Source organism: Mustela lutreola, chromosome 9, assembly GCF_030435805.1.
Source record: "Mustela lutreola isolate mMusLut2 chromosome 9, mMusLut2.pri, whole genome shotgun sequence".
NCBI lineage: Eukaryota > Metazoa > Chordata > Mammalia > Carnivora > Mustelidae > Mustela > Mustela lutreola.
Genome location: NC_081298.1, coordinates 123,399,072 through 124,503,598, shown reverse-complemented (window position 1 = coordinate 124,503,598; position 1,104,527 = coordinate 123,399,072). Strand labels below are relative to the sequence as shown.

The 1,104,527-nt window shown below is 44.8% G+C and overlaps 18 protein-coding genes, 5 long non-coding RNA genes and 4 pseudogenes across 54 annotated transcripts; 18 read left to right on the top strand and 9 right to left on the bottom strand.

Annotated features, from left to right (window-relative positions):
* Positions 1 to 16,723: 16,723 nt before the first annotated feature.
* On the top strand, positions 16,724 to 28,268 carry NRBP1 (nuclear receptor binding protein 1). 4 transcript variants are annotated; one of them, XM_059188772.1, is made up of 19 exons: positions 16,724 to 16,875; positions 20,083 to 20,312; positions 20,715 to 20,837; positions 21,277 to 21,378; positions 22,011 to 22,100; positions 22,253 to 22,293; positions 22,661 to 22,755; positions 23,243 to 23,266; positions 24,271 to 24,354; positions 24,539 to 24,597; positions 24,751 to 24,849; positions 26,057 to 26,189; positions 26,360 to 26,465; positions 26,617 to 26,667; positions 26,765 to 26,900; positions 27,112 to 27,165; positions 27,267 to 27,330; positions 27,587 to 27,642; positions 27,719 to 28,268. In XM_059188772.1, exons 2-19 carry the CDS (start codon positions 20,103 to 20,105, stop codon positions 27,821 to 27,823), a joined length of 1,632 nt encoding a protein of 543 aa, XP_059044755.1. In that variant the 5' UTR covers positions 16,724 to 16,875; positions 20,083 to 20,102; the 3' UTR covers positions 27,824 to 28,268. The 4 variants fall into 4 exon arrangements, 3 of the variants coding, with proteins under 3 accessions (XP_059044755.1, XP_059044758.1, XP_059044756.1); XM_059188773.1 differs by lacking the exon at positions 16,724 to 16,875 and adding an exon at positions 17,456 to 17,645; XM_059188775.1 differs by lacking the exon at positions 23,243 to 23,266.
* A 113-nt stretch (positions 28,269 to 28,381) lies between these two features.
* On the top strand, positions 28,382 to 30,003 carry KRTCAP3 (keratinocyte associated protein 3). 2 transcript variants are annotated; one of them, XM_059188786.1, is made up of 7 exons: positions 28,382 to 28,477; positions 28,570 to 28,754; positions 28,843 to 28,902; positions 29,103 to 29,309; positions 29,437 to 29,571; positions 29,682 to 29,794; positions 29,920 to 30,003. In XM_059188786.1, the coding sequence occupies exons 1-7, from the start codon at positions 28,450 to 28,452 to the stop codon at positions 29,924 to 29,926; spliced, it is 735 nt and encodes a 244-aa protein (XP_059044769.1). In that variant the 5' UTR covers positions 28,382 to 28,449; the 3' UTR covers positions 29,927 to 30,003. The 2 variants fall into 2 exon arrangements, with proteins under 2 accessions (XP_059044769.1, XP_059044768.1); XM_059188785.1 differs by having other exon boundaries at positions 29,899 to 30,003.
* A 74-nt stretch (positions 30,004 to 30,077) lies between these two features.
* Positions 30,078 to 64,110, bottom strand: IFT172 (intraflagellar transport 172). 6 transcript variants are annotated; one of them, XM_059188765.1, is made up of 49 exons: positions 63,839 to 64,110; positions 62,993 to 63,107; positions 60,896 to 61,039; positions 60,563 to 60,675; positions 60,078 to 60,117; positions 59,715 to 59,780; positions 59,424 to 59,503; positions 59,124 to 59,211; positions 57,868 to 58,082; positions 56,851 to 56,974; positions 56,358 to 56,453; positions 54,858 to 55,019; positions 54,439 to 54,492; positions 54,115 to 54,218; positions 53,854 to 53,939; positions 49,651 to 49,763; positions 48,647 to 48,814; positions 45,523 to 45,659; positions 45,249 to 45,356; positions 43,813 to 43,897; positions 43,414 to 43,506; positions 42,601 to 42,678; positions 42,130 to 42,378; positions 41,871 to 41,949; positions 41,557 to 41,677; positions 41,237 to 41,381; positions 40,634 to 40,723; positions 39,946 to 40,043; positions 39,683 to 39,818; positions 39,482 to 39,598; positions 39,022 to 39,164; positions 38,056 to 38,149; positions 37,879 to 37,943; positions 37,515 to 37,695; positions 37,162 to 37,271; positions 36,919 to 37,048; positions 34,254 to 34,352; positions 33,977 to 34,086; positions 33,789 to 33,852; positions 33,569 to 33,655; positions 33,158 to 33,274; positions 32,476 to 32,586; positions 32,175 to 32,294; positions 31,604 to 31,699; positions 31,327 to 31,386; positions 31,142 to 31,240; positions 30,659 to 30,812; positions 30,439 to 30,530; positions 30,078 to 30,230 (listed from the first exon to the last, which is right to left on the bottom strand). In XM_059188765.1, the coding sequence occupies exons 2-49, from the start codon at positions 63,044 to 63,046 to the stop codon at positions 30,141 to 30,143; spliced, it is 5,265 nt and encodes a 1,754-aa protein (XP_059044748.1). In that variant the 5' UTR covers positions 63,047 to 63,107; positions 63,839 to 64,110; the 3' UTR covers positions 30,078 to 30,140. The 6 variants fall into 6 exon arrangements, with proteins under 6 accessions (XP_059044748.1, XP_059044749.1, XP_059044751.1 ...); XM_059188766.1 differs by lacking the exon at positions 62,993 to 63,107 and having other exon boundaries at positions 63,918 to 64,110; XM_059188768.1 differs by lacking the exon at positions 62,993 to 63,107 and having other exon boundaries at positions 64,010 to 64,097.
* Positions 64,111 to 65,211: 1,101 nt separating this feature from the next.
* On the bottom strand, positions 65,212 to 69,021 carry FNDC4 (fibronectin type III domain containing 4). Its single transcript, XM_059188763.1, has 7 exons — positions 68,590 to 69,021; positions 68,253 to 68,397; positions 68,057 to 68,172; positions 67,627 to 67,831; positions 67,090 to 67,179; positions 66,664 to 66,788; positions 65,212 to 66,490 (listed from the first exon to the last, which is right to left on the bottom strand). The coding sequence occupies exons 2-7, from the start codon at positions 68,371 to 68,373 to the stop codon at positions 66,455 to 66,457; spliced, it is 693 nt and encodes a 230-aa protein (XP_059044746.1). The 5' UTR covers positions 68,374 to 68,397; positions 68,590 to 69,021; the 3' UTR covers positions 65,212 to 66,454.
* Positions 69,022 to 121,922: 52,901 nt separating this feature from the next.
* On the top strand, positions 121,923 to 124,382 carry LOC131808442 (uncharacterized; annotated as a pseudogene).
* A 131-nt stretch (positions 124,383 to 124,513) lies between these two features.
* Positions 124,514 to 126,517, top strand: LOC131808441 (uncharacterized protein C2orf16-like). Its single transcript, XM_059134377.1, is given in 3 exon segments — positions 124,514 to 124,760; positions 125,387 to 126,165; positions 126,500 to 126,517. Coding segments are annotated over 3 exon segments (1,044 nt in total).
* On the top strand, positions 126,442 to 127,570 carry LOC131808440 (uncharacterized protein C2orf16-like). Its single transcript, XM_059134375.1, has one exon. It carries the CDS (start codon positions 126,563 to 126,565, stop codon positions 127,568 to 127,570), a length of 1,008 nt encoding a protein of 335 aa, XP_058990358.1. The 5' UTR covers positions 126,442 to 126,562.
* Positions 127,571 to 127,625: 55 nt separating this feature from the next.
* On the top strand, positions 127,626 to 132,825 carry LOC131808439 (uncharacterized). Its single transcript, XM_059134374.1, has one exon. The coding sequence runs from the start codon at positions 127,626 to 127,628 to the stop codon at positions 132,678 to 132,680; it is 5,055 nt and encodes a 1,684-aa protein (XP_058990357.1). The 3' UTR covers positions 132,681 to 132,825.
* Positions 132,720 to 133,946, top strand: LOC131840611 (uncharacterized protein C2orf16-like). Its single transcript, XM_059188762.1, has one exon. The coding sequence runs from the start codon at positions 132,720 to 132,722 to the stop codon at positions 133,944 to 133,946; it is 1,227 nt and encodes a 408-aa protein (XP_059044745.1).
* Positions 133,947 to 135,584: 1,638 nt separating this feature from the next.
* LOC131840610 (uncharacterized protein C2orf16-like) lies at positions 135,585 to 137,349 on the top strand (annotated as a pseudogene).
* On the top strand, positions 137,343 to 138,266 carry LOC131808438 (uncharacterized protein C2orf16-like; annotated as a pseudogene).
* A 2,466-nt stretch (positions 138,267 to 140,732) lies between these two features.
* ZNF512 (zinc finger protein 512) lies at positions 140,733 to 169,346 on the top strand. Of its 4 annotated transcripts, none has more exons than XM_059188750.1 (14): positions 140,733 to 140,882; positions 141,405 to 141,463; positions 150,146 to 150,327; positions 150,948 to 151,043; positions 151,345 to 151,428; positions 152,090 to 152,214; positions 152,740 to 152,826; positions 153,238 to 153,336; positions 153,953 to 154,120; positions 156,678 to 156,872; positions 162,134 to 162,235; positions 163,186 to 163,248; positions 164,245 to 164,343; positions 167,333 to 169,346. In XM_059188750.1, the coding sequence occupies exons 1-14, from the start codon at positions 140,853 to 140,855 to the stop codon at positions 167,639 to 167,641; spliced, it is 1,698 nt and encodes a 565-aa protein (XP_059044733.1). In that variant the 5' UTR covers positions 140,733 to 140,852; the 3' UTR covers positions 167,642 to 169,346. The 4 variants fall into 4 exon arrangements, with proteins under 4 accessions (XP_059044733.1, XP_059044732.1, XP_059044734.1 ...); XM_059188749.1 differs by having other exon boundaries at positions 150,143 to 150,327; XM_059188751.1 differs by lacking the exon at positions 153,953 to 154,120 and having other exon boundaries at positions 150,143 to 150,327.
* A 2,946-nt stretch (positions 169,347 to 172,292) lies between these two features.
* CCDC121 (coiled-coil domain containing 121) lies at positions 172,293 to 175,411 on the bottom strand. Its single transcript, XM_059188758.1, has 2 exons — positions 175,068 to 175,411; positions 172,293 to 174,600 (listed from the first exon to the last, which is right to left on the bottom strand). Exons 1-2 carry the CDS (start codon positions 175,409 to 175,411, stop codon positions 173,682 to 173,684), a joined length of 1,263 nt encoding a protein of 420 aa, XP_059044741.1. The 3' UTR covers positions 172,293 to 173,681.
* GPN1 (GPN-loop GTPase 1) lies at positions 175,331 to 194,187 on the top strand. 4 transcript variants are annotated; one of them, XM_059188753.1, is made up of 14 exons: positions 175,541 to 175,796; positions 176,497 to 176,590; positions 177,739 to 177,778; positions 179,005 to 179,071; positions 179,999 to 180,036; positions 181,878 to 181,956; positions 182,167 to 182,261; positions 183,241 to 183,286; positions 183,918 to 184,064; positions 185,415 to 185,497; positions 187,187 to 187,226; positions 188,089 to 188,179; positions 192,148 to 192,255; positions 193,494 to 194,187. In XM_059188753.1, exons 1-14 carry the CDS (start codon positions 175,545 to 175,547, stop codon positions 193,577 to 193,579), a joined length of 1,266 nt encoding a protein of 421 aa, XP_059044736.1. In that variant the 5' UTR covers positions 175,541 to 175,544; the 3' UTR covers positions 193,580 to 194,187. The 4 variants fall into 4 exon arrangements, with proteins under 4 accessions (XP_059044737.1, XP_059044736.1, XP_059044738.1 ...); XM_059188754.1 differs by lacking the exons at positions 175,541 to 175,796; positions 177,739 to 177,778; positions 179,005 to 179,071 and adding an exon at positions 175,331 to 175,468; XM_059188755.1 differs by lacking the exons at positions 177,739 to 177,778; positions 179,005 to 179,071 and having other exon boundaries at positions 175,658 to 175,796.
* Positions 194,188 to 198,055: 3,868 nt separating this feature from the next.
* On the bottom strand, positions 198,056 to 205,759 carry SUPT7L (SPT7 like, STAGA complex subunit gamma). 3 transcript variants are annotated; one of them, XM_059188759.1, is made up of 5 exons: positions 205,458 to 205,759; positions 203,140 to 203,745; positions 201,252 to 201,576; positions 199,998 to 200,238; positions 198,056 to 198,720 (listed from the first exon to the last, which is right to left on the bottom strand). In XM_059188759.1, exons 2-5 carry the CDS (start codon positions 203,550 to 203,552, stop codon positions 198,458 to 198,460), a joined length of 1,242 nt encoding a protein of 413 aa, XP_059044742.1. In that variant the 5' UTR covers positions 203,553 to 203,745; positions 205,458 to 205,759; the 3' UTR covers positions 198,056 to 198,457. The 3 variants fall into 3 exon arrangements, with proteins under 3 accessions (XP_059044742.1, XP_059044743.1, XP_059044744.1); XM_059188760.1 differs by having other exon boundaries at positions 205,545 to 205,759; XM_059188761.1 differs by having other exon boundaries at positions 199,998 to 200,235; positions 205,458 to 205,757.
* A 39-nt stretch (positions 205,760 to 205,798) lies between these two features.
* Positions 205,799 to 295,507, top strand: SLC4A1AP (solute carrier family 4 member 1 adaptor protein). Of its 2 annotated transcripts, XR_009357422.1 has the most exons (15): positions 205,799 to 206,703; positions 206,916 to 207,108; positions 209,069 to 209,191; positions 210,511 to 210,571; positions 210,884 to 211,023; positions 225,035 to 225,195; positions 226,405 to 226,474; positions 227,062 to 227,248; positions 230,589 to 230,700; positions 232,719 to 232,953; positions 234,717 to 234,803; positions 236,088 to 236,155; positions 237,566 to 237,635; positions 239,832 to 239,975; positions 294,049 to 295,507. XR_009357422.1 is itself a non-coding variant. In XM_059188748.1 (14 exons), the coding sequence occupies exons 1-14, from the start codon at positions 206,041 to 206,043 to the stop codon at positions 239,879 to 239,881; spliced, it is 2,220 nt and encodes a 739-aa protein (XP_059044731.1). In that variant the 5' UTR covers positions 205,799 to 206,040; the 3' UTR covers positions 239,882 to 240,180. The 2 variants fall into 2 exon arrangements, 1 of the variants encoding a protein (XP_059044731.1); XM_059188748.1 differs by lacking the exon at positions 294,049 to 295,507 and having other exon boundaries at positions 239,832 to 240,180.
* A 9,397-nt stretch (positions 295,508 to 304,904) lies between these two features.
* MRPL33 (mitochondrial ribosomal protein L33) lies at positions 304,905 to 314,316 on the top strand. Its single transcript, XM_059188746.1, has 4 exons — positions 304,905 to 305,029; positions 305,908 to 305,926; positions 307,666 to 307,772; positions 314,016 to 314,316. The coding sequence occupies exons 1-4, from the start codon at positions 305,008 to 305,010 to the stop codon at positions 314,063 to 314,065; spliced, it is 198 nt and encodes a 65-aa protein (XP_059044729.1). The 5' UTR covers positions 304,905 to 305,007; the 3' UTR covers positions 314,066 to 314,316.
* Positions 308,686 to 309,899, bottom strand: LOC131840602 (small ribosomal subunit protein eS4-like; annotated as a pseudogene).
* On the bottom strand, positions 313,935 to 400,781 carry RBKS (ribokinase). 3 transcript variants are annotated; one of them, XM_059188743.1, is made up of 8 exons: positions 400,592 to 400,777; positions 383,629 to 383,761; positions 372,552 to 372,615; positions 371,571 to 371,633; positions 368,691 to 368,855; positions 360,616 to 360,707; positions 354,405 to 354,593; positions 313,935 to 316,158 (listed from the first exon to the last, which is right to left on the bottom strand). In XM_059188743.1, the coding sequence occupies exons 1-8, from the start codon at positions 400,678 to 400,680 to the stop codon at positions 315,985 to 315,987; spliced, it is 969 nt and encodes a 322-aa protein (XP_059044726.1). In that variant the 5' UTR covers positions 400,681 to 400,777; the 3' UTR covers positions 313,935 to 315,984. The 3 variants fall into 3 exon arrangements, with proteins under 3 accessions (XP_059044726.1, XP_059044728.1, XP_059044727.1); XM_059188744.1 differs by lacking the exon at positions 313,935 to 316,158 and adding an exon at positions 342,786 to 342,806 and having other exon boundaries at positions 400,592 to 400,779; XM_059188745.1 differs by lacking the exon at positions 354,405 to 354,593 and having other exon boundaries at positions 400,592 to 400,781.
* LOC131840604 (uncharacterized) lies at positions 367,703 to 389,796 on the top strand. Of its 2 annotated transcripts, XR_009357421.1 has the most exons (4): positions 367,704 to 367,973; positions 376,703 to 377,270; positions 377,926 to 377,986; positions 388,651 to 389,796. It is a non-coding gene; the product is annotated as an uncharacterized LOC131840604 (long non-coding RNA). The 2 variants fall into 2 exon arrangements; XR_009357420.1 differs by having other exon boundaries at positions 367,703 to 367,973; positions 376,703 to 377,986.
* A 264-nt stretch (positions 400,782 to 401,045) lies between the features above and the next one.
* BABAM2 (BRISC and BRCA1 A complex member 2) lies at positions 401,046 to 807,868 on the top strand. 3 transcript variants are annotated; one of them, XM_059188739.1, is made up of 13 exons: positions 401,159 to 401,174; positions 403,127 to 403,260; positions 404,718 to 404,868; positions 442,844 to 442,920; positions 490,900 to 490,994; positions 526,487 to 526,681; positions 546,611 to 546,685; positions 628,664 to 628,773; positions 721,241 to 721,340; positions 724,417 to 724,487; positions 727,838 to 727,920; positions 773,597 to 773,750; positions 807,540 to 807,868. In XM_059188739.1, exons 3-13 carry the CDS (start codon positions 404,741 to 404,743, stop codon positions 807,601 to 807,603), a joined length of 1,152 nt encoding a protein of 383 aa, XP_059044722.1. In that variant the 5' UTR covers positions 401,159 to 401,174; positions 403,127 to 403,260; positions 404,718 to 404,740; the 3' UTR covers positions 807,604 to 807,868. The 3 variants fall into 3 exon arrangements, with proteins under 3 accessions (XP_059044723.1, XP_059044725.1, XP_059044722.1); XM_059188740.1 differs by lacking the exon at positions 403,127 to 403,260 and having other exon boundaries at positions 401,046 to 401,174; XM_059188742.1 differs by lacking the exon at positions 727,838 to 727,920 and having other exon boundaries at positions 401,110 to 401,174.
* Positions 807,869 to 857,743: 49,875 nt separating this feature from the next.
* Positions 857,744 to 877,596, top strand: FOSL2 (FOS like 2, AP-1 transcription factor subunit). Of its 4 annotated transcripts, none has more exons than XM_059188735.1 (4): positions 857,744 to 858,706; positions 868,721 to 868,972; positions 874,075 to 874,182; positions 876,583 to 877,596. In XM_059188735.1, the coding sequence occupies exons 1-4, from the start codon at positions 858,608 to 858,610 to the stop codon at positions 877,099 to 877,101; spliced, it is 978 nt and encodes a 325-aa protein (XP_059044718.1). In that variant the 5' UTR covers positions 857,744 to 858,607; the 3' UTR covers positions 877,102 to 877,596. The 4 variants fall into 4 exon arrangements, with proteins under 4 accessions (XP_059044718.1, XP_059044719.1, XP_059044720.1 ...); XM_059188736.1 differs by lacking the exon at positions 857,744 to 858,706 and adding an exon at positions 859,512 to 859,752; XM_059188737.1 differs by lacking the exon at positions 857,744 to 858,706 and adding an exon at positions 860,143 to 860,646.
* An 11,388-nt stretch (positions 877,597 to 888,984) lies between these two features.
* On the top strand, positions 888,985 to 905,875 carry LOC131840598 (uncharacterized). Its single transcript, XR_009357419.1, has 4 exons — positions 888,985 to 889,839; positions 897,605 to 897,775; positions 899,263 to 899,365; positions 901,868 to 905,875. It is a non-coding gene; the product is annotated as an uncharacterized LOC131840598 (long non-coding RNA).
* A 34,948-nt stretch (positions 905,876 to 940,823) lies between these two features.
* Positions 940,824 to 1,076,770, top strand: PLB1 (phospholipase B1). Of its 3 annotated transcripts, none has more exons than XM_059188733.1 (60): positions 940,851 to 940,960; positions 944,847 to 944,949; positions 956,178 to 956,383; positions 978,143 to 978,204; positions 979,434 to 979,500; positions 980,600 to 980,658; positions 983,814 to 983,854; positions 984,424 to 984,467; positions 987,361 to 987,451; positions 987,791 to 987,842; positions 989,979 to 990,065; positions 992,800 to 992,859; positions 993,633 to 993,712; positions 994,024 to 994,099; positions 995,572 to 995,667; positions 996,479 to 996,535; positions 1,002,496 to 1,002,564; positions 1,003,353 to 1,003,427; positions 1,005,409 to 1,005,472; positions 1,011,914 to 1,011,972; positions 1,013,681 to 1,013,754; positions 1,015,278 to 1,015,321; positions 1,020,481 to 1,020,589; positions 1,023,268 to 1,023,319; positions 1,023,648 to 1,023,728; positions 1,026,550 to 1,026,615; positions 1,026,926 to 1,027,026; positions 1,029,051 to 1,029,132; positions 1,031,501 to 1,031,605; positions 1,031,723 to 1,031,818; positions 1,032,025 to 1,032,096; positions 1,033,112 to 1,033,150; positions 1,033,695 to 1,033,755; positions 1,034,620 to 1,034,678; positions 1,035,586 to 1,035,659; positions 1,039,667 to 1,039,710; positions 1,040,289 to 1,040,397; positions 1,041,876 to 1,041,927; positions 1,042,328 to 1,042,408; positions 1,042,935 to 1,043,000; positions 1,043,757 to 1,043,857; positions 1,045,107 to 1,045,188; positions 1,045,884 to 1,045,988; positions 1,047,071 to 1,047,166; positions 1,047,664 to 1,047,735; positions 1,053,793 to 1,053,858; positions 1,056,006 to 1,056,066; positions 1,056,597 to 1,056,655; positions 1,057,911 to 1,057,978; positions 1,058,220 to 1,058,263; positions 1,058,480 to 1,058,579; positions 1,061,913 to 1,061,964; positions 1,062,962 to 1,063,042; positions 1,064,591 to 1,064,656; positions 1,065,192 to 1,065,286; positions 1,066,509 to 1,066,590; positions 1,067,548 to 1,067,652; positions 1,068,337 to 1,068,432; positions 1,074,852 to 1,074,926; positions 1,076,362 to 1,076,770. In XM_059188733.1, exons 3-60 carry the CDS (start codon positions 956,329 to 956,331, stop codon positions 1,076,563 to 1,076,565), a joined length of 4,371 nt encoding a protein of 1,456 aa, XP_059044716.1. In that variant the 5' UTR covers positions 940,851 to 940,960; positions 944,847 to 944,949; positions 956,178 to 956,328; the 3' UTR covers positions 1,076,566 to 1,076,770. The 3 variants fall into 3 exon arrangements, with proteins under 3 accessions (XP_059044715.1, XP_059044716.1, XP_059044714.1); XM_059188731.1 differs by having other exon boundaries at positions 992,797 to 992,859; XM_059188732.1 differs by lacking the exon at positions 944,847 to 944,949 and having other exon boundaries at positions 940,824 to 940,960; positions 992,797 to 992,859.
* LOC131840597 (uncharacterized) lies at positions 1,035,824 to 1,042,985 on the bottom strand. Its single transcript, XR_009357418.1, has 3 exons — positions 1,042,582 to 1,042,985; positions 1,038,731 to 1,038,932; positions 1,035,824 to 1,036,580 (listed from the first exon to the last, which is right to left on the bottom strand). It is a non-coding gene; the product is annotated as an uncharacterized LOC131840597 (long non-coding RNA).
* LOC131840596 (uncharacterized) lies at positions 1,044,143 to 1,060,306 on the bottom strand. 2 transcript variants are annotated; one of them, XR_009357417.1, is made up of 4 exons: positions 1,059,025 to 1,060,306; positions 1,058,451 to 1,058,529; positions 1,045,246 to 1,046,018; positions 1,044,143 to 1,044,297 (listed from the first exon to the last, which is right to left on the bottom strand). It is a non-coding gene; the product is annotated as an uncharacterized LOC131840596 (long non-coding RNA). The 2 variants fall into 2 exon arrangements; XR_009357416.1 differs by lacking the exon at positions 1,044,143 to 1,044,297 and having other exon boundaries at positions 1,044,815 to 1,046,018.
* On the bottom strand, positions 1,060,842 to 1,102,574 carry LOC131840595 (uncharacterized). 3 transcript variants are annotated; one of them, XR_009357414.1, is made up of 6 exons: positions 1,102,310 to 1,102,574; positions 1,073,655 to 1,073,777; positions 1,071,055 to 1,071,217; positions 1,067,584 to 1,068,612; positions 1,061,654 to 1,061,789; positions 1,060,842 to 1,061,361 (listed from the first exon to the last, which is right to left on the bottom strand). It is a non-coding gene; the product is annotated as an uncharacterized LOC131840595 (long non-coding RNA). The 3 variants fall into 3 exon arrangements; XR_009357413.1 differs by having other exon boundaries at positions 1,060,842 to 1,061,255; XR_009357415.1 differs by lacking the exon at positions 1,102,310 to 1,102,574 and adding an exon at positions 1,085,540 to 1,085,740 and having other exon boundaries at positions 1,060,842 to 1,061,255.
* Between the last annotated feature and the right edge of the window lie 1,953 nt (positions 1,102,575 to 1,104,527).

Below are 1,104,527 nucleotides of genomic sequence, written 5' to 3'. Positions count from 1 at the left end.
TGGCTGGCCTCGATGGAAAGCGATTTTATTTTATGTTTTAAAGATTGATTTATTTATTTATTTATTTATTTGACATCACAAGTAGACTGAGCAGAGAGCCTGATGCGGACTCGATCGCAGGACCCCGAGATCATGACCTGACCTGAAGGCAGCGGCTTAACCCACTGAGCCACCCAGGCACCCCGGAAAGCGATTTTAAGTAGTAATATTCGGTAGATAGGGTAGAGAAGGTCATAATCGCCAAGATGCGTGACTGGACTTCACAGTTATTCTGGCGTAGCTTTTTGGGACTGTTGGTCTAGTCTTTGTGTGCAGTGTAGATTGGAGGAACAAAGTGGAGACTAACTGGTTAAAAGGCTCTTAATCGAAGCATGAGATGGGAAGGGGGCTGGAACTGAGGTTTGGTGGCAGTGGGAATAGAGATAAACAAATGGGACAATAAGAAAGGAACAGGATTTAGTAACAGATTGGATTCAGGGAATGAAAGAAAAAGGAGAAATCCTCCAAACTATGAGCAGATTGACTCTCTTAAAATTCAGAACTAATTATACTTCCTCCTGCTATACGGATAGTCCAAATTCCTTAACATAGTTTACCAGACCCTTCATGCTTGAACTAATTCTAACATATCTCTCCCACTTACCATTTTCACTACAAATCAGTGTATTCAGCAGTACATCCTTAGATTCCTCCAAAACTATGTTTCTTCTAGGCCTTTGCCTATCAAACACACCTCCATACCCACCCACCTTTGTCATCCTCCAAGAAGTCCTCTCTAATATCCATAATCTAGTTTGGGTAGGTTCCCCATTTGTTAGTCTTTCCTAAAGCCTATACAAAAGCAAAAACTCTATCAAACTTACTGTATACCCCAGCATCCCTAGCACAATCTTTGTATGTGCTCAATATCTCCCTTGAATTAATAATACCAAGGTTTTGACCCTGAATGACAAAAATTTGTGGAGCCATTAACAGAAAATTGTGTGGCGTGGGTTGGTGTATATTTGCTAGTTTGGGGAGAAAATGGTGGGTTCCATTCAAGGTGACAATTAGATATCTAAACACTGAAACCACTGAAGTTAGACTGAGGGTAGAAGATGTCAGGCCTATAGGTCCTAATGAACATAAATGAGATCTCTGGACAAGGCAGGGTAACAGGCATGAAACGACTCAGCCTCTTTTCCCCTCCCTAACTATGGAATGTGACATTGTGAAAAAACACACATGTTTTGGCATATATTAATCTATGTGGTCTTTCACAAGTTATTATTCTCTCTCAGGCTCAGTTCCTCATGGAAAATAGACATACAATATTTACTTTTTCCAATTGCTTTAAGGATAAGAGGAACTAATACAAAGTGCTGAGTTTGCATAAATGCTGAATTCAACAACATACTATCATTTAAGTATCCACATACACATGATAAATATGGGATACACGTGACATTAAATTATTTGGAATTATTTTTACAAAAAATAGAGGATCTGAAACAAAATGAATAACAGACAAGGAAAAAAATACAACTCAGGAAAAAGCAAGGTTGGAATGCCTCGGTAGCTCAGTTAGATTAAGCATCTGTCTGGCTTCTTGCTCAGCAGGGAGTCTGCTTCTCCCTCTGACGCTCCCGCTGTGTGAGCTCTCTCAAGTGTGCTCTCTCTCTCTGTTAAATAAATAAAACCTAAAAAAAAAACCAATGTTCTGAGAAGGTGGCAATGTCTCAGAGAGGGAAGGTGGAGATTTTAAGGGGGCTCAGAGAAAGACATGGGAAAAGAGACAAAGATTATTAAGATTATCCTTTCCTGGGGCGCCTGGGTGGCTCAGTGGGTTAAGCCGCTGCCTTCGGCTCAGGTCATGATCCCAGGGTCCTGGGATAGAGCCCCGCATCTGGCTCTCTGCTCGGCGGGGAGCCTGCTTCCCCCCCCCCTCTCTGCCTGCCTCTCTGCCTACTGTGATCTCTCTCTGTCAAATAAATAAAATAAAATAAGCATTAAAAAAAAAAAGATTATCCTTTCCTTATCCATCCCCATTCTCCCCAAAATCACTAAAATATGCTTCCAAGGACACACAGATTTCATGCTTTGATAGCGAGCAAAAAAAAAAAAATTTTTTAAATAAACCCAAAACATTATATTAGTAGATTGATTTTCCTGAGTCTTTAAGCTATGAGCTTCAAAAATGTGACTAATCAAACATAGTCACAGAAGAAGTTCCTAAACATGTACTTTAGGGACTGGCCCAATGATAGAAAGGTCTCTAAAATATATAGCAAGCTGGGGTACCTGGGTGGCTCAGTCGGGTTAAGTGGTTAAGTGTCTGACTGTTGACTTTGGCTCAGGACATGATCTCAGGGTCGTGAGATCTAGCCTAGAGTGGGGTCCCTTGTTCACCTGGGAGTTTGTTTGAGATTCTCTCTTTCCCTTAGCCCCTCTCCCCTGCTCATGCAGGCTTGCCCACCCCCAGAAATCTCTAAATAAATAAAATCTTTAAGATATATACCAAGTTTATTCAAAAAACAAGAGATAAATGATTGGTTAGTTGTACATAAAAAATAACTAAGCATTTGGCAATTCTTACACATACAAATCTAAAGCCCAGTATCACCTTTGCTTTAGTTAAAGAAATCAAGAGATTGCTTGTATTTTCTTAGCTCCCAAACTGGTCAAGCACTGAAGATAAACTAACAAATACTAGCCATTTAAAAAAAAAATTTTTATTTGGCAGAGAGAGAGAGAAGGAGAACACAAGCAAAGGGAGTGGCGGGCAGAGGGAGGAGAAGCAGGCTCCCTGCAGGAAGTCCAGCACCGGGCTCCATCCCAGGACCTTGGGATCATTACCTGAGCCAAAGGCAGACACTTAATCAACTGAGCCACCTAGGTGCTCCCAAATACTAGTCATTTTTAAAACAGTTTTGTTTCTCTAAACTTCTCATGAGCCTCTTTCAAGTTACCTCTCATGAGAGAAAGGAGAAAAGAGGAGAAGGTAGTTCAAGGCAGTGTTTTCCAAACATGAGAAATTGTGAACCACTGAGACATACTTCTGCAGATCCCAAAGGATTCAAGGGACACCCGTCCCCACCCCATTCCCCCTGCCAAGGCCAGGCAACATTGCCTTGAAATTAAAAGTTTAACTTCAGAGTCTAATGTGACACCAGTTCAATTCAAGATCACTCAAAATATAAAGTGTTGGGTGCCTGGGTCGCTCAGTGGGTTAAGCTGCGGCCTTTGGCTCAGGTCATGATCTCAGGGTCCTGGGATCGAGTCCTGTGTCAGGCTCTCTGCTCAGCGGGGAGCCTGCTTCCCCCTCTCTCTCTGCCTGCCTCTCTGTCTCCTTGTGATCTCTGTCTGTCAAATAAACAAAATCTTTAAAAAAAAAAAAAAAATATATATATATATATATATAAAGTGTTAATCCAGATGATCCAAAATCAGCTAACATATTATAAAACTTAAAGTGCAAAGTTTTAAAATGCTCATAGAAAATTCACAGTGGCAAAAAAAAAAAGAAAGAAAGAAAGAAAGAGAAAATTCACAGTGGCTTGGAAATACAAGACCCCCCCAGAGATTGGCCAACCACAGACTGAGAAATTCAACCTGCACATGGAAGACGTTAAGTGGGGAGAGAATGAGAGGAGAGTGAGAAGTTGGGAAGCAGTCCTCCCAGTCTTCCAGGCCCTCCCCCGGGGGTTTTCCTAAAGAGCTCCTAACTCTGTTTTTGACTCTTTATGTACTTCCTTCACATTCTGTTTCTGATGATATTATACTATTCATAAGATATTGAATTTGGAAGCTCAGCAGTTGTGTGTGCATGTGTGTGTGCGTGTGTGTGTGTGTGTGTGTGTGTTTGAGATTTTATTTTTAAGCAGTCTCTATACCCAACATGAGGCTCGAAAACCCGGGATCAGGAGTTGTGAGCTGTATCAACTAAGCCAGCTAGGCACCCCAGAAGCTCAGTAGTTTTTGACGCTATATTCTTTCCTGTGTGTGATTAAAGGTAAAAGACTAATCCAGGGAAGGGGAAAAAAGTGTGGGACAGGATTTAGAGCTAGGAAAGAAGAAATGCAGATATTTTGAAGTTATTAGGGAAAAAAGGGGGTAAGAGTCCATTTCTGAGGTTCTGGGCCAATCCATACTACTCTTTGTACTCCCTAAATTTTAAAAGGTGCCCAATAAATGCAATTTTGTTTAAATGTCAAAGAAGTGTTGTTTTTTTTTTTAAAGATTTTATTTATTTGACAGACAGAAATCGCAAATAGGCGGCGGGGGGGGGGGGGGGGGGGGAGGAGCAGGCTCCCCGCCAAGCAGAGAGCCTGATTTGGGGCTCCATCCCAGGATCCCGGGATCATGACCTAAGCCAAAGGCAGAGGCTTTAACCCACTGAGCCACCCAGGCGCCCCAGAAGTGTTCTATTTTAAAGTTGCAGTCTTCTGAGAAACCTGGCTGTCTGGGTTGAGTGACTGACTCTTGGTTTTGGCTCGGGTGATGATCTCAGGGTGTGGATCCAAACCCCTGGTTGGCTCCTTGCTCAGCGGGGAGTTGGCTTGAGGATTATTTCCCTATGCCCCTGCCCCTGCTCTCTGTCTAAAATAAATAAATCTTTGAAAAAAAATTGAAGTTGCAGTCTTCTATTTCTAGAAGGCCAGATCTAAATTCATCTTGCAGCCATCCACCTTTACTCCTGGAAATCACCAGAATGGGCCCTCTACACATATTAAAGGAAAACCCCCCTTTATCCTAAAGAAAATCTTGAAATAAAATGACATTAATCAAAATTCAGATTTCAAACTGAGATACCGGAGGTGTTTTGTTTTTGTTTTTAAGATTTTATGTATTTCAGAGAGAGAGGGAGACAGAGAGAGCAAGTGGGCATGAAGGGGAGAGCCAGAGGGAGAAACAGACTCCCCTGTTCAGCAGGGAGCCCGCCAAGGGCTTGATCCCAGAGCCCTGGGATCATGACCTGAACCAAAGGCAGCCGCTTAACTGACTGGGCCACCCAGATGCCCCTGGAGGGAGGTAATTAATTAATGTATTAGTAACATAAAATATTTTGCAGGACTGTGCCCTTGAAGAGAAAAAGAGACTGTTTCCCCGCCTAAATAAGAATAAAGACTGGAATGTCTCTTAAGAAAATCCTTACTTGTTCTTAGGAGACGTATGTATGTTTTTATTCAAGTGTTTGCTCACAGGTGATCACAAAACCGGAGCCCCCACCAAGGAGTGTGTGAATCTTAACCTGTGCACCTTGTATAAGAGAACAGACTGGCCTGGACAACTGGCAGATCACAAAATGGCGTTTCGTACAGCTAAATTACCCAAAGTCTGGAAGGTGTCCGTGACTCCTGGGACTGTGTTAATAAAACAGCAGGCCAACGTGGAGGTGAGTCCCCCCGCTAAAGAAAAGGATAGTTCCGCAATCAAATATTCTAGAGTGGGAATAGGCAGGCCTTGAGTTAGAAAAAAAAGATTCTCTCTTGACTTATGCCTAATGCGGGCATTAGGATTCCAAGAAGTGGCCCAGCCTAGAGCTCCTCCAGGGAGAAGGAGGCCTACTGAGCCGGCTCCGCCTCATCAGGGATCAGAAGAACAGCCACTTCAAGTGGAAGCTGTGGGGTCCTCTTTGTTTTTAATGTCCGTGCCTCTGCGTCTTGTTAAATAGTTAAAGCTTTGGGGAATAAAGTAGAGATCTAGGTCCAGTGGGTGGGACCAAAGGAAGTGATAGCAAAGTTCAAGACGGGCAGTGTCTGGCACCAAGGACAGCTAGCAAAAGCAACAGTAATTTCCAGGGAGGATCTGTGGCATACTTACCCATTCCTTAGGGATTCCTCAAAATCCTTTAGTAAGAGAACTCCTTTGCTATATTGACTGTTGAGGATTGAGGACACACAAGTTGAGTCTGACAGATTGGCCCCTGAAAACCAGGGGCCAATACTTTTCTAAGTAGAAAAATCCTGCGGCTTCTTTTCGTCATCATGAGGACAAATATTCTTAGCCGAGGCTCACATTCAAAGAAGTGAATGACTGGGGTGCCTGGGTGGCTCAGTCAGTCAAGCTGTGATCCCAGAGTCCTGGTATCAAAGCCTGCGTCTGGCTCCCTACAGGGAGCCTGCTTCTCCCTCCCCCTCTGCCTGCTACTCTCCCACCTTGTACTCTCTCTCTTTCTCTCTGTCAAATAAAATAAATTTAAAAAATAAATAAATAAAAGTCTTACAGGGGCACCTGGGTGGCTCAGTGGGTTAAGCCTGTGCCTTCGGCTCGGGTCATGACCTCAAGGTCCTGGGATGGAGCCCACATAGGGCTCTCCGCTTGGCAGGGAGCCTGCTTCCTCCTCTCTGCCTGCCTGCCTCTCTGCCTACTTGTGATCTCTGTCAAATAAATACATAAAACATATTTTTTTAAAAGTCTTACAGAAAGAAAAAATAATGAATAACCTGATATCTTCTAACCGCTTGGCTCTGCAGTTCGTTAGGGACAAACAGCTGTAACAGGAACCCTGTCAGCGGGAATCCTGCCATCCGCCAAAATGGCCTCCTTTCCACTGTTTTGTCTACTCCTTGCAGAGGGTTCTTTTGTCAAACTTGATAGTTTCCTCATGTGTATGTTTAGCTCAGTTCACACACAAAATCTGGAGAGGATCCTTCTACGAAGCACCACAGTTATTTCTCTGGGTAACTCCATCCTTTCTGGCTCTCTGGAAATGTTAGCCATTTTGGTCTCCTTGAACTCTCAACTCTGTCTTCTCGATGCAATGATATTGTCAGGCTCTGTTTGGGTTTCCTCTTCCCACAAAGTGGCCTGAAAACTCTAGGCAGTAAGTTGGGCTTCTCACAGGATTTACCTCATTTTTTCCCTTCTCTCAGGGACCACTCTCCCGTGTGTACTGCCTGCTACATCCAATATCTGAAAACTGTTGCTTATGTATTCTAACCCGTGTTCTATGTGGCAAAGGCAGGAGGGTCCTGTTACACCATCATGGCCAGAAGTGGACGTTTTTCCCAAGCAGTTTTATTAATTCTTGTTTATATATAGGTCTTTCAGTGAGATTGGGTGGGTGTGGTTTTTTTTAATCCCTTCGTTGTTTCTGGCATTACAAAATGTATTTTGCCTTCACTCTTTAATGACAATTTGGTTGGAAATAAAATTCTAGGATTACAGGGAAGTGTTTTATCAGTCTTACTGTCATTCCATAGGCAAAATTGGTTTCTTTCTCATGTCGCTGGAAGCTTTTACAATTTGCTCTTTATCCTTGATATTTTGTAAATATCCATATGATATGCCTCAGCACATGTTTATTTTACTAGTTCTAAGAGTTTGTTTTTAAAATCTGAAGTCTAATGTCTTTTATCAACACTTTAAAAATCTTAATGTTTTCAGACACTGTTACACCATCATTGTCTTTGTATTTTTCTAGAATTCTCATTATACATGTTAGGGCTTTCAATACAGGCTCACTGCTCAACTTTGTGTGTGTGTGTGTGTGTGTGTGTTTCTCTGCATGGCATTCTGAGTGAATTAACTTATTCTGTCTTTTTTTTTTTTTTTAAAGATTTTATTTATTTATTTGACAGGCAGAGATCACAAGTAGGCAGAGAGGCAGGCAGAGAGAGAGGAGGAAGCAGGCTCCCTGCTGAGCAGAGAGCCCGATGTGGGACTCAATCCCAGGACCCTGGGATCATGACCTGAGCCGAAGGCAGAGGCTTTAACCCACTGAGCCACCCAGGCGCCCCATTCTGTCTTCAATTATATCTGGGTTAGAGCTCTTACTTTTTATTTTCACTATTTTATAACTCTTAGTTCCAAAAAACAAAGAGTTTGCTTTTGGAGAAGGCTTTGTCACCCTTTGTTCTAAGCTTGAGCCAATAATAAACAAATGTCCTTATCAGATTCTCTCTCTTGTTTTCTCATTTACTTAAGAATGTTCTCCCTGGAGAGTTTTTTCTTCTTTCCAAGATGTAAGAAACACTGTAAAAACAAAGGTTAAATTTCAGTGTGAAAAGCCAGAGGTGAAGTAAGGGAGAAAAAAAATAACACCTACATTGGAAATCTTCAACTCCTACTGCTAAAAAGTGAGGCATATATCACAAAAGTTGGTTTGGACAGTCATAGGTTTTATGGTCTAATGCCTGTCTTCTGAGTCTGGAGAGTCAGAGAAAAGGAGAGTTCAGTCTTTTCTGGACTGTTCTTCCCTCCTTTAACTGTCAGTTTAACTCCTATTCATTCTTTAAAAGCCAGGCCAGAAAGAAAACTGTCTTGTTCTCTGGGAAACCTTATGTATTAGTTTCCTATGTCTGCTGTAACAGATTACCACAAACTTGGTGACTTAAAACACCACAAATTAATTTTCTTACAGCTCTGGAGACCAAACGTCTGAAATCAATTTCACTGATTTGAAGTTATCAGCGATACCTTCTGAGGATTCTAGGGAAGAATCCATTTCCTTGCCTTTTCTAGCTTCAGGAGGCTGCTTGCAGCCTTTAAAATATATATATATATGTGTGTGTGTGTGTGTGTGTGTGTGTGTGTGTACACACACACAGTACACATACACATATATATTTATCTATTAGAAAGAGAGAGTACACAAGCGGGGAGGGGGCAGAGGCAGAGAGAGAGAGAGACTCCTCAAGCCGACTCCCCTCTGAGTGTTGATCCTAGGACCCCAAGATCGTGACCCCAGCTGGAATAGAGTCAGATGCCTAACTGACTGAGCCACCCAGGCACCCCAAGTGTTGTAACTTTTTTGTTTATGCAGATATCTTCTCAAGTAAATAGGAGCTCTTTGAAGACAGGAACTTTGTCTTACTTATTTGTTACCCTAATGCTTAGTGTGGTGCCTGGCACATAGTCACCACTAAATAAATATTTGATTCTATTGAATTTTGCTCTCTGATTCAAGCCTGGAAGTACAACTGTAGCTGTAAAATAATGGAGTCTTAGACTGCCCATGCTAAAGGGATCTCCAATGGCCTTTCCTTATAGTCTGAGTCTGTGTTTCCTCTGGACACAATTTTATACTTAGGGAAGTTGTCTTTATTACTATAGCAAAGGTAAAAACAAACAGAAAAGGTTTATGTTAGGGTTTTGGCCCAGAAAAGGCTGTGGGATAACCTGGTAATTATTTTAAACTCCCAATATTCCTGGGACATAAGATAGATAGTACCTTTATGCCAGTAAAACAGAGCAAAATTAATTATAGATGAATTTGACTTAAGTATAATTGAATACAATTGTGGAAATCAAATAATTTCAGGTGAATTATTAATTTAAATGGTGTGTCTGGTTTTTTTTAATTCTCCAGTACCTCTATTTATTTATCCATTATGTTTAACTTAGAAGTTGATTCAATTTCTTATGACATGACATGGAGGTATAGAGTTAAATGTTCTTATTTAATTAAACAGTGAAGCTCAGAGGCCTAAGTTATGAGGCAATGACCCAAGGAATCATTCCTAGACAGGGATAAGATATGCTAGTTTGATAGTTTATAACCCTCAGCCTAATAACAGACCAGGCTACTTGCATCAGAATCGCCTGGGAAGATTATTACACATAAAGATACCCAAGTCTCTCCCTGCCCTCCCCCTACCAGATTTGGATCCAGTAATCCCAGGAAGGTCCTGGAAATGTGTATGTTTTAAAGTACCTCAGGTAATTCACATTTATCAAGAAGTCTAGGCTTCTCTTAATATGAGGTCCTAAAGGAATGCCAAGCTTGAGGCGAAGGAGCATTTTTATTCTTTTATATAAAAGAATAAAAGTATTTTATTGATTTTATTCAGTTTGAAAGAGGCTCTTTTGGAATAAGGGGTCCATATCATGTGCCTACAGGAATGATCAGATTGGAGGCAAGACTAGTAAGTCTCACACTGAAGAAGAAAAGCTTAGAACAGAAATCTAACAGATTCTCCAATTGCCTTGATCTATGGAAACCAAAATCTTGAAAGAGTCTGGACAGTTTTATTGAGGTATGACTTTCATACTATAAGATTCACTCACCGCAAATTCCAAGATTTTTAGTAAATCTGTAGAGTTGTGCAGCCAGCATTTCAAAAGGCAAGCTGTAGTCCACCCAGAAGATGAGGTCCGCAGGTCACTTGACAAGTTTAGAATCAGACAAATAGATATGGATAGTCTCAAAGCATTGCCTTTCTTTATTCTTTTTTTATATTTATATTTATTTTTTATTTTTAGAGAGCACACATGAGAGGTGGGGAAAGGCAGAGGGAGAGGAGAGAGAGAACCTCTGCCCAGTGCAGAGCCCCATGCAGGACTAGATCCCACGACCCTGAGATCATGACCTGAGTCAAAATCAAGAGTCAGATGCTCAGTTGACTGAGCCACCCAGGAACCAGGGCCTTTTTTTATTCTATTATTATTTAATAAATTGTCTCATTGTTAAATATTATGTGTTTTTTTTTTTTTTTAAGAAAAAGTGTGTGCTACCTATGTAGGTCACAAAATTCAAAAGGTATAAATGGGTTTCCCTCCCACCCTGTCACCCAGTCATCTGGTTTCTATTCCCAATAATTTGATTCTTGAGGTGGATTACTGACCTTCAGTGGGAATATTTAAGTATATTAAGTTGTAAGTGACAGTGAAGTACCCAGTCTGTCTTGGAGTTTGGCAAGAAAGAGTGCTAGAGATAAATATAAATATTATTCAGGTGATACACTCAATGGATATATTTTCTAAAGCATGGTATAGAGAGAACAAAAAATTTAACTCTGACCACAATAACAAGCACCTTAATAGTTAGAAGGGAAGGATAGAAAACAATAAGAGAAAAATTAGGGTAAGTTGAAAGAGAAATGAAATAAATCAGTGCTAGGAAAAGCAGGAGAGCTGTTCAGTGATCCCCAATGCTAAAGAGGTCAGGCATAATGAAGACTGAGAAAGGATTTTGGGAGTGGAAGATATAATAAACAGAAAAACAGCTTTAGCAGAGAAAGAGGGTGGGATTCACATTGGGAGAGATTAGGAAGACAATGGGATTTTTCTAATAATCAAAGAGCTCTTACAAGCCAATAAAAAGATAACCAACCCAGTTTCTTTTTTTTTTTTTTTAAAGATTTTATTTATTTATTTGACAGAGAAAAATCACAAGTAGATGGAGAGGCAGTCAGAGAGAGAGAGAGAGAAGAGAGGGAAGCAGGCTCCCTGCCGAGCAGAGAGCCCGATTCGGGACTCGATCCCAGGACCTGAGATCATGACCTGAGCCGAAGGCAGCGGCTTAACCGACTGAGCCACCCAGGCGCCCCACCAACCCAGTTTCAAAAAAAAAAAAAAAACAAAACATAAAGAGCATGAGCAGGCAAAAAATGGAGGAGGAAATACAATTGGGCAATAAACATATGAAAACAATGGTGCTGAGACAACTGGACATCTACATACCAAAAAAAAAAAAAAAAAAGAATTTAGACAGCACGTACACACCCCACAAAAATTAGCCCAATATGGAGCATAGACCTAAATAGGAAATGCAGACCTCTACTACTCCTAGAAGATAATATAACAGAAAACCTAGATGACCTTGAGTAGGCTGATGCCTTTTTAAATAAAACACCAGTGACACAGTCCGTGAAAGAAATAATTGATAAGCTGGACTTCAGTAAAATTAAAAACTCTGCTCTAAAAACAATGTCAAGAGAATTAGAAGACAAGACACAAACTGGGAGAAAATATTTGCAAAAGACACATGATAAAAGACTGTTATCCAAAATATACAAAAAACACTTAAAACTCAGCAAGAAGAAAACAATCCTATTAAAAAATGGGCCACAAACCATAACAAATACCTCACCAAAAAACATACACAGGTGGCAAATAAACACATAAAAAGGTGCTCCACACCATTTGTCATCATGGAAATGAAAACTTCAAAAAATGAGATACAGGGGCACCTGGGAGGTTCAGTCAGTTAAGTATCTGCCTTCAGCTCAGGTCATGATCCCAGGGTCATGGGATTGAGCCCCACTTTTTTAAAAAGTGAGATATTGGGGCACCTGGGTGGCTCAGTGGGTTAAGCTTCTGCCTTTGGCTGAGGTCATGATCCCAGGCAAGGAGCCTGCTTCCCCCTCTCTCTCTGCCTGCCTTTCTGCCTACTCATGATCTCTCTCTCTGTCAAATAAATAAATAAAATCTTTTTTAAAAAGTGAGATATCATAACACATCTATGAGAATGGCCAAAATCCAGAACACTAACACCAAATACTGGTGAGGATGTGGAGCAACATGAACTCTCATTCATTGCTGGTGGGAATGCAAAATGGTATAACCCACTTTGAAGACAGCCAGCTAGTTGGTTTTTTTTTTTAAGACTTTATTATACATAATAAATGTAGATATTTATAAGAATATATATATACACACACATATATATATATTTAAGATTTTATTTTCTTTTTTTTTTTTTTTTTTTTTTTTTTTTTTTTTTTTTTTTTTTTTTTCAAAGATTTTATTTATTTATTTGACAGAGAGAGATCACAAGTAGGCAGAGACACAGGCAGAGAGAGAGAGAGGAGGAAGCAGGCTCCCTGCTGAGCAGAGAGCCCGATGCGGGACTCGATCCCAGGACCCTGAGATCATGACCTGAGCCGAAGGCAGCGGCTTAACCCACTGAGCCACCCAGGCGCCCAAGATTTTATTTTCTATATGTGTATATATACAATGGAATATTACTCAGCAGTCAAAAAAAAAAAGAAATCTTGCCATGGTTGAAACGAGAAGGTATTATGCTAAGCAAAGAAAGACAATTACAGGATTTCACTCATATGTAGGATTTAAGAAAACAGAGGAGGGGCACCTGGGTGGCTCAGTGGGTTAAGCCCCCACATCAGGCTTTCTGCTCAGCGGGGAGCCTACTTCCTCCTCTCTCTCTGCCTGCCTTTCTGCCTGCTTTTCATCTCTCTCTGTCAAGTAAATAAGTAAAATCTTAAAAAAAAAAACCAGAGGAGCATAGGGGAAGAGAGGGAAAAATAAGATGAAATTAGAAAGGCAGAAAAACCGTAAGAAATTCTTAATCATAGGAAACAAACTGAGGGCTGCTGGGGGGGAAGGGGGATGGGTTAACTAAGGTGAGGTGATAGGCACTAAGGGGGGCATAGATGTGATGAGCACTGGGTGTTATATACAACTGATGAATCATCGAACTATACCTCTGAAACTAATAATACACTCTATATTAATTAATTGAGTTTAAAAATAAACTTCATAAATTACCTATTAAAAAAAGAAATCTCACTTCTTGGTATTTACCCAAAGGAGTTGAAAACTTACATGCACACAAAAACCTGCACACAGATAACTATGAGCTTTACTCATAATTGCCAAAAGTTAGAAGCAACCAAGATGTCCTTTAGTATGTGAATGGATAAAGTGTGGTACATCTAGATCATTGCATATTATTCAGTCCTAATAAGAAATGAACTATCAAGGGGTGCCTGGGTGGCTCAGTGGGTTAAAGCCTCTGCCTTCGGCTTGGGTCCTGATCCCAGGGTCCTAGGATCGAGCCCCACATCAGGCTCTCTGCTCAGCGGGGAGCCTGCTTCCTCCTCTCTCTGCCTGCCTCTCTGCCTGCTTGTGATCTCTGTCTGTCAAATAAATAAAATTTAAAAAAAAAAGAGCTATCAAGCCATGAAAACACACAAAGGATCTTTAAATGCATATCATTAAGCAAAAGAAGCCAATTTAAAAAGTTGGTAGGATTCCAACTACATGATGTTCTGGAAAAGGCAAAACTATAGAGATATTAGTATTAGTGGTTGCTGGGGATGGGAAGGGAGAGCACAGAGGATTTTTAGGGGAGTAAAAATGCTTTGTATGATAAATGATGGATATATGTCATCATATGTTTGTCCAAACCTATAGAATATACAATACCAAGAGTATTACCTCATAGTAAACTATGGATTTCGGGTGATTATGATAGGTTAATGTAGGTTCATCCCCAGTAAAATGTATACCATTCGGGTGAGTGATATTGGTAATGGGAGAGAAGCTATGTATATGGGCTACAGTAAATATATAGGAAATCTCTGAATCATCTCAATTTTGATGTAAACCTAAAACTACCCTTTTTAAAAAAATATATTTTATTTCTTTGAAAGAGCGCACAAGTGCAAGCAGTGGTGGGGGCAGGACAGAGGGAGAGGGAAAGAAACTCTCAAGCACATACTGTCCTCAGCAAGGAGCCTGACACTGGGCTCAAACCCAGGACCCTGAGATGGTGACCTGAGCCAAATTCAAGAGTTGGATGCTTAACTGACTGAGCCACCCAAGGGCCACTAAACCCTAGCATATTCTTTTTTTAATTTTTTTTAAAGATTTTATTTATTTGATAGACAGAAATCACAAGTAGGCAGAGAGGAAAGGGGAAGCAGGCTCCCTGCTGAGCAGAGAGCCTGATGCAGGGCTTGATCCCAGAACCGTGAGATCATGACCTGACCCAAAGGCAGAGGCTTAACCCACTGAGCCACCCAGGCACCCCTAAACCCTAGCATATTCTTGATATTATTTGATATCTTTTTGAAGAGTAACTTGGCAATATCTATTCAAGTTAAAATGTTCTTAGCTCTTGACTTAGCAATTCCATTTTTAAGGATGTATAAAAAAATTTTCACAAACAAGCAAAGATGTGTGCAACAAGACTTTATTATAGCTTTATTTATAATGAATAATATAAATAAATAATAATAAATGTTGGACATAACCCTGATGCCCCCTGTTACTAATTAAATGTTGGACAGTGGAATACTCTACAGTGGTTAAAAATTAAAGTAATGCTATATGAGCTGCCATGGAAAAAAGCAACAGAGTAAACTGAAAAAGATTATGTAGTATCAGTTTGCTTTCATTTTAAATTATACACACATATATTAATGTATGCAGGGGTAAAAAAAGGGGGACACATGCATCAAAGTCTTAATTATTTTGGTGAAGTAGGGTTACAAGAGATTTTCACATTCTATAGCAACTGTTAATTCACAATATTCCATTGGATTCTTGGGAGGATTAAATGAGTTAATATGTCATAAGGCAATTAAAACAGTGGACCACCGCACATAGAAGCTATTCAATATTGTTACACTATGTTAAATATTTTTGAAATACTTGATTTTTAAACATTTTTAAAGCAGAGAAAAAATAATGAGGTGACAAAAATGCAGTTTTTGAGATTTTTAAACGTGAAAAGTTAAAATAAAAGTTAAGAGTGAAAAGTTAAAAGTAAAAATGAGAGCTGCAGGATGCCAATGGGTACTCGACGCATATTTGAAAGGAGCTAGTTGAAAAGGTTGATTAATAAGGACCAGAGAGAAGAGAATGAGATATAATAATATGTACTGATATTTAATGAATGTTTATAGTGGACCAGGGGCTCCAATTGCTTTGGAGCCCACAAGGAAAAAAAGTTAACCTGGAGAGGAGGAGGAATAACCTTCCTCTGAAGATTAGAACAAAGTTATTTAACCTCAACTCTTCTGAAATTATATGCTAACTTTGGTGGACAGATGCATTTTTTTAAATATCCAAAACGAGATGTGCAACTTCCAGCAGCTTTCTATAAGAGTGTGTGATTGCTCTCTCTCTCTCTTTTTTTTTTTAAGATTTATTTATTTGACAGACAGAGATCAAAAGTAGGCAGAGAGGCAGGCAGAGAGAGGGGAATGGAAGCAGACTCCCTGCTGGGCAGAGTCCCATGTGGGGCTCGATCCCAGGACCCTGGGATCATGACCTGAGCAGAGGCTTTAACCCCACTGAGCCACCCAGGCGCCCCAAGTGCTCTCTTTTAAAGGTAAAAGAATCAAAGGGCGAAAGATTGCAAAAATAACTATTTTGAGGTGAAGAGTTGAGAAAATAGAGGGCTTCTGCCAGATACGGTATCCTTCTTTATATTAGTTAAGAAGGATTAGAGAGTCCCTTTAAGGGCAGTAAAATTTAGTGATTATGACATTCCCAGGTTGTGATAGTTGATTCATCTTCCTCCCTCCACAACGTATGTCTAATGGCACAGCGAATTTATACCGCTCAGGCTCAGGGATTAGTTTTCGCAGATCAATGGGCTCATCCAGAATCTTTTCTTTCCACTTACTCGAAGTCAATCCAAATTTCTTCCCAAACATCTTTTCAAGGAAGCCTTTGACAAATCTTACTGTTTGAATGCTAGATCTGGCTCCTATCAACTTTTGGTGAATAGCTTAATGTCTCTGATTCATTTTTTTGCATTTGTCAACTAGCACTGAATGATAATTTCGGTTTCTTATGAGGGTCAAACGAGTTATCTGTGAAAACCTCCTGCAAAGTTTTGGCAAATATCCGTGCTATGCAACTTAGCATATATTCAGGACAATTTTTAAGCTTTCTGAAAAATTGGTGTCCTGCGCAGTCTCGCCCCCCTAAATAATTAAAGTGGGTGGGTGCTCCTCCCGGATTGAGGTTGCGTCTTTCGCTCCTTTTGTCTTTTAGTCGGACCAGAACTGTCATGGCGCCTTCAAGAAGAGAGGGAAGGCCTTCCTTTCGCCCAGCAGAATCATCGGGGGCACCTAGACTGGACGGAGGGGTGGACAGAGCGATCAGCCCCAGTTGATAACGAACACACCGTAGCCTCGGAGAGGTCTCGGCCGGACAGGCTCAAGGGGAGGAGACCGGGTTGAAGACTAAGCAGGCAAGCTACCGTCTTCCCGGGGCACCGCCCATCTTGACCGCCTTATCCAATGGAAACCCAACGGCCCAGCGGCACCGCCCATCTGTTGGTCCGGACGCCGCGAGGGCGGGGCCCGCAGTTCGGTTGCGCTGCGGAGCGCAGCTGTGAGGGAGTCTCTCTGGTCCGCGGCCCCGAACCCGAGCTGGAGCTGAAGCGCAGACTGCGGGGAGCGGACTCGGGAGGTGAGCACCGACAGAACTGGAAGGGAGGAAGGGGCTCGGCGAAGGGAAGGAAGGGTCGGTCTCCGCGGCCCGGGGCGTTGGGACCCTGGCAGGCGGGTGTCTGGTGGCGGCTCTGCTCGCTCGGCGGCCCAGGCCCGGCCCGCCGGAGCCAAGGGGCGGCCGCGACCCCACGGTCACTGCCGGGCCCGCCCGGCCTGTGGCGGCGGGGAATTCTGCCGGCGCGGAGCGCGAGGCCCTGGCGTTCGTGTCGAACTGGGGCTGACGAGAGGCGGGGCCGGCGGCGGGGGCGGTGGTGGCGGGCCCCGCGGCCTGCGGAAGCGCAGCGTCGGGGCCGCGCCTGCTGGCGGAGGCCGGCGCGCTGACTGCGCGGGGGCGTGGCCTGCGCCCCTGACGGCGCCGCGGGGCCGGCCTTTGATGAGGTGGCGGCCGCTGGCTCCCGGGCCTGCGGGCGCTCCCTTGCAGACAGCGGGCAGGACGACCTGTTGGAGCGCGAAGCCGTCCCCTGCTCTTGCTTGACGTCTGAGCGGACGGTCCTGTGGGTCCCGGAGGCCCTTTGGTCTGCTCGGGGTGAGAGTGGCTCAGAGGCCCGTGGCCTGTGAGCTGTTCCTGAGGAGTCGACATGCAGAGGGGCTGCAGTCCAATAAATAAAAGTCTCCGAGAAAAACTTTGCGCGACGATCTACCTACACTGCTCAGAAGTGAACACAGTATTCTCGGGGTTGCTGGAGGCGGCGAGGAGAGTCCCTTGTAGGGGCGTAAATGACCTTTTCCGTATGTGATCTCTTACACCTCTGAACGACCCTGAGATGAAAACCCCAGCGTTACAAAGATTTTTTCAGCAGGAGGGAAGTGCTGGGGGATCTTGGGCAGTGCCTTCATTTTGCCTGCTGGGGAAAGATTGGGGAGGGAGAAGACCAGCACATTCCAAGGACATGTCTGTGGCTGGTAAAGGTTTGGCTTCTTTTGTGGTGTTCTGTGGATTAATTGTCTGTGCCCTGAGTTCAGAGGTTTCTTTAGAGCCCATTGGTAACTGGCTTCCTGTATTAGAGCGTCACTGGTATTTCCTATTGTAATCTAGTTGGAAACTTTACTTAGCTGTTCAGATTCAAGATACAGTCTATAAATCTAGCTGCTCTAGGAAATAATCCGTATGAACTTTCTTACCATTTTCTTATTTTTCAAGGGAAGGAAAAGGAAAATGATTTCTAAATCGTTTTCGGGTAGATTACTAAGACATACAGATAGTAGCTTTCTTGGCTGGTTGAATACACTCTGATGGGCAGGGCCTAGAAAATGACAGGGAAAAAATATCTTGCTGGATTTTCTCTGTAGTGCGTTGTGGTTCTCTGGTATTTACTAGAATGTCTTCTATTAAGAATCTCCTGATTTGGGTTATACATAGTGTAGGCTGGGGGTGGAGATTGGGTATCCAAGAGTTCTAAAATGAAGGCTTTTCAAGATTGGTTTAGATCAGAGGCTTCTGTATTCTGAGCGGATTTAGAGGAGGAAGTCTACTTTCCCAGAATGCCACTTTCATACTGGAGCACTCCTTTGAGCCCAGCACACACAGGTTTCAACTCCTTCACAGCCTTTGTTCTTAGAGATTTGGAATAACATTCAGCAGTTGTCCTGTGCCTGTCTGGACAAGCTAATGACATTTATCTTCAGAGAATTGTTTTTCTTCCAAGTAGCTGTGTGCCTTGAAAAAAATATACTATATAGTACTTTTTCTCGTAACTGCTATATCTGTAGTTACTCTTTTACTTTTATAATATTTTTAGGGTTTTTTTTTTTAAGATTTTATCCATTTATTTGTTAAAAGTACAGTGTGTGTGTGGGCACGCCTGGGCGGCAAAGGGGCAGAGGGAGAAGCAGACTCCTTGCTGAGCAGGGAGCCAGATGCAGGGTTTGATCCCAGGACCCCAGGATCATGGCCTGAGCCAAGACAGATGCTTAATCAACTGAGCTACCCAGGTGCCCCTTGAGTTACTTGTTCTTGAGGAAATATCTCTGTCATATCTGTTATCTCAGAGGGTGGAGCTTTGAGCCATGGGAATGAAATGGAAGCTGAAAGCCCTAGATCCATTTAAATTTGTGGCTCCATGAATGTGGGCACCTCATTTATTATATTCACTATTGTGTCTCAAGTACCTAGCCCAGTGCTTGGCCTACAGTAAGTACTTAATAAACATTTGTTGAATGAGTGAATGAAAAAGAAAATGTTGCTAACCAATACCCCTTTGCACACTCACATCACAGGGAAGGTGAGGTCATCAGGGGTGAAGTCACTAACCACTGCTAGTCACCTGGGCCAGGGGTAGCCTCAGCCTGGACTGGCAAACTTGACCTGCGTATAGGAGGGATGGATAGCAAATGCCAAAATTCTAGTGGAAAAATTAGCAGAGGGTTTCAGCTGGGTAAATTCGCTGAGAGTGTTACAGGTCCAGCCTTAGGGCTGAATCAGTGAAACCTTTTGGGGTCTGGAGTCATCTGTTCTGAACAAGGCCTACAGAGCTTAGTTCTTGAGCACAGTGGAAATAGAGACAGGTGAGGATTCAAAGGGAAGGCTGTTGGGTGAGTATTGCTGAGAAGGAGTGGTGTCTGTCCCTGATTTGGCTGTTCATTTGGACCTTACTAATGGGGGTTTTATTGTCATAAATCTTAGATTTGCCACTCCTGGTGGGTCGTCTTCAACCAAGATAAGTTTCCTTCTCTAGACTAAGAGAGTAGTTAATGTTTCAGTGTTCAGACAGGATTAATTTGATTTTGGATTTTTTTTTTTAAAGATTCTTTTTATTTATTTGACAGACAGAGATCACAAGTAGGCAGAGAGGCAGGCAGAGAGAGAGGAAGGGAAGCAGGCTCCCCGCTGAGCAGAGAGCCTGATGAGGGCTCGATCCCAGGACCCTGGGATCATGACCTGAGCTGAAGGCAGAGGCTTTAACCCACTGAGCCACCCAGGCGCCCCTGATTTTGGATTTAAAGGGAGGTGTATGTTTTGTTTTCTTTTGAAACCCAGAGGAGATTATTAAGATTAGGCGTGAAGCCCAATATGGAGCTTGAATTCACGACCCTGAGATCAAGACCTGAGCCAAGATCAAGAGTTGGATGTTTAACTGACTGAGCCACCTGGATGCCTCAGAGTTAAATCTTTGTAGATCTGTCCTGACCCTTTCTTCTTTCTCCATCCTTGCCCCAACCAATGCAGGCCTGAGTGTTCGTTCCAGCATGTCGGAGGGGGAGTCCCAGACAGTAGTAAGTAGCGGCTCAGACCCAAAGGTAGAATCCTCATCCTCAGCTCCTGGCCTCACATCGGTGTCACCTCCTGTGACTTCCACGACCTCAGCCGCTTCCCCAGAGGAAGAAGAAGAAAGCGAAGATGAGTCTGAGATCTTGGAAGAGTCACCATGTGGGCGGTGGCAGAAGAGGCGAGAAGAGGTAAGGTGATGGTAGTGTCACTCTTGGGGGAGTGGATTCTTTTTTTTTTTTTTTAAAGATTTTATTATTTATTTGACAGACAGAGATCACAAGTAGGCAGAGAGGCAGGCAGAGAGAGAGAGAGGAGGAAGCAGGCTCCCTGCTGAGCAGAGAGCCCGATGCGGGACTCGATCCCAGGACCCTGAGATCATGACCTGAGCCGAAGGCAGCGGCTTAACCCACTGAGCCACCCAGGCGCCCGGGGGAGTGGATTCTAAGCGCGAAGTGGAAGAGGAAAGAATGAAAGGGGCAGACCAGAGTTTAACAGATCAGTGCCTAGGAGAGGATGATCATGTGGAATATTAAAATGGAGGGCTTACAAGGTTACTTTAGTAATTCCTTTCCATTTGAATTTCTTCTCAGGTGAATCAGCGGAACGTACCAGGTATTGATAGTGCATACCTGGCCATGGATACAGAGGAGGGTGTAGAGGTTGTGTGGAATGAGGTCCAGTTCTCTGAACGCAAGAACTACAAGCTGCAGGAGGTAGGTGGTGGTGAAAGGATGTGGCTTGTGTGGAGTTAGAATGCAGGTGTTAGGAAACAAGACGAAACCAGAGAGGGAGGCAAGCCATTAGAGACTCCTAATCTTATGAAACAAACTGAGGGTTGCTGGAGGGAGGTGGGTGGGAGATGGGGTGGCTGGGTGATGGACACTGGGGAGGGTATGTGTTGTGGTGAGTGCTAGGTGTTCTGTCAGACTGATGAATCATAGACCTGTACCCTTTAAATAATACATTTATGTTAATTAACTGAATTTAAATTAAAAAAAGAATGCAGGTGTTAAAGAGGAATTGGCGTTGAGAAGCCGATTAGGAGGAGAGTATGTTGGGGTTAGATCATTTCTGAGGAGGGATAAGGAATGGCTTTTCAGAATTGTAGTGGTTTCTGAACCCTGTTAATCCCACTCTCTCCCCTGCTCTCAGGAAAAAGTCCGTGCTGTGTTTGATAATCTGATTCAGTTGGAACATCTCAACATTGTTAAGTTTCACAAGTATTGGGCTGACATTAAAGAGAACAAGGCCAGGGTAAGAACTTTTTCTTGAGCTTACCGCAAAAAGACCAGCTACATGTATTGTTCTTTTTACATTCAGAGGTGAAAATAAGGTAGTTTTGGAACAAAACTGGAATCAGCTGTTGTGGAGATGAGAGCAGGGCTTTGCCTATGTCCTGTGCCTTTTGTCTGGTGATGGGTGGGGCAGAAATGAGCAAACTTTTGTTTCCTTCCCACAGCTCTTCTCTTTTTCCCTTCCTTCTTTCTTTTCTTTTCTTTTTTTTTTTTTTTGAGATTTTATTTTTTTGTCAGAGAGAGAGAACACACAAGCAGGGGGAGTGGTAGCCAGAGGGAGAAGCGGGCTCCCCGCTGAGCAAGGAGCCAGATGTGGGACTTGATCCCAGGATCCTGGAATCATGACCTTAGCCAGAGGCAGACACTTCACAGACTAAGCCACCCAGGCTTCCTTACTTCCATAGCTCTTATAGTTGAGTAGTTTTTTTTCATCCTGTTAAATCTGAGGATGTGGTGCTAACAACAAAAGGAGGGAAACTTAAAACAACCACCACCACCGGCTTCCAGGTCTAATATGTATCTGGTGTACATGTCATCAGGTAGGGGATCATTTCTACTTTACGACCTTATTTGAGTGCTTTACCTCTCCAGGTCATTTTTATCACAGAATACATGTCATCTGGGAGTCTTAAGCAGTTTCTGAAGAAGACCAAAAAGAACCACAAGACTATGAATGAAAAGGTATGGAGGGAGAACAGACAAAGCTTTAGGCTGGTATGGGGGTTTTAAAAAGATTATAGTAATCATGAAGCTAATCAGGAAGGGATGGAGGGAAACTAGTTGGAGGGTTAAGAGAGGGGATTACTGCTGACCCTTTGATCAAACTGTTCCAGGCTTGGAAGCGCTGGTGCACGCAAATCCTCTCTGCCCTTAGGTAAGTAGGATCTGGTTAGTGTTTTTCCCCTATTTCCTGATTTAGTTCCTCCAAACAGATTTTAGGGCACTACTCTGCTGGTTTTTTCTGGCTCTGCCCACTTTTTTTGAGTCCTGTACTGTCAAGATTAGGCCCCTATGGTCTTGTAAAGGGTCCATTCTAATGCCCTAACCACGATACTGTCTCCCGCCTCTTTCTCCTAGTGCTTATCCAGCTCTTTAACTCACCAGACATAATGGAGATTCAGAGTGTGGGGATTATCTTTGTGGTGACCAGCAGGAGACCAGGCCCTTGCTCCTCTTAACCCTTGGGTTCCCCTTGCCCTTAATTTCCCAGTGGCCCCTCTAACAGCCCAGTGCCCCCACAGCTACCTGCACTCCTGTGACCCCCCCATCATCCATGGGAACCTGACCTGTGACACCATCTTCATCCAGCACAACGGACTCATCAAGATTGGCTCTGGTGAGGGGAGGGAGAGGTTCTGGGCAGGGGAGCCTCGGGAATTTGGGAACCACGGGGGTAAGATGCAAGGAGTGGGGAGAGTAGAGCAAAATTCTGAGGTGTTGGGCTGGTGGTAAGAGATAGGACTTTGCTAGGGTAATTCATAGGGAGAGGCCAGTCAATTAGGGGGTAGGGACTAATCTTACACCTTTTTTGGAGGGAAGCGGGTTAATCCAGACACCTTGATAGGAGGTTGGGAAAGGGCAAAGAGATGGGTCTAAGGTCTGATTTGAGCCCCTGGGGCCAGACCCTACCAAAGGAGGTTCCAGGCTGTGCCTGCTGTGAGTGCTTTCATTTGCTGTGTATCTGTGTGCTGTGTATAACATTTCTGTGTGCCGTGTCTGTGTGTGGTTTGTGTGTCCATTTGTCTGGGGCTTGGCTGCTCCATCGCTCACAACTTTTCTCTGTTTTCCTCCCTCCCGCTTACGGGCTGCTCTGTTCCCAACAGTCTTTCATAGGATTTTTGCTAATGGTGAGAGCTCCCTGTTGCCCCATGTGGGGCTCTGTTCGTGCCCCCTCTGCTCCCCTTTGCGGCTGCCCAGTGCATGCAGTCGTGGGAGCAAGCCCTGTGCCCCTGCCTCCCTGCCTAGTTATGCCTGCTTGGCTTCTCCCTACCAGCCCTCCACCTGCTTGCCCTTCCATAACTTGCTTGTTTCCTGTGGTTTCTGCCTGGCTGGCCATTTATGTCCTGGATTCTTATTTCCCTTCATCATCAGGATGATTCCCTAAATCATACTGTGTTCCCAGACTCTCTGTGACTTGTAGTCATTGTTTACGATCTGAGTGAGTCCAAATTGGGCCCGGCCCTGGTTCCTCGTTCAGGCCTATGGCTGCGATGTTGAACAACAGGGAGTAGAGCAGGAGTCTACAATTTTGGTGGATTAAATGTGAGACTGATTCCAGGGTATTGGTTCAACTTTGAGCTGTTTTTGAGTTTCAGTCAGTAAAGGTGGGTAAGAAGGAGGCTGTCTAGTTGGTTGTAGTATTGTTATTTCTTCTTACCTTTTTTTTTTTTAATCATCCAAGTTTCTGGGATCTTTAAGTGTCCCAGATTAGGAAGGGCTGCCTATGCTTTTATGCTATTTGAGGGTGGCTGAAAGAACTAGACCACACATTTTCATGTGACCGGGATTATATATTCCTGAACTTGGGGGAAGGTGAGCAGATCACAAGCAAAAGTTTTTCCTTAGCCTCCATTGCTTCTTGGCCAGCCCAAGGCCCCTATATGCCTATTAGTTTAGTGTGGAGTGTTTGTTGCTACTGACCTAGGGTCCTTAAATGAGAAGCGGTAGACCCCAGAAAGTGGAAGTAGGTGGTGTTCATGTTTAGTCTGTGGTTCAAGATGGGAAAAGGACAGGTTTGCGCCTCGAGGGTTAGAGTCTTCAGGAGAGAATTTGGCTTCTGGGGACCTCTCTCTGGAGTGAGACTGTGCTTTGTTGGTGGTGGTCAGATTGTGGGTATCTCCCCTACTCCCAGTGGCTCCTGACACTATCAACAATCATGTGAAGACTTGTCGGGAAGAGCAGAAGAATCTACACTTCTTTGCACCAGAGTATGGAGGTGAGGCACCACTTTCGCTCCCCTCTCCCTGTTCCCCAGGTTTCTACCTTATAACCTGAGGCCCAGAGGTAATAGAACTGAAACTTGTAGTTCTCTGCTGGCTTACAAAAAGTTTTTAAAAGGCATTTCTGCCACCCCTTGCTTCCATCCTCTGATTAAACAAAGGCTTCTCTGTTTTCCCTAGAAGTCACTAATGTGACAACAGCAGTGGACATCTACTCCTTTGGCATGTGTGCACTGGAGGTGAGGAAACCACAGGCAGTGGTGATGGAAAGGGGTCAAGTTAGAAGATGGAAGGGGAAATGGAGGGAGGACAAGTAAGGTCTTGAGAGGGTGATTCTGGAGCACTGAAGTTCTGAAGTTTCTACTGGGCTTTTCTATTCCCCCTCCCTGCAGATGGCAGTGCTGGAGATTCAGGGCAATGGAGAGTCCTCATATGTGCCACAGGAAGCTATCAGCAGTGCCATTCAGCTTCTAGAAGACCCATTACAGAGAGTAAGAACCTTCTGGATCCCTTCTCAACAGACTTTGAAATGTCTTTAGGTTTTTCTTCCTTTTTACTTACTGGGAATATACTCTCTTCTAAGAGCAAGAAAACAGAAAGTAGCAAGGATAAGCAAAAGTAGTGGCTATTTGAATATTTCCCTAGGTGGTACTTACCTTGTTTTTTGTATATACACACACTGGTTAAGGGCTTAAGATGGGTAGTATTGGGGATAAAGGTTGTGTATTGATTTAGTTGTGTCTGCCTGGAGGTAAACTAGTGGTTACTTCAGGCAATTGGTATATGCTCTCCGACAGCCATCTTGATATTTTTAAGCAAATTGATCAGTTTGAATTAAATTTGTCACGTGGGCTTCTATATTTATATAGTTTTAGGTAGGGAAAGTGCTCTGAAATAATGAGCTAAGATTTAAAGGGTATAAGGTTATGAATCAGTAGATCGACTATAGTAAGAGGCTGGAGAGGAAGGTCCAAACAAGGATAGTTTGTGACTCATTAGATGGTGTGACAGGGAGACTAGGGGGAAGTCCTGAGGCTAGTGTGGAGTAAATTTCTAATTCAGCTTTAGGTTGGGGTATTCAAGTGACAGATTAGGTATATGACCTTCTTGGCTTTTAAGTTTATAAGGAGGAAAAGAAAAGCAGGTTAATTATTTGGGATGATCTATGGGAGGTGGGAAATGAGGTTGTGTGTGTATGTAGAGGAAGCTTGGGGAAAATCAGTGAACTTAAATAAATGATTGTAAGAGAAAAAGGAAATTGTGGTAGTTGGCTTGGAAAAGAAAAAGATGGTGAATACTATTGACCACAACAGATAGATTTGGGAACAGAGAAGGTAATTTTGATGAGAGACGGAGAGGAAGGGAGGCAGTGAGTGGTCTGTTAAAGCATAGAAGTAGAAAATCAGAAAAAAAATCTGGAAGTTTGAATAGTAAAAAAAAAAAAGAGAGAGAGAAAGCTGGTGGTTGGAGAGTAGAAAAACAAGTAAAACCATAAAAACTCTGAACAATACCTTTCATGTTAATACCTTAGAATCTTCAAAGCCGTTTCAGGAGGAGTAACAGTTATTCCCTCAACCAGTGCTGACTGTCTAGTATGTACAAAGCCTGTGCTAAGTGTAATGAATGACGAAGTATCGTGATGAACACAGTGGCCTGGTTGCCAGCTGCCTACTCTACTTCCTCTTTTCCCTTTTCTAGGAGTTCATTCAAAAGTGCCTGCATTCTGAGCCTGCTCGCAGACCAACAGCCAGAGAACTTCTGTTCCACCCAGCACTGTTTGAAGTGCCCTCGCTCAAACTCCTTGCTGCCCACTGCATTGTGGGACACCAACGTGAGTCCCTTTGGCCCTGCTAAGAATTTTCTTCCTGTCGGAGCATTAACAAGTATCGCTAGCAATGCCCTCTTTCCTTTTCCACTTCCAAAGGAATTCTTTACTCCCCCCAGGACCCCTGGGTCTTCCCTGATATTAATCTATCCTTTCCATTTCATCATGTCCTCCAGACATGATCCCAGAGAATGCTCTGGAGGAGATCACCAAAAACATGGATACCAGTGCTGTACTGGCTGAAATCCCTGCGGGACCAGGAAGAGAACCAGTTCAGACTTTGTGAGTAACCAACTTTCCGAGAGGGTCTGAAAGGGACAGATTTGTCACTCTCACTGAGGGTTCTGTCAACTGTTAATTCTTTGGGAATTGTCGAACCTGCTGTTTTGCTTATTTCCTTCCTTTCACGTGTTTTCTCTCTTTTCTTCTGCAGGTACTCTCAGTCACCAGCTCTGGAATTGGATAAATTCCTTGAAGATGTCAGGTGAGAGAAGGGTGAGAGGAAAGGCTTGCTTTAGGAAGCAGGGTGGGTGTCTTGAGGCATTCACGGAACCCATGTGACCTGTTTGATCTCACTCTAGGAATGGGATCTACCCCTTGACAGCCTTTGGGCTACCTCGGCCCCAGCAGCCACAGCAGGAGGAGGTGACATCACCTGTCGTGCCCCCGTCTGTCAAGACTCCAACACCTGAACCAGCTGAGGTGGAGACCCGCAAGGTGGGCTCTGTGGATATGGAGGTCTCTATGGTCATGGTGGAAGGGAGAAGAGGACACATCAAGTGAGGCTTTGTCCTATAGGAAAAAGAGTGTGTTTCTGGTTTCTAGCAAGCTTGTCCTGTGGGCTGGAAAGTCTTCTAGCTGTTCGGGGCTTTTTTTTTTTTTGCCTGGTGATACTACTGTGCTGACCCTATGCGTGTCCTCTCCGTAGGTGGTGCTAATGCAGTGCAACATCGAGTCAGTGGAGGAGGGTGTCAAACACCATGTAAGGCTGGGGGCCAGGGCTGCAGAGGGCTGGGTGGCCAGGAGAAAGGGGGGGGAGAGTGGGAAAGAGGAGCCTCATCTTTTGACTGTCCTCTTCTCCAGCTGACGCTTCTTCTGAAGCTGGAGGACAAACTCAACCGGCACCTGAGCTGTGATCTAATGCCAAGTGAGTCTCTCCTTTCCCTCAGAGGATGAGAGTCTCTTAAGTCTTATCTGTGAGGGACATTCTTAGGGGCGGGGAGGAAGGTTACAAGGCAGCAATACATTCTGAGGCACACAGAACAGATATCTTAGCTCCTAAAACCGGGAGGGTGGACGCGACAGTTCTGCTTGTGTCGTTCTTTCCCAGCCAGGCTGACCCGACTAGGGCTGGGCGCCCACTGCTCCCACATTGTGCTCACCCTCTCCCTTTGCTCTGTCAGATGAGAACATCCCCGAGTTGGCAGCGGAGCTGGTGCAGCTGGGCTTCATTAGCGAGGTGAGCTTTCCGCCTCCGGCTGCCCTGGCAACTCCATTCTCCTCTTGCCCTGTCTCACCCAGCTCTTCTCCCCCAGGCTGACCAGAGCCGACTGACTTCTCTGCTAGAGGAGACCCTGAACAAGTTCAATTTTGCCAGGAACAGCACCCTCAACTCAGCCGCTGTCACCGTCTCCTCTTAGAGCTCCCTCGGGCCAGGCCCCTAATCAGAGCTGTGGCCGTCACTAGATGGCAGCAGCCTTCCTGCCCCCTCCCCCCAGTCAGTATTACCCTGTGAAGCCCCTTCTCTCCTTTATTATTCAGGAGGGCTTTGGGGCTCCCTGGTTCTGAGCATCACCCTCCCCCTTCCCCTTCTCTGCCTCCCCTCTGCACTTTGTTTACTTGTTTTGCACAGACGTGGGCCTGGGCCTTCTCAGCAGCCGCCTTCTAGTTGGGGGCTAGTAGCTGATCTGGCGGCTCCCGCCCAGCCTGTGTGGAAAGGAGGCCCACGGGCACTGGGGGAGCTGAATTCTACAATCCCGCTGGGGCGGACGGGGCGGGAGAGAAGGGTGGTGCTGCAGTGGTGGCCCTGGGGGGCCATTCGATTCGCCTCAGTTGCTGCTGTAATAAAAGTCTACTTTTTGCTAAGAGCGTGGTGTGTGTGTGCGTGCGCGCGCGCGCATTCCCAGGCAGGGGGCGGGGGGGTGGGTGCTCGGGGTGGGGCCTTCAGGTGGCGAGGGGGCGGGGCGGGCGAGGGCGGGGGCGGGGCGGGCGAGGGCGGGGCCGGAGCCAGGTAGAGCTGCCCTGCGGCGGGGCGCGGACGGCCGCGATGAGGTGCTGCCGCCTCTACGAATTCGGTAATTTCCGGCCCCGGGCTCGGGCCCCTGGCCCCTGCGTCCGCCGGTTCCTTTCCCAGCTCAGGCCTGCCCCTCCCCCCCGTGCTTTGCAGACGCGGCCCGCGGTCCCCGGAGGCTTATGCGCGTGGGCCTCGCGCTGATCCTGGTGGGCCACGTGAACCTGCTCCTGGGGGCCGTGCTGCACGGCACAGTCCTGCGACACGTGGCCAATCCCCGCGGCGCCGTCACCCCGGAGTACACCACGGCCAATGTCATCTCCGTGGGCTCCGGGCTGCTGGTGAGCGCGGGGCGGGGCGGGTCCACGGGCGTGGGGGAGGGGAGGCGGAGCGTAGAGCAGCGCGGGCTTCAGGCTTTGTGTCTTCCAGAGTGTTTCCGTGGGACTTGTGGCCCTCTTGGCATCCAGGAACCTTCTGCGCCCACCACTGGTGAGAGGGGATTTCTGGAGCTTTAATGGTGAGAGGGGATTTCTGGAGCTTTAATGGGGCCTGGAATCAGGGAAATGACGACCTGATGGCTTCGTCTTTAAGTGGGAGGAGGAACCTCAGAGACAGCAAGGTGTCTTATCAGTGGGAGTGTCAGGCAGGCTTGCGAGCATCTGCTCACTCTGATCTTCTGCCCTTGCCAGCACTGGGCCCTCCTGGCAGTAGCTCTAGGAAACCTGCTCTTGTCTGCGGCCTGCTCCCTGGGCCTCCTCCTTGCTGTGTCACTCACTGTGGCCAATGGTGGGCGTCGTCTCATTGCTGATTGCCATCCAGGACTGCTGGATCCTTTGCTACCGGTGGACCAGGGGCCTGGACAGTCTGACTGCCCGTTTGACCCCACAAGAATCTATGTGAGTGCATGCTCTTCTTGGCCTTTTTGCAGTCTACAGGGCCTTAGCCCTGCCCTTTAAACCACCCCTACCTGCCACTTCTGTCCTGCTCCCTCTCAGTCCCCCACCTTCCCTCGTCACCTTTTAGGATACAGCCTTGGCTCTCTGGATCCCTTCTTTGCTCATGTCTGCAGCAGAGGCGGCCCTATCTGGTTACTGCTGTGTGGCTGCCCTCACCCTACGTGGGGTTGGGCCCTGCAGGAAGGAAGGGCTTCAGGAGCAGGTAAGGAAGATAAACAGGAAGGGCTCATTCAACAGGGACTGGCTGTGTTTAAAGGTGCTGAACTGTAGTATAATTCAAGGCAGGAGTACTAACTCCATCCTCCCCTACAGCTAGAGGCACTGACAGAGCTTGAACTTCCCAAGTGTCAAAGACAGGAAAATGAGCAGCTACTGGATCAAAATCAAGAAATGCAGGCATCACAGAAAAGCTGGGCTGAGGACAGGTAATCCATGAGAATTGGGGCCTAGGAAAGGGGGGAGGCAGGGAACCACTCTTAGAACTGGGTCAAGTCCTTTGCTGTGCTGCCTGCCCTCTGCTCTGATTCAGGTTCTCCCTTCTATGGAGCAGGTGCTGATCCGGAGGCTCAGTTCATAATGGTGACATAAACCCCAAGATGATGTAAACAGTTGTAATAAAAGTACTAAAACTTGATGATGATTTCCTTTGAGGGGGGAAGGACACGAAGCTGACGTTGGGGATGACTCTGATCAAAGAACACAGTGATCTCCATTACCTACAAGACTTTAATGAGGGAGAGAATCCAATAACTCTTCCCTGAGGCCTACTGGTTACTGAAAGGAAAAACTGGTGCTGGGTAGCCCTCCACACCACTGACTAATGAATTTCAGCACATCCTGGCACACTGGACTGTGGGAAGTCTGTAGACGAACAGTAGAACAAGAGAGGAACTCATTAGTGCTAAGGAAAAGCGCTCCTTCTCTAAAGAAAATCAACCCCATCTCAGTAAGGAGAGCAGAGTCCAGGGCCTGCTCCTGCCTTCCTAACATTCCCACCCACCCTTCTAGCGGTTTCTCACTTTTCAGTGCTGCTCTCCCCACCCGCACCCTCCAAATCTCCCTCTCTAACCTTGATAGCCATAAGAAACTTATTCCAATTGTCCTTGTTAGCTGCCTTCCCTGGCCGCTTAAACTCAATTTTGTTCCTCAGAATGGGGTATCCTTTGGGAGAAGAAAAAAACAAATTGGCATTTGAGAGGGAAAACCAAGAGCAATTTCAGAGTAAATACTCTCTTGAGCCTGCTCCTTTCCGCCCACCATGGAACGTGGACAGGTGTAGGACTGTGTACCTGTAATGAGGCAGGGTAGTGCCCGAACGCCAGTGCTCGCTGCCACCAAGGAAGCTTCGTACACACCACGTTCATCCCGAGGCAGAACCTGCTCCAGCCTCTGGTCCATTGAGACTGTGAGTACCCAGTCTCGAACCTCTTCCCTCTGAGCCTCCTGGAAAGGACAAAGAAGCAGCATCTTCACGCAGGACAGGGCAAGTGGAAGGTGGGGAGTTGGGAGTCTTACTAAACTGTCATCCTGTGCACCATCTTTTCCCCATATGTGATCCTCCTTGGATGGGGTTCCTCGTCACCACCTTTTCTTTTTTCTCTGCTTCTACTTTCACCGAAGGAATAGTGAGGGTTGAGGCCCTTCCACAGACGTTGCCAGCTGATGCCCATTACAAAGGTTAGGAGGACCAACATAAAGGGATAAAGTGTCCTCCCTTCAAAACACCCTCATGCTGGTGAGGACTTCCCCAGTCTCCAGTCTCATGCTCTTACCGGTACGTGCTGCTTGGCTGGGAGTGGCACCTCAAAGGGAATGTCTGTATCCTGAAAGTCAGAGTGGTCAAGGGCATCCAGCGTTCCTTCTTCAATTGCCTGCGGCAGAGTGGGCAGCCATGAGATAGACACATTTCCATGACAGGTGAAACCTCCTGCCCTCTGGGCACAGCTTCTTTACTCACATCGGTCAGATCCAAAAAGCGGTTGAGGAAGATGAATGCCATGTTCTCCCAGCCAACTGCCTGCAACAGAGAAAAGTTGCAAGTGGGAGTGAGCAGCTGGGCTTGGATGCTGCTCTTCCAGGGAGGAGGAGGAATCCAGGAAGACACAAGAACACGGTATCCTCCATAACATCAGCCCCACACTCTGCTTTGCTCTGCCTGAATAGACCAGGCATTCTACCTTCCAACTTTTGATTTCCCTGTCTCCTCTGCCACACCCTTCCTCGACCCAGCTCACCTTGGCCGCAATGCCTGCTTCATAGAAGGCCTTATCTGCAGGTAGGAGCTGGGTGTGGCGTAAGAGTGAAACAGAAAGCCTGGCAGCCACAGTTTCCTACAGATTAAAATCAAAGCATTATGATCCTGGCACATAGCGACTGAGCTACCAGCCCAGTAACCTTATGGCTAAGGCAGCCACAGAACCAGAAAACCAGTAATACATACTAAATTACTCTCAAGCAGTTCTGGATCTTTTTCTTTTTCTATTTCTGTTATTCAAGTACGCATAGCAAATTTACAATACGTGATCACAAGCCAAAAGGATGTGTATATCTTAAGAGATCAATGCAGAAATTGTGGGATTTGGATGTTTAAGTATAATGAGGATGGAACTATGTGGTCAGAGTCCTAAGAAAGCCGTGGAGGAGTCCAGGAAGAAAGCCACCTCAGTGAGAGGTAGATTTGTCTAAATGGAAGAGAAGCTACGAGAGAAGTGGACCAAGCTTGAGAATCCAGAACTTGAATTTATTCAACTTCATGCATTGGAAGATGCTTCTCTTAAGACTGAGTGCCCCTCCCCGCCATCTCACCAGCTGTTTGACACTCTGGGCGGCCGAGCGAGTGGCATAGTAATGCGCAATCAGCAGCATCGTCTCGAACTCCTCATGGGCTAGAGAGTTTGCCTCACTAGACTTCACCAGGTTTTCACACTAGAGCAGGAGGAGAGCGCAGCCCGGGTCAGGGGTTGGAGGAGGGCCAGAGAGCTCATGGCCATGGACATGGACAAAAGTGCAGCCCATCTGAAGGTAAATATTTATGTGCCTCAAAGAAGAGACGAGGACAAAGAAGTAGGGTAGCCTTGTCACTCTGTCACAGAGCCGACTTCCTCACCAAGTTAAAGAGCACGTCCCGAAGATCAGCCCAGTTGTGATAGGCCTCAGCACTGTTGGTCCCAGGGGAGCTCACCATGTCCGCGAAGATCCTTTTGTAGATGTTGAAGTTCTAGGGGTGGTGGCGAAAGGAGAGCTGAGTGAGAAGGGGTAACTAGAAGAGAAAGTGCAAAGGGGGCCAAAGAGGAAACGGGCTGCCAGTGTGCATGTGGAGGAGCTAGGGGACACTGATGGAGAAAGTGTTGATCCTTTTTTGGAAGACAAAAGTAAGAAAATAACTTTCTTACAACTGGTGGTCTGCGTGTGGACAGTCCCAATGTTAATGGGCTGATATTCCAGGGAGATGGGGTGCTCAGAGAGGAGAGCAGCGATTGGTCTCTGAGGGAGGTTAGTAAGGCCCTAGAGGTGCACACACCTCTAGGGCCTAAGATTCATCTTACTAAGATTCATCTCTGAAAGGCCATTCCCTGTATTAGCTAAGAGCATGGGGAGGTTGCTGAATGTTTCCTCAAATGGTAAGCCTTGAGAGGCTGTACATTTCAGAAGAGGCTGGTGTGGGTCTCTGGGCAGGATGCTCTCTAAAAGAATCCTTTGAGAAGACAGTTCCTGAGGGGATGGGTGGGTTTTGAGGAGACGTAAGAATTTCCTTGGGGAGACCATCACTCCAAGGAGCAGGCTGGTACCTGTGGGTTTGCAGGGGCTCCATGCTGCACGTACAGGGCCAGTGCCTGGCTATAGCCACCCTCTCGGATCAGGTGAGTCGCATACAAAGCCACATATTTGTGCAGAATCTTATAGTTCTGTCCCAGAGATGGAGGAAAAGCATGAAGGAGGTTGGCCATCAATAAGACCAGGCAGTGAGCGTGGGGTGGTAACCTGAGGCCATGGATTTGTTTTGGAGGCAAAGGCCTATGCAAGTCAGGCCCAGCTAGGCCTCTGACTCCAGTTTCAAAAGGGTGGAAGACGGACTCTCTGATGCTGGTTAGGGATCTCTGGGGTTGGGCTTTGGAGGAAGTAAGAGATACAGCTCTGGGGCAAGGAGAGCCAAGGGGTAATGTCTGGAAGAGCTAGGGAGGGGAGGAGGAGAGCAGTACCTGCTTGGTAGCCGTTTCAATGCACTTGTCCCACTGGCCCTGCTCCACATACAGGTCCAGAGCAGCCACCACATCCACACCCACCAGCTGTGGAGCAGTGGAAAAAAGACAGAGTTAAGAGGACAGAGAGGGCATGAGCAGGGAGAGGAGGAAGAAAGTCCCTTGAGCCCTCATACGTTCCGCCTCTTGATGCCTCTTGATAACTCTCTGCAAGTCTCACCGAGTCCACTTTGCCCTTGTTCTTGAGGAACTCCTTGTAATGCTGGTCCACGTAGTCTTCATACCTGTGAAGATGTGCAGGGATCTAGCGCCACACGGTCCCAGCACGCACACCCTTCCCATGAGAACTTCCTCCTCCTCTTTACAAAACGAAGAGAATTTGCTGGAGAGAAGGGGTCAGCAGCTTACCGGGGATCTAACTCCTTGGCCACACGCTTAGCCTTGTTCCACTCCTCGCCCTCAATGAAGGCATCGATCGCTTCCTTGACTAGGTCCAGGTTCAGATAGAGCTCTGCAGCCTGCACGGTAGGAAATAAGAGCCTGGAGACCATCTCCCCTGTTTCCACAGAACTAACTGCAGGTCACACCTGCCAGGAGGCCGACCTCACATGCCTTTCATGTAGATGACACCATTCCACCCCTCTCCGGGGAATCTTTTTCTTTTCAGTCCCAGCACGCTACTTACCGCACTGTGCTTTCCAGTTCCAATCAGCTGGGGTCCCACAACCCGAACTACTTCCAGACTGCGTTGGGGAGGCAGAAATTTGATGGCGAGTTCAGCTGCCTGAGAGGTGGAAGAGAAGATGACAATGGGTAGGAGAGACAAAATACCACTGCGTGTCCTCAGCCTGGTCTTTTTCCCTTCACTTGCCAACCTTCTCTCCTGCACCTTCTACTCTCCTGGGCAAGACCTGCCTCATGGTTCCTCATAGCCTTGAAATGACCACCAGTGGACCCATCTGTCAGACACTCTCTGCTGTCTGAGGTCACTGCATTTGATCCTGCCCCTCCCAGACAAACTGGCTTCTCAAGTTCTTTGTCACAAACAGAATCTTGGCAGTGTGGTACAGAGAAAGAAGACTTTCTGCAACTATTTGTGTTGGGCTTTTCTGTGCCTCAATTTCTCTGTAAGTGACGGCTGGTCTGATTTGCACCATCCAGAACAGAAGCCACTAGTCACGCACAGCAAGTCCCAACTGACATGCGCTGTCCGGTTAAATATACACGCATATAAATATACACGGTTTTCACAGTTTTAGTAGGAAAGAAGGAATGCAAAGTATCTCAGTAAGTTGAGAAATTAGTAGTATCAGTAATACAATCAATCAATAAGGGGCACTTGGGTGGCTAGATCAGTTAACTGTCTTCCTCCGGCTCAGGTCATGTCAGCGGGGAGTCTGCTTCTCCCACCTCCTCTGTGCTTCCCCTCCCCATTGTGAGTGCATGCACACACGCTGTCTCTCTCACTCAAATAAAAATCTTTTAAAAAAATCGACAAAGTATTGATTACATGTTAAAATGAGTTTAGCTATATTTGATTTGGTAAATATTCTTATTTTCTTATGTTTCTTTTTACTTACTTGAATGCAGCTATACTAGGAAATTTTAAACTTACCTGTATGACTTCACTTTGTGACTTGCATTCTATTTCTATTGGACAGTGCTGCTCTAGATGACCTTGGAGACCCCTTCCAGCCCTAAAACTCAGTAATTCTACAAACCTGAGCAATCTATAAGTTTACTCTTTCCACTGTGATCCTGACATCCTCATTGGATTTTAATTTCCACATACATGGCCCATTTTAGCTATAGTCTGCCTAAATCTTCCTAGTCTCTCCCCCACCTATTTTTTTTTTTTTTTAAGAGTTTATTTATTTGTTTGACAGAGAGAGACAGCGAGATAGGGAACACAGGCAGGGGGGAATGGGAGAGGGATAAGCAGGCTTCTGCTGAGCAGGGAACCAGAGGTTTGGGGCTTGATCCCAAGACCCTGGGATCACGACCTGAGCTGAAGGCAGAGGCTTAATAACTAAGCCATCCAGGCACCTATTCTTGCCTTAGTTTCTTTACCTGCCAAATCCCAAAGCTTAAAGCACCCCATCTGGGAAGTTGACTAATCTATAGAAGGTATAGTCCTGTACAGATGCCAAAAAACAATGCTCCAGAGTAAAACACAGCAGGTGCTTCAAACACACTTGCTGATTAAATTTGCATAACCATCAGTCCTTTCTATACCGCCCCCACCCAACTACTAAGGGCTCTTGAGTTCCAAGGCCTCTGAAACCCGAGGGGAATTCTGCAGTGGCATCACTGCTCCAACATTTTATTTAGAGAGCTGATCAATCTCATCCCCCTCAAACTCCTAATACCATATTTCTCTGAATCAAAGATGCATCATTTACTTATTTTTTGTTTTAGACAGCATGAGTGGGGAGGGGCAGAGGGAGAAGAGTGAATCTAAGGCAGATTCCGCACCCAGTGCAGAGCCCAATGCAGAACTCGATCTCACAATCCTAGATCATGTGCTGAGCTGAAAATTAAGAGTCAGATGCTTTACCCACCAAGTCACCCAGGTACCCCAGATACATCATTTAAAACTTCAAATGCAGGGGCACCTGGGTGGCTCACTGGGTTAACCCTCTGCCTTTGGCTTGGGTCATGATCTCAGGGTCCCGAGATGGAGCCCCACATCAGGCTCTCTACTCAGCAGGGAGCCTGCTTCCCCTTCTCTCTCTGCCTGCTTCTCTGCCTACTTGTGATCTCTCTCTGTGTCAAATAAATAAACAAAATCTTTAAAAAAAACCATAAAACTTTACATGCAACCCAATTTCTAAGATAATAAAATGTGATTATATATATGTTTAGGAATTGATGAAACCTACTGACTTGGCTTAACCGGCTAGATTCTTCTCTTTAGGAGCTTCTATGTAGAGGAGGAGACTGCTTTCTTCCTGGCTTCCTTCTGGCCCCAGCTCCGGCCTCTGGATTTGCCCTTCCAGCTCTGGTCCCAGGTCTGCGCCCTCCCTCACAAAGCCTCCCTCCCAGTCGAGACCTCACCCGCCTCTGAACTCCACTTCAAATCACATCCTTTATCTTCACCGAGGTACTCAGTTAGCTGAGCCACAGTGGTGTCCAACTTCCCCCAATTTCAGGCTGTTAGGCATTCTGCCTCAGATCCCCTTTTATAGTTTTCATAGTTCTGGCTCTAGCATCTAGCAAGCACTCAGCAGGTACCTGCCGCCTGAGCGAAAATGAGAGGCCCAGGAGGAAAAAGCAATGTCTGAGGAGGAATGCTGGCTGTCAGGGCGGTCCGGGAAGTGGGCGGCCAGGAAGGGTGGAGCCCGCCTCACCTTCATCCAGCACTTTTCCACCAGGCTGCTGCTGCCTGAGTCCCGCACCTTGAGGTAGCAGTCGACGGCACGGCTATACTCTCCAGCCTGCTCCCACTGGCGAGCTTGGTCCACGAGCCCCTCCATGCCCCTGAGATGAGAGTACACGTGACCAGGACAGGCTGGGCAGCGTGGCCTATACCGTGCACACCTTGTGACCCAACCTCCAGCCCTGCCAACACTTGCTGCCTCCTGGCCTCATACCTGGCCCCTTTCTTGGTAGCCTCCCGCTCATACTCTTCCTGCAGAGCCTCCAGCTGGCCCGGAACATAGTCCTTGCAGATCCGCAGGGCGTCGCTCCATAATCCAGCCTCCTGCTCAGATTTCCAGGTATCAGGAAGGCAGAGGCCGGAGTGACACCTTCCCACTGCCACACAGGTGCTCTATACTATGGGCCACGGATCCCTAGGTCCTTGCACCTCTCTTCTCCTCCTTGTCTCCTTCCCCCTCTCCAGTGCTAACTCTCTGGATCCTTCTCAGTAGTATTGGTTAGTGTAGTGCTCTGTGGGTTCTTACACTCTCTCCCCCTCCTCAAGGCCCTGAATCCGGTGCCCTACCTTATAATAATTGAGGGCCAGGCCCGGTCTCTGGGCCCGAAGCAGCAGCCCTTCTGCTTTCTGAAAGTCCTTCTCTTCCAAGGCCCCCCGGGCCTGCCCCACAAGCACCTCGGCGACACTGTCAGGATCGTGGGCCTCGGCCACACGCTGAGCTGCCTCCCAGTCCTGGTTATGGACGAACCTGCTCCCAGAAGAGGACACAGGGGAGGCTCAACACAGCACTGAGGCCTCAGTAGTGGGAGACAAGCAGCCATATCAGAGGGGGTAGAAGATTTATTGGTACTAGGTTCAGGTGAAGGTGGCAATGCCAGGTCCTGGGGCTGCGGTTGGGAGGACGGGTGTAAGGAATTGACGGGTAACTCACATGAGGACTGCTTCCTTGGGCTTACCAGCCCTGATGAATTCAGCTTCGGCCTCTTCAAATTTACCCTGTAGGGACAGAAGGGCAGCCGCACACGATCAGAAGCAGATTGCCATCATGGCAGCCGGGAGACAGGAGAAGATCAAGGTCAAAAGTAAGGGAGAAGGAGCACATCCATACCTCATCCTCCAGGTACATAGCATATCGGAGATGAATTTCAGGGGTTTTGTGCTTGAGGGCCAGCCGGGAGAGTTCAAAAGCAAATTCAAATGAGCTGAAATGGAAGGTGTAGGTAAGGTCTGCCTACTCAGTACTTTCATTTTATAAGAGGCGGAGCAGGGCAAGAGAATACAAATAGGGTAGAGACGGGGCCAGGGGAGGGAAAGGACAGACTGAGAAGACAACCCATGTGAAGTGACACAGAAGCACACAGACACGTAAAGGAGGACGGGGTCAGGGGACACTTGGAAAAGCCTGTGCTTCCTGCGACCAGTGGGCATAAAGGAATGGGATGGGCGCGAGGCAGGGGACCGCAGTGAGCCTCCCAGCACTACTCTGCCTCGGGAGCGAGGGCTCCGGGTTCTCCACCACTTCCTCCTGAGCCACATTTATACTAGCAGAAAAACTGTCTCTCTAAAACATTGACTACCCTCAGCCATCTGACTCCATGCAGGATTATTACTGGTCTTTGTAACATCTGCTTAAGAAAAGCTCTTTTTGCATTTAACAGAAGCCCACTTCTGTTACTCAGAAGTCAATTACTGGCTTAGTGCACCTTTGCTTTAAAAGCTCTTCTCTCTGGGGCACCTGCCTGGCTCAGCCTGTAGAATGAGGGACCCTTGATCTCAGGTTGAGTTCAAGCCCCACACTGGCTATAGTAATTACTTAAAAAGGTCTTTTTGAAAAAGAAGGAGAAAAGCTGATCACTTTCCATCTTCTTAGAACAGCTAAACACTGTTCTGAGCCCCCGGGGAACAGGGGCAGAGCTACTGATTCACTCCTTGCCTCTCCATCACGTTCTTCCAAGGATTTCTTCACTCCTGCCTCCGTTTTCAGAAACACTTCTCGGCTATACAGCCGTTTTCCTTGTCTATGTAGAGGCTCTGTCTCGAAAGGGTCCAGGGGAGAGAAGCCGTGGGGCCTCACCAGTTGTCAGCGGCGTGGTCCACGGCAGCTTCCAGGAGTCCGAGCTTAGTGAGCAGTCTCACTGAGGATGCTCCTCCCAGGCTCTTTGCCCACAGATAGGCCACGTGCTTGTGGGCATCAGCTCCTCCGTGAGCCTTGGCCACCTGTGAAGCAAAGCCATTTGGCAATCCTCCCACGCAGGGCCACAGGGCTGCTCCCTTCCCCTCTCTGACCGGACTGCAGCTTTGACAAAGGTCAGGTCTTTCTACTAGAACAGGGAGAGGGCTCAGTTTTGGGGTCTGTTAGCCTGCTCAGGTCCAAGGATGGACTTCAGGTAGTCCACAGATCCCTCCTACCGCATGTGAAATTTTGCCTGTCGGTATGGGTGTTTTCCAAAGAGACCCACGACCAGTTCAGAATGTGTCACTTGAGAGTGGGGAAGAGGGACGGGCGTGTCCCCAGAGTGACCTGGACTCCTTACCCGGTAGGCCTCCTCCCAAAGCCCATTGGACCGGTACATGTTCACTGTTGCCTTCCACTCCTGAGCCTCGAGGTAGTGATACTCGGCCTCCTGCAGTCGGCCTTCAGCCTCCAGCTCCTGGCGAAAGGAGGGTCAGGATGGGGCGAGGGGGACGTGGGGCCTGTTCGGGGAAGAGATGGCCGAGACCGGAGAAGGGCTCACCTTGCCCAGGTGTAGGTGTGTGTCACTGAGGAGATCTGGGTGGTGCTTCCCTACCAGGCGGATCATATCATCATATAGCTTGTGCTTTTTGAACATGGTGATGGCAAGATCAGGCTCTTCCACTGTCACGTAGAGCCTGGGGAGGGGAGAGACACCTGGGGCCTCCTTGACCCAGATTCCCGCATCACTGCCCTCTAGGCAGATGGCGCGCATCCTCAGACGCACCCCTCTCCCTGCATGCCTCTTCTGGGGCTGCGGCTCACCTTTCCGCCTCCCGGTACTTGCCCTGCTTCTCCATCTCCTGAGCCTGGGTGATGTACAGCACTGACACGTCTTCCGGCCTCATGCACTTCATCGCCAGCTGTGCAGACACACAGAGCCCCAGTAGCCTCGGGCGCGCTTCCGAGGGAAGCGGGGGGCTGCAGAGTGGCCAGGGAAACGCGACTCGGGGGTGACCTGTATTCCCAGCAACTCTGAACCTTCCCAACAGCCACAGGGGTTTGTGTACGGATGGATGCTTTCCTGGTCAGTCCAGGGAATTCCAAGACCATAAGGAGCAGAGTCAGGACTATATTCTGCTCAGGCAGAAAGGCCAGAGATGCCCTGTGCTGGGGCACGTGTTCCCACTCCCGTGCTCATGCCGTACCCACCGGGTTCTGGGCGCAGGCAGGGAACGAAGTTGCCGCTGTGACTACAACTTGGGGAGGGGCATTTGGGGCTCCCCAGCTCCCAAACCCTTCTGCTTGCTTTGGAATTACAGGTTTGGAGCAAAGGCCTCTTCATCCTTGCCTTTCCCTGTGGCTAGGTATCCAAGTGCTCCAGACTTTTCTATTTTGGTGCTCTTTCTCAGCTTTCAAGGAGGCCGGTGAAGAGGGGACATCAGAGCCCAAGGAAAGTGGGGATGGCCCCAGAGAGGTGGAGCCCTTAGACGAACCGCACCCCGCTCTCTACCTTGTGGGCTTGCTCCCAGCGGCCGGCCCGAGTGTACATGTCTATTGCATCTTTTGTTCGGTCTCCCTTAACGTACAGCTCCTCCGCAATCTGTGCTCGAGACAGCAGATACAAAAGGCCGGGAGCAAGAGCATTAGAGCAAGAGCGTTAGAGCGGCCTGCAGGGGGCAGAGCAAACCTGGCGGGGAGGGGACGGGTCCTTAGTCCACAACACAGAAGAAAAGAGGGCTATGGTGTCTCACACCCTCCACTGTTTTGAAAACAAAAACAAAACAGCCAAAACCAGAATGGGGAAAATACAACAGGCAGTTTAAAAGGACCTAAAAGGACCTCATACTTCTGCAACACAGGGCAATTCCACATAGGAACTTCCATGGAGTTCCATAGGAAGAGAGCTGGAGACTCGCTTTTTAGGTCTGGGAGAGGGCTCTATGTTATGTTGGAATGAAATAAGGGAAGTAAACTGCTTTTCTTCTCGCTCATGGTGGCTGGTGCTGCTGGACCCAGAAAGAAGGATTTGGTGAGGGGCCCCCACTTCCGGTTCTGGGTTCTCTTCTCATTCGGTACTGCGTTGCCTCCAGCTCCAGCAAGGGACTTTCCTCACCTCATACTCCTGCAGAGATGCATAGTGTTGGGCCACGCGGGGATAGTATTTGGACGCAGTGTTCCGGTCCTGTAGATCTAATATATAAATGGCCTTCTTCCACTGGCGGGCGCCCAGGGCAGCTTCAATTGCCTTAATGGAGCACCTGGCAGAGTTGGGAAAGGCATCCGTGCGTATGAGGCAAGAGGAAGACAGGTAGAGGTAGGGAGACACCTCAAGCCTACTCCAACCTACATGGTGCCATCTCTCTCGGAGCCTCGGTGCCCTTACTTGCCCCATCACTTTGGACCTCACACCCAGTCGCCTTTGCACCCCTCTACCTGGCTTCAATGTAGTGATTAATGGCTGCATCGAGCTGCTTCTGCTGCACCAAATGATCCCCCCAGGCCTCTTCCAGTCTCATCACCTCCACTGGGAATGCCAACCGAGCCAGCTCCACCGCTGCCAGGGACAGAGAGGGCACTCAGCTAAGCCTTCCAGGGACGGGACTCCGGGAAATGGGGTGTGGAAAATAGGCGACAAGTGGAGGGATGGAGAACTGAGCCGATCCACCAGAACAGGTGCACAAAATTGGTGCAGGGGCATTATTCGGGCAAGACTCTAACAGGGAAGGCTGGGTTGTCCGGGGCAGTACCTTTCATGAATGCGCTGCCTTTACAGTAGCACTCCAGGGCCCGCTCTGGGTTTCGAATCTTCTCAAAGAGATCACCTGCCTGTTGACACATACCACGTGACTACAACAATTACCCTACTACACTAAGAATCAAGTATCAGCCCCCAAAGGTGGAGACTCAGCCACCAGTTCTGGGGGGTTATGCACTCCAGGACTCCCCTGGGTAGGAGGGAGCGCTGAGTCCTGGAGAGGAGGGACAGGAACGGGAAGCCAGCCATACCCTTTCATACAGCTCCCCCTTGATAAGGGCTGCAGTGATGTTTTCTACCAGCTCGGTGTTAGCTAGCAGTTCCTCCTGGGCCAGCACCAGCCGGGCAGCTTTGGCAGGGAGCCCGGCTTTGAGGTAGAGGCTGATGGCTGCTAGTCCATCCCCCTGGCTCTCCTGTAGCTCACCAGCTCGCTCCTCTTGCTGTGTGTCCATCAGCCACTGGTAGTAACTGCGGCGCAGCTTCTCCAGGGCTGGGTGCCCCTGGACATGCAAGAGAGGCAAGACAAGTCACATCCCTCCTTCCTGTACTGCTTCCCAAGCTTCTCCAATCCCACTGTAAGAACGGAAAGCCTCCTGGTCACCATTGTGCCAACTCCCAGCCCGACCCTGTTCCAGCTCCTATAGCCTCCTTGGTAAGAAGAGGCTTCGGATATTGGTGGAACTGAGCTGCGAGCACCATGGAGAGGACAGAACTGGTAGTACCTTGGCCTGAGCCACAGCGATACACTCATCCCAACGGTGCAGTTCCTGGTACATGTCCATAGCCTCCTCAACGGCATTCTAAGGGAACCCGGGGAGAGGAGAGGGGGACACCAAGAAGTGAGAGGAGCATTATGGATCGGCAGGCTGTCCTCAGCCTGGGTATGATGCCAGCCCACGGGGACTAAAAGCCTCACCCTTGACCTATGCACAAGCAGTGTCGGATTTATCAAGAAAGCAGAAGAAGGGGCGCCTGGGTGGCTCAGTGGGTTAAGCCGCTGCCTTCGGCTCAGGTCATGATCTCAGGGTCCTGGGATCGAGTCCCGCATCGGGCTCTCTGCTTGGCAGGGAGCCTGCTTCCTCCTCTCTCTCTCTGCCTGCCTCTCTGCCTACTTGTAATCTCTGTCAAATAAATAAATAAATCTTTAAAAAAAAAAAAAAGAAAGAAAGCAGAAGGAGGTTAAGCCCCAGGGCACCTCATTTGCATAGGCTCCTTCCAAGGCGTTATTTCTTAAGGAGGGCTCCTCAAATTCTATCCACTTCGGGCCCCACAAACCCTGGATTTGCCTGTGTGCACAAGCACGGCCAGGGCAGGCTCTGGGGTAGGGGGAGGCGGCAGATGGGGAGGCAGCAAACAGCTTATAAAGACATAACTGTAAGGACTAATGCAGAGCAGAGCCAGAAGGAAGGAGTGACATTTTAGCTGCATCGACCTTTCTAGAAGCTCTCCCCCGGAGCTCTCTCCTCCCCTCAGGCTGCCTCACTCCCCCTCCCGCCCAGCTCCCCTCTTGAATCTGGTCCCTCTGCTCCCATCACCTGCTCCAAGAAGATCATCTCAGCCAGCTTGTAGTTCTTCTCCAGCATGGCTAGGCGTGCTCGGACCTGGTAAAAGTCCGTTCCTTCTCCACCCTGTGGGGCAGGAAGAAGGCTCTGGTTATCCTGTCAGCACTGCAGGAGCCATTCAGACTATGTGAGCTTATTAGACAGGAAGGCGACAGAGACGAGGAAGCTAAAGGACCAGAAAGCTGAAAACCTTCATGGGGCTTAAAGGATGAGGTCTGGCAAGCCATTCCAGAGCGGTCTGACTTGAAGGTGGGGGTGGCCTGGACAGAACAGAGCGCGCGAGCCATGGCTGGAAAGCCAGGGGTGGTGGGGCTGGGCGTGAAGAGAAATCTCTGCTTGAGAGACTGAATAATTCAGGAGGATAATACTTGCATATTCCCGAGACACTTGGTCTGCAATCTCATTGGTCTCATGCAGGAATCGAGCTTTTGCTACATGGCCCAAAGCAGAAAAGCACCTACAGGGCGGAAGCAATCATAGTAACAGCAGCATCACTGAAGGATCAGCGTGGACGCGCCGGCCCAGCAGCTGAACACTGAGCCTCGGTGAAGTGCTGCGCGGTTTCTGCCCCTAGAGACACAAGGGGATACTCGGATGAGGGCCTCGCTCTCAGGGAACTTACTTTCTGGGGGACACAAGTAGTTAGTATGCAAATAAAGATATTCCAGAGAAAGAAGAGTGAAATGGAATAGCTTGACAGTACATATAAACTGTAACGGAGGGGGCTGGTTCAGCTGGAACTCAGAGAAGGCCTATCTGAGGAGATGACATTTGTGCCAAGACCTAAGTACAAGAAAAAGTCAGTCACGCAAGATGGGGAAAAATTATTCCAGGCAGAGGGAACAGCGCATGTAAGGTGCCATGGCAGGAATGAGTCTGAAATACTCAAAGGGCCCAAGGGGTGCCAGTGTGGCTGGAGACTAACGGGCACGTGGGTACCTAGAAGATGAAGGGGGCAGAGGCCAAATAGTGTAAGGAGTTAGGACATGCCATGGGCTGTGGATCTTATATTAAGTAGAACAGTAAGCTACTGGAAGGTTCTGAGCAAAAAAAGGACACAATCTGATTTATGGTGTAACACATGATTTCAGCTATTGTGGGATGAATGGATGGTAGGTGTGTAAGAACAGGATCCGTGAGACTAAGAGGCTTTTGTGACACTGCAGGTAGAGGTGTGGTCTGTTCTGGGATGGACAGTAAGAGCTTCAGGATGTGTTCTGAAGACACTGGGTCAGGGCCCTAAGACAAGCTGGTCGTCTAGCTGTAGGGCCATGGGAAAGGAAGCATCCAAGAGGACTCCTGGCAAAACAGCAGCAGCTGACATTTACTGAGCACTGAGAATTCTCCTACTTTCTTCACTGCCCCTATGATTCTTCTTTACCACCCCAAGAGGTAAATGCTATCATTCCTCCCATTTACAGAGAGGAAATTGAGAAACCAAGGTTTAGCAAGGCTCACTTAACCCATGGTTATACAAGCTGTTAAATGGAGCCAGATAACTCGAAAGAGTCTAAAATCCCAAGACTGTCCTACTAACTACACCCCATGCCGCATTCGGAAATACACGTCAACACCTGGACTGGAGGGCATGGGTGTGAAAACTCTGAAGGGGGACCTACATAGGGGAAGCAAAAGCAAAAAAAAATCTTATAAACTGGGATGGAAGAATGTTTGGAATAACTACCTGGAAGGTATTACTGGTTGTAAGGGCAGGGGACTGGTGCCTCAGCACTGGGAGGAGCGTCTCACACACACACACCCCCCACCCACCGAAAATGGCCTCTGGCCTCACTTCTGGTCTGCCTCACCTCTCCGCGATGTGGAGCTGCCTTGCCTCGAGTGCCAGTTTGCTCAAGGTTTTCCACATTGCCTCTGTTTCTGGGGTCATTTCCAGAGTCTCCAAGAAGGCTGTGGCCCTGAAGAGAGAAGGAAGGAAAGCAACAGTGCAGGTGCAGCAGGGCGCAGAGGAGTACTGGCGATGGGCAGGGGTGGCGGGGCCAGTTGTCTGGCCCATCCCAGCTCCTCCAGCCTCAGAACCAGCCTCTCCCACCACCTCCCGGGGCTGTCAGCCCAGCCCCTCACCGGGTGTAGTTGCCGTCATCAATGGCCGTTCCAAACTCGATCAGGCCCTCATCCAGCGTGTAGGCAACAGTCGTCACACCTTCGGTCACCATCACCTCGGTCTTCCCACCGCCCCGCTCCAGACCTACCACATCACCCTGTAAAATTTCAGTCCCCCCACCCCACCCGAATTCCAGGTTAGTGTCTCCACCGACTCCACTGCAGAATGGACAGGCCTTACCCCCCCCAGCGCGTACACGCTGAGGGAATCCCAGTGGCCCTTGTTTCCTTCAAGCAGGTAAGAAGCCCTTATCTACACGGACGCCCTCAGCTTCCGGGACACTCAGAGCTGTGCCCGCACTAATGCCTGCAGGTAAACTGACAAAGTGGGCAACCACTTCTGCTTTCGGCTTGAGTCCTGTTAAAATACAACTTTAACCTGGGCCGTACTTTTGCATACCTTCATTGCTTAGGTCACCTGAAGAAATCGCTAGGCTTGCTTCCTAGTCTCCCGCGGGGAGGAAAGGAAAGGAAAAGCAGGAGGGAGGGAAGAAAAGGAAGGAAGGGAAGAAGAGAAAGAAAAGGAGAAAAACAGAAAAGGGAAGGAAAACATAAAAAGGAAAAGGCCGGTAAGCTAAAACCCGAGCAGGAAAAAACAGGGGAGCAAGCGGAAAGGGTACAGTTGCCCTGATGCAAACACAGCAGCGGGTGAATAAAGCAGGGGTCCTCCAGCAGGATGAGGGGGCGATTCTGAGAATGTGTTAGTCATGAAATCTGGGATCCTCTCTTCAGGAAAGGGAACAAAAGCCATTAGTCTGCCCGATTCCTGCAAAAGCAAACACTGATCATCTCTAGAGGAAAACATGCCCATGTTAGGCCCTTGAGATTCTAAAAATTATATCCAATGTAACGTGAGCCCCCCAATAAAAAAAGGGTCCCAAAATAGAAGTTAACCACCATAAAGGAGTAAACAATAACAAGAACTACAGCACTTGTGGCCCTCCAAGGATTTCTAATATTAAAAATAACAATTATGGAAGAAACCAGTTATGGAATATGAAAGAACTGTAAAATGTTTAAAGACCTAAGAGATGGAATGAAACATTAAGCAAGGGACAAGAGACTCTAAAAAATGGCCACATTGTGTTCACTTCAGCAGCAAATATACTAGAAAAAATGACCAGGCAGACTAGAGAAAGAACCAAATAAAACTGTATGAAAAATTCAATATTTGAAGTAAGAAAACTCAGTGGGTGATTTCAATAGCAGATGAGACGATGGTGAAAGCGAACCCCTGACTTGCAAGATGTTTCTTTTTTTTTAAATAATTTTTTAAAAATTATATTTATTTATTTATTTGACAGAGAGAGAGGGAAACAGGCAAGGGGATGGGAGAGTGGAAGAGGCAGAAACAGGCTTCCTGCTGAGCAGGGAACCCCATGCAGGGGCTCGATCCCAGGACCCCGGGATCATGACCTGAGCCAAAGGCAGACACTTAAGGGCCAAGCCACCCAGGCACACCTTGCAAGATGTTTCTTAAGGAATTATCCAGAATGTAGCACGGAGCGAGAAGGAGGAAGGAAGAGTAAGAGGTTATAGAGGCACAAAGACAGGACAAGAAACGGAACACATACCAAATTAGAGTTCTGAGGGTGAGAAAGAGATTTCGAGAGAAGCAGCAACATTTAAAGAGCTCACGGCTGAGGAACAAGGTGTCCTCACAGATGGAACACACACACACACACTCACACACACACACACAAACGCGTGCGCGTGCGCATACACAATGAGCATAGTTAAGCAGAAGGACATTTATATGCAGACATAATGTACCGAAGCTTCAAAATGCTGAAAAAAGAAAAAGACTCTAAAACCAACACGACAGGGACGCCTGGGTGGCTCAGAAGGGTAAGACTCTGCCTTAGGTTCAGGTCACAATCCTGGAGGGAGTTATGGGATTAAGCCCCCCACCAATCCGTCCCTGCTCAGGGGGAGTCTGCTTCTCCTTCTGCCCCTCCCCTTGCTCTCTCAAATAAATAAATAAAATATTTTTTTAAAAAGCAACAGGACAACACAAGGAGCTGTGAATAAACTTCTCAGAACTAAGGGGGTCAGTCAATGGGAAGACAGTATTTGCAAAAGACTAAGAAAAACTGTCAATTGTTCTTTCAAGAACACGCCAAATAAAAACATTTTCAGATAATTCCATTTCAGTAATTTTGAGAAACTGAGGATTTATCTTTAAACACTTTCTCTCAAGGAGGTAACTCCAGAGCGAAGATCAGCAATGCAAAAAGAAAGAGTGAGCAGAGAAACTGGCACCATGACGGTAAATGTAACCAAATTCTGGCTGTGTAAAAGAATAACATTTCACTTTGGGGATAAAAAAATACTGGGCAATAATGGCAAGGGGGAGTTAATCAAAGTTCAGCTCCTTGTATCATTTGCCAGGGGTCAGATGCTAAATAAGAAACTATTCAATTTAAGGGTATGGTAAACTTCCAAGGGGAACCACTATAGGAATCAAATGTATGACCTCCAAAGCAAAACTGTGGAAAAATTTGTTTAAGAAAGGACAGAACAACCCCCAAGCGCCAAACTTAATTAGTCTAAAATGAGGAAAGAAAGGAGGGAAAGAAGAGATATAGAAAAAAGACAAAAAGAACTATCACATGCTCGCTCTGGACCCACACCAGTCAACCTAGCCTAGCACAGGGGCCTCTCGTTTTCCCTCCCAGATTCTGGAAGGTCACTGGAATGTACGTGATGCTGGTGGGACAGCAGAGTGACTGATCTTCGGTCTGATAAAAAAAAATGGCTCTGAACAGAACAGCTTACAACAGAGAATCCTCACCCAGAACTGACAGAACTGCCCCCACTATGGGGGCTCTTCTAGCCTAAGAGAACTCATTATGACCTGGTGAATTCCCAGGGCCACTATAATAGAGAGGACAGGATACAATGTCAGGAATCTGATCAAGGACGGTTCTGGGGCCTCGCGCACTGTGGGTAAGCTTTACTTGCTGACTCTATCACAGAGATGATGCATGGTGGGCCAGAGAAAACCAAATAAACTTTGGAGCTTCCTCAGGGCCCTAACTGAGTGGTGGGACACTATGTCTGAGGTCCCCTGGCACCGACGTACCCTAATAGAGGATGTGGTGACCCTCTCGGGTGCCTCAATGTTGTACCACACACACAGGCTGTTTCGGTTCTGAGCCACCAGCACGTCACTTCCTGGGACCCACTGCACGTAGGAGCAAAAGTTGAGGATCATCGTCTTAGAGCAGCTTTCAATATCGTATAGATGCAACTGTGGAAGGAAGAGGTGGACAGCGCAATCAGAGGGGGCTATGGGGTGGCTTCTGATATCAACCATTTCTCTAATGAAATGTGGCGAGCTGACCCACCAGTCAGGCAGATGCTGAATTTCAAAGCTTACTAGCCTGCAATGCTCAACGTTTATGTTGACTTGGTACATCCTGACTCTGGCCCTAAGAGATGACCAAGTGAGCCCAGAGCTACACCCAGAAATTTAAGTTAGGTGAAGGTCAGACTTTCGTTCTTAGAGTTTAACTCTGGGCCAGAGTTGCCAGACTGGATCACAAAAGTAAGGCCACCACGCATATTAAATGGTCTGGAAATCAGCGATGTGGCTTTCACATCACAATGAACATGAAATGAAAAATCACCAGTCTCTTTGCCCTCAAGGTGGAGCTCTCTGGTGATACTATATTGAGATCAGAGTCAATAAGGAGTTCGGGGGAGACTGTCGAGCCAGCCGTAACGCTGTGGGGTACGTGTAGCTGACGAATGCTGCAACAGGTGTGGGTAAAGTTCAGCCAGGCAAGCGGGGGTGAGGCAGTCTCACGAGGGCACAGATTTGTGAACAGTAACAGAGAAACCAGCTCCCAAATTTCCCTCTCAGCTTTGGTGCCATCACAATACCATCTTCTTAAGGTATGGGCTACAGTAACAGATGGGCTGTGATAACAGACACAACGTTGATTCTTCTGTGCCTTTTGCTATGTTAATGGCATAGTGCACCAAGAAATTATGCCCATCCTGCCCCCTGCAATCTCTGGCAGCAGGTAGTACCACATCCTCTAGGGACTACTCAATGGCTAAGGCCTTAGTAACCCTTCTTACACGAAGTTTCCGGTCCCTGAAGAGAAGCTTGTGCCCCGTTTCATTAAGTTCCAGCCAATCCACACGGCTTTCGTGGCTGATGGTGCCAATGTTGTAGCCACCAGTCAGATCCACTACAAAGTAAAAGAGACAGGGTTAAGAAGACAGATTCCACAGAATCATATACAGGACACAAGGCAGCCTGCAAAAGTCTTGCCTTTGATGATTATGTTAGGCTTTAAGAATGCACAAGTATAGGGTATGAGGAATTATGACATAATTTTGCTAAGATGCTTATAATACTAGATTTCTACTAAAATTGTAGAGATTTTTAACTCTGTAGCTAACTCAAAAGGTCCAGATCCATCAAGAAATGAGATTCCTCTCTGGGATCTTGGAGTTGTCTCATAGCAGATCAGAACACATCAAAGCAACGGGCATCTGTTACTCAAGAAATCCTCTGGAAGGCAGCACTGAGCACTTTAAGGAAGAGCCCCAGTTCCAGCACAACCATGAAGAGAAAGCTGATGGATGAAATGACCTCCATGAACATATTTGCTGCAAGGAGTTCCCTGCATTTTGAGTGTCACTGATGTTAAGAACCCCGAGGGGCAAAGAGTGGAGAAGGCACACAGACAAAACAGAAGGAACCTCTGATTAAAGTCAGGCTGAGAGTGCTGAGGATCAGTCTTTTAGTTTGGTGTGAATTTTGCAGACAATGTAAGACAGGATCACACTTAAGGACTGGCTAGGATGCTTTCAGGGAGTCCCCTGAACATGGCGCATCCACAGCTCTTGTTTGTATATGTTACCGATGCACAACGTCCCGCCGTGATCCGTGCTGAAGCTCAAGACCAAATGCCAGCTGATGTACACAGCTGGGAAGACCAAATTAAAAATGAAATTTCCTTTAATTAAAAGCCACCTTGATAAAGCCATGTTTCAATGTCTCAATTTATAAGTAGAATCACAGAATACTAGAGCTGTGGGACCCTATCTCTGTGAACATCCTGAAATTATATACAAAATTATATGTTTATGTATATTTTTCTGGGAAAGGATCTGTGATTTTTTTTTTTAATTTGAGAGAGAGACAGTGAGAGAGAGCATGAGCGAGGAGAAGGTCAGAGAGAGAAGCAGACTCCCCGTGGAGCTGGGAGCCCGATGCGGAACTCGATCCCGGGACTCCAGGATCATGACCTGAGCCGAAGGCAGTCGTCCAACCAACTGAGCCACCCAGGCGTCCCAGGATCTGTGATTTTTTAAAAAAGATTTATTTATTTGAGAGGAAGAGAGAGAGAGACAGAGCATGAGAGGGGGGAGGGTCAGAGGGAGAAGGAGACTCCCTGCCGGGCAGGAAGCCCAAAGCTGGACTCAAGGATCACAACCGGAGCTGAAGGCAGTCGCCTAACCAACGGAGCCACCCAGGCGCCCCAGGATCTATGATTTTAATTAGATCCTCAAAGGGGTCACTAATGAAAAAAGGTTAAGAGAAGAACTCTGTTATTCTCTGTTTTTTATACTTTTGAAGACGAGCCCTGTGTAGTGGGATGACTTGTCCAAAGTCTCACAGCTCATTACTGCCCCTGGAACATGGGCCACCACACTACACCATTTCCATTACAACTCAACAGTTGGATGTGAAACATAAAGCTCATGAACTGTAAAAGTATCTTAAGAACAGACCCATATGTATTTGGAAACTTGATTTATAAGAGGTGACATTACGAATCAGTGAGTACAGAACGGATTTCCAATAAACGGTTTAACATGGAAAAAGTAAAATATGAGCCACACCTACATTATGCACAAAAATTAATTCCAGGTGACAAGCAAAATCTAAAAATATTAAAACATAGGAGGGAGTAGGAAACTTTTTCTTTTTTTAAAGTTTTATTTATTTATTTATTCATTTAACTCTACACCCAGCTTGGGGCTCAAACTCACGATCCTGAGATCAAGAGTCACATGCTCCTCTGGCTCAGTCAGTCAGGTGCCCCAGGGAAACTTCTTAAACGAGACCTCAAAAATCACAAACTAGGGGCACCTGGGTTAAAGACTCTGCCTTCGGCTCAGGTCATGATCTCAGGGTCCTGGAATCGAGCCCAGCATCAGGCTCTCTGCTTGGCAGGGAGCCTGCTTTCCCCTCTTTCTCTGCTTGCCACTCTGCCTACTTGGATCTCTCTCTCTCTCTGTCAAATAAATAAATAAAATCTTAAAAAAAAAAATCACAAACTATTTCTTAAAAAGTGACTAAATGAACTACATTAAAATTAGAAATGTCCAGGGGCACCTGGGTGGCTCAGTAGGTTAAGCCTCTGCCTTCCGCTCAGGTCATGATCTCAGGGTCCTGGGATCGAGTCCCGCATCGGGCTCTCTGCTCATCAGGGAGCCTGCTTCCTCCTCTCTTTCTCTCTGCCTGCCTCTCTGCCTACTTGTGATCTCTCTCTGTCAAATAAATAAATAAAATCTTAAAAAAAAAAATTAGAAATGTCTGAACTCTAAAAGAGGCCGAGACAAAATATCCGCAACACAAATGACCATCCAAGGCTAGATGTGCATATACACAGAACTCCTTCAAGTCAAGAGGGAAAATACAGCCTGATTTTAAAAATAGGCGAGGGATAAGAACTGGCAAAATGCAGAAGAACAAATCCAACACCAATAAACAAATGAACAACAACAAAAATGAATACAATGAAGTATTATTTCACATAAGTCAGATTGAGCCAAAATTATGAAGTCGGGCAATTTCAAGTATTGGAGAGGATGCAGAACACTGGGACTTCTAACTGCTGGTGGGAATGTAAATTGGTACAATCTCTTTGGAGAGCAATTTGGAAGATTTAGCGAAATTACAGATGTACCTCTTCTATGATTCAGCAGTTCCAATCTAGGTGTAAACCTGAGAGAACCAAAACACTGGAAACGGTGAAAAACCAACAACTTCCATGTCCCTCAGTAAGAGGAGAATAAAAGATCTGAAGTAAATATAATGAAAGATCAGGACATGATAGAACTACGGATGGTGGGGGGGGGCTGGGTGGCTCAGTGGGTTAAAGCCTCTGCCTTCGGCTCAGGTCATGATCTCAAGGTCCTGGAATCGAGCCCCACATCAGGCTCTCTGCTCAGTGGGGAGTCTGCTTCCTCCTCTCTCTGCCTGCCTTTCTGCCTACTTGTGATCTTCGTCTGTCAAATAAATGAATAAAATCTTAAAAAAAAAAAAAAAGAACTAGGTATGGTACACAAGTAATAATAGTATTATTATTAATAGCTAACATTTATTAGGTGTTTATTATGGGCCAGACATTAGTCTAAGTGCTTTTCATATGAGGCAGGTACAATTTTTATCCCCATTTTGTGGATGAGGAAATTGAGATACAGAAAGGTTAAGAAACTGACCTAAGATCGCACAGGTATAATTGCAGAAGTGGGGACGTTTGACTCTAGACCCTTGTTCTTAACGACACTATATGGATATGCTATTCTCTATACATCATAGGGAATACTGTGCTGCTCTAAATACATTTTTCTATGCTTGAAACATTTCATGACAGAGTTAATTTTTTTCAAGAGATTTTATTTATTTGTCAGAGAGAGTGAGTACACAAGCAGGGAGAGCAGAAAGCAGAGGGACAAGCAGGCTCCCTGCTGAGCAAGAAGCCTAATGTGGGACTTGATCCCAGGACTCTGGAATCATGACCTGAGCCGAAGGCAGGCTCTTAATTGACTGAGCCACCCAGGTGTCCCCAGAGTTAATTATTAATACATAAAATAAGGTGTATTTATTTATGTGAGCACTTGTGAAATTCAAATAAATGTTGTCCTCACTGGCTACCAATGTCAAACTCTACAGAAAATAAGTTCCCTTTTGGTTCGAACAGTCCATTATCCTATGTCCTACGTCTAAACAGGAAAATTCATAAATTTACTAATGGTTCCGCTCTACATACAGTTCACAATTCCTAGCCCTAAGATACATGCCTAAAGAGCATGAATAATTACAGGGACAAGCTGATATGCGCAACAGTGTATCTGTATCTCTACAGCTAGACGCAGACTCACACACGTGGATTAGAACACTTCCCACATCCTCTGTGAGAGCAGGGCCATACATTTACCTGGTGCCTCTCAGATTCCTGCATTCTCCACTCTACATACCCCTGTGATATGGAAGCATCTATAAACCTCTGTTTTGTTATCAGAATTATGAGAGAGTCTTACCGATAGCAATAGTCTTAATATCAACAAGATAAGCCAATTTCTTATTGTCTTCCATCCCTCGTTGACGCCGCTCATTAATACGGACACTGAAACACGAAGGGTGAGGTAAGGCAGAATGGACTTGGGTCATCGGGATGTTGAGCAAGGGCCCCAAAGTACCATAGGGGACGAAGTTTTTAGATTAATCTTGAGGATACAGGAGTTAGAGGTTAGAAGGGACTTCTCTGGGTTTCAAAAATTTAGAGAACCTTGTGGGGTTACCTGATGAGGTGGGGGTTCATGAATTCAGTACGCACAGAACCCAAGGTATCATTACTCCCATATTCCACCAGGGTTAGCTCTCCAGCATTGAAGATCATGCACACCTGGGGATGAAGGGACTGTCACGTGGTGGGAAGTTTGCATGAGGAAGTCTGCACGGTCAACAGTAGTAGAGGGAGATGTCTCGTCAGTGCAAAGTGACTCCCTTTTATTCTGTTCTTTATTCTGTTCCTCTGCCTATCTCGCCCTCCTTTCTTTCTCTGCTCTCTCTTAGCTAGGAGGTTGAATGAGATGGTGATGGTCAGTCAATCAAGCTCTACTCACATTTTCATTTTCAAAGAAATACTTCTCATTGCCACCAGATCCCTGCCAAGCCACCTGTAAAAGAGGGAGAGGACATAAGAACAATGTGGGTAAGTATCCAAGACAATGCTGAGAGAAGGACAGGGTAGGGGGCAGAGAGAAGGAGTGTAGGAAGGCCCTGATGTTCCACAAGTGGGGTGCTGTGTCACATTCTGCCCTAGGCTTCTAGGCTTCTGAGAGATGCTGTAAAAACAGTCCAACAGTGGGAATTCCCATTCTAGGATTCTAAATCTCCAGGGTCTCACTCCCAGGTCCCCCAGGTCTCCAACGCCAGCATCTTAGAGCTTTTCCTTAGAGATCTTCCCCCTTAGGGACCCGGGTTCCCTGGAAGTAGCAGCTCACGATGCTCCATTCCCCGCCCCTTCACCTGGGGTTCCTACCTCACTAAGGCGATTAGTGTTCAGGTCCCCCAGCAGCAACGTGTCTGATGTGTGGGCCACCAGGTAACGTTCCTTTCCGAGGATTTTCACCTCTTCCACCTCGTAGCCATAGTGTGACTTGAGTACCACCCGGGTCCCCGATGACAGGTTCTTCACAATCACCTTGGTAAGGTACAATTCTGAGCACCCTGAGGCTTCCCTCAACCCCAAAGAGGGCTGAACCTGCCGTGCCCACCTCCACAGTGTTAAACAAAGCTAGTCTCTTGTTTCCTCACCTAACCTAGGCTATTGATGGTAAAAATGACACCTCCCATTCACACAGTGCTTTACGATATACAAAATGTTTTCAGAGATTATCTCCTTCAATGCTAATACATAATACATACAGGGTAAAACTAATCACTCTCCTTACCTTCCTGTACCTCTTGTGAAAATCTCTGTGATTACTTTAATCGTGGTATATACTGATCATACTGTCATTTCATATAGCTCTTTGCTAAAATGATCCTGATTAAGGAACAACAGAATACAGACAATTATCTTTGTATTCTCTGTCCTAACAGTGCTCATGTATAGAGAATGGACAGAAAATGAAAGAACAGGGGTGCCTGGCTGGCTCAGTCAGAGGAGCATGCGACTCTTGATCTCAGTTGTGGGTTTGAGCCCCATGTGGGGTGTACAGTTATTTAAAAATAAAATCTTAAAAAAAGGGGGGGGGCGCCTGGGTAGCTCAGCTGATTAAGCATCTGCCTTTGGTTCAGGTCATGATCTTGGGGTCTTGGGATCAGGCCCCATATTCAGCCCCACGGCCGAGTGCTCCCTCTCCCTCTAGCCTTCCCCTGCTCCTGTGCGGACACTCTGTTAAGTAAGTGAACAAAATTTTTAAAAAAGAGAAAAAGAATGAAGGAAGCAATGAATAATAAATGGAAGGAAAAGAGAACAGAGGGAGAGAAAACAGAAAAGTGGGCTCAGGAACTAAGAAATTACCTTGCAATGTCATACACGATGGATTCAGAGGCCCTAAAGCAATGTTATGCACCTGCGTAATCCTAAACTCCCCAGTTAACAACATATAGGTAATAAAGCCTTTTCTGTTGTGTTTCGTTTTAGAGAGGGATAGAATCATGGGTGGGGCAGAGGGAGCGGGAAAGAGAGAATCTTCAACAGACTCCATACCCAGCGTGGAGCCCCTCGTGGTGCTTGATCTCACAAGCCTGAGATCATGACGTGAGCTGAAATCAAGAGTCCGACACTGAAGACTGAGCTATCCAGGCGCCCCAGGTAGTAAAGTTTTAAATCAGGAAGGTGGAAGTGGCGATCTCTGTACCCCTTCAATTTGGTGTTTAAATCTTTTCTTAAGCTGGAAGGGCTACAGAGTAAAGTTGTCAAAGAGTCACCTGATACACTCTGTTCTCCAGAGCAGCTCTACCAGGGGTTAAATTTGGCACTGTGGCAGTGTCCGGAAGGAGATTTTGGTGCAGTAGGCTATCAGCTGCTTACCTGGCTAGGTCCCACATATGTCAACTCAAACTTATTCTTGTAAACACTTCTCCGGAGGCAGCAGTCAAACTGTTCCACTCCACCACAGAGTGTGCCCTAGAAGGGAAAGCGACAACATAAAAGGTAACAGGCATCAGAAGGATATCTGGAGACACCCTTGAAACCCAAGTTCTAGAATCTAGGAAAGAGTTGGCAGTAAAAGGGCTGGCAGTTTTGGGAAGTACCAGATGGAAAGAGGTGGCACTCACAGGACGCCAGGATAGTGATGGGAGGAAACGGAGAAATCAGCCCCGCCTACAGAATTCTTTGCCTCTTTTGGCTTCCCATAAAGTGTGAATTTCTCTTTCCTGCCGTTAATGTCCTATTTTTAGGTTGAAGTCCAAAGGGAAGAAGAGAGTCTCTAGTTTCAGGGAGAGTGCTTTAGGCGAAGGCCGGATTTTTCCTAGTTTGAAGAAAGTCACCCAGGCGGAAAAGGATTACTTGTAAAACGCACCGCACAGAGTCGAGAGCCATCCCGTTTCCAGGCCAAGGCAGTGACGGTATATAGGTTGGCAATCTCCTTGGGCTTTGCCTCTTCCCAGATGCTTCTTCGAGGGCTCCAGTTGAGTACCCGAAGTCTGAAATTAAGGAGGTGGATTTCAGAAGAGATGGAGACTGAGCAAAAGGGTGGAAATGGGTGCGTAACAGAAGGCAATGAGTCTCGCTGTACTAGAGAAGAGAGGAAGTGAGAGAGAACACACATGCTAGGGAATCTCATAGGAGAGGACACAAAGGTTCAAAGGAAGGAAGGTGGGAAAATCAAGCCAAAAGTAAAATGGGGTGAGAGCGATAGGAGTGGGGAAAACAAAAGGAGATCATGGCTGGTGAGAAAAATGAGCTGTTAGCAAGGGAGAAAGAAGGAAAAGAAACAGAAAACAGAAGGAAGAGACCCAGATGACATCGAAGGGGATAAAAGGACAGGACTAATAAAGCTGATGTGAGGGGACCGGGGCCCTTTATTTATTTTATTTATTTAATTCACCCTTCCATCATCCATCCCTTCCTTCCTTCCTTCCTTCACCAAACACTTAAGCATACATTATGTACTGGATGCTAATTTAGCCACTGGAGATTTCAAAAAAAAAAACCCCAAAAACGAATAGGCCCTCTTCTCATGGGCATTTCAGTTTAGCCAGTTAACTATAAACACCAAAGTGTAATATCATGCGACAAACACTGAGCCAGTGGTCTGAAAAGAGGCAACGGTAATACAAAGAGAGTGGAGATGAATTCCACTGTGGAGTCCCAGGCAGAGGCACAGAGACACAAAATCCTGGTGTATTGTGGAACTGCCAGAGTCCCAACAGATGGTGGGAGCAGGAAAAGGGAAGTGAGTGAATTAAAACCTGAGGATCTCTTTCAACCTACACTTGCTTTCCAACCATTCTCCCACTCTGGTTGAAAATAAGTGGGCTAGAGCAAGGTGTACACAGGGAAAGTAGGCAGAAGATGCACATGGAAAGGGACCCACCTGTCATAACTTCCCAACACAACAGACTGGCCCCCAGGGCTTGCAGCAGCGGTGGTGAACTCCCGCTCCTGAGGGTCACGGCTGTAATCAAAAGTTTGTAGCACGTGGCCTTCCTTTCCATAGGCTACAATTCTGCGATCACAGCCTGCAGCCACGATGCTGTTGGTTGCCCAAGCCAAGGCATAGGGCGGGCATGGGTGGTTAACCAACTTCCCCTAAGACAGAAGTAAAGGGTTCCAGTCGCTCTGACTCTGAGAGCCTCAGCCAGAGATTATTCCTTTCTAGGAAAAATTTATACCCTGTATAAATCTTCCTCCCAATATTTTCCCACCCCAACACATCCTAATCTGGAGATCTTCACAAACTGTCTTTAGGTTTTATACTCTTACACACATATGTATGGCATACAGACACACGTCTGACATTGTCCGCAAGAGGAAACCTCAAAAGGCTTGTATGTTGAGTTCTTTAGTAAACACCTATAAGGTCCCCAAAGGGACATATCCTACACATTAACTAACACTGGGTAGGTCCACATGGAGCGTACAACTCTTTCTTTACAGAAGAAATAAATTTAATTATTACATGAGTAATTCTTTTTTTAAATCTCTTTTGGCTTCCAATAAAGTACAAATTTCTCTTTCCTGCCTTTAATGTCATATTTTTAGGTTGGAGTCAAAAGGGAAGAAGAGTCTCTAGTTTCAGGGGAGAGTGCTATAGGCTAAGGCTGGATTTCTCCTAGTTTGGAGAAAGTCACCCAGGCAGAAAGGAGTCACTTTATTTTTTTAAGTTTTAGTTATGTAAGTCATTTCTAACCTAATGTGGTGCTCAAACTCACAACCCTGAGATCAAGAGTCACATGATCCACCAACTGAGCCTGCCAGGCCCCCTCTACAAGGAGTTCTTAAGTTATTCAAACAATAGAGAATTACATCAAGTAAAACATAAACATTCCTTTTATCCCCCGCCCTTTCCCTTTTCTCTCTTGAGAATGACTTTTTTTTCTATGAATTTATACATATAAATACACTTTTTACTCAGGTAAAAATAATTTTCATTCTCTCTTACTCTCAGAATCCTATCCCCTTGATTCCTCCTTGCCCACAAATATTAGGCTGTGGCCTCCTGAATGAAAATTCTCTCTGTGGCTGCATCTAAATATGCCCCCGCCAACCACCTCTATCTTAATGTTCAACCTCCCCTAGGAGGGATCTTGGGTTTCTTTACCCCCATCTCACAGCATCCTTTAGTCATACCTGTGACTCTCCAGAGCCTTCATCATCGAAGAAATACCTAACAATGGTGCCATCTGCATGACCAGAGAGAATTCCTTTCCCAGAGGAACTAAACAAGTGAGTGAATTAAAAGGAAGAGGAAGAGGAAGAAAGAGATTACTCTGTCTCACCAAGAAATCACACTTCTATGTCAAACATTACCCTACCTGGGCTCCCTGCTACCAGTCCTCCCCATCTTCCATATTATAGTCTCCCAGCCCCGACATCCCCATCGCTTCTTCCTACGTCTCCAAGCTTGGGATACTGCTCTTCCTTACTCACTTTGTTGTCAGTGATACCACGTAAGAATCTGTCCCATAGATGGTAGATGATTTATTAGTTTTAGTGTTTGCTAAGCGAACCTGAAAATGGGAAAATGGATACAAGTCTGGTTAGGTTCCTTTCAATCCCACCCAGATCCTAAGGAAAGAAAAAGAAATAACAAAAAACTGGTCCTTCCGTTCTCTCCCCCAATATATAACTTGACCCTAAGGGAGACATTTAACTGTATTTCTCTCTCCAGAACCATTATCCCCACCCACAGCCTCTCCTGTGTTTCTCTTCCCCCTTTACCTTCCCTTCAGCCAGTCCAAAAACAATGATGTGCTCTGCTGGCCACTGCAGACAGGTGACAGCACTCTGCAAGGAGGAAATCATGAAAAGGATAATCCTGTCCATGTCACCCAGCGCATTTATAACAAACTGAACCCCCGCCACATGCCACCGCCCCAGTCGCCTACAGCGGAGAAGAGGACACAGCCCGGCTCACGGGGGAAAGCAAGGAGGAGGGGCAGCCACGCAGCACCATCCTCCATCCTCTCAGCTGGAAAGGTCAGATGGACAAGTGAAAAATGCAACTTCCGGTTACATTTACAGGTAGCTATATTGATATATGTTTGCTCATCCAAATCTCCCCGAGACAGGTCTGAACTTTACCGTCTGGATGAATTTGTTACAGATGACTTTCTTGTCACCCCTGCCAAATAAAAGGAGGGAAAACACATTAAAAACACTTTCATAAAGAAAGTGCCACACATGATGCTGGGGGAAGGGAAGAAAGACCTGATACGTTCCCTGCTCCCCCTAATGTTGCCTTCTATTCCATAGGAGCTTAAAATGGAACATAATGGAGGCATAAAATGGAGCCCGAGCAGTTTTAGAACAGGAACAAAGATGCTGTGTCACCAAGGGCTCCCATCACAGGTCCTCATGCTGACCTTAGGCTGATTCCCCCAGGGATGGGATCTCACAACACGAGGCAGGCACAGATAGGGAATCAGCAACAGACTCGGGAAGGCCTTTGCTCTCCACGTCCCAGCCTGGACCATCACCTTCTCTTCTCCCCTTTCCCCAGTGAGACATTTCTTCCTGCCTTCCCCTTCTTTTCCAGGTCACCCCCACCTCCCAGTCTCTATCCTCACCAGTCTTCACCAATCTTGTACACATAGATGATGTTGTCGGTCTGTCCTATGGCAATTTTAGTGGAATCAGGAGAAAAAGCCATGCCCTTCACCATATAGCTCTTCCTGCCATACTAAGAGTTAAAAAAGGAAAAGAAAAAAAGTCATGAGTACACATGGTAGAGAAAAGAGAAGAAAAGGTGTTTGTGTGACTGCATTGAGCGTCAGGGATTTATCCTGAGAAAAGACGGGGCAGGCCATTTCCTAGGCAGATGGCTGGGGAAGTTAGTTAGGAAGTTTTCTAGATTCCTAAGACCCCATGAGCAGGTTAAGGACACACAGTACTCTCTTCACCTTCATGTCAGCTGGTTTGGTGGAGAATTTATCTCTCCGCTCCCCATGTTCATCGTAGAGCAACACCACTCGGTCCACTGTGCAGACGGCAAACTTGGCATTGTTCTGGGACCAAGCCATGCAGGTCACCTTTGCAGCTCCATCCTGCAGAGGCAGAGGGGGCAAAAATAAGCCCAGCTGTTCGTCTAGAGTGACAAAAGCATTTCTAGTTCCTTTAGCTCTACTGTGACTTTGGTCAATTCTCCACATCATAGTCCTTAAAACAAAAGATGCATCCTGATCTCCAAGGCTATAGAACCCTGGCCCAGGAGAACAAGGTGCTTTAGAAACCCATAATGCAAATACACTTCGAGGTGACACGCAGAATCAACTCTACCAATGCACCCCTGCGATGGCCTTGCTCCTTCATAGCTCAACTGAAATAAAATTTTTTTTTTAAAGATTTTATTTATTTACTTGAGAGAGAGACAGTGAGAGAGAGCATGAATGAGGAGAAGGTCAGAGAGAGAAGCAGACTCCCCATGGAGCTGGGAGTCCAATGCGGGACTCGATCCCGGGACTCCAGGATCATGACCTGAGTCGAAGGCAGTCGTCCAACCAACTGAGCCACCCAGGCGTCCCACAACTGAAATAAATTTAATTGGTCTGATAAGTTTTTTTTTTTTAATAGGTTCTGGTCTTCAGCCATTCATTCAATATATACATATTTTTTTCATTTAATATTATTATTTAAAGGTTTTATTTATTTATTTGACACAGAGACAGCAAGAGAGGGAACACAAGCAGGGGGAGCGAGAGAGGGAGAAGCAGGCTTCCCAGTAAGCAGGGAGCCCAATGTGGGGTTCAATCCCACGACCCTGGATCATGTCCCAGCTGAAGACACTTCATGAGTTAGCCACCCAGGCACTCCTCATTCAGTATTTTTTGAATACCTTACTGAGAAAGGCATGTAGCCCGGGGCTGAGAGGAAGAAAAAGAGCAAAATACGGTCCCTGCCCCCAGGCTAATAACATGGTGCAAAACAGGAAAAATCCCATTAAAGAGGCATGTACAAAGCACGATGATAGTTTGGGGAAGCCTGAAATCCTTGTATGTTTAAATGACCAACGTTAAGGTTTGAAGAATTGGATGCAGTTAAATGGGGGAAGTTATCTGAAGTAGAAGGAATGATACGAGCAAAGGCAAATCTCATTAAGAGACAGTAATTTAATTTAGCTGAAACGATCTTGCAAATAGAACAGAGGCGGCAAGGCAGGAAAAACAGTGAGGCCAGCGCAAAAAGACTTTGAAATCTGGCCAAGGAGTTTGGGCTCATTTGGTAGGAAAAAGACAGTGGAGATTCTGGAATGGGGAGTAAGACACTCAGAGTTGAGATTTAGGATGAAAATGCCACATGTAGTTTTGTTTTTTTTTTTTAAATCCCCCCCCCCCAAAACTATACACTGCTCAGAAGTCCAGTTTTGAAGTGATCATCTCAATTGTGGATTATTCCCTTCCACATCTGTCTACCACCTGGTCCTCAAAGGTTCTGCACTAAGGACCTCCTTCCTTGAAATAAAACATTTAGCTTCTGCTCCAATTGTGTGATTAATTTCTTGGGTTCCAGAGCTCTGGTTTGAAACTTTGTTACTTGTCACTCCTAAACCACCTACCTCCAAAGTCCCAGGTTTAAAAGGCCTTTTTTTCCCCCCTCCCCTCCATCAAAATCCTCAGAGTCAGAAAATAGCCTCACCACCACCTTTACCCCCCCATCCACCGCTTGATTAAATTAGGTTTGAAGGGCTGAGGGTTCCTCATTTTCCTTGCTCATCATCTTCCTTCATCATTTTGCCAATCCTGGGCCTTTGCCCTACCCTGCATCATGACATCTTATTTTGAAAGACTGAAGGGGATTTTCACTTCCAATTACTCCATTAGGGTAAAGGAATTTTTAAATTACAATTTTGGGGGCAGTTTCCTGAGCAATGAGCACTTCTCTCTTTTGTTCTAATTTCCCTCTATTCTCCTAATACCACATTCGCTGTGAAGCCTTCCTCATTCCTCACAGCACTGCCTGAGGATTCAATGGGGACCGGGAGTAGAATAATAAAAACTAACCCTTAACAAGATCTTTCCATAGACTAGGCAGTTTGATAAATGCTCAATATGCATTGTCCTTTTACTTCATAACGCTGAGACAGAGATGATTATGCATATTTTACAGATGGGGAACCTGATTTCAGAAAAGTTAAGTAATTTGCTCAAGTTTACATACACAGTTCGTAAGGGGGTGGAACCAAGATTTATATCCCCGTATGTCTGACTCCACAAACCACAATCCTAACTCCTTAAATTATGCTGTCTTGCTACATAGGAAACATTCGCTTATGGCAGATACTATCATTAGCTTTGTATGAGCCTATCCTTTGAATTTTGAATGTTCTCTCTCGTCTATCAGATTCTACAGGGATTTTTAGTTCGCGAAGGCTTTTGCAAACTCTTCCTCCAAACTCCCTCAGGTTGCTATTATTGTTACTCCCATTTTCCCAATGAAGCCGCTGGGTGGGCGCTCAGAGACTGTATGCCGAGGGCTTCAGGTCAGCGGGATTGGACCATTTATTGAAAGTGCAGCTGGCACTAGGACTTGAGTGCTGGTCTCCTAGCTCCAAAACCCAGCCTCTCTTCAGCATGGTTCCTCTCCCGGTGCCCAGCCTTTTCCGAATCTGAGATCTTCATCATCAGAACGAACGTGAGGTCTTCCGCACTCCGTCTTGGGGGCTTTTACCTAAAGCGCTCGTTTATCCGGGCGCAGACATAGGTTCGCTGTTTCCATGTGCGCCCAGCACGGGGCCTCGTACACAACTGATGTCAAAGGAAACGGACGAAAGCTACCGCGGTTAGCGGTCCGTCCTGCTACTGCACACTACCGACCGAGCAGAGATTCCGCATACAGTAGGCGCTCACCATCGTGAGATTTCAGTTCCCCCACTTCTCTGGGAACGTTAAGGCTGGCGGGGGAGGGAAGAGGCACGCAACTCCTCACCTGAGGGCTCAGCAGGGTCCTCAGGTGCTTCAACTGCATGACGAACACCTGTCTCTCCAATGCCACCAGTCAGCGACAACTCCCCTCGTTACCTGGACAACCCGCCACGCAGCCGCAGCGACTGGTGCTGACGCAGACGCGACTACAGCGCGACACACTTCGCAAGGTCACCACGTAGCTTCGCTGTGAAGCAAACAGAACGTGCGCAGGCGCAGTGAGGTCTAGGGCGGGACCCCTACAGGACTCGAGTCCTCTCTTCAACCAATCCTGTCGTCGCTTGCAAACTCAAGCTCAAGCCACGCCCACAAGCCCTCCGCAAACTCTAGGTCCTACGTAATCGCGGTCTTTCTCCCGCCGGGATTGTGAGTAAAGTGTGGCTGAACACTTCTTTTAATCCTTACAACCCTGGAGGAAGGCAAGGCGGTTGCTTTCATACGTTTTGCAGCAGCCCGGATTGAACCCAAATAGGCTCTATGATGTGCACAGTATATCACAAGGCTAATAATGATAGCTAACCGAATACTCAGGATGCGTCTGCAAGGTACTGTGCAAAAGGTTGTAGATGCATTATCTCACTTAATCTCAAAGACATTTTTTGAAGGGGATGGCATTATTAGTTCCATTTTACATGCCAGGAGACTCGGGATTAGAGGGGTCACTTAACAAACTAAAAGTAAAGGATGTAACTCGGATTCAACCCAGAGCTGATGCATTTAAACAGCCTTTATATTCTGAACTTCTAGCCCCCTATATCTATGCCATGCTTCTATACCCCGTGCCACTTCCATCCCAAGAGATGAGGTGTCCAGAGTCCGCGATGTGAATGTTTCCAGCCCCAGAACTGGGTAGCAGTGGACCGAAGATCTGCTGCCCAGATCTGGATGCTTTTGTGGTTCAAGGCAGAGGGCAAATGAGAACTTGGCTTATCTGATAGAGTAAAGTTAAGTCTTGTGATACCTGGGGTTGGAGCTTGATTAAGTAGAAAGGATAATGACTTCTTGATCTGTTTGGATTGGGGTCCCTTTCAGAATTACTGGTCTAAATTCTTGGAACATGCCAGAGAGACTGAGATGCAGAAAAGGAGCGTTCCTACTCCTCTGGAAAGATCCAAAGTTGAGAAGACCTGTAATTCTCCAGAGAGTATAGCATATGAAGTCCAGATACTGGGTTCTGCAGCTTTTCCCCCACAGTGGTATTTCTCTCACTGGCACCATCCCCCCCACCCTTGGAATTTAGGAAACAGTAGAGGAAACCCTCTATTTTCACAGGAAGGAAGTAGCCCCAGAGCCCAAAGTAGAAGTCTTTTGACAGGGGAGTTCCAACCCCTCAGTTTTATTTCCATAATCCTCCTCTGGATATAGTGGCAGAGAGTGAATATAAACTCATTTACACTTTACAGTTATTATTGACTTTGACCGAATCAGCGAAACAGAGGCAGAGAGAAACAAAAGGAAAAGTGAGTGTGGGGAAGACTAGGAGTACAGGAGTGCACAGGATAGGAGCACGTGGCACTGAAGGATCAATTAGCGGAGCTGCTCTTTCATTTGTCCAAAAAAACCGTTCAGTCCTTTTCTGGAAATTAACTCGAGGTTGATGGAGGAGTCAGAGGAATCAATGGCGAAAAGCTTGGGTGTCAATGTGGTCATTGAACTTAAAAACGTTACCGGCGCCTCTCATGTGGTATGACCTCGTTTCCACGGATGCAGGAGAATTTATATCCCCCACCCCGTTCTTTTCCTTCTCCCCCGTTCTCACTGAACAAAACAAAAGGAACTAGGGCTCTAGTTTTCTACACCCATTTCTGTCCTCTCCCCACCCATTCCAGGCTATAGAATCAAAACAAACACCTTAAAGCAATGAGAGTGCTCCTGTCAAGTTGGTAGTGGTGTGAGAGGCCCTTGTGGTCAGGGGAGAGACAGTGGGGAAGTGTCTTCAGCTCTCTGTACAGCATCCCAAACAGTCATCTCCAGTTTGTCCAAGAACATTTATTGGAAAAATGTCCAAGGGGTCACCAGCAGCTGGGGGGCTACCAGGTGAGAGGGGGAGCACCTGAGGCTCCGTGGAAGACATTGGAGTAGTGCAGTGCAGCTTCTGCCTCCAGACCCAGACAATTCCTTTGAGTTGCTGGGGGAGGGGGAGTACCCAAAGAACCCTCCCCCTTTGAGACCCAGAGGCAAGATGTGAGGGCAGCTGGGGATGCCGAGAGTCCTGATGCAGGTGCAATGGGGGCCCATCTGGGACCTAGTGGGATACAGTTGAACAAGTGTCTGTCCCCCGGACCCGGGGGATGGAAGGACATATCCCATCTGATAGCCATTCCCCAGGTCCAGGGGCACAGACCCCAAGAGACCTACCTTCTGGCCCTGCTGACAGTGGAAAGAGGATGGGCACCAGGCCTGAGATTGTGGGAGTGTCATTACCCTCTAGGAGATTACGGGATCCTTCAGTCTTGGGCAGATCACCAACTGAGGCTCTCCCTGACCCTGTCCCCATCCCCAGGGTGTTAGTGCATCTGTTTTCGAGTTCGGTTTCTTCACTCATACATCAATGGTGTTGATGGATGGTGACTTTTTCTGTAAAAAAAAAAAAAGGCTTGAGTCTCTCATGTCAGGAAGGTAAGAGCCTCCTCTATCCCAAATATCCATTTCCCCTCTCTTCCTGCCCCTCTTTGGCCTTCTCCCTTTCCCTGACTGCTTCTAGAAGCAAAATCACCCTTCCCTCCCTCGCCGGCCCCACATCACATCACCTGTCTCGTCCCCACCGGCCTTCCCTGAGGACTCTGTTCCGGCCCCTTCCCCTTCTCCTTGGGGTTGTTGTTGGAGTCGTTGTCCTTGATGATATCATACTGACGGCAGAAGAGCCCAATGACAGCTGAAACACAACAATACAATCTGCACCTTTATCTTGATCTCCCCACTCACAGCCTTGAAGGGCAGTGAGATACCCACATGATTTCTAGAAAAATCTGAGAAGAAAACCCTTGAATTTCTGGTGCTCATATGCGAGCACCACGCTCTTAGCCTTCATCTCCTCAAACTTCTGCTCACCCCCAACTAAGCATCTCCCCGCTGCATTTCCCTCCCTGCCTTTTCTCCTGAGCCTTCACCACCTCCCACCTTCACTGAGCCCCCACTCCCCCAATCCTTGGTCCCCCGTGCAGCTGCTCACTCACCGGCCCACATGAGCAACACCACCACAATGATAACCACTTCCCCTGTCTGTAATGGTCGCTCTCCCTCCAGACCCTCCACTGTGATGTCACCTGAGAAGAAAAAGATAGACTCCAGGTTATGGGGAGCGGCCACAGAGCTCTTCTATGCAGACCCGTAAGGATGGAGAGGTCTGGGACCAGGGTTGCCCCTGAGAGCCCCTCTCTAGGAAGCTGTTGGTGGACAGGTAGGTAGAGACCAAAAAAGCAGGACTGTTGTGGGCAAGTATTCACGCAGATTGCGGCGGCTGGGAACAGAGGGTGGGGAAAAGGAAGCTTGAAAGCCCTTCTCCCAAACGATTCATTATCAGCCTGTTTATACCCAGTCCCCTGCCAACCTTTTCCTTTCGTTTCTTGGCAGTATGATGAATTAAGTCATCCTTTTATTCATCTAAGCTACACTGTGGCTTGTTTGGGGGAAAGTAAACAAGAGGCTGAAGGGCAGGTAAAAAGCCAGAGAATCCAAAGCTTTCAGGAGTGGAGGATAGCTGAGCCTCTCACCTGGGCTTGAGCTATTGGAGGGTAGCCGGTCAGAACCCTTGAGAGTTCGGAAGTGCACCCGAGGCCCTGGGGGGCTCTCTCCCCGAAGGCCGATGCTCCGCACCTGCACGGTGTAGTCGCTATCTTCAGCTAGTCCCCAGAGGGCACAGGCCCTGGTGGTGGTGTTCACCTCCCGGATCACACGCTGCCCAGGGCCATTCTGTCGCTGCGGGAAGATGATGGGACAGGAGGGTGGTCTCACACCAGTCCCAGGACTCAAACATCCAAGCACTCCACGGAGTAGGATGACAAGGGCAGCTTGAGCCAGGGGACACCAGCTCCCAGATTCCCCCACCACGGGGAGGGGAGCTTTGGTCCCCAGTGGGGGTAACAGAAGGAGGGCTCAGAGTTCCAAGGACACAGGCTAAGGGAGCAGAAGGGTGATTCGTACTTGCTGGGAAATGGAGTAGCCAATGACGATGTTGCCTTCTGGGACGTCCCAGGACACAGTGGCCGAGTTGGCTCTGAGGTGAGTGACTGTCACATTCACAGGAGAGGGAGGCCGGTCTGTTGGGTGCCAGAGTGAATAGGTTAACAGGTCCTATGTACGGACTAGCTCTGTTCGACCCCACTACCCCTTTACTCACCTGCTCGCACAAAGCCCAGGTCACAACTGACCAGCAGGAGGACCGTAGGGCTTAAATATGGGGAGAGGGGCATCAGCGAAGCCATGGTCCCCACCGAGTCCGCTGTGAGGCACTGGGGCATCCGCTTGACATCCAGGCGGGGCTCCTGGAGGTGGCAGGAGTTGTTGGGGGCTGGGGGGTGGTGTCCAGAACTGCCCAGAATGCACGCGTGGCAGCAGCTTTCTCGGGCTCTCCACCGCCCACAGCAGCCCCGGATCCCCCGGTTCTCCCCACTCCTTCCCCGCCCCCGCATCGCCCCGGCGTCCCCAGTGCGCCGCTCTGCCGGGCCCACACCCACCTCCGCCGGTTCTCGCGGTCGGTCAGGCCTCGGGGGGCTGCTCGGTGCCCAGAGGGCGGCCCATCGCCCGGCTCCGCGGCGCTGCCCCTACCCCATCCCGACGCGGGCCCGGCGCGGCGGGCAGCGCGGAACCGAGCTGCGGGCAGAGGGCAGGTGGAGGCGCAGCGGGAGCGGGCCGCGGGGCTGCGGGGGACCCCAGAGCTCGGACGGGCCACGTAGTCTGTCCCTGAGCGGGGGGCGGTGCCGGCGCGGCCTGGCCGCTGGCCGGAGTCCAGGTGCGGGAGGCAGTGCGGCTGCTCCGCCGGCCCCTGCAGCGGGATGTGACCGTCCCGGCTAGCTAGCCGCCGCCTTCTGCAGAGCTGGCCCCGCTCGCTCCGCCGCAGCCGAACCGGGACGTGCCGGCCCGCCCCGCCCCGCCGGGGTTCTCGCCGCCGTCATCCCCCTCACCCCCCCTCCCCCGACCCCGTTCTCCCGGGGCTCCTCCCACGACCCTCCCATTGGCGGCCTCCCGGGTCCCCTTGCCTCAGATCCCGGCTCTGTCCGAGGCTCTGTCCGTAGGGAGAGGCGCAGGTGCGAGGGTCTCCGGCTCCCGGGAGGGCCCCTCCCTGCCCGGGTGGAATTAGCCAAGTTGGGAGGAGGAGGAATCCCACTTCCCCTGCTGGAGGGGACAGAGTGGCGAGATAATTGATCTAAAATCTCCACTTGTAGACTGCGTCAGCTTTTAAATCTCTTCCCCATTCATAATCTGATATTGGTTCTCGTTGCTCTCATTCATTCTTTATTAAACAAATATTGTTCCCGTGTCTGGGCACGGGAAGAGCTGGAGTCCAGCGGTTAAGACAGCAGGCTGGGTTTATAGCGGCGGAAGTCTAAAGAGTAGCAACCTATGGTTTTTAGCTCTTCTTCCTGCCTGGTGTGCAGAAATTGGTCGTCTAAGTGTCAGGTTTCCTAAAATCAGAGCGTCCAGAACCTCATAGGGCTGTTGGCAGAATCCAGTGAGATAATGTTGGGGAATGTCTTTATAAATATTATGACACTGTGTGAGCGAGGGATTATCATGAATTTGCACCAGCGTGTTAGTTACTTCATTCGTTTAACAAACATAAATCCTTAAATTATTTCATGAGATCTGGAGTAACAACCTGGTGTGAGTCCCCTTTCTGTCAACTGTGTGATCTTCAGCAACGACCTAACTTCTCTGAGCCTCTGCTTTACCATCTGCAAAACGAGGGTGTCAGTGTGGTCTCCTTAGTGGGAATGCACCCAGTGAGATACTGCATGTGAAAAGTGCATTGTTCAGTGTAAATAAATGTTGGCTCATGTTATATTTAGGGCAGATACTTTGGTTTCTAATTCTCATTACAACATTTCTATTTCCGTGGCACTTTTTTCCTGTAATATTCAGTTCAGCGTGTATCCCCCTGGGGCTCCAAAGCTTCTGTTACCTTCCTTCTGAGATGAAAGAGTGAAATGGAGCAAGAGGGGCCCGGAGTACTGTGTGTTCTGGACATGTGATCAAGCCACGGCTCAGGTCCTCTGCCTCTGCTGTCCCTGAGGACCCTGATCTCTGGCCTCCTGTTGCATCCTGGTCCCAGAAGAATCCTCTGCTCAGGGATTCTCATTGTCCTGGGACTGAGTATTACCCTGCACTTCTGAGCTCCAGGCCCTCCTGGAAGAGGTCATTGTGTCCAAAGGTTAAGAGTAATGAACCTCAGGTTTCCCCTTCATGGGGCAAAGCAGAGGCTGGGTAGTGTGCATGCATGCAAAGAGGGACCCCTGGAGCTTCCCTGGGGTGCCCAGAGGGCTGGGGGCCAACTGATCAGGAAAGGGTGTGGGGAGAGATACTCAGAGGGGGCAGTGCTCGGAGAGGCCAGGGTACCTGAGTTAATCATCACTGTGGCTCAGATAAGGCCCCGCCAGCTAGAAGCAGAGTTAGCGTGACAGAATGGTTTGTGTGGCTGAAGAGGCAGGCACGAGAGGGTGTCCACAGCGTTCGACCATGCTGGGCACAAAACAGTTCAACACGTGATTGAGACCCCAGAGCCTGGCAAGTGGGAGGTGAGACCTCCCCCGCCTTTCTCCATGTTGGTCTTTTCCACTGATTCCTAGAATCATTTCTCTTCTGGACTTCCCTCCACCCTGGGTTTCTGTTTTCCCTCTCTTCCTTCCCATCTTCCTTCCTGACCTTCCCCTATTAGGCCCGAGTACCAAGTTCAGGCTAAATCCTTGGATGGTGTGTGTGTGTGTGTGTGTCCCCAAACCTTGTGTCTGCTGCCGCTCCCACCTCCAGCTCCAGAGGCGTGAGTGAGGCCTGGGCTTCCTGTCTGCATCCTTGTACCCCCTTCCCTGTAGAGGTCTGGGTATGAGGCAGCCCTGCCAATCACAGAGGAGTCAAACCCACTGACCCAGGACTTTGACAAAGCAGATGCCGAGCAAACTGTTCCATTGCTGGGACAATGTGATGCTGAGATCTTCCAGGAGGAGGGGCAAGTCATGCCCACATACCAGGTAACCCAAACCCATCCCCTGGACACTAAAAATAAAGATGCCAGCTCCATGCCAATGGTCCTTCGTGTTTGAGACCTGAGAGCCCCTCCACCACCATTCATTCCTCCCCCTCCCCCAAATCCACTGTCCATTTCTTGGCTTCTGTTTCCCACCTGCTCCCTACAGAGACTCTGTAGTGAATCAGTTCTGACCACCATGGTCCAAGTGGCTGGCAAAGTGCAGGAAGTGCTGAAGGTACAGTCTCTCTGTCTCCTCCCCTCCTAACTTCTCTCCCTCCCCCCTTTCTCTTTTCTTGGCTTCCACTTCTCATTTTACTCCATCTCCATTCTCCTTTCTCCCAATCTTCCCTCTGGCCTCTTTATTGTCATCTTATCAATCAACAGTAATTATAATAACTATTATCTACATCACACTCTGTAATTGACATTGTGCTTTCACACTCATTACCTTTGCAAAAACCTGTGAAATGAGTGTGATTGTCTCCATTTTTTTTTTTCAGATAGGAAAACAAAGGACAATCACAGTAGCTTGCCCAAATATATCCAGCTAATAATTGCTGGGTAGGGCTGCTTTTTATTGAGTGATGGTGGATGACAAACTGCTCTTGGTCCTTTCTGGAATGAGTAAGGTTTGAGTACGTAGCTCAGCCAGAGATGGGAGTCAGACTGAAGTTTTGTTCTCAAATCCAGGCATCTTTCTGTTCCCTTTTTTTTTTTTTTTTTTTTTTTAAAGATTTTATTTATTTATTTGTCAGAGAGAGAGAGAGGAGCGAGAGTGAGCACAAGCAGACAGAGTGGTAGGCAGAGGGAGAAGCAGGCTCCCGGCCGAGCCCGATGCGGGACTCGATCCCAGGACGCTGGGATCATGACCTGAGCCGAAGGCAGCCGCTCAACCAGCTGAGCCACCCAGGCGTCCCTTTTCTGTTCCCTTTTGTGGTTAAGGAGGGTTAAGGAGTCTCCCCAGGAGTTCTGCTGCTGACAAAGAAGGAATGTGCTTCCCCCAACCTGGAATTTTTCTTTCTCAGGAACCTGAGGGGGAGCTGGTGGTGCTGAGTGGAGGGGGCAACTCTGGCAGGGTGGCGTTTCTCATGTCGGTGAGTACCCTGATCCCCAATTTTCCTTCCTCTGCCTTCTCGGGGTAACCCTCAGGACCACAAAGCTCATCATAGCTAAGCTCCTAGGTGGCCCTCTTGAGGCCTGGCTCCCTCTCTTCTCAAAGTTAGACCTCACCGCGGAACCCCGTATCTTCGGAACCCACCTGGGCCCCACTCCGTCTATTGAGCGTGTCTCTACATCCCATGCACCCCAAGCTGTCATCTGCAAGTAGCTTTCGAAGTGCCAGATTCCAAGCAGGACTGGCGTAAGTGCTGGCCTGAGGGAGTCCTCATACTAGTTGTCAAGATCCAAGGTTACCGCTCCCTTCACTTTCATCACGAACTCGTGTCCTTCCCCGCTGACAGGTCTCCTTCAACCAGCTGATGAAAGGTCTAGGACAGAAATCTCTACACCTACCTCATTGCAAGCAGTGACAGGTAAGCCACATTGGCCTGTGTATATTTTCTTTGGCCTGGATAGTGTTTTCTAGAAATAGAATTTTCAGGCTTTCAGGTGGAGCTTGTGCCCAGTTTGCTTTGTTTCCCATCATTTTTATTGCCTTATCCTCGGCCCACTTCACATACTCATGTCACCTGACTGGCCCTTGTTGGAATTGGAGTGTCCAGCCCTAGAAAGTGTCTACTGTGGTGTTCAGCAAATAGTAGGTGTTCAGTCAATGATATCTTTCCCATCATTCCCTTCTCTTAAAGCATTCCCTTTTCTTCCCTAGTATACCATGATCTTCTGCTTTCCAACCAGTGCCACTGACTTTGAGTCTGTCCTCTTAGGTCTGTGGTAGCATCTAGGGAGGGGACAGAAGATAGTGCCCTGCACGGGATTGAAGAACTGAAGAAGGTCTGTGTTTTCCCCTGATAGTCAACCAGGCATCTCTGTCTGTTCCTTCTCACGAAGACACTAGAGTCCCCATCCAGCCAAAGCCCGTTCTCTTCCCCAGTCCTGACCCTGACATCTCCATGCAATAGGTTTGTATCCTAGAATCCTCCTGGTGGCACGGTCTCACCCACCCTCCTCTCCTAGGTGGTCGCTGGGAAGAAGAGGGTGATTGTCATTGGCATTTCAGTGGGACTCTCTGTGAGTGTGAAGACAGCCTGGGGGGATCCATTCTACAGGGAGGAAGGGGGTGGGGGCAGAACAGCATGGAAAATAGATTGCGGAAGTGGGTACTAGAAAACAGAAAGGGTTCGCACAAGGAATTTTGATTTTACTCTCACTAATTGAGACCCAGCTGCATGAATGTGGAATGACAGGGAAAGGATCCGATTCCAGAATACCTGTGTATCAGTCCATTCAACAAGCAAGGTAGATGGACTAGTCCCAGGGTCAGCAAACCATAGTGGCCAATCATGCTGCTGCCTGTTTATGTAAATAAAGTTTTATTGAGACAAAGCCATTTGTGTTTACATAAGATCTATGGCCACTTCATGCTACAACGATAGGGTTGAGTATTGCACAGAGTTCATAGAGGCCCCAAAGCCTAAAATATTTACTCTCTTGCTCTTTACAGAAGAAGCTGACCCCTGGACCAGCCCTTTGCTACTTAAGCATGGTCCTTGCTTAGCAACATCATTATCTCCTAGGACTTGCTAGTAATGTAGAATCTCGCCCCCCACCAAGACCTACTGAGTCTGAATCTGCATTTTAGCAAGATTCCAAGCACTGGATTTGGTGACCCCAATTTTCTCTCATCACTGCAGTGTACTGATTCTAACAATTCACCAAGAGAAACAGGTCGAGCAATGCTAGATGCGGAAGGAGACACACAAGGAGGGCAGGACACCGACCTTAAGGAGCATACAATTTAGTCCAGTAGTTTTGAAACTTTACCATGCAGAGGATTTCCTTGGGGGAACGTGTTAAAAATACAGGCCTGGGAGGGCGCCTGGGTGGCTCAGTGGGTTAAGCCGCTGCCTTTGGCTCGGGTCATGATCTCAGGGTCCTGGGATCGAGTCCCGCATCGGACTCTCTGCTCAGCAGGGAGCCTGCTTCCTCCTCTCTCTCTCTCTCTGCCTGCCTCTCTGCCTGCTTGTGATCTCTCTCTGTCAAATAAATAAATAAAATCTTAAAAAAAAAAAATACAGGCCTGGGGCTGTCCCCTTCCAAGGCAGATCTAGTAGATTTTACCTGGGTCTGGGACTGTGCATTTCTAACAAGGACTCAGGGGAATCTGATGCTCCTGGGCCTCAGGAAACACTAGAGTAACCCCTGTGCTCTCATCATACCCTTTTTCTCCCCCTGCCATCAGGCCCCCCTTGTGGTAGGCCAGATGGACTCTGGCATGGACAGCCCAGCCACCTTCTTACCAGTCCTGGTTGGTTTCAGCCCCGTGAACATGGCCAGGTGAGCCCACTGTAATGAAAGGCAGTGACGGGCCAGGCCCCTTGGGGAGGCTGAGAGGAAACCTGTCAAAATCTTCAGTTCAGCCACAAAGAGGAGGGCATGGTGGCTATGGTCATATTCACCGCATCTCAGAACATTCAAGTAAATACGGACTGTCTCTGAGCTTATGAGATTTTTGCTCTCCGTGGGTTTTTGTTTTGGCTTTCTTTCTTTATTTTTTTGGTCTATTGGTTCATGTAGTCTCTTGTTTCGGGAAGGACTGAAGGCAGCTTACAGAGGCCACATCAAATACCAGAAAGCAGACATTCAAAACAGGAATGAAGAGACAAGGAAAACAAGGCCCAGGAGATAGAATAGGGTCGGGACGATGCGGACCCCAAAGAGAAGCATCTGTTCAAAGGAGCCGTGGGTGCTGAGTGGCCTCTGATTCCCCTTTGCCCAGCTCCCTTATTGTAGCAACCATTCTCCTTTGTCATCCTAGGCTCCCCTTGGGTCCGGCTCTGGCTACTCAAACCCCCACCCTGTCTCCCTTTCCTGAGGACTCTGTGCCACCCAATCGCCTCCGCCTTATTGTCTATGTAGATGGCCGCTTTGATCCCAGAGGTCATCGTGTGAAGCCGATAGTGCTCAGGTGTGGTTCCTTGGATGTTCAGCTTCAGGAGTGTTAAAGCAAGAAGAAAGTAGATTCGTAGGCCCTTGTGCGAGAGCTCGGATGTTGTCGCTTTGGGGTGAGGCCCTGAAATACCTTATTTTTTGAGACCACCCCTGGAGATGCTGGTGCCCGGCCAGGTGCGGGGAGCTCTGCTGACTTCACCATTGGCGTGGGCCTCTTGATGAAGCTGAAGGCTTCCTGTCACTGGAATGTTCCAGGGAAGGCTTGTTGATTCCTCAAGAGCGGTTCTGCACATGCAGTGGTGGTCCTGGGGGGCGGGGCGGCCGGGTGCTTTCTGAGGTCCTTTTCTCAACTCCCAGATTCCAGGCTTGTAGCGTAATTCATGTGAAGATATAAATGAGTCTGAGATACTTTTAACCCTGCTCCTTTTAATGGAGGACTCTCCTTCACCAAAAATGTATCTGCTGCAGTGGATGCTAATTTCAGGCCCTGTGACTAAGTGAAATGAGGGATTCAAACAATGTGGGTGTGGAGCTCTTCCAGTTGTTCCTTAAATCAGTGGCTCCCAAACTTGGCCGAACTTCAGAGTCGTCTGGGAAGCATGTTAAAAATACAGATTTTTGGGCTCCACTCCAGAACTCCTGAAACTGACTCTCAGGGTGGGCGTGGTATCCAGAAATGGGTAATTTAAAAAAATAAAAAACAAACAGACAAACACCAACCCAAACTCCCCAGGTGATGTTGGTGACTAGCAAGTTTGGGGATCTCCGCGTTAAACTGCACAATGAACCCTGGCTCGGGGCTCTGCCTAGGTCTCTAGGGACTTTCCGAAGTAGTTTGAGGACAAATGACAGGAAACACTTTTACAAAATGGGCGTGCAATATGTGAAATTTGCTTGCCCTCGAGGAAATACAAATGAAAAAATACAAAAGTAGTTAAAGTAGGGGTAGATATTTTGCAGGGATGGGATGATGAGGGGAGGCTCGGGAGGCCTTATACAGAGGTAACTGTCTGAGCTCCTGCCACAGTGGGTCATTGGCCTGGTATCCCCTAGCAGGGTTGACCAGTAGAGGTCAACTACAGAAGATCCCCATTCTTTGAGAGTCCATGGTTGCACCTAAGCAGGTAACAAGCCTGATGTTCTCTCGTCCCCTTAGCACATTGTTTTGTTCGTGGTTAATTTATTCGAGAAATGTTTGCCAACTGTTGGATGCTACGCGTCATGCCTTGTAGCTGTGCTCTTTCGGCAGGAGCGGTTGTCCCTCCCTCAGGTAGTGAGGGGTTCACTCTTTGGGGAGATGGCCAGAATATATTTCCAGGAATGGGAAGGGCTTCTGATGGACCTTAAGACTGAAAATAAAGTGGCAGTTTTGACATTCTGATGATAGGCACTCCTCCAGGGGCCTACAGAGAGTTGTGGGTATTGTGGTCATGGCCACAGGACATGAGAAAGTTCTGGTATCAGGCTGGAGCTTTAAATTTGAGTGTTGGCTTTGCTCTGGGATTAAATTGCTGAATATTTTACTAACACTTTTCCTTGTGGTTCAGAGACACGGTGCCTCTATGAGCTCCAAAGCACATGTCTAGGAGAATGTTGATGTTAGATCCCAATCCCAATGTGGTCTTTGATTCCGACTCTCATCTGAGGCCCTTCCTTTAGATTCTCACCATCTCCCCACGTCTTTCTCTCTGTGGGCCCCAGAAATGACCCATAGAAGACTGGAGTTCCGCATTCTGACAAATAGCGGAGCGCATGCAGAAGCTGCCGGGAAACAGGAAGCTTTCGGGCTCAGTCCTGCTGTTGAGGTAGGATCCTCCCCACCCTCACCTAGGGAATGCTTGCCGCCTCCTGGATTCCTCCGATCTTGTTATGTCTTGTCTGAATTCCTGGCATAGTGTGTCAACTAAAATGTCGTAAAGCAAATCCTATTTTCCCATTTCCTCCTTCACCTTAAGATGTTGTATTTCCGTCCTGACCCTGTCTGCTGAATCCGTCATCATTAAACAGCTAACCCATCTAGGGCAGGTTTCCCCTTTGAAGAACCTCTTTTGCATCTGTGAGTAGAGAGGATTGAATGGAAGGGTGAATTGCTTTCTGTTTCTCTTACATTTTCGTTTCAAAGGTGGGCTTTAAAACAATGGGATGCAGTTTCATTCTTCTGCCTTCCTAATCCTCTCCAAAAACTGGGTGGACCTTCCAAGCCTCTGTGCTCCTCTTTCTCTCGAGTGTGGTCTACCCTCACTTTGACTGGACAAGGCCCTGAGCCGAGTGCCTGCCCCTGGGCCTCTCTGCCAGGGATGGACCCATGTGTGACATTTTCCTTGCTCTTCCTTCTGTGAGAGCGGAAGGCAGCCTCCCCGTGTGAGGTCTGTATCTTTCAGCTCTCAGGCGCTCATCTCTCCTCCCATCTGCAGTTGTTTACTTTTAATCTCCTTTCTCAGTCACCAATTTGATCATTCTCTTTGCAATAATCTCTTTATGCTTGGTGTGTCATGTTACATCCCTGTCCATTACAATGGCTGCTTCATTCGTCCGTCCAAAGGACCTGAAATGTGATGTTTGCATTGACGAACTATTAAAAAAGTGGAGGGTTGGGTTGGAAGAAACTTCTTGAAGAAAACAAAACAAAACAAAATCCTCTCCAAAAAACACTCATTTCCTGCTAACGGGACACTCAGTCACTGTGGCCTCCTCCTTAGAGTCCTGAATGTGCCATGGAAATGACCAGAGGTGGCCCTTACCCTCTTTCTGCTTGTCTCAGTGAAGCCCACAACCCAGCCCTCCTCATAGCGCACTGGACACCCCCAGACCTGCTGAATGCAGGCCCAATGGCCTCTAACCAGAGCGCATGCAGAGGAATCACTAAGCCAACTCCGCCAGGGGCCTCCAGCCAGAGCGCATGCCCAGCAGCCACTAATTCGTGAACAACAGGATCCTCCTTTCTCTCCCAACCTCTCCCCGGGTGTCATCACCTCCTTAGCCTGAGGGCCTCAGTGGCTCCTCCTGGATGAAAGGGGGAAGCACCACCAAGATCCTGCTGAAAGCCTTGCTACTGGCCGCCCATAAGACTGTGAACCGAGGCATCGCAGCCTCTCAGAGGCAGGAGAGCACAGTCAGAGTCAGGCAGGGAGAGGGTGGGTATGGGCTGGGGAATGGCAAGTGCAGACGCAGAGACAGACGGGTTAATGGCAGCAAGATGGAGGCCCAGTACCACCACCCCCACCGCACCCTGGGCCGTGGGAAAAGAGCTGGCCTGGGTTTCTTAGCACACGAAGTCTCACTTGTTTCCTGGGGACCCTGGGCTCCTCAGGTCCCACTGATCTCTGTGCCCACCTGGGACACCTAATCCCTGGGCCCACCTGGGACACCGAAAGCTCACCTCATTTCAGAGAGTCTTTGGCTGGGGGAGGGCCCAGGTCGTGCAGGAAGAACTCCTTCTGCGGGGGCCTGTGTCTCTGGCCTGGCTCCCAGAATCCCCGCTGACCTCCCCGTCCGCTCCGAGCCCGTCCTCCTCGCCCCGCTCTCTTCATGTCCTTCGGCCTCGGTTGGGTCTTGTGTTCTGCTCACGGAAGTCCTTTCTGTCCTCTGCCCTGCGTTCTGACAGGACTCCCCGCACCTCCGCTAGGGACCAGCAGAACTTAGTTGTCAGGGAATTGTGCCTTCCCCTGGGCAGGGCTGGGTACCCATGCTGTCTGGAGGGGGCCCTGGGCCCGCCCCTGGAGCTGGTGGCCTTTCTCCCAAGTGCCTTCTGGAAATCCTGCGGACATTAGAGCGGGCTCATCAGGTGACCTAGAGTCAAAGCCCGAAGATCGCTGCCCTGACGATGCAAGCCAGCATCAGGTGTGTGGAAACGTATTAGGAGTGGGGAGGTTGCGTGGATGGCGCGGTAACCTTTCTGTTGGTTTGCACCTGTGCTTGGCCGTGTGCATCTTGCTCTGATCCCTGATCTTTTCTCACTGCTGTATCTCCTCTCGTGTCCTAACATCTGGCCTGTGCTCAGCCTGGAGAAAAAAGGCGGTGTGTACCTGGTTGGCTGGCAGACCCTGGGCATCATGGCCATCATGGATGGAGTGGAGTGTATCCACAGCTTTGGTGCCGGTTGGACCCCAGTTCCAGACTTTCTTCCTGGCTCCTCCTGAATGCAAACCGATTTCCTACCCCCATCCCCAGCCCATGGGGGTTCCTCATTTGATGTCCAGACTGTCCTGTTTGAATAGGCATTTCAGTCAAATGCTCCTTGCTGTGAACCCCTACTCAGGCCTTGGTTCCTCAACTCCCAGCCCCGCTTAGCTGTGGCCGCCCATGTGTGTGACACCTCACCCTACATCCCCCTTGCCACTTTCCGCCAAGACCCATGAATCTTCCCCCAAGCCTAGAATCAATCTTTCCTATAAAGCCCATCACTCCTTTCTCCCTGTCCTTAAACGTTCCAGACTACCGAGATGTCTGCGACTTTCTCACTGGTGATCACAGTGATATGTTTAACCAGAGGACTGAGTTCCTCCACCAGGTGGGGAGATGATGGGACATGGGGCAGGTTGTGAAGATGACAGGTGTACAGGGAGTGGGAGGTGAGGGGCGCTGGGGACAGGTGGGGGAGGAGAGCAGGCAGACAGTCCAGGGAAGGGAATATGGGTTAGAGGTCGGGAGGCTTTGGGGTAGCACAGGGAGGGCGGAAGGCTCGATTCTCCCTCTAAAGCTGGTTCTAGTCCAGGGCTCTTTCCTCAACTTGCTGCATCATCTTGGGCAAAACACTTGACCTCGTTGAAGCTCGGTTCTTCCATCTGTGTACAAACACGCTGTGTGAGAGGTCCTGTGAGGCTCTCTGTGGTCCCCAGGTCTGTGTGCGGGAGTTTTTCATGGGAGGGGCCCCCCATGGGTCCCCAGTTCTCCTTTTCCCAAGAGGACCTCCTGACGTGCATCTTGCCATCCCTCACAGAAATCGACACCGTGGTCTTCATTTTCACCCTGGATGGTGAGAGGGAAGGCAGGAGCGGTGGGGTGAGCAGAGGGAGGCAGGGGAGTGACTCAGGGGAGCTGCCATTTTTCTGGGTCTTAAAGCACCTGCTCCGAGGGAGGGAGAGGGTCGCATGTCCTGACAGGACCACAGGGAACAGGAAGAACAGCTTTCATCTCTGGTGCCCTCCCCTCTCCTAGACAACCTCACGGAGGTGCAGGCGCTGGTGGAGCAGGTGAAGGAGAAGATGGCCCACATCCAGGCCCTGGCGCATAGCACCGTGGGGTAGACCCTGCCGGTGAGGGTCCAGCCTTGGGGACGGAACCTGGGGTGGCAGTTACAGCAAGGCCTTCCTGGGGATGCTGCTCCGGCTCATTCTCTCTCTGTTTCTCCAGACCCCTCTGAGGAAGCTCTTCCCTCCATCATCAGCATCACGTGGCCACTGCTTTTCTTCGAATACGAAGGGAACTTCATCCAGGTATGGGGAATGAGAGGGTGTTCTCTGTGCTGAGGGACTCAGAGGGGGAAGGGTTCCAGAAATTAGAAAACTCAAAGCTGGGATGCCTGGGTGGCTGGGTGGGTTAAGCTTCTGCCTTTGGCTCAGGTCATGATCTCAGGGTCCTGGGATCGAGTCCTGCATTGGGCTCTCTGCTCAGCAGGGAGTCTGCTTCCCCCTCTTTCTCTCCACTTACTTGTAATCTTTGCCAAATAAATAAAATCTTTTTAAAAAATATTTTATTTATTTATTTGAGAGAGAGAGAGAATGAGAGCATGAGAAGGGAGAGATCAGAGGGAGAAGCAGACTTCCTGCTGAGCAGGGAGCCCCATCCTGGAGTCCAGGGACTCCAGGATCATGACCTGAGCTGAAGGCAGTTGCTTAACCAACTGAGCCACCCAGGTCTCCCAAATAAATAAAATCTTAAAACAAAACAAAACAAAAAAGCGGCTCAAGGCTGGAGGGTGGAAAGCTTTGCTGGTCTCCCAGAAAGCCAGCTGGGCAAGTTCTTGTGTTACTGGGTCACTGGTCAGTGTTTCCAAGGTAATGGCTCAGTTCTCTCCAGGAATATATGAAAAAGACAGGCCCGGCCACCAGTCACCAGACAGATACTCATTTGTCCCTTGTTTCAGGTTCATTGTTGATGTTATAGTCATCCTCACCATACAAAAGTCTTTAAGGTATATCCTTGCAAGGTCACTATGCTGAATTCACTGCAGACAAAATTACTGATATTGTATGTAATAATGAAATGATAATTTCACTAGTTTTCACTAATTATAATTTATTATAATATTTGTAATTATAATTTTACTAATTATAATTTCACTACTGAAGCACTGATAATGCTTTAGCAAGACATTATCAGTACAAGCACTGAAAATAACCATAGAAATAATTATCAATTTGGATATACTTTGCATTTTGGTCTGGAGAGGGCATTGGGACATCTGAGTGTTAGTTCGGCTGTGCTTTGTGGCCCAAGAAAGAAGGCAGTTTTGCATCTGTGGTTCCTCGGTTTTCTCACCTGACTCCTGTCCACCATCCACCGGGCACAAACAGGGCCCCGAAGGGTTGCGCTGGAGAGATATGGTTTCATCCATTATTCAGATCATCTCTTCCAGGAAGCTTCCTGACTTGGCCACACAGCTGCCATGTTTTCTTACCTGCACTCAGAACTCAAAGGAAGCCCTTCCCCCTGAGCCAGGGGGTCCATGCTCCTTCCAGTGCGTACCTTTGTCTTCCCTTCCAAATGGTGTTCATTGGTCACAGCTCTACTTTTCTGGCATACTTTCCACATTCATTGTCTTCTTCAACATCTCACATTTTCTAAGAAGTCCTCTCCGATGAAACCCACATTGTCTAGAACCCTCTTTGATGTGAAATACCTCTTCCAGCTTCCACTGTGCCGTCATCATACCTAATACACACGTAGGACTCTGTACTTTACAAACTATTTCATTTATAATATCATTTCTCATAATGGGTTTCTAAGGGATATAGGTCCCCCCCATCTCAAATAAGGAAGCTGAAACTAAGAGATTAAAGCATTGTAATCACAGCCACATGGCTAAAGCAGGAGACAGGACTTGAACCCTGGCCTTGTGACTCTAAGTCTGTGGTTTATTTCACTTTGCAGTACAAATTTCCACCATATCCATGAATTGAGCCAGATTCTTTTACTCATTCATTCATTATGCATCTATCACGTGCCAAGTCCTATTCCAGGGATAGGGGATATAGTAGGGAATGTTGACCTGTGATCTTTTGAAAAAGATCTGTGTTTTTAAAGAAAATTATAGTTATAGTAGCAATATTTTTATTATAAACACCTTAGAAAATACAGAAATCAAAAGGAGAAAAGCATCCATAATACCTTCTTCCAGGGGTGTCTGGGTGGCTCAGTGGGCTCACTGAGCCCCAGTGTTCTCAGGAGACTAGAGGATCTAAGGATTCCTTTATTCTCCTTAAATTCGACCTTGACTGTGCCAAGGAAAAGAATAAATCTCAGATACAAATGCTTTTTTTTAATGTTATGAAAACAAAACACCAGTTTCCAATTTTTAAAACATATCCTTAGAATGGGGTGCCTGGCTGGCTCAGTGGGTTAAAGCCTCTGCCTTTGGCTCGGGTCATGATCTCAGGGTCCTGGGATAGAGTCCCCCATCTGGCTCTCTGCTCCACAGGGAGCCTGCTTCCTCCTCTCTCTCTCTCTCTCTCTGCCTGCCTCTCTGCCTACTTGTGATCTCTCTGTCAAGTAAATAAATAAAATCTGTTTAAAAAAAAAAAACCACAAAAAAACCCAACCTTCTTCCAAAAAACCACTTACACAAATTTTGGAGAATGTCCTGCTAGGCTTTTTTATGCGTATGTAAGTATGTAAATATATTTATACAAAAATAGGATCATCTTTGCCATGCTGTTTTTAACTTGCTTCTCTTCACTGAAAATTATGAACACCTTTCTGTACAAATATATCCATATCATCATTTTTAAAAAGATTTTTATTTATGTATTTGAGAGAGAATGAATGGGGGAGGGGCAGAGGGGCAGAGGGAGAAGCAGACTCCCTGCTGAGGGCAGAGCCCAACGCAGGGGCTGGATCCCAGGACCTGATGTCATGACCTGAGCTGAAGTCAGACACTAAGGTAACTGAGCCACCCGGGTGCCCCTAATTCAAATTCCTTTGATGACTATGGAGATTGGCCGCTTAAAGATATATATTGGCTATTATTTTTTTTTCTTTATTGTGTTACTTCTTCATGCCTTCTGCGCATATTCACCCATTCTTTTGGGCATATTTAATTTTTTCTTACTAATTTATAAGAGGGAGTGTATATAGCAAGGACAGTCACCTTTTTTTTTTTTTATTCCTGTTCTATGTTTTCCTCTAGTTCATGACTATTTTTTATTTTTCCATTTTTGATGGAGAGATATTTTCTTTACATTTTTACATAGTCACATCAATCAGTCTTTTTTTGGTGTGTATAGCTTCTGTCTTTTGCTTGATTCTGGTTTGTATCTTTCCAAATATATTGTGATTCTTTGAAATAAAAAGGCTTCCATTAGTAAATCTTTAGTTGCAGAAATATCGTTGACGTAAACTCCTCCCACACTTTTTTTTTCCCACACTTTTATTTTGAAAAATTTTCCACCCTACAGAAAAATTGCCAGAACAGTGAATACCCATACAATTCTCCCGAGATTCACCAAATTTTTTTTTAAGATTTTATTTATGTATTTTACAGAGAAAAACAGCACATAAGCAGGGGTAGTGGCAGGCTACTACCTGCAGGAGGAAGGAGAAGCAGGCTTCCCACTGAGCAGTGTACCTGATATGGGGCTTGCTCGCAGGATCTGGGGATTGAGACCTGGGCTGAAGGCAGATGCCCAACCGACTTAGCCACCCAGGTGCCCCTAAATTCACCAATCTTTAACATTTTGCCACATCTGCTTCATCTGTCTTTTCCTCTGAATTATTTGAAAGATACTTGGACATAAGATGACATTTGACACAAATTACTGTGTCCCCTAAGAACAAGGACATTTGTCTACATAACCACAATATAATTTTCACACTCAGGAAAAAGGACCGTGAGTACGATTATTGAATATGCAGACTGTGTTCAAATTTCCCCAATTATCTCTGCATTATTTTTATTTCCAGGTCCAGGATCCAATCAGAGATAATGTGTAGCACTTAGTTATTAAGCCTCCTTAGTTTTTTTAAATCTAGATGAATTCTTTAAGTGTTTTTTGTGTCTTTTATGACATTGATAGTACAGGAGTCTGACCAATTATTTTCCTGAATGTGCTTCACCTTGGATTTGCCCGATTGTTTCTTCATTATATTCAGGTGAAGCGTTTTGGCAGGAGTGCCGCAGAGATGAGGCTCACAGATGAGGGTATCACATCGGGAGATGCCTGATGTCAGTTCCTTCCTTTACTGGTGATGTTATGTTTTATCACTTACTCAAAGTAGTGTCAGATTTCTTTTCTTTTTCTTTTTTAAGCTTTTATTTATTTGAGAGAGGCAGAGAGAGAATACGAGTGGCAGGGGAGGGGCAGCGGGAGAGGGACAAGCTCACACCCACTGAGCAGGGAGTCCATCGCAGGAGCCCAAGATCATGACCCGAGCAGAAGGCAGAAGATTAACCAACTGAGCCACCCAGGCGCCCTGGGTGTGTCAGAGTTCTTTAGTGAACTTTCACCCAATGGTTTTAGCATCCACAGATCATTCTTGGTCGAATCAATTTACAACTATGGTGGTTTTTAAATGGTGATTTTTCTATCTTTCTACATTTACTAGTTGGGATTCTTCTGTAAAGAAAATCTCTCCCTTCTCTCCCCACACCATCTACATTTACTTAGACTCAGTGTGGAGTCATGAAGTTTTGGTTGTTAAATGTGTTTTAACCCATTCCTGTCATTACTGATTTTAATACTCAAAATGAGAGCTTATTCAAGCTGGCCCCTTTGTCATTGTGACATAGTCACATTAGTGTTGGAACACTCTTACTGTGTTTCTTTTTGGAAAAAGAAAAAAAGCACCTTTTCTCTAATGCAGAAGAGTAGCGTATGATAGTCTTTTGTGCCTTGCATTTTTTCTTAACAAGATCTCTTAGAAACCACTCCACTTCAGTTTCTAACTCTGTTAATTATTACTTACCTGTGTGTGTGTATGTAGATATGGGTCTGTACAGTAGTGTCCCCAGCCATCTATGTAGGAGAACAAAAATGTTGTCCCAGGTTCACCTTGTACTTTCCTAGTTCCAGTCCTGGCTGAATCCGTAATTTTCAAGGAGCGCTGGTGGCTGTCCCTGGGGATCAGTACAGCAGTCCTGCCTTCTCACGGTTGTGCTTCCATAGCTTCATTTACCCTAATCTACTGGTAATCCAGAAGCAGATGACCCCCTTACCGGTTGCCAAAGGGTCGGTAGTAGTCTAACCCTATGTCACGATGCCTACATCATTCCCGTCCCTCCATGTCATGGAGCAGCCATTTTGTCATCTGATATCGTCACCAGAAAGCGAAGGATGAATACAGTACAGTAAGATATCTTGTGAGAGAGACCCCAGTCACATAACTTTTATCATAGTATGCTGTTATAATTGTTCTATTTTATTATTGGTGGTGTTCATCTCTTACTGTGTCTAATGCATGAACTAATCTTTATCGTTGGAATATACGATAGGAGAAAATGGTATGTGTGTGGCTCCGTACTGTTCGCAGTAGCAGACATCTACAGGGGTCTGGAACTTATCTGTGGGGTAAGTGGGGGCTGCCGTATTTAGAAACCTAGGTGCTAGGTACGCTCACTGCTACTGCTGACTTTGCCTCTAAGCAAAAGTCTTTGGTAGAAAAAACAAGGAAATACAGGGACACCTGGGTGGCACAGTCGGTTAAATGTTGGACTCTTGATGTTGGTTCAGGTTATGACCTCAGGGTCACGAGATTGAGCCCCACATCTGATTCCAAGCTCAGCGTGGAGTCTGCTTGAGATCCTCTCTCTCCCTCTGTCCCTCTCCCTACTTACATATGCAAACGTGCACTCTCTCTTTCTCCTGTGTCTCAAAAAAGAAGGAGACAAAGAAAGAAAGGAAGAAAGAAAGAAAGAATGAACGAACAAGGAAATACAGTTGATCTTGAACAACATGGGGGTTAGAAGCACTGGCAACCCACACGGTTGAAAATCCCTGTATAAGGGCGCCTGGGTGGCTCAGTGGGTTAAGCCGCTGCCTTCGGCTCAGGTCATGATCTCAGGGTCCTGGGATCGAGTCCCGCATCGGGCTCTCTGCTCAGCAGGGAGCCTGCTTCCCGCTCTCTCTCTCTCTCTGCCAGTCTCTCTACCTACCTGTGATCTCTCTCTGTCAAATAAAAAAATAAAATCTTTGAAAAAAAAAAAAAAAAAAAAGAAAATCCCTGTATAACGTTTGACTGCCCGAGACTGAACTAATAGTGTACTCTAGACCAGAAGCCTTCCCAGTAACATAAGCACTCAATTAACACATATTTTTAAAATTATATGTATCTTATGCTGTATCCTTACAATAAAATAAGCTAGAGAAAAGAAAACATTAAGAAAATAATACAGAGGGGCGCCTGGGTGGTTCATTGGTCAAATGTCTGTCTTCTGCTCAGGTCATGATCCCGGGGTCCTGGGATCAAGCCCCGCATTGGCTCCCTGCTCTGCGGGAAGCCTGCTTCTCCCTCTCCCACTCCCCCTGTGTTCCCTCTCTTGCTGTGTCTCTGTCTGTCAAATAAATAAATAAAATCTTAAAAAAAAGAAAAGAAAACCATACAGAAAATTCATTTATAGTACACCACCCTGTATTTTTTTTTTAAATCTGCATATAAGTGGACCTGTGTAGTTCAAACCTTTGTTGTCCAAGGGTCAACCGTATATGTTTTTTTCACATAAGTATATATATATATGTATATATACATACATACATATTTATGAATTTATATATGTTCTCCTACCTGTTTTCCCTTAATGAGAACGTTGATTCCCAACATCGTCAATTTATTTGTCCATTTCCTTAGTCCTACAATAAATAACCATTTTGAAATTGCTACCCTGATAACACTACCATCAACAAACTTACCAAGAAACAGTAAAAATTTCTTTGCAGTGTCTTCTGACCATATTCTACAAAAGACACATAAAGTGTCCAAAAGTTACTAGGATTAGAGTGCCTGAGTGGCTTAGTGGGTTAAAGCCTCTGCCTTTGGCTTGGGTCATGATCCCAGGGTCCTGGGATCGAGCCCCGAATCTGGGCTCTCTGCTCAGCAGGGATCCTGCTTCCCCCTCTCTCTCTGCCTACTTGTGATCTCTCTGTCAAATAAATAAAATCTTTTTTATTTTTTATTTTATTTTTTAAAATATTTTATTTATTTATTTGACAGAGAGAAATCACAAGTAGTCGGAGAGGCAGGCAGAGAGAGAGAGAGGGAAGCAGGCTCCCTGCTGAGCAGAGAGCCCGATGCGGGACTCAATCCTAGGACCCTGAGATCATGACCTGAGCCAAAGGCAGCGGCTTAACCCACTGAGCCACCCAGGCACCCAATAAAATCTTTTTTTAAAAAGTCACTAGGGGGGCACCTGGGTGGCTCAATGGGTTAAGCCTCTGCCTTCGGCTCAGGTCATGATCTCAGGGTTCTGGGATCAAGCCCCACATGGGGCTCTCTGCTCAGCAGGGAGCCTGCTTCCCCCCTCTCTCTCTGCCTGCCTCTATGCCTACTTGTGATCTCTCTCTCTCTTTCTCTCTCCCTCTGTCTGTCAAATAAATAAATAAAATTTAAAAAAAATTAAAAAGTCACTAGGATTAAATTTTTTCCTCTCTCTGTAGTTATGTTATCAATATGATATATAGTGAGTTTCATTTCCTTTTTTTTTTTTTTTCCATTTTAGAGGGTTTGGGTTTTTTTAGGATTTTATTTATTTATTTGTCAGAGAGAGAGACAGGGAGAGCACAACAGGGGGAGCGGCAGGCAGAGGGAGAAGCAGGCTCCCTGCTGACCGGGAGCCCAACTGCAGGACTCGATCCCAGGACCTTGGGATCATGACCTGAGTCAAAGGCAGACACTTAACCAACTGAGCCACCCAGGGGTCCCTGAGTTTTTTGTTTTCAATATCACTTTATCTTTTCAATATGTAAAACACAACGTGGTTTAAAGTCAAACTGAATAATAAGGAGATGTCCCCTCCCCTTCACTCTTTTTTTTTTTTTTTTTTAAAGATTTTATTTATTTATTTGACAGAGAGAGATCACAAGTAGGCAGAGAGGCAGGCAGAGAGAGAGAGGGAAGCAGGCTCCCCACTGAGCAGAGAGCCCGATGCGGGACTCGATCCCAGGACCCTGAGATCATGACCTGAGCCAAAGGCAGCGGCTTAATCCACTGAGCCACCCAGGCACCCTCCCCTTCACTCTTCCTTCCACCTGTTTCCACTCATCCCAGCAGGTAAACAATTTCATTAGTTACTAACTTGCCTTCCTATGTTTCTTTTTGCAAAAAAAGCATATTTGTTTGTACTTTGCAATTTTTTCTTTTACAAGAGGCACTGTGCCATGTATATTCTTTTGTGCTTCAATGAGATATCCTGAGAATAACCACTTGGGTTTATAAAACCCTTCCTCATTATTTTTTACATTTGTGTGTAGATTGTACATGTGCAAGAATGATTGGGGCAAGTCTCTGATGTAGGGCATTTGGTTGTCTCCGGCGTTTTGCTGTTACCAATAATGATGCAATGAACATGCGTGTGTTTCTATCATGTAGAAGTGTATCTTTGGGTAAATTCCTAGAAGAACGAGAGCTGGATGAAAGGACAAATACATACGTAATTCCATTAGATACAGCAGCATTTCCCCTCAGAAGGATTGTCCCATTTTGCTTCTTGTACCAGCAATACAGGAGATTGCCCGTTTCCGATAGTTCCTTTTTTTAAAAAAAGATTTATTTATTTATTTATTTATTGGAGGGCAGGGAGGGTGGAGGGAGAGAGTCTTATGTGGACTCTGCACTGAGTATGGAGCCCAGCATGGGGCTCAATCCCATGACCCTGAGATCAGGACCTGAGCCAAAACCAAGAGTTGGATTTAGCCACTGAGGCACTCCTTCCCCATAGCCTCTTTAAAAGCATTCAAAAGCTTTTGAATTTTTGCCAATCTGGTAGATGAGAAATTCTATTTCTGTGTGGTTTTCATTTCTACTTTACTTATTATGTGTTTGGTTGAACATGCTTAAAGGTCTTTAGTAAATTTTTTTCTTTGTGAACTGTGTGTTCATGTAAATACATGAAATATACTCATTTTCTAATGGTATTGGGATCTGGATGCTCCCTTGATTTTTAGTACTTTATTTCTATTTAAAGATATATTTATTTGAGAGAGAGAGTGAGAGAGCACAAGCAGGGGGAGCAACGTGCAAAGGGAGAGAGAGAGAAGCAGGCTCCCCGCTAAGCAATGACCTCGATGCTGGCCTTGATCATGACCTGAGCTGAAGGCAGAGGCTTAACTGACTGAGCCCCTGATTTTAGTACTTTATAAATCAGGGGCATTAGTTCTTTCTTTCTGATATGCATTATAAATACTTCATTTGGGTTTTAACCATGCAAATGTCTTTGTTTTAATTCTACTGGGGTAGAACTTATTATCCATTTTTTGTTGAATCTGGACCGTGAGGCACAAAAAGCTCTCTGCTATCCCCAGGTTATAAAGGGACTCCACCTGTGTTTTCTTCTAGTACATGTTTCTTCTAGTAAAAATGGTTTCTTTTTTCCTTTCCTTCTTTTTTTTTTTTTAAACACTTAGACCTGCAATTCATTCGTTTATTCTTGTCTATGGGTTAAGGTATGAACCCAATTTAATTTTTTTCTATGTGACTATCTGATTGTCTCTCTCTCTCTCTATATATATATATATAATTTATTTGAGAGAGAGAGAGCGAGTGAGAGAGAAGGTGCTTGGGGAGGGGCAGAAGCGGGCTCCCCATTGAGCAGGGAGCCCCATGGGGAGCTCCATCCTTGGACCCCAAGATCACGACCTGAGCTGAAGGCAGATGTTAACCAACTGAGCCCCCCAAATGCCCCCTCTCAATACATTTTTAAAATTCATCTTTTCCTGAGTGATTTGAGGTGCAGCCTCTATCAGATACTTAGTTCCCATGTGCACTGGTTTATTTCTGGACTTTCTGTTCTGTTCTGTTCTACCAGTCTGTCTATTGATGTGATGATGCCATTCAGTTTAAATACAGAGGCTTGTTGGGGGCTTAATATTTGAAAGGTTAATGCTTCTCTCACTCTTCTTTTTAAGGATTTTTCTAGGTACAGTTGCTGCCTTTTTTCTATGTGGACTTTAAAATGAATGTGTCTGGATTCAGATTATGTACACTTGAAAATATTTTTGTGTTAATGATAGTTCATGGTACAAATGGTTATTTGATGGTCAGTGACATAAATGATAAAACCCAGATTTGACTGATCTCTTTCCCACAGGGCAGTCTGTGTACTGCATACTAGCTAGCTTCATTCCGATTGGTCAGATTTCTGCGTGCACTCTTTTTTTTTTTTTTTGCCAAATGAGCCACAATATCTTTTTCTTGTGGTTTTTTTGTTTTTTTTTTCAGTTTTAATCTAAATTCCTGTTAGTTAACATACAGTGTAATGTTAGTTTCAGGTGTATAGTATCATGATTCAACACTTCCATACAACACCCGGTGCCCATCACAAGCGCACTCGCACTCCTTAATCCCCATCACCTGCTTCACCCACCCCCGCCCCCACCTGCCTCCCCTCTGGTAACCATTGCTCTGTAGCTAATAGTCTGTTTCCTGGTTTGCCTCTCTCTCTCTCTCATTTTCCCCTTTGTTTTGTTTCTTAAATTCCACACACGAGTGAAATCCTACGGTGTGCATCTTCCTCAGACTGACTTAGTTCACTTATCCTCATAGTCTCTAGCTCCAGCCACATCCTTGCAAATGTTCCTCTTCAGTACTCATGTCCTTGTCAATCGCTTGTTAAGTATTTTCAATATACTTTCTGCAAGGGATGTGTATGACCTGCTCCTTCTAGAATGCCAGCATAAGGAGGCAGAAGTAGTGGTAGCTTGTTCCCTAGCCTAGCAAGGACCCAGTAATGAATCCCCTCAGTTCGTTTTCTGGACTCTTGTTACAGTAATAGATGGAAAGTGTAGTAACAGAAGGTTATAGAAGGGCAAGAGATGAGGGCCAAGGACAGGTGGGCTTTCACTCACAGTACTGTGTGTTTGCACAGTGTTTTAGTCTTCAGTGTGCTTTCATATACGTTATCTTACTCCCCCCCCAAGGAGATGATTGTGGCCAAGTAGGGAATGCCTTCATCACAGATCAGAAGACCTGGATTTAGGTCCCGATTCTACATGTCACTATCATATAAACTTATTCAAGTGGCTTCCTTTTTCTTTTTTAAGATTTTATTTATTTGTTTGACAGAGAGAGACAGCAAGAGAGGGAACACAAGCAGGGGATTGGGAGAGGGAGAAGCAGACTCCCCACCGAGCAGGGAGCAGGGTGCAGGGCTTGATCCCAGGATCCTGGGATCATAACCTGAGCTGAAATGAAGGCAGACGCTTAACAAATGAGCCACCCAGGCACCCCTCAAGTTACTTCTTTTTATTTTTTAAGATTTATTTATTTATTTGAGAGAGAAAGAGAGAGTACAAGCAGTGGGAGGGGCAGAGAGAGGAAAGAAAGAATGTCCCGTGGGATCCCAACGCAGGGCTCCATCTCCTGACCCTGAGATCCTGACCTGAGTCAAACTCAAGAGTCAGCTTAACCGACTGAGCCACCCAGGTGCCCCTCAAGTTACTTTACTTTTGACCTCTAGTTTCCATTATTACAGGGATTAAATTGAACTAATTTTCAACAAATATGTATTGATCAATAACCATGTATCAGCCATTATCAAAAAGATTGGGGCTCTGGAGCAGAGTAAGACACCACCTCTGCTCCAGGAGCCTTTAGTTGAGTGGAATGAGTCCCAGGACCTTCACTCCTCCCCTGCCGGGCACCTGGGGGGCAAAAGGAACATTCTGATAAGTGCAAAACCCTTCTGTGCAAGAACTCAGAGATGAGATGTGTATCCTGGGGGGTCAAAACCACAAATGTGTGACAGCAGCAGTTTTGCCGGGGACAGTCCTGGTTTACAACTACCGTCCTAACATCTAAACTCGGGGCTGGTCAAACAAATTCCATCTGTATTGAGGTCCCTGGTTTTTGATCCCTGGGTTCCTGTCTGACAATAGGGCCCTCTGCACCCTGCTGCTCTCCCATCCTCTCATTTCCCAGACCCCTGTGTGTGTGCGCCCTGTTCAGAAGTTCCAGCATGAGCTAAGCACCAAGTGGGTGCTGATTACCGTGAGTACGGGGACCCATGTGCTTCTTGGGAAGATCCTCCAAAACCACATGTTAGACCTGCGCATTCGCAACTCCAAGCTCTTCTGGAGGGCGCTGGCCATGCTGCAGGTAGGCGGTGATGGGACATGACTGGCTGGGGCCTGGCCTCCTGCCTGGGCTGCCGCGGAGCTATGGACGTGGGTGGGGCTAAGGGCTGACTTTCCTCCTGCTGTTGTCTTATTGGGCTCATCCTCTCCTCTAGGGAACGCATGTGCATGCTTGGGGCATGCCTGTGAGATTATAACTATCGGACAATTCTTTCAGTTACAAGTATGGGACAGACACCCAATTCATTCTGGTTTAAGCTAAACAAGGCACATGACTGGTTCACGTAACTGGGGTCCCAGGATAGCCAGATCCCAGTACTCTAAACAATGTACTCCAGAGAATGTCAGCCTTGAACTTTCTCCTAGGTTGCTCTCCTTCTCAGGCAGCTTTTCTCCAACAGGTGGCAAACGGGGCCCCAGCAGTGCCGGCCCTGCATCCTACCAATGTAGCAACCCGGATGGACGGAGAGTTTATCTGTGCCCGTGATTCCCATGCATGCCTGGGAGGAAGGTGGCTTGTCTTGGGTCACATGCCATCCCTGAGCTGGTCACCGTTCTCCAGGGGAAAGCCGCCCTCTGCCCAGGCCTGGCTCATGTGCTCTCCCTGTGGGATGGCCCTGGAGCAAAGAGTGGGAAGTGAGTGTCAGTCAAACAGCCTGGCCTGAGAATGGAGGGACGATAGTTTTCTGCGGAAGGTCAAGGCGCTGGTACTAGGAGGAGGAGGAATTGCTGCTGAGCACATAGTGCAACCACTGGTCGTGAAAGGAGGGGTGCTAGGTTTAGGAAATAGAAATACAGGACACATTTGAATTTCAGATAAATAAAGGTTTTGGGGGGTATAAGTGTATATCATACAATATTTGAGGCATACTTATAGTATTCTTTTCATTATTCACTTGAAATTCCTATTCCTGGGTATCCTGTATTTTTATTTGCTAAATCTGACAACCCTGTGGAAAGGGAATCAATCAAAGAGCTTTAGTGAGGACCCACCAGGTCCCTAAAACCTTCTCAAATCAATAGAATCAACCAACCAGAAAAAGAAAAGTGCATTATGCTCTTTAAGATCCTGGGGTTGGGCTGGGTAGAGGGAATCAGAGATCTGTCTGATCCAGGCCTCGCCATAGCAGAGTGGCCCATCTGAGGATTATGTGGAAAACTGAAAGCCAGACCAGAATTTGAGCTTTCCAAATCTAGCTAGACCCAAGTCATCCAAAATGGCAGCAACCACCCATATGTGGCTGCTGAGCCCTTGAAATGTGGCTAGTGTGTCCGAGGAGCTGAACTTGAAGTTTTGCTTAAAAACTGAAGCAGGGTAGGGGCGCCTGGGTGGCTCAGTGGGTTAAGCCTCTGCCTTAGGCCCAGATCATGATCCCAGAGTCCTGGGATCAAGCCCTGCATCAGCTCTCTGCTCAGCAGGAAGCCTGCTTCCCCCTCTCTCTCTGCCTGCCTCTCCGCCTACTTGTGATCTCTCTCTCTGTTAAATAAACAAATAAAATCTTAAAAAAAAAAAAAAAACTGAAGCAGGGTAATTTTCTTCGTTAAATGCAACTTTATTGTTTTGGTAGAACTACATTTTACTTTTACATAGAAATTCAGTACCTGAACTGAGATGAGCTGGGATTATAAACTAGACACTGGATTTCAAAGACATGATACAAAAATATTGTAGAATATCCTACCGATAATTTTTAATATTATTTACATGTTGAAATAATACTTTAGATATATTGGATGAGATAAAACATGTTTAAAATTAATTTTCTGTTTCTTTTGCATTAATTTTTGCATTAATTTTTCAGTTTCTCTTTTAATGGAGTACTAGGAAATCCTAAATTACATTTGTGGCTCGCATTATATTACTCTTGGGCAGTGCTGAGCTAGCGGAGGGGAGGGGAGGGTGACAAAAAGGAACAGCTTTGCCAATGAGCCATCTTGGCAGGGTATAAAAGAAGGATACGGTTAAGGAGGAAACCAGAAGAGTGAGTTGAGTTTAAGATACCAGCCTATGGGGTTGGAGGCACACGGCTGAAAGTGTGACCAGTTTGCCATTTATCCTCCAGTTTAACCCAGCCAATCAAAGCCCACCACTAACCCTTTTTCTTCACACCTGGGGATTGTGAGTTTGGGACTACCTATGGGGATCACTTCTCTGCAGCCTCTGTGGCCAGCCTTCAGGATCTCAGGCGCCTGCCTGCAACTCTCCCACTTCTTTCTCCTCCTCCACCCCCGCCCCCGCCCCTGCCTTTGCCTTCTAGCGGACACTGACATTACTGCTTCTTCCACAGCTGTTCTCTGGACAGCTCAAGGCTCGATGCCCCAAGGCTCGATGCATCGAGACCCTCCTGCAGGTGATCCACTTCCCCCAGCCTGTCGGATGACATTCGGGCTGCTCCCATCTTCCACATTCAGCTCGCACACGAGAAGGAGCAGGTATCCTGCCAGCAGCGAGTCAATCAGCAAACATTTACTGAGTCCTCAGGACTCAGTGTATCAGGAATCTTGCTTGGTACTGGGTTTACAAAGTTAGAGATGTTCTGCCAGTGAGCTCCCTGTTCCTCGGGGCGTTGCGACCGTGACAAGGAGGCACAGAGGTGCGGAACGGCTGCTGCAGGGGTGCAGAAAAGGGGTCTGTTGAGGAGGGGAGCCAGAAAAGAGAGGGAAGAGCCTTTGAAATGGGTCTTAAAGGATGAATGAGAGTTTTCTGGGCCTGGGGGAAGGCGTCTTTCTGTTCTTAACTTATCTGACTACAATTTCTGGTCTTGATAACTCCCTTCTGTGCTTGGATCCAATCTAGTGGCTTCTGACTCCCACACCGAATGCTCTGGCTCTTCCGGGGCTCTTCGCAGATGGCCTCACTCTCTCTGGCTTCAGTTCTCCCTGCATCTTCCCCACAGGTGATCCCGGTAACCCTGCTGAGCCTCCTATGTCCGCGCTCCCTCCCCGAGGCGCAGGCGCGGCTGGCTGCCGCTCCGTCCGTCTGTCAGGCTGTCCCGAGCGCCCTCTCCGGGTCAGGTCCGAAGCGCAGAGCGGACCCCCTGGAAGCCCCAGAGCCTACCCCGCTGTGAACTGGTATTTCTAGGCGCGTGAAGCCCTTGGAGGCATGGTGGGCTCGCCAGCACGGGAGTAGGAGGAGAGGCCCAGTTCCCGGGGCCACCCGCAGCCCAGGGTGGGGGAAAAGAGGCTCTGTACTTTGGTGAGGGGGTGGTTCTTGCCCTTGACCCACTGGCGTATTCTGATTTCAGAAATAAAACGAAATGCCTTGTTTTGGAAAGTTAAGCTTGTGATCTCAGTAGATCAGAGTCAATAAATTAAAGGTGGGACAAGACGGGTGGCATGGGATGGTCCCAACAACCGGTTTATTTCTTTACATCCGCCCTGCCCCTCAAACCCATTTCGTTGTCCCCTGATCCAGACCTAATCCCAGCACCTCTGTATCCCTCATCGCCAACATGTGGATTTGTGTGTGCGCGCACCTGCGCATACCTTTGGCTCCTGCACGGACTCACACACGCAGGGAGAAGCGGGAACCTAGGTGATTCCAGAGGAAGGGGAAAAGTTGTATCCCCAACATAGGACGCCCAGAGAAAGGATCCCAATTAGGCAGGACAGCAGGCTCCTCATCCCTAGAATTGAAAGCTGCATCCACAGAGTAGACCCTGAAGTGAGAGCTGCTTCCCCTGCCCTAGTTTGTAAGGGGGACATCCAGAACTCTGGGGGTGTTGAACAGCCTCTGGTAGTGGGGTCCGTCCATTTTAGACCTCAGCTTCGGCTGTTTGGACATGGGGAAGGCAAACTTTGCCCATCGCAGACCCATTCCAGACCTCCAGTGCCTAGGGCGTAGGACTCTGATAAAGGAGCGCTGGCTCCCCCTTGTGCCCGAGAAGTACACAGGAAAAAGCTCTGGAGCTCCCTGAAACCTTGAGGCTGTAGGGTGACCGCTAAGGAGCCAAACAGATTTTGGCTTTATGAGAATAGAGTCACCAGCCTTGTAAAGGCAGCTGTAAGCGCCCCTAAAATGTCTGGGGGCCTCCAGCCTCTATCGGAGCGCTCTTTCCCTGTCATACATCAGCACTGACGTTGGACCTGAAATCCTTAACCAGGGCCACTTTCTTCAACCACCACTCCCCTGACTTTTTAGTTTCATCCCTTTGGTTTTCATCCTCCACAAATGCATCTTCCTAACTCCATAGCTCAAGATGGGTAAAGTGAGGAAAGGGTCCTGCAAAAGATTTCTGCTTCTCTTTACCTAGAACTCTCCTGCTTGTTTTCATTGGGTCAGTTCCTCTTTCTTCTAGGCATCGTGAGCAGGGTCGTCAGAAGAGGTACCCAGCTCTCTAGCAAGGGAGAGGGCAGAGTACCCCGTTGATGCTGTTGATGATGGCGGCCTGCAGTAGTTTCGCTCCCAGATGTGGGATGGATATGGTTCAGGGTCCGATTTCCCCAGTGCTGGATGCAGGAGGACGCTAGAAGTCCAGAGCGTGTTTTGTTGTGTTCTGTTGCCAAGTACCTGGATGGTGCAGTAGTATCAAGTCAGCTCAAGTCTGGTTCAGTTGTGTGTGATGTTCTGGTATAATGAACTTGGAGTAGCACCTGGAGGAGACAAAGATGGCTAAGGTCTCATCCCCACCGCCTAGGAATTCACAAGCACAAAAGGACAATTCCAATACAAGACAGAGAGAGAGGAAATGGATTTAAAAAGTAGGCTTATTTGGGGGAGATTATGGGGTAGGCCAAGATTCAAGGAAAAGTTTGGAAGAGAGGAGGTTGGGAGGTGCCTGGGTGGCTCAGTTGGTTAAGCGACTGCCTTCAGCTCAAGACTCGATCCTGGAGTCCCAGGATTGAGTCCCAGGATTGAGTCCCAGGATCGAGTCCCACATTGGGCTCTTTGCTCAGTGGGGAGTCTGCTTCTCCCCCTGAGTCTATTCCCTCTCATGCTCTCTCTCATTTTCTCTCTCAAATAAATAAATAAAATCTTTAAAAAAAAAAAAGAAGAAAGAAAGAAAGAAAGGAGGTTGGGGTGGGGTGAGGGAACACCCAAAGAAAACCTGGGAATGTTTGGACACTTGTACTGATGTGTGGTTCCAATATCAGAGAGTCAGGTCATTGTCAATGGAACCTGTCCTCTGGGCAGAGCTAAAGAGGTTCAAAGACTTTTTAGAATTATCCAGAGACAAATGGTAGGGTGACAAGATTTACCATTATTTTGAATAAAGCAAACTTCTGAGGTTGAGAAAGCTGTAATCTATTATCAACACAAGGCAGTAATTCTGCAGAAGCGATGAAAGGCTCTATCCCAAAAGATTGGGTTGGATTGTGGAAAATGAAGGAAACAATTTCCTGCTATATTTATTTGCTCAATCAAAAGTAAGAGGTGAAGGGTGGGAGATATTTAGATATTGCATATGCTTCAAACTTCATATATTAAAAACTGGAGCCCAGGATCTCTCTTCTCAATCAGTCATTCTTTTCATAACATGGGTGGTCTTGAATATTAGGCTAGGGCCAGGCACATGGGACAGTAAGGCTGAAAGAAGACATTGGGACCAGGTAGGAGATCATGGGGTCTCGATACGACTCCAGTGATGGGCCCTAAAGCACAGCAAAATGTCTAAAATCCAATCCAAATTCAGCTATGGTTTGGACAGGGAGGGGGTCAAATCCTAGGCACTGAATCTAAGAGGTGTGAAATGCTTCCATGCTGGAGGAGAGAAGATTTGGGCTCACCTATAAAGTAGAGGCTGGTGTGCTCTGTCATGGGAGGAAGAGACAGAAAGGGGAGCCAGGAGCATCTTGTAATGCCAGAAAGTAAAGAAGCGCCCATAAAAACAAAAGAATCAGGTCAGGGACGCCTGCTTCCCCCTCTCTCTCTGCCTGCCTCTCTGCCTACTTGTGATCTCTCTCTGTCAAATAAATAAATAAAATCTTTAAAAAGAAAAAGGAAAAAGAATCAGGTCATATCAAAGGGACATAGGAATCAACCTGAGAGAGCTCCCAGTGGCCAATGTTGGAACAATTTGAGCAACAAAAGAAATAATGTTGGACTGGACTATAACACAGAGTTCAAAATAAGTATGCATAAGTTCATACTGATATAACAAAATAATTGAATAAATAAATTAGAGGAGGAAACAAATCTACCCTACACAAGAATTCCAAATAATATAGGTAGATATACCCCACTGCAAGAGATGGAGCTTAACAACCCCTTTCTCTTTTCAATGTAGGCTATACATAGGGGCTCACTTCCAAAGAACAGAGTACGGAAAGAGAAAAATGATAGCTTCACTTGTGGAGAAACCTGGCAGGCACTCACTACCTTGGCCAAGTAATGAAGATTCAAAACACCAGCTGCTATCAGGTACTACCCGAGATGATGTAATGAGAAGGTCATGTCGCCTCTGTGGTATTTTTCCCAAAGTGCATAACCTCGGTCTAAGCCTCCAGAAAACAGAAACCCAAATGTAATAATCTGCCTGGCACTACTCTTATAAACTGTCAAGGTCAGAGAAACTGTCACAGACCAGAGGTGACTAAAGAAGCATGGCAACTACATCCAGTGTGGGCCCTAGGTTGGATGCTGGACAGAAAAAGGACTTTAGTGGAAAACCTGGTGAAATCTGAATGAAGTTTGGCACTCAGTTAAAAGTAAATGTGCCAGTGTTAGTCACATAGATTTGACACATGTACCAAAGTTCTATAAGATGTTAACATTGGGTGAAACTGGGTGTATGGGAACTCACTGGGCTCCCTTTGCAACTTTTCTGTAAATCTAAAATTATTCCAAAATAGAGTTTATTAAGAAAATAAAATTCCTGACCATAGTAACCTATATGTGGAAAGGGGTAAATATAATTAAAATATTCAGAGGGTCTTGACAGAGGTTTTAATTTAAGAATTTGATACGTTGGGCGCCTGGGTGGCTCAGTGGATTAAGCCTCTGCCTTCGGCTCAGGTCATGATCTCAGGGTCCTGGGATCGAGTCCCACATCAGGCTCTCTGCTTGGTGGGGAGCCTGCTTCCTCCTCTCTCTCTCTTTGCCTGCCACTCTGCCTGCTCGGTCTCCCTCTGTCAGATAAATAAATAAAATCTTTTTTTTTTTTTTAAAGATTTTATATATTTATTTGACAGAGAGAAATTACAAGTACACTGAGAGGCAGGCAGAGAGAGAGAGAGAAGGAAGCAGGCTCCCTGCTGAGCAGAGAGCCCGATGCGGGACTCGATCCCAGGACCCTGAGATCATGACCTGAGCCGAAGGCAGCGGCTTAACCCACTGAGCCACCCAGGCGCCCCAATAAATAAAATCTTAAAAAAAAAAAAAAAGAATTTGATACGTTAAGTGTGTATATTGCATTTTAAAAGGGTTGCATTAAAAAATGGGGATGGTGGGGCACCTGGGTGGCTCAGTGGGTTAAAGCCTCTGCCTTCAACTCAGGTCATGATCCCAGAGTCCTGGGATCGAGCCCCACATCGGACTCTCTGCTCAGAAGGGAGCCTGCTTCCCCCTCTCTCTCTGCCTGTCTCTCTCCCTACTTGTGATCTCTGTCAAATAAATAAATAAAATCTTTTTAAAAATGGGGTTAGCTAGGGGCGCCTGGGTGGCTCAGTGGGTTAAGCCGCAGGTCATGATCTCAGGGTCCTGGAATTGAGTCCCACATCGGGCTCTCTGCTCGGCAGTGAGCCTGCTTCCCTCTCTCTCTCTCTCTCTCTCTGCCAGCCTCTCTACCTACCTGTGATCTCTCTCTGTCAAGTAAATAAAATAAAATCTTTAAAAATAAAAATAAAAATAAAAATAAAAATGGGGTTGGCTAGATAGTAAATATCTTAGTCATTGCACACCCCCCTATGGTTGGCACTGTAACTGCTTGCTGTTGTAGCATGAGAGCAGAGACAGGAAGTAAAATGAGTGTGGCTGGGCTCCAGTAAATCTTTATTTACAAAACAGGCATCAGGCTAGCCTTGACCCACAGAACAGTTTGTCAACCCTTGTACCGAAAGGACAAAAACAGAATAGAACTTCCACATAGTAAAGGAAAAAATGGAGTAATTAATTAAAAATACTTTGTTATCCAACTAAAAGGCAAGAAATGAGAGAAAAAGAAATATAAAACAGGATGAAATAGAAAGTGCCTCGTAATAGGGTAATTTTGATCCTAATGTTTTAGTAACTGCGTTAAATAGAATGGGATGCGTAACGGAACTGGAAATGGAGGGCGTGCCGTTTGGGGTGGGACAGTCTGTGCTGTGTGAGTGGAGGTCTTGGCTCTTGGATTCCCCACGAAAGATTTCCGTGCGGATCCGCGCTCTCATAAAGACAGCTGGGGGGGGGGGGCGCACCTGGGTGGCTCAGTGGATTAAGCCGCTGCCTTCAGCTCAGGTCATGATCTCAGGGTACTGGGATCGAGTCCCTCATCGGGCTCTCTGCTCAGCAGGGAGCCTGCTTCCTTCTCTCTCTCTCTGCCTGCCTCTCAGTGTACTTGTAATTTCTCTCTGTCAAAAAAAAAAAAAAAAAAAATATTAAAAAAAAAAGACAGCTGGGGTTGGGGCGGGGGGATGGGCATTAAGGAGGACAGTGATGTAATGAGCGCTGGGAGTTATATGTGACTGATGAATCACTAAACTCCACGCTGAAACTAATAATACAGTGTATGTTAACTAACTTGAATTTATTTATTTTTTTAAAGATTTTATTTATTTGACAGACAGAGATCACAAGGAGGCAGAGAAGCAGGCAGAGAGGAGGAAGCAGGCTCCCTGCTAAGCAGAGAGCCGGATGGGGCTCAATCCCAGGACCCTGGGATCAAAACCTGAGCTGAAAGCAGAGGCTTTAACCCACTGAGCCACCCTGGCACCCCAACTAACTTGAGTTTAAATAAGGAGAGAAGAAAGCAGCAAGCACAAAGTAGTTTATTGAGGACGGTACACTCTCAAGGCGGGAGAAGGGGGAAGGCTCAGAGAAGGCAACTGCCCTGGGGCTACAGGAGTGTGTGTGTGTGTGTGTGTGTGTGTGTGTGTTGGGTGGGGGGTGGAGGGGGTCTTGCGTCATACATTGGTCAGCCTCTAATGGAGGCTGCGTCTAAACCTTTGAGAGAGTCCTCCCACAGGTTGAGAGAGGTTAGGTTGTGTGGGTTCTTTTTTTTTTTTTTTTTTTTTAAAGATTTTTATTTATTTATTTGACAGAGAGAGAGAGCACAAGAGAGGCAGGCAGAGAGAGAGGGGGGGAAGCAGGCTCCCTGCTGAGCAGAGAGATGTGGGGCTCTATCCCAGGACCCTGGGATCATGACCTGAGCTGAAGGCAGAGGCTTTAACCCACTGAGCCACCCAGGTGCCCCGGCAGGTTAGTTTTTGATCCTACAAAGTTTGTCCCTGAACCATCAGGGCAGGTTTCCCCCATGGGGAGTGAGGGGCTAAAACCCCATCACAAATATATTGTAATGAGTCTAGGGGTTACCCTGGGGCAGAGGTGGAAGAGGAGAGTGGCTTGTTCTGCACCTGTGGCTCTTGGTCTGTCATCCCAGGGGACTTGGAAGCCACAAAGTCAGGGTGTCGTGCCCCCAGGCTTCTAATGTGTAACCTACTTACCACCATCCCTGCCTCCAGCCCCTGTCCAGCTCATTGCCTACTCTTGTCAGTGCTCCAATAAAATCTGTTTGTTTTAGACGTGTCTCTTGCCAATAGCATATATTTAGATTTTTTTATTTAGCCAATATTAAAAAGGTATAGAAAGGTTGAAAGAATGGGAAAAGATACACTATACAAGTACCAATCAAAAGAAAATCGCTATAGCAATACTAGTATCAGACAAAAGAACTAAAGGCCAAAAGTATTGTTAGAGATAAAGAGGGTCTTCATAGTGATACAAGACTTAATTCACCAGGAATAAATGATGATTTTAAATAAAACTTACAAATACATAAAGCAAATATTCTCGCTATTCAAAGGAGAAATAAGCAAATCCACAATCATGATGAGAAATTTTACATACTTGTCTTAGAATTGGTGGACAAAAAGCAGACAAAAGTTTAGGAATAGTATAGATTTGAACATGGAGATGAACAGAATTGACCAAATGGTCATAGAGACATCCCCCCAACCCCAGGCAGAAGAGGAAACTCTGAAGAGACTTTTTTTTTTTTTAAAGGTTTATTTATTTGAGAGAGGAGAGAGAGAGAGAGCGTGCATGCACACACACGCATGTGCAGGGGGAGGGGCAGAAGCAAAGGGAGAGACTCCCAAGCGGACTCCCCACCCAGGACCCTGAGATCCTGACCTGAGCCAACATTGGAGTCCAGTGCTTAACTGACTGATCCACCAGCTGCCCCCGGAAGAGACTATTTTCTACACCTGCAGATTTTTTTTTTTTTAAGATTTTATTTATTTATTTGACAGAGAGAGATTACATGCAGGCAGAGAGGCAGGCAGAGAGAAAGAGGAGGAAGCAGGCTCCCCGCTGAGCAGAGAGCCCGATATGGGACTCAATCCCAGGACCCTGGGATCATGACCTGAGCTGAAAGCAGTGGCTTAACCCACTGAGCCACCCAGGCACCCATACACCTGCAGAATTTTTAAGCGCACAGAGAATTTTTTCTAACTGACCATAAATGGGGAAGAAAGTCTTAGAACAATTTAAAGGAGTGAAATTAAAGTATATATTCTGGCCACAGTCCAACTTTGTTAGATAATTGAAAAATCCCCATATGTCTAGAAACTTAAAATGAATTACTGAATAATGCATGGATCAAAGAAATCACCATAGAAATTAGAAAATAGTTGGAACAGAATATAAAAATTCTATGTGTCCTAACTTACAGAACGAAACTAAAGTAGTATTTAGGAGAAAATTTATACTCTCAAATGCTTACATTAGGGAAAAGGGATTAAAAGTGAATGATCTCAGCATTAATCTCAAGAAGTTAGGAAAAAATACCCAGCCAAATAAATCCAAAGAAAGTAGAATTGTCGATTATATCTCAATAAAACTGAGGCAAAAAAGAAAGTAGAAGTGAGGAAATAATAAAGACAAAGGGAGAAATGATTGAAATGGAAAGCAATCATACAGAAAGTTGGCTCTTTGAAATTATTAATTAAAATCGACAAAACATGGGGCGCCTGGGTGGTTCCATTGATTAAACACATGCCTCAGGCTCAGGTCCTGATCCTGGGGTCCAGGGGTGGAGCCCCACAGCGGGGCTCTCTGCTCAGCAGAGTCTGCTTCTTTCTTTCCCTAAGCCCCTCCCTCCCCCCTCGTACTCACTCATTCTCTCAAATAAATACAATCCTTAAAAAAATAAAATAAAATCAACAAATCTCTAGCAAGATCAAAGATAACAGAAAAAAGAAGACTCAAATAACCAATATCATAAGTACAAGAAGACAGTACTGCATTTGAATAATTTTATGTTAATATATTTGAAAATGTAGATTAAACAGAAAAAATTACTAGGAAATACAACTCACCAAAGAAGATTCAAAAAAATTTACAAACTCTTGGGATGCCTGGGTGGCTCAGCTGGTTAAGGGGCTGTCTTCCGCTCAGGTCACGATCTCAGGGGCCTGGAATCGAGTCCCACATGGGCCTCCTTGCTCAGTGGGGAGTCTGCTTCTCCTTCTGCCTGCAGCTCCCCTGCTTGTGATCACTTTCTCTGATTTAAAAATAAATAATAAAGTATTTAAAATATTTATAAACTCTTGATAGCACTATAACCTTCAAATAAATGAAATATTTGGTAAAAAATCTTCACTCAGGGGTGCCTGGGTGGTTCAGTGGGTTAAGGCCTCTGACTTCAGCTGGGGTCATGGTCCCGGGGTCCTGGGATCGAGCCCCACATCAGGCTCCCTGCTCGGCAGGGAACCTGCTTCTCCCTCTCTCTCTGTCTGCCTCTCTGCCTACTTGTGATCTCTATCAAGTAAATCATTAAAATCTTTTTTTAAAAAATCTTCACTCAAAACTCCAAGCTTGTATGGCTTTGTTGACAAATTGTACCAAACGTTGAAGAATCAAATAGTTTCAATCTTTTATTTTTTAAAGATTTTATTTATTTGACAGACAGAGATCTGAAGGGGGCAGAGAGGCAGGCAGAGAGAGAGAGGGAAGCAGGCTCCCTGCTGAGCAGAGAGCTTGATGCGGGGCTTGATCCCAGGACCTGAGATCATGACCTGAGCCGAAGGCAGAGGCTTTAACCCACTGAGTCACCTAGGTGCCCCTCAAATAGTTTCAATCTTATGCAAACTTTTTCAGGCATTAAAAAAAAGAGGAGGGTTGGGGGCGCCTGGGTGGCTCAGTGGGTTAAGCCACTGCCTTCAGCTCAGGTCATGATCTCAGGGTCCTGGGATCGAGTCCCACATCGGGCTCTCTGCTCAGCAGGAGGCCTGCTTTCTCCTCTCTCTCTCTCTGCCTACTTGTGATCTCTCTCTGTCAAATAAATAAAATCTTTAAAAAAAAAAAAAAAAAAAAAGAGGAGGGGCGCCTGGGTGGCTCTCTGCTCTGTGGGGAGCCTGCTTCCTCCTCTCTCTCTCTCTCTCTCTGCCTGCCTCTCTGCCTACTTGTGATCTCTGTCTGTCAAATAAATAAATAAAATCTTTAAAAAAAAAAAAAAAGAGGAAATATTCCCCAACTCAGGAGCCTAGACTGACCTTGATACCAAAAGCCTGACAAAGACAGAACAAGAGAGAAAAATCGCAGGATGGCCTCATTCATGAAAGTAGGGAACAGGGGCACCTGGGTGGCTCAGTGGTTTAAGCCTCTGCCTTCGGCTCAGGTCATGATCCCAGGGTCCTGGGATCAAGCCCTGCATCAGCTCTCTGCGCTGCAGGGAGCCTGCTTCCTCCTCTCTCTCTGCCTACTTGTGATCTGTCAGATAAATAAAGAAAAAATCTTAAAAAAAAAAAAAAAGAAAATAAGGAACAAAAATCCTAAACAAAATATTAGCAGCTGGAATGCAGTATTATGTTGAAAAACAAAATGCCCAATTAACTCATGAAAATGTGTTCACAAGTTAGTAATTATTAGTAACCGGAGAGATTTAAGTTAAGCAATGGAATACTGTTACCACATACACCAGATTGGCTAAACGGAAACAGCCTGCCTTTACCACACCTTGGCATGAAAATGGAGCAGGAAGAACTGCCATTCACCACTGGGGGAGCTATTGACATGGCCACTCTGGAGAAAACAGTTTGGCACTGTCTCCTAAAGCTTAAGTTACACATACTCTAGAACCCAGCCATTCCACTCCTTGGTTGATACTATAGAACAGGGGTCCTTAAAGTGTGGTCCTTGGTCCAACAGTACCAGCAACAACTGGAAACGTCTTAGAAATGCCAAATTCCTGAGCTTTACTGCAAACTCAATCCATCGGCAACTCTAGGGGTTGGGCCAAGCAGTCTTGTGTTTTTACAAACTGTCCAGGCAGTTCTGATGTATGTTAAAGCTTAAGAGCCATGGCCATAGAGAAACAAGAATATATATCCATGAAGATATAAGGACATGGATGTTTTTAACTGCATTGTTTATAACAGCCAAACATGGAAAACAAATGTCCTTCAATATAGTAATAGATAAATGAGTTATGCAATGACTGATGAACACCACATCTAAAACTAATGATTTACTCTATGTTGGCTAGTTGAAAAAGAAAAAAAGAAAAAAAGTGAGTTATGCAATGGTTATACCATGAAATGAAGTAATAAAAATGAATCCCCGAGGTACAGAGTAGCTGGATAACTCAACCATAATGGTGAGTGAATATTCAAGACATGAAGAATACATTTTTCATTTTATTTATTTATTTATTTTTAAAGATTTTATTTATTTATTTGACAGAGAGAGACCACAAGCAGACAGAGAGGCAGGCAGAGAGAGAGAGAGAGAGGAGGAAGCAGGCTCCCTGCTGAGCAGAGAGTCCGATGCGGGGCTCGATCCCAGGACCCTGAGATCATGACCTGAGCTGAAGGCAGCGGCTTAACTCACTGAGCCACCCAGGCGCCCCGAAGAATACATTTTTTAAAAGATTTTATTTATTTATTTGACAGAGATCACTAGTAGGCAGAGAGGCAGGGAAAGAGAGAGGGAGAGAGGAGGAAGCAGGCTTCCTGCTGAGCAGAGAGTCCGATGCGGGGCTCGATCTCAGGAGCCTGGGATCATGATCTGAGCTGAAGGCAGAGGCTTAATCCCCTGAGCCATCCAGATACCCCCAAAGAATACATTTTTAAACACATAGAGAAAACAGTGGGGCGCCTGGGTGGCTCAGTTGCTTGCTTAAGCGTCTGACTTTGGCTCACATCACCATCCTGGGGTCCTGGGATTAAGCCCTGTGTCTGGCTCTCTGCTCAGTGGGAAGCCTGCTTCTTCCTCTCTCTTTGCCCCTCCCCCTGCTTAGAGACTCCTCTCTCTCACTCTCAAATAAATAAATAAAATCCTTTTTAAAAAGTGTTTGTCAAATTGTACACACATATTCTAAGAACCAAAACTGTGCCTCCACCCCTAACCTTAGAACTCCAGGCTGGCATATACTAGTAACGTGCCATGGAAGTTGTGCTCAGCCTATCAAGTATCATTCTTTATAATCTTTATAGTGACTGCAAAGTCTTTCATAATATGAACATATCATGTGTTCCTTGATGATGGGCTTACTGATGATGATGGGCTATTCTAACGGCTATCCTAACAGCTATTCTAACGGCTACTCTTAACTGCTATTCTAACTCCTCCTACTACTCCAACTGCTATTCTGACTCCTCCTACGACTTCAACCTCACAGACTTAACATTTATAGAGGTGGTTGAGCCTGGCCCACACACAGGTGGCCAATGGGATTTCAACTCACCACAGTAAATATATGCATGCCCCATTGATTGGATGTCTCCATCCCGCCTGGCCAGTCCCTATATCCAGGGTTTGCAACTGAGTTTCTCTGACTAACCAGGCCCTTACACCAGCCTTCTACTACTATTTGGTCTCCTCGTTTGGGGGCTTTGGCTGCTCTTCTCTGGGAGACAGAGCAGGGAGCAGGTGGCAGCCAAGAGAGCCTCAGAGGTATGTGATGCAACCTTCCCTGGAAATCCACTGCTCCCCGTCCCTGCCTCTGAAGCACTGGAAACTCCTACCTCTTGGGCCAGGGGAGGAACTGGGTGGGGGAAGAGGAGTTGAGACAGTGCCTATGGATGTCTTCCTAGAAGTGTCAATCATGCTCAGTCGTGTTCCTTTCAGTTTATTTCAGCAAACCTTGAGCTCCTATTATGTATGGTGGCGCACTAGACATTGAGGAAAAATAAAACCCCAAACCCACCCTCTAGGAGCTCTAGGCGAACCTGGGGAGAGAGATGGATATATACATAATGAAAGAGAAAATGATAAGAGTTAATAGAAGTATAAATACTGCTGAAGAGGTTGGAGGCAGTCTTTTGAAGCAGGGGGATCTAGAAAATGCCTCTGGAGGAGCTCAGGATTGAATTGTGCTTTAGAAGAAGAGAAGGGCTTTGGACATGGGTAGGGTGGATGGAAGACATCCATCCAGTTGGAAGGAATGGATTGGGGAAAAGCGGGGGAAACTGAAGAGTGTTGGATATGTTTGAAGAGAGGACACCTATGTGGTTGGAATGTAGAAGTATAGGGAGGTCAGTGACAGAAAAATCTGGAAAATTGACAGAGGTGACATTATAGAGGGCTTTCAATGCCAGGCTGAAGAGTTCATACATACATAAATATATGTATGTATATATACATATATATATATTCATTCTATATGCAATGGAAAGATGTCAGGGGGCTCCTGGGTGCCTCAGTGTCTGTGACTCTTGATTTAGGTTCAGGTCATGATCTCAGGATTGTGAGATCAAGCCATGTGTCGTGCCTTGCGATCAGCAGGGACTCTGGATCTCTCCCTTCCTCCTTTTTCCCTCCCTTCCCTCTGCTCCACTTGCTCGCTCTCTCTCTCAAATAGTAAATTAGTAAATCTTAAAAAAAAAAAAAAAAAGTCCAAGGTCTTTTTTTTTTTTTTTTTAAGATTTTATTTATTTATTTGACAGACAGAGATCAAAGAGCAGGCAAAGAGACAGGCAGAGAGAGAGGGGGAAGCAGGCTCCCTGCTGAGTAGAGAGTCCGATGTGGGGCTCGATCCCAGGACCCTGGGATCATGATCTGAGCTGAAAGCAAAGGCTTTAACCTACTGAGCCACCCAGGTGCCCCGTTACATTTTTTTTTTAGGAAAGGAAAATTTTATTTTATTATTTTAAAATTTTAATTGCCGTATAATTAACATACAGTGTTATATTAGTTGCAGGTGTACAGTATAGTAAGTCAACAATTCTATACATCACTCAGTGCTTATCCAGATAAGTGTACTCTTAATCCCGTGCACCCATCCCCCACCCCCCACCTCTGGGAACCATGTTTATTCTCTGTACTTGAGTCTCTCTTTTGATTTATCTCTTTGTTTTTCCTTTGTTCATTTGTTTTGTTTCTTAAATTCCGCATGTGAGTGAAATCACGAGGAATTTGTCTTACTCTGACCAGCTTATTTCACCTCGCGTTATATTCTCTAGATCCATGCACGTTGTTGCAAGTGACAAGGTTTCGTTCATTTTTTTCAAGATTTCATTCATTTTTATGACTGAATAATATTCCATTCTGTGTGTGCGTGTGTATCACATATTCTTTATTTATTCATCTATCTGTGGACACTTGGAGTCCTTCCATAATTTAGCTATTGTAAATAATGCTACTCTGGGGACACCTGGGTGACTTAGTTGGTTAGGTGTCCGCCTTCGGCTCAGATTATGAATCTGGGGTCCTGGATCAAGCCCCGTGTCAGGCTCCCTGCTCAGGGGGAGCCTGCTTCTCTCTCTCCCTCTGTCCCTCCGCCTCACTCATCCATGCTCTCTCTCTCAAATGAATAAAATCTTAAAAAAAAATAATGCTGCTATATACATAGTGGTACTATATCCTTTTGAATTAGTGTTTTCAAAGTTTCTGGGTAAATACCCAATAATGCAATTACTGGATAATATAATTCTAATTAAAAAAAATTTTTTTAAAAGATTTTATTTATTTATTTGACAGAGAGAAATCACAAGTAGTTGGAGAGGCAGGCAGAGAGAGAGAGAGGAGGAAGCAGGCTCCCTGCTGAGCAGAGAGCCCGATGCGGGACTCGATCCCAGGACCCTGAGATCATGACCTGAGCCGAAGGCAGCGGTTTAACCCACTGAGCCACCCAGGGCCCTCTGATTTAAAATTTTAAAAAGATTTTACTTATTTATTTTAGAGAGAGAGAGAGAACACGAGTGTGGGGGATGGGCAGAAGGCGAGCGAGAGAATCTCAAGGAGACTCAGCCCTGAGTGTGGAGCCCAACGTGGGGTTTGATCTCATGATTCTGAGATCACGACCTGAGCTGAAATAAAGAGTTGGACTCTTCGCTGACTGAGCTACCCAGGCACCTCTTTCCTTCCCATTTCTAGTTGGATTATTTGGTTTTTGGGGTGTTGAATTGTGTAATTTCTCTCTCTATATTGGATACTAACCCTTTATCGGATATGTCATTAGCAAATATCTTCTCCCACTCAGTAAGTTGTTGTTTGGTTTTGTTGGTTGTTTCCTGTGCTGTGCAGAAGCTTTTTGTTTTGGTGTAGTCCTAACAGTTTATTTCTGCTTTGCTTTCCCTTGCCTCAGGAGACATATCTAGAAATATGTTGCTGTGGCCAATGTCAGAGAACTTACTCCCTGTGCTCTCTTCCAGGATTTTTATGGTTTCAGGTCACACATAGAGGTTCTTTACCCGTTTTGAGTATATTTTTGTGTATGTTGTAAGAAAATGGTCCAATCTCATCCTTTTGCATGTTGCTATTCAGTGTTCTCAACACCATTTGTTGAAGAGACTTTTTCCCATCACATATTTCCTCCTTTGTCAAAGATTAATTGACCATATCATCATGGGTTTATTTCTGACTTTCTATTCTGTTCCATTGATCTGTGTGTCTGTTTTTGTGCCAGTACCATGCTATTTTGATTGTTATAGCTTTGTAGTAGTATACCTTGAAATCTGGGATTGTGACACCTCCAGATGTGTTTTTTCCCTCCCCCAAGATTGTTTCGGCAGTTTGGGGTCTTTTGTGGTTCTGTACAAATTTTATGATTGTTCTACTTCTGTGGTAGGAGGCTGAATATTAACTATGCCATTTGAAGTGCTTGTAAAATCTATGTGGACATGTTCACCTTGCCGCTCAAATTAATTGTCTAGACCTGTGCTACCCAGTCCGGTATCCACTGGACACGTGGGGCCATTCAAATTGAAATTAACCAAAATTACATACAATTTAAAATTCAGTTCCTTACTAGCACTGTGGACATTTCAAGTATCACATGTGGCTAGAGGCTATCACATTGGACAGAGCAGATCTTGGATATTTCCATCATCATAGAAAATTCTATTGGACAGCATTAGCCTATACTCTAGAACTTGGAGGTAGATCTAGTTAGCAATATATTTGGCCACAAAGTTCCTTTCAATGTTTTTTCTTCTCAGAAACATCTCTCAAACACAGCAATCCCACTTGAGTATTACTGTCCTCACTAGGACTTCATCTATTTATGGTATGCTGGCTGGTCTCCTACAAACTTTTTCCAGCCTAGAGCATAGAACATAGCCCTGGCATGGGGTGCCTGGGTGGATCAGTGGGTTAAAGCCTCTGCCTTCAGCTCAGGTCGTGATCTCAGTGTCCTGGGATCGAGCCCCACATAGGGCTCTCTGCTCAGCAGGGAGCCTGCTTCCTCCTCTCTCTCTCTGTCTGCCTCTCTGCCTACCTGTGATCTCTCTCTGTCAAATAAATAAATAAAATCTTAAAAAAAAAAAAAAAAAAGAACATAGCCCTGGCTTTATGGAAGAGAAATCACACGCACAGAGCTTCCCACGGCTGACTGTGTCACTCTGCCAAAAGTGACTGAACCAACAAACAAAATCTCTCAGCACCCCACCACCTGTAGCAGCTTTTCCCAGTCTGTTTGGACCCTCAAAACTTTCGTTGTCAAAATTTGTCAACCCCTTGGGAATTTATACATCGCTTTATCTCTTTTTCATAATACATGATAAGTGACATTAGGTATATAATATTTTCATTTTAAAGCAGCATGTTTTTTAAAGTTGCAAAGTTCATTTTAACATCTTTAAGAGGAAAAGACGAATGCCCACTTTCCCCCATGTAACAGGTGAGGCATGAAAGTTCATTGACTTTAACAGGTGTACATTGTTCCAGAACACTTAGATATAAGAAAGGGCAAATATAGTTCCTTGTCTACATCGAGTATAATCTGCTTTAAGCCTCCTATCACCTAGGTTGGCTAAAAAGCCCGGGGTCAGTTTTTCCTCCCCCAACCTTTGTATTGTATGGGAATTCTGGAGCTTTTGAAGTTTATCCCAAATGGCGGAAGCTCAGGTCCTTTTTTAAAAAACAAAGATTTTATTTTTATTTATTTAGAGAGAGTGTGTGCACAAGCAGAGGGGAGGGGCAGTGAGGGGGAGAGAGAAAGAGAAACCTCAAGTTGGTTTCCCACTGAGCATGGAGCCCAATGTGGGGCTTGATCCCATGACTCTCAGATCAGGACATGAGCCCAAATCAAGAGACACTCAACCAACTGACCCACCCAGGTGCCCAGGGGGTTAGGGTTACTGTTGCTTTTCATCTTTGCCATCTGAAGGCAAAAACTGTGGCTCAGTTCTAATGTGCCAAGCTTGGTCACAGAGACCTTTGTCAAGACTCCCAGTCTACTATCTCTGAGGTCCTAGGACCAGGAGGACCTAAATCCCACCAGCCTCAGGGCCTCATTATTCCAGTGTAGCTGCAGCTGCAGCATTGTTTCCATACCAGGAAGCAGGCTGCCTGCTCTTCTCAATCCAACCGTTAAAAATGGGCCCAAAAATTGAATAGGAAGGTCACAAAAGAGGATTTTCAAATGACCAAGAAGTTTCTCAGTATCATTAGTAAACATGGAAATGCACATTAAAAACCACAACGCAATGCCAAACACACTACCTAGAGTAGCTAAAATTAAAAAGATGGTCAATGTCAAGTGTTAAGAAGAATGTGGAGAAACTAGAATTCTCATACTCTACTAATGGAAGTATGAATTGGTAAAATTCCTTTTACTTACTAATTTGAGGAACTCTTTAAATATTATAGACATGATTTGTGTGTCAGATATAGGTACTAAAAATAGATCTTCCCACTGTGGCTTATCTTTTCACTCACAGTGGTGTGCTAATGAACAGAAGTTCTTGGGGCGCCTGGGTGGCTCAGTGGGTTGAGCCGCTGCCTTTGGCTCAGGTCATGATCTCAGGGTCCTGGTGATCAAGTCCCACATTGGGCTCTCTGCTCCGCAGGGAGCCTGCTTTCCTCTCTCTCTCTGCCTGCCTCTCTGTCTACTTGTGATCTCTCTCTGTCAAATAAATAAAATCTTAAAAAAAAAAAAAAAAGAAGTTCTTAATTTTAATGAAATCCAATCTATGTATCAGTTTTTGCTTTTATGCTCAGGGCTTTTTTGTCGTTTCCAATGTAAGAAATTTTTGCCTGCCCCCAGGCTGTGATAATAGTCTTTAATGTTTCTTCTAAAAGCCTCCCCCACCTTTTTTTTCTTTTCATTTACATTAAGGCTGATGATCCATCTCAAATTACTTTTTTGTGTGTGGTATAAGGTAGGATTAAAGTTCTTTTTTCCTCCCGTAGAATTATCCTATCCCTCCAGGAAGCCAGGGACTGGGTGAAATTAGAGAGCCATTCACCTTGGGCACAAAATTTAAGGGGCATCAAAAAAAGCTTAGTAAACAAGGTAATGTTTAATACAATATTATTTAAAAATAAAAATTAATGTGGAAAATTTATGATGAACAAAATACCAAAATTTTAAATCTGACCCTACACTTACATGAGTACCTCACCATCACACTCTAAACTCCAGTCGTTTCTCCCAGCACCATGTATTGAAAAGACCATCACTTTTTCTCTTTCAATTGCATTGATGACCCTGTCATAAATCATATAAATGTACACATGTGTGGGTCAGTTTCAGGGCTCTTTATTTTGTTACGTTGGTCTGTCTGTCCTTGTACTTCACTGTCATTATTAATGTTGAGATGCCTAAATTATAACCATTACCGCTATTTCTGCTTCTGTACCTTTGCTTGCTAACCCATGAGGAGATGGAAAAATACCAGCAGACTTTCTATAGACACTCTGTAACCACACATCCCCCTCCCAGAATTGGGCCTGACAGAATGGCTGCTCCCGGGCCCCCCATCCGGCTCTGGGCCAAGAGATAACAGCCATCTGAGGCCAGAGAAACCCCCACCCGGAATTGGACGTAACAGAATGACTGCTCCTGGAACCCCCATCTAGCTCTGGGCCAAGAGATAACAACCATCTGGTGCCCCACAGCTTGACAGGAAGACCCCGGTCAATCCTGAGGTGACACATACCCTAGCGGCGCCAACTCAGCAGTTTGAAGAATGACCCTTTGTTTGAAGAGCCCTTTGCCCTAACCAATAATCCGTTCCCAGCCTTTTCCTGCTCTGTAGCGCACCAGTCATATTATAGAGTTCCTTTTTGATTTTCCCGTGGTATGTGGCGATTTGTTACAAGATACTATGATGTATGCTAAGTCCCTGCCTCCCCAAAAATAGTGTATAAAAAGTATTGTGATCCTGAGCTCGGGACCTCTTAGCGTCACTGGCAACGAGTGTGCGGAGGTCCGGGTTCGAACTTGTAATAAATGACCCTTGCTGTTTGGCTTTGACTCTGGACTCTGGTGGTCGTCTTTGGGGGGTCTCAAAATTTGGGCACAACAATGTGACTTTGTAGTAACTCTTGAAGTTTGGTTGTGTCTTACAACTTTGATCTTCTTCAAAATTGTCTAGATATTCTACATCATTGGCATTTCTTTCTTTTTTTTTTTTAAGATTTATTTTATTTAGAGAGAGAGCACGTGCCCACATGTGAGCTGGGGGAGGGGCAGAAGGAGAGGGAGAGAGAGAATCTCAAACAACTTCCTACTAAGTGCAATGCTCAATGCAGGATCACAACCCAAGCCAAAACCAAGAGTTGGACACTCAACAGAGTGTCCCAGGCACCCAGGCATCCCAGGTCATTGGCATTTCTGTATTTTTTAATTATCATGTTAATTGTCACTCAAAAATATGCAGGATTTTTATTGGAATTGGACTGAATTTATAGGTCAGTTTAAGGATAATTAATATAGTAAAAATAATGAGTCTTCTGATCCATGAATGTGTTTGTCTTTCCATTTATTCAGGCCTTTTTTTTTTTTTAAAGATTTTATTTATTTATTTGACAGACAGAGATCACAAGTAGGCAGAGAGGCAGGCAGAGAGAGAGGAGGAAGCAGGCTCCCTGTAGAGCAGAAAGCCCGATGTGGGGCTTGATCCCAGGACCCCGAGATCATGACCTGAGCCTGCGACAGAAGCTTTAACCCACTCAGCCACCCAGGCGCCCCTATTTAGGCCTTTTTAATTTCTTTTAATAATATTTAGCTTTCAATAAAGAGGGATTTTTGGAGCTATAGTAAATAATTTTTTGTCATTTTAAGGAAATGTTTAAACAAATCGAAAGCACATAGAAGTGCATAATAAGGGGCACCTGGGTGGCTTAGTGGGTTAAAGCCTCTGCCTTTGCTCAGGTCCTGGGATCCAGCGGAGCCCTGAGTTGGACTCTCTGCTCAGCGGGGAGCCTGCTTCCCTTCCTCCCTCTCTGCCTGCCTCTCTGCCTACTTGTGATCTCTGTCTGTCAAATAAAAAAAAATAATAAAATAAATCTTTTTAAAAAAAGTGCATAATGAATCTTCATGATTCCATAACCCAGCTTCAACTCAGACATTATTTTGAGGCAAATGTCGGGTAACCTAATTTCATTCATAATTAAATATGTGTTTCTAAAAGGTAAAGACTTTTTTAAGAGAAAATACTTAATCACAGGATCATTATATGCCTAAAAATGTAACAATAATCTTTGAGTTCCATCAAATATCCATCAGTATTCAAATACCAAATGTATCATAAATGATATAAATTATTTTGTACAGTCTGTTTGACTCAAGATCTAAATAAGGTTCACATATTGAGACTGGTTGGTGTGTTTAATTTCCTTATAATTTGGAGGTAGATTCCCTACCTCCAAATCTTTCTTTTATTCTTTCCATTTATATGTTAAAGAAATGGATCATTTGTCCTCTAGAGTTTTGCAAGCAAGATTTTACTGATTAAATACCCCTGTTGCTATTTAATATGTTCCATTTTTCTTCTCTATTTCTTTAAATGGGGAAGTTGGGTCTAAGACTTATCAGAATTACTTCTTTGGAGAGATGTGAGACAATTTCAAAGGTCATGATGATTATTAGGAGGGACACAATGTCTAGTATTTTATTTTATTTTATTTTTTATTATTATTTTTTTAAAGATTTTATTTATTTGGCAGACAGAGATCAAAAGTAGGCAGAGAAGCAGGCAGAGGGAGAGAAAGAGGAGAAGCAGGCTTCCCACCGAGCAGAGAGCCCTATGTGGGCCTCGATCCCAGGATCCTGAGATCATGACCTGAGCCCAAGGCAGAGGCTTAACCCACTGAGCCACCCAGGCACCCATAAATAAAATCTTTAAAAAATAATAATAAATACCTCAAAATAAAATAGACTTTTCTATATTGACCTTTTATCTAAAAATCTTGCTTAATTTGCTTATCAATCCTGAAAATGGATCGGTAGATGCTTTTCCAAAGGCATTTTGTGATTCCCTACACAGTCCCATTGTCTGCATATGATAACTTTATTTCTTCCTTTCTAATCCTATGACTTCTATTTCTTTTCCTTGCTTTATTGCATGGAGTAGGATTCTCAGTACTGTGTTCAGTAGATAGCGGGGATTTTTATCTTCTTTTTTTTATGTAGAGAAAGGTTTTCTTTAATTCACCATTTATGTGTAATGTTTGCTGTGTGGTTTTTGTAAATATTGTTTAGCAGATGAAGAAAGCTCCCTTTTACTTCTGGTTTGCTAAGAATTTTAGCATGAATGGGTGCTGAATTTTATCAAGCAATTTTGCCTCTATTTTGATGTTCATACGATTTTTCTTGTTTATTCTATTAAACTGCTGAATTACAATGAATTTTTAAAATATTAAACCAACTGTGAATTCCTGAAACAAATATAACATGTTTGTGATACTGTTCATGATCCTTTTTATATATTGTTGGGTCAAGTTTGCCGATATTAAGTTTAGGAATTTTGCGTCTGTTTCCATGAAGGAGACTGACCTGTGAGTTTTCCTTTCTAATAATCTTTTTTTTTTTTTTTTTTAAGATTTTATTTATTTATTTATTTGTCAGAGAGAGAGAGAGAGCAAGAGCGAGCACAGGCAGAGTCAGAGGGAGAAGAAGGCTCCCTGCGGAGCAAGGAGCGAGTCCCCGATGTGGGACTCGATCCCAGGACGCTGGGATCATGACCCGAGCCGAAGGCAGCTGCTTAACCAATTGAGCCACCCAGGCGTCCCTCCTTTCTAATAATCTTGATCAGATTCTAGAATCCAGGTTAATTCAGCCTCCTAAAGTAAAGGGAGAAGTGGTTTCTTTTCTACCTCATTAGCATAACCAAGGCATTCCTATCACTCAGGAAATTCCCAGTGTTTTTGAAGCTCTGTGTCAGGAGTCTGGGACAAACACCAGATGTGTTCTTTATTATAACACCACACAGACACACACATATATAGACTCACACACACACACACAATGGTGGGGGGAGAGATTGAAAAATTGGCTGATATAAATATATTTGTGGAGGCTGATCTATCCCAACTTCTTTTTTTTTTTTTTTTTAAAGATTTTATTTATTTATTTGACAGAGAGAAATCACAAGTAGATGGAGAGGCAGGCAGAGAGAGAGAGAGGGAAGCAGGCTCCCTGCTGAGCAGAGAGCCCGATGCGGGACTCGATCCCAGGACCCTGAGATCATGACCTGAGCCGAAGGCAGTGGCTCAACCCACTGAGCCACCCAGGCGCCCTGATCTATCCCAACTTCTTGAGGCAGGCTGGAAACATAGGCAGGGTTTCTATTTTCAATCATTTTTTAAAAAATTAAATTAAATTATTATTTATTTTTAAAAATATTTTATTTATTTATTTGACAGAGAGAGAGAGATACAGTGAGAGAGGGAACACAAGCAGAGGGAGTGGGAGAGGGAGAAGCAGGCTTCCAGCTGAGCAGGGAGCCAGATGTGGGGCTTGATCCCAGGACCCTGGGATCATGACCTGAGCAGAAGGCAGACGCTTGATGACTGAACCACCTAGGTACCCCTAAGCATCCAACTCTTGATCTCATCTTGGGTCTTGATATTGATCTTTATCTTGATCTTAGGGTCATGAGGTCAAGCTCTCCATGGGGCCCAGTATAAAGCCAACTTAAAAACAACAACAACAACAACAAAACAACTGATTTTTGTGTGTTGATACTGCATTCTGTAACTTTGCTAAATTCATTTATTAGTTCTAATTGGGTTTTGTGTGTGTGTGTGTGTGTATTCTTTACGATTTTCTGTAAGTAAGTTTATGTCATCTACGAATAGAGATAGAGATTGTTTAACTTTTCCTTTCCAAAGGAAATGATGGCTTATACTTTTCTTACCTAATTGCTCTGTTTGGAGTTTCTAGTACAATGTTAAAGAAAAGTAGTGAAATTGAGCATCCTTGTCTGTTCACTACCTTAAAAGAAAAGCTCTCAGGCTTTTGCTATTGAGAATGATATTAGCTATGGGTTTTTCATTAATACCCCTTACTATGGGCGCCTGGGTGGCTCAGTGGGTTAAGCCGCTGCCTTCAGCTCAGGTCATGATCTCAGGGTCCTGGGATCGAGTCCCGCATTGGGCTCTCTGCTCAGCAGGGAGCCTGCTTCCCTCTCTCTCTCTGCCTGCCTCTCCATCTACTTGTGATTTCTCTCTGTCAAATAAATAAATAAAATCTTAAAAAAAATACCTTTTACTATATTGAGGAAATTCCCTTCTATTCCTAGTTTGTTGAGTGTTTTTTTTTTTAATTAAATCATGAATAGGTGTTGGATTTTGGCAATCCATTTTCTCCACCAGTTGAGATAATTGTCCAGCTTTTTTCCCCTTTGTGTTATTAATGTGGTGTAGCACATTGATTCACTTTCTTATGTTGAATCACCTTTCCTGGGAGAATTTTTGCTTTTAACACTTTTATTCAACTTTGTTTAGCTAAAACATTTGGCAATACTATGAATAATATTATGGAGGCTCTTATAATACACTCTCCAAGACTGATGTCATGATTCAAAAGGGAGAAATAAAAATTGTTTTATTTGAAATGGTAACAAATGTAATTCTGCCTTTAAAGTGACTTGGAACATGCTTGCAAAAAACTCAGGAGTTTACGTTACTGATCGGGAAATTCTGCCCTAAAGGATAAAATAAAAATTCCATCATTTGGCAAAATCTGGCTTCCACTTCTATTTTCAGCTTTTGTCTTAGCAAATGTGCACCTGACACTCATGACTTTATAATCTTCTTGGGGATGTTGCTTTGGACTTGCCTGGAATGCTCTTTTTTCACCTAAAAACTTTCTGCTGATTCTTCAGACTCCAGTACAAATGGCCACGTCTGGAGTAACTTTTCCCATCTCTCCCAGGCAGTGAATCCCTGTCCTTTTATTCTCTGGCGCTTATATTTCTGTTATATATTTATTTATTAATATATCAATAAACTTTATAAATTTATTTATTAATATATTTAGATGCTTCTGTTCTATATTTATTTACATGTGGTTTATGTGCTCTATATTTACCACACTGTATTATAACTTAACTGTTTAGACATCTGATTTCCCTATTAATGTGAATTCCCAGAATACAGGAGTCATATTTATCTTTGTAGTCCTAGCACCCAAGCTAATGCCTAGAACTTAGTAAGCACTCATTAAATGATCTATGAATACATGAAAGGGGTGCCAGTTGTGCTGTGGTTATGGACACCAACTGGATCAATATTTGTGTCTGTAAGAGGAAATGTGCTCTTGATTCTCTAACCTAGAACATTTTCTGATTTTATTTTTTTCTCTTTGTGCCATTCTAGACTTCAAAGCAGCATACATTGAAAAAGATCCAGAAACTCACAGGTCAGAAAGATCCTATCCTTGATTCTTCAGCTCAAGGCTAATGACAAATCAACTGTGGGTCTCTTTTAAGACTCCAGACTTTAATAACAGGTTGAGGGAGGGAATTGGAAAAAGATTATGTAAATGAAAGAAAAGTGCTTATTCTTTCTAGCATCTCCAAAGATTTACTAGATTCTTTTGAGCAACTTCCAAAGAGATGTAAACAGATTGATAATTCTTCCTATGCTTCCTTTCCCCATTCTTTTTTGCCTAATTTTCCTTTTGTGTAGAACTCAAAGTATCAGGAAAGAAATTGGGTGAGATTAATGTTTGGTGCAGGAAGTTCCGATAGCTTTTTCCCCTGTCATAGGCACTGGATAGACTCCTTTGGGGGAAAAAATATGTGTTATGAACTTTGGTTCCCCTACTCCAACTCCCTACTCGCATGATTGTTCCTGCTCTTTCCAACAGCTTCATCTACTCCGCGGTGAAGGCAGCATAGTAGAGTTCAAAATATAAAAACTTGAGCCCTGGGTTAAGTCTGAGCTCTACCAGTAATTAACTTCACCTTTGTTTTCTTATCTGTAAAACAAGGGGGTGGAACATGGTAGAGGTGGTATCAATGATGAGGGAGCAGGAGGCTGGCTGAAGACAAAGCAAAAGCTGGCACCTTGCACCCCTCTCCACCCGCTCCCCTCAATAATGTGTGTGACATCACTCAGGCACCCCTGACTTCCATAAATGAGAAAACAGTTAACTTGCAGACATCAAAATCCTGCAAGACAGAGTCTTCCCTGGTTTACAAATGTCCTAGAGATCTACAAACAAAGAAGTTACCTTATCAATAGCACAATTTCCAGAGGCAAATAACTCAGTTCCTCAAGCCCTAAATAAAGTCAAATCTCTTCTAAACCTAAATCTCACTAACAAAGATGCTTGATAGCAGAAATGTGAATGGCTTGCCAAAAGACAACATTGATCAAGCCACAAGGCCTCTGGCACCTTGTAGGCCCTCTTTAGCATATGAAAACTCCATTGACACCTCCCTTCCCTCACAACCGGGGGCAGCAGCTCTTCCTGCCCAGGGGTCCTGTCCCCGTGCTTTAATAAACGACTATTTTGCACCAAAGATGTCTCAAGAAATCTTTCTTGGTCATGGGCTCCAGCCCTCAGCCCACGGAACCTCACCTAGGTTCTAGAACTTCATCATCAACAATTAGGGTGCTAAAAGCTTCCTTATCTCTGCTCCCAGCTTCCCAGTGGGAAGAAAATCTTAGGATGAGCTGCTCTGAAGCTAATGGGACACAGTGAGTAGAGACTGTGATAGAGACCTTCTCTATCCATTCCTCCTCTCTTCAGCTTACTCTACTGATAAACTCTGTAGGAGTTCGGAGAAAGGTACCTAGTACTGTTTTACTTCCCTCACAATTATTCCTTTTCTAAGTTAAGTCACTATTCTTATTGGTTTCCTTACTAGTACTTTAATACCACTTCAGTGACATTGACCTACTCTTGTGTCCAGCTTTTCAGGTCTCCCCATGGGATGGGCCCAGGAGTATGTACTCTGGTCAATGGACAGAAGTCTTCAACAGATCTTCCAACATCTGGAATGTGCAAGGTCAGGGAAGGTCGTTTCTGGGAGGAGGTTGGGTGGTGCAAGTTTTTGTTTTTGTCTTAAGTAAACTCTACTTGAATTGAATTGAATTCTCGAGATCAAGAATTGCATGCTCTACCAACCGAGCTAGCCAGATGCCCCAAAGGTGGTAGAACTTTTAAGAGGGAGGAAGAGACCGAAGAAGGGAGGTGGGAAAGAGGGAAAGAGGGAGGGAAAAAGAGAGGGAAAAGAGAGATTGTTAGTTGGTTGCTTATTTACTTAGTTTGGGCAGTGGGGACAAATTCTGGGTCCAAAGGTTTAGTCCATGGATCATTTCTGATTGGAATGGAGACCCATACCTTCCTCTCCTCCTTATAGAGGAATTCTTTATGTAAGTAATTGATATTGGGGAAAACAACCTCTTTTGTTGTTACTGTTCTCCCTCAGGCCAAAATATTTCACATGTGAAATAGCCATTACCTTTCCCTTTTCCTACTTTTTCCTGCCTCAAAGCAAATGGAAACTTTTATTTCCTATATCAGGTCTTATGGAATTGTGTTTGCTTGAATCACAGGATATGATTTCTTCCTCCACCTCCTCTGTGCTTGTGGCTCAGGAGCCTGTTCTACCCTGTTGTGGCTGTAAGAAGGCAAAACATTCTGCTAACTACAGCAAATCCTGCGGATCATTATGCAACAACTCCAGCCTGTCCCACCTTCCTGTCTTTTCTGAAGGAACAACCTGGAAACTCTAGAGCCATAATTTACCTAGTTTACCCAAAAACCAGTCTTCTATGTTAAGGAACCAAGGCACAGCCCTGCCTCCTTTTCAGCTCTCAGAGTTTGGGAAATCAAAACTGTTATAGAATTTGGAAGTTCTTTCACCCTTAAGATCCCAAAACTCTATTATCAACTCTGTGTTTGAAACCCCAGATCTCTGCCAACAAGAAAAAACAAAGAATGGGGGAGAGAGCAAGAGTCATTTGACATTGGATCATGGGCCAGATTTTATTTTCACCAAGGCAAGACCATGATTCTTGGGGTGGGCTCCAATCTGGTTCTCTCCTTTGGCTAGGTGGGAGTTAGAGGGACATATAGCTTGGAAGGTTAATACTTTGAGGGAAGAAACAGTGCCTCTGCCAGTGAGGGAATCATGGGCAATGCTGAATTATTTAACTGAGGCACAAGGAGGAGTTCCTGAACCACAGAAACCTCAAATCCAGGTATCTATGCCCATTCATCAAAGCACTGAACAAAGTCTCTACATTAAATTCCCAAACTGTACATTATTTCGGCTCCCTGTGAATATTGGAGTGGAATCTGGATTAAATCGAACAGAAACAAAAATTTCAGTCAATTATCCCAGGTAAGCAGTCACAACTTGGGGATGGCCCACAAATCCTTGAATCCAGGTCCTTAGTTACATCATTGGGCATGCCACTTCCCAAAAGTTTAGGAGCTGATGTAATTCCAGAGAAAACCCCTGGACTGCAGGAGCAGCCAAAACATGTTCTAGAACTTAATATAGAACAGAAGGTCATAGGTTTTCTGGAAAAAAGGATTCAGCAGCATAAGTCCCACATGACTAATGTGGAATTGACCCCAAGGCTACCATGTCAAGTTACAGAGAGCATAAAGGTAACTCCTTTAGCATTACTTCAAGTCATGGCTTCAATGGGGATGATCCCAGAATCACATTCAGAAGTGATAGAATCTGTGGGTTTGTTCCCACAGCCACCAGACAAAGTTGGGAAACCAATGGAAACCACAAAAAAGTGAGTGTAAGCACTAAACCATCATATCAAGTCACTAAACCACTGGAGGTAACACCAAGTGCTCAGCATCAAGTTATGGAATCCAAGGTGACCTCCAGACGACTGAATCAAGTCACAGATAATGTGAGGGTAACGCCTGCAGCATTGCTTCAAGTCATGGATTCTATGGGGATGATTAATGAATCACATCCACATATCATAAAACCAGTGGGAATAACCCCAAGAACACCATCTCAAGCCATGAAATCAGGGGAAATAACCACATCATTGGACCATGAAGTCATACCATCAGGAAAGATGCATCCAAAGGCACAATATACAGTTGTGGAAACTGTGGCAATGACTTTTAGGCCACATCCTGAAGTTACTGGATCAGTGAATATAACCTCAAAGCCACAAAGTCAAATCACAGGACCATTGAAGATTCCTCCAGGGCCAATATGTCAAAATACAGATCATTGGAAATGATCTCCAGTCCATTGCATCAAGTTACTGATTACATGAAAGTTACTCCAAGTTACTCCAGTGGCACTATTACAAGCTATGGATTTTGTGGGAATAATTCCACCAGCACAGCCACATGTTATAGAATCTGGAGATTCACAGTCTGAAATTGCAACTTTGGCTGCAGGAGAAGCTCAACCAGTTGGTTTGACATCTTCTACCTCTCCTCCTACTATTGGTCCACCTGGAGTTGTAGGATCTGTGGGTTTACCTCCAAAGCCACCATTTAAAGTCACAGAATCAGTAGAGACGATTCCAATGCCATCACATCAATCCATACATTCTTTAAAGGTAACTCCAGTAGCACTGGGGTCATCCATGGGAATGATCATAACACTACAATCACAAGTTGCAGAAGTCAGGATTTGACCTCAAGGCCAGTATCTTAAGTCAGGAAACCTCTGGAGTTGACTCCTGGGTCATGGATTCATGCGCAAGACTCTGTGGAGTTGATTCCACCACCATATGTTCAAGGCACAAAAACTACAGCATTAACCCCAGGGCTACCTCATCAAGTCATGGAATCTCTAAGGTTGACCCCATGGCATCAGATTTTAGAATCTTCAGAGATGAGTCCAAGGCAAAGCCATCAAATGATGGAAACTATGGGGTCGGCTTCTGACCCCATTATCAGAAATGTGACTGAGTCAAAACAGTCACATCATCAAATAATGGAACATTTAGGGACAGTCCCAAGATCACTGGGTCAAAGAGCAGCATCTAAGAAAATGAGCCAAAAGCCACTGCATCAAGTCACAGAATCTGTAGTAATGACCACCACATCTCTACTTCTAGGTGTAGAATATTTGGGGGTGAAGCCAATGTCACAACTTAAGATTGTGGATTCTATGATGTTACCCCTAGGATTGCACAATGTAACATGTGTAGAGATGACTCCAGGTTCAGTCCCACAGATGGTGAAATATGGACAGCTGATCCCAACTGTAAGCCCTAGAGAACTGGCCCCAGAACTTCAACTGCAGATTGTAACATCTAATGAGTTGGCTCCTATTTCACAGCTGGAAAGTGGGAATTCTGTGAAGTTAGCCCCAGGGTCTCAGCTTCAAGGTGTGAAATCTGTGCTGCTGACCCCAGAACCACAGCCCCAAAGTACAAAATCTGAGGAGTTAACTCTAGGTCTGTTAATGCATGGCAGTAAAGTTGTGGATTTAACTGTACCACTGGAAGTATCTAAGAGGTTGATTCCTTTTTTTAAAAAAAAGATTTTTTTTATTTATTTGACAGATCACAAGTAGGCAGAGAGGCAGGCAGAGAGAGAGAGGAGAAAGCAGGCTCCCCGCTGAGCAGAGAGCCTGATGTGGGGCTTGAACCCAGGACGCTGAGATCATGACCTGAGCCGAAGGCAGAGGCTTTAACCCACTGAGCCACCCAGGTTCCCCTAAGAGTTTGATTCCTAAAACACACTTATATGTCAAATCGAGGAAACTAAGCTCGGAACCACATTTACAAGGAACAACATTTTTGGGTCCAGCTTCTAGACCAAGGCATCAAGACACAGCATCCGTAAAGCTGGCTTCGGAGACCTGGCCACAAGAGGAGGAATCTGTGAAATTAATCCCAGAGCAAGTCACAGGAACTACTGGGATGATGCCCAGGGCCGTATTTTCAGAATTTTTCAGAGATGACTCCAGGGCCAGGCCATCAAGACACAGAAACTGCACGGCTCTTTTCTAGGGCTTTCTCCAAGTGGCATTAATACCAAAACCAACAGGTCAAGTTATAGAATCTACAGGAATGACTCTAAAGCCATACCTTCCAAGTTACTGAGCCTTCAGAGATACCCCTAAGGTCAGAATACGAAAACACAGAACCTTTTGGGTTGGCATTGTCTCAAGTTGAAAATATCCAGAAGATGATGCCAGTACCACCATATTCAGTAAAAGGATCCCTGGAATTGACTTTAGGACCACAAATGCAATATGAGAAATCAGAGCCACTAATGCAAAATTTGAAATCTGTGAAGTTAACCCCTGAGTCATCCCCAGTAGTGGTGGGACCTAAACAATTTATCACAGGACCAAAACGACATGTTCTGTAGTTGACCCCAGAGCCACAGTTCCACGGAGTAAAGTCTATGCAGCTGCATCCAGAGCCACAATTACAAGATGTGGAATATGTTAACTTAGTCCAACAGCCAGCTACTACTGGAATGGTAGAATCTGAGAAGCTGGTACAAGAACCAATACTACAATGTATAATATCAGAGGAATTGACTAAGGGGGCACAGCTTCAGGGTGTGAAATTGATCCCAGGGCCATATTTGCAAAGTGTCCGATTTTCAAATTTACCTCCAGGACCACTTCTTCAAGGAGAAAAACCTGTAGATTTCATCTCAGGGTCCCCACATCATAGTGTGAAATCTGATGCACTGACTCCACATTCTCCAGTGCAAGAAATCAAATTATCAGATTTTACCCCACAGCCAAAGAATCAAAGTGTTACGTTCAAACAACTCTCTCCAGAACCAGAAAATCAAGGTATGAAATCTGTGGAACAAAACTCAGGACCATGCTTGCAAGATGTCAGATTTTTTTTTCTTTTTTTAATGATTTTATTTATTTATTTGACAGCGATCACAAGTAGGCAGAGAGGCAGGCAGAGAGAGAGGAAGCAGGCTCCCTGCTGAGCAGAGAGCCTGATGTGGGGCTCGATCCCAGGACCCTGGGATCATGACCTGAGCTGAAGACAGAGGCTTTAACCCACTGAGCCACCCACGTGCCCCAAGATGTCAGATTTTCTGATTTGACCTCAAAACCAAAGCATCAAGTTTTGAAACATGTGCAATGTGTACCGGGAACACAGGTTCAAGATGTACAATCCTTAGGATTTGTAACAGAATCACCTTTACCATTAAGCCAAGAGCTCTTGAGTGAAAATATGAAAACTCTTCATATATTGAAGGACCCCAGTTTCATAGCATGCAGTCTATGAAATTGGCCTCAGAACTACAATTTCAAGCTGTGAAGTCTCAGGAACTGAGTCTAGGGCCAAGGCAGCAAGATGTCAAATTTTCTGAATTGACCTCAGGGCCAAAACTTCAAGGTGTCAAATTTGGGGAGCAAACCCCAGGATCAGTGTTTAATGGTGGAAATTCTGTAGAGATGACTCCAGAATTAGCACTTCAAGATTCTAAATTAGCAAAGACATCTCCAGGGCTTCAAGATATAAAACAGGTAGGGCTTACCCTAGGGCCATGGTTACAAGATGTCAAATTTTGTGATCTGACATCAGGAACTCAACCTCAATGTGTGAAATCTTCAGAGTTAATCTCAGGGCCACAACTACAATATGTGAAATTTTTTGAGTTGACCCCAAACCCAAAGATGCAGGGAGTAAGATCTGTGGGGTTGTCCCCAGGACCTCAAAAGCAAGTGGTCAAGCCTGATAGGCTAGTACCAGAGACACTGTTTCAAGGTGTAAAAAATTTAGGGGTGGACCAAATGTCCAACATGGAAGGTAACATTTCTTATAGAATTGTCTTCCAGCCAGAGAAACCAGATGAAAAATCTATGGGGTTGACTCCTGAGTCACAGTTGCCAAGTGTAAACTATTCTGAGTTGGCTAGAAGAACACAGTTACAAGGTATAAAATCTTCTGAACTGATCCAAGGGCAAGGTGTGGGGGGTATGAAACCAATGGAGCTGACCCCAGACTCAAAACTTCAAAGTGTCAAATCTGAGTTGTTGACCTCGGAGCTGAACGATGTGAAATCCGTGGTCTTAACTACAGGACAGGGTCTAAAACGTACGGAATCTACTTTGCTAACTCCTAGTCCACAGTACCCCGTGTTTAAAGCATCAAAGTTTACAATCTGTAGAGGAAACTCCAGATTCAGAGCCGCACTGTGCAAAATCTGTAAAGTTGACCCCGAGGCTAAACAAGCAGGAAGTAAAATCTGTGAAAGCGACCAGAAGATCAAAGTTTGAAGGAGTAACAACTGTGGATTTAGCCCCAAGGCAACAGTTTCCAGAGACGGCACTCATGAATTTAACGTCTGGGCCAGAACAGGATGGCACGCTATCTGTAATCTCTCCAGAGCATCAATGTGTGAATTCAGAGCAGTTGCAGAGAGGGGCTAAGTCAGACGATGGGCTGTCTTTGGAGTTAACTCCAGAGCTAAAATTTAAAGGTAAAAAATTCGTAGACCTCAATTTTGAGTCACAGTTGGAAAGTATGAGATCAGGCTTGACTCCAGAATCAAATATTCAAGGTTTAAAACCTAAAGAATTCAAGCCTGAACCACTTGAACCACAGCTGCAAAGCACAAAGTCTCCTAAGTTGACCCCAGGGGCACCACTGCACCAGACTGAAGGCTCTGAGTTAGCTTCAGAGCCACAGCTTTGTGTAAAAACCGTTGAGTTGAAACAAGAGCCACTGCTTGAAAGTACGAGATGCATTCAGTGGATCCCAGGACCTAAGTTCCAAGCTGTGAAATCTGTAGAGTTCAATCTCAGGTCACAGTCTCCAGGTGTTCAATTTGTAGGGTTGAAATCTTCGACACAGTTACGAGATGTGAAGTCATCTGAATTGACTCTCGGGTCCAAATCTCAAGGTGTGATATATACAGAGTTCAACCTTGTGCCACGGTTGCAGAACATGAAAACCTCTGGGGTGCGCGCAGGAACACAGCTGCAAAAAGGGAAGGTTTTGGCATCAACCTCAGAGCCACAGCTTCAAGATGTCAAAACTACTAAATTCAAAAAAGAGCCACAGCTGGAAAGAGTGAGGTGTATCCAGTGGATACCAGGACCTGATTTCCAAGGTGTGAAGTCTATAGGGTTACAGTCTCAAGGTGTTAAGTCTCTAGGGTTGAAACCTTTGATACAGTTCAGAGATAGAAAGTCATCTACATTAACTCCAAGGCCAAAGCTCCAAGATACACAATCTTCGGCATCACTCCAGGAACATGAGCTTCAAGACTGTGATTTGAAACCTTGTCGACAGGTTAGAAGTGTGAAATCATGTGAGCTGACTTCAAGGTCAAAGCTCTGGGATATAAAATTTATACCACTGGAATCTAGGCTTTGCATGCATGATAGGAAATCTACTAAACTGCCTGCAAAACCAAAGCTTCAAGCAGTGAAACCCTTACAGTCATCCCCAGGAGCACAGCTTCAGGGTGTGAAGTCTCTGGTGCTTATGGAAGGTCCACAGCTTCCTGGTGTGAAATCTGGGCTATTAAGCCAAGGGTCACAATTACAAAGCAATACAAGTAGAGAATTGAACTCCCCACTACACTTGACAAGCACAAAGTCTTCTGAATTGACTCTTCAGACAAAGCCTCAAGATATGAAATCTGAGAATTTCAACTCTGGGTCACAGTGGCATGATCTAAAACCTTCTAAGTTGTCACCTGAGATAAAGTCCCAAGATAAGACATTTACTGAGTTAAATCCAAGTTCACAGTTGAATGGTATAACATTTTCTACACTGATCACAGGAACAAAGATTCAAGGTACCAAATGTACAGATTTCAACCTTGGGCCATTGTCACAACATGTGAATTCTTCCAAAAGGACCTCAAAGACAAAGCTTCAACATGTAAAACATAAAGAAAGCTGTCCCAGTCCCCAGGTGCAAGTTGTGAAATCTTCTGACCTGCCTCTTGGATCAAAGCTTCAAAATGTGCAGGTGGTGTTCAACCCTGACCCACAGTTTCAAGGAGAGAAATGTTCTAAATTAATCTCAAAAACAAAGTTTCAAGATGTGGAATCTGTGAATGTCAAACCTGGGCCACAGCTGAGAGGTGTGAAATCTTCTGAATTGATACAGGGGACAAAGCTTCAAAAAGTGAAGTCCATGGACTTCAAGTCGGGTCCCCAGTTGGAAGATGTGACATCTTCTGTGTTGATCATGGCTATAAAGCTTCGAGATGTAAAATCTATGAATTTCAAGTGTGGACCACACTTGAAGGATGGGAAATCTTCACAAGTGATCCCAAGGGAAAAGCTTGGAGGTGTGAAATCTGCAGAACTGAAAGCTAATCCAAGGTTACAAGGGGAGAAATCTTCTGATCTAACCCTGGAGAGGAAGTTTTCAGGTATGAAAGCAGGCCCACAGTTACAAGACGTGCAATGTTCTGAATTGATCATGGGTATAAAACTTCAGGATAAAAAATCGGCAGGATTCGGTTCTAGATCGCACTTGCGAGGTGTGAGATCTTCTGAAGTGATCCCAGGGTCAAAACTTCAACAAGTGAAACCCTCTGAGTTCAACCACGGTCCAAAGCTACAAGGTGGGAAATCTGATTTAATTCAGGGGAGGAGGCTTCAAGGGGTGAAATCTGTGGAGTTCAATCCCGGACCACAGAGACCAGGTGAGAAATCCGATTTGATGCTAGAGGGCAGGCTCCAAGATTTGAAATCTGTTGACTTAAAACCGGTTCTGCAGTTACAAGGTGTGCCATCTTCGGAGTTAACACCAAAAACAAAGCTTCAAAGTGGAGAATCTGTGGAGTTCCTTATCAGACCCACGTGGCAAGACCTGAAACCTCTTGAATTGACTCTAGGTGCAAAGACCCAAGATGTGAAATCTTTGGGGTTTGAGTCAGTCCCACGGTTACAAAATAGGAAACTGCCTATGTTGACACCAGGATCACACATTCAAGGCATGAAATCTCTGAAATTCAGCCCTGGGGCAACGTTGCAAGGTGCAAAATCTCCTGAGTCTGTAAAGCTTCAAATGAAAACCACAGAGGTCAACCAGGACCTAGAGTTCCAGGTCGCAAAACCCTCTGAGTTAGCCTTGGAATCAAAGATTGGCAATGTGAGATCTTCCGAGTTCAATGCTGGGAAGCAGCGGCAAGAAGAGAAGTCTTGTACGTTGAAACCATGGCCAGAGCTTCAAAGTGTGAAAATTGTGCTGTACAACCCTGGACCACATTGGCAACATATAAAATCTTCAGAATTGTGCAAAGAGACAAAGCTCCAAGATGTGAAATCTGAGGAATCCAATCCTGAGCAACAGTGGCAAGATGTTAAATCCTCTGAGTTATGCCAGGGATCAAAGCTTCAAGGTATGCCATCCTTCAAGTTCAATCCAGGGCCACAGTTACAAGAGATAAAACCTGAGTTGTGCACAGACAGGAAGCTTCCATATGAGCCAGTTCTGGAAACGAAGCATCATCCTAAATTACAAGGTAGGAAATCCTCTGAATTTAATCTAGCCCCACAGCTTCAGTGTAGAAATGTTAGGGCATTCAGTACTGGACCACCATTGAATGGTGTAAAATCTGAGTTGAATTCTGGATCAGAGCCTCGAGGTATAAAACCCCAGGTGTTCTGCCCTGGGCCACCTTTGCAGGATGTGAATTCTTCTGCATTTATTTCAAAACCAAAACTTCAGTGTGTAAATTCTGTTAAATGCAAATCTGAGCCACCCTTGCAAGGTATAAACCCTTCTGAATTAACTTCAGTTTCCAAACTTCAAGGTACAAAGTATTCTGAGTTGAGGTCAGAGACCCCTAGGGAGACAACTATGGTGTTCAACCCTGATCCACATTTGCAAGATTTGAAATCTGAATTGATTCCAGGGTCAAAGTTTCTTGCTATAGCACTCGTGGAATGCAACCCTGAGCCACAGAGGAAGTGTGTAAATTCTTCTAAGTTGAATCCAGAGCCAAAATTACAATGTGCAAATTCTATGGGGTGCAAACCTGGGCCACCTTTGCAAGGTGTACAGTCCTTTGAATTGACTTCAGGGACAAAAGGTCAAGGTCCAGGATCTCAGGGGAATCCGGGGTCCAAGAATCAAAGTGAGACGTCTATGGTGTTCAGTGCTGAACCACAATTACAAGATTTGAAATCCGAATTGTTTCCAGGGTCAAAGTTTCTTGCTGTAGCACCTATGGAATGCAACCCCGGGCCACAGATGAAGTGTGTAAATTCTTTGAAGTTGGATCCAGAGCCGAAAGTGCAATGTGCTAATTCTATGGGGTATGAACTTGGGCCACCTTTGCAAGGTATACAGTCTTTTGAGTTGACTTCAGGGGTTAAATGTCAAGGTATGGGATCTTTGGATTTGAATCTGGGGTCAGAAGTTCTAGGTATAAAATCTCTTATGTTCGACCCTGTGCAACATTTACAAAATGTGAAACGCGAATTGAGTCCAGGGACAAAGTTTCAAGGTATAACATCACAAGAATTAAACTGTGGCCCAGAGCTGCAAGGTGTGAATTCTTCTGATTTGAATTTTGGGTCAGAACTTCAATGCATAAATGCTATAAAGTTTAATCCAGACCCAGAGATGCAAGGCATGAAACCCTCTGACTTGGATCCTACGTCACAATATCAAGGTACAAAATCTATTCTGTTCAGCCCTGGACCACATTTGCAAGGTGTAAAATCTTCTGAGTTAATTCCAGGGACAAAGTTTCCAGAAATCCAGTTTTTGGAGAATCACTGTGGGTCCCAGCAACAAGTTGTGTACTCAGTGTTCACTTTAGGCTCTTCGCTGAATGGTATGAAATCTGTGTTATTTTTACCAAAGCCACTGCTTGAAGATGTAAAGTCTGTGAAGACCAACAAAGAGCCAGTGTCTTGTGGTGGAAATTCTGTGAAACTGGCTTCAGGCTCTGAGCTGCAGGACTTGAAATGTGAGATGTTTGCACTAGAGCCATGTTTTACAAAAGTGAAATCTATGGCGTTAAATCCAGGGCCACATGCTCAAGGTATGAATTCTGGGGAGTTGCCTTCACACCTCATGCATCACAGTGAGAGATCTGTGGTGTTTGCACCAAAGGTGTGTTTTCAAGATGTGAAACCTCTGGTGTTGAAACCAGGGCCACAACCTCAAGATGTGAATTCTAAGGATTTGATTTCTTGCCTCAGACAGAAATCTGTGGTGTTTGAATCAGAGCCATGTTCTCAAGATGTGACATCTTTGAAGTCAAACTTACAGCTACAGCCTCCAAGTACTAATTCTTCAGAGTTTCCATGGTGCCCAAGGTCACCAAGTGTTAATTCTGAGGTCTTTGCACCGGAACTATGTTTTAAAGATACAAAATCTGTAGAGTTGACACCAGGGTCCCCACAGTAAGTTATGAATTGTCAAGAGTTGACTTCAGGATGGCAAGGTATGAAACCAACAGTGTTGGCACCAGAGCCAACTAAGAAGTTCATACCAGGACCCATGTTGTGTAGTGTTAACTTTTCAAATTTGTCTCCAGAATCACATCGACAAGGTGAGAAACCTTTGGAGTTTACTCCAGAAGCAAAGTTGCAAAGTATAAAACATGTGACATTGTCTTCAGCATCTCTGCAACAAGATATGAAATCTGTAGAGTTACTACTGGGGTCACTGCTTTCAAGAACAAAATCTGAGGAACTAATTCCAAAGAGGAGCTATCAAATCACAGACTCCCCAGAGATAATCCCTAGGCCAGGGCATCAATTTGTAGAAGGTGCAGAGATGATCCCAACACCAAAGCCTCAAGTCCCTAAATCTGTGAATTTGGTGATCCCAACACCAAAGCATCAAGTCTCCAAATCTGTAAATTTGATTTCAATACCAATTTATCATACCACAGAAAGGTCAGCACATCAAGGCAATGAAACAGTGGAAAAATCTGTGGGGTTGGCCCCAAAGTCAACAAGTAAAACCATGGAATCTTCAGGAGTGCCTTTAAGGCTAGATCTTCAAGTCCCAGAATCTGTTGATCTGACTCATGTGCTAAGGAATCAAGGCTCTGAATCCTTAGAATTAACCTTAAAGAAAATCCCAGAAACTCTCGAGTTGCTCTCTCAGTCATGGCCTCAAGTTAAGGACTTGGGGGAATCATATACAAGGCCAGTGCAGGAAGTTACAGGATCTGAAAAGATGACACCAGAGCCCAAGCGTCACACTACAGAAACTATGGGGTTGACCCCCAAAACAAGGCCAACAGAGAAGGAATTCCTTGGCATGACCCCAGAGCCAATAAGTAAAACCACTGGATATACAGAGAGCACTCCAAGGCCCTATCCTCAAGCACTAGAATTCGTGGAGGTGATCTCCAAGAAAAGACTGCAAAGGGAAGAATCAGAAGCACTGACTACAAAGTCACTACATCATGTCTCAGAATCTTCAGAGATGACACCAAAGCTAAGATATCCAGTTCCTGGATCTGTGGGTTCAAACTCTAAGCAATGGCTTCAAAGGGAGGAATCTTTAGATTTGTCCACAAGGCAAACACGTCAATCTACAGGACATGCAGAATCTGTAGAGCTCACATCTGAGACATGGCAGCAAGGGGATGGACCAATGGGGCTTACACAGTCACAGAATCAAAGTATGAAATATTCACAGATAGCTCCAGGACTATAGGGTCAAATTACAGAGTTTATGAGGATTAGTCCAAGGCCACTAGATCAAGTCACAGGATCTACAAAGACACAGCTTCAAGCTGCTCAACCAATAGGAATAACCTCAATAGGCCCCCGAAAAGTTGCTGAATATGTGAAAGTGACTTCTGGGCTACCACTTCAGGTTGTAAAGTCTGTAGCATTAACACCAGGGGAAACCTCTCAAATGGTAGACTATGTTGGACTGATTCCAAAAGTACAAGATGTGAGACCTTCTGAGTTTACCTCAGGGCTATGGTTGCAAAGTGTAAAATCAAAGGTATTAACCACAGAGCCAACACACCAGATTTTGGATATAATGAAGCTGATAGAATTTCAAATTTTAAAGACTGTGTTAATCCCAGGGCCACCACTTCAAATTGTAAAATCTGAGGAATTAGCACCACTACCCATTCCTCAGATTGTAGAACCAATAGGCGCTTCCTTAGGATCAGCTACTGAAGAAATGGATTGTTTGATTTCTTCCCAAGACCACATCTTCAAGAAATGGTAGAACCTGGAGAACTAACTCTGAGGCCAAATACCAAAGAGAAATCTTCAGAATCACTCTCAAAGCCAGCATTTTCTTTGGAGGAATCGACAGTGTTCACTCATGAACAAGGGCTTCAGGCTGTGAAAGGAATGGGGGTAAAAATAGGGCCTCCTCATATCATGGAATGTGAGGATTTGTATCTAGTACAGGTATATCAGAATAGGGAATCTGAGGATTTTATGTCAAGAGAAGAGTTACAAATGGGGAATTATTTCTCTAGATTTCTAGAGAACTCTTAAAACTCGCTCATCTCAAGCTCTGTCAAAGCATCTGAATTAGGAAGCCTTTGTGATTTGGAGATACCAGAAGTGTCAAGGGCCTTGGATATAAAAAATTTGGGACAGATATTTTGCAGTCTGAAGAATAATTTATAGACTCTACTATGATACAAACTTCAACCCTTCCCTTGTCCCTTCACAATCAACCCTCTGATTAAGATAGCTAACATTGTAGAAATGCCACATTTTGAGATCCCAGGAGTGGGTGTCATATGTAGGAGGACTGATAAGAAGCAGGTGGAGAGGCTAGAGAATTCACTCCAGCGCCTATCCCAACATCCACTGCAAAGCTGGAGATCACCATCTAGGGCCTTCCAGTCAGGATCAGGAACTCAAAGAGGCCTTAACGGATCTGTCTTGAGCAGACAACAGAATGTCTGGGAGAATCACTCCTGGAGACAGTGACTACCCAGAAAATATCTCTCCAAGATGCTAGTGTTAGGGAAGGTCTTGGGAACCGCTATGGAAAGGAACCTTTTTTCTCAAACATCTGTAACAGAAAGAGCCACTGCAGATATCTGTCAGATATCTATTCAGAATTTATTTGGGTTTCCTGCAGAACTGATGGAACTTTCCAAGAGTCTGCTAGAGAATAGTCAAAGTATTATTTCTCAGACTTGTGTCCAAAAACTACATTCAGAGACACTCGTATCATGGTCACGAACAAAGAGCCTTAAGGATGTGGACACGTAGCTCCATGTCCTCCATAATATAGCAATACTCTGGGGCTAGTGCGAACATAAAGAAAAGTTCAAAGCTTAGTGATATATCCCAGGAAATCATTCAGCACATGCCTGTTTCATGTACAGAGGGCCAGCCTCCTGTCCCAATAAATTTAGAGACTTCCTTCAACATAGTTTTCACTAGGAAAGATTCTGTTCCAATGGAAGAGAGTGAGAACTCACAGAGTTCACAGACAAGGATTTTTGAGTCCCAACACTGTCTCAAGCCAAGTTATCTTCCCCAGGCCAAGACTGACTTGTCAGTACAGTTCCAGTTGCTACAAGATCTGCAGCTAAAAATGGCAGCAAAACTGTTAAGGAGTCAAATACCCACCAATGTACCTCCACCTCTAACTTTAGGTCTGGTTTTAAAATACCCTATATGCCTACAGTGTGGCCTATGTGTAGGATTTAATTGCTGTCATAAATTACAGGGCACTTTGGTGCCTTACCTTCTTATCTACCCACAGCTCCACCTTGTAAGCACTCCTAAAGGCCACGGAGAGATTAGGTTGCGTCTTGGCTTTAGTTTGATAACTGGGAAAAGATCCCAAGTCCCAAAGTATCACAGAAGAGACAGATCCATCACACCAAGGAGTTCTATATCACCATCACTAAGGAAAGCTACAAATCTATACTCGAGCTTCCAAGAGTCCTACTTCTACAATGGATTTCCAGTCTGTATCTTCCCAATCTCCTGCTCCTGTACAAGTCCACATCAGGCAAAGACAGTATATGAGTCCTGCCCTAGCAGGAAAGATGACAATTGGAGGGCCAGGGCACTATGAGTTTACTCATGTTCACTCTCTACCAGAGAGTGACTCTGAAAGTACTCAGGATGAAAAGTGGGCTAAAGGAGAACCAAAAGACCCATAGTTCAAAATACCCAAAGAAAAGAATCACTACGGGACACAGAACACAAAACACAAAATTATACACAAATGGTAGAACCACAATACCAAGTTCTTCTCTGGATTTACCAGCCCAGTTAAGAAGGAAGAGGAATGGAGTATCTCAGACAACTACTGCCTCTTCAAAAAGACAATCTAAGAAATCCTCCCAACCCAAATTCATTCAACTGCTTTTTCAAGGTCTAAAGCAAGCATTCCAGCAGACAGAATTATGGCTTTTACTGGACAGAAGCCTGAATACAAGTCAAGGCCAGACCATTTGCATTCAAGCAAAAACCACCATCAAAAACAAAAAGCCAGAGATTATTCCTCATCAGAGATATCAAAAGAGAGAGGATGTCAGTTGTTAAGCTAAATCCAACAGACATAACCACTAAGCAGGAGAAGATGGTATGGGAAGAAATACAACAATACAGATCAGCTCAACAACCAAAAAGAGTTAGCTCTTTCCAACTTAGACATACCCAAGCCCATAGTTTCCTAAAGAAGTGCTATTGTCATAACCACTTCAGTAGGACAGCCTGTGGTTATTGTTCAAAACGACAATAGCAGGTAAGAAAAACTCCTACAGATAGAAAATCTCTAGCCAGGAGTCCAAGAGCTCCAAAATAGGAACCAGAGTTCAAGCCAAGGGGGAAATCTAAATGGTTGCTTAAAAGAACCTTACACAATCAGGTTAAAGAGAAATTTGCACCCAGAAGCAAAGCCACCATAGCTTCTTAAGGGAGAGAAACCCATGTAATTCCTCTGAAAGGAGCCACCACAGTTCCTCTGAGAGGAGCCTTCGAAGTTTTCTTCAGAAGAGACATCGCAGTCTCTGAGAGGAGACTTCGAAGTCCTTCTCTAAAGAGCCATCACAGTCCATCTGAGAGGACATCGAAGTCCTTCCCTAAAGAGCCATCACAATCCCTCTGAGAGGAGCCTTCAAAGTCCCTCTCTAACGAGCCATATGGTCCCTCTGAGAGGAGCCACCAAAGTCTTCTTCAGAAGAGACATCACAGTTCCTCTGAGAAGAGCCACCAATGTCTTTCTCAGAAGAGCCATCACAGTCCCTCTGAGAGGAGCCACTGAAGTCCTTCCCTGAAGAGCCATCACAGTCCCTCTGAGAGGACCCACCAAAGTCCTTCCCTAAAGAGCCATCACAGTCCCTCTGAGAGGAGCCACTGAAGTCCTTCCCTGAAGAGCCATCACAGTCCCTCTGAGAGGACCCACTGAAGTCCTTCCCTAAAGAGCCATCACAGTCCCTCTGAGAGGAGCCACTGAAGTCCTTCCTTGAAGAGCCATCACAGTCCCTCTGAAAGGAGCCATCAGAGTCCCTGTGAGAGGAGATGTCACAGTCCCTCTGAGAGGAGATGTTGCAGTCCCTCTAAGAGGAGATGTTGCAGTCCCCTTGAGAGGAGCAGTCACAGTCTCTTTCAGAAAACTCATCACAGTCCTTTCGAGGTGAGAGGACATAGCCCTTTTCAGAGAAGACAGCACAGGCCCTCTGAGAGTTGCCATCGAAGTCTTCCTCGGAAGAGACATCACAGTCCCTCTAAGAAGAGCCTCCAAAGCCTTCCTCAGAAGAGACATCACAGTCCCTCTAAGTGGAGCTACCGAAGCCTTCTTCAGAAGAGATATCACAGTCCCTCTGAGAGGAGCCATCGAAGTCCTTCTCTAAAGAGCATTCAGAGTCCCTGTGAGAGGAGCCACTGAAGTCTTTCTCAGAAGAGCCATCACAGTCCCTCTGAGAGGAGCAATCGAAATCTTCCTCGGAAGAGATATCACAGTCCCTATAAGAGGAGCCACCGAAGCCTTCTTCAGAGGAGACATCACAGTCCCTCTGAGAGGAGCCATTGAAGTCTTCCTCAGAAGAGACATCACAGTCTCTCTAAGGGGAGCCACTGAAGCCTTCCTCAGAGGAGATATCAGAGTCCAAAATCTTCCCAAATCACCAAAATCTTCCACAGAAGAGCCATCACAGTCTGAGAGTAGCCACTAAAGTCCTTCTCTAAAGAGTCATCAGAGTCCCTCTGAGAGGAGCAATCAAAATCTTCCTCAGATAGATATCACAGTCCCTATAAGAGGAGCCACTGAAGCCTTCTTCAGAGGAGACATCACCATCCCTCTAAGAGGAGCCAACGAAGCCTTCTGCAGAAGACACACCACAGTCCCTCTAAGGGGAACCACCGAAGCTGCCTTCAGAAGAGCCATCACAGTACTTCTGAGAGGAGCCATCGAAGACTTCCTCGTAAGAGACATCACAGTCACTCTAAGGGGAGCCACCGAAGCCTTCTTCAGAATAGACTTCACAGTCCCTCTGAGAAGAGCTACTGAAGTCTTTTCAGAAGAGCCATCACAATCCCTCTGAGAGGAGCCATCGAAGTCTTCCTCAGAAGAGACATCACAGTCCTTCTAAGAGGAGCCACCGAAGCCGCCTTCAGAAGAGACATCACAGTCCCTCTGAGAGGAGCCAACCAAGCCTTCCTCAGAAGAGCCATCACATTCCTTCTGAGAGAAGCCACTGAAGTTTTCCTGGATGAGACATCACAGTCTCTGAAGGGGAAACAACGAAGTCTTCCTCAGAAGAGCTATCACAGTCCCTCTGAGAGGACCCATCAAAGTCTTCCATGGAAGAGACATCACAGTCCCTCTAAGAGGAGCCACCGAAGCCTTCTTCAGAAGAGCCACCACAGTCCCTCTGAGAGGAGCCATCGAAGTCCTTCTCAGAGGAGCCATCACAGTCCCTCTGAAAGGAGCCATCAGAGTCCCTGTTAGAGGAGATGTTGTAGTCCCTCTGAAAGGAGATTTCGCAGTCCCTCTAAGAGGAGTTGTTGCAATCCCCTTGAGAGGAGCAGTTGCAGTCTCTTTCAGAAAACTCATCATAGTCCTTTAGAGGTGAGAGGACATAGTCCTTTTGAGAGAAGACAGCACAGGCCCTCTGAGAGTAGCCATCGATGTCTTCCTCGGATGAGACATCACAGTCCCTCTAAGGGGAACCACTGAAGCCTTCCTCAGAAGAGACATCATAGTCCCTCTGAGAGGATCCCCAGTGTCTTCCTCAGAAGTGCCATAACAGTCTCTCTGAGATTAGCGATCGAAGTCCTTCTCTAAAGCGCCATCACAGTCCCTCTGAGAGGAGCCATCGAAGTCCTTCTCAGAGGAGCCATCACAGTCCCTCTGAATGGAGTCATCAGAGTCCCTGTGAGAGGAGATGTCACAGTCCCTCTGAGAGGAGATGTCGCTGTCCCTCTAAGAGGAGATGTCGCAATTCCCTTGCGAGGAACAGTGGCGGTCTCTTTTAGAAAACTCATCACATTCCCTTAAAGGCGAGCGGTCGCAGTTCCTCAGAGAGAACTCACTGTACTCTCTCTGAAAGAAGTGGACGCAGTCGTTCTGAGAGAAACAGACACAGTCATTCTGAGCAGAGCCAATAGAGCCACCTTGAAAGGGAAAGTACAGTTGGTGTGACAAAACACATCTCAGTCCCTCTGCGAGAACCCATCAGAGTATCGTTAAGGAGAGACTAAAAAACACTCTCCCTAGGGGAGAGGGTCAGACATGGTCTGTCTGAAGATTGCAAGGGCTCCTCCAACACATCTCCTAGGGACCACACACAAAATACTCCAAAACAGGCCAAGTTTATTTTTTTTTTAATGATTTTTTTTTTAAAGATTTTATTTATTTATTTGTCAGAGAGAGAGAGGGAGAGAGAGCGAGTACAGGCGGACAGAATGGTAGGCAGAGGGAGAAGCAGGCTCCCTGCTGAGCAAGGAGCCCGATGCGGGACTCGATCCCAGGACGCTGGGATCATGACCTGAGCCGAAGGCAGCTGCTTAACCAACTGAGCCACCCAGGCGTCCCCAAAACAGGCCAAGTTTAGAGGCCTGAAGCTAACAGATGAGAAGAGATTCATCCCCATTATTCACTGACTGGCTCAAGCCTTCAACCACCTGCCTCTTTTCTGGCTTCTTTCCTGCTCAGCCACTGCCTCGGATACCTGCACCCTCAGCAATCCAAGAGCCTCTATGCCGCTCTACCTGGGGGGAGGGAGGGCGGGAATGGGTCTGTAATTTCTCTAAGATAAATAAAGGGGCGATATTTGATCTCCACCTAGAAAGACCACTGTCGTGCTGGAGGGGGGAACGGAGGGTGAAGGGATATTGGGTGTCGCGCAAAGGGATGGAACGCGAGGAAAGGGCCCTGAAGCCCTGTTTGGGGCTCCAAACCCCACCTACAGCTTCCCAGGGAGGGGTCTCAGCGGAGGGAGTCGTGTCACGTGACTCACTCCTGCCGCATCCCCCTTGGAAGCGGCCAGGCGGAAGTAGTCCTTCAGACCTGGGATCCGCGGCGCTGACTCCACATCCGGGAGTGGAGAGGAGAGCGGAAGTGGCGTTGGTCTGGCCGGAGCCCTTGGGTGGATTTGTTAGGCGTGGAGAGGGAGTGATGTCTTCCAGACTCGGTGCAGTGCCCGCCGTGAGTTTCTCGGTTTGGCCGTTATGCCTTAGGGGTAGCGCTGTGGAGCCCGCAACACGCGCGCGGCCCCTCGCTTTTGTCCCGTGCTCGGAGTTGGTTTTATCAGAGCCCATCGTAGGCCCCACCCTTCTAGGTCGGATCTGTCTCCCTTTTTTCCCCCCACTTAACGCTGACTGTTGCCCACCTCCTTGGACTCAGTTTCTCGCCCGTTAATTTCTGTTCCTTTTATATCTCCAGTACCTCCCATATCCGTATCCTGTCTTTTCGCATCCCTTTAGAACCTTTATCTGGGACAGGGCTTTGGGAATGGTGAAGGCTATGGTGAAGACTATGGTGGTGTCAGCTGCCTTAACTCTGTAGGAAGACAGGGCGACACACTTTTCTTAAAAAGTCTTGCCTTTTTTCCGTTGGAGGTAGTTTCGGGGGGAGAGCTACATTTCTTCTGGGCACAGGGGGATTCGTCTTTTTGTGGTCAGGATTCAGAGGTCCCTAGCATTCACTCATGTGCTTGCGATTTGCTAGACACCGGAACCCACATCCTTTAAGCAGCAGAGGAGCACGAAGATCGTGGGAGCTAAGAAGTAAGTGAGGTTTTCTGGGATCCATTTATAATTGTGTCGCCAGTGCTGGCCAGTAGAACTTGCTGTGATGATGAGAAAATGTTCTGTATCCACACTGTTCAGGACCGTAGCCACGTATGGCTTTTGAGCACTTGAAATGTGGCCAGTGTGATTGAGGAACTGAATTTTCAATTGTATTTAATCTTAAATTTAAATAGCCACCTGTAGCTAGTGCCTACCTGATTGGACAGTGCAGGTCTAAACCTAATGTAGGGGGGGAAGAACCTAGCTTGAAAAGTATGAATTATATTAAAAATGGAACGAATTGACAGTGAAGCCCTGCATGTCTTCAGACATCAAGTATATACTCATGAATACATTGATGAACATGGAAAGGACTGGTAAAAATGGCTCTAAGAAATCCTTTTATTTTCAGACTATTTGGCTTTAAGGCGGGTTTATTATTTCGTAGACTGAACGTGCTAACTTTTCCCATATTTTATTGGTTGGTACAAAAGAGATTCTTATTAACTAGGTATTCATTGGAAGGAATTAATTCCTTCAGATAGCATTTGCTGAATATCTCATGGACTATAACACATATATCTGTTAGATATACAAACAAGAAAAACAGAATAGTTTAAAAGGGGAGATAGGCAAGTACATCAACATGATAAGGTGTAAGTAAATATTTTAAAACAGGAATTTAATATAACACTTGGGGAAAGGGGAGTGATAGTTTAGAAGGGAAGAGTTACCTGAGCAAGTCACTCCTAAACAGACTTGAAAGTCCAGGAATAATCCAGTTAGCCAGAAGGAAAAGGTTTTTTTTGTTTTGTTTTGTTTTGTTTTCATAGAGAACAGAATGTGAACAGATAAAAGCTTTTAATGGAATAGAAAGTGTTAACTTTTAAAAAGTATAAAGATTAACAGGTCCTTGTCTATTATTCTGACTCAGAATCACTGGAGTTAGGGCATAGGAATCCTTTGTAAGAGATTGAGAACCATTGGTGAGAAGTGAGACTAAAAGAGGCTAGAGGATGAAACCCTGGAGAACATCAGCATTTAAAGATTGGGTATAATGAACGGAGGCTGTAAAGGAAACTGAGATGAACTGAAATAATTTTCTAATGAAGTCTAAGTAGTTGCACCTGGAGAATGAACTAGGGTCTCTGAAAATTCTTGGTAGATCAGAAAGGAGTTGACAGTTGGTTAAACTTTTCACTCTTGTGGTTAGAAGCTGAGACCCAAAGGTGTGCTGCACACAAGAAATTATGAAGTCACTACAATTATGATTATATTCTTTAAACCAAAGTCTTTCTCTTGCCATATTTATGGGAAGGGAAGTTTGAAATTAATCTGGGTTTTTAGAAGCAATCAAGTACTGTCATATGACAAGTGTTGTAAAATACTAGATAAATTGTTTTTATTGAGTCCTTTGGAAATAAGAGAGACCTATAGGGAGGGATTCCCTATCACATTGATTTAATTTCTAAGATGTTAATCATACTGATTATATGAACTATTGATATTTATTTATTTACTTATTACTGTGCTTGTACTTATTCATGAGAGGGGGTATGGGAGTATCTGAGTCCTGCACTGACAGTAAAGAAATTCCTATGAGGACAGTTTATCAGGGGGAGTCACATGGGACTTGACTCTTAATGGCTTCTTGATACTTGATATTTTTTTTTTTTTTTTTTTTTTTAAAGATTTTATTTATTTATTTGACAGAGAGAAATCACAAGTAGATGGAGAGGCAGGCAGAGAGAGAGAGAGGGAAGCAGGCTCTCCGCCGAGCAGAGAGCCCGATGCGGGACTCGATCCCAGGACTCTGAGATCATGACCTGAGCCGAAGGCAGCGGCTTAACCCACTGAGCCACCCAGGCGCCCTTGATACTTGATATTAAGTGTTCCTAGTAGAGATTGTTCCCATTGTTTTGGATGGTGGGTTTTGGCCCTAGAGACCTGCCAATTCCTATTAAAAATTTTTAAATATTTTTTGAGGTATTATTGAAGTACAGTAAACTTCACATTTATAGTATACATACTTAAAGTGTACAGTATGATCAGCTTTGGTATATGTAAATAACCAAAACAGTGTCCCCACAATCAAGATACCATTTCCATCCCTCTGAAAAAATTTTTTGGGTTCCTTTGCAATCCATTCCCTCCTCTACTCCTGTTCCCAGACACCACTGACCTTTTTCCTTTCACCATATAGTGGTCTGCATGTTCTAGGATTTTATATAAATGAAATCATATAATATGTTCTCTTTTTGCATGATTTTTTTTCACTCAATGATTTTTGCATGATTTTTTTTCACTCAAAATCATTATTTCTGAACAGAATTTGATTATAGATATATCATGATTAGTTTAGCCATCTATTTTGATGGATAGTTGGGTTATTTTCATTTTGAGGTTATTAAAATAAAGCTGCTATGAACTTCCACGTTCAAGTCTCTATGTGGAAAAATGTTTTGCTTCTTTTTTCTCTTGATAAATACCTAAGATGGTATTTATTTACTAAGATTTACCATCTTAGGTTGATTGGGTCTTATGTCAGGAGTATGTTTACCTTTTTAACAAATTGCCTATTTCCCAAATTGGTGGCATTATTTTCTATTCTACCACCAGTGTATGGGAATAAGTCTTCAATTTTAGCCGATTTTAGGGGTGTATAGGGGTGTTTCATTGTGATTTTAATTTGCATTTTCCTAATAAATAATGATGTAGAACATCTGTTCATGTGCTTATTGGCCATTCATACATCATCATCTGGAAAGTGCCTGTTCATATCTTTTGCCCATTTAAAAAAATTTGAGTTGTTTGTCTTACTATGGAATTGTAGTATTTTTAAAAATCATATTCTGAATACAATTCCTTTGTCTGATAGATATGTCTTAAATACTTTCTTCCAATCTCTGATTTGCATCAATATCTTGATGGCGTGTTTGAAGTCCAACAGTTTTATTTATTTTTATTTCTTTAAAGATTTATTTATTTAGTTTAGAGAGGGGGGAATGGCAGGGGGAGTGAGAGTATCTTGAGGCAGACTCCCTGCTGAGTGTGGAGCTGGACTTGGGGCTTTATCCCATGACTCTGACATCATGACCTGAGCTGAAGCCACTCAACTGACTGAGCCACTTGGGTGCCTTGAAGATCAACAATTTAAAATGTATCATTAAAAATGATTAAAGGGACGCCTGGGTGGCTCAGTGGGTTAAAGCCTCTGCCTTCGGCTCAGGTCATGATCCCAGGGTCCTGGGATCGAGCCCCCCCCCCCCCCCCCCCGCCTCTCTGCCTACTTGTGATCTGTCTGTCAAATAAATAAACAAAATCTTGAAAAAAAATTTTTTGGTTATCTTTTGTTAGATATATTCTTAGGTGTTTTTTAAAATATTATTGTAAATGACAGTTTTTTTAAGTTCATTGCTAATTGCTTGTTGCTATTATCTCAGTCTAGCCTCATGGTTGTCAATTTTGTTGGTCTTTTCAAAGAATCAGATTTTCTCTGTTTTCTGTTCTAATGCATGAGTTTCTCCTCTCCATTATATTTTTCCTTCTATTTACTTTGTGTTTACTTTGCCCTTTTTAAGATATCTTGAGATGAAATCTTATGGTTGATTATAGATCTAATTTTCTTTTTTCTTTTTTTTTTTTTTAAGATTTTATTTATTTATTTGACAAACAGAGATCACAAATAGGCAGAGGGGCAGGCAGAGAGAGAGAGAGAGGAGGAAACACGCTCCCTGCTAAGCAGAGAGCCCAATGCGGGGCTCGATCCCAGGACTCCGGTATCATGACCCGAGCCGAAGGCAGAGGCTTTAACCCACTGAGGCACCCAGGCGCCCCTAGATCTAATTTTCTAATAGCAGTATTTAGAGCTGTGAGTTTCCTTCTAGGTACCGCTTTGGTTGCAATCCACAAATTTTGATGTGTGTATTTCTGTTGTTATTCACTTCAGGATATTTTGTAATTTCTCTTGTGATTTCTTTTTGACCCATGAATTATTTTCAAGTAGATTGTTTAATTTCATGTAGATTGTTTAATTTTAATATTTATTTTTTTAATTTTAGTTCTCCTGTTGTTCTTGATTTCTAATTTAATTCTGATGTGGTCAATGAATACATGTATGATTTTTATCTTTTTAAGATTCAAGTTTATGGCCCAGAATATACTGTCTTGTTGAATGCACAGCGTTTACTTGAAAAAACTGTATCCTGTAGTTGTTGGATGTAGTTCTATAAAGTGAGTCTAGAGTAGTTTAGCTAATAGTGTTATTCACATCTTTTATGTCTTACTGAATTTTTGTCTCATTCTACCAGTTCCTGAAAGGAGGAGGTCTTAAAGTTTTTGCTAAGACTGTAGAATTGTCTGGTGTTTTTTTTTGTTTTTGTTTTTGTTTTTTTTGCTTTAATTATGTCAGTTTTGCTTTGTGACCTTTGAGTTTGTACTACTAGATGCATACAATGAATAATTATGTCTTTGTGATGATTTGTTACTTTTATCATTATGAAGTGTCCCTTTATATCTTTGTGTGATACTCTTGCCTTGAAGTCTGTTTTATCTAGTATAAGAATTGCCACTCCAGCCTTCTTGTGTTTGCTGATTGTGAAGTATAATTTCTTCATCCACTTATTTCCAGTCTGTATATATCTTTATATTGATAGTTCGCAGGCGCCTGGCTGGCTCAGTTGGAAGAGCATTTGACTCTTGATCTCAGGTTCCTGAGTTCAAGCCCCACATTGGGTATAGAGATTACTTAAATAAATAAAACTTAGAAAAGTAAAGAAAAGAAAAGGTGTCCCTCTTGTAGGTGCAGTATACAGTTAGTTGACCCTTGAACAACACAGGGGTTAGGGATGCTGACCCTAACACAGTTGAAAATCGGCATATAACTTTTGAATTCCCCAGAACTTAACTACTAATAGCCTATGGTAGGCTGGAAGCTTTACTGATAACACAAACAGTTCTTTTGCACATTTTGTATGTTGTATATTATATGCTATGGTGTTCTTTTTTTTTTTTTTAAAGATTTTATTTATTTATTTGACAGAGAGAGATCACAAGTAGGCAGAGAGGTAGGCAGAGAGAGAGAGAGAGGAGGAAGCAGGCTCCCCGCTGAGCAGAGAGCCTGATGCGGGACTCGATCCCAGGACCCTGAGATCATGACCTGAGCCGAAGGCAGTGGCTTAACCCATGAGCCACCCAGGCGCCCTGCTGTGGTGTTCTTAAAATAAACTAGAGGAAAGAAAATATTAAAATTACCAGGAAAAGACATTTACAATACTGTACTGTATTTTATTAAAAAAAATCATGTATAAGTGGACCCGTATAGTTCAGATTGTGTTGTTCAGGGGACAACTGTACTAGAGTATTGCTTTTTTATTCATTCTTTAACAGTCTTGGACTTCTTGACTGGAGTGTTGAGACCATAAACATTTAAATTAATTACTGATATGGTTGGATTTAGGTTTACCATTTTATTTTGGTTCTCGTACCCTGCGTATTGTACTTTATATCTTATTTTGGGTTATTTGCATATTTGGTGTCTGATTTTAGTTTATTGATTTTTTTAATCTCTCTTTTACTTTTCTTTTTTTTCTGTTTCTTTTGTGTAGTGGTTGCTCTAGGAAATACAATGTATATACCTACTGTTTCATAGGTTATTTAAAGTTATTATTATACTACCACTTTGCTTAAATCTAGAAGCCTCACAACCTTGTAGAATTCCTCAGCCCCCTGTCTGCTGACCATTAAGTTACACTCTCATATGTATTACATCTACATATTTTGAAAACTTCACCAGATAATGTCAAAATTTTGTTTTAAAGTGGTTATTTATTTGACAGACAGATCACAAGTAGGCAGAGAGGCAGGCAGAGAGAAAGGAAGGGAAGCAGGCTCCCCGCTAAGCAGAGATCCCGGGACCCTGGGATCATGACCTGAGCTGAAGGGAGATACTTAACTGACTGAACCACCCAGTAATACGCCCAGTGTTTCAGGCGTCCCTGTAAATCTTTCATAGTTCTAACATCTTGAGGTTGACATTTGTTCATTATCTGTTCCTTTTGGAATTATGCAGATTTTTCTGCTTCTTTGTGTATTGCATAATTTTGCAATTTATTCCCGAGATTGTGAATGTTATTTGTATAGACCTTGGGTCTTTTTAGAATCTTCTGGGGGATCATTGCTATTTTTGTTTTAGCAAGTAACCTGTTTACTGTTCAGACCATAAGTTCTGTCTTGCTTTCTGAGGGCATTGGGTCAATCTTAATTCCATTCTTTGAGTCTTTGCTATGATGGTTTAGGTCGGTCTTGAACAGCTCAGGGGTTTGACTAAGACTTTTTCCCGTGTTTCAAGTCTTGTTTCATTTCTCCAAGCTTTTGATACGTTGGGTCTATCTTTTACTAGCAGTTCAGGGGTTATTCTGAGACTTGTGCAGTTTGTTCAAATCTTGTTTCATTTCTCAAAGCCTTTGCTAAGCTGGTTTCGGTATGCTCCAAACATACGTAGTTCAGATTAAGCTGTGACTTGTGTGGATTCCTACACAGAATTATGGGATCATCGTCTTTGCCCGATTCTTCTTCACAGTTCCCTCACACATTTTAGTCTGTAGAGACCCTTTTCATGGTTTCTGTGGCCAGAGAGTTTCTGTTGCAATTTAGACTGCCCATGCTACTCTGCAAATGGGGCCCACCCTTATAGCATTGCCGCTTGTGAGGGAAAACAAACAAAATGGAGCAACACGCCCATGTGAGTCACTTCTCCCAGTTTTGACACCTCTCTATAGTCCACCTACTTTGTTTACTTTTCAGAGTCCAGGATTTTCAGTTGTAGTCAGCAGGAGGGATGAGCTGTGGTGGCCTTATGCACCACGGTGGAATCAGGACTTTGCTGTATTAAATTCGTAATTTGGGATCTCGTGCAGAGAATGGAAAAACATTCTTCTCTGTTCCTAGCTTGCTGACATCATCAGTCCCTGTTGTTTTTTGTTTTTCCTGTTTCCATTTCCATTCCCTTCCAGAGACAACTGTGTTAACAAGTTCGATATTTGTCCTTAAGTATTTATGAATCCTTATAAAATAGCCAGTATTGTTTATGTGTATACTTGTTTTTAATTTACCAAATTGATATTAAGTCTTGCTCTTTCTTTATTTTTCTTTTAAAGACTTAATTCTTTTTGGAGAGAGAGCAGGCACGCACACAGAGCATGCACGCGAGAGTGTGCGTGTACACTTGGAGGAGGGGGAGAGGGAGAGGGAGAGAGAGTGTCAAGCAGACTCAGCCCTGAGCACCCAGCCCACCGCAAGGCTTCATCTCACAGCCCTGAGATCATGACCTGAGCTGCTGAAACCAAGAATCAGATGCTTAGCTGTTTCTTTTTCATTCAGCAGTATGCTCTTTTGGTTATGCTCGTGTGTCTATGTGTGGAAATGGTTTATTGCTTCCAACAACTACCTAGTATTCCATAGTGGGCCTGTATCATATTTTACTAACATACATTCTTAAGAATGGTCACCTGTGTTACTTCCATCTCACCTCAAACCTCTACGTGATTCTTACCAGCTCTACCACTGAAGTGTTATCTTGAATTTGTCAACTTACCTCTGCTACAGAACCTTAGTTCAGGTCCTTATCATCTCTTATCCACACTGTTACATTGAGCTGCTAGCCCTTCTCCCTGTATTCACTCCTCCTCCAGGAGTCCTTTTCCATACAGCATCCAGAGTGGTCTTTCTAAACCGTAAACCTAAGGCAGGCCTCACACGGATCTTCAGCTGGAAAAGGGATGTCTCGAGGTCCTTGGACCACACTTTGAGAATTACTGCTCCCCTGTGCATTCTGAACGACCTAGTTACTGATGAGTGTTTCTTAACTACATACTGATTGGTCTTAGATTTGGGAATTTGGATCCAGCTGTATACCAGACTTCTCCTGCCAGCTTACCTTAGATAAGGTAGCCCCTTTAAGGCTGGGAGCTAAGAATCATGTTGCCTAAATAAGACAGGATAGTGCTGACACAGTGTTTAGGGAAGATGGATCAGACTAGGGCCCTACAAACTCTGCTTTTCCTTCTTTGTTCTCAGGGATAGTATTTAGTTACTGTCTCTCTGTCAGAGAAATTGGGAGGCCTGGACATACCTGGTTACTGAAGGATCCTCTGAAGTATCAAAGAATATCCTATTACTTTCACTACTTTCTTTTCTTTGATCAGTCTAGAAAAGAGTGCCTAGGGGTGCCTGAGTGGCTCAGTGGGTTAAGCCTCTGCCTTCAGCTCAGGTCATGACCTCAGGGTCCTGGGATCGAGCCCCACATCAGGCTCTCTGCTCAGTGGGGAGCCTGCTTCCCCCTCTCTCTCTGCCTGCCTCTCTGCCTACTTGTGATCTGTCAAATAAATAAATAAAATCTTTAAAAAAAAAAAAAAAGAAAGAAAAGAGTGCCTACTTGGGCTCCAGAGTGATCATTAATGTGGACCGCTTTTATTACAATGAAGTGTAATAATTTTATATGTTGCCTTTAATCACAACTGTTGTAATTGTTAGAGTACAATCTCAGGTCTGTTTTTATTATCAGGCTTTTTAGTTTTTGCGTGGGTAACCGACTTGTCTTCTTATGATATAAAGAATTAACAGGAACTTTACTCCAGATCCTCCTTTGTGGTATGTCTATTTGTTTCATATTACTAGCAGGACCCAATGCTCCATAAAGGATAATAGTTTCCAGTACACTATCCCTCACGATGACTCCTTAAGTGGTTCATCATCTGCCTCATCATGTGAGCCAGTGAGTGATTTTCCACCGTCCTTCCGAAAATCTACCTACTGGATGAAGATGAGAAGGGTCAAGCCAGCTGCTGCTTCCCGTGTTGAAGGTATCTCTGTCTTATGTCAAAGGTAGAGCAATCTCTAGGTAGCTGTTGTAAATGTCACACATGTGTATCTCACATTTATGTTAGGCTGCCACATACTATTCAACTTTATGAACTCTCCTTCTATTTTAGAGTGAAATTTTGCTGATCTCACTCCTGTAGGTTAGACTGGTATCAGCCTTCCCTCTTCATATGATTTGAACTTCTTTCCCGTTGTTCCAGTTTGATCCTCTGTTGAAGTTTAGGGGCTGGTGTAAGGGCAATTCTGGGTGTCATTGTCTTGGTGGGCATAGTCTCAAGGGTCCTTAGTAGCCCTTTATCTGGAGCAGTTCTACTTCTGTATTAGCTTTGAATCAAGATCAAGAAAGCACATTGCCTGAAGGCTCTTACAACTCATCGGGGAATAGTTGATCACTTGGGTGGAGAATAAGAAAAAGGGAAAAGGGGAGGTTGAATAAGTTAGTGAAGTGTTACCAACTTCCCTAAAAATGTCGACCACTTCTGTGAGGCTTGTAATCTTCCTCTATGATGGTTTCGTGACTGAAGTTCTGAAGGCAGGTCAGAGACGTTCACTTGTAAACCACACTGAGGGTTTTGTTTGTTTGTTTTGTATGGTGTTTCAGGGTCAGGTGGAGTATCAACCAAAGGAAAAAGGAAACCCAGGCAGGAAGAAGATGAAGACTATCGAGAATTTCCTCAGAAGAAGCATAAACTTTATGGTAAGGGAGTAACTTTGCTCATTCTCTTTCCGTGGGTGCCTGGGCTTTATTCTTTAGAAGTACAAGAGAGACCTTAGGTTTTGGCCCTTAAAGCACTGTTGTTGAGCCCTTTGATTTTTTGGCATGGAATGGCTTCCATCCTGCCTGACTCTATCAGGTTTTTTTTGTTACAACTTAAGGGAGTCCGTTGGTTGAGGGAGTGGGGCACAGGGTGTTGAGAACATGAGGGAGGAGATGTTGGCAGTAGAGATGGGGTAGCAAAGTTGATATTGTCGGGGCTCAAGTTTCTGTCTTGCGTCAGGGAGGAAGCAACGGCCTAAAACTCAACCTAATCCCAAATCCCAGGCTCGTCGTATTCGGAAGGAACCACCAGCTTATGCAGCAGGTATGTTTTCTGTTGGAAGCTTTGGAGTATCTAGTTCTCACACCCTGTCTTTGTTGTTGTTGGTGGTGGTTAAGGGATAATGTAGCAGAGAGTTTCTTTAAGGAAGCAGTTACTAAGGGCATGGGTTTGGAGGCCTGTCAGACCCTTGTGGAAGGTTTGGCTCTTAATTGGTTTTCTGGCCTGCCACCTTCTAGTTAACTTCTGCAAGCTTCGGTTTCCTTGTTTCTGAGTGGGATAATGAAGGCAGTCAAAATTTTCGTAGATATTAGATGGGATAAGAACATTGTACAAAGTTTCAGGCACACGGGAAACACTCAGCAAACTGGCTGTTGAATATCTCTGAATTCCATTGTTATATGCGGCTTTGAAAGTGTTGCCCATCGTGGCTTGTACCTCAGTAAAGCTAGGAAAAAAACGTTGCCCAGTTCTGTAAGCCACTGGGTTTTTGAGTGGTGCCCAGATGGTTTTTATCATGGGAAACTGAGTAGGTGTTTCCTCACTGACTTGAGAAAAAAATATTTCTAGAAATTATACGCAATGAGTCTTTTCCCCAGGAAGGGAACAAACCATTTTTATGTTACTTTTACTAAGTTTCAGGATTGTGCTTTTTGTTTCAGGAGGAGGCTGCAGATTATGAGGTGTTCCTTTTTCTCCTTTGTAGGCAGTTTGGAGGAACAGTGGTACTTAGAAATTGTGGATAAAGGCAGCGTCTCCTGTCCTACCTGCCAGGCAGTGGGGAGGAAGACCATAGAGGGCTTAAAGAAACACATGGAGACCTGCAAACAGGTTAGAGATTTTGTGGCATTTCGTGACAGTTATGCTCTTTCCCCATACCTTAGCTCTCTCTTCTGTGTTGGGTATGCTGATACCTGTGGAGCAGCCGCAGCATTGTGTTAGAAAGAAGACAGAGGCTTTTGAGTATGACAGACTTGGGTTTGAATCTTCACTCAGCCACTTATTTGTTGTGTCATTTAACTTTTTCATGTGTGGGCCTTGGTTTTCTCATTTATAAGAGAGAGAAAATAATTTTGTGCGGTCCCTGAGAGGAGAAGAAAGAAAGAATACATGCAAAGGGCCTGTTCCATTACTTGGCAAATATTGGCACTTAGTAAATGGTTGTTCTTCCAAATTGGGTTGCTTTTCCTTCTTTGTCCTTGAGGAAATGACACTGAGGTGGTGGGATTTTGAGATGCCTTGACTGTTGAGTTTGGGAGTGAAAGGAGATACGGTTGAGAGTATCTGAGTAGGACTTTTTAACATTCTATTTCTCTGTTGAACAGCCTGGCACTGAGCAGTATTTCTTCCTTGTAGGAAATGTTCACTTGTCATCATTGCGGGAAACAGCTTCGTTCCCTGGCAGGGATGAAGTATCACGTCATGGCAAATCACAATAGCTTGGTAAGGTGTCTCCTGTCCCGTATGAGCCTGCGGGGGTTCGCATGTCTTTACATAGATGAGTTTGGATAACCCCGTGGAGGTGGCTGAGGCTCTGGGGCTTTGCAGGCGTGTAAGAGCACCCTTTCTATAGAAGAATTATGTACAGTGAAGCTGTTGTGGTGGGTATTTTTGTGTTTACGTTAGCCCCAAAGTTTCATCTCCTGGAAGCCAGAGGCTCTGAACTCTTACTTGCATTGCATTTGCTTCCTTGTCTGTCTAGGAGAAGATGGAGAAAGCCAGGAGTCAGATAACTAAGCCTCATGGGCCTCGGCTTAGGTGCTAGTCCAGTCCTTGATTCTCCTAAGATACCATTTTTGTCTGTATCTATCTTTCCTGTGAATCATCTGCTCGTTTGCTTCTCTTGCTTTCTAGCCCATTTTGAAGGCTGGGGATGAAATAGATGAGCCAAGTGAGAGAGAACGGCTCCGGACAGTTCTAAAGAGACTGGGCAAGCTCAGGTGCATGCGTGAGGTAAGAGCCTGGGGACAGCATCTCTGTCAGCCTGGAGTCTCAAGTCACTGTCTTTCTGTTACTTTCTTCCATTTCTTCTCCTTCTCTCTTGTAGACCTGGTTCTGTGTCACCTTCCAGCATTAAGACTGGCTCCTGCTTTTCCAGGTGTTTTGAATTCATTAATAGTTCTTTATTTTTCTTTTGCATCTCCACAAACTTATTTTTCTCCCCTTTTCCTTTGTTCAAAGGGGTTCCTTTCCCACCCTTCTTTAGTGTGATGAAAAGGCTCCTGGTAATCTCCTCGTGAGGAGCTTTGGCATCGCTGGGTGTTTGGTTGCTGCTGGGGTGGGGTCGAGTCCCGAGGAACCTCTGCGGCAGAGGAGACGCACAGTGCTAGCGGACTGGATGCTGACTGAACTGACGGAATGTCGCTCTTGGTGGCAGACAGGACAGCTGTTAGGGCAGGGACGAGGGACAGGGAAGGGTCGTGCTAACGGGAAGTGTTGGAGAGGGTCTAGCCATGTCGTAGGATCTATTTATAGGGTGTGGTGGTTGAGTCTTCTGTGGCTGTTTAGAAATTGAGAGATCATGTCAAAAGATGGAAGATTATAGTTCAGGCCTCTCTCCTGTGTTCAGAGTTGCTCTAGTAGCTTCACCAGCATCATGGGATATCTGTACCATGTCAGAAAATGTGGCAAAGGGGCTGCAGAGCTGGAGGAGATGACCCTGAAATGTCACCATTGTGGAAAGCCATATAAATCGAAGGCTGGACTTGCGTATCACCTGAGGTCAGAGCATGGGCCTGTGAGTACTGATTACTTTCCAGACCCTGTTTGGGGGATCTGTTTTGTGGTGACTACTAACCCTGACATTTCCCATACCTCCTTACTTCCTCATTTGTATCCCTTTTAATCTTTGAATGCTTTTGTTTTCTCTTGTTTTTTCTTGGTTCTCTTTTTTCTGCCTTTTGAACATAATTAGCTTAGAGAAATCAAAGTTCAATGTATAATCTGTAGAAGTAGACTCATGATTATCTTTCTAAAGCTTAAGGTGTTCCCCTTTAGCTAGAAATTTTGTGGAAATCTCTGTCCAGCTGGTTCTTCTGTCCCAATTTTTTTGTCTTGACTTTTTTTTTCTTGATTTCTAGGCTTGCCCTACCTCATTTTTTTTTTTTAGAGTTCCATTTCAAGGTATAATTTACATATGGTAATTAATATTCACCCTTTTTAGTGTATAGTCATAAGAGTTTTGACAAATATGTACAGTTGTGTAGTCACCACCACATTCAAGATCTTGAACGATCTAGAATGATCTAGATCTTTGACCATCGATCTATTTTCTGTCCCTATAGTTTTGCTTTTTTTCAGAATATCATAAACAGAGTCATACAATGTATAGCTTTTTGAGTCTGGCTTCTTTCACTTAGCGTAATACAGTTGAGATTCATCCATGTGTTGCATGTATCATTAATTTTATTTCTTTTTATTTCTGTCTAGGATTCCATTGTATGGATGTTTCACAGTTTCTTTATCCATTCACCAGTTGAAGAACATTTGGGTTGTTTCCATTTTTTGGCAATTATGAATAAAGCTTCTATAAACATTAATATAAAAGGCTTTTCTGTGAAAACAAATTTTAATTTCTCTTGGGTAAATACTTAGCTATGGGAATGCTAGGTCAAATGATAAATACATGTTTATAAGAAACTGCCAAACTGTTTTTCAAAGTGGCTCTGCCATTTTGCAATCTCACTGGCAAAATGAGAGTTCCCATTTTTTTGTGTCCTTGTTAGGACTTGCTATTGTCAGTGTCATTTTTTTCTTAATCCATTCTATTAGGTATGCAGTGGTCTTTCCTTGCAGTTTAAATTTGCATTTCCCTAATGACTAATGACATTAACCATCCTTTCATATGCTTGTTGGCAATGTGGGTCCTTAGTGAAGTGTCTGTCCTCTTCAGTGAAGTGGCCTTTGAAAGCCTTTATTATTGGAATTTCATTGTCTTACTGTTGAGGCTTAAAAATACTCTGAGTTTTTTCATGTATTTTGGACAGAAGTCCTTTACCAACTACATGTTTTTTTTTTTTTTTTTAAGATTTTATTTCTTTATTTATTTGTCAGAGAGAGAGTGAGAGAGAGAGCGAGCGAGCGCACAGGCAGGCAGAGGGGCAGCAGAGGCAGAGGGAGAAGCAGGCTCCCAGCTGAGCAAGGAGCCTGATGCGGGACTCAATCCCAGGACGCTGGGATCATGACCTGAGCCGAAGGCAGCCGCTTAACCAACTGAGCCACCCAGGCGTCCCCCAACTACATGTTTTATAAATGTTTTCTCCCAGCTTAGCTTTTCATTTTGGATAGCATTTTTCAAAGAGTAGAGTTCTTAACTTTGATAAAGTTCATTCAATTTATGTTTTTTTTCCTTTATGGATAATGCTTTTATTGTATCTAAGATATGTTTGCCCAGCCCAAGGTACAGTTTTTCTATTGCTGCTCTAAAAAAAAAAAATCACAAAATCAATGGCCTAAACAACACAGCTGTATTAACTCAGCTTGTCAGGCCAGAAGTTCAGGTATAGCACAGCTCAGCTGACTCCCCTGTGTAGAACCTCACCAGGCTGGCATCAAAGTGTCAGTAGGGCTATTCCTTTCTGGAGGCTCAAGGGGAGAATCTGTTTTGAGGCTCCTTAAGATTAAGAGTTGAGTTCCATGCAGTTGTAGGGCCTCACTTCTTGCTTGCTGTAGGCCAGGAAGTGTTCTCAGCTTCTGAGGGCCATGTGCATTCCCTGGTTCCCTTCATCGTCAAGGCAGCAGCCGTAGTGAGTCTCTCATGCTCTGAATCTCTCCTTCCTTTTCTTCTCTCACACCTCTCCTACTTGATTTTGGACTTTAAAAATTAGATCTATACAAGGTACCTTCCCATCAGCATGCAGATTAGTATTTGGTTGAATAGCTGATGACTGTAGCCTAGCCACAGTGACACATCAAGAAACCGTCATACCCAGGCTTACAAAATTTTCGCCCTTGGTTTCTTTTAGAAGTTGTTACAGTTCTATGGTTTACGTTTTAATTCATTTTCAGTTGATTTTTTTAATGTAGTATGAGATATGGGTCGAGGGTCCTGTCTTAGCACACAGCCATGTCTTGACCTTTAACCACTTTGACTTACCAAAACAACAGATTTTATCCTGAGAAGTTTATTTTTTTTAACCAACAAAATACACATTAAGGTGGTGGAACTTTATGCTAACGGTTAGCAAGCTAGTAAATAGCTTTTGATACTTAGAGCAGGAAGGATGGCCTTTAATCATTGGCTCTGATGGAAGCCACTTCTCAGGCCTGTGTTCTGCTATGTCTCATTCTTGCAGATCTCATTCTTTCCAGAGTCAGGACAGCCAGAGTGCTTAAAGGAGATGAGCCTGGAGCCAAAGAGTGGTGGTCGAGTTCAGAGGCGTTCTGCCAAGATAGCTGTATACCACCTGCAGGAACTGGCTTCTGCTGAACTGGCCAAGGAATGGCCCAAGAGGAAGGTGCTTCAGGATTTGGTACCTGATGATCGGAAGGTAAAGTAGAGACTTGAAGTATTAATGTCGAACTGTGTCTGCTTCTGTGCTTACTGTGTACGGAAAACTAAATGCACTGGAGAGCACGATAAATGATATTTTGCTGCTTTATTCTTAGAGATAGAACATGAGTGTTTGGATTCCTGTGGGTCCTAGAGAGACAGTCCGTTTCAGAAGTTTCTTAATTTTGGACTACTTCCAGAGGGAATGGGCATTTCCAGATTAGTGGTTTGCCTAGTTGTTTCCCAGTGTGTTTCCACTTTGTTAGATTGTATGTAGTAGTTTATATTTAGTTTAGATAAATGCTTGCAACTTGCTTTTCTGGCCACAGAACTCCTCTCCCTTCCCTCTTTGTTTCCCAAATGGAAGCTTATATAAAACACCAGTATGTAAAATAACGGACAGCAGAGTCGCTCCGAATAACCACGGGGTAGTAAACCCAAAGCTTTGTCTACTTGGCCTTCTTGATACTTTTATCATTCCCTCCATGGTCGCAAGTATATTTCTGCAGGGTACAGAACCCAGCTTGGAAGCCTTTGGTTTAAAATAGATCATAGACCAGAAGAACATTATTTGGCCAAGAGGAGACAAGAGGTATATGACTTATGGGAGTAGTTATGGGAAGGACTTGGGAGGATCTACAGTGAAGATTGAGATTAGAGCTAAGGACCTATTACTCTCCATGGTATGGACAAGAATAGTTTAGATTCGGCTCAGGGCTTGGACTCATGTGAGAAGAACGTCATATGTTAAAAGAAAATGGGTCAAATCCTAGAAGTTAATACCTCTTACTTGGCCTAAAAATCAGTCCTACAGGTGTCCCAGAAGTAGGGTCCTGTTTTTGAATATCAGAGCATCCTTTCTTGTTTTAAACTTACTGCTGCTTTCTTCCTCTCACAGGCTAAAGTATATGGTTATCTAAATTCAGTTTAAATGTGGATTTTGTACAGTGGTATGTGTATTGTGATATTGTAGACCGTCTGGTTTCATTGTGCGTGGTCTGCAGAAGGAGAGGGAAAAGCTGGCTCCCCACTGAGCAGGGAGCCCGATGTGGGTCTCAGTCCCAGGGCTCTGGGATCACGACCTGCTACCTGTGCGTCTGACTGGTTTGGCTATAAATCAGGGTTCCCATAACCCCATCCTTGGTTTCGATAATTTGCTAGAATGGCCCATAAAACTGGGGGAACACATTTACGGGTTTGTTATAAAGTATATAATAAAAACCTACAGATGAATGATAAGTTGAAGAAATAAATAGAGTGAGGTTTGGAAGAGTCTCAGGAGGAGGAGAAGGAGCCCTGTGGAGTTGGGGTTACACCACGGCCTTGGCATATATATATATATATATATATATATATATGTATGTATACATATGTGTATATATATGTGTGTATATATATATTATGCTAATCAATCTAGAAGCTCTCTGAACCCCATAATTTTGGGATTTTTGGGATTTTTATGGAGGTTTTATCACGTAGGCATGATTGATTAACTCCATTTCTAGCTACTTTCCCTCTCCAGAGAATGGGGAATGGGTCTGAAAGTTCCAAGCTTTAAGTCATGGCTTGGTCCTTTCTGGTGACTAGCTCCCACCCAGGAGCCTACTGAGAATTGCCTCATTAGAACAAAAGATACTCCTGTCACCAGAATGTTCCAAGGATTTATGAGCTCTGTGAAATACTGGTATTACTCAGGAACTTTGGAGTTTTAGGACCTCTCTGTCAGGAACCGGGGTCGAAGACTAAGTGCTGACAGGAACTGAGTGCCAAGACCAAGATACATTTTTTTTATTTCACAAATTATATATTCCATTTTGAAAAACCTTTTTATTTGGGAATAATTTTAGACTTGCAGAGCTATTGCAGAATTAGTACAGAGTTCCCATATGCTCTTTACCTGGCTTCTTCTAATGCCAGTTCCTTACATAACGAATGACATAGTATCCAATTAGGATTCCATCATAGGACACCATAAGGATCCCCATTTAATTCTCTTTACTGTCTCCTTAGTGTCCTCTCATCTGTTACAATTCTGGCTTTTTTTTGGGGCGGGGGTGTCTTTTGTGCTCTTGACTCTTTTGAAGAGGACGGGCTGGTTATTTTGTAGAATATCCCCAGTATGGATTTGTGTAGTCTTTTCTCGAGATTAGATTGAAGGTCATATTTTTTTTGTGAAGAATACCACTGAAGCAATGTTGGCCTGTCTCAGTGCATTGTATCAGGAGGTATATGACATTGGAATGTCTTTTTACTGATTATAACTTTGATCACTTGATGAGGGTGGGTTGTCAAGTTTTTCTCCAAGGCAAAATTACAGTTTTCCCCCTTATAATTAGTGAATGTTTTGTGGGGGGGATTTACACTATGCAACTGCCCTTCTCTAACCATACTTCTGCCAACTTAACATAGTATCCATCACTGCAACAATTATGGTTGTTTGCCTAATGATGTTGAGTGCTCCCATTATTTCTTCTGCAGTTATTAACTGGAATTCTGTGAGAAAGATACATCCTTTTCTTCTGTTACTCTGTTTATATCAGTATGGACTCAAGGATATTTTATTATAGCATCGTAATATGGTGCTGTTATTGTTGGTCATTTTGTGGCTCAAATCATCTCAGAGTTGGCCATCAGGAGCACTTCCAAGTGGCCCCCTGTGTCTTTTGGACATGCCTCTATCTTTTTTTTTGAGTACTTCTTAAATTTTTGATACCATGAGATGCTGTAGGGTCATCTCATATATTCCCTGCCCTAGCCATGGAATCAACCGTTTCTCCAAGGAATGCTGATTTCTTTTATTGAAGAATATATTTAAAAACCAAGATTTGAATGCCAGGTGTATTTATGCCTGCTGGGGTGTCAATGCTTCTGGGCCTTCTTGGTGGGTAGAGCTAAAGTTATATGAGAGAGAGAGTGTGTACGTGTGTGTGTATCCATGGGTGCATATGTCTGTGCATATCGATATATATGTATATTCATGGGTGCATACACACACTGTATGTTTTTTTTTTCTTTTTTAGATTTCATTTATCCATTTATTTGAAAGAGGGAGTGAATGAGCTGGTGAAAGGGGGAAGGGCAGAGAGAGAGTGACAGGCAGACTCCACACTGAGTGCAGAGCTCAAGATTACGACCTGAGTGGAAATTAAGAGTCAGATGCTTAACTGACTGCACCACCCAGGCCCACTCTGTCTCGTGTTCATTTCTCTGTCTGTCTGTATGCATATCGAAGGCCATGATACCTTCAATTCCAGTCCGACACCACAAGTTTCATTCTTGCCTTCCTCTGTGCTTATTTGTAACTCCTTTCTTCAGCAGTGAGAGACCTGGCTCTCATTGTGTACAATATATTTACTTATTTGCTTAATTCTAGTTTAATACAGTTTTACAGTTGTTAACCCACACCCCTGTAAAAACAGATTTGTTAATTAGAGAACAGTAGTCGTTACAGTTCTTTTCATCTTTGGCCTCACACTATATAATCGGAGTCCTATTTTATAGTTACTTAGATTGTCCCCCTGCCCCGTTAGGTTTCTCATTTGTAATCATTAGGTTCATATGTTACTCTTATTACACTTTGGGTCCCCCCTACATCTTGTTTAATTGAAACTAGTCATCTATCTTGGGGGTATGGGAAACATTACCATAGTTCTAAAAGTCAGACTTGTATTAAAGGTCTTCTTAGAGAAGGGCCACTGCCCTCTTCCCAGTTCCCAGTTCCTAGAACCCTTTTATTTCCATCCTGTTCCCACCCTGCTCCCCACAAAGGAAAACACACTCAGTAGTTTCTGGTTTGTCCTTCTTATATTTTTATGGGATGGATGGCTAGATGTTGTGTATTTTCTTATATTCTTTTCTTTCTTGTGTAAGTCCTTTTCTGAACTTCGCTTTATTTCACTTAAAGGTGTATCCTGGAACTCACTCTGTATGTGTTCATTGAGATGATTCTCATTTTTTATAGCTGCATAAATATGATAGTTTATTATATGAATATAGTAGCTTATATAAATATTCTGCTATCACTATAAAAGGATTTTAGATGGACCCATATATATCAGCTGCATATATTTAAAGCCAGTTCTGTGCTCTGATCCTTTTATAGATTTGCCAGAGTTTCTTTAGGGTGACTTCCTTACTGCCTCTTACCTCTATGGGCTTTGGTTCTGTTTTTTGGTCTCAGTATCTGTTTCAGTTACTTACATTTTTCAAGCAGGAGGATCATTTACTTCCTGGAAATATACCTATTACCTGTGGTGAACTTTATAAGAACTGTCTCTCCAGGTGCTAGCTGTCTCCTTTCTGGAAACTACAGTTGTTCCTGTAAGAAGAGACTAAGTTGTGTCAAAGCACATGGAGCAAGTGTGAGGAATAGTTAATTCTACTTGGGTGGTAGAAGGAAAGATTGTGTGTTCCATTCCCAGAGTTCTCTCACATCTTTGTTTCAGGTCGAACCTCAGTGTTTTTGTTTCAATTTTTGAAATGCCAAAAATTGGGGTGCTTGGGTGGCTCAGTTGGTTAAGTGTCTGCCTTTGGCTCAGGTCATGATCCCAGGATCCGGGGATAGAGTCCTGCTTTGATCCCAAGGAGCCTGCTTCTTCCTCTTTTCTCTGTGCCTCCCCTGCTTTTGCTCTCTCTTGCTATCTCTCTCGCTATCTCTGTCTCTCTCTCAAATAAGTAAATAAAATCTTTAAAAAAAAAGCCCAAAAGCCCAAAATTAACATGACACTTTTGAAGAAGAAGGAGAAATGCAGAGGGGCAGGGAAAAAACATTAAAACTGCTCAAAATTCCACCACCCAGAGATGACTACTGGTAACATGTGCATTTATAGCCTTCTAGCCTTTTCCCCAGCTACATATATTTCTATTGAATGTATTATATATGTGTACCCTGTAAGTATACCTGTTGTAAGTACATTTTATATATAGTACATATTTGTATCCCTTTTTTGTAACAAGTGTTTTAACTGTATAAATGCTCTGTCACTAGCTTTTTCAAACTAGAGATGAAGTTCTGTATCTGAAAGGCTCCTGCCCTATGTTAAAAATCAGACTATCCTAACATTAAACAATAGACAGCTATACTTACCAGTTTCAGGTAAATTTGTATTTCAAGGTCTCACATACTATAATTTTTTTTTTGCATATGAACGTATGCTTGTTGAACTCCAGAATTATATAACCTGAAACATTGGGTGTGAAACTTTTGGGGTATTTTGGTTGGAAGTTGAATTCCTCCAATAAATGTTTCTTGTCTTGTAGTTAAAATATACTCGCCCTGGGCTACCTACCTTCAGCCAGGAAGTCCTACACAAATGGAAGTCAGATATCAAGAAATATCATCGCATTCAGTGCCCTAACCAGGTGGTTCTTTCTCATTCATTTCTTCAGTAAATGTTTATCAAACTGCTGTTTCAGTTATTTATTTATCAAGTACCTGAACCTCAGTGGCTTAGAACATCAATTATTGGATTTGTTCAGAATTCTGTGAATCAGTAATTCTGCTGGGGCTCAGAGAACATTCTCCTGTTGTACATGGCATCAGCTGGGATCACGTGTGGGTTGTACTTAGCTGCAAGCTGGCACAGGACCTGAGTGTCTAAGATGGCTCCTGTGCAGCTAATTCTGCTGGGAGCTCGGCTGTCCCCATGACCTCTCTCCATCAGGGTGTAGCGGGTTACCAGCAGGGTGCATGGCAACTGACTTCTCAGAGTATCCCAAGAACATGAAGGTAGAAGCTGAAGATCTCTTAACGCCTAGCTTCAGAATTTGTTCTGCATCATTTCCATGGTATTCTGTTGGTCAGAGGACTCACAGGGTTCACCCAGATTCAGAGGGAGGGTAAGTGGACTCCACTTCTCCCAGGGAAGAGTGGCAGAGAATTTCCAGACATCTTTAATCTACCACAGAGCCGTATATGATCATATATGCTCCTATCCTTCCCCAAGTAAGGAGCAGACAACAAGAAACAGGAGACTCATTTGTACTGAAGAAAGCAGATTAAAAAAAAAAACTAAATAAAACTGTGCGTTTTTGTTTCTCTGAGTGTTAAAGAAAAAGTACCAGAGAAGAGAGTATCTAAAGCTTTTCTGAACAGCTTGTTCACCTTTTTTTTTTAAACCTTTCCTTGTTTGTTTGTTTTTTTTCTCTTTGCTTTTGTGGCTTGCTTGTTTGTGGATTCTTTTCCTGTTTGGTTTGCAATGAATTTATTGGGCTTCTTCCACATGTAGGGTTGGTCAGTGTAAACGAGCAGGTTGCTAAGAGAAGGATGAGGTTTCGTATAGTCTTATATTATTTCTTCTTCTCTTTTGCAGGGTTGTGAGGCTGTCTACAGTAGTGTATCAGGCCTTAAAGCTCACCTGGGCTCTTGTACCTTGGTTTGTAACTTTCTGAACAATTTATCTTAACATGACCTCCAAAGTAGTCTGATAACAGAAGAGAATTCAGTTTAGGTGAACAGCCAGTTGTCCTGTTTGCTGTTATCTTCAGAGGCTGGTTTAGCTTTTTATGTCCTGAAGATTCTTGGTCTGTTACTGGATGGAATGCCAGCATATGTCCAAAATACAGAAAAAGCCAACATAACCGTAAATCTTATCAATTAAAGTATTTGGAGGAAAATATTATTAATTTTGAGTCTCTGCCAAGGATTTAACTTCTTCCACCTGAGCCTCTCCTGCCGTGGGCCTGGCCCATCTTATTGGGCCTTAAACTTTCTAGAATCAGTTTACCTGTGCTTACCTGGATTGGTGAAGAGCCTTTAATCCCATCTGAATTGGACTGGCCTCTGGGGATGAGACTCTCTATTCCGGGTGTCAAGCAGACAGCTGTTCACCTCACTGAATCTCTTCTGTGTTGACCCAGGTGCCCTACAACCCACAGCTGTGGGAACTGCTGCCACTTAGTGTCTGAGTCCTTAAACTAGGCATTATGGATGATAATTCTCTAATTTTGGACGTCCAAGGCACTCTTTGCAGCAGTGCATTATAGTGGGAAGAATTATATACATTGGTGCCTCTGGGGAACTTCAGAAGTTTGATCATTTGGGAAGAGGAACCAAGAGAACCTGGAAGTGAAATGACAGAAACAAGGGAAGATAGGAAAGTGTGATGTGTTCTATGATGTGAGTAGGAGAACTTCAGGTTGTGTTGAGGCGGTGGGAAGATCACATGTAGAGTTATATTAGGATAGATTTGTAATGGTGACAGTCTGCTCAATCTGGTTTCCCTAAATATATTGCTGTGTTGGATTTTCTTCCTTCCTACCTTGGCGGCAGTAAAATCCCCTCTTTTCATCTCTAACGATCCCTATACATGACCCAGGTATGTGTTCCTGAATTTACCAGTAATTTCCTTTTCTTTCTCTCTTGAAAACAGGGCAACTTTGTGGCTGGAAAATACAAGTGTCTTCTGTGTCAAAAAGAATTTGTGTCAGAGAGTGGTGTCAAGTATCATATCAACTCTGTCCATGCTGAGGTGAGGTCCCTGCTTTCCCACCATGTTTTTGTAGTCCTGTGGAACCCATACATATGCCCCAAGAAAGGTGGATTTTGTGCGTTTTCATGGGCTAGGACTGTCGTAAAGTAACTCAAAAGTGGTTACCAGAGATGAAGTTAAAATACTTTGTAAAATTACGTGCATAATTATATTTTTCTTTGAAAGCATTTGAGCTCACTGTAAGTGTGAACATCCCCGAACCCTTCTGATTCTTTTAAATTCAGTGAAATCAGGCACTTGGGCACCAGGCTGAATTTACACCTTTGGAATTCTTGTTTTATAGCCATCTCTGTACTTCTGTTTTCTTTTATTCTAATGTCTTTGAGCAACCTGTTTTTAATGTTGTTTCAGATGCTGCAAAGAAACAACTATAAAGGGCATTAGTGAGACAACTGGAGAAACTGGAATATGGACTTGATTAAATAATAGTAATGAGGCAATATTCATGTTCCCAAATGTGATCACTGTATTATAGTTGTACAGGAGAAAGCCCTTTTCTTAGGCAGATTTGTGCTGAAGTTGTTAGGGATGAAATAAATCTGCAAATAACTTGCAGATGGTTCAGCAAAAGGAAGAAAAGCAGGAAGAAAGGGAAGAGAAGTTAATCCTGGTACAAATCTAGGGTTCATTGAACTCTTGCCACTTTTCTTAAGGTTTGTAAATTTCCAAAATTAAAGAATCAATTCTGTACTAAAATGCTTTAAGGTTCAGAAAGTCGAGTTTTCTCTTAGGCCAACTTTTTAATAATACAGATGAATAGAGAAAGTGTTTCCTGCATAATTAAATACCTGTATTGCAGAAGTTAAAGGAGTTAAGTGTGCATTCTCTTGGAATATCAATTATCAACTGATCACACTTCTGAAGTTTACTACAGAAACTGTTGTTGCCTGATAAGAAAAAAGAGCGAGCACCTTTAGCTGTTTTCTGGCCTCACATTCTTAACAATGTGGGCTGTAGTTAGTGTCACCAAATGTGGTCACTGTTGTTTTATAGGTTTAAGCTTTGGGAGTCTCTTTGCATAACTGAGATTTCTTCCGGAAGGCAGTCGTATCTTTTTTTATAATAATAGCATACTTTTTCATATTTTAGGAATTATTTAAAAGATAATTGATCTTCTGACAAAATCTGGCCTTTACATAGTTAACCTGTTTCTTCAGTTTCTTCTTAAGAAGTTGGGGCCAACAAATTTCACTTGGTTTGGGGCTTGTTCCTTGAGCGTTACTTTGATGATTTGTGCCTGTATTTATGAATTATATAGGGTGGTAAAACATTTTTATTCTCTTCCTCCCTCTTGGCCTGACATTTTCTTATACTACTTTTTTTTTTAAAACAGAAATTTTCAAATACATGAAAATGGGCAGAATAGTATAATTAATAGCCTTAGCAGACATCACTGAATGGCCAGTCTTGTTTACCTTTATAATCACACCCACTTTTCTTGTCCCTTAAAGGCTTATTTTAAAGCAAATTCCACATCCCATGTCAATTGTTATTGCTTCTTTTGATGTTGTGTCTGAAATGTAAGGACTTTTAAAAAGATATAACCACAATCATCATTACACATAAAAAATTAGCAGTGGTTCTTGAGTATTATCATATACCCAGTCATTATTTAAATTATTTAAATTCGCTGATTGCCTCATAATTTTTTTCAGAGTTGGCTTGTTCAAATCAGGAGCAAGGAAAAAAAAAGGTCCATATACTGTGGGGTTTTTTTTTTTTTTCTTTTTTTGCATGTTTTAATCCAGAGTGCTACCCAGTAGAAATGTAATTTGAGTCTTGTATATAATTTAAGGTTTTCTGGTAACCACATCTTAAAAATATAAAGAAAACAGGTGAAATTATTTAATTTAACCCAGTATACCTAAAATACTATCTTTTGAACATGTAGTCAATACAAAAGTATTAATGAGATACTTTATATTTTTTCATACTAAGCCTTTGAAATTTAATGTGTATTTTTTATAACGAAGTATATCTCAATTTGGATTAACCATTTTTCAAGAGCTTAGTAGCCATGTGTGGCTAGTGGCTCTCTCATTGGATACCGTAGGTCTAGAAGTTTCCCTTTTCCTCTGAAGAAGCGGTCATTTGTCACATATGTTTACATACCTTTTGGGTTTTGCTGATTGCATTTCTGTGGTGGTGGTCCTCTCTCAGATATTTCCTATAAATTGGTAGTTAGATCTAGAAAACTGATCAGATCACTTGATTTCAGTTGAGATTCATTTCCTTCTGTCCCCTTCCTTCCTTCCTTCCTTCCACAAGAATGTTTCACAATTGGATTCCATGTTCCTCAATCTTAATTTTTTAAACTGAGTCTCAGAGAGGTTAAGTAATTTCCCCATGGTCACAGAGCTAGAAACAGTTGAGTCTTTGCACCTAGGCGGTCTGGATGCAAAGTTCATACCCTTAACCACCATACTACCATGAAATAAAAATCTCCTGTGGCCAAGTGCTTTCTAGCTCATGAGATTTTTCTAAAGGAGATAAATGAGTGGGATGATGCTAAATGAACAGACTTTGTAGATCACTTACTGAAGTCTCCCAAATCATGTCTTAGATAGTAAATGCTTGTGATGACTACTGTGTATTGAATTTCTCCAGTTCAAAGTACAGAGTTATAAGTTATAAGTTATCTGTTTCCTTCTTAATGCCTCTGCCCTAACTATGCCTTTTAGAAATTCTTCCCACACCCAGGGGGAGTTGAGTTGGTGGACTGTTGATTTCAGCTCAGGTCATAATCTTGGGGTTGTGGGATCAAGTCCTGTGTTGGGCTCCATGCTCGGCAGGGGGTTCACTTGGGATTCTCTCTTGCCCTCTGTCCCACCCCCTCCTCATGCTCTCTTTGTCTCTCAAATAAATCTTCAAAAAAAAAAAAAAAAAAGTAAAGAACGTCTTCCCACACTCATTCTTTGTGCTCGCTACTGTGTATTGACTGGATGGTTTTTCCATTTTGCCTCTGTAGGATTGGTTCGTTGTAAACCCGACGACAACCAAAAGCTTTGAAAAGCTAATGAAGATAAAGCAGCGGCAGCAGGAAGAAGAAAAGCGGAGGCAGCAGCACAGGAGCAGAAGGTCTCTGCGAAGGCTGCAGCAGCCTGGCATCGAGCTTCCCGAGGCAGAGCTGAGTCTTAGAGTAGGGAAGGATCAGAGGAGGAGTAATGAGGAATTGCTAGTGTCGGCCTCCTGTAAGGAACCAGAGCAGGAGCCTGTGCCGGCACAGTTCCAGAAAGCAAAGCCCCCAAAGACTAACCATAAACGAGGAAGGAAGTAGGCAGGCAGTGCGAAAGCTCCTAGGAGGGCGGAAGTGATGCTGTTGTCATGGGGACCTGTGCTGGGAGGACTGAGTCACGGGGGCTGAGTGAGGAGAAATGTCCTTTTCCAGCTGTTTGTGTAAGGCTGTGACTTTCTCAGCTCCTTCCTCCTGTGTAAATTTCACTGTTCTCCCTATTTATTCACTTTGGCCCCACCCCCTTCCCCACCCCTTTTGGGTAGGTTTTCCTGCTATTCCTCATTGGAGTCCTCTTGTTTTTCTCTTCTCTTGCCCAAAGAGCTCCCTCTTAAGGCTAATTGTGGGCCCCTCTTATCCCCTACAAAACTGAGAAACCCGTTTGGTTGTCCTTTTCCTTCCTGGGCTATAGAATGTTCTTGGACTCTCCACTGATTAAGTAGTCATTCCATCATCTCGCTTATGAAACAATTCCAAATTAATTTTTTAAAATCATACTGACTTATCATTTTGTATTTGTGATATAACAATCCTAGAAGCTAGAACTTGTCACTCATGTAATAAGCTTATCCTGTCTCCTTGGGAAACAGATTTTATGGAGGCTGTTTGTTCTCTCAATATGGTTTTAGGATTGAAAGTAAGAAAATGGATTTAGGATGAAAAAGCTAGAACCTCTCTACACTGGTTTTCCTGGGAAATGTTTCGTTTGTCCCATGTAGCAGTGACTGACTGACTAGACCCACAAGCATGAAAAGCAGCCCAAACATTAACATGTCCCAAACATGAAAATGATTGGAAAGAAGGAAGTAGAAGAAGCAATAAATACTGCCTTGACTTTCTTGGGGTTTGAGGCCTCCTCATTAGTTGTTATGATCAGTGCCCTCTGGAAACTTTGTTTTCTCCCCCCGTTTTAAGGATTGAGAAATAACCACATTGCACTTGATGTTTTGACACAGAACCCTAGTGTTCCCTGTAATGCCACTAAGATTGGCAGCCAAGGTACACATTCCTTCTCCCCTGGACTTGACCTCACTTGTTAGTCTACACTGTGCTAAGTCTTCATTCCTCCCTTTAGCCAACCTCTGTCTCTTGGGAGTTTTCTGAGAATATTGTCGTTTGTCCTCTTTTATATGTGGAGTTCTATCCTCTTTATATCTTGAGACTTTGACACCAGAGGTGGATATTTATCTGATGCTGGAAAGAAAAATACCTTTACTGTACCTCACGCCTACCTGATTAAAAAATGTCTGGTAGGCTACTTTTCTTCAAGACTGGCTTTCTCTGGAGCGTTGCTTAGAACAGCTCTGTTGCTGTGTTTCTAGATTCTCTTCCCCCTTTCCACAAATACTGGTCTTCTATATTCTTGCCAATTTTTGTGGCACATGCCACCTAAAGAGCAAAGACCCCAAACCCTGATATGGATAAATACTACCTTTTCAAATTCTGAAAGGCTGTTACTACTCTTGAGGTCTGTGTTCTGTGCCGCTCCACATAGCTTTTGTGAAGACCACTTTCAAACAAGGGAGCATTGAAACCAGATTTGGATACTGGCAGAATAGATAGTTTTGAAACAAGTCAAGGACGCGGTCTGTCCACTCTACATTTTCCTGGGCAGTTGCACCTTTAAAAACCCTTTTGGTAGATGAGGATTGTCAGGGAGGAGAAATGAAGAAGCTATATTAATTTCTGGTGAGTAAGACTTGGGGAATGTTGGGCAATGACAAAAGAAATAAATGACTGTCGGTTAGAATGATGTTTCCAGTTGTTCATTGACTTCGACCTGCTACTCGACTCCTTGCTGACACAGCATATGGGGGTAAGACAATGGCTAGACATGGGAGTGGGTTTGAAATAAGTACCAAATGCAGGGGTCGCGATAGTTTTTTAGCCCCTGAAATTGGCTGGTTAAAATGAGTAATTCGTTTGAGATGAAAGTGAATTAGTATAGAAAACTTGTCCAGTCTCATCCAAGGCCCTTGCAGGCACTTTAAAAAATTTTACCTTTCTGAGGCATCCAGGTGGCTTAGTTTGTTAAATGTCTGCCTTCAGCTCAGGTCATGATCTCAGAGTCCTGGGATCGAACCCCGCAGCCTCTCTGCTCAGCAGGAAGCCTGCTTCCCCTCTCTCTCTCTCCCTGCTGCTCTGCCTACTTGTGATCTCTCTCTCCCTGTCAAATAAATAAAATCTTAATTTTTTTTTTCCTTTCTGAGGCCAGTTCTCAGCAGGATATATTCATATATATATATTCATATATTCATACCACTGAGTCTTTACATTCTTAAACCAAATTTATTGGGATAATATAAATTTGACAATACTGAGTATAGCCAGGTTGTGGAGAATGTGAACTCTCATGGACGGTTTGGAACGTAAATTTGGTACAATCAGTTTGGAAATGATTTGGCAGTATCTAGTCAAGCTGAAAATACGCCCTGAGACTTAGCAGTTTTATTCCTGGGTACATAACGGAGAAAAATCCTCTTGGTCAGCTGTACCAGGAGACATAAAGAATGATACTGTGGTATGGCTTACAACACGTAGCAGAGACTACTAGCTGTCCACCAAAATCTGCTCTCACCTCGCAGAGTTATAGGACTATAGGACAAGTGGTTAGGCTATGTTTCCCAGCCGTCTAACCCCCTGTCCTGTAGTGAAGGGGTAGCCAACCAGCTTCCCAGCAGTAGATCGTGAGGAAAGTGACATGTGTCACATCCAGGCTAGACTTTTAAGATAGTGCATGTACCTCTATGTTTTCTTTCCTCTTCCTTGGCTGGATGCAGATAATAGAGTGTCTTTGGGGGGTGGCAGAGCACAAAATGGAAAATAGGTGATACCCTGGATCCCCCCCGAAGGACTAATTGCCAACCAGGTACATCTGTCTGACACTACTAAAGGGAAAAAAAGAACTGTTATTAGAGGCATTATATATTCTTGGGTATCTTTGTTAGCCTACTCTAATACTAATTTAAATGTCCATCAGGAGAAGGGATAAGTTGTGATAGAGTCATCCAGTGGATTACTATACAGCTTATAAAATTAACTAGAGCTGCTTGTATCATAAAGACATCTCAAAAATAATGTCTGGGAAAAGCAAGTTACAGTGGACATGAAGTGTGCCATTTTATATAAGGTTTAAACAAAAACCATGCTCTATATTGTTTATGGGTATATAAAAATATCTTTCTATGCTATATAGGTATTTGTATTTAGTGTACATTTATAGTTTAATATCACATTTACATATGCAGGAATGATAAACACCAAATTTAGGACAGTGCTTCTGGGATTCAGAGGGACTACAAGTGAATTAAGTTCTTATTTCTTAAGGTGGTAGGTAGTTTGTTCTGGTCTTCTATATTGTGTGTCTGAAATACTTCGTTTTAAAAATCAGTTCTCACAACTTACGCTGCTCACCATCTTCTTAAAAGGGAACGCTTTAGAAATTTCCCTTGTGTTTCATTCTTAACCATTCATTTTCCCTTCACCCTTTAGTCTGTTCTTTCGAGTCACTTCTATTTCAGCCACTCCAGTCTGAACAATCATCACCTCTTGGCTAGAGTGTAATAGTTTCCTGATTGCTTTTTTCTGGTTTTTACTGGCTTCCTGATTGCTTTTTTCTGGTTTTTACTGGCTTGGATACTTGCCACGTAACAGCTATATTGAGTTTTTAAAATTGTAAATCAGACCTAAATCAGACCTCATTGACCTGCTAAAAGCCTGGTTTCTGGTGCTGGTAAAGTCACTTCCTCTTTGTCAATAAGGCCTTCTGCTCCCACCGCTAACCCTTTTAGCCTCCTCTCCCTCTACTCCACCTCTGTTCTCTGACCATTCCCTAACTGCACTTTAGCCACATTAACCCTTTAGTTCCTGGAACCTACTAAGCCTCATTCCTGTCTTAGGACCTTTACCTTATTGTTCCCATTGCCCAGAGCGGCTTCTTCCCTGATTTTTGCAAGGTGGGCTTCATTGTATCATTTACATCTTAACCTAAATTTCACCTTGGAGGTCTTTTCCATCTAAATGCACTTTCTGTAACATCACCCTGTTTCATCATCTTCATAGCTAAGCAGGCTAAAAGTAGGTTGAGATTAGTTGGCCAACCTACTGCTCACTTGGCAGGTATGGATTTCAAGGTCCCCTTATCAGGTAAATCACCACCCTTTAAAATCATCAAGGGTTGAGACCTAACTCTGAAAGGGACAGACATAAAGCAATACACCATTCATTATTTGAGATGGTAGGAGTTAAAAATAAATGTATGGGATGGAAGTTATCCACTTCCCAATTAGATAATTGGTTAATTATCCCAATTAGATAATTAGTTAATTTCCCTCCTGCAAAGGCAGGAGGGAACTTAACAGCAGAATAGTCAGATTCCAAATCCCTCCTACTTTCCAACTTCTTACAGTCTTAGCATCTATTTTCCTATGCTTTTTTGCATCCACAGAGAATAGGGGTTCAAATTTGTCTTAGTTACCATGTTTTTCAAGTTCAGTCTTTCTGTATTTTCAGCTCAAGAACCGAAGTATTCAGGTTAAGGTACTCTGCATACCATCTAAAATTCTACTTTCTGTGTTGAAATTGCAGTTTTATTATGTGTGCACTAGTAAGAATAAGATACGCAGTAGCAGTAGAAGAGAGAAGAGTGATGAAGTAGAAAATACCCCGGGGGGAAAAATCAACAGAGACATTATAATCTAAGGTTTTTATTTTTAATAACAAACTACATATTTAACAAAAACATTGTTAAAGCTAGAAGTTGAAGGCATTGAGGGAGAAAAAGATTTTACTCCACGATTTTACAGGAATTCATTTTACCTAGGAATAAAACTGAAAATTCAGGAAAATTATTTTGAAGTTTTTCATCACTGACAATTTCTGGAAGACATAAAGTTACCTTTATTTTCCCATAGAGGAGTGATGTTAAAATATGGGATTATTTTATATTCCTGTACCTGGGATTCAGCATGCAAAGAAATAAAAAAAGTCCAACCATCAGTATGTCTTTAAGTGCAAAAAAATTTTTAAAAACTACCCTAAAAGTCTATACTAATTAAAAATATTCCCAGTTCTCCTAAACAGACATAAATATAAGGCACATATTGATTACAAAAGGCATTTCATGTACTATCAAGTGCACACATAGTAAGAAAATGTAGTCTGTGACCTAAAACTGAAGTACTTATTACATCTAACGTTAACTAATCTTACTTATCTTAGAATTTGGAATGTTGTTAGGGAAATAGATGGCACAAGACCCTTTAAAGTCCCAATATGTTAAAAACTTTTCATATATTTTCCTGAACTTAACAGTGACCTCATTAATGCTAGAGGTCTTTCTTCACAGACAAGATTTTCAAAAGTAAAAGCTGACCTAACAGACATACCCTTTATCTGCTGTTCCCTTCTCAGTTTACTCAAAGCTAGCACTGTAGGGGCTGCGCATCAGACAAAAGGTCATTCTGCGCAGTGCTCCAGCCCCCTCCTCCAGCTTCCCTGTTAATGAACATGCTGTTTAGATTACTTTTCCACTCTTGACAAAACCATAGAAGGAGCCGCCTGGCCCCTGGTGCAGACTTGCAAAAGAGCTTTTTTGCACTTGGCCTTCTTTGTGTGCAGCTGGCCAAGAGGCATAAGGATAACTGGTTGTTTACAGAGCAGGGGCACTACACAAAGCCAGTCTGAAATGCTATTCTTAGAAATCTAACTTACTTAGATGAAATAAATCACAGAACTATTTTCCTTTCACTACCTCAAGGTGGTTTTCTTGAGCTAGTTTAAGGTACTGGTGTTTGGGAAATGGTATTATGCTATCTGGAGATTTGAGGAACATCCCATTTATTACAAGATCTAATTAAGGAAAAACCTAATTAAGGGAAGCTGGTGGCACAAATATCTAGCAGTACTGCTGGAAAAACGCACCTAACCTTTCCCACTAAACACATCACAAGGATGTTTTACCATAGCATTCTGAGATGCCAAAGCCTTCCTAACCAGGTGTATACAGCACATAAGAATATTCACTCCAGTCCTTATTTAATCTGTTATTTTAGGAACTGCTTTGGATTAATCCTTGGTTTGTTACTCAGGGGGCACTGTGGTCCTTGGGAGCATCCTGTCTTGGGCACCAGTTATGCCTCCTTTGCAATCGTTGCCTCCCCCGGATCAAGCACTGCACATACCACTGTTCCTGCTGCAGCTGCTGCTTCTGATTTTTTAACTGGCTTTTAATAGCCTGCAAGTCCTGGCACCGCTGTGTTTGCTGCAGTAATTTCTTCTGTAACTCCCGGTTCTCTCTCCTGATGCTGCGGTAGAACTCCAAAGTATACTGCTTTGCTTCCAGCTCCAAGGTCTGAGCCTTCCTGTCCAGCACCTTTCTTTTTCTGTTTCCCAGCTGCCTCATGTCTGGCTCACTGAGTTGTTTCTCCAGGAATGCTTTTTCCTGGAGTAACTGGACCTGGAGTTCCTGTTTCTTTGCCTCTGTCTCAGCTTGGGTTTTCTTTTTCTCCTCCTGTAACATCTGCATTTCTCTCTCCTGTTTCTCTTTTAAGAGTGAAATATTCTTCAGTGCCTGCAACTGCTGCTTTAAATTGAACTGGAGCTTTTCCTTCTGCAAGAGCTCCCTTTTAAACGCTGAAGTTTGTTTCGCATACGCGGAGACTGATTCTTGCCTCCTTTGTTCAATCTCCTCACTTTTTTGTAAATAGTTGTTCCACAGCTTTTCAGGCTGCCTTCTATACTCCTCAGTTTTGTTGGTTAGGTATTCCAGAAAGAATTTGTTTTCAGTCTGGACGAGGAGCTTTTCAGCGTAGAGCTGCCTGGTCTCCTCCATTAGTAATTCTTGTTGGGGTTGAGCTTGTTTTATTTGGTTGTCCAGCCTCGCTATTTCCACCACTGCCTTTTCTTTAAATCTCATCTCTGAGTTTCTTGGCTTCCCTGGCTTGAAAAAATTATTAATTAAACTAAGATACGGTGGAGGGGAGCTCTTAGAATCCTTAGCAAACCTGAAGGAAGAACAAGTGAGACATTACCCCATCAAGTCTTAATGAACATTTAGTAAATACAAAATGCACAATTATACTTTAATTCATACGAAGAAATAACTTTGCCTATTATGGTTCTGCTGCTATGCAAGTCACCAAGAATACAGCTAGGGATAAAGATGAATGAGTGTAGTTTACAATTTACAATGCTAACTCACTACAACCCTGTGAGCTATTAACTCCAGTTTAAAGAGGAGAAAACAGGTTCGGATAATTTAAATGACTTGGCCACGATTTATGCCGTCAGCAAGTGGCAAAGTGTGGGTGTGAAATTCAGATTTTAGGATTTACTCAACACTACAGTAGCTACAGAGGACCACAGGAACAGCTGGGATGGTCCCGAAGAGCCATAAATTTCACGGCTTTTCCACCACCCTTCCGGTATCCGAGGACACTTCGTGGAGAGGAAGCGTCCCTTCAGTACCTACTTGCTCCAGGAATCCAAGCGTTCATCTCCAAGGTCACGGCCTGATTCACTGAGGGAGACGGCCAAGGAGGGAGCGCTGGTGTCAGGGGCTTGCGACACTTGGAAATGGCGTCCCCTTGCGGGAAGTTTTCGCAACGGCTCCATGCCACACGCCCTGGGTCTCCACGTTGCCCGGCAACCCGCCGGGTCGCACTCCGCCCCAGTCCCGGCCGGTCCATCCCTGAGCTGCTGAACCTCGTCGGCTGCCGAATAAGCCCCAGCAGCCGGTTGTCCCGTTCCTTGGGGGCCGAAAGAGAAACGCACTCTCATTTTCGACCCGTGGGTGCCCTGCCTTAGGGACCCCATCTCGTCTCGCCCTTCTGGGGATTAGAGTTTTGCCCCTCCAAGAACACCCCTACGACGGTGAGTGCCCCTTTTCCTGGCCCTCTCCAGGCCTCTAATTCCCGACCACTGTCGCTAGTTGGCCGTGGGGGCTAGGATGCTCCGGCGCCGGTCCCGCCCCTTCGCCTTCGCTTTTAGCGCTAGTCGGGTTCTAGCCTCGCTCGCTGCCCCGAGCGTCACCGCAGCCTCTCTAGGCACGCAGCGTCTCTATGGCAGAGTGGGCGGAGCCAGGAGGAAAATGGCGACGCCCGCGGAGACCGCTGACTCGCAGGCTTCGGGGGGTCCTCGGCCCCCAGTTTGTCTGTTGGTGTTGGGAATGGCAGGATCTGGGAAAACCACCTTTGTCCAGGTGACGTACACGGCGCGGGCGTAGTCGGTGCGCGCGCGAGGTTGTCCGTGGTGGGCGGAAGGCCGGGGAGAAGAGGAGGGGGAGGTCTCTCAGAGTTGGAGGGGACCCGCGTGTGGCTTTCAGGAACTTGTCAGCATCTCCGGTTCCTTCCTAGGCTGGCCTTTTCGGACTCAAGCCTGGTTTAATTAAGGCTCTCTTCTTCGCACCCTTTGGTCATATTTGGTACAATTTACCACGTTGTTCTGGAATTGTCTTACCGGTACAATTGTCGACTCCTCGAAGGCAAAGGCATACGTGTAACTGGCAATTAATACAGGGTTAACACACAGGCTTTTGGTGTAGATTACTAAGTAATTATTTCTTACGCAGCTCTTATGTTTCAAGTCCTCGAGATAACAGCGATTGAATTTGACGGGGTTCCCGCTTTTTGAAGCTAATATTTTAATGGGAGTAATAGGAAAAAAAACTCACAAAAATCAAGTAAATAAGTGATCGAGAGTAGGGGAGACTCTGTTAGATGGGTGATAAAGGAAAATATAGTATTTATGAGAGTTGAATGTTGGAGGTGGATACTGGGGACGAATATTTCATGTAGAGGGAAGTGTAAGTGCAGAAGTCTTCAGGTATGATGGATAATGGAATCTTGGCCCTTATCATTCCCTCTTTGTCTCACTCCATCCCTCTTCTTATATCTCTACAGAGGCTTACTGGACATCTGCATAGCCAAGGCTCTCCACCTTATGTGATTAATCTGGACCCAGCTGTACATGAAGTACCCTTTCCTGCCAATATTGGTGAGTAAAATGTAACAGAACTGTGTGAAGTCCCTCAGAATATGGAAAGCCCCCAGCCCACCAGTCCTTAATGTTTTCATTTTCATTTTTTCTTTACTTTTTTTAGATTTTTAAAATTTATTTAAGAGAGAGAGAAAGTGCCAGGGGGAGGGACAGAGAGAGGGAGAAGCAGATCCTGGGGCACCTGGGTAGCTTAGTTGGTTAAGCATCCAACTCTTGGTCTCAGCTCAGGTCATGATCTCAGGGTCATGAGATCAGTCCCGGAATTGGGCTCCAGCTCAGTGTGGAGTCTGCTTGAGCTTCTTTCCCTTTCCTTCTCCCTCCCTCTCTGCTCCTTCCCCTGCTTGTGCATGGGCTTTCTCTTTCTCTCCCTCTCTCTTTCTCAAGTAAGTTAAAAAAAACAAAAACAAAAACTCAAAAAAAAGAAAAACCCCAAATAACCCCAGCCTTACCACATTACTTAAAAAACAAAAACAAAAACCAGTAAAACTTCTCATTGTTTGAGATCATTTCTACCATAACTTCTGAGCTCCTAGCTAACATTTTTCATGGGTTACTTCCCAGTTATCTTTTTTTTAATGTTTATTTTTATTATTTATTTGACAGAGAGAGACACACAACGAGAGAGGGAACAGAAGCAGAGGGGATGGGAGAGGGAGAAGCAGACTTCCCACTGAGCAGGGAGCCCATTGCAGGGCTCGATCCCAGGATCCTGGGATCATGACCTGAGCCAAAGGCAGACGCTTAACTCACTGAGCCCCCCCCGCCCCGGGGTGCGTGTCCCCTCCATCTTTTGTAAAGAAGGAATCCAGGGTGAAGCTGGGGGATTTAGTAGAAGAGAATGCAGATAAGAGAAGCCTGAAAGGCTGGTTTCAGCTTCTTGCTGGGAGAGAAGGTACTTCTACCCTTTTGTTCTCTTCACCATCTTGCTTTTTTCCCCCTATCACAGTTCAGTGATCTTAGCTTAAAAATTTGGAACACAGATTTGAAAAGTAACTGAGATGCCAAGAGAGAAACTTATTTTTTTTCCTCGGAGGAAGCAGAGATGACTTGAGGGGTCCATTGTCTGAGGATATTATAGGTAGAGAGTCTCAAACTATATTGTTTCTATGTGTTAAATTCCACTGAATTCTTTTTCTCCTGAACAGATATTCGTGACACTGTGAAGTATAAAGAAGTCATGAAACAGTATCCTTTTCGGCATCTGCTTGGGTGCTGACTCATCCCTGACTGGTTGCTGTCTGGTTTTTTGTGGTTTTGAGAGTGTTTTTGCATTTCTTTGTGAAATACACTAGCAAAAGCATTTAATTGCTTTAAAGTAATTTTTGAGGATAGATGAATGTGAGGAGAGGTGTTTTAGGTGATTAGAAATACTGTTTCAGCTTGTGGTTTCAGTTTTTCTTACCATCTTCCTAGACTACAGGCTGTTGTAATTAGCATGGAAAGTGAGAGGCTAGCTGATGCTGGGCCTGGTTCCAGAGAGCAGTATCGCCTTGGAGGCTACTGCCTCCTCTGACTGGGAGACTCAGAAATGAGCAGGTTCATTTAGTAGGATCAGCTCTTAGTACGTTGCTGTATGTAATGTTTACTATCCGTGTAGGTAGGTCTAGGTGGATAGACTAATTCTACTCAGCAGTTAGCTTGATCAGTGAGGATCGGAGCAAGGACTGTGATTTTTTTTTTTTTTTTTTTTTTTTTATTTATTTATTTGACAGAGAGAGATCACAAGTAGACAGAGAGGCAGGCAGAGAGAGAGAGAGAGGAGGAAGCAGGCTCCCTGCTGAGCAAAGAGCCCGATGTGGGGCTCGATCCCAGGACCCTGAGATCACGACCTGAGCCGAAGGCAGCGGCTTAACCCACTGAGCCACCCAGGCGCCCCAGGACTGTGATTTTTTAAAAAAATATTTTATTTATTTATTTGACAGATAGAGAGATCACAAGTAGGCAGAAAGGCAAGCAGACAGAGAGAGGGGGAAGCGGGATCCTTGTCAAGCAGGGAGCCTGATTTGAGGCTCGATCCCAGGACCCTGAGATCATGACCCGAGCGGAAGGCAGAGGCTTAGCCCACTGAGCCACCCAGGCACCGGGGAGTGTGATGTCTTAATGATATTTTAAGATGATCTTAATTAAGGCTAATGCTATTAAGCTTCTACATACATCTCTCTGTTACATTTTAGTCACATTAACATCTTCATTTTGCCTCGACATCCCCAAAATGGTAAAGATATGAAGAAGATGTTGATAATGAAATTCTTTGTGTGGTTAAGGTTGTATGGCATGTCAAGGATAGGCTGCCAGCATCCATTCATGGAACACTAATGTTACAATGCTGTTTGTGTGAATGATAGCCTTAGTGTGACTTTCAGCATCTAATTTGATCTGTAAGTAGTTTAAATCCTCAACTCTGTGTCCAGGTATGGACTTGGGCCCAATGGCGGTATAGTGACATCACTCAATCTCTTTGCTACGAGGTTTGATCAGGTATATCTGTCTTTACTTTTATAGGCATGGCTGTGTAAAAATGTTTGGCTTTTAAATGCCTTAGCTTGCTCACTTTGAGAAAGAAGAGCAATAAACCTGGACATACATAGAAAATAAATAAGCATTTTGGTAGACAGAGAAGGAGGTTATGAAAGGATGATCAGTGTTTTGAGACACTTCACATTTAATATTTGTGATGGCCAATAAAACAAAAATCCAGGTTCTTTTTTTTGTATCTTGGCTTGGAGTATCACCTTGAGGGTGGAGTGGACAAATGGGGAGTGGGATGGGCTAGCAGGCATGGAATGGAAAGATAATGGGCTTTTTTACGTGTGACAAATAATTATCACTGTTTAAGTTTTTCTCTATCATCTACTTCCATAGGAGTGTTTTGTAATCACTCGTTTTTTACCCTAATGTCACTCCGTGAGACAGGTTGTTAACATTTTACTGAAGCACCAAGAGATGCATCCCGACAGTGATGGATAGTCTTTAGCTTCTCAGGGCCTTGCAGTATACTCCAGGGTGTTGCAGGACTGCTGGTGTGGCTGTGTTTCTTTAGCTCATGGAGTTTATTTAATTTAATTTAATTTTTATTTTTTTAAAGATTTTATTTATTTATTTGACAGAGAGAGATCACAAAGCAGGCAGAGAGGCAGGCAGAGAGGAGGAAGCAGGCTCCCTGCTGAGCAGAGAGCCCGATGCGGGCCTCGATCCCAGGACCCTGAGATCATGACCTGAGCCGAAGGCAGCGGCTTAACCCACTGAGCCACCCAGGCGCCCAGCTCATGGAGTTTATAAGTTGGTGTCCCAAGATTAAGGACAGAGATTGAATAGTTGATAGTGCCTGTAAGTTGGGCCACCCTGGAAAGGGTGATTTTTGTGTTGAGAATGGATCCTATTGTAATTGGCATCTTTTTCTCTTAGGTGATGAAATTTATTGAGAAGGCCCAGAACATGTCTAAGTAAGTGATTTCAGCTTAACACCAATTTATTACTCTGTAGTTGATGTGTCTCAAGGATTTCAGGATACCATCAAACTCCGAAAGAATGTTAGATTGAGATGAAACCATTAGAAGCGAAAAAAAAAAAAAGTAGGCCAGAAAAACCCCCAAACCCCACATTAAGGTCATATACAGTGAAGAGCTAAATTTACTAGTATTTTGCCCTCAATCACTGTCATGTATGCCCATGGCTTCCTAGCAGGTATTTTTGAAACTTTGTCCAAATTCAGTTGTCTACTTGCCTTCTCTTGGGAAAACCACATTTGTGGGTATTAAAATCTTTCTAACATCTTTCTAACCCTTGTTTAAAAATAAATCTTTTTTTTTTTTTTTTAAGATTTTATTTGTTTATTTGACAGACAGAGATCACAAGTAGACAGAGAGGCAGGCAGGCAGAGAGAAAGAAAGAGGGAAGCAAGCTCCCTGCTGAGCAGAGAGCCCGATGCGGGACTCGATCCCAGGACCCTGAGATCATGACCCGAGCCGAAGGCAGTGGCTTAACCCACTGAGCCACCCAGGCGCCCTTAAAAATAAATTTTAAAAAGATTTACAACTAGGTATAATATTTAAGAGATGAAATTATTTCACCCTGATTCTTAGTAGAATCAACTATCATTATTACTATTATGTTGTGTTCTGTTATTTTATAATGTATAACAAATAGTATTATTATATAACATTATAAGTATTATTGTCATTACTACTGTCGGTGACTATCATTCCACATGTTTCCATGCATATATACATAGGAAGGATGGATAAGGTATTTTACAAAAACATTTTTTTATAAAAAACTACTAGAGGTAGTTTAAAAAGAAGTAACAGCTTTATTGAGATATAAATTCACATAACAAAGGCCCATTCTAATTTTTAAGTATACAGTGTAGTGGTTTTTAGTATATTCGTAAAGTCATGTACTGATCACCACTATCTAATTCCAGAACTTCCTCTTCATCCTCAGAAGAAGCTCCAAGCTCATTAGCAGTTGCTGTTACTTTCCCTTCTCGCCCCAGCTCCAGGGGGCTGGACCATTTTACATTTTCACCCGCATTGTGTGAGGGTTCCTGGTCCACAGCCTTGCCAATATTTGTTATTATCCTTGTTTTTGGTTATAGCCATGTCATTGGGTGTGAAGTGGTGTCTCATTGTGGTATCGGATTTGATTTATATTTCCTCAGTGATTAGAGATGTTAAACATCATTTTATGTACTTTTTGGCCATTGGTATATATTTGGAGAAATGTCCATTCAAAATTTTTTGCTTATTTTTAAAAACAGCTTTATTTAGATATAATTCATATATCATTTAAAGTATACAGTCCAGTGGCTTTTAGTATATTCACAGAATTGTACAACCATAACTGTAGTCACTTTTAGAATATTTCTATCACCTCAAGAAGAAACCCTCTATTTAGCTATTACTCCCCTATCTCTGTTATTCTCTTTCCCCTCCACCTTCCTTCACCCCCACCCCAAGAAACCAGATAGTTTCCCAAGAAATTTGGTTTTGTTTATCTCTCATTTTCAATGTGGTGTGTTTCTGAAACTATCACTGTTTCCTCTGTGATCAGTTTGCAGCAGTTTGTGGACTACTGCTTCTGCCTAGTAGCATGAATATTGGACATTGAACAAAGCTTGGGGGAATGTGGTGTACGTTTTAAGGGCAGTGGGAGGAAGTTAGACTTGACAGTATGACGAGGTTATTCCAGTCCCGGATAACCAGATTCTCAGTGTTTTCTGTGCTGGGCTATCTTTCAGCGTTGCACAAGTGTAATACTTCTTTAATGGTCGTTCTTGACACAGATTCGTCTTGATTGACACACCTGGACAGATTGAGGTGTTCACATGGTCAGCTTCTGGGACAATCATCACTGAGGCTCTGGTGAGTATTGTAGGACTGGTTACTGGGAGTAACTAGAGAGCTAGACTAGTTAAGCATCTTTTTATTGCATGGGACCTTGTATGGGAGGGAGTGTGGCAGCTCTGTATACCCTGCCTAAGGCGGTTCTCCCTTGGTAAGGAAGGTGGGAAAAGAGTTTGGGAATAGCTAATGAGCCCTTTGACTAAGGCTGTGATTATTTTGTGGCTTTAGGCATCCTCATTTCCAACAGTTGTCATTTATGTAATGGACACATCAAGAAGTACCAACCCAGTGACCTTCATGTCCAATATGCTGTATGCCTGCAGGTAATTAATTGCTGGTAGGCATGCAGTTACGTCCAGGGAGGAGGCCTCTTCTTTTCTCTTTTGTATTTGAATCCCGAGTACTTACTAACCTGGATTTGTGCTCATTCAGATGTGGCCCTCAGTTTAGTAGTTGTGAGCTGGGGAGAGGTGAGAAGAGAAAAGGGGCATATGTGTTGGCATTCTCGGAGCAGCTTCTCGCCTTCCTCCCTTGCTTATTACAGAAACGGGTGGTGTACGAATATGAGCCTTTGGTATTTGCTCCCAGATGAATGAAACAAGTCTAAATAGAACAGAGCGCTCTGGTCTAAATGCTCCTTTTCTGTGTTATGACATGTAGAGTTAAATTATGAGAGATTATCAATACAGAGATTTATCTGTAATTCCACAAAGCACAAGTTTGCCCAACTTGGTGTCATTAGGGACAGAAGGACCATGCCTCACTAGGGTATGTGAGTGCAGAAGACATAGGAGCAAGGCAAACTATTATTCAGTCTGAGAGAACTCGTTGGGGGGAAGGTACACAAAAGCCATTACCATCATTTGTGCCTTCTGATATGACTAGGGCTATCCCTTCTTATTAGATGCAAGAAATCCTAGTCCACATAAAAATCTGAGGACTGATGGCATTTTTTGTTTCCATATTTATTGTTTAAAAGACAATTATTGGGTAAAAACAACCCTACCAAAAAAAAAAAAAAAAACCAACAAAACCCCCCAAAAAACATATGCAGAAAACAAGATCAGTATTAAAGCATTATTATTCCAAGAAAAAGCAAGCATGTGTGTGTGTGTGTTGTTTGCTGGATGGTAATGGTGGTTTTTCCTCTTGGGAGAGAAGAATGAAGGCATGTGAGAATGGATACCCATAAGCAGAGTCTGAACCCATTCCGCTTGTGTTTACTCGGTTCCAGTAGATTGACACCGGGCTAGAAAGAGCTTAAGTGTTTTTATTAAAAATGTCTTGATTTTTAATTTTCAGCATTTTGTACAAAACCAAGCTGCCTTTCATTGTGGTTATGAATAAAGTAAGTGGATCCTTCCTTTTGTGGTTCAGTATTTCTTTTTCATCAGAACCTTGGGTTACTGGAAGGTTTGGGTAGGTGAGGATTTTCACAAGTCGGAGAACAGATTCAAACTTATCTGAAACAAAGTCATGAGCACTTGTAGGAAAAAGATTCAATCAGATTAAATGAATATTTATCACTGGCTCTCATCAACGTAATTTTAAACTAGATAGAGTAGCCCCTCAACTGTAGTGTATAGATTATCCCTCAGAATTGCAACTGTGTATATGGAGGAGGGGCTGCTAGTTTATTAGCAGTCTCAGTTAAAACCGAAAACTTCACTGTTGGGTTGGCAGCTGGGATTTGAGACATGACTTCAGAGCCTAGAATGTGCTGGCATCTACTGTTGCCATGGTCACTTGGCAGTGGATAGTGAAGGGTCTGCTTCGACCAAGAGAACACATACCTTCTTTTCATTGTATACAGTAGTCTTGGCCCTTTATGGTTTGTTGTAGTGGAGGAGGGAAGGGGCGAAGTGGAGGCAAAAATATATGAATAATTGCTTTGTTGTTGCTGCTTGATTAAAATTTTTTCGATGTTTGCTAACTAAGCATATCTCTGGGGGCTGATAGTTGACTTCTCTCTGGTACAGACTGACATCATTGACCACAGCTTTGCAGTGGAATGGATGCAAGATTTTGAGGCTTTCCAAGATGCCTTGAATCAAGAGACTACATACGTCAGTAACCTGACTCGTTCAATGAGCCTGGTGTTGGATGAGTTTTACAGTTCACTTAGGGTAAACTTTCTCCTCTGCTTATACTGACAGTCCCTTCAGACGACCTCTTTTTTTTTTTTTTTAAAGATTTTATTTATTTATTTGTCAGAGAGAGAGCGAGAGCGAGCACAGGCAGACAGAGTGGAAGGCAGAGTCAGAGGGAGAGGGAGAAGCAGGCTCCCTGCAGAGCAAGGAGCCCGATGTGGGACTCGATCCCAGGACGCTGGGATCATGACCTGAGCCGAAGGCAGCTGCTTAACCAACTGAGCCACCCAGGCATCCCTTCAGACGACCTCTTAACCCATAGGGCCGACTTTGAACCTATGTTAGAAAGAAGTTCGTTACCTTATTAAAAAAAAAAGGCATTTAAGCATTATTTATTAAAAATTGGAGTTTTGTGGGTTTTTTTTCATTCTTTTGCATGTTGCTGGCCAGTTTTAAAACTGTAGGTTTAAGAGATAAATAGAGGTGCCTGGCTGGCTCAGTCAGTAGAGCATATGGCTGGCTCTTAATCTTGGGGTTGTGAGTTCAAGCCTCACGTTAGGCACTGAGATTACTTGAAAAAAAAAAAAGAGATAAGGTAAAAACCCTACCTTCAGAATTTATGGTTTAGTTTGAAGAGAGGGCTACATACAGAATTGAAACATGATATATTGTGATAAGAACCTTGTGAAGATTGGTGGTTGGGCCTGATGCTGGTAAGGGGCAGATCACTCTTAAAATGAGGGATTTTGGAGGATATAGCATTAGAGGTATGCTTTGAAGGAAGGCTACGATTTGTTTTTTTTATTTTTCTTTTAAGGATTTTATTTAATTCTGTGTATGTGCGTGTGCGCGGAGGAGAGAGAGAGTGTGCGCATGAGTCAGGGAGAGAGGTAGAGGGAGAAGCAGGTTCCCCGCTGTGCAGGGAGCCCAATGCAGGACCCTGTCCCAGGACCTTGGGATCACAACCTGAGCTGAAGGCAGATGCTTAACTGACTGAGCCACCCAGGCTCCCAGGAAGGGTACGATTTATATAAGTAAAAGTACATCGGGGTGTCAGGGAGGATGGTAATTGGCCAAGCAAAGGCATTGCAATACTGATTTTTGTAGAGAACAGACAATGGTTGTATTGGCAGGAAATAGATAGGAAGTCTTGCTATGTGTTTCTCCTCCTTCTGTTTTTTTCTAGTCCTCTCTTTTCCATATACATCTTTCCATGGCTCTTGAGTATATGTGCTGTTTTTTGTTTTGTTTTAGCTTCACTCTTTGCCAGAGACTTCTTGAAGTATCTAAACAGCTTTTAGGAAGATTTTATTATGATTATTTGAACAAAGTAACACACACTATGTGAAAATATAGTTTCCTCAGTGGCATTGATGCTTTTGACAGGTGGTGGGTGTGTCTGCTGTTCTGGGTACAGGCTTAGATGAACTCTTCGTGCAAGTCACCAGTGCTGCAGAAGAATATGAAAGGTGAGGATAAAGGAAAATCCTGTTGATGACATTTTTAGTAACCTGTAATCTGATATGATAGCAGTTTTGCCAGCAAAGCGTTTTGGTTCTCATAGTCTAGGTATTATTTTTGCTATATGTATGTGTGCTGGATCTGTACGTGTACACTTAGGGATAACCAGTCCCCATTAACTATTTTTTAAAAATAGGAGTATAAAACCTTCTCCGTATTGAATGATTTTTATTATTATTATTTTTTAAGATCTTATTTATTTGACAGACAGAGATCACAAGTAAGCAGAGAGGCAGGCAGAGGGTAGGGGCAGGCTCCTTGCTGACCAGAGAGCCCTACGCGGGGCCCGATCCCAGGACCCTGGGACCATGACCCGAGCCAAAGGCAGAGGCTCAACCCACTAAACCACCCAGGCCAAAGGCAGAGGCTCAACCCACTAAGCCACCCAGGCGCCCCTGTATTGAATGATTAAGAGCAGGAGTCTTCAGACTTTCTTTTGGTAAAAAGCCAGATAGTAAATATTTTAGGCTTTTGTGGGCCATAGAATCTTTGTTGCCACTGCTCACCTGTCATTGTGGGGCAAAAGCATCCATAAACAATTTGCAAACGAATGGGCACGGCTGTTCCAGTAAAACTATTTATAAAAATAAGCATGATTTGGCCTCTTTGCCACATTGGCTGACCTTGGATTAAGATCATAGACTTTGGAGTCAGACAGCCATGAGTTGGATTTCTGCTTTCTCCACTGAGTAAATGAGTGGCCTTAGCAAGTTTTTGTCATTTGTAGGTCAGGGATAATAGCGTTTATTGTTAAGGTTGTTGGGAGCATTATTTGAGAAAATATATCCAAGCATCTAGCACAGTTGCTGACACCGAGCAAGCACACTTCATGATAAATGGTGGTTACTACTATTTTCATGGTTAACACTGGAATTCTGTTTACTTACACGAAAGTGTAATCAGAGCACTTTTCTTGGACTGATGCCATGATAATTGGCTGCTTACTGGCCTGTTTCTTAGCAAGATTCTAACAACCACGTGGTGGTTTTTAGACACATTATTTTGATTTTGATCCATCAGACAAAGGGTCTTCTGTGTGTGACCAAAGTCTCAGGATAAACCCTTCTGTATCCTTTTGTTACTGCCCAGATAAACCACATAATTACATATTGGGCTTCCTGAGCCCATCAGTCCTCCTTTTCTTAATTTATTTGATAGAGAGAGAGGGAGAGAGTGTGCCTGTGCACAAGCAGGGGGAGGGGCAGAGGGAGAGGGAAAAGCAGGCTCCCTGCTAAACAGGGAGCCTGACAGGGGGCTTAATCCCAGGACCCTGGGATCATGACCTGAGCTGAAGGCAGATACTTAACAGACTGAGCCACCCAGGCACCCCAGGCCTCACTTCTTTTATTCATCTCAGTTTTATCCAAACAAATGCTGAGCTCATGAATTATGGGCTCCACAGAGTTAATCTTTCCTGGCCTGCAGTCTTTTGTCTCTGCTGGTTTCAGGGTGGGGACAAGCACCTTGACTTCTAATTGCACAGGGATAGAATCTCAGTGATTAAGTCTTATTACATATAATGTTCGGTGAAGTAAGGTCTTCTGTTATTGTCAGGGAACTAGGAAAATAGAAGTGGTATGGGGGCGGGCAGGACAGATTATAAACAAAGGAATTTAGAAAGTGTTTTCTCTTTCCAGGGAGTATCGTCCTGAATATGAACGTCTGAAGAAGTCACTGGTAAGATAGGCTATTTATATTATAAGATAGGCTGTTGTATTTGGGGCCACTGAAAAACAACTTCAAACCATGCACTAATCCTCCTGCCATAAATGCTTTTGTTTTGGCTATCAGTGTAGTAGATGTTTGTTACTTAAGTTAGTAAATCTGTGTGTTTCCTAGATGCAGCAGGGCCCCTTAATTATTTTTCTTCTCTTTATTTAAATCTTTTACAGTCTGATTTTTCTTGTTACATTTGCTAAGCACTTCTTGGGCCCCACCCCACTCCTACTCCCAAGGCTCATTTAAGGACTGGTTATGGAATTTCAAGAAAAAAGAAGTGGTTCACAGTGCTTATTCGAAATAATCCCTTGGCCTGCCCTCGTCAGCTGCATTGGGCCCCTTACCACTGCTATGTCTGCTTGAGGGTTTTTTTGATGTGTTCTTGTGTCCAGTTTCCAAAACCTATCATTCTGTCTCCAGAGCCCTCTAGGCTGAGCTTGTGCTCCTCTGGGCCCACACCGCTTGGCGTTTCTGTATCTGTCATCTTTTACCTGCCCCAGTGTCTAAATAGTCCTTAGTATTTGTTTATTTTGTCATCTCTGTTAGAAGTCTGGCATCTAACTTGGGGCTCCTTTTTTTTTTTTTTTTTTTTTTTTTTTTTGGTAAGATTTTATTTTATATGTTTTGGAGAGAGAGTGAGTTATTTGGAGAGAGAGAGAGGATGGAGGGAGAGAGGGAATCTTAGGCAGGCTCCACACTCAGCAACCCTGACGTCATGACCTGAGCCAAAATCAAGAGTTGGATGCTTAACTGACTGAGCCACCCAGGTGCCCCTAGAACTCCTTCTTTAACATGGAGATATTTTTTTCTGCATGTACAGGCCAGTGCACAGAGCCAGCAGCAGAAGGAACAGCTGGAGCGCCTTCGGAAGGATATGGGCTCTGTAGCCTTGGACACAGGGACTGCCGCAGGTATTGGAGGGTTTCTTGGAGTTAGGAACTAAAAGGAGGATATGCTCACTTCCACTGAGCAGGAAGATGCTTAAGTTTAAGAGAGAGAAAAGGATAAATATAATGTGGTGTTTTGAGATGGATCGATACACTTTTTTTTTATTTGTGATTTGGAAAGGTAAACTTCTAAAAGTTGTATATAATTACCATTCTGAGTTCTTCCTCTTCGGGTAGTTTTTGCTTTACTTCGGCAAGACACTTAATATTCTCTCTTTTCTTAAATACTTCAAAAAATTTTAAAGTTAGTTAACATACAGCATATTGTTAGGTTCAGGGTACAGTTTAGTGATCTATCAGTTGCGTATAATACCCAGCACTCACTACATCATGTCCCCTCCTTAACACCCATCACCCGATCACCCCATCCTCCCATCTACAGTTTTCTTAAATACTCTTTACCCTCTACTCCCTGCCCTTTTCTTTTCCTGTTTATTTTGACCTACTTCCCGATTTACAGAAAAATTGTTTGGCTAGTTTAAGAACTACTATATACCATTCAACCAGATTTGCAAAATGTTAACATTCTACCACATTTACTTGATTCTTTCTCTTCTTCTCATTATGTATGACTTTATGTATAAGCCTATAAATGTATTTATAAACAAAATATATATTATATATATATTCCTGTTTTCAATATCGTTTAAGAGTAAGATATAAGACTTAAATATTCTCTTTGAATACTTGAGTGTGTATTTCCTAAAAACAAGGATATTTTATATAAGCTCATTACTAAACAGTTAGGAAATTAACTCTGATCCTGTTGTCTGATGTGTTCCTTATTTAGATCTAGCTATTTGCCCTGTGTAGCGGGAGAAAATCCTGGATCTGCATTGCATTTAGTTGTCTCAGCTCCTTTAATCTGGAATGGTTCCTCCATTTTTCTTTGTATTCATGGCAGTGACAATTTTGAAGTGTAGGCAACAGATATTTTATAGGATGTTCCTCAGTTTGGGTCTGGCTGGTATTCCCTCGGGACTCTGTTCAGGTGGCTTCTTATTGGCAGGACTTCACAGAAGTGAAGCTGTGATTTTTCCCATGCACGACATCCAGAGGCCCACCATGTAGATTTGTCCCGTCATTGGAGATTTTACTTTTGATCACTTGCTTAAAGTGGTATCTGCCAGGTTTTTCATTGGAAAGTTATTTTTCGCTTTATAATAAGTATTTTGTTGGATGATGCTTTGAGACCATATGAATATCCTTTTAATTTTCACATTTACCCACTAGTTTTAGTATCTATTAATGTAATAGGGGTAGTATCCATTTTTCTGTGATGCCTGTTAGAAATATTTTCTCTCTGTTGCTTGTTTTTTGACTTTGTCCATGGTATTATTTTGCCAGGTGAAAGTTTTTTTTTTTTTTTTTTTTTTTTTAATTCGACAGAGAGAGAGAGATCACAAGTAGGCAGAGAGGCAGGCAGAGAGAGAGGGGGGAGGAAGCAGGCTCCCTGCTGAGCAGAGAGCCTGATGTGGGGCTCGATCCCAGAACCCTGGGATCATGACCTGAGCCAAAGGCAGAGGCTTTAACCCACTGAGCCACCCAGGCGCCCCGTGTTTTTGTTTTGTTTTGATCTAGGCAAATTTACTTCTCATTTTTACTACCTCTGGATTTTGAGTCATAATTGGGAATCCCTTACCTATACTGTGTTAAAGAGGAATTCACTCATGTTTTATTGTAGTACTTGTATGGTTTCATTGTACTTATTTATTTATTTTTAAAAAGATAATTTGAGAGAGTGCGAAGAGCGAGAGAACACGAGTGGGGGAAGGGGGAAAGGGAGAAGCAGACTTACCGAGCAGGGAGCCCAATGCGAGACTCGATCCCAGGACCATGGGATCCTGACCTGAGCTGAACGTAGACATTTAACACGCTGAGCCACCCAGGTGCCCCACTGTCTACATATAAAGAGTTTTATTTATATATTTGAGAGAGAGAGAGAGGGAATGTACCAGTGTGACCAGGGTGGGTGAGCAGAGGGGGAAGGAGAGGGAGGGGAAAGAATCTCCAGCAGGCTCTGCACTGAGTATGGAGCCTGAAGCGGGCCTTGATCTCATGACTCTGAGATCATGACCTTAGCCGAAACCCAGAGTCAGAGGCTTAACTGACTGAGCCACCAGGTAACCCTCATTTTCTGCATTTAGATCCCTGATCCATTTAGAGTTTATACCTGGGTATGATGTAAAGTATAGGTCTGTATTACCTTTTTCATTAACAGTTGTACTTGCACTGTTTCTCAGAAAGTCTACCTTGGGGCTCCTGGGTGGTCCAGTTGTTAAGCGTCTGCCTTTGGCTCATGATCCCTGGGTCTTGGGTTCAAGCCCCACATCGGGCTCCCTGCTTCTCCCTCTCACACTCCCCCTGCTTGTGTTCCCTCTCTCACTGTCTCTCTAATAAATGAGTAAAATCTTTAAAAAAAAAAAAAAAAAAAAGTCTGCCTAACCACTGAGCCACTAGTTTTTAACCACAGGCACCCCACTTTTTAAAAATATTTTTTGAAGATTTAATTATTTGAAAAAGAGAATACACCCCTGGGGTGGAAGTGGCAGAGGAGGAGGGGAGGACAAGAGAAAGAATTGGAAGCAGATTCTGTTGAGTGAGGAGCCCAATGTGGGGCTCTATCCCATGACCCATGAGATCATGACCTGAGCCGAAACCAAGAATTAGTCCGTCAACCAACTGAGCCACCTAGGTGCCCCTGGATTTTCTTATTGTTTGAATTAGTTATGTCATTGATTCTTAGGGGTTTTAGGTCGGTGTTCATGTTTAGTATGGATGCACCCCCTCCCACCCACACTTATGAATAGACTGGTCTTTGAAGGGATGAAGTTCTGTTCATGAAAGCTATTGCTGTATCTTCACTAGACAACAACAGCAAAGCCGCTTGGAGGGGGAGATTCTAGAAACTGGCTGGATTCACCTGTTACGTGAACTTGCCTGGCCATCCTTGTTGTGCACCTTGGTGACATAAATTTCTGTGCTCATCACTCAGGAATATGTGAAGCAGCAAATGTTAAATCTGCTGCAAAAGGCCTTCCATACTCAGATAACCTGTCGAAGGTTGAAAGCTTGCAGTAAATAATTTGGGGGCAGTCACAGGTATAGGGGGCCCAGACGGAAGCACTGATTGTTAGCACGCCATGTCACCATCCCTCTTCAAGGCCACGGGCCCCTTGAGATTTGTGCCTCTTGATATTGCTGCTGTTGGCCTCCTTCATCCCCTGCTGACTTCTCTCCAGCTAGGCTCCTGAAGAGCGTGGTCGTGTGCTCCGGAAGCTCTAGGGTACTGGGTGTCATTTTAGGTTCTCAGAGCCCAACCCTTGCAGGCCGAATCCCCTACACAGGAATGAAGTGATTTGACTTTGATTGGCACTCGACCCTTGTTCAGTTGCCCGGAGTAGGGAATTTGCCTCTATTAGTATATTCAATTTCCCATTTCCTCCCTCCCTCTTTTGAATAATATCCTCACTCCTTTCCTGTCACTCCACCGTCTATTTTCTTCAGACCCTCAGAACACACTTCCCCCAGGAATCTTCCTTAGTGCTCTACACTTTCGCGCTGACTCCCCAGCATGCTGCATCTACTCTGACGCCTTTAGTCTTCAGAGGAAAAACTACAGCCTCTTCTAAGCTGTGAGCCAATAAGAACGAACGATGTTACTACCAGGACAAGCTACTTGAGAATTATTTTCCTCAATTTAAAAATAGCACCTCTTGGGTTACCGGGATCCCGAGAGCATTTTACGGACTACACTACTCTAAAAACATTAAGTGGTATTAACAATAGTACATTTAGAACAGGTAAGATTGTACATTTATGTTTACGGCCACCTTCATCCTGCCAATTGATAATCATAGTTACTGGATCAGAACACCTGTTTGAGGAGGCTGAGGTTCGTAATGTGCTCCTGACACGTGTTTTCTCTGTAGACCGCTTGTCTCCTGTGCTGGATGCTTCTGACCTGATCCTGACTCGGGGAACACTGGACGAAGAGGATGAGGAAGCGGACAGCGATACCGATGACATTGACCACAGAGGTGAGAGGTGGCGGAGGTGCTCGGGAGAAGAGAGTAGCTGCTTCCTCCCACGTTGTTTGCTCAGGAGCTTCTTGCCGAGAGAAGCCTTACCCATGCAGCCAGTGATCGGGAGAGATGATGTGGCCCCGGAATCAGCCGCGGGAAAGAGTTCCATGTATTGGGTTCCTGGCCGTCTACTGAATGGTTAATACTGAGCGCATCACAGGCTTTTAATTAGTCTCTTGTCCTCTCATCATTAGGGCCTAACTCAGTTTGAGAAATCCAGGATGTTTGTTTGGTTTAATAATGGTTTTAAGAATACATGAGGTAGGGAAAAAGAATGCATAAGGAGGCCTCGGCAGACCGAAGCCAGTTAGAAGGGACTGTACCACTGAGGATAGAGTGGCTCTGGAAACTTCTAAAAGGGTTCCACCTGGCATAGTTTTATGGACTGAACAGACTCTGTTTCTTGAAACAACCTTTATGGTTCTAGCTACGACCAAGAGCAAACCCCTCTTTACCATCCAGTGTGCTGGATGCTAACATCTAAATTGCCTCATTAACTCAGATGTATTGAGGTCTAATTTACTGGCAATAAATCCCACCCTTTTTAAGTGTATAGTTTGATGAGATTTAACTAATATAATATATATGCACTCGAAACAGCCATCATAGTCAAGATACAGAATCCTTCCAGCACCGCCATGCTGTTCTCATTCAGTCCTGTTCTCTCACACTTAGTTTTTGGCAATCACTAATCTGATTTCTGTTCCTACAATTTTGCCTTTTCCAGAATGTTGTCTAATTGGAATCACAGTATTTAGCTTTTTGGATTTGACTTTTTTCAGTCAGTGTAATGCTTTTGCAATCCATCCATGTATCCAAAGTGTGCTCTTTTTATTGATGAATAATATTCCAAGGTACGGCTTTTACCACAAGTTGTTTATTCATTCATCAGCTGATTGCCATTAGGGTTGTTTCCAGATTTTAGCTATTATGAATAGAGTTGTTGGATATATTTCTCTAGGTTTAAAATATGTAGGAGTGGGACCTTGTTTTAGTTACTTTATGGGGGGGGTTTCCCCACTTAGAGATGAAAGAAACTCGACATTTTGGGCACCATGATAGAGCATGCTTCTGGGAGAAATGAACACTTAGTTTATTAGAAGCTGAGTACTGTTTGTGATGGATTGGTGACAGAACTCTTTTTCTACCTATCTAATGGGAAAGTTAAAAGAACTGACCTTTTTTCCTTGTAGTTACGGAAGAAAGCCGTGAAGAGCCAGCATTCCAGAATTTTATGCAAGAATCAATGGCACAGTATTGGAAGAGAAACAACAAGTAGTTTCTAGAAGTCCAGAATTTTGGAACTCTGTGAAGGAATTATCCCAACCTCTGATGGGGACTACTTATAAAGGACAATTTTGTTCAGAGTAGCAGAGTTTCTCTTATAGGGAAATTTGACTCAGATGCAGCCAAGGATAGAAAACCATTGGACCTGGCAGGTGGATGCCAATTCCCTTGGCCTTTCCCTTGGATTTATGCAAGGAAGGATATTCTCACTATTCTTGGAGGCTGATAGCCCCTCAAGCCTAAAGCTTCAAGTTTTATCATTTGAATTCAAGTACTTTTGCTGCTGGTGGATGGAACAGCAAGAAGTCACTATTCACTTCCAACTTCTATCAGGCTGGATCTGTACTCTACTTTCCCAGCATCCTGCCCTGGATTATACCATGAGTTTCCTTCCTTTTAGCAGAAAGGGAGAGGAAACGAGTTTGCCCAGGGTGGCAGTGGAGTCTCCTTGGCAACCAATCAATGTTGGGTACGAAACATGCCTCAGAAGGGGTAGCTCATTGTAGGACAACAGGTTCATTGAAAAGAGTGAGCAAAACATGATTAATGAATAAGATCCTGTTTTGGATGATAACTTGGATAAAGTGTTTTTAATTTTAACTTCGTTGTAAGCCTGCCTGTCATAATTTCAAATAAGAAAATTATGTAACTGCAGATAGGTTCTCTTCTATTCAACACAAAGGTTTAAAGCCACATGTCCAAACCCGTCTCAGTAAAGAGGGAATGTTTACTAAAGTCTCCCATGTACACATACCAAGTAACCAGGTACAGAGCTAGGTATTGTTTGTGTTATACTTTAAGGCAAAGTATCCTTTGTGATTTACTCAAAGACCATGGATTTGGGTCAGGTGCACATTCCATATATAATAGCCGTAGTAAGGTTTGCCCTGCCTCCACATTCTTCATAGTATCTTAGAACATAGTGCATTTCTCTTAAGGAATTTTATCCCTGTGTAATCTGTACCCCAATTCATTGGTTCTCAAGTGTGGTCACTGGACGAGAAGCATCAGCATGACCTGGAAGATTGTTAGAAATTAGAAAGAAATGAGTGCCTGGGTGGCTCAGTTGGTTGAGCAACTGCCTTCGGCTCAGGTCATGATCCCAGACTTACAGGATCAAGTCCCACATCAGGCTCCCAGCTCTTTGGGGAGTCTGCTTCTCCCTCCGATCTTCTCCTCTCTCATGCTCTTTCACTCATTCTCTCTCAAATAAATAAATAAAATGAATTAAAAAAATAAAAAAAAAAAAAGAAGTTAGAAAGAATTAAAAGCAGATTCTGCTGAGCGAGGAGCCCAGTGTGGGGCTCGATCCCATGACCCATGAGATCATGACCTGAGCCAAAACCAAGAATTAGTCCCTCAACCAACTGAGCCACCTAGGTGCCCCTGAATTTTCTTATTGTTTGGATTAGTTTTGTCATCGAATTAATTAGACCTGAATCAGAAACTGGGGGTGGTACCTAGACATCTCTTTTAATAAATCCTTCAAGGGGGGGCGCCTGGGTGGCTCAGTGGGTTAAAGCCTCTGCCTTCAGTCATGATCCCGGGGTCCTGAGATCGAGCCCCACATCGGGCTCTCTGCTTGGCAGGGAGCCTGCTTCCTCCCCTCTCTCTGCCTCTCTGCCTTCTTGTGATCTCTGCCTGTCAAACAAAATCTTAAGAAAAAAAAAAATCCTTCAGGGAGTTCCTATGTACGTTAAGTTTGAGAACTGCTCTAGCTAAAATATCCTGTGACAGTTCTAGGCCAGGAGAATCTCAGGTATCTTAAAATGACCTGCTTTATCAGAGTACCTAACCTTGACCATCTGGTACTTATACTCCAATGTAAATAGTCTAAAAGTATTTTATTTTGCCATTAAGTATTAATTTCAGTGTTCTGTACCTATACATTATATACCTGTAGATACTAATTTCAATATTTTTTTAAAGATTTATTTGATAGAGAGCACAAGTAGGCAGAGTGGCAGGCACACGAGAGGGAGAAGCAGGCTCCCGGCTGAGCAGGGAGCCCAATGTGGGGCTCGACCCCAGGACCCTGGGATCATGACCTGAGCTGAAGGCAGCTGCTTAACCAACTGAGCCACCCAGGTGCCCCTAATTTCAATATTCTATACCTAGAAACCACTCGTCTTAAAATATTGAACCTCTTCAAGAGGAAACTATTTGCAGAGCAAGACTCAGAACATACTTGGTTTTCCCCCTTAGTGCCTTTGAATACTTCTTTTAATAATAAAAACTTGTCTAGGGTCGCCTGGGTGACTCCATTGATTAAGCGTCCAACTCTTCACCTCAGGCCTTGGTCTCAAGGTCATGAGTTCAAGCCCCACATTGAGCTCCATGCCAGGCATAGAACTACTATTTAACAACAAAACAAAACAGAACAAAACAACAACTTGTCTGGCCTGTGCCTTAAGCTCCCACTCCGTAGGACAGGGACAAAGTCTTCTTCATCTTGGTGTCCCTTGCACAAGAACCAGTATATGATGGGTATTCAATAAATGTTCGCTAAAGAACGAATTAAATGCTAGATGACTACTTTATGGAACCTGCCTGATGTTTACTTTCATAAATAGGGGAAAAAGCAGCTAAGCATGGAATGGGAGTTTAGAGAAGTGTGCTAGCGATTGTGCAATTAGCCAATTTACAAATTGAGAGTTTACATTGTAATCTCATGGCTATTGGGTTCATTTTTTTCCCTAAGTATTATTAGAGCGTGAGAGTGGGGAGGGACAGGAGGAGAAACACACAGGGCTTCATCTCAGGACCCCAAGACAATGACCTGAGCTGAACTGAGGCACCCAGGTGCCCCTGCTTTCACCTTTGTTCTCAGTGCCTGGGACATTGAAGGCATTCAATAACGTATTAATTCAAGTTGTGCCTTGATTTTGGTCTCCTGAAAGAATGCTGTCAATTTCAAAAGACCGTATTCTGTCTCCCAAAACCAAATTTCAGCAGCATTTAACATGCTGGCAGCCACGACCAAGGCTCACATTTGCTCATTACTCCTAGTAATTCCCATGTGAATCATTCACTTCATAAACACTGACCACGACTATCTGATGCCAAGCGGGGCAGATACTGTGATGGGTAACAATGTAAAGCTGAGGACAGGATGTGGAGAGAGCTGGGTACTGTTTGCCTTTGAGAGGCTGCCCAGCCCGCAGGAGCACAGCGCAGCTGCCGCCATCCTGGCCCAGGCGCAGCCCGCTGCCCTCCGATGGCGGAGTAGATGCAGCAAATGCAGCTAGCCCAAGTCTGTCCTTGGACAGGTCCTGCTTGCTCATTTCCAAGGGAGGAGATGAAGGAAACAACTGAAAAAAGGTACATTTGTGAAACATTTTCACAACTCTGAACAGAGGGGCGCCTGGGTGGCTCAGTTGGGCATCTGCCTTCTGCTCAGGTCATGATCCCGGGGTCCTGGGATGGAGCCCCATAGTGGGGTCCTGGCTCAGGGGGAGTCTGCTTCTCCCTCTGCCTGCTGCTCTTTTTCTCTTTCTGATAAAGTCTGTAAAAAAAATATGAATGGGGGCCACCTGGGTGGCTCAGTGGGTAAGCGCCTGCCTTTGGCTCAGGTTATGATCTCAGGATCCTGGATTGAGCCCTGCATCAGGCTCTCTGCTCAGCAGGAAGCCTGCTTTCCCCCCTCTCACTGCCTACATGTGATTTCTCTATCAAATAAATAAATAAAATCTTTTTAAAAAATCTGAATGGAAATAAAATGACAGAAAGGATGAAAGTAGATGGAGTAAGTGCAACAAGGGAAGATGAGGGACAGGCCTGGCTGCTCTGTCGGAAGAGTATGTGACTCTCTTGGGGTCATGAGTTTGAGGGGCAGAGTTTACTTAATAAAAAAGAAGGAAGAAAGGGCGCCTGGGTGGCTCAGTGGGTTAAAACCTCTGCCCTTGGGGGCTCCTGGGTGGCTCAGTGGTTTAGGCCTCTGCCTTCAGCTCAGGTCGTGATCTCAGGGTCCTGGGATCGAGCCCCACATTGGGCTCTCTGCTCGGCGGGGAGCCTGCTTCCCCCTCACTGCCTGCTTCTATGCCTACTTGTGATCTCTATCAAATAAATAAATAAAAATCTTAAAAAAAAAAAAAAACAAACCTCTGCCTTCGGCTCAGGTCATGATCCCAGGGTTCTGGGATTGAGCCCCACATCGGGTTCTCTGCTCCGAGGGGAACCTGCTTCCTCCTCTCTCTCTGCCTGCCTCTCTGCCTACTTGTGATCTCTGTCAAATAAATAAATAAAATCTTAAAAAAAAAAAAAAGGCAGAAGAAATGATGTGCACAAGATCAGGAGGGCTGTCTAAAGGAGCATCACAGACCCTTGGTTTCCTAAGACATGAGCAGCAAAAACTGCTTAAAAAAAGACTACTGATGGGTAAGGGGATTAGCTATTTCCTCTTAGGTTTTAGTACTGGGTTCCCAATGATCTGACCCCAAAGTGAAGGAAATTCAATGAAAAAACTGGCTTCTGATATCAGTATATATTTGAGTCTTTTCAAGCACAGCTTTGAAGTCTGATGAGGATCTCAATCTGTACAACATCCCTGCGATATGGAGCCAAACAGTATGATTCTTTTCAGTTGTGCGAAGGCAAAGACACCAGTCAGGAACAGTGCTCTGGTCTCCTGATTACCATCCCAGTACTGTGAGCTGTCTGTGAAAGGTGGCCTGGTTGTGGAAAAGTACAAAAACTGGCTGTGTAAGTAAAATGCAAACTTGTTTGGTTAAATCCAGCTCCAATGAAATCAGGAAGATCCACTGTATTTAAGAGTTAAGAGTCAAATCACCCTGCATGGAAACAAATTTGAATGCATCAAGGTTTTCTGTTTGGTCTTGTAGGTCTGGAGACAAAGTCTCCTCTTTTCCTTTTATATTTTCCTCATCCTCTTCTTGCAGCGCTGGTTGAAAACAGGGGAGGACCCCATGAGGCTATCTGTGGAATGGGAACCGTAGCTGCTGTCTGAGTCATCAGGGCTCTGGGGGATCCCAGCTTCACTCATCCCGGACATGGGCTCCTCAAAGACATCGCTGCCTAGCACACCATGCCCAGAGACATTACCTTCTTCGCTCTCTTGAGGCTCCATTTTCACATGGGCCAGATTCCAAAGTGGGGAAGCATTGACCTCGGTGCCTAGCAATGGAAGAGAATACAACCAGTGGTAAGCCACGGCTGGAACGCGGCAGAACATTTCACCCAGGGCAGATTCCTAGCCTTTGAGCTCAGACTTCACTTTGACTCTGCCTGGCTGGAGAATATGGTTGTTATTCTCTGGTCCCAAAACTACCAACTCGGAATATTTTCTTTTCCACTTCCTCCACCCTCCTTTACCCCACCTCACCCACCTGACACTGGGCCTAAACCAGGGAAATAAAGCTACGCAGGTGGGATCATTCACTGTCTCGTGGCCCAAAGGCAGGCACATCCATAGGCTCTTGTTCAGGGCTTCAGTCCCTTCCGTCCTTTCTTTTCTTCCTTCCTCCGTCCCTCCCTTCCTCCTCTCTTGCCTTCATTTCTTCCTTCCCTCATGCTCTCCTGTTTTCCTGCCTTTTTGTTTGGGTCCCTGGTCCTCTCTCACATTACGAAGTTACCACTACAGAACGCTGGCAGCAGTTCCCAGACTGCTGAAAACAGACATGGCTTCTAAAACCGCAACACTCTCTCTCTGGCCCTCCTGTCTCTGTTCTGGCAATGCTGTTCTGTGATTATGACCTCTTCATGGGAAAAGGCTCTCTGCCCAGCATTTTAAAAAATGTGGCTTTTGTTGTGTGGATGTTACTTGTATCACTTGTGCATTGATGAAATGACAATTTATATTTGTGTAGAACTGAGTAGACAAATTTGCAATCTAACTGACTTAAGGATCGAGTCATCCTGGTTCCCAAGGTGATCACAGAGTCTGTCTGGAAGAAGAAGCCCGTTGCCTCTGGCTGGATAGCTGTATTTTAGTCCCTTTCAGCTCCAATCTTTGGGGCACTCTAGCAAGGAAGCCCAATGGTTCAAACAGCCTTGAGCAATTAGCCTTCCCCCGTCTATCTGGAAGCTGTCTTACTAGTACAAGCATCAGTAAAGACATATATGCCACATTAAGGGACGAAGAGGCATCTGCTCACCCAGCTAGGTCAGCTAAATTAGCTCCAGTCCTCAACAGGAGAGCACACACAGCATCTACAGCCTAACTAGGAACTGTTTTAAAGAATGCCTGTAAAGTTGTGCTAGTCCTCCCTTTACTAATTTCAAAGAGAAGAATGTTGCTTTATCTAGATCAGTGAGGCTGTTTTTGTTTTTAGACTTGCCATTCTCTGGCCCACCTCCATTTTTTTCTCTCATCTCCAGAGTTTGACTCCAAAATGCAAAAAGTGCTTAGACAGGCCCATCTCCCAGAATCAGAGTCAGCTACTTTCTCTTACTTGAAGCCTGTGGCGAAGCCTCGACCTCCAGATTAGATGGGAAGCGCTCACTCTGAGCCCCGAGGACCCCCATGGGCAGTGACTGGTCTCCAGGAGCAAGGTCAGCCTCCAGTTCCTCACTGACAGGGAAGGTGATGTCGCTTACAGGTTCTTCCTTGATCTTTACAGGTTTAGTGTCCTCTGTGGCCTTCTCAGGATTGACAATCCTTTCATACTCTTCAGATAGTTGCTTACTAATCTGCTGGCAAGCAAGAGTCAGTTTTTCAAAGGCATGTTAAAAGCAAGGTAGATGGTTAGCTTATGGCATCCCATGGAAAAGCCAACATAATAGGAATATGCATAAAGCTACCACTGCCAATGGGAAGAATTTTTTTTTAACTTTTTTTTTTTGAGCATAGTAGACACATGGAAGGAATTTAAGGTGTTGAGTCTGCATGTGTAAATGACAGACACACTAAAAAAAAAGGTGTTTAGCAGAGAGTGTGTGTGTCATTAATTAAAAGTTACATAAAGGTAAAAGAGACTTTGTTAAAGATAAATCAGAATGGGGACAAAAGATCACATTTCTGGCTGTAAAAACAAACAGCTGACATAGGACTCTACATGGATAATGAAGGGTGTAGGAAATCTGGATCACTTAGCAAAGACTTTTTTGTGGGGTGTTAAAAATTCCTTTTCATATTTTAGATTTGGGGAAACCAAAATAATGAAAAAAATGACTTGCTGAAGGCCACAAGGGTTGAAGAGATTAGATTATTTCTGGCTGTAACCATTTACCCTTGGGTAATATCACCTCATTCTGATTGGTTTTGCTTTTCATAGCGCTTAATGCCACCCAAAATTGTTTTGGTCATTATTTACTTACTTGTTTTTGTTTCCCGCTCAAGAATGCAAGCTCCGGGAATCTGTCTTATTCACTGCTGACCCCCACAGTGCCTGACCCACAGTAGGCACTCAGTAACTACTTGTTGAATAAAGCATGTTAACCACATGCTCTCAGACTCCATATTCCTGTCTATAATTTCTTCCAGCAAAAGCATTATCAATAAATGCGGCCACTCATTGATTAAAGGAGGCCCCAGGGGCTGGCGAGGCCAGCGATGAAGCCAGTGGAACACACCGAAGGCCCTGAGGAGAGCAGACCTGTCCAGTCTGTTCCAAGACCCCATGCTCTACTCTCTGGGGCAAGTGTGGGATCCCGCTGAACACCCCTGGATTACACAGGTTTACCCGATTCTCCCAGGGTGACCTCACCTGCAGCATGTAACTGTGATAGTCTTTGATGCGGTGCTGCCAGAACTTCTGGAGGGAGAGCACACTGCCAATGCCCACCTCGTGGAATACTTGCTCCATAATGTCAGGGAAAGGAGTCTGCCCCAGCCGGGCTTCTCGATCCACAGCAAAGCGCAGCAACTTGGTAAATTTGAGGCAATACTCATGTGCCACATCGGTGAGAGTCTCTAGGACACTTTCATTAGCACACTCAAAGCCCGCGTGGGCCAGGATTGTGGCCACTGCCTGGTAGAGGAGCTGCCGGCAGGAGTGCCAGCTGAGTTCAGTCACAGGTTCCCCCTTCCCCCTGAAAGGGGAGACATGGCACGGTTATTAGTGCTCTTGCAAAGGGGTGAGCTGTCCTGTCTCCCTAGGAGTTTTACAATTTCAGTCGAACCACTGGCTCAGCTTACTAGGGGGATTCTCTGCAGCTACAGAGCCCAGTTTCATCCTGCTGCTGCCAGGGCGTGTCTCAACAACCCACAGCCCTCTCTGAGCTCCTCCAATTACATAAAGTCTTCATAGGCAATACATGTCTATAATAAACAATATAAAAGTGTATCAGATGAATAGAAGTTTCCTTTTACCAACTGCTCAGTTTTGATCACTTTTAGAGTATAATAACCTGTAACAGGATAGCTCAGGTCCAGATCCAGAGTGCTCTAGTTATTCCATCACAACATAGTCTCCTCATCTGCTGGATGATACTTGGAGTTTCAGAAATTCACAGTCCCAGTTAGGAGAGTCTTACACAACTACAGCAGGCCATTTGTAAAACTGGGAGAGCAACTCACTTTTAAAAAAGCAATTTAAAATGTTTAGAGTTTACAAAGCACTTTTATCCTATCCTGTGCACAGAAATGGGCAGTAAGTCCATACTATGATTCCCATCTGGCAGGTTTGAGCAACTGAGGTTCAGAGGGGCTGACCTGCTAGAAATTGTTCTGGTATTATCAGAAGGTAGAGCTTCTGACTTCAGATCCCATGTTCTTCATAATACACCATTTTACCCCTACTCAAGATTTCTAGGAAAAAAAAAAAATTCAAAAAGCTGTCTGATTTCCTAAAAATAACTTTTAGTAAACTTCTAATTATTTACTTGTCCCCTGAAAATTCCTATCTTCTGCCTCCCTTTGATGGTCGTAAACAATTAGAAGTTTGATGCAAAACTACAAAATTCTAAATAACACCATCAGTTTAATATGATGGACAATATTATTTTATTAAAGCTAAATTGCCTTCAAAATGTAAACTTGGTACTAATCAGTGCAGAACAAGTTTTTTGAAGTTGGCCGTATCTGTACAAACATGTGCCATGCCTGTAATGGTACAATTAACCCTGCCATGTCCACTATTTCAAGACTTCAGAACCTTCAGTTAAACTGTGCACCAGGACATCATCTGGTTTTCATCTGGCCCAACTGCAACCCTTATATATTAAGTCCGTTTCTGTCTTTTTCTCATTAATTTGGGACAATCAAAGTAGTAGTAACTACTACCATCAATAGCAGATGCAATAAGTGTTATACAATTTTACTTATTTTGAATTTTTTTTTCATTTTTGCCAAACATATTTAACCTGAATCTAATCTTGAGGAAATAATCAGCATATCCAGTGAGTGGGACATTCTACATTCCAAATGACCTGAACTCTTAAAAAAGATTAATATCATGTTTTTTTTAAAAAAAGGAAGGAGGATTAGAAGTTCAGGATTCAAGTCTTAGACTTCCTAATTACCTGAGCAACTTCAACCATGTCAATTACCCTTACCCTCAGTTTCCTCATGGAAATATTATTATATGCTTAACAGTGCTGTTGTGAAGATTTTTTTTGAGAAAAGTAAGATACAGCAAAGCAGCCTTGTCTTACCGATAAAAGTCACTCTCTGGGTCACTGTGCCGGATCTGGAATGGCGCATTGGGATTCTTACAATCTAAAGGCAGGAGGTCATCAGGGAGAGGAGGTGACCCAGGGCAAGAGGGAAGAGGTTCAGTCTCTTCAGTCTTTACACCTTCTGTCTGTTGCTGACTCTGGGCCTGAGCTGTGGCAATGAGATTGCGCAGACGTCGGTTGTGCTGGATCAGCTGAATAGTATGGATGGTGAGGCTGCACGGCTCTGAGGGGATGTCCAGCATTGTGGGGGGCTTGGGCTTGTTGGCTGAGGGCTGGTGCAGTGGGGGGTCATGGACTTCGACCAGACGGAATTCCCGTGGGAGCAAGTCAAAGGAACTTCTGTTGGTCTGGCTTGATGAGATTGGTATCTCTCCCCAGTATCTCAACATTTTGGAATAAGAAAGGAAGAGCTTTCAGGTTAAATGTAGTTGTAACCTAAAAGCAATGTTTTAAAATCTCTAGGATGTAGGCTTCTGTAGTGAAAAATATGAAGTCTTGCCAATTATTTATATAAAAAGTAGGCTGTGCAAGACCACTCAGAAAATGTCAGGGTCAGCAACACTGTAGGAACAGATGTTCTCCCTGAAGAGATTAAGAGAAATAAAACCATTAGATGCCAGTCATCACAGTCACAAACAATGGTGATTCTTGCTGGACTGAACCACAGGTGGAATTTGGGTCATTAGTAGTCTAAAAGATGCAATAGTATTGGGAGCGTTAGTGTCCATGTTTACCATCTCATTACTATAACTATCATCATGCTCAATCCTGAACAATTTGCAAGGAAAGATACTTAAATGCGATCTGGAATATTTCTCTGAGTAGCTTGACACATCTGTCCTGAATCAGGAAGAGGTGGTTCTTAATTCTGTGTGTGTCAAACACAGGCAATCCTTTCCCTGGTCCTGATGGAAAATTTATTGACCAGTAATCTAAATGGTCTTACACATTCAACTTCTGACACATATAGGGGAGAATCTGAGTGATTTCTGCTGCCTCCTAATTAGTATCCCTTACTCTAGTCTCTGCTTGTATATAATCTATTCTCCAGTGCTGCCAGACTTAATCTTGTAAAAAATCAGATCTAATTTCAGATCTAATAGCTTCTTGTTGCCTACTGGAAAAAAAGTCAGCCAGAATTCTTGGGCCTCCCATTCATCAAAATCTGCAATCTGGCTCCAACCCACCTTTCCAGATTCATTGCCCATAGGTCAGGGGGTATAGCTCAGGGGTAGAGCATTTGACTGCATTGCCCATAGGTCTCTCCAAGTTCAACAAATGTTTTATCAAGGGCCAGGCATTATAGAAGGAGACAAAGACCACTGCAAGATCCCTGACCTGAGGTGAAGGAGAGAAATATAAACAACATATTTTCCATATGAAAGTGTGAAGTAGGGGCGCCTGGGTGGCTCAGTGGGTTAAGCCGTTGCCTTCGGCTCAGGTCATGATCTCGGGGTCCTGGGATCGAGTCCCGCTTCGGGCTCTTTGCTCAGCGGGGAGCCTGCTTCCTCCTCTCTCTCTGCCTGACACTCTGCCTACTTGTGATCTCTCTCTGTCAAATAAATAAATAAAATCTTTAAAAAAAAAAAAAAAGAAAGAAAGTGTGCAGTAAGGGATGTTCTAACCACACAGACACAGTGGAAGCACAAAGAGGGAGCTTCCTGGAGGAAATCACTACCCTAGTTCTAACAATAGCATACTATTCAATTTCTTGAAAATGTCATGCATTTCCAGTTGACCCTTTAAGTTGTGATCTCTGCTAGAAGTGTCCTGCTGCCCACCACATCCCTGGCAGACTTGTATTCACTCTTATAGATAGTTTAAGTCACCAGTCTCCATCACCTCCCCAGTAAATCTCCCTTCTTTATATTCTCACAGCACTTCCCATGTCTCCACCACAGCGTTTATACCTGGATTTAAACTAGGACTTACCTTAATCGAGTTTATTCTCCCATTAACTCCCCCCCCCCCCCATGATGATCTTTGTACCGTGTCTGGTACACCGTATATCTGGCATTTATTGAGTGTTTACTATGTGCCAGGCTTTGCCTTTATTCTTTAATTCAATTTCCTCAATTATCCCATTTTTTTAGATGTGGAAGCTGAAGTCTTGCCAATGTCACAAATGTGGGAGGGAGAAAACGAAGACAGGTTCCAGAGTCTGCGCTCTTAACCACTACACTATGCAATCTCAGTAATTGGTTTCGGGAAACAACAACAACAAAAGAGTTAACAAATAAACGGATCAACGGAGGACACCCCCCCCGGCCCCCCGCCCAGCCAAACCCAATCACCTTCTTCCTTAATTTCAACGAAAAGAGCAAGAATACGCAGCGCAAGTTCAAAGAATGCCCAGGTCCCTCGGGGGCTCCTGGAGTCACCTGCTGCCGGGGCCGGACGGGAGATGAGGAGGTCTGAACCTTGACCGAAGCAGGGAAGCGCTGTTTACCGCAGCGTCACAGGAGCTGGGGGGGACAACCGTGTGATTCCGAAAGGCCTGAGGGGAGGGTCGCCTTGGGCCCGGAAGGCGGGCTTGTTGATTAGTGGTCCCGGGTCGCCGGAAGCGCTTCTTCTCAATCAGGGTATGCCACAGGAAGTGATTACCAGCCGGTTGCAACCTCTAAAGATGTCCCCGTTCCCACGAAGCCTTGGCGGCCCTTTCCTCTTTATCCTTCCAGTGATTTTCACCTCTTCGTCACGTTGTGGGTGGAGGAGCAACTCCGCTATTGCTGCCCAGAGAAGCTACTGGGAGCTGTGAGAGAGAGAGAGAGGGAGAGAGAGAGAGAGAGAGAGAGAGAGAAGCGAGCGTGGAGAGGAACTTAGAGACCGAAGGGGAGGTTTCCCAGGAACGGATTTCGAGCCTGCATCTGACCGAGGATGGCTGGCAGTTCCTCTCAGTCCGAGCCTCTGGCTTTGCAAGACCTTAGTGACGACTTCAAGAAGCCGACGTTGCCGGTACCTCCGGTTGTGCGCGACAAGACCCCGGCCTCCAATCCTTCAAACCCTGAGGAGGCGAAGAAGGAAAGGCCCGCGGCGCTGCTAGAGCCCGATTCCGCGGAGCCTGACGTCCCGCCACCGCGGCCGGACAGCGGGGGCACCAGGAGTCCACCGAAGGAGCAGCCGCAGCCCCCCACAGCGGCTCCTTCTCTCGGCGGCCCGGCTCGGGCTCCCCCTTACCGAGAGCCTCCGTGGGGCGGCCCCGCGACAGCCCCCTACAGCCTAGAGACGCTCAAGGGTGGTACCATCCTTGGCACCCGTAGCTTGAAAGGGACGAGTTGCTGCCTTTTCGGGAGGCTGTCTAGCTGCGACGTGTGCCTGGAGCACCCTTCGGTGTCCCGGTACCACGCCGTGCTGCAGCACCGGGCGTCCGGCCTCGAAGGAGAGTGCGACGGCCACGGGCCGGGCTTCTACCTTTACGATCTGGGAAGCACTCACGGCACTTTCCTGAACAAAACTCGCATCCCACCCCGCACCTATTGTCGCGTCCACGTCGGGCACGTTCTTCGCTTTGGAGGTAGCACCCGGCTCTTTCTTCTTCAGGTAAGTAGAAAAACCTAGGATTGCGATCTGTGCGGCGCACGGGGCTGGGTTCCAGAGCTCCGTAAGCTTTCGCTGAGGAAGGCGAGTCTCCCCGTGAGCGATGACAAAAGGGGAGTCTGGCCCCTCTCAGACCTCTGTGTGCATTGCCAGACTTCTGAAAGTGACTCCAGCAATGCTGATCTCTGAAAGAATTCTTTCGCTTGGCTCGTCAGGGACCAGAGGAAGACAGGGAAGCAGAATCCGAGTTGACCGTAACGCAACTGAAAGAACTGCGAAAGCAGCAGCAAATGATGTTGGAGAAGAAGATGTTAGGAGAAGACTCGGACGAGGAGGAAATGGATGCCACCGAAGGGAAGAGAAGTACTAGTAGTCAAGATGATGAGATGGGCTGCACCTGGGGAATGGGTAAGAAATTAAAATTGCTGCCAGAGGTTAATATTTTAAATTCATGACTAGTTGTATTCTTAATTGTTTTCTGTCATACAGCTTTTCATGGCTTTTTGAGATAGGTGAGACAAATACAGTTTGGACATGAGATTATTAAAACCCACTGAGATTTTTAACTTTTCTCATGTCAAAAAATTGAATTATGGGCCCTATGGATTTCTTTTTTTTTTTTTTTTAAGATTTTATTTATTTATTTGACAGAGAGAGATCACAAGTAGACAGAGAGGCAGGCAGAGAGAGAGAGAGGAGGAAGCAGACTCCCTGCTGAGCAGAGAGCCCGATGCGGGACTCAATCCCAGGACCCTGAGATCATGACCTGAGCCGAAGGCAGCGGCTTAACCCACTGAGCCACCCAGGCACCCAAGGATTTCTTTTAATGGTTTTACAGCGCACTCCCTTGTTCAGAATTCTTCCTCAGCGCACAACTAATTTATTTTTACAGTTTGAATATATATATATGTATCTTTATATATATATGTATATTTATGTATATATTTTTTATGTATCATATATGTAGTACTGATCTTGATGATCATCACTGGAGGGTATGGGACTAGATTCAATCAAATAACATGGAATGTTTAGGATAGTCTCTCAAATTTTTTTGTACTTTATGTAAATTCCCTGAAATGTGAGATAACTAATCAGAGAATGCTTGTCCCTTAGCCAGAGGAATGAATTGAATTTTCCTTAATGCCAGACATTTTGGAGCATGGGTGTTCAGGATCTTGGAATATAAAAAGAAAATGACCTTAATATGTTGTTGGGAAGACTGGATAAATATTATGAAATTACTTTTGTATGGCAAAACAAAAGCTAGAAACCATAAGTATGCCAGAGTAAAGGTTCAGGGAATGGAGTAACCATTGAGGAGTTAGACCTGCGCTGTCCAGTATGGTAGCCATTACCCACATGTGGTTATTGGACACTTACAGTATGGCCAGTCCAAACTGACTTGTGTTATAAATGTAACATACACTCTAGATTTCAAAGACTCAGTGTAAAAAAAGAGTGTGAAATGGTCATAATATTTTTATACTGATTACATGATAATTTTACCTGTTTTTCCTTTTTTAACAAGTCTGCTAGAAAATGAAAGCCTTCTTTTTTTCAAGATTTTATTTACTTATTTAGAGAGAGAACAGGCATGAGGATGGGGAGGGGCAGAAAGAGAGGGAGAAACAGAATCTCAAGCAGACTCTGCACTGAGCGTGGAATCTGAGGAAGGACTGGATCCCACAACCCTGAGATGTGACCCGAACCAAGATCAGGAGTCAGACTAAGGCACCCAGATGCCCTGAAAATGAAAAACATCATGTATGGCTTTCATTATATTTCTGTTGGGCAACACTGACTTAAAATTTGGGAAGGTTTTTAACTTTACAAACAGACAGGTCTTGAGGTGGAACTTGAAGGAAAGGAATATTAGCCCCCAGGAAGCTGAGTGTTGAGAAGGGTTTTCTGGGCAGGATTGATTATTTTAAGGGAGTGATGAGTAGACCCGTCTATTTGATAGATACAGTAAATATTAAGAAACTGTATTAGAGACAGAATATTAGACCCAGGTAATCTAGAGCAGGAATGCCAGCCAAGAAGCTTAGATTTTTTTCCATGGACAATGTGGTAGGTGATTTTGTTTTTAAAATATAGTGATGGAGGGAAAACAAACAAACAAAAAAAAAAATAAGCAGGAAAAAAAAAAACCCAAGATGCCATGAAAACAAGTTTTAATTTGTTACACAATTTAGAAAAACTAAAGGTATTTATACTGGTGATTTTGTGTTTGCCCCTTTCGCCCCCACCCCCCACCTTTCTTTTCATTGGTAATTGTATCTGCATGCAGGCTGAATGGAAAGTGGGCATAATTAAGACAGTCTCTTCCCCTGTCTGTCTTTTCTTTTTTTTCCATATCCTGTAGGAGAAGATGCTGTAGAAGATGAGGCTGAAGAGAACCCCATTGTCTTAGAGTTTCAGCAGGAAAGGGAGGCGTTTTATATAAAGGATCCAAAAAAGGCTCTCCAAGGTTTTTTTGACCGAGAAGGTATGTAAACAGATTCTGATCCTGCCAGTAAAAGGTATCCATAGCAGTGTTGTTTTGTAGATCTTCAGGGTACTTAGAAATGCTGTATTTTATCTACTGTTCTCCTTAGTCAGTTCCTTCCCTTGTGGTCAGTTGCTTCAGGTTTATTTTGAAAATGTTAAAAGTTTTCCCATGTTGGAAAAAAGGGACTTTTTTTTTTTTTTTTTTGACTCATCTCATTCTTCTCAAAAGATTCTAGACTTGGGGGTGGTGGGGAGATTGACCTAACTTTGTAAAATTTTTGTTTCTAATTCATCTGATCTTTTGTAATTCTTTTTTTTTTTTTTTAAAGATTTTATTTATTTTTTAATAGAGATCACAAGTAGGCAGAGAGGCAGACAGAGAGAGGGGGAAGCAGGCTCCCTGCTGAGCAGAGAGCCGGATGCGGGGCTCAATCCCAGGACCCTGAGATCATGACCTGAGCTGTAGGCAGAGGCTTAACCTACTGAGCCACCCAGTCGCCCCTGATCTTTTGTAATTCTTTTTTTTTTTTAATTTTGATAGACAAGGATCGCAAGTAGGCAGAGAGGCAGGCAGAGAGAGAGAGAGGGAAGCAGGCTCCTCACTGAGCAGAGAGCCCAATGTGGGGCTTGATCTTTTGTAATTCTTAGCATGGATATTCACTTTATATGATTTAAAGAATGTTTCCACAGAGGATTGTTTCAGTAGAGGTGCTTTGAAAGAACATCTCTGTGTGTATATGAATATACATATGAACTGGTTGCATTCTGCATGTAATATTTATGCTTCTAAAAATGAGGCAATTGTGACAAATTAACAGCTTACACCTACAACTTAAATATCTAGCGTGAAATCTGCTGTAAAGTGGACAAAGCTATTTTTGGAGAGTTGATTGTTTTGATCTGAGTTTTGTTTTCTTCGCCCTAATTTTTTTTTTAAAGATTTATTTATTTATTTTAGAAAGAAAGTGAGAAAGCAAGCAGGGGAGAGGTCAGAGGGAGAGAGATTTCCTGAAGCAGACTCCCTGCTGAGCGTGGAGCCCAACATGGGGCTCTAGCCCAGGACCTTGAGATCACGACCTGAGCCGAAATCAAGAGTGGGCCATTTAACTGACTAAGCCAGCCACACAGGCTCCCCAGGCTCATCCTAATTTTATTATCAGATGATAATCCCTAGGAAAAAAAGAAGTGAAATGCTTTGAAATTCAGTGTAGTATGAGAACTTGATATTCTTACTTAACCTTTCCTCTCTTTTCCCTTTGTTTCAACTAGTAGTTTTCAGATGTTATTAAAATTGTTTTGTCTTTCTTCCTCCCACAGGAGAAGAATTAGAATACGAATTTGATGAACAGGGACATAGCACTTGGCTCTGTAGAGTGAGGTATGTTCCGTTCTCATTAATGTCCATTTTGAAAAGTGGTCAGTTTCAGGTTATATACAGCAAACCCAAAGAGTGACTTTAACCTTATTTTTAGGCTCTTCTTGAATTTGGGCCTTGATAAGTTGTCAAGTGGGGTGGGATGGGTCAGAGATCTAAGGAAAAGATTTGAAGTCTGACCTTGGCAAGATAGAACAAGATGAATGGAGAAATTAAAAAGGCATGTCAAAAAATGACTATTATCACAGCACATTAGTTTTTTTCATGAGAATTGGAGCTTAATACTGTGCTATGATTCCCAACAAACCAATACAGATTACCTGTGGATGATTCAACTGGAAAACAACTGGTAGCTGAGGCCATTCATTCAGGAAAGAAAAAAGAAGCAATGATCCAGTGTTCACTGGAAGCTTGTCGAATCCTTGATACTTTGGGATTGCTGCGGCAGGAGGCAGGTATGTGGGAACACTTCTTTTCCTTGAAAGAAAGAAAGAGAGAGAGGGAGGCAAGAAGGGAGAGAAAGGGGAGATAGATACAATGAGATGGACAGAGAGAAAGAAGAAAGGAAAATTTAACACAGAAGGCAATAAAATATCTCTTTAGGAGGAAAGTATAAATTGTCTACCAATTCTATGAAGTGAAAAGAAAAGATTCCATATCTTAATACCCAAAGGAAGCCATTGCTTATATTCTCCTAGACATTTTTTATGAATACAGATGTGTGTTCAGAACTAGATCCTTTAATAAAAAGCAAACACTCATATACAAATGCGTTTATATTACTTATACTCTTTAATACTTAAATTTTTAATGTAAGAATTTATCATGGATATTATCTGTATGATTGCATTAAATTTATCCCATTTAAAAAACCTGTCTGGTTATACCATTATTCATTAATAAAGGGTTATACTATATTTTTGTTTATTCTAAAATTAGTTTTTATTATTGCAAAGAAACTTATGTATAGTTTAAAACTACCAAAGGCTTATTACAAAATATACCTGTTCCTTGCCCTGCTCCTCCTCATTCTTCAACCTTAGAAGGAAGGCTTTTTAACTCTTTCAGTTACCTCTTGGCATTTAAAAATATCCATATTTCGGGGTGCCTGGGTGGCTCAGTGGGTTAAAGCCTCTGCCTTCGGCTCAGGTCATGATCCCAGGGTTCTGGGATCGAGCCCCACGTGGGGCTCTCTGCTCAGCGGGGAGCCTGCTTCCCCCTCTCTCTCTGCCTGCCTCTCTGCCTACTTGTGATCTCCGTCTGTGAAATAAATAAATAAAATCTTAAAAAATAAATCCATATTTCCGGGGTGCCTGGGTAGCTCAGTGGGTTAAGCCTCTGCCTTCGGCTCAGGTCATGATCTCATGGTCCTGGGATTGAGCCCCACGTTGGGCTCCCTGCTCAGCCTGCTCCCCCCCTCTTTGCCTGCCTCTCTGCCTGCTTGTGATCTCTGTCTGTCAAATAAATAAATAAAATCTTAAAAAAAAAAATCCGTATTTCCAAAAAGGAAGAGTATACTACTTTATTTTGAGTTATTTATTTTTGTTCATGTATTTATTTTTATTTAAATTCAATTAATTAACATATAATGTATTTTTAGTTTCAGAAGTAAAGGTCAGTGATCCATCAGTCTTACATAATACCCAGTGCTCATTACATTCTGTGCCCTCCTTAATGTCGACCCAGTTACCCCATCCCCCTAACCCTTCTCCTCCAGCAACCTTCAGTTTGTTTCCTATTGTTAGGATTCTCTAATGGTTTGTCTCCCTCTCTGATTTTGTCATTTTATTTTTTCCTCTCTTTCCCTGTGCTCCTCTGTTTTGTTTCTTGAATTCCATATATGAGTGAGATCATATGATAATTGTTTTTCTCTGATTGACTTATTTCACTTAGCATAATACCCTCTAGTTCCATCCATGTCATTGCAAATAGCAAGATTTCATTTTTTGATGACTCCACAATTTCCTATTTTATATATATATATATATATATATATATATATATATATATATAAAATATCACATCTTCTTTATCTATTCATCTGTTGATTGGCATCTAGGCTCTTTCCATAGTTTGGCCATTGTGAACATTGTTATAAGCACTGCGGTACAGGTGCCCCTTTGGATCACTACATTTGTATCTTTGGGGTAAATCCCTAGTAGTGCAATTGCTGGGTCATGGGGTAGCTCAAAAAGCTTTCAACTTTTTGTTGGAACCTCCACACTGTTTTCCAGAGTGGCTGCACTAGCTTGTATTCCCACCAGAAGTGTAAGAGGGTTCTTCTTTCTCCACATCCTCACCAACATTTAGCATTTTCTGACTTGTTAATTTTAGCCATTCTGATAGATGTGAGGTGGTATCTCATTGTGGTTTTGATTTGTATTTGTGATATTGAGCATTTTTTTCATGAGTCTCTTGGCCATTTGTATTTTTTAATAATATTTTATTTATTTAGCAGAGAGAGAGAGAGAGCGCGCACACAAGTGGGGGGTGGGGCAGAGGCAGAAGGAGAAGCGGGCTACCTGCTGAGAAGGAGCTGGTGCAACACTGGATCCCAGGACCCTGGGATCATGACCTGAGCCAAAGGCAGACACTTCACTGACAGAGCCACCCAGGCATCTCAGTTCTTTGGAGAAATGTCTGTTCACGTCTTCTGCCCATTTCTTGTTTGGATTATTTGGTCTTTGGGGGTTGAGGTTGATAAGTTCTTTTTTTTCTTTTTTTTTAGTTTGATAAGTTCTTTATAGATTTTGGATACTAGCCCTTTATGTGATATGACATTTTCAAATATCTTTTCCCATTCTTTTGGTTGTCTTTTGGTTTTGCACAGCTTTGCTGTGCAAAAGCTTTTTATCTTGTTGAAGTCTCAGTAGTTCATTTTTGCCTTTGTTGCCCTTGCCTTTGGAGACGTGTCTATCAAGAAGTTGCTGTAGCCAGGGTCACAGAAGTTGCTGCCTGTGTTCTCTTCTAGGATTTTGATGGATTCCTGTCTCACATTTAGGTGTTTCATCCATTTTGAGTTTATTTTTATGTATGGTGTAAGAAAATGGTCCAGTTTTATTTTCCTGCCTCTGGCTGTCCAATTTTCCGAACACCATTTGTTGATGAGACAGTCTTTCCCACTGGATATTCTTTTTTGCTTTGTCAAAGATTGCTTGACCACAGAGTCGAGGGTCCATTTTTGGGTTCTCTGTTCTGTTCCATTGATCTGTGTGTCTATTTTTGTGCCAGTACCATACTGTCTTGATGATTACAGCTTTGTAATAGAACTTGAAGTCTGGAATTTTGATGCCACCAGCTTTGATTTTCTTTTTCAACATTCCTTTGGCTATTTGGGATCTTTTCTGGTTTGATACAAACTTAAGCATTATTTATTCCAGCCCTGTAAAAAAAGTTGATGGTATTTTGACAGGGGTCGCATTGAATAGATTGCTCTAGGTAGCATAGACATTTTAACAATCCATTTGTTCTTTCAATCCATGAGCATGCAACATTTTTCATTTCTTTGTTTCTTCCTCACTTTCTTTCATGAGTGTTCTGTAGTTTTCTGAGTGTAGATCCTTTGCCTCCTTGGTTAGCTTTATTCCTAGGTATCTTGGGTTTTGGGTGCAATTGTAAATGGAATTGACTCCTTAATTTCTCTTTCTTCTATCTTGTTGGTGTATAGAAATCCAACTGATTTTTGTTCATTGATTTATATCCTCTGACATTGCTAAATTCCTATGAGTTCTAGCAATTTTGGGACCCTCTTTTGGGTTTTCCACATAGTGCCATGTCACCTGCAGAGAGTGAGAATTTGACTTCTTTGCTAATTTGGATGCCTTTTATTTCTTATTGTTTTCTGATTGCTGAAGCTAGGACTTCTACTACTGTGTTGAACAACAGTGGTGATAGTGTACTTCGCTGTCTTGTTTTTGACCTGAGGGGAAAAGCTCCCAGTTTTTCCCTATTGAGGATGATATTCTCTCTGGGCTTTTCATAGATGGCTTTTATGATATTGAGGTATGTTCCCTCTATCCCTACACTGTGAAGGGTTTTAATCAAGAAAGGATGCTATACTTTGTCAAATGCTTTTTCTGCATCTATTGAGAGGATCATACAGTTCTTATCCTTTCTTTTATTAATGTAGTGTATCACATTGATTTGTGGGTGTTGAACCACCCTTGCAGCCCAGAAATAAATCCCACTTCGTTGTGGTGAATAATCCTCTTAATGTACTGTTAGATGCTATTGGCTAGTATATTGGTGAGAATTTTTACATCCATGTTCATCAGGGATATTGGTCCATAATTCTCTTTTTGGTGGGATCTTTGTCTGGTTTTAGGAGCAAGGTAATGCTGGCCTCATAGAAAGAGTTTGGAAATTTTCCTTTTATTTCTATTTTTTGAAATCACTTCAGAAGGATAAGTATTAATTCTTCTTTAAATGTTTGGTAGAATTCCCCTGGGAAGCCGTCTGGTCCCGGACTCTTAATTGTTGGGAGGTTTTTGATTATGGCTTCAGTTTCCTTGCTGGTTATGGGTCTTTTCAGGTTTTTATTTCTTCCTATTTCAGTTTTGGGAGTTTATACGTCTCTAGGAATGCATCCATTTCTTCCAGATTGCCTAGTTTGTTGGCATATAGTTGTTCATAATATGTTCTTGCAGTTATTCATATTTCTTCAGTGTTGGTTGTGATCTCTCTTCTTTCATTCATGATTTTATTTATTTGGGTTCTTCCTCTTTTCTTTTTGATAAGTCTGGCCACAGGTTTGTTGATCTTATTAATTCTTTCTTAAATTTTTAAAAATTAACATATAATGTGTTATTTGTTTCAGGGATTTTAATTAATTCTTTCAGAGAACCAGCTCCTAGTTTTGTTGATCTGTTCTACTGTTCTTTTGGTTTCTATTTTATTGATTTCTCCTCTGATCTTTATTAATTATCCTGCTGGGTTTAGGCTTTATTTGTTTATCTGTCTCCAGCTCCTTTAGGTACAAGGTTAGGTTGTATTTCTTATTTCTGGAGAAAGGCTTGTGTTGTTATATACTTCCCTCTCAGGATCACCTTTGCTGAATCCCAAAGGTTTTGAACAGTTGTGTTTTCATTTTCATTTGTTTCCTTGAATTTTTAAAATTCTTCTTCAGGAACACCTGGGTGGCTCAGTGGGTTAAGCCTCTGCCTTCGGCTCGGGTCATTATCTCAGGGTCCTGGGATCAAGCCCCGCATCGGGCTCTCTGCTCAGCAGGGAGCCTGCTTGCCCCTCTCTCTGCCTGCCTCTCTGCCTACTTGTGATTTCTCTGTCAAATAAATAAATAAAATCTTTAAAAAAAAAAAATCTTGTTCAATTTCCTGGTTGATCCATTCTTTCTTGTATCTGAGTTCTTTCCAGATTTCCTCTGGTGATTGAGTTCCAGTTTCTTTTTATTTTTCTTTTTTTTTTAAGATTTTATTTATTGGACAGAGAGAGACACAGTGAGAGAGGGAACACAAGCAGGTGGAGTGTGAGGGAGAAGCAGGCTTCCTGCCAAGCAGGGAATCCAATGCGGGGGTTGATCCCAGGACCCTTGCATCATGACCATGACCCAGGCACCCCTGAATTCCAGTTTCAAAGCATTGTGGTCTGAAAATATGCAGGGTTGATCCCAGTCCTTTGGTATCAGTTGAGAACTGATTTGTGACCCAGTTTGGATCTGTTTTGGAGAAAGTTCCATGTGTAACTCGAGAAGAATGTGTATTCTGTTGCTTTAAGGTGGAATATTTGGAATATATCTGTAAAGTACATCTGGTCCATTGTGTCATTCAAAGCCCGAGCCGAAGGCAGAGGCTTAACCCACTGAGCCACCCAGGTGTTCCTGAAGAAGAATTTAAAAAATTCAAGGAAACAAATGAAAATGAAAACACAACTGTTCCTTGTTGATCTTCTGCTTAGATGATCTGTCCATTTCAGTGAGTGGGGTGTTAAAGTCCCCTAGTATTATTGTATTGTTATCAATGTATTTATTTTTGTTATTAATTGGTTTATATAACTGACTGCTCCCATGTTTGGGGCATAAACGTTTACAGTTCTTAGATCTTTTTGTTGAATGGATCCTTTAATTATGATATAGTGTCCTTCCTCATATCCTATCAGGTCTTTGGTTTAAAGACCCCAGATTTTTCTGGGGCACTTGGGTGGCTCAGTCATTGGGCATCTGCTTTCGGCTCAGGTCATGATCCTGGAGTCCTGGGATTGAACCTTGTGTCAGGCTCCCTGCTAAGCAGGAAGCCTGCTTCTCACTCTCCTGCTCCCCGTGCTTGTGTTCCCTCTCTCACTGTGTGTCTCTCTCTGTCAAATAAGTAAATAAATAAAAACTTTAAAATAATAATAAAAAATAAAGTCTAATTTGTCTGATAGAAGGATTGCTACCCCAGCATTATTTTGGTGTCCATTAGCATGATAAAATGGTTTTCCACCCCCTCACTTTATTTACTTATTTATTTTAAATATTTTATTTATTTGTCAGAGAGAGTGAGAGAGCACAAGCTGGGGGAGCGATAGGCAGAGGGAGAGGGAGAAGCAGCCTCTCTCCTGAGCAGGGAGCCCGATGTGGGGCTTGATCCCAGAACCCTGGAATCATGATTTGAGACAAAGGTAGATGCTAAATGATTAGCAACCACCCAGACACCCCTCTACCCCCTCACTTTAAATCTGGAGGTGTCTTTGGGTCTAAAATGAGTCTCTTGCAGACAGCATAATGATGGGTCTTGCTTTTTTATCCAATTTGATTCCCTGTGTCTTTTGATTGGGGCATTTAGCCCATTTACATTCAGAGTAACTATTGAAAGATATGAATTTAGTGCCATTTTATTACCTGTAAAGTTACTGTTCTGTATATTATCTCTGTTCCTTTCTTATCTATGTTAATTCTGGGCTCTCTCTTTGCTTGAAGGGATCCCCTTTAATATTTTTTGCAGGGCTGGTTTAGTGATCACAAATTCTTTTAGTTTGTTTGTCCTGGAAGCCTTTTATCTTTCTTTCTATATTTAATGGCATCCTAGCTAGATAAAGTATTCTTGGCCGCATATTTTTCTCATTTAACACCCTGAATATATCATGCTTATCCTTTTCTGGCCTGCCAGGTCTCTGTGGACAGGTCTGTTGCCAGTCTAATGTTTCTGCCCTTGTATTTTATGGACTTCTTGTACCAAGCTGCTTTCACAATTTTTTTTGGCTCTGAGATTTGCAAGTTTCACTATTATATATTGGGGTCTTGGCCTATAGTTTATTGATTTTGAAGGGGGCTCTCTTTGCCTTCTGGGCTTGAATGCCTATTTCCCCACTTAGGGAAGTTCTCTGCTATAATTTGCTCCAGTATGCCTTCTGCCCCCCTACTTCTCTTTCCTCTTCTGGGATCCCAATTATTCTAATACTGTTTCACTTTATAGTATCACTTATCTCTCAAATTCTCCCTTTGTGATCCTGTAGTGGTTTATCTCTCTTTTTCTTAGTTTCTTTATTCTCCATCATTTTGTTTTCTGTATCACTAATTCTCTCCTCTGCCTCATTTATCCTCACAGGTAGAGCCTCCATTTTCAATTCCATCTCATTAATAGCCTTTTTTAATTTCAACTTAATTAAATTTTGCTTCTTTTATTTCTCCAGAAAGGGTTTCTCTAGTGTCTTCTATGCTTTTTTTCAAGCCCAAGTGGCATCTTTATAATTGTTATTCTGAACTCTAGTTCAGATATCTTGCTTATGTCCATACTGATTAGGTCCCTGGCAGTCCATACTGCCTCTTGTTCTCTTTTTTGAGGTGAATTTTTCCATCTTGTTATTTTGTCCAGAGAAGAATAGATGCATGAGAGAACAAAATACTAAAATGGCAACAATGACCCCAGTTAATATACACTTAACAAATCAGAAGAGGCCCAAAATAAAAAAATAAAAAAAAAAGAGAGAGAGAGAATATAATCAGACAGGTGAACAGAATAGAGCAATGCACTGAGATCCTGTGTATATTTCGATCTGTTTGTTATAAAACTAGGTCCCAAAATTGTAAAGAAAGAAAAATTTTTATATGTACAAAATGAATACAGCGAAAGGATAGAATGTAACTGTAAAAATGACAGTTAAAAACAACAACAAAAAAAGAAGGAGTATAAACAGGTGAACAAACAGAGCAATACACTATATCCTGAGTATATTTTGGTCTGTTGGTTAGAATAAACTACATCTCAAAATTGTAAATAAAGAAAAACTTACATATATAAAAAAATACAATGAAAGGTAGACTGTAACTGTAAAAATGGAAATTTAAAAAGATTAAAAAAAAAGAGTTGATGAAATCAGAAATTGGGAAAAGAGAAAAAAATAAAATCGAAAGACTAAAGTAGCATGGGGGAAAAAAGCCATGTATTATATTCCCCTGGCACTGGAGTTTTGCAGGTTCCTATGATAAGTAAACTTGGTTTTAACCAGTGTTCTTGCTGCTCTTCTTGGGGAGGGGCCTATTGTGTTGATTCTTAATGGTCTGTGCCCTGTGGAACCTGAGTACTGCCCTTGCCAGGGGCCAGTAAGTAATCTGCTCCACATTGCTCCCTGTGGCTTTTGTTCCCTGAAGAATTTCCATGCCACTTTGGAGGATGAGAATGAAAATGGCAGCCTTCTAAAAAATAAAAAATTAAAAAAAAAAAAAAAAGAAAGAAAGAAAATGGCAGCCTTCTAGTCTCTAGCCCCAGAGCTGAGAGCTTGGGGCCCCACTCCTTAGTGTGCCCTTAAGGAAAAGCAGTTAGTCACTCCTGTCTCCCTGGTCTCTGTCTGCACTCTGTGCTCACCCAGCTGATAACCGACTGTTTTTGTATCAGGCATTTGACTTTGTTTCAAGCCTCCAAACCCTGAAGACTCCCGCAGTGCACAGCCACTCCTCCCAGGGGAAGGGGGTGTCTCGCTGTGATTCTGCCACTTGCTGGGCCCTTGTTCTGAGCACAGTGGTCCGATTGTACTGCAGTTCATGGTTTATTGCAACCCTGAGCTAGAGCCCACTCCTGCCACACTGATTGTGGCTGGCTTCCTTGCTCCAGTGCTTGGGAACTCTGTCACACTCAGGCACCCCCAGTCTTCCTGTGACCATGGGGATCCTTAGACCACACTGTCCCAGCTAGGGTTCCACCCACGCCTAGTCACCTGAGTGATGTTCCTCACCAGAACAGACTTCCAAAAGTTCTGATTTTGTGCTCTGCTGCTATATCATTTTCTTGTGCCAGTTTACGGAGGCTCCCTTCCCTTGTGGTAAACCTTCTGATATATCGCCTTGGATTCACTTCTCCACACCTCCTACCTTGCAGCAAGTAGTCACTTTTCTATTTGTAGAGTTGCAGCTATTCTTTCCTTAGATCGCTGGTTGAGTTCACAAGTCTTCAGAATGATTCGATAGCTGTCTAGCTGAATTCAGGAACCAGATGAAACTAAGGTCTGCTCCTCCTCTGCCATCTTGGGCTATTGACCTTGAGTCATGTATTCTAAACATTATCTACTTACTGTGTTAAATTAGTGTTTAGTATTTCCATGATTATGTTTATGCAAATATTAGTCACAACTGAGCAATTTTTGTTTCTGTTTTTCCTAAAGTTAATAATGGTGATTGTTTTTCATGTGTTTGAATTTTATAGCTCTTGGTCATTCATCTCTCACCTTTCAATAGCCTTTCAGTATATTTTTCTGCATAGTCAGTCACATTCAGTAATTGATCAGTTCTGACTTTTGGAAACATTTCTCCTGAAGAGCACTATTATTTTAGGGCTTACTGCTCTCTCGACCTGCTGCAGGACTGACATCTGGGTGGCTCAGTTGGTTAAACATCTGCCTTCGGCTTGAGTCATGATCCCAGGGTCCTAGGATTGAGTCTCACATTGGCCTCCTTGTTCTGCAGGGAGCCCACGTCTCTGCCTGCCGCTCCACCTCCTTTCTCTCTCTCCCTTTCTCTGACAAAGTTGAAAAAAAAAAAAAGCTGGTACAAAAGTGGAAAGTGTGCATGATGGTAGTCTTCAGTGGATTTCACATCTTTGATTTTTCTTAGCCTACTCTCTTGTTTTGGTGGATATCCTCTAGTAGATTCCTGAGAAAGGATGTATAACAAGTAAACTTTATTAAATTCTCCATTCTGAAAATATAATTATGCTAGCTTTACTCTTGGTTAATAGTTGGTCTAGGAGTAGAATTCTAAATTGGAAATAATTTCCTTCACGACTTTGAAGGTATTACTCTTATCACCTATATCCAGTGTTGTTCTCACAGTCCAAAACTGTTCAGAATCCTAATCAATTATATGTCATTCCCCTCACCCCCTCCACCCCGGAAGTTCGTCAGAGTTTCCCTTTGTTCTCAAGGTTCTGAAACTTAACTATGATGTACCTTTCTGTTGGTCTATTTTCATTCATTTTTCTAGGTTCTTACTGGGTCCTTTGGTCTGGAAATTTTTTTTTTTTTTAAGATTTTATTTATCCATTTTAGAGAAAGTGAGCAGGGCAGGGGAGGGGCAGAGGGAGAGAATCCAAAGCAGGCTCTGTGCTGAGCCTGGAGCCCAACTTTGGGCTCAGTCCCATGATTCAAGAGATCATGGCCTGAGCTGAAATTAAGAGCCAGAGGCTCAAGGGACTGAGCCACCCAGGTGCCCCTGGGTGGAAATCTTTTGACACTTCAGGAACATTTCTGGAATCACGCCATTAATCATTTTATCCCTCTCTTTTCTCTTTCTCTCTGGAATTTTGTTCTTTAGATAGTGAACATCTTAGACTGACTGTCTAAAGTTTCTTGTCTTTTTTTTTCCTTTGTGTTTTTATCTCTGTCTTTTTGTTCTTTCTGGGAGATTTATGCAGCTTTATCTTTCTGTCTCTATTTTGCTATCAAGATTTTAATTTCCAAGGCTCATTTTTGTCCTCAAATATACATTTTTAAAAGAATTTATTCATTAGAGAGACATGTGCACACATGGGAGTACAGCTCGGGGGAGGGGGAGGGGATGAGGAGGAGGAGAGAGAGAAAATCTCAAGCAGACTCCATGGGGAGGCAGAGCCTGACACAGGACTTGATTTCACCATCCTGAGATCATGACCTGAGCCAAAATCAAGAGTCAGATGCTTAACCAACTAAGCCACCCAGGTGTCCCTGAATATTCATTTTTAAAATGTAATATGCCATTGTTTCCTGGATTGTAAATATCTCATCTCACTGCGAATCTGTGCTCTCCAGGTTGTCGTTTCTTTTTGTTTGTGTGGTCTCTATCCTGCTTGTTAGATGTGTTTCTCAGCTATGTAGTCCTTGATTTTAAGTTCTTATCTGGGGACAAAAAGGTGATTGACAGCTTGAATTATATAAGTGGGACTTACTAACTTTCAGCAACAATATAGAATGATGTGGGCCTTTTTGGAGAGGGGGAATTCCTCATGTAAATTTCCTTGCGTATTTCCTCTTCTGCTGGCAGGATTCCTCAGAGAATATTCTTCTAGTCTCCTGCATGAGATTTCTAGGGCTAAGTGCTGGAAGATGGCTGAGCAGAATCTCAATACTGAGATAGTCACAGGACAGTACTATTTTTAGAATAGAATAATATATGCCCTCAACTCAACCAGTCAGTCCACAATGCACAGACTTACTGTCTTACCCTTTCTAGAGATTAACTTCTGGGTTCTTTCTGGGGATGGGAAGGAGGTAAGTAGGCAGGGAGGAGGATCTGTTTCTCAACCAGCTTTTACTCATTTCTGCTTATTTTAGCACAACTATCCATCCCCAGTTCCAGATCCTTTTGTAGATGCTGCAGTATCATCAGACTGATTCTCTGCTTTCCTCACTGTTGGATTAGAATTTATCTTTTTTTTTTTTTTTAGCTCTGCTAATTTAGTTTCGACTTGTCTGTCTGCTTTCTAATTTCCAAAAATTTGGTGTTGCTATCCCTTCTCCCATTCTCCTTTCTTTGCAGATTTAGAATTTTTATTTATTTTATTTTATTTATTTATTTTTTAAGTAAGCTCTATACCCAGCATTTTTTTTTTTTTTTTTTTTTTTAAAGATTTTATTTATTTATTTGTCAGAGAGAGAGAGAGAGAATGAGTGCGGGAGAACACAAGCAGGCAGAGCGGCAGGCAGAGGCAGAGAGAGAAGCAGGCTCCCCACTGAGCAAGGAGCCCGATGCGGGACTCGATCCCAGGACTCTGGGATCATGACCTGAGCCGAAGGCAGTGGCTTAACCAACTGAGCCACCCAGGTGTCCCTATACCCAGCATTTTTAAGTAAGCTCTATACCCCGAGATCAAGAGTTGCATGCTCTACCAGCTGAGCCAACCAGCTGCCCCAGTAGATTAGTGTTTGTATTTATTTATTTTCTTTATTATTTATTTATTGTCAGATTAATGTTTTTAAAAAAGATCTTTTCATTGTAGCATTAGTAGGATATGGGGAAAGTGAAATTAGATATGTTCAGTGTACCATCTAACTTGGAAATTATGAAGTTTATATTAATAAGGACTGTTTGGGTTGTAAATAATGGAAACCTAACTCAAACTAGCTTAGGGAGAAGAGTTATTGGCTCCAGAACCTGCGAAGAGTAGCTTACAGGGTTGAAAGAAGAAGTGCATGAACCATAACTTAAGTTCTGGTCCTATCAAGCCAGAACTCTCAGTATCCCCAGGATGCCCTAAAAGCTGTATGTGTGTATCTGTGTGATCCTTTTCATGAGCGCATGGTTTTATTTTGCAGATAGATTCGTACCTAGTCTGGAAAAGCTGGCTGCTTACAGAATTTGTATCTTCCCTCTTTCATAATCTCATTGGAAAGAGAACCCTTTTTTCCTTTTATTTAATATAAATATGAGACTCTTACTGATTGGCTTTGGTCACTTGATTACCTCTAATCCTGATGGAAGGAGGGAAGAGTTTTCTAGAAGAAAAGGGGTACTTTTACCAGAACAAGGGGAGTAAGATGGCATAGAGTAGACCAAAAATTAGTAGCTACCATAGTCCCCTCTTCATGAGCTTTCCATATTTTTCACTGTTACAAACAATGTTGCACTGATACATGTGGGGTAAATTCTTATAAGTGGAATTGCTAGGTCAGTTGGATTTTTATTATTGGACAGATGTTGTGAGATTGATCATCAAAAGGATTGTATCAATGTACATTCCCACCAGCTGTTTGAGAGTTCATTTCCCCATACCCTGGCCAAACTGGGCATTATTAATCTTTTCATGTTTTTTCTAGTCTGTAGGTAAGAAGTGGTATCTCATTATTTTAATTTGTATTTTTTTTAGATTTTTTATTTATTTACTTGACAGACAGAGATCAGAAGTAGGTAGAGAGGCAGGCAGAGAGAGAGGAAGAAGCAGGCTCACCGCTGAGCAGAGAGCCCTGTGTGGGGCTCAATCCCAGGACCCTGGGATCATGACCTGAGCCGAAGGCAGAGGCTTAACCCACTGAGCCACCCAGGTGCCCCTAATTTGTATTTTTTAATTATTAAAAAGTGTTTAACATCTTTAAAAATTTTTTTGGCCATTTATATTTCTTTTTCTGAACTGCTTTCATTATCCTTTTAAAAATTTTTGGAATGGGACGCCTGGGTGGCTCAGTTGGTTAAGCAGCTGCCTTCGGCTCAGGTCATGATCCCAGAGTCCTGGGATCGAGACCCACATCGGGCTCCTTGCTCCGCAGGGAGCCTGCTTCTCCCTCTGACTCTGCCTTCCACTCTGTCTGCCTGGGCTCGCTCTCACTCTCTCTCTCTCTTACAAATAAATAAATAAAAATCTTTATTAAAAAAATTTTTTTTTTGATTATTCGCCTTTTCCTTATCTTTTTCCTTTTTTACTGATTGGTTTTTGGGAACTTCTTGCTCATTAAATAAATTAGCCCTTTGTTTTAATTCTTTTATTGTGGTAAAATATACATAATATAAAATTTACCACTGTAAGCATTAAATACATTCACATTGTTGTACAACCATCACTAGTACCCCTCTCAAAAGTTTCTTATACCCACTGAAAGCTAACTTCTCATTCTTCCTTCCTCCATCCCCTGGTAATTACCATTCTACCTTCTGTTTCTGTGAATTGGGCTACTCCAGTTAACTCTAAGTGGAATCCTGTGTGCCTGGCTTATTTTACTTAGCCTAATGTCTTCCAGGTTTAACCCTTTGTTTGTATATGTAGTTTGACAGCTTGTTGGGTCTTGCAGTACTGATAGTGATTTTTAAAAATTTTAAAAAATATTTTATTTACTTATTTGACAGAGGGAGAGATCATAAGAGGGCAAAAAGGCAGGCAGAGAGAGAGAGGGGGAAGCAGGCTCCCCACTGAACAGAGAGCTGGACGTGGGGCTTGATCCTGGGACCCTGAGATCATGACCTGAGCCGAAGGCAGAAGCTAATCCACTGAGCCACCCAGGCACCTCTGATAGTGATATTTTAAGCTGCTTATCTACTTGTCTCTTTTTTCTTTTTTTACTATTTATTTTATCTCCTAGTATCTCGGAAAAGGAAAGCCAAGAACTGGGAAGATGAAGACTTTTATGATAGTGATGATGACACCTTTCTTGATAGAACCGGCCTGGTTGAAAAGAAGCGTCTGAACCGAATGAAAAAAGCTGGGAAGATAGATGAGAAGCCAGAGACCTTTGAATCATTGGCAAGTTTTATTTATAGAAGTAGCTGTGGTAGTTTAATTTTTAAATAAGATAATATATTATTCAAATTTGTTTTATAATTATAATTTTTAAAGCAGTAGCATTGAAATCTGGTCTGAAATATGACTTTCTTGATTTATTTTATTTTATTTTTAAAGATTACTTATTTATTTATTTGACAGAGAGAGAGAGAGAGATCACAAGTAGACAGAGCAGCACGTGGGTGGTGCGGGAAGCCAGCTCCCTGCGGAGCAGAGAGCCCGATGTGGGGCTCCATCCCAGGACTCTGAGATCATGACCTGAGCTGAAGGCAGAGGCTTAACCCACTGAGCCACCCAGGCACCCCAACTTTCTTGATTTTAAATTTGATAGTAACAAGAGTATTACCCAAGTTGGAAAATATTTGGCTTGCTGCTAGAGACTCTGTCCACCTGTAGGTGGATATTGATGCATGAATGAGCATTCTTTGGATATTATGTTAAAACTACGAAAAGAAAGGAAAAAGTTCCAAATTGGGCCATTCTGAGGTGAAATCAACTTTAGACTTTTGGCAGTCAAGAATTGTGAAAGGAATTTTGAGGAGTATAGTTTGGTAATAGTCTTAAACTATATATCCTTCATGAAACCATCACAAGTTAGCCTGTGTTTTCACTATATTAAGTAACATTCAGAGAGCTTTAAAACATTACCCAACATCTGTTTTTTTTTTTTTTTTTTTTTTAAAGATTTTATTTATTTATTTGTCAGAGAGAGAGCGAGCGAGAGCGAGCACAGGCAGAGTCAGAGGGAGAAGCAGGCTCCCCGCGGAGCAAGGAGCCCGATGTGGGACTCGATCCCATAATGCTGGGATCATGACCTGAGCTGAAGGCAGCTGCCCAACCAACTGAGCCACCCAGGCGTCCCACCAACATCTGTTTTTTTGATTCATCAATGAAAACAAATGCCTTGAGTTCTTTCTTTTGAGTAATGTCAAGTCTGTATTCTATACATATATTTTGTTTAATTCTGTGTTAATTCAGAAGCTAACTCAATTCAGATTAATAAATACATGAAAATTGTTAACTCCATAAGATGCAGATTCAACTGGAAATTCTAAATGAATCCTCTTAAACCTTGTAACAATAATGAAAATAAGAAGAGGAAGACAGAAAAGCTACCATTTTTTGAAAGAAGAAAAACATTTGCTGACCCTGTTAATTTGGGTGTTACAGGTTGCAAAGTTAAATGATGCTGAAAAGGAACTCTCTGAAATTTCTGAGAAACTGAAAGCCTCAAGCAAAGGTAAGTTAATGATCCATTAAATAAGTCTATAGTAGGCATCTGCCTTATGTAGTGCCCTCTGCCAGCACTGAGGCTAGTTAATAAGATACAGAACTTGGAACCTTTCTAAGGAGCAACACAGCATCTTAGTATTAGAAAGAACTTTATAAATTATTTCATTTAAACTCTATGTAATAGATAAGAAAATGAAGCCCAATGAGGCAAAATGATGTCCCAAGGTCTTCAAGCTATAACCTGTTTTCTTATTCCGAATATGAGTAATGTTCTCTGACCAGTTTTATGTGAGTGACTTTTTTTTAAAAGATTTATTTTTTTTTTTTTTGAGAGGGAAAGAGTATGCAGCAGGGGAGGAGGGCAGAGGGAGGAGAGTGAGAATCCCAAGCAGACTTCCTGCTGAGTGTGGAGCCTGAAACAGGGTTGATCTCACGGCCCTGAGATCATGACCTGAGCCAGAATCAAGAGCTGGACACTCGACTGACTGAGCCACCCAAGCGCCCCTGTTAGTGACTTTTCTCTGGAAACTTTGGCTGAATTTTAAAAGATTTGAGGCCATTTTTCTGAACATATATTATTCCTTTCTTGGACAGCCCTGTCAGAGTCACCATCTCAGGACTCTTTAGAGGCATTTATGTCAGAAATGAAATCTGGGAGTGCATTGGATGGTGTGTCCCGGAAGAAACTTCACCTGAGAACTTTTGAACTGAGGAAAGAACAACAGAGACTTAAGGGATTGATAAAAATTGTAAAGCCAGCAGAGATTCCAGAGCTGAAAAAGTAAGTCTTAGTTATACTTGAAATTTTAAATAAGCATGTTTGCATAGATAACATTTTGAATTATGTTATTTTCTTAATATTAGAGAATAGAAATAAAATATAAGAAACCTTTTAAAGCACAGGAGGCAGTGATTTCATAGAGTCTAAGCCATTTCCTTTGTGAAATACAGACTGCTGTAGGGTTTTATAGAAAGCTATAGTGATTCCTCTTTCATTAGAAGGCTTTTTTTTTTTTTTTTAATAAGATTTATTTATCTGACAGAGAGTGAGAGAACACAAGCAGGGGGAGTGCAGAGGGAGAGGTGGGGGAAGCAGGCTTCCTGCTGAGCAGGGAGCTTGATGCAGGGCTCGATCCTAGGACCCTGGGATCATGACCTGGGCCGAAAGCAGACCCTTAACTGAGTGAGTCAGCCAGGTGCCCCAAGGCTCTGAATTTTTTACTTAATCTTTTAATGCAGAGTAAATTTCTTTAAAAAGCAACATGACAAAAGGCTGATTTTGGTAATATATAAAGACCTTGAATAAGTGGACAACCATCTACCAAAGAGAAAAATGGGAAAAGGGTATCAACTGAAAGGCCACTGGAGAAGAAATACAAATAACTCTTAAATATATTTTAAAAAATGCTCTATCTTGTTCATAAGAGAAATACAAATATAATAATGTAATAGCCATTTTTTAAAAAAATATTTTTATTTATTTATTTGACAGAGATCACAAGTAGGCAGAGAGGCAGGCAGAGAGAGAGAGAGAGGAGGAAGCAGGCTCTCCGCCGAACAGAGAGCCTGATGCGGGGCTCGATCTCAGAACCCTGGGACCATGAGCCGAAGGCAGAGGCTTTAACCCACTGAGCCACTCAGGCGCCCCTGTAATGCCATTTTTTAATCTATGATTTTAAAGCCACAGATGAAAAAAATAAAAGTGCAGATTGTCATTTTTGCACCTGGTTTGTCATTCTTAAGAACCAGTTGATAACTTCAGTGTATTTAAATACCTTTGTAAAAAAATATCTTATTTATTTATCTATTTGAGAACGAGAAAGAGAAGGAACACAAGCAGGGGAGCAGCAGAGGAAGAGGGACAAGCAGGCGCCTAGCTTAGCACAGGGCCCGATCATGATCTGAACTGAAATCAAGAACTGGTTTCCCAATTGATTAAGCCACCCAAGAGCCCCTATACTTAAATTCTTTTTTTAAATATACTTAAATACTTTTAAAGTGGAATTTCTTCTTTTAAAATGGGGGAAGGCATAATCCCCTAAAGTTGATCTTATTAGTTAACTTTGATTTTGTGAAAATTATTGGAAGAAATTAACCTAAATCCATTTTTCTGAGTAATTTGTACACAACATTTTGGGAATAGTTTTTCCCAGATTTAGCTAATGTTTGTGAGTGTGCAGATGTTTGTATGGGGTGTGTGTGTGTGTGTGTGTGTGAGAGAGAGAGAGAGAGAGAGAGAATAAGATCCAGTCTTTCAATTTGACAGTATTTTCAAATTTTGTTCTATGTGATATCAACAAATTTTGAAATCATTGAATAGGTTGCTATGGAAATGAGCGACTCCTAGTGAGCACAGTTCAGGTAGGCATCTCAAAAAGTGGTATTGCCTAGGTGGGATCACTCATGTATGAAGGCAAGTAACTCACTTAGGAAGTTTCTTGTTTTCTTTTGGTCTGTGCAGTCCTGTACAGCACCCAGTAGTCTCCTGTGATATTAAAATTAAATGAAATTAAAAATTCAGTTCTTCATTCAAGTTAGTCAGATTTCAAGTCCTCAATAGCCACTTGTGGCTAGTGGCTACTATATTGGACAGCACAGATGTAGAACATTTCCATTATCGCAGAAAGTTCTGTTTGGATGAGCTGCTATAAGTAGGCTCAGCATGGAGCCCAACTTGGGGCTTGAACTCAACCACCAAGATCAAGATCTCAGTTGACATCAAGACCTGAGCTGAGATCAAAAGTTGACCACTTAAACGACTGAGCCAGCAGGTGCCCCATGGACAGTGCTGTTTTAGATGGTCAGTAAGCATTAATGTAGCCCTTTACAAATGTGTATAAAACCTGTAATTTGATGCTAGGGGTGTTGCATAGATGAATATCTAGATATTGGGAGACACTTTTTTTTTTAATGGGGATATAAAGGTAAAATGTCCCTGGAGCCCTTGATCATCTGTACAAAAAATTAATCCCCAAATTACTAGCAGTTTTATTAAAAAATTGATGTGTAGTTTGGATATTTCATGCAGTGATTCGTAGGTCAGTCCACAAAGGCTGTCATCCAAGTGGTATTTCATTTACTGATAGTGAGGAGGGGCGTTAACACTCAAGTTAGACTCCCTGGCTTTCGCTCTCAGCTGTATGAATTATTTTTGGGCATTTAGAGGCAGTTATATAGTTCCTTTGATCCTTGCTTCCTCATCTGTAAATTAGAAGTACTATTGATGTTGAAAAATGACATGAATAGGGGTGCCTGGGACTCAGTCACTTGGGCATCCGACTCTTGGTTTCTTGGTTTTGGCTTGGGTCATGATCTTCGGGTCATGGAATCAAGCCCCACATTGGGCTCTGTGCTTGGCAGGGAGGCTTGGGATTCGCTCTCTCCCTCTGCCCCCCCACCTCCCCCCACTCATGGGCTCTCTTTCTCGCTCATTAAATAATATCCTTAAAAAGGGAAAAATGACATGAATAGCACTTGACAAAGTGCTGGCCTATGTGTATTATTATTGTCATCATTGTCCTATTTCTGTTATACCTAGCAGCTATTTGTAACATTGTATTTGTGGAGAAAGGATGAAAACTCCTGAGGCATAGTTCAGGGTAAACAAATAACAGTGAGTTTTATTCTAACCAAAATCTTTTCCCTTGGTAAGTCATCCCTGTGAGAGGGCTATGTCAGTGTCCTCTAGAGCCTCCCCTCTTGCTGTGTGTGTGTCTGCTTAGTTTTTCCTCCCTTTCCTACTTTAGATCCTGGCCTTTAGATGTATATACCTTTTTCCTCCTCTTCTTGAGGATTGAACTTCCAAACTTTCTACCTAACACCTTTCTCCCTGACCCAAGCAGCTCTTGATTGTGATCCCGTCCTCTGCCTTTTCATCTCCGTGGGGTGTCTTTGCTTGTCCTCCAGACCAGCCAAGCTATTTATTGGAACTGAAAAATATCTGTGTTGCTCTTGACTTTGTCCGTGGATACCAGAATCTTCCTGAAGCCTTTGGGGATGGGCTGTGAAGGATAGTATTTGGCAAAGGGTCTTTAAAGCCAGGCACGCAGGATTCTTCTGGTGTTTTGGATAAAATCTTGGCCTCACCGGAATAGATGTGTATAATTGTTCTTTCTTCTTAGGACTGAAAGTCAGGCTACAGATGTGGAAAACAAAGCTAAAAAGCTTACATTGCCTCTCTTTGGTGCTATGAAAGGAGGAAGCAAATTCAAATTAAAAACGGGAACAGTAGGGGTAAGTTGTGGGTCATAGTGTTAAACTTTTCGCTCTTCAGTCAGTTTGCATGTAACTAATTTGTACATTGAACATCAGTTTATTAATTTGTGATGAATGTTGCATTTTTTTTTTCCAGGTGGGTAGATAGTGTAACATTTGTACTAGGCTAACATTTGTTAGTCATGTAGTCCCTGCACCTGGCCCTGCCATATGGCGTTCCTAACTTCATTTAATCCCTCTAACACTTTGTGATGTGTGGGAATTACCACCTCTCGCAGGTGAGGAAACAGTGTCAGAGAGGTTAAATATGAGGTCACATCATCATTAAGTGATTACTAGACTGGCAATCAAATCCAGGTCCTCTGTTCTTGAGTTTTGTGATCTTTCTACTGTCCTCTAGCACTTCACTGGTGAATGTTTCCTTTGAATACATCCCTCTTTACAGATTCAGCTTTTAAAAGGTCTTATCACCTAAAGAGCAGAACCTTGTGTGTTAGCGTGCGAGGGCTGCCCTAACCAAACACCACAGACTGGGTGGCTTAAAAGACAGAAATTTAATTTTCTAGCAGATCTGGAGCCTGGGTCCAAGATCAGCATGCCTTGGTTTGGAGATGGCTGCCCTCTTCCTGCATCTTCCTGGGGTCTTCCCTGTGTGTACTTGCACCCGTGGGGTCGCCCGCTCCTCTTACAAGAAACCAGCCATCTTGGGTTAGGGCCTCAGTCTAACTGCTTTCTTTTAACTTACCTCTTTAAAAATTTTATCTATAAATATGTTTACATTCTGAGGTACTAGGGGTTAGGACTTCAACATACGAATTTTGTGGGGACAGAATTCAGTCCTCAGGACCTTGAATTAGGGAAAACTGCCCTCTGGTGGCAGAAGCCTGAAGTCTCAGGTTCACCTGAGAGGCAGGCTTTTCTGTGAGGGTGAGGGGAGAGGAGGTGCTTATGTTTAGTTAGAGGAAAAAATCTTTACTATAAAAGCTCTCTAAAGAGGTTTACTGAATTCAATCTTATATTTAAGAAATGATATGCCCAACATATACTTTGGTATCTCTCCATTCCTTAAGCTTCAATCAACCTTTTCTTTTTCTAATAATTTTATTAAAAGGTTTTGATTAGAATATTTGGCTTTATTCAAGAAATGTCTTCAGGGGACGCCTGGGTGGCTCAGTTGGTTGGACGACTGCCTTCGGCTCAGGTCATGATCCTGGAGTCCCGGGATCGAGTCCCGCATCGGACTCCCAGCTCCACGGGGAGTCTGCTTCTCCCTCTGACCTTCTCCTCACTCATGCTCTCTCTCACTGTCTCTCTCTCTCAAGTAAATAAATAAAATCTTTAAAAAAAAAAAAAAAAAGAAATGTCTTCAGGTGGCGCCTGGGTGGTACAGTCGGTTGAGCATCCAACTCTTGGTTTCAGCTTAGGTCATGATCTCAGGGTTGTGAGATCGAGCCCCAGGTCAGGCTCCTAGCTCAGTGCAGAGTCTGCCTGAGATTCTCTCCCTCTCCCTTTGCCCCTCCCCCTGCTCTCTCTCTGTCTCTCTCTCTTTCTCTAAAATAAATAAATAAATCTTAAAAAAAGAAATGTCTTCAGGATCTATTTTACTGATTTACATGTCTCATTTCTTTGAAATTGTGTTAAATCTAAAATGAAAAAGCTGTACAAATGATCTGTTTCTTAGAAATGTGTGTCTGTTACCCCTGGAAGATTTTGTAATGAATTAAGATCCTTTAACACCATGAGGGGTGACAGGATAGAATTCCTGCAGCTGGCACCTGCAATAGATGTTAGTTCCCACAAGCTGTTTCAAGTGTCCCATACTTAATATTCTTTTGATCCTAGAAACTCATAGAGGTATGTGTTAAACGTCCATAGATGGGCAAAATCTCATGTGCAAGTCCTCCCTCCAGCATAATTCTGCAGGGTTCATCAGTCTAGAGAGGTTAGACATTTCATATATTTAGCTTAATCTCCTTGAAGAGATTTGTCTCTGTCATTATGTAGCAGTGTTTGTTCATGATTTGTTTCTTTCATAGAAGTTACCCCCTAAGCGTCCAGAACTCCCTCCAGCTCTATTGAGAATGAAGGATGAGCCCGAAGTAGAAGAGGAGGAGGAGGAAGAGGACGAGGAGGAGGAAAAAGAGGGAGATGAAAGGGGGAAAATGGAAGCTGGAAGCAGTAGGCTGCAGCACGAGACAGAGCCAGAAGATGCAGTGCAGGAAGTGAGGCCTCCCACTGACTTCACCTGTTCTAAAGAGACAAAAGCCCATGGTAATATTTTTCTCCTTCTTCCTGTGCTGTTCAGTGGGGCGTCTGCATTGATTGCGCTTAGGTTTGGAAAGCAAAACCAGTTCTTGGTTGTGTATTTTGACTTTGTGGCACTTTATGGTATGGGATACAGCTGACTCTGGAAACATACTTTTTTGGTCTTTCTTGGACTATTTGTCATTATTTATTCTCATTGCAGAGCAAGAGCAGGTATTTCCAGTCTATTCCAGAATTATGGAACATTGAAAGCTGTGGAATCTGAAACCGCAGCTGCTGTGGAACAGCCCAGAGCTGCTACCATTGTGTGATTGGTGGGCAGTAGAAGAGGGTGCATGATGGGGCCTGATCAAGTAGTCTCAGGGTAAACCTCCCCTTGGTCATTATTTTCCCCATCCCTAAAACAGAGACTAAGCATCACACTTCTTAGGAAGCATAGTGCCTTATTCATCTTTTTGTCCGTGGTACCTAGCGGAAAACCTGGCACACCGTACTCACCCACCTTAGCCAGGATTTGACGGCAAATGACAAAAGAGGGAAGTGATTGGTTTGCAAATATGTTTTCTTCTGATTATGAGGAAGGTGTATTCATTTTTAGAAACTTTGGCTCACACATAAAAGTCCAAAGAAGAAAAGGGAAATCTCCTGCAGTCTCACACCCAGATATCATTGTTCATCTTTTCAGTATCTTGTCCCTTGTCAACTGCAGGAGTTACTTTCCTGCAGGGTGGCCAACCCGTCTGGCATTGTTAAGACTTCACAGAAAATAGGGCGCATGAGGAAAAACAGAACAAAAACCGACATGAAATATGCATGGGAATGCATGCATGCATGCATGTTGCTTCCAAAACAAACCTGGCTTATCATCATAAAGGCCAGGCCTGGTATGGAGGCCTTTTCTTGAATCATTCTTAGTTGTTTGAGAAAGAAAAGTTTCTGATTTTTCATCTGTGAAGAGCTCTTTTGTTTTTGCATGCTCCTTTGTTTGGTTACTGGCAAAATGCTTAGCCTTTTCAAACAAGGTACTTACACATACTTTTTTTGTGAGTCCAATCTTTGATCCATACCTTGTGAGGGTGGCGTATAAACAGAATAGTAGGAGGCCGAGCAATAAGGATTATATTTATTTTGTTCAGGGACCACAAGAAATATGTGTATAAAAATAGCAGATTTTAAAATTTGGTAAAGAAACATTACTGAGTAAATCTGCAGTTGATTAGGGATTACTCTAGGCCTCTGTTAGGATTGTATTGTATATGCTGTTTTATAACCTATTTTTTTCGATGTCTTAAAATACTCTTTTAAAATGTGGAGTCAAATGAGGAGCACAGTGGTCCATCACATGCTGGTGCCGTGATTTATTTAATCACCCCCTATTGTTAGACCTGAACATAATTTATTATTTTTGCTATCCTAAACATATTGTATATATAATAAATCTTCGTACTCATCTCTGATTGTGTTCTTTGAATATGTTCCTGGAAATAGAATTTCTAGGCCAAGGAATATGTACATTTTTAAGGCTTTTGGTAAGTAGTGCTGAAAAGTTTTAACTCCGAGTTGGCCAGTTTTTAAACTGGAAAATTGATTTCTCTGTTAAACATATGGAGGCACATTTTTTGGAAAATCTAATTAAGGTTATTGAAGCTAATGATAGTAAAGCTGGATGATTATGTATTTATGTAGCTTTTCTTGCTTTTGTTTTTGTTTTCTTGGTTCCCCATTATGAATTAAATAATAACAATATGCTCTGGTTCTGCATTTTATAGAAAACATGTCTCAACTCAGCCAAGAGGAACAGAATAACGATTATCAAGAGATTAGAGAAACAGCTGCATCATGTGAGGAACCCTCAGGCAAGTAGTGCAGCCAGCTCCATTGCTGCTCTGCATACAAGCAAGCAGCTGGTGTCAGAGAGGAGGGGTTGGCGACTGAGCTGAGGCAGCACAGAGAACGGCCTTTCAGACACTGGGTAGGTGCTCTGCCAGGACCCTAAACAGAACTGGAATACATGAGAGGTTATGTTTGGTGCCATCCCATTTGCCTTTCTTAATTCCTTTTCTGCTTCCTCGGGTTTCGTCTCCTGATCTGCAAAATTCCTAGTGCTTTCGCGCTTCCCTCTGCCCGTGCAAAGCCCTCCGCAGCTTTTCATCTCCCAGAGATGAATCTGCCTATCATGGGAGCAATTCCAAAACTATTAAGGTAAATTGGTTGAAAGATTGGCCTTTCAAAGGCCTCGTTTGGGGGCACCTTGGTGGCTTAGTTGGTTGAATGTCTGACTCTTGGTTTCAGCTCAGGTCACGATCCCATGGGTTGTGGGTTTGAGCCCTCCATTGGGCTCTGCGCTCAGCACAGAGTCCATTGGAGATTATCTCTCTCTGTCCCTCCCTTCACTCGTGTGCTCTCTCAAATAAATAACCTTTATTTATTTATTTATTTAAAGATTGTATTTATTTCTTTGGCAGAGAGAGAGCACAAGTAGGCAGAGAGAGGGTGAGAAGCAGGCTCTGCTGAGCAGAGAATGGGACACAGGGCTTGATCCCAGGACTTTGGGCCAAAGGCAGACACTTAACTGACTAAACCACCCAGGTGCCCCAATAAATAACCTTCAGGAAAAAAAAAAGGATTGTTTTTCTACTGTTTAACTATAACAGTTGAACTGTAGAATGGTAAAATCAACCCCATTTTTCTTTCCCTTTTCAAATGGTGTGATTATATTCAAGCTTGTAGAACAGCCTTAGGATTGAAAACTAGAGTTATTAGCAGAGAGGAAATTCTCTTAAGATAGTCTTTATAGTAGAAGGAATTTTTTTTTTTTAAAGATTTTGTTATTTATTTATTTGACAGAGAGAAATCACAAGTAGAGAGGCAGGCAGAGAGAGAAGGAGAAGCAGGCTCCCTGCTGAGCAGAGAGCCCAAGGTGGGCCTCAATCCCAGGACCCTGAGATCCTGACCTGGGCAGAAGGCAGAAGCTTAACCCACTGAGCCACCCAGGCGTCCCTATAATAGAAGGAATTTTTGAGAATTTGATGGTTACGTGCTTTTTTCCATTTTTATAATGATCTCTTAGGGGGAATTTTTTTCTGTTTTACTTATTCTGAAATAGCTGTTGCCTCTTGCTTTTCTTTTTCTCAAATTAGCATCAAAGAATGAACATCAGAAAAACAGAGATGAATTGAAAAAAAAGAAAGCTCCCGGTCCAGGCAAAGTAAGTACTTTAGCCGTAATCTTCACCTCTCTAGAAGTAAAAATGAATCCCTTTGTCATGGGATTAGAAGAGTGAATTTTTAGGGATTGTCTTAGCAGAGTTCCCAATTGCCTAATACTCACTCTTTTAGAAGTCTGGGCTCTCTTTTATTTCTGAATTTTTATGTTTTCAATTCTCTATTCTTGTCTCCATCCATACTGTTCCCTATAACTCTGCATATACCTCTTTGATTAATTTGTGAATCTTTGTTCATATCCTTTTATGCCATACAAAGACATTTGAATAGTATATTTTTATTTGACTATTTTTATTACATAGAAGATAGAATGTAATATTCTACATTCTACATCAGGATTTATTATTTTTTAACCTATTGTGGAAATCACTGTGTATCAGTTTACCAAGAGCTTCCTACTGTATGGATGTACTCAACTTAGCCAGTTCCCTACAGGTGGACACGTGGGTTGTTTCTAATCTTTTACTATAACAGTGCCATAATGAATAATCTTGTGTATGCATAATTTTATGTGGCTATAGTAAGTTCCCCAAAGTGGGATTGCTAGATTGTGTCAGGAGGTCCCCAGGACACCCAGGCTAGGTCATTCACAGGAGTCCTCACAGGACTCAGCCTGTGGTAGTACTCATAGCTACAATGTACTAGAGTAAAGGATACCAAGTACAGTCAGCAAAGGGAAAAGGCACAAGGGGCAAAGTCTGAGGAAATCATGCATAAGCTTCCAAGAGTCCTTTTCCACTGGAGTCACATAAGACGTGTTTAATTGCCCTAGCAATGAGTTGTGACATCTTATGAAATGTTGCTAACCAGGGAGGCTCATTAGACACTCAGTGCCCAGGATTTTTATTGGGGACTGATCACCTAGGCACCTCCTGCATGTCATGCCCCCAAATTCTGTTCTCCCAGAAGAAAAATAGATGTTTAGCACAAACCATATTGTTTTTATAGACAATTTAGGCACAGTGACACTTTTATCAGGGTAGTAGGAACCTTCCTGAAATCCAGGTCCCCAGATACCAGGCGAGGGGCCAGCCTTAAAACAGGCCTTTCAAAGGATAGTCAGTCTTGCCCTGTTAACTCTTTTCTGCACCTAGATCAAAAGACAAATGCCAAATTTCCCTATATGTGGGTTATATCATTAGAACTCATACCTCTGTTAACAGTCCCTTTTAGAAAACATCACTTCACTCTCACTGACTAAAAATCAGTTTGTTGAGACTTTATGAGAAAAAGTCAAGGTTCAGAGAGAGTGTGTTCCACCATTTTTTGGGTTACTTATGTCAAGGTAATTAATGGAAGCTTTTCCCTTAGTTTTTATTTGCTGACAGGTAGAGGGACAATAATTCTTAGAGTTAAAATTCTTTTGAATAAAATAACCTATCTTTTCTTTGTAGCTTCCAGCAACACTTTCCTCCAAATATCCAGAAGATGACCCAGACTACTGTGTGTGGGTCCCACCTGAAGGTAGATTGTTTTTATTACTTTTCTTCTCTTCTGAGACTTATTTATTTATATTTCTGAATAGGTAATGTATGTTTAAGGTTCAGAATAAAGGTGTTGTAAGAGTATGTAGTGGGATAGGGCACCAGGTAGTGTAGTCAGTTAAGTGTTCAACCCTTGATTTCGGCTCGGGTTGTGATCTTAGGGTCATGAAATCGAGCCCCATGTTGGGCTCCTCACTCAGTGCAAAGTCTGTTTGGGATTCTCTCTCCTTCTGCCCCTCCCACCGATTGACTCAGCATGCTCTCTTTCTTTCTCTAAAATAGATAGGGGCGCCTAGGTGGCTTGAGCTAACTTTTGCTCAAGTCATGATCTCAAGGTCCTGGGATCAAGCCCCCTGTCTGGCTCCCTGCTCAGCAGGGAGTCTGCTTCTCCCTCTCCCCCTACTGCTTCCCCTGCTCATGCTCTCTTGCTCTCTGTCTCTCTCTCAAATAAATAAGTAATCTTTGAAAAAAAAAAATCTTAAAAAAAAAAGCATGTAGTGGGAATGTTCTCCCTTCTAGGGAAACAGAGTAAAAGATCTAAAGAGACATATCAATCAAATACAGTTTGTAGGTTCTGCTTGAATCCTTATTTGAACAAACAACTATTAAAAAAAATATACACCAGTCAGATAATTTTGAACACTAGCCAGATGTGTGATGATACTAGGAAATTATTAATTATTTTAAAATGTGGATGATGTTATGTGTTTTAGAAAAAGTCCTTATCTTCTAGGACTGTGTACAGAAGTGTTTACAGACGGAATATCTGGGATGTGCCTTAAGATAATCCTGTAGAAGTAGAGGATGAGGGAGCATGGAGGGGGTAATGTCACATATTGTTGTTGTAGCTGGGTGATGAGTATATGGAGATTCATTACTTTTTTTTTTTTTTTAACTTCCGCATGTCTTTTGCATTTTCTTTAAAGGTTTTAAAACAACTACTACTGGCTCTGCTTTAGCTACTTGGTGTTTTCCTCTAAAGCAAGCCAAATATCACCTTGTGACTTCTTATATATGTCACATAAAATGCTTGTATGAGCAATTAAATACATAATATTTCACCATTGTTTTTACACAAATAGAAGCATATTCTTTTTTTTTTTTTAAAGATTATATTTATTTATTTGGCAGAAATCACAAGTAGGCAGAGAAAGGGAGAAGCAGGCTCCCTGCTGAGCAGAGAGCCTGATGCGGGGCTCAATCGCAGGACCCTGAGATCATGACCTGAGCTGAAAGCAGAGGCTCAACCTTCTGAGCCACCCAGGTGCCCCTAGAAGCATATTCTATATCTTGCTGTTCCGCACTTAACATTATATGGAGATCCTCCCATAGCTATTTATAGAGTCCTTCCTTCCTTCCCTCCCTACCTCCTGTCCTTCCTTGTAGCATAGTTCTTTTTTTATGGTACAGATAATACCTTTACTTATTTATTCCTTCAATTTTCCTTCAACGAATATTTGCTGTATTTCCAGTTCCTTCAATGAATATTTGCTGTATTTCCAGTTTTGCCATCACAGACAACTCTGCATGGAGGAGAGGGGTTTGGGGGCTGGGGTAACTGGGTGATAGACATTAAAGAGGGCACATGATGTAACAAGCGCTGGGTATTAAATAAGACTGATGAATCACTGACCTCTACCTCTGAAACTAATAATACACTGTATGTTAATTAATTGAATTTTTAAAAAATTCTGCAATGAGCAACTTCTAACATAATACTTTTACAAGTATAGAGGTGCATATGTAGAAAAAAATCATGAAAGTTAACATGCTGGATCAAAGGCTGTAAACATTTTTAAGACATTGTAAATTGCATTCTGTCGAGAGGATACAGCTTATGTTCATACTTAACACTCTTAAGACAATATATGAGATGCTTGTTTCCCATGTGCTCATCACAAGTTGCTTTTTCTATGGATCAGGTTTCTAATATATTCGTAGTTAATAGAAATTTTAGAAATTTTGTTACTAGAAATGTTTGCTTTTTATTGGCTAATAAATAAGGGTAGAAATGAAAAGAGGACAGTATTTTGAAACCGTATGCAAAAAGGCGGAGTTGTAGAATAGAAAAAACCTCTTTTGTCTGTTTTACTTTTTAGCCCGCTGATATCTGGGTATCTTTTCCCTCCCGAATTTAGGAAATTGAATGTGTTTCTTTCTTTATACTCTGATCTAGGGCAAAGTGGAGATGGCAGGACCCATCTGAATGACAAGTATGGCTATTGACTGCTTCAGAATCCTAAAAGAAGACCTTGTGGACCATGTGACATGGGATATGTAGGGTCCTATATCAAGTTGAATGTCCAGAGAAGGAGTTCAGGTGACCTTTTGTAAAATCTGGTGACTGGCCTTTTCTTTCATGGCTCCCTAAATTTATCTACTCATCTGATTCTCTTGAATTTGGCATTTATTTTTTAAAGTGTTTGTGTTTGTATGTAAAAAGAAACGACACAGTTTGAGAATGGGTAAAGTGAGAGACATAACCCTATTAAAAGAGAAGGTGAAGATGTGTCATGTTTGCTTAAGACCACGATGTCTTTCATTAAGTTTTAGGAACTGTGCTTCTCCTGAGGAATGGGGTGCTTCTGGCAGTTAGACTCTAGACTTCACTGATATGGCCTTCTCAAATAAGTGGTGAAATATGAGGTCACGCCACAGTGTGGCTCTGGGTGTCCCCTGTCATTCCTGGAACTAAAAGTAGATACAGAATGGGGCTTCCTACTCCCTCTTAGTATAACCTTGTGCCAGGTTTGATAACAGACCCTGATTTATCAGGACACAGGTCAGGATCATAGTATACCTTGTGCACTCAGGCATCAGTCCTGATAAAAACTCAGTCCTTTCAATGTCCTGGACTCTGACCAGTCAGATTAGTCACTCCTTCTCCTGTGGAAAGGTGCAAATAGGGTCATAGAATGAAAAGTTGGAAGTGTTTTGCCCAGTGTGGGGCTTCTCACTTCTGTGGAGAGGAGACTAAAAGGTTTTCCTCCCTGGAAACACAAAGAAATGCGAGAAGTTGTCTTATATCCCACAGTGCACCCTCTTCCTCCGCAAACATTAATGAACGCCTCACTCCGCAGGGAATGAAGGCCTAAGAGTGGTGAGTTTGTGGATTAGGCTGGAGGCAGACCCAGTGAGCAGGCAGGAGAAACGCTGTGGCCTAGCAAGAGAGTGGATGAGGGTGATGTTTTCATTTTTTTATATACGGTATATATATATATATATATTTTTTTCCTTCATTATATAGCATGCATGAAGTAGGCAGGGAACAGTAATGAGTAACTCCAATTACCCAGACAGATGTGGGAAGTCTGGTCTGCTGAAAGCGATGCCTTTCATTTCTCAAAAAACAATGCCAATATTGGCATTATGAGAAACTACTATTTTGAGCTTCATTTAGACCAGCGGGGAAGAACTTGATGTAAGAAGTGACAGGAATCTGGGGGCAGAGTGACCATGCCATCTTGGTTTGAAACTGCAAAGGTCCAAGCCATGTCCGTGGCCTTCAAAGGTGAAACTCTTTATTCAAACAAAATCGTATGTGGGATCCTGAGGTTGAACAGGTAAAAATATATCTACTGTGGTTTAAATGTGGGCACAGAAGTGGGCTCGATAGATACATCCCTGCATGCATCCTCTCCATCTCCCCTCGTGGCATTCCTTAGGAATCCTAATTTAGGAAGGCAGATTTCTAAGTGTTCTGGAGACACTTCCCCCCCCCCCCCCGAAAGCAAATAGGACTCCACATGACAAAATAAAATAGATGTCACTTGTATAATTAACATCAGTGGTTGGTGGCCTTGATTGAAAAGACGTGTGCCGGAGTCTTAGCTCCCTTTACCAAATAGGAGACTTTGAGGACATGACTTAAATCCCCAGAGCCTCAGTTTTGTCTTGTGTGAAGAAGGGACAGTAATGCTTCCTGCTCTTTGAACCTCAGATTTGTTCTAAGGATCGAATGAGATAGTGTAGAGGGATGTGCTATAATAGGGCTTTGAGGGCATTAGTAGTTGTCCCTCACTACAAACAGGAGACAGATCCTGACCTGTGGGGCTGCCCCTCATTCGTGAGGCAGGAGATGGGATGAAATCAGTGGTTCTCAACTATGGCTCTGATGTGATCCCTTTTAAGAGGTATTCTGGGTGAGATTTTTTTTTTTTTTTTTTAAGATTTTATTTATTTGACACAGAGAGAGAGAGAGATCACAAGTAGGCAGAGAAGCAGGCAGAGAAAGAGAGAGGGAAGCAGGCTCCCTGCTGAGCAGAGAGCCCGACTCGGGGCTCAATCCCAGGACCCTGGGATCATGACCCGAACCGAAGGCAGAGGCTTTAACCCACTGAGCCACCCAGGTGCCCCCATTCAAGGTGATTTTAATGTGCAGCCCAACCTATACAGTGTGGTCAGCAAACCTTCTCCGTTACTGGCCAGGGACGCCAGGCTTTGCAAGCCCTGCAGTCCCTATCACAGCGACCCTACTGTGCCACTGGGGGGGCAAATGGCATAGGCAGTACACAAATGGATGAGTGGGGCTGTGTTCCAGTAAATATTCCTAAAAACAGGTGGCAGGCTTGATTTGGCCTGCAGGGTATCATTGGCCAACCCCTGCTCTAAGCTAATTCATCTTCAGGGTCCCATCTGGCTCAAGGTGTTTACAAGAACTTTAAGAAGTACTGTGTGCCTCAGTTAATGGATGTTTGAAAAGTTTCTATTCAAAAGGCTAATTATCCCCTCCTAGACAGGGAGGTTGCAGTTTTATGTTACCAGAAATCAAGGTAATCCAGTTTTCTTTTCACAGAAAAGTAAGGTTTTTAGTCATTATCAAAAATACTGTTATAGCAAGAACACAGTCGGTTAACTAAAAGCAGGGTATCCCTGGTCAGCGGTCTTGGTCTCCCCAGGAGTTCTGTATCACCTCTGCCTTTATATGTGTTAGTGATGGTGAAGGATCAGATTTGGGTTTTTAAAAATCCTGGAAGTTACAGGGTGGAGGAAGGAGGGACGAGGACAAGAGGATGCAGGAAGCCAGGTTAGAAGTCTGCTACAGAGTCCGGGTGAGAGATTGTGGCGGCTTGCACTAAGTAGAGATCGAGATGCAAGAGGTACATGGGTCCTAGCAGTATCTTGAAAAGTGGAACGGCTGAGACTGAGTGATGGGTCGGTGGGAGGAGGGGGTAGAGAAGAAAAGTTCTCAGAGGAGAATAAAAGTTCAGTTTGGGACAAGTAGAGCTTGATGTCCCACTGAGACATCTAAATAAAGGTGTAAGGAAAGCAGGTGGATACAGGAGTCTGGATCGAAGGAGAGAAGGCTGGTGAGCAGTTGCTGTCTTCCACCATGTGAGCCTAGGAGTCCGGGCACAGTGGGTGAGGGGTTAAAGACCAGGAGGCAAGCAGGAAGTTTGCAGGCCAAGTCTTAGATAGCTGATTGCCCTTTCTTTGGTTTGAGGGGCACTTTTTTTGGTATGGGTACTCATTTATTGGAGAAAAAAGGTAAAAAGTAGGTGTCACAGTGAGCAGCGTTCTAGAGAGAGAAAGTCAAGGATAAATATTTAACATTACAAGTCTCTTTGTCTGCTTTAGGAAATTTCTAAGGAGTTTGCATAGTGTCTGGTACATTTAAATGTTGAGTGCCTGCCTTAAGCATCTTCCCTGAAATTGCTGCAGTCTAGGATAGGAATTACGAAGCCTCATTGTCTCCTTGTAACCCAAGCCTTTACCAGTTACCACTTCATTGGAACTGGATGGAGTTAGCTCTTTTGGGAAATATGACACAATTCCCAACAAACTTTGAGGCTATTAGCCACCGCCTGGGCATCTGTTGCTTTACCACTGAAAAGCTGCCACCTTCCGGATAGGGTGTGACAAAGTAGCCAGCAGCTGTGGCTGGCTTCCTGAAAGTGGGGACCAGAGGAAAGCTTGCCAGCCCAGCCCTGAGGTAGTCAAAAGCAGGAATCCAAGCCCCTGGCGGGGAGACTGTGTTCCCATACAGGGTTGGTCCAGCCCTGTTTGGACCCAACCAGGTTGGACAGACTGCTGGGAAATGACATAAAACTCTCCCTGACCTTTGGGAAGTGGGTCACAGCATTAAACTCCCGTGGTCTCTTCTGTGACAGGCTGCTCTTTGATCCTGAGATTCCTCACTTGATGTGAACAATTTTCCAGATTTCTTCTCTCGCCTCAGAGTAGTCTTTGCCCTGCTTTGTTTGGCCTTAGAGGTTTGGCACATCCATAATCCAGGGTGGGATTGAGGCTTCCATCCTGTGCGAGACCGGAAGTTTCCCTTCCCCCAGTAAGAGGAGGTGGGTTGGAGGGTTCAGCATGGGAGGGAACAGTGGTTCCCACCAAAGGTAGCTCCATTCTCTTCATCCCCCAAGTCAGTCTTAACAATTTCCGTGTGTAAAGTTTTAGGATTCATCTCTTTGCTTGCCCACTGCCCTGACCCAAGCTCCCCTCACCGCATGACTCTTTACAGAGCTCCCTTCCTCTTGTCTCTGCCTCATCATGCTCTCCTCCACACATCTGAATTCTCCCTGAGCAGGATTCTGTGCTCTGAAATCTGGAAGGTTCTTCAGTATCCAAAGGGTGAGGTCTAAGTTCATTTGAGGCTTTAAAATCCAATCCTTGATTATAGGGTTCCTGTAATTTATGATCATCATATACCCCATATGCCCTTGTCTTTTCTTTCTGCCACCTCACCAGGTGTACCCGGTACTCTACTAATAATAGATTCTTTCCCCAAACACATTTTTTGCTTTTATTTCTTCCTCTAATTTCTATCAAGCTTTGCTGTACATGATCTTAAGCCTCGGTTTCCTGGTCTGTCAAATAGAGAAAATAATGCCTCATAGTATTATGGAGATTAAATAATAGATACCTACAAAACCCTTAGCTGTGCTTGATATATAATCAGCTCCCCCCAAATGTAGCTATTATTAGTATCACTGTGGTCTTCCTTGTTCACATCTGCTCATGTCTGTCATTTTTTTCAAAGTCCAGCTTGAGTCTCACTACCTTCAGAAAACCCTGATTCCCATGGTCATCATGAATCTCTCCTTCCCCACCAGTCTTGTAGCATTTTGTGTTTTACCTCTCTGGTGGCCCTTACTCCTCGGCCCTATGTCCGTTAATTATATGTATGCTTCAGTTAGTTACATTTGTAAACTTTGTGAGTTCTTTTTTTTTTTTTTTTTTTTTTTAAAGATTTTATTTATTTGTCAGAGAGAGCAAGCGAGAGCGAGCACAGGCAGACAGAGTGGAAGGCAGAGTCAGACGGAGAAGCAGGCTCCCTGCGGAGCAAGGAGCCCGATATGGGACTCGATCCCAGGACGCTGGGATCATGACCTGAGCCGAAGGCAGCCGCTCAACCAACTGAGCCACCCAGGCGCCCCAACTTTGTGAGTTCTTGAGGATAGGAATTATGTATCTTATTTTGTACGCCACCCTTAACCTGTATCACTTACCAGTTCACAAAATGAGGACTCTGTTTATTGTTGCTTTAAATGAGTGGGTGTTGGAAGTTCTGGTCCTGGCCCTTTCTACTCTTGGGACTTCCGGGCAGAGAAGGAATACCTCAGGGCTGCCTTCGTTTGCTTGATCTTGCTCCAGACAAACTGGACAATCCAGGAACTGACCATTTGTGTAGGGTTAATGCAGAGGGCCTGGATTCCTGTCCTGCTTGGGGCAAAACCAGGCAGAACTACCCCTTCCCGTCAGAAAGCTCTGGATTCCAGCAGCTGGCTTTAATTTGGGCTTTAATTCCTCTGCTGGCCCTGGAAAATCTTCATCTTGAGGGTTGGCTCTGGTTTCCTGAGGCTGTCACGCACACCCCTTCAAAAGTCAATGCAGCGGTGTGAGAGAATGGCCACAAGAGGACAGTAGAGACCCATTACTATGCAGTCAATTTGTGCGCTGGGCTGAAAGCAAGAAGAAAATGTTTGAAAGCAGAAGAAAGAGTACAAATCAGAGAAAAAAATAAAAATTCTGAAAGAGTTAGAGGCAGCAAGCTGGTTTGGCTCACCAGTGTCTTCCTGGGCCCAAGACCTGAGAGCAGCAAGTTAGTCAGGGATGCTGGTAACCCCCAAATGGTGCTCCTTAAATCTCTTCCCAACTTGTTGTTGCTGGTGCTTCATTTTACCTTGAGAAAGTAATTCTCTAGTAGTAATGCAAATATTCTGTGGAGGAGTTTGGGCACTGCCTATCTAGTACTTACACACTATATTACAGCTTTATGGTTTTTTTTTTTTTTTTTTTTTTTTTTTTAAAGATTTTTTTATTTATTAATTTGACAGAGAGAAATCACAAGTAGATGGAGAGGCAGCCAGAGAGAGAGAGGGAAGCAGGCTTTATGGTTTTTTACAGAGAATTTTTCACACTTGTTTCTCCCCATCTTTATTGAGGTGTAATTGACAAAAATTGCATATAATTAAGATACACAACTTGATATTTTGATATATCATGCCCATTAAAAAAATCTGAATCTCCTTTTCGTCTTAAAAGGTAATAAGAAGAGATGTCATCTTGCCACATTCGTGGTGGAACCGAGTCTAGAGTTTCTCTGATCCCAGATATTTTGCTTATTCTTTGTAGCTTTCCGTTACTGATGTTTGTCAGCTCTTGAGTTTTTTTTTTTTTTTTTAAGATTTTTTATTTATTTATTCGACAGAGAGAGATCACAAGTAGGCAGAGAGGCAGGCAGAGAGAGAGAGGAGGAAGCAGGCTCTCTGCTCAGCAGGGAGCCTGATGCGGGACTCGATCCCAGGACCCTGAGATCATGACCTGAGCCGAAGGCAGCAGCTTAACCCACTGAGCCACCCAGGCGCCCTGCTCTTGAGTTTTTAAGAGCAGGGACTACATCTGATTCATCTATGTCTCTGAATGGTGTCCCCTTTAATTTTTAGGACTGTGACTGCGTGTGTGGTATAAGGCCCCGCCCTGTGGGAGGTGACTTCCATGATCTCTCCCTTACCCTCCCTGATTCAGGAACTTTTGATTTTGAGGCCCTAAAAACAGCAGTGGTTTCCCCAAGCATTGCCACTGGCTGGCCATTTCTACAAAGGCAGCCACTGGCTGCCAGTCTGTGAAGAACCATCCTTAGTAATGTGGACTTGATATAGGACAGCTGGACAGTTTCTCAAAGAGTGCACTGGATCCCTGGTGTTATGAGAGTTACTTTAATGAAGGAAGATGAAAATGTTTAATTTTAGTAGTTGCACATATATTACTTAGACATATATATATAGATGCATAAGTATTATTGCTTAGAATGAAGTCAATTTTTAAAGTGAGTTTATTTAAAGAAAAGTATTAAGTAAACAGTAGTATGGTGGTGTGCAATAGCCAAAGACCATGAAGCAGGTGTACCAGTGATTCAGGTTCAAGGAATTGCTGTGAGATGGGAAGATGTAACTAGAGTCACAAAATTCATTTCAAGTCTGGCTCTGTGACCCTCAAGCCATGTAGCCTTGATTAAGTTGCTGGCCCTAAATGAGCTTCGGTTTTCTCATCTGCACAGTCAGAAAAGAATTCTTGCTCTACTTCCCTCAAATGAGAACAAATTAGAGCACACTGACACCTGGGAAACCCCTGTGCAATTTTCCAGTGCTGCTAATATCCCAATTCCCTGTCTTACTGAGGTTTATCTAGGAACTTTTGTCTTTCTCTCTCTCTTTCTTTAATATTTACTTATTTATTTGGGAGAGAGAGCCTGAGTGCACGAGGTGAGGAAGGAACAGAAGGCAAGAATCTTAAGCAGAGTCCCTGCTGAATGTTGAGTCCAGCCACTGGGGCTCCCTCAGTCCCACAACCCCTAGATCATGACCCCAACTGAAATCAAGAGTCAGACGCTTAACTGACTGAGGCACCCAGGCACCCCCAGGACTTTCTCTTCACTGCTGCAGAGGATTCCTCCTAATTAGCATTCATGGATTTCAAGGACCTTGTTCAGTTCAGTTAGTTGTCCACACCTAGGTCTGCCATTGGGAGGAAGGAGTTGCTGGAGAAACCTGGAATCAGGGCAGGAACAAGTCCCAACACATGTCACTGTTTGCTTTGTCATCCTGATTCAGTGACCTCATACAAGGAAGGGAGGGAGCAGAAGGAGCTGTTCTCTTCCAGATACCTAAGGAGGCTTCTGACATCTACTGTTTTCCTTGGCATGAAAGGAGCAGGCGTCGGGCTGTGATTTTTAAGGTCTGAGCTAATCTTGGAAGTGAAGGAGAACAGCACCTCCCATAGCTGGCCAGACTCCGCTTCTTGGGGAGCTGCCTGGAGTAAAAGGGCAGAAGAGGAGTCACCCCCAGGGCCAGGAAGGATCATCATCCTCACACATTCATACAGTCACTGAATACTTTCTGACTACCTACTATGTACCAGGCCTTTTGGGGAAATGAGGCAGCCAGGTGTGTCAAAGGGCTGCATGGGATCTTAGAGTCACGTTTTTAGCACAGAAATCCTTTTGTCATCCTTACCCCATCCCTTCTCCCACCCTAGACTTAATTAAGGTTTCAATAAATTATGTTGTCACCCAAAAAACTGCATTTATTAATTATTTACTTCTGAGTTTTTGGTCATGAATAATTTATGCAACCGCAAGTGAATGTTTTTGATCAACACAAGGTCATAACCAGCATTACCACACCGAGTAAACAAAAGCAAAGTAATCAGCATTTTAGCTATCCTGTTTATCCTAGTTGAGCTCTTTAAATTTTGGAAAGTGGCTGGCCGACTACCTGGGGAGTCTGTTTTAGAGATGGTGACCATAACCACTGGGTTTTGAAGGATAAGCAAGAGTTCATAAGCAGAGAGAAAGAGGGCGCTGCAGGCAGAGGGGCCAGAAGAGTCCCACATTGCTGCAGTATGTGCCCCCTCTACCCTTGGGCTGTGACGCGAACTTAGTGGGTTGAAGCTGGATTGTGGAATGGAGCTAATGAGGGTGGAGATGAGAATTGGAAATCTTATGGTCAAATGTTCTAGTCTGTCCACATCATGGTCCTGGAGAAACTGAGGCAGGAAATCCCACTAGAATCCCTTTGGTTCCCAAGGGCTGAACGGAAAAAGACAGCAAAGGACACGCCAAAACTCTGCCTCCGAACTGGCCTGAAACCTGTCTCCCACCCTGGCTGCCCCGCCCCTTAGCTCCAATAGCAGACCATTTTTCTGTGACTTTTTGGCTCATCTCATAAATGTTCCAGAGTCAGAACAGACTGTGCCATGGCTGAAACAAACTTGTTGAACAAATAAACAAGGCAGGCAGCAGGGCTGGGGAAGGCACCAGACATGGGTCCCCAACCCAGGCCATGAGTTCTGGTAAGTCTGTCCTGAGACTGGGCTTCTGCTTCTTCCTTCCAACATGAGAGGTGGGAGCATGAGATTTTTGGGGTCCCTTCCAGCTCTGTGATCTAGGCAGATTGCCCACACAGGGGTAAGTGGCCAAGCTTCAAGTTCAAAAGAAACCTTTCTGCTACGTGGTACAGCTAAGGGCTGGGAGAGGGGAGATATTCCCATGGCAGATACTAAAACCAAGGGATACCCATTTCCTTGTTCACTCAGCAAACACTTAACAGAGTGTCCAGTCTTTGCTAGGTGCTCTGCTGCCCCTTCCTTCAAGGAGCATTCAAGGAATTCTAAATGCTCTAGCAGAGGAGGGTATGTCACAGATCCTTGCACGCACTGAGTTGGTCCCCACCTCAGGGCCTTTGCTCTTGCTGATCCCACCATCTAGAATGCCAACCTCTCCCTCCTTGTTCCTTGTCTTGGCTTAAATGTTGTTTCCTCAGTAAGGCTTTCCCTGACCACCGTATACTTGGTAGGGTTCCCCAGCTCTCCTGCCACACTGCATTACTCTCAGAATTTTTGGTAGTTTGTAGTTCTACATCTGCCTGTTCATTTAGTTATTTACCACCATTTTGACTATAGTTTAGGTAGCATGAGGGCAAGAATTCTGTTTGTATTGATCACTTCTGGACCCTTAACAGCATATACTTGTAGAATATGAGAAAAATATGTTGGCTATTTTTCATGGACTACCTCATTTAATCCCTTGACAACCCTAAGAGAGAGATGTTATTATGTACATTTTGCAGTGAAGGGACGGAGCCTAGGGATGGTAAGTATCTTGTAGTTCACAGGGCTGGGTTTGAACCTCATCTCAAAGAGTCAGGGCTCTTTCACTTCACCACACAAGGCTCTGTGCCTGGCACCCCTGACTGACTTTTTCTTCTTTTTTACTTTTTATTTTGAAATAATTTCAACTGACCAAAAAGCTACAACACTAGTACAAAGAACTCCTGTATACTCTTTACTCAAGTTCACCAGATGCGAGCATTTTGCTGTATTTGTTTTAATATTCTGTCTTCTCCTAGCTTGTGTTTTTCCATGTTTATACCGATTTTCTTGTTTTGGATGATATTAGAGTAAATTGCAGACGTTATACATCTCTGCCCTTAAATACTTCTGTGTGAATTTCTCAAGAACAAGGATATTCTTTTATACAATGTCAAAATCGGAATTTACATCAGTATGATACCACTATTTAATATACAATCCATACTAAATTTATCCAGTTGTTCCAATAATGTTCTTTATAATGATACTTCTTTTTTTTTTAAAGATTTTATTTATTTATTTGACAGAGATCACAAGTAGGCAGAGAGGCAGGCAGAGAGAGAGAGAGGGAAGCAGGCTCCCTGCTGAGCAGAGAACCCAATGCGGGACTCGATCCCAGGACCCTGAGATCATGACCTGAGCCCAAGGCAGTGGCTTAACCCAGTGGCTTAATCATTATAGGGCGCTTAACTCAGGCGCCCTATAATGATACTTCTTTAGTCCAGGATCCAACCCAGGATCATACATTCCTTTTAACTATTATATCCCTTTCGTTTTTTATTCAGAACAGTTCTTCACCCTTTCTTTCTCCTCCATGACATTGATATTTTTCCAGAGTAGAAGCCAGTCGTTTTGTAAAATGTTTTCTCAGTTTGATCTAGTCTGATTCTGCTCATGATTAGATACCGGTTAGGTTTTTGTGGACAGGAGTCCCAGAAATGATGCTGTGTCCTTCTTAGTGCATCCTCTCAGAAACCCCAGGCTGTCTGCTTGTTCTAGTATTGGGGAGATTAGCTTCAAACACTTGGCTAAGGAAGTGTCTGCCAGGTTTCTCTACCATAAAGTTACTGTTTTTCTCCCTGTATAATTTTTTCCTATGTAAAGCCACATATGCTATATGTCAATTAATTGAGTTTAAATTAAAAAACAGGGGCACCTGGATGGCTCAGTGGGTTAAGCCTCCACCTAAGGCTCAGGTTGTGATCTCAGGGTCCTGGGTTCGAGCCCCGCATCGGGCTCTCTGCTCAGCAGGGAGCCTGCTTCTCCTTCTCTCTCTGCCTGCCTCTCTGCCTACTTGTGATCTCTCTGTCAAATAAATAAATAAAATCTTAAAAAAAATTTTTTTTACATAGAATGGCTGCATCAGCTTGCATTCTCACCAGCAGTGTAAGAGGGTTCCCTTTTCTCTACATCCTTGCCAACTTCTGGCATTTCTTGACTTCTTATTTTGGCCATTCTGACAGGTGTAAAGGGGTATCTCATTGTGGTTTTGATTTGTATTTCCCTGATGCCAAGTGATATTGAGCATTTTTTCATGCGTCTCTTGGCCATTTGTATTTTTTTATAATATTTTATTTATTTGACAGAGAGAGAACGAGAGGGAGAGAGAGCGAGTCCACACAAGCAGGGGGAGGGGCAGAGGCAGAAGGAGAAGCGGGCTGCCTGCTGAGCAAGGAGCCTGGTGCAGGACTGGATTCCAGGACCCTGGGATCATGACTTGGGCCAAAGGCAGACACTTCACCGACAGAGCCACCCAGGCATCTCAGTGCTTTGGAGAAATGTCTGTTCATGTCTTCTGCCCATTTCTTGTTTGGATTATTTGATCTTTGGGGGTTGAGTTTGATAAGTTCTTTATAGATTTTGGATACTAGCCCTTTATGTGATATGACATTTGCAAATATCTTCTCCCATTCTCTTGGTTGTCTTTTGGCTTTATTGACTGTTTCCTTTTCTGTGCAAAAGCTTTTTATCTTGATGAAGTCCCAATAGATCATTTTTGCCTTTGTTTTCCTTGGCTTTGGAGACGGTTCTAGCAAGAAGTTGCTGCAGCTGAGATCACAGAGGTTGCTGCCTATGTTCTCTTCTAGGATTTTAATGGAATCCTGTCTCACATTTAGGTGTTTCATCCATTTTGAGTTTATTTTTGTGTATGGTATGAGGAAATGGTTTCATTCTCCTGCATGTGGCTGTCCAATTTTCCAAACACCATTTGTTGAAAAGACTGTCTTTTTTCCATTGGATATTTCCTGCTTTGGCGAAGATTATTTGATCATAGAGTTGAGGGTCCATTTTTGGGTTCTCTGTTCTGTTCCATTGATCTGTGTGTCTGTTTTTGTGCCAGTACCATACTGTCTTGAGGACTGCGACTTTGTAATATAGCTTGAAGTCTGGACCTGTGATGCCACCAGCTTTGGTTTTCTTTTTCAACATTCCCCTGGCTATTCAGGGTCTTTTCTGGTTCGTACAAATTTTAGGATTATTTGTCCAACTCTTTGAATCTCCCTTTATAATTAATAAATGATTTAAGGGGATATATTTTAAGCCTGTGAATACTCTGCCCTCACCAACTTTTCCATCTGTTGATGATTCGTGACTGAGTCCATGATTAGTATGGCAGTTGCAAAATGGAGATGTTGGTTCAGATTGTAAGGCTGGTGTCTCTATTTCACGATAATAGGGCAGGATGAAAGGGATGGGGGAGCTGGAGACAACATCTAATTTTGTAAACAGTTGGTTTCTCAAGTGTCTTTGTGGAAAGTAGAAGATGACTGGTATTTACTTTCTAACACTAGGAAAAAAACCTAAAAAATCAGACTGGATTTTATTATTAATTATTTTTATTAACATATAATGTACTTTTTGCCTCAGGGGTACAAGTTTATGAATCATCAGGCTTACACACTTCACAGCACTCACCATATCACATACCCTCCCCAATGTCCATAACTCAGCCACCTTCTCCACACTCCCCCTACTCCCAGCAACCCTCAGTTTGTTTCCTGAGATTAAGAGTCTCTTACAATTTGAGATCAGACTGGATTTTAAATGATAAAAGATGCTACTTCCTAATAGAATAATGATTTCCATTTATGTAGCACTTCCTGAACTCCAAACACCCTGGGAGCCACTTAGCAGACACTGTTTCACCAGTCCTAGTAACAAGCCTGTGAGAGAGAGCATTGTTACCTCCAATTTACGAATGAGGAAGCTAAGGCTCAGAAAGGTTAGGGTATTAGCCTAAAGTCACACAGCTAAAAAGTGGAAGAGTCTAGGTTCTAACTAAGATGTGTCGGGCTGCAGAGCTCTTACTCTTTTTGGTGGGATGGAGCTCTGGGTAATGTCATGACATTCAGTCTCAACACACATTCACAGGGCCGGGTTTTCAGCTAATTCCCAGTTTATGGGTGAGGTTAGCCTCCCAACGTGGATGTTAAAGCCAGGGGTCTGAGTCTTGCAAAGAGGCTGGTGTAGCTGTCTTCTGGCCTCAGCCAGGGGTCCCAGACCGTGTGCAGCTCCTTGGCTGGGAGTGGCCTGAGAGGACCTCCTGGCCTGCTCGGCGGCCATCCCCATTAGGTCAGGTCGTAGAGCCATCCCAGACATGGACTCATCAGTTCCCCTCGCCCTGCATGGCCACATCTGCTGTGCTTAGAAAGGCAGGAAACTGGACTCTGGTACTTCAGAAAGTTTTTCAACAATAAGCTTGATAAGAAGGGGATTTTCCAGTTAACCTTGGAGAATTTCAGTTAACTAATGCCTTATTATATTCTAGTTCTTTGAAATGCAGTAATCTATGTGCAGTATGTTTTTATGGTAAATCTCTTTTTTATTATATGGGAAACTTCATTAACCAGACAATTCAATTAAACAGCATTTCTCCCACTATTTAGGATAAACTGAGGAACCACAGAATTACCAAGTTGAAAAAGCTTTGGGGATCATTTAATAGAATCCTTCAGGTACAGATGAAGAAACTGAGTTCCAAGGTTACCCACCTTGTTACTGACACAACTGTAACTAGAAACCTGTAGTCCAAAATGTTTCTGCCATGTCAAGAATAATTACAAAGCAGGAAACCTTTATGTCCAGGGTTACCTACAGGCTGAATTTAGCCTGCGGCCATGTTTTGTTTGGCTTGCACAATGTTTTAAAAGTTGGGAAATTTCCCATAAAAATCCAGCTTTGTTTCTTTTGAAAAGCTGGAAAATCTAGTTATACCTGGCCCAGTGGCAATGAAAGAGGACCGAGTAGCAGCAACCCCTGTAACTGGGGACATGGGATCTAGATGCCATCTCCCATCACCCTGTCATTGTATACTTGGCCTACCTCACCCATTGCATGACCTGCTGGCCTCTCCAGGCATTGGAATTTGGGTTCTGTGTCTTATGGTGAAGGGCTTTCCTTGTTCAATAAAGATGAGGGCTGCAGTGAGCAAGACCAAAGAGGGGAGACAATGAGGAATCAGAAGCACTTGTATTAAATACCAGGGTGCAACACCAGAGGTCCTGGCTGGTCCTTGGCAAGCTCAGATTGGGAGCTGAGAGTGAGCTCTAGGGTCTTCCCATTTAGGTGAAAAATGTGAAACACTAAATAACAATAGGAGAGGTATTACCTGGCAAGAGAAGATGTACTGGCAAAGTGACTAGAACAGACAAGGTGAGCTAAAGCAGCTCAAATGGTCGAGAAAGCTTTAGTGGAGATGGGTCTTGACTCCCGGGTGAACCTCTTCTAAAAAATGGAGAGACTATGAGTAGAAAAACCAGCCAGGAAGCTACTACAGCCATCAGAGCTGAAAGCTAGGTTTAGGTGAGTGGAGGTGGGAAAGGGAAGGAAGGGTGGATGCCAGGGAGATCCTAAGGGGGGATGGACAGGATTTGGTGCTGGCATGGGGGTGGGCAGAGAGGGCAGAAGAGGCAAAGTTGATGGCATCTTTGTGCCTGGGTGACCAGGGGAATGTCATGCCCCAAACAGAAAAGGGAAGCTGGGAGGGAAAGGTGACTTGTGGGGAAGATGAAGAATTCATTTCCAGGTGACAACAGAGCTTACATGCATGTACTGTCCTAACAGGCAGATGAAACTGGGACTGGAACTCAAGAGAGGTCAGAGCTGGTAGCCTAGAGGTGATAGCTGGCACCACCAGGATCGGTGCCACCAAAAGGCAGAGGGCACAGGATGGGGAATTGATGGCAACATGATGAACCCTGGGAATAGCCACCCTTTAAAATGTGCAGAAGAGGAAGAGAGCCAACAAAGAGAAGGAGCAATCAGAGAGGCGGGAAGAGAGAGCCAAGTTAGGGTATTGCTGTAGGAGCTCAGGAGAAGAAAGCTTGGGAAGAGCCCTCTCTAGTGTCAGAAAACGTGTCCAGAATTCGAGAGAGAGCAGGGACTGACCCAGGGTCCCTGAGCTGGACAATGAGGAGGGCGTCACACTGAGAATGCATATTTAGGAGGTAGAGGTGACTCTGGCAGTCTGGAGACCTCTCACAGGGCTGGGAGGAAGAACTGAGACCATAAGCAGAGTGCACCCTAGGAAACAGGGAAGGGGCTGGGAGGGAAGTGTGTCTGTAGGTGGTAGGGAAGGCTTCGATGGAGAGGAAGAGATTGAGGATGGATCTCTTTTAACACCCATGGGAAGAGGGGAGATCCTGAATCAGAAGCAGCCAGATTTCAAAGGCTGATTTCCATGGTAGCTGCTCTCTTTGCTTGGGGATGGGCTCTTGACTTCTCACTCATCATTCTGGAGATTCTCCTCTCACATCGCTTACTTATTTGGGGCTCATTTTTCCAATCAGCATTAAAAGAGAAAACAAAAACTTTATTAGGTGATGCCTGTTCTGAAGGAGCACAAGACAAGGTCTGAGTGATTGAGCGAGAAGTAAACTGGCCCCTCCCTTGACAAAGAAAGCCCTCTGAGAGCTGCCCCCTTTGCACTGCCTCATGCAGTCCTGCGAGGGAAGCTTTATTAACAGAATTCCCTTTGTGCCGGTGAGGTGGAGGCTCAGGGAAGTCAAGGCATCAAAGCTACTAAGTGTTGGATTCCAGTGCAAGCCTTCTCAAGTCCAAGTGCGATGTCCTTTCCACCACCGGTTAGGCCGGACCCAGGGAATGAACTAGACTGGAGCTCAGGGACTCCCACTATCCCAAGTAGGCACTTTACACACTGACCTCCCATGGCCCTTTGGGGTGAAATCCTTGTACAAAGCCACTTTTAAAAACATACACTGATTGAATATAAAGAGGCAGATCACAGGGGAGGGGAGGAAAGGAAGAAGGGAACAGTGAGTGTGTTTGGGAGGAAACTGGCAAGAGGAACTGATCTATGGGATACTCAGGGCCTCTGAGCTGCGGCTTATGACCTGGGGTCCTGGGACTCCTAGGGTTGCATGCACAACCCTGACGTTATAAGCACAATTGCAGGGTCTGTGCGTGTTTGGAGGGGGAGGGGGTTGCACATAGATACTTTCTGGGGAAAGCGTGCATAGCTTTCATCAGATTCTCAAAGGGGCCTTTGTCCAAAGAAGAGTTGAAAATCACTGATTCTGAAGCATTTACAGGGACACAGTGGTATAATTTATACCTGGTCCCTGTCATTTTTTTCTAAATCCTTGCCCAGAAATCTATTCTAGCTAGCCTTTCATCGGGCACAGGGTGGGGAGGAGGTGTGTAGAGCTCTCCTCCTAAAGCCTCCTTTGGGGCGCTTGTGGTGGAGTGAGTCCCTGAAGTCTCGGGGGTGCTACGCAGTGCACGGCACAGGGGTGGCCACCCTGGGAAGGGTCGAGTTGCTGCTTCTAGGGGGCGGGAAGGGGAGGCTGTGGGAGCTGGAGCGGATGTCACGGCTTACCTCAGAGCCCGAATTAGAAGGCTGAAAAAATCACAGCAGGAAATAATGTGGTGCCTAAAATAGAAGCATCAACTGAGAGAGAGGCCGGGGAGTAGGTGGCATTTGAGGCTCCTGCCGAGTCCTCCCCAGCGGCTGCCTGACTAGTGCGTCGGAGGCGTGTGTGGATGCAGTCAGGCCAGAAAAGGCCAGAAAAGGCCAGAAAGGCCGAGGCTGCATTTCTGCTGAGGAAGGTTGACTGCTCAGTGAACAGTCACACTCTAGGATGGGAAGGCGGGGCTGCCCTTTCTGGCCTGGGGCCCCTGCTCTCTCCCTGCTGGTTCCTTCTCATCTGCCTCTTCTTCCCTCTCCCCCACAGTCTCCCCTCCCTGACTTTGGTCTTCCACTTTCCCCCACTGCCTCCAGCCTCCTCCTCTACCCTCTACCTTTCCCTTAACCCTTCCTTTTTTCCTCCCTCCCTTCCCCTGTTTTTTCCCCACACCGGCCCCTCCATTTCTACCCTCTCCCCCAGGAGACTGCCTGCTTTGCTCCTGGCCTGTAAGCACCTTGCCCTCTTACCCAGGAAGCTGCCTGGAGTCCTGGTGTCTTCCTAGGCAATCCAATCAGAGGTCATTCTAGGAGCAAGAGCCTTCAAGGTCAGCCTCCCTCTGCCTCTGCATGACCCTTCCCCACCCCTGTCCCAGGCACCATCCCCGTCTCTGTGATGCTCTCAAAGCCGGGTGCCTGCAGTAGGGCCGGCAGGGCAGGCTTTGCTTCACCTGGACCACTTCTCCAGAGGGGGTGAGCAGTAGCAAAAACTCTGCCTGCAGACAGGGGCTGGTCCTCCCTCCGTGGGCACGTCCACAGTGACAGACCCTCACAAAGACTGGCTATGAAGTTTGCCACGCAAGGGGCCCACTGCTACAGTGCTGCCTGAGACCAACAGCCGCATACAAAAATAGTACCTGGCCAGCACTTACTAACTCTGTTCTCCCAACAACCTCCCACTAGAAAAGTAGGTACTTTTATTATCCCCATTTTCCAGATGAGGAAACTAAGACACAAAAAGATGAATTACCTTGGCCATGTTCTTGGAGATAGTCAGGGGGAAGAGCCAAGATTTGGGCCCCAGGGGTCTGACTGCGGGGTTCCTTCTACCAGATTTCACGTGCTGTTGCCTCCTAGCTTAGTGCCCTTCTACGCAGCTTTTCTTTCTAAAAATGATCTTTGTTGTGTTAATTTTTTTTTTTCCCCCTGAAAATAAGTGTAAGGTATTTGAGATTCTAAGCATTATGGGTGCTTGGAGATTTCAGTTCTTAAAAAAATCAGATATTCTTATTTTTACTTCACTGGGTGTTTTTCCCCCCAGCTGTTCCTCTCCTGAAAATAAGTGCTCTCATTTTTGCCATTTTCAAATGCTGTGCATCCTCATCACCATCTGGAATGGAGCGGGCATTCACTCATGCTCAAGTGCGCTGCCCACACGCATACGTGCGCCACTGCCTCCCTCCCGCGTTATGTCTCTGTGTGGCTCTGGGGTTAACGGCTTATGATTTGCCAAACAGAATTCTCAGGAACGTTATGTGGCTAGCATGGCTTTATGGACTTTATTCCCTGAAGACTGGGAATTATTTGAATAAGTGGTAAGAAATAGGCTAAGGTTGTAGGAAGGGGACTAAAAGAAATGTCAGGAAAAAATAATGATACAGTTAACATTTATTAATACTAAATGCAGAGCGCCTGGGTGGCTCAGTCGGTTAAGTGTCTGCCTTCTGCTCGGGTTGTGATCCCAGGGTCCTGGGATCGAGCCGCGCATCAGGCTCCCTGCTCAGCAGAGAGCCTGCTTCTCCCTCTCCCTCTGCCCGCTGCTCTGCTTACTTGTGCTCTCTCTAGCGCTCTCAAATAAATAAGTAAAATCTTTTTAAAAATTTGTTTAATACTTACTAAATGCAAGTCATTGTGGTAAGCATTTTACAGGCATGATCTCACTGAAGTGACACAATAACGTGTGTTATTAGTAGTACTACCCTGTGGCATTAGTAGTATCACCATCATTTGACAGGAAACTCGAGGTTGGGGAAGGCTTAGGACTCGAGGGGCTCGTGCACTGAACCAGGACTTTGCGGATTAAAAGGAGGTGCTAGTTTTGGCAGCTTTTTTCCTCCAAAATTACCCAAAAATATCTTTGTCATCATGCTACTTTACAAGTAATATGCTCACTGTGAAGAATTAAAACAACACCGAAGTGTACAAAGTAAAATATAGAAGTCCTTCCCCACAATGTGCCTCTGCACAGGCTTTGACACACTTCTACATTTTAAGAAGCCTGGTCTCACACACTATCATGCTCTTCCGTGGACGTCTGTGTGTGTGGGCAGGCTACACTTGATTACCATTTCAAAATGCCCGTGGGGAATTGGTGGGCCAGAAGTTATGAACACTTATATTTTGGTCACTCACTGAAATGTGCAAGTTGTGGTTTTATCTTAAGCCATGGTATGCAGTGAAAGGTGACAATGCAGTGCGAATTGGCCCTCGTGTTGCTGATGGCACTTTAATGAGTACCATCTTAGAGAAAGCAATTTGTTAACATGTTATCGGGAGACTTAAAAATGTTCCCTCTTTCTGCCTCAGAGTGATTCCACCCGTGGGAGTCTAACCCATGCAAATAAATAAATGAAAAAGTAATATTTAGCATTATGAGAGCCAAACTTTGGGCATAACTTAAATGTCTTTCAATAAGGGAATGGTTAAATAATAAATAGGAAAAAATGACAGCTTTTTAAAATGGGAATACTATATGCTCATTAAAAATGGTAGTTCTGAAGACTCTAGTAACATGGTGGAAATGCTTAGAATGTAAAGTCCAATGAAAAAAAGTAGTTTGCACGGTTACATGCCCATACGATTGTAATTGTGTAAAAGAAACCATAAAGAGATAGTAGCAGAATGAGGTCAGTGGTTATATTACAGTGTTGGGATTAATGTGGTTTTTCTTTTTCACTCTTTCTGTAATGTGGTTTATTTTTGTAGCAAAAATCATATTTGTTTAAAGGCTGGAAGATGGATGGAAATTGTGAAAGAACTTTTCTTCCTTTCTTCTCTCTGGATTTTAGTTTCAGTTTCTGTAAGAAGCAGTTAGACTAGAAGGAGAAGACTGCTAACTCATCCCAGTTCTGATATTGTGTATTCTCTGATAGAAGCAGGTGGATTTTTCTGTTACAGGTTCGAAGCCAAAAGTCAGTCTTCACAACTGAAAATGGATAGATCAGACAAGAACCTGTTTTATAACTGTTAGTTTAGGCTGTGCTTGCACATGTCTAAGTCTCCATGCTCATTGCAAGAAGAAGAAAGTTGTTTGAATCTGTGTGGATGTGTCCTAAGGGTTCAGTGTTTTCATGGGGAGGAAGAGAGCCCCGGACTTCACAGACCTGGGACTGGATGTTGAGCAGTCACTTCCTGGCCCAACCCAACACTGCGGGGCTGTGTCTGGGACCAGCTCCCTCGTTCCCCCCTCCTAGGACCCAGGATGCCAGTGCTGTGTATGGCTCTCCCAGGGCCATACTGGCTCACTCCTCTGCAGTGTAGGGCCTGAATGAAAACTGTTTCCCCTGCCTGGTAGAGAGCTCCTTTTAGACAAGAACTAGGTTTCTATCCCTAGTATCTGAACTGTAAGTGAATGATGAGAGGGAGATAGAGTGAAGAAGGGCCATTATATGGGAGACCCAGGATTTCACTGACCCTTTGAAATAAGTGAGGCTAGCAGTCAGGGGAAGCATGTTGTGAGTTCATGGATCTGGAGTAGTGAGTGTGCCTGTGTGTGCGTGGGGAGGGGGGTGCAGGGGGGGCGTGTTTGGAAAGGGGCAAGGCTGGAAGAATACCTCTCTGCTAGCACAGCCTTCGTCAGAGCCCCGAAAAGGGCTGAGTGGGCTCTGACTCAGCTCTATGACTCACTCTCTGCATTGCCGTCTCCACGCTCTGGGCACATCCTCTGGGCCATTTCAGCCCAGCCTTGAGTGGAGGAGGGCGAGATTAGGGCCAGCACCTCCGGATGACTCATCCTGCTGAGCTGGAAGGAAGGAGCCAAGGCCCCACTATCCTGTATCCCCATCACCACCCCTGCCTCTCCAGGGGTTCCCATGCAGTCCAGATCTCATGCATAGGTTATGATTGTTCTGCTCAGTCCCCCACCCAGGCACTGCCCACCCACCTCCCCACACCTTCCTGCTTGAGCTGCCATAATTTCATCTGAGGTAAGCCTGTAAGGAGGCTTGAGGGCTCCTCCACACCACCCAGGTGCCATTCTCTTCTTTACTTCTCACCAAACTTCCCAGTTTATAAGATAGTTTTACATCCCTTTCCTCAGTTTTGAGTCTCCCTGAGACCTACAGAGCCTGGCAGGGTGGCAAATAGGAGCACTAGGCAGGGAAGGACATGGGAAGTCAAAGAAGCGAAGGACACAGTGAAAGGATTAGTGGAGGGCACTGAGGGCTGGGTGGGCAGGGACAGTCCGAGGAAGGGGCAGAGCTGGCAAGGGAACTGCGAGGCTTGGGGAGGAGGGACGGTGCTGACTGGTTGATGGCACAAGAAATACGGCTGTATGGGGGCAGAGACAGTCAAGGTGTTTTGACTTAATCCTGAGACCGGTGGGAAAGCCTGGAGGGTTCTGAAGCAGGCGCCCCTGGGTGTGGTGTGGCAGGGAGCAGGGCAGGCCGGGAGGCTGGCTGCAGTTCAGGTGAGAGCCGATGGTCTGCCTGGGACAGCAGCTCCGGGATGGCTGTAGATCGCCCCTGAGTTGGTTGTAGATGCAGGTTTTATGTTAAAAGGTCAGATCTCTCAATAGACAGTGACTGGAGCCGGGCGGTAGATGAGGTGGCTCAGGGAAGAGGGAGGAACACTGGGGAACCCAACGCTGAAGAGCTGAACAAAGTCAGGTACAGCCCCTGCGACAGTACTCAGGAGGACGCCTGGTGTAATGTTAGGGCCCCTGCCCACCAGGGACCTCCATCCATAAGGACAAAACCCTGTAAAGGAGATTATTCCTGTCTCACAGAGGTTCACAGGTCAAATGACCCAGGGGGACCCCTGGTTCTTCCCTCTGTCATGTTCCTTCTCCTGCCACCCAGTGCGGGGCTGCACGAGTCACCACCCAGGAAGTGAGGACGCAGCCTTTGTAGACAGCCAGGAAGTGGCCTCTCAGAAGAGTTCCAGAACAGACAGTGGGCTCTAGCTACAGGCTCTGGGAAGGCGCTGGATTCCCTAAGCTCTTTTAACCCTGGGGACTTCAGGGAGCATAAGGTTTCCATGTAAAATATGGGATGCCCAGTTGCATTTGAATTTCAGATAAATAACAAATAATTTTTAGGATAAGTATATGTCAAACATTCCATTGGAGGGGCGCCTGGGTGGCTTGTCTACTAAGCGTTGACTCTTGATTTTGGCTCAGGTTGTGATCTCAGGGTCGTGAGATCAAGCCCTGCATTGGGCTCTGTGCTCAGCATGGAGCCTGCTCAAGATACTCTCTTTCCCCCTGCCCTGCCCCCTGCTCTCTCTCTCTCAAATAAATAAAGTCCTTAAAAAAAAAATTCTATGGGATATACTTATATTTTAAAAGTATTTCATTCTTAACTGAAATTCGAGTCTAACTGGATATCCGTCCTATTTTTTCTTTGCTAAATTTGGCAACCGTTGGGGTGCCTCACTGCTACTGCATACCAGGGCCTTGGGGATTTTCCTCTGTCTGAGACCATGTTAAGAACAACCTCTCTGTCCCTCAGCCTGCCCTGGGGCTCAGGTCACCTGGAGAGACGAGCTCTGTCCCTGATAGCTTCCAGCTTCTGGCTCAGCCCAGCAGGCATCTAACCCAAGCTATGGTGGCCTTCTGTATGCTAGCGGCTCCCCACCTGAATGGACAGCCTGCTGCTTCTGATAAATGAGGTACCAGGGTTCAGTAGCATCTGCCAGGGTGTCAAATTCAGGCCCAAGAGGTGGCCCAGCAGGCCTGGGACTAGAGGACTGGAGGAAAAGGGACAGGTAAGCTCTGCCCTAGGTCTAGGGGGTGAAGGTATTGGGGTCAGGACTGGGGGGAGGGTGTTTGAGTTTCAGAGGCCTACTGATAGAAAATGGCAGCACCACACCTGGTCTGGGCTTTATCAAGTTCAGGGGCTGTCACATGTCTGACCTCATTTGACCTTTACCCTGTCCTTGTCAAGTGAGCAAGGAGGGCATTTGCAGCCGCCTTCTCCTTTATAGACGAGCAGACTGGGGCTGAGAGGTTAAGTCTGCGCAGAGAGCTGAGGCTCCCCCCAGCACAGCGCAAAGTGATCTATGCGGCTGCTGCACCAACAGCACTCAGGGTGAAGTTTGTGCATTTTCACAGTAGGAGGCAGGCCTGAGGCCTTACTTTAAAAACTAGGTGGGCAAGGCTGCAGCCCTACTGTAGCCATAGGCAAAAAAAGGCAGGCTGGCCCCTCTCACTGAAGGAGAGAGTACTCTTCCCAGGTACATCTTATCTCTACCCCTTCCTGGGCATGGAGCGGGCAGTGCAGAGGACCTCCCTGGGGCAGGAGGATGGATGCTAAGTGCCGTGAGTGAGGATGTGGGTCCGTCACAGCAGAGTGCAGTGAATGTTGAACCAAACTTTGAAGGAGGAAGACAGTGGTGTGTGGGGCTGAAATCGCGCATGTGAGAAGTTGATGAATTATTCCAGAAATATCTTCTGAGCATCCACTACATGCCAGACGCCATTCTAGATCCTGGGGATACTAAAGGATAGAAGAGATGTGCACACTTCTGGTGTCTCACACAGTGTTCTTTCTTGCTCGTGCACTGATTATTTTGACCACAGCAAATTTAGCCCCTTTACCAGCCTCCAGAAAAAAATCCTTTTCTATCACACATGGCGGGGGGCGCTTATTTTACTGAAGATTTCCTGGGACAGGGCAAGAAGCAATATGGCTCTTCTCATGCCCCTCATTATGCAAATCCTTCTCCCATGGCTCCCTGTGGCCCTGCAGCTGTCCTGGGCACACCTCCCTCCTTCCACCTCTCAACCCAAGCTCCTAGTCTGGCCAGCCTTTCCCTTGCAGTTTTGCACAGACTCTGGTCTTGGGAGGGAAGGCTTTTGTCTCCTTTCTTTCTCACTGTTTGGCCTTAAAGAACGTGGCCTCGATCTGCAGGGTCCCTGCTTTCTGATGTGGGGATGTTGTCTATTGCCCATTCCCATTCCACTTCTCAGAATTATTCAAGGGTGAAATGAGCTCATATCTGAAAAGCCTTTTCCTCGGATCTCTAGCACTGTGGGTCAGGTCAACCAGAGACACCCTTGATGGCATCTTGTTCAATGTTAGATTAGCTAGGGGCAGACCAGGCCCCATGTTTTATAAACTCAGGAGATGATGTTCCTGTGGGAGTAAAGGTTCCCTTTTAAATTGGATATAGTTTAGCACCTTTTTTCTCACTCTTGATAAAATCAAACAATAAACACACACTACCATCAAAAAACACTGACAGCCTGTGTTTCTGTTGTGTCTGTCACTAAACTGCAATGGTATTGTAGATTTGTAACAAAATGAGTTTTCGCTCAGTGCTGGGGAGTATGATAAAAAGGAGAGCAGATTCCTCTACTGGTCTTTTCAATCCTGCTTTCTCTTCCTTTTCTTCTTTTTTCTTTCTTTCTCCCTTGAAACAGAGGTGTTGACCTCTCTGTTAACATTGACCTTGGCCATGTCTGACAAGGCCAAGGCAAATAAACTGGGTTCTAAGAGTGCTGGTGCTCACTCTGCGAAGAATCCCAGTGGGGAGCCTGACAAATGCTCTCCTTCCTTCTGCTGTTGCTGGGGTTTTTGTCTGCTGCTCCGCCCTGCCCTGCCCTCAGAGGTCCCTTGTGATCCAGACCAACGAATGTGGTGCCTCTGCTGAGCAATGTGCCAGTAAGGAGAGCAAGGAAAGAGAAAAAGGAAAGAAGAGAAAAGACAGGGATGAGCAATGAGAGACTTACCAAGATGCCTTGTGAGCTCACGGACAAGGGTGACAGATCCAGTGGTCATTTATACATTTTAATCAGAAGTTCAAGGGTACCTTGGCTGGCTCAATCAGAAGAGTGTGTGTGCCTCGTGAGCTTGGAGTTGCAAGTTTGAGCCCCACTTGCGGTGAAGAAATTACTTTAAAAAAAAAAAAAAAAAAGTTGGTCTGATGGCTGAAAGTAACAGGAACCATTCTAATTAGCTTGAGCCCCCAAGGGAAAGGTGTTGGCTCACATAAGCTGACTGTGGAGCAGAGAGGGAACAACTGGGTTCCGGGAATGGACACCCTTGGGACTCGCCTTCCCCTCTTGGGTGTTGGTTCATTCACAGCTCTCAGGGCTGTGCCAGAGAGAAGAGATCTTCCCACCAGCTTCAGGTAGAAAGCCTCAGCAAACAGCGACCTACCACTTTTTGGTCGTCAGATTTCAAAAATGTTAAGCTTCGATGATCTCAACTATTGTTGAAGGGATGGGAAAATGGGGACCTCTTAATGCTCTGATACACTAGGGGAGGGGGCGTAAGCTGTCCCAGCCACTTGGGAGGGAAATGTGGCACTATGTACTATGAGTTTAAATGTGGGCACTATTGAGCGGATGGTGCCACTTCTCAAAACTCGGATTAGTAAATCTCACACATATGCATAAAGAAATAAATGCAAGGATGTTATTTGAAATGTTATTTGTGGAACAAAATTAGGAATAACTTAAAATGTCCATCTTTAAACCACGGTATATTTTATACTCTGAAAATATGGAAACTGTTAAAAAAGAATGAAATATGTACTGACATAAACCCGTAAGACATCTTGGTAAATGAGAAAAGTAGTTTGCAGAATGAGGCATACAGTATGGTATCATTCAAGCATAAACAAAAATGAAAACAAAACCTCAAGATAATAATAGATATGTCTATGTGTATGTTTTTCACATATATTTCACACTGTATTCAAATGCTTACAAAAAAGTGATGAGGGACTAAGATTAGGGGTGGGAATGGAAGCAGACAGTCAGGGTTGACGTTTTTCAATGATAACGTTTCTGTATAATTTATTTAGAATTAAAAGGGAAGAGGAAAAATGATGGCAGCATTCTGATTGGTTCAACTTGGGCCTTGTGACTATTCCTAGACCAATCAGTGGCCAGGGGTTCTGTGACGGACCCCTCCTGGGTTATGCCTTCGCCACTGGAACCATACTCGGGTTTGGCAGCTTCTTCCATAATTACAGGTTGTTGTGGGGAAAGAGCCATCCCCTTAAAGAAGGGAGGTGCTGTTCTGGGCAGACAAAATGGTAAGTTTCTGTAGTGAAAGCATTTGGGCCAGCGTCATCTGTATAGGTTTATGTATGTGTCATCGAAGGTGGAAATGCTTTGTTCACTATATTTCTATTATGGTGCAGGGGAAGAATCTGTACTGCTCACTGCTGTTATCTCCAGAATCCGTGAAAATTCAGGGTATATAGTAGTTGCTTGACTTAGCAGATATGAGTTGAATGAAGATACCGCTATTATCATCTATGATTATTTTAATAGTAACCTACCAGTGGACCAGCCGACAGAGGCAACTCCTCCCAGATGCTCTCAGTGGGGGCAGAGGGAAAAAGGAAGAGGAAGTCAAATCGCCAGCGCAGAACTCCCAAGGCCAGGGAGTCACCAGGACACATACCTGGGACAGTTTAGCAAGGACCTGGCAGAGGCATGGGGTTGGACAGGGGCAGTGTTTGCAGCCCAGGCACTCATACTTCTCATGACGAAGGGGTGCTTCCTTTCCAGGCTCCTCACTTTGCAAATGCTCCCTTAGCCTGGGTTATAGCCTCACCATCTGTGGGAGTAGAGCCACAGTGAAAGAGAAGGTGGTAAAATGGGCCAGGTTACCCAGGGTGGATGACCCTTGGGGAATCACCTAAGTCATCTGAATTCTTTCCTTATCTGCAAAGTGAGAATGATATCTTGAAAAATCTCTCCCTTAGCCAGTGGTGAACATGTCCCCCCAATTATCGGTTGGTAAACATAGAGGCATCAGCTGAAACCCAGAGAGGGCTCATTTTTCTGAGAGAGCCCACCATGGAGAACGAAGTCAGAGTCCCAAGGATTGAGTCTTGGGGGGTGCCTCCAGTGGGGAAGGAAGGGCTTGGAAAGGGCACAGTGAAGGAAGAACAGGTGGGTTCAGAGGAAGAACAGGAGCTTAAGATCAGGAAAGCTAATGATGCAGATGGTTCCAGGAAGAGGGACACCAGTAGTGTTAACACTGGTGCTGTTGGAAGGAGGCCTGTGGGACTCTGGGAAGAGTATGGTTCCAGAAAACTGGTGAGGTTGGAAGCCAGCCTGCAGAGGAGAAAGAAGAAAATGGCTTCCAGTTCTCTTCTTCCCACTTCCCAAGAAGACTGGGCAGTCCTTCCTCTCCCATCCTCTTCCTGGGTGCTGGCCTCTTCCTGGGGAAAGAGCTAGTCTGCCCCAGGTCTGCAGGCATGGAAGGCTTAGCCCCAAGCCTCAGGGCTGACCCAGCCTTTGTCACCCTCTCTGCAAGGGGACTGGATCCTGCTGGGCCCTGCACTCACTCCACCCCCTGTTCCCAATGGGCTGAGATCCTGCCTGGAAGGGACTGACCAGCTGGAACCTTTCTTCCAAGGCCTGGCCTTCCTCGGCCCAGTGGCAGATGAGCTGCCTTTGCCAGGTCCAGAGTGTGTCTGCTCTAGGAGCTCTGTGTTTTGGGCCGTGTGGTTTTCCCTGCCAAGCAGGTATCCCCAAGCTCTGTGCCTCCTCTGCTGCAGGGTTCCCAGAATGCCCCTCACCTGAGCATTTTTTCCAAGTGGGGAAATAGGATGTCTTCAGACAGAGAAAACTTTAAAGTATTCTATAAACATCTACATAAATCTATAATTTTTAAGTGGTGTAATATAATATGCATGTGTTTTATATTTGGGGGTTGAGATTTTACCATAGAGATACAATTTTGTATGCCGTCCCTTTTTTTTTTTCACGTAGCACCAAATCAGAAGCATTTCTCCAGGTCATGCAAAATGTGTGAAGGCATTTTAATTAAGGCCAGGAGAGACCAGCTTGGAAATCATTGTATATTTGTAAGGAAAAGGAGGAAGTGTGAATAGAGAGAGAGGCTCAAAGACGCAGGGTGACACGTTAGCCAGGAGCCCAAGTTAGGGCCAGGAGGGAGGGCTAGAGGTGTCTTGGATGGGGAGGCAGACTGCCCCTGCTTTCACGCTCACTCCTCTACGAGCTCCAGTGACACCCCCCTGCCCCCGCACCAGAGACCAGGCAGTGAGTCCACATTCTTTAGGTTCAGTGGACTTTCTGGTTGGAGAAACATGAGAATTTAAATTGTTGCCACTAGACAGATCTAGCTGCTGAACCTTTGAACCTTGAGCAGAGTTTGGCTTGGCTGAGTCTTTCATAAGAAACCAAGGGGGACTGGAGGTGTGCATGTCTGGTGGAGACTAGAAACCCGAGCCAGACAATTCCATCTTTCCTTCATCCCCCAGTGCTCTGTCCTCTGATCAGCCCAGTCACCACGGGCCACCTTGACTCCCACAGCTGAGTTTCTGCACCAGCAAACACCACCCTTTGCTGTGGTCATTACCTAGCATTTGATAAGTATCATTCATTCAGTCAACAAATATTTATTGAGCATCTACTGTATGCCAGATACTATGCTATGCCAATGTTACAAGACATATCCCTGTCCTCAGGAGACTTCCATCTAACCAGCAGCTATCTCAGGGGGACCACAGAGAACACCACAACTTTTGTCTGGGTTATAGACCCCTCTGTGAACTGAAGACAGCTTTGTATACCTCCCCAGAAAAACACAACATGCACAGGAGTTTGCATACACTTGAAGGTGGCTCCCCAGGTTGCAAATGCTTTATATAATTTAATCCTCTCATTCTGTAGATCAGGAAACTCAGACCTGAGAGAGAAATTACTTGTCCAGGGTCACACGGTGGGTTAGGGACAGAGTCAGTTCTTGCTCCCAGGACCACAGGCTCCCCAGGCACTGCTTCACCAGGCTTCCTTCCACTGCCTTCCCTGCTGGTTGAGAAAACCCGGCTGGAGAAGGGTCCTGAGCCACTTCCCTTTTCAGTCTGGGGCTGCCCAGTCTACAGGCCTCCTTTTCTACCACTCTTCTGCCCCCCTCAGGGATGTAGGCAGTGGTCAAGAATTCCCTGAACAGTGGCTCTGGCCCTAACTACCCGACTGGTTCCTCCCAGACATCAGGGGAAATGTTCTGCAGAGAACAGGATGTGTTTTCCTGCAAAATCATTTGTCTCACAAGACGATTTGCATACTGGTAGGGACACAAATGTCATTCCCTGCCCATTTCCTCCCTAGAGAGAAGTGTTCCCATCACAGCTTTCCCCTCAAAGGACAAGCCCAGCCCAGTCCCAGGGGACAGCTTCCTGATGGGAGGGAATCAGACATTAGTGAGGGCTCCTGGAAGTAAGGAGGCTCCTGTCTTTGCCTTCTCCTTTCTCACATCTTAGCTCCAGCTTTGGCAATGGCCTGCTCCTGTGATCCTCAGGGTCCTGGGCATTCACCTTGCTCTTAAAATATTTTCTTGGAGATAAATTACTGAAAATTCAGCCACGAGAAGGGAGGCTTGAGGTGATGTTATGTGAAGTACAGTAGCAAACACTTCATGCTTATAACATGCCGGACATGGCTCTAAGCAATCTAATGTAAGTTCATGGGGTCCTCACAGTAAACCAGTGAGCTTGGTTCTACTACTTTTTCCATTGTCCACATGAGAAATAAGGTTCAGAGAGGTTAAGTAACTTGCCCAAGGTCACAAAGTGAGTACACAACACAGAATTTAAACAAGGCCAGTCCGCCTCCTAAGTTGGGACACTGTGTTATAAGAGGGAGAACTAGAAGGTTGGAGGTCTGTTCTAACCCTTGAAGGTTGTGTGGTAGTCTAGAAGCACTGGCATGGAGTTTGAGTTCCCTTATGATCTGGTCTCAGCCCCACGGCTCTCCCTCCCTGCCTTCTACCGCCATGATCCACTGCCTGAAAACATACAGTTTTCTCTACCCAGATAGCACTTCCCCGTTTCTCTTTCTGAAATGTCTCTTTTTCTGCGGAGAACCTCTGAAAAATCCTTCCAACATCTGTAGACTGAGTCAGATGAAACTGTCTCTTTTTTTTTTAAAGTGTGGCGCTCATCAGTTTGCCTTCGATTATTTACTAGTAAGTCTCTTTTGCACCTGGATTTCACTCCTAAAGGCAGGTGTCTGTCTTATTCATTTCAGAATCCTCACCACTATATCCAGCACACCTGATACATGGTAAATACTCAGCAGAGGTCTGTTACATACAGTGAACAAAGTATGTTACAAAATAATATGCATAGTATGCTAAATACTGTATTATGTTTACTCTAAATATATCACCACCCGATCAATCCCAAATGTTAATGATTTTCACAGAATTTGGGGGTTATAGGTGATTTTTATTTCTTTGCTATCTGTGTTTTCCAGAATTTCCATAATGATCATGTATTACATAATGAGCATGTATTACATGCTGCTGTGAACATTGGCGTACAAGTTTTTGTGTGGACACATGTTTTCATTTCTCTTGGGCATATACCTAGGAGTGGAATTGCTAACTGTATGCTTAACTGTTAGAGGAATAATAATGTAATTATTACTTCTTTTTTTTTTTTTTTAAGATTTATTTACTTACTTGATGGGCACCTGGATGGCTCATTTGGTTAAGTGACTGCCTTCTGCTCAGGTCGTGATCCAGGACTCCCAGGATTGAGTCCCAAATCAGGCTCCCTGCTCCCAGACTCCCTGGGAGTCTGCTTCTGCCTCTGACCTCTCTCCTCTCATGCTCTCTCTCTCTCCCAAATATACAAATATAATATTTTTACAAAAAAGATTTATTTACTTATTTGAGAGACACAGAAAGAGAGAGAGGACAGAGGTGGAGTAGGGTGGCAAGAAGCAGAGGGAGAGGGAGAGAGGAACTCAAGCAGACTCATGCTGAGCGAGAACCCCATGCAGGGCTTGATCTCGATCTCATGACCCATGAGATCATGACCTGAGCCAAAACCAAGAGTCCAACACTTAACCAACTGCAACACCCAGGTGCCCCTATAATTATTATTTCTGAACCTTATGAGAATAGGTTGCAGATGTACCCCTTTATCCCTAAATACTTCAGAGAAAACAAACCAAGAACTTTTTTTCCCCATTTTTTCCCCATAAATTTCAGCAATCAAATTTTAGGAAATTTAGCCCCAATATAATATTGCTATCTATGATATAGTCCCTATTTACATTTTGCCAATGATGTCCTTTCCAGCAGTTTTCCCCCGATCTGGGTGTAGTCCAGGGTCACTCTCTGCGTTCAGTGGTCACTCTCTTTAGTCTCCTTTAGTCCCGAACAGTCCCTCGGCCCTGTTATCTTTCTGTTTCTCTGTGAAGAGCCCTCAGTTTAGTAGTATCTGATGTTTGGTGGATGAGTTTCCACTGTGTTTGGTAGGCACTAAGGTCAGTTCGTGTAGCTGCACAAGGGAGGAGATGTGGCTGGGCACACATCTGCCCCTTCCAGTCAGACCCGGACGCAGGGAGGGGGAACCCTATGGAAAATTCCTCCCCTGGAGGATCTGCTGGGAAGTGCCATGGGAAAGAAAAGAGGCTTTGTGGGGCTTTCTTCTTCAGCCTTCCCTGGAGCAGCTGAGAGAGTGAGGGATGTGTCTTTGGACCATGTGCTTCCTCATGGATTCACTGAGGGCTCCTGAGGGCTGACCAGCCTGAGCCCAGCCTGGGAAAGACTGCAGTGAGGGAACCGGCATGTCCGGGAAAGGGCAGAGGGGGGAGACCAGCAGGCTCAGTGCTAGGAAGGACCTGCCCCTTCTGGGAAGGACCCTGATGCAAGTGCCCACCCCCTTTTCTGCCCCCTCAGCCTCGCCCTGCTCTCCTGCTTCCCGTGGCCCCAGCTTAATTCTTTGGAAGTCTCTGGGGGAGGAGATTGTGGCCTGATTCTAATCAGAGCACGAGATAGAGATTGGGAGCTGGAAGGCAGTTTGCTTCACTTGGCTCTGAGCCTACTTGCTCCACAAGGACTCCCAGGCGAAAGCCCCACCAACCTTTGCAAGAGGCCCTTTTGGAGCTCTGTCAACATTATTGAGAAGAGCATAAACTTCAGTCCTATCCCACATCTGCCAAGCAAAATTCTACCTGAGGCAGCCCTGGCTCTTTATTTGTTTTTAGTTCATTCATTCATTCACTCATTCATTCATTTTGTGGTTCAAGATCCCTGTTCCTCATCCTTCCCTCTCCCTCTTGGGAAAGAGGCTTGGTGGGGCTTTCAGGTGGCAGACCTGAGCCCAGCCTGTTTCTGTTGAGAACATCTGTCGTCCCCCAGTGCCCCCGCCCCGTGGCCTTGCGTTCAGGCCACCCCAGGGCTGAACTAACCCCGGCTCAGTTTACAGTGTGGGTGACAGACTAGGAAAGGCAGAGCCTTAGGGAGGAAGAAAGGAGTAAAACAGGAAGAGGAGGAAGGAGATTCATACTTTGAGCAGTTAGTGTGTCAGGAGACCTGGAGGAACGTCATTGTCATCTGAAGCGACCCTCAGCCTGCAGACATGCTCTGTCCTGTCCTCATAGGCTTTTGAAAACTGGAAAAGTCCACATGAAAATCCAGATTTCTTATTTTTATGACAGATAAAAAGCTCTTACCCCTGAGCCTCTGTTCCACACTGCAGCCATGGTTGAATCAGGAAAGCTTTTTGGGGAAGTTCTCGTCACTAGTTCCATTACCTCCCTGTTTCCCAAGAGCACCTGTGATCTCATTCAGGCCACCTCAACCCCCTGTGAAGAACATTAACCCCATTTTGTACATGAAAAATACAAAAGGAGAGGTCAATAGCCCATGGCCCAAGGTCATAGCCAGGGAGGAACAGAAAGAACTGGGAGTCTCCCCCAGTTTTTTCCTGATCAGAGAGCTGGTACTCCCAGCAGTTGGATGGACTGCAGATGTAGACGGCAAATGAAAATCTGGCCACCCAGCTCTGGGGCCTCCTCCTAGGCCCGGGCAGAGTCCTGAGCATGGCTCAAGAGCTCTCGGCTGAGGCTCTGGAGAGGCAACGCTTTACCAAAGCATGGAGCCGGAAGTGGTTGGTCCGTGGTCCCACAACAAACATGGACAGGTGAGAGGCCCCAGGCACCTTGGCATGGGGGGCACTGACCTCTCTCTGGTCAGTCTGAGTGGTTGCCCTTCCTGCCTTCTCTCTCTTGTCTGGAAGCAGACTCCCTTTGGCAGCATTTTGCTGCATTTGGCCTTTTCGGCCACACATGGCATGTCCCGATGGCTCAACAGTGCCAGAACCACCAGAGTGTGTAAATCACAGCCCAGTCCAGGCCAGTCAGGCTTCCTCCACCAAAGCACTCTTTCTGGTCCATTGTACCTTCTCCTCCTGGAAAGGCTGGCTGCCTCTTTCCTTGGATGGGCTTGACCAGTACTTCCTAGCAGTTTCTAGGAATGAATGGAAGGGCAGTCCCTCAGGGTCACAGGGTGTCAGAGGAGGCAGGTAACTGCTAATAAGAAGAGTTCAGCTATGTATGGCACTCCACAGTTTATAAAAAAACCCTTTCACGTCCATGTGTATTATTTTGTTCTCATAATTTTACGAGCCAGACAGAGCAGAATTGGCAAATACGCTCATCTAAGGAAAGGGCACAGAAGATTGAGTTTATCTTCTCAATCCTGCTACCTATCTTGGGCAAGTTCACTTCATCTTTTAAAAAAGCTAAAGCTTTTATTTCCTCATTGCTTTAAAAAGACAATAATCTCCTTAATATCTCTTTCTTCTGTCTTGCTGTTGGTGTAGAGAAATGCAACTGATTTCTGTGCATTAAGGGGGTGGGATTATGGACATTGGGGAGGGTATGTGATTTGGTGAGTGCTGTGAAGTGTGTAAACCTGGTGATTCACAGACCTGGGGATAAAAATATATGTATATAAAAAATATATGTTTATAAAAAATAAAAAATTAAAAAAAAAAAAAAAAAAAAAAAAAAGACAATAATCTCTCAGGCAGGGCTACGCTGCTTTTTAACTCTAGGGAGCGCTATTCATACTGACTACCAAGTGCTAGTAAGTGAGGGGTCCCCTTGCAGTTGTTCCTGGCGTGGAACCCCTCATATGCATGTTGTGAAGATTAAGGGACATGATTTATGTTCTGGCAGCACAGGGCCTGGGAGACAGTAGTTGATTAACAAATGCTTGTCAAGTGAATGAACTGCTCACTCAGTCATGATGGCTTTTGAGAGGCGCTCACAGGAAGAAGGAAGTAGTCCTGGCTTCCTGTGGCTGGTGTTGCATTTCCTGCCCATTTTTCTGTGACTCTTGCCAAGTTGCCCTTTGTCCCAGGCCTGTGGGCTCCCAGCCGGCTGGAGGCACAGACTTATCTTTGGGGCCTGGAGATCTGGGCCTAGGCCGGGTAATGACCAGCCTTCCGCTCACTTGAAGTTTCCGTTGGGGGGCTGGAAGCCACAGCATCCAGATGGCTAATTGCTTTGTGCCTGTTTCTGCAAATCACAGTGATTCACTGTCCCTGCTGAAAACATGCTCTCTTTTCAAAGATTTAATGGTTTCCAAAATTAATTTAGCCTCATCTGTTATCCCCCTGCCCTTCTGCACTGTCCCCTCCTCCCAACACCATCCTCCACCCCAGGATGGAGCTTTCTGCTCCAGAAAGCTGACTTTCACTCTTTAGGGTGTAGTAGGAAGGGTTGGGGAGCACAGAACACTTTCTAGCATCACCTGAGCAAATGCTGAGTTTGGAGCTTTTGGGTAGAAGCCTCGGAGGGAAGGGCTGGTGTGAGGGGGCACTCCTCTCACCCTCCTACATGCTTCTGGCTACCCAGCCCAGGTCTGACTGACACTCCAGGATCAGGAACTCCAGGAAGCTCCCATTTGCACTGCTTTGCTTATGAAACTCCCAGACATCATCTGTTTTCTACATGTGAGAGACACTGTTTATTTTAGATAGCTCACTGTGGGTCCTTGAGACCTTGAGGCCAGAGCCTTGGCTAAGAGACCAGAAGTTTAGGGAGTTCACCTCCGTCTGATTCTGACTTGTTTCTTGACCGTCTTTAGGCCTTTGTTCTCCAGTAATATAAAGGTAATGTAGTTCCTACCTCTGCCCACTATTCATTTATTTTTTTATTAAAACATTTTTTTTTAGATTTATTTATTTTAGTTGGGGAGAGGGAGATCTTAAGTAGGCTCCCCACTGAGCAAAGAGCCCGATGCAGGGCTGGATCCCACAACCATGAGATCATGACCTGAGCCGAAATCAATAGTCAGATGCTTAACTGACTGAGCCACCCACTGAGCCCCACTATGCATTTATTTAATAAACACTGAGCCTTTCAATATTTTAGGCATGTGCTAGGGATTGAGGGTACAGTGGTTAAAAAACACGATAATCGTGGCCTTTCACAGGAACTCAGCTCACAAGCTAGAGTGGAGAAAGGAAGGCCCGAGGCCAGCAGGTGAACACACACTGTGTTAGGGAATGTCAGGCATCTGAGGAAGCACCTAGGTTGGCAGAGCCAGAAAGGCTCCCTGGAGGAGGTGATGCCTGAGCCATTTAGGAGCCAAATCCTAAATGATTAGAAAGAATCATCTTGAAGAGGAAAGGGGAGGAGAAGGAAAAGGAAAGGAAAAGATGAACAGTATTCTGGGTAGAGGAAATAACATATGCAAAAGCCCCAAGGCAAGGGAAACCGTGGTGCACACTAAGGATCTATAAACCAGTTTGGTGTGGCTGGCTGTGAGACTGGGAGTATAGGAAGGTGGCTGGTGACAAATGTGGGACCAGAGAAGCAAGACCTTATATCACCCTATGGAATCATTGCTGGATTTTAAGCATGATCCAGTGCATGTTTTAGAGAAATCACTCTGGTTTTAGTGTATAGAATTAATTGGATGAGGTAAGACAGAAGTAGGAGGGTCAGGTATCCAACGGTTACATCTAAAAAGTATTCCAAGACTCTGGGTGAGATACTGCTAGCCATTTTTTATGAAACAAATGAACAGAATATCTTTATGGATTTGTAAAATTCTCTCTGTAACTTTTCGATTTTGCTTTATCTATTTCAAGGCTGTATTAAATACATTGGGATTCCTAGTTAGTATATCTTCCTGGTGAATTGTTCCTTTTATCAGGGAAATGTCCCACTTTGACACTTACAATTCTGTTTTATTTTGCCCATCAGTAAAGGACTAGTTGAATCATTTGTGGTATATCTACACAACAGAGTACTCTGCAGTTGTGAAAAAGAATGAGTGACACCTCCATATGCTTCTATGGAGTGATTTCTAGCTTATATTGTTAAGATGAAATAGTAGAGTGGAGGAAACATATATTGTATGCTACTATTTATCTAAAATAATTACTTGTCTGTGTATGTGTTGTCTATATATTAAAAAGCAGAATAAACCATAACACAAAAAAATAAGGAATAAAATGGTTCTCTCTGGGAGAGAGGCTGAGTACAGGGGTCATTGATAGAAGATAGACTTCTTTGGGTTTTTTGCTTGTTTCTTTGTTTTGTTTTTTAAAGTTTTCATTTTTTTATTTTTAAGTAATCTCTATACCCAGTGTGGGACTTGAACTCACAACTCAGTGATGAAGAGCTGTATGCTCTACTGACTAAGCCAGCCAGGCACCCGAAGCTAGACTTCTTTGAATAGGTGATGTTATGGGCTTGACTTTGGAGCCATGTAAATATTTACACAATTATAAAACAATTAAATTTAAAGAGAAGAAAGCAATTTTTTAAGAAGGAAGTGATACCATGTATCAAATTGGTGGCAAAACTCAGGGAATTGTTTCAATAGACTTTAAAACATAATAATTTGAGGATGTGACTATAGACTACAGATTTTAGTAATCATTGTTAGTAATATTATTATTATTATTTTTTAAAAATTTTATTTATTTGACAGAGAGAGATCACAAGTAGGCAGAGAGGCAGGCAGAGAGAGAGAGAGAGAGAAGCAGGATCCCTGCCGAGCAGAGAGCCCGATGCGAGGCTCGATCCCAGGACCCTGAGATCATGACCTGAGCCGAAGGCAGAGTCTCAACCTACTGAGCCACCCAGGCGCCCCTGTTAGTAATATTATTAATATTATTCTGGAACTATTATATGTAGGTAAGATGAAGCAAATAAACAATTATGTTAACATCATTAGCTCCAAGATTTCCAGGTAAGAGAAAAGATAGACACAAATATAAAAGTAAAATAAATTAAGCAAAAATTCAAAATTTGAATTGGAAATATAAGTATGGACTTACAAAGAGTTTATTAATTTACTTATTTTTTAAAAAGATTTAATTTTTAAAGTAATCTCTACACCTAGTGTGGGGCTCAGACTCAAAAACGCCATGCTCAAGAGTCACATGCTTTACCAACTGAGCCATCCAGGCATCCCTGGACTTAAAATCAATTTAAAATAATCTCCCAGTGGGGTCAACTGAGCAGTCCTTTCAAACAATAACCAACCCAGTGACAGTGAGCACCTCTAACTCCCAGACTGTGATTTCTAAATACCACATATTACTAAGACCAGGACTCCTTAGGGGGAAATGGCTGATTATAGGATAGGATAATGTACTGTGTAGAAGAATAAAACCAGATAGAAGGAAGCTGTCAAATACTATTAGGGTCTTGTCAAAACAACAGCAGCATCAACTTGACGAGGCTCCCACTGGCCAAAGATGGGATAGTTTAAGTGTCAATAACAATGATAACTTCACTGGATTAAAACACAGACAATACCTTAAAGCCTGAATTAATATTATTATAAAAAAAATAGTCACCTTTGGAGGATGCTAGGAAAGCAGCTCATAATTCTGAAAACTGGTAAAAGGAAAAGATTAAGCATTTAACCTCCCTCCTATATGAACTGTATCTCAGGGTGACCAAAAGGCTGATGAAGTGTTCCAGCTGATAAATAAAAAAGGAGTGACAGATTTTGAATATCATTTTGTAAGGTACTAATGATAGATTTAGCAATGGCCATTATCAATGGCCAATAAAATCAGAGAGAGAGACATCCAAAAATAATGTGAGTCCTGATGGAAGTATGCAACACAATCCAGTAAGTATTCTTGCCAAGAGCTAAACCTGAATCAAATAAAAATGACACATATTTACCAATTCACTGGACATACAGGGTATAAAGAAAGATGTAAACACTACTGGTAAACAACAAAAATTCACCTGAGTAAGTTTGAAGATCCAGTTAGCTTTTTTAAGTGATTCATGAGTTGGGCAGCATTCCATTTAGCAGAGGAGAGCTTCCAGGAGTTGTACAAAATGGAAGGGTTTTATAGGAGGGATTATAGGGCAAGCAGTTATTAGCAAAAGAAAAGAAAGGATTGTTTAGGCAATATCACCTTCCTTTAGAGGGAAGGGCTGGGGGTCTCATCTTGCAGATTACCCCATCTTCCTTTGGAGGATGGAGAGGGCCCATGTGACAGATTACCCTGTTGGTGAAGACCAGAAAAATTCCACATTGGTTTAAAATTCCACTGCTGGAGACTGCGGGGTGGGGGGGGGGGTGGCTCAGTCAGTTAAGTGTCTGCCCTCAGTTCAGGTTAAGGTCCCAGGATTCTGTGATAGAGCACTGCTCCCTGAGGAGTCTGCCTCTGCCTCTCCTTTCTGCCTCTCCCCTCTGCCCATGCTCTCGCGTGCTGTCTCTCTCTCTCAAATAAATAAGTAAAATCTGAAAAAATGAAAAATTTCACTGCTGGAGAGGTTGAAACTGCAATTAAGTCTTGGTTTGCTGCCTTGGGGGCGAGTTACTCCACTTTGGATCTGTGGTTTTCTTTTAACACTACAAAAGACAATCAGCAAAATCCAGACCATGGGAAATTCTATTAAAAAATGACAGTTTCACATATACATATAATATTAAAAATCTATTTTAAGATATATATTTAATAATATATATTTAATGTATGCAAAGTATATAAATATATAATATATAATAAAGAATAAAAAGGGAGGGACTCTGCAAATTAAATGAGACTTAAAAGATATATTAAGTAAATGCAATTTGATATTAAAGAAATAATTGTAAGAACCTTTAAGTGTGATACCATAGTCAAGAAGTGGAAACAACACAAACATCCATCAATGGATGAATGGTTGACTAAAATACCATATATACATACAATGGAGTTATTCAGCCTTAAAAAGGAAGGAAATCCTGTCACATGCTACATGGATGAATCTTGAGGACATTATTTTAAGTCAAATAAACCAGTTTTAAAAGACAAATACTGAGTGATTCCACTTGGATGAAGTATCTAAGGTAATCAAATTCATAGAAACAGAATGTGGACTTAGAGTTACTAGGGCCTAAAGGTGGGGGTAGGGCAGGAAGTGGAGGTGTTTAATGAGTATAGAGTTTCAGTTTTGCAAGATGAAAAAGTTTTGGAGATCTGTTTCATAACAATGTGAATATACATAACACTACTGAACTGTATGCTTAAAAATGGTTAAGATGGTAAATTTTAAGTTATGTATTTTTTACCACAATTTAAAAAAATAGGTTCAAGGCAAAAAAAAAATTTAAGTGTGATAATGACATTGTGGTTATTTTTAAAGAGAGTCTCTTAGCTGTTAGAGACACATACTGAAATATTCACAGTTTAAATGATAAGAGATCTTGGACTTGCTTCAAAATGATCCAAGACAAAGATGGGGGAGTGGGTGGGGATATAGTTGAGAGAACATTCCTTAATTATTGAAATAGAATAATGGGTATATGGAGTTTCATTATATTATTTTCTTTATTTTTCTATGTTAGAAAATTTATATAAGGTGTTAGCTTTTCTTCTTTTTTTTTTTTTTTAAAGATTTTATTTATTTATTTGACAGAGAGAAATCACAAGTAGATGGAGAGACAGGCAGAGAGAGAGAGAGAGGAGGAAGCAGGCTCCCTGCCCAGCAGAGAGCCCGAAGCGGGACCCGATCCCAGGACCCTGAGATCAGGACCCAAGCTGAAGGCAGCGGCTTAAACCACTGAGCTACCCAGGCGCCCCAGGTGTTAGCTTTTCTGTGTGGACAATTCTCCAAATCTCATTATCAAAATTTAGGGAACTACTCACTCTCAGGTGCTGGATGGTGGCTCAAAGTTCATTTCACATCTCAAACTGTCACCGTTTCTTTCAGTACAGGTTGGTGGCTCTTTTGAGAATGTCATTATCTCCAAAACTTTGTCGTCTTTTTTTTTTTTTTTTTTTAACTTTTTGATCTTAGGGAGCTCTGTATGTCTATAGCTGTTCCCATAATTCTTTTGGAGAATTGCCTCTTTTTAGACTTCATTGCAAGTATTTTGATTAACCAGCTTCTGTGGAATCCTGTTTATACTCTTCTTTGTCCAAATGAAAGGATGTACTGGGGCTTATTTTCTTTAGAATTGGGTTGTTGGTTTGTGGGTTTTTTTTTAACCTTTTCTTTCAAATAAGTTAGTTGCTTTAGTGCTGTTTTTTTCCTTTCTAATTCTAAATAACTCAAGGGCAGAGGTTCTGGTATTTATCGCTTATTTCCAATATGCCATGGGCCCATGGGAGGGTCTCAGGAAAAGCATGCTGGTGAACTAATGACCGATAAATGAAAACCTGCTCAGGTAACCCATTATACCCTTAGATTATGAATTTACTTTTAAATTAAAATGCCCTCGTAGTTAGCTCAGTACTCAGTGAGGTGGGGGAAGACCCCTTAACCCAAGTCTAAGTTTGCATGGCAATTGGTGGAACAAAGTGGGTGAGGGTGGTAGGGAGGTGACTGGGAAAACATGGAGCTCTTGGTGATAGTCACGTCCAAATCCATGGCTTTTGGCTCGTACTGCTAAGCCCAAAGATACCAAGTCTGATACCCCCTGGCCCACCTTCCATGTTAGGATTTCATCCACCCCCTCATCTCTCTAGGTGCTGGTTTATGCAGAGACTTCCTACGTGAATAGGTGGTTTGGGTCTCTGCAGCTTCTCCTACTGCCGTGCCTGTGTTCATGCATGCCCTCTCTACAGGTCTGCAGCAATTATCAGCATTGCTTCCAGGGTCCTGATGCTTCCAGTCCCCATGCGCTCTGGCACTGTGGAACAGGAAGCAGAACAGGCAGAGAAGACCATTAACTGGTGTGATGGGGTCTTCATCTTTCTCATATTCTGTCTTGGCCTGTCAGGACCAGATGTGGCCTTGAGCTCAGACTGAAATCCTGGGAAGTCTCAGAAGGCAGGAGGGTGGGTCCAAACACAAACTCCTGGACCAGATGCATCAGTTCTGTAGATGAACTCCTGTGACAGCTGGAGCTCTTCTGAGCCTCCCTTGAGGAAGCAGCCTCTCATGGGGAAGAATGCATGGAACAGGAGCTGGGGCCACTGCGTGTTCTCATTGGTAGGGTGGGCTCTTGGTCTAGTTCTATTTAGCAGTTTTAACAAGTCTTTGCCTAAAAGACTGTGTCTTCATTGACCTTGTTGCATGAAACATTTCTCTGCTTTATTTTCTGTTGATCTTTCAGCCCTGCAAGTCCCCAAATTCTGGATTCCCTGTTAATCTTAAATTCCTTCTTGAAAACCAGCCAATCATTTTCTAAGCCTTCTTCTGTCTTGTAGAACATTGTCAAATGCAAGTGGTAATAATCAGGACACACTACTAAACATCCTGTTTCCCAGCCTCTTCACTTGAATCTACAAGTTCATTAGGTACCTAAGCCTTCCAAGTGATCACAGATGACAGTTTCTCAAATGTTGCACCACTGTGACACATAGGGCACCATTTTTTTCAGCTTCCAGTAAAACTACCCTTTGCCCAGCTCCAAAGCCAATACTGTAGTGTTTTCTTTTTCCTTTCCCTTTTCCCTTTGGTATGGCAGTATCTCAGTTCTATGTAGCATTTTCTGTATCTGCTTTGCTAGAGTAATAAACATACCACACATAAGAAAAAGACTAAAGAAAAGAATGCTAAAAATTATTTTTTTGACAATAACATTGAATTAAAACTAGCTTTTTATTAATTAATACTTGCTTGGTGTCTCTTTTTCTATCCCTTTGTTTTCGTCTATTTTATATAATTGTTTCAAGGCTTGTTCCTCTCTAATACAGTGTCTAGCTGGATTTTGATTAAGAGATTTAATTGGAAGTATTAATTTCTAATTAATACATTAAATCTATATTCAATGCGATTTATGATATACTTGGGCGCTTTTTTTCCTGCCATTTTTAAAAATTTCTATCCCAGTATTCTCATTATAGGAATCTTACCACTTTTTTTTAAAATCCCATATCTTTATCTTTCTAGCTATGATCTCCGAGACCTCCCCACTTCTCTATTCCAAATCACTAAAGCATACCTCAGACTAGAGTTGCAGAACATGAAACTGCTTAGCCACAGTCTAGAATTGGCCCCTCAACAATAGGTAGGTGTCTCATAACTCACGCTTCAGTCATCTGGCCCCTTTTGCTTTAGTGTCACCCTTTTTGGTGTCTGGGACCAGGGTCACAGGGAGCTGACAAGTTTGGCTTCTTTTTGTTGTCTTATGTGATAATAAGTTATCTAAATCTAAAAGTGGCCTATTACATTTTTATTGGTTGACTCAATCAGGCCTTTGCCTTGCCTTGACTCCCATGAGCTTGACAGATGCTATCTGTTGATTTCCTTCATGGTAATTGAAATTTTAGTTTTCTTACATTTTCTCTTCTCTTGTGTTCTCATATAATACGATTTTAAAAAATTAAATCAGTAGTCATGTCTATTTTATTATGTAAATTTTATTTACTGCTGAACAATATTATAAATTACGTTCCTTCTAACTTTGTGTTTTTCTTGCAGTTAACAGTTGCTGTAGTTTTTCTTTTGTTTAGTTTTTTTTTTAAATAACTATTGCTAGTATTTTAAAAATGTTTTCTATGTATCTATTAAACACCTAGGGATTTTTTTCCAAATGTCCAAATGTATCAAATAATCTATCAATATCTTTCCTGCCATCTACCCCTGGAGGTCTCCTTTTTATGCCCTCTCTCATCTTACTTCAACTTGGATGGATTGCTCTTTACACCTGGGACTCAGGTGTCATCTTAGGACTTCCTTTTATCATTCTTATCCTTTGGATTGTTTCTGTTTTCTGGCATCCCCTTGTTCCTGGTTCTTGGCTTAGCCTTTCATTTCACTGAATCATATCCTTCACTATCTTCCTAAGAAAAGGTGTGTGGGAGGTACAAATTTTGAGTTCTTACGTATCTGAAAATATCTTTATTTCACACTTATACTTGTCCTTTATTTCGATAAGTATAGAATTATAGGATAAAAATAATTTTCACTCAGAACTTAGGGTGCCCAACACTGCTGTCCTTCAGCATCCTGTACTGCTGTTGAGAGGTCTGATTTCACAGCTTCGTACACCTTCACAGACAACGTGATCTTTTTCTCTAGAAGCTATTAGGTTATGTCTTTTATTTTAGCATTCTGAAATTTAAAATTATTGCCTTGGTATTTTCCCCTCTATTCTCCTGAACGTTTAGAGGGTAACTTTAATTTGGAGGGTAACTTTAATTTGTCCTTTCTGGGAAATTTTCTTATATTTTTATTATTAAAAAATTTCCCATATTTTGTTTTCTGAAATTGAATACAGATGTCAGAACACCTTGAATAATTCTCTAAAACTCTTTTCTCTGAAACTAATTTTCACTGATGCTTTTATTCTACTTTCTGGGAGATTTCTTCAACTTTATTTTTCTGCTCTTTTGTTGAATCTTTTATTTTAGCTATCACATTTTAAATTTCAAATTGCTCTTGCTCATCCTCTGATTATTATTGCTTTTTCAAACCATCCTGTACTTTCTCATAGGAGTGTATCTTCTTCTAGATCTGAGGCTATTTATTAAAATGATATATAAAAAATATTTTTTTTTCTTCATCTCTGTTTCCTCTAAGTTCATTTTCTGTTTTTAATGTTTGTTTGCTTTGGTCTCTTTCATGTGGGGTGGTTTCTGCAAATTTCTGGTGATCCCGGGCCATACAGTCCTTTAAAACAGGGAGGTGTCAAAAAAATAGAAAGAAAGAAAAAAGAAAGAAACAACAACAACAACAATAACAATAACAGAGAGCTGTCAACGTGGTTGGCAACTGTGTGTGCAGTGTGGGGACATGAGAGGGATTTGATGAGTGGGCTTCACTCTCAGGCCATTTCATTGGGAGATCACAAAAAGTTATTATTTAGAGGATTTCTCTCCGGAGGTAGTAAGTGTTTTCCAGTGAAGACTCCTCCATTCGTCTACCCAGGGGATGTATACCTAACAGTCCCTTTCTGGGAATGGGGTAATGGAATCTGCCAAATGACTCCAATATTAACATATGAACTTACACTTGATTTACCTGTTTTCAGCCAGACAGCTGCCCTTCTATTGTTGGTGGAGTCACTGAACTTGGAGGTGCTCTGTTTCAATTTTTCTAGAGAAGAAAAACCCTTCTCTGGTAGGGACGTAATTCCCTGACTATATGGGATTAAGAAGGGATCTGGAGATGTTCTTTCTTCACATATCTTTTTCAACCAAATCTCTAGTGTTTAGCTCATGCTTCAAACCCACTTCTTGCAAAACCTGCTGCCTCTGGGCTCCCCATTTCTCTGGGATCTATGGGTAGAATCTGCCTCATCATCACCATCAATTCCCTCTCCAGGCCCTTCTCTTAGTTTTACTTACCCTACTACCTCAGTTACCTCTCCTCCAGCCACTTTCAATCATCCCCAAATTGCTGAACTACTCTCTTGTCCACTAATGTCCTCACTTCTATTCTCCGTATTCTCATAGGTCTATACTTAAAAAAAAAAAAAAAAAAAAAAAAAGTTGTGTGTGTGTGTGGAGGGAGAGGAGATAAAGGCATATTATTAATTTGTTGTCCAACTAGAAGTTCCGACAACTTTAAAAAAATGTTTACAGATTTTATAAATAGTACATTGTAGAAAAATTGGAACAGCACGGTAAATCAAGCATTCATGGAGATGTGTGGGTGGCTCAGTAGGTTAAGCATCTGACTTTGGCTTAGGTCATGATTTCGGGATCTTGGGATGGAGCCCCACATTGGCCTGCCCACTCAGTGGGGAGTCTGCTTGTTCTTCTGCCCCTTCTCTGGCTCTTGTTCTCTCTCTCAAATAAATAAATAAAATCCTTTAACAAAATAAAGCAAGCATTCATGATCCTACCACCCCCCAAAAATCAAGTGAACATTTTGGCGCATGATACAATTAGGTACTTTAAAAAAAAACCTTTATTTTAGAATAGTTTTAGATTTATAGAAAAATTGCCATGATGGCACAGAATTCTCATATACTCCACACCCACTTTCTCCTGTTACTATCATCTTGCATTAGTATGATACATTTGACACAATAAGTGAACCAATATTGATACCTCATTATTAACAAAGCGCAAACTTGGTTTAGGTATTTTAGCTTTTCCCTAATGTCCTCTTTTCTGTTGCAGGATCACATCCAGGATTCTACATTATTTAGCTGTCATGTCTCCTTAGGCTCCTCAGGGCTGTGAGAGTTTCTCAGAATTTCCTTGTTGTTGATGGCTTTAACAGTTTGGGGGAGTATTGGTCATTTTGTAGAATGCACCTTGACTGGGATTTGTCTAATGCTTTTCTCACAATTGGACTTGGGTCATGGATTTTTTAGGAGGAAGACCACTGAGGTGAAGTGCCATTCTTGCCATATTGTATCAAGGGTACATATTTATCAACATGACTTATTACTATTGATGTTGACCTTGATCAACTGGCTAAGCTAGTATTTAACATGTGTCTGCACTGTAGAGTTACTTCCTGCCTCACTCCTTTCCAAACTGTCCTCTATTTAAAGAGGTCACTATGGGGAGACCACAATTAAGGGGTGGGGAGTTATGTAACAACAGAAATTATGTGGAATTGTTCTGTGTGTGAGATGTTATCTGTTCTTCCTAATTGACTTACTTATTCATATCAAGATGAACTCACGGATATTTATTTTATACTTTGAATGACAATACAATACTACTTTATTTTCTTTCTCAAATTATTCCAGCTTTGACCAGCTCTTTCAACTGTGTCCTTTTGGGTTTCTTTCCACCTCCCCCATCATTGTGGACTTTTGGGGTACTGCCTTACCTCTTGTCCCTATTAAATGTTCCTGGATCATCCTGCATAGTTCCTGCCCCAGTTACAGAATCAGCCATTTCTCCAAGGTGATCTAGTCCTTTTATTGGAGAGTGGCATTATAAACCACGGTCTGGGGGCACTTGGGTGGCTCAGTGGTCATGATCTCGGGGTCCTGGGATCGAGTCCCGCATCGGGCTCTCTGCCCAGCAGGGAGCCTGCTTCCCCTCCCCCCCGCCTGTCTCTCTGCCTACTTGTGATCTCTGTCTGTCGAATAAATAAAGAAAAATCTTAAAAAAAAAAAAAGCCACAGTCTGGTGCTAGATATGCTTATTTCTATGGGGATGTCATTCTCCCTAGGTCTTCTCAGCTGATATAGCAAGGAAATAGATGTATGTACACATATCTATAAATATTTCCATATGTAACTATTTCTATATTAAGTTAAGCATGGGTTCCCACTGATGTCTTCAACTCTAATTCATTAACTGGATCATTTTAGCCTTCTCCCCATGTTTATCTATAAATATAAACTCCAGAAATAAGAAATCTGGTTCCCACTATCTATCAGCCATTTACTCACTCAATTCCAGTATACCTGTCTTGTCAACCACCCATTTTTTAAAGTAGGAATTCATTTTAATTGTTCCCAAACTACTTACTTCAAGTGCCTAAAACTCCACAAAGGACTTTATGTCACTTTGTTCTTAAAGTCCCTGATCTGTTCCCAGTCTTCAATTTGCCAAACTAAAATGCCAGTTCTCACATTGATATCCTCTCCAGGCTTTGAGTCATCGTGGCTGTTTTTCTCTGGCTTTTCTCCAGTTGAAGTGTCCTTCAGGAGGTCCACTGACCAAAAAATGTATTCTTCGTAGGTACTCCCTGAGCGACAAACTCTTAATTCTACCAAAATCTGTGCCCTAAATGGTTTCGTAGACAGTGTAAAAGGCAGGGCTTGCCTTTGCTGCGAGAGAGGGGGTATGTTCTCCACATTTTTCCTCACTCCAGACAAAGTTCTCAGAAGCCAATTTGACTGCAATGAGAGATGGAGGTATCCTTTTAATGGTGTGTTCCCACACACCACATTGCCCAAGGAAACACCACTATAAATGGTACTTGGTCTCCTCAGTAGTCCACCACAGCCTAGTTAACCCAGATGTGATGGGGACTTGGTGGGATGAGGAGAAAGCAGAAAAGAAGATAAAACAAGGAGAAAGGAAGAAGAAGGATGGGGAAAGGGTGGTGATAATAATGTTTATAATCAATGATCTTCATAATTACTCACATGTGCAAAGAACGTCCACATACATGGTCTCATTTATCCATTAATTATAACTAAAAAAGTTTACATTCACTTAAACTATCTTATACATTAAATTGGCTTTTGTAGGTTCTAGATTCAGGGATAGGTACAAGTCTCCAGCTGGGCCCATGAAAGTTGGCTCTGGGATTATTACTAGAAGTATTGAAGAAGAAGCATATTCTTTTTTTATGGGGATTGTAAAATAAGTGTAGGTGAATGTTCAGTCTATCTAGTAATTTGTTTATATGCATAGAGGAAGCTCTGAAGGAGTATTCTGAAAGGTTAATGTCAATTAATTTTTGGTGGTGAGATAACTGGTGATATTTATGGCTTTTACCACTTACATATTATTTATATTTTCTATAAAGTAGCGTATTTTATTTAACATGGATTTTTCTGTTATAAATCACTGGTTTTAGTTATTTATAATATATTTATGTTAAAATATATAGTAATATATTTATCATCTTTACAATATATTCATATAAATAATAGATTAATGTAATTTTTACACTAATGTAAGACAGAAGTGCTTTAACCCCCAAATGTCTATTTATTCCTTCCTTTGGTTACTGCCTTAAACCCAGTTCCCTATGCCTGGCAGAACATGCATCCTTAATCCCACGATGATCCAGTTTCCTCGAACAACTTTCTCAAAATAGAGTATTTTACCTTATAAAACTAAAGTATTGAGGAAAAAGAAAAATTTTAAAAGTAAAACATTTAGTAACTCAAAGGTTCTTTTGGTTTTGTCCATGTCCCACCAGACTTTGGGGCTACTAACAGAACCAAGTTGAAAGGTGGGGAGGCTCTGCTCTCACAGAGGGGTACTTACTCTGCCCTGGGTGGGCTGTGGCAGGGGCCTGGGGGTGGATGTGCCAGTTTTACATGACTTTGTGGTCTTTTCAGAAAGAGCTCTGTGGGTTTGGGGAGGGCTTTGATGGTCTCAGTAGACCTGCCAGAGAGAGGAAGCGATCACAACCCCCACCAGAAGAGGAACAGCCCAGGTCCTGGCTCAGGCCTTTCCTGGCTTTCCTCCTCCAGGATTTGTGAGGCCTCCTGGGAATCCCACACCGACTGGGAGGCCCTCCCTGCTGGCCAGGAGCTCAGTCCTTCTCTCTTCCGCAGCCCATAGGGGCCCCTTCCACACCTCCCCAAAGCACAGCTAAGTCCAGGCTGCAGCGTTTAACAAAACTCCCCCCTAAACCCTGAAGAGATGCCCGTTCATTCCGAAGGAAAACCACCCTCTACAATTATGATGCAGGGCCTGTAGCTTCACATTATACCGAACTGCTTTGTCTCTTTTCCAGAATAGGTTGAATTTTAAACTTTCGTAACCCAAAGACCTATTAAAGTATTTTCCTGAAAACAAAAGGGATTATTCCCGCCTGAGCTATCTACTTCCCCCTCCGCTGGAGATAGAGGAACCGGTATAAAACCCCCCAGCCCATGCAATTCTGAATAGCAGCTTGGCCCCTTTCCTTGCCGCTGCTGGTTCCAGAAACAGCAGCACCCACCTTCTGCGCGCTCCCCTCCGCTATCTGCCTGTTTGGAAACAAGACGGACTCTGAAAGGCGGGCAGGGATTTGGCTGGCTGGGGACTATGCAGCAGGCCAGTGGCCAGAGAAACCACCACTTTTCCCAAGACTGGGGCTTTAAATCTTGGAGTCAGATGCGGGGAGGGAGCTCCGGGATCTCCAGCCACCTCTGAATGTAAAGGAGGCGCTGGAGTAGACGACCTCTCCCGGCTCTTCGGGCCGAAACTCCCCGTAGCTCAGTGAGGTCAGTGCGGCAGGGGCTTGCTCCCAGGTGTCGGTTTGCACTGGGCTCTTCCCGGATTGCTTCAGCGCGGCCCCAGCGCCAGTCCTCCCACCCCACCAGCGCCTACACCGCCCTCCTCCCCTCCCAAGGCTTCTTAGCTTAAGATATCAGTCTTTTGTTCTCCCAGTGACTCCACACCCAAGGGGAGAGGGAATGAGGAAATCTTGGGAAAGTGCCGCCTATCTGATGAGGGTAAGAGGTAAGAGGCAGCTCCACCGCTCCCGTGCCTTCCAGGGGAGCTCGTTTCCAAGGGTCCCCACCCAATTCGGGAGGCCTTTCTGGGCTTGGCTTCCTGGCAGGGAATGCTCAGACGCACTGGTGGTGCAGAGGTTGGTGAAGTACCTTGGCTCATAAATTTTCATCTTGGGGATACATTAAGGATTTTTCCCCCCAAGGAATCCTCCAAGGAGAAGGTGGGTGTCTTCTAGTGACTTCCCACCAGACCCATGATAAGATCCAGACTTCTTAGTGTGGTGTCCAGGACTCTGCAGAATCTTGCCTCAGCCTCGCTTGCTAATCCCCTCTTCTGCTATCTCTCCCTAGACCCGCTGGGCTCCAGCTATACAGAACTACTGTTACTCCCCTGAAGATGTTAGGCATTTCCATGCCTCTGTGACCACTTTGTGTATACTATTTCCTCTTCCTGGAGTGCCCCCACTTCTCTTCTTAAAGAACTCCTATTCATCCTTCAAGACCCTATTCAAAAGTCAGATGCCTCCAAATCTTGCTTGACTTCCCAGACAGGATTGGATGCCCTGTGCTCCAAGGCATAGGGTTCCTTCCCTGGCTCATCACCCAGTAAGTAATTGTTAGGATTTGCATGTTTATCTTCCTCTTATTGCGCCTCTGGGGCAGGGACTGTCATTCACCTTTGTAAATCGGGGGTGGGGGGCCTAATAATTCCTCCGGCAGTATTTGTGCAAGAATGAACACCATTTCTGCCGGGTCTGTGGTATTTTTGAGTGGCATTAAGAGGACGACACCCTGTCACCATGGGCCTCCCGGGGCCCACAGTGCCATCTCTCCAGACGAGGGCCATGTCGGTGAGTCTGTGTATTCACACAGCATCTGTACAGCAATCCTCAGATAGTTTTACATCAGATTTATTTATTTTATACAGGAACTCTCTGGGTGGTTATTAGAGTTACCATCAAAAGATGAAGAGACTGAGATGCCAGAAGATTGAGTAATATTGTGTTCAAGGTTTCAGTACAGAGTAAAGCTGGGACTTGAACCCAGGTCTTTTGGCTGCAAGAGCCACAAGATCTCTGCCTACACCAGAGATTCTCAATCAGTGGTCTTTGAATTAGCAGATCAGCATCACCTTGGATCTTGTTGGAAATGCAGATTATTGGTCCCTGCCCCAGACCTACTGAATCAGAAACTCCTAGGACAGACCTGCAATCTGTTTCAACAGCCCTGCAGGTGATTCTGTTGCATGGTTCATTCCAAGTTCAAGAACCCGGGGTCTACATCATGATTGTACCCGCCGCCCAGAGCCAGAGCCAGAGCCAGAGGAGGGCGCTCCAAGGCAAACTTTTCACCCCTAAGCAGTCCTGGCAGCTGGGATTGGACAGGTAGAAGGGAAGAAAAGGAACAGAGTGAGTAAGGAGACAGAGCTCTAGTCCCACCAGTTCTACAGTCATTGGCTGAATGATTCTGAGAACTTTTCTGGGCCTCAGTTTTCTCATCTGTGAAATGAATCTCCCTTTATGTTCTGTTACTCAGCTCTCCTTCTTTGGAATTCCATGTTATCTATGCTAGGAATGGAGTGAAGACAGAGTATGAGGAAATGAAGACAGAGTGTGAGTGCTCATTTTTAATGGATTTTTCCCATACTTGGAAATCAATGCCCCCAATTCCAGATCCTTGGACTAACTACCTTCTTCCTCCTTAGGGGCAGAAAGTCAGAGCAAACATTTGAGTCGACTCATGAAACTTTGTTAGGCAAAAAAAAATAGAAACCCATCTGATGGCATTGGTTCGGACCTCCCTCCACTGTCTGGGGCTCCTTCCAGTGGGCCTTTTCCCTGATCCCTCTCTCCTGTTACCTGCTTCCCCACTGTGACTCTGCCAGACCCTCTTGCTCACAGGATCATCTTCCTGTTTCCCCAGTGAGCATGGGTACTTTTCCGACTCCTTTCCATGGGGTTGCCCGACTCAGAGGCTCTCACATGGAAGCCCTATCCTCTGGTCCTGAGGGCCTTACCTGGAGCCCCCAGCATTTACTGGCTGCTGGAAGATCTTTGTACATCAGGCTGAAAAGAAGAAAGAAGGAAGATTGTTTCTTGCCTTTTTGAGATGGTTACGAAAATTTGAGACAAGTAATGGCACCGTAAGAGTAGTAAGAGGATGGGCAGTCAGCGAGAGTACATGGCTGAACTCTTGAGTCCAGGGGGGCTGTCAGAAGGTGGGGAGTACAGTTGGTCAAATACTGTGTCACCTTCAGCATCATCACATGTGCCGGATGAACCGCCCAAGTGTCTAGCGAATCAGTGTCACGCTCACAAACTCAGGTGGGAGCTTTCCAGAGTTCAAGGAAAGCTTAAAATGCAGGAGATAAGGTGTTGCCCCGGTCCTTAGGTTAAAAGCCGAAGAAGGTGGTTATTAAAGAGGGCCCCAGGGGAACGCCTGGGTGGCTCAGTGGGTTAAAGCCTCTGCCTTCGGCTCAGGTCATGATCTCAGAGTCCTGGGATCGAGCCCCGCATCAGGCTCTCTGCTCAGCGAGGAGCCTGCTTCCTCCTCTCTCTCTGCCTGCCACTCTGCCTACTTGTGATCTCTGTCAAAATAATAATAATAATACATTTATTAAAAAAAAAAAAAAAGGGGCCCCAGGTGCACCTGGGTGGCTCAGTGGGTTAAAGCCTCTGCCTTCGGCTCAGGTCATGATCTCAGAGTCCTGGGATCGAGCCCCGCATCAGGCTCTCTGCTCAGCGAGGAGCCTGCTTCCTCCTCTCTCTCTGCCTGCCTCTCTGCCTGCTTGTGATCTCTGACAAATAAATAAATAAAATCTTAAAAAAAAAAAAAAGCGGATCCCAGAAAGGACAGGAGCTCCCCAAAGCTGCATTCCTTGGCTGCAAGTGGCTCAGGGAAGCTGGCTACCTCCTAGAGTGGGCATCAGTGGAATTACAGGTTAGTAAAGAATGTATGTTCTCCAAACTCATCGACTATACATGAAGTATTTTTAGCTTTTCTGTATGTCAATCATACCTAAATAAAGTGTTTTTTTTTTTTTTTTAAAGCAATATGTGTGTGAATTTGTGTGCAGTTACAGCTCCTGCTGTACTCTTTAAGTCAGAACACATGGTCAGTAGTTCCTGATCTCCACCCAGTTCCCTGGAGGCCCACATTAACACCTTCATTGATAGATGCTCTTTTTGTCCCCTGTTCCAATTCCCAGGAAGGTGGGCCTGGTAGTCGAAGTACAGTCTGGAAACTGCCAGTCTTTCTCAGTGGGCCTGGCACTTCCCAGGATGAAGGGGGCTTGAGGTCCCAGGGCAGACCCAGGCACAGGCTCATCTCACTGGGACTGCTCCAGAATGGGTCCCTCTTTCTCCCTCACAATCTGCTCTTGCCCCAGCTCAGCCTGCCACTGGCCTGTTCTCCTGTGCGATCTCCTTCTCCTCCTCTTCTGCAGATGTTCAGAATGTATGTCAACCTCACCTTAGAATCTTAGAATTTTCTAAGCATCCTACCTGCCAGCTTATGGGACTTCTGAACAGTCATTTCTGGTGCTGTCTTCCTTCCGAAGTTTGGCCAAGTCTGGAGTCTGAACACTTGGTTCTTTAGCTGTTCTGAGGTCGTGGGGGAGAGAGGAGGTGTGGACCATAGTGAGAATAAGCTGATGCAATCTACTGTGCGCCCCGCCCACCCAGGCAAATCACGTTACTTCCCTAGGCCTCATTTTTATCATCTGTAAAAGTAAAATCTTGATTCCGATGCCCTCTTGAGTTTCTCCAGCTCTAAGACTCTGAGATCCTGGAGCCCACCCTGGCTCAAACGGAAGGCTTGGAAGTTCTGCCCATGACCCTACCCGTGCCGAAGTGGAGCTAGAAGGGAGCACTTGTAGTGTAAGGACAGTGGGGAGGACTGTGGGCCAGTTGGGCACTTGTTCTTCGTGGACTCAAGTTTAAGGAGCGCCTGTTGGGTGGGGCCTGGCTGGAAGGATTGAGCCAGATTTCCCCCCTGCCTGAGTGCTTGCCTCACAGGCTGTTACTTCATCCTCCTTACCACTTCCCAGGGCGGGGCGGAGCAGGGTGGGGAGGAGGGGAGGGAAGGGGAGGGGAGGAGGGGAGGGAAAGGGAAGGGCGGATAGGCTCCCGCTGACGCAATAGAGGAGGGACGGACGCAAGCCTGTGTGGTTCTTCGAAGACAGAGCAAAGGTCAGCGGGGCCAGGTCCACCTGGGCTGCAGCTGCGAGGCTTGGCTCTCTACAGGGTTTCAGATTCCTCTTCTTCCCTGACTTTTTCTCCTGGAATGGAGTTTATTCTCTGGTTGTCAGAGCCAATAGTTGAACGTAATGTGTTAGAGTCTCCCCATATCAATTCACCTGCGGTGCTCTAACCTGCAGAGAACATCCTTGCCTGCTAGAAATGTGCACATATGTGTACACACACACACACACACAGTGGGGACATCCGGAAGTGAGATAGTTATTCTAAGAATGTGCTCTCTGCGCTCTTCTGAGGAAGTGGGTTCGGTGGGGAGGCTCAGAGAGTGTCAGAAGATCTGGAAATTTCCTATGTGGCTAAAGTCTCAAAATAACGGCCTAGGGAATGCCATTTCTATTCCAGACCCCTTGTATCAAATATCAACAAGACTCCAGGTTACTTGCCCATCTCTCCGGGATCTGCACACCCTGGACACGATAAACTCTTGTAAACTTTAAAGTTAAACCCAAGTCTGCAAGGGGAACAAACCAAGGTGCATCAAGTCTTTTGTCAAGTCCCTGACAAAAGGAAAAATTGCTAAATACTGCGCTCAAACTAGCTCGGTAACGAGTAACTATACCTTCATGATAAATGGCAAAGAACTTCTTCCTACTAAATTCATGCTTCAAGGCTGCACATTCTGCCAGGCCCTGTGCTAAGTGATACACATGAATTATCACATTTTGTCCTCAGACCCATGAAATAGTCTATTATTATCCCCTTTTACAGATACAGAAGCTGAGGCACAGGTGTTGAAGTAACCTAAGGCCACGGAGCTAGTAAGTGGTTGAGATGTTAACCTTGTTCCCCTGACTCTGAGCTTTTTTTCCCCTTCTCATAACCACCTGAAAAACTCATCTATACAGAGGATTTAAGTGGGACAGAATCCTTCAAATTACAAAAGGATTCACCAGAATGTTCTCTAACTACCAAATTTCCTTATCACTTTAGTCAATAAAATCCACACTTTTATTTTCTGAACTTTGTTTTATTTCCATATTTTAAAGAATGTAGTTCTTGAATATAACAGACTTTCGCTCTTTGGGAAGGGTCACTACTAACCCTCTCATCAAATTAGTTAATTCCAGTTTGATCAATGCTGATAATACTTAACAATTGACTTATTTTCTTATGGGTATTGAATAACTCAATTTAGGAAGGAGCTTTGGGCAAGGTAGTTTATAATTTAAATATGAATTTTATAATTATACATTTGTCTATCTTCACACATGATCAAATTTAATTGAATAAATAGCTTGAAAGAGTGAAATTATAGTGTTATCACAGTGTAGCAGAAGTTGGGGGCTTTCTTCTTGAATCAGCCATCAACTTGATTTATAGATGTTTTATCTCATTAACCTTTATGTTGTGGAGCTAATTAGTGATGCTGGGAACTGCAAAACACACTTGAAGCAGCCATGTAGCTCTTTAACTCCATCGTGCACCAAATTAAACTGGACCCAATTATTCTGAATCATAGAAAACATCTTTGGAAAGACTTTGCCTGCTTCATTTCAAATGGCTTACTGGAATGAAAATCAAACTTGATGAGAACCCTGTTGTTTTTCTCTTTTGGCTGCATACCATTTTACATCGCCTGAATCCTTGAAAAGCTCTTCCCAGAGAGGAAGACACATGCAGATTGCTCTGACTATGCCTGTTTGGGCAGAGTTTTCCCAGGACTCTGTGGAGGGTCCTAAGGGTTTCAAGGCTGGCCTTCCATTGCTGGTGGGCACCAGGACAGCCATGCCAGAACCCAGCCCCATTCGGAGGGCTGCCATCTTGAGGATGGAGGGAGTCCCTCAGGTTCTTAAGGACTTAGAACCTTAGTCCCCCAGGTTCTCTGCATCTTTTTGCTCTCGTTCCCCATTCTTACTTTTGGGACTAAGCCCCTGAGGCCCTGGTAGTTGCAGTCTTTCTTCCCTTCCAGTCTTCTACGGGAGGATTCTGAGCTGCGTGGCCTCCCATCCTTGTGGCTGGATTAAGGTGGTGGCTGGGAGGGAAGGATGAGGAAAATCACAGAGGCTGGATCGATTGGCATAGAAAAAAGTGCGAAGCTACTCCCTGGAGAGAGAAGGGACTGGGTGTCGCTCTTGAGTGGAACTTTGAGAAAAATGGCCACTTCTTCAAGAAGCTTAGCCAAGATTTACATTTTTTAAGGCATTTGGAATTCGGCTTGTGTGTTTTTTTTTTTTTTTTTTTTTTTTAAATATTTTATTTATTTACTTGAGAGAGAGACAGTGAGAGAGAACATGAACGAGGAGAAGGTCAGAGAGAGAAGCAGACTCCCCATGGAGCTGGGAGTCCGATGCGGGACTCGATCCCGGGACTCCAGGATCATGACCTGAGCCGAAGGCAGTCGTCCAACCAACTGAGCCACCCAGGCGTCCCGGCTTGTGTGTTTTTAAAAAAATATTTATTTTTAGAAAAAGGGGGAGAGGGCAAGAGCGCAAGTTGGGGGGAGGGGCAGAGAGCGAGAGGGAGGGAGAAGAATCTCAGGCAGACGCCATCGTGCACGGAGCCTGATGCAGGGCTTCATCTCATGACCCTGAGATCATGACCTGAGCCAAAATCAAGAGTCAGACGTTTAACCAACTGAGCCACCCAGGTGCCCCAACTTTTGTTTCCTTTGAATAGGATACCACATGAAGATGGACCTCCATAGGGGAGGCTGAGATTGATTCAACTTACATTTCGAGTAATTTTCTGAGAGAGGAAACTGGTTTGGGTGGAAAAATATAAAGACAATGCCTTACGGTGGGGTTTTCTGAATTTGCATGGGCTTAGAACAGAACTGTGAAGTGTGGGGAGTCATAGAGAAAGACCCATGGGATGATATATTACCTCCACCTCCTTCAGATTTGTGGGTGAAGTTGAGGTTTCTTTTGGGGGTGATTTCACTTGAAGAGTAAACCTCAGTACTGGGGTAAGGTGACACCAAACTTGAACTTCTTTTCTTGGTTTAGTTTAAAAATGGACTATATCGTTAACATACAGAAGAATTTTTCTGTGGGTTCTTGCTCCTTGAATGCCAAACTGATGTTCTAATGCTGTTTAACATGTCTCTTGGGTGAATGACTCAGCCCTGGCCTCATGGACCCTCCACAGGCTCTCCCTCCCTCAGGGGTGCAGGTGTGTCCCCACCTCGGTTGGAGGCCAGGAAACTAACCACAATCTCTTGGCTATGAGACTCTAGTCTCCTGCCTTGGAGGCAAAACAGGGTGAAATACAGGCAGGCAGGATCCCAAACCACAGAAGCTCAAGTTAGGTCATCTTTGTGAACATGACAACTCGCTGTCTCTCTTAGTCAACAAAAAGAAACATAGACCCATTCAAAAATGTCTTGAAAAGATGGAATTTGCATGACTTTGGTGACTTGCCTTTGGGTGCTATTCCAAACCAAAGGGGAATTAATTAGTGAGTCCTTTTCACAAGCGAAGAAACGTGCAATGGTACACTCACACCAGTTTACTGCAGGACCATTGAGTACATGAGTTTAAATCGCTTGTCCGGTAGCCACGGAGTACAATGTCTGATTAAGTCTCGTTCCTTCCTCACATGCACCTGGCAACTTGGGGGACTGTGTGCTGGGCAGGAACCATCTCCTTTTTCTTTTTTTAAAAAGATATTATTTATTTATTTGAGAGAGAGAGTGTATGTGAGCATGAGCAGGGGGAGGGATAGAGGGAAAGGGAGAAGCAGACTCCCTGCTGAGCAGGGAGCCCGATGCAGGGCTCCATCCCAGGACCCCAGAATCATGACCTGAGCCGAAGGCAGGTGCTTAACCAACTGAGCCACCAAGGCACCCAGGAACCATCTTTCAAAGCCCTTGGAGAAGTGGCAGACACACTGTCCCTCTGCGGAACCAGGCTCATTGGGGCAGTTAGAAATTAGGATAAGGATCAGGTTAGTGGGGAGGAAGCAGTGATGGAAAATTCTTCTGAAAACAGTTATTCATGAGAACTCCGCCATGACTGGTATGGCCATTAATACGGTCATTTCATTTTGCCTTAAATGTGGGATCCAGTCCAAGGCAGAGGGAGATGAATGCTTAGGAATGCACAGTGACTATTCACCCAGTTTACTGGTGGGAATCAAGCAAATGAAGTGGCCTGAGAAAAACAACACTGCTTTAAAAAGCATTCTTTTGTGTTCACAGCATATTTACAAGAATCGTTAGGGAAAAGGGACTGGTGGTTTGAGGAATCTATCAGAAATCTTCGGCCCAGTCTGTTGCTAGGGCAGAGAATGAATTTACCTTACGGAAATCCTAACTGCTACTGTCAGAGAGATCCAGGAAGTCCGGGTAATGCTACGCATGGAGCAACAAACAGAAACGTTTTCTTTTCTCGACTGGCACCCCAGAAGACTAGGAATAACAGTCACTTCAGATAGGAGTTATTGATCCATTCCTCCAAGGCTAGTTAATAACAAATACTGTTTGTTCTTTGTAGGACGTAACATTCGCCCAACCTACGTATATAGCACATGGAATTTGGCCTTAACCCACAGAGCCACACTGGTTGCCTTTGACCCCGGCGTGCATCTTAACATCTGTTTCGAGCAGAGGAAATAGGAGAGTAATAGAATTGATGCGGAGTGAACCAAATTCTACCCATGACAGACATGCTTCAGGCAGCTTTATGGAATTACTCCTGTAGCCCAGATGAGATATTTCTGGACCTGAGGCCTCTCTGGCCACCTGTCCCTGCCCCCACAGGTTGTTGATGTAGACCCCAATTCCTCTAGCAGACCTACTTAAGAAGGCCAGTGTATTTTTCTGGTTTCATTGTTCTGTTGCCTGTTCATCTCCACGATGAGACAGTTTAACATACTCGTGTCTCTTGTGGCCAGAGATCTGGTCTGTGACAGCATCAGGATCAATCTTGTCTTGGGAGGAGGACTAGACAGAGCCTGGCCGTAGTAATTACCATCGGGTCATGGTGGTTCGTGGCTCCAGAAGCTGGACTCTTCCCTTGTCCATTCACTTTATAAATATTGATTGAGCACCTGCTCTGCGCCAGGCCCACAAGTATGGCAGTAACAAAACAGATGGAAATCCCTGCCCCTCTCTGACTTGTGTTTCATTTTAAGAATCTGAGTGTTGTCCTACCATTTTGTCCTGAATTTTAGTGACTTCCAGTCAGTAAGCCACTTCTAGAACAATAGCTCCCAAACTTTAATATGCATGCAAGTCACCTGAGGGACCTTGTTAAAATGCAAATTCTGATTCACTAGGTCTGGGTGAGACCTGAGACTGTGAACATTTAACAAGCTTCCAAATGGTGCTGCTCAGCTTACGCTTTGAGTGGCAAGGATATACAGCCAGTAGTATCGGCACCATCTACGAATCTGACAGAAATGCAGATCCTCAGGCCTTGCTTCAGACCTACTGGCTCAGAATCTGACCTTTAACAAGGGCCCCAGGAGCTAAGAAACAACAGTCTAGAGCAGTGATTCCCAAAGCACAGGCAACATCAGAAGCCACAAGTGACAGTTCCAGAATCCCTGTGGGTCTCCCCACAGGAGAGGTAGGGTAGGGTCTTCCCCTGCCCACTGTGGTGTATCACCTGGCAGTGAGCGCCCTGGGTGATTTTGATGGAGACCAGGTTTGAAAACCTCCAAAGCATTTTCGGAGGACAATGTCTGAGCTTCACGAGACTGGAAAAAGCCTTAGAGGTGACCCAATGGTAATCATCTGAGATCATGTGCTCCTCTGAAGTTTCCCTCACACAAGCCCCAGATAAGAAACTGAGGCCAGGTTCTTGCCCAGGGTCTGTGGTTACAAATGGCAGAGTCTGGCCTCCAGCACATGCGCAGTTCTTCTTCTGCTGCAACCCCGCACCAGGGAATGCCTCTCCTTGACGCTGACCCAAATCTTCCCCTCTTTCAGCCCATTACCTCTAAACCTCCACACCCTCCCCACCCACATTTCCCACCGACCAAACCACACATTTAATTGGTTGACTTCCCCAAAGACTGTTTCTGTCAGCCTTTTGATAATTTTGCGGCTCTTCTTGGGGGCAGGTGAAGTATGTGGGTGGCAAGGGTGTTGTCCCCTGGTTTTCCATCCATCTTTCAAGAAGGCAGTTGAACTTTCTACTCTTTGTCTTTCCTTTCAGCGTCTCTGATAAGTGTTCTGCAGCCTTCTGGAATGTAAGTGAGCACCTCCTCTCTTGGCTTACAGCTTCAGGACTTCCTCATTCTTCCAGATTGGCCACTTTCTCCTCTCCCCACCCTACTCAGGGAGGTGCTGCTCACCATGTGAAGTTGCGTGGACATGCTTGGAGCTCATGGTCTAAGATAAGGGTCTTAGCTCAGCATCCACATACCCTAGCCCAGTCCTTTTTGATCTTGAGTGTACATTAGAATCTCTTAAGGAGCTTAAAAAAACCCAATGTCCGCACTGCATGCAGGCTGATTAAATTAAAAATTCAGGGTGGGAGATAGGCATCAGTAATTTAGGTCCTGCCACTCTAGGGGTCTGATCACATTCCTTAACTCTCCCCCGCCACACAGCAAAGTCCTGACTCCCAACCACAACATCCTGGTTCCTTCGTGACCTAGCTCCAGCATCCTTTCTGGCTCCTCTCCATCACTCATCATCATCACTCATCATCCACACACTCAAGCCCCAGGAGGATGCTTGCTGTCCAGTGTGTAGACACTGTGCCTTTGCTTCCATTCTTTCCCAAGTTCCTCCCACTCTGCCTGTCTCGGGATGGACCATGGAGGGAAGATTGAAGAAACAGAGAATGGCTGGAGGCATGTTCCCCGAGGGTGCTCAGGTCATATTTGGCAAAACGAGTAGGGCAGCTACCTGAGGAGCTCCTTAGAGGGATGACATGTGGAGATTCAGAAGCTCTGGCCTTCAAGGGACTTACATGCCAGTGCGGGGAAGCAGACTGGTGAGGAGCACAGGGAAGCATGATAGGTGCTCTGAGAGGGATATGTGGAGGGACATGTGGGGTAGGAGAGGGAGTGGACTGCATCCCAGGGTCCTGGAACAAGGGACTGACCCTGTAGATAAGAATAGTGACTGTATTTCCCAACCATAAGTCAGGTGGGACATAGGTATGATAGTGGTCTGGACAATGGGCAGTCAGAGACTTCTTGGAACAGTAGAGGAGGAGGGGGATAGCTCCTAGATCTTGGGTCCGAATCCTGGTGCTAAGCACTGGGAATGCAAGATTAACCGATGTAACACAGACACTATGTCTAAAGCTCTGCGAGAATGAATAAATGTTCTCCTCCACCTGCTTCCCTGGGCTGAGAATCCAGGTGAAACAGCTGTATCCTTCCCCCACTCAGCACCTCCCCATAACAGAGATGCGCGCCCCTCCCCTAAGGCCTTCACCCCTTCCACCTGGGCTGCCGGGATTCTCTAATTATTCTACACTTTAATAAGGCACAGAGGGCTCATTATGTAAATTCAGGCAAAAAAAAAAAAAAAAAACCCACCCCAAAACCCAAATCATGAATCGCATCTGTATTAATAAACATTGTAATTAACACTTACCAACTGCCAACAAAGTGTTAGATGTAAATAACAGGTGGATGCAGGTTGAAGTAATGAGACTAGAAAGCCACTACTTCCTTTCTACTCCGTCCAGGAATTTCGAGAAATAGTTCATATGCTATCTCTTTTTATTTGTTTATTTATCTATTTATTTATTTATTTATTTTTGGTTTTTTAAGTAGGCTTCACTCTAGTGCAAAGCCCGGTGTGGGGCTCGAACTCAAGACAGTGAGATCAAGATCTGAGCAGAGATCGAGAGACCGATGCTCAACTATCTGAGCCACCCAGGCACCCTGATAGCTCATTTTAAAATATTTTATTTTAAAGATTTTATTTATTTATTTGATAGAGAGAGACACTAAGAGAGGGAACACAGGCAGGGGGAGTGGAGAAGCAGGCTTCCTGCTGAACAGAGAGCCCGATTTGGGACTCGATACCATGATCCTGGGATCATGACCCCAGCTGAAGGCAGATGCTTAACAACTAAGCCACCCAGGCGCCCCCAAATTTTTAATTTATTTACTTAATCTCTACACCTAGTGTGGGGCTTGAACTCATAACCCCAAGATCAAGAGTCACATGCTTTTCCAACTGAGCCAGCCAAGTGCCACCCTACTATCTCTTTTTAAAAACAAGCTTATAGGGGAGGTTGGGTGGCTTAGTTAAGTGTCCAGCCCTTGGTTTCAGCTCAGGTCGTGATCTCAGGGCCCTGATTTCAGGGTCGTGATATTGAGTCCTGCATCAGGCTTTGCGCTGGGCATGGAGCCGCTTAAGATTCTGTCACACCCTCTGACCCTCATTGCTCAGTGTACACACTCTCTCTGTCTCTCAAAAAAACCCACAAAAAACCCAAAGCCCCCCACAGTCTTATAAATTCTCCTGAACTCTGAAACCACTAGTACAATTTACCCACTGAAATGACTAGTACATTTATCAGCTTGCTATTTTAACATATTTAATAGTAATTTAACATTTGTGTGATGCCTCTTATCTCAGATTCATTTATGCATTCAGCAGCTAGTCAATATATGTGGTAAGCACTGTTCTAGGCACCAGGATACAGCAGTGAGGAAACAAGACAAAGTTCCTTATCTTAGGAAGTTTACATTGTGGTGGACAAAGACAGATAACAAGGAAATCAACAAATACACACACAAAATATTAAATGGTGAGAAGTGGTGTAGGAAAATGTAAAGTGAGGTAAGGAGAATAGGGAGTGTGTGTGTGTGTGTGTGTGTGTGTGTTCCTTTCCTTCTGTGGCCAGGCTTCACTGATTAGGTGACATTTGAATGACAGAATTTATTGATTGTTTACATATACGGCATGAGAGAAAGAGGTAACAATTTGGCTCCTGGGATTTTTACTTGAGCAACTGAAAAAATGAAATTGCCACACACTGATATAGAGGAAGCCTTAGAGATACAGAGCAAGTTTGGGAATTGATTTTGGACATGTGATGTCAAGTAGGCAGTTAAATATGCCCATGTGGAATCCAGAGGAAAGGTCGAGACTGGAGATATAAATTTAGAAATCTTTAATCCCCCCCCCCCAAAAAGAAATCTTTAACCCCTAGGTTTTTCAAAACCCAAACTAGCTGTAACCACCGAAGGAATGAGTGTGGACAGAGAAGAGATCCAAGGACAGAGCATGGGCATGGGCAAGGGCATGCCTCCACCGAAAGGTAGATGAGGTGAAAACAGAGAAAGGATTGCTCATGAGGAAAGAGAAGAACTAGGAGAGTGGACACCTGCATACCAGGTGAAGAAAGTTTTTCAAGGAGTGAGACACTGTGTAAAATAATACTGACTGATGCTGAGTAACAGAAAGCTCGAGAACTGACCATGGGGCTTGGTACTGTAAAGATCATTAGGCCCTCACCAGAGTGGCTTCTATTGAGAGGAGGAAGGAGGGAGGCAAAAGTTGGATGCCAGATCCTGAGTGAGAGAGAGAGAGAGAGAGAGATGTCTTTTTTTTTTTTTTTAAAGATTTTATTTATTTATTTGACAGAGAGAGAGAGAGAGAGATCACAAGTAGGCATAGAGGCAGGCAGAGAGAGAGAGAGGAGGAAGCAGGCTCCCTGCTGAGCAGACAGCCCGATGCGGACTCTGAGATCCCAGGACCCTGAGATCATGACCTGAGCCGAAAGCAGCGGCTTAACCCACTGAGCCACCCAGGTGGCTTAATCCATTGACTGGATATTGGTTTTGAAGAAACCAGCTATAAAAGATAATTTGAGTATGGACTAGATATTAAGAAACTATTGTTAATTTGGAGGAGTGAAAATACTATTATTGTAATAATCTTAGTCTTGACACATACCTACTTAAATGTGTAGGGGTGAAGGGTTGTGATATCTGCAATTTAATTTCACACAGCTTAGCAAAGAACCATATATATAAAATATATTTTTCAGACTACATAGCAGAATGTCAACGTTTGTTGAATTGGGCATATAGCGTGTTCATTGCACTGTCGGTTCAACTTTTTGATAAGTTTGAAATGCCTTTTTTATAGAAAACTTGGGGGAAAACTCAGACTCTGGGCCTCAGTGGTGGCAAATGTATTTTTTTAATAAGTTTTTTTTTTAAAGACTTTATTTTTTTAATTGACAGACAGAGGACACATAGTAGGCAGAGAGGTAGGCAGAGAGAGGGGATAAGCAGGCTCCCTGCTGAGCAGAGAGCCCAATGTGAGGCTCTATCCCAGGGCCCTGGGATCATGACCCGAGCCGAAGGCAGCGACTTAACCCACTGGGCCACCCAGGTGCCCCGGCAAATGGATTTTTAAAAGACCACAGGTGACTCTGATATACCATCAGGGATGAGAACCACTGAATCAACGCCCCACTGAGCATGAAACTGAGGTGTGAATAGTTGAAAGACTTTCCAAAGGACAGAACAAAGGCTAAAATGCATGTTTCTTGACTTCCAGTTCTGTGTACTTTTCTTGTATATCCTCTAAAGGAATTTCCTAGATAAGAAACCTGGCCTTCTTGAACACCTAAAACTCTTTGTCAGCAGATGAATTGCACAATGCAAAGAAGGATTTGGGCACTTAGGGGTACTCACTTGTTAGAGTCAGGTTATCAGAGGACCAAAAATCATTAGAGGGTTAAAAAACTGTAAGGTACTAAGGACAAGTACAGTCCTAATTAAAAAAGAAGAAGAAGGAGGAGGAGGAGGAGGAGGTGGAGGAGGAGGAGGAGAAGAATTGAATTATATTGTCCTGAAGAGCTAAATTTTCTTTTAAATAATTTTATTACTTTTTGTGATGATAATCCATGAGATTGAATTTTATTTCACACGGTTGTAAGATTTAATATCTAGACAAAACCAAAGATTAGGAAAAAATTCCAAAGTCCTGATTATTGGGAAATGAGGTTACAGATGAAGTTCTTGGTGTTGAAAGAGCCCGGGTTCCTCGCAGAGCAATATGAAGAACTGAAGATGCAGATTACTACTAGGTCCCAATGTCTGGTGGGAAAGATAAGAGTCTTGGCCATCAGACAAGACCTGAGTTGGAATTCTGACTCTGCCATTGACTGGTTCGGTGACATTAGGCAAGTTATGTGAGCGCCCGAAGTCTGTTATTCAGCCCCTTTTACAGGCAGGAGATGCTGGGATGCAGTTAACATAGATGCACAAGGTGGTGCCGTCTTAGAAATCCAAGAGGTAACAAAGGAATGGGGGATATTCAGGCGGGGCTTCTAACTCCAAAGGGACTGAGAGTAGCTCTTAACCAAGTTGGATGGCGAGAGGCAAAAGAAGGCAACATTTTAAGGAAATATGGGGGAGTCGTGGAGCCTGGAGCAGCTGAGAAACACAGTTTTTGCGGCTTTAATGCTGGTGATGGCGATTATTTAGTGAAACAAGTATGGAAAAGCCTAACTCTGACCCAGAAATAAGACGCAGGGCTTGGGGCGTGAACCTGAGCGGCTTTAAACTCTCCCTTTGCTTGGGAAGGGGACTCCAACATCCAACAACACAGAAAACGCCTGGCCTGGGACCAACACAACACACAGGTGGCGACAGGACTGGAGGCTTACGTTGGGGGGGCGTGGCTCCAGGCCGCTCCTCGACGTTCTCTTCCGGAACAGGCCTGTGCCCCGGAAGCAGTTGTTTGTTGAGCGACTCTGGGCCCGTTTAAGAGACTGCGGGCGTGTTGTCACCATGTTCCTGTCCGCGGTCACCTGTAAGTGGGGCTGGAGGCGTCGGCAGGGCCTGCGGCGAAGGCGGGAGGAAGGCGTCGGGACGGTGCGGGGCCGGGGGCGCGCGCCGGCCGGGAAGGCTGCCGCTACGACTCTCCAAGGCTTCAGGACTACAGCGTCCGGCATGCTCCGCGGCGCAGCGCCTTGCGGGGCGGGTTGCGTTTGGGGGTCTGCGGCATTAGTTCTTGGTCCGGTGGGTTCCGAGACAGTGGTGGTCGAGTGTGGTCAGCAGTAATGGGACGCTTTCCCCGGCCTCCGTACGGATGTGGTAGCACAATTCCCGAACGTTCTAACTGAGGGGGTGGGGGGGGGAGAAAAAACCTCGAATTTTTAGTTAACTCGTTTCAAACTCTTTAGATGAGGAAATGGCTTGAGAAGGGCAGTAACTTACCCTAAGTCGGTACAGCTGGGCTGGGAAAGAAGTGTCTGTCTTCCCAGGTCCTCTCTCTTTCCTGCACCATGCCAACCTCTAGGTTAGTTTCCCTCCTCCACCTGATGTGGTGGTTGCAGTTTGCATGGGTTAACTTGTCAAACCAGTGGCTTGTTCCAGGGCAAATATTTTGCACCTTAGAAGAGGAACATGTGGAACAGATCTTAGAGAGATTTGAAGAGTAACCGGTCCAACTGAAAAGAGATTGTGCAAAGCCTTGCATTCAGAATTGTGTTGGTCTTATTGGATCTTTGTCTTCTTTCTAGAATCCTAGCGGGATCACTGCAAGCTAGGGAGTAGTTACCTGAGTGACAACCCATTGCATACTTCATCACTTACCTGTTTATTACAGACATTAATATGAACTTTGCATAAGAAAGATAATAAGTTGCTATTTTCTTTTCTCTTTCAATCTTCCTCTCTGCGAGAAAGTTGCCAAGAGCAAGTCAAAGTAAGTAAGGTTTTCTTTTTTTAAACTTTATTTGTTTATGTTTGGTTTGTTTTTCCAGCCCTTGCCAGCACATCTTTATGTTAATCTAAGCATTTGGTCTCGATTTTCTGAAAGTTGGTTCGAGGCTTATTTGGTGAATTGTTTTGGCTCTGTAAATTCTTAGAAAAAATATTTCCCCTCCTGCCCAACTTTCCTACTTAAGTGAGTGTTCAGATAATCGAAGGAACTCTTGCTGTCTTGTTCCTAATCAAGCCATCAGGGTTCCCATGCTGTCTTTGGATTACCGCCGTATTTCTGCTTCTTCAGAGGTGGACTGGGAGCCATTTGTCTGAGGACAGGGATCTGGCTGAACAAGCTGTGATTTGATTGAACTACAGAGTCAGTTTTAATGAGTTTTGTAATCCTTTGCATTCATGAAATAAGCATTTCAAAAACAGCACAGATTAAAGATTCCATGCTATACCAGAGATACTATAAATACCAAACTGGCATCTCAGAATAAATTTTGTAGATAATAACTGAAGTAAGATTTTATGTGTTAAGAATAGGAAAATTCTTTTCCAGAAAAAAAAAAAAAAAGGAACATTCTAAAGCAGCCTTTGCTTACAACCCAAGACACATTACAGATCATAAAACTAGGTTTTTTGGATGAAAGTTAATGAAAAACATGTAAGTTAGTGTTTTCACCCATATAGGTTTTATTCATTTTGCTTTTCCCACAGTCCAGTTATTTATGTTAGAATTCCCCACCTCAGGGTTCTGTAGGAATCTCCCTTGCCTTTGGTTGCTTTAAGGGTACTTCCTGCCTTTCATGTTCTTTGTATCCTTGGAGCATCTATCAAATATGTCTTGCCTTATATACCTTGTATACACAACTCACCTCCATACTATTCTGTTGGTCCCTGGAGGGGGGAGGGGCAGCCTAACAGAGCTCCGCATTTTCCCTAGTGCATTCCACAGAGTAAGCACTTAATAGGTATTTGTTAAATCCTTCTGAATGAATGACTGCTGTCTTTCTTAATTAACAAATATTGTGTGCCTCTTATGTATGAGGCACTGTGCTGGACATTGAAAGGCAGGCAAAGATGTGTATCAGAAGATGCTACAAACTTTTTTTGGAACTAGATGAGAAATAAAATAGCCTGGTCTGCATAAGGAAGCCAGACACATGAAAAAGTAACAGTACAAGGTATTAAAGGCAATGATGACCTAGTGAGGCAAAACATGAACTTATGTTTTGGATGACTATAAGTTCAACGAAATACGAAGGAGAGCAAGGTTTTACATGTTAGCAATGTAAAAGTTCCAGTCTTTTTGTTTTGTCTCTTGTGATTGTACTCCTGTTGCACATCCTGGAAGATAGGGCTCTGTCGAGATAGCCGTCTTTACGACTTCCTGACTGGCCAGCTAGGGTCACCAGGACTTTTGTATTTTCCCCCTTCCTGACTTCCGCTGCTTCTCCGTGGTGGGTGTCTGAGTCTTTTCCCACAATGTGGTTTCATCTTGTTGATTGGTTAGTTGATTACCAAGGCACTCCATAATGAAACAAACCTTGGGTATCAGGGCCGTTGAAATTGTGGTTTATGGAAAATGTAGGCTGTCTTTGAACTGAACCTTCTTAGGGCTAAATGATATCCCACAGCTGATACTACTATACAGAGTTCTCAGAATGTGCCATCCTCCCATGACTGATTTTAGTCTATTTCCTCAGCTCGTAATAGCTTATTTTTAAATCTTAGAACCATTCTGGTGAAAATGCTGAGCCAAGCTGGGACAGGTTACTCCTTCAACACTAAGAGAAGCCGACTACGGGAGAAACTGACTCTCTTGCATTATGATCCAATTGGTAAGATTCAGAGAAATTGCTACACAATAAATTCAGATGCTTTCAAGGCCTGCTGCCCTTTCCAGACTGACGTTCAACATGTCTTGGCGGTTTTGTAGGCCCTTTGACTCTCTAGCGTTCAGTCAGCGAGTGAGTATTGAACATTTACTGTAGTGCCAGTGGCTGTCCCAGGTGCTGGGAGACACCAGGACACATTCAGGCTGAGTGTCTGTGCTCTTGGTACTTGCAGTCTGGTGTGGAAGGGAGAAGAAGAAAGAAAAAATGATGTTCTGCTCAGTACTTTGAGGAACACAAGCAGGATGCTGAGATACAGTATGAAAGTGGGGAGAAGCAGATTCCACCTTTAGCCTAGCCTTTAGATAGAGTAGATATGGGATAGAAACCAGCCAGATAACGAGAATAGGTGAGACTGTTCTGGAAACAGAAAAGAGTGTCTTCAGATGGGGAGGGAATATTCTCCTGGATTCGTTGAACAGTGGCAAGCAGTTAGGTCCAGATTTGAATTAAAGGAGTGTGGCATCTATGTATTAGTGCAGGAAGGCAAGAAGTGTCATTTTCCATTTTGTACCGTCTGCTAAAATGGTATAATAAACAGTAACTTTAAATGGACTCAGTAGAGAGGGGTCTGGGTGGCTCAGTCGTTCATCGTCTGCCTTCAGCTCAGGTCATGATCCCAGGGTCCTGGGGTTCAGGGCGGTGTTGGGCTCCCTGCTCAGTGGGGATCCTGCTTCTGCCTCTGTCTGCTGCTCCTCCTGCTTGTGCGCGCACTCTCCCTCTCTCTCTCTCTCTCTCTTCCTAGCTCTTTCTCTCTGTCAGATAAATAAATAAATAAATAAATAAATAAAAATCATAAAAAAATATATAAATGGTTTCAGTTGATAGAAGTGTTTGTCTAAAAGACACAAGTGTTCCCAAGGCCAGATTGCCTGCTTACATACAAAAGACATCAGCTGATTGCTATTGGTAGAAGCCCAATTTTGTTTTTGGATTTCATGAGCAGATTTATATCAAGTAAACTAGCAAACAAATGATTTGTTTTAAAACTTCAGGCCATTGGTTTCATTTTTGTGCCCTTGATTCTGAACAGCCTCTTGACATTTGCTTCTGAATAAGAACTGTACTGGAGCTTCTGGGTTGGTGACTGTGCAGTGACTGGGAGAGGGACCTGCTGGGAGAGGGCGTAGAGGCTGTGAGCCCCTTCACCTTACCTGTCCTATGTGTCACTTCATCTGCCTGCTCCTGAGTTACTAATCACTGGTAGCTGGTATCAGAATTTTTCTTCTTTTTTTAATCATGCTGTGTTATCTTGAAGTACAAAGATTCCAGTCATATCTCCTGTAGACCATGTTACCCACTGCTCTGGCTGCCAGTCTCTTGTCTCTCTCCTAAGCAGTGGTGAGGCAGATACCCTTTCCACGGGGAAGAGAAATGATGGTTTGTTGCCTTTGCCAATAACAAAAATGTTGGAGGGCTGGTGGCAAAGCTCTTCTATTGGCAGCTTTCATGTGAACTATATAAAAAGAGCCAGAGTGTCTGTCTCTGTTGGTGGTCAGACCGGTTCTTCCCAGTTAGCACTTCTGGTCACCGTACACAGATGACCGGTGTCAAACTTGATGGCCTCAATCATCTTTGCAGTGTCTAGATCTGTCTGAATGGTGTCCTTCACCTTGATGAGGGGATCAGGATAGCAGATGGTACAAGCATCATGGGTCGCCAGGTGAGGGATTCCTTTTGTCCCACAGAGATCTTCCTCACTTTGCACAACTGCTGCTTGACCTCAGGTATAACATGATGAACAGCAAAGTGACCCTTGGTATCCTACATCAGCCGGAAATTCTCCCCAGACTTGTCAGTGCTGAGGATATCCATAAAACCCGCAGCGTAGGTTTCATCAGTTCGGACCTTGCCATCAGCCTTAATAAAACCCTGCATACAGATCTTCTTTACTTCATCTCCTGTTAGGGTGTACTTAAGTCTGTTCCTTAGGAAAATGATGAGAGGAAGACATTTTTTTCAGTTTATGGGGACCAGCAGATGGACGAGGAGCAAACACAGCAGTCAGCTCATACAGCATCCAGTGCTGTGGACCACTGCACGCTTCGAATAATTCTTGGGACCATAAGTCATGGCTGTGCTAGGCATGAAAAGAGAACAGAATTGAGTTGAATTGTAAGATACCCAGTTGGTGATCAGAATCGAATTGGTACTGCAATCTTATTACCCCAAATTAATCCATTATATAACAAAAGATGGATACTCATAATCACATTTTTTATTGACTAAGAATGAGCACTCATAGACTCTCACTTCTGGCCAAGATGGAATAATAGGAACCGAATGTCCTTTCTCCCTGGAAACAACAACAAAAGGACAGTGTAAGCAATAAAAGACAGCAATCCCTGAAAGAAAGGAGACAAACTAGTGTTTGTGAATGGTCAGACAAAATGGAAATTCTATCTTGTTTGCTTACCTGTACAAGCTTCTTATCTTCAGATGTCATGAACACAAGCATCTGTACTCTCCAGGCAGTCTCTGTTTTACAGATGATGAATCTGATGCCAAGGATCTTAATCAAGGAGACACAGCTAAAATATGTTACAGAGATTTGAACTCAAGACAGTCGGACTCCAGAGCCCGGGCCCTAAACCAGTCTGTATAGGGACCTATTAATGAGAGGTTTCACAGGACAGTAAAACCTACATACCAGTGCATGACTTCTGGGCAGGATATTAGCGCAAATCCTGGCTAACAGCTACCTTCATAGCTGCCTTCAGAGTTGGCACAGAAGGTCTCATAACCACCATTGAACCATTCATTATGCTGCGTTCATCACTAAGAGAAATAAAAATATCACCTTCAAAAAAACGGTCTGCACCAGTGGGAAGAGGCATATAAAAAAGGCTCTGAGACGCCCCGTTGTAAAATTGGATGATTTCCGTTCTTTAATGGGGATAAAATTCCCTGCTGTTTTTATGGTGTTACAGTTTTGGTCATTCTTTACCATAATAAAAAAGGAATTCCCGGTTTGTACCTAATGACTGGGAGTCTGGATTTCAGGATGGTACTTCATATGGTAGAAAAATTAGAATGACAGGTATGTGTCTTAGTCCTTTTGGGTTGCTATAACAAAATACCACATACTATTAGCTTACAAACAACAGAAATTTATTTCTCAGAGTTCTGGGACCTCGGAGGTCCCAAGGGCAAGGTGCCACCACGGTTGCTTTCTGGGGGAAGGCCTTCTTCCTGGTTCATAGTCTGTGCCTTCTTGTGTCCTCACATAGTGGAAGGGCAGGCAAGCATTGTGGGGTCTTTATAGTGCATTAATCCCGCTCAGGAACACACTCTTGTGACCAAAACACCTCTCAGAGGCCCCACGTCCCAATACCATTGTGTTTGGGGGTTAGGATTTCACCGTATGAATTTGGGGCAGGGGGCACACATTTTTTCAGACCACAACAATATGATACTGTGAAACTCTTTTGCCTCTGATTTCTTTGTATCAGCTGGTAAAAACACAAAGTGATGAACTTTACAGTAAAGTAATTGTTTTTTTAGAGTTTAGCTCCTTTAGGGTTTATTTTTAGGAACTTGTGCAACATTCATGTTACTTGAATAACCTTTTATATTTCCAGTATGAGAATGTATGAGGATTTTCATCCTTAGTATAGAGGTGTTAGGAACTAATTATTTGTCAGATTGATTTTGAGTTTTGAGATTGGGAAAGGACACAGCCATGAACAGTTTGGTTCCTAAGTTGAAAGTGGGAGAGAATATTCATATATAAATTTGAAACAGAATGTTAGAACTTTTCTGATCAGGAATGGTCTAAACCTGGACAGCATGACTTTGTCTTTTCAGAAGAAGAGAAAGTTCCGGGATAGTGGACTGCCTGGCTTTCTGCCCACCTCCTGAATGTCCCACAGGCTAGCGTGCTGATGTTTGCCCAGGGGCCTGCCCTATTGCCCAAGGTACCAAATAGCTTGGCAGTTCTCCCAGCAGATGTTACTGCAGTGAGTAGTTAGTTTAAGGGTAATGTTTTGCTAGTCTGCTTTATAAAGGAAATCAGGTAAGGACACAGAGAAGTTCCCAATTATTTGAGCATTTCATAATATAATCTGACTAGAACCAGCCTCTGTCTTCTCAAACTCCTTTTCCTCATATAAAACAAGATGCTGATTTCCAAGGAGGATTAAAGGCTGAGGCGTAAACTTACTAAACTTTGCTAAATATGTGAAGGCTTACCATAAAGAGAATTAAAACTTGTCAGTTTTGATTCCTTGGATGACTAAACAAGACAATATAGACTTTAATTGAAGCAGAATAGATTTAGGTTAGATATAAGGAAAGAACTTGACAGATTCATTCTTCTATGAATTAGGCAGCAAATATTTTGACAGAAAATTAGTTTCTGTTTATGATTATGGATAGCAGTGTGTCATTTCAACCCAACTGTATATCTGGCAACAGCCCTGTGAGGGAGTTGGAGTTATCCCCTCTTAGGGAAGCAAACTGAAGGCAGAACATTGTGAGAAATTTTCCCAAGGACTCACAGCAGATATAAATGGTAGAGCCAGGGTTTAATAAGCACAATATTTTCAAGTCTAGGCTCCCTAATTTCAAAAAAATATTTTTATTTATTTATTGACAGACAGAGACCACAAGTAGGCAGAGAGGCAGGCAGAGAGAGAGAGGAGGAAGCAGGCTCCCTGCGGAGCAGAGAGCCTGATGTGGGGCTCGATCCCATGACACTGGGATCATGACCTGAGCCGAAGGCAGAGGCTTTAGCCCACTGAGCCACCCAGGCGCCCCTCCCTATTTTTTCTAAGACATGAAGCCAAATTACTATTCTTTTAATTGGGGAGTGCTATAAGGCATCAGAGGAACAGTGAAAACCTTACTACTCAGCATCCAGTCTCTGATCTTTTCTTTCTTTCTTCCTTTTTTTTAAATTTAAGATTTTACTTATTTATTTGACAGAGAAAGAGAGATCACAGGTAGGCAGAGAGGCAGGTAGAGAGAGGGGGAAGCAGGCTTCTCGCCGAACAGAGAGCCCAATGCCACCGATCCCAGGACCCTGAGATCACGACCCTAGCTGAAGGCAGAGGCTTAACCTGCTGAGCCACCTGGGCGCCCCTGGTCTCTGATCCTTCATCCAGGCAATTAGTACCTTTTAAAATATTTTATTTTTATTTATTTATTTTAGAGAGAGAGAGAGCATGTGTGTCCACGCGTGTGCATGCCCACACACATTAGCGGGGGAGGGTAAGAGGGGAAGGGAGAGGAAAAGAGAATCTTGAACAGACTTAGGACTGAGCACGGAGCCTGAAGTGGGGCTTGATCTCTGACCCTGAGATCACGGGTGAGCTGAAACCAAGAGTTGAATGCTCAACTGACTGAGCCATCTAGGCGCCCCAGGCAAATCAGTACTTTTGGTTTTGTTTCAGAGAGTGTACTCTGCTACGGTATTTTCAATAATATTTTGGTTTTAACTTTCATTCTATACCGTACTAGAAAAATCTGTATTTGGATATTAAACCATTTCTGGAAGTATATGATTTGATGTGTATTTATTTACTCCTCTAGCCAGACTGCCTTTTCTTTTCTTTTTTTTTTTTTTTTTTTTAAAGATTTTATTTATTTATTTGACAGAGAGAAATCACAAGTAGATGGAGAAGCAGGCAGAGAGAGAGAGGGAAGCAGGCTCCTCGCTGAGCCGAGAGCCCGATGCGGGACTCGATCCCAGGACCCCGAGATCATGACCCTAGCCGAAGGCAGCGGCCCAACCCACTGAGCCACCCAGGCGCCCCATCCAGACTGCCTTTTCTTCTTGGTCTGCTCAGTTCTTGTTGCTTTTTTCTCTGGAGTCCAGCTCTCAGTCTGGTCTTGCTCATTGCCTGCAAGTGTGTTCCTTAACTGGGTGCAGACATGGAGGGTTTGCCATGTTTTGTTCCTAGTTTTGTTTTCTGATTTGGATATTTCACATTGGGTGGGAAATAACCTTGTGGGTACCAAAGACACCACCGATGGGCTGGGGATCCTTCCCTTGATTTCCTTCCCATTTTCTCTAGTTTTCTCTGGCCTCTGGGATCGAGGAACTCAGTTTGTAAATCTCTTCCATCCCCATGTCAGAGGAATAGTAAAATCAGAGAGAGGAGAGTGTTTGTGGTATGATACGTATATTTATTTAAAAATGGTGATGAAACCTTCAGTGTTCTGCTACAACCCATTTTTCTCTTTCAGTGAAAACAAAAGTTCTCTTTGTGGAACAGAAGAAAATACGTTCCCTATAAACAATGGATTGAAAATGAATTTGATTTATAAATGTGAAGACTGAGGGCGGGGTACTGATTCAGAAATTCTGCAGCGTGTTATAAAAGAAGAGGAAATGGCACGGAATCACTGCCTCCTGTGATTTGAAGGCCATTGTGAAGAAAAACAATGTACCGAAAGAAAGTTCTTCATATTAGGACATATATCATTGCATCACATTTATTTATCTTTCTGGATATTTTTATAGCCCTTAATAAAAAATATTAAAATAGCCTGTGCTATTGTCTCTTGGTGATGTTTTCCTCCACTCTTTGAAATAAAAAACAACTACATCACTAAAGAATAACCATTGTTCGTATAAAAGAAAGTTTCCACAGTGAAACTTGTGCAAGACTTTCCAGTCTGCTCCTCTTTGTACCTCATAGGAAACGCAGAGTCAGTCTCCAGAGTGATTTCGAAAAAACTCCTGTGTAATAACAGAGACGGGTAACGGTGAACAGGAATAAGAAGGGGGCCAGCCTTCGAACACAAAAGAAGCCATCAGGACTTTTGTTTTGTGCTTATTTAATTAGGAAAAATGACATTGGTCCGTATTTTGAAACTCTAGTCACTGAAGCAGTAGCTGGGAGTTTCTAGGAATGCTTTGGACCCCCTTTATCTTCTAGATTTCTTTCTTTCTTTCTTTTTCTTTAAAGAAGAGCTATAGTGTATTTCCACAGAGCCGTGGTAGGCTTCTGGGGCATGGCAGCACACAGTCAACCAATTTGGAAATCCCACCCATAATCCCTAATGTTCAGGTAAGACTGTGCTACCCAGATTGACATACTTTCTCATTTAAGCTGTTGTTTCCTACAGATTTTCAGAAATACTCAGTTTTCTCCTCACATTTCTGACTGAATGTAAGAAGGTCAGCTTTTATTTTGAGTTTTGCTGGTTTGTATTCTAGACCATTTAAAGCATTTATGTAGAAGCATGATGGCTTGCCTTCCAGAGCCTCAAGCAGGATGAAACCAATGTTCCAAAGTAACACGTGTTCCCTCTCCGTGGCCTAGTCGGTCTGTGGAGGCCATGCGAGAGTAGCTTTTCTGAAGTTGGGATTAGAAGTAGACAGTTGTTGAGTCCCCGGGGCTTGTGGCATTAGAGTCAATCAGCTGTTTTCTGGCATCTTTTGTTTAATCTCTGGTTCACAGCTATAATAGGGGAGATCTTGGCTCTTTTTCGGTTGAAACTACACAGAGTCATTTTGGATTACAAGAAAAATCCTTCACCTGGTCCTACCTAAGCCTGCTATAAAGGGCCTGTGACACACATGAATCGACATTTAAAAAAAAGCAAACCAACAGCTTAAAATCTGGCTTAAATGACTTGTCTCTTCAGCACAAGCGCTGCATGTGGCCCACAGGTGGTGTTTACATTTTAAAAAAATCAATTGCTGATACTTAAGCATTGAAGAAATTTCAATAAACATCCAAACTTCTGGCTTCTCTCACAAAACAGAAGCTTCTACAGTGCTAACCCTGATTATCAACCGTCTCTTAGGAACTGCCTGAACAGCCCAATTCACGTGCCCCCTTCCCTTGCTTAACATTCTCTGCTCAGACTCTAGACACTGTCGTCCACAAGCCCTGCTCTGTGGCAGACATACAGCATTCATGATCTGTTGGCAAGTGAGTTTGCTGATTCCTGGTCCTCGTAATGTTTGTACAGGTCCCAGTCGTGGACTCCTTAATTTTTGGTTGGCTCTTGCAAATACATGAAAAGTGAAGAAATCATCATTATAAAAAAGTAAATGAAAGGCTGAGAATGACTTCAGAAATGAACATATTTGCAAAGAAAAGAGAAGAGGATATTTTATAGTAAGCTGCTGGCTCAGAGAGGCCACCTCCCTCTCCCCAGTCCATTTTATTTCCAGGTACATTTATTTTAGGGTTAGTAGCAATCAAAACAGATGGAGTGGCAGGTCTTTTTTGTATGGATAAGATAACTGTGTTCCTGCAGACTGGACACTGACCGCTGCGATGGAATTGGATCTCTTGAGCATTTCTTCCAAGGGCAGATTTGGGTAGTAAGCCAGGTAGAAGGCCAAAGCCCCCACGAAACTGTCACCAGCACCCTGTAATTAAAAGCACAGTTGTGGACATAAGCATGTAGTCACCTGGTGCCAGACTGTATTTGAGAAATATTTAAGTATACCTTTTATTGTAGAAGAGTTTTAGATTTACATAAAAAGTAAAAGGATAGTACACAGGTTTCCATATACCCCACATCCAGTTCTGGTAACATCTGGTAACCTCTGGTAATGTGCATTTGTAATAATGAATTAAATGTTATTGATACTAGCTGACCTCTGCTTTATTTGGATTTCACTAGTTTGCTTAATGTCCTTTTTCTGTCCCAGGATCTCCTCCAGGATACCTGTTACCTTTAGTTGTCATGTCTCCTTAGACTCCTATGGGCTGTGACAATTTCTTGGACATCCTTTGTTTTTGATGACCTTGATAGTTTTTTTTTTTTTTTTTTTTAAGATTTTATTTATTTGACAGAGAGAGACACAGTGAGAGAGGGAACACAAGCAGGGGGAGTGGGAAAGGGAGAAGCGGGCTTCCCGCTGAGCAAGGAGCCGGATGGGGAGCTCGATCCCATGACCCCAGAATCATGACTGAGCCGAAGGTAGACGCTTAACGACTGAACCACTCAGGTGCCCTGACCTTGATTGTTTTGAGGATTGGTCAGATATTCTGCAGAATGTGCCTCAGTTGGAATCTGTTTTCCTCATAGTTAGGCTGTGGTTATGGTTTTTTGGGAGGAAGACCACAGAGGTGATGTGTCATTCTCTCATCCCATTTATCAAGGGCACATACTGTCAAGAAGACTCGAGAATGTTCATCTCGATTACTTGGCTAAGGCAGTCTTTGCCAGGTTTCTCCACTGTAAAGTTACTTTCCTCCGTCTTTTCATATTGTACTCTTTGGAAGCAAGTCACGAAGTGTAGTCCATGCTTAAGGGATAAGGGATAAGAGTATTATCTGGAATTCTCTATGGGAAATTTGTCTCCCCCTCCTCTGCATTTATTCAGTCACCTAATTATATCTGAATGAACTCATGGGTCTTTAAAAAATATTTTGTATTTTGGGCTATAACCCCGTACTATAATTATTTTATTGCTCAGATTGTTCCAGCTTTGGCCATAGGGAGCTCTTTCAGTTGGCTCCTATGTCCCTTTGACATACTCCCATTGCTTTGTTTTTTGAGTGCTTTACTTTCTGATACTATAAAATGCTCCAGGTTCATCTTATATATTTCCTGTTTTTGTCCTAGAATTACTGGATGCAGTACATGGTGAGAGCTATTCAGATATTATTTTCAAACTAACTATAGGGACAAAACAGTTTCTCTCCCTTTTCTCTGAAGCTCCAAAGGTCTGAGTTGGTAAAGTACATATATGGACCCATAGAAATAGAAAATCCCAAAGTCTGTTGACTTCCGCCTCAGGCAGGGTAATACCTAGTCATGTATTCACTGAACAAAAATCATTCTGGTATTTAATAGCTTTCAGGGTCATTTTCTAGTTTTTCCCAGTTTGTTGTTCCTTACACCCAGGGGTTTTCATAACAAATCTTGAGGCTCTCCTTCAGCCATGAAGAGCCTTGGCATGCAAGATTGTTCCAGCTGCAACAGAAGTATTCAATGAGCTCTATGGCCAGGACAGTGACGGGTGCTACTGAATTGTTAGAAGCCATTGTGGATTAAATGCTAAGTAGTGTGGCAGAGTTTGTAAATATTACTGGATGCTAATAAAGAGTTTGAAGACAGCTCCTTGAAGAAGGGAGCTCTTCCAGATGAGACAGATTTATAGAGAAAGGAGGCCTCAAGGAACAAAGACACAGGAGGAGGAAGGAACAGAGTGAGCGCATGAGACAGTGAATGGCTTTAAGGAGAATGACATTTCCCCTTGTTTACACAGATAAAGCAGTCAGTATTAAACTTGCCAAGGAGTCATAGTAACGCAGGTGTGAATTCAACACTTTCCTTCCTCCTATAAATGTTTTCTGAGGGCCCAGAATGTGTCAGGCACCATCTAGATGCTTTGCAATTGTTTATATTACTCTTTCCTGGTGGAAACAATGGAGAGAGACATGGCTCTTGCCCTTCATTAGTTTACAGCAGAGCAAAGCAACAGTGTTAATATTTGGTTTTCTTCTTTACAAGGAAGGGGGGCAGTATTTTCTCTTTTATGTATCTTTTAAATTATTGCTTAAGCTTATTATAAGCTTATAGTTTTCCAAAAAAAACCTTAGGAGAATAAAAATATTTTATGAATAGGTAAGTCATATTTCTGTACCTCTCTCACATTTAACTTGTAGCCTAACCAGTGCAAAGGCACAGGGCTGCGGGGAAACATTCTAGCATCACTGCCAGAAATCAGTTTTATATAATCCTGTTGTCTAGTGGGCTATTTAGCTGCAGACAAGATCTTTAGCAAAGTATAAAACACATTGTACATATATCTGAAAAGACTATTGAAATAATTTAAATTGCTTCCCATTATAGCCAAAGCCAGGGAAACACAGTGTTGGGTGAAACTGTGTGTGTTGGAGGCATTATTTAGGCAACAGTGATTTTCACAACCTGATTTCCTTTCATTCTTAGTGCCATACACTGTGTATGTAGAGACTGCAAAGGTCCCGAAAAAGAAATTCAAGAAACAAAAAGACAAAACAGATCAATGTTTCTCATAAGCTTAGATGCAAAAACCTTAAAAAAAGTTTAGTAAACTCTGTGTGTGTGTGTGTGTGTGTGTGTGTGTGTGTGTGTGTGTATGCACGCATGCATCTCATGACCAATAGGGTTTATCCCAGGAATGCAAGATTAATTTAACATTAAAACTAATTACATTTAAAACTTATTAACATTAAAATATCAGTGTAGTTTGCTGAATTAAAAGCCTTTGATAATTTTAGAAGCAGAAAAAGCATTTGAAAAAATTCTACATCCATTTATAATAAAAACTCAACAAATTTGAAACAGAAGGTATAAATTGATCTTCTTGATAAAGGGCATTTATGAAAAATTCGCAGTTATCATCATACTTAGTGAGAAAGATTGAATGATTTTCCCTTCATACTGGAAACAAATCAAGGATGTCTATACTCATTACTTCTATTTGACATCATACTGGATTGCTGGCCAGTGCAATAAGATAAGAAAAGAAAGAAAAGTCAAGCAGATTTGAAAGGAAGAAGTAAAACTCTTTCTTAGCAGATGGTATAAAAAATCCTAAGAAATTCAGCAAAAAAGTACTAGAAATAGTAGATTCAGCAAGGTCATAGGACACTGGGTCAGTATAAAAAAATCAACTGTATTTGTATATAGCAGCAATGAACAGTAAAAAATTTTAATTATCAAAACACACCACTAAGTAGCATCAAAAATATGAATTATTTAGGGTTAAATGAATCTGCAATATGAATGAATATGTGCAAAATTTATAACTCTTACTATGGAAAGTAAAAGAGATTAATGAAAACAAATAAATGGTGAGATAAACCATGTTCATGAATTGGAAAACTCAATATTGTTAACATGTCAGTTCTTCTTAAACTGATGCAAAGATTCAGTGTAATTCTAATAAAAAAATCTCAAGTTAGAAATTTTTAGAAATTGGTAAACTGATTTCTAAAATTTATATGGAAATACAAAGGACCTACAGTAGATAAAACAATTTTGAAAAAGAACAAAGTTGGAAGATGTAAATTGATTTCAAGACTTACCATAAGATATAGTAATCAGACAGTGGAGATACTGATGTAAAGATAGACACTTAGATCACTTGAACAGAAAGAGAGTCTGTAAATACACCAGCAATTTATTTTTAACAAGGTAATTCAGTGGAGGGAAGGATAACATTTTCAACAAATGATGCTGGAAGAATCATACTGATTTATGATATGATATGATATGATTTATGAAGATATTCACATGGAAAAACATGCAACTTCAGACCATACACAAACATTAACTCCAAGTGGCCCAGAGACCCAAATATAAGGGTTAAAACAACAAAACATCTAGACGAAAATAGAGGAGAAAGTATTTGTAACCCTGTGTCAGGCAGATTTCTTAAGATACCAGAAGCATAAAACACTTAACTGATAAATTTGACTTTATCAAGATTTAAAACTAAAAGAATACCAAAAGACAAGCCATGAACTGGGAGAAGATATTTGTAAAACATATCTCTCATGGGGTGCCTAGGTGGCTCAGTTGGTTAAACATCTGATTTTGGTTCAGGTCAAGATCTCAGGGTTCTGGGACTGAGCCCTGTGTCCATGCTGCATGGCTGCATGCTCAGCAGGGAGTGTGCTTGTCCCTCGCCTTCTTCCTCTGCCCACCCCCTGCTTGTTTTCTCTCCCTCTCTGTCTCAAATAAATAAAATCTTAAACCCATATATCTGATAAAGCCTTCTTATATTTCAATAGTGCAAACCCAAAGACAAAAACTCCAATAAAAATTGGCAAAAAATTTGAACAGAGACTTCATCAAAGAAGATAGATGATGGCAAATAAGTATATAAAAAGATGCTCAACATCATTAAACATTAGGGAAGTGCAGACTAAAAACACAATGAGATAATACTACATACCCATTAGAAAGGCTAAATTTAAAAGACTGAAAATACTGACTTTTGTTCCAGTGGAACAGCTGGAATTCTTATCTGTTGTGGGAATGCAAAATGATACAGACACTTTGGAAAATAGTTTTTGGCAGTTTCTTCCATCATTCAGCAAACACTTATCATATAGCCTAGCATTTCCCTTTTTAGGTATTTATGTAGAGGAATGGAAACATATGCACATAAAGATTTGCATGTGAATGTTTATAGGAGCTTTAAAACCGCTCCAGGTTGGAAATGATCCAGATGTCCTTGAACAGATGACTGTGGTACATCCACAGAGGGGAACACTACTTAGCAACAGTAAGGAAAAAATTGCTTATACAACATGGATGGATCTCAAAAGCATTATCTTAAGTGAAAGAAGCCAGACACAAAAGACTACATACTATCTTGCATGGTTTCATTTATATGAAATTCTAGAAAAGGCATATGTATATCAACAAAAAGCAGGCCAGGTGCTGGAGAATATCAACTCCACAGGGGCTGCACAGGGAAATTTCTGGAGTGATAGGAAGTTCTGTAACTATGATTGGTGGGTAAATGACTCTGCATTTGTCAAAACTCATTGAATCATACACTTAAAATGGGTGAAATCTTATGTGTGAAAATGATATTTCAATAAAGCTGATTTTTATATAGGCAGGGTTGGGGGATGGAGGACACTGAATCACGTAGGAGTGTAATGTAAGTTTTGAAAACTTCGGCAAAATCTAAGTGCCCTTGGTTTATTGCTGATTAAAGTGCATGGTTGGGATAATTTTTGAGACTTACTGTGGGCCAGGGTTAATTAAGTGTTATGATTGGCATATAGGAACCTATCAGGCCTTACATCGTGAGCCCTAATTCCACCTCCGTTCTTCTGTAGATGTTTCTCTTCTAGCGGTGTGGCTTTGAAGTCAGATCTGTATTTGAATCTTGGCTTTGCCACTTACCAGCTCTGTGACATTGGGAAAACTAATGTAATTTCTCTGTGACTTAGTTTTCTCACAAATAATGAAACCATTACTATCTCATAGGGATTTTGTGAATCTGTCATTCCTTGCTTCGCAGTTTTCTGACCCAAATTCAACTCACAGAACTCATGGTGCTACTTTAACTTAACCTTTCCACCTCACTCCCCTATTCATTCCATCGCCCTGCCCTTCGCCCCCCACCCCGACTTTGTCCTGCCACGCTCCCCTTTCTGTGTCCAGTCATAAAGTATGATCATGCCACTCTCTTCTCATGTCTTCCTGCAAAACCCCTTTCCTTCCTTTCTTTCGAAGGGCCTGCACAGGGCCTTGTGTCTTTTCCGCGTATTAATTTTGCCACAGCTACTTAAAATTGCTTTGATAACCTATGTATTCAACCAAAAATCCCCATAAAAAGTTCAGTTTTTAATTTCCTGTCTGCCTTTGTAAAGAGTGGGGTGCAGGTTAAATGTTCAAGTCCATGTAAAAAAAGAAATCTCTGTGCAGTGCAGTTGACCTATCCACAAATGTAGAAGTAATTTATAGAAGGGATGGATAAGCGATAAATTGTTAACAATCACTTGAAAATTGGCTCAGTGGGTTAAAGCCTCTGCCTTTGGCTCGGGTCATGATCCCAGTGTCCTGGGATTGAGCACTGCCTTTGGCTCGGGTCATGATCCCAGGGTCCCTGGGATTGAGCACTGCATTGGGCTCTCTGCTTGGCGGGGAGCCTGCTTCCCTCTCTCTCCCTGCCTCCCTCTCTGTCTACTTGTGATCTCTGTCAAATAAATAATTAAATAAAATCTTAAAAAAAAAAAAAAAAAAAAAAGAATCCATGAGTCCTGGGTGCCTGGATGGCACAGTCAGTTAATGATCGGACTCTTGGTTTTGGCTCAAGTCATGATCTTGGGGTTATGAGATCGACCTCTGAGTCAGGCTCTGTGCCCAGTGTGGAGTCTGCTTGGGACTCCCTCAACCTCCACTCCTCCAACCCTGAATAAATAAATGAATCTTAAAAAAAATTGAATTCACAAGTCTATACTGATTTTAAGTAGATAAATGAAAAAATAAATAACATAGAAGGGAAAAACTCTTCCTTAAAGTAGAACACCAATTAGTAAATACAGAAGTTTGAAAAATCACCACTTTGCAACCGTCATACTAATAATTGATTCAGGCAAGAATCATCAATGGATGCTTTTAAAACTACTGGATAAAAGTTTGATGAGGATATGATATTTACAAGTTTGAAAGTATCTCCATACAGATGGCCTATTCATAAACAATAAAGGTCTAGCAGAGAAATCTGGACGACACCACCTTGACCAAGTGAGCAACAAACCAATCATGAGACAAACTGCCATCGCATGCTCCCCGATGGGGGGCCTTGACAAGGACATAATGTCACTTGTGTAGTATTCCTGCCTAAAATGCGTCACCTAACTCAGATCATGGGGAAGCCTGGACAAACCTAAATGGAGAAAAATGCTACAAAACAATGAACTTGTGCTTTTCAATGAACTTCTGTTTTTCAAAAAAAAATATCAGTATCGTGAAAGACAAGGTTGAGGACCTGTTTCCTATTAAAGGAGCCTAAAAGAGCCTGACAATTTTTTAAGCCATACAAACTCTTGGATTGCCTCCTGGACCAAAAAGATGATGAAAAACACTTTTGGGACATTATTGGACTATGCATATAAGGTTATTTCAGTGTTAAGCTTCTTGAATTTGATCATTATATTTTAGTTTTGTTATGTCCTTGTTCTCAGGAGATCTCTCCTGGAGTCATGAGAGGTGTCGAGTCACGATGTCTGCAACCTACTCTCAAAATGACTTATCCAAAAAAAGTACATTTGTGTACTTTGAGAGGCAGCAGTAAAACAAATGTGACAAAATGCTAATCACTGGAGAAACTCTGTGGGGTATATAGGCCTACAATGACTTTTCAGTTTTACCTGGGTAAGCAGACATTTTAAAGTTTGTAATCCAAGTTAATTTTTAAAACTTCTTTAGTAAAATTTCATCAGTCACTCTTTGTGAATATACAAATGGGCCAATTTTAGCCTCGAATAACTTTCCTTTCTCTTTTTTTTTTTTTTTTTTTTTAAAGATTTTATTTATTTATTTGTCAGAGAGAGCAAGCGAGCAAACACAGGCAGATAGAGTGGCAGGCAGAGGCAGAGACAGAAGCAGGCTCCCTGCCGAGCAAGGAGCCCGATGTGGGACTCAATCCCAGGATGCTGGGATCGTGACCTGAGCTGAAGGCAGATGCCTAACCAACTGAGCCACCCAGGCGTCCCAACTTTCCTTTCTCTTAATTCAATTAAGTGGACATGGACTCCAACCGAATTGAGAATCTGAACCGAATTGAGAGGCGCTCTTTCCTGCATCGAGAACCCCCATCTCGTCGTCATCTCCTCCAGGAAGTTTCCCTTGCGGTGAAGAACTGGGCAGTGATATCCACCTGAAACTCAAGGGGAGTGGGAGGAACTTTCTGTCTGTGACAGTGACTGCAGAGCAACTGAGGTCCGAGATGGTACCCAGGGCTGCCTAGCCCTGTGGTGACGGCATCCAGGGTCCCGTACTAGGATCACAACTGGACTGCTGTTTCCAACCAAGATCCAAGAGCCTCGACTGAGATGACACCATATGTGGAAGTCTTATGGGAGATCAGAAAACTTGTCTAGTTCTTTCCTTGATCCCTCAGAGTTACACAACCCTTCTACAATATGTGCTCATATATAATATATGCTCCATTAATGATTGCCTATGGGCCTCTTCTTAGCTGCCCTGGTCCCAGGTGGGGTGGGGTGGGTGTTGCTTGTTCTTCTTTGCAAAGAGGGCACCTATTGGGCCTCTTGAGTCCCCAAACACAGCAAAGTAGGGAAGCCCTTGGAGGACGGGCCATCGACTCCAAACCACGAAGACCAGCAAAAGCTACCCTGAAAATCCCATCATATCCCATGATGGAAAAGCTCTTTGAAATTTAAGCATGAAAGGGGTGGAAAAATTAAGTACTCCTTAACCTTCACAGAGGAGTGGCAGCGTAAGGAAGGGAGTGAACGTTTACTGTGTGCTCCACAGCAAGGAGCTGCAAAGCTCGGTGCTCACATACACACATGAGACATTTCATCTTTACAACCACAGGCCCTTGCCCCCTGCAACACTTGCGGGGCCAAATCCTAGAGACATGAAATAATTCGTCTGGGGTCATACAGCTGGCAAGTGGCAGTCTGCACCCAGACCCAGCTGATTTCCATATTCTGTTGACATTACACCACAGAGTGACTGTTTGTGGGAAGCATAGCGAGGGCAAAAGGAAGGAAATCACCAAGTTAAAAAGAAGCTCTCTCGCTTCTATCTCCTATTCCTCTGCCCTTCCCTCAAGACACAGTACTGGTGGCTGTGTCGTGTACAGGCCAACAGTCTGGGACAATCTGAAAACTCTTGGAGGGCAGAGGCCCTGTCTCTGTCCCCTCTGTCTCTCCCATTGCCTCCCCCAGTGCTTTGAGTTGACCTGCCCTGTTGGACCTCGTTCCACTGTGTTCATTTCCAAGGTGGCCAACGAGGATGCGCTGAACTACATGTGACTTTCTTTTGTGTCCGTGAAAATGGAGGTTAGGTTGCTACAGCCCAGAGTTACTTGAGATTCATTCTCATTGTTGAATCTATTTATATCACAGGGCTTTCAAGTGCCAATAAATTCCTCGGCTGTTGATTCACATCTTCAGTATAACTATTTTTATACATTGGTATGATTTTTTTTTAATGGAAAGTGCTTTAAAAGTGGAAGCTGCATTGTATCACTTTGACTTTCCTGTAAGGAAAGCACTTTCCAATCAATCATTCTTGGAATAATGGAACAGTTCTCATTGATACAACATGACGGTTTTAACCTTTTACTGAAAATTATTTCTGTGCCAGAAGGGGTGATGGCATAATTCATCTTTCTTCCATAAAAATACCCAGGTGGCTACTATTCGCTGCCTTTGCACAGTGATTTCCTCTTAAGGAAGAGCCACTCTTACAGGGTGGACGGGGCCTTCACACTCCTGGGTTTGGAGAAATTCTGGTCTGCGGCATCCATGGAGGCAGAAGGACTAGCAGTGGAGTGAAAGGACAGCAAAACATGCCCTACGGCCTACCTGAGCCCTCCAGGGGGGTGGGCAGGTGAATGGGCCCAGTACTCTGCGGGGCTGGTGGGGTAGGAAGCGTGACAGTCATGGGTAGCTAGTGAGGGGGCCCCTAGGGGAGCATCTGAGAGGTGGGAGCTCCCGAGGGCAGCACCCTAGAGTTGGGATGGGCAGCCTCTGGTCCAGTGCCTGAGGCAATGTTGCCCTTGGGAGGTTGTTACTCATTTCTGTTCTCCTTCCCTTCTGACCACTTCCTCTGTCCAACTCTCCCACTCTCTACGCCCTCGCACTGCCCCTTGCCCGCCCAGAGCCCTTGACTATGACCATGGCTCTGCTCCCTCACTTCCCAGCTCACTTCCGGTCTCTCAGGGCTCCGCTCTCTTGAAGAGAAATGGGCGCCCACTGATAAACCTCATGGAGTGGGCAGCCAGTGCCTGAAGATGGCCGCTGGCGCCATCCCGGCAGAGCATGCCTACACATTGCTCCAAGTCCAAGTGGGCTGCGTTAACTCTTTTGTCTGAGGTTCTGCGCAGTGAGGCTCTTGGCTCGGTGCTGTGCCTGGGATGGCCTATATTTCCCAAGGCCCGGTGGAGAGGTGGGTGTGGTTGGGGCCCCGTGTCCCGTGATTCAAGGCGGCACTGCACCAGGGTGCCCAGGTGAGGGGCGGGGGACTGTGGTCCGCAGGCCATGCCCAGCTCATCACGCTGTATGCTTAGCCAAAGGGGCACCTTCTTCTAATTTGCACAAAGTGCCCCAGAGGTCGGCAACATCACCACAGGGTCCTGATTTTAAAGCTGAGGAAACGAGGATTCGAGGAGGTTAAGTCACTGGCCCGAGGGAGGAATAAAGGTGGCAAAGGGCAGTCAGGAGTCGTACCGAGGTCATCTGTGTGGAAATTCAGCCACAGAGCAGGTGGAGAAGCTATTTTGGGAGACAGAGAGCGGGCTTTTGGCCACGGCTTGGATTTTCCTGCTTCCCCATGGGAAAGCTTAGGTTTTCTGTAGCTCTGAAGAAGGATGAAGATGACAAAGTGGAGACGGTGAATGTCTAATGCTGTCTCTCTGTCCGGGGTCCCAACTTCCTCGGTGTGCTTGGGGCAGGAGCAGAGAAGAGACGGTGACCTTGCGTTGCCCTCGTCAGGTGTGGGGGAGAGTGGGAGTGCGGAGAAAGCTTAAGGTTTCGGGAAGCACCACCTCCGATGAACAGCCAGAGAGTCTAACCTGGTTAAGGAAGGAGGGGAGGTCAGGAGGGAGTCAGCAGGTCAGGGCAGTGACAGGAGTGAGGTAAGAGGTGAGAGAGCTGGTTGGGCCCAGAGAGCAGGATGTGGGGTGTCGGCCCCTGTAATGGAAGCCCGGCAGGCATTAACCATTCCTGGGAGTCTCCTGGGAGTGGGAGGCTAGAGGGGAGGGGTAGAGGTGAAGTGAGGGCATCTGGGAACTATGAGACTCGTTGATGGTTCCCCCTCGTAGCACTGAAGTCATCTGACAGGATGGCAGCAGCGGGGTGGAGAGGAAAAGGGGGTGTCGCTCAACAGCACGCTCAGGCAGTGTAAGTGAGTTGCACGAGCCTCGAGCCTCGAAGATGCAGGACATCTCTGCAGGAGGGGCCGGGGGCCGGCTGGAGGCTGCAGCAAACGGGCGTGGGGTAGGAGCAGCTCTGACCTGTGAACGCTCTCTGGAGAGTTAAGGCTGTGAAGGAGCTTACTTATGAGGATGAGGACAGCCAGGGGGGCTGCAGTGGAAGGTTCAGGAGAGGGAGAAACACAGAGCAGCAAGGGACGCTCCGGGGTCCCGTGTCTCCGACTCTCCTTTGTCTCTACCAGGGGGCCCTTCTCCTGCACTAACAATAGCGGCACACCCTGGGCTTCTGTCCTTGGCCCACTGTCCTCCTCCTTCCCCATAATGTCCAGGGGGCCTCTGCTGTGGTGTAGCTCTACCTTCAGCTGCTGTGAACACGATGAGCCCTAAGGCAGCATCTTCAGTGCGCACTGTCCTCTGTCTTTGGATTCGTGTATCCAGCTACGCGGGAGTCTGCTCGACCAGGCTCCTGTCCCCCGCAGCCTCCCCTAACTCGGCATGCCCCAACAGAGCTCGCACCTCGGCCTGAGCACGGGGCCCCTTATCTTTCCCACACCGAGAGTCTGGGGGTCTTCTGGATATCGCCCTCCCGCAGAACTAGTGAGTCACTCAGTCGCCAAGTTTATATCCTGGATATTTCTCAACTCTCACCTCCACTCCCCCTCGCATCCCCCTGCTTCATGCTCACGTCACCTCCAGAGGACGGCATTAAGCCCCCGACTAGTCCCCCTGACAGCCCAGACTGCTGTAAATCTGGCCACCTCACCTCCACGCCCAAGCCCTTTGAACGTTTCTCATCTTCCTCGGGATACAATCTTGGCTCTTCAGCATGGTCCACGAGGCTCCCTAGGACACGTGCCCAGTTTCGTCTCTAACCTCTTCCTATTCACCTACGGAACCTTGGGTCTTCATTCACGGAAATATCCCACTTGGACTCTTCCCTAGATGAACTCCTACCCATCTTCCAAGACTCCACCGAGCTATTAACTTAGTCATCATGTATTTACTGACTGGCACCACCTTCAAAGCGTGGTGTCTTCCCCGAGCCCCTGAGTCTGGGTGGGTGCCCCCCCACACGCTCTTGCCCTCCTCCCTGGCCCTCATCCCCTCAGACTAGCGCGGCGCCGGGCTCACCGCCGACTGAAGGGAGAACTGTCAGGAGGACGGGTGCTGAGTGATCCGGAGAGGAGCACACGCTGTCCCAAGAATGCCCTGGAGCAGGCATGACAGTGAGACAGACCCGTGAAAATTCTAGCCGATAGACAAGTGGATGAGTTAGAAGGCAGGATGGGTATTAAGTGTGGTTGGGAAAAAACCCGTGTGAGGAAAATCCCCAAGGTAAGAACTTGCAGGCGGCTACCACAGATCCCAGACGATCTTGCAAGAATGATGTCATCATGAGGCTTCATTTCTCAGGAATCCGTCCCCACGCTGAGTGACTCATCACCCGAACTGCTGATGGACCCTAAGAGCTAAAACCCTCGCATTCTTCCTCGATGGCTTAACACATTCCATCTGACGAGCAGATACCACTTTCCTTTCTTTTCAGAACCTCTCCCTACACAAAGCTATTCAAAGCCCACACTGTGGACCCGAATTCCTCAGCCAGGCTTGTGGTTTTAGAGGCCAGGGAAAAGGCAGATGGGAAGAAACATGACTAAATCCCAAATCAATGCACCATTTCTTCTCAAGAAAGAACTACCGCAAGGGGTTCAGGAAAGAGAGAGGGAACAAGGCCCGCCTGCCAGGATCCCTGCCTTGTCCGCCCCCAGGCCGCCAGGGCCACAGGGACGCTGAGATGGCTCGCCCTCGGGCTAGCGTGGGGGCCAGTCCTGCTCTGCTCCTGCTTCCATGTTCTGAGAATGGGCTCCTGCCTCGCTCCTGTCTGCAGAGGGTTGAGGCAGGAACCTCTGGCAGGCCTGGGGAAGTACAAGTCACTCTTTATCCTTCACGGGCTCATCACGGACTGGCGAGAGCCCTTGTGTTGTGACCCTTGGGGAAGCAGGACAGAGGGAACAAACAAACGCGGTTTTAAGTCCTGCCTTTTTATTAGCCATGCGTCATCTTCTACGAATGGCTAATTCAGCATTTTTATACCTACAGGGGAGCCCCGCTGGGTATAGCTGAGGAAAATGGTTTTCTCAACTGGGAACGTGTTTTCTCAGCTGGGACAATGCAGTCAATGATCTGGAATCAACATGGACCCGAGTTTATGTCCTGATCTCAGCACCCTGGCAAGTTCCTCCACTTTCTCTGTGACTGTCTGTCCAATGGGACCCTCCCTTGTAGGGCGACTGTAAATGCTGAATGAGAGAATGTATAGGAAGGGCCTCGCCCAGCGCCTGGCAGAGCAGGTGCTCCACGAGGTGGGGGTGGGGTGGGGGTGGAGCAGTAGATGGCATCATCTCCGAGGACCCCTTTGTTTGTTAAGGGGATCCCTTCGACATGAAAGCCCATGACCAGACAAGGGTTCTAAGGGACAAAGAGGGCCATGATCCTAGGGCATGACCCAGGGCTCCTCGGGGAAGGAGTGTGTGCTGTGACCGGCCTGACGCTGCAGGTCGCTCTCACAGCCAGGAAGAAACAGCAGCCCGTGTCCTGCGGCTCTTAATTGTGAGGGAGGCCAGGATGATGCCGAGAGTTCTAGTAGTGGCCGCCTGTAGCTGCTGGGGTCTGGGATATCCGCTCCTCTGGGGGGGTGGGGAGATGTTTTAGGAGACCTGAAGCGTGGGGGCCGGAAGAGGAAATGAAGGAAATGTAACGGGAAGAGGGTAAAGGTACTTGCAGTCAGTGTAAGACTGGGGAGACCTGGCCAACGTTCTGCTTTCACCTGGGGTGAAGGAACACAGGGAGAGCAACGGGTGAGGCTGCTGGGGAGCCTACAGCGGGGAGAGGCTGGAGGGCAGTGCGTGGGGGTCCCCTCCGCCAGCACCGCGGCTTATGATGGAAGACTCCGCTTCCCATCCCAGCAAGCCAGCCAACGGGCAGAGGGCTGCTGCCCAGGAGGAGGATGTGGTGGCAGAGCCTGGAGGAGGGCAGGCAGGCTGAACAGATGGCACAGGGACAGCGTGATTTTGGAGGACACTCCTCTAGCTGTGCTGGCATCTGAAGTCGGGGCCCATCCTGGTTAGTGATGGCCACTGGGCCACCTGATCCGTCCTCCCTACGGGACTGACCTCACCACGCACTCGGAGTATGAGCAGAGAGAGAGAGAGGGAGGCCGTGCCTGACCCTGCCTGACCCTTCATTCCATCCAGGGCGCGCATTCTCAACTGGGGCGGCCCCTCCCCAACGGGGTGAAAGTTCAGGCTTGCGTGGTGGGGAGGGGGGTGTGGTGAAACATTTTTTTTTAGATATTACAATGATTTGTGGCTCTCTGGAGGACGGTAGGTAAATGTCTCTCTCTACCTAGAAAGAGAGAGTATCTGTAGTACTAAAATTTCATGGGAGAAGATGACAAATAGGAAAAAAAAAATCTTAAAAGGCTCAGTTGGGGTGGGCGGTGATTACCACAGACAGGCTGAGAAACCCTGAAGTACAGCCTCGTGTCCCTGAGAACACGCCAGTGGTGGCCTCGTTAGGATCTGCTGGTGCGCCAGGAAGCCTGACTCAGGGGTGCCTGCATGGCACAGTAAAGTGTATGACTCTTGATTTCAGCTCAGGTCATGATCTCAGGGTCATGAGATCAAGCCCTGTGTCAGGCTTCACCGTCGGCGCGGGGTTGGCTTGAGTTTCTCTTTCCTCCTCCCTCTGCCCCTCCCCACACCCTCTTTCTCTAAAATAAATAAATATATCTTTTAAAAAAAAAATGTCCTAACCAATTTCAAAACTGCAAGGCACACTAGACAGGTGTGGTAGTCCCTGGTTGCTTTCTGCTGAGCCAAAACCCCTACCTCTCCCAGCCAGTTCCTCTCCTGAGCCTCAGTCAGGTCTCCATGGCCCCCAGTGGGCCCTGGGCAAGCCTCACGCCCAGAGTGAGGACTTTCCAAGGAGATTAGAACTGGTGGAACCTGGCCTATCTTCCCAAGGTAGGAAAGTGTAAAGATTCTCCCGAGGCAGACACCAGTGAGTCTGACAAGCATACCACGAGATAGGATGATGCTTACACAAGAGTCCCATGTCACAGCTGATCTGAATATCTCTATTTTCTCTTATCAGCGCATACTGACATCATAAGGATGAGATCACATCCTTTCCAACCTCAGCCTTCTGGCCACCCTAACCAGATCAGTTTAGAAGCATTGAGATGGACGGAGAGAATCCAGCTTCCTTATCACAACTGTGTAAGAGCTACTGATTTTTATTCTAAGTAAACCTGTAGAGAACTCGGGCAAATCATTATGTCATAAATGTCCATGACTGTGGCTTCAACAATTAGCCACCTTTGTTTATTACATTTGAATTTTAACTATTAGGCTGAGATAGTTAGCTTTTAAAACACTGTGTGATTAAGAGAGAGCCAATATTTCCTGCCTTATTAATGTATTTCAACTGATTATTATTTCATATTAATCAAGTATGAAACACATGCAGTGAAGTATTGATGATTTTTATCCCTGTCTTTTAAATAGGCACAGTATTTTCCCAGCTCTACAATTTATAAGCTATTCGATTAAAAGAAAAAAAAAAACCCACCTTTTGGGGAGGCTGGGTGGCATGGTTGGTTAAGTGTCCAGTTTTGGCTCAGGTCATGATCTCAGGGTCATGAGATGAAGTCCCACATCAGGCTCCGTGCTCAGCGCAGAGTCTGCTTGGGTCTCTCTCTCCCTCTCCTTCTGTCCCCCCTGCCCCTCCCCCAGTTCTCTCTCAAATAAATAAATAAATAAATAAATCTTTAAAAAAAAAGCCAACCCACCAAAACACCCCCCCCCTTTTTGAAAGTCAGCTCTAGGCACACATTTTTGAGCAAAATCATTTCATATTCCAACTCTATAAATAACCAATAGCTTATTATTGCATAATCAGTCAATAACTTAATCACATTTAACCAATTAGATTCATACCTAATCTCTTGATTTTAGCTGGCACTTTGTGTGAAAAGTGAAGTAGACGTTGGTTTAGTGGGAACGGCTCTGTGTTGCGAAAACTGCATTCCTAACAAGCACTAAGGCAACACAATTAACTTCCTGCCCAGATACGTGCACTGGACAGTCCGTAAAGTTTTAAAGTGAAATGATAAATGGATCATGAGCTTGCTGTTGAAGAATTCCTGTGGTGAAGGTGTTTGTAAAGGCTAATCTCTAAGGGCACCTGGGTGGCTCTGCCTTCGGCTCAGGTCATGATCTCAGGGTCCTGGGATGGAGCTTCACGTTGGGCTCCCTGTTCAGTGGAGTCCGCTTCTCCCTCTGCCTCTCCCCCATTTGGTGTTCGCTCTCTCAAATAAATAATGTCTTAAAAACCAAAAAGCAAAACCCGGCTAATCTCTAAGGCAAAATCTACCACATACTCTCCAGCACAGACATGTTCACTGGTCTGGCTTTGAACTCTTGGTTTCTATAGATTTGGTTTGCTTGAGGAATTTTCTTTTTGGTCCTCTCTGCAATGATTACTGTGTGGCAACGGACATTTAGTGTCCTTCTTGAAGGTCATGACTCCCTTGCATAGTGCTGAAATGGGTGGTTTCAGTCCAGACCCTTCGACTGCCAGCATGTGACAAGCTCTGCTTATGAGAGCTTCAGTGCACACACACAGAGTCCGTCCTTACCAATCATCACACAGAAAAGAGCATGTCTGAAAACGGCTATATTTTTCTAGACCTTGTAGCCGTTCATCAGGCAGGGGTGTCCCTCTCTTAGCACCAGATGAACAGCTAGGCTGAAATGGCAGAATCTTAGGCACATCCACTAAGAGGATGAAGCAGTTGTCATATAGACAAAAAGGTGGATATAACCAAGGAAATTATAATTTTTTCTAAGCTTGTGCCCTGGTATAATGCTCAGATTACCAGAATTCTATCTGCAGAAATGCCAGTAGCATACCAATATGCTTTCCAGAGCATGTTTGCAGATGTGATTCACTTTGAGTCTCGTTACAGTCCTGTGACATAGGCAGGATGGGTCTTTGATTTTCCAGGTAAGAAGCCAAGTGTGAGAACTTGCTCAAGGTCAAAGAGCCGGCTGGTGGAAGTAGATGCCTCAGCTGAGGTAGGTCTCTGTGGAAGTGGTCCTCTGGAGAGGCCGTATATGGACCCCAGCTTTGCTCAAAAAGATTTCAAAACTTTTTCTTTGGAATCCTTTCCAAATCTGTAGCACATCTTTGAATATCTTCAATGGAGGTGATATCTCATCTTCTAAGTCACTGGTTCTCGAACTAGAGTAGAGGGAGCATCAGAACTACCTGGAGAACTTGTTAAAACGTGGATTGCTGGGCCCACTCCCAAGTTTCTGATCCAGTAAATCCACTCCCAAGTTTTCTGATCCAGTAAACCCACTCCCAAGTTTTCTGATCCAGTAGGGCGCAGAAGACGCTCCCAGGTGATACTGATATAGCTAGTCCAGAGCTGCATTTTGAGAACCATTATTCTAAGGAATTATTTCTGGAAAGAGAGAATCATTTAAAACCAAGTCTAGTGATGACAGTGGGAGATGAAGCTAGTGAATTCCACCATTGGCCAAGATAGTAGGCAGCCATAAAGACCACCACCTCTCCTGAGGGAAATTCGACTAAAGAACTCCAAAAAGGTTCTAAATCATGGCAGTTTGTTTGGACTAAATGTGAAGGTTCCCAAGATCACTACCTTAGAGGGGATTTCACTCTTTCAGATGTGTACTAATTTTTCTCTGGCACAGTGGTACATGTGTGAGATGTGTGTTACTCTTTCATTTCCCAGCTTTAGGAAAAGAATAGAAACCATGGAGGGGACATCCAGGGATGAATCAGTATCAGGGAAAAATTAATAGCTATTTACGGTATCTGACTAGTCAGACAGGTGTAGTAGAGGTCCTTTCTGGGCTGCAAGCGTGATGGGTGTGGAAGATGGGGAGAAAACGTGGACTCTTCCTACTCTGACTGTTGAGATTAGAATGGAAAAGGTGAAACATCTAATTTTGGATGCCAAAGGCAAGCACGCAACATGTTATAGGGAAAGAAAATTCCAGCAGGCAAGAAAAATGAACTGTCTTAGGCACTTAGGCTGGGAGTCAATCCTTAGTGTCACAGAAGGGAAAAAAAAGAGGCGGAGGACTGCCTAAATATTCGTTCTAATTTTATTTTCGATTCTACATTACATTAAACTCTCCTTGTACTCCTCTTTAATTTACAGCAACTGCTGACACAAATTGGTGTGCCTTCTCTTCTTTGACATCAGTATTTCTCTTGAATTATGCATTTCCATCTGGAATGAGGTTTGGGGGCTAAAGCCATCTTTATTTTAGATGGATGAAAACAGAGAGGGATCAATCGGGGGTTGAGTGTAAAACCAAAGTAAGGTGGGGTCAATATACGTTCAAGGTAGTATCTCACTGCCCCCAAACACTATAAATGGTATTCAAAAATGACACCGGTCTTTCGATTTTCAACACACTGATTAAAATTCAACAATAAGAGAGTAAGAAAAACTCTATCAGCCTTCCTCCCAGAACTTCCAGATTCCTCACTTACTGGTACCCTGCTAGTATTTGGCAATCATGTGTAAGAGTACGGACGATTATAATAATCACATCAATTCTATTTGATCGGCATTGTACACTGGTTGTGGAGTTCACCCTCAGAGGTCAGCGCCACGGACCCATCTGGCTCCAGTTTTGGTGTTATATGGCTCCTGGTCCAAGTCAACCAACGGTCCATGTTGACGGAAGTCATTTACTGGCTCCATCTGGGGCCTGATTGATTCAGTATCTACTCTCAGTTTCTGGTTTTTGATGTTTCTGGGCTGGCCAGTCACACCAGTAATGAAATGGGGCATTTAAAAAAATATATTATTTATTTGAGAGAGTGTGAGAGAGAGAGAACAGGAGGAAAAGCAGAGGGGGAGGGAGAGAGACGGAGAAGGAATCTCATGGAGACTCCACGCTGAGTGCAGACTGAGATGTGGGGCCCGATCCCACAATGCTGAGAACATGACCTGAGCCTAAACCAAGAGTCAGATGCTTAACCAGCGGAGCCAGCCAGACATCCCGAAATGGGGCATTTTGATGAAGCTATTTTGAGTTAGCACTTGCATCAAAATGACCATGTGAAATGCAGACCTACTGTCTCAAATTACCAAATTACATACAGGACAGACCTCCCTGACCCCGTATCCTTTTCTGTACCTCATGCCACTCTCAGCCCAAGCCTGGGCTCTGCCCTAAAAGCAATCCTCAGCCATCTCAGAAAAGTCTCCATTTTTAATCTTTCCCTGGTCACACAGTCCACCCCAGGAGTGGGATTTGGGGATAAGGTGAAAGTCTTTATACACTGCTTGATGGTTTAGAAAGGAGGAGAATTTTATGTTTTAGTTATCACAGTTTTATTTTTAAAAGATTTTATTTATTTATTTGTCAGGGAGAGAGAGAGTACGAGAACAAGCAGGGGAGCAACAGGCAGAGGGAGAAGCAGGCTTCTCGTGAGCAAGGAGCCCCATGCGGGTCTTGATCCCAGGACCCCGGAATCACGACCTGAGCCAAAGGCAGCCTCTTAACCGAATGAATGACCCAGGCATCCCTAGTTACCAGTTTAATGTGAAACATGTTTTGGAATCTGTATGACTACACAAAAGCAGCTCGAGCATAATACTGTTTGGCTAAAACTGGCTGTGCCCAGCAGCCAAGGCATGACATCGCTTCCTTCCTCGAACAGCAACCAGTGCTTGACCAGCCTGAAGAACATGTGAGGGTCTCTCGTCAGCCTAGGACTGGTGGGCCATGAGGCCAGGGAGCCCAGTGGCTGCCCTAGCTCACCCCTCTGGTTCAGGTTCAGGTGCCACTCTGAGTCACAGCCCTCACTGCTCTTCGGTATGGCTGGCCACAGAGAATGGCCTGTGGAGACTTCAACCTGGTTAAAAAACCCTATTCTGGCCAAAAATGTCTGTGTTGGATTAATTTATTCTATAATTTAAAGAATTCCATTATTGGAATGGAATTAATGAGAAAAGTAGAATCCAAAGTGTGAGCTAAAACTGGAATATAAAAAAGGCCCATTCTTCAGGCAACATTAATGGAAGCTTTGTATATAAATAACTTTATATCTTGGTGAGTAAATGGCACTTACAACTAAAATGTCTGTGAGTGATTGACCGGGTTCTAAAGACTGGTCTTGCCTTCTGTGGTCAGCCATCTTTCTTCTTTGTGACGCCACTATTCTAGACAGAAAACAGCTAATCCGATATGATTTAGTATCTCACAAAAGATTCTGCTAAAACATTTTCTGCCAAATGGTAATGTTCTAACAGCTGCTTTTTTATGTCAGTGAGAGGTACCTGAAATAAAATCATTGTTCTCTCTGAAAACCGCGTGCTCCATAATACAGAGCTACCAGGTTATTAAACAGTAAAGACATCTGATAATATTAGCATCAACCACAGGTTCCACTTCTGCTGATGCACAAAATTTTGAGTAATTAGTCATTGCACAATATTGTATTTATATCCTTTTTTTGCTTGAGCTGTTAGGCCACAAAATCAGTAGGCAGTTGCTGTTATAAAAGGGTTCTCTAGGTTATTTATAATGTTTCTGGTTCCTTACAGTTGCTGGTTCACTGTCGGGTCTCGGGCTAGTTGTACACCATGGAAGCAAAGGATGGAACTGAACAATTGTTCTGAGAATCTCACTGCTGAAGGCTGGTGTGGATGAGTCACAACAAGCTGCGGGCGCCTTGGCTGCCATACCTGGGGTTTTTTCACACGACCCAAATTTGTCACATACTGATTGGGCCCTTTGTCAGGGCGAGAGCGTGTAGTTAGGTGAAGGCTGTGTTTCTACCTGGAAAGCTAGGGTCTCAGGCGCAGGTGGTAGGGGAGATACCCCAATCAGCACTGTGTTACGTAAGAATTCCCTTCACATGCTGTTTTACTTTAAGTGAAGGATAAATTTCTGCTCCAGATGCTTCTCTGTTGCACAGATCAGTGATTCCCCGAAGTGGGGGTGGCAGGCAGCCAGATGTGCTCAATGGAAGGGCATGCAGGGATCACTTGGGTATTTCATTTTATTTTCTGTAAACTACACCTCTGTCTTCCTGTGCCATCTGCGGGGAATCACCAATGATATACTGTTTCTGTTGGGAGTAGGTCTTGGTCCTTAGGTGAGTCAAGGCTCAAAAAGGTTGCTGACAATCACTGACGCTGGTAGAAGGATCTATTGGTTTTGCCCATGAAATAAGCATCTTACTTGGTCTCCACATCCTTTTGTTTTAAAGAAAATGACCTACTGTTATGTTCTCTGACTTCTTAAGACTTCTTTTTTTTTTTTTTTTTAAGTCTTTTATTTATTTATTAGACAGAGAAAGAGAGATCACAAGTAGGCAGAGAGTCAGGCAGAGGGAGAAGCAGGCTCCCCGCTAAGCAGAAAGCCCAATACGGGACTCGATCACAGGACCCTGAGATCATGACCTGAGCTGAAGGCAGAGGCTTTAACCCACTGAGCCATCTGGGGAAACCCTGAATTCTTAAGACTTCTTTTTTTTTTTTTTAATAATTAAAAAAAAATTTTATAAACATATAATGTATTTTTAGCCCCAGGGGTACAGGTCTGTAAATCGCCAGGTTTATACACTTCACAGCACTCACCACAGCACACAGCGCCTCTGATGTCCATAACCCCACCACCCGAATTCTTAAGACTTCTTAAACTCACTTCTGAACATCTGCACTGCCACCTCCCTCGTCCAGGCTGCCATAATCTGTTAGTAGCCAGATCACTGCAACAGTCTGGGTGGTTCTCCCTGCCTCCAGTATTGTAATCTCCAGTTTATTCTTTTTATTTTATTTTTTTAAAGAATAAGTTAGAGTGCAACGTGGAACTCGAACACAGGACTTGAGCCCATAACCCTGAGATCAAGACCTGAGCCATCCAGGTGTCCCCCAACTTATTCTTTATAAGCAGCCATCTGAATCTTTTAAGGAGTACAAATCTGGTAAGATCTATCCCTGCTTAAACGCTTCAGTGGTTCCCATCGCCCTCGGGGGAACATGCAAATTTCCGGCTGTGGCAAACGCAGCCCTTCATCACCTGTCCCTGTTACAGATGCGCCTCATTCTTTTCCATCCTTCGTTGTACTGTAAGCTCTTTCCACACAGAATTTCTTGAAAAGCACCCATGCTGACATGCTCTCTTGGCTCTGGACCTTTCATGAGCTTCTGCCTCTGCCTGGGTGACCCTTCCCCAAGCTGACTTACCCTTCAGCTCACCTTCCCTTGCCCTCTGCAAGCAGGGTCGCAGGCTCCTGAGGCCAGCGGGGCTCCTCAGTCCCCATCACTGCACTTCTCATTCAACCGTGGGCTACACACTCCTCCAGACTCCAGCTCTTTGGGACCAGGGACTGTCTTATTACACTAGTGGCCCTCCGACACTGGTGCACACCTGCTGTTTACAGTGCAGAAAATTAAAATACAGTGTGCGGAGTAAGTGTATGCACAGCGGGGTGCTTCTCACCCCATTTTGCCATAACGTCTCACAGGGGTCTTTTCTGTTTTTTAAAGGACAGTCACTTTCTGTGTTTAAAGGACAGTTTTTCAGTTCTCAAGGTCACTTTAGTTTTATCGACCCTGGAACAAGAATAAGGTGTCAAGCAGCCTCAGGATCCCAGGCTTCTCTCTCTAAGCAGGTTTTCTTTTTTAAGATTTTAATTATTTATTTGACAGAGATCGCAATTGGGTAGAGAGGCAGGCAGAGATGGGGAGGAAGCAGGTTCCCCGATGAGCAGAGAGACTGATGGGGGGCTTGATCCCAGGATCCTGGGATCATGACCTGAGCCGAAGGCAGACGGTTTAATCCACTGAGCCACCCAGGTGCCCTGGTTTTTTTTTTTATTTTTTAAGATTTTATTTGAGAGAGAGAGAGAGAGAGAGAGACAAACAGAGAGACAGAGACACAGAGAAAAGAGAGAAAAAGAGCACATAAGGGGAGGGAGAGGGAGAATCCCAAGCAGACTCCCAGCTGAGCACGGAGCCTGACACTGGGCTCGATCCCACGACCTGAGATCATGACCTGAGGAAAAACCGAATGGGATGCTCAACTAACCAAGCCACCTAGGCGCTCCTCTCTCCAGCAGTTTTAAAAGACATGAATAGAAAAGCGATGGTGTAATATATTACCTTCTAGGGGTTCCAGAAGCAGACAATTGAGGAAGTAGGGGAGGCAATAATAAAACAGAGAATGCCTAAGAACTGTTCAGCATTGAAGAGAAACACAAATATTGAGGTTCAGGAAGAACAGAGTCAGGAACAGTATACATGAGAATAAATTCAGATGCGGGCTCATTTTAGTAAAACTGCAGAATGGCAAAGATCAAGAGAAATTCTTAGAAAACCCTATTGTTCTGGGCGCCTGGGTGGCTCAGTGGGTTAAGCCGCTGCCTTCGGCTCAGATCATGATCTCGGAGTCCTGGGATCGAGTCCCGCATCGGGCTCTCTGCTCAGCGGAGAGCCTGCTTCCCTCGCTCTCTCTCTGCCTGCCTCTCCATCTACTTGTGATTTCTCTCTGTCAAATAAATAAATAAAATCTTAAAAAAAAAAAACCCTATTGTTCTGCTCAAGTGTGTTTCTAAAAGCTAGGTTTAGACACAGGCTGCGTATTCATAGCACTAAGCATCCTAAGCCAAGAGGTCACATTGTGTTTGTGACATTTTATTTCTTAAAAGCTACCTGTAGCAAAACCAGCAAAATACGAAGAAATAACAAAGCTGGGTGATGGGTCCATGGGTGGTCATGATCTTGTTCTCTATACTTTTCAGTGTCATTGAAACATTTCACAGTTTATAAAGGAGGAAGGAAGGGAGGACACAGGCAACCTGACTGGCCTTGGGACAACTGAGGGGAGCAGTCAGTGTAAATGATACTTCACGTACAATGGAATCTACACAATTAGATTCCCACATGCTAAAACTAAAAGAGCTGACTAAGTAGAGGAAAATGGTTTTCGTTTTCTTTTTAAAAAAATTTTTGGGGGCTCCTGGGTGCCTCAGTTGGTTAATCGACAGCCTTCAGCTCAGGTCATGATCCCAGAATCCCGGGATCGAGTCCCACATCAGGTTCCCAGCTCCATGGGGAGTCTGCTTCTCCCTCTGACCTTCCCTCTCCTGCTCTCTCATTCTGTCTCTCTCTCAAATAAATAAATAAAATTAAAAAAAATTGGGGGGGGGGAGATTTTATTTATTTATTTATTTATTTGAGAGAGAGCAGGAGGAAACATGCAAATATGAGCAGGGTGGGGAGGGATAGAGGGAGAGTCCTGAAGCAGGCTCCCTGCTGAGTGTGGAGCCCGACTCCGGGCTGGGTCCTAGGACCCTGAGATCCTGACCTGAGCCAAAGGCACATGCTTAACCAACCGAGCCACCCAGATGGCGTCCTTAACTGGGAATAGGACAGTCACGGGAAATCACTTAGCAAATGTAACCGTGATCTTTCTTTTCCTAGTTTTCATTTTTTTAAAAAAAAGGTTTTATTTATTTCTTTGAGATAGAGAGAGCAAGAGAGCAGGAGGAGGGGAGCAACAGAGAGACGGGGGGAAGCAGGCTCCCCACTGAGCAGAGAGCCCAATGAGGGGCTCGATCCCAGGACCCTGAGACCATGACCTGAGCCGAAGGCAGAGGCTTCACCGACTCAGCCACCCAGGCACCTGTTTTCATTTGTTTTGACCAAAGGAAGGAAAAGGATATAAATCTTTGTTTTTAGAGACCCTTTCAGGGGAAATGTAATTCACCTAACCTCTGGCCCCCTCTATCCCCAAATCTCGTCCCTTTCTCAGGGTTGTACCACAGTACAGAGCCCTGCTATCATGTTTACAGGAATGGAAGGAGGAAAGTGCGAGTGACCACCCGGCCCTTTACACCCTGTCCCGCAGCAGTACGTTTTACTCACATACACAGGCACGCACGACACTCGTGCCGCCAACAGTCTGTTCACACAGTGCATCGTGGAATATACATCCTCAGTGTGGAATATACACGAAGTATACACACCACTAACCTACAACACACATGCTTTCACACCAAGGCAGACAGAAGTCTGCCAAGGCTCTTTTCTCATTTCCTTGGTCACCTCTGTCAGCAGCTATGGCCCCGGCACGGAGGGCACTGGGCATGGCTCCAGCTCCCTGGGCTCTCCAGTTTGGCTCTTTTTGCCTCTGAATTTCAGGTCTACCCAAGAAACATCTTCACACACTGGAACCCCCTGAGAAGCACCATAGTCTAGTCCTGGCAGTTCTGCGCTGGAGGACACGAGTGTAGCATCCTAGCAAGGGGGCAAGGCGCAGACTGCCATCCTGCCTCTTCGTGATCACACTGCTTGAGGAGTGGGGGGGGGGGGGATAGGGGGAGGGGGAAGATAGCGGTAGGAAGCTCCAAGCAAGCTCCTGGAGCCTTCACCCAGCCCTTATTCCTGGGACAGGGACTGTTTCCCATCCTTTCAATTAGGTAGCGCCCATAGAAGGCTCTAAATCCAGATTCAGATTTTGCTCTCTTGGCTTTTGCTGAGGTTTTGACAGTTTTTTTTTTTCTTCTCTACATCCTACCGCCACCTCCACGCCCCTCTTCTCCACTACCATGGCTCTTTTTATTTTTTTTTATTTTTATTTATTTATTTATTTATTTTTAAAGATTTTATTTATTTATTTGAGAGAGAGACAGTGAGAGAGAGCATGAGAGGCGAGAAGGTCAGAGGGAGAAGCAGACTCCCCATGGAGCTGGGAGCCCGATGCGGGACTCGATCCTGGGACTCCAGGACCGTGACCTGAGCCGAAAGCAGTTGCTTAACCAACTGAGCCACCCAGGCGCCCACCATGGCTCTTTTTAATCTCCAGCTGCCTCTGAGCTCTGAAGCAGGGTTGAGGACCTGGAAGACGTGGGTACCAGGCACATGTACGTGCCTGTCCAGGTCTGGCTGTGGGAGGTACTTTAGGAAAATGGAACACACAGCCTGGTGTTTGGCCCTGGTCCAGTTCCTCAAAGTGAAGATGACATTTCTGGTAGGCAGTTACAATCAGATTTTTAGAGCCCTGGGTTTTCAACGGATCACATGCAGGATTACAAAAGATAATGTCAAATATTTAATTCTGCCTGATTAGCCAGCAAATGAGGTGATCTGCTGATACGGAAGTAATGTAATAGAGCTGACACGGACCCCCGGGCTTGGCAGATGGCCTGTGCCTTGTCCATCAGTCTGTTCAGCAATCACCTTGTCCTCTGTCCTTTCTTTATATTCAATCAACTTCTTTTTGTCATCTTCAACTTTTCTGGCAGCCAGAGTCGGCAGAATTTGCTCAGATACCACGTCCATTTTATCGATGTCATTCCTAAGGAGAAGAAGGCTCTCAGCCGGGTTTTCTGTATTCTTTGATGCCGGTTTCAGAGAGGCCATCTACCCTCTGTAACTTAATTTTGGCCTGGCCTTTCTATCATGCAGGTAAAATAATCTAAGGATATATATATATATTATTTTTAAAGTTTTTTTCCCAAGATTTTATTTATTTATTTGACAGAGATCACAGGTAGGCAGAGAGGCAGGCAGAAAGAAAGGAAGGGAAGCAGGCTCCCTGCTGAGCAGAGAGCCCGATGTGGGGCTTGATCCCAGGACCCCGGAACCATGACCTGCGCTGAAGGCAGAGGCTTTAACCCACTGAGCCACCCAGGCGCCTCTAATTTTTAAAGATTTTATTTATTTATTTGTCAGACAGAAATCACAAGTAGGCAGAGAAGCAGGCAGAGAGAGAGGGGGAAGCAGGCTCCCTGCTGAGCAGAGAGCCTGATGTGGGGCTCGATCCTAGAACCTGAGATCACAACCTGAACCGAAGGCAGAGGCTTAACCCACTGAGCCACCCAGGTGCCCCATTCTAAGGATATGTTTTAAAATGGGAAACTGGGGGGCACCTGGGTGGCTCAGTGAGTTAATGCCTCTGCCTTTGGCTCAGGTCATGATCCTAGGGTCCTGGAATCAATCCCCGAATAGGGCTCTCTGCTCGGTGGGGAGCCTGCTTCCTCCTCTCTCTCTGCCTGCCTCTCTGCCTACTTGTGATTTGTCTGTCAAATAAATAAAATAAAAATCTTCAAAAAAAAAATGGGAAACTGGGTGTTTTGTTTTCATAACATTAAAAAAAAGCATTTGTATCTGAGATTTATTCTTTTCCTTGGCATAGTCAAGGTCAAATTTAAGGAATATAAGGGATCCCTTAGATCCTCTAGTCTCCTGAGAACACTGGGGCTCAGTGAGCCTAAGTGACCCCGGTACATACACTCATCACAGAAGGAACTCGAACTCTTCTGTTATTTCAGGAGGACCTGTTATTATATGCCAAGCACATAGTAAGCAGTGGGACTGCCCAACTAGGAACTCTCTGAGCCGGACCGTGAAGATGGAAAGGATTTTGCTAGGCAGGGAAGGACGAGGTTTTTGTTTTTTTTTTTTTTTTTTTTTTTTTGTTTTGTTTTTTTGTTTTTTTTTTTTTTGCTTTCCTGAAACTGAAGAGCTTGTTTGGGACTGTTAAAAAAAAAGAGGATTGTATTTTCCCTAGCTTCTCTCATTAGCAGGCCAGGCCCCTATTTGAAGAATCTCATGGACAGACGATCTGGTTATATTCTCTAGGAGTGGTGCGCCTCTCCTTCAGGTTCGGTCTTTCAGTGGCAAGAATGAATGGTAGTGGTCTATGCCCGAAATTTTGATATCTGGCCTGGAACGATCCTGCGACAGTACTATCTGTGTAGTCCAGCTCCTGGTACCATACAGGAAGACGCTGGAACTGAATGGCAGTGAGACCTGGGTTTCTTTCCAGTAATGTACAGAGCCAAGGCCATGCTCACTCTGTGTACTGTGATGCGCGCTCCTGATATATGCTTCCTGGTACCCCCCTGGCACCTCCAAATACAGTGAGCAGACTCAGAGGGAGGGACCTACTAGTGAGCACTAAGAGGTACTGGGTGTGTACTGTTCCTACGTGGGTTCCTGACTTCAAGTAGACCACAAAGCAGGCTGTACCTTTGCAAGATCTGGAAGCTTCTAAAAATCTAGAGAAATGGAGGGATTATAGAGGACTGTATCATGGCAAGTGACATGGAAAGTCAGTGCTGAAATGCCATAGAGGAGGGGCTGAAGGCTGGGCGGACGGCCACAACATCAAGAGACAAAGGGGTATGGCAGAGAGTACCTGCACACAGGGGTCGGACAGACAGACAGACCTGGAATCAGTTCCTGGCTCTGCCAACCTGCCAGCTGTCTGTCTTAGCAGACTGTTCGTCTTTAGGAGCATTACTTTCCTCCTCTCTAAAAAAGGCATTAAATCGGGGTTTGAGCTCAGGACATCATCTGGCCTTTCCTTACTGGAACCGATGATTACAGTTACACCATAAGCAGTACTCTCAAGAGAGTTCACCAAAAAAGGTAATTTAGGCTGATCCTGTTAGTTCACTTCAGATTATTTTCTCCCCACAAAACAGCCGACTTTTCAGTATTCACTTTAGGTCACTTCTGAAGTAAGCTCATTTGCTTTCTTGTGTGTGTTAGTTTGCTTAGGCCGCCATTTAAAAAACCACTGGCCAGGTGGCTTGAACAACAGAAATTTATTTCTCACAGTTCTGGAGGCTGGAAGTCCAAGATCAGGGTGCTCAAAAGGTGGGCTTCATTCTAAGGCCTCTTCTCCTGCCTTGCAGGGGGCCGCCATCTTGCTGTGTGCTCTGATCTCTTTGAGTCTACCTAGCGAGTAAGCTCTCTAGTATCTCTTCCTGTAAGAACATTAGTCCTATGGCTCCATTCTTATGACCTCATTTAACCTTAATTACCTCCTTCAACATACAAATTTTGGAGGGGACACATTTTAGTACAAAGGATTGTGTTACATGTGTTCCTCTATCCCTCATGAAGCTTTCCATTCAGGTCTGTTTCAAATGCGAGGTACATTGACAATGAAGTATGTGAACTATTAAGTACTTAAAAATGAGGTATCATTGGGCACCTGGATGGCTCAGTGGGTTAAGCCTCCTCTGTCTTCAGCTCAGGTCATGATCTCAGGGTCCTGGGATTGAGTCCCACGCTGGGCTCTCTGCTTGGCAGTAAGCCTGCTTCCTCCTCTCTCTCTGCCTGACTCTCTGCCTACTTGTGATCTTTTTCTGTCAAATAAACAAATAAATTCTTAAAAAAAATGAGGTATCACCTATGGGCCTAGCCCTTTTTACAGTTCCTTCAGGTCATCAACTAATAAAGACAGAGAAATATGGCAAAGCCAAGGTTTGGATCATTCACTATATTATTAGTTGTGGGAATGAAGGTTGAAGAGTTAAGATATGTCAGCAGACCCATTCAGAAAGAAAACGTGACCATGAGTTAAAGCTTCTCTGAAGATCTGTCACGCATTTGAGTGATGAACAAAAACAGTGCCGCTTTGACATTTATTCTGTTATTTCTAAGGGAAACTGGAGAAAATAACATATTCTTGAGGGAAATTGTTTCTTTAGAAAGATAAAGGAAAAAAATCCTGTCAAAAGTGTACAGTGAAATATCTAGACTTAAACTCCAGTGTCTGGATCTGAAGGCAATGCTGATCTAGTTCTTTGGCATCAGATGTCTATCCATTCAGAAGTCATCTTAAGTCAAAGAGCTACTTACTCAGTCTATATAACACGATTTTGGAATTTTGGAAAAGAACCTTCGAGAGGTTCTCATGAGATCAAGAGCGAACCTGCCAATTACTGGCTCCTTTGTGAGGATACCGCCCAGCACACTCTTTGAGAAATGAGATCCCCTCTCTTATTTGCTAGGTGTGGCTCCAAATAGTTTTTCCTATGTCCTCAAATCATATACCTTCCAAATTTCAAAGTAATGCATGAAAAATAAAGAGTCCTGGAAATACTAAAACAATATAGACTATGGAGTAGATTGTAGAGTTCCTCCTTTATGATACCTGCCTCCTGTCCCCTTCCTCTGCCCCTTCCCAGGAGCAATGATCATAGCAGTTTGGTGGTTTTTTCCCCCCCATATTTTTAAAATATGCTTTTATTTACAGGTAGCTAGAGTTATTTTTAAATAAATGGCACCATTACTATTATCATTTGATTTTCTCCTGCTGATGATTATGTAGATATGTCTGATCAGTTTTTGATTATTACAAACAAAGCCAGAATATTCTTCAGAAACATTTATATATATGAACATTTCTGCAGGACAGATTTACTGGGCTAAAGGGAAAACATATTTAAATAATTGGGACTGTCAAATTGCCCTCTGAAAACATTGTAAAGTTTACACTCCCATAAGGATCATGTAAGTGCATGTGCTTCCAATTTACGTTGACATTATCAGTCTTTATTTTTTGCTGAACTGATGGGCAATAAAGGGGGGATCTCAGTGTGATTTTCATTTGTATAATCCTGATTTCTTGTGAGGTTGAACATTATTACATTTATTTACTGTTATTTCTTCTTCCGTGAATTTCCCTTTACATTATTCTAGAGAGACAGTTGATCTTTTTGAGTCGTAGAGGCATCCCCTAATTACACATATGAATCTCTGCTGGGGGAAATATTAAAATTTTCCATTAACAAATATTTTAAAATGCATGAATGGGTCTAGAAAAAAATATGGAAGGATTTATACTAAGAGGATAATGGTAGACGGGGTGCGTGGCTGGCTGGGCCAGTGGAGTGTGTGACTCTTGATCTTGGGGGTTGTACGTTAGAGCCTCATGTTGGGGGCAGAGACTACTTAAAAATAAAATCTTTAGAAGGATAACAGTGACTACATCTAAGTGGTAGACTCATGGGTATTTGACTTTCTTCTTTATACTTTTTTATGTTGTCTGCTTTTTTCTCCTCTTGAGAACAAGTATTTATTAATTTTATGAATAGAAGGAAAAAACCCAGTAGACTGATAAGTAGGGTCAAATGCTCTCAAGGTATTCTAAAATAAGATGCTTTGAGTAGTGGCAGTATCAGTAGATACTTCATTTTCCTGAGGTCAAAATGTGGAGGAAACAACAGTTACTTCTTGGATAATGAATTGATGTGGCAGTTAAAGTCAGACTCGTTATTCTACAGTTACCTCTTGAGCATCCAAGATTCTGTTGCTCTTAACCCACAGTGTTTTCCTCTCCCAATCTTTTTCCAAGTCTTGGCAATCAAGAGTGAGGGGAGCTCAAACTTTTTCTAGGCTATAATGTAGTTTCTGGACATAACTGTGCAAAGGCTCTTTTCAAGGACAAGATGAAGTAGGAGCTACAGTGACTGCTTAGAAACCCTGTTAATTATTAACAAATGCGAAGAATGCATTATGTTATGTTCATCAGAAAGAAAGAGGTGGGAGGGAGAAAGAGCACTTTGCTGGGAAAACATATTTTAAGGAGCATCACCAAGACTAACACTGGCAGAGCCTGTGTGAGAACTGGTGAGTGTTCAGTCCTCTCAGCAAGACTGTGGCTAAGTAAGAAACACCCCCGTTTGCCTGAGTTGAGGAACAGATCTTAACAGCTCTAAGTTCAGTGGTTCTAATGACCTCTGACAGTATTAGCTTGGTCTTTCACTGGCCAGGGGGTGGCAATGGGAAGAGGATATAGGTTGGGGGAAAAGTCTTATCAACATGGGAAAATGGCCCTTCAAATCTGCGTTTTCAAAGGCTGAACAACTTCAAAGAATGACAATTCTGAATGGTACCTCAGAGATAGATTACTAGGAGCCGATCCTTAAGAACAGCCTGAAGGACTGAAGGCCAGATGCTGGGATGTAAGGAGTCCACTGAAGAGAAATTAACTTGGAGGGGCACCTGGGTGGCTCAGTGGGTTAAGATTCTGCCTTCAGCTCAAGTCATGATCTCAGGGTTCCCTGCTCGGCAGGGAGCCTGCTTCCCCCCGCAAATAAATAAATAAAATCTGTCAAATAAATAAAATCTCAAAAAAAATTAACTTGGAAAACTTGGGGTAACCCACCAGTTGCAGCAATCACTTACCTTCTTGAGTGCTTCCATGCAAACTTCAAAAGAAACCAACCCTGCTTCCTACTGGTGCAATTTCTAGTTCAGAGTGGACCCTCCAAGCCCTGAATTATCTGTTGGGGGCAGCCACACAGCTGGGCTGACACAGCCTCGTGCCTCACCCAGCAACTGTGAATACCACAGGACTCAAATATAATGGACAGAAAAAAAGGGGGATAAGAAGACTTAAGAGAGTCCCCATGCCCCTGGCTCTGGATTACTGTCAGCTTACTTATATACCTTGCACTATGATGATTTATTATAAGGTAAGTGATTCTTCCAGAAGACGGATTTGGCCTATAGGTTGAGTTCTTTAAAAAATAAGAGGATGAATGCAGACGCTAGGACTTAACCATTTACAGATAGAAAAGCAATTTCTATATCAAGAATTTTACACAGATTGTAGGCCAAGGATAACTAACGTTCTAATATATCACACGAGCACGATAACCTAAAATATTACCATGCTTAAATGTATGCGACTCTCGACGATGGAATGATGATTTAGTACCATCAACGCAAGAAGGCCAAGCCCCCTACTGTTCAGGGTGGAGGACAGCATGGGGGACGTGAGGGCCGTGGCGTTTTGAGGCTGAGATTCAGATAATACAGAGATATGGGGAAAGAGACACATCTGTCACGTCTCCCAAACTGAGCGGAGGACATCTGTGCTCCCCCCCACCCCTGGCCCCCACCTCACTGTAGTACAACAGGAAAGATGGCGGTAAAAAGTGATACAGCCAACTGTGGACACGGAGGCGAGCTGAACAGAGCAGTGTGCAGAAGCACGGATGGGAAATGGCTCCTTGTAGGCTGCCTGTCTCGGGGTGGACAGAACCAACTGACGGGATTTCTGCCGGTCAAGCCACCCCCAATTTCTTTATTTATTTCAGTTGGGTTAGAGCTGCTGAGGTGTGACTGACGAGAACTGTATACATTGAGGTGGCATGACATGCATTTTTTTTTTTTTTAAGGTGAGCATCGTGAGGGATTAGGAGGAGAAAAGTGAGGTCATCAACCTCCTAAGAGCTTGTAATGCCCTCCTGACAGAAATGTGAAGGAGCCCATTTGTTGCGGAGAAAATGTCTCCCTGGGAGCTCCTCGCCTCACCATGTGAATTATCTCCTCTTTCTTAGACTTATGAAGAGGCTTAACAGTGGTGTGCAGAACAGGCAAGGATTTTCATAATGACAGTGCAGGAGGAGAGGACAGAGATAGCATAAAAACGCTGAGGGAGATTCTACACCCAGAAAATAACTACCCTTGTTTCCTGTGTCACTTCCGCTCCACTGGGGGGACACTGAGAGCCCTTTCAGTAGATTCACTGGAGCGATGAACTGGAAGATTCTTTATCACAAGAGTATCCGCTTATCAGTGAAGGGCCTAGATGGAGCTTTGTGTTATTGCTGTTTGGACCTTTGTTTTCTAAATGGATATAATTCATATACCATGAAACTCACCCTTTAAAAGTGTGCAATTCAGTGGTTGTCGGTATATCCGCAAGGTTGTACACCCATCACCACCATCTGATTCCAGAACATTTTCCAGGAAGGAATCCTGTACCCACTAGCCGTCACTCTACTTGCCCCTTTCCTCCCCTCCCCCCAGCTGTGGGCAGCCATCAATCTACCTTCTGTTTCCACAGATTTACCTATTCTGGACATATCATCTACATGGAAGCATATAATATGTGGCCTTTTATGTTTATCTTCTTTTTTTTTTTAAGATTTTATTTGAGAGACTGAGAGAGAGAGAGAGAGAGACAGCATGAGTGGGAGGGGCAGAGAGAGAGAGAGAGAGAGCGAGCGAATCTCAAACAGGCTCCATGCTGAGTGTGGAACTCAACATGGGGCTCAATCCCAGGACCCTGAGATCATGACCAGAGCTGAGACCAGCTGACTGTACCACCTGGGCGTCCTATGTTTGTCTTCTTTCACTCAGTATAAAGTCTTAGATGTTCATCTCGGCTGTAGCCCGTGTCAGTATTCCATTTTATGGTTGAATAAGATCCTATTCTATGTATATCTCCTAATTTGTTTATCCAATAATCTGTTGTTGAAAGTCAGATTGTTTCCAGTTTGGGGCCAGTGGGAAATAACACTGCTAGAAACATCCATGGATAAATTTTTGTGTGGATACATGTTTCCATTTCTCCTGTGTGTACACCTAGAAGTAGAATTGCTGGGTCCTATTGTAACTCTAAATCCAACCCTTTAAAATTTAACTCTAAATTCAATTTTTGGAACACTTCCAGACCGTTTTCCAAAGCGTTTCCGTTTCCATTTTTACCTTCCTACCAGCATTGTTTGAGGTTCTGGTTTCTCCATGTCCTCGTTAGGCCTTGTTATCATCTGTTTTTCGATTCCAGCCACTCTAGTGGGTGTCAGGTGGTATCTCAGTGTTTTGTCATTTCAGAAGAGGATCAAAGCCATCCACGTATATAGTGTAACAAGACAAGGCTTGAAGAGTAAATGTCCCATCTCTCTGCAGAACCGTTTCCAGGAGGCAAAGACTTTACATTCCTTTAGCGGTTTCTTTGAGTATCTGTCTTCGATTCCTAGTAATAGGCTTAAAATCAGTTTCTGATATTCTGTGTTGACTTCCACCTCTGGAGGATGGGCATTCAGCTCTCTTCTCTTCCCCGGGGCGCACACAGACACACACTCGCCATATCCTTCCATCTCCAAAACAGGATTATAATCTCCATGTTGGGATAAATCAATAACCGGCACTCACACCGTTCCGACTACGTATTCACAGCCGTGTGGTATGTGATTGTATTTACTTCATCACACTTTAACCCTTGGAGTGCAGATGACATAGAGCCAAAATCTGCCTCTTTTCTTCACTGCCACTGTTTTCTGCATATTAATTACTCTCCACCCTTAAATTCTGCAAGAAAACTCAAACTCTGGGCATATTCAAACACATGGATATTCCACTGTTTCTTTCTTGGTCCTTTCCTGATTTTGTTTTGGTTTCTGGGAGACATTCCTCCAGGGCTCTCTGCCCTCCTCCTCTCACTGGGACAGCCTCATCAGGGGTCTGCGGCATCGCTGGGGTCCCGAGACTCCCCTTCCTCGTACCGACTTCTCTCCTCGGTGGTCTCACCTGCTTCCTGGATCCCGTGTTTCCCTCTGTCTTCGTTTTATCCCTCACTTTCCAGCAGCGTATCTTCCAGTAGCTTCTTTCTTCCTCCATTCCTGCCTTTTGTGTTAAGTTGATATTTTTAAGGATACCACTTGTAATTCCCTTGTTTATTTTTTTATTTTTATTTTTTTAAGATTTTATTTATTTACTTGACAGAGAGAGATCACAGTAGGCAGAGAGGCAGGCGGGGGGTGGGGGGAAGCAGGCTCCCCGCTGAGCGGAGAGCCCGATCTGGGGTTCGATCCCAGGACCCTGAGATCATGACCTGAGCTGAAGGCAGAGGCTTAACCCACTGAACCACCCAGGCGCCCCTCCCTTGTTTCTTTTAGTTAAGTTTTTTGTTTTTGTTTTTGTTTTTTTTAGTTCTTTTCTTAGTGATTGCTCTGGTGATTCTAGGTAACACCTTAACTTAAAGCAATTTAGCTTAAACTAATACCAACTTCATGTTGCTAGCATGCAAAGTTGTTTGGGGACACTTTCATGCCACCACAGTGGAGGTGAGTAGTTGTGACAGGCAGTACATACGCAAGGCCTGGGAAGCCCAACACTTCATTATCTGCTTCTTGATGGAAACCACCCTCTGATCCCTATCCAGGGCCCTGGTCTTTCATGATCCCATTCTCGGCTTCCCGCCTCCAAGCATTAAGTTCTCGTTTCTCCTTTGAGCTCTCACTGGGTTTCTCCTTCCCTGAGACCAAAACATGAACTGCACGTGCAAAGGAACCAACTGAAAGGGCACAAGACAGTAGCAACAAAGTGAGAAAATCTCCTTGTGCCTCTCGCTCAAGATGCCATCCATCATGATTCCACACGAACCGGCTCTGCGGATGAATGCTGAGTCAAACCTGTGCATGTCCGCGGCTGGTTTCCTCCTCCCTGGCCTGGGCAGTGCATCACCCCACGTGTGGTCTGTGCTGGGCAGGCTTCGTGTCTGTCTGACCAGCATCCACTTCCCATCCTCTGGTAAGAGTTCTTTGATTTTTTTTTTCTTTTAAGTTCCTCTTTTTTTATTTTTTTAAAGATTTTATTTATTTATTTGACAGAAAGATAGAGAGCATAAGTAGGCAGAGGGGCAGGCAGAGGGAGAAGCAGGCTCTCCTCTGAGCAGAGAGCCTGATGCGGGGCTTGATCCCAGGATCCTGGGATCATGACTTGAGCTGGAGGTAGACACTTAACCGACTAAGCCACCCAGGCGCCCTTAAGTAAGCTTTATGCCCAACATGGGTCTTGAACTCAAGACCCTGAAATCAAGGGTCACATACTCTACCGACTGAACTGGCCAGGCACCTCCCCCCACTCCAGGACCCTTCATTTTCTTTCTTTTTTTTATTTATTAGGACCCTTCATTTTCAACAAAGGAAGAGTGAACTCTTCTGCTCTAGTTCAGGACCTGGACTAGTTTTAGTCTAATGCAGGGTCGATTTCAGAACTAAGAAGGAACCTCTCAAATTCAGGTGACTGCTTGACAGAATAGGAAAAAAACTAATGGTTTCCAAAATGACTCAGTATGAAGGGGATGACAACACCAAGTATAATTTGTCAAATGCCTGATCAAGCACACTGTGAAGGCAACCAGGGTGTAATTTCACGTTATAAAAGCATTCCTTGTACGTACCTGTTTTTCAAAGCATACTCGCACCCATAACTTCATCAGATTCGCCAAGGCTCCATTTTGATAAATGACCCACATCTCAAAGTTTTTTCGAAGCATAAAAACCAAAATATATTTTACAAATAATTACACATTAATTTCTTACATATAAGAGCCTTAAAATGTTTATTCTTCTTCAACTCTGGTTTTGGGTCCCTGACACTTACTTATTTTGCTAGTCAGCTCTTCTCTCTTTTTAAAATAATTTTTAAGTAGGCTCCACACCCACTGTGGAGCCCAACATGGGGCTTGAACTCATGACCCTGAGATCGAGACCTGAACTGAGATCAAGAGTCAGCGGCTTCACTGACCGAGCCTCCCTGGCAGACCCCTGGCTCTTCTCAATTCTTGGCCACAAGCAAATAATTTTTAGCTTCCCAGTTTTAGAAGAGCCCTGAGCTTTTTTCCCTAACTTTTTTTCTTTCCACCCCATTCTGGGCTGTGACTTGTCTACTTGACCTGCTTGTCCTTAATGCGGTGCCTTACATAAGAAGTGTCTGGCGTCCACGGGCTGAGTTTTGAACCCCCAGCGCTGTTATGTCCTAGCATTATGGTCCTGAGCAGGTTTCTAAATCTGTAAAGCGAGGAGAGTAACCTGCCTCTTATAACCATTGTAAAGATTATATGAGATGTATGCAAAAGAGACATAGTCAGCACATAGTAAACGTTAGCTGTTATTTGTGGCTAAAAGAATGAGTTTTGCCAGCCAGTGCTCCTTGCTCTTACGAGAGCCTTGTAAGAACCAGGAATTGCTACAGCATCCACAGTCTAAGTCCCATGAGACAGAGACTTTGTCTTGTTCATCGCTATAGCCCCAGCACCTAACAGATGACCAGCACACAACAGGGATTTGGTACATATTTCCTGAATGAGTCAATGCATGAATACAGGTAATACAGGTATAATGCTACCTTCACCTATGGATGAGGAAACTGCGGCTCAGAGAGGTTAAGACTTGGATAAAGTCTCCCAGCCTGTTAGGGAAGGATTAAGATCTAGTCCCCCAGCCTGGGTTTTCTTCTCGTCTACCATATCACCTCTTCCGGCTCTTACCCCATGATCCAAAAATTCAGGTGCAGGATCTTTGTTACTCAATGATGACGTTCAAGGGGGCAGAAATGATTCTGAAATTTTCAAACCTACCGTGGTATCCACAGCCTTGACTTTCTCGGTGGGAATGTGCTTTGGCATGGGTTCTGTCTTTGACAGCATCACACATCCTTCGGCACCTAAGGTGATGATGACCACGTGGCAGCCCTTTCCCTTGAGCAACAGAGCAGCCCGCGTGGCGTCTGCAAGGCTGTGGACCTTCAGGCCAGTTAGGATCTCAGCCTGGGATATGGACAAGTAAGAGCAAACAGTGGTGAGAACAGGGACCTGGGTCCACTTCCAGATTAGATTTGCTTTTCTTAGAAAACATCTCCCTTCTTCTGCATAACAACCCATGCCAGGGGGAACGCTGATGCTTACTGGCTCGGGGAAAGAAAGAAAAACCCCAGTAACAATGACAACAAAAAGGAGCTCTCAAGGACATTCTTGGGACAACTGGGGACATTTGAATGTGGCCTGGATGTTAGATGACAATAGAGAATTGTTACTACTTTCTCAAGTGTGATCACGGTATTGTGGCTCCATTTAGAAGATGCGCACTGAAGTAGTCAGGAGTCACCTATCATGTTACCTGCAACTTTGAAACGATTCAACAAAAACAAAAAGCAACACACACAGGGGAGAGAGGAAGCAACACAGCAAACGTTAACCACCATCTGGGCGGACAGTCGATGACGGGTCATTGCACTGTTCTTCCAGATTTTCTGTGTGTATGTGTGATAATGTTCATTAAAAAGAGTTAGAGGGAACAAAGAATTCTGCAGGAGAAAAGAAGAGGGGAGGGAAGACGGGAGAAGGGGAGGGGCCGCTGCCGGTGATTTTGATATAAATCACGCCTGTAAATTTCACACCTAAGGCCGTAATTCTTCTAGGCCCCTCTTGGGCCAGAACGCCTCTCTCTTATTACTAGCTACGGCTCCCCATGTTTGCACAACACCCATTTCTTGTGTTTGTTTTTGCTCAAGAAGATGGAAGCCGGGTAGGAGGGTCATTGATGTAGCCGAGAGTGCAACGTGCTGACATTCAGGACATGTCCGCTGCTTACTGATCCCGGGACTTCCCCGAAGTCATGTACAGTCTGTAGAATGAGGGGCCCGCACAGGGCCACAGTTCTCTCCGAGAGCGTGAAAAGGGCTCTGGCCGAAGTAGGGGGGAAGGATTGCAGCCCTGCTTCCTCATCCCCTAGGCACCTCTGGGGACCTTCTCCGGCTCTGAAATTAGTGGCTGCCAAATTACTAGACTAGATGAATTATAGGATACTTTTGGACTCACAACGTTTATAACTAAATTCTGTCTTTTCTGTATTCCATTTCTTCCTAAGAAGGGCCTGTTTCTCCTGTGCCTGCTTTGAACATGTCCAGATTAACCCTGCCTGGGGCCTATACATCACCCCGAAGAGTCTCCTCGTTCTGGGCTTTGGTCTTCCCCAGCATCAAAGGTTTCATTCACTCGACCATGTGTAGTTCCTGAAGCGGCTTTTCCGCAGACCCTTTCTGTCCAAGATGGCTATGTCTTGAGGCCACCTTCTGTTTTCTTTACTTTCTCTTCTCTCTCTCTCTTTTTTTTTAAGATTGTATTTATTTATTTGACAGAGAAAGAGATAGTGAGAGAGAAACACAGGCAGCGGGAATGGGAGAGGGAGAAGCAGGTTTCCCGCTGAGCAAGGAACCCGATGTGGGGCTCGATCCCTGAGTCAAGGCAGATGCTCAACGAGCCACCCAGGCACCCCTTCTGTTTTCTTTTCATAAGTTTTTCCACTCATCTTCATTACTGCGATCACTTACATCTATGGGGTTAGATGGTCTATTTTCAGAAACACTGAATTCTTGTGGTTTCTAAAAACCTGTTAAAAAACTATTCTTTGATGAAAGGATCCTGAACATAAAAAATAATGCAACAAACACCCATGAACCTACCACTCACTTTTAATAAATCTTCATGTGTTACTTTATTTACTTCAGATATTTCTCTTTAAAGAAGGTAAATTATGTTTTTCATATATATTATTTGACAGTGTGCTTCTTCCCTTCATATAATTTCACTTGCATTGATATTTGTGGCTCTATTCTGTCGAACTGGACAGTATACCACTCACTATGAATATATTGCAAATATACTACAGGTTAAAAAAATCTATTATCCTTTTTATGGATATCAATTTTTCCATTTTCCCCTTTTGCAAGCAATGAAGTATTGGATAGTCTTAGTACTTATATGTAATCTGTCTTTTTTTTCCCTCTGGCCATTAAAAAATATTTTTGTCTCTTTTTAAAAAATATATTTTATTTATTTATTTATTTGACACAGAGAGAGACACAGCGAGAGAGGGAACACAAGCAGGGGGAGTGGGAGAGGGAAAAGCAGGCCTCCTGGTGAACGAGGAGCCCGATGCGGGGCTCGATCCCAGTACCCTGGGATCATGACCTGAGCTGAAGGCAGCCATTTAACAACTGACCCACCCAGGGGCCCCAATATTTTTGTCTTTATGTTTCATTTTATGCAGTTCCATTAAAATGTATGTTACTATAGAGTTACATCCATTTATCTCAGGTGATTTTTTTTTTTTAAGATTTTACTTATTTATTTATTTGAGAGAGAGAGAGGGAGAGCGAGAGAGAGGGAGAGAGCATAAGCAGGGGGAGGAGCAGAGGGAGAAGGACAAGCAGATTCTGTGCTGAGTGTGGAGCCCGGCACTGGGCTCGATCCCACGATCCTGAGATCATGGCCTGAGCCCAAATCAGGAGTCGGGCGCCCAACTGACTGAGCCACCCAGGTGTCCCATGTGTTACTTTTAATACACTTTTCATCCGATGACTCATGCCCTTCTTCAGCTCCAGAAAACACCTTGCAGTATTTCCTCTAATATCGCTTCTCTCCAGTTCCCTCCCTTCTCTTCTTTCACTCCAATTAGGTGTATGTTAGAGCTGCTCTGGCAATACTTTTCTCTAAATTCCTCCTTATTATTTAAAAAAAATTCTTTCTGTGATACTTTCTTGGTGAATTGAGTTTCTCTCTTGTTTGTGAATTGATGAATTCTTTTTCAATTCACCAATTCTTCCTTCCAGTCTAATGTTTATCTTCCTCATGAGTGTTTTATAGAAAAATTTCAAAGGTTTTTTTTTTCCATTTTCAAGATATCTAACTGCTTTTCAGATTCACACATCGTTGCTTCGATCCTGTGTCTCTTTCACACTTAACTTTCTCCTTTTTTAATGAATGAGAATCTCAATCGTATTTAAAGTCTTTGGGGCATTGTTTCAGTACTTGAATTGCTGGAGAACTCTTGAGCATTATGTTTCTTCATCTGCAGGCTCATGTTGCTGTCTGTGGGTTGGGGAATCCCATACTTCAGCTCCCACTAGGCTTATCCCTGCCTTTCCAGTGGGCTCACAGTTGCATCTACCAGCTCCTCAAGGGTCTCTAAACCAGAGCCAAGTAGGTGTTATGTTGGCAATATGGAGTTCCTGTTCTCGGTGATGTTGCCCATCTGGTCACATTCCCAGTCACCAAGTTAGCAGTTGGCTTAATTTCTTTCTGATCACAGGCAGTACCTCTGTCCTCCTGTCCCCTCAGCTTGGTAGCTTTGCACAATGCTGTAGTGCCAGGTAGCAGGCCTAGCAGATTCCTCTACTTTAGCTGGGATCTAGCATCTCGGGTCCCAGCGGTGGGCACTGCTCCAGTCTCCCATTGGGGCACATTTTTCGTGCCCATGACCCACTGGAGGTCCTTACCACCTACACCTGCTTCTAGCACACTCAGGGCTGAACACTCTAGGATTCTGTTCCCTTTCTGATCTGTGGAGTTGTATTGGTTCTAAGCTTGTATCTTTTCATTGTCTCTTGTATGTTTATATGTGTGTTTTTTTTTAAAGATTTTATTTATTTGACGAGATCACAAGCAGACAGAGAGGCAGGCATAGAGAGAGGAGGAAACAGGCTCCCTGCTGAGCAGAGAGCCTAATGCGGGGCTCGATTCCAGGACCCTGAGATCAGGACCTGAGCTAAAGGCAGCGGCTTAACCCACTGAGCCACCCAGGCGCCCCTGTATATTTATATGTTAACAGTTCATGTGTGCTCTTAATCTCACAAAACAAACTGAGGGTTGCCGGGGGGAGGGGGTTTGGGAGAAGGGGTTGGGATTATGGACATTGGGGAGGGCATGTGATTTGGTGAGTGCTGTGAAGTGTGTAAACCTGGTGATTCACAGACCTGTACCCCTGGGGATAAAAATATATGTTTATAAAAAATTAAAAAATTATTAAAAAAAAAAAAACAGTTCATGTGTGGAGCAGAGTTTTTTCTTTCTTTTTTTTTTTTTTTTTTTAGAAAGAGAGCAATGGGATGGGGAAAGGGAGAGGGAGAGAGAATCTTAAGCAGGCTCCATGCCTAGCACAGAGCCCGATGCTGGTCTCGATCTCAGGACCCTGACATGACCTGAGCCAAAATCAAGCATCAGATGCCTAACCAACTCAGCCACCCAGATGTCCCCAGATGGAGTAACTTAAAGTAAGAATTTACATTATTATCATGATTAGAAGTCATTTAAAAGCATTAAGCTTTTAAAGTTTTTCTTTTTTCTTTTCTTTTTTTTTTTAAAGATTTTTTTTATTATTTATTTGACAGAGAGAAATCACAAGTAGATGGAGAGGCAGGCAGAGAGAGAGGGGGAAGCAGGCTCCCTGCTGAGCAGAGAGCCCGATGCGGGACTCGATCCCAGGACCCTGAGATCATGACCTGAGCCGAAGGCAGCGGCTTAACCCACTGAGCCACCCAGGCGCCCCAAAAGTTTTTCTTTTTTCATTGAGTGTTTGAGATCAATTTTCATAAAGACCAAAGTTTGTTCATTTGTTCACTCACTGAAAAAGCATTTACTAGATGCCAACTATATGCAAGTACAATATAACAGATGGTAATTTCCAAAGATAACTCTATCAATACATATCACATCATATATGCTCTTTTCACACCATGACAAGGACAATCTTCTATGGAGAGGTGGGGCGTGAGGGCAGACTTTCCTCCTCAATCAACAGAATGGACCAGAAGGGATATTGTGTGACTTCAAAGTAATAAATAATTAGAACAGTGATGAGTGTTTGAAGAATAAATATAGGCTCTGCAAATATGTAGCAGGCAAATCCAAGCCAGTTGGCAATGGAGGGTAGTCAAACTTCTTACTAATGGTAACTATTAGTTACTAATAGTTACTAATGGTAACTATTTCCCACAATCCCTTTCTCCTAGCACAAGGCCTGGCCATGATGGTTGCTCCAAAATATTGCATAACCTATTGTGATTTGTTAAACTTAAGTTTCCTTGTGGCAGTCTTCCTTTTTGTTTACTTCATGTCCTGAGAGATACAATTAGCAAAAGGGCAGGTCAGGAAATCCTGGAAACATCCATTCAGCCTCTGAACCACATGGACAATTACTATTATCGTTCTTTCACTACTAACTCTCACTCTCTGCATGTTGCATTGTATCGTATGTCCTGCCTCCCAGTGTTGAGAGTGAGCTCTGGTCTAAAACTGTCTGTCTAAGGAAGGGAGAGATACTGAAATTTTCTTCCTAAAATGCTCCAGAATGAATGGCATAGTCTGAATGTGTTGGCAGATGTCTTAGGCGGCTCTGTCCATTATGACATGTCCATTATGACCATTATGACGGAGAGGGCGTTCTCCTAACAGAGGGGCCCCGAGGTCCTTCCTGTGGCATCAATGGAGCAACTTTGTCTGTCCACCCCGTGGCCCCTGGGTCTTCACAGGAGAAGGCAGCAAATGCTTCAGGGGTTGTATATTACTTAGGGTTGTTGGACCCACTGAACAAGTCATTTCATACTAGAAGTACATTTAATATATTATTTGTTGTATATCTGAAATTCACATTTAACTGGGCACCTGTGTTTTTATTTGCTAAATCTAGCAACTCTAGTGCTAATCAATCCATAGAATACAGAATTAAAGAAGAAAACAAACCACCAACAGCATGAAGGCAGGGAGGGGACGAAAATTAGCTGAGGTTTTTGAGAAGTAACAGATTATGGAGATGACTCAGATAAACTTTTTGTTTCCCCCCTAGGAGTCACTAACTTCCTTTTTCCACATCCCAGGTAGTGAAAATTGTTTTCACTGGGTCCAAGAATTTACATGCGATCAAACTAATGTGGTTAGTCTTGCCTCTTTGCTTTATCCACTTGCATGAAAGCCCTTGGAGTCTCACGGACTGAGCAAAATGTTCTGCCCTTACCTCAGTTTCGTTGCAGCAGAACACATCTGAGAGGGTGTAGAAGCGAGGGTCCAGGTCAGCAACTGCCGGAGCTGGGTTGAACAATGTTTTCACTGTAGAGGAACAGAAAGGGGGTTCAGTGGTCATTTTTTTTTTTAAGATTTTATTTATTCATGGGGCGCCTGGGTGGCTCAGTGGTTTAAGCCTCTGCCTTCAGCTCAGGTCATGATCTCAGGGTCCTGGGATCGAGCCCCACATCGGGCTCTCTGCTCGGCGGGGAGCCTGCTTCCTCCTCTCTCTCTGCCTGCCTCTCTGCCTACTTGTGATCTCTCTCTATCAAATAAATAAATAAAAATCTTTAAAAAAAAAAAAAGGTTTAAAAAAAAAAAGATTTTATTTATTCATTTGACAGACAGAGATCACAAGTAGGCAGAGAGGCAGGCAGAGAGAGAGGAGGAAGCAGTCTCCCCGCTCAGCAGAGAGCCTGACGCTGGGCTCGATCCCAGGGCCCTAGGATCATGACCTGAGCCTAAGTCAGAGGCTTTAACCCCCTGAGTTACCCAGGCACCCCAGTGGTCATCATTTTTAACATGGTGCACTTACAGCCAGTAAGGGAAATCCCCTGTGCAGCCAGTTCCCCCATTAGATGAACAATCACCTTAGAAAAGTCTGGAATCTCAATCTCCACGGCGACCTAGTACCAACCCCTTCTTATTTGTATTTCCTCCATTTTTCACTTTACAACATTTCAACTTCAAGGGCAAGCGACAGTATTACAAGCAAGGGGATCACAAAGTTGTGGCAAAGGGCAACAACGTTAAAGAAAATTTTAAATGCTGTGGTGTGAAAGGACATATATGACTATGAACATTCAGGCTGGTGTGAATGTTTTTGTTCATATATCCATTTTCCAGGAAAGAAAAAGAGCGATGTTAGGAAAGAAATAATGAAGAAGTAAAAAAATTCCCTGGTAAGAACAGGACGTAGGAATTTCACGTACATATCTAGGTTTTGAACACCTATGCATGACTCTCAAATATATCACGATTACTCATGCAAACATAGACTTTTTTAAAAAGATTTTAATTTTAAGTCATTTCTACACCAAAGATGTGACCCAAACCCACAATCCTGAGATCAGGAGTCGCATGGTCCACCAACTGAACCAGCTCCGAACATACACTTTTCACAGAAGCTTACATTCTTGGCAATCTGGAAGTATAAAGGAAAGCCCGAGAAAGGAGCAGAAATTCAATCCAAAGCTGAGAGCTAACTCATACTAGGAGCCTACGAGAGAAGGAGATGGAGGGGGATAGCAGACACAGGGAAAATGAGAACGTCACAGCATTACAGTGTCAGAAAAATGTTCACATTTTTCAGAGGAGAAAAGTGAGTTTCAGAGAGATGAGGTCTAAGGTCATACGCTAGGACGTGGTTAAGCTGGACGACCCCATCTGGGGTCCTCCAGCTTTAAGCGCAGTGTTCGGTCATCTCTCTAGGCCAGGACTCTGTTCATGGCAGCACAAGCCCCATCCCGATTTACAATATTTTGAAACAGGCTTTGGGGTGGAATTTTGTAAATACATATTTTTTTGAAAGTCTTTAGAGATTCCACACACAGGAAGCTCCCCCTTTGTCAAAATGCTAATCCACCGGGGGACCCAACTAGATTGGGTGGTCGTCTTTTCCTCTACCCAGGTCCACTGACTTATGTGTTTAGTGACCCTAACCTACTACTGACCCATAGAGTCAAATCTTCCAGCTGCAGGTCTCAGAGACCCTTCTAGAACCGTGGCTCCCAAGCTGAGCTGCACACCAGCATCACTAAGGGGGCTTGTTAGAGTGCATGACTTTTGGGCTTCACCTCAAATCCAGTGATCAGAATCTCTTGGGGAACACACACACGGATGAATTCCCCCAAGTGGCTCTTCCACGTTCTTGGGGAGACACTCATCAGCATGGCTGATGGAAACTGCCCAGTACTTCTGCCTGATGAAGCTAGTTTCCTTCCACACCTTCCTTGGCCTTCACATTTTGGTTTGGTCAGTGGATTTTGTCCAGTGGTTTACAGGCTAACACGATTCCCACATTTGTATTATTTTAGAATCCAGAATGTCCACCCACAGAGATTCTATGGTATATTTTTGGCTGCTCATATTTTTATACAGGTTACTGTGTAGCTTAAATTAGAAAACGGGTGTGAAAGCCCTGTGTAAACTGTAGAGTGTTGTACAAATGTAAGGGATTATTACTGTTATTATATTGTCCTTCACACACAGCCCGACACCCCCGCCTGTCCACCCATCTCTTTTGTCTTCTGTTGGAATTTGTAGCCTGGCAACAGTCTCTCATGGGTGTTCCCACTTCTGGAAGGTCTTAGAGATGTCGATTTGCATAAAGGCCCTCAATGTCCAGTAATGCAACACCTCCATTTACTTTTTATGGTTCCAGGACAAATACACTGCTCCCTATTTTCTTCAAATGGTGAACTGAAAAAGCACTTCTCATGTATTGTGATCTCCAAATCTGTATGCAAAGGCATTTGGGCACAGGGTAGAGCAAGCTACCAGTATGGAAAAACAGCATTAAGCCATTCTTTTTTTTTTTTTTTTTTTTTTTAAGATTTTATTTATTGCTTGATCCAAGGACCCTGGGATCATGACCTGAGCCAAAGGCAGCCCTAAACCGACTGAGCCACCCAGGCGCCCCAGCACTAAGCCATTCTTATAAAAGTTCCATTTTATCTCAAAAGATCCCTGATCCAGCAATTTCTTTTCCAAACCTATCCTACAGACATACACAGGCAAAGATGCAAAGATGAGGTCCAGTGATATTCAGCTCTGTTTTTAACAGAGAAAACAAAAAAACAAAAACCAAAAAGAAACCTAAGCTTCCAACAGACAGGAATGGTTAGGGAAAAAAAAAACAACAACAAAACCTCTAATGGAATAATCTGCTGTGGTTAGAAAGAATGAAGCAGATCTCTGTTTTGTTACAGAAAGATTTCTATAATTTGTAAGTGAAAAAAGGAAGTTTTGTAATAAAATCTACAGCATGACCCCCTCTTTTTTCTAACGAAACAAAGCATAATTACATGTGTATTTGTATTTATACACTTGCATAGAAGAGAAAAAAGTCCGAGACGTTACTCCCTAAACTAATAAGGGATTAGTTCCAAAAGGATTAGTTCCAAACAACTGATTGTTCCAGAATCAATCTGCCCAGAGATTATCTGGTATACACCATGCAAAGACAACATTCTTAAAACACATACAATATCTTACATCAAAACCCAAGCGCACTGTGAATGACATGATATAATGTCTGGCTGGTGCTTCCAAATAGAACCCAAGGTTGCAGTGGTGGGGGGGTGGGGAATAGTGCATTGGGGTGTAAATGCTACCGAATTGGGCACATGTTGAGAATTGTTGAGGCTAGGTGATGGTATATATGGGCTTACCATATTGTTCTCTGTATGTCCATATATATTTGAAATTTTCCTCAATAAAAGCACATTTTAGGGCACCTGGGTGGCTCAGTGAGTTAAGCCTCTGCCTTTGGCTCAGGTCATGATCTCAGGGTGCTGGGATGGAGCCCCGCATCAGGCTCTCTGCTCAGCGGGGAGCCTGTTCTCCCTCTCTGTCTGCCTCTCTGCCTACTTGTGATCTCTCTGTCAAATAAATAAATAAAATCTTTTAAAAAAACACATTTAAAGAAACAGTTACACTGAATTTTAAGCAATAAGAAGGGTTGCTGGAATGAGGAATCCTACAATTTAATTTGACCATAAACACTGTATAAAAGCAAATCTTCTTTGCATGTATTTTATTGAAGGAAAGCATTCTGACAATTGCTGGATGGTAACAGGCTTAGAGTGACTAGTAACCAAATTTAGGGGAAAAATGAAAATGCCATAAAGAAATGACTCTTGTTCAGCTCCTGCCACCATAAATAAGGATAAACACTTTACCCTGGTGAAAAAAAAATGCGAAGAATGAGTAGATATTGCTAATCAAAGAAGAATGCATTGGAAGTATAATTGGGGTGCCTGGGTTCAGTTAGTCGGTTAAGTGTCCCACTCTTGATTTCAGCTCAGGTCATGATCTCAGAGTCATGAGATCAAGCTCCACGATGGGCTCCTTGTTCAGCACAGTCTTCCTGGGATTCTCTCCCTCTACTGCTCCCCTGGCTCTCTCTCTCTCAAATAAATAAACAAAATCTTAAAAAAAAAAAAAAAGAAAGAAAAATGCACATTCGTGATAGATACAGTGGGAAAAATGGTATCATTCTGGAATCATGTAAAAATAGAGACACAAGCTGTACCATGGAGTAACTTGGAGCTGCAGCGCGACGGATAGCACCCAACGTAATTATTGTTCATGACCACCTCAGACGGACTAAAGCCCTGGTTGTCTCAATGGCGTGCTGTCAGTGAGGAACTGGGGAGGCCTTTGAGGGCAGCTGAGCAGGTGCCGAGCCAGGACAATGAGGTGGGAGCTCATAATGGTGTCACCATGGAGGGCAGGAGCAGGACAGTTAAGAAGGCCCTTAATAACTAGCTCAGAGAAACAGGAAGAAAGTCACCCTAAGTAAAGAAACTGTGGGAAGTTGCGGTAACCAAAATGCTGCCTTGGCGGTCTCCCTCGAGGGTTTGTTTTCTGGGAGTTTGAGTTGAGAAACACTCAAAGCTTGGGCTATGTGCTGGACAATGTCACCGTGAAAGTCAAGGTGTCCAGCCAAGAAGTTTGGTTTTGCCAAAGAGGAAAGGACTACAGTGTCATCAAAAGATATTTTGTGTCCTACCCAGAATTTAATCTTGGCGATCTTACAATCTCAATTATTTATAATTGTTCCTGTAATGTTCCATTTGCTTTGAAATGGATAGAAAGACCAGACCCGACACGTGTAATTTCATCACAAGCAGCTGCAGCAGCAGCCCTGCTGGGGGCCTGCCTCGAGCATCACATCACGACCCGGAGAGGAGGGGGGCCTTCGAGGGCCACTGGTTCATCTCTGGTGTTGCAGGTCCGTTTAAAACCAGTGCTTTCCTTTAGGTGAAGACAACAGAGTGTTCTGAAATCATATGATCAAAGCCGGAGCTGGCAAGGGGGGGGTTTCCTCTTCCCTCTGTATTTTAGCAACTATATATAAGCCAGTCATACAATGTGTTTAACTCAGAGTTCATTACTTGTAAGAAGGGCAGGTAAGAGAGCTATGATAACAGACCCACAGAGGAGGAGGGGAAGGAAGAGGAGGAGGAGGGAGAGGAGGAGGGGGATTTTACCACTTTTCTCATAGATGGAATACTGCTGATTAGCACACAGGCAGTCTCACGGGGCAGTGGACAGGCCACGCAGCGCCCGACACATCTCTCAGCATTGCCGGCTCTGCTCCGAGATCAGTCCGTTCATACATCCTGACAGAAAGCAGCTGGGAGAACTCGCAGACCTGTTCTCCTGTTTCACAGAGGCCCAGAGCGAAGAACTGACTGACTTGCGTGTGGTCCCCCATTTACTAAGGGATGGATTCTGGATTCAAAGCCAAATTTTATGACTCTCAAACCAGTGCTCCCTTCATTGTATCACTCTTCCCTGATGTGAGAATGAAAACACAGTAAATTCTCACACACACACACACACACACACACACATACACACACACGGTATAGAATTGGAAGCTGCTTCTGGCTGGTTACTATCAAGGGAGGACCAGCTGAGTTCTAGTCAGCAGAGTGTGTGTGTGTGTGTGTGTGTGTGCGCGCATGTGTGTGTTTTATGGGAGCAGGTAAGGGACACATCGCAGGAAGCGCTTGAGAGTATCGAAAACACTCAAAGCTGAGGCCACATGTTGAATAAGGTTACGGTCACGGATTTTATTTTTCTCCATGAAGGCTCAGTTCCTTGGAGTCAACGGGATGGGGCAGTTTCTTTATTTAATGTGTGTTCTAGGACCTAGAAGTTGGGTCTTGGCTTCTGAAATCTGGGTTTCTACACTGACCCTGGTTGAGCTAATTACTTACTCTCCAAGTCTATCTTCCTGCCTTCAGTTGGGGAGAATAATGCCTGCTGTATCTTTGTCGTAAGGTTTTTCTGAGGGTCAAGTTCATATGAGAGTGCATGGAATTTATACTCAGACATGCTGGCTCTTAGTAAAAAGGTGAAGTTGGCTAGTGCTCTTTGGCTTTCCATCACTAGCCCTGCCCGTTGCTCCTTACCTGCCCCCCCCACCTTTTTTTAATGCAGGGCTTGAATTCACGACCCTGAGATCCAGACCTGGGCCATCCATGCGCCCCCATACCCCTGCCGGTTCCTGACGCCCCAGGTCCTCCAGCTGCCCACCCAAATGATAGCCCGAGGTCGTCTGTCCCTCTGGATAACTCCAGCGTCACCTGCGACAGGTTAGATCCTCAGCCGTGGTGTCCACGTCCACACCTTTCTCTCCTCCACAGGCTGAGTAGCTAACAAGGAACTAGACTAGGACAGAGGCAACAGTGATCTCTGAGAAGCAAGCGAGAGTAGGAAATGGAGTTAGTTGAGAATATGCCTTGACCTACAGAAAGCAAGACAGGAGTGTGAATAAAGTGGCATGTTGTATCCACACTGCGTGATTCACATGAAGGCAGTGCAGGCAAAGCTTACCAGAAGCATTAGGCTCTCTCTGTGACACCCTGGGAAAATGTAACCAAATGGGTTTTGGCTTCAAATTCTTTCTGACAGCTTCAAGTCCATTAAAAATACATTAAATGTCAGTGAGAATTTTGCCACAGCACGTTGTTTTGCCAAGAGGAAAATTTGTTAAATCTGGCCGTACATGTAAAGATTCTCTACAAAATCATTTCAAGTAACTTACTTTCATTGCTATGCAGAATGCTGTCGACTTTGGGAGTAGTCACTTACACGCACACACACACACACACTTAATGTTCTTTTTCTTCCCTTCTTTTAGTTTTGTATCTTGACGAGAAAGTTTCATGCGGAAAAGTCCAAGAGGTTCTCGTAAGTCACAGAACTACAGTTGCAATATCAGAAGGAAGCTATTGTTTTAGACTGGCGACTTTCTATTTTGCTTTTTTTTTTTTTTTTTGACCAAATGGTGTTGAGATGTGGATATTACCCTAATTTTTAAATTTAAAGAGAGAAGTGAAAAGGAGAAGCTATTTGGGATTTATTGAGATTTTATTTTATTATGTCATGCTCAGCATCATGTTTTACTTTATTTTGTTTCCTTCTTAGAAGAACAATTCTGCAGGGGAGTATTTCTTCTATAAGCATTTCACAAACAAGGCTCAGAAGCGTCGGATAATTCCGGAGAGACCACAAAGCTAAAAAGGAACGGAAATGGGATTCTAACTCAGAAGATGCTTTGCCCACGAGTCAATGGTGAGCAAGAAACAAACACAAAGAAACTATTTGGATTTTTTAAAGAGTTTGTGATTTGCAGGGGGAGAAAGGGGGGCAGTGAGTAGGAGGACAGATGAGTCAACCTCAGCCACGTGCTGGTTAATTGTTGATGCTGGGTGAAGGGTTTCACTGTGCCATTCTGTCCGCCTTTGTATGTTTGAAAATTTCCAAAATTGAAGGTCAAACAAAACCAACTCCCTGCTTAAAGGCCACTGACAACATAGAAAATACTACATATAAATACTCTTTTGTGGTTTATAGAGCAGAGATGGAGTTTTAGAAAATGGAGAAAGAGCTAAGCTTCAATTCCTAGAGACATTTATCAAAATAGACCCACCTGTCTGGTCACGATACATGCATGATATGCACCTTGGCCTCTGCTTCTTGGAAAAGCCATCATTCTGCTGTTGGGCCCTGGGCTGCTTCTGAGGTTCTAGTCGCTACTTGTATTATTTCTAACTAGAATGAGGATTTATATCGTGGGATATCAGTAGTGCTACCCAGGTTACTTTTTTACGCTATCTGTAAGCCCTTCTAACACTATCAAGAACTACGAGAAGAGACGTGAATCTCACGGGTGGGAGAAAGCATATTTCACTCCAGGGAAAGGACTGCTTTGCTTAACTTGAAAGACTACTTTTCACTAAAACAGTGACAAAAGCTTTTCTAGGAAGAATAACAAATACGGAAAATCACCTCCATTGCTGTGGGCCATCATCAGGGCTTCCAAAGACGTTTCTGGAGTTATTTCTAACTGGCAGATCATTACTTTGGCTCTGCTAATGGTCCTGGCTGCTTTCTTCAGGTCTTCGGTATTCAAAAGTAAATTGGCTCCAGCCACTATAACAATGATGTTCTGGCCTATAAAGAATTTCCGCATATTTATATTAAAAGCCAAGTGATGATATTCTGCAATGTTACAATCACCCTTACAAAGTCATTATACTAAATGTGTTATAAGTACTAATTTTCACATTTCTAGGTAATTCAGGTGAAATTCTAGTTTTCCGCTCTATCTTTGTGGATCCCTGCTCTGTAAGATTAATATTATTCTCATCATTTTGAGTAAAATCAAAAAAATAATTCCCCTATCAATATTCTTATATACAAAGAAAACTAGCTGGAAGGTGATACCTAACAGTTAAAAATGACGGGTACAAAGCAGGTGGTAAAGATTCCAAATCCGAAATGACAGATGTCATAATGATGTGTATGAACAGGAGCAAACTTGCCCAACATTGAAAACCAAGGCTCTGTGGTATGTAGTCAGTTTGCGTGTGCACCTAGGATGTTCCGAAAATCAAAACATGTTTTGTAATATGTAGCAGATGGGATATTGTGCCAGATCACCTAAGATCAAGAGAGGGGTATTTCACTTAGGCAGCATCAGATCAAACAGAGGCAGAAGGGGCGCCTGGGTGGTTCAGTGGGTTAAAGCCTCTGCCTTCGGCTCAGGTCATGATCCCGGGGTCCTGGGATTGAGCCCCGCATCGGGCTCTCTGCTCTGCGGGGAGCCTGCTTCCCTTCCTCTCTCTGCCTGCCTCTCGGCCTACTTGTGATCTCTATCTGTCAAATAAATAAATAAAATCTTAAAAAAAATTTTTTTATTATGTTCAGTTAGCCAACATTCAGTACATCACTAGTTTTCGAGGTGGTGTTCAACGATTCATTAGTTGTGTATAACACCTAGTACATAGAAGATTTTAAAGACTGAGTACAAAAAAAAAATAAGGAAGGCAAAATATCTCACTCGTTTTTAGGAACATTTTGATTACATGTTGGAAAGAATATTTTCGATATATCGGGTTAAGTGATGATATTAAGATTAATTTTACCTATTTCTTTTGACTTTTTAAACTGCGCTTCATGGAAAATTTCAAATTATGTCTGTGGCTTGCATGATATTTCTTTTGGACGGCTCTGATCTAGAGGGACGAGTTGTAGCACTCATTTCTTTTTTGTGCTCCAGGCTGCTCGTGCTGATCTTGTATAGACATGTCCTAAAATTACCTCTGAACACAGAACACATGCTAGCCTATCATCTTACCACAGATGTGTCTCTTGGCCACAAGGAGGACTTAATAAAGTGGGGATGGTTTAGCATAAACCCAATCTTGGTACTGGAAAAATTCAAAGTACCCACACACTGAAAGACAGCCTTCTCCTTCCTTTTCTCCTTCAGTGACCTCATTCTCTCTGCTAGAGTCAACTGGTGTTTCTGTGTTGCTGATTCCTGGATCTCTGTTTCTGGCCTGGCTGAACCGACAGCTGTCCGGTAGACACGGCCAGATGGCAAGACCATTCCTGCCACCAATTTAACTTGTCAAAACTGAACTCCTTACTTTACCTTGCTACTCATTCCTTCACTTAAGGGGGCTGATGGTCCCCTCTCTGGGTATTTGTGTTAGCTCTTCTAGGACAATCTATAGTCTCAAGGGTATTACCATATACGATAAATAAATCAGACAAGTTCTAGCGTAACAGGCACTCAATACACAATATTAAACTACATCTTTGCATGGAAAGTGCAAAGGATGAAATGGAGCTCAAAGATACCCCTAGAACACAAAAAAGGTTGAAGACAGGGAATGAACTGCTGTTGGCGGCAATAATTACTTAAAATGTAGCTTCAAGTAATGAACACAGACTGTCTATTGTTAGAGTGAAAATTTTAATCTGCCTTAAGTGGAATACATTTTTTAATTGTTGTTATTGCCACTTTGGGATCACGAGAGTAGAGCTAAAAATACCGTATCTTCTGTGAGAAACGGTTGTATGAAACTATATTACAAATCAAAGACATATTCTGACAAATCATAATTCCACAAAATGCATGCTGACTGCCCACGATGCCCCAGGTTCTGTCTGAAGTGCCCCATGAAATGCTTGGTCCTTAATTCTGAATTAAAGAATTTCACATAGGTTTTAAAAAAAAAATTTTTTTTTTAAAAATATTTAACATAGTTGGCAGAAATGATGAAAACTTGACTGCAGGGTAAAGGGAAGTTACTGTTTTTCAAGACGAATGTTTTAACTGTCGCAAGGCCCTGTGACAGACAGACATAGCTGTATATATAGACTTTTGAGGGTTGATTGCCGTTTAAAGAGCAGACAAAATTGAACACTAATGATAACTTAGAAGTAATTAGTTGCTGCCATTTGCTCAGTAAATATTCTATAAATATGATTCATTAACTTCCTTGTGCACCTATCTATTTACATTTATTTACCTAGTATAACTGGAATGACAGATGAATACTTAACTGCTTTTAGAGACAAATATCAATGCTGCATTCACAAGAAGGATAATGGGACATTTCACCATATAAAAATTATTCAGAGGCAACTGTAATACTTTCCGTGTATTGGATGGCCAATTTCATATTTAAATGATCAAGTTGGGAAGTACAAATAAAGGGAAATATGCATAGTTAGATGGGAGGAACCACACTTGAGGCCTTGGGCTGGATGGTATGGTAAGAGACCCATAGGATTATGGTAAAAATCGATGCTCCTGCCCTAGTTCTGGACATGAACTGCTTCATGAAATGACACTTCAATATGCGAAACACGTACCTTCGTTATTGACAATTATAGACGCAGTTCCTGTAGCAGCATCTTGAGTCTGATATGCAAATTCTAAAAGAAAAAAGAAATTACAATCATGTACACACAGCTTGGCATGGATAATCTCTTTTAGCGATTTCAATGCACCACTCATCTTTGGAAAAACTTTTTTAACCTTTAACCATCTGGAATGATAAAAGAAATAAGCAATTACTGCTAATTTATACCCATCACCTATACAGTGAGGAAGACAGAAGCCTTTATGCTTAGTTGTACCTTTGCTCTATATTACGAACGACCCCCCTTCCAATTCATCCACATTATTCATAGAGGATACATGTGCATGTTCCTAGACCATCACATTTTTTTTCTTCAGTGAAAGAAATTATAGACTTGAGAGATTAAAGGTCAAACCTATACAATGAACTCGGTTGCATTTCTTCATAAGCTTTGCATCTCATCAAGAATCATGGTCTGGAGTGTAAATGGCACTGTTGATCAGGCGGCCTTTCGCAGCAGCGAAATAGCCTTGAAATGGAGCCAAAGACCTGCATTCTACTCCTGCCTCTGGCTCCAACTAGCTGTGTGCTCTTGTACACGTTGAGAACCAATCTGGCCTTCAATTTCTCTTTTGTGCAACAATGGCATCAGCTTCAGTGGTTTCAAAGATCATTTCCAGCCGTGACATTCAATGACTTTTCTTAAAATATCTTTTGTGAACACAGCACCTGTTTTCTCTTGTCACCTGCTTTTGGAAACATTTCTACAAGATGAAGGTTTGTAACCTCTTATCATTTTATTCCCATCTGGAGGAATATACATGAAAGAATTAACCAAACGACATTTAAGTAAGACAAGACAAGGCTGTGCATAAAAATTCTCTGGCCACCAGAGGAGGATCTAATAATTCTATTCTATATTCAACTGTTCTTGTAGCCAGATCCCAGGGGAAAGTCATAAAAAGTAACTTTAAAAAAGATGCCATTTTACCTGTAGAAATATCGTTCTGTTTTAAGTTTTCTATATAATCATTGCCAAAAGAATCTTTGCCAACCTGTACCAAAAAAAAAAAAAAAAAAAGATGAATGTTAGATCTTTTACATTTAGTAAAATGCTACAATGTAGCTTTTTAGAATACTTAGCATTTTAAAAGGGCATATCTGCACAGTACTTTATAAACATTAGCTAATTAATCTTCTTAATATAAGATGCTAAACTTGATTTCAGCCCAAAGAATTGTTGCACTTACATCCTACCTAAAACACGAAGCATTTAATGACTGTCACGAGTTCTAGAACTTTGCTCTCATTTTGATCTGTTCGTGTGGAAACTCCCACTAAGACAGAGCTGTCTACCATCAACAGTCCTCAATATTTATGGACAATCTCAGTTGTTTGTACTTCAGTATAAACGAGAGCATCTTTGTAATGACTTGCCTGGTGTTTTGGAATCTTCTTATCTGACACAGGATGGGGGCAGAGAAGAGGGAACTGAAAAAGCCCTCGATAACTTGGGTAACTGGGTATCATGGAAGTCTGTTGCTTTTGCCTCCTTGCCTGCATTCTGGTAATGATACTTCGGTTCTCCCCTGGGACACCCATTCCTCTTCCATTCACCTGGCAAGGTGGTTAAGGTGCCACATCTGTTACAATCAGAAATCCCATGTTTGCCACATTGTTGCCACCCAGACTCCATAGTTTACCTTAGGATTCACTCCAGTGTCCTACACTCTTATGTGTTTTGACACATGTATAGACAAGTATCCACCATTATTTTATTATCCAGAATGGATCCCTGTGGCAAAAACCCTTTGTGCTCTGCCTGCCCCTGGCAACCACTGATCTACTGTCTCCATAGTTTTGTCTTTTTCAGAATGCCATATTATTGGAATCATACAATATGTAACCTTTTCAGACTGTCTTCTTTCACTTAGGAAATACATCGAAGTTTCCTCCATGTTTTTTTGCGGCTTAATCACTCATTTGTTTTTAGGGCTGAAAAATGTTCTGTGGTACGGGGTGGACTGTGGTTTATCCATTCACCCACTGAAGGACACCCTGAGTAGCTTCTAAATGTTGGTAATGATAAATTAATGTGCTGGCTTTTGTGCGGATGCCCAATTTTATTTTTATTTTACTTTAATTTTAGTGTAGTTAATGTACAGTGTTATATTGTTTTCTTCCTATTTTATTTTAAATTTTAATCAGCTGTCACCCATTTAAGTATTAGTGAACTTCACAAAAACAAATTTCCAGGAGGTCCTGGAAAATCCTGAGGGTCTGGTAACACTGGGCCCACATTCCTGCAAGGCCACCCCGGCTGGAACTGCCCCAAAGGTGAGGGCATGCTCTCCAGACCACAGCCTCCACCTGGCCTCCTGTAATTTATGTTACCTGCCTGGCACCTGTAGGCTTTGGGCTTGCCACTCCTGAACTACTATCTCTCTGTCCCGCAAGTGAGCACTTCAGTGGATGATGTATCTGTCCGGGTCTCAGCCATTCCCGATGTGCTCTGCTTTTCTGCAGAAAATCGCTCCTCTCTGGATATATCAATAGAAAGAAACCTACAGGTTTACTTGGGTCAAGATCCTCAATGAGTGATGAGAAAACTTGCTGGTGAGATCCTGGATTGTCTAGATCAGGGGTTTGAAAATTTTCTTTTATAAAGGGCCGGAGAGGTAATAGTTTAGACATTGTGGGCCAGATAGTCTCTTTTGCAACGATTCAGCTCTGCTGTTGTAGTGTGAAGGCAGCCAAAGAAAATCTGTAGACAAATGGATGTGGCTGTGTACCAATAAAACTTTATAAAAATACATGGTAGGCAAGATTTGCCCCATGGGTGGTAGCGTGCTGACCCCTGATTTAAATGCCACCTCTGAGAACTTCTTCCTCAAAGGACATTCTTCCCTGTGCTCCTTTCCTGGCAGAAGTGCGGATTAGTCAATAATCTGGAAAGATATATAATAATTTCTTTCTTTCTTTTTTTTTTTAATATTTTATTTGACAGAGAGAGGATCACAAGTAGGCAGAGAGGCAAGCAGAAAGAGAGTGGGAAGCAGGTTCCCTGCTGAGCAGAGAGCCTGATGCGGGGCTTGATCCCAGGACCCTGAGATCATGACCTGAGCTGAAGGCAGAGACTTAACCCACTGAGCCTCCCAGGAGCCCCTATAATAATTTCTTATTAGCAGAATTTCTATCTCTATAATGAAGAGCGTCCACTAGAAAGCACTGCCATGGGGGAGAGCTCCTGGTTGAAGGACGTCATCTATCAAAGGTTTTCTTCATGGAAGGCTGGCCATTTATCAACCAAAGCATCCCATTTCTTAGGCCAAAGATTCATACCAGAAACTAACTGTTCTCTCTCTCTCTCTTTTAAAAACCATTATTTAAATGTCTCCCATGGGCAATCAAGATACTATAGAGTTGGGAAGGCATCATTATAAGAATGTTGTAGGGATTAAAGGAAGGCCGTTCTTAGGCATGTGGGACCTGGTACAGATTAGAGCGAAGAAACTTCTCCCCCCCCCCCCTTTCCTATCAGTTTAATACAGGAGAAATCAGTACCACCCACTCCCTCTGGGAACAATCTGTTTAAGGTGAATTTCAAAAGCATGTTTGATAAATGGTGTGGTGATATAAACATTAGGAAGTGCAGGGATTAGGAAGATTTGTTGGAAGGGAGGAGAAAACCAAAAAGCATGCGGCTTTGCCCTCCTGTCAGAGGGAAATAAGACCAAGAAAGGCAACTGTCCCGCCAAGCGGAGTATTGCCCCCATCCGAGGTGAAATCAGGGAGGGGCGGCATGCTCACGGTAACTGCATTTTGCAAGCTTGCTGCAGTGGTATTTTATTTTTAATTTTTTGTGAGGCTTGAACTCACGATCCTGAGATCAAGACCCATGAGGTCAAGACCTGAATTGGAATCAGATGCTTAAGTCAGATGCTTAACCAACCAGGCCCCCCAGGTGCCCCATGCTGCAGTCCTGTTCCTCCTCTTAGATGGGCTGCACCCCCCCCCCCCAGGCACAGTGATGGTTCCAGTTTTAGTCCCAACAGTGACTTCCTGGCAAACCTGTCAGCTGACATTCTAACTGCTATGTGAGACTTGGAACAAACATAATTTGCCTTTGCCCTCTTGGATATTCCCATGACAGAAATAAAAATCTGGTAACTAAAAAATAATGGCAAAGTAGCACCACTGCTGAGGATCAAGAGAAGGCAACCTCAGCTCCGTGAACTTGGCCTCAGGGTCATGGTGACACATTCCCAAGTAAAAGAACTGATGAGAAGCCTCTAAACAGGAAGGCGATATTCACATTTGTGTTGTGTAAGTCAGAAACTCCTTCCCGACCCCTGTGGTTTGGGGCAAGCCGCTTTAACGGCCTCTTAGTCTCAGTCTCCTTATCTGGAAAGTCACAGCAAGTTTGCTGCAGGGATGAAATAACATGCCTGAAACGGGTTGACAACTGTGAAGGATTCAGTAATGGCTTGGCACTATCAATGTCACGGCCATCGTCCCCATCCTCATCATCACCAGGGCAGTCCTGCTGCCACGAGGGCTGCTTCCCTTGGGGGGAGGGCACCTGCTGCTTGGATTCAATCTTTCTCTTTTCTTTTAATTTATTTATTTGACAGAGAGAGAGATCACAAGTAGGCAGAGAGGTAGGCAGAGAAGCAGGCTCCCTGCTGAGCAGAGAGCCTGATGCGGTGCTCGATCCCAGGACCCTGGGATCATGACCCGAGCTGAAGGCGAGGCTCTAACCCAGTGAGTGACCCGGCACCCTGGAGTCAATCTTTTTTATAAACTACATTCCTGCCTATGTGGTTCTCCCTGACGCTTTCAATTCTTCCTGCTGCTCCCTATTTTCAAACCGAAGAGCACCTGGTCATGGAAGCAAGCACGTGGGTGCACTGAATTATTTTAAAAATAAGACTGTATTACTATTATTGTAATGAAAACGTAACATCTGCATTAAGGGTGAAACTAATGCTGTTTAATGTAACCAGGTATCCTGTTACTTCCATAAGACTAACACAGCCAACCGTGAGCATGTCTGTGTCTTAGACATACCTATTTATTATAGCGAAATGTGGGCAAAAAGCAGCAGAGATCTGAGGCCTCTTTTTTCTTTCTGCATTACAGAGTTGCACGGATGCTTTGGGCAAGGTCATTCTAAAAGAATGCCCTTTTCCCTGTTTCCCCACCCTCAAACCTCTTACGCAATCATTTATTCTGCTGGATTGACTTTAAAAAAGGTCGAGAGGAGCGAACACCTTCCAAACCCCTTTGGCTGCTTCTGCCTCAAATGTAAGCCTCTTCCCCAGGAACTGGACATTCATAACCAGAAATCAGAGGAGTGGGACCCAGGCTAAGGTGTCCCGCATTACCTCATTGAGAGCTGGGCGAAAGTATCTTGAAAATCACGGTGAATGACACAAACGGAATGATTGGTAATGACTGTGAATGAAAATCACAGTGAAGAATTCTTGAACACTATCTCTGAAACTAATGATCTGGCTAACTGAATTAAAATTAAAAAAGAAAAAGAAAAAGAAAAGAAAGAAAATCACAGTGAGTGATTTCAAACGGTCCTTGAAACAAAAAGGACTTGACATCATAATTCCAGAGGAGAACCTCTTCAGGTATTTTTGGAGGCTTCTCTGTCTTCCCGGTCACATTCGCCTCTCAAATGGAGAAGAGAACTTTAAGTGTAAGTATCTCGGCCGTGAAGCAAAATAGTGCGACTGGGAGTCAGGAAACTTGGAACTGAATTTCAGTTCTGCCATTATCAGGCTAGTTAAAATTCTTCACGTTTTGCAGCAAACGGTTCCATCAGAGCCAGATAGCGTGGGACTGGGGTGAGTTCTGTCTGGCAAGTAGGAAACCAGTAGTTCTCAGTCTTCGCTGAGTGTTAGAGCTCCTGAGCAGCTTACACACATCCTGGTGCCCAGGTGACACCTCAGATCAAGGAAAGCAGCCCCTGTGGAGGTGAGACCCTGGCCCACACCCCTGGGGATTACAATGTATGCCTCCAGCTGAGGCCCACAGGCTTGCAGGATGAATGCTGGGAGAGTGTGGGTGAAGCTTTGTGTGACAGAAACGAGGAGGGAGAGAGGTCCTGCCTGGCGCTACCCTGGGGAGTCAACTAAGTGGGAACATACAGTGTGGCCTGCAGAGTCTGCCTGGGGCGAGGGGCCCAACGGGGACCAACACGGGGATCAAGGGATCGTAAAGCTACAAACATCAACAAGCGTGTGTTTGTGGACTCTGGTCTCATTTTCATGTCACCAGGCTTGCCTCCCCTTGCTCTGTGGGCTTCTAACACTCGTATTTGGCAAAAATCGTTGGATTTCTCTGTTCTACAGAGTGGTCAGCGGAAAGGCACTATTAACCTGATGTTATCATTCGACTGCATTAGAACACAAGGTGAGTACAATATATCTCTATTTTCTTGCCTTCTGAGAACTTAGAAGTCCTTTCTTCTCGCCACCTAATCAACCTCACCTGTTTTTCAAGTGCAACTTAAGGCCTACCTCCCCTATCCTAGCCCTTCTCAAAGCTCTTATTTCCTCAACTCCTAGAGTATTCCTACTTGATACCATTAAATATTTAATTGCATACCACCTAATTTTGTTTGCCTAAACAATCTTCCTAAAAGTCTAGCTTTCCTAAAACCTTATCAGAGACTCTAGCTTGGCCTGTATTATTCTTCCTTAAGCCCCGTGCATGAAATGTGTTCTATATGTGTTTGGTCATCTTAGTTGCCTGTCTGTTCATTTTCCGTGGCCCATCTTATCATTAAAAAAAAAAAAAGATTTTATTTATTTATTTGACAGAGAGAGAGAGTGATCACAAGTAGGCAGAGAGGCAGACAAGAGAAAGGAGGGGTGGAGCAGGCTCCCCGCTGAGCAGAGAGCCTGATGCGGGACTCGATCCCAGGACCCTGAGATCATGACCTGAGCTGAAGGCAGCGGCTTAACCCACTGAGCCACCCAGGCACACCAAATCTTCTCATTCTTAAAGGGACATGACAACAGGCACTCAGATTGTCCTAGCTGTGGCTGCCAAAAGGTCCTACACAAGGTTTTGATCCTAATAGACCCCTGGAAGGCATTCCTATACTCTTCCAGTAGCAACAGGGAAATATTTTAGGCAGAAGGATTCTGGGAAAAGCACATAGAATAAGGTAGCCTGGGTAAGCCTGTTCCAGGTGAAAGAAGCCAGGTCATCGGCAGTTATGGACAACCACTTGCACTTAAGCCAGGGCAACTCTTACAACCCCAGATGCTCTTCAGGAAATCCCAGGCTCAGCTCTTCCCGGAGGCTTGTGGAGTTGTGCAGTTGACTAGAACTTTCCGCAATGCTGAAATGCCCTCTCTCTCTGTGCTACCCCAAACAGGCACTTGACATGTAGCCAGTAAGACAGAGCAACTCAATTTAAAATTTTATTTTAATTACATTTAAATCCAGCCACTCATGGCTAGTGGCTGCCATCTTGGCTAATGCAGCTATAGAGAGATGTAAGGTAGAATCATGGAAAACAGCAGGTCAGGTCAGGAGTAAGATCTTTTCCTCCAGCTAAGGGTCCTGAGGTATTTCCTTCACTTTTACCACCGAGAAGGCTCTCTCCATTGAGGGAGAGCCATCAGTGGCTTCCACAGTCCAGAACTGATCTCGTGCTGAGGAAGGTGACTGCAGTTAGCGTTACCATATAGTGAATTTGTACCATATATGGTACAAATGTTGAAATGAAACAACATTTCAGAATGGTTGCGGAATGGGCTGCTTGGAATCCTTGAAGAGTAGAAAAATAGTAGAAATTCTAGGGATTCCATCTGTTGACATATAGCTGAGGCAAATAAAACCTAGAGGAGTAAGATATCTTACCCAAGGTCACATGAAGTCGAATATTTCTGCTAAAAAAGTTATCACGTATAATAAAACAGGTTACCAGTTATCAGTTCTCAAAGTTAGAATGCACAGAAATATAATTAACACTAAAACCAAGCTGAGTGCAACTTAATCTTTGTGATTCAGGACAGAAGAATACAAAAAATTGTCGTTGTTCAAGCTAGCTGGTGGTTTAAATCCTATCTAAATGGGGATAATGGCCTTTAACATACAAATTTAATGTCACAATCCCCATTTATGAGTTCTGCTTATCTGACAGAGGAGGTGGGGAGAAGGTAAGAGCTGGTTGGTGGTAATCCAATTTTCTTCCAATCTTCCTATATGAGACCCATACTGTTTATTTGCTTAGGGTCCTAGGGTACCCCGTATTTGGACACATGGCCAGGCATTCCAATCAATAGAGCCATTAGTTTTAGCCAGTCGTCCTTCAGCAAAGTTCAGGAAAGGACAAATTTCACTTCATTAATATATAACATGGAAAGCACTGGTGACTACTTTTGATCTTGGAAAACTAAATCTTAATGCATGAGCCACTGACGGTCCCACAGTAATCTAACAGACAGTCTAACTGTTTTGGTTAAGATGATGAGTACTCTAATACACTCCATCTGTAGTGAAGGCTGTTTTTCTTTATTTTCTTTTTTCATTTTCAATCTACTGTGGACTAATAATTCTGTAAAATGTACCAACACTGAAATAAAAACAGAAAAAAGAGTCCTACAAAATACCAGGCTTAATTTATTATTACTATTACATTCATCAGCTATAAACATTATTCTGTCAAATGCTGTAACTGTTGCTAATTGCTTACTCATAATTCCTGTGCTGTCCAGACCAGTGGCCGTTTGAAGTCTGGCCCGAGGATCAGACTTTGGGCAGCGTCGCTCTAGTATCTGCCCATTCTTCAAGGAAAACACACAGGTGCTTGTACTATAGAGGTGGATTTTTTTTTTTTTTTTTCTTTTTAAAGGAAGCTCTACACCTAGTGTGGGGCCTGAACTCATGACCCCAAGATCAAGAGTCACGTGCTCTACCGACTGAGCCAGCCAGGCGCTCCTAGAGAGTGTTCTGTTCGAGGAAAGTAAGATCAGCTAATTGTTTGAGGGTCTCCCCACTTGGCTCATTTCAGATCTGGATCATTTAGGGCCATGCCTGTTCATGGCTTCTTCCCACCACATAAGAAACAGGGTCTTTGGGCTGAGACTGGGCCACTGCATCTTGAGCTCTTTTTTTCTACCCTGGCCCTCCTGAGCAGCCCGTTTCAGATATCAAGAAATAACACTTAGTTTGAATAGAATGATGGAGGAGGAAACACTTAAGAAAATCAGGTGAAGTCCTATGGAAGGTAGCCTCACAGACTCTTTGTCCTGCCAAGAAGACTTTCATTTTCTTTGATCTCTGCCTGGATTTGTAATCTGAAAATATTACTTCCAATTCTCCTTGGACTATGGCCTTGGGCCCGGTGAGTCCGGACTATAACACTCTTTAATGACTTGAAGTGTTTCATGATTACATGTTTCCCTTGATGCACATTGATGGGCTCCTGCTTAACAGTCCTTGTCTCTATATCTTGGCAGAGAAGTCCTTGAGCACAATATAAGTTGTCTGGCATGTGGCATCAAACAGTCTTACTTCCCCTGAGCTTGGATTTTGGTTTGTCGTAGGGTGGTGGTAGATTAAATTAATGTGGCCAAGAAAACTGCAGGAAATGTTCTACCTGTTTTTCTTTTGCTCCGTCTGTTCATTTTTATCTTGAGTAATTTCATGATTTTGGTTTCTACTTGGAATTTGTTATCTTAAAAAAAACTGCTATACAGCAGGTTGGCTACTTTGCTTAATAAGAATATACTTCACCATGGAAAAATATTGTGACAGATGGATAACAATAGCTTCTATTATAAAAAAGATACTTTTCTTTTGAAGAAGTCTAAGAATATTATGCAATTTGTTTAGGCTTAAAGAAATCTATGTCTAAAGATTCCAGGTTGTCTAAGCAAAGTCACCCCATGTGGGTTTTGGCTGAAGCCAAGCTTTCTCATCCTCTCTGTACGGACACGCACACTAAAACCAACTGTGGGGCGTTAATGGCCGCTGGCTACCTCGGGGCACTGCGGGTATGAACAGCTTGCCCAACTGTACAGGTGCTACCCTAAACTGTCATATGCAGACCAGAATAAAACAAACAGGACCGCTGCTTTATCAAACTCCTGATTCTACCATTTCCCCAAATACAGCCCTCTGCTGTCTATTCCTCTCACATCCACTCCTGACGGTTGCATGATTCACTTCCCAAGTTCAGTTCCACAACTCAAATATTTTCTATTTTGCGTTTCTCTTTGCCTCAAATTCAACAGACCCAAAATAACACCAATCTCAATCTTCGAGTTGGATGAGATCCCAGGGGACATCCAATTTTGACTTTCATGGCTACATGAATAGCATTTATGAAGCTTCCAAGAGGGGTTCTCTAATCTCTCCTGTTACGGCTCCAGCTCGAGGGAACTCCTCTCTTCCCAGAGCAGCCATTTTTGGTACTTCGCTTCCAATACCAATTCTCTGTCCATGTTTTCCCAGCCGGCAAATATCCTCCTCTTTCCAGTTCCCAAGCCCTGTTCAGTCCGCACCATCCGATGAGACCCCAGACCCTTCATTTCCAATCAAGCATAGGATCGTCAGGCCTCTGGCTCCCTCTCCAAGCCCCACGGTTCCTAGCATGCACTAGGTCATCAGTAATTAATGGCTGATTAGTTGACATTTAAAATCAAGAGTTCAGCCTTAGAAGATGCGCATTTCTTACTTTGAACGTTGTGCTTCGTGGGATGTTTTTGACCTAAGAGCTAGATGAGAATTTCATCAGGTTAACCATAAATTAGAAATAAAACTACAGTTGATTAGCAGATGAAATGATAATTGTATAGTTTGTACATCACTGAAAGACTCCTGTGGAGAGAAGAGTGCCGTAGGCGATGGGAAATGACATTGCAGAGAAATATTGGTGAAACGGACCCAGCTCACAGGAGAAAGCTCATTCTTTGAAATTTCTCAGATTCTTCTTATCCTTTACTGTGCAGACTGAGTCTAACTTTCCTGAAATGAACTTTCGTGTTCTACCAGTAATGCTAGCATCTTAAAATTTCATTAAACACACAAAACACTGAACCTTTGGTAGCCAATTTTATTTTCAAATGATTTCAGTCAGATGGCTAGAAAGAAGGACTACTGTATTTTACATGCCATTTCCTTATATACCTGAAAACAGAACTATGCCTAAGGATTAGTTATAGGTAGTTCATTAAGGCCCAGATTCCTTTCTGATCCAAGAGCTAGCATTAGAAGAAATAGCTTAGAGATGAGTGAATCACCAGTTATTAGACCAAGTTTCCAAAAGCCGTGCTGTAGCAAAAATTGCTAAAGACAGGATGACTTCTGCTGTTTAGAAGCTGGACTGTAGAAAGCCCGCGGGGTAGGCAAATTCCTCTCCCTTCTCACCCTTCACTTAGAAGCGCAGTAAGTTAAAGGAATGCAGCATTACGCTACTTCCTGGAGGGTTCAGTGAGGGAGAAATGAATATGAAGGATAAGGAGAAGGACTCTCTCCTATTTCAATCTTTAACACGAAACAAATACTCAAGCACATGCATGCACAAGCATGTTCACGGCAGTACTGTTCGCAGCAGCCAGAAGGTGGAAACCGCTCAGGTGTCCATCAACAGACAAGTGGGTAGACAAATTATGGGCTTTACAATGGGACATTATTCAGCCAGAAAAGGAATAAAATAGATCCATGCTATAAGGCAGATGAACCTGGAGGACATTCTGCTAAGTGAAAGAAGCCAGACACAAAATGCCATGTATCCTATGATTCCATTTAGAGGAAATATCCAGAATAGATCAGTCCACAGAGACGGAATGCAGACTGGTGGATGCCAGGGGCAGAAGGTGGGATGGGGGAGTGGGGGGAGACGGCTTCATGATAAGGGGTTTTACTTTGGAATCCTAGGAATGTTCTGGAACTAAGAGAATGATGGTTGTCCAACACTGTGAATGTACTAAATGCCACTGAATTGTTCCCTTTAAAATAGTTAAAAAATAAAAACAATCAAGTCTTAAAACCAGACCCTTGCCTCTAGAATCCTCTCCACCATGTTTCACACTTACCTTGCATACCATGGATGTCTTTGCTCCAAGCCTGGCAGCTTGGACACACTGGTTGGCACCTTTCCCTCCAAAGCCAATAAAAAACTTATGTCCATGGATGGTTTCTCCAGTTTTGGGCAAACGAGAAGTAAGACTGCCATAATTTAAAAAGAGAAGGAAAAAAATAAGGCACATCAATTTAAGTTCTTCAGAAGAGAGAGGGAAGGTTCTCTGATGGGAGTCTAGTTCTAGCAATCAGAAATGCAAGCAGAAGCAGAGTAGATCACTTTTTCCTTTAAGATAGCATTCGGCAGTTGGCATCATGACCCAGAATGCATCTGCTGACAGGATGTCTTTCTGTCCGCCCCCCTCCCCTCCGCACAGTCCCACAGCCGCGCTACTGGAGAGCCACTTCAGATGACAGTTTCTAGTGCTACTGCATCAGGGGTACTCATGGGTGCCTCCGTTTTCCATCATGGGGAGCTCTTACAGGGAAGTCCCTTCTGATTCCCACTTCCCAGCGCCCAGCACAGACCTTTATTCACAGTGGGATAAATTAATGTGTGTTTCTGTATAGGTTTATCTGGTCACTTTACAAGAAGCAGGAAGCGTACCAGGACTCTAGTAACCATGCTCAGGACCTAAGGAGAAGAGGGAAGTTGCAATTCTAGGCACGCAGGAATCCCATCTGTTTCCTGGCAGGTTGGGCGGGAGCGGGTTATGACTTCGATGGCACGATCAAGTTGTAGTCCCAGTACATCCTGGATCCCAACCATTTCAGGTACTAACTCAAAAAGAGCATCTAAGCATCTATTCTTAAAAAATGGAGTCTAGAGAGCTAAGTGTAGTTGAAAATTTTTACTATAGAAAATTTCAAACCTATAAAACTAGAGAAAACAGTATACTGACTTCCCTAGCCCCAAGCACCCATCCCCCAGATTCAACCACTGTCAACTCCTAGCCAACCCTGCCTGCTTCAGTCTCTACTTTCGTGGACTCCTCCAAGAGTGAAGGAATTTTACTCACCTGTTACTGCCTGGTGAGGGTAGTAGCATATGTGCTGCCGAAGCGAGCACTGGTGAGGGTAGTAGCAGAGGAGACAAAAAGTCAGAGTGAAAGGTTTCCTCCAGGGTACGGTTTTCATAACATTAAAGTGGAAGATGTGAAGAAACAACATCTTTGAGGGACAGAAAATGTGACAATGGAGAGTGCTGTGTGTAAGGGTAAGTGAGGAAGATGGGCTTGAGGAGCATGAGGACTGGATGGCCACAAAGAAGTGGGCTGAGGGCCAGATGGAGTGCCGGCAGGTGTGACCAAAAGAGGTTAAGTAGCTTTAGATGGGAAAGAAAGGCCAAGAGGGGAGTTCACGACAGCAAGTCGATCGAGAACCTACTCTGTTTTGGCAGATCTGAAATTTATATTCATTTCCCACCTAGCCTGTGATCTATTTAAAACCAGTCTCCTATGCCCAATATTAGAGTACCAGGACAATGCCAAGTCCTACAGGTCACTAAGAGCCTGTTTATAATGGAATGACTTATGACCGAAGACAATAACTCACAATGGTGTTGATAATGACCAAGTTCAACCTGAGCACCTCCTGTATGTAGTTCTTTTTATTTATTTATTTATTTATTTATTTGACAGAGGGAAATCACAAGTAGGCAGAGAGGCAGGCAGAGAGAGAGGAAGGGAAGCAGGCCCCCCGCTGAGCAGAGAGCCCGATGTGGGACTCGATCCCAGGACCCTGGAATCATGACCTGAGCTGAAGGCAGCGGCTTAACCCACTGAGCCACCCAGGCGTCCCTCCTGTATGTAGTTCTAAAGGTCTCAGGAAATTGGGCTAAACTACTCCATTCCCTAGCACTGCAGTGTCAAATATGGTTATTTGAGATTCAAGAGAGACTCATCAATAATTTGAAAACATTCTATTCCACTCCTCCCCTTTTCAGTGCTATTTTTACCTCCTATTCTAAATGCATTTATAGTACTGATGAAAAAAATATCCAGCTACAAGTTCACTTCTGAAAAAGGTACTCAATCAAGAGAAAAATGGTTTTAATGTAATGTTATTATCCTGTCATTTAATTTAGCAGTGACAAGTGATGATGAGATTTTGATTTGCATCAGAAATCTTAAACATTTTAGGATTCTGTTATGAACAGGCAATGATGACTAATCTGTGCGACTGAGTAACTATGTGAATTCTTGGCTTATTGACGCTGCTACCAACAACATCCATAACAATTTTAAAAAGAAAAAAATATCCAACGTGGCTAAAAACAGGCCAAATAACTGAATTAGTAAGATGGTCGGTATAGAAACTTACAACTTTGACTATATTTATAGTTAGGTCTGGGTCACAATACTCTGGTTTGAATCAAGTATATTTTTTATTATTGGCTGTGGGAAATCATGAAAAATAGATCAGCAGATGATTATTGGGATGTGTATGTATGGGATGGAGGAGTGAAATCAGGGGTACAGTGTTATGTGTTTGATGTGGGAGCAGATGGCAGGGACTTCAACTCCTTTCTAAACAATTTATATTAACACAAGCACTGTACTAATTTAGCCATCACTGAAATTTCATCACTGAAATTTCTCCCTCCTTGGGAATCGTACTCTTTTCTTTCTGCATCTCTGCCCTACTCTTCCTTCCTTCCTTCAATTGTAGACTCTCCCCGTATGCTGACAAGGACCAAGTCTGTCCTGTTCTCCATTTTATCCAGAGTGCCTGCCACTTAGCAATGGGCTTAACATATTTTTTGACTGAGTGAATTTTTTAAAGAGACTTCCCTTGTCTCCTTGAAGGGTAGGAGAATATGACTGGAGGAGCTCAGGACACGCTGGCCAAACAGGCCGCTTTGGTGTACTGCTGATGGTGAGCCGTAGGCACATGAAAAGGAGCAGATGGTGGGCGAGGCTTTCTCTGACCTGCCCTTTATCTGCCTCAAGACCAGTTCCCCAAAAGGACTCCACAGCCATGAGTCCCCTCCCTGGGAGTTTCATCAACCAGCAAGAATGGACTCCTGTCACAGGCGAGAAGTCACCACCACACCTGGACAATTGTCACAAACACTGTCATTCCTCCTATTTATAAAACCGAGGGCAGGGCCAGTCCATCTTTCCTAAATCATTTACTCTCCCCTAAGAGGGCTCCCACGCCTTTCCCCCTTCCTTATTTAAGAAGCCCGAGTTCTTAATCCCCTTGGGCAGTTACCCCTTTTCCCCTGGGCCCTGCCCATGTCCACCTGGGGCATTCAGGTTAATACATTTGTTTGTTTTTCTCGTTAATCTGTCTTTTATTACCAGGGTCTCAGGCAAGAACTGAGAAGGGAAGAGGGAAACTTATCTCCCTTTCCACCTCTCTTTTCTATGTCTCTCCTGTGTAGCATCCATCCCTACTTCTGAATCGCATACGTGGAGGTGTTGGTGAATGGGAAAGAGGAGCCTGGTGGGAATGTCAATAGTCTGGCAATGACAATTTCATGGTTTACCAGACCTTGCCCACCGCCTTCCCCGTATTAGCAGCACGCCTCTCCTATAAGCAGGAACCATAACCAGAAATCAGACTATCCTTCTTCATTTGTGGGTTAATTCAACAAATGTTAAATTGGTGTTTTCCAGTCTACCTCTATGGCACAAAAGCAACTTCCTGATAATATAATAAATCCTAACCCTGATGCAAGCAACATATGAGTTTGGGGGGGCGGGAACCAGTTCAGAGCATGAGATTATTACGATCTGATTCATGATTTTTTTTCTTTTAAAGATCAAATTGGTTTTATTAAATGATTCATGAATCGGGCAGCATCTAACAAGTAGAAGGGAGCGCCCCAACTCATGGTTTTTCAAAAATAAAAAGATGCATGTGTATGTTCTCATATGTAAATGCACAGAAAATGAAGTGTTAATGACAGGTATCCATGAAAAGGGTGGAGAGAGGGAGCAAAAGTTCCTGTTTTACTCTGTATACAGAGGTGTATGCAACAGGAATACTTTTGTGCATACGGGAAGCCACCTGTTACTACTTCAGATTCACCCGGCTTCCCAGCATCTTCTTCCAGCTTCCTGGTAGCCGGGTCCTTGTAGATGCAACGTAACACGGCCTTGCCCAGTGCCGCTCTCTGTCCATTCCAGGGTTTCTGTCCCTTTGTCGTGGTTCCCCGGCTGTCCCGCAGCATCGAGCAACCAGCCAAACACGTCAAGTGTCTTTGTACAGGCTTTTCTCACTCCCTACATTACAGTCCTGCACAGATTATATGCTCTTAAACCTCTGTCTTGTGACCTTTCTGTTGAACCCAGGCTAAGACAGTTTACTGCTTATTTTTTTAAGTAAATGAACTGGAGCGGAAAGCAGCTTTGAGAGCAACTGGAAAGTTACAGACAGGCAGAAGCATTTCTGAGTTAGAAATCCCAATTTACCTTGAACTAGGGTCATGAAATCAAGGTCCATCTCAAGAAAGGACTGCAACAAAGCACCGCCCCCTGATGAAAGCGTTGCTATGATTTGCCGAGATTCAGACGTGAGGCTTAGCAGGGCGCCAAGGACAGACACGTGCTCAAAGGAAGATAAAAGGAGAGCAGTATATTGGTAGTAATGCACTGCTGCTACCATTTAAAAATTAAAAATAGAGTCAAGTTTCTGGATGATGGAGAAAACCCAGACAGAGAAAACCAACCATAGGAAATATACCTGAACTTAAATTTGTAGCTTTAAAAATGTCACCTTTTAAATTTGCACAGGAGGAAACACTGATAAATGTTCATAGATGGCCCCACAGTCTTCTGGGCCCTGAGAGGTCACGTGGCTAGAGCTTAGTTGCGCAAGGTAGCAGGCCAGAGCCACTTACTGATTGTACTACATTTGACAGCTTTTCCCTCTTTGAACCAGCTTCTTCTCTTGCAAAACAGGTTTAATAATACTTGTCAACTCCTTAAATGCCTGGGTTTTGTGCTCTGAGTTATTTCACTGACAGGTGTTATCAGAACAACTAATCAATTGCTTTTAGCTTCTTGACAATGACGTGCTTGTTACAGATTTTCAGAGATGGTTCATACCAAAGGAAGGAGTGACCTGGTGAAGCAGGGAAGCGAAGTCTTTCGACCGAAGAGGTCACACTACCCCGGCACCAGCCCAAAGTCGAGGAATAGGTTGCTTTTTGCGTTTCATCCTTTCTTCTTCTGGCTACAAGCCTGCAAACACCCGGTATGCCTCTCTAATAGGGGACTGTACTATTACGGCACCATTAAAATTCATTGCACTCATTTGTCATTCCTACTGCCTGTACAATTCAGCCATATCTGTTCTTCTCAGCATTTGTCTATGTCACATTTGTAGGATTGAGCGTCATTTCCAAAAAAACCTAGTGCTCTCTCTTTCTAGCTCTGGGGAGAAACAAAACAAAACAAAACAAAACAAAACAACCCACTTAGCTTCCAATCTTCATTCTGTGGTTCCTAACCCTAAATTTGCAGACATAGGATTTATTTAAGGGAACGAAAGCTGAATTATGCTTTAAACCATTTTTAAAAAAACCGATTTTGATTATTAATTCCTATTTTTCCTACCTAACCAGTCTGGGGCTGAATAGGAGTTTCGCCTGAAGATGTAGCTATCCTTGAATTTATAGAAGAGCTACGAAGAGTATTGGTTACAAGTAGCCAGCCTTTCAGTGTGTCCTGTCCTTGAACCTTATTTAAATTTTGCTTGTGTGAAAAAGTGTAGTAGGCACGGGAAGAGCCAATAAGGAGTATGTTATGGTCTTACGTGGCTGCCTTCCTTCCCATCTCTCAGATGTTACTTCCTCAGGTCTTCCCAGACCACCTTATGGGAGATGTCCTTATACCTAATTTTTGTTAAGTTATTAATTCATTCGGACAAGGAATACTGTGTTTCTGGATCAGAGACGCTTTTTAATTACTCATAATTGTGTTAGCTCTCTGTGTCCCAATCTCCCCCAGGGTGACATGAGAGGAACTTCCAAATAATGAATTCTTGGGAGTTTGTATGGAAGCTGACACAGCTGTTGCTCCTCCTCCCCTCCGGGGTGGGGAAGGAGAGGGAGAAAACACAGCCAAGTGACCTTTGCTTTGTAATATAAACCAACGCTCTCAGGGGAATGAGAGGTGGGAGGTCTCTAGATTTACAACCCCTCGAATGTAAATAAATGTGTCCAAGGAAGAAGTCCCAAAATCTCTCCAGAAGTCTCTGACTTGCAAGGCTTGCCATTCAAACATTTTTTTTTTTAAAGCTTTATTTTATTTATTTTTTTTTATAGATTTTATTTATTTATTTGACAGAGAGAGAAATCACAAGTAGGCGGAGAGTCAGGCAGAGAGAGAGAGAGAGAAGCAGGCTCCCGCTGAGCAAAGAGCCCGATGCGGGGCTCGATCCCAGGACACTGAGATCATGACCTGAGCCGAAGGCAGTGGCTTAATCCACTGAGCCACCCAGGCGCCCCAAACATTTTTTTTTTTTAAATTAAAGATTTTACTTATTTATTTGACCGAGAGAAAGATCACAGGTAGGCAGAGAGGCAGGCAGAGAAAGAGGAGGAAGCAGGCTCCCTGCTGAGCAGAGAGCCCAATGCGGGGCTCGATCCTAGGACCCCGAGATCACGACCTGAGCCGAAAGCAGAGGCCCAACCCACTGAGCCACCCAGATGCCCCATTCAAACATTTTTTAAACCTGGTGCTAGCGATCTTTGCTCAGAAAGTCCTGATCATGCAGAAATGTGGGAACATTCATGGGAAAAACATTCATTGCTTCCCAACAATTTTCTTCAGATCAATAGCACTGTCTGACATTACAATACTCATTTCTCTCCTCCATCCCTATCTTCTTTTGGATTAATTGGATTAATTTGGATTAATTATTTCATCTTCACTACTGATGTTGACTCCTTTTTTTCCCATTTTTTAAAAAACGTTTTTATTTTTCGTGGTTCCTGGGTGGCTCAGTTGGTTAAGCAACTGCCTTCGGCTCAGGTCATGATCCTGGAGTCCCTGGATGGGGTCCCGCATCGGGCTCCTTGCTGGGCGGGGGAGTCTGCTTCTCCCTCTGACCCCTCCCCTCTCATTTTCTTTCTCTCTCTCTCTCTAAAATATATAAATATAAAAAAATAAAATCTTAAAAAAAAAGATTTTATTTTTAAGTAATCTCTATACCCAACATGGGACTTGAACTTACAGCCCTGAGAGCAAGAGTCATATGTTCCACCATATGAGCCAGCCAGGTGCCCCTCCCTTTTTTCTATTTTAAAAATCTGAGGTTTACAATGAGCATCTTTAACTTATCTCAGCTTATTTTCAAACATTGCTCCACCACTTTACTTGTAAGTGTAATTTATTCTTCCATTTTCCTTCCTAATCTTTGTGCTATTACATATTTTACTTCTATGTGATATAAAACTTTGCTATTATTTTTTTATTTTACGCTATTATTTTTTTATTTAAACCATCAATTGCCTTTTAAAGAAATTAAGAAGTGGAGGAAAGAAGTCTTGGCATTCACCCACATATTAACCTTTTCTGGGGCTTTTCGTCCCCTTGGGTAGATCTCGGCTTATATTTTAGCTTCATTTAGGTTCTGCCTAAAGAACTTCCTTCAGTATTTATTGTAGTGTGAGTTTCTGGTGATACATTCTCTATTATTTTCCTACATTTCCCTTACCTATTTGAAGGAAATAAAATCCTATGTTGACAGTTTACTTTTTAAGGACTTACAAAGATTTCATTTTCTCCCCCTTGGCTTGCATTATTTCCGACAAGAAGTCTGTAATGAATCTTTGTTCCCTTATTTGTAATGTCTGTTCCCTTATCTCTAATGTCCCCCATGCTTTTAAGAGTTTGTTTATAATTGGTTTGCAGGGATTGGATTACAATGGGCTTTGTGGTTTACAGTATACTTATCCTGGTTGGGGTTCTTTGAAATTCTTAGACCATGTATAGTTTTCATAAAATTCGAAAAAATTTGAAAAATTTTTGGTCATTATTTCTTCAAATATTTTTTGTGCCTCACCTACTCTTTCTCTTAGACTCTGATTACACAAACGACAGTCACCTTGTCTCACATCACAAAGACTGTGTAGTTTGGTCATTTTTCCCTCTAGGCTTCAGTTTAGATAATTGCTCTTACGGTCTTCAAGTACACTGATCCTTTCTTTTGTAATGTCTACTCTGCTGATAAGCCCATCAAGTGAACTTTTCATTGCAAAAATACTTTCATTTCTTAAACTTCTATTTTTTAAAAGATTTTTTAAAAAATTTATTTGACAGACAGAGATCACAAGTAGGCAGAGAGGCAGGCAGAGAGAGAGAGAGGAAAGCAGGCTCTGCTGAGCAGAGAGCCCGATGTGGGGCTTGATCCCAGTACCCTGGGATCATGACCTGAGCCGAAAGCAGAGGCTTTAACCCACTGAGCCACCCAGGTATCCCATCTATTTTTTTTTTTTTTTAATGTGTTTCCCACTTTTTTCCTCACCCCAGTCATGTTTTTCCTTTGAATCAATGGGCATTTTATAATGGCACTTTGAAAATCCCTTTCTGCTCATTTCACCATCCTGGCCATTTCTCTATGTTGGTTTGGTTGGCTTTCTTCCCCTTGGTTATGGATCACATTTTCTTGATTCTTTGCATGACTGTTGATTTTTGAGTGAATGTTGAATATAGCAAATGTTACACTACTGAGTGTCTTAATTTTGTTGTGTTTTTCTAAAGGATTAGACTTTGCCTTTTTTGGGCAGCTAAGTAATTTATTTGGTCCTTTTGAGGATTGCCTCTGAGATTTATTAGGGACAGTTTCGAGTAGCCTTTACTTTGGGGCAAGTTTACTTCCTTTACTAAGTTGTGGTCCTTCTGAATGCTCCAGGGGTTCAATAAGTCTCTTATGCCAAATAGAATGCAATATCTCCCGTTTCTGTATGATGTCTGTGAAATGTTCAGCTTAGAGCTCTCTAGTAGTGCTTGGCTTTGTGCAGTCTCTACGTCTGTCCATGTAGAATTCAGCAACACACTCAAGGGGACTCATGCAGATTTCTGGACCCTTCCCTGATTAGCTCCTTCCTCTCCAGTACATGTTCCCACACATTTGAGCCACATGAGTCTCCCTAAGCTATGAATTCAGTTTTCTCAACTCACTGATCTTGCCATACTTCCCTGAGCTTCTTCTCGCTGTGCCATGCTCAGTGATGTCCCTCCTGTTTGTTTCCTCTCTTGTCGGGATAACACGCCTGTTGTCGAACATCTGAAACAGCTGCTTCATATATTTTGTCCCTTATATATCCCATTTTCTTGTTTATGGTGGGAAGGTAAGGCCGGTACTAGTCACTCCATTATGGTCAGAAGTAAATATATTTTTTAGTAGATTTATTTATTTATTTTAGGGGGGTGATGCACACGGTGGGGAGGGGCAGAGGGATCCCGAGAGATAATCCTCAAGCCGACTCCCCTCCCCCCCCCCCCCCGAGCGTGGAGCCTGATACTGGCCTCGACTCCTGAGATCATGACCTCAGTGGAAATCAAGAGCCGCGGCTTAACTGACTGAGCCACCCAGGTGCCCCCAGAAGTAAATTTTTTTTTTTTTAAAGATTTTATTTATTTATTTGACAGAGAGAGATCACAAGTAGGCAGGGAAGCAGGCAGAGAGAGAGAGGAGGGAGGCAGGCTCCCTGCTGAGCAGAGAGCCCGATGCCAGGCTTGATCCCAGGCCCAGAGATCGTGACCGAGCCGAAGGCTGAGGCCCAACCCACTGAGCCACCCAGGCGCCCCCAGAAGTAAATATTTTTGAATGAATGTTCTACACTTTAAAAGACATTTATACAGATAACTGGGATGACAGACGCCTGTGTACACAAGAAGGCACAGAGTGAGGTGAGAGCAGTGTAGAAATGGTGCATATGAGCGTGGTCCAAGGAGAAAAGTAAACCAGTTATTAAAAAGGCATATGGCCAGAATAAAGGGGCCGAATCCTCCTTTATCCCTCTGACATAGGATTGAAGACTGAGTACAGAAGACACTGGAGAGGCAAGTAGTTAGAAACATACTTAAAGGGGCGCCTGGGTGGCTCAGTGAGTTAAAGCCTCCGCCTTCGGCTTGGGTCATGAGCCCAGGGTGCTGGGATCGAGCCCCACATCGGGCTCTCTGCTCAGCGGGGAGCCTGCTTCCTTGTCTCTTGTCTCTCTCTGCCTGCCTCTCTGCCTACTTGTGATCTCTGTGAAATAAATAAATAAAATCTTAAAAAAAAAAAAGTCCTTAAAAATTATAATGCCATCTGATGTCAACTCACCTTTTTGAATAATTGTACACAGACTTCCTGCCTCCCAGCTGAGCAAAGTTCTGGACAAAGAAGAGAAGCTTGGAGAGAGAGGTAGAGAAGGAGCTAATCCTGGAGCTAGAACGTGTGAGAGGAGGGCAGGAGAAGTATGCGTGTGTAGGGGGGTTAGTGAGTGGGGACCGGACAACCGGAGGATGCAGTAAGGTACGTGAGAAAATCAGGAGGCAGAAAAACAGAGTAGAAAGGGAAATGGTGAGACTAAAGCATTCATCGAAGTTCCTGATGAAAACCATTTAAATTCATTGAAGAAGGCAAGTAGGAATAGGGACAGATAACTACAAAACCGGTATTTTATTTTCTATTTTGCCAATTAATTATAGTAAACTTTAAATTTCAAAATGATTTCTGTCACCACACTGTAATTATCTAGGCTACTTCTTCCTGCCATCTGCTGGTGTAGGTTAAGGAAATACAAATGGAATTAATTTTATCCTAAGCAAAATATAATTAGAAAGATAAATCAGCATACAAAAAAATCATGTATTCTGGAATCAATTATTAAAAATTTTAACTTCTATGGTGAGTGCTGTGAAGTGTGTAAACCTGGCGATTCACTGTACCCCTGGGGATAAAAATACATTATATGTGTATAAAAAATAAAATTTAAAAAAAATTAAAATTTTTTTTTAACTTATCTACAATTTCTGGTTTTTGGTGCTCATGCTTCTTTCACATTCCCATCATCATGAATAATCAAGAAAGAATATATTTGAGCTTTCTGAAACCCAGGCACCCAAGCATGGATGAGGAGACCTTTCTGTAACATCTTTCCTCTGATGTTCTACAGACCTAGTTGCGGCTGTCCCAGCATGCTCCATGGATACCCACAGCCGTGACTTTGCTCTTGGGGGTATCCCAGCTGGCCACAATGTATTCCCTCCTCTTTTTTGCTGGGCTAGCACCTGCTCATCTTCTACAACTTGGCTCCGGAGGCATCCCAACCAGACAGTTTTCCTTCTACTCCCACAGAACCTGCAGGCACTAACCGCATCGCACTCCAATGATCTTTGTGTCTGCCTTCTTTTTTGGACTAGAAGTTCCTCAGGAGCAAGGACTATGTTTTACTAATCGCGGTATCCCTAGCACCTAGCACAGTCCCAATCTTTTAATAGCTACTCAAGTGACTGAAATTCTAGAGAGTCCTTCATCACGAAGCCTACCCAACCTTCTCCTCCCAAGAGTGCAGAGACGAAGGAACAAAGGCATGAAGAGCGGGCAGAGCAGGGGTCACTGAAGGAACATGTTTGTAATACCACACGGTAGGTGTGCTTGTTCTGACAGGTGCAGTTTACTTTTTAATGTGTTTTCCTTAAAGGGACCATAATTAGCAAATTTCCCATGAATGATCTCTTTTGATGTTAGGAAATCTGGTTGACAGAAACATGTTTACCAAAATATTAATTTAAGAGTTGGTAACAGATATACGACTTTCAAGACCAATTTAAGGAGCAGAAAGGATAATAAAGGATATTCCTCTGGCACCGGGAATGCATGACACTCCTTAGGTCAACAGTCCTCTGGCTTTTACTTTACTGAAAACGTGATGGAGAAGATTTTTTTCTGTTTCAAATATAACAAGTCAAGAGGCTTCTGATGGAATGCAGGATAGAGGTTACTGTAATATGTTAGGCATAGGTAACCTTTTCTAGGTATGGTGTACATTTTTGGCTTTTTTTTTTTTTTATAAGTAATCTAGGTCCTACATTTCATCCACTTTGGATTGAAAAGCTTCTAAATTCACTTATTCCGCCATCCAATTAAAATCTTTTGACAATTAAGCAATCATTTCCTGACTTGCCAAAAATTAAATTTAGATGCTTGGCTGAACATAAGTCTTATCTCTCAAGCCATCACTTTTAATTGGAGCATGTAAAAGGATAACACAGGGTTGTAGCTGACATCATAGTCTATCACCATGGAAATGTAAACATGGGTTTGTATTGAGCTTGTCTCAAAGCAAGTTTTAGGGGTACAGAGAGACTGGGCGATGGGAGATAAATTATGTAAAAAACGTATGCCATAGATGTTGGATTGCCCTAGGAGTTCAGACCTTCAGTGATCTCATCCTGCCTCAAGGCCTCAAATATCCTCAACACCCTGTTGACACTCAAATTTATTATCTCCAGCCGGTCCAAACTCCTGTAATCTGTCTTCTTAACGACCTCAGTTGGATCTAACAGGCAACTCGGATCTCACATGTCCACCCTGAGCTCCTGATACTGCCCTCTCCCCAGCCAGTTTGCTCTGTTCCCAATCTTGTTTCTTGGCAAAGGTCAGCTTCCCCTTCCACATGCAGAGGCCACAGAACTTGGGAGTGATCCTTGACCCGTCTGTAATCCTCAATGAATCCTGTCTGCTCTGCCTTCAAATATATAATAAAAAAAGATGCTCGCTTCATCTTCATGGACTGTTTTCAGGCTTCTGTCATTTCTTGCCTGGATTGTTGGAAAGACTTTGGTCTCCCCCCCTTTTTTTTTTTTTTTAAAGATTTTATTTATTTATTTGACAGAGAGAAATTACAAGTAAGCAGAGAGGCAGGCAGAGAGAGGAGGAAGCAGGCTCCCCGCTGAGCAGAGAGCCCGATGCGGGGCTCGATCCCAGGACCCTGAGATCATGACCTGAGCCGAAGGCAGCGGCTTAACCCACTGAGCCACCCAGGCGCCCTGGTCTCCCCCTTTTGCCCTTGCCTGCCTTCAGTCTGTTCTCACACAGCGCCCACAGTGATGATATTAATATGTAAATCAGATTAGGTCACCTCTCTGCTCAAACCCTCCAATGGCTTTTCATCTTATTCAAGGTATGACCCCAAATCCTTTAATCATTAATTGCTCTCCTCCCTCCCTCTCTTGTTCAGCCACACTGGACTCCTTGTTGTTCACTGATCGTAAGAGGCATGCTTCGGCCTCAGGCCCTTATGCTCTTACGCTGGTTATCTGTATGGCTTGCTTCCTTCTCTCCTTTACGTTTTTACTCAAAATCACCTTCTCAGTGAGGCTTTCTATGGGCAAGGACCTAAAATTACTACTCCCATCTCCCTTTCATACCTTACTTTCCTCCTTAGCATTTATCTAACATACTATGTGTTTTACTTATTTCTACTGATACAGTCTCTTCCATTAGAATGTGAGCCCCACGAGGCAGGGTCTCCTGGCTGCGTTTTTCACGGTTGCATCCTCTGCACTTAGGGAAGTCCCTGGCATATATAAAAAGTCACTAAATATTTGTTGAATATGAGATGGATGATACATGTCCTAAGAAATAAAGATGATCAGTGAAAGCATGATTGACAAAGATCTGTGAACTTGATCTCTAAAGAAGATCACTTCTTGTTGGGTTTTCATGGAATCCTGTCTTTGGAGGAAGTCTGACTTAATTTTCCGCAAGCTTGATTTCTCTTATCTTGGCACTGTGGAACTTCAGAGATGGGTGTTCAGGAAAAGAATGATGGTAAACATAGGTGGGTATTAAACAATGTTCATGGTTTGCCATGTTGGATGTGCTAATTATATTTTAAAATTATTAGTACACAGAGCTTACTATTCATAGCAAACTGAAATCAGACATGAAAAAAAAAGTTGCTCATTGATTGAATTAGCAGTGTCTGGCATACAGTAATGTAATATATAAAGTGAATTGGATTGGGTGCTGTCCAAGAGGGCTTGGTTACTGAAGTAGTTTTGTTTCTGAAGTGAGTCTGTGGTATAGGCAAGGGTGTCCAGGCTGTGTCCAGGGAAACCAAGAAATAAAGGGACAGTCACGGAGATACCATCTCTAGACTTGATTATAAATCCTTAGTTTTCTTAATCAGCTTACAAAGTAAACAATGCACACACTGCAAGTTTTCAAATGAACTGCAGATGCAAAGGGCAAAAATACCAGCCAGAGGTAGAGGTAGAGGCAGGATGATATAATGGAAAGATAAAGCTTGGGAAACACGAGTTTCCAACTTTCTCTGTGCCCCTGTCTGTATGATTTGGCAGGGTGGAGGGGAGTCATCTAACAAGTCTATTAGTTATCTCACCTCTAAAATGTGGAGAATGGACTGAAGGGCTTCAGTGATCCCCCAAGCTCTAAGTATTTTAAGATTTTTAACTTTAAGCTTCATCATTGTGGTAAGTAGAATAATGTCCCTCCACTCCTCCCCCACCCTGCCCCATGGATGTCTACATTCCTAACCCCCAGAACTTGTGAATGTTATGTTACATGGCAAGGGAAATTAAGGTTGCTAATAAGCTAACTTAAAATCAGGATATTACCCTGAATTATCCATTTAGGCCCAACATAATCACAAGGGTTCTTATAATGTGGAAAAGGAAGGCAAAAAGTGAGCATCAGAGTGATGCCATGTGAGGACTTGACTGACCACTGCTGGCTTTGAAGATGGAGGAAAGGGCCATAAGCCAAGGAATGTGCGCAGCCTCTAGAAACTGGAAAAGGCACGAAAACAGATTTCCCTTAGAGCTGCCAGGAGGAATGCAGCCTACAGAAGTCTTGATTTTAGCTCAGTGAGATCTGTGTCAGACTTCTAACCTCCAGAACTGTATTAAATTTGTATTATTTGAGCCACTAAGTTTGTGTCAATTTGTTATGGCAGCAAGAGGAAACTAACGGGAATATGACATATACCCTAACTAGCAACGTTGGACCCAAGTCTATCACAGATGAAGGATTTTAAATAAAAACGGGTATTTGTAAAGATCTTCAGAGGCAGGAGTAATCTGCAACCATAAGTAGTTTGCAGAAAAGCTGTAAGACAGTCTCTAAGGGAGTAAAACTTTTACTAGTGATTCATGAGAAGTAGACACCCGGTTATTTTACAAAAGAAAGAAAATGGCGAGAGAAGAGAAATTAGGTTATATACAATGTAAGAGTTTATTTATCTGTACCTCAGTTTACTCCTTTATGAACTGAAGAGGTGGAATAAATACTCTCTAAATTCCTCTAGATTTTTTTGTTTTGTTTTATTTTTTAAGACAGAGAGGGAGGAAGTGAGGGAGGGAGGGAGGGAGAGAATCTTAAGCAGGCTCCACGCTGGGGCTCAATCCCACAATCCTGAGGTCATGACCTGACCTGAAATTAAGAGTCAGATGCTTAACTGATGGAGGCACCCAGGCACCCCAAATTCTTCTAGCTCTTAAATAAGATTATAAAATCCCGACAGATGCTACGTGAGCCCTTGACACTCCACCCTCCCCCAACTATGAAGAATATTCATTTTATTAAGTATTGTTATCCTTAACGTTTGATGGTCAAGCTTCACAGAAAGCTCAGACTTAGTTTAAGAAGAAAGTGGCTCTGAATTTTAAACCTGACACTTATAGGGTACACAGGAAAATTGTTTAGTTTTCTGACTCTTTTGCCACTGCACCTATAAAAGTATGTTTTTGGCAATCACTAGCAGTCTCTCCCCCTTTCTACTCTTTGTCTGGAAATTTAATAACCTAGCTTATAAATAATTTAAGCAACATAAGACTAAATTGGTTACATACAGACCCTGGAACTATTTTCTAAAACATAGGTGGGGCAGAGATCTGGTGACTTGATTTTCTCAAGGCCTTTTTACCTATTTTCAGGCTCTCTTGCTATCCTTTGGAAAAGCAACGTTGCAGGACAGATGAGGTCTTACTGTAGTATCCCCGATCATTTTAAATATTTATAATGTAAAAATAGCATATCTGAAAAACCAGTCACAAAAATATTAAACAGAAGCAATCTGAATGGTAGAATTTTCTTGGAATATCTGATTTTTTTTTTTTTATAATGAACATATATTATTGTTATAGTCAGGAAAGCCATTTTCTTTCCTTTTTCCTTTCCTTCTCTTTCTCTCTCTCTCTTTTTCAGCAGGCTCTAAGCCCAAGGTGGGCCTTGAACTCACAATCCCAAGATCAAGAGTTGCATGCTCCAGTACCCAGCCAACTAGGCACTCTGCCATTTTCATTAAAAAAGAAAAAAAAAAAAGGGAAAAATTAGGGATCTCTCCAACCAATGTATTTTCAGTTAGCAGATTTTCATTATTTTATCACTTTTTTTAATGTTGTAAACTTCGTGTTTATGGGTTTTTGATTCACACTCGGGTTGCCGTAAGATAACCCATATACTGATCCACATAATACTGAAAAGCAAGGAATGCCAACAGCCAATATGGTCAAAGGTGACGCCACGAAAGATCGATTGTCTTTTGGACTTTTTGACCTCTGTTCCACTCATTCGAGTTCAGACGACTAATACCCAACCTGGTTCGTGTCACCGTTCACGAAACACTTTCCTTCATTTAGTCCTCACAACAATGCTGGGAGGTGGGCACGTTCTCAGAGATCAAACGACTTGACCAAGGTTCCTCAGGCTAGTCAGGGGACAGGCTCGGCCGACGGGTCGAAACACCCGAGCAGGTCTTGGCGGGCGCTTCCAGTAACAGGAAGAGCTTCCACTACACCCTGGCCTCTCACGTTCCCGAACTTGACAGTTAACCTTACCACCTCCCATTCGGTCTCTTCCACGCCAGGGCGGCAGGCTGCGGGCTAGGGAAACCGGCCGCTCACCCCCAAGCGGGCACTCTCCGTCGCCGGAGCTCCGGTGCCCCGGTGCCAAGCACAGTCCGCCCCCTCCCTCCACCGCAAGCTCTCCGTACTGAGCCGGACTAACCTGACCAGGTCGGTCATGCAGGAGCCCACCACTACCACCGCGGCCACCTCCTCCTGCCACTGCCGGCCGGGTTCCCCAGATGCGGCCATGGCCCAAAGGAGGTGCTCTCACCCCGGAGGCTGACCTTTGCCCTTTGCCCGACCCCGTAACCAGGAACGCCGCTCCTACGCTCCCTAACGACGCGGGCCTTCCAGACGCCTCTGCGGGTCGCCCACCTGACTGCCCGAAATAACCCCTCCCCCAGCCGCCCTCTGTTCTTCCCGGGACGGTCTCCCTGCACCCCCTCTCGTTACAGAGCCCTCCTGAGAGTTCCAGACTCCACGCCGCTCGCCACCCACGAGGCGGGCGCGGAGGAAGGACCTTTCAGGCACGGCGGGGACGCCCTTCCGAGTGCCCGGCTTGGAGCGTCCGGGGGCGCGCACGCCGCCCGGCTCCAGGGCCGCAGAGGGGGCGGGGCGGGACGTCCGGGGGCGCGCACGCATCCGGCTCGCGGTGCGCGCGCAGGTCGGTGCGTCGGTCGGGGGCGCGCTCGGGTAACCTGTACCCCACGTAGTCGCCGGTTACCGATCGGACTAAGTTCCAGGTACCTGGACTGGGGCTGGTGCGGGGAGGTTGGATCCCGAGTCGCACAGGTGGCCTGTGCACAGGATCGTGGTTTAAGTATGCCCAGGGCTCGCCGCCTCTTCCTATAGAGAAGGCCCCCGTTCCGAAGATGCCCTGCTCATCCCCATCACGCTGGTCCCCGCAAGAACGAGACCCCCCCCAAGGCCAGAGGCAGCTCTTTTTGCATATCTAGCCCGCCCCCTGCTCCCTCAATAACCTCAGACTCCTTTCTGATGCCCGCCTGAAGAGGGGACCATACAGTTTGGGAAAAGGGAGAGTATCCCTTTTTAGATGGCCCCTAGAGTGGGGTGGTCATTCTTTGGGTCCGAGCCGACTTGTTTTTCTTGAATGTTGCCCCTGGAGAAATTGCTTCCCCACTTACTTCCCTCGTGCGCTTTATGACGTTGAGGTGACGCAGCAGGACGCCACCCCTTTCCGTTCCATGACGTCAGCAGGGCACACGTTTCCGTGTTTGTCATCTCATCTTAATTGCGAGATACTGGACGATGCCTTAGACGTCTTTGTAGTCCCCAGGCTCCCCTTCGAGGACCTCATGTGACCCTATTTCGAGCAGCAGTCCCTGTAAAAATTGTATTTCTGCATTTTCCTTTTGTAATACGTCAAAATCAGGAAATAGAAATCGCACAGCTAGCACATAGGGGAGCTGGCCACTGTTAATTTGTGCCTAGCCGGGATCTCTCATGGAACTGTGATGTGTGAAAGCCACTATTGTAGGTGTTCCCCTGTCCGTGTCCCTGGCTCAAAAGGATCACATAGTTGGTTTTAAGAACCATCATCTTTGGCTGTTTGGTGACCTCTGGTTTTGGAGTATTTATTTCTCCTCTGTCTTAGAGAAGTCACTACACTTCCGGTTGAAACATTTTAATGCTGCAGGAAGTCTTGCACTGTCAAAAAATAGTACTGTCTCAGTTCTAACACAAAGAAATTCATTCCTTCAGGTGTTAGTCAAAGGTCCTGGCAGTTGCTGAATTGGAATGGGCTGTTGTCACCTTAAGTATAGTTTGGCTTTTGGTGCAGGTTTCTTCCCTGTGGTATTTGACTGGCGGGTCACTCAGGCCAGCTTTGGCAGCAGACCAGCTGTAGTCAAACGTGTTTCTGTTGGTCAGGCAACCATTTGTTCAAATTTGTAATTTTTTGTTTCTGTTCCAGCTTTATGAGTTGTACACTTTAAACAGGTGACTTTGATGCCTTTCTCTTTGGTAATTGCAATTATCCATGCTTATGTGAGAGGAGGATGGGTGTAGTGGACTTTGAGGGAGATCTGGATTTGAATGCTGGTCTTTATTCTTGTTACGTGTGTGACTTTGAACAAGTTACTTAGTCCTGCTGCGCTTTAGTTTTCCTATCTGTGAAATGGGAACAGTAATAGAGAACAGGGTTGTTGGGGTGAAGTAAATGAAATTACAGGTAGAGGTGGGTGATAGAGTGCCTGATACTCAGTAGATTTTTCAGAATGTGTTCATTCTTTTTCCATTTTTCATAGAAATGAGAGGTAAAATAATGATAAGTATTATGGGGAAAAGCATGGAAGAATAATTTTGTAATGTAGGTGAGATCCTTTGCTTTTTTTCCAGATGAGTATTTCTGTGTTTTGCATATGATCTAGATAAGCATCCTTTCAAGAACTATGACATCAGTGGATAGAAATAAGAATGGAAATGTCACAGAATAGGAAAAAAATGCTTCAAAATGCTAATATGGGTTAGTGTGCTGTTCAAAGACAAAGGACAGAAATAATCCTTATCTCCTGTAGAGTGGGAATTCTAAAACCTGCCTATTGCCCAGGATTGTGAAGATCAACTGTGATAATGTTTTTGGAAGCTCTTTATAAGTGGTAGTGTTACAAAAATGTACAGTGTGGTTTTTATGATTGATGACACATGACATTAGATGTTTATTCTTACTTTGTAGTGACTTTGGAATGGTGGGGAGAAGTAATCTGTTAATTTGTTGGAAGAGGAGCTTATTTTATATTTGCAGAAAGGATGATTTGAGTACTGAAGTATACAGCCTCAAAGGTCTTCTGGGTGTCATCACCATATAAGGTAGCTAAATTATTTTTTGAAAAATCATTGCAGTCCTTCCCTTTATTACTATCCAAAGTGATTAAAACAGGTACTGGCTTTCAGCATTTCTTTTGGCAGAGACCTCTAAGTCCCCATATGGTAAAGTATATGAAAACTAGGACTAGGACATCATTTCCTTATAGTTGTAACTTAGAGGAAATTAATTTGCTTTTGATGAGGGATTATCCTTCCAGATTGAGGAAGAAAGTGACTATTTAAATGGATTTACTCACCTCTGAAACTAGAGGTTTTCATGTAGAAATCTGTTTAGAGGAATTCATACATTCCTTCCCCTAGCCTCTGGGTTTCCAGATAATTTAGACACGCTTTGTTGGTTTTACTTCTGTATTTTCAAGTGCAAGAACTTCTTAGTGCTTGAAAGGCTAAGACTTTTAGATACATGTTTGTTTGTGTTGGTTAATATCCGGATAAGTGTATGTTTTCATGATTTAATTGTTAATTAGCTTTTTAAAAAATATTTTATTTATTTATTTGACAGAGATCACAAGTAGTCAGAGAGGCAGGCAGAGGGAGAGAGAGGGGGAATCAGGCTCCCCGCTGAGCAGAGAGCCTGATGTGGGGCTCCATCCCAGAACTCTGAAATCCTGACCTGAGCCGAAGGCAGAGGCTTCAACCCACTGAGCCACCCAGGTGCCCCATTAAATAGCTTCTTGCTACATACGTTCCTCAGATACATTCTCCTCGACCAGATTTTTTTGAGGGGATATTGTCTTCTCTCCATACTTTAATATTTCTCTAGTTTTTTTGGTCTCTTTATTCATTTGTTTATTTAAAGATTTTTATTGGATGCTTAGCATGTGCCAGGTACTTTTGTTAAACAGTAGGAATTCAAGACATAGTCCCTGCAGGGGAGAGATCACAAAGCAGGTAGTTATAACACACTGTGGAGGGACAGTATATCAGAAGTAAATAATTTCTCGTAAGTAACAATTATAAGTAGGTTATGCTTATTCTTGAATTTCATATAGTATTACCAATCAAGTCCTTCTTATGGGGACACCAAGGGAGCAGTTCTGAACTTAATGGAGTGTACATTTTGTGTGTGGGGGGAGAGGATTGTTAGTGAAGGCTTCTTAAGGCCTCAAAGTAGGAAACTTGTCAGTTGTAAGATAGAGCAGAGTAGATTTAGGTTGTGTGGGGCAGTATAGCGGTCAGCTTTGGAAAGGAGGAGGGAATTGGATTGAAGGGCTGCTTCTGGCTTGAAAAGCATTGGTGCTGTCTCTCTCCTGAGGAGGTGAGCAACAAGGGGTTGGTTTCTTCTGAAGGGGGTCATTGGAAGAGGCCGCTATAAGACAGGAAGTGAAGTATTTATTCATGCAAGAGAAATTTCCGTGTTGCTGTGCCAGTTTTCAGGAAACCCATTCTGTCTAGTTCCTCTGAATACTCTGACCACCATCCCTTGCTTCTCCTTTCAGTGTGATTTGCAAATCAAGCCAAAATGTCCCCAGAAGTGGCCTTGAACCGAATTTCTCCAATGCTGTCCCCATTCATATCTAGTGTGGTCCGCAATGGAAAAGTGGGACTGGATGCTACAAACTGTTTGAGGATAACTGACTTGAAGTCTGGGTAGGTACCAGCACTACTACAACTAATGCATCAGACCCAATTGAGCCTTAATTACTAATAAACTTTTCCCACCAGATTCATCAAAATTGAACACCACAGAAATTAAATCAGGTCTTGAACTTAGCACATGTTGATGCAGTTGGTTTTGTCCAGATCTTGATGTATTATTATGTTTCAAGCTGTTTTATTTGCATTGTGGGCCATTGCTTTATGATCACAATGTTCATGTCTTCTTTTTTTCTTCTTCTTCTTTTTTTTGGGGGGGGCACGTCTCTTTGTTAACAGTGTGCCATGTGGTTTTTAGCAAGTGTGTTTTTCATTCATTGACTCAGTTTTTTGTTACGTCTGTTGCAATTCAGCATGTACTCTTAGAGTTGGGTTTTGGGATTCTGAATTTGATATCATTTGGTAATCTCTCCTAATAGGAAAATTAAAATAGCTAGCCAGAATGAGTCATTTTTTTCACAGTGGGGTTGAAATAGTAGTATCTGACACCTGGAAATGTTGAATTAAATAGCCCCAACTTTTTACTTCAAAATAAATACAGATTTACAGAAAATTTACAAAATACAACAAAATTAATGTTGCTATAATGCTGTTGATTGTTTTACAAGCATTGTTTGAATTTTGTGACTTTTTTGGCCCAGAATCCAATCCAGGATCCAAACTGAATTTAGCTGTCACATCTGGGTCTTCTTAACCTGTTAATGTTTCTGTCTTTGTCTTTTATGATTTTGACACATTTTTTTTTTAGAGATTTTATTTATTTATTTGTCAGAGGGAGAGCATGCATAAGCAGGGGGAACAGCAGGCAGAGGGAGAAGCAGGCTCCCTGCTGACCCTGGGATCCTGACCTGAGCTGAAGGCAGGTGCTCAACCAACTGAGCCACCCAGGCGTCCCGATTTTGACACTTTGGGAAATAGCACTGGTTAGTTATTTTGTAAAGTGTTGCTTAGTATGGGCTAATCTACTGTTTTCCCTTTATTACAGTGAGAACTGTATCCCCCCCCCCACCCCCCCACCAAGAATACTACAGAATTGATGCTGTATGGTTTACAGTACATTAGGTCAGGGAGTATGTGATGTTCATGTGTATGACTGGTATGTTAACTTCGACCGCTCAAGTAAGATTGTGTCCACCAAATTTCTCCACTGTAGCGTTAGCTCGATCTGCCCTTTGTCATTGCTAAGTGTCTTATTGTCTTATGGAGGGATGCCTTGAGATGGTGCCGGTGCTTACTTCCTCATGGTACTTTTGGCCACTAATTTCAGCGGTCATGGATGGTTCTGGCCTGCAGTCATTATCGCGGTGGTGCTGATCTAAATGATGTTCTATTTCCCTTACTTCTCCTACCCCCCCACACTTATTAACTTGAATTCTACTGTAGAGAAGCGTTGTCCCTTCTCCCCCAGTCACTTACTTACTCACTTATTTATTTATGTCAGTGTGAATTTTTAGGTGTTTATTTTAGTCTGTAGGTTATCATCCAAATGCTGTGTTCATTTATTTTGTTGCTCAGTTGTTCTAGCTTTGTCATTGGAGCTCCGTTGAGTTGGGGTTTGTGTCTTTTTGACATATCCCCATCAGTTTTTGAGTATTTTCTTACTAGAAATATATTGCATTCTTGACTCTCTTTTAGCTTTTCTTTTTAGGCTCTTTTGCCTTCTGTAGTCTTGCCTTTTTTTTTTTTTTTTTTTTAAAGATTTATTTATTTATTTATTTGACAGAGAGAGATCACAAGCAGGCAGAGAGAGAGAGAGAGAGAGAGAAGGGGAAGCAGGCTCCCTGCCGAGCAGAGAGCCTGATGCGGGGCTCGATCCGAGAACCCTGGGATCATGACTTGAGCTGAAGGCAGAGGCTTTAACCCACTGAGCCACCCAGGCTCCCCAGTCTTGCTGTTTTTTGACTAAGCAGAAGACTTAGATATGAGGATGTACACTTCCTTCAGTAGGAGGATAGAGAAGACTAGTTAGAGTTAGTTAGACTAGTTAGAAGACTAGTTAGGTTAGTTGGATACTTTATTGGGAAGATCTGGCATTATTTAATTAGTGGGTGGGGGATGACAAAAATGTCCTGAAAGATAGCGGGGATGGTTATACAATTCTGTAAATATATGACAGATGACTGAACTGTGCCACCTGTAAGGGTGGATGGATTATAGCTTAGGGAAGCTGTCCTCAAAAGGAGCCAAACCCATGAACTGGGGATGTTTACTACTTCAAATGGATAAGGCATGGGTGTTTCTTTCTTTCTTTCTTTCTTTTTTTTTTTTTTTTTAAGATTTTATTTATTTATTTGACAGAGACAGAGATCACAAGTCAGCAGAGAAGCAGGTCGGGGGTGGGGTGCAGACTCCCCGTTGAGCAGAGAGCCTGATGCGGGATGCTCGATCATGAGAGATCATGACCTGAGGTGAAGGCAGAGGCTTTAACTCACTGAGCCACCCAGGTGCCTGGGTGTTTCTTCTTTAGTTTGTCACAACCACTTTTTTTTTTTTTTAAGTTGGCGAGGACATGACAGGGGACTGATGGCCTGGGGACTGGGATTGGCTTATGGGAGATGACGTCATCTGAACTTCTTACTCTTTGTATCAGTGTCCTGAGGGAATGATTGGGTTCATCAACATGAAGTCACTTTACTTCTTTTCTGCAGACTCCTTCTCCAGTGCTCCCTGATTCCTGAATGTTTGGTTGAGTATTTAAGTGCAAATAGTGGATCTGATGATACATTTGAAATGAATCCACTAGACCTGGCCCGGTCTGGACTAGCTCTTCGAAAAATATTTGAAATGGCATCATTATATGGCATTTAGTATTTATGGAATTTAATGGAATTATATGGCGTTTAGTATTTATGGAATTTACTTTCTTTAGATTTACAAAAGGAATGCAGATACCTCTACCTACATTAACTGAGTTGCTAGGCATAAAATGGTGTGAAAAACCTTATTAATCTAGAGCATTAGTGATGCCTTTTATGCAGCTCTTGTCTGAAAGATTCATGAAAGTTCCTTGGAGTCTCATTGACAATTCTTTCTTCAATCCTTCCATCGGGCAAAGTGTGCATTCCTCAAGTTTCTATAGTAAAACAGTGACGGGGTTTGGGAACAAACAGAATGGCTTCTTTTTAGTGTGTCATTTATTGGCATTTCCCTTTCTTTTACATCAGCAGCACTCATTTACAAGAAATGGGGTCCACATTTATCAGTTCTGTGAATCCTGTAGGGCACAGCATGTACAGAACTACTCTTGTTTCTATATATGGCTACTTGCCCTTGAAGAAATGAGGTGTGAGTATCTATATTCTAGATCTGGCTCATAGAAGGAATAGATAGGTAAGATTCTATTCCAAGTAAGATTAAAAAAAAAAGTAGCAACTCATCTTTCTGTAATGGCCCCTAAATATTTGTACCTTACATACACCTATGTATGTATGTATGTATGTGTATATGTATGTATATGTTTGTTTGTTTCTGAGCTCCATTGCTAGACTGTCACAATCTTAAGGACAGGGTTCTTATTTAATTTATTTTTAGGCCTCCTTAAGGTGTGCTGTGGTACTTTTCCTACATAGTGTAGCAAGTGGGGGCTGAGTGAGTGAAGAGGTAAGGTGTTTTCCTAGAGAAGTTGCCTGGTTTGGGGATCATAGTGGTTTGGACTTCTGGCTTGGAAACCTGTTTCTTGGTCTTGTAGATTATTGCTTAAACGTTATTATACGTAATTTTAGAAAATGTCATTCCTTGATAACTGAATTGATATTTTTGAAATACCAGTACTGAAAAACCAGCCCTGGGTTTTCTCTTCTAGGTAGAGGGGTCGAATTTTTATTTTAGAGAGTTATTCCATGGGGCTCTTGACTGTTTATTAGCTTTTTGCTCTTTGATGATTTGATCCCAAGCATGTGCTATTTGTAAGATGCCATATTCTGTCATTTTTGGTGATTTGCTAATCTTGAAGCTGTCTCCATGTTCAGTGTTCTGGAATGGTGCCCGGCAAAAATGAGAGAGGAAAGCAGAGGGCTTACTGCAACCTGTGGCAGCCAAGCCTTATTATCTTTTTTCAGCATATCACAGTGACTCACCCTTACTGGCACATGGCTGTGTTTGGGGCATCTGCTGTGACATCTCAGCCGCCCACAACTACCTGTTGCATTTTTTGTTCATGTTCTGAATTTCATTACTTAATTAAAAATAGATACTCAGTGTACTTAGTTACTAAATAGAACCGTTTTCAAAGATGAGTGCTGTAAGCTTTGAAGACAGATCTCTGTTTGTTCCATTGGTCCCTTTGGCTGGCAGGCTGAGCCTTTATTAGCCCTGTGCCTGGAAGGAAGCTGCTGGCCCAGGAGCCAATACTTTAATTCTGAGGATGGTCACCTTTTAACTCTTTAGTATCCAGTTGTTCTCTGGGCTATTTCATTTCACTTTCTTTTCTTTGTGATCTTTTTCCTTTTCTCCTGTGCATACCATTATCCTTTATGTATTCATTATATAAAAATATATTCCTAAACCATATATAGTATTATATTGCATGTTTAAGAAGTTTAGAGAAAGGATATCATGATATATGTGTGTATGTGTGTGTGTGTGTGTGTGTGTGTTCTTCCACAGCTTGCTGCTTTTGCTTAGTAGGAAGTTCTTGAGATTTACTTATGTTAATACTTAGGGTTCAAGTTCTTTGGTTGCACTGCTGTATCATATTCCATTGTATGAATGTGCCTCCAATTTTTTATTCACTCTCCCATTGATTGACTTGTATGTTGTTTTAAATTTCTTTTGGCAAAGAATGCCATAATGAACGTTCTCTCACCTTTGCGCAAGAAGGTATGAGAATATTTTCTGGGGCATGGGTTTTTGAACTGGGTGTGTTTACCCATTAGTGGTTATAAAATCTATTGAATGAGTCACTCCAATATTTAAAAAATGAATGAGAATAGAATGGAAACTACCAGAATGTGTCACACATAATAAGAGTAAGCACTGTTTTGTGAAATTTGCTTTCAGTTAAATAAGTATGTGTGTACTGGGTTACAATGTGAAATATGTGTGTCATGAAAAAAAATGTTTGAAAGCAAAAAAAAAAAAAAGTTTTGAAAGCTATTCCTCTAGGCACATTCCTAGGAATAAAATTGCCAGCTCTTAAGGTATATGCATCTTCTATTTTATTAGATATTGCCACATTATATGAATTTCCTTCCACCAGAAATGAATGAGAGTTCCCATTGTTCTGTAGCGTTAACAATAGTCTGCATTGTCAGACTTAAATTTTTGCCAAGTTGATGGGTGTGAAATGGTATCTCATTGTTTTTAATTTGTACTTCCTGTATAGTGAAGAATCTTTTCAAATCTTTATTGCTAATTTAAATTTCTTCTTTTAGGACTATCCTTTGCCCATCTTTTAACTGGGTTGTTTGTAGTTTTGTATAGGTTTTAAATCATTCTTTATATATTTTGGATATTAATCATTTATATGTATTACAAATATTTGCATTCAGTCTGTGCCTTACAGTCTTAGTTTCATACTACTGATGTCCAGAAGTTTTAGTTCTAATGAAGTCAAATGCATCAGTATTTTCTTTTTTAGATTTTTGCTGCGTGTGTGTGTGTGTGTGTGTCTGTATGTATGTGAGAGAGAGAGAGAGAGACAAAGGCATTTCAGAAAACCCTGTCATACTCAAAAGTCATAAACCTGGGGCACCTGGGTGGCTCAGTGGGTTGAGCCTCTGCCTTCAGCTCAGGTCATGATCCCAGGGTCCTGGGATCGAGTCCCGCATCGGGCTCTCTGCTCAATGGGAGCCTGCTTCCTCCTCTCTCTCTCTGTTTGCCTCTCTGCCTACTTGTGATCTCTGTCTGTCAAATAAATAAATAAAATATAAAAAAAAAAATCACAAACCTTCCTCTACAATTTTCCATTTTTGGTCTTCAAATAGAAATTTATTTTTTTCCATAAGATATGTTGTGAGCTAGGGATATAGTTTTTTTGTTCATGCAATTCGTTGATTGTCCCAGCATCATTTATTGAAAAGGTCATCCTCTTGTCTAGAGATCTGCAGTGCTACCTCTCTTATTGTGTCTAGATCATACACGGATCTGTTTCTAGGCTTTCTGTCCTGATCTGTCAGCCTCATTGTCCTTATGCCAGTTGTGTTCTGTCTTAACTATTAAAACTTTATGGCATGTCATAATAATATCAGGAAAATTTTCACCTATCTTGTTTTTATTCTTAAAAATTCTCTTGCTTAGGGGCACCTGGGTGGCTCAGTGGGTTAAGCTGCTGCCTTCGGCTCAGGTCGTGATCTCAGGGTCCTGGGATCGAGTCCCACATCGGGCTCTCTGTTCAGCAGGGGGCCTGCTTCCCTTCCTCTCTCTGCCTGCCTCTCTGTCTACTTGTGATCTCTCTCTGTTAAATAAATAAATAAAATCTTTAAAAAAAAAATTCTCTTGCTTAACCATATGTTCTAGATACTTTTTGATAACCTCATTTAAATAGTCACATGCCATTTTCTTAGGACATTCGAATTACAGTTAACAAAAATTCTTCTTTTTAACTCATTGAGGAATGGAAATGAAGGGAAACTGACCCGGACTAATTGAGAATTAATGGTCAGAAAAGCTCTCTGAGGAAAGGACATTTAAGTTGAATCACGAAAGATGAGAATAATCCAATGTAAAGAGCTGGGGAAGTTGTTGTATAAAGGGAATATGATGTATAAAGGCAGGAGAAAGCTTCATGTGTTCAAGGATCTGCAAGGCCACTGAGTGTTGGAATGTAGTAAGAGAGCGTGAGAGGGAAATGAGATGAAATTCTAAAGATAGTCAGGGGCCAGAATATGCAGAGCCTGGTGGGCTATATTAGGAAACTTGGGTTTTATTCTGGGTGGAATGAGGAGTTATTGAAGGATTTTAGGCAGAGTGACATTATCTAATTTATATATATAAAAAAGCATTGGTTGTTATATAGAAAGAGACTTATGCAGGATAAGGTAGACTAGTTAGCTGCCCATTTGTAACAATAGACCAGGTGACAGATGATGGAATCTTACAATATGGTGGGAGTAATGGAGATGGAAGGAGGTGAATAGATTATAAACTAGTTAAAGGTAAAAACAGGAGGATGTTGAATCTGGGGCTTGAGAGAGAAACAAGAATGACTTCTTCCTTCTAACTTGAGCAAGTGGGTTAAGATAGTTATGCCATTGGTTGAGATGGGGAAGGTTGGTGGAGGAACAGCTTGAATTCGGATTGATTGTTGTCTGCCCCTGCTATGCAGTTATTAGTGTGTCTCTCCTTTTGCTTCTTCCCTATGTTGAGTCTCATGTTTTCCTTTCTTGTTTTTCCCTCTTGCTTTGTTGGAGCATGCACTCTAGTAGCATCCCAAGAGAGGGAGAAGAGGAGGTTTATTCTTTGAGTTCCCGAAGGTCTAAAATGTGTTTATTCTGCTCTGAAACTTGATTGATAATTTGGGCAAGTATAGAACGCTAGGTTGCAAATTTTCCTCCTCTCAGATTTGAAAGGCCTTGGTCTGTAATATTGGGGACCCTCAACACACATACTGTTGTAGTTCCATGGTTGCAGTGTCTTCTCTGCTCTGTAAGGATATTAAGTATTGTTTGCTTTTAAAATTGAGGTACAGTTGACGATTACAACTTTTGAATGTTTTAAAAAACATTTTTTATGTATCTTGCATTATCTCTGTTTTGTTCTTCGTCTTTAGTGTTGGCAGGTTTCCTCAAACTGGTGATTCTTGGCTGTCCATGTCTGTTAAGGAGAGAGAATGTAAAATATGAATTTGAAGCTTTTGATGCACAGGTGGACTTCTCAACTGCTGAGCTTTGCTGTAGTGTGATCATGCATGAACTTGGCCTCTTTATCAAGTGATTGCCAGATTCATTACCCAGAGATCTTATCTCTGCAACTATAAAAGATAGAAGTGCCTGTATGGATGCATGTATTCCTGTGTGTCAGGAAAATTCTAACTATTGGGCCAGAGTATGTAAATTTTAAGATTTTGATGTATTTGGTGTATTCTTCTTGGGTCTGGTCTCTTTGAGAGAGACTGGTCCATGTAGCCAGCTGCCTTAGCTGCCCCAGCTCTGTTCAGCCCCACAACCAATCAGCTGAAGGCAGCTGCACGCATAGGCCAATGAGAGGCCAGCAGAACTGACTAGCCTCCTAGCACAGAATGATGAGAAATAATAAATTGTTTCCTAAAGCCACTAATGTTAGGGTAGTTTTTTATGCAGCACTAGATAATTAATATGTAACATATTATATATTCATGTTACCTGTGTATTTTGAAGACTGTCCACATTAGTATGGCTTGAACTGTGCCTCCTTTTTAATGCCTGCATAATATTCCAGAATAGAATGCATTGTAATTTAATCAGCTATCATTGAGAGCTGTTCATTTGAATCTGTCTTTTGTTATAACAGAAGGTTGTAAAGAATCTCCTCTCACGGGGCGCCTTGGTGGCTCAGTGGGTTAAGCCGCTGCCTTCGGCTCAGGTCATGATCTCAGGGTCCTGGGATCGAGTCCCACATCGGGCTCTCTGTTCAAGGGGAGCCTGCTTCCTCCCTCTCTCTCTGCCTGCCTCTCTGCCTACTTGTGATCTCTCTCTCTCTGTCAAATAAATAAATAAATAAATCTTAAAAAAAAAATTCCTCTCACATTTATCTTTGATATGCCAAAATGTCTACTTTTTATGTTGTCATCAGATCGATTTCCTTCATGGGTTCTTTTGGCATTTTGAGAAATTAATGCCTTTTCCACTGAGACATCTGTTTTCTTCTGAGATGCCTATGCTTTCTTCTGTAGTTTCATTGTTCCTTGAAATTAATCTGGAATTCATTTTGGTGTATGATATAATGTAGGAATGGGATATTATGTTTCTAAGTAATAGTCTGGTTGTCCTAGCACTATTTATAAGACAAATCCTTGACTTATTCATTATTTTGAAATGCCATCTTACATGCTAAATTCTGTTTATTTCTGACTTTATTTTCAATGATCTGTATTTGCTTTGTGCAATTATACAGCTTTTCAATTTTACAGCTTTATAGTATGTTTGAATACTCATCATCTCACCTGTTGGGGATTTGATTGGCATTGGATAAAACTTTTTTGTTTGGAGAGAATGGACTTCTTTTACAACAGGTTTTAGCAAACTTTCTGTGAGATCAGATAGTGTTTTAGGCATGTGAGTCTTATGGTCTGTGTCGCAACAGCTCTTGTGTGGAATTTATGTCAGTACACAAGTGAGTAAATGTGGCTGTGTTCCAGTGAAACTTGATTTACAAAAAGAAGAAAGTGGCCCTTGGATTGTAGTTTTACAATACTGAGCATACTTGCTTTATAATATTGATACTGTCCTATTTATGCCCACTTTTATGTCTGTAAATAAAGGTTCATGTTTTCTTCATTTTATCCCTGCACATGGACTCTTCACCTTCTTCCTAGGTGGCTTATTCTTTGGTTGCTTTCCTGTAGAAGTTTCTAGTGGTTTGCTAACATAGATGAGAGCTAATATAAAAGGTAGATTGAAGTAGAAGGAGAAGGTGTATTAGAAAATTTAACAATTCATGGGGCGCCTGGGTGGCTCAGTGGGTTGAGGCCTCTGCCTTCGGCTCGGGTCATGATCTCAGGGTCCTGGGATTGAGCCCTGCGTCAGGCTCTCTGCTTGGAGGGGAGCTTGCTTCCCTTCCTCTCTCTCTCCTGCCTTTCTGCCTGCTTGTGATCTGTATGTCAAATAAATAAATAAAATCTTAAAAAAAAATACAAAGAAAATTTAACAATTCAATAATCTCTTATCCAGAGAATATTCCCTAAGAATATTTACAAAGAATTCAAAGAAAGTTCAAAGAAAGGAAAAATGGTCAGAGCCAGAAGTGCTGACACAATGCTGGTGGAAGGGGTGGGGGTGCCACAAGCCAGAGGGCAGATTGGACAAAGGATGGAACGCAGTGAGCCATCTTTAGGGATGGCAGCATAATATCGTGGTAAGCATGAAGATTTTTTAGTCAATGAGGTCTGAGTTTGATTCCTGATTTTGCCACTTTATTGAGTGACATTATTAAAGACCTTTGGCAAGTTACATACCTTTTCTGTACCTCATTTTTCTCTTAATTGAGGATGACATTAATAATTATCTTACTGAGTAGTGATGGGGAATATGTATATGTATATATATATATATATATAAATATATCTCAATATATTTGGTCAAGTGCTCAATAAATGGTCACTATTTTTATCTACAATAATAACAATGCTGTTATTATATTTAGTGTTACATACATTACACACATTATTATAGATATTATTTTACTGTATTGTTGTTAGGCAGCTGGTAGAATCACTTTGGCATTTCAGAATCAGGGACTCTATAAAGAGGGAGTGTCCATGCAGGCAGTGTAGAGGAGATGTCTAAGTAAGACTCAGGAAAGCAGAGCAATATAAGAGGTCACACATGTAACAAGAGTCAGAAATCATGGAGCAGAAAAGGACAAGAGAGCCAGAAATTTCTATTTCTAGGGTAACTTTCTATCCTTGTTCTTTGCTTTTTGGAGATCCATGGGGGCAGAAACAGTATTAATGTGGCTAATTTAGGTGGTGCAGGTGGATGTCCTTTGAAATATTTGATTAGGTTGAAGAATGAATGGGCTTGGAAATGCCAACTTCTTTTTTTATTTTTTATTTATTTATTTTTAAAAGATTTTATTTATTTTTTTGATAGAGTGAGACATAGCGAGAGAGGGAACATAAGCAGTGGGAGTGGGAGAGGGAGAAGCAGGCTTCCTGCTGAGCAGGGAGCCTGATGCAGGGCTCAATCCCAGGACCCCAGGATCATGGCCTGAGCTGAAGGCAGACGCTTAACGACTGAGCCACCCAGGCACCCTGTCCAGCTTCTTTTTTTAACAGAGCCTGTTTTCAGTAGTTATTAGAGATTGAACCATGGCTCTCTTGAGCAGAGACATGCAATAGTTCTCAACAGAGAGTTGAAGAAACCTGCCCGCCAAAACCTCGTAAGATGGGGACTAGGGAGCTCTGTTGGAGGGCGGAGAGCTAGTGTGGGCAGTGTGTGGGCGGGTTGTGAATGTTACAGGGCAGAATTTTGGTTAGGGCTCAGGCTGCTGGGGCACCAGGGTTAGGGCTAGACACCAGGGCATCTAGAAATATAGAGAACAGTGCACCGTGTTGGTATTTTGAGCACTATTAACGTGTCCAGGTTATCCTCCAGGAATTACCTCTTGTTTTGTTTTGTTTTTTTTTTTAACTCAGAGAAATGTCCTGCTTCTCACGCTCCAGCCCATCATCTTTTCTTATCTTCGATCTTTAACTTGGGTAGCTGCCTGTCCAGCTGCCTTGTGATTATAATAGCAAAATACAGTAATATAAATAATGTTAGTGGAATAGTTAATGGGTCTTTTAACATTTCAGAGGGCTTTCATTTATTTTGTATTTAGGGTTTTTTGGGGGAAAAAGCCAAGGGATAGTATTGGCCTTGGCCCAGTAAACTCTGAAATCATTGACCTTAGGAACTTATGCTAGGATTCCACAGTCTTCCCACAGAGACTAGAGTGGTCAATGCTGGGAGAACTCTGGCTCTGGAGTTTTAGATGGTTATGAATCTTGGGCTTTTCATGCCCTGCAGTGATTTCATTTCAGAAAGACTTCCTTTGGTATGGAAGTTGGGGTAGGGGAAGAGGTGAGGGGAAGTAGTCTTTCAGTCTAATGTGTAAAGGAAAGGAGGTAGGAGATTCTTTTAATCTATTCCTAGCTCTACTTTGTACTATTCAAGGGAACAACAACAACAAAAAATTACTCTTAACTGTTATCTTTTGTATCCTCTCTTCTATGCAATTTTAAGTGGTATTTTTTGATGGTTTCTGTTTCATTGGAATGGCAGATTTGCGGACTGCTTTAAGATTAGAAGATGAGCAGGACTCTTTCAGTTTACGTTAAAAGGCACATGTTAATGTTTGTCTCAAGACTGCAAATTAACTAGTTCTGTGCGCTCACACAGGTTAATGGACCCTTATGCCCAGGTAGATAGCCGCCTTTTTAACTTCCATGATGGTTGAATAATCTTGCTTTCTGGTGCCATATTCTTGAAAAATAATTTTGTAACTTTCCTTTCAGGGCCACATTTCCTGAGTGATGTGGTTATCTTTTAGTGGCATGTGATGAAAGTTGTTTTTCCCATTGACCTTGCTTCTCTTGACTTTTTGAAAAATGTATCCTTTTTGTTTTCTGAAACAGTTTTCATCTCAACCTTTGCTCTTGCCAATTTATTGATAAGAGCTCTTGAGTCAAGTGGAAGTTTTGGAGAATATTTTGAGTTCTACCGTGAAGTGGGTACAATGCCCTCACAATGATTGTTTTTTCTATCTAAGGACTCCTTAGACTTTTTTTTTTTTTTAAAGATTTTATTTATTTATTTGACAGAGAGAGATCACAAGCAGGCAGAGAAGCAGGAAGAGAGAGAGAGAGGAGGAAGCCGACTCCCCGCAGAGCAGAGAGCCCGATGCGGGACTCGATCCCAGAACCCTGACATCATGACCCGAGCCGAAGGCAGCGGCCCAACCCACTGAGCCACCCAGGCGCCTTAGACTTTTTTTTTTTAATCTAAAAAAGCATTTTTAAAATTTTGTGGCTCACTAAATTGTTTCCATGTAGATTCAGTTTGAGGCTTAGCACATACTTTTCTTGGCTGTAGTAAAACATACATTCCATTTACCGTTTGCACCAGTGGCATTCCAGTTCAGTGGCACTGAGTCCAGTGGCATTCCAGTTCAGGGGCACTGAGTCCAGTGGCATTCCAGTTCAGTGGCACTGAGTCCAGTGGCATTCCAGTTCAGTGGCACTGAGTCCAGTGGCATTCCAGTTCAGTGGCACTGAGTCCAGTGGCATTCCGGTTCAGTGGCACTGAGTCCAGTGGCATTCCGGTTCAGTGGCACTGAGTCCAGTGGCATTCCGGTTCAGTGGCACTGAGTCCAGTGGCATTTCAGTTCAGTGGCACTGAATCTAGTGGCATTTCAGTTCAGTAGCACTGAGTCCATACACATTGATGTGCAGCCATCACCACCATTCATCTCTAGAACTTTTTTAATCTTGCAAAATGAAAACTCTCTGCTTATTAAATAATAACTCCCAATTCCTCCCTTCATCTACCCCTGGAAATCACTATTTTATTTCCTGTCTGTGTATAAATCTGACCTCTTTAGGTATCTTGTGTAAGTGGAATTACACAGCATTTATTCCTTTATGACTGGCTTATTTCACTTAGCATAATGTCTCCAAGGTTTTCCATGTCGAGCATATGTCAACATTTCCTTCCTTTTTAGTCTTAGCTGAATAATACTCCGTTGTATGTTTAGACCACATTTTGTTTATCCGTGTACCGTCACCGCATACTTGGGTTGCTTGTGCCATTTGACTATTGTGAAGAATGCTACTATAAACATAGGCATCCAGATTTCTTTCGGAGCCCCTGTTTTCAGTTCTTTGGGGGATATATCCAGAAGAGGAATTGCTGGATCATATGGTAATTCTCAGTTTAGTTTTTTGAGGGATCATCATGTCATTTTCCTCAGTGGCCATGTCACTTTGTATTGCCACCAGCAATACATCAGGGTTCCAGATTTTCCACATCCTCACCAACACTTGTTGGTTTTTAAACATTTTCTGTTTTTAAACTTAAAAAAAAAATTGTAGTCATCCCAGTGGGTATGAAGTGGTATATCAGTTTGGTTTTGCATTTTCCTAATGAGCAGTGGTGTTGAGCATCTCTTCAAGTGCTTAGTGGCCATTTGCATATCTGCTTTGGAGAAGTGTCTGTTCAAGTCCTTTGCCCATTTTTTAATTGTGTTGTGGATCGTAGTGAGTTGTAGGAGTTCTTTATATATTCTAGATAATTCTTTATCAGATATATAATTTGAAAATACTTAATCCTTTTCCACGGGTTGATAGTATCTTTTTTTTAATTCTCTTGATAGTATCTTTTTGAAAAAAGATTTTATTTATTTATTTGACAGATATCACAAGTAGGCAGAGAGAGAGGGGGGGGAGCAGGCTCCCTGCCGAGCAGAGAGCCCGATGTGGGGCGCTGTCCCAGGACCCTGAGATCATGACCTGAGCCAAAGGCAGAGGCTTTAACCCACTGAGCCACCCTGGCACCCCTGTTGATAGTGTCTTTTGATATACAACATTTTTACTTTTGATAAAGTCCAATTTATGAATTTTGCTTTTGTTGCCTGTCCTTTTGGTTTCATATCCAAGAAGTTACTGCCAAATCCGGAGTCTTAAAACTTTTTCCTTATGTTTTCTTTTAAGAGCTTTATCATTTTAGCTCTTGTGGTTAGGTCTTTGATCCATTTTGAATTTTTAATTCAGAGTTTTTGTGTATGGTATATATGGTATAAGTGTTCAACTTCCTTGTTTTTTCTTTTCTTTTCTTTCTTTCTTTCTTTTTTTTTTTTTTTTTGCATGTGGATATCCTGTTTTCACAACACTGTTGAAAAGACAGTCTTTTCCTCCACTAAATAGTTTTGGCACTATCATTGAAATTACTTGACAATATACTTGTGGGTCTATTTCTGGGCTATTTCTCATATCGTTGGTTTATATGTCTGTCTTTATGCCAATACCACAGTGTTTTGATTACTGTAGATTTGTAGTAAGTTTTGAAATCAGGAAGTATGAGACCTCCAACATTGTTCTTCTTTGGCCAGATTGTTTTGGCTATTCAGGATCCCTTGAGCTTCCATATGAATTTTAGGATGGCTTTTTCTTTTTCTGCAAAGGTTGTTGTTGAGATTGTGATAGGAATTGCTTTGAATTGATAGATTACTTTGTGTGGTATTGACAGTTTAACAGTATTAAGTCATCAGTGAACACAGGATGTCTTCCCATTTTCCTGTGTCGTCTTTAATTTCTTTCGGCAATGTTTTGTAGTTTTAAGTATGGTAGTCCCTCTCTTTTTGTGGTTTTGGTTTTCGTGGTTTCACTTACTCATGGTCAACTATGGTCCAGAAGCCAATGATCCTCCTCCTGACACATCATCAGAAGGTTAGTAGTAGGGACGCCTGGGTGGCTCAGTCAGTTAAGCGTTGGCCTTCAGCTCAGGTCATGATCCCAGATACTGGGGTTGGGCCCCGCATTGGGCTCTCTGCTCAGCGGGGAGTCTCTTTCTCCCTCTGCCACTGTCTGCTGCTCCCCCCTGCTTGTACTCTCTCTCTGTGACAAAGGAAATCAATAAAAAATTAAAAAAAAAAAAAGGTTACTGGTAGCCTAATGCTGCCTCACGATGCCTACCTCGCTTATCTCACTGCATCTCATCATGCAGGCGTTTGATCATCTCACGTCACAAGAAGTATCACAAGAGGACAGTATAGAGAGAGGCGAGAGAGAGGCCGCATTCACATAACTTTTATCACAGTATACTGTTAAAATTGTTCCATTTCCTCATTAGTTTTGTTATTAATCTTTTGCAGGGATTACTTTATATATTAAACTTTTCATAGCAATATAGGGAAACACGATACACAGAGGGTTTGGTACTGGCTTTCAGACATCTGGGGCTCTTGGAATGTATTTCCTGTGGATAGTGGGGTCTACTATAGCCAACCCTTGCGCCCTTGGTTAAGTTTGTTCCTAAGCATTTTTTTTTTTTAAGATTTTAATTTATTTATTTGACAGAGAGAGAGATCACAAGTAGGCAGAGAGGCAGGCAGAGAGAGAGGAAGGGAAGCAGGCCCCCTGCTGAGCAGAGAGCCCGATGCGGGACTTGATCCCAGGACCCTGAGATCATGACCTGAGCCGAAGGCAGCGGCTTAACCCACTGAGCCACCCAGGCGCCCCTGTTCCTAAGCATTTTATTCTTTCTTTCTTTCTTTCTTTCTTTCTTTCTTTCTTTCTTTCTTTCTTTTTAAGATTTTATTTATTTATTTGACAGACAGAGATCACAGGTAGGCAGAGAGGCAGGCAGAGAGGGGGGTGGGAAGCAGGTTCCCTGCTGAGCAGAGAGCCCGATGTGGGGCTCGATCCCAGGACCCTGAGATCATGACCTGAGCCGAAGGCAGAGGCTTTAACCCACTGAGCCACCCAGACGCCCCACATTTTATTCTTTTTAATACTATTGTAAATGGGATGTTTTTATCAATTTCATTCCAGATTGTTCATTGTTAGTCTATATAGAAGGGCAACTGAGTTTTGCATGATCAAGTAGCCTGCAACTTTGCTGAATTTGTTTATTAGTTCTGGTTGTGTGTATGTGCTTGTGTGTATGCGTGTGTGTGTGTGTTTGTGTGTGTGTACTCTTCAGGGTTTTCTACATGTACAGCTGTGTCCCCTGCAAACAGGCATTTTTCCTCCTTCCTTTTGGATGCTTTTTATTTCATTTTCTTGCCTGCTTGCTCTGGTTAGGAGTTCCAATACTATTGAGTAGAAGTTCTGAAAGCTGGCATCCTCGTCTTATTCCTGACCTTAGAGGAAAGGCTAGCAATCTTTCACGTTTGAGGGTATTCTCCCCCCCCCCCACACTTATGCTTTGATTTAAGCCTTTGGCTAAGGATACAAACTAGTTAAGCACAATGAGAAAAGTTAAAATAATGTTGAAATGGTTAATTTATTCTTGAACTGTAAATTCTTATGAAAATCGCTTCTGTAAAGGAGTCTGCCCCCAGACTTAAGCCAGAATAAACAGGTGAAGCACCCTCATGATGTTAGAAACAGCTGAGGGTCTTGAAACTCAAAAGAGGCCTTTATTCCCTTTTCAGTCTGTGTGAGGACATAGATTTGCAGTCACACTGTATTTTCACTCATATGCTGTGAATGTGTCTGTGTATACACTGGTTGGTGTCAGGCTGAGGGAACAGCAGTTGGGAAGAACAGAGGGAGGCAACACCTGTAGACCGTTTGGGCCCTGTGCTAGTGGCTTTTAGCGGGCTTCTGCCTACAAAATAATGACAGTAACGGGAGCAGGAGTAGCTGCTGCTCCAGATCCTGTCCTTGCTATATTATGTCTTTTCCTTCCTGAAACCTCCCGGTGCTGTACGAGGTACAGATTTTAGCATCTTCACGTTACAGGGGAGGACTCAGTCCAGAGAGGTCAAGGTGAGGGGCCCAAGCCATCATGCAGCAGTGCCGGGGTTTGAAACTGAGTCTCCGATCATAGAGCTCTGCAGCTTTCCCCTAAATGTGTTGTTTTTGTTTTGGTTGATTTTAATTCTGTAACCGTATCTTAAGCTTCTTTAAATACGCACCTTGACTCATGGTGGTCAGCACCAGGAACATGCTGGTCATGGAGTAAGTTAAGGTACAGTCCTTCATGTACATTTCTTTGGTTGGTTAATTTGATCTCTGAGATGCTGATGATCATTTCCCTGGCCTCTCTCTCAGCACTCTTTGTGCTTGATTTTTCTTTAAAGGTGAGAGAGGGCTGTGCTGAATTTAATCCAGGCCTTTGTATCATTAACACCCCTTGAGAAGGAGAGGAGAGCCATTAATTGGTAGATCTGCTTCTACCCAGAGTAGAAGCCTTTTAATTGAGAATTAGTGACCCATAAAATATTATTTATTGTTACTATTACTGTATTAATGCATAGATCATGCTGATGTTGGTTAACTCAGGCGGCTCTATATTAAGCAGTAAGGACAATAATAAGAGTTATTATCATTCATAATGCTATTATTGTCCTATAAGTGCTTTGAGAGATCTTATCATGCCCAATGCTTATAAAAATCCCCTTAAGGCAGATGAGGTAGCTGAGACTCAAGTAAGTTAAGTGACCTGTTCGGGGTTGCCTCAGCCCGTTTCATCAGAAGCAGGTCTCCCGTGTTTCTCTCCATCCCAGGTTCTGTCCTCTTGCCAGCCTCAAGCTTTTATTTATAGTCTGTTTTCTCAAAGAAAGCAGGGACCTCATCTGGCGTCACAGCTGTGTCCCCCGTGCCTCACACAGAACCTGGTACACAGAAGAAGCACAGTCAGCACGAAGTTGGGAAACTGAAGGTAGATTTCGTGGTTCCAAGTTCAGGGCTGGATCACAGTTTTCTTTGGGCTGGAAGAACCAATTAGAGGGCACTAGGGAAGCCAAGAAGTGTTGAGTTTTTGCTCGTCCCTTCCCCTGGACATGAAAGGTGTAAACTCGTTGATGGAAAAAACCTTTGTATTGAGGTATGGTGTACATTTAGAGAAGTGCTCCTAAACATATGTATATTACTCAGAGAATTTCCAGAAACTGAACACATTTGTGTAATTGGGACCTAAAAAAAGGAACGTCACCAGCATCTCACACATCTTCTCGTGCTTTCCCCCTCCCATCACACACGCACAGAATAACTACCATCCTGCCTTCTAAAAGCAGAGGTTGCTTTGCCTTCTTTTTTTTTTTCTTTTTTTTAAAGATTTTATTTATTTATTTGACAGAGAGAGAGAGAGAGAGATCACGGGTAGGCAGAGAGGCAGGCAGAGAGAGAGGAGGAAGCAGGCTGCCTGCTGAGCAGAGAGCCCAATGTGGGTCTCGATCCCAGGACCCTGAGATCATGACCTGAGCTGAAGGCAGGAGCTTAACTCACTGAGCCACCCAGGCACCCTGCTTTTGCCTTCTTAAAAAAAAACTTCATATCAGTGGAATTTGTATCCCACACAGTGGCATTTTGTGTCTAGCTTCTTTTGCTCAGCATCATGTTGTTGCAGATCTGCTCGTTCTCCTGGCTGAGGAGGGAGCGTTGCGTTATGTGAGCAGACCAGTTTCTCTGTTCCACTGCTGAAGGACATTTAGGTAGTTCCGAGGTTTTGTCTCTCATGAATAGTGCTTCTGTGAATATTCTAGTACCTTTCTTATGGTGAATGTATCTATACATGTCTGAACCTAAGAATAGGATAAGTAAATATTAAAACATTATTTCCGTTCCATATTGTAATTAAGTAAGGGAGAAAGCTGGGGAGGGAAGAGAGAAGGGGAGCAGAGGGATAGAGGGGAGGCAGGAGGGCGGTGTGAGGGGGAGATGAAATCGAGGAAGAGGAAAAGACTGTGAAGAAAGGGTGAAGAGAAGCAGAGGCAACGTGTACAGCCATTGAGGGGGCCCTAAATGCCGTGTCTTGAAAACCCTGTCCTGTTCCAATCTTGAGGATGGGCTTTGAGGTATTATTGCTTGTGGAAATGCCCCTCACACTGACCCCATCCGCACTTCTCAGAGGCTCTCTGGCCTCCAGTCTACCCATTTACCTCCGTCTGTGCGGTGGATTCAGATCTCCAAATGGACAATGTCTGTCGTATATATATTTTTTTTCTATGAAGAAATGAGCAGTAAATGAATTTAGTTTTTGTGAATGGTAAAAAGCTCTTTTTTCATACGTTGTCTTTGCCTCAGTAGATCTGTGAGGAATATTTTATATCTTCCCCTCACAACTTTTTTTTTTAAACACATGTGGACAACACGAGTCTCAGAGAGGGTAAGTCTCATTCAAGGTTACTTAGCTGGTAAGTGGTGGAGTCCAGGACTAGATCCCAGGACAGGATCCAGGTTTTCTTTACCAAATGTTCTGTCTTTTGTCAAGAAAGCACTGGCCGTCATGTGATCAAGGACCTAGGTATTAGGTTTACCATAGTCATACTTCTTATTTTCTGGATCTGCCTAAAGACCAGGAATAAATTAGGCCTCTAATCTGGGTTCCATTTGATTTTTACACCTCCATATGCTATTCTGTGGTGATCTTTTTTCCCTCCCAAATTTTTTTAAAAGAAAGTATACTATATTTTATCAATCCTATTCTTTTCTCACAGCTCCTCTGTGGTGAATTAAATCTGTTTAAGTTAAAAATTTTTTTATTATACATTTAAAAATATTTTATTTATTTATTTGACAGAGAGAGAGAGAGAGAGAGAGAGCGCACAAGCAGGGGGACTGGCAGGCAGTGGGGAGGAAAAAGCAGACCCCTGCAGAGCAGGGAGCCTGATCCAGGACTCGATCCTAGGAACCTGGGATCATGACCTGAGCTGAAGGCAAATGCTTAACTGACTGAGCCACCCAAGTGCCCCATATATACATATATATTTTAAGTAGGCTTCTCACCCAATGTGGGGTTTGAACTTATGACCCTGAGATCAAGAATCACATGCTCTACTGATTGAGTCAGCCAGGCACACCCTAAAATTTTTTTACTTTTTATTTTTATTTATTTATTTATTTAATTTGACAGAGAGAGAGGGTTCACAAGTCGGCAGAGAGGCAGGGGGAAGCAGGCTCTCTGCTGAGCAGAGATCTTTATGTGGGGCTTGATCCCAGGACCCTGAGATCATGACCTGAGCCAAAGGCAGAGCCTTAAACCAATGAGCCACCCAGGCACCCCCTAAATTTTTTTTAAATACAAAGTCCTGTATAATGACACTAGGCCTTCTTAACTTAAAAAAAAAAAAAAAAAAAGAAAAAAGAAAGAAAAAAACGATTGGCCAGGAAAAGAATCACTTGTTAATATAGTATAGTCTAGGCTGGGTTTTCTGGTTTGTTGTATTTATCTGTATTTATGAAGTATCTTTAGAGATGGACATAAATAAGCCCCCCAGTTACTGGTTAGAATCCAGAAAGAAATTGGTTAGGTGACTGAGATGAAAATGTAAACATCAGGAATAGTGCCGTTTTAGAATTCCTTCAGTTTTAGAACTTCAGAAAAGATAGCTATCAAAAATAGCAGTATTTTCAATGGTATAGATGGGTGAGATCCCAGATCATTTGACAAGACTTTGTAGATGCCTGCAAATTAGAGATTGAGGGAGGGAATACGATTTCGTAGTTGGTACTGGGACAGAAATTCAACACATACTGTTATTTTGTGGTCTGTCATGGATTAACTCTTTGGCCTAAATTATCAGACTCTTCTTTTTTTTTTTAACATCATTTAAGTCATTGAAGAATTGAGAGCTTGGTCAATGTTGATGTAATTATTGGCACTGTGGGATAATTTCTTACAGCACATCACCATGTATTTAACTTTTCCTAAGAGTATGACTCATCATATTTTTATGTAATGGAAATATCCTTAGGAATTGTTTGTTGGCAAGTTTTTAGGTTTTTATAAATATATTTATTAAATCCATCTTTATACATGTTTATGTAAGAAATAAAGTATAAGGCAGAACAGAATTCCAGGCACTGAAATAGTTCAAATAGAGAATTGAAAGTAGAGGTGTGTTGGTGGAATTGCCAAGATAAGCAGTCTTTTAGCATGAGTGGAGGCCCAGCATTTAAAACCATGCTGTGCTGTCTCTAGACTCTCAAAAATGACGACTGACTGCCACGGATTGTGCCAGCTGCCATGTTGCAAGGTCGGGTGACCCTCCAGACTAGGTCCTCAAAGTAGTTAATATCTTCTTACAAGAAATGAATCCGGGAATATGTTGGAGCTATGTCTGTATGTAGAGGAAATAGTGTTGCAAATTCTGAGCAGTCAGATAACCTGATGATAAATTTTAAGCAGTGAACTGTGTGTTGATATTACTGGCAATTTAGCAGAGATATCAAAAGAGCACTTGAATAAATTAGTAGGGTTTGTTACTATCGTGGGGAAACCAAGGTGAATAGGGAGATTAGGGGACATCAAAGGAAAGCAGTTTATCCTCCTATCCAAGGACCTTCAGCATTTAAAGGAACTTTTGAGAACTCTGTCTTTGGTGAAAGATAAGTGTTTTAAAATTTTCCTGATCTGTTACTAACTGATAGTTTTGTAAAATAGAAACGAATTACTAGATAAATGAAATAAAAACATGAGATATAAGGCTGGGCTTTTTAATATTTGATTCATCAGGCTTAAAACTAGTCTTTCATATTGCTATAAAAGTTTCTTACTCTTATTTTCTCTGCTTCCCTTATTACGGATTAGTACCAGTTCATAGTGCACTGGTCCATGGGCTCTACTTTGAGTAGCACTTTTCTAGAAGGGTTTCTATATTCTAACAGTCCAGGACTTGGCTTCTGTAGAATTCTGTTAGAGTAGAGATAGTACTTAGTACGTTAGTGATAAGTCATTCCTAATTCCACATTGGATAATCTGAGATACTCCTTTTTTTTTTTTTTTTTCTTTTTAAACAAATATGGTAGAGGGTTGTAAGAATGAAGACTAAAATTTTCAATTTAGTTGGGTCAGTAAAAAATGAGAGAGAAGTACTACTTTGTTTATGATATCTGCATGTACAGCAAAGAAGCATGATTTGAGTAGGGAGAGAATGTTTACAGTATAGTTTTTTCTGGGTAAGCATTCTTCCTTTATTCGTGCATATTAAAGCTCAAACATTGTTTTGCTCTTTGCTTGCTAAAACAATATATGGATTTATATTTCTAAGTTGGTGTACATCTTAAAATAAGTCAGTGACCTGGTTGGCATTTCAGTTTTCTTCTGATTGGAATTGATGAAGATTAGGTGACTGTGTTAGGCACTTTGAGTCAACTTTTATATTGTTTTTATTAAAATATTATCATTTGCCTTTTCAAGTTGGTTTTATGTAGTTCATGGTAGAATTTATTTCTTTTAAAAAATTTTATTTTATTTTTTTAAAGATTTATTTATTTGAGAGAGAGAGAGAGAGAGAGTGCGATTGTGGAGGGAGAGGAAGAGGGAGAGGAGAGAGAGAATGTCAGACAGACACCCAGATGAAGGTGGAGCCTGACTCAAGGCTTGAACTCACGACCCTGAGATCATGATCTGAGCCGAAATCAAGAGTCAGATGCTCAACTCTCTGAGCCACCCAGGGCCCCAGAATTCAGTTTTTTTTAAAAACTTAACAAAGAAATGGTGTTGCCTTTAGAAGTCATATTATAGCATAATATTGTCTTAATCTAGTTGAGAGTTACAGAATTTCAAGATTAGAGGCATTAAACTCTAATGACCACCATGTGCTTAATGAGTACCTTCTGGACTTCTCTGCCACTTGACTGTCTTGTCACAGGGAAGCCCCCTGAGGCCAAAGGCCTCTTGCTGGGCTGCAGATACTGGTAGAAAGGGCTTTCCTATGTTGACTGAAGCCCTTTTTTGGTCACTTGTACTTCCTGGCACAGTATGGAACAAGCGTAATCAGCCCTCCAGGTGACAACACATCAGATGAATGAAGCTAGCTATGGTGTGTTGTGTTTCCCTCTTCTGCAGTCTCACATGGAGTCTTTGCTTATAATCAGGTGACGTGTGTTCTTTTAGCATCCTTGCTGGCTCCTTCCCAGTGAGATCAAGTTAGTCTCTGTCCTTCTTAAAGTGTAACACCTGGAGCTGAATGAGGTGAAAAGAGAGAATAAATAAATAAAAAAGGAGAGGATCTGTATGGTTTAGTTGGAGAAATGTTAGTAATCGGAAGAGCAAATAGCGGGCTATTGCATAGATTTCTGGAAAAAAAGAATAATGAACATTTCCATTACATAGAAAAAAAATTATCTAGAATTCCACATATTTTGTAGAAGATCCTGAGAACAAATTAGAGTATCATTTTAAAGAATAAGCTTTATGCCAACTCAACCATTGCGAAACATTGACCTGCTAAATAGAGAGGACATATTATGTGATTCATATCTCAAGATGACTTGTGTCTGGCTGGGCCAGTGAAATGCACCAGCATGTTATTTCTTCCATAGTGATAACCTATAGGGATTAACTCAGAAATCTGTCAAGAATTTTATATATATTAATATATATAAAATAATGACTATGTATATAGTTGAAAAGATATTCTTTAACTATCCTAGTGACTTTAAAATATAGAATATATGTAAAGAACTTCTTGGATACTTTCTTATAAAATGCCAGTATTTTAGAATATATTTTGTATCCATGAAACTATAGATTTTTATTTTTTGGCAATGGCCGTGGTTATTTAAATGTATAATAATGATATTTATTTAGAAGTCTTCATGATTAAATTACATTATTACCTGTCTTGCCACATTTAAAAAATTTCATTTAGCTATAAGAAGAAAACATAGTTTAAAAAAATATTAGAGTGAGGAAGATCATTCTATCACAAGCCCGCAAGTCTTAAAAAAAGTAATAAATTCAAATACATTAAAAAAAATTCTGACCAGTTTAAAAAAAAAACATAAAAAAGGAAAACCTATTTCTTATTTGTGTATAATGTATATACATATATACCTATATATATAGTTACTTCCCTTTTATGGGTCAGTAACCCACTCTGGGTTGAAAGAAAATTTTGTTTATGTTTTAGCTATAGGCAGAAGATACATGAATCTTAAATCTAATAGAATGTATGCAACGGTTACATTTTCTGTTTTTTAAAAATATTTTTCTAAAGATTTCATTTTTTAAAATAATATACATATATATATTTTATGTCTTTTCAGCGTAACAGAATTCATTGTTTATGCACCATACCCAGTGTTCCATGCAATAAGTGCCCTCTATAATACCCACCACCTGGCTCCCCCAACCACCCATCCCCGGCCCTAAAGATTTCATTTTTATTTCTTCTCTACACCCAGCATGGGGCTCAAACTCATGACCCTGAGATCAAGAGTCATATGCTCTGGCAACTGAGCCAGAGAGGTGCCCCATTGTTTTTTTTGTTTTGTTTTTTTTTTTTCTTTTTAAATGTAACACCTACAACTGAATGAAGTGTTCAAGAAATAGTTTTGACCAGTGTGGAGTGGGGTACTATTGTCTTCATTTTTCTGCAGTCAAATGCTCTACCCCTGAGCTATACCCCCTGTCTTCATTTTTCTGGAAGCTACATTCTGTGAGGTTGTGTTAGATAGAACTGTGTGTTGCAAACTATTGATAGATTGTGATCCACTGGTGTGGATCACGTTAAATGAAATCATTTTAGTGGGTCTTGATTTAAATTAAAAAAATATTAAATAAAATTGAATTGAACAAAAAATATTTGTGCATTTCATGTAATAAAGCTAAATATTGCATAAACATTTGTTTCAGTTTTTATATACATACAAATACACACAGGTAGATGTACATACATGCTTAGTAGATATATGTGTACCAAGTGGGGATATAAAAAGTTTCTTACTGTGGGGGCGCCTGGGTGGCTCAGTGGGTTAAAGCCTCTGCCTTCAGCTCAGGTCATGATCCCAGGGTCCTGGGATCGAGCCCCGCTTCAGGCTCTCTGCTCCGCGGGGAGTCTGCTTCCTCCTCTCTCTGCCTGCCTCTCTGCCTACTTGTGATCTCTCTGTCAAATAAATAAATAAAATTTAAAAAAAAATTTCTTACTGTGTGTAAAAAATTTTGAAGGCCTTGGTCTAGACCAGAGGCTTCCCCTTTTTGTTTTTTCTCTGACGACTCCATCTCTCTTGAGTTTTCCATCTCCATCTCCTCTTGCCCTGTCTACCACGTAGATCTCCCATTTTCGTTCTCTTCTCTATCTTCTGTGGTTCTCCTGCTCTGTAGCATGAGGAGCCTTACGGGCTCCATTAGATTTGCTTTAGAACCTAGGAAAATCTTTTCATTGTTCTGATTCAATCCCTTGTTAGCTGGACTCCCTCTGAGAATTTTTGTCTGTGGAATGAAGAAGGCATACTAATGCAGTGAGAGGGGCAGTTGAACTATGTTTGTTTGTTTGCTCGTTTTTTTAATTTTGAAAATTATTGCCCAAGTGAGTTAGGTTTAATGAAAATAATATTTGAGATAGACCCTCCTCCCTGTTTTTGACTTTGCATTTTGTGATTTCGAGCAATCATAATAGTAAGGATCTCCTGTGTGCTGGACACTGTTCTAAATACTCTGTATTTACCAAATCAGAGGATCCTCGTAACTCCATGGGGTGGGGCTGTCATCCCCATTTTACAGATGAGGAAACCACGGAAGAGACTTAACATGCACAAGGCTGGAAAATTCATCGTGTGTAATGATAGTATCCTAGGCGACAGTCTAAGAAAGAAAATCCCCCCCAACCATGGAAGACACCCCAATACATGGATGCACATTTATCCCATTACCCTGCGGTTCCAGATAAGCTCATATAGCAGGTGCTGAGTCTTTTTGTGCTGAGCCGGGATGCTCAGTGGGGAGCCTGCTTCTCCCTCTTCCTCTGCTCTACCCCTGTCCCCCTCCCCCTCTCCCCTGCTTGTGCTCTCTCTCAAGGAAATAGGTAAAATCTTCAAAAAAAAAAAAAAATTAAAGAATTAAAAAAACCCTTTTCTTCCATCTTGAGAAGGCACCTTTCACCAACAGGAAGGACAGTCCTGTAACGGCACGTTAGAATCTATTCATTCCCTCTTCCCTTCTTTTCCACTCTTCCTCTCTCTCTCCATTTCCGCCTCCACTTTCTCTATTTCTACTACAACTCACTCTTCCGTTTTTTTTTTCTTCTCCCTATTCTTCCCTTCTTTTCTACCAGTTTTCCATCTTTCTTTTCTGTATCCCGCCCCTGTACTGTTCATATTCACTCATAGACTGACCACGTCGTGTGAAGCACTGTGGGGATGGAAATACGAATGAAGCAACGTCAGGAAAGCCAGTGCGGGAACGAACATTGCTGTGCTAGTTCATTCCCTTGAAAATCTGAGCTCCATGCCAAACTTCTTTCCAGTCCTTGCCCATGAGGAGCAAGAATTGAGATTAGGATTTAGATACAGAATATACAAATGGTATAAAATATAAAGCCCCCCGAATTCAGGGAATTAGGAATATATCCATTTAGGACATGTTTTGGGTCAAGCAATGAAAATGATGACCGAAAAAGTTAGCAGGAATATTTTTACTGAACAAATTAAAGATATTAGTATAAAAATTACTTTTTATAAAATTATGTTGCACATTAAATGTATAGAAATAGTATGGAAGCTGGCTTTGTCCCTGGGGATTTTTTAAAAAAAGATTTTGTTTATTTATTAGAGAGAGACAGAGTGTGTGCACATGAACAGACGGAGGGGCAGAGGGACAGGGAGAAGCAGACCCCTGTTGAGCCAGGAGCCCCACATGGGGCTTGATCCCAGGACCCTCGGCTCATAACCTGAGCCGAACGCATTTAACCGACTGAGCCACCCAGGTAACCCCCTGGGAATTTCTTATAATATTTATTAATGGAAGAATCACCAGCATTCCCACGGTTGGATAGGAGATCAGTCCAGGATATTTATGTAATTTGTTTTGACTTTGACCTGACCTTGGAGTGTGCTTGACATCTCCAGCTCCACTCTTCCAGCTGCACTGTTTTTAGGGGCAGGTATCACGTGTCTCCTGTGTGCCAGCAGGTGGGCTACAGGGCACTAAAGGGTTCAAGGTTTAATAGACTGTTTCATTAGAGAGCTTTCAATTTAGCTGAGTTTCTGTCTCCTTGGTTTTGTCCTTATTTAAGGACGATGGTAAATAAATATTTTCCTTCCCCTGCCTAGCTTGACTGGATCCAATACATTCTTTAGAGGCCCATGTATTCCAGTGAACTTTCCTTGATTATCCAGCTGAAAGTGGTTTCTCTGCTCTGGCAACTTCTATTGTGCTTATTTTCTTTAACCACTAATTTGGCAATTAATCATGTTAATTGGTTTGTGACTTGTATCTATTGTTGTCTTGAATTGTTATTTAAATTGTGCTTATTTGACTTCCAGGGTTCGATTTTTGTCTTCTGATTTACAGTTCAAAGTTCTAGAGAGTAGACACTCCTTTCTGTACTCTTGTAGCAGTGATCTCTAAACTTTTTTCATTATGTACCTCTAATAATTTGTTTATGAACCCTTAATAAATGTGTGCTTATTTAATTATGAAATATATTTCTATATTATAAAACATATAAAATATAAATTTAAAAAGAATGGTATAAGATGGAATGAGCAATATTGAAAATAATGTATATTACTTATAATACTGTATTTTCACTTGTCATATCCAAAACAGAAATCTGCAAAAATACGCTGATACTAATGAGAGAAAGGCAACGTTGGCTGTATACACTATGCTGTAGACCAGTTTTTAAGAGGCACCTTGGTGGCTCAGTCGGTTAAGCGCCTGCCTTCAGCTCAGTCATGATCCTAGGGTCTTGGGATGGAGTCCCACATCGCCGCTGAGCCGGGAGCCTGCTTCTCCCCATCCCTCTGCTGCTGCTCCCTGAGCTGCTTCTCCCTGTCCCTCTGCTGCTTCTCCCTCAGCTTGCTTCTCCCTTTCCCTCTGCCTGCCACTCCCTCGGCTTGCACACTTACTCTGTCAAATAAATAAATAAAATCTTAAAAAAAAAAAAGATATAAATTTAATCCCACTTTTAGTAGTGTTGGTTTGATTTTAGCCACCCTGATGGGTATGATGTGGTGCCTTATTATAGATTTGAAATGCATTTCTCTTGTGACTAATTAGGTTAAGTACTTTTTTGTGTTTATTGGCCATTTGGGTCCTTTTATGAAGTGTTCTTTCAGGTGTACTAACTTGTCTTTTTCTTACTAATTTATAGGAGTTCTTTATATATTTTAATATCGGTTTTGTATGTTGCAAATATCTTCTCTCTGTGGTTTTTCACTCTAATTTTTTTATGAACAGAAAATCCAATATTAATATGAACTAGTTAAGCATATTAATCAATATTAATATGAACCAGTTTCCTTCATAGTAGTACTTTTTGGGAATTTTTGTTCACCCCAAGTTCTTGAAGATTTTCTTCTGTTTACCCAATTACTCTTCCCTCTATTGTCTTCTAAAAATATTTTGCTTTTGCTTTTCCCATTCAGAGCTTCAGTTCACTTAGACTTGATTTTTGTGAATGGTATGAGGGAGGGATCAAGTTTCACTCCCCCCCCCCATGTCTAGCTGACTCAGCATCCTTTATTGAGAACACGTTCCTTTCCTTACTATACAGAAATGGCTTTATCATAAATTAAGTGAAGACTTGTCTCTGGATTCTATTCTGTCTTTGCATATCAGCATCAGTATTTTAATTACTAAGATTTAGAATAATTTTTGATATCCAGTAGAACAATTTATTCTATTAAGTTTTCTTGCTTATTGTGATAAAATGTGCATAAAATTTATCATTTTAACCATTTAAAAATTTTTATTTATTTTCAGCATAACAGTATCATTATTTTTTCACCATATTTTAACCATTTTAAAGTGTATAATTCATAGCATTAAGTACATTCGCTTAAGTACATTAAGTACATTAAGTGCAAACCATCATCACCATGTATTTCCAGAACTTTTTCCTCTCGCAAAATTGAAATTCTGTACCCATTAAAATGCTGTCTGTTGTACCTTTCTCCAGGTTCTGTCAACCACCTACTTTCTATCTCCTTGAATTTGCTAACTCCCAAGTCCCTCATAAGAACAGAATCATATAGTATTTGCCCTTTGTGACTGGTGTATTGCACTTAGCATAGTATCTTCAAGGTTTATCCATGTTGTAGCCTGTGTCAAAACTTCTTTCCATTTTAAGGCTATTAAATAATATTGTATTACACATGTATGTCACTTTTTTTTTAATCCATTCATCAGTCTTGATGGACACTTGGGTTACTTCCAGTTTTTGGCTATTGTGTATAATCCTGTCACATTTTTCTTCTTCAAGAGACTCTGATCTATTCTTGGTTCTTGACATTCTATTCACATTTTAAAATCTGCCTCTCAGGTTCCAGATCATTAAGGGAAACTGACATCTTTTTATTATGTGTCTTTTAATCTATGAACATATCTGTATTCATTTATTTTCTTTCTCTTCTAATAATAGCTTTCTGCATAGAGATCTTGTACATCTTCTGTGAGATTTCTATGTATTTGATAGTTTGATATTGACTTTGATGACATCTTTCTGAAAGTTTTTTTTTTAAACTAGTTGTTGATGGTGTGTAGATATACGTAGATAGTTTACAGTTGATTTTTGTGTATGTCTCTGTTCAGCAACTTTGCTAAACTCACATATTTGAATAATGCCTGTGAAGATAAAAGTTTTCTGTATGTATAGTCATCTTGTGTACAAATAAGTATAGTTTTATTTCTTCCTCTCCAATATTTATACCGTTTATATTCCCATGCTGCTCTGTACTTGCTGTGACTTACAGTATAATGTTGAATAAAAGTGGTAAGAGTGGGTAACATCTTGTTCTCTGTCTCAAAGTTAAAAATGTAACCTTTTGTTACTAAATGTGATATTGTTGTAGGTTTTCTTGTCGATTTGCAAAGAGTCTTTAAAATCATGAATGGATGCTTAATTTTATCAAACATTTATCCTGCACTAATTGAGATAATCCTATTGATTTTCTCTTTTATTCTGTTAAGAGTGAATTAAGTGCACATATTAGAAAGGAAGAAAGGTTGACTATTAATGAGCTAAGCATCCATCTCAAAATATTAAGATTTCCTGCCTCCTAGTTAACTATTAAAAAGTTTTTGAGCCCCTCATTCCTACTGGAATCGTACTGTAATTTAAACCACGTTTTTGTGGTTTAACTAACACTTAAAAATATTCCCTACTTTATAGTTGAAGTCTATCATTTATAAATGGGGATACAGCATACAAATTGGGAATAACTGTTGTGCCATATGATCAGCAAACACATTTTTTTAATATTGTAATTTTATAATTTTTAAAACGTTCTGAACTGAGTCACTTATTTTGGTAATGGCATTTTGGAATCCTGTGCTAAGAACTGAATCCGTCACTTTCTAGTACGCCTAGAAATAGATTGTAGGCTTTAGCGATATAGAGGAGCTATTTGGTGTGTCGGGAACATCATATGTCATCAAGCAAATAGAGCCATTCTTCTGAATGATTTAAGAAATCTCTTTCAGTGCAGTTTTTTGTTTGTTTGTTTTGCTTTCTTGTACCTGTTTTAATTCAACAGTCCCCCCACCCTCCCCAAAGCCTAAACTTGACTTAGCGCGTTTTGATGGGCTCTAATTCCCCTCTAAGGCTGAGGGTGTAAAAGCCTGTGGATCAGCAGTGCAGATGCCTTTGCAGACCACATGCCGTTTTTGCTTGCTGTGGTAGCTGTTGAGATGGCCTGAGGCACTCTTCCAGCTTCTTTGCTGCTGCCTTTCAGTCTAGCAGCTCTGAGGCTGCTTTGGTCTGAGTGGAATCAGAAGAAAGCAATTCTATAAAATGAAAAATGGTGGTGAATAGGAGCTAACAAGAAGCCACTCTAATTTTTATGACTTCACATTCATGTAGCAGCCCGTTACTGGTCTCTGAGCCGGTCTTGTTTCACAGTTACCTGTGATTTTAGGTTGCCAAGGCTGAGGACTTCCTTCTCAGCTGCTGGTGAATATTGTTGGTTAAGCACCAACGTCATTATCAAGAAAACAGGAAGCTCTGTAGGAGAACGAGCCAAATGGTAAATTAATAGCGTAAAGGAAACTGACGTAGACTCAGGGAAGGAACCCTGGACTCATCTACTTTGTTCTTTTCAGATGGCTCGGAGAGGAGAAATGGCTTAAATCATTCTTTTTTCCAGAAAGCATATCCAATAATAGGTTCAGTATTAAATCAGAAAGCTTGTATTTTGCTTTTATTTTGCATTCTCTTAAAAATGCTAATGTCTTATTGCAGAGTACCTTTGTATAACTTTGTTAATTCAGATTAATTTTTGGCTGTCACGAAAATCCTATAAATTGCCAACTTTTCCTGTTTATAGCGATTCCTCAATAATTTGAGTCAGATCTCAGGAACTATGAACAAGTAATAATTTAAAGGTGATTCAAATCCAGATTTACTTTCACCGTTTGTTTAAAGGGTTTGCTAAATAAGTCAGTAGCATTAACATTGCAGAGCCTATTTAATCAAATTAGGAGCACCTTGTTTCCGCTTTGACATCACTGATTTAAATGTATACAGTTCTAATACTTATTACTGGTAAATCCTTTTCATTTCCCTGAAGCTTGCATGATAGAGCACTCTTTTTGGCAACATTTTGTCAGCCTTTACTTTTTATTATCTTAGGTGCTTAATAAAATGGCATTTATTGACAAGTTTATAACTCACATTTTTTTTTTTACTAATTCTGATGATTTCCCCTTTAATTATTATTATTATTATTATTATTTAAAGATTTTATTTATTTATTTGACAGACAGAGATCACAGGTAGGCAGAGCAGCAGGCAGAGAGAGAGGGGGAAGCAGGCTCCCCACTGAGCAGAGAGCCCGATGTGGGGCTCAATCCCAGGACCCTGGGACCATGACCTGAGCCGAGGCAGAGGCTTTAACCCACTGAGCCACCCAGGCGCCCCTCCCCTTTAATTATTGAAAGATGATTTAGAGTGGTGTTTAAGAGCATGGACCTGGACCAAACATCCCAGGTTTGGATCCAGGCTCTGTCACTAACTAGTAACATACTGTGCCTCAGTTTCCTCATCTGTAAAATGGAGGTCATAATAGCATCTATCTCTGAAGGTCACTGTGGGTTTAAATAGTTCAGTCTAATTAAAGAATTTAGAATAGTACCTGCCACAGAGCAAATGCTCAACAAATGCCAGCGTGTGTTCTTAGTTATTGTGAAAACAGAGTAATTTTAGGAAGTGACTTCATAAATTCTGGGTCACATGGACAGCTCCTCAAAGGGACGACCTTTTATAGATAATCATACTTTTATCTCAGAGGGGAGGATAAGAGTGGTTTCCCAGTTCCAGTTAAGTCAGTGGTTTTGGTCATGAAAAGAGCGTAAGGCCGGGAGTCGAAGTCCATGCATTCACTTGGCAAACCTTTAGTCACGTAGTTATTGACATTATCCATGGCCCCGACAGCAGTGCTAGATGCTGGAGATTCCCACATGACTGAAGGATGCCTAGGTCAGAGGGACTAAGGTGTGGCCAGAGAACCCTGAACATGGTTTCCAGTGCAGCGCTCTCACTGAGCACCGTGAGACCCTTGGCCCCTCACTGTCATCATTTGTAAAATGACAGTTGCTGAGTTTAGTTTTTGACGTTTAGTAGGTGCTGAAGTGTTATCGGTGTTGGATGCTTGGTACTCTGCTAGATGCTACAGTAGGATATGAAACAGTGTTGGCACCAGGAATCTTTTTTTTAAAAAAATATTATTTATTTAGTTATTTGAGAGAGAGAGAGAGTCAGAGACAGAGAGAACATGGGGGGATATGGGGACAGAGGGAGAGGGACAAGCAGACTGCCCCCTGAGCACGGAGCCTGATACAGGACTTGATTCCAGGACCCTGAGATGATGATCTGAGCCAAAGGCAGAGGCTTAACTGACAGACCGCCCCAGGGACCCCAGCACCAAGAATCTCAAGACCTAGTGGGGAAGATAAACCACAACTGGAAAATAGGTAAATAATCATCTTAGGAGTCATGTGATTAGATAGATGTAGGTAAGCCATGGTAGGGACAAGAGTATGTGGAGGTTGTTAACATTTAGCATTTTACTGTATCTGTGGTTAGCTGGCTCTAATTTCTGTAATAAAGCACCCAGGAAACTACCTGTTCTGATGTTATCAGGAAGTCCCACTTGATAATTCCCACTTGCATCATCTGCAGAATGTGGTGGTTTAACTCCCTTTGTTCTCCCGTGTGTGCAACTTTGAAAATGGCGCATTTGCAGTACAAGATATATTTTTAGAGCATAGTTCTTTATGCAAAACCTCTTTTCCCCCAATATAATGCTAGGACATTTTTTGTTTGTCACTGCTCTATTCTGTGTACCTAGCACAGTGCCTGACAAGTGGTAAGCACTCGAGAAATTCAGTGGAGAGACAAATTTGAGGTTACATTTTGATTGTCAGCACTTTTTAAATTGTTTAAAATTATTTTCTTATTCAAAGATACTCAATTTGGAATATTGGTTTTTAAATTTTAGATCTAATGGTGTTAGGATAAGTTGCCATTATACAAATAAAATTTTAATGAAGCCAGCAGCTTATTATTTAGTAGCTTTTTCATACTTATATAAGGAAATGATTTTCTAGATGAATGAACTTCTCCACTACATTAGTTATCTATTAATGACGTCTGATTGCAATTTCCCAGGAGATCCTACACCGGAACTGCTCGATCAGGCCTTTCGCAAACTCTGACACAATGGAATCATGAGGGATGGTAAATACTAGTGGTGTGAAGTTTTGTGATATCACGATAGAAAGACTTCCATATATATTTTACTTGAAAACTTCATCATTAGATTATCCTTGCAGTTTTTCTCAAAAAAAGAGTGATGCTCTTTAGAAGACCAAGATAAATGATAAATCAAGCCATCTAGTCAAATATATAAAGGATCTACCTTAACTTTTTTAATGTAATTACAAAATAGTCCATGTTCATCATAAAAATCAAAGCAATGCAGAAAGGTAATCAAAAGAAGTAAAGAGTACCCCAGATCCTGCCACCTTTTGGCAACCCACGTTCTGAAATCTGGTTATGTGCATAGACATACACACACGTAGATCTTTCTCGTAAATGGAAATCATACTATTCATAAGTGTTCTTTGATCTTTTTAAACTCATTTTTTTTGTGAGTAACGGAAGAACTAATGCTGTCCTTGAATGCGATCTGAAATTTCACAGTAAATTAAATATATGACCCAAACCAATTTTAGATAGAGGTAATTTTAAAGCAGGGGAAATATTCTTAGTTTAATTTTAAAAGAACCTTTAAGTAACACGACATTGGCTTATTTCCCATACAGCTGTTGGGTAGTATACAGCTACTTGGATAGTATGGAAGATAGAGCATAAGAGATAGCTTAAATATTGGTTCAACATTTCCTGAGAGAAACCGAATGCTGTTTAGGAGAGAGAGACCTGCTAATGGCAGCATCGTCTTTCCCCTGTTGCCTTCAACTGTGAAGTTCTTGGCCGTGAATTTGTATATTCCTCTTAGCAAAACAGAAACCTGCAGTTAACTAGAGGTTAGCCATTTTAACTTGGGAATGCTCTTTGGGGAGTATGACCCTTGCCCGTGTCCCCACACCAAGTAGTGGTCTTTTCAGTAATATACAGTGCTTACTCTAAGGTGTAGCAAATTCTTCTTCTGTCTTTTTCATGATGTTTTCATGGATTGGCTGTCTGTGCTCCCCCCCCCACCCCCCTTACTCTGGCTGTGTTTCTATATATGGTTTGGCTGTTGTCTCACACTGTATACTCTTTTTTTTTTCTTTTAAGGATTTTGTTTATTTATTTATTTGTCAGAGAGAGAGAGTGCACACAAGCAGGCAGAGGCAGAGAGATAAGCAGGCTCCCTGCCGAGCAAGGAGCCCCATGCAGGACTCAATCCCAGGACCCTGGGATCATGACCGGAGCTGAAGGCAGCGGCCCAACCGACTGAGCCACCCAGGTGCCTCTCACACTTGATAGCTCTTTTTCCTAAACTTGCTTCCCTCCCAGTCTGCTCCAGTGAGTAAATCCGCATCTCTCCATTGGTACTGTTGCTCCCTTAGCCCAAGAATCCCTCATCTTTCTTTCCTGAAATGGACTCCTGTTGGTTTCTGTTGGATGTTTTTACAGTCTCTTTCTCTTTTTCCATACAGTAGACAGTGATCTCGTAAAAAGAATCAGATAATGTTACTCTTCTTAACACCCTCCTTTGTTCTTGGAATAAACTCTGCATTAATTGCCACCACCTACAAGGCTCCGCAAGATCTGTCCCTTGCTTACCCCTTGTCCTGATCTTTTGATGGTCTCTCCCTCATTCACTCTGCTTGGCTGCATCGTCCAAACATATCAAGATTGCTTCCCCCAGATAGATCAGACTTGTTCCTGCCTTCACGCCTTTACACCAGCTGTTTCCTCTGCCTCCAGTGCTCTGCCCCAGAACTCACCCTGGGAGGCGGCCGGCCCCTTGGTGATGGTTACGCAGGTTTCAGATGTCACCTCCTCCAGGAGGTCTTCCCCAGTCCTCCAGTGCAGTGGCGCTCCTGTTCCATGGCAGTGCTGTTTTATTTTCTCCACAACATCTAGCCATCTGGAACCATCTTTGTGTCTCTGTCTCTTATTCCCTTGTCAGAATTTGAGTTCCATGGGAGGGTCGAGCTTGTCTGTCTTGTCCACCCTGTACTCCTAACCCACAGAACAATGCACAGTAAATCCTTATGCCTAGGTTAAAAAAAAAAAAACAACAAAAAAAAAAACAGTTGAGCAAATCACTCAGATGGAGAAATGTGTTTTTTAACACCCCAGGGTGGCTGGAACCAGCTGTTCACGTAGGAAGGGAGGAAGGTGAAGGGGGCAGAACGTAAGGCCCTTTTCAGTTCTCGTTAAAGCGTAAAGCGAAGAGTACAAAATGTGGCCCAACAGTGAACGCACAACTGATTTCACACTGAAGAAGGACAAGTTCTTCAAACAAACTCGAATCAGATTAATCCTGAGGATTTCCTGTACTATTAATAACTTCAGTTGCTAAGCTATGTGAGATAGGTAGATAATTTGATCACGCCCAGAAGAGATGCTTGATTGTGAATAGTGTTTTTTTGTATTAAAATAAAAAAAAATATATATTGTTCTTTGAATATATATGAGAAAAAATTCTTGGTGTTGCTTGTAGTTCATTTCTGTCATTAGGTCATACTTTATATTTGTAATGCTTTAATTTATGTGTTTTCCAGAAGTGTTTTCAAATAACTGCCATGCTTATGGGTTAGGAAAGATTGTACTATAAGGGAAATATTTCCCTACCTTTAATAAAATGTGCCCCAAAGAATTTTTATTTTGAGCAGTAAAGGAGAATGCGTTCATAAAACCTCTAAGAAAAAGTTGAAATAGGTTACTATACAATTGTATAGTAACTTTGTTGTTTAGTTTGTAAACTGGTGTTTTTTTTAATTGTCCCCTGAAGATAAGAGGAATAATCAACCTAGTGATTTATGTTAAATATATGTGAGATAAAACTTTCCATCTGGTTCTTTTCTCCTTCACGTGGAGATAGTTTTGGTAAAAGTAAGGGTAAATCTAGTATGAGATCTCAGTTAGTTTTTTTAGAGTCAGCATTTTTTTCCTGAGAAATAGAGCGTGTGCATCTGCATGCAGGTGCCTGAGTGGGGCAAGGGGCAAAGGGTGAGAGATAATCGCAGGCAGAGTACACTGAGCTCGGAGCCTGACACCAGCTGGATCTCACAATCCCGAGATTGAGACCTGAGCGGAAATCAAAGAGTCAGACACTTAACCAACTGAACCTCCCAGGCATCCCTTAGAGTCAACATTTCTTAAATTTATTTGACTATTGCCTTAGAGTGGCATCTAGGGAGGTGGTCCATATATTCTAACAATTCTTCTGTTCCTTCAAATATCCTTTTCAGAGATGTCTCATAGTCAGTATTGGAATTATGAAAGAAATTTAGCATATCTTTGCTTTACTTTATAATGGAAAAACTTCAGTTTTAAAAACTAAATGAAGGCTTATAATTTCCTCAGTTGACTTCATATTAATATTGTATTAATTTATGAAGCCAGTGCTGCTGTTGTGCAGTTGAGGTTATCACTTGTGAGGTCATGAAAGAGCTTGTGAAGTAAATCTGGGTAAAGAACAAAGAACATTGTATAATTTTGTGAAGTAAGAGATTGAAAAGAAATAAACCCAGACCTGAGTGACTAACTCCTTTTCCATTTGCATTTTATCTGAACACGAGGACAGTGCCTTATACTCTGCAGCAGATGGAAGTCCAGGGGTGCCAAGTCCAGAGAAAGTGCCCTACCTATGGAGAGAGAAAATGATCTGGGGTCAGAAAAAAGTGGACTCTTTTTAGTATGAGTGCAAGTTAAGGGTCTGTATTTAAAATATGTCCATAAAACTCTTAAGATTCTTGACGCCAAAGACTGTTTTGGACAATACACCTGCATCAGAAGCCAAGATACACTTTTTGGAGAGAAGTAGTTGAAGCTTCCTTGGTGTTTGTCCTTAGAAAGCTGATAAGTTTTACTGTGAGATAAATGGATTATTTGTTTCAGGGGATGTCCTATTGTCTTGGCCTCCATGTCCATCAAGGACTTTTATTTTCTTTATAAGCCAGTGTTTTAATCTTGTATCTATAAGGAGCAGTTTTCATTTACTTTATTAGATGTCGTAAATAAGTGGACTTAAAAAAAAATCTTTTCTTTTCTTTCATTAAAGCTGCACGTCATTGACTCCTGGACCCAACTGTGACCGATTTAAACTGCACATACCGTATGCTGGAGAGACATTAAAATGTAAGTAAATGATGACTCTTTTATCGAAAGTGTAGATTACAGTAATAGTTATCAGACTTTGCTTCCATTTTTGCTTCTGGCTGTTAAGTGTTATCGCTAGGATTTACCACTTTTTAAAAGTTTCTTTCATTCCTCGTTCTATTGAAAGTAAGGCACTTGGCAGGGAATAAGCTGTGGTCAATGAGGCATACACCGAAATTCTCAATTTTTAGGCCTATGAGGTAATTCTTATATTTTTTTGTTTTTTCTCCACTGGAAGATCTTATGTAATGCCCCAATAGAGAGAATCCACTGCTTTAAAATACCTACTCTTTAGAAACAACATTTCGATAGGAATGGCTGTTATCTCCCACTGTCGCTAACTTCCTTCTGGAGCCATTGCTGCCAAGAGCCATTGTTGCCGATGGGTTCCTGATCGCCCCCTGAGCCTACGAGTCCTACCCCAGAGACTCTTGGCATAGTTTTGGAATGCCGACAGGTTTCCAAGGGTCAGAAACGCAAATGGCTACCACAGCTGGACTGGTAACAGAAATGAGGGGAGCGGGCTAGGTGGGGCAAATTGGGGCACACCTACCCTCCTGGAGGGGACTGCCTCTGTTGATTTATTGAGAAAAGGTGGAAATCCATATCAGTTTTGGATGCTGACTACTTTTTTAAAAGTTAAATCATAGTGTGAGCCAACGTGTAATGCTGTTCCAGCCGTATGTGTGTGGGGTGTGGCCAGAGCTCTTGGACGGCTGGTTTGGAACCTTGGAGAAGAGCAGGCAAGACCTACCGCTGCTGATTCAGTCCACGTCTGTACGCCCTGGGTTGTATCCACCCTTCTCCGGCCGTTATGACCAGTGCTGATGCTCTAGCCTAGTGTGGAGGTAGTGGTGGCTTTGGTTAGTTAGTAACGATCTCACCAGGAATTTTCTCTCTTGAACCTATGCTTGTGGTAAACAGGGTCTTTCCATTCTTAACAAGAGGAATAAAGAACATAAATGTTAAAGATGGGACAGATGAGGAAATAGTGCCTTTCAGACTGTGGATTCTGTGTCTTACAATGACAGGCCACCAGGGGCTACATCTTGGTATTCTGTAGAATCACAAGTACAGCTTTAAATGAAAAATGTAGACATTGGGGAGGGTATGTATTTAAAACAATTACAAAAAACTTCCTGTAAAAATCTATATTCATTGAAAGCTTTTAAGACACATATGCATAAAATAAGAACAAGATGTTGTGAAAGAGGAACAGAGAGGAAGAGCAAGAAAGAGCTCTCAGGAATGAAGATACCAAATTATGACTATGGTAACTAACAATTACCAGAAGCGTTCCAGGAAAGGTAGAAGAGTGGAGGGAAAGTTAAAATGAACAATGGTGAGTGCTGTGAAGTGTGTAAATCTGGTGATTCACAGACCTGTACCCCTAGGGCTAATAATACATTACATGTTTATAAAGAAATTTAAAAATTTAAAAAAATAAATGAAAAATGTAGGACATGCTAACTTATGGAGCTGGCATTATTAGCTCATTCTCTGGAAACCGTTAAAATCCATACGAATTTCACTTGCCCGTAGGACATTCTAGATTGTGAGTGTTTTTGAAAAAAAAAATTATTCACTAAATTTAAAAGAAAGGATCAAAGTAAATCACTCATATGGCTAAAAATGGAAAAAGGTCAGAAATTTTTTATACATAAATGCGGTAGTCTTCTGTTACGTTTCTTCCCAAGTCTAGTCCTGTTTCCCAAGGGAACCACTTAAATTTTGTTGATGTTGTTTCAGTATGTAGTTCTTCTGGGGATGATCGCCGTTTGTCTAAATAATATTTATGCCTCTGTTTCTTGACTTACCAGTTTTAGATATTGTTATCTTTTGACTTCCTGCTCTGATACACGAGGCATCTGCCTATTTTCACCACATTCTTTATCTTTCTCTTTCCTCCCCTTTAATGTAGTTATTATCACCACTGCTGGTTCCTGTGTTGGTTACCCTGTAGCTTTAACATTTTTCCTTTCTTTTTTTAAGGATCATTTTGAACATCGTATGGTACAGTTAAAATGAACAACCCCTAATGTTCTTAGTAAGTTCCCGGCACACAGGTAGCAGCACTGTTGTTATGTAAGCGCAATCTCTGGGTTAGGATATTTTTATTTAGTTTCCCATGAATCAGAGAGAGTGTCTTTTGGCTCCCCACTTTGTGAGACAAAGATACTAGCTCCTGCCCTTCCCTCCATTCCTCTGCTTTCACCTCCAACTTTTGTATTATTTTCCTTTTGCAATGTCAAAATTAGTGACTTATTATCTGTTCTAAAGCTCACGTTATCTTCTGCGCTTTGTTTATAAATCCCTTGAATGAATGATCTGTAGTCCTACTGTGGGGTTTGCCTGGTTTCTTCTCTTGGATTCAGCCTTGCTTTGTAGAGTATATATATGGGAAATTCTGTGTTTTAGTAGGTTAAAGAAATTGCTGGAACACAGACAGATACTTTGCTTAGATTCCTTTCCTCCCTCCACTCTTCTACCTTTCCTGGAACGCTTCTGGTAATTGTTAGTTACCATAGTCATAATTTGGTATCTTCATTCCTGAGAGCTCTTTCTTGCTCTTCCTCTCTGTTCCTCTTTCACAACATCTTGTTCTTATTTTATGCATATGGGTCTTAAAAGCTTTCAATGAATATAGATTTTTACAGGAAGTTTTTTGTAATTGTTTTAATTTTCTCCGGGGATTGTATTTTTGTTGGTTTATCATCTTTGTCCTCTGTTATTCTAAATAAAAGATGGGTTAGAGTCCCTGGGTGGCTCAGTTGGTCAAGTGTCTGTCTTTGGCTCAGGTCATGATCCCAGGATCCTGGGATTGAGGCCTGCATCGGGCTCCTTGCTCAGCGGGAAGCCTGCTTCTTCCTCTCCCTATGCCTGCCACTCTGACTACTTGTGTTCTCTCTCTAGCTCTATCTTTCAAATAAAATCTAAAAGAAAGTAAAAAGATGGGTTTTGGTTGTCTACTTACGTTTACGACAGACAATAAAACATTAAGACTTCTGTATGGGTGAACCGAGCTTATTGAGTATGTGGGTTAATGGTGGGCTAGCTGTTAGTATGACATACCCCTATGTATCATATTAGGGAGTTCAGCTCTTCTGGCATTCTATTTCTTTAGGAAATCCCCTACATTTTGTGGGGGGCATACACATTGATCACCATGCCATTTTGGGGGGTATCATAGACTATTCCCCATGGAGCTTTTTGTTAATTTCCCCATTCTTAGCCCCATTTTTCATTCTTCCCTTTCCTACACTGAATGACCACAAGTTTTTATGGCTTTTCTAGGACACATGGCTTCCCTCACATTACTGCAGCCAGAGCTTTCTCTGCCCTGTCTTGTCAGTGACTCCTCCTCGGTCTCCATCCTGCCTTCTAGGAATTTGTTGAAATCGCTCATCTACTGATTGCTACTCTCTTCCCTTCCTCTTCTCTTAATGTTGTTTTGGATTCTTATTTTCCCTCTTTCATTATTTAATGGAAGGATGGTTCTTACAAGGGAGAAGAAATAAATGTATGTGGTTAGTCTTGATCCAGAAATAGTGTAATTTCACAAAGATCTTACTCGCTGTATGAATTTGTGTTAGAAAGCATTTACTAATATTCTGTATCTTCTCATTGCTATATGATTTTCACAGGAAGCCTCACATAACATTGATGATTATGGTATTTGGATTGGCACTCACCATATAAGTTAATTATGTCCTCTTAAGCTATTGCTCTATATAATCATTATGTACTAGGGACTTAAGTTAAACCATAGAATGCTTTATAATAATGGAATAAAAAATGGAGTTTGCATGTTGAGGGTCTTCCGCATTAAGAGAAGTCAAGATTCTAGCATTCTAGCCTTCAGCAGCCCACAGCTGAATAAAAGGAAAAACCAATGGATTATACACTATTTTTATAAAAGTTCATTGAATTGGAAGAATGAGTATTTTTTTTTCTTCTGAAATTCTTGACATTATTTAGGAAGGCTTTCTGAAAGATACTGGTTATATGATTAAGGTTAGTGTTAGAATCCCTCGCTTTAAAAAAATTATGCGTTAAACTCTAAAAGTGTATACTTTGAGGTGCCGCAGTGCTTCCACACTACCAATCTTCTAAAATTTGCCGATGGAAATTGTTTTGTAATAGCTGTTGAAAATGTGATAGAATTGTCAAAAATAAATCAACCCCATGAATTATGAAACACAAGGCACTGTTCTCTGACAGAATAAAAAATGGAAAAATTTACACCAAGAAAATCAAAACAAATACGCAAACCTTTTGATCCAGTTAAAACCGAAGTGAAGATCAGCGGAACCATCTTTACTGCACCAGTGTTTTATGAATCTGCCCACATGAATTCCTTCACGCCAGTGATTACATGGCAAAGTTATCTTACTTTCTTTAACTTGAGGAATATCTAGGTTATCGTTATTTCAACTTGCTTTCTTTGCAGCTGTGCATATTTTAAAATTATTTCAAAATTAGATGTTTCCAGTTTTTATTTTCTATTTTTTTAAAGATTTTATTTATTTATTTGACAGAGAGAGAGAGAAAGAGAGACAGATCACAAGTAGGCAGAGCATCAGGCAGAGAGAGAGGGGGAAGCAGGCTCCCTAGTGAGCAGAGGGCCTGATGCGGGGCTCAATCTCAGGACTCTGAGACCATGACCTGAGCCGAAGGCAGAGTCTTAACCCACCTGGGCGCCACCCAGGCGCCCCATTCCAGTTTTTAAATAAATGTTTCTGTGAGGAGTTTGTCGAGTTGTTACATGTTGAGAGTAGTAGTAATGTAGAACACTTAGAAATTTTATTGACCACAATAATTAGTAGAGGTTTGTTCTGTGCATGGTTTGAAGTTCATGGAAACAGATAATTTACTATAGCAACCAAGTTTATTGTAAAAGAATAAATAATTCTGGGCAAATCATGAATTTGCAAAGGATCATTTTCCCCTCTTGGAGAACACTAAGATCTTGCATTGCTTTAAAAGTAATGTTAGACTCACGCCTTTTTCTATTTTTTTTTTAAACTCCTTCATTTTACTTTTAAAAAACCTGGCAATGCCAGACACTTTTTACATATGTTTTTACTCCATCGGTTTTTATAATCTCAAATGTATTATATTCAAGATCAGTAAGGGCATAGTGGTTAAATATCACAAGATTTGTGATTGAATTCCACCTCCTACAACCAACATGGTGTTCACCTTTAGATAATTAACTATTACTCTCTATAATAAATATTTTAACACACGTAGTTTCCTAAAACAAACATGTAATTGAAAGGTTATATAGTTTAATAGTCCTTGGAAAACAACTGTCACAACAAACAGAAAAGCTCTTTGCCTTATTTAGGAAACAGACCTAGAAAGAGACTTAGTTTCATGGTAACAAGAAACTCACAAGTATTGATTTAAATTATATTCTATGGTAACTACTAGATAAATACTTTCTGACTTTTACCTTTATCTTTCTAAACACCGGGCAGTGGCTAACCTAGGGCTTTACAGTTTCAAAGCCATTTATATAATCAACATTTTTATCTGAAGTTTCTCGTTAAATCCTATTGAAAACTTGTGGTGGGTGGTTTCAACTATAATTTTAACCCAGGCTGAATCAAATTATTTGACTCTTATAGTAATTCTATTTCACAGCTCTAAGTTCAATGAGGTTAGAGGTGGAGACTGTTTTGTTTGTTAAATGGTATCTCCAGGCCCTAGCCTAGTGAAGATCTTCAATTCAATATTTGTTGAAGGAATGGAGTGAATGCTTGCATGAATTAATGAGGCTTAGTATTCAGATTTTTGTCGGTTGAAGTATCGTGCTATAAAGAATGTGGCATTCTGTTACTTGTATCAGTCTTCTACCAACAGAAATTCAGTCTTTAGAAGTTATTTGTTATACAGGGAGTTTGTAATTGGAACGCTGCTCTTAACAATTCAGATAAAAAGAAGGATGTAAGTTATTTTGTAGATTTGGAGTCTGTATCTGTTTTGTCTATGTGCATTTCACTTTGCCTTAAAGTAGATGAAATGAAAATAGCATGTAACTAAAATCTGTATTTCAGCGTATTTTATATATTAGAAAATAGTTCTGTAAATGTCCTCTGTGAATAAGGGACACTGTGCAGTTCGTAATCCTGAGGACGAAAGACAAGGGAGAGGACATATTTCTCCCATGAATTCGTGAACTGACGTCTATAGAATTACCACATTTGGAATTAAATCATTGAAATGAAAAGGACCAGATTATGGTACATCAGGAATGCTGTTTTTTTCTTCAGCTCTTTCAATGTGAAGAGGCAACTGTAGGGCAGTGGAAGAGATGCCAGCTTGTGTAAGATTCCCGTGCAGGGTATCAGGGAATGTCTGAGTCAAAGACAGGTCCTTGAATTTCATCATTATGCCGGAGACGATTGGAAAAGTGGATCTTCAGTGATTGAGACCGATTTAAGGAAAAACGCATGTTGAGGTTTAGGATGATGTCACTAAAACGAGTGAAAATCTCCCAGTTATAACAAAATTCAGGGAAAGAGCAGTGAGTTTTGTAAAAACACAGATTTGTAGATATGGCGACCGTAGTCACTCTGTCTAGCACTTAACTCTCGAAGAAATTACTGTGTGGATGTTTTTGTGGACCCTATAAATAGGGCAGGGAGTGAGGCTGTTTGCTGTTTTATTTCCAATCTCTAGCTTATTGCCTGGCATATAGAGGGACTTGTTTAATAGATGTTCACTTATTTGTGGAGCATAACAAATAGCATGTAGGACAAGGGGAGATGGAGAGGAGAAGGGAGTTGAGGGAAATTGGAAGGGGAGGTGAACCATGAGAGACTATGGACTCTGAAAAACAATCTGAGGGTTTTGAAGGGGCAGGGGGTGGGAGGTCGGGGTACCAGGTGGTGGGTATTATAGAAGGCACGGATTGCATGGAGCACTGGGTGTGGTGCAAAATAATGAATAATGTTACGCTGAAAAAATAAAAAATTAAAAAAAAATAGATGTTGGCGGAATACATTAACCATGTTCACTCTTTGGATCTGGCCATGATGAGTTTTAATGAAGGAGTGACAGAACTTTGAAGTATTCTCAATTTTACAAGCTCTTTGAATGGCACTACTTATGTATCTACAGGAAGAGGTTATTGAAATATTTTAAGTATACTGAGGAAATTAATGACCAGTAAATCAAGCTGTTAGCTAACATTGGTTTCAAGTTTGAAATTATCTTTTGTTTAAAATTTGTATTTTTCATACTAACAATTTTTTTTCTTAATCAGGGACTGTTTGGTTATAAGAAACCCACTGAAAGAAATGTAAAGCATTTGTTTGTCTTCATGGGAATTAAATGAATTCTGTGGTGCCCAAGGGCAGGAAGTATAGCCAGACCTCAGAGGGACTGGAGCCTGGGACTAGCAGGATGGGAGATACTATAGCAGACAATCAGCATCTGTGTCCTTGTTCGTCTGTCTCTTTCTCCTGCAGCACAGTCTGTTGTCACTTTATTTACTTTATTCTTTTCCCCCCAGATTTCGCTTTCTCTCCTCACATAGAGAAGAAATGGCTGAGCCCCCTTTGTGACTCAGTTCAAGGCCACCAGAGGCAGCCTCTGGTCTTTGAGTCTCAATTCTTGGGAGAGATGGTCCTATTGGCAGCTTGGACTGGGTGTCCACTCTTGATCCAGGGGTTTGATCAAGAGTCCTGGGTTATGGTTACAGGGGGACAGTTTAGCACAGGTAAGCATGAGCTGGGCAGGTACCCAGAGAGGTATCTGTTACAGTGTTTCAGGGATTCTTTCGAAAGAGCTTCCAAATGAAATTATAGACCTTTTCCTTTTGTCTTTAACAATAGAAGCAGTATGGTTGTTTATCATTTGAGAGGAATGATGAACATTTCAAAGCTATTTGCAACAGAGTGAGGAAGTCATGCTAAAAAATTATCTCCAAAGGTTTTGAAGTGGAAAGTCTTTCCCAGAGGAAAAGCCTGTGTGTGTGTGTGTGTGTCTCTGTCTGTTAACAAGAGAAAAAGTGGAAAAAATAAGATTATGATTTTGGGGCGCCTGGGTGGCTCAGTGGGTTAAAGCCTCGGCCTTCGGCTCAGGTCATGATCTCAGGGTCCTGGGATCGAGCCCCGCATCGGGCTCTCTGCTCAGAGGGGAGCTTGCTTCCTTCTCTCTCTCTGCCTGGCTCTCTGCCTACTTGTGATCTCTGTCTGTCAAATAAATAAATAAAATCTTAAAAAAAAATAGCCCAAATTAAAAAAAAATAATTATGATTTGGATAATACATTCCCTCCCGTGTCATCAGAGAATATGGTAAAGTTACTGTTCATTTCCAAGGTTTCATCACTGAATTTAAATTTGTATGTTTTGGGGAATGATTAGAATAAAATGAGATAAACCTTAGAACTGCTACTTAAGTGGGATGTTTTATTAAAGAGTGGTCACACATACACAAAGATTTTTACAGACACATTGCAAATAGTGTTCCAGAACTTCTGCTTTACTGGGTCTTGAAACTTAACTTCACGTTGGATCCTGTCTCCTTGTAGGAGACAGAGTGTGGCTTCGCTGCTCCGTGTGTGCAGGTGCTCTTACCCGGCACTTCTCACATCTCAGATCTGCCACGTTTTGCTTTGTCTTAGCTAGCCGCATTGGTCAACTCAGAGTGCTCATTTTTTTTTTCTTTTCCTGGCGTTTGTCCTCTATGATCTTTCCTATGCAGTACTGTGTAGAGACCCTCAAGGTCCTGATGCAGAAACTGACCACCAGGGTGGGAGCCCGCAAAGGCCCCGGGGTGTTGTGGCAAGTGTTGCCCCAGCTGAAAAAGTTATTAAGGTCCTGGTGATTTAATCTCATCTCTAAGAAGTTTGCACTTTGTTTGGTTTGTTACTGTCCCTTGTATTTTGCATTTTGACCAATAGAAAGCTGAAAGCTGGCTACGGTGGCTATAGCTGCTGGCACTTACTGGGACAGCAGTGTGATTTCTTTCTTACATTGTTTAAAATAAATAATCTGTTTGGACAGTGTTAACCGAGTAATCTTTCTGTGTTAACCCTGTCCTCCTCCCTTTCAGTATTTTAGTGACTGAAACTCTCAGCCTGGTATTCAAGGCTCTCACAGCCTGCTGTTCCCGCCTCCCTGCGCCCCCCCCCCCCATAGGGGCTCAGCTGACAATGATCCAAGCCAAAAGCCTACACAACCGATTTGCACGGTGTACTTCTTAAATACCCCGCCTTTCCAGTTTCAGCTTTTGTTCACACCGTTCTGGCTTTAGTAGGACGGGCCAAGGAAATCCTAAAGTAGCCTGACTGTTTTAGGGGCATCTTTGATTCTTCACTTGCACTCACCAGTCTGCCGCTCTGATGGATGCGCTCCTTGGCTGGCGCCCTTCTCCCTTCTCGTCTCCAAGATCACCTGCAGGGAGAGTAGGCGTTAATTGCGCTCCCTCTGACTTGTAACAGTTGAGCTAAGGAAAAAGTTGGACACTGTGTCCAGGGACTTAGTATTTTGCATCATGCTGAGAGGCATTATAATTTTCCTTGGTAGCATAGTTCATTTTACTTTTATTTTTATCTTTCTAAAAGATTCATTTACTTAAAGATTATTATTATCTAGCATTCAGAGTATTTTTAGAGGCTAATTAGGGAGGCAGGTCACCTTTGATGTGTGAATGTTCTAAAAAATGCTCATGAAAGGCAAGTAAGAAGTGCTAATTTCGTGGATTAGACATTATCTCTCCCTTAGATTTTGAGGATTCCTTTGTCCTGGTATTTCAGAACATTTTATTTTCTTGGAATTCATGGAATGTTAAAAAAAAAACCTTCTGATTATCATTTATTAAAAAATAGCTGATATAATTATTAAAATAACTTATTTAGCATTTATTTTATTTAGCAGAAGTAGAGAGGCTTATATAAATGATCTCATTTAATCACACAGTGAGTCTGAGGTAGAAATTTATATCCCTTTTTAAAAATATTAACTTTATTGAGGTATAATTTGTATATAATAAAATGTACCCATTTAGTATGTACAGTTTAATACACTTTGTTAGTTGTAAACACCTGAATAACTCAGCCATAGTCAAGATACAGAACATTTCCGTCCCTCCAAGATACAGAACATTTCATTCCTTCTCTAAGTCTGTCTCCTCTACCACCATCCCTGTAATCCTTGAGCCTTCTCTTTCAAGCTATAGAACAGTTTTGCCTGTTTTAGAATTTCATATATATGGAATCATATACGATGTAAGTTTTTGGCGTCTGGCTTCTTTCATTCAGCATAATGTTTCTGAGATTTGTCCATAATTTTCCTCGTATCAGTACTTCGTTTCTTTTAGTGCCACACAGTGCGACATTATACAGGTGTATGTGCCACAGTTTTTTGTAGTCATTCACCTATTGAGGACATTTGAGTTTCCAGGTTTTGCCTATTAGGAATAAAGCCGCTATCATATTTTTGTACATGTCTTTTGTGGAGATACGTTTTAAGTTTTCTGGGTACATTCTTAGGACTGGTATTGCTGTGTCGTAAGCTAACTGTATGTGTATAAGTAATTGCTAACCTGTTTTCCAAAGTGGTTGTATTGTTTTACATCCCTGCTAGAAATTTATGAGCAGTCTAGTTACTCCATGTTTTTGCCAAATTGGGTATTGATATTATTTTTAATTATATCCATTCTAGTGGATGTGTAGTGATAGCTCATTGTGGTTTTAATTTGCATTTTTATTTCCATCTGTCTGTCTCTCTTATGTTGTGAAATGCCTGTTGACATCTTTTTTAAAAAAATATTTTATTTATTTATTTGACAGAGAGAGAGAGAGAGAGAGATCACAAGTAGGCAGAGAGAGAGAGAGGAGGAAGCAGGCTCCCCGCTGAGCAGAGAGTCTGATGCGGGACTCGATCCCAGGACTCTGGGACCATGACCTGAGATGAAGGCAGAGGCTTTAATCCACTGAGCCACCCAGGTGCCCCCTTGTTGACATCTTTTGCTCAACATTTTGATTGGATTGTTGGGCTTTTTGTTGAGTTATAGGTAGTTTTTATGTAGTCTAGAAAGAACTTAGTTGTTACTTTGTCAGTATTTTCTCCCAGTCTGTGGCTTTCCTTTTTAGTTTCTTAATGATATCTTTTCAGGAGCAGAAGTTTTTAATATTGATGAAGTCCAGTTTAACAATTTTTCTTTTATAGTTTATATTTCCGGCTTTTTAAGAAACTTTGCCTTTCTGAAGGTGTTGAAGATTTTCTCCTAGGAGTTTTATATTTTTAGCTTTTGACCACATATACATTAATTAACCACTTACATATGAGTCTGTTTCTGGACTTTACATTGTATTCCGCTGATGTTTCCTCTCTCCTCATGTGCCTGTAACACTGCCTCAATTCCTATAGCTTTAGCATAAGTCTCTAAATTAGGTAGTGTGAGTCCTATAACTTCTTTTTTTTTTTTTTAAAGATGTTATTTATTTGACAGAGATCACAAGTAGGCAGAGAGGCAGGCAGAGGGAGAGAGGAGGAAGCAGGCTCCCTGCTGAGCAGAGAGCCTGATGCGGGACTCCATCCCAGGAGCCTGAGATCATGACCTGAGCCGAGGGCAGCGGCTTAACCCACTGAGCCACCCAGGCGCCCTATAACTTCTTTTTTTAAAAATAATTTTTAAGTTTTGATTATGTTATATTAGACATCATATAGTACATCATTAGTTTTTGATGTAGTGTACCGTGATTCATTGTTTGTGTATAATACCCAGTGTTCCATTTAATCTGGGCCCTCCTTAATACCCATCACCAGGCTCACCCATCCCCCACCCCCTCCCTTTTAAAACCCTCAGTTTGTTTCTCAGAGTCCATAGTCTCTCATGGTATGTCTCCCACTCTGATTCCCCACTCTTTGTTTTTCCTTTCTCCTAATGTCCTCCATGCTATTTCTTCTGTTCCACAAATAAGTGAAACTATATGATAATTGACTTTCTCTGTTTGACTTATTTCACTCAGCATAATCTCCTGCAGTCCATCCATGTTGATACAAAAGTTGGGTATTCATCCTTTCTGATGGAGGCATAATACTCCATAGTATATATAGATCATATCTTCTTTATCCATTCATCTGTTGAAGGGCATCTTGGCTCTTTCCACAGTTTGGCGACTACAGACAGTGCTGCTGTGAACTTCTTTTTCAAAACTGTTTTGACTATTCTAGGTCCTTAGTATACCCATAGAGATTTTAGAATCAGCTTGTCAAATGTAGAAGTCCTGCTGGAATTGAACTGAATCTGAAGTTTGTAGAGAACCTACATCTTAATATCAAGCGTTCTAGTAGATGAAAATGGTAGTCTCTCCAATATTAGGTATTATTTCCTCTGTATCCTTAAATTCACTTATTAGTTTTTAGTAACTTTTTTGTAGGCTCCTTATGTATTTTCTTTAAAAAACAATCATGTCACTTGTGAAAAAGACAGTTTTGCTTCTTCCTTTCCAGTCTGTAGGATTTATATTTCTTATTCTTGCTTTACTGCACTGAACAGGCTCTCCAGCAAAATGTTGAGTAGAAGTGATGAAATAAGACATCCTTGCCTGATTTCCACCCTTAAGGGGAAGGTGTTTAGCATTTCATCACTAAGCACAATTGTCAACTGTACTGTCCCTTTATCAGTTTGAGAAAGTCACCATCTCTTTTAACAGGCTGAGAGTTTTTATTATGAAAAGAATGTTAATATCTTAAATGCTTTTTCTCTGTTAGGATGACGACTCTTTTTATTCTATTAATATGTAAGTAAGCTGATTTTCAGATGTTGCGTTCCTCGCAGTTGATCATTATGTATTATCCTTATTAGGTATTGCTGGATTTGATTCATTCATACTCGTTTAAGGACGTTTGTATCTGTATCTGGTGCTGTTCTTTCTGTACTTCTCTTGTGGTCCTTTGGTATCAAAAGGTACAAATTCCAGTTATAGAATAAGTCATGGGGATGTAATCTATATATAGCATGGTGACTGTAGTTCTGTATTGCCCATTTGAGAAAATAAGAGAAGAAAGCCAGTAGTGGTATTACCCTTCCCATTTCTCTTTCGATACCATTCACATTAATGCCATTGGTAACAACCCCACTGAAACAAAATAAAACAAAAATCCTTGTTTTTCTTCTGCCTTTGGCTACAGGGCCAGGTTGTAAAAAGGAAGGGAACAAAATGTTTTAGTAAGATCATGTCTTTAGTGATGGGGAATTAGAGCCATTAAAAATCACAAACAACTTAACCAAAAATATGGCAAAAGACAAAGGTGGTGGCTAGAAAGCTCAGGACATTCCAGGGAGTTTTGTAAATTCGGGATTGCAGATGAAGACCAGATACATCTAATTTGTGAGGAGGAATGAAGGACTTAGGGAGGAAATGGAGTTAGCTTGAGGAGAAGAGAGAATTGTTAAAAAAAAAATTCTTGTGCAGTCTGAATAAAATTTATGTTGCCCCCTTACTGGGGCCTTAGAAATTAGAATCTTTGCACAGTACTCTTGTGCCCTGTATTGGATAGTGGTACTGTGAGCCCAAGTTGATGTGGTTGCATTCAGTGTATAGGAAAGTTACACACAACTCATCTCCAGTTAGTTCTTCTTTTGTACTGATGCCTAAACCTCTCCATCTGGACCAGTGCCAATTTGCCACTAAATTTAAATAAATAAGAACATTTCTCATCAATAGGGGTGGCAAATTTAGCCCCTCTTTAGAGCACTGAGCAATTTATGACCATATGTTAAATACCATAAAACAGCTTTAAAGACTTGGTCCCTGGCCATTGCCAGATTGCACCGTAGGAGTACAGCAGCGCTGCGAAGGACTGGGAATGCTTCCTCCGGCCCTTGGAGGCCTCAGTAACTCACTGATGTCACAGCCAGAGAGGCCTGTTTTCAAACATTCCCTTTATAAAGGTGAAATACTAAAAGATTCCATTTTGGCATTTGGGTGCAAAGAAGGCAGGACTTCTTTCTGATTCTGAAGGGTCAAAATTAATATGGAAAGTGTTGTGTGGGAGAATGAGTAACTTGGCAGCAGTGAGTCCAGAAGGCAAGTCTAGGAATAGGTAGTAGATATCCTACTCATTCTTTTTCTTGGAGCATGAACTGGACTTTTATAAGGCACAAGCAAACCAAATATCACATGCTTCTAAATTGTTTTCCTTCTGCCAACTTTTATGGCATTAATACTAATGTTAAAAATTGTTATTAAAATTTCGTCCCATAGTCTTGCCAGTTGTAAGGATTTCTTTTCTTCTAGGAGGATGACTCATGATTTGGTGAACTCCAAATATTAGTTTTTCTCCTTACCATCAGCCCAGGCTATGAATCACTGATGGCATCCAGCGGGCTCATGGCTGAGGGAAGGAAGGGGTGTGTGTGTGTGTGTGTGCCAGCAAACATGTGATTTTTGGTGCTAGAGGACCTCAGCTGGACTTTTAGCCATGTTAAACCTCTGGTTCAGGCAGGGGGCAGTGTTATTAAAAAGGAACAGGCACCAAAAAGCTTTGTACAAGGTTTTTCGGACTGTTCCTTCTGAAGGATAATTCTTCCTACATAGGAAGATGATGGAATTTGGCTGCCAGAGGTCCAGGATTCCTAGCCTTCTCGAATGTGTAAGTGCCAGCCCAAGGGCTGATTTCCTGTCAGTTCCTGTGTGGTTTGCACTACATCCTCTTTGCAACAGATCGGTATTTTAGGTCATCTATCATAACTGCGATCCTGTACATTCTTGGCAATTTGATCTTCGTTTATAGAAGGCAGCTGGCATGTTTCTCTAGGAAGTGCAGCTGGAGAGTCCTGTCTCCCTTTTCCTAAGGCCAGGAAGTACACTATTGTTATTCGTCTCTGCTTTCTTCCTTTGAAAGAGCAAAAATCTTCAGGCTTCGGCAAATTGTACAATTCGAAATTACCCTTTCCGTTTGTCGGTCTGGGGCAAAAACTTGAGTGATCTTTGACATCATTTGTAAGTCTTGCCTGGTTTTTCCATAACACGATATGTGTGTTAGTGTGCGCCCCCCCCCCCCCCCCCCCCCGCCATGAAGTCCTGTTGAAGTCCTCAGAGACAGGCAGGGTGTTTTGTTTTGTTTTGTTTTGTTTTGGGTTTTGATTTTCAAGGGTATTTCTGATTACTTAGGCTGTGCTATTGCTTAGTTATTCCTTCTCTGTGTTTCTTACCCTCAACAGTGGGATTTTTCTCTTCCTGTAAGCGGCAGCCATCAAGACTATTCACTCTGGCTATCACTTAAGTATTTCCATTGGATTTTCAAACTGTATGGAACACAGGGATAAATTAAGTCACATTTCTTTACTATTTAATATATTTTTTTAATATTTTATTTATTTATTTGACAGATCACAAGTAGGCAGAGAGGCAGGCAGGGGGCGGAGTGGGGCGGGGGAAAGCAGGCTCCCTGTGGGGCTTGATCCTTTGGCTCAGGTCATGATCCCAGGCTCCTGAGCCGAAGGCAGAGGCTTTAACCCACGAGCCATCCAGGTGCCCCCTTCACTATTTAATATTAAGATCAAAGTGAGGGTTTAGTTTTTTCAAGTTACCATGCCAGAGGGTGAACTATGTGGTAGAATTTAGAAAGCGAGAGTTTTCCTCCTTTCGTATGACTCAGCAGTCACAATTTGGTGATTTTTAAAAAAGATTTTATTTATTTGTCAGAGAGAGACAGTGAGTGCACAAGCAGGGAGAGCAGCAGGCAGGCAGAGGGAGATGGAGAAGCAGGCTTCCCGCTGAGCAGAGAGCCCGATGTGGGGCTTGATCCCAGGACCCTGAGATCATAACCTGAGCCAAAGGCAGACTTTTAACCAACTGAGCCACCCAGAGGTCCTGGGAATTTGATTTTATTTATGGAGAACAAGAATTGCCTTTAGCCCAGTTCTTCTGGGAGAAGAACCCGCTTGTAAAGAGAGTGCAGACTCCTGCCTGAGTTATTTTACATGGTACCCGTAACAATCTGTAGTGGTGCGGATCATTTCTACTTCTGGTTCTTTTCTCATCTTTGTAGAAACTCCCATCTTTGGTGGGGTTCAACAGCATCATTAGTGTAGCTCTTGGTTTCCTTTGTGTTCTGGCTCTTAAGAGGAATGCAGGGCAAGGAGACATCAACTGTGCTGCTCTACCGAAAAAAAGAAAGCACCACGAAGAAGGATTTGATGTCAGATTTAGGGACATTAGGTGGTCTCATCAGAGAAGCAGCCACATCTTGCTGGTGTGCCGAGGATGGCACGAAGGGAGAAATTTAGATTCAAGACGTGGGAGAATTTGATATCCAGATTATTTGTATCGAACTAAATCTGTAGTTCCTGAGATAATATGTTGTGAAACTCTAGAGGTGGGAACCCCCTTGATTTCTAAGGTCTGTACAACCCGTGGAGTAGTTGATCAGGGGACATTTGTTGATTAAATGAATGAATCCAGGGCACTAAGCGATTCTGTCTTGTGTGCAAAGTCTTAATTGGAAGGAATCTAAGTTTTGTGACCTTTCAGTGAGAGGAGGGATATCTAAGGATCTGAGAAAGGCCAGCATAGTTTCCTTATTGAAGAGAGGGAAAGAGAATGAAAGCTTATATACATCAATGAGGTTGATACACATATTTGGAAAGAACCCAGAAAAAGACTCAGAAAGGTCGTTTACCAGTACTTGGGCTAGAATAGGACTAACCAGTTTTACTTTGTAAAGACCAACTCTTAATACATGAATATCTTATAGAATGACGAGTATAAAACTAACTTGGGAAGAAGAGAAAGTTGAATCTATCCCGAGAGTAGCTGGGCTTTTGATTCTATCTTTGAGATGGATCCAGGAAGCAGATCATGAAATGATTAGTTAGACATAAAATGTGTTGCTTGACAATATGCCCAAAGTCTCATAACTAAAGAATGAATGCTACTTAGTGTTGAAATCAGAGAATTTGGTCATCTTAACGTAGAGCCTCTGTAGAGCGATTGTTTCTTCTCTGGTTATTTCTTTATTTTTATTGTTCTTATCCTTGTGTTTTTCTTCCCTGTGATTTCACTATACTTGGGCAAGACAAGTTCTAGGCAATTGCACTGAGACATCAGATTTTTTTTTTACCTGCTTTCGCAGAGTTGGCCATCTCCCATAGAAAGGAGAGGAAAGAATCCACAAACATCAGAACGCTTTCCCTTCTCCACCCCAGCCGCCCATTGCAGAGCACACCTGCCTCCCCAGCCCAGATTCTGCAGCACGGGATCGGGATCGGAGGGCCTCCATTGTTTGGCACCATCGTAACCCTTCCAGCGTTCTCTCTTCTCCCAAAGCCAGATTACTTTTTGACAGTCTGTCCCTAACCTTTGTTTTCAAGTCTGTCTGCTGCTCTCCCTTCTGAACGTCTTGTTCCTACCAGTGCCGTCTACTCATCATTCTTGGGGCACATGGTTTTCTGCTCCCTCAGTTTTGCTAATTCTTTTGCCCTTGCCTGTAGTTACCTTCTCATGTTTTCTTGTCTCGGCCTGCTCTGAGCAGCACTGAGAATGGACATTTTTAAAAAGGATTAGATGGAGCGTGATTTTAGATGAGGTGTTCATTGAAGTAGGAGACTGTGGTGGCTTGTCCAGAGGTGGCCACGACTGACTCTCCTGTCCCACATGCTCTTCTGTACTGACTGTGACCTTGCCACTCCTCCTTCAGGGACTGGAGTGTAGTTTTCCTCCCCCTGATTCCGGGTGGGCTTGTGACGATTTTGACCAGTGAAATGAAGCAGGTCATGTCGCGTGACTTATGAGGCTGGGTAGCTTCGGGCTTCTCAGCAGGAATACTTACGCTTGGAGCCCTGTGCTCTGCATCAAAATACGTCTGACTGGGGCACCTGGGTGGCTCACTTGGTTGAGTATCTGCCTTGCCCTCAGGTCCGACCCCAGGGTCCTGGGATCTAGCCCCGTGTCTGGCTCCCTCCTCCGTGGGGAGTCTGCTTCTCCCTCTCCCTCTGCTCCTCCCCCGCTCATACTTGCTCTCTCTCTCTCTCTCTCTCTCTCACAAACACATACACTCTCTCTCAAATAAATAAATGAAATCTTAAAAAAATAAAAAGAAAGGACTACAGTGACTACAATGAGGTGGCCTTGCTGCCAGGTTCGCCGCGCCGCATGGAGACACCACTGGGAGGCGTGCGGTTGGCAGGTTCGGGCTGTGAGTTACCCGGGTACCAGACCCGTGAGTGGAAACTGTATTGAACCCTGGCCACCTGCTGAATACCGCTCAGAGGTCTCAGTCAGAGCTGCGAGGGGCAAAAGAATCACTCATCTGTATTCTTGCCCATATGTCTAAGCCCCAGAGTCTGTGACTATAATAAAATGGTTGTTTTGAACCTCTCAGTTTGGGGGCAGTTGGTTAGGTAGCATTAGTAATTAGAGTGTAGTCACTGGAGAACGGGAGCAGAAGAGGGACCTGTAGGAGGGTGGAAGGGACGGGTCTAGGAGCAGACCTACAGAGGCTCAGGCTCCAGAGGGAGGAGGAAAAGACCAAAGACTTAGAAAGGACATGGGTAAAGTTTAAGGAGAAAGGGTGGGGAATACACACTGATGGTGTGTTATTACTAATTGTATATATACAAACATATCTTTGAATATATTTATATTCATGTTGTGTGGAGTTGGGGTTGAGGTCACCTACCAAGAGGCAGGAGGAAGGTCTGGAGAGACCCTGGCAGCCTAGTGGCGAAGACCCAAGACAGGACAGACTATTGGCCTTCAGTTCCTTGCCTTTAGCAAATGCTTTTGTGGGGAAAGATAGAGGCATGGCATTATATTGTGGCCTGTCTTCCTCCAGAGAGCTTTGTGCGTAGTCTGCGTGGTCACTGTGAAGCCCTGTGAGCTCTTCTGCTGAAGAAGTAAAAGCATTTCTTTCAGAGGAGTGCCTCAGACCACTGTGGCTCTGGGTTTATGAGTTCTGAACCTCAGCGGGACTCTTCAGGGTTTCAGATAACCAAGCTGCTTGTGGTTTGGGGAAATGGAAGGGATCTACCTTTTAGAGTAGGGACTTCGATTTTAAGTAGCAGCTCCATTGAGAGGGGAGGGGCACAGCTCTCTAGTTCTGGTCTTGGAGGCTCAGAGGGCCCTTTTGCACTTTGAGGACTCAGCAAGTGTTGTTAATTGAGCAGTGGAATGGGTTATACAAAAGCATTGTTTTCTGGAGCATCCAGGGGTCTGGCCACCAGCCACATGCAAGTCAGTCTGTTTCTGTGAAGGATTACATGCTCCATGTCTCCACACACTCTTAAGAGTCCGGGAATCTTGCAAGTCTTAGAAAGTTTTAACCATGGAGTGGACTGTCTGATTTGTTGTTGAAATCGTTTATTTAATGTTGTACTGCTCTGGAACCTCACTGAAATGCTGTTGCTGGGCAACAGAACACTACTTTCACAACAGGGTAGCCATGATGGATCAAACCTTTACTTCATGGATTATGGGCAGAATATATGAAATTCTATAATATTCTAGAATTTGCCCTTGTGTCCTCAAGGATCCTCCTATCGTTCTGTTGGTCTCTGTTACATGCTTTTGTTTCATCATTTCTTAGTGCTTTATTTTTATTTATTGTTTTTTTTTTTTTCTACTGTGTTGGGGTGACCTTGGCACTTCTGAGCTGTTATGACTTGGGTTTTGCGTATTTCTCCACCTCTTCCCTGAAAATTGCAGTATGTGTAGATAACGTGCTCTTACAGACCCTGCTTGATTTGTTTCTTTCTGGCTTGCGTAATTTTACTGGCAGGAGCATGACTGTCTTTGTCCGTTGTTATCATCAACTTAGATTTAACTGATGAAACAGAAAAAGTTGTCATCGTGATACCATTGCTTTAAAAAAAAAAACACAAACTGCTTTAGAGGCCTCTGGGTGGCTGAGTCAGTTTAGTGTCTGACTCTTGATCTCGGCTCAGTTGATCTCAGGGTTGTGAGTTCGAGCCCTGGGTTCGAGCCCAGGGTTGATCTCAGGGTTGTGAGTTCGAGCCCTGGGCCCACTTAAAGACCAAACAGAAAAACTGCTCATTTTCTGTTGCTTGGTTTTTGATTTTTTCATATTTTCAGTAAATGTTGGCTAGAGTTTGTACACCTTTCACTGTTTTTACTCTGGTAGTAATTTTATTTGTAAGAATTTTTTCCCTCATTGCTTCTGAAAAGCATTTTCTTATATCGACTTTTGAAGAATTTTAGTTGATTTATCCTTATTTTTCAGCATTCTAAATTTTCATTCATTTCCACAGTTTCCCCCCCACTTTAGCTTCTGTGGATTACAGGGACTTGCTTTTGTTCATTGTTAGACTTGTTTAGCTCTGTCGTGTGTGAACTCAGAGGATCTTACATACTATTTTTTTTTTTTTTTTTTGAATCATCTTTCTTGGGCCAGCGGCTGGGCATTTCAGAATTATTTAACAGTAGGAAGTATTATTGAGTGTGGTTTTTTTTTCTTTTTTCATGAATTCCACAGGCTAACGTTTGGTTTTCACAAAGTTTCTGCAAGTTTATGAGTGGGCTTTTGCAGCATCTTCCAAGCACTGTTTTTGTGGGAGCTGGAGCATAAAGTCTGGTCTGAGATTGTTCTTTGTGTGCTAGTTTGATTCTGCTTCTGGTGCTCTGGTTTGTGCCTGTGGATGCAGTCAGCAGAAGTCACATTGTTAAACAATGAACTCAGAATTGAAAGAAAGATTGGTGTGGTTTCTTTCCCCCCATCTTGCATTCTGTGGTTATTTCTCCGGATTTTTTGGCAAGTGTTGTCTGTGTCACGCTGTGCCACATCAGCCATGGATTTCTGCTTTGTATAATTCAGTGAGGATCTAGAAAGAAGTATTTACAGTTGTATAGCAGTCCATATTTTCCAAAGTATTTTTACTTCAATGATCTCATTCTAATCTCCCATATAAGGGAGAGCTCATAGAATTTTAAGTGACTAGCAGCCTGAGGTCACATAATTGGGAAGTCAGGGACCCAGAACTCAAATCCAGGACGTCTGAGGATAAGCTCAATGCTTTTCCCACCATACCATGCTGGGAAATAAGTATTGTTTTTTATTATCTCATGGTAACAGTGTGCTTCGCAGTAGAAGCAGATAATAGCAAATAAACACGAATAATCAGCGGCTCACAGTGAGAAAGTTCAGCAGGAAGTAAAAATAAGCAATGGCATCGCTCAGTAGGAAGTAAACACAACATCAGATGCTAGAGGCATCTGTCATACATCGCTAGGAAGGGTGGCGGTCCGTTGACTAAAATCTGATTGGAACTTAACTGACAGGTTTCCACTTTTGTGTGGATATCTCTTGGACTTGGGGTTGGTTTTCTTTCTGAGGGCAGGTTTCACAAGAAGTTTGTGAAGATTGAGTGAGAAGTTTATCAGGTTTATGAGAGATAAAGGCTGAGTTTCAGCTCTGAGAGATAGGGAATAGTCTTAAATGCTGTATTTTACTGTATGTGTCTTTGTGACTAGTTAGCCCATGATCTTAACTTATCTTGGAGGCCCTGACCTAGTAACATAACTTCGTGATTCTGGTCTGTTATCTCGTCTCATACATGTTTAATTGTCTTAATTTTATCTTTTTGATATAATAAAAATTGTCATTTAATTTATGGTCAGATCGCAAATTAAACAACAGTTTTGAACCACTTTGTAAAATCACTTGGGTGACTTTTCTTTAATGTGGAGAAGATGAGGGAGGAAGTCTTGAGGGTCCAGATAATAAGGTGGCTCAGATTATATGGCTGAATTCTTTGGACATTTGTGAGTGAAAAAATTGGGTTTCCATTTTAAAATATACTTAAGGGCGCCTGGGTGGCTCAGTGGGTTAGGCCGCTGCCTTCGGCTCAGGTCATGATCTCAGGGTCCTGGGATCGAGTCCCGCATCGGGCTCTCTGCTCAGCAGGGAGCCTGCTTCCTCCTCTCTCTCTCTCTGCCTACTTGTAATCTCTCTCTGTCAAATAAATAAAATAAAATCTTTAAAAAAAAATAAAATATACTTAAAATTTATTTATAGATGAAATTATCAAAAGATTTTCACCTTAGCCTATACTTCAGGGTAGAGTCTAAATGACGAGCTGATTAAGTACCCAGTTTTATTTTATGAAACAAAAGGGATCTGAAAGAAATGAGATAGGATCAAAGGCAAATGTAATTAAAATAGAATATTCTCCCCTCAGCCTGTTAGTCTTGCTACATTTCCTCTTAAGAGACATGGATTTGTCAGAACTTATGTCATCCTAATAATTAACCAAAGCAAAAGAACTCTATTTTTAGAGGCAAAGATCCTTTGCTGCTATCTACTTTACTACCTGTTGTAACAGCTTCCTTGGTAGTGTCCTTGGTAAGTGTATATATAACAACTGTTGTTCATTCAAATCGTATTATTCATGAGATAACTTTACAGTGCTCGTTCAAAAATATTTTTGTCCCAGGGACAGAACAACTTTATTTCCTCATCTATGTGAAAGTTTCATGGTACTGAATAGAGAGAGCTCGCTAGAATTCTTGTTTGAACTAATTAGCCATACCCATGTTCTTTTTGTAGTGGTGATCTTTTTGAAAAATGGAATTACTAGAATTGCCAAATAACCGTGGAGAAATTGTGGATAGTGGCAGCAGACTACAGATGAAGAAAAACATGGTCCCTATATTTAGAGAAGATGAAGGAGAGATACATTCTTGAAATTATGGTCTAATTTTTATACTGGCATTGGGTAAGATTCAAGAGCTGATTATTAAACAAATGGCTTGAGAGCATTTGAAACATGTTTTGTCTTTAGTGCCCAATGGAGGTTTACTTAGAAGCAAGTTATGTCAGGTGGCTCAGTTTGGTTAAGCATCTGCCTTTGGCTCAGATCATGATCCTGGGGTCCTGGGATCAGGCTACATGCTTAGCAGGGAGCCTGCTTCTCCCTCTCCCCACTGCTTGTGCTCTCTCTCACTATCTCTTTTTGACAAATGAATAAATAAAATCTTCTTAAAAAAGCAAGTTATGTCAAACTAACATTATTTCTCTTTTGATGGTTGATCAACTGACAGCAAATCATTTCAGCAGAAAATCTTGACCATTTCTCTGTGTTGTTTGCTGGATATTTTATGTTTTTGAACCAAAAAATGATAAATTGGTTAATCATTGGAAGGTTTTTAGGGTCGTATGTTTTACTATGTTTTATTCAGCATTTTGGTGAATGATATGGATATATTTGTTCAACTTATGGGAGAGCACGCATTTAAAGAGATTGATACTATGGTATGTGCAAAACTTAAATTTATCCCATTAAGCTTGTATATTGGATCAGAAACAACAGGATGAAATTGGACTAGGAGAGTGTGGAGTCCCTTATTTGGATTTCAAAAATTAGCTGCAAAGGTAAAGGAGAGCATTTATGTGAGGAAAGATCAGGGATGTATAGTGTGAACCAGTAATGTGATGTGACTGACTATAGAGAAAGCCAGCAGTCTTATTCTGTATTAACAGAAACATCCCGTCTGTCACTTGGAGGGAGGTCCCTGTGCTGGGCCGGTGGCATAGTGGACCATACATGGGTGCTGTTTTGACAAGAAACTAGCGTGTACTTGACACATCAACAGTGCTTGAAGAAACTCAGGGTCCTAGTTTTTAGAGAGAGAATGACTGGAAATGGAGTCTCAGAGAGGTTAAGTCACTTGTCCAGGATGGTATTAGCTAATGGCAGATCTAGTTTTCTTCTCTTAGTACAGGGTTCTTTCTACTTATAACACTTTGCTTTTCCAGAAAGTAAAACCAATATTACCAGGGAGAAGTTATTAGGAAGCGGCTTTCAACTCTACACAAGAGTTTTTTTTTTTTTTTTCTTCTCAAAGATTTTATTTATTTATTTGACAGAGAGAGATCACAAGTAGGCAGAGAGGCAGGCAGAGAGAGAGAGAGGAGGAAGCAGGCTCCCTGCTGAGCAGATAGCCCGATGTGGGACTCGATCCCAGAACCCCAAGATCAAGACCTGAGCCGAAGGCAGCGGCTTAACCCACTGAGCCACCCAGGCGCCCTACACAAGAGTTTTTAATAATTGGTCCAGATCTGGGGCACCTGGCTGGCTCAGTTGGTGGAGTATGGGACTCTTGATCTCAGGGTCATGAGTTTGAGCCCCAAGTTGAGTATAGAGATTACTTAATTTAAAAAAAAAAAAACTGTAGTTAAAAAATTGGTGTTGTATTAAGAGAAATGAATTCTTTGTTATTGGGAGAATTAAAATAGATGCCATGTAACTTCTTTATTGGCGATATTTGCCTAAAGGGGGATAATTCTGAGCAGTCGGGAGCTGAGCTAAATTATCATATGTGCAAAGCAATCAACCATGTTCCTCTTTATATCTCTTGTCCTGGTTAATTATTAATAATGTCCCCCTTCCCACTCTAGGATGCTCTGCTTTGGATGATATATTGTATGATTGGCTTTATTATAAAGGTTTCTTCCAACTCTGTGTGTCTGCTGTATGAAAATTATTTTAACATATGTTATCTTAGTTTACCCACAGAGATCAAGTCCTAGTGGCAGTATGTGGCATCTGAGAAAGTCACTTGAAAAAATTTCTTAATGGAAAATTTCTAACATAAAGGTAGGGAGAGTGGTGTCTTGACTTCCTAGGTACTTGTCCCCCAGCTTCACAGTTACCAGCTCATGGTTAATCATATTGTATGTGTCATCTCCCCATTTTTTCCCAGATGATCTTAAAGCAAATCCAAAGTGTCATATCCATAAATTTTTCAGTGTGTATTACTACAAGGTAATGACTTTTTAAAAAATGTAACTTTAATATCATTGTCACACTTCAAAAGCCAACACTAATTCTTAAATCTGTTGCCACCAGTTAGTGTTCAGATTTCCTCGGCTGATACATACACCCAGATACCTGTGCACACATACACATGTGAATTGTGTGTGTGCACATGTATACATGTGTGGGTGGGTTTTACAGCTTATTTCAATGTTCATAGTGTGTACATCGCAATAGATCAGTATATTATTTAAGTCTCTTTACGGGCACCTCAACCACCGGTGCTCCCTTTTGTTTTTCCTTTTCTTCCTTTTCTGCCTTATATCCTTTTTCTCCTTTTCTCCTCTTCCTCCTTCATTCTTTTTTCTCTTTTCTTATTCTTCTTTGTTTTCAACTTATTTGTGAAGAAACTGGGCCACTTGTCCTAGAGAGTTTCCCTCAGTTTGAATTTTGATGATTTTAGCCCCGTGGTGTGGTTATAACATGTTCCATTGCTCCTGTATATCCTGTATGAATTGGTAATTTGGCAGAGGCTTAATCAGATTCAGCTTTATTTAACATTTGTTTGGCAGGACTATTTCACAGGGTCACATTAGGGGAGGTTCCATAGTGTAGTGGTTATCACGTCTGCTTTACACAGGGTCACATTATCCTCCATTTGAGGCTTATAATGTCTTACTGTCTTTTGATGCAGCAGAGCCTTCAGTGGTCATGACTTAGATCCATTAATCTGTGAAGAGTTGCAAAATGTGATATTCTGTTATCTCTTCCTCACTTATTAGGTGAAATATTTTTCTTTTTTTCTTTCTTTCTTTTTTTTTTTTTTTTTTTTTTTTTGTTGAAGATTTTATTTATTTATTTGACACAGAGAGAGAGACAGAGCAGGAACAGAAGCAGGGGGAGTTCTCTGGAGAGGGAGAAGTGGGTTTCCCGCTGAGCAGGGAGCCCAATGCAGGGCTCGATCCCAGAATTCTGGGATCGTGACCTCAGCCAAAGGCAGATGCTTAATGCTTGAGCCACCCAGGTGCCCCTAGCTGAAATATTTCTGTAAAAAGTTTTTCCTGATTAACTATTTGGTAATCCTAAGTACAATTCCTTTAGAAGGAGAGAATAGGTGCTTAATTCTTTTTTTTTTTCTTCTGGTTTCCAAATATTGAGTATGTTTCTGTGTATCTTCCGAAGACAACTCTAACTATGGTTTTTTAGAAGTGTTGTTATTAACTTGTGGTTTTAAAATTTGATGTGTTTTAGCCCATTACACTTACTATTGTTACTGATGTTTGAAGTGACCTATCTTTGATTAGTGAGAGCCTCTTCATGATGTTCCTGGGTCCTGTTGATACGACCCCAAAAGCCTTTGATAGCTTTCGTGCTTTCTGGCATGACCAGATGTTCCAGGCTCATCTTGTGCTTTTTTTCATTCTGGGCCTCAGGCCAGTCTCATCACTCTTCTTCGCCCTCCAGGGAACAAGCGGGGAAGCAATTTCTTGTATGAAATTGCTGCATTTTGTAGAGTTGTGTGCCTGTGTCTAGTGAGTTGCTAAGCCGGATTCTCTCAGGTCTCAAGCTATGCTTTGGTTTGATTTTAAGTTGGTCTATCAGGCAGCTTTGATAGCTTGGACCATTCTCCTCTACTTGAAATAATTCTGTTTGTTCCATCTTTTATTCCATTTTTTGCCTTTTGGGTGCTGCATTTCTTTACTGGCTGTGGGATAGAAAGGGAAGTACTGAAGCCCTGTGTCAGGGCACTGAGCTTGAGTGCCCCATACTGAGTGCTGCTTTCTTGGGAGGTTATCACTGAACAAGCAGAACTGTCAGGGATGAGATTTTGGAAAACCACACACAGCTACGGTGCAATATTAGATGGGTCATTTCTTAAGGAGCAGCATATATTTCTTTATTGAACAGCCAAATTTTTGACTTGTTTGGGTTCCTAAAACACAGAGCTTGGACAAGGGTCTTGGTATAAATAGCTTATTTGGGAGGTGATCGCTGGAAGCACAAGGAGGGAGTAGGGAAGAGAGACAGGGAGGGAGAAAGCCAAGAAGGATACATAAATGAGTGGGTTAGTAATGTGGTCAGGGGGTTAAATCCTGCTTCCAGCTTCCCAGCATTGTTTTAAGGAAGACAAGGAAATTGTTGATATATTTACTCTCATCTCCTGTTCTTAGTGTCATTCATTTTCAGGCACTGGGAATTTTTGTTGTTGTTGTTGTTGTTGTTTCTTTCCCCTTCTTGCTGACCAAGCTCCCTTTTAGGCCAGATAGATAAGGTTATTTGAGCTGGGGGCTGGGGGCACTGATTTATGGCTATTGTCAGGGTAGAGGTGAAAGCGCATAGGGGTGAGGTAGGGTGTAGCAGGATGAAGAGGAGAGGCAGGGGCATGGGAGTGGGGTTCAGAGTGGGGAGGTGGTGGTGTTCCCCAGAGATCATTGGTCAATATCTGGAGACAGTTTTGGTTGTCGCAACTGAGGCAGAGGAGAATGCCACTGGTTGGCATGTAGTGGGTTGAGCCCAGGGATACTGCTAAACATCCTGCGATTCATAGGCCACTGCTTGCAACAAAGCATTATCCCGTCTCAGATGTCGGCATGTACTGATTATGGGAAACTCTGATGTATAGGAACCCAGAGCAGCAGGTGACCACCGGGATGGGCAGATGGAGGGCGAGTGGCTGGGACACCCGACGGCATCTGCTCTGCTTCCATCGACGAGTCCTAGGTCTCCTGCCATTCTGCTTTTTCTCACAGTGTTCCCCTCATAGCCTCACTCCTAAATCCTTTTTCTTCCTTAATGTTTGGGGTATATAATCTATATTCTTTCACCTTTTATAGAAGACTATCAATGTATTTTATACAGTTTGTTTCTGTTAGAACTGTTTGTGTCGCCTGACACCCAACCCAGCTCAAGGGCCACTCTTCGGTGAAGCTGTCTCTTACACTCTTTACTAATTCCTCCATTTTCAGAATTAACATCGCATGTTATGGGTGACATTTCTTGCAACACTAATTAATTTTTACCCTCGACTGTTTTTTCCTCTCAAACTGTTATCTTTAAAAATAATATTCCTCTGATAAAATTTTTGGAAGAGTTGTATGTACAGTGAGTATCTGAAAACCCTTTATCTAGTTTATCATTTGTTAACATTCTGCCAGTTGATTTCTCTCTTTCTGGACTCACACACATATGTGCATATGTATGCAGATATAGATATATATTTTTATCTATATATCAAAATATTTTTGCTGAACCATTTTAAAGTAAGTTGCAAACATTTCTGTACTTCGCCTTGAATACTTCAGTATGTATGTATCTCTCAAGAAAAGGGTATTTTTCTTCTGTGGAGTCTCAGGGCCATTATCACACTCAAGGAATTGAACATTGCTAGAATAAGATTATTTAGTAAGTGGTCCATATTTATGTTCCCACAGTGGTCTGTTAATGTCTCTTAGCTTTTTCCCTGTGTCTGTGATCTAGTGAAGGTTCATACCCTGTATTTCCTGTTCATATCTACTGAATTTTCTTTAATCTATAACAATTCTCTAACCTTTTTTATTTGTTGTTGTTGTTCTTCATGGTATCAATGGTTTTGAAGAGTCGAGGCCTGTTTTGGAGAATGTCCCATAATTTGGTTTGTCTCATTATTTCTTCATGGTTGTATTTCAGTGAAACATTTTGGTCAGGCTTTCTAAATAAGTAATGTTCTGTCCTCACAAGGTCCATGGTGTCCATTTGTTCCATTATTGGTGCTGCTAAGTTTAACCCTGTGGTTAAATTAAGGCGATATCTGCCAACTTTCTCCATTGTAAAGATACTTCTTTCTATTGTTATTTATTAATAATCTGTAAGGTGATACTTTGAGACTGTATCCTGGACTCCAGTAACCTTTTAAAAAATTTTTATTTAATTTCTTTTCAGTGTAACGGAATTCATTGTTTATGTACCACACCCAGTGCTCCATGCAATCCGTGCCCTCCCTAATACCCACCACCTTGTTCCCCCAACCTCCCATCCCCCGCCCCTTCAAACCCCTCAGATTGTTTTTCAGAGTCCATAGTCTCTCATGGTTCATCTCCCCCTCCAATTTCCCTCAACTCCCTTCTCTTCTCCATCTCCCCATGTCCTCTGTGTTATTTGTTATACTCCACAAATAAGTGAAACCATATAATAATTGACTCTCTCTGCTTGACTTATTTCACTCAGCATAATCTCTTCCAGTCCCGTCCATGTTGCTACATAAGTTGGGTATTCATCCTTTCTGATGGAGGCATAATACTCCATAGTGTATATGGACCACATCTTCGGTATCCATTTGTCCGTTGAAGGGCATCTTGGTTCTTTCCACAGTTTGCCAGTTGTGGCCATTGCTGCTATGAGCATTGGGGTACAGATGGCCCTTCTTTTCCCTACATCTGTATCTTTGGGGTAAATACCCAGTAGTGCAATTGCAGGGTCATAGGGAAGCTCTATTTTTAATTTCTTGAGGAATCTCCACACTGTTCTCAAAAGTGCCTGCACCAACTTGAATTCCCACCAACAGTGTAAGAGGGTTCCCCTTTCTCCACATCCTCTCCAACACATGTTACTTCCTGTCTTGCTAATTTTGGGCATTCTAACTGGCGTAAGGTGGTATCTCAATGTGGTTTTAATTTGAATCTCTCTGAGTACAGACAAAAGGCTGATATCCAGGATTTATAAAGAACTTCCCAAACTCAACACACACAAAACAGATAATCATGTCAAAAAATGGGCAGAAGACATGAGCAGACACTTCTCCAATGAAGACATACAAATGGCTATCAGACACATGAAAAATGTTCATCATCCTAGTAACCTTTTGTTGAATGGTTTGAGTATCCGTTGATGATTCTCTCCTGAATCAGTTTATTAGTGTTTGTAGTTATTTTTATAAATGTCTTACCTCTAAGATCTTATCTCTTAGATTATAGGCTTTATCGAGTGCAGAATCTTTTACTTTTTTCTGTTACTGACACTGCATGGAGTTATTGCATATGCTTAATTTTTGAGGTATTGAATGAATTAATAAGTGAAGATGCAAATATAAGAAAAAATAAGAAAAGTTTTCTTTTATCCTGTTAGCTTAACCCAAATCTTTAATCACGTGCTCCCTTTCTTAAGTTTCCTCAAGTCTAGAGTAATTGTTACCATCTTGTTTGCATTGCTTCACATTTCAGGAGTTTTTCCATAGTGTTCTCTAAAGGATAGTGTCTCTTTTTCTTCTCTATAAATGCAAAACTGCCTACAGGATACATTTAAAGTAGCCTTTTTATCCATCTCCCTGACAGGTTAGGTCATAGAAAGTGAAATGTAAATACATGGTTGTCTAGAACCTACACCTGAATTAATGATATGTGTATGAAAATCAAGCTTATTTGTTAAGTTTTCCTTTATTATTTCCCAGTTTTTCACAATTTCATGACAAGTCATCATTACTGATTTGTTTTAAAATTATCTTTAGTTCCCAACTACCTTTTAAAACTACAAAAAAAAAAAAAGATCATGGAAGGTTGAGAAAGTGTATTTTCTTTTTATGGTGTCAATGCATTACAGTCATTAAAAAGGAATTGGTAATACATTATATTAATGAAACAGGTTGTGAATATGCATTAGGAAATTATTAGGACTAAATTTTCTGCAGTAGAATATTTATTATTCAATAAAGGAATGCTAATTCATAGCATTTGACTTAAATATTGTTATTTTATGCACTGAAATGAGTATACAAAAATACAAGGTTAAAGGTTCATTTAAAACATATTATAACGTCTGAAGATAGGGTTTTATTACCTTTCCTAATTAGTCCAAGATTCTGAGAATCAGCAACATAGAAAATTCTCTCTGATATACCTAAGAATCATGTAGTTTAATTTCCTGAGAACTGTCTTTTATTATAAACCACTGAAATAACCAGGCATGTTTAACTTGGAGAAGACTAAAAGAAAAATCATTTGCAGATGGATTTGGGGACAGCCATATAGAATATTACTTAGGGTAGGACTACCCTTAATAAGTCAAAGTGATTTGTAGGCATATGTATATTTTCAATGTATGAAAGAATTTTTTCCATCCACTAATAATTGCACAGCAACAGAAGGTGCTGCCTAATGAAGTAGTGAGTACATTTCACTGGGAAGGAGTCATGGAAGGTTGCATGGCTTTTCCTTCATTCCCTTTGTTCTCTTCTTCCTTTTTATTTTTTCCTATAGATCTGTGATGCCTAACATGGTCACTACCAGCCACCTGTGGCAGTGTAATACTTGAAATATGGTGAGTCTGAATTGAGATGAGCTGTATGACACATCAGATTCTGAGCTCCTAGTTCTAAAAATAGTGTAAAATATCTCACTAATTACTTTGACGTTGATTACATGGTGAAACGATACTATTTTATATCTACTGGCTAAATAATTGTATTAATTATTTTTACATAAGCTTATGTCTTAAATATTTGTTAAGAGTACAGATCAGTTCTAGATAAGAAGATGTAAACACTCTCCACCCGATCTCTCTTACTGGTTGCAATGAAAAACCCTAGAGTACCCTGAGGCATACCTATGGCAAATACCTGAGGACTCTTAAAAGTAGATAGTAACAGACATACTAAGAACAAAAATCAGAACTCAAAGAATGACCCATGTAAAGTTAGTTTTCTGTGTCTTACCTCCCCCTTTTTTTCTTTTACGTCTCCTGATTAGATCATAGGGCACCCTAGATCCTGGAACCAAAGGGGGAGGGGCCCTTCAGGCTGGAGTGTTTCTTTAACTCTCTTGGTCCTAACTCAGGCATGTTACAGTGATGAAACTGGACTTCTCCCTCAGCAACCTCTCCAACTTTTCTTTTGCTGTGTTACCGCTAGGTGGACACAGTCATGGCAAGTACACAAGAACATGGCGAGGCTGAAACTTCCAGTTTCTAGGCAGAGCACCAGGAAAAGACCCCCTGGAAACCAGAGGCTATGTAGGGGGATGCCCTACAGAGGAGAGAGCTAGAGAAAAGGATCTTTTAATTTGTGTATGAAGTCTCAGGCTTGTCCTCAAGCTGCACATGTACGGAACTGGGCAGAATCAACATAGCAAAGGCTTTGAGAACTGATCTGTAGTGTAGACCAGTGCCTAAATCCCTGACTGGTCTTTGGGTAACACACACTTGGGGAAGACTAGAAAAGCATGAAATGGCTTTGAAAATGACAGTTGCATTGAACCAAGTCCACAGAAGATGGCTTAGCACTTTCAATTTGAGCCTGACTTTATGCCAGTTCCTTTAGCAACTTCAGTGCAGTGGACACATTCCTTGAAAGACATAAACCATTAGAACGTTCTTTTAAGTTTTTAAAAATTTATTCATTTGAGAGAGAACGAGAGAGTGAGAGTGAGAGCATGAGCAGGGGGAAGGGTCAGAGGGAGAAGGAGAAGCATACTCCCTGGTGAGCAGGCCCCCAGGATGTTGACCTGAGCTGAAGTCAGACACTTAACCTACTGAGCCACTCAGACGCCCCTCTATCAGTTCTCTTTCAGGAAGAAATAGATAATCTGAATAGTTTTATTATCTGTTAGAACAATGGAGTTCATAGTTAAAAATAGTCTTTCAAAAATAAAAGTGAAGCCCAGATTATCTCAGATGAATTCTACCAAATATTTAAAGGAGACATAGCACCAGTCCTATACAGTCTCTTTCAGAAATTGAAGTGGACACAGAATTTCCAAATTCATTTTATAAGGCCAGCATTCTCCTGGTATCAAAACCAGTCAAAGTACAAGAAAAATGAAACAAGTCAAATGATAGATCAGTATCTCTTATTTGAAGAGAGAAGCAAAACTCTTTAAAAAACATTAACAAATTAGGGGCGCCTGGGTGGCTCAGTGGTTAAAGCCTCTGCCTTCGGCTCAGGTCATGAGCTCTCTCTGCCTGCCTGCCTCTCCTCTCTCTCTGACTGCCTCTCTCTCTCTCTGCCTGCCTCTCCACCTACTTGTGATGTCTGTCAAATAAATAAATAAAATATTAAAAAAAATTTAACAAATCCAGCAGAAAAAATGTATATATGAAATACATGTACATTTATGACCAAGTAGATTTTATCCTGGGAATAAATCTGTAACTAACATCATACGTGATGAAAGACTAAATGGTTTCCTCCTAAGATTGAGAACAAAGCAGGGATGTTCACTTTTACAATTTCTATATAATATTATACTAGAAGTTGTAGACAGTATAGTATGGCCATAAAAAGAAATAAAAGGCATACAGATTGGAAGGGAAGAGGTAAAACCGCCTTTATTCACATATGACATATTTGTCTACACAGAAAATCCCAAGGCATTTCTAAAAAACTTCTAGAACTAATAAGTGAGTGTTTCAGAGATGTAGGATACAAGGTCAGCATAAGAAAGTCAATCCCATTTCTTTCTTTTTTTTTTTTTAGATCCTATTTCTTTATACTAGCAAGAACAGAAAATATTAAAAACAGAAAATATTTAAAAAGTGCCATTATAATACCTATCCTACAAAAAAAAAAGGAAAAGAAAAAATACTTAGTTATAAAACTAAAAAGCTATGTTTAGGATTTATATGCAAGTGAAAGGAATTGAAGACCCCAGTAAATGGAAAGATACCATATTCATGGATTGGAAGACCCAATATACTTGTTATTTTCTCTGAATTTATCTATAGTCTTAGTGCAATCCCCATGAAAATCCCAACAGGATTTTAAGATATTAAAAATATTACTACAGGGTACCTGGGTGGCTCAGTGGGTTAAAGCCTCTGCCTTTGGCTCAGGTCATGATTCCAGGAGCATCAGGCTTTCTGCTCCAGGGGAGCCTGCTCCACCCGCCCGCCCCCCCCCCCCCCCCGGCCCCCGCGCCTGCCTCTCTGCTTGCTTGTGATCTCTGTCAAATAAATAAATAAATAAATAAATCTTAAAAAATGTTATTTTAACAACTCTGGAAACAACAGATATTGGCAAGGGTGTAGAGAAAGGGGAACCCTCTTACACTGTTGGTGGGGATTTAAACTGGTGCAGCCACTTCTGGAAAACAGTATGCAAGTTCCTTAAAAAGTTAAAAATAGAGCTACCCTATGATCTAGCAATTGCACTACTAGGTATTTAACCAAAGGATATAAACATAGTGATTCAAAGGGACACATGCAGCCCTGTATTTACAGCAGCAATGTCCACAACACAATAGCCAAACTATGGAAGGAGCCCAGATATCCAGCAACAGATGAATGGTGATATATATAATTTACACACACATACATACATATATATATATATATATATTCTTTATCCATATATATAATGAAATATTACTCAGCCATCACAAAGAATGAAATCTTACCATTTGCAATGATGTGGATGGAACTAGATAGTATTTTATGCTAAATTAAATGAGTCAGTCAAAGACAATAGCCATATTATTTCCCTCATATGTGAAATGTAAGAAACAAAACATATGAACATAGGGGAAGGGAAGGAAAAATAAAATAAGATAAAAACAGTGAGGGAGGCAAACCATAAGAGACTTTTAACTATAGGAAACAGGCAGCATTGCTGGAGGGGAGGTTGATGGGGGAATGGGGTAGTTGGATGATGGGTATTAAGGCGGGCACTTGATGTAATGAGTATTTGGTGTTATATGCAATTGATGAATCACTGAATTCTGCTGAAACTAATAACACACTATATGCTAATTAAACTGAATTTAAATAAGGAAAAAAAAAATATGGGTGGTTGGGTGGCTTAGTTGGTTAAGTATCTGCCTTTAGCTCAGGTCATGATCCCAGATCCTGGGAGTCAGGCCCTACACCAGGCTCCTTGCTCAGTGGGGAGTCTGCTTCTCCCTCTTCCTCTGTTTCTCCCCCTGATTGTACTGTCTCTCTCTCTCTCTCACTTTCACTCTTTCTCAAATAAATAAATAAAATATGTAAAAGACAAATAAAAAAATTATTTTGAAAGCAAAGGAATTAGAATAATAAAAATAATTTTGAAAAGAAGGAAAGAAGAAAAGAACAAAGTTGGAGGAGTCAGACTATTAAATTTTAAGACTGATTCTTCGGGCATTGTGGTATTGGCAAAAGGATAGATACTGATCAATAAAACAAAACAGTCTAGTAATTGAATCGCATAAATATGGTCAGTTGATTTTTCATGGTTATGCAATAGCACTTCAATGGAAAAAGGATAGTCTTCTTAACAAATGTTGCTAGACCAGTTAGGCATTCATATGGCTCTCCCTGCCTCCAAAGAAGGATCTTGACCTGTATCTTAAACCATGTACAAAGTATAACTCAGATCATATTCTGAAATGTCAAATTTCAAACTATCAGACTCTGAGAAGCCATAGCAGGAATTCTTTGTGACTTGAGGTAGGCAATAAATTCTTAGATACAACATAAGAAACCCAGTCCTCAAAAAAGTTGATAAATTGGGACGCCTGGGTGGCTCAGTTGGTTAAGCAGCTGCTCAGGTCATGATTCCAGTGTCCCACATCGGGCTCCTTGCTCGGCAGGGAGCCTGCTTCTCCCTCTGCCTCTGCCTGCCATTCTGGCTGCCTGTGATCGCTCTCTCTCCCTCTCTCTCTCTGATAAATAAATAAAATATTTTTAAAAAAGTTGATAAATTGGATTTCACCAAAATTAAAAATTTTTGCTCTGCTGAAAATGCTTTTGAGGGTTTGAGTAGATAAGACACAGTGGGAGAAAATATTTGCAAATCACGTATCTGACAGAAGACAAATTTCACCAAAGGAGATATACACATAGCAAGTATGGACAAGAAAAGATGCTCCACTTCATTTGTCATTAGGGAAAGGTAAATTAAAACCATTGAAATGCTGTGATACACCTATTAGAAAGACTAAAAACAACAAGGGCAGTGACAACGACGACAAACTGACCACATCAAGTGTTGGTGAGAATGTGTAGCAATTGAAATGCTCATGCTTTGTGTGACTGTTCAATGAAAGTGCCATTCTGGAAAACAGTTTTGATAGTTTGGTTTAGGGTTAAAGATACATTTTTTCATATGACCTACTGATTCCACTCTAGGTATCCAGAAAGGATAATCATTTCTCTAGAAATGTAAATTTTATGTTTACACAAACACCTATACATTGATAGTTGTAGTAGCATTATTCATGACCATCAAAAACTGGAACTAACCCAAATGTCCTCCATTGGGTAAATGGATAAACTGTACATCCATAGAACGAAACATTAGTCAGCCATAAAAAGGAACAAACTGTTGATAGATGCACTTAAATATATCAGCATATTTGGCCAGTTCTTAAATATCTCTGCTAAGTGAAAAGAAGCCAGTTTCCAAAGGTTACATACCATATGATTCCATTTGTATGACATTCTGGCCGATGTGAAACTGAAGGGACAGAGAACAAACAGATCAGAGCTTGCCAGGGCTGAGGGATGGTGGGAAAGTTTAACTACAAAGGGATAGCCTGAGGAAATTTGGGAGGGTGATAAAATTGTTCTGTATCCTAGTTTTGGTGGTTTACACAGATCTATATATGCACGAATCTATGCATGCCATAAAACTCATGTGCTTGTACACAAAAGATGAGAATTGTACTATATATAAAATTATAAGAAATAGTTTAAAATTTTATTTTACCCTTTTATTCTTGTGTGGCTACTAATAAGTTTAAAATTGGGTATGTGACTTGTATTTCTGTTGTACAGCACAGTTTTAGGAATGTAAAGGATTAGTTGTAGTCTCAGTCTAGAGATCGGGATCTCATAGAAGGAAATCTCATAAGGAAAGGAGGCCAATTTAAATGACCTGTTTGATCTGTCTGTTTCCATCCTTTCTCCTATCGTGAGGACATGTTTCATGCAAATTACGCCAACTCTCAGATACGATAATTCTTTATAGTCTCTTTTCCTTGATACAGGAAAAGAAATTCTACCTCTCAAGACAGAGTGTGTGCTGTACAATGGAATCATTGGTTCTATCTCTGAATTTGTAGGGCAAAGAGTACATCTTTGACGCACGTGATAAATTTCTTCATGATATCCTTGTGATGAATGTTTAGTCTCGTGGTGTTATTGGGTAAATATTATTTAAATGATTGTACCCAAGAGGTACTGATTAATTGAACTGTGGCTGCCAGAGAGGGAGTTTTCCAGAAGCATGCTTATATCTGTTTATAACTCAGAACTGGGAGTGCCAACCCAAAATTGGAATAGAATCTAAGAATATTATAACAGGCTGTAAATAGAGAGATAAATCTAACAAGATTGAAATATAATAGGGATAAATTTAAAATCCTGAAATGGATTCCGAAATTCAGCTGTCCAAATTAAGAATGAGAGATATATGGCTTAGCAATAGTGTGTATATAAAAGTCTTTGGGCTTTTAGTTGATAGGAAGCACAATACAAATCAACACTGATGTGGCTGCCAAAAAAGCAATTTCAGTTTGCAGTGGTATTTATTAATAGAAGTTTAGCATCTAAAATGAAGGCATGGATTTTTTTTTTTTTTTTTTTTTTTTAACTTGATTCTGTGTTCTTTAGAGGAAACCTGGAATCTTATGTGTAGTTCTGGGTTATTATCCTGAAGGAGGGCTACAGACAAACTGGTACCCATGCAGAGAAGAGGGAGGAGAGGGCAATAAAGGAAACTGAGGCCATGTTATGTGAGAAATAGTGAAAAAAACTAGAGTATTTCCCCTGGTGAAGAGGTGACTCATGGTGAGGTTGAAAGGGAGGTCACAAGGACTGCCTGCAGATCATTGAAGGGCTGTGATATTAAAGTGAAACTAGAATCATTCCATAAATTTTTAAGATTCAGTGGATGAAATTTTTGGAGAGACAGAGAATTAAATTTAAGCGTAAGGAAACATTTTCGAGAGTTGGAGCGAACTCTTGGAAATGAGTCACCTCTCCGAAGACTTTTGTAAAACTACTGCTTGAACCTACCTTTCCGATGAAAATCTCCATCACCATGGCATTTCCACAAGATTGATGTCTGACTCTTATTTCCTATACTTGGAGTTTCAGTAAGTTACCATTTTATGCAGCAGTTGATGGGGATAATTCTTTGGTCTTTGGTTATTTACCATCTGAATTGTCTCTTTGAAACTCTGTTTTCTTGGCACTTATTTAAACTTTAAGATAGACAAACTAACACGATGATATTTCACTGGTGTAAGACTAAGGAGAGGAGCATGTGGACCAGCTGTGTTCTTTCTGTAGCTGGGGGGCAGGACATCTGGTCCATCCTGCAGATCTGGGGATTGGCCTTCTGGGGACGGTGCTATAGCTGCTAAAGATTGTCAGCTGCCGGGGCACCTGGGTGGCTCAGTGGTTAAGCCTCTGCCTTTAGCTTGGGTCATGATCTCAGGGTACTGGGATCGAGCCCCACTTCGGGCTCTCTGCTCAGCGGGGAGCCTGCTTCCCCCCTCCTCCTGCCTGCCTCTCTGCCTACTTGTGATCTCTGTCAAATAAATAAATAAAATTAAAAAAAAAAAAAGATTGTCAGCTGCCAAGGTACCAGCGTGTGAATAAAAACTAACTACATCTGGAATTTCTGTGAGTTCATGTATGTGTAATATTATGAGCCACGTTAGGTAGGTATTCTGCCCTATTGGTTCCACTGTGGTAGCCTAGCAATCTTTAAGGAGTTCTGGGAAACAGGAGGCGAAACTACCATTTGGTTGTCAGGTGGTTATAACACTTCCAGCCATTCTAGGGGTTTTGTTTCTTTACTTTTTCCTTCTCTTTCTTTTTTAAACCTTATATCACCTCTGGACCTATTTTTATGTCTTTGTTCTCTTGCCTACTCTTCCATTTTATGAAAAGTTGAAGTAAGCAGTATCCAAGTAATGTGTACTCCGTGTTCGTATCATCATCTCCAGGGTGGAATAAAGGAAATATGATGTTATCGCTCTCCTGCATGATTTGTGTTGGTCTTTCTCCACCGTCTCTGCCTTGAGGGCACGTACTGTGTTCTCTGCTTCCTGGGTAAGTCCCCAGGTGTCCAGTATGTGCATCTGCGCATGGTGGGTTTTTAATAAATGTTCTTGACTGATTTACTGACTGTTCACCATAGCAAGAAAACAGTGCCACATTTTATTCCAAAGAAGCTATAGAGTATTGAGGCAAAGTGCTTCAGGAGTTCTTTGAGGTCTGGAGGTAAGTATTTGAGAGATTCTAAAATGGAAGAGTATGAGATTCTGAAAGATATTTAAGTTATTCCCTTGTTTTGAAAAATACTTGTATAATGTTTTTACTGTATGCAATATAGTAATCTCCCTCTTTCTTTCCAAAGAGATCTTAGTAGTTGAGGGCGTGCTAATCTGGTATGCATTGTTTGTTTTTTAAAGAATTATTGTATATTCAAATACTTTTGGCTGCTTTAAAAATTTTAAAAAACAAAAATTAAAAAAAATTCTCCAGTATTTTCCTTTAAAAAGGGGCCGTTTGGGGGTGCCTGGTTGGCTCAATTGTTGAGCGTCTGTCTTTGGCTCAGGTCACGATCAAGCCCAGCATCGGGCTCCCTGCTCAGCAGGAAGCCTCCTTCTCCCTCTCCCACTCCCATTCCCCCTACTTGTGTTCCCTCTCTTGCTGTCTTTCTTTGTCAAATAAATAAATAAAATCTTTTAAAAAAGGGGGGCATTTGGAGGAACTTTTATTTTTTAAATTTTTTTTACAAATTATTTATTTATTTTTTTTTAGATTTTATTTATTTATTTGAAACAGAGAGAGAGAGATCACAAGTATGCAGAGAGGCAGGCATAGAGAGAGAGGAGAAAGCAGGCTCCCTGCTGAGCAGAGAGCCCTCCATCATGACCTGAGCCGAAGGCAGAGGCTTAACCCACTGAGCCACCCAGGCGCCCATTTTAATTTTTTAATTTTTTAAAAGTAGACTCCATGCCCAGCATGGAGCCCAAGGTGGGGCTTGAACTTACTACCCTGAGATTAAGAACTGAGCTGAGAGGTCAAGACCTGAGTTGAGATCAAGAGTCAGATGCTTGGGGTGCCTGGGTGGCTCAGTCAGTTAGGCTTCTGCCTTCAACTCAGGTCATGATCTCAGGGGCCTGGGATTGAGCCCCACATCCAGCTTCCTGCTCAATGGGGAGTCTGTGTCTCCCTCTGCCTCTGCCCCTTTGCCTCCTCCTGCCTGTGCTCTCCCTCTCTGTCTCTCTCTCTTTCTCTGTCAAATAAATAAATAAATAAAATCTTAAAAAAAAAAAAAAAGAGTCAGATGCTTAACTGACTGAGTCCCACCCACGTGCCCTGGGGGATCTTCTTGAAAATAAAAATCTTTGTTAGTATTCATCTTATAAAAATATTCTTGGCTTTTAAAAAGACCTTAATGTAGAGTATCTATAAATGGAAAACTCTCCAACTCTGTTTTCAAGATGATTTTATTTTATTTTATTTTTTTAAAGATTTTATTTACTCATTTGACAGGGAGAGAGAGAGAGAGAACACAAGTAGGGAGATAGGCAGGGAGAGAGGGAGAAGCAGACTCCCCACTGAACAAGGAGCCTGATGCGGGACTTGATCAGGAGCCTGGGATCATGACCTGAGCCAAGGGCAGATGCTTAACCATCAGAGCCCCCCAGGTTCCCCCAAGATGATTTTATTTATAAAAAATAAATTTACTCATAACCCTTGAGTAGCCACTTGCTAATATATTTGTGTTTAAGTTAAGATTAAAATAGAGCAGATTTTTGCATCAGATTAAAAAACAGTTTTATTGAGATATAATTCTTACACCATCCAGTTTACTCTCTGAAGTGTACAGTTCAGTGGTTTTTAGTATATTCACAAAGTTGTAAAACCATCAGTATTAATTCCAACATTGATTTTCATCCCCACCAGAAGAAACTTTATACTCATTGTCGTTAGCAGTCCTTCCCCACTTTCCCTGTCCTGCCCTCTGGCAACCCTTAGTCTTCTTTCTATCTCTGTGGATTTACGTATTCTGGACATTGCATATAAATGGAATTATGCAATAATCATACACTATTTGTGGACTTTTGTGTCTGTTTTCACTTAGTATAAAGTTTTCAAGGTCATCCATATTATTATTATTATTTAAAGGTTTTATTTATTTATTTGACAGAAAGAGAGAGACAGTGAGAGAGGGAACACAAGCAGGGGGAGAAGGGAAGGGAGAAGCAGGCTTTCTGCTGAACAGGGAGCCAGATGCAGGGCTTGATCCCAGGACCCTGAGACCACGACCCAAGCCCGAGGCAGACGCTTAATGACTGAGCCACCCAGGCGTCCTGATCATCCATATTATAAAAGGCACTAATACTTCTTTCTTTATAGCTGATTGATATTCCATTGTATGTATGTAGCGTATTTTATTTCTACATTCATCAGTTGATGGACTTTGGGTTCTACTTTCTGGCTCTTGTGAACAATGCTGCTGCGAACATTCATGTGCAGGTGTTTGTGTGGCTGCATGTTTTCATTTTTCTTAGGTATGTACCTAGCAGTGGAATTGGTGGGTCATAAGGTGATTCTGTATTTCACAGTTTGAGGAACTGCCAAACTGTTTTCCAAAGTGATGGCACTCTTTTCTATCCCCACCAGCAGAGTATGAGGGTTTCAGTTTTTCCACATCCTCACCAACACTTGTTCTTTTGGATCGTAGCAATCGTAGGTGGTATGAAGTAGTATCAGATTGTGTTTGTTTTTTCTTTTAAAGATTTTAAAAATTTATTTACGAGAGAGAGAGAGAGAGCGAGCATGAGATGAGGGTCAGAGGGAGAAGCAGACTGCCTGCTGAGCAGGGAGCCTGATGCAGGACTTAATCCTGGAACTCCAGGATCACGACCTGAGCCGAAGGCAGTCGCTCAACCATCTGAGCCACCCAGGCACTCCAGATTATGGTTTTTAAAAAAGATTGTATTTATTTGAGAGAGAGAGAGAGGGAGAGCATGAGCGGGGGGAGGGGCAGAGAGAGAGGGAGAAGCAAGACTCCCTGTTGAGCAGGGAGCCTGACCTGCGGCTTGATCTGAGGACCCTGGGATCATGACCTGAGCTGAAGGTGTTGCTTAATTAACTAAGCCACCCAGGTGCCCCTCAAGTTGTGGTTTTGATTTTGATTTCCTTAATGACTAATGATGTTGAACATCTTTTTAATGTTTATTGTCATTTCTGTATCTTCTTTGGAGAAATGTCTTATCAAATGTTTTGTCCATTTTAATTTTTAATTAATTTATGAAAATTAATCTTTCTATTTAAAAAATTTAATTCCAGCATAGTTAACATACAGCATTACATTAATTTTAGGTGTACAATATAGAGATTCAGTGCTTGCATATGTTACTCAGTGCTCATCAAGATAAGTGTACTCTTAATCTCCATCACGTATTTCACCCATCCCCCTGCCAGTCCTCCCTCTGGTAACCATCTGATTGTTCTCTGTAGTTTGGGGTCTGTTTTTTTGTTTGTCTTCCATTTTTCCCCACTTTGTTCATTTGTTTTGTTTCTTAAATTCCGCATATGAGTGAAATCATGGTATTTGTCTTTCTCTGACTTACCTCATTTAGCGTTATACCCTCTAGGTCCATCCATTTTTTGCAAATGGCAAGATCACATTTTTTTTTTTATGGCTGAGTAATAATCCTTATTGTATATATACCGCATCTTTTGAATCTTTGACAAAGCAGGAAAAAAATATCCAGTGGAAAAAAGACAGTCTCTTCAATAAATGGTGCTGGGAAAATTGGACAGCTATATACAGAAGAATGAAACTCAATCATTCTCTTACACTGTACACAAAGATAAACTCAAAATGGCTGAAAGAACCTCAGTGTGGGACAGGAATCCATCAGAATCCTAGAGGAGAACATAGGCAGTAACCTCTTCGACACTGGCCACAGCAACTTCTTCCAAGTTTATTCTTTACCTGTTCATCTCTCCATGGGCACTTTGGTTGCTTCCATATTTTGGCTATTGTGAATAGTGCTGCAGTAAAAACAGGGGAGCATATGTCTTTTGGAAGTAGTGTTTTTGTTTTCTTTGGGTAAATATGAAGAGTATATTTTCTTGCTCATATTTATTCTCTATAGAAAGAGGTAGAAGTAACTCTTTTGAACTTTATTTCTTATTGTAGATTTTTGTCAGTACTTAGATATCCAATTCAGAGAGTAGAGTTGTTTCACATATGAGAGTATTTCTTGAATATATTCTTTATGTCACCCTTTGCCCCATTGGAAATAGGAAATAAGTATAGGTATGCTTATTCTCTGGAAACTTGCAAGATATTTAGGAAGATCAAGTATATGTACCATCTTGTACTGCTCTGTGTTCTGTGGTTCTGTGTATATGTTCCTGCCTCCCTAACTAAATGTATGGTCCTTGAGAAGAACCACCTTTGTATTGACACTTGTATCAGGAGACCATTTAAAAGGGTATGATAATTGAATTTTCCTAGTTAACTCTTAAAGAATAGAATTTTTTCTTCGATCGTTAGTGGCTAGTGCCTCATATGACCATGTGTTTGTTATGAATTTTTGAAATTAGTTGAACAGGAAAAACAATATAATACTACAATGAAATATTCAAGTGAATGCCATAACCAGTCAGTATTGTTGAATGTCAAAGGTAATGATGATCAGCATGTGCTGGATTTCTTAGGAAAGTCTTCATGCAAGACAAGGTAATTAAATGGACTCATGAAAGATAGGTAAGACCTGAGCAAGGTGAAAGAGTATTTCAAGTAGGTGTCATAGTTTGGAGGCGGTGAGTGGATCATATTGGCGAGACTAGAAGGTTGGTATTGGCTTGTAGATAAAAGGGTGAACAGGGGCACCTGAATGGCTCATTGGGTTAAAGCCTCTGCCTTCAGCTCAGGTCATGATCTCAGGGTCCTGGGATCGAGCTCCACACAGGGCTCTCTGCTCAGCAGGGAGCCTGCCTCCCCTACTCTCTCTGCCTGCCTCTCTGCCTACATGTGATTTCTGTCTGTCAAATAAATAAGTAAAATCTTAAAAAAAAAAAAAAGGGTGAACAAATGAGTAGGAACACAGCATTTCAGAGGCCTTAAATGCTAATTTGAAAGATTTGCCCTAATTCCATTTGACCTTAGTGAATCATTGGCATTCTTTGAGCTAGAAAGTTTTGGGACAAAGTTGTATTTTACAGACATTTACTTGGTGATAGTATATATCATGGGCTCGAGGGAGATTTGTATCAGGAGACCATTTAAAAGGGTATGATAATTGAATTCTTCTAGTCAACTCTTAAAGAACAGAATTTTTTCTTTGATCATTAGTGGCTAGAGCAGGGTTCAATTTTTGTTTTCATTGGATGCATAATGTATGAACTAGGTCATCCGGGCCTGGATAGAGCTCTTAGCAGTGGGAAGTACCCTTATGAGAAATATTTTGGAGGAAGAACTGTGATGACTTGTTTTCTAAGAGTATAAAGGGTATGTATAAGGTTGAAGAGGACACTGAAGTCACAGCATGAAAGATTAAGGAATCCGTAGAAATAGGGAATTCAGCTAGGGGAAGAGAAGAGTGGGAATAGGAACAGTCATGAGCTTGTTTGTAGACTTGCTGAGTTTGACATTGAAATACATAGTCATTTTTCAAAGTGCTGGAACAGATAATCCTAAAATTTGTATGGAATCAGAAAAGACCCCAAATTGCTAAGGAAATGTTGAAAAAGGAAAACAAAGCTTGGAGACATCACATAGCCTGATTTCAAGCTATATTACAAAGCTGTGATCATCAAGACAGCATGGTACTGGCAAAAAAACAGATACATAGACCAATGGAACAGAACGGAGACCCTCAGCTCTACAGTCAAATAATCTTTGACAAAGCAGGAAAAAATATCCAGTGGAAAAAAGACAGTCTCTTCAATAAATGGTGCTGGGAAAGTTGGACAGCTATATACAGAAGAAAGAAACTCAATCATTCTCTTACACTGTACACAAAGATAAACTCAAAATGGCTGAAAGACCTCCATGTGGGACAGGAATCCATCAAAATCCTAGAGGAGAACATAGGCAGTAACCTCTTCAACATTGGCCACAGCAACTTCTTTCAATACATATTTCCGAAGGCAAGGGAAACAAAAGTGAAAATGAACTTTTGGGACTTCATTGAGATAAAAATCTTCTGCACAGCAAAGGAAATAGTCAACAAAACAAAGAGGCAACCCATAGAATGGGAGAAGATATTTGCAAATGACACTACAGATGAAGGGCTGGTATCCATGACCTATAAAGAACGTCTCAAACTGAAAACCCAAAAAACAAATAAGTCAAAAAATGGGCAGAAGACATGAATAGACACTTCTCCAAAGAGACATACAAGTGACTAACAGATATGAAAAAATGTTCATCATCATTAGCCATTAGGAAAATTCAAATGAAAACCACACTGAGAGAGGGGAGGAGTCAAGATGGCGGAGAAGTAGCAGGCTGATACTACTTCAGCTAGCAGGAGATCAGCTAGATAGCTTATCTAAAGATTGCAAACACCTGCAAATCCATCGGCAGATCGAAGAGAAGAACAGCAATTCTGGAAATAGAAAAACAACCATTTTCTGAAAGGAGAAGTGTTATTCCAAGATATCAAGAACTACTAATTACAATTAGATGTTAATATACATATAAAGCTTTAAAAGCTTATTATATATCCTATAAGCTTTACAAATCTTTAATGGATTAAGTTTTGAGATTCACAACACTGTATCTTTAAAAATACTTTAGCTATGAATTATAAAAATGTACTTAGCAAAATCATAAATGAAAGGAAGTCACTGGAAAAAATACCAAAGCCTTATAGTTTGTATTAGACTTATATGTTTGTGTCTGTGTGTGATGTTTATACATGTTATTATTCATAAGGATTAATAAAATATTTCTTTTTTAGATTTTATTTAAACAACAACAAAAAAAACCACACTGAGATACCATCTTATACCAGTTAGAATGGCAAAAATTGACAAACCAAGAAACAACAAATGTTGGAGAGGTTGTGAAGAAAGCGGAACCCTCTTACACTGTTGGAGGGAATACAAGTTGCTACAGCCACTTTGGAAAACAGTGTGGAGTTTCCTCAAAAAATTAAAAATGGAGCTACCCTATGACCCAGCAATTGCATTACTGAGTATTTACCCCAAAGATACAGATGTAGTGAAAAAAGGGCTATATGTACTCCGTTGTTCATAGCAGCAATGTCCACAATAGCCAAACTGGAAAGAGCTGTGATGCCCTTCAAAAGACGAATGGATAAAGAAGATGTGGACCATATACAATGGAATATTACTCAGCCATCAGGAAAGATGAATACCCCACTTTCACATCAACATGGATGGGATTGGGGAGATTATGTTAAGTGAAATAAGTCAAGCAGAGAAAATCAATTATCATTCACTTACTTGTGGAACATAAAGCATAGCATGGGAGGATATTAGGAGAGGGAAGGGAAGAATGAAGGGGGAAAAATCAAAGGGGTAGACAAACAATGAGGGACTATGGACTCTGAGAAACAAACTGAGGGTTTTAGAGGGGAGAAGGGTGGAGGGATGGGTTAGCCTGGTGATGGGTATTAAGAAGGGCATGTATTTCATGGAGCATTGGGTGTTATACGCAAACAATGAATCATGGAACATTACATCAAAAACTAATGATGTACTATATGGTGACTAACATAACATAATAAAAAAACCTTAATTGAATTCATGTACTTAAGGAAATAACTTTATTTTGAGAAAAAATGACTTCTGAGAAATAAAGATATGTGCCTATAAATAAAAAAAGAAATACGTAGTATGTAGGAAGAAAGGCTCAGATGTGAACTGAAGTCTGTGCGTATCAATTTGGATATTACTATGAAGATACTGTTTGAGCAGGAAAAATGACTGGACTGATAGAATTTTGTGTGCATGTATACACGCATATATACTCTTATATACTGGAACCCAGTATGTGTGTTTGATTGTTGATATACTAGTTTGATGGTTGGTACTAGCAGAATGATGAGTACTGGTTCTTGGGGTGAGAAGAGGGGGAAAAAAGAGCTAAAGAAGGAGACAGGAAAGGAACAGGTGGATGAACTTAACACAGATTTGCAAAGGAGACTTTGTAAATTGTCTTGTGTTTCGAGATTGTATTAGTAATTCTGTTTACTAAGTGCTTACTGTGTACCAGACACTGCGATAGGCATGCTATCTCTATCTTCACATCAAAACTGTGGTATCAGTACTATTAGATCCACTTTTACTGAGAAAGAAACAGATATCTGAAGCAGTTAAAATTTGTCCAAGATGAATTGAGCTAATAAATAATTAGGATAATTGTGGATATAAACCTGACTTTTTTGACCTCAAGCCAAATACTCTTTCCATTATACCAAAGGCATGTATGTTGAATTTCTTCAAGATAAGGTCTTTATCCTTAGAGAAATAGTTCCCAATAAAAGTTTATTAATTAGCAGGCAGTGATTGGACAGTCATATTTCCTATAAAAAAATCTGCACATACTTTGGATGTGGCTACTGCTTTTCTACGTGGGTATTTATAATGTGTTAAGGAGACAAAGTTTTTTTGATTGCGTATTGTTGGATATTTATTTTATTTTTTAAAATTTTATTTATTCATTGGAGAGAGAGCGAGCACGAAAGAACAGAGGGAGCAGAAGTGAAGGGAGAGACTACCAAGGGAGAGAATACCAAGCCGACTCTGCCGTGAGCGCAGAGCCTTGTGGGCGGGGCCCCGTTTCACGACCCTGACATGACCCTGACACCAGGACCTGAGTCGAAATCAAGAGTCAGACATTTAACTGACTGAGCCACGCAGGTGCTCCTGTGTATATTAGTTTAAAAGATGTTATCAGTTCTTTCGTTTGAAGAATTAATCATTCAGAGAATGCCTTTCAAATTTTTTTTTAAGATTTTATTTATTTATTTGACAGACAGAGATCACAAGTAGGCAGAGAGGCAGGCAGAGAGAAAGGAGGAAGCAGGCTCCCTGCCGAGCAGAGAGCCCGATGTGGGGCTCGATCCCAGGACCCTGAGATCATGACCTGAACCGAAGGCAGAGGCTTTAACCCACTGAGCCACCCAGGCACCCCCCCATTTTTTTTTGTTATGCTAATAAAAACTTCTTTTGGAAGTGTTTCTGATGCATGCATCAGAAATTAGCAATTTATGCATTCATAAATTAGCAAGGAAATAATAAGGGCCTGATGGTTTCTTTTCTTCCAGGGGATATCATTTTCAATGCCCAATACCCAGAGCTGCCCCCCGATTTCATCTTTGGAGAAGATGCTGAATTCCTGCCAGATCCCTCGGCCCTGCATGTGAGTACCGCAGGCTCATTTTGGATGATCTTAATTTGTTGAAGAAAAGTAAAATCAGCTTTTGACAATTGCTTGACAGATAAATTTGCCAACATGTGGGGTTTTTTCCACCCCTTTTTTCTCTGTCCTCTGGAATCAGTACAGCTACTTATGCTAACATAGTTTAAAGAAAAGATTTTTTTTTTCATTACAGTTTTACTTTCAGACTATTTTGAATTAAAATCTCTAGCACATTGGTTAAAATATTTTTACTTCAGCTTAAAGACATGTTGAAGACATTGCTTTAATTTAATACTTCATGCCTGTGATCCCATTTTCTAATGTTTACTAACACTTCATCACAGAGCTTGGTAGGGGAGGGTTTCTTGGCTCTTCAAGAAGCCTTTTTTATATAGAAGTGAAAGTAGCAAATGTGGACTTGTATCCATATTATCTCAGTATTACTATCAGAAGGGAAAAGACCAGATTAAGTGTTCTTTATTAAGCAAGACCAAAAACTTTGTAGTTAAAGTAACATGTTTCTGGTGTTAAAGTGGGGAAAGGAGTGGTGGTACTTGTCAGAGCACATGTGGTTTACATAAAAAATTGTGCATTTCACATTGCTGGTGGAGAAAAACATGTGCCATTTTGTTTAAAAGGTCTGACCAGACAAAATGTCTCTTTTTTTTCCTTGTCAAGTATAATTTTGCTAAGATGCTTATACTGTAGTTCAAAACTCTGTTCTCTGTTTTGTTTTTTGGACTTTTTTTTTGGTCTCGAAGTTTTGTAATTAAAAATTGCGGTGATTTACTGTGAAATCTTGCCCCCCTCCCTTTTAAAAAAGGGAAGTGTTAAACAGGAAGTATCAACCCAAACCTAAAGAATGACCTTAAATTTTAGAACACAGCTGTAAAAATGCAATTGGCAACAAACCTATCCCTGCAAAATTTCAAATAATTACACTCAAACTCTTAGTTGATTTTTAACGATCTGTCATTTAATCATGGTTCCTGTAGATGCTGTGTGTTACATATTCACCCCATATCAAAGCTGAGGGGCTTACCTGGAGAAAATGAGGCAGAAGTATCTCTCCAGACCTCTTCTGTGTCAAAGCTGCCAGTGGAGGGTAGCATTAGCCAAATGCCAAAGGTGTGTGCTAGGCTAAGTGCTCCAGGAATTTAAGGAAGGTTGTCAGAAAGGGCTAGAGGTGAGACTTGGACTCATTCTTGAGGAATGGAGCCTAAGTGGGAAGTATGGCAGAGAGAATTTCAGGTAAGGGGCGTGACATAAACAAATGAAATGTGTAATATGTTACAGAAGAAGGTACCGGAAGGTTTGCGGAAGTGTAAGTTAACACAAGGAAGGGCTAGGAAAGATTAGAGAGGGAAATTGGACTAAGATTGTGGAGAACATCGAATTCTAGGTTAAGAGCCCCAGAAAGAGGTGATAACTGGAGAATCATCTCACAGCGGTGTGGTCAGTGTCACGGCTTCAAGTAAGATGAGGACCAGAGTTGAGGACTGTTGCAGAAATCCAGGGGAGGGAGGAGGTAGGGGCTTTGAGCTAGGATGATACAAGAAGGGGAATACTGTGAAGGAAAGGATAAGAAATGGGTTTACAACTTCTGGTTTTTTTGGAATTGCCTTTAAAATTTGCAAGGTGCATCTTCAGTGGTGGTATTGTGAGAGCATGGAATTTCAAAGCCAAAAAGGACCTTGAGGTTCAGCTTATACCACTTTTCTCTTTTAGTATTGAGAAAATTGGTGTGGAATGATATAATTGTGCCAAACTTGATAACTCCTCTCTTTTGGTATTTAGTCCCTCAGTGAAGTTTCTGCAGATGTTTTTGAGATTCGCTGAAGAGGAACAGCCGAAAAGAGTGAAAGCATATATCTAAGAGAAAGATTGCCAGTCTAGGGGAATACTTCTCTTTAGCTGCAGTCAATCTGAGCGCTCAGCCAAGTTACCCAGTGCTGCTCCATGGACCAGTGGTTTGGGCAAGCCTGGGAAAGCAACCAGGGTCCACTGTCCACCAGCCGCTGAGGTCCTCCCAGCCCTAGCGGTGCCCTTGGTGCTCACTGTCGTCTGGCTAAAACACCAGGACAGGATACACGTCGGCAGACACTTCTCTGAGCATAGCAGGCCTTGGAAGGACTTTTCACTCATCAGTTTACAGGCTATGGTTTAGTTCTTCAGTTCAGTTCAGCCCTTTCCCCTTCCTTCCTGGAATGCACAAAGCACAGTCACTAATAACCTGATTAGTCCACTCTGGTTCTGAATGAAGGAGGGATTCCCTATTTCTTCATCCATGGAGTAGAGAGCAGAATGTCAAGATTTTTTCCGGATTTTCCCCCTGAAGTGTACTAACTGCAGGGGGGAATGAATATATACCCTTAGATTCTGGGAGTGTAATCCATAGTCCAAAGTAGTTGCTATAGCAAATATGGAATTTCCTTGAATCTTCTGGATTTTATCTTTAAAATTAATGAAAGTTATTTTGCATTTGATTCTATAACATATCTGTGCTTTTTAATAAAAAGTATATTAAGTTACAGATATTTGAGAATATGTGTCCCAGTTTGAGAAATAAAATTTGTGAGACTGTATGTGATCTTTTATTTATTCAGTTTATTTAAACCAGCTTGTTTCTATAGAAGGATTTCAAGTAACTTAAGTAAAGGATACACGTAAAGTTAATAAAAATATGTGAGGTGCTCTCATCCAGCAGATGAAGCCACCTCTTTTTAAATTCAAGCTCTTCGGGTGCCTGAGTGGCTCAGTGGATTAAGCCGCTGCCTTCGGCTCAGGTCATGATCTCAAGGTCCTGGGATTGAGTCCTGCATCGAGCTCTCTGCTCAGCAGGGAGCCTGCTTCCTCCTCTCTCTCTCTGTCTGCCTCTGCCTACTTGTAATCTCTCTCTGTCAAATAAATAAATAAAATCTTTAAAAAAAAATTCAAGCTCTTCATTCACAGAGATGAGTTTCATTAAAAACTTTAAGATCTTCAGATGAATGGAAAACACAGGTGGAGATACCAGATCCAGATAAATGCAAGGTAGATACCAGAGACAGGTATTTTATATATACTGGAGAATCATAAAGTCATGGAGTTATAATTGTAGTTGTCCAGTGGTTCCTCTTCTGACTCTCCCATCAGAATAATTTAGGAAGCTTGTTACAAATACGGATTCTTGGGCACCTTGGTGGCTCACTCGGTTAAACATCTGCCATCAGCTCAGGTCATGATCTCTGGGTCCTGAGATTGAGGCCCTCATCAGGCACTCTGTTTAGCAGGGAGTCTGCTTCTCCCTTTCTCTCTCTCTCTCTCTCTCTGCTCTCTCTGTCTCAAATAAATAAGTAAAATCTTAAAAAAAAGTCAGATTCTTGGATCCCACTGGAATCTGAATTAGACCCATTAGGAAGCTGAAGAGTCATTAAATTCTCTGGGCCATTTCTGTGTATTGTCTGCGAACTACTTTTGAGAATCACTAATTGAATCCATCTTTTATAGTAACATCTCTGACAGAAGGCCCACTTGGCTTTGCTTGACATTATTTCCAGTGAGGTATCATTTTCCATTTTGGGGACGGCTCCATTTTTTTTTTTTTTTAAAGTTAAAAGCTTTATTGAGGCATAGTTTATATGCCATATAATCCACCCATTTTAAAGTATATAATTCAGTGGTTTTTAGTATATTCACAGAGTTGTGCAACCATCACCACAGTTAAATTTAAATGTTTTAAATTGACGTATAATTGACATTTTAGCATTATGTTACTTTCAAGTGCACAACATAATGATTTGGTATTTGTATATATTGTGAGGAACTCCTACTAGAGTGTTTTCCAAAATGGCTATCCAGTTTTACATCCCCACCAGCACACAAGTGTTCCAGTTTCTCCACACCCTTACCAACACTTGTTATTATCTTTTTGATTATAGCCTATGAAGTGGTATCTCTCTGTGGTTTTGGTTTGTACTTCCCTGATGGCTAATGTTGATTTGCGTCTTTTCATGTGCTTATTGGCCATTTTTATATCTTTCTTGGAGAAATGTCTATTCAAAGCCTTTGCTCTTTCTTAAATTGGGTTATTTGTTATTGAGCTATAAGAGTTCTTTTTTTTTTTTTGAGCTTTTTTTAAAAAAAATTTTTAATTTTTTATTTTTTATAAACATATATTTTTATCCCCAGGGGTACAGGTCTGTGAATCGCCAGGTTTACACACTTCACAGCACTCACCAAAGCACATACCCTCCCCAATGTCCATAACCCCACCCCCTTCTCCCAAACCCCCTCCCCCCAGCAACCCTCAGTTTGTTTTGTGAGATTAAGAGTCACTTATGGTTTGTCTTCCTCCCAATCCCATCTTGTTTACTGTTGAGCTATAAGAGTTCTTTGTATAGTGTATCTCTGTATATGCCAGAATTTTCTTTCGTTCTGTGGATTGTCTTTTCACTTCTTGGTAGTATTGTTTGGATGATGAAAGTTTAAGTCTAACTTACCTATCTTACTTTGTTGCATATGCTTTTGATTTCGAATCTAAGAAATCATTACTTCATACAAGGTTATGAAGTCTTACTATTATCTTTCTTTAAAAACTTCTTTAATTTTTGCTCTTACTTTTAGGTATTTGGTCTATTTTCGGTTAATTTTTGTATACGGTGTGAGGTAGGAGCCCTGCTTCTTTCTTTCTTTCTTTCTTTCTTTTTTTTTTTTAAAGATTTATTTATTTTGGCGGGGGGAGAGGGAGAGTACATGGAGGGGTAGAGGGTGAGGGAGAAAGAGAGAAGCAGACTCCACGCCATCCTCAGAGCCTGATGCAGGGCTTGATCCTATGACCCATGAGATCATTACCTGAACTGAAACAAGAGTTGGGCATTTAACTGACTGAGCCACCCAGATGCCCCCCAATTCATTGTTTCATAAGTGGAGATCCAGATGTCTAAACATAATTTATTGGAAAGACTCTGTTTTCCTTATTGAGTTGTCTTGGAACTCAGTTGACTATAAATGTAAGGGTGTATTTTTGGACTGTCAATTCTATTACTTTGATCTGTCTTTTTACCTTATACCAATACCACACTGTCTTGATTGCTGTTACTTTGTAATAAGTTTTGAGATTGGGAAGTGTGAGTTTTCCAACTTTGTTCTTTTCCAAGATTGTTTTGACTATTGTGGGTCCCTTGCATTCCCTAGGATTAGCTTGTCAGTTTCTGCCAAGAATCCAGCTAGAATTTTGATAGAAATTGCATTCAATCTGTAGCTTCAGCTAGAGATTTGCTGTTCACCATTTTCATTCACTTCTGCCTGGAATTCTCTTCCCCCACTTATCTGAATGGCTTGTTCTCCTCTCTTCAAATGTCATTATATCAGAGAGGCCTTTCCTGGTGTCCCTATACAAAATAGTGGTAACGCCCTCCCCCATTACTCTCTCTCTCTCTCTTTTTAAATCATGCTTTGTTTTCTTCATTATACTTACCACTATTTGATAAATTTTTCCTTGCTTATTTGGTATCTCTCTGCCAGGGTGACCAATGGCCCTGGTTTGCCTAAGGCTGATGGGTTTTCTGGAATGTAGTACCTTTAGTGTTCAAACTGGATAGTCCCAGGTAAATTGAGATGGAAGGTTATCCTTGTTTCTTTACTGGAATGGAATCCTCATGAGAGAATGAATTTGTTTTCTTCACTCCCTACATCCTTTTAACTAGAAGAGGGCCTGGTGTGTCGAGCTGCATAATACATGTTTGTTAGGTAAGTAGGTTTCCTTTAAGGTTGTGTATTTCTTAGGGGACTTGCTCGTTTCCAAGACTAGAAAATCCATTTTAGATGAAAATTTCAAAATAGAAGAAGAGATTCGGTTTTAGAGAAACCAGGAGATAAAAATCAGTTAACAGAATCTCTGAAGCAGTGATTTTTCAGCCTTGGTTTTGCAATGCCCTGTGGTGTGTTTGTACCTCAAAGGGCATTGTGAAATTCTTTTCCCCAGAAGTAATAGTGATAATTCACTTTAATTTAAAATAAAATTGCTTAAAGGAGGAAGGGTGGTTCATAAGTTTAAATGAGAAGGACATGTTGCAATTATAGCAGAATTGGAAACCACTGGTATCTGACTTCCTAGTTTGAAGAAGGTGAGGGCCATTTGGGGTTTGGGACAAGCATCCTCAGGGTGGGAATCTAATGCTATCAGTTCCTTCACTGATTCTGTTCTGCTCATGTGGAATGTAAGTGGAGAAGGACACATTGTGTTGACACCTTGTCACTTCTCCTGCCCTGCTCTTCACTGTGCTGCTTCCAAAAGGACAGCTTTTGAATGTGTCCTTGCAAAACAGTGCCAATCTCTGGTGTACATGAAATACATGTGAAGGATGCACTTTGCTGAGATGGACTGCGTGCTCCGCTGCTGGAAAATGCCAGCCAGGTGCGTGGTGCTCCTGTTCTTAGATACTTCCCTGTGCCCTGACCTATAGTACATTTTAAAGCAGAATTCTCTGTCATTTTTAAAATATTGATTTAATGCCTCCTTTGAGACTTCTAGAAAACTCCTCTTCAGCCCTGAGGCTGAACATAATGCTCAGGACAGAGACGCTCATGGAATCGCAGCCCGAGGTGACACGTGTGGGGACAGCAGTAGAGGCACGTGGTGCTGTGGGGCCATGTGGATGGGATGCTTTACCAGCTCCCTGAAGAGCAGGTGTCAGAGATGTAGAAGCAGAGTATTTGATTGTGTATAAATCATCTGCATTTTTATGTAACTCATAGACAAAATGACATATCTACAGGAGAGTGTGCAGATCACAAGTGTGTTACATGGAGAACTTCCAGAACGTAAACACAGCATGTACCCAGCTCTTAGATCAGAAACAGAGCATTTCCAGGTTCTAGAAGCCCCACTCAGTGACCCTTCCCATCATGGGGATTCTCTGGCCCAGGGTAAACACTGTGCTGACTTATATCACCGTCGTTAATTTCGCCTCCTTTTGAGCTTTCTACAGACGGAGTCAAACAGCCTGTACTTGGGTGTCTGACTTCTCTCATGCAACATTGATTTACAACTTTCATCCCTGTGGTTCGTTGTTGTTAGCTCATTCCATTGCGCGAGCAGAGCACGGTTTATTTGTCTGTTCTAGTACTGATAGACATTTGGATTCTGTTCAGGTGTTTGCTGTTGTGAGCAGTGCTGCTGTGAACATTCTTTCGTGTGTCTCAGTGAATCTGTGTGTGCATTCCTGAGGGGCTTATGCGGGAGGGTGGACTTGCTGGGCCACATGGTATAGAGGACTAAGGAGACGCATATGCATATACATACATAATTTCGAAGATGTGTGGTATAAACTAGGCTTTAAAGTACAGCTGGAGAAAAACAGAACCTCTTGAAAGTACAAACCAGGTACACTTAAAATGGAACTTGACGAGTTTATCAATTTGAGTCTAGTTAGGAGGCAGAAACTGTACCAGTAACTTGAATAGGGAAAATTTGCTATAGAGTTATGAACTGCTTTTTAAAAAAATTTTTATTTATTCATTTGACACACAGAGAGAGATAATGAGAGAGAGAGCACAAGCAGGGGGAGCTACAGGCAGGCAGAGGGAGAAGCAGGCTCCCCACTGAGCAGGGAGTCAGATGCTGGGCCTCAATCCCTAATCACGGCCTGAGTCAAAGGCAGGCACTTAACGACTGAGCCACCCAGAAGGGCCATGAACTACTTAAAGGAACAGAAGAGAGCTCTAAGGAATGCAAGCATAGCAGCTGTAGAGAGCAGTACTCTGTGGCTGAGAGAAAAAAACCCAAGAGGGAATAAATTCAGAAGGCCTCAGGCTGAGACTCCACCCTCCCTGTTGGAGTGGGTGTGGCTGCAGCCCCCTGGGTGTTGGAGACCTTCATTTGGGGGTGCTGCAGGCCAGAATGGGTGTGGCCTACTGGGTGCTGGTGGGCCAGTGGGGCTGGGTGCTAGCCAGCAGGCTGGAGGGGGAGCACTGCTGGGTGTCCTGCCTGCCACGCGGGCAGCCGCATAGTAGGAACAGCTATGCCAAGTCCATCAGAAGCACGATAGGACGCTGCTCCTTCTGTGAGGCTTTGCACTACCCTTCCCCTCCCCCCATCACTTTCTGTGGACAAAGCTAGACATTGTACCAGCTGGCATAGGGGAAGTACTTGCAGGGTCCAGTCCCGGGTTCATGAACAGGACAGAGAAAAGTAGATTTGGAAGATGAGCAGCAATCAGTGAGTAACTAGCACAACTAGATAAGGCCAGGCTTATCTTCCAGTTTATTGCTTTCAGTGCTGTCTAATCTATTAAATCTGTCTAATGAGTTCTTAATTTTAGGTCCTATGTTGTTTAGTTCCACAGTTCTTTGGTGGATCTATCTTTTCATCTGCAGTTTTCTCCATTTATTGCACATGCTGATACTTAGTTTCAAGTCCTAGTCAGCCAGCTCTAATACCTAGAGTATCCTAGGGTCTGTTTATTTTGCCTGCTTTTTTTGTTGGTTATCAATCCTGTGGTTCTGTATCTGGCATTTCTTGTAGTTTTGAGTGAATGTCAGGGATTCCTGTTAAAAAAAAAAACAAAAAAACCCCAAAAAACTGTAAAGGCTTCAGATGATGCAGTTGTCTTACAGAGAGAGGGTTCATTGTGTCCTCTCGTAGGCAGAGTGTGTCGATGGGTCATCTTAATGTAGATGCAGGCTTTGCTGGGTTGAGGCCACCTTGTGCCTTAGGTAAGGGTCATCTACCTGTGGTTCACTACGATTTTGGAGACAGAGTTCTTCAGGGTTTTTTTGAAGGTCTGGAGTGTCCAGTGCAAGTACCTTGGCCTATAAAATATTCTAAAGATTTCCACATCATTTATCAAATATTCAAACACCCAAACAATGTGGATCATTGCCCCAATAGATTTGAAATCCTAAATTTTATATTGTAAGACTGCTGATAGCTCTGCTCTGCTTTTCAGAGGTACTTGCTTAATTTTAGCTTCTTGCCCAAGGGCTGCCCCAGAATTCATCAGATTGTCTTGAGGATAACTGGCTACATATTTGAGGTCTCTCAAGACTTTGCCAAAAGTTCTAATGATTTTTCTGAGTCCAGCAGCAGCTTTTTGACTATGCAGAGCCTGGATTCTCAGCCTCCCTCCTGTGCCTGGAATTTGTAAATGTCCCCAGGGTAAAAGCAGAAGTCAGCTGTCTTACATTTTTGAGAACATACAATTTTACCCTTTACTTTATAGCAAAAACATAAAAAATTTTAGTGGACCATAAAATACTGCTCGCGTTGGGGCACCTCGGTGGCTCAGTTGATTAAGCACCTGCCTTTGATTCAAGTCACCTGATGATCCCAGCATCCTGGGATTGAGTCCTGCATCAGGCTCCCTGCTCAGCGGGGAGTCTGCTACCTTTTATTTATTTATTTTTTTGAAGATTTTATTTATTTATTTGACAGAGAGAGAAAGAGAGCGGGAACACAAGCAGGGGGAGTTGGAGAGGGAGAAGCAGGTTCCCCATTGAGCAGGGAGCCAGATATGGGGCTGGATCCCAGGACCCCAGGATCCTGAGCTGGGCCTACAGCAGATGCTTAATGACTGAGCCACCTAGGCACCCCAGGAAGTCTGCTTCTTTCTCTGCCTCTCTCTTTCTCTCTCTCTCTCCCTCTTGCAAAAATATATAAATAAAATCTTTAAAAAGAATACTACTTGCTTTGTTGGCAAGAATACAGAATTAATAGAATTATTAATAAAAATGTTTGATGTTCATAAAAATATTCAGTAGCATTATAAAATGTTTGAAAACAATGTACTTCTTCCTTTTTTATGAAAATGAACCATGAGAGACTGTGGTCCCCAGGAAACAAGCTGAGGGTTTCAGAGGGGAGGCGTAACAGGGTGATGGGTATTAAGGAGGACATATGCTGTGATAAGCACTGGGTGTGACACTTAACTAATGAATCATTGAACACTACATCAAGAACCAATGATGTACGACTATACAGTGGCTAACTGAACATAATAATAATAATAATAATGAAAGAAAACCTAGATTTTTAAGTTCCAGTAGACTTTTCTAAGGTAGAAATAAGGGTAAACATTATCTAGAGGCGGGATCTCTAGTTCTCTTGAGTTGAATGCAACTTGGTTTTGAAGGATGCGTCAGTGTATGATCCAAGTGAAAATGAGAAAGTTATGAGAAATTTTGATGCAAAATTGGTTTATGTGCTGATGAATTAAAAACTCTGTTTGTATTTCTGCCATTATCTGTTTTTACTTATCAGCTGTGGAACCATTTTAGGAGGTAGGAAGAATGTCGATATCATTCTTTGTAAAATGTACTTCCTAAGGGGAGACAGTGGGAGGCCCTGGTTCAAAGATGGTGATTTATGAGTTCATCTATTTTTCCAAAGGTGTTGCTATTATAACCAATGGTAGATTAAGGAGAGGAGTATTAACATACACACGTGTGTATACAGACATATAATTTTGAAGGCATGTGTTATAAACAAGGCTTTAAAAGCACAGTTGTAGAAAAACAACATCTTGAAAGTACAAACAAGGGACATTTAAAACGTTCACTCTCATAAGACAGATGAAAAAAAAGGCAAACCAAGTTATTTTTTGAAATCCAATAGCAAATATAACATTTAGCAGATGTTACCAGTTTTGATTTATTCGATTGAATTTGTAAAAATGCTTTTGGGAAAATGAGGTACAGAGTCGCATGGGAAGCATTTCAGCTCAAGAATTTGCTTACCCAGAGGAGTTGATGGATTGTTCTTTGTCTCTGGTTGGTTGTCTCTCTTAGTCATCCTCCCTTTATCACCTCCTATCCTCTCCTGCAATCTCCTCAAAGAGTTGGGTTTAAAAAGTTATGATACTGTATTTTTATTACTAGTCACATAAAATATAGGCAAGTGCCAAGGAAACAATTCTATAGTCACACACAGTTTAGAGATGAGTATGGTCACCATGTTAATGTATCCACTCCCTGTGTTCTGTGTCTGGGTTGTGTGCACACATGTCCTCTACAGTGGTCACTATTTGTTTTTACTTTATATGTAAAGTCACAAGCATGTCTCCCATGACATTACAGATTGATCGGAAGCAGCTTTTAAGATTGGCTTCTATACTTTGAACCTGTCTCTGATGGTTAATACTTCCCCAGGCAAATAAAAGATATATCTCAAACCAGTCCTTTTTCTTCAGTTTTAAATTTGTTTCTCATTTAAAAAAAGAAAAAGCCATGAGTGCCATTTGAGGCTGTTACCTACATGAAATGGTGATAATTTGTGAATTCTTAATAACTGATAGTTGCTTATGCTTAATAACTTACTAAAAACAGTCTTAATTCATCATTGTAAGTCTGATGTCTGTGAACAGAGATTCTACCCACATCCGTTTTTAAGAAAATAAGGGTGGCATGAAATTTTAGTAAAACATCAGAATTGTTTTTGGCTAGTGTACTTACAACGTTGAGTAGGAGATGAAGAACTCTACCTTTCAAGAAGACCTTGGTTTATTTGGTGAAACAGAACTTAAATGTAAAAAAGAGAAATACTGTAGCTAATGGCAGTGGGGTGTCATGGCACCTTTTAGTACCCTGGAGCCACTGCTCTTTTGCGTAGGAATGGTGCATTCCCATGTTTGTCTTCTCCTAGAGCACCTTGAAACAGAGATCATATCTTACTCATCTTTAATTTCCCCAGCACTTATTTGTGGTAATTTGTTCTTCTTCATTTTCTTTTTTTTTTTTTTTTTAAAAGATTTTATTTATTTATTTGACAGACAGAGATCACAGGTAGGCAGAGAGGCAGGCAGAGAGAGAGGAAGGGAAGCAGGCTTCCCGCTGAGCAGAGAGCCTGATGCAGGGCTCGATCCCAGGACCCTGGGGTCATGACCTGAGCTGAAGGCAGAGGCCTAACCACTGAGCCACCCAGGCGCCCTGTCTTTTTTTTTTTTTTTTTTTTTTTTAAATGGAGGAATATGCTAAGTACCACAATAATGTCAGAAGTTCTAATGAGGGAGTCATTTATTGAGTCTGTGGTCATCTGAGGCTTCATGGAGGAGAAAGGGTTTTAGCTGGGTCTTCTAGCAGGGGCAGGATTTAGAAGATGGAAGAGGGGATGGCACTGTAGGTAGGGGACAGAGATGACAGAGAAGCATCACAAGCGGAGGATAGGCACATGGGAGGCACTGAGCGAACCGGTTTTGTTGGAGGAGAGTTTGCACAGGCAAATATTAGAAAATGCAATTATAGAAGGAGATTGAGGTGAAATTGTTATGGGGTTTGCAATACAAAGCTAAAGATTATTCATTACCTATTTGGGCTCTGATTTTAAAAAAACTGCTGCAGACTTAGATTTGGTTTTGTTTTGTTTCCTTCGTCTTCTTTTTAATATGGTTTAAGAAGACATGGAAGCTTTTGTAAGGTGTTCGTGATCTGAAGATAATATTCCCCCCCCCTCCTGTGGTATTGAGGATTACAGGAATTTTTGGTATGTTTACTTTTTAGCCAGAAGTACACTTTTGGAAATAGTTAAGAACTTCATGTGCATTAGTTTTTCAGAGGAGTCAAATTTTTACTATATATATTTAAAGAACAATGTTCAGTTAATTGTTGACTCTATTCCTTCAGAATCTGAAGTGTACATTCTCCACTTGTTTCAAAGCTGGTCTTACAACTAGTTTAGTGCTTTGTGTGCTTTTGGTATACAGGGCCTGACGAGTGAATAAGCTGTAATAAACTTTCAGTTTTAGAATTTTGGGGTTTGGATTTACAGAATTATTGCAAAGATAGTACAGAGTGTTCCTGTATACCCTGCATTCGGTTTCCCCTGTTGTTAACATCTTACTTTACTGTGATTCGTATGTGAACATTAGTGAACCAGTATTGAAAATTATTAACACAAGCCCATCCTTCATTCTGATTCCCTTAGGTGTTTTTTTTTTTTTTTTTCCTAATGTTCTTTTTCTGTCCAGGTTCCTATTCAAGATACCATGTTAGATTTAACCCTCATGTCTGCTTAGGCTCCTCATAGGTTATGGCAGTTTCTCAGACTTATCTTGATTTTGATGACTTTGGCAGTTTGGGAGTGTGCTGGTCAGCTCTGTTGATTACTGGGTGGATTATGCTGGCCAGGGTACTTAGTAACTATGCATATATTTAATTGATAAAACGGTTAATATTAGTACCAGTTTCACAAGGCTCTTTTAGGAGTAAAGAAAGTAACATTTGAATGGAAAAACAGAAATAAAACTGGAGGTGTGGAAACCCAAATGACCATGGGCAACATATAATCATAACTCCAGAGGGCTTAGCGAATACTGACCTTTTTCAAAGAAGTCCTCTAATTTTCTGTTATAATTTGAAGCAGTTTATTCTGATTTTTGCATTTACATTTAAACTCCTATAAATGTGAGGTTTTGTATTTATTGAAAGTCTTTAGGCTTGGGATCATTCTGCTGTATTTGGGTTATCTATGGCAATGGGAACATTAAAAAAGAAAAAGAGCCTTATAAATTTGAATGTGGTTCTAATGTATGCTTTCTCCAACATTTTCAAAAAGCTAAAAAAAAAAAAAACCCTCTTAGCCATTTAAAAACATTTTTCAGAGAAATTATCTGCATCCGGCTGAGAATTTTAAGCCAAACTGCAGCCCCCACACAAGCTTTGGAGAGCCAAGATATTTAAACCTGCAAAGTGCCAGCTCAACCCTTACGCTGGTCTGATGTAATCATTTAACCACAGAATGGTTTGTACCCTTGAACTGACAATGATTCAGTAGACCTTGTATACATTTTAAAAATGTTTTTAAATTGTTGGGATTGTAAAAATACCATAGAAGCACAATATTATTATAAGTAAAACATTCAACACGTTTAATGCAGTTTCTTGACTGTATTTCAGGAACCTTTATGAAGAAGCCATATTGAAAAGTAAAAAATCTGGATTATTATTGATTTTTTAAAAGAAAGGTAGAAAATTCCTTATCAGAGATGATCACTCATTTTAAACCAAAGGGGTCCTCTAGGGGATTTGAAAAAATTAATTGGTAAGAATAGTGATTAGTGTAACAATTGTGTATTATTTTTGCATTTAAAGGTACATTTTAAAAGGATTTATTTATTTTACTGATTTGGAGTTTTTGGAAATTGACATGAACTTTAGCCTCGTTGGCCCCTGGAGGAATTATTTTTAAAATGCAGAGTCTGTCCCAAGGAAGTTTGAGTTTAATTTAAAAACTAATTTATTGGGGTGCCTGTGTGGCTCAGGGGGTTAAGGCCTCTGCCTTCGGCTCAGGTCATGATCCCCAGGGTCCTGGGATCGAGCCCCGCATTGGACTCTCTGCTCGACAGGGAGCCTGCTTCCTCCTCCCTCTTTGCCTGCCTCTCTGCCTACTTGTGATCTCTGTCTGTCAAATAAATAAATAAAATCTTTAAAAAAACAACCCCCCCAACCCTAATTTATTATGTTAAAAGTGTAAGCTAATCATTTGTTTTACTCTCAACCCCTTCCTAAGTACTACTCCTGAGCCCAAATTCACTAACTCCACTCACATTAAATTACAAGTATGTTAAAGTCAGGAAAATATGAAATAACTATTTCAACATTTGAGTTTCTGTGTTTATGTTGATACATGAATAAACTGGATAGAAATAATTTTGAGATATTAGTTATAGATTTATGTTGTAATGTAGGTTTTCTAACTCAAAGTGAATAAATCATGGCACCCTTTTATAAATTTTTTAGAGAGTTTATTTTTTATTTTTCAGAGAGAGAGAGAGCACAAAGAAGGGGGAGCAGCAGGAAGAGGGAGAAGCAGGCTCCCCACTGAGCAAGGAGCCCAATGTGGGACTTAATCCCAGGATCCTGGGATCATGACCTGAGCCAAGGGCAGATGCTTAACTGACTGAGCACCCCCGGCATCTCTACTCTTAATATTTTTTGAATGAGAAAATCTGTAATGGTAATTTTCAAACTTTTAAGACTAAAAATAAACAATTGAAATACTATGCATTAACCTAATGACTTTAACTTCCTGAAGAGAGCCTAGAAACCATTTCTTACTTTTTGTACTTTTTTAGACCTTTTTATTTATAGTCATTAAGTTGTAATCTGAACTTTTGTGCTAGTTTACAGCATGTCCTGTGAGAATTTTTGTTTTCTAAGAAAATAATGAGGATATTTATGAAATTTAAGGTAAAGGATTGATGAAAATTTTGGAAGTTGAGAAACACTTTTAGCTAGATTAAAAAGTTAAGATTAGTTGAAGCTTTTTTCCCCCAACTTTCAGCATCATTTTTATGACTATAAATTTATAACTGTCCATTTTTAGAAATCAAAGCACAATTCTTAGATACAATTTTTAGTAATCACAGCAAAACAATGTTCTGTATAACTATTGAATTGCCTCTTTTTAAAATACTTTGTGTTATGAAGAATTTCAAATATCCACAAAAGCAGATAGTTTTATATAATGAGTCCTCATGGGTCTATCACTTAGCTTTAAGAATGATCAACTCCCAGGCAGTCTTGTTTCATTTGTATCCACCTTCACTTACCTTTTACCATATTATTATTATTATTATTATTTTTAAAGATTTTATTTATTTGAGAGAGAGCGTGCCTGTGCATAAGTGGGGGTGGGGAGCAGAGGGAGAGGGAGAAGCAGACTCCCTGCTGAGCATGGAGCTTGAGGGACTGGTGGCTTGATCCCAGGACCCTGCTATCATGACTTGAATCAAAGTCGGATGCTTAACTGAGCCACCCAGGTGCTCCTACCATATATTTTGAAGCAAATCCCATACATTATGTCATTTCATCTGTAAATACTTTGATATTTACTCAAAAAGATAAGGGATCTTGTATTTATTATTATTATCATTATTTTAACACATAGTGTTTTATTAGTTTCAGGTGCACAGTGTAGTGATTCAACCTTCTGTGTGACACCCCTGTGCTCCTCACATGTGTCCTCCTTAATCCCCATCACCTATTTAACCCACCCACTCTGGTCCCCATCAGTTTTTGGTTAGACTCTGTAATTAAGAGTCTGTTTCTTGATTTGTCTCTTTTCTGCCTTTGCTTTTTAGTTGTTTCGTAAGTTACACATACGAGTGAAATCATATGGTACTGGTCTTTCTCTAACTTATTTTGCATAGCATACCATAGTCTAGCTCCATCCATGTCATTGCAAATGGCAAGATTTCATTCTTTTTTATGGTTGAATAATATTTCGTTATACACACACACACACACACATTTATATACACATATATCTATGTTATAATACACACACACACACATCTTTATTCATTCATCAGTTGGTGGACACTTGGGCCGCTTCCATAATTTGGCTCTTGTAAATAATGCTGCTGTAGACAGTGGTGCAGCTATCTCTCTGAATTAGTGTTTCTGTATCCTTTGGGTAAATACCCAGCAGTGTGATTATTGAATCATAGGGTAGTTCTGTTTTTAACTTTTTTTTTTTTTTTAAGATTTTATTTATTTATTTGATACAGAGAGAGAGAGAGAGATCACCAAGTAGGCAGAGGGGCAGGCAGAGAGAGAGAGGTCATGGGACACAGGCATGGGATTGAGGCAGCACTCAATCCCAGGACCCTGGGATCATGACCTGAGCCGAAGGCAGAAGCTTAACCCATTGAGCCACCCAGGCGCCCCTGTTTTTAACTTTTTGAGGAACCTCCGTACTGTTTTCCGCAGTGGCTGCATCAGCTTGCATTCCCACCAATGGTGCACGAGTGTTCCTTTTTCTTCACATCTCTGCCAACACCTGTTGTTTCTTGTGTTGTTGGTTTTTAGCCATTCTGACAGATGTGAGGTGATAAGGAATCTTTTAAAAGACATCACCAAAATACTATTATCTTGCCTAAAAACATTACTGGTAATTCTCTAGAATTATCCAGTAACCCGTCATTGTTTGAATTTCAAATTTTCTGAACCAAAACCTGTATATTATGATTTATTTTTATGTCTTTTAAGTTTCTTTTAGGTGGTAAGTTTTCTCCATCTTCCTTTTTTCTCCATCAGTGGTTCATGGTGGAAGAAGCAGGGCTATTTGTTTTATGAAATTACCACAGACTTGATTTTGTTGATTATATGCCTATGGCATAGTTTAACTTGCTCCTTTGTTCCTCTGAATTTCCTGTAAATGGTTGGTAGATACATGTCCGATTTCATGTACCTTTAACCACCTGGTCATAGTCACAAACAAAAATTACCCCCAGCCCTAAAACAGAGGAGGTTCTTAATTTTATAACAGCCATCTAGGGACTGTGTGCTTTATTTCTTACTTGAGCTATAGAAGCATCTTTAGTTTTTATTTAGATAATTGTGTATAGTGTATGACTAAAGAGTAAGATCTACAGTGACATGGGTTATATACCAAATGAGACAAAGGTATTTATAGTAATTTTAAAGGAACTATCAAAAACAACAGAAAGATTTTAAAGAGCCATTATCCTAGAGTTATTTGAGGAAGATACCCTACTTAACTTAAAAAACCCCCAATGATACCACTCTTAAAACAAGGCAGCAGTGTAATATATTCTCACTAGAATGACCTTGATTGAACAGGAAAAGTGAATTGTATTTAAGGTGCCTTGGATTTAAAGAGTAACAACCACAGCTTGAGAGTCAACAGTTTGGCACTTCAAGGACTGAAGAATTATGTGTCATAGTTGTAAAATATGCTGTCATGGTTGGTCTGCAGTCCCTGTTAATAATTCCTGTAGTATGTGCACATTAAATGTAGGAGCCATATTTTCAAAATTATGGAAATTCTGCTTTATCAAGAATAACTGGGAAGTAAGGGATACTGATTGATCAGATATTACGACCCCAAAAATTTACTGCATAAGCCATATATGAATCACCAGTTCTTTTAAAATAATTGAATTTTGAGGGGCTCCTTGGTGGCTCAGTTAAGCGTCTGCCTTTGGCTCAGGCCATGATCTCAGGGTCCTGGGATCGAGCCCCACATAGGGCTCCCTGCTCAGTGGAGAGCCTGCTTCTCCCTCTCCCTCTGCTTCAGCTTCCCCTGCTTGTGCTGTCTTTCTGTCAAATAAATAAATAAAATCTTATAAAAAAGTTTGAATTTTGATAGAATACCCTTTACACTAAAAGTGGAACATGATTTGATCTTTCTTTGATGAGTCAGAAGATTTTAATGAACTGTTTATCCCATCAGAATTATTATCATTCACCTTAATTTTCATTATGTTGGAGCTGCATAGTAAAGCTGGTTAATGCAGATTTCCAAAGTTATGTTAATTACCAGGGAATTATTACTGGATTAAGGAAGTTTGAACGGGCTTTGTGACTGTACTGTTCACAAAGTGTCAAATAAAGTGGTGTATAGGACCCAGTATGCATGGATATACATGTGTGACTGCGTACACGGGTGTGTTCACCTCTGTGCACGTCTCCGTATTACTGTTAACTTTATGATGTATATTGTTAAACACACACACACACGTATATACTAACTTGTGGCATGTGCAGCCATTACCAGTACTAAGGAAGCTGCAAATTGAAGGAATTTGATCACAATTTACCAAGAGGAAATTGGCTCCAAGGCATTATGATTTTGGCTAGAGAAGATAGTGATCCTGGCACCGTATACGCTCTATTTCCTTGTGAGAGCTCCAAGATTAAATGAATTAGCTACATAGAGGCAGATGCTTGGTAGTTTTCTGGAAGCACAATTATAAGGTTTATGAAAAACAGGAAGATCAACATCTCATGCAGGTTTTTTTTTGAATTGGGAACTGATTTAATGTGCTGTTTTGTATCCCTCAGACCTTGTCTATTGAGCGATGATAATTTGTTTTTACAGGGTTTTTTTTTTTACATTCTTATTTTAAGTGTGCTAACCTTTGGAAAGAAATGATATCTTGAAGTGCTTATAAGATAATATTTTTCAGACTGTTCAAACTTTTCATGATTGCTGACTGTAATTAGTCATGTTGCAATATTGTATTTTCAGAACTGCCCTTCAGTCTCCCTTGTCTGCTTTTGTTCAAAATGCAGATCAGCTTAGCTCCAAGGGGCCAGTATCTTTCTTGACCCTGGAAAAATTTTGAATCCTTTAGTACATTTAACTTAGTTTATAATGAGTTAGTTGGATAGTTTGATCATGCACTTGACAAGTATCCACGTTGAATAGCTCAGGTCCAGCCCAGCCCTTGCACAAAGATGAATGGCACTGTCCCTGATCTCAGACTGTTTATGGTTTAATAGAGGGAAGCTAAAATGAAATAACTGTGTCACCCAGATAGTGATTTATTTTACAAACATTAGTGGGCACACTGAATAGGCAAACTTTCTTTTTATCTTTCAGTTTCAGTGCCTGAGAAACTTTAGCCATTTATGCTGTTGCATTTTGCTTACATCAATGAACACCTTATGTATCTACCACAAGTGAAGGAACTGTGGAGGGGACTAAAAATATCTTTAGGAAATGCCCTAAAATCTTAATTCAGGTGTTGCAAACTCAGGTGCCTGAAGGAGCCAGCCAAGTAATAAACATGAGTGAAAAGCATAGGTGTAAAGACAGTTGTAATTGGTGGGTATTGTGACCTACTGAAGTGTGTATGCTTTGTCTAAAGATTTTAAAATAAAAAATTTGTGTGGCTCAAAGAAAGCATGTCTGCACTCTGAGACTGCCAATTTGCAGCCCTTCTATAATTCCTTAATATTAATGGAAGCATCACAAGAAACATTGGGGGGAAACGATGGTGCATTAAAAGTTAAATACATCCAATTTAAGAATGATCACACCATGTAGTAATCTATTTGGTGCTTTGCTTCTGGGGCATAGGTGACATTCAATTAAGGGATGGTGGGATTCTAGGAGGAGCCTGGATGATATTATTGATCTAGGCAGGTGAGGGGATCAAGTTTAGGAGAATCATTAGTGTTGGAGAAACAGATTAGTAAGAATGATGTTGACTCCCCATTGGTGAAACATACCCCCCTCCCCCGGGATATGGAGAGCCCTGAATTCCCAGTGTCAGTTATTAGAGGTAGGTCAGAGGTCTGGAGACACATTCTGTTAATACCTGGGAAATATGTGAGGCAACTTTAATGGGAAGCTTTAGAAGATGGAGCCTTTTGCCATCATTTAGACAGTGGATCTTATGTGAAGGCCTAATGAATTTATGTGAAATTACTTGGGTCTTTGATCTTAGTGAGAAAATTCATCAGGAAGATGATCATATTTTCTGGGCTTCTGCCTTGCATTACAATGCCTGAATGCAACTCAAAAAATCACGGAACAGATTCTCTAGGGCCAAGGAATATGTATCCCTCCAGGTCTGCCGAACCAGTGTCTCAGAGGGTGGGACTCGAGAATCTGCCTTTTTAAGATGCTTCCACGGTTCCTCTGATGATAGCCCGGATGGGAACGGAAGCTGTAGGTAGAGAAGTTTTCAGATACTTGCTGGAAGATAGCAGGTTTTCTCGGTCAGTGAAGACTGTGTATTGACAGCCCTCTATTAAGGGAATTTAAAAAAACCCTGGTGTTTAGTGATAAAAAGAACTCTATTCTGTTGGATGATAGTGAGTTGTCAGTAATAGAAATTGGTAGCTCGTTATATTAGAGCTTTGTTAAGGTTCTTGAGGCGTTTCCTTGGAGGAGTACACATGGTTATTAACCTGAACTGAGATCTGGGGGTGGTGGTTTAGACGGTACATTTGAAACAAATGCTTTTTTTTAGTTGGCTGTGAGGGGCCCTGCAGCTTTTTAAAAAGATTATTTATTTGACAGAGAGATCACAAGTAGGCAGAGAGGCAGGCAGAGAGAGAGGGAGAAGCAGGCTCCCTGATGATCAGAGAGCCTGATGCGGGGCTCGATCCCAGGACCCTGGGATCATGATGGGAGCTGAAAGCAGAAGCTTAAACCACTGAGCCACCTAACACCCACCTCCCCCACTGCAGCTTTGAAAGAACTGATGAGGAATGGCTTTGGGGGCTGGAGAGGGATGATGAATTTAAGGAAGTGAAAATTGATAAAACTGAGTGATCTTTGTGTATTGCTAAGTTTACAAATGGTTCAAAGGCAGTCACCGTGGCTGCTTTGTGGGGGCCCTGTTTTAGTTTCTGGAGAGAGAACGTGTGCAAAAGACATAAAGGCTTACTAGCCAAAGGTACACATTTCAGGCTTGGCATGGAGCCAGCACTCGTGAGCCACCACAGTACGGTTTGTGTGTGCTGGTTATGTTTCGGTCAACTGGAGGAAAGATCAAAACATCTCCTGTTTACAGGACCGTAAAGCCAGAGAAGAGCTCCTTTCGAAAAGCTCAGTGTTGCTCCTCGGCTTGCCGGATACAGCCCCAAACCCATGTCAGGAACGACAGTGTCTTTATCCGATCTGGAATGGTTCACTTTTGTCCTCTACACCCTTCAGTAGAACTACTGGCTTTTACAGAACTTTTGCTTTATTACCCTCCCCGCCCCCATCCAAAACCGTACTGGTGTTTGAAGAGCTCTATCTTAGATGCATTTTATCTTAAGTTCATTGGATGAGTTGTAATATACAAAAGATACAAGGGTAGAGTCTTCTGTCTTTCCCTTGTTTCTTCCTTTTTATTTATTTTTCCCTTAAGAGAAATGACCGTAGTCATTACTGGGTTAGTGGAAATAGATTAATCCTTTATGTAGATTTTTCTGCAAGATAATGTAAGGAACTACTTAACTATTTTCCTTGCAGAAAGCATCAGAACCCAAACTGAATCTATACTATGGATTATATAGGTCTCTTGAATTGGTCTCTTGAATTGTTGTCCAATAAGGGTTCATGCACCTCTCCCTCTGTCCTTTCTCCTGGAGGAGGTCACATGGAGATAGGGTGTTACCGTGTATCAGCACTCTTACTCTGCTTCCTTCCTTCTTCCTCTTCTCTCCCTCTTCCTCCTCTTCTTCCCGTTCCACAGAAAAGCTGATTGAAACTGGCTTAAAAGGGAATTCATCCGCTTACAGAAAAGATCAGAGGTGGGCTTCAGATGAGGCTTGGTCCAGTGGCTAAAATAATGTAATTTAAGAACCTAGTTTCTTTGTTTCTTTTTTTCTCTTTTTTTCTGCTCTGCCTTTCACTGTGTTGATTTTGTTCTTAGTCTTTATATCCACTCAGTAGCTCAGTCCCTTCTCTTGTCTTCACAGAGTTGTTCCTCTAGTTCAGACTTTATATTCTCCTACCACAGAAAGAAAGAATGTTTTTATTTCACAGAAATCTCAATTGATGTCTTCATTTATCTCACTGGCTATATGCTAGGTACACAGGAAATGTTGATAGGGTTAGGCAATCAGGACCCGTGGGGCTTGGAGTGGAAGTTCTTACTCAAAACTCACACCTGAGAATGGGGAGGAGTGGTTTCCCAAAGGAAATCTTTGTTACCAGAAGGAGGGAAATGGATGTTGGACATCAAACAATAGATGTCTACTAAATCGGGATTTAGAACAATGACTTATATGGACCTGGGGCTAGGAGGTAGAGTTTTTAGGGGGAGGGATAAAGACACTGAAAGCTTCTACTACCCCATATATTGTATTTTGTGGATATCTTTTCATTTAGTTGGTGTTACTTTGCATTGCTCTTTTTTTCTCTCTTCCAGCTGCTTGTGACTGGACTAATGGAAACAGCTTGGGAGTAGCCTCCTTCTTAGCTGACATCTCCCCTCATCATTTACACACAAACTGTTACTAAGGCACTGGTGACTTTAAGACCACTAGCCCGGAAGGCCCAAGGATGGGGTTTTGACTAAGAGGAGGGGGATCTGGGAAGTCCACAAGTCTGGAATTCAGTCCAAAAGAGCTCAGCTAAGGTCAGGAGAAACAGTTGTATAATAAAAATCATTGTCGCCCAGAGGCCAAGTCTAGCTTGGGAAATCCTCAAGGGCAGGGGTCAGAAACCAGGTGCCAGAGCCTGCAGGTGTTTCTCTAGTTAAAAATAACTTGGATGAAGCTCTTTGTTCTGTCTTGTTCCATACTGCCCATTCCTATGGGTCTCCTTGTGATTACATAGTTGGAAAGAAATGAGAATTTACCCTGAGGTCTGGTTCTGGCTGAGGCAGGCAAAGAATTACTGTGTTGATTCAGGAGAATGGGTAGGACTCCTATGATATTGTGACTCACCTATGGCTAAAAACCACTCAGTGCCACGAAGGGTCACTAAGCTTAATGATCTTTTACTGTGATGTAAATCATTTGCTCCCAGCTCAAAATCTATGGGTAGAAGTTGGGATTTGTAACTCTCTAAGAGGTTTAAAAGACTCCCGAAGACATTTTCTACTGAGAAACGAAACCTTAACAAAGTGTTTGCTTTAAGTAAATGATTGCAGTTAATTTCTTGTAAAGAAACACAGAAGCACACATTAACTTAAAATAAGCTCATACTGTTGTTTCTTGTAGTACAGCCAGGAAAACCAGTAGCAAGCTGTCTCCTTCAAAATCACATCCCTGGATGATATTCGAGCAACCTGGACGATTTCAATACATCCCCAGGAAAAACAATTTGAATTAAGTTAGAAATCATATCTGCCAATTTTCTTTCCGCTATTGCCTTTTATTCTTCGAATCTGAGTAGCAAAGATTGAGAAGGTGTGTGGCATTAGTGACTCAGATAAATGGCAACATTCATTTCAGTGGTACAGCTAATTTGGGCCTGAAAGGATTTTTTTTTTTTTTTTTTCTGTAATTGATGGGGATCTTGGTGAGCTGGATGTGTGCTCAGCATAAAGGAATTTAAATTTATGTTCTTTAAAATACTTTGTTGGCCACACAAAAGGATTTTTTTAATGCTTTGGGCTTATTAATCAAATTTTAGTCTACACAGGCATTTTATGCAAAATTAACTTCATATTATTTATTATTCATACTTTTTTGATGAACAGGAGGTAATAAAACTTGAACATTTTGGCTCCAAATAGATTTGATTTTATATTCAAAAGATAGCACCTTAAAGCTGTGAGGATATAAGATAACATCTTATAGAGGAACTAGAATCGATTTAGTTATTATTCAAGTCTACATCCTCCAAACTACTTTTGTTCAGTGATGTTTGTGTTCCCAGTCTTAGTCCTTTTATCCATGTCATAGAAAAGCTCCCATTCCTATTCTTTCTTTCTTTCTTTTTTTTTTTTTTTAAGATTTTATTTATTTATTTGACAGAGATCACAAGTAGACAGAGAGACAGGCAGAGAGAGAGGAGGAAGCAGGCTCCTCGCCGAGAAGAGAGCCCACTGTGGGGCTCAATCCCAGGACCCTGGGATCATGACCTGAGTGAAGGCAGAGGCTTTAACCCACTGAGCCACCCAGGCGCCCCTCCCATTCCTGTTCTTGAAGTGGTTCTATCATTGAGAGAAGAAAGGCTAGTAAAGGTTCTGTGGGGGGTACTCTTTCCCTTCTTTTCAACCCTATTGCATCTGAGGGGGTTTCCAATATAGAAAGGAATCTGCTCTGCCTTCTCCATTTTCATAAACAAGAAAGGCTGAACAATGGGATGTGGCTTGAGATTCCTTCCCTCCCTACTCTCTCCAGCCTTTGTGTCTTATCATCTATCTATCTCCAGTTCCAAAGAAACAGATATGCACTACGTGACCTTCAGGACCTTATGTGAAGTGGCAGTTCAACATGACATGGGGCTGCATGCTGTTCACTTTTTAAGGAGAACTGAAAGGTGATGTTACGGTAACTTCTGATGGGCAAGAAGGGATACTGCAATTCTTTTTTTAAATATTTAATTAATTTATTTGACAGAGAGACAGCAAGAGAGGGAACACAAGCATGGGGAGTGGGAGAGGGAAAAGCAGACTTACTGCTGTGCAGGGAGCCTGATGTGGGGCTTGATCCCAGGACCCTGGGATCATGACCTGAGCTGAAGGCAGATGCTTAACGACTGAGCCACCCAGATGCCTGGGGATACTGCAATTTTTTAAAAATTTTCTAAATGGAACCAAGGGTATAGTTGTAGATATTTTTGTATATTCTAGATGAAAAGCATGTTTACCTGTGGAAGAAACTAAATAAGTAAAGTAAACCAGTTCCAGTGATTCTGACACCCTAACACAAAATTGGGATGATAGAAAAATTCTCATGTAATGCACCAGTGGTGGGTCATCCCTCTGTAGATATTCTAAAATTCCCCAGATCTCCTCTGTTTTGTTTGTTTATTTGTTTGTTTTTTTTAACCTCCTCTGTTAATTGGAAGTTTTCCTTACCTAGCAACTGTAGGTAAGGCTGCCTATTGAATGGCATTTCAAAAAGTCTAGATTTAAGTTTCCTTGTTTTGTGTTTTTTTCTATTACAAGCCTGTTGATTCTATCACTGGGAAAATCACGTGGGAAAGTGATCTTTCAGGCACTAAGGTTAATTGTGAATTTTGCTTAGGACATTACTTTTGTCCTTCTCAAGGATAGGTAATTATCATGTTCTATGCTGACATACAATCAGGATCATTTTACCATTAGTAACTGGGAGATTTTACTGACTGTAAGCCCCAGAATGGACTACTGTATTTTATCCTTCAAGACAATACAAAGTCCTTTTAGAAAGATCCTAGGTCATAAAAAGTTAATAAATTACAACAGCAAAAATCAGGGAAGTTGGTTTTTCGTTAGGAGGCAGGTCAGAACCTTGGAGAGCTCTAAGAGTAAACTGGGGGAGAAATCACAGCCAGAAGCTTCCTTGGTTGGCCCAAATAGATTAGATTTTTTGAGAAGATGCCAATTCCATTTTGCTTATGGTCAAGGTATGTATGATTTGAGGTGACAAATCCCTTTCACTCTAAGCATGAGTTGTGTATTTGTGGACTAATTGGTAACTTGGGGCTAATGTCTTAAACTAGAGAAAATGCATTTCTTCAGCACATCTTCTTGTCCTCCAGGTTGTTTTATGAGTTTGGATTCCTCTTATCAGGACTTCTGGTAGCAAAATGAAGATGGTCACAAACAGAGCGGAAGAACATAAGATTTCACAGAAGTGTTCACTGTGTACTAGATGAGATCCATTTTTTCCAGTAGAATTTTTTTTTTTTTTCTGATGACATCTTAGGTAAAACTTCAGTAAAACCAAAACCAAAACCAAAGCCAAACCAAACCAAATAAATAGAATGGCAGAGGTGTTCTGGTGAAAGCAGGATTTAAGAGGTCTGGAGTGCCTCTGCTCAGATTACACCTGCCTCCCCCAGTAGCCACCGAACACAGGCAGCAAATCACCATGTTTCACCAGAGTACATTCAATTTACTTGTCAGACAAAATTCCCGAGTTGGTGTGAAGACTTTCTCTAACTACTTCTAGGAATACCTTTATTAGCCCCTATTGATTCCAGAAATATCCTTACACTGGTTGTCTCCCTACCTGTTCATTTCTGTGTCAGAGATTTGCATCTTTCCAGTTAGCTTTTGTGCTTCCCAGAAGTTTTCCCACTGAGTTTTCAAAGACCGTAATTAACGACAACTTCAAACATCATGGCAATAATCTCAGACCTTAGACTCACTAGGGCCCTGCCTAGAAGGATAAAGATAATTGTTAAGAGTACTTGAAAATAAAGCCACTGAGGATTGTAAAATGGCCCTATTTAATTTTTTGCCTTACCATATTTATTTCTGTGAGTGCACTACACATTTTAGTGGAACAGAACACAAGTGTGGTATATTCTCCCCTTCCACACACTCCATTTTGTTCTTAACACTTGAGGTTTCTCAAAAATAAAGTCCCACAGCATTAACTACAAGTTCATTGTAAAGGATGTGATTGGGAGTGCTGGCTTGTCTTTTCTGCTAGCGCCATGACTGTGAACTTGCGGAGGGTAGTTATATGGAAGTGGGAGTAGACTTGCTCTGAGGAGTCCCAGTTAGCTTCTCTTAATTCAGCTTCTGTTTCACCTGCCCTTACATTTCATGTTATGTTAACTCAACTGTAAGAAGTTGCTCTATTTTAAGAAAGTTTAAAGAAAGTTTAAAGTAATTGCATTTAAATTATTTTAGGCGATGCGTTAGACGAGTTCTAACAGACAGTGTGGATATTCAGTTTTGATAATGCCTGGTCTTCTTACAGATAGTTCAGTTAGCAGATTCATTCTTATCTTTTGTATTCCCTAGATGAAGTGATATTTAAAAAATTCATGCTGTCCAGCTACAGTTCTGTTAGAAGTGGAAAATGCCATCAGTCATTTCCTAAGACTTCCTTTCAGAGAAATGTAACACAAAAGAGTTTTGGTTGAGAGAAGCGTAATAGATTCCTACAACTGTTGCCATTGCACGGTGGCATATTGCAGTAGTTTTCTGGAAATGTGAGGTTTAGAATTCAAGAAACAGTTCAAAGTTGCTTAAAGCATATTTATTTAGGGTTAAGTGATGCAAGATTTGTTCCAGAGGGCTATGGAGCTGGGTAATTTTGAGTGATAAAAAGAGACCAATGAAGCCTGACTTTATAAAACATGTAAGTGGCAAGTGGAATTTCTTGAACTTTGAGATGGAAACACAGTTCGGAATGAAATACTGAAGTATGCTATTCTATTTTAAAAATTTACAGTTTTCCGTTATGAAAGTATGTGCATGTGTTACGTATGTGCACATATATACATACATACGTCTGGATAACAATGCAGTTAGAAATGCAGAAAATCTAGAACATTAGGAAGAAGGAAAAGAGAACACTGGTAAACAGCTCCCAAACTGTTAACATTAGTTGTGAACATTTCTTTTAGTAATTTTTTTTATGCATAGATTTTTTTTTGGTATAGGAGGTTAGGAAAGAATGGGAATAATCAAAGTTAAGATCATAATGTATATGCAGTTTTATATCTGTCTTCATTTAATATTTTGTCAGTATTTAATAGTATTTTCTATACTGTCTCCCAGTATTTGTAAACATACTGGCTGCATAGTATTCCTTGAGTGACCATAACAGTTTTTCAACAATTTCTTATTATTAGGCATTTAGGTTATTAGCAGTTTCGTGATATTTTAAATTACATTTTTCTGCCAGTTGTGCTTTTCCCCCCCTTATTTTTGCTTTTTTCTTAGATAGATTCTGAGAAATAGGACTTCTAAGGGGTTTTGATAGTGAACATTTTTATGCTTCTTGAAAAATATTAACTGCTTGTATCAGTTTTCACTCTCATGTGTAAAAGTGTCCATTAAACTGCATCCTTCCTTCCCAGCATTAGCTGTCTGCTTGAGAAGTGAGGAGCTGGCCAAATCATGAGTCCCATGAGAGCAAGAGACAATTTGTGGGGGTTGAGGCCCCATCTTGGAGTAAGTCAGGCTACTGAGTTCAAATTAATACCTGATTCAAGGAAGGCTAGTCGAACCATGGAAGCCAGGGTATGTAGCTTCAAAGAGTGGGGAGAAGGTGCAGAGTGAGCAAAGCTAGAGGTGATCTAGAATACCCAAGAAGGGTCAGATGTTGGCACCTTACACAGTCCCAGTGTGGATCTTTCTGGGGGATAAGAGTAATCCACTTGGGGAGTGGGGTGGGGGATCTAAAATAAGTTGTGAGGGTGACTTTTGTTCTTGATACTCTTTTATGCTATTGGGAAAATACTGTTTCTTTTACCATGTACATATTATTTCTTCAATGAAAAGTTAGTTTATGACAAAGAAGAAACCAGAGAAATTAACATTTCTTTGATTATTGGTAAGGTTGCATGCTTTTCACATAACTGTTACTCCATTTCAATTTCTATTTTATCCGAATGCCAGACAGCGCAAAATTTTGTGGTATGAAGTGTCAAATAATTCCTTTTATCAATGGAAAATTTTCATTACAAGATTTGTTTCTGTTAAAGAAAATTTTTTCCCCTTAGATTTCTTTTCTCTCCATTATTAGGCAGCGATGGGTCCCAGGGCTCATTTGCTAATTTGCTTATTTTCCTCCTTTGTCTCCCCGAAGGTAGGAACTCAGTACATTGTTTCCCAGCTTCTTTCCTGGATTGAGGTCTGTGTGTGTGTGTGTGTGTGTGTGTGTGTGTGTCTGTGTTTGCCTCAGTATGGCTCAGAAGCCAGGTTTTCAGTAAGTGAGATGTGAACTGGGGTGAGCTGGGCCTCTGAAAATAGCATCCATCACTATGTTTCTGATCTAAGGAACCTGACAAGGAACTCAGGATTGGTTGAGATGTGTTCGAGGTTTTGGCCTGATGGACTGGGGAGTAGCATGTGTGGTGCGTTGACGAGAGAGAAATGTGGGAAGGTTGAGGGTCCCAGATTCAGGAGCTTCCCTCAAATCGGGCAGCCTCGGGCAGGTGAGCCACCATGGGGAACCCCGAATTAATGCCAGGTGTGAGGTACGTCGTGGCGTGGTGAGGCAGGTGCCATTTGTTTGGTTAGAAACTGATATTTCAGTGAACTGAAGAGAGGGTTGGCAGAGTTATATTCTCTACTGTCACTTGCCGACGTGAATGTCAGAAGAACTCTTCAATGGTTCTAGTTACCCAGTCTTTAAAATGAGCTGACATGACACCTCCCTGACCTGTTTCATCAGTGTTCAGTGAGAATGAGGCAAGTTTCATGCTAGTAGTTAATTCTTTTGCTTCTGTTTATTTACTTTTATTGGGTTTTATCACTTTCTTCTAATGTGTGTTTCATTCCTTGTTTTTGAAATCTCTCTCTTTTTAAAGATTTTATATATTTACTTAGAGAGAGAGAGAGAGAGGCAGGGAGAGCACAAGCAGGGGGAGCGGCAGGCAGAGGGAGAAGCAGGACCCCTCGCTGAGCAGGGAGGACCCCCTGCTGAGCAGGGACCCCCCCCCTCCCCCGACCCAGCCCCAATGCGGGGCTCGATCCCAGGACCCTAGGATCGATCATGACTTGAGTTGAAGGCAGGCGCTTAACTGACTGAGCCACCCAGGCACCCCATGAAATCTCTTTTCTATTCCCTTTTCTTTGGTAATATGTGTCCTGTGCTTACTCTTTGGGGCCATCTTCATTTCAGATTTCTTTCATGCATGTCCAAAAAAATCAGTAGAATAGGACTTAATATATAGAGAATAATATATGTGTGTGTATATTGTGTGTCTATGTATGTATAGTAATATAGAGGGAAATGCTTATTTTTCTCTTTTTTCTAAAGAGGCCTCTTAATTTATACCTTGAGCTATTCCCCCCCCCCCCCCCACTTTGTTGTGGCTTGTACAGTTCCCTGAAGAAACTTTGGACACTTTCTCTGTCTCTACCCAGGAGAGTGGAAAGCTCCAACATCTGCCTCGTTAGACCATTTTAAACATATGTCCTCGTTTTAGGACATGATCACAATCTTGTAATATCTTGTCTGTTCTCCCCTTCTAAACAAAGTGTCTCAAACCACAAATTACGTAAGTGAAAGTGGTCATGTAGCAATAGTGGGGAGATTTTTATTTTGTTGAGACTGTCTGTACATCCCCTGATGGGGATGCTTTTCAGCTAAGTCATTTCCCACTGAAGCATACACTGAATGGTAGAGGTCAAATGTATTTCCATGTACTTGGAGATTGTATTTTAATGGGAAGGGACTTGTTAGCATATGTTTATGCATTTAACAATTAGGCTGAATTACTTGAAATGAATTCACATTGGTAAGAGATGTTTGCCAGCTTATATGCATGCATATATATATGTGTGTGTATATATATATATATGTATATATATATATTTACACACACATATATATATATGTGTGTGTGTGTATATATATATATATATTTATTGTGGGATATAGGCTAACTTGCCAAACAGGTAAAGAGAAAAGATAGAATTAAAAAAGTACAAGTTGAGGCAACTAAACTTTTTTTTTGTCCTAGAACAGGGACTTGACCACTGACCAAGAAATGGAAATTGTAAATTTTTCCTGTTAATGTTTAATGATGATCTCTGAAGGAAATTCATAGCAAGTTACATAATCATTTTGAGTTCTCTACTGTGTTATTGCATCTTCTTTTTTTTAAAAGACTTTATTTATTTGAGAGAAAGAGAGAAATCAGGAGAGAGCGAGCAGGGGGAGGCTCAGAGGAAGAGGGAGAAGCAGACTCTCCCTGAGCAGGGAGCCCGACGAGGACTCAGTCCCAGGACCCTGGGATCATGACCTGAGCTGAAGGCAGACATTCAACAGACTGAGCCACCGAGGCACCCTGTGCTGTTATATCCTATTGATACCTTTGTGGTCTCGAGTAGCTCAAAAGGAATTTTCAGAATCTTGAGGTCAAGAGATTGGCCAGTGAGGACTTTGACACTCTTCTTTTCAAACAAATTCATAGGTAGGACTGTCTTTGTTTCACTGTAAGATGCTCAAGAGCTGACTTTTTCCTCTGTTCATCAAATCTTTATTTGAACATCTCTTAAAACCTGTCTATCTTGTACCTAAGAGAGCATTTCATGATTTCCCATTGTCATTTGGTGCCTGGAAATCAACCCACTTGGTAGATCAGAGTAATTGCTGTCCTTTGAAAGGATGCACTTTTTTTTAACCTTTTTTTTTCTTTTGATAGAAGACTTTTCTGGTGAGATTAGTTATGATATTAATGAATGTGATTATGTAAATGACTTTGTGATTATATAAATGAAATGTGTCAATGTTTAGAAGAGCTGCATAACTCTGTGAATCAGTATTTTCTAAATGACCAAATGCATGATGGTACAAAATCATACAGTAAGTAGAAGATACATTTAAAGTGCAGGATAGGTGAATGGAATTTAATGTAAGAGCATGAAATGTTTATTAATACAGTTTTGGATTCCACATTGCAGCTAGCCTTTAAGAAACTTCCGCTTGTTAGGGCTCCTGGGTGGCTCAGTGGGTTGAGCCTCTGCCTTCGACTCGGGTCGTGGTCTCAGGGTCCTGGGATTGGGCCTTGCATCGGGCTCTCTGCTCGGTGGTGAGCCTGCTTCCTCCTCTCTCTTTATGCCTGCCTCTCTGCCTACTTGTGATCTCTGTTGAATAAATAAATAAAATCTTTAAAAAAAAAAAAAGAAACTTCCACTTGTTGAGTTTTGGTATAGTATCCAAGAAGAATATATCTAGAATTATTTGACAAGGCTATTAAAATACTTCTCTCTTTTTAAAGTACATATTTGAGTGAGGCTGGATTTTTTTTCATATCCTTCAGCCAAAACAACATATTGCAACATCGAATGTAAAAGCAGATATAAGCGCTCAGCTCTTTTATTAAACCAGACATTGAAGAGATTTGCAAGAATGTAAAACAATGCCATGCCCTATTTCTTTTGGAAATCCTAGTGAGTCCATTAAAAAAAAACGTTTTTATGTTAACATGTAGTAGGTTTATTATTTTAAAAAAATTAATAGGTATTCTTAAAATTTCTCAGTTTTCATTTTTAATATAGAAAATTTAATCCCTATAATTTGTCTACACAGAAACTCTTTGGTGTTCTCAATACTTCTTTTTTAAAGAGAGGTTTCCAAGACCAAAATGTGTAAGAGCCTTTGGTATAGTGCATAAGCAGGGACTTGGAGCCAAATTGCTTAAGTTTGAAACTCAACTTGATTGTTCAATAGCTCTGAATGAGATACTGAACCACTTTTGCCTTGTCTATAAGGTGGTGTAGTAATATACTTTATATGGTTGTGATACGGCCAACTTGAATGTATGAAAAGTTCTTAGAATTTATATAGCATTTGGCAAGCTATATAATTATTAGCTGTTGAACATTGGTAGTGTAACATGTATTCTCTTTTGTTGTTGCTAAATTTCTAGCTTTCTAGAGATTGGGTGTTTTGGGGTATGAACACAGTCAGCTGTTATCAACAGAGTCCTATATCCACAGATGTTCTATATCCACAACCTTTTCCATAATCCTTTTTCCTCCAAGTCAGTGGTTCTTTGCTGTGCATTCGAATCACCCCAGGGGCTTTAATTTAAGACAAACACCCCAACACCCAAGACCTCAAAGAGGGACCTCAGTTTAACCCATTTGAACGAAAATCAGAAGGTTGGGGGTTTAGGCCCAAGCCGTAGTATTTTGAAGCCTCTCTAGGTGATTCCATAGCAAAGACTGATAACCACTGCTCTGGAGTCTGTCTCTCTGCCTGGAGGGTCTGCCTTTCCCTCCATGTTCTCTAGTATTGGAGCTGATTTCTCTCTCCCGTCCTTTATACCGTTGTGTCTGGGGGTATTGTGGGTGTTCTCCTTGCTCTTCGGTGCTGCTACCGAGGAAATTGTCATTCCCTTTTCCTTAAAATTTTCTGCATATATGATTTAAATGCATATAAATGATTCTTCTGAGCCAGGCACACTTTTGGTGGCGTTCCACACCTCGTCAGTCCCAGTTACAGACCACCTCTGTTCCTTGGTTATAACCATCCTGTTCTCTGGCCACACCTCCTGTCTTTCCAGTTCGTTCTTTCTAGTACTTATCTGTAGTATGTTATCTCTTAAGAGTTATCAAATCAATTAGTCTTTTTATTAAGCCAATAGCACTGGCTGTAGGATTAACTGCTGTGTTGACCTGGTTGGAGGAGTAAACCTCACCGTGATGAGCATCAGCATGTCAGGCCTTTATTCCTTTTGTCATTCTTATTCTATTCACTGTCCTTGAATTTGCAGCAGCCCTAGTTCAAGGTTATATATTTTCCCTATCAATAAGCCTTTCCCCATGGAGTAATACCTAATGACCCACCAAACGCAGGACCACTCACCCTGCCACCCTTTCACGAATTCTCACCTCCCTTACAAACTTGCCTGGCTTTTTCCTGGCTTGACGTCCATGGTCCATGATTATAATCATTCTTTTGCAAACTCTCTAAGATCTTTGCCTCTCTTTCTTTCTGTTGTGCTCTTCTGGCAAAGTCCCAAGCTTTGTTAAATCCAAATTCCTCTCGCTTCACGTTTGCACCCAGGCAGGGTAATTTATGCTAATTGGCCTCACTTAAAAACCATCCCTCTAACCTCAGTGGGGCTTTTAGTGCTATCTGGAATTCCTCCTACATTTCTCCAGTCCATTTATTCTACTAAATGACTCTTCTAAATGATTGTTTCATACTTTCTTCTCCAACTTCCAGTATCCTTTCCTTCTTCCTGACTCCCATTTGATGACCTTCCTTTCTGTTTCAAGGAGAAAATAGAAGCTCTCTGGGGAGAACTGCCACACATCCTGTCACCACATGAAACAACCTGCCTTCCCTTAAACTCATTCGCTTGGTTTTTCCTCTCCTTCCTGGGGATGGGCTTTCTGTGCTCGTTTCTAAGGTCAGTCCTCTTGGAGATCCCATCCCGGTCTACCTATATGGTTTCTTTCCTCCTGCTGTTCTGCTTCCCATCTCCACCTTACCACCCCCGCCCCTGCCCTTCTCTACATGGACATCCCAGCAGATGACAAACATCTGAGCAAAACTTTCCGTTGACCCCACACTCCCCACTAGTTCCCAGTTTGAATTGTCTGCCCTAGCTATGTGCACTTTCTGCCCATCCTTTTTTAGACACCTGACAGTCATGTTTTATGTTACCAAAGACAACCCGTTGAAGATGCTGCTGATGGGTTTGTCCCTGGGCCCAGGGGTCAGCTCTCAGGCTTCCTTACCTCACCTTGTTAACGCCATTTCACACAGCTGATCGCCTCTTTCTCCTTGAACCACTCCCCTCCCTAGGCTTCTGGGATGCGTGGTGTATGGTCCTCAGCAGCATTTATTACCATCCACTGATCTGTTTCATTTTTGTTAGTTATCTTGGCCCACCAAAATGTAAGCTCCTGGAGAGCAAGGGCTTGGCTTGTTTTTTTTACTGCCTAGAACAGTGGCTGTTGCTTAATAATATGCATTTGATAGCTATTGTTGAATGAATGAATGTGAGCTTCACAATGACTGTTGACCAGATCTTCCCCCATTCCCAGCTCCTTTCTTGCTTGTAAGCTGTCATGGCCATTTCCTTCCTCTCTCTGAACCTCGCATTTCCTGATTTAGTTTCCCTCTTCTCTTCTCCATTAATATCATTTCCAGGCCAGACCATCACTGCTATGCTTATATTTCTGTGGGGCTCCAGTGTTTATAGAGTGTGTATTTATATCTGATACTTATGTCTGATGTAATACTTATATATTATATTACATGTTATATATATATTATATATAATACTGATACTTATATCTGATATTTATATCTGATGCAGGTTGTCGGGGACCTGGGTTGAATGATGTTAGCATAGAATGCTGGATGTATGTGCAGATTGAAAAAAATTAAAATTGTAACAGAATAAGAAGGAAATTAAGTCTTCTAGGGCTAAAATGATGGTCTTCCAGGATATCTAGGTTTCTTGTCTTATTACCACGCTGCTCTACATGTTACTGTGTCTGTCTCCTCATGATGGAATTCCACCGTGATTTTTCTGCCAGAACTTGTAGAAGGCAGGAGAAGTCACCAAGCTCAAAAGACCCTTCTAACTTCAATTCTGAGTTTATTCCTAATTAAGAGTAATCTGTTCCTCTTAGATTTTCGTAACTCTTTTCCTCTGTGTTGCTGTGCTGATGTGATACTGGACTTGTATGAAAATTCCTTTTTAACTGGCCTTTTATTTATGGCTTCCCCAGAACCTCGCCTCCTGGAATCCTTCAAATCCCGAATGTCTGTTGCTTGTGGTGAAGGAACTCGTGCAGCAATATCACCAATTCCAGTGCAGCCGCCTCCGGGAGAGCTCCCGCCTCATGTTTGAGTACCAGACGTTACTGGAAGAGCCACAGTATGGAGAGAACATGGAGATTTATGCTGGGAAGAAAAACAACTGGGTAAGGTTTTTTTTTGAGGATGGGAAAATAAAAGGCACTTCATCTGTAATAAAATAATTCAGATGTTCATTTACCATTTCCTTAGATAAATATGGTTTGGGTTGCCTGCATACGTGCTCATAATTTAGAGCTTGAAGAGACTTGAATATTCATCTGATTCATTATGTTCCTCAAAACGATCACCTGGAGAAGTTGGTAAAATTTGGAGGCTTCTGTCCTCGGCCCCAGATGTTCATGAGTCACAGGGGAAGCCTCGGGGGCTGCATGTATAACCAGGTCCCTTGGAGGTGCTGACACAGGTCACACAGGCCACATATTTGAGACACTGCCAAGTGCCCCTTCCTTTTTGGTGTCGAACATCTCTCCCAGTCAGATAAGAGAGGTCAGTAACTCTGAAGGTAGCTAGGTTATATGGAGCCTTTTATAATCTCTTTTGGGAATTTCTCGACTTTGTAGGATCTTTTAAAGACACCAGTCGGGTCATAGCTCTCCTCTGCCCAGAACTTACATATAACTCTCTTTTTCTCATGTGATGAAGCCAAAGTCCCCCCAGTGACGTAGATAGGCCCTACTTGCTTCCCTTCGCCACTGCTCTACCCATCATGGCTTCTCTGTTTCATCTCTTACCTCTTCTAGAAGTTTCCAAATCCGGCATTATAGCACACATGCTGGGCTGCAGATGCAGGGTGCTCCTACCCTAGGGTCCCTGTGTAGCTTTCCCTTGTTGGGCATCTTTTCCGTAGATATTTTCGTGGCTGGTGCCCTTTCTTTTTAGTTTTCACTCATATGTTATATTCTCTGTGGTGCCTGTGTTAATACCTCCCCCCCTCTTTTTAAAAAGTAGACTCCATGCTGAGCTCCCAGGGTGGGGCTGGAACTCATGACCTGAGATCAAGATCTGAGTTGAGATCAAAAATCAGTCACTTAACCGACTGAGCCACCTAGGCGTCCCAACACCCCCAATTTTCTTAAATAGCTTCTTTGAGGTACAATTTACATACCATAAATTCCCGGGTTTTAAGTGTCCAGTTCAGTGATTTTTTTTAACACATTTGCTAAGTTGAGCCACCACCACACAATCCATTTTGAGAATGATTCCATCACCCCGATGAGATTGCTCATGCTCATTTATGGTTAATTCTCTTCCTACTCTAACCCAAAAGAAAGTAGTTAGGAACTATTAAACTACTTTATCTCTGTGTAGATTTTTTTCTTACAGTGGTGTCATTTAATATGTGGTCTTCTGTGGCTGGCTTCTGTCACACCACAGCTTCTCCTGTGGTGTAGCGTGTGTTACACCACGTTTTGTTTATCCATTTACCTAACGAACGATGGACATTGGGGTTGTTTCTGCTTTTTGACGCTCATGAATAAAGCTGCTACAAATATTCATATGCAAGTCTTTGTAACAACCCCCCCCCCACTTTTAAAAAAGATTTTATTTATTTATTTGAAAGAGAGAGCAAGCAATGGGGTGTGGGGGTGAGAAGGTGCAGAGGAAGAGGGAGAGGCGGGGCTCAATCCCAGGATCCTGAGATCATGACCTGAGCTGAAAGGCAGTTGCTTAACCAACCGAGCTACCCAGGCACCCTGCTTAATACCCCTTTTTAAAATCGTGTCTCCCATACCTCTACCTTTACTCTGCTCTACTTTTTTTTTTGCATTTCTTTTTAACATACACATAATTAGCCTGTTGTATTAATATATAGTGCTGCATAAAGTAACCATTCCAGAATTCAGTGGCTTCAAACAACATTTATTATCATAGTTTTTGTTTGTCAGGAATCTGTATAGACCCTCTGCTTCAGGGTCCCTGATAAGCTGAACTCAAGGTATTGGCCAGGACTGTGTCACCTCGAGGCTCATCTGGAGGCAGGTCCATTTTAAGTTCATTCTTGTGGTTGTTGGTACCATTTAGTTCCCTGTGGGCCTTTGGATTGAGGGTCTTAGTTCAGCACTGGCTTTTGGCTGGGACTTCCCTCAGCGCCTTGCCTCTTCACAGACCCCCTCCATGGGGCGGCTTGCAAGATGGCAGCTGGCTTCCCCAGAGCAAGCAAGCGGGAGTGTGTGAGTAAGGCAGACATCATAGTCTTTATGACCTAATCTTGAAAGTGACGTCTCATCACATTTGCTGTGTTCTGTTTGTTAAGTCCAGTCCATATGCGGGGGAGGTGGGGGGACGTACACGAGAGGGTGAATACCAGGCGCCATCGGGAGCCACTTAGAAGCAGCCTACCTCCCTCATTTATTGTTTGTTGTTTGTCTTTCCCCACTGGAATGTAAAATTTCAGGAAGGCAGGGATCTCTGCTCTGTTCACTGTTGTATCGGAAACACCTAGAGCAGTACCTGCCATGTTGTTCAGTTTCTATAAACATTATTGAATGAATGAATGAATAAACCTGATTTGAATGAATGAATGAATAACCTAGTTAATTTAATCATAGAGTAACTTTTAGGTTCCCTTCTCTGTCTTAACTCTTTCAGGTTTCACTTAGTCTTCCTTCTGTTAAGTTAAATATGCTTCCTCCCATTTTATTCTTCAGCCTTTTCTTAAAGGACATGTTTCCTAAGATCTTATATGTGATTAATGCCTTTGAATCAGTATGTCTAAAGTTGTTGTTACAAATCATCTTGTTTGTTCAGTTTAAGGTTTTTTAAAAAAATTATTTTGTTTATGTTACTGTGGCAAAAGACACGTAAAATTAAATTTACCACTTTCATTATTTCTGAGTATACAGTTCAATAGGGTCGAGTATCTTCACAGTGTTGTGCAATGTATCAGTAGAACTTTCCCATCTTGCAGATTTGAAACTCTGGACCCGTGAAGTACCAATTCCCCTTCCTTCTAGCCCTTGGCAACTACCTTTCTGCTTTCTGTTTGTGTCATTTTGAGTTTTTTAGATTCTTCCAATAAATGGGATCATGCAGCATTTGTCCTTTTGTGACTGGCTTATTTCATTTAGCATAATGCCTTTGAGATTCACGCAGGTTGTAGTATGTGACAAATTTCATTCCTTTTTAAGATTGTGTAGTATTCCATTGGAAGTCTATACACATATTGTTTATCTATTTACCCATTTGCGGACATACGAGTTGCTTCCGCCTCTTGGCTGTTGTGAACAATGCTGCACTGTGTAAGGGTGTGATAATATGTCTGCAAGATCCTGCTTTGCATTCTTTTGATGATATCCCCAAGAGTGGGATTGCTGGTTCATATCGCCAATGCTATTTTTAAGTTTTGAAAAACCTCTTTACTATTTTCCCAAATGGCCACACCATTTTCAGTTTCCACCACCAGTGCAGAGTTTAAGGCTTTCAACTATTGATGATTTTGCATCTTGAATCTGTTCCCATGGATAGTCAGGAAAACTTTGTTGAACTTAGTCTGTCCTCTTATCATAGCATTTTTCTTATTAAATAATCATCTTTGTTCTCCAAAAACAGATGTTAGGTTAATTTGGCATGACTTCTTGGTGAACCTGTGTTGTCTTTAGTGCTGATAGACTCATTTGAAAACGGGAATCACTGTCAGAACTAATTGGTCTTTAGTTTTTAGGATTTTCCTTCCCACCCGATTCACCCTTTGAATATTAAGGCTGAATTTAAATATATCCAGTTTTGTGGCACATTTTCTGATCTAAAAGTTTTTAAATTACAGTTGACCCTTGAACCACATGGTGGTGAGGGCACCATTTCACCCCCTTTACCCCCACCACGCAGTCAAAAATCCACGTATAACTTTGGATTTCTCCAGAGCTTAACTACTAATAGCTTACTGCTGACCGGATGCCTCTAACATGAAAGGTCATGAAAGGTCGATTATATACTGTTTTCTTACAGTAATGTAAAGAAAATGTTATTGAGAAAATCTTAAGGAAGAGAAAATACATTTATAGTCCTGTACTGTATTTATCAAAAAAAGAGAGAAAAATCCTTTTAAATGGATCCGCGCAGTTAAAGCCTGTGTTATTCAAGGGTCAACCTTATTTTCATTGGCTCAGCTAATACTTGACTCATAGTCCATCTAGATGTTGAAGTTTCAGTTCATTTAAGGCAGCTAGAGAGTTTAAATTTATCTTGTTTTGAAAACTTTGTATTTAATGTGAACTGATTCTTCATTCTTCACCTAAAAAGCCGACTACTGCTATACTTACCCCAGTTTATTTTGATTTGCTGTTGAGTAGTTTGTAAACTTTAGGGCAAATGGGTATGGATTCTGGGGAAGTAAAGAAACTGAGAATCCCATAACAAGGCAAGGTTAGAGGTTAAGCTTCCAGGAGAGCAGGCCTAGGAGGGCCTAGTAGAAGTGGGAGCTGAGACTACAGAAATGAAAAGATAGGCGTAGGAGTTCATCACTGGTCAAGGAACAGAGTGTAAAGGTGTCTTGAGAGATGAAATACATTCAAGTTTGGCAGACTGGTTCAAGAATGCATTAAAGGGCAATCTGCTAATGGAATCCAAAACTAGACCAAGAACCCGGGCAGTAAACAGAGGGCCCTGGCAGAAAGCAAGGAACTTGATTTTGAGTTTTGAGCCAAGAGTTTTTGAACCTGGGACGTATGAGTTTCCTTTTGCTGCTCTCTAAAAAACTGCCATGAACTTGGTGGCTTAAAACTACACAGATTTATTATTGTTACAGTTCTGGAGATCAGAAGTCTACAGTGGGTCTCCTTGGGCTAAAATCAAGGTGTTGGAAAGGCTGTGCTTCTGGAGACTCTAGGGGAGACTGTTTCAGGGTACTCAAGAAATTGGCAGATGTGCTCTCAGAGGTATCTTTGAGAAACTGGAGAAGCAGAAAGATCCTAGAAGACTGGGACGCCTGGGTGGCTCAGTTGGTTAAGCGGCTGCCTTCGGTTTCCTGGGATCGAGTCCCACATCAGGCTCCTTGCTCAGCAGGGAGCCTGCTTCTCCCTCTGCCTCTAGCCTGCCACTCTGTCTGCCTGTGCTTGCGCTCTAACAAATAAAAAAATCTTAAAAAAAAAAAAAAAGATCCTAGAAGACTGTAGAAAGTAAAAATGTTGTGGAGATTTTTAAAAAGAATTATACTCAGGTCTTTTATGTGGATGATTTGCATACTTTTTTTTTTTTTTAAGATTTTATTTATTTATTTGACAGGGAGAGAGAGAGAAAGAGAGAGAGAGAGCACACACAAGCAGGGGAAGTGGCTGGCAGAAGGAGAGGGAGAAGAAGGCTGCCTGATGGATGTGGGGCCCCATCAGGGACCCTGGGATCATGACCTGAGTTGAAGGCAGACAAGTAACCGTTTGAGCCACCCAGGCACTGCGTGATTTGCAAACATTTAAATAAGAATGCAGTAGTTGGAACCTCAGTTGGGTAACCAAGAAACAGTCATGGCAGTTTAATTTTACCCTTTGAAGGAAGGTAGATATCGTTGACTTAGATTATCTCATTTTTAATAAAGCATTCTGTCATTCTTCCTTAGGATTCTACTGACTGTAAGTTCCTCTCTTGGTTGTTTTGAATCTTTGGAAGAGCTACACCTAAAAGATTGCATGTAACTCTTATTAGCCATTAGGCGTCTTGTGGAATGTCACAGGGCTTTTCTTTTGACCCTGTTGTGTTTTTTTTTGTTTTGTTTTGTGGTTCACTGTTTTATTAGGACATTGAAAAACATGCTTTTCAAATTTTCTGTAACAGGGACTTTGAAAAGGTAGTTATTATGAAAGACTGCAGAATCTATTTAAAATTAATTTTATATTTTTATGCACTGGAATACTGTAGCAACCCCCCAGGATGCAGTTTGGTAGGGCTAAGCCAGTGCTTTACTAATGTCCATTTACAGAAAGTCTCCTCTACTAGTTTTGGGTAAAAAAGAATAAGCCTCCCCAAAAAGGGGTAGCCTAAAAAAGTTTTGGGTAAAAAGTATACCAGTCACAGCTTTTGCTCTTGAGGATGTCAAAAATCCAGTTGAGGGATGCCTGGGTGGCTCAGTGGGTTAAAAGGTTAAAGCCTCTGCCTTCCGCTCAGGTCATGATCTCAGGGTCCTGGGATTGAGCTCCACATTGGGCTCTCTGCTCAGCGGGGAACCTTTCCCTTCCTCTCTCTCTTCCTGTCTCTCTGCCTACTTGTGGTCTCTCTGACTGTCAAATAAATAAATAAAATCTTAAAAAAAAAAATCCGGTTGAGAAGACTCAATATGCATTTGTGAAAAAATGAAATAGCAGCGTTGGATAGATGGTCTGAAGTGGGAGTACAGCCTGTAGAAGAATGTAGTAGACCCAGTCACCAAGGAATGAAGTGACTATGGAAAGCTGTCCCCAATGAACTAGACCTGGTGGAGGCCATAAGGGAAGGGGACACAGCATGTTGGTGGAGGAGGGCAGTAGGCAGTGGCTGGAGAATAACTTAGGGGCGTGACGTGCACGGGGAGCAAGAATCGTAAACACACATATACGACTGGCTTACTTATCAGTAAATCACATTTCTTCTCTCTCTTTCTAAATATTTTATTTATTTATTTAGAGAGTGTACACATGCGCATGTCGGGAAGGGGGGTAGGGGGAAAGGGGGAGAGAAAATCCTCAGGCAGACTACCTGCTGAGCGCGGAGGCCGATGTTTGGCTCAAAACCCTGAGATCGTGGTCTGAGTCGAAATCAAGAGCTGGACGCTCAGCTGGCTGAACCACTCTGGTGCCCACATCTGTTATCTCTTATTGGAATATTGAAGCCTGAAGACTTTTTGTATGAAATAAATGGATATTTATGAATTAAAACATTAATATGCTCTCCAAATAAAACACGGTGAGATCAGTATGTTCTTCCTGGGCTAAGTGTAAATCCTTTTATTTTGGACCCGACTAGCCCATCTGATAAATACTCTTGGTGATGGTTCTAAGACTGTGCGCAATTATTTAATACCTTTGGATTACAAAATGCGGTATTCTTTTGAGAGGGTGATGACTGCTTGTCATCAATGAAAATTTCTTTCTGCCACATATATTTACGTTCTTCACTTTCCTCTTCTGTTCTAAAAGTGTGAGGCTCTTAAAAACCTGAGATGCCTCTTCCGTGTTACTCTCACCTGGCAAAAGGAAAATTTTAACAGCCATGGAAAAGAGGGAGAGGGCTCTGATCTCCCGTGAGCCTTCTGACAAGCCTGCTAACTTGAAATTCAGCGTTCCCTCCATACCACCTCAAAGACACTCTTTTCCCCCCAAAACTTCCATCTAGAAGGTTTCAGCCAGTGCCCACTTGAAGGTACCATTTTTAAGAAAACCAGCAAACACACTTTGTTCTTAGCCTGTATCTTTTTATGAAGTCATTTGTCTTATTGGCTTGCCCATCTCCTGGAATGAGTAGATGTTAGTTTTGAACATTGTATTGCTTATCTCTGGTGGTTTTAGAATTTTTAGTAAGCATTGTTCTTTTTAATCCGGAGAAAACAGATGATACGTTGAAATTGTAAGCTTTTATGTCCAGAATGAATAATTCTCGTGTGCCTGCATGGTCAGGGTTATTTTTAAGGTATATTTATTTATTTAGAAATAACTATAGATTCGTAAGAGGTTTTAAAATAGTACAGAGGTCTTGTATACCCTTCACCCAGTTTCCTCCAGTGGTTGCATTTTACATATTGATGGTACAGTATGGAAACTAAGAAATTGACCTTGGCACAATGTATGTGTATGCCATTTACCACATGCATCATTTCCTGTAACTACCACTGCAGGCGAAACATAGAATTATTCCATCACCACAAAATTACCTGCTGCCTTTTTGAGCAGAGTTAGTTTTAAGATTAGAATGTTAATTTTGATGAATGCCACGATATAAGCTACAGGTGTTGAAATCATATATACTGTGTCGATACACCCTATCAAAATAAGGGTGCATTACCAGTTTTGTCAATGGGTAAAGTCTAAGGTCTCATTTTATATTACATATATCAACTACCTTGCCAGCATTTCCTGCATGGGTCTGTTGTATCTAAAGAACCAGTGTTTGTAAATTGTAGGAAAGCACAGTAAAGAAATTTGTGATTTTTTTTTCCCCCTTTGGCTTTTAATTCCCAGAACTCAAAGTTAGTTTATCATACCTAATACTTTGATCAGAGACATTTTTCTTTCCTGCTATGAAGTCAGTGTTTTGAGATGTTCCACAACCACATGTTTTCACATTTTTTACATATTAAAGAATACCAGAGGGTGATCTATGAGGGTTTTGGCAACATATTTTTTCCTTTTGTGGGTATTTTCTTAATAATGACATATACTTATATAATGGAGAATGTGAAGAAGTTATCTTTTTTTGTTGTTGTTGTTATTGTAGTTGACCCCAAATTCCAGCAAGATTTTAGGAATCTATGACTTATAAATTAAGCTCTGGCAGCATTTAAGAATATTGTGCAGAAAAGAAAGGAGCCATTCCATGAGGAGCTCCTCATTTGACTTAATGACCCAGGCTTCTGTCATCTCATCCTGCTGTGGTTTCCATTTGAGGGGAAGGTATATGAGGTTGGTTAAAAAAATAAACTGAGGCATATTAAAATTTTTAAGAATTGGAGCATATTCTACTGACCAAAGCTAGGGGGCAGGGTTTTTGTAGCAAAGACACAGAAGCAAAGCAGGGGATTTATTTGACTGGCTGTAGCCTAAGGGGTTGCATTACTTGGGAAAGCCCAGTTGACTGTTTGTGACTGATTGTTCTTCTTAATTTGGAGGCATTTATAGGAAATTATTGGCTTAGATTTCAGTTTGCTTAAGTCAGCTACCACGGCATGAGAGCTCCCTCCGTCTGGTGGCCTCCTTGGCTGATTACTTCTCTAGCATGTGTTAGAGTGTAAAGTCCTGCAGAGCAGAGGCCTGTATCCATAGGAAATATATTGGAGAGAGAGTGTTCTGGAAAACGGGAGCTTCAGATTCTAATTCTATCATTAGTTTTGTGTGTGTGTGTAACTAGGTTCTTTCCCTGTGTCACTTTCCTGGAGGTAACTCTTGACACAAAGATAAATGAGATCCTGTGTGTGGGAAGCAAACAGAATTAAGCAAACATGGAGTTATGTAATACAAAGTATTATTATTATCATTAGCCTTGTCTTGTAAATAGTTGAAGTGAATTATGGTAGGTAGGGGCTCCATAAATTCTAGGTCAGTGGTTGTTCCTGGATTATCTCTGAAAGTGCTGTTAATCGGAAAGTCCCTTATGTGAATTGGTAGAGGTTGGTGTCACTAAGATGCAGATAAGGAATGGAAAGCAAGGTGAAAGAAAAAGTTCCTATTTAAGAGGGAGAAAGTGGTGCTTATCTTTCCAGGACCAGTTCTGATGGAGTTCGGAGCCCGGGAGAGCAGACTGTAGGTTATCACGAATGTAAGTGGAGAAAACAAAAAGTAAAGACAGTAGGTGTAGACGTTTTTGGAGAAAGGAGGAAAAGTCATATTGTCTGGAAGGGGCAGTGGGGTCCCATGATCAGCCCCTACTAACCAGATGACATGTATCCGATGCCTTCCTGTGAGGAGTGTGCCAGGTCCATGGTATTTGGTGGCTCAAGTAGGTCTTCAGGCATTTGTGACCGTGAGCATCTAACTGAATGTGGGGATTAGTATTGATGGAGCAATGTCTAAAGCTGTGCCGCCCAGCGTAAGAGCCACTACCATACTTGCAAGGTTACTCCGAATTGACATCTACGCAAACGTAAAATACATACCAGAATTCCAAGAAGTCATACAAAAATGATCTCCTTACCAACTGTTATATTGTTTACACGTGGAGATGAGAATATTTTGGATATATTGGGATATAGTATTAAAAGTGATTTCACTTGTTTGTCTTACCTTTTTAAATGTGGCTATAAGAAAATATTAAACATCCTAAAGTATTCATGGATGTGCACACCACATTTGTGTGTTGTACCATCTTTCTCTTGGAGAGCACTGGTCCAGAAAGGTGGGAGAGGAGGGCCAGAGTGCTAAGAGAGGGATCAGAATATCTGGGGGACCCGGAAACATGGGGCTTTTTCCCGTCCCGCCACGAGGATGGAGTAGGTGTTCTGGCGATGCCTGTCAGCCTTCTGTGTGTAGCAGGACATCCCAGGGGCTTCTCTCATAATTCCTGTTGAGCTGACGAAGCTTGGGAGTTATGGCCTAAAGGCATTTGACTTGTAGACTGGGGTAAACTTGCACTTGCTCCTTTGAAAAGGGTGTAGTGTGGTAGTCAGCTGTGTTACACACGCTTCTAGAACTGACAGATTTGTTTTTGTTGTTAACCACATGGAACTATTAGGAGTTGAACATGATTTAAAATAAATGAACCCATGACAGGGGCTCACAGTTTTGTTGTGTTCGCAGTGGATTTGTTACACCGAATCTTGACCTGTACGCCAGTTGGCGTACTTAGGATCTTGCTAGTGATAGTTTGTATCTCAGATTTTGACTTCATTCTTAAGTAGTAGTATGTGTGTGTACCCAATTTAGAGACCTTAAAGGTGAATATGATAGCTTTTCCAGTGTTATTGACATGTAAAAGGAATTTTGTTATTTTTTTAAATAATAGTACCAGTAGGAAATTCAGCCTTCTTTAAGCAGCAGGGTGCATCGAGCGGAAAAGACCGGTTCTATGGAGGCATGTGAAACACAAAGGAAATCCTTTCCATTTCCTTTGCCTGTACCTTATGGAGCATCGTCTGAAGAAGGACTGGAATCATGCCTCGTGCCACCTCCCCCCATACCCCCGCCCTGCCCCACCCCTGCTTCTGTTTGGGAGGCCACGTGTTTGTTCTGAAACCTTGGGTGCCCTGCTGCATTTCCTCCTTGGCCATGTAGATATAGGGAGCACCCTTTACATAGATTTCTCAGCGTTGAAAGGGATATACAAGGGTTTTTAAAGGACCAGATGCTTTCTTTCCATATAGTAAGAGGAAAAAGGTGAAGGATCCTGTATAAGAAGTGTGCTATCAGGAAAACTTCAGACTATTTTATGGCTTTGGGAGTGTGTACATATAACTTAACCCCCCCTGCTTCCTAAAAATGTTTCCTAGTTTTTCAATTATTTTCAGTGAATTTATGGTGCTGCTAGCTCTCTTACTATAATGAAGCATGGGAGTAGTGTTGACTAGGTCAGAAGGCACAAGCAAGACACAGTTCTTGCCTGGGAATGTGGAGTTAGCACAGAGAAAGTGAGGCTGGTTTCCTTATGAGTAACCGGTGGGTCACATGTAAGTTTTTTCTCATGTTATCTAGTCAGAAGAATCAAGAGAGTGGAAGGTACAGAGAAAGGAAGACGAAGCAGAAAGCGAGCAGAGATAAGACAAGGAGAAACTGCTGAGGGTATTCAAGTCTTTCGAACTGAGGCTGGGCTGTGTTTTTAGTCTTAGATTCCATGAGATACTGCATAGCGTTTTAAGAAATTATCTTTCTTTTGCTCAGGTGAGTTTGAAATGGAATTCTGTCATCTAAAATGCAGAGCCCTAACTCAGTCACTTCCAAAAGCGTGCTCTGAATATCCCTGTCAGAGTATCACATCATAGTATTTTGTTCGTCTACTCAGAGGAGACTTTAAGCTCCGTGAGGCCAGAGACTGTATTTTGTTTGTCTTATGATCTCCATCACCTAACCTGGCACCTGGCACAGTAGGTGTTCAGTAAATATATGTTGAATGAATGAAGGATTGAGTATGTGAATTATGAACATCTCAATGTGTACACATTTAATTTGAAGATTCCCTTTTTAAAAGGTTTTATTTATTTGTGAGAGAGTGGATGTGAGCAGGGAGAGGGTCAGAAAGAGAGAGGGAGAGAGAGAGAGAATCTGAAGCAGACTCCACCCTCCACACGGTCCCTGATTCAGGGCTCACCCTCATGACCTTGAAATCATGACCTGAGCTGAAATCAGGAGTAGGATGCTCAACCGATTGAGCCACCAAGGCGCCCCTGCAAATTCCTTTTTAAAAGTTTTTGAGTGGGAAATGTATTCATATTGTTGAAAAATCAAAATCTGTTAAAATATTGAAGTGAAAAGTCTCTCTCCCATCATTGTCTTGTGTCCACCCAAATCAGAGCCACCATCCTTCTCTTCCTCCACCCTAGATGAGCACCGGTATAGCTTTTTTCTAATGTACCTTTTCAGAGTTTCTATATGCACATAAAAGGAAATACAAATATATATATATATATATATTCCCCTCTTTCAATGCATATGGTAACGTATATTATATACCATGTTTGGCATCTTGCTTTTGACCTAACATAGCTTAAGGATTTTTTTTCCAAATATAGGGAGCTCTTTCATTCTTGTACCTGTCATTTTGCATCTGTTCAAGTAGGTCTTATTATCAAGTAAGATAAATAACTAGAAGAGGAATTGTTAGATCAAAGATTATGTGTGTTTATAATTTTAATCTCTAAAATGCCCTCCATAAAGTTCATATTAATAATTTATTAATCTAGCAGCAATATATAAAAGTGATTATTTCTCCACAGTGTTGTCAACAGTGTATTAACATACTTGTAGATTTCTGTCAAGTTCCACTTTGCATAATGGCCTGGTAGCTTCTGGACTAACCTTTCTACACATAACAACTCTAAGCTCTGGACAGAACATAATGACCTGTGCCTGAAGATGCCGGATGTGACTTAAAGCAGTTAGATACTATATAGAAATTGATACTTGGTAGAGAGGAAGGCGGAGCTTACAGGACAAAACCAAAACATCAAATATACATGAAAGTAGAGTCCTAGAAGGAGAGAAGAGGAGAAAAAGAGGCAGCAGGGAAATCTTTGATGAAATAATGCCTTGATATTTCCAAATATGGTGAAAGACATAAATTTACAGATTCGAGAATCTCAACAAACCTAACCAAGAAAAATGCAAGTCAGAATACTCAAAACCACACGTAAAGAGAAAATCTTAAGTGATCACAGAAAAATGACACTTTATCTGTAGGTGAGCAGTTATTTGAGTCAACACTGACTTGACATCAGAAACAGTAGAGGAGAGAGCACAGTGCAGTAATACCTTTAAAGTGCTGATTTCTGCCAGTCTGTTTGGTAAAAAAAAAAAAAAAAAGATATTCACTTTAGTTTTAATTTGTATTCCTTTTTTTATTAATGAAGTTAAGCATTTTTTCATGTTTAAGAGTTATTTGCATTTCTTTTCTATATATTCATTGCCTGTTTTTCTCTTGGGTTTTTTAAATCTTTTTTTCATTAAGGGTCGTTAGCTTTTTGTGATAGGGTTGCAGGTACATTTTCCTCTGTCAGTTGTCTTTTGACTTTGCTGATGGTAGTTTTTTCCCATCCACAAAATTTTTATACTCAGGCCATGAAATTTACCCATCATCCCCTTTATGGCTTCTGAATTTGGAGTCCTATTTGAAAGACATTCCCTGCTGCAAGGTTATAAAGGCATTCATCAGAGTTTTCTTCCTTATGGTTTCAATTTTGTACACTGAAACTCATAATCCACTTGGATTTTATCCTCATATATGCTCTGAAATGTGGATCTGACTTTATTCCTAGATGGCGATGCAGTTGTCTCACATCATCAATCATACACTAAATGTATTTGGCCCTATTTCTGGACTTACTATTCTGTTTATTGATTTAATACCAGTATTACTGTCCTGTATTTCTGTATCTTTATTATCTGGTGTAGCTAACCCCCTCTCATTGCTTTGCTTCTCTGAAGTTTTCCTGGCTGGTATTAATTGTTTATTTTTCCACATGGTCTTATGACTTGGCTTTCTGTGAGTTCCCACAAAGTAGAGAACCCCAAAGCCTAGATAGGTCCAATCTTCCTGAAATATCAGAGCACTTTGCTCTTTCTTGCATAGATTTTTCACAGGTTGTAACTTATAGGAGCACTATTTTGATTAATGGCTGACTTGCCCACTAGATGAGAAGCCCTAAGAGGGCAGGGGCTGTGTTTCTTTGACTCATTATATTTACAATGCCTTGCTTAGGGCCTGACAGACACATTTTAGGCTATTAATCCATACAAATGAAAAGGGTGAATGGATCTTAAGTCTTGAAGTTCACCTCTGATTCTTATTGCTCTCTCAATGGCTGTTGTCAAGTTCCTTGACTGTTCTAGGACTAAGTTTTCTCATTTCTGAAATAAGTTTAAGGGAATTATATACATTAAAAAGGGCTTTGGGATAATAAATAATGTAACATTAGAAAACATTTTGTAAAGGGTGAGATGTTGTGAAATCCTAGTTAGACTGACTTTGGCTTTCCTTTTCATATGTAATGGGTAATTACGCATTTGCCAAGGAATAGTCTGTAGACTTGGGCTGTTGGTTGTCAGAGTCCACTTGAAGAATCACCCTTATCTGACTGTCACCCTATTAAAGTTGTAGTTGTTTTTGAGTGTTTCTTCACTTGTAGCTATCCAAGTGGTAGAAGCAGTCAGTTTCAGATGACAGCTTGTTTGTTGAGAAGAAAGTGAAATTTCCCTTTACCGAGCAACCTGGGTCTGGAACCCATTCTGCACGAGCTGTCTACCTGTCAGTGCCGTCATGTGACACAGCTGCTGTTACCAGAAGAAAAGCTCAGACCTCATAAAATGCCAAAATTGCCAAAACTCAGAGTCTTGTTAGTTTAAGTTACTTGCCAATGTACTATAACTTGAAAAAAAAGGAAGGATGCACATATTTATTGCTAAGCTGGGGAAATTGCCATTAAGGCAGTTGGCAGAATGGCTGACATTTTAACAGTCATAGGTCAGATAATTTTCTGCATCTATCCAAGAGAAGATTTGACCAAGGACTGACAAAAAAAATCAAATTATTCTGTTCACTTGGCTGCATCTAAATGTCTCATTTTCAGCTTACAGGAAAGATTGCTATGGAAGCAATCTTTGACGTTACAACAGAGTGACCGTAAATTGCTTGAATAACTGTTGGAACTTCGAATATAAAAACACAGAAGAAGTCATCTGAGGTAGAACTCAGAATGGATTTTTCACTTATGTTTTGCTCCTTATGGAATTTATAGCTTAAGTTTTATATTAAGACATGTTTTATTTTTTTTTTTTTTTTTTTAAAGATTTTATTTATTTATTTGACAGAGATCACAAGTAGGCATAGAGGCACAGAGGCAGGCAGAGAGAGAGAGAAGGAAGCAGGCTCCCTGCCAAGCAGAGAGCCCGATGCGGGACTCGATCCCAGGACCCTGAGATCATGACCTGAGCCGAAGGCAGCGGCTTAACCCACTGAGCCACCCAGGCGCCCCTTAAGACATGTTTTAAATCAGCATTGACTTAGTTACCCAGAAGGAGATTACTTCCAGGTCACAAGGAAAATCAGTGGCAGAACTGAAAACCAAATTCTTGAGTCGTAGTTTTCAGTGTTTCCAACACTGTTAGAAACAAGTGCTAAGTTTTCTTTATTCTCTCACTGGCAAAATAAAGAATGTATAGTCAGCTGGAAAGTAGGAGATCAAAAAGCACTTTCTGTGGTTTCCAGAGCACCGAATTCCTTTCACAGCCTTAAGTTTCTTGTATTATGTCATCTGGTTGTATAAATCAATCCATTGCTGATAAACACAAACTCCTATTAGTCCTTGGATCAACTTGCCTTTTATTATGAGTTTAGTTGTAGAAATCAGTCTTTTGCCAATAAACATAAATTTATATTAGTTCTAGGATCAACATTTTGAGAGGGGATAAAGTAGGGATTGTCTAAGTGTTTTTAAAGGAATGTTGGTCTAAAATAGCCGGTAGAATAAAAATATATTGTACAAACTAAAATAGGGCAAAAGAGCTAAAATGTAGTACATGCACCAAAATAACTAGCAGTTCACATGAGTCCAAGTGCTAAATATGTAATTATATTTCCCATTTCCTTATATGTACAAGGCATGTTTTAATTTTTAAATCCCACATTTTACTCCTTTTATTGTTTCCAGAGGGGGGAAAAATGTAGAACAGCCATTGAGTCTAACATGAGAGTTTTGAGGTTGCCATTTTAGTTCACCAATTGATGTTGTATTCCAGTAGGTAGAAATGGCTGTTTATTGATTGTAGATGGTTTGTGTCTCTAAATAGAAAATGATGGTGAGTTGAGTTTGATTTATTATTGTCTACCCAACCAACTCCCTTCTGCAACATCTTCTAATCCATTGGTACTTGTGAAAAAACCTCTCAATATCCCCAAGAATGACTTAACAAACATTCCATGTAGTTGTGGTCATCATTTCGGTGTTTGCTACTGTTACGAGTGATTGTTGTACACCCTACAGCAGTTAGGAAAAGAGGGTTTCTGGGCCCCCTCTGATCGGTGTTAGTGCTTGTTTGCTCCTTCTTGAACATCTAGGCCTATATCTGCACCTTGAACATCTAGGCCTGTATCTGCACCAACCCTTTTTATTTTTTTTAATTTATTTTTATTTTTTTTTAAAGATTTTATTTATTTATTTGACAGAGAGAGATCACAAGTAGGCAGAGAGGCAGGCAGAGAGAGAGAGAGAGGAGGAAGCAGGCTCCCTGCTGAGCAGAGAGCCTGATGCGGGACTCGATCCCAGGACCCTGAGATCATGACCTGAGCCGAAGGCAGCGGCTTAACCCACTGAGCCACCCAGGCGCCCTGCACCAACCCTTTTTATACTTGGTGTTCTCTTTGCCTGGGATGTTTTCCCTCCACATTCCACATGGTTTTTTTCCTCATCTCTTTTGCATGTCTGCTCAGTTGTTGCCTTGTCAAATTATTCTATAAAGGAGCTAAACTGTACCATTTGAGAGTTTTCAGCAAAGGAGGATCCTAATCTGACTGATGTACTGAAAGTGTTGCTGTGTCTGCGGAGACGGGAACAAGCTTCCGGATGAAGCAGCTGGCGGTGATGGCAGCGGCCTAGGCTGGAGATAGCTGTGACTCAGATCAGGTGGTTGTGCTGTGGTGAGAAGTGGTTGGACTAAAGATCCCTCCTGCAGGTAGGATCGATAGGATTTGCCGCCACTTTGAATGCAGGAGAAGCAAGAAAGAGAGGAGTCAAGGATGCTTCTGAGGTTCTTGGCCTGAGGGATTGAAAGAATGGAATTGCCATTTACTAAAATGAAGACTATCAGAGGAAGGCAATCAGGAGTTTGGTTTCATTCGTGGTGGTTGGATAAAGGAAACAAGGAAAGGTCTGGGCAGAGATAGAACATTTGGGAATCGTTAGCCTATAAATGGTATTGAAAATCTTGCGCCTAGATGAGATCACCTGGGAAATGTCAGGAAAGGGAGAGAGGAGGCTGAGCTGTGGTGGTGTTCAGAGGCTGGGGCGGCCGTAAGGAGGGCTAGTGAAGTCAAGTCAAACCAAGAGAGAGTGGGATCCTGGAAACCAAGGGGAGAATGTTCCAGGAAAGGAGAAATAATCCGCTATGTCAAAACACTACTGAGAGAACAAGTAATAAAATGAGCACTGAGAAGTGACTGTTGGATTTGGCTGTGGGGAGGTCATTGGTGACCTTGATAAGCTGCTGGGGTTGACTGGTGGCTGACAGGAGAAGGTGCCAGAGAGAATAGTAAAAGAAGAAATAAAGACCAGTTCTTTAGAAGAGGTTGTATTGTGAAGTAGAACAGAGAAATGAGATGGGACCTGATGAAAGGTAGGAAATTGAGAAAGACTTTTTATTTTATTAAAAAAATATTTTTTTGGTAAAGGCTTTTTAAATGATGTTTGCATACTGATGGAGTGAGTGAGTAAAGGGAAAAATTGATTATATAGGAGGAAGAGTGGGGACAGTGGTTGGGAATTGTCTTCTTTGATGAATGTCCCTTCCTCTGTAGCACTGTACCAGTACTCAGGGAAGACCCCTCTGTTCTTCCTGTACCCCCCAACTTCCCACTGGGCTGGATGCCCCTCTCATAAGCTCCCATATCATTCTGTAGTGCTTTATGTTCCTATAGTCACCTCTTTTAGTCTATGAGCCCCATACTTGGGTCCAAAGAATCACACTCAATAGACAGTGTTAGTTGTAGAGTCCTCTCGGAGCTTCACAAAACGCCCAAACCATACTTTTCTAGTAATCTTGGACTGTAATAGAATGTGAGAATTTTATTAGGCTCTTTCACAAGCCTTCTCTTCCCCCCTGCCATGGTGAGCTGTTTGTAGATCCCTAGGTGGCTCCTGACTAATCTTTCAAGTAGCCCACACGTGTTGGCGTGCCCAGGTCCTGTGATTCCTCCTGTTTCTTACCACGGGCATTTCTCGTGGCCCAGTGGCTTCTGTGAGTTGCCTCAGTGTTGAGTCTGTCCATTCACTGCTCTCATTTCTGCTTTTCATGTCATGGGGTTAGGCTTGTGGCATTGAGGAAGTGCTCTGTCCTTAGCCAGAGGTCGATGCAAGTTGAAAGATGTTGTGAGCAGTCAAACAACGAACGTCCGTGCAGATGGTAGTTACCAGTTTTATCTTTTGAGCTCAAGGTTTATATTTCTCTTTGCTTTTTTGGGGTTTTAGGTCGGAGTTTAAAAATGGCGGCCAGTTGTTAGGGTATTTGTAGAAAGGCGTGGTGATGGGTGTGGAATCTTCTCTAAGAGGTGTGTAGGTATGCTTATGTGCCTTTGTTCACCAAGCCAGAAAAAAATATTTGTAAATGCTGGCTGTGTTGAAGCATGTGTTGTAGGAGTTTGGGGTGCTTGTTATTTTTTTAAGGGGAGAAGGCAGTGGAGTTACTGGGAGCTCTTCAGTGTTCCCCAAATATAAAAATGATAGAGATCCACTCTTTACAATAGTTCTGGATCATCCCTGAAGTTCTTTGTTCAAAAAGCATGTCCTAGGGAAACCCAGGGTGTCAGAATCCCAAGCTGAACTGCAGGCTTGGCTGTGAGAGAGGTTGGAAGGCCCAGGACCCCACCAGCTCTGCAACCTGCTCTGTGGCCTTTGCAGAGGTTCTTTGGAACCCCTGGGTGTGTGATGGCCCAACCGGAAGGCCCCTTCTCTACACTCTGACCAAGGTTTTTTAAAAGCAATGTGATGCCTTAGCCATGCCCAGCATAAACAAAACAAAACAAAACAAAACAAAACAAAACAAAACAACAAAAAAACCTTGATGATTTGCCATCATAGTAAAATGAGAGGAAGATTTTTTTCTTTCACATGAGTTTTTTTTTTTCCTCTTTAAAAAGAACATAGAAGTGGGGCGCCTGGGTGGCTCAGCGGGTTAAATCCTCTGCCTTCGGCTCAGGTCATGATCCCAGAGTTCTGGGATCGAGCCCCGCATCGGGCTCTCTGCTCAGCGGGGAGCCTGCTTCCTGCTCTCTCTCTCTCTCTGCCTGCCTCTCCGCCTACTTGTGATTTCTGTCAAATAAATAAATAAAATATTTAAAAAAAAAAAAAAAAAAAAAAAAAAGAACATAGAAGTTATTATTTAGGCTTAAATGTTTTAAATCTCTAAACCTCTGTACATCTTTTCTATGGAGACTAGTTCATAGAATTACTGAAAAATATTAGTTGGTGATAGTGATGTTAATAGATTGTTCAAGAAATTAGAATCTTATTTGGGATACCTACTGATAGACTGCTTTCTCTGGGCAGAAGTTTGACCTTTGTATGTACTTCCAGACACACTGTAAAGGATAGTGAGATACGTCAGTTGCCTGTGGGTTATAAATCTTATGCTCTGAGTGCTTTAGTAAAAAAGAAATGAATCAAAGGGAGAGGTCTGTCTCTATTGCTTAGATTAAAAAAAAAATCATGCATTCATGTATTCTTTTTACACTTAGAAAAACCAAAAAGGTAATGTGACATTATAATTTTATTGCCCATTGAAAATGCAGATTTAAAAATTCTAATTATGCTTTTAGTAGCTAATAATTCAAGAATTCTTTTTGATCTTTCCCTGCTTTCCAACCTTCTTTTCTTGCTAATGTTAGGAAACCCAAATTGAAAATGCCTCCAGTTTGAACAGGTTGAACTTGTGGCCTTGGCTATAATTGTCACTTCACAATCAATTTCTTATTTTAATCTTATTATTATACCTTTTGTCCTACAGACTGGTGAATTTTCAGCTCGTTTCCTTTTGAAGTTGCCAGTGGATTTCAGCAATATTCCCACATACCTTCTCAAGGTAAAAATACATGCTCTCACATATGAGCTTTTAAATGTAATTATTTAAATGTAAATGAGCTTTTAAAGTAATTTAACTTCGAATATTTGTATGATTGGCTTGCCAGCATCTCTTTCAGGCAATGAATTTATTGAGAGTATTTATTATATGAAGATTCACTGAATTTGTTATTGAAAAATGAAAATAGTAGTCCTACAAGTAATTTCAAAACGAATTTTCCTTGTAAGGTAAAATCAGTGTAAGTAAACTAAATTTGGGGGAAAGTCACTATTAGTAATCTTACTGGGAGGAAAGACTCTTGTGGAAATTACATAATAGGCATTCTGTCTCCTGTGCTAAAGGGCATCTCGTTTTCCTTATTTGTATCAGCAGTTCATCTCCGGCGCCTTCGCAGCTGGTCTGTTGAGAATCTCTGTTCGGACCGGTGTGTATGGCGCTGTTTGAAATGTGATGCAGGCAAGCTGTGGCTGGGAGAGCAGCCACCTTGGGGCGGGGTGGGAAGATGCTCTGCACAGAGGAGGCACATTCCAGGTAACTAGGCTCCAGTTAGTGTGAAGGAAAACCACGTGGACCAGGGAGCAGGTTCTGAACGTGAGGCCTGGGACCATCACAAATGAGGTTTTTGGTTGTGATTTAAGCTACGGCTGGCTGTCTTCTGCCCCGTATTTCAACCCGTAGTCCTATAGCTTTAGTCTAATGTAAGAAAAGTTTCTGCCTTCCTAATTTGATGTTGTTCAGAGTGTCAGTGGTATTTATAACAGTCTAGAGAGAAGATAGAAACCTCGTACGAGGGCGCCTGGGTGGCTCAGTGGGTTAAGCCTCTGCCTTCCACTCAGGTGATGATCTCAGGGTCCTGGGATCGAGCCCTGCATCATGCTCTCTGCTCATTGGGGAGCCTGCTTCCCCCCCCCCCACGCCTGCCTCTCTGCCTACTTGGTGATCTCTGTCTGTCAAATAAACAAATAAAATCTTAAAAAAAAAGAAACCTCATACAAGTTTTCCTGTATGTTGTAGTAGTTACACATAATATTAGATACTAATCTTATTTTTTTTTTAAGATTTTATCTATTTGTTTGAGAGAGAGAGAGAGAATGAGCAGGGAGATGGCAGAGGGAGAGGGAGAAGCAGACTCCCTGTTCGTTGAGCGGGGAGCCCAATGCAGGGCTCCATCCTGGGACCTCAGGATCATGACTTGAGCCGAAAGCAGGCGTTCAACCAACTGAGCCACCCAGGCGCCCCAGATATTAATCCTGATAATGAATGGAAGTATGGTCTGGTGGAATATAAACTATGGACTGTAGAAGAGATCCGGGAACACTTTTTCTCATACATTCCACTGAAGGTGGGGAAATTGTTTTCTTTTCCCTTAAGTAAAACATGGGATTTTGTGCCTCATTAAACTTTCATTTTTAGTTTCTGGTTGACTAGTTTTCCACTCCGTATCCAAGGGTTATGAAGTGCAAGTGAGAATGGAAGTCAGCAATTTATGTTAGTTTCTCCACCCTCCTGTTGTGGAAAATATACATATGAGATCTGTGATTAACAAGCATAATTAATTTGGTTTTAGCAATTATTATGCTCTATTAGAGTGGCAAGCAGTCTCCTTGGTAACCCTTAGATCGCAGACTCATTGACCTCCGTGTATTCCAGTTAAAACTCAATTTCAGTTCATTTAAAACCAAATTCAGTAGTATATAAAAGTACATTGTTTGTATAATCACTTTAATCCATAAATTTACAGTTACAGTATCTTTGTTTTGATTCATTGGGCCTTAGCAGTTTGAACGGTTTGTCTTATTTGAACCTGCCTCTGCTCATTTTCTTGAAGGTCAAAGGAAAAAAAATCCTTCTTGGATTATAATCTAATTTTTTTCTCTTCAAATTCAAATTTCCATATTTTCTGTCCTAAGAGTTCTAACTTTATGTTATTATGTCCTTACTCTCCTTGCCGGTCAGACAGGAAAAAAAGTGGAACCTATTTGGCAAAATAGGAAAGTGTCCTCTCCCCCCACACCCCAAAGTACGACGAAATGGCATTTCTACTCTAGGCAAAATGCCTACATTGCAGCACGGATGTCTTTCTGCACCTTTAGTCTGTGCAGAGAGAGTAAAGCAACAAGACAGACAGACAAACAAAAAAAGAAAGAAACTGTTGTATAGCACAAAACAACCAGGAAAAAAAATACCTGCATCCCTGAAGGAATCCAGAATACTTGTTGAAAATTTTAAGATCTAAGTTCCTAAAGTTGGTCGTATCATAACCATTTAACATTTGGCTGTACTACTCTGAAAACCAAGTTTGCCTTAGGAGCTAGTTTACATATTATTAACATGTGGATGCTTCTAATCTGATTATCAGGCTGCTGTGGATAGTCTCAGTCCCAGAATAAACTCTTCAGATTCCTAGGATGAGGACACTGTTTGCCAGTTTCAGTGTAGTTTTACGTTGCCTTCCCAAAGAAATCAAAGGTGAAGTAGAATAGCAGGGAGTTTGACTGCATCCTGATTTGCTACAGTGATGTCATTATGCCACCGTGAAGCCACTCACAAGTTTACATTTCCAAACATACGTCTTTTATCCACTAATAGAATTTTTTGATGTTAGAATGACAAAGTCACTTAGTATTCAGTAATAGGATCTTGCTTAATACTACGCTTTAGGCATATATGATTCTTACATGGGATGGAGTGAGTTTATTCTGAAAATAGGTCCTGACTTCAGTGTCTAAATTTTATTCTTAGACAAGGTAAGTCAGTAGGTTAGATAAATCATTTACGTAAGAACTCAGTCAGTAAAACAAAAAAATAACTTCTGTATCAGTTAGGATTCTTTATTTGTGGGTGGTAGAAATCCAGCACAAACTACTCTAAATGAAATGGAAAATGTAGCTCAAATCCTCTATTTCCATAGTCCATATAGCAGGAAACGGTTCCCATGTTGAACGGTCTACAGATAGGCATAGATCAGCTTTCCCGGGTCTGTCCCACTTGGGCCAGGTCCGCATCCTTGCCCTTCTCAACTGGTAGGTTCATGTTGAGAAGTTGTGATCCCCAGGATAAAGGGGGGGATTATTGAAAGGGCAAAAGTGTAAGATTCACTACAGTTACTAAAGCAGAGAAAGATTGTTTTTTCTTAAAGAACTAGTCATGAGGCTGAATCATATGTCATTAGAAGATGCTGCCCTTGATTTTCTTGATTTTCTTCCTTGGCTCTTCAGGATGTGGTGAAAATTGACTTATATATATTCTTGTCTTTATTCTTATTCTGAGAATTATTAAACCTGAGTATATGATGCTGGGAAAGCCTTTTTTTTTTAACTTCAGGAAAAACATACTCTGTAGTGAGATAACTAAGGAAAAGTTCTAGTTGTCTACTAAAATTTATCATCTGAGCAACAAGTACTCAGAAACTCAGAATATAGTGTTTTGGGGAGAGGAATAACTTAATTTGTAAACGTGGTATGTATGTGATTTAGCCTCTTAAAATAATAAGCCAGTTTATTCAGAATATAGTCAAAATTTTATAGTTAGGACCCCTGTTGGTAGCATCATACAGAAATATCCAGGAAAATTGCAGGGTCTCACTGCACAAGAGGGCAAAATAGTAATCATTTCCTGCTGATAGTAGATGCCACAAACATAACCTTTAAAAAATATCAGTGCTAATAACTTTTATTTGTTTGATAAAACCATATTGTTTATGTAATTGTCTTGGTCCAACTGCTCTAACAAAAAACACACCATAGACTGGGCGGCTTAAACAACACATGTTTATTTCCCACATTTCTGAAAGCTGGGACGTCTCAGATCGTGTCACCAGTGGATTCACTGGTGTGACTAGGTTGTAGACAGCCATTTCCTTGCTGTATCCTCATGTGGCCAAGAGAGAGAGCTTCTCTCTCAAATCTCTTCTTAAAATGCTGCCAGTCCTATCATGAGGGCTCCAGTCACAAGACCTGGTTACTTCCCAAAGGCCCCTCCTTCAAATACTGTCGCCTTGGGGATTAAGGATCATAATATACATTCTGGGGGGATATTAAGATTTTATTTATTTGAGAGAGTGAAAAAGAGTACAAGGTGGGAGAGGGGCACAGGGAGAGGCAGGCTCTCTGCTGAGCAAGAAACCCAATGTGGGGCTCGATCCCAGGACCCTGAGATCATGACCTGAGCCGAAGGCAGGCGCTTAACTGAGTCACCCAGGCACCCCTAAAAATTCATTTATAGAAGTAATCGAGGGTGCCTGGGTGGCTCAGTGGGTTAAGCCGCTGCCTTCGGCTCAGGTCATGATCTCAGGGTCCTGGGATTGAGCCCTGCATTGGGCTCTCTGCTCAGCAGGGAGCCTGCTTCCCATCCTCTCTCTCTGCCTGCCTCTCTGCCTACTTGTGATCTCTCTCTGTCAAATAAATAAATAAATAATCTTAAAAAAAAAAAAAAAGTATTCTGATAGTTGCTATCATGTCCTCACACTTGGTACCATGGCACCCTAGCCCAGTCCAGAGGTAGGACCGTTACTAGTTTACTATGACTGAAGAACTTGGACTTCTAGTTTCTACGGGAATCTTCTTGGCATCATTTCATTTCATGTGGTCTGAAGGACCACTGGCTGCAGGTTAGTCCCCCTGTGGTGTCTGAATCATGACACAGTATGGAAGTGAATTGAAAGTGAAAAAGCTTAAGTTGGCCATCTGGGTCAGGAGGTGAGGTTCTCAGCCTTCTCATCCTTCCTCAGAAGCCGCCGTGGCTACACTGGTCAGGCAGGGCACACTCAGGGCAGGGTCGTGGCACACAGGTCCTTGTGTCAAACAGAGGCAGAAGACAGGAATTAAGGTCCAGTTATCCGGATAGGTTCAGGGGCCCAGGACAGGCAGAGTGTGTCAGGGAGATATCCAGAGTGGAATCATACATGGCCTAAGAAGGTCATTAACCTGGATGAGCACATCTAAGACGACTTGGTGCTGAGGTTATCCTGTGTAGGAGCTGCCTCCCAGGTTACACGGGCGTTGACTGCCGCAGCTACTCAGAGGGACGGGAGGGTCAGGAGAGAGGGCATCTGGCTGGATGACCTAGGGCAGGAGGTGGGGAGAGCTGCAGGGAGCCAGCAGCCAGGAGCTTCAGCTAGAGCAGCCGCTGCTCCACACCTGCCCAGCTGCGGCCCACGTGACAATAGGGGCCTCGTGGTGCCACGTTTGCAGATGTCACTTAAGGGAGCCTGCAATCTCAGGGTTTTTTTCATATGAAAAGATGGCTGCTTTTGAAGAGATGGCCATGGGTACCTATTTTTTTATAACTCTGCTGGCCAAACAATGCCCCCATGTGCTGGCCAGGGCAGCCTGGTAAGTCAGGTGGGCTGCAGAAGGGTGTTCTGAAGACTGTCTCAGGCAGGTAAGGTACAACTCCCCCCAGCCCAGGGTGGATACTGATGGCTGGGCTATGAGACCAGTTGGGTGGGTTGACTCTGCATTTTGCCTTCCGATGTGCAGATGCTGATTTGGAACCGGAGAACCATTCTGTATTTGTCAGTGTTCTCAGGAGCAACAGAAAAAAATCAATCTATAAAAGAGGAGATTTCTTACAATACTGATTGCCAAGGTTATGGCAGCTGAGAAGTCCACAGTGTGCCATCCGCAGGCTAGAGAACCAGGACAGGCCTGAGAACTGGGGGAGGTGAGGAGGCACTGGTGTAAGGCATGGAGTGTGAAGGCCAGAGAACCTGGAGTTCTGTTGTTCAGGGGCAGAGAAAACAGACTTCCTGGCTCAAGGGAGGAGAAGGAAAAAGGTGGAAGAGGAGGGGGGCGGAGAGAATTCGTCCTCAACCTTTTTGTTCTGTTTGGGCCCTCAAGGAGTGGTTGATGCCCATCCCCACTGGTGATTTTCTTTTCTCAGTCTGGGGATTCAAATACTAATCTCTTCCTGAAATACCCTCAAAGGAACAACCAGAGATCACGTTTTACCAGCTAGCTGGGCGTTGCTTAGTCCTGACAAGTTGAAACAAAGCTAACCACCACATACACATTCTGTTCATAAGGCTGGTGAATTCATGGCTGGAGCCACTAACTGAAACACAGCTCATGTATAATTTCATGCAGAAAGCAGCTCAGGCCTAGATTTTTGGGTGTTCTAGGACATAGAAAGTATATTTTAAAATTTTCTCCTGAGGTGTGTATTGTGTTTTCCTTTGGGAGGTATGACACCCCAGAATTCTGTTACATGTTTATTGGCTACTTTTCCACCTTGATTGCTGTCGTATTAAGGGATAGAGATTCATATGAAGTGGCTTGGTCCCTGAGATTATTTTAGGAGTCTGTGGAACCAAAGTAAATTTGGGGAGATTGCATCTGTTCTGCATGGTGTTGTCTGGGGGGAACCTGTAACAGTCAGCCACAAGTGCCAAGGGTGCTGGGTTCCATTTAACTCTGGACGATGCCCATTAATTTTCATCAGTGGTTCGAGTGTTGGGCTGCACTGATACCCTGGCCCTGCCTCGGGTCAATGAAATTGGGATCTTTGGCAATAAAAGCCCAAATAGTCTGATATTTTAAAAGTTCCCCAGGTAATTCTGATGTGCACCTGGGGTTAAGAACTGCTGCTCTAAGTAGAAGCTATGGATTTCTGCTTTGGCTCTATAAACTTGGATGTAAATGGATTTATTGGCACAGTGATGGCATGACTGCAACCGCTCTAGCACCTCCAGCCTCATTTATTAAGGGGCTGCAGTGCTGAGCTTAGAAGGGTGGGAGTGGGGAAAGGGACTATTGGTATTGAATACATACTGTTTGTAGGAACCGGACTGGATGCTTTGTATACGTTATTTCCTTCAATATTCTCAATAGCTCTGCAATGTAATTTTTTCCCTCCGTGTTTTTAGAGGAGGACTCTGGAGGCACCATGATGTAAGGGATCCAGGTAGCAATTTGTGGAGCTGGGATTTGGAGGCAGATTCCTTGGCTCAAAAGCCAGTGTGGTCTTTCCAGCACATCACACCACAGCGGGAAACACTCTGTATTGCTCGATTAGAATCTAGAGTGGGAGGCTAGGGCTCCTTAGATCTGTCCTGAAATAGAAAGAAGAAACAAGATTGAGGAAGGACATTCAAGTGAGAGCTGCAGTGATCCGTTTTCCAAGGCAAATCTGTCCAGAGTGTTTTTCAGAGGTGACGTGGTGATGTGCTCTGGGAGCCCTGCAATGGGTAGGACAAAGGAGGAAGATGACATGGATGTCAAGAAGGTGGTCAGAACGGAATCAAGGGGGTGACAGTGGCAAAGAGGTAAAGGCAATGCGGGGGAGCTGAAGACGGCCTTTTGTGGTGTGTAATTCTCAGTCAGGATGGCTGGAAACGTGAAGGGATGCCGAAACTCCCTGCCACTGTGGGAGAGCTAATTGTGTTCAAACATGAGTCATTTTGTTTTAACCGGAGCGAGGAGGTCGGTTCGACTCGGAAACGGGGATGGCGCTGGGGCAGTTAGAGGCTGAGAAGTTAGTGTGGGGGCAGACATGGGATCCAGACCCTTCTCGTCTTTCCATGACTTACACTGTAGAGTGATGTTGGGGGAGAATCTTAGTGTGACCCAGTGGATGACAGAAGGAGAACCTTGGACTGAGGTAGCTCCAAAATCCCCCTTCTCTCCGCCACAGTATTTTTAGCTGTTTATAACTGCAACAGAGTGTACAGAACAGGCTTGTTTTCATCCTTCCTATCTGTCGGTCTGCCTTTGTATGTATATAAGTATCTAATCATCCATCCATCCATCCATCCATCTCCTAACCCTGACCCTGACCCTGACCATAATTGCTTGACTTGGTGCTTCATTGCAGTACTACTGTGTAGAAGTATCGATTTTGATGTATTGATGTTGGATTTAAAGCGATCCTGTAATCTGTTGAGGATTAGACAGGCAAAAAAGAAAAAAAGAAAGAAAAAAAAAGGAATATAAGGATAATTGTAGGCCTTTAAAAATGTACAGATTGTTATGGGTTGGAATGGTTAGAGAAGCCTTTGTGACCAAGTTTAGGCAAAAACTAGACCCCTAAAGAGGCATAGCTTTTGAAGACTGGAAAAGGAAGAGGGACAGCTAAGGTGTGGCCGTTTGAGTAATTCGTGGTGGGACTGTAGGCGTACTGGATTCAGGGCGCAGGGAGTAATCTAGACTGGAAAAGAAATTTCTTGCAGAGAATAATGAGAGAGAAAGCTGGAAAGATGAGTTGGAAAGATCTTGAGTGCTTGGAGAATGATTTCAGACTTCATTAAGCAGGTAGTCTTAATCTCTTCACACCTGGATTATCATGTTAATAGTTTCCTATTTCATTTCCTTGGCTTCCCGCCCTCCCTTGTCCAATTTCTCTGCACTATAACTGCTAGAGTAGTCTCCTTTAATCTTCTCTTGAAACATATAATGGTTTCTTCTTGGATCCCGCTTCCAGAGCCTACGTATCCATGCATGCAGTGCTGTTTTCTACTGTTCCCCAACCTGTGCTAGTGATCTGAAATGGGCAGTTGTCCTCATTGTCCCGCCAATACTGTGAGAATTCCCAGTGCTGTCACTTTGCTTAGGTTCCCCCTCACAGCTCTGAAACCCCTACTCTTTAATCTTTTCCTAGAGAATTTACTTACTTGACATAAGAATGTAGTGAAGCCCAAAGAAGTGCCAGTTACTTTCCCAAGACCATTAAGTATTTACTTGGAGCTGTTGACAGAATATCTAGTCTTAATTACTGGCCTGGGACCAGAGAGGAGCTAAGTGGTGAAAGTGGAGAAGAAGGGGATCATGAAACCCAAGTGAAGAAGTATTAAGTGTAATATACAGCTATTGGGAGAGCCAAGGCCTGAACTTGGAGGACCCAATGGAAGAGAGTTGTCATCTAGATAGAAGGACTTCAGGAGCACAGTTGTGTAAGCCAAAGATTTTAAAATTTTATTGAAGAGGGCAATGGTCAAATGCCATTGAATGAACAAGAATAGACTGGGGAGGGGAACATTTGACTTGGCTAGAGCCGTAGGGATGGTGAGAATAGGAAACATTTCTGTGTAATGGCCAGGGAGAGACCAGATTGTTGGTGTTCATGAGGACATAGGTGAGGAGAAAATGTACTCAGTGGGTATTTGACAAAATGAGTTGTGGAAATGGGATGGAATCTTGAAAAACTGAAATGATTAAATGAAATTGTTAAGAAGAACAATGGAGATGATAGCACACTGGCCAAAAAGAGTCACAGAGAAGGCTTTTCAAGAAATAGCTTTAATTCGTGACAGGCTTGAATATGATAATCTTCCTGGTGTTCCGTCTTTGAGAAGTTTAAAGGGACTGTTGCTGGGGAAACCCATTTCAAGTGTTCTGGTTCTTTCATATAGTCAGGGAAAAGAGGTAGTGATGTGTGTGTGACAGTCACATTTTGTGAGTTATCATCAAAGATTGAATTTTAGTAAATTTGCAGTTTTGAAATTTCTCATTCTTCTCACCTTCCCTTAGGAACGGGGGAAGATTTTGCGTTCTCTGAACCCAGAAAAAGAGAATTAGGCTGATGAATTTCCTTGGAATTTTTTTTTTTTTTTGATGAATTTTTGCATTGTCCTTTATTATTTGGAATTGTCTGGAAGTCCACTTAGTTTTTCATATTTGCTGGGAAGGAAACTGATAATCTTCCCCAAATATTCTCTTTATTTGACATCCAGCCCCTAGTTTGGGTGATATATATTGATTAAAGTCATTTCTCAGCACGCATAAGATAGCAAACATTAAAAAACTTTCTGATCCTGACAAATGACTATAAATTCGAGGACTGACCTCACAAAAATTTTTCTCTAAACCACAGATTAAATGATGCCTCAGATTTTGAGACCTTTAGTTTAGGGAATTTTTTGGATCCAAAAAAGTCACGCTTTTAGAAATAAAGATTGCTTTAACTCATTCTTGTGAAATCTGGTTTTAAAGCAAAACAGTTGTCTGCTGCTTGAAAGACCATGAAGAATTCACGGGGAACCCTCATCTTATCTCAAAGGAAATAGTTTCTGTCTAGTCAAATAGGAATGGGCATACTTTCATAAAAGGGGGAGTGCGTACCTGGAAGAAAGTGCTGTTGAAGTAGGGTGCTGTGTATTCTCGAAGAAGTCAGATTGATCCTTGCTAACCTTGAGCCAAATTTAGCTTTTAAGACTTAATCACAAAGGGAGCAGTGAGATGGTCTGAAAACTTACTCTGCAGGGAACTTCCCTTTCTTCCTTCCCGAAGAAGGGCGGGGGGGGGGGGGGGGTGCGGGTGCTGGATGCTTCCTTCATTGTCCTTGTTGCACCTCCCTCCTCCATAGAGTGGAGCAGCGCTTAGAGAAAAATACACTCTAAATCAGGGGCCCCAGACGTCTTCTCTAAAGGGCAAGATAGTAAAATTTTCGGCTTGCAGGCCATATGGTCTCTTTCACAACTACTCAGTTCTGCTGTCACAGCATGAAAGCAGCTACAGACAATATGTGAATGAATGAGTGTGGCTGGGTTCCAATAAAACTTTATTTTCAAAAACAGGCACCGGGCTGGGTTTGGGCCCTTGGCAGTTGTTTGCCAATCCCTTTTCTAGACGATGGAGGGGACTGTTTCTTCACAAGCACTGGGGACAGCATGGAAAGATAAGTAAAGGGATTTGGTTCAGTGAGGATGAGTGGCTTTTAATACTGTGGTCTCTTCGTGTGTATTTTGCTAGTGTCCTCAGCATGATTGAAGACCCTCTCCCTCTTTTCCTTCCTCTCTGTTTCCTTCCTTGTTTTCTTCCTTCCTTTATTCCATCTTCTCTTTTATTTTTAAATAATCTGTTCATAACATATAATTTACTAACCTCTCTTTCAAGTCTTAAAGTCCCTGCTAAAACATGGTCAGGCTATGCACACCCACCAAATTTGGGGAAATATTAATGAGATAATGTATAAAGTGGTACTTAATGTATGTCTGAGTTTGGAGTAAATACAGAAGTGGTTTTGATTTTATCGAGTCATTTAATTTGTATTTCAAAGTATCGAATTTATTGTGGACTAGGAACAAAGTAAGTATTCCACTGAAAGTAGGATAAATTATATTTGTGGCTTCTCTTTTCCTCTCTCCTGATTTTCCCCATCTAGAATTGAAAACACAAATTTACCCCTGCCCCAGATTTCTAGATATAATTTGTCGTAATTCTGACAACCACAGGTGGCTTCTGTGAATTTCCTTTCTTTTTGGATGTCCTTTTATAGTTTTACTTTGCCTTTATTTTTTATGGTGTGCTCGTGTTTTTGTTTTCTAAATTAGAATTGTAGAATATAGTTGTATCTCCAAGGATCATCAGTCGACCTGCTCTGTTCCCTTGTCCCCGTATGTGGTGCCAATCCTTCAAGTACAGTCTCTTCTGCCACAGAGCTTCAGTACCATGAATTGGCACATGATTGGTAGTGGAAGCGTGTCAGTCTAATACAAAAAATGCCATGGTTTTTGGTTGACTTTTCCCATCAGGTTACTATTTTGACCACTAGATAACAGCTGCTGAATCCAAAATATCGACGAATATAGCAAGCTCTGGAGGAATGTGGTGTTGCACACAAGGTCTATTCACTCCATGTCCTTCCACTTGGCTTAGTTTTGCCATACACCTTGTATTTATGTACATGTTGCGTGGTTTCCCCTGATCTTTATGAAAAGAAACAGACTTGAGACAGTGAGCCACAGCTGTCTCTCTGGTGTCATTATATTTTGTCCCAAGCCTGCTTCTCCACTGTAGTTTGTGATGATGTCCCCCAACTCTTTCCTGTAACTCAGCAGCCCAGCCTTCCCTTGTAGTCTCTTTGATTAAGTTATCTTTGCATTTTCAGGGGTCTTATATTTACTGCAGTAATTCCTTATTCTTTAGGAACATGGCATGATGTTTTAAGTATGTCAGTATTTTTTAACTGGAGATTGGTTTTTGTCAATGCTGTGGTTACAAAGTTACACAGGTAACTGTAAAGTAAAGTTTAACTTTACTATATTTTTCTCCTCAACCTTTTATTCTTTATATGTAATTTACTAGAATGCAGGTTTATATTTTTTAAAGGAATGAATATATCATGTTATAGCAGAATCACTTGTATTTTCACCTAGAGATCTCTTCTTCTATATAGGCTAGGCATTTACACATTTAGAACTTTATTATAAGTTCTAAATCCTTCTCTATCCTCATGCTTCTCTTCAGGAAATGTTCCAGATTGCCAGCATCTCTCTTAAACTGTGGTGCCCAGAAATAAGCACAAAATTTCAGATAGGATTTATCAGGCCAGTGTTCCATTAGAATTCTTCACCATTGGTTAGTATTTATCGAGTTTGTAAAAAACCCAGACATTTTTGTTTTGTTCATTCTGTTGTATATGCAGTTTTTTTTTTTTTTAAGGCAACGTATAGACTCATTCCATCACGTGTTTTTGAATTTGCCTGGATATGGGGGAGGTGTCACCGCCTTTAACTACATCGGAACCATGTAGCACAGGGATTATGGGGTGTGACTGTTACAGGTGACCATTTTTAAATCTGGAGTTGCTTTTCTCTAGGACGGATTTTTCTCTACTCACATCATAAAGGTACCGCCTGGCGTCTGAAGGAGTCGGTTTATCGTTGTCACCTGTCCTCGTGAATCCATTTTCGTCAATCAGCAGCCTTCAGAATAGAAGTAAAGTCTGGTTAGGGGCATAGGATGACTTCATAGGAAACAGTAATGCAATTCATAGTGATTTAACTACTACAGGAGAAGTACAAGGTTTTTTTAGTGAGATGGTGAGGGATCACCACATCTCATTAGGAAAGAGGTGACATTTGGGATGAGCCCTGAAAGATTGTTAGTATTGATAGAAGCTGGAGACTGATTTCAGCTCACAACAGTAGCACATTGGGAGAAAAACAGAGCAGCCCAGTTTGTCTGAGTCCTGGAACATGTGTCCAAGGTTGGGGGAGATAAGTAAGGCAAGGCATTTAAAAGATACAGTGATTTACAGCCTCTGCCTTCAGCTCAGGTCATGACCTCAGAGCCCTGGGATCAAGTCCCGAATTGAGCTCTCCGCTCAGCAGGGAGCCTGCTTCCCTTTCTCTCTGTCTGCCTCTCTGCCTACTTGTTATCTCTGTCTGTCAAATAAATAAATAAATAATCTTAAAAAAAAAAAAAATAAAGATACAGTGGTACAGATAGAGCCTTAAATTTAAATTCAGCTAAGGAGTTTAATGGTTGTTTTTAGTAGTAATGTGATTGGAATTGTATTTAGGAAGAGAAATCTGCCAGGAGATAATATATAACATGACTGGGAAAAGGGGCTGATAAGGTCCAAAGGATTTGAAACAGTATTAAAGCTCCCGGTGACCCATGTTTCAGACTTGCTGAAGTTTTCACATGTGTAGCTGAAGTGTTTGCTCACCCAGCTCAGTGATCCACCTGGATGATTGAGAGAGAGGAAAGTGGGAAGTCAGAACCTTCCAGTCAGTGCTACCCAAAGTGTATCTCTTTTGGTTAATGGTAAGTACAGAATCAAAAGTCTTTAGAAACATTTAAAGCAGTTCGACAGAATAATCATATGTCTGTTATCTTGTAATGATAAAAATATTGGGTTTGCATTTTGATGTCTTAAAATTTTTTCTTTTCCTAATAACTCATTTTTAATGTTTTGTATGAAGCCATCAATCTGTGAAGGATTAGGAAAAACAAAACAAAACAAATAAAAACTGCTCTTTCTCTGTACATAGTTTGAGAAGCCTTGTTCTAGCCCACACACCGTCTTCTTTGGCCCCTGCCAGCCATTGCCTCCGCTATCCTGAGACGCAACAGTCTTTTAAGTATCCTTGGAGTTTTTCAGTTTTTTCCTTTTTGCTGAGCTGGGTTTTGTATTCACTGTTTGTTTTTTGTGTGTGTGTGTGTGATTTTTTAAAATGTTAGTCACCATACAGTGTATCATTAGTTTTAGATGTAGTGTTCCGTGATTCATTGCGTGTAACACCCAGTGCTCCATGCAATATGAACCCTCCTTCATACCCGTCACTGTGCTAGCCCCTCCCCTCTAAAACCCTCAGTTTGTTTCTCAGAGTCCATAGTCTCTCGTGGTTCATCTCCCCCTCAGATTATCCCCCCTTCATTTTTCCCTTCCTTCTCCTAATGTCCTCCATGCTGTGCCGTATGCTCCACAAGTAAGTGAAACCATTTGATAATTGACTTTCTCTGCTTAGTTCACTCAGCATAATCTCCTCCAGTTCCATCCATGTTGATGCAAAAGTTGGGTATTCATCCCTTCTGATGGCTGCGTAATATTCCATTGTATGTATGGATGGACCACATCTTCTTTATCTATTTGTCTGTTGAAGGGCATCTTGGTGCTTTCATTGGTACCCAGCCTTCTTCTCCCCCTTTTCTCATTATAAATGCATTCCCAGATTTGGAGTAGAAGAAGGAACCTGTAGCCCTCGATCAGAATGATACTTATTTTAGACTTGGAAAACAGGGATTTTTTTTCTTTTATAATATATTTTAAACAGATTTTAACAGCATACTTATATTTTGATGTAGTTTCATGATAAAATAATGTCACAATGATTCCCATCCTCTTTCTTACATTTTTTGAGGACCCATTTCCTTTCTTGAATCCATTAGCTGTGGCTATGTTTTTACATTCTGACCATATTGTTGGAAGGGGTGACACCCAGAAATAAGGTTGGTGCCAGTCTCTGTTCCAGGGTTGCTTATGAAAGGTTTTGGCTCTCTTGGAGCAGGTTAAGATGATGATTTAGGTTTTTCCAACTTTGTACTAACTCTAAAAGTAGTCTACAATGCCCCGAATATCTGTTCAATATGTGGATACTTAATACACTTCTTAAAAAAAAGATTTTATTTATTTATTTGACACAGAGAGAGAAAGCACAAGTAGGCAGAGCAGCAGGCAGAGATAGAGGGAGAAGCAAGCTCTCCATTGAGCAGGGACCCTCGATGCGGGATTCAGTCCCAGGACCTTAGGATCATGACCTGAGCTGAAGGCAGCCCTTAACCAACTGAGCCACCCAGATGCCCTACTTCATACACTTTAACATAAAATCCTGGAATACTGATGGTGATAGTATTCTTAATATCTGTTAGACCAGAGCTTCACAGAGTGTGGTCTTGGCACTCGGGTATCTCTAAGACCCTTTAGAGGGTCCATAAAGTAAAAACTATTTTCAAAATTAAATTGAGAATTTTTAAAAAAGATTTTTATTTATTTATTTGACAGAGAGAAGGAGAGAACACGAGCAGGGAGAGCAGTAAAGGGAGAGGGAGAAGAAGGCTCCCCACTGAGTAGGGAGCCTGATGTGGGACTTGACCCTAGGACCCTGGGATTCTGACCTGAGCTATAGGCAGAAGCTTAACCAACTGAGCCACTCAGGTGCTCCTAAATTGAGAAGTTTTTACTTAATAGCGAATAGTGGAGTTTTTCAGAGGCTACATGGTATGTTAGTATGTCATCATCACTCTGATGTCCAATGGCATGTTTGTTTGTGCATCCCGATAGTTTAGAAATTTCTCAGTTTTATCAAAGTGTGTTCAAGAAGAAATGGATAACTTGGATAGTCTCACAGCTATCATAATTAAAGAGTTAAATACCTCCCCGTAAAGGGAATTCCAGGCACAGACGAATTCATTAGTAAGTTTTACCAATCCTTTAAGGAAGAAGTAATATAAAATTATACACATATTCTTTCTGGAAAATCAAAAAGGAGAGAATACTTACCTGACCGATTCAGTGAGGACAGCATTGCCTTACACAAAATGCAGACAATTATAAGAGTACTACAGATGATTCCCTGTCATGAATATAGATGTAAAATTCAAAAGGAAATCTTAACAAATTCCATACAATATTATATTGCAAGGATGATACATCATGATGAAATGGGGCTTATCCCAGGGATGGAAGGTAGACTGAATATTAAAAATCAGTATGATTCACCATACTAACAAACTAAAAAGAAAGATCACATGATCGTCTTAATAGATACAGAAAAACATTTGATGCTTAATAAAAACTCAGCAAATTAGAACTGGAAAGGGACTTCCTCAGCCTCATTCAGTGCATCTGTGAAAATCCTATGGGTAGTATCATACTTAATGATAAAGGATCAGATGCTTTCTCCCTAAGGTTAATAACTGGTAGGTTAGTAGATGTTTACTTTCTTCAATTCTATTAAATACTAGAGGTTCTGGCCAGTGCAGTAAGGCAAGAAAAAGGAATAAGAGGCACTCTGTGTTGAAAGGAAGAAGGAAAAATGTTTTTATTCACAGGTGGAATGATTATTTATATAGAAAAGCCCAAGGAATCTACAGAAAAGCCGTGGTACATAACAAGTGAATTTTTTAAAAAAGAGAGTTTATTTATTTATTCTAGAGAGAGTACACATGCTGCAGAGAGCACAAGCAGGGGGAGGGACAGAGAGAGAGGGAGAAGCAGGCTCCCTGCTCAGGAGGGAGCAGGGAGGGCTTGATCTCAGGGTCCCGGAATCAGTACTGAGCCAAAGGCAGATGTTTAACCACTTGAGCCACCCAGGTACCCCAATAAGTGAATTTTTTAAAGTTGTGGGATACAAGATTAATACACAAAAAATCAGTTGTATTTTTATATGCTAACAACAAATAATTTGTAGTTGGAATTTAAAAACTATTATTTATAATAGCATCATAAGTTGGAAATACTTAGGGATAAATCAAAAGATATGAAAGACCTATATGCTAATAAGTCAGTCAGAAAAAGACAAATACTATGTGATTTCACTCATATGTGGAATTAAAAAAAAAAACAGATGAATGTAGAGGAAGGGGAAAAAAAAGGGAGAGAGGTAAGCAAACCATAAAAGGCTCTTAACTCTAAAGAACAAACAGAGGGTTGATGGAGGGAGGTGGGTGGTGGTTGGGCTAAATGGGTAATGGGTAATAAGGAGGGCACTTGTTTCGATGAACACTGGGTGTTGTATTTAAACGATGAATCACTGAACTCTACACCTGAAACCAATTTTACCATATATGTTAACTAACTAGAATTTAAATAAAAACTTGAAATAAAAAAGTACCATCTTTAACAAAAAACCCAATCTATAAAGCCTTGCCGAGAGAAACCAAAGAAGACCTTAACTAATCGATGTGTGATGTTCATATGTTAGAAGGTTCAAACCTTTAAGGTATCAGTTCTTCCCAAATGGATATATAGATGAGACCCAGTCCTAGCAGGTCAAAACCCAGCTGGCTTTTCCTTTTTTAAAACACTCTGATTCTAAAATTTATTTAGGAATAGGAAGGGCCTAGAATAGCCAAACAGTTTGAAAAAGAAGAACGAAATTGGAGGACTTACACTGCTTGATTTCAAGACTTACGCAAAAGCTGCAGTAATTAAGGCAGTGTGGTGATGCTTTTAAAAAGACAAATAGATCAGTACAGATCAATCTAACAGAGTAGAGTAGCCAGAAATAGACTCACACATGCATAGGCAACTGATTTTTGATGAACGTGGAAAGACAATTCAGAAGAAAAAGAATGATCTTTCCAACAAATGGTGCCAGAACAATTGAACATCTATACGAAAAAGGAACTTCAATCCATACCTTTGAACCATACAAAATTTAGCTCCAGGTGGATCAACTTAAATGTAAAACCTAAAAACTACAGAATTTCTAGAAAAAAGCATATGATAAAACTGCAATAAGGCTGCTTTTAAAAAATATGTTTTAATTTCTGATATACTAAGTATCAAAATAAACACACATAAGCAAGAGCTCTTTGGAGTTCTTCGTACTTGGGAAAAGAAGGTCCTGAGACCAAAATATCTGAGGATTGCTGCTATTGGCTCTCTAGCCTGTTGTATTTCCTACGGGTTCGTAGCATACTATAAATGTGTTTCATAAAACTTCTGCATTATCAGTCGTGCTAATTGTACTAACAAAGTGTTATCAGTTCCTTCCAATGTAGAGTAAACCTGGGATCATTACCACTTGCTCTTTAAAATCAATTCTACTCATAAGCTGCCAGCTTCTAGGGTTTCAGTACAAATTGTGGTCGGTTTAGGTACATTTGATGAATACTCAGATGGAGAGATCCAGAGTGCTTCTCCCCTTTTGTGTATTTGCCATTTTCTGTGATGACTCAGAGCCACCTATTTATTCAAAGGGTGTGTGGCTTAATGTTCCAGCTAGCATTTAGCGAGGGCTTTTGGTGCCAGTGTTGCCACTGATAGGACAGTTATACATGAGTTCGTATTTACTTTTTTTTTTTAAAGATTTTATTTATTTATTTGACAGAGAAAGACATAGGGATGGGGGAACACAAGCAGGGGGAGAGGGAGAGGGAGAAGCAGGCTTCCCACCCAGCAGGGAGCCCGATGTGGGGCTGGATCCCAGGACCCTGGGATCATGACCTGAGCCGAAGGCAGACACCCAATGACTGAGCCACCCAGGCGCCCCTACAGGGGTTCATATGAGTTCATGAGTTCATATTTAATCCTCACGCTGTACAAGGTGGCATCGTGGATATCGTTGTTGTCTGCCTGGCATCTCTCTTCCCCTTCTTCTTGTTATAGTATTCTGCATTCATCTTCTTTGCCCCGTGCCATCCCTGTGATTCTAACAGGGCTGTACATTACAGTTCTCTTCTGCCTGGAAGGGATTAGTCCAAGGGCTGGGTACATCATGGCCCAGTCAGAGTCTTCTCTACAACATTTGAAAATTGAAATATGAAGGGAAAAATTTGTTCTGTGTTGTGATGTTTGTAGGCTGGGGTGAATTGAGTCCATAACTGTAGGCAGCCATGTTCCTCACCATGTGGGAAAGCTTCTAGGTCAGCACTGCTCAGGAGAGATATAATGTGAGCCACATGTGATTTCTAGTAGTCACATTAAAAGAACTAAGAAGAAATAGGTGAAATTAGTTTTAATAATGTTTTATTGAACTTATATCCCGAATATTTTAATATGTAATCAAAATTAAAATTATTAATGAGATCTTAGATATATGTGTATATATATAGATAAGATTTTTTTGGTACTAAGTATCTGAAGTCTTGTGTGTATTTTACTTTGTACTACCTCTCAATTTTGACTTTTCCCATCTGGAATGCCCCACAGCCACATTTGGTTAATGGCTGTCATATTGGACAGGACGGCTCTACACAGAGGGAATGAGGAAAGCCAACACAGAAAAAGAAGTCAAGATGAGAATGAGAGAGTTAGAGAAAAGAGTATTGTCAACAGTGAGGTTTTGGTTTTAGTCCTTGAATTTTAAGTTGCTGTCTGGGCGCTAACTCCCGTTATCAGCTGTCCTTTGGAGTCTCAGCTTCTCTCCTAGTTGTCCAACAGATAAGCTATTTAGCTTAAGTGAGTATGTCATTTATAACCAGGAAGACTTTTTTATTGTGTGTGTGTATGTGTGTGTGTGTGTATAAACAAGCTGAAAGAAGTTGGGTTACCTAGAGTTATCTTAATTGTAAGGCGTGGGTTTCAGTCTGGGTTTGTCTTACTCAAAAGCTCATGTGCTTGCTACCGCAAGAGACTGCCATGGAAGCGAGGTGTAGAGACACCCTTTGCTCTGGGGAAAGGGATGGAACTTTACTCTTACTCATGCAATGCCGAACACAGTCTTTCTAGCTTCTGACATAATGGAATTACGAAAATACTACTTTTTTGACAGGAACTTCTTGGTGGGGATGCATAGTAGCCCTGTCAACACATTCTTCCTCCACCCCTTTCTGAAAAGTGACTTCAGCAAGTCACTTGGCAGTAAGTGGAACCAGCTTCAATCCTGCGTATCTTTGTGGCCACATCCATGCTGCCTTGCAGACTGGTGGAGTAAACCTTGTTCCATTTGAAATACATTGTAGCCTGTCCAGGAAACTTTATTAGTACCTCTAAACAATTACATCATTAAAGAGCAGGATTTATGAGCTCTGTTAAGGCCAAGATCTGTTTTCCACCGTGAATAAAGCGTGAATAAAGTTAAGCAAGGTTTCCTAATAAGTTTGGAATAATTCATTCTTTTCTAGTTGCTGTAAGTGATGTTGCAAAAAACTGGAAATCAACAAGAGGCTCTTCTGCATTTCAGAGTCATACTTTTGAATGATTACAATACTCTAATGTTGAGTTCATAGTTGATCCATTTTAGCAAATTGTCATAAACCAATATGCTGAGAATTAACATGAATGAGGCTTGAGGTTTTATGCTGGGACACCCAGTCAATCCATAATTGTAGTAAATAATTTGTCCTTTGTTATGTGATGGCACATAGGTCACCATTCAAGTTAATTTATTTACCTCTTTAGCACACTATCAGATGTTTCATTATTAACTAGTAACAGTTCAAGGCAATTTAGCTTACCTGGGCAGTGTAACATAAAGCTACCCCACATTAAAATCTGCAAAGCAAGTGTGCTGTCTGGTTTACAAGTCTGAGGTCTGAACATATCATCCCCATCACACCTCTCACTCGAACATTCCATCCGTACCTCTTCTACTCCATGTGTTCAAACAAACAAAAAAAAGACGATGGCTTCACACTGAGAGTCTGCTCACTCATGATCCTGTTGTATCCCTCTGGCTTCTCATCTAGAGTTACTACAGCTGACAGCCAATTCTTGGTGTCCTGGGAACTCTGCTCATGTGGTCCCGCCATGAGAGGAATCCCCTCCAAAACTAATTCTCCTTCAGTCTCCTCTGTTTTCTAGGCCTAAGTGGTCTGGTTCTTTCCTTTCTTAGATGTCAGGTGTGGGAAGGGACACTCCATCTGCACACATACCCAGTTTGGAGGGGCTTCTAGGGTAGCTGGCAAAGTTCCGTATCTTGACCCGAGTGGTTCTTTCCAGGGTGTTTGTCTTTTAGTAATTCACTAAGCTATAGATATTTTTTGCAAAGGTTTCTGTATTTGTATTTTTCAATAAAAGGGTAAAATAATATAAATAAAAACAATATATTGATTGTAGAGAGTTCTAGGGAATTACATTTTCTCCCTGTTTGCTCTGCCTTAGTCTTGTCTTTTGCCAAGAAACCCAAGGCTGAGAGAGCTGTAATAGTATAAGAAAACCTTCAGAGCCACCCTTAGAAAGGAGTCCATTCATCCATTCCATAGCTATTTATTGAGTTGTTACTGTGAGTCAGGTACTGTACTTGATGCTAAGGGATAGATAGGGTGTGTGTGTATATTTCTGTGTGATCAACATGATAAATGTGATCTGTGTCCTTGCTGTGCTTTATAATTATGTCAGTGATACCACAGACTGAAAGACTATTCTTTAGTATCCTGTTTGGGAATATTGTCATAATGATTTAGATTTACATCTGAAGCCATTGACATTCTTACTGGTAGACATTTATCAATAGGTAGCAAAGCAGTTACCTACTGGTCCATAATTACTACAAAACCTTTTAGTGGCTTAAAACAACAAATGTTCATTATATCTAGTTACTCTGGGTGAGGAATTTGAGAGTGACGTAGCTGAGAGCTTCCAGCTTCTCATGGGGCTGGAGTCAGGACATTGGCAGTGTCTATAGTAATCTGAAGGTTTCACTGGGGCAGGAGGACCCAAGGTGGCTTCCTCCCACGGCTCTTGGCAGGGGAGTTTAATTCTTCCTCCCATGGGCCTCTCTATAGGCTGCTTGAGTATCCTCACAACATGTCACCTGACTTCCTCCAGAGCAAGCAGTCTGGGAGCATGATTAGCAAGAAGGCAGCTGCAGTGCTTTTTAAGATCTAGTTTTTGAAGGCTCCTATACTGCTGCTTCCTCTTATTCACTTCATTATAAGCGGCTTGAATCCTGACCACACTTAAGGAAAAGAAAATTGGGCTTTCCTTTTGAAAGCAGGATTATCAGAGAATTTGTAGATCCATTTTAAAACCATCGCAGATGCTAAGTAGGTAAATAGGTCAAAAGATAGATAAATACTAGGGTCTAAAAGTTCACAAGCATTGCATTACTCTTTTTTTTTTTTTTTAAAAACATTTAAAAAATTTATTTATTTATTTATTTGACAGAGATCACAAATAGGCAGAGAAGCAGGCAGAGAGAGAGGGGGAAGCAGGCTCCCCGCTGAGCAGAGAGCCTGATGCAGGGCTCGATTCCAGGGTCCTGGGATCATGACCTGAGCCAAAGGCAGAGGCTCCAACCCACTGATCCACCCAGGTATCCCAAGCATTGCATTGCTCTTGTGTCTCTCTACTTACTTGCCTTACCCTTACATTTCAGCGTACTAGAAAATTCGCCTGATCTTTTCTTACTCTTTCTTGGTTTTGTGTCTCCCTTCATGTAGAATACTTTATATCACAATTTCTGTTAAAATCTTACCCATCATATGTGGCTTGATTCCACTGTCATGTCTGGGAGGAGTGAATGTTTGAGGAAGGGCCTAGAGTGGACAAGTTTGAATCCTGTTCAAGGAAAAACAAGATTCTTGAGTAGGAATTGCCAGAGTACAGGGCTCGAACTTCATCATGTTAAAGAGTCAGGTTGAAAGTCACTTGAAAACAGGCCAGACACAGTGAAGGCTTCACTGGCACTGGCACAGGGAGGCAAGGAGCATAGGTTGAAGGAGACTATGGTAGTCTAGAAGGGAAGTGATAGACTAGGAGCAGTGCAGATAGGAAGGAAGGACTGATGTTTGTAAAAGTTTGAACTCCTGCTGGCAGAATTAGTCTAAGTCACCTCTGAATTTCCCTGTATCATATAGCACAGTGCCCTGAACGCAGTATTTGCTCAATAAGATTTCACTGTAAAAATGGATACATGTCTGTGTGCTTAGTGCATATAAAATGATTGAATGATGGTATAGATAAGTTCTTCTATCAATCAAGTGAACCCTACATTTTTAACTCATTTAAAAAAAAACACAATCTACAATTATGGCAATTAAAATCCTAAATCTAAAGAAAACATAAAAGGAAATATAACTCTAGAAGTGATTCTATTTTTATTCAGAACCTATATTTTATTTGGTATGATGAGACTAGCCTAATAAAGAATAGAAACAGACTTCTGATTATGTAAGAGCCCACAATTATTTTTATGGTTATTGCATTCCAGTCTTCTTATGCAATATTTACAATGTACATGTGTAGCAAGGGCACAAAATACAAGTTCTAACAATCTTGACAGTAAATCAGAATCAAGTCACGCACTGTAACATTTGTGAGCTTGCTTGGCTGATGCAGAGAACCTTTGTTAAAAATGCATAAAATACCAAGTTTATAACTGTGGTAGATTTGGAGTTTCAAGTTCTAAAATTTAATTATCCCCCCCACCCCACCCTATAACTAATTCTGCCAAGACATTTTGATACTGGTTTAATTGTGAAGGTGGGGGGAAAACTCATATTCAATTTTGAGAAAAACAAAATGTTTTAAATATTATATGAATGTGCTGAGAATTTCAGCAGATTATGGCTACAAAAGATTATGATTCAGCCTGAAAACATAACCTATGGAGAATCAACTGTTCAGAATGAGCTCTTCCAGATGACAGATCTTACGAAGAAAACCTGCCAATAAAAGAGAGAATGCTAGAAGAAGAAGAATCCCGTTGACTTTCAACATATGGCCCCGACACTGACAAATTTTATAGTTTTTAGTGAATAGCAACCCAAAATAACTGGGTTGATAAAAACCAAAAAAAAAAAAAAAAAAAAAAAAAAAAGAGTGCGTGAATTTAAAAAATTCTTCTCTAATTTTTTTTTGCACTTTTATTTCAGAGGATATTTTTAATGGAGTGAGTGTGTTTGTATCTGTGTACAGGGGTGATGAAGAAGGGGTACCCCCTAATTGTATTTTCACCTTTCAGGATAGTAGAGACTGCTAGCAAACTGAAAATAAAGACAAATATCCATGTAAATGTATGCATTAGTGAGAACGTGCCATCACTGTCTATTATCCTCATTGATGGGTCTCTAAGCTACTAAGTCCCTGCATTTGTTCTTTTCTTCCCCTCTCTTCTCTCCGGGGACTCCTCTTCTTATCCCTTTCTTCAGTTAAACCTTTCAAGTACTACTTAGTGGCTATTAGAGATGGTCTGGCTAACTTCCTTGGCATTAGGTAGGTTGTCTACTGTGTCTGAATGCTCCCTGAGGTTATCTCCTGTGTTCATTTTTCCTTTCATTTGAGAAGTACTGAGTACCAGCTCTGGGCCAGGCACTATACTAGAGAAACTTAAAGAGTTTACAGGCTGAATCTTGTCTGATGTATTTCCAGATGTCTTTGGTGTATAATGGGTCAAAGCATTACAGTGAGTTAAGTGTGTCGGTCAGGTTTATAGGTCAAGTTTACTTCTGATATTTCCTTCCCTGAAGTGGAACTGGTACAGATAGATACTTCCTCTAGAGAGCTCTTAGATTCTCCTAAATTCCATGAAGATTGTCCCACTGCCGTGGGACGATGTGCTAATTTAGAGCAGGATTGGCCAAACAGGGAGAGGAACTGCCAAGTAACTGCAGAGCAGTGGATAAATGCTCTCGGTGTGCATTTGATGCACATTTGATAAACACATCAAAATGTCAGTATTCCAGCTCTGCCGCTTGCCAGTGTGTACCTTGGTTTCTTCATCTGGAAAAAAACAAAAACAAAAACAAAAAACAAAAACCCAAAAAACCCGAGCATATAACTACCTACCTACTTTCAAGAGTGGCTATGAAGATTAAGTGAGTTAATGCCTGTCAACCAGTTAGACCAGTAACCACCACAGAGCATTCTGTAAATGTTACCTGATACCATTCCTATTACTGTGATTGTGGTCCGAATTAATTCTTAAAGTAACAGGACAGATATTTACTAATTTCTGTGACTAATTATTGTGATTTACACAATAAATCCAAGCCTAGCTGTTACATGGAATAAACTTAAAAGAGTTAGACCTACTTTAAGGCACAGGTTCAAATAACTTCATTAAACCTAACTATAGTCAAATTAGTTTTGTGCTCTGGTTTTCTTTATTGCTTTAAGAAAAATTTTCAATCGTCACAAAGCTTTTAGTGTCTTTTCCTGTTGGTTCTGGGGTGCTGTGCAAGCTTTCCCCTTTGTTAGCTACACGGACAGGTTTTATCTACCGAGAGACCTCCTGTTCTAATCCCTGGTGTGTGTCTCTTTTTCTTTGGAGAGGTGTTTTGTCCTCCATTGGCCGTACCTTGGCTCTCTTCAGAAATCCCCATGGAAGTTTTTATTTTGGTTGGTAAAAAAAAAAAGCATGAAATCATGATAGGAGGCATCATTCCTGACTCTCCTATCCTCAGTTCCAGGAAAAGCTCACTACTGCAGCCTTTGAAGTACCTTCCTTATCAGTCTGACGTTGCCAACAACTTAGCTTGGCAAGGACAAGGATTTTATCTTAGAGTATACGTTTCTCTCTTTATGTGGACATTGAAAACCGCCAGAGCAAAACAGTGTTTCAGATGTGAAGTTCATTGAACTTCACCCTCAAGTAGAATTATGTTCAAGATTTGTGTACTTGGCTTTTGTTAACTTAGACCTCAAGGAAAAAGAGGTGTTAAATCACAGTTAAATTCTGGACAAGAGCTTAAGCATGTAGTCAGATTGCTTGTGTCTAAACTGCACACCTACCATTTATTATATAACACTGGCAAGTTGCTCAACCCCTCCAAGCCTCAGTTTACTTAATTATAAAATGAGAACTGTAATCTCTGTTCCACATGTCACCGTGTTAGGGTTCTGTATTGACTTCGCATGACCCATCCCAGAGATGGCTGCCTTTCTACCACCACCCTGAGTTTTAGAAAGAAACCCTGAGATTCTCTTTACAGTTTTATCATCCAAGTGTGCGTCCCTTAACTATAACTGGGTTTTTACCTATTGTTTTAAAATTTGATGTGTCTTTTAAGTCTCTTTCCGTCTGTAGGTTCTTCCTTTCCTTTTCCTCACAATTTGTTATTGAGGGACCCAGTTCATTTACTTGAAGAGTTTCCCCTCGTCTTAGATTTTGTTGATTGTACACTCTTTGTGCAGTTCAGCCAGTTCCTTTGTATTTCCTGCAAACTGGCAGCTAAATGGAAAGGCTTAATCAGATCTGGGTTCAGTGCCTTTGGCAAAGACGATGGGTGGTGGTGGGTTCTTTTAGCAGGTAAATGTCTGGTTGTCACTCTTTCCATGATGTTAGCAGGCATTGGTGCTTTGTGCTTAGATCCCTTAATTCACTGAGGGTTACAAAATGGTTATATTATCATTCTGTTTTATTTATTAGCTTGAATAATTTTATAAGGAGATGATTTTTCTCATCTACTATTTGGTTATCCAGTGGTATAGTTCATATAAGAAAGGTAGGGTAAATACTTGATTCTTTCCTACTACTTGCCCAGAGTTTAAGATAACAAATTGGTCTTTTACTCTTAGAAGTCGACTGATTAATTGTCTATATTCAAATTCCTTTTGAACTTATGACTTTAAATATATTTGATGAGTTGAAATTTAAATTGTCCCATCTCTGGCCATCAGTAACCTTTTCAGGTTGATTCCTGAGTCTCTTTGACATGACCCTAGTAGTAGTCTTTGATGTCTGGGAGAATGAGATGTTTGAGACTCATCTTGACTATTTCCTGAGCCACATCTGAAGTCAACCATTTTTCTAAGAAGCTCTGATTTCTTTAAGCAGGAAATATTTCACTCCCATGTTAGGCTTACTGGGTTGACTATAGTTTTTAGGCTTTTTCATGGTACAGAGCTAGGAAATAGATACTCAATGTGCTTAAGAAGCTTTGGTGGTGAAAAATTTCAAATGTACACAGAGGTCAGGTGGACAGTATATTGCATCATCACGTAACTCATTACCTAGTTGCAAAAGAATTACAAACAGAAAGCTGATGTATTTTAATTGTGTTCTCCTCCTTTCTCGTTCCCCATGCTGGGTTGTTTGGAAGCAAATCTCATACTTGATGTGATTTTTACTTATAAATGCTCTAGTTGACATTTTTTTTTTTTTTAAATGACATCCTCTGTCTTTGCTTCTCTTCTGTGAAGTTGAGCCCTCTTTTACTGACCTAGCTCTGCCACTTAGCAGGTGGGACTTAAACTCTCTAATCCTCCATCTTCTCAAAAAAAAAGCTATAATTTAACTAATGGCCCGAGGCTAGATAGTGAAATTGTTGTAATTTTTTTCAGGGTGGGACTCTTAGTGCTCCACTGAAAGTCTCTGAGCACATATGCATTTATCTAATTACTAATTTCAGATACAGTCTTAGAAGTGGTATTGCTGGCTCAAGGAGTATACAAGGAACAGAGGAAGAAAAAGAGAAAGATCGAGTCTATATATTTTTTAATATTTAATACTTATTTTTACATGTATTTTGTATTATATATATATTTTTTCTTCCAGAAGATTATATCAATTTACTCTCCCTCTGACTTTTATGATTGGGTGTTCTAAGGCTTGGTTACACTTGGGAGCAAATTGCTGGGACCATTAGGATTTGGGTGGTGGACAATTCATAAAGAGTAGACCTGGACTTATGGGGACAGAGTGTCATTTAGCGTTCTTCAACCTCAGCACTCTGGACACTTTTGTCAGATAATCCTTTTTTGTGGGTGTCTGTCCTGCTTATTGTATGATGTTTAGTAGCATCCCTGACCTCCAGCCACTCGATGCCAGTAGAACTCTCTTCCTGCCCCCCCCCCCCCAACGCCGCTGTGGCAACCAAAAATTTCTCTAGACATTGCCAGATGTCCCCTGGAGGGCAAAATTGCCCCACGTTGAAAAACCACTGAATTTTTCCCCCTAATTTTCTTTCTATAATGGAAATCTGTTTGTTAAATGTTAATTGATAGTCTCTGCATACTAATAATTAAATTCCTGTAAAGTAGTTAAGAGGTATTTTCTCTTTTTTGTTACAGTATTTTGAGGGGGAGGAACAGTCTGGGTTCAGTTCCCTTGGTAAAACTATGGGTGTTCTTGCCTTATTCCTTTAATAGTAAAGACAATTTATGGAAAATGGCATATATTGAAAACTTGTTTTTGAATCACAGTGTTTTTGGTTTCATTTTGTTCACTGAAAACCTAATGTGTTCTCTAACTTGGGCTGTGTTATCCTGCTGTTTGAGGCCCTTGTCCCGCTCTGTGAAGCTGGCCGCTGGGGTCTGCCATCCTCCCCTTGCCCGCTTTAGTGCACTGACGACCCGTTTTACTCCAGTCATGATGGCCCTTTGCTGCTGCTTTATCTGGCCATGAGTTCACTTAAGAGTTTCATGCCCTCTTCTTCTCCCCTCCCAATCAAAAATGAATTCGGCGTGCATAATCTTGGAACTTCATTTCAGCTTTTGGAAGATTGCATATGTGGTGTTTCCATTGGAGTTGAAGCTGGTGAGGCGTCTGATAGAGACCGGACCTTAAATGTTATAGCGAGCAAACCGCATTTGTCAGTTGTACTTTTCAGACCTGTTTGAAATGGTATGTAAAGAAATCGGAATCATTTGTTACCACAGCATTACTTTTGTGACAGGAGCCATGACAACAGACTCCTTCTCTGACCCTGACTTCCTCTCCAGGACGCTAGCCCCTGCTGCAGGTCTGTGGATACTTGGGACTTAGGATTGCAAATATATTTTCTTTTCTTTTCTTTCTTTCTTTCTTTTTTTTTTTTTTTTAAGATTTTAATTATTTGACAGACAGGGATTATTATTATTTGACAAGTAGGCAGAGAGGCAGGCAGAGGGGCGAGAGTGGGGGGCAGGCTCCCTGCTGAGCAGAAAGCCTGATGCGGAACTCAATCCCAGGACCCTGGGATCATTACCTGAGCGGAGGCAGAGGCTCCGCAAATACATTTTCTTTCTTTCTTTTTTTTTTCCCCCTAAAGATTTTATTTATTTATTTGACAGAGAGAGAGAGAGATCACAAGCAGGCAGAGAGGCAGGCAGAGAAAGAAGGAAGCAGGCTCCCCGCCGAACAGAGAGCCCGATGCGGGACTCGATCCCAGGACCCTGAGATCATGACCCGAGCCGAAGGTAGCAGCTTAACCCACTGAGCCACCCAGGTGCCCCCGCAAATACATTTTCTAAGGAACAGCCACTTACAGACTTTGGGAGATGCTTGAGGTGGGTGAAAGACTATGCCTTTGACCATGTGGTGTTCCCAAATGATCAAGGCCCCATGACCTTTAGATTCTTCCTTGCACTCACTGTCAGGAAACTTGATAGCCATCTGTGCTTCAAAGTCAGCTTTTCTCTTTATTATGTATAAGCTCAAATAACATGTTGTTGTTCAGGTTAACCTCTCTTGGCCCCTCGAATCTCTATTCTGATATCAGATGCCACTGGTAACATTTGTTTCTTCATTCAACAGATAGAGAGTGCCTTACTTCTCAGAGCAAGGGCCAGGGCCAGTGCTTCTGGAGCAAATCCAAAGTTAGCTCTTTGTAGCTTCATGTGTATGGTCATGGGTAGGACAGGATTGTTACCTCCCTGGCTCTTCCAAAGAAAGTGTCATTATACTATTGGTAAGTCTCCAGTAGACTGATTTCCCTTTCTGTGGACTTTCGCACTCCCTCCATGACATTAGTAGGAGTGAGGGGAGATGAAAGCATGGAGAACTTACTAGAGGGAATGGTCATCCAAGTCATGGTCACACCTAGACCTGTTCACTACCCAGAGTCTCTCCATTGATTTGGATTAATTTGGAATTTCACACTCTTGTTTGAGATGTAGATTTTCCTTAAATAGTAAAGCTTTACACTTTTAGTGCACATTTAACTAGATATTTGAGACCATGCTTCTGCCAAGATTTTTTGGGAATAGGAGGTTTCATCCAGACCGGGAAAAAGGACAGCAATTTCTTGAAGAAGCCCCTGGAGGCCATACCTAATGTAGTTGTCACAGATTTTCTCAATTCATGGACCCTCAGTACCACATCTGCATTGAACCCTGAAGATTTTCCATACCAATGAGTTAAGAAGCCAGCTGAATGAATCTTGGAATACTGAAAAATTAAAATACAATTAAAAAAGAAGAAGCAGCAGCAGCCAGCTGTTGCCTTCGTCTGCCTCCATTTTTAATATAAAATGCACCCAGTACATCTAATACAAGTTCTAACAAGTAAGCCCTTTTCTTGGTGACAACAGAAACTGTTTGGATCTAGCTGGGTTTGCTGGGACAGAGTTGTTTAAATTGGACCACACCTCTGCTTGAAAGCTGAGAGGGCTGCCTTTTTCTTTCTTTCTTTTTTTTTTTTTTAATGGTACAGAGCTTTCCTTCCAAGCTCCTAACAAGTGGGGATGGAGCTCTACAACTGGGGGCCCCCATCCCTGTAGTAAACAGTGGCTCCCTAGTTCATAATGGGATTCTCTTCTAGGCAGGGAAAATTTGTACCTAGGCAAACAAGGTTAAAAAGTAAGGTTAAATTTGAAAGAGCATTATACCTTCCTCTTGCCATTTTAGATTATAGGTCTGTCAAACAAAGACTCTGAGCACGTGTGTGCCATGTGCGTGTGCGTACACAGGGTATCTGTTTAGGGGCTGTCCCCTGTCTTTGTGTCCTGAAGTTGTTGGCAGGTACAGATAGTTACTTCAGCTAATTATGTGAATGCGGTATACAATGTTTGCTACTTGTACTTCAGAGATCACTAATAGGCAGCTAACTGAAATAGAATGTTCTTTAGCATTGATGATTTATGATTCCTCTCATAGAATAATAATTTTTTACTTCCTTTGCATAAAACTATTTCAGTATCATCTCATGTACTTTTCTTCATTTACTGTATAAATTTTAAATTTATATGTACATTTATTTTATATTGTATAAATTATTATGATGTAGATTATTAGATATAATTAAATTTATCTGAAGTAGAAAATTTCATCCCTTTTTTCGTAAAATTTTAGGTTAAAAATGTTTGTGAAGGGGTACCTGGGTGGCTCTGTTGGTTACACGACTGCCTTTGGCTCAGGTCATGATCCTGGAGTCCGGGATTGAGTCCTACATGGGGCTCCCTGCTCAGCGGGGTGTCTGCTTCTGCCTCTGACCCTCCCTAATGTCATGCTCTCTCTCTCATTCTCTTTCAAATAAATAAATAAAATATTTTTAAAAATTACTAAAAAATGTTTGTGAAAATAACCTCTTTCAGTAATTTAATGCATAGTTTGAAGTCATTTAAATCCTAGACGACCACTTTATGTTTTTAATACAGAATTTTATCATCTTAATTTTTTTTTTTTTTTTACTTTGTATGAAGTACAAAGTATGTCTATACTATGAGCTCTTCAAAGACAGATTCAGTGTCTTACTCATCTTTGTGTCATAAATACCTAATTTAGGTGATTAGCAATGTTCATCAGCTTGACATATTCTTTCATTAATTAGAAATTGGTAGTGGGAGAAATGATTTAGAAAATCTGTAAATATCCTCTCAAAGACTGTCCTTCATTTTAAGAGCCTAAGCAGATCTCTCAGCCTTTAGGTTTTAGAGACAAACACTAAAATTATCCAGAATTTTGCCTAGTTACTGGCAATAGAATTAAATATAATTAATGAGGGTGGAAAGACTGGTTAGTTATAAAAGGACATGAATGTTTGTGAACAACAGAGCACAACCTTCTATATTTGATTATCTTCTTATAGCATGTGTAAGTAAAGTTTTTCCTCTTTAAGGACTGAAGTTTTAAGAGAAGTTTTTGCTGTTCTTTGTTCCTGTATGTTTTATGAATTTAAAATATTTTTATAGAGTGTATAAGATGCTATTAAAATTGTAGTAACTTTTGGCTTTTATTCCCTAGTATAATTATCCTTGATTACAGACTTCAGAAAAGGTAGTGTATGGAAGAGCTGTTTATCTCACAAAAAAATTTCACATAAGATTCTAGAGTTTGCTTTCTAAAAATAAAGGCTGTTCTTTTTGAGGTAATTTAGACTTTTTTTTTTTTTTTTTTTTTTTTTTTTTTAACGGACAACTGTCTTTAGTTTTGAAGAACAAATATTTTTCAGCCTGGTTTGTTGTGAACACCCAGAATGTCTAACAATATGAACATATCACTTCAATTCCTTTCTTAACCTCTCTCCCACTCCTTCAACCCCAGCCCAAAGCAAATGCTCAGGAAATAGACAGAGGCACCATATCCTGTTATCAGATTTCCTTTCTGTAGTTCTCTCGAGTGCCAGTGTCTTGGGAAGATAGGACGATGTTAAATATAGTTTTCGAGAAATCCATTTTATATCAAGAAAATTAAATATTAACAGAGAGCTTGATGACATGAGTACCTGGGTAGATGGTGATGCAGTTTACTTCAATGGGGAGGATAGGGACTGGGGAGGGGTACAAGTTTGGGGTGGACGAGCAGGTTCAAGGGTTGTTCAAGAATTCCAACTTGGACATGTTAACTTGGAGCTACCCACTAGACATTTCAGCAGAAATGGCCAGTAGATAGACTATGAAAGTCTGGAGTTTAGAAGAGTGGTTGAGGTAGAAATGTAAACTTGGAAGTGTGTAGCGTGAGGACTTTGTTTATATCCATTGGAATGCCTGAGGTCACCCAAAAAGAAGGTGGACAGCAAAGAGCCCCAAGGCCTGAGGACTATTTAGAGGTCAGATAGTGGTGAAGCAGCCTATAAAGGAGCCTGATGAAGATGATTGTTGAAATGGTTTTAAAACCAGGAAGGAGTAGATTACAGAAGCCAAGAGAGATGTTCCAGAAGAGAGCACAGTCAACGGTGTCTAATGCTGCTGAGCACTGACTGAGAGGAAAACAGTGTTAAAAATGTGGTGGCTAACTTGCTTATTCTTCATCCATCCATTCATTCGTTTGTTCGTTTTCTATTAGTCTTCGTTAACAAGTGGTTCTTAACTTAGCTCTTTTTTTTTTTTTAAAGATTTTATTTATTTATTTGACATCACAAGTAGGCAGAGAGGCAGGCAGACAGAGAGGAAGGGAAGCAGGCTCCCTGCTGAGCAGAGAGCCCATGTGGGGCTCCATCCCAGGACGCTGGGATCATGACCTGAGCCGAAGGCAGAGGCTTTAACCCACTGAGACACCCAGGCACTGCCTCAACTTAGCTCTTATATTTACTCATATTTGGAGCACAAACCAATATTTAATCTCATTTTTATATCAGTTGAATATGCAGATTAACATATATTCTCAGATAACTTGGGGAATATTGATTTCAGCTTCTCTAAGTAAGAGAAATTTGCAGAGAGAAAAAAGTGACAATAAAAAACATTTCTCAAAAGCCATCAAGTGTTCCAGATTAGTCTCAGAACAGAAATTTCAGGATGGTGGGAAATTGGGAAGGGGGTGTAATGCGGTAGAGAGCCCACAGGCACTTCTTTGAGTTTAATGTCTTTCTTTATCTGCATTGTGAATGGATTGATATTAATTATGTCTGTCTGGAGTATTTCATGAAAGAAAATACACCTATCTCTTGAGAAAGTCATCAGAATTTAGTGACTCCAATGACAGTGTTTCTTCATTTTCCTTTTGTTATAGTACAAGTAAGGCAGAAATTAGGAAGAGGTAAAATAAAAAAGCTCTTTGCTTCCTTTACTAGGAAATGTAGCCTACTAAAGAAAGGTTTTATAATTGATTATGGAATTTCAGTGTTATTTATGTAAACTTTATTCTATAGTAAATAGTAAATAAGTATATTACTGTTGATAACATGTTTTTAAAAAAAAAATTGAGCTCTAGGGGCGCCTGGGTGGCTCAGTCAATTAAGGTCTGCCTTCGCTCAGGTACTGGGATCCAGTGCTCTATCAAGCTTCCTGCTCAGAAGGGAGTCTGCTTCTCTCGGTCTCCCTCTGCCCCTCCCCCTGCTCATGCTGTCTCTCTCAAATAGATAAAATCTTTAAAAAAGTTGGTTTTTTTTTTTTTTTTTTGAGCTCTAGATCCTCCCTGGTTAGGTATTTTTCCTTCATAATTCTTTTCATGGGAAACTCAGAGTCTCATTATATTATTTGGATTTATGGTGCTTATTAAGCCATATAATTCTTTGTAAATGCAAGCATTACCTTTAATTCGAAGTAAAGGTAGGTGGATTTTATTTTAGTGATTAAAACTGTGTCGAAAGGATTAGAAGGTAAAATGTTTACTCTTTTGTTCTCAGATGGACCCATTTTGAGGAAGGCAGAATTACCCTAATGTTTTATTGATAGTGGCATAAACAGTCAAAGTTATTTTATACTGTTTTACAAGTATGTTACCTAAAAAATCAATCATGAATTTAGCCTTCTGGTTAACTTAATGCTATAGATATGTTTCTACAGATTTAGTGTACATTTATTTTGCATAGTGAATTCTTAAGCTGTAGGAGCTCATTTTTTAATAAACTGTTTAGGCCACCCTTTTATAAAAGCAAATAAACTTTGTAATCTCAAATTTTAGATTAGATTTTTCAAAATCGTTAAAACTGGGTACCTTTATCATATTTGTCCTTGTTAATGGTGTGACTCTAGGGAAGTTAAGAAACCTCTTTGAGTTTCACCTTTTCTTATCTTTAATTCCAGAATTAGGTTAGATAATCTCTGAGGCTTGGCCTTGAAATTCCTTGATGCTCATTAAAAATAACTGTACCATATAGCATTTAAAAAAGTTAAGGACTCGTGTATCCTTCAATGAAAGCAGTATTATTAGAACATTTTTTAAAAAGGAGTGGGATCGATCTCAGTAGCATAGGTTTTTGTCTGTTGGGCAGACTACTTGGATAAGGCAGAGGAATCCCCAGACCAACTGTCTCAACCTAAGGGGGAAAATATCTCCAGAAATAATGGGGAAGAGAGTACTGCTTTAGAGGAGCTATCCATTCAGTTGGTGGCTTTTTAAAAACATTGTAGTACAAAATATATAACATAAAATTTACCATCTTAACCATTTTCAAATATACAGCTCAGTGGTTTAAATACATGTACATTGCTGTGCAGCCGCCATCACTGTCCATCTTCATAACTTTTCATCTTACTAACTGAAACTCTGTGCCCATTAAACAGTAACTTCCCATCCTCCCCTCCTTCCAGTACCTGGAAACCACGATTCTACTTTCTGGCTATATGATTGTGGCCACTCTGTATCTCATACACATGCAATCATGTATTTGTCTTTTTGTGGTTAGTTTATTTCGCTTAGCATAATGTTTGTCAAGGTTCCTTCATACTGTAGCATATTGCAGAATTTCCTTCATTGTTAAGTCTGAATCATATTCCATTGTATGATTATATCATATCTTGCTTATCCATTCATCGGTCGATGGACACTTGGGTTGCTTCCATATTTTAGTTATTGTGTATAATGCTGCTATAAACATAAGCATACATATATCCTCTCAATTTTAGTATATGTGCTGCTGAAGCGAGCACCATATATCCTCTCAAAACCCTGCTTTCAGTTCTTTTCAATATATATCCAGAAGTGGTATGATTGCTGGATCAGATGGTAATACTGTTTTGAATTTTTTGAGGAACTGTCATACTGTTTTGCTGTGGCTGTGCCATTTTGCATTCCTACCAGCAGTGTAGGGTTTCTAGTGGGTGTGAGATCATATATCTTTAATCTGCATTTCACTGATGATTAATGCTTTCTTTTTTTTTTTTTTTTTAAAGATTTTATTTATTTATTTGTGAGAGAGAGAGAGAGAGAGAGGATGAGAGAGAGGTCGGTCAGCAGGACTTGATCCTGGGACTCTAGGATCATGAGCCGAAGGCAGTCACTTAACAAACTGAGCCACCCAGGCGCTCATGATTAATGCTTTTGGCCTTTCATATACCTGCTTTGGAGAAATGCCTATTCAAGTCCTTTGCACATTTTTGAGTTGGGTTTTTAATTTTGTTGTTGTTGCATTTTGGGAGTTCTTTATATATTCTAGACATTAATCCCTGAACAGACATATGTTTTGCAAGTATTTACTTTCCTTCTGTGGGCTGCCTTTTTTAACTCAGTTGATACTGTCTTTTGATGCACAAAATTTAAAAATGTTTAGGAAGTCCAGTTTGTCTTTTTTCCCCCCTTTGTTACGTATGCCTTTGGTATCATATCCAAGAAATCATTGCCAAATCCAGTGTTGTGACCTTTTTGTCCTATGTTTTCTTCGAAGAGTTTTATTGTTTTAGGTCTTATATTTATTTAGGTCCTTGGTCCATATTGAGTTAACTTTTATATATGGTGGTAGGTAAGGGTCCAGCTTCATTCGTTTCATGTTACTGTCCAGTTTCCACAGCACTTTTTGTGGTGGTTGTTGAATACAGTGAACAAAAGCAAGTAATCATGGTATGAAAGACCAACCCATACCCTTCAGTGCTTTGTAGACCACATTGTTTGAAGCATGATTCAAAGAGAAAGAAAATTACTTTTAAACCATGTAAAATTACCTTGACATTCTCATTTTAAGTAGCCCTCTATAAGCATATTAATTTTATTATTTTATTGAACTCCTTATTTGATTAACTATTGACCTAAGTAAACATTTGTCAGGATATGTCTTCCCTGGAAATGTATTAAGCCTAGAGTGTATAAGGCATCTCTTCCCCTTCAGTGTTAAGTTAGGGAAGTATTGTGGTGATGTTGTGATTACAATTGTCTAAGAACATTAAGAACCTTCGTCTGGATCTTTTGTAACCATAAAAGGCAATGTGTCATGCTTTCCTGTTTTGCATGGATGAGAAGGGAGTAAAAAACACCAAAAGAATTTTTATTGCATAGAAATATTTCCTTCCTAGCAGTGTGTGAAGCAATAATGAGCCTCAAAAACAATCTTATATAGCGGTGGGAGAGGAAGGCAGGCAAGCACAGTGCAGTCACACAGACTCGAGGGCTGGTCCTGGCATGCGGGATTCCAGCCAGATTTCCTTCTCCCTATTGGCATGACATTTTCTCCTGGCCATGGTGCCGTTCTGTGCTCCTTCTCACAGCCCGATGAGGCTGGGATGCCAAGGAGGAGCTTCCTCTCCTCTAGAAGAGAAACTTGTCAGAGTCTGTGGTACAGATCATTGGTGAAGACAGGCTATAGCCAGTGTCCCTAATTGCCAGTCTGTGGCAAAGGCCGGAGAAGTATCCATTGTGTTGAGATGTTTTCTGTGAGGCAAATTACTCGGTACACAAAGTTACTGCATTTAGGGTCTCCAGTGGTAACTTGAACATGGCAGACCGTCACCACGTAAGGCGGGTGCGCCTGAATTGTGGATTCGAGAACAGCCCGCAGTGGTCGTCGCACTTCACACATCTTAAGAGCCCACATTTCCGACCAGCCTAATTTACCTTGGGCCCTCCGTCATTTTTAATACGGTCCTATCCCTGTTTCTTTTCCTGGCATCTCCCTCATTTCATCCCTAAAACAACTTAGGTTGCTGAACAGAAACTTTTTTATTTTTTTAAAGATTTTTATTTATTTATTTGACACAGAGAGATCACAAGTAGGCAGAGAGGCAGGCAGAGAGAGAGGGGGAAGCAGGCTCCCTGCTGAGCAGAGAGCCCGATGCGGGGCTTGATCCCAGGACCCTGAGATCATGACCCGAGCCGAAGGCAGAGGCTTTAACCCACTGAGCCACCCAGGTGCCCCATGAACAGAAACTTTTTAAGCCGCATTCGTTAGTCTTTAGTTAGTGCCCCCCACACACCTCGTTCTCTGGGTGCAGAAATTATACCGCTACCGAAAAAGCACACAGATATATTTTTATCAAATGCTCTTACAATGATGTTTTTACATGCAGTTTCATTTTCAAACAGTTCTGTACTATGTATAAGAATGGAAGCATTAATACCTAGTATGTTCTGTGCTCAAAAACACAAAACTGTGACTTCCTGACGTGGCTGTGGCATATTGCTGTGGACAGAAGGAGAACCCAGGCCATTCACTGTGCTCTCCGTGACGCGAGAGTGGGACGGAGCAGTCTCAGTACCCTGCAAAAAGTCTGTGCTGCCGGATCTCCGACGTCGTTGAGGATTGGTACTGCATAGCTTTAAATGGAATGTTTTAAAGATAAAGGAGCGAAGAGCAGAACTATGGGAAGTGGGAAGAGTTTATACCACTTGAATTCTGTCAGTAGTCAAGAACAGCGAGGGCTGTCGGGTCACCCCTAGGTTCCAGTCCCAACTTTATCACGGACTCTGACCCCGGGCATGTAGTTAACTCATTCTCGCCTTAGCATCCTCTTCTCTAAAGGGAGTGCAGCGCTGTTCTCATGGTCCAGTTGTAAGGATGGAGTAACATGCGGCATGTGCCGTTTCACCTAGTGCCTAGTGCATGTAGAGGCGTACGAGAGTCATCATTGATGAATTTGGTAATTGTTATTTTTGTGGTAACTTTAAAGGCTTTCGGAGGGGGCGCCTGGGTGGTTCAGTTGGTTAGGCATCTGCTTTTGGCTCCAGTCATGATGCCAGGGGCCTGGGATTGAGCCCCTCGTTGGGCTCTCTGTTCAACCAGGGGTCTGCTTGTCCCTCTCCCTCTGCTCTGCTCCTGCTCTCTCTCTCTCTTTCTCTCAAATAAATAAATAAAATCTTAAAAAAATGCTTTCAGAGTATTTTACTAATAGACTCAAAGCTCGATTAATCCAGCCAACATTATAGGAATATGTTGTATCAAATGCTCTTCGAAAAGCATTTTTGCATGTACTTTAATTTTGAAACAATTCTATACTATGTGTAGGATTTAAAGTAATAATATATAATATGTTTTGTGTTTTTTAGTAGTGGGTTAATAGTACACTGTGGAGACAACCAAGAGTCGGCTATTTTCTTTGTGATTTCATCTGGACACATCACTTCTCAATCTTAAGTCTGATCTGTGCTCCTTTATAAGGCTTCTCCTCTTGTCCTTAGTGAACATTGATTTCTCTTCTGTGATGGCCTCACTTTCCCCACTTCTCTGGATTCACTGAGGAAGTACTAGAACAGTCATCTGTCCCCTTGCATCCTCTTCAAGTAATCAAGGCTCTCCCCGCCCTAGGACTCATCCCTACTTTATCAGGCAGCCTCAGGTCCTGGGGCGGACCTTCTCGCCATCCTCTGCCCTCCTCCTTCCCGGTGTGGGTGTGTGGGATGAGCTTTTGCGTTCATTGTTCTTCAGTCTGTTGGGCTCTTCCCGCCTCCTTCTCTCTTCTCCACTTCTGCCTCTCTGTGTGCCTTGTGCTTCATCACCACTGCTCTGCGTTTAGGATCTCAGAGCTTTCCCCGGTTTGCAGATCTGTGTCTAGGATCTCAGAGCTTTCCCTGGTTTGCAGAGTCCTCAGCTGCTGCTGCCTCTTGATTCAGATCTGTGGCATTGGATCTTTGCCTTGGACCATCCACTTCTAGACACAGCTGATTCCCTGCCTAGCTTGTCCCAGAGACCTGCTGCTTCAGTACCCGCTCCAAGGCCCTCCTAAACAACTGCTTGGCCCACCGTGATGGTCACAACATGCTCTTTCTCTTTTTGCACTCTGATGATAGAGCTTTTTAGAAGAAAGTCCTGGAACCGTATTGATGTGTTACTCTGACTTCATTTTAGACCCTTAGTATGGCTTAACAGTGATTTCTTACCAATTGTTTAACACATTTTCTTTACTGACTAATAAATATTTTCTATTTTCCCTCTGCTCCCAGTCTAAGCAGGCCCCCCTCCCTCTTGGGAGGTGATCTTCCCCCCTTACTTTACAGAGATTATTGGTGTTTTCTGCTGCTGTGCATGTACTTGCATTGTCCCTGGGAAATTGATGAACAAAATGTTACAAAGCAGCACTGTGTTCCTGAGGTCTGATCAAGTCTTTAAGTTACCAGATAGGGGCATCTGGGTGGCTCAGATGGTTAAGCGTCTGTCTTCAGCTTAGGTCACGATCTCCAGGTTCTGGGATCGAGCCCCATGTCGGGCTCCTAGCTCAATGGAGAGTCTGCTTCTCCTTTTTCCTCTGCCTCTCCACCTGCATGTGCTCTCTCTCTCTCTCTCTCCATCTGTGTCTCTGTATCTCTCTCAAATGAATAAATAAAATCTTGAAAAAAATAAGTTACTAGATAGTGAGGAAAATTAGAGTAACACACACAGCCCATCCCCCCTTTCTCCAGATTGATGATAAAGGAGACAAACCTACCTAATTTAAGTAGAACTTCCTTATTAGGCACTCGCTTCTAACCGTAGATTTGGTTACCTTAAATGTGTCCTGTATTTTTTGTGTTGTAAGGTAGAGCAGGGTGCAACTTGACGGGTGCCATGGCTGTCTTTTCCTTCTGATTCCAGAGCTGTGATAGCTGTTATTATGCCCATGAGTGATAGAGATGCACTGGCAGCCATTCAGATTTTTTTATACTTGTGCTAAAGAAAGATTTGGAGAGGGTCTAAAGGCAGAAGAGTAGTAGGAGTTATGAAATTGACTGGAGTAATAGGACTGAAAAGGCCTCTCAGTAGGGTGGGTTAAGAGGGAAATTGGAGCTAGGCTTGGAGTGGGGAGAAGTATCATTTGATGAGGTTGTGTGCAAAGAACGTCTCAGGGATATAAGTGGTGATCTTGGCTGGAACAGCCTGAGAGCTAGCCTTGACTCTGATGAGAGGTGAGGGCCCAGGGCATTTCTCTAGAGTAAAATGTAAATATCAACCATTGTAGAAGCTTTTACATAGAATTTGCCCATCACTTTAATTTTTGTGTTCAATGGTATTTGAAAGTCGAACTTGGATGGGATTGATACTCACATGACTCCTTTTCTACTTTCTGTAGTTATGGCTCTTGAAAGGGCCAATGGGTATGTAGAAGGAAAGAGTTTTATGCACAATCTCTCGCACATCTCATGGTGGGTAGTTTCCTGAAGAGAGAGTATTAATGCCTCGTACAAGTGCTCTCAGCATTTTAGTCTAGTGCCAGAGAATAACGCTAGAGATTTGACTCATTGGAGGAATCCATTGTGGCCTCTGACAGGTCTGGGACAATAGTTTAGGGTCCGTGGTCCGTGAAAACTTGCCTGAGGAGCCCTTCATCCTTCTCACAGACTTAGGGTACCATGGTAATGAGAGGAACCTAAGGAAACCCTAAGCATTCCTGTTTCTGATGCTTTACCAGTCCCCATGTGATTTATTAAAAAGGACAAAGTATGTGCATTCAGGCACTCCCCAGTGTCACTTTATGTAGTGTAGTGTTAGAAGCAAAAGAAACTGATTTCTTCTTTATTTGTATTTAAAAAAATAAAAAAAAAAAGATTGCTTTTACAGAATGAAGGATAATAGTAGTAGAAACAATAGAAGGAAAGCATTTTTTTTTTTTAACAAGAAATAACACTTTCCAGCCCCTCTCCTTTGTGCATTTCCTAACTTGAATACTGCTTTTCAATGTCACTTATAATCAGACATAACATAAGGAATGTTTTAAATACCAAATTTCAGTTTGGGATGAATAGAACATTATTTGTGTTATGTCAACAAATACATAAATATAAATTGTTTTAAGGTGCATATTAAGCTTTATGGGCCAAGAGATAAATATTTTGTCTCTGTTACTACTTAACTCAAGCAACAGTAAATCTTTTAAGTCCACCAAAACACGAATCATTGCACAATGCATGGTACATTATAAGTGTATTCTCCAGAAGAGATTTATGCATATGACTTTTATGGCACTGAGTTTCAAAACCTCATAAAGAAGTCATTTTAGAGAAATGTCATGCTGACCTGTGCTGAACAAGAGGTAAAATTTGCCCATGTGATCAGTTTCATTCCAACTTCACTTGAAGAGTTCTGGAGTTGAGAACTTGCATATTGCTAATACTCACTAAATGTTTGTCAAATGAATATTTAACACATTACTCGAGTTATGTATTAGTGATTCCTCTAAAATTTGGGATTTTTAGCCCCAGTTACTGAAACTTGGTTTCTTGTGTAGCATGTTATCAATCCTTCTTCCTTTTGGGCCATAGAAGAGAACCTTACTGTTTCTAGGACATTACCATGGCATCATCACAGAAGAGTTGTATTTGCTTTAAAAATTCATATCATAGCATCTTTAATATATGGCAGTTTTAATATTTTGGCATCTCCTACACATTGACTTATCAGGGAAGATTATGTCTTTATTTTACTTTAAATGAAGTACTGTTTTCAGAGATGATTTCCTTAAATCCATCTGCACTGAAAAAATGTAATTAATCTGACATTTTGTAAAGGTTTCATTGAATTATATTCTTGTCTTGTGCTGTACAAGGATAAGCACATATACATTTTCAACTAAGATTAGCTTTAGGATGTGTTAAGGAAAAAAGATAACAGTACATATTTTATGATCAATATATTTTAATTAGTCAATTTTCAAATGAGCGTGTCCATCTGTAAATGGTGGATAGGATATGCCCAAGTGCAGAAGAGAAAAAAAAAAAGATTTAGAGCCTAGACATACAGCAGAAAGAATTTTGAATCTGTCTAAAGCTCATGTCCAAGAATAGGCTGGTTGGTCTGTGACCCACCAGTGTACTAATAACACTGACACAGTCCCCAAGTACTGAAAAAAACTGGACTCTGGCTTAAAAACCCTTTTGAGTTCATAGAGCAGGTTCTTTTCTTTGTTTGTTTGTTGTTTTTCCCTTAATTTATTTTATTATTTCTTAACCACAGTGAGTTTATTTAGATCCCAAAGGAAACGTGCCTCTGTCTTGGAGGAGCTTACAGTTTCCACGTTACAGATGGACAAGTTCTAAATACTTGTTTAATGCTTGTGGACACCTGTTTCCAGGTTAAAATATTCCTTTTCAAGTCTAGCATGACATACAGTCACTTTCATGACTGAGTAAGGTCATTCTCTTGCCTAAAGAAGGGAGAATGTTGAAATATGTTTTCAAGGGCCTGATCTATTTTTCTGGTACTATGACTTTGTTATTTAATTACTCTACTATAAAACTTCACTTAGAAATAGCAATATAAGAAGAACTTGCTGAAGGTGTACTTTTCCCTCTTCAAATTAGTAATTTCAAGGAGTGCCTGGGTGGCTCAGTGGGGTGGGCCTCTGCCTTCGGCTAGGGTCATAGTCTCAGGGTCCTTGGATCAAGCCCTGTGTTGGGCTCTCTGCTCATCAGGGAGCCTGCTTCCCCCCCGCCCCACCCCCGAGCTCTGCCTGCCTCTCTGCCTGCTTGTGATCTTTGTCAAATAAATAAATAAAATCTTTAAAAAAAAATAATTTCGAAAAAGGTTCTTAAGCACAAAAATGCTCCTGAAAGTCTCCAATAGATGCATCTTGATTCCAACGTAGTTTCCTGAATTGTTTCTGATGGCTTCATACGTCTTCAGAATCTCTATAAGAGTGTAATAACCTACCTTCTAAATTAGGGAAAAAAACCAGGTGTTTCCCTCTGCTCTGCCACCATACTTCAGCAACCTCCTGATATGTTTTTGTTTCAAGAATACAAAATTAATTTTAATATCCATTTAAGCGAATCTTCATTAGCAGGGAAACAATCCTGCTGTTAAGAAAAAATAACAACTATTCATATAATTTATTTTAGTCTGTCTGCCTGTTAATTTTCTTCTTCTTCTTCTTCTTCTTCTTTTTTTTTTTTTTTTTTTTGGTTAATTTTGTTTATTTATTTGACAGACAGAGATCACAAGTAGGCAAAGAGGCAGGCAGAGAGAGAGAGGGGGAAGCAGGCTCCTTGCTGAGCAGAGAGCCCGATTTGGGGCTCAATCCCAGGATTCTGGGATCATGACCTGAGCTGAAGGCAAAGGCTTAACCCACTGAGCCACCCAGGCGCCCCAATTTTTTTCTTCTTTAGTGTGGATCAGCAGAAGCTGACCGTGTCAGTAGATGGTTTGGACCCTTTGTGGAGACTGTTGTCTTTCAATTCTAGGAAGTTGTATTTTTCCTTTGAAAATTTGCTCCATTCCATTTTCTTTGTTCTCTTTCTTTAGAACTCCGTTTTGTTTGATATTACACTCTAGATTTGAATCCTTTCCTTTGTTTTCTTACACCGCCCCTGGTCCTCTTTACCTTTTTGAGTCTGCTTTCTGGAAGATTTCTTTGACTTTATCTTCAGTTTTTCCATTGGGTTTTAAAATTTTGCTATTATTTTTAATATGTTATTTTTTATTTTAATATTTCTGTTTTCTTGGAGTTTCTTCTTTTTTAGTGTTGGAGGCTTTCCTCAGAAGTCTGGTGGTTCTTGTATATTTAGGAGTGAGATACTACAAGTTGGGATAGAAGCTGTGTGTGTGGTAGAGAGAAGGAGCAAGATTGTGTGTTCATGGGTTGCAGAGAGTGCTTGTTAACTGGGGGCCTAACTATGGGAAGATTAGACAGTGAGCTATCATTTTCACCAGAAGAGCCTTGACTGCCAGTTTCAGTAGGTCTTTCCTGGGACTGGCTTTTAGAATTATCCAGAGGCTAAGTTTTTCATCTCTTGCCTGGGGATGGAGGGTGGAGTATAAGATAATGGGCCTGGCTACTTACATTCTAGAGGTGACTTTCTGGTTTCTGCTCTGTGACGTGAAGAGTTGGAACAACAGAAGTCCTATCTTTACCGCAAGAAAACAGCTGGACAGACAGGTTTTTGTGAACTCATCAAAGAACTGAAGTCACAGAACAAAAGTCCATCCCCAAATCCAGAAAGAGACGGAGGCCCTCAGTGAGACCCACGGTACAAACATTTGCTAACCTGAGACGGAATCACTGGATGTTTGTAGGAGACGAAACTAGAAATATTCATGAATTGCTGGAAGCCAAGTTTCTTGAGAACATGAAGTTTCTTGTTCTCTTTTGCGAGCTTATATACACAGAAGGGGCGCTTACTCTTTTGCAAGCTTATATACACAAAGGCCCTGTCCCTGGCCTCAACTTCCATGGAACTGAGTACCTCCGTCTTGCCCTTTGGGGCTTTGTGTGAAAAAGCGAATGGGAACTTGCTTCTTATTCCTATCAGCTCTGTGGTTTCATCTGTCAGCTTAGCTAGAAGTCTCCATTGCAGTCTATTATTACCTGAAAATAGCCCGTGACAAAGGAAAATATACAGGAGGTCTCTCTTTCTAAAAAAATATATGACGTACGTACACACAGATCACAGACTTTGTGAGATGCTTTTCTTCTGTTTTTAAATTTTTCTATAAGGCTACAAATAAACGTTGAAGAGAATGCAGCCAACAGGAGTATGTACCTGCAAGTGGTCCCTACTGAGGGACCTAGAAGACTCTCTTTTGTTTATTTTCTTCCCGCTTGCACTCATCTAGGTGTCTGGGGTAGTAAGCACCTAGCATTCTGGTGAAACTTGCCATTTGGCTGTGTAACATGGTGACCACAGTCATTCTTTATAGTAGGACCCCCGGGGCTGCCCAAGAGCTCACTGTTGGGGTCCCCTGCCCCATCCTAGGGCTCTACGTGGCACTGCTCTGGAATTGCGGGTGTGGCTGAAGCTGAGCCTTGGGCCTCTGCGCTTCCTTTGTTCTCCCAGGTGAGGAGACTTTTATAGGGCAAGGTGGTTGTTGAATATCCAGGATATCTGAGCAGCTCTCAACCTGGGGAGTTTTCAAAATTCCCAGTACCGAAGTTCCATTCCATACCAGTGAAATCAGAATCTCTGGGAAGGGGACCCAGGCCTCTGTAGTTTTTAAGACTCTCCAAAGGATTACAGCTAACATGGCAAGTCCCCACTCTAAAGGACAAATTAAACATTTTCGTTCCTATGTAGCTATCTGGATGTTTAGGCTTAACTTGAAAAAGTATTCTCTGTGCTTGCTATAATCAAAATATGTACATTGTGCGATTCTGTAGATAGCCCCTGCCCTATGACTGACTATCAGGGCACGCTCCTGTGCGTATATGTGTGTGCATCTGCCTTAATGGGACACATCGTAAGCACTAAGAGGAAAGCCAGTCTTTTTCTTCTGTTTATCATTGTATCCCAAGTGCCTAGAACAATCCCTGATGTTCTAGTAGATTATCAAGAGATTTTTGTGAAATTAATGAATTCAGTTCTTTTTACTGCCAACAGGCAATGACTGTTCAGTGGTCAAGACCTCCTTCGGCATTCCTTGATTTTTAAAGAGCTCTCCCAGCCCCCGAGGAAAGAACTTCTTCTTCATTCCTATAGCATGTGGATAGGGAATATCTGTAGTTTGCTCAGACACTGTGCCTAGAAAGACATAAGGCTTGGAGAACCAAACCTGCAGAGAAAACCGCTTTATTCACTCTCCCCTTCCCCACGGATGTCTCGCCCATCTCTGTCAACCAGTCCCCGTTGTTAGAACAGGAAGCCCTGAGGTAAGTTTAACTCATTCCCTGATACTGCTAAGCAGTTTTCAAGGACAACTTTGGGGCCTGATTTTCATTCTTTTCACAGTTAGATTTTTGGCCAGCGGCCAAATGATAAATTTCTAGGTATTATAACAGATGATGTAACCCACAATTCCTTTTGAAGTTTACAGTAAACAACCTGATGAGAAAAAAATTGATATTTTTATTGTGCTTATTTTACAGACAAAGTAACCCTTTTAATCACTCAAAACCAGTAGTAGCTCAGCTGGGACTTTGGCCTGGGTCCTCTGACTTCAGATCTTCGGAGTGAGAAGGGTTAACACTTGGCAGGCTGGGTTGCTTTTGTACTTTATGCAGTGAAGTTCAATGCTGTTAAAAACTTGAGTCACAATAAATTAGTTTCAGTGCCACTAATATTTGTTTTTAAAATCATTACTAGTTATCATTGTTAACTGTGGGTTTTTAAAATTTGTTTTGTTTTGTTTTTGGGCTCTCTCTGTGTGTTTAATGAGCTAGCATTGCTTTATGGAAAGACGTGGGGACTTGAAGGTGTGCTCAGTGAGTTGGCAGAACCACAGATATTACACGTTAGGGTTGGTTTTTCCGTCTCCAGTTTTCAGATAATCTCAGAATAATTTTCACCTGTCTTTGTTAACAGGAATTATACTTACAACTGCTTAACTCCTAATGCGTGAGTAAAAGATAGTAATCAAGAGATGGCCAAATGACAGAGTGCTTATATCCTGTACTCAGAACGTGGGTCCTTGAGAAAAGTAAATTACCTCTTATAATTTCTACTCCAGCTGTTACTTCCACATCTTTATTGTCTTTCCTGTGGGTATCACCAATCAGAAGAGTTAATTTGGGGCTTGAAATAAATAGGTATCCTTCCAGCTCAGGGTCACTCCAAGGGGGTTATACTTCTTTAAGGTTTAGTCTTTAGGATAGATTTATCTTCAGGTTTGCGTATGGCCTTATTCATGCGTAAATTTTATATACAGCCAACCCATGCTACAGAGTAGAGCGCTTTTGTTATCTGGAATTAGAGGACAAGGTTAAAGTCCAGATTTGCCATTTGCTGTTAGCTTTCTGACCATGTTTTCTTACCATAAAAATTCGGGTAGTACTTTTTATCTATTTTCCTGGGTTTTGGAAGACTCAAATGAGACATGTGTAAAACATATTCTTATCTGCCAAGTACTATATAAATAATAGCTATCATTGTTTTTTCATCAACCATAATGATAATATTATTTTCCTCATTCTTGTGAGCCTTTTTTTTTTTTTTTTTTAAAGTAGGCTTCATGCCCAGCATGGAGCCCAATGTGGGCCTTGAACTCACGACCCTGAGTTCAAGACCTGAGCTGAGAACAAGAGTCGGATGCTTAACTGACTGAACCACCTAGGCATCCCTCATTCTTGAGGCTTAATAATATATTTTCCCCTTTTCTACTACTCTTATAAATTTAACTTTCCAGTCACAGATTTTATATAAAGATGGGAAAGTCAGTTTAATTTCATATTATCTTTAACATTCATCAGAACCTCTTGTTTTCCAGTCCTAAAGCAATTAAAATGGAGCCTCATGATAGTCAGGACCTTGCTCTGATTAAAAATGGTGTGGAAGAAGAATACTAGCTCCTTTAATACAGGGTCTTTTATCCAAATGGATATGTGATGCTTATGTGTTGCTCACTCAGAGTTTCACAGTGTTTTCCATGGCACAGGAAGGTCAAGGTGACTATCCTAGTAGGGGTGCATGAGGCAGAGAGAGAAGAGTGTTTGGATGATTGTTGGGATGGGAAGGAGTAGAGATCTCAGTTCTATCTCTACTTGTGTATGGTCTGGATGATGGAGGAAAAGTCATTTCTCCCTTTGGGGCCTATTTACCCGTCCTTTGAAGATGTTAAAATTGGTGATCTCCAAAGCTCCTTTCAGCTTTAGGCTTCATTGAGTCTGTGACTGAGTATCCAGGGAAGGTGAGAGAATTGTAACCGAACTGAAAATAATAATAAACTAGGAGTGGTGTTTTTTCTCTCAGAATTAGGGAAGTATAAAGATATAAAAGATAAATATAAATATTTGATGTTTAACACCATCCAAAAATGACCTCCTTGTCTCTGAAGGGTAAATGATAAGCACCAGAGAATATGGAGTTAAAGTGAAACATGGCTTAGTTTTCTCCTTATGGTAACTTGGGAGAATAATATTTTGACAATAAATACTTTGCATGTAATTGCTTATATAGATTCTCTAATTGTTTAATCACAAAATTTAGCGGCCATTCTCTGGATTTGGCATTTTCATTTCTAAAATCAGCTGTAAATTTTAGCCTATCAGGGTAGTTCAATAGAATGGTTATTTTGAGGTCAGAATAACTCTAATATCAAACCTATTAGGGATACAGCAAGAAGAGAAGATTACAAACCACTATCCCTCATGTGTGAACATAGATGTAGAAGACTTTAGTAAAATATTAGCAAATAAAATTGAATATTATATTTAAAAAGTTAATAATAATACATCAAGTGGAGTTTTACCCTGGAATGCAAAGTTGGTTAAATTTTCAAAAATGAGTATAATTAACTACATTAATAAAATAATCAAAGTCATATGATCATCTTAGAAGAAATAGGAAAAATATTTGACAAAATTCAGTGCCCACTCATAGTATAAGGAAAGAAAAACTCTCAGCAAACTCTATATAGAAGTCAATGTCCTCAGAGTGCCTGGGTGGCTCAGTGGGTTAAAGCCTCTGCCTTTGGTTCAGGTCATGATCTCAGGGCCCTGGGATGGAGCCCTGCATCAGGCTTTCTGCTCAGTGGGGAACCTGCTTTCCCCTCTCTCTCTGCCTGCCTGTCTGCCTTCTTGTGATCTGTCTCTCTGTCAAATAATAAATAATATCTTAAAAAAAAAAAAGTCTGTGTCCTCAATCTGATTAAGGGAATCTACAGTATACCAATTTACTAATGAAATGTTGACCATGTTTTTCCCTAATATCAGAATAAAGGCAAAGATGTCTGCTGTCACCACTTGTATTCAGGGTTGTATTGGATGTGCTAGTGAGTGCAGTAAGGCAAGAGAAATAAGTAAAAGACATAGTAATTGGCAAGGAAGAAGTAAAAACATCGTTGTAGACATTATAATTGTATATGTAGAAGATCAAATGAAATTTACAAAAACCTATTAGAACAAAGGGTAAATTCAGTATAGGCATAGGGTCCAAGGTTAGTATTAGAAATGATATTATATTTCCATATGCTAACAGAAAAACTGGAAAACAATTAAAAACAATATCATTGAAATAGCATCAAAAACATAAAATATTTAGGAGTACATTTGATAAAAATGCGGAGGATCTCTACACTGAAATCTATAATACTTTACTGAGAAAAATTATAGAATAAGTAAATGGATAGGTAATACTATGGGGTAGGGCCCAGGAATTGTCAGAATACCCCCAGGATGGTTTGAAACTGGGTCCTGGTTAAAGAACAGGATAGAATGGGTTTTTAATTCTCCCATATAGTATTTTGTACCTAACGAATTACAGCCAGCCTCCGCCTTCCCCACTCCTGTCCTCTTTCCCTTTCTCCTTTTCTTTTACACACACACACACACACACACACACACACATGCAGAGTCCCCCAATTACTTGTACTTACTTCTGCCACCCTCACTAGACTGTGAGTCCTTACATGGTTAGGATCACAGGACCGTGTGTTTCCATCCATACTCTAACATCTGGCATAGTCTCTGGCACGTGGGCACCGAGTAGGCTCTATGGGATCACTGCCTTTTTGCTGGTATTATCTTCAGGTCATTCTTTATGGTGACCGTCAAAGGACAAAAACGTAACTTTTGAGGAACTGACACTTTTGTTTAGATGTAATTTTTCCTTCTTGTATTTAATCTTTCTGAGTTTTAATCACTAACAAATCTTTGGTCCAGGTTTGAAGAATGTTCAGTCTTGTCCTTTAAATTTGTATACACCATCATAAAACTCTCAGGAAGAGTGTTCATAACCAATTCCATGTGATAGGAAGGAATCTGGGGTAGACAATACATGTATGTGTGTGTGTGTGTGTGTGTATATATATATATATATTATATATATTTACAGACTCACACATCCAAGTAGATATGTATGTGTACATATATGTGTGTATATGTATATTTGTATTTTTGCTTTGTTTTTCCCATTCTTAGAGGAGGAAACTAGGTCAGAAATATTGAACAACTTGCTCAGGGTTTCAAAGCTAGTATGTAAAGGTGGGGCCTGAACCCATGTCTTTTTTGGGGGGGTATGTGTGTAAGATTTTATTTATTTATTTATTGAGAAATGGAGAGACTATGAGCAGAGGGAGGGGTGGAGGCAGAGGGAGAGAGGGTCTCAGGCCGACTCTGCAGAGTGCAGAGTGGAGAGCCTTTTGCAAGACTTGATTACAGAACCCTGAGATCATGACCTGAGCGGAAATCAAGAGTTGGACACTTGACCGATTTAGCCCCCCAAGTGACACTGAACCCTTGTCTTTTTATTTCATTTTAAAATTTCTTTTAATTTCACTTTTCTTCACTGCCCCACACCACTCACTACCCTCTTGGTTGAGACGTTTGCCTGTCTTTGGAAGACAGCATGTCGTCAGCATCATGTTGGGGGCACTCAGCTGCCTCTGCTCTCCACGTGGCCATATCCTATCTTTGGGGCCTAGAGCTGGTGACCATGTGTACTTGTAATGGGAATAAATGTAGAACATTCATTTCTTTTCGGTTTCTTGGTTCCTTTTCAGTTTTTAAATTTATCCTTAATTTAGTTTTGTGGTGATTTAATCATTCCTTTGTTCCCGTATTCATTATTTTATCCCTCTAGCAAATGTTTATTGACCACATACGATGTGTTTTAGGCGTTGAGTAAGACTGGGGCTGAGCTCTCAAAGTGCTCAACAGTTAGTGGGCACCATATAAGAGATCAGTAATTGAGACAAGAGTACATGCTCTCTTGTGAAATACTTGAACCCAGTGTAAGAATCAAACGTTAGTACTGCTCTGAGAGATTGGTAGTATGAATATATAGGAAATCAGGAGGTTGGGGGGGGCTAATCTGTGAATTGATAACCAATAACCAAATTCTTATCTCTCCTGAGCCAAGTTAAGGGACACATTGTCATAGCCAACAGCATTTTCTAGCCTGTTCAGGGTAGGCTCAGGTTGGAGTATCAGAACAACTGCCTGGCCCTTCCTCAAATTTAATTTAAAAGTTTTAAAGTAGGGATTGGGAGGGAGACAAACCATAAGTGACTCTTAATCTCACAAAACAAACTGAGGGTTGCCAGGGAGAAGGAGGGTAGGGAGAGGGTGGCTGGGTTATGGACATTGGGGAAGGTACGTGCTACGGTGAGTGCTGTGAAGTGTGTAAACCTGGCGATATATATATATATATATATTTATATATATAATATATAAAAATATATTATATGTTTATAAAAAATAGAAAATTAAAAATAAAAAAAGGAGGGCAAGTATTACATGGAGCAGTGGGTCTTGTACATAAACAGTGAATCTTGGAACACTCCATCAAAAACTAATGATGTATTTTATGGTGACTAACATAACACAATAAAAAATTTTAAAAATTAAAAAAAAGGAATTTTAATGGACAGACACAATTGTGTCCGCTAATGTTTCCCAGTTAAACAAACAAAAACAGAAGAACACAGTGTATTAGGACAAGAAAAAATAATTTATAAAAATCCAGTAAATTATTTCTTGATTAGCTGTCTAGAATTATTAGAACACTAAATGTCTATCTCTGTCAAAGTAGGTTGGACCTTTAGAGGCCAGTCAGAATAATGAATTATTTTCTTCTTACTATTGTGTTATAAAATAATTTTGTTTAAAAAATAAATATAAATAAATATTTTCTTCTTATAGTAGTCTTTTTATAAAGCAGTTTTGTTAAAAAACATATATTGTTTAAAAAAGAGACTCCTTTTTAAAATTATATTTTGTTTTTTCAATTATCAATTTTAGCATATATACTAATTAATGAATATGTGTAAAATAAATTTTATGTTTTACTTTAATCATAAAAGAAAAAAAGTTTTAAAGTAGGGGCGCCTGGGTGGCTCAGTAGGTTAGTGTCTGCCTTCGGCTCAGGTCATGATCCCAGGATCCTGAGATCGAGCCCCGCATTGGGCTCCCTGCTCAGCAGAGTCTGCTTCACCTTCTCCCTCTGCCCCTCCCTCCCACGCCCCTGTTCAGGCTCGCTGCCTTTCTCTCTCTCTCTCTCACTCTCTTCTCTGTCTCTCACTCTCAAATAAATAAAATCTTTAAAAAGAGTTTTAAATTAGATTTGAGAAAATTTTCTATAAAAAGATTAAAACAATACAAATATCTGTATGTTGAGAAAGAGGTGATAAAGTTATATTGAAATGTATTAACATCTGTAGAAGGATGATTTATGATCCCTACAGTGAATACTTCCATCAATTCAGAGACCTTTTAAATCTCGTCCGTGGCTACGCCTGGCTCAGAGTAGCTACTCGATAAATCTTTATTGAATTCGATAAATTGGGAGGCATTTGAAACATTTAAATATAGATAGAGGAGATTGTGTTGGCCACAGAATACAGGGTTTTAAGATACTCATGTTGGTCTGACCTAAGTATTCAGTTTTTTAAAAATTACAAATGTAAACATCCTTACAAATAAGCAAAGAATCTGATGAATATTTGACTATATTATTACAAGGTAAATGTAGGTTAAGTCATGTAGTTACAGAACAGTAAGAGTAGAAGAGCTTCAGAAATCATCTAGCCCAACCTTAAAATTAATGTACATAAGTAGTTAATACATTTGCATGAGTCAAAAATTGAAATATGTTAACAGGTTTACATTCCCATCCCATTTCCACATACCCCATTCCCCTTCTGGTCACCTCTAGGTAATCACTTTTAGTACTTTCTTATATATCTGTCCTTCCAGAGTTTCTTTATGCAAATGTGTGTATATTATGTTCGTATGCATTATATATGTTTATATTATATATGATATAAATATAAATGGTATAACTATATAAGTAATATATGCTTGTATTATTATATACTATATAAACCCTATATTATAATCTAAACATATAAACATATATATTATTATGTTCTTATGTATTATATATATTCTTATTTATCTTCTTACACAAAAAGCAGTATACTGTGTTCACTACTCTGCATTTTGGGGTTTTTTTTTGTTTTTAAAGATTTTATTTATTTATTTGACAGAGATCACAAGTAGGCAGAGAACAGGCGGGGGGTGAGGGGAAGCATGCTCCCTGCTGAGCAGAGAGCCCAGTGTGAGGCTCCATCCCAGGATCCTGGGATCATGACCTGAGCTGAAGGCAGAGGCTTTAATCCACTGAGCCACCCAGACGCGCCCCCCCCCTTCCCCCTGCTTTTTTTGACTTAACAAAAGTATCTTGACAATATAGCTCCCTCTTTTTTTTTTTTTTTTTTTTTTTTTACCAATGCCTAGTTGTCTGTTTTGTGATTATACCATAGCCTCTTTAATCATCTTCTATAGATACTGAGACTTTGGCTGTTATAAACAGTGTTGCACTTGAATAACCTTGCATATGCATTATTTCCTGCGTTTGCTGGTATGTTTGTAAGACAGATTTCCAGAAGTAGAGTTGCCAGATCAAAGGGTAAATGGATTTGTAATTTTGATGGGCACTGCCAGGTTTCCTTCAGAGTAGTCTTTTCATTTTATAGGTGAGGAAACTGAGGCTTTGGGAGTTAAGACATTTATTATGAGCAGCAAAGTGAGGACATGTCTCTCAGGGGTCTTTCCAGACCCAAGTTTGGATCAGGTGCATTTCCTCCATGGCTCCTATAATACCCTCTATATCCTCCCAACCAAGCCTTTGTCCCATGCATTGTAATTGTTGATTTACTTGCCTGTCTTCCTATCTGTGTGCTTATAATTATAGCCCAAATACCAAGCACAGGGCATGATACAGGGGGGATTCCTAATAAATATTTGTTGACTGAATGACTGGAAACAAGTTAGGTCTTCTGACTTATAGTACAGGGTATATTCCATTTAGTACAGGGAATATACAGTACAGTATATTCCATTTCACATTCTTAAAATCAGCTTTAAAAAACACATCAGCTATGCGAATAGATGCAGGGTATAAGGGAGATGTAGAAAAATGTTTAGGGCACTTAGGATTCATATGTAAAGAATTTGGGAGTCAGCTGTCAAAAATCTTATGTAATATAAGATTTCATTAATGGAAGTGCTGTTTCCAGGACCAAGGAGGTGGTAGTTCCAAAAGCTGTCTCTGGAGTGTTGAGTAGCATAAGTCTGGGTGCTGCATTCTAGGAGGTATATAGGGGAAGAAGACGATAACAGTGGAAGGTGAATAGGATAGCAACAGATCTGAATTTCTACCAAGTATGAAGAATTAGGGCTATTTATATAAGAAAAGAGACAACTTAAGGAAGGTGTTCTGCTTTTAGGTATTTTGAAGGGCTTCATAAAGAACAGAATTTTTCTCTGTGGTTTCGGGGGGAGAATTGGAGCTATTATGTGAAAATGATGGATTTGCTGATTTTAACTCAATATAGTTGAGTCCAAAAGCGAATGCCTTGTGAAGTGTCACAAAAGCCTTGGCCTTTAGATTCCCTTCATGAAGGAGACCAAGTCAACACTTGTGCAGAGTGAGGACAAGCCTAGCTAACATAAAAACTGTGTCCCTCTCGAGAGAGATCTCTTTTCCAAGTAGAGACTATTAGAAGCATAGTGTTGGTATCTTTGAAGTCCATTCCAAGGGGCTACAACAACAGGAAAGAGTTTCTGAGGAGATACAAGAGATGATGGCTATAGGTTTAGGTTCTGTGAGTGAGGAATTCAGCACCCCTGGCAAATGACATGAAATGCAGAGCTAGGTTTTATTTTCAGGAGGTAACTAGCATGAGAACCAGTCATGCCCTTGACACACAGGCAAAAGGGTGCACAGAATAAGTATAGTTTGATGTCCATGTGTCTATCAGAGGTTAACTTCATATTGAATGCTGGATGCAAATAATAAGAGGAGTAATTAAGAAAAATACCATTATTGAGCACTTACTGTGTGCTGGGCATTTTACAGTACTCCCAGTAGTCCAAAGAAATAGATATTAGCATCCCCTTTTTGTAGCTAAGAAATCTGTGAATCAAGAAACTTAAATAACTTGTTAGAGTCAGGTATCATGTAGTGGAGACTGGATTCAAACCCAGATCTATCCTCTTACTCTGCACTTACTGCCTTTCCCTGCCTTGTTCACTGATTAGAACAGGGCCTCTGAATATGTCAGGGCAGGCTCCCATTGATTCGGGTCCTAGGTGGATTTGAACCTCGTAGTAGTCCTCACATCTTGGGGAGCAGAGTAAAACAAGAACGGATTTAGGCAAAGCAGAGGTTGAATGTCAAAAATGCCATCGTTTTAAAAACTGAACTACACAAAGCTTGGAAAGCCAATTGACAAAAGTTTAGACACTCATTTAGAAGCAGGGAGGTTACAACAATTTTTAGGTATTGTTGATCTGAAAAAAAAAATTAAACTGTGGAAAAACTGAGGAAAAACTTTTCCTCTTGGTGGGGTTGGGGGAGAGTACAAAAAGAATACTGTATATGGGGTGAGCATAGGGGTTCAGGCAACTAATTTCCAAATCCTTTCACTTCTTATATTACTGAACCATCCCTCTAGTTGTTTCCATGTATCTATGGTTTACATAGTTAACTATTTTAAAGTAGTTCTAGAACATTCAATTATGTTACTATTTCATAGCTTTTTTTTTTATATAATTTTTTTTTAAAGATTTATTTATTTGACAGAGAGAAATCACAAGTAGACAGAGAGGCAGCCAGAGAGAGAGAGAGAGGGAAGCAGGCTCCCTGCTGAGCAGAGAGCCCGATGCGGGACTCGATCCCAAGACCCTGAGATCATGACCTGAGCCGAAGGCAGCGGCTTAACCCACTGAGCCACCCAGGCGCCCCACTATTTCATAGCTTTACCAGCCATTCTCATACTGTTAGTAGATACTTAAATTCTCTTTCCTTCTTCCTGTCTCCCTTTTCCTCCCTCTCTCCATCTCACTCGGCCTGCCTTCTTCATTCCTTCCTTTTTTCCTCTCTCTCCTTATTTCTAGCAGTGCTGCCTTGAACATCTTCTACTAATTTCTGTCATTTTCTTTTGAATTATTTCCTTGGAATAATTCCCCCAAAATAGAATTATTGGGTTGAAGGAAGGATAAGCACAGTTTGTTACATATTTTCAGGTTGCATTCAAGAAAGATTATACCAATTTATAGTTTGGTTAACAATATGGATTTGAACTGTGCATTTTTTTTTTTCTGATAAATACAAGGCAGTTCTTTAAATGTGTTTTCTCTTCCTTATGATTTTCTTAGTAACATTATCTTTTCTCCAGCTTACTGTATTGTAAGAAATCAGTATACATTATATACACATAACATACAAAATATGTGTTAATTGACCGTTTATGTTATCAGCAAGTCTTCTGATCAACAGTAGGTTATTACTAGTTGAATTTGGGGGAAATCAAAAACTATACATAAATTTTCAGCCACGCGAGGGTTTGGCACTGCATTGTTCAACTGTATTTCCAACAGTGTGACGATTATCTCCATGATTAATTATTAAGATTCTGTGTATTGTGGGATGGGTCTGGCCCAGAACCCGGCCTTGGAAACTAAACCAATCCATTGGGTAGGATGGTAATCCAGGAAGGTAACAGTACCAGGTAACCACAAGGCATTCAAGCTGGCAGAAAGAGAGACCAGTGACAATAATTGATATTTTATTTTAGTCCCTGAGAGCATGGGCAAGAGCAAGGTAGAGCCAGAGATGTGTAAGATTTGTGATGCCTGGCGACAAAGCACCTAGGGTCTGGAAGATAAAACTCAGATTTATTTACTGGAATGCTTAGAAAGTAAGTTGTTGACTATATGTAACCAGGCAAGGCCCATAAAAATAACCAGAAAATCTGGAACTAGCTGGGAAGATGAGTGGGGTTTGGGGAGTAAGAGGCAAATTTTTTGTGTACTCCAGCCCTGGCTTAATTGGATGTCTGTTATTTTTACTTATTTTTGATAAGTTAATAGTTATATGGTAATACCTTAAAATGATTTTTTATTGACTTGTCAAGTTGTGCTTTTTTCCAGGGTTCATATTCTTGGAGCACTTTTTCAAGTAAAATCTGGTTATTGAGTCTTTTTTTATTTATGTGCAATGGATAGTAGGATTATACCACATTTAGCTATTCTGCTCTTTCTGTCCTTTAGATAATTTAATATTATATTGGTAGATATTTGCCATTTGGTATATTTGGGGGAGTAAATTCTTTTATATTTGAAAATATGTTATCTATGGTGATATTCTACTTTTTTTTGGCTCTTCCATAGTTGCAATAAATATGCTGTCCTGTTTTTCTGGTACATATATCATCACTCTTTAGCCTGCACATATGGTATGAGCTTAAGCTCTAACTTACTTCTTTGCATCTCTGTTCACTCTTCAGTTATTCACTCGCACTTTTTCTCCTGCAAGAAGATTGCTTCTGGATTATCATGTACTAACACTTTGTATTTATTTATTAATTCTATTTTGAGCTTATTGTATTTCAACCAATACTGTATCTTTTTTAAAAAGTAATTTTTGTTTTGTAACAGTTTAAAATTTGATAGTATGAAACCGGTATCATAATTTCATTGTCGTTGGGTGTTTTTTCTACTTTTTAAATGCTTTTTTTTTTTTTTTAAGATTAGAGTAATTGTGTATTTCCTTGTACCAGGATAAATGCTGCTTATCACACCATTGAAGCAGGAAATTACAAGGGGTAGGGGTGAGTTGGCGTTTGACTCAATCACCCTAATTGCTGCACACACATGCTGAGAAATGTTTTTGTTTTTTTTCCCAGAGAGGGGTGGGAGGGGCAGAGGGGGAGAGAGTCTTAAGCAGGTTCTACGCCCAGTGCAGCACCCAACACGGGACTAGATCTCAAGGATCCTGAGGTCATGACCTGAGCTAAAACCAAGAGCTGGCCACTTAACTGAGTCAGCCACCCAGGTGCCCCACATGTTTAGAAATGCAGTTCTGAAATTCTCCGCATTGATTCTGTTTCATGCTGATCATTTGATGGCACAGAATTGAAGACAACTAGAAATTACTGTTTTTCATCATTGCCTTCACACTGCTCAGAGGAAACTTTTGAGACTGTTGTAAGGATTAATTTAATGATGATGATGATGATGGTGGTGGTGGTGGTAGTGATGGTGGTGATTGCTATTTCACTATTTCTCTTGGACAGAATCCACTGATCAGCATTCAAACATGGAAGTATGTCATTTGTGTTTCTCAAAGGAAGCCAACATCAAGTTCTGTAAAATCAGTATTTTATTTAATCTACATAATAATTTAGGGAATGTTGTCATCTTTACTATATTTAGTTTCCCCAGCATGGAGCAAATTATATTTCTCCATTTATCTATCTTTCTGCCATCAGACTTTATGTCATATTTGAATAAACCTCTAATTTTCTGATTTAAATTAATACCCACTTACTGAATTTTTTGTCAGCATTGTAAGTGGGGTCTCTTCCACTGTATTTTCTAGCTGTGGGCCATGGTACATAGGCTTATAGTAATTTGAAATGGATTTTTACCTTGCAACTTTGCAGAAGTCATTTAACACTAATTATTTAAAATTGATTTTATGGAGTTATATAAGCATATAACTTTATAACTTAATAACCTAGAGCTGTGTGGTTATGTTTTTTAATTCTTTCTTCTCAAATAAGTGATTGCCCATTCAGTGAAGGAACTTCTCTTGCTTCCCTTAGACCTGGGAAAAAAGGGAATCAGATTACCCTGTGAAAGTTGCAGCCAGCATATAAGTGGATAAAGATATTAACATGAGATATTCTCTTTGGGAGATAAAATGGATCCCAGGTGAAGCAATATTAGACCCGTTCGAGTGTGTTCATGTATCTGAAGAAGGAGTGTATCAAACCAAAGCTAGGGAAAGAATAAGAAAAAAGAATGTTGTCGAGTTAAAGTTTGGTAGTAACTATTCCAGCATTACCCAGAATAAAGGATGGGTAACTTTGAATTTGAATAATCCACAGTTTGAATAATCTGAAAGTGGAGATGGATACGAGAGAATGTAGCTCAGATGTAAGTACTCTTTTCGTCCCCATTGGTCCCAATTACCAGGTTCTCCCAAGAGTGAGATTGGTGTATCATCCTTTATTAAAACGCAGTTCCTTTAACTCCCCTTTTCTGAGCCCTTGCTCACCTAACAATCCACACAGATCTTCAGAGAAAGAGAATGAACACACTGATCTTAGGGGCTTGGAGTATTCCGTTCCCTGTGACTGTGATTTGTAATTACAAAGTAATGGACTGATATTGTGGGAAAGAATGCACTAACCATATGAACTTAGAATATTTTAATACCTAATTAATTTCCCGTAGTGAACTAATGAGTTAGCATTTTGGTTGTATGTCACTTACCCTTGGGTAATGGCTCCGCAGTTGGTGTGCAAACAGAAGTGTTCCTGAGCTCAGATGTCTCACTAAGACATCCACAAACCACATGGATGTCTCACTAAGACATCCATAAACCACACTCCTGAGGCCTCTCTGAGAGAGCCTGACAACCTGACGGTAGTGTTTGCATTGCCAGGGGGCGTACAGTGGGTATTTTCGTTTTCTCTGAGCATTTATTGCAACAATAATGTGATTCTTACTACTACTCTTCCTTATGTGATGAATTATATTGTTTTCCCTGTGTCCAGTCATGCAGTGCAGGTATAAATTCTGCTGGTTCATTTTGAAAAATTCTTTCAATGTGGTCTTGTATTTTATTAAATAAGATTTTTATTTAGTTATTAGAGCCGTACTTAGGGCTTCCCGGTTGGCTCAGTCAGTGGAACATGTGACTCCTAATCTCCACGTTGTGGGTTTGAGCCCCATGTTGGGTGTGGAGATTTCTTAAAAATAAAAGATCTTAAAAAAACGCACACACACCATTGTGAATGTCTTGTGTGTTTATGGAAAATAAAATTACATTTGCCTGATGAAGTATTTTGAAAAGCACAACATTCTTACCTATTTTTGGAAAGGTTAGACATTCTACAACAAACTCACTGGCTATAGGCATTTTTTTAAAAACAGTAATTCTTAATAAAATAACTTTTCTTTTGGTTGTAAGTTATTCATTTAAGTTTGCTATTTCTTGATACTTCTCTTTTATTCTCTTGTAATTTTGAATTTTTATCTGTGTCCAGTTAATTACTAAATTTATTAGCATATAACTAAAATTTATAATGCTCTAATAAAAGAAAAACCTATTTTCCAACTAACAGTTCTGATTTAATAATACAGGTTTTCCTCTCTTCAGGGCTGGTTGCAGGTGCTTAACTTGTTTGTTATGTTTCTTCTGCTCTTAGTTTTATTTTTTACCCTTTCTAATTTTAATTTTCTGTGACTTCTTTGCTCTTTGTAAAGATTCTTTCAGAGAGTTTTTTTTTTTTTTTAAGATTTATTTCTTTATTTTGAGAGAAACAGAGAGTGAGCAGGGAGAGGGGCAGAGGGAGACAGAGGGTGACTCTTAAGCAGACTCCCCATTGAGCGAGGAGCCTGATGCAGGGGCTCAGTCCCATGACTCAGACAGAGGTCATGACCTGAACTGAAATCAAGAGTCAGATGCTTAACTGACTGAGCCACCCAGGTGCCCCTCAGAGAGAGTCTTGACTTTTTTTTTTCTTTCCTCAGTAATCTAGACAGTTGGGACATCTTTTGTAGGAGGACTGATTTCCTTAAGATGGCTGCCTGACTTTTAAAAACCCAGTTAGTTATCATTCAAATAAAGATGCTTGCCAAATTATGTAAAACAAAAAAAAAAAGAGAGAGAGAGAGAGAGAGAGAGAGAATAGTCCTATTGCTTGAAAACATCCCCTTTGTATATGGCCACTCCTGCAGTCAGGAGTAATCATTTTAGTATTGCCTTCTGGTCTTCAAACTCAGATGATTTCATGTCGTGTAACTATTTGGATAGTAATAATAGGAAGCACAAGAACATGCTGGAGAGGAGATGGTTTCTGGAACAGAAAAGCTATTATATATACCTATTGGGATTTTTATGCCCTTCAGGAAAACAGCCAGGAAGTTAGTTGCCAAATGAAAGGGCAAATGATGGCTGTTGGTCCATGACTTTGAATTCAAAGTCCAGGGCCTGTGCAGAGGCCCAGCCAAGCAGGGTGCGGGCTCTAAGGCGAGGGAGGGGTGGCAGTTGTGGTGCCACTCATTTATCACAGGAGGGACCAAATGAGAAACCGAATCTGCAGAGACAAGTCAGGATCTGCCAGCAAAGAGTTCACGCACAGAGACAGCAACGGACAGGCATCATTTCCGGGGAAATGGGCCAGGCTCCGTGGGCATCAAGAGCAGGAAATAACTGAGCTAAATACCCCAAGGTGATCTGAGATTGCAATGACAATGATGGTGGTCATAATGGTGGCCACCTTTTACACATGTTACTGATACAATAGTTTTATAACCTTTCCCATTTCACAGTTGAGGAAACAGAAGCTCATTTAACTGATTTACCAAACCAGGTTGACATAGCAAGTGAGCAGTGGAGCCCGGATTCTTACTAGTCCCAACTCCAAAGCCTATGATCGCTCTACTAAACCACATTACCTGCAGACACACTGACATAGGACTCAGATGACTGACACAACAGGGTTACAGCTACTTACATCTAGGACTGAGGCTATATGTTCTCCAGGTCTGGCTTTTTCATGCTTTATTCAGTGTGTGTTAACAAGAACTGGCAGGTATGTGATGGCTGGTAGAATGAGGCAGGGTCCCCTAAATTCCCATCCCCGAGATGGTTCGAATTCTCCTGCTTCTCTGCCTAATTCTCTCACCTGTGCTAGAAGTGATATTTTTGGAAGTTTAGGGAGCAGAGTGAGGGCTGAGATGAAGTCTGCCTTCCTAGGCTGGCTGTGAGTCCCAGGGCCTCCTCTCTGGTTGTCCTACCCACTTATTTATCCGAGCAATCTGCAGGCCTCCTGGGGTGCCCCACATGGTATGCTGTAGCCTGTGTGGGTGGCCACCCAGATTGGGAAAAGGAGTAATTTATTTTTATCTCATCCTCTTAGAATTTCTACTGTTGATGGATGTTTCATGATGTTCACTTATATTCACGCCCCAGTTCAGTATATGGCTACAGGGACATACATGCAGACATCTTGATGTGGAGCTCAAACAGTGTTTCCTGATGGGGGTAGGATTTTAAATGTTCGGATATCGGTACTCCAGGGGAATAGACCCCAAACCTGGCTGGGCAGCTCAGTCTCCTGATATGTTAAAACAAAACAAAACAACAACAACAACAACAACAACAACAAAACAAGGCTCAGATTTCCTTGGCCCGCCCACACTTTCTGAAGCACAATCTCCAGGGATAGGGTCCAGGATTATGATTTTTAACAAATGCCATAAATTGAACTCTTCCAGGGGATGGTCCCTCAAAACTATACTTGGAGTTGCTGGAACAAATCTTGGTACCAGCGGTTATAAATAGACTTTTGGAAATCTGAAATCCTTTGAATTGGCTGACTTGTTTATTGTGTGTTATGCCCTGTTGAAGGGTTAGCTCCAAGAGGAGTTCACCGCTTGTTCCTAGAATAGTGCTGAATGCATAGGAGTGCTCAGGAAATACTTGTCAAATGAATGAATGAATAATGGGACCCTTTTCCCCGCAGTGTTTGGGCAACACGTGTCCCTTCTTTCCTAAGCTACCAAAGAATGAATGCATTTCAGCTGTGCGGCTGTCAGTTTGAACACTCTGATGACGTCCATGGTCCTTCTACTGAACTGACTGCAGTTGTTTGTTTCATGTTCAAAAATTATTATGTTGATTCTCTTATTTTATTGTATTTTCATTCCACCAGAGAAAGTAGTGGAACTTGGAAGGTGATGTAGAGATCTGCTTTTACTTCATTGCTCGTTTCACGTCTCTGTGTCTTTAAGGAAAGGGCCAAGCTACAACTTGGTCATCCTCCAGATCCAAGAGGAAGTGGATTGTAGCAGTTGTGCCTTTGTAGAGCAGATGTTTTGGTTGGAAAGGCTATCAGCCATCTGACTCATAATAAATCCTCAATTCCAGTAAATTCCCAGTTTTTAGTTACAGTAGGTAGGATGCAGGAAAACAATGTCTTCCACTTTGGGATCTCAGATATTACCACTATTCCCCGTGCATCACCGTGTGTGAAAGAATGAAATGCTAGGGCAGGTTAGAGCAATTCCAGGAATAGGAATTGAATCAGTCAGTTTTTAAGAGAGACCAATGGAGGTAAACCAAAGCCACTGCCCTCTCTGATGTATTATTAATGACAAGAAGCGTAACTGCTTTGAGTTTTCTTATAAGTTTCTGTGTAAAAATCATTTATAGGTTACATTGATTTGAGTAATCTGTAAACAAGCCTATACTTTTGTTTTGTTTGGTTTTTTTTTTTTTTTTTTTTATGGAGAGGGTTTCCTTTTTCCTTTTCCATAAACTTTGAAAGTAATTATATGGTTCCTTATATAACATCTTTAATTGTAGAATATTTGATGTATGGGGAAAATTTACTCAGTACATACAAGTGTCTGAAAATTCTACCAAGACCTTGTAGCTAGTATTCCAAATGGATAAATCAGAGTCACAGAAATATTAAATAGATCATATTTTGTGTTACAGTCATGGTTGAGAGAATTCATTATTGACTTAGTAAACTGCCATCTTACTCTCCGCCCTCTGCTTTCACCGAGGAGCCTGTTTTTCACCATCGCTGTAACAGCTCCTCACAGAGATGTTTGAAGCCTTCAAGGTCCCATTGCTTCTTCAGAGCGTAGAAGGGCCCTTGCTTCTAGTCAGGAGCCTGGCTCTGGTTTCGGAGAGCTTCTCAGGCCATCTATCCCATCAAGTGAAACATTGAAAGTTTGGAAGTAAGCAGTTCACTTGCTAGAACTCCTGACGTTTTCCTGAATTGGACTTTGGGTTTCCTATCCGGCATCACGTTATTCAGAAGCAATACTGTTGTCTTTATACTCCTGTGTCATTTGTCCTTTCTAAATTTAGCTAATAAAGGGGTCATTATATACTCAGAAGGCTGATTTAGCACGATACGTTAAGAGAGCACTATTTTACCTTCATATTCTAGGCACATTCGTATCTCTTCAGAATTGCTGTAGGTGTCTCTTCAATGAGGGAAAAGGTAGAATAGTGTCCCTGAATTCATCATGTGATCTATTCAGTTGTGATGAGAACTGGTGTGTGGGAGAGTCATGGCAGGAGGTAAGAGGCAGAAGATTCTGATTACAGCATAAAGGGGGCGGGCAGGAATGGTCAGTTCTCTGAGAACGGGTCTCATTCTTTTTGCTGCTCCCACAGTGAATGGCGTGGTGCCATGTGCCTCGGGAGCTGTGGGATCCCAGTGGGAAAAGCCTGGGCTTTGAGCTGGAAAGGACTGAATTTGTGTGCTCATGCTCTCTTTACTAGTTGAAGACTCTGGATATTCTGCTTAATGTCTTTTAGAAAATGTTAAATGTGCAAAATGGAGATGATACAGTATCTGTCTTAAAGGGTTGTTGGTGATGTCACTTTCAGTGCGATACATATGTGTGTGTGTGTGTGTGTGTGTGTGTGTTTGTGTGTGTGTGTATATATATATATATATATATATATATATATATATATATATTTATAGCACTCAGACACAGATAAGCCTTATTAAGCCGTTTTTCTGTTAAGGAGCACTGCTAACTTAGGTTTGACTATCTCAGGCATCAAATCTTGGCATCAGCATCAGGTGAAGGCCAGCCATTCCAGGTTTGCCATAGACAAACCTAGCAAGATTCCTGAACTTGGTTAAAATAGCAGTGTTGGGGGAAATAGTAGTTTTTGTTATGATTTGAGAATTATGTACATCTTATTGTACAATTAAGGATAAATATGTACCATTAAACTTTTAAGTAGTGTTTAATGGGTTCCTGATTTAAGATTCCAGCTTCTCTCTTTCCTTTTATTCCTAAGAGAACAAGTTCTTTATATAGTCAGGTCGGATTTTATCATCTGCCAATTCTTTTCTTTTCTTTTTTTTTTTTTAATTTTGAAATAGTATCAAATTCATAATGGAAAGAAAAGAATGGTACAAAGCACTTTTTTCTTTAACCATTTCAGAGTGAGCTATTGATGTGATGCCCCTCACCTCCAAATACTTAGCATGTATCTCCCATAAATGAAGACATTTGACAAATTATAATACAGTCCTAAATATCAGGGAGATAACATTTCTCTAGACCTACCATCCCCTTCTGAGACCCCACTGACATTTCACCGGTTGTTCCGGTGGTTTCCCGATAGTCAAAGAATTCCATTTGGAATCATGTGTCACATTCAGTCACTGCGTCTTTTCAGTCTCTGATAGTTCCTCCGTTTTTTCCTTGACGTTTACAACATTTTTGAAGATTATAGGCCAGTTACTTCATAAAATGACTCCCGATTTGGGTTTGGCTGGTGTTCCATCATGATTAGATTTTTTTTTTTTAAGATTTTATTTATTTATTTGACACTCAGAGATCACAAGTAGGCAGAGAGGCAGGCAGAGAGAGAGAGGAGGAAGCAGGCTCCCCGCTGAGCAGAGAGCGCCATGTGGGGCTCGATCCCAGGACCCTGGGATCATGACCTGGGCTGAAGGCAGAGGCTTTAACCCACTGAGCCGCTCAGGTCCCCCATGATTAGATTTTTAAAAAAATATTTATTTATTAGAGAGGGGGAGAGAGTGCATGCTCTGGGTGGGGGGGCGGGGGACAGGGACCGAGGGAAAAACATCTCCAGCAGACTCCGCGCTTAGCTCAGAGCCTGATGCAGGGCTCCATCTCACGACCCTGAGATCATGACCTGAGCTGAAATCAAGAATCAGATGCTTAGCCTACTGAGCCACCCAGATACCCCTTCGTGATGACTGGATTTTGACTATGAGTCTGTGGCAGGAATGTCACAGGAGTGATTCTGTCTCTGTCTCATTGCCCCCTCTCAGGTGGTGCACACTCTGACTCATTACTGATGATGTCCTTAACATGGACTGCTTGTTTCAGGTGGGGTCTATAAGGTTCACTCTGACTTTCCTTCCCCCGCCTTTGTATTGCTACATATTTTGTGGGGTGGTCCTTTGAAATTATATAAATATCCCATTTTCACCAAACTTTCAATTTATGGATTTATAGCAGTATGAACTCGTGATTTCCCATTTTATTGAATGCATTGTAATCAGTTACTATAATTTATTTTGACGTTGAGCATTCTTTCTCTTTCTGTCTAATGAGCAACCATGTTCATACTGGTACCTCCAATTTTGATTGATACACTGGGTTTATTATATTATTTTTCTCTCTCTTTTTTTAAAATTTTTCTCTTTATACATACTCATGACTTATCTGAATGGCATAGATCCAGTGCCCATTATTTTAAATAACCCTTAATATATTATATGTTACATATGTTATAATGCACTGTATATATTACATCCATCCGCCTGTACATCACCAGCCTCCTGTTGTTGCAGCTGCCCCTCCCCCATGTGGGCACCTTCCTCATTCTGCTGGGCTCTGACACTGGCACCGAGTTGCCCTTCTCTGGGAATGTCCTCCTCACTCTCTTCTGAACCACTGTAGACCTCTCTTCCCCTACCCTCCATTCAGCCTTGCCCCCTTCAGTCCATCCTTCCCAGGCCTTTAGAATATCTTTCTAAATCAACCTGATTGTGTCATTACCCTGTTTTTATCCCTTCTCACACTCCTCTTAAATAATAAAACAAGCTATTTGCCTTCCACGCAACAGGGCTGTTGACGATCGGGCCTCCGGACCTGTCCAGCTTCATCTTTGACCTCTCCTCCATATTTCCACTCTTTCAGCCTCCCTGAACAATGCCCTGAATATGCCACATGCTCTTACTCTTTTCTCCTTTCGATCACTTGGATTCCTTTCAACAAAAACATCTCCTGCTTAGAATGTCTTAATGTATCAGCCAGTTGTGCCTTCTCTTTAGGACCCATCTGTCTTTCTGCCAGAGGTACTTACCTCTCTTATAACACACCTTTATTGTAACAGTTTTAACATAATGGTCAGTTTACTTCCTTATTTTTCCACTTGACTGTCAGGGTTTTGAGGGCATGTGTTCCCTAGTGCCTTCTAGGTGGCACCTAACCCACAGTGGGGCAATAATACATGTTTGCAGAATGAATGAATTCCAAGGTCGGTCCCAGAGGTACACTCAGTATAGCAGGGGAATGGAAGTAACTGAAGACAGAAGAAATTTTTTGAAAATCTGCAACATACATTGTCCACACTGCACAGGCCGCAGCAGGTCCAGCCCTGGCTTATTTGGGGAAAGGCCCGCTTTGGTTTGTTGAGGAACTGGGAAGGTTTTTTTGCTCTTGTGTTGTTTTGTAACATAGTTCACGAAACCTGTTTTGGATGGTTGCACACATTTTCTTGTACATTCTCAGCATTTAATACAGTAAGTAATAGACCCCAAGAAACCCAAGAAGCTAGTAGCCCTAACTAGTCTGCTATTTTAATTGCCTTCTTTCATGCTTATTTAGTAAAAACTTTTTTTTCAGTAAGTTGAATCCACATTCCAATGCGAACTAGAAATGTTAAGCTGTTAATAGCTTCCCTGGAGAATTGCAACTTGCTGGAATGCTTTGGTACTGTCATCATCATTTATGCATCGTGAAATGTCACAATAATCTGTTCACAAGCACAAAACGGTAAACGTTTGTTAATTGGTCTATCGTAAACCTGTTATTAGTTCAGAAATTAAAGAAATGTTCCTCACTAGCTCAAGTCAGTGATAAAGTCTAACTCAGTTTATAGTTCTTCTAAGTCTGGTCATCAGCACTTCTATAATTAGTAACGTTCTTACAAAGCCACCTACTCAATAGTTATGCTAAATCCAACATTTACAGTTTTACATTTGGGGAACTTTTAATATAACATATTCTTCCCCATATGAATCTTTCCACTCTTCATAATTCCCTCCTCTTTGGGATCTTAGAGTTCCTTTTTAATTCACACGGGCTCATTTAGTAAGTGACAAAGAGTTTTCAAAGCAGATTTGGGTATAGCAGAATGATGGCGTGGAGAAAAGCATTGAGGCCTGAAATCGGCAGTCATGGGCTTTAGTTTCAGCCCTGTGACTAATTAGCTCTGCACTTGAGATGAATCACTTCCCTTATCTCAGTTTCTCCATCTGTAGATCTGTGAAGTATGGGTGTTGAAATTGATGGTTACAAACTTTATTTTTAATATACTGGCAACAGTTTTACAAACACAGTCTTTCTCCCAGGGTCCAGTATGCAAAAACAGATAGAATTAGTAGTCGCTCTTAAGACATAAACTCATAAGATGCACTTGACCCCTCGCTCTCTAGAACACAGAGTAATAACCACTGGATGGGAGAAGCCTTAGGAAGGGGTTTTTTACCTTTAACATTCTTTGATTTTGTTTACCCCTCACTCGTGTCATTATACCTATGGCACATTTCCCCATCATCACGGACGCCAGGGGCCAGACCCAACAGTGTCAGCTCTGTCCTCATGTCCTCTGCTCCCCCACAGATGTGGACATGGCCCGTTAGAAGTATATTTGTACTTTTCAGCTCCCACCACCGTGCTCTCCTCCATTTAACCATAAGTTTTGGGAAGATGTCTTAGATACTTACTTTTATTTGTCTAAGAGAACTTCTACTCTCCTCACCCAGTGGAAACATCATAGTTTCTCCTCCTGTTGAGTCACAGGATGGCTCTCTCTCTCTTTTCAGTTCTGTCTTCCCCTTCTGACCCATTTTCTTTTCCTTATGTGCCAGCTCTCTAAGCCAGTGCTTCTCAGACTTGAACATTCACAGAAATCACCTAGGATCCTAGGAGAAGGGAGGGAAAAATAAAACAAGACAAAATCAGAGAGGGAGACAAATTGTAAGAGACTCTTAATCACCAGGAACAAACTGAGGGTTGCTGGAGGGGTGGGAGGTGGTGGACTGGGGTAACTGGGGGATGGACAACTGTGGGTTGTCCATTCCCCAGTAACTGGAGTAACTGTGAACTCGCAAGTTCACAGATCCCGAGGAAAGGACTGGAGGGGTTAGGAATAGGCAGCTTGATCAGGAGCACTAAGTGTTGGGTCCGGAATAGAGAGGGGCTTCCCAGGAGAAGGCATTGAGGAGGGCACGTGATGTAATGAGCACTGGGTGTTCCATACAACTGTTGAATTACAGACCTCTACCTCTGACACTAATAATACACTGTATGTTAATAAATTGAATTTAAATGTAAAAAACAAAGTTTTTATTTAAATAAAAAATAAAGAAGTCACCTAGGAAGTCTAGTATCTCTGGGTGAAACTGATCCTCTTGGTCTGAGTAACAAGGTTCTGCTCGTCCAGGCTTCGGGTGCTGCCACTCACACCTGTGAAGCTGCACCTGCATCGCCAGCCTGGTACTGGCCTCCATGTCTGTGCATTCTGAACTAGGTAGTTGGAGATATGGAAGAGGTCTGACTGTCTTCCCTGGGTAACGGCTGGAAAAGCCAAAACCTCTTTCCCTGCCTTTTACCACTTTGATAAGTTGTGCATTTCTTCTCTTGGTTTACCCATTACTTTCCTGCTTTCTGTATCTCCTCTCATGAAAGAGGCTCAGGCCAGGAAAAGAGTCTGCTGGGTTCATTCTCAATGCACAGGAACAACTGATGAGGTTTTCAGCCTTTCCTTACAGGACTTTTGATGATTAATCACACACTCCCTTACAGGACCTCTTATGGAAGGAGAAGGAAGAAACTTCTCTTACCTTCATGTGTTGACATGTATCTGCCCCTTTGAGTTGGAGAACTAATTCTTGCAATTTTCTTGCAATTCTTTTTTTTCCTCCGTACTGTGTTTTTCAAAGTGTCTGTACCTGCTAGGTACGTCATAAATGAGTATTGGCTTAATGACAGCACATGGTGTATTGTTGCAAGTTTATTAGGAAATGCCAAAGAGATTTTTCTTGCTTTTCTGTTCTGCAGGGTTTGCTCTCTCTGTTAAGTGTTTGAACTCGAATTTTCCTCTTATTCCTGGGGTGATCTGAACCCAGGGGTAAGTGGCTCATTCTGCCCAAATGTGCTCCCACTGATTAATATTGGAAAGTCAAGTTAATAATCTACATAGGCTTTTCCTACTAGGGAACTCTACTTGGAGGAACCCACGTTTGGATCAGTAGTTCACTGGCAAGCACATGTAGTTTTCTTTCATGCATATCTTCATACATTTGTTCCTAAATATTTATCGGGTGCCTATTTTTGTGGTAAGCACCACGCTAGGCACTGGGAATGGCTCTTAAAAGAACTCCATCATATAATAAGAGCACATAGCTAAGTAAATACAAAATACCAATTTAAAATATAAAAGAATCCATCAAATGTTACAGTATAAAGAATGTGGCTAAAGACCGGTAGGATTTCAGAGGAGAAACAATTGCATCAGAGAGTGGAGTCAAGAAGTCTCATGGCAGGACATGGCGCCCAAATGAGACTGGAAGGAATACGTAGAGTTGGGAGATTGGTGGGCTAGAGAAAGGCATTCAGGATTGAGAGGCTGAGTCAAGAGGGCTTGGAGTGTGGGCACCTGTGTGTGTCAGTGGGGTGGGGGAAGACAGCTGGGAGGGGCTTGAATGCAGGCCATTGTACATGCTGGTGGATTCAGAAGTCCAGAGAAAGGTGCAGTATTTTCTCTGCTTCTCCAAGCTCATCTTCTGCACCAAGCCTTTCTTCCAGCCAGTTCCAGAGGCCAACCTTTTTCCCAGTGTTTTTCACAGCTCCTCTCTGCCCTTTAGGTTCTGTAGATAACACCAATATACAAATCAGAACTCTGGTTCCTTCAAGGAGAGAGTTGCTGGTAGGCTCCATTCTCTGTTTTAACACCTGTGGTTTGCGATTGTCTTCAGTTAATGAGGGTGTGGTGCCAGGTGGCTGAAAGAACTTGGAAGTAACTGATTGCCTAGTTGCCATGGGCACCGGGCAGTTTGAGCCAAGTGACTTGCCAGGTGGGTGGGTGCAAGGTGTTACGCACTTGTAGGGCGCCTTTTCCTTCTGTCCTCACTTGAAGAACCACCTGGGAAGAATCTCTAAACCCTGTAACTCAAAGAAACTTGAAGAGGAAGGGGTAGGGGGTAGCTTTAGTAGTAGGAAGACTAGCATGGTCATGGAAATGCTGTCAGGCCAAGAGTCTGGAAGGAGGAAGAAAAGTGAAAGTGACATTTACTGAGCACCTTCTCCATGCGTGCTTCTGTGCTTGGCGCTTTCCCATACATTTACCAAAGCCGTGGACACCTGTTGCTTTCCGTAATGTCTACACTTAGCCCATCATAGGGAAAAAACAAAAACATGTAAACTCACTGCAAAAAATTTTTATTTCTGTCAGTAAAAACTCACCATTTTTATGCAGTTTTTAAGTTGCCTGACAAACTTGCACAACACTTCATGTGTTCAAATGGCCCGCTTCTATGGATTCTCTGCCTTTAGGATTGGCACCACTGATGCCTTTCTGCTCACTGACAAGGTCTAGGGGGTTTAGAGCAGAGTGCAAAGTGTTTCATCCACGACCTGGGATGGGCTGATGTCCATCAGGATGAGAAGCGGGGAACCCAAAGATGTAGCCTGGCTGTAGCCAGGGCCTGGTGCTGCCTACAGATTGTTCCAGCAGAGCTTGCTTCTGGTGCTAGCAGGGAATTGCCGCTTTGCCTTGTCCTCAAAGTCCTTCTTGGGTTCCCGTTGGGGCCCAGCATTCCGTAGTACGTAATGGGGATGCCGCTAGCCCAGGGGTGGAAGTCTCATTTTAGCACTTAATTCTGTAGATTTGCCATGGTGATCATCTATATTAGTTTAATCATTTACAAGAGAAAATGTTAGTTATAAGTAAAGGAGAACCACTTCAAACTGGCTTAAGGAGATAGGGCGATTTATGAGCTTCCCAAAGCCAGGAGAAGGTTGAGGAGCCAAACCACAGCAGGAACAGGACACAGCTGGACCAGGAGCCTGGGAACCAAGGGGGTGTGGATCCTGTGCCAAGACTCTCTTCTCATTCGTCCCTACTTCTCTCCACGTGTTGGTTTTCTTCTCTCCCCACCAGAGCCTCGCCCCTTCCACGTATGGGGAATAGGACTGCTGACACTTTCCTTTGCCTCGGCACAGGGACTGGCCTGCCCTTGGCTCGCAAGTTCACAGATCCTGAGGAAAGGACTGGAAGGGCTAGGAACAGGCAGATTGATCAGGAGCACGAGTGTTGGGTCTGGAGGAGAGAGGGACTTCCCAGGAGAAGAGAAGGTGCCAGGCAAGCCTTGTCACGGGTGTCCATTATATCCATTACCACCTTATCTCTGTGCTCCTTTCGCTTATCAAGAGGGATATTAACTATTTATGTAAAAGCAATCTTTCCCTTTTCTTTAAGTTATGGAGATGTACAGGAGATGTGGTCAGTGGTGTTCATATTTGTTCCACACTTGCTTGAGTGAAACTTGCTGTTGGTTTATAAGTCTGGCACAAGGTTTGTATCAGGAGGTGTTTGCACAATCACAGCACAGAGGATATCTGAAGATGTGGTTCAGTATGATTTGTAAAAGAGTTGCAGAAATGGATGTTTATTTTAAATAAACTCAGCTCCTTATTGGACTCATTAAGAACACAATTGTTAGGACAACAGAGGAAATCCCATATTCCACAATCTTTCTCTAAAAATGTCGGCGAGTAGAGAAAGAGGTAGAGGCAAGGAGACATCCTTTGCTTCTAGTGAGGACCTTGGCAGAGATTCTCTCCTCCCCTCCTCTGGGCCTTTGCTGGAGAAAAGGCTTCATTTCACACACTTTTCAGAGTGACAGTGCTGTGACTGGTCAGAGAAAGCTGGTGGATGGCAAGGCTACATCTGCTAGGTATGATAACTGAGGGGGCAGGATTTGACCAATGAAATCTTGATCATTATTATTTTAAAAGAGCCAGGATTTTTTTCTTCCAGAGTTTATTTGTACAACATGTGTTTCACTTTAGCTTTATAAACAGAAGCTATAACCAACATGTTAAGGGTAAGTACAGCTTTGCAAGCAGATTCCTGCATAAATGAAAGCAATGAAATGGTCTTTGTTTATGACAATAATGAGCAAGATATAAATTAGGAAAAAACCCTAACCCCATAGTGTATCATAACATCTAGTAGTAATGAACTCAAGATGTCCCTTTGAGAAAACATGGGTAGGTGACAACAGCTCTATCCCCGTGTCCTGGACTCACCCTCGAAGAGCTGGCTATTTCAAGAACATTGCAGCTTCCCTTTCCTGACCTGACAATCAGCTCTGTCTATTTTCACTGAGTATAGTTAGTTAATCATAGAATGTGCCTAACCATACGTAATTGAAAGAAGGTTGGTATTATGGCTTAGAATTCCACAGGCCTCTGCGGTGTTCTTAGAGAAGCCATCCTTCTTTCTTAACTGGGTCTGTTTAAAGACATCAAATGAATACAATTTATTTGGCATAGTGACCTTTATAGCTCTTAGTCTTTATACTCTTAAGGATTTTAATTTCTTGTTCTACAGTTTCCAAAACAAACAAACAAAAAAAACAAAAAAACAGTAGGGGCACCTGGGTGGCTCAGTGGGCTAAGCGTCTGCCTTTGGCTCAGGTCATGATCCCAGGGTCCTGAGATTGAGTCGGGCATCAGGCTCCGCACTTGGTGGGGAGTCTCCTCGGCCCTCTGCCTGCCGCTTTCCCTGCTTGCGCGCCCTCTCTCTCTCAAATAAATAAATAAAATCTTTACAAAATAATAAAAATAATTAAATTAATTAAAATCATTAAAACACATAAAGCATATACTTCCTAACTTGTTTTGAATACCCGTTATGTGTCTGGTGTAGGCCAGGTTGTCTACTTGGGTACAGAGGGAATAATGTTTCCCTGAGATGTTCATGGTCTTTTGGAACATACCAGATTTAGACACTAAATGAAGAACAAGTAAGTGTATAATAAATCTCTGGTATCTTTTCTGCATATAGGTTTTCAAGGTTTTTATACCTTTCTCTGATACTGAGTCCATTCTTTGTGCCCGGCAGCATGCAAGGGGGCATAGCATTGTGGGTAAGAGTCCAGGTTCAAAGCCAATATACATGGTTTCAGAACTCATATTTAACATTTAATGTCTCTCAGCCTCAGTTTCTTTATTTGCAAATACATAATAAATCTTAAAATACCTTTTAAGGGGCGCCTGGGTGGCTCAGTGGATTAAGCCGCTGCCTTCGGCTCAGGTCATGATCTCAGTGTCCTGGGATCGAGCCCCGCATCGGGCTCTTTGCTCAGCGGGAGCCTGCTTCCTCCTCTCTCTCTGCCTGACTCTCCGCCTACTTGTGATCTTTCTCTGTCAAATAAATTAATAAAATCTTTAAAAAAAAAAAAGACTATTATGATGATTATGTAAGATAATGCATACAAAGCACTAAGCAAAATGACTGCTGAGTAAACAATGAATAAATATCAGTTCTTTTTATTAGGCATAATAGGAAGTAGGAGATCTCTACCCTACCTTTAAGAAATTCACAATCTATTTGGAATATAACCTACATACTGCTTGAACAGCGAGGGAAATTCAGGGAGAACATGCTGAGAACTGCCAAGGGTGGGCATAGATTACATTGCAGTTGAAAAGAATCTTAATGGAGCAAGTAAATTTACAATGAGAGTTAAAAGAAATTAAAACCATGTCAATTAAAAGGAGAGAAAGAGCTTTTTGATAAGGAGATGGCTGATATCAAAAGTGTTAAGTCAAGGTCTGATAAAATATATAGGGAATGGCCCCATTTGACTAGACTAGGCTGGGAGATTGTTTTTACTCCCATTTCAATTTCGAGAAACCAAATCAGAAGGAACTCTCTTAAATGCTTCCTTCATCAAAGATATCAAAATATCAAAGGAGTTTTCAGCAGAGAACTCAGTATTTGGTGGAGATAGGCTGTAACTAGGCTTTTGGAACCCCTCCCCCTGCGCTCCATCCCCTTCTGCGTGGAAAGGAGGAGCCTCAGGGTTGGGATCCATACCAAAGGCAAAAGAGGCAGACATGGCACCCACTTACTTCTCTACGTCCTCTATTTGGCTCAGTGTCCTTACCCTTGGGTTTGTTTTGCCTTCTGACTATTGCTTTCCCTGGCACTTGTACGTTTCCCAGGACTTTGGTGACAAGGAAATGGTCATTCCAAAATGACCAGTGTCTTTACTGGCCAGAAACCCCTTAGCAGTGAGACTAAGGTCTTATGTACATAATTTTCCTTGTTCTTCAGTCTTTCTTTTGCTTAAATTTAATTCCATTTCTGGCATATTCATTGTCCTGTCTTAATGCTGATAGAATCCAAACCCGATTTTGATTGGACTGCTTCTGTTGATAGACAACACAAAGAGATGTTTCTATCCTGAGTCTCCTGTCTTAATGTTGCAACCCTAAACCACCCGTCACCTCTCTCTTTAATCTTCCATTCCCTCCCTACTCCTTTTCCCTTTCTCTGCCTTAATTTTACTCCATAACATTTGTAACATGCTATGTATATTTTATTTACTTTGTTAAATGCATGAATGAATGGTAGCGCTCCCAGAGTCTTATTCTCCTACTTGAAGAAATTTGACTTTGAAAAATCTAGATTTATGTAATTTGACAATGAATTCATAGTATCAAAACATCAGTGCCTCTAAAGTACAAATCTCACTTGGTATTTAAAAATAAAGAATCTGTTTCGAAAATTTTTAATTTGCTTACAGTTTTTCAAAAACTGATAGCTTTTGTATAATGAGGTGCTTACTGAAACCTAGTTTTTAGTCACTCTGAGACTCGTGATCAGTAGTGGGTCTTGTTTAATCCCATTTAAGTGTAACTCAAAATAGTTCCTATTTGATTTGACCTACTGTGTGGTGGCTTCTTTATAGTCCTTTTGTCTACGAACTGGTTTTGCTAGTAATGATTACAGCTTTGTTTTAAGCCTTTTGAATTGAGGAATACAGTGGCTTTTTTACAGCCTTCTTACGTGACCTGTAGTTTGTAATATTTATTGTTCAGTTCATGTCTATCAGCAGTAGTTAATTGGTAGTTTGTACCTATATTGACATCAACATTCAACATATAGGGGCATGTTTAATGGCTGCTAGCCTTACTTGGAATTAGCATATCAAAGGGGTACAGCATAATGATAAATTGTGCTTGTGTTTACTTTTGTTTCCAAGGCTAATCATTGTTTTTTCCTGCACCCTTTTGATATTTGTAAAGAGCTCCAATTGAGAATAGTTACACGAATAAGCCGTTATGACCTATCCAGAATGTTAACTCTTATTAGTAGGTGCGTCTTTTGCTTATATGTGGTTCAGACTTGAGTTTTCTTTAACAAAATCTTAAGTAGTCATAGATTTAAGGAAGAATGAGATAAGTATTAAGAATCTTTCTAACTGAATGTACTTTCTGTTTAACTCTATCATTTACTCATTCTTACAATCTTTCCTGCATTAATTCAGTTTTCTTTTTTTCTCCCAACCAGTTTGCCATATACGTGCTTTTCAGACATTGGGTATACAAAAACAAACCGGAAGAGCGCCCAGCCTGCAAGGAACTCACCACTGTATTCACTATATATAATGAATAAGTGAATATTGACTATAAGCCATAGGAGCCCCTTGCTGTTCTATAGCCAAGTGCTGAGCCCAAATCATTGTTGAGTCTCAGCAAAATATCATGGCCATATTTGCCTTGCCATATGTATGTCAGCGCCTGGTATGCCTTTGTAAAGGTAGGAGGCAATACTCTTTTTGTTTCAGCAGATTCGACATCTTTCTCCCCATTTTAGCCTGCTGCACTTTTTAGATGGTACAGATAGAAGGCCTTGAAAATGTATACTTGTGCATTTTTAAATGTCCCCTACTACACTAGAACCTCCCCCTGCTTTCCAAATGTTGCCATTAGTGGTTACAATAATCATCTGTAATGTTAGCTTCTAAGAACCACAGTACAAGAGCTTCTTTTATAATTCCCCAGATGGGAAGGAACACATGTACAAGCCTGTTAGAGTTGCAGAAACTGGAAACAGTACTGTGTGGATTTGTATTTTTGGAACTCTTTGGGCTTATTTAAGCACTCAAAGTCAAACTTAGGTATCCATTAGGAATCAAATACCAATTCAAGGGAAACTCATGTGTCACACCAAAGCAAGTAGATTATATTAAAAGTAGTTCATAAAAGGAACTCCTGGAAACAGCTATTTTCCTATTCAGACTAATGTTTCATGTACTCTTTGCAGGATGCCAGATGATAAATGTTGATTATATAAACCAGGGTCATTCCGTTTGTTTAGAGGGCTGTCTCTGAGCATTTCTTTTCTTTGCTTAAATAGTAGTGAAATGAGAAGTTAAAAAGTAGGGAAGGGAGATAATTAAAATAAAATATCCATAGGTATATGGAGTGAAGCTACTAATTAAAAAGATTTTCAGTGGCCTCTAGTTTTTTTGCAGTGTTTTTGTTTTTTTCTGAATATGTATCTTTGGTGTTTTCTTTTTTTATTATTTTTATTTTTTATTAACGTATAATGTATTATTAGCCCTGTGGGTACGGTCTGTGAATTGCCAGGTTTGCACACTTCACAGCACTCACCATAGCACATACCCTCCCCAATGTCCATAAACCCAACCACCTTCTCCCTACCCCGCTCCTCCCAGCAACCCTCAGTTTGTTTTGTGAGATTAAGAGTCACTTATGGTTTGTCTTCCTCCCGATCCCATCTTGTTTCATTTTTTCCTTCCCTACCCCCCAAGCCCCCCATGTTGCCTCTCAAATTCTTCATATCAGGGGGATTATATGATAATTGTCGTTCTCAGATTGTTGTTTTTGTTTTTAGCCAGGTTTTGTGACATGTAGTCAGCCTTGGCCTTTAACAAGGAAACTCAGTCACTGGGGGGGAAGGTATCTGAAAATCATTGTTAGTTCTTTTTTTATTATCTTACTTTAAGGTGACTGATCTGACTCTAAAGAAGACCACTTCTATACTTAGATCATAAAATGAATTTGTCTCTCTGAATGTGAGTATTTTCAAACTCAGCTTCAACCTTGGAGGTGTGTTACAGAATTACATAGCTTCTATTTGTTGAGTTCTAAGTATTTTTTAACATTTCCATCCTCATTTTACAGAAAGGAACATTCAAGGTTGAATACTTTATCATTTGTCAAAGAGCAAGAAATGATAGATGAACTCAGGTTCCCAATCTTGACTCTCCTTTTGAAACCACTAGTTCTAGGGACCTTGGTATATTATGGGAGGCAGAAGCAAGGAGTCAGTACTGAGTTTCCAGATACGACTGCTGAAGCAACTTTTATAAAGCAGGTTCCTGAAAAGCACTAGGTAAGGAGAATAAAGGTTAGAAATTAGCATTAATTTGTTTACTGTTGTACTCACTCAGCAAACATGGAGCAGGCACTGTACTAAGGTCCTTCTTTTATGTACTTCCTAAACCATACTACCTAAAAACACATTCCAGAGGTATTACAAATGTACATGTAAAAATAAAATGTTAGAGGAAGTGCTTGGGAAAAAAATAACCTCAGAGTTATTGAACAGTTATTGAACAGTCTGTAGAAATCTAAATTTTCTGTGTGGTCAGAAGAGTCCCTAAACAAAGTAAAAAGCCAAAAATTGGACTGAGAGAAAATATTAATAACACATGTGATAGATAGGGTTAATAAAACCCAATAAACAACAAGAGCAAGAAAAGTCCTAGAGGCTTTAGCGCGAAGGATTTGACCAGAGAAGTGACAGCAGAGATGACCAGTAGGCAAGTAAAACATTGCTCGGCTTTAGTCGCTGAATCTCATCCGAGACCCCTTTTCCCAGCTGTCAGACCACCAGCATTAAACTGCAAAGGGACAGCAGCTAGACTTACCAAGTTATTCAGGGCGAGCGAAGCAGGTGCTCTCTCCTGATGCAAATTCAGGAGTCTGAATGTAATTGCTGTAAAATTTTTAGAAAGATAATCTTAAGCTATTAAAATGTAAAATATTCATAACCTTTGATCCAACAAGCTCTGTGTTAGCTCACAATCGAATATAAGTCCCACTAAGAAAGGATACACATATATCCTTTCTATGAGCACATTTAATGTAATACTATCAAATGGCTAAGAACTGCAGACAACCTGAATGTCTGTTGCTAGGGGAATGGTTAAAAAAAAAAAAAAATCCATGGCATGGAATATTATGTGGCTATTTAGGAAGCAGTTGGTAGGGTGATATGTATAATACAATTCCATTATGGAAAACAAAACAAAAGGTTAAAGAGCTATTTGTATGCAAGTGAGTGTATATGTTTATGAGCATAGAGAAAGCTGTTTGAGGCTCCGTACACAGTTAATATTAGTTACCTTTAAAAGTGGGGGGTGGTGTGGAAGAGCTTTTTCTTATAAACTTCTGCATGGCTTGACTTGTTACAACAAGCCCAAGTTTTGTCATGTAACACCAAAAAATAATTGAGAAGTAAAAGCATAAAAAATCATAAAGCTGAAAAGAGGGGGGGGATGTGGTTCCAGAGACAAAAGATGAGGAGAGTGTAGCTTCCTAGAAGCAGGAAATTGAGAGTATTTCCAGAGGAAAAAGATTGTCCATGTCAAATACTGTTCAGAGATCAGTTAAGATAAAACACAGAGGGCTTTGCTGTGTTTTATGAATGCCTGGGGGAGGGCAATCCCGATGGCCTAGCGGGGTCAGAAGGCCATTCTCCTGTGCTCAGGGATAATGGGAAGGAAGGGAATAGAGAGGGCCAGTGCAGACAACTTTTCAAGCAGTCTGTGAAGGAAAGCAGAGAGAGGAGAGAGAATGCGGTATAGAGACCGGCATGATTCTTTTCTTTCCTTTTAGAATTTTTATTTTAGTTGTTATGTTCTTTTTTTTTTTTTTAAAGATTTTATTTATTAATTTGACAGATAGAAATCACAAGTAGACGGAGAGGCAGCCAGAGAGAGAGAGAGAGGGAAGCAGGCTCTCTGCTGAGCAGAGAGCCCGATGCGGGACTCGATCCCAGGACCCTGAGATCATGACCTGAGCCGAAGGCAGCGGCTTAACCCATTGAGCCACCCAGGCACCCCTATTTGTTATCTTCTAAATATTTTATTTATTTATGAGAGTGAGTGTGTGCACATGAGCAGGGGCAGAAGGAGGGAGAAGGAGAAGCAGACCCGTCACTGAGCTCCCCACACAGCCTGATGCGGGACTCGATCCCACGACCCCAGGATCATGACCTGAGCTGAAGGCAGATGCTTTACTGACTGAGCCACCCAGGCGCCTCTTTAAAGTTTTTATTTTTTAAGATGGAAAAGACTTCTGGTTCTTGCCCCTTTGTGTACTTGCCACACGTGCATCCTGTAGGCACAACAGAAGGCAGAGTGAGGATGATGTCAGAGCTGAGCTGGATGAGTGTGATGGCCAGCTTCCCACGATACGGGAAAGGAAGAGGTGAGGTTAGTTTCAGACAGAAACAAGGACCGCGTATTCTGTGGTTCTCAGTGCGCATGGGCAGTGATTCTTAAAGTCTAGATTGGGACCCTCCTAGGATGGCAAGTGGGGCCTCCAGAGGACCTGTGAACCAACCCAGAAATACAGGCCAGTTCTTACCAGTCCTTAAGTGTGAAAGATGTGCAGTCCTGTTAAGTTTTCAAAAAATTCATATTCGACTTAGAGCCACTACCAACCAAGGGTAAAATGATGAAGGGTTACTAAAATCTGATACTCACAAAGTAAAACCATCATGCTACTAGAATTTATGCTAATTCAGTATTTTATTCGGAAGTCTGGCAAACATTCAGTGCTTGGCAGTCATCGTGAACCTATAAATCCCAGTTTTGACTCAGGACATTTCATCAGCGTTGGCTTAAGTTAGTTACGGCATTCGGTTATCACTATCCTTGCTTTTAAATTATAAGTTACAGGACGTTTAGCTTTATCATTACCAGTTCAGTTTCTTGTGGGTTGTTAACCTCTCAATGTTTTTTTGTATGTATTTGGATCAACAGTGTTTTTGTCTCATAGTATTGTTATAACCAGGCTTTTAAGATATGTATGTCTTGTGATTCATCTATGAATCATGTGCAGTTATTTTGTGAAGTCGATGTGTATGTAACCCCCTGCCATTTGCTTGTACAGTGGCACAGTTTGTAGTGATATGTTTCTTGGGAATTTTTGCTATTTAAGTAACTTATCCTATCAAGGTATATATAATAAAACTACTGGGTATTTTGAGATTTTGTGCTTGTCTTATGATACAAATCATGTTCATAATTCCTATTCTTCCTAAAAAAAGAAAATCATAAGTCATTTATATATATTCTAAAAAATTACGACATGACATATATCATTGGCAACATGTTTACGGCTATTTGTTAATTATGCTTTTGACTAATTCTTGTTTGTTGCCAGATTCACTTTTCCCCCCTTGGAATGTCAGAACAAACAAGATAGGTGGGAGTCTTCTCACGGTGGTCAGCTCTGGTCAGAGAGTTGGACAGCCATCACTCTAGGGAGTGATTGGCATGTTGCAAAGGATATGCAGAGCTGCTAGCTTCAAACCCAGGTACCTGGCACGCTCTAACCTCGATGCCAGTGGGCTGTGAGCTCAGCACCGGGAAGATGGTAGGAGAGCAGGTACTAACGATATTTTGTTTTCCACTCCCTGCTTAAGGATGTAAATGAAGACCCTGGAGAAGACGTGGCCCTCCTTTCTGTCAGTTTCGAGGACACCGAAGCCACTCAGGTGTATCCCAAGCTATACTTGTCACCCCGAATAGAACAGTGAGTATCAGTGTCATTAGTTTTATGTAGCCTGGTGTTTCGCCTTGTTAGACAAACATATCTTGCTAATTCTTTGGCCGCTCTTGAACTCGTGGAGTGATTTCTCCTCATTGACTTTCATTTTCTTAAAAATGAGTTGTACCGGGAGTTTAGATTGCAGAGTAAATGCAGTTAGTATTTGCCACTGCAGTCTTTGGATGAGTCTTAGTTGTGCAACTTGTGATATGAATTCCGTACCTTTGTAGAGATGAGTAGGCAGGCGGAATCCGAAATTGCGTCTCCTTCCAAATGTTCCCCGGGTACATATGGTTATAGCCTAAAGAGGACTGCTCAGCAGCATCCTAGCCAATGTCTTATATTTTTGTAATGCAGTTATTTGTAAAAATGTAACTAGTCTCCTGAAAATATTAGCAAAAGCTTATTCTGAAGTCAGTAATGGTGATATTAAAAAGCAGATAACTTTAAAAGATGACACATTTGAATTTCTCTTCTGTGTCTAAATAGTGCTCTATAGTTGTACATGACTTTCAGGCTCTGGGGTACAAGCAGTTTGATGCCACATTTGTGTTTTAACCTAGTACCTTGACTCGTTGGTGATGAATTTTACAGGGGCTAGCCTCGCAATGTGCTTATTGTTGGCTGAAATGCTTCAGAAGCTTATTCTACTTCAAAGGAAGCTGAGGTTCATTGAAAATAGATTGTAGGCAGATTTGGTTGGGAGCTTCTGACAGGACAGATTTTTCATCGGCAGACAGAGTTTTTACAGATTCTGATTGAAATATGTGATTCCAAATCTCAGTCAGGGTTGGCTGATTTCTGTCTGTGAGATGTGGTCACCGTCCAACATTCATATCCTGAGTCATTTTTACTCCCTCTGGCCCTAGTTGTTCAACTTTGTGAATCATGGATATACTGTCTTCCACACTGCAAGAAGACATAGATGTTCATTGTCCCACATGGGTGACTAGGGGTGCCAGTAATCTATAGGCATTCTCTTATTTATTTGTGTACCTCTGAGAGCACCTGGGATGGGTTTTACAGTAGCAGGCATTCACTGAATATTTTCAATTTTTTTTTTTTTTGAGATTTTATTTATTTGACAGAGCGAGAGATCACAAGTAGGCAGAGAGTCAGGCAGAGAGAGAAGGGGAAGCAGGCTCCCTGCTGAGCAGAGAGCCCGATGTGGGGCTCGATCCCAGGACACTGAAATCATGACCTGAGCTGAAGGCAGCAGCCCAATCCACTGACCCACCCAGGCGCCCCCTGAATGTTTTCATTTTTTTTGAAGATACTAACCCATATTGGCAAAGATGCCAAAGAATGTTGGAGGCAATATGAGGTAAATAGGCCAGGTCTCTCGGTCCTGCCAAGAGGGCCTAGCCCAGGGTCCTGCCACTTACCAGTTGGTAAAATATTTAATATCTTTGAACTTGCTTCAAAATAGGGCTAGTATTACCTATTTTATAGTGATATTTTGAGGATTTTATGAAACACTGTTCTTAAGGCATTAATTGCAGTGCCTGACACTATGGTAAGTGGCAGCTGTACGTGTTGTCATTATTGATGGCATTTATAGGAGAAGAATGCGTGAGGGAGCGAGTGGTTAGGACAGGCTGGGGCAGAAAAGGCAAGGATGGGTCAATAGGTGAGCAGATACTAGTTCTAAGTCGTCACTGTACATACGTGATAAATCAGGAAGGTATGTTGGTGATGAGGAAAGAGGGATCTCAATGCAACCATTGCAAGATGTAGGTAATTAGTTAAGCTGCAGACAGGAATTTGCCAACTTGGAAAAATGATTTTCCCAGCACCCACGTTATTTTACTTGGAAGTTACTGCACCTAGTTTGCAAATAAACTTGCTAATAAAATATTTCTCCCTCTAAAAATCTGAGATGTGATGTGACAAATTATCAGTGAAGGTTATATTTGAAAAGTTATTTCCTGTAAAATGTAGCTTTCCTACTATGTCCTTCCTCTTTTTTTATGTTACGAACTTTTTTATGTTATGCCTCTTACTTTTCCATATCGGTTTCTAATGCTCTTCCCTTCACTAGCTTGTCATTCAGCCAGACTCCATCACTTGAACGTTTCTTAATTTATCTGTGTGCCCTTGCCTGTGTGCCTTTGCTAAAGCTATCACCTCCGTGTGCAATGCCTTCCCTAACGCCCGTTTCCTATTGAAATAGACCTTTCTAAATCCTGTCCCTGCCATTTCTCCTGAGCACCATTGAGCTGCCTTCTTTGGCCATCCTGTGAGCTCTTACAATACTGAATTTGTATCAGTTAGAATCTGCTCATCACAGATTTAGTTAGCGACGCATATTTGCTTTCCCATCTTTTACTAAATCGCAGACTACTTAAGGGCAGGAACAAGTCTTTTCATTTTGTTAATGTCTTGCAAAAATGTAGTGCAGGGGGAATGGGAGCCTGGTTGGCAGTATTCTGGGTCAGTACATAATTCTTACAAGAAAACTGGAAAACGCTGCACTGAGAGTCAACATTTCTCCTGGTTGATAGAGATTCGCTTAGTAGAACTGCCTTTATAGTACCAGTGAAAACTGCCAGAAGTTCTTATATCCTTGAGTAGAGTTTTAAAAATGAGATTTCAGAACAATATGGGATTGGGAGGGAGACAAACCATAAGTGACTCTTAATCTCACAAAACAAACTGAGGGTTGCTGGGGGGAGGGGGGTTGGGAGAAGGGGGGTGGGGTTATGGACATTGGGGAGGGTATGTGCTTTGGTGAGTGCTGTGAAGTGTGTAAACCTGGCGATTCACAGACCTGTACCCCTGAGGATAAAAATATATGTTTATAAAAAATAAAAAATTAAAAAGAAAATGAGTTTTCAGAAGAAGAGGTTAAAATGGCAAGTGGTCAGATTGTCGTATGTAACTTTCTAAGGCTTACATAGTTACTAAAGTTATTAATATCTTTGGTTAACTCATGCAGAGTTCAGTGTGTAGAACGGAGATAATGTCGTTTCAGTAGGCCAAGGTCATAGGATAGATTTTAAGAACTGAATGAGGCGAACTGGGACTGGTCTTTGATACTGTGTTAAGGTCTCACTCGTTTTCTGTGTTTCATACTGTCCTGTCAACTCTGAGCCATCCAAGCATTGATTATTGACTCAGACTTGAAGAGTGCTCTCAGGAGTCATGGGGAAAGCATCCCATGTGGCCACGCCCAAAGCCATGGCCAGACGCTTGTGCTAAGCTGAGGCTTGTACTCTTTTTGGCTTTTGCTATGGCTCTTTCTAGGAAGTTCCAAGCCCCATGCAGTACATTTGACAGGCAGGGGTCCAGGCCTGATCAGTGTGGGTCAACAGTAATGTGCATCAATGGCCTGATCCACATTAGGTGAAAACTGGCAAGAAAAGATGCATTCTCTCTGTCTGTTCTCCGTGGGCACGGAAAGGTGTTTTGAGCCTGGGAAATACCTCATTTCAGTCTGGCTATGTCCCTCTGCCCCAACTTGTCCATGCAGTGGGCAGGAATATTATGCTTACACTAACTGGGAAATGGGAAAAGGCTACTTTGGGTCTTGTCTTCACATGTCGGAAGAAGGATCCATTTATTGTACCCTGAATGTTTCTAGGGACATGGTTACCAAATGTCCTCAAAATAGACAATCCCCACAAAAGGGAACATCTGTCAGAGACATGGGATTGAAAACTCCCAAGTGTATTATAATGAACGGAGCTCTAAAATATAATCCCCGCTTCAGAAGTCTGTCTCTTTGCCCAGGATCCTGGAAGAGTTTCTGGTGTTTCTGGCGACATTGGAGCCTGACTGTGTGCCTCTATGGTGTTTGGATGTATGTTTTTTCCTGGTCTCCCACTGTGCACGTGTGTGGCTTGCAAAGGGAAGTTTCCAAGAACTGCATTCTTTTCGCACATGGGACGTTTATGAAATACGCTTATTTCGGGCTCTCTATATATTGTTTTCCAAGGAACCCAAACCAGCCAGGTAAATGGGACACTAAGGACAGTTCATTAAACAAAACAGAACAGCTAGTAGTCAGTTGTGCAAAATAGACTTTGGTTGACTCTTAAGAGAAGGAAAAAAAACCTAGTTTCTAAACCAGTTGCCTATTTTTTCCTCTGGCAGTCAAGCCGGCCATGTGAGGTTACATCATTAGAGCCGACACCAAACCTGCTCTACCTTTCCCTCCTTCTTAGACTGTTGGCAGCAGTGACACCAGAGGTGAAACGGGCAGTTCTCTTTCCCGAAAGGTGTGGGCCCATTTCTTGGCTTGAGCCTGTTGGTGGGAGTGGTTTGAAGAAAGCCAGCTTGTCACTCCCTGTGCTGTTCCCACTCGGTGCATAAAAAGAGGATTTCAGCCCCTGAGGCAGACCAGGTGGCATCTTTCACAAGTACAGAATTTGTTTTTAGAACTTTTTGTTGTTAAGTTACAGTCCGCCTTAGAAATACGTCCTCAAAGCTGAGCAGCCCACAGACGCTCACCACTAGGGAGGCCCTCGTGCCCACAAGTACTTTCAGCAACAAAAGCACAAGAATTGACCAAGTGGCAGGCCCTTGGCTGGGTGCTTCAGAGGAAATCAAGATAAATGAGATTTGGCCGTGCCCTTGCTAGTTTGCTTGATTGTAAAGGGAATCAGAACAGACAGGGCAAGTCCCAACTCGTGTGTTAGTAGAAAAGGCACGATAAGACTTGGCACCAGGGGACCCCGGTTCCTCCACTTGACTACCTGACAGTCTTGGCTCAAGACACTTAGCCTTTCTGAGCCCCACTCACGGAGTCCTCTGCAAAGGTCGGTCAGTCCTCACTTGCCAGTTCATCTCCTCCAAGGGGGTCATAGAGAAAAGCGCCCCCTGCAGCTTCGGCACGGGACAATGCCTAGGTAGCAGGTCTTGAGTGTCCCAAACACCAAAATTTGACTTGGTAAGTACTGTTAGAGTTCAGGGCAGGACAAAATCCCGTTTCCATTTGGCTCAGTGGAGCGGGGACCTTATGGAAGACTTTGGGAAGCCTGGCTCTTCCAGCACAGAGTGGCTTTCCTAGAGATTAAACTTGCGCGACTGTGAAAATCCCAAGTATATATTTGTTCAGTAGTTTCAGACGTTTAAACTGCTTTCACTCAACCATCCCTCTGATCCTCACAATAGTATCCCTAACATGTTCTAGAATACATCTCTTTTCTTCTGTAACCTGGAGCTCTTAGACCCTTCCCGGTACCCTCCACTGACTCTTCTTCCTTTTTCAACCCATTACATTATGCTAAGTTATGTTTCCCATGATTTCATCTCCAGAGCCCTACTTCTTTGTGGATGCCCCCCCAGATCCCCATTTCTAATCTCAACTTTCCTACTAGCTTTTCTAGCCGCTTGATAGACATGTCTGTCCGTGTGTTCACTCAACAGCTGAGATTGGACGTGTCTGCAGCCAAACTCCTCATTCCTCCAGGAAACCAGGGTTTCTTCCTTACAGCCCTGTTTCTTTTTTTTTTTTTTTTAAAGACTTTATTTATTTATTTGACAGAGACAGATCACAAGTAGGCAGAGAGGAAGGCAGAGAGAGAGAGAGGAGGAAGCAGGCTCCCTGCTGAGCAGAGAGCTCGATGCGGGACTCGATCCTAGGACCCTGAGAGCATGACCTGAGCCGAAGGCAGCTGCTTAACCCACTGAGCCACCCAGGCGCCCTACAGCCCTGTTTCTATTCAGGACACTCTCAGTTTCTTAGGTGTCCAGGTGCTGCCTCCAAATGGCATTAGCCAACCCCCGTTTTGTACTAGAAATCCTCTCTCCATTATATCTGTCTTTCTGGTCATTCCTACTGTCATTTCCTAGTTTAGTCCTTCGGTTGCTATGTCTCCTGATGGCCTTTTAACTTTCCTTCCTATGTCAGTTTATCCAGCCTGGAGCTGTCACTGTCTTCCTGCAGGAAGTTTGGGTCATATAATTTCTTTCCCTGCCTAGCACAATTAATGCCCCCCATCACCAATAGAATTAAGTATGCATCTCTCTGTGACATACAAAACTTCTTCTGTTGTCGTCCCAGCTGACCTTTCTACCCTGATCTGAGTTCTGTGTGTTTCCTTTTGTTCAGTCAAGCTGGTTTTCTGGGATTTCCTGTGAACACACCTTGTTTTTTGTTTTTGTTTTTGTTTTTTCACTTTCATACCTTTGCTTGGGCTGCTTCTCCTATGAGAATGTTGAATTTTATTTCACTTTCCTATAGAATCTCTCAAAGTTTTGTCTGTCCTCATAGATCTTCTCAGTTCTCCTCATCCCCTGTGGAACTTTTCCTGACCACCACCTGCCTGCCCAGCAAGACTATGTTTTATGCTTTTCCCACCTGTGTCCATACCTCTGGTGTTATAGTCTTTCTGTGGACCGTGCACTCCTTAAGGGTGCTCCTTTGTTTCCATCAGTGGAGCGCTGGTGAGCCACAGCCCGTGTTCTGCCAAGCTGGCCCTGCCCGAGCTCAGCTTCGGTTCCCACTGTCTGGATTTGCTGGCGGATCAGCAGGCTGGGGACCTGTTGGATCCTGTGCTACAGAGGATAGTGATCTCCAAAGTACATGTGTCTTGAGGCCCAGCCAGCAGGCTTATTTCCCTTACAGACCCCTGGTCATGTTTCCTAGAGGTGGAGCTTTATTTCCTGGGAGTGGCTCATCAGCTGAATCTAGAAGGTGATAAATATGCTTTTGATCTTTCGTGACCTGTTATCTCCTCCTGTTGTGACCTTTCCAGCCCTCTTTTCCCTGTCTTTTGCTCCACAGTGTGCCTGGCCACAGACATGGTCACTTGCAACATTTGTATAGCCTGTAATCCAAAAAGACTGGCTAAACTGAAACTTACCTAAAGGGCCTAGGGAAAGGGCTGGGAGGAGCTAAAAATGAAAATAGTACTACTTAGAATTATGGGTGAGGTTTAATGAAATTATGGATATAAAATTCAGATATATCAGATAAAGTAAGTTTTTAAAACAAGAGCAAATTCAATATTTTGTGATTTTTATTTAAATTTTGTGCTGAATTCAACATCTTAACAGGATGGAAAATTTTTGTTGTAGATGCTTGAAAGATTTTTTTTTTAAAGTAATTAGAAAAATTGTGTAGCTAAACAGATTTTAAAGAAAAGACAATTCTTTGCCTTCCTTTTTTTCTTTTCTTTTTTTTTTAACCTACGTCAATTGTCTTAAGAAATAAGACCCTAGATCTCTTGGGGTGATTTTGTGTCAGGATTTAAGTAATAGAACATCATAGTAAACATGGTTTAATTTTGCCTTACTCATGTTTACTTGAGTCACTGAGATAATCCTATAATAAATATTGTGCTCCTAGAGGGTTTTTTTTTCCCCTTTGATAAATATATAGTCCTGAGTATGCTAAGACAACCAGCTGTCAGGAGATGTGTATTTGGTTTTAGTGGAACGAGCTATCTTAGCCTCCAGGGATTGGAGATGTTCGTTTTACTAGTCTGGGAGCAGGGCCAGAAGGGTTCTTCGTGACTTCGAATGGAATTCTGAAAAGTAAGTTCAGCAAGTTTTCATTAGTGAGTTTGGCCTTTTCTCTTGCCTGTGCCTCCCAAAAGATCAAGAGCTCAGCCTGCACTTTGAAATATTACCAAAAAGAACCAGAACGGAATTTAGTTGGGGGAGAAAATCAATCAGCCCCCAAATAGCATATTTTTGGAAACATTCTGGTGTAGAACTCCTACCTCCCCAGCTGCCTGAGTTGGTGATGTATCAATGTTTTTATCTAGCTCTCTTTTTGGGCAGAAAAATATACATTTTGCAAGAAGATGTATACAATAAGTCTGTGATAATTCAGATCTCACGGGTACTTGTTTCTTAAACTTTTTTGCCCCCGAAGCTCTATCTCAGATTTATTTTGTGTCTGTGGGCAGTTCTGTGCCTTGCTTCTCCTAAGCACTGTTCTCCAGTCTACAGCATGATGATGAGCTCTAAATTCTAAGACATAACGTGTCTTCGTTTAAAAAATCAGCATAGCGCCTCTCTGCTGAACATCTCAAGGATTTTGTGCAGCATTTTTTTCTGCAGTGAAGATGGGAAGTTTATGATTTTCAGTTTTGCACTATATTTCAACAGCAAAACTCTACTGTTTTATGTAGTGTTCATTTGTATTTATTCACAAGTAGGAAAATATTCCTCAATGGAAGGTCTGAGATGTACAGTGGTAGTTAATAAGAACATGAGGCTGTGTTATAGGAAGGAGCAGAGAAATTAGAAAGTGGAAGAGAAAATGGCTTAGAATGTTCCAGAACTGATGGAAGATACCAATCCTCAAGTAGAGGAAATATAGTGAGCCTCCAACAGGCTAAATTAAAAGAAACTGACACCTAGACACATCATCTGAAGTTGCAGAACACCAAAGGTTAAAAGTATCCAAAGTTAACATACTGTTTTAAAGGAGTAGTAGATTGGGCCGCCTGGGTGGCTCAGCTGGTTAAGCAGCTGCCTTCGGCTCAGGTCATGGTCCCAGCGTCCTGGGATCGAGTCCCACATCGGGCTCCTTGCTCGGCTAGGGAGCCTGCTTCTCTCTCTGCCTCTGCTTGCCATTTTGTCTGCCTGTGCTCTTCCTCTCTCTCTCTGACAAATAAATAAAATCTTAAAAAAAAAAAGGAGTAGCAGATTGACTCAGACCTCTTTGAAAATCTGATGAGAGTTCATGGACTTAGCCCAGGAAAATGAACAGACACAGAAAGTTCAAATACAGTTTTGAGAGTAACACACCTGCCCCTGAAGCTAATCCACAAGCCTTATTTAAGGATCCTTGTTCTAGATTTCAGTTCTGCATTTTTAATGCCTTCTATACCCTCTCATGCAAGAATAATCACCGAAGTTTGAGATTAAATATTTTAAGAGTAAATTATGGTCCACCACTTACCCATTTCCCCCCCTCCAAAATCTACAATTCCCCTGTGTTCTTTATCTTTATTAATGGTGTGACTAGCCTCATGCCCATGGCCATGACACCTAGGCACCCTATTTTTGACCTTCCCCGCACCATGGTTGCCTGTATTTGCACAACTGCTGGCTGATTTTGCCTCTGTGGTATCTCATGTTCATCTGCACACCCTTTCCCCAGCCCCGTTTCAGACCTGCGTATTTCACTGTTGGCCACATTAATCCTTTGAAAGCAGAGCTCTGTGCATGTCATTTCCTTGCTGAAACATCCTTAATGGCTCTTTTCAAGACAGGGGAGCAAACTGTTTGCGTCCTGTCTGAGAAGGCTCCGTGCTCAGCACACTGACAGCGGCCTACATACCCTGTATCCCAGACTTCCAAACCACAGATGACAGGACCAGGGATAGGTACTTCCAGGGAGTCCCGTCAGTTCTTTTTTGGGAGTATACTTATTGTAGTTTAACAGTTTTTATCCAGCAGAGTTAGGTGTTTCGACTGCAGGCCATCCTGTGAGATATGCTGCAATTGTGTCTTGACTGTTCTAGATTTCTACAAGTATTGACTGTGATTGTAGATGTTCTTTGAATGATATTCCACAATATTCCACTGCTTTTTCCTCTTCTTTTTACTTCTTGTGGTTTTTAGTAAACCTCCCCCTTTGGGATAACTTATCTGAGCTACTGTTGTCTCGTAGCTGGACTATTGAAATACTCTTCTAACCAGTCTTTCATGCTCACTCCTTCCTGCTCCTAGCTAGTTGCCATACTGTAGGCAGAGTGGGCTTTCTAATCAAATCAGATCTTATCATTCTTTAAAAAAAGAGAAAAATTCATTACTTTTATTCACAAATGATCACTTACCAGCTTTATCCCACTGAATGTTTTCTTCCTGTATCTCCCAGGCATATATATTTATTTTAATACTACCTATTGTCATCGTTCATCAAGTTCTACTATTTTTTCCTTCATATTGTCTTAAAGTCTGAATTCCTCCAAGTCTTATTTCTTCCTATCCTGTTATTTCAATTTCCTTCTCTTTTAATCCTTTCTGTCAAACCCTGGGACTAAGGGTTTGGTCTACTAAAGTAGAGACTAATGTGTAAAAAAGGGGGCGTAAAATTATGAAAAAGATGGTCTTCAGTACTTTGTGGCAGTTATTCCCATCCCTTTCAAGTGTGAGGACCTGTTTTTAGTCAAAATCTTTTCCATGAGGCTCAGTCTGTTGAGCTTCTAAGTCTTGGTTTTGGCTCTGGTCCCTGTGATGGGCTCTGCACTGGGCATGGAGCCTGCTTGGGATTTCCCTCTCCCACTGCCCCTCTACCCCACACACCCATGCTCTCTCTCAAAACAAAACAAACAAACAAACAACAACAACACAAAACAAACCAAAAACACCTTTTCCATAAGGATGAAAGAACAGAAGGAGGGCTTGACTAGAACCGGGTGGCACAAGGATTTTTTTAGGATTGTTTTAGGATGATGGAATTATTTGTTCTGTATCATGATTGTGGTGGTGGATATACAGCTCTGCGCATTTGTCAAAACTCAGAGAACTGTGCCTTAAATTTCATAGATCTGCACAGATAAAAAGTAATACTTTTTAGTATTTCATGTGAATAAATGATGAGTTGAATGCCTTTTAAATGAACTTGTATTTTATTAATCACTTTAGTGTATGTGTACATATTTGAGAAATGGATACATTATATGCTTGTGTGTGCTGTAGGTGTGTGTATGTGTATACGTATACACACATTCATGAATCCATTTTTATATGTGTGATATATTACACATAGGACTTTTATTCGGTCTTCAAGGGCTTGGTAGCCAATAAATTAGTAAACCTTTGATACCAGCGTAAGGCCCCATAGTGTCCTGAAGCCAGGAGATTGGGAACATTAGTAATACGGGATGTTTAATCAATGACCATTTTTCCATGAATTCTGTTGTGTGTTATTTGTTTAAGTAAAAGCACATTTTAATTTATTTCTTGCTCTCAAAATAGCTAACATAATTACTATGTTCAGAGGCAGTTTTTAACCTTATTGTTGTGTCTCGCAGTGGAGTGACACATCCACCAAGAGCACTGCCATTCTCGCTTCTCTCCGCCCAACACAAACACCTGGGTTTCTTAGTTTAATTTAGCTCATGGTAAGGACAGAGGAACTCCAGAAGGAACAGGGCTCTAGGGTATTAAAGCCAAGACTTTGGAGCTCTCCTCTTGTGGTTGGCCTTGACCTGCATGAAGCTTGAGGTTTATAGCCATTCTTCTAGGGCTCCTAGCTCTCAGATGTTCTACTCTTTTCTCAGACCAACAAGTTTCTAGCCACACAGTGATCTCTGAATTGGTCTGTTACATTCATGTAACATCTTCATTTTCAGAGCAGAGTGTGGATGTGGATCAGGGGTATGACAGTTGGATTATTTTTTAAAAAGTCATCTTGCCTCATTTTCTTCTTTAAAAAAGTACGTGTTTTGTTATGTCCACAATACAGTTTCAAAGGGTAATTATTTAGTGCAGAAAATAATGGCGTGGTTCTTGATTACAGGTGTTTGGTGTAAGTAGGTAATGACTAAGGCTCTTAATGTATAAAATTCATACATAAAGTGGAACCCCTTATACTGTTGTTGGAGGAAAGGTCTAATACCAATGATGTTGTCAGATTTTACTATGTGAAGTGTTACTAAAGAGCATATAATTTGATCCTGGTATGTCTGATTTTGATTCCCATAATATAAGGCTCATAATTATATTGGAGTTTTTCTGTACTTATTAAAATTCAGACACGCTGTCTTTCACTAATGACTTTAATGAATGGAGAAGCCTTTAGTTTAAAACAAAACAAATGAGTTAACATAATATTGTAAATAGGACCATAACAGGGAATGAACATCCTGTCTGAGAACATTATCTTTTATAGACAGCTTCACCAAAACAGAGGCCATTCTTAGAAAAGACTAAAATCTGCTACCTTGCCAGATTTTAGCTAAACCCAACCATTAATTTGAAGAAGTTATGCATCATTGGAAAACTTACTTTACTGACAGCCCCCCCCTTTTTTTTTCTTTTTTTCCTACATAGGAAGAACTTTCTCCTCCTACTTTTTAATCCCTCCCCTCCCTACTCCACCCCAACCTTTAAAAAGGATGATGTAAGATTGGATCGTTTTGTGCCAAGTTTTTCATCCTGGAACAGATTTTTATAGCCATGTTTCTTTGAGAAGAGGAGTTTATGACCAAATGGTGATAACACTTCCATGTTTTCATTTCCTCCTCTGACCTAGTACTTTTTTCCTAACTTTGTTGGAATTTAACATGACCAATCCAATTGTGTTAAAGCCAAAGAAAATTATTCTGAGAGCTTTGAAGTTTTCATTAACTGTAATACTATATATGATTCTTTGGGGAAAAAAAAAAAAGCAGATTATGGAGGATGTAATTATTCTAAAATTCTAGAATTTTCTATTTCTACACTAAGGAAACCCTTCAAAATATTTGTTTGTGGATATTATTTGTTTTGGTGACTGATCTTTTTTATTTTCACTCTGTTGCAGTTATTCACTCTTCATTTACTTTTTACATATTTTTTAAAAACACAGATAAACCTGGGCCTGTTTGGTCTTGGTCTCTGGACCAAGACAAATTTAACATTAGGGGTCCAAGTGGTAGAAGCAGCTGAACTTGTCCTCAGTAGAGACATGACTTGAAATACTTCAGCATAGAAGGAAGCAAGAAAGAAGTAGGTAGATTTCTGTGTACTCAAATGGGCAGGTTTATGAGTTGACAAAAAAGATGAGCAGAATTACACATTTTTAGGTTAAAAAAGAAAGCTAGACTTCAAAACCATCATACGTATTTTCTGCAAGGGAGTGTGTGGGGGGGTGTGTATAGACTGGACTCTAGCAATAGCTAGTACTTGATGAGCACTTGGTCACAGGTTTTAAGTACACTCTACCCATTAACTCACTCAGTCCTCGCCACAACCCTATAATTGTAGTTGGTTACTACTGTTGTCCCTATTTTATAGACGAAGAGGCTGAAATTCAGAGAGGACCAGAAGCTTGCCTGAGTCACATCCTCAGCAAGTCATGGCAGCCCATGTGCATGTAGGTAGTTTGACTCGAACAGGACTTAGGATAAGGAGCAAAAGGAACTTTAGCCTGCTGGACATGTTTTGATTTTTTTTTTTTTCCGTGTGATTCTAGGTATTTTAATTATGAAATTAAAATTCTTAAAAAACCAAAACCAGTCTGACTGGAGGAAGTTTACTGGCTCTTTGATGACTTATGTACTTTTCAGTGGAACTTGTGTTCTGCATATAATAAATGTGATTCTTAGTGGGGCTTCTGAATGTTTCGTAGTTATCTGAAGTACTACGCTGGGATCCCTGTCATCGACTACAGGGTCTCTCAACTTTGGCCCTGTTGACATTCTGGCCTGGATGGTTCTTTTCTGTAGGTTCTTTCCTGTTCACAGGTGTTTAGCAGCATCCCTCATCTCTGCACACAAGATGTCAGTAGCACCCACCAGCCCCCCAGTCACCACAGTCAACAATGTCAGTAGTGTCCCTTGGGCAAAAGGTGGCAAGGGAGGCAAAATCAGTCGCATTTGAGAACTACCAATCTGCTATCATTGCCCTTCAGGAACCTTCAGGAGTCTATCTGTACCTGTGCTAAGCTTTACAAATATCTTTCCTTCATATCATCACATTGTTTTCCTTTAGTTTATATAACAATTGTCATGCCAAGGTCATGTAGTACAATTAGGAATTGAAATAATGGATCCTTGATACTCTTCAGTCATTACTGAATTCCTGTCTTACCCCTAAACTCAAAGCCTCTAGCATTTACCTGTGATGTGTGTGCTGTACCGCCAACTTACTTTTAGGGTCTCTTGAATTCACTATCTACCTCCTGGCCTCGTTTAATGTCAGGAAGGAGGACCACAGCTCTCGGCCTGGTACCATATTGAAGGTACGCTTCTCCAGTTGTGTCTTTGATTTTTTTTTCTTCCCTGCTTTCCATTCCACAGATGAGTATGTCCCAGTCAGTTCTCAGTTTCCTTGCACATTTTGGGGGTCAGAGCAGTTTGGCATGTTTATACTTCTGGGCTGATTTTTGTAGACTTAATGGAAGGGTCACTCACCATTTTAGTTCCAAAGGACTAATATATATATCTCAAAGATCAGCACAAAGCCCAGTTCTACCTTTTGCTCAAATTCCCAATGTTAGGGAGATAAATGTAAGGAAGCCAGAAGCAGAATCTTCACCTCTGTTCTCCACAGCTACAATACCCTTGATCTTGGCCACGGGGCCCCCCTACCAAGATGAAGTATTTAGTGGCCTACAAAGGTAGGCATTGGCTCAGAGCACTGTTTTGCAGTAAGACAGATTTGAGATTAAGCCTGACTGCCAGTCTCTGGTACATGACCCAGTGTCAGTTACTTAACCTGTCTAACAGTTTCTTCATCTGTGATCCTCTCAGAGTTCTTGTCAGGATTGAACGAGAGAAGGGTTCATGTGTAAAGTGTTCAGTATAGTGCCCGTCACCTCATTAACCTCTGATACATGGTAAGGTACTCTTCTTACCATTGTTGTCATTGTCATCAACATTGTCACTGTCTTCCTCCTCTTCCCAAAATGTTCAGATTCCCCACTTTTGGGAATCCCACTTCAGGTGCTAGGCACTAGGACCTGAGGGTAATGTCAACCCCCTGAATTCATTTAGGGTAAGCTAGTGGGGGAAACCGTAAGGACAGCTGAAATGAGAGACAGAAATGAACTAGATTTCTATTAGGGAGTGACTCTTGACTGTTTTGGGGTCACAGTCCTATTCCAACTTGAGAACCCCACAACAGCTGCGACCACCCTCGCCTCTCCTACTCCAGATGATTCTGTGTATTATTCAAAGATCCACAGACTTCCTAATGCACAAGCCCAGATCCTTGAGGGATCCACTAGCCCTCACTTAAGAATCCTTTCTCTGAAGTTTCTCCTTGAGATACCAGCCAGTGAGATGGCCGCTAGCTGCTGCAGTGGGTAACCTGGCCAAGGACAAGAGTCATAGACAAGAGCAATCCAGCAGCCTCGGAGCATTGGCTGTGACAGACACCATGCCGGGCACACAACAAACATTATTTCATTCCATCTGCGCGGTCAGAATTTCTGGCTCGCAATTGCACATGTGGCTTTCTTTCTTTCTTTCTTTCTTTCTTTTTTAAAGATTTTATTTATTTGAGGGTGAGACAGAGAGAGAGAGAGCATGAGAAGGGGGAGGGTCAGAGGGAGAAGCAGACTCCCGGCTGAGCAGGGATCCCGATGTGGGACTCCATCCAGGACTCCAGTACCATGACCTCAGCTGAAGGCACTTGCCTAACCGACTGAGCCACTGAGTCACATGTGACTTTTGAGGCACAGAATGGTTAAGTAACTGTCAAAGGTCAACAGCAAGGATGTGGCAGCAACAGGATTCAGACTCTGATCTGTTATTTTCCTCAGCCTTTGCTCTTACCTGCCACCTAACGCTTCAGTGGAGGGGCCACAGATGTCTGGCCAAGGACAGCAAGCGCTGTGCTTCCCAGCATGGTCCACAGAATACCACCTGTGTCCATGGGAGCTTGGGAGTTGGTTAACATTAGATTCCTGAGCCCACCCACACTGGGAATCTAAAGTCTGAGAGTGGGTTTGGGAGCCTGTGCTTTTACAAAGTCCTGGGGGATTGTTGGGCTCATTAAATATTTTGGGGGTCACTCTCATTCCCGTGCCATGTGGCCTGGAGTGTTGGACCGAACTGAAACAAAGGACTTGGGAGGGCAGACAGAAGGAGCCAACAGTATGCCCTCCACATGCTCGTATCTTTAAGTCCTGCTTTTGTTTGCGCTCAGCCCTGGCTGTTTTCACCTGGACCCTTGTGGTTTTCAATTAATTTAGTTCAGCCTTTCTTTTGCTAGAATTTTGGCTTCCTACAGTACATTCTCTTCCTGACTTTCATCACGTCTTAAAAGTTGTGTTTTCTCTCCACTTTTTACCCCCCTAAGGCCCGCAAGAAGTGAGCTGTGTCTGAAGCCTGATATTGTCTCCCTGGGTTTCAGGCGTTCTGTCATTCTTTTCGTCTACTCTGTCTTGGCTTGGTTGCCTTGTTTTGTCATTCTTTTCCTGTACTTTGCCTTGCTATTTTTTTAAATAGCAGCTTTATTGAGGTATAATTTGTACACCATATCGTTCATCTATTTAAAGTAGACAGTTGAGCGTTTTTGAGTATCTTTACAGAGCTGTGCAACCATCACCACGATTTTAGAACATTTTCATCACCCTAAAAGAAACTCCGTACTCATTAGCAGTTACTCACTTTCCCCTCGCTCCCAGCAACCACTAATCTACTTTCTGTCTTGGTGGATTTGCCTGTTCTGGACATTTCATGTAAAAGGAGTCATATAATATGTGGTCTTTTGTGACTGGCTTCCTTCGCTTAGCATCATGTCTTCAAGGTCTGTCTGTGTTTATCATGTACCAGAACTTCATCCCTCTTTACTGATTAATAACACTCCATTGTATAGATACATTTTACTTATCCATCTATCAGTTAATGGGTATTTGGATTGTTTTCACCTTTTTTTTCTATTATAAACAATGCTGCCACAAACATTCGTGTTACAAGTTTTTGTGTAGATAAATGTTTTCAGATCCCCTGGGAAGAACATTCAAGTCTTTACTCCATTTTTGATTGGGTTATTTTTCTTTTTATTATTGAATTGTAAGAGTTCTTTATATACTCTGGATCCTAGACCTTTATCAGATGTATGATTTACATATATTTTCTCCTATTCTGTGGGTTGTCTTTTCACTTTCTTGTTGGTGTCCTTTGAAGTCAGCCACTTGCTGAAGTTCCTTTTGACTAGTATTTTTGTCTACTTCCTACTATAATTGTATTTTATAATTTTCCCATGTGCATATTTTCAGTCTTTTCTATATTCAGTCATTTATCTCTCTGATTGAAGATCCAAATTGCCATTTCTTCATTTTATAACATTTAAACATACAAATTATAAACCTAAAATAACTGATATGGGATTCATATCCAGAATAAGGAACTTCATAAGAAAATGGCAAAAAAAAATCTTATAGAAAAATGGGCAAAAAACAGGAACAGACACTTCACAAACAAAGAAGCATGGGTGACTAATAAAATATGAACAGATATCTCATCAGTGGGCCACTGTAGACTGTTGAGTGGCTGGACCTATTGAGTGACTCTGGATTTTGCTGAGCCTCTGAGACCTTAAGACTGAACCGGAATTTTGATAAGAACTAAAGACTTGGAAATTCTTCAACCACCTAGTGAAGCCATTCTGATCCTGGCTTAGAACCTAATCTTAAGAATTCCTATATTGATTAAATTCCCAGCATTTGGAGGAAGTTAAGAAAATGTTAAGAATGTTAAGAAAAGTCAGTATAAGCTTTTAAATTCATTTTTAAGAGTGTTCAAGACCTCCCCTACCCCACCCCTGCCCTGCCCCAAGAGAGTCCAAGGACTAAGGAAGCCTTTTCATTTTAGCAGATTGCCTTGGACCCCAAATTGGACCTATAGCAGAATTTAGTAGCATCTGGAAGGTCTGCTCATCCCACAGCTAAACATCTGCATCCTTTCTGGAGATCTGAAAGGAGAGATTTTGTGCTTAATGACTGTCCTTCACATTGTCACTAACTGCTCATTTGCAAAACAACTAGGAAGTCTCAGTGAGCTGCAGAGTGAGAAGAGGGCCTCTATAAACCCCCAACTTTGGACCAGGGGTTCCACACTCAAACATTACTGTAGCCCCAGGCAGATTTACCCTACAGAGCTGAGCCAGTGTGGACTCTGCGCGCCCACCCGTTTTTTGGAGCACTGTCCTTTTTTTAGAAATGAAAGCTGCTTTCTTTTTCATTTTAACAAATGATTGAAAAGTGTTCATTTACGTCATTTGCTTAAAAGTTCACTTCTTTTTTTTTTTTTTAAGATTATTTATTTATTTATTTATTTTTGTGTGTGTGTGTGAGAGAGAGAGAGAGAGAGAGAGCGAGCACAGGCAGACAGAGTGGTAGGCAGAGGCAGAGGGAGAAGCAGGCTCCCCACCGAGCCAGGAGCCTGATGTGGGACTCGATCTCAGGACCCTGGGATCATGACCTGAGCCGAAGGCAGCCGCTTAACCAACTGAACCACCCATGCGTCCCAAAAGTTCACATCTTTGTGCTAGAACACCCTCATTAAACAGATTAAGAACTTTACGAATCTTAGATTTTTACCCCTCCCTTTCTATCTTTTAAGTGAGAAGGGACAAGTGGCAGTGCATTACAAACTGGTCATTTTCCCATAAGGAAGTCCTTTAGGTGATGCGTCCTGTTTTCAAATGTGGATGTTAGACTCGTTTTGTTGGGTGTTGTTTTCCTGTGCAGTGCAGGACACTCAGCATCCTTGGTCCGACCTGCTGCCTGAATGACCCCACACTGATGGGGGCCACTAAACATGTCCCTGTACATTTCCATATGCCCCCTAAGGAGGTGCTGTCCCCCCAGATGAGAAAGAAAATCATTGCCTTTTTCCCTTTGTGTGCCAGATGATAAACCGAACATCTTCCTATGTTTTTACTGCTCTTCTTAGAAGAGATTTCTAGGAATCCCAGAAGTACTTTACTCTTATTCTGTAGTTGTCTGGCCTGTTGGTTTCAAATCAGGGTCCCATTGGAGTATAGTTGACTGCAGAAGGTGTCCCATGGCTCCAGTTGGCACACCTTAGATCTGGCTCTTCCCACCCCGGCCCTGCCCTGATAAGAGTGCCCTTGGAATCTGGCTGCACAGAGACACCTGCTTTGGCTCCAGTCAGGTTTTCAAGGCTGTTCTCTGAGCTTACTAAGTTTTTCAAGTGTGGGCAGCCCCCCACGAATAGGTTGCATTTCAAACGGGATGTGTATGTTGATTATTTAGACTCTGGGACATGTTTTTGCCATGGAAACCACTCAGTACACAGTTAGGTTGCCAAGGAAACTAGATGTACTGAAGGAGTCTTTCAAGCCATAGGGCCTGCCTTGTATATTACCACCTTCTGAGGGATAGAACCCAACCCCTTTTCTTTCTCTCTGGAGGCCTTGCTGGGGATGGCAGAGAGCCAGCCATGATCCAGCCATGGTGGATGGGCCAGGCTTGGTTTACCCAAAAGAAGTTCACCTACCCAGAGGTCCCCAAAGCCTTCTTTCTACAAAGTGTAAGTGCAGAGCAAACAGCGCCTGAGCTGTCACTTGGTTCTGGTTTGTTAATCTGGAACAGCGCTAGGCAGCTTTCCCTCATGGTCTATGAAACCTGCCCCGCTTCCCAGAGCCAGGAGAACCCGAGCAGAGTGAGCACAAAGAGGATGACGTACTTCCTTTCTTCCTTATGTTTTCAAGTGCCTTGGCAGTGCACGATTGTTTCTGAGTCGCCTATGGTCACCCAGGGAAGGCCAACCAACTTAAACCAGGCAGGAGGACTTTCCACAAAAGCTTATTACCCCATGGAATAGGTTCTTGAGTATTAATTGCTAAGCATTTCCCTGTTATATGTCACTTATTATAGTAAAGAGAGGAATTAAGAGAACAGTAGGCCCATTGTACTGTTCTGAACACAGGAGTGGTAACGGCATTATTGCTGCCGTGTTTTTATTGTCTTTGTTAAAATTAAGCTGAGTATAACCTCGGTGTTTATCGAGGCTGTTTCTCACCTGCCCTGTCCCCTGGCATGGTGGGTTAGCGTCGGCCTGCCAAGCACGGGGTACATAGTACTCAGCCCTTCGGTGTGACTTCCTTGGAATCTTCGCTTGGTGCCTCCTGGTCAGGGAGCCAGCTTCCATCCTCCAGTCTGCTCCTCACCCTTCTGGGGCTTCGTTACTTTCATCTTTTCTCGCCCATCTTTGCGTGCTGGTTAGTAGCAGTCATTTAACCTGACGCCACTGTCGCGTTTCCTACTTCAGAAGCACACGCTCCGCTCTATCCTTTGCAAGCTAGGTAGGGCTTCTACTGTCATTCCAGTTTTCCGGGGTTAAAGTCAACAAGTCGTGTACCTTAAAGGTCCTGCCTGGCTCTGGCAGCCCTCCTGACGGGTCTGCAGCTGGAGCATAGGCCTCCAGGGGTCCTCTCGCTGCCTCTTCCATGACACCCGCACCCTGGCTGAGTCCTTGAGCTCTGCGTATTCCTCGCTGGTATCTCTCTTCACAGTCTTTGCCCGACAATACCTCCCTACCCCCTGGTGTGAAACATCTCCTGCACAGAGTGAAGCTTCCCACTCTGGCTGCTCTAGTCCGTGTTCTTGGCACTTTGGCCCTAGTGTACCTCTTACTTCAGCAAATTGGCACCTTAGGACAAGCTCTTGCTGTAGCATATTTATTAGTGAATTGGTACCTTTGCATATTTTATAAAGTGAATTAATGCCTTCAGGTATTCATCTTGGTGCTTAATAATTATATTTTGTTTTATATAGTGTCTTTTCATCAGAAGCATATATTATCTTCCATTATATAGGGGAAGTTAACTAGTTAAATTGCTCGTCTAAAATCTTTTTTTTTTTTTTAAGAGAGAGGAGGAAGGGGAGTAAGGGGGGGAAGGGCAGAGGGAGAAGGAAAGAGAGAATCTTAAGCAGGCTCTATGGCCAGCACGAAGCCCGACTTGGGGCTTGATCTCACAGCCCAGAGCCAAAATCAAGAGTCGGACATTTAACCAAATCAGCCATCTAGGTGCTGCTGCTTATCTAAAATCCTAACACTACCAGCAGAAAAGGGGAGAAGGAAACTAATTTCTTTGAGGAGTTCTTGTGAACTAGACATTGCACCAAGTGCTTTAAATTTATAATCTCATTTCATCCTTGCAAAAACCCTATGAAGTAGGGTTTTATGTTTTGCAGGTGAAGAAACGGTAGTCCAGACAAGCTAGGTAACTTACCCTGCAAGTTCAAAGTAGAGGGAATATTAAAATCTGGCCCTGTGAGATTCCAAGGCTTGCATTGCCTCTGCTGTGCCACACTCCTTCTCTTGGGCAAAGAGCACCGTTTGTGGACCTTATAGTAATGAACAGAAGCATGCCTTGGACATGTGGCAGGGAGGGGGAAGCTGGAGGACAGTCCTTTCTTCTGACAGCCACCAGATAGGAGCGAACTCACTCCCTTCTCTTTCATCTAAACATCACAGATCTCTTGACAAATGCTCTGATATAAGTTGGACCTCATAGCTCAGTTGAACTGAAGTAAACTGACCAAGAGCACCTCTTAGTGTTTTAGCAGCCGTTAAGGGAGCACCGTTCATAGACGTTGCCCGTGGTTAGCAGCTGGAAAGTCACTTGAAGAGGTGGCAAGAACCCAGAAGGTCGAGCAGCCAGAAGTCGGGGGTCTGTGTTCTGGACCTGTTTTCTGCCTCTGACTCTGGCTGTGTGATCTAACATCAATAGGCCACCTCTCTGGGTTCCAGTTCTGTCATCCGTAAAATGTGGGAACTGAGTAGAGGTCTCCCCTGCATCTGCAGCTTTGCTGTCAACCATAGAAAACTCTTTGTCGTGTTAGTAGGAAAAAAATCCTTAAGCAAGACCATAGGAATGATGGCAAATCTCTGTCAACTCGATGCCCTTGCCAGTTACAGTTTTTGAAACAGTCCTGGGTATGAACAGCTCCTAGAGATTTGACTCTTGTGAGGAAGATAGATGCCTCAGAAGGTAGTGTTGTAATCAGATTTGTAAGATAGTTATTGATTATTCAATGATTGGTGATTAGTGTTGAGGGTATTTAAGGGTCCCTGTGATTTGTGGTTTTAGTTGGTAGGTTCTAGAATAAGCATATATGAGGTTTTGAAATTTCTCCTGGACACCATGTCTGCAGCATTTTGGTGGGTTCCAGATGACCTGTGGTGCCTTATTTGCGCCTGCACGCTCCAGGCCAAGTGGCTGCTTTTGAGGCAATGGCGGACTTTCCATTACACAGAATTTTCTATAGTAATTCTTAGTGAGCTAAAACTAATAACTAATGGCTGATAATTATATAACAAATATGAGAAAAACTATAATTGAGAGCAAGATAGTTCAAAATGCTTCAATACAGTGTTGTCCCTTCCTTAATAAACTAAAATTTTAAACCTTTGCTACTTAATCTACCTCTGGATTTCCCTAAGTGGAACATTCAGTTCATATCTTTTCTTGGAGAGGAGAGTTTCAGGTCTGATGTCCCGGCCCATCAGAGTGCTTCAGGTTATCGGTGGTTTTCACACACAGATTTTCCTCACTTTCCCTGAGTGCTAAACACCTTAGCACAGAGAGGGCAGGTGTGTGTGTGTGAGGACCAGATTGTTTACACAGCAGTGGAAATAAGTGGTAAACCTAATCCTTCCAGGGGCTGTTTTTGTTTTAAAAGAATGATTTTAGAAGAAGTGATCCAAATGAGTCTATCCTGCTAGAATATATGGCAGCTTTCTGAGGAGGCCTGTCTTCCTGAGGCAATTCAGCTATAACGCGCCCCACATAGCATCACTCCTCTGTGTGCTCAGAAGACCCACGCTTACATTTAGCACCCCCATCCCACCCCAGGAAACGGTTTAACCTCTTGCTTTAAACAATTTAGAATGAAGATCCACAGACCCCCTAGGGCTTTGACCCCAGCCCCTCTGCCTGGGTATCCTGGAACTGCCAAGTCCCAGGCATAGGGCTTCGGAACTTTCTTGGCATGTTTTAAACGCTTCTGAGTGGCACTTTCAGGAAACCCACTGTGCACTGGGCAGCTTCTCACCTTCCAACCATTGACCTTCATACCAGCTTTGATTTCTCTCTGCCCAGGAAAGAGCCCCCTTGGCTTTAGGGGATCTCCCCCTTCCCCAAGTCTAGTCTGGGCCTTTTTGTTTTGGACGAGAGGCAGGGAAATTGCAGGAGCTGTGTGGTTGGGAGGAGCCGGGAAGCTTTATCTGCTTCAGGGAGAAGGTGTCTGGGGTGAGTGGTCGGGGAGACAGGAACAGGGGCAGATCAGCAGTTGGAGCGAACCAACAATGGCAGAGAACCCAGGATGAGGCCGCCCATCCGTCCGCAGTCATGTTAATACACCAACAGAAATAATACCGAAAACCAGTATTGTAATCACTAGTAATCAGATTTCTCTTGCTAGGGTGGTAAGGAAGGGAAGGCTTCACAGAAGAGGTGTGATTTGAGCTGAGTCTTATAGGACAATCACCAGCTACTAGTTAGTGAGCCCTAATTACAGATCCAGTCGATTTGGCTGGTGGCTACACCAGGAGTTGAACATAAAGTTTATATACGACTGTCTCTGCCGACAGTTCTGTCTGTAATTTAGTAGAGGGGTGGGGCGTGTAGATGGTTCTGTTGTTCCGCAAAGCCATTCTTGCTTCATTCAGCTATGTCTCTGCTACCCCTACTTGTCTTTGTAATAAAAGCTTCCAGGAATCACTTGAGCAGTTTTGTGTGTTATTCTTAGTGGGTAACACTTTGAAACATTAACACCTCATAACATTTCACTGGGAGTTGTTTTTTTCTCCCCCATGACTTTAGCATTTAAGAATGTAAAGACACATTAGGATTTTGGATCCTGTTTCTTGGATGCTCCTCCTTACAGAGGCTTATTCACAAATGGCTTTTTTTTTCTTCTCATAGTTTTTCTTTTAATGGGCATTAAATTGGTCCATTGTTTGTCACACCTGTTCCCTGAGCTGCTAGTTGGTGGTCTTGAAACTACAAAGTGTGTAACAATCACCTTTGCTACCCCAAAGGCTTTCCTTCTGCTTTCTTCTGTTCATTTACATGTGGATTTCTTGATATCACATTTTTGGAAGAGTTTCTCAATCCAGCTTCTTTTTATTCAAGACTTTAGAATGAGTAGTCCAAATCTTAGCCACTTAAATTGCTGTTTAATCGAAACCGTGTTGAAATGTAATTCATACGTTTCACTTTGTGTTGTCATCTTTGAGACCTCTAGATATTTGTCGAATGTATCGAATCAGAATTTTGTTGTTTTATTTGATGGCTTTTCTGGAACCCCAAAGCAGTGCTTCTGAAGAATGTGGTCAGTAGACCACCCGCACTAGTCGTGGAAGTTGTTAATACTGTAGATTCCTTGGATGCACCCTAGACCTACAGAATCAGAATCTCTGATGGCTGAGAAACCTGCATTTTTATAAACTTTATAGGTGGTTGTATGCACACAGAGTTTGAGAACTTCTGCCTTGAAGTTGGCTCAGTGCTCACCTACTTGGGATTTAGGATCTAAATTTCTCCAGGACAGACACGATTGAGCTTTGGTCTTTGTACAGCCTCTTTTCGATTGAATTCTATGAAGAATAATCTTAGGAAGGAGTAGGGTCCCACTTTCCTGGGTATTTAGCAGAGCTGCAGAGAATATGAGGTTCTAGCACCATTGTCAAAGCCCAAGTCACCTGGACTCTTCCAGACCTATTGTGTGTGGAGCTTTGGAGGTGTCCAGGAGCAATGGACCTTGCGCATGATGTTTGGAGATCACCTGCCTGGGTCATAGAGGACCACTTAGTACCTTAGACATTAGACTATAGCTGATCTCAGCTCTGGAGCCTTATAATGATAGTAATTCATGTAATGACACTTTGTTATTTCTCAAGTGCTTTTAAGCTGAAGGTCTTAAAGTGCCATATTAAACACAGCGTACAACCTACAGCCAAATATAGAAGTTCTGCTTGGATACTTCTCTTGGATAATGGCATGTTCAACTTGGAGAAATGGGAATATTTCAAAGGAAACATTTATGATTTTAGTGGGGGGTGAGGTGGTGGTGGTGGTGGAAGGGTGGTAGCTATGTTGGCATTCCAGGATATCCTGGGTTTAAAGAACCCATTTTTGGTTACTTTAATTAATGCCTTTAATAACAAGAGTTGTTTAGCTAGAAAACACCCTCATTTTTCTTATTAGCTTTTCTGTGCATTTTATAAGTTCCATCTTCCTTCTGGCTCCTTTATCCACCTGTCTTTTCCCTGGCCCTCTTTATTTTTTAATCATTTACAGAGTCAGAGAATGTTAAACAAACAGACAAACAACCTTCTAGAAGGGACATTAAAGATCTTATCATCAAACCCCTTTGTTGTACAGGGTAAGATCATGGAGACTGGAAAAAATTAAGTGAAAGACTCACCCAAAATGGCCCAAAGAGTTTGGGTGTGGAGAAAGGAACTTTTAAGTTCTGCTCTCTTAGCATATTTCAGTTATTCACTACGGAGGTGACAACTGTGGCCACCGTGTTTTTATTAGATTCTCAGACCTTTTTACTCTTAGAGTGTAAGTTTGTGCCCTTTAAACAGCCTCTCCCACTTTCCCCCACCTCCCAGCCCCGGGCAGCCACTTTTCTGCCCTGCTTCTGGATTTCCTACATTTGTGTGTTCATTTGTGGATCTTCTCTCAGCTGACCTGGAGTATATATTAAATGAACACAGTTTAAAGTTGAGACTCAGGGGGCGCGGCCGCTGCCTTCAGCTCAGGTCATGATCCCAGGGTCCTGGGATCGAGCCCCACATGGGGCTCTCTGCTCAGCGGGGAGCCTGCTTCCTCCTCTCTCTCTGCCTGCCTCTCTGCCTACTTATAATCTCTATCTGTCAAATAAATAAATAAAATCTTTAAAAAAAAAAAAAGTTGAGACTCAGTTCAGGTCTTTCAGTGAGAGACCCTGTTTGGTTGTCACCATTTTGTCTTCTCGTTTTTCTTTCTTTTGTATTCTTTTTTTAACCTCAACTTTTGACTCTGTGGTATTTCTTTGCTATTGCTTCCTTTCATTTTGCTTCCATTTGCTTTTTCTGTATGCTTCCTAGCTCTTTTCTCTTTCTTTTGCTTTTAGGAACAAATTCTGTTGCAACTTAGCAATTAAATATTGCAGAAAAATAAAATTGAGTAAGTTTTTAAAAATCTTAAAGACCAACACTTTGGATAAAGGCAGACTTCGTTAAAAGATAAAGAAAAAAGAAAAAGTACTGGGAGACTTCTGGAATATTTGGGCTTGTTTTTTTAAAGCACTCCAACAGCTGTAGAAATAGAAGCTTCTTTATTCACAATCTGTAGTAGCCTCCTTCTGCTCAGCCACAAGTGTATGCGTAACCAGCACTGCCCTTAAGGGTGATTGATGGTGACCGTGGTCTTACAAATAGAATGAAAAACAGTTTTTTAGATAACAGATTAAGAATTTGAAAAGAAGAGGATAGAAAATGTAATCATTTATTCATCAAACATTTGATTGATAGAGAGGGATTATCTCCTTATAGAATACACTGTATTTTAATGCAGGCTGATGAGAAGCCTGGTGATTTATGCAGCACCGTTCCTCATCTTCATAGTAAGATGACTGAGCTAAAGGGACTCAACTCAATACATGTAAAAACGCTTGGGAAAGATGGAAGAGGCCATGCAAAAAAGCCTTGTGATTTCTTATTCAAAACAGCTCAATTCTATAAATATATACTGGGAATATAGAAAACAAATATTTGTGTACTAAGGAACAGGTGCTGGAGATACTGAGCTGTAGAGAGAAAGGTAGAAACAGTGGGAGGAACATAGAATTCATTTCATTTCTCCAGGGAGGAGAATTAGTGACTGAAACACTAACCATGTAGTTCCCCATACCAACCACCAGATGGGGCTGTCAGCCATAGGCAGCTCAGTTGCTCTTCCAGTGGGCTTCCTATTGGATAGTAAGGGGAGGAGGTCTGAAACTAGTTGCTGTATATACAGGTAATCCATGTCTGAAGGCACCTGTATGGTAGGCAAAATACTCCCTTTCTTCTTTTTACCCCCTCTTTCTGAGAAGAAAATCACAGTGATCTGATTAGATTTGTTTATGAAGTGATGTCAGTTACTATTAGCTCTTTTCTGATGCTGACAAATTTAGTTTTGGGGCAAGTACAGATACATTTTTCTGAGCACATGTGTCCAGAGTTAAGAGAGAGAATGGGAAAAGTTAATCCTGTTTTCTCTCCCTGTAATCTTGCCTTTCCAGTTAATTCCTATTCCTCCAAGACTCAAATGTCCCCTCTTTTCCAAGACCTTCGTGATACCCTTTTACCAGAGTGAAGAATGCCCTGTTTCATAATCCTGCATGGCTGTTTATGCTCCGTGATAGTTCTTACCTCACTGAATTATTTTTTCTAACTGTATTATCTCTGCCACTAATTAAGAGATTCTTGAGGCCATATATAATTTCTATTTCTATATGCACTGTTCAGTATAAAACTGAGTGTAAAACCTGGCAGGTATTAGTCACAGAAGAAGCGAGTCTTAAATATTTGGGAACTATAGTTTTTATAGACTATCTAAAGAATATTAAATTATTAATAGTACTGAGAAGTCTTCCCCAGGATTATAAATAAGCTATCAAGAGTCAGCTTACAAAAGAATTGATTTTAGAAAACTTTTAGAAAGAAGCATTTATCTTAACACGAAAAGGGTTAGAGGATTATTTCTCAGGGCCATGCAATACGAAAGGCTTATCTTACATTAGGTCTGCTCCTAGTGCAGCAGATGTATGGAATTTTAAGACTTACTTGGAATTTTAATTTTGTGGCTTATTTGGAATGCATTTTCGTATTACTTTAATTGAAAAAAAAATACATCTTTTTCTTAAATGAGTTTAAATAGTCTGGGGACATCTTTGAGTAGTAGGCCAAATTTGATTCTATATTATAAATTTTTAAGAGGATCTTAATGGGAAAATGTGATTCACTCCAGTCAATTCAAGTGATAGAAATCTGTTTCACAGCCAACTTTTCTTTAGAGTGAACTTTGTATTTCTCCTTAGAAAACAAACATATCTGCCTATAAGTTTTAGACTTCTGTGAGAATGAAAGTAGCTCTTTAACTTAAAACTGTAAGACTTTTCCTTATAAAAATAACATCCCATTTATTTCCCTGTGTATGGAAAATTTCCATTTCTCTAATCTCGACTGGAAAAGTTTATCCAGGGCCATTTAGAAAACTAAAGAAAAAAGCATTTCATCATCTTCAGCAAACATTTATCAAGTGCCTGCTAGGAGAAGGTCATATTCCCAGTTTCTTGGAAAAACCCCACTATCCATTGGTGAGAGCCCCCTGGAAAAGCGCTTTGATCCTGGCACTCAGAGAAAAGGAGGCAGAGGAACTGCAGAACCTATTTTCAAAATGCACTCAGCTGTTTTGTTTTATACTGACCTGGAAACTCGGTTAGTCTGTTTTATACCCATAGCATATATGGAACGACAGACTAGATGGTCGGTAGGCTGCCACGGATAGATGTGCTTTGATAGCAGCAAAAAAGACAGCCATATGACGCAGGAACATATAAAATACAATATACTGACTGACTTCCGCAGCGGTGGCTCCACACCGTCCATAGAATTTGTACTCAAATCTCTGCATTCTGTTAAGCAAATTGTTGAAGGATGTGGGCTGTGGCACCAGACAGGCCTGGGTTCTAGTCTCATATAAAGTACCTAGTGATGACACAGTAACGATCAGTGTACCCGCCGTTCAAACTGAGCTTTTCTTCCATGTCAAAAATACCAAGAAAACAATAAACAAACAAACCAGAGAGATTATCTTTCACAAATACAACAAAAGCTGACATTTTTTTCCCTGTGAGAATGGATCAGAAGAACACTCTGTCCTGTCGTTAAAGGATAAAGAATAATGCCATCTCGTTTCCAAAAGAAGAAATAAAACCGCTAATGACTATGGAACATTCACCCTCACCTAATGATCCCCAGATTCAAAATCGAAATGACATAATATTTGTGTCAGCTTTAAAATCAGGACAGTGAAACTGTCCGAATAAGCTCTAAATGGAGAAGCTCGGGATGAAAAGACAGAGTGGAAAACCAGAGTGAGAAACAGAGTCCGGAAAAACAGAGTGTCTGCTGGTAGGAATGCTCACCCTGGCTGGAAAGTTAAAACATGCAAGTGTACACAGTGTTCTCCCAATAAGGTAGCTTCCACTTTACGGCTCACGGTGGCCTAATGCCATCTGGAGCAAAGGTGGTTTCTGGGAAGGGACCCCCTGTCACCATTCTGGATCTCTGTGCTACCACTCTGGTCCCCGTAAGAACTTCCAGAAATAGTCCTCTCTTAGGACTGGCAGTTTTCACACTTGTATTTGTATTCCCCCATTTCTCAGCTCTTTCTGTTCTCCGTCTCTGCTATTTGGAAGCCGAATTCTTGCTCTTTGAGGGTCAGGCAAGGGCAGGGTAGCATGGTCGGAGCTCCGACTTCCCCTCCCAATCTGACTGGCCCATGCACCTTGTGCTTGCTTCGCTGCTATTACGTGACTTACACTTTGAATTTTTACCCAGAGATTGTGGGAGACTTTCTACATGGAAGAAAAAAATTAAAGTTGGCAGAGTAGGACATTTTTGTTTTTCCCCATTAATGCCTTTGTCATTGCTTTCTCTGTTTCAAGTCATCACGCGTGCCTGAAGCTCTCTGGCAGCCTTAGTTCTGCTTTAGTTCATGCCTGGAAATTGAACAGGTATTGTGAGCAATTGATGGAGCTTTGGAATCATCAAGAAGATTCTCTTTGCATTTGAATGCCTGGAGGAAAAGCATTTGATCTGAAATTCCAGTTTTCCGAGGGAACTGATCTGTGGCAAAGCATCGCAGGAGTTTGTGATGAAAAAAAAAAAAAAAAAAAAAAGCAGAATAGAGTTCTTTATTCATTTGGCCAACATCATTGGAGGGCCTGTCACACGCCAGGCACTCTCCAGACACTGTCGTGGTGGAGGGAGGGAGCTGTGGAATAAGGGTGAGGACGGCCAGCCCTGAAGAAGAATGCAGTCTACTGGTAGAGACAAGCAGAGAAGCTACCAGCCGGGACAGGGATGAAGTCCGAGCTGGAGGTGCACGCACGGAACCCGAGGGAGCCAGTCCAGAGCGCTGTGCATTCTGTCCGCTGCGGGTCTGAGGGCTCAGGTAGTGAAGGAAGAGTGCAGTTTCTCCAGGGGGTGAAGGAGAGGACAGGTGTTCCAGGCAGACGAGACACGTGAATGAAGCCCAGAGATGCGAGTGTGCCTGGTGTGGCGAGTGGGACCATGGGAGTGCTTCATCTCGAACATTCCTGGCTGCCGCGCAGTCATGGGCTGGAATTCAGTTGGGTGAAAGGTAGCGATCCAGAAGGATTTCACATCGTCCAGAAGGACAGAGAAGAAAATCATCAGGTTTTAGTGTGTTCTCCATGGCTGGATCCTGTGCCGAGCTTACCGCGTGCTTGGGTGAAGTGGACCCCCCTCCGGGGCCCCCCGCCCCCCAAGCCGGCTGTGTTCGCATCTCTCTTCACACATCATGTTGCAAGCAGCTCCCTGTTCCCTCAGCCTCCGTGCTGGGCTGCAGAGGCAGTGATTTGAAGGAGCCGACACCCGTGCACCCACGCGCCATTGCCACCCACACACAGTCGCACAGATGTGCTCTTTTGTCTTTCCTTCCATTATTCCTCGTAAAAAGTCGAGCCCCTGCGAGGCGCCTTCTAAATATTCGATGGTTTTTGGGGGGCACAGGCACTAGCAGCTAGCACAAGCAAATATCACAAGGACGTTTACCCAGAGAGCTGAATGAAGGGAACGTGGAAAGGGGCACAATAAATTGCTTTCTTTAAAAAAAGAAAAGGAGGTACGTGGGACCTCCTAATTAATGCACCAGTGTGGGCCAGTGAGCGAAGGCAGTGATTTGGTGGGGGTTGGAAAGTGACACTGGTGAAGCGGGGAGTCTGGAGAGTGGAGAGACTTGTGGTCTCCATGTGTCAGAATCGGGCACATGAAAGATTTCTACCATCCGTGGTTTGTTTGTTTGTTTGTTTTTCCTTTAAACCTAATGTTATTTAGTCAGATTTTTGGAGACTACTACAATGTCCAAAGTATTAGTGTGGTTAATGGTGGTTTATAATCATGATGATCCCAAGTTTTCCAGCAGGGAAGAGCCAGCTTTTCAACAAAGTTCCCATTACAGGAGAGGCTGGTAACTGAGGAATTGTTTCAGCCAGCTAGACGTCGTCAGGGAATTATGGGTAGGCAGTTTCCTTTTTAAGTGTCTTATAAAGCATTTGAAAAATGCCATTGTGGGGCAGAGAGCACATGTCCAACCATTGTCCTTTTTTGGGGGAGGGACACTACTTGGCACATTCTTGTTTTAAATCGCCTGATCCCTTGGGCTTCTGTGTGCCTCCTCTGGTGCTGGGGTGGCTCCTCGGATCAAGGTCGGTGCTGGAGGAAGCCGCCGAGCCTCTCTGGGCTGGAGCAGATTTACAGCGCTGGTGGCTGGGGAGCTTGGGCGTGGGGATGGGGACCCGAGTTGGGCTGGGAGTCGGTGGAAAGCAGAAATTAGATGCGGGTTTGATAAGGCGAAGCCATTTATTTCCCTCAAACTGGGGGAGTCTTTGATTTGACCCAGCCAACCTCCCAAAGAGTCTCAAAGGGTCTTCTTCCTTTTATTCTAGAACTGCCCAGAACTGAGACCCTCCTACTTTTCAAGCAAGTGTTAGCCAGAGCTCTGTGGCAGACCTTCCCAGGATCTTCTCCTGAAGCCCCCGTGAGCCAGACTGAGCCCTGCATTCAGAGTATAAAAGGGAACACAAGTGGGTGTGTCCTTTTTGGCACTGGTCCCCCTCCACTTTGTTCTTTTGCGGTCAGAGAATCCTGCACAGCAGTTACTCAACGTCAGGCTGGCACAGCTGCAGCTGATGTAACCAGTCATCTGTTGAGTGAGGTACTATTTCCATTTTGCAATTGGGGTAAACTGAGGGACGAGATCTGTAATCACTTGATTTCAAGCCAGAGATAGACTCTGCTAGAACCAGGACCAAACTTTTGGACATCCTTATCTTTGCTTTCAATTTCAGGTGTAGTTCACTAGGATGATACTGTTTCCTATACCCTTCATTAGCATAAGTTTAAATTTCAGCCACTACAGCTATCTCTTCAGACCAGTTACTGATTCCTAAAGCGAGCACCAGCCCAAGTGAAGCCTTTTGAACTTAACGGTCAAGTGCCTAGGAGTTGCAATTGTTTAAATAGAAATTATTTAGAGATTCGAAACATCACACTTTTGCCTTTTTTCATGCTCCCTTTAGTAGGTGTTCAGGCCCAGATGAAGAACGTACCATCCTTGGGCTCTGAATGCATGACTCACGCCAAGGCTGTAAAGATCAAGGGCACTTGACATGTCCTCCACTTTCTGCAGAAGGACACCCTGTGAGAACCTGGGACTTGCATCATGGTTAAAGGGTGGACTCCAGAGGCTGCTGGAACTGGGTTTGAATCCCGCCTGCAATCCTTATGAGTTGGGGAATACTGGACAGGTTCCTTAAGCTCTCTGGGTGTCACTTTTGTCCCCCAAGAACGGTTGTGAGGACCCGGGAGTTACAGCTAGTGTCGCACCGAGTGTGGCTGCTGGCGGACTTTGCTCTGCGAGGGGACCAGGAGTTGTGCCCGGGCCGGCCTCCTCGGGGCCGGGCTGCTCATGGGGGCTGTGCCGCACGTTCCTCATCTTGCTTTCCCCACCACGCAGCCAGGTAATCCTCTCCCTTCCACGACTAGAACAGTGTTAGTCAAACATGTGATTGTGAAGCATCTTGACTGAATATGACACTGCATCGGTGACATTTTGATAGCTGTCATTGCATGGTTTAGTTCCAGCATCTTTCAGCACTTTCAGAAGCATCAACCTTTACATGTTGGGGCTTCTCCAGCAGCAATTATAGCCACAAATGAAGAAAAGCTATACACGTTCCCATCAAATATCATTGAGATTTGTGTCACAGGCCTCCAGTGACAAAGACTTATTTAGCTGCTAGATGTCAGCTCTTTTTTTCCTTCAGATAAAATTAAACTGTGGGGCAACCATTCAATCCATGAGAATAAATTGCCTTTTCAGTCACAATTCTGTGGAGAGTCAGGACTGGTACCAAATAGCTTTACTTACGTGGATTTTTGTTATTGTGAGTATGTGGACAGATAGAGTGGGATGCCCCAAAGAAAGGCTGTCAGAATTGTGTTTTTGACCAGCTTCTGGCATTTTCCTGTGGTGAAATCCTTGCTCTTACGCGCGAGTGTTCTCAGCCTGTAGCTGCTCTGCTTTCTCAGTGACCTTCATCTGAATGTGAAGCTCTGAGCGCCAGTCCTTGTTCTAGCCAACTCAGTAGGTGGACCGGGATAAGATTTATAATTAGTTTCCTTGATGGCCCTAACTGGCTACTCTGAAAACAGTTGTGTTAAACGTGGCCTCTTGTGTTACACAAGGAAAGTCAATGGCTAGCTATCTTGGGGGCTTTAGAGATGTGAAGAGCTGTATGCCCCGGGAGAGAAAGAACATTTTTCTGGACTTGGGTCAGGTCACAGAAAATGTAGCTCTGGAAAATAATCACCCATGACTTAGATGATGAAGGCACCCATTACGTCGACTTACAGTCCTTGTGTAGATCACAGAGAGCTAGGAGCAGAGGTCTAGGGAAGGCACGTAAGGCCGTTACCCCTGCCTGGTAGTTAGTCAGGTGCCATATTTAGACACTAATGTTGTGAGAAGAGTGAAACAGTGACACTGCTGGGCCTTCGAAAGGGAAAAGGGAAGTGAATCGGAGAGGAGAGCAAGAGGAGTTTTGCCTGCAGCCAGAAAGATGACGGCGGGAGAGGCAGAGACTGTCTGCACCCGACACAGCGTGCTCTGTGGAAGTTGTGTTGGACGGGTTGGGCTGATGGAACTGGCCAGAGGGCCCTCAAGTGGACCCACGGCCCAAGGCTCTAAAAGGAGGTGATCTGGAGCCATGAGAAGGAGAATGGAGGCCACCTGTGCCTTGGAGTGTTTCCCTCAGGGAAACTGCCCTCTGAAAATTGCTGGGTCATTTGCACCTAGTTTCACCTCTAGGCCCACAGCTGCTCACCTCTCCTCAGTCAGGGAGGCCCAGGGCTGGAGCAGAATTTTCCCTGGAGATCTCCTCTCAACAGGAAGGCCTAGACTCAGTGACTGATTGTGGGGGCACATCTGGCACAAGGAAACAGACACTTTCAACTTAGCGGACCACATAGCTTGATGCCAGGGAGCGTAGGGGTGGAAAACAAATGCGAATCCCTCTCCATGTGACACGTCTGGCGGCTTCACGCAAGCAGTAAAGTTACAGTGTTGGTGGAAACGTGGCAAATAGAGCAGGGCGGTTCTGCCCGGACGGACGGTTGGTATTAACTCTTCTCACACATGTGGCTCTCCTTGTGTCAAACAGTGCACGGAGAGTTACCTCTCACAGCCCTGACTGGAGTTCGAGCAGCGTGTCCGGCCGGAGCAGGCCTCTCTCTGGGCCGCCCTGTGGGCCGCCTGCGCTCTGGGAGCACAGATAGAAACCTCGGGCACATGAGGACATGCACAGGCCACGGAGCCTGTCAGGGGCTCTGTCATGTTCCGAATGAACAGATGTTTATCCCACAACATTTTTCTTCTTGGGGTTTGTCCAATGCATTAAAAAAAAAAAAAAAAAAAAAAAAAAAAAAAGAACTGTTTACACTAATTATTCCCTTTTGCTGCCTGTGCTTGTTTTGCTTTGCTCTTTTCTTTTTTTCCCATACATTAAGGACTATTCGTGTGAGGAAATTCTGCCCAGCTGCTTTCTGGAACAGGCCATTCCATAGCTTAAACCAGGAACCCTTTGTTCTTGGATCGGAGCAGAGCTCAGGCTGCCTTGTCACGTGTATCTTGGCGCTTCTTCCCTGCAGTTTGCAGACTTTTTAGAATCCATTTCCTTTCTACCCCAAAGATGATCAGCTTCCATAACTTTCCTGAGCATAAGTAATTCCAGAACCCTTCCCTGTTGCAGGTTTTCTCCTGTGGCTCGGTCAGTACTTTATTCTGTCCTTTGTTAAGCACATAACCAAGTTTCTGAATACCATGGTTCTGTACTAGGTTTTGAAAAAGAAATGGAGTTACTTTTTCATGCATTGGTTTGTTTGTATTTCCATTTACTTATTCATTTCCTTTATTCAAGAAATATATTTATATATTAGTTCCTACTATGTGCCAGGTCTGTGCTGGGTGCAGAAGAATCAGCAATGAGCAGAACATGCATGGTCCTTGCCTCCAGGGAATAACCGGTATGGGGGGGGGCATGTAAAGAATTAATTGCAATTCAGGGAGATACATGCTATAAAAGTAGGGTGCTCAAGGTTCTTTGAAGAGTGGGAGGAGTGTAATTGGCCCTGCCTCAGGCATCAAAAATAACTTCTTAGAGTACCTGACATGTGAGAGTACTCCAGGCAGAGAGAACAGCAGATTCAGAGACAAGGAGGTATGAAAGCGTGTTCGGAAAATGAGAGTTGGTTCAGTGGGCTCAGTGTCTAGAGTGCAGAGAGACAAGAGAAGGCAGAGCCAGAGAAATAAGATGGGCAGCCAAGTGGTGAGAGTCATGTGGCATGCCGCATTCAGAAATCTAGAGTTGGTCTTATGGAGGGTGGAAGTGGGGGACAGTGAAGGGCTTTTAGGCAGGGAAAATACGCACACAATGTCATGAGGTGAATTGCTCTCCCCCGGAATTCATATGTTGAAGACCTCACCCCTAATATGTCAGAATGTGACTGTATTAAGAAATCGGGTTTTTAAAGAAGTTAATTCAGTTAAAATGAATCATTAGGATAGGCCAATCAAATCTCACTAAGGTCCTTATTAAAAAAAAGGACGTGAGGACACAAACATACCAGAGGGAAGACCAAATGGAGTCGGAGGGAGAAGAGGCCATCTACCAGCCAAGAAGAGAGTTTTCAGGAAAATGCCAGCCAGCCCTGTGGGCACCTTGATCTCAGACTTCTGTCCTCTAGAACTGTGAGAAAATGAAATTCTATTGGTTAAGCCAATGATGAGTGAAATAATTTTAACGAGAACATTTAAGTAGCATAACAGAGGAAAACATGTTTAAGTAGCGTATCCTTAAGGATCTCAGAAATGCATTTATTTATAAGTAATGCATATTATTCAGCTATTTTTATCTATTTGTTAACCAGCTTGCTAAGTCCCTTTGGTAGACAATGCTCTGTTGGCTGAGATTCAGTTACTCTCTATATATTCTACAGTAGTTAAACTGTAGCACCCATAAAAATCAAGAAGATAACATTGTTCAGATGCTGTTTTTCCTGCATTGTCATGTTTCTTCCCCATGAAGTGGGTACCATTAATACCCTCCTCGTTGGCAACGGTGGAACAGAAGCTTAGAGAAGTTACTAATTTTCCCAAGACCACACAGCTCGTGAATGTCAGAGCCAAATGCTTCTATGTATCTGAATAAATGAGAGTTTTCATTAATATGTGGAAGAGACTCTTGGACCCCATCCGAGGACTTATTGCTACAGAAGAACTCAAGGAACCCAGTGCAGCACACTCACACCTAAAAGGTGTGCTTCTATGATCGGGACTTGGAAGATCGCTTTCGAGAAGGTCCAGCATGGAGTTAAACCATTTTAGTATGAAGGGCTGGAATTTCCCATGTAGGATGGATAAAATATATTCTTTCTATCTTTGGCTGGTATAAAAGTTGTCACCTCTGTACCAAATTAAATAATTTCACCAGAATTTGGTTTCCTTGGAAGGCCATCACTTGCAGGCCTGTGTAAGGGTAATCAGAGTACATTCAGTACTTTGTAAGCCGTGGCCTGCTGCTTCTGGAAGTCTGCACATGGCTTGTGTGGTATCTTGGGAGTTTGCCGGTCTTTGATCAGGTAATGTTAACTCCTAGTGGCTATGAATTTTTTCCTTTCGTTTCTAATTCTACCCCCTTTGGAGGTTTTGCAAGGTTTGGGGACATGCAAAAATGAAATGGTTTATGGCTGAAGGTCCTTATTACCCTTTTGTTCGGTGCATTGTTGACAGTTGTCAGTATAATTATGATTCTTGGAGGACAGGAAGTGTATGTAGTCTCTGAGCAAGTTTCTAATCTCTGAAGCTAGTATCTTGAATGGATTTGAAGGACCTCTTTAAAAAAGTTGAATGACTTCAAGTCAGACCTGAAATGGAGACAGGAAGGTATTAGTATCTGCACATTTTTTTTCCTTCATGTCTTTTCTTGGCGGAGATCTGGTAACTTCCCCTGTCGTCCAGGAGAGTTAGTCTCAGTTCTGCTCCCCAAATCAGTCAGTTCAACCAACCTTACAGCAACACTGTGGTATAGATTCTGAACAAACTGATGAAAGATTTAGCTTAACTCCAATGTGTGGGCTTATTATTTTACTACTCATGTTGAAGACCTTCCTAACTGTATTTTCTTATGGGTTTATTTAAAACTTCATTTTTTAAAACCCTGGTAAGGATCATGGATCATTTTTTAAGGGCTCTTTGGAGCCTCATATTGAATGAAATATTCTTTCAAGCTGTGGTAACAAAGTAAACCTGAAACCTATTATTACTTTAATTATCACTGTAGGTGTCTTTTGTTGAGGAGGAAAAAAATCACCTCTATTTTTAAAGACATTTTTAGTTTAAGTGTGCCCAATATCAGTGACATTGTTGCTTGTTACCCATTCTGGAAGGTAACTTGACAATATATGTTTAAAAACTTTGAAAAAATTCATACCTCCAAAATTAATACAGTTCTGACCTGGGTGGGGCCTTTTTTGCGTAAAGCGTTTATTCACCTATCTTTATGATCTCTTCAAAGAAACAGTCTAAATGTCCAATAACAAGGGGTTAGATAAGTGTGTTATAACATATCAGTATAGCAGAATCCTGTCAGCCATTTAAAAAAACAATTAATGGCACGGAGATAGATTTCTAATGCAAGGCATCCAGAAGTTTCCATGCAGTGTTGAGCTTTAATAATTTTGGAAGAATAAATGCTTCAAATTAAAAACAAAAACAAAATGATTTCAAAGTTTAATTCTTAAAATTACTTTTACATTTCAGTTTGTGAATTTGTGGTGGTTTTTATTTTTTTGGTTTCAGTTAACATTTGTCAGACTGAAACAAAAAATTAAATTAAAAAATTGAAATGTTTTAAGTAATATATATTTTATAATCATAAGCCCCAAAATTATAAAACATAAATAGGGGTGATAGTTTATTAAAGCAGACTTTTAAAACAAGTTTGCTTGATTCCAGTTGTGTAAAAAAAAAAAAACATATATATATATATATATATATGTTTTGTATGCATTGGAAATAAAAAAAGGAAGGCTATACATCAGAATTAATAGTAGTGGTATTCTCTGGCGATGGTGGGATTATGAATTGTTTTAATTTTCCTCTGTGCTTTTCTCTATTTCTCAAGTTTTCTACAATGAACATGTACTACTTTCTATTCAGAAAAGTGTTATTTAAATACTTTAAAGAAGAGTCAGTATCTTGATTTCTCTCCTACCCAGGGTATCACAACTATTGTGTAGAAAAAGCTAGGAATATTAACACCATCCACCAATTGCCATTAAAGTAATTAACTATTAATGTTGAAAATAAAGAACAATTAAAATATAAGAAATATTCCCCCCTGTAGCTACAAATTATGTTTCTATTTGATAGTATCACAGTTTATAGAAGTTATTTTTAGATGTTTGTGAAATGCAGCAGAATCACATGAACAACAGAATTCTGTAAATGTAAAAGGGAGACTAGAGAGCTTTTTCATCATTATTATTATTCTGTGCTTTATGGTTCTACAGATTAAACAAAGATTCATGAGTAGAAGCAATAAAGGAAAATTTATCTTGGTAAAAAAATTATTTCTTTCTCACAATTTTAAAATATTTTTAAGAGGAAAATCAAACAGGATATCCATTATAGGATATACAAATTAAAAAGACATTTAAGTGAAGTAAAAGGCATAAAAGGATATATAATGCAAAGTACATTTGTACAACCCAAGATCCCCTAGATTTGTAGTCCCTGTCCCCAAAAGTAGCCAGTTGGCAAGTCTGTGTGTCCTTCAGGAATATTAAAGGGTATCAGAATGTATCCTGTCACTTGTATGGTACCAATCTAGACATAGTGTACTGTAGCCTTTTTTTTTTTTTTTTTTTTTTACTTAAAAATATATCATGGAATTGTTTCATATCAAGCCAGGTAGGTCCCCTGGATGGTTATAACATACTTCATTTAACCACATGCTTGTTGATGAATATACGAGTTTTTACTTTTGTTCTCGGTCTTTTGCCACTATCACTGAACAGGCATGTCTCTGTGTTTCCATTGAGGATTGCTGTTGCAGTTGTCACGTCTGTCAGATGATCAGAGGTGGTGGTGGGACTCTCAGATTCCTATGTACTTGCTAGTTTCCAAAGCTTTTGTTTTGTATTACCTTGTCTGCCTCCCTGTTGGCCTTCACAAATGGCTAGTTCTCCACGGTTGGAGGTGACCAAGCATCAGATGCATTTGCAAGGTCACCGTAGAGACCGGGTCACTCAATGAATGGTCACGGTGCCTTCTGGCCAGGTCGCAGTGAAGTGAGGCGGTCCATTCCTGCTTTCCTGTCCCGTAGGTCTTCCCTTAATAGTGGCATATGTGTTTTGGCAGTTGGTGTTTTCTTGCCAATCCTGACTGAAGACAGGGGAAGAGGGAGGGAGATCCCATTGTATTCTAATTGTTTTTCATGTCTAGTGCTCTATGCTCATTTTTTTTTTTAAGATTTTATTTATTTTATTTGAGAGAGAGTGAGAGAGAACGTGAGAGGGAAGTAGGTCAGAGGGAAAAGGAGACATCCCATGGAGCGAGAGCCCGATGTGGAACTCGATCCTGGGGCTCCGGGATCATGACCTGAGCCGAAGGCAGTTGCTTAACCAACTGAGCCACCCAGGTGCCCTCTACGCTCAGTTTTAATTGGACTGCTGTGGTTGAGGGTTGAGAATTTCATTTACCCCTTGCTTGGGGTGCTTCTCCATTCCATATTAATTAATAAATTATGTCATTGATAACTGTGGCTGGCTCTCGTGGGGCATTGTTTGCAGCACCCAGACTGTTCACTGGTTTTTAAGAGGCATGTCAGAAAAAACTATAGATTAGGACCTCATCTTCTTCAGATTTTAGAGTTAATTTTATTTTCTTCTTTCAGCTGACTTAGAAACAATGGCTACTTGATATTTGTGTGTATGGATAATTTTAGAACAAAGGACTTCCTTAACTTCCTTATATGCTCTTCAGAGTTTAGTTCAGAGATGTGATCAAAAGGGAATGGAGGGGCTCCTGGGTGGCTTGGTCATTAGGCTTCTGCCTTTGGCTTGGGTCATGATTCTAAGGTCCTGGGATCGAGTCCTGCATCAGGCTCCATGCTCTGCAGGAAGCCTGTTTCTCCCTTTCCCACACCCCCTGCTTATGTTCCCTCTCTCGCTCCATCTCTCCCTGTCAAATAAATAAAAATCTTTATTTTTTAGAAAAAAAAAAAAGGGAATGGAAAAGTCACCGAAACTCAGGGCATGAAACACTGTTAAAGATTACCTTCCTCTTCTGTGTTTGTCTTGTTTTGTTTCGAGTTGTGTGTTGACCGTGTCCAGCCTACCACCCTTAATGGAATTGACCATTCTTTTTTCCCTGGCATCTCACATATGTTTGCTTCATGTTTTGGAGAACAGCCTCTGTGATAATCTGTTCTCCCGACTTCTAAATGCTTGATAGTCATTGTGTCAGCTTTTCTTTTCAAAAAGACAAAAACAGGCTTTATAAGAATTTGGAAGATCTCCTCTGAATGGTTACAGACCAGGGAGGATGCAGCGGTGTTTCGCGGTCTCCACCCACATTTAGACCCAGCGCACCTGCACTCCTATGTCTGCCTCCCTGTTCTGCTTCAGTGGCTCCTTTGGAAAGGAGGAACACTGGAAGAGAGCCAGGCCAGAAGTCCAGGGCTGTGGCGCTCTGCTTTGACTGCCTTCGGCTCAGGTCGTGATCCCCTTTTTTCCCCAGGATATCCTGGGTCTGTTCTTTCTATCAGTTTATACTTGCTTGCAAAGAGAACCTTGTCTCAGCGAGATGTCGCTGTCCTCAGAGTACTCTGGCTGTGTGCGTGTGTGCGTGTGTGCATGTGTGTGTGCGTGCGTGTGTGTATGTGTGTGTTGTGACATTCGATAAGTGTTCCTGTACTTTCTTACTGAGTAGAAGAAGAAATCAAGCTTTGAGTATTATCAACAGAGCATTCCAAGTATGTTTTCTGGGACTTGACACTTTAAAGCAACTTTTAAAATGTAGAACCTCATATATTAGCTTGGGTCACCATAACAAAATGCCCATGAGTGGGGGACTTAAACATCAGAAATTAATTTCTCACAGTTCTGGAGGCTGGGAAGTCCAAGTTCAGTGTGGCCGGTTTCCAGTAAGACTCTTCCTGGCTTGCAAATGGCTGCTTTCTTGTTGTCTTCCTCAGACGGCAGAGAGTGCAAGCAGGCTCTCCAGATCTCCATTTTAGGGCACTAATCTCTGGACATGGGCCTTGCCCTCATCTGACTACCTCCTAAAGATCCCTATCTGAGATACCATTACATTGAGAATTAGAGCTTCAACACATGAATTTGAGGGGGACAAAGACATTTGGTTCCTGCCTGGGTTTGCCTTGTGAGATCTGCCCTAGTACAGGTTATCATTGACATATTACAAGGTCCTCATTGAGCAGAAACTAATGATATAAGTATGTGACTCTGTTTACTCTTACCCCCTTTGGTACGTACAATTCCCAAGCCCCTAGGCCTCATAAGATCTCAGGTAAGGACCAGGTAGGATGCTAAATCCCCCAGATCCAAACATCCCCAGGAAGGGGTGAGATTTTTTTTTAGAATTAGCTGTCTGAGATGTTCTAGGGCTCAGGGCAGTGGAAGGATGTGCTTGAATCCTGAAAAGCAGCCCCAGTGACCCCGCATGGCTCCCATGATCTGGCTCCCGGGTTCTTGAGTGCAGAAGAGAACGAGGCTTTTGGATCACGCTGAGTGTGGCTTTAACGTGTGCTACTGGGACTGCATGACCTCATGCTGGGACCACAGCGTCCCTGATCTTTTCTTGCTGATTTTAGATTTCTAACTCAGGTCTAGTTGTTGGATTGACATGATACTATCATTTCTGTTTGATTTATAAGTGTATCACTTGACGATGTACTGCCAAGAAATCAATGACAGCTCTGTATTGCCAATGAAAATTTCTGGCAGCTGGAAGCATTCTGTGGTACAGGTTGGTACATGACCTTTTCGGTTTGCAAGTCTTGGATATAATCCAGGAGAAACACAAAATGAGGACAAGATTGAGAAATAGGATTTATAAAGGTTAAGAGAATTAGGAGGATAAAGAGGAAGATTAACTAGAAACTCCCTTACGCACAGGTATTTTCAGGGAAAAACACATAAATTATGAAGGGACAGGATCCCCTGCTTTAGAGTAGAATGGTGTCTTCCAGCCAATTTGTCTGCGAAGCACCTTTCACCAAGGAGTTTTAATTTTCCCATTACTCTTCACAACAAAATCAGAAATGTGGTTTTCCACAGGCCTGTGTTCCAAACCTTTGGCAAGGCCTGTTGACCCATTTATTCGTTCATTTAACAAATATTTACTGGACACTTATTTTGTACCAGCCACTGCTCCAAGCACTGAGATACAGCAGTGACCAGAATGGACAAAAATTCCTGTCCTCACGGAGATTGCGCTCTAGCTGGGGGAGACGGACAATAAAATAAACAAGAATATGGAGAGAAGGCAGGGAAGCGGGACGCGGTGTGTGGGTGGGCGTGGCGACACAGGTGAAGTGGCTATTTTGGACAGGGTGGTCAGCGAAAACCTCCCTGAGAAAGTGACATTTGAGCAGAAGGAAGTACAAAAGCGAGCCATGCATATGTCTAGGGGAGGAGAGTCAGCAAGCCTGGAAGCTGGGGTAGGAGTTTATGAAAGGTGATCAGGGATCAGCAAGAGTCCCAGTGTGGCTGGAGGAGAATATGTGTTGGGGGTGGGGGGAAGGAGGTGGAGGGGGAGGGGGGAAGGTGAATGATGTGATCTGTCATTTTAACAAGACGACTCTGACTACTATCCTGTGGACAGATGAGAGGGGCAAGGGTGGAAGCCAGGAGACCAAGTACAAGGCTCCTGCAAAACCCAGGTGAAAGGTAATGGGAGCTTTAAGCAGACTGATAGCGGAAGTGATGATGAATGGCACGTGTGTGACTATATTGAGGCAGTTGAGGATTTGCTGATGGACTAGATGTGGAGTGAGAGTAGAACTAGGGTTAATTCAGAGTTTTTGTTTGTTGGGTTGGTTTTTATGTTCAACCAGAAGAATGGAGCTGTCCTTTATTGAAATAAAAAAAACGCTGTAAGTAAAGCAGGTTGGGGTGTGGGGCGGGGCTAGGGAAGATGAGGCGGTACGTTTTAGATGCATTAAGCTTGAGGTGTCTGTTAGCTCTCCGAGTGGTTATGCCAGTTAGACAGTTGGACGTGTGAATCTGGAGCTCAAGGGAGAGGTCTGGCCCGGAGATACTTATCTTTGAGGGTTGTTGGTAGGTAGGTACCATTTAAAGTCTTGACATTGGATAAGCTCATGTAGCCAGCAAGCGCAAGATGGAGAAGAGAAGACTGATTTCAGCCCTGGAGCTCCTACAGGAACCTTCTCGGGCAAAGGTGAATGTCAAAGTCAGGGGCCAGCAGACTTCCACTCTAAAGGATCATATGGTCAATACTTGATGTTTTGTGGGCCAGCTGGTTCAACTCTGCCAGTGTAGTGCAAAAGCAGACATAGACAATGTATAAATGACTGAACGTGGCTGTGTTCAGTAGAACTTCACAGACACAGGCAGCAGGCTGGATTTGACGCACAGGCCATCATTTGTCAATCCTTAGTATGGTCCCACACTTGTCTTTGTGCCAAGACTTTTCGGGCTTTGTCTTACGGTGTTAGACTACAGACTGTAGACTTAGACAGTCTTTTATTCTAGGAGTCTGTAGACTTAGACAGTCTTTTATTCTAGGAGTCTGTTTTGATTAGCTAGCCAAAGTGTATGATAGAACCAGAACAATATTAAATTGTTCTGGCCTGAACCAGCCAGAGAAGTCCTAAATTTTAAGATTTTACTTTGCTTTCAGTTCTATCTCTGACTATATTTTAACTCATTTATATGAGGAGAATACATAACGGTTACTGGAGATAGGAAGATGTGTGATCAACAGAGGTGAGTTTCAGAAGAGGAAGCCCATGAGCAGCAAGATAGATTTAGGCTGCATATAAATAATAATTTTTTGATGGTCCCAGTTGTTAAATATTTTACCCAAGATAGTTCATGGGTTAACTACCTTAAAAGATGTTAGTTTTCTTTTGGTTTTGTTTTTTTTTTTAAAGGTTCTTTCTATAATTTGGGGGTAACTTGTGTTCATTTTATAATCTAAGGACAAATACCTTAAATACATGGTACTGAGGTCTCTTTGTCCACTGATAATATTCGTTCACTTAGTAATACTCATCTAAGTTTCCTTCATGATCATCCAGGTCATGATCCAGGTCATGATCCCCGGGTTCTGGGATGGCCATGGGGCTCGATCCCAGAACCCGGGGATCATGACCTGGATCATGATGGCAGACACTTAACCCACCTGTGCTGCCCAGGCACCTCATGAAGGAAACTTAGATGAGTATTACTACATGAGCAGAGAGCCTGCTTCTCCTTCTCCCTCTGCTCTTACCCCTCGCTCATGCTCTTGAACTCTCTCAAAATAAATAAATAAAATCTTTTTTAAAAAATGTTCCTTCATGTCTTTTCATGGCATAATAGATCATTTCTTTTTAGTGTGAGTAACATTCCATTGTCTGAACGGACCACTATTTATCCATTCACCCACTGAAAAACATCTTGGTTGCTTCCAAGTTTAGGCAGTTACGAATAAAGTTGATCTAGACAGCCATGTGCAGGTTTTTGTGTGGACATAAGTTTTCAGCTCTTCTGGGTAAATACCAGGGAGAATTGCTGCGTAATGGGGTAATAGTATGATTAGCTTTGTAAGAGATTGCTGAGCTCTTTTCCAGAGCGGGTGTCTTGCTTGCATTCCCACCAGCAATGACTGAGAGTTCCTGTTGCTCCACATCCTCCCCCGCATTTGGTGTGGTCAGTGCTCTGGATTTGGGGTCTTCTAATCTATCTGTTAAGGTTTTTGGCCCCCTTTTTTAGTTTGGGTTGTTTGCATAATTGACCTGTTGATGGGTCTTGGTTGCTGGGTTGGTTTAGGGGGTAGGATTAGGGGTGTATTTCCAAAGAATTGTCATAGAAGTATAGAAGAGCCTTGTAACTATCTAAAGAACTTGGAGTAACAGTAATAGGTGTTGAGTAATAGAAATTTGCTCAGGGCAAAAACAGAGTCTGCTTCCACAGCCTTGTGTCATTTTTGAGAAATCAGTCCATTAAGGTAGCTCTGACATAACTCTATTTATCACTATATATATAGCTTGTATAGACAATAATAGGTATCTATTGATAGTCAGTATCTCGATATAATGATGCCAAGAATACAGTTCCCAATGACTTTGAAGGCCATCTGGATTGATCTGGGGACTTTCCTTCTGGCCTCATTATTCTGGGTCCTCTAATGGTCTAGTGATCCTGGAAACCTTAGAACCTCTTGTGAGCTGTTGAAGAAAGAGCCATTGTAAACCTGCTTTAAGTTGCATAACACCTTCTTTACTTCTCCATTTAGCCTTTTTTGTTCCACGCACAGTCTCAGGTGGTCTGGAGAAGGCCCCAAGATGTTGTCTCTGTTTCAGAGAGGTTGTCCTCTCAGAATCTGTCTCTTCTTACTTTGGGAGAAGGTGGGATATGTGGGAACATGTCAGAGCTGATGACTTCCCACTTGGGTTGAAGGGTTCTCCTTCTACTAGAGGATGCCGCAGGGTCTGTGTAGAAACACATTCCAGGCGACTGAAAGAGTGGGGTGTGATTGCACTACACTTTGGTAGGGCTTCTCTCCTGAGGGGCTCTAAGCTTCGAAAACACGACATACATAGAATCATGGCTCACAGTGCTGTGTTGAGACATCACTAGGGCACCCGTGCAGCCCCACACAGCTGAGGAAACTGTGGAACAGAGACATCCTTCCCTTGTTCGGAGTCATATGACCCACTAAATGGCAGTGGTAGGACTAGAATTAATGGAGGGTCAGCGTCAGAAAGGATTTGGAACATCCGTATTGTAGTTCGGGGTTCCCAGCTACACCGAGGGCCAGGATGGGATCAGGGATCTGCTATAGGGTTATTACAAAGTCTGCAAACTCATATGTACACCAACTGGTGTTTGCAGACTCAATAAATGTGTAACATCTGTATGCCATTACCTTAAGAATCAGTGCGGACTCTGCTGTGATTAATAAATTGGAATTTTGGGCGCCTGGGTGGCTCAGTGGTTAAGCCGCTGCCTTCGGCTCAGGTCATGATCTCAGGGTCCTGGGATCGAGTCCCACATCGGCCTCTCTGCTCAGCAGGGAGCCTGCTTCCTCCTCTCTCTCTCTCTGCCGGCCTCTCTGCCTACTTGTGATTTCTCTCTGTCAAATAAATAAATAAAAAATCTAAAAAAAAAAAAAATAATAAAATAAATAAATTGGAATTTTATTTTCAACTGTCACTGTGTCGAAGGTATCTTTTTATCATGGTGTGTTTTCTATTGCACAGATTCTTAAAGTACAACGGCTGTCATTTGATTCATCTGAGAGAGGTTCTGATGTGTGTGTGACCATGTCTCTCATGCTTGAAAAGGTTGGGAAAGGCAGATCTAGCGTAACCCTCTGACTGACTTTGTGGGCTAGGATACTGAAATCAGGAGGAGATTGTCACTAATGCAGTAGGGCCTAGATCCTGGTTTTTGTGGATCCAAGAGGAAGTATTGTTTTGGTGTTATTTAAAAAAAAAAAAAAAAAGTCACTTATGGTTCCCATTAATCCAAAACACTCCTATGAATCAAGAAAATTCCTAAAATACACTTCTTCCCTCAATAGAAGGGGAAATCATATAATGAGGCATTAAGCAAGCAGGCCAGAGCAACACATTATGGCAAAGGATGGTGCCCAGCTTTCCTGCCGAGAAGCCCGGCAGCCGCCTAACCGCAGAGCCAGTCCCCAGCCCAGACAGCATTGAAACACGCCTGACAGGTGTGTTCGCTGCGTTCTAAGCCTTACCCAGATTCTGCAGACACACGGTCAACCCGGCCACCCAGCCTTTCAAATTACTTTTGGATAGAAGATGCTACACAAAAATAAAGTACGTTGATTTGTTTGTGAGAGCTGGGCGTAGACGCCAACATCTGTTAACCAAATGGTGGGCTGTACAAAATGCATCTCTTGCTTATGCGTGTGCGTGTGTGTTTTATAGAGAGGATTTGTTTTCCTTGGGAAAGCCTGATCTCAGAGAGTCACAATGTAGTGATTTGCTCACAAAGACTCACACACAATTCTCTTTCCTTTGTGCTCTTATTCACATAAAACTCGGGTCCTTGTCTGTTGAGCAGTGGTTCCCATTTGAGCACAGGAAATAAGTCCGCACTCGCTCAGCTGGCTCAGTAACTCCTTTGCCGTTGTTAGTCTTCTTTTGTAAGTGAAATGAATCTCCGGGTTACTGGGAACCTTAACCAGAGATCCAGGGCCATGACCGGTGAGGATTACCTGGAATGACTTCTGTTCAATTTTCCCTGCCCTCACCACCTCCCCCCCCACCCCGATTCTAAGGAGTTTCAAAATCCATGAAACAATTAGTGTGTCATGTCTTACATGTAAGAGATGTTTACTATGAAATCAATCATTGGATGTATTGTGCACACTACTTTGTGGTGTGGCTTTGATTAAGTCGCTTGTTTTCTTTAGACTTTATCTTGATCATTTTCTTTCGTGGTTCATAACGAGATGGAAGAGATTTATACCTCAGTTTTCCTGAAGCTTTTGTGTTACTCTCTTAAGTTTATTGAGGCCGAAAAGAATAAACAAGGCTATTTAAATCCTTGGTGACTGTAACTCCTTTATGTTGAGCAATGGGTCTTTGAATAGGTTAAAAAACATAAAGGCAAGGGTATATTTGTCAGCCAGAAAGACCCACCCAGTTTAGAGTAACATTAATGTATCAAAACCTCATTTCTTATCAGACGGTAGTTCTAGTAGAACAAAACTCCAGAGAGAAACTCATCTGCCTGCAGACAGCCATCCACCTGAACCCCAGGTGGGTGTTTGTGTTTGGGTCCGTTTCCAGGTGGGATGATCTCATGTTCTGCTCTTACCACAGAATGGTGCAACCTTGATACACACCTGTGTTTTGATCTTTAAAATCTGTCGTGGTTACATGTCAAGCAGTTTTAAATAGCTTCATGGATGATCCAGAATGCACGTCTGCCAGAAACGTTGGGAAGCACAGTTTTGCAACTGACTTGGACTCCTGTAATACTGAACTTTAGTTACACTGAAAATATATTGAGTCTCCCATTCTAGCCGGATGCCTGAGGCTTTTGTCTGAATGCATCTTGGAACCCAGGCATTCCCCTGGGCAGGGGTCCGTGCATCAGGTCTTTCCAGTTATTATTAGAGTGGACAACTGCTTAGAAAATAAAGCAGGTTATCTGGTTCACCACGCTTCTTTTATTTTCAGTATCGATCTTAAGTACCTGAAACATTCTTTTGCCCTTTTAAACACCTCTTTTTCATAAAAGTTAGGCTAGGGGCACCCGGGTGGCTCACTGGGTTAAAGCCTCTGCCTTCGGCTCAGATCATGATCTCAGGTTCCTGGGATGGAGCCCTGCATCAGGCTCTCTGCTCAGCAGGGAGCCTGCTTCCTCCTCTCTCTCTCTCTTTCTCTCTCTCCACCTGCCTCTCTGCCTACTTGTGATCTCTGTCTGTCAAATAAATAAAATCTTTTTTTAAAAAAAAAGTTAGTTTAAAATGGGACAGTTTAAAGTGCCTACTAAATGAGTTGCTCTTACATGGAATGTCACTGACTTCTTTCTGTCTTTAAAGGCTGGTGCATAACCCAAGGTGGGGTTAAGTGTGGGAAATAGTCAAGAGGGCGAAAAGAGGAGGGCTGAAGACAGGGCCTCCTTTCTTCAAAAGAGAGTGACTCATGAATGCAAATTAAGGCATTTCTGTCATGTCTGCAAATCCATGGTTAATTCCTGCCGTAGCCTGCTGCCATGTTTTCAGGGTAAAAGGTTGATGACATTTGAAAAATGATTTGTTTTATTTTCAGTCTTTTATTTCAGAAATATACAAAATTTCAGAAATATACAAAAGTGGACTAGTATAATGAACCTCAGGCCCCCTCACCCCGCTGCTTCTGTCTGTGGGAGTCCCGTTCCCCACCCTTCTCGGCCCCGCTTTCCCTCCCTCATTGGATTATTTCAAAGCAAATAATCCTACAGGCAAGAAGGCCTACGAGAAGGATGGCCACTAGACGGAGCATCCCGGGGACAGGATCCATGTCTGTTTTGCGTGGCACTGTTGTGATGTTCACAGTGCCCTGCAAGTATTTGTTGATGAGGGAGTCCTTCTGTCTGTAGAGCCCTTCCACGTACAGTTCTCCTCCAGAGTACTTAAGACAGAGCAGAATCATGGGAACAGGTTGGGGGATTCTTTGTGCTTTGAGTCTTTTAGTATAAAATTCCATCTATCCTATTTATCTATCTGAAATCTAAAAAGATGTATTTTTTTTTAAGATTTTATATATTTATTTGACAGACAGAGACCACAGGTAGGCAGAGAGGCAGGCAGAGAGAGAGGAAGGGAAGCAGGCTCTCTGCTCAGGACCCTGGGATCAGGACCTGAGCCAAAGGCAGAGGCTTTAACCTACTGAGCCACCCAGGCGCCCCTATAAGCATTCTTGATAATGACCTCTGGCTTTTAGGAACAGCATCGAAACACACACCCATAATCTAGTTATAACCATTCATATATAACAGGACCCTTGGGATTATTTTTTTTAAAGAGCTTCCTTACTACCTTTGTAATGTAAAAGGCCATAATTCCTTTCACCCCACCCCTATCCCAGGCAGTAGACATGGGTAAATTCTTTGGGATTGAACCTGAGGGTTGCTTGGTAACAGAAATAAAATGCAAATCCACCATCGATTGTTTATGTCATTGGGTCCATAAACATTAGATTTTATAATGAGGCCTTTTGAACTAATATTTCTTAATTAACTTTGCTATAGAGGCACTATTTATTTTTCCCACTTACACCTCTTTATTAGTATGTATCTCTGTTTTCCTGTTTGTGGAACGCTGGATGGGATAGCCTGAGCACTCTGTAGTGAGCTTGGGGTGGGCAGCTAGCCGCCTGACTGCCTCAGCCCTTCACTTCTCTACTCTTACCTGCAGCTTGTAATGTGCATCAAGATGGCTGACATGGGGGAACTCGGAAAAGCTGAGATGTGCATAAGATGGCAAATTGCAGACATAGACGAGATCCAAAGTACCTTGTTTGCAAGCTTGATGTTTCTATCTCTGGATTACTGTGAACTCTGAGACATGTGCCACTGTAGGCTCCACACACAGTGCTCGTCTCCTATGTCTGCTTCTCATGCCTCTCATGAGATCATTTCAGGGCATGGGTCCCTTTCTCCATTCTACCTACACATTCGTCTCTATCGCAGCAGCAGGACCTCCCAGCCATTTAACTGGCTTGCCACTGAAAATACACTGTCGATGACTTCCTTAAACTGTCTTGTATTCTTTGTGGCAAATAAGCTTAAAAGTGATTTTTTTTTTTTTGGGTGGGGGGAGAGGGTAGGGAGGAACCCTACAGTTCAGGGGCTTGAAAACAAGTTAGTTACAGTCTTGAACTATGCTGAGAAATGGTTAGGGCCAGAATCCAGAATCCCATCATGGGCCTGAAATCACTGAAAATAATTCTTGGATATGGAAAGGTAGAATTTGGCCCGTGTCTTATAAATAACTGTCTGTATCTTGTAAACAGACTCGATCAGATGCTAACAGCTATTTGTCAGAATCGTGCATACTAGGGTCTGAAATGGAAAGTGGACAGAAGCCATCGTGGAAATAGGCTTCCCCCGAAAACAGGCCCCAGGGACCTTTGAGAGCTGCCAGCCAGACGTGGAGGGCATGGTCTGGGCCATGCTTTCCTTCCTGGTGAGCTGCCTAAAGATAGAGAAGAAAATCTACTGTTCTTTGAACTCCTTAGTCCCTAGGCTCCAACAAACTCATATTTAATACTGGTTTTTTAATTGCTTAATTCTAAGTTAGTACTGAATGCAGACAACCTAGAGTTTTAAACAGGTTTTGTTTGCTGAATTTTGAGTCCCTTCATTAAAAAAAGACTTCTTTTCTGTTTGTTTATCAATATTCTAAGCATTTGTGGGTTTACACAGAAGTATACATTATAGTTTTTACTCCCAAGGGGCAGGCAATGTAGTTGGGCAGATAAGACATGCATAAAAAAACAATAAAAAAACACAACAGCATGTGTGACAACATGAAGTTGTGTGATAACCAGAGGTGAGTGTGCTTTGTAAGTGTGACAGTCGGTGAGAGCAACAGGGGAGGAGGGCATCATGGGCCAGAGTCTTCAGATCCGGGCATACTGTAGTTAACAGAAAGTGCTGGTCAAACAGAAGGCTAGGAGATTAGAGTGAGAGAATAGAAGGAAAAGTTCACATCTTTGCTTTGGAAAAGGATTGTTTTTGTTAATGCCGTTATGAACAGCATCAAAAATCAAGGTACATTTGACAAAAGAGGTCCAAAACCCATATGCTAGAAACTGGAGAAGTGTAATTAAAGAAGACCTAAATAAATGAGAAATGTATTATCCATGGATTATAAGGTTCAATAGTAAAATGTTAGTTTTTCCCAAGTTGTTCTATTGAGTCAAGGCAATCCTCGTCAAAATCTCAACAGGTTTTTTATTTGAGGAATTGACGAGCTAGTCCCAACATTTATGTGTAAATGCAAAGGACCAAGAACAGCCCTAATGATTTTTAACAAGTGCATAGTTGGAGTAAGGACTTATATTACCTGAACTCAAGACTTACTATAATGTTATAATAATTGAGGCAGGGTGGCATTCATAGAAAATGATAAAAATAATAGAACATCGAGTCTTAAAATAGATACACATATATATGGACAATTGCTTTTTAAAAAGATTTTATTTATTTATTTAACAGAGAGATCATAAATAGAAAGGCAGAAAGGCAGGCAGAGAGAGAGGGGGAAGCAGGCTCCCCACTGAGCAGAGAGCCCAATGCGGGCTTGATCCCAGCACCCTGAGATCATGACCCAAGCCGAAGGCAGAGGCTTTAATCCACTGAGCCACCCAGGCACCCCCTGGACAATTGATTTTTGACAAAGGTGCTAAGGTGACTCAATAGAGAAAAGATAATCATTTCAAAAAATGATGCTAGAATAGCTGGATAGCATAAGCAAAAAGGTAAGCCTCAGTCATTTCCCTATACCATATACAAAATCAACTCAAACTAGATATAGACCTAACTGTAAGAGCTAGAACCATAGAACATCAGAAGAAAGCATAGGGAAAAAAATCTTAGTGACTTATAGGTTTGACAAAGATTTCTTAAGTATGATACATAAAAGTAATGAAAGAAAAAATAATGTAACAATAAATTGGACTGCATCAGAATGTTTGCTCTCCAGGGCATCTGGGTGGCTCAGTTAGTTAAGCATCTGACTCTTGGTGTCTCCTCAGGTCATGACCTCAAGATTTTAAGTTCGAGTCCCTTGTAAGGCTCTGTGCTGAGGATGGAACCTACTTTAAGATTCTCTCTTTTCCTCTCCCTCTGCCCCTCCCCCTGCACACTCTCTCTCTTCCTCTCTAAAACAAATCTTAAAAAAAAAAGATTTTTCTCTTCAAAGGCACGGTTATGAAAGCAAAATGGCAAACCAGCAGACTCAAGAGAAAACATTTTTAAAATGTGTATGGCAGAGAAATTTTATCCAGAGTATACAGTGAACTCTTACAACTTAAGAAGACAAACAGTTCAATAAAATATAGGCTAAAAAAGACTTGAACAGATACACAGTCATTAGTGAAATGCAAATTAGAACCACAGTGAGGTAACACTACCAATCCCCTGTAAAGAGTAAAATTAAAAAGACTGACCAAGCCAAGTGTTGACAAAGATATAGAGGAACTAGAATGTTAATGAGAATATAAAATGGTACATCTACTCTGAAAAACAGTTGGGTAGGTTCTTACAAAGTTAAACATATACCTGCCATATGACCCAGTCGTCTCCTCCCAGGTGCTTAGCTGAAAGAAGTAAAAGCAATGCAAGTGAGTTTTCATAGCAACTTTATTAATAATACTCAAAGGTGGAAACAGTTCAAACGTCCATCAGGAGGTGACTGGATAAGCAAAGTGTGTTATAGCAGTGGAGTCATTTACTTAGTAAATGAAAAATGAAAGTATCTTTGATACATGCAACAGTGGATGAATCTCAAAATAATCATGCTGAGTGAAAGCAACTAGACAAAGAAGAGTGCATACTACATGATCCCATTTTTGTTAAAGTCTGGAGAATGTAAACTATTGTCTAATAGCAGAAAGCAGAGCAGTGGTTGCCTGGGGAGAGCATCGGTATAGCTGCAGGAGGGAGAAATGACAAAGTGTGAGAGGAAACGTCTGAGAATGATGGATGCATTCATTGTCTTGATTTGGGTGGTGACTTCTTGGGTATATACATACAAAAGTCGTTAACTCTGTTCACTTTGAAGATGTGCGGTTTGTTATATGTCAGTTACTCCTCGAAGCTGTAAAAAAGAAAACATTGATTGCTTAATGTGGTCATTTTCATTTGACTGATCACATCAGTCCAAGAGATATTTTCAACAGGAGCTCAGTGTCCCCATTGATGTTGGCAGGAGATTATTCATTAAGGCAGGTAGAAGAGCTGAAGCAATCACAATTTGTGGGTCTGCTTTAACTTGACTGGTTTCCAGCTCCTGATTTTAGCTTGTGTTTGCCTTTGTTTCAAAGAAGGTGCTCTAGAGCAATAGTTCTGTCTAGGGTACCTATGGAAAATAAATAAGGTGCATTATAAAATTACATTTTGATCAGATTCTAATTTGTTCAAGATGGAAGCTAATAATTATGCACTCTTGAGCCCTTGGCCCCCAGGTGTTAGGCAAGGTGCTGGATTGATGTCCTGTGCCAAGTGGACCCAAGCCAGCCCTCAACAAGGAATCTGAAGGCCTGGTCTCTGGCTCTGGCTTTGCCACTTACTAAACTCACATCATTGGCAAGTCGTGTATAGCAGAGTTCCAGTTTCCTCATGTGTAAAATGAGAACCATAATGCTACCTACGTGCCTGCCTTCCAGAATGGATATGAGTTACGGTGACCACTCTTAAAAAGCTGTAAAATGATATAAAAGTGCAAGGGGTTATTGTTCCCTCTGTTATTATCTTGCCCGGGATCTCTTGGTCAGCTCATTCATTGCTCAAGAAAACCAAATTACATAATCTTTGCAATTAACAAGAAGGAAAAGTACACTATGTCATAATACTACTTCTGTGTAGAAACAGATGACGTCACTCAGTCGTATGACACGATTGCAGTGGACACCCCACCCTGTTCCTTCAAAAGCAATTCTTTCTCTAGTCCCTTTTTTTACTTCCCTCCTCTGCTTCCTTCATTTAGTCAACAGACATTTGCTAAGCACCTGCCAGGTGTCAGGTCTTGTAGGCGGTAGAAATAAAACAAGGAAGAAAACAGATGAGTCACTGCCTTCGAGAAGCTGACATTCCAGTAAGGAGCTGTGGTGCGGTTTGATAAGTGCTAGGCTAAGAAAAACGGGGGGTCTGGAGCACCGGGGAGGGCTCCTTACCCAGATCTGGGGAGTCAGGGGAAGGGACATCTAAATTGAGACCTGGAGATAAGTGAGGATTTAGCCAGGCAAGGAATGGGAAGGAGTGTTCCGCTCGAAAGGAACAGCGTGTGGAGAGCTGTAGAGAGAGCCTGGTGTGACCGGAGATGAGGGGGGAAGGAGGGTAGGCAGGAGGTGGAGTCGGGGGCTTCCTGAAATTGTGTGGAGCCTGGGAAGCCCTGCGAAGAACAACCAGGAGCCATGGCCGGGCTTAAGTGGGATGCACTGGCTGGTTCCCTGACTCTGTGGGAGGCTTCCTGCTCCCCGCTCCCAGGTTCCCTGTGAAGTCCTGCTCCCAGTCCCCAAGATGAGGGAGGCCGTGGACCTCCATCTGGGCAAGGTTTTCTTACATAGAACTTAGCTTATGGTGACCAAACTGACTTTGTTTACATTGTTTTTCTGAAGGAAACAGAAACCTCTCCAAATAAACTGTGACTATTACATATACTGGTTAATAAAACATACTTTTCAGTGTTTCCCTCACAATTTGCTGTGTGGTTGCAACAGAGACATTTTAAATGGGGATTCTCTATCAGAGAGAAAACTGTGCTTGAACAGAGAAGACCAGAAAGATTTGAACACGGGGAAACTGTCTGAGGTCAAATGCAACAAGGATTTTTTTTTAAAGACTTTATTCATTTATTTGACGGAGAGATCACAAGTAGGCAGAGAGGCAGGCAGAGAGAGAGAGAGGAGAAGCAGGCTCCCTGCTGAGTAGAGAGCCCGATGCAGGGCTCGATCCCAGGACCTTGAGATCATGACCTGAGCCAAAGGCAGAGGCTTTAACCCACTGAGCCACCCAGGCATGCTGAGAGTTTTTCTTAACAGAAGAATAATTAATCTCTTCAGATGTCACACTGGCATTTTTAAAAACAACTTAGGGAAGGTGTGCCAGCTTTTGCAGGCACAGGGATACTATTATAAATTATATTATTATATATACTATAGAAGTTTTTGCTTATTTGTACCTGCGTTGGTCTTCCTTTTATCTCTCCATTTTATAGCTGTAGGTTTCTTTGGACAACTTCTCACACTATACTTTTAAGATTTCTTGGTCTCTGACAGCTAATAATAACATATAATCTTTACAGAATTTCCCCAGGATGATTTGTTGCTTATTTGTTTTTATAATCAGAATTCTCTCTGGGAGAAAATCTCTAAAACATGAGAATTCCAAAGGGCAAAGGGTTGAGGCCTTATTAGCGAGGGAACCATTTCCCTTTTGTGGGCAGGGGTGGGGCGGCGTTTGTCAAGAAGGCTGGAGTCTTCAGGTGCACTGGTCGATCGTAACTGAACAAAATATTGGTGCCTGTTGAGTACAGTTCAGACGTGAACAGCCCATGTGTGAAAAAGGGGCTGTCACCGGACATAAGGGCTCAGCAAGTATATTTGATATAGGCCGTTAGTCAACTCACCAGGAGAAATGGGAGTGCCAGGTTGAGCATAACACATGTTTTACACAAGAAAGTTGAAAATTCAGGTCTGGATAGTATGGAGGTAGCTTTGGACAAGTCGAACACACACATAAAATACTCGTTCGAGCAAGCAAAAAACCGTTCCCCAAAGCTAAGTCACTAATGCCTAACAAGTTAGAAGGTGGTTCGCTGTGAGCTCACATACTGTACAGGTGTGTCAGCTTCTGCCATGGTGGGCCTTGTAGGGAATAATTTAAAATTAAGACGTTTTCTCACAAAAATTTTAACTTTTTTAAGGTTAAGCATGTGCACTCTGTCTACTCGGCCGTAACTTGGCCCATGCTTGTGAGCTCGTCTCTGACTATGTTTTAACCCCATTTTGTTCATCTCTGAGTGGGCATAGCAGTTTACCCATGGACATGTCAGCCCCGGGAGGACTTGAGACTGCGTTCCATACTTCTGAGAAACAGCGTCGTACATAGAGTCACACTGACTTTTTATTCAAAGCTTCAAAGCTCATGTGTCCCTGACCGATTTATTTAGCATTGCTGAGCTTATAATGTTATTATAAAAGTACAACTTAGTAGTACATAATTCACTAGGTTGAAAGAAATAGAAGAGGTAGTGTATGCGAAATCAGAAATGGAGGGTTTTGTGCTTTACAAATGCTTAGAATGTGCTTCTCTCCCTTTTACAAGTACCAAAAACACTTGTGATAGAAAAATGCATGGTGCGTTGGCTTAGAACATTTCTTCTTTACAATTATCTGCATGGCCTACCCTTGAACCTACATGGGAGGTGAAGGTGGGGTAAAAGAGATTAATTAGCTAATTGCTGTTTTGGTTAGCAGGAATCAGGAAATTATGTCTACTGCAGTCAGAGTTTTAGAGCACTAGTAACCAAACCTGATTCCATGTCGGGATCATCTGAGGAACTTGCTCCTGAAAAATATATGTTTCGACTTCTGTTTCTCCCAGTGACTGAGTACCCAAAAAACAAAAATTCTGACTAAAAACTCTGGAAGGGGACTAAGCAAAAATTAAAGCTGAAAGAAAGTAACACAGCCTCAAAGGCCAGAAATAATGTGTAAGCGGGAGTCCAGTGGAGTAGGTTAGGGCTAAAGTCAGCTTTCAGCCCAAAGACATCTGCTAAACTGTGATGTCTGTAGCCTTAGGGTCTCAGAACTTGACGTTGAGAATAGGAGCCAAACCCAAGGTTTTGCCCAAGGTGAGTCCAGTAAAAGGAATTTATATAAAATTGGGACCTTAAGTGCAATACCCTCCATGTAAGGAAAAATTAAAAAGGAGTCTATACTATGGAAGGGGACAGCAAAGAAAAATGCCTGCCTAGACCTTGGCGTTGGGTGGAAAGGAGCCAAAGCTTCTCCCAAGAATTCACAACCACAGGCAGCCTTCAAGCAGGTTTACCCCTGCATTCATACTTTCTGGGGATCTGGAAACCTTCAACCAGAGTCTTCTTTAATGTAGTTTTGGATTGTGGGTACTGATGCTTCCTTTTTACTCCATATCCAAAGCACCTGCCCCCTCCTTACCTTCATTGCCTTTAGTTCCAATGACTAAATACCAGGAAAGGCCAAGACTGGGAGGTTTTTGGTTTGTTTGTTTTAACCTTCAGTTGCTAGAGTTTATAGTTGGCTGAAATATTCTTCATTAATATCAGTTTTCCACAGTCTTTTAGGTAAACAGAGACCCACTATGGCATCCATAATCATTGGTCTTGACCTGCAGCGTACAAGTGGGAAGGGCAGAAAAGAGGAGAGAGAACTCTTTTATACCCTAACTATATTAAAAAGAAGTCCTAACCATAACAACTCTCCCCTCCAAAAGCAAGCCCTTTGTGGGCTTCAGGGATGGAGGGGTGTGCTTTAAGAGTGGTGATTTTGGCCGTAGGACTGAGACGGGAACATCTGAGCAGGGTGAGACCCCTGGGACAGCCAAAGAAGAAAGTCGGTAACTGGGCTCTTGGGTTCCCCACAGGGCCTGACCCAGTAAGTACCCTGGGAGTGCAGGTTCAGCACTGCTACTGCTTAGGTAAGATTCTGAAAAGGTAGAATCTGAGGTTGGTTGGCTTAAATTTGTGTCCCTGTTTCCATGGTTCTGGCCCAGCACATCTTTTAGTGCCTTCCTTGTGTTTGTGCTTCTTGGAATCATCTTTATAATGCATGGCTGATCCCTCTGCTGGGTCAGCACAGAGGGCAAACAATTGATTTTGGAGTCATCACGCCAGTTGGTGTCATCCCAGAAGCAAGGTGGCGTGTGTTACATTAACATGCTGAGTTGACTTCTTGGCTGACATGACCTCTGTTCTTTTATTGTGTGTTTGTTGCAAGTTGCTTGTTTCATGTGCATATTTTTGGCTGGGCTGGTGTAGGGTCGTGCCACCCAGCTCTGTCCCTAAGCCTGTACTCACTGCTTGGTTGGCTGTGGGTTTTTCTAGTCGATGACAGTCTTTCTGTCTAAATTTAAAAATTTCGCAAATGACTTTTTGTTCACTACTGTACACCCAACTCCTAGAATTATTTGGCAGATAGTAAATGCTCAGTAAATTTTTGGAATGGATTATATTATTTTGTACAGACTGTAATTAACATCCAGAAGATAAAACTGAGAGTAGGTATTAGCTAAGAGGATATGAGCTGGTGTTGTAAGCCAAGGTTGTGGAAGATTCAGGAGTTGTGTATCATGTTGGGTCAGTCGGCAGGTTTTGCTGTAGAAAGGTAGCAGTGTGTAGCAACCGAAGTATGAAGAGCCTGCGACAGATGAGTTTCTGGCCAAGACTTGGGAGAGCCTTTGTCAGCAGGTGTAGAACTCAATCCCATCAGTGCTCCTTAGCTAGGTTTGGTATGCATGCAGACTGTGGCAGAGTGGGGCAGTTCCGGAACTCCTGTTTGTTTTGTATGTGTTAATACAAGTGAGTTGCTAATCACAGTTTGCGCTGGTATCTTTACTCCTAAATGTGTGAAATGTGCCTTTGAGGGAAACAACAGTACATATCTAACTCTTGTTGATCTTCGTAGTTGAATCAGTATCCACTCTCCAAACAACCTTTCCTAGCTACTGTGCTCTTGACAATGAACAATAGTAAGAGGAGAAGGCAGGACCAGAGATTGGATCTTTGCACTAAATTTCTTTCCCTCATTAGTCATCGCTGAGTCTTCTGTGTTCTTTTTTCAAGGGTCGTCATTGGCCGTTGGCCTCTCACTAAGTCCAAGTGTCTCTGTTGAACGTGTTTGTACCTTATTACCCTCTACTAATGGAAGGCTAACAAGGTTAATTTGTTAGAGAAGTGAATGAAATATAATGTTATCCTACCCATAGATATTAACTCTTCTTCACTCCCGTTGATAACAGCACTATATCATTTCAGATGGAAGAAAGCACCACGAGCTCCCCATTTGTGACCACACTGAGCACACCCTCAGTAAGAGGGTCAAGTGCATATCTGTAGGCAGCTGGGAGTTTGCTGGAGCAATTAATCGGCCTCATCATCTATAAATAATAGTTTAAATAACTTCCTCTTCTCGCTCATTTGACTGAAACAGCCAATCAAATTCAAACAATAGAAAGCATCATTGACCTTCCCCAAAATAGACTAAGACTACTAAGTTTGTCTCTCGTGATTAAAAATTACAAGTTGTTCACATTGTTTACCAAGTTTTGTAGTTTTTTAAGGGGTGGGGAATAAATTTCAGGAATAACTAAGGAGCTATGTCTTACCTTCCATTTGAAAAAACAAAAACAAAAACAGTAGGCTATTCTGTATTAAAGTGTCCTCTTTTTTTTGGCTTTGTTTTATGTTTGAGGATTTAGCTACAAGGAAAGAACTCCTAGTATATATCACGGTAGCAGAAATAAACAAGATGCCAGATTTTAGAGATGAATTTGAATTTCATATTCTTTGCTCCTAATATCACATAATGATTGTTTTTACCCAAAAATACCATATGGCTAATGTGGACCCGATCTCCTCAACATTTGTTTGCTGCCTTACACACACATTTTCATTTTATTTCTTTTTTCTTTTCTTCCTTTTTTTTTTTTTTTTTTTTTTTTAAATGTATGGAGCTTCAAGTAAGATGCCAAGAGAGACGATATGTTTGAGGAAGCAGTGCCTGCTCACAGTGGATGTAGTGTCAGCCTGGGCGTTGCACGGCACTCTCAGTCTCTCTTTGCATAAAGAGGAGCCTTTGATTTTTGGCCGTGGTTGTCACCAAAAGACCATTGCTAATTTTCCTTAAGAACTTTTCTGTTGTGGATTTTCAATATGAAGGGAAGGAAAAAAAAAATCGATGACAAGTGTGGCCAAACTTTTAAGATTTGGCTCTATCAGGAGTTTCATCTCCATTTTGTAGCCTCGACTAATCCTGCAGTTTCTTGCCAGGGATTTCTTAAGTCTTGAGGCTTACAAAGATGCTGGCAAGCAACTGCGGTGCAGCAGCAGGAACAGGTTGCAAAATGAAGACAAAGCAAGCCTCTGGCAAGACGTGGAGGATTGATAGAGGCCAGGCCCCAAAATGGAGCTGAAGCCGCAAATAATGAAAGACCACTGTGGTCACTGTACAGATGCGGAGACAGGATGTTCCTCCATTTGGGGAGTCATGGAGGGTGAGCCACCGTGCCCAGTTGGCCAGAGGAACGATGAGGAACAGCAGGCCAAAGGGCCTCCTTTGCCAAAGGACGTTAAAAGCTCTTAGAACTGAGAGTACTCAGAAGGCCTAGAATAGTCTCTGGACGCAGTTGACACCTCCACTCTGATGACTGTAGACTGGCTGGAAAAGCACTTCCGGGTCAGAGGATGAAAATAAATCCTAGAGAAGATAACAGATTTGGTTAAGTATTTCTTTATGGAGTAGAGTTCGTGACCAGGGTGCTTTGCTGGATTCCTGAGACTGCCTTAGGTTAGCCTTGCTCTGCTAGTCGTCCTTGACTTTGACCCTGCTCTGCTCAGCCCACCTCCTCTCCCATACCCTGTGCCCTGCTTCCTGGTGCCGCCTCTCCCTCCTTGCTTCCCGTCCCTGTGTGTGCCCCCTCCTTCCTCTTTCTGCCCCCCGTCCCCATGCCTTCTCCCTTCTCCTCTGATGGAAGAAGTGACTGATTTCTCAGTAACATTATCGTGCACTGCTCATATATTTACAAGGTTGGGTATGAAGTTCCCCAGAGGACAGAAAATTCTACTTCAATTTCAGCATCTGGTTGCTTCAAAAAACAGCAGGATGAATTGAGTTTGTCAAAGCCAGGCTTGGTAATGTTGCTCTAGTTTATGTGATGGGAGCATTTTAGTTGGGGCTTTTGTTAATTTAATACATGCAGCTGGGGGAAGAGTAGGACATAGCATTGGTTACCTTGTCCATGACATTATCTTTCAGTATCTCCCCCAACGTTGAGTGTATGAGTACAAATAATCACGATTTTCATTTTTTCTTAAGATGTGATGAAAGAGGACGCCTGGGTGGCTCAGTCGGTTAAGCCACTGTGTTTGGCTCAGGTCATGATCCTAGGGTCCTGGGATCGAGTTCCACATCGGACTCCTTGCTCTGCAGGGAGCCTGCTTCTCTCTCCACCTCTGCCTATTTGTGCGTGCTCTCTCTCTCTCTGATAAATAAATAAATAAATAGAATCTTTAAAAAAAAAAAAAAGATGTGATGAAAGAGGGAAAGAGGGAGAAAAGAAAAAAGAAAAGAAGACAACTATAATAAATATCTCCAACAGGTATTATAAGTCTATAAAACACACAACACAAATATATATGCCTTTAGTGCTTTCAACTTGGGAGACAACTACTCCATTTCTTATGGCAATTGATTGTGGCAGATTATCAGCCTGTGTTTTGTACCTTCGCTCACCTGTGTCCTTACACACCCCCGTAGAGAGAATACATTCTTAGTGATGAGTCACTGTGGGACACATCCTGTCTGATTTGTAGGGTGATGATGTGCCAAAATTAACACGTACCCAAATTGGGAAAGTCAGAGTGAAGTGTCAGAATGAGCCAAGGTGACAGGTTAGTACTTTGACCTTTATAGCGAATTCACTTCATTTTCCTTCTAAATCTCTGCGACTATGTTCTTCAGGATCTGGGTTTCTCGTTTCAGGACATTTATCAATTAATTCTACACAAAAAGGGCTCACCTCTGAAGGCTCCTGTGAAACAGTTTTGGACTACTCTGGCAGTTAGGAAAACAAGTATATTTTTGATTTGCCTCAAAGTCTTTTCTGCTTAGATCCCCGCCACGCCATAGCCTCTTTTATTCCATGTGTTTACATATGTCATTTGGAAATTTCAGGAGGAATTTTGTCGATGAGTAACAACTAATTCTTGCCAGTGATCTTCTTTTTGTGAGGCTTAGCGTATCTGTGGGACTTCTGGGAAGAGTCTTGAATTCGTTATACCGGTTAGTTAATATAGCACATTATCCTCATCACCAGTCGGGACAAGGCCCTGCTTTTGCTTTCTTTTTTTATTTTTTCACTTTTGTTCTAGTTCCATTATCCTTAATAGTGTTCTTGATATACCCTTAAAAATATGGAGTGTTGTTTCATGGATTTTGCGTGAGTGATGTCTGTCATTTACTTAAGCCATCTGGTAAGGTTCTCATTCTGTTTCTCAGGTTCGCTAGGTTTCATGGTTTAAGATCTTTCCTCTTTGGAGCACTTGGGTGGCTCAGTCAGTTAAGTGTCTGACTCTTGATCTCAGCTTAGTCTTGATCTCAGGGTCGTGAGTTCAAGCCCCACATTGGGGCCTACTTAAAAAAAAATCTTTCCTCTTAATTTTTATAGCTTTTTCAGAAAATATAATTTTGTGTTTGCATTGAGCTAGAGGTTGGCAGTAGATGGTATGAAAATTACAACGTTTAGGCCAATGTTTAGAGAACTCAAGAACCAGCCGGAAGCAGTACGCAGAATGCATTCCCTGGGAACTTTCCAGGAAACGTTGTCACGGGGTGGGGGGAAGCTCATAGTCACTGACAGTGTGGACCAGCACTTCAGTCATCTGTGGGGGTCATCCTGACTCTGGACTATCTGTCCCCAGCATGCCTAGGAACAGGGTCATTTCAGATGCCCATATAAGCGCAGAGAGATCACTTTAAACTCCAACTCAGACTGGATTTTCACTCTCTAGGAGATTTTTGAATATGAAGATCTTGTGTTGGTTGGGCCTGCACCATGTAACAACTTCTCGTCAGGCACACATAAGCAGAGTTGACAGTGCCTCTTTTAAGTTGTGTTGGAAAAAACAACAACAACTCATATTTTGGTCGTTTTTAAAAAAAAACTCTATTTTACCAAATTGTCTCTTCTCCAGCCAACCTGGATCCTTGAGCATTGAATTGAAGACAGCTATCCAGAATGGTCACTTGTGCATGGAACCATCTTTCTATGAGCTTTTGCTGTGATAAGACACTAACATGTGGAGAGTTGTAATATGTGCAGCATTGTCTAACCTATCCTAAATAATCAAGTATGGTGCCAGTATTATCCCTCACCACTGTAGGTGAAGATGACACAGGAGTTTAATGTGTCCACATTTCTCAGGTCCTAAGTCTGACTCCTAAGCTCAACCTCTTAGCTTCAGTGCAGTTCTCCCATGAAATTAACTTTGCTCATTTCAATTAAATAGACATTATCATCTGAGACATGTATACATACCTGACTTACAACTATAATGGACGATTATCCATTTATTCCATGTACGGGACGCTAGAGTAATTTGGCTACTTCTAGAGGAGTACATTTTTTTGCCAACACTTCAGTTTTCAAAAATGATAAAAAAAATTATATTGCTGACTTCTTTTTAAATTGAGCAGTTTGATCAGATTATCCCATGGAAGAAGAAGTTAAGATGTCAGGACAGACATGGAAGGAAAGATAAAATTGTGAAGGCTGAAGGGGTTTCCAGGTGAAAGGGTCTGCAGTAGGCAAATGCATTCATTTTCCAATATTTATTGAGCACTCACTGTATACTAGCCATTCTTCTAGATACGTGGGATACACAGCTGAGCAATACAGATAAAAATCTGTATCCTCGTGATACTGATATTCTAGTAAAGATAAGCAAGAAGTATTTGCAAAGCTTCCAGGTGGCAAGAGAGAAAATGCAGCTCAGAGGTAGATAGGAACCATAGAGAACCTTGAGTTCCAGCCCAAGGAATCTGTTTGTAACTTAGCTGGAAGTAGAGAGCCAAAAGTCTCCTAGAAGGATAACCTGATGGGAGCAGTGGCCCAAGACTTGCTTAGACCTGAAGATGGAATTCAGGACTATTAGAAAGAAAGATCTAGAGTAACCAGAATCGTTGATGTCTCTTCTGGGTTCTTGGTGGTGGTGATGGTGATGCTGATGGCGATGAGGTAGGGAGTGGGGCCTGAAACCCATCAGTGCTCCGCTTGCCCAGCCACCCTTCCTGCCAGACGAGTGCCCTTGGGCACATCCCTCCCCATAGAGGAAGGGGCATCTGTTTGTCATTCATCTTTGAGGGAAAGAAGGGGTCTGTCTTTGTGTAATCTGCACAAAGATTTCTTGTGTGCCTGCAGAAGCCCAGAATAGGAGCAGCACCAGGATTTGATCCAGCCCTACCTACTAACCCAGGTTAGTGATTTTGCCACAACTTACTCCGATTACAATAGCTGCCCCTATGACCCCGACTACTGCGACGACTACTACTAGCTTGAGGGAGGAGAGGGAACAAATGGCATCTGGCGTTCCTTGAGAGCTTGTTGTGTGCCAGGCAACCATATTCAGTGCCGTCCATACGTGACCATCTGATCTCCACCATGTCCTTGGGGCACACATGCTGACACTAGCTCCCTAAGTTGCAGAATGAGGGTTGAAGCCCATATTTCTGACTCCAAATCTGAGGGCTTACCCACTCTACGTTTGAGATCTCCCCTGAATACTTTCAGATGAAGTAACTCAGAGAACAAAATGGCTATGTTGTTAGATGTCAAATGAAACAACAACAGATTGTTCAAGCAACACACCAGCGGGGGCTAGTGTTAGCTGTGCACTCGGCCGTGGCGGGTGCTCAGCAAACCTGCACAGGGTTTGTACACACAACCATCCTGAATGCTGGTGCTTGAGTTGGGGGGAAAGGTTAAATTCGAGGGCACTGTAAAAGTAGATTAAAAACTGTTGTGAAAATTCTGATGATGGTTTCTAGACACTCTAAAGAGAGCTTAAGTTTGGTGGGATAGGCTGACTGCTAATCAGATCCAATTTCACTTCCTTTTCTATACTGTGAATACATGTCAAGTTCACTACCTATCACTGCTAGGCTTGTCCTCTGTGATTTAGGTCCCTGGTTTTCGCTGTTGCTGTTCATATATCTGTTTGGTTTTGTTTCTTTGCTTCACAAATGGAGCAAAGAGAGACAACACGTTTTCCTTGAGACTGTTTATCAAAAATTGTGAGAGGGGAAGGGCAAGTGTGAAAGGCCGTGCCCATACAGACCTATGAGAACAGGATCACTCGGCGGCAGCAGACTTGAGAGCTATAGTGGGAAGACGCTTGTGGGCAAGTATAACGTTAGCTCCAGATACTGCTGCCTGGGGTTTGTGGTAGTCCAGGAGAGCCTGCCTGTAACCGGGACAGACTACCCGCCATGGGATGGGGAGCATTGTTCAAGATGTCATGTCCATAGCGGGCCATTTAGGTCTATGAAACAATTTTTTTTTTTTTAAGATTATTTATTTATTTATTTGACTGGCAGAGATCACAAGCAGGCAGAGAGAGAGAGAGAGAAAGGTGGAAGCAGACTCCCCGCTGAGCAGAGAGCCTGATGCGGGACTTGATCCCAGGACCCTGGGATCATGACCCGAGCTGAAGGCAAAGGCTTTAACCTACTGAGCCACCCAGGTGCCCCCGTTTATGAAACATTTCTTGACTGGGTGTTGCCATTAAAACAAGCAAACAAAATCAAAACTGACTTGTTGAGTTTGGTTTAGAAGTACTATAGGACAATGGTTTTGAGATCTTTACAATGTTTTCAGTTAGCAGACCCTTTCCAACCTCCGCTTGTACAACTTTAGAATAAGAACGCACCTGATGGACCCTGTGTACTTCCGTTCTCTTTCCACTGTCCAGAGGGGGCCCCTGAGGCATTGCCTTCTGGACAGATTCTTCTTTTACTGTATGTTTCCCACAATTTCAATTTCTTTTTTCTCTTTTTCCCTTGCATACCTGCTTGAGTGCTCACCCTTGTCTTCTGTTCTTCAGACCATTTTCTAAGCTCCTAAGCAGTTCTGTCCAACTGACAGTTTTATCCTCTCAGTCCTCACAAAGGATTTGGCAGACTTAAGCCCGGGCGAGCAGGGAGGGGCTCTGGAACCCACAAGTGGGGTGATGAGGTAGCAACCTCCAACCACGAAGAACTGATTATAGGTTTCACTCCTTATTTTTCTTTGTTTCTTGGTCCTCTTTCTTTGCTGGGAGACCAGAAACATGGAGGAGATGGTTCTAGTCATAATTGCTTTCACCAGCTGTGTTCTCAGGAAAGTCTTTTAGTGTGTCTGGTCTCCGATTCCTGAAATGTACAGTGAAGCTAAATTAGGTCTGAGGGTGCCTAATAAGTTCTTTGTAATAATAAGTTTTGATAGTCAAAGCCAGTTGAGTTGCCATCACAGTGGCCATCACACCCCAGTCCCACAGCTCAGAGAGCCTTTTCTGGTCCACATTGGGTGCCAGAGCAGGAGTCAACATGTCTCTCCTGATTCTTCCTCAGAGTGGAGGTGGAATTGGGGTGATGATTACTTTGTTTATCTCCAAGGCAGTGTTGTTTTCAGTAGTAGCTGCCTTGGGTGGAGAAGGTTCTGATTACCTATTAGCAATCTGCTAAGATTGGCATCCCACAAATTGGGGGTGGGGACTTTGCCAATAATAGAAACTTTGGACTTCAACCCAATCTTCAGTTCAGATTCCTTATAGAAGGTGTGTCCTGGAGGAAAAGGATTACCTTGATACGGAACAGTAAAAATTTTTAAGTTTCTAGACACTGAATTATAAGCATTGCCAACCGAGAGAGAGGAGGAAAGCCCTGCCAGCTGAGTAGAAGACAATGTATGTGCTCTAATTGTGTTGTTATTATTGTCATATTACTCATTCATTCATTCAACATACGTTCACTGAACAACTATGCGTCAGATACCTGTCTAGCCACTGTGGGTTCTTTATTCCTCAGGGCCACTACTGAGGACTGTTTGTTTTTTTCTTAGACGTTTGGCCTACAGTTAGGGTTTCCTGCCATTAGAAGGTAGTGATTAGAAGGTAGCGATTGGTCATGCTACATCATCCAGTCCTAGGGATTGAGATACAGACATGGTTTACTTAAGATAAAGATTCCAATATGATTTTCTTTCATAGAAATACAGTTATTTCATAAAACAGTTAATCTTGAATTCTAGGGGGAGGCATCTCTATTTTAATGTAAATGATACAGAGAAATCCAAAAGGAAGCAGAAGTCTTGGTATAATTTTAAGCACCTTATTTATATACCTTTAACTGTTCTAATTGTTAACCCTGTGGTTTCATTTCCATGTGTCACCATTCTTTTCTTGTACTTCCTTCCTTAAACATGGAAATCTCTGGGCTTATTCATGGCCCACTGGCTCTATAGCTTCCCATAATATCATTCCATCTCCTTAACACTGAAGTCTCTTGAAAAAGGAAAGCCTGCAGGGGGAGCTAGGGTAGGAGAAGGCCTCTCCTCTCTGGTTCTTCCTGCTTTCCTGTCTATTATTAATTGATGAGATATTCACTACCTATTACGTGCCTGGAATGGAGCCAAGTTCTGTAGCTACAAGATAAATAAGAAAGATGTGTTTCCACCCCTGAGCTGCTCACGGTCTAGGGAGGAGGGGACAGCATAGGAGACAGTAAATTATACTCTACTGTGGAAAGTGCTGTGTTTGGGTTATGAACAAAGTACACTGGGAGAAGAGAAGAGAAGAGAAGAGAGTGCTGGTAACTTCCTGAAAAGGTGTAGGAGTTGCACCAAGCTGTGATGATGGTTGAGCTAGATATTAAAGAAAACCATGGAGTTTGCCAGGTGGCAAAGGTGGTAGCAGGAGACAGTATTTCACCTTTATAGCTTAAGACAAGAGAAAGACGCCTAAAGCATGTACTACAGTGACTTTTTTTTTTTTTTCAGTGAAAAAAGGAATTCTTTTTTTTTTTCCCCCTTGAGAGAAAGAGAGAGAGAATGCAGAGAAAGGGAAAACAAGGCAAGCAAGGCTTCGTCTTCCTAATAGTTAATGTCAATTGAAGGTCCTGGAGGAGGTGTTCCATGAAACTCAAGCACAGTAGCAAAGCTTAGTCATTAAATAATTTTGGCCAGTCCCTTTGAAATGAATCTCCAAAAGGAAAGAAAAAAAATAACTTCCTCAGAGCAGATTTCTTGAAATAATTATATTTCCTCTAAACAAAACGTTTTAAACATTTAAGCAGAACACTTAACAGAAATTTTGGAACAAAATTCCTAGTGTTAACTCTTAATTTCTTTTTTTTTTTTTTTTAAGATTTTTTTTTTTTTAAGATTTTTTTTTTTTAAAGATTTTATTTATTTACTTGACAGAGAGAAATCACAAGTAGATGGGGGGAGGCAGGCAGAGAGAGAGAGAGGGAAGCAGGCTCCCTGCTGAGCAGAGAGGCCGATGCGGGACTCGATCCCAGGACCCCGAGATCATGACCTGAGCCGAAGGCAGCGGCCCAACCCACTGAGCCACCCAGGCGCCCTCTTAATTTCTTATACAAACATCGGACAGTAGTACAAGACAACTCAAGTATTTTAAATCTGTTCTCAGAACACAGTCTATATAATTCGGAGCTCCAAGTTCACCCAAGATACTTCTTTTGGATCAATAATAAAATAGTTAGCATTTCCTCAGCAAATAGTAGTCAGAACCTTCAGAGGGCACCACAGAAATTCATTCTCATGTCTCCTGAATTTCCTGTTGGTCATCAGAATGGAGAATAGGTTGGTTTGGGAAATTGCTGTCTTTACATTGAGCTAGGTTGGGACTTAAAAATATTTTTTAAGGGGCGCCTGGGTGGCTCTGTTGGTTGAGTGTCCCACTCTTTGTTTCAGCTCGGGTCTTATCTCAGTGTTGTGAGTTCAAGCCCTGCATTGGGCTCCATGCTGGGCATAGAGCATTCTTTAAAAAAAGAAAAAAGAAAAAAATATATATATGGTTCTCAAGCATACACAAAACTGGAAAACAGTATAATGGACTCCAGATAGTCATCCTTCATATTTAACAGTATTTTGTTACACCCTGCATCCATCTATCCTCTCTAAAGCTTCTTTTTAACCTGCATTCATTTGTGTGTTTTTGTGCATGTGTGTGTGTAGCTCTGTGTAATTTTATCTTATGCAGTTTCAGATAACCACCAGAATCATGAGCCAGGGCTGTTATATCACTGCAAAAGAACTTGTTTGTGCTCTTTGCTTTTGCATTATACCTAGGGAGTGATTATAAATGGTACTGTGCTTTTAATTTTGGTTTACATATGTTCATTGTTTGTATATAGTAATATGATTACTTTTTGTGTGGTGATCTTGTATCTTACAATCTTGCTAAATTTGTATATTGGTTCTACTGGCTTTTTGTAGATGACTTGGAGTTTTCTACATAGACAATCATGACATCTACAAATAGGACAGTTTTATTTTTCCTTTCTGATATGTATGCCTGTTATATTATTTTCTTGCCTTATCGCATTAGCTAGGATTTCCAGTACTATATTGTGTAAGGGTGGTAAGAGGCAGCATTCTTCCCTTGTTCCTGTTCCTAACTGGGAAAGCATTTGATCTTTTACTCTTAAGTATAATGTTTGCTGTGGGATTTTTCTAAGTGTTCTTTACCAAGTTGAGTAAGTTCCCTTTTATTCCTGTCATGAATGCTTGTTGGAATTGGTCAGATGTGTTTTCTGACCATCATTAAAACTATTTATTAAACCAACATGCTTATTTGCTTTGGCAGTTGAAATCTATCTTGAATTATACTTGCTGCCTTTCCCAAACACTCACTGGGAAACACTCATATTGCCAGTGGTTAAATAAAGTAATCTGAAAGAGAGGAACATTCCAGAGAAAGCAGTCTGGGATATGAATTCATGTTATTGTTAATTCTGCATTGATGAATATCAAGAGGAATTGATCAGATATTTGTTGAGAATCTGGACTTTGAAGATCTTTCCTTTCTTAGTTTTGCTGTGATATTTATTGAGGTAGGTATAGAGCAGAGAGGTTAAGAGCATGCAATTTGGAATCCAACTTTGTTCTAATGTGGCCTTCGTCATTTACTAACTATGTGTGACCTTAAGCAGACCACTTACATAAGCTTCAGCTTCCTCATCTGTAAAATGGGTCTAGTAACTATCTCATGTTGTTATGAAGATTGAACAAGATGATACATATATCATACATATAAAATGCTCAACACAGAATAGGCATTTAATGGTGTCATCTGCTACTCTCCTAGTTATTGCAATGTTCATGTATTTAACAATAATTTATTAAACTTTCTCATATCCAAAGCATTGTGCTGGGTATTTTGGATGAGACAGGGTTATATGAAGTGCTGACTCAGTTTTAGAAGAATGTGCCATTTAATTTGCAAACATTCCGTATGTTTGAATAAATGAATGAGAACTTTCTTCTCTTCCACCCGTCTAAGACCAGTCAGTCTTTGGTCATAAGCTTCTCGCCCCTGCTCCTTTGCACCTGTCCTGTCTTTCTCACTCTCCCCCCCTCTTCTCTCCCCCACACCTTTCTGGTTTTTGGTAACCATCAAGCTGTCCTATAGAAACCAGCTTCCACCCCTCCACTCTTGCCGACTCTCATGGGGATTCCCTCTTTCTCTCTTATTTTACTTTTTCAGGTTTTCATAGTTTCCCTAATTATGTCTCTCTCTTTAATGTCTTCTGTTTCCTTAGAGAATCTTGGGACAGCATGAAAACCTCAGGGCAACCCCTCTTCATGGTTCGTCCTCTTGTTTTTGAGCCCAAAATGACCATGATTATGACTAAGCTCTCTGAGAGACACCTGAATCTAAAGTAATAATAATAAAAAAATTAGTGATGTTAACCTCTAAAAACCTTGATGGTTCCCAGAATTCCTTAATAGAATCTGCACTAAATTCTCTACTTCCCTCCTCATTTTCTTCTAATTAAACCTTCTTTTCCTCAGATAAGAGCACTAAGATCAATTAAAAGATCCAACTTAATTTTTGTTTAATTGCTACATTTCAAAAGAACTCATTTCTGTTATTTTCTCATTGCAAAATTTACAGGATTTCTGCTACTCTGGATTTTTTAAAAGCTTTCGTGGATTGGTCTAGGAGTAGAACCTCCTTTACAACATTATTTCTGAAGGAAAATGCATCCCTTGACTTCACAAACAAGCCAACTTTGGGAACCCACTTCGTTGGTAAATGAGGCACTCCCTGTGCTAAATGTTCCAACTTGTAGAGGATTGCAGTCCTTTCAGATATTTTAGAGAACCAAACCAGCCTGTAAGTGCAGTATTTGGTTCATCCTCCTTGGAAAGAAAACCAGCTAATTAGAGTTGCTATGGCAACCTTGTTTTCCTGCAGTGTAACAGACCTATTGACCTGAAGTTAAGGTTGATGGAGCACATGTACGCGTTGGTGACAGAAACTATCACCCGAGATCTTAGAATATTGGCTCCATTTCCCTCCTGGCTTCTTTTCTAATTTGTGCCCCCTAGCAAGCATTTATTAAGCGCCTATTGTGTGGAGAGCTTATATAAACCCATAAATAGCTTCATAAGAAGAAAGAAACAGTAAAAGACTGTCCTGGAGATAGAATTAAATCCAGACACGTTACATCACCTCCACAATCGAGCCCCTGCCACCACATCCGGCCCTTCTCCTCCCACCTGCCCTGGTGCTCTGGTTGGCCCCACTGAAGTCTTCCTGAGCCACAAGTGCTCCGGCCTCCTCGCCACCTTTGGGCTTCGCACGTGCTGTTCCCTGTACCACAAAGACTCTTCCTCCAAATGTTTATTTGGCTCCACTTCATCTTTTGGGTCTATTTAAGTTTATCTCCTCAGAGATATTTTCCTGATCGCCGTGGGGTTGTCTCCCACTACTTCCACATCCCTAGTCCTGCTCTCTGACATTATCTTTTGTTTCCTTCGTAGTGCTTTCTGCTCTTTCCAGTTATTTGGTTATCTTTTATCATTACATTGTTTGTTTTGGTTTGGTTTTATTTATTTATTTGACAGAGAGAGAAGGAGAGAGCACAAGCAGGCAGAGCGGTAGGCAGAGGGAGAGGGAGCATGGGGCTCGATCCCAGGATCCCGGGATCACGACCTGAGCCTAAGGTAGCCCCTTATACGACTGAGCCACCCAGGCGCTCCTATTATTGCCTTGTTTGTCTCTTATTAGAAATTCTGTGAGGGCAAGAGTGATGTTTATCTTGTTCCCTGCCGTGTGTATTAATATTTGCTGAGTGAATGACGAGGGGAGTGATTGAACATCGTAGTGGTGAGAACGGCTCCGGATCACCTTTGATGTTCAGTGAGTGAAATAGCACAGGTGGTTTTTTTTTTTTTTAGTTATCCTTCTCTGTTTTTAATAGATCAACAGCAAATCACTTGCTTATTGTACAGTTCAAGAATTGTTGCTTCTTGTTAGAAGTTACTGAAAAATACAAAAATAGTAAAGTGATTAAAAAGGAAAAAGAAAGAAAAGAAAGGCTTTGTGGGCTGGCACTCGTTTAAGTGTTTTGGGTGATGGACGTGGCCGGGCAGGCGTGATGGCCAGAAGGCATTAATTTGTGAGGAATTACCTGTATTCATAAGTGCTGGGAGGAAGTCGGGAATCGTTCATGTCATCAGTAAGTGCATCTCTGAGTGTCCAGCCGCACTGCAACAAAGGCATCACGGAGAGGAAGTGGGAGGAAGCTGGGCATGTGGAACTCAGAATACTAAGTCACAGTTCAGTTTGGCCTGAGAGCTACGGGGGCCATCCTGCATTCGGGAGAATAAGCAGTGCCCCTGAATTAGGAAAAGAAACCCCCAGAACGTCTCCCATGCGGAAGCAGTTCTCTGTTTGAAGAAGCATGTCTAAAGTTGTAGAGTCGGGCGCCTGGGTGGCTCAGTGGGTTAAGCCGCTGCCTTCGGCTCAGGTCATGATCTCAGGCTCCTGGGATCGAGTCCCGCATCGGGCTCTCTGCTCGGCAGGGAGCCTGCTTCCCTCTCTCTCTCTCTCTGCCTGCCTCTCCGTCTACTTGTGATTTCTCTCTGTCAAATAAATAAATAAAATCTTTAAAAAAAAAAATAAATAAAATAAATAAAGTTGTAGAGTCTTGGGGGTTGGGGGGGAGGAGGGGCCCGTTAGACCAATGAGCTAGGAAATTTAAAGAGAGTCCTCTAGCTACACTCCTCCAGGGCAACTTGGTTTTTTAAGTTCATGAAAAGTGTGACTTTTCAAGCATTTGGCAGTATTTTGTAGGTTAGTGTGATGTTGATTCTCTCTCTTGGAAGAGAAATGATGAAAAGTATGTAAGTGTTAGCACTCAGGGGTCATAAGAATCAGCCTTTGGAACTATGTGTGAGCCACTTACTAAATACCTCACGTGATTCTTTAAGTCCCCTTTCACAGTAGTCTGGGGAGTTTTGTTCTCATGCCCATTTCATAGACAAGCACACTGAGGCTTAGGGAAGTTTCAAACAACTTGTTGTAAGGCCGTTATTCTGAGTGGCCAGATTGGATGTCAGATACTCAAGGCCCATCTGATTCCAGAACAAAGGGCTCTTACCCACTTCATTTTTCTGGCTCATTCACACTTAAGGCTAATTTTTGTTAAGTTTTAATTTTATAGATGCTGACTTTCTTTTCTAAAACTGAATTGCTTCATGTTCAGTCGACGGATACTCATGGCTTGTCTTCTGTACACAAGGTATTACATCGCGTATCAATGACAGTAATTGAAAGATCAGCTAGCCAGTTACACATTCCATTCCATTAGAGAAAATTGAACTCATTGAACTCCTATTTTCTTCCCCTAAAATTGTCTTTGTGTGTCAGAGAACAGCAGATAGGAGCATAACAATTTAAGGGATAATTTATAGGGTTTTTTGGGAGGTAACTTTCTATGTTGATATTTAAACTGAAGAAAGAAGCTACGAGAACAGAATGTGAGCTACCTTCTATCTTTTACCCAGTATCACCAGTTATTACCGTTTTCCTCATTTGCCTTGTCATTCTGTGCATGTATATTTATATACCGTGGTTATTTTTAACTCGGCCAGTTAAGAGTAAGTTGGGCCCATGATGCCCTTTACCCTACCTGCTTCAGAAAGTATTTCCCAAGAACGTGGACCTTCTCTTACAGCTACAGTGCAGTTATCAAATCAGGAAATGGACCACTGACACAGTACTTTTATCTGATCCACAATCTGTGTTCTCATGTTGTCAATTGTTCCAATAATATCCCTCTTAGCTATTTTTTACCCTGATCCAGGATCCAAGCCAGGATAACCCATTGCCTTTAGTAGTCATGCCTCTTTATTTTTCTTTAGTCTGGAGTGGTTTCTCAGTCTTTATCTTTCTTGACCTTGAACAGTTTTGAAGAGTACAGGCCATTATTTTGTTCCCTAGTTTGGGTGCCTTTGATGCTTCCTTGTGATTAGATTCAGGTTGCGGGTTTTTGGCAGCGGTGCGCATGTTGTCACATCTCGTATTTACTTTTCTGTTTTCCTCTTCTGCTTTGAAGGACTCCTGTGATTTGATTGAGCCCACCCAGGTAATCCCCAGTAATTAGTTATGTCAAGGTCCTTAACCTTCTGCAAAAGCTTTTTTGCTATGTGGGGTACCACATTCACAGGTTCTAAAGATGGGGGCTCAGACATCTTTCGGGAGCCATTATTCTGTGTGGCAAATGCCTACCCTTGTTCCAGACTTATGCAAGGGGCTGGCTTCCATTTAATCAGACAAAACATCAGGCAGAGGATTATAAGCAAAGAAACTATTCAGTGAGATACTGTTTCATATTTAGTTAAAAGGAATAGGCTTGTAGTCAAGAGTAGGGGCTGAGAAGAAAATGCAGCATTCACAGGGCCCCAGCAACAGTGCCTGAAGGGCTGGGCAGGCTGCAAGGAGCCTAGCAAGCATGTAGGGCTTAGCATCCGAGTATCCCTGTTGCAAAATAAAACATGGGTAATACCAGCTACAGGAACTTCCACCCATGCGGGGCTGGTGAGAGATCATATGTCATGGACAAGCATGGTTCAGGGTCCTGTGACAAAACAGTGTCCTGATTCAAAACCAGAAAGGATTTGAGAGTTAGCTGGTCCCATCGTCACTGTGCATGTAAGAAAACAGTACTGGGAGAGCTAAGCAAGCACTAAAGCCCCCACAGCCAGATGTTCTGCGGTGTGAGGCAGGGTATGGAGCATTGGTGTAGTCTGTGGCTTCAGGAATCGAATGTCTGGGTTCCGTCAGTGTCTGTCGTTTACTGGATGAGTTAACTGAGTCAGTTACTGAACCTGCCAGGCCTTCCTGCCCATCTGTAAAACACGTCGGCCGTAGAGGGCTCTGGTCGGGAGTGAATAAAGCTGACACATGGAGACTTGCCGTACCATGTCGGGTTCATGGGAAGCGCTCAGTGCTGTGAGTACAGTAACTGTCACTTCTGTTCTTCTAAACAGTAGTAGAATTCAGATCAATAATGTGGAATCCCCACAGCCCTTGGGAATTGTAGAGTCCCAGGCCCAGAAGCAAACTGTGTAAGGACTTCACATACCACTGGGGGGGTCTCGTCCATGTGGTTGGCCGTGGCCCTTCCCATTACACCTTCACTCACCACGTGCAGTACCTTCTGTGCTTTGCGTCTGCTTATTTTAATACCTTGGTTGCGCTCTTTCTCTTTCTTTTCCTCCCTGCTCTCAAGGTAATAGGTGCCAGTTATAGCCACCAATACCAATTCCAGTGCCACCAAAGAACAAAGTATACAAGGTAAAATGTCCTCTTGGTCCTACAGCAACCCTCTCACCCAACTCTCTCACCCTGGGGAATATTCAACAACACCGTCTCTTCCTCTCCACTCCAAGCAGTGGAATTAAGAACCCCTCTCCATTTGGATTTCCCTCGGTTAATCTAGAACTTCTATCCTTTCGTCGCTGCCAGTTCTTGTTCTCGCTCTCTCGTTTTCCCCTCTGAGGCCCAAAGAAGGTCTCCGCGATGCCCAGGCAGCAGACCCTGTTCTCTCTGATTCTGTCCCCTTTCCACCTCTGTGTCTCTCCATTCCTGCCTGAAGACTGTGCTCCTGAGTGCTCTGTCCTCCCTGCTTCCCCACATGGGGGGGCGTCTCTGACCTGTGTGGTGCCACCCTCTTCTTCGGGGCAGTGCACCTCGAGCCTTCCCCTCAGTGAAAAAGCGGAGGGGAAACATGACTTACTGGAAAATATACAACATGTGGATGCCATATTTTCATAGCATTGTTCCTTGTAGCTCATTTGGGGGTTTTGTTGTGGTTGTTTTCATTTAGCTGTAAAAATGGCATGATACGCATCTCTCTGCCGCTTGTTCTTTCCTGTAACAATATATCATGGCCATTTTTCTGAACTGTGACCTCTAGGTCACTCTCATTCTTCCCTGGTGGCTCTGTGGTTCTCCACTGGAAGGTTCACTCATGTGTTCCGCTCCTTGATGGGCAGATGTTTCATGTCGAAACTCGCTTACGTTTGTGATTTGGTTCTGCCCATGTGAACTTGTCGCACATTGTCCCGGAGCACTGGCTCAGTCCTCGCCCTTCTGTGGAGGCTCGCGTCTGCAGGGATGCCTGACCCTCATGTTGGCTTGAGAGGACAGCTGCGGTGGTTGCTGCTCAGGCGAGGAGCATGGCTGTAGCTTGGGTTTGCGGATGAGATGTGAGTGGGCTTCAGGGCTCCCCCTGCTCTAAAGGGACCCTGTGCCCCGGTTAGTGCCTAGCGACATGAGAAAGCACCCACAAAAGGGAGTTGTCCTCAGCTCACCACAGGTCATCCCGAGAAGCGTTCTGTGTCTGATCAGGAAGGAGGGATGCTGATCGTCTGAGTGGTTGGAGGCTTTGCGGTGAATGACTGAGCTCTGCGCACTCCGATGCTGAGGGTTTGCCTGGTGGCCCGGCCCGGAAGTTGTGGACTCTTCCCTGCCTCTCTCTTTGAAGACTGGAAATGTCTACAGGACTTCCATGGGGTTGTTAGTTGGGGAGAGAACCAGGACTCCCGAGAGTTAAGAGTGTCTGAACCTTCATCCTTACCTCAAGAGGTCCGGTCAGCATGTTCTTCTTCTGTGTGGGTCTGGATGAAATTCCTTCAGGCCCATCGATGCCCTGAAGACTGAGTGGCTCTGGTTCAGCCATGCAGCCTGTTACACAAGTTACATTTGCATTCCTCTCTCTGCTGTTAATATTGCCGTATTACTAAGTTTTAAGTGTTGTAGTTGGGAAAGCTTAAGAAAAATAAAAATTCTGAAGCAGTCAAGAAAGTGCGTCTCAAGCAAATTATTGGGCCAAACCCAGTTATATTTGGCCAGTGAAATTGGTGTCATCCTTGTCTACGTTTACCAGAACCCACGCCTTTCCTGACGAAGTCTCTCTCCTTCTGTTGCATCTTTGTCACTGGGTTAAAGAAGCAAACACATCTGCCTTGCGGGGTCATCAAGCTCCCCATAAGCCCAGATTCCCCTGAGCTGCCTGGAGCAAGGCCTGCCCCTGGGCCTCCTGCTGCTTCTCCTCAGGCCTGCTCCACGGTCTTTGTCTGGGCCTGCGCAGGCCCTTGTTTCTGTTTTGAATTATCTCTTCATTGTATCATTGTAGAGATCATTGAATCATTGTAGAGAATTTGATAAAAATAGTGTTTAAACCTAAAAAAAGATATACATTTTTTTAAACTGAAAGACACAGGTAAATCCGTTGTAATATTCAGAAACAGGCTCCCAGTTCAGCACAGATGGATATTAACAGAACCGAACTCCCACTCTCCCCATTGGTAAGTGAACAGTTGATTGAGTAAGATAAAATGTTTTTCAAATGACAGGCATCTACTGAATGCACAGTATTTCTCTCAGGATTCTGACCCTGCTCAGAGCCTCCTCTATCCCCCATCTCTGCAGATGCCCAGAGGTCCCTCATCATTATCTTTTTCCTCAGCTCCCTCTCCCCACTGCGCTCCAGAAAATGGCTCCCCCACTCCGCAGGTGACTTGGGAGCATGCTGCCTGGTCGTGGGGCACGGTTCTGTGGAGGGCACCCGTACTTCCATCCACTGTCTGGGACATCCTGCCCGCACATTTGCGGCCATTTCCTGGAGCGGTAGCTGGAGGCAGGGCCAGGCACCTCAGCAGCAGCAGCAGAAGGCCAAGGAGAGGGGGTGCTTCCAAGCAAGCACCTGCCTGCGGTTCCCGCTTCTCTTCATCATCCACGGTCTCGGCTGTATCAGGCGCTCGCTCATCTCGGGCAGCCACGGTGGCCTGGAATGGGGAGGAGAGAAGAGATACTTCTTCTTCTACCCCTTCCCTTCTCCCCAGGAGGATCACTGGAGGGACGCCACATTCCTTGGAGGTGCTGGGGCAGGTAAAGGTGGAGAATCACTGTATGACCCATCTGTTGACTGTTTGTAGATGCTATAGATGATGTTCAAGATTTTAAACGTGATTTCCGACGTTAACCAAAGTGGCCTGTGACTGTTCCATGTGAACCAAACCAAAAGCATAATAGAAATACTGACCTTCATGTTATGGGCAGTTTAGTTTACCAACTTAGTCACAAAAGATAAAACTATCACAGAAAAATGTTCAACTTCTATAACTGGTATTTTCATTTATGATGAATGTTATTAACCAGCTGTTGTTAAACATTAATTCTAACACATATATCCCGAGGAAATGGAATAGTGACTTCCAAAATTTTTGGAATTGTGGCACCTTATTGTTGTACCTAAATGGTTTATGTGTTGAACACATATTCTAAATTTAGAACAACAACAACAAAGCAATACTTTAACTTTACGCAGCCCTTTTGTGAAAACTGTAGACTTAATGAGTGTCACAGAACCAGACCCAGGAATGGCTGCCACTAAGCCGAACATGTCATTCATTCATTCATTCATTCGTACTGAATATATTGTTACTTTGTATTGCTAAGTTATCACCCATTTTGTTTACCCAGTCTGCTCCTCCCCAAATGTGTGTGTTTTTTTTTTTTTTTTTTAAATTTCTGCAGGTGAATTCAGGCTAAAGTTTTTCTAGCTTACTAGAATTTGGTGTGCTTCGTGCTTCAGTCAGTGTCCTTGGAGTGATTGTCCCTCTTGTGATGCGGGAAGCGTGCCTAAGTAATGCCCAAGATACTGCCTTAGGCTTCTGCTGTGAGCTCCTCACAAAACGCTGAAGGTTTGGCCCGCATACCATCAAGAAGCCAACATCCCTATCCTAAGTACAGGCCTGGCCTAAGGTTAACAGTAAGACCAGTATTTTGTTGCTTCATTTTCCTATTAAGCTCTGGGTTGCTGATTGAAGCAAAATTCCAATGTATTGACACACTACCACATTGTTAACACGATAGAGAGGATTTGATTATGGGAGAACAAGTCCAAAAACGGTAAATTGACAAAAAAAAAAAAAAAAATCGGGCCTCGCTTCTCAAGGCAGCTTTTGTGGTTGCATTCCTTTATTTGATGTGGTTCCCTTCCTCTCCTGTGCCAAACGGTGCAGTGCAGAAAAATGATGAAGTTGCAAAAAAGGGCAAGGGAGGGGCCCGGAGGAGATAGGGAGTGAACTGTTTAGTAACAAGAGAAAGAAAACAGAGCTCAGGGATCAAAGACAAAAATACCTGTTTCTCGAAGCAGGAAAAAGAAAGAAACACGCGATTCCTTTCCCAGTGCTTGGGTCCAGGCTGAGCCCGCCGTCAGCTGGCGCCTCTTAGGCCAACCCAGAGCAGGAGAGACAGGAAGGCCCCAAGCTGCCTCTAAGTGAGAAGAGCCGCAGCTTGAGAAAGGCAGAGTTGAGTGCCCTGGGTTACCAAGAACAGCCGGGTTAGCCAGGGAGGGCCCCAGGGAAGAGGGGTGGAGAACAAAGGCCGCCTTCCATCATCAGATTATGGGACTGAACACGTTTTAACACCAGCCAATCTTAGAGGCAAGTCCCAAGACAAGCATCGGAATCTAAATGAGGAAAACTGTTTCCATGCAAGAACAGGATTTTATTTATTTACAATTTTCAGGCTGGGCAGCTTTTCTAATTGTATGGTGTGTGACTACCCAAAGTGACATTTTCTGAGTTTTAAAATTATCTCTTTTTGCACTGTGAAAAGAGCATATATGATTCATCTTAATATTTCTGAAGATCAGTCACCAACTAACAGCTAGTATTTTGGGTGGGAGGAAGGCTTTTGTAGGCAGCTTTTTCACCTAGCATAGAAGGAGAAAGCACCAGAAAACGCCTCAAGCTTCATTTGAGATGCTATAAATACCTCTCTTGCACAGCTCCAATCCAGTATCAGTATGAGAACTCCCACAGTCCACGAGGGGCCTCGACGTGCCTACTGCTCAGCTCACCCTTGCCCGAAGAAGACGAACCCTTGCGGTTGCCAGGCTGGTCGAATATAGTCTATAAGGGGTTTGACCAATGGGACTGCTTTTCATTTTTGCCAGCCTACTCTGGGTCTTTTTGCCTCTCTTTCTTCCTGGATACATCCCCATCCTCGGCATCCCTCGAATTAGCAAACGATCCTTTGATCCTAGATCAAGAGCCCACAAACTATAGCCCACTTTGTTTGGCCCACGAGCTGAGAGGGATGTTTCACATTTCTTAAATGACTAGAAAAACAACTTAAAAATTTGTAAAAATTGTATGAAATCCACATTTCAGCATCCGTAAATAATTCCATTGGCACCCGGTGCGTCACCCGTTTACGTATTGTCTGTGGCTGCTTTCATGCCACGGCATCAGAGCTGGGCAGTTGCGACAGACACATTGTAGCCACAGAGCCGACACCGGTTACTGCCTGGCCCTTTGCTGACGGAGTTTGCTGACCCCTGTCCTGGGCCCTTTCACAATGACTGTTCCAGAAAAGTTGTATACATGCCTTCTAATGTCCATTTTGGAAATTTGACCCCCGTACTTTTCCCTACATTCATTTGACTTTAATACCACAACTATTTATTGAGTGCTTACTATGAACTTGGCATTGTTCCTGTTTCTGGTGTTGCAGTAGTGACCAAAACAGACAGAGGTCCCCATTCTAGTGAAGGGTGCTAGGGGAGACGAGGAACAGATACCATATGTAGAGTGTCTTCTGGACACATATGCCGTACAAAAGGTAGACCAGAGATGAGGGGATCCCTGGGATGTAGGTGGGTTGTTAGAAGCAGCTGTTCAGGAATTTGTGAGACCTGAGGAGGACCTAAGGCAGGTCAGGCAGAAGCCCCCTACATGGCCGGGAAGAATGTTCCAGGCCGAGCGAGGAACAGAAGGACTGGGCCAGCGGTCTGAGGTGGGATAGTCCCGGCCTGTCCGTGGAGGCAGGAATCCGGATGAGAAGTTACAGGAGACGGGACAAGGCTGACTGACTGCGGCGTGTGAGAGAGGAGAGCCCGGGATGACTGAGGAAGCAGGAAGCAGGAGGCTAGGGCTGCCACTGGCGGCCGCGGGGCGAGCAGGAGGTTTTGCAGGCAGGCTCTGCTTGTGAGCAGGTTAGGTCGGAAGCACACTTTAGAGGTCCAGGGGAGGCAGCCAGCAGGCAGTCGGCTCTCTGAGTCCCAAGTGGAGGGAAGGGCTGAGCTAGAGTATAAATTTGGAAGTTGTCAGATGCTGCATTAAGCATCGAGACTGCCTGAGATTTGGTCTCCAGCTTCAGACTATTTTCCCCAGGACATCTCTCACTCTCTCACTGAACAGAACTTCTTTTCTTTTTCTTAAGATTTTATTTTTATTTATTTGTCAGAGAGAGATTGAGCACAGGCAGGGGAAACCGCAGGCAGAGGAAAAGGGAGAAGCAGACTCCTTGCTGAGCAAAAAGCCCGATGCAGGGCTCAATCCCAAGACCCCAGGATCATGATCTGAGCCGAAGGCAGATGCTTAACCTACTACGCCACCCAGGTGTCCACAGAACTCCTTTTCTAACCTCAGATTTTCTTTCCTGCCCAGGTCACCACTGGCATGCGTCAGGATCTACCATTGTATCTTCTCACTCACTCTCCTGGCAGGTGCCCTTTCACCCGTAGCTCACCTGGGCAGGCTAAAGTGTCATAGATGCTTTTCTCATGGGGGCAAAAGCTGCTTACTGTGCTCCGGGAGTCATGGGCTGCTGCCCACAGAGTCCTCAGCCTTTAAGGCAGTGCCTTGCCTTTTGAAGTAGAATCTGCGACCCTCCTATTTCGGCCCCCGGTCTTGATTTGACTGCTCCCTCGCCTGGGCTTCTGGTTACCCGCGTGTAACCACACTGCCTTTTGCCCACAAATCAACTCAGTGGTAATCGCCCTCTTTCTAGTTGTTTCTATAAGTATCTTATACTCCCATACCAGACCTTAGTCCATCAGAGCACATCTGTGTTTTCTTCACCTTCTTATCCAAGTGCCTTTCAAATTGTCAGTGACCTAATACCCCAGGGATGGGAGGCAAATTTGTCTTTCCCACAGGTTTCCCCATTCCCAGTCCTGGGTGTGCACCCTCAGCCTGAGGTGCAGAGCAATGGGGTGAGGACCACTGGCACCTGCATCCTCTAGGGAACCTCCTTTTTTTTTTTTTGGTCATTTACTTATTTATTTTTTTATTAGATCTTTTAATTTTTTATTAACATATAATATATTATTAGCCCCAGGGGTACAGGTCTGTGAATCGCCAGGTTTACACACTTCACAGTACTCACCATAGCACATACCCCAATGTCCATAACCCCACCACCCTCTCCCTTCCCCCCTCCCCCAGCAAACCTCAGTTTGTTTTGTAAGATTAAGAGTCTCTTACGGTTTGTCTCCCTCCTGATCCCCTCTTGTTTCATTTATTCTTTTCCTACCCCCACACTCCCAACGTTGCATCTCTACTTCCTCATATCAGGGAGATCATATGATAATTGTCTTTCTCCGATTGACTTATTTCGCTAAGCATAATACCCTCTAGTTCCATCCACATCATCCCAAATGGCAAGATTTCATTTCTTTTGATGGCTGCATAGTATTCCATTGTATATATATACCACATCTTCTTTATCCATTCATCTATTGATGGACATCTAGGTTCTTTCCATCATTTGGCTATTGTAGACATTGCTGCTAGAAACACTCAGGTGCATGTGCCCGTTTGGATCACTACATTTGTATCTTTAGGATAAATACCCAGTAGTGCAATTGCTGGGGTCATAAGGTAGCTCTATTTTCAACTTTTTGAGGAACCTCAGTGCTGTTTTCCAGAGTGGTTGCACCAGCTTGCATTCCTACCAACAGTGTAGGAGGGATCCCCTTTCTCTGCATCCTCTCCAACATCTGTTGTTTTCTGACTTGTTAATTTTAGCCATTCTGACTGGTGTGAGGTGGTATCTCATTGTGGTTTTGATTTGTATTTCCCTGATGCCGAGTGATGTGGAGCACTTTTTCATGTGACTGTTGGCCATCTGGATGTCTTCTTTGCAGAAATGTCTGTTCATGTCCTCTGCCTATTTCTTGATTGGATTATTTGTTCTTTGGGTGTTGAGTTTGATAAGCTCTTTATAGATTTTGGATACTAGTCCTTTATCTGATATGTCATTTGCAAATATCTTCTCCCATTCTGTCAGTTGTCTTTTGGTTTTATTAACTTTGCTGTGCAAAGGCTTTTGATCTTGATGAAGTCCCAATAGTTCGTTTTTGCCCTTGTTTCCCTTGCCTTTGGCGATGTTCCTAGGAAGATGTTGCTGCGGCTGAGGTCACAGAGGTTGTTGCCCGTATTCTCCTCAAGGATTTGGATGGATTCCTTTCTCACACTGAGGTCCTTCATCCACTTGGAGTCTATTTTCATGTGTGGTGTAAGGAAATGGTCCAATTTCATTTTTCTGCATGTGGCTGTCGAATTTTCCCAACACCGTTTGTTGAAGAGGCTGTCTTTTTTCCACTGGACATTCTTTCCTGCTTTGTCGAAGATTAGTTGACCATAGAGTTGAGGGTCTATTTCTGGGCTCTCTATTTTGTTCCATTGATCTATGTGTCTGTTTTTGTGCCAGTACCATACTGTCTTGATGATGACAGCTTTGTAACAGAGCTTGAAGTCTGGACTTGTGATATCACCAACTTTGGCTTTTTTTTTTTTTTTTTTAAACATTCCTCTGGCTATTCGAGGTCTTTTCTGGTTCCATATAAATTTTAGGATTATTTGTTCCATTTCTTTGAAAAAAATGGGTGGGATTTTGATAGGGATTGCATTAAATGTGTAGATTGCTTTAGGTAGCATAGGCATTTTCACAATATTTGTTCTTCCAATCCATGAACATGGAATATTTTTCCATTTCTTTATGTCTTCCTTAATTTCTTTAATGAGTACTTTATAGCTTTCTGAGTATAGATTCTTTGCCTCTTTGGTTAGGATTATTCCTAGGGATCTTATGGTTTGGGGTGCAATTGTAAATGGGATTGACTCCTTAATTTCTCTTTCTTCTGTCTTGTTGTTGGTGTAAATAAATGCAACCAATTTCTGTGCATTGATTTTGTATCACTAAGAAACCTCTTAAAATGCAGATTCGAAGGTCCCATCTCAGACCAAATGAGCAGGCTTCTCTGGGGTGGTGCCTGGGTTTCTTGAGTTTTTAACAGGCTCCCCAGGTTATTCTCACACAGTCATGAAAACTACTAGTGCAGAGAAAAGATGGTAAACCCAGTTTCACTGTTTCCAGTGACACCTTGGGCAAGTCATCCATCTCAAGCCTCCGTCTTCTCATATCTACAATGTACATAGTAAGACTTGCTGCCTACTTTGTAAGGCCATTGTAAAGGGGGGAAAAGCACTTTGGAAACATCAAGTGTTCTGTGCCAGCACCCTGGCTAATCTCATCTTCTGATATCTTTACTTGTTTTTGTGTGCACCAGCCCAACTGCCACTTTCTACAGATTAGCTCCTGAAGCTCAGAGGCCAGTAATGTGTGCATGAAGTTGCCTAATGCTATTTGTGTGCCTGAGGCTCTAGAAAGTAACAGTAACCAGGAATCAGGTAGATACCCTTCTCTGCCCTAGACAGGCAAAGGTATTTTTTCCCCCTCATTCTCTGCATTTCCTTTGACCATTAAAACCAGTGTGCAGTAAGGAAGGAGGTATAAAAACATTTGTGCATGTAGCTGAGGGTAACTACGATATGCATTGATTTTTTTTATTGGCTTTATTGACGTATAACTGACAAATTTGTAAGATAGTCAAAGCATACAATGTGACGATTTGATATATGTATGTATTGATTTTCTTTCCCCAGTAAATATGTTATGAAAGTAACTGTACCTGGATAATAGCAGAGGGATACATCCATTCAGCGGGGCCTCGGGGCCTCGGAGTTGTACATTTCTAACAAACCGGTAGTAAATGTACTCAGTCCCAATGCCTGATATTTGAAAATAGTTCCATTTTGTAAAGAAATTGTGGTGGAATCAACTGCAGATCATAGGCCAGGGATCAAAAGGCAACCAGAGGGGAACAGCTTCTCTCTCGCTTCGCCTGCTCACATCTAGTGCAGCCAAGCTTCGTTGTAAGCAGTTCATCCCAAACCTTACTAGAACATCTGCTAAGTCCATTGTTGTTTCGGGGGATTTACTTTAAATGCTTTTCCACATGCTAACAGAATCCTGATGGTGGACATCTGTTAAGATTACCATCCCTTGAAGGCTTTTTTAAAGATGTTAACAGACTTAAAAAACACATTTCTGAGCAAAAACTTGGTTAGCGTTCATGTCGTGAGACATATTCTGTTTGCAGTTACAATATTCCCATCACTTGTGTTTTTTTCAAACATCAGGCTTTCTTGCTTGCGTGCCACCTCCTGTCTGCTGGGAGTTGCCCATCAGGTCTCTGGCCCACAGAGTTCTTCTGGGTTTCCTGGGGTTCATTTACCTAGAATGAAAAAGGAATTATTTCAGTTCAGGTACCTAAATCAGTTTAATAAAGGTCTCTGGAAACAGCCTCCGTGGCTCAGCCTGAACTACACAAGCCACAAAGAGTCCGTGAACCTGATGCACGTGGAACCAGACATCAGGTCTGCCGATAGCTTTTTGTGTCAGAAATCACAAAGGGGGTGCTGGTGGGTAGATTTAGGTCAGAGTCTCCTGGATTTAGATGCCTCTCTGCCATTTACCTGCATGACCTTGGAGAGGTTCTGTAGCTTCTCTGAGCTCCATCCTTCCCATCTGTAAAATGGGATAACACCTCTGTTTCAGGTTAGTATGAAGCAGAGATGGTATCATACAGGAGGGGCTTAGCATAGTGCCTCATACCTAGTGCTTCTTAAATGGAACTATTATTCCTGCCCCATCACTCACTGTACCAATGAAATCCATCATATTTTAAACTCTTCATGTATACTGTGCGTAAGCAAGGAACAGCTGATTCAAAAGGTCCTTAGAGTATGTCTTCACGTTTTTTTTAAAGATTTTATTTATTTATTTGAGAGAGAGAGAGAGTACGAGTAGGCAGAGCAGCAGGCAGAGGGAGAAAGAGAAGCAGGCTGTCCATTGAGCAGGGAGACTGACACGGGGCTTGATTCCAGGACCCCGGGGTCATGATCTGAGCCAAAGGCAGAGGCTTAACCCACTGAGCTACCCAGGTGCCTCTGTCTTCACATTTTTAAGTCACTCTATTTAATAATTCCATAACTTGCTAAGTAATTTCAACACTTTCAGCTTCTTTTTAGACTTTGCTCCAGAGGAACATTTCCTCAGTGTATAATCATATTTATCATGGTGTCAGGACATTTCCATTTTCATGTGTCCCTCTAAAAATGGGAAACACAAAGTGGGATCCAGTACTGTAGTAAAGGCCTGCCAGTATACCATGAAGCATATTTAATGGAAACACTGGGTTAATCACAGATGCAGTATGGCCAGGCTCCATTGGTTCCTAGTGAACCCCTCATCCAGTTTGACTCCCCAGATTTTCTTCTGCTTGTAAGCTTAACTTGTCACTGTAAGCTCTTATTTTCTTTCTCCTGTTATACTCATTGAGATTTTTCGATTTTGAATTAGACCCTGGTTTTGTTTAACTAAGGTATCAAGAGACTCTTGAGATGGCTCAAGGTTGAATCTATGAAATGAGACAAGGGCTGACAACAGCTCTAGAAAATGCTTTACTAGCACAAAGAAAATGTAGTTGGGGGAAACAAATCAGAGTCTCTCCTTAATGTACTATCTGTGCACTTCTGGGTTTTGAGAGGCTAGATAGGACTTTTTTTCTTTATTGTATAAGTTAACTTATTATAACATATGATATCTTAAGACAAGGACGAATGAGATGAGTTTTATGGATCTAAGCTTTTCTGAGGATAATATCAGCCACAAATACCTCTGCTTCAGGACATAGCAGGGATAAAATTTTAAGTTTTTCACACTGTCTTTCTGACAAAAAAGGATGTAGACCTTGGAACCAAGAAGACTGGGTTTCAAGCCCATCTCTGCAGCTTACTTGCTGGGTGACCTTGGAAAGATGCTCAGCTCTTCCTCAGTGTCCCCTTCTGTAAGTTGGACTACTTAGGTCTACTTGGCCAAGTTGTTATGAGTTTAGAGATAATGAAATGCCTAGTAGAGGGCCTGGCAAAAGCAGATCCTCAGTAAATAACAGTGACTTGTGTTTTGCTGTAATGGCTCTCCTGGCAGGCCACCAGGAAGCATACTCTGACATTATAGAGTGCCCCAGATTCCTGAGGGCCCTGGCATTCTTCTACCTTGGAGGGAATTAGCAGGGGTGCTAATGGATCCAGAACAGGAAGCTGAAGTCCATACACAGAGTTGGGCATACAGGTAGTGTTTGTTGAGCTGAACTGAGAGTTCACTTTTCCTATGGATATGTCTTAACCTGGGGACTCGTGGCAACTGGAGTCCATCAACCATCCTGGGAGTTCCCCCTGTCAGTGCCTCACCCTCCAACTCTCCCCTGAATCGTCCAGTGGCAGAGGCAACCGGGTCATCTTCCTCTCCCTCGGAACCCAGAACCCAGAACCCGGAACCCGATTCTGAGGCAAAGCAGGATGGTAACACTGATCCCAGTGTCTCTGACAGAGCCTTGACATAACCCTTGACGGTAGCTTGCATAAGCAGGAGACATTTTAGAATAAAGTCTCTCGTAGAGTGCTTGCTCGGTGCTTGCTTCATATTACTGTAATTCTAATTGTTGCTTTGTCCCTTGAGAGAGATGGGCCTTTTTGAGAGTGGTAATATCCCACGGCACTGATGAGAAAATTGAGTAGACCCAAACAACCGAACTTGGCGGAAGCAAGAATTATAATTGAAAATCACTGGCCCTTCTGGTTTTCTCCAGTGCCAAGTCATGTTTTGCTCATTTTATTTGGCCAATGAGGTCAAATCCCACACAGAGAGGAGGGAGTTGCCATTCCACAGTGGGTTAAAATCAAACCCCGTTGTCCCAAGTGAGGCCTTCAGACAGGCTGACTCCCTGCGTTTTTCCATGTCAATTTCCATGTCAAAAATATTTCCCTCATGCTGTTGCACCATAGCCAAGTCAAGTCTTCAATAGTAGAAGTGCTCTGAATATTTGCAGACAGAGCCCGGCTCCCAAAGGGCTCTATTAGCTGTATTTGCATGGAAAACAACCGCATCAATACAGTGAACACAGACAATTCTTACATTTGAGTTTTAGATCCAGTGAATCGGATTGGAAGTGTTTTTCTGGCTACCTTTTGTTCTGTTTAACTCCATTGTTGGAAGGTTTCTCAGACTCTGGCCTTGTGTCCTCCTAATTTATATCTACGGATTCAGTTTCCGGTCTGAGAAATAATGGCTGAATTTCACTTGTCATTTCAGTCCATAAAGAGAAGGTGCTTTCTCATCAAAACATTCTCTACCCCTTCGTCTTATCAGTCTCAGTCTGAGACCTCGCCACTCTGGTTGACTTTTCCTCACTTTTGACCCTGCTTCCTCCCTTCATGGGTCTGGAGATCAGAAGAATCCACAGCAGTGGTCCCTTCCACCCTCTGCTCTCCCTGGCCCTCCCCGCCCCTCCCTGCCCCTCCCCACCCGCCAAGGAGCCAGTCTGTCCAGCCCTGCCTTCTCTCCAGCCCGCCCTGCATTCCCGGGAAGCGATCAGGGAGCCTGGCCAATCTCCGCACAGGCTGAGCTTTTCATTGTATGTGCCCCACCCAATAGTTTTTGATTCGTGAATATTAAATAATTAGAGATCACCAGGCCAGCCCTCTGTCCTGCACCCTTTAAAATCATAACAGCTTTTTTATTTCATGGCACTTGACTTTGTTTGTTCAGCACGATCGGGGCAGCATTCAGGCCAGAGCAGCCTGTTAAATATTTACCCGCGAGGCGGATATTTCTACAGGAGTCAGCAGCGCTTATCAGGATAGGACGGGGCAGTGAGGTTCAGAACCCCCACAAGCTAAGGAACTTAGGGAGTTCGAGAAAGGGTGCAGTAAGTGTCCTTTTAAAAATAAACCCTCATTTAGAGCAGTCCTTTGTAGTCTCTCAAGTGCTTCTTCACACACTGAGGCTCAGAGCTGTGTAGGCAGCTGTCGCACACAATTAGATGGGGCAGAAGGGTCCACCCCTCACATCGGAGATCCAGCGGATGTGGTTGTTTGATGGCTGGGCTGGAAGAGACAGAGGCATGAACAAAATGGACAGGAATGCTTGCTCTGCGGCTGTGGGGCCAATTGTAGAGAGAGATGAGCATCCCGGTGCCTGCTTCAGTGGTGGTCTCCATGCTTCTGGAAGCCCTGGGGCATCCCTGCAGTCCCAACCCCACTCACTGGGGGCGTGGGGACTCTGGCAACCGGCCAGTTCAGATCTGGGCTTTACCATCTCCTAACTGTGGGAACCCAAGAAAGTTTCTTCTGCCCTCTGAGCCCCACTTTCTTCACCTGTAAAATTACAGTGCTAATTCTCACCTCCCTGAATTGTGGGGAGGATTAAACTAGGTAACAAGAAAGCACCTGACAACAAGGGTTAGTTTGGGCAAATCACAGAAGCAGAGTGCAGAGAGGTGGGCCTGGAGGCTGAGCAGCTGGTCTTTGGACTTCTCCACACCCATGCTTCTCTCCACCATTATAGGTAATTTTTGTTTAATGGCTGTGTGTCAGAGGCAGAGGGAGTCTCAAGTTTAGAGGATTACCCATGGACTGTTTTCATCTTTTTGGATTCAATTTAGTGAACAATTAAGAACTTATACTGTAATATCATATACAGGTCAGAGCCCATTATAATCAATTCCAAGAAACTGTCCAAATTATTTTATTTTTTGGAATTTTAGGATGCGGAAGGTTGTTCCTCTACATATACTATGAGAAGCCTGGATCTTGGTATTTCTATGTTACACAGATATTTCCCCCCAGGAAAGACAAGATATAAATATAGGATTTATTTCTCTTGTACTATAGAATTTTACTCTTAAGCTGTTTCCATCCTAATGGAACTGTGAGAACTTGCCAGTTAGAAGTGTGCCCTCTCTGTACTTTTGCATACAAAAGAGGGGACAAAAAGCCTTCTTCCAGGTCATGAGAAGTGATAGGAATTTTCCTTCGGAGTTTAGTCTAAATCTCCTCCAACGTCTACTCTGAGAGTAGCAGACGGAAGTGATGTTCTTGCTGATTCTGTGCAGTTGCAGACTGTAGATGATTCATTAATGTCAAACTTAGTCAAATGCTGTCTCATAATTTTCTCAGTTGTCAGAGTTGTTGTGCTTTTTAGGTCTCATCTGAATAGAAAAAGTCAACACCAAATATTTCCACCCCATGTTGACTTCCTCACATCGCCTGTGATTTTATTCATATGTTGGGACTTTTTCATTCCATAAACAAATGAACATAATATCCATTACTACCGGAAAAATTAATTTCAGTGTGGTCAGTAGGGCGACAGGCTGGGTCTGGGACCCTTTTCAAAACTTAGGTGTGTTTTTCCCTGTATTGCAAACCCTAGGCTAAGTCCGTCTGCTCTAAACTATTTAGGAATGATTGTCGAGACTTATGGGGAGGCACTTTGCTTCCATTTACAGCCTTGTAACTGGGGACTGAGTTAATGAATAACCACGGTATTAATGGATCTTAGGGGTCTCTTTATACCCCATCATATTACAGAGGTGGTAGAAGGAGCTTTTGGAGTAAGAAACCTATGCATTAAAATAAAATTCAAGTGAGAAAAACAAATTAGGACCCAAGGAAAGTGAGAGTAGGAAAGAAGATGAAATCAAGATTAAGGATGGGCTGTGAAATATATACTGTGAAGTTCTGAACAGTTTCCTTAGTAATTGTATGCTGGTTATTTAAACTGAAAGGGAATCTCCACAAAAGTCCTAGGAACTATTTCTGGATCAGTGTTGTGTCTTACTACTGCTTGGATCCCTGATTTTTGACTGCACCTTCTTGTGTAGATGAATTGAATGTGAGTGTCGACTTGGACGAGTTGCAGACTTTACCCATATCGACCCACAGACACAGGACCGAGCAGTACAGTGTTTCCAAAGATGTTTAGTTCGTTGCCACAATTTAAAATTTGAGACCTTAAGTCATCTGGATTTTTGGCTTCACATGAAAAATAAGGGTCTGCAAAGACCAGGCTTGTGTTTCCAACATAGCAGAGGTCAGCTGGAGTTTTGGGTGTGGAATCTCTCGAGTTCTGGGTGCTCAGTTATATCAGCTGCCTGGGCCTGGTCGAGTCTAGAGTCTGCAGCCCCTGTCCTAGACCACCGGCCCCACACTAAACCCGGGGAGGCTAAAGCCCCAGAGGCTTTCTTCAGGCAGCAGAGCTGGTAAGGGGCAGAGCTAGTCCCTCCAGTGTGCTGTGGTGGTGCTGAAGGAATTCAGTTCAGTTTAGCATAGGGGGTTAAGGAATGACTTCTCTTTGCACAGCACATGATGGAGAGTACGAACACCTGCGTCTCCATCAGAGGTCCAACCCATTAATACTGGCAAGACATTTATCCACGCCAATCAAAATGTGCTATTTTGTGCATGATAGAACCATTAGTTATCAGTCATTAGTTGGTAGTCATGGGTCATCTGAACATGCTGATCTAACAAAACAAATAAGATAAAGAAATGTCATCAGAAAGTGAAACCCATGTTCCCATCCTCATTAACTCAAGTGGCTGGTGGGCAGACATTGATAAGAGAAGGCGAGTCTGTTTGGGGGTGTCACTTCCTGCATTGCTGGAGCCCTAAGAGAAGTGTCCCTTGTACTCTTGTCCTTTCAGTGCACTTGGAGGCTCCTCAGCTCTTCATATCCCAGCTTTTCCAGGAGGAGGATGTCTCATTGATTATGTGCCTCAAGTATGCCACCTACTCACCAACAAGGTAAAAACAAGTCTCCTGGCCCTCCCCTCGTGAGGCTCCTCCCTCCACGTGGCCCCTGCCCCAGCACTGTGGGCCTTGTCCTGCAGGCGCGTCCTCTGCACCCCATCCCAGCTTGGGCCCCCACCTGACACTGGCTTTTCCTACTTGGACTTACAGTTCGTCTGTTTCTCTCCCTAGTTCTTGGCGCTCCTTCTTCCTTTCTTAAGGATTCTGACTTCCTGTTCCAGTCTTGTCTTCATCTTTTAAACTTCTACCTCCTCCTCTAATTTCTTTTATGTCCCGAGTTTTTGCTAGGTCTTGCGCCTTTGAACTGCTCCATTTCCCAGTTGTCTGGTGCATGCGTGGGTGGGAGGGTGTGGGGGGGTGTGAGTGTGTGTGTGTGTTTGCCGCTAGTGAGTATCAAGGTAATTCACTAGAGCTTCCTTCACCTCTTTTCTGCTTTTCTGTACCTCACTTTTTACTAGTCAGCGCTTGATTCTCCATGTCCTGTCTAGGAGCAGCTTGCCAGAGTCCCGCTCGTAGGGTAGGGGCAGGATTTCCAGGTCAGTGGGCTGGTAGGCAAGCCCATCAGGTTATCGAAAGCTTTCTCCTAGCCGCATGAATGAGTCAGTACATTAGCGAATAACTGAGTTGACATTAATGGCTATTGTCAGATATTTCTAAAAAGCGTGAATATGTACTTGTTAATGGCCAGTCACTGTAATTAGCTAAAAACTGGAGATATCCGTCCACAAGCAATACTGACTTTTTTCCCATCTCCCACATTGACTCACTTCCTTCGCTTGATTCCCAAAGCACTGTTTTCTCTGCTCCTACTGACTTGTGCACACGGGCTTGGAGAAGAAATCTTTTGTTTGTCTCTTTCTTTCAAAAGATAGCTCATCTCAATATAGGAAATATTTTTGAAGTGCAATAATATTTCAAAGCCTTCAGTATTATTTTTTAAATGTCAGAGAAATGAAAATCTGGCAAGTCTGCCGTCTGTGGGCTTGGCACGGATTCCAGGGCATCTAACTCTCGTGGAGTGGTTGCCTCTCATTGGACCAAATTCCCCCAGCCTCTGCCCTCCTTCAGAACTGTTTGGAGGATAGAATTCTTATTTACATTGTGGGACTTTGTACTGACTTCAAATCTGTGTCCCAGTATTATAGAGAAACATGTACATTTTGGTCTTCCAGAACTGAGAAGAAAAGCCTTTTTAAAAAAGCCCTCCAGTTGAGATTAATTTCTAGTCATATATTTTCCTCCAAAAAAATTCTGTTACCGTTTTCCCAGAAATATAAGAATCAGTCTGTTTTTCTTATCTGGTTCCCTTTCATTAATTTTACTTGTCTTTTAAAATTGATGTTCTTATGCTTGCTACAAAAGAGGACAGTATGGGCTGCTTTTAGAAACAATCTCTTCAAATGAATTTCCATAATTACATTGGAATCTATCTTTATAGCCAGTTTTGTTGTGGGTTTCTGTTAAAATGGTTTTCTGTTTTTAAAATCAAGTACACAGAACTGTTTTCATCCCCTTTTTAAACAAAGCCTCTTAAGCAAACTTATCATCTGTTTTTCTTTTCCCAAAATAACATTTCTGATCCTGCATTAAGCCTGCAAAGTAAGCACTGTTTTTATAAATTGACATAAACCCCTATTATATAAATAGAATTGTTTTACTTTTAAAGGGTACAAAGTGGCTATCACTACCAATTGTGTCAAGGTTATTTCAAGTACTTTATCTTGAGCTTTTGTTAGCCATGGAAACTCATTGTGGCTACCGCCAATATAAACAGTTTGGGGGGCCTCTTTCTCCCCTGTTTCTTTGAGCCATTATGGGGACATTATAAGGAATGTATTTTTGTATTGGTAGCTGATGGGTAAATGACTAATTTCCAGATGTCCAGCTTAATAGGTTCACAATTTTTTTTTTTAATAAAAACTGTCGTTTGGTGATAACAAGGAAATATAAAAAGGCAAACTAAAATCCCCTATTGTAACACTCTTTTCCTGGATATTAGGAATTTAAAAAGAAAGAATTCAACATTGTCCTGCCTTTTCAATAGGAGGTGAAGTTCAGAGTAAAAGAACCCCCATTTGATGAGCGGAAGCTCTTCTCTACAGATAGTTCCAGCTGATAAACACACAAGGAGTGAGAGAATTCAAAAAGTCACCGTTTTCCGGCTCCTAATGAAATAATTGATTCAGACAAGGCTCTCCAGCAGATACTAAAACCATGAGGTGAAAGACTGAGAGGGGACTAGATCTTCACAGGCTTTGAGAAGTGTGCCTCCAGCTCACTCCCGGTGGCAAAGGGAAGACCTCCCTTTACGGTGGGGTTGGCCTGCTGTCACCCTAACCAGTGATCAAGGCCGCTATCACCTATGAGGTTTTCTTGCCAAAAATGTTTAGCGTGAATCTAATCACACCTTTAGTCTAACGTCCAATTTATGGGAAATACAGGGACCTCCAGAGTAGAGGGAAAAGGAGGGAAACACCCACAGAATATAGAAGGCAAAACATCCTTTGGGCTAGACAGCTAGCCCAAATCTCTGAAAAGTCTGTATCATATAACATGTAGATGCATGTGCACACCCTAAGAGGTACTCTTATCCTACATGAAAGACTTTCCAGACTAAATGCCTGGTCCTTGATTATACCCTCAATTGTACCCTGCCTTTTAAAAGAATATTTTGGGGACAAGTGGAAAATCATGACAATGCGCAGGACACTAGATGAAGTCGGAGAATGACGGCTAGATTTGTTGGGTATGGTAATGACATCATGGCTCTGTAGGAAAAGGTCTTATTTTTTGGAGATACACGCTCACAGATCTGGGGCAAACTGTCATGATGTCTCTCATTTCCCTTGAAGTATCTCAGCGAGATTGATTGATAGCTTGATGGGCAGGTAGATGGCTGCCGGAAGCAGGTAGACCAAACGTTCATAGTTCTTGTTGAATAGAGGGGAGTATAGGTTTTTCTGCTTCTCTGAGTCTTGGGAATGTATTTTTGTATTGGTAGCTGATGGGAATGTTTTGTAAGGAAGCACGTGACAATTCCCTACTCCTCATCTTTGGGTTCCTGTTCTAGGTACAGTATGTGATTCAAGGGTACCACAAAAGAAGGGAGTACATCGCTGCTTTCCTCAGTCACTTCGGCACGTAAGTTCCTCCTTGTTTAAACTACATGCTGGCAAACCCTCATGTCCTCACGACCCTCATGTGGGGCTTGGTTAAGAAAATAACAGCTCGTGCTTCCCCATGCTAGCTTCTTAAGGCCATTTTTTTTTTTTTAAGATTTTATTTATTTATTTGACAGACAGAGATCACAAGTAGGCAGAGAGGCAGGCAGGGAGAGAGGGGGGAGGAAGCAGGCTCCCTGCCAAGCAGAGAGCCCGATATGGGGCTCGATCCCAGGACCCTGGGATCATGACCCGAGCCGAAGGCAGAGGCTTTAACCCACTGAGCCACCCAGGCGCCCCTTTTATTTTTTTATTTTTATTTTTTTTTAAGATTTTATTAAGGCCATTTTGATTCTTGCTGGTACATTGCTGAAACTGAAGCTCCCAGGAAGATAGTTTCTAGGATTCTTTGCTAAATCACAGAAACAAGTATCTTCCTTGGAGCAGCATCATACTCACCCCAAACCCAGCAATGACAAGGGCAGCACCACCTGCTTGTTCTAGAACCCTACAGTTTGCACAGCGCTTTCACCACCATCTGCTCCCAGGGGTCGTGAGTGAGCAGGCCAGGTGGGCAGTATTGGCACAATTGGCTCCTGGGAAGCCCTGAGACTTTGAGAAGCCCAATGACCTGACGGAAGTCATCCGCCTGACAGCCAGAGCCAGCGCCGGGGTGGGAGCCTGGGTTATCAGGACTCAGGTGTCCCGATAGGACTCTGGCTCGCAACTTGCCCCCCAGATCTAAGGAGGGCATCCAGCGTTAGACCCAAAAGCAGCGACTCCCACTTGAGATTAGAAGTTGGAAGAAGGCACAGAGAGGGCAGAGGAGGCAAGTGACTTCAGGTTTAAGGGGCGTGTCCTGCTGCTGCTGCCCAAGCCCCACCCGCTGCCCCTCCCCCTTGGGTCCTGGGCCTTTCCTGCAGGTTGCCAGAGGCCCTGCTACTCCGCAGCTCTGTTTCCTTAGATGACGTCAGAGGCCTCCTTGAGCTTCTGCTCGGGGCTTAGCCCAGTGGCTGAGGGGATGTGCTTTCCCCTCAGTCTTCTTCCAAAGGCGGGGCCTTCGACCCATTCAGGGGGACTGAGCACTAAGGGTGTTAATGGTCTGCTTATATCCCACCTTATTCTGTAGGAAGTGTATAAATATAGAGAGATATAGATAGTAACACAAAATTAAAATTTTAAATAAGAAATGAATAAATTAGGACCAAAAAAGTGGGACTAAGGAGGAGCAGGTGAAATAAAGAATAAGGTTGGCCATTCCCTGGGATATAATTTTATAAACTGTGGAATAATTATGGGCCAAATTTCTGACTCCTCAGAAATAATTTTAAGAAATTGAATTTTTTGTGCCTCCAAAATATAACTGTCAATATCTAAACAGTGTGACTGTCTCTCATATGAGTCTTTAATACTTAGGATTTTTTTCAGCTTTATTTATGAACATTTTGAGAAAGTACTTAGGATACAAACAGTGGCTCATAAATGACATCATTGGTCTTCTGATTTTCAAAGAAGATTATCTTTAGTATGTATAAGTAAAAATGGAGGATCTAGCCTAGTATCCTCCCAAGTAGGGTACACACACCTGAAGGGTGTGTGTCCCCCCTCACTCCATTGGCACACAAGAAAGATAAGAAAACTGCATTTACAGCTTTTTAAAAATCTCATTCTTGGACACCTGGGTGGCTCTGTTGGTTAAGTGTCTGCCTTCCGTTCAGGTCATGATCTCAGGGTCCTGGGATCGATCTCTGCGTCCTTGGGCTCTCTGCTTAGCAAAGAACCTGCTTCTCCCTGTCCCTCTGCCCTTCCCCCCAGCTCATGCTCTCTCTCTCTTTCTCAGATAAATAAGTGAAATCTTAAAAAACAAAAACGAAAATGAAAAAACTCGTTCTTTTTCAATATACATTTTGCGTATGTTTTATTATGCAAAACAATATGGTAGTACCCGTATACAACTACTAAATCATACACAATTGCTATTATATTACTGTAACTATGCATAACAAAAAGGATTCTGTGTTTGTTTTTACTTACAGCATGCAGGATTTGAAAAGTTTAGATAGCAGTATTATAACGTATTGAGTTGACTATAAATTCATGAAAAGAAATATAAAGCAGTAAGTAAAATTGTTGACCTAAGTCAGAAGATCTGAATGATATATCAACAGTCTTTGAGCAAATCACTCAGCTTTTAGCGTCTTAGTTCCTTTACCTTGACAGTGAGTTCCCCCTTCCTACTTAAACTGGGAGGCCATCAGGATTGTCGGTCTCGGGGCGCCTGGGTGGCTCAGTGGATTAGGCCGCTGCCTTCGGCTCGGGTCATGATCTCAGTGTCCTGGGATCGAGCCCCGCATCGGGCTCTCTGCTCAGCGAGGAGCCTGCTTCCCCCTCTGTCTCTGCCTGCCTCTCTGCCTACTTGTGATCTCTCTCTCTGTCAAATAAAATAAATAAAATCTTAAAAAAAAAAAAAAAAAAAGGATTGACGGTCTCATTGGCCTGACTCAGTGAGGGAGACAGCAAATGCCTCCTGGTGTGGCTGACAGAGATGATTATGTCTGTCTTCAGTGTGTGGTTAGTATTGTCATGTTATGGTGATGTCTCCCAGGCGCTCAGGCTCTGTGGAAAATCGGGGAGACGAGTCTGTCAGACTTCTGCCCAAGCCCTTCAGCAGTCCAGGCCTGTTCTCCTTGACACATGACACATACCCTGTGTGTCTCCCAGCCACATTCACATGCTGAGAACCAACACCCACCCAGCTAATGGGGCTTCTTTGTCTTGAGCCTGGTGGGGAGGACAGGGGACACAAGTGAAAGGATTCCAAGTACTTTGGAAGAAAATAATACAGACTCCTAAACTTAGTAATGTTGCCATTGCTGATTACTGCCTAGTGCCTGAGTGAAAGTGAGACTTAGTCATCACAGAAAGTAGTGTCGTCGCTGACCTCATGGCTGCCTTTGATCTTTTACTCCTAACTGGTAACCAGCATTTGCATAGCATTTTATGGTTTATCTTATTTGTTTTTCACAATCCTGTAAGGAAGTTTGAAAACGTTATATGTGTTTTACAGATGAGGAAACTGAGGCCCCAGAGGTTAAGTGATTTGCCTGAAGCCATAACAGTACATAGCAAAACAGTAACTTAAACGTAGATGCTGTCATTCCAAACCCCACGTCCTTCCTATGTAACACTCCCTTAACCTGAAATGCATCTCGGATTCAATCACCGTGATGTTATGAATATATTCTTTATTACTTGGTTCCATCTCTCTTGTGCCTAATTTTGATGAGGGTTTTTTCTGTATGTGTGTGTGTGTGTGTGTTTATCACCTAGAGGCGTCGTGGAATATGATGCAGAAGGCTTTACAAAACTCACTCTGCTGCTGATGTGGAAAGATTTCTGTTTTCTTGTACACAGTGAGTATACTTCTGCTGTGAGCACGTCAGCATACGTTTGCAAAGTCCCAAACCGTATGTAATAATGACTGTGAAAACCTTCAGTGTCCTGAGGGGGTTCTCTTGAAGAGAAAATACCTCTAGACCAATGGTTCTCAACCAGGTCTAATTTGCCCCTCCGCAGTTGTTTTTCAGGGTCTGAAGACATTTTTTTTTTTTTAAGACATTTTTGATGGTCATGACTGAGGAGGACGGAAGTGGGGATTGTCACTTATGGCATTTACTGGGTAGAGGGTAGTGGTGTTGCAGGAAGACCCCCAACAGCAGCTGAATCGTCAGGTACAAGATGTCAGTAGTGCTGAGTTGAAGAAACGCTGCCCTGTGTCCCGGGTTCCAGATTCCTGTTTCAAAGCATCTTTCCAGCATGAGATTCCAAAACTTTCAGGATTACTCAAAACATACTTCCTTTGTTCACATGGCTATCATCCTTATTAAGGGAAAAAACCTACAACTTTGATAATAACATAATAGTTATTTGAAAGGTGAGACAAGTTCGAATGTATTCCCAGTATTACTTTTCAATTTTATTCCATGGATAGGCATCTTTAAATGCTTATTGTGTTACCATAATCAGTGAGTCAAAAAACTTTGGTCCAGCTTTCTCTCTCTCTTTTTAAAATTAATTTATTTATTTTAGAGAGAGAGAGAGCGAGCAGGGGTTGGGCAGAGAGAGATCCCCAAGCAGACTCTGCACTGAGCATGGAGCCCAACGTGGGGCTCGACCACAGGACCTGAGTTTAAAAATGGCTTCATTTGAAACCAAGAGTCGGCCACTTAACAACTGCGCCACCCCGGCGCCCCTGGTCCAGCTTTCTCCTGCTGGATAATTTGGAGCCTCTTCTGTTTATTTCTTTGTTATGTAAGAACATTGACCCATGGTGCCAGGTTCAAGTTTTAAGTCAACCAAGACCTTTATTCTTTAGCATTTGATGTGAACAATGCCAGTCTTCAGACCAAAGACATAGAAGTTCCAGCTTTCCCAAGTCACTTTACAGAAAAGCAGTGGCCTGGGGTTGGTTTCACTTAGTGGATAGAACTAACCCTTGACCTTTAATAAACTATTCTCTGGAGAGGAGCTTTGGCCCTCTTCAGCCACACCATCAGACAGTGTAAAGGCGTTGGTTTGGGGGGTTTTGTTTCCCCGGCAGACTGACATCCTTGGTTGTGATTTGCTTAGGCTAAAACATGGTTCTAAAATTAATTTGTCTTACCCCGTTTCACACCAACAGATAGTAAGGGAAGAAAGCCGCTAATGCCATGGTGTAACCCGCACAGGGAGCACTGAGCATTAGCTGTGTTTTTAAAGTGTTTCCCAGTGATAAGCACCTTATCTGCAGAGCTTTCTGCTGAGCTTCTACTCTAGAGTGAGTCTTCCGTGGGGAACCCTCAGGAATGCAAGCATATTGCTATGCATTAGTTGTGTACACAGACAAAAAACAAAATTGCAGAGGTAAGATTTTAGTGTGGGTGTTCCTCCAATATGACATTGTCCAAAGACAAAGACATGCTTCCCTCTGCTTGAGTTTCCTCATGTGTATGCTGGGGATCTGGTTGGTAAGTCCTGTGGAGACGTTCACATATGGAGCTTAACCCAGAATACAGGGCCAGATGGTGGAGGGAGCCTCACGGTCAAGGCCTCCTGGCAGTCTTCTCTCTGCCTGCCGTCTTATGTGGCCCTAATGTTTGATTGTCACCTTCTGTGTTGCCGTTGTTGTTTTTTCATTCTGACCCTTAATTCCTGTGTGAGATCTCATGGCCTACTTGCCATATTCACTCCGTGCACTATCTTGATCCCAGGGATTCTGCCTCTACCGTGGGCGCCCCCCCACCCCAATCCAGACTGTACCCTTGGTTTGTCTCGCACGACCCTGGACAGTTTGTGCGGGTGATCTGGTTGGCGTGACTCCCTCGCCCAGGTCAGCAGGAGGGGCCAGTGCCCTGCCTTGAACAGTGGTGGCGACAATCACAAGCCTCCCAGAGTGGCTCTGAGAGAAGGTCACAGAAGGAGGGACACATGGAAGGACAGTTGCAAATGTTAAATTAGACGAACGCTCAACCAAAGGGCATGAAATCGCAGTCCTTTAAATGAAATTTACTTTGGTTTTTTAGCCATGATTCTGTTTTCGAAAATCTTGATGTCAGATCATATCGGATAGAAGTGGAAAAAGATACTCTTGGCATTGCTCATTGTCACTGGTGCTTGTCACGTGCGACCCAAGAGTCACTCTTCTGGTGGGCGGGAGCAAGAATGATGCCCAGGGGTAAAGGAGTACTCACCTCGCAGCGCCTGTCCTCCCTTGTCAGTCCATTTGGTGTGCAGGCAATTCTCGTTTCTTTGGAAGGTCTGTTCCCCAAAGAATATTTCCCTGGTATCACTCGTCCAGTATTTCTTTCTTTCTTTTTTAAAGATTATTTATTTATTTGACAGAAAGAGATCACAATTAGGCAGAGAGGCAGGCAGAGAGAGAGGAGGGAGCAGGCTCCCTGCTGAGCAGAGATCCCGATGTGGGGCTCGATCCCAGGACCCTGAGATCATGACCTGAGCTGAAGGCAGAGGCTTTAACCCACTGAGCTACCCAGGCGCCCCACGTCTAGTATTTCTTACAGCTCCGTCTCCGCCTTCCTGTCTTAGCATCTCCAAGCCAGACGTCTAACACAAAGTCCCAAAGTCATATTTTCACTTAGTTCTGGTTACATTCTCCAGAAATGTGAACCCATGGGCACCCTTTGAAACAACTACAAGGACTTCGGGATTTGTTTAATTCACTTTTGCCAGAGTGTTTCCTCGGGCCCTTATTCCCTTCCTCCCCAGGCTGCTTGCCACTGTCTCTTAGCATCACTGTCTACACTCATGGCTCTTGGGCAGATATGACCTGGTCCGTGAACCAGGAGACTCAGTGCTGTTCCTGGTCCATCATTAACACACAGCCTGTCTTCACATAAATTGTTCCCACCCTATTGCTTATTCCACCTAAAACGCAGGACTTGCTGCATCAGAGTGAAGCTTGGTTGGATAATGTGTCTTACTCCATCATGCAGTTAAGCATCTGACACTTTCCTTTGGAAAGATCTGCTTGCTTGGTTACAACACCCTAGGGACGATTTGTTCCCTTTTTTCTTTCCATGAGGTTGGGGAGTCAATATAGGCTGGCAGAGCCATAATGATAGCTCACTGCAATGAAGTTCTGAGTTCTTAAGAACATGAAGAAGGAGGGACATGCCTAGAGATGAACCAGGCTTCCAGGGCTGCCTCTGCCGCTCCATGGGGAGCGGACACCTGGCAGGACACCGGATAACAGCCCCACTCTCCTTCCTTTGTCCGCCTCTCCCAGGCCCGGAAAGAAAATGGTCACTAGGGCAGATGCCGGTAGTCATTCTGAGCATTTTGGATGCTAGAGGAAAGAGGCACTCCTCTCTTGAGGCAGATGGCTCTGACCTCACACTTTGCTAAAGTCTGCGGAAGCGAGAATGCCCGTGGGGAAAACATTGCACATACTCTGGGATCTCTCACGAGACACTGCAACCTCCAACATTCTGATGGTTTCGGGAGCGGGGGTGTGACCGTGATCATGGCCATGGAGTTTTTTTCATCCGTTTATTCCTCCTTCCTTTCCTTCCTTCACCCGTGATCAACATACTGCAAGATTTGGAACCGTGCAAGGATCAGGGAGTGCTCCCATCCAAAAACTGTTTCCAGGAAGGTTTCCCGGCCACCATCTAAGAACTGTTTATAGTTGGCTATGGAGGTGACTCCATATTTACCAAGCTCTGGAGGTAGATGTTATCTTGAAGCCAGCACCTTTTCAGAATGCCGGGTGACAAGAGAACCAGACAGCAAAGACAGTAACGCAGAACAGAAGCAACCGCTGGGAGAAACATGAGCTCTTCTTCAGGGTCCAAGTCAGCTGCACTGTGAGTAGGCACGAGAGGAGGCAGCTGCCTGTGGTAGCAGGATTGCTGCTCCGAAGTGGAGGGTATTGAGATCTGTGACCCCCGAGGCAAGTGAGAGAGTGTGTGATTGTACGACAAGCTGTCTTTTCCCATCGCCCATAAATCATTAGTAAGTGCCCTTTTGAGTCATCCAGCCAGGACCAGCGGCTGTATCTCCCCGGCAAAATGCCTGCCATTCTAAATCTGACCGTTTGGGCTGTTCCATTGAATTTTTGGTTCTCTCTACTCCTAACCCAATCACTTTTGCCCAATTCAACCGAGTTCTGGGTTTGTTGAAAACCTTTGTGTGCTCAGTACTAGGAAAGGTCCCAGGAATATGAGTGAATAAGTCAGGCTTGACCTTAAGACACTTGGAGTCTGGCATAAGAGTTGGCAGACGACCCCCTGTGGGCCAAATCCTGCCCTCAGCCTGTTTCCATATGGCCCTCAAGCTGAGAGTGCTTTCTGGGTTTTGAGAAGGTTGTTGGGAGTGGGGGAGGCATAGGCAACAGAGATGGTAAAGCCTAGAATACTGACTCTGATGCTAGACAAAAATCATTTGCGGCCCTGGGCCTAGTTGATGGGAAAGGAGATCAGATAATGATGAATTATAGTGGTATGCATTTTTTAAAACAAATACTTCATGAACTTGCCTACTATATGCCAGGCACAAAGAGATGTAGGGCAGAGAGAACTTCATGTGTTTTATGTATGAGAGAGAGATGTGGAAAAAGAGAGAGACCCTCCCTAATGGAGTTTGATGAGAGAGACAGACAATAAAGAAGTAAACTATCAAATATATAAATTTCAAATGCTATCAAATACCATAATGGAACAAAGCAGCGGGCTGCAGGAGACCGAGGGGAGGAGGTGTTGGGTCAGTCAGGGAAGACCAGTTCCTGAGTGGAGGGGAGTGGACTCAGCTCTTTGCCACAAAAAACAACGTCTTGTAGAGTGTTTAAGAGCAAAAAGCAAGATAGTTACTTGCTAGATAATGAAAACCAAAATTGTGCAGTTTTTCAAGACTTGCTGAGTTTTGGGGTATGAATCACATTTTTATATAAATAAGTAGATTTGAAGAACAAATCAGAATCATTGAAGTAATTAAAATCAGGAACTACAATGTTATATATTAGAGTTCATTTCAAAGCGAATCCATAAAAAGTGTAATATTATTTAGAATTCATATGGTTACCTCAGACGACACATCTATAAAGATTTGTGGCTCAATTTTATCATTTCTAGTAGGAATAATCGCTATCAAAGCAGCAGGAACCAAAATTGATTGTGAATAAAAAGTGAAACTAATCAGTTCTCTTTATTGTTCAAAGAGATAAAAGAATATGGAAAAAGATGAAAGGAAATCTACTTCCTAAAATACCTTTTTGCTCTGATTATGAGAACTCTTGGTCCTTCAAAGGTACTTCGAGCATTTCAGTTAATTTTTATCTTGGATTTCATTGAAAGCAGTTAGCTCTGCGAGGTGAAGAGGTTTTCGTCTTAGGTTCCATACACAGGCACCCCGTTCATGGTTTACAGTCTGAATAGCTCTAGAACTTGAGCGACCACTGTCACTGTTGTGATTCATATCGAAACTCCTGTTTCATCTTCAGAGTCTGCTTCTAGACAGACTTTCTCTGCAGTGTCTGACACTGCTTTGAGAATTTATTTCATTGATCTTCATAATGTTCTTGGGAATATTCTTTTCATTCAAATACCTTAGATTTAGGTGACACCTTTTTAATGACCTTAAAGGCCTTCTTGTAAAGAAGGAGGTTGTCAGTCAGATGCATGATGTTGTGTGGTGGTTTCTTGCCCTGTACCCTCTCATGTGTGTTGTGTGATTCCTTTCCGTTGTAATTATTGGACCGAAGTAATTGCTAAAGTGAGCTTCTCTGATCAAAGAAAGGGCATTAAAATGGGGCGGTTTGGGGGCGCCTGGGTGGCTAAGTGGGTTAAAATCTCTGCCTTCGGCTCAGATCATGATCTCAGGGTCCTGGCCTCGAGCCCCGCATTGGGCTCTCTGCTCAGCAGGGAGCCTGCTTCCCTTCCTCTCTCTCTCTGCCTGCCTCTCTGCCTACTTGTGATCTCTGTCAAATAAATAAAATCTTTAAAGTGGGGTGATTTTGACTTAAAAATGTATGCAGCTGCTTCAAAATGAACACATTGTAACCCAGGCAGGCATGTAACTCAATAAAGAGAGGAAGCTGTTTCCAAAAAGTAACTTTTATAGTATTGATCCAGTTCCATATAACCTTTTCTTATAATTAATTTTCAAGTATTACTGACATGGGTGAAACAGGGCCATTATTTTGGGGCTGACACTTCTGCTGTTGTTGAAGATAATAGTAATAGTAACAGTTGCTAACAGGTGTTGAGAGCGTAATTACTGTCTTTGGACATGGCTCTCTGTATTTTGCATGTACGGTATTATGTGGTGCAGTCCTCAACACATTCTTCTAAGGATAATTACTAGTATTACCACATTTTACAAATCAGACAAGTATGGCACAGAATGGTGACAAAGCTAGGATCTAAAATCCAGGACCTGATTCCAGAGCCCATGTACTAAACTGCATTGCTCTACTGTTTCAGATACTTGGCAGTATTCCCAAGTGTGTGATGAATTTTGAAAGCCTTTGGAACTTCCCAGAGAACCCATAAGCTCTAGGGACGGAAGTGTTCACCCTGGCACTACTGTCTCATTTCTCGGGCACATGAATGGCCATCTCATTAAAGGCTGTATTGCCCTGAAGGTGGTGAGTTGTGCTGCTGGCGCTCCTCAGCCGTGATGACAGGATGTCCAGCTGTAAACCCCTGGCTAGCAGCACAGACACATCAGCTAGTGTAGGGCTTCACTCTCTGGCTATAAAAAGACCAAACTAATAGATTAACCAAAGTGTGAACCACCATTGATGATATAAAACTAGATTTCACCTGTTTAGACATAGTGAATGTGGCCTGTTATAATAGCTCATTATACAAAGTCCCGTGAATGCAGAACCTGTTGGAGGCAAACAGGGTGCTGTTGCCATGAGATTGCCCGGGTTCTAAGACAGGAAGGAGTGGCAAGAGCTTTGGCAAGCTTCTTTACGTGGTTCTTTTTCTTTTCTAAAATGGAATATAATCCAGATGTTTCTGTGGCCTGGATTTATCCTGATGGCCTATGAATCTCTTTTTAAAGAATACTTTTTAACAGTACAGAGGCTCCTCAAAAAGTTAAAAATAGAACTACCCTATGACCCAGAAGTTGCACTACTGGGCATTTATCCAAAGGATACAAGCATAGTGATTCAAAGGGGCACACGCACCCCAGGGTTTATAGCAGCAATGTCCACAGTAGCCCAGATGTCCACCAACAGATGAATGCATAAAGAAGATGCAGTATAGCCACCACCTGGGTGGCTCAGTAGGTTAAGTGTCTGCCTTCAGCTCAGGTCATGGTTCCAGGGCCCTGGGATTGAGCCCTGCATTGGGCTCTCTGCTCAGTGGGGAGCCTACTTCTCCCTCTCTCTCTGCATCCCCTGCTTGTGGCCTCTCTCTCTGCCTCTCACTCTCTCACTCTCTGTCAAATAAATAAATACTTTAAAAAAAAAAAGATGTGGTATATCTATGCAATGGAGTAAAAGTCAGCCATCAAAAAGAACAAAATCTTACCATTTGCAACAACATGGATGGAACTAGGGGTTATTATGCTAAGCAAACTAAGTCAGTCAGAGAAAAACAAATACCATATGATTTCATTCCTATCCGGAATTTAAGAAACAAAACAAATGAACATAGGGGAAGGGAAGGAAAAATAAAATAAGATTAAAAAAAAAAACAGAGAGAGAGGCGAACCATAAAAGACTCTTAACTCTAGGAAACAAACTGAGGATTGCTGGAGGGGAGGGGCATAGGGGGAGGGGCAACTGGGGGATGGGCATTGAGGGCACGTGATGTGCTGAGTACTGGGTGTGATATGCACCTGATGAATCAGTAAATTTTACCTCGAAACTAATAATACAGTATATATTAATTAAATTGAATTTAAATATATTTTTAAAATTTTTAAACAAAAAAGGAAAAAAACCACTTTTTATTATAAAAATATTAAACAAACACAGAGGTAGAGAGGAAAATATAATAACCCATCACCCATATTGCAACTTTGTCTGCCTTGTTTCATCAGTCCCTTCCTCCTTTTTAAAATAATTTTTTTTAAATCTTCTGGAATATTTTGAAGCAAATGTGCAGTATTTCACCTATAAATACTCAATGTGTATCTCTAATAGATTTTTTTAAAAAGATGTCTGCAAAACAATGCTGTTAGAATATTACAGTAACAAATTATGATATTATTAATATCGTCTAATAACCAATCTGTGTTCACCTTCCCCTATTTGTCTCAAACATGTTTTTTCTTTTTTTGCAATTGGTTTGTTCAAATCAGAATCCGAGTAATTCAGGACCCATGAATCTTGAGAACTTTTCCTTAGAAAAGAAGAGATGTGGACTGAAATAATGGCTGTCACCACCCCATTTCTTTCCCCATAATTCAGTTAAGAAAATATGGAGTGAAATTATTAAAAACATCACTTCACCCAGGGGCCTATAGAAGACTAGGTCTGGCATTTGTTTATCACTTTTATTTCAAAGTGCCTTTTAATTACCGCACTTACAGTGTGAGTCATCGAGTCTCTGTGTCAGTTCTGAATAGATTTCTTAGCACTAGAATGAATGTTAGGGATTATCTAGCCCAGGGACTTCTGATGTTCTTGTGCCAAAGCCGCCTTTGGGAAACCCTGTGGATCCATTCTTCGAACAGTATTTTTTTTTTTAAAGATTTTATGTATTTGACAGACAGAGATCACAAGTAGGCAGAGAGGCAGGTGGGGGGGAGGGGGAAGCAGACTTCCTGCTGAGCAGAGAGCCCGATTGGGGCTTGATCCCAGGACCCTGGGATCATAACCTGAGCTGAAGGCAGAGGCTTAACCCACTGAGCCACCCAGGCGCCCCTCGAACAGTATTTTAAAATACATAAAGTAAAATATATAGCACGATGGAGGAAGCCAATTCTATTAAAATACTTTTATCCAGTCGCTAAAAATGATTTAATCCTATGATTAAAAACATATGATATGAGATATGGGCTTCTTGGATGATACCTTGAATAACAGTATCCAGTGGCAAATCTAACGATTCTTGTAGCTTTGAAAGAGTGATGCGCATAAAGAATATTTTAAGATACAAGCCGCACCTGCAACGTGATAACAGAAATGGCTGCGATTTCTTTCGATAACGAAGCCAGGGTACTGCTAATACTGCTGTAGATTATTGCTTGTGTTCATAATTGAAGGAAATCTAAATTTCAGTTAAATAGTGAATAGTGATAGTGAATGTAAAGGTACACAGTTTTTCCTCTGCAAGTTCCCAGATGCCCAAATTTGGTGCAAGGACACTTGTGGAGTGGGAGGTAGAGGGAGGTGTGTGGGTCTCAGATTGAGAATCTCAGAAAACTCCCTGTGTGATGGAGGTAGGATGTGGCTGAGTACCTGACCCCAAGCCGTGCATAATGTAATACAATAGCGGAGAATAGGACCAGAAGCCAAGTTCCCGCAATCCAGCTAAGCATTTTTCCCATGTTTGAATGGCCAAATTCTGAGAATCCTAGGCAAGGTAAAGGTAAATACTTTTACAGCAGTATCTGGTCATTACTGTATTGCTATCTTAACGCTAGCCTGAAGAGCTGAGTAATGTCCAACATAAGGAAAACACCAGGAAATAATGCTCAGATTTAAGGTTTCATGCCCTTCCTTTTGCATATTATGTGCTCCCTATTTGCACAAGTTCAACTTTCCTAAAAGTCCATGGGGCATTTTTCCCCTATCTTTTTTTAGGTATAACTTACTATAACTTTACTATAACTTATAGTAAAACTCACCCATTTTAAGTGAATACTTTAATAAATGTTGGCAACCACCTACAGCCACAGAACGAGAACCACTGCTAGGACATGGGACTTTTTCATCACCCTACGAAGTTTCTCGTGTGTCTTTGCAGCAGATCCCTTCTCTCGACCTTCAGCCCCAGATAGTCACTGAGCATTTTCTGTGACTACTGTTTATTCTGTTATAGAGTATGTAGAATTCCATAAAAATGGAATCAAACTCTATATGGTCTTTTGTATTTGACTGCTGTCCCTTAGCACAGTGTTGTGATCCGTCCGTGGTGTGTGTGTGTGTATGTGTGTGTGTATTTCATTCCTATTTATTGCTTTTTCCTTTCCACTAGTTATCCATTTACCAAGTTGATGGACATTTTATTTGTTTCCAGTTTCTGGCTCTCAAGAATAATGCTCCTATGAACAAAATTTTAAGTATAAGCCTTTGTGTGGACATGATTTGTTTCTCTTAGGTAAAAGCTTATGAGTGAGAATTCTGGATCATAGAGTAAATATGTGTTCAACTCAGTAGTATATATTATACTACTGCTATATTGTTTTCCAAAGGGCTGTAACCCGCTGCATTCTCACTAATAGTGTGTGAGAGTCCCAGTTCTTCCATAGCCTCTCCAGCACTTGCTTTATCAATCCCTTTCATTTCAGCCATTGTAAGGTATGTAACAGTATCTCCCCATGGTTTTAAAGTACAGTTCCATAATGATTAGTGATGTTGAACACCTTTTCATGTGCTTTTGACCAAGTCAATTATTTTGTAAAATGTCTGTTCAAATCTTTTTCCTGTCTTAATTGGATCGTTGTCTATTTTGAGTCATGAATTCTTTATATGTATTAAATGCAAGCCCTTTGTCAGTTATATGCTCTACACATTTTTTCCGCAGTCCATGGCATGCCTTTTCATTTTCTTAACTGTTTCTTTGAAAGAGCAAAAATTTTAATTTTGATGAATTCCTTGTATCATGTTTTCATTTTATGGCTGTGGTTTGTTTATTTTAATTCCAGTGTAGTTAACACACAATGTTATATTAGTTGCCGGTGTACAGCATCATGGTTGCGCAATTCTCTGATAAGCATGCTCTTAATCCCCGCTGCCTAAGTTCACCCATTCCGCTCTCCCAGCTCCCGTCTGTTGACCAACAGTTCTCTATAGTTTATAAAGAGTCTGTTTTATGGTTTGTCTCTTGTTTTCTTCCTCCATTTGTTTTGTTTCCTTAATTCTGCATGTGAATGAAATCATATGGTATTTTTCTTTCACTGACTGACTTATTTCACTTAGCCTTATATCCTCTAGCTCCATCCATATCATTGCAAATGGCAAGGTTTAATTATTTTTTATGGCTGAGTAGTATTCCATTGTATCTATATATACCACATTTTATCCATTATCTATCAATGGACTCTTGGGCTTCTTCTGTAATTTGCCTATTGTAAATAATGCTTCAGGGAGTATATATCTTTTCCAGCTAGTGTTTTCATATTCTTTTGGCAAATATCCAGTAGTGGAATTACTGGATCATATGGTAATTCTGTTTTTCATTTTCTGAGGAAATTCCATACTATTTTCCACAGGGGCTGCACCTGTTTGCATTCTCACAGGCTGTGCCTTTAGTGTCCTGCTTAAGATATTCTTGCCTAATCTAGTCCAAAAAGAATTTCTGCATTGTTTTCTTCTGCAGAGTTCATAGTTTTAGCTCTTTCAATTTCCATTCCATTTCCAGTTAATTTTTGTGTATGGTGTGAGGTAAGGGACACAGTTTATATATTTTTTTCTATACTAATATCCATTTGTTGAAAAGACTGTTGAATTACCTTGACACCTTTGTCAAAAAAATCAGTTGAATACATATATGTATTATATATTTCCATATGGGAATTTATATATATATTTCCATATGGGAATATATAATACATATATGTATTCAACTGATTTTCATATGGAAATATATCTTTTCATATGGAAATATATCTTTTCATATGGAAATATATATATTTCCATATGGAAATATATAATACATATATGTATTCAACTGTAATTCAACAGTCTTTTCAACAATGGATATTAGTATAGAAAAAAATATATAAACTGTGTCCCTTACCTCACACCATACACAAAAATTAACTGGAAATGGAATGGAAATTGAATTATATATGGAAATATATAATTCATATATATTTCTGTAATGTATATAATATATAATTATATATAATATATTATATATATAAATATAATATAGATTTCTGTAATCCTGCATTCTGTTCTATTGATCTACATGCCTGTGCTTTCACTTTATAGCACGTCTTGAAATCAGAGAGTATAAGTCCTTTAATCTTATATGTCTTTCCTCTAAATTGTTTAGGCTGTTTAGATCCTTTGCCTTTCCATATACATTTTAGAATTAGCGTGACAGTTTTTTTTCACTAAAAGCTTGATTGGGGGGCGCCTGGGTGGCTCAGTGGTTAAGCCGCTGCCTTCGGCTCAGGTCATGATCTCAGGGTCCTGGGATCGAGTCCCGCATCGGGCTCTCTGCTCAGCAGGGAGCCTGCTTCCTCCTCTCTCTCTCTCTGTCTGCCTCTCTGCCTACTTGTGATTTCTCTCTGTCAAATAAATAAATAAAATCTTTAAAAAAAAAATAAATAAATAAATAAATAAAAGCTTGATTGGGATTGCATTGACTCTATAGCTTAATTTGGGTGGAATTGCCATCTTAGAAATACTGAGTCCTCCAATCCATGAATATGTTTTATATTTCCATTTATTTAGACTTTTTTAGTTTCCCATAGCAGCGCTTAGTAGTTTTCAGTATACAGGTCTTGTACCTCTCTTGTTAAAATTCCCAAGTATATTTTAAGCTATTGAGAATGGAGTTCTTTTTAAAATTTTTCATTTTCTGATTGTTTATTGTTAAGATATAGAAGTACAGTTGGTTTTTGTATATTGACCTTGAGTGGATTCCTTAGAATTTTTATGTACATGATCATGTCATCTGCAAATAAAGGCAGTTTTACTTTTTCCTTTCCAACATGAATTTCCTTCGTTCTTCTTTCCTCCCTCCCTTCCTCCCCTCTTCCTTCCTCTCTCCCTCCTGTCCCTTCTCTCCCCTCCCCTTCCCTCCCTCCCTCCTCTCCTTCCCTCCCTCCCTTCCTGCTTTTCAGTGGCCTCCAGACAAGACCTAAGCAATAGTTTACCTGTTTATTGGTCTAGTCCTTCATGCACCTTGTGTTGAGCACCTGCTCTGGTTCTGGTACTGGCCAGACCCGAGATACCAGGATGAATGCCACTGGCTCTGAAGTGGCTCCATCTAGTAAGAACAAACGAAAACAACAGTGGAACATTTCAAGCAATGCTAGGCATCCTCCAGATGTTTTGGGAACACAAGGAAGGGGCACCCAGATAGCACAGGAGGGCTGTAAGAGCGTTTCAGGCAGAGCGGCTAGCATAAACAAAGGCACTGAGGGGAGAAACAAGAGTGAATCTATTAGGATTTCTCAAATGTATATCGGATCCTGGGGAGTTGTGAGAGACTGAGCTAGAGGCAGAGCCCAGAACTTGGAGAGCATTGTATACCAGGCTGGTGAGTACGGACGGACTCAGTCTCCCAAGGATAGCAAGGAGAGATGGATGTTTGCTCAGTAGAGAACTGGTATACATTTGCTTTTTTAGGAAAGGGGACTGTTTTGGTGTTATGTAGAAGATGATTTAGGCAAAAGTTGATGAAACCTGAATGAGAAGAGTCATAGCAGGGATGGAGGGAAAGGAACACTGTATTTACAAGTTTGTGTTTGGGAAGCTAAAAAGAGTTCTGGAGGTAGACGGGGGTGACGGTTGCACGGGGTTGCACAGGGATGTACTGCTTTGTGCCGCCAAACTACACTCAGAAATGGTTAAAACAGGAATTTTTATGTTAATGTGTATTTTACCACCTTTTAGAAAAATGGAAACGTAAAAAAGACACAGTTCATTAGTAGGCAGGTGTCTTATTGGCAAACTTTCTTCAGTCTCAGTCAATGTGGTGTGTTTTTCTAATTCATTGTCACTCAAAGGTTACTGGTGATAAGAAGTGACCTCTAATGATAGGCAATAATGGCAATAATGCCCTTGTGGTATATAAATAATATTATTTGCTGAGTGCTCACTCTGTGCAAAGTCCTGTGTTAAGTACTTTACCTTCATGATTCCATCTAATTCTCTCAAGAGCCCTGTAAGACGGCTCCTTATCTCTATTTTACAGTAGAGAAAACGAGAACACCTAGAAATAAAGTAACTTGCCAGATGTCCCATAGCTAGCAGTTGAAGGAAACAGCATTAGAACTTTTCATTCCAGAACTCTTACTCTTAACGGTTCACTGGAGCTTTTTAGTCTGCACGCTGGGGCCCACCACTGGGTTGGGAAGAGGCTACAGATGGGCTGCTGATCACTTTAGTTCTTGTGGGAGCTGGGTCCCATGTCCGCAACCTCCGCTGGCCTCACATTTTCCCAGGGTGCCATAAAACCTTACCGTTTTTCTGACGATGCCATGATTTGGAAGAAGCTGGGGACCGCGGTGTAACACTGTGTTGTCTTTTCTAAAACAACAAGAAGACCCTAGGTATGTATGCAATGAGGAGAACCCCAATCCCAGTCCATGTGATGGGTAAAGATCCTCATTCCTAGTTCTTTTCTGCAAACGAAGTCCCATAGGGTTCTCCCTTTACTTCTGATGTGCCCAGCTGTGAATCTGTCTCTTTGTACTCTGAGTCTTTTGAGCTCTCCAGAGTGTTGAAAAGGTGGATTAGGGTTCCGAGGTCTCCAGGGAAACTGTAGTGCCTGCCAGTGATCAGCAAACTTTGCATACAGGTGAGCCCAGCGAAGATAATTGCAAAAAGGAATCCGTGAGTGTGAGTGAGGCCAGGGAATTAACATTCTCATTTTAAACAACCTCTTGCAGTTTCTGACCTAGACCATTGTTCCCATTCCGGTTGTTTCCCAGTATAGGGACAAATTTAGTTCTTGCATTTTCCCAGTTAGTCCTTCAGGTTAGACACGGTCTTGTTTGGCTTTATAGTCCTGAACATTTATTGGACTGGGGTTTGCTTTTTTATGTATGCCCAGGTGACAGGTGCTTTTAACTCCGTGAACATTTAAGCATATTCTTTGTGCCAGACGCCATACTGAATACTAAAGATCTAGGGCTGAATGGGACATGTTCCTTTTCTAAAGAAACTCACAGTCTCATGGACTCCGTGAGGCTTTTCCCAATGAAGATTGTCTTTAAAAAAAAAAAAAAAAAAAAAAAAAAAAAAAAGATCTTTGGCTTTGCTAAAATTTCTTCTTTTTCATTTGGCTGCAGTTTGGAAACCTCATATGTATTGTAAACTGTCTCCTGTGTCAGACAAATTAAAAAGAATTTGCAAAGTTTATCCTTAAGCTCTTGTTTGATTGAGACCTCAGACATGAACTGTGGTCTGAACAAAGCATGTCCAAATGGTGCGTAGCCTTTGTTTTATGTTGGAAGAATGGAGTGGGCCCAAACCCTCAGTTCAGACTGTCCCACCACAGTTAGTCAATGAGAAGGTAGAACCTATTTGATGGGACAACGCTTGAACACTATATTTACAAGAAGATGAAAACATACTCACTCAGCCTCTAACCAAGAGGTTAGATACTTCAAAAGACCCATTATTCTGGGAGATGAACAGCCCAAGATCGCAATCTCAGTGGATTCCACAGAGAGTAAACAAAAAGAGACTGTCTGCTCCAGTGTTCAAAGATGGTTCGCTCTAACCTCATCCATTGTTTCCATTATTCTCGGGATCCTGGGGACTGCAGAAAACCAACACAGCCAGAAAGAGTGGCTTCTTGATTCCAGCTTTCCAAATATAATTCTTTTACCGACTAGGAAGTCCTTTGAAGCAGCCTACATTTCACTTTGGTACCCTGAGAATGTTCGTTGTTTTCAGCCACATGTGAACCAAGGAGGTACCTTGGCTGCAGTGCTAAGTGGGAGTGAAGACCTCAGTGTCTATTTCTGGTCCCCTTTTGTCCTGTCAAGTGAGTTAGGTCAGCTCAGTCTCCCCACATAAGGTAATAATGTAATTAAGTTAGTTGTTCTTCAAGTGAGCTAAGGGGCAGAAAATTGAAAAGCATGGGTAGCTACTATGGTGATTCACCTTGCGTGACTCCTGGGTATTTCCAGTTTGGGAGAGAGAACAGGAAGGAGGTAAGGCTTGGCCAAACTTTTCAGGCATGTGTAGGCTTGTTTTTGCATGCGTGTGCATACACACACACACACACACACACACACACCCCACACTCACACCCCTCAGTGATGACACTCAGTTAACTTAACACTCCTGGAACTAAGGCCTTGAAAAAAACCAGAAAGTAACTGTCCCTTCCTCCCACACACAAAATACAGGGACCCTCCCTAAGAATCTTCCTTTTTAAAATTTTTCATTTTGTTGTTGGTGTTGGCAGTATAGTCACTAATTTTAAAAAAATATACACACTATGACAAAAAATCTCTCCTTCACCCCTGCTAAGTCCATCCTGTTTCTCTTCCTGTTGCTTTTTTTTGGAAGTATAATTGACATTCTGTGATATAGTGGTTTCAGGTGTATGAAATATTCGTGGCATTTTATTAGTTTCTTTAAATGCTGCCTTGCAGAGTTTCTTCATGTGGATAAACTAAATATAAGAATATAGTCTTAGTTTTCTCCTCTCTTCCACGAGAAGAAGCCTACTACACACCTGATCTGGAAGAAGTACTTTTGCAGTCAAATGCTCTACCACTGAGCTATACCCCCAGGAAGAAGTACTTTTGATATCTTGTAACCATGGATGTACAGTTCCTAACCTCCTCTTGATCATGGTTTCCGAGTTAACACAAAGGCTCAGAACCTGCTTCTTTCCAGCTCTTGTAAATTTAGGTGGGATTTGTATAATGCTTCTGTCACTCTCAAGTGGATATTAGAAATATCTCTTCAATATCCGGTATAATTTGCAATATTTCAGAGGACTTTCGTACTTATCATCTCATTTGATTTGAATCTCCCCAAGCCCCATGGAGTTGGTAGGGCAGGTATTATCCTTGTTTTTAAGGTGAGGAATTTAAGGGTAAAGGATGTGCATTGGGTCCTACATCTGGATCTGAGGGCCATTCTCTGACCTAATGCTACTTATCCTGTTTTCTAGTAAGAAGGCAGAAATTGCCTCCCATCGTTTTGTTAATACTTTTCCATATCTACCACATAGTCTTTCGTGACTTTTTAAAACTTTTTATTTTGATATCATTATATAGTCACACATATGTGTAAGAAATAATCAGATTCTGTGTACCCGCTACTCAGTTTCCTTCCGTGCTAACATCTTGAACCACTGTATTACAGTAGCAACAACCAGGATATTCATGTTGACACTATTGTGGGGCAGGGCACTTCCATCCCCAGGAGGAGCCCTGGAGCCCTGGTCCATTCCTGTTCCCCTTCCGTTTTTGTGAATTTTCCCTACAGTTTCCATTGAATCAGCCACCCTCAACCAGTGACTTCGTCTTGTTCAGACTGTCAGTGTGACTTGATGTCTGCTGCGGAGTTTATGCCATGTAGAGAAATCCTGCAAAGTTAGAGTGTGATCCTTCCCAACGAGAGGCAAGTTTTATGTGTCTAAATTGACCTTACACTGTTCCTTTAAATGGATCTCATACCTACAAAGAAGTAACCCGATCCCCCATTTCAGCAAGCCAAAGCTGAGGCTCATGCTCTCCAGGTATCCCCACAGGTACATACCCCCCTTCCAGAGCAACCAAATTACTTAATCAACGTGCCACTGCTTCTTTATCTCTGAGTGAGAGGCCCAAAGGAAGCACCAGTCATAGTTACCCGCCAGGATCTATTTCTTATCTGGCTGCTGTCAACCTGTCTGTAAATAATCAATACAAAACAGTCCTGGGGCGGGGGTTCTCTCCCGAGTCTTCTTTCCTCTTCTCCCAAAGATTTGACCTTTGCAGTCTCCACCTTCTGGAGGGGATGCCGTGCTCTCCCTGCACCTGGAAGGAGTCAGCATATGGGTGTGTATCTGCATTTCCAGGGAAATGGACTGAGTTTATCAAAAAAACCTAATCTGTCCAACCCTAGATCAAAATCAAGGCATTTTATAGCAACCCTGAGAGCTGGGCACTGGAACATATAGTCCAGCTCCTTCGGGAAATACCTGGCCGGGGAGTGACTTCGGTCTCCTGGGCAAAATGTTCATTCTCTTCTCAGACAGCAAAGCCTTTGTAAAGGCGAAACAGACTCCAAGCTGGGTGGTGACGAGATAAAGGCAGGCCACTCCTGTTGGAATGTTTGTCGTGTTGGTGGGGAGTTTGTTGAACAAGGTTTCTACCTTATCTGTCTCCTTTTAGATTTATAGCTGCAGAGCCTGCAGATGTGAACACAGGCTGTGGCAAGATTAAAAACAAACGCAGGCCCTTCAATAAAAGTCATCTCAAGAAATTTGGTTTTGTTCTTGTCGTTCATGAGGGCGGAGAGCACGGTAGAGGCTCTAGCAGAGTCTTGACTAGTAGGACTTAGCAGTCCTTGGCTAACCCTACAGATCACACAGTGCTGGAAGGAATATCATCTTGGTATTACTGATAGCAGGTGTGCTGTTTCCCATTACTCTGCCCTGGAAAATGGGTTTCCTACTATTTTAAGTCAATTAAACCTACTATTTTAATTCAGTTAAACTATTTATTGAACCTTTGTCTAAAAGCCAGCCCCAGTACCAGGTATATGAATAAGATATGGTCCCTCCCTCATGGAACTTAAAATGAGAAAATCATCTCTACATCTTACTGTTCCAGAAATTAGCTCTATGAAAGGGCCAGACCAAGGAATAGGCTCCTTAAGGGGGGGGGGGGGCTGTCTGGCACCTCCTTTGTGGCCTTTCCACGGTGGAGGGGTTTTGGGCCACAGCTGTTGTTGGACATGTATTTAATTGTACCAAAGCCAGATGCCACCTTTGTCTTCTGCTCCTGCCATTCACCCACATGACTTCATTACTACTTTAATCTTTTGGCCCCTTCTGCTGTTTCTATGGAAGAGAAAGTATCTCGGCTCTCAACTCAAATCACACTGATCTTTGTCATATATGGAACCCTCGCTAGGAGACAGTCACTTTGCTAGAGAGTTTATGTGCCTTATCTCATGTCATCCTTACAGTCCTGCCAGATAAAAGTCCTGATTGCCATTCTACAGATGAAAAGGGAGAAGGCAGAGAGGTGTAGTAACTTGCCTAAGATCCCACAGGTGATAAATGCAGAATGATTTAAATCAGGTCCCAAGTGTTCAAACTCCAAGCCCTTTCTGCTCTGCCTTGCTTTATCTTTCACAGTGATAGAATGCTGTTATCTCTTGATTCTTGTCAGTGATATGATCTTGCCCTGTTTCCCGGGGATTTAGGAGTCAGTTACGCACGGAGTGCATGAACACAGAGTTGACTTACGCATATTATGTTCCAGAGCCTTGGGTGCAGAAAAGCATGTAGGGCATCTTACTTGGCTTTTCCAGTTAGAAGATGGGTAAGCCAGAAGATGGCCATCCATGGCTAGATCTCAGTGGAGTGCCCAGCTTGTCTGTAGTGTTTGAGATGAAAAGAGGCTGCTTCATACATATGGAATGCTTCCAAAGAACACAAACCCAAGGGCTTAGAGTTTTCACCCATCATCCAACTGGAGGAGGTTTTTGTAAATGCAGGGTAGTTGCACGTGTTTGATTTGGTTGGGCCTCAAGCTGGACCAGAGCCACCACCTGCCACCAGGGCCACTTCCTGGTGCATCGGGGAGATTGTTCCTTCAAGGACTCACCCACCCAGCCAGTTACCCAATATGACCTCCTCTCCATGTGACATGGGCCCCACAGGGATGGCTGTGCTTCCAACTGCAGTGATGTGACTTGGTCTCGGTCTTCAAATAGTTCCTGGTTTTCTTTTCCAGTTAGTTTTGAGAGGTCAGCCTGTCAATAATGCTGCAAAGGAAAAAAGCCTCTTATGTCCATGCCCTCAAATCCGCTTGATTGATCTGTAATTGAGTATTTCAGGTTGCATGTACAGTTGACCTTGAACAGTGGGGAGTTAGCAGAGCTGATGACCAGCCCCGCCCCCACAGCATGCAGTTAAAAATCCACGTATGACTCCTCCAAAACTTAATGTTGAATAACCTCTTAACCAGAAGCCTTACCCATAATATAAACAGTCAATTAACATGTTTAGTATGTTTTATGTATTATACACTTATTCTTATAATAAGTTAAGCTAGAAAAAGAAAATATTATTAAGATAATCAAAGGAGGAGAAATTACATTCGCAGTACTGGATTTATTGGGAAAAAAAAATCTGCGTATGAGTGAATCCACACAGTTCAAGTCCATGTTATTCAAGGATCAGCTGTATTTAAGGTGTGCAACTTGATGTGTAGATACACGTACACACTGTGAAATGACCCAGGCGAGCTGATTGGCCACATCCCCATCACCTCCCAGTTACCATTCTTTTCTCTGTGTGTAGGGGCGGTGAGAACACAAGAGCCACCCTCTTACCAGACTGCAGGTGTATGACGTGCTGTTGTTAACGGTAATCCCCATGCTGTACATTAAATCTCCAGAACTTTTTTATCTTGCACAGCTGAAACTGTGCTTTTTGTCCAGCATCTCTCCATTTCCCCCTCCCCACCCAGTCCCCGGCAACCACTGTTCTACTCCCTGCCTCTAGGAGTCTGAGAGTTTCAGATGCCTCATATAAGTAAGAGCATGCAGTATTTGTCTTTCTGTATCTGGCTTATTGCCTGTAGGTTAATGTCCTCTAGGTTTAATTGTTTTGTTGCAAATGGCAGGATTCCCTTCTTTTTGAAGGCTGAATAATATTCCATTGTGTCTCTATACTGAATTTTCTCCATCCGTTCCTCTGTTGACAGATGTTTAGATTTGTTTGCCTCCTCTTGGTTTTTGTGGATAATGCTACGATGAGCATGGGAGTGCAGATATCTCTTCATTTCCTTTGAATATCTATCCAGAAGTGGGATTGCTCGATCATATGGTAGCTCTATTTTAAAATGTTGTAGTTTGATGCAATCTTATTTGTCTATTTTTTCTTTAGTTACCTGTGCTTTTGATGTCATATCTTTAAAAAAAAAAATCATTGCCCAGACCAATACCAAGAAGATTTTTCTTTGTGTTTTCTTGTAGCAGTTTTATTGTTTCTGGTCATATGTTCGGGTCTTAATGTACTTTGAGCTGATGTTTACATATGATTGGCTCTGGGTCAGTTTCATTCTGCATGTGGATATCTAGTCTCCCCAGCACCGTTTATTAAAAAGACTGTCCTTTCCACCCTTTTATGTTGCTGATGATCTTGTCAAAGGCTGGTTGACTATAAATGCACGGATTTATTTCTGGGATCGCTCTTCTGTTCCATTGGTCCACGTGTCTGTTTTTGTGCCAGTACCCTACTATTCTGATTACCATAGCTTTGTAATATATTTTGAAATCAGGATGTGTGATGCCTCCAGATTTGCTCTTCTTGCTCAAGATTGCTGTGACTATGCTGGGTCTTTTGTGATTTCATATACATTTCAGGATTTTTTTTTTTTCCAAAAGATTTTATTTATTTATTTGAGAAAGAGAGAGCAAGCACAAGCAGGGGAAGGGGAGAGGGAGAAAGAGAAGCAAGCTCCCCACTGAGCAGGGAGCCCCATGCGGGGCTCAATCCCAGGACCCTAGGATCATGCCCTGAGCTGAAAGCAGATGCTTACCCAACTGAGCCACCAAGGTGCCCCTAAATTTTAGGATATTTAAGAATTTCTGTGAAGAATGCCATTGGGATTTTGTTAAGAATTGCACCGAATTTATAAATCACTTGGGTTGTATAGCAAATGTCCATGCCTCTTACAGCAAGAGTTCCATTAACATATTGAGACAGAGGCAACCCTGCAGTATTGGAAAAGATTTTAGATAAATACAAAAAGCATGTGTCACCCCAAGTCTTTCCTTTCTGGAGCCATTAGTTAAAAGGGAAATAGGCGGCCACGCAGGTTAACAATACAGTGTAATGCTGAGAGACTGCTTATTGATTTGAAGATGGCAAGTTTAAAATGGCTTTACAAGTTTCACAGATGTGTGCTCCAGCTTGGTAGTTAGTTACCCATCGCTTATAACATTTATGCTAATCAGTAGCATTTAATAATTCTAGATGATCGCTTATCCTGTTCTAGGAGCATGGTCAATGTTAGAGGTGATTCCTGCTGTAAAGGGCATTAACTTTCCGTTGGCATGTGTGTAGGCAGAATACAGAAACCATAGATACAAACAGATTTTAAGAAGGGAGCTCAAGGGAGAGTTGTGTTGGCCAGTGAGAGAACTGGGAGAATTCTTTTGGGAAAACATGTAAGGACCTTTAAGATTTCATAGTGAAGGAAGCGTGTGGTGTGCTGAGTAGACCAAGAGATTCTTTCTAGTAGTTAGTCCCGTTTTCCATTCACAAAACAGCAGCAGAGGTCCATGACCAAACTAGGTTCCGAGCTGTCCTCAGGAAGCTTAACAGAAATCAAACCCTTCTCCCTGATAAAGTTGTACAAGCTGAATGGAATAGCAGGTTTTTGCTTTGGTTTAGAATCATGTCCGCTTGGTGAGGTAATGTGGATATCCCCTGGGAATATAGTCAATCAAGGCAAACTCTTTTAAAACTTGTAGCTTTGGGGGGGGGGGAGGTAGAGGGGAGGGTGAACCCCATATGATAAAGGGGCAACCTGCAGCTTAGGCAAAGGCTCAGAGGGAAGCGGAAGGCTCACTGGGCTCAACTCAAGGGTAAATCGGAACAGTTCAGTGAAGGTGTGGTTTGACAGAAATTTAATTTTATTCCAGAGGGTGATTGAGGGTGTAGCAAAAAGCTGAGAACTGGACTCAGCTTTATTCAGTTTGGACTCAGTGGCCACCACTCAGGATAAACAAAGAGGTACTGAGCCTCTCTGGAGTCCAAAGTCTGAGGTGATACTCCAGGGGGCCTGCTGTCAGGTTGCTCGCTGGCTAGCCTTGAAGTCTGTCAGACCTGGGACACCCTCCGTGGGGTAGACACTGCTAAGTTCTGTGGAACACTGAAGAAGGAAGGTTCTGAGAAGCTTGGAGAAGGCTTCACCAAGCCACTCGAAGCAGGGAGTGGCCTGGCTGAGGCAACATGTGGAGTAATGAGAGCTTCAGAGATGGGAGCCAGGAGGGCCCAGCAGCACCCGTGCCCACTCCGAGCTGGGAGAGAGGGGGCCCCCAGCGCAGGAAGTCATCTTCCCATGTGCTCTCAACACATCTTCTGGAATGCCGTAGAACTTCTTTTACTCTGGCTGGCAAAGATAAAAGATAAGAGCTGACACAACATCCTGGTGTAGGAGATCCTTTTTACCAGATTCCCTGGATTGAACATCCGCTTCACCCAGCTTTTAATGACAGGACCAGACTCTGTGAATAGAGCCTCTAAGCCATGTGTGGTGTATAATTTCCCCTCCTCTTTTCCCCCGGTTTTCCGTTGGGGACCCACGTGATGCAGCACTGGTTAGCCTGTGGTTCCAGCCCTGACTCAACATCTGAAACCCCCAGAACCTTAAAAAGGCCTGTCACCCCCAAACCCCCTGGCCTTTCTCCTTTCCCATCACCCTCTGCGCTACTGAGTCAGAATTAGAGGTGAGGGGAGGTGTGGGGAGGTGTGTATTTTAAAAACAGCTTCCTCATGAATGTCTAGTCACTCTCTGGTGTCAAGCTAGTCTTGCTTGACAGCTGCACGGGTCACTCTCTGGTGTCAAGCTAGTCTTGCTTAACAGCTGCACGGACAGTGGAAGGAACGTGCCTCACAGCCCGGAAAACGTGGCTGGCGTTTCCACACTCACGACATACTGGCCCCCAGACTGCTCCGCATCTGTGAAATGGGACTGGTGCTTATCCTGCGCACTCCACAGGGGTGGAGGAGTAAATCACATGGGCAAGTTAGACATTATCACTGCTGTAAAAATGGAAGATGGTACTTATCCCTGCGTTTGCCGTTCCCATGCCCCCACCCTGGAGGAGATGACTGGTCCCTTCACTCTAGGACTAGTTCACTGACCAGCTGGTTTTTCTCTTGCCACTGCACCTGCCACCAAATTATCATATTGAAATACCACTTCCATTTTTTGTCTTCTCTGCTCAGAAGCACCCGCTGGCCCCTCTCAGTAGACAAGCTCACCTTGTCCATCAGACTTTCCCTCTCACTTGGCCTTGACCTCCTTGTTGTCCCTGTTTGCAGTCTCTCCTTGACCTCCATATATATATATATTTTTGCACCATTTCTTAAAACCTGTCCCCATTTTTCTCTCTAACCTGATCACCCCCATCTTGATCCAAATAATGCAAATATGAGACTTTAACATATATTTTCTGGGATGATTTTTTAATTGTCATATGTATTTGCTTCACTATTCTAGTTCATTTGCTTGCCAAGGTCCAAGGCGACATCTAAGTGATGCGTTACATTGTGATGTGATTTTGCTCAGTGCCCGGTGTGGGATTAGGCACATGGCGGCGGCCCCACAGCCTTGTGCTAGGCCTGGGCTGAGGACGGGGGAGGCTGGCAGTCAGAGGGCCCTTGCGGCCTGTGACACACTTTCACTTCCAGGGTCACTTTTGATCATAGCTGCACTGGAAGGCAGCGGTTGTCTGTCCCCTTTCATGCGAGAGAAGAGAGGCTTAGGTGAAGGAACATCAGTTTTGTGGGGGAAAGGGAGACAGGGGGACCCCGTGATCTCCAGGGGAGCCGGGGTGTGTGGGGCAGAGCCCGCAGGAGGGTGTGGGAGCGAAGGGGAGCTCCTGTGGGTCGTGGCTCAGTGTTGTTGGCCAGGCCGGGGCTGAGGCCGAATGACGGAAGACTCAGCAGGAGAGAGCAGGCCGGAGGGACGGCGGCATTCGCCGGGCTGGCGGCTCACCAGGGGGAAGAGCAGGGTCCAGGTGACTCCAGCTGGCCTCCTCGGGACAACGCAAGTGAACAGGAGTCAGGAAGGATTTAGGTGACTCAGCCTCTGCCCTGGTGGTAGCCAGGCAGTGGGCTTGGCAGGCCATTTCCTGGGGAATTTTCAGAAGGACCAGTGATTTCATCTTTGTCTTCTAAAGCACCTTGTTCCCTGGGAGCTGTTGTTTATGGGGCCCTCGGACTGAGGCCACGTGTCTCATCTCTTAAAGGAGAAGCTGAAACAGCACTGGGAGCTTTCTAGGCCTAGAGGTAGCAGTAATTCCGTTCCTGCGCAGCACTGATAAGAAACCCTTCCAGCTTTCTCTGGCTGCAGCCAGAGCTCAGATCACCGGTGCTTTGACATTTCAGTATTGCTGCCTAATTTATGAAGGCATAAGCCCCATGCAAGTAACCTGCTCCTGCCGCTGGTTGAAGTCATCGTGCTTATTGCCTAACTGGGACGGGCCTGGGGTGGGGCTGGTGAGGGCTGGCGAGTCCAGCCCGGGGAGGCTAAGACCAGCAGGCAGGCCCGAGGGTTGGACAGCCACCCAGCAAGTGGGTGCAGACCAACGCTGAGTTATAGAGCCAGAGAACCCAGGGCGTGATGAGGGAAATCAGCCACTGGGACAGTAAAGACTCATGTTGAATACATATGCATTTATTAGCGTGTCTGGTTCCTTTGTCAGAAACATCATAAATTCACAGTTCGGGATTTTAAAGTAAGTAAGATCACGGATAGTTCTCCGTCAATGGTCTGTAGGCACCCCCCCACAGAAAGAAGAGTACAGAGTCTTTCAATTCATCTTTAACCTGAAATATTAAGATTGGGGTTTTAAAATTTTTTATTATTTTTTGAGAGAGTGTGAGCAAGGGAAGGGGCAGAGGGAGAGGGATAGAATCAAGTGGGGCTTGATCTCACAACCCTGAGATCATGACCTGAGCTGAAATCAAGAATTGGATGCTTAACTGACTTAGCCACATGGGCACCCCTAAAATTTTTGTTTATATAGGCTGTTAGAAACGGCTTTCAAAGTATTTCCTGCCCCACAGGCACCTCAAAACCCTGCCCATGTCAGAGGTTAAGAGTGAGGCATATTTTCATGAAAACATTTGATGAAACCCTCCTCCCTTCCCTAAGCCGACCAAATTTTGATCTAAAAAATAAAATAAAATAAAAAATAGGTCTGATATGACAGAAAGATTTGTCCCTTCACGAGTAAATATTACAGTTTAGCTTGTGGAAGCTTGTCAGGTCGAGGTGACTCACTTGCATAGATGAAGTTATTTTTAGAGATGTAATTTGTACTGTTTAGAAAAGAATAAAGAGATGGTAAAAGGCTAGATCACTCATTATAGTTTACAGAGCTCATGAACCCAGCATCCATGCAAAAGATGACTAAGCAACGGGTCGGTTGGTACTTTCTCTCAGAATTTTACAGGCATGAGTCACCCACGTTATACTGCAGACACAGCATCGAGGTACCTGTGACTCAGCTCCCATTTAGAAAGAGCACTAGAATTCAGCTCTGGTACGATTTTATAGTTCAGTACCGAGGAAATTACATACCACAGCAAAATATGTCTCAGTATCACGCAGCCGTTGGATGTTTTTAGCAAGGACTGACGGATGTTCGTCTCTGGCCTCTGAGACAATCTGTCCGTGATCCACGCAGGCTCATGTGCCCCTTTAGTCTGTTGCCATGTGCTGCTGGGTTACCTCCTTGATGTCTGGGTCCCTGACTCTGGCACACGACTGTCCTCGCCCTTTCTGCATGGGGGTGTCCGGCATTCAGGCCCACTTCCTTTAGCCGTGTGTGTGTGTGTGTGTGTGCGTGCACGCGCACGTGCGCATGCATAAGTGCATGTGTGTGCATGAAAATCTACTGTATTAAAATTCTGGTTTTTATGAACTGGCCAAAAGAGCTTCCAAAGGCTTGCTTCCATGCCCATGTCAGGGAATTAGAAGAGGTAAAAATCACATTTTTTTTGAACTATATTCTTAACTTTCAAAAAATCATACACACATGGACCAGAGTGATCTCTGTGAGTAGGCAAACTTGTCGAAGCAAATCCGTTCTCTCGGCAGGGCCGCTGTGGACTCCGCGGGCTAGTGACCTTGCAGGTGGCCCTCTTCCCCCTGGGGTGGCCCCCAGGCATGGGGACAATCTGATGGTGCAACCTGATGAGGTTAAGCTCTCCAAACACAACCTATCTGTTCAAATGTACAGAAAATGCAATTTGTGGTTCGTAGACATAGCAATAGGTTATTCATAACCAACAAAGAATTATATAGTTATTTTTATCTAAGATACATGAGTGTGGTTACAAAAGCAAAAACTCCAGAAAGATGAACAATGGAAAGCAAAAGTCCTCTGGCCCATGTCTGTTCAACAGCAGTCACGTTTACCTCCTCCCGTCCGTGGGCCTCCATCTCCGTGGCTGTTCCATTCCTCCCCTGCTCTGTATGTAGCTAAGGACCATCACTAAGGACACCGGGTTAAAAACGCGCTTCTGTTGTCAGAGAGAAAGAGCCTTGCATGCACTCAGGTCATCTCAGCAAACACGGAGCATCTACGATGGACCAGCCCCTGTGTGAGACCCTGCAGTCACCTGAAGGCAGGGGGCGGAGTTTGCAGTCAGGTCGGGAGGCAGGTAGGGTATCTCCCCTGTGTGGGGTTCTACAGAAATGTCCCAGAGCTAGGTCTTGAAGTGGTACTAGAAATTTGCTCCAGAGATAACAAAGAAGGGATGTCCAGACTGAGAGAACCGTGTGCTCCTGGACAGGTGGGGTGCATTCAGAATGCAGGGATTAATTTGTTAAGTTGCAGTTTTTAGGGTGCACGAGCTAAGGCAGCAGCGGGGGGTGAGGTGGGAAAAAAGGAGCTTTGTACGGGAGGCGTTCAAAGTACGTGCTACTACTATTGGAGAGCCTCGCAAGGATTTGAAGCTGCGGTGTCATCTCCGTGGGGCTGTGAGTCTGCTGCCAGAGGGGAGGAGGAGTTAAGTGGGAGAAATCTAGGGGTAGGAAAACCCTTTGGGGTAACTAGTCCAGGCAAGGTAATGTCGGTTACTGAGTCCGTGGGAGGCGGGAGGGAGAGGAAAGGCCCGGCCCTAGGACTGCGGCAGCGGTAGCATCAGCAGGCCGCTGTGGACACAAACTCGGGGAAGGACGGCAGAGTTCCCTGTGAGTCCTGGCCAGGCTAGCCGAGTGGGGAACAGAAACTTGAGAGGACCAGACGCAGTGGAAAGACAGTGAGTTTGAAGCTGTTGCGTTTGAGGTGTTAATGGGATAAGCAGGTGGAGATAGTCAGCAGCCGAAAATGAGAGGCCGGAGTTGGGAAGGGCCATCCTAGGGGCCGCGTGGCCTGGGAGTGGCGGGTGGCTGCGGGCCATGTGTGTCATGGGAGAGGACCCGCAGACGGAGAGGGTGAGAACCTGGCGGGAGGGGCACCGGGAAGGCAGGGCGCCAGGTGAGCCGAGGCTAAAGGGCATTTGCTCTGGTCATCAGCGTCCTGGGGCGCAGTGTTAGAGTAGTCAAGGCAGCCTGCGCGACCAGCATAGACGGCAGCCTAGTGTCCGCAGGTTGGCAGTGACAGTGAAGAAGTTGAGCCAGGCCTCTTTCCAGAGTTCGGAAAACCAGAGGAGAGCGAATGGGAAGTAGCGGGCAGGGGTGATGGTCAAGGGGATGCTTGGACCGATAAGGGATTCTCCAGCATGATGAGAAGGAACCAGGGGAAGAGGTTGGAAGTTACAGAGTAGAGTTGGAAGAGTGAATTCCTGGTGGTGGCTCAGGAGCGTGGTGTCCGGGACACAGTCGAGGAATAAGCTTTGCAGAAAAGGAGCCCACCTCTTCCAGGACGGGTGGAAAGGGTGCGGACAGCGCTCAGTAAGAGTGAGGAGCAGGGAAGGCCAGAAATGGAGCTCTTTGCCCCTGAGTGTCCATTTTCTCTAAGTAGTTGCAAAAGCAGGAGTGTGTCCTGAGGAAGATGGCAGGGTAGGGTTTCTGTGAGGGACGGGAAGTGCCGGGGTGGTCGCGAGAGGCAGCGCCGCAAAGCAAGAGGTGTTTCACTCATCCATGTTACCAGCCCCTGACCGTGCTGGACCCCAGCAGCGTGCACAAGTCCCTCTGAGTCGATGAATTTTTAAATTGGGTCTGAGACAAGGAATTCGGAAGTTACTGTTTTGGGAGCGGAGCACGGGTAGAGGAGAAGGTTCGGGGTTTGGCTGCAGGGACGCGGGTGCTGGGTGGGTGGTCCTCGTATGTGATGCAGCAGCACTGGGTGGCCACAGAGATGCGCGTGGAGAGGAGGCCTGGAGCCGGTGCGGAGGTGCAGTCAGGGAGCAGGAGCCTGTGTGGATGACAGCGGAGAGGCAGGATGGAGGTGATGTGGCTGGATGCTAGGAGCTTCCAGTGGGGGGTGAGACTCTGGGAAAACGGGGAGCTTCTCCTCAGGGTGGTCACGAGAATAGGCCAGATTGCACTGGAGATGGGAGGTAGCAGGAACATCCGAGAGGAAATGAGAAAGGGACTCCGGGAGCAGAAGCAGAGGTAACCAGGGTGTGGTACAGACTGGCTGTTTGTCCTAAGAGGTGACAGAGGGCATTAGGAAGAGTCAGGAGGACTTTTTTTTTTTTTTTTTGGACCAGCAGTGAGCCTCCCTGAAAGTGAGGGACTGGTCAGCTGCGGGAGAGGCAGAAGGGAAGAGAGGTACGGAAGGATCCGCACAGGGCCAGGGCCAGCCACACGGAAAGGTGTGGTGGACGGCTTGTCACTGCTCGGACAGGTGCTCAGGGAGGGTCCCGCGGCCAGGTTGCCGGGCGGGCGGTAGCACACATGGGAGTGCGCCAGGAGGCCTGCCCGGAGGCTCCAAGTGCGGCTGCAGACCCGCTTCAGACCTGACTGAAGAGACAGGCACTGAGGGAAGCGTTCCGAGACCTGTGACATCGCTGCCATACCCAAACACATGGTTTTCTCAGTTACTCAGTTTGATCTGTGACAGACGGGAGATTAAAACAAAACTGGCTCTTCACCTCAGCGAATTTCAGAAGCCCAGCTGTCCAGCATTCCTGCCTCAGCCTGAGGCCTGAAGCAGAAGCCACCCACTCCTCTGATGAGGCCCAGGGGCCTGTCACCCCACTGCGGGCCTGCAGTCCCAGTGACCAGCACGGCCCGTCTAAATGTCGTATTTCTTGGCCACAGGGTTTGGCCCCTCACAAGCAAAACACAGACAAGAGTAAAAGACGCAGCTGGTGGCCCAACTGTCCTGCCAGCGTGGCCCCTGGAGCCACCGGGGGCTTCCTCTGCCACAGTCAGGTGAACGGGCCTGCGGGGAGACAAGATAGAGCCGTCCCTGGACCTGCAGCTTAGCCGGCCAGAACCTCAGGACGGTTCAGCAGGGAGACACATGTGCAAAGCAAGGCCCTTGATCTCACGATCTACTTTTTATTATCTGCTGAAGAAAACTGGCGCATTAGGAGACAAAAAGAAAACAAAGCTTAAGTAGTAGGTAGTCAGTCTCTCTTCATCTGAACCCCAGACCGTGTGACACAGCCTCCTGCGCCAGATTCCTCACACTATACCATGAACCTTGGGTGGGCTGACCTTCCCCAGAAATGAATGTTTTAGGCAGAGTTCGTCTTTCCTCCTTAAAATCCCCTTCCCTTGGCACAGGGGTCAGTCAGGGCAACTCAGAGTCTTGGTAAATCAATGTACAAACTCATGAACTCTTTTCTTATTTGACTGATAATCATCCATTTAGTCCTATTCTTATACCAAGTCATAACTGATTTTTTTTAAAGATTTTATTTATTTGACAGAGAGAAAGATCACAAGTAGACAGAGGCAGGCAGAGAGAGAGGGGAAGTAGGCTCCCTGCTGAGCAGAGAGGCTGATGTGGGGCTCGATCCCAGGACCCCGAGATCACAACCTGAGCTGAAGGCAGAGGCCTAACCCACTGACCCACCCAGGTGCCCTTCATAACTGATTTTAAAATCATTAAATCATTAAAATGCCATAGGTCATATCAATGGTAAAAGATACCTGAACTCTCCACGAGCTAAGTTCGAGCAATGACTTAGTAAGTTGAACATTTAAAGAATCAAACCTGGTTTTCCATGAAACCAATTAATGATATACATCAAGCAAACCATTTGGCTTCTGGAAACAAGGAGTTTGCCATCACAAGAGTATTGTTAAGGGGTCCTGAATGAGATGGGCCAGTAAGAATGGCCTGTTCCATCGTCAGGGCATCAGGCAGGCCGAATGAGAAGGTTAATTGTTGGTTGAGTTCACATCAGGCTCTCTGCTGAGGTGTGACCAGTTTAAGGTACTTTTTATGAAAGCTCTTTGGAACCTCCCTCTCTCTGTTATTCCTGATTCTTTTCTTCTCCTTAAGTGTTATGTGTATATGAACTTCAACCTTTGTGTTTGAGTCTTGGTCTTTTAACCAGAGCCGATAGCTGTACCAGACCTTCTTTAGAAGGAGAAGCTAGATAGGCCTCATCTGACTTGCCCCCACTAGAACACAGAAAATGTACTTTTATCCAGGAGACCTTGGTTAGTTTGTATGGGCTAGAACAGGGGGTACAGTTAAGGCAGTTTAAGCTGGCATTGGGGTGTAGGACAGGTAGAAAAGCAATTCCCAGAGGCAGAGGAAGCATATTGAATGACTTCAGGTGAATGATTAGTAGTTGCCTTGGACCTAAAATGATGGGCATGGGAGGCTTAAGACAAGTGGGTTCAGCTGTGTAGAATAGGGTTGCTGTTTAAAAAAAAAAAAAAAAAAATCCACTTCTGTTTCTCCACCATGGAGGTAGACATGGTCCCCAACCCCCACCAGTCCCCTCGTAATAGGACAGTGCCTGTAGAATGAGCCTGTCCAGAGATGGAAACAGATGTAAGAGGGTCAGGTGACAGAATATTGGCAGAATACGACCCAGCCTGTTTGTGAGTGAAAGGAGTAAGCAGTGGCTTTTCTTTCAGACATGCAGTATGATTCTTCCCCCGTCAACAGTAGAACATTCTAATGGCACCAGAACCACTGGGCTCAGAATCTGAAGACCTGAACCTGAGGTCCAGCTCTATTACATAACTATAATTCTCCACAGCCTGCATTCTGTCTCTGAGTGTCAGTGTTCTGACCTGCAAATGGAGTAATAGGTCTAGCTTGAAAAGTACACATGAGACAGTATATGGGAAAACAGATTTAAGCCATAAAAACTTGTGTCCTGGCATTCACCTGACGTCTGGCATTGAGACCGAAGGGCAGGCGAGCAGTCAGGGAAGGATACAGAGATTTTGAAGTCCTCAGAGGGTACGGATGGATGGGATTTTCTGGGACTTTCTAAAGGAGGAAAGCTGAGGGCCAAGCCTTCAGGGTTCACAAGTCCTTCGGTTGAGCTTTGGGAACAAGGGGCTGTTAAGCAGATGGAGAGAAGACAGTAAACATTTTAAAAGGAAAGGAAGTAGCAGATCAATACGGTGTTATGGAAACCATGGGAGAAGAACAGAAATGAGTAAGTGTCAAATGCCATTAAAACCCCATAGATACGAACATAAAATCCTTTCCTAGTCAAGAGGAAGAAAACAAGAAAATTGAAACATCAAAAATAAAAAGTCTTAGAAGGCTGAGATCATTGTACCCTGGAGCAGAACTTACAGGGTCTGAAAGACAAATGCCTCCTCCTCCAGTTCTGTGGGGACTGCAGCCGGCCCTCTTAGCCCTCTCTTGTTTGCTTTCTTCCTCAACAGCCAGAGAGCCTGCTTGCCCACAGCAGCCCTGGCTGAGATGGCAGATGAGCCAAAATGCCCCTGAGGGGAAACTCCTTCCAGAATGTCAGAGACAAGCAGTTAACATAATTGGTAGCACTTGAAGTGCGAAGAACCTGGACTCCAGACCCAGATGGGCTGGGAGTAGCCCGTCTTCTTCATGGCTGCCAGCAAGTTCTCGGGCTTGCCCCAGGGACAGGCCTGCTCCCTAGTGACAAGAGGCAAGAGAGAGTCATGTGGCAGGAAGTACCCAGCATGTTGTAGGTATCTAATAGATGTTGATTTCCTTCCTGTTTCTCAGCATAAACAAAAACAAAAACTACCACAAAAACAAAGAACTGCCTATGTCTATTATCTGTCAAAAGATGTTTCAGAGTTGGGGTACCGAAGACCCCAGAGTCTTTCTGTAAAAACAGCTGGGTAGCTGCAGCCCCTCGGCTCCTGCCAGGAGATGCATCAGGATACAAGTGGCCAGAGTAGTTCACTGGACGTGGGGTCAGGGCCCCTGGAGTCCACTCAGATGGCTCACCCTTCCGTACTGCACCTCAGTTACCAAACACACAGACGATTTCCACGGCCCCTTTCTCTACTGTAGTTTAACGAGTGTGGCCTCTGTTTGACAAGACATGGAGATTTTAAAGTAAGTATCTCACCTCTCTGCAGCTTAGCTCTACCCTGTGAGCACACCTGTCAAAACACAGCTGAGAGGAAGGGAGTTGGCTAAAGAGGGGTCACAAAGTCTGTGTATTTTACTCGCAAAGAAACTTCCAGGCCTGGCTCTCCTCCCTTCTAATAGGTGGGCGCGCTAGTTCCCATGCTTCCAGCAGCTTAAGTGCCCGTAGACGGTCCATAACATGCAGGTGTACAGACCCAGTAGCCCCAGCTGGGCAGGGGGAGTGAAGGGAACCAAGAAACTACAGACAGCAGGCGTCAGACAATTCGTATAAAGGCTGGTTTGCTCCTGCCTGGTATCGTGACCGTGTGGCCCACTCTGAGAGTCAATATTTACAATTTTCACTTGGAGCCATTTAGAAAGGGATGTGAGAGAAGTAAATGTGAAGTCTACTTTAGAAGGATGTCTATCAAGATCAGTAAAAAAGAGAAAAGTTGAGGAGCTTCCAAGAATAGAGCCTCAGTTATTGAATGTGAAAGTGCTTTTCTCAGGTCACTCGGGTCCAGCCTTTGCTTGAAAATGCTGCTCCTCCTCCACATGTGAAAGTACAGGCCAAGCTGCTCCGTCAGCTCGAGGGCTTGCATCCACGGGATCACCTCGGCTTACACAGTTTTACTTTTCTGAGTTCGTGAGATAGGAGAATAGGGCCATTTAAAAACATCGTTTCCCACAGCGATCATACTTTCCTCTCAAAGGACATTTCTGATGAGAATTGCTATCAAGGAAGAGCAGGAATTCATTCCCATTCCCTACTGCACCCCTCACCCGTTCTCACGGAAGAAATAATGACCAAGGTCCCAAATGGTAGCCACCAAACAAAAACATGGAAATTCACAAATAGTAATCTTTAAATACAGGAAGACTGGTTGTATTTCTGGTCTTTTTTTTTTTTTCCCCCAAAGAGCAAAACCACTTACGAATAAATAGCAAATAAAGAAAAAGCCTTTAGCTTACATGAAGGCTCTGTGTGAACAGAGAGAACAGCTCAGTATCCAAGCATGAAAGGGAACCGTCTGGCCATGTTCTCACCAGGCTTCCTCTGTCTTTGGCTGTTCTCTGCTCCGGGGTCAACTTTGCTGCAAAACTCCGTTTGACCTTAGATGCTCCAGACTTTTTTTATTTGAAGAAGATCGTAGAATTCCAAGTGAAGGGTTCCAAAGGACTCCTGAATTTGCCTCAAATAGAAATATGGGCAGAACGAAGTTGGAAGCTTAATTGAAGGAATTTGGCTACTTTTAATCTATGGGTTGTATTTTCTTGGCTGAAAGTCAGGTTGGAAAAAGATTATATAGACTCAGGTTTGTTTGTTTGTTTGTTGTAATTGCTTCTAAGAGAAAATGAGTAATCATAGGTCTCATTTATGGATATCTGCTATGTGCCAAGGAGTCTATATATACTCATTATATCGTGTAAAGCACTCAACAGCCTTGCAAGGTAGGTATTATCCCATTTTAAAGATTAGAAAACCTAGACTCAGGGAGTTTAGTAAATTGCCTCTGGTCACCCACGTGGTAACTGGAGAGTAGGAATCAAGGCCAGATCGGTCAGATTCCGAAGATCATATTTTTCCCAGTATGCCATCCTATTCTTGATTTCTTTTAGGCTCCAGATACTGTGCCACATGTTTTATTTCCAACCCGGAGGTTAGATATTTTCTTGTTTGGTGGATGAGGAGAGAGGCTCAGGGGAACCAGTTAATATGCCAAAGTTGTACACCCGTTAAGTGGAGCCTAGTTCACCACGTACAGAGCACGTGCTTTCTTTACCTGAACATTCAAGGTCACCTAGATAAGCTATTTCCTGCCCATCTCACCAGATGGAACTGAACCTAAAGCCACAAAGAATGCAGTGGCTTCTCTGGGAACATTTCTAGGGAAGATACCCAATACCACCTAATCTAGTGGGTCTGAGATTTTCCGATGATTTTAACATCCCAGCACAGTATGAATCTGGAATGGAGAATGCTGGGAAAGTGCAATGCAAATGAAAAATAGGCTAGTGGAGGTTTCTGTGGAGCAGAATGGCATGGTGACCCAGGATCATGGTGACCCCGTCTTATGAGGAAGCACAGACTCACGCTTGAGGGGCATGGTTTCCAAGCACTGCCAGACACTTGACTTAAACTATGTCCCATTCTAATCTTAAATCCAGTCCCAAATCTCTGGCCCTGCTATGGATTGTCCACAGAGGAAGTCAGAGTTGTTTGAGAGAAAATGGAAGACTCCCGTAAATGGCCAACAGCCCATTATCATCAGGCTTCTTCCTTAGAGCCTCCCGTGACTATGAGGGACGCTCAAGTCTTAAAAGATGTTTTATGAAGAGGAATCAATCCCCAGACTGAGGAGTGCACAGCTGCTGTCCTCTAATAATAAATAAAAGTGATTTTTTATTAACGTATAATGTATTATTTGCTTCAGGGGTACAGGTCTGTGAGTCATCAGGCTTACACACGTCACAGCACTCACCGTAGCCCATACCCTCCCCAATGTCCATAACCTAGCCACCCTATCCCTCCCCACCCCCCACCCCCCAGCAGCCCTCAGTTTGTTTCATGAGATTAAGAGTCTATTACAGTTCGTCTCCCTCCCTGATCCCATCTTGTTTCATTTTTTTTTTTCCCTTACCCCCATGACCCCCTGCCCTGCCTATCAAATTCCTCATATCAGGGAGATCATGTGATAATTGTCTTTCTCTGACTGACTTATTGTGCTCAGCATAATACCCTCTAGTTCCATCCATGTTGTTGCAAATGGCAAGATTTCATTTCTTTTGGTGATTGCATAGTATTCCATTGTGTATATATACCTCATCTTCTTGATACATTCATCTGTTGATGGGCGTCTAGGTTCTTTCCATAGTTTGGCTATTGTGGACATTGCTGCTATAAACATTCGGGTGCATGTGCCCCTTCAGATCACTACATTTGTATCTTTAGGGTAAATACCCAGTAGTGCAATTCCTGGGTCATATGATAGCCCCATTTTGAACTAATAGAAGTGATTCTTGATTTGTGCATTCTACTGTCCATTCTGGAAGATTCATACTATGCTGGGGTTATTTACGTCATAGGAAAACTTGTGACCCTCTGCAGTGAGTGGGAGGGGATATTTCCTCTAGGAATGTTCCAGGCTAACACTGCTCATAGAAAAGTGTCCATATTTCTTTGCTTTGTGATCACATTTCTGCACAGTTTGACATACTCTTCTCCCCTGTGGCTGACCAATACGGTTCCCTCTGCCTGGAATCCTCACCTCCCTCCCCTCCCAGTCAGAATCCTCCTGCTGCACCTACCTGTCAAAACCCCACTTGTCTTTCAAGGTCCTGCCCATCGAATAAGGCTTCTGGAAGCTGTTCTGTTTTGTTTTGTTTTCATTTTTTAGAAAGGGAGAGGGAGAGAGAGAATCTTAAGCAGGCTCCACTCCTAGTGCAGAGCCCACCGACCGCGGGGCTCAGTCTCACAACACTAACCTCGGGACCCGAGCCGGGTTTCCAGAGTTGGATGCTTAACCGACTAAGCCACCCAGGCGCCCCAAGGCTTTTGGAAGGCTTTAGACACCCCAGACCTTATGGTGGTTACTTCCTCAACTATAAGCCGCACTGCTGTGTCCCTTCCTGAGGACAGTGAGAGTCAAGTGCGTGTTGGCACTGTCCAGAGGGGGACCCAGCTTTGGTCATGTGGCCTCCCTAGAGCCAGCTCCTAGTCAATGCTCCAGGAATGCTTGTCACATTGGACCCTTGCTGCTGTTTTCTCTAGCTGCTGTTAAGCTCATAACTAGATCCCTTAATAAAACAACAGTCATTTCAGACTTTTTTTTTTCTTCATAAGGCCATGTTAGTCATCCTTTGCTCTGGAGTAGTCCCCTTGTTTGTAGACTTGTACCTGGCAGGATGTTCCAGTTTTTCAAGGCTGGAATTTTAAACTGACCAGTATCAATCCCTCTACTTTAACTATTTTAAATGTGTCCTTTTCCTTCTGATCATCTACATTTGGTACATTGTCCATGAATTTTTTTTTTTTAATTAAAAGCTTAGGGCACTTTAAAAGACTGCCTAGTTTTTAAGTGCCAACGCCTTGGCATTTGAATATATTTTCACTTATTTAAGGATTCTTTTCATCAGATTCTTTCCTAATTTAGCCAGATTTCTTTTTTAATCCTTCCAGGCCAGGAGTTTATTTATTGTGACTAAGTTATTTTTTTTTTTGATGACTAAGTTCTTTTAAAGATAGAAGTTAAAACAGTATTAAATGCTATTTATGGTGTTCTCTGTTGCTTGATTTCTTCTGCATCTCATAAAAGCATGTTTCCTTTTTTACATGTCTAGTGCAATCAACATTTCCTCACTTTTATGATCTATGCCAATCCCTGGTTATGTATCAGGCAACTACCATATGTCCGGCCCAGGGTTACACATGTGGAGGATATAAAATATCAAGTGCACTGAGTTGTTAGCAGTCCAGCCGTGACTGGATTATGTGGCCGTGGAGGATGGAGAAATCACTGAGTGACAGAGCAGGCAAGGAAGGCTTCCTGGAAGAAGGTGGGACCTGGACTGTGTCCCAGAAGCAAGAGCCAGTTGAGAGATTGAACAAGGAGCTAGGCCTGAGGAAACGCTTTTCTGAATTAAATAGATATACTGTAAGATATGCCACTGAAGAATATACCACAGGGTAGTTATCCAGGCTCCTGTAGCTGGACACTTGACACGTTTCCAGTTTTTGTTACCACAAATAGTACGATAGTGAACTTTCTCCCATGTGTCCTCTTAATGTACAGGGGATAGTAGTTTAGGAGTGGAGTCGCTGAGTTACGAAGTATGTACATCTTCCCTTCTGTTGCACGAGAGGTTATAGAAATTTCCATTCTCATCCATGAATGAGAATTCCCACTGCCCTGACAACCCTTGAGCGTTGCTGGGTTTTAAAATTGTCATCAATCCAGTGGGTATGAAATGGGGCGGCCTCGAGGTTTTAATTTGCAGTTCCCTCACATGCTCCTGCAGTGCAGTAAGTGCTTATGAAGAGTCTCTCCTGTGCCATGTACTCTTCCAAAGACTAGAAGTACTAAACTAACTAATCTCTGACCCTCACCCTTGGGAGCTCACAGTCTGAGTGATTCCGACCCAGGGGGAAACAGCAGCATCACTGAATGTGCCTTCTCAAAAATCAGGGGTCTGAGGTAGGCCCAGGCAGCTGCACTGTCGATTCCGTGGTGACGCCAATGCTTACTTCAGCCGAGAACCTGTGATCTCGTGGGAGGAGAAGCCTACTGTATTCAGTCTGGGCTCGTCTCTGTGGGCAGAGTGAGAGAGCCTCACGCTTCACTGGCCGGCGCTATGGCATCCCTTTTATCTTGAGGTTCTTCTTACAGTTTTATGTGAATGTCTCATTGGGTGTTGGGATGATTCATTTATATCTATAAAGTACCTCAAAAGCAGATGCTAAACAAAATATAAGCAGGGACCAGATTCCCCGTAACTCCAGCTATCTGGGACAACCGTAAACCTGGAAGGAAAAAACAGAAAGAAGAAGAGGAGGAGGAAGAGACCATCGTGAGCAGGGCTGGAGGAAGGCACCCCAGAGCTCACACCCCCTCAGCCGCCATCCGTGCAGCACCTGCTCGGCACCGCCTTCTGGTCTCGGGAAGGACCATCCGTGGCGCCCGACTCTTCAGAAGCTGAGACGCCTGCGGAATGAAGGAGACAAAGAGAACAGAAGAGGGAGACAAAGGGAACAGAAGAGGAAAACAGAGAGATGCCGTTGAGAGTTGGCCTTGATGAGAAGTGGCAAAGCACAAAGGTGCTGGCTGGGAAAAGGAAACACATGAAGCAGAGAAAGTTTGGCATCAGGGGACAGACAGCAAGTCATTCCTACTAAGCCCTGGGGACCTCCGTGCACTGCTCTGAGGGCACGTGACCTCTTCCCTGTGCACAGCTTAGGAAGTCTGGCCCTTAGGTAGGAGGCATTGGGAAAGAGCAGGCTAAGTCTTCCTTAACACTCGAGGCCATCATGTATAAATGATTTCTTCCATGTGCTTTCTGTCGTCCAGAAAAGGCTAAGCTATTTCCAGCGTACTCTATATGCTGAGATGGGGAGGTCTGTCCAAAGTTTAGAAAGTGCCATCAAAATAGCTAAAACTTACGTGACGTGAGTGTTTATGCTCTAGTTAGAAATTTCACATACAGGGAACAGAGGATGAAGCCAGATTGAAAACCAAACAAAGAAGGAAGCGGGGAAGGGGAGGGAATGCATATGTATTTATGACCTGCTCTGCTTTTGTCCAGTCTTGTCAGCACTGCCGAGAAAAGAATTCTCCTCATTTTGTAGATGAGAACATCAGGATTCAGAGAGACGAAATATTTTACCTATGGCCTCACCACTAATAAATGGTGGGGCTAGGAATTAAACCCATTTTTGTCTGACTCCAAAGGCTGTGCTTTTTTCCACCATACCACACTGTCTCCTCCCATATTAGGATGTTGAGAATTTACAGCAGAATTCAAGGATCAGGCTTAGTTTGGTCATATTAAGACCCCACAGGTAACCTGCCTGTATGAATAAATCTCACAAAATTTAATGAAACTATGAAGCCAGTTCGACAAAATCTGGTTAATATTTAATCTCCCCTGTCACTTAAATGTGAGACAGGGATGGTTAAAGGGGACATCATTCAATTTTCGATGCCTTGGGTAGGGATACTTCTTAACTGGAAACCTTTTCTTTCATATTTCTTGTAAGAGCGTGCTTTGGATGTGTGGCGTTTCCCTTTCTAGTGGTTAGAATCCCAGTGTCTCAAAGGTTTATCGTGCAGTTAGTAAGACGGTGTCGGTAAGGGATGGTCGGTTAATAAATGGCAGACTTCGCTGGGTGTGTGTGTGCCCACTGCGGGGGTAGCCTGGGAATGAGATGTGAGCAAACTGTTCTCAGGGAGAGTTGACCTCAGATGAAGTCCTCGTCGGAGGGACCTTTACAGCAAGTCAACATGGGGTTAAAACTCTGCTAACGAGGCTTGGAGGAACTGGAGAGCCTACAGAGGACTGGAAATGGAAACACCGCCATAACCACCATAAAGTGAAGGCATGAGTATCTCTCCTACTGACCCAAGAACACATCAATATAGCCTTTGGAAGGTTTGGAGAAATGGAATAACGGCTGACTTGTGAATAAGGATGAAAATATCCGATGATGTGACTCCCAGGGAAGCAATTATGGTTAACCCCTCATTTGTTTGGCATTTTCAAGTATTGAACTGTCCCACAGAACTGCATTTTCCTGACAACTCAGACTTTCCTATTTATGTGCCTTGAATATTTTCAACCATGCTTGGTGGAAATACTTCTGAAATTGGTTATTCAATTATCCTGCCCTCTTGAACAGAAGCTGCAAGAAATAACATTTCTTCAGATGCTTTTGGCTGCAACTCTGAGAAAACCTGATTAAAAGAGGTTTAAGTAATTAGGACTCGCAGTGGTCTCACATAACAAGGAATCCAGAGCTGGGCATTCCAGGGCTGATGAATTCAGTCACTCACTGATGTCAGGCTGACTTTCCCCTCGTGGTCACAAGGTGAGTGCACAGCTCCAAGCCTCAAGATCTCACATGACAAGATCTAGGCAAGAATGAAATGGGGGCTTCTCCTTATACTTGTCTTTACTCAGAAAGGAAAATATTTCTCAGAAGACCCCTAGCCAACTTCCCTTTGGGTCATATTGGCAGGACTGAGTCACATTTCCATGCCTTAGTCTTAGAGAAGGCTGAGAGAGTAAACCCCCAGAACTTCGGGACTCTGAAGTGGGAGGAGGGCTCTACCCACAATAAAGGGGGATGGAGGGGCACCTGGGTGGCTCAGTTGGTTAAATGTCTGACTCTAGATTTCGGCTCCAGTCATGATCTCAGGGTCATGAGATCAAGCCCCGCATTGAGCTCTGCACTGGGTGTGGAGCCAGCTTAAGATTTTTCCTCTCTCCCTCTCCCTCTGTACCTCCTCCCTTCTCTCTGTTTAAACAAAAGAAAAAGAAAGAAAGAAAAGAAAAGGATGGAGAATGGATGGCTGTTAATAGGGAACCAAGAGTGTCTGCCAGGTTACCAAGATTGGGAGTGAGTATCCCTTAGAGTATGGTAATAGCTTGGGGGATGGTTGTGCTTTTCATTCCCTGCTGAATGGCCCCACACTGGGATTATTTTTTATTTCCAAAATCTGGTATTTTATTTATTATTCTCTCTCCTTCCTCTGTGCCAGACTGCTAGTTATCATGACTTGCTGTTCATGTACGTTGTCCTAATCTTGTCATAGTTAGATTACTTTTTTTCTGGAAAGATCCGATGACCAAACTTGGGAGAACTGTGCCTCAAGTGCTCTGAGTACCTACCTGACAGCTGTCCCTGTGTGTCACCTATGTGATGTTCCTTTTGGCTGCTCAAGGCCATTTTTCTATCGTGAGGTCTTCGGAGAAGTGACAAATTTCTAGAGAGTCTTATGAATTTAGATAGAGCTCTCATGGGTTCGTCTTACGATGAAAGGATGAGCATTTGGGGACAGTTAAACTTGTTTACTAGAGAAAGCAAAACCGCATCTGTCCTTCCAAATCCCAGCATGGTGTAGAGGAGGCAGCAAAGTTTGTCGGTCCATATTCGGCTCCAGTTGCCTACAGAGCAACCGCGAGTTCTGGGAGTGCGACCCGTGGGACTCATCCCTGCAGCGACTGTCCAGCAAGGGGCGAGCCAGGAGGGCCTCACAATCCCTGCCCTCCGCCAGGGCCGCAGGGCCCTGGGAGGGCATCCTGTGAAGTGCCCAGGTCGCACCAAATGACAAATGTGGGGCACGGACTTGTTTCAACAAGTTCTTGAAGAAAGTCGTACTTTGGCAGTGGTCCTTGAAATTATACTGAACAAGGGAGGACCAACCCTTCCGTGGATGGAGAGCTGACCAAAATCCAGTCTCTGTATACAGGAAGAAGGAAATAGGCAGCAGTTGTCAAAACAGCACTGGCGATGAGTAACGGAACCAAATGGAATGATTCTCCTCTGGGAGCGGGTAGGTGGGCTGTGTTTGAAGGAATCCAGTGGTTAAAATGTTCTGTTTCAATCTGGCTGAAGCTATGAGCCCAATCAGCTTGGAACCCCGGGAGCACCCTCAGAGCGAGTTAGCTGTTTGAAGGCCTCCAAGTCATTATTTCACTTCGTGACAGAAAATCCTGAGTGAGGGGCGCCGGGCTGCCAAGCCTGTGGTTCTTGATCTCAGAGTTGGGTTTGAGCCCCACGTTGGGTGTGGAGATTACTTAAAAATAAAACCTTAAGAGGAAAAAAAAAAAAAATCACGAGTTAGCTTTATAGGCAGACATTAAGTGGCAGAAACATTTGGGACTAAGGAAAACAAGCTTTGTATTTTTTAAAAATTCTGACTAATTTGTACCATTCAAAACATTCTTACAAGAAAAATGTGAAATATTTCTCATAAACATTTTAGTTATTAACTCTCTCATATACAGAACATTTTTTAAAAAGATTTTATTTATTTATTTGACAGACAGAGATCACAAGTAGGCAGAGAGGCAGGCAGAGGAGGGGGAAGCAGGCTCCTCGCTGAGCAGAAAGCCCAATTTGGGGCTGGATCCCAGGAACCCGGGATCATGACCTGAGCTGAAGGCAGAGGCTTTAACCCACCGAGCCACCCAGGTGCCCCATATACAGAACATTTTTAAAGAACCTATCCTCTTACTGACTGCTGACTGATACAGATAGGATACAGTTTAGTTAAATTGAATAAGATATTTATATTTTTTGAATCTTATTTTCTCATATGTAGATTACGGATTTTATTTCTCAAGTACTCTGACCACTCCTGCTTTGCTGATCATCCAGCTCCTGTGTTCAGATTTTAATATTGGCTTCAACTATACTTTTTTAGAAAAAGCTCCATGGGGAAAGAATCATGCAATCAATGTTTTTCTGGGATCGCGGTACATTTCAGCATGTAGCTGGCTGGCAATTTTTTTCCCTTTAATCAGAACAATTCACTTGCCTGAGTAAATAAATCTACATTCACATTTTGAATGATTTCTGATCTTAATTGGGCAATTAGGGGGTCAAAGTGGATGGTTCAGAATTGGGTGGGAAAATCAGTTTTCAGCATGTCAAAATACCAGCAACTCATTTTCTACAAAACAAAATAACAGGAACAAAAAAATATAACCTATTCCAAAGCCCAGAAGAATCTGGTAGCTTGACAGTCCTGGAGACTGCGGTATTCTCTATGTTACTTTGATACTGAATGTGACTGTACTTACTTTAAATTGGCTAATTATTGCCACTGAATTCTGTTATTCAAAATGACTACATTTTTGAAGGGGAGCTTCCATGCTAAATGCTTTTCCCCAGTGCTGTTGATGACTGCTCTGGGGTTTAGTGTGGAAACTTATTTGGAAACTTAACATGTAATATAAACAATTGAAGTCAAATTAAACTGTATGTGAATGGGCATTTTTTCTAAAATTAGTCAGAGGAGATGCAATGAGTAATCAGAAATGATATAAACTTAATTTTAGAAAGCAATATTTGTTCAGAATGACTGAAGATCTTACAAATCATGCTTTGCAATGTAAAGGGACTCAAAAGTGTTTTCCGAATTGGATTATTTCTAATTAAAGTCCGTCTGTTTTTCATATTTTGTATTGTTCCTGCCTGTTACTGCATCTCTGCTTTGGCACAAAGAGGCATGTGCTAAAACTGCACTGAGGCACGTGGAAAATGTGACTTACGAGTGGACATTCATAGTCTTGTCACTTTCTTGGGGTTGGGCTGATTCATACGCAGAAACCCCCTGCAGCCCTGAGTCAGAGTCAGAGACACTCAGGGACCTAAGAGGGCCTGCCACCGGCCAGTTTTTCTGTTTCTTGGTTTTTTTGGTTTTTTTTTTTTTTCAAGTTTGCTGCAAACTTGGCTTTTCCTTCATGAAATCGTTTTGGGTGCTTAGAGGGCCTGGCCCAAGTCCGATGTCACCCTGCACTGGCACGGCGGCAGTGCACAGCCAGCTAGCATGTATTTTCATGTATCTGCTTCATGTAGCCAAAAAGATGAATCTAGTACATTCTTCACGATAGAGATTTTTGCTTGCTAAACTGAAATGGTAACACAGCAACTGTGTTGTGCGCAGGTTGTACTGGTATCATGAGGAGCAGGAGTCAATGGGGCCCAAGAGAAGGAGCTCAGGGTTTACACTGTGGGTCTAGATTTGAACCGTGCCTCCACTGAGCTAGGTAGGGCTCGGGCAAGTCAGCCAACCCCTTGGTGTCTCAAGTTTGCTCATCTGTTAAATGCACGTGGTAAAAATAATGTCTGCTTCGTGGAATCACAAGTCTCAAATTAGATAAAATCTGTAAAAGTACTCTGTAAAGCTAAGAAATGCTATACACATTTTTTTCCTCATTATTATATTTCCCCAAGTTCATGGGCCTGTCCTTTGCCCAGGAAATGATAACATCCACACAACTCTACATGATATGCCTTGAGGAATGTGCTATTGAAACAGTCTGTGTTTAAAATGTCGGTTTGCCTCAAACTAAAAAGAAGGAGTCATTTTATTCTTAAACATTGAGTGAAAGGACCCCAAAATGAACAGATACGAGCACATAATAACGTGTTAGGACCCAGCACTGGAACCAGGCTGTACTCTCGCAGCAGACCTAATGCAGTGCTCAGATGAGTCCCTGTTCCGTTCCACTAAGGAGCCCCCACTGGTTTAGGAACTATATGTGGTAACACATCTGGAGAAGCTTCAAAGTGCTGAGTATCTGAATTCACTGCTTGATTGGAAGTAAAGTGGTAACTTTATTTTTGCTGGTGGTCCCGTGGCTGTATCCTATAAAGTAGAGAGATTATCACCTGCTTTCTTGCCCCTGTTCCAAATCCCTTCTTTAAGGACAGCCTCCACCCCGCTCCCACGCCATCCAGTGCTGGATGAGGAAGGTATTGCCCAACATTTGAAGCATTTATGATTTAATAGAGACTTAAAACAGATAATCAGCTAACTTCTCCACAGAATCCCGGACAAGGTAAGTGCGGTGGGAGGAGTTCACATGGCTAGGAGTGCCCGGCTTCTGAGAGCAGGGCATAGCTGACACACTTCGTGCCTCATATTGGTTAAATTTATTTATGTGTGATTTTCATGTGTGTGCCTTGATTGTAAACTCTTTGAAGGCAGAGAAGCCACCTGGGTATTTCTTGTTCCCTCTCTCCATACCTTTTACCTAAGCCTCAAACGGTTTCAGTGGTTCAGATAGAGTATGTACCCAGCATCCAGGTTTAACCTGTACATGTAAGCCCGAACTTGTTTTCTTTTCTTTTGTCTTTGCAGTCGACCTGCCCTTGTTTTTCCCTCGAGACCAGCCGACGCTCACATTCCAGTCTGTCTATCACTTTACCAACAGTGGACAGCTTTATTCCCAGGCCCAGAAGAATTATCCATATAGCCCCAGATGGGATGGAAATGAGATGGCCAAAAGAGCAAAGTAAGTGACTCCACTGCTGTTTCCTACACATAAGAGCATTTCCCTTATCTAGACCAGGGGTTGGCAAGCTACTGCCCACTGGCTAAATCCTGTCCTGTGCCTGTTTCTGTAAATAAAGTTTTATTGAAACACAGCCACGCCCATTTCTTTACTTTTTTGGTATGGCTGCTTTCATGCTACCATGGCAGAGTGAGAAATTGCAACAGATCACACGTGGCCTGCAGAGCCAGAAATATTTGTTGTTTGGCCCTTTACAGAAAAAGTTTGCCAGCCCCTTATCTAGACTCATCAGGTAGGTGGTTTGTTGTGTTTTTCTTTTTTTAAAGAGGTTACAAGGTTTATCTGAAATCTACCGGGTCTATTTAGATTAGAGAAGAAGTACTAGAAGAATTGGAGTTGTGGATAAATGATGTTGATGATGAACGTGTTGGAAGCTACTTTCATATTTGTTTTTTTAAAATATGGAAAATTTCAGCTGACAGTAAGCAAATAGAATTTAGGCTTAGTGGTCAGTGTATGGGTCTAGTTCCGAGTTTTTCATGTGGGACTGTAATGTCTTTGAAGGAAAAAACATTATATACCTCATTGCATCTCTGCCACCGTTACCCAGAATTATTCCTCGTCTGAATAAATGGCTACGCAAATAGCTTGGAACTGGTAGAATCTGTATGGACATAGGCTGAGAATCTGATAGAGGTTGAAGTCAGCTAGAGTTTGGAGTGTAGAGATTTAAGTACTGCCCATGAACCTATCTGTGGAAAGTGTTCACAAGTCCTATGGCATAGGTAAATGTACAAGTATGTTGATGTTCTATGGTGTTTTATGTTTAGTGTCTGGAACACCAGTCTTCATGAACTGTGGCCTCCCAGATTGAAGCCACAGTGGACCAAAATCATGGTTTCCAAAAATAAGTCATGGTTAGAGTGGCCGGTGGTTATTACTTTATCGCTCTGAACAGCCCTCCAGTCACCGCTGTGATTCCATCCCTGAAGGATGATGAGATCCACAGAATCAGAGGTGTGAAGGATATTTATTAAACATCCTTTTCATTCAGTCACTCAGTGTTGATTCAGCATCTACCGTGGTCCAGGCCATGGGCTCCAGGCTGGGGAAACCGTGATAAACACACTGGAGGTTGTCCATGTCTTCCTGGAATTTATAGCCCAGCAGGAGAGATCAAAGCCTTTATCATACCAGACTTCTGACAGTGTTAAGTACTAACAAAACCTGGCCTGCCAGACCTAGAATGCTCTCGATTAGCAGGACTTTTTGCTCTTGTCTCCCTCTCTCTGAGATTTCTTTCCCTTCCAGGGGGCCCCCCTGGCATCTCCCGTACGCCCTGTAGGTACAAAACCTTCACATAATCAGAACTGGAGCTCTGTTCGCTTTCCGCAGGAACACAGGCCTTCCCGCATCCATATGTAGAATCCAGAAGTGTTATCTGAGACGTCAGTGTGCCCTTTCTGCCTGCATTTCCCCTTTGTATCCATGAGGTCTGAGTCTGAAATTCTATTTAAGGAAAACAGCAGACATATGCAAACATACCTAATAACAATGATTAAGACTTAGATATCTTGAAACAGACTTGAAAAAAAAGGGGGGATTCAAAAATAAGTTTTATGTTTGAGGTATGGCAGTTGTTTAATTTTCTGGACTTTCCCTGTGTATATACAAGATCTGCCCTTAGAAGATGGGTTGTTATTTGTGGTATGTGCTATGGAGTCTGAACCAGACATGTCCTTGTGGTTTCTATAGCAAAACTGTGTGTGTGTGTGTGTGTGTGTGTCTTAACTAGACATTGTAGCATGTATGAATTGAGTCTTCAAGGAGTTGCAGACCACAAGCCTGTGATTTCAGTGTAGGACTATCGTAAGTGAAGCCTGTTTATCTTAACAGATTGGTTCAGAGTTTCAGGAGACATTTGCTTTATGTTACACCAGTCTAAAGAAAACATCTGAAGAAAGGTTTAAAAAAGTCTGCTTTTACTGTAGGGAAGATGGATTCGTTTTAAATGTAATAAAAGAAAAAGCCAGCTGCTCATACTAGGAAGAAGAAGTAGTTTAAAAGCTCTCTTCTTAAACTGAACCGAGTAACTTCCCTGGGCTGTGTCAGAAAGCCAGGTAATGGGTAAACACAATCCGGGAACTGTCCTGCAGGACAGGCTTGACATTGGTGGGGAGGATTGGAGAGAAAGGACAGAAAGAGAGAAAGGTCAACTGCAGCATTCCTTACACGCCCTGTTTCTTTGTCCTGTGAAAATATTCTATGTGCACAGTGCGTAAAAGGCTATAATTCACTGGGAGAGCTCTGCCCATATCATAAACACTCTCACGGTTTATGAACAGCATAGAGCCCTTCGAGTGGAGTCAGCTGTTTGTTCCCTCCTCTAAAGCAAAATTCTAAACATGTGAACTCAGGAAGGACACTTTCTGGCGCTGACCCGAGCTTTTTCCTAGGACATGTGCTTCTTGCCCATGGCTGTCTAGCGAATTCTGTTCGCACAAGTGAAATGCCCTCTGCTGGGTGAGCGCTGGCTTTGGGGTCACGGATGTCCATGCCCAGCTGCTATCACAAGTTCTAATCAGATAAGCTGTGTGGACTTGGGCAGGGCTCTTAACCTTTCTGAACTTGATCCCATAAAACAAGACTGTACTCCTCCCTTTGGATGGGATTAATATGAAGGGTCAGTGAATGGAAATATGAAAGACTCTTGTGTTTAGCTTCTGCTTTGTCCCATAGTGCCTTTGCTCACTCCCTCTTCCCTCCCTCTTTCTGCCCCTTCAGATCTTGGCATTCTTCCTTAGGGTTTCCTCCATCCATGCTAACGTGCAGGCAGCTTCTTTCCGTCTTCCTAGTCTCAGTTGACTGTTGGTCACATACAGATCTTCCTTAGCTTTCAAAAGGGTTATGTACCTATAAACCCACTGTAAATTGAAAATATAATTTATAAGCTGAAAATACATTTATTACACCTGACCTACCCAACATCATAGCTTAGCGTAGCACTAGCTGAATGCGCACGAGACACTTAACTTTAGCCACAGTTGGGCAAAATCATCGAACATAAAGAGCTTATTGCATAATACAGTGTTGAGTAGCTCACATCATTTACTGAACAGTGTACATGGTTGTACGAAGACAGAACGGTTGTAAGTGTATCAGCTGTTCACCTTCGCAATGGCGTGGCGGACTGGGCAGCGGCAGAGAGCTGAGTCCTGCCATGTTCACTAGCCTGGGAAGAGATCAGAATTAAAAATTCGAAAGTATGTTTCTGCTGAATGTGTGTCGCTTTTGCGTCATCGTGAAGTCAACAAATTAAGTGGAACCATTGAAAGTCAAGGACCAGGGGTGCTGCTTTGAAATCTCTTTTGTATTATTCTTTTTCACATCTTTATATTGTTTCATTTCATTAATCAAATTGTGAGTTCTTTGAAGGCGGGGGCTTTGCATATCTAGCTTTTAAAGATATTTATTGCAGTGTATTCACATACGATAAAGTAGACAGATTTCAGTATATCTTTTGCTGGAGTTTTGACAAACTTACCTTCTCCCCTTTCCAGTTAGTCTCCCCATCTCCAGGACAGACCTTGTCACATGTCATAGATTTTCCTTTTCTAGATACTTATTACAAATGGAATAATACAGATTGTACGCTTTTTGTCTTTTGTAGTCAACATGATTATTCTAGATTTATCTGTTACGGTATTCCTTTTTTGCTGCTGAGGGATTTCCATTGTAGGAATATACCATAATTTATTAATGCACTCATCTGCGTATATATATTTAGTTGTTTCCATTTGGGGGACTTTATGAAATGAGCTGCTAAAAACGTTCTTATGTGCGCCTTTTTATAGACATACAGTTTCAATTCTGTGAGTAAATAACTGGGAAGGGGAGTATGTGTATGATTAATTTTATAAGAAACTGACAAATTTTTTCTGAAGTCTTTAGACGAGCTTACACCCCCACTGGTAATATACCAGATTCCATTTGTTCCATATTCTCTCTGCCACTTGGTATCGTTGGTCTTTTAATTTTAGCTGTTCCAGAGGGGAAGAAATGAGATGTCGTTGTGTTTTTTAATCTTAATTTCTTGATGATTAATGACGTTGATCATCTTTTCTTGTGCATCGGTATATCTTCTTTTTAAAAGTGCCTGTTCGGGTGCCTGGGTGGCTCAGTGGTTAAGCCGCTGCCTTCGGCTCAGGTCATGATCTCAGGGTCCTGGGATCGAGTCCCGCATCGGGCTCTCTGCTCTGCAGGGAGCCTGCTTCCTCCTCTCTCTCTCTCTCTGCCTGCCTCTCTGCCTACTTGTGATTTCTCTCTGTCAAATAAATAAATAAAATCTTTAAAAAAAAAAAAAATAAAAGTGCCTGTTCAAATTTTGCCTATTTTTAACGAGGCTGTTGGTTTTTTATCATTGAGTTTTAAGAGTTATTTATATATTTGTCAGATTTATGCATTACAAGTATTTTCCCCCAATCTGTGGCTTGCCTTTTCATTTTCTTAACAGTGTCTTTTGGTGGGCAGAAAATTTTTATTTTTAATGAAATTTATTTTTTTAGTGTTTTCTTTTTATGTTAATACTTTCTGGAGCCTCACACTTATTTGCCTACCACAAGGTCATGAAGAGGTTCTTCTGTGTTTGTTTGTTCTACAAGCTTTCATTTTGGTTTGACGTTTTAGGTCTCTGATCCATCTCAAATTAATTGTTGTATATGGTACAAGATGGACGCTGAAGTTAATTGTTTTTACATATATCCAGGTATTCCAACAACATGTGTTGAAGAGTTTTTCTTGGGGCACCTGGGTGGCTCAGTGGGTTGAAGCCTCTGCCTTCGTCTCTGGTCGTGATCCCAGGGTCCTGGGATCGAGCCCTGCATCAGACTCTCTGCTTAGTGGAGAGCTTGCTTCCCTTCCTCTCTCTCAGCCTGCCATTCTGCCTACTTGTGATCTCTGTCTGTCAAATAAATAAATAAATAATCTTTAAAAAAAAAAAGAAAAAAAAAGTTTTTCTTTCTCTGTTGAATTACTTAGTTAGCCAATTCTAACTCCAACTTCCCCTCAAAAAAAAAAAAAAAATGCCCACTGAAATTTTGGTTGGGATGGTGTTAAATCTATAGATCAACAAGAGGGAAAATTGACATTTTAACAATATTGAATCTTTGACTCAATAAACAAGAGTTTTCATTTAGGTCTTTAATTTCTTTAAGAGGCGTTTTGACATTTCATTATAGAAGTCTTGCATTTTTTAAGATGTTTTATTGTAAATGATAGTTTCTTAGGTTTTATTTTCGACTTGTTACTGGTATATAGGTATTCAAACGATTTTTCTATATTGACCAGGTATCCTGTGACATTGCCTAAGTTCATGATTGCTACTAAATTCTAGTAGTTTTTTTTGTAGTTTTCTTAAGTTTTTTTTTTTAACATAAACAATCATATCATCTGTTAACAGCTTTACTTTTTTATTTCCATCTTTATTATTTTTATGGCTTTAAATTTCTTTTTCTTATCTACTTGGACTGGCTTGGATCTCTAGTACAATGTTGTGCACAGTGGTAAGAGTAGACATCTGGCCATATGTCTTCCCATTAAGGTTGAGGTTAGCAGTAGGTTTTACATAGATGTCTCTACCACATTGAAGAAGTTCTCTTATATTCCTACTTCGCTAAGAGTTTTTATCATGAATGAGTATTGAATTCTGTAGAATGCTTTTTCTGTATCTATTGGCCCAATCCTATGGTTTTGCTTTATTCTATTAAAGTGGTGAATTATGTTAACAAGTTTGTGAATATTAGACCAACTTTGCATTCCAGGGATCAATAAACCTTCTCAGTCATTATGTCTATCCTTTTTTATATTATTAGATTTGATTTGCTAATGTTGTGTTAAGATCTTTGTATTTCACACTTATTTTAATGGGTGATGTTGGTTTAGAAATTAGTGTTGTCCTTTCAGATTTTGATAAATGCACCATGCTGGCTTCATAAAATAAACTGGAAAATTTTCCTTCCACCTCTGTTTTCTGAAAGAGTTTATGTAGGTTCAGCACTAGTTTTTTTGTTTTTTTGTGGGTTTTGTTTTTGTTTTTGTTTTCTTTTTTAGTGTTCAATAAAGTTTTATTTATGGAAAGAAATTCAAAGAAATATTTACTAAAGATAGGGATACTCATCATTTTTTTTTCTTGTGTTAGTTTTAGCAAGTTGTGTTTTTTAAGCAAGTTATCCAGTCTAAGTTGTTGAATTGACTGGTGTGAGATTTTTTATAATACTCCCTCATTTTCCTTTTAATATCTGTGGGCTATAGTGATAGAACTTCTTTCATTCTTTATAGTGAAAGTTTCTGTGTGTTTTTTTTTTTTTCTCTCCCCTTTTCTTAAAACAGTCTAGCTAGGGGTATATCAGTTTTACTTATCTTTCCAAAGAAATTTATTTTATTAATTTATGCTTTTATCTTTATTATTTCCTTCCTTCTAGTTTTCAGTTTAATTTGTTCTTATTCAGACTGGAAGCTTACATCATTGATTTTAATCCATTCTACTATAAGCCTTTAAACTACAGATTTCTCTCGTAAGGTTTGCATTAACTGCATCCCACAAATTTTGATACATTTTTTGTTACTTTGTTAGAAATATTTCTGATTTCTCCTGTGAATTCTTTCTGAACTATGCATTGTTTATAATTGTGCTGCTTGAATTTCAAGTGCTTGGGGATTTTTCTAGATATCTTACTGATTTCTAATTTAATTCTGTTTTCATTAGAGATCATAATCTATATGATTTTAAGCCTTTGAAATCTGTTGAGATTTGTACTGTGGCCCAATATATGGCCTATCTTTGTATAGTCTGTGTGAACTTCAAAAGAATGCGTGTCCTGCATTTTTGAATTAAGGTATTATATGTACGATATTAATTAAGTCAAACTACTTCTTACTGTTATTTTTTGTTTATTATTATATGTTTTTGAAAGGAGGTGTTAAACTTTCCACCTGTGGTTTATTTCTCCTTTTAGTCCTGTCCATTCTTGCTTTTTGAATTTGGAGGCTTGTTTCTTAAGTACATACATATTCAGAATTATTATGTCTGGCTAAATTAGCCCTTTGATCATTATGAAATGACCCTCTCTATTTCTGGTAACTCTCCTTGACTTGAAGTCTGGTTTGTCTGATATTAATATGGTTATACCAGCTTTCTTATATGTATTTTTTGCATGGTTTATCTCTGTTCATCCTTTTTCTTTCAACCTATGTGTCTTTATTTTTCAAGGAAATCTTTTGTAGGTTTTCTTTAAATTTAGTCTGATAATCTCTGCCTTTTAATCAGAGTATTTGGCTTATTTACATTTTGTGTAAGTAATGAACTGATGGAGTTGAAATCTACCATCTTTCTATTTGTTACTTAATTTCATTGATATGTTTATGTATTTTGTATTCCTTTGTCTTCCCTTCCAAATCTTCCCTTTGATTTATCTGGGTATTTTTTAGTATAACATTCTTTCTCCTATTGTCCTTTTAGCTACAGCTCTTTGTGTCATATTTAAGTTACTAATACACTAAAACACATCCTAAATTTACCATTGTCTACTATGAAGTAATATCATAACACTTTAAGTACAATGCAAAAACTTAAAACACTCCTAATTCTTTTTATATTTTCTACTGTCCTCTGTAGCATAATACTCAAATGTTTCACTTCTACATATTTTGTGAATCCCATAGTACATTCTTACTACTTTGGCTTTTAACAGTAAGCAGACTTTTAAAGAACTTAAGAGAAGAAAGAAAAATCACATTCCACCTTATTCTGTAATTCCCAAATAAAGAACAAGGAGACTCATTTCCTTCCCCCAAAAACCCCCACTAATTTTTAAATGTCTTCCTTGGAACAAGCCATCAGAGAATGATATCCATCCTATACGCAGAAGACATTGAGACACGAAGTCATCAAGAAAAGGAAGCTATCCCTGGATGACATCCAGGCACCTTTGTTTGCCTATGGACTTGACCATTTACAGTGCACCCTCACACACCTTCATGGGATCATCACTGCAGCCCTGTGTGGGGTACAGTGTAGAAATCCTCATTGTCCTTCATGCAGATAAAGAAACTGAGGCTCAGAGTGATGAAGGGACTTTCCTAAGGGCACAGAGCTGACTTTTTGTAGTTAGGGCCTAACACAGGGCCTCTGACTTTCTGCACATCTGTCCCCAGGCAGGCTAATACGGTTCCCCATTCTCTTTACCACTTGTCTGAGCCTCCCTCCTCAGAGGCCTGGCACTTGAATAACGTGAATACAGAGAGGAAATGCTTGTGGCAGTTAAGAGCACTGACCCTAAAGTCAAGACAGCTGAGTTGAAACCTATTTCTACCATTCACCAGCTGTGTGACTTTGGGCAAATTCATAATCTCCCTCAGTCTGTCCCCTTCTCTGTTAAACAGTGAAGCTTGTTGTAGAGGTTATTATGAGTATCAAATGGTGTGTATGATTTTCTGTAGTTATTTTTTTTTTTTAAGATTGTTTTTATTTGAGAGAGAGGACATGTGTGTTTGCGTGAGTGGGGGGAGGGGCAGACAGAAAGGGAGAAGCAGACTCCCTGCTGAGCAGGAGGCTTAATGCAGGGCTTGATCCCAGGTCCTCGGGATCATGACCTGAACCAAAGGCAGAAGCTTAACCAACTGGTTAAGCTGCCCCGGTTTTCTATTGTTAATTAGCAGACTACCATACACTTAACAGCTTAAAACCCCACAGATTATTATCTTAGTTTCTGTGGCTTGGGAGTCCAATACAGCCTTCCTGGGTCTCTGTTTAGGGTCCCAAACAACTGAAGACATTGACTGGGGCTGCTGTCTCGTCTGAGGCCCAGACCTTCTTCCAAGCTCATTTGGGTTGTTGGCAGAATTCATTCTTTGTGGTTGTAGGACTGAGGTACTGGTTTCCTTCCTGGCTGTCAGCTGGAGGCTACTTCCTGCCACGTGGCCCCTCTACCATCAAGCCAGTGGTGGTGCATCAAATCCTCCTGTTTCTAACCTCTGACTTTGGTGTCACTGACTTCTGAACTCAGACTTAAAGGGGTCATTTGATTAGGTCAGGCCTACCTTTAATCTCCCTTTCTTAAAGTCATCTGTTCCATGTAACCTAACAATCCCAATTATAGGAATGAAATCCATTTTCATAGTCCTGGGGATTGGGTGAGGGATCTCAGGGGCCATCTTGGAATTGTGCATACCGCACGGGGTAATGTAGGTGAATTGTCCAGCAGAGGGTCTGGCGTGTTGAGAGCAGTCATTGTTCACCATCAGCATCACTATCCCTGGAGGGAAAAAGAGTTTCAGTTAAAGGATAGCAGAGTCAGTATTGCACCCAACTGAACAATTCCCCAACCTCAATGAGTTGGCCAGAGATTCTTAGATTCTGGGCTGTCCCATTCATGGACAGTATCACCTATGGTTATATCTTCTTGGTGCCAACCCAACCAGCTTAGAAAGTTGGGGAAAAGAAAAACCATGCTCCAGTTGTTTAATCTACATAAAGCCAACTGTCACTTTGGAAAAAAAAAATCTGAATTTACTAGTTACCTACCTTGGCATCTTATATAGCTTAGATCTGTCTAGATGAATCAGTCCGATGATTTTATTAATCCTTTCTAGTCTGATAAATCTGTGAATAGATGGAGGGCGTTTTCCTTGAGTTTCATTGTATAAAACATCAGCTTGATCCTAGAGGCCTAAGTAGTTTCTTAGAATAGGATTTAACCCCACATCACCCACTACAATGCTTTGTCACAAATTAAATCCATTATATAAATGGAATCACTTGAGGAATATTTCAAAAAATAGCTTCTCAGTCAACACATTGGAGTAATTCATGAACCTCCTAAAACCATTTGTTGTTTGCCTTCTTGCCTCAAGGTCAGAGAGAGATGTTATTTTCTTATTTAGAAACCTATCCAAGTGTTCCCAAAGCAGTCCATAATTCCCCATATGTTCATCGCCCTGCATACTCACATTATTAGTCATCCAGTTGTCTTTGCAGAATAATTTTCTCTTTCAGAGGTTCTTTAAAAATCATCTGCATTCTGGACTATTTCAGTTATCTTTCATGGTTAATACCTCAGTATTCCCAGACACAGTTTTCTTCAAATTTGTCATTAGCTGCTAAATGCTTCAATCCGGTCTTATGCATTAGCCCTCTAAATAAACCACATAAAAATAGATCTCTTCTCCTTGATTGCAGAGAAGGGGGCTCGATGCCCCCACCTGATTTGCTTCCCATCCCCACCCTTACTGTGGCTGTGAGGCCCCTCTGGGTCCCTCAGATGCTGTGGAGCACGGCGTGGAAGCCGTTTCCACGCACGGCGTGGAAGCCGTTTCCACGGGTAGTGCAGTGTGGTCACGGGAGCCCTGAGGCCTGAGAATTCTCTGGGACTAGAGGAGGGCCATGGGAGGGGTGTTGATGAAGTGTGAGTGCTTGTAATGTGAGCCCGTGTATGTGATTGTTATCCAGAACTCACTCAGTCACTTCCTTGCTGCCTTGTTGGCAGCTCCTTAAGGCAGCTCAGACGATGCTCTGTGCCCATTGAGATTTCCTTGCCGAGTCGGGCCTCCCTCTGCGGTCCCTGCATTTGGTCAGCTGGCCAGAGGAACACCCCGACAGGTGTAACACCCATCAGTGTTACAGAAAACCCTGACAGGGACTTTGCCGCCCTCTCTCTGTCCCTGGACCACTGCCTCCCCTTCTCCCCACCACCTCTCTGGCTCCCATCTCTCCTCCTGTTTATAGCTAGATTTCTGGAACCGTCGTCTGCAACGAAGGGTAGGGGGATGACCCGGAAGGTAAGAATTGTGGCCAGCTGCGATTGCTCACCCCCACGTATCTCCTCTGCGAGGGGGAGCAGCTACGGAACTGAGCCACTGTGGGCCAGAAGAGTCACTGGCAGAAGGGAAGGCAGTGAGGGAGGAAAAGCCATCAGGTCTGGGCTCCCAGGAGGCTGTGCCCCAGCGATAGAACCCACAGTTCCAGTGCTGCTATAATTCATGGGTTTTCTTTATTATTTTATTTTGCCTTAAGTTCCCTAGGAAGAATTCCCTTAAAAAAAAAAAAAAAAAAATCCCGTCTCTGCCTACTTGTGATCTCTGTCTGTCAAATAAATAACTAAAATCTTAAAAAAAAAAAAAAAGAAAAAAAAAGAAAGAAAAAATCCCAGACTCATATTAGCTGTTCTCCCTTCTGGAGAGAAGAGGGAATTTTCTGGCCTGGCCAGCACAGCTTGGGCAATCATCATGCCCCGGGAGGATGGGAACAGAACCAGGATAGAACCAGGGAAGGCCAGGGTCACCCAAGCCTTCCCCTCACCCGTATGCCCCCGGGTTTCTGCCTGGGCAAGCACGCCTGTCCCTCCCAGGCTTGGGAACTATGGAAGCTGTGAAGAGAGAAGTAAAGCAAATAAATAACACAGAATGATCGGGTCCTTGAACTCTCCAAGAGAATCATTTTGAAAAGTATCTTAAAGGGATTTGGTTTGTTTTTCCTTTTAGAACAGAGAGCAAGCGAGATGGGGAGGAATCCAGCTCTGCCTGCCGTCCAGGCATCCTCTCCAAATTGCGTAGGTCAGAGAGAACATGTTATTTATTAGAACCTGACATCTGTTGCTGTGAAACGATAAGCTTCCTTCAAAAGCCTGGCCGTCCATTACTGCTAATGCAGCCCTCATCCCGAGAGAGCCACGTACCACCTTCCAGCCTGCGCCGGCCAGGCAGTACCAGGCACAGAGCATTTGCAGCCCTGCTCAGCCTCCTGACCCCCCTTGGGCAGGACCCCCCCAGGCCCTCTTTTACAGGCCCTGCCACTGTGTCCCTAGCTTTTTTTGATTCCACTCTTTGGGCTTTCTGCAGTCTGCTTGAAGGACTGATCCTTCCCCGCCACCCCCCCCACCCCCGCCCCCCACATCCGTCCTGCCCTCCTCCTTTCTCAGTGGTACACAGGGTGAGGGTTTCCTTTCTGGTCTCAGTCTTGTAAGCCAGAAGAAACCGCACATGAAAAGAGTAGCTGGGAAATCAAGACATCTTTGTCATGGAAATGAACCGAGCTCTACCATCATAAAGCTACCAACTGCTCAGGGACGGGTTCTGATGATCCTTCTCAGCCCCCGTGAAAATGTGGTGATAACCACATACAGCTACTTCCTTGTTTGGTCATTTATTCTCTTTCTTGGAAAAAATAGGCAGCTGTCCTACCGAGCCAATATGCTAGGGAAATGGGTTCAGGTTTTTTTTAATAGCACATCAAAGTAGAAACGTACATTTATCAATGGAATCAGAGCTCAACAGAATTTGAACTATTGGAAGAAGTAAGGTAACAGTAAGTGAACATAATGCAAAGAATAGTGGCCTAGGAGTTGGGTGACCTCGGTCACATCCAAGCACGGTTATCAATTCCACGTGTGTTCTTGGGAAAAAAAACTTCACCTCGGGCCTTGGGCCCTCATCTAAAAGCACTGGGCTAGTAGCTGATGATCACTAAGTTCCCCTATATTGGGGGATTTTAAGTGAAAATTGTATGTAAGGTAGCTTAGCATTGCTTTTTTATCCATGTTGAGAAAATTCCATCTCTGTGGCCAGAGGTCAGACGCAAATTGAAAACATTACTAAATGGAATTAAGTACGCTCTGTACGTGATGCTTTCTCGTACAACCCATATCTGGTATTTATAGAACACTTCGGTTGCGGAACGTGCATGCATGTGCCCTGAACGCACACCCAGTAAAATACTTCTAGATGGAATATGTTTTCAGATGTCAAGTTAAAACAGCTTCTTGGGAATTAGGTTTGACTGTTCCGATGTACGTGTTGGTTTTTGACAGGTGCCACCAGGGCTGCTCGGGGTGGTCATGTGTGATGTGAAGTCCAGCCAAGGCAGGAGGGCCAAGCTGCTGGTCTTGATCACTTTTCATTAAGGCATGAGTTCTAGAAAAAAGGGAAGCAGCAAAGAACAGTCAGGTCCGTCCATCCTGCGCACATTACGAGCAACAGGCAGAGGCCTCGCTTCTTTGGAAATGGGATTCTGTCTTGTGTGTTGTCAGACCGTGCAGCAGAAATGAGCCAGATTCATGACTTGTTGTAGTGCGGCTTTATAGAGGTGAGCAGAAACCAGGAGCAGGTAGTGGGGCAGTTACCTCTGCTCAGAGAGCGGCAACATAGCCCACAGCAGAGCTGAGATGGGTGGCCGAGCGGAAGTATAGGTGTGACAGTGGGCACCAGTCTCAGGACCTGGAGCTTGGAAGGAACCTTAGAAACCATCTGGTACAGCCAAGACCGAGTATGGTAAGCATCAGCCATTGTGGTGGGAATTAAGTGAAAGGATTGGCAGAAGCCCCTTAGCACAGCAGTTGGCATAGACTTGACGTTCAATGCACCATTTTCATTTCCTGGAAAAACGTGTTCAAGACCAGACAGTACTATGATTAGAATACTGTGCCCCTGCTCACTCGTCCAGGGTCCAGCCCAAGCCACCTCTGACCTCCCACCTTTACTCTGCCTGTTGCCCACTCCCTTGCGCCCAGGAGCAATGCAGGGAAATCACTGCCCGCACGCACACAGCCATCCACCCAGCCGGTGTGTGGCCTGCTGTCCTCCTGCTGGCTCACCTGTGGCCATGGGGGAGAGCCCGGGGTACTCTCGAGCAGAAATAGCTCTCCTGGGAATATAGAGACCTGGCACTGAGTACCTTTAAGGGAAAGTAAACATCCCTGTGGCCGAACTTATCACTAGAATCAGTGGGCAAAGGAAGAAGGGGGGTGTCGTAAGGGAGCGAAGGATAGATGCTGCCTCACACCCTCCAAACTAGCAGGAAGGCCGCACATGGAGAAGGGGGCGAAAAATTCCAGTGACTCTTATCTTCCCAGACAGACAGAACCCCTGGCACTTAGTCATGCCTGGTGGAAAATGGAAGCCAGGAAAGCAGAAGTGAGGCTGCAGTGCTCTAGAGTCATCCTTAATCTGAACTCACTTCTGAGGAGAGTAAATGTTTTGCCTCCTGGCCAGTCGGGGCCAAGCTGCCCGGTGGAGATGCTATGGCCCGAGTCAGGAGAACAGGCTTCAGGGCAGCCATGATTGTAAGAACCAAGTGTAGCAGTGGCTTCTGCGGTTAGGTTGTTGCTAGTAATTCATGCAGCAAACATTTCAGGGTGATATATACGATATACAGAGTAGGTGCAAAGCACTAGGGACTGCAGCACACCCAGTTCGAAGAGCCCCAGCTACAAAGCCTGCTGATGGATGGTGGGGCGCGCCATCTCTGGTTGATGTTCCGTTCTGACAATGAAGCCATCCATTCCTTAACTACTTAGTGCACTGGGTACGAGTCAGAATTACAAAGTGGGGAGCCCTGTCACTCCTCTAAAAATCAGAATCAAAATGTAGAAGACCAGAATTTCCCATTATCAGTCATTGTAGGGATCAGATAGTCTTTAAATAGTCATCATCCCAGTTGCCCAGAAAAGTGACATTTATAGGAACGTATCTGAAAGGGCATCATCTCAACAGAAATGAGAGTGGACCCTCCAGTCTCTCCTGGTCATCTGACAGACGACGATGGTAAATGTGTGCCGATTGCTTGTACTGTACCAGCACAGCTCCAAATGCTTCGTAGATTTTCAGTTCCTATAATTCTCATACCAATCCTATGAGATCAATACTGCCATTATACCTATTTATTTTATTTTATTTATTTATTTGACAGACAGAGATCACAAGTAGGCAGAGAGGCAGGTGGGGGCAGGGGGAAGCAGGCTCCCCACTGAGCAGAGAGCCCCATGTGGGGCTCGATCCCAGGACCCTGAGATCATGACCTGAGCTGAAGGCAGAGGCTTAACCCACTTGGCCACCCAGGCGCCCCCTGCCATTATACCTGTTTTACAGATTATAAAACTGAGGCCCTGCAAAGCAAGATGACTCATCCAAGGTCACTGGGTAACACAGCACAGGAACTAAGAATAGATCTTGGGTTTCCTGACTTTCCAACTACTTTCTGTTCTTTTACCACCCTGCCTCTCTTCCCCCTTGATTGAGTTCTCCCAGCTCGGCCAGGCAACTGAGCTCAGCATTCTGTTCCGAACTGCAGAGTCTCCAGGCTCTCAGCCTTGGGTGACACCCAGGTTCGGAGTGCCCCAGGGAGGCCTTGCACATATTCTGATTGGGATTGGGCTCTCCCCAGATCACCAGCACTCTTCCAGCCAGCCAGCCAGCCAGCAGATGTTTACTGTATTCAAAGTAGGTATCAGACGCCATGATAGTGGTACGTGGGACCCTTTCCCTGCCTTCGTGGAAGGGAAAGTTGGGTGGAAATGCCACATAAATGGTTGTTTTCTAAGACAGCACTGTGCGCCGTGTGCACGGGGGAACGCAGTAGGAGAGAAAGGAGGTCTGTTTGCCAAGGTTGAGGAGGCTGACGTCGGAATATGGGTAAGATGTGCTGGAGGGAGGCCGTGCCTGCCACAGGGAAGAGACCGCCCGGAGGCTAGGAAGCAGGAGGTTCTGGGTAGCCAGGACGCACTGAAGAGGGCAGTGGTGGATGAGGCAGGAGAGAAAGAAAAGAGGCAGGTCAGAGTCTGCAGCCTGGAGGGAACATGAGCTCTGAAATCAGACCAGCCAGAAGTCCAGTCCTGGTCCTGCCACTCTTTGGGAGTATTTTGTTACCCCTGTAGACGTTGGTTTTCTCATCTGCCCGTGAGGGAACAGTCCTCTTTCACAGAGGACTGTGAATGTTCGACGGGAAGTGGATTATAAAACGCGGGCGTATTGTTGGTGTTCGGCTAATCACCGTGGCTATTAACTGCTGAGACATTCGACCTTTTCTTCTGTGGGCAATGAGGGTTTTCTTTGATCCATAAAGTCCATATTCATGCAGTGTCCTGCCTGGGAGTAGATGTGTAAATCCCACTAGATCCTCCGCGGCCTGGGAACCAGTCACAAAGGCAGGAGGAGCGGAGTTCTGTGGTCATGTTGTTGGAATGCTGTAAAGGAATGTTTGCCTTCAGTCCTTTCCCCCGTCTTTGCCACTTCAGGGCCCAGGGCTTTCAGAGACTGAATCATTTAATATCATAGATAATATCAGTAGATCCCATGCAATACTTAGAACATACTTATACTAAAAAGTTACTTGTTGTTTACCTGAAATTTAAATTTCACGGGACATCCTATACGAAAGGCCAGCCCAAGAATCAGTCACAACAGTCTGTGTGGCTTTCTGGGGGAAAGGGAGCTCAGTGGTCTTCTAGGCTTCTCTCGGGTTCGGTAAGCTCTGCACAGCTGGCCTTAGGCAGTGTCTTCAAGTCACATCCTGAGCAGATATATGAAATGCTGGGGATGCCCCTGTGTGTGTTTGAGGGTCAGAGTAGGCATGATGGGAGCTGTCTTGTACGAGTCTTCCCGTATCGCCACCTCTTCCTTCAGAAAAGAAACCCATGCTTGCAGACAACTGGCAGAACGAAGACTGGTAACTTGTCTCACGGAAGAAGCGCCAGGTCCCTTTCACAGAGTTCTTCTTCTGGGAGCAGTGCCAAAAGTGGGGACTTCAGCTGTCCCTTGTGGTGACTTGAGATGGCCATAGCAGGTGAGATTGTAAATGACCCAATGCCCCCTGCTCCGGTGAGTCTGAGGACCAGAGCCCTGGAGCCAGAAGGCCCATCCAGCCGCCTTGCTTTGGAAGCGAGACAAAGGAGACCCAAGAAAGGGAGCCCAAGGTCACTCGACCATTCAGAACTTGAGTCTGAGTTGAAGTCTGGGTATGCAACCCTAGGCTCTTCAGTGTTAATTTAGGGGATCTGGAAACTTCCGCCACACTTGTCTAATTGATTTCTGAACGTTTTCCCTGGGTTGCTTGATAACAGTACTCTCCAGATCCCCATCTGGCCGCGTGGCCTTTGGCGCTGCCATGGCCAGCTCTGTGTCTGACTCATCCCCTCCTTGAGGCCAAGTTTGTTAAGCCCCTGAGTGAGATCACTCCTGGTAGGGAGTGAATGCACTTTCGAAGACCAGCTTGATCTTGGCCTTCGCCGTTGGTGCCTCCGTGCTGATCTCTTTGCCCCACCCGACCCAAGCGCTCTGCGGTTGAGATGGAAAAATCCACCTTAGAGCAGATGGTTTTAACCTCAGTTGCAGAAGCATAATTTGTCCACGTAACATGAGGTGAAAATTAAAACAACGCAGGGCGTGGGTTTGAGCCGCACAGCGCCCTTGGGCTTAAGAGTGGCTTTGACCTATTCCTCCCAGATCAGAATGATTATCCAGCTGCCAGAGAGTTCTTAGAGGAATCACTTGATTAAATGGTGTCACGGGTGAGGTGGTATTAGCCCTAAGACCGGCTTTATCTGCACACTCTGCAGGCAGACCTGACCGTGCAGGCAGGGCTGGCCCTCGCCGAGACCCGGAGCCGGGATCATGGGATCTTCCAGTCTTTTCATTTTCTTCTTCTTGCCACAACCTGTCACGAGACCAAGAAAACTTGTTTTGAAAATGCTTGACAGCCAAAACAACCTGTTCTCAAGCCCTGGACGACAGGGTTTGTCCTCTCTGACCACTTATACCCTGTTAGAGCTTTGACTAGCTGCTGACTGGAAAAAATGAATTTGCTGTTTTCTACTCCTGTGTTTCACAGACAAGTGCCAGCGGCTTCACAGGAGCTTGTTCCCCTTTTCTCTCCAGCCCTTCACCAGAGACCTCTTAAGACTGGGCCAGAGTCTCACTGATGAAGCTTAGCAACATATACTTAGGAGGACATAACCGATGGTTACACCCGTGCCAGCCAAGCTTGATATGTGGGTTGTCTTTGCCGTCCTATTAGACTTTAACCTGTGATTTTCCACTTGCATTTTGGGCCTCTCTGAAGTTAAATGTGGGAGTCAAACTCTCCGGTTACCCCAGAGGCTGGTTTGGCCTTCCACCCAGGTAGCTCTAAGGCAGGCAGCAGTGTCTGTGTTCCTCCCCCCAAGCCATGCAGGTCTCCGTCTTGGATGGTCTCCCTTTTGGAAGTCACTGTGAAGGAGTCACTTCACTCCTCCTCTGAAAATACTGGGGTTGAACTAGAATAAGAATTGGCAAACAATAGGCAGCTGCCTGTTTTTATAAATAAAGTTTTATTGGAACCCAGCCACACCTATTCATTTATATATCATCTGGGGCTGCTATCACAAGGGCAGAGTCAAACTGTAGCGAGAGGATATATGGCTCACAAAACACAAACTAATTACCATCTGGCCTTTTCCAGAAAAAGTTCGCTGATCCCGGGACTAGGTGATCTTTAGGGTTTGGGGATCCAACTTTCTCTGACTTTTGAACTTGCAATAGGCAGTTTTTGTATAGCGAGAGTTCCTGGAATAACTACTGAGGAGCTTGACTCTCTCTTCCCAGTAGTAGCGACACAAAGCATGCTTTGAGATTGGTGGAATCTGCAGAGGGTGGGGACTTACTCTGCTTTTTTATGGTTTATTTTGCTACATGACTGTGTTTATTGGTCTGCTGGCTCTGGCATCCATCGTGTTCACCAGTTCTGGAAAAAAGACACCCCAGCTGTGCGGGTCTGACTGCATTCAGTAGCATGGTTCAAGGTGGAACACGATTTGTACCTCCGTGGAAGAGAACACGGAGTGGTTGGCTTGACCACCACAGCAGTAAAAGGGAGCCGATGCTGCCCTGAGGACCCATCCTGCCCCTGTTCTGTGTTTTTCCCTGAGTCTGAACTACAAGGTGGGGCAGGAACAGCCCAGAGTGCTGAGGTAGGTTGGTGGCTGCAGTCAGAGAAACAGAAATGGGTCCTTAAAATGCCTTAAAAAATTCAGAGACTAGGAGAGGACTCATCTCTTTCATCGTCTTCCCCCGTTAGCAATCCAAACAAGATTCTAATTTATGAACTTGGCGTCCTAGTGACAGGCATCCCCTGTGTGTGCTCCAGGTACATACATAATAGAGAAACCAAAGTACAGAAATGAATGGTCCTCTTCTCAGGGCCGATCTGGTCTATAAAGAACTTCTGTGCTCACTAGAAAAGGTGCCCTCTTTGGGTTGGTGCGGAGCAGAGTTTAACTAATAGCTTTGGGTATGAAAAAAAAAAAAAAAAAAGGAAAGAAAGAAACCTGTCTGTTTCTGTGGGCATGTAGCACTGGGAGAACACATTGCTTAGCCAGCAAAGTGGGGACGGAACTCCGGGCCGCCACTTGCTGCTTCAGCCAGACGCCTTTGTGTAGAGTAGAAGCTGCTTCCCGGATGTATCCGCATCTTAGAAGTCTGTGGGGTCTTTTCCCAGGGGCCTCGCTGGCTGGCAACAGGTTAACACTGCTTGGCCTCAGTTTCTGAGTCACTGCAGCCTGGGCTGGCCCCTAGCATGCCCGTTTTTACCTGTCCCCGTCAGCGGTGCTGCCTGGCAGGGGTGGCTGCAGCGTCTCAGAGCGGGAAGAGGGGTGCCCCACAGCCAGAAGCATGAAGACTTGGTCCCTTCCCAGCAGGCAGCCTAGACCTTGATCTTCTTTAGGTGCCTATCGTGGAGAACCCACGTCCTGGCTCCTCTTTGCTCACCTCTGACCTGAAGCTGGCTCTCCACTTTAGGAACACCCATGATTTTCCAGAGTTCTACCCCAGAGGTCAGATGCGAGCAGCACGAAGAAATCTGTTACGGGGTCCAGAATAGACGAGCTCACGGTGGCGGGAGCCGACCTCACTCACGATGCATCGGGCTCCACGTCCCCCGGGGTGTGCAGTGACGCCATCCCACCGGGACAGCCCTCCTCCGTCGGGTGTGTTGTCAGAGTGGTTTCCAGGAGGTGGTTATGAACTCTCCACGGGTGAGATGGCTTTGTGGGCAGATCCGATTTCCAGCGCTCAGCTCCTGTTGGGAATTGTGTTTAGGCCAGCTGTGTGGGCAAATTTTGAAAGATTCCTAACCTACCGTTTTCATTCCGCATCCAGCCGTGGTTCTCAGCAGTTCCGAGGCTAGATGATTGGGAAGAAGGAGAAGCCAGGAGCCCACAGTAGCCCAGGACTTAAAATCTACTTCCTGTCCCCTTTCTTGGTTCTCAAAGGCTACCAGGAACAAGAGGAAATGTAGTTTGTCATTGTTTTAAGCCCTTAAAATGTGCAGAGCACTGTGCTAAGGAACAGAGTTTTGTGTCCAAGAGCAGTTATCTCTGTGCCCCAGAAAGACGCCGTCAGGAGGAAGAAGGTGGGCCATGGGCATTGGCACCCGGGGGGGATGGGGGATGGCAGCCCAGGGAAGCTGGCACCGGGGAATATCCCTGCAGTTAACTCAGGACCAGAGGCCCAGGGTCTGAGAGATAGAAAGCTTACATTTAGCAAATGTTTCTGATTTTTAAAACGGAAAGCTCCTTCAGGTCACCAGGTTCACGATGATGCTGCGCGCTTTGAGCTGTAGATACAAAGGGCAGATGTGGGGTGGGGAACCGCACTGAGCAGTGCCCTCGCACTGCACCACGGCTAGGTCCCGAGAACCCCGTAGTGGAACGGGAGTGCCCCAGAGTCCTGCCCTTCCCACACCAAGCCTGTGGCTGCAGAAGACACAGAACACCTTCCCGGGCAAGCTGCTGCCACGAGGCACTAGCCTCGGCCCAGTTCCCCCTCTGCCTTTACAGCACAACTGAGCTCGGGTGGGTTCCCTGCTCTGCCCACGTCTGTCTCTTCCTGAAGTGCCTAGGGAGGGAGTAGAGCAACGGTCTCTATTTCATACACTTGATTGTTGCTTGGCTTTAAACGGGCTTATTTTAAAAGCATATTATAAACTATAAAATACCAAGTATCAAGTTGGTTCCTTTCCTCACTCAGCAAATATTAAATGCCTCCGGGATGCCGGCCCCATCCAGGCAGGGCTCCCAGGTACTCCAGACCGGCTCGTAGACAGGAGCGATTGCGTCTGTGTCTGTTGCCTTAAAGCGAGGCAGGAGTGAGCTGCTTGGAGCGTTCCTGCTGCCGTGTGGTGGGCGTGGAGGGCGGGAGCAGAGGAAACCAACATGGTCTGAGTCCTTGCCACGTGCCTGGCACAGGTTCCTCATCACAGCCGCACGAGCTGAGTCCTACGGGAAATACACAGAGATTCGGGGTGGCCAGGCAGCTTCCCGAGTGACACGCAGGAACCAAGTGACCGATCCATATTTGAATTCAGTTCCCTCCAACTCTCAGATCCACACGCAGGGATGGTTGCCGGGGGCTCCCCTTTGCCACAGAACGACCCTAGCAGTTTCTCTCTCTACACCCTTGGATTTTTCTCCTCCCAAATATCCCCCAGCTCAGTGACTCAGTCCAAATCCTAGCCAGAAATGATCCCTCCTGATTCTAGGCCAGAGAATGGGGATCATGTGAAAGGAAAGCAGGACGATGCTGTATCACCACGAGCCAAACGTCGTATTCACAAGGAGGCAGGTTTTAGGAAAACAACAGCCTTTGCTGCGTGCTCACAACTCCTCCCGTGGTGAGGCCCAAACCCTATACTCTGGGAAAGGGAGGGTGGGGTCTTTTCAGGCAGAAAGCTACCAACAAGGACCCAGAAGTCTCTCAAGGGAGATGTGGATTTCCCTCAAAGAGCTAGCTTCTGGAAATAAATGTAACAAAGGATTTCATTTGCCCGCATCCTGAGGCCTCTCTTGCCTCTAACCTCCTAGAGAGGACAGGGGATTGCAGAACTCTTCTCCTTGTGTCTGTCCCGGCTCAGCGGCGGTGCCTCCTCCTCTTAAGTTTATTCTGATAAAGAAGGGCTAAAAAAGGAACAAACAAGGTTTTCGTCTGGCTTGGTCTCCAAGAACCAGTCCCCGCCGTTGACAGTTACGCCTGGACTTACTAGATCCAGGAACAAAGGATGTACATTCCTTGTTCGTCCGTCACGTGGCAGAACGTGGGAATATTTCTGTGTTGCTGAGGTGCAGTCCCCCAAGATGAACATGGAGGCCTCCAGTGTCTACACCAGAGGTGGTGGGGGATCTAAAGAGCCGGGTTCAAAGCTGGGCAGACCCAGGGCTTCAGAGCCAGTGACACCAGGAAGCTCCTGCCCACAGTGCTCAGGAAGGCAGCCTGGCCTCGGGGCCCTGAGTGCATGGTGGAGGCTCAGCTGCCCCAGCCATTCCATTCACAAGCCCCCCAAAACCTCGGCTGAACGTGTGCCACCTTGCTGCGCCCGAGGGTCATCACGGAAGCAGACAATGTGTATACAAGAGACATCAACCTGCAACCCCAAGCCATTGAGATAGGGTGTTTCGTTCCAGAAGACACAAGTTGGACCCATGGGCGGGGGTCTGTCCCAGGGGACAGATTTCAGTTTAGACTAAGGCAAAACATGACAACTAGTAGACATGCCTTGAAATAATGAGCTCTCCCTCGTGGAAGGTAGTCAGGCCAGGGCTAGAGGATCTCCCCTCAGAGGTACTGTTAGGGCAAGTCCTGCCCTAACAGGATCCTGAGATCTCCTCCATTCTGTCTCTGGCTGGTCCCAAATGAGTGTCTCCACGGTTGGCCCTCGAGCTCAGAGACAGGACAGATACCACGGCTGGGGTGGGTAGCCGCAAGCTTGTGGAAGTCCCAGTGCTTATACCAGGCCTTGAGGGTTGGGTCGGTTAGGGTAGGGGGGGAGGCCCCCAACTTGTTGCATGGTCCAGAAAGATTCCCTTTCCCTGCAAAGCAAACAAGTGCCTACTTAACTGGCTCCCAGCGTTGCGAAGGGAAATTAATTACTGTTTGTGATACACTTGAAGATTCCCCGATGAAAGGCCTTGTATAAATGCAAATTATTATTATTGTCATTAAAGATGCTAGACGTCTGGCCTGCTGGATAATGTCCTGGTCTAGCTCTGAGCAGAAAAGAAAGCCAGCTCCGGGCAGAAAGTTTGCTGTGGTTGATGCGGGACAATCACAGTAAGAAAGAGGTCCGGGAGGGCTTGGCACATGACTGTGAGAGTGAAGCCACCCAGCTCCTGACCAGAGTTAGCATGCCGCTCTCTGCTCCAGGAGCCAAGTGTCTGTGGGTTTCCGAAGGCCAGGGCCCGCTCAGGTTCATTCCTTGATCCCTGCAGGACCCGGCGCCGAGACCTGAGCAGGGGCTAGCCATGAATGAATGTTCGGTCGTCTGCCAGGCTGAGGGATGGACGGAAGACAGCCGGGATGTATGCTGGCCACTCAGTCTTGGGGTCCTGTGTCAGATCTGGAGACAAAGGAGAGCGATCTAGAAACCGCAGATATATGTGATGTCTCCGATGATGCTTATTAAGGCTTTGAGAGAACCCCTCGAGCAAAGCGCAGGGAGAGCTCATTTATTAATTACTGTTTCCACTTAAGACACCGTCTCTGGCTAAAGTGGTTGGATTGCGACCAAAGCAATAATAATAGTAATAATAATGGATAATAGTGTATTAGACCTGGACGTGAACTCAGAAGCCATCCCTTCTCTCGACCGAGGAAGCATCTGGGGTTCAGGGAGGTGAGGTGGCCCATCCCCAGGCACAGAACAAGGTAGAGGCAGAGCCAGAATCACACTTCAGCCCTCTCCACTCTAGTCTACAGCTCAATTATTTCAAGATAATAATACCTCTCATTTTATAGCACTTTACAGACATAGTCCTTCTCAACAGCCCTGGAGAGTTCTAAGATGCCAGGTGACCTTCCTGTTAAAGGACTTTCTGCCCTCTGCTCTTCTGGGGCTCCTTATTTAGCGAACATTCACGATGTCTGGCATGTGCAGCTGGTAGATGGCACGTGTCACATGACCTTTTCGTGGACATTCAGAGTAGGCCTCATGCTTCATCAGGGCGCCTGAGTACTTCCAGGAACCAGAGGGACAAGTGAGAGGGAGGCCAAGTTCACCCCTTTGTCCCTTGTTACTGCCATCACAGTTTGACTCCAAAACCACCCAGTGCAGGTCCCCAGAGGGGGACTGAAGAGAGCACTCAACAGCCCTGGACACATGAACCTGTAAGAGAGAGGGCCGTTTAGGGGGCTGTGCAAGAACAGAGGTGGGTGTGAAGGGAGCTGGCAGTAAGTAGCTCTCGAAATTCGTAACCAGGCTGTGGGCAATTCTCGTTTTCACAGAGGGGACTGAAATATTAGCTAAGCTGATGTTTGGGAGGGGAGGATCCATGCATCAAAGCATGGAGTGGTTGGTCCCCAAGCACACCCCCTCACCGTAGACGACCGTCCTGGTGACTCAGCGTCCTGCAGCTGCCCCGAGGCAGACCCCTGCCCCCCCCCACCGGAAGCCATGGCGGTGGGGAAAGAATGTGTACTTTGGGGTCAGTCAGCTCTGGATTCATAAGTAGCATTGCCACCAATTCCCTGTGTGATCTTAGAAAAGTTACTTGGCGTCTCTGAATCGTAGATTTCTCACTGGCAAGGACAGGTAATAAGGCCTCCCTGGTAGTAGGCCCAGGAGAAGGAGTCAACGTAAAGTAATACAGACGGAAGCAAACAGCACGATGTCTAGGAGGTAGTAGGCAGCCCCTGCCGTGTACTTACAGCTTTCGGGGTTCCTGCCATCCACAGGAACACATTTGTTTTATATCCTCATCCAGTATTTATAACTCAAATAAAAGTTTCCTGGAAAACTGTTTCCCCCTGCCACAAATGACACATCCTGATTTTGTTTTGTTTCATGTTAATGCTCGTCGGGACCCACGAAGTGGGTTTTACAACCCGCTCCAGCCGTTACAGCCATCACTGGAACCAGGGCGTTCGATGCCGTGTGTGGGTCTCACTTATCTTCACTGTGTGTATGTCCTCCCTTTCCTTCCGGTCCTTCCTTCCTGCCCTTGTCTGTCTAGCCGACACGGGGGCCACAGCTAGCTGGGCACAGCATGGCAGGGCCCCGGGCTTGGTGCAGAGGGGAAGAGACTCGCCAAGCAGGTGAGCTCCTCTTCCTGTGCTCTTCCCGGTCCTCTGCGGTGCCTCAGTGGGACCGACAGGACCCACAAGGCCCTCCGCCTGCCAGATTCTGTCTCCTGCCAGCCTGCTGGAGAACTTCGCTCCTCTCCTAGCCCAGCAGAGCCCACCCGGTTTCTGCGAAGGCCACTGCAGCCCAGCGGAGAGGGTAGGCCTCAGGCATCCTCTTCCATTGAATAATCTCGTCTTTCGGAATCTGCTATTCCTTCTGTAAGGCCCCGAGAGCCAGATGTCTGGGAATGGTCTTTCGGCGGCCAGGTGTGGGGATGAGACTGGAAAGAAGAGGGCGCATGGCCATCCTTGTAGCCTCTCCCCCGTGTGTGCAAGGGGCATCTATCTGTGTACACCCAGCTGTCGGAGGGGGCGGGACGCAAGCACCCAGGGAGCAGCCAGGGGCCCAGGCAGCCAGGGAAGACACGAACTACAGCCTCCAGCTGCCGAGAGTCAAAGTGAGAGAACCCAGATTTAGGCAGACACCACTTTATAGCCCCAGGGAGATTCTCTAGGGAGAACAGCACTCTTTTATGCCCTAAAGAGTTGATTTGCTAAGCGTTTCCTAGTCCTTTGGGGGTCTGGCCGTCTGATGGGGAGGCTGATGCTTGGCAGTGCTGAGTAGGAGCCTTGGGCTGTGCCTGCTGGAGTGTGACTCGGGGACGACCTGCCCTCGGCCCGGCCAGCTCAGCTGGGACCCTGAGCACTTCCTCTTTGAGGTCTAGCCTTTGGTTTTTCCCCCCTTCGCTGACTAAGAGGGGAGGGTAATCTGTGACCTTGGCAGTGACTCACAGCCATCAGACAGGCGGTCCGCTTCTCCCCCAGTGCAGGTGAGCGCAGGAGAAGCCCTTGCCCTGGCCAGGCCAGTGGAGGAATCTTGGTCCCCACCACCAGCATCCACACGGCTGTTGGCCAGAGCCAGGGCTCGGCTCCTGTTCGTGTAGCCCGGGGCGGAGCAAGCAGAAGATTGGTGCCCGCGGTCGAGGCACCTGGCACCCGAGGCGTGGTGGGCAGGTGCAGATTGGGAGACAAGATGAGCCCCCAGGGCTGTGGCTCTGCTCTGGCAGAGCCAGGCAGCACCACACTCCTTAGCCCCCAACACCTACTATCTGGCTTCCTTCTAGCCAGGTACACCCCGTCATCTCAGCCCACCCCCCTGCATGGGGGCCCAGCCTCTCTCAGGGGCCACACGGGCACCCTCTCTTCCCAGCCTCTCATCAGGTAGGTTCAGGATGGAGACGGCGTCAGGCTGAGAGGTACAAGTTAGAGAGGACTCTATCCCTAGAGTCCCGCCCAGCTAGAGAGACTCTGGCCCTAGCTCCAGGGCCTCTGGTCAGCCTTGGGGCAGGCCTGCCTCCCTCCCTCCCTTCCTTCCTGCGCCAAGTTGGTATTCGTTTGCTGTGAGGCCCAAAGGACGCAGGGATGGGTGAGTACCACCACGGGGCTGCCATCAGGGAGTGTAAGCTGGCTGGGGGACAGCGGCTGGGATGTGACAGAGGTGGAGCCCATGGAGGACGGGCGCCCTGGGGTTGGGGGAGGCTCAGGAGCCCGTAAGGACTCCCGTCCCTCCCTGTCATTTGGCTAGCTGGCCTGTCCTGCCCTCCCCTGCCTTCTCAGTACACAGCCCCCTGGGATGCCCCGCAGGCAGGGACACCTGCAGCCCTTGGGAGCAAGGCCTCACCCCTGCAGTTGCAGAAGCCAGCTGTAAGCTAGCATAGCCCAGAGGAACTGGCCAGGCTCCAGAGGGCCTCCTTGGAGAGCCTCAGAAGGAGAGAGAACCACTAGGTAATTTTGATCATTTTAGTAAGCATTTAAAGACACCCTATGATTTAGCAGGAGCCAGATTTCATTCCAATACTTTGATGTCTAGAAATGGCTCCTGGTTGGTTGGTTGGTGAAGTCCTCCTAAAACAGCATTTGATTTAATTCAACACATACTGGGACGACGGTCCTAGCCGTCGATCGTCTCACAGGCGAGGAGCCCGAGCTGTACAAGACATCGTCTAGACACCAATCTAAACATTCCAGACTCAAGGCAGACCACGGCTGGGCCTGAGGTCGGAGGCCCAGCATGCTGCGGAATCCAGCAGAGGGACAATCAGTTCCAGCTGAGGGCGAGGGCGCTGCGGGAGCCTGGGAGTGTGTGAGGCGGTGTGCCCATCACCCGTCAAGCCTTCGCATCTCAGGCATGTTGGGTTTCCTTGTTTGGCAAGTTAGGACCCCCCTAAAAATGAACCAGGCATGCTCAGAGGTTGGCACATTTCGGGCAACTGTGGGAACCAGTTACAACCACTTGTTTGTTCCAGAAGCCCGCACCAGAGAGCCAGGCTGACGTCGCCTGGGGCACAGCCACAAAATGAGCTCCCATTGTGCCAGTCATTTGCCCACCAAGGCACCCAGAGTGGGATGGGGCGGTCTTCACAAGGGCCTTTGCCCTTTGGGGTGAAGGGCAATAGGACCAGGTCTCTCTGTAGAGATCCTATTTTAGGGATGACCTCTATGACACGAGGTCCGTATTTACAGCAGCCGCCGGGAACAACGAGGACAAGGCAAGACCCCGAGCAATGATTAGCAGGTCTTGCCTCACACTATTTACGGGACGCCTTTGATTTTCAGACCACAATCGGTTTTCATAGGACTGATTAAAAACATGTGCCAGTGGAAGTCACAGCTGCAGAAGAAAAGTGGAAAAAGAAATGAGCCTTAGATGTTTTGGAACTTGCCTCTATTTGCAAAAATGAATTCTGACTTGATTTATATTTCCTTGATTTACTGACAATGAGGGTCGTGTCCCCGAACCGCTTCTCCTGCCCCGCCCCCTCTCCACCACCGCCTTGGCCTGACTCCGGCAAACAGCACAAAGCTCATCTCATGATTGCCCAGCGAAAAGTATTTTTGAATTCCAGAAAGAGACGACTGCGTTCTGCTTCGGAAGATGATTGTTTAGGCTTTTGTGAAATAAAAAAGTCCCGAGTAAGAGTCTGAAGAGGCAGCAAGGCCACGGGGTCTCCTGTGTGGCCTCCTGTGTGGCCCTGGGGTGGGAAGACACACTCCTGTGGCCGGAGATCAGGGTACCACTGGGTAGGTACCTTTCCTGAACTCACGAAGCTTCTGTTTTCTTGCCTGCAAACGGAAAGCAGGGCTTCCTGCCACACTCGGCATGCTGGGAGCGCCGGCCACATTTAACCTGCTTCGTGTCGTTCCTTCCCTTTCTCCTGAGTCCCCAGTCTCTGCGGACTTTATTTTCAGTTTTTGCTCTTACTTTCTTAAAGCTGTACCAATTCCAATGTTGAGATGCTGTTTTCTTCTTTCAAAAAGATCCGTTGAATAAATACGGAACTGCAGTTACAGGAGGGAAAACCCCTGTGGATGAGCCTTTTGGGGGCAAAGTTCCTAACTGCCTTCTCCTGAAGTTCGGAGGATTTCCCTGATGGCCGCTCTCATAACTCCAGGGTCTGCAGAGCCCCTTCCACAGAACAATCACAGATGATTAACAAGAACTTGGGATGGCACCTTCCCTTGGTGGGAAGACAGAGGGACAGCCCAGGAGTCAGCCTTCCGTCCCTCTCATGAGCTGCCTGTGGTATCCCGAAGCCTCTTCTTGGAGCCCTGCAGGATTCATCACGAACCTGGTCTTCTTGGTGAAGGAGCTTGGTGGCTAGTCACAGCGGCCACCCCGCCTCGCCACCCTGCCACCTCTTGCGACTGTGCTGTGCCAGGCCTTGGCCTTGGGCTTGGCTAGGGCTCTCATGTAACAGAGTAGTTAAGTGGCTTGCTCAGGGTCGTCGCATGGATATCTTATAAGAGACCATGAAGTATAAATCTTTCTGTTATGGGTGAGGAAACTGAGTCCCAGTTCCAGAGGATGCACCAATCCAAGGCCTGGACTAGGGCCCATGTCTTCTGTTCATGCTTCAGGACTCTTTCCACCTGACCCACCGTCTCCCCCTTACCATACCTACTGCCCTGAACAGAAGATCTGTTGCAGGCCCCAGCCCACTTTGATATACCCCCATCGTGGGCATCCAGAGCCCCGGGATTCTTTTTTTTTTTTTTTTTTTTTTTTTATATTTTATTTATTTATTTGACAGAGAGAGAGAGAGATCACAAGTAGGCAGAGGTAGGCAGAGAGAGAGGTGGAAGCAGGCTCCCTGCCGAGCAGAGAGTCTGATGTGGGCAGAGCCCCGGGATTCTTAAACATCCCTCTAGTTCCCAGCTGCCACCCCCTCCCTGACCAGAGCCTGGCACAGGAGCAGAGCCAGCAGGCTTGGGCAAAGGACAGCAGAGCCTGCAGGTGCCTCTCAGCACACAGCTCACCCTTAGAGAGCCCAGGTGTGCCGCCAGCAGCCCTGGACTGGGTTTCAGGAGATGCACAGTGCTCTGCAAGTTTGAAGTTAGCCAAGAAGCCACGTCAGAAGGGATGAACGGAGGGCAGCACCCAAGGCCCCCTTCTTCCACACAGGGACTTGCTCTTCTGCAGCCATACATGCTCTGGCTGTTCCCACAGACTCACATCCTCTGCCCTCAGACCCAGTTTGGTCCCAATGGGAGCTGTTGACATCTACCAACCATCTTTTCAACCAGGCACTGGGCCAAGGCTGACTTGGGCCATCTCATTTAATCCTGATGAGGATTACCCTTCGAGGCAATGTAAGGCTATTTTTCCCCTTTTAGAGTTGAAGAAATTAAAGCTGAAGAGGTGAGTCTCTTGCTCAAGCAATACAGGCAGGGGCAGTGCCGGGCCAGGAACTCAGGTGTGGCTGGTTCGAGCGCGCACACCACACGCACTGCCTCGTCCTTCACGTCCGCAGCCGACAGGGCCTGGGGATCACCAGACTTAGCTCCCTGCTTGGTATGTGAGGAACCTGATGCCTGGAGAGGGGAGAGATGTCCTGCGGAGCACCCCGTTCCCTGACTCCTGGCCGGAGGGGTCTGTCTGCCTCGCTCCCTGCCCGGCCACTCCTGCTCTGAAATCACAGAAAACCTACCCAGCTTTTCTTCAGCTTGGGGTCAGTTCTTCCGGTTTTATTCTTCTCACCTGAGACTCTCGGATTGGCCTGAGCTGTGATTTCATAACACCCAGAGCAAAGGGACCACCACCAGTGAAGAGGGTCAGAACCTTACTTTGTCCTGAGGCATATTTAGCTCGAATTTGGTCTAAAAATAAATGCCCTTCCAGCGTGAATGGATAGAATGATGAGTTTAACTGACTCAGGGCCTCTCTCCCCACAGCTCCTCTTGGCCGTGAGCGGGAGGTGAGGAGACGGGCCCTTTGCCACCCGCAGCCCACCACGCTTTAAAGCTTGCCATGCGTTTTGTCTTTGGGTCAAAGAGTTTTTTAAAAGGTGGCAGATAACTAGTGCCTTTGGCAAGGTATGCCTTGGGCAGTTCTCCAGTTTCTTTGATAAAGAGTGAAATAAATGAAAACAAAAAATCTATAACTGGGTGGGAGCCGCTTGTCATTTCCCCCTTCCGCCTCCCCCGTCTCCCTGAAGTGACTTCGTGAGGAGGCAGCGGAGCAGCGCTCACTGACGACAGCTGGTAGCCTCATGGCTCTTGACAGCCCTTCTCCACACTGCTTCCCCTTGGCGTCACACGGCTCACCCTGGCAGGGAAAGCCCAGGACAGAACAGGAAACTTCAGAACTTTCTGAAGGAGGAAAGAGCTTCTCTAGAGCAGGCTCCCTCTCGCCAAGACCTTTCCGTCTGAGGAGCTGGGAGTACGGCAGCCCCTACCCCAGAAGTTTCCAAGGAAAAACTGAGTGGATCAGATTTGCTTCAGGAGCCGTGTGACCCTGGGCCTGCAGCACCGGAGGTGCGGGGAGCGCGCCGTGCCCCACAGGGCGCGCCCCAGTATCAGGCAGCCCCATCGAGCTCCTTCTCAGGGGCCTGCTGTGGGGCCAGCTTGTACCCTGGGGCGGGGACACTGCCCTGCGCAGGGGTGCCTGGGTCGGTCACATGCCATGGGGTACTTCAAGCAGCAGTGCAAAGGCAGTGGACGTTGGCAGCGGCCTGTCTGTCGCTGACCCTTAAGGATGGGCCACCAGGCTCCTCTCCGGTGAACGCGTGCGTGTCACTGGGCTAACAGCAGTGGATGGAATGGGGAGGGAGGACTGTCCTGCATTTGTGGGTGGTGACAGACAGCCGGCAGGGTCCCTGCCCACATGGTCCCATGCAAGCATCATGTCAGGGTGGGCTCATCACCCCTGCTCACCGGGCGAACACAGCCCAGAGCTTCCCTTGGCCACCCATCCTCACTCTGGGGCTGTGGCTCTTCGGGCCTCATCGCAGTGGCTCTGGGCCGTAAGGACTAGTGTAGCCGTGCAGCTGGCGGAAAGGGGCTTTGAGCTCAGAGATGTTGACCGTTGGGCTGGCTCAGGACCGCGTCGAGCAGGATGTGGATGGAAGAGGGAGCTTTATCCTTCTTTCTCACTAACTGTTGGCATAATTTGAAGTTTGAGAATGGACTGCGTTTTCTTCTTCTGTACCTAGATACCACTTTTGTCCACTCCCGGAGGCTATATCTCTCTTCTTAGTAGCATGTCATGGACCTGCCTTAACATTTTACAAACCCGCAGCCATCAGTAGATATGTTAATGACAGCCACTGAGGTGGCACTGAGTGCTGTCCGTGGGCTGGCAAGTACCACATATGCGTATGTGACAGACACTGGGAGAAGCACAGAGACTGTCTGTAGGCAGAGAGAGAACTTCTTGGTCACCAGGGAAGACTTGATAGGAGCCAGCGCACTTGGCCTGAGCATGAAGTGGAAAATGACACATGAGAAGAAGAGCAGGTGGCCTGACTGGAGGAGGGGGCTTGCATCCTGGACCATGCCTGGGCTTTGGGGGGTCTGTGACATCCTCCCAATGCCCCCAGTTGCAGGGCGGGGAACTTCTGTGCAGTTTTTCTGGGAGAGGATTCTTCGTTCTTTTAGCTTTTCAAGGGAGGGGTGCGTGAGCCTAAAAATGGAACGAAAGGGCAAAAACGATTTCTTTGACATGTTGGAGCCAGATAGTGAAAACCACTGAGTGCCAGGCTGCACGTCTGGGGAACATGCAGGGTCTTGGTTGGGGGAGTGACAGACAACCACACTTCAAGAAAATGTGTTCGGTTGCAACAGAAAGCCCAAGTCCGCCTGTGTCCAGGGGAGAAACAGCCTTCAGCGGCAGTTTTGTTGAAGGTCAAGACCAGGAGCCAGGGCGTGTCATGAAGGACAGAGGGGACATTGTGGAGGAAGAAGACGAACCTTCAGGATAAATTCACCACGGGGCTTTAGGGAGAGGTAGAAACGGGATTCGGGCACAGAAATGCAAATGGGCCAAAGCACGTTCAGACACATGCTATGGAGGAGCCCTTCATTTGGGGGGCACCGGTTTAAACTGCAGGGACACCCATAGGTGGCTGGAATGTGGGACTGGAAGTTCCTGGGAGAAGTGAGGGTCGTTCTGTGCCGAAGGGGGTGAGTCTGAGAACAGCACCATGTGTGAGGGGCGTGGGGGGCGAGACAGGAGGGTTTCAGAGAGAGAGTTCGTCAGGGGCATGGCAAGGAGAAGGGAGGTAGACCTAGAATGCCGGGTGTCACCTGGGGCACGGCTCCCTGAGAGGGGAGCCCGCGGAGGCCAGGGCCGGTGTGAAAGAGGTTGCAGTTGACTTGGTGCTGGGGCAGCAGGCAGGCCGTCAGGTCTCGTGTGACTGCACTGGGGGACCCCAGGGCCTATTGAGTTGTGCAGGGCTACTCATTCCTGCACCGGCGGAGCCTTTTGGGGGGCCTTGGTGGTACTGGTGGTGACCGGGCTTCTAGGTGGCCCTTCCTGGTTCATGTCACGGTTCCAAGTGAGCCACTCAGACAAGTAGGGTGTGACTACTCTGGCCTCGTGTGAGAACAGTGCTGGGGAGAAGCAAGTGAGTGGCAAGCAGGGTGACCAGGGGCAAGGGGTGCCACCCTGCCCCTCCACTTCCTACCTCACCTGCTGTTTTCCTGCAGAGCTTCGAGTTCCAGGCTCACAGTGGGCCGCCCCCTGCCACCAGTCCCTCCTCCTGCTGTGTTTCTTGCCTGGAACACGGAATGCTTCCCCTACCTCAGCCCAGCGCCTCACGGTACCCCCATAGATGCCCTTACCGCCTCAATTGGTGTTACAATGTGTTGGTCTGCTCCTCTAAACTGGGATCTCCTGCTGGCAGGGGCCCTGTCCAGGTCCTCTGGCAGCCCCGGGCATCGTATACCATGCCTGGCAGAGCAGGCCCATGCAGAATGTGGAGCCCATCTCTACCGATTCAAATCTGGGTGCCAGAAAGGCCAGACGGTCCGCCCCAGATCCTTTACCTCTCCGTAAGCAGCCAAGGAAACTTCTCTTGATACCCAGCCTGGATTTTTTTCCAGCAGACCAGACTGCACATATGTTTGGAAATAAATGGAGACCATGAAACACAAGAAACCCTTTTTATTAGACCCTCTTTGTATGAAGTCAAAGATCCAACCGAGTGAAGAGTACAGCTCTCTTTATATTTCTGGTCACAGAAACGACAAGGTGGCTGGCTGGGCCACTCTCTGGCTTGTCGCGGGGGTCGGGCTCTCATCTTCGGCCTGGGAGAGGCAGAGGGAGCCCGCGTACTGGTGTCTAACAGGACCTGGCAGCCTGGAAAGTCTGCATACGGGCCCTTGAAAGACCCGTGCACGATAGTACAGAAGTGAACTGCTTGCACCTCCCTTGGAAAAATCCAGAGAGTTTTGCATCAGCAGGAAAGGGAAATCCAATTCAAGAGGCATGAACAATAAGTAACAACTGTTCTGAGTTAGGTTGAAAGCTCTGAGTTGCACTTTTTTCCAAGTTGTTTGTGCTAACCGCAATTTTTTTCTTCTCCCCCTCTTTCCCACCAGGGCTTATTTCAAAACCTTTGTCCCTCAGTTCCAGGAGGCAGCGTTTGCCAATGGAAAGCTCTAGGAAACACCAGCATTGAGAGGTGGCCAGCCAGACTGCTCTGTCCACATGCGTGTCAGCACATATGGCCGCTTCCTGGAAGCCACTTGGAATGCCTTCATGGTAGCGTTTTGCTCGCGCAGCAGCTTTGCACGCCCTGCCCGGAACCCAGACCGAAGCCAGCTGGCACTAACCTGGGCCCTCGGGCCCCCACCTCTGGCCACTCCCTCTTTGTTTCCTTCGGTATACTTCATAGTTGGAAGAAATAAAATCACAGATTCTGACAACAGTTCTTTTCCGGGGAAAGTAAGACATCACAAATGCACACACCCCGATTTCAGGAAAGCCTTTGTCTCTGAGACCTTATTTAAGTGTCAAGAAGAAAACCCCTTCGCCTTTATTTTTCCCTGAAATACGTGTCGTGTGTGTGTGTGTGTGTGTGTGTGTGTGTGTGAGTGATTTCCCCAGCATTTCCCACTTGGGGCTGCTCTCCATTGGAAAAGGTGCTGCCTGAGTGAATCTGGCCTCTCTGCGTGGTCTCAGCCTCCCAGCCAGCCAGGACCCTGGCCGCTGCTCAGGAGCACATAGGACCCAGCACCCCCTCCAGCCCTGCCCCCCACCCCAGCTCCCTGCGTGTGCACCATGTGCACAGAGGCAGTCATTAAAGTTTGCTGAATGGGCCGGTGACTCCGTCCAGCCCGCTCTCACATCACTCAGCCCTCCCTGGGCTGACGGGCGAGCTCTTTGGGCTTCTGCAACCCTGTGTGCATCGTACCTAGAAAACAGAGGTTGGGCCTTGTGTTCCGTCACTGGCGTATCTGAGACAGCTGGGTTCAGGCCACTTGGCTGTCATCCAGGGACAGAGCAGGGCAGATACCCTGAGGAAGTTCCTCCTGTCCTGTATTCGTGGATTGTCACAGCCTGACGGGGTCTCAAGACACCCCCGTTGTTTTCACCCCCCGGCCCTCTCCCCTGCTTCTCTCTTACGTGTACAGAGAGAAGTGAGGCCCAAGAGCTACAGAAACTCCCCTGGCAAATGGGGAGCAAATCTGGAGGTGGGGGCCAGGCGTCTCCGTTCCCACCACAGGACTTCCCTTAGCTTAAGCACAGGCTGAGGACAGCCAAGCTGACCCCTTGACAAGGCTCACAGTTTCTCGCTTAGCACGGTAGCGGGCTAAAGGCTTTCCACTAGGGAGGGAGGACGGCGCGCAGAGGTGAGAGAAACGAGCAGCGGCCTGCATGGCCTGCGCGCTCCCTTAGCCCACCCGACCTCCCCGGACAAGGTGAAGCCCCGGCCCACCTGTTGGGTTTAACGGGCCTCTCACCGTTCTCTTGGTTCCCCCTGTGGTTCCTAGAACCCAGTTTTCCTGTGTGAGCCTGAAGGGGAACCAGATGAGGGTCCTTGTGGGGACCACGGAGGGTTTCCTCTCCTTCCTGGATCCTCCAGCACCCAGGAATACTCCCAGGAGGCAGAACAGCTCAAACAAGCCCCCCCCCCACCCCCACTGGCTACCAGCTGAACAACTGCCCCACTCTGGGTTCTTACGCCCGTGGGTACTTTGTCCCCTGCCCCGGAACCTTGGGAACTCCCGTGACAGAGAAAAGTCCAGTGCCCTGTGTCCACACCCAAGATCTGCCCTTAGCCAGCTGTCTGACCTCGAGTGAGCCCCGTCTCTGTGTCCTACAAGGCCTCCTCGGGAACCCCCCGACTCCCTGGGAGCTGTCTTGAGTGCTGCTGCTCCGGCCGCCCCTGTAGTTCAGCCGAAGCAGTTCTTCACTGGTCGGGGCCGGGACGTGGGGACTTCAATAACACTCCCCAGGGGCTCCCTTTGAGCCCTAAGCCGGCTGACCACCCCGGAATCTCTTCTGCCCCTGGGCAGCCGACTGCCCACTCGACCTCAGTGCAGCCGTGTGCCATGCATCCCTCGCTCTGCCCTGTGACACTGTCCCTCAGGACTGCTGTGGCCATGCGCCCCCCCCCCCCCACTTGGATGGGGCATGGATGGGGCTCACAGCCCACAGAGCCAAGAGTCAACTGCGTCAGGTGTGTTTCAGACCCGGTAGGGGAGCCCGGCGCCACTTCCAGCAGTGGGCGGTTGGCAGATGTGGGGACAGGGTGAGGTCGCATGGCATGGCCTGGGACTCTTGGCCTTTCAACAGCCCGGCAGTCGTGACGGCCGCCAGCAGTGAGCAGTGTGATCTGGGGCGGGGGGTTACCCACACGCGTAGGCCAGCCAGGCTATCAGTGACTCGTCTGCACATCTGCAAAGCTGGCACGCTCTGACCAGGAATAGCTGTCACCCACTTTACCTCAGAGCGTCTCACAGCCGACTGGAGAAAGCAAGCAAGCGGGCAGGGTGGCCCCCATTTCACCGATGAGGAAACGAGATCAGAGAGGTGAAGCAAGTCACCCACAGCCACCAGCCAGTCAGTGCAAAAGCGGGGTTCAGCCCAGGCTCCCGGCTCCAGATCCTACTCTGCTGCTCAGGGCGGGGGCTTCTCTGTCTTCTTTCCTAGCGAAGGGTGGTGTGCTGTGTAGAGGTTTGTGAGCAGGAGGATGATACGAATTACAACACACAACACACTTTGATCCCCTTTAGCACAGGAGGAGGGTTGGCCTGGTTTTCTTAGGAGGAAACCAAACAGCAGACGGTGACAATGGGCACCTCGTGTTCCCAGGGCCACGGATTCAAAACCAGTGCTCGCGAGGTTTAGCTGCAACCCCCCACCCCGCCAGCTGCGGAAGCCCATGGGGTTTGTAAACGGGTGACGGTCTCCTGCGTGTTTCCAAGCACTTCTCGCTAGTTGAGCCCATGATCAAGCCTCGTACCTGCATACTGAGTGCAGCCCTGGACTAATTAGTAAATGACTATAAAATGCTTTGAAGAAGAAAAGTGCCGTTTAGGAGAGCACATTATTATTACCTCGTAAATCCTGTCGCCAGCTTAGTCAGCCCTTGTAATTTCAGTTGAATCTCTAGCTCAGCACAGACAAGAAGGGCTCCGATGTGTTGACTGGTAATACTGGGCACCTCCTGGGGGTCCCATGGGCTCAGCCAGCGGTGAGCCCTCTCCCAGCCGCTCGGCTCCCTGAGGACCCAGCACCCCACCGCCGCATAGGGCTCTGCGAGAGCGGGCCGCTGTGCTCCTGGGACTGAACTGGAAAGCGTGAACTTGAGGAGAGAGACTTATATTTGAATCCTGGCCCTGCCCACTTAGTGGCTGGCGAATATTTAACAAGCAGTTCTTCCACAGTTTGAAAAAGGACAAGAAAAACAGGAGGGGCCCGATTTGTACTGTTGGCCAGTCTCCACGGCGTAAATACTCCCACTGTGGCCCAATTTCCAGCCGCCAGCGGGAGGTCACTGGGTGCAGACCTGGGAAGAGCAGGGAGGTGGGTTGTGGGAGCCCCCGCTGGGGTGAGCGGACTCGGGGCCGGGTCTTCGCTTCCTCTCTGTCAGTTTCGTCTTCCTCATCTGTAAAATGGACGTAAATATCATCGCCTCCTAGGGTTGTGAGAATAAAATCATACTTGTACGGAAAGTGCCACGTAGGGGGCTGGGCGCACGGGAAAGTTTGATCAATGGGCTATTATTATTGCGGATCAGAAAAAATGGTTTTCTGATGTTGCCTTTGGCCTTTTTCTGAAAAGTCAGAATGCCCTGGTTAAGGATGTCTTGCCAAGGAATGTGGCCTTTGGAAGCGTGACCCTTTCTGGATGACTAGGAAGACAAAATGATGAATCACCTGGATTTTAGCGAATGAGAGAAGAGAGTTCCCGCTGCCACCATCCCCCGGCCCCCACACCGGGGCGGCGGGACCTCAGGCTCTGGGGTGCGCTGGAGACCAAACACCCCGGCGACCTGCTTATTCGCCCCGTCACCCGCTCTCTCTCTCATAAGAAAATCAGCGCCACACGTCACTTTTGCTTTTGACTCCGTTTCGGCGCCTGACGACCACAGACTCTTGTTTTGGACGCCCAGCCTTGGTAGAGAAATAGCCACACTCGGTTTGCCTCCTGCTTGGGCCTATAAATAGTGCCGGCCCCAGAACCTGCCCTAGTTCCTGGGGCCTGGCCTATCCCACAGTTCTCCTTAGCACCGATGTTAGAAACATCGTCTCGTGGTCAGACGGCGTCTAATGCCGTTCACGGCATCCTAATGAATTCATCGGTGCTTTTTTAAGATGAAAATAAGAAGAAACCTCACCTTTTTGCTTATACATCTATAGTGCTTACGTCCAACTCAGCAGAGTAAAAGGGGAGTCAACCAGATGCCAAAAAGAAACGGCTGCTGGGGGGAGGCTGGTCATGGCAGGAGCTACCCTTACCAAGCTGTGAATGACATCCCATGCTAGTATTTTTTATACATTGTCTTTTATACATTGTCTTTTTTATACATTGTCTCTTATACATTGTCTTTTTCCCTCAAAATGACAGAACAAGGTAGCTTATTATCCCCATTTTATAGATAGAGAAACTGAGCCTCCAAGAGGTTAAATAACTTACACAGGGCCAGGAAGCTGGCATATTTACCCAGGCAGTCATCCCTCCTGTTCTCCCTCCTTCCTTTCCTCCTCCTCCTCTGTCCATCTTCCTTACAACACAAAGGCAGTGAGCCCAGGACTCCCTGTATCTTTCCACTCCCCTTATCCAGCTTCTCCAAATGGAGGGAGATTCATTGAGCAAATAGTGTATACAAGGCATTCATATCCTGTTGTTTGCGATTTTCCGCAGGAGGAGAGGGGATTGGGGTGGTTGGGCAGGGCCGAGATCAGATGGAAGCAGGGTCTAGGTCTGCTTGTTCCAAGGCTAGACTTTTTTCCACAGAGTGTTCTGCTGTCTGTGTGCTCGACTAAAGGATGCTTTGAAACAGTCTCTGCGGAGATAGGCCTATGTGTATGCGGTTACATAAATACACATAAATACCCATTGGTTTTCACATGACTGAGCCACGGCCAGCCCCACACTTGGAAAAATTCTGACTTTGTGCCATATTCTCAGGTTAAAGTCCAGAACACACTTGGTTGGAATAACGGCCTCGTATCTGGGGAAAACAAGATGAAAATGGTCGTGGCACTTATTCAGGAAGATCACCGGGGTATTTCCAAAGCCACAGGATCCATGAGCTGATTCTAGAGCAAATAGGAAAGGACGCCAAAGGTTTCTTTCCTAATAGAACTCACGTTCTTCTTCAGGGTGCCACGTTACTCCTCCTTCATCTCCGACCCCTTGGGAAGAGCCACGCTTTACAAGTCTGAGAGGTTGTGCTTGGGGTCATGATGAATTATGACTCATGGTGGCCATACGAGTGGCCCCACAGGCAATCCAGGAATGACCAGAATGAGCCTCCCTGCTCTGGGCCAGCTGCCTTTGCGCCACATAGGGCCGGGCATGTGGAACATGTGACAAACGCTCCTGCCTCCAGGACAGAGCCCACGACCTGCATCTTCCGTGCCACCAAGGAGCCGTCCCTCTGCAGAAGGCGCCTCCTCTGCTTTGCCTGGTGTCACCCCAGCCCCCCAGAGCCAGCAGCCCCACCAACCTTGCCCGCTCCAAGCGCGGCCAGGCAGCAGCCGACAGCCACAGGCCAATCGCCGAACTATCCAGACAGAGCCTGCTTCGGTGAAACCCAGCCCTTGGCTAATTGGCTTGTTGTGGGAGACGAGACCCGTGGGCTCTGGAGCCAGCCGGCCTGAGTCACGTGCTGCCTCTGCCACTTACTAGAGGCGTGAACTTGAGTAAGCCACTTGACCTCGGTTTCTTTCTCTGCAGAATGGGCCTCCTGTCTGCGTCACAGGCCTGGCAGAAGCGCTCAAGAAATGCTTAGACCAGCACCGGCATGAAATGAGTGCCCAGAAAAGTCTGTTTTAAGTCTGTCTGTCTGTCTCGCTGTTTAGATTTTGTCCAGGTTAAGCCTGGCCTCTTCTTTAGTCCATTTTGCCCTTTTAGATCCCGGCTCTTAAGCTTCAACTGACCACAAAAATATCCTTCTCTGCCCCTGCCCGACAGGCATGCAGACGCCACTCCCTGCTCTGTGCCTGCGACGCTCCAGCTGCCAGCTGTCACACCCCTGCCCGCATCCCCCTGAGGCACGCGCCCCTCCTCCCCTCCCCAGGCCTCTCCGTGAGCCTATGCCCAGCAGCTTGGCCTGCTGCCCCCCAGCTCTTCACTTCCGTCAAGGCCCTTGCTTTCCAAAGGTTTTGTTTATTAAACGGCAGTTATTAAGTCATCATGTCCCTTCTTTTAACCAATGACATATACTTGCTTGCTAGGGATTCCAGAGAGTGCTAGCGACTGGAAATTACCTCACTGAATGGGCATGTTTCCAGACAGAGCTAGAACACTGTATTAGCCAGGGGTTCCTTCTCTCTGGGAAACATGCAATAAACATTATTAGCCTTCCTTTAAAATCGTGACTGTTGGTCAGAGACCCCCTTTCGTGCCCTTCCAGGCCTCCGGTTGGAAAGCCTGGGCGAGGGCTGCAGAGCGTTCACAGTTTATCTGGAGAAGCAGGCTGAACACCCAGTGTTAACCATCCTCGGCCGTGGAGGGATCCCGAGCTCCCTCTCCAGTGCCCCATGGGCGCTACCCCGTCTTGACAGACGGCCCAGAGGGTGAGAAGCAGGTTTCCAGGGCTGGAGAGGGTAGCATCATCCAGAAACCTGGAGTGTCCCACACCCCGTCCATAACCCCGTGGAAGGGGGGGCCAGACCTGCAGAGGCTGTAGGGAAGAGACATCAGAGCCATCCTAAGCCAGAAGGCCTTGACTGAGATGGGCCTGGAGAAAAACAGGACTCAGTGAGCCCACGAGATGGGGCTCAGACAGCTGAGGACACACCAAACAGGTGTAAAGGTGTGTTCCTGGAGGTAGGAGCTGCTTCCAGCGAGAAGGAGGGATCGAATCCCATTTATGCCTTAACAGACATCTTTGGGACGCCTGGGTGGCTCAGTTGGTTGGGCAGCTGCCTTCGGCTCGGGTCATGGTCCCGGCATCCTGGGATCGAGTCCCGCGTCCGGCTCCTTGCTCGGCGGGGAGCCTGCTTCTCCCTCTGCCTCTGCCTGCCATTCTGTCTGCCTGTGCTTGCTCTCTCGCCCTCTCTCTCTGATAAATAAATAAAATCTTAAAAAAAAAAAAAAAAAACAGACATCTGTTAAGCACTGCCTCTGTTCCTGGCACTGAGACTGTACCGACAATAAGACCAACTCTGCCCCCCAAGAGCCAGAAAGACAAGGCAAGTACACACTCCCACTGCTCATGGTGGGGGGGCAGTGATAAGCCGGGAAGGAGAGCAGCAGATCTACACTGCTTACTTTCCAGCCCAGGTAAATCAGGGAGGCCTTCCTAGAGGAGGGGTCAGCTGGGCGCAGAACTAGCTTCTTGGTTCCCAAGTATTTTACCCCTTTGCCTCCTGCGGGTAGTTGTCCTTCTGGTGGGCTCTCCAGCTGGGCTGAGGAGACCATGATGCCTAGTTTGCATGCATTCAGTTACCTTTTTAAAAATATATTTTATTTATTTATTTGAGAGAGAGCACAAACAAAGGGGAGGGGTAAAGTGAGAGGGAGAAGCAGACTCTCTACTGAGCAGGGATCCTGATGGGGGAACCCCAGGATCGTGACCTGAGCCGAGAACAGACACTTAACCCGCTAAGCCCCCCAGGCACTTACGTGCCTTATTTAGGGAGCATCTACTTGGTGCAGGGGCGCTGTTCTAGGCCCTGGAGGTAACAGCAGTGAACAAAGCATCAGGACGCTTGCCTGTGTAGAGCTTCCAATCCCAGCGGGGGAAGAGAGCATGAACGAGACCTAGAGCTCGCTGTGGAGTTTTGGGTGCGGTGAGGGTAAAGCAGAGAGGGGTGGGGTGTCCTTTCAGCAGGGCTGAGTCTTGGTTGGCCGAGCCCGGATCACGCGGGGCGCCAGCTCTGCCTCCTCTGTGGCCACAGGCTGGTGATGGGGATAAGGCAGAGAGGACTTGGGGATGCTCCGGGAATGGCAACGTGTCACCGCTGCAGGAGTGGTTTGTCTCTGCCACCAGTGACTGCAGCGTCCCTGTTGCTGCCAGGCAGGGCCCCGGGGGAGGTGTCCTGGCGACGCGGTGGAAATACCACGAATGCACAGGAAATGGGTGCTGGAGATGGATGACCATCCTGCTTACGCTCCGCAGCCCTCCACCCGCCCTGCAGCTGCCCTGGCCCTGACCTGTGAGCCGGAGGGGAGAACGGCGGTGGCCACCTTCTCCTGGACCCACCGTGGGGTCTTCTCGCCTGAGAAGAGCCCCTGGCGAGTCCTGCCTGAGAGCTCTGCTTTTCAGATCCTGGACCCTCCCGAGGTGTGCTTGAGCCACACAGGGGCCACAGGCAGCACCGAGCTTCCAGAACCCCCATCATTCCCAACAAAACTGTGCTGTCCATTTCCCGCCAAGAAAGGAGCAAAGAACAGAAATCACCCACAGCCCATCCTCCTAGCACAACCATGTTTAATGTATGTTTAAAGATGGGCAAAAAATATTTTGTACCTACCTACTCTCTGATGGGAAATTATACCCCAGCTCTTCATTTTTAACGTGTTCAAAAACAATACAAAACAGTTTTGTATCCTGTTTAGCTTTTTAACATGATTTTCTAAGTAGCTGCGGTCTTGCTATGGCCTTCACAACCATCTTTGGAATATCTCCCTCATATTCCTCCATAGTTCACACAGTTCACTGCTTCCCTTCTTTTTGGCCATTTGAACTATTTCGTGAGTTTCCCTAATGTAAAAATATTTCATGAATAATTACTTAAACCTATTCTAGGAAAGGCACTTGTGCAAGCCTCAAAAACTTCAGAGCAGTGGAGAATGGGAGAATGCTCTAGAATAATCTGGAAGGGGGGAGGAGGTAAGACAATGAGGAGGGGTTGGGCATCCAAGCTGAGCTGAGATGGGGCATGAGGAGATGGGAGGAGGTCATAGAAATGGTCAGCTCAGGAAGGCTGAGGTGTCTAGCTGCTGCAGGAAGAAGAGGGAGCCCTTGCAGGCTCGTGAGCGGGGAATGATAGGATCAGTACTTCGGGAAGGTTCATCAGTGTGGTGGCTGGAGGTCAAAGGGCAAAAGCAGCCTCAGCGGGAACTTGTGAAGGAATCTTAGCTCCAGGTGTGGCGGGGGAGGGCCCCAGAGCTGGAAGTGGTTCTGGAAAGTTGAGAACCGGAAGAGATGGAAAGTGGGAAAACCTTGATGACAGTCCCTCAAGCTCTGACGCCAGCGGTCCCAGAGCAGGAGAAGCCAGGCTGCTGATGCCAGGCCGCAGTGGGGAGCTGCCTTCACCACCTGGCTTCTGGCCCTGGGAATGGAAGCAGCCTGGGCAGGTGGCGTGGGGGCAGGCCTGGATAGGGGCCCCACGGAGAGCCCTGAAACCCGTGTCTGTCTGGATGTGTGGGTGCAGAGGTAGGAGGAGCTCCGAGACCAAAGGGAAGGTGTCAGGGCCTCAGAGGATGGGGCAATGCCTTCCTCTGCCAGCCCAGGCTGATGGGAGACCCAGGGGACTTGGCCTGAACACAGTTCCAGAACTGGCCCCCTCAAACCCCGCTGGAGTTATGAGCCCACATCTGGAGCCAGAAATAAAAATCCTCACTAAGCTACACTCTGGCTACCCGACCTTCACCTCCGTGAACCTCGGTTTCTTTGTCTGTAAAATGGGATAATAATAGTGCCTACTTAACAGGCTGGCTGTGCTGATTGGACGAGTAATGGACGTAACATGCCTGTGACATAATGAGCAGCCGCGATGGGAGCTGCTCTTGTGATTATTACTGTCATTAAGAAGCCTTCAGTCCACCCCATGTCTAGCCCAGCCACACCCTAGGCCAGCGTGGGCAGCAGCGTGGGCGGCGGCAGGGGGCGGCTGACCACCTCGGTGCCGGCCAGCTCACTCACCCTCAGGGCACCAGCCACAGGCCCAGCCCCTTGGCCAGGACTCCCTGAGCTTTCCCTGGGAAGGGCCCGACCACGAGCCTCCGTGTTGGAGCATCTGTTCTAGAATACCTCCTATGTGCCAGGCTCTGTGCTGGGCACTGAGAGACGAATCACCTCCAAGAAGCCTCCCGCTTTGCCTGTCTCCAACGTCCACACAGGGAAGCAACTCTGTTCCAAGGATGTTCGGAAAGACAGAGTGTCTGAGGTGGAGGTAAGAGGGGCTCTCAAGACAGATTCCTGCCATCAGCAGAGGTAGCTGGGACAGGTGGCACTTGTCTGACCCCAAGGCTTCTGACTGGGAGGAACCAGAGAAGAGCATCCCAGGTGGAGAGAATGGCATGGAGTCCACTGAGGACCGACACCTGGCCCAGCAGCAGGCCGACTCCCAGCTGGTGAGCATTCTCCTCTGTGCCCGCCTCGGGTTCGACCCCTGCCCACAGCACCCCGTGCCCTCATATTGACCATTGTCCCTGTGACCATTGTTTCACAGACAAGAAAATGGAAGCCCCAAAGAGTAACCGCCAGGCTCACCATAGGCACTACTGGGACTAGAACTCAGGTCTGTGCCCCCCAAACTGCAGGATGCTGGGCTCCCTCTCCCAGGCCACAGGTTTCAGGGTGCGTGAGGGGGCGGGGCCCAAGTGCAAGAGGAGAGATGCTGCACCCAAAGGATCCAGGGCTGTCGTCTGCTTTGGGAAGGTCCTGGTGTCCCCCCAGCATGAGCTTTCTCTGTGGCACAGGAGGCCCAGCCAGTGGGTCTGGCCTGCAGCCCAGCCCTTCCCACACTCCCCAAACCCTCGTTCCCCCTTCCTGCTTCTCCCCTGGGCAGTGCTCAGACCCCTGGGCCACTGCTCCCGCTCCTCTATGGGAAAGGCCAGGGAGTGGGGCAGACAGCCATACCCGGGGCCATGGGCAACCTTTACTCTGGCACTTGTCAACAGGTCACCCCATGTCCAGGCTCCCAAGGGCAACCAAGACCATGTGGTCCAAGGCTAACACAGATGGGCAAACTGAAGCCCAGAAGGGGACAGGGATCCAGGATGAGGCTAAAATCCGATCTGATTCCCCAATTCCCAAATCAGTGTTTTTTCTTCACCAGCCTCTGACTCAGCCACAACAGGGACCAAGCGGGAGGGCCCATCACCATCAGGGCCAGGGTGGGGGTGAGTTTGGAAATGAAAATCTCGGAGGCCCCATGACAGCAGAGGGACCCAGATCTTCAGGGGACCATCCAGGTCAGGATCACCCTGTACAGTAAGAAGGGGGGATGGGTTTAAAGCATCCTGCCCAGCCCCCACCTCTTCAGCAAGCCTGTGCCCAGAGCTACAGCTGCCCGGATGGGGCACCTTTCCACAATTTGCTCACAGGCCCTGTAGGGACCACCTGCAAATCTGATGCATGCCCCCTGCCCCAGTTCTAGAAAGGATCACTGGCCAGCTGGGGTCGTGGCTGCAGCTCAGGCTGCTGGAGAGCCCCTCGGCCTAGGGCAGGGGCAGGAGGGGGCTTGGGCGCCCAGGGTGCTGGCCCTGCCCTGGGCTCAACTTCCTCTTTCTTTCCTCCTGCCCAGCCTGGGAGCTGAGATTCTGCTTTTGTTTCCAGAGGCTGGGCCCACCCCCGGAAGTGTTTCCTCATGTTGTGCTCTTTCTCCGAGAGGGCCCCAGCACCTGCTTTGCGCTCTTGCCTCTTCCCACCTGGTCCTTGGCCCTGGCGCCCACAGAGCCCCTTCACTGGGACTGCCCCTCCCCTGTGTGTGGGATTGCCACACCTGTTGAGCCACAGTGGGCCAGGGCTGGCCTGGCTCTGAGCCTCCGTGGACCTGCTAGCCTCCCCGCCATGCTGTTTGCACATCATGTCCCAGCTCCCGTCCAAGCTTGTGGGGCCTGGCTGGCCTCCCTCTGCTTTTCTGGCTCTGTGCCCTTGGGCAAGACCATTCACTTGTGCTGGTGTCCCCCCTCTCCCTCACAGGATGCCATGAGCCGTGGACATGACCGGGACGGTCTTCGGCCCGCTATGCCTCGACACACCCTCCATGTCCTTCTCCCCTCTCACTTCTCCTCTTGCCCTTCCCCTCCGTCCTCCACCGTGAGGCTCAGAGATGCCCTCACCACCTGACAGTGACCAGGGACTGAAGGTTGGGGAATGAAGCTTTGCGTTTGGTGTCTGCTTTCTTCCAGGGGCTCAAAGCACTTTTATAAGCATTAATCTCCTTTATCCACCCCGGATGTTGTCTTGTTTGCTTTTTATATTTTATTATTAGCTGAATAATGTGTTGAACCCTCGGGCACCCAGGAAGGGGGAATTCCCCAGCCAGAGGCGGAGCAGACAGAGGAGGCCACCCCCATCAGCGTGGCTGGGACCTGGGGGCCAGGTCCCACACAGGCTGGGGCCCAACTCTTCATCGGCACCTGCCTTTGGCTGGGAATTTGCCGCCCGCGCCCACCACAGCCAGCCGGGGAGGTGTCCCTGGAAGGCCACTGACAGCTGTGAGGTGGGGACCCAGAGGGAGTGGGGTGTGGCCCGGGGAACACTAAACACAGAGGCAGGAAATCTGGGCTCTGCCCACTGCTGCCATATGACCTTGGGCCAGTCACTTCACGTCCGAGCCTGGTTTTATTGAGAGGCAAGACAGTGGGAATGACACTCCCGTCAATACCAGGGCCAGGTCCTGTTTGTAGGCCAGGTAGACCTACAAACACCGAAGCTCTGTGGAAATGTCCCGGGTAGTGCTCCCACCCCTAGGACGGGGGCAGGGTGACCCCATGGGCACATCAGCCCAGGATTCTCATTCTGAGATGAAAGGAATTTATTCCCTCCTCTCCCCACAGCCCTGAGCCTGTGCCTCTTGGCCCAAGTGGCCAAAACTGGAGAAGAGGGGCAGATGGGTCCAAAATCAGCCTCCGGTGCCTCCAGGTAGATGGCCTGACCTGAAGGGGTTCCTTCTACTGCTCGTGCCAAGGGCAGCTTATGTTACCCATGAGCTCTCAGACCCAGGCAGGCCTCCAGAGCACATCCAGATGGGCTCGGGGGGCTGTCAGCCCCACTGTGACCCATCGGCTGCCAGGCCACCTGGCTAGGTTGGTGCTTTGCTGGTGTGGTGCTCTCTGCCCAGAGAAAGAGATGCCTTTCCTGCATACAAAGTTGCTCTCTCCTTGCCAAGGGTTATGTCTGGGTGCTGAGATTGCAAGGAGGGCTGCCTTACTTGAATTGGTGCAAAGGTGCCAGGCTGGTGGAGGCCCTGCCTGCCTGGGATGCTTCCCAGGGCCTGTGATGATGGGCAGCCCAGCTGGGTAGAAGTTGCCCAGGTACCCCCCTACCCCCACAATGGGCTTGCCTTGACATCAGAGCCACTCCAGAGCAAGGGGACACATTCCTGCACATCCTCCTTGAAAAATCATGGTCATCACAATACAGGTCCCCCAATTCCTTGTCCATGATTCCAAACTCCCCAAAGTAAAAACCCCCTCCCCCAATTTTTAAAGTAACTCATCTGGCAGCAAAACCTGGCCCCATCAAACCTCAGGCTGCCTGTAGTCTTTCTTTTTCCCACTTAGGGTGAATTCTTATAGTTGTTAATGAGAAAACACCCGTGTGTTTGATCACAGGGTGCCACCTGGACGTCCCCGGCTTAGATGTGATATTGGAATGTGCATGGCATTACCTTTCTGAACATGCAGGAACATACAAACGTCATCTCTGAAACAGAAACTGAAGGTTTCTGGAAAGAAATCATGGCTGTGTAGTAACCAGCACTTAGACCAGGCCGCGCAACATCCCAGACAAGGCGCTGAACGCTTCTCCGGCATTGACTTATGTCATTCCAACAACTCAACCTATTCCCATTTTATAGATGAAGAAACCAAGGCCTGGGAGGTTCGGGCTCAGGCTCCCCAGCGAGTGTGAGGTGGGGCTGAGCCTAAATCCCGGAGCCCCCCCAGCAGGGCCTGCTCCTGCAGATGGGGCCCGCTAGCGGCTCAGAAGCTCACAGTCTGCTCCGGGTTAGTCTGTCCACCCCATCCGGGAGGAGTTCAAAATAGAAGAAGTTCCCGTGGAAAATTTCACTGGATTGGAACCAGATGACCCAGTGCAAACAGACCCCACCAGCAGGCGCAGCGTCTGGGCATGCGCTGAACTCCCCGGGCCTATCCCCAGCCTGCCCTGGGGAAGGAAATGGCCCTGGGGGTTCCGAGAGCCAGCGGCCCAGGACTCTGGATAATACAGTCCTCACTGATGGGAAGGGGAAAGATCTCTTCTCTACTAGGGGTGAGGTAACCCCAACACTCGTTGTCTCCAACTTTTTTCCAGTTTCTGAAGATGGCTGGAGCGCTCTGGGAGAGCACCCCTCTTTCCCACATGCTCCCAGTTCTGTTCTTCGGCTGTGTCGTTCTCCTTCGAATTCCCTCCTTCACTTGCACACCAGTAAGCACACAGAACATCTAATGTGGACGGCTGGCTGTGTCTGAAAAATTAGATACACAGTCTTGCCCTTTGGAAAACCCCAGATACCCCGAACAGTCATCTCAGCAGGAACGGGGATTTATGCTGGGAACACAGGAGCGACCCCAGGCTGCTCACAGAAGAGACAATGAACAGGAGCAGCCTGGAGGGAGCAGGGGAAAGGAGCATTCTAGGCCAAGGGACAGGCTCAGGCCCCCAGCAGGCTGGTGCACGAGGAGCTTAGAGAGGGCGAATGGTGAGAAAGGGCCCAGAGGTTGGCGTGGGCCCTGTGAAAGGGCCTCTGGGCCCCATGAGTTGATCTTGAGGGTCCTGGGAGGCAGGAGAGGATTTCATGTCTTCCTGGATCCAGCCTGGTCTAGGAAAACTCCTGGCAGTGGCCTTATCACACTCCTGGGGGCAGGGACTGGCTCCGCCCCCATGTAGCCCCGCCCCTCGCACCAGGCTGAGAGCTTTAGGAAGAGACCTAGGAGCCAAACCGGCCTGGAGGCTATGACGTGACCTGGCGTGGCCGTCTCCCCTGTCCTAGCAATTAGTGCGAGGCTCCTCCAAGGACGAGACCACCAGAGAAATCTAAACCTGCGCTGGTTTTATGTTGTGTGAAGAAATCATTAACCTTATCAGCGATGGCTGAGAGGCATCATTGTGGTTATGTAAAACAGACACAAGTACAGTCTGTTGGGAGATTAAAAACTGAAGAATTTATGGATAAAACTATCTGATGTCTGGTATTGTTTTAAAATACAAAAAAAAAAAAAAGTGGGTTGGGAAGTAGGAAAGATTAGAACATGCTGCTGAGTGTCTGGGCTGAGTGTCGAGCTCAGGAGGGGTCGTGATAGCCTCGTGTGAGCCCTTTTAGGTGTCTGGATTTTGTCGTGATTTTCATTCCAAGCGGAGGAAGTGAGAGTTTCTAGAGCTCTGACCCTGCAGAGTGATCAGACCTGACAGACGTGACCTCACTCCCCCCACTTTGGAAATGGATGGGATCGGGGAATCCTGTGTAGCTGGGAGGTGAGAGCGCAGGGCCCCCGCGGAGGGCACCTGTCAGTGGCCTGAGAGGCAGCTCTCCACAGCCTCTCATCCCCTCATCTCCACATTCCCACCAGTCACGGGTTCGATTTATTCCCCTTCCCAAGTCCGCCCCCTGGCCCCGTCCTCGCTGCCCCTGCTGGGCCTGGCAGCCCCTGGCTCTGCCCACTCTGCCCTCACCCACTTCCGGGCCCACACTGAGCAAAGACAACGCATGGACACCTAGCCCGGCGGCAGGCTCGGCACTCCGACATGGTGAATGGACTGCCTCCAAGAGCCCCCGGGCTGAGAGCTGGGACAGGGAAGCAGAGAGCAGTGCCCAGGGATGAGCTGCACGTGGGTGGCGTGTTCTTGGAGAGCAGACCACAGGCGGCAGCCCAGCCAGGATGCAGGTGCTGGGATTTAGAGGGCTTTTCGAGTGGTCAAGGGGCTGGTCACGGGTGGCCATCCTGGCCACCTAGGGGCGTCGGGACAGTGACAGCGGCCACAGCATGCAGAGCTGCCCACGTCTCTGGCTCGTGTGTTCCCCATGAGCTGGCCCAGAGCAGGGACAGCAATGATGTCCTGGAGATCTTGTTCATCCCCAGGTTCCAGAAGCCAGGGGCAGCAGCTGGGCAGGTGGAAAATGACACCCCCCACCCCAGCCCCACGCCCCACCCCCCAGCAGCCCCAACCAATTAGCATGCCAGGAAGAAGAGCAGGGAGCATTCTAAAGGACGGAGGGAGGGAAACCTGCCTCCCCTGGGGCCAGGCCACCAGCCCGAGTCTGGATAATTGGAAAAGCATTCCTGCTGATTCCTGCAATCTCCACCCAGATGCTTAATGAAGAAAATGGCTTTCCCGTGCCTCCTGAGCCGCCACACACAGCCTGGGCAGGCCCCACAGGGCCGCGAAGTCCCGACAACTTGGTTTTCCCAGGCCCCTCCCACCCAGAGCAAGGCCCAGGAGGCAGTTTCTCAGTCACGAATCAGCCTGTGAGGCCGGCTCTGAGCCTGGGCCTCTTGCCAAGGAGCATGAGCAAGGGAGAGCTGGGCTCAGAAACCGTCCCCAACGCCTTTGCTCAAGGCTCGCTGCCCTCGGCCTGGCCCCTTTCTCCACTTCCAAGCCACCGTTGGGCCTGACAGTCTGGCTCCGGGTCCCGCCTGCCTCCACTCTGGGGGCCCAGAGAGCCGCTTCGCTGAGGCCCACCTCGTGATGGTAGAGGAGCAGAAGATGGGCTGATGAGGGAAGAGGGGAGGGGAGGCCAGAGGCAAAGAGCAACGGCCAGAGCTCTGGCTGTGGAGTGAAACCCAGAGGTGCAGGGGAGTTCTCTCCACCCCCACAGGGCGCACAGGCAGAACGGCAGCTGTGGACACCTAGGAATGCCTCCTAATGACCAGCAATGGCTCCTGCAGCCAGCCCCTCCTGCAACATAGACACTAAGTCTACAGGGGACTGAGCTCCAGGAGCCCAGTCCAAGGACAGTGCAGACACTGCTGGCTCCCTCTGGGACTCTGACAGAGACCACCCTCATGGGCTCTATCATGTCAGATTTCTCTCTAGGTCTCAGGCTCCACCCACAAGCCCGAAGGTCTCTGAGCCACTCAGGCCTTCCTCTCTGGAAGGCCTAGTCCAACAGCTGACCTGGGGAGGCATCTGGAGCACAGGGAGGGGTGGGAGGTGGAGGGAGAGCAGAGGAGGACGGCACTGACCTTTGTCTGCACTGACCTTTGACCTCAAGGACACAGACTTTTGAGAGGAGCCCAAGCTTGAACTGGGGTGTTGCTATACCCAGCGCCCCATCAGCCCTGCTCTGGCCTTGATCTCTGTCTCCAAAAACACCCTCTTCCCAAAGCCCTGGGCTCTGTCCCAAAGGAGCTGTTTGCTGCTCCTCGTAAGTCTACACGCACCGTGAGCCCCATGCTGAAACGCGCCTTCGTCTCGTACCTGCTGGTCTAAATCCTGTCTGCCTTTCCCAGGGCCCGGCTCGGCTCATCCCTTTCTGGGCACACCCCGCCACTCAGCACTCTGTTTTGGAATGTGGGTCCTGCTGCTTTGGGTCTGAGTTATTGGGGTTCTGTGGGCAGGACCACGGTCCTATCATCTGACAGCCCCAGATTCGAATCCCAGCTAGGCCACTTCCTACCTCATTACCTTGGGCAAGAGACCAAAGCTCAGTTGCCTCATCTATAAAATGGGCATAATGGCCACTTTACAGGTTGTTTGGAACAGGCATTAAATGAGACGTGTGTGTGACAGGCTTGGTACATGGGAATGCACCACAGGGCAAATACAGGGGTTAAGAACACCATGGGGGTGGCTGTGATGGCCATTGTTTCTGGCGTCATTCCTGAAAAGAGTGTAAGTTCCCTGAGGACAGGAACCCTGTCTTTTTGTCTCTGTTTCCTCTCCTCTCTGGCCAGCCTTCGTGTTCCCCAAACAGCCCTGCACAGTGAGCACGATTAGAATAAGAATTTGGATCAAGTAGAAGGAAACGGGTCCCCACTGGCTCCATTTCCCAGGAGAGGCGGGATCTGGACTGCATAGCTCTGTGCGGCTCTGGCCGTCCGCAGCCCTGGCCTGATGGCCAAGTTCTTGAGGAGGCCCTGGCTCAGTCAGGGCCCCTTCACTGTGGGTGCCAGTGCATTTGGAAGGGAAACAGTCTTGTCCTATGTGTCCCAGAGACATCTGCTTCTCTGATGCTAGGTAGCATCTTGGCTCTTTTCTACGTAACAAACATTCCTGAACACCAACGGCATGCCAGACCCATTGCTAAATGGGGCCTCCGGCAAATCCCAAACGTCTCTAAGCCTTGGGTCTGTCATCAGTCAACTGAGCACTCCATGCATTACCTACTTCAAAGACTTGTTGGGACATTACATGAGATTAAAAAAAAGCACAGAGCCTGGGACAAGGCGGGTATTCAACAGACCTAAGCAGCCCCTTCCCCGTCCTCCAGCCCCGGCATACCTCACCCCTTGTCTGGTCGGCTGCAGAAGAGATTACAGAGGGGGCATTGCCCTGATCTGAGGGAAGGGGACCGTCTCCCCAGGCTCAGGTTGCTACTGTCCTCCTGCCTTGTAGGGTTGGTGTCTTGGAGCTGGTTGCTCTGTCAGGGGGGCCCATGAGGTCCAGCTCCTGACCTATGCCCAATTCCCACATTTAGAGAACGCTGCCCAAGCCTATGCCAATCAAAGGTCTGCTAGATGTGCCAGAAGACCCCCCTCAGCCATTGGAGGTCACCCTGCCCCGGGCCAGGCCTACAGATGCCTTCCCTGGTGGAGCTATGGCCCACTTGCTCTCTGGGAACCTTCGGATGAGAAGTCCGGGCAGGCCCCGTCTCCCCGAGGACCAGCGGCACTTGGAGCAGTAAAGTCTCTTCTGGTTTATCTGGAGGAAGGAAGATGACGTCATGAGGTAAACCGCACAGCCTGAAACCACGAGGCCGGGTGCCCCAGTGATGTTTGCTTTTCAGCAAAAGTCATTCTTGTGCACAGAGGGGCAGGGAGCCGGGGCCTTTCTGGTCAAAGGGTGGCTGGGAAGACGGAGGGAGATTTTCAAACATGAAACCACAAGAAAAGAGAGGGCTCCCAGAGAGGACGCACGTCAGAGCCCAGACAGGATGGCTTCCTGGGTACTGGGGGAAGGTCGCCTGCTGGGTGGGACCACTCTGCTGGCCTTGTTTACTGTGGCCATCATAATAAGTAACAACAATGACAGACATACTGATGATAGGTACCATTCGTGTAGGTCCATGAGCCTGCGAGCTTCTCGACAGCACCCCATGAGGTCTGACCCCGGGAGGACAGCGTGGTCCCCATGTACAGACGAGGGGGAGGGGCCTGGGGGGCCTCCACTGTGGCCTTTCAACCTCAAAACTACAAAGCTTAATTCCCAACAGGCTGGGGGTTTGCCCTGAGGGCCCCAGCTTGGGCCCCAAGCCCACTTCCGTGACCTGGAGGAAGATTGCCCTCTGCAAGTCTCCATTTCTTCATCCACCAAGGTTTTGCCTTCCACGTAAGCGGTTGGCTAAGGTGAAGCCCATTGTTCTGCCTCATGCCATTATTTGTCAACATTTGAGCTATTGTCTCTGAGGAAACTGGCTCCAGAGATGGCCCCGGTTTAGGTAGGCAGCTGGGTGGGACTGGAGAGGATGTCCTCTGTGTAGCAGGGGCTGGTGGCCGGCTTGAATGAGGGCAGCTGTGTGGAGAGACCAGGAGGAGTCTTGCTTCTCTCAGGAATCAAGGGCTGCATTTGTGTCTGGGTGGGGGTGTAAAGCTAAGTGTAATGCCCACCAGGTGGTAAGATCCTTGATCCTATAGCCAAGGCCGTCCACGTGCACTGGCCTGGCCCTGGTCTAGTCTCTGGCCTGGTCTCTGCCTGCCGCCACCACCACCAACCAGCTCAGCGCACGCGGAGCCCCTGCGGAGACTGCATCTTGGGCAGTGGGCCCACCTCCTCCCCACACGGTGCTCCCGATGCCTGACCCTGACATTTCTTCACCGAGGCCTCAGCTGTTTGGGCTAAGGTTCCCCCTTTATAGTTCTTCTCTTTACAATGCAAGTCCCCCATGGGAGCTAACCCTGTCAGGGTGCAGAGAAACCCAGAGACACCGAGCACATGCCTCTCATGGTGCAGAGCAGAACACGGAGACCAGAGAGGGGAAAGGACTTGTTGAGGGCCACACAGCTAGCTGATGGCCATGCCAGAGCAAGAAGCCAAGTCACCCTCTCTCTGCTCTGGGGTTTCCCCTCCCCGGCCCTGCTGTCAGCATGTTACCATGAATTTCCCAGCAATCGCTCTCCCAGATGCCACGAGCAGGAAGCAAAGGGCAAGCTTGGGCTGTGGAGCGCTGGGGGGCAGGTATGGAGCTGAGGGAGTATCCCGGGGGCCTGGGGGCCGGGCGAGGCTTCCAAAGAGGCTTGGCCTCCTTCTCCACTTTCCCAGAGCCTACCCGGCACCTTGTGTGTGAGGATGAGTCACAGCAATTGCTTGACCCCAGAAGTCGTAGTTCATGGGGTTGGTTATCACAATGAAGCTTTTCTGACTCATGGCCTGGGACGACACAAAGCCCTGAGGGACCAGCTAGAGATCCTGTGGGCTCCACCAGATGCCCTGGGATCTCTCTTGCCTGGTGGCTGGGCCTCCAAGGAGGGGGAACAGCGGGCGGTGAGAAGGGCCGGTGGAGAGGCAAGCAGGTGCCTGGGGTCCAGCCTTGCGTATGCCCTGGGTTTCTCGCCCCTTCCCAGCATCCATCAGTTTCCTTGTCCGTAAGATGGAAGGTCCGATCAGATGATCTCTGAGTTTCTTCCCAGCTGGGTTCAGCCTCTTGGGGAGGGCAGGTAGGTTGGACTGGGCCTGTGCCCTACCCCAAGCCCAAAGGACTGCCAGGGCTTGGAGGTCTCCCACCCTGACTTCTGCCCTCTAAGGCTCGCTGGGGCCAGGCTGCCTGATCTGTAGAGCTCACTCTCTGCTTTTTGTTCCATCAGCAACAGGTCTGGGACTCTCCCAAATCCCAGAATCCCACGGATTGGTTCTCAAATGCCCAGAGCAAGGCCGCAGGAGGGCAAGGAACATAGCCGAGGCCACAAGTAAGCCAAGGACAAGGACCTTCTTCTCGCATCAGCTACCTTAGTTAGTGCCTGAAGGAACCATCTGGTAGGGGAGCTGGAAGCAGTCAGAGCCCTCAATGCCCCCCTCACCGGCATCTCTGCTCCCACGGGCACCAGCGTTGGCTCTGACCCTCCAGCATCAGTGCCACCAGCTGGCCTTCCTCTTTTTCTCTGGCTTCTGTGGGCTTTTCTCACTCACTTATTCCCAGAGGTGGCCAGTAGGGAGGATGCTGGAGACCATCAGTCTGTGTGACCTTGACCAGGGCTAAGCTTTTATTCTTGCTGTACTTTCGTCCCCTGGTAGGAACAATGGAGATGCTAAGAAACCTTCTCCCAGGGTTGTTGGGGGCTTAAATATGCCGTCGATACTCTAAAGTGCTGGGAAGGGCCTGACACACGAGTCCTCTGTAAATGCTATCGTCCATTCATTTACCCACTCATTCACTTATTCTATCCTGTCTCTGAAAAGATTTGAGATGACTCACAATGGCAAAGACAGATATAATAGGCCTTTAAAGTAGGGTTTTAAAAACACAAGTTTAGGTTTGAGGTGGAGAGAATTGCCCAAGAACCCCGGGCTCAGGGTGCCGGTCCATCCAAACATGACTTCCTGGCAGTCTGGGCCACAAGGTAACGCTGTTGGGCTCAAGCTCTCCTTTTCGGACCAGAGGGAGCCCATCAGCTTTTCAGGAGAATAGGTTTTTCTGGTTCAAAGTTTATAAGTACATGAAACATGCTTTGGTCAGAGCTTCCCCCTCCCACCTACAAGTGCTTGAAATAATTCCCTGAGGAACTCAGGATCTCCCCTTCACCAATTCCATTCCCACCTTGAGACCCCGAGAAGCCTGGGAACAGGGGACGCAGAGCATCTGCACCAAAGCTAAGCCCTCAGCTGTCCCAGGAGAGAGGGGGCCGGAGGTGGCAGTTTCTGGCACCAGTGGGAACTCTGGGAAAAAGTCAGGTCACTGAGACATGAAGGGCCTTCCCTCTGATGCAAGTGAGCCGCCTCCCAGGGGCCACTTCCCAGCAGCCAGAGCAGTAAGTGCCCCAGGGAGGGGGGCCTGGGAATGGTAACTGAGAAATCCCAGGGCTGCCCACACACTTCCCCTTCTCTCAAATGCCAGGAGGATTCCTCCCGCAGGCGAGGTGAGAGGTGAGCGGGTTCACCCCAAACTGAGTCACTGGAAAGATTAGGGGACCCAGTGGAGAAGGGTCTCCTTCCATCTCCTCCAGAACCCCTGAGGGGGAACATATTTCCAGGCATGGCCTGAGACCATTTCCACAGACTTAGCACAGGAGAACGGAGCCTCAAAGGTTCCCCCTTGCCTGCCTCCTGAGCCCCCACAGGGTTCCTGCAAGGGCACTGCTCCTTGCTTCCCAGAACAGGGAGGCTCTCCTTCCTGTCCTGTCCTGTCCTGTTCCTTGCTGCAGAGAGCTGGCCGAGGAGCTCACTGCAAAGGGTACCCCTCCTGGGACCACCATCCCCTGGAACTCTGGGAGGTAGCTGTCCCCAGCCCCCAGCCCTGTTCCCCAAGTTGGATGGAGGAAGCAGAGAAGCTGGCCCAGTGCTGGCCTGGTAGCTCTCCCTCTTTGGTGACCGAATCGTAACTAGCCGGGACATATGATTTGCCCACGAGGAGGTCTGCCCATAAACTAGTCATGAAACAGTTTGCCCAGAGGGGTTTTTGAAGGCAAAGTCCAGACATGAGTGTGAGGGGAGTCCCGCTGGTCCTTGGACCCGTTTTTATTTTTATTTATTTTTATTTTTTAAAGATTTTATTTATTTATTTGACAGAGAGAGAGAGAGAGAGATCACAAGTAGGCAGAAAGGCAGGCAGAGAGAGAGGGGGAAGCAGGCTCCTTGCTGAGCAGAGAGCCTGATGTGGGACTCGATCCCAGGACCCTGGGACCATGACCCGAGCCGAAGGCAGAGGCTTAACCTACTGAGCTACCCAGGCGCCCTCTTGGGCCCGTTTTTAAAGCTGGTATCATCAGGAAGGGTGGTAATGGGGCAGGGACGGAGTCCAGGTTGGGACAGGGTTGGATTTGGGCTTGGGGCTAGTTAGGGGTGGTGGTGCATGGAATTAACAATCCCTTCTCTCCAGCCCTAGTTGGTCTTCATCACCTCTTACCTGCACTGTGGCTAAAGCTTCCTCTGGGCCTCCCTGCCCAAGCCTCGCACTTCTAATCCCTCCTCCCACCTCCACTGCACTTCTTTCTGGAGGACCCTGAGACATGTCCTGTGAGCTGGTCAAGGGTCAAGTCTCTTCTTGGCTCATTGTCTCTTCAATGGCTCCCCATTGTCCATGGAAAACAGAAAACCTTGTGGTCAACCTCAGTCAAACTTCTCCAAGCACCCTTCTCACGATGCCCTAAGAGAACACTGTGCCTCAGCCAAAGACAGAACCGTGGCTCTTCGGGTGCCAGGCCTCACCTTTCCCTGGACAGAGCTCCCGTACCTCTCCTCAAGGCACAGCCCAAGTCCTTCCTCTTCCATGAGGCACTGCCTGACCATTCCATTGCGATAGACAACATTCTTGAACTCTTGACATTCATTTGTTGGGTAAAGAGCTCAATTTTGGAGCCATAAAGGCTGGGGTTAGAGTGCCAGATCAGGACTAATCCCATTAGCTAGCTCCGAGTCATGGAACATTCTTGAACTTCCATCCTCTGCTCAGTAATTGGTACGAAAGCCTGCCCTGCCGGACACCCGGCAATATACGAGGTGGAGGACCATCTGTGATCTTGGCCTTTTCAGTGCCCCTTCCTCTTTCTTTGGGTGATATTATTTGGATTTGCTGTTGGATATGTGGTCCAGATAGGGCTGGCCTTACTTTCTGGTTCCACTGTGAGCACATGACCTGGCCCTGACCCCTGAGAATATTCCATTCCACTGGCCACAGAAACAGGTTCCTAGGAATGGGCATGTGACTCAAACCAGACCAGGGGGGAACATACTTGGGATTTTAGCTAGAGTTACTAAGACTTTCTTTCTATCAGAGTTACTAGCTAGAGCCTTCAGCCACAATGTGGGTTGAATGGTGACCTCCAAAAAAAACTATGCTCAAGTCCTAACCCCCTTAGAATGGGATCTTATTTGGAATTAGGGCCTTTGCAGATGTAAGCAAGTGAAGATAAAGCCATACTACATTAGGGTACATCCTAGTCCAATGACTGGTGTCTTTATAAAAAGAGGGAAATTTGGACATAGAGACACAAAGGGCAAAGGCCATGTGACCATAGAAGCAGAGGTGAGAGTGACATATCCACAAGATAAGGAAACCAAGGTTGGCCAGTCACCGCTGGAAGCCAGGAGAGAAGTAAGGAACCATTTCTCCCTCAGAGCCTCCACAAGGAACTGACCCTACCAACACTGTGATTTTAGACTTCTGGCCTCTACAATTGTGGAGAATAACTTTCTGTGTGTTCAGTCTCCCAAGCGTGTGGGAGACTGCTACAGCAGCCCCGGGAAATGAATACAGCCACCGAACAGAAAGACTGTACCCAAGATGGGAGCCAGCACTGGGGACATGAGAGCCGGGGACTCAGCCTCTCGTTACCGTGACAATACTTGGATCCAGCGGCAGCTGAAGCTAGAGGTCTACAGGAGATGATACGATCTCAGTTTTCCTTGGGCCGTTTAGGCTGTCTACCTGGTTCAGTAGACAGAGCCCTGGCTAATAACGGAGGTGAGGAACATAGAAGGTGTAGTATGGAGCCTGATGGACAGGGAGCTTTGTGTAGTGATTATTGCTGTTGTCTCCATCTGGACCTAGGTCCAGCACTCCCCAGCACAAGGCCGGCTCTTTCGTCTGCGTCGCAGGCTGGGCTCCCTGGAGGCAGACTCAGAGATGGAAGCAGCTAGTGCTCAGGTGTTTCCCAGGACGTGGCTTTGGAATCAAGTCCATGGACAAGGGGACAAAGAATCGGAACCGGGTAGAGGAAAGCTGGATACAGATGGCCAACGGCTGCTTCAGCCAGCACCACGGGAGTTCTAGAACTAGATAGGCTCTCAGAGTCATCCGCTTGGAACTTCAAGCTCTTGGGTCCATCTATCCCTGAATCCGTGCTCCCCTGGGAAAGAGTGAACCCCTGGGAGAGGCGGGTCTCTGCAGCAGAGGCCGTCCCCGAAGGGGCAGATGGCTGACCAACACTGCCAGCGTCCTTCGCCAGAGGGGACTTGGGCGGCCATCCTGGTGCCCACCACACTATTCGTTGTTGAAAACATTCCTTCCCTCACTCACTCTCTCATTCACTCAAAACCCAAGCTTGATGTGGGGCAACGAGGTGGCCTGGTGTCCTGAGTTGATGGAGTCCTTCAGGAGGAGGGTCCACTTGGTGGCTGGCGGTGGCCTCGGAGCATGCTGGAAACACCACCATGGTGCCGAGGGGCTGCCGTTGGGTTGGGCGCGATCCGGTAGGTGGCGTGGCCTTGCCCAGTGCTTGGCACTGAGCAGGTCCAAGATAGTGAAGTAGGAACTAGTGGCTGATTAGGGTGCTGTGGGCAACCATTTCAATAGCTTGTCCTAAGCACTTTAAGCTCCTGAGGCCATTAACATTTTTTTCTTCTGTTGATTTCTTTGTGTGCAGGGTGGAGTCCAGAGGTTGGTTAAGCCTTTAAAAATAAACCTTATTTCTGGAGTCTCTCCTGCCTCCCCGGCCAGCTCTCGTGACAGCTCTGGTGTCTCCTCCATGTCCCAGCCCCCAAACAGGTCCCCGCCGGGTATCCTCAGACCCTGGATCCAGGAAGCCTGACTGACCAGCGCCCAGCCCGCTCCACCTGAGAAGTCAGGCCCTCCCTCTTCGCAGGGATGAGAAGCCAAGACTCAGAGAGAGGAAGCTCGTTGCTCGGAGTAACAGTCAGTGGTTGAGCCAGGAAGCCGGACCCACTTCTCTCTCTCCTCGGCCTTCCTCATGCTCAGGGTAAACCGCAGCTCCAAGCACGCTCCTCCCTGCCGGGCATCCAGCCCTCCGCACGTAGCCGCCTCCTGCACACGGCTGCCCCTCGACCCAGGTCCTGAGAGCAGGGTTGGGGGGCTGCGGGGAGGAGGCAGCAGGTGCGGCAGGGCCTCCTGGGGCTTCTGCAGGAAGGCAAGGAACAGCCAGAAGGGCCTTTGGAGGCCGCTGGACCTGGCCCGCCCCTTCCCCTCTCAAAGGTGAGCGTTAAGAGGAGTGACTTGGCCGCGGGGGTGGAGCCCAGTGGTTGTCCCGTGTTCCCTAAATTGCTCCCCTCCCAGAGTCTACGTAAAGCCCTTAACTATATTTTATTTTACCTTATTTCCAAATGGTCTTAACAAGAACAACACAAGGATTGGTTTTATTACACCGCTTGGCCATAAACATCGTAAGGGCAAGTTGCCCTTAAGGGCTATGGGAAAGGTCGATCGCTTCACCTAGACCCACCCCCCTCCCACCTTTTAAAATAACCCAGACTGGGCGCCTGGGTGGCTCAGTGGGTTAAGCCGCTGCCTTCGGCTCAGGTCATGATCTCAGGGTCCTGGGATCGAGTCCCACATGGGGCTCTCTGCTCAGCAGGGAGCCTGCTTCCTCCTCCTCTCTCTCTGCCTGCCTCTCTGCCTACTTGTGATCTCTCTCTGTCAAATAAATAAATAAAATCTTTAAAAATAAATAAATAAATAAATAAATAAAATAACCCAGACTGCTGTTTGAGAAGGTGGTTCCATTAGAAGGAAGGCATTTTGTCCTGTGAGTACCTGGCTGACTTAGATGTACAGAGAAGGTTCTAGAAGTCAGGCAGGAGGAGATGGGGAAGCTGAGTGGACTGCCTACCCGAAGAAGACTGGAGAGGGAGAAGACGACCCAGGGAGAGGGGAGGGGGGGCGGGCACACGGGAAGGGAGAGGGCAGAGGGCACTGAGGGAAGGGGCAGGGAGGATGGAGGGGAGGGAAGAGGCGAGCGAGCCTTGTGAAGCTGAGGTGGACTCTGGGGCCGGCAGAGGGGAGGGCAGGTGTAAGTCTGCCCACAGTGAAACGACTGGAAGGGCAGCTGAAGAACCTCAGGGTGTTACCTGCAGGTCGCGACTGTTTGCCTCTGTGTCCTTCCGGCCACTGTGGCACCGCTGCCTCCAGACCTCTGGGAATGGGAAAAGGATTTGGATGGCAAGAGAAGGGGCAGGTGCCAGGGCTGGGTTAGCACAGGGTGGCGCAGAGACAGAAAGGCTGGGCAGGACCAGAGGCTGGAGGGCCCCGTCTTACCTCGCTGGTCCGGGGAGTCTGCAGACATCCCGGGGAGGGTCCACCATTCCTCAGAGCCTGGGCTTTCGCACCAGTCCTGCTTCGACCTGGGCTGGGGGGCGGGGAGCCGCAGCACCCAGCTGACGCTGGGTCACGTTTGCATTTTCTGGTTTGCACCCGCCTTTTCTGGTTTGCTCTCTTTTCCTATATCCCTATTATCCCCATTCACCCCCAGCACCACCCAGGGCCTGGAGACATTAAGCCACTCACATCAGACCCAAAAGGGTCTGTGGTTCAGCTGGGGTGGAGGTCGGTCTGTTCCCTCCCGGAGTCCAGCCTCTGTGCTCTGCTGTCTGTCCTCACCCCTGGCCAAGCACTGGGCTCACCTCAGCTGCTCACTAAATACGGCCCCTGGACAGAGGGGACAGAGGCACCCGCACTGTGGCGGCAGACGTGTGGGTTCAAATCTGACTCTGACCACTACCAACTCTGTTCCCTTTGGTAAGTCAAACTCTCAACCTTATTCACTCGTCTGTAAAATGGGGCTTGGATGCAGGGACATGCTAGATGCCGAAGGAGTGTTAATATCATCATCACGGTCACTCGCCAGTCAGAGCCCCCCAGGAGAGAGGCTCCTCGTGCTGGGGGGGGGGGGAGTGTCCCACGCTTCCTGCCCTCCGTCCGTGCCCCCTTTCCCTGGCTCCATAATAAGGTGCTTTTAGAACAAAGCTCCAAGTTCACCCTGGCTTTCCATGCACGCCTGGTCCCTTGAGGAGTGAGGGTCCTTCCCCAGGGGAGATGCCACCCTGGCAGGGGCCATGGGAAGGACCTGTGACTACACGAGACTCTGGGAGGGGCCTTTGGGAGGAGGACCATGGCTGCAAATGGGCCACATGAAGGTCTGTGGTAACGGCTGGTTGCTTGGTTCCCAACTTAAATGGGGAACTGCAGAGACCACCCACCTAACCACAAGCTCAGGACCTCTGCCTTTCCATGTTCTTCTGCCACAAAAGTCCCAGTATCTGGATAGTGTCTCTGGATCTTGGATGACGGATGACCGCCTGCATGGACTGAAAACCCAGCTCTCCACTCCCTTTTCCTTCCTGCCCCTCTGCCTGGGCTGTAGGAATCCAGGCCTGGACTGGGGCCCCTTGCTCTTGCCCTTTCTGCCCTGGGATCTGGTCAGCCTCTGAGCAGCCACCGACCCTGGAGGGTGGTCCTGGGCGGAGCACACTGTCCCGATTCTGACCGTCTGTTGTTTCATCACCGATGCCCTTTTCCAGCTCTGGGAGGTGTGGCTAGCCATTTTCCAGACAAGTTTGCCCAAGTCCCTCCATCTTGACAGTGGGCCCTGGGCTCTGTGCCTGGGTACTGCCTGAAGGATCTGGAAATGAGGAAGGGGGAGGGAGGAAGGGCGAAAACATACCCAGTTCTGTCTGTAAGCAAAAATCGTGTCCATCACGTTTCTTGGGCAGTGTCTGCAAATGCCTTTTAGCATCACTTGAAGAACATTTAATTACTCGGTACGAATGACAACAGTGGTGCTTCTCTTGGGCTTACTTTGCGCCAGGCACAGCGAGTAACTCGTGGAATGGAATTGGTCCTAGGGTTGGGATTAGAAAAGCTGCTCCTCTCGCCCCTCTGGGAGCAGTTTGGGCCATCCTATCCCCCTGCATGCCACATCAGCCTCTGCGCCATGAACCCAATGGCCTTGGCACTGACTTGTTGCCCACTTCTTGGCCTCCACCTGGGGATAGATCAACACCCGGTGGGCGGTCCATCCAGATCCTTGCCTCGCACTTTCTTGTCTTCTCCAAACCCCAGGACTTTCCGTTTTTCCAGGCCACCCCCTGGACAAAATGTGAGACTTGACCCTCACTGGAAGGGCTCCATTCTTCAAGATCGCCCCTCAAACTGAAACGTGCTGTCGATCTCCCTCTCCCGTATGCCTCACGGCACCCGTGACCTCCTTGCCTCTCACTTCTCCACCTCGCTCCCCTGGAGCTTCAAGACCCCACACTTCTGCTACATACTCCCTTGCATTCTGTTTCCAGCCCACAGACGCCATCAACATCCAACCAAGATAGTAACAAAAGGGAAATGCCAGGCTCTTCCCCCTTAGGAATAGTGATACACAATTTCTAAATAAAATATTAGCACAGTGAATCAAGCACTACATGATAAAAAGCACACCCTGGTCAAGTAGAGTTTATTCAGAGAGAGTGATCGGGTTTTATACTAAGTTTTATACTTTAATTCATATCAATCTATCGAAAGAGAAAAAACAGCTTGGCCAGTTAGATGGATGCCAACAAATGTTATTTTATAAAATTCAATATCCATACCTGCTTATAAAAAAAAAAAAAACGTGGCAAAATTGAAATAGAACAATCCTTCCTTAATGTGGTTTTAAAATATCTATGTCAAATTAATAGCCAGAACCACGTGTGATGCAGAAAGCCTAGGGACATTGCTATTAAAGTAGGCACAGGAAGGGGGGGGCAGGCTTTGCTACTGTTTTTAGCATTACTGGGGAACTGACAATCAGTGCTATGGGCTAGAAGCAATTACCTCGAGGCAATGATACCCAGTATCCAAGGCATCAAGATCCCAGATCTTCATTTTAAAATACCATTCTCCACTCAGAGGAGCCAGAGAAATGGCTGGTCCCAGGGCTGGAACAGGGAAACTAAAAGATGAGATTGAAACAAGTTTTTTTTGGTGCCAGACAAAGAATAATGGGGACATATCAAAATAACACAGGAGTCTTCCTGAAGCCTGAATCTGGGAAAACATGAGGATCAAAGTCAATAATTATGATAACAGATCATAACCCTTTGATGAAAATAGGAATCCATGAGTCCATATTGATATGAGTGAATGAGTGACAGAGAAAAGAAAACTCTTCTTTACAGTAGAATGCTGACTAGTAAATGGAGAATGAGTGAAGTAGATAGTCACCATTTGCCAACCGTCATAGATGCGGTTGAATAAGCCTGGAGTCATCAAAGGCTGCTAAGGCTGGTGGGCGGAGATTTGACAAGGAACCGGATATTGGCATAGTCTTGGAGTGTCTCCCCACCACATACTTATCTAAGACAAAGGCAAAGATGGTGAGTTCATGGTGCCGAAACCTGATAGGCACCAACCCGACCTGGTCATCAAGGTTAGCATCATTGTTGGTAGGACAGGTCGGGAGGGCATGCCCAGATGTTTCGCCCTGAGAAAAGCACCGCCTCATTTCTGGTGCATTCTTGCCAGGCACCCACAGCCTAAGCAGACACAAGGAAGCACTGGAGAGACCCAGGGTGGGAGACATCCTGCAGAATGAATGGCCTGTGCTTTTTAAGATGGTCAAGGTCATAAAAGACAGGGAAAGATTGAGGGCTTATTCCAGACTGAAGGAAACCAGTGAGGCATGACAACGAATGCAACTTGGGATCCTAACTTGGATCCTGGACCAGAAAGGCACAGGAGGCTTTGTTGGGACAGTTGGAGAAATTTGGATGGGCTCCGTTGATTGAATGATGGCATTACACTAATTTTCCTTTCTTAATTTGGAGAGTTGAATGACAGGAATGATGAAAGGGTATTGTTTGAAGGGAATACAAACTGGGGTATTTCAGGGTCATGGGGCATCCTAGGTCTACAACTTGTTCACAGAGGGTTCAGGGGAAAAACTATCTAGGTACTCATATAGTGAGACACAGAGCGATGGGCGTAAATGTGCTAAAATCTTAACAGAGAATCTGGGTGAAGGGGATATACAAGTTCTTTGTAACTGTTCTTGAAATGTTTTTGTAGTTTGAAGTTATTTCAAAATAAATGATCAGTGAATAAATCTGGGTTACCCTGCTGATGGCTGTCACACAGCTCTGCCAACAGGCAGCCGGCAAATACACTGACCCAGTGCTCAGGTGTCCTTGTCTTCTGATTAACTGACCCTTTCATTCCTCAGACAGAACTGCCAAACTTGCACCACTGGCTCAAGCCTCCGGCTGTCCATTCCCGCTCTCCTTTTGTCAGATGAGGGATCATAAGCCATCTTCAATTCCCCATCACTTCTCTTCACCACTCACCTGTTTGTTTGTTTTAAAGATTTTTATTTATTTATTTGAGATGGGGGAGGGCGGTGGGGTAGGAGCAGAGGGAAAAGGAGAAGCAGGCTCCCCACTGAGTAGAGAGCCCAACGCCAGGCTCGATCCCAGGAGCCTGGGATCATGACCTGAGCCAAAGGCAGACACTTAACCGACTGAGCCACCCAGGTGCCCCTACCACTCACCTATTTATATGCCTGGTGTGCTAGATCCCTCCTTTCCCCCTTGTTTTGGGGAAAGTACTTATATAACAGCTTCCAGCGAAAGGATTGCCTGGAGGTCCTCTTTTCTGAGATCTGGAGTTTCTGATTCTATATACATTTTTCTACCCCTACACGTCACTGTTAGTTTGCATGAGTATAGGCTGGAGATCATTTTCCTTCATAATTTTAAAAACATAGCTCCATGGTGCGGTGGCTTTCAGCATTCCTGTTGAGAAGTTGAATTTCATTCCAATTCCTGACCCTTGGCGCGGGCCCATTTTCTTTCTGCTCAGGAAGTTTTTAGGTTTCTTTCTTCGAATCCACTCAGAAATTTCAGTCATATACTCTGGTGCAGGACACTAGGCACTTGGTAGGGGGGTGGTTGGGGTGGGGGGAAGTGTCCCTTCCAATTGGTCACCCACGTCGTTAGTCCTGGGAAGTTTTCCTTGCATCATTTATGTCTTCGGTGACCTCTCCCCTACAATTTCTCCACTGTCTTTTTCTGAAGGCAGATTATTTAAAGGCAGATGTTGGAACTTTGGGATTCACTAATTTCTTCATCTTTTGATTTTTCCTCTTGTCTAACTTTTTGCCTTTTCATTCAGTTTTCCGGGCTAAGTTTCTCAACTTTACCTTCTGATTCTTCCATTGGATTTTTAAAGCTTTTCCGGCACGTTCATTTCCAAGAGCTCTTCTCTATTTTCCAGTGGCACCTTTGATAACCTCTTTTTCTTATTTCGCAGGTGCAATAAGCTCTGTCAGTTTTCTGAATAGGATCTTCATTTGACAGAGGTTTCTCGTGCCCCCTTCATAGTTTTTTTTTCTCTTTTCCTCCTGTTGGCCTGAGCCAGAGGCAGGCTCTGAATGCCAGGCTTCAAGTCCCAAGACCTCTTGCTTTGACAGTCCCCCGTAACCCTGTAACTTTCCCTTTCCTTCATCAAAACCTACCTGGCTTACGCCCATTTCCTTAGCAACCTGCTGCCACCTCTCAAGGAAACCTCCAGGGAAAGACCCCTACAAATCCCATTCTTGGAGCAGGGATCTGGGCGCTCCTTCCTTCCATCCATGTCAGGGTTCTGTCGTGCACAAGGATTTCATAGGAATTTCTGGTGATTAAGAAAAACCAGTGAAGGAAGTACTTGGGGCGAGAGGGACCTCCATTCTCCCTCCCTCTGGTAGCAGATACCCCTCTCTCCTTGGAGAAACAGGTCTCAGAGGAGAGCAATGAGCAGGATTGAACCAGCTGGAGAGAGACACCTGTGTCAGAGCTTCAAGAATTCGAGGCCACATGGGTAGCTTGAAGTCAGCCGTGGTAAGGATTTCCACCAGGGAAGTTGGCAAATCCTACCTGTCAGGGTTTTTTTGTTCTGTTTTGTTTTGTTTTGAGAGCTCGTTATTAAACGTACCAGCACACCACTGAATGAATATCAGTGTCCCTCATCCAATGCTCGGGGTCCTAGGGAGCGAGGCTGTGAAGCAGATGGGTGTCTGCCCGCCTTGCTGGACAGATTCAGGCTAGGAGCTTGGGTTTTCTATTGAACACCTCGTTATGTTAACGCACTGATTTTACTTTATGTACTGGGAACCAGGGCTTATTATGCAAACAATTGCAACCTATCTTCAAATTACTAGCTCTGGGGCACTTTAAAAAAAAAATAATAAGCACAGTAGCCACAGAGTAGAGCACCCAAGAGCCAACCACCAGGCCCAGGGGCTCCTAATTGTCCCCAGAGAGCGTAATGGACCTCCTCCAGGAAACACCGACTGTGGTCTCTCTTGTCGGTGGAGCCCTCAATGATTCGGACCGTCTAGCACCAGGCACCCGTCAGTCTTAGAGCCTTCTGTTTCTTCCCCTTCTTGACTGCCCCTATAGGGGCAGCTTGGATGGCTGGGCTGGCCTCAGTTACCCCAGCCCGAATGTGATCCTGCCTCCAAGGTGACAAGAGGAGTTTGGGAAGCTAAGGGAGAAAGGGAGAGTCTGTGCCTTGAACCCCAAGGCAGTGAGCCGCTCTGGCTCTTGACTCTCCCTGTCCCTTCATGGCCTCTTCTTTCATCTCCTGCTGTTGCCCTCCTCCCAGCCCTCCCTGTCCCCAGTGCCCGCTTCTGGGGATGGCTGCCCGGAGCATGCACGCTCCCCGGGGACAGCACCATGGCAGGGGGGTGATGAATCAGGGAAACTCACCAGCCCCTGTGGCCCTTGGCTGATCGGTTCCAAGGAAGATGCCCGCGTGTACCCCGGAGGGCTGGGGGTGCGAGGGCCATGGTGGCAACAGATTCTAGGAATAGTGAGGTCATTCTTACCCCTTCTGCCCTGCTCTGACTTAACTTCTGTGTCTTGGTTTTCCCATATGTGAAATGGAACTAATCATCCTCAAAACACCCCTGCAAGGTACTAATTACCGTCTGTAAGAGACTTTGAGATCTTTGGATGGAATATAACAGTACTAATAATGGATAATAACACTCTGTCCTTCTCCAGTGCCTTTCATCCCTGGATCTCAAAGCCTTTTACAAACCTTAATTAATTCTCACAACACCCCAGTGCAAGAGGCTGGTGGTCATTAGCCCTATTTTACTGGTGGGGAAACTGAGAGAAGCCTGGAGATTGGCTTGAGGCCACACAATAAGTTGGCAGCCCCAGAAGGGCTGGAACTCACAGCCCCCGGCCCCTGACAACACGGGCTTTGACCCTGCCTGGCAGGGAAACTGGCAGGGCCGCAGTAGAACCTTCCTGTCTGCCGAGGGGAGTCTGGGCCACTGAGCTCTGGAGAGACTTGGGAAAATACAAGGAGGCCCATAGGCATGGTTTTGCTGGCTTGCCCTAGAGACTGGGGAAGAGAGGCAACATTTCTAGGGTACTCGGTGTAGGCTGAGACCCTGTACAAGGCCCTTTTGTCATTTAGTCTCGTTCTTACCTGTGAGGGAGGCTATATTGTTCCCATTTCACAGGTGAGCAAACTGGCTGGTTGAGGAAGCCACCATTTCTTCTCACCCACTGTGGACCAAACAACATGCTTTTGCCTTCTTTGACCCCAATTATGCCACGAGCCATCCAGGTAACATTACCTGGCCACCGTTTCGGAACTGAGGAGGCTGAGGTATGCAGGGCAAAACTGACTTGCTCAAAGGTGTGACCTTGGACAAGTCATGTTCTTTAACAACTTCACCCTTCCCCCACCCCCAAATCCAGAGTTCCCTGGCAGCCCTGACTCCCTCCCAAACCCCCCCCTCCCATGGACAGGCTGGGGTTGAATGAGATCATGTCAGGAAGGGCTTTGAAGTGTTGGAGGCTGCAGCCCAGGGGAAGATGAAAAGCCTCCCATCCTGGGCTCTGTGTCATCCTGCAGGGAACTTCTCAGAAGCCTGGATACAGCAGGGTCACCTGGGATGACTGGGTATCATCTGGGGACAGTGGCCCCATGGGTTTCCCTCTGGGCTCTGGGGCAGCCTTCCATGTCCTGCCTGGGGGGCTTCTCTGGAAAGTACCATGCTTCCTGGGACAGAAGGCTGAGCCGTGAACCTCCCTGCGGGTGAAGGGCAAGAAGAGTTTGAGGCCAGGCCGTGGGCCTGGGCAGCTACTCTCCTTCTCCTAGGCCCAGCTCCCCAAGGGAGTTACCTTGAAGACTTCTATTTTTTTTTTCTTTTTTAAAGATTTTTATTTATTTATTTGTCAGAGACAGAGAGAATGAGGGGGAGTGGCAGCTAAAAGCTCCATTAGTGGTTTTGCTCACAGCCTGCTTAACCTTGACAGAAACACTATCTAAGATGTCTGTGACCTTTTACCTCAGGTAGCGCGAAAAGCTTTCGCTTCCACGTGGCTTCTCTCAACCCTCTCCACACCTGTGGGAGAGGTATAGCCCTCCCAATTTACAGATGAGGACATGGAGGCTCAAGGAGATGAAATCATCTGCTGACCCTGGCAGACCCAGGCCTCCAACCCAGGTTTCTCTGAGAAGCAGAGATATTTCTCTAGAAAGTTCTGCGCCACAGAGGCCCTCCTCAAATCAACGCAAGGCAGGCCCACCCTCGGTGTTGAGGGCCCAGAGCCCACTTGTTGGACCTCCTCTTGGGAGGACTCTCAGATGGCGAGCCCAGGGTGCGGCCAGCAGTGGGCGGAAGGTGCTGGAGGCTGCAGCTGGATGGGCAGGGCAGGGCGGGCACCGGGAACAGCATGACCTGGATGGTGTGACCTGTGATAATTGAGCGGCAAGACGTGGCGGTGGCGGCAGGGAGGTCCCCTGTGCCTGCAGCTGGCCTCCCTGAGGCTGGGGTCCTCTGCCACTCCCGCTCCGCTGGCTGCCCCTCGCCCACTGCTCCACAGCTTCCGGGAGGCCATGTTCTTCCTCCCAGCAGATCCTCTCCCAAGAGCCTGCTCAGACCTGCCCTCCTCACAAAGCACGGTAGCAACTCCCTGGGGCAGAAAATGTCTCTTCTGAAAGCAAGACAAGAGTTTAATTAAGCCCTAAATGTGCACAGTTGAGCCTGAAATTAGGGTGGTGAAGGGCGGGGGTGGGGTGGGGGGGCAAAGGCAATCGGGGACAGAGGGGCTTCAGCCCAGCCCTGCCCCAACCGAGCAAAACAGCCCTGCGAGCAAACATTTACAGAGCCCGAGGGCTTGGTTACCAAGCAGTTCTGACCTAGAAAGGGGAGAACGCCATGTTTCCTTCGCCCTGAACTTGGATATGGGGGTCTGGAGAATTTGGAAAGTGGAGAACAGGAGCCAGGCTATAATGAAGGGCCACCTCGGAGATTGTCCAGAGTCTCGGGGCAGGGGGCCGGGGCTGGGGGGGGGGGGTGCAGGCTGCTTCTGTGACCGGAGCTGGGCCGCTGGGAACGCTTCCTGCCCCTGAGAGCCAGCTGGGCTCTGGGTCAGCAAGTCAGACCACACACACGGGTGTGCCAGCGTTGGGGCTCCTGCCCAGGGCCCAGCCTGGCTCGCCTGGGTGGGCACAGCTCACTGTGCTCGCTGAGGAGGAAGGTAGCCGCCCTGTGTGCCCAATTAGCTGGGTTCTTGGCTTCAAGGACAAAGCAGCTGAGACTTGCTTTATGAAGGACCATGAGCATTCGTGCAGTCGGCAGCTTTGAGGGCTTCGGCTCCGCTCTCTCCTGTCCTCAGGTCTCCCCAGCTTGCTGCTGAGACAGTCGAACACAGCCTCCTCCTCTTGCCTGCAACTTGGGCTTGGCCTCGCTCTGCCAGGGACTGGAGGCAAGATGAGACGGGCAGACGGGCGTGTTCTCGCTTGTCCCTGGCACCAGCCATTGCTACAGAGCCCCTGCGTGCATGGAGAAGTGCACGCGTGTAAAAGTGCAGGCTGTATGCTGGGCTCCAGGCCTGGCGCTCCTTTCCTGAGTGTGTGTGTGTGTGTCGGGGCGGGGGGAGCACAAGAGGCTGAGTTCTGTCACTGAGGCAGGGGAACCAAGGACGGACGGCACATCCAGCTTGGTGACACATGGCCCTGCTTGTTAGGCCATCTGCTCACTCAGTGGAGATGGTCTGACCCACCAGGGATTGGACGCAGCTCACAGGTTCCTTGACGTTAAAAGACACTCTGCTTCAGAGGCCAACGGGGGTGTCTTCACTGGTGGCTGCAGGAAGCACCAGCCAGGGTTTGGCCACTAAGCTGCCTCCGTTTGCTGTTCCTAACCTGGGTCTTCCACCCTGGGGGGGCTGCCCCTCCCCGGGGACAGAAGGGAAAGCCTGGCTCAGGCTTCCTAGCACGGAATCCCAGGTGTCGTGAGGGGTGATGACCGGTGGGCAGAGGCTCAGGACAGACCCTGAGGATCCTCCTGGGCAGCGTCCTTGGCCACCTGTGCTCATCTCCCCTTGACAGCATCCCCGTCGTCTCCATCAGTCTCCTGTGACTGCTGTGACAAATTAGCACAAACGCACTGGTTCTGCAGACCCAAAGTCCAACATCACGATGTTGTCATGGACTCTTTCAGCTTCGGGCCGCTTGGGCATTCCTTAACTATGGTGACTTCACATCATTGCCTTCTCCCCCACGTGTGTATCATCTCCCTCTGCCTCCCTCTTATGACGACACTCGTCCCCCCAGGTACCCAAGGATGGCTTCCTTATCTTGAGGGCCTAAGTTTCATTACACCTGCAAAGACACTTTTTCCAAATTAGACCACATTCACAGGTTCCCGGGATTCAGTAGTGGACATTTCTTTGGGGTGCAGGAAGGTGGGGGAGCATTCAACCCTCTGCAGTGGTCCGTCTGCCACGGAGGGCTTGAACACCTCCAGTGGTGGGAAGCTCACTAGCTCATGAGTTGGCTCAATTCACGTCTAGACAGGTCTAATTATTTTAAGGTTCTTACTGGGTGGAGCTGAAATTCTACTGAACAGGAACCTCTACTTGTTGGCCCTAGTTCTGACCTTCAGAGCACATAGAAGAATACATCTAAATAAATATGCTATTCCTACAGTCCCCTGTCCCCAGTCACAGCATAAAAACAAAAATCAGACAAAGCATAAGCCAGCTTAGTCCTGATGCCGGGACAGTGTACAGACTCTGGGGTCAGGAGACCAGGACCCACTGGTGGCTCCTTTCCTAGGACCTTATGCCTCAGTTTCCTCTCCATAATACCAGAGAGCTGGCTGAGCCACTATTTCCAGGGGACATCTTTGGGAAATGCATCCTGGATAGTCAGAACTGGCCCTGGCATATTAAAGGCTCTAAGAAGCTCTGAGTGGAGACACCTCTTTGAGCCAGTATTTTCCAAACTAATTTGAAAATAGAATCCCTTTATCAACTACCATCTTTTATCAGCCTGCAGAACTTCCGGGCTGCTTTGTGGTCTCTGTGATGCCTGAGGGTCTTTTTCAGCTTTCTCAAAGGAAGGTAAACCAAAGCGCTGAGTTCAAGTTCATGGTCTTTGGTTCCCATCCCCAGAGCTGTTGCTCAACATTTTGTAGGAGGTAACAAACAATCCACTCCTGGATGAGAGGCGTGAATCTGGTACACGAGAGGCCCCTCCCTCAAGCCGCAGATCGCTGGCCTAGGTTGTGGGTCACAGCTTCCTCCCAGGAGCCCTGGCCTCACTGGTCCCCGCCTGGCACCGCCGAGACCGGGGCCTGTGGGAGGAAGCCAGGGGAGGAAGGAACATTTCTGTGGCCCCGCCCCGAAGGACCTGCTCACCCCCAGGATTCAGACCTCACCTCGACCTCAGACCCCACCGGCTCAGCCCTCCCTGCCTGCTTGGGGAACACTTCCTCTGAACAAGTTCTTCCACAGAAGCTTCTGGTGACCGTCCCCACTAAATCCCTCCTAACTCTGCTTGGGGGGTGGGGGCAGTGGTGAAAATCTCAAAGAAGTTGGGTCTTATGAAATGGGGGCTTCCCTGGGCCTCCCTAGGGAAGGGCGCTGAAGAGCCTGAAGGAGGTGTCCTCCCAAGGGCAAGGAGAGAGCCTGAGGAGGGGTGGGTCGGAGCGTGGAGCTCCAAGGCCGAGACCATGAGAAAGACAGAAACGATGAAATGAAAGGCAAAGGAAGAGAATCCGATAGACTGGAAAGCCTACCAGGTTTCTTCCCCTGCCTCCAGGGGACACACACCTGGGGCTCCTTCCTTTCCTGTTTTTAACACTCCAGAAGGGGCAACCTGGCTTGAATCCATCTTGTACAGAGCCCATCGGCTGACAGGTGGCCTGTGCTCTCGGACACGGCTTTGGGACTATTTATTAAGGGCCCGTGTATTAGCCACTATGACTTAATCCTCACAACCTCTAAAATTTTGCAGGTGAAAATACTCGGGCCGAGGGAGGTTTCACGTGTTGCTGAAAGTCAAGAGGCAAAGCGAGGAACAGGACCGGCTCTTTCTGACTTCCAGTCCTATCCCACAGCGTTTGAGGTTATGTAATAAGGCAGCCTCCGGATCCTGATGGTATGACCAGTTCTCCCCTTCGTCTGATGTGTCTCCTACCCTTGCCCGAGTTGGATCTGCAGGAAGGGCCTGTAAGTAGGTTGGATATGCTCCCAGCTCAGCCTGGAAAGACATCCTCTGTCCTCTGGTACAGGTAGTAGCCTTCCAGTGACTGGGGTGGGGAATGTTTGCCTTCTGTTAATGAGAAGAAATAGATGTGATCATAAATAAATGGCCAACCCAGTGCGGTAATCAGTGTCCCTAACAATAAGTCTCTGTGTTTGCTCTCGGCTGTGGATTAGAGTCATTGGCTAGGGCTGCTTCTCGAGAGCCCCTGTGCACGTAAGCCAGGGTGGGGCCCCAGGCACACTTACCCCAGGAGGGGAGCAAGCCTTCCTGTCTGAAGCTCCTAGAATTCACCCTGGAAAGTGACGCTCCTGTAGACCGGCCTCAAGGGCTGAGGGGCCGACCAGAGTGAGGGAAATGCACCAGGCTCCAGAGTTCAAGGTGCAGTGGACATGATGCCTTGCCCTTGGCATCAGAAAACAAGTCTGGTCCCACCTCTTGAGCGGCCTGAAGCAAGTGGCCTGAAGTGTTTCCCTCTCTGAGCCTCAGTGCCTACATCTGTTTAATGCTGGTGGGGAGGTGTGTGGGGGTGCACATGATCTCTCACGATTCCTTCCAGCTCTGACAGCACAGGACCCTGCAGCCATGAGACTGATTTATGCTTTAAGCATATGGGCCCCTAGCTGGTGGGTGCAGGACCCCTGGGCATGGAAAACTCAAGCCCTTCCCCTGTGGGGTGGCTAGGTGGCCACCCCTGCCTCAGTTTCCCCAAACCCTTCCCTTCTTTCCCACGTTCTCTAGCTCCCACCTGCAGAGAGAGTCCCAGTTTGTGAGACATTTTCAGAAATATTACCCCATCTGAGCCTCACCACAGCACCCCCCCAGCCCGGCAAAGAAAGGAATGCTGTGCTTCCAGCATGAGCCATGTGCCGGGCCCCTCCCCTGTTGTTCGCAGAACCTTCCCCAGAGCCTCAGAAACCCTTTTGGGAGTAAGGCAGAGTGTAAATAATTCGACGGCAGATGGATATTTATATAAAGGCATACACACATAACCCGTGGCCCTCGGGTTATTACTGCCACCACATCACAAGGGAGAAAAGTGAGGCTCCGAGGGGTTCAGTCACTGCCAGGGGTCCCTAGGCCCTCAGAAGCAGCAGGATTTGAACCCAGCTTTCTTGGATCTATGCCCGTGGCCCTTTCTGTCCCCTTGAGCTATGCCCAAGTAAGCAGTCTTCACCCCACTTTGCCGAGGAGTGAATCAGGTGTCTGGAGATAAAGCGACTTTGTCCAGGTTTGGTGACTCTGCGCAGCAGAGCCTGGAATCAAACCTTGTCTCTAGTCTACACACCTAGGGCTGTTTCCGGAAACACCACAGCTGCCCCAAAACAGAAACCTCCGAACAAAAAAGTGGAGTCCCTCCCTCCTTTCCTCTCTCTCTTCCTTCCTTTCTACCTCCCTCCCTAACCTCTCTTGCTTCCTTCTTTCCAGGAACATTGATTGCCTACCCTGGCAAGAGCTTTCACGTCCCAGACAGGAAATTGCGTGATGTGCTCCCTTGTGCCGAGAACAGAGCCTCCACTCTGCAGGCTCTGTGCGTCTGTAGAGACACAGGTCCCACAAGGCAGTCCGTGTGCTCAGTGACCCACAGCAGCTGATCGATGGGGGGCTGGGGGTGGGCAGGAGAGGGCTCAGCAGGGGTTCTGGGAGCACTCGGCCCATTCTGCGTGTGTTGTACTTGGGGTGTCTGGCGGAGTCTGTGCAGGTCTGCCCTCTGCATCTGAGCATACCCTGGACAGCATACCCTGGAGTGGGGGGCACTGCTCAGCTCGAAGCATTGAACTTGGACTCTGCCTTCCCATCCCCTGCCCTGCCACATTCCCTCCCTAGCTCTCGCCCCTTCATCTCTACCCTCGGTCCTTTCTGCTCCCTTCTGTCCGCTCCCCTGCCACCAGGGCGATCAGCTTCTTTAGAGTTTTCAAATTCAGGGCAGCAGCCCACGATGTGTTTCCCCAGATTCGTGGGGACAAAAAGTGCTACCCTAATGGTAGCATTCAAAACTGTTTGGAAACCTCATGCTTAAGGCGTACCTTAGATCACGTCTTTGCTCTGTTCTCAAGAAACTGCCAATGGAGGAGTCATGGGATTCCAGATGATTCTCTCTATCTCATATATAGCACAACTCAGTATCTTTTCCTCTCATTCTTGTGTTTGGGGGTAAATTATTGAAATAGAAAACATACGTCCATTCCAGTGCACAAATGGTGAACACAACTCACTGACTTTTTGCGAAGTGAACACACTTTTGTCAGTCAGCCCCAGCCAAGAGACAGGGGCCCTCATCCCTCTCTAGTCGTCTGGACCCTATGAGGGCAACCGCTGTCTCGACTTCTCACATCATAGACTCATTCTGCCTTTTAAAAAAAAAATTATAGGGCGCCTGGGTGGCTCAGTGGGTTAAGCCACGGCCTTCGGCTCGGGTCATGGTCTCAGGGTCCTGGGATCGAGGCCTGCATCAGGCTCTCTGCTCAGCAGGGAGTCTGCTTCACTCTCTCTCTCTCTGCCTGCCTCTCTGTCTACTTGTGAGCTCTCTCTGTCAAATAAATAAATAAAATCTTAAAAAAAAATTATATAATGGAACCATACAGTAAGTATCACTTTGTCTCTGGTTTCTTTTGATCAATACTGTATTTGTTGACGAGGTATATGTGTGTAGTACATTATACACACATAGGTATATATATGTGTGTCAAAAATGTATAATTCTCCTTTTCTTGCAGAAATCTTTAGGAACTTTTTAAAAACTGAAGTACGGTAGACATGCAAGGTTATATTAGTATCAGGTGCACACCATAGTGAGTAATTCGACAACGCTATACATTATAATACATTCACCACTAGTGTCTTGCTGAAATATTTAAAATCAGAACCCAAACATTGTCATTCATCCTTATGTTCTTTAATAGGTATCTTAAAAATATATATGTTATCTTACAGAATGCCATTATCCAACGTAAAAATATTGTACAAGAATCCCAGGCCTCCTCTCCTATCCATCTACTACCCTAAATTGTGTATTTATAAAGGAAATTCACAGGTACAGGTGAACCTCTGACCCCAACCCTGCTCCTGCCTCCTTTCCTCACTTCACAAGCTGGTGTATATCAGCAATGCCTTTGGAACGAAATCCAAACCCCTCCAAGGCCAGCCACAGGCCACTCCCAAGTCCATCTTGGAGCTGACAGAGTCGTCCTGGTCAGCTGGTTCAGATCCCCATCTGGTTTCTGAATCCCTTTTACGACACCCACTGAGTCCCAGCCTCTTTCTGAACATCTCCCCCAAACTTCCGGTGATATTTTTAGGCAGTGCTGCCTCCCGAGGCTGAGGCAGCTCTGCCTCCAACACCAGCCCTTGGCCCTGGCCTCCTCCTTGGGGGCCACGGGGCAGAGCAATAAGCCCAGCTCTTTTTCTACAGGGAATCCCTGCCGGAAATTCGGATCACCCGCCCAGACTATAAACTTTAGCCCATTCTCCTGGTCTCAGTTATTCCCATCAATGTATTCTTGCTCTGGCATGCATATGCATATACTTTCCTGAACCTGGACCTTTCTAATGCTGCCTGCTCGGCACCCTCCCCAACTTTCACCTTGGCAGCATCCCATCAGACACCTGTGGGCACTGTTACCACCAACCACCTTCGAGAGGCCATTTTGGATGTGTTCCATCTGATACAGTCTCACCCTCTGCATTCACTAGGGAACCCCAGGAGCTCCCTTGGGGTGCTCACTGTGCTATGACTGTTGTAAAGCTCTTTCAGAATCTTTCTCATCCCTCACCATTTTCCAAATTCTTGGAGGACAGCCACTTCCTTGTCTGTCCTCCTTTTTCTCGAAATGCCTGGCAAACAGGAAGTGCTAGCAGTAGGCGCTCTTTATGTGCTCCAGGTACATGAGGCAACTGTCTCGGTTGCAAGTTACAGATCACCAGCTCATTTGCTCTGGAACAAGCAACGTGGTCTCCTGTGCCTGGCTTTCCTCTGGGCTCCACTTATGACCCCTATGGGACCAGGATGTGGAGAAGAAAGGAAGACTGGCCCATGGGAGTCAGGAGACCTGGGTAACCCCCGCTCCGCATGCAAGGTTAGTGTGACCTTGAGCCCATGACTCACCTTATCTGAACCTCAGTTTCTTTATCTGGAAGAGGGGACCGGGAGTATGAACCCTGTCTGCTGCATAGACTGTTGAGAAGATCAGACAGAACCCTAGCGGGTGACGTGTCCCTGTGTGTGTAGAGACGGCTTGTGACGGCCCAGTGCCATGCGAATGGGAAGATTCATGAACAACTTCTGTACCAAGAGTCTGGGGTCTGGACACACACATTCAAGTCCCTGCTCTGTTTGTTTTGCTCTGAAAATTTGGATGAGTTTACCTCTCCTGACTTCTTCAATTTTCCTCATTTGTTGATGGGGGATAATAATTGTGCTTGTGAATATTAACCGAGTTAATGTATATGAATCAATTAAGACACTGTTGCAAGGTAAGTCCTATAAAAGGTTTTTACAGGTGTCACCATTGTGACCTTTTCAGGCCTCCACTACTTCTTCTGGCTAGACTGGGAGCTGCCTGAGGCCAGGGCCCATCCTGGCTTCAGGCCTCTCTTAGGCTCTCCTTTTCCCAGCATGCACTAGGCGAATCCTGGATGGCTATGACATATTGGAAGTGAGTGGGACTTGCCTAAAGCCTTCCATCCTGGGAAGAGCAAGGGGAGGTGTTGGTGGGGAGGGTTGTGATGCTCATGCCGGGGCCCAATAGCCCCTTTGTTCTGGACTTATGGGTCCTTAGAACAGGAGGGTGGAAAGATCCGTTCCCAAGCAGACCCTGAAGCTGCCTCAGCAGGAGACTCATTCTGGACAGAGAAGTGTCAGGAAAAGAGGTTTCCCCTTTAGAACTTCTCTGCCTCCCTTTGCCCTAACGTAGACCCTATGCTCTCAGTCCAATCTCCAGGCAGCAGAGGAGGAAGCAGAAGTCTAGAGATTTCAAGAGACTTACGTCAGGTATGGCAGCCATAGCAGCGTCATCTTTGGAACTCATTTCCCAAGTGGAATCCCCACCCCAAAAAGCTCTGAGACCTGGAATGAGAAGTGAGGGAAGTTTTCCTCTTCTTCCTCTGCAGACCCCACAAACAGTAGCTTCTGTTCTAACTCCAAAAGATAATTTCCGAACAATAGCACTGGGTGTTTTATCTCTGGAATGTACCTGGCTTAAATATATATATTTAATGTACCTGGCTTAAATATATATATATTTTTTATATGTGTGCACATATATACATATATGTATGTACATATACACATGTGTGTACACATGTATGCATATACATACGTATCTCTATATGTGTACACATGTGTGTGTACACGTGTACATATAATACATGTATACACATATATGTATACACATATATGTATACATTATATATAATGTACCTGGCTATATATATATATACATATGTATATATACACATGTGTATACATACATACACGTGTGTATATGTATACATATATACACAAACAACTGGGAAGTACCCTCTCTCTGTCCGAGTCTTTCTGGCTCATTGACTGCTCAGAGTCTCCTGGGACCATAAGCAGGTGGCTTTGCATATGCTTTCTGAAAAGTCTTGCACAAACTTCAGTGTAACTCCACATGTGGTATAAGGCAACAAAAAGGTTTTATTGTTGTTTGCTTTTGTGTGTTACCGAAGGTAAAAATACGGTAAATGAAGTGCCCTCGTCATAGGGTAGAGCTCAATGAGTTGTTCATATGGGACCATCAGCCCGATGCAGCACACGGCAGTTTTCATGTTACTATTATGATGGCCTCTGGAATGAGGGTTTCTGGACATCCTTGTTTTCATTTCTTCTCATTGGTGTATGTCCTGTACACAAAATGGGAATCAGGGTGGACAGAGGGGTGGACAGCTTAAGCTGGGAGGGTCCTCCTTGGAATTTAAAGGAGGCCCCAGGAGAGGGAGCCACATTACTTATAGCCCCGGCCCAAAGAGCTCAGCTCTTTGCCCCAGATGCTGATATCTTTTGAACCGGGGTTCCCAACTTGTCTTCTGCCCCCATACCTGAGAGAGGACACATTCCCTTAGGATTAGTGGCTCAGTTTAAAGGGAGGGGAGGTGCAGTTTGGAAAAGCTGTGTGTATTATTCGGACACTCATCCCCACTCAGAGGTGTGGGACCCACTGATTGCCTTGCATTCCACCCCCCCCCACCATCCTGAAATGCCCCCTATGAGAAGAGACACCTGGGTTTAATGGCATCTTAATACTGGTTACTCCCCAACTTTCTGTATGTGCCTCCCCCTTCCCCAGACCCACAGTTCATCCTTATTTCCCTTCTGTATGCCCTGGGGTGCTGACCTCCGTGGACTACCTTTGGCTAGAGAGGGAGTGTGAGGAGGAGAGAGAGGGGTCTGGCCTCCCTCCCTAGCCCCACCTCCTCCTGCACTCTCTGCCAGTGGCTGCTTCTCTCTGTCCTGCTTGATGGCCCTCTTCCTGGGGACCAGTGCACACCAGGCTCTAATAACACTGTTCCCTCCCCTTCTCAGTCTTATGGGTGGTCACAGTTTCCAGCTGCTACTGGGCTCTGGGTGCCAGGGTCCCTTCTTCCCTTAGTCCTGCCCCCATCTCTATTCAGAGATTCTCGGCAAAAGCCTCTTCCTTTGGGACAGCTGGGCTGAAGTGTCTTTCCTGATAGACTCCTGACTGATCCAGACATCTTTGGACAAACACAAAGGCTTCCATATTAAATAGTCATTGATTAGAAGATGCGCCGGCTTTCAGAAATGTTTGAAGATCATCAAAATGTACGGCTTACTCAGCATGCATAGGGGACCACTTATCATTGAGACATGGAGTTCGCTTCTGGCCCGTCGAGGCTGGGAGCATAGGTGACAGGCAGAGCATTGGGTCTAAAGCCAGGTGGGATGGCTCGGAGCTCAGGCTCTGATACCCCCACGCTGGGACACCGTGAGTAGACTGTTTTGCCATTCTGTGGCTTGGCCAACTCTTTGGCAATCCAGAGTCAACCCCACTGTGGTCACATTCCTGGCAGGGATGTTGTAGGAGGACAAGTGAGGCCATGTATGTGAAAGGTTTCGTGAACTGCCCAGCACTCAAATGTGTGGGCCCCAGCAGCCCAGAGAAGACAGCTATTCTGGGATTCAAACTGGGGACCAAACATTGAGCTGGAGGGACAAAGGAGGAGACACAATGGCCATGCCCTGCAGGGGTGTCCCAAAGACCCAGAGAAACAGCGAGAAGACAGCCCCCTGCAATCCTCTTCTCCCTCTCCCTCTTCTCTTTCCTCTGCTTCTCAAACCCGACATGACCTTTCCCTAAGCTGAGCCAGGAGGCTAGGCTGTTTATTTATTCAGCTGAGAATTAAGGAGCACCTCTAAGTGTAGGACCAAGTCATGTGCCAAGTAAAGTCCATGCTTTCTGGAGACGGGTAAGAGAGAAACAGAGACATGCCAGTAGGAGACAGGTCACGCAGTGTCCTGGTCAAGAGGAAGACCCTGGTGTCACAGAGGCTGAGCTGCGTTTCCACCCGGATCACTAACCCACTAACCAAATCTCCAGGACAAATGACTTAATCTCACTTTCTTGATCTGCAACCAGGGAATACTGTGCACCTCAAATATTCGTTAGGAGGACTGCACGAGACCGTTCCTGTAATCAGCCTGGAGCCTGACTCTTGGTGAGGGCTCCACGAAGCAAGAGGGCCTCTATTATTCTTGGTATGTTAGTCCGGGGAGCAGAGGCCCCTTCCTAACCGGGTTATCAGAAATGATTCCCCAAGGAGGCAATAAACTGGGCTTGGAGGTTGAATTCTCGGTTTGGCATTCATCTCTTGTCTGGACCCTAGGGCCAGTCCGCGCAGCACCAGGGCGCAACTCTGCGCGTCTGGCGCTTCCGGAATGAAAGGTGAGGGGCAGACCCAGAGCGCAGGCCTCCCGACCGGCAGAGGAAACCGGCCCAAGTTCTGGAGCTGGGGAAGACCGGGATCAAAGCGCTCCGAGGCAGGCCGGGCGCACCAAAGGGAGGCTAGCGACTTGCATCAGCACAGATTCCGTGATGCTCTGCAGACGTCTCGGTGCTGCCGGGCTTTACGGGAACCCACAAGAAAGGAAAGGGCCGGGGAGCAGGCAGGGCGGGGGCGGGCGAGGGCGAGAGGGTGCGCTCGCCCGCCCGCGCGCTCCCGGCGGCGCCGGCCGGGGCCTGGGCGCGCCCGGGACGGCGGAGGCAGCGGAGGAAGCTCCCGCTCCCTTTCCCCCTCCTCCTTTCCCCACTGCATTACTGGAAGGACTGTGTGGGAGAGACCCAGAAGCACCCGGATTTTCGAGCGCGGGGTGGGGGAGGGCCAGGCAGCCGCCGGTGCTCCAAGGGAAACCAAAAGTGCCTCTGTTCGCGCCGCTTCAGCACGCGGCTGCCCCCGGGAGGGTCCTGGGCGCGCCTAGCTTTGCAGCACATCCCCCAACCCCCACCAAGATCTCGCTAAGGCACCTTGCGAGGTGTGGCGGGGGGAGGGGCGTGTGGCGCAAGAGAGGACGGAGAGGCGAGTGAGAAAGTGTCACGATTTCTTTTCCTGCGCTCTCCCCGACACCGTCCCCACCCCCAGTTTTCTGGTTTAGCCACTGCCGCTGGGGAAAGGGCTGATCGGTTTTGCGTCAAAGAACTGCATTTACTCAGTCCTGCTGGGAGAGGCGCGTAAACACCCAGGCAGGCAGGACTCAGGGATGAAACGACAATAACAACAAACAAAACAACACCCCCCCTCCTCCGCGCAGTCCCCGCGGCCGGTGTGCACATCCGCTCGCCGCACACCTCTCCCCGGCCGCAGAGTTGGGGACTCTGCCCGGAGGGCGGCGGGCGGAGGTGTGAGGGATCTGGCCAGCTTCGCCTTGGGCGTCCTTGGGGATGGAGTTCAGGACAGAATGTGTTTTATAGCTGTAAACAATGACCCCGAGTATTGTTTGGGATTACCGTATCTTGGGGCCACTGGGGCGGCCAGATGCCGCCAGCCGTCCCGGAAACGCCAGCGCTTTATATAGAGCCCCGGGAAAGCTTTGAGTTCCCGGCTCTATTTTTCTTTCCTAGCAACTCCCCCACTTTACAGATAAGGAAACTGAGGACGGGATCTGTGACGTGTTACAACGCATAGCGCTTCACCAGGGCTCACGGTCTTCACATATCTTCACATCTTCGCGTCGGGTCCTCACAAGGACCCTGTGGGGGTACAGGTGACGCCTCGTAAGAGCTGGGTAAACCGAGACTAAAGCAGTGCCTGGACCAGGACCCAAGTTCCTGGACTCCCAGTACAGTGCTCCCCCGGGTCTTCTCTGCAGAAGAACTGAAGTTCCAGAGCTGGCAAGGGCCCTAGAGGGTCATGTTTCCCAACCCCTTCATTTTACAGGAAGAAACCGAAGCCCAGAATGGTTAAGGGACTCGCCCAAAGTCTCACAGCTCATAAATAGCACAGTCTGGCGTTCGTACTCCGAGGTCTGTGCTCTTTAACCCGCACCTCGCCCCGCCCCACCAGGCGAGGCGGGAAGACCCTGGAGTCCAGACTCCTTGCTCCCTGAACTTCCCTCCAAAACAGCTGAAGACAACGTTGGGGCACACCCTCTCCCGGGCCTGCCTCCCTCCCTTCTCTCTTTTTTTTTTTTCTTAATTCTTAACAGTCGAGTTTGCTTCTAACGCCCGCTTACTATTAGATGCGTCCTAATTGTCCCGCACACAGGGAAGCCGGAATGTCTTGACTGGTTAATTTCTTCTTCATGGCTACTCCTAACAAATTAATTGTAGGGCCGGGGGGGGGGGGGGATGTGTGTGTGTTCGGGGTGTGGGGGGGAGCAATGGGCAGCCAGCCACGCAGGGAAAAATAGGCAGGTCGGCCCCGCCCGGCGGCGCCGCGCCCCGCCAGGGGCCGGCCGCAGGGCGGCGCGGGTACCCTGCGCGCCCAGGGCGCCCGCTGCACCTGGCGGCGCCGCGGAGGGCGCCGAGGATCGCGCTTGGCCGCGCCCTCCCTGAGAGCGGCTCTGCGCGCCCGGCTCCCGGCCTCGCGGTGGCGCCGCGCTGAACCGCCCGTCTCGCTCTCCAGGCTGTGATTATTTTGTAAAACCCGGCGCCGAGGCCCGCGCGGCCGCACTCGGGGGCCCCGCCCCGCGCCCCTTCCCCGGGCGGTGGAGGGGAGGGGGAAGGCCGCGGCGCGCTCGGGAGCCGGCGAGGGAATCCCTCTCCCTCCACGTCACCCGAAAGCGAGGGAACCCGCACTCGCGTCCTCTAACGCAAATGACCATCTTTGGCAACGTGCGCCAATGGAACAGACCAAGGGCGCTGGGCTCGGGGGTGCGCGGGGGTGGGGAAGGGCCGGGACCGGGGCCGCCTCGATGCGCCCAGGCCGCTCGGGCGGTCCGCTCCTGCCCCGCCACCGCCTTTCTTCCCCGCGCCGGGTGTGCGACTGGCGTCAGCGCGGCCGGGAGCCGGGGCACGGAGGGGAGCGCTGCGCCCGCCTCCTCCCGAGCCTCTTCCTCCTCCTCCTCCTCCTTCCCCCCCCGCCTCCGCCTCCCCGCGCGCTCCTCCCTTGCAAGGTGGAGCCTGGAGTTGACGTGAGTGAATCCACATGGTACAGGGGCTGGAGAATAAAGAGTGTGGAGTTGAACTCGTGCCATTGTAGTGACTCATCTCGGGCAGAGCGCAGGGGCTCCGAGCGAAGCGACGGGCAAGTGAACGGCGCTCGGCGGGCCGGGGAGAGAGGCAGAGAGGCGCGGCCGGGCGAGGCGGCCCGTCCCGGAGCGGGCGCCGGGGAAGGGGTGCAGTCGGGCGCCGCAGCGGCGGTACGGGCAGCGGGGCCGCGTCCTTCTCAGCGCCAGCTCGGCTGGAACCGCGCGGGCCGGGCACGGGCTACCTTCTTCCCGCAAGTGTCCGAGCCGCTCCGAAACTCCGGCGGCGAGTCGGCCACAGGAAGTTTATTCTCAGCTCCTTTTCTAAAAGGAGGAAATAGAAGTTTCTCCCGGCGGGCAGCCTTTCTTTTCGCCTTTTTTTTTTTGTTTTGTTTTGTTTTGTTTTGTTTTTTCTTTGCCTTGTCTGAAATCGGGGGGCCCCCGGACCTGGCAGTCGTGATCCGCCGGGCTCTTATTCTTTTTTTTTTTTTAATTTTCAGTTTTTGATCGGACCGGCTGTCCCGGCTGGGCTCCGACTGCGCGCGGGAGCGGGAGGGCGCGCGCAGGGGAGGGACCCAGGGACGCGCGGACTTTTAGAGGGAGGGACTGGGGGGCCTGCCGGTCCCGCGGCGCTCGGAGGGCAGGAAAGCAGCGCAGCGCGAGGCGCTCGGGAGGCACGGTTCCCGGGCTGTCGCCGCCTCCCGTCCGCACCCGCCACCGTCGGGGAGCAACCCGGGAGCGAAGACCAGAGCCCGAGGCGCGGCCGGCAGGGAGCGAGCCCGCAGCAGCCGGTGCGCGGCCGCGGCGAGGGCGGGGGAAGAAAAACACCCTGTTTCCTCTCCGGCCCCCACCGCGGATCATGTACCAGGATTATCCCGGGAACTTTGACACCTCGTCCCGGGGCAGCAGCGGCTCTCCTGCGCACGCCGAGTCCTACACCAGCGGCGGCGGCCAGCAGGTAGGTGCGGGCCCCGGGTGCACCTGGCGGCGCGGGCCGACCCCCGCCCTCCTCTCGCCGCCACTGCCTCTTTTGCTTTCTTTTCCCGTTTTTGGCTTGGCGAGAAAATTCCTACGGGGTCACCATTGCAAGTTTTGGATTTTCGTGTTGTCCTGTCCACCCTTCTCCCCAAACACTTTTTTTTTTTTTAATTGGACCGAGGAGTGGGCTTGAAGAGCCGGCAAACCCTTTCCCTCACTCTACATCTTACCCAGACAAGCTCCTGGAATTGCAGCAGCAGCTCCCCTTCTCCGGAGCCTAACTCCTCTCCCAGAAATCCCTCCCTCCTCCCCACCCCCGTCACTTCTCCGCGGTGGGGGGGGGGGGGGGAATCTTTGCACCCACTGGCGCCTCCCGACATCCAAGGACTCCGTTCCTGCGGGAGAGCCCTCTCCCTCTCTTCCCCTGCTCTCCATCAGTATTAATTTCTGAAAGAGGCTAGGGATTCGGAAACATGGTTAGGCTCCTTCAAGTAATCCAGAGCGAGGGTGAGGGTTGTCGCTCTGGGAATAGGGTGCGAAGGTCAGGAAGGAGGAGGTCAGCCTTGATAGGCTCTGGCCCTGTGTCTTTGTGCCCCTGCGCCCATCCATCTCCTCTTGGGGTCAGAGAAGGAGCCTGTACTGCCACCAGAAGGGGCGCCTTGAGGGTCTGGGGAGGGGTACCTGGGGCAAGGACGCCTGCAGAGAGAAGTGGGGAGGGTGGCTGGAGGGGGAAGAGAGCTTGCTTAGGCTCCTGGGTGGTTCTGGAAGCGGAAAAACAACTTGTTTCTAAAGCAGCCGGACTGGTTTGCACTGGAAGGATTGTGCCTGCGATCTGTGTCTGTAAATACCAGAAGGGTGCTGGTGGGGTTAGTGGGGTGTCTGCCCTCTGCAGCAGCTGCCCCCCACCCCCACCCTCAGGCTTCAGAGGGAGCTGGCTTAGCAAACAAGGCCACTACAACCCGAAGCCCATCTGGGTCAGGATCTGCGGAATCTCTGGGCAAGTTGGCTACAGCAGGAGTTGCCCTGGTAAGACAGTGGCCTTGGCCTCTAGAAGCCAGCCAGCCAGTAGGGGCTGGGGTGGGCTTCCCCTGGAGGGGTGGATCCTGCCAGAAAATAAAATGGAAAGACATCGCTCTTTGGGATCTGAAAAGGGATACCTTGTTGCAAAGGGGTTCCCCTTACTTGGTGAGTCCCCAGAATGGCTTTTCTGTATCTCCCCTGGTGCCCCCACAAGCACCCACTGTAGAGAATCTAGTCGGTGCATTAAGGGAGCATTTGGGGCACCCTTTATAATGAGCAACAAGGTGATGTGTCTTAATCTTGTTTAAAAAGTGCTTTTGCTTGCTTTCCAGTCCCGTTGGTGGTTTTAATTGAATCTAAATATCATTAAGCAACGGGTCGGAGTCATTTATACCCATTCCCTTATTTTCCAATTCAACAAGCTGCCAAAACGTCCTTCTCCTCCTCCCTGGATCTGAAAGAGATCTTTTGATATCTTGTCTGTCCCTTTTGCTGCCGTTTTCCTGGCATTTACCACTGTAATATGACAATCTTGCCGCCTGGCTTTGCTCAGACCCTGGGGCCCAAGTGGGAAGTCAGACCGGACATCAGTGCCCAGATTGAATAATCTATGTCACTAGGGCTTTGAGCCCAGGATGTGAGCGGAGGCAATTCCCTGTTTTGGAAGAAAATCAGACAGGAAACCAGTGCTAGGAAGAAGGAAGAGAACTCAGTCCAGCAGGGTGTAATGGGGCCTCATTACCGAAGCAAAAAGCAGCTGTGGGCTAATTCCTAGCATGCTGTAACACACAAGGATTTTGCAATTAGTAATAACTAGTGCACGGGCTTCTCGCATAGACGCCTGCCTGTTTGGCCCAGCAGCTTGAGTGAGGTGCCTTTCAAACCAGAGGGATCGGCAAGGTAATGCGGCTTTGGACAAGTTTCTCAGCCTGTCCACTCCTAGGGAAGGAGGAGGGAGGAGGCGGGCGGGGGTGGGGTGGGGGAAGGTTTTTCCATCATCTCTCCAACTTGGAGCCAAGCTGTTCTGTGGTCCTCGGACGGACTTGAGAGGCTTTTGTTATTTCCCAAGTCTGCGCCTGGACCCCACCCGATCTCAGGCTCAAGGTAACTTTATTACATACCAGATATGACTTGTGATCACTTTATTTCTCTCAGCTTCTTTTATGGGGCGGCTTTCCTGGCATTTATACTGGGACTTCCACCTTTGTAGCGTCTCCGTGGACTGGTCGGTATAAGAAAAGAGGGTGCTCTGGTTTTCCCTTGGGCCAGGGAACATTATTTTTTCCCCATCTGTTTGTTTGTGGGGTCTGATAGTCCCGATAAGTTTGCTGCTGTTTACTCAAACCAAAACTTTCTTCTCTCTAGTTTAATAAAGCTTGATTTTAACACATGGCCATGAGTTCCAGGGACTTCGGAGGGGTGGGGGGCAGGTAACTCTATGTTGAAACCAGTCTTCTTGTATATGGCAGGAACTCCAAGCATGAAAAATATTTCCTGTTCCAGTTATAGTTTTAATCTCGAAGGCTGGTCATTGGTGATTTTGTTTCGTCAATAATCGTTGCACACACCTCCCCCTCCTGGCATTTTCTGTTTATTGTTGTTGTTTTCTCTCTCTTCTGAGTTTCCTAGGAAAACACCTCCCAGATATATGCCTTGCCTGGTTGCCCGACTATTACGGTTTCAGGGCTTGAGCATTACGCAATCAGCCAGTTACACAAACACAGGTCATTTCATAACTTGTTTTCATCAGCTGGGCCCCCCTTTTAATGAAAAAACAAAACAAAAACAAGACCCAGAACTTTTCCAAGGTTGCCATTTGTCGGTTCCTCAGATAACTTGTGAAAATAAACCAAGAGGGACAGTTCCTTTCTGGAATCAAGGAATACCAGGCTAGCTCTCTTCTTCGGCAGCCGCCCTTTCCCAAGAGACAGAAAGACAGACAGACAGACACACACACACACACAAAATTCCCCGGAGTGAACTTTTGCCAACTGTACCAGGCTGGGACATTCCTCACATCAAAGAACTTTTACCAGAAATGACTGTGATTCCCAAGTCAGTCCCAATCACACCTCTCTAGTGCCCCCTACGGGACATTCTTAGAAGAACTGTCTGGGGAAGGTATTTTTCCAGCCCCAGACAGTGTTAACTTGGTGAGTTTTCGGAATTCTTAGGATTTTTTTCTTTTTAATTTGGGACAAATAAATGCCATATATCTAACAGCGGTTAACTAGGAACTGCCTGACTTTTTGAAATGCAGTTTTTTTTTTTTAATCTGTTCTAAATAAAACCTGGTTCAAAAAGGAGTGCTTTTTTTCTTTCCCTATTTTGATGTTTGTCTTTTCTTTAGGGTGCCAGGAATTCAAATTCCCAAGGCTTGTTTTCTTGAGGTGTTTGTATTAGGACACAGGATTGTTTGGGGGAGGGGGGTTTCAGAATTGGTGGGAAGGTGGGAGGTGTATATTAGGGGTTTGGTGCCCCCCCTGGGGGGGGTTCTTTGATCTTATAGAGGTTGTAGATTAGGATCAAACAAAATGTTATCCCAGGAATTTGTCTGTTCAACTGATTCTTGATGGTGGAAGTCAGTGTCACTTTTTCATCAAAGTGAACGGGGTGAAGTAGCAGTCATGTATTGTTTGAGCAGAGGTTGAATTTTCCTCTCGAAACCCGAGTGCATTTCCATTGCTTTATTTCTGCCTGCCTTATTGTTCAAGGTGAGCATCAAGTTAAGAGTCTTGGGTTTGGTTTTTTCCCCCATTTCTTTTTTTTTTTTAAGATTTATTAGAGAACAGAAGCGGTAGGGGAGGGGCTGAAAGATAGGGAGAAGCAGGCTCCGCATTGGGCAGGGGGCTAGCCCTATGTGGGACTCTATCCCAGGGTCCTGGGATCATGACCTGGGCACTTGACTGACTAAGCCACCCAGGTGCCCCTTTTTGTTGCTGTCGTAATGCAAACACACCAGAATTTACACATCCAAATCACTGTGGTGCCCTTCGAAATTATTCCTGGCAGAGACCAACTACTACTTTGACTGCTGTGGCTCTTGGTCAGACTCAAGGTTTGACAACACTCCTCTTTTGGTATCCCCTTCAGCAAATTCTTTCAAAAACCCTCCCTGCTCACAGATCTTTGTCCTTTGAGGCTGGACTTTGATATTTGGAGATGTGACTTATAAGGACTCGAGTCTGTCATAGAAGGTCTGGGTGATCCCAGACTGGGTCCAAAGTCCAGTGGGACCCCGAGTCATCTTCGTCTCCCCGCTCAGGAGTCTTCCCTGGGAGAGAAGTCACCAAGAGCAGTCACCTAACCCTGAAGTAGGCACTTTTGCCATCCATACTTTAGATGTTTCTTTTCCTCTGTGAAACAGGAAGAAAGGTACTGGTTACGAGAATGCCAGAAGCTAACTTTGTGCTCTATTTGTTGAGAGAGAAAAAAATAGCATCATTCCTTTGTGGATCTGGCTCATCCTCTTTTGGGCCACAGCCTTTCAACGTGATGGCAGCTGCCTTGATTGAAGCAAATAGATGTCTTCCAAACCCCACTTGGTAACTCTCCAGCTCACTGGGCCTGAGAGGGAAGTGAGGCGTTCTCTTGCCCAGCACCATCTCTCTGGCTGGCACTTGGCCACGCTCACCCTGCTGTGGTTAAAGGAAAGATCAGATGCCGTGCGCTTCCGCTGACTGCAAAAGGGGTACACAGGATAGTAGGATTGCCACTCCCATCCCTGCCATGCTTTGGAGTGGGGTTTCTCACTGGAAGGGTCCTGGGAAGAAAGAAACTGGGGAAATTGGGTGGTAACTCCATACCGGCCACGTTCTTCTGGCTGTTTTTCTTTTCTTCCTTTGCTTTGTTTTGCTTCACCCTGGCAGTGAGGACCAAGAGGAGACTGTGGCTCTTTTAAGTAAACCTGGGAAAGAGAGGAAGCTGACAGGAGACCCATCACCTGAGGGAGTGTTTGTGTGCTGTGAAGTCGGGGGGAATCCCGAGTTATTAGCAACCATTTCCATTGTGACACAAGTGGCTTTCTTCAGATAGGAAAGGTCAAAGTGCTGTCCAGTGCATACTCTGTGAAGACGGGTTGAATTCCATATAGAAGACTTTGGAATCTTCTCCAAAGAAGAAATAGAAACAGAGAACATTGGAGTCAAGCTTGACCTCAGTTGGGGTGTTCTGGGATGTTTGAAGCAGGAGTTGTCCCTTTTGCTCTTCCCCTGAGCCAGTCTGTAGAAATTTTGGAACTTTTCCCATGCTGTGAGGTTTTTTTTTTTTTTTTTTTTTTTTTTAATGGGGCTTTAGGGACACCTGGGTGGCTCAGTCAGTTAAGTGTCTGCCTTCAGCTCAGGTCATGATCCCAAGGTCCTGGGATGGAGCCCCACGTTCGACTCTGTGCTCCCTGGGGAGCCTGCTTCTCCCTCTCTCTCTGCCTGCCTTCCCCCTGCTTGTGCTCTCTCTCTCTCAAGTAAATAAATAAAATCTTCTTCTTCTTCTTTTTTTTTTTTTTAAAGGGTAGTTTCTTAAGAGAAAGAAGCCAGCCCCTTTCCAGACATCTGTAGTCATACCTGCCTGCTGAGACAGGTCACTAGTATTTCTGCGGTTCGTGGCTTGAGTGCTTGGGAGCCCAGTTGAGAATCAGTGTGATGGAGAGATGCCTGGCCGAGTGGATAGGCTGACAACACTGACCCTCCATGCATCCAAAATGCCATTTCTACCCAGCGCAGGAATTTCTGGCCCAAGCCCTGTTCCAATCATGTCTGTAGGAAATGAAAACCCAAAACCTACTTCCTAGACCCTTCTGCAAAAGGCGATGGTTGTGACCCTCATTTCTGAATCCAAAGCCCAGCTGTCAAGTTCAGGAAGATCATTTTTCCAAACCAGAAAGTGCTAGGCTGCAGGGACTTCTCTGACCTGGTGAAGCTGGGAGACTGTAGAGCACTGTGTTTTGAGGTGTCTTCCTTAGAGACTCTGGGAGCAGGACTGGACAGCCCCACAGCACCCTTAAATAGGGGTGCTTCAGGATAAAGAGGGGTATTTATGATGCCCACAAACCCACAACAAAGCTTGTAAGGGCTTGAACTTCAGCTTCTTGGTCTGGAGTTTCAAGCTGGTGAATGAGATTCCCTGAGTTAAAGGAAAAGTTCTCTCTCTGTCTCTCTGTCTTTTTCCTTTCTTGTTTCCTCTCTTTATTCTTTCCCCCAACCCTGATACTTAGGAGAGGGAATGGTCCTCTAGAAGGGGGGTCCCCAAAGCACAGCCCCAGTGTTTTTGTAAATAAGATTTCACGGAACACAGGCACACCTGTTTGTTTACGCACTGTCCCCAGCAGAGTTGAATAGTTGCGACAGATACCGCGTGACCCACAAAGCCTAAAATATTTAGTATGTGGCCTTTTACAGCCAAAGTTTGTCACACTTCGCTCTAGGAGGTCCGTGGGGGGAAGTTCGTCCTTTTATAGGCATTCTTGCCCACCCAGAAGTCAGCAGGATGACATAGTCAAATAAAGCATTTGGGGGCTTTGCCAGTCTGGAAGGCCACCCAGCCATCCAGCATCTTCTGCCCTGTCCCTGGAGGAGGGGCTTCCAAGGGGCAGGGGCTGGAGAGCCTCAGGGGACTCAAGTGAGGTCCAGACTTACCTCCTCTATCCCCCCTCAGCACACACCTGGTGCTGTGGCAGGGCTCACACGGCCCTCATGCCCACAGCCCAGAAATCCTATCTTGGTTTCTGTGTAATATAACCCTTAGTATAACCCTTTAGTATAACCCTTCCGTAGAGAACGGTGACTACTCCCAGCACGGTATTTGACCGATTCCTGGGTCTGTTGGCGAAGAAGAGTGCCCGGCTGACTCCTGGGACCACAGACCACTCGCCTCACCTCTTCTCACCTACTTCCGGGAGGCTTTCTGGGCAATACCTCTGGAGGGGAGACAAGTCCCATCGCCAGATCTCCTTGAAACTTTTGGGAGCCTCTCAGGCTCCTGGAGGAGACACAAGCCCTCTCGATCACAGCCCCAGTCCTCTCTGGGGTTGGGACACTGTTTTCTGTGTGGTTTAGAGCCAGTGTGTTATCCAGATGGCTTTACCTCCTTCCGAAACAAGTTGTACCCGCACTTAGAGGCAGTCATTACCTAGTGCCTTGTTTTTACTGCTGTCTTGTTTTGTCTAGACCAAGCCATTGCTGCAAGGAATCTGGCTGAAGGCCAGGTAGCACGTTCTGGAGACCCAGAGTGAGGACCCTGGAGGGCCCAAGGGGCCCCAGGGTGGCGGGGCGTGTGTGTGTGTGTGTGTGTGTGTGTGTGTGTGCGCGCGCGCGCGCGCGTGCTGCGAATCATCCACTTATTCCCAAGGGATCTCAGCCTCCCAGATGTGCTTCAGGTTTTCTGCTTGCTTCCCCTAGGCTGAAAAGGGAGCTCTTTTGTTTGTTGAAATGAGGAGCGATTTTCTTGGAGGGTTTATTGAGAGAAAAGCTGACCATTCCCTCTGTGGCCCTCATGCTGGATGCCTCAGGTGTTCTTCAGACCCAGAACCTGACTTGGGGAGAGAAATGTAATAAAAATGTTGGGTGGTTCCTGGGAGTGGGAAGCTGGCGGGTTTTCCTGGAGCCCCAAGCAGAGTGCGCAGGCGCAGTGACGAGACGCCATCATGGTGGTGGTGGAGGTGATGGTGAGGACGGGGCCGCCTTCCATTTGCTTGGCGCGGTATTTCTCAACCCCCGCTCTGCATGTTAGAATCTCCTCAGGCATTTTTTTTTTATTTAATACCTTATCAGAACCCCACCCCAGACGTGTTATTTTAGAGCTCTAATGGCAATGCCGGCTCCAACGTTGGTGTTTTGAAAAGGCTCCTTAGAATATTCTAATGGGCAGCCACGGGTGAGAACCACTGGTGTGCTTTTATAGCCAGTGATTACAAGTAGCTACATATTTAATCCTCATGATGGTGTGGTGAGTTGTGTGTTCGGATTCTCCCTCACAGACAGGGAAACAGTCCTCCGTGATTCTGTGAAGGCCTCAAATCCAGGCCTCCTGCCACCTCCCCCCTCCCATCCAGCCCCCAAGAGAAACGGAGCTGTCTGGGCCTTTATGCTTCTGCACACTCAGCCACACTTCTGGGCTTTCAGTACTCTGCCTCTTCAAGGCCCAGCTCAGTTGTCCACGTTTTCTCCTTGAAGACCGTTTCCTGCTTGGATTCTTCCTTGTTCATTGCATCCTTCTTATACACACACACACACACACACACACACACACACAACACACACCCCCAGCTCAGTCAGCTCCTGATAAAAGCCGAGTTGTCTTTGCCTTCCAAGATGACTCAGAATCCTTTGTACTGGGCAGCTCTTCTCCTAGAATTCCAGAATCCATTGCGCGGGTAGCTTCACAGAATCCCAGGATTCCTTGCCCCGGTGGGTCTCCTTGTGGAATCCCCAAATCCCCTGTGCTGGGTTGTGCTTTCTTCACTGAACGCCCTTGGCCTGGGACCCTGGGGCATTCTGAGAAGTGAGGCAGAGACATCCCCCCTGACCCAGACTGGGGCCACCCAGCTGGCAGGGGAACGAGCAAAGAAGGGGCCCCAACTCCCTCAATTATAGTCAGGGGCTCGAAGTCCCACTTTATTTACACAACAGGAACCCAGGTGTCATCTGTCACGAGGGACAGAGACAAGGCAGCTGGCTTTGCTACTAATACTTCTATTTCTGGTTGGTCTGACCAGGCCAAGAGAGGGGGGATGCTATAGTCCCCATGACGATAGTAGGATTTTATCTGGGGTCAGATCTATGGCCTCTTCAGGAAGAGGGACGGTCTGTAGGGTCTCTTGGCAGGGATGAGCTGATGCTCTGAGGGCAGTAGGGGTGGGTACCAGCACCTGGGTCTGGATTTCCAGGAAGCAGAAAGCAATGCACAGTACCTTGTATAGCACCATGCAGGAGAGTCCTGTCCTCTTTGTCAGGCTGAACCGTATTTGAGTCCTGACCCACCCCTGCTTAGGAGCAGGGTGACCTTGGATAGGTTACTCAATCTCTCTACGCCTAAATTTCTGCCTCTAAAATGGAGATAATGGTAGTTCTTACCTCAGAGGGAGAATTAATCAGATAATTGAGGTCAAAAACTACCAGGGTGACCCATCATTTAGTAAGTACTCAGTAAGTGACATTATTATATTCATCATGTCACCTACCAGGTTAGGGAAGAAAGGATTTGCAGAACCTATGTGTGGAAAAAGGAATCACCTGAGGAGGAGGGCTCCCACTGGGGTGCTTTCCTCCTGAAAAGCTGGGAGCCAGGGAGGCGTGGGGGCAGGGAGCTCTTTCCCTTCTCCCTCCTCGCACTTTCTAGTAGCTGGCCCTGAAGAAGGGCCAAGACCAACTGCTGAGGAGCGTGACCCATTTTAGTGTTTCTACTCTGTCATCATCTTATATTTTAAATAGAATGCTTCCTGCAGTATGTTCCGGAGAGTTCTGCAAGATGGTCTGGGCATAAATTAAGAGACAGAAAACTCTGAGCTAGCAGCACTCAAGTTTCACACAGACACATCTATGAACGCAGATGGGTTTGTCGGTAGGTAGAGAGAGACACGGTGTGTCTGCTCCAAGCCAGATGGCGGTTGAGGGCCAGGAGGAGGACAAGGACACAAAGGCTACCACTTTCCAGTCTCAGGAATTGGAGGGCACCTTTTCATGGACCTGGCCTCCCCCTGGATGGGGTCACAGCCCCATCCTATACCTATTTGAACTTCCTGGTGATTATTGTTGCCCCAAAGCTGTTGGTTTGCAAATCTCCTCAAGGGGTCCCCAGCCCCCGTACCCTGGGGGCTAATTGGCAGGTGACCCAGAGGCTCCTTAGGCCAGGGGGAGGGCTGCTGTGCAGACGTGGGCATAGCTGGCCCTGAAGGCCCCTGGGAGGGCCTGCTGAGACCACGAAGTTGTCCTCTTCTGCTCCATGCTTATTGGCTCAACACGGTTTTCTCTCCTCATTTCAGAAATTCCGGGTAGATATGCCTGGCTCAGGCAGCGCCTTCATCCCCACCATCAACGCCATCACGACCAGCCAGGACCTGCAGTGGATGGTGCAGCCCACGGTGATCACCTCCATGTCCAACCCGTACCCTCGCTCGCACCCCTACAGCCCCCTGCCGGGCCTGGCCTCTGTCCCCGGGCACATGGCACTCCCGAGACCCGGTGTGATCAAGACTATTGGCACCACTGTGGGCCGCAGGAGGAGAGATGAGCAGGTACGTCTCAGATCAGTGGAAAGCAGACATGTGGGGGACTTTCAGGGCCTGGTAATACAGTGTTTTTCTGTGATCTGCTGGGGAGCTGGGTCGGTGTCCTGGGAGCACCGAGGAGAAGAGGGGATTCGGGACCAGGGGCCTGTGACCCTTCCTCGTGGGAAGCAGAGCTGAAGGCCTGAGAGTTTGACCTGGCTCTGTCATCTTGCTCATGTCGCTGAGGCTCCCCAAGTCTCAACTCCCTCAGTGCAAAATGGGGATAATGGTGCCTATCACATAGGACTCGTCGCCACTCAAATGAGACCATGTGTGGGAAAACAGCGCTGCGTGTGGTGCGGTCTCAGCAGATGGGAAGCACTGTTGGGACATGTCTTTCCCTGATCCATGGCAGGACACACAGCCAACGAAGCCCTAGCCAGAAACTTTCGGGGGTTAGCCCTGCGTTGTCTCCTGGTGTCTGGTGTGGGGGAAACACTCAGCAGACCTGAAGGGTCACCCTCCAGGCCCACAGTACTTGCCTTTCCTCCTCGGTGTCCCAGGCCTCCAACTTGAAGCAGAAGCCCATTTCAAGTACCTACAATGCCCCTTCCAGAAGGGCAGTGATTTTGGAGTCTTTGGAGTCAGACGGCGTGTGTCGGGGGTGAGGGGAGAGCAGGTCGGATGTCGGCTTTTTTTGCCCTCCGAGGGCTCAGCTTTAAGAAGGCATCTGCCTGGCAGGGAGGGACATGAGACAGCGTGGGCTGCTGCTTCTAGACACCATCTACCACTATTCCAAGGCATACCATCTCTATCAGTAGGGAGCCAGGGTAGTGATGGGCCCCCTGATTCCCAAAAGAAAAATCAGAATCATGCATAAAAAGGGGGGTGAGCCTCCTAAGGGCCCCGTGGATCCCCCTTCACAAACGATTCAACCAAAGCCTAGACAAACCTGCCTGAGGCTATTTGGCAAGACTATGGGAAGTCTGAATTAGAACCCAGTTCCCTGGACTCTCTGAACAGTGCTCTTTCTACAATACCATCTCACTGTGGATCCAGGGAAGGAAAATACTTTAGCGGTGGGATCCTTTTTTCAAATGAAACATTCACCTGGTGAGTCACTCCTCTCCATGTCCACCACTGTCCACTGGCGCTCTGGGATCCCAGTGTCCCCATACAAGAATCTTTCACACATGGTCCTCCATGGGTAATCATGGATCCAGTGCCAACCCAGGATACTGAGGACTGCAAGGGTCCCTGCTCTGAGGAACCGGGAGCATTCATAGGATCTCCATTCCTCTGAGGCTAAGGCTGGGCTTGGCCTCCCCTCCATGCTGGTTTGTTCTGTTAATGGCAGGACTCAGCGCAGAGCAAAGCATGATGGTTGTTGGGCTTCCGCTGCTGGGACAAGTGACTACTATCCCCTGTGCTATTGCTTTCCAAATTGTAGATGTAAACATTGCAGTAGCCGTGATTACACTGTCCTTTAAATTACGCTTCCTTCGGGAGCCCAAGATGTCAAGCTTTATAGTCACCAATGACCTGGATTCCACTCCCCAACTTATGTAAGTGACCTCAGTGAGAGCGGGTTTTCAAAAAAGCAAGATGTGCTGAACACTCTGCATTCTTTTCTGGGCCTAGTTCACACCTAATTTAGAAGCTTGCACCTGAAATAGACTTTGAAGAAAAGCTTTTCCAATTTTCCCTCTGTACCCATTTCACAGATGAGGAAACAGAGGTCCAGAAAGGAGAAGGGCTCTGTTGAGGGCGATGCTATGAGTAAGTGGCTGAGCTGGGGCTGGAATCAACCTCCCCTGACCTTCAGCTATGTGGTTTTCCCACCATACCACCTAGGCGTGCCTTAAGACAATCTGTCTGGAGAATTTCCTTCCTTTTCTGAGAGGGAGGGAGAGAGCCACATCAGTCAGGAATTCAGACAATCAGCCAGCAGCTTGGAGGAAGCCTGGACAGTAGCATCCTCGAACCTCGGCTTTTTGCGTCCCTAGCCCAGGGGTCTTCCTCTGAACTGATTCTGCCTGCTTGACCTCCCCCAGGGAGAGGAGCCTGTTCCCCAGAGCCAGCACGGTGCCTGCCTGCCCTCCTCAGAGCCTGCCCAGAGGCTCCCTCTGAGGCCCGTGATGGTGACTGAGGAGGCAGGGAGCCGAGGGTGTGTGGCTTGTGGGTGTGTCTGCGGTGGTGCTGACACACTCTAGTTGTGACCATGTTGGTGTCACCACCCCTCTACACTTCCTATGCTGACAGCTCCCACAGGCTGCCCCATATCTTACAGATAGGGGAGAGACTTCTAGGCCAATCGGAAGGCCAGAAGTTGTCCGGAAGCCCCCAAAGGGGAAGGGAGGCTGAAAGGGGCAGCAACCAGCTCTGCGCCTTTTCTGCCCCTCATCAGTGACGGATGGGGGGCTCGTCTGGGCCTCAAGGGGAGCCCCAGTAGCCCTTTGAGTAGTGAACCCTGAATGCAGGACTGCAGGGGGCCTAGCAAGGCTCTTGGTAACTGTTGGGCTCAGGGTGAGACAGGTTTGGGAGCAGCACAGATTCAGGGCCTCAGCCGAGTGGCCTCATGACCTCAGCTAGGCAGCCGGTCCCCACACAGAGCAGGGTACCCAAGTTTGTGGACACTGGATCTCCAGTTCACCTGGACTCTTACAGGGCTCTGAAAAAGCATCAGCGAGGAGACCTCTGAATTAGTCTTCTCCCTTCTAGCACTTTCTAGGTTAGAAAGGGCTCTCAGAGTGCGTCTCATCTGATCATCCCAGAAACTTTGTGGAAGGCAGGGCAGGTCCCAGTAATCCATATTCTAAATGGGAAATCTGAGGCTCAGAAGGTTGGGTGATTTGTCCGAGGCCACACAGAATGGCCCCGTCGGCGTTCTGCACCCAGGCCGCTTTAGACCTCCCAGAAGAGAGAATGTAGAGCCTTTGGCTCTGCCGGGGAGGTGGAGGGTTTCAGAGGCCGGGACTGAAGCCGGGGCTGGAGGACGGAGGGGCAGCCGGGACGAAGTGTGGGACTCTGAGAGCAGGCCTTTGCCGGGGGTCTGGGGGGCTCACAGAGATGTTAGCAGCTGGGCGGGCTCTGTGGGCCCCTCCTGGAGGCTGCTGCAGGGGGAAGGCACACAGCAGGGGTGGAGCTGGTGGGCGAGGGGAGCTGGGCCTGGTTCTTAACCCCAGTGAGGTGGGGTCTCAGAGGCGGTGAAGGAACCTGGGGAGGATGTCCCAGGAGGGAAGGAGGCCCTCGTTGGCCTCTGTGGGAACGCAGCTCAGCCAAAGCTCTGGGAGATGGACCTGAGGTACCAGGAGGCCGGCAGGTCTCCCTGTAGCCTGCCAGGCTTCCTGTCTCCCTGTGGGCCACGCGCCTTGACTACTGGGGGTGGGGTGTGGGGTGGGGGTGGATTTGCAAGTTGAGAAGGTGTGATGAGCTTCTCTGTGCTCGGGGCCTGAGGCCTCAGAGGGACTTTATATCTGAGCCATTGACTGGCATGTTTCTGTGCCAGCGTTTGGAGAATTCGATGTGGGACTCTGGCCTCTTGGTTGGGGCCACAGGGCTTCCTCAGTGTAGACAGCGATGGGATTGTCCTCTCCAAAGCTGTGCCCTGCTCTGCTGTTTTGGACATCACAACAACAGACCTGCAGGGCTATGAGGAGGCCTGGGGACTCTGACCTGGGCCCAGCCAGGGCCATGCCTCCCTCCCTCATGGGTCGCCTGGCAGTGGAGGAAGCATCTCCCAGTGGGGCAGCCCTTCTCACGTCCAAAAGTGGCTTTGGCTTTTCCCCCACGTTGTCCCTTGAGGGTGAGATCCAGATCTTATACCCCATAGAATCTTCTAAGCCCCCAGGACTATGTGTGTACTTGGCACATGGTAGGGATGCCGTCATTGTCTGCAAACAGCATGGGATGGCCTTTCTTTTGGGATTACTTTCTGCCTTGGCCCACGGCCTTGTGTCACCTCTGCGTGCCAGGGGACACTGGGGTCACAGGAAGGGCTATATGTAAACAGAGCTTCTGCTTTGAGTCTCAGAGCAAAGGTCTTGCCCTGGGGCATGAGTCACGGGCCCCTAACCAGCCTCCCTGTGGAGAGCTAGACTGTCAGCTCTGCACGGGTGTCTTAGTTCATGTGGTTCTCTGATAAATCTTGAACCCCTGAAACCATGCCTGGCACCTGGAAGAAGCATCTCTTTGGTTGAATGAATGGACATGGTGGGTAGCAGGACAGAACGTGCCTGAGGGTTCCTTTTCCTTTTGCCTGTCCTATCCAGCCTAGCCTTGTGCCGGGCGCACTCTTGAGTCCTCTGGGTTGAATGGTGGGCAGCTGGCCCTCTGGGGCGGGGAGACGACATTGGGAGAGGCATCCTTGGCCTACCCCCCGGCCATAGTACATTCCCCCCAGGGTGGTTCTTATTCTGGGCCTAGCTACTTAACCAAATGGGGATAATGAGGCTTGCCGAGCTGGCAGAGCGTTGGGGAGGAGTAATTAGCCAGGGTTTGGAAGAAGCTGTTTAAGTGGGTGAGGCCAGGCCTGGCTGGCATGAGGGGACTCTGGGGACATGGCCCCAGCTGCTACTTCTCTCTGGCCTTGGCCAGGAATCAGAGCTGACATGACAAAAGCTATCATCTTGCCTAGGCTGATGAGTCCCTGACAGGTCGGTGCCTTGGTCTCCCCTCAGACATGGGATGTCACCTTCCAGGCTGGGGCCAGCTGTCAGGGCCCTCCCTGGGGGTCCCAGCAGTGAGCTGCCAATTCTGGGACTGCCGAGCCCAGCCACACTTCTCTTGCCTGTCTCCCTCCCTGCACACACAGTCCCAGAAGGGCTTCTTTCCTTCTTTGTTTAAAGATTATTTATTTGAGAGAGAGAGAGAGAGAGAGCGCGTGCACTAACAGAGGAGTGGGAGAGGGAGAGAGAATGCCATGTGGATTCTGTGCCAAGTGTGGAGCCTGATGTAGGGCTGGATCTCATAACCCCGAGATCATGACCTGAGCAGAAACCGAGAGTCAGACACTCAACCAATGTGGCATCCAGGTGCCCCCCAGAAGCGTTTCTTAAATTACAGCGAGAAAGCAAAGCTGCTGAATCATGTACCCAAACCTAATCACAGTCCTTGACCCTGGCCTCTAGCTATCGCCTGAAGAGGAGGAGAAACGCCGAATCCGGAGGGAAAGGAACAAGCTGGCCGCAGCCAAGTGCCGAAACCGCCGCCGGGAGCTGACGGAGAAGCTGCAGGCGGTGAGGAGCTCTGTGTGGGGCGGGAGCACTTCCAGGGGGGTGAGAGCAAGGGCCTCGGGGTTCCTGGCCTCCCATCCTCTCCTCGTCCTCTGGTGGCCTAGAGATGAGCCAGTGCAGATAGAAAGGGTCCTTCCTTCGAGCGCACAGGTTTAGCATTGCCCTGATGGAAGAAGAGAGAGGGAGGGCGGGAGCTGGCCTTCGCACCAGGCTGGGCCCCACGAGGGACCCGAACAGCCTGCTGGGGCCTCACACCCTCTCTCATTCAGCATCTAGGCATTCCCTGCTCTTGAACCTCCTGAGGCCCCTGGGTGAGGGATGGCAGAGGGAGCCAGTGCGGGCCCAGACCTGCCCCCTCCAGGGCTGTTTCCCAAGGTTCCAGCCGCCCCCATGCCTACCACCAGCCAGAGTGGCCCCGGCTAGCTTAAGGGAGCTAGTTTGGGCAGGGGGAGACCTGCCCCTTTCAGCTCAGCAGGGGTTTTGAAGCTCTCTGGGTCTCATGGACACGGTCACGTGCTAGCTGAGTTGTATGTACTCCCCTGGGGTTTTCTCATACCCTTCACGGCAGAAGGGTTCCCCACCTCTGCCGTGAGCCGGAAGCTGTCGCCTTGGTAGCTCATCACTCTGCCCTTGTGAGTCACTCTCCCCTGCTGCCTAATTGCCCACACCTGGGGGCTGTGGCCCTGCCCTTCCCTCTCAAAAGCCTGACCTGACCAACATCATGTAACGCCCTCCAGAGCCTAGCCATACAGGATGGGCCGAATGGCACGGGGAGGAAGCCTAAAGCCAGGACTGACTGTCCCTGGTGGAATGTTTTCAAAGTGAGCAGACGAGAGACTGTTGGCGGTTTTTACTGTGACCGGCCAGGGAGCAGCTCTGGAAGTCAGTCACCTTGCCCATCCGTGACTTGACTTAATGCTCCCGGTACCATCCCCCGCGCCAGCTTCCCTTCATCCATCCCGGAGCCCTCGCTCTTGGGGACAGACGTGTTCATGTGAATTCCCCGTAGACGGCAGGGATGTCCGGTGGAGGTGTGTGTGCGAGCATGGGGAGGACCAGCGGGAGCTCTCCCGCACTAGGTGAAAAGATCCTTTACTGACCAGTGCTCCCTGGGTAGACTCCCCCCCGAGGGAGTCCTCCCCACCACTAACTTTCTAAGGGGGCAGGTCCTCTGGGTCTACCCTGGGTGCTCCCCACCTCTAACCCCAGAATAGCCTTTCCTCCGGGGCCCGCTGCTTTCCTCCCCTCCCTCCCCCAGAAGCCTCACACCCGACTCCCCCGCCACCCCACCCGCCCCAGCCACCCAGGCCCCGAGCCACATCCTCCACAGGAAACCTCTCATAAGCTCATGACGTTCGTCAGACCCTTGAGACAGATGGAAACTTTTTTTCACCGTGGAATATGCTGTTCTCTGCTCCGTGAGGCTCTGGCCCGTACCATCTCATTCTGGAACAGGACTCTGTTAGGGGAAAAGTGGGGAGGAGGCCCGTGACACACACCTTTTCGTCTTTCCCACCCGCTCCCCGCCCCCGCCTCCCCGTGGGCTTTTGTGGCTTCTCTCTGGCTTTGTGTCAGGGGAGGGCCCTGAGCCCCTTGCCGTGGGACCCTGCCAGCCTCAGCCTGCTCTGGCTGCGGGCTTCCTCATCTGTTAAAGCGCCGGGACCGAACGGAATGTTCTCCAAGGGTTCTGTGAGTCCTGAATCACATGCTTCAGAAATTAGAGCAAAAAAGGGAAGTGGGGCAGTGCCGATTTAGCCGGGACTGCTGGAGAACTTCCTGCCTGCCCGGTGCCGTCCTCAGCTGGTGTGTGCAGCTGAGAGGCTGGTGTGGACACCGCCGCAGGCAGGCTGGACCAGGTTGAGGGAGCATGAGGAGGAGAGAGGGCTGGGCCTGCACACCTCACTGTGACACTCCTTCCCCCCCGCCCCGGGGAACTGGGGGCAGTCCTGGCACTGAGGCGGCCGGGCATGGTAGCATAGGGACCCTGGAGTTGGATACATTGGGGTCAAGTCTGGCCTACCCTACCTGCTTGCTCTGTGACGTTGGGCAAATTAACAAACCTCTCTGAACCTGTTTCCTTATCTGCAAAATGAGTTGATTTGAAATCACCTGCTTCAGGAAGCTTCTGGAGGTTTGCTCGCCCTCTATCATAATTATCATTTCATCCTTCCTCCAAGCCTACTTTCCACCTTTCTCAGACCGGAGTTTGAGACCTAAAAGGCATCTTGAGCCCCTAGGTGTTTGAGAAGTGGTGGGGTCTGTGGCTGGGGGGCCTGAGCTGGCTGCTTTCACAGCTCTGGGTTTCCCTTTCTCACCTGGCTTCAAACCTCCTGCCCCACCCCCTACCCCCCAGCAGGTCCCTGGCAGGTTCCTGCCCCTCACTCACCTCTCTTCCCTCTGCAGGAGACAGAGGAGCTGGAGGAGGAGAAGTCAGGCCTGCAGAAAGAGATAGCCGAGCTGCAGAAGGAGAAGGAAAAGCTGGAGTTCATGCTGGTGGCCCACGGGCCTGTGTGCAAGATCAGCCCCGAGGAGCGCCGATCGCCCCCCGCCTCCGGGCTGCCGGCCCTGCGCGGTGGGGGCGGGGGAGTGGGTGCCGTGGTGGTGAAACAGGAGCCCCTGGAAGAGGACAGCCCCTCCTCCTCATCGGCGGGGCTAGACAAGGCTCAGCGCTCTGTCATCAAGCCCATCAGCATTGCTGGGGGCTTCTACGGGGAGGAGCCCCTGCACACACCTATCGTGGTGACCTCCACGCCAGCCATCACTCCAGGCACATCGAACCTCGTCTTCACCTACCCCACCGTCCTGGAGCAGGAGTCGCCTGCGTCACCCTCCGAGTCCTGCTCCAAGGCTCACCGCAGAAGCAGTAGCAGTGGGGACCAGTCATCAGACTCCTTGAACTCCCCCACCCTGCTGGCTCTGTAACCCAGCTCCCGGGGGGTCCTCGTCACTGCCTCCTTCCCAGGGACCAGCACCTTCAAGTGCTCCAGGGCCATGAGGGCAAGAGGGGGACCCTGCCAGAGAGCTGCCCGGCTCTGGGGAGACCTAGGTGGGATTTTGCTGGAGGACTTCAGCGATCTCTTAGAAGTCATGGGACCTCCTCCCTTGTTCATCTTGCAAAGCAAATCCTGTTTCTTGAAAAGCCTTGGAAAACTCGGTTTGGTGGACTCAGGCATCTCTCCGGCTTCTGAAGAGCCTGCGGCTGGTATGGACCGTTCCTGTCCCTTTGTTACGCTACGTCTCTGGAGTGATGGTGTCCTTCCCCGCCCCACCCAGCATGCTCAGTGCCTTTTGGTTTCACCTTCCCTCTACTCACCTCTTCCTCCCCCCAGTGTCAATTTCACTTCCTCTTGGTTTTTATCAGATTTGCCATGACATTTCATCTGGGTGGTCTGAATATTAAAGCTCTTCGTTTCTGGAGATGGGCAGCAGGTGACTGACTCTTCTGCTGGGGCTGACTTGTCCGGAAGGGGACAGTCAATGTGCAATACAGAACCTTCCCTCCCTTGACACTCCCCGGTCCACCGCCATCTCCAGGACCACCAGCAGGGCTCCCTGAGCTCTCGAGGAGATGCTGCCATCACTGGGAGGCTCGGAGGACGCGTCCTCCCCATCCTCGGACACAACTCTTTGGAGGAGCGGCTTGGCCAGAAGACAGGGTGTGAGTGAGACAGACAGAGCACAGGTTGGGTTTGCCAAATGCCTAATTACCAGGCCAGGAATAGTGCCAACAAGCCACACAGGTGTCCTAGCCAGCTTCCCTTTACCTGGTGTCTCGAGCAGGACGTCTCCTATAATTACTGCCTCGCCATCCTGCCCCTGGACCCTTCTCTCTAGACCAGGGAGGCGTCCCTCCCTAGGAACCACACATCACTCCAAAGTCCCTACTGGCTTTGCCTTCCCCCAGTCTGGCTTTCAGGGTGACGCCACCCACAGAGATTTAATGAGCGTGGGCCTGGCCGCTCCCCAGATTGCTGCCCAGTGGCCCCTCCCCAAGCCTCCAAGGCACTTTTGCTGTGGATGGAAAGGCAGGGGAGGAAGGAGGGAGGCAGAGTGGGATTCGCCTCTCGGTGAGCTGCCCGGCCTTTTCTACCTTCTGTGGTCACCTGCTCCCCGAAGGAGTGCTTTCTCTTTTACATACTCCTTCCCCCCGGAGTGCTCCTCGGGTCCAGCCAGCCAGCTGTGAACCGCTGGCCCTGGCCCGAGCTGTCTCTAAGGCTTGGGGCTTACCTGCCATTCCTGGGGCGGTTGGGGGGTGGGGCGGCTGCTGAAATCAGAGATAAGATGTGTTGCTTCCCACCACGGGAGAGGCGCCCCCCTCCTATGGGGCCCGGAGTGGGGAGGGAGACCTCCCGGCCTCCTGCTCTCTGCCTCCCACCCCTCTGAGCCTTTCTCTCCCTAGGGCTTAGCTCTCTGGCTGATCTGGGGTGGGCCTCTGCTGGGCTAGTGCTCTGGGGGAGACCCTGCTGTTGTGATTCCGCTCTAGAGATCATTGTATAATAATTTAAAATTATTTAGATATTATTTAAATCAAACCCAGCGGGGTTTAAACTTTTAGACTCGGGAGGGAGAGAGAGCACGCGGAGAGAGCAAGCTGTGACACCTTGGCTCACTTGCCCCCTCACACACCCAGGCCCCGAGCGCTGGTCCTTCCTGACTGCCCATCCCCCCTCCGTGCCTAGAAGGGAGCACACGGAACGGAGTGGTCCGGTCCGGTGCTTAAAAGACCCAGCCTGCTCCGACTGCAAGTGACCTGTGAAAGGCTAGGCCACGCAGAGAGAGGAGATTAAAAGAAAATGGATTTTGTCCAAAAATACTTTAAAAATGTTATTTCCCACATTCCTTGGCGATGAGGCTGCCCTCCTGGTTTCCCAGAGGTTCTGGGAGGGGCACTGCTTAGTAGACTGGGCAATTGAGTTTCTGGCTTCAGATTAATCGAAGAAACAGAAGTCAGCCAGGAACAGCAGGCGGTGGGCAAGGAAAACGGGGTGCCCTCAGCTCTGAAAGGCTTAATCATCTCAAGCGGTATTTGTGGCCAATTGGGAGCTATTTGCTGCTTTTGCATATATATACACATATATATATATATTTCTTAAATGAAGCTGCTTTGGTGTTTTATTTCTAAAAGTCCTTTTGTGCCCCACTTTCTTCAACATTGATCCCAACCAGGGCAGGCCACAGTCTGTGACTTGGGGCCAGGCTGGACATTCCTGAGACGGAGCTTGGCTCTGGTTCAGATTTCAGGCTGTGTTGGCTTTGGGACCAGCGGAAAGCAGGAACTCCACCACCCCGTAGGACTTGAGCAGCTCCTAAGCTGTCCCATTCAGGACCCTCTGGCTTTGTTCTAGGTCGAGGTTTGGCTTCCCCCAAAGCCAGAGGTTATTTGGGGAAGGCCGAATACGCACCCCTAACTCATGAGCATGTCCTCCTGACTTCTGGCTTGTTCTCTGAGTTCATGCACACACACCCTTGCTCCAGGATTACCAGCCACCAGGCCTGCCGCTTTCTCCTCCACAGCTCACACTCCAGGAACAGCTGCGGTTGGGGGTGCCTTCGTGCTTGGGCTGGGAACCGCTGGGCCTCCCCTGTGTCCCCAGCCATGAGGCAGCTGGTGCGGATTCCAGCTGGGCTGCAGGCAGCTCTGGGACGGCATAGGGCAGGCCCTCCTTGACAGGCTAGTGTGAACCACACCGTCCTCTCGGCCACCTGGCTGGCCTCTCCGGGACCAGTTCTTCTTTCCGGCTGAGTGGACGGGGACAGCTGCTGACGCAGGAAGGAGAGGAGATTCCCAGGTGAAGCTTGCTTGGGCAATGGCCAGAGCCAGCTGTAAGCAGAGAATTCACGGGGGAAGTTTTCAGAAAGCAATCATTGTTCTGCCTGTGAGAAAGGCCAGGTGTGTCCACTGAGGCCGGTCGCACAAGCCTCTCAGCCAGGAGCCCTCAGAGGCTACTGCTTCGTTTTCTCAGGCATTGAGGAAAAGAGTCGCCTCTCCACTCCCGCTTGGCTCTGCGTCTAAGGGAGGGCTCAGTGGTACAGGTATCGGAACTTTCTCCCCTTCCCCTGATGGACCGACAGTGCTCCTGTAATCTTACCGTTTACCTTTCCAGTTGGTGTCCTTCCCAATCAGATATCACACGGCCCCTTTGAGAAGGAAAGGCATAAGCACCTACTATGTGCCAGGCACTGTGTTAGGCACTTTTAGAAATATACCCTCTTTACGATAAGACTAACGGATGAGGGTATCCCCTATTCGAGGCCCCCATGTAATGGACAAACAAAAACACTTGAAGGTGAGAAAGTCTTTCTTCAAAGATCTGAGGCAAGATTGCCTTCAGTCTGAGGTTTGTTTGCAAAGACCCATCACCCACAGTATCCTCCCCCCTCCAAACTTCTTCTCCCTCTCCCTCGTGATGTGCTCCTTTGTACTCCTCAGACGGCTGGAGGGGTAACCTGAGTCCTTATAGAATTTGTGGACCAATAGGATAGGTGATGTGTGTAACTTTCTCTTTTAAAACTTAAGTGGTCTTGCTACTTTCTGCTTGTTGAGTCCTCTTGGCATTCATTTAAAAAGCCAGCATCTCACTATTTATTGACAGGTTGGGTGTGTGTGTGTGTGTGTGTGCGCGCCCTCGTGTGTGTGTGTGTGTGTGTGTGTGTGTGTGTGTGTACATTTCCAAGTGTGCCTCCTGTAGCTTTTAAAAAGGAAACTCAGTTGTCCAACTACTAATTTGACATATTCTCACGGTTCTAGTGTTTTGGCCATCCATCAACAGAGGGATTTCATTTTCCAGTGCTGATGTGTTCAGGAAAGGCTGGGTCAAATTCTGAGCGGAGGTTGGATGGGGAGGGGGAGAAGAAATTGACATTTATTTTATTATTTATTTAAAATGTTTACATCTTTGTGTTGTAAGCCTGATGAGAAACAGCATTAAAATACTCAGTTCCTCTCTCCCTCTTTTTCTTCATTTTTTTTTTTTTTTGAAATTTAGGCTAATGATGCTTTTTTTGTTTCTAAAATGATTTGTGACATATGTTGTATAAACTGTATAAAAAAGGTTCTGTTTTTAAAGACGGATGGTCATTCCTCTGGGGACAGTGGTCACCAAGAAAGTTCTACATTGTAAGACAATACAACGAAAAGATCCTGCCCTATTCCTCAAAAATCATTTTCTCTGTATGATTAAAAGTTTATTCCATTTATTTTAGTTTGTGGTTACTTGATGTTGAGGAAAAAATACTCGCCTTTGTATAAAGAATAGGTATCAGGGTGTCTTTTCTGCAGTGAGAGATGTATATATCGTATTTTGGTATATAGTGGAAAAGCCCAGGCTTTGTGCATCTGTATTTGAGATATGTCAATGATGTGGAGTAAAGTTTGCTATAAGATCCTGGAGGCAATTATAGCTCTGTGGGGGAATTGAACTACCTTTCTGAGAATCTTCTTTTTCTTCTCTCTCTCTCTCTCTCTCTCTCTCTCTCTTTTTGTAAGTATTGGTGAAATGGTCCCGTTGGGAAGGTTACTAAATAGACCTCTCCTGGCAGGACCCACGAGCTCAAAAATCTTTGTATAGCTTTGAAAATTGAGGCGTAGCTCTGCTCTGAAGCATTTCTGGTGGTGTTTTCCGTTGTTTTGTTATTTTACTGTAAAATAAGCCTACAGTATTTGCACTAAAGAAAGCTTGTTAGAAAAAGCTTGCTGCTATGGAAGAAAGAACATATTAAAACTTTTTTTTTTTTTTTTTGGTTAGCTTTTCCACTTTCAATTGAGTAGTTTTTGTAGAATAAAATGAATTAAGATTGAAGAGGCTCTGATGGTTGGTTTATTCCATCTTTTTCTTCGCACCTCTCCTGTCCCTTCTCTCTTCTAGACTTTTCTACCTTTAGCCTTGGCTGTGGGGTTGGTCTCTCTGGTGGGTGGGCCCAGCAGGGAATGGCCTCTTTCTGCAAAACGGTGCGGTGGGCTGCCGGCTGGGGTGTAGAGCTGCCGCATTTCTTTCCCTCCTTTCTCCTGCTTGCCCTCCTGCCCCTCTCTCAACTCCCCTCAGTCCTGTTCCCTCCTCTCAGGGCCTGACTCTCAGCTAGCTGCCAACTACGGCCACGGCGTGAGCCAATAAAAGTTCAAGGTTCTGTCCCTTCCTGGGGCTATTTTGTTTGAACAGGTTGGCTCTGGAAACCCGGGAATCTTCAAAGAACCAATTAAATGCATTGCTAAGATTGTCCAGGTGAGCAAACGAGATCTCGCGCGGGAAAGGCCTCCGCGGACGATCACATCTTCAGATTTTCTTTCTGAAAAGACACAGGTTGTTAGGTGTGGAACTGAGAGGTGTCAGCCCAGACCCCATGGCCCTGGGTAAAGGGGGCACATCTGTTTGGGGCTGCTTTTCCTTGACAGCATAAATGGTAGGGGGGCAAACCCATCCTGGGTGTGATTGGCAGCTGGCTGAGAATTAGCCCCTGAAATTGCACCGGTCGCCGCAGATCTGCATCAGACCAGTTTGGTGTGCAGGCCTCATTCTCTGGAGGACCCAAGAGCACTGGACTGAATCAGAAGGGCCCTAAATCCCCCGCCTGCCCCACTGCTCAGCGGCTCTCAAGCTCTGGGAGAACGCCATTTAACTGCTCCGAGCCTTCCTCCTTTGGAAAGGGGGAGGGTAACAGCAGCGGTACCATGAGAGCACCCACCCCAGGAGGATTAGGGGAGCTCCTCCTTTCCTTTCTAAGAGGGTTTGGAGCCTTTGGGGACAGAGCACTCAGAAGTCTCTGTGCCGGGTCTCCTAGGAGCCTCTTAGCAGACACCACAGAAGAGATGTCTGATTTCCTGGGTCCTGGATGTGTCCCCTTGTTGTGTTAAGTGTCAAGGCTTGCTGAGAAAGTTTGTGTGGACTTCTGTTGGCTTCGGGGACTATGCTGCCTGGAGACAGGCCTGTGCTCGCGTGTCTCTGCGTGCCTCTCATGCCTAGGCCCTTCTGGAACAGCTTTCATCTTCCACTAACACTTCGAAATCTACTTTGTTTAAATTTCCACCTTTTTGTCCACATGGCAATTAGAGAGCTCGATGATAGACAGGCACTTAGGAGGCAGAGTTAGAAGCCTCTTTGGGCAGCTGTAAATGCCTTAAACATAGGGGAAGATTTTCAGTCTTTTTATTTTTTTTTTTAAGATTTTTTTTTTTTTAATTTATTGGAGAGAGAAAGAGAAAGGGCAAGAGGAGGGGCAGAGGGAGAGAGAGAAAGAGTCTTAAGCAGATTCTATGGATATGGGGCTCGATCTCATGACCCTGAGATCACGACATGAGTGGAAACCAAGAGTCGAATGCTTAACTGACTGCCACCCAGGCATCCCCCTCCCCCCATTTTTTGAGAAAACCAGTAAGGGGCCACCACCATTGGGTCCCTAGACCTACCAGGGTCTGTCACAGAATTTTACAGTCACTGCTAAATCCAGGCTGTCCTGGTCCAAACCCCATTGAGTGGCCCGGGTTGACGGTAAACCGTATTGATGACATGTCCAGCAAAGTTGGAGTTTCCAGGATTAGGTAGAGTCCTCTCCCCTGGGAAAGATGTGTTGGTGACAGATTCTTGAGACCCTCCTCTGTTGCAGGACCGAGAGTCCCCAGGTGCACAGAACTTTGTCACCAGGCTTTCTCTGTTGATGGCACTGCCACCACGTGAAGGAAAAGAAATCCTGGAGCCGGTATTTTCCGAGATGTTGAGGCAGCATTTATGTCTTGGGCTACTGAATGGTGCCGCATGTATGAAGGCATACGAGGTGCTAAAATCAGGAGATTAAAACCCATAGACCTTGGTTAGAAAGCTGACTGATGCACTCTGCTTGTGACAGCCCCTGGGCCCCGGGCTCCAGAGCCATGTTTGAAGCTGAAGGTGTGAGTTCCTTTTGGACCCCACGTGTCTAAATGCTGGAAGGTCTGTCTGTTCACGAGCAGCTCAGCCTCGGCTGGCCCCCGGCCCTCCGCCAGGCCCCAGCAAGGAGGAGGGCGGGTGACCTCCCATCCCGTCAGCCTCGCTCCTGATCCACCATGCCGGGCTTGCATCCCGACAGAGAGTCTGTTCCTCCCTGGACAAGACAACGAAGGACTGTTTCCTGTGAGCCGTTAGGACAAGTCCAGCCCCCCTTTCTACAGTCAGCCTTTGCCTTTGTAGAAGCTGCCGCAAGTGGCGACACACGAGGAGCCCAGACCTCTGCCCTGGGGGCAGGCTCCTCCTGCTTCCTCTGCAAGGGGGCCCTGGGGGACTGCTGGCCCAGTGAAGTGTCCCGGGGGTTCTATCCACAGTCTGTGGGTTGTTGTCCCTGGAAAATTCCACTCATTTAAAGGAAAAAATGAAATCCACCGCAGGCTCTACCTCTGAAACTAGAAAAGTGCTTAATCAGACAGACTAAACACACCTTACCACGAACCGGTGTCAGAAGGAAAACACGAGAATGCTCAGCAGCGTGGTGCCTGGTTTGTGATGGGACTCAGCTGGGTGTCTCCAAGGACGCTTGGAGGACATGGCCCTGCTTAGACATGGGCGGGGGGCGGGGAATCTTGTTCCTCATCCAAAGGTGAAATGCAGGGGGCTGTGGGGCCTTCAAATGCAGCACTGCCTTGCCTTGTAGGACATTCAGAAAAGTACTGTTATTTATCATATGTAACATTTTAAATTAAGGTGAAGCTCACATAACCTAAAAGCAACCCTTTCCGAGGGAACAATTCGGTGAGATTTAGTACCTCCACAGTGTCCTATGGCACACGTTCCTGCCTACTTCCAAAACGTTTCCTCACCCCCAAAAGGAACCCCGACGCATTAAGTAAATGCTCCCCATTTCCTCCTGCCCCCCCATTCCTGGCAACCACTGATGTGCTTTCTGTCTCCATGGATTTACATTTAGGCAGTATTCTTTCAGAATCCCAACGACTCTATTTTCTGGACTAGAAAACAATCGGGAAACATCAGCATGGAAAATAAACTAATTAGTATGAATAGCAATATAGTCACCCCCTCGTTGAAGTGTTTCATAGGTTTCAGGTGGCTCCACGTTCATGGTCTTGTTCAGAAGCCCAAGAGACAAATGTTACTGAACGTGTTGGGAATTATCGGCTGCAGGAGAAATTCCTTTTCCCTTACACAGTGGCGTGTCTGGTACACTGGCATACAGTTCTTACCTTGATGGGTTGCATAAGGCACGCATTTGTTCCTCAAGTTAAGATGGAATAAACCTGAAAAGACAGACTCCGTTCACTGGGGCAAACAGACGTCTTTTTCATGTAAACACAGGACAACGGCATCTAAATTAATTTCCAAAAGTGATGTGTAGACAGAGACTGTCATCACCATATTCCTATGGATACGAGGAGAAAATAGCTTACTCGTTGAAAAATATTTTTGTGTCCCTACTAAGTGCGTGACACCATGAAAGTCACCACTGGGGACACAATTGTATCAGGCGCTATTTCTACAAGTGTTCCAAAAGGTCGTTCTTTGCTCCAAGGTCAAACATTTTCATTTGATGTATCAGTTAACTATAAACCAGAAGTTTCCCTTGAGGTTCTAGTCTGATGGGACTGAAAGGATGGGGGAAGGCAGGCGTTCTGGAAGCAGATACTTTGGGGTTTGGCATGTGGCAGGTGGAGGTTTCAGAGAAGAGTCCGTAGCACAAGGGCCCTGGGCTAGAAGGGAGGGGCGGTGCACGTCTGCAGGAGAGGGACTGGAGCACAAGGACATGAGCAGAGGGAGCTTTGGAGCCAAGACCCTGGTGCAACAGGAGAGGTGGGGAGCAGCTTTGGAGCTGGAGAAGGCATCCCCAGGATCTGAAGCATGGGCTGATTTAGGGGGTGATGGAAATTTAACCTGAGATCCAGAGGGCCTGACAGGCTTGCCATCAGTTGGTCAGGCAGGCAATGTCCTCATGCTGGGGAGGTGGGCGTGATAAGGAAGCATGTGCCTGGGCGTGCGCGTGCGCGCACACACACACTCCCTGCCCTTGTTAATGACGGGGGATCGACTAATTACGGAGAGTCTCAGGGAAGACTTGTAAGGTGTCACGGATACAGGTCCCACTGGGACTTCCCCTAACCTCAGGAAGCTGCCCAGAACTGGTGGCATTTAAACCAAGATCCTGAAGGTAAACAGAAAGGAGAGCTTTTTTTTTTTTTTTTTTTTTTTGGAGGTCCTGGGAGTGGATTTGAATGTGGAGTGACACAGTGACAGTCTCATTCAAGGGAGCTGAAGGCACCAGATGTGCAGGACAGGAGTGGGTGGTGAGAGGAAGGAAGGAGGCCAGGACGACCAGGGAGGAGGCCCTGCCTACAGCCCAGGAGACAGCTGGAGCTTGCAGCAGGGTCCCAATGGAAAGGAGGTGTTCCTGGGGAGTCCAAGATAATCTGGTTCCAGGAATCAAACGCAGAGGAGCAAGAGGACAAGAGGAGGAGTTGGGTGGGGGTGGGGAAGCACGTGAATTCGAGGAGTGGACAGGATCTGCAGGGGCACACATTCTGCTGAGCACAAAGGTGGGCCTGCGGCTTAGAGCTCAGGTGGGCCAGGAGACCCAAACGAGGAATTTCCTTCTGGAGAAAACCACACAACCTTGCAGAAGGGTGCTTCCACCCGCGCACGCTTCCAGCCTGGCTTGAGTCTCACCCTTTCTGCTTCCCTGGCCAGTTCTCTCTTGTGTTCCTCTGAAAGGGGGTGCTCAAACTGCCTCCTCTCTCTCGCAGATCTCCTCCAACCCCCTCACTTACCACAGATGACATCACGGCCACTTCACAGAAAACAGAGGCCATCGGAAGGGGATCTCCTCATCCTGTCATCGCTAAATCTACAACCCTATCAGCTTGTCTGCTGCCTTCTTTCCTTCTGCTGCTTTAAGAGAGAAGCTCCCTCCCGATCCCCCAGGCTTGCCCCACTGTCCAGTTCTGGGTACCATGGGGTCCTTTTTCTCAGGGAGCCTCGGGAGCCAGCGTCTTCTTCCCACCCTGTCATGGATTTTTGCCTCTCCAAGGTCCCTTGCTTTCCCACAAGCATGAAACAAGGTGAAGTCTCAAACATCCTAAAAATGCCAAGAACCTCCCTGGACTCCTCCTCTTGGAGCAGCTTCCCAGACTAGGGGGGCCTTGGTGGAGATCTCTTTCCTCGATGGGCTGCTTCCTATCTCCTCTGCCCTCACCCCGCAGCAGTTGGCCGCCACCCCCACGGCCCCGGCACTGCGTCCCTGTGTCCAAATCGCAGCCAGTGCAGCCCACATGCCCTTGACCCCTAGACAGCCACAGTCCTGCTCCCCACTCCTTCTTGGGTCTGCCTTTTTCTCTGCCTCCCTCTTCCTGCCCATAACCCTGGACTCTTCCTCACTGACCATCTTAGGACAGCACACTGCCCTGCCCTCCTCATCTGCTAGGCATGTTTCAAATCTGAATGTTCTAGCCAGCCCCGCATCGCCGTCCCCGTCCATGGCCAACCCCTCTTCCCCGGGATACCTACAGCCATATCCACTCCGCACGCTGTTGCCCAAACTGATTTTGTGTGTTAGTACTCTGTTTCCCGCTGCTGCGGGATTTGGGGACCCTATCACCCAGCTGATTACGTAAGTCTCCAGCTCAAAGCCTAGCCTAGACATCTATCAGTTAGGATTCCTTTCAGCTGCCTGGGAATGAAAACCCAGATGAACAGAACCTGGAACACGAAGGGTTTTATTCTGTCCTACAACAGTCTGGAGCCAGAGGTGAAGGACTGGTCTGAGGGTTTCATGAAGTCATCAGGGGCCAAGGTCCTCCAGCTGTTCTTTCTTGTTTATTCCCACAGTGGAACCCTAATTCCCATGACCCAATTTCCAGCAAACTCTGGCTGTTGTATTTGTTTTCCACAATGCAGTATAGAGGAATGGGAGAGGGGCACCCCCTACCTCCTTTATTTTATCTCCCTTCCTTTTTTTTTTTTGAGAGAGAGAGATGGCACAAGCAGGGCTGGGGGGCCAGAGGGAGAGGGAGAAAGAAAATCCCAAGAAGGCTCCATGCCCAGCTAAGATCATGACCTGAACAAAATCAAGAGTCAGATGCTTAATTGACTGAGCCACCCAGCTACTACCCCCCACCCCTACTTTTGTTTTGACTCCTTCCCTGAGAAATCTTATGATTAATATTTTTTTATATTTTATATTTTATATATTTTGTTTATATTTTTATTTTATATTTTATTTGCTAGAACTTACTCCTAAGGCCAGAGCTCACTGCAAGGGAATCTGAGATATACAATCTTAAATATAATCATAGTAATAAAACTGGGGTTTAGTTCATAAGGAAGAGGGCAGAATGGATCCTGGAGGAAGCAACCAGAAGTTTGTCATAGTTGGCCCTTTGGTGACTCGAACATTCATTATGCTCCCCTCTTCCCATGTATTGAATTAGCCCCTTCCTTCTCCAGGGGTCAAACCCCAAAACCTCATGCAGATCAAGGTCCAAGATTATCGGGCAATGTGCAGTCCTCTCCATGGGCTTCAGGTGCAGCTGTACCAGGTGGACTGGAAATGTGGTATTTGTGATGAAGACCCCCCCTTCGGGAAAGGGAGCATGTCAGGCACTGGTTCATTAAAATCATCTAGTGCTAAAAGGCTAGAGGAGTAAAGTCTCCTTCACAGCTAGCAGTGAAGTAAAATGCTTGTTTCACCCCCCTGGCAACCCCTGTTCTGTTCTCTGGGAAGAATTCTTCTGCCCATTGTCTGTGTCTCTGGGCTTTTCCTTCCAGAAGGTTCTTCCTGGTCCATCGTCCCCCCACAGCTATGCTTGATTGAAATGGACATTGGGGGCTTCAGAGAGTTCCCAGTCTCCTTGCAGTTGCTGTAGGTTCTGGGGCCCAGGGATTGTACTAGAACTAGCTGTTAAATGACCAGCCATAGTCAGTACTTGTTCGATGCATTTTTTTTTTTTTTTAAAGCTTAGGCTTTCAAACTATCTGCTTCTGGTTAGTTTCTTATACAAAACCCACAGCTAAAGATCTAGCGTAGCCATCATTGTAACACGGGTGGGTCGAGAAGGTTAAATTCACCCTAAGTGGGGCTTGAACGCACAACCACAACAGATAAAGCTGAATTCAAACCTTCCCTGTGCCTAACCACACGGAAGTGTACTTTGATGTGACGACCTCTAGATAGATACGTACAGAAGTCTCCTCCTCTTGCCACCCATCGAACACACGTCTGCTTGGGACTTCAAATGGAAGATGGGTGATTAGGACACACACCTGACTTCCTTCCACACTTGCTTCCTCTCTCACCTCTTCCCCAGGATCCTCCAGACCTAGGAGCAGCGCTCTCTCCTCTGGTTTGCTTCCTGAAGTAAAGCTCTGCCATCAGTTCTGCTGGGCTTGCTTCTTGATATCTTAAAGAGGAAGTTAAAGACATCCAGAAACCCCTATTTCTTAACCAACGACTGTCTTTCAAGAGTACTGTCTGGCTGAAAAAAATTCTATTTTGTTATCTGAAGCTAAATAGTACATATCTCCTTTGCATTTTTTTTTTCTTTGCTAATCCTAACTTCACCTCCAGAGCAAGCATATGGTTGTGGTGACCAGGAAGAAAGTCACATGCTCAGCCACACAAAAGAGGAATGCATTTATCCCATTCTTCAAAATCGGATCCTGCTTACGTCATTCAAGACTTCCTATTTGACTTAGGGTAAGTCCAAAATGTGTAAGAATGTTCTTTGGGGTCTGAGCCCCGTGTATCTCCTAGCCCCATCTGATCAAACTCCCAGCCTCACACTGTGCACAACAGTCACACCAGACTTTTCTCAGTTCCTTTAGCATGTTTTGTTCTGGACCTTCCTGAAAGCTTTTGTGCAGTCTGGAAAGCTCTTTGTCTCTCTTTAATTGACCAAATCTGGTTCATTTCTCAGGTTTCCATCTTAAAGTCACTGTCTTCAGGGCTTCCCTCAGAACACCTCATGCTCTTGTGACTATTGAATTAATTATTTTAATTATGTTATTAAGTATGTTATTATAACATTAAGTATGTTATAATATTAAGTATATTATAATATTAAGTAAAATATTAAGTATGTTATAATATTAAGTACGTTAAGTATGTTATAATATTAAGTAAAATATTAAAGTATGTTAATATTATTAAGTATTAAGTATGTTATAATATTAAGTAAAATATTAAAATATATTTAATATATTAAGTACTCCGTTTCCCATTGAGACATCAGCCGGTGGAAGACAAAAAGGATGCCTGTTCTGTCCACCTGGCCCAGCATCAGATCTTTATAATCTCTAATCCGGATTAGAAAGATGCGTTTCTAGAATGCAAATCTTCGTAAAACCCTTCCTCTTCACAATCAGGTGAAAGTCAAGCTCCTTCATGTAGCTTTGAAGGCTCTGCGTGCTCTGGCCTCACCCCCCGCCCCCGACCTGCTTCCCTCCTCCCTTCCATATTCATCTAGACCAAGATGTCTTTCAGTGCACTAGAGCAGGGAAACCTTCGCCTATGAGATTTCAGATAGTCCAAGCAAATTTCTAGTTATCCTGCAGCTCTTGGTTGAGAGCTGCATTAATTGGTTAATTGACTTTTCCGCTCATCCTGTTCTATGTGCCAGGAACTGTACTAAGTCCCGAGGAAACAGGTGAACAAGACAGGCGGGGCAGTGTTCCCTTCGCTGACCACCCTCATTCTGAGGATGGGTAACGTACAGGCTTCCCTGCCTCTCTGAAAAATCTGTAGCATTGTCCGATCACACCATGTTAATGACTGTCTCCCATCTCCCTTGCTCGCTAGTGAATGGTTTGTTGATTGCATTTAGGAACCGTCAAAGTCCTTTGCTCACAACAAACAAAAGAAACAGAAGTAGAATGGACAAACTGGATCACAGACAAGGCGGGCAGGGAGGGGCAGAGTTCGAGACAAAAGCAATAAGGGAGGTCTCTGCTTCTCCCCCTTCCCTAGGAAGTTATAGAAAGTGTGGTCTGAGAAGTGTGTGTGGAACCAGGCACGGATTCTGTTTATTCCGTTACTGGAACAGGTAAACCCAAAGAGGCAAATGGCTGGTGGTTGCCAGGGGCTGGGGAGAAGGAAGAAGGGGGAATGACAACTTATGGGTGTGAGGTTTTCTATGGAGGGCGTGATGAAAATGTTTGAAAACTAAGTAGAGGTGGTAGTTGCACAGTATCGTGAATATTCTGAATGCTGCTGAACTGTATGCTTTTAAAATGATCACTTTCTTTTTTTAAAAATTTTTTAAACTTTATTTATTTGACAGACAGAGATCACAAGTAGGCAGAAAGGCAGGCAGAGAGAGGGAGGGGGAAGCAGGCTCCCTGCTGAGCAGAGAGCCTGATGCAGGGCTGGCTCCCAGGACCCTGAGACCTGAGCCAATGACAGAGGTTTAACCTACTGAGCCACCCAGGCATCCCAAAATGATCACTTTCATTATGTGAATTTCACCTCAGGAAGGGAGAACAGGCAGGCCTGGAGTTGGACTGAGGGGTGGGTGTGGGGGCCACTTCTTTTCCTCTGCGTGTCCCTGGTAAGGGCATGGTGACTCCTAGGACTCTGGGGCTGGCTGGGTCAGCTCTGAAAGGAGGAGACGCTTCCCAGAGCCGCCTGGTTCTCCTCTAGGTACAGATGAGCTTGGCCCAACTGGACGCTGACCTCTGTATGCACTGGGCACAGTGCAGGAGCCTTACAGGCATCTCAGGTACAGGGACCAGACAGACAGTGGGCTTCCCTGGATGGGGCAGAAGAGGAATCCTTTGGGATACATCCACACCAAGATTCAGGTTTCAAAAGCAACAGTGAGTAAGCATGAATGTGTTTGTGGGCTTGTCTAGCTGATGGGCAACGTGGTCAAAGAGAAACCGCCCACAGTATGGAACCAGAAGGATTGCTTTTTGGTCCCTGTTCTGCCAGCTAATGGCTGTGTAATCTCAAGCAAGGCACTTTTTATTTCTGAATAAAAATAAAAGCCACAGTCATTGGTGGGGGGAATGCAAAACGGCACAGCCACTTTGGAAGACAGTTTGACCGTCTCTCCCAAAACTAAACATAACCTTTATGAACTCACAATGGTGCTCTTAGGTATTTTTACCCAAATGAGTTGAAAATCCTAAACACAGATGTTTGTAGCTGCTTTGTTAATAATTGCCAACCAAGATATCCTTCAGTTGATGGATGGAAAAATAAACCGTGGTCCATCCAGACAATGGAATATCATTCAGCGCTAAGGAAATGAGCTACCAAGCCATGGAGAGACATGGAGGAAACTTAAATGCCTCTTACTATGTGAAGAAAGCTAAACTGAAAATCACACAGCTATGATACTGTGTGATTCCTACTACATGACTTTCTGGAAAAGGCAAAACTATGGAGTCAATAGAAAGACCAACAGTTGCCCAGGGTTAGAGGGGAGGGAGGACTGGCTAGGTGGAGCTCAGAGGCTTTCTAGGCAATGCAGTTACTCTGTGTGATGCCATCACGACGGAGAGATTGCATCATACCTTCACGCAAACCCACAGAACGTACCCCACCAAGAGTGCACCCTGATGTGAACTATGGGCTTTGGCTGACAATGACATGTCATTCGTGGGCTGATGTCACTGATGCAGGTTCACATCAGCTGTGCTGCTTTGGTCAAGGAGGTTGTGCATGTGTGGGGTCGTGAGCTAGATGGGAAATCTCTGCATATTCCTCTCAGTTTCGCTGTGAGCCTAAAACTGCTCTTTAAAAAAAAGTTTATTTAAAAAAAAGGACCTGGGTGTGGGGAAGCTCTCATTGTTGAGTGTTTGCTCTGCCCATCCACTCTGCGTTTCTTCCTTCTAAGCATCCCAGGCTCAGGCGGACAGATGGGTGACTTGTCCAAGGCCACCCAGCTGATCTTTGCAGAGCAGTGTCACTACAGACCCTGCTCTTGGCCACCTGTCTGCCTCAGTGGACTATGAAAATGATGATGATGGTGATGTCATCCGCTGGCTGAGACGGTCCTGAGCGCTGACTGGAAAGGTCCTTTGGAGAGGTTTCTATGGAAGTTATTATCGTCTTAAGTGGAAGAGTGAGAAGCAGCTGTGTAAAGGATACGTGTGAGCTCTTGGAGAGAGGAGCTCAGGCTAAACTCAAGGCAGGCCCCTTTCTCAGGCCAGTGAGGACAGAGCAAAGTGTGCCTGTTGTGAAAGTGTGGGGGCTCTCGCCTCTGCCCCTCACGCTCTGGGGGCCTGGTGGCGGGACAGGGCCATCCCCGCCAGGTCCCTGCCCTCCTGGCGTAGAGCCTGGCTCTCGTGGCCTCTGCAGCCGGCTCTGAGGTGGAGCTCAATGACACCCAGGTGGCTTCCCTGATTTTTCAGGCAGAGGATGGAGTGCAGAGCTGACCTGCAGGGGTGCAGCGTGGTGTTAGCGGCCGTTGAAGGCTCTCAGCCCGCACCAGGTTTCTCATTAGCTGAATGGCCTTGGACAAGTTACATAACCTTTGCATCTGCAAAAGGAGGATTCAGATACCTCCTGCCCAGGGTTGTTGGAAGGCTTGTGTGAGATAGCGCATCGAAGGTCGCCCAGCCGTAGTACGCCCGCGTCTTGAGTAATGCTCTCATTCCACGGCCGTCCTCCCTGCACGAGGGACGGGGAGCCCAGAGAGGAGCAAGTCAGTCGAGGCCACGCAGCTAGTCTGAGGCAGGCCCCAACTTCCTCTGCACTCATTTCCACCCCTGCCTCAGTCAAGCCTTTTCTGAGAATCCCTGACCCATGGGTGAACTGATAGCCTGCCCTGCACACCTGAACGACATTGGGCAATGGAATTAGAAAACCACAGCCTGGCACTGTTTCCCAGGTCTGGTTTTGCTGAGCTCCTCTGTACTGAGGCTCTACACTACTTCGTGTGAGATGGGCCTCCCCGGGGCGGATGGTTGGGCTCCGGGGCATCAATATGCCTCTCCTCTCCTTGAGCGATTTTAATACTCCAAAGCCAGAGCCCTCCCACCCAGCCTCTCCGGAGGGGAACCCAGACTCCTCAGCATTTCCCCGACCTGGTGACACTTCTCAAAAGTGCTGCCTGGCATACAGATCTTCGGTTCCGTTAAAGTGACTTAAAAATAATTCTATTTGGAAATGTTGGCAACAGGCCCCAGAGATAGTGACAGACACCTCTGGCTCCCGTAAAGCTGTCCCTGACACTGCAGAGCCAGCCATCTGCTGACCAACAGTCTTTGCCCCGGGCAAACCTCCCCACTGGGGTCTCCACTACTTCAGAACCCCGGCTCCCTCCTCCCCCCGCCCCCCACTCCCACCCGCAGGGCCCATGGCTGCCGTCATCCCCACCTCCAGAGCCAGCACTCCTTTCCCTTCCCAGGACCTCCCCGTGGGCCCCAGGAGCAGGTGTGAGGGAGTGGCTGGTGGAGAGCAGGATCTGGTACTGTGACCCCAAAGGGGCCCTTTGCCTGCTAGGCGCAGCTGGGACATCATGGGGAGTCCACATGGCGAGGGAATGACCACCAGCGCTGAGCAGCAGGCCTCCCTAGGCTCCCTCTCTTCCAAACACTTACCAGACAGTCATCCAGGAGGCAGTTACTACATCGCCCCACTGTAGAGATGGGGAGACTGAGACCCAGAAAGGTTTAGTAACTTGTTCAAGTCACACAGCTTGAAACTGGCAGAGCAGAGTTTTGAGCCCTTCATCTGGGCCCGCGTGCCCCTGGGCACCGCCTCATGTGATCTCACACACCCCTTCCCCTTCTCCCTCTGCCACAGGCGGGTGCCTTCTGTCATGTCCACAGTGACATCCTCAGGACACAGCTGTGTTCCCTCTGCAAATCAGGACAAGCACACGGGGTAGAAGGCCATAGTCGAGGCCCCTCTGCCCGCAGACCCAGCCTCATTCCCACCTGGGAACCCTGCAGGGGTGCCGTGATCTGAATGTTGGTGCCCTGTCAACTCATATGCTGAGATCTAAGCCCCAAGGTGTGGTATTATGAAGTGAAGCTGTTGAGAGTGACCAGGTCATGAATGGGATTTGTGCCTTTATAAAAGGGGCCCCAGAGATTCCTGTCACCCCCCTCCCACCACGTGAAGACACAATAAGAGGCCAGCAGTCTGCAACCCCAAGAGGGACCATCACCCAAGCATGCCAGCACTCAGATCTTAGACTTCCAGCCTCTAAAAATCTGAGAAAGAAATTCTGTTGTTCATAAGCCACCTACCTGGGATAACTCTGTTAGAATAGCCCCAAAGGACTATGAGAAATGTCACCTTACTGCCGAGATGACCTGGGACAGGTCTGCGGCCAGTTGCCTCGAGGGGACCTAGAGGCAGCAGGTATGGGGTCAGGCCTGGAGGCACCCTCAGCCCTTTAGAGAGGCTGCCTGAGATCTTGACCAGCAACTGCACCTGCCTGGGGCTGAGGGTGTGAATGGGGCACCCAGAAGTGGGATGTGGGGCGAGGGAAGGTATTGCCTCCAGCACTGCCCCCCGACCCGGGCCCCTTCTTAACTCCTTCATGTCTGCATCAGCTGCTCCAGGAGCAGACCCTGCCCAGCTGCCTGTCACCTTCTCCCGTGCCCTTTCCAACCAGGGCAAACCCCCTCTTCCATCAACATGCACAGCCTTGGTTCCCTTCCATCCAAGGAGGACATGCCCACAGCACCCCCGAGCACAGGACCCAGCAGCTAGAGACTCAGCCGCTGCAAGCTTCCTTGCCTTCTACCCATCGCCTCTCCACGGGCCTGGCCTCAGCCATGCGGCTGAGACAAGCACCTTTCCGCCCGTTGTCATGGGCGACACTCCTCTCCCTCCTCTCTGCCCGGGAAACTCCTTCTCTTTCTTCAGAACTCAGCAAAGGTGTCACTTCAGACAGAGAGGGGGCCCCCTCCCCTGCTGCCATCATGCTCTGCTCCTGCTTCTCAGAATACTTACCGAAAGGTTTTGATGCTGTTGATTTGTCTGATGTCTCGAAAACCTACCTCCGCAAGCATGAGTGCACATCCCTTCCTTTTCTTCTCTGGATTATTTAAAATTTCTAAAAATTCCACGAGTAATTCATGAATATGTGCATACTGTAAAAAAAAAGAAAGAAAGAAAGAAAGAAAGAAAGAAAGAAAGAAAGAAAGAAAACAATACCTAAAAGGCAGAAGCCTCAAGTCCTTCCTCAGAAAATCTCACAGTTAATAGTTTGAGTTTCTCTCTGCATACATTGATTTGTTATCTTCTCACCTAAATGAGATTAACCTCTTACGCATTGTTCTGTGGCTTTCTTTGTCACTTGATAATTGATTGTATGTGTGTTCGGCGGGGATAATGCCTCTTCCCCAAAAGAGGTACATGTTCAGATCCTCCAGATCTGCGAGTATACGACCTTCTATGATAAAAGGGACTTTGCTGATGTGGTTAAGTTAAGGACCTTGAGACTAGAAGGTTATCCTGGACCAGCTGGGCTGTCCCCATGTGATTATAAGGGTCTTTATAAGAGGGAGGCAGGAGGATCAGAGAAAGATAGATTAGAAGACGCTCCACTGTTGGCGTTAAAGTGGAGGAAAAGCACCAAGACACGGAAGCCAGGTGTCTTCTAGAAGGCAAGGAAAGGCAAGGAAATAGATTCTTCTAGAAGGTTGCAGAAGGCAAGGAAATAGATTCTTCTTTGGAGCCTCCAGAAGGAATGCAGTTCTGCAGAACCCTTGATTTTGGCCCAGTGGGATTTTGGCCCCACAGAACTATACAGTAATACACGTGCGCTGTCATGAGCTGATAAGTTTGTAATTTCTTACAGCAGCAGGAGGAAATTAATGTGGTATGCATACAGCTGAGATAAACAATAATATTTACAGGAGTAATTAGTACTTATTGAGTGTGGACTATCTGCCAGATGCCAATGTAATGCTTGAGGTACTGTATTAGTCAGCGAGGGCTGCTGGGGGGCTTCACCGACAGAAATGGATTTTCTCACAGTTCCGGAGGTTGAGTGTCCGAGATCAAGGTGCCCACAGTGTAACTTTCTCCTGAAGCCTCTCTCCTTAGCCGGAAGATGGCCATCTTCTTGTTACCAGCTCATACTGTCTTCTCTCGGTGTGCCTGTCTTTCTGTGTCTTCCTCTTTTTCTAAGGTTACTAGTCAGATTGGATTAGGGTCCTACCCTAATGGCTTCATTTTAACTTGCTTCACCCCTGTAAAGGCTCTGCCTCCAAATAAATTCAAATTCTGAGGGACTGGGGGTTAGGTTCCAACGTGCGAATTTGTGAGGGACACAATTCCACCCATAATGGACGGATGATCTCATTCACTTCCACAGTAACCTAGTGAATTAGAATCATTTTAATCCTAATTTTACAGATAAGGGAACAGTCACAGAATGGTTAAGTTACTTGCCCAAACTGACCCAGCAAGTCAGGTGCAAGGCCAGGCATGGGAATTGCCTGTTCACATACTTTGCCCATTTTTCTATGAGGTGATTGTTCTTTTTGGTTTGTAGGTGCATGGATTTTCAGTAAACACTGATTGATTGAAGGAATGAATCCAGAACTCCTAGAAGAACATAGACCAGGCTGGGCCAAGTCTGGGTGCCCCCATCCCTAACCTCTCCAGGTTGGCAATACATGCCTCCAGGGAAAAAACAAAAACAAAAACAAAAAGCAGGCAGGAGGTGAGTGTCCATAGAGGATGGTGGGTGTGGGGAGGTATACTGCCTTCTATTCATCAACTGAATGCAATCCTGGGAGACTTTCTGGAGGAGGAGGATGGTCTGGTATCTTAACCCTCAGGGAACCGTGGCAGACAGTTTTGTAGCTTGGGTTATCCCCTGGATGTTCCTGGCCTACTAGTGCCAGATCTTTCCACCTGAAATTCCACTTTCTGGACTCCAGGTGCGCAAGTGTCCAAGCTCTTCCTCAGTGTGAAAGATCCAAGCCAGCTGCAAAGAAATGGCTGATGACTCAGCCAGCTATCTCCTGGACATAGGTAGCCGGCCAATGTTCATGGCCAAGGCAGGGCTTGTCTTGACCTGGTCTGATAACTCATTTTGGTCACTGTGGCAAAGGGGACAGCTGTTATGGGCTTAGGCAGACCTGTGGCTTCCTGCCCAAATCAATGGGAATACCCCAGTTACCTCTAGGAAGGGCAAATAATGGTGGCCTTTACACACTCTGCCCGCAGAGCATGGAGCTCCAGAAGGACCTTCCCATGTCAGACTTGGCTATGGATTGGGGGCTACCATACTCATCCCCATCCCTGCTTCCTGACCCCTTCCCTCCATTCTGTCCTAGTCTGTCACAGCAGGCAATCGAGACACTTAGCAGAAGCTTTGTCTTGATCCAATATGGTACTCATAGCGGGGAGTCTGAGGTACAAATAGAAGCTGAAATAATTCCCATTTTGTCATAGGCTCTTGGTATGAAGAAGTGTCAATATCATGTAGTTCATTCTTCCCACTTAGCATTCTAGGGCTTGAGTTTCCTATAGAGCATTTTCAGGGCGGAATGGTTACTTAGTCTTTGTGTGAATTCCTTCACTGATGGGGACCTTATCACCTTACAAAGCAGCCAGTTACCTCCCCAGACACTTCTCACGGCCTGAGAGTTCATCTTTATGCCGTCCTTCCTTACACTGTGTTCCATCTCTTTCCTGATCCTTCTGTCCACAGTCCCCACAGAAAATGGACATTCCCTGTCCCCCATGGCTTTTCAGAGATTTGAAGGCAGCTACTGGGTCACTTTCTCTAAGAAAGAACATTATGGGGTTTAGCAGGAGGAGCATCCAATCCTTTCAAGCCTGGGGGAAGGCTTGCCCTGAGTTTCATATCTGCTACAGAGAAACTGCATTACTGTCCTTCGTTTGGACCTGGGCATGGGCCCAGGGCAACAGTAGGGTGGTTCTCTAAGCCCTTTGGACTACAGACACATAGCAGACACATAGCCTTGCTAGCTGGGAGATCCCCAGCCTATTGTCTGAGTTCCAGTGGAATCTTTCTGGGTCCCTAGAGCCTGGAGACAAGGACATGACGTCCTAGAAAAAGCACTCTTCTTGCAGTTCCTGACCACCAGGTTCCCAGTCCTAGTTCTTCCACTTCCTGGTTGGGATCCTTTAAGCAAGTTGTTTAAACTCTGAGCTTTTGTTTTGCCTTCTATAAAATAGGAAAATATCTCATCGTGTTGCTCTGAGGATCAAGTGACATCACATATAGGAAAATGCTGTGTCAACCAAAAGACAGTCTACTAATGATTAGCCAATTCAAGTGGTAAGTAAAGGGGTTCCAGAACCTGGAGGTTCTTTGGTCTGGGCCTTCCTTGTGGAAGACTTTCAGGAGCAGAGTTGGTTTTAAGAGAACTTCTGACTCCTTCTCAAGCCCTGTGGCTGGTCCTTGGCACCTCGAGGGGGCTCTCTACTGAGAGCTCCTGGCCCCCACCCTGCATGAACCCTGCAGAGCCTCTGTGCTCACATCTCCACGGGGAGGTGGGAGGGAGACTCTGGCCCAACTGTCTTAGCCCAGGCTTTAGAGACCTGGGGAGAGTGGGTAAGCCTCACAAAGTCAAGGTTAGGGGCTGGGACTGGGCAGGAAGTGCAAGGCAGGTTTCCTTGGCTTGCAGTCGGCTCCTCGCTCTTCTCAGGAAGCCCCAGGGCTGCCTGCCCAGGGCTGCACCTGCCCAGCCTCTGCCATCACTCCCTGCCTGGCCTTTAATTTAGACAGAGGTTAATTCTAATTTCCCAACCTGAATGGGTTTTATTGAGAGATGCAGTAGAGGGACTAAGGGCCAGGGAACCCAGCCTAATGACAGTGGAGGATCTCATTTACTCCAACCCCCTCATTGGACAGATGAGGCCCCAGGAGGGGAAGGCTGACCCAGGCAGGTAAGTGGCCAGGTTGGGTTTTCTGCATGTTGTGTTGGGGTTTCCTGTGTCCCAGGCCAGGGCTCTCTCCCGGCACCTTCTGTGTCTCCGTGCCGACTCTGTGCCTCCAGCCTGTGGCCTGTGAGTGACTCCATCTGGGCTCCCCAGCCAACCGGAGTCTGACTGGGCAGAGATGGCCCCTGCCCTCACCCTCCCGGTGTCATGGGAGCATAAAGGCCAGGAGCCTCCACAAATAGCAGCATGTTGCCACCTGCCTAACCCCAATCCGGTTTAGCCTGAGTTAGCAGAAGCACCCGTGAGATGTACTTCCCAGGCGGGGCCGGGCTGGGCAGCCCCGTCCTTCCTCATGCCGCGCTGTGCCCTGAGGGCGTCTGGGCTGCCAACAAGGCAGTAGGGGGGTGGGGACCCTGGAGGAAGGGGAGCCAGATCTGGGTTATCTGAGCGGGGCCAGCTGAGGAGGGGCTGGGACACAGTCAGCCTGTTTCAGGGGCCCATTCCTACCCCTATAGGGCAGCACCTGTCTCAGGGGCAGGAAGTTGGGCCAACAGGGCCATTTGTCCGGCTGGTGCCACATTCCGGGCGGGCTGGGCTGTGCCAGGGAGGGCGCCTCTCTCTGCCCGCCCATCCTCTCTGCTTGGGCTCCCCACCTATAAAGCAGGAACAAGTCCCATCCCTTACCCGCCTGGGGGGACATTGAGCAGGAGTGAGATAATGTCTGCAGGCTCGGCCCTCCACTGAGGGAGGCAGCCTCAACACACACGTCTATTTTCACTGCCTAGAGCTCTGGCTTCCTCCTGGGGGCTCCTGCTGCTCCCTGGTCCCCAAGGAGACGGGAGCCTGGCCAGTGGGAAGGCCCCATGGACCCAGCCCCAGGCATAACGAAGGGAGCCCCTGAGCTCCAGCACCCAGCTCTCAGGTGGTGGGCCGGGATTAACGCCTCGCAGTCCATTGTTCAGGGTTCAAGGAGCCCCCGCCCGCTCCTGGCATTCCGGCTCAACCAGGAGTCTGGGTGACTGGGCGTGGCTGGGGCCTAACGAGCAGGGTGTGCCCTGAGGAGTTGTTAGGAGCTGGGTGACAGCCGTAGGCAGGTCCCCACCCACGGCCAGTGGGCGGGCCGGCTTGCACAACAGTCACCTGTGTCAGGGGCCCCTCATGACATCTTGGCCAAGTGTTTATTTTTTATTTTTTAATTTTTTTAAAAAGATTTTATTTATTTATTTGACAGAGATCACAGGTAGGCAGAGAGGCAGGCAGAGAGAAAGGAGGAAGCAGGCTCCTCGCCGAGGAGAGAACTCCATGTGGGGCTCGATCCCAGGACCCCGAGATCATGACCTGAGCCGAAGGCAGAGGCTTTAACCCACTGAGCCATCCAGGCACCCCCAAGTGTTTATTTTTGTAAAACAAATATTCATCTTTGGGGGCAGGGGTGGGGAATATTTCTAAATACTTAAAAGACATCACGCTCACACTTTTTCACCCCCAAATCTGTTGTATTAGGAAAGGTGATGCAAGTCTGTAGGGTTTCCAGCCCATGATAGAGGGGTTAGAAAAGGCCCCAATCATAACGGGCTTCTTGTCTTCCCCCCAGTTAACCCTTTTCCCAGGATTTTCAAAAGCAAAGGGCTTCTGCAGTCCCTGGGGAGTCGTGGGCAGGCGGACCTCATGCCTTGGCCATTCCCCATAGCCCTGGTTCTCTGTGTGCGAACATGACAGCAACTCAGCCCCTCGTCCCCCTCCCCGGCCCGTCCACTCAGGGATTGAGCCCCCATGGCAGGAGCCCTCGAGGGCTGCCCAGGGCTGCCTGGTTTCCCCGCACAGGGTTGTCACCTAAGCTCTCTGGCAGCCCACAGACTTCTTCTTCTTTTTAATATTTTATTTATTTATTTGACAGAGAGAGACACAGCAGGAGAGGGAGAAACAGGCTTCTGCCGAGCAGGGAGCCCATGGTCTTCTGCACCAAATCAGTCCTCCAAGGAACGGCCAGGTGGACTCAAGAAGCTGATCATTTGCCATCGAGCGTCTTCATGGGACACTTGGCTGTTTCCAAGCCGCTGATACCCTGGACCTTTCAGCATAGGCCAGTTTGGTAGTCATGTGGGAGAAGGTCCTCAGAGAACTGCGGCTGAGCTACCTCTATGTGTACCTGCGGTCTTGCCCTCCAGGTCCTGCTGTGCACTGGGAGGCCTCCAGTTTAGAAATGGGCTTGGGGAATCAGAGTTCTCGATGGGAGGGCTGCGGGGAAGACACGGGCCGGCCAGCCTGAGGAGCTGCGGTGGTCAGCACGAGCTCCGGCATCTCAGGGGGATGCTGTAGGGTCCAGCAGCCCAGGGTGAGACTCCGGAACCCCCAGGCTTCTGTGTGGCACTGGGCGGGGCCCAGAAGAGAGGTTGTTCCTCTGGACTCTCTTCCCCATATCATAAGCACCCAGGCCCCAGTGAGCGCATCTGCTAAATTTTCCTTCAAAAAATTTAGCATCTGCTAAATTTTCCTTCAAACAGTTTTGCACCTCGCTGTGGTGGGCTCTGCAGTGCGGAGACCCAACCTTCCTTTGGGGAGCTGTTGTCAGAACGACTTGCATCTAGCTCCAGCCCAGATCTCTCTTTGGAGCCCTAGACCCTGCTGAGCTGCTTCCCCGACACAGGGCAGTGGCTAGACACCCTCGCTCCAGGTGAAAATGCCTCTTCCCTGTCCCCCACCACCCTCTCCCTCGGTCCCTAGACTCCAGACATAATGCACCCCCACCCTGCCCAGACTCTAGACCATTCTAAGCTCCCCCTTCCAATCATCTCTGCAACACATTATAGTTGCTGTTCTTACTTCTCTTTTTCTCATTATTTCAGAAAGATGAAAATCCCACCTTCCCTTTTATGGGGAGCAGTCTTCAGCCAAGCTCTGGAAATCTGTCTCCGTGGAGGGAGTTTCCATCTCCAGCGAGGGAAGGGGGTTGTCAGAAGGACCTGGAGGTTAATTGCTAGGACAGGCGACAGCCGTCAAACTGGAGGGGTCAGAATAGAAAATCTAGAAGTATCTTCAGTCCTACTTGTAAGACTGCCTTCAGTGTGGTGAGGGAGGCAGAGGCTATGCCTAATTTAGTAGGAGAACTTGGGCAAGTCCACTCCCTGCTCTGAGCCTCAATTTTCCCATCTCCAAAATGGGAATGATGAATCTCCCTTCCCAGGGTATTGAGGACCAAATGACCCAACCATTGCGAAAGCTTTAACACAGACCTGGCATGTGGGAGATGTTTCATACATGCCAGCTCTCTTTCCCTCTCCCACAGGACAGCTGTCCCCTCCAGGTGCCCCCAAGGCAGGTACCCACCCCAGGACAGTCAGGACTGAGGAGGAGGTGGGGGCACCATCCGCAGAGCTGGTGGGGACTATAGAAATGGGGGTTAAGCAAATTGCCCAGCGCAGTGGCCCTCATGCTCGCCTCCTAATTAGCTCGAGTTAATGAACAGCATGATTTGTGACTCGCTGCTTCTCAAGGGTGCCCTTGCTGTTCCTCCCATCTGGGCCCCGCAGCGGCTCCCACCCCCATTCCACCAACTGCACAGTCCTCAGCTGCACGGTGGGCCTGGACATTGGCCATGCATGGGGGATCGGCTCTCTCAGTCCCCTGGGCCCTCAGCTCTGCCCCAGGCTGGTTCCCAAACAGGCAGGGCCAGGGGGGAGTCCCAGCCAGTGCTGAGGAACTCAGTGTAGAAAGCTCTGAGCTAGTTTCTGCACTGCACACTTTTTTTTTTTTTTTTTTTTTTAAACAGATGATAGATTTGGCATAGACCATGCAGGGTATTGTCTGTGGCGTCCAGGCTAGCAGGCTGAGGCTTCCCCAGGGCAGGGGCTCATCATGTCCCCTCATCTTCTTCCTTCTGTGGGCCCCTCCACAGCAGACACACAGCGGAGACAGGGCCTTCTCTTGGTCTGAGCAAACCTCTAGGATACTGGCTAGGCTTGCAGGGCCCTGTTCTCAGAAAATGGGTTCATGGGAGAGGCTTCCTGAACCTTCTAGCTCCACCTCTCTCTCTCTTTGTCCTCGAGGTGGGCAGAGACTAAAATGAGAAGGGTCCACGGTGTTGCTCAGCCCCAGAGCCAGGTCGCCCTACAGAGAGCCTTCATGGCCCCAGTGGCGCGTCCTCCCTTCTCCACTCCACCGGGGCCACCTCCCACACCTGCCACCATGACCCCGGGCTGGGCCAGGAGGAGAAGATTCACGCTGAGTGCACAGCTATAGCCGCGATGGAAGTAGAGAGCAAGGCCACAGTCTCCGGAAAACTCAAGACCCCCACCTCAACTGCATTCTCCTGGGGCAGGGGGTAGGATCGGCTGGACTCAGCATCCTTGTCGGGAATGATGGCAAGTGTGTCCCATGGCAAGCACAGATCCCAGTGCTTCAGGGCTCAGGGCGCCCACAGGCCAGCCCCATCCCTGAGCGGCCCACAGGGCCCAGAAGGGGGAATGTGGGAGGAGTCCAGTCCCCTTCACCAACACTCCTTGACTGTGGGAGGTGGTGTCTGGGCCAGGGAGTGGGGTGGGAGTGGGGGAGAGCAAGGGTGGAAAAGAACCAATACAGAGACACAAGAAACCAGGCTCATTAGGGTGAAATTCACCAGGAAGTCCTTCTGGAACTTTCTCCCCTAATAGTACAAGCTGTACCAGCATCTGAAAACTTCCCTTCAAAACCCACCGTGGAGCAGCCTGGAAAGCCAACACACCGCAGAGCAACACAACTGCCAACACTCAGCCAGCCAGGGGGTAGGGGCCCCAAGAGTGGGATCATGGCAGTACTCGCATGTTTTATTTTATTTCCTGTCATACTGTGTCGGGGCCAAATATAACCTATAATTTACCTTGTCTCTTCTGTTTCAAGAGACGACATAAATATTACATTAAGAAATTAGGCTGTTTGTGTTCGAATCTTCATGAATAAGGTTTGTTAGGTTGTTCGTGGTAGCATATATTGTTTGATTGTAAAATACACATTATGTAAAATTTACTTTATTAGCCACTTTAGATGTACAGTTCAGCAGTGTTAAGTATATCCACATGGCTATACGATTGAACTCCGTATTTCTTCATTTTACAAAACTGAAACTCCATACCCATTCAACACAACTCCCCATTTCCCCCTCTACCAAGCCCATGGCTACTTTTTTTTGTTTTTGTTTTTGTTTTTTAATTGAGGAATACTCTACATACAGTGAGATGCATAGATCTTAAGGATAAAATCTGACAAATTTTGACAGATGCATACACCTGTGTAAGTGTAGCTCCAATCAAGATACAACACCTTCCCATCCCCAACAAAGCTGCTGTATTTCCCTTTTTAAAATTTTCATCTTAACTAGAATCATAGTCACCATGTGATGATGATTTCCAGAATATTAGGTCCCCAGAACTTTTCTGTCTGTCTCCCCTTCCCAAGGCAACCAATGTCCTGATTTCTATTATCATGGATTGGTTTTGCCTGTTCATCCCATTGGTACTCCCTTCCTGCTTCTCTTTCTTTCAACATGATCCTAAAATTTAGCCATGTAGCACCTATTAATAGTATATTGATTTCCATTGCTGAGTAGTATTCCATTATATGAAGATAATAGAGGTTTTTTTTTTTTTTTAAATTTTATTTAGTTACTTGACAGAGAGAGAGAGAGAGATCACAAGCTGGCAGTGTAGCAGGCAGAGAGAAAGGGAGAAGCAGGCTCCCTGCTGAGCAAAGAGCTCATGGGGCTCATGGGGCTCGATCCCAAGACCCCCGGGATCATGACCTGAGTCGAAGGCAGTCGCTGAACCAACTAGCTCCCCGACAACATAGTTTTTTATGTACCCGCCTACAGATGGACATTTGGGTTGTTTCTAGTTTTCTTGCTATTATCAATAAAACTGCTGTGATGATTGGATTTTTGGATTATTATTCTTGTGGATATGTGTTTTCATGATTCTTAGATAAGTACTTAGGAATGGAGTTGGTATATCATAAGGAAAGGTATATTTCGCTTTATAAGAAACTGCTAAACAGTTTTCCAATATGGTTGTACCATTTTAAGCTTCCGCCAACAAAGTATGAGTTCCAGTTGCTCCACATCCTCACCAGCATTTGGTATTGTTGCTCTTTTTAAGTTTAACCCTCCAGTGGGTGTGAAATGTTATTGCACAATTCCTAAAACAAAGATGTTGAGCAATTTTCATTTGGTTACTGGCCACTTGTAATCTTTCATGACATGTCTGGTCAAGTCTTTTGCTTGCTTGCATTTATTATTTATTTATTGTATTTTTGTTATTGATTTGCTGGTATTCTTTATATATTCTAGATACCAGAACTTTGTCAGATATATATTTTGCAAATATTTCTTTGTGGACTGGCTTGTCTGTTTTTTTTTGTTGTGATGGTGGGTTTTTTTTTTTTTTTTTGGTAACAGTGTCTTTGATTTAAAAAAAATTTTTTATGAAATCCAATGTATCCATTTTTTAATAGTCTGTAATTTTGTGACCAGCTCAAGAAAACTTTGCCTTCTTTGAAGTCATGAAGAATTTCTCCTCTGTTCCCTGTTAGAAGTTACATAGTTTTAGGTTGTGTGTTTAGGTCTGTAATCCACTTCAAAATAACTTTTGAGTATGATGAGGGATAAGAGACAGTGCTCATTTTTAAATATATGAATATCCAGTTGCTTCAGCACCTTGTAAAATTAAGAAAGACTTTCCTTTCCCCACCAAATGACCTTGATGTCTTTGTTGACAATCAGTCGACCACATGCATGTGGATCTACTTCTGGACTCATCCCTGATTGCATTGTCCATTCTTAGACCAATATAGAACTATCTTTTTCTTTTCTTTCTTTCTTTCTTTTTTTTTTTTTAAGATTTTATTTATTTATTTGACAGACAAGAGATCACAAATAGGCAGAGAGGCAGGCAGAGAGAGAGAGGAGGAGGCAGTCTCTCTGCTGAGCAGAGAGCCCGATGCGGGGCTCGATCCCAGGACCCTGGGATCATGACCTGAGCTGAAGGCAGAGGTTTTCACCCATTGAGCCCCCGAGGCGGCCCCTAGAATGAACTTGATTACTGTAGCTTTCCTGCAAGCCTGAAATTAGGCAGTGAAAATCCTCCATGGGTAGCAAGTATTTGAAATACCAACCCATCCCCTCCAGTATTTATCCTTTGCCCTTAACACCAGCACTCAAGCAATCATTTGCTGATTGGGAAGGGATGTGAGCACAATCCCAAGATGCAGGGCAGAAAAGAAAGGGGGGCCTTTCAGGCTTTGGTTTTGAAAACCTAAGTTTTTAGGGGAATGGAGACATAAAGTTTGGGGAAAATGGCATGCTAGAGAACAGCACCCCTCCCCCCACTTGCCACCCTCTACTTCCAGTTAACTGCACTTCTAAAACTAGAGAGAAATCCCCTAGGCAGTGTAGAAAGAATTAGAGCAACTATGCACCCCTAACTCTATGGTCAGGACCTCAGGAGCCATAGAGACCTCAGGGAGGCATGGGGCAGCTTGCTGAGCCCCCCATCTCCGATGGCCCAGGAGCAGCAGAGTGAATGCTGGGCACTCCCAGTGGCCTGGGGAGAGAGCTGAATCCTGAAGCTGCGGCCAAAACAATGGCTGTCCCAGCAGAGGCTAGGCCAGGTGGCCTTGAGGAAGGTCACCCCAGTGTCTTGGCTTCAGAAAATCAGTCACAATGCTAAGGAGGAAGGGTCATGAATCAACCGTGATTAACGTTCTGCCACTCTGGTGGCAAAGGTGTCTCAGCGGAGTTCCGGGAGAAGAAAGAGATCTCCCTTAAACATCTCTGAGTTTACTGCTTAACACATATTTTGCCTTCATATGGATCTTCTAACAAACTACATTTAAATGACTAAGTCTAAGGGTGGGGGGTGCCTGGGTGGCTCAGCCAGTGAAGCATCCAGACTCTTGATTTCGGCTCAGGTCATGATCTCAGGGTCGTGTGATCGAGCCCCAGGCAGGGTTCAATCTCTGTAGTGTAGAGTCTGCTTAAGATTCTCTCCCCCACACCCACTCTGTCCCTCCACACCCCCTCAAATACATAAATAAATAAAATCTTTTATTTTAAAAAAATAAATAAAGGACTAAGTCTAATGTTAAAAAAGAGTGGGGGGGATGGGTAGAGGACCCATTCTTTCTAATGGAGAAGACTGTCCCCCACCCCCCGCTTCCCCTCGGGAGGGATGGGGTAGGGCGTGGCCAGTCAGGCTGTCTGCCTTGCTTGTGTTCCAGCCCCTGCCTTCAGGACCTCAGACTTCACTAAACAAGTCATCCTCACCGTAGGTTCTTCAGAATTCTGGTTCCTCCATCCTAAAGCACCTTAATGAAGTCCTCACATGTAGAGCATGGCTCTTGTCTTGAGCGTTTAGAAGGACACCACAGTGGGTCCCCAGCAACACCTCAGTATCTGGAGCAGAGCTTGGGGGTGAGGCCTATCCCCCATACAGGAGTGATTGTCTGGGGTTCCGAGGCTCAGATCGAGGACAGAGGACAGCGAGGCGGGGCCGCCTGGGGCTCCAGAGTCCTGGCGTTACTCTCCGTGCTGTCCGTGTCCCGACCACGCCCGTGTTAGGTATGGGGAAACCGATGCTTCAGCCCTGTTTATTAAGAGCCAGGATGGTCTCTTCTAATAGCATGTTCAGCCTGTACCTTAACTCCAAGAACATAAAAATAGGCATTCCAAAGCGCATTGAATTCATACACGTCTTTGCTGTGATCCCATCTCCGCCAAACGCTCAGAGTTGGGACACATGGGAAATGGAAGACAGACTGAAAATATTTGCCCAACTGGCACCACGGGTTAGGGTGGACAGGGGAGGGTAAACACACACACCTTCCACACACACGCACCCTGCAGCTTGAGCTCTGGATGGGGGCCCTTTCAAGGCTGTTGAGGTTAGGTTGCCAAGTTCAGGGTTGCCCTGAACCATGCTGTGCTGGGGTGAGGCCAGGGGTGCTCAGGTCAGAGAAACACAGCGTCCTGGAGCTCCGTGACAGCCCCTGCCCCCACTGTCCAGGCCTCCCAGAGAGGCCCTGGGGCAGTCAGCCTGAGCTGAGAAGGCCATCGCCACTCTGGGGTTAGAAAAGGGGGAATGGTCAGAGGACTTCTAGCTCATTGCTAAATAAATAAAGCCTAGCTGCTCTCTAGGGTCCTACGGCCCCTTCCCCCTCGAGCCCACTCCCAGCACACGTCGCATGCAGCAGCCCAGCTCCGGGGAGCACTGAACCCGCTCACCCTGCCAGCAGTTGGGCCATGACGTGCTAGGCCTCTTACTCATCCTGGAGTCATCAGTCATGTTTCCAGGAGTGTGAGTAATTCGGGGAGGGTGGGGGAGGGGGGAGGGCTCCCAGGTTGGGGCGGGAGATGTTGAAGTGGTGATGGGGGCCTCGAGGAGCCCTCATCCCTCTTGCTGCAAAGCTGGAAAGGCTCCTCCTTTGGAGAAGGAATGCATCCTTACTCTGTTTTCGTGTGTGGACTGTGTGTGTGTAAATGCGGGAGCTTTCAGGAAACTGGAAGCCAGAGCGTCAGGGACTTCCCCCTTCAGCCCCAGGCAGCTGAGAAAGTGTGGTAGCCCAGACCAGGGATGCTGGTCCGGGGGCTCTGGGACTTATTAGTAATCTACGATCTCACATGTGTCTGACATGTTTTGTGTGTCCCTCTGAGGGGCTTGAAGGGCAGAGAGGTCAAGTGAATGCTAATGTCCCAGCCCCAGGAAATAGCAGGGATGAGAGTAGAACCCAGGTGCCTTGGCTAGTCCAGAACTCAAACCTCTGGAGCAGGAGGGCTATCTGTGACCAGACGGCTTTGCCAGCCTTTGGACTTTTTTTTTTTTTTTTTCTGCAAGATCCGCTTTCCACAGCTGGGCTTGACCTGGCCGGGACAATTACCTCCCAATTACCTCTCACAGTACAAACTCACAGAGGTCCCAGCAGTGGCGGCTCTCGGGAGGTCCCAGACCCTGTTTCCCTCCTCCAGCTCTGAGGCTTGGCTGCCTTTGGGGATGGGGGGAGAGGAATTCCAGGGGGCTGATGGTGTGGGGGAGGAAGGCACCCTGGGTCGGAGCATCGTCTCCATCTCCTGGCGCACTCTGCCCGCCAGAGAACGGTGGTGATACAGCCTTCCTTCCCTGAAAGAAGAAACCCTGCCGAGAACACACCTGGAGAAGAAACTTCTATTTCAGGAGCACCTACTGTGCTCCCGGACATCGTGCTCTGTCTGACACGAATGAGCTTTCTGGCTCTTTACAAAAATTCCCTGTGAGGCAGGCAGCATTATCTTCACTACACAGACAAGGAGACTGAGACCTCAGAGGCCTTATAACATGGGCAACATCACTCAACTTGTGACTCAAGGAGGCAAACTTTAATCCAGATGGGCCGGCTCAGCGCTCAGTCCATGGAATCATTCTGCCTTCAGAAAGCCTCCAGCATCCGGGGATTACATCCTAAACCTCCTCTCTCGGATGCCAACCTCAGATAGAGATCAAAGGGACATTGTCATGGGAGAACGACTTTTTGAGATCAGAGCCTCTTATCAGGTGAATGGTGTGCCCCTCCCCCAAATATACTGAAGTCCTGATGGGCCTGAATTTGGAGATAGGGTCTTTAAAGCAGTCATTAAGTTAAAACAAAGTCATGGGGGCCCCAGTCCAATGGGACTGGTGTCCTTGTAAGAAGAGGAGAGGAGGAAACAGACACAAACATGGGGAAGACCATGGCAAGACACAGGGAGAAGGCAGCCACCTGGAAGCCTTCAAAAACAAACCAACCAACAGACCCAACCCTGCAGACCCCTTGATTCTGGACGTTTCTCTCCAGAACTGTGAGAAAATAAATATCCACATTTAAGCCATCTGGCCTGTTATGGAAGCCCTTCAAATGAATACAGAGCCCCTTTTAAAAATCCCGGTTGTGTTCCTAGCTTCTACATACAGTAGGTGCCAAATCCATGTGGGTCAATGGGCTGAAGGAAGAAAATACCAGGAATACCAAGCCTTTCCAACAGGCAGAGAGTATGCAGATTTTGATTTTTATGACCAGCCTCCATCCTCCTGTTGAAACTTCCTGTTTCTGAGGAACAGAGATTTTTACAGATCCCAGAGGACATCCAGTAAACCCAACAGTTATTACCAAATAATTCTGGTTTTGATGAGCTCAGCGGGTATGAATCAGAAGCAGGCAGAGTGGCGTTTCCTTTGAAATAGACCCAAGGTTAAACGTTAGAGGGAGAAGCAAAAATACATTTGGGGATTTATTGCCGGCGAGGAAATATTGACAATGTTGGCACCTGAGGCCAGGTGGAAATGGACCTGTCTTTCCTTCCCTCTGTGTGGGCAGCAACCGCCACATGCCCAAATGAGGGGGACGCTGCCTTTGCTCACACAGAAGCCATCTCCTGGTCTCCAGGGGCCCATCCTCAAGGGTCTCACCTGGGTCTCCTATTTGTAAAGGAGAATTCCAGGGGGGGAGGGTCCTTCTGGGAGCCCTCATCATCTTGGTGGGCTGTGGCCTACAGGAGGACCTGACTTCAATTCCCTCAGGAGGAGCCCCGATAGCGTCACCCAGGTTGTGGGGGTTGGAGGCAGGGAGATAGCACCCAGCTAGGAGCTGCGCAGCCCTTGGCTCAGGGAGCAGGGCTCCTAGACCAGCAGTGGGATCAGAGAGGGCATGGCCAAGAGGGCTGCACTGTACAATGAAGCCTGGCTGTTTTTAAGCGCACCCTGTGCCACTGGCTCTGGCAGAGAGGAGCTGCTAAGTCCTGTGGAAGGGGACTTCAAGCAGGAGGCCCTCAGGAGCCTGGATGCCTGAGGGCTTTGGAGGCTCGGACAGCCCCAGCTTCTGATTCTGGCTCCGCCACGTGTTGGCTGAGAAGCCGGGGCACCCTCTATCGCCTCCTGTCCCCTGCCTCTCCAACCATCTGCTGGTCCTCTGCGGGTCGCTCGCCGGAGGGTGGCGTGGAGGAATGTGTGGCAGCACTTTCAGCACAGGTCGGACCCCTCTGGAGCGCCGTCGCTGAAACCCGTCCTGGGTCTTGAGCAAACCTGGCATCTGTCTTGCTTCACCACATCAGCCTGGCATCAAACCTGGCATCAGTCCCTTGCTTAACCACAGGAGACTCTCCTCAGTTGGGGTGGGGGGCTGGGTGGGGAGGTTCTGACCACACTCTCCAGGGCTTTCCCCTTCAGGGGGCCTCACTGCCTGGAAACAGCCTTTGAACTCCTTTAGGACCTGCCTCCTTTACCCCCTCAAGCTCCTTTCTGCCCTGCCTCTCCCTTCAGCCTCTCAGGAACTACTTACAGTTCCCCAAACCTCCCCTCCCACGGTCCGGTCCGTGCCTTCAAGCACGATCTCCTTCCTCGGCCTGAAACTCCCGACCCCTCCCTCCTTCCCCTCCCTCTGTCTGGCTCCGGCCTCCTCCTCCCCCGGGGACTGATCCCAGACAGCCCTTCCCCACCTGCCCCTTCCCTCCCCGGGCATCTTTCCTGGCAGCTCCCTCTGAAAGGAGCCTTGCATCCCTCCCCCAGGCCCCGGCACACCTACACTCTGCCGCGCTCTCTCCCTCCCCGCTGCCTAGTCCAGGGTCTGAAACATAATAACAGTTCAATAAACACGTGTTGACGGAATTAGTGACTTACTAAATGAATGACTTCTGGTTACAGGGGCCAGGCTCACCACTGAGTCACAGGGCCCCAGTCACCATGCTTTGCTCCCACCCACTGACCTGGGTGAAACACTCCCCGTGATGACATCGCTAGCTACCCTCAATTCTCAGAATCACCCATGCCTTTTTCTTCTCCTTTCGCTCCTGTCTGCTTCGCAGCCCCTCCTCCTTCCTTTTCGTCCTTCTCTGGGGCTGGCACATCTAAATAAGGCAACGCTCCCCCAGGACCTGGGTATTGTCATGATTTTCACCCAGTTATGACTCCTGGATAATGGTGATGTAGAACCATGAGACCTGTCCCTGGGTGGGAGGTGGGACGGATGTGATTCCTGTGGGACATCTAGGGTTCGACAGACAGGGACCCTTGTAGACGTGGGACTGTCCGCCTCTCCAGCTAACGGGGGGGGGGGGGGACCTGGAGGACACAGGTGGGGGAAGGAGGAGGATGTGTGGTATGGGGTGCGGGACCTGGCAGAAGGTTTCAGCCACATTCCAAGGCATCTCTGGTCCTGGCATGGGTGTGGAGGGGCACCGCCCTCGCCCACACGCTCACGCCTGGCTGCCTACTATCCCTCGGGGAGGGCAATCACTGTCCCCCAGGAGCCTGAAGGTGACTGCTCCAGCCATGAGCCGAGGCCAACCCCAGGGACATCACTGCCTCTTTCATTTCCTTTTGTCTTCTTTTGCCCCTCCTTTCCTTTTCCTCAAGACTCCCCTCCCCCATTTCATGAACTGCCTGGCTTGTGTTTTAGCATAAATAATGAGGGGCTGGCCGTTCAGAGCATGCTTCTAGATCACTGCCATTTCCCCATCATGCACTTTTCCAGGAGAATGAAAAAATAAATTAGGAAAATTTCTGGAAAATTGAGGTTTATAGGATCATAGAGAAGACAGGATATTTATAACTTTTTTTTTTTTTTTTAAATGCCACAAGTATTTGAATAGAAAACAGCTTCTGAGACTGGAGAAAAGTAATATTATGACAATAAAAAGACCGTGACTTCATGTATCTGGTGGCAAGAATTGACCCCAAAAGGTTAGTTTGTAAGTAAGTAAAACTATCTAAGAAGGGTAGATAAATCAAAGGATGGTTTTTTGTAGGTTCTTTTTTTTTTTTTTAAAGATTGTATTTATTTATTTGTTTACTTATTTATTTATTGAAAGAGAGGTGCGGGGCACCTGGGTGGCTCAGCATGTTAAAGCCTCTGTCTTTGGCTCAGGTCATGATCCCAGGGTCCTGGCATTGAGCCCCGCATCGGGCTCTCTGCTCAGCAGGGAGCCTGCTTCCTCTTCTCTCTCTCTCTCTCCCATCCTCACACCGGGCCCTTATTGGGCTGTGGAGTTTCCTTCACACCTGCCCTGATCGCTTCTTCCAGAACAGCCACCTACATACAGCCCAGTCCCCACCCATTGGGACAGCAGGCCCCGTGGTCTGAGAGGTATCCAGCCCGGGGTGAACCACACTGCGCTGGAGATCCTGGGGGAGAGACTGGCAGCGGCCTGGCCAGGCCAAAAGGGAGGAGCAGAGAACAGTGTCAAGACCTCTCTTCCCTAATAGGAATCCCAGGTCCCTAGAGGGCTCTGCCTGCTTAAGAGCTCTGGGAGGTGGGTGGGGGGCACGAGAGGAGGTGGGCCAGGCTGGGTCTAAGCCAGGAAAGGCCTCAGCCAGGGCTCTGTCGGGCACTCTACCCCCTCACCGCACCTCCCCCTCCCCCAACCTGCCGCCTCTGCTCCCCCAGACTGGCTTTGCCCGCAGCTGCCAGGCACTCTGGAGACCCGGAGGCGAAGCACAACTAACTGGCGCCCTCTAGTGTCTGCCTCCCAAGGCCCCGGTGCCCCTCTGGGGAGCAGGGCGCAGCGCACCCCAAACCCCTGCTCCAGGCTGGGGAGAATCCCTCGGACCCGTCCTTCATCTTCCACGCCAGGTCACTTCTGAGAGGGACAGGGGGCTCTGCAGACACATAATGGGACTGCCCGGGGCAAGTCAGGGCGCTGGGTCAGAATCGCCCCCTCCCCACAGTAGCCACCAGAGTCATCTCTGGGAGCCAGCCCGTGGAGTAAATGAAAGCACTCGTGAAGTCCCGAGCCCAAGGCCTGGGAGAGGAGGCAATCAACACGCATGGGATCGATAGAGAACCAGGAGCTCCACTTGGCGGTAACCATCTATTTGGTCGGGCTCGGGGGCCCATTTCCAGCGGGGTAGACGGGGAAAGCTGCCTCCCAAGTTCCTTCTGAAGCAGGAAGGCAGAGTCTAAGTTCTAGAGTCTGGCACAGAGCAGGAGGGCAGGTCGTGGGGCTCAGCGCGCATCGATGGATGGAGCAAACCCAGAAGGTCAGCCCGCGTTGGATCAAGACCGCCCTCCTCTCGCTACTTCCGGTCTTGCTGGGGAGTCCGGAAGGAAAACCGCCCCTCTAGCAAGAGAAGGACGTCCTGACCCAGTGCCTCTTCCCACTGGTTTTGCAGGTGGGCCCTCCCTCTTCCCACCTGTCCGGCTTGCACCAGCCCTATAGATGACTTCTGCTCCGCTGGGCACTCTCGGTGACTAACACAGGCAAGCGTGTGGGCTGCCACTTGTCCTCGCCTCGACCCCACCTCCCGGCCCTATGTCCTCATCGCTACCTCCTGGCTTCTGGGGGAAGGCCTCGGGGAGTTGTGATGGTCACCCCCCCACCCCACCACCACCAGAGCTCCCTGCAGTGGGCGTGGGCTGATGCAAGCTGGCAGCCTCTCTGACCCCTGCACCGGTGGGGCCCAGCACCGGGCTTGAGTTTAGCCCCAGGGAGTTGGCAGCTGCGGGGGAAGCAGTCATATATGCATAAACAGGGTGGAAGGCTCCAGTGGTCAGAGCTGGGGTAGAGGACCCACAGCGGGCTCTGGAGCGTGGGAGAGGGAAGAAACCTTAGGCCCAGAAAGAGGAAAAGATTCTGCAGGATCAGTACAAAAGACTTCCACAGGTGGAAGTGGGTGAGGGCAAGACAGGGCTCTGCTTGGGGGCTCCCATGGGGAGGAATCTGGGGGGCGCTTCTGGTGTGTGTGTGTGCACGCGTGCGTGCATTTGTAGGTTATGATTCGGGGTGGCATGTAGGTGACTTTGTTCAAGTCCGTGAGATTTCAAGCTGGGAAAATGTCATTTGGAAGATCTCTCCTTGGCGTAGGGGTGAGGGGCAGGTTCGCGCCTTGTGCGGGGGGGGGGGAGGGGGGGGGGAAGGAAGCCTTGAGTCGGCTTTTGTGTTCCTGAAACCAGTTTGCCCACATCCTTGGCTTCTGTGCCCCATGAAGGACCCGTCTGGAGCCCAGCGTGTCTGGGCCTGCAGGGCAGCGGTGCCTACATGAGGTCAGCCGTCTCCCCAGGAGCTCCCTGCGCGGGGTCCCCCGCCACTGTTAGAGAGGCGGGGCATCTCTGCCCCATCCCCCTGCTGCTCACGTAGCCCCCACCTTCAGCCAACAGGCACGGACTCAGCCCCAGGCAGCCATTAGCGAAGGCAGTGCTTCTCTCTGTTGCCCCCTTTCTCTCCTCAGGGCCTGGCTCTTACACAAGGTTTCCTTCTCCTGCTCACACTCAAGAGTTTGCACGACCGGCAACACACACAAGCACGGGGTGGAATGAAAGAGGTCAGCTTCCGCCCTCTACCAGCTATGTGGCCTTGAGCAGGTCAAATGCCTTGAGCCTCAGTTAGCTCATCTGGAAATTGGGGATAATAACATTTAATGGGACTTATCTCATGGGGTTGTCATGTCATGAGGAGCACTTGAGATGACGCATGTGCAAACATTTCGCGGAGGGCTCCGCCGAGGGAAGGGATGATTATTGCTGTGTCCGTGCCACTCATGAGCCAAGCAACACTCACCTGAGAAGGGAAACACGGCGCTGAGTGTGTTTGCTTCACTCCCTCAGTAACTATGAAGCCTCCTGTGTGCCGGGCACTGTTCTCAGCACGTGGGATACACAAACAAATAAAACCCAAGATCCTTGCTGTCTTGGAGTTTGCTTTCTAGGGGAGGGATCCCCCCACACCTCAATCTACCCAGCACACATTGGGACCTCTTGCCCACACCCACAAACCCAGCCGAGAAGGTCAAGCAATGTGGGGTCGCTAGGAATTCTCTCCCTGAGTGCCTCGCAGCCACCCAGCGGCTGGGGCAGAAGCGCTCGAGTGGACTATCAAGGTCCTTCTGACGCTTGCTGGGACTTTCAGAGCCCTGCAGCAAGAAGAGAGTTCCATCATGAAGTCTGGTCACCCATTTTACAGATGGGGAAACTGGGGTCCAGAGAAGTTTAACTGCCTTGCCCCAGGTTCAGCAGCTGGCCAGGAATGAGATTACTCTCAGTCGGTCAACAAGCATTTGTTCAGCTCCTGCCCTGGGCCACCCAGTGTTGTGAGTGCTAGGGACAGTCTCCACCTTGGTGGGGCTTACATTCCACTGGGCGGCAGTGTAAACGAAATGATGTTGGCAAGGAGCTAAGTTCAGGTAGTGACGAGTGCCGGGCAAAAAGCCAGAGGGGATGATGGGCTGGGCAGAGGCTGGGGGTTAGGGTGGTCAGGGAAGAACTCACTGGGAGGTGACATTTAAGCTGGAGGGAAAGGGAGGACTTGTTGGACTCCAGAGAGCTTCTCTCTACTTTACCCAAAGGCAAAGGAATGCCTGTTGTACCTGCCCGCAGGAGAAAAAGAAACATCAGAAGAGAGAAAGGGGCTGGGAGCTCTTCTGGGGAAGAGCTGGGCTTTCTGAGCCTGGGAACTGCATAGCTGGTGTGAGGAGCCCTGGGCAACTCTGGGGGTGCTCTTGTTTTGTTCTGTTTATTTATTTATTTACTTATTTTTATTTTTTTTTTTAGTAGACTTTTTATTTTGGAGTGTTTTTAGGTTCACAGCAAAATTGAACAGCGAGTGCCGAGTTCCCATGTACCCTCTGGTCCCACCTATACCCCCCCCCCCCCCCGCCCACAAGCACAGCCTCCCCCACCATCAACACCCCCACCCCACCCCCGCCAGAGTGGCGCATCTGTCCCAGTGCAGGAACCCGGTCTGACACATTGTGATCACCCCACATCCACGGGTTTCATTATGGTTCCCTCCTTGGGCTGTGCGTTCCATGGGTTCTGACAGATGTCTGACAACACCTATAGAGTCGTCTCACTACTCTGAAAATGCCCTGGGCTCACCCTATGCATCCTTCTCTCTCCCTGCCCACCCCCCATCCCTGGCAACAATTAATCTTTCTCCAGAAGGTCTTATCCCTGGAAACCTACAGTAGGGAGCCTCTTTAGATTGGTGGCTTTCACTTGCTAATTTGCATTTAAACTTCCTCCATGAATTTTTTTACTGCTTGAGCACTCATTTCTTTGAAGCCCTGAATAAAATTCCATCGCCCGGATGTAGGGGCTGCTTTTGGTTTGGTTTGGTTTTTTGGGGGGGCTTCTGTCTCACTTCTCCTGAAGTGATCTCAGCCAGCAAACCCTTTTCTTCCCCCGCGAGGCTGCACCACCCCCAGTGCCCAACAGGTGGCCACACCACCCTGTTTCGGCTTTGAGCTGCCAATGGCCACGCAGGACACGGGATTCTTGGGAGACTGCGCGAGGGAATGAGGGAGAAACTGGCTGCTCCCCACGGGCCACCTCTGTCTCACTCCCCTGCCCAGGCAACTGGGAACAGCTGAGCTACACTTCTGAGTTTGGGGAAGGAAGAGGACCTGGAACATTTTGCCATTTCTGTTCTTCAAGGAAAGAGAAATTCTAGTGCTTGGCCCTCACACTGTTCTGTCTTCTAGAAGACTAGAAACTTCTAGAAAGTCTGGTCCTCATAATGGGATCAGATCCCAAGTAGGTAGTTCTCTGTGGAGGCAGCGCTGTTTGTACAGGGTGTTTGGGGAGGGGTGGGGGGGTCTCCCTGGGGTAAGGAGAAAGGATGCTGGTGTATTTTGATCTTGGGGCTGGCAGCCTAAAAGGAAAAATATTTCTGATGAAGGAGGCTGGTGTCTTTTGTCAGCAGGATTGAACCACAGCAACAATGAATAGATACACAGAATGTAGTATGTGTGTGTATGTGTGTAAACACACACATACACACACACACACAATGAATATTATTCAGCCTTAAAAAGGAGTAAAATTCTGTTAAATGTTATAGAGTGAATGAACCTTGAAAACATTGTGCCAAGTGAAATAATCCAGACACGAAAGGGCAAATATTGTGTGATTCCACTCGTGATGTATCTGGAGTAGTTAAATTCAAGGAGGCAGAAAGTAGCATGGTGGTTTTCAGGGACTTGGAATGGAGAATGGGGAGTTATTGTTTAATGGACATGGAGTTTTAGTTTGGGATGACAAACAAGTTTTTGGAAAATAAATAGTAATAATGGTTGTACAGTCTTGTGAATGCATTTCAGGCCACTGAATTATACATTTAAAAATGATTAAAATGTTAAATGTCATGTTATGCAGATCTTTCTCATATATGATGGGATTATGTCCTGATAAACTCATCATAAATTTGAAAATGCCTGAAGTCAAAGGGTGCCTGTGTGGCTCAGTTGGTTGAGCCTCTGACTCTTGGTTTTGGCTCAGATCCTGGTCTCTGGGTTACAAAATTGAGACCTGCATCAGGCTTCATGCTCAGCATGGAGTCTGCTTGAGATTCCCTTCCCCTGTCCCTCCCCACCCTCATGCGCTCTCACTCTTGCTCTCAAATGAATAAACAAATCTTGGGGGTAGGGGGAGAAAAATATCCTAAATAGAAAATTCTGAACATCATAGCTTAGTGTAGCTGAACTTAAATGTGTTCAGAACACTTACATCAGCCTACGGTTGGGCTAATTACCGGAGGAAAAGCCTATTTCATAATAAAGTCTTGAGTATTTTATGTAATTTATTGAACACTGTACTAAAAGTAAAAAAGAAACAACTCAGAACATGCATATGGTTACAGAGGGTTGTGAGTGCGTTGATTGCTGGCGCTCATGATGGTGTGGCTGACTGGGAGATAAAGCTCACTGCCAGTGCTCAGCATCACGAGAGGGTATCTGTGTATCAAAGACCTGAGGAAAGACCAATAGTCAAAATTTGAAGTATGATTTCTACTAACTGTGTATCACTTTCACACCCTCATACAATAGGAAAATCATAAATCAAATTATCATAAGTCTGGGACTGTCTATATATATTTGATCATAAAAAACTTTTTTGTAAAGCTGATTAAACCAGGATTACAAAGACCACAGAATTTATCTTGTTCTTTCACCATTATTCACACACATGCGCACGCGCGCACACTCACACACACACACACCAATCTGACATGGAGTACTGTGTTTGCCATCAAACACTTCAAGACTGGACATCTCACTACTTTGAAAGAGCACTGACCCACAAGTGGAAAGTCCTGTATTGGTGTCTAATAACTGAGCCTTTTCTTCCTCATATGTAAATGGGGAACTAATACTTGTCCCATCCTAGTTAGAACTGTTCAGGATCCGTGAGGTCATATATGTGAAAGTACTTTGTAAACTCTAAACCCCTCCATACCAATAAAAGATCATTAGGTTATTATCCTGCTGACCTTACAACAGCCAGGTTTTCATCCCAGCAAAATGAGTTTATTCAGAAATCGAAGAGGAATTGCAATTCGGGACAGGCAAGCTACAGCAAAAGCCCTAGGCACATGGGAGAACAAAGGAGAGGAACCCTCTTGTATTCCGCCAACAAAGGCGGAAGTTGGGAGGAGCTTGTTATAAATGAAAAGTCCACTGAAGTAAACTGGGAGTTTGAAATGTAATGCCTTTTCATTGGCTGAGTTGTGAGTCTCTCATTGGCTGGGCTGTTACTGGTCCAAGAGAAAATCTTCCTTTCTCTTCCCTCAGTGGTCAAGTAGGCTTCTTCTGGTTCAGAATTTAAGGTCCATCTCTTCCTGTTGAGTCTGCAAAGCAGTATGTGTAGTCTAGCCTAAGAGCTCCCCCTTCTGGCCTCCCAACTCCATTTTTAATGAGGTGCCCTTGACTCAGTTCACAGTCCAGGTCATTGCCTCCAGCTGGGAACAACTCTAATTGTTAGGAAGTTCAGGCAGAATTGTAAAACAGAATGCTCTTGGTATCGCTTCACCTCTTACATAATATGGTCTTAGAACGTTCCTTTTCTTTTAGCAACTTCATACTGCATCCAACCCCTTATAATCATGAGCAGTGCTAACCTCCTGCCTATATCTTATCTCTTGGAACTAAATGTCTCTTTTATTCACGCTGCTATCACACTTGAAACACTTCTGATGCTGGCTGTGTGCTTTCCCCCCAACACAAAGCAATTCTATGACACCAGTGGGGTGTCCTCTAATTTAACACAATTCTGACATTGTCTACCTGGAGGTAGCATCAGGTCCCATAGGTTAGGGGCTCAGTCCTACAAGACTGCCCCACCCCCTCACTTCAGATGCCAATAGAAAGTCCAGGTTGTGCTCCATGCTTCCTACTGATTGGCTGTAATTCGGAGGTTCCCACAACCTCCTCTTCAGGTTTGATTAATTTGCTAGAGCAGACCGCAGAGCTCAGAACAGTTTACTTACTATTTGCTGGCTTGGTTTATTTTATTTATTTTTTTAAAAAGATTTTATTTATTTATTTGAGAGTGAGAGAGAGCATGAGAGAGGAGATGGTCAGAGGGAGAAGCAGACTCCCTGTGGAGCTGTGAGCCTGATGCGGGACTCAATCCCGGGACTCCGGGATCATGACCTAAGCTGAAGGCAGTCACCCAACCAACTGAGCCACCAGGCACCCCTGCTGGTATGTTTTAAAAGGATATGATAAAGGATGCAGATGAACATCCAGATGGAAGAGATGCATAGGGCAAGACATGTGGAAAAGGGTGAGGAGCTTCCATGCCCTCTCTGAGCACTCCACTCTCCCAGCACCTCCATGTGTTCACGAACCTGGAAGTTCTCCAAACCCAATGCTATTGGGATTTTATGGAGGCTTCATCATGTAGTTATAATCAGTTATTAATGCCATTTCCAACATTTTTCACCTCTCTGGAGAATGGGGTGTAGGGTTGAAATTCCAAGCTTCTGCATCATGGCTTGGTCTTTCTAGTGGCTAGCCCCCATCCAGGAGCCCACCAAGAGTCACTTCTCACCCAGGAAATTCCAAGGGATTTAGGAACCCTGTGTCAGGAACCAGGGTCAAAGACCAAATATTAGAAAAAAGGTGCTCCTAGACCTCTTATCACTTATCAAATTATAAGGGTTTTAAGAGTTCTGTCCCGGGAACCAAGGGTAGAGACTAATATATACATTTTTTATTATTTTACAGAAACCAAGGTGCCACATACTCCAGAAAGACTTTCCAGGTACTCCCTCCCTCTTTCTTCACCTGAGCCAGATGGAGTTTGAGAATCTGTGTGATGAAATGAATATACAAATTAAATTATAATGACTCAAGTTTGAAATCTGCCATCATTTGCTATGCACATAACCTTGACAACCACTAAACCTCTCTGAGCCTGCCTCAACATCTCTCTGTAAATTAATGGCAGCAAATTATCTAAGAGAATGGTCATGAGGATTAAATGATATAGCATAGCCAACAGTGCTATAAATAGTTGATGCTCAGTAAGTACTAGTTTCCTTCTTTGAGCTCTCATAGACTTTTATCTGAGCTTCCAGCCCTGTATTATAGGTATTTCTATCATTCATTCATTCAACAAACATTTAAATATGAAGGCAATCGTGTTATGAAGAAAACTAACACAAGATGATGGAGGAAGACAATGTGTATTGTGCTGTTAGTTTATTTAGGATGGTTAGGAAAGACCTCACAGATAAGGCACCCTGTAGAGAGAACTGAGCAAGTGAACCCTGTGGATATCAGAGTATTGGGGTGAGAGGTAAGTCCCTGGGGCAGGAGCATGCTGATATGTTTGGGAAAAAGCAAGGAAGCTAAGGTAGCTGGATCAGAGTGAGCAACAGAGGGAGGGAGGAAGGGTGGAGAAGTAGCAGGAGCACACCACGCAGTACCTTTGTAGACTGTGACATAGACTCTTTGTTTCAGATGAGGTGGGAAGCCAATGGAGAGGTTGACCCGCAGAGTGAAAGAATGGACATAGGTTGTCGAGGGTCTCTTGGCTGCTGTGTAGTGTTGCTATTGACTACATGGTAGCAAGTGTTAAAATAGAGAAGACTGATTGGCAGCCCTATTGCATTAACCTGGGTGAGAGATAGTGGCTTGGACCAGGAAGGCAAATAGAAAGAATGGTAGAATTCTGAATATATATTGATTTGAATATAGAGCCAAGAGTACTTGCTGGGTGTGAGAGAAAGAGCTAATGCCAAGGGTTGTTTTTCTTTTTTCTTTTTTTTTTTTGGCCGAGGAACTGTGAAAATGGATTTCTATCACTGCGATAAGCAAATCTACTGGAAAAGCAGGCTTGGGTGGGACAAAGTAGGGCTGGTTTTGTATTCACCTCGTTGTTACCATTTCCTATGCTCTTCATTTGTTTCTAATGATCCAAATTTCCCTCCTATATTATTTGTCTTCAGCCTGAGAACTTTCTTTAGCATCTTTTGTGTGCATATTTGCAAATGGTGAATTTTTTTTTTTTTTTTTTTTTAGTTTCCCTTTATCTGGAAATATCTTTATTTTACCTTCATTTTTGAAGGATATTTTCGCTGGATATAGAAATCTTGTTTGAAAGTTTTTACTTTCAGTTCTTTAAAGATGGTGGTCAACAGTTTCTGGCCTCAAATGTTATTTTTCTTCTTTTTTCAGCTTTATTGAGATATAATTGACAAAATTATAAGATATTTAAAGTATATTTAAAGTAAGATATTTAAAGTATACAACATGTTGATTTGATATCTATATACCTTGTGAAAGGATTCCCCCATGGAGTTTATAATTAACACATCCATCACCTCACCTCTTTACCTTTTTGGGAGCGCGGTGGTGAGACCATTTAAATTCTATTCTCTTAGATAAATTCAATTATACAGTACAGTGTTATCCACTGTGACTAGAGTCACCATGTTACGATCCTGAGATCTTAATCATGTCACAGCTGAAGCTTGTAGTCTTTTGCCAACCTATTTCCCCTATCCTCCAACCCCCTGGCAACCACTGTCCTTCTCTGTTTCTATGAGTTTGATTTTTTTTTTTAAGATTCTATATGTAAATGATACCATACAATATTTGTCTTTCTCTGTCTGGTTTACTTCACTCAGCATAATGCCCTCCAGTTTCATCCATGTTGTTGCAAGTAACAGGATTTCCTTTTTAAGACTGAATGATATCCCATTATATAAATATATCAGATTTTCTTGATTCATCTATTGTCAAACATTTAGGTTGTTTCCATGCCTTGGCTACTGTGAATAGTGCTACAACAAACATGGGGGTATAGATATCATTATAGATAATGGTTTCACTTCCTTTGGATATACACCCAGAAATGGGATTGACAGATCATATGGTAGTTCTATTTTAAATTTCTTGAGAAAACTTTGTATTGTTCTCCATAGTGGTTATCCCAGTTTGCATTTCCACTAGTGCTGTATGAGCATTCCCTTTTCTCTACATTCTCACTAGCATTTTTCTCTTGTCTTTTAGACCATAGCCACTCTAACAAGAATGAGGTGATATCTCATTGTGGTCTTGATTTGCATTTCCTTGATGATCAGTTTTGTTGAATACCTTTCCATGTACCTATTGGCTATTTGTATGTCTTTTTTGGAAAAAATATCTATTTAGGTACTTCACCCATTTTAAAAATTGGGTTGTTTTTCTGCTATTGAGTTGTAGGAGTTTCTTGTGTAGTTTGAATATCACTTTTGTCAGATATTGGTCTCCATTGTTTGATGAAGAGTTGGGATCATTTGAGTTGTTCCCCCTGCCCCCATAGGAAATGTAATTTTTTTCTGGCTACCTTCAAGATTTTCCCTTTATCTTTGATTTTCAGCAATTTGACTAGTGTGCTTAAAGGAAGTTTTCTTTGTATTCATCCTACTTGAGATACACTGGTCTTCTTGGATCTGTAAATGCATGCATGTCTTTCACGAAATTTGGGCTGTTATTTCTTCAAAAAGTATTTTCTGTTTGTTAGCCTCTCCCTTTCCAAAGGATTCAGTTACATGTATTAGACATTTTGGGGTTGTTTCTGAGTCTGGGCTCATTTTTTCCCCCCAAGCTTTTTTTCTTCCTTCTTCAGACTGGATACTTCCTATTGATCCAACTTCAAGGGCTTTGACTCTCTCTGAATTTTTTATTTCAAATATTGTTTTTTGTTTTTTTATTTTTGTTCTAGAATTTTCACATAGTTTTTTTTTTAATAGAATTCAATTCTCTACTGAGGTTCTCTGTCATTTCATTTGTTATAAACATGTAATCCCTTACCTCATGAAGCATAGTCATAACAGCTACTTTAAAATTATGATCTGCTAATTCTAACATCTGAATCATTTCAAGGTCAATCTCTCTTGATTGTTTTTTTCCTTGAGAATGGGTCACAAATTCCATTTTCTTCATATGTTGAGTAGTTTGGGGTATTCTTGACATTGTGATTGTTAAGTTGTAGAGACTCTGGATTCTCTTCTATAGTTTTCCCCTCAAATGTTGACTTGGGGGTTGTTTGAGTAGGCAACTAACTTGGTTGGATCAAACTGTAAATTGTCTCTTGGGCCACAGTTCAAATCTCAATTCAGTACTTTTATTTTTATCTGGGCCACTTAAGCCTGACTCATGCATGCATGGTTCAGAAATTGGCCAGAGATCTGTACTGAGTTGATATACAAAATGGTTCTTCTTTTCTGGCTCTCTTTTCCTGTATTCCTCCCCTCACTTTCCAAAGGCTGTGGTTGCCTCAAACTCTATCCTTTGATTCTGTCATTTCTGATTTCTGTCATTTTATCTGTCCTGTGTGAATCTACTGTGGCCTGCCTTTAGGTTGATAGCCATAAAAAACACATGGAAAATCATCGCATGCATTCATTTTTCCAAGTTTTGACTCCTCTCCAGAAACTCCATGTTTTTGTTCACTCTCCAGAGTCTTCAGGTAGTTATTTTTGAGTATTTTGTTCAGAGCTCATAATTTTTACTTGTAGGAGTTTGTCTACTAGGAACTTACTGAGCTACCCTGGAACCAGAACTATCAGTATTTTTATTTTGGACATATTAAGTTTGAGATTTCCATTAGACATCCAAGTAGAAATGTTTGCTAGCCAGTTGGATATGCACCTGGAGTTCCAGGGAGAAATAACTTAACATTTGGCAGGATATAGTAGAGCATAGTCATGGAAATGGATAAAACCAATCAAGATATGTGTATACATGTAGAAGAGAAACAAGCCCAGAACCAAAGCCAGGTGCATTCCAGGGTGCATGATGAGGAAGAATTAGCAAAGCAGATCAAGAAAAAGTGGACAGTGAGCGAGGGGCAAAACTTCCAAGAGAGTGTTGTTTTGAAGTCCAACTGAAGAAAGTACTTCAAAAAAAGGCAAAATAGTCAACTGTATAAAAGCTGCTAATAGGTTAAGATAAAGATTGAAAACTGACTCCTGGATTTAGCAATATGAAGGTCACTGGTAAACCTAAGAATAGTTGTTTTGTTCAAATGGTAGAGTGAGAACTCACTGAAATGAAGTGAAGAGTTGGAGTCCAGGAACCTGGAAAATTCTTTCAAGGAATTTTACCACCAAAGAGAGGAGAAAAATGGAATTGAAGCTGGAGGGGGCTATGAAGTCAAGGGAAATTTTGTTTTAATCTTGCAGACTGGGAAAAATCATACCATGTTTGTAGCTAAAATAGGGCATGGTTGAGAGGGAATAACTGGTGTGTGGAGAGAGAGACGAAACAGGAACCTGTGCACAACTGGAGAGCTGTTCTTTAGATAGGATTATGAAAGCATGTAGAGATGCTGTTGCACACCGGATGTGATGAGGGTAAGGAAGGGACCATGGGGGGACTAGCCTGGGGGGCACTCAAAAGAAACAGTGGGCCTAAAAGAAATCTTTTTTATTTATTTTCTTTTTTTGAAAGAGAGTGTACATATGGGGTAGGGTTGGGGGGACGGTGATGGAGGGAGAAGAGGGAGGAGCTGAGGGTGGGGGAGGGAATCTTAAGCAGACTCCATGCCCAGCACAGAACCCAATGCTGGGCTTGATTTCTCCATCTCAAAAGCCTGAGATCATGACTTGAGCCAAAATCTAGAGTCAGATCCTTAACCACCTGAGCCACCCAGATGCCCCTCCTTTATTTCTTAAGCCAGTTTGTACTGGATTTTGTGTGGCTTAGAACCAAAATCTTCCTAAATGATAAATGCGGATTTTATACATGTTCCAAAAATGATTTATCGTAGAACAGAGTGCTATTATTTATAAGAAATGACTACAAAGTAATGAACCTTCATTCTAATAGACCAGAAAATCTGAGTCTGAATGGGTATCTGCCATTCTTCCAGTTAGTTCTGGGGAAATGTTCCAAAGACTATTGCCACAAATCAAAATATTTTGGGATGGTTTTGCTTTGAATTCTTTCTAAAATCTGAGTTACATGTTTTGAATATCTTCAAAGACAACAAATCATGGTCTTTCATTGGTGCATTTGCTGTTTGATACAGACAAAACTAGCTAGAGTTGAATTTAGCAAATACCCATTTTAGATGAAATTCTAAAGTACTCCAATGTACTTTAAAAAGTCCAATGTACTCCATAGCCCAAGCATAGAAGAGAAAACAGCATGCATCCTTTGGAATAAAAAGTCGCCTCTTAGATTCCTCTTGGTAAGCCTGACTGTTCAACCTTGTGGAATATTTTCAGTGGAAACCATATGACTGATGTCAAGGAAAATAATCAATGTAAACATCATTTCTGATGTGCAAGAAGTTAAATTTTCTTCTTTGAGGCTATATGTCAAAGTCTCAGTGAAGACACTGATAATCACTCAACCATATGTGAGCCAAGAGAGCCATGGAAGGGCCTCACTTCCCTGACTTTCCACCGTGAGTCTGCATCTTTAACTAAATTAAAACCATAGCAGGCATTTGGGCTGCCAGTTTCCCCCCAAACTTTGCATTCTTGTGAAGAAACTACAGCATCTAGAAGGATGGGAAGAAAATTAGACTAGGGTCAGAAACATACAGGCTTAGTTTCAGTTCTTCTGTCCATTGGCTGTGGAACCCCAGATGAGAAACACGATTGAACCTCAGTTTCCTCATCTGTAGACATTAGTAACTCGTATTCTACCCAACAAGATTAAAAGGGGAAAAGTTCACAAAAGTACCTCATCGAGGGGTTGTAGTAGTAGTCAAGGGCTTGGTTGGGCGAGAAAGGGGAAGGAGCGAGAGTTGGGCATTTCACTTGCAGTGAGGAGGTCTCCATCCTTCTGTTCTCTGAATTTTGTCATGTGTCCATTTATTACCTATTACAAAAAAATTATAGAAAAATTCAAGAGTTTTTGAAGCATTTGCTGATATATTATTGGCATTTGACTATAAGACAAGCCCATCCTAGGTCAAGCTACATGAGCTATACAGCATCCTGCTTTTTAATGCCCTGTCAGGGAACTTGCTACAAAGCAGAGTGGGTAGAAATGGGTAGATTTTTGTAGTGGGTAGAAATGGATAGAATTTTGATGGAACAAATTCTAAAGTGAAGGACAAAAGGCTCTGGCCAGCTCCAGTGTTTCTAAAATGGAACTTAAACAACCTGTTCAAGCACTTAGGTGAACCACAACAGGGTACTGTTGCCATACAAATATTGATGGTCAGGGTGTCTTCCAGAAGGGTCCCTATGGAGCCGCTACTCTTGGTAAGACCGTTACTGCAGAGAGAACAGCTCAGCATGGCTCTGCCACAGATCACACCATTGTTCTTTTTTTTGTTTTGTTTTGTTTTGTTTTGTTTTTTTGGTCAGTTTGTTCAGTCTGCAGATAATAGAAAAAAAAATAAGGTTAAGTAGTTCAGCAAGCTGGAGGGAGGGGTGTGAGTTATGCAGCTAATTCATTGACATAACTCGGGCATTTAGGCAGTTTTGGGCAAAAGGCATCAAGGGATTGAGATGGAAGGGTCAATGACACAGATCTACTAGATCTGCAGATCTAGTCTAGTCTGGGGCAGACTCTGTAGGCACAATGAGCAGAGAAGCTTCTGGTTTAATCCTGGGATGAGGCGGGGAGTGTGGTCAATATGAAAGCACCAAGATGGTAGCTGTCACAACACTGTATATCTACCAATTGGCAAGACTCTCAGGGAAATGATCTCATTCAAGAAGATTGGCAGCTTCTTCCTGAGGGAAGTCAGGGATCTTCCCCCTGTGTCTGCCACTGCCTCCTCAATTGGGAACATAACCCATACTCTGGTCCTGGACCTGGCTGTCACCTTGCTCCAGTCAGGACTGCCCTTGGTGGCCATCTTGCTCTGAGCCTGGCCTGATGAAATTAATCTGAGATAGGATTTGGCCCCCAGAACAGGGTTGCTCCCATTCTGTTTCTAATATAGTAGCTTTCACACTTTTTTTTTCCACCAATTTTACATCAGTGCCCACAAACTTCTGATATTTATACTCACCCATCATTGAAACCAAACTTTAATGAAAGTTTGTACCGATTACTTGTGATGAATGCAGATATTTTTCTAGTGTGTGTGTGTGTGTTAACGCTAGTTACAACCAACCAAACTGATTGCATAATTCACCAATGAGTTCTAACCAACAATTTGGAAAACACCACTTTAACCATATAAGCTAGGTAGCTTTGGTCTGTCTGATTCTCACATGGTGGTGAGCCATGTAAGGGCCCCAAGAAGCCTCACTCACAATTGACTATCTCAGCCTACCTGTCCGTTCCCATAGGTCTGCATATCCAAACTTCAGAGTGTGTTTGTACAAATGTGTACTTCATCCTCTGGAGCTGACCTCAAACACATGCACTCTTCTGCCCACTGACGGCCATGGAGCTGAGCTCACTTCTTCATTCTCTTGGTTCTCTGTCTGTTAGAACCCAGCATTCCAACTTCACCAGTTGGTCCCTGGGAGAGGGGGAGGGTCCCTGAAGTTAACACATTTGGAACAAAGAATGTCGGGGGAAAGAACTTGAGAATCTTAATTAATTTAATAATTAATTCAAAAATTAATCAAGAATCTCAATTAATTTAATAATTATTGAATATTTAATAATTTATACAATGATTTATACAATTTATACAATAATTTATACAATTAATTTAATACAATCACCCCTTTGATGACATTCAGTCTGTTGAATCTGCTTGCATTCCTCCAGAGACAGAGAGCTCACTTCTTACTGTGACAATCCATTCCAACTTTGGACAACAACTAAAATTTTTCTTCCTATGGCTTCCATTTCTTAGTTTTTATGTCAGAATTACTCATCACGTATACCTGGAACAATGCCTGACACATAGGAGGCACGAAAGATTTCTCACTAGTATTATTAGTGATGGTCACGTTAGTCCATTAACAGTGGTAACTAGTATCACTCTTTTCTCACATGGCCGCCCTTCATGTTGAAAAGAAAGAATCCTATCTCTTGGGGCTCCTTTTCATCTTCTAAACATCCTGAATTCCATCCTGTTGTAGTGTGGTTTCCTGGCCCTTCTCACCTAGCTCAGGGTCCCCCCTCTAGATTCAGGCAGGTGTCTAACAGGTTTGACACTTCTCTGAAAACACCAACCCTCAGTATTAAATATGAGACTTCTACAGGGCATCAGGACAGAGAAGGGAGGCTCTTGCCTCTTGTGACCTGAGTGCTTGGAGACTAATAATGCTGCCCAAGATTATTAACAGTCCACATCAGAGCAGAATGAGAGAAACCGGTAAGCACAAGTAACGGGAGAGAGGGAGGGGTGGCGTCCCTCCCTTCAGAGCACATCCCTTGCGGGAAATTAACTGGCATCCGGGGAGGACTCAGGCCTGCAGGAACGTGGACAGCCCTCCAGGAAGAGCCGGCTATCCGATGGCTGCACCACGTTATCTCAGACTCGAGCAGCGTCGGGACGATGAGAGGAAGTAAAGCGGCTCTGATGACCCTGGGCGGCCCATGTTCCAGCTAAGGCAGGAAGCATTTACTCTGCTCGAGCCAGTTGTTGCCACACAGGAATGCGGGCCCCTGAGTGCTTTGAGATCAGCTACATTTTCCAAAAAAAGGAGCCCGAATTTTGAAGTTTTAAATATAGAATCATCGGGGCACCTGGGTGGCTCAGTTGGTTAAGCATCTGCCTTTGGCTCAGGTCATGGTCGCAGGGTCCTGGAATCGAGCCCCACGTCAGGCTCTCTGCTCAGCAGGGAGCCTGCTTCTCCCTCTGCCTGCTGCTCCCCCTGCTTGTGCTCTCTCTCTCTCCCTCCCTCTCTCTCTGTCAAATAAATAAATACAATCTTTCAATAAATAACATATAGAATCACGTAATTTTTAAATGTCAACTAATTTAAATTTTTTCCAAAATATTGTGTGAGGCATCAGTGTCCAGGCTAAGCCAAGCCACTGGAACCCTCGGTTCTCCTTTTGAACCCCTGTTTTCTACCTGCAGAGCTGGGGGGCTGGGGCCAGGTAGAGCCTGGTGACTGGCCCAACGCAGCTTTTACTCCATTCTTTCCAGACATTTCTCAAGTCACTGGGCCAGCCAGAGGCCATATTCAGGAAGACCACTGGTAAAGTATACCAGCTTGTTGGGAGAAGGAAGAAATCAGGCCCTTCTTGGTCTCTGGCTTCCTTGGTGACTTCATGGCCTCCTTCCAGAAGTCTCTGCTTATCTCTTTGCAAAGTAGTGAACCTGTAAATGCTTTGTGTGTTTTCAGATGCAAAACGTGTGAGGACATGGTAAAATGTGGCTGCTTTTAAGATTTACACTCCTCATGGGAGCCATAGAATCAGACTTCTAGAACAAGAAGGAAGCTTTCACCCAGCTAGCTGGCCAAATCAGGGACACTGAGGCAGAGTAATTCACCTGGAGTCTTGCTGTTGGTTCACTGGTTTCTCCATTTCAGATAATCCTCCCAGCGCCTTGGGAAAATGAACCACAACAGCCCCTCACCCCAACCCACCCACTCGCACACTTGCATACGCCTGATCAACTCACTTCAGGAATAGTATCCCATTTTGTGCACAGTGGAGATGTCGCATAAACTATTAATGAGAATTTTAAGCTTTTATTAATAGCAGTGAAAGTATTAATGAAGCCTCCATTTCTTTTTTTTTAAATAAAGATTTTATTTATTTATTTGACAGAGAGAGAGAGATAGAGATCACAAATAGGCAGAGAGGCAGGCAGAGAGAGGGGGGGAAGCAGGGTCCCCACTGCACAGAGAACCCGATGTGGGGCTTGATCCCAGGACGCTGGGATCATGACCTGAGCCAAAGGCAGAGGTTTTAACCCACTGAGCCACCCAGGCACCCTGAAGCCTCCATTTCTAAGCAATGCATAAAATAATGTGAGTCCCCAAAAGTTTTGAAAATTCATCACAAATTGGGTAATTTGAAACCTCTGGCGGGCCCAGGGAATTGTCAGCTGTGTCTGCTATTGTCACATGGTTGATACAACTTAATCCAGTAAACAGAAACTACTACCATATGTTGTCAGGATCAGTTTAGGTTTACACTGAGTTTTAAAATGTACAGGTTTTCAAAATGCATCTTTTACATACAGTGAACTGCCTGAAACTTCACTGAACAGGTTTCATTGCTCTCCCCATGAGGAAGCCTGACCTGGCCCGAGAGCTCCTGGCGATGTGGGAGCCTGGCTGTCTTCCCCGCAGGTGTCCCTTCTTCTTACCTTGTGAGCAGAATCTCAGTCTTGTTTAGATATTGATCAATCATATGCCCAAGGAAGGTGGTATCAGCCCTTGGAGGTGAGTCATGATAGGTCTAGGCCAGTGATGATAATCCCTTGCCAATGATTAGTTGAGGAGTGGTGATAATGTGACCCAGTTCTCTGGTGAGACTTAGTGAGAAAGTGTTGGCTCTAGAACTTTGGGAATGATTTCCTCTGGCAAAACCAGAAAGACTCACACACACACACACACAGAGGCATAAAAAGTTGCATTTTCTTCCTACCTTTGGACATAAAGGTATATTGCTATATAAAAATGTGATGCTGGTGTGGCACCTGGGTTAAAGCCTCTGCTTTCCGCTCAGGTCATGATCCCAGGGTTCTGGAATCCAGCCCCGCATCGGGCTTTCTGCTCAGCGGGGAGCCTGCTTCCCCCTCTCTCTCTGCCTGCCTCTCTGCCTACTTGTGATCTCTGTCTGTCAAATAAATAAATAAAATATTTTTTAAAAAAATGTGATGCTGGAGGTGTGGCAGTCATTTTGCAACCATGAGGGAAAGCAAAGAGAATCATTGAGAACACCTACTGCATGCCAGACTGAAACACGTGTTCCATAGTGACAATAAAAGGGACAAAGGAAAAGGTCTAGACACAGGAAGGTGAGGCATATCGAGACAAACCTCCCAGCCAACCAAGACGTAATCTGACATAATATCAGGCTCCTACTCTTAGGGCTTGAGCTCTTTGTCCTATGCTAGATTATGAAAGAATGCACTTGGAGTGGGAGCAGAGGGCACTCAGAAGGTGTGGGGGTGGAGATTCAGCGGGTCGTGCGCAAGCAGAGAGGTGTGTGGGCAATACGGCATACATTGTGCCCCATGTGCTATAGCAAGAGACACGCGGTGCCCCACAGTTATGAGTGCAGTTGTGTGATAATGCGGAACGCCCTTCGGAAATTAAGCATTCGTCAATTCACTCCATCACTTTACTAATTTGTAAAATGCTGACTTAGGACCACACCCCGTGCTATTTCTCTTGGGGATGCAAAGAATCAGAACGCAGGCTTGTTGCCTTTTTGCAGCCAGCAGTCCTCCACAAGGAGAGGACTCATGCCTGCAAATAATTAGGAACCAAGACAGGACAGATCAAATGCCAGGTGAAGGGACCAAGCAGTTAGGCCCCCCAGGGAATGGAACCTGGTACTGGGGTAGTCAGGAAGGGCTTCGTGGAGGAGAAGGACAGGAAGATGAAGGAGTCGGATGGTGGAGATCTGGGGTCTGGAATACAGGGAGAATGAAAGACAGAGTTTGGGATGTCAGAGAAAGGAGACTTTGTATTACTTCTTCCTTGCACCAATGGGAGAAGTTTAAATTCTAAGCCTCATTCTATATTCTAATCCATGGCTTCATTCAGTCCAACACATTTTTATTGAGTGGCTGCTCTGTGTGCAGGTAGGTACAGGCAGCTGGGCCTGTTGAGAGGCCAATCTGTCAAGGAGCTCTGCCTCCATCTTGAGACAGACCTGTGCCAGCCAAGGACTGGCCCTAAGTGCTGTCACAGGGGAAGACACAGGGTGCCATTCTGGGACACCAAGGAAGGTCGGGGGAATGAGAGGATGGTTTTATAGGAACATAGACTGAAATTTATCTCGGGGTTCTAGGGAATCGTCTAGGCTGGGGAGGTTGCTGGCCTTATCCCCAACTCAACTTTCTATCACAATCCCATTCCCTTGGACAAGGGCTCACCCTTCCCTCCGTGTGGATGATACCCCTGATCAGTCTGGTTATTTTGGTCCCTTATCTCAGAGGAAGGGGGCTGAATGAGGAGAGACTCTGTGTCTCCACCCCGAGTAGACTCTCTTTGCTTTGAGTTACATGGACATCTGTAGGTAGACACCCATTGCCCTGGAGTGAAAAAGGATGTGACCCGATGGGGTGGGCCCATCCTTCTCACACCTTCCTTTGTAGGCAGAGCTTGAAGGCTGCTGGGAGGAGGTGGGCAGTGGGCAGCGACCCTGTGCTGCCTTCAGAGCCTGCCCCCTGCTTGTTGGGTGCTAACAGCTCTAGATGATAGAGGTGGCTCAGTGAGAGGTCAGCTGGTAGAAAAGAATGTCAGGGGTCTTAAGAAGGGAACTCTTAGAGCGTGGCATTCTGTTTGCAGAGTGTAAAGAGATAAGGCCATGTTGAGTGGTCAAGCTGGTGGGCGGTCAAGCCTGTCCGCGGTCAAGGTGAGGAGTAACCTTTGGTCGGTGTCATTGGAGGGATAAAGAAGGGACAGGGTCTGGGGAGAACCATGCCATCGCTTTTCAGGCTCTACCAGGACACAGCTTCTTCTCTGGACATTGTTGGAGGTCATCTCTGCTCAGCCAGGCACATTCCTGCCCAAGGTCATTGCACTGGACAGACAGGAGGAACCAGGAAGTGGCTGAAGTGGTCCGATGCTCTGAGATAAGGTGTGGGATGAGTTGGTGAGCTGGTCCGGGGATCGGAGGGCAGGTGCTGGCTTTTGTTTTCTGGGCATCTTTTGCCACAGGGAAGTATTTGCTCTTCCGAGGACAAATCATTACAGGTCCGTCAAAAATTTCCACTTCCATTCAACAAATATCTTCTGCATAAGACTCAAAAAAAGAGCTCTGGCTTTAGAGGAGTTTGCTGCCGGTTGGGTGCTGATGGAGAGACCCAAAATGTTCTAGAGCTTCAAAGGACAGTGAGATCATAGCTGGTGGGAGTGGACTGGAAACCAGCTCCGATAGTAAGCATTTCTGAGTCCCTGCCAGGAGCCAGGTGCCGTGCTGAGCGCCTCACGTACAGGATTTCATTTTATCCTCACCTCTCTAGGGAACAGATCGTTCTCCTCCTGTTATAGATTGGGAAACAGGCTCAGAAGACATGAAGTGACTTGCCCAGGGGTATGGGGCTGGAAAACGGCCAAACAGAGATTAAGGTCAGATATCTCTGACTCCAAAATGCATTTTCTCCTTCTGCATTTTGCTTGGCTGCCACAGGAGACAGATGGGTTTGAAATGAATCTGGAGGGTTGGAAGGAACGTGTCAGATGAAGACAGGAGGAAGGTGCAGCCTGGGGAAAGATGCAGAGGCCGGTGTGGTACCAGAAATGTGTGGTGTGGCTCAAAGGGAGTCTTTGCAGATCAGGCCAGAGGGAAGGTCTAGGGTCACTGTGGAGGGCCTTGAGAGCCTGGGCCAGGGGCTTGCGCCCTTTCCAGAGGCCACAGGAGCAGATGGAGGGAAGAGACCTGAGGATGAAAAGAGGAAGTGAGAGCAGAGAAGGGATGAAGCAAACCAAGACTAGAGGAAGGAGAGCATTCTGGAGATGTGGGCTGGAGTCAGGAGGAAAGGGGCGGAGCTGCCCCCTCCTGTGGGCAGTGGAGTCTCTCAGAGCCACCTGAAGAAGCTTGCCCTGGCCGGAAGGTGCAGGAGGCTGACCTCAGGAAGGAGCCCGCAGCACCCACTACCTTGGCAAGGAGACTGAGAGGCCCGACGTGAGGCGGAGGAGAAGAGGAAGAAGGGTCTATTGGTGGTCAAGGTGAGAAATGATTTTCTGTGTGTTTGGTTGGACGGATGACGAAAGGTTGAGGTCTGGGAAGAACCATTCTACTGAGACGCAGCCCTGCCTAGGGATGCGTCTGTGAGTCTGCATTTCTTGGTCAGAGCAGAAGGGACGCTGGGGAAACAGGTTCCTACAGAAGGAGATCTGCTGTTGCTTGTCCTGGGTAGCATGGGTCCTGCGGTGCTGGGACCGCACCGGGCCAGAGCCCTGGACCCCCCACGGAAGTAGCCATACCCGCACTACCATCTCCGGGGATCCCCATCCCGCCTAGTCGCACCTGCCAGGCCAACCCCTTATCTGTCCACTGGTGACTGACCTCCGTGCCCGTGCTCACCCTCCTCCAGTCGGCAAGCACGGCTTTTTCCAGACCCGGCTCAAGGTCTGCCTGCTCCAAGCAGCTTTCCCTCATGGGTCTGCTGCCTCCTTTTTCCTTGGCGGCTTTGTGTGCATCTATATATTCTTTCCTCTCAGTTCAAGTTTCTAGATTTTATTTTTCATGTCATGTTCGTCTTATTTCCCCAAAGAGATGACGAGGTCTTTGGGGACAGGAATCCCATCTTGGGTTTTCCTGCCTTTCCCGTAACAACTAAAATGGGTTCACAGAAGGCCCAGCACTTGTGGAAATATGGGAATTCCCTTCCACCTGCACACGAGCCCTGTGGCTCTTGGGGGTGGGGGGTGTGACCCATAAACCTACCAGGAGGACATGCTGAAATGCGGCAGGAGTCGGGCCTGGGAGATGCTGAAGCGTGAACCGCCCTGATACTTCTCAGGAACGAGGCTCGGCTGGGGGACCGTGGTGCTGATCCAACCCCTTGGCCCCACGGGTGAGGAGGCAGCAGTCCCAGGTGGGGCACACGTGCCCGGGGGCTCTGAGAAACAGCACTGGGATCAGCGATGACCTGCTTTGCTACAACTCCGTTTCCCTGAAATGTAACAGCATCCCCCATTTTATTATTTTATTTTTAAAGATTTTATTTATTTGACAGAAAGAGAGAGCGAGAGTGAGCACAAGCAGAGGGAATGGCAAGGGGGAGAGAGAGAAACAGATTCCCCTCTGAGCCCGGAGCCCAACCCGGGGCTCAATCCCAGGACCCTGGGATCATGACCTGAGCTGAAGGCAGAGGCTTAACCAACGGAGCCCGCCAGGCGCCGTTAGCATTCCCCATTTTAGAAAGGCCGCTCTCCAAGACGCAAACCTACTTCTCCAGTCAGTTTTTCCTTGTCTCCTTTGCAGGTGTTTTTCTTCTCTATCCAACTGTTTTATATCCAAGTTCCTCGGGATGCGGTCCCTGGATTTTTCTTGGTCACCCTCTCTCCTCCCTCCTCAGCAGATGCAGGCCAGGGCTGCATTTGACGCCTGCGGAGCTCTGGCTCAGGGTTCCCTTCTGGGTCTCCCGTCCATCCCTCTGCCTCTTGGGCACCTCATACTGACGATGTCCAAACCCGCACCTTCCACTCCGCATTCTTCCCCAGACCCCGTCCCAGCGCAGTGGCCGCCACAAACCGCTGTCCCCGGCTGGAAATCCAGCATCATCTTTCCAACCTTCCTGCACCAACCATCAGTTTTACTCCCTGAGCACCTCTTTACCCGGGTCCCCGCACCTCCACTGCCGCCAGCCTGCTCCAAATCCCCTCTGCCTCCTGCTGGGGGGAAGCCGCCCCCTGGCTGGGTCCCCCCCGGCTCCATCCATTTCTCCCCCGCATCCATTTTCCACACAGCATCAGGCACCTTTTCCAAACATCAAGCAGATCCCACACACCTTTCTCCCCCATCCATTAAAACCCTTTATTGGCTTCTGGTTTCTCTTAGGATAAAGGCCCAGATGTTACCAAGGCCTACCTCTCCCGCCTACACCCATCTTCACTGTGCATTTCAGCCACCTGGCCTTACCCTTGCTGGGATTCCCCGAGATCCCGCCAACCGGAGCCCTGACCTGAGCCTTGACCTGAGCACAAAGGGTGCCTGGGTGCACTTTCCATGCTGGCATTTCATATGCATTTGTGAAACTAATGTTTCTCGCCCCACCTGCCTTTAGAATTATAAGCTTCTAGAAGTCAGGGGCCTCACCTGGAAAGGAGCTCAGGACTGAGCTGAGCCTTAGGCCTTTCTCAGGGACTACACTCCCGGGTTCCCGTCAGCAAGCTACGCGGAACAGGTGCGTGTTGTTCCTGCGATGTACAAGGTGTGCGCACCTGCGCCCAGCATCCGGGGCAAAGCAGGGGGAGCGAGAGGGCTTGGAGCACAAGGCTCCCGGGAAGCTGATGGTCCCAGAGAAAGAAGGTGATGGTCTAGGGACTTGGCCTTGAATTGAGGAAAGAATTATTTCCTGGCAAAATGAGAAAGGAAGAGAGGAAGTCTTCTTTGAGCCTGCCACAAGGTGGGTAGCCCTTATGTTCCCTCTAAATTGTTGCTACACATCAGTCGCACCTTCTTTTAAGGCACCTGCCTGCTAGGACAGCCACGGGGACCCTCCAAGCCTTTCGGCAGGTGGGGTCTCCCTGGTGAAAGAGGCCGAGAGCGGCTCAAGGAATGAAGGCTCAGCACGGCCCGGACAGGGAAGGGAAAGGCCCCTGAGGCTGGCCGGGCTCTTGGGTGGCCTGCTGCACACAGGGACTGGTACCTGGAAGGTTTGGGGAGCTGGGGAAGCCCTTTCCTGATACTGGCGTTTTAAAATCTCCAAAGGGACAGGGAACATGGTCAGATCACGCCAGCTGGACTGCAGCATGAAACCACAAGAGGCACAGATAAGGCCCAGGTTTGACGCCGGGAGGAGGCTCCGTTCACATGTGTAGAGCGCAGGCTGCTAAGGCCAGCGAGCCGGTGAAACAACCCCGCCCCAGCCTGCTTTGCTGAATGAGCCAGACTCATGGCTCCAGCGGAAAGTACCTTCATTCTCTCAAGCCAGGCCCTGCAAGCCCTTCTCTGGGTCCGCTCTTCCTGCAGGGAAACTCAGGCAGCCCCCCCCCCCCCCCCCCCGCTGTTCTGGTCATTCTCTGGTGATTAATCCCTTGCCTGAGGTTATCACAACTCCAGGCTCTGTTCTGTTGGGAGCTTCTCCCTCAGCAAGCCTGGCAGGGGAAGTGGCAGGCACAGAGACAGTCTAGTTCTCAGGCTTTGCCCTCCAGCCACCCTCTCACCCGCCCTCTCAGAGGGGGAGGCTGTTCCTGGGGGAAGGGAGGGGAAGGTTCCTGGGGAAGGAAGGCCAGCCTGATGTTTCACAGCTGTGTGCCCTTTTAGCTCTGAAGATCCAGCCCCAACTGCACAGCTCTTTGGGCTCTTTTATCTATGGTCCCCCCCCCCCCCCGCATCCTCCCCACCCCACCCATGCCCATCTCTCTATCTCTCTGGCTCCACCTGTCCTGGCCTCATCCCTCATCCCTGGCCCTCTTCTGCAGGGTCCCATCTGCTCCCCACACCCATCCTTGCTCCACCAAGCCCTGTTTGATACTGTGATTCACAAGAAATACAGAGTTACAAGATCCAGAAATAATGAGTGAACAACATACTTCTAAAAATGAAAGAGATATATGACACTCTCATCCGGTTAGTTATTCAACAGTAAGGATTTTATCACAAAGTATTTTGTGACATGAATCTGTATTATAATGTGTCAATGTACTATTTGATTTTTATGTTGCTCATGCATCGAAATTTACCTAATAAGATTTTGAAGAGGACAAATGCCGAAGACAAGTGTAATGATTAATTCTATGTGTCAGTTTCACCATAGAGTTATTCAATCAAACATTAATCTGTGTATTGCTGTGAAGGTGTTTTGTAGAGGCAGTTAACATCCACCATTATTTGACTTTAAATAAGAGATTATCTTCAGTAATCTGGTTGGCCACTTCAAATTAGTTGAATGGGTTTAAAAGCAAAACTGAAGTTTCTATGGCAAGAAATCACCACAGTCTCAGATTCTGCCAGACTAGCCTTTCCAGATTGCCTTCCCTGATAGCCAGTCCTACAAATTTTAGACTCGCCAAGCCAGGTCCTACAGTTGCATAAACACATTTCTTAAAATAAATTTCTATCTCTCTCTTATGCATGTATGCATGCATATATGATATATGATTTCTTATACATATAAGTGTATAGATTTATATATTATAAATATGTAGATATAAAACTATATATAATTTATATATCCATATAAAATTTTATTTTACATAATTTATATATTTTATATAGAAAGAATCAAACCTTAACTAACACAGATGTATATAAAAAGTTAATTGAGAATTGGTTATAAGAAAAAGAAAAATACCTGATTAGAAATTTAAAAATACACCTATTGATCATTTAATTTGATATTTATAAACCTAAATGTGAAAATCTTTTGCAATTATAGACCAAAAGCGACGGTCAACATGTCTACAACAAAACAATTAACTTTTAAATTGTCAAAAGCCTTGCATTTTGATGACTCAAGAGCATGAAGAAGAACCAGAAGTAATGATCAGTGGAATCTATTTGAATATTTGAAATCAGGATGCAGTGTTTATAAAATTAGTGTGCTTCAGGTTCATTCGTGTGAATTATAATCCGAGGATATTGCCTATTTCAGACATATACCTTTGTTTTACCACCAGGAAATTATGGAATAAAAACAAGGGTTTGCTATGTTTAAATTCTTACCAAATTAAAAAAAAAAATACAGAGTTAGCGTTCACCTCAGCTCTGTGTGTGATACAGGGCTCCTAAACCGCTTGGAATTTCCTAAGTGTTGAGAGCCAGACTCGTTATCTTTTGTTATGTTAACGAGGGATGTTTGGAAAGTCCCCAGGTCACCTCTGGCTGGGGCTGGCGGCCTGGGGAACCAACCACGTGATCAGAAGGGTGGACCTCTCCCTCCCTGCCCTCCCCACCTGCTGGGAGAGGAGCAGGGCTGGAGACTGTGTTCCATCACCAATGACCAATGAGCTCATCAACCTTGCCGGTATCACGAAGCCTCCAGAAAAAAGCCAAAAGGATGGGGTGTGGTGAGCTTCCAGGTTGGTGAACACCTTTAAATTTGGGGAAAGTGGTGCGTCCAGAGAGAGCACAGAAGCTCCGTACCCTTTCCCCAAACCTTGCTCTTCACATCTTTTCCTTCGGGCTGTCCCTGAGTTCTCTCTTTTTATAACTGGTAATCTAATAGGTAAAATGTTTCTCCAAGTCCTGTGAGCCACTCTAGAAAATTAATTGAACCCAGGGAGGGAGTTGTTGGAACCTGTAATCTATAGTTGATGGGGTCAGAAACGCAGGTGACACTCTGTACTTTCTGGCACGTGAAGTGGGTCTTCTACATGTAAGGAGGCAGTCCTGTAGGACGGAGACCTTAACCTGTGGAATCTGATGCCATCTCCAGGCAGAGAGTGTGGGATCTGAGTTGGATTGTGGGACATCTAGACGGTGTCATGGAATTACCCCTGCCCCACATCTGGTTTTGGTAGTGTGGGAAAGTCACATTGACAGTAAAGGAGACACCAGGAGAGGTGAGATTTTCCAATACTTTGGAAGCTCACACCCTTCCAAGCCAGCACTCCCTTCTCTCAGTCACTCCTGCTCACTCTGAAGCTCTGGGAGTTGGGGTGATGCCCAACCCAGAGATAATTTCCCATTGGGGAAGCCTGGCGACATGTCCCATCAATCTCTGGAGGACCTGGAGGTGGGGTGTGGGCTGAGAGTGGCCTGATTGATTCCAGACTCTTTCTCCAATAGCAGAGGTAGTCCAGTGCCCCAGGCTAGGAAGTGGCATGCTTGGATTCTGCTGAGTTGTTCTTGGCTACTGGGTACTCTGCCCATATGTCAAGACAAAAGGAAGGGTCACCAGGACCTTCCTATTTCATGAACATCATAAAAGGCAAGCATGTGTCAAAAAGTGGAGGCAGGAGGTAAGGAGAGAACAGAGAGCCCAAAGCATGAGAGGTGCAAGCGGAGGCGCAGCGGAGGCTGCGGAGGGAGAAGGCATGGATGGAAGCCATGAAGAAGACCTTAACCTAACATGTACAACCTAACCGACTGCTCCTAGAACAATTTCTAGTTACACAAGTAATATTGGAATAAGTTATTCATGTTAAAAAGGTAAATAAAACTGTACTGATAAAGACCCCTGGGACCACCATGACTCAAGTATCACTACTGTGATCACATGGTATGACTTTTAAAATAACCTTATAGGCCTTTTTCTCTATATTTAACACACAGACACACTCTCATACATACACACATGTAGTTTTCCATAGGAAAAACATACTATTTTTATTGGTTGGGTTTTTGTTATGCTTTTTTACAAGAAAGATCTCTTACTGTGCATAGCTTTTGGCTTCTTCTTCATTTCTTCCCTCAACATTATACCCTGAAAAGCTTTGTTGGTAGATGTGGCTCAGCCCTTTCTTTCCAATATTCTATTGTGTGGATGTCCCACTGCTCATTCAACCCCTACTGAGGGGCCATTTAAACATCTCCAGTATTTTAACAAGGGATATGTTGTTTAAAAGACGGGAATGCAGCAGGATCTCTGTTGGCAGGTGTCAGTACTCAAGAGGGGCTTGCTTGGTGATGAGAAGAGATAAGCCGGAGGGCTGGGGGAAGGCTGAGCCCTCTGGAGTCCTGGATCAGGAGCCCTGGGTCAGGAGCCCTGGGTCTGACTGCAGCTGTGTTCTCCGAGGGCAAGCCCACTTCCCTCCTTGAAGTGTCTGTTTCCCCTTCTCTAAGACAAACGGGTAGGATGCCAGTATGGTTCTCAACCCTGGCTGCTATTCTGAATCACTGGGGGAACTCTCAATAAAACAAACAAACAAAAGATAAATCCTAACAACACAAACACGCCTGGGTCCCACTCCTGCAGCTCCTGATTCCTTTGGTCTGGGACCGGGCTCTTCCATCTGTCTCTCTTTTTTTTAAAAAAATTCCGAGTATGTAACACAGGTTGAGAACCAGTGTTCCAGACCAGGGCTTCTCAAACTCCACTGTGCCTACAAAACTGATTCAGACGGTCTGGGCAAGCCTGAGATTCTGCCTTTCGAACAAGCTCCCAGATGACTCCAGTACTCCTGGTCTGTATCAGGAGCACTGGATCCTTTCTGGTCTCTTTCAATTCTAATGTCCTTTCTCACCACCCTAATTCCATACTGACCTTCAGCCAACTAGAGGATGCCTGAGAACTCAGGGGCAAAGCGGTTTGGTGCCCCAGGGCCAAGCAGGGCAGCTAGGGAGGCCAGGAGGTTGGCCTCAGGTGACAGCGTATAGAGCCCAGAAGACAGCGGGCAGAGGGCTGGCAGGGCTTGTGAGGTCCAGTTCCAGAGCAGGGGCGCCTGTCTCAGCCACAATTTCGGCAACAGTTGGCCCAAGGGCTTTCAGTAAGAGGCTGCAGTTCCAAGTCTGCCTCCAGACCTGTTCCAGGTCTGAGCCAAACTACAAGGAATTTAGGGCAGGAAGCTCTCACCTGGGAGGACATCTGAATCTAGGCAACTGAATTAATACCAGGAAGAGGATTTCCCCTAACAACACTGTGTAGATAAGCTCAGTCTTTTTTTTTTTTTTTTTTTAAACCAGTGTCCCTGCTGTTTACAATATTTACAGCCGTCTTGATCACTGGTAGGGGTGGGGGGTGTCAATTAGAATTAAGACCAGGGGCACCTGGGTGGCTCAATGGTTTAAGCCTCTGCCTTCAGCTCAGGTCATGATCTCAGAGTCCTGGGATCGAGCCCCGTGTCGGGCTTTCTGCTCAGCAGGGAGCCTGCTTCCCCCTCTCTCTCTCTGCCTGCCTTCTGCCTACTTGTGATCTCTCTGTCTATCAAATAAATAAATAAATAAAAATCTTAAAAAAAAAAAAAAAAGAATTAAGACCACCTGGGGCAGCTGGGTGGCTCAGTGGGTTAAGCCGCTGCCTTCGGCTCAGGTCATGATCTCAGGGTCCTGGGATCGAGTCCCGCATCGGGCTCTCTGCTAAGCAGGGAGCCTGCTTCCCTCTCTCCCTCTCTCTGCCTGCCTCTCCATCTACTTGTGATTTCTCTCTGTCAAATAAATAAATAAATAAAATCTTAAAAAAAAAAAAAAGAATTAAGACCACCTAATAGTTTTATCTGCAAAATCGTGCTTTTTTTTTTTTTTTTTTTTTGGTATGTTTTATGTTGTTTCTGTTCTGAAGTCCTTTCCAAGTATTCAGCTGGATGTTTTAATTTAGACAGTGGTGCTCTCCCCCCATTCTGCTTTCTGCTTGCACACCAGAGCTCTGATTTCAGGTTTAACCTGTTTAAAAAAGATGAGAGGTTTGCTTTTGCATCAGCTCTGAAACAGACTGTTGAACCTTGTTGGAAGGTCATTTCCTGTCTCCAGAATCTCCTCTTGAGTCATCTTTTCTCTGCTTATAAGACTGAATCAAGATCTGATCATTTTTATGTTATTTTTTAATAAACTTTATTTTTTAGAGTGTTTTTGGGTTTACAGCAAAATTGAGAAGAAAATACAGAGAGATTCCATCCCCTCCATAGGTCCCTCATGTACAGCCTCCCCCACCATCAACACCCCCCACCAGAATGACACATGTGTTCCAGTCCACAAACCTGCACTGACACATCATGATCACCCCCGCATCCACAGCTTTCATTAGGATTCACTCTCGGTGTACATTCTGTGGGTTTTGACAGATGGATAATGACATGTACCCACCATTATAGTAGCACTACCCTAAACACCTGTGCTCTGCCTATTCGTCCCTCCCTTCCCCCTCCCTCTGGCAACCACTGATTTTTTTTTTTTTAATTTTTTTTACTGCCCATCATTTTGCCTTTTCCAGAATGTCATAAAGCTGGAATCATACAGTGCATGGCCTTTTCAGATAGGCTTCTTTCACTTAGTAATACCCATTTAAGTTTCCTCTGTGTCTTTTCATAGCTTCTTTATTTTTAGTGCGGAATAATATTCCATTGTCTGGATGGACCATGATTTAGATCTCCATTCGCCTACAGAAGGACATCTTGGTTGCTTCCAAATTGGGGTAATTATGAATAAAGCTGCTGTAAACATCCATGTGCAGGTTATTGTGTGGATATAAGTTTTCACCTCTTTTACATAAATACTAAGGAGGGTGATTGCAGGAATGAATATAAGAACATGTTTAGTTTTGTAAGAAACTGTCTTCCAAAGTGGCTGGGCCATGTTGCGTTCCCACCAGCAATGACTTGAGAGTTCCTGGGCTCCACATCCTGTCCAGCATTTGGTGTTGTCAGTATTTTGGATTTTGGCTGTTCTAATACGTGTGTAGTGATATCTTACTATTGTCTTAGTTTTCATTTCCCTAATAACATGATGGTGAGCATCTTTTCATCTGCTTATTTGCCATTATTTGTGTTTCTTTGGTGTGGTAACTGTTCAGTTCTTTGCCCATTTTTTTAAAAGATTTTATTTATTTATTTGACAGAGAGTGATCACAAGTAAGCAGAGAGGCAGGCAGAGAGAGAGAGAGAGAGAGAGAGAGAGGGAAGCAGGCTCCCCACTGAGCAGAGAACCCGATGTGGGGTTCCATCCCAGGACCCTGAGATCATGACCTGAGTTGAAGGCAGAGGCTTTAACCCACTGAGCCACCCACGTGCCCCTCTTTGCCCATTTTTAAATCAGGTTGTTCATTTACTTACTGCTGAGTTTTAAGGGTTCTTTGTATGTTTTGGATAATGGTCCTCTAGCAGAGATGTCTTTTGTAAATATTTTCTCCCTGTCTGTGGCTTGTCTTCTCATGCTCTTGATTCCAATCAGTTTTTACAGAGAAGTCCCAGAAGTCGCTTTTAATAAACTCTGACCTGCTTTCTGGGTCCTCCTGAACGCTGCTGGTTTTATATGCATGTGGGATCCCTTAAGGATTGGTCTATCCAGCTTTTCTCATGGATAATCTAACATTTGGTCTTCCTACTAACAGGCCAGTTAGTTGATGGAGATTGGATTATAGGCCCCTGGGAGATTCTGAATTCATCAGTAAAGAGGCATCTATCTTAATCAAGGTTTGGGAAAATCTCAGATAATAGCTCTTAGTTCTGCTGAGACCAGGGTTTACACTCTATGGTTAAAGGCATCTGTGATTCTCAATCAGGGTTTTTTTTTTAAAGGAATCTGAAGTTCTGGAGTGTGGGGGGTGGGGAGGGAGGGCTTGTTAAGGAAAGGCAAGGGATCCAGGCAAGGGGAAGAGAGAGGTGGAGGGGTTAGAGGGATTGAGGTTAGATCCACGTGGAAGTGGAAGAGAGGGCATGATCGGGGTGGGGGTGCTCTTGGTCACTGTCAGTTGAAACTCTTCATACAACCCTGTGTCTTGGGGCCTGACCTAATGGCTAGCCACCTCTGAACACCAACAACCTGAGTCCCCAGCAGGTGCGAGATATTAGAGAAAGAGAAAGAGAGAATGTCCCTTCTGAATCAAAACCAGACTCTCAGAACAAATGGCCAGGATGAGAGGACAGTCTCATCTGGTTTTATTGGCGACCCACAGCCAAGTTTGTCTTCAGAGGGTGCTCGTCTGGGGAGAACCGCCAACTCTGGCGCGTATGAGGTCAGCTTCAACAGCCAGTTTATAAGAATGATGTTTGTATGCCACCATGTGATTTGTCCCTGTGACAAAACATCACTTAAGGACACAGGACAAAACAAAGTGACAGGTTGAAGCAAATCACCAAGGACACAAACCTCGAAGGAAACATTAATTAAACATGTATGCCCAGGATTTGGCAAGTTCATGAAATAACAAGGAACTCAGCATAAAGAGAGTGGACAGAGTTGAAGTGCAGTGGAGACTTACTCGCTGATGTGGACGGTGTTCCACGGGCACAGTGAGGCCAGAGAGACCTTGGTGGGCACTATACCTGGACAAGAGCCAAGGTCCACAGCAACAAGCAGGTCAGGCTGCATGTGAGCCACAGCACCAAGATTACATCCCCAAATCCAACAAGACCAGAGACAAAATTAGCCACGGCTGTTTATTTATAAACTCGCAGCCACAAGGAAACCATCTGCAACCACTTACATTTCAGCAGGGGTTCAAAGGTGTCTGAAAGGAGAAAAAAAAGAGGAAATACGGACAGTCTCTGATTGGCAAGCAAGCATTTTACTGATGTGTGGGAGGGGACGCTTGGAAACAGGGGGACTCTAATTGACCTTCAGGTACATTTGGCAGTCCTTGATTGGTTTGCTATCTGTAACTTACAAGACTAGGGAAATGTTCAGGTTCTCCTGTTTTTGTTTTGTTTTGTTTTTTAGGAGGACTATTTTAAGAGATTTCTTAACTCTGAGGGGCATAGAAGGATATCTGGGCCAGGCAGAGGCCAAGCAGGGCCCCCTTCCTTTATAGCAATGCGTTGATCTCTTGGGACAGTTTCCTACTGTGTGCAAAGCCACTATGTTAGGGACCATGTAGGTGTTAACAAAGAAAATGAAGCATGGGTCATCTCTTTCTAGCAAAAGAGACAGCTCCCACTGGCCTGTTTTTGGATACTGGACAAGATGAAGCCAGTGGTATGATGGAGCTACAGAGAGGGCAGGAGCGGTTCATCTACTGTGAGGTAGGACTTGATTCTCTTCCCTGGGGCCCCCAGTGGAGTGACTGGAGTGAGACTGGGCATCTTCATGCATGCAGCAACTGTTGAGTTCCTGCTGCTGTCGGGTCCTGTGCTAAGGGCTAGGGACAATGCAGGAAACCATTTGGTCCTTGACCTCCCAGGGAGCTCATGGTCAGAGAGGATAGACTCAGCACACTTGTAATTGCTTGTTCAGAGTTGGAGGAACAGCACAGGAGGCCAGCGGAGCATGAGACAGGACCTTACATGGACTAGACTTGAGAAAGACTTTTGGGAAGAAATATTTACACTGAGCCTGAAAGGGGAATCAGTGAGGCCAAGAGATGGGGAGGACATTGACATGAACTGACTTCCAGGCAGAGGGACCAGCCTGAGTTAAGGCTTTGAGGTGGCAAAAGACGCCATGTTCAAAGAGGTGAAAGGAGCCCAGTGGGTCTGGAGTCAGAGAGAAAGCAGGGAGTGGGGCTTGAGGCTAGAGAGGGGGAGGAAATCAGGACCTTCTAAAACATTCCAAGATGGTTGGAATTTGTCCTAAGGGCTGTGGGAGGCTATTAAAGGGATTTATGCAAGGTTGTGACAATTGGGCTCACACTTTGAAAAGATCATCAGGCTGCTGTGTGGGGAAAAAAAGAGTAGACTTGGGAACAGCTCTTGTAGCCACTTGGGAGGCAGAGATGGGCCCAGGATGGGGCAGTGAAGGTGGAGAGTGGTGAATGGGCTCACGAGGTGGTTTAGGATATAGAACTGACAGGACTCAGCAACTAATGATCTGTTGGGGCTGAAGAGAGGGAGTTTTCAAGGATTGTTCAAGGGCCTGTCTATGACCACTGTTGTCCTTTCCTGTAGGAGTGTAGATGGGCAGAGAAGAATCATACATTCTTCTCTCAGCTCCTGGAGTTTGAGGTGTATATGAAACAGCAAAGTGAAGATGTTGAGTCAGTGAATGAGTTTGCAGGGTTTGAAGGTTAGGAAAGAGGGATGGCTGGAAATTGAAATGTAGGAATTATGGGCACATAGATTTCAAATGAAGCCATGGGGTGTATGTGTGTGAGATCACCTTGAGAGATGGAGAGAGGAGGATCCAGGACAGAGTTCTGAGGAGCTCCAGCAGCAGAGCAGAGGCTGGCAAAGGAAGCTGAGAAGGCACAGCTGGAAAGAAGAAACCAGGAAACCAGACACCAAGAGATCAAGGGAAGTTTTCTGAGAACAGGGGCAGAGGTCAGCTGTCAAATGTCTCTGAGATGTCAAGTAAAATGAAATCTGAGGACCTTGCTATCCATGGGATTGAACAAACTGTTGACTGGAGAACATTTCTGGCAAAGCAGTGGAAAGAGAAGCCACCCTGAAGAGGGGGATGGAGACCAGACAGTGGAAGGCGTTTGAAGGGTCACTTCAGGGATGGGATGGGTGGAGGCTTGGGGTGACCAGCCTCCAGGGATTGGTCCCAGAGAGGTGTTAAATTTCAAGAGTGTGGAACCTCATTCAGGTTCGGGAAACATGGCTCTCAATGTCAACAGAGAGGAATACTTGGAAACTTGGCTTAAGGAAGCTCCCAGAAGCAAAGAAGAGAGGGAATGGGAGGTGGAAAGAGCCATCCGGGATTCCCACAGAGACCACGCCAAGATTCCAGCTACCCATGGGAAAGCCTGCGATCAAGGCCCACATTGCTGCATGTTCCTGGTCATACGTGCCCCTAGGAGGCCTCTCACGTCAATGGAGGAACAAACTGAAATGAACAAAGGTGAAGAAGCATCTCAGGTTAAGCGAACTGGCCTTTGGAACAGAAACACTGGTATTGAAAATCTGGCTTGCTGGCTGCTCTCTGTGTGACCTGGGGCACGTTTCTAAACATTTCTGTGGATTATAAGACCTATGGAATGTGAAAATTCCTTTTCCTCATGTTTTCTCTTTTGGGTGCTAACCCTCGAAGGCCCTTCCTGAACCTGAGAAGGAACCCTTGGAACAAAAGGCTGGCCTGCCTCAGCCAGCAGTGCCCAGAGGCAGAGGCACAAAGGTATTCCCTCAGGATGGAGGAGTTGGGAAACAGAACCTACTGAACCAGCCTGGCTGTCCTGACAGCTGGAGCGCTGTAGAGATTCCACCTTGAACCCAGCCCAGCCCAGCCCAGCCAGCTTAGCTGCAAGAGGGTCCTGGGAGGGAAGGCCAGTCTTCCTTTCTCCCCTACTGAGGTCCTCTCCCCAGGTGGTGCCATCAGAGGTAAACAGTGGGCCTGTCCAGGGAGCTGGCACAGCAGGCACACTGTGCATCACCATCATTACTGAACCTATTAACACCAGGTGCAGCGTGGGTGTCAGGGCTGAAAGCCCAGCGTGGTAGCAAGCAGGTGACGCCATGCCTCAGCAGTCCCCTGCCCACAGCCAAAGGCCCAGAGGGCCCCATTCTGGAGTGGCAGTGTGGTTGGAGGGACATCCCAGCTGGTAAGTTGCCCTGGCAGGTGGTAGAGAGGCTATCTTCCTTCTCTGGACCCTCAGTCCAGGAGAAGTCTTCCCAAGCAGGTACTCTGCTCTGAACACAGGCCAGGGAGGCATGTGGGGTCAGTGCATGGTGGATGGGGCTGCAGGAGCCAGGAGCCTCCCAGCAGGGTCTGAAACATGTGAGATTCCTGGGAATTCTGGGAGACTTTAGTTGTTTCCTTTGGATTTGGAGAACTGGTCACGGCTGGGATACAAAGGGAAATGAGTAAGGGAAAGATTAACCATAGCAGAAGTTCCTTGGGATCCTTGGGATCCTCCTGGATCCCCCTGAGAGGACTCCACCAGCTCTGCCACATGGGGTCTTAGCTCTAGAAGATCCAGGGAAGAGCTTCTCCTACGGTGTCTAAGCCATGATGGCCAGCCCATCTCCATGGAACCTTCCTTCTCAGAATGGAGATGCAGACCCTGGGCTTTATGTGGTATCTGCTAGAGTGAGGTCTGTGCTGAGTTCCTCTGGCTTGAACTGAGCCACTACTGGGCTATGATGGGGAGGGCAGACTTCCCTCAGCAGCTGAGCAACCTTGGGCAGGGCAAGTTACTAATCCTCTCTGGGTTTTTAGTCTCTTACCTGTGAAACTGAACTAAAAATTCCATTGCTAAAAGTCAGGGTGATTCAGTGCTACATGATGAGTGGGAATGAATCAGGAAATCCAGAACTATCTCAGGCTCCGTCACAGACTGGCCCTGCCTCTTTCTTTGTCTCAGTTTCCTCTTCTGTGCGATGGGGGTGGGAGAGGACTGACGGTGTGGCTGTTAAGGTCCAGGTGCCCTCTGACTAGTTCTGACCTCATCCCTATTGTTTTCCTGCCTCTGGGTGGGATTCTTCCCACGAAGGGAGAGGAGGTCACAGCAGGCCTGAGATTCACCAGCCGGGATGGAGCAGAACATCCCTGTTTGGTTCTCTGGTCTTCTTGAGGTGGGACCAAGGAGGACAATGCCTCTGGTGCCTCCACCAAGAGAAACCACATTTCCTCTGCAGGTTAGTGCAGGCCCTGGCTGGGTAGTGGTCTGGCTGAGTGGTCCATTCATACTTCTCTCCCAGGAGGGAATAGTCACACCATTAGACTCCCCTGCCCAACTGAGTGCATGAGTCATAGGCTGCCCTCCACCAATGCAGAATGCAGAGCGTTACCTGGGTTTCTCTCCGGAAGGGACTCCTAAGGCCATTTCGCCAGGAGCATCTCTCAGACATGCAGAGAGAAACTAACAGGTATAGAGGGAGAAGACTTGGATCAGAAACTCCTTTTTACAACCTACTAGTTGAGTGTGACCTTAGCTGAGACTTTTAACCCCCTGAGGAATGTGGCTAGTATTAAATAAGATAACGTTACGAGTTCAAGTAGCAAGCACCTAGTAGGTGCTCACCAAATGCTATTTAAGTCTTCACTTAGAGATAAGTGCACTAAGGGGTAGAGATGGGCAGACATTGATCTTTCTAGGGGCCCACCAGGAGCAGGACTTGGGGCTGTCCCAGACTTCCAGCTGATTATCTCAGGCCACAAAGTGCCCTGTCTGCTCACCCTGTATGCTGCATGAACATCACCATCATCCATGTGTTGGGAGACATAAAGGTTGGGAAGAACTGGGGGGCTGAGTCTGAAGATGGCAGAAGGGATAGGAGAGAGAGGGAGCAATGCAGTATAACCGTGTGACTTAGAGGATGTCAGGGCTCAAGCTGTGAATGGTGGTCAGCCAGGGCAGTACCATTTCAATAGTAATGGCTGGTGCAAGAAGTGGAGTACCCCGTATGCTTGTGGGAGACAGCTCCTCCTACCCTTTCCCCACTCTCCATGGCCCTGTTCTTCACACTGCACATCAGTGAATGGAATTTCTGTGTCAACCTCCCAGATCAGGAAACTAACACATGAGGAAGAGGAAATGGCTGTAGATAATAATGGGTCATATTGTTGATCCGGGACTTGGACCCACATATCCTGGTGCTTGGGGACTGAGCCTCTCCAGGCCCCAGAGCCTGGCCATTTCCCCATTTACTCTCCGACCTCTGAGACATAAGTCCCAGCACTCCTCTCCCCCCATATTTCTATGGGGCCTTTCTCTAGACAGGCCACCAGTCAGTCCGACTTTGTTAGCTCTCAGTAGACTTTTGAGGCATTGTCATGTGGACTTCTGGCTTGTCGGCAGCAGGAGAGACAGAACCCTCTCCATCCGCCAGTGCTGGGCACCAGGCAGCCCTGGATCCACTGAGTCTGAGCCCTCAGCCCTGGCTACACATCAGGATCCATCAGGGAATTTTAAAAATGACCCATGACCAAGTCCTACCCTAGACCAATTAATTCAGAATGTCTGTAGGGGAAGCACAGGCAGGGCTATTAGTCTTAAAATCTTCCCAGGTGATTCCAATCTGCAGCCAGAATGGAGAACCACTGTGCAGGAGAATAACCGTGTGACCTTGGGGAGAGCCATGACCTGGGAGCCTCCATATTGCTTCTCTGTTGTTTTCCTATCACGCTTCATGGGATTGGGGCCACAGGCCTCTTTTTTCCCTCAGTTTTCTATCCTAAGCCATGATGTTTACCCCTTTCATCTTTTCTATTCTGTTCCATTGAGCTGATCTTTTTATAGGAGTCTTGGTGTCTTCCCTTTTATTCCGCTCTTCATTTATTTATTCATCCAACATCTAGTGAATGTCTGCTACCTCAGGCACGGTACTAGTTCCTGGGATATAGCAAAGAACACGAAGGCCAGGTCTCATGGACTGTATGTTCTTCTGAGATTTGCCCTGTTGTTCTTTCTCTTTTTATTAATAAGGCTGGGATATTTGAAAATGGTATTTTTTGGTAGACATATGTTACTAGTCCCTTCTCAATTTTGTCTGTTATTTCTACTCCTTAATTAAACTTCTTGTTTGATTATACGCAAAGTCTCTGCCCAAAGGAAGCTAAATAAGCTCAGTTACTTGCATGGGACACTGTTTTACATGTGTGTGTACACATAAGTCTTGTGTTGTGTAAACACACGAATACTGGCTTCTGGATGACGTTTGTGTTTAGAGATTCCTAAACCAAGGCACCTTGAACTTCTGTGACTGGGAAGGGTCTTGGAGAACATAGGCTTGGTCAAACTAGTTGTCTTCTTACCTCTGAAGACTACTCACCCAATGAATGAAGATTTGGTGAGGGCCTCTTTTGCATAGGGCATTGAGCTAGATGCTCTAGTAGGAAGAGTTCTGGAAGTGCCCGAATGGCAAGAAGGAAAAGGCCCAGCTTCTCCTTCAGGAAGCCCACCAGGGATATAGGACTCTTTCCACACAGAAGATGTGAGTGATACAAGGCTATCATGGTGAGGGCAAGTAGGTACATCAGAAAAGCCATCATTTTGGGCAGACAATTCTCAGGGCATTACTGGACCAGTGCAGATTATTCGAGACAGGTTGTCCCACCCCTCCCAAAATTTTGATGTGTCCCTTCCCCTTCAACCTGCAGGTCTTCCATAAAACAGGTACCAATGGGAACCAGTGCTTTCCTAGATGATAGGCTGCCGACACATACTTCCATCACATCGGCAGAGCTCACCCTGGAATTAGGGGCTAGGTTTCCTTATTGAAAAAAGGACAGTTTCACTTAGTCTCTTCTCACAACTGCTAAAAAGTTTGACTTGTGCTTTCTTCCCAAGTCACAGTGTCACTCACAGGCATTGTTTTTAGCTGCCAGCACAGGGAATTTGGTGTAGTTGCATCTTTAATCAGAGAGAAGAACAAAACTGTTTTCTTTTTCTTGAAGCTTGGGGATTTCTTTGTGGAACTGATCTACTGCTGTCTAAGGGAGTGATATTCAATTTCTTTTTTACTGACCCATATTAAGAAACACATTTCCTATCACCACCTATGAGTACAAGTTTCCCCAAAACATCAATTACCCTTACTATAGACAATGCCCTTAGATATTTCATGTTCTGTTTAATTTTTTAAATGGGCTGATCAGTCCACCAAATTAAAATCGTGGGATAATAATAGGTTGTACCCAGGTTGAAAGAAGAATGCTTCAGCAGCCAGGGCCGCTTTAATCCCCATGGACCCTGTGGCCGAGGCTTAGTCTAGCACCCCCTTGTGGATTTCTGAACAACAGCAAGTGCCCAGCTCGCTCAGTCATCAAGATGCCTCCCGAGAGAGGCAGGCTGGAAGATTTTAATCCATGGGCCTGTGCCTATGATGAGTACTGGTCCCCGAGTTTTCACAGCTGCTAATAGATCACACAGATACTCTAGGCTTATTAAGCTGATGCAGGTGAAGTGTACCCACAGCGCCTGGTAAGGATGCCCGAGACACGTTATTCCCTCTCTGTCTCACAGCTGATGAGGACTCGATGTGTTGACAGGATTCCAACATTTCTTTTACCTAAGTCTGGCCTATACCAAATGCCTCACAAAGGCTGAAAGTGTTTTAAGTCACGTCTCAATGTTTCTAAATGTAGAAGAGGTTAAAGGTTGGTGTGTTTGCCAACACAGCTGGGCCATGGTGGTTGTGCAGAGAAGCATTAAGAGGTGGAAGCAGTTGTACGGATTGTAAAGCCGAGCTATTTTTCTTTCCTTTTCTTTTTTTTTTTTTTTTAAGATCTTATTTATTTATTTGACAGAGAGAGAGAGAGAGAGAGTGGGAGCAGCAGGCAGCGAAAGAAGCAGGCTCCCCATAGAGCAGACAGCCCGATGTGGGGCTGGATCCCAGGACTCTGGGATCATGACCTGAGCCCAATGCAGATGCTTAACCATCTGAGCCACCTGGGTGCCCCAAGACAGCCTAATTCTGCCCAATTCCCATGATGTGTCCCACCCTACCTCTAACTGGCCCAAGCTGAGTGGGGAACATTGACCTTTCATTCAATCCATGTAGGTTCAGGGATACTCCTCAAAGCTGCTGGTATAATTGAGGGACTCCTGCCATCCTTAGTAGTGGGACAGTAGCTCTGAGCTTTGGGTTTCTTGTTGAGCTGGTGAGCAGTTGGTGAAGATAACAAGTGTCCTATGTTCAGGAGCTTCGTGCCTGAATGGCCATTGCAAGCCCCTCCGTGGGTATATCTCCCTCTTACTTTTCTGCATGTATTGCTCTCTTCCAGGCTCTGGACCTAGGCCATAGCCAGCCAGGCCCATCGAGGCAGTGCCCACACATGTCTGGTGTGACCTGAGCCCTCTGCGCAGCTCTGAGGCTGAGGTTTTGGCATGGCCCAATCAGTGGTTACCCACAAGTCACATTTTATTGAGCAGATGATAAAGGAGGGCAACATCTTAATGTCACAGAGCCAGGAACGAAGGGCCGCCCACTTAGATTTCACTTTGTACTCAACACAACCAACCTCTAACTGTGATTTGAAACATACTGAAAAAATGTCAGCAGATCGAGACCCGAGGTTGAATGATAGAAACCAGCTCCAGACTCCTAGCTGGAGCTCAGAAGTCTGGCTCTCGGCCTTGCTGCCATTAACAATGGCCAAAACGCAAGGATGATTTAAATATATTTGTCCATATTATCCAAAGGCAAATGTTACTTGATATTTGTGGAAAATATTTGAATTTCACCCCTGAGGTATTTTGGCACCTGGGCTCTAAATTCCAACTCTGCCTGCCCAGTTTAGACCCTGCCTGGCATTTCAAATTCAATTGCCTGAAGCAAAATGCTAATACTGTCAGATGAGTTCCAGTGGCTCACCTCTCTGGCTTGCATCTCTCCATTCCATGTGCAGACCATGGATGTGTGACATGCACATCCGTCCAACACTCCCGCCACCCACGGCTTTGGAGGCGGGGCCAGAAACCTCTGGATCATGCAGACCAGAGAACCCAGCTGTGCTCCTCAGACACTGGGGAACACATTTCACACCAAGAGATGTCACATTCAAGGGGACTTTATGGCTTACTTGCACTCCATTTATGGCTTTTATTTCCCTAGCTTACAGCTGAGAAGCTAAAGACCCCATTAAGGGACTCACTCAAGCTATTGTCAATCTGGGATTCCAGTCCTGTATTTCCAATCCCAGGCTCCTCCCAGCAGGCCAGAGCCCCAACTCTGGAGAGTTTTGGACATCTACAATCCTGGGAGGCCATACAAAGGGGAGCTATGGGGTCCTAGCCTTTTGGTGCCTTTGTCTAGGACATGCTACCCATCCTTGACCTATCTACTTTGAGAAATCTTCTGCCTAAATGTTAATATTTATCATTTACAGCCGGCCACTGTCCCCTTACAAAGGTGAACACAGTAAAATTTATGACAGGCACGTTATCAGACCACAGAGGAGCATAAAACACGGGGAAGAGTGGCAGTCTCCATCTGCGCAAGTGATCCATCCAAGACTGGGACACAGGGAGGATCCTGGCATGGGGCTGCAGCCACACATCTTCCTCCTGGGGCTGCTATTGCTTCTGGGCCAAGGTAAGTCTGCCTTTTGCTCAGAGGACAACCGATAGGTCAGCCTGCTGGTGTCCCATGTTGGCACAAAGCTTGAGAGAGGAGTAGATCTTTTTCATAAGCACAAAACACAGTTTAGAAGCAGACAGGCTGGAATGCTGAGGTTCGAGTGCCCACGGCTGCGGGGCAAGAGGCATGTCTGGGGCTAGGGGAGGAGTGCTGATGGCCTAGAGCTCCGTGGTGCAGAAAAAAGTCATAGGTGCAGGGAGCTACGAAGAACTGGGTTCTAGTTCTCCATGCTGTGTGGCCTTGGGCAAGCTCTAGCTCCCTGGACCTTGATTTCATCTCATCCTTAAAAAGAGGACACTACTATTTATGGGCTTTGCGTTGTTTTCGCTAAAAGGCAGGTCTCAGGATGATGAACTCGAAAGGATGGCCCACATTCTTTAGTGTTCCTGACCCTGATTGAATGAGTGGGCTCCCAGTCAGAGCTCTGGGCTCCTTCTGAGCTAATGACTCAGGGAAGAGTCTGCCTCTGTCACATTCTTCTCTGCCTCTCTTCTCCTGACCCCTACCTAGCTCATCCTTCTTTGTTTGGAAAGCCATAAAGATGATTTTTCACCGTCTCCAAATGAGACATCTGGGCCCAGAGTGGGAGAACACTTGCTCTCAAGCCCCCAGAAGCCTGGCAGGGGTCCACGCACCCTCTCTGATTGGGGGTGAGGTGACGTGACGTGGGAGGGGTGTGTAAAGGTCAGTGAATGACATGCAGGGGTATGGAGTGCCAGGCTGGGTGGGGGGTGCTTGGTGGGGAGAATGATCAGGCCTGCCATGCTCAATGAACAGGCTGATTGTATTTTCCTGGTTGCTAAATGAGGCTGAGCTTTTTTTGATCATTTAAATTCCTCTTCTGTGAAGTGCCTGTTCAGGCGTGTTTCCTATTTTCCTATGGGTTTTTCTTTCTTCCCTTGATTTTTTTTTTTTTTTTTTTTTTTTTTTTGGTTTTTCATCCAGGTTGTGCACTTGTTCTTTGAGGGCGATGTGTACAGTAAACATAATCTGAAACTTGTCTTTCTGCTCTCTTTATGGAGACTTTAGATGAGCAAAATTCTGAATTTGGGGGAGGTTAATGATGATGACCCAAATGAGAACAAATGGAGAAGATTCAGAGGTTGCTGAAGCAGGGGAGTCGGCCACCATCACTCGAGTCTGGAGGAGACTTTAAGGCAGGCAGGGGAGTGGGAAAGCTTATAGTGAAAAAGGGAAGACCTCGGGTGTGTTCTGATTAGAAGCTGTGGCCGTGGGGAAGCCAGAGGTAGGATGAGAAGCCAGGCATCTTATGTGATTGGTTTGGGAAACGTATTTGGCTTTCTCTGGCCCTGAGTTGGAAGCAGGGACAAAAAGGAGGGACACTGGAATCACTGTGCTAGGCTGCTGGCTACAGGGATGGCCATTGGTCTGCTTGGTATTTAATCTCTCTGTTTCTAAAGTTTTTAATCTTCTGCTCTGGTTTCACTTCAGATGGATAAATCTTTCACATTTTACTAAAAGCTTTTCATTTTTTCCTTCATGGTTTGTACCCTTTTTGTCTTATTTAGGAACTCCTTTCCTTCCTTGCAGTTCTGACGATATTATCCTATATTTCCTTCTAAAACTTTGTAAATTTGCTTTTCTCATTTGGGTCACTTTAGTACATCTGGGGTTGGTTTTTGTGACTAGTAGAAGAGAGGAACCTAATTTTACAGTTTTCTTCCCATGAAAGTATGTAGTTGTCCCAGGGCCATTTATGGAGAAGTTCATTGTTTCCTTACTGTTGTGAGGAGCCCCCTCTCTTTCTATACAGGGAGCTTGGATTTGCTTGCATCTGTATAAAAACTTGGCTTTATCTGTCCATCTGTCCATCCGTGTGCCAATAGCAGCTTGTCGTAATTCTACAGCTTTATAGTAAGTTCTGTTATTTGGGAAACAGGTCTTTGTAGTTTTTCTTCTTAGAAATGACTTTGAACTTCCATATAAATTTCACTATCTGTCACTTCTTACCCCCCCCAAAACATGTTGGGCTTTTGATCGAAATTGCTTTGTATTCCATGAATCAGGTTGGAGAAAGCAAACATCTTTACATGACTGAGCCTACCAAACCAAGAACATGTTTAGATCAATCTTCTTTATTGCGCCTCAAAGTTTTGTAGTTTCTTTGGTGAGATCTTGTATTCATTTGGTTTAATTTATTCTTAGGCATATGATATTTTGTTGTGTGATAGGTAGATTTTTAAATTTTTATTTTGCAAATGCTTATTATTGGCATACAGAAGTGATTTTTTATGTATTAATTTTGAATCTGATTACATTTTTATAAATTTCAACAAATTATCTGTATATTCTTTTGGATTTTCCCTATAGTTGGTCCTGCCAGGAATGACAGTTTTGTTGCTCTCTTTTCTATCTATGTAACTTTTTTTTTCCTTCCTGTGCTGCCTCCACTACAACTTTTCATGGAAGTGATGCTAATTCCCAAGTTCAAAATGAAAGTGTTTAATGTTTTGTCAGTATGTGTAAATGTCTGCTATTGGCTTTTCTGTAGATACTCTTTATGAGATTAAGAAGATCTATTTTATTACTAATTTGTTAAGAGGTTTTTTAAAAAAAAATCATGATTGGGTATTGATTTTATCTAATACTTTTTTATGCACTTTTTCTGAGATGATTATGTGATTGACTCCTTTAAACATGTTAATGTGGTAAGTTAATTGACTTCTTTATTATTTTGTTGATGTGTTCTGTCATTACTTACGAGATTCACTGTGAAGACCACAGATTGCATTTACTTGTCCTGCCTTTTCCACCTCTTTTAATCTAGAACAGTTCTTTAGCCTTTGGTTGGTTTGTTCTTTTGTGTCACTGAAAATTTTAGGCTGGCTTTTTGTGTATGTGCATTTCAATTTGGATTTATCCAAGTTATTTCTTTATTGCTGGGATCAGATTAAACTCTTTGGGCAGAAATATAAAATAAGTCATGTTGTATCCTTGATACCACTGGGAGATACATGTAATATTGGTAAATGCCCTATTTGGGTGACATTAAATTTGGTTATTTGGTTCAAGTGTGTTTGCCTCATTTCTGCCTTGTAAAGGTGCCTTCCTTCATGTGATTTATAAGTTATTTGTAAGGAGATACTGTGATACTCTGTGACTGTTCTTATATTCCATGGTTTTCCCATCACTGATGATTCTTGCCTGAATTGATTACTGCCAGTGTGATTGTAGAATGGTGATTTACGAATATCTCTCATTCCTCCTAATATTGTTAGTTGGCACTTCCCAATTTTAAAAAAAAAAAAATTCTATTCTCCATCCTACTCTCTTTATCTTTTCAAAATAGAAGATAAAATTTTATCTTTTTAATATATAATGCATTTATGGATTCTCTTATTAATCAGAGTACTATAATCCACTCATGTCATTATTCATTTTGATTGTCAAGTAATTATGGATTTGGCCAGCAAGTCCCCTTCCATGGCCTCCTCTTCCCCCATCCATTTTTTTTAAAGCATGTTTTAGCTTTATGAAACAAACTAGTCCAATGAATCTTATATTTTTTCCTTTCTCAGCCACACCTTCTTCAAGGTTCCGATTGTTGGGGGATTTTATTTAGAAACCAAGATCTAGGTGGTAGGGGTGGTTCATTGCTGCTGGAATGTCAATATGTCCAAGTTTACTCAGTGAACATAGCTAGAAAGTACAGTTTTCTTTTTAAAATATGTATTCACCAAAAATACAAAGGTAGTGATCCGAAGGGGTGCCTGTACCCCAATGTTTATTGCAGCAATGTCCACAATAGCCAAATTATAGAAAGAGCCCAGATGTCCATTGACAGATGAATGGATAAAGATGTGGTGTATATATAACTACATATGTATATGTATATATACAAATATATACATCTATACATAAATGTATATGTATACATCTATACACACACACAATAGAGTACTACTCAGCCATCAAAAATGAAATCTTGCCATTTGCAATGATGTGGATAGAACTAGAGGGTATTATGCTAAGTGAAATAAGTCAATCAGAGAAAGATAATTATCATATGATCTCACTGATATGTGGAATTTAAGAAACAAAACGGGATTGTAGGGAAAGAGAGGAAAAAAATACAAGATGTTACCAGAGAGGGAGACAAACCAGAGATTAAGATTAAGATTAAGATTAAGAGAGACTCCTAGTCATAGGAAACAAACTGAGGGTTGTGAGAGGGGAGGGGGTGGGGGATGGGGTAATTAGGTGATAGACATTAAGAAGGTCATGTGGTATAATGGGCACTGGGTATTATGTAAGACTGATGAATCATTGACCTCTGAAACCAATAATACATTATATGTTAGTTAATTGAATTTAAACTTTTAAGAAAGGAAAAAAAATAAATGTATATAGATTATCTCTAACTTCAGTTAGAGTTGGACTTTCATCTCCTTCCCCCATTTCAGATTGGTTTTGTCCTTCTCCCACAGTGCAAACCAAGGTTACAAAAACATCAATAAATCTATTCATTTATTGAGTCCTATGATGCACACAGCATAACATATGAATCACTCTAACAACAGGGGCACCTGGGTGGCTCAGTCAGTTGGGTGTCCAACTCTTGATTTCAGCCCAGATCTTAATCTCAGGATCATGAGTTCAAAGCCCCACCTTGGGCTCCCCACTGGGAATGGAGCCTACTTTAAGGAAAAAAAAAAAAAAAGAATTGCTCTAACAATAGCACCACCCCAATTTCTTTACCATTCTTTTGTCCTTTGAATACATCCCATTCAGGGTGTATAATCAAACTACTTGCTCAAAATCACTTGGATTAATTCTTTTTCTTTTGTTCTCTCTGTATGGTTATGCTATCTCTTTGACATACAGTTAGGTTTGTCCCTGTTTATATTCAGTTAAAGGGTTTCTCCCATTTTTATTGATTTTACCTTATTTTTTTGAATATATAAAGCATTGCTCTGACTTTTGAACCATGTTAATGTAAAAAAATACACTTGAAGTACCATCCCTTTCTCTAGCCCTTCCCTCTATCTCATTTACACCTATTCTTGTAAGTAAGCAATTTCATTATTTTCATATTCTTTCTATATTTTTTTGCAAATCAACTTTCTTATTTTTTTCCTTCTTGCACAAATGATAACCTATTATACACTTTCTTGCATCTTAATTTTCTTCACTTAATATATTCTGAAATTCTATCATATTCATTCAGATATTTTTTATTTTTTTCCAAGTGTAGAATATTCCATTAATACCATATATTCAATGAACCTCCTAATGTAGGCATTAGGTTGATTCCAATATTGTGTTATTATAAGTAGTGTTGTTATGAACAGTCGTGTGCATGTCTTTTTCATGGTGTTGGTAGTATAGTTTAGTTTAAGTTCCTACAACTGGGATTTTTAAAGTAATTTTAAGTAATTTATGGGTAAATACACATAGTTTTGTTAGATATCATCAAATTTCTCTCCATAAGGATTGTACCATTTTTACATTCACATCAGCAATATATGTGAAAATGCCTTCTTCCCCAATAGTTTGACAATGAAGTATATAGCCAAGCTTTAGAATTTTTGCTAAGGTTACAGGTAAAAATGATATTTTAATTTAAATTTCTCTGTTAACAAATGAAGTTGAATATCTTTTCATATATTTTTTTAAAAGATTTTATTTATTTATTTGTCAGAGAGAAAGGGAGAGCACAAGCAGGGGGAGAGAGGGCAGAGGAAGAAGCAAGGACACCCCCCCAATGCAGGGCTCAATCATGACCTGAACTGAAGGCAGATGTTTAACTAACTGAGGTACCCAAGTGTCCCTTTTTTCATATTTTTAAAGATCACGTGGTTTCAGGTTAAAAAAAAAAACACACAAAACAATGCAAAAGGGTAAGAAGTCCCGGTGAGCTAACACTTTTCAAGACTCTGCTTGCAATGTGTTTGATAATGTCCCATTATGAGGCTCCTGGGTGGCTCACTCAGTTAACATTCCCAGTCTTGATTTCAGCTCAGGTCATGAGCTCAAGATCCCCGGACTGAGCCCAGTCTACGGCTCTGTGATGAGTGCGGAACCTGCTTAAGATTCTCCCTCCTTCTGTCTCTGCCCCACTCCACCCCTGCTTGCTTGCACCCCTGCATGCTCGTGTTCTCCTTCAATAAATTAATTACTTAAATACAATATATAGATAAAATAAAGTACTATTTGATAATGTCCCATTGACCAAAGCGATTCATGTGGCCAATCCCAGATTTAAGTAGGGAAGAAACAGACTTTCCCTCTTGCTGGAAACAGCAGCAAGGTTACATTGCAAAGCGACATGCATTCAAGGATAGGAGGAATTTATGGCCATTTTGCAATCTACTTCACTTACCTTCATTGCTCTTTTCTTCAGGGTTTTTAATACCTCTTTTTGCATGTTTGTTTTTCCACATGAGCTCTAGATTCAATTTGCCTAACTTTAGAAAAAGAGAAATCCATTGGTATTTTTATTGAAATTGCCTTAAATTTGTAAAGTGGAACTAAGCTTATTCAGAAGTACCTAATTTTTTCATTATTATTTTTTTCTCTTCCACTATACTTCTAACTGGGCCAGCTCATTTGTTGATCTATACAAAGGCTTTTATTTTTGTATATTAATTTTATACTTTCTATCTTGCTAAATTATTATACTGTTGAATTAGTTTTATCATTAATTCTCTGGAGAAGGTATACACCCATATCACCAACAGTAGAGATAGTTTTCCTTCTCTTCCAATTCTTCTGCCTTTATTTATTTTTTCCTGATTGCACTGGCTTATATTTCAATACAGTGTTAAGTAGCAATGGTGATGGGGGGATTCTCACCTTGTTACTAACCTTAGTAGGAGGCAAATGTTTCCCTATTCAGTTGGATGGTGGCCTTTGGGGAACATACATACATACACGTATATGTGCTTGTGTGTGTTCACATTAACGAAGTATCCATAAATTTCCTTGAGTATTTATTTATGTCAGGAAAGGAAAGAATGTTAAAGTTTGTTGAAAGTCTTTTCAATGTTTATGGAAATAATCATATTTCCTCCCTTAGATTTATTATTATTTTGAATTATGTTACTAGATTTGTTAATATTGAGCCATTCGTGCTTTCCTGGAATAAAATCAAGTTGGTCATGGTGTATTTTGTCTTTATGTACCATTGACCCTAGAGTAACATGAATTTGAACCACTTGGGTCCACTTACTAAAATTTCTTTAGATACACTTTTGGAAAAATTTTTGGAGATTTACAACAATTTGAAAAAACAGACAAAGCACACAGACTAGGAATATCAAAGACATTAGGAACAAGTTCAGAATGTCATGAATGTATGAATTATATGTAGATACTAGTCTATTTTATCACTTACTACCATTAATATATATATAAATCTATTATAAAAAGTTAAAAATTATCAAAACTTGCAGACCATACATTATCTTTTCATTCTTGATGTCTGTTATTTGTAAGACCTACACCATCTGCTGTGTTTCATATTCTCTAAGCCAATATTGATGAAGGTACTGCCAGATGATTCATCTTGTAAACAGATGATGTCAACTTATGGTATTGATAAACACTGCACAGTTCTTTAAACTTATTTTCCCTTCCTTATTTTAACATTTGCTTTTTTAAATTATTTTTTTAAGATTTTATTTTTATTTGACAGAGAGAGAGAGAAAGCACAGCAAGGGGTAGGGGGAGAGGGAGAGAGAGAAACAGCCTCCTCACTGAGCAGGGAGCCTGATGCAGGACTTGATCCCAGGATCCTCAGATCATGACCTGAGCCAAAGGTGGACGCTTAACCAACTGAGCCACGCAGGTGCCCCTTAACATTTGCTTTTCTCAAGCTTACTTTATTACAAAAATACAGTATAGAATACATATAAAATATGTTAGTTGACTATATTTTTGGTAGGACTTCTAGGTGATTAGTAGAATATTTGGGGGGGAATCAAAAATTATACATGGATTTCTATCTGTGTGGAGGGTCCTTTTCCCAAACCCCACATTGCACACAGGTCAACTACAATGTTGGATTTAACGTGCTAACATTTGTGTAGGATTTTTTTTTTTCTTATGTGTTCATGAGTGAATTTGAAGGGTCATTTCTTTGTTGATTTTGGTACCAGTGCCGTACAGTCTCATAAAATACTTTGGGAGTGTTCCTATTTTTCTGTCTTGAATAGATTTTAATATGAATGGAATGAGGGGCACCTGGGTGCCTCAGTTGGGAGATTATGTGACTCCTGCTCTCCAGGTTGTGAGTTTGACCCCATGTTGAGGGTAGAGTTTACTTAAAAAATTTATTCCATAAGAATTTCTTTTTCTTGGCAGTAGAACTCACCAATAAGGCCGTCTGGGCCTGGAATACTATTTTTTGCTCGAATTTTGACTACTGACTCAATTTTTAAATGGTTATAGAATTCATATCTTTTATTTCTTATAAATATGTTTTAGAAAGTTTTGATTTTCTAGGACTGTGTCCCTTTCAAGTAAATTTTCAAGTTTTTTGCATGAATTGATGGAGGATTTCTGTTGTTATCTCTTTGATACCTGTAGCTTCTGTCGTCATGCCCCCTTTTTGTTGCCAATACTGGCTATTTGTGACTTCTTCCTTTTTCTTTAATTCATCTTGTCATAGGCTTGTCTGCCATATTCATATTTTCAGAGAACTAATTTTTGGCTTTGTTGATCTTCTATGTCATAGTTGTCCAGTGCTACAGAGCAAATTACCTTACATCTTATTGACGAATGGCAACCATTTTATTTGCTCACAATTCAGTGGATCTACAATTTGGAAAGACCTCAGCTGGGGTATCTTGTCCCTGTATCATATGGTACTGTGTGGGACTGACATGGAGGGTCTAAAATGACATGTCTAAGGACTTGGTACTGGAATGTCCTTGTGCTTCCCCACATGGCCTTCCTATAAGGACAGCTGGGCTTCTGTACCTGGTGACTCAGGGCCTCAGATGAGCAAAAAGAGAAGCCACAGGACCTCTTCATGCCTAGGGCCTAGAGTCACTGCTGCTGATTCTATTGGTCAGTCAGGCTTCAGGGTCAGCCTAGATACAAGGGGAAGGAAATAGACATCACCTCTTGGGAGGAATGGCGGAAGTTACATTGCCAAGGGGCATGCAGGATAGGAGGAAATGTCATGGCCATCTTTGGAAAAATAGACCACAGTCTATGTTTCCTATGTCATTAATTTCTGTGAATTAATCTTGCTTGGCATTTATAATATATTTTGAGTCTATGGCTTGATATATTTTATAAATTTAAAAAATTCTCAGCAGGTATCTCTTAAAATATTGCTTTTATACCATTATTTCTGTCTTCTGTAATGTCAATTAAATGTTTGTTTGGTTTTCTGTATATACCATGTCTCTTAGCCCCTTGTCCAACTATACCATCTTTTTTTCTTTCTGTGCTGCATTCTAAATAATTTGTTCTGACACATGCCCTAATTTATTCATTCTCTCAGTTGTGTCCAATTTGCCGTTAAGACCGATCATTGAAGATTTTGAAAACTGATTTTATTTTTCAAATTTAATTTACATTTAGTTCTGTGCCAAATTTACAGTGTTACTTTTAAAAATAATTTTGCATTCCCATAAATATCAAATTTTCTTTTTTTAAAAAAATAGTAGTTTTATAATTTTGGTCTGATCATTTCAGTATCCAAAGTTTTGGATTTGTTTCTGCTCTTTTTTTTTTTTTCTCTCCTGCTAAAATCTTGCTCCTGAATACCTTGTTTCTTTCTGTGTTTAGTTATTTTTTATTGTGTGCTGCTCAGACTCCTCCAAAAGTTATTTGTGAGACTCAGATGAAGACAAGACGCCTATCTCCAGAACCTATGTAAATGTCATTCTGGTGGGCACTGGAGACATTGACATTTGAGGATCCCTTCAAACTAAACTCCCAGTGTGAGTTTCCCTAGAAGAGCCAGTCAAGCCCCACTCTAACCATTGTCCATATATAACCGCTTTCCTATAAGAGGGATAGACTATGGTCCTCATTTTGCAGATGAGACAACTGAGACTCAGAAATTAACTAACTTCCCCAAGGTGATCTAACTCTAAGTACAGGAGCTGGAATTCAGTCCTAAGCCAGGGCTTCTCCCCACCACCAGGCCCAAGGGAGGGAAGAATCATAATTTGGCTTTTATTTAAGCTTTGAATGGGCTAGACCAACAACACACATGGAAACAGGTTCCTGTTCTGAAAGTTCGGGTGTATAAAACTGAAACAGCATTATCTCAACACTGTAGTTGGCAAGAAATCACTGTAGCTAATAAAGCACGATTTTTGCTAGAATTTCATTTTCCTGGAATGGGTCAGCAGTTCCTGGGGAGACTGTCAGGCTGGGGAATGAAAACTCACTGCCTTGGTATGCACCCACGCCAGGCCGGTTGCTGTCAAGCCAAAGGTGGGAGTTGGGTGAACCCATCTTGTGAGGGTATTAGAACCCTCACAAGATGGCTTTACCTTATTAGAACAGGTAAAGCTAGTCAGCGTTTGTCTTACAGGGGCCTGGAGTCCTTCCTGGAGGTTGTCAGTCCAGCCTTCTAGACATACTCTCTCCAAATAAGAGTAGAAAGCAACACTGGAGAAATTTCTGGTAGCCAGATTCTTTGGTTATTGAGGAGAGAGGGTAGAGACTTGCTAGAATCCCTTACCAAGGTGGTGACCAGCCATCCCCAGAACTCAGGCGTCAGACTCTCTCTTCCAGCAGACGCCTCACTCTCCATCCCTATCCCCTGACCCAAACCCCACTCACTTTCCTCTAAATCCCTGCTCTGAGCAGCACGCCCTGCTTAGGCATTTTCTGGGGGGGGCGGGGGGCATCTCAGGAGTCCTCCTTTCCCAGGATGTCATCTGTACCTTGTAGATTTTTAGGACTTTATTGTCAATCATCCTTTTCATCAAGTAGCATTCTTGCTACTGTCAGCGAGGCGCCTGAGCAGCCTTCCAGGAACCTGAGCTGAGCTAAGTCAGGCTGGTAGTTGATAAACCAAAGGAAGGAACCCTCTGGAGATAGACAGAACGGATTTGCATAAAATCACTGGAGAATTAAGCACCAAAATAGGTGAAGTAGCTGTACCAAAAGCAACAGACTTCAGAAAACGGAGAGGTGAACGTGGGCTGGGGAAGTTTTCACGTGGGCAGGTAACTCGGTGCTGCTCTGAGGCTACGTGAGATCAAGATAAACACCGGTGCGGGGAGGAGGGCACGTCCCAGAGCAGCTCAAGCACAGGGGGAGTCCGGGCTCAGCAGGCCTGGTGCCAGGAGCAGGGAGCAGGTCCCCTGAGGGCAGGGCAGGGTAGGTGTTGGGGGAGGATTTTGAAATCTGAGAATGATCAAGGTTCTCCTAGTCCCTTTTGTCTTAAAGAGATTTCTAAAAGGATTATAACCAATCTTTTTTTTTTTTTAAACAAAATCTGAACCCTTGGGCCAGGTTAAGTGACCTGCCCAAGGTCACACAGCAAGCCTGGAATTTGGATTCACCATCGTGGGAAGTGGGGAGCTATTAAAGTTTCTTCAGCAGGGGGTAGCCTAATGCAAGTGGTGTTTTGGGCAAGATGAGTCTGGCAGCTTCAGACAGAAAAGGCCATGTATGGTTAAGAGGCGGCACCTTGGTGAATTCGTGTGCCTGGTTCCAAGAAAGAGGCCTGCGAGGGAGTTGGCTTGGCTCTGGCAAGGCCAAGTGCTTTTCTCTTGCCTTAGGGAACCATCTCCTTCTGTGTTCTTGTTTTTCAGTGAGAACAGTGTTCCCCAGGCCACGCTTTCTTCTTTGCTCCAGGACCTCCGAGTTGTCTCTGGGAGGAGACCTTCCTGAATGGGGGTGGGGTGGGGACCATGGGGCCCCCCCACTCAGCTCCCAGAGATTCCCTTCCTGTTGGAGCTCACTAATGACCGCTACCCTGGCATCAGGCTTTGAGGGTCTCTGGTCCCTGGCTTCAGGCTTTGAGGGTCCCTGGTCCCCTTTAAAGCTCTAGCTGGGGTTGCTGGAGCTGGAAGTGTTCATGGAGGAGATTAGTGCGGGAGGAGGAGTCTGGGCTCCGGCGGCCAAGCGACCACTTGCTCACCTTCACTATGGGACTCTCTTCTTTGGATTGTCCCTTCTGGCTCTGGGCCTGCCTCAGCGGTTACCCAGAGGAAGCTGGGAAAAATAGCCTACAAGCCAAACATTCCTCATCTGAGAGGTCATAAAATGAGCCAGGGGCAAAACCTCAAGTCAGCTGTGAATATGCTCTCTCCTGTTTAGAACTGCTCCATAGAAACTTCTTCCCTCTCCTGTGGCGCAGGATGTGTGATGTTGGATACCGGGTGGGCCTCGGGAGATGGAGCAGTAGGGTGCACTGGCCTCTGCCTGGAATGGACTCTGTCCTGGGTGGTGGTGTCTCCCTGGGGTCATCAGCTCAGGACAGGGAGTACTTAGAGAATAATGGTTTGGGACTTTCCAGATCATCTGTAATGTGTTTTGTAACAATCATCAGACTAAAGGATGTGTCTACTCAGAGACAGTGACAGTGTTAATCCTATACCATTCTTTGCACCCTCATGATAAACTGAGAGTGACTGATGAGTTAGGGCAGCTGAAAAAACTGGTCTTAAAGACAGGACAGAAGAATACAATTTCCATATACTGGGAACTCAGGCTACAGAACAACACACACACAATAAGCCTTTTTAGAACCTTCTTTCAAAAAGACTTTGGTCTTTTTGACCAAAGCATGGAAAGCATATCAGACCAGGTTAGGGAAAAGTCATGTCACACCATGTGGCCTTTTTAGTAACTTGCTGAGTGATCTTGGCCAAGTTTGCTAACATCTCTGGGTCTTAGTTTCCTGAGACATTAAACGTGATAGTATCAGAGATCTGGCCACCTTGACCCTTCTAAGACAAACATTCAGAGGTCATTCTAGCTACCCTAGAAAGCTTCTCTGGTCTTCCATGCCACCTTCCACAGATTATGGCATGGGACCACCAAAGCACCACACCGAGGGAAGGACACTGACATCCTGTGACCCTCAGAGCACAGGAAATTTTGGTGTTGGAGCAGCAGCCAAGCATGGCTTGTGATTTTGAACCCAGGACCCCCAGGTGGTCATGTGGGGTACTGGCGGACAGGAGACCACACCATTCCACGGGCCCTGTGGTGTGAGTGGGAATGAGGTGCTGCGTGCAGTGACAGACATGGCCCAGAAGAACTGCTTACAGTCCACACAGTATGGGGGGCGAATACTGGCTCACAATGGTCACCAGGACAGCTCACTGCTCTGTGGGTGGAGGGTGGTGCTGGCCTCAGGCCTGTGTGCCCTGCCTTGCCAGTGTGGTCTCTGTGAGCTGGTAGAAGTCACCTAGCTTCTCTGAGCCTGTAAACGTGTTAATAGGGTTATAAATCCTGCCACTACTTACCCTTTAGGGGTGCTGTGAGGACATTACACTTTTCAAAGGGCCCGACAATGTCATGTACACTAAAGAGTGGCCTTAATTCCATAAATATTGGCCTTGAAAGTCCTCCCCAGCTGCCCAGGGCAAGCACCTTCCTTTCATCCAGGGAGACAAGTCGTCCCTAGCTTGGGTACAGCCCTCTCCTATTCACACGGCGGTTTCTGTTCTTTGATCCTTAAGACAAGCTCAAGAAGGTGGCCAGGAAACTAGCTATATCCCTATTTTATAGGTGAGGAAGTTGAGGTTAAGAGAGATTAATTCTTTTTTTTTTTTGTAAAGATTTTATTTATTTATTTGACAGACAGAGATCACAGGTAGGCAGAGAGAGGGGGGAAGCAGGCTCTCCGCTCAGTGGGGCTCCATCCCAGGACACTGGGATCACGACCTGAGTCAAAGGCAGAGGCTTTAACCCACTGAACCACCCAGGCGCCCCCAGAGAGATTAATTCTTGGTCAAGGTCACAAAATGACTGACTTTCCTCTAGGCAGGGATAGGGGTGGAAAATGATGCTCCAGACACAATGTGAGTGGAAAAACATAAAGGAACTGTATTAATAAGGAGAGCATAGGCTGTTTCACTTTTGTTTTTGAAATCATCCTGCTTACCCCTGGCCAGCTGTTGGGCTAACACACTTTGGGTTTCCCTGAAGAGTTGGGGCTCTCAATCTCAAAGGCACATCACTCAAATGACCTTTAAAAACTGCTGGTGCCCAGGATACCCAGACTGTACCCCAGGTCCATCAAACCCGAGTGTCTGTCTTGAGGTGGGCGTGGGGGGCTAGGCAGCAGCTGGGTAGAGAACATCTGCTTCAGAAGGTGCTTCCCTCAGGAGACTCAATTGTGACCTTACTTAGCCAGGTCTGACGTTCCAATGGCTCATTGTTGCTTCCAGAACCCCAGTGGTTGTGGTTCTTCCTACTTGGATGACTAATTTCAGCCGAACCTGTTTCTCCCGGTGTGCACAGATGTCCTTCTCTTTCATTCCCATCAGGATGGAAAAGTACATGGTTTTTTCCCTTCCTGACTTTATTGAGATGGGAGTTTTTCAGGGAGCTCAAAGCCCTTTGTAGAACCATGAGCTTGAGGCTAAGACAACCTTCCAAATGAGGAAAAAACCATGGGCTTCAGTCATGCCACAAGAGCTTCTGATCATTTCTTCCACAGTACCTCCGGGTGCTGCGGGAACAGGCAAGAACTGTTCTCCCCATTTAGCTGGTGGGAAGTAGGGGCCTGGAACGAGGGCCAAGTCACTCCAGGGTCTGTGGGTATAGCACCCCAGGGGTTCTGAGTTTGCCCCTGAGTCTTGTGATCTGAACACCTAGTGTTTAAATTCTAAATAGTTACCCCTGCAGTTACCACAGACGATTGATTCCAATCAGCAAGTTAAAACATGACCTCTGTAGTTCTCTGAGGAAATGCGAGAATGTTGAGGTTGAAAGGTTCTGGAAAAATGGTCTGTGCTAACCATCTCTCTGATATAGAAATGATAATAATGACAACTACCACTTACTTCACTTGTACCAGCCTCAGATACCGTGTTGTATGTTTGCATGCATTTAATCCTTCCAGCAATCCCATGAGGCAGGTAGTATCAAACCCCATTTTTAGGTGAGGAAACAGAGGCACAGAGAGACTGACCAGAGCAGGAATGACCAAGCTCTTAATGTCTGCCTGGTGTGTGTACCCCCTGCCTGCCCTGATCCCTCACCTCTGCTTGGACCAGTGTCCCAAGGGGCCCATTCTTGTTCCAGAAGCTCTGGCTTTTCTACCAAAGATGACCTGTCTCCATGGGTCCACTCTGGCCTTGGAAGTCACATGGGACAAGGCCAGCCCCCCTTTCAAAGCTGAAGGAAGGTCTCCTACACCCCTCTTCAGCTTTTCCTCTCTGGTCTTCCCAAGTGTGTTTAAATAGGATATCTAGGGGCACCTGGGTGGCTCAGTCGTTAAGCATCTGCCTTCAGCTCAGGTCATGATCTCAGGGTCTTGGGATCAAGCCCTGCATCAGGCTCCCTTCTCAGTGGGAAGCCTGCTTCTCCCTCTCCCACTCCCCCTGCTTGTGTTCCTTCTCTCGCTGTGCCTCTCTCTGTCAAATAAATAAAATCTTTTTAAAACGTAATTAAAAATATATACATATAATAAAAATAAATAGGATATCTAACTATTTAGGTTCCAATGTGTCCAAAGTTCTTTTATGATTTTTTTCTCCTTTCTTGCCTTCTTTGGATTATGTAATTTCATGGTCTGCCCCACCCTGTCCCCCCCCCCCCCCGTGAACTTGCTGATGGTACGTGGTTTTGTTGTTATTGTGGCATTTACAATCTCAACATGCATCCTTGACTTATTCAAATCTAATTAAATGAGTACTTTCATCATTTCCCAGATGAAGGAAAACCTTGTCAGTGTGACTCCGTTTACTCTGTCCAAATCTGCCCACACAGCAAGATGTTATATATGTTTTAAACTCCACACTACATTATTTTTATTGGGGGGCAGCAAATTTTTTCTATAAATGGCCAAACGGTAAATAGTTTAGGGTTTGTGGCTCATGCGTGGTTTCTACCGCTTACTCTACTTTGTTTTTTTAACTTTTAAAAATGTAGAAGCTGTTCTTCTCTAGAGAGCCATATAAAAACACGCTGTGGGCAGATTTGACCCATAGGCCATAGTTTGCTGGCTTCCATTTCATACGGTCGATATTATTTTGGATTTATCTACATATTCACTCTCTCTGTACTTCATTCCTTCATACATCGCTATGCTTCTGTGTGGGATCATTTTCCTTGTAACATTTAGAATGTGTCATTCCACCATCTTCTGGCCTCCATTGTTTTGTATAAGTTGACTGTGAGCCATATGACGTTGGTTTCCCATATGTGATTTTCTTCTGCTGTTCTTGAAATTTTTTCCTTGGCTTTGGAACTACACCTAGACACATCAGTTATTACAGTTAAAGGATCTAGATAGAATTCTCTTTGTGTTTTTCCTACCCAGAGGTTTTTTTGTTTGTTGTTGTTGTTTTCAGCTTCTTTGGTCTGTGGCTCAAAATTTTTCTTCAAATGTGAGAAGTTTTTAGCCATAATCTCTTCAGATCCCTTTCTGCCTCTTTCTCTGCTGCTCCTGGGACTCATTACCTATATGTTTATGTGTTTGGCAGTAGCCACAGATCTCTGAGGCTCTGTTTATTTTTCTTCAATCTTTTTTTCTGTACTTTTCAGAAATGTACCTTCTATTGATCTATTGATCTGTCTTTAAGTTTATAAATTCTTTTTTCCTACCTTCTTAAGTCTGGGGCTGAGCCAGTCCAGTAAATCTTTCAGTCTTATATTTTTCAACTCTAGATTTCCTTTATTTTGATAATTTCTATTTGTTGAGTCTTTAAATTTTATTTTTACCTTAATTCCTTGTACATCGATAAAATAGCTGCTTTGAAAACTTTGCCTGCAAAATCTAACATCTGGACCTACTCAGAACTGATTCTCATTGACTACTTTTTTTTCCCCCCCGTACAAGACTCAGTTTTCAGTTTCACAGCATGTCTAGTAATTTTTGGTTGCAAATTAGACATATTTAATAAAATGTCAAAAGTCTGGATTCATTTGATTTTTCTGAGGATGTTGGGTTTTTAGAAACTTGCCTAGACTTAAACTTTGGAATGGGTCTCTTTCATGGTGTGTAGCCCCTGATGTTTTGATCAGGTTTATATTTCTTATTTTTTTATTTTTATTTTTTAAATTAAATTTAATTTAATTTTGTGTGTGTGTGTTCCAAAATTCATTATTTATGCACCACACCCAGTGTTCCATGCAACAGATGCCTTTCTTAATACCCACCACCAGGCTCACCCAAGACCCCACTCCCCTCCTCTCCAAAACCCTCAGTTTATTTCTCAGAGTCCACAGTCTCTCATGGTTTGTCTCCCCCTCTGATTTTCCCCAACTCACTTCTCCTCTCCATTTCCCAGTGTCCTCTGTGTTATTCCTTATGCTCCACAAGTAAGTGAAACCATATGATAATTGACTTTCTCTGCTTGACTTATTTCACTCAGCATAATCTCCTCCAGTCCCATGTTGATACAAAAGTTGTGTATTGGATAAAGAAGATATGGTCTGTATATACTATGGACTATTATGCCTCCATCAGAAAGGATGAATACCCAACTTTTGTATGTTTCTTATTTTTATCTCTTTAACCTGGCATCCTAGTAGCCAGCCCTGGGTCTGCACACTTGAGTGATCAGTCAGTGACTCAGACACAAGTCATGCTTGGACACCTGGGGTTTGTAAGGCTCTGTTTATGGGTCTGTGTGTCGGTTGGGGAAGGAACACAAAGATTCAAAATTAATGCCCAGAAGACTCCACAGTGGTTGCAGGAAAATATGTAGGGATTCATCTATTGTCTTCAAAAACAGGCTCCTCTGAGCCCTTTAAACCCTATTAGATCTAGAGTTAGCAGATGGAAGCTCGCCATCCAGTCCTCCTTCTTGAAAGAAAAAAATTAACTTTTGCTACTATAAAATGATGCTAAGAATGACATATTTCTCTCTGGACTGGTTTGATAACAAAAAGCACTTTTTATCAAAATGAACATATTTCCGCGTGTATTGTATTTGTGTAGGCACTGGGCTAGATTTTTCTGCTTCTATTATTTGATTTAAAGGTTTGTTTTTTGGTTTTTGTTTTTTTAAGAAATTATAGAGCACTGAGTGTATTCACAGTCATAAAAATCTTATTTATTTGTTTGTTTGTTTATTTATATAAAAAAAATCTTTTTTAAAGGAAACTACTTTTTATGGCAGGGAACCGAAGGTTTTCTTTAGGGAGAGATTTTTGTGTGTCTCAGGCTTGGCGCCTGGAGGACTGAGGGATGTACAGAATAGGATGTTTCTCAAAGACTAGAGGATACTGGCTCCTGCACCAGCTCTCCTTTACCTGGCAATCTGCAGGTAGGTCCCAGGTTCCCACCTGGAGTTCTTGGGGCTACAGGCTTTTGCTGATCACCAGGGATGCCATTTTCCTGTTTAACCTTGGTGATCTCTACAGTAAGCAGTACAGATCAGGCATTGGTTGGCAAATAACAGCCAATGGCTTGAATCCAACCTTATGCCTGTTTTTGTATGACCTGTGAGCTAAGAATAGATTTTACATTTTTAGATTCTTTTTTTTTTTTATGTGGATGTCCAGTTATTCCAACACCATTTGTTGAAAAGACTATCTTTTCTCCATTGTACTGCCTTTGCTTCTTTGTCAAAGATCAGTTCACTTTATTTACGTGGGTCTATTTCTGGACTCTCTATTCTGGCCCATGGATTTATTTGTCTGCTCTTCCGCCAATATCACATTGTAGCTTTATAGTAGATCTTGAGGTTGGATTGTGTCAGTTCTCTGACTTTTTTCTTCTTTGATATTCTGTTGGCTATTCTGGGTCTTTTTTGCCTTTTCATATAAACTTTAAAATCAGTCCATTGAGGGACACCTGGGTGGCTCAGTCGGTTAAGCATCTGCCTTCAGCTCTCGTCATGATCACAGAGTCCTGGGATCGAGTCCCACCCACATCTGGCTCCCTGCTCAGCAGGGAACCTGCCTTTCCCTCTGCCTGCCATTTCCCCCACTTGACTTCACATTTTCTCTTTCTGACAAATAAATGAATAAAATCTTAAAAAAAAATTAGTTCATTGAAACCTGCAAAGGTTTTTAAAAATGTAAATGATTGGGAAAACTAGAGGGGTATTTCATGACAAGGGAAAATTATATGAAATTCAAATTTCAGTCTCCATAAAGTTAATTTGTTTATATCTCGTCTGCGGCTGCTTTTGCACTCCTCCAGAGCTGAGCAGTGACAGACAGTATGGTCTGTAAAACCTAAAATACAGACCGTGTGGCCGATCCCTGATCTGGATCTTAGGCTGTGACTTAGACTTAGCTTGCTGGCCGTGACCACAGCCGACAGAGCCAGGCTGCCCATTTTCAAATCCTGCTACTGCCATTATTAACTGTGTCACCTTTAAAATGTCACTTAATCTTTCTGAGCCTGTTTTATCTACAAAGTGGAGATAATGGCATTTATTTCCTAGAGCTGTGGTAGGGATTAAATGAATTATTTCGTGTAAGGATTTAGAAAGCCCGGCACAGAGAGGCTATATCTTAGTGTTAGCTGTCATATACATTTTTAGCCTCACTTAAAAAAAAATTACAACCCTAATCTCACCTCTCTGCCCTGAGAATTCATTAACTTCACTACTCCCAGAGCAATGATCATCTTAAAATACATGTTAACACTCGTCTTTTTAGCGAGCAGCCTGACTCCCTGTTGCTCATAGAGAAGCCTGGTATTTGCAGCTCCACAGCCCAGCTGCCCTCCTCTACCCTCCTCTCCCTGCCTCCACTTTCCTTCCTTCCCGTTACAAACCTGCTCCAGGCTTTGCTAGCACTCCGAGCTTATCCGCAGCTCTGTGCCTTGCCATCATGTGGCTCTTTCTACCCAGGAAGCTTTCTTCTGGGAATTACAAATTTGCCACTGAGATCTGGGGGCAAGTTATAGCCATCCTTCCCGCTAGGAGCTCCAACATGGAAATCAGCGCCTGATCTCACAGCGGGCAGGCAATGAAATATACTCTTACTGCGTGTGAAACTCCAGATAAATTCTTTTCAGGGTCAAAAAGAAAAGCTGCACATCAAAAGAAATGAAATCTTGCCATTTGTGAGAACGTGGATGGAACTGGAGGGTATTGTGCTTAAGGAAATAAGTCAGTAGGAGAAAGACAACTATCATATGATCTCCCTGATATGAGGAAGGGGAGATGCAATGGGGGGAGGGGGGGTTGGGGGTAGGAAAAGAATAAATGAAACAAGATGGGATCGGGAGGGAGACAAACCATAAGAGACTCTTAATCTCACAAAACAAACTGAGGGTTGCGGGGGGGCAGGGGATGGGAGGGGGGAAGGGGGGGTCAGGAGAGGGTGGTTGGGTTATGGACATTGGGGAGGGTATGTGCTATGGTGAGTGCTGTGAAGTGTGTAAACCTGGTGATTCACAGACCTGTACTCCTGGGGCTAATAATACATTATATGTTAATAAAAAAAGAAAGAAAAAATGGAAAGCTGCAGAAGAAGGTTGAGGTAGAAAAGAAATCAAGCCCTCTCCCCCTAAGCCCCCATCCCCTCTTTGGGCACTAATGCCGTTTGGGAGTTCTCACGAACTGACCAAGAGTGTGCGCCCTGGGCAGAGAACTGGGCGGGGAGAAGTCCGAGGTCACCAGGGACCGGGATGTCCGATTACATATCAGTATCGTAAATGTATCACGAAGTAGTTAAACAATCAAGATGACCTAGCAACATGAAAAATACTCAGGATGTAATATGAAGGGGAGCTTGCTGCATACAAGATTGCATCCACATTGATTACAACTAAATGGACAGTGTGCCCGTTCTGGAGCCTGATGATAGACCTGAGAGTGTGAACAAATCACTTTTTGGTTATTGGGGTAGTAGCCCTGTGGGTGAATTGGTTTTCCTTTACTTAGAGTGCTGTTAATTGTACTACACTGTTTTTTTGTGTGTATTTAAGATGTTTGATGGGAAAACTTATTGGCTTAGACACTTGAGTCTTTTATCATACATAAATTGTATCTTTAAAAGGTAAAGAAAATGCAAATATTTTAAAAAGACTGGCCCAAAGTAAGCTGGGATGAGAATAGCACCTTTGCTGTTTCTCTATCTGCCTTTTCTTCCCCTTCACTTCACCCTCAATAAGACCACTCCAGGTAGCCCCTATCTAGCCGTGGGTACAGTCACAGCCCCCGGGAACCCCACACTTAGCTCTTAAATTCACAAAACCCTTCAGACAATTCCAGAAGGTCGTTTGCCTTCCCTGCTTTGTCCCGGATTCCCAAACAACAGCAGGTGTTTGTTCAACATGATCTTCCTCAAGAGTTCTGCCCTTTGCTAAGGAACCAGTAAAGGTATCTTTGATAACATGCTAGATAATAACGTGATACAGGGCTATTACTGACCCCTCCCAGATAACACTTTTGCTTTTCATCCTGGGGGTTTTCCCTTCATAGGCTGCATTAGTAGAAGCATGTGTCCCAGACAAAGGAGGTGATAGTTGGAGGAATGAATTGAAATGGACGAATGTTGGACTTCCTGAACACAAGAGAATTTACTGAGCGGGGCACATAGGTAGGGCTAAGTGGAAGGGCAGAAAAGCTACAAATCTGGGTGGGTATTAATTCTAGCTAAATAATTTGAGCTATATTTGCTTTCTTCTAGGACTCACCAGGGCCCATAGCTCTCCTGGAAAGAACACATTAGAAGAGCAAGGATCGCCAGAGGTGAGGGCTTTGTCCTGATGGAAGAAGTTGGGGGGAGTGGTTTTCCTTTCTAGTGGGTAAATCCCATTCTTGAGGCAAACTGACAGGTCCCTCCCTGAAGTCTGGAGGGAATGGGCTGGAGGAGCGGCTTCCCCCAGGGATAGCTGGGTGGCCTGGCACAGCGGAGGGGGCACAACTGTATCTCCTGGAATTTGGGGCTCAACTGCAGACTAATCTGGTGGTTCCCAGAAATGTCCAGAAAGAGTTATAAGTGGGCTTGTTATCTCTATGAACTTTGAAGCAGATGCTGTAAATTATCTGAAGGCATCTGGGTGACGTCTTCCCGGAACATCCATAAGATAAGAGTTGAGAATAAATTCTTTATCTCTTACGGAAATTAGTAATTCAAGAGAAATTAGCTCGTGTCTTGTGACAGCGAGATGTGGTCAAGCACCTTATTTATTGCGCGTTTTTCCCTGTTGGAATATTTCCCCTTTCTTCTCTTGATTCTTGGGAGAAAACATGATCTCCCTCCCCAAAGCCTTTTGTGGGATTCACAGAAGCAGAGGCCACTCTGGGCATGCATGTCACCCAGTCCCTCCTTGGCTCTTAGCAGCTCCTCTGGGCTTAGGACACACCAGTCTGGTGAGCACTCGAGAGTTCCCATTTTCAGCAGCAAATAAACATAATGCCTGCTGTACCTGCTTTTGTGTATATCATCAAATTAAAAGAGGGGAAGTGGAAAACATTGAAAACATATGATAGCGAAGAATGGATCTGTTTAACTTTCTAGTCTATATACCTGGGTCTCTTCATTATATTTTTTATTGTGGGAAAATACACATAACATAAAATTTACCAATTTTTACCATTTCTGAGCACACAATTCAGTGGCATTAAGACAATCCCATTGTTGGGCAACTGTCGCCACTGTCTCCAGATCTTTTTCATCAGCCCCCAAAATTGATTTTTATTCTTTTTTTTAATCTTTCCTCCCTGCCCCCACCTCACCCCAACCGTTCTGACACATCCTCACCTGCCACTTGGCTAAGATCATTGTCGATAGACACACATCGCCTTGCACCGAACGCGGTGTGGAATCAGATGGATTTGACTATGGAGAATCGTGGTCGCTTCTGGATTTTGAGCCTAGAGGGAAAAGTATGCGGTGAAAGTACACCGAGCTTTCGGGACCTGCGATATTTCTCTACAAGGCTGTTGATGTTTCTGACATTTGGTTTCATCTGCAGACCTGGAAGAGTTTTCCATTCCCATGTAACTCAAAGACGTCAGGATCCAGAGTGCCACCCAAGTCAGGTATGGGGCCCTGAGCCGTGAGCTTGGAAGGCTGGCATCTTCTCCCTGGCGTGGCCAGCAGAGGCTCTGGCCTTCCTCCTCTTGCATCTTTCAGCCATTCAGGCCTCTTCTCCAGCCCCTATCCTTCGCACCCCCTCTCCCCTCAACCGAGATCTCAACCAGAGATCTCACCAACATGGCGGCCCAGGTGAGGGAGGGGCCCGGGAGCTCACCTCCAGGGCTGCGGTCGGTGCCTCAGGAGCTGGGGGTTGGAGCTTCATCCTTCAGCTGCCCTCCTGGACGTAAGCTGCAGTGGCTGCTGTGGACATTTTTCTCCTATGATGGGCTAGATTTGCCTGACGCCTGGGTGATATGAGTGTGGCTCTGGACCCGGCTGTCTTCTCTGGCTTTACCCTGTCAAATGGCCCCGTGATAGCCCGTGTTTCATGGCTCTGCTTATGTTTGCATTTCCGGTTAGCACGCTATGCTTACCCTTCCATTATATAAGGAATGTAGCTAGAAAAAGAAATCGATATACCTCTTAGGAAACGGTTTCTTTAGGAGGTTTCCTTTTAAAAGCCCTGTAACATGATCAGGAGGTCTGTGGTTTCTAGAAAGACTTAATCCTAAAAGAGTTGGTGGCCCAGGAGGGGGCAAGGGGAGGGGGTGGTCAGGGAGGCTTCCTGGTGTACAGTTTACATACAGTTTGCATCTGATGCTTATGGGTGTTCACAGACTTTGAGTGATGTTCTCTGGCTCTCTTCGAGCTAACATTATCCCTTTTGTACCCAGGTCGTTTTCATTTGAACTTGTTACCCTTTACTTATTAATGGAGGCTCAGAAATGCAGAGCCAAGGGATAGAGGGAAGCAAGGAGCAGAAAGAAGTCCAGGCAGGAGGGAAAAGGAGAGCCATGAGCGACCTGCCCTGGGACACCTGTGGCTGGCAGAGAGCAGTGAGCCTCTTTCCACCGAGGTTCCTATGGGTCGCAGTGACCTCTTGGTCTTCTGCCTTCTACCTCAGGCTGGGGGATATGGGTCTGTCCCTCCCAGTTGGCATCTTTGGCTCATATCTTCGGGAAGGTGGTTCTGATCTTCTTCAATGGGCTCTTGTCTTTGCAGTCCACTTGGTGAGACCTTCTGATATTAAATTTGTGGCCGCCATCAGCAATGTGGAAACTGTGAGTATTTCAAGGAGACAGAGGTAGGAGTCAGGGTTTGGGACAGGGAGTCTCAGAAAGAACTCCTGGTGGCCAGGCAGGAGAGGGGAACATTCATTTTGGGAGAGGGGAACATTCTCCGAGTTGAGGATATTCTAAAATCTAGAGGGTCTGTGTCTTTTTTTTTTTTTTTTTTAAATCACATGAATGCCTCCCATTCCATTAGGATAAGGAAACTTTCAGAGGTTCTCATTCATAAATTAAATCGATTGATCAATTAAGTCAAAGATCACACAGAATTTTAAAAATTGTTTCCTGAGTTTTATTTATGAGATAAAAAAAAAACGTCCTCACCTGCTTGGTTAATTTTTTAAAAATCGACCCAGCTTTGCTAATAGATTCTAAGTGGTCTCTTTTATATGGCCGGGTAAAGGAGAAGGAAAGCAAGGAGAGAGGCGGAAAGAATGAAGAGAAAGGGAGAAGCAGGGAGAGGGGATATGGAGGGGGGTGGTTGGAGAGCAGTGGGGATGCCAGCGTGATTCCCTAGTCCGTGCCGGCCTCCCACAGCCCTGCCTGGCCTGGTCGCAGGAAGGGTCCGCATCCCTGCTGCCCCCAGGGCCAGCAGCGCTGGCCAAGCAGAACACCCATCAGGCCGGCGTTCGCTCTGCCTCACAGCCCTGCAGCTGCACCCCTGCACCAGACCAGAGATATCCCCACCCCACTCCCCCGCCCGCCCGCCATCCCCTTCAGTGCCTTCCTCCCTCCCTCAGCTACCAGGCTCCTTCCCAGGCCCCCCACCCCCTGTCCCTGTTGCCGGCTGTCCTCCCTGTAACCTCAACCCTTTCCCTTGGGCCCCCGCCAGCCACCTCGGCCACCTCGCTGCCAGCCCCGACCCCCTCCCCAGGCCCCGTGCCACCCCTCCCGAAAGAACCGGGCTTGACATAAGCAAACAGACCCGGGGCCAGTGGAGGAGCCTGGCAGCAGGGCCTCCTACCCTCGTCCTCTTTCTCGGTGCTGGGCGTGACTGTCACGGTGTGTGGATGGGCACAAAGACGAGTCTACCGGCAGGAGAGAGGTCGAAGGGGAGGCAAAGGAGAAAAGAGGCTTTGTGTCACGGAGAGCACCTGGCGTTTGTTGGGCCCCTATGCCGGGGATGTAGGTGACGCTAGCTGGAGGTCTGGAGCACGTTCCCTTCTGGGTCGGGAATTCACTGAAGGAAGCATGTCAGGCTTCTAGAGTTCCAGCTGTCTACCCTTGGTGACTTCCCTACTTCGCTGGCAGCTCGCAAGAGCTCTCTCGCTCATGAATTACACTGTGAGCTGAATTACACAGAATTCATGTGTAATGAATTACACCTGACACCAGAGCTCCTGCCTATGACTCTGCTCCCCTTTCTCCCCCTGTGCACTGGGCCTGGCACCCCATCGCAGATCATTACCCTCACACGACGGGCACCCCAGCCTCCGGGGTAAAACTTGAGAGCGCGGTTTTCTCTGGAGGCAGTTTTCCTGTGTGCCCAGAGCCTGCAACGGTGAACTTAGCCTGGTCTATAGAAAGTACCAGGCTGGGGAAAAAATCCAGGAAAGCAGTGAACTTAGAAAGGAAAAGGTTCATAATTCTGGTGCCTTTTCCCTCCCCAAGTTCCTGGAGCTTTCTGTCACCGAGGCACAATCTTCCTTACCTGTGCCTGTAGCTTGTGTTTGTTGAATTGCTCCAGACAACTTTTCCTCACCGAATGTCAAAGATCAGATTTGCAAATGCTTGTAAAAATTATTTGCAAACTAACATACATGATACGTGTTCAGTATAAGAAAAAATCAAAGCGTACATACACAGAATAAAAAGTTGAAGATTTCCTTTGATTGCCTATTCTGCTTCAACACACACACACACACACACACACACACACACACAAGTACATGCCCCTATATATACAGTGAGACAGAGGGAGAGTAACCAAAATAGGGTTATATGGCAATATACTATCTGTGACTTGTTTTCTGTTTTGCTTTGTTTGCTTAGCTAAGAGTTCAGACATTTTCCATGCCAGGGAGGTTACAATTCACTGTATCAACTTCCTTGAAGACGGGGTTTGTGTCTTAATTAGGTTTGTATCTCTAGCGCCATCATGCATTCAGCCAAGGGAGAATATGGCTCCCGCAGGCAAGATGGAGGCAGAGGAGCTTCCTGGGTTTGTCCCCTGCGGTTGAGCACAGGCTGTCCGCTTTGCCTCAGCCCAGGCGCTGCCTTCCCTCCTGACTTCCCCTGCCTGCCCTCCTGCTTTAGGGGTCCTGGCTAGCACTGCAGTGTGATTTTTGTTTAACTTGCTGCCTTTCCCTGGAAATTTTGCCTTTCAAACTCCTTATTAAGGAGGAAAAGTCTCCATCCCACTTGGAGGAAGGTCGTGGTCAGCCTACCCTCCCAAGAAGGCTCCAGAGGGGTGACCCAGTTCTATAGACTGTTTGTCATTTGAGCTTGGGAGGTGAAGGACAGACAGACCCTTTAAAGAGAAGTAGCAGGGGACTGCGTGTAGGCAGTGTGGGTACAATTGTTACCTGTCACCACCACACCTGGAGACACTGTCATCGAGGAATTTTGAAGAGAAAATTTGTGTCAGAACTCAGGAAACTACTACGACTGCCAACAGCTAACATTTAACGAGTACTTTCTACACACTGGGCGCAATTCCGAAGTTCTGGAGGACCCTGCAGAGGACACAGTTCCCACATGACTTACCAGGGTCCCGCCTCAGTTCTCCAGCTAGGGAACCTCTTGGGCAGACCGTGTCGTGTGTTGTCCGGCATTTTACTGGGAGGAGAATCAGAAACTTACTTTGTTCGTTCAAATAATATTTAACCAACAAATATTTATTGAATACTCAGAATGCGTCAGGCGCTGTCCTCAGTCCAAGGAATACAGTCCAAAACAAAACAGACAACGAACTCCTGCCTTGTGGCACTTATATCTAAGTCGGGGAGACAAACAAGAAATGAAATTTTAGATTAGAATGGTTACACAACAAAACAGTCCCTCGTACGTCCATGGAGAGGTCAACGGTCTACATGGCCGCATTTTAATCCAAGCTCTCCTGTCCCTGTCTTCCGTCCTGAAGAAAACATTCCCACCTGCTCAGCCACTTTCCTCGCTCACCCTCTCATCTTTTCTATCTTTTCCAGCTTCCAGACTCAGGAACCATCACCCTGGACAAGCAGAAATGGTAATTGCCCTGGCACTGCACTCTCAAGCTGAGAGGGGCCTCGCACAGGATCTGCTCTCAGCCCTTGGCTTCATTGATGGGGAAATGAAGGGTCGGGGAGGAGGTGTTTGTTCCAGGTGCCCTCCGGAGCAGATGGACGCACGAGGACAAGAATCCAGCCTCCTGCCTGCCAGCCCAACACCCTTCTGCCCACAGATCCCCCTGGGTCCTCTGGGTGACCCGGGAGGAAACATGGGAAGGGCTGACTACCAAGTTCTTGCTTCCCACCACCTGTCTCCTTGCTCTGCTCAGGGGGAAGGAGGCACGGGTGGGCCAGGGTCTTGTCTCCTGCTACACCGGGGGCTGCACCCCCTTCTAGCTTTGGACCAGACTAGAGGAAGATCCAACAAAGCTGTCCCCCTCCTATTTTGGGGGCTGCATAGCCATCTGCAGTGTGTCTAGCTCTGGGAAGGATAAATCCAGAACCAGAGCAAGGCTGAGCCGCAGTTTGTTATGAATGGGATCGCACCAATCTAGGGAAAAGGTTGACAAACACAATCTGTTGCTTGTGTGTGCACTTCTACCTGCAGGACTGACCAAAGGCCACAGCAGGTGTGCATGGAAGTGGTGACAGGTGAGTCCTGTGGCTTCCGGGCCAGTTTCCAGATTGTCCCTATCCCTCCCAACCCAGCCACGTTTTGGTTAGTGAAGACAGAGTACCCTAGCGGCCACTTCCTCATGGAGCCTGAGGAGAAGTAGGGAGGCTTTTTGAGAAGACCGGTAACGAACAAGGGTAGGACAAGTCACGTGCCCTAGAAGATGGGGGGTATAAGAAATGTGTCCGAGGGTATCTGAATGACAAGAAGCCAGGAGGCATTAGGGTAAGGGACCTTGGGGTGGAGGGGACATCAGGGGCAGCAGAGTCCTGAAGCTCCTTCTCCCGCAAGACCACAGGGCTGGGCTGGTAGCACTTCCTCGAGGGAAACCGCCCACCATTCTCTCTCCCCTCTCCCCGCACCAAGAAGACCCAGGTCTCGTGCTCAGTCCAATTTCATTTCACAATACCTCCCTTACTTTTAGAATGAACACATCAATCAGGTTCCGGGAAATGAAAAGAAGAACATAAAAATTAACTGCAATCCCACTACCCAGAGATGATCCTTTTTACATATGCATGTGCTTATAAATATGCAATCGGTGGCCTGGTTGTTAGCATTTACTCTCTGAGGCCCCTTACGACTTTATTAAGTCATTCGGAAGCCCCCAAGTCCCTCATGCCAGCCGAATTAGCCTCGCGGGATGTTAGTCGCCTCTGCTTGCTGCTCACTAGGCAAGAATGAGGAAAGCACCTTTCACTTCCTAATTAGAGCGGGAAGCCTCTGGAGTTGATACCCCAGCGGGCACAGTGACAAGTAAGGTAGATAGGGCCCTGTCAATCCAGCCAGCGACTTTCTCCAAGAGCCTGGGAATTACTAGGTTCTCTGCAAAGGACAGGGAGGCATAAGATACTACCCGTCCTTTAAACTGCCACCCTCCAGCAGGGAAGCTTGAGGCCAGGTGTCCAGCCCTCCAGGATCTGATTGACAGCTGAGGGGATACTGGGGACCAGTGGCAGGCGGGTCCCCTTGCAGGAGGTCAAAACATTCCAAAAGAGGAGTCCTCTGCTGACTTAGTGATTGTCACAGCTCTGCTTCAGTTTGGCCATGTTTACCTTTACATGGCAAAAAAATAAAATAAAAATAAAAAGATATACTGGTGTATTTGGGGGGTTTAGGAAGATGGAATGTAGGTTCGACTCTGAAGCATAAATAAAAGCTGCTGCTTTGCCCGATTTCTCAACTTGTCACCACTGTTTGGTCACTTCCCCACGTGGTAGCAAGTCCCTACTGCCCTTCATTCGGCACAGAGTGCCCAGGAGTCCCACCGGCCAGAGCTGCCATGGAAGGCAGGGCGGCGAGGGCAGATTTTGCACCTGAATGTCCCCAGAGGCAGAACTGTCCTATAGCTACTGGTGGATCCAGCCCCCCTACTGCACAGGGAAAGTGGGGGGGAGCAGAGTGCCAGACCCAGGAGTTCACTTCAGTGTGGCGGTCGAGTCAGCCGAGGAGCAGCGGGTCTGCCGAGGGGAAGGAGCTCCAGAGACACCCAGGCCAGTGCAGTGGTATGCTGGGCTCGGCCCCAACTACATCTGGCTCAGCCCACCTGTCCTTTAATCCCCAAAGCTCCGAGTTCTTCAAATCTAGCCATGTCCTCTCCCACATGGCCATTTTGCAGATGGGGAAACTGAGTCTCAGGCGGGTACACAGACGTTCCCAGGGTTACAGGATCAGTATATGGTGCAGTGCCCACAGCCTGGGCCTTTTGTTCTGACCCCACTGGAAAGCAAGAGAGAGGTGGCAAGGACAGACAAGGCTCACAGCAGACTTAAAGCAAAATGACAGAAGGATCTGTGTGAAAAGCTCCACGGTCTCATCTGATCACAAAGCAGCAATACAGGGCAAGTGTGTCTCCGCTGGAAGGCTCTTTCAAACACCAAGCACCAGATATCAAATTTGACCGTTCGCTCTCACAGACTCTCCTGCGGGGAGGGAGGAAGGCGTCCTCCATCCCCAGCCGCCCCCTCACCCGCAGGAGCACACACTGGCCGCATCGTCTGCAGCTGGCCCCTGAGCTTCCTGTTTTGTCCCCACATGTGGGAAGGGGCTCCTCCTTCAAGTCTCCAGGACTTAAAGAAGGAAGTTCATTAGCTGGGATTGAGGGTGAAGCCCGAGTCACCCATGACCTAGGTGGCCGCCCAAGCGGACCAAGCCAAGAGACTGGTCTCCTGACTCCCTGCCCGGCTCTGCCACCACCGCACCACCTGCTGCTGGCACAGGGCCAGTCCCATTCCACCCCCACCCCCAGGCCCAGGTGCACCTGCACAGGGGCAGTAGCGAGGGCCAGGGTGCAGGGACTTGTCTCCTTCCCATGATAGTCTCCAGGCTCTGCCCTCTCCTCTCTGGGGAGCAAGGCACGACTGAACTGCTCCTGACAGCGCTATTTTTAGCGGTCCTCTGGCTGTCAGCTCTGGGACGTGTGTTCCCGGGAGCTTTCCTGCCCTGCTGTCACTCACAGGAGGAGGAAGGGCGGACTGAGAGGCAAGCTTCCCCGGGTCCCTGTCCCAGCACACTTTCCCTAACGAGTCGATGGCGCACGACAGCGCACGACAGCGAAAAGCTTGGTGATTGAAAGCTCTGGTTCCAATCCCAGCAGCTTCTGTTTACTCTGCGACCTTGAGTAGCTTGCTTGGCTTCTCCCAGACTCAGTTTCCCCTTCACACATGGAAGGCCCTTAGCACTGATGCTAGCTTTTAGTTCCATTCACTTCCAGGGGCGCACTCGGAGGCTGACCCCGCAGCCGATGGTGGCTGTGAAGGGCGTGCTTTGGAATCGTGGCAGCCACCCTCACGGCTCAGCCCACGGGAGTCCGCCTTTATGGGTTCCCTCCAGCCGGCTGGGCCACAGCCTCAAAGCTAGCTCTCTCTTCAGTCCTTTCAGACATCATCAGATATTTCAACCCCTCCGTTCTGAGGCCTCTGTGCACCTCTGGGAAGAAAGCGGTACCCCATATTGGTGTCACGTAAGTCTCATTTCTGGCATTTTCTGGGCCATGTTCTCCTGCCTGTCTCAGGCACCTGGGCGGGTGGCGGGGCAGCTGTGGGCAAAGGCAAAGAGAAAGAAAGGTCTGCATTAAATCAAAGTCCAAATGTGTCTCTGGCATGGATCTCTGGTCCATCATGCCCGATGGGCCTCGTTTTAAAAATCAGGTCAATGTCTGCCCTGCAGAAGGGGGTGGGGTGGGGGGGCGGAGCCATGTGGCCTCAGGCTCTGAGACCTGCACCTGCAGTGGCCGGAGCAAGCTTCTGGCCCTCGGAGATGTTCTAGCCACCTGATTTTTCTCTGCTCTCCCTCTGTGCAGAGACTGGCGGATACAGGCAAAGGAATTGGTGAGGAGCATGAAGGAGAACCAGGTGAGGACCCGTCTCACTGAGGTAGGGGCTGCCCATGGCTGCTCAAGGTGGAGAGCAGGGGGACACCCTGCTGAACCCAGCAAGCAGTGCAGCTGGGCCACCCCCCACCACCCCCACCACAAAGATGCCCTTCCCATGGCGAGTCTCTGGGGTCCATTAAAACCAAGGGCCACTCCTTATGTTCACAATGCAGTGCTGCCTAATGTCAGCACATAAAAGTGACTTTGCACTTGGGAGATAGTTGAGAGCTTGGATGCCAGCCGGTATGGTTTGAGTGTGAATCCTGAAGTCTCCACATGTTAGTTGTGTGATGTTGGGTGAGGCCCTTAACTCCTCCAAGCCTCAGTTTCCCCATTTATGAAATGGGTAAAATTACAGAGTCTGCAGCACAGGCTTAGGAAGGATTCAGTGGGGTCTCAGATGTGTCCGGCACAGACGCGTTACTCAGTGAAAGCCTGTCATTGTCAAAGCCATTGGGGGTGATGATTGCTGTTATTACTATATTCGTTTTAGTTCTTGGGTGGAAGTCATGTAACGGACAGGCTGGGGTCTGCTCTCCTAGCAGTTCAGACACTCTTTACTGGGTAACTCATATGAGTTTATAATAAGCGCCCTCTGATCTTTTGTACCCTCCTTATGGGCAAGGACCAAATCAAGGCAAGCCTTAGCTATCCAGCTGGCTATCACTAGGCCCTGAGTCTAGACCCCTAGAACCAGGGGAAGATGCCGTCTCAGCCAGCTGTACATTCATCACAGAGTTCAGGGATTAAAGCTACAGGAACAGTGACAGGTACAGGAGATATGCATCCTTTTACTGGGAGAATTCCAGAACTTCCAGAATAGTCATAACCTTCTGGAGAATGGCTGGGCGAGCCTAAACCCAATCCTGTAATTTTACAGATGAAGAGACTGAAATCCCAAGAAGTCCTGGGACCTGCCCAAGTCCACACAGCTAGTTAGAGTTAAAATCTAAAGTGCCTGAGCCATACTCCAAGGTTCCTCGAGTGTGCACTCTGTTGCCTCTTAAAAAACAAAATGAAGTTTTATTTGTTCTGCAAATAATACATGTTCATTAGAGAAAAACCAGAAAACACATATAAGCAAAAGGAATATTAAAGCCATCCTTCAACCTGATACTCAGAGATTGTAACTGGGAACAAATTGGTGTATATTCCCTTCCATGTTTTTTCTAAGCACATATATCTGCATATATCTGTATGTGTTTTATTAAACAGGCATGTTACTAGATGTAGATACTTTTTATAACCTGCTTTTTCTCTGTGTAACATTTCCCATGACAATAAATACATTTTCTAGCATCCTTTTTTTTTTTTTTAAAGATTTTATTTATTTATTTGACAGAGAAAGAGAAATCACAAGTCGGCAGAGAGGCAGGCAGAAGGAGGAGGAAGCAGGCTCCCCAGTGAGCAGAGAGCCCAATTCGGGGCTTGATCCCAGGACCCTGAGATCATGACCTGGGCAAAAGGCAGAGGCTTAACCCATTGAGCCACCCAGGTGCCCCTCTAGCATCTTTTTAACAGCTACATCTTACAAGTTTTCCACAATTTATACAGCAATCCCCTAATTTAGACATTTATGTTGTTTACAGTTTTTCACACTTAGAAACAAGGCTTCATCATTGCAACTAAATCTCTCCCTATATTCTTGTTTTCTTAAAATACATGTCAGGAAATAGAATTATTAGATCAAGGGGTATGCCCTTAAAAATTAGTTTTGGTACATTTTGCCAAATTGCCTTCTAGGGAAGTTATACAACTTTAGATTCCTGTCATGTACTTCTTTTGAAACAAAATCATAAATATGATTGTATAGGTGTGGGTCATAAAATTGAACAACTTGTGGGGCGCCTGGGTGGCTCAGTAGGTTAAAGCCTCTCTGCCTTCGGCTCGGGTCATGGTCTCAGGGTCCTGAGATCCAGCCTCACATCGGTCTCTCTGCTTGGCGGGGAGCCTGCTTCCCCCACCCTCTCTGTCTGCCTCTCTGACTACTTGTGATTTCTGTCGGATAAATAAATAAAATCTTTAAAAAAAAAATTGAACAACTTGAAAAGAAAACAGTTCTTCTAATGCCAGGTCTCATCACTCTGTCTTTTTATGTTCTTGCCCTTTTTTTCAGCAACTTGACTTTCAAAATGACTGGAAGCTCATCAACGTGTTTTTCAGTAACTCAAGCCGGGATCACCTCTATCCCTCCACCCAACAGGTGAACCGCAGGCCGGGAGGCAGAGGTTGGCCGGTGTAGGCATGAAGGCAGTGGACTGGCCCAAAGCCCACCTGGTCTACACCTGTCAGGCTGGGTCTGATGGTAGCTATTTCAGAACATGGGCAAACAGACAGATAATGAGTGGGTATTGGTATCGAAGGGCTCAAGGAGCCATATTCAGGAAGAATGTTTTTAACATACCGCCCTTCGTATCAGGAACAGGAAATCGAGGTGTAGAGTGGCTCGAGTCAATGTTCAGTCTGTGACTCAGGCAAATCAGTTAAAAATCATTTGCTTCTTGTGGCTCTGACTGTATGTTAGCACTGAATTTGGGAAATAAAACAGAATATGTGTGCTCTTGTGGCCTGTTGGCCCATGGCCTCTGGTGATAAGGGAGAGCTGGTGTTTATGTAGGTAGACTGTAACTTCCAGGCTCTTTGGCATGCCTGGGAACAGGACATGAAATGTGTGACTATGCTTTATATTTATGTAGGTGACTATCTGTGAGTTAAGTCTTTACTGGAGAGTAGTCCCAATTAGGATCAGTTGAAAGTATAAGGGGTGGCTTAGATACCCAGGCTCTGGTGACATCAATGGCACACAGACTCCTCCTCAGGAACTGAAGCCTTAGGCACATAAGTCCCTTGTGGCAGACCAACTCCCTTCCCACTGTGCAATCAGCCACCCCCCAGGGACGCCACCGGGCCAATGGCCCAGGCATAGGTGGGGTTTCTTGAGTAGCTGTCCTCCTTCCTGCGACCTCTGTCCCACAATACCTGCTCTAGCCTTCCTCCAAATTCCCCGTGCTCCCACTGACTCCTGGCCCACCATCAACCCCTTCCATTACTGATGTTGGGCCCCGGGAGGATGCTGATGGAGGCCCACCTTCCCTGACCAGCTTTGGTGGAACAGTATTCCTGCAGATCTCCTGGGTTTGTAGCATATAGATCTTGAAGCCTTATTTTTCTGCTTTATTCCCTGTTTTCTTCAGCACCAAGTGTAATTCCCATGCCCTGTTTATTCTCTGCTCTGGTCATTATGTACACCAATATTTATTCATGCATTTATACATCCACACATTGAAGTGCTCCAATGAGCATCTAGGCATTGCTGCATTCCTCTGCATATCCACTCATCCATCCATCTGTCCGTCCGTCCGTCACCTTGTCATGCACAGATCCTTCCTCTCTTCCTACATGCAGGCTGTTCTATTTACACTGAGTTTGTGTATGCTAGCATTTGTTTGATTTGTTTTAAATGTTTGAAGGCATTCGTTGGTGCTTCCACTCATTCATGACTCCTTAAAGATAAACACACATTCCTTGCACTCAAGCCTCCCTATGACACGGATTCTGGAGTTCTTTCATGTGTGTGTACCTTTAAGCCTTCTTGCCTACGCAGTGCATTTCCATGTGTACACATCCGTTACGCACTATTCACTTTTATTTTTAGTTGAACAAACACTGCACACATTCTTCTGCCTTTAAAAAAACGGAAACATTCAAGTCCAAGCTAAAATATCCTTTTGCCACCACCTCGACTAAGGAGTTTCTACAGCAGGGCTTGCCGTCAGGGTCAAACCAGGCAGGGATGCCCCAGGGTCCCTAGGAAAGACGGAGGTCCCGAGTGTGGAAAAGATGGGCAGCAAGGACCTTTCTAGGCAGAGCTCCCAAGACTTCTCCGAATGGAAAGTGCACTGCTCCATGTCATGTTCAGGGAGACGCTCACTTAGCCTGCAGGGAGCAGACAAAATCTTGCTGGCTGTGGCAACAGAGCAGGCTGAAGGGCCTTGACAGGACACCTTTGCCTCAAAGCAGGGAGGCGGGAGTGGGAGCTGCCCTTCAGGGCTCCTCCAGCCCTAGTGATTGACAGCTGTCTCCAGAGTGCCTGCCTGTGTCCCCCCAGGAGACAGAGAGGGAACTCGGCCCCCCATGTCTTCCTGTCTGAACCAAGATGCCTCAGGCGACAGCTGGTTTGCAGGCTGCTTAGGAGTTTGCCTTGTTGTAGAATTTATTAATTTATTATTAGTTTCTTTCTTTCTTCTTCTTTTTTTTTTTTTTTTTACCCTGAAAAGGTAAACTATGGTGATTTTTGAAGTCCTCTCCTTTGTTTATTTATTTTCGTGACCAACAAAGAATTGGAGGGGTAGGAGGTGTTTTTAAATACTCAGAAACAGGGGCTGGCTAGGATTTTTTCCCTGAGCTCTTTTCTCCCTGGGGGGCCCTTGTGGCTGCAGGGGCAGGGGCGGGGGGCTCTGATAAAAGGGTCCCATGTACAAGTTTTGAGACCCAGCTGGGTTCTTAAGTCCAGGGGTAAATTTGTTCCTTCTTTGGCCCTGATTTTCTTCAGAGAAAAGTGATTCCATCAGCCTTTGGGTGTAGTCTGGGGCCCCCTCCCTCCTTGTGAGCTTTAGAATGGCCCTGACCTTGGTTTGCCCTTCCCTGGCCTGAAACTTCCCATTGGGAGAGTCTGGTTTTTCCTTAGTGAATAATGGGTTGGGGATGTCAGAGAATGGACAAAAATCTGGGTCCAGACTCACCTCCAAAGCCTAATGGAATCACTTTTCTCTGAAGAAAATCAGGTCCAAAGGGGGAACCCTTTGGACCTCCTGGATTTAAGGACTTTGATAGGATAGGGGTGGGGAGAGAAAGGGACAGGCCGGCCGGAGCCTGCTCATCCTCGCCCCTACGTGCCCGGCCCCCCTGTGCTCAGCCCGTTTCTCCTCCCCAAGCAGAGGCATGTGGAGGGACGCCTGGACACTCTAGCTGGGGCTCTGGACTACCTGCACCAGGAGGTGAGACATGCAGCCCGGCCCGGTGCCCACAGGCCCTGATGCAGGCCCTGAGCTGCCGTTCCGCGTGGACATCTTGGGCCGGGGACGAGGAAACTGCCCTTCCGAGGGTTGATGGGCCACGTGCCACTTTATTCCCAAGTGGCCTCTACTGAGATAGGGAAAATGGACCCGGGAGGGAAGCCAAGACCCAGGGGAAAAGCAGAGGCTGTGGAGGAGCCCATCTTCTCACCTTTTAAGGAAAACCGGTCGGGTATAGAGCTCTTGATAATCAAATATTTCTGAGCCAGACTTCTGGGGAAAAAGAAGGGACAGAGCACAGTTCCTCCCGGGGGTCTCAGTGACCCTCCTCTTTCCTGAGGCCTCTAAGTCTAGGGCAGGGACAGCCCAAGACTGTTCCTTTTGTAAAGTGACCTTTATAAGCTCTGCAGTTCTGAGAACAAAGGGACCTCCCCCCACACCCTTTGCTCCCCGGGGAGGCAGCTTTTCAAATTAGTCCCTCCACCACCAACGTCTTGCTCCCATGTTGAGGCTCGCTGGGTGTGCTCCTGGGATGGGTGGCGAATGAAGCCTTTCTTGAATGGCAGAGCTGGCCCTGCCTGCAGCTTTGGACAGACCCCAACCAAATGCCTCCCAGAGGATGTTTTTAACCAAGGAAAGTACCCCCAACATGTTTGATCAGACACCAAAGAGTCTCCAACCCAGGGTTCCAGAGAAGCCCCTGGGCAGCCGTGGTGACCTTGCCAGTGCTCATCATTTCCCTCGTCCCCTCCTAGGTCCCCAAAGCATTTGTGAACCTGGTGGATCTCTCTGAGATTCTGCTGGTCTCTCACGGGGACCAAGGGACTCAGCTCAGGTAAAAAGGGAGGTGACATGAAACCAGCATCTGTTCATTGATGGCTGTGTGTCAGCCGCAGTGTGGGACACAGGCATCCGTCCTGTGGGGGTGACCCTACCCTTTATTTTCCTCCAACGTGTGCCTCCTTCCTTCTCCGGCACCTCTAAGACTTCCAACTTCTCCTTCCACACTCCTTAAGCAACCCCCAGGATGTCCCCCCTGCCCCTGGCCCCGTCCTTCCCCTGCCCCATTCGTCCTGCCTCATTCAGGCAGCCTGAATGGCCAACACGGCACCCACGCTCTCATTTCTCGTTTGTTTTCACCGGCAGTCCTGCGGCAGAGCCCTGTAGAGACTCAGGGGAGACCTTGAAGCTTTCCAAGATGGTGACACAATGGTCCTATCAGGTGAGCCCTCCCTGGGAGGCTGGCTGTGGTTCCCCAGCGGCAGGTGGTCCTGGAGGAGAACAGTGATGGCAGGAACAAGGAGGGAGCAAGCTTCTTAATGTCCGACTTCTTCCACTGAACCCAGCACTGAGAGTCAGGGACCAAAGAGAGCTCTTCTGCGTTCTCTTCCTAGCAGTGCTCTGGTGTTCCCTTGTGTGAGGTGGGGACTGGTGGGGGTGGGGGTGGGTGGTGGTACCTAAAGTCAAAGATCAAGACCTCTGCAGATTCATTCGGAAATGCTTTCGGTCCTTCTCACCGCCTGTATCATGCAGCGGTGGCTGGTGAGCTGGTTTGCCCAGGTGGGGCTTGCTTCCCAGACTGCGGCCCCTGACCAAGTCAGGATTCTGGAAGGTGAGCCATTCTAGCTTAGAGAAAGGATTCAAGGGAGCATGGAGGGCTCAGTGGACACCATCATCCCTGTCAGCAAACAGCTCACAGCACAGGTTCCTCCTGACCTGTGCTACCAGGATGGTTTTGGTTTAAGAAGCAAGTCCTACATGAGGCTGCTTATGGCTCTTCTCACTTGGGAAATGACATGTTTGGTTTTTGTTTGTTTGTTTGTTTTTTATACATAAACACATACATATTTGCACTTTCTTTTTTTAAAAAATTAACATATAATGTATTATTAGCCCCAGGGGTACAGGTCTGTGAATCGTCAGGCTTACACACTTCACAGCACTCACCATAGCACATACCCTCCCCAATGTCCATAACCCAACCACCCTCTCCTGACCCCCCCTTCCCCCCTCCCATCCCCTGCCCCCCCGCAACCCTCAGTTTGTTTTCTGAGATTAAGAGTCTCTTATGGTTTGTCTCCCTCCCCGGTCTCATCTTGTTTCATTTTTTCCCTCCCTTCCCTCCATGGGCACCCCCACCCCCGCCCTGCCTCTCAAATTCTTCATATCAGAGAGGTCCCATGATAATTGTCTTTCTCTGATCGACGTATTTTGCTCAGCATAATACCCTCTAGTTCCATCCACGTCCTTGCAAATGGCAAGATTTCAGGGGTTTTTTGATGGCTGCATAGTATTCCATTGCATGTATATAAACCCCATCTTCTTTATCTGGAAATGACATCTTTGGAGTGGCAACTAGCAACCCCCTCGACAGAACCCAGCCCTGGAGGAGAGCACGGGGCCCTAGCACGAGCCAGCCCGGCGTGTACTTCTCGAGCTCCCAAAGAATATATTTCAGGTCCATCTCGTGTATTACCTGTTGCTGGGGCTTCAGAGGAAAATGAAAACCTGGTTTAGTTCATCAGAGGGTCCCAATATGGGAGACGAGGGGGAGCGCCCAAATAGCGTTTAATTCTGAACAGCGCAGATCGGTGATCTGGGCCTCGGGCCCGCTCGGAGCTCCCTGGTCAGAGGTTGGGGTGGACTGGGTCTTGCTCAGGCTCTGGGTGCCCACCTCCCCGCTCCCTTCTTCAGGAGAGCTGGGACCGTCTCCTGGCCACCAGCAAGTACAACAAGCAGGAGTTCTTCGTGGTGGTTTTCCAGCCTGCCATCTACGAGACCCCCCCTTCGGTGAGTGAGGGCTGCCGCGAGGAGCGGAGACCAAGCCTCCCCCCATCACCGTCCCCTCCACAGGAGCCCCAGCCCGGCAGGGCTTCCGCAAGCCCAGCACAGGCAGTGTTGGGAGAGAAGGGCTGTGTGACTCTCTTATACTTTCTTGACACTGTCCCCCACAGGCTTGGGTAGTAGCCCCAGGACATGGGCTCCTAGACGCACAGCAGCCCAAAGGTAGAGCCTCTCTCTCCCTGGGAGGGACAGTGCTTGGATTGCCCCCGTTCACCCCTCTAGTCACTGGGCGAATGCCTCTTGCCCCACCGGGGCTGCCCAGACCCACGAACACTTTGGTGCTCCCCATATGCCCCATATGCTCCCCAGGTTCTCTCAGAGGATGTAGCACTGGGCATCTGGGATGGTCCCTCCCTTCAGGCTCCAATCCTGTTGGAGTCCTGGTGTCCCCTCTAGGACCCCCAGGATGTTCCGATAGTGGTTGAAAGGAGGAGGAAGAATATTAGCTCCCATCCTCCCCACCCCCACTCAGACCACCCCCTCCCCGTCACCCACTCCTTCTGTTTTGCTCAGTATGTACAGACTTCCGACAACAAAGGGCAGCCAGACATCTGACCTCCCCCTGCGGGTCCCCATCTCTGAGCCCTTTCCCCAGATAGGGTCCTGGAAGTACGCACCACTATAGGTGGGGTTGGGACTGAAAGAGAATCTGGGCAGGTGAAGGCCACCCTGTCTCTGCCAGGGAGAGCTTCAAGGTGCACATCAGGTCACCCCATCCTTAGGGGAGCACAGGGGTTCTCATCTGGTTCTCTTTCAGGGGGAGCGATCACTCCAGGACCCCAGCACACTTGCCTTGAATCTCTGGAACAGCATGGTGAGTAACTAGGGGTCCTGGGGGGCCACTGTGCCAGCTGGGGGATTAGCACACAGGAAGAGAGGCAAGACCTCCACTGCCACACCCACTGTGCCCACTGCTCTGATGGAGGGTCTGAGGGTGCCCGCAGGACCCCAGGACAATAATTCGGGGCCTCCAGGGGCCCTTCCCATACCCGGTGACAGCCCAACTCTGATCTCCTGGGGGTGTTCATCTTATCTCAGCTCGGGGCCACCGCATTCCTGTTCTTCCCAGAGGCAGGGTGTCTCCTCCAAGTCTCTGCGGTGATGTCAGTTGGAGTGAGGCACTGGGGATCAGGTTCACTTAACATTTCCACGATCGTGTGGCTAGTGGCCAAGGGCGGTCCCCATGATGAGCACAGACTTGGAAAGACGGAGACCTGGGTTCAAGTCCTAATTCCCCTCCTCATTAGCTGTGTGAATATAAGTCCTCAGCATTCCTTCTGCAAACTCCTGATCATGACCCCTGACCTGGCCCTCAGTGAGGACTCCCCACGTGTGGGCCCTTCTTACTGTACCTATGACAGGCTTTCCCCAGACTATGGGGGTCCCCCAGGGCCAGCTGGGATCAGTCTGTGGATGGGACAGAACATCAAAACCGAACATTTCTGGGGCACTGGACAGAGACCTGATTTTGTCATTTTCCCCCCGTTCAGATTGCCCTATTTTTAGAATTCCAGTGATAGAAACTTGGTTTTCTTCCTCCTTGGTTCAAAAATTCATCTCCTCAGCTAATGCACTGGGCTGAGAACCATGGGCAGCAGCAGTCAGCACATGTTAGTCAGGAACAAGAGGCACAGGCAGGGTCCCCAGATGGCCCGTGGCAATGGGTTCACACCACCCCTTGGAGAAGACAGGGATTCGTTTTTTGATTTCTTTGAACAAGAACCCTCTCGTGGGTCTGACCCTTGGGTAGGCTACTTCCTCAGAAAACCACCCTGCTGCTGGGATGGTCAGAGAAAAGGAATGTGGCCCTTCCTCCAGGGGCTGCCCTCCCTCTGTCCTCTCTCCTGAATGGGGGGGATAGAAGGGCTGATTGCAGTTCGGCCAAACCTCTCTCCTCCTCCTTCTATGTTCCTCTTTCTTCCAAGCAGTGGAAAGGCCCCTACAACGTGCCCTGCCCTACGCTGGGTCCGAGGAGGATAACAGAAGACAAGCCAAATGGCCTCTGCCCTCGTTGAACCCAGGGTGTGGCTGGAGGGGTCAGACAACCCAGAAGAACAAGAGTAAACTTGAACTCAGTGGGCAATGATGTGCTAGACCATGCACCCAAAAATGCGGTGGGCGAGAGAGCCCCACAGGGATGCGATTCCAATTGGCTTTGTAGGATGTGTTGGATGAGGTCAGCGTGGGCGTCCCCAAGCACCAGGACTTTCAGGAACAAAGAGCATGGAGAAAAGAAACAGCTAATGCATTAGCAAGAGGTGGTATGAGGGTGGTCTGCTGGGAGAGGAAACATGGGGATCAAGAGCCCTGGGGACAAATGAAGACCCTCAAATGCCAGAGAGAGCAGATCCAGGGAAAAGGCTCCTCTCCCTCCCCCTCCCACCCCCGACCCCTCTCCACTTCCTTCTCCCCTCTAGCCCTCCATCTTGCTGTCGATCGTCATGGGTGACCATGGCCTCAGTGATATAATGAACCGCCGTGACGGAGGGCGAGCTCTGACCTTCACATTCACCATGGTGCCCTATGGCCCACTTGAGGGTGAGAATGAGGACAGCCTGAGCAGGCACACAGATGGGAATGGAAAGGTTCACACTCAAGGCCAAAGGGCTAGGACACAGTAGGTGTCCCCAGGGCTCAGAGGAGGAGGAGGAGGCAGCTTTCCTGGGTGGGCTGTTACCCCCACAGTCTCCAGACCCATCCAACCAACCTCCAGTCATTTCCCAGTGAGAGCTCATGAGATCCCTGCCGCCGGGCCCTGGGAGATGGAGGGCTTCCCCCGTGTGTCTGTCCGCTGGGTTTCTTGTGGGGGAAAGGCAGACCATCCAGGGCTCCCAGAGAGGACACAGCAGCTAGAGTACATGGGCCGCTCCTGCAAGCAGGGCTTAGTCCGTAAGAAATGGTGAGCACAAAGGGTTCTGGGTAAAGAGCCAGCAAACCTGAGTTCTGGTTCCAGCCATGTTTTGGGCTATTGCTTGAGCTGTGTGGTCTTTCTGGGCCTCCATTTTCTCTACTGCGCCAAGGGGGTGTAACATCCCTCAGGCAGCCTCAAAGGGCCATGGCAAAATACATGAGTGGTTCCCCCTTGGGTTCCCTCTTGTGTCTTCCTAGGGACACGAGGAGGGCAAGGAGTGTGTCTGCCTCTACCTCCCTGAGTCTCTGCTGGGTTGGGCTCCACAGAGACCACTGAGATGAAAGTGAGCTATGTCCCTCCAAGCCCACGTTCACATGCACAGACAGCCCTGAATGAGGGCCACCCTCCATGGGGAGCACAGAGGGGCCAGCACAGTCACTGTGACCACTGGGGCTCAAGTCCCCAGGACACCACAGAGGGGACAGTTGTACGGGCTACACCCATATCTGCTCCCCCCAGCCGAGCCCCAGCAGACATGTAAGCTCTGCGGGCCGGCAGAGGAAAGGACCACACGCCGGCAGGAGAGGGGGTGCACAGGTCTGCCCCTGAAACACCCCTGGGACTGCCCCAGCCTGACACACCCGCAGACGGAAGCTGGGCTCCCGGCACAAAGCCGCAGGGTTCTGTGTGGGAGACATCATTCATTCCCTTGACCCTTCCTGTCACCGCCTCAATAATTTCTGATAATTCTTATGCAATGCTAGTTCTGAAGAAACCCACGCTTGGGGAGCTCGATTCCCAGATCCTTCCAGCAATCACAGACACCCCCCCCCACCACCACCACACACACTGTACTCCAAGCCCCATGCGAGGCACTGGAGCTGTGGGGCCGGGTGAGAACCCTCAGGAATTCTCCTGGGAGAGAATGTCTAAGGTCATCCCTCCCACATTCCGGTTAGTTCCTGTGTGGCAGGGAGGCCATGGGGAGGAAAGGTGGGTGATTCCGGGACTGAGAAGCAGAGTGAGAGCACAGAGAGCAGCCCCTGCCGGTCCCTGGGGCGGACATGCACTTGTGCAGGGCACAGAGCCAGGTGGGGCGGGGGGGAAGACAGTGGGAGGGGACTTTTGGATGGGCCACATCATTCTGCATGATCTCTGAGCACTGTGGAGGGTAGAGGGTCCGAGCCCACGTGAAGGGCATTAGAGGAGCGGAAGAATGCAGGAGACTAATCAAGAGATTATAGGGAAAGACTCTTAAAGGAAAATATTGAATCAATCCTCTGAATTTCCCTTTTGAAGGCTCTTTAAAAAAAGGGGGGGGGCTCTGCTATGTCCATTACACCAGAATTAGTAAGATGTGATTAAGTTCTTGGAAGATGGGAGACGAGAAGAAGGCGGGCCACGGCACACTCCCTTGCAGAGCACAGCCTTGAACATTCCAGGTAGGACCTCCTATTTCTAGGTGTGTCCACCTTCAGAATAAAACTGAAAGAAGATGGGAACCCCAGTTCCTTCTTCAGCCTTTGAGCTAAAGGGTTGCCACTCCTTTTCCAAAAGGTTAGGCTAATTACCCTCTCTTATCTGACTTTGTCCATTTGGGTGAAGAGCTAATCCCAAGAAGAGTAAAGGTCTCTCCTCGTTTCTTGTTTATGGGGCACAGACGCCGGGATAAGATATTGCTGAAGAATCTAAAATCTTCATGGAGGATGGCAGAGCCCATGCCTGAGCCAGATCAGGCACTCCATCTGGTAGCCTCTGGCCTTTTGTGTTCTTTGTCAAGTCACTGGAAGGGAGATGAGGGACAAAGAGCCTATTACCTGTGGGCAGAAGGGCTGACACGAAACACGAGTTTCCCAAGTGGCAGCATAGCTGGTACAAGAGGAAATCTGTGTTCTCTCAAACCTGCCTCCTCCTTCAAGTGTTCACGTGTGTGATGACCATTTAAAGAGAACAAAAGGAACTTGAGGGGTGCCTGGGTGGCTCAGTTGGTTGAGCGGCTGACTCTCGATTTCAACTCAGGTCATGATCTCAGGGTCCTGGGATCAAGCCCTTCGTTAGGCTCCAAGCTCAGTGGGGGGGTCTGCTTAAGGATCTCTCTCCCACACCCTTTCTCCTACTAGTGCAAGGTCTCTCTCTCTCTCTCTAAAATAGATCTTTAATAAAAACTAAAATAAAAAAGGAACTTAAAAAAAAAAAAAAAGAGCCTGGGACACCTGGGTGGCTCAGTGGGTTAAAGCCTCTGCCTTCCGTTCAGGTCATGGTCTCAGGGTCCTGGGATCAAGCTCCTCATCGGGCTCAGTGGGGAGCCTGCTTCCTCCTCTCTCTCTCTCTCTCTCTGCCTGCCTGTCTGCCTACTTGTGATCTCTGTCAAATAAATAAATAAAATCTTAAAAAAACAAAACAAAACAAAAAAACCCATGGGGCACCTGGGTGGCTCAGTCAGTTAAGTATCCGACTCTGTATTTTGGCTCAGGTCATGACCTCAGGGAGCTGGGATCAAGCCCCGTGTCAGACTCTGTGCTCAGCAGAGTCTGCTAGAGATTCTCTGTCTCTCGTTCTCTCTACCCCTCCCCCTCCCCCTCTCCCCCTCTTTTTCTCTCTCTCTCTCTCACCCTCTCTTTTTCAAAAAACAATCCACTGTCCCCACTGAATTCTTTTAAAAAATTTTTTTGTCATGTCCTGTTAGTCACCATACAGGACATCATCAGTTTTTGATGTAGTGTTCCGTGATTCATTGTCCTCATGTAATACCCAGGGCTCCATGCAATGCGTGCCCTCCTTAATACCCATCACCAGGCTCACCCATCCCCCCGCCCTCCTCCCCTCGAAAACCCTCAGTTTGTTTCTCAGAGTCCACAGTCTCTCGTGGTTCGCCTCCCCCCTCGGATCCCCCCCTTCATTTTTCCCTTCCTTCTCCTAATGTTCTCCATGCTATGCCTTAAGTTGCACATGTAAGTGAAACCGTATGATAATTGACTCTCTCTGTTTGACTTATTTCACTCAGCATCATCTCCTCCAGTCTCATCCAAGCTGTTGCAAAAGTCGGGTCTTCATCCTTTCTGATGGCCGAGTCATCTCCCACTGAATCCTTCCCGGCCTGCCTTTTCCCATCTGCCTCTCAATGCTCGAACCTGAGTGTATCACGTGCTGCGCCCCCTGCTGGCGCACCAGGCACGTCGCTCTGTGTTCCATGGGCTTCGGTAATCAAGCAGTTGCCTAGATCAGCCCTGAGCCCACCATCACTCATTCCAGAACCTCTGGACATTCAAGTTGCTTGGGAGTGGAGGGCCGTGCTGTGCCTCATGTCTGTGTCTCTGGGTCCCGGTTAAAGACATAGGACTTGAGGCAGAGCCCATAGCTGGCCTCACTCACAGCCACGAAAGCCGTCTTCAGGTAGCAGAGGCTTTCCTTCCCTACTGGACGTGGGGGTTCATGAACATAAAGGGAGGGGAAGCCCTGGGGAGAGGTTGCAGGCCTTCCACATAAGCCAAGTGTTTGGCCTTCCTTCTCATGCCTGCTCTCCCCTCTGAGGGAAGTTTCATCAGTGATGGTGTCCCCGTCCCAGCTCACGATCTCTGGCATTCTGTGTCTACTTCTGGAACATCAGGAGCAGAAGGCTAGGAAGCTGACTTCTCTCCTCTGGGGCGCTTCAGCAGGAGCGTGCACTGGGATCTCCTCGAGGGCTTATTAAAACGCACAGAGCTGAACTGTAGCCCAAAGTTTCTGACTTCTGTAGGTCTGGGATGGGGCTGGAGAATTGCATTTCTAATGTGTCCCTAGGTGATGCCAGTGCTGCCGGAAGGTCCAGGTCACGCTCAGAGAAGTACTGGGCAAGTGAGCCTGTCAGTACTACCCCAGGAGGCGGCCCCTTATGCAAGTCTTACCCAAGACTTCCCTGTTCTAAAGATCACCTCCTTTTCCAGATGAAGCCCGTGGGACAGAAGGATGAGCCATCCAGTGCAAAAGAGAGGCCAGTGACCTGTCCCTCTCGGGTAGGTTAGAACTGGGGTAGGGGGGAATCCCTGGCTGAGTTGGGGCGAGAGATAGGGCCACAAAGAAGTGGGCTTTTCTGTGGCAAGGGGTCTTCCCTGACTGAGACATGAGCCCCATTAGAGTTTAGGCTTGGCTCTTCTAGGCTGGGCACAGCTTTGCGTACCAAACACACCTAAAGTTTACACCTGTGGGTCAGGGACTCGTGATGCCAGAACTGAGGCCCACACCTGTGGAGGGCATAGGACCAAAACCACGGCTTACACGGTCCTGACTGTGAGGATGGGTGTCTTAAATAACATGCCTAAAATGTAGCAGGTATAGAATTAATGCTACTGAATAAATGAATGAGAAAAGAAAAAAAACTGAGCACAAATCAGAATTCCTTTTTATCATTTGATGCTAGTTTAATGTTTGACTTGCTTGCTGCATTAGTTTTTATTACTAGGCTATAAGAGCTATATAATTCACCTATTTCCCTCTTTGCTTTGGCTGCCAGGAAGCTTACAATTAAGTTCTCTTTTTGTAGAAATACATGTACTTTGATAGCGTGAAGCTTGGGTAGCAAGAGATGCTGACAGTTGGAAACTGGAAACTTCAAAGTATTAATAAGCTCCTTCAGAGAACTAATGAGCAGAGAAGAAAAGCCAGAGGATGGCTTTGACATCATTTCAAGGGGGGTATGAATTTTTTTCAAATTGGCCAAAGGCATGGCTGGCTGACACAGCCGTGATGAAGGAACCATAATGATTTCCAGGTCATGGTTACAATGTATCCCCTTCCTCTGCAGGAGAATCCCTATCTGTTCACCTACAAGAACAGCAAGTCCCTGCCCAGGCTGTCAAAATCTCAAGAGAAGCATGAGGTAGGCTGAGGTTTTCTGTGACTGACAAACATACAGATGACCCAGGGGCAGGACCCCTTGCTGTATCTTTGGAACCTTCCCCATGGTCCTCTAGGTTCTGGAACCCCGTGAACAGGCTGGAAAGGGTGAAGGGTCAAGTGTGTGGCCACTCCACTCCCCTCCTCACCCCCCCCCTCCCGTGGTTGAAGCTGGTCTGCGGGGTCCGCAGGAAGCTCTCCCTGAGGCTTCAGGGAGGCATTGGGGCGCAAATCTCTGGCAACAAGTCCTTTTAGACTCATCTGAGCCCTGAATCTGAGGAGAAAGTTAAGAAAAATGTGGAGAAGTGTAGTAAAGTCTGAAACCAGATGGCATGGAGACCCAAAGGCCTGCCAAGTTGGCGCATACCTGCAGGGGTCGCTTCACACTTACTCCTCTCACGGGGTGGCTGTCTCAGGAGTCTCTCTGATAGGTTCCTGTTAAGATTCGATAGGGCAGCCCACGAGCCTCTGAGGAGCCAGGAAAGACTTGAAGGCTGACGTGCTCGTTCATTCTCAGAGGACTGGGGGCCAATATGAGCTGAGACCAGTTTAGTACTTATGCCTCCCCGTCTCCCTGTTGTGTAAAAGAGGGTGAGACTTACTCCAGGCAGCACAGGCAGAGCTGACCCACCACAGAGCCTGAGAGATGGAGTGTGAAAGACCCTTGGTTTAGCAACATGTCCCACACTTTCTAACAAATGCCTCAGCCATGAGGAAACATCCGGGAGGCAGCGTGGTACCGTGAGGTGAGAAGACCAGCTGTGGGTTCAAGTCCAGACTCTTCCACTTACTGGCTCTATGTCACTGGGCAAGGCACTTACCATCTCTGTGCCTTGGTGTTTTTTAAATCTGTGCAATGATAGTCGCAGCCCAATCTCATAGAGTTGTTAATCAATTATAATATGTTAGTAAGTATAAAGCCCGTCTGCTGGTATCTGGTATGCCCTGAGTTCTATATGAGTGTTGCTATTATCATCATCTGATAAGGGGGAGCAATACATTCTCTCGGGATACATTTATTGAATACCTTCTGTGTACGCCTGGAATTCGGGGCCTCAGAGCAGGTGCCCAGTCACTAGTTGTCAAATGACAAAATGGGTGGGTGGATGGGGGAATAGCAGGCGTAAGGGAGAAAACCACGAATAAAATACATCACATGTCACAAGGAACTCAGCCCAGTGGAACCAACCAGCAATCGTAGCATGGTGGAGTGAGTCCTATAATTAAAGTTTCCATGAGTATTCTGGAACACAGAAGAAGCAACCAACCAGAGAGGGTTAGCAAGGCTTCCCAAAGAGTACAAATGATCCAAGCCTTGAGGGATGACCAAGGGTAGAGACCAGAGGGAGGGAAAGGTAAGGTGGGGATGGAGGTAGACTTGGGGAGAGGCACGGAGAGCATGAGAACTGAGCCAAGAGCTGATGGTTTAGAATGTCACATCCTCTTGGGATGTGCTAAGGATGACGGACTTCATGCCGATGTTGGTGCAACAGAAATGTAGTTTTTTCAAACAACACATATTCATCGAGCATTTACTACACCCTGTTTGGGGCTGTAAGGATACAGTACATGAAACAGACAAAAATCCCTGCTCTCACTGAGAATGTGGGCAGCAGGGTGACAGTTCTGTTATGTTGGGAGGGAGAGCACGCCATCTGTCTGGGCTCTGGGGCTGGGGAGGAAGCCCATGGGACCGAAGGCTATGGGTCCTGCAATATTCCAGGAAGGAGTCACACAGGCCTGGGCACAGGCCTAGGTGGAGGGACTAGAGGAGAGGGGACAAGATGGGGAGCATTTAGGAAGGGGTGTCAGGGGCACTCGGAGAGGCGTGTTGAAGGAAAGGGAGGATCTTAAGCCATACCTAGGTTTCTCCATTGACTAGTGTTTTCCAAATAAGGCCTTGCTTCTCATCTGATTATCTACGTCGCAAGATCCATTTCTCCTTCTCTGTGCTCTCATTGCAGGTGAGAGACAGGATGGAAATCACCTGCCCAGACAAGGACCCCTCCAACACAATTCCCACCTCAGGTACGGGGCTCCAGTCAAGTGGTTTTTAACCTCCGTGGAGGCCTGAAATCATTGACTTAGGGCTCTTTAGAGTCTTAGGGCTCTTTCCCTCCAGGTGAGGCAGCCTGAGAGTGATGGCTGTGTGCACATGGCCATGGTGGTCTTGAGGAAGTGAGGGGAGGCTGTGTGTTGGCCTACAGGACTCAAAACATCAGCCCAGGAACGTCCCGCAATAGTGCAGTAGGTTCCTGTGCTTGCTTGGTCCTAGAGGGTGACTCATCTGTTCACTGACTTGTTCGCATGTTCATTCATTTATTTGATGATTGTTGAATGCCTCCTAGCTGACTTCCAAGGTAGGAATTCAGATTTGGGGATGTCACTGTGCTTAGCAGGATTCTTTCAGAGACATAGATCTTTGTAGTCCGTTCCCTTTTGCTGAGCACTAGAACAGTGAGCTGTCAGCCTGACCCTTCCTGGATGTCTGAGCTCTCCATGCACAAATTAAGTCATAGGACTAGCAAGCTAGTTAAAAATGCCTGTACCAAATCTTCGGTGTATAGCCACCTCTTGTTCTAAGTTGCAGGGGTTGGAATAGGTGAGAAGGCGCTCGTGAGGACATCCATTCAGTCTTTAGAATTTTCCCTCCTTCCTACCTGGTGACAGTCTTCCCTATTGGCTAGTTTGCTAGCAAAACTTTAACAGCAGAGACAAATTATTAGCTTCCAACATAGACCGTCCTACAGCCAAACCCCAAAGGTGTACTTATATATGTACGGACAGACGTAGGCAGGAATAGGAAGGCAGAATTTGAACGTTGCCATCACTACAGTCTTTATAGAGAAATGATATCCATCTCCTTTTTAATCTTATTCTGAGAGGATGAGCTATAAAGCATTTTGCAATCTGCCTAGATTATGTTCCTGTCATGTCGATGATAACCAACCCATCCCGTAGAACATATCTCAACATCAAACCCCAGATAAAAATGTGAACCTCTTCTTTATTCCCTGACCCCAGAGATTATTGTGTTCATTGGCACTTGAAGAGATATGCACAAGAAATCTTAAGACCTTGAGATTGAAGATACTCTGGTGATAGGGACCATCTGAATAAGCAAATGGATAGACTTCCGTCTCCTTGATCTAAGCAACTGGGCATGGAACCAAAATGCTGGGGAGCCGCCCTCCTGAATGAGAGCAGGGCCTGCCTTTCTGAGTCCTGCCTGAAAGTCATTTAAGAAAATGGCCACAGCTAACTGGACAATAATGAAAAACACGTTTCATCACTGCACGTGATCTCTGATTAAACATTTTAGCCATCCTTGGGATTGCTGGGGTAGTTAAAAAGACTTCGCATGGGGCCACATCATTAGTTTTCCTTGATAATTGTCATATTTCTGGTAAGATCGTTCACTGCTTTGGAGATCATGTTTGCAATCTCTAATTGAGATGGTAGACTCTGATGCGTACTTACAAGACCAGGCCATCTCATCTTTACACCTCCAATGACTCAGCACATACAGGAGGCCAGCGGATGTTCATGGAATTAATCTAAATGAGTATTTTTATTTTAGCAAATCTACAGTTCTGAGTTGAAAAAGATCTTTCCAACCGACCAGATCTAAGTGCCTTCCATTAAGGCAGTTTTTCACTAAATTCTATATAAAACAACCGTTGTGCTTCAGAGTTCTTTCAAAAGCCTCCCTTGTCACCTGCTTCCCTAGTGTTTCTCTCCAACCACCCACAGATACCCCGAGCTAACCAAAAGTGATGTCTCACCATTGGGGACTGCCTTCATCAACAGGCCACAGTCCCAGCAACCTGGGGGCCTTACTCATTCCCTGTGGGACCCACAGGGGATAAACCCCTTCCACCAATCAATGAGGCTTTGGGATGAGATATATAAAGTTGATGTAATTTTTTATGACCGGTTGGTACTTGGCAGCTAGAGGAATCGATAAAAGCCACCCATTTTTCCTCCCAGGCGGTGCATATGTGCATTTTGTGGAGGTCTATCTCCTGTGGGCTTTCTAACTTTGTACATCCTTGTGTCATTTTATTTTTTTTTAAGATTTTATTTATTTATTTGACAGACAGAGATCACAAGTAGGCAGAGAGGCAGGCAGAGAGAGGGGAAGGGAAGCAGGCACCCTGCTGAGCGGAGAGCCCGATGCCCAGGACCCTGGGATCATGACCTGAACCGAAGGCAGAGGCTTTAACCCACTGAGCCACCCAGGTACCCCTTACCTCATTTGATATTACCCCATGGCCTGCCCCTAGCGTATTTGGGATGACTAAGAAAAATACATTGTGCCTTGCAGCTGACCTGAGGCTTTCCCAGGGAGAAAAAGAGTAGCCTTTTGCAAACAAAAGAGTTGCAATCAGGAGCCTGGAGGACAGTGGCTCTTGGCTCCTTGCTGAAGTTGGCCATCTTGAAGTCAAGAGGCTAATTCCATGCAGAGGGAAAACTTCATAGGATTTGAAAATAGAGATCCACAAATAGAGATGCCACTGTCACCAACAGTACAAAGTCAGAACAGTTCATTTACATTCATTGAAGACATCGATTCCTTTCTAAGTCCTTGACATCATTCATTGTACCCATTTGACTAAAACCAGCGATTCAAAAGCTGGTAGGAAAAATGCCCAAGTTACAGCCCCAGCTGAGCGCTAAGGGTTTTGCTTTGCTGTGAGCCGACTGTGTAACATGCAACGTAGGCCCTGGAAATGTTTCTCTCATCACACCACCTGCTCATGGGTCTTGAGGCTGGGACTAGGAAGGAAGGAACAATGCCCCGCAGGGATTGAGAGCCTGCTTGCCCCCCAGCGGGACCAGTTGGCTGAGCAAATCCAAAATCAGCTGAAGACACTTGGATGAATAAGTATTTCCTCTCCCTGTAGTTTCCATCATTTAAAGCTTCGAGAGCTGCAAAGTCTCTGACACAGAGCCAGTAATTAAGCCTGTAACTCAACTGAACGCATTTCTTGAGCTCCTGTGTGCAATGTGCGTATTTCTTCAGATAACTCCACAGTGAAGCACTTCGAAGGCAGAAGCAAGGTTCTAACCTTGTCCCAGCAGTTTACCACCATTGCAGGAGTCTTCACATAGGTGTCTAAAATCAGAGAGCCATGGGTTAGGCAGCCTGTAGCTAAAAATTAAGAGAAGGCTGGTTTTATCGGATGATGGCCCCAGGTGGTTTCAACTGTTGTACAAGACAAAACTCCAAAGTGTCCAGTCTTTTCCCCATTCTATCATCTGCCATTTCCTCATTATTCAGGACATTCCATCATAGCTTGGATGGCCTTCCGATAAGAGGCCCCCACTGTAGAAATCTTGATGAGTTATTGATGTATTTATCAGCTCTTTTCAGGGTGGTGGACAGTTTGTACCAGATAATGTTAAGCTAATCAGACCATATAAATTTAATCTTATCTCTAAATAGTTCTTGGTCCAAGGAGAGCAATTGCTAAAGCACTTTTCTGGGTTTGCAGGCTGGGTCTTTGTCATACATGATGATATTAGCAAAGCTCAAATCAAGGTCTACAGGATAGTAAACAAATGAAACATGTGGGGCTCTGTCTTAATAAAATCCCAGATAAGTCAGACTCCTCCCATGTAGGCTTGGCTCATTTGGTTTCTTATCTCTCAAAGGAAATCCTTCCCGGCCAACAGGAGGACACCCCCCCCACTCCCCCCTCCCACCCCACCCCCCGCCATTGATTGATCTATACATAGATAGAGGTGGACACACGTGCACGCATGTATGTGTGTATGTTTCCTTTGTCTGCTACAAATTTAGGTGATGGGATGACCGGTTTCAGCTGCCTCTTTAGCAAACTGTAATGTGCTTTTGAAGCACATCTGTCCATCTCCTCCGCATTGTGCCAGCTTCAAAGAGTTCCCCGAGCCTTTGCCCACTAACAAGTATTCACAGTGTTCACTGTGTATGTCACACGTTACGGCAACAAGAACAGAGTGATTGACTGTCATCACCAGAAACTAAAATAAGCTCTCTGGAGTTGAGGGGAGGAGGTCTTATTTTCTGTTTTGTTGCCTTTTTTACCCATAGCCCAATTTCTCTGAGAAGAGGTCATTTTCAAGTTCTCAGGCTCAACCCCATGGATGTGTGCTAATGTTGTGCAGCTGGCTTTGTGATTTGATATTGTTCTTCTAACCACATATCCTTAGCCCACCCCCTCCCACGACCTACTAAAGCAGAACTCGGGGGGGTAAGAAGACCATCTGTGTTTTAACGACCTCTCCAGATGATTCTGATGCATGCTCAAATTTGAGACCACTGATCTGTATGTTTTGCACACACACATTCACAATTATGCGTGTGTCAGTTTGCATGCTGTCATAGGAAGAGGCAGGGACTTTTACTTTTCCATTGAGCATATCCTCCATGGGAGCACCAGCTCCCCATCCGCAGACGGTATAGAAGTCAGGTAGAAAAGATGTCTCTCGGGAAGGAGATAAGACTTGGAGATCCCTTTGAACGTTGTTTCTACTGAATGCTAATATGGCTTCTGGTGCAGATAGAATTCTACAACCATGATCTGGATATTGATGGGTGAAGCGGGCTCTGTGTAGTCCTGTGGGTCAAAAGCAATGGGTCTAAACCATCTGGTGCTCTGTGTTTCATTGGATGCCTTGCTGAGAGTGTAGGAATTTAAGTTGTGGTCCTCAACATGCGTTTGTGTTCATGTTCATCTGCGTATTAGGTCAAGGGGTAGATAGATGCAGTACAAGTGTATACATGCAAGTAATTATACATGTAGCAATAGTCCTGTTACTGGGCCTTTAGCTGGGCATAAAAGGCCTGTGGCCCTAATCTACCTTTCCAATGTTATCTTGTGCTAGGCTCCTTTACAGACCCTCCACTTAAGTTACACTGTCTGTTCCTTACAGACATCTCTCACTTTACCATACCACAGGCATTCCTGATGCTTGTCCCTCCAATCCCCAACCTCCCTCTCCCCCATCCTTATCTCGTCATGCCATGAGTTCAAACACTACCTTCTCCATGAAGCCTGTTCTGAACCACCCCCCTCATACACCCCCCGCCACGGGGGTAAATCATTCTTGTAAGTCCAGAACTTCCAGAACTTCTCTGTCTCCCAGAGGGTTTATCAGCTTATAGATAATTATAACTGGGCGGTTCTTACTTCTTCCTTAGCCTGTGAGTTCCTGGAGGCCTCTCTCTCCCCATTTCTGATCCCTCTGTCGTCTCTAGAGCACCCGGCCATTGAGCGGTGGTCAGCGTGTTTATCAGACGAGTAAATGGCTGCTGGGCTACATGACAGTACGTGCTCAAACTCCAAAGATGAACAAAGTAGAGCTGGGCTGCCGAAAACAGTTTGGTGGTTCCTCACGAAGCTAAGCCCAGGCTTATCTTAGGATCGCCAATTCCACTCTTCACTATATACCCTGAATAATTGGAGACAGACATTTATAAGTAAATGTTTGTATTTATTTATAATATGAATGTTCATAGTAACATGGCTACAAGACCCAAAAGATGGGAACGACCCAAATGTCCATCAGCAGGTGAATGGATAAACAAAATGTGGTTATAGCTATACAATAGGATATTATTCAGCCAAAAAAAGGAATGAAATCCTGGCTTGTGCTCTAACACGGATGGACCTCAAAATCATTATAGAAAGGGGAAGAAGGCAGGACGAGAGGGGTCAGATGGTGTAAAATTCCATTTATATGAAATACCCAGAATAGGAAAATCCACAGAGCACCGATTCATGGTTCTCAGGGGCGTGGAGAGTGAGGGCTTAATAAGTACAGGTCTCCTTTGGGGTGAAAGAAAAGTGTTTTGGAACCAGACAGAGGTCATGGTCATACACCCATTGCAGGTGGGCTAACCACCCCTGAATCATTGATTTTAAAATGGTTAATTTTATGTTATATGAACTTCACCTTGTTTTTTTTTTTTTTTTAAATCAGTCACTGGTATAAAAGCGTGTTCCTTTTCACTTTAGAAAAGCCGAGCTGATTCTGTTCATCAATATATGGATGATATAAAATTTGATCCCAATTATCAGTAGATCCCAGAATAGATGAAGGGTTGGTTGCATCTCTGCCACAATTCCTTCCTCATCCTCAGACCGAGTGGCCAGGGGTGGCTTCAGGCCCCAACGGGATCTGCTCACCTGGTGGCATCAGCTCTCACCAAAGGCCCCGGACACCATGCCCCGCCTCCCCCCCCACCAGCCCAAAGATGGGTCCGCCGTCCAGCTCCCGAGCCTCCGAGGGCATCCTCAGGAGGAGAGGGCAGGTGGACCCTGCAGCTGCTACCGTGGAACCTTATGACAAGGATGGGCTCTTAGACTCTCTGTCCAACTGAGTTGCTATTACAATTGGACTTTCTCTCAGTCTCCCAGGAAGGTCTTCATTCATTTTCATTCATGCATTTTCTCTCTGCCATTCATGGGTGTGTGTTCTCAGTTCATAGGCTGAAGCCGGCTGACATCAAGGTCATAGGCGCCCTGGGTGACTCTCTCACGGTGAGTTACCCCCACTGTGGAAGGCGGTCTTGACTTCTAGGAGATCCCGGAGAGAGGAACTCTCCACTGCGGCCATCTCCAGCCCTTCTCCAGCCCACCTGCCCTGGACCCAGCATTCCTGGCCCCACATTCCCCCACGTCCAGCCTAACCTCGTATTCCTCTCCCAACGCTGGAATGACGGAGCGAGCAGGAAGTGAGGGGACCTCAGAGGGAGCAGCTGGGACAGATCTCACAGCCTGGCAGGGGTGGGCAGATCGGACTAGGTCTCCCCTGTGGTGCGAGGCTCCTTCAAAGCACTGGCACTTGTCCCAGAGGAAGTTAAAGGAGGGAGAAGAGAGGAGGACACAGGAGCAGGTGCTGGTGGGGCGGGGGAGTGGGAGAGAGAGTGGGAAAATGGTCCCTGCTCACTCCTGCAGCCACTCCATGGTGACCCTTCAGGCGTGCAAAGTGCTATCCAGGAAAAGCAAAATCAGGCCCTAGAGAGACAGGGTGGAGGGTCCCAGAGGCTCCCAGACACGCGCTTCTGCTCAGTAGTGATTCATTACAGACGTTTCCAGCCGCTACTCTCTGGGTCAGTAGAGTTCAGGGCCTCCAGCGGAATCTTCCAGAAAGGCCAGCAGGCACTGTTCAGATCTGTGGCCGTTCAGCCTTTGACCTGTCTCATTTCGCCTCACCCACACAGTCCTGTGAAATGCGATTAAACTTAACACATAAGGCAGGTGAAGCGAGTGCCCACGGCCGCGTAGCTCCCAGAGGCTGGGCTCGCACCAGCCCGACTCCAAGTCCGGATCCTCTCCCTGTACTGCAGCTGTGTCCCCATGACCCCTCAACGACTCTTCACCCGAAACCCCCTGCTGCTCCTAACTTTCTGGAAGGACAGGCAGGCTGGTCCTTAGCATGGCTTATCCCAACCACTTCCTGCTGGGCATGACCTGGTATTGCTACTCTCCAACCCCTGGTCCCCTCCAAGTTCTCTCGGGATAATGACTCATCAAGAATCCGGCACAGTTCTTCAGGACTTCCTGGGAGGCACCATTTGGAGGGTAACATACATGGCACGTGGCAGAGGAATGGGGCCCCAGAGGGCAGCGGTCCCCCCGATGGGCTGGGGGAGGTCCTCTCTCATGGAGGCCAGCCTCTCCCCATGCTGTCCGAGAGACCAGTCTTCAGCATGACCTTTGCCATGGCCCTGCTTAGAAGTAACACACTTTAGGCCAGGGTCATGCACCTGCAGAGTGTGTCCAGGTTGAGGTTTTAAAAAACCAGGCTCTCTCTCCAACTGAAGGGTAGGGATATGACATTTTATTTTCTTCTATTTTTTAAATTGTGTGTACATGAGCGATATTGATATAAAAGGACTGTGATGGGCTTTTGTTTCACAACTTTGAAGAATGAGGCAAATGGGACCCTGAAATGTGTCCTTTGGAAAAACGGATACCGCTGTCTAATTTCCAGAGCAGTTCTGCTAGCCTGGTGCACCTGATCTGGGTCTGGGCAGGGTTTCTTAGGGTGAGGCCACGCTGTGGTAGGCGCCAGGATTTCCAGCGGGAGCTCTCACTCACTCGTGTGAAGCAGGAAGCACATCAGGACTGGGGCCTGTCTCGACTCTGGACTCTAGGGGGTGCCCAGGCGTTCCCAGCCAGACCCAGAATCGGGGAGTTTCTGGCCAGCAGGCAAGGAAACTCACCCTTCCATGTTCCCTGTCAGGCAGGTAATGGGGCCGGATCCAAGCCTGGGGACATCTTAGATGTCTTGACTCAGTACCGAGGCCTGTCCTGGAGGTGAGTAAGAATGTGGTAAGACCCTGAATGACCCTTTCAGTGCAGCAGGGGGAGGGAGGACCCCAGAGCATCCCAAAAAACCATTCTTCTAGCAGGCACATGAACCACCTGATGAGTGATTTTCAATGAGACACTTCTGCTTTACTTGGAGGAAGGAAAGCAAAGCTTCCCCAAACCACTACATTTCCCAGGACAGGAACTGAGACCTGAGCAGGAGGAGTTTGGGGGAGAAACTGCACAAATGTTTGGCTTGAAAATCTTCCCTAGCTTTCATTTCTCCCTCTGGGGCATAAGCTCAGAAGGGGCAGTGGCCTTTGAAACTAGAGTTGTGCCTGAATCCTAGCTGCCCAGCTCTGTGCAACCCTGGGCAAGTTACTTAACGTCTCTGAGCTTGTCTCCTTACTGTCAGTGCTAGGATGCTAATACTGCCTGAGCACTATCATGAGGGTTAGAGTTTAAGCCTCCAGCATGGTGCCTGACACAAAGTAGATCGAAATGGTAGCAGGCATCATTATTAAAGGGGCTTCATTTTCCAGATGAGAAAGCAAGGCTCAGAGAGGGCAAGTAACCTGTCTGCGGTCACACAGCCAGATGACAAAAGAACAGAAAGTAGAGCAGATGGTTCCTGACCCCTAATCTGGCACATTCCCCCATCGTGACTGCCTCATGCCGGCTTCTCCTGCTTTGGCTGTAATCAAATCCAGGCTGCCACTGGCTGCAGGGAGCTGGACTCATGCTTTGAACACCCGGCTCCTGCCAAGCGTGAGAGGGCAGGTTTGCTGTTTCCTCAGCCTGGAATCGGGCATCTCTGGCCCCAGACTGAACCAGAGTGTTGAATCCCTGGCATCCTCCCTTGTGACGCTGCACAGAAATAAACCCCAAACATGTTGAGACCCTTTTAAATGTTCCCAGACATACTTGGCAGAGAAAGAGGGGATATGGAAAAGCAGGGAATCCAATACACTTTGGAATGTTCCATATTTTCATGCCTAGAAACCCATCCAACTCTGATTTCCTTGGAATTTTAGAAGCAGCTTGGAAGATGGGTTGCACCCTAGAAGACACCCTTTTACAGCAGGTTTTCCTAAGCCAAATAGAAAGAGAGGATGAGAGGGCAAACCTCTCCACTCTGTTGTCGGTGGTAATAGCCAAGCCGAGCGGCCGTGGCTGGTGGGGCACGACTGGGCTCGGCATCCAGGGAAGGGTCGCTTTGCCTTTAAAAAGAGGGTGAAGAGGCCCACTTGGTTCCCAGACCCCAATGTCAACACTCAGAGTTAAAAACCAACACAAAGTCTGTCGTGCCTATAAATCCATTCCTTGGCTGGATGTTCCGGTTTGTGGGGACAAGGCAGAGGAGTTGCTGTGTCCTGGTTTGGTTTTCCACTGCAATAATAAGGAAACGACAAGCCCAAGCCCCCGGGTGTCTCCCAGAAGGAGAAAGGCCTGTCTTGGCAGCGTCTGAGCTGTTCTGGCGTCGCCGGCATTCTCAGACTCCCTTTTCTTTTCTGTTCCCCCCACCACAGTGGCGGAGGCGATCACAACCTCAACAGCGTCACCACCCTGCCAAGTGAGTACGCGCTGCCCGGGGCTGGGGGCTGGCAGGCGGGCTCGCCCGCGCGGCTCTGCAGCGCCTCCTGGTGGCGGCCGTGGGATCGGCAGGGAGCCGGGCGGTGCCACTCTGCGGCGTTCGCCAGGGGGCGCTGCGTCCCCGAGGCAGGGGGGCCCTGCTCTGCTTGGTGAGCTCGGGAAAGCCTCGGAGAGATGTGTTTTGGAAGAAATACTATTCGTCCGAGGAAGGAAGAGAGTCAGAGAGGAGAAGAGAGTTCAGGCCAAATCTTAGTACAAGCCATTATTAGGAAATGAGTCTAGAAAGCCGGAAAGGGCACCCGCTTTGCCTGTCATTCTGAGCAGAGCACCTTTGTGGGAGGCGTTGACCTGGGTCGGGGCAGCATCAAGCACCACTGCATGCAAAGATGCTGAATTCCTGAGTGTGACTCTCGGAAACGCCTCTATTGCCGCCGTGAGGGCTGAAGCGACCTTGTGCAGGCTATGCAAACACACTGGGGTTTGGGGCCCAAAAGTTTCCCTTAAGTCACTTCAGCGATGGCCTGCTAGGAATGATTTTTTTTTTAAGCCTTGAGCCACATTCTCTGAATGGTCTTCTTAGGCGTCCTTTTCTTCTCCTTAGCGCACACACATCACAGTGTGTGTTCCTAAAGCATACATGCACGAAATGTTCTCGTTACATTACTTTCCCTTCACACATTCTACCTAAAAATCTTGCCTAAGAAACTTAACTGGTCCCGATCTCATTGACTTTTCTTGTAATTATCCCTTTGCAATATGTGAGAGTCTGGAATATATCTCAGTATGTAATGTAACTGAGAAGTTATCTGAGGTGGGTAAGGCTCTGAGACTTTGATGGTAGATATGGCTTAATCTCCACATGGCTGGGGGGACTGATAGAGCCTCATGTAGTGTTATTGGTTTTGCTCTTGCAAGGGGAAGTAGTCTGGGCTGCATTTGTGACTGTGATCGACTGGGCAGGAGCTGGCCCAGCATGGGCCCACCAGTTCCCACTCTAATATCCTACACAATATCCCACCACTTTATTCCCACTCTATTATCGTGGAGAAAATAACTAGAAATGGCTAATGGCTCAAGACCTTTCGCTACAGTGATTCAAGAAGGACTGAGACAGTCCTCACCCCATCCCCCAGGTGGACCCCCCCCCCCCCATGCACTTGGCCCAGCGATGGATCATTGCCTGTTCAGATTCTTCCTTCCTAGAGCTTTGAGGACAGTTTGACTGTAGGAGCCGGATAATCCCCACAGAGATAACTGCATGAAAATGGGTTAGAAAAATTCCGAGAATTTAGGGTCAGAATAGAAGCTCAGTTTGACTCCCTCTTCAATTTCATCCAACAAAGACTCCAGTTCTGGCTGCTTGGGAAGTAGGAGCATGAACCAAGGTCCCCGCCCTCATGCCATCATCACATTTTCTTTGGGGTGCGTCTCCCTAAAGACAGGCCAGTGTACCAACAATTAGAGCTACGTACATGTTTAAGGGGAAATAAATAGGAAGGCGGTTAAAGCTGCCTTCTGGAAAGCGGTTTTAAGAACTAGAATTCATCAAGAAAAGAAAGGTAATGGAACATTTTTGGCATAGATAACCACATAAACCAGCAAGTTCTCAGTCTAAACAATGCGGAGTGCCATTTTATGGTTTTCCTGGTAGGTAGCTAGCTGGCCTGTGCTGGTTTCCTCCAGTAACCGGAAACCAAGGACAACCCTTTCTATTTCCAGATGGCTTTAGTGACTTCACAGCTCTTCCTTCTACTGAGTAGAAATCAGAGTAATTTCTATCCATTGGGCACAATGTCCCCAAAGCCACAAGGAAGGAGTCCAATGCCTCTGTGTTGTGTAGGTCCTATTGCAGAACTTGGTCCTAGAGAAGACTCTGCCACCTGGCCTGATGCCTAGATGGCTGGTGCCTTGCCCATTCCTTTCCCATATCCTAGCTGATTGCGAGACCGGGGCAAAATGCCCCGTATTGGAGCTGAGAGAGTAGAGTTCGGGCCTGGAATCCTTTCTCAGTAACCCCGTGACTCGTAGCACACCTCCCACGCTTCGTCAGCTTTGCGTCATCCTTCATTCAGTCCACAGGCCTTTGCTGAGCGTATGTGAGAGTCTGGGGTGTATATGGAGCCTGCTCTCAGGAGTTCTCAGCCAAGCTGGGGAGATGGAAAAGTGACAGTCAAGTGCAGATCCAGTGTGGTAAAGACATCAGAGTGCATGAGATTGAACGGATCATGCACTCAAATGACAAGTCTTTAACCAGACTGATCAAGGGGGGTGAGAGGGGGAGAGCCTCAGAATTGGGAACAGAAGAGGAGGCATTACTGTGGAAATAAAAAGGATTATGAGAGTGTTTTGAATAATTGTATGTCCATAAATGAGATAACTCAGAGAAAATGGTAAAATTCCTAGAAAGACACAAATGACTGAAACCGACTCAAGACAAAAATAGAACATCTGAATAGATACATAACAAAGTGATTGAATTTTGAAATTGCCCACCAAAGAAAGCCCAGGCTTTTTTGGTTTCACTACTGAATTCTATCAAACACTGAAAGAAAAATTTTACATCAATTCTTCACAAACTCCTCCCAAAAATGTAAAGGGAAGGAATACTGCCCAATTCATTCTATGAGAATAATAAAATAAGACAAAGATACTATTATCTTAATAATAAAAATTATATTATCTTAATAACAAGAATAAGACAAAGATATTACATATTCCTAAGTATTCTTTTTAAAGATTTTATTTATTTGACAGAGAGGGAGAGATCACAAGTAGGCAGAGAGGCAGGTAGAGAGAGAGGGAGAAGTAGGTTCCCTGCTGAGCAGAGAGCCCGATGTGGGGCTTGATCCCAGGACCCTGAGATCATGACCTGAGCCGAAGGCAGCGGCTTAACCCACTGAGCCACCCAGGCACCCCTCGTAAGTATTTTTTATCTTAATATATTATCTTATTAACATTATTATCTTAATAACAAAAATAAGACCAAGATATTACAGGGAAAGAAAACTACAGACCAATATCCCTTTTGGATGTATGTGCAGAAATCCGCAACAAAATATAGCAAGCAAAGTACAACAACATATAAAAAGGATTACACCCCATGATTATATGGGAATGCAAGTTTAGTTGCAAATAAAAAATCAATTAATATAATACATTATATCGAGAGCATAAAGGACAAAAACTACATGATTATTTTGACAGATAAGAAAAAGTATTTTACAAAAACTAATATCCATGATAAAAAATATTCTACATACTAAAAATAGAAGAAAATTTTCTCAATCTGATAACGGGTATCTACAAAAGCCCACGGTTAACATCATACTTAATGAGGAAAGGCAAGATGCTTTCCTCATGAGATCAAGATGTATACTCTTGACACTTTTATTCAACATTAAGCTGGAGGTTCTAGTCAGGAAAGTTAAGAAAATGCAAGAAAAAGCATCAAGATTAGAAATGGAGTAAAGTTATATGTATTTGCAGGTGACACAACCTTATATATAGGATCTGAAGGAATTAATTATTAGAACTAATATTTCTAAATATTATTAGAAATAATATTAAAATTATTAGAACTAATAATTAAAAATTATTAGAACTAATAAATGAGTTCAGCAAGATTTCAAAATTTCAAAATTTCAAAAATTAATTTTTGCATATCTGTACACTAGCAATTAATAACCTCAAAATGAAATTAAAAGATAACCTTCCATTTACAATAGCATCAAAAAATACATAAGAATAAATTTGACAAAGTTCATTTTTATGCTTTTAAGATTTCAAAACATTGCTGAGAGGCGCCTGGGTGGCTCAGTGGGTTAAAGCCTCTGCCTTCGGCTCAGGTCATGATCTCAGGGTCCTGGGATCGAGCCCCGCATTGGGCTCTCTGCTCAGCAGGGAGCCTGCTTCCCCTCTGTCTCTGCCTGCTGCTCTGCCTACTTGTGATCTCTCTCTGTCAAATAAATAAATAAAATCTTTAAAAAAAAATTGCTGAAAGAAGTTTAATCAGACCTAAATAAATGGAAAGGCATCCTATGTTCATGAATCATAAGATTTAATATTGATAAGATGGCAGCATCCCCCAAATTAATCTGCAGATCCAATATAATCCCTATCAAAATTTCAGCTGGCTTCTTTGCAGAAATTGACAAGCTGACCCTAAAATTCATGTGAAAATGCAAGAGACCCAGAATATGCAAGATAATGTTGCAAAAGAACAAATTCAGTGGACTTACAGTCCCCGATTTCAAAACTTAATAAGACTCCAATAATCAAGACAGTGTGGTACTAGCGTAAGGATAGCCGTATAGATTAATGGAATAGAATCGAGAGTCCATAAATAAACCTTCATACGTATGGTTACCTTATTTTCAATATGAGTACCAAGACTAATGAGGAAAGAATAGTCTTTTCAATTAATGGTGCTGGGATAATTATACAGCCATATGCAAAAGATGAAGTTGGACTCCTACCTCATACCGTATACAAATTTAACTCAAAATGGATCATAGGCTTAAGAGCTAAAGTTACCCTTAGAAGAAAATATAGAAGCAAATCTTCATGACCTTGGGCTAAAAAAGCCTCCTTAGATATAACACCAAAAGGACAAGTGACAAAACTAAAAACAGATTGGACAAAATGAAATACTTCTGAGCTTCAAAGGATACCATCAAGAAAGTAAAAAGAAGGGCGCCTGGGTGGCTCAGTGGGTTAAAGCCACTGCCTTTGGCTTAGGTCATGATCTTGGGGTCCTGGGAACGAGCCCCGAATCAGGCTCTCTGCTCAGCGGGGAGCCTGCCTCTCCTTCTCTCCCTGCTCATGTTCGCTTGCTCGCTGTTTCTCTCTCTTTCCCAAATAAATAAATTCAATATTTATTTTTTAAAAAGAAGAAGAAAACAAAAAGAAAAATGCATGAGAGGAGCACCAAAGCCAGACTCACGTTTATTCAGCAGGAATTTGTTAAGCCCTGGTTAAGCATCAGCCTACTCGACACCTTCTTTCCAAGTTGAGAGAACAGTAAGGTTAAGGGCTCTAAGGGTGAGGGTCCCTTGTCCCTGACATGCACCGGCATTTATCGAAGGAATCTGAAGACGGTTTAGGATAGTTACTAAATGTGTCTCTTCTTTGTGTTTCCAGACATCCTCAGGGAATTCAACCCTTCCCTGAGGGGCTTCTCTGTTGGCACCGGGAAAGAAAACAGCCCTGGAGCCTTCCTAAATCAGGCTGTGGCAGGAGACCGAGCTGAGTAAGTAGGGGAGCTTGGGGGGGACCACACAGATCCTCTGGGGACCTAGTCAGGGGCTTGGCCTAGATTGGGGTGTAGAGCTGAAGGCTAGGGTAGAGGGCCTTGGTCCACAGGAGAGTTCTGGGGGTCAAAGACTGGACTGAATGGCTCTCCTGGGGGTGTCCCTCACTGTGGGACATAGAAACATATTAGCCCACCCCCAATACCACCCCAGGAACTAGTCACAGTTTACTCTGATGCCAGGCATATGCTTGGAGCACATTACTCCTGTCCACAGAAGATGGCTGGGTAAGAGGGGGCCGACTCTCAGACTCCCAGTTCCAGTTTTTATGACTCTGTTAATGCTCCATCTGTCCTGCCCTTCCCTTCCCAGGGCAGGGTGGGCGGGGGGACATGCTTTCCAGGCAGTCTTTGCAGGCTCTACTCTTTGCATCTTTGCTGGGTCATTGAGAGAGCCCTCCCAAGAGGGAAGCCAAGCGTCTGAGTCCGGGCACACATGTCCCGCCCCTGCCCCAGCCTCCGAAGCCTTAGCCTCCGAGATGGGGCTGGCGGTGAACCTGTCCCATGGGGCGGTTATGATCCTCGATGCCGTGTTGAAGCTGAAAGTTCTGGGGGGTATAAGTCACACACACACACACACACACACACACACACACACACTGGGTCAGCATAGTCATGCTAGTAACGATGCAGCAGGGCTGTGGGACCTGCCTGGGGAAACTGTTGGGGAGCAAGGGGACCATTATTGTGGTCCGTGCACCCTGAATGGCAGGTTCCTGAGAACCGGAGAGCAGGGCCAGCTTTCCTGGGTCCTGCACCTCCATTTCTCTCCCTGATCCCCAAGCCTAGGGTGCTTTTTCGGATTTGCCACCTGGTCAGACAAAAGCGAATACTGCATCCAATCTAGAAAAAATATGGAAAGATCCTCTCTGTTTCTTAATCCTATTTTTCTTCCAGAATAATCGCAAACCTCTTTGCCACGTAGTTCCTCGGGATTCTGTGTTTAGTTCCCAGATTCCCTGACATCATTTAACCAGCTTTCAACACCATCCCGAATCTACAGTTCACCTGAGTAACTCCCATTTATTCAGGACGGGAGTCATCCAAATCAGAAATTTTTCCAAAACCTAATCCGTTTCATAATAAATTCTGTGGCTTCGTCTTCCTTTTGGTGGGAGAAGGGTGAAAGGCTATCCAATTGACTGCCCCAAAATTTTGGCATTAATATTACCATAATTTGGGGTTTTTTCCAAGCATATGTCAACTAGTGGTATCCAGAGAGATGTTTGTAAGCTTGATTAGGTCAGGGAGGCGTCCAAGAAGGAGTCCTTGGTGGAGAACATAAAGTTCATGATTCATATGACCATGGATCTCTCTCCTGCTTTCCTCAAAGCCGTGGGGCCCTTTTGTGCAAGTAATCCATCCGTCCAAGCACTTCCTGAGTCATAGGAAGGGGTTGGTGACGATTGCTCCCATATTACAGATGAAGAAACTGTAGCACAAAGAGGCACAGTGGCCTGAACAAATGCGTCACCTCGACCACGTGACCTGTATTCCTTGTGCCTGGCAGGCCCTAGCCCAGGTCTGGTAATAACCCATCTTATATACCTGCTGTGCCCAACCTAGCAGACACCCTCACGTTTACTAGCCCCATGTTCTGTGCAGGTCACACACCCAGGTTTTCTTAACGGTGATATTGAGGCTCAGAGAGGTCAAGTAATCTTCCAGCTCTGGTCCTCAGAGCAGGCATCCTGATGGCTTCCAGTGATGAGGGAACCAAGACGCAAGGAGATCCCCGCCCAGGAGATCTGATACCTGCCTAGTCCCCTGTGATGAAGACCAGGCCAGCTGGGCTAATAGTGAAGACATGACAACCACTGTGTCCTGCTGGGGTGGTGCCAGAGACAGGGGATGGCGGTGGTGATAGGAGACGGGATTCAGTGGGTCGTTGCTAATATGGAGGCTTACCACGTGCTGCTCTAAATTCTCTATTTAATGCATCCGACAACTGAGTGGAGAAGGCGTGCTTCCCATGCACATCTTACACAGGACCAAACTAAGGGTTTGCAAGGTTAAGCACTTTGTCAAGCTCTCCCGGCTGGTCGGGGCTGGGCCCAGCCTGGCTCTAAAGGGGGGGGGGGTCTTAGTCCATGAGGCTGCTTTGCTTGTCTCAAGTGCTGCTCCTCAGGATCCTTGAAGATACAGGGTTTTATCTCCATGTTTTGCAGTCTTTGGGGACGGCACACTTAGGTTACATTCCCGCAGTTAGCAGGAGGTGACTAAATGTCAAACCTGGGTATGTCTGACTTGACCTTGATGGTGCGGGTGCCCTGCAGGCAAAGCTCACAGCACCCACATAGGCAGGCTAATATCAAGCCATGTGTGACATGAAATGCACATGCAGCCTTCTGTCTGCCCTGAGTGAGCCTGGCCTGGAAAAGAAACATGCCGCTAAGTCCCCCGCTCACATGTTGAGTGCCTTGCCTGTCCCGAAGCAAGGTCATAATGCCCCCCTCTCCCACCCTCCACCTCCAGGGGAGGCTGGATGGAAAAGGTGCTCTGGAATGGGAGGGTGGCCTTCAGTCCAACTCTCCTGCTGCCTGTTTGATTGCTACCCTCCCTGCCTCAGCTTCATGGTCTCTGCTCATTACCTGACTTCTGTCTGTCTGTGTCCACAGGGATTTACCTGTTCAGGCCAGGAGGCTGGTGGACCTGATGAAGAATGACACGGTAATTCACAGTCCCAGTCTCCTAGGCCCGCTTGAGCTAGCATTCCCTGGAAGAGGGAGTAAGCCGGAGAAATCCATGGAGACAGAGAGGGTCAGGGTCAGGGACCACATGGAAGTGCAGAGAACCCACCTTTAAAAACCACAAGTGATCTAGCTCCTCCCACTGGTGACCTATGACCTCAGGACCCCAAAACCACAGAATAGAAAATAGTGATGTCCATTAAACCCTCCGGGAGGTGAGGACCCATCTCTGCCAGGGTTTGCTACTCTGTCTTTTTTACTCAGCTCTGGAGCAAGGCACTTACTTGTTTGTTTCCTGTTCATTTCAGAAGATAAATTTTCAGGAGGATTGGAAGATAATAACCGTGTTCATAGGAGGCAATGATCTCTGTGATTTCTGCAACGACCCGGTGAGCCTCTAGGCCCTTAACTCAAGACTCCCGCAGGGAGGGATTTCCACACCAGGTGGCTAGCGCAAGTGCTGTAGGCCTGGCACTTGGGGCTTATAACCTGGAATTAACCCTGAGACCAAGAGTGCATTCACCTCTAGGCAAAGACTCGATAGAACTGGTTATGAAACTTATCTTGATTAGGTTTTATAACCTGATCATATCATTCTAGAAACCAAGGTAATGTTCCAAGGATCTAGAAAAATCAGACATATCTTTGTATAGATCATTAAAGTCAGTTCCTTTTTCCAGCGTCGAACTGCCTTACCGTCTCTGTTTTGAATGGGAAAAAAAAAAATGATTTCCTAATGCAAACATTTAGGCATAGTTCAGAGCCAAGTCATTCCAAGCTGATGGGAACCCCAAGAGCCAGGCTGCTGCCCTGTGGGTATGGTGCTTCTTCCTGGAACCCCAGAATCTCTGAGCTGGACAAACCCCACAAATCCTGTTGACTGCTCTCCCACCTGCCACAGGAATGCCTTCCAGAGAACCTAGCTGTTGAATATTCCCAGAGATGGGCAGCTTTTTAACTTGCTCTCATTAGTACTATAAGCAAGTACCAATTTTTTGGTAGTGTTTGTGTCAAGCCCAAATTGGCCTTCTTGTAACCTCCACCTTTTCTGCCTATGCTAGGTGTGCCTGTACCTCTTCTACATGCAATTCAGCTGACTTTAAAAATAATAGGTTTTAAATTTTTTTTATAATTTTATAAGCAATGCACACTGGAATCTCTTCAAAGCACAAAGAAAAAACTTATTTTCTGTAATTACAACACCCAGAAATGCCATCGCTAACATTTTGTTAAATGTCTCTCTGGCATTTTTCTCTGAAAAGGGAGAAGTTACTTTATTATTTGCTAAAAATAGCTTCCTTCTGGAGATATTGTTTGGTGATCTGCTTTTTTTTTTTTTTTTTCCAGTAGTGATCCATTGGGAAGATGATCCTATGTCAGTAGTCTTCCATAAAATAATTCTTAATGACCATATAACTAGTCAATAATCCATATTGGCCATACTTTACTTAACTGTCACCATTTACTGTGTATTTAGCTTATATTGTTTCTAATTATGCCTGTTATAAATAACACCAGGAGAAACATCCAACTCGATGGGCACCCCTAATAGTTTCCTGATACATGCCCTGAGTAGTAAGACTTTTAGACAAGAAGGTATGTACATTTCCCCTACTGTTTCATCAAATTTCCAAACATACTGAGAAATGCAGAGAATTATGTAGTAAGTGCCCATCTACCCACCGCCTAGCTTTTACAGTTGTTACCATGTTGCCATATTAACTTAGCACGTATCTCTCTCTCTATCTCACTCTGGGGGGACGCTGCACATTTTCAGTGCCTTGGATACAGATAGCCAAACTGCTTCCAGAATGTTGGCATCAATTATGCCTCCTTCCTCACGTTCCATCTGTCAATGTATGTTATTTGTTTTAATAGCTGCTAATCTAATAAATGAAAAAATCGTATCTTCAAATTTTGCATTTATTTGATGAGTAGGGAGGAAGAAGCCTTTATGTCCTTTGTTTCATACTCATTTGAATTCCTCCTGATAAATTCTATATGAAGGCCACTGCTACTTTCTGTTTAGGTATTTATGGTTCTCTTACAGATCTCTAAAAACCCCTCATATTAAGTATACTAACCCTTTATCAAATATGCTGCCTGTTTGTCGATTTCCATTTAATTTTGTTTATAGTGTTTTCTGATAAACAGAATGTCTTTAATGTCTGGTATCATTTCCTGGGCATGTATTATAGGCCAGGCACCGTACTAGGTGCTGAGCCTTGCAGCTCTGTCCTCAAGGAACTCACAGTCTGGGAGGGAGGTAGAGAAAATGCACCATAACACAGAAAAGACAACATGGTGGCCCCAAAGTCAGAATTTCCATGGGAATTTGTGTTTTGTAGGATGGTTGGGGAGTCAGGGGAGTAAATGGAGCAGGAGACCTTCCAACTAGGGCTGGAAAATGACACTCAGTAGAGCAAAATTGGGAGGTGGGGAGTCCTACTGAGCCTGGGGAGCTTCTGTCCCAAGGGGCAACCCTGGTCCCCAGACCCGTCACAACCTCAAAGTCACCAGGGTTTTTCTGGGATGTGATGGGCTCGCTGTGGGCATACTGCTCTCAGTGAAGCAGGTAAGGAAGTTGGACTGTGGCCTCTGCTCCACTTTTGAGTCATTTGATGGAAAAGGTCTTGGTTAGATTTTAGCCACAGAAAGGGTTCCACTTAAAAAAAAAAAATTAAAAATCACCAAGTATGGAGGTTAGAAGAAATAACATAAAATGTGTTTATTCTTGGGGGAGGGGATTCACAGGACCCCCTTCCCCTATGATCATGTCTTTAAGTGATCTGATGGGGCAGCAGGTCCCCAGGCACTTTGAGGCATGAAGGCAGAAGAGCTCGGGCCATGGGACCAGAGAACATTCAAACCGCAGGAGATCTGAGAAGTCCCGTGCTCCAACACCTATTCTAGAGGGGCTCAGAGATGTAAGATGCTTTAGCTAAGTCCCTGCATCTAATTAATGCAAAGTGGATCCAAAGCTTTCCATAACTTTATGCAAAAAACAAGGTTTCTGGGGAGGTCACAGCCATGACCAGCCTAAGGATGGTGGGTTTGGTCTGAAGGCTGGGGGCCCCCTAGACCAACCTTATGTTTCAATGTCACCCATTCTGGCTAACATACAAGAAGAAGGGGACCCAAGACATGAATGAGCCTGGTCCACAGAGAAATTAGGTGGTGGATGGTGTTAGACCTCCCCTTTTCCCGCAGGCCCGCTATTCTCCTCAGAACTTCACGGACAACATCGGGAAAGCTCTGGACATCCTCCATGCTGAGGTGTGTAGGTTGGACTGTGTGGCCTCTGAGCAGCTCAACCAACGGTCTTTCTTGGGCCTCAGACATGGCCTGGAAGGGCTCTGACTTCCTGCTCGCCTTTCCCTGGAAGCCAGCACTGACAGTGCCACTGTCCTGATTCCAGAAGCCTGAACACATAGGTGTCAAAAGCAGGGGGGAGGGAGATGGGGAGGGATGAAGGAGGTGGGTGGGGCATGGGAGGTATCCAGCAGGAGATGCTGGCCCAGACCTAGATGAGGGACTGGAGCCATCAGCCTCTACTCTCCTGGGGACTGGCCTTGCCTTTGCTCAGGTTCCTCGTGCATTTGTGAACCTGGTGAAGGTTCTGGAGATCATCAATCTGAGGGAGCTGTACCAGGAGATGAAGGTCAACTGCCCAAGGGTTATCCTCAGGTGAGAAGGAAGCTTCTCCCCCATTCCCTAAAGCACCAGGGGATCCTCAGCAGAAAGCAACTCTGATTCATTAGAAAGTCCAAGGGCAGGTGTGTGAGGAGGGCTAAGCCCACCCCATTTTCTAACCTGATGAAGCCTCATGGGTTTTTGTGAGCCCAGTGTAGACCTCAGCTAAACTCGGGATCTGTGTCAGCACCCGACCATCCTCCTGGCTGTCCTGGGAGCTCAAGACACCCTTCAGTTCTCCTGGGAGGGAAGAGTAAAGCGTGAGGAATGGAGTGGGCCTGTGTGGGCCGGGTCACAGGTCACCAGTCAGTGTAAGCAGAACATCCCCTCATCGAGCCCCATTTCCAGGACAGAGAGAACCTCTCCCTGGTGAGGGTGTCCTAGGCTGGGCAATCACAACTGTGGGGTTATGGCCACTTGCTGGAGGAGAGGGTGTCACATTAGAATCAGGGAACACTCTTTTCTGAGCACAGAGAGCCCTGGCCCTGGGAAGGTCCTGGAAAGGCCTTTTTCATCCCCCATCTCCAGAGCCAAAGGCAGCTCCCTCTCTGACATGATACCTCTCCTTGACCTTCTGGGTTAAGACATCCTTCTAACCTGAGCATGGTCATTTCTGCCAGCATTCCTTCCTGCATGGCCTCCCCTGGACCCTGAGCCCAGGTCCCGGGCTGTGCCCCACCCCAGTGTCCTCCGCAGCCCTGTAGCCCTTGACAGGCCCCCACAACAGCCCTGAGCACAGCACGTGGTGATGATTCATGTGCCTCTCCCCACAGCCCTGCACCCCACCCCCCCACATGAGTCACGGCTCACACAGCAGAGCGCCTGTTTGCTGAGGGAGTGAATGAATAATTCACAAGGGCCAGATTTGCTCTTGCAAATGAAGCGGCACCTTGGCTACTCCCCTGAAGATGCGTGCCAGACCTCAGCTGGAGGCCCAGACCTCACAGGTCTCCCCCACAGCCGGGGAAGGCCTGAGGACCCCGTGAGCGTGAGCGGGAGGACGGCTGCCGCGTGACCCGTGCCTATGAAGGCAGCCGGTGTCAGGCGTGCTGTATTGTCAGCGGCTGACTCATCCCCTGGCTCCCACTTTCTCCAGTCACTGGGCCACCCAGGGGTTTAGTGGATTCGTCTCAGCACAGCTTATCCAAAAGTCTCTTGCTGCCCATCACTGCAGGGCTTTCAGACAATTAAAGCTAACAGTTCAGAAGAAGGCATCTGCCAAGTCCCTTCTCAGCCCTGTAATGGCTAAGTCATTCACTGCCAGGTTAGGCAGATTCGGGGTCACCTTGTCCTGCCGCCTCTCCACTGTTCTGTCTCCGTGGTGGTCCTTTCCTTGGAGGCACAGGTCTCTTCTGAGCCATGCACACTCTGATCGCCTCGCCCTGTGCACTCCCCGCCCCATCCCCAGACCAAAAGCCCAGATGGGCAAGGTGGCCAACCAGAGCAGAGGGATAGACTGGACAGAAGCAGTTTAACGAGGGATTAAGAGCTCAGGTTCAGACCAGACAGACTAGAGTTCAAGTTCTGGCTCCCACACGTAGTCTCCATGTGACCTTGAGCACGTACTTAACCACATGGAGCCTCAGTTTTCTCCTCTATAAAATGGGGATGATAATACAACTTCTTGATTCACTGAGAGGAAAACCAAATGGGTTAATACCCATAAAACTCTTGGAACGGTGAGCATCAGGACGTGTGAGCCCTTATTCTGAGCGTTGCTGCCCCTGTTATTATTTAAAAGTAGGTGTGCTTTACCTCTGTTGCCTGGTCTGTCCTCACACAGTCATAAGGTAACCAGCTCCGGAAGTCGTTCCTGCAGAGGTCAGAAGTAACTGGCTCATTTTCATGAGAAAATGCAGCTCTGGGGAACTTCCTCCAGCTTCATCTGGCGGGGCTTCCATTAGTACTGACTTCCAACACCTCTAGGTCAAATAGATTGTGAATCTCAAGTCAAGTCAATGTCATGCATTTGGACAGTGATCTTGGTGAGGTGAGGCATCTCTTGGTTCGGTCCACAGGAACCTGTGCCCCTGTGTCCTGAAGTTTGAGGATAACTCAACAGAACTTGCCGCCCTCATCGAAGTGAATAAGCAATACCAGGTAAGCTGAGAACGGGTTCTGAGACCGCACCAGAAATGCTGTGTGGTTTCCTTGCTCCGGTGAGAAATGAGGTCATGCTTACCTTATCGTGATCCCCGCTGTCCAGTGTGAGGGTGTGAGGTGACCAGTGAGCCATTTGCAGATTTGAAGACATCTTGAAAGACCATAGGGACTGTGATTTGGTTTATTTGCACCAAGCTTGTAGAGCCGAGTCACTCAACACACTTCATGAAATCTCCGTTCCTAGCCTTACACACCACACACACACACACACACACACTATTTCCATTTGGAGAGTGTGTGTGAGTTTCTGACTCCTAGCTGGGAAGCCTTTTCCACCTAAGAGAGTCTAGAGGATTCTCTGAGATGACTTGCATGTCCTTTGCTGTCCTCTCCCAGGGAAGCAGGTACTCTGGGGGAGCACAGGGAGAAAGAGAGTCAGCCAATGATCTCCAGACATCCTGTGCATTATTCATTTGGGGCCTTTTTCCGTCCAGTCTTTGGCCAGAGCAGCTGGCTCCCTTGACGACCTTCAGTTTCCCCCAAAATAATCATCCAGTCACTCAAGAGGGCAATGGTAGCCTTCCGGTTCTTCTAGAGTAGGCTGCAAACAGTTACCAGGATGGATCCATCCTTAAAACTCATGGACTCCTTGGAACAGAACCACTTCCCATCAGGGGTATCAGGGCTTGAGGGAACGAGCCTCCATCTATCACCCTCTGGGTGACTCCCCAGCGGTACTTCCTTCTGCTGCGGGAAGGCAGAAGTCCATGGCATGTACTAGGAGAAGGAAGGCAGCCAAGGTTACAGCCATGAGAGCAAACCTGTTTGTTCCAAGTAGAACAGGTTCTTGGAGGCAAGCAACAAAAATGTATGTGATATGGGTTAATTTAAGCAGTTGGATTATTTAAGTAGACCGTCTGGAAGAGTTAAAAAGCTATGATCAGAGGTGGAGGCACCAGAAATCATGGCATCATGAAACTCTAGGGACCAAATCATAAGGATCAAAATCAGACCAAGGAACTCGTTCAGTGGAGACACTGTGGACACCAATGTCACTGCTGCTTCTAGGAATCGGCCACAGTTGCCACCCTTAGCAGAATGGATTCTGTGCTGTCCCTCTTTCTGGCACTAGCTTTGGAGGGCCCCTGGCGTGTGCCTAAGCCCGGGTGTGGGGGTCACTGGGAGAGCCCGCATTTGTCTTCCTCATTTTGTACAGTGGGAGGTGGGCTGCTCTTCATATAGGTGGAGTTTTTCCAAACATAGGAAGTGGGTTCAGATGCCGTTCCCAGGTCTAATGTTGGTTACCACTGAGATCCAGGAGAAGTTCATGGTCAGCCGCAGGAGGCCATCACACACACTGGCAGACTCCTCTCCCTTCTTTCTGCAAAAGCTATGACTCCCATCTCTCTCCATGGAGATGATCATTACTATTCATGACCACCATGTGCCAGGCATTCTAGACACTATTTCTTTCATTTCCCAAGAGGGGCCTGGTTCCACTGTGGGCCATTGTGGCTCTTCACAGAGCAACCAGTAGCACTGGAAGGGATCTAAGGGAGGGTCCAGGCCTGGCCACACATCCTCCACTTACAGATGAGGAAAGAGAGGTCCAGAGAGGGGAAGCATTCCCCCGGGGAAAAGTACATGTGGCGCCTTCGGTAATGACCCCACTGATGTTCCTGACTGCCTGTTCCAGCCAGAGTCCTGGCCCCAAATGGTAGAAATCCTGTAAACAGTGAAAATGGCAGAAGCTGGCAGAACCTGGAGCCAGAACTGGGCTAACCTGTCCTCCTAGAACCGAGCCCAAGGGGATGCTATGAGAGTAACAGCTCTGTTACCTTCCTGGAGAGACCTGAGGGTCTCAGAGAAGGGTGTATGCACGGGAGCATGCCTGACCCCCCTAAACACACACCATGCACAGATGATATAAATGGGCATTAAATATCATTGCTGATTCACCTTTGAGTTTCTGAACAAATGTAGGACAGAAATAAATTAAATGTAATGATTATCCCCCAAAAGTCATTACATTGAATTCATGCCCTCCCCCACCCCCTGTCCCAGTCTTTAATCAGAAGCTTCCAGAGGAGATCAAGCTGATGGTCTTGGGTTTTTCCTTGCCTTTCCTTTATTTCCCCCACAGCCTAGGTCAGATACACGCCGCTGTGAGCGGAGGTTGGGGTTGAGGCAGAAGTCTGATCTAAAAAAGTAACTAACTGGTTCCTGATCAGTTGAGATTTTGTTACAGATTGATTTCACTCCAGGGGCGGACTCTGTTCAATTCTATAACAGCGAAAGAGGTGGCACACAGCCCGAGCAGAGGTGGGGAGACCCCCCTGACCCCTGCCCCCTTTGCCTCCTGCAGGAGGGGACTCACCAGCTGGTTGAGAGCGGTCGGTACGACACAAGAGAGGATTTCACGGTGGTCGTGCAGCCGTTCTTCGAGAAAGTGGACATGCCAAAGACGCCGGTAAGGAAAGCAAACCTGGTGGGTGTAGGGGAGCCCCGCAGAGCCCAGTCCGTTCTGAGTGTCATTTGTGTCCCTGACATCCTCCAACACGGACCCTCCTTTACGCCCTGGGACCAGGACGGGTTGCCGGACAGCTCTTTCTTTGCTCCTGACTGTTTCCACTTCAGCAGCAAAGCTCACGCGCACGCGGCCAGCGCCCTCTGGAACAGCATGGTAAGACGACCGAGGTAGGAAAACCTATCCTCTCTCTGTAGGAGAAAGACCCTGGCCAGCTTTTGAAGGAGTTCAGAGGCCCATCAGGCTGTATGATCCCCTTCCCCATAGCAATGACAGTGCCTGTGTCCGTCCCTTCCTTCCCCAGCCCTGACCTGCAGCCTGACCTCTCCCTTCTTGCCACCTCTTTCCACTTCTTGCTTTAGCTGGAACCTGTTGGCCAGAAGACAACACAGCACAACTTTGAATACAAGATCAATATCACCTGCCCGAACCAGGTAGCATGTGAACCTCGTCCTTGTCAACGGGTCTGTTTATCTGAGGATCTTTTACAGGATTATAGCATCTCTCAGGTTTCTCAGCTCGTTTCATCCCTAGTTCTCACTCCCAGCCCAGACTCCAGGCGATCGTCCACAGAGCCCATCTGGCTGGACCGTAAGGGGACGACAGCCACCTGTGGCCGGGGTTGCCTAGTGTCCCTTTGTCTCTCCATGTCCCAGGGAGCCTGCACACACCCAGGAAGGGGAACATGATAGCACCTTCCAGCTCTCATTTTGGAGACCAGGGGGCAGTGGAGAACATCAAGACCAGGATGGGGCAGAAAGGATACCCTGTCTCCATGTAGCTACTGTCTCTGTGGCTGGATAGAAAGATCGAGAAACTGAGACCTGGAGTATCTGCTAGGGCGACGGGGGAGGGGCTGGTCAAATGAAAGCTTGAGCTAGAAAAGCAGACTTTACCTGGGAAGGCAAAGCAGACCCATCCCCCCACCATGTTCACTCACAAATGGCCAGAGGGATACTTGGACCTCTGGAGCTGCTCCCTCCCCTCTACAATGTCCTTCATATTCCCAGAGGGGTCCCAGGCCTAGACTGGGAACCTCTGAGCCAGGGCTTACATGGAGCAGGACCTCAAAGTACCTGACTTTCTTGCCTGGCCAGGGTGGGAGTGGCCTGGGGTGGCAAGGGGTCTGGGGAGTAGGCAACATGCACTTACCTACTGAGGCACTGGCTGGGGTGGGAGGGTCAGGGGCGGGAAAGAGAGGGGATGCCGCCACCCAGCCAGCTGAGAGGGGAGTGGAGAGCAAACCTGCTCACCTGGGAGCCACTGCAGGCTTTATGCTAGCTGTTCCTAAGAGTTCAGGTTGCAGAGAAGGCCCAGTGCATCCTGGGAGGGAGCCCCCAGCGGTCAGCCTCGCGGGGAGGGGCTTGGGAACGTGGGCAGGGGAGGCTGGAAGTGTCATGCAGGAAGCCAGCGAACATGCTAGAGCTGCTCATGGCCCTCTTCTCACAGGTCTGGCCGTTTCTGAGCACCTACAAGAACAGAGCGCAGGTACGAGCTTGTTTCCTCCTTGTGGCTCTCCAGCCAGCAGGGTGGGCAGTCCCCAAGCTGGGACTGGCCCCACAAGGTGGCGGGGGAGGCAATGCGGGTAAAGGTCCTGGTGGGCAGCCAAGGGAGATTCATGCTCTTCTGTGAGGTCTACTGACCTACACCTTCAGACCAGGCGGTGGGCAGGAGAAGCCACACTGGTTAACAGCCCAGGTGGGACCAGCCAGTCGGACCGCTTCAGAGACTTAGGTGATGAGAGTTTTATCCTTGTAAGGCTGTAGAATCAGAGATGGCTAGGGTAGGATAAGATTGTTGTGTCAGGGCTCTGATTCTTGCACTGGATGGTGGGCGATCTGAACTAGGGTATCGGATCCCAGCCTAAGATCACCTAGGGAGCCTTCTCAAAGTGCCTTTCCAGGTCCCTCCCCAGGGTGGGACCCAGGAATCCAGGTGTGTTTGGTGAAGCTCTCCAAGTGAGTTTGATGCCCAGCCAACCTCTCTGGTCCCTTTCAACCCTGAGATTCTATGATTTGTTCTATGCCTTTAGGGTCACGGGAGCCACCTGCCTTGCAGGCACAGAGCCCCTTCTTCCTCGACACCCACCTCAGGTAAACCCCTTAGGACACATCAGAACCCAGGCCCCCCCCAAAGCACTCGGAGGCCAACGAGTGCTCTGACAAGACTTGGCATGTGTAACTCAATGGCAGCTTTAGGGCTGGGGCTTGCTTGCTTCCTGTCTGGGTGGTTGCCTGGAACAGGCTTTGTCCCCCTCTGCTGTGCAACGATGTCTTTACTCCACAGGACCCAAGGTGACCAGGCCAAGAACTGTTTGCTGCCCTCAATTCAGCCTGTTAGTCAGGGACCTCCAGGAGCTCCCCCTTAATGGCCCAGCCTAGTGGCGTGACCTCCCTGAGGCCAAGAGCTGGGGGCGCGGGGGGTTGCCCAGCAAGTCCCAGGAGCAAGTCAGCTCTGCGGGGTGCCCTGGGGCCCCAGGCTCTCTGATCACTGCTCCCTGCAAGAGGGCCAGAAATTTCCATGGAGGCTTCAAAAGCGATCTGGGACAGGGCAAGGCCTGACATGAGTCTTTCTCAGACTCTTGGCGGAAACTCAGAACGCAGCTGTAAAGGGGCTGGGCCTCAAACCCTATAGCTCATCTCACATGGTCCAGCACCCAGGTGGCCCTGCCCTCAAGGTCACAGCTGGCCTCCCACCCCACCATGTGTAAATTCCACTCTCTCCTCCCCACCATCCCTCCACCCTGCCCCCCCCCCCCCCCCCGCCTCTGCACCACTCTTCCCACAGGCCCGGGATTTGTTTGTTGAGTCTTTTCTGAGGAAATCCTTCATATAACCTCTGTCTCCATGGCCCTAACACACAGGTCATGCCTCTGGTCCTGCTTCAGGTCAGAAGCCCTAGACTCTTGACTACAGGTTCCTTCCCCTGCACTCAAGTGTGTCCGCTTGTCTTTCCAGTGCACGCCCTGAGACCGGCAGACATCCAAGTCGTGGCTGCACTGGGGGACTCCCTGACCGTAAGGGTGCTTGGGTCCCAGGTGGGGGGTGGGGGGTGGGGGAAGCTGCACCTGTTAGGCCCAGAGCCTGCACCCCTGACTTCTGCCCCTAGCCTGGCCCTGTCCATCCCAGAGGGTGGCAATGGTTTGATTTTGCAGTCACTTTCTCAATCAGGTGTGCAAGGGGACATCTTTTTCAAGAGCGAACACCTCACAATTGCTTTTTTTAACAACTGCAGAAAAGATGTCATTTCAACTCAAAATAACCTTCTGAACCCACCTGTGTGGGTGCTCCTTTCCCTCTGGATTACACTTGAGGAGTAGCTCAAACCCTCACATATATTCTGTCCGTGCACCTGCGTGCAAAGCAGGAGACTCCACAACCATGGCTTAAGCTCTGCTGTGAATATCCAAGAAACAGGGCTCCAGCCCTCCCAGATGACCACTTTCTGGCAGCACTTCTGAGGCCACAAGATTGCCTTACAGAATGTCCCAGAGGGAAAGAGGAAAAATGTGACGTTTATGAGAAGCCTGCCCACTGCGGTCCACTCCAATCTAGAGATAGGCTCCTTCGTGCTTCTAAGAGAAGTTCGGAGCGTAGGGCTTGCAGTGGTAATATGACCATGTCTCATACATGCAAAGCACTTGGGAGTTTGCAAAGCTGTTTTTGCCACCATGATCCAATTTCGTCATCAGAGCAATCCTGTGGGGACCAGAGCTCAGCAAGTCATGTCCTCGGGTCAGTTAGGAGGCAGCTGAGAGGCAGGCAGGGCAAATGACTGGAAAGGAGCATGGGAGAATGCAAGCCTGTTCTCGGGCTCCCAGCGCAGGGTCTGCTCACACCGCATGATAAATGCATTGGCAACTGCCCGCTTCCCTTTCCTCTGACTTATTCATTTTCCTATGGACTTTGGTGTGTTTTCAAAAGGCTGGCAATGGAATTGGCTCCAAACCGAATGACCTTTCTGATGTGACCACGCAGTATCGGGGACTGTCATATAGGTAATGCTAACCCTTCACCCCCTCCCGCCCCAGGCTCACCCCCAGAAATTGGGTGAGGGGATTGTCTCTTGTAAATGTGTAAATACTGAGGAGCCAGGACTGGATCTGGAAGGGGTTTCAGAACGAAAATTGATGTATTTCTGCAAAATGTGACCATAGGGTGAATAGAGAGGATATTTTATTGTTGACAACTTTTTTTTTCTTTAATTGTACAGAAGAAGAAAACCAGGGTTCTTGTCAGACTCCTGGGTCAGCAAATTCAACATGAAATGCACCTGAAAAGCTCCAAACCTCTGAGTCTTCACCTGCCTGTTTACATGTCTGTGCATACGTGGAGATCTCCGTCTGTTTGCTATCTCTATGTATTTGTTCATGTCATTCTGTGCTCACGTCTCTGCCTTCACATATATGTCCACGTCTGTCCAGAAAACTCTGAAATGCAACACACCACTTCAGAAGGAGAGGACTAAGACAGACTCACCAGCCTGGAGCCCTCCCGGGTGCCTGCACCAGACCTGGCACTGAGCCGGGTGGGCGAGGGGGTGGATGGGAAGTATCCGCAAATGCTTGAGCTCCATGGGCATGAGCGGCTTGAAAGTGAGATCCTGGTCGCTAAAGAAAGCTCCTAGAGAAGGTGGGAGTTGATAGATGAGCCATCAGATGAGAAAGGGCATTCCAGACCAGAGGTAGAAAAAGCTCAGAGCGGGTGAGGTGAGTGGTTGGGTGTGGGTGGATGTTCTTCAGTTTTTTTCTTTTCCAGTGAAGTTCGAGTTTATGTGTATTTCACAGTCCTTGGCAATTAGCTCAGAATTCCAAACAAGGCCAGCCAGGAGAGGGCAGAGTGCGAAGACGTTTTACAGCCACTCCACATGCTTGCCTCCTCCCGTCTTCCGCCCAGTGAATTCAGATGGAAAGTTTCTTCTGGAAAAGTGAGAGGGAACAGGGTGGGGACAGTTGAGATGAGGGCAGTTCTCTGGCCAACCCTGAGGACAGCCCCAGAAAGGAAGGTGTGCCTGGATGGGAGGAAGGAAGAAAGGAGCATGGGGAGCAGGAGGACATCAGCCGCTCTGGTAAATGCCCCCACTTTTCCCCATCCCCCCCTCCTCCCCGCTGGGTAGAGGGCCTCCAGTGGGCTGCAGAGAACAGAACAGAGTCTCGTCTCCTAACCACTGTGCCCCAAATGTTACTGAGGCTGGGAGAAAAAGAAAAGCCAGAGGGGAAGAAAGCAAGCAGAGCTTATGACATCTAATCCAGAAATGGCTTGAGCTGGGCGCAGATGCGCTCAGTCTTGGCTCAAGAAGGAAGGGGCTTTAGGTCATACTGTGGGGAACCGCACGTGGTGGGGTGATATGGGGAGGCTCACAGTCCAACCAGACAGATTCCTGGCATTCAGATACAGACAATCTTCTGCTAAATGTTTCTCTGTAGCAATGAAAACATTCTGCTGTTGCTCTATTTCTCCCTGTAAAGGAGGCCAGGTATGGCCTGATGTTTGAATCTTCTGGTCCTAGTCGAAAGCCTTGCCCAGCCCATGGCTGCTATACTTTAAAAATCCCTTGTTCTAAATGTTTCAGATACCTGCCCCATGGTCTACATGTGTTAATGATGGAAACTTGGTCAGAGCCTGAGATATGGGTTTGACACTTGGGTAGAATAGACTGGTGTTTCCCAAAAAGTATTCCATGGAACACCAGCCCCCAACACGTTCCGCAAGAGGGCAAAGTTATTTACACTGGTGAGGGAACATTACCCACCATAGCTGCCTTGTGGAGAACTCACATGTATGTATATTATCATTAAAAGCTCTGAGAAGCCCTGCAATGAAGAAATGTGTTTAAATTGTATCTGTTTAATCCTATGTTTCTCTTAATCCCAGCATCTTTTCTTTGTTCACAAAACCTGTCAGCATCCCCTGGACAATGTCCATGTAGTAGGTTGACCTAAGAAAAGCAATTTTCTGAAGCCATTAAAGCTTCTGATTTGGAAACAATAGGCAATACATGGTTCCAAGTAAATGAAGACTGTAATTTGAGTCTCTTCCTGTAGGAGACTAAGTTGAGAGAGGGGGCCTCATAGAGTCAGGGGAAGATGACCCAGAATTCTTGGGAGGTGTGTTGCTGTGGGCAGGACCTGCAGGACAAGGCTTGGCGGTGACTATTTCCAAAGCCCTTGACCTGAGAGAACCATATGTCAGGGACAAGTGCTGGCTTTGTCCAGCTTAACTATGTGCCAGGGCCAGAGATCTCTGGAGTATCGCTGCTTTTTCTTTTTTCTTTTCTTTTTTTTTTTTTTTTTTTTTTTTGTTAAAATAAGTTTGTTTTTTTGGTATCAAAGGACCAAAGTAAAATTTGCTTACAAAAAAAAAAAGCTTTTTTAAAAACTTAATTTGGTGTTCAATCTCACTGAAACTCCTTCCACAAATGTCATTAAGTGTCTACTCTGTAATTCTCTATGCACTGTGGGTGACAACAGATAAATAAAACCCAGCCTTTGAGCTCATGGTTTAATATAAATTGCATTCATCAGAAGGCTCTCACACTAACTAGCTGTTTCGTATGGGTCTCTTTTCTTTCATGTGTCACATAGTTCTCAACGAAATGAGGGCTTAGATATTTTTGTTCGTCCATGTTGATTTGTGTAATTCTCTTTCTCCTAGAAATGTTCACTCAGAGATTTCTAGAGCCTGCTAGTCTTGATCAGCAGCGGGACTTGTTTTAGAACAAAGATACTTGTAGACAAATGACAGTAGGAAGTACTTGATGTGTATGTGTAGGTTTATCTCCATGTTCATGTTTATATGTACAGTGAAGAAGAAAAGGAGGCAGAGTGAGAAACAGTGACTGGAGGAGGTATATGGGTTTCTCATTCCTTTTCAAGTACAAAGTGTTCTGAGTAAACACTTTTAGTTGCAAGAAAGGAGGATCAGGTAGTAGCTGAAGCAGTTAGCTTCACGCACAGTTGGAGTAGAATCAGAAGCTTGAACAAAGGTCCAACCACTGGCCAAGTTAGGTTCGACATCAGATGGGAGATGGGAGAGAGATGCACCTGAGTCAGGTGATGGCAGAGCTCACCTGGCTTCTTTCTCTCCATCACCTGGGGCTGCCAAGCCCCAGACTCAACTACCCTCATCTGAAAGAGTTGTCTTCATCCCTAGCAATTCCTTGAATGAAGAAGAGCCATGACTTTGATTCATGGCCTATCCTTTGGAAGTCCATGCTGGTGGGCTGGATGCAAACACGGTGTTCTCAAAATCCACTGGCCTGGAATAATATGCTGGCATTGAGGAAGGAAGTGCAGGGAGAAAAAACAAAACAATAAATACAGTACATTTGAACATTGGACTTTGTTCAAATAGAAGTACTTCTCTCTGGGCCTCCCACGTGTATTCAATTTAAATGCATGAAAGGAAATGTAATCTTGAATGGGTCTTGAGGTTAGATTGAACAGCATGAAACTACATCCAAGTAGATAAAATCAGATTAGGCATTGGAAGGCAGTGAGAGACCCTCTGGTGAAACTCCCAGTGCAATTGGCCTCCCCACTGGGCAGAGAAGAGTTAATCCATTTTCCAAAAGTTTGCACCTCAAGCTGGTTTTTAGTTACCTTTCAAAAGTTCATTAATCTCTATGCACCTCAACTTCCTTTTCTGTAAAATGGGAATAGTTGCATCTGTATCAGAAGCTTGTTTTTTGGGAAGTGTCAGGTATCTAACGTAGAGAATCTAGGGCATGCGGGCACATAGTACATGCTCAGCTAAGTGCTTTCCTTCCTGATTTGGTGGAAAAAAGAAACAGTTCTTTTTTTGCCTTCAAATCCTGTTTGTTGTGGGGAACCAACACTTTGGGAAATGCAGACTTTCTCAAGAGTTTCTCCAACACAAAGAGACCAATGGGTCTGGTACATCTTACAGGGGCCGATGGTTCAGGCACTAAGAAAGATGGGGTGCTCTTTCACAGAAGCCCAAGTATTGATTCACTCTTTCTCCCTGGTGTGTTTACTCCCTACAGTTCAGGAGGGAACAACTCTCTGGATACCGTGACTACCTTACCGAGTAAGTAACCACCAGGGGCTTGAGTCTGTTCACCAATTCCCCCTGAGCCCCGGCTTCCTAAGAATGCCCCAGCTAAGAAAGGAGGAAGTTGTCTTTGCATACTGCCGTTGAGCGGGTGCAGAGGCCGAGGGACAGGTAGCTGAAGAGGGTGTCCTAAACACTCTATTTGGAGCCCCGAGGCCTGGGTTCAAGTCCTGGCTCTTCTCTGTACTTGCCAAGTGACCTAGAGCGAGTCTCCAAACATTCTGAGCCTCAGGTTCTTTCAATGGCCCAGGGGGTGCAGAGACCATCCAATGAGATTGTGAATATGCCCTGCACTGTGAAGGGATGGGAGGGAAGAAGGGAGAGGAGGGGAAGGGAGGGGAGGGAAGCTGAGACACCTTCCTGCCTTGGCCCACCGTGTCATCAGGTCATTTCCGCTCAGAGAGCCCCAGTCCCTGCCAGGCACACACCACCCCCCAACCATCCCAGCTGCATGAAGATGGTAAAAAACCCACTCCAGGGAGCCTAGAGCAGAAAAGATACCCTGCCCCTCCTTCTTAAATTCTCCGTGTCCTGTTCACCCCCTGCTCTTCCAGACATTCTTCGGGAGTTTAACGGAAATCTCACAGGCTACGCAGTGGGCACGGGCAATGCCAATGACACAAATGCATTCCTTAATCAGGCTGTTCCTGGAGCAAAGGCTGAGTATGGCATTTGGGGAGGAGGGCCTGTTGGGGGGGGCGTGGCAATGAGGGGGCGGTATGTGGTCCCCTTTGAGATGGTGAGCCTGACCTCCCTGTGCAAAAGGGACATTTCTCCATGTATAGCAATGATCTGGGAGGTCTTCAGCCACTCTCTTCCCTTGCTGCCTCTGTGACTAGGGCTGCAGCAGGGAGGCCAGAGAGGCTGCCACTGGGACAGGAGCCATGGCCCTAGAGGCTGAACTCCTGACCTCGCTCCTTGGGCGGCATGTTCTTTCTAATCATGCGACTAACCAACTAACCTCATCCAAGTTCTGATTCTCACTATGACATAATGGTGCTAGAGAGATTTGCTCCTCCCAAGAGTCACAAGTGGCAGTTCCCCGAAAAGATCGGGGAGTGCCAACAGATGAATGGGCAAGCCAGAATCTCCAGCCTTGGAGGTTCCTGGGGCAATGCGCCATGGCTTGTCCCTAGCCCCCTCTGGAGTGAGTAGGAAATGCAGTTGAGAGGCAGGACTGCTCAGCCCCCCAGGTGGTCTCGGGAGGTCCCTCACCTTGCTCTTAGTGTCCCCCACAGCCCCGGTTTCCTTACTCCTGGCCTGGCCATCTGGGCCCCCAACACACTGTCAGTACCCCCACCTCAGCTCGGGCCTACGCCTTTCTAGATGATGGGCACTGCCTGCCAACCTGGGAAGACCCTTCTTGGCAATGAAAACATCTGGAGACAGATGGACCCAGGGGCAGGTCCCAGGAAATCACCGTGCCATGGATCCATCTCACCCAGACCCATAACACAGGCCAAAACTACTGGGGAGCTTGGGATGCTTAAGATCTAGTCTTTCCATGATTTATAAACCCAGGCATGTATATAGCGTATACTTACTCCCCCACCTCTTTCTAAAAGAAGCATCTGGCTAAGTTTACTGAAAAAAATAACACAAGGAACATGGACATAAGTGAGAAAAGTCACAGCCACTGGTGGCAGGGGGACGGGGAAGAAGCAACCGGGTGAGGAGGAGCATTTCTGCAGTTCTTCTGCCTAACTATCAGACTCTCAGCTTCCTGGCAGCCAGGGGGAAAAGAGGAAGCATGCTAAAATGCTAAAACCTTCATAGATCTATTTTCATCACCTAGACTAGTCCTGCAAAGGAAACAAATGGTTTCCCAACATGGAACCCTAAAAGACACATTGCATGTGGAGTCCTAGAAAGGAGACCACGAGTAACAAATAGAGTTGACAGTACCCTAGGCTGTGTGGCTTAGGACAAACAGATAATTGGCACTGATAATTGGTTTGTCAATGGATTATTTGTTGTAATAACTTTCCAGAACAGGCAAGTGGCTCCTTGTCTTTGAACCTAAGGGTCTCTGGCAGGCCAGGCAATGGGAATAATGCCATGGAAACCTCTAGTTCAGGCTCTGTAGAAGGAAAAACCCAGGCACTAGTTTCCCCATAGGACTGCTTTCCTCTCCTTCCCAGGGAACTTACGAGCCAAGTCCAGACTCTGGTCCAGAGGATGAGAGATGACCATGTGAGTCGAATTTATAGTTATTTTTAAACACTAATTTTCTAACCCACTGAAGTCCCCAAATGGAATGGTCCACCATGAAAACAGTGAGCCGTGGCACTCTAGAGGCATTTAAGCCATGGTAGGACAGCCCGTGTCTGAGGCCCTGGAGGACATTACATCCATGGCGGTGGGGGATAGGGAGGATGGGCTGCCCCTGATCACAATGATCTTGAACGTTCCTCCTGATGCTAAGGTTCTGTGGTCCATAAATAAACTTCCAAAATTCTTTCAGCTCTGAGATTCTGATTCCAATATTTTGAGTGGGCAAGGAAGTCTTAGAGGGCTGAATGGATTTCCTAGGGCTGTTGGCATTTTTGTTTGTTTGTTGGAAGTCACCAAGCATTTTCCTCCTCCCGTGCAGAGAGTGAATTTCCACAAGGACTGGAAGGTCATCACCGTGATGATTGGAGGCAGTGATTTATGTGACTACTGCACAGATTCGGTATGGGGGGGTCAGGGCGGGGAGGGCAGGCAGGCCCACTCATTGTTCCTGACATTGACCAGGAGGCCTTGGACGTCCTCTTGGAGACTAGTCCCTTGAATCGACCCTAGGATTGTCCAGCGACAATTATCCTCCTCTTATCCCATGAACCTCAGGTTTCTGCCTCCACCCACCTCCGTGTCCCAGTGGCTGTGAGGTAGCAGGTGGCAGGAATGGGGTTTCTAGTCCCCTCTTACAATTCCTGAGAACTCGGGAAGCGGAGAAACTGTGAACCCCGGCAGTGGGAAGGGGGGACCCGCACGTTCACTCCTAAACGGAAGCTCCGGCTGAAGGTTCCAGGCTTCTGGCTGGCCCATCTCTGATAGTAACGAGGAACCAACTGCTCAGATTCTGACATGATGAGCTGGTCAGAGGAAGAAGGCAGAGGAAGAAGAAGTCCTGGGGGCAGAACCAGCGGGGGGTCTTCAGCTGCCCTGCTGCCCCCTCTCCTGAACCAGCTCCTCCTCTCCCTCCCGTGTCTTCCCAGAATCTGTATTCTGCAGCCAACTTTTTTAACCATCTCCGCAACGCCTTGGACATCCTGCATAGAGAGGTGGGTGGAGGCTTGGACAAGCTAGACACAGCTCAAGCATGTGGCGGGGGGCGGGGGAGGATGGGGGAGGATGGGGGAAGGCAGGCGAGACATCCCCTCCCCTGAAGGAGACAGCCAAGGGCACGGAATCATCACAGAAGGATCTCAGGCTTGATGACAAGGCAGCCGGTGTGCTTATCGCTGCCCACCCCCCTGCCCCCACCAGCACCTGAGACCTTCTCTCGTGGCCACAACAGAGTGCCCCCCAAGCTGCCCACTGAGCCATAGGCTGTATCTAGAGCAGCCCCTCTCTGGTCCTGCTCCCAAGAGCTTATTGTCTTTCCACCCCTGGACACAGACAAGGGGTTCCAGCTGCCCAGGGGGGAGCCCTCCTACTCTCCAGTGCTTCTCGGGGTGGCCGAGTCCCCAGGCCTGCTCAGCAGAGCTGGTCCATGTTGGGCTGGAGGGAAATGGCAAATAGAGCACCTGGCTCAGCCAATCGGAAGCTCACTAGCTGATGGCCGAATGGAGCCGAGCTGTCGGCCTTTAGACGCTGGTCCGCCATGTTGTCCCTGCCAGGACGTGCAGCTCACCCCACAGCCCGCAGCGGGCGGCATAGCCGGCAGGGCCCTAAGCAGTGATGCTGTGTCCACGCCCTCCCAGAAGCACACTCAGGGACACGTGAGCTGGAGTTCTGTAGGGAGCCACTTCTCAGGGCCCTAAAGCAGCTTGAGGAAGGCCCTGGGGCTCCTCTCTCACCTGCAGCCTTGCCCGTAGGTGCCCAGAGCCCTGGTCAACCTTGTGGACTTCCTGAGCCCCAGCATCCTGCGGCAGGTGTTTCTGGGCAATCCGGACAGGTGCCCTGTGCAGCAGGCCAGGTAGGCAGGGGCTGGCCGCCCCGCTCCCGGCCCCCCCGCCCTGCCCCTGCCAGAGAAGCACTCTCCTCCTGGTCTCGCTTTCACAGTGGTGACTCTTTGGGGTCTCTGTGACTCAGTGTGTCCATGGATCCAAGTCTACAAAGGGGGTCTTGTGTCAGGACCACCCCCTTCTGAGAAGCTGGAGATGGGCTCCTCCCTTCCCCAACCTCAGGATGTCACGAGGGAGCCCTGTGACATGGGAGCCCCAAAGGAGAGGGTCAGGGCTGGGACCAAGGCTGGCATTTGAGACACAGCGTGGAGCAGCCAGCAAAAAGGGGAAATGTGCGGTTGTATACGTACGTGGTCAGATTGAAACAGAAAGTAGGGAAACGATGCACATATTCAGTGACCTTTATGGGGACGGAGCACACCGGGGACTTCAGATGGGAGTGTTCTGTTTCCTAAGTGGGGTGAGCGGCACGTAGGTACGTGTTTTGTCTTCCTACCTCATACTTTCATTTGTTTATTTAACAAATAGTTTTACAAAACCTACTGTGCACCCAGCACTATTTTCAGTGCTTGAGAGATAATACCGTTTTTTTTTTTTTTTTAATTTATTTATTTGTCAGGGAGAGAGAGAGAGGGAGAGCACAGGCAGACAGAGAGGCAGGCAGAGGCAGAGGGAGAAGCAGCCTCCCCGCAGAGCAAGGAGCCAGATGTGGGACTCCATCCCAGGACGCTGGGATCATGACCTGAGCCGAAGGCTGATGCTTAATGACTGAGCCACCCAGGCATCTCGATAATACCGGTTTTAACATGAAGTGTATTGCATGAGCATGAAATAATTCATGATGGAATTCATCCAGATTCGTTCTGAACACACAGTTCGTGATGAAGGGGGACACTAGGACGAGCTAAGGAGGCATGTGAGGGCAGAAGCTTCAGAGACCCCCAAATACAAGCTCTGATGCCCCAGGATGCATTTTACTTTTTATTCTTAAAAATTAAACATCAGATTTTCATTGCCTAAGTTCATTTGTTCCGTATACTTTGCCGCAGGCCCAGTGCCTGCTGTCCGGTGTTTGTGTTCTATCGCTATGAGAGGCTGCTCGCTCGCCCGCCCTAGGGACTTTGTCCAGTCCCTGCATCAGGCCTCAAACCTGTCCCTGAGAATGAGCATCAGAGCCCCAGGGCCCGTGTGCTCCTAAGCCAGGGCTCAAGAGAACCACCCCACAGAGCTGGGCCCTCCCGTCTCCCCCTCTTTGTGCAGCGTGTTATGTAACTGCGTTCTGACCCCTCGGGAGAGCTCCCAAGAGCTGGCCAGGTTGGAGGCCATCAGCCAAGCCTACCAGGTGAGACCCAGAAGGGCACCACCACGGGGAGCGCTCTCCCCCACTCGGTCAACACACCTGCACTCAGGGAAGGGAAGAGCTGGTCCGGGTTGGAGGGATGTCACCCTCAGGGCCCCCTCCTCTGCCCCACCTGGCGGAAGTGTCTCGGGCCGCTCTGTTAGAGTCATCCCAGAGGAATCCAGGTGGCAAAGCCCCTCAGGCCCGCCTGCCCTTGTGGCTTAGCCCCGTGCTTGGCCTAAAGAGGTCAGTAGCTCTGAGTGCTAGGTGGGTGGGCCTGCCCCCTCCCTGCACCCCGGGGACTCCCCTCCTCCCCTCCTCAAGAGACAGGCCACAGGGGCATGAATAGGGAGGTGGCTGGTCCTGAACCCCCAGGGGCCCCCTGGAGACTCTCCCCAGCTTCTTACCCCTTGTGGGACTTCCTGCCTTGGCCTTCAGAGCTGGCAGTTGACTCGACAGCAAATCCAAAGGTGAACCAACCTGTTTCCAATTCTCTGGAAAGAGATTTGCCGTCACATGTGTCTGTGTTCTCGGGGAAGGGTTGAGTCACCCTCTTGGGTAGGGAGATGGGGGCAGGAGTGTCAGCCGCCACACCCTGGCCTCCTCCCAACACCCCCCCACCCCCCCACCTCCCACCCCCACCCCCGCCCCGGGGGGCCTCGGGGCCTGTGCTGAGGGCAGCCTGTGTGTGTCTGCAGAGCAGCATGCGGGAGCTGGTGGAGTCGGGCCGCTATGACACCCGGGAGGACTTCTCTGTGGTGCTTCAGCCCTTCTTCCGCGACGTCCGGCTCCCCTTCCTGGCGGTAGGCTCCCTGCCCTGCCGGCTGGGGCTCCTGGGAAGGAGGAGGAAGAAATTCAAGGCAGAGATGCTGAGGGCTTTCCCCAGCCTGTGAAGACGATGGGAAAGGCACGGGTGGCTCTGCAGAGTCGGGTCTCGTGGCACAGCCTCCCGGAACACCTGAGCTGTGTTCCTCGCGGCAGCCTGATGTGGGATGCACTCATTACCTCGGCCAGCAGCCCCCACTTTGTGCAGCACCCCTCCCCCCACCAAGCCCTGTGTTTGACTAGGTAAACCGTTCACAATGACCTTGCCATGAGTTTCTTCATCCCCAGGTAACAGAGGCTTAGAGGTGTGCAGAATCCTTCACACGGGGAATAAGGGACAGAGAGGCATGGGTTGGACATATCCAACTTCAGATGATTCCCTTTCTGTCACCCACCCACCACTGAAGTACTGAAGGAAGGTGCTGGGCAATGGAGTCTCCGCACCCCCTGGCCATGCTCTCCCCCCAAACACTTGGAGGAAACGAGCTCTGTGAGCTCACCAGGGTGGGGACTCAGTTCTCTCCTCCTGGGCCTCCATGCTTAGGGACTTGCCTAGATGGAGGGAAGCTGGAAGAAGCCTTGGGCACCCTGATCACCTCCAGAGAGATGCCCAGACTGTCTCCACGTTCTGCCCTGTTCTCCCCACCAAGTCCGCTAGAACCAGCTGGCCAAAGGCTGGGAAGTAGCTTTTCCTGGCTGGCTGGCCAAGAGCTCCTCAGGGACTAGAATCTCATTCCCTAGACCATGGCATGGGCTAGGGCATTGCATGTACAACTGTGCCTAAAAATAAATATAATGCTTTTAAAACACATTAAATAAGGGGAATTATGGGGCCAGAAAGGAGGGTGGGGGTTGGGGGTCACCCAAGACTGCTAATCTGTGGGATTGTTCTTCTCTCCCTCTCAAGGTGACACGGTCCTGTAAAAGGCCAGTGGCCTGGAACTTCTCCAGCGGGAGGGGGGCACTGAGTGGTCAACCCCAGGGGTCAGGCCGACCAGCTGCAACCCCCTCTCTACCCTCTGTACCAATAGGATCTTGAAGAAATCCGTTTCTCTTTCAGGATGGGCGCCTGGATATGTCCTTCTTCGCGCCAGACTGCCTCCACCCAAGTCAGAAATTCCACTCCCAGCTCTCCAGAGCCCTTTGGGTCAATATGGTAAAATCAGTGGGGGCATCCCTGGGTCTCTGGGGCTCTTGTCTGGCAAAGCAGCAGCCCTACAGAACGAGGCTCGCTCCTGACCTCCCTTTGCAAGCACGGTAGAAAGGAGCAGTGGCTGGCACGTCTCTAGAAGTCTGTAGAACTGAAAATATGCAGTCCTTAGTTTTCCAGCATCAACTTCCCCCTCTCCTTTGCCTTTTGACCTGGGAGAAGGGGGCTCTCCAAGGAAGGCAAGACCCCTCACCCTTATTCAACATTCTCCACGTGCCAGGCGCTGGGTGAGGCCGTGTGAGATGTGTTACCCAAGCCTCTCGCCAGCCCTGCCAGCCAAGCTCTAGGAGTTTGTGAGGAAGGGAGAGGCTTGCCCAGCGCCCCACAGCCAAGCTAGGAGAGGAAACCAACCCCCCTGACATCAGGCTGGGAGCTATCTCTGCCACAAGGTGCTGCCAAGGGAATGCGCACTTCAGCGGGCCTGTCTTGTCTCCCCCCTGTAGCTTGAACCGCTAGGAAAGAAAACGGAGAGCCTGGACCTGGCAGCAGATATAGCCCTCTCCTGTCCCACTCAGGTAATGGGGGAGGACGTGCACTGCCCCTCCCCAGAGCCCGCAGCTCAGACCTCCCCCTCCCCTGGTCCGGCACCACAGCCCCTCGAGTGGGTGCGCAGGGGAGCTTCTGAAGATGGGAGGGAGTCGACGGGAAGTGGCTGGAGGAGATGGAGCCGAAGCACTTCTTTGAGAATGGGAGAAGCAGGTGGGAAGGAAAGCCTGGGCCCCAGCAGAGGCAGAGGACCAGGATAAGAGCCGTGGGTTCCTGGTGGTGCAGCAAGGGGGCGCGCCAAAAAGCCAGAAGTGTGGCAGGAAGGCTCCTTTTGGCTGCAGCCGGTGGGGCCCATGGGCGAGTCTGCCCTCGGGTCAGAAACCTTAGCTGGAAGCCAGCCAGCTCTGAGGTTGTGGTTGGTGGTCTGAGATCCTGGAGGGTGAGTTCCCAGCAGGGTCAGGGTCAAGGCGGAGAGCAGCAGAGAGCACGAGGAGCTGCGTGGAGGAGGGGCTGGGAAGACCAGCCTTGCCACTGGGCTGGAGGAGGCAGCTCAGGGCTCCTTTTAAGGAGGAAAATGTAAGTGGTGGTTCAACTTGATTTCAGGCCTCGGGTGGGGGCAGGTTAGTGTTCCCACTGCTTTCAGCTCCCTTTCGTAGGCCCTGTCTTAATGGTTTTTTAACCAAATAAGGCTGAAGCCAGATGGCCCTCAGTGGCTGTAAAAGCAGAAGGACCTGACCCAGTCTGGGAGGCTGGGTTTCCCCCCTGGGGTCAGGCTGCCTCAGCCTCTCCCGCCCTCCCAGCTGAGCAGCAAATGGGCCTGCAGCTCCCCCCTGTGTCTGCCAGGGCTCCAGAGAGGATGGGTACCCCTGCCCGCACCCATGCTCCCACCTCCCAAAGCCCAGCCTCCGTCCCCAGCAGGAGAGCAAGGGCCATGGAAGGAAGGGATGGGGAAGTGAGGCCGGGGGGGGGGGGGGGGGGCGAGTAAAGGGCTCAGTTCCTGGGTCTAGAGCTCAGAGGGAAGGAGTAGTCGCATGAGGAAACGCAGATGCCTCCAGCTGGAGGGCCGGACCCAGTCCTAGGGGGCCTACTGGGCCAGGTGTGAATGGTTTAATTACTAGATCCTGAGCCCATCCAGGAATGTTTTGGGGGAAAGGACCAGGCAGCCTGGGTAGTGGGGGCATTTGGGGACTCAGAGCAGTGCCTGGAAACCATACTGGAGGTAAGCATTTGAGTGTTTAAACAACCTATGCGGCCATCCTGAAAACCAGCCACGGAAAATCCTCTCCAATCTGTCGATTCTCCTGCCATTCAGGAGTAAAAGTAATAAGAACCGGTTCCAGGGAGTCGTCCTGTTCCCTCCCTTCCCCAGAAACATGTATTAAGTACCAGGCTGGAGCCTCAGCACCTGGTCAGGGTGCTGAGGTCACCACTGTCACCGTGGCTACCACGGGCCTCGAGGTCACCTGAGCCACTCCCTGTCCCAGACCAGGCAAGGAGCCCCAAAAGGGTGTGACTCTAGCCACAGTGGGTTCTGCTCCTCCTTCTGGACAGAGCCTGACTGAGCCATTGGTAAGTGGAGGAGAGCAAAGCCAGCCTCCTGCAGCCATAGAAGCCCAGCCTGGGAGAAGCCGTTGCCAGGCAACCCCATTCCAAAAGGATCCATCTGTTGGCCAGCCCTGCTCCACCACACCAGGCAAAGCGGCACAACGCGTTCCTGGCGTCCCATCTGCTCCCTCCCCTGTGCCTTAGAGCTCTATAAAAGTCCGCCAGCATCTCCGTGTGAGCTGATAGGGGCCAGGCGGCACATATTTTAGTCCTCAGGGTGTCTAAACATAGAGGCAACAGGCAGGACCCTGCAGAGAGGAGGGGGCCGGGATGGAGCCTCCTCCCTGCCCCTCAGGGCTCCTCCCCCTGCTGCAGATTGTCAGCCAGGCTGGGCAGGGCCCTTAGCCTCACTCCCTGGATTTCTGTTAGACTTCTGATCAGCTGCCCCGTGGACTGTGACCATTGTCCCCTTTCGGCTCTTACTGCGTTCCCTAACCCAGGGCAGCTGGCTGTGGCTCCTCCTCGGGCTTTGAAGACCCACAGTCTTCTCCCTCTGCTCTTAACTCCTCTGACGTGCTCTGAACACTCATCAGGGTGAACCATGGCCTCCGTGAAACCCATTTCCGCCTGCATTCCTAGCCGCAGTGCCTCCCCAATGGTGCTGTTCTTCTAGTCGCTGTCCCTTCTTGTCCCAAGAATGGGGACAATCTCCCACTGTCATGTGCCACCTCTATTCTGTTTTCCCCCTCTCCACATCCCCTTGCTCTGAGGGTTGTCTGTTTCCACAGTTTCCTGGTAAATATCTGTGCGCAGGACCACCTGTGTCTTCACCTCTCCTTTCTCAAACTCCTGCTCTGTTCTTCTAACCTTTAAGAGAGCCCCCCCCCCCCCCGGATGCCCTGGGTGGTGTAAGGTTGCCCCAAAAGTGACTTAAATGTATTATCAGGGGACTGACAAGAACAGAGCCCCAGACAGAGACACTGGGTGGGGCGGGGGGCACAGAGAAAGAGAGAATCTGAAAAAATCTTAAGGGCTATCTCACCCAATCTTTCATCTTCACAAAAAGCAGAGGTCTGTTTTGCTCCCTTATACTTACTTTACCATTTAGCAAGGTTTGTATTTTGAAATACACATGGGGGACACTATCACCTTTTGAATGCTATGGACTTCTAAGTCTCCTAGCCTGCCTCACCCCACCATCACCCCAAACTCAACACACATCCATCCAAAGACTAATTTTTGAGCCAGAAACATCAAAACAGGGAAGAAGTATTTGTCTCCCCTATCTCTCGGATCCTCAGGACTTCCCTCTTTCTGTCTGTATCACTGTGGTTTATATAGTTCAGCGGGTGTGGGAAGGGAGGTGCCCTATCTGATGGGACCCTCCCTCGTGCTCCCCACCGGTCCCCATCCTCCTACTCCCATTCACATCCTCCTCACACTGTGTGCTAACGGGCATGTGGCCCTTGCCATCGTAGCCACAGAGGATTCTATAACCCGAGGATCCCGGCGTGGAGGGCCTCACACTCTGGGTCCTGTGTAGAGGAGTTTCTCCACTCCTCTCCCCTCCCGAGGCACCAGCACAGCCTCTAATGAAGCTCCCTTCGTCTCAGGCAGTGCTTTTCCGACTATCATGTGGCTGCCCATGGATGGGTTATGAAATCAGCCTCCCAGGTCCTGAGCCAGCACATGGGGACTGGCATGGGATCAGGTAGATGTGTCCGAGGGCATTCCCTGTGCTTCTGTTATATCCTCCGTCCTGTCACCGCCACCCCCTTTCCCTGAGCCTTCCCGGCCCGTCCCTCAGCCAGAGGAGTCTTGCAAACCTGGCATGGTACTCATGTCCCCCTGGAACGGACGCCCACTGGGGGCTGGGCCTGGCTTTGACTGTGCCCCCCCAGGGCGGTGTGAGCCACACAGAACACTGCCACTCCTTCACCACAGACCTGCGCACGTGGTAACACGACCAAGAGGGGCCTGACTGTCCCTGCAGGCCGCTGACTCACACGGCTGACGCACAACAGAAGGCTGTCCTGGCACTCCTGGCCCTGCGCCCTAGCCCAGGCAGGCCACACGCTCCTGCGCTACGATCATTGGGCTTCACTTTCTAGCCACCGGGGCCCCAGATCCAGCCCAGGAGAGCAGTCAGGCTAACTCGAATCTCATTTTACATGACCTGCTCCACTCTGGGCCCCTAAACCGCTCTGACTCACACATGCCTGATAGTGTCAATGATCAGTGAAGCAAGCCCCGGGCACCCCCCACCCCCACCCCCATCTGTCTCTGGCCTGGACCTGTTCTCATGTTTCCTGCTCTGGCTTGGCTCCCCACCGCATTCCACTGTCTCCCTGACCCCTGACCCTTTGAGTCCCTCTTCCCTCTCTGGCCCCTCCCCCAACCCTTGGGTCATGTGACCAAATAGACACACACACACACACACACACACACACACACACGCCCTCCAGCCTGACTTTCACCGTTCCCAGGAGAGCAGGGTGAGCCTTTGCTCTCTGGGTCTTCCCGCACTGGCCACTCTGCGACTAGCTCCAGCCACCAGCCCCTATTCCCAGTCAGGGCTCCCTTGACAAGGGGGGAGTGATAACTAGTGACCCTCCATGCACAGCGTCTCCTCTACGAGGTCCGTACACCCCCTCCAGCCCGATCTTGCAGCCATTCCTCAGCAACTACTGGGCTTACTGGACACACTGGTCCCTGAGGCTTCACTGTGTCCTGGGGTCTTGTGCTCTCTGCCTGACCGGTACAAGCTTTATAGCCTCCCCTCATCCTAGCACCTGGAGTGGGGCCCTGAACATATGGGGTGCTTCCACCCATGGCCCCGTTATTTCTAGAATGCTCCCACATTGCCCTTCTCGGATGGTGAATGCTCAGGGACTGCTGTGTAACATTGGCTGGGACAAGCCCGGTTGGCCACGGTGACATGGCATGGTAAGTTCTCTTTGGCCTTGCAAGCTTCTGCCCTCGGCCCTGAGTAGTCCTCGGGCGCACGCTTCAGCTAAGAACACCAAGACTCGAGACTCCAGAAGAAGGAGAGATGCTTCGTGTCCCAGGGATCTGGCAGCTGTGCCAGGGGCTGGGAGGGTCAGGGGCTCTCTTCCTCTTCCTCTCTGCCTGGCCTGACCCTAGTGTGAGGAACAGAGCGGAAAGGCCTGACCTGACAGGCACTCACTGTCGCTCTGTACCTGAATCGGGTCCCTCCCCCATCCCGGATCTCTGTAGTTCTTCATCCATAAAATGGGGGCTTTCTGGGCTTGCGAATTCTGGTGCCATGGCTGGTAGAGCATGACTGGGTGAATGGGACCATGTATGCGACAAGAGGAAGGGGTAGGGCCAGAACTGGAGACCCTATACCTCTTCTCAAAGCATTCAGACTCTTCTCCGTTGTGCCCCCCCCCCACTTCTTTTTTAACACCATTCAGGCCCAAATAAGGCAGAACAAAACAAATGTCTCCTGACTAGAATTAGCCCATGGGCAGTTTGCAACCCCCTGGACCAGATCCCCAGCGGCCCCTCCTCCAACATTCTGGTTCTTCTTTCTTACTCCCATTTTCATCCCAAACATTTAGACCAAAGCCCTTCCACTCCACTGAGCACCTCTTGGGAAAGTGCCCATAGCCCCGGGGCCACTTGTTAGTTCCTGATCTCAGTCTCATTAACTCCTTGCTTCCTATTATTTTCGCCTGTTCTCATTCCCTTGCTTTTCTCCTGTTTCTCCTTTGCCTGTTTCCTCCTCTTCCCTAACCCTCACCTGTGACTGAACAGACTGGGATCTTTTTTTTTTTTTTTTTTTTTTTTTTTTAAAGATTTCATTAATCTACCTGACAGACAGAGATCACAAGTAGGCAGAGAGGCAGGCAGAGAGAGAGAGAGGAGGAAGCAGGCTCCCCACTAAGCAGAGAGCCCGATGCGGGGCTCGATTCCAGGACTCTGAGATCACGACCCGAGCTGAAGGCAGAGGCTTTAACCCACCGAGCCACCCAGGCACCCCCAGACTGGGATCTTAACTGGGCTTGTGAGCAGGAGCTGGGTTGGGAAAGAGGAGGAGGTTCCAGGAGAAACACTAGGCCGAAATATGTGAAGCCAACCTGAAGGGAGTAAGACACGTAGTTCGAAAGAGGCAAAGAAAAATAAAATAAAATAAAATAGATAGATAATCAATACTTTCTGGAAAAGAAAAAATCGCTGTCATGTGACTCTCTTGCCAGAGAGATTACAAACGGAAGAAAACAGATCATTTCGAGGACTGGGTGGATGTTTCATGGCAAGGGGAAGGAGCAAACCCTCAGACCCTGAGTAGAGCACACACAGAACCCTTCTGAGGCCTTTCCCTGCGCACCCTGTGCCAGAGCTGTTATGTAAAACCCTCGAGAGAATGAATTAAATTACATTTGTAGGGTTCTTACTATTTACATGCAGAAGAGTCACATTAAATCATTCTGGAAGGCAGGATTCATAGTTCTCTTTCCTAAGTAACCTTCAGTGCTGTCCAATAACCTCTCCCTGTGGTTTCTGTTCTCTCGTAGAATGAGCCCTTCCTGAGAACGCCCCGGAACAGTAACTATACTCCCCCCACCAGGCCGGCCATTGAGGTAACTCCTGACATGCACCTCTGCCTCTCTCAGGGACAAAGCATTTCTACCTGCCGGTGACTCAGGGTGTGGCACGGGTTTCAGAGTGTGAGCTGAAGCAGAAGCGTACCTTTCTTACATACTAGAAATTGGAATGTTCCTGAACCATGAAATCCCAGGATTGTCCTAACATGTTCTCAAGTGCTGACTGACATCAGCTAGAGGAAGTGCCCGTGGAGGGGTTTTCTTCAGCCTTTGCACAGACCTCGTTCCTGCTTAGGCAGCTCAGTTTTTCATGACGGGGATGGGGGGAGGCCGTGGGTAGTATGTGCTATAGACTTCCAGTGAGGTGGAAGCTGGTGGAAGAACCCTTCATTCCAGGCGCCGGACCCAACCGGAAGCTGACACATACCCAGGTGGGCCCCCAGGACAGGAGCCCCACCCCCAGTTTCAGCCAAGCACCTCTGGTATTTGCAGTCTTGTGGAAGGTCTGGGCGGAATTCAGTCCTGTCCTTGGGGAGTTAGAGGTCATTCCACACTGAGCATCTACTATGTGCCTGGCGGTATCTGAAGGAGATAGAGGAGGAACCAGACAGATGGGTCCTACCTCTCAAGGAGCCTAGAGTCTATTGGAAGAGGCATCCAGTAACATGATCCTGATCAACATGATCCGTGATCAACATGATCCTGTCAGCTGTGGCAACAGCTCTGAGGAAGGTGATGTGAGGAAGCGTGATGGGCCGAGGAAGGGATGGCAAGTCCCCATGAGCTACGCGGGCCAGGCCTCTCTGAGGAGGCAAGCCGAGAGCTGGGACATGCACGATGAGAAGACTCTGGCCATCTGGGGAGCCAGAGCTGGAGTCCCAGGCAGGACCATGAGTGCAAAGGCTTGGAAGTGGGGCTGAGTTCAGGTATCGGGGAAGAGAAAGGTCAGAGTGACTGGTGGGCATGGGAATAAGGTGGAGTGAGGGGTGATGAGATCAGAAGGGTTGTCAGGACCCAGGTCCCACGGAATCCAAATCTCCGAGGAAGAAGGCGGAGGTTCTGGGAGAGGGATACACCATCGGCTTCACCTGGTTAAAAGATCTCCCTGACCTGAGTGGCAGATGGATTGAAAGCAGCAGGAACAATTGAGGAAAGACCTTTTAAAAGCCGGCTGAAGTATTGAGACTAACTTATATGAAATTATTGAAGGACTGTTAGATGTGGAGCTCTGGGGATGCACCATGACGTCTCCACGGCTGGGTAATACCACTGTCTGGCTTCTCTGGATTCTCTCAAGCTCAAATTAGCCCTATGGAGACTTGTCCCCGACAAACCATGGGCCAAAATCTACTATGACAGAGATGTCAGCTGCGTCTTGACAATGGGGCCTTTCTTCCTTTACCACTTCCTTATTTTTCGGGGTCCCAAGTGGAGTGGGCCCCGTGCTGAGTGTTCAGTATCCAAGGAGAGCAAAGTGGGTCTCCGCCTACCCTCTTCGATCTTATAGTCTCGTGGACCTTCACTTCTGCTTCCCACCCCAACCTTCCCTCCAGCACCTGGAAAACGGGTGCCGTGTTCCAGAGACAAGGGAATTTGACTCCAGGCCCCCAGGTTACAGAGGCATTAATTTATACACACACACAAGGAAGTGGTTGGCTATGACGTTACATATGCAAAAGCAGAGAGGCACGTCCAGGAAAGATCTGCAGAAACCAGGAATTTTACAATTGTAAACATTTCGTGGTATTTTCCTAAAAACATCCTTGTTCTTCCTGCAAGCCCATTATTATAGTCCGTGTCCATTAGCTTAATGGTAAGCAGTCACAACAAAACCCGCGTGTGGTCTCTTAGGAGACCTGCAAATCTGATCTGTTTTCTCCCCGCTCTGCTGGCTCCCTGGGAAAGTGCGGGTAAACTGAGATGGAAAAAAGCTGTCTGTGTAAGCATATGGGTGCCCACGCATTCTGTATTTTGTGGATGGTTGGGGGGGAGCCCCGTTTCTCCCCTCTCACTTCCCTCTTGGACTGTCTACAACGAGCCTGAGTTCCCAACCACCCATGATCCCCTATAGTGGCATAGTTCTAGCCTCCACCAAACATTCCTCAGCTGCTTCTTGTTGGACTAAAGCTCACCTTCCTGCACAATGAGAGCCAGGCGTTGTCTCTCTCCTCCTGTTGATTTAGAACTGGGGCAGCGACTTCCTGTGCACAGAGTGGAAGCCTTCCAACAGTGTCCCCACCTCAGGTGAGTGCAAACATCCTCATCATCCCCTTCCGTTAAGGACTTGGCTAAGTGTCGGGTTGGTGGGACACCCCACAAACACACACCTTGGAACCCTGAGCAGACCTTGCTGGCTCCCGTGCAATGCAATCTAGGTGGTGGGCAGCCCACGACCACCAGCCTCTCTGCAGCTCGCACTTCTCATCTCTGGTTAGTCCCAGTGGCAGTCCCTCAGGCCTCGCAGCCTGGCAGGGAAGGTACAGTCAGGGACAGGGCCCTCTCTGCCGTTGCTGTGACTTCCACAGCCAGCACTTTCCTGGACTACCCCAGCATGAATGTGGCTCCTCTCAGGATGGGTAAAAAGCCATCAAGCCCATTATCGATGGGCCTTGGTTGCTCCAAATGGACAGAAGAGGCAAATTTGCTAAATCTTAGGTTGGAAATAAGTATACCAGGGGCCTGTGGGACTGGAGCAGAAACTGACTCCTAGCCAAGTTTATACTTTAAAAGGAAGACTCCCCCTGACCATCTGTCTTTTTGCCTATCTCTCCTAGTCCATGAGCTCCGGCCAGGAGACATCAAAGTCGTGGCCGCCATGGGTGACTCGCTGACTGTGAGTACTGATCTGGGATGTGCCTGGGCACCCCAGAAGCCAGGCCCCATGTCGAATGCACCCATCTTCCACATTGGCTCTGGGTTCAGCATTTAGCTGGCAAGATTGAGAACCTACCTGTAGCAGGCACCGAAACACAGCCAGGCAGCCACAAGACCTCACTGGGCACTCTGCCCCCTACCCTTCAATAGTCCTGCTCAAACACCACCTCTTCCACGAGGCTGCCCCTCCATTCCCCCTTCCCCACTGTTCCCAAGCATTTGATCTGCGTGTGGTGGCAGATTTATCTGAGTCTGCCTGTCTTCATCAGGGAACTCATCTCCAACTACCCAGACTCAAAGAGTGGGGTGTGCGGGGTTACCCACACATTGCCCAGCACCCCTCACCCCATTTCAAGAGGAGTTCTTTAGGGCAAAGGGAGCCCAATTCCTACGTTTAGTGTAGTTTCTCTACATGAATAGTGTTAACCAACCATGTAGATATCGCTCTACACAAGACAACCTTCTAACAATTCTGAAGTGTAGTCATAACCCTTAAGAAACTTGTCAAGCTGGGAAAATAAGCAACTTACACAGAAGAAGGTACATAATCATGTAGGTGACGCAAATCAGGTACTTGTTTCTGGGAAAAGCAACTTCCCCATATGTGTGTGAATGTGGTTGATTTTGATATTAACATGGAGAAAGTTAGGTTGGAAGGAAACGCCCCAGGTATATTAGTTACACATATATCTTAGTTCTGATGACGTGTCTATGTGGGTAAGGGGCAAGGAAGGGATATAGAACCTGTGGCAGGAGGCACGATTAATAAGGTGGGGGGAAATTATGAATTTTTAAAAGAATCTTTGTATCATTTTACTAGTTATGGTGAATATGTATCACCTTTGTAAGTTTCAAAGAGGACTTTCTCCTTTTATTTTTCTTTTTTTAAGATAAGGCATTTAGAGAAAGCTACATATAGGAGATAGAAACTGAGAAGGGGCTTAGACAAAGAATTAGAGATATAAGGGTTGGAACAGAGAGAGTTCACATTCCCAGAAGGGATGGAACTGGGCAAGTTGGTCCAAGGTCTTCATGCTTCAGATCAATCTGCTTACACATGAGGGTTTATGTGAACCAGAAAGCAGGGGTTGAACAAGGGAAGGGAAGTGGAAACCAGACTGTGGTGACCTCAGAATGTTGGGAGCCCTTCCCAGCACTGTCAGCCTGCACCTGGGCCCAGCAAGGTTCTGGAGATTTCTCTTTGCCTTTCACAGACAGCCCTGGGAGCCCGACCAAGCAACTCCAGTGACCTGCCCATGTCCTGGCGGGGGCTCTCTTGGAGGTGAGAGTGTTCTCCACGCATTTTCTGCTGATGCTGCTCCCCTGTCACCTCTCCAGAGATAAGCCCGTGTTCCCAGGCTCTGGCCCTGAGATCTAAGGAGGCTCCCCAATGCTCATGTCAGTCCTGAGGGTGGTAGGAATCATGTGCCAGGGGGAGACGCTCTGGTTCTGACTCCGAAACGTGATGACTGGTGGAGCAGCAGGCCAGGGTGATCGTAACAGGTGTGCTTTCTCTTCCCTAGCATTGGAGGGGATGGCATCTTGGACATGCACACCACACTGCCCAGTAAGTAGCCTTGCAAAGAAGCACCATCACTACAGCCCTAACGACCCCCTGGCTGAGGCCAGGACCTCTCCCAGAGCAAGGGCAGAGAAGGTTATCTGCAAGAAGGGAAGTCAGCCAGCCCCGAAAAGACCCAGCATCGTCCTGCCCCACACCTGGGCCCCAAGGAGGCGCCCCCATCCCCTCTCACCTGTACTGTCTGCTTCCCCCTCTTAAAAGACATTCTGAAGAAGTTCAACCCTCACATTGTCGGGTTCTCCACCGGTACCCTGGAAAAGACAGCAGGGCTGAACGTTGCCACGGAGGGAGCCAGAGCGAGGTGAGTAGCCGTGGGTCCGGGAGGGGGGGTGGAGGGCAAGGCTGAGAGATCAGGGTGGGGAATGGGAGGAGGAGGGAAGGGTGGTGTCTAGGAGCCTGGCCCCAGGTGGGCGATGAAAGCCACTGAGCCATTCTGCATGCCTGACCCCCCATTTGGATCCCTTCCCATAACCCTCATACCCTTTGAAAGGGGTATCAACATGAGGACATGAGATTTAGAAAGCTTCCCGAATAGCCCAAGGTTGTCAGAGGAGCTGGAGTCCAGCCAGGCCCGCTGGGCTGTCACCACCTCTCAGGGCAGCTGGAGCCCTTGAGGGTGTCCCAGCCCCGTCCTGCTGGCTCCAGCCAACCTCCCTTCCTCGGGGTGGCCTGGAGCAAACGTGCGGAGTGCCGAGAGCTCCCTGCGTGGCCCCACAAGCGCGGCCCCCCCCTCTCTCCACCCTCACCTCGGAACCTGGAGTCCTTGACTCCGAGAAAGCGGTCTTTTACCACTAGGGAGTTAGAGGTGCAGGCCCCCAAAACAGCATGGCAGCTGTTTGTTTTCGCTCCGAACTCTGCTGTTGACAACAACCCAGATAATTAAAGCTGGAATGCCTGACAGAGCTCATTGATTTTCTGCACGGAGTGTGCTGGGTATTTGCTTTTTAGAAAGATTGCTGCGCTCCGATCACCAGGGAAACGACTCTGGCTTGACTCATTCTGTTTACACGGAGCGTTCCTTTCCGACACGGTAAGGAGGGCCCCACGCTCGGTTTGAGTCTGAGCCACAGGAAGCCGTGGCAGTTCCTCAACGTCACAAGCAGGAAGCACTTATTTTTCTGCAAAAGAGCTTGAATTCATGGGGTTGTAAAATCAACATCTCATGGCGGCTGTTGCTGTCATTGTCGCCATCATCAGCATCATTTTCCTATTATTTACCCCGCCCAGGCTGCATCCACCAGCAGCTGGTCCCTCAGTCTGCTGACATTCAAGCCCCTTCTCTTACTTCTCTTATTTCTCTTACCACCTTCTCCGTTGACTGCTGCTGGGTACCTGCCCCAGGAGTCGGCAGCAGGGGTCGTAGCCCAGACGTGCAGCTCCTCGTTAGCGTCTCTGATGTCCCGTGATAAGGGAAAGGAGAGGAAGCCATTGACTTAAGTAAGCAAGCTTGGAAAGTTGCTCTGTGACTTTCCTTTATCTGCAGAGTCATTTAGTACCGTGTGGGATAAGGAAGAGCACACCCCAAGAGAGAGATACCACGGCAAGGCAACTAGGCTAATGAGACCTGAGGTCAGACTGCCCTTGTCCAGATCCATCTCCCAGACTTGCTAGCCATGTGACCTTGGGCAAGTCACTCACTGTCTCAGTCTTGTTTCTTCATCTATAAATTGGGATAATAATGGTACCACCATCTCGGTGTTGGCATAAGAATTAAATGAGATTAACAAACCATGGAGAACACCGAGTATAGTATATAATACGTATGCCGCCCCCCAAAAGTTTACCATTATTAGGATATTTAGTTTCAAAGTTTTATTCAACCTCTAAATTGTCCTTGCATCTATCAATAAGCAAGAAGTCGAGGGAAGCCTGCGAAGGACTGAGCCTCAAGGTAGTTACTGAAAGATTCAAAACAATCAAAAGGTAAATTCCTTGCCTATTCAATGAGCTTGCTGTCTGGTTTAAGGATGTTAAACAAACAGGAAATAACTTTTGGAAAAAAAAAAAAGTTGCATATGGCAACATTGCAGACTGCAATGACTACTTTGGAGATGTACTAAAGAGAACAACGTGACGTGGGAGCTGGGCAACCCACATACAGGTGCAGACCCAGAGCAGGGGACCCCAGGACTCATCTCGTCTGATCTCCTCTTTTAAAAGATGAAGAAATTCAATCCTAGCAGGGTTCAGTAACTTGGGCGAGCTCACACGGCAAGTTAATCGCAGAGCTGGAGGAGAACCCAGGACCCCTAACTCCCAGAGCAGGGCTTTTCACGCTAGAGCTGGGAAAGGAAGCAGAAGGTGTGTGGATAAAGGTGCTCCGAGAGAAGACTCACAGGGTGGGTGGTGAGACTTGCTCTGAGCCTGAAGGGTGTGAAGAACGTGGCTGGGAAGAGGGGAGGAAGTGAGCGCTCCTAACTTCCCCTCAGGCTCATGAGGGCTTACCACCCATGATTTCCCCTGCTCATGTGTTGAGCCTACTGGAAGGTTGTAGACACGTTTAGGGTCCCCTTTACCCAGGACAGGCTTGCTTCCTCACTTTCCAATGTATTGTCTCAATTACCATGCGGTTCACGGCACATATCTCAGGAATACAGTTTGATAAGCTTCGCGTGTGTCCCTAGCTGTTAAATGTCACTGGAATCCAGATGACACCCATCACACCTTTGGGTGTCCCTGTGTCCTTGGTAACCCCTCTCTCTCCCTCCGGGCTCCTTCCATCTCTACCCCAGCCCTGGGGCCCCAGGTAGCCTCTGACCTGCTTTCTATCTCTAGAGATCAGTTTTCCTTTTCTGGAATGTTATGTGGAATCCTACACTGGCTGCTCTTGTCTAACGTCTGTCACCCAGCAGGTCGTTTTGAGACGCACTCGTGTCGTCCAGATGGGCAGTTTGCTCATCCTTGCTGCTGGGCACACTTCCCTCCACCTGCTTCACTCTTACCCACAGCATTCATTTTCCTTATCCGTGGCCGACATCTGGAAGATGCAGGGAAAAGTAATCCTGCTCGTTTCCTCCCCAACCTCCTGTGCCAGCAGGGGGAAAAAGCGAGGAGATGGGGAACGCTGTAGAAGCCCAGAGTAACTACAGAGAAGAAAAAAGGATTAAAGGAACAGAGAGTGGGATTTAGAAGTGAAGGTTAAGGAGTCGTGACGCCTGGAAAGAAGGCAGAAGGATAATTTAAGGCTGTGACTTTTTTCAAATATACAAAAGGTTATTTTTAAAACAGGCACCAGACTAAGATCTGAACAGGCAGGTCTTGCTTTGAAAGGGCCGAGGGGAATGTCGGGGACCATCTCTGGGGAAAGCTGATCGGATCCCCAGCACCTACCCCACCGCCCCCATCCCCTACCCCTGGTGGCCATGGAGGACCCACCCATGCAGAAGGAGGGGGCTGGAGGCAGGCTAGCCCCTGGTGGGGTCTGCATCCATGTGGCTTCGAGGTCTGTGGCAGATCTTTGATTCTTCCTGGGTTGAGATTTCTTGAGACTGAGAAAGCCTTTGGATACATTCTGAAAGAAAAAATTTTATATACATTTCTCTTCTCGAGTCCCCTGTGTCTCCAGGCCCAAATCTCTCAGCGTGTGCCCTGGCTCGTCAGTCACCACTTAGGTTCTTTTCTCTTCCCTGTCTAGGGACATGCCGACCCAGGCCCGGGCCCTGTTGGAGCAGATGAAAAACCACCCTGTGAGTACAGGCCCCTGGGGCCACCCTGGAAGGCGGCGGTGGGGGGGGGGGGGGAGGCGGGGAGGTCCCGCTGTCTGGAGCAGGCAGGAAGCTCCTCACTGTTTCAACCCCTGCTTGTCTATAAAGAGGGGCCAAACGAGCCCCAAGAAGTGGGCCTTACTACCACCGAGGCACCCTCTCTGCTGCCCGTTCCTGATCTGGGCTCTGGCACCCTCACCCCCAGGGCCCACCACAGGAGGGAGCAGAGCTGGCCTTGGCCTCTGGCATTTTCCCGCCTTACCCAAGAGCTGGCTTCACAGAGCCCGATTATGTAAACCCTGGGTTCTAAAAATAGGCTTCTCATTCCAATCCCTCCTCCTTCCCGCTCACCCGGCCCCTCTCAAACTTCTCACTGGCACTTTTTGAAATTCTCTGTGTCTTGGAATTGGAATTCAGAATTCAGCACCGGGCAGGACTCCTGTTATGGTGGTGGCTGAGCCAAGGCAGGCTCCTCGAGGGTCTCCCTAGCCCCCACCTCCCCTGTCCTCCAGGCCGGGCTCTTCCTCCAGTCCCCACCAGTCCCCTCTCCCTGGACCCAGGCCGGCAGAACTCTGGGTTTCTGCTTCTCTTTGCATCTTTTGGCCTCGGCTCCTTTGAAGGCCTTTTGGTCACGTTTCACAGGTGTGTGAATACACTCTGCGATGCCCTGCAGCTTTTTTAGGATTTATTAGGATTATCAGGAAAAAGAGTCCTCCTCCTCCCCTGTGTGAGCAGACCCACACACACGTGCTCACACACAGTCCACTCTCTGAGGCTCCTTGCCAGGCACCAAGGTGAAGGTCAGGGAGGCTTCCCTTGGCATCTTCTCTCCATCAGGGTACAGAGAGGGTGAAAGGTGGGGGGTGGGGGAGGGCAGGGGTAGGGGGGCTGCCGTCTGGCCTGGTGAGCATCCCCTGCATGTTCTCCCCCCTTTACTTCCCCCACCAAAGTTTAGACTCAGAGCCTTCTGTCCTTTCAGGAAATTGACCTTGAGGGTGACTGGAAGCTGATCACGCTGTTCATTGGGAGCAATGACGTATGTCATTACTGCGAGAGTCCGGTAAGCCCCTGCCGGACCCCATGGGAGTCACGCTGGCCTGCTCTCCCAGACTCCCCAGCCTGCCCGGGCAGACCCGGGCCCTTCCCACTGCTGAGTGGCCCCTGGGACAGCAGCTGCATTAGTTCCCCGATTTCAGAAGGATCTAGATGCGCCCACTTTTCAGGCCCTGCTCATGCCCACAAATATTGTTCTTTGGTATCGAAGGAGTAACCAGCAAGCCTCACCCTACCTGTGCTTGGAATCCCTACCCATTTGTTTATGGAGGTTGTTTGGCGGCGGCGGAGGGGGGGGGGACGTGCACAGGTGTGCGGGGGGAGGGGTGTTGAAACAGTGTCATCAACAAAGTTCGATAAAATTAAACCAGTCCCAGTAGGACAGCTTGCTGTCCCAATGACTTTGTGAGTGAACCAACCTCTCAGCCTGCCGACCTGGGAGCCCAGCCTGTTCCTGATGTGGTTTCTATGGGGAAATAGGTCCAGACGTCAAGTCTTTGGGGAGGTGTCACTTTGGGAATATGTCTTGTTCTATGTTGGGGAGGTCCCAGATTTTGTTTGGCCAGAAAAGAGCAGCTGCCGTAACGCAGACATCGTGGTAGAATGTCTGAAGTCACAGGTGGGGGAGGAAGCTCCTATCATTCCTCACAGCTCAGACCCTGTACCAGATGCTGGATGGGAAGTACCCTCCCCCACAGAGGGGTTGGGTCTTCGGAGCCTCCTCCCCTCCTCCCCTCCATCCTCCCCTTTCCCGAGGCAGAAGTGACTCAACCTCAGGGGCTTCAGTGCCACTGTGTCCTGGACTCAACAGGGTCCAGGAGGCCAGAAGAGACCCCCCCCGAAAGCTGCCTTTGTCCCCTTGGTCCAGGAAAATGCCTCTTTTATCCCCAGAGGACCCACCCTCAGATTTATACTCCTGAAAGCCTCTCTTTCTGGAAGAGACCTGGAGGCCCCCACCAGGGTGAACTCAGGCCACGTGTAAGGAAGGGGCTAAATCCACTTCCCGGTGAGAAATGGGTCAGAGGAGGAGACTGTTGAACCGAGACAAAAAGATAGAAGTTAGGGGGAGGCAATGGGGCCAGCGTGGGCCACAGCCCAAAGCAAAGAGAGTGTGGTCATCAGGGCACAGACATGGTTCAGAAGCCCGAGGCTGGTGACAGATGGGACCAGTGAAGGGGCAGGGACCAACTCGGTCACAGTCTGCCCTTGCATTTAAGATACTGTGGATCGGCTTTGGTGAGTGCTGTGAAGTGTGTAAACCTGGTGATTCACAGACCTGTACCCCTGGGGATAAAAATATATGTTTATAAAAAAATAAAAAATTAAAAAAAAAAAGGTACAGTGGATCGGGCTGGGGATTGTTCCTGCTGTCTAGTAGGGGTCAAAGGAAGACTTGTGTCTCCCAGCAACACGGGCTGGGCTCCTCAGCCTGTCCGGTACCATTCTAGCTCCTCTTACCACCAACCCCAGGCCCTCCGGTGCTGGGCACCAGACCACTGCCCTCCTCTCTGAGTAGAACCCAGGAGCTGACAAGAGCCCCCTTCTTTCTCCACAGGAGGCCAACTCAGCTGGGGAGTACATTCAGCATATCCAACAGGCCCTGGACATCTTCTATGAGGAGGTGGGGTAGAACAGCACCAGGTTTCTGGGCCCCATTCCCTGCCCGCAACCACTCTCCTCCCGCCCTGGGTACATCTAGGCAAGCGGTGTTCAGTGAAATGCATGCTGGATGGAGTCCCAAGGTGGGGGGGGAACACCTGCAGGGGAGGCCAAGGTGGGGGTGGGCTCCAGAATTTCCTCTGCAAGGGAAATGCTAACTGGAGCAGACTGTACTGTCTGGTGGCCAAGGGTTAGCCTTCGGAGCCAAACGGCCTAGTCAGGAGCCGGGCAGGATGGCTTACTAGCAAAGCGACTTGGGACAAGTGACTTCTGTCTCCGCTTCCCAAGCTATATAGGGGGCTATTAAAGAAGATCGAGAGAATACAAGCCACATCCCCCTCTTTGTGCCATAGTCTATTAGCAAAACAGGGGAGGAAGAAGTTAGATTGTTGATGAGCCCCTAGGTTCTTCTAGAAGTAACCAGCATCCCCCCAACACCAGGCTGGGAATTAACACAGCCCATCCTTCTGCCCCCCCACCCCCCCCACCCGCCACAGCTTCCAAGGGCTTTCATCAACGTGGTGGAGGTCATGGACTTGGCTGACCTACATCAGGGCCAAGGTGGAAAATGTGACCCACCCCTGACTGCTCAGTAAGTACACAGCCTAGGACAAGGGCCCCTGGGGAGGACAAAACTCATAGACATTCTCCCAGGAGACTAGTGCAGGCTAAGCCAGACGATCCTGTCTCAAGGACAGACATCAGCAATCAGCCAGGGGCTTGAAAAACCGTTTGGAAACACCGCTAAGGTATTGAATGCCTACTGTAGGCAAGTCACTTTATTTCTCTGGACCCCAGTTTGCTTGGCTGTAAAGCAAGAAACACAGACCAAGAATCCTTAAGATGCCCAGTATGGTCTGTGATTCTAAACTCGTGATCACTCGGAGTCTGAGAGGCAGCCCCAGGCAAGGAGCTTCCAAGACAGCAGCCCATCTGTATCTGGCTCTGCCCTTTAGGAGCTGTGGGACCGTGCACAAACGACATACCCTCTCTGGGCCTCATAGGTCTCATCTGTAAAATCTTGCAAAGTAGTAAGGTCTAGAAGAAATAAATGCGTGTAATGTTCTTGGGCCCAGCAGGGCAGGATCTCAGTAAAGAGTAGCTCTTACAACATCTTGAAAGCCAGGCTTAGAGCTAAGGTCTGTTGAATAAAAGCCCAGTTTCTGTTGGGGGCTGGAACTTATTAAAGCTCAGCCGTGACCCTGGCAGGAAGCTGCCATCCTCTCCGGCCAGAGGGTCACCCAGACTTCCTGTGACAATTGCTCTTCGAGAAGAGATTCCACAGGGGGCCTTGGAGTCCTAGCTGGGGTCACATGGGTTTGCTGGCAGGGTGACAGCTGCTTCCCGTTCTTGTTGGGCTCTGGGTGGAAGAGCTAGGACCCGTGAAGGGCTCCTCCAGAATCTTCAGGCCTCCCATTCTCCCCTGTCTGTGTGTCTCTAATGGGTTGAGCCTCTTCAACTTCCCAAGAGACTCCCCACTCTGGAGTCCTGGCAGCAAGTCCTAAGCCACTGGAGGTGGCGCTGAAGGTCTCGGAAATGGGAAGACGAAAGACAAGGTTGCCACAGCGGTCTTTCCAAAACGCCAGCCCTTTCCTGGGAGAAGCCCGGGCTGGGGCCGGAGCAGCCACGGGGGTCAAGGGGACCCAGATGTCAGGGGCCAACTCTGCCACCTTCTCTTTAAACGAGCACCTGCTACACCGTAATTCAGGGGCACAAGGGCTGTGACCTGGGCCCAGGAGTCACCTAGACTGTGATGGGGGGGCACCTGTGTGTGTTGGGGGGCAGCAGTCAGCCACCTGGGCGCCTCTCCACAGGAGCAACTGTACCTGCCTCAGGCGCTCCCAGGACAATTCGCTGGAGCTGCAAGAACTGAAGCAAGTGAACTGGAACTTCCAGGTGAAGCTGCCCCCCACCCCCACCCCCCGTCCCAGCCGGGGACCCCCTCCACTCCCAGAGAGCAGGGGTTGCGGAGAGCAAGGCTGCTCCTTGAAGGCAGATCGCAGCCCCTGAGACATTTCTCCAGGGGAAAAGGACACCAGCTGGGGAGGGAGGAAGCCCTGCCTCCCAACCCCGGGGGACTGGAGTGGATCCCAATGTGCCTGGCGCCATCCCTCCCCCAGAGGAGGGAGGGGAAGTGTCTACGGCCCTGCTGGGCTCCGCCACCCCCACTCACCCACTGGCCTCAGAACACAAGGCTTAGCCCAGCTCAGCGGACAACTCAGTGTCTGCCTCTGCTCACGCTGTCCCCTCTTGACGTGTCCTCCTCAGCCCATCTGCAACTGCTCCCCCTCACACATGGGGCAGGCCTTCTCGCCTCTTCTGACAAGCCTCCCCTGACGAAATTTGACCCTCTGGTATCTCTCCATATCGGCTTCCATCTACCTTCATGAACCCTGAACGCTCTAGAAGGTTCTGGTGGTTTTTTCTACATCCAGGCTCATGTTTCAAGATGGATTGTTAGCTCCTTGAGGAGAAGCATATCTAACCCCTGGACATGGACCTTCATCCCCCAAGTGCACAGGCGTTTCGGGGAGCTGGTGTTGAGAACCCCGGGTTCTCATTCAGTCTTTATGCCGTGAGGCGAGAGGAGGCCCTTTGAGGCCCTTGTAGCCTGTTCAGAGGCCCCTGTAGCCTGTTCAGAGGCCCCAACCCGACCTCACAGAGACTTCAGGCTGCGGTGCGCTCATGTCTGGGTGCAGGCGATGTGAGAGGAGGCATGAGCACTGGAGAATCCTCTGAAGTCACCTCTGGCTGGGGAGGGGGTCCCCATCACCGCCAACCTGAGGCGGCAGGACGAGAGCTCGTCTGGCCAGCCCTGCCAGGAGGGTTGAGGAAGCTCTCCCCCCTCCACAGAGCGGCATCTCCAGGCTGTCTTATGGGTCCCGGTACCTGCAGCGGGAAGACTTCGCCGTGGTGGTGCAGCCTTTCTTCCAAAACACTCTCGTCCCCCTCAACAGCGTAAGCGGTGGGCACGTCTGGGAGGCACGTGTAGAGGGGCTCTTCTTCGGTGATGTACATCCTTCTACGCCTGAGCTTTTCCTGGCCAGATGCCTCCAAGAGGGCTCCTAAGATTTTGCTTTTTCTGTTTTTCCCTTTTTTTTTTTTTTTTTAAAAAGTATGATTGGAACTTAGATATACTTGGAAAGAAAAGGAGAAAATTATCAGTGACCGCAGCCCTGGCCCTGCTATTTTCTAGTTTGGGGTAGAATGGAAAGCTTCCTAAATTTTTTTTTTCATCTCTTAGGGCAAGGATGTGGAAGGAAAAGGGATGGACAGTGGGAGGTTACAATTCAGCTCTCTCTCTTTTTAAAAAGATTTTATTTATTCATTTGAGAGAGAGACAGGGTACAAGCAAGGGGAGCAGCAGGCAGAGGGAGAGGGAGAAGCAGGCTCCCAGCTCAGTAGGAGCTCAGTCTCAGGACCTGGAGATCATGACCTGAGCCGAAGGCAAACATTTAGCTGTCTGAGCCACCCAGGCACCCCAATTCGGCTCTTTTTAAATGTTCCAAAATTGGAGAGTTTCTCCATCCGTCTCTGAGCTAGGTGGCAGCAGAGTTGAAAGGAATGATGCCCAGGTCACCTGCAGGGGTGGGAGGCGGTACCTTTCTCCCCAGGAACTAATCCCTTTGCCTTTGGTCCCAGAGAGGGGACACTGACCTCACCTTCTTCTCCGAGGACTGTTTCCACTTCTCAGAACGTGGTCATGCCGAGATGGCCATCGCACTCTGGAACAACATGGTGAGTGCCTGACCGCCCCATGGGCTGTGCCAAAGGGGGCCCCAAGGAGCTTTGACTATTGCCCAAAATAAAAGACCTACTGGCATAAATAGCTCCTTTCTCCCCAAAGCTCAAAATGGTGGCACAACTTCTTTGTCCTCATGGTTTCGATTATTGGAGAAATTTCCCAGTACTGGGGGGCTGGGGGGGATACATAATTTTGTAATCAGATAAACAGGATGAAATCAGCTTCAACCCCTTACTCTGCGGACCCTGGGCAAGTGTTCTCTCTTTGGTCCTCTGTATCAATATCCATAAAAAACAATGACAATGACACAGATCTCAGAAAATTAAGGTAGCATATGCTCAGCATCCAACACAATCATTAGCATTCAGAGAATCCCAGCCCCCATTACCCTAGTCTCAACACATTTCCTGATGATTATTTCAGCATCAAAAAGAAAAGAGCCACCCGCGTATATCCCCAGGCTGTCACCTATTCCAGTCCTTTCTTAGGGGAAGATGGGGACCTCAGGAAATGCACATATGGCTGAGGGGCCCCAGGGCCTCCTGGCCTTGTGCCTTAGCTCTCAGGGCTGGCCACTCCTCTGCAGCCTGGTCTGCTGGCACAGAACTTGACCAGTAACCCCAGTAGCCATATCCTGTTGCGCAGAGCAAAATGAAATGCCTTTCCAATCCAGTGGCTTCTTTTGATCTTGGTTCAGCGGGTAACTCAATCCCCACCCTAACCTGCATTCCCCCATTTCTCCCATGGTGACTAAACAAATCCACACTCTTGCTTTTACTGCAGTTTCAGGCAGGCTGCCTCTCTGCCAGGATTCCCCTGTGCGAATATTCCCACATCTGCCACCTCACCCAGCATGCCCAGCACCGCCTTCCCCTTAGGCACACCCCCCCTCCCCCAGCAGCATGCCGGAAGTTTCCATCCTTGGCCCCAACCTTGGCCCCGTTAATCACAGACTCAGCCTTCCTTCTTCCTTTGTTTCCCTGCTGTTGACACCACACTCTGCCCACTCCTAAAGGTTTTATCTCACTCTGTCAGCCCAGGACTCTGAACCACAGTCAAAACACCACTGAATTCCCTCCTACCCAATCTCCACGGGAATCTTGTTCAAAGTTTGCACAATGTAATTCCTGAGAGCAATTTTGAAGTCCAGTTTTCCTTTACAGAAGGAGTCCCATAACTTCATTCCTTTTAAATCCCCCCCCCAAAAAAGAGTGGGTATCTGTGCACAGTCCCATTTGTCCCCCTGAGATCTCAGGGGAATCCACAGATTCTGAGATGCGCCACGAATGCCACTGCACCTTTCCTTCCCAGCATTTCCATCCAGGGATGGGAGGTCTTCCTACCTGGGGGCACTGCCAGCCTGCATAACGCCCAGGTGCTCTGGGAGCTCTCTGGGGCACGATGGCCCGATCGAGGACCTGAACACTATCAGGCCTGTTGGTCTCTTTCTGCAGGGATTACCACCACAGTTCTGGTCTCCTCTTCCAAAGCAGCTCAGTTGTTCTCCCCACTGACCCAGGAGAGAAGGCTTGTTATACATAAAGGCAAGTGGGAGGGGATTAGGTAGGAAAGCAAAAGGTGAGTGCTGCCATGGAGCCATCCTGTGACAGCACGGGTCTGTCCAGGGCTCCCAGCCACTGCTGTCCTAGCCCTGCCCCTAAGTTTCAAAAAACAAAGCAAAACTACACTGAAATCATCTAAGAGTGTCTTGTCCTGTGCTGTATCATTTGGGGAACTAATTATATAGTGCTGTGTTTTCATCCCAAACCATCTCAGATACAAACCCATTACCTCATGCCATCTTCTCAGATCACCTCCTTCTGGTGATCCCTAGGGCGACATATATAATAGGCCTCTAGAAGTGGAGAAGACCTGGCAGGTCATCTGGCCAGAAGGCTCTGTAACTAGCATACAGGGGGAGGAAGCACTTCACGCGGGAGCACGCGGAGCACCAGTTCACAGCCGAGCAGGGACCAGAACCCATGTCAAATCCTTCCTAGTGTCCTGGCCACGGCACCAGCGGGCCTCCCTGCCCCCAACCGGGTCAGCACATATGTAACCAGTGAATTCACGTCTCACTCTGCGAGTCCGATGACATAGCGTCTGCAGCCTTTGGCCGACGCTCACGGGCTACCCCGCTGCGGCAACCGACACACTTTCAGCCCATTCCATCTCCTGTCCCTCCACTGAACAGATCATGCCTCCTCCGGAGACCTTGGCAAAGCCAAAGCCGGGAACACCAGTAGCACGAGGAAGCATTTTCCTCTTCCTTTTTCCTTCTTTCATCTTCTTGCAGTTTTTCCTTCTTTTTTCTGACACTATTCCCCCACGGCCGCCTGCTCCCCCTTCCCTAGAAATCTTGCTGTCCTCCAATGTTTGCATCTCCCCGGGTGCTGGGTGACCACACGAGCCTCCCACCTGGTATCCCTGGTGCTGGGCTGACCACCACTGGTAGAACAGCAATGCTCAGCTTGGCCAGAGGTTAAAATAACCTGGGGACTAGGAATACTGGCAGCCAGTTTGGCCTACCCACAGAGGCTGAACATCTGGGTTCCCTGTGACCCAGCGATCCTGTCCCTATGTGTATCCCCAGCAGAAACATATCGTGGACTCACCAAAAGATGCACAGGAACATTTTCCCAGCAACACCATTCATATTCCCCAGGCAGGAAGCTCCCCAGATGTGCACCAATAGAATGGGTGATCAAAATGTAGCACGTTCATACCACGGATGCCTCACAGCACGAAGACGCAAACGTCAGCCGCAGGCAGCCATGTCTGTGAATTTCAAAAACGAGCGAATTAATACCGAGTCTTTGGGCGGGGGTGGGAGGGGGTAAGTATAGTCCTGGAAGAGAGTCGGGGGGGAAGCTCCTGAGTGCTGGTCACGTTCTATACCTCAATCTGCACGCTGGTTACAGGGGTTCATTCATTTACACCACTTATCAGCTGTTCACCTGTGATTTTTATTTGTTTCTATACGTATACTTGAAAACAATAACTCAAACAAAACACCAGTGCCTGGACCTCATCCCCAGACATTCTGGATTAGTCTGGGGTGACACCTGGGGTCAGCAGGTTTCAGAGGCTCCCGGGTGATATTTTCCAAGGCTCGCAAACCACGGACTTATAAACTCTGCCACAGGGCAGCCGCAGGAATCTGTGTAAATGAAAATCTGACCCAGCTTCCAAGGCTTGCCCCTCCCTGAAGGGAAAGGCCTGGCCCTTTAGCACAGCACACGAGGCCTTTGGACGCTTGGCCCCCGTTAACCTCTGCAGCAGTCACTCCCGCCCCCCGCTGATGGGCAGTTGGGCAGTCTGGTAAGGACTGCAGTTTCCTGCGCCACCCACGGTATCTCACGTCTCTGTGTGTCGGCTCTTGCTCATCCCCTTACTGGGGACTGCCCTTCCAGCCGCCTTCTCCTGAGTAACTCGTGGCCACCACAACACTAAACTCAGGTGCCACCTCCTACAGGAAGCCTTCCCTGAATCCCCAGAACAGATTAGAGGCTGCCCCAGCCCTGCTATTCACCACATCCTTGTTATCTGCAGGATCTGGCTTAGGAGAGGGGGGGTTCTGGGGAAAACAACTTCATTTTCTGTGACCAGCCCCAGGCCTTCTTGCCTGCGCTGCTCGGCTCAGGATTCTGGGACTCTGGTTCATCCACGCATTCCCTCAACAACTATTTATTGACCATCACTCCGCCATGGGGACTGCCCCAGGCGCTGGGGAAAAGGACATCCTTGCACTCGTGGGGAAAAAGGACGGACAAAACCCAACAAATCACTACGACTTTCTGACCCCAGTCAGGGCGTGAAAGAAAGAGAAGGAAAAGCCAGGTAATGTGACAGAGCAATGGTGGGGGGAGAGGGAGGTGTCCTGATGAGTGACCTGTGAGCAGAGAGCTGAATGTCAAGAGGCTGCCAGGCAAGCAGAGGTCTAGGGCCAGGGTGTTCCAGGCAGAGGAAACAGGACCTGTGCGGGCCCGGAGTCAGGAATGAGTGTGAAGTGTCTGAGTGGCAGAAGGGCCAGTGTGACAAGGTCAGAGGGAGGTGAACAAGGTCGGAGAGGTGAGTGAGAGCAGGGCCAGCTCCTTGGATGGCTTCCAACAGGGGAGCCAGAGGATCTGGTTTGCCCTCTGGCTGCAGGATAGCCCTGTCCTAGAGGGAAGGAAGAGGGGAATTAGACCCAGAGCCCAGGTGAGAAATGGAGGTGGATGGGCCCAGCGTGATGACAGTGGAGAAGGAGAGAAGGGGTCAGATTTGAGATCCGTTTTGGACTAGCAGGTGGAGGAGGTTAGAAAACAAAGACCAGAGGGAGGCGAGTGGGGGGTGGGGCGCTGGGTGGAACAGGTGATGGGATTAAAGAACACTTGCAGCGATGAGCTCCTGCCTGGTGCCCTATGGAAGCGTCGAATCACTATATGGTACACCTGAAACTAACATTCCACTGTATATTAACTGGAACTTAAATTCAGACAAAAGGAGCAAAAGAGGACTCTTCCATTTGGGGTCAAGGAAATTGGGTAGATGATTGAGGTGTTGGAGAGACATAAGCTTGAGGAGAAAAAAAAAAAAAAAATCAGAAGTTCTCTTCTGGCCATGGTAAGTGTGAAGCACCTTCTGGAAATCCACTTGGAGGCACCAAAAGTAAAGCAGTTGAATCTAGGAATCTGGAGCTCAGGGACAGGGTCAGGAATGGAGATTTAGGAAAAAATGTGGAGGTCGTTCATGAGAGGGGTATTTGAGGCCATGGGGTTGATTAGGTGTTCCTAGAGAAGAGTAGGTGGGAAGCAGCGGGGACAAACCACCAAGCCCCAGGGCTTTCATTCCAACTTCTGACCCCAGTGACAGATGAGAATGGGGGAATGGGAGAGATGAGTGCCCTGTTCCAGGAGTCCAGACGGACAAGTGTTTTAAGAGGGAGGCATCAACTCTGACAAATGTTGATGAAAAGTTCAGCAAGATGAAGATGACAAAGTGATCATTGGGTCTGGTATCCTCCAGGTCATGGCGACCTTGACCACAACATCAGTCTAGTGGTGGAGAATGAAGTCTGACGGGAGTGAGCCTTGGAACAGGAGGTCAGGAAGTATAGCCAGTGCCCACAAATGAGTCTTCCTAGAGGCACAGGGAGGGGTGGTGAAGGTAGCTGGAGGGGGAGCCAGGAGTAAGGGAGAGATTGATGCTGTCCTCAAACCCACAGGATCCTTACCTTCCCTTGTGCCAGTTAGTTTCCGGGTTGCTGGAATGTCAGGGAATCAACCAACCTGATCTTGAGCATCTATACGGTCGCTCGATGGTCATTCCATTCCAAGAAGCTTGTGCTTCCTCAGCTCTAAGTACATAGAAATGACACATAAGTAAACCACCTCCTGCTTGTCATCATGTCATCTTCTCATCTGATCCTCACAACAGCCAAATATGGGTGGTCCGGGCAGCTCGGGAGCCTGCCTCAGGCCACACAGCTCTCAGCAGCAACAGAGCAAGGAGCCCAGGGGCTGTGTCTGCGGTGCTTGGTCAGACACCGTGGGGGTCTCTCTTGGAACAGAGCAGCTGTAGGACAACAGAAAGCAAGATCACAGGCCAGGTGGAGTCATTAGCAGGCATAGCATCCTTTCAACTCCCTTGTAGGCTGTAGCTGGGGGTCAGGAGCTGAGGGTCTCAGGTCCGGGCAGGGAAGCAGATGCCAAGGGCAGAGGCTGTACAGTCAGGATCTACAAATAGGCGAGAGCACCAGGGGCCCATCCTTCTCTGTGCGGGCGGCATGTCAGGGAACATGCTGTTGGCTAAAGATGGTGGGAAAGAGGGTACACCAGCTTCTAGCTCATTCTCCGAGGGTCTCAGGACTAAAAGAATTAAGCAGAACCTCTCAGAACAACACTTGGTGAGATATTGCAAGTAAATCTCTACATCTGTGTGAAAAACATACAAAGTAGCTCAAGTGAGAAACTTCAATTTCTTGAGGTTGACAAATCAAGGACAATAACTTAGATGTTTTTAAAATTTCTCTGAAACCGACCAGCCCCATACACTTGAAGTTGGTAAATAGGATTATCACCATTTTATAAAGTTGTAAGTGTGGGGTGGGTGTGATCCCAGCCATCAGAAGGGAAGCAGGAAGTGGAGGTTCTGGGCCAGGCCCTCGCACACACTCTCCATGCTGGGACCCATCAGTCCTCCTTGGACAAGCCTGGGGGCAGACGCAAGGTCCTGCCCTGCCTGATGGACTCTGACCTGCGCCTCCTGAGACAGAAGTCGGGTCCAGCTCTGGCCCAGGGCAGCGGGGGTCTGCTGAGGATGTTGAATTTATTGCTGGTGTTAACCCACGCTGGCAGAGGGAGGGAGTCTGTTGGAGATCAGGTCTCAGCCCACCATGAAGGAAATCACGGTTTTTCCTTTCTCTCTCCAGCTGGAGCCAGTGGGCCAGAAGACAACCTCCAACAACTTCACCCACAGCCGAACCAAACTCAAGTGCCCCTCTCCTGTGAGTCAATGTCCTAACACCCTGCCTGTCGTCTCCGGTGTGAAACACATGCTTGGGGGGGCTGGGGTGGTCCCTCAAACCAGGAGGAACCAAGGAGGTCCCTGGGAGCTGTATTATCGCTCACCTTCATTCCCTGCCACCATTCTCCAATCTCACCACTCCTCCTGGTCCCTGAGACTTGGCGGCTCCCCAGGCCATGGGAGGGAGGAAGCATCCGTTCCCATGCAGGGGAGCTCAGGGGAGGTGAATGCGGGGGCAGTGGTCAGGTTGGGCCGTACAGGGAGAAATTAGACTCCATGCCTGTTCTGGGGACCTGTGCGCCTCTTCCTCCCTTCCTGCACATTTTCTCTTCCCCAACTTCCCTCACCTGGACAGCTGACCACGCTGCTAACACGCCCCCCAGCTTTTCCCTCCCTTCCCTGTCCAGCCTGTCCCTGCTGCCAGGCACCGTGCAGCTTACACGGAAAGTCACTCCAGGCCACTGGAAACCCTTCCCTGGTCCCAGCTGCATCCTGGAGTGTCCAGAGGGGAGGCCCAGCTTCCTCTAGGGCCTTAGACATGCTGTGCTCCTGGAGACAGGGTCGGCTCCCCAGACACGGCCTGCCGTTGCCAGGTCTGTGCCTTCTGGAGGGTCGTCCCCATCTCTGCCTACCAGAGATCGCCACATCCTTCAAGGCTCAGGGGCGCCCCTCTACCCCGGGGCTACTGTTGCCTTCCCTCAGCCTACTGCTGCCGCCTCCGAACACACCTGTGTTGGTCTCTTTTCTGTTTGCACCTCTCAAAAGACACAGCCCAGGCTCCTTTGTGATGCGATTGTTTCTGAACATGGCCTATCGGGCGACAGTGAGAACAGTCACATCTTAGTCCTTCGGCACATCTCTCAGCTCCCACACAGGGATCCACACTCATGTTCACAGAGGAAGGAGAATCCAGGGAGGCAGGCCCGAAGGTGTGCTCTCTGGGCCCTCCTCACGCTCCGTTCTCTAACCCGCCCCAGGACCAGCTGTCCTTCCACACCCACTGTTGTCCCTGCTCCTGAGCACTCCTGAGGTTGGGGGATGGGGACAGCTGTCCAGTGGTGGCCTAGAGAAGACAGAGGCAGGGGCTCTGCAGCCTGGAGGTATCTCCAGGCTATCTTCCTTAGGTTGTCTGTCCATTCCCAGTCTTTCAAAATCAGGTTGACAGGAGAGGGGACGCTGGTGAGAAACTGAAAGGAGGTGAAAGCGGGCTATTGGCCACTTTGGAGACCCATCCTCATTCCGAAGGTCTGGGCACAGTGTAGAGGAAGAAGTCTGACAAACAGGGACGGACTGTGAAAACGTGCTGTGTTAGGGCACCATCGCCAGGATAGGGACCACACAAGCCTAAGGTGAGCCAATGGATGGTTTTGTGAGGCCCTTAACCCCTCTTAACCTCTCCTCCTCCTCCTTCACAGGAGAGTCCTTACCTCCACACCCTGAGGAACAGTCAGCTCCTCCAAGATCGGTCTGAAGCAGGCCCCAACGCACTGTCCTGGGCTGTGCCCGTGGCAGCAGGAGGCGGCCTCGTTCTTGGGGTGGGCACCATGATGGTCTGGAGAGCCGTAAGAGGTCGCCAGCAGGAAAATCCTCCAATAAGTATGAACACGATGAGCTTCTAGGCCTCCCGCCACGTGGAGGTGCTCCTCTTAAATTCCCAGCCACGATCCTCACCAGCCCTCTACCTCAGCCACCTTGGCCACCACAGAGAGCATTTGCTCCAACATCCGGTGACACTGGAAACCAAAGGGACAGTCACAACTCCTTGGGGCCTGGGGCCTACGCTCCTGAAATTGCCAAATTTAAATAAAAGCCAAAGCCGTTCTATTCTTGGGTAAGCCTGCTTGAAGCGCTCGATTTTCACTGGTGGTGCGACACAGGTGTGGGAGCTGGAGGCTTTTGTGTCGTCTTAGCCAGAGCTGCCCGAGTGATGGCCAACAAGAGCACAGAGCGGCCTCAGTCAGGCTCTAGCCTGGCACCCGAGGAGCCGATCCTCAGTCACCAAACCCACTATTTAAGAGTTAGGGAAAATGGTGGCCACGAGGTGGTGGCTGGAATATGGGATCTGGCTGACCACCCTGCAGGCTCTATCCAGCACCTATAGCTTTCCTGCGGCTGTTTTATACCCAGGACAATGTGGAGGTTCGTGGGACTTCCAAGGCTGTGCATGTCACAGCCTGGCTGAGAAGACAGATTTCTCCAAAGAAACAAGAAACTCTATGACACGGAGTAATTCTGTTCCAGTGCATTGATAGGTAAATGTGTCCAATCGCTCTGAGAATAGGACAAGTTCCTTGAGCAAAGTTAGCTGGAAGAGAGAAATTTTGAAATGTCCAGAAAAAAAGATTGGGACATGAATACTTCATTTATCCACAACCTGATTTTCTCAGAGCTCTAACTTCAGGAAAGAATTCCTCTTTCTACACCACCAGAATCTGGAACACGCTAGGGTGAGTGCAGAAATACAGGCTACATTCACTGAACGAGGGCACAAGGCCCGGAGCTGGATGTCTTATGCAGATTCTCTCTCCTTTTGTGCAAAATCCCAGGAAAGGAGTGAGGAACAACAGACGCCTTAGTTATGCAACATTGTGAATGCACAAAATGCCACCAAATTGTTCCCTCTAAACTGGTGAATTGTAGGTCCTATGAGTTTAGCCTCCATAAAAAACAAAAGAGAATCCCCATTATCATCAGTATTTAAATGACCTCTCTGATCCCAAAGCTTGGGATGACAAAGAATGGGAGTTAGAAAACCCAGACATACCCCTTGAATGTGTGGCCTTCAGAGCAAACCCCATCAGCAGCCAGAGCCCCAGTTTCTCGGATATCTCATCTACAAACTAGAATCACAGTACTCATTTTGCATGCCTCACAGCACTGCTGGAAAACAAACATCTACAAAAACGCTCAGCAACTCTAAAATACTGTGCACATAAAGGGGGACTGGTTTCTCCTTCATGAAGAGTGGAAATAGGATCTAGGCTGTCAAGGAAGTGCAAAGGTCCAGAGATGGGTTTGGGAATTGGGCAGGACTGTACCAATGAAGATTGCCTACCTGCCTTCCATCATCTTATCTCTTTGGCAAGCAAAATAGGAGTCCCCAAAGAACCAGATCCAGATCCAGTGTTCCTCTGGGCTTCAAGTTCTGTTTCTGTACTTCAGGAACAGCATACCTACCCCCCATTTCTTCCCATGGATCAAAATACATAGTGACTGAATCACACATGTCCTAAAGACCCACCGTATCCCACCTTGGGCTCCTGGTAAGCCACAGTTAACAGCAAAGATAACCCACTAATTCCAAGAGTCTAATGCCTTTTTCTTATTCCTCAAGTTTTCATTTCTCCAATAGCTCCCACCTCAAAAAATCCTGGAGTTCATCCTCACTTGGGTTGGAATTTTTGCATGCTTCCTGAGTAATCCAGGAGCCCCCAGTCTGAAAAATTAAGGGAAAAAAAGGGGGGAGTCCCAGCCTGGTGACCAAGGAAACCCTAGGCAGAAACCAAGAGATACAAGCATAAGCCAGGCCCTGAATTCCCCCTAAATACATACTAAAAAGCCAAAATTTCTTAAATATATGAGAGTCGTTACTTGTAGCCAGTGGTAATATATCTACATTGGATCTGTGCCGTGTTCTTCCCCCATGAGAAAATGATCAGTCTAATTGGGGGACACCCAGAGCCGTGCCATGAATGCAGCCACCAAATCCTGAGAACACTATGCCCCATGGTGATCTCCAGAGGGTTTTGAATTCAAAAGAGATCAGTGTGGATTAAACTCGGTCAAAAGCCTTCTTCATAAAGGACACGGAAGCTTGAGCTCTGAAGGATGGCGAGAGGACTTGGTCAGAGGCCGCCGAGAATGGGTTTGTTAGTGAGACTAGGCAAACTCCATCTATGTGGAGAGGCAAACGAGCATGGCGGGCACAGGGGACAATGAGCAGCCGGAAAAACAAGATGGCGGAGCCAGACACAGCTGATTTAGGGAACCCCATGGAGAGGGCAAGGTGTTCATAGTGACCCAATGGTTGCAATGGTTGCATTATCAGCCTGCATTTGGATTTGTACGAAAGAGTAATACAGAGAAAAATAATACCAGTAAAAGCCGACAGCATGCTAATACTAGGACACCACGGCCCACAGTAATTAAACCGCTTGTCCTTATTATCCACTTTTCACAGAGAAAACCCAGACTCAGGGAAGCACTAACTGGCCCAGAATTATACTCACATTACATAGTGGACATCCATTCACATGAATACTGGGGTCCAGCATGGGGGAATAGCCTGCGAATATAAAACAGGTGATTCTAGAAGTGAAGTAGACCAAGTTGCAAATAAATGTGTTGTAAAATGAAACACCTAGACCGGGGAGATCTTATCTTCCCAAGGCTACATAAGGACACCATGAGTTTCTCGGTTTCCAACTGGTCTGAAGAAGTCAGCCGCTTCCAGTTAATAATCTAAGATTTTTAAAATTAGCTATAGGGGCTAAGACTCATTTTGCTAGAGGATGTGCAGTTATAGCACATCTTTTAATTAGAAAAAAAAAGAACAAACAAGGACTATGAGAAGCTGGAGACACAATTTACATAACAGTAGTGTTGAAGAAAAACCATAAGCGTGTTTAGAAGATTAAAGGCAAAGGAATTTAAAATATGAGACCAGAATAAAGTATTATTTAAAAAAAAAAATGGCGGGGAAGAAAATAAGAACCAATAGAATTTCTAGGAATGGAATATATTGGTATGAAGGAAAAAGACACTTCAGTAGAAGAGCTCAAAGAACAGATCAAACACTCAGTGAACCAACATTTCTTGTCCTTCAACTGCATACCAGCACTGTTTTCAGCAGTCAGTCTGTATTACTCAAGAATTCTGACGCTAGTCCAATGAGGTAGGCACGACTATTATCCCAGTCTTACAGGGATAACTAAAGCAGATGCTGTGTTTTTTCACAGTTTTTTTTTTTTTTTTTTGTAAGAATGAAATGAGATTAAAAACAATAGTTTAAGGGGCACCTGGTGGTTCAGTTGGTTAAGCATCTGCCTTGGGCTCAGGTCATGATCTCAGGGTCTTAGGATGGAGCCCTACACTGGACTCCCTGCTCAGTGGGGAGTCTGCTTCTCCCTCTACCCTTCTGCCCTGCTCATGCTTGCTCATGCTCTCTCTCAAGTAAATAATCTTTAAAAAGGGGCACCTGGGTGGCTCAGTCAGTTGAGCGTCTGCCTTCGGCTCAGGTCACGATCTCAGGGTCCTGGGATCAAGCCCTGCATTCTGCTCCCTGCTCAGTGGGGAGCCTGCCTCTCCCTCTCCCTGCCACTCTGCCTACTTGTGCTCTCTGTTAAATAAATAAATAAAATATTAAAAAAAATAATAATGATCCTGAAAAAAAACAATGGTTTAGAAAATAGGTATTGAATAATTAACTACCTTCCCATAGCAGCATTCATTCTAACATTATTCAGTGGGCTCTGTAAAACCATCAAAATAACAAAAACATATTTGGCACCTTACAGTCTACAAAGCATTTTAATACATTCTCCTTTGATCCAAAAACTTGGAAGCAAAGTACGCTATTGTTAAGAAAACTATCCCAGACTTGGAAAGGAGACAGAAGAGTGACCTGTCAATGTTAATTAACAAACTCATCTAAGAAATATTTAGTTATCTGTATTTGACTTTGCTTTTTAATATTTGATTAGAGCCCATATGCTATGAAGTTCCGTGACTAGTTGATTTCTGACTGATTAAAAAAAAGATCACCTCAAGGTTACAGTTTTTCTCCCTTTCAGACATTAACCAGTTTTGTATATCAGCAACATCATTTTAGCATTTCTGTAACCAGCAATGTAAATCTCCAGTTCTCACATTCTCCCTTGAACCAGACTTAATCGTCCTAATGGTTCCCTCATCAACAATTGTGTTAAAGTCTTTGACATGTGTTCATCCTATATTTGTATGAAAACTGCATTGTTAACTTTTTAAATATTAAAAAATAATGACTTTTAAAATAAGAAAATAATTTTTTTAATTATGAGAAAATATGTAAAACCTCAGGATATCTTATAAAAACCTAGGAACGAGTGGCAATGGACAAGCCAGTAATTCCATCTCTAGATGACAGTTCCCAAAGAAAACATTTGCAGATGCATCTCTCCAGAGAGACGTGTGTAAGAATGTTCACGGCAGTGTTTCATAAACAGCAAAACTGGAAACACGGGGATCCGTGTCCGTTGATAGCGAATTGGGAAAATAACTTCTGGTATGTTAATACACTGGAGCATTTATGCATCAGTGAGAAATAAATCACAACAGCTACATTCATCAACCTGGGTGAATCTTACATAGGATGCTGAAAGTTTTACAAAGAATCCATGTAACATGATTAGATTTAAATATGGAGACAGAGAGTGACTGTAGTCAAGGAAATCAATGTAACAATGTCATAAAAACCAGTAAAGTTGTCACATTTGAAAGGAGGAGAGAGTGAGGAGGACAGATATACAGAGGGCTTCAAGGACACTAGAATTGTGATTTTAAGATTTTATTTATCTGAGATAGAGCACAAGCAAGGGGAGTGACAGCCAGGAGAGGGAGAAGCAGGCTCCCCACTGATCAGGTAGTCCTACTTAGGGCTTTAGGCCAGTATCCTGGGATCATGACCTGAGCTAAAGGCAGATACTTAACCGTCTGAGCCACCCAGGCGCCCCTAGAATTGTGATTTCTTAACGTGACCTTGCTTGAGCACTATTCTTTAAATTGAATTTACATGCACTTCAAACTTTTTCTACATATATATTTCATATTTTTAAGTTAAAAAAAAAGTTGAAGAAGAGGTTTTATACAAGAACCGAGCTAAATTTAGTTGCCTAATGCATTCAGTGACCGGTTGAAGGGAGCGGTCTTAGGCTCTCAAGCCCAACGATATGCCCAGCAAAAATTCCCACTTTCTGAGCCAAGGTGCAAAGGCTGTTCCCAAGGGTCATGTACAGAACTTGGATGGTTATTCATCACGAAGTGGCCGCAGCAAAGGAAGCATAAGTCAAAGGTGACTTAAGAAAAAAGAACCACCTCAGGGCACGCCCCAGATCCAGCTGGCCACGGAGCTAGACTCCCAGGGGCATCTCAACACCAAGAGCTCACCCGGCTGCAGCAAAGGGGGGCCGGCAGCTCAAGGGCACACATCCTGGACCTCTGTGCAACATCCAGGAGACTTGTGCTAGGAACTTGTCCCATGACTCTGGTGGCTCACACTGGGACATGCCAAGGGCATGTGTGTCCTCCCAGAAAGGCCCCGAGTCCACCCCCATGAGGTCCCAGCTGCACCACCCAGCGACATCAGAGGGCTCTCGCGGGGTGCTGGTTGGGGAAGCGGAGGCAGGTGAGGGGAAGAAAGGGACAAGGAGGACAGGGAAGGAGAGAACAGAGGCTTCCCCTAAATAGGTTCCTCGAGGAAGGTGCTTCCAGCATTTGAATTTCATTCTCCGGTGACAGCCTCAAGCACAGCCAGGCTTGGGGACTGAGGAGTCCACACAAAGCGGCGAGTAGGAGAGCGGGAGGTCAGACGAGAGCAAGATGGAACCTAATCCTGGATTGTTAAGAACAACTCTCATTCTTAGCTGTAATCAAACAGTGAGAATGGCTACTTTAAAAGGTCGTTTGTGGAGGAAATGAGAAAACGTTATACGAAAAGGGTCTGATGGAGGAGGGCTTGAGACGTGGAGCTGTCATGACTCTCCGATCTGGGGATTACCCCAAGGGAGGCCTGCCCGTGAGTCCTACTCTCCCCGTCCTGGGCAGCACACGGCCCACTCTGGTTCTCCATACGTTCTCCACCTGAGCCTAGAAGAAAAGGCCTGGCCTCCAGGCGAAGGCTCAGGCTCAAGCTGGCCCCAAAGGGGAGACCCCTCCCTTGGTAAAAGAACAGAGGCTAGAGCCCTGGGTCCCACACTCCAAGGGGAGCAAGGCCGCCACAGGGCAGGCCTCAGACAGCTCCTTTCTGAACATTATTTTTTTTTTTAATTTTTTATTTTTTATAAACATATATTTTTATCCCCAGGGGTACAGGTCTGTGAATCGCCAGGTTTACATACTTTACAGCACTCACCAAAGCACATACCCTCCCCAATGTCCATAACCCCACCCCCCCTTCTCCCAACTCCCCTCCCCCCAGCAACCCTCAGTTTGTTTTGTGAGATTAAGAGTAACTTATGGTTTGTCTCCCCTTTCTGAACATTATTAAATTCAATTTTAACTTGTCGGTCTTAATGGATATTCCAAAGGCCTGTGAAAGAGGCCGACAGTACAGTCTCCTCTTAAGTGCTATCATCTTGGGTTGGCCCTGAACTTGGGGAAGATCCCAGGATCCAGGTAAAAGGGGAGCAGGCTCTCACGACCGGTTCCTAAATCCCCTGGGGGGCAGGGGTCTTCTCTGCTCACTCCATCCTATTACAGAGTCCCCTGGCAAAGTCCAGTTTTAGATTAAGTTTATTTCAAACCTCTACTGCAAATGGCAGCAGCAGCTGGAACAAGTCCCCCAAGCCAGTCCTCCCTAGAACTACCCCATCCCGACCTAGACACATCGCTGGCTACGTTTTTCATGGTGTCCAGGACAAAATTAAAATACGGAGCCCCTTGTTGAAAAATTAAGAATGTTAAGATTGTGATAGAGCATGAAGAGCCGCATGGGGCTCTTCTGGTAACGGGGTCCTCTGTGACTCGCGGGTCACAGGCTCACAAACCTGTCCCCACCCCTAGCCCATGTAGTCCTTTGTGCTTCCCAAGCCAGAGTGACAAACCATCACCGCACCCATGTCGCCTGTCGGGGAGTTGGGGGAAAGGAGGCGGCCAAGGGGTGTCAACCACCCTGGGGCCCTGTGGCAGACCAGACGAGATCCTGCACAAAGGGAGGCCTGCAAGGCGGCTTGGTTTTTTTCCACTTGATAGAAAAATAGCTCAGAGCCTATCTCCTGTGACCAGCAGATCGATGATAACGTCATTATAGGTGGAGGCTCCATTTTGACCTTTTTTCCGGTTCTATTTGTGTAACTCATTTTACACAGCAGGGGACATGCTCAGGATCTCTTTGGGTCTGAAATCCCCTGGGGAGTTACAAGAACATAAGCAGTTTCCTGAATTGTCCCCAGGGCAGTCTTCCTTCTAGAAGGCCCCGGGGGCACCCGTGACGCCAGCGCCAGCCCTGGACAGGCTCCCTCTCCTCCGGCTGCTGTGAGAGTTTGGGGAGGGGCCCAGTGCCAAGCCCAGAACAGCACCAGGGAGAGCGAATGCTCAAGAAATTTAGCTATTATTCACATGAAGCTCCTCTGTTTTCATATTTCATTTGAGGGCTTTCCTTGCTCTGCCAAATGCTTATTTATCCCAGCCTTTTCCCCCTGAGTTGATGCTTAGGTTATTTCTAGGATAGAAACACTGTTACCAATAGGGGTCTTCATTCATTTAAATCTGTCAGCCACCCAGTCAGCCTGTGGTCCGGAGCCTCATTCTCATGCGTCCTGGGCAGGGCATGAGGAAATCTCCACAAGGAAGACAGAGATCGCCTTCAAAGTTTTTACAGGTTGCTATAGTGCCATTCTAGGTACCTTCAAATGATAGCACGTGGACCCCAATACCAACACACTTATTTCAAAGTTAAATACATAACTGTACTCCTTTACCGATCTTAAAATGTTCACAAAAATAGGAAATTTTAAAGATCAAAATGAAATACCCATTTTGTTCTTGGGCACATATTCATATGGGGGGGCATTTTGATGGAATAGGGTCTCACTACTTTTTAAAATCTTGATTTAAATCTTTGTGATGCAACTATTCATAGGTCTGGAATTTTATTACTAAACTTGCTTTCAAAGATTGTCAAAGCTAAGAGAAGATTTCTGGCAAAGATGAGTAGCTCCAAATGGAAGATGGACCTTGTTAGTTGTACTAAATCATGATTCTTACTCAGTTATACAAAGATTTTTGTTGAAACGTCACTAATAAAAGCACCTTTGTCCCTGAGTTCAATCTTTATTTAGCAACTTCTAAGATGTTCCATTTTTCACAAATGGGTTCAAAACCACACAGATAACTCGTTTTGAAATTTCAGAAACAGGTATAAAAAATTTAATTCCTACTTTTTGTTTGATTTACAAAGATAGAGTTTTTATAGATGCCCATCACGATCAGCTACAGAACCACACAACATTTCCAAACATCTGTTTTCAAAAATCAACTCCCACCTCCAACTTTGTTTTTTTAAAAAGCGCCTTAACACACCTTATTCCGCAAGTTACTTCCAAAAAGCAATCACTTCCTCCTGTTTTCCATAAAGTTTTTCTAAAGTATTTCTTAGGTGACCTGTTACTGACAAGCAGTTGTCACACATAAGGTCGACAAGTTTGAAACAGTTGCCTATTAAAAAAAAAAAAAAAAAAAAAAGATGCATATCTCAAGTTTGATGGCTTTTTAAAAAACCATATTGCCAAAATACTTTCATGTGACTTCCCAGCTCATTAAAAAACATTGTGAGGATTCCATTGCATTTTAAAGTTTTTCTTTTGTAACAATTATCACAGTGCTAATATGCTGGCTTACCTGGGCCATCCTGACCTTGCTGCACGAGCTCACAGATGATAGGTAAAAGAACTTCATCTACGGTGCTGTGTTTGTATTCATACCCGGAAATCTTTATTCTAGTCAAAGCAGTAACCATTCCCAAGGAGGCTTCCAGGGTTTTTCCCAAGGCACTGTTTTATTAAGGAAGCAGTTTTCTATTGAGAATATATCTTGAACAGTACATTTTTTTTCAAGGTCACACACACACAGCAACTCTACGTATAACTTATAACAATCCAATACCATAGGCTAAGACATGTTGGTATTTTTGGGGATGCCTAGGTTGCTCAGTGGGTTAAGCCTCTGCCTTTGGCTCAGGTCATGATCTCAGGGTCCTGGGATCGAGTCCCACATTGGGCTCTCTGCTCACCTGGGGGTCTGCTTCCCACTCCCTCGCCTGCCTCTCTGCCTACTTGTAATCTCTGTCAAATAAATAAATGAAATCTTTAAAAAAAAAAAAGACATATTGGGGTTTTTTTGATGCCATATTTTATCCAGATGCCCAACGCTTCATAATTTGTTCTAACACTTGGCTGTGTTTTCTCTACATCTTCCAACAGCATATACAGACAAGTACCTATTTGTTTTTGTGCTGTGTGGTTTCCCTGGTTTTATTTTAGTCCTTGCAGCATGTGGCTCTCTGTCTCTGCTAGTAAGAAAACTAAAGGGAAAAAAAAAAATACCTCTGGATATTTTTCATTGTGTATCGTGGATTTGGTGAGGTATTGAATTCCGAACCTAGGATTTCAAGCGTCACTTTTAAGGAGCGTAGTGTTTTGTGGACATGTACCAAACACCTCTTTTCTAAGCACCTTGTTAATGAACACAGTTCACATCATCAGCCTATATCTGAATGCACCACACACACTTAGGGATGGGCTTAGCATCACTAGGGAAGGGGGTATATAAATCCATACTCAATTCAGACCTCTTGATAATTTCAGTGTTTTTTTCTTGTTGGGTCTGAGGACAGCATCATTCATATTTCAGGACAAGCTCTAGAAAGCCATTACAGTCAGGGGCTATCAACTCTGACATCTTTCTTGTTGCTTTAACTTGACTTACAGCTTGTTGTCAGGCTTGAATTCTTGTTCTATTCTTGTTCTATTACTTGCTAACTGTCTGATCTGGGAAGACAGCAGCACTTTCAAACCCTCTGTGTCTGGTGCACCCTGCCACCACCTGCCACCACTCATACACTATGTGACCTGTGACACTGGAGAACCCCAGGATCGAGACACAGGTAAAATATTAGGAAGGCTGATAGCGCTTATGGTAAAAGGCATGTAAGTAGAAATTTTAAATTTTTTTCCTCCTGCATCCTAATGGATCATCCTACATATTTCATTCTGGGGACAATCCTCAAATGAAATATACTGTGTCCCAGGGAGCAATTTATCAGAACCACAGTTATCACTTCAATCCATTTCTCAAATATTCTTGCAACCCGATGTGCTTTCCTAAGCAAGAGACAAGGGTCTGAAGTTAGAGCTGGTCTCTGGATTCCTGATTAATGGGACACGGCTACAGAGTGTCCCATGGGGTCAGGGTTGTTGTCGGTCTTGTGTAGCGGTCATGAACCAGGAGAACTCCTGAGGCAGATGGAAAAGCAGACACAAATGCAATTAATGCTGGAAGAAAAGAGCACTCAAGGGCACATACCAGACCAAATAAGGAGAAATTCAGGAAGATCAGAGGCAATGGGACCTTTGAGCAAGCTTGGAAAAGAAGGGTGAAATTTCAGCGGGAGGGAGAAAGTGAGGGGGCAGAATTGCAGGATAAGTGGTGAGATGTTTGGGGAACACGGAGATATCCAGAACTGATCAGAAGGAACAGAAGGTGGGCACACTGCAGTCGCTCAGTCAGTTAAGCATCTGACTCTTGATCTCAGTCCAGGTCTTGATCTCAGGGTTGTAAGTTCAAGCTCCGCACCACTCTCCCCCACAAAAAAAAGGCAAACAAAAGGAGAAATTGGTTTCCCTTATGGAACTAGAGTATACTCTCCAACATTAACATTGTACAGTGTTTTCTTGAAAGAGAATGGGAGATTTTTAAATTATTTCCTTGGTAAGAAATGGAGTCTCCTACTGTTAGCCGTCTTAGAGCTCAAGTCTGGACATTGTGAAGAAGCCTGGAAGCCACGCTAAGAAGTTGGACTTCATCCAAGATGCACCTGACAGTATCTTATAGGTAGTAGGGAAGGATTGCTTTTACGTAGAAATGAGGTAGGATTAGACACCTCCCACAGCATACTTGAGGATATGCTCAAATACAGTCTAAGCTCCATGAACATCAGAATCACCTGGAAAGCTTGTTTAAAAAAAAAAAAAAAGCAAATTACTGGGCCCCACCCTCCTCTTCAGAATCAGAATTTCCAGAGCTGCGTACAGTCAGCAATTTACATTTCAACAGACTCTCCAGCCATACTTTTTTCTTCCTGTATCATCATCCTGCTGCCTCATCGCCACCCCCAAATAATTCAGGCACATATTAAACATTAAAAACAAGTACATTATTGGTTTTATGAAATAACTGTGTGATTGGTTTGAGACAGAATGTATCAGCAAGTTATTAGGTTTCCAACTTCGCATTCCTGACTGTTATCTCAACTCTCAAGTTTCAACTTGAATCTCCATGCTCATGCCGTTTCCAACCTTAAACTTATTATTAAAACCGTCTATTTTTTGCACCCCCCAACCAAACTTTGATCCCTCTCTTTTACCTCATTCCCATGTTTTACCACCATCATGTAGTCAAGGCCAAGTGCTTTACCTTTTAACATTTTGATCTTCATATCATCATGAAGGTGGTTTTATTAGTCTCATTAAAAAAAATAATAATCCCAAAGCTGGACTGTAGAAGATCAGAAGTCTTATCCAAGATTATGGGGTTAGCAAGTAGCTAACTGGGATTTGACATCTGTTTGACTTCGAAACCTGTGCTCTTGAAGTTAGAAAGACTAACCTGGTGGTTACCAGGGTTGGCGAGGAATAGCCGTCTGATATTGATGGACATCTAAAGCCCACCGGAAAACAGCCTGGCAGTTTTTCCTCAGTTAAGTGTACCCTTATCGTATGATCCAGTAATATATTCCTGCACTTGCCCCCTCAAAAGGAAACCTTCATCTACATAGAGTTGTGCAGTAATTGGCCATAATAGCCCAACTCTGGAAACTACCAAACTGTCCAACAACAGATGAATAGGATAAAAATGCCAGTATACCCATACAATGAAATACCACTCCACAATGAAGCAAAACGAACTACTGAGCCTCACAATAATATGGACAGATCGCAAAAACATTAAAGAATTGGGACACCTGGGCACCTGGGTGGCCCAGTGGGTTAAGCCTCTGCCTTCAGCTCAGGTCATGATCTCAGGGTCCTGGGATTGAGCCCTGTATCAGGCTCTCTGCTCAGTGGGGAGCCTGCTTCCCCCTTTCTCTCTGCCTGCCTCTCTGCCTACTTGTGATCTCTATCAAATAAATAAATAAAATCTTAAAAAAAAAAAAAAAAGAATCGGGACACCTGAGTGGCTCAGTCATTTAAGCATCTGCCTTTGGCTCAGGTCTTGATCTCAGGGTCCTGAGATCAAGTCCCACATAGGGTTCCTTGCTCAGTGGGGAGCCTGCTTTTCCCTCTACCCTTCCCCCTGCTAGTGTTCTCTCTCCCCACTCTCTCTGACAAGTCAAATCTTAAAAAAAAAAAAAAAAAGAAGAAGAAGCCAAATATCAAAGAATACATGCTCTGTCATTCCATTATATGAAATTCAAGGAAAGGTAAAACACATCTACAGTAACAACAGGTTCTCTGGGCTGGGAAAGGGATACTGAGTACAAAAAACCATGAGAGCAAAGAACTTTTGAATGATAGGGTTGTTTTATATCTTGATTATGGTGGGGTGACACATATCAAAACTCATTAAATTATACATTGAAAATGAATTCATTGTATCTCATATGATATACCTCAATAGAGTAGATTTAAAAAACCAATTTGTGCTGTTTCCCTAGACCACACTTCTCCTTTTCTCACTCTATGCTTAATCACAAACCCACCCACAGGCTGAAGGAATGGTGTGGTATGTTGTGGCTTCTACAATGGAGACCCAGGGGACCACACAGCACATTGCTCCAGTAATCTCACACCCAAAGCAAACTTGGTCACACCCAAGTTTATTCCTTTATTGGGCTCTAAATGTCATTTGGCTTGAGTCCCCACCCATCAGGTGCTGCCTTTGTGTTCCTTGTTATCTGTGCCAAGGAATTGAAAGGCAGAGTTCGCTGGAAACTTCTTCACACTGGGCTGAAAGGGCAGTCCCCTCAGAAGGATGAGCTACTTTGCCACTACCTTCCCCCTCCCCAGCCTCCTGCCAAGAAACCTTCCAGTGGAGCCCCAAGCCAAAAAACAATGGCAGAATTATTGCCTACACTAGCCTCCTTCTGAGTACCTCCAAGCCTGGGAAGGGACCTCTGGAAGGCAGGAGGAGGACATATCCTCCATTCTCCGAAATGCAACACTTTCTTAGCTATCCAGAAGCAACTTCAGGGAGCACCTTCTTGACTCCTTCTCCAACTTCTGACAGGAAGACTGTTCCCTTTCCAACCTATGAATCTGCTTAATATCCTTGACTTCTGATGAACAGCTTAAAATTAAAATTAAAATTAAAATTTACTGCATATGATATTGTCTTATTCACTATTGCTTTGTGTGTCTTCCCTAATGTCTCCAAGAAGATAGTTTTGTTTTGCTTTCATTTTTACTGCATATGATATTGTCTTATTCACTATTGCTTTGTGTGTCTTCCCTAATGTCTCCAAGAAGATAGTTTTGTTTTGCTTTCATTTTTACTGCTGTATTTACAAGGCAATGGTGCTATAAAGATGGACTGACTGATGGATACCACCTTTACCCTTAAAAAATACCCAAAATACCCATGTTTGTCCCCTCTAAAATGCTATAGCCATACCACAGAAATACAAAGAATCATGAGATACTATTATGAATCAGGATAGGTTTCCTCTGCTATCCAAGAGCAGAGTGTTCTGATGAAAACTTTCATATACCAAAATGATATAAAGCAAAGGATTGCCATCAATTTATATGGAAAAAAATTAAATTACCATTAATTTATTTGGAGAAAAAAAACCTGAGCATTCCCAGACCCCAAAAAGAACATCTCAAGCTTTTCTCATACCTTACAACACATCTTGTTATTGGATGCACAAAATCAATCGAAATGAAGCACAGATGCTCAGGAACACAATTCAAGGTTTTGACAGCTTAATGCTGTGATGCTGAGTGTAGTTCCCAGGGAAGGAGCTTGGCAGTGCCACTCTCCCTTCTTGAGGTACATGCGGTCTCCAGAATGGCTTGCTACTAAACAAACACTGAATGCTATTTTTGCTTTCTGCCTTTTATTGTAAAAGTGAAGATCCTCTTCAGATTTCTATCATTTAACAAAAAATGTACTAATGTAGGTCTCTCATAAAAGCTAAGTGGCATAATACAAACTTTCAAAAAAGTATGTGTGTGGGTGGGGGTCGATACCTGGGTGAGCCAACAAATTGGACAACCTAGGGGGAAAAAAAAAAAACCAACAGATAAAGTCCTAGAAACATACAACTTACCAAGAGTGAATCATGAAGAAATAGAAAATCTGAACAGACCCATTACTAGTAAGGGGACTGAATCAGTGATCAAAAACCTCTCAACAAAGAAAAGTCCAGGATCAGATGGCTTTGCTATTGAAATCTATCAAATATTTAAAGTGTACGAAAACTTCTCAAACTCTTCCAAAAAAATAGAAGGGAGGGAATGAGAGGGGATGCCTCCAAACTCATTTTATTTTTATAAAGCCAACATCACCCTGATGCCAAAGCTGAAGGACAATACAAGAGAAAAAAAAAGTACAAGTCCATATCTCTGATGCGATCTAAAAATCCTTAACCAAATACTAGCAAACTGAATTCAACAGTACATTAAAAGGATCCAACACCACGAACAAGTGGGATTCATTCCAAAATGTAAGGATGTTTCAACTCCTGAAAATCAATTAAGGATCACATTAACAAAATGAAGGTAAGGGCGCCTGGGTGGCTCAGTGGGTTAAGCCGCTGCCTTCGGCTTGGGTCGTGATCTCGGGGTCCTGGGATCGAGTCCTGCATTGGGCTCTCTGCTCAGTGGGGAGCCTGCTTCCTCCTCTCTCTCTACCTGCCTCTCTGCCTACTTGTGATCTCTGTCTGTCAAATAAATAAATAAAATCTTTTTTAAAAAATGAAGGATTAAAAAGCCTATGATCATCTCAATGGATAAAGAAAAAGAATTTAACAAAACTCCTCATTCTTTCATGATAAAAATCCTCAAACTGGGTATAAAGAAAACAAAGTTAAGGGCCAGGGGGCTTAGGTGGCTCAGTCAGTTAAATGTCTGCCTTGGGCTCAGGTCCTGAACCCAGAATGCTGGGATTAAGCCCTGCACTGGACTCCCTGATCAAGGGGGTAATCTGCTTCTCCCTCTGCCCCTCCCCGCCAACTCACATTCTCCCGTTGTCTCTCAAAAAAACAAAAACAAAAACAAAAAACTTTAAAAAATTTAAATTGGCAGATTAATGGACCAAGAAAATGAGATACACACACACGTGTGCATGCGTGCGCGCGCACACACACACACACACACACACTTGAATATTATTCAGCCTTAAAAAGGAAGGAAATCCTGTCATTTGCAACAATATGGTTGAAGCCACATGGCATTATCCTATGTGAAGTAAGACAAAAGAATAACAAATACTACATGGGCATCACTTCTATGTAGAATTTAAGTAAAAAAGTTTTTTTTTTACAGGTCAAATTCATTGAAAGTAGAAAAGTGATTGCCTGGGGCTGGAGGTGGGAAAAATAGAGATGTTGGTAAAAAGGTAAAACGTTTCAGCCAGAAGATGAATAAGGTCTGAGGATTTAATGCATAACATAGTGACTGTAGTTGGTAACACCGTACTGGGTAATTGAAATTTGCTAAGAGGTTATGACTTAAATGTTCTCACCAAAAATGATAAAAATGTGAAGTGATAGATGTGTTAGTTAACTTGATGCGGGTGGGGGGGATCCTTTCACAATGTATATGAATAGCAAATCATCCCATGGTAGGCTTTAAATATTTTTACAATTTTGTCGGTATTACCTCAACAAATCCGGGGGGGGAAATGCTGTAACTATAAATGTTTTTTTTTTTTTTTTTAAAGATTTTATTTATTTGACAGAGAGAGAGATCACAAGTAGGCAGAGAGGCAGGCAGAGAGAGAGAGAGAGCAGAGAGCCTGATGTGGGACTCTATCCCAGGACCCTGAGATCATGACCTGAGCCGAAGGCAGCGGCTTAACTCACTGAGCCACCCAGGCGCCCCCAAAATGCTGTAACTATAAACCAACCATTGTCACAGACAGCTTCTCATCTAGTTTTGTATAGACAAAGTGGTTTGTGTATGTGTCGTGCCTTCAAAATCTCAAAGGGAGAACTGTAAAATAGCTCACCAGGGAGCTTAACATAAGATTTCCTTTTTTCTTTCCTGGAGTGAGCACCAGAACCTTATTAATATAAACTAAATGTAGTTTTTTGCCCTTTTTGCCCTTTGTCAACTGAGGCTAGATTTCTAAATCTTTTTATTTAGCAGTGATTAAAAAACAGCACAGTGGCTCAGATATCTACCCCCTGTCAAAGCTGGCAAGGAGCTTGAATCTACTTTGTGTAACTCACACATAACGGGATAGAGATGGATAGAGGAGTGAAGACTCCAAGTCATTGTTTCTGCTGTGACCCAGGAGGGCTCTGGAATGCACTGAGGCCTTGACACTTTTACCCTGGCATGGCCAGATTGGGCAGGGGATGTACCCAGAGCAAAGGCAAGTTTGAGCTGAGCAGAGACATGGGGATAAGGCTGGAAAAGCAGCATCAGGCAACAGGACAAGAGGAGTGAGTGTGTACTCTGGAGACAGGCAAGGTGACCAGAGCTAGAGGAAAGACAGGGCAGAGCCAGGGAAACCAGAAGGAGACACTTTGGGATAGAAGCTTAGGCAAGAGGAGCAGGAGTGGTAAATACACAGGTAGAGAAACCCTCAAGGGTCAGTCTGGCTTTGTATTCCAGAAAGACAGTCTTTTTAAAAGTGCTCTCAAAACAGTCCCTCCCATCGGGTGCCTGGGTGGCTCAGTGGGTTAAAGCCTCTGCCTTTGGCTCAGGTCATGATCACAGGGTCCTGGAATCTTCCTGGAATCGAGCCCTGCATCGGGCTCTCTGCTCAACAGGGAGCCTGCTTCCTCCTCTCTCTCTCTGCCTACTTGTGATTTCTCTTTCTCTCTCTCTCAAATAAATAGATAAAATCTTAAGAAAAAAAAAAAAAACAGTCCCTCCCTAAAAAAAATTGGTGGAATGTCAGGAGGGGCTAAAGTTGCGAGATAACCTACAAGACTGTCAGTTACATTTGAATTTCAGAATAGCAACAACATATGTTATGGTGTAAGTATGTCCTATGCAATATTTGGGACATATTTATATTTTTAAAAAATCACTGTCTATCTAAAACTCAAATTCAACTGGGTATCTGGTCATCCTAAATGCATCAACATTGGGAGGGGCAAATAATGAAGTTTTCTCACCAAAGAAAGCAGGACAAAGAGTTTCCACCCAAGCAGTGAGAGGTTGGTACAGGCAATATTGAAAATAGAAGGAAGCACGGGAGAGAGGGTTTGAGGCGAGCAAGCAGGAGCATTAGGAAGTTAGAGAAAGAAAGAAAGAAAATAAAGTGAGAACAAAGATGTAAGAGGAATGTCCAGGGAGGCCAACCTTACAGGGTACGGAGTTGGTTGCAGACGGATGCAGTAAGCCCAGGCTTATACGGAGTGTGGACCCTTTCTCCTAAGGAGAGGAGAGAGCCAGCAAGACGAGCGGGTCAAGCAGGACAGCCTGGATGGAGAAGAAAAGGGTGACTTCCTGACTCTGTAATCCTGAACAGTCCAGTCTAATCCTTTTACCTTCCAAGCCTCATTTTCTCAGCTCTAAAACAGAGATGAAAAAAGTTTCATACTCGAACTCCTGCACAGGTACCATTACAGATTTGTTTTGCCTTTTCCAGAGGTCATATAAATGGAGTCATAGAACACTTTGCTCTTTGATGTCTGGCTGGCTTCTTTAGGGTTGTGGTTTTTGTTGTCATTGTTGTTGTTTTTAATATCCATCCAGGTTACGATTCTTTTTCATGGTGTTCTTTTTCATTGCTGAGCAGAATTTCATTATATGGATATATCACGATGTATCACATTCACCCACTGGACATTTCAGTAGTCTCCAGTTTGGGACCATAGTGAACAAAACAGCTATCAACACTGTGTCTAAGTCTTATTGTATACGATTCCCTTGTGTTAGATAAATACTTAGGAATAAGATTGCTAGGTCCCATGATAAGTCTACGTTGAACTTTAGGAGAAACTATCAAGCTTCTTTCCAAAGTGGTGGCACCATTTTGTACACCCATTAGCCATGTAGGAGGGCTCCTTATTTTTTTTTCCCCCCACATTCTTACCAACACTTGTTGTTAGTGTTAATTTGAAGGGCACAAGTTTTAAAGTCAGACAGACCTCAGATTCTAGTTCTGCTACTTATTAACCCCATAACACTTGGATAAAACATCTGATCTTATTGAGTCTAGTTTCCCCATTTTAAAAAAGAATATTCATACCATAAAGTTTTCTGTGGCAAGTGGAAATGAAAATGAGGTGTTCAAGTATTTAATTTACCTAATTATGTCCATTTTGTATTTATTCAGTTAGCCTCAATTCTGAAGACCAATTTGTCTGAAGTTATACTTTAAGAGCCCTATTAAGAGGTCTTCATGCAAGAATTACCTGAAATTACATAGCCCGATGCCTGTGGGCTCACGACAGCCCAGCATCAGGTAGAGAACTTAATCACATGAGAGCTTAATAAAAGGACAATTCTCAGGTTCCATCTCAGACCTATTCAATCAGAAATCCTGGGGGTGGGAACCCCCAGGTGTGTTTTTAAAAGCCCTCCAGTTAATTCTGAGACATGTCTGAGTTGGAGAAAATTATTCCCATCTAGAATGGGAATAATACTTGCCCTGCCCACCTTAAAAGAAAATAGAGCAGGCCAGTGACCATTTAGGACCTTCCAAATACAGAAGGGCTGAGCCCAGAGTGGAAGAGCCAGGACGGGAACAGCTTCCAGAGAGAAAAATTAGGGAGTACTACCAGGTCCAGGCCAGATGGCTATGGTCACACATAGGACAAATACTGATCCAAAGGAACCACAGGGTCTGGCTGCCCCCTACTCTGCTCTTTCCTGCTGGTTCCTGCTCATTGGGGTGAATCATATGGGCAGCTTCTATCTCAGTAATCAGAAATAGGTTGGGGTGCCTGGGCTTTGTTGATGTTTTATTCTGATTTCAGTATAGTTTAGCACATTAGCCAGAACTGGCTACCAACCCCAGTGTATAGACACCAAACACTAGTCTAAAATGTAGCAGACTGTGATCCCCAAGCTTTAAAAATGTATAGGAAGGGGAAATGTCCCAGAAGAAAACATGCCAAGTTAGAGACCAAGGGGTGGGCTAATCTTAAAAATCACAATGCTGTTTTTGGATTAGGTTCCTGTTAGGATTAGGTTCCTAATCCTAACCACTCCTTACAACACACTCAGGAAGAGGGAAAGGGCTAGGGTCCCAGGGTGAAAAGCAGAAAGTGTTGCAGGTGTGGCCACTGGCCAAGTTAAGTTTCCCCAAACTGTGTTCCAGGACATGTAACAGGTGTGCCAAGGTAAAAAAAAAAAAAAAAGGGGGGGGGGGTCAAAAATGCCTGGACAACTGCTTTCAACGCTCTCACCTAGAAATTCACACGGAGTATTTGCATATGAAAGGTGCTGAGAACTCCTGTAATAAGGGGAACCTGTTTAACTTCATTTGATCCAGTATTTCCCGTCTTTATTGGGTATAGACCCTTCCTTCTTGACACACACTGAAAAGCATCATATGGAATAGCATTCTGCAGAAGGTCAGCTTGGAAAACACCGCTCTACCAAAATGGTCTATTGGGACGTCTTTGCTGTTCACCTCCTTGGTTCTCCCAGTGCAGTCCACCAGCTTGTTTGCCTTTCCTGCATGGATTCAGACCAATCTAAACACTTAAACCTAGTTCCATCTTGAACAGGAAGTCTAAAAACAGCCTCTGCTTTATGCAACCCTAGTAAGTGTCAGCCTCTATTCTTGGTGTTCTTGGTCTCTTGCCTAGGCACCTTTTTTTTTTCCATCCAGACTCTGTTGCCAGCCATGTGTCCTTGACGTGCTTCCTCCAGAATTCTGGGCCTGGGTTCTTAAAACCAAGACACGAGACCTAACCGGTCTTGTGCCGCTGGCTCTTGCAGACCTGGGCCCAGCCTGCCAAGTGGCACACCCTTGCCTGTTGCTCCCCACATCAGCTATCTCTGAGCATGACCTTGGGCCTTCTGGTTCCCAGTACCTGTGCCCTTTCATCTAGAAGTATTCCTGCCCCTCCCCTGAGGGCATGTCCTGTTCTCACTCAGATGCCAACTCAGCAATCAGAGTGCGTTGTCGGTAAATTTCAGGTGTTTTTCTGAAGCGTTGTCTTTTTGGGTCATAAAATAAGGAAGGACAGTTGCTGGTAATAAATCCTCTAGGGCGTGGACAGCACGTCCCATGCGAAGTCTCTGCTGGATGGTGACACTGTGTCCAAGTCAGGGGACTGCTATAGCACATGCACAGGACCAAGAGAGCACCAGAACTGGGAGCAATTTGTGCTCGAGACCTGCATCTGTGACCTTAAGGAAGTCCTTAACCTCCTTGAGCCTCAGCTCCCATCTATAAAATGGGAATAATACCTGCCCTGCCTACCTTAAAAGGAGGCATGAAGAGGATGGAGATGAAATAAAGTATTCTGGGCTCTTTGAAAGTTTTCATTGCCGTAACAGCGGCAATGAAAGCTCATTTATCACCAGTACTTTATGACTCAGTCTTTCTGCTCACATCACAGGCTCAGGACAGGGGTGGGGTAAAGTTTTGGGTTGTTTTGTTTTTAGGGGATTTTTTTGTTGGTTTTTTTTTTTTTAAAGACACAAAGGTCTTCCAAAGGTTAACTTTACAAACTTAAGTTATGAACGGACAGTGACATTGCTGACCACGTCCCCCAGCCACCCCACTGAATTAGCTCAAGAGAAGTGACCCATTTGACCTGCTGCTTTGCACAGGAACCTAGCCATAAACCCAGTGGGATGGCCACTGGACCCGGGAAGATTGAAGTTGCTTCTCCAGCCTCTCCAGAAGCACTGGGCCCAGATTAGGACAAATCTACACTTCTCCCTGCCAGGATAAAAGCCACAGGTCTATTGATGAAGTAGAAGAGGGATGTGGGACCCCTTGGAGGAGACAATAATAGCAGGTGACAGTTGCTCCAGAATCAGAGGACATGGAGTCCCAGCTTTGCCCCCTAATAGGAGACCTCAGATCTAAAACTTAGCCTTATACTTCTAGCTGGAGAGAACAGTGCCTGCCCCATAGGTGGACGGGGGAGCACTGGCAAAGCCACTGTGGCATGAGGAGTGCAAGCCAGAGGTGCGATCATGGGGCTGCTGGGGGAGAGGCCACAGAAGAAGTGGCAGGGAACAGTGGTGGTAATGTTGGAGGAGGCAGACATGAAGGAAGTTGTATACAGCCAAACTGGATTCCAGAAGAGAACAATCTGCTTCTGGGGATTGTGAACAGACCCATGTCCAAACTAGAAAGAGAACCTTGAACATCAAAGGATCCAGACCACAGCAAAGATCCCAAACGAAATGGCCCTTAACCGCATATATCCATGGGAATCCTAGTGACCACCTTGCTGGAGTCTAGTAGGCTTTGGTCACGCAGGGTGCTTAGTGGAGACAGTGGGGCACAGACCTCTCTGCGGCAGGGATGACCCAGGGGGTCTGCAGGAGGAGCCGAAAGGCCTGCTTTCTCTGTGCAGTCCTGGGTCACTGGACAGCAGAGCTCAGCAGCTGCAGACAAGGCTGGGAACAAAAGCCTACTTGAGTTCCAAGCTATAACCTTCCACCTCTGGTGAAGCCAGCTTCAGCCTTTAACAACCATCCAGGGAGGACCCTGTGGGAGGCATTCCTTCTAATCTCAGAGGAAGGCCAGGTCAGATCAAAGGACCACTGGCTAGCTTGTAGGAAAGACCAAGAGCTCTGCTGCTCCATGTATGGCCTAAGGACCATCACCTGGGTTGAAATGCAGTCTCAGGCCCCACCCCAGACCTACTAAATCAGAGTCAGTATTTGAACAACCTATTTGGGTGTGTCAGCAGGGGTACACTCCTTCTGGAGGCCCTGGGGAGGGGGGAAATCCCTTTCCTTGTCTTTTCCAATCTGTAAAAGCCACCTAAATTCTGGGGCTCCAGACTCCTTGCTCTACCTTCAAAGACAGCAGCCGAACATTCAAGAAAAATTGAAGAGCATGAGTACAGTGAGTTGTGTCTGGACCTACAATCTTTCAGTCCCTGGCGTGGTTTTTCCCCCAGTATTAACTATTCGTTCCTGCTCATTCAGTAGATATTCAGTAAGCACCTAACTCAGGTCAGACATTGCGCTAGACCATGGAAATAGGGCAGAAGACATGGCCCAGTCCAGGTCCTGAAGGGCTTATAGCAGGTGTTCCAAAGAAATGAAGTCAAGGCCAAAGTCATAGCCAATCTTCAAGGGCAGATGCTTCCCTGGCTGCATTCAGGGATATGCCCAGAGCTACTTCCCCTTGCTATTGACAGGAGAGCAAGGGTAGTTATGACTGCAGGGGCTAGAATCGGTGATGTATGCAGTAGGAACATACTGTATGCACATAGAGCAGAATTGTTCAGCTGTGCCTAACTGCCTCCCCATTTTCTCTGTTGCTTCCTCTCCTCCCCTTTTCTTCTTCCTCTAGAATGTTCCTACCTTGAAGGGGCCTCCTTTCTTTCCTAACATGATTTTCCCTAGGTCTTCCAAAAATCTCCATGTACATTACACCAGTCTGTGCAGCAGAAAACTGGGGATCCAACAGCTCTCGAGAGTTTAAGCCAGGATGACAAACACGCATCGTATACCCCTGACACACAGCTCTTAGAAACATGTATAGCTCTGTAACATGATTCTTCCTTTTGAAGACTCTTTAGCTCAGATGCATAGTTGGGGCAAGCCGATCACCCGCCCACAGGCGCCAGGGCGCTGGGACGCCTCCAGTGGCCTCACTCCCAGAAGATTAAATCCAGCTGTAATGCTCTGAAGTGCCAGGCAGCCCTGCAGCTGGAGGTCCAAGGGGCCTCCCCCTTTCTGGTAATAGCAGCAAACACAGCTGGGGAGGGGGTTGCGGTACGCAGAGGGAACATGGATGCAGCAGGCCTGTTTGAAAGGGGATCATCCAAATTCACATCCAGGCTGAGAGGCAGGAATTTTAGAAATTCATTTTTACTGAAGAGAATAAAACCTTGGGTTGTTCCAAAATAGTGGCACAGGACAGATGGCCGGCCCAAGGGCCTGAGCCCACACCCCACCCCGGTTCTCCCCAGGATGCGGCCAGAGCTAGGCTCCCCATCCACGATCAAGGTTATGGAGGAGGCCCAGACCGCAGCCTTCCCTGGGATTGTGGTATTATGTGACTCCATCCCCAGAGGACCGAACCTGATCTCTAGGATAGGATATCTGGCATCGAGTCGGTCTTACTAAAAGGAAAAGAAAATGGCCTCTGGCTTTCCAAGCAGAAGAAATATAGACAAACTTCTTTTCCCTAAGTCCCTGTTTACAACAAAGCTGACGTAAATGAGCTCATGTGTGTGTTTATCCAAGGCACTTGTGTTTTCAAAATACAGCGGAGCCTGAGAACTCTGGGATGTGTGCAGACCGGGGGTGGGGAACAGGGCGGAGAATGAGAGGGAGTTCCTGTCAATTCAGAAGCTCCATGGCTCGCCCTCCTCTGTGCTCGTGACTGCGGGGATGCTTGGGAGAAAGGCAGGATGGGTCCCCTTGGAGAGACGGGGAGACACAAGCTCAGGAAGATGAAGAGCATTTCCTTTGAAACACCCACCTCCTCCAGCAAAACCAAGATGTGGAGCCTGCTTGGCCTGACTCCAAAGTGCTTTCCTCTACAACCTGCTGTGCTCGGGAAGCCAACAACACTCCAGAAACCTCCCCCAGGGAGGGCAGAGGTGGGGCCATACTGGAGGCAGGTAGGCTTGTAATTAAAGCTTGGAAAATCCATGACGTCCTTGGGAACCGAACGGATAACTCACCACGTGTTGCCAAGCAGTGGAACCGGGGCTCAGGTGCTGGCGGTCCCGCCTCCTGCAGGCCTGGACACCTCTCCTCGTGCCGGGCCAATCCTGGCAGGCAAGCAGCCGCCCCTCCACCTGCCCCAGAGCCTCACAGCGGCAGCTGCGGCAGACAACCAGCCCTCTTTAAGCCGGCCAGTCACCACCTTTCGTTCTGGCCGAGCTCTTGTTTGCAGGCCTGGAGAAGCACCCCCACACACACACCGCACCACCCCATCTTTTCCTCCATCCTAGCTGCAACGCCCGGTCCTGCCACTCCCAGCTCCAAACCTGATGGGCTTCCCGGTGGCTCCCTGCCTACCCCTCGTGTGGCCTGCACGTGGGTCCTGCGGACCATCTTCAGTTGTCAAGTGCACTTACTTTTGTGGACACAGCAAGTTTCTGACCACCTCCCTCAGAATCCAACTCCACAAGTCAGTCACCCTCCCCTCTGCAGGGCCCACAGCCACCTCAGGGGTCCCGGCAAGCCGCCCAGACCAGCACACCCGAGCCAGAGCCCCTGGCAGGTATAGCAGACACGGGTGCTGTTGTGACTGTGTGGCCGGTCAGAGGCCGTCTTTAGCATCGACATGTAAAGCACACAGGACAGAGCTTTCGCTGCCCAACAGCAAACAGAGTTACGGGATTTAATCACAGCCCTGGGACAATCAATGGTTTTTCACCAACAACCCATCCTAAGATGATTTATTGATTTTAGCATGACGCATCTAACACATGTCCTGGTGACAGCCTACTCATCCTCCTGTCCCCAGAACGACAAAGCCCTGGAAGGCAGAGCTGGGAAATGAAAGCCCAAAAGCCCAATCAAGTAGACAGTGACAGTGACCAGACATCCAGCCGCATCCCCCAAGGGAGGTGCGAGCCTGCTTTGCCCCAGACGGGTGATGAGAAATAGAAGAGGTGGCAGGCATAGCGGGGAAATATGGAGAACTTGCATGGCTCCTTGGCAGTGTTGGTCCGGGCAAGGCAGCTCTGAACTACGTGGCCAGGGAACGGGGCAGGAAACAGTAACACGGACAGCCGGGCAGCCTAAAATGTCTGGCCCATACTCAGGAGCACGAGTGCGAGCTGGCCAAGAGATCTGATCTCCTCGGGCCTGGCTGGTTCCTTAGGTCTTGGCGTGCCTAACCAGGGCCCCCCCGTCCTCACTGGCCGCTCTGCCCTGCTCCTCGGGGGCCCCCGCCAGTGTCCTTACCTGCTGTCCCCAGCTGGCCCTAGCTCCTTCACGTGGGGAGGACCTTCTGCTCCCAGGAATCAGCGTGCGTCAGACGGACCCCCCCGGCCCCCCCATCCAAGCCAACACTGCAGACAGGCCAGGATGCACCTCCCCAGCCTCCCTGCAACCCAGAGACATGGCCAGCTCGTGGGTTGCTGCCCTTTTCAACTCTCACCTGGGCGCCCACCAGAGCAGTGCTTCTCGGAACCACCTGGAGAGCTGGTTAAGTCACGGATCGCTGGGATCCACTTGAATTAGTGAGGCTGGAGGCAGGCTAAGAATTTGCCTTTCTAACAAGCAGCTCCCAGGTGATGCTGCCGCTGCTGCCAGCCCCGGACCAGCTCCGGAGAACCCCGTGAGGGCCGAGTGCTTGGACTCGGTGCGAGACACAGCCAGCTCGAACCATCCACTTAGACACAGCCGGCTCGCACCGTTCCACACCAGTGATCCCTCCCGAGGCCAGGTCGGAGCTGGACAGGGAAACACATGAACAGCTTTATGTCCTTGTTCAGTACAAGACACTGTTCACCCCAAGCAAAGATCTGGCTCTAATTTGTCCTTGAGGTCCTGCTTTGGGTCAAGCAACAATCAGAGGAGACCTTGGGGGAGGGCAGCGGACAGCCTCACCTGGGGAAGGCCTTCTCTGAAGTTCCTCTTCGGACCCTCTCCAGAGCTGCAGTTCCCCTGAAGTGGGCCTTCAGGGTTTCATTCATTTACAAAGCAAAAAGCCCAGGAAGCTCATGCCCTGGGGGTAAAAGAGACACTGGGCTTTTTCCCCCCTTCCTCTGTTAAGGGGGGGAAAAAACCCTGTCCTAATTCTTAAGGTTATCACCAATGGCACAATGATGTACTATTTCGTTATTTACTTATGACATTATTCATTAACATTTACTGTTATTTTTTCTAAAACAGGATTATTTACCCATAAGCAGCTTTCCCCCTGTTGAAGAACACTTTCTTGAACCCCTTCTTCCTCCTATATTTTTTCCACTGACAACTGCAGTCATCAAGCCCTTGTTGAGCCCTTTCTCCTTGCCAAACACTATACCAAAGACTGTAGTGCAAAAATGAAGCAGACAAGGGGTGCCTGGGTGGCTCAGTGCGTTAAGCCTCTGCCTTCGGCTTGGGTCATGATCTCAGGGTCCTGGGATCGAGCCCCACATTGGGTTCTCCACTCAGCAGTGAACCTGTTTCCCCCTCTCTCTCTGCCTGCCTCTCTGCTTACTTGTGATCTCTCTCTCTCTGTCAAATAAATAAATAAAACCTTTAAAAATAAAGTGAAACAGACAAGATTCTCTGTCTTTAAGAGCTCTCAGCTGAGTGGGAGTGATAGTATGTATCAAATAATTCCATCCCAGCAGGATGAGTTGATACAAGCATGTGCAGAAGGTCCTCAGAAGCAGAGGTGGTCCTGTGGCTAATCCTACCCAATAGTCTTTGAAAGGTCCCCCAATAGTGGGTCTGTGATTAAAGGAGCAAGACTGATACAAAGCGAAGGTCAAGCAAAGCTTTATTTCGCGCCAAGCATCGAGAATCAAACTGACCGTCAAACCGTCCGGTCGGGGCCCTGCCTTACAGTATATCTTTTATAGAGCAAAGGCCATGTGGTTGGGCCTGGCCACACACAGGTGACCAATGAAATTGCACAGTCCTGCTAGGTCACATGTAAGTGACCAATTGAATTACAATTTACCCTATAGTAGAATAGTAGACATTTGAACTAGTCTATCACCTTGGTCAGAATTGGCGCCCAAAAGGCGCCCAAAGGGCAGGGCCCAGACCCCTTGGTAGCTAGGGAGACAGTATGCGGACCCCGGCACTGATTGGATGTCTCCACCTGGCTTGACCCATCCCTGCATTCCGGCTGTTATCTCCACCTGACCTGACCCGCCCTAGTATTTGGGCTTTGTTACCTGGTTTCCCAGACTTGTTTTTTTAAGTAAGTTCCCTGGTGGGGGGGGGCGTTGGGGGGCGGGCAGAGTCAGGATGGAGCTGCTCTGGCTAAATAGGCCCTTACAGTCTTCCTTCTTCCTTAGTAATAGAACTCCCAATTTTTAGTTTGATGTAACACAGAATTAAAGACTATGTATATTTTCCATCCTGCTGGGCAGCTAGACTTGACCATGTGACTAAGTTCTAGCCAATGAGATGTAATTGGGAATGGTGTGAGGATACTTCTAGGAGACCTCCTTAAGCAGCAATTGGCATGTACCCTATCCCCTTACCCCTGCCTCCATCCTGTGGTCTGGGATGCAGATATGATGGTTGGAGCCCCAGTTGCATCTTAAATCACGAGGATAGGGATGTTCTTGGGATGACAGAGCAGTGCACTGTAGGGGGTCTGGATCTCTGACTGCTTTATATTCTAGTCCTGGGCTGCCTCTCTTGAGAAT

Excerpts from the sequence above, each read along its gene's own strand:
- MRPL33 (XM_059188746.1), top strand. The coding sequence starts at position 305,008 with ATGTTCCTGTCCGCGGTCACCT. Across the intron at positions 307,773-314,015 it reads CTTGCATTATGATCCAATTG|TGAAAACAAAAGTTCTCTTT; the intron begins GTAAGATTCAGA and ends TTTCTCTTTCAG.
- LOC131808439 (XM_059134374.1), top strand. The coding sequence starts at position 127,626 with ATGAATTTAACGTCTGGGCCAGAACAGGATGGCACGCTATCTGTAATC.
- LOC131840611 (XM_059188762.1), top strand. The coding sequence starts at position 132,720 with ATGAAACCAACAGTGTTGGCACCAGAGCCAACTAAGAAGTTCATACCA.
- NRBP1 (XM_059188773.1), top strand. The coding sequence starts at position 17,495 with ATGCAGAGGGGCTGCAGTCCAATAAATAAAAGTCTCCGAGAAAAACTT. Across the intron at positions 20,313-20,714 it reads GGCAGAAGAGGCGAGAAGAG|GTGAATCAGCGGAACGTACC; the intron begins GTAAGGTGATGG and ends ATTTCTTCTCAG. Across the intron at positions 26,466-26,616 it reads AGAGAACCAGTTCAGACTTT|GTACTCTCAGTCACCAGCTC; the intron begins GTGAGTAACCAA and ends TTTCTTCTGCAG.
- IFT172 (XM_059188765.1), bottom strand. The coding sequence starts at position 63,046 with ATGCATATTGAGCATTTATCAAACTGCCTAGTCTATGGAAAGATCTTG. Across the intron at positions 60,676-60,895 it reads CCAAACCAGCTGACATGAAG|TATGGCAGGAAGAGCTATAT; the intron begins GTGAAGAGAGTA and ends TTTAACTCTTAG. Across the intron at positions 56,975-57,867 it reads GTGTTGGGAAGTTATGACAG|ACTTCGGGTACTCAACTGGA; the intron begins GTGGGTCCCTTT and ends CCTTAATTTCAG.
- SUPT7L (XM_059188759.1), bottom strand. The coding sequence starts at position 203,552 with ATGTTGAGATACTGGGGAGAGATACCAATCTCATCAAGCCAGACCAAC. Across the intron at positions 201,577-203,139 it reads CCAGAGAGTGACTTTTATCG|GGGGAAGGGGGAACCTGTGA; the intron begins GTAAGACAAGGC and ends CTCCCCTTTCAG. Across the intron at positions 200,239-201,251 it reads ATCACAGTTACATGCTGCAG|CAGATTAGTAAGCAACTATC; the intron begins GTGAGGTCACCC and ends CTTGCTTGCCAG.
- SLC4A1AP (XM_059188748.1), top strand. The coding sequence starts at position 206,041 with ATGGCTGGCAGTTCCTCTCAGTCCGAGCCTCTGGCTTTGCAAGACCTT. Across the intron at positions 211,024-225,034 it reads ATTGCTGCGGCAGGAGGCAG|TATCTCGGAAAAGGAAAGCC; the intron begins GTATGTGGGAAC and ends TTTATCTCCTAG. Across the intron at positions 234,804-236,087 it reads ATCATGTGAGGAACCCTCAG|CATCAAAGAATGAACATCAG; the intron begins GCAAGTAGTGCA and ends TTCTCAAATTAG.
- FNDC4 (XM_059188763.1), bottom strand. The coding sequence starts at position 68,373 with ATGCCCCAGTGCCTCACAGCGGACTCGGTGGGGACCATGGCTTCGCTG. Across the intron at positions 66,789-67,089 it reads GGTGTTGCTCATGTGGGCCG|CTGTCATTGGGCTCTTCTGC; the intron begins GTGAGTGAGCAG and ends GTTGTGTTTCAG. Across the intron at positions 66,491-66,663 it reads GGCCGGTGGGGACGAGACAG|AAAAAGTCACCATCCATCAA; the intron begins GTGATGTGATGT and ends TTTTTTTTACAG.
- ZNF512 (XM_059188749.1), top strand. The coding sequence starts at position 140,853 with ATGTCTTCCAGACTCGGTGCAGTGCCCGCC. Across the intron at positions 151,429-152,089 it reads ACCACCAGCTTATGCAGCAG|GCAGTTTGGAGGAACAGTGG; the intron begins GTATGTTTTCTG and ends TCTCCTTTGTAG. Across the intron at positions 153,337-153,952 it reads AGCTCAGGTGCATGCGTGAG|AGTTGCTCTAGTAGCTTCAC; the intron begins GTAAGAGCCTGG and ends TCCTGTGTTCAG.
- BABAM2 (XM_059188740.1), top strand. The coding sequence starts at position 404,741 with ATGTCCCCAGAAGTGGCCTTGAACCGAATTTCTCCAATGCTGTCCCCA. Across the intron at positions 404,869-442,843 it reads ATAACTGACTTGAAGTCTGG|CTGCACGTCATTGACTCCTG; the intron begins GTAGGTACCAGC and ends CTTTCATTAAAG. Across the intron at positions 442,921-490,899 it reads TGCTGGAGAGACATTAAAAT|GGGATATCATTTTCAATGCC; the intron begins GTAAGTAAATGA and ends CTTTTCTTCCAG.
- CCDC121 (XM_059188758.1), bottom strand. The coding sequence starts at position 175,411 with ATGGGGTCCCTAAGGCAGGGCACCCACGGGTCGAAAATGAGAGTGCGT. Across the intron at positions 174,601-175,067 it reads CGCTTGGATTCCTGGAGCAA|GTTTGCTAAGGATTCTAAGA; the intron begins GTAGGTACTGAA and ends TTCTTCCTTCAG.
- PLB1 (XM_059188732.1), top strand. The coding sequence starts at position 956,329 with ATGGGGCTGCAGCCACACATCTTCCTCCTGGGGCTGCTATTGCTTCTG. Across the intron at positions 1,047,167-1,047,663 it reads GAGCCCTTTGGGTCAATATG|CTTGAACCGCTAGGAAAGAA; the intron begins GTAAAATCAGTG and ends TCCCCCCTGTAG. Across the intron at positions 1,058,264-1,058,479 it reads CATGCACACCACACTGCCCA|ACATTCTGAAGAAGTTCAAC; the intron begins GTAAGTAGCCTT and ends CCCTCTTAAAAG.
- LOC131808440 (XM_059134375.1), top strand. The coding sequence starts at position 126,563 with ATGCAGTCTATGAAATTGGCCTCAGAACTACAATTTCAAGCTGTGAAG.
- RBKS (XM_059188743.1), bottom strand. The coding sequence starts at position 400,680 with ATGGCCGCATCTGGGGAACCCGGCCGGCAGTGGCAGGAGGAGGTGGCC. Across the intron at positions 383,762-400,591 it reads TGCATGACCGACCTGGTCAG|TCTTACTTCTCGTTTGCCCA; the intron begins GTTAGTCCGGCT and ends AAATTATGGCAG. Across the intron at positions 360,708-368,690 it reads GATGGCCCACAGCAATGGAG|TGAAAACATTGTTCAACCCA; the intron begins GTGATTTTCCGT and ends GTTCCTCTACAG.
- FOSL2 (XM_059188735.1), top strand. The coding sequence starts at position 858,608 with ATGTACCAGGATTATCCCGGGAACTTTGACACCTCGTCCCGGGGCAGC. Across the intron at positions 858,707-868,720 it reads CCAGCGGCGGCGGCCAGCAG|AAATTCCGGGTAGATATGCC; the intron begins GTAGGTGCGGGC and ends TCCTCATTTCAG. Across the intron at positions 868,973-874,074 it reads GCAGGAGGAGAGATGAGCAG|CTATCGCCTGAAGAGGAGGA; the intron begins GTACGTCTCAGA and ends CCTGGCCTCTAG.
- KRTCAP3 (XM_059188785.1), top strand. The coding sequence starts at position 28,450 with ATGAGGTGCTGCCGCCTCTACGAATTCG. Across the intron at positions 28,478-28,569 it reads CTGCCGCCTCTACGAATTCG|ACGCGGCCCGCGGTCCCCGG; the intron begins GTAATTTCCGGC and ends CGTGCTTTGCAG. Across the intron at positions 29,572-29,681 it reads AGGAAGGGCTTCAGGAGCAG|CTAGAGGCACTGACAGAGCT; the intron begins GTAAGGAAGATA and ends CCTCCCCTACAG.
- GPN1 (XM_059188753.1), top strand. The coding sequence starts at position 175,545 with ATGCTCCGGCGCCGGTCCCGCCCCTTCGCCTTCGCTTTTAGCGCTAGT. Across the intron at positions 184,065-185,414 it reads AGTTTTACAGTTCACTTAGG|GTGGTGGGTGTGTCTGCTGT; the intron begins GTAAACTTTCTC and ends TGCTTTTGACAG. Across the intron at positions 188,180-192,147 it reads GGACACAGGGACTGCCGCAG|ACCGCTTGTCTCCTGTGCTG; the intron begins GTATTGGAGGGT and ends TTTTCTCTGTAG.